At 39.6% G+C, this 1,153,433-nt stretch overlaps 2 protein-coding genes across 3 annotated transcripts; one reads left to right on the plus strand and one right to left on the minus strand.

The window, feature by feature from the left end:
• Positions 1-42,460: 42,460 nt before the first annotated feature.
• On the plus strand, positions 42,461-63,118 carry LOC120537401 (SH2 domain-containing protein 1A-like). The gene is made up of 3 exons (XM_039766313.1): positions 42,461-42,659; positions 60,241-60,304; positions 62,381-63,118. Exons 1-3 carry the CDS (start codon positions 42,523-42,525, stop codon positions 62,498-62,500), a joined length of 321 nt encoding a protein of 106 aa, XP_039622247.1. The 5' UTR covers positions 42,461-42,522; the 3' UTR covers positions 62,501-63,118.
• Positions 63,119-103,781: 40,663 nt separating this feature from the next.
• tenm1 (teneurin transmembrane protein 1) lies at positions 103,782-948,616 on the minus strand. Of its 2 annotated transcripts, XM_039766314.1 has the most exons (32): positions 948,264-948,616; positions 701,222-701,504; positions 637,427-637,687; positions 478,420-478,663; positions 404,374-404,612; positions 352,093-352,254; positions 329,995-330,203; positions 326,101-326,311; positions 321,226-321,327; positions 317,258-317,452; positions 306,291-306,491; positions 262,199-262,384; positions 248,964-248,993; positions 231,946-232,092; positions 224,254-224,470; positions 221,188-221,307; positions 220,040-220,301; positions 208,334-208,601; positions 207,975-208,118; positions 207,310-207,559; positions 201,084-201,104; positions 197,179-197,411; positions 160,706-160,860; positions 144,140-144,506; positions 142,981-143,491; positions 139,030-139,202; positions 124,128-124,363; positions 122,908-123,201; positions 118,994-119,381; positions 116,570-117,790; positions 109,459-109,601; positions 103,782-105,611 (listed from the first exon to the last, which is right to left on the minus strand). In XM_039766314.1, the coding sequence occupies exons 2-32, from the start codon at positions 701,439-701,441 to the stop codon at positions 104,859-104,861; spliced, it is 8,163 nt and encodes a 2,720-aa protein (XP_039622248.1). In that variant the 5' UTR covers positions 701,442-701,504; positions 948,264-948,616; the 3' UTR covers positions 103,782-104,858. The 2 variants fall into 2 exon arrangements, with proteins under 2 accessions (XP_039622248.1, XP_039622250.1); XM_039766316.1 differs by lacking the exon at positions 637,427-637,687.
• Between the last annotated feature and the right edge of the window lie 204,817 nt (positions 948,617-1,153,433).

Below are 1,153,433 nucleotides of genomic sequence, written 5' to 3' on the forward strand. Positions count from 1 at the left end.
CTAATATTATATGCTTGAGAATTCACTGGAAAGAGTACACTTTTATTCAGATTAATTCTGAGACCAGAGATCTTTTGAAATTCTGTGAGTGCTGCTAAGACTGCAGGCACAGAATTTTCTGGGTCGATATATACAGTACCATGTCATCTGCATATAATGAGATTTTCTGTTCCACTCCTTCTCTGCTAATCCCCTTTATCTGATCAGTATTTCGACAATGTATTTCCAGTGGTTCAATGGCGATTAAAAACAATAGTGGTGACAAGAGGCATCCTTGTCTTGTGCCACGTTCTAGTTTAAAGTAGTCTGAGCAAATGTTATTGATGCAAACTGAAGCTTCTGGGTTAGTATACAGTAATTTAATCCATGCACAAATGTTTGGGCAAAACCCAAACTTCCAATGTAGTAAAAGGTATTTCCATTCAATCATGTCGAATGCTTTTCTGCATCCAATGATAATAATATTTCTGGGGTGTTTGATTTAGTTGGTGAGTATATTACATTAAACAGGCGTCGAAGATTTGAAGATAAGTGTCGGCCCCTAATAAATCCAGTTTGGTCTTGTGATATTACGAGGGAGCACTTTCTCCATCCTTCTAGCTATGATTTTAGAGAGTATTTTAACGTCGTTATTCAGAAGTGAAATTGGTCTGTATGATGCACATTGTAATAAGTCCTTATTTTGTTTTGGAAAGACAGTGATTAGTGCTTGGCGAAAGGTTTGTGGAAGAGATTGGTTATCTCTGGCTTCTGTAAATGTTGCTAATAGGAGGGAGCTAGCTGAGCGGAGAATTTCTTGTAAAACTCTGCAGGGTAGCCATCAGGGCCTGCTGCTTTTCCACCTTGGAGTGACTTTATAGCATCTAGTAATTCTGATAATGCCAGAGGTTTATCAAGTTCCTCCACACTAAAAGCGTCTATTTGTGGTATCTGTAATGTATCCAGAAATGCATTAGATTGTGTATTGTCTTCTTTAAACTCAGTAGTATATAGGGATTTATAGTAGTCTCTGAAAGTGTGCATTATATTTTTGTGTTCATGATTTTATCTCCGTTCGTGTTAGTGATTACCGAGATTGCGTTGCGCAATCTTGCTTGTGAATTTGTTGAGCTAAAAGCTTATTAGCTTTCTCTCCATGTTCATAGTAATGATGTCTGGATTTGTAAATTAGTTGTTCAGTTTCTTTAGTTGTCAAGAGGTTTAATTCTGAATGTAGAGCCTGCCTCCTCCTATGTAGAGTCTGCTTGGTAGTCTGGCATGTTCTTCATCTATTTTAGTAATTTGCTTTTTATCTCTGCTACTTTCTTGGCTTGGATTTATTTCTGTGGGAAAGATATGAGATAATCTGTCCTCTTAAGAAGGCCTTAAGAGTTTCCCAGAGTATTCCTGCAGAGATCTCAGGGGATGTATTTGTCTCTAGAAAGAATTTGATTTGTTTGGATATAAATTCAGTACAATTCTCGTCAGCTAATAGAAGCGGGTTGAGGCCATCTGCGGGTGAGTGTATGGGGCTTAGTAATTTTAGCTCCAAGATCATAGGTGCATGGTCCGAAATAACAATAGCATCGTATTTACAAGATTTAATCTTAGGCAAGAAGTTATTGTCTATAAAGAAGTAATCAATCCTTGAGTAGCAATGATGTACTGGTGAGTAGAAAGAATATGTTCTTGAATTTGGGTTTAAAACCTCCAGGGATCTGATAAGTTGTGATCAGTTATAAACTTTGTAATTATCTTTGCGGTGTTAGATGCGTTCCCCTGTGGAGGAAGTCCTATCTAAAAGGGGATTTAGAACACAATTAAAGTCCCCAGCCATTATAACTTTATGAGTGTTCAGATTGGGAATGGATGCAAATAAATTTTGTATAAATTCCTTATCATCAACATTAGGTGCATAAACATTTATCAAAATCATTTTACAGTTAGATAAGTCTCCCATGACCATTACATATCTCCCTTCAGGATCCAATACTACATCTGATGCTACAAATGGTACTGTTCTATGTATGAGAATTCCCACACCTCTAGTTTTCTTTGTAAAACTAGAATGGAACATTTGGCCAGTCCAGTCTTTTGCAGCGGAACTGATCCTTGCTTAGTAAGTGGGTTTCCTGTAAAAATACTATTTTAGCATTTAGACCTGTTAGGTGAGAGTACTTTCTTTCTCTTTAATTCGTGATTCAGGCCTTTAACATTCCAGCTTACGAAGTTAACTGTCCCATCATGGAGACACTGATTCTGAGTTTTTGATGTCATTTTATAGTCTTAACTGGAAGTGAGACAGTTTAGGTCTTAATTTCCTATTTCCCCAAGTTGTTGCCATGCAGCTTATTATTACGTTGGTAGTTATAATTATAAAGATTGAGAGGATAGATTAGGTATAGATCAAGCCTGCTCTCTTTCTCTCCCCTTAACCCCCACCCTCCTTTTGCCTCCCCAAGTGAGGCTAAAACCCACTTCACACAGTCCCAGTCCTCTGACATACCCAGAGACAGAGCACGTCCAAAGCAACAAGCCCCATGCAGCGGCTTTAGGGTTAAAAGATAGAGATATCTCTTACCAATATAGTCTTAAAAAAAAAGAATTTTGCACTTAAAATATATATATAGTCTTCAGCAATTTTAGTGCATTAAGATGATACACCCAGATAATAAACCCGGGTGATGATGTTAAAAATGTGTCCAGAATAAGCATAACAAGTCTTAATGCAGTAATAGCAATAACAATAAACCAAGGGTATGATATTGAACAGTCTCCTCATTTAGGGTAGAGATGAAATAAAAAAAAAATAGAGAAAAAAAGAAAAAGTAATTAAGCCCAATAAAACATAAACAGATAGTGCCCTAGTAATACTAAGTAATAATGAGAATATATGCTGATAAAACCCGTATTTTAAAAAATAGATCAGACAGTAGATTATTAATCCTTGCTTTATCATTAACCACCATGACTCACTATTATGTATCAAAATAGTCCCGGGATCAGCTTTCTTAATTCCTTTTTTGCTTCTTCCTTGCTAGCGAAGACATAGAATTGACCCTGCCATTCCACTTTCAGTTTTGCCGGATACAAGAGGCTGTATTTGACGCTGGCTTGCCGTAACCACTGTTTAATGTTGTAGAAGGCTGCGCATTTAGTAGCTGTTGCTGGGGAGAAGTCAGGGAAGATACGAATGTGGTTATTTTCATATATGATATCTTCCTTGTTTCTGAGGAGTGCCATCAGTAATTAAATAACTAGAAATAAATTTTTTGCTGGCAATGACAGCCTGAAGTCTTGAACTCATGGACATCACCAGATGCTGGGTTTCCTCCTTTTTAATACTCTGCCAGGCCTTTACTGAAGCGGCTTTCAGTTGCTGTTTGTTTGTGGGCCTTTCTGTCCGAAGTGTAGTCTTCAACAAGTGAAATGTATGCTCAATTGGGTTACGATCAGGTGACTGACTTGGCCATTCAAGAATTTTCCTCTTTTTTGCTTTAATAAACTCCTGGGTTGCTTTGGCTGTATGTTTTGGGTCATTGTCCATCTGTATCATGAAACGCCACCCAATCAATTTGACTGCATTTAGCTGGATTTGAGCAGACAGTATGTCTCTGAACACCTCAGAATTCATTCGGCTGCTTCTGTCCTGTGTCACATCATCAGTAAACATTAGTGTCCCAGTGCCACTGGCAGCCATGCACGCCCAAGCCATCACACTGCCTCCACCGTGTTTTACAGATGATGTGGTATGCTTTGGATAATGAGCTGTTCCACGCCTTCTCCATACTTTTTTCTTGCCATCATTCTGGTAGAGGTTGATCTTGGTTTCATCTGTCCAAAGAATGTTTTTCCAGAACTGTGCTGGCTTTTTTAGATGTTCTTTAGCAAAGTCCAATCTAGCCTTTCTATTCTTGAGGCTTATCAGTGGCTTGCACCTTGCAGTGCACCCTCTGTATTTACTTTCATGCAGTCTTCTCTTTATGGTAGACTTGGATATCGATACGTCTACCCCTGGAGAGTGTTGTTCACTTGGTTGGCTGTTGTGAAGGGGTTTCTCTTCACCATGGAAATGATTCTGCGATCATCCACCACTGTTGTCTTCTGTGGATGTCCAGGTCTTTTTGCGTTGCTGAGTTCACCAGTGCTTGCTTTCTTTCTCAGGATGTACCAAACTGTAGATTTTGCCATTTGTAATATTGTAGCAATTTCTCGGATGGGTTTTTTCTGTTTTCGCAGCTTAAGGTTGGCTTCTTTCACCTGCATGGAGAGCTCCTTTGACCGCATGTTGTCTGTTCACAGCAAAATCTTCCACATGCAAGCACCACACCTCAATTCAGCTCCAGGCCTTTTATCTGCTTAATTGATAATGACATAACGATGGACTTGCCCACACCTGCCCATGAAATAGCCTTTGAGTCAATTGTCCAATTACTTTTGAGCCCCTGAAATGAAGGGATTGTGTTAAAAAATGCTTTAGTTGCCTCACATTTTTATGCAATCTTTTTGTTCAACCCACTGATTTAAAGCTGAAAGTCTGCACTTCAACTGCATCTGAGTTGTTTCATTTAAAATTCATTGTGGTAATGTACAGAACCAAAATTAGAAAAAAGTTGTCTCTGTCCAGATATTTATGGACCTAACTGTATGTATGCTTCTTTCAGTGAAGAACAATGTTCTAATGTTTGTGCCTTTAACCTGCCTTTAACAAATGTCCAATGGTGTCCCTGTGTTTTTGTTGAAGTTATGTTAAAGTGAACCACCAACATTGTTGAGCCTGTCCTCCATCTCAGATCACTGTTCAGTTTTTCTCCAGCTTCTGATGCCAGCAGAATGGAATTCACAGCACTGGTAGTAGGTGACTCCCGACAGTGGAAACTGCCATCTCCTGTCTTGGGGTCTCTTCAATGCTGCTCCAGTCATGTTATCCTGTGCCCGTGTGCTCACACCGCTGCACTCATCTGAGGTCAATAGCAGCACCATCTGGCCTGCCTCTTTGACTCGAACCAATGCCAGAATCCTACCGAAGGCTTGCCGAGAGCAACTTTCCCAGGCCGATGGACTTTAGTAGTGGAGGCACTTCAGAGGAGCCTCTCATGTGAATGATCTGTCCACACCTCGACTAGGGGCTGCTTTAATGGCCAAGTTCTCCCCTTGTGACAGTCTGGAGCCACCTGAGAAATGTGCCCCTCACAGGTGAGGACTGTGAACATTACAGTATTGTTAATGGCTATTACAAACTCTACTAATGCCCATTGTTACAGCATATTAACACAGTTTTTCTGAATACGACTTGCTAAAAATAAACAAGAATATTTGTGATTAAATAAACACAATGTGAAAATGTCCCAACTTTACTCACAATTGACTCCGACTCACCTGGGTGATATGCCATGGGCACGATACATGTTATTGTACTACGGAGGCCAAACTGCACATCGTACTGCTGGTACGGCCTCAGCATTTTCACTGCCTTAGACAAAGCTGTAAATGGTGGCAAACCCCCCATCAATGAAGGGGCAAATCGTATGACCCAGTCTATGAGGTAAGAGTTTCCTAAATGTGGCACTTGCACGTTCTTCACTCTTCAGGCTATGTGGTCTGACACTCTGTTCTCCTCGTCGGACTGTCTGGATGGAGGCTGTACTCTCGTAAGGTGTGCTGCTCCTCCTTACCTGCATTTTGAATTCAAATCTAACATTTTTACTGCCCTGGTGTTGTTACTTACATTGCATTTATCTGCCCAGGTCCATTTTTAACGATTCAGCTAATGCCAGGTTGTCTGCCATTCTATCTAGTTTAGTTGAATCCGCAAACATAACCAGCTTCCTAGTTATATTTTCATCTGGATCACTTGTATGAATTAAAAAGAGCAGCCGTCCCACTACTGAACCATCATTTTTAACCTTTTAATTGGACAAATGTAACTCTTTGTTTAAGCCAGTTTTGCACCCGTCGACACACTGCATGTTGAATTCCCAGTTCTTTTCGTCTGATCATCAGCTTCTCATGTAAGACCTTTGAAAGTGTTTTTTGAAAATGAAGATTAATAAAATGCAGCCCTCTCTGATTGCACTTTTCCAGCATACTAATAAAATATGATTCCTAATATCTACACCCACGTTGAATGCTCACTAGCACATCTGTTCTTGCCACATGATGTTTAATCTTTTTCTTTATTATTTTTTCCATTTATATATCTGCTGTGCATGTTAATCTTACTAGCCTATAGTTTCATGGATCAGCTCAATGACCTTTTTATATTATTGGACAATATTTGCTAGTTGCCAATCTTTAGGAATTTTCCCAGTGATTTTTGAAAAATACAAATGAACTCACTTCTAAAAGATACTTCTAAGATAAATGTTCTGTAGTCCAGGTAGTGTACTGTACGGGGTGTGGCAGAAAAGTAATGAGACTGGCAACACTGCAAGCGATCTGGCAACGCTGCGCTGTTGTCCTTGATAGAGCACGTGTATCAGTACCCTCCCATAGCTCAGTGCGAGTTTCAACTCCTTCCGTTAACTACGTGATTTCTGTGACTGCTATTAGCAAAGTTGTGTTTTTGGTTGTGCGTCACGCAAAATGGAACAGCGGAATTTGGAGCAACGTTGTGCCATTAAATTTTGTGTTAAGTTTGGAGAATTTTTATAAAGACGTCCTTGAAAGGCTCAGAAAAAAGGTCATTCGCGTGAGACCAGACATTGCAGACAAATGGATGCTCCATCATGACAACGTCCCATGTCACACTGCAATGACCTCAAAAGGCATTCCTGTGGTTCCCCAGCCCCCTTATTCACCTGACCTCAGTCCGTGTCCTCAAAGGACATCATTTCAGGACTTTAGAAAACATCCAAAAGAGTGTAACGGACATGCTGAAGACCATACCGGCTGAAGACTTCCAGCGCTGCTACCAACAGTGGGAACAACGTCTCCATCGTTGTGTAGCTGCCCAAGGGAACTACTTTGAAGGGGATAACATTGATGTTTGAAAAAAAAATAAAAACTTTGGTAAATAAAAAACCAGTCTCATTACTTTTCTGCCACACCTCGTATTTGATTCCAGGCCTTTTTTTCTAATCCAAACTTCTCGCTCTTCACTTTCCTAATCACTCAGTACCTCCTTAATATCCCCATTTAACAACTGGGAGCTTATCTACGTCTTCACATTTGAAACCAGAACAGTTGCAATATAGAGACTCAGCCAGTTTACTATCTGTACTTTTAAGTTCACCCTTACTGTTCCTGCCACATTTTTCTTTCACCTTTCAATTAAAACAGCCAGCCATTGCATTTTCTGTAATTCTTCTCTCTAATTGCCTTTTAACTTTCCTAATATCCCTTTTAACTGCTGTCCTCCTGCTGTATCTGAAGTGAAGTCCTCTACATGGTATACAAATGTTACTTCCTTTCCATTTTTTATTTGTGCTCCATATTTATCCATCTCAGTGTTCTCTTTAATTTCTTAATGATACTAAATGTTCAGGCAAACATGGCCTCAAATGTATGTAAAATGCACTTAAACGAGCTTCACTACTCCACAATAGTCTGCACACTCAAATATTTCTCCATTTTAGTTATTTTAGACTGTTGTGCTCAAAATTCATCTTAGTAAAATTAAACTTAACAGTTTTAGGTTTTAAAATATACGCTGCAATAATACGTATCTGATGATGGCTAGATCCTAATGGTCTAATCACCACAAAGTCCTGAATTGTATCCTGGTTATTACAGAATTGGGCCAGGCACGAAGTTTGTATATACCCTTGTGTTGTGGACTTCTTTTAAATGAATGCTCTGAAGTCACTCTGCATAGGGTACGCTGTTTATGTGTTTATTTACTCATATTCTACTTGAGCCACGCTGATTGGAAAAAGACATTTCTAAGCTTATGAAGACATAGATAAGAAAGACAGCGAAAAAATAGTGAATTATCCTATAAACTCCTGACAGTTACAAGGAGAGTTAGAAAACTTAAATTAAAGAACTTATTAGGGGATCCAAGTGACAACACCTTTTAAATGAGTTTAAAAGATATTATTTATTCTATAACACCAGTATATAGGAGTATAAATATATATATATATATATATATATATATATATATATATATATATATATATATATATTGTGGTATGGCTGGCCATTCATCCCGGCCAATACCCCCAGGCCACCTAGTCCAGACTATGGACTATGGAGTTTTCCTGTACAGCCCTGCTGGATAAAGTCGGGACCACCAGGGGTCGCTGCAGGGAGACCCAGGGACTACTATTTGCCCTACGCCCCAGAAGTATGTACAAGTCACATGGACAGGAGGAACAACATAATTCCAGGGTGAAGAAAAGGACTTTTTACTTGACCCAGAGGTGATAAGGAATCATGAACTGAAGGATGGGAAACAGTTCCGGGTCAGGGACTATAAAAGAACTGTGGGAACTCCCAGATAGGGAGCTGAGCTGGGTGGAAGGGTGGCAACGCGTCTGGGAGTGGTGGAGAGTTTATTATTGATTAGTGATTGTATTTAATGAGTATTGTGGAGAGGAGGCTGCTTGGTGCACTGTTGAATAATAAAAAGTCAACTATTTGGACTTTTACCTCGTGTCTGACGTCTTGGTCAAGGGAGCGATAGCGCCCCCTATCTGTCACAATATATAAATAAAAAATATGAGTTGTCACACACGTGCGTATGGGAGGCAGCTAGAAAGACGAAAAGAAGATAATTCCATGCCAGGAAAGGGGGTGGCAGGGTGCAATAAACTTCTCTCTGTTATCCCTGTAGACCAAACACGGGAAATTTAGCTTGGACCAGATGACGTAACCTCCTGTTCTGGGACCACCGAAGATGTCATTTCTGGTTCTGGCACCCCCACCCTCCACGAAGACGCCACTTATGGTAAAGAAGACATCACCTCCAGCTCCGGCCCCCTGAAGACATCACCTCCAGCTCCGGCCCCCTGAAGACGTCACTTCCAGTTCCGGCCTCGAAGACATCACTTCCACCAACCTGCCTTTAAAGCTAGATAACCTCCTTCAGTTCTCAGTTTTTGTTTTGAGCTCAATCTGTACACTACTGTGCTACCAATTCTTCCATTTTTCAGCCTTATTCAAGTACACGGGTGGCTGGCCCAAACCTTTTCCTGTGTCAAGGACCTTCAACCCTTAAGGGACCAGATGGGAGAGTACCGTTCCCGAGTTACCGGGTTGGAGACAGTCGGTGTGGGTAAGGGGAACCTGGAGAGCATTTCGACCCTAAGGTATAGGCTAGACCACTGGGCATGTGGACAAGGGGCCTATGGACTAGGGATGGGCTCAGAAGGGAACACATTGGGGACCCCAAGAAAAGGGATTGCTCTGCTGACCCCCACAAAGGGAAAGTAAAAGTGGGGGTGCCCCAGGTCAGCAGGCGAGGAAAATATTCCAGTGCGTATTTAATCCACATTTGCCAGATGCTCCCCAGGCCTTCCACTTTTGGGCCAAAATCAGGAGCTGGCTATGGCCAGATCAAAATAATGCCCGACAAGTGGTGGAGCAGATAGCCTTTGCGGTATTGCCCAGAGCCCTCCCTGACAATCTCTTTACTAGAGATCCTAGAAGGAATAAGAGCAGAGACCTATCTGAGAGTACCAGAATGAGACCTGTGTGAACACAGATGTATCTGCGTCTCTACATCTGAGCCCTGTTGCCACACTGTGAAGCAAACACTGAGGACTCCTGATACACAATGTCAGTTTCCTTGTGGTGAAAAAGGGGTTTGTGGGGAGACACAGAGGGAGGGGTGGTGCGCTCTAGCTAATCCTGACACAGCATTTCCTGATACAGGAGTGGTAATAGTGAATAGATTCAAAGTACTCTACCAGCCTTATTTGATTCCGGCAGTAACATTTCCGTTATTGTTTGCCACTTGGTGTTACTGCGACAATGGTTTCAAATGAAGACCAGTCTAGCCTATGTATACAGGGATGTCCGTCAGTATAAGTCTGCCTCCTGCTGTGTCAGGTACGAGGGGACTATAAAAAGACTGACGATAGTGGTGATTAAAAAACCTCCTATCCTGGTGATACTGCGCAGAGACTTGTCAGACAGTAAAAGCAGTTTAACCCACACCACTCCTAAATAAACACTGAGCCTAGTAATGGACGCTGAAAACATGTCCTCAGCTGGAGGAGAGACGGAGTTCCAGTGACGTGGAAACTCCTAGGATATTGCACGGTGATATGTGATCTCCAGCCGCTGCGGCAACCCAGGGGGAAACCACACCCTTTGAAGTTGCCTCTGATCCTCTGACACAACTGCACTTTGAATTTAAGCAGACTCCAGTCTCTTTTAAAAGGGAGCAATGGAAAGATGACTCCCTTAGATTTGTGAAAAATGCAGTTGTTCTGGTAGATGGCCCTCACACTCAGTATCCTATGCCACAGGATCCTCACTTTGTGTTAAATAATGACCTTCTCTATCAGGTAGCTGAACACGAGGGGGAGGTACGGTCCCTGTTTTAAGTTCCATGGACTTACTGGCGACAAGTCTGTGAACTGGCGCATACTCACCTCTTGGGAGCCCACTTGGGCCCCAAAAAGACTCTTGAGCATATTAAGCTTCAATTCTTTTGGTCGGGGATCAACAAGGAGGATCGCCACTTTTGCATATCCTTTCCGTACTGTCAATTGTGTCAGATTTCTAGGAGGGACTACGCTTGTCTAGTTCCTCTACCCCTTATTGATATCCCATTCAAATGTATCACGGTTGACCTGGAGGGACCCCTAGAGCCCTTGGCCAGAGGATATAAGTATATAATGGTCCTAGTAGATTATGCAGCCTGATACCCAGAAGCTGTTCCATTACACTCAGCGACAACTAAAGCTATCACACGGGAATCGGTCTTCTCGCGAGTCAGCATCCCTAAAGAAATCCTAACGGATCAAGGGATGCCCTTTACCTCAGAGACGTTCAGGGAAACAACCAGGTTACTGAAGTTAAAGCACTTAAAGTCCTTGGTGTATCATCCTCGAAGACCCTCAAACAGATGCTTCGCAGGATGGTCAGAGAGGATGAAAGGAACTGGGATCAGCTCCTCCCCCTCATCCTTTTTGCATCATAGGGAAGTCCCACAAGCCTCCATGGGTTCTCACCATTTCAATTATTATACGGACGACAACCGTGGGGCAAATTAGATATTCTGAAAGAAGGTTGGAATGAAGAGGCTCTCCCTTTGACAAATATATTAGAATATATTGTGCAATTATGAGATAGATTCACTAAAATCTGACCTATTCTTAAATCTCATATGGAAAAGGCGCAAGCAGCTCAGGTCTGTTGCTATGACCATGGCAAGTTAGAGAGGGCATCACGCCGTTAAGGTCAGTGAGGTGTCCTTTTGTCGGAGTCTTCTGATGCACTAAGGACTGCTGGAATTGACCTTATGTTAATGAAAGGTGTTTTGAGACTCACTGACAACAAAACAGAGGAAAACGGAATCAAATCTATACTGATTCTGAAGGAAACAAGAAACCTAAGTCTTTATCTTTATCTAGGCTTTGACTTGGCCAGTCCAGAACACTCCAATTCTTTCTTTTTAGCCATTCCTTGATATATTTACTGCTGTGTTTAGGGTCGTTATCCTGTTGTAAGGTTCACTTTCACTTGAGCTTCAGTCTTGACAGATGGTCACACGTTATTCTCAACCACCCTCTGATACAAAAAGGAATTCAGAGAGTATTCTATGACAGCCAGCTGCCCCAAACCTTCACATGTCCACCACCATGCTTTACAGCTGGCATCAGGATCTTCTGCTGAGATGGTCTCTTTGGTTTTCGCCAAACTTGACTTCCATAATCTTGATCTGATCAGGTTTATTAAAGACGATACTGATCACTGATTTTGTTACTTGATTGTTCAATTCCAATATTGAAACTTTTTTTTTTTTTTTAATAAATACACTAATTTTCAGTGGTGTAGCTGGAGTTTGTACCACATGGGGTGGGCAGTGCTTCAATTTGCTGCCCTCCAACATATCTGAATTTGTTAACTTATTTAAATAGAAAACTAAAATGATGCATAGAGTAAAATTAGGAAAACTGTTGCATAGAGTTATTAATATATGGAGAAACAGCAATACGTTTTCACATATAATTATTTATAAGCATCAACTGGACAAGAGTATAGTATAGACGCACTGATAAGCCATGTTCTAATTATTAGTTTAATATAATTGTGCTACGAAAACCAGAACCAGTGTAGTGTACAAGTGATAGGTGGGGATATTATCTGCGCAGAGCAAGAACGCATTAGGATTGATAACAAAACAAAATTATAAATTGTAAATTAATCTTCCTTGAAATTATTATCGGTGTAATGTTTATGTTTATTTTTGTTATTGCCTCATAAATTTCAACTGCCATCACAGAAGGACAGTCTGAAAATAATTTTTGAAGCATTTGTGGATAAAAATCTTGTGGAAAAAACTTTTTTCATTCATGAGTGATATTTTTCCGAACCCTGCTGCTTACACATAAACTGTACTGAGCCTATTGGCCAATAATGCCGCCCCCAAAAATATGCCGCCCGGGGTGGGCCGCCCCCTCCACCCGCCTCTAGCTATGCCACTGCTAATTTCCTACATAACTAGACAAATAGAAGTTTTATGTCCTATATTAAAGTGTGTTTTTATAGTTAAACTATAGAACACAGTTTTAACTGCTCATTTTTTATTAACCAAATGAAATTCTGTAGGCTGTTCAGTGACCATAAAACACAAACATAAATAAAATTTCCTTAAAATACCTAGTTGAAGTAATAAAACATGTACAAAACTATTTTTCCATAATACATATGACATAAAAGAAAATAAAATGCTTCTCATAATTACAAACTGTCAAACTGTTTAGTTTTTTCTGTAATGCACCTATCTGAAACAAAGATTCATTAAAAACAGTAGTTTTCACCATTTCTCTAATAACAAATTACATAAATGTATATATTCTAACACAATCAATTAATTGATATTGGCAATTAAATGCTGCTTAAATGTAAATATACATGCACGTATGTTTTAATAATTTTAAATCATTAATTGCACTACAGCTTTTTGCTGATAAAATATACATTTACTGTATTTATATAGGTGTGTTTTTTTTCTTCAGTGTATCAACTAGACATTCATAATTCTTGAGGTGTAAATATAAAATATGGATTACCATTTAAATTATGCAGTATTTGGTCCTAGTTGTGCTGGGCGACTTCTCTGATTACTTCTTTTCAGTCTATTACTCCACTCACTTTAACGTAAAGGCTAATATAACAATCGCCTCGTTCTCTGATGAGACAAACTTCCACTGCTCGCTCTTTATACTTTCGGAAGTTTGCTGCAAAAGAAAAAAAAAAAAGAAAAAGATGCACGCTGGCTCAACTACCATAATACTTTGTGTAAAGGCGCACTACAACTAAGTTACCATCACGCTTAGAAAAGCAGCGTTTGAAAATATCAGTTTTTGTGATCGGCCTTTTCACCGATTGAGTCTTTTGTTTAGTGAAAATCGTCTGATTTTGATCAGCGACTGATTGATCGGAGTATCCTTAACAGAAATTTTTGATTTTTGCAAACATGCATATAGTGTGGGTAGTAAAAATAAACTTGATCCCTTAGGTTTAAAAGTCAAAGCAGATGGTAAAGAATGTACGGGTAATCATCGACCCTCATTTAATCTAAGATTACTAGGACTGCATTCGTTCACTTAAGAAATATAGCAAAACTTAAACCTCTTATAACATTACAACAAACTGAAAAACCAGTTCACACTTTTGTTTTTTGTTGACTAGATTACTATAATTCACTCCTAACAGGGCTACCTTAAGAGAGACATTAATACAGTAGGTTGCAATTAGTACAGAATACTGCAGCCAGAATCTTAACTAGGAACAGAAGATCTGAGCACATCACACTAGTTCTAGCGTTGTTACACTGGTTACCCGTGTCCTTTAGAATGGACTACATAAATCGTTAGTAGTATTTTAAAGCCTTAAATAATCCTGCCCCTTCCTATATTTTAGAATGCCTGCCCAAACACTCTAGGTTATAACCTTAGATTTTCTAATAGATAGACAGATAGATAGATAGATACTTTATTAATGGCCAAGAGCCAATCTTAAAAGAAGTGGTGAGGTTGCTCCTAAAATCTGGAATACTTTACCTATGGAAATTCAGCGGGCTAATACTGTGGTACATTTTAAAAAAACTGCTAAAAATCCATTATTTAAACTTGTCTTTTTTTGTAGCTACATTTCAACTGTACTCCTAATAGATTATTTGGGCACAGAGTTATCATATTCTTCATGGATCTGCAATCTTTAATGACCTCTGTTTTTCTCTGCTGTCTTTTCTGGTTCTTCTGTGGTGGCGATTTGTGCCACCAGCACCTGATCAAGGCACCATGCAGCTAAATGTGATGCAAGAATGAAGACGGCCGCCTCAGCTGTCCACGAGACCAGTTTCATCGAATCCTCATAATAAAGAGGACTCATTTAAGATGTTAGGTAGAAGTCCCATGTGGACTTGATGGTCCATTGGCCTTGGAACTCCTGCAGATTTTGTTTTTTTTTTTTTTCTCCAGCTTAATTGGAGTTTTTCTGGTTTTGTTTTTTCTGTCCTCCTGGCCATCTAACCTTATCATTGGACTCCTCTTTAGAGACTTGCATCATGATACTGTATATAAGGACGCTGCTCTTCTGCTTGATATATAGCTGTTTTTTAAGATCTTATAAATTTGTTTTTTCTTTGTTACATATTCTTTAATATTATTTCCTAATCGAATTTGTTTTTCTTTTCTTGTTACTCTCTCTTTGACATCTTGTTAGAACTTTGAACTACATTGTATGAACATGTGCTCTATAAATATTCTTGTTGTTGCAGTGTTTGCTAGCAGCAGGGAAGGTTAAATTATTCTTTTCACAACATTAAAGATGTCCATGCATTCTGCACTGTTTGAGTCTCAGAGGAGGCATCATCAGCCTCATCACAGGTAGTGTTTTCAGTTGTAGGAGACTCCATTACCCAGGAACGACCCAGGATCTGTCCTAAAAAAAGCTTGTTTTTTGCAAACACACTGCTACTCCTTTTAAGTTCTAATGGCCACTAATATACAATGACTGGCACTCAATTTACAATTTATGTTGTTGTTTATCGGGCATACAGTTTTGAGACTGCACTACCTAGCATGTCTTAAGCCAGGCATGAAAATTTCTTAGACATCTTTCAGATTGCAAACAATTAGTAAGGCCAATTTGGGCCATTAAAAGAGACAAACTATTTAAACAGTATTGTGGGTAAAGCTCATATTTTAAACTCATTTTAATATGATGCCAGTTTAATACACTACAAGTTGTGGCGAGTGGCTGGGGGCGGAACCCAGCCGGGATGCCCAGGAGGACCAGAAGAGGGCTTACGTCTCCTCCAGACCACGAGGGGGTGACTGCGGGAACAGAACCTAGAAGCTTCCCCCCTATAGGGGGTCACTGCCAGGGGGCGCCCCAATGCCTACGGAGCCCTGGCCCTCAGCACTTCCACTACACCCGGAAATAATGGGGGGAAGAAGAGCAGGGACACCCAGAGTGCTTCCTGGTGCACAGCCGGTACTTCTAACACACTGGGGAGTGCCGGCGGAAGCTAATCGGGAGCACATCTGGGTGTGTATAAAAGGGGCCGCCTCCCTCCATTCGATGGCTGGAATCGGGTGGAAGAGGACAGAGCTCGGAGGAGAGGAGTGGAGGCGGACCAGAAGAGAGAAGAGGCATTGTGAGGCCTGAACTTGGGGGTGACTGGTGCTCCAGCACTGGGTCGTGTGTGTCACTGTCTTGTAAATACTGTAAATCAACGTGTTGTGGTGCATATAACGATGTCTACCTGTCTGTGTCCGGGCTGTTCCCCACAATGTCTACGTTAAAACCATTAAGGAATCAGAATAATAATTTACAATCATTAAGGAGCTGACTTTGACCAAATCTTTCCACTTGCCAACTCTGTCAAAGAGCCACTTCAGGTCAGCATGTGAGCAGGTGCTGTGAATGTGAACTGAGACCTTTTGCTTCTGCATGAAAAGCGCTATATAAATGCAAAGAATTATTATTATTTCATGCCATTCATGTGTGGCAGCTTTTCTTATAGTTGATGCCAATCTAGCTGTATGTATGTATGTATGCTGTGTGCAATATTCAGTAACATTACACTTCCTTACATGCTTTTTGTTGTACTGAGAGTGTATTTCATGCACATGAAAGCCAAAGTAGAAGTGATTGACGGGCCAAACAGCAGGACTAACGACTAAAGAAGTGCTCTGGAAAGGAAAAAAGAGACGTGATCACAAGTTCAGCAAGGGCGAATGATTAGTAAGCACACTATAAACCTCATCTGCCAGTGCCGGGGGCTGTGGCTGTAGGTAGGCGTTTCTTTGCTAGAAGAAAGAAGGGAGTGGGAGAGAATTAGAGGCGAAAGTGGTGTACTCTAGTCCAAGGGCAGCCAGGAGAAATGAGTGTAACACCTAGAGTTCTGGCACTTATATACTGCGTACGTAATTCAAGCGCAGCTTTGCATATGCATTCACGTCTGCAAACTTTAAAGAGGGGCCACATACGAGGGATGAAAAAAATGAAAAGAAATACTGTACTTGAGTGAATGACAAATGAAAATTGTAAACATATAATAATGATAAATATGATATATATAATATATACTCAAATTTGACATTACTCCTACTAATTACCCATTTCAGTTCAAAAGAACGCACAAAAGTCGAGGCACTAAGAAAAGCAAGAAGTGGTCTAATGCAGGAATGTTTCCTCCTGGCCAGTCGTATACTGTACTGTATAGCATGTTCAAGAGTAAGCAGCTCCGGCGACCTAATAACGCTGTGCTGTTACTTTGACTCGTCTGATATATTTACCGAGGTGACTTATAACATATGAGTTGCTTCCATTTCTTTTGGTTTTCCAATCGGAGCACAAGCGGGTGAAGTGACTAGCTCAGGGTCACACAGCGTCTGTAACAGGGAGTCCAAAGCTGTAACCACAATACCACACGGCCTGTCAACAATATCCAGAAAAGAAAAAAAACTACAAATATTTCATTCAAAAAAAGTACTTGGCCACATTGTACCTCTGAGGCACCGATTAACCAGCGGCCCTAAAACTGATGCTCACTGCTGAGTAGAACGCCTAATTGGGTTTGGGGGGTCTTTTGACCTTGGAATCCCTGCAGATTTTATTTCCTTTTTCTTTCTCCAACTTTTCTGTTTTTGTTTCATGTCCTCCTGGCCATCTGACCTCATCATTGGACTCAGAATCCAATATTCCATAAAAGTGCTCTGCTTTGCTACTAATTATATATCTGTTATTTAAGCTTGTATTTACTTTTGATTACTTATTTGTTATTATTCTTTCCTAATTTAACTTGTTTTACACTTCTTGAAACTAGATCTTTGGCATCTTGTAAGGCACATTGAGCTACATTCTGGGTATGAAAATGTGCCATTTAACTAAACGCTGTTGTCGTGGTCTTCTGAAATTCTGAGGACAAAGCTGGTGTGAGATGAATAACCTCGACACACGAAAAGGTTTGGGGCAACCACTTGTATACCTGAACCCGGCTGCAAAAAGGCAAAGTTTTCAGCACAAGTGAATACAGCGTTGAGTCCAAAACAGAACTGGTCAAAGGAGGGAAGATGTCTGCTTTGAAAGGCAGGTCAGGGGAAGTGACATCTTCAGCCTCAAACAGAATTTCCCATGTCTGGTCTGCAGGGATAAAAGGAGAAGGTTTACTGCACCAGCCTGGCGTGAAATTCCCTTCTTTCGGTTCATGTAGCTGGAACCCATGCGCACGTGTGTGACACTGGGTGACACAGCTAGATCTTGTGTATAGACAGTATGTATGTATGTGTGCATCAAGTTAGCAAAATGCAGTCTGGCTTCATTGTCCAGGAAAGCAAGCAGCAATGGTGGTGGTGATCTTTGTTGTGTGATGAATGAAGAAAAAGCATCAAGTGAATTGAAAGAAGCAATTACACCATAATACACCATATTACAGCTCCAAAATGGTGACAACTGTGTGTCTCAAGAGGCAGTCAAAATCAGTGATCAGTGTGATCAGACCTGCAAATTGGCTTACTGGATATCTGAAAGCGAATGTGTGGATTCACTGGAATATTTTGCCAACTGACACAGTAAGCAAAGGGCCTTTTGTAGACAATGTTACCTGACAATGATGAAAACAATGCAAAGTAAAGTGCCAAGGTGAAGATGACACCGAAAATAGAAAAGCTATATGAGGTGAAGGTTGAGTGTGAAGATGTTTGTGCGTCACTGTGTGCGATGAACATGGCACAATAAAATCCGTTCAGTGCATGGCCTGCTTGAAATGCATTTGCCAAGGGCGTAAAAGTGTTAAATGTTAATGTGCAGCAAGCGCCACCTTGCCGACTTTGAGCGAATGAGGTTGGTTTTGGGGGTGCTGGATTGGTGTTCTAGTTACCCTGCTAGGCTGGCATTGAGTTAGCCAGAGTGAGGTTTATAAGTCAATGCCCATGCTTCAGACCTTTAAAGGAGTCTTAGTGGAACAGCTTTTGAAAGTGGTGTCATGGAAGTGGCATGTTATTAATCAAAATGCATTTCTGAAGGAATGGGGAAAGGATGACGATGGAGGCCAGATATCAGGAGGAGCCCAACAAGTGACAAGGCTGAGAACTTATGGATCAAAGGCAATAAATCAGCTTGGGTTAAACTCATCCCATATAATAGCCACTAACACGGTTGGGATGAATGTTGGAAACAACAGGGCTATTAATAAGTTTTTTCTTTTATTGAAAAGTGCTTGTGACGGATTAAGCCATTTGCCAAACATTACTTGCCAAATTGTTCAAAAATGATGAAGCAAATAGAGAAAGAGTCATTTTCTGCGCGTGGCGGGGCGCACTGCGGGCACGTGTGATATTTCCAGTTGTCAGCTGAGGTCACTGACTCATAATGTGGTAACTGAGTTTAAGCTTCCAGCCTGATTGTTTTAGTCATTTGCAATTGTTTATGAAGAAGAGTAAATAGCCATAAAAAGGAAACTGACGAGCACAATTTTCCCCTTTACTGCTGTATTTGTGCAACCACTTAATTAACTGCAAATTTATTATAATAATAAAAAGAATCTGTACAGTAAGCCAATTGAAGAAAACAAAGAATACATTTTATTTTTAGTGTCTTTCTGATGGTCAAATCACTTCATGACAGCAGATTCTTACTAGAACAGGAGAACAGGAAAGTTAAAAGGCTTGCCAGATCTGTGTAGGACTTCGGTGAGTCGGTAACCTGCTGCCTAAAAAGAAAACCATAAAAGGTCTTGTCTGGTTTTTTTTTTGTAATTTATTTTTTAAATCATTAGATATTTTGGGTAAACTAAAAACAACTTTTCAAATTGCCATGTGAGCCAAAAACCGAGCCCATCATGTTGCTCTTTCAGCCCAAAAGTAGAAGTTGACAAGACAGACATGACAATGAAAGTGAACTGGCAGCCGTTGCAAATGAAGACATTTGAAAGCTTACACGGGATCTCTGGCGTGTTACTGCTGGTAGGAATGAACATGGCTGCTAACGGTTTACCGAACAGCTTATGACTGAGCAGATCTTTCAGGTGCTTCCTGTTCACTGGCTTTCTTTCTGTGCTACATTTTCATTGCTGTCTTGCTTAATTGCTAGGGGTCTTTTTCTCCATGTGGTTGGTGAGGTCACCATTGTTCAGTTGAATGTGTGACTTTTAATCACAAGTGTTGCTTTTTTGCTAGTGTGACAGATAAAAGGGTAAGCACACAGACAAGATAATAAACACCAATACCTGTTTGTGCCTTTAATTCCCCTAATCTGCTTGGCTCATGTTCACACTTCTGTACGTCCCTGCATTATTTCTGCAGCAGCTTACCACAGATAATCCAGGGCACCGCAATAAAACCAGTTCTATTCTATGGCCAACATTCACTGTGCAGAGTAATTTAAAAAAAAAAAAAAAATTGTGACAAGCTTTTAAAACATGAATGAATGTAGATATACCCTTCTGCACATTAGTGTATTTTGGCTGCAAGAAAACGGGCAACAAAGATGCAAGGCCCTTACAGTTCTAAGCAACCCCTGTTAAAAGCTGGTGAGAATGAACAACCGCAACATACAGCTCAACAAATGTCTTCTCATGACAAGAAATGATTCGAGGATTTTTTCTTTTGTTTTGCGCCCTTCCCCAACCCTAATCTATCATTTTTGGGGGAGAAGCGGGAACATTAGATTTGTCAAAAATTTCCAGTTTTCGACAGGTCACGACATTTTAGGGTCCCCTGATACCGAAAACATCAATATCTCGATGGTGAGTGTGTGTCAATTTCTTGAGGACAGTCTAACAGCAGTGGTCTGAAACTCCGGACCTGGAGGGCTGCACTGGCTGCAGGTTTTCATTCTAACCTTTTTCTTAATTAGTGACCTGTTTTTGTTGCTAATTTACTTCTTTTGAATTAATTTTATTTGACTTGTTCTAGAAGACTCAGACCCCTCAATTGTTTCTTTTTCCTTAATTAGCAGTAAAACAATATTGAGATATAAAATGAGCCAGCAAACTGTGTCCATCACACGATATCTGAAAATAAAGAAAGGTGAATGCTGATCTGCTCAGATCCCTACAACATTTTAGCTGTACTCTTAGAAAAGAGAAAATCAGCAGTTTCAGAAATGTCTGCTAATGCACAATGAGAGCAGCAACAAGCCACAGAATTAAAGAACGGGTTTAATTGACAACAAGAATCAATCATTGAATTAAGCAACTGCTTGGAGTTTGAGGCCCTGACTTAGTTGGTCTTCTGTTGGCTCACGCACATCTCATTTCATTTCTGTTCGGGTGCCACTTAAAGAAAGAACTGAAACAGTTCAGGGGAACAAATCTTAAAAAACAAGTCAATTAAAATGAAAGGAAAAGGAATTAGCAGCAAAACCTTGTCACCAATTAAGAAAAGGGTTAGAATGAAAACCTGCAGCCACTGCGGCCCTCCAGGCCTGGAGTTTGAGACCGCTGGTCTGGAGTTAAAAACAGCTGGACGGAAAAATAGCAAACTCGAAACTTAAACCTGTTATGAGATGACGATGTGCTGAGTAGTTTTTGAGCCAAATCGTGCAAAGAGAAAGATGCACTCTGGAGAAACTCTCAAATACTGTAGTTCTGTAATTGATTAGGAATCCTTCTCATCAATTGTTATCGTAATGATCTCTTTTATGATCAGAAAGATCAGCATCAGTAAAATAATTACTGAAATGTTATAGCAGAGGTGGGCAAACTTTTCTCCCTGAGTGCCACAAGGACATCTCTAAGGTCTCTAGTGGGCCACGTGACAAAAATCTAAATTTACTAAATAATGAATGTTATTTTCACATAAAAATGCATTTATTAGTCATATAACTATAAAACTTTGGCAGACAAAGAAAACAACAAATAAAATGAGCTTTTTTGCTGCAATTCATTTTCTGATAAATTACTTCCAAATTTATTGTGCTTAGTTTGAAAATGTCTCTTCAAATTGAACTCCCTAAAAACTGCAAGACTGTCAAGGCCTGTTAGGTACACTGCTTTACTTTGAACATTTGAAAACAAAAAATACTCATGTGTCCATTCCTTGTTCAATTTTACGTTTTTTTTTTTACAGCAGCACTCAATGCCAGGAATATCAAATGTTGAAGTATAATGCAGCACTCAAACGATGACAGCCGAATTAATCCGAGCGAGCGATTGAAGCACACTCATGAGAATGTGTGAGCTCACATAGCAAGCGGCCTGGTGACTACGTATGATCGGAACATCTGTGGACGTGTTCAGTTACACGCAGGACGGTTACACTTAAACATTTAAAATGTCTTCATGTGTTCCAAAACCCACACTGGTTATGTATTGAACTTGTCATTTTTGTTAATAAAATCACTAAAGTTTTAAACTTGTGCGTAGGCTGCTCAAATTGACGTCTCTGTCATTTTAGTTAACAAAATCACAAAGGTTTCAAATTTGTGTGCGGCCCACCCTTTTGTTATATATAAACTGCTCAAAAAAATTAAAGGAACACTTTGAAAACACATCAGATCTCAATGGGAAAAAGAAATCCTCCTGGATATCTATACTGATATAGATTGGGTAATTTGTTAGAAACGAAAGGATGCCACATCGTTTGATGGAAATGAAAATGATCAACCTACAGAGCCCTGAATTCAAAGACGCCCCAAAAATCAGAGTGAAAAAATTGTGGCAGGCTAGTCCATTTTGCCAAAATTTAATTGCAGCAACTCAAAATTGTACGCAGCACTTTGTATGGCCCCTGTGTTCTTGTATACATACCTGACAACATCGGTGCATGCTTCTAATGAGATAACAGATGGTGTTGTGGGGGATCTCCTCCCAGATCTGGACCAGGGCATCACTGAGCTCCTGGACAGTATGAGGTGCAGCCTGCTGGCATTGGATGGACCAAAACATAATGTCCCAGAGGTGTTCTATTGGATTTAGGTCAGGAAAGTGCGGTGGCCAGTCAATGGTATCAATTCCTTCATCCTCCAGGAACTGCCTGCATACTCTCACCACATGAGGCCAGGAATTGTCGTGCACCAGGAGCCACTGTACCAGCATAGGGTCTTACAATGGGTCCAAGGATTTTATCCTGATACCTAATGGCAGCCAAAGTGCCTTTGTCAAGCCTGTAGCGGTCTGTGTGACCCTCCATGGATATGCCTCCCCAGACAATCATTAACCCACCACCAAACTGCTCATGCTGAATGATGTTACAGGCAGCATAATGTTCTCCATGGCTTCTCCAGACCCTTTCACTTCTGTCACATGCTCAGGGTGAACCTGCTCTCATCTGTAAAAGCACAGGGCACCAGTGGTGCATCTGCCAATTCTGGTATTCTATGGCGAATGCCAATCGAGCTGCATGCTGCTGGGCAGTGAGCTCAGGGCCCATTAGAGGACATGGGGCCCTTGGGTCACCCTCATGAAGTCTTTCTGGTTGTTTGGTCAGAGACCTTCACACCAGTGGGCTGCTGGAGGTCATTTTGTAGGGCTCTGGCAGTGCTCATCCTGTTCCTCCTTGCCCAAAGGAGCAGATACTGGTCCTGCTGATGGGTTATGGACCTTCTATGGCCCTCTCCAGCTCTCCTAGAGTAACTGCTTGTCTCCTAGAATCTCTTCCATGCCCTTGAGACTGTGCAGGGAGACACAGCAAACCTTCTGGCAATGACACGTATTGATGTGCCATCCTGGAGAAGTTGGACTACCTGTGCAACCTCTGTAGGGTCCAGGTATCGCCTCATGCTACCAGTAGTGACACTGACTGTAGCCAAATGCAAAACTAGTGAAGAAACAGTCAGAAAAGATGAGGAGGGAAAAATGTCAGTGGCCTCCACCTGTTAAACCATTTATTCCTGTTTTGGGGGTCATCTCATTGTTGCCCCTCTAGTGCATCTGTTGTTAATTTCATTAACACCACAGCAGCTGAAACTGATTAACAACCCCCTCTGCTACTTAACTGACCAGATTAATATCCCATAAGTTTCATTGACTTTATGCTATACTCTGATTAAAAAGTGTTCCTTTAAATCTTTTGAGCAGTATAGTTCGGGTAATTTCGTTCCTAGGGCGCAAAGCCTACTGATGCTCACGTCCGATTTTTTGTTTGTTTTTGACTAGAGACCTTTGTTTAAATACAAAATAAAGATAATTAATTCACACAAAAGTACATAATCCTAAATGTGTTATGATGTGTTAGAAAGGTGTATAAAAAAAACTCATGGAAAAACACACATCTCTACACACACACAGGTGTCAATAAGAACTGCTGCTGACTAATAATTTTACTATTAATTCTTACAATGTTGTGGAAGGTTCTTATTCTTAATAATAAGTGTTCCAAGACATCATATACAAGCAAATGTAAAAAAAAAAAAAAACAGTTTCAATAAATATGCAGACTAATGATTTGTTCAAAAATGTTCCAGTGATAATGCGACTACTAGCTGCAGCTAAGTATAAATAAGTCCACGGCCACCCAATACTCTCACATAAAGATGAGCCATCATAAAAGTTTATTCTGACTCTCAATGCCACAGTTACAATATCAACAAATATGCAACAGTGCCAAATTCTAAAAGTACAAACATGAGATGAAATGAAATAACGTGTATCAGACCACATGCTTGTAGTTAATCTATACTAATAAAAGGCAAAGCACTCACTCACTGACTCACTCACTCACTCACTCACTGACTCACTCACTCACTCACTCACTCACTCACTCACTGACTCATCACTAATTCTCCAACTTCCCGTGTAGGTAGAAGGCTGAAATTTGGCAGGCTCATTTCTTACAGCTTACTTACAAAAGTTAAGCAGGTTTCATTTCGAAATTCTACACGTAACGGTCATAACGGTCGACAACGTCCGCCATGTTGAACTTTCTTATTTATGGCCCCATCTTCACGAAATTTGGTAGGCGGCTTCCCTGCACTAACCGAAACCGATGTACGTACTTATTTCGATGGTATGACGCCACTGTCGTCCACCATATTGAACTTTCTAACGTCACTAATTTTCCAACTTCCCGTGTAGGTGGAAGGCTGAAATTTGGAGGCTCATTCCTAACAGCTTACTTACAAAAGTTAAGCAGGTTTCATTTCGAAATTCTATGCGTAACGGTCATAACGGTCAACAATGTTCACCATGTTGAACTGTCTTATTTATGGCCCCATAAATAACCAAAACCGATGTAGGTGCTTATTTCAATGGTATGACGCCACTGTCGGCCGCCATATTGAACTTTCCAACGGTCTTTGTTACTTATGGGCCCATCTTCAAGAAATATGGAACGGGGGTTCCCAACGCTAATTGAATCCTACTTACGTACATATATACATCCATAGCCTGCAGCTCGGTCACCGTGTGAGGCGGCGTTGGGTCCCCCATCCCAACACCTCCCACGTTGTTGGCTGCCTGCCAATATAAGGCCGTACGTCGCTCCAGTCTCTACATTCCCTTCCTTGCTTCGCCACAGGATTCATGTCTCCCTGCTGATAACTACAGCCTTTTTATTTAATCCACGGCTTCTCCGCTGTTTTATTGTTCGTTTATTACGATTATAGTTATTGTGTAGGTATTTTTGAGTTACTTTACATTGTTCAGGTACCCGTTTCCTTTATCATTCCAACCGTAACCCCATTAACATGTCTATCGAGGTGCTCACCATCGATCAAAGAACTGTCACTTACCGAGTGGTTTCCATGCCCAGAGATGGCACCTACCTTTTCCATTCTCTGTGTTACATAGTGCACAGCCATATCAGGCTCACTCTTGATATCTGGAGAAACATTGTGTCTTATGTATTGAATGACTGGGACAAGTTCAAGGTGTGGACTGATGACGGTACAGGAGATAATTATACTACACAGGAGCACTATAAGAGTGAAATGCTTAAGCCCTTCACCTATGGTTCTGTATGTGAGTTGATGGCTGCCGCTGAATTGTTCGGTTGTTGCTTTCAAGTGTACCGAAATGGCCAAATATTTTACACCTTTGGACAACCGCCAATGCCTTTTAAACATCTTAGATTCACAGGTGACAATTTCAGTAGTAGACACTTTGATGTTTATGAATGTTTAAACTCACAAAAGCTGGATGTGAAGTTATCAATGAAACCGGTTGTATACTTACAACGCTTGACAGATGCCGAATGTCACTTCAACACAAGTCCTACAAATACTGTCGTAATTGAAACAAACCATGAAACTCAAACCGATTATGACAGCAGATTTGAGATTTGAAACAAGATTACTGTTCACATGGCCAACTGTACGTTGCATGCTTAAGAGTAAGCTCAGTGCACAGCTTGGTCATATTACAACCGGAGGGCCGAACTCACAATGTGGTATACAAAGAGGTCCTTAACAATTAATTATTGGTATATTTTACCTCAGTTTAAAAAGGTTTAATTTTCTTCTTAATAAAAATTTTAAGGCAGTACTTGGCCGCTGCGAAGCGCGGGTATTTTGCTAGTCTATGTATATAATTAACTAAGGCAAGACACCCATGGAAAGCACGCCAGAAGGGGCGTGGATTCACTAAGCCGCCGACAAGTAAGACACCTGTGGCGCACGCAGCAAGGAGCCACGCCCACCAACTCCAAGACCATTGGATACGACGACAACTCGCAGAGCCACGCCCACCAACTCGGACACGACAACACAAAAAAACGTTGTCATTTATATTTGTCTGTCGTAGAGGCCACATGCACCTCCGAGCCACGTTGACTATTCATAGAGGCATGTTTCTCGAGGAGGTGAATCGCCATATGCAGCGTGTAAAACAGTTTGCGAGGGGTATCCCATGGGATTCTTAAAACAATCCTTTACAACTGAGGTTAAAACACAATGAAGTAAGCAGTCTTTAAAAACCGAGTTTTCTGTTACGACGCACGACCGCGTGCACCATAGCAAACTGTTTTACACGCTACATACAGGAATTCGCATCTGCGACAAACATGCGTCTTCTTAGATGCTCCTGCAGGAACACAGAAAGTCTACGTGAGTCACTGGTGCATCTGGACTGTGCAAAGACGACAACGACTCAAGTGACGAGTTGGAGGTGGGCACATGAGTGAAGGCGGTCCGCCAGTTTTCAGTCACGGACGATTGTGTGTTGGTTCGTTCCATGCATTGTTACAATGCTGCTTTTCTTGCTGATTTATTAAATTACAGATTTTTCAAATGTTACGTAATTTTGTACTTTTCAGATTTCATTCTAGGGATGCTTTAATCAGAAGGAGAAGTTAGGTAGGTGTTAAATATTAACAATAACAAATGTGACCAGTTAAGAGTGTAGAAGAAAATTACTAGAGATTACTGTAATCATCATCTAACATTTTCAAATACAAGAACAATATAAAAGTCCAAAATTGTCCATACTAATTTAATTATGATTATTCCTCTGCTGTAAATAAGTACGACTGTCGTAGTGCTACTGCCTTTCATGGATATTTCCTTCCAGAAAAGTCAGGCCCGTCTTCTTCACTGCTGGACTGGCGGTCACTGCTGCACCAAAGATAAGTCTTCTTACAATCTTTCCGGGACAAAATGAAAAAAAGTGCATTTTCACAACGGTGTTTAAGTGTGACGTTGACTTTACCTGATAAAAACGGACTCCTCTCTAACATTACTCGAGAAATGTGTATATGATTAAAAAATGTTCAGAGCATTCACGTGTCACACCCATCCATTTTCCTAACCTTCGTGTATCTAGGTCCACATTGACATAATAAAATACTAAATAAAAAGTTTTCAAGTAACAAATTATTTAGACGTGGGTCATGCTCTTCAAACGCGCTATTCCCTGTATTTAAGAACTTTACCTTGTGATAATCCGTTGTATTCCGAAATTTCCCCAAAGAAACCCAGCAGCATTCTAGACACTTTGAAGATTCTTCCCGGCATTTTAGCGGGCGTTTGTCTTTAGGCCTGGGTGCAAATCTCGAACTGCAAGCTATTTTCATGTAATTGTGTTACCAGTTATAAGTTCTTTGTAACATAATGTATGTGAATATGGCAAAAACAATTTTGCAAAAAACAACCTTAAACAGTTAGCTGTGCACATTATTACATCAGTTGTATAGTTGATCCAGTGATCCACTTGCTCTGCCACTCCCTCAATGCCCCTAACTTCCAATCCATTGCAGAATTGGCCACTTAAAACTATACTGAAAGCATGGAGCAGCGACTCTGCAAATAAATGACAGTCCGACACCTCGCATTCAAATAATGTGAAATGCAAATATGAGCATAGATTCGGGTTTATAGTGGAAATGTATGCGTTTCACTTGCAGGCTTTCGGCTTTTGTGACGCTGACTATTGGCAGCAGGAATTCCTCTTTGTGGTGTCACCAGGTGACGTAAAAGGAGAAGAATTGGGAGGGGGAGGCTCTGGCCACGTGTTTTTTTAATTTTTTTGGGATATTTTTTAAAGTAAAAATATAATCCCTAAAGTTGTACTAAGCTCAGGTTTCATAACGTTTTATGGTTGCAATAGCATAAGAACAACAATCTGCGGAGCCAGTTCATTGCCGTGGTAGTAAATGGTTGTGTACTGGGAGCGTACTTAGACCCCCAGCTATGCCAATGTTATATTCATTCATAGCGCCAGTGTCTAGCACCGTTAGGCAGGTTTTGAGCTGACTCTGTCAGGGAATTTTTGCAGGTCAGGGGGAAACATGGAACGAGTTGGAGTAGAAGGTCAGTGCAGTAGTCTGGTGTTCTGTCGATTTGTGATGCCTTGTCAAAATAATCTACACATGCAAATATCTTCACATTTAAAAGTGAAAATGTCTAAATGAACGTAAGATTTTTATGGAATCACTCACCATCAGACAAAACTGCACATACCAATCATGTTCGTCTTATAATCAGAGATTATAATGGGAAAGGCATTGGATTTGTTTGCTCCTATTGGCTTAAATGACAAATAATAATTTTAGTAGGGTCTCTTAATTTATTTTAGAAACTTGTTAATTGACTGTGTCACACACGTGTACATGGGAGGCAGCTAAAAGGGCAGTTCGGAGGCATGCCGGGATGTGGCAGAGTACACTGACTCTTTTTCTCCCTTGCCTGTAGACTATTCCCGGGGGAGTCCACCTGGCTCTCTTGACATCACTTCCGGGACCGAGCCAATGGAAGTCGACCTCACCAGCTCCGGCCCCTCTGATGTCACGTCCGACTGTGATCCAATGGTTGAAGACCACGTGCTCGATCCTTATGACCTCACTTCCTGTCTTCCCCTTTAAAAACCTGCCCCTTTTCTCTTTTTCCTCAGTCTTGTTTTGGACTTCAGTGCTGGTTATTGTGACAAAAACGACCTTTGCAGTCGGGATACCATATTACATGGGTGGCTGCCCCAAACCTTTATCTGTTCATGTCTCGTTATTGTGACAACTGTTATTTTAGAAGAAATGTATACTGCTCATGCACAGAAGCACAATTCGATAGGTGGCGTGGTTCAACAGAGCATAAAAAGGAGTACTGGGGCATTATTAACAATCCTTTGTGTTTTAAGAGGCAGTGACAGAGACAGAGCAGGAGGACGCGGACACAAAGAAAGAACAAATCAAAGAGAAGACGGCATTAGGTTTCTGGAATTGAGTTGTTTTGGTGGCGTCCACCAGGCCCTGGCATCAGGTAGATAGCAGATCATACAGTGACAACACAATACAATACAATACAATACAATACAGTTTATTTTTGTATAGCCCAAAATCACACAGGATGTGCCGCAATGGGCTTTAACAGGCCCTGCCTCTTGACAGCCCCCCAGCCTTGACTCTCTGAGAAGACAAGGAAAAACTCCCAATAAAAACCTTGTAGGGAAAAATGGAAGAAACCTCGGGAAAGGCAGTTCAAAGAGAGACCCCTTTCTAGGTAGGTTGGGCGTGCAGTGGGTGTCAAAAGTAGGGGGTCAATACAATACACGACGACAACACGACGACAATGGCACAGCACACCAGGAGAGCTGAAAGAAATGACAGTACCTGAGGTGAGGCTGCATTGGTGTTCATTTTGGTAAGTCGCTGCAGTATCTTTGGAGCTCTTCAAAGTATAATCAAGTGGCCCATCTTGATAAGCACCAGTGTTTTTACTGGGCCAAAACTTTCCATTTGCATTGTTGTGTATAGTAATATCACAATGACAATAATTAGACAGGTGTTTAGCTCAAATGAAGTGTCAGTAAAAGATTAGCTTGTAGCTGCAGGTTAAATAAAAGCCTTGTTTGTCGTAGCAAGTCAAAGTGAACAATGCCAAGTTATCCTACAGTCCGAAACAACGTAGATTTGTGTGTGAGCCCGTCCTGTGCTGACTCCTGCCTTGCTCTCAATTCTGAAAGTACAGGCTCCAGCCCTCTGAAATGAGTAAATAGTCCAGTTTCTTGAAGATATTTTGCCTTTTATATTTCAAAGTTAATTCTAGTCTATTTTTGTTCTTTGGCATGCTTAATCATCTCTGTTAGCCTGTTTTGATACTTTAAAGCATATTCAGTTCTTGAGTCACATTTCCATTCTTTGAAATTTGTTGTACATTTTTTTTGTATTTTTATGTAAGTGCTTTGTTTATTTTACTACAGTGGCACATTCTGGTGTTTTTAGCAGGTCACATCTTTTTCACAGGAACATTCTGCTCCTCTCGCACAGTGGGAACAATCTCCTGTGCAGCAATTAGAATTTTTGTTTTACCCGAGACTGATGAATAACAACAGCACTCCCTGGAGAGTGGAGGAAAGCTGTTGTACTGTAATTCCATCTGATAAGACTGCACTTTCTTTGATCACTTTTCTTCTTTCATTTGTTTTATTGCCGTACACATGAAGGCTGCAGTTCCAGTGGACCTCTTACTAGCTGCCTGTTCACTTGGATGAAGGCCCTTAGTTGGGTTAAAAACACATCTGCCAAGGGACGCTGTCTATTGTCAAACTGAACGCTTTGCACAGACGGCTTTTTGTATTTTATCTTTTGACATACATTTTAACTTTGTTCTTTTAAACTGTATTATTTGACACAGAGAACAGTAAAGTCTAGTTTGGGGTTGTTCAGAGTTTACATCTTGCAACATATTTTAGTCATTGTATTATCTAAGATAAATATTTTCTATTTTGTTAAAATGTTAACTCTCAGTGTTTCAGAGTACATTAGCTGTTTTTAGATTTGTTTTTCTTTTGCAGAATTGCCCTGATATTTATGTTTTTGTACATTCCCATACATAGTAAGGGTGGCACGGTGGCACAGTTGTAGTGCTGCTGCCTCGCAGTAAGGAGACCTGGGTTGACTAGCTGAGTCCTCCCCACGTGGAGTTTGCCTGTTCTCCCCTTGTCTGTGTGGGTTTCCTCCAGGAGCTCCGGTTTCCTCCCACAGTCCAAAGACATGCAGGTTGGGTGGATTGGCGATTCTAAATTGACCCTAGTGTGTGTGAGTACCCTGCGGTGGGCTGGCACCCTGCCCGGGGATTTGTTCCTGCCTTGCACCCTGTATTGGCTGGGATTGGCTCCAGCAGACCCCCATTTTAGGATGTTAGGATATAGCGGGTTGGGTAATGACTGACTGACTGACATACATAGTAAATGTGATACTGCAGTTTTAGTTACCTCTCAATAGAAAATAACTTTATTTAACTGTGTTACTGATTGTCATTTTAATTCAGGGATGCAGGAGGCCAGAGTGTGTCCTGGCAGCAGTGTGTTCAGGGCCAAGGCAAAGCCACTCGTGTACACACGACCATAGTAGAATCACCAGTGAGCACAACCTGCACATCTTTGTGAGTGTGGGAGGAGAGTCCATGCAAACATGGAGAGATCATACAAATGGCACACAGAATGCAGTATAACAACCAAGGCATGGGATCTGTGAGGCAGCAGCCCTAACAACTGGGCTGCCGCTGCACACAAAATAAGATCCATCCATCCCGCTATATCCTAGTGGGTCACGGGGGTCTGCTGGAGCCAGTCCCAGCCAACACAGGGTGCAAGGCAGGAAACAAACCCCAGGCAGGGTGCCAGCCCACACACACCAAGTACTCACTAAGGACAATTTAGCATCACCAATGCACCTAACCTGCATGTCTTTGGACTGTGGGAGGAAACCCACACAGACACGGGGAGAACATGCAAACTCCGCGCAGGGAGGACCTGGGAAGCGAACCCAGCTCTCCTAACTGCGAGGTAGCAGTACTACCACTGTGCCACCGTGCCACCCGACAAAATAAGATTTCATTTTTAATTCTTCAACTTCGCAGTAGATTTCTCTTTAACCAAGTTTTGAAAGCATGTCCACATAGAAAGTGAAAAGATGAAGTAAAGGGCGGCTGCGTTGTACCGCTTGGAGCTCCAGGCACTTTGTGGCGACAAGGCCTTCAGTATGGAGTTTAAGGTTGTCTGCTCAGCGGTTTGAGTTTGCTCTGGGATCTCTGCTTTTGTCACAGATGTGGCGTCAGGTCAGTTGGTCTGCTCTGTCCGTGTGTGGGTGAGTGAGGCTGTGCACTTGCCCTCTTCATGGGTTTGCCTGTAGGGACTCTGGCTTTTTGCAACCCCATATTGGATAAAGTAAGTGCTGGAAAATGACAAATGGAAATTAAAAGTTTCATATTGTATCACAGTTTATTGTTTGGGTGTTCGTTTCACATTTCAGCTTTGGTTAAAAAAAAAAAAAACAATAACATTTTTACGGACGTAGTAAAATGCTTTTTTTTTTACTGCAGATAAATATTTGTTAAATATTTTTACTAATTCAGATAAAATTGCAGGTTGTTTCCATTTTCATCATTTTAAGTGCAAACAGAGTATTTAAATACCAATTTTCGACACAGTGATTTACTGACTATATGATGTATTTTGAGCGGCAGTGGGCAGCGCTGCCACCTCGCAGTTAGGGGGGTTCGCTTCTCGGGTCCTCCCTGCGCAGAGTGTGCATGTTCTCCCTGTGTTTGCGTGGGTTTCCTCCCACAGTCCAAAGACATGCAGGTTAGGTGGATTGGCGATTCTAAATTGGCCCTAGTGTGTGTGTGCGTGTGCCCTGCGGTTGGATGGCGCCCTGCCCGGGGATTCGTTCCTGCCTTGCGCCCTGTGCTGGCTGGGATTGGCTCCAGCAGACCCCCGTGACCCTGTAGTTAGGATATAGCAGGTTAGATAGATGAAGTATTTTGCTCCTCTGAGTGAGGCAGTCTACAACTTGAGTAAAGAAAGTCCAATTCCCAGGTACCACAGGTGAGGGGCTGTGGCTTTCTCTGACATGAAGAAGGCAATTTGAAACACTCATGAGTACTACGTACTGAGTTTTTCACTAATATAAAATAAAATTTCCACAATTTTGTTTTTCATTTTGTTCATTATGTTCTAATTTCTAATATATTTAAATGCAAACAAGTTTTGGAATTGTTAGTTTTGAAACATAGATACTGGCGCATTTAACTATAGTAAAAAATGCAACCATATAGTCAAGAAAATACAGCTGGACAACACATTTTATTTTACATATACATGTAATACATATTTGTATTTTTTACATTCATAGCTATGAAATGAAAACAGTTTGTTGTTTAACATGACCCCATGCCAGTAGTTTTATTTAACAATTAAAATCTGTAAAATGAATTTGTTTTTACAAGTGAATCTCATCAAGTAATGAAGCAAAACGTTTGGAATTGCGCAGAGGAGCATGTCCCCCACACTGCAGATAACTTTAAGCTGGTCGTTTCTGCTAAAACACAGCTACCCAGAGAGTAACCGGAGTTACCCAGAGAGATGGTGCTCCATCTGTGCATAATAAAGCACTGTTAATAAAAAGTATAGTTTAGTTAGGTCTGAGCACGCAGACATCACACAGAAAGCCAGTCGCACTCGCAGTCATAGGCCAGTTTATCACCTCCATACATTTCATTCTTCACTTTGAACAGTATGCTGTAGTTTATGGCCAATTTTAAAAATATAAATGCAGTATTATTTTACTGTTTAGTGTTTCAAGGTCAGCATTCTTGCATATTACTTCCACTTTTAAAAATATTTTACAACAATCTGTAGGGAGCTTTGCTGCAGTTCTGGAGCTTAAATCTGAAGGTTTACTACAACTAGCAACAAGTTATGCATCACCTCGTATTTGGCATAAAATTTGTCAAAACAAATTTCAAAATAATATTAAATGAACAAACCAGCGTTCCTAAATGTGAGGTTAAACCTGAGGCCTTAGCTGGGATTGAAATAAAAGCAGATTTTATCTACTGCATCGAATTGATCTCAAAGTTATTAGGAAGATTAATGGTGGGGGGTGCTGCACATTCAGTGCTCCTGATTTCGTTCCAGTTACCGCCATTAAACGTGAGGCCCTTTCAAACCTTGAACTGCATGGCCTACTTGATTAGTCCTCATCCTACTATCTGCACATTTCAGCCGCCGCTGAGCATGAATCTCGACTTGAAAAAGCTGTATCTTGATAGCATGAATGTTTTTCCATGTGGCGTCCTGTGATTCCTCAGTTTGTGATGTCTCTCTTAATTATGCTGTTCTACAAAACTGGAAAACTTAATAAAGTGTAGCAGAGTACATCATACTTCGTGCACTCTTAAAAATAATGGTTCTTTACTGGGTTGTATGGTTCCTCGTGCAACTAGTGCTAGATTAAGCATCATTTCATTCTAAGATGGCTTCTTTGCATATGAAGGTGGTTCTTTGTGCTTTGAAAAACGTTCTAATAAAGAAAAAAATAATTTTTTGAATGTATGGTAGATGGGCGGCACGGTGGCACAGTGGTAGCGCTGCTGCCTCGCAGTTAGGAGACCCGGGTTCGCTTCCCGCGTGGAGTTTGCATGTTCTCCCCGTGTCTGCGTGGGTTTCCTCCGGACGCTCCGGTTTCCTCCCACAATCCAAAGACATGCAGGTTAGGTGGATTGGCGATTCTACAATTGGCCCTAGTGTGTGCTTGGTGTGTGGGTGTGTCCTGCGGTGGGTTGGCTCCCTGCCCAGGATTGGTTCCTGCCTTGTGCCCTGTGTTGGCTGGGATTGGCTCCAGCAGACCCCCGTGACCCTGTATTCGGATTCAGCGGGTTAGAAAATGGATGGATGGATGTATGGTAGGCTATTTAGCAGGAGGTTAAGAACACCTGGACTACTTACAGTATGTGCTAGTAAGAGTCCTTTTAAATCGGGACCCATTGTTATTTCACAAATCTGTTACCACCTCTTTGTGGTTATTCACTGTATGGAGCCTGTTACAGCTCTACGTTCATAAAGGTTCTTTTTGGAGCCATCATGTGCATCGGTCGTTTTGGAACCAAAAACGGTTCCCCTATTGCACAGCTTTGAAGAATCACTCTGGCGCTTTTATCCATAATGGTGTGCTAAAACACAGAGTGCCACATTTCTGGAAACTGCATTATAAAGAACAAACATATTTAAACAGAAGTCTGAATAAACCATCTTTGAAATACTACCATCAGTAAGGTTGGTCCTACCCCCTTGTGTACCAGACATTACAGAATCCTCAGTCATTGTTTTGTACTAAACACTTAAACATAAAGGTGCCAGAGTGGGTCTTCAAAGCTATGCCTTAGGGGAACCCTTTTTGGTTCTCTTAAGACCCATCCACACAAAAGGTTCCAGGAAGAACTTTATTTTTTTAGATCCATGACAGGCTCCATACAGTAAATAACCATAAATAGATCATAGCAGATCTGTAAAATACCAAGGGGCAATGATTTTAAAAGGACTCTTGCTTCATACATACGTAACACAGACTAAGTTTACGCTTTCTTAATCTGTCAGTGTTCTGCTAGGTAGCCTCCAGCAAGATTTTCGTGTTAGTTTCTACATATTAGGAAGTTTTTCAAAGAACCAACTTCTTATGCAAAGAACCTGTCTCAGAATGTAATGATACTGTATGAAGCAATAATACCATAAGAACCACACAACCCAGTAAAGAGCCATAAAATGCCATTAAAGAACCAGGATTTTTAAGAGTGTAATGCTACTCGTAGATCCTGTATATCAATGACTAACGGCAATAGTAGTGACACACGGCTAGTGAAATTAAAAGTACACCCTCATACACACAGCTTAAATGTATTTGCATAGTTTCATGTGGTTTAAGTGAAAATTTTGGGTAAGAAAACAGTAAAAAAAATCAACTACATAATGTGGAAGTTGTAGACAGATTCATATGGAAATTTACAAGCATTTCAGCACTTGGTGAACATCTCATCATGGCTGAAGCTGAACTTCCTTTTCATGGCTGTCAAAGCTGTGAACTTGTGAATCACTTCATCAAAATCAATGCCTTTTGTTAACTCACTTTCAACTGATAAGATCGGAAGGCCTCAACTGTCCCATGTCTTTACGAGTTTCAGCTTTGAAAAGCTCCTCTCACATGACGCCACAGACACACCGATTGTCAGAAGTTATTTTGGGCTTAGTGAAAGGGTTGGATGAGTTTACGAAGTCCCATTCAGTTATGGATATCAAAACATCTAATGTTGCCCAATCTTTGCCTTCTTCCAGATAAAACGCTGCTGATTTCAAGTGCTTTCTCAGCAGGCCAAACTGCAGGGGATAATTTAGCCAGGGTAAGCCCCTGTGATTGTGCAGGGCGATTCAATTAAGCGATTGCCTCAGGAAGCATGGCGGCATTGCCATGTAACTTTAACATAACAAAATAATAATAATAAAAAACCTACACATCCAGTGTCCTGTTTATATACTACCTTCTAAAAATTGTGAGAAATACTGGAGCGGTGCTATAGAAAAGCAACAATGGGAAAACTGCACCTAACGAACGTTTAGTGTATAATCATCACGTCATTGATGATGGTGGACAGAGGACGAGATTTGTGGAGGTTTAGTGTATGCTTTAATGTAAGCCCGCCTGAGAGCTGTTTATACCACATGCACTTCAGAAGAGGTCATCCACTTGAAGCTAAGCATGTTCAGGCCTGGCCAGTACTTGGGTGGGAGACCATCTAGGAAAAGCTTAAGTTGCTGCTGGAAGAGGTGCTGGTGGGCCCAGCAGGGGGTGCTTACCCCATGGTCTGAATGTGGACCTCAATGCCCCAGTGAAGTGAGGGGGCACCCTCCTTCAGACGGCATGTAAAACAGAGCTCCTGGCTCTCAGTGGTCATAAGAGATCCCTATAGCCTTCATAAAGCGAAGGGTCTATCCCGCTGTTCAGGCCATATTGCCCTCCATGTCCTAGTCATTCTGCCCCCCTAATCATCCCCCATGTCGATTCAACTTGATGTTTTTCTTTGGAAGAAATAAGTGGATAGGACTGGCGAGCTTTGTTGAGCTGAATGGCCTGTTCTCATCCGGAGTGTTGTAAAGTCTAACTGTCTCTCTCGCCACCTAACAGCTAATGTATGGTGAGCGTACTGGCGCAAAAACGCCTGGCGGCGCTGTTATGTTTTTTACTTTGGCCACTAGGTGGAGATAGTGAAGCGGGATAAAAGAGAGTGTTAAGGAATCGAGAAAGTTCGGATGACTAATTGTTTCCTGTTGTTGGATTAAAACTTTAACTTTTGGGCACTGAGTCGCTTCATTTTATCCTCTGACAGCTTAACAGTCGCTTCATTCAGGTGGATGCTACACATTAGATGTGGTTGCAGTGGCTTCCCACTCACTGTGAAAAGTGCTTTGGAGAGTGAGTAAAGCGCTATATAAATGTAAAAAATTATTATTAAATTTTTAGCTTGAGGAAACCGCTATATAAACACATTATTATCAATCAACGTATTCAAAACCGTTACATTTACGTTGCCATGTTTATCATTTACTTGTACAGGGTTGTCCAGATCTAATTATGCAGATCCAGATCGTCTGGATGACTTTGATTTATGCGGGGACGATTCCAGTGCGGCGTGAAGACGATTCTTCATGTCGTCAGTTCGCCCTCTTCTCGATGGTCCAGGATGTTTTCGGGTGATTTTCTATGTAATAAACTTAAGTTATAGCGTAATAAAAATTGCAGAATTAGATCTGGACCACCCTATACTTTGCGATGTCCTTGTGTCCTATGCGATGCCAGTTTGAGGGTTACTAGTATTATTACTCGATAATCTACATTGTATCCTAAAATGTTTTGTCTCATCCTTCCAATATTTATGACTGATCGGTGCCCCAGCCCATCACATTGTATTGCAGCGACCCGGGGGACTTTGCTCCTCATGCCCAGACCCAAGGACGCGACAGTTCACTGATGATCATTTTATTCAGTTTCTTGAATCTTTTTAGGGTTCAGTAACGATAAGCATGCTAAAAGTCCGATAAATTCGCGCCTGTTTTAACTGAAATTGCCCAGCAGAAGCAGATGCCCAGTCTCACTGTAACATTCGCTGTCATCATCATTTTTAATTACCCGTTGGGTTCGACTTGAATCTGCACAATTTGTGCACCTTACTAATCAAATACGATAAATCCCTTTGAAAACCCCTTTTTATTAATAAGAACTGGGTGCCTTATGCCAACACAATACAAAGAAGAATACAAAAACACACACAAGTCGACTACTTAATGAGCACAAAATACCCTTCTGACTCATTAATAAGAGTACTGTACACTACAATCAAACCATGACGTCCACAATCGTTAAAAAAAGATACAAAAAATATTAATAATCGCGTGCGCTGAACATACATGTCCTCCCCACTTAAAGCCACCCCACCTTTTACTCGACTCCTCCCAAAAAAATAACTCACACGCCATAATTAAAACTCCCTTCTTTAATGAAAGTCGAGCCGTCTCCCCGTAGAATCTTATGGTCACTCCTTAAAAGGTTAGCTTCACTAAGACACGCCGGGGTTTCTTATCAGTGACCATCTTAGTTCAAAGTTTAGTTTAAAAAGGCCAACCTAGCAGCCATAGTTTAAAAAAAAAATAATCGCACAGTCCCAAACTTTCTAACCGTTTGGAAGTCTCAACTCGGCCAAATCACGTTCGTACATCTTCCTCGGCTTCAAATTCGTACAAGTACCGCACCCTCAGCGGCTTGGAGTCCCCATTTTAATTTTTCACCTCCTGCCATGAGTATCACCTACAGAGTAATTAGTCCAATTAATCAATCAATCAGTTTATCAGCCACATCAACAAGTTCATTACCGTTTAGTTTACAGGGCAGGATGAGGTTTGAAACAGCAGATAGCGCAGGAGCAGGAGGAGTCACGTTTTGTTTCGCATTCAGTTTCGTATAATGAATTTTATTGTTTTTAATACCAATTGTGTTTTAAAGCTAATCATTTTTAATATTTTATATTTTTCCAAAAGTATATATATGCATTTCTTCAGAGAATGCACTGTTTCGCGAAGCTTGTACAGCAATGCATATTTTATGTGAATTAAGCGCATCATACTAAGGATAATACTGTATAAGGAAATGGGCAGCAAAAATGTACCCTGCCTGAGTCAGCATCACGAAAAGTTGTGTGATGTTTGTGCTCACCAGCGGAAGCGCTCCTTTTCTGTTGCTATCTGTTGGTGGCTTCACATTCGTATTGCTGTGTCAGCCCAGCAGTCGGGTATATCGATTGTTACATATTGGACTTTACGACAGTCGCACCATGCCCGCCCTAAATTTCAAAGTGTCCTCTTGCCGTTTTGTTCTGGAGCCGGGATTGCTTCTTGGCCTTTTTAATAAAAACTCACAAATGTTATCAATATATGTTCACAAATAATAATCGCTACAATATCCATCCATCCATTATCCACCGCTTATCCGAGGTCGGGTCGCGGGGGCAGCAGCCTAAGCAGGGAAGCCCAGACCTCCCTCTTCCTGCACCTCTGGGAGGACCCCGAGACGTTCCCAGGCCAGCCGGGAGATATAATCCATCCAGCGTGTCCTGGTTCTGCCCGTGGCCAACTCCCAGTGGAGCATATCCGGAGCACCCCCCCCAGGGGGCATCCTGACCAGATACCCGAACCACCTCAACTGACTCCTCTCAATGCGGAGGAGCAGCGACTGAGTCTCTCCCGGATAACTGAACTCCTCACCCTATCTCTAAGGCAATGTCCAGTGAGGGTAGGAACGTAGATCGACTGGTAAACCGACAGCCTCGCCTTTTGGCTCAGCTCTCTCTTCACCACGACAGATCGTTGTAGAGCCCGCATTACTCCGGATGCCGCACCGATCCGTCTTTCAACCTCCCGCTCCATTCTTCCCCCACTCGTGAACAAGACCCCGAGATACTTGAACTCCTCCACTTGAGGCAGTAATGTGTTCCCAACCCGGAGAGAGCATTCCACCCTTTTCCGGATGAGAACCATGGCCTCGGATTTAGAGGTGCTGACTCTCATCCCCGCTGCGAACCGCTCCAGTGCGAGCTGGAGGTCACTGTCCGATGAAGCCAACAGAGCCACGTCATCCGCAAATAGCAGAGACGAGATTCTGAGGTCACCAAACCAGACCCCCTCCGCTCCTTGGCTGCGCCTAGAAATTCTGACCATAAAACTTTTGAACAGAATCGATGACAAAGGGCAGCCCTGGCGAAGTCCAACCTCAACAGAAAACGAGTCGGACTTATTACCGGCAATGTGACCAAGCTCCTGCTCCTCCTGTACAGGGACGGAATGGCTCGTAACGAGCCTTATTGTACCCCGTACTCTTGGAGCACACCCCACAGGATGCTTTGAGGGACAAGGTCGAATGCCTTCTCCAAATCCACAAAACACACGTGGACTGGTTGGACAAACTCCCAAGCCCTCCCCAGGATCCTGGCCAGGGTGTAGAGCTGGTCCAGTATTCCACGGTCGGGACGGAATCAGTATTGTTACTCTTGAATCCGAGCTTCGACCATCGACCGAACTCTCTTCTCCAGCACCCCTGAATAGACCTTACCGGGGAGGCTGAGGAGTGTGATCCCCCTATAGCTGGAGCACATCCTCCGGTCACCCTTCTTAAAAAGGGAGACCACCACTCCGGTTTGCCAATCCAGACGCACTGTCCCCGATGTTCACGCGATGTTGAAGAGACGTGTCAACCAGGACAGCCCCACAACATCCAGAGCTTTGAGGAACCCAGGGTGAACTTCGTCCACCACAGGGGACCCGCCACCTCGGAGCTTTTTAACTACCTCGGCCCCTGATATGGTCGCAGATCTGATGACACGATTGCAAAGTCGGACATCGTCGCTACAATATTGTATGGCTATATGTGAATGTGAATATGTCTAATTTTTGATGTTTTAGCTAATACCAGTGAGGGATCATGGACAAGTGGAATTAGTTGATAAGCCAGTGAGGCATACGGGTAGTAGGGACCAGAGTGATTGGTGTATATTGTTCCTGTAAAACAGCATTTGTTGATGGGAGATTCAAATATATGTAGAATCGTGCATTATAATGTAAGTTGGAGGCACATAGTTTCACGGGGGCTAAAATCAAAGATATAAAAAATATTTTAAATAAAATTAAAACATATTGTATAGCTAAAACATCAAAAATTAGACAAAATACGCGACTATAAAAACTACCGCAGCAACGAAAACAACAGCACGTGCAGCTGAAACACTGCACAAAAAAAGTATTTTGATGCCAACACCAATGATGCACCCCGGGGCGGTGTGTACCTACGTAGTGACGCCCACTGCTAAGAAACACAGTGTATTTACTTCATTCAGCATTTTACATATTGTCAGATTTAGAGCAGCAGTTAGAGCCCGATGTGTACTGTTCTGGCACCATGGCACCGGCCCGTAAAACGTAAAAGCGCAGTACACTCAATGCTCTAACCCCGTCTCCATTGGAACGTAAACGTTTTTGAACTAAAAGCAGCCGTCAGTTTTCAATTCGAAACGTTTGTCTTTTTGTTATTGTAACAAATCATGGAATATTGTGATATGATATTTTGATTTAAGCTTAGTGACCTTATATGTATTTTTAGTATATCTAAAATGGTATGTTAATCAGTCCATAATGACATTTGTGATCGGAATTCAGTTTGCCCTTTCTCTCTCTACCCCCATGTGATGCGTTGAATTAACTGCAATAAAATAAGATTGGAGTGCTGGCTGAGTGTGTCTTGCGACTGACAGGCATTCAATCCAGAATTCGTTCCTGCCATGCGCCCAATGCTGCCGGCACCGGACCAGCGCAACCCTATACAGGATTAAGCGGCGCTGTTAATCGATGGGATGATGCGCGACTGAGGAACGCACATTGGCAAATAACTTCAGATTTACGACCATAGAAAAAGGAAAAACGCACAAATGTGTAATGTGTTTTAATCGACTATAATACCAAATAATAACCGACGGGCTAAGATAGTTTCGTCTTAAAGAAATAAGACGACTTGGCAGAAACTATTTTCAGCGCGTTCATTGTCCGTGTGAAGATTGTACGTTCTCTCCGTGTGCGTGTGGACTTTTTCCCTGAGTACTCAGATTTTTCAGAGATGTTCCAAAAGGCGAATGTAAGATTTCGTTTAAACTGGCTATTGCAATATAATTTGTGTGTCCTGAAGTGAATTGGTGCCAAGTGCTGCGCCGCAATGGCACAACAACAACAAGAGAACTGGAACTGCCACCCGAACTGTAAAAGGTTTAAGAGCATGTGCATGTCACATTCTAAAATTCTAAAAGGCACACTGCCGCCGGCTTCAGTTATGGCAATGGGGCGATACCCTCCCAGGTAATGGGCCAGCTGGATGGAAACGATAACGTGATAACACCTATCGACCTATACGTTAAACACGTAGAAAGGATAACATCCAATGAGAAAGAAAATGTACGAATCTTTTCCTAATACCAATTTAATAGGCAGTAATTTTCATTTAAGTCTTCGCACCCTTAACTACACTATGCCCGTTTAGCCACGTGCCCATCTTCCTTCTCTCACACTCCGCTGTCTCTTTCGTGACGCGACATCCTGTTTTTTTTTTTTTGTCACCTCACCCCCATCCTCCTATGCACCCCACTGATAAACCCGTTGCATACAATACGATGTCACTGTAAGCGATGGAGTCACTCGAGTATTACCACGGGAACATCAGCCGCGAGGCAGGGGAGCGCCTGCTCAGCGCAGCCGGGAAGGATGGCAGTTATCTGATCCGCAACAGCGAGTCGTTTGCAGGGGTCTACTGTCTGTGTGTGCTGTAAGTAAACACTGGGGGCAAACGGGGGATGAGGCTTGTGTGTGTACGTGAGAGAGGGGAGCAGGGTCTTAGCTACAAAACAAGAACGTTTATTTGGGGGGAAATGTTTGATCAAGCATTAAGATGGAAATACAACTCCTGAAAATTCAAGTACTAACTCGTTTTAAGTAAATTATAAGCGGCATCTTGTATCTCATTGAGATTATGCCCATGACAGTTTAACTCAATTAATATTTTCCCAGAGTGCTAGGATGTCAGCAAACCCGTTACAGTGAAACGCGCTTCAGATTAAAAGTCGCCACTTAACTGAACCTTCGTACCTTCGGAATACGGGATGAAGAACCGGAGCTCCATTTTGAAGCTAGCAAACGGGAGATTTAAACCCAGAACTCTTATGTTAATCAAAAATGACAAATTTAAAAATAATGTAGTATTTGGTCTTTGCTTGCTTTTAAGCAAAAGAATGGTGCTGCATGGGGCAGTGCTGCAGATAACGGAGTCGGTATGTCTGAACCATACTCTTCTGTAATTAGGATTTTGACTGAATTTTTGTATCCTGAAAGTCCTAATCAGATTAAATGATGGTTGAAAATAAGTGTTCTGTATTTAGAGGTATGAGTTTTTAGGCTCCGTTCCTTTGGGTATGTACGGTGTCAAAATTCATAGTAAAATTCCCGGTGGGGTATTTTTTCCAATTAAATAAAGAGAGATTTAAGGACTTCAAAGTTTTTGATTAAGATAATTCCACGACTGGTTGTTCTGCATATCTATCTATATATGCCCTATGGTATATTTGAAGCACATGGTCGCTTAATTGTACATGGCTATGTGTGTATATGAACAAAATGTTTATTTTATTTAAAGTTTTACTAAACATACGTGTATAAGCAACACCAAATTTCTTGTATTCTAACTCTATATGTAAGGCACTAGTACTACATGTTAAAGAGGCCTGGCAGAATATTATGTCCAAATTATATCAAATCAACAATTATAATCCATCCTTTTTCTGTGCTGCATATACACATTCTCAAGCGTTCAGTAGATTTCAGATTTCCATGGCAGTAACTCGTGAAAAGATGCAAAAGTAACAGCATGAGACTCAACTCTTCACCCAAAACGTTGCTGGCTTTTTTGTTGATGTTGTCCAGATTCTGTTTACAATTATCAAAGATAAAATAAAAGATAATAAAATAAGATGCAGCATTAGCTAAATTAGAGGACACAAAAAAGATTATTGCTTCATCTTTTGCTAAAATAAATTGTGTCCAGGATCAAAACCCATTTGCTCATTTGTCTGTTTTATGAACTTGATTTGCACTTGCCAAGGTTGTGCCTGACCAGAACAATGGACACAATGCAGTTGGGAACAAATACTAATACTTAACGTTATAAACAAGTGCCAAACAGTTAAGAAATGACTGATGCAGACCTTTTATGTGGCTGCCAAAGAAGTCTCATACACGAGGATCGTTCTTTGGAACAAGCAGGCGGTGACTGTCATCATTCCTTCACTTCGCCAACATGGCCATTTAGATGTTCTCTGTTTCGGTTATTTTCTACACTAGCTAGTGTGGGCAATGGATTTCCCTTTTTTGCCATGTAGAAATAATATAGATTTCTAAATAGATATTTTTATCAGAGCTGTGCATTTCATTTCTGCTATGAAACTAAAAGTAGCTGAGTAGAAAAGTCATAGGGGATATTTATACATGAGTGCAAAATCCAAAAAGGGAACTTGGCTGAAGCTGAAATATTACTTTAAAAAAAACCAAAAAACCTATTGATGGAAACAATATTGTCTTTTTTGCTGCGGTATTTAATATGTACATACTGGGCAATAGTTTCTTCAGATTAAGTGTGTTAGTTGAACCGAAATATGATTGCACATGCAGGCACAAGCTGCATTTATTATTTCAGTTCCATTAAGTTAAAGCCAGGCCTCCATAATTCCTGGGCCTCTTCTGCCACAGTCCCATAAAGCTTCACCTGAGAAACAGCAGCACAAGCATGAATTTAAACCATTCAATTTACATTTCAAATATTTTTAAAAAACTGCGGTGGGTTGGCACCCTGCCTGGGATTGGTTCCTGCCTTGTGCCCTGTGTTGGCTGGGATTGGCTCCAGCAGAACCCCGTGACCCTGTGTTTGGTTGGAAAATGGATGGATGGATGGATATTTTTAAAGAATACAAAACAAACCAGAAAAGACACATAAGGTTACAAATATGGAGCATTTGCTCCTGTTTGGGTTGTTCATAATAAAAGCATAACTCAAGATTGCGCAATTTAGTAGAGGCATTTCTAGAAAGTTGCATACTATTTTGTAAGAAAAATTTCAGCCCATCTGATCCTGCTAAGACCGTCTCCTCCAGCTTTCTCAAGGTTTTAAAACGCAGCTGATGATCTGCCGCAGACCTTGTAACTGTAGCCTTGCTGCTGTCCTAGAGGACATGCAAAGCAGAAATGATTTTCATCTTAGAAGCAAGATTGAAAATAACTAAGCATGGAGGGCCAAAGGTTATGTGCCAGCTTAGTGAGCTCCTCTTGCTTAGCAGAGAGAAGGAAAGTTACAATTCGGAAATGATACCGCATCGCTGTATCCGCTGGAAGTTATGGTACGCACAGAAAAAGATGACTTTGTGAATTTCATAAGCACTTTCCAACTCTACAAAAAAATACTCTGAATCTGTTGTTCAGCATGTTATTAGTATGGGGCAGAGCAGGCGGCACGGGTCTCCTTCTGGCCTGATCAATCCCAGGCATGTTTTGATGGATTGCATAGTGCAGCACAACTCTAATGGAATATACATATTTGGAAAATAGAAGGATTATGTTTAATTGTACAGCTTAACATAGTATAGCATTTTCAAACCTCCGTAATGCAACTCAGGACAATGAGAGGACAGAGCCTAAACAGACAGTAATGGGTCCAAGGAGTCACTTGTTCTCAGAGTGCCCATTTTATTTCCTTGTGATTTTAAAAGACTTCACAGAATGGGGACATATTATACAGGACTGTTGGATCAAACCTGAAGCTCAGAGTTATACTGAGAGTTTTATAATTATATAGAAAATGTGACAGAATATGACCAAAGCAAGACCACGCAAAAGTTTAGTAAAAAGAAAGAAAAAAAAAAATGAAGATTATTTTCTGTAGAAGCTGTGGGATTTATGTTGGTGCCGTTCCTTCTCCCATACTCTGTACCTCATCTGGTATAAATGCACTTAAGAAGTCTTTACATGAAATTAACTATCTCTTTGTCTGTCTGTCTATAATAACATACCATTGCTAGTTCTACTTCAGGGTTGAGTGTGGCAGGGCAGGATCATCTTTGTATAAGGAGCCAGTCCCACTGTCACACACCATCCTCCATCCATCCATCATCTAACCCGCTATATCCTAACACAGGGTCACGGGGGTCTGCTGGAGCCAATCCCAGCCAACACAGGGCACAAGGCAGGAACAAATCCCAGGCAGGGCGCCAGCCCACCGCAGACTGTCATACACATACACGCTAAAGCCATTTTAGAATTTTTATTTTTTCTTTATCCATCCATCCATCATCTAACCCGCTATATCCTAACACAGGGTCATGGGGGGGTCTGCTGGAGCCAATTACAGCCAACACAGGGCGCAGGGCAGGAAACAAACCCCGGGCAGGGCGCCAGATTTGTTCTTTATTTACATTATTATACAATTTCTTGTATCAGGAATTTGTTATTTGTTGCATACCCCTTGCTCAAGGGCCCAGCAGAGTAGGATCTCTTTTGACAGAAACAGGGATTTAAAAACTGGCAACCTTTTGAATCCCAGCGCAGATCCTTAGCCTCAGAGCCGCCACTCAGCCAGTGCACATAACGGCTACTACACAAATTTAGACTTGGGCCCATCATACGTGCGTGGTTCACATTACTGTACTCCAGCCTGAAGCTTCTCTTCATGTAAATAATAAGAATAGTGACTATTTCACAAAATGTGGAATCAGACAGGGTGTCCCTTTCTCACAAGTTCTATTTGCTGTTGCAGTTACAAGCAAGGCATCATCTAAGTTTAAATTTTATGACTGGGTTTCAAACGTAGAGATTCTAGGACTATGGACAGAGGCAGAAGTAAGCGTCCAATAACAGTTATGTATAAATTCATGTGCTTGGACAACTCCTGAGGGGGTATCAGAACAATAACCTGGACACAAAACAGCTTCCAGTGGACTTTTGAAAGTATATACGCAAACAAACTGTGGAAACAGCTTCAGGTTTCATGAATTGAATATTTGGCTTGGACCGTAAAAAAGGACAAAGTCGTCAAAAAAGCCCAACAGTGCCTCTGTTCATGAGATGCCAGTGCATTTCCTTATGATTAAGTGTTCTGATCTATGGGATCGTTGGCCCTCAGCCTGAGAGCGAATGGCATTTCAGAGGACTATGAGCTGCCACACAATATCATTGGCTGTGGTCTCACTTCGGTTAAACAGCCTTCACATTTGACATTCACCACCAGGCTCTTTACACCTCACCAGGAGTTTTTGTACATTTGGCACCAGATTCTACCACAGTTTCCACCCACAGTTACTATGCAGGGTGAACAGACCTCTTCTTAGACATCTGACCACATCACCACTATTGTCTGGCTGACTCACGCTTGTGTGCTCGCAATTCTTTACACATGGAACGTTCCACTACCATCCCCGGCTTCAAATGTTTTGTTTTCACAGTATGCTGTCTTTCCATCTCCATCCATCCATTATCTCGTCTTTTCATTTTTTTTTTGTCTAATTTATAATTTGCTTTTTTGAAATTGCCTTGTGCTTTAGGAAGACCGTACTGTATACCGTATAGTGAGAATTCCATCTTGACAACATTTGTAATGACTGCATATTGCAGTGAACAACTTTGTTATCAAGTTTGTCTTGAAATCGTGACTTCCTGGTTAGCTGCGGATAGAAAATCTTGCTCAAAATTTTCTCTGTATGCTTGCAAGTACAGTTTATTGCTTATTAACCGGTAATTCGGTGGTTCATCACTCACTTAAAATATAATACCGATATAGAAGACAAAGTAAGGCAAAAAAGTAAGTATGTTGCTCCTGAGCCTGACAGTCATTTAGAAAGTTTATTACATAACGTATTTAATTCATGGAAATCAGTTGGTTTGGTATCTAGATCTTTAGCGATCTCGATGTTGACAATATGTTTGCATCCTTTGATGCTTTAAACACGATACATTTTGGTAACACATTTTTTTTTTACTGCGCAGAAATTAGGAAGCTGCCCAGTTTTTAATAAAATCAGCCTTCATTTTTTATGATTGAAATTCAATTATCTAGTAATAATAGTGACATAGAAATCATGTCCAGACTCTACTGATTTATTTCAAAGTGTGCATCTCTACATAACTTAAAGCAGGAGTGTCGAAATCTAATCACAGAGGGCCTGCCAGTTTTTGTTCCAGCCGCTTTCTTAATTAGTAACCAATTACTTCTGCTAGTGAGACTTACGTTTTTTGCTTTAATATTAAATGACACATTTTTTTGGCATTTAGAACTCTTAATTACTCCTTTTTACTTATCCAGCAGCCAAACAGTAACCCATCCATCCATCTTCCAAATCCATCTATCCAGAGCAGGCTTGCAGGGCAGCAGGTGCCAATCCAAACAAGCATTAGGCCCAAGGCAGGTGGCACATGGTGGGTACGCACACTTGCAAGGGCTGCCATTTCACCCAACCTGCATGTCTTGGACCATGGGAGGAAACTGGAGCACAGGGAGGAGACGCACAATGTCACAGGGAGAGCGTGTGAACTCCACACAGAGAGAACCCAGGACTGGAACCTTGGTCTCTTATCACAAGGCTGCAGTGTTGTCACTGTGCCACCATGCCGCCCCGCCAAACAGTAAGGAGAAGTGAAAAGTCAACAGGTGACAAACTAGCTCATCCCCTGTACACCTATATGTCCATCACGCCATATGTACTCCAATAAAACAGTTCAAAAGAAAAAAAAGTGAAGGTCTGAGATACATCGATTTGTTCTGGTCAATAAAATATTTCGATGGTACTCTCAGAATTAGAAAAATCAACAGTTTGGGAATGTGTGTGGTGTGGCAGAATGAGAGGACTGCCAAGGTATAAAATGAATTCACATATTTCATTAAGAACTTGCTTCTAATCAAGAAAGTGATTGGAGTGAAAATTCAGGAACTTGGTTTGAGACCTCTGAGTTAGGTGATCATCCGTTGGCATGCTTTACCTCTCATTATTTTTTGGTTGTGCGTTCTGCATTTTAGGACACAAGTTGATTTAAATTAAGAAAAAAGAAGGTTAATAGGTTAATGAAATGAAAACCTGCCGTCGTCCAGGGTTTGAGTTTGACACTCCAATCTAAAGAATCTTTTAATTACAGTTTCAGATAATGAATAGAACTTAGCCATTAACAGGCTTTGTCTCATTCTCGTCTTTCTGTTAGGAAGATTTACAACAATGGTTTACAGCTTCAGTCCAGATTCCCCCCAAAAACTGTAGATTTCTACTTGCAAATGGATTCCTACCCTTAGTTAAGAAAGCTGCTAGTTCTACAATTTTGTATTTTAGTCTCAATCCGGAAATTTCAAAACTAGGTTCGCTAAACGTCTTTTGGAATGTAGCAAGTGTTTATGTTGCATGAAAATGATTTCAGCTCTGTGTTTTGTATCTTGTTAAGCTTGTCAGCTCCATCATCATCATCATGATTTCCAATCTGCTTTTCCAAACGTTCTGATTATTTAAGTCATTATTTTACTAACGGCTCGCTAGTGAGTCTAACACTGAAGTAGCTGTAGCTATAGTATCGTTTGCTGGGGTTTCTGCTGCACTAATTGTTAATTGTCATTATTAGTATAAAGATAAGAGAACAAACTCCATAAAAAAGCCAATCAATCAGAACGTTACAAAAGAAAGATACAAATTTAAAACTACAGGACAAATACAAATATTTCAAAATTTCATATAAATGTAATTTTTACACTACTCTTCTCTGAATGTAAAATAAAAGGCAAAGAACACTGGCTAATTAAACAATGCAAATAATTTAGAGACAAAATGAATAACTGGTTGTGCAAATTGTTGGAGCAAAAAAAAACAGAAGGCATTGGGGGGTCCCCCAGGACTGAACTTGAGAGACAGCGGCCTAAAATATACCTGGGGAGAGGGCAAGAATTATGAATGATTTAGTTTCACGTGGTTGTTTGATCTGAAAATGAGCTACCCTCTTTACTGTAATTGTCAGGCATTTCTGGACTCAAAACTACTTCATATCCGTCAAGAATATTATTCAGAATAACATCCCGAAAGGGCCAAATTGTCTTATGAAAATTCTGTTGTGAAATTTTACTCATCCTGTATTAACCAATGAGAAAAATGTATCTTATTTTACTTAAAATTGGGAGCAGTAACATTTTCTGTAAGAAGAAAGGCTAGAAGTTTTCGTGAAGAATTTTTAATAATGTTCTAAAACAACCCAGCTGACCATTTTTTGATATTCCAATATCCTTGAGGAATTTCTTTGTACTGTATTGGGTTTTCTGATGACACAGGCTGGGAGTGGACTCTGAGACTGATCGTAAAGCATCAACGTATGGGATACAGTGCTGATCGTATCTTTGATTAATTACTGTCTAATTCTATGTATTTAATTTGGCAAAATTAGTTTAACAATAAAAAGAAAAGTAAAAACTTTCCTATAAAATTAAATGTCTATAGTGTGTGCACATTCTGTTACAGGTTGTTGTTATATTAGGGCTGTAATGAAAATACTAAAAATTGATATTTTAATTGATATTCCTATAACACTATATTGATTAACAAATCTGTATAGTATTAATAATTAAAAGAATGTTTGTAATGCAAATCACATTTGTATATATTTATAACAGGTACTTTTTCCTTATAAACCCAATATGCATATCACTATTGTATGTAACATAACACAAAATTTAACAAAACAAAAGAATAACACACAAAAAACATATTAAATGCATGGAAATATTCAAATATCTACATTTCAAATAATTATTAGTAATCAATTTATATAAAAAAATAGAAAAGAAGAAATATACAAATATCTACATTTAAAATAATTATTGGTAATAAGTTTATATTAAAAACTATTAAAAGGCAGCAGAGAGTAGAAAGGCAAAACGTAAGTCCCTAATTCCAGGATGAGCTGGTTGCCCAACCTCGTAATGGATGCTCCACAGGACACGCAGGCCACAGTCCTTGCGGACAACAATGAGAGCCCAACACTGGGTCCATCACAGGAGATGGCCTGTATGCATTGCAGGGTACCAATAACAGCTCGGGAGAGATAATAAGATGAAAACCTCCAGTAACAGCACATCCCAAGAAGAGAAGAGCAATGGTAAAGACTTGCAACAAGATGCTACAATTGGGAAAAGATGGGAAGAACGTTACAAACAATGATGTAAACGAAAAGAACAATCTCAAATGTGGCTTTGGCAATGGAAGGGGACTATTCTTGAGCGTTGATTTAAACAGTGATGCTGACAGGGCCCCTCTGACCTGGACAGGGAGATCATTTGGCAGTTTTGTGTCCTCATGTGGTATAGCGGGTCCACAGCTCACTGAGCAAAGGCCATTTTTAAATAATCACCGCATCCGAGGCGGCTTCGTGAGGGGGGGCGATGTTGTAGCGAGCCGCGGGGCAGTCGTCGTTGTGGGCGTTTCTCACCGTGTGCACAGGTGAGGAACTGCCCACATTCGTGATTGCTCCCGTGGCTAATGCTACAGCTGTGATGGCCCCTCACGTTTTAAAAAGAAGCGCGAGTCGGTTGTGGAGAGGTGGGTGAAAAAGAAAAGGAAAGAGGTTACAGGGAGCGAGTGTGGAAGCAGGCGGTGCCGGAGAGAGATAGACACGCGGTGCGTGCATGTGGTGAGCGCGCGATCGAGCGCTCGTGGGCAGCTGCGAGGAAGCTGGGTGTTAGGTCGACACCCAGGCGTTTGAGTTGAGGTTGCTCCCGCTGAGTGACCAAGTAGCGGGAGTGCCTAGAGGAAAGCGACGAGCCGCAGAAGGCCGTGGAAAGGCAGCGGAAGTCGGGAGGCTTGGTGGTGGAGTCCCCAATGTGTGCGTCCTGGCTATTGGGGTAATCAAGTCTCGGGGACTGGGATGAGTGCCATACCGGAGCCAGGGATCGGGAGGTCTCCAGTCTCGCGTGTGTTGTAGGAGGGCAGCTGCAGAGAGCGTCTTGCCTGCTGCTAAGCCCAAATGGGATAAGCAGGTGAGACGCTAAGAGAAAACGCTAATAAACGATGCACCGGATTTGTTGTTGGTTTTTAAAGACCGCTTCACCTCTCGTTTTAAAGGATTGTTTTTTTCCAATGGTTTTAACCTCCACGTGTTCTTTTAATGGATTATTTATTTATTGAATGAACTGCACTATTTATGGAACACTGTTTTTGTTGACTGTTTTTAATAAAAGCACTATTGCACTTTTTGCACCACCCCTTGCTCAATTGTTTATTTGCCTCCACTGACTAGCTCACTCGGTAACATTATCGACGGTGTTGGGTTCATGTGCTTCCAACAGCAATGGGAGTGTGGAGCCAGAACCCACATCCTCACACCTCATCACTACCTCTTACATTTGTTTAATTCACCCTGGAAACTCCTAACAGAACTGCACGTTTAATCCCTCCTGGGTGCTGCCATTTAAACATTCTGTAAGGTTTCTTTCCCTTGCACACATTTAGTGTAAATTGAGAGCATAAATTTATTGGTGTTTTACTGAAATATTTTTGACTGTGTATTGCTAGTATTCCTCATATTTTCCAGGATGCATTCAGAATAGAATAGAGTCATTTGTTTTCAGTTTGTCTGAAGTCTGATTTCCTGCCTGTGAAACTTGTGAAACATTTTAGTCTAATACATTTTTATCTTCAATTATTTTGTCTTTTCCTCACACATATTCCCAAGACCCTCATGTTCAGATTAATTGTCAGCTCTAAATTGGCTAGAGATGAGTGAATTGACCTGCTTGTGCTGTGGCCTCCTCCCATCTTATACTGGTTACTACCCTCTCTCCAATGTTGGATGTTTTATTAGAATAACCAAGTTTTTAAAATCTGAAGGAATAATATGTACGTTCACTGCACATGCTGTGTACACATATAAAAAAGGCTTTCTCAGATAAATATTCATTAGCTGCCACAGAGAGAAGATCAAGCAAGGAACTGTTTATTTCAAAGCAGATGCTGACCCTCTGGTTCAGTGAGTCCAGCTGCGATGATTACTGTCTAATTCTGCATTATTAACACTAACCTATGGGATTTCCTTTTTATTTTTTTTTTTAACTTTTAGCAATATGTCATGGTAGTGAAAACTTAATATAACAAATAGAAAAAGAAAGCACATCTTATATTAACTGAGATGCATGGTGTGACAACTTGCCTGTGCTAAATGCCTTGTTGAAAAAACCAAAAAAGCAGAGAAAAGAAACAGACAAACCAACGAATTGCACCTCATTACTGCAAGTCATTCAAAGTCTGCAGTTAGGAAAACATAAAAATGGCTTCAGAATACGGTGACATTTCTCTGCTAGTATGTAACTTCTTCCTTCAACAACTACTTGTAGGACTGATCTGCTCTGAGTTTTTGGAGAATCGTCACCCTGATACCTGTATGACAGTCTTAGGAAAAAGAATAAATGGATGCCTTGGGGTGGCAGCATCTCCTTTCATTCCAGGATGCCTTCTTGTTTAGTTTACTAATATGAGTGTCTTATTTTATGACATTTTTCATGGTCAGTGATCTGAACACATGTTGTGAAGTGGAGTACTCTGTATACTTCATTTGATAGTGTTAGATCCACTTCAACACTTGATATGGACAACCACCAGTCCTGCTGTGTAGTCATCATATGCCCCCATTGTACATGGCAGCGAGTTTTGTGCGCCTTTTGCTGGCCTGACACTCACTGACAGGGGAGCTGTGACTGTCTGTGCTTAAGAACAAATGGGACATTTTACATCTTTCTTTTTTTGCCAGTTTCTTTTAATCCTTATGAGGAATCCACTGACTCTCTTGCGTTGTTCCAAGACAGTTCTATATTTGGTCTCCATGTTGGGCTATAATAATGGTAATGTGGGGGGTAATGGAGCAAATGTAATATCATTTTTCTGGTATAGTGTTTTTATTTTGAGAATTCTAAAATAACATTTACAATATTTATGGCATATAGTACAGTTGAACCTCGGTTTGTGAGCATAATTCGTTCCAGAAACATGCTCGCAGTCCAAAGCACTCGTATATCAAAGTGAATTTCCCCATAAGAAATAATGGAAACTCAGATGATTCGTTCCACAACCCAAAACTATTCATATAAAAATGATGAATGCAAAATATAAAGTTAAAATACATAAAACAAATTAACATGCACTTTACCTTTAAAAAGAATCATGGCCGGTGTGAGTGAGTTTCTAAACTAAACTCATGTGGGATTCCAACCAATGGGACAACACGTGAAGAGCGTCCCAAAGCAATCGCAGTCTCCCAGCGCTGTAGCAGTTTGCCATATAAGCGCATCCAAAAAGATCACAGACATGCTATAAGCGCCTGCCGTCGATGGGTGATACAAGGAACATTCTAAAGATCCCGCTACAATAAATAACAGCGCTGTTGCTATTTCAAGCTAAATAAAGCTGGTGTTGTTAAAGTACTGAGACTCAGCTTCGTGTTTTGGGGCGCAAGATGGAGACTCACACTTCACAGCGCACACACACACACAGTCACAATGCTGTAGTAAACAGTATACGCTCGTACGGATGTTGACTATATGAGTGAGGCACACCGACTCAGATGGAGAATAGGAGACGATTGCCAGAGAGAGAAAGCGAGAGAGATAAGGAGAGAGAGAGAGAGAACAACCATCAGCTCAGTTGTGATCACATGACACTCAGCGCGTACGAGAGCGAGATAAGGAGGGAGAGAGAGAGAGAGAGAGAAGAACCATCAGCTCAGTTGTGATCACATGACGCTCAGTAGACAAAGTGTATCCATACTACTCGTATTGCAAGACATCGCTCGTTTATCAAGTCAAAATGAATTAAAAAATTTAGCTCGTCTTGCAAAACACTCGTAAACCAAGTTACCCGTAAACCGAGGTTCCACTGTACATTTTTTTTTAAATAGTATATTTATATTTTCATTCCAATTGATATTCTTATTCATTCGTCTCCCTTTTGATGCCGCATGTTTGGATATGAAAGAAGCTAAATGCCTTATAGACGACTGTATGTTCTTGCCTTTCACCAAGCGTGGGGTGTTTTTCTAGAAGTCATGACTTCTCATGTAAGAATGAGTGAGGCAGCCCAACAAATACATGTACATCTTAGCAAAGTAATCGCATACAGTGGATTCAGAGAGTATTCAGACCCCTTCATCTTCTGCACATTTTATTGTGTTTGGATTTAATTTGAAAGTTTTTGCTGTTTCGTAAATCTGCAAGCCTTTCTGAAAACATGTTTTCATTTTGTCCTTTTGGGTTATTGAGTGTAGATTGAAGGTTAAAAATGGCAAATGTATGCATATACAATTAAATCTATAACAAAATAAAGTATGCAGAAAATGAAGGGATCTGAATACTTATTGTGCATTTTGCATTTGGCATGGCAGTGATTGCATTATTTATCCAATCTATTATAGTGATAAATAAGATGAGTAGGACACTAATATCAAAGCCTTTGTGATTTTTTTAAATAAATCATTTAAGAAAGAAATACAGAGCATACCCATCATACATATAAAAGTGTCATCGAAGGTTTTTAAAACATTAAGTAGCACAGGGCTGACATTGCTACTATTGTGGGTGGATAATGTGTGGTGAATAAGGCACGCTGCAGGATTACTGTATATGATAAATGTGCTCTCCATTTTCTCAGTTGTATTGTTTTTTTCTTTATTATTATTATTATCTTGAGCTGCAAAGAAATGTTGAAGATTTGCCTTGCAAAATTGACAAATCTGTTTTCACTCTCTGTAATAAATGAAGAGTTTATGTGAGGAGCAAATAGCTTAATTTTAATATATTTCTACTGTTGGCAAATAATGGAGATAGCAACAGCATTTTTTGTTATTATTTTTTTATTAAAATTCATACTCACACTCCCAGTGAGCCAATTTAGAATTGAGAGTAAACCAAACACATTTGTCATTGAAGATGTCATAGAAGATCAGAGTGCCAGGAGGAAAGTCCATGCAGATGGGACAAACATGTGAAGACATGGGACGCACGATCTGTGAAGCAGCAGCTCTCACCACTTTGCCACCATGTAGAAAACAAGTTGAAGAAGATAAATTCTGGAGGGATAGTGTTGCAAGAATGACTGCATAGCCATCCATTTTTGGAGGTACTTTTTAATTATAGGGTTGCTTAGAGATTTAGCTCAACCCAGCATGTCAGGAAACGATGCTGGATAGGGTGCCAGTCCATCCCAACATCACATGCAAACAGTATTTGGTAGTTCAGAATTGTAAACATTTACTAAACCAGGCTGTAGAGAAAAGTCAAGCAAAATTTACATTAGTAAATCTTTAAGTGAAAAATCTTAAATGTAAAAAAATTAATATGCCTTTCGGGATAAGATTTTCCTTTTTGCATTTCGTTAAGTACAGGGTGGTCCAGATCTAATTATGCAGATCCAGATTATCTGGATGACTTTGATTTATGCGGGGACGATTCTTCATGTTGTCAGTTCGCACACTTCTCAATGGTCTGGGATTTTTCGGGTGATTTCCTATGTAATAAACTTAATAAGTTATAGCGTAATGAAAATTGCATAATTAGATCTGGACCACCCTATAGAAGATGTCGCTGTCCATGTGTGCCAGTTTCTTCCACCGGGTCTTCATTTCCATGTAGTAGCGGTACATTTCGGTGTCTTGTATGTCTGTAGTACTAGGGTGTTGTACCGTGTTAGCGATAACGAAATGCAAAAAGGAAAATCTTATCCTGAAAGGCATATTAATTTTTTTACATTTAAGATTTTTCCTTTAAAGATTTACCAGTGTTGTTTCTTGTCCTAGTGTGTGTATATACACACAGGGAACTCCAGTTTCTGTATTACATCTTGCCTGAAGAAGGGGCCTGATTTGCCTCAAAAGCTTGCATGTTGTAATCTTTTTAGTTAGCCAATAAAAGGTGTCATTTTGCTTGGTTTTTCTCTACATTCATAATGTCTAACACGGTACAACACCCTAGTACAGGGGTCCTCAATCCCAGTCCTGGAGAGCCGCAGTGGCTGCAGGTTTTTGTTCTGACCTGGTTGCTTAATTAGAAAGCAATTCTTGCCAATAAAGCACTAACAAGCTATGAAATTAAATTAACTCTGCTATGTCAGGTCATTCTCATATCCTAGATTTTCTTTCCCTTTCTATCATGCAAATGATTTGAAGGCTAAAATGGACGAGTAATTCTCAGTCCTTCACTTTTTTCTCTTCATTTTTCTTCCAAGTATTTAATTAAATCCAATAGTGCAGCTAAATACACACAGGTGTAAATGTAAATAAGCTAAATGGAGAAATGCTGCTCTCGCTTGTCATGTGCATGTTATTGATAATAAGGAGCAATTAAAATAGCTGTTTAAGACAAAATTAAGCAATAAGGGCTCAAAATCACTAAAGTGAAGCAGAAGTGTTACTTTAGTAATAAGTGCTTTTTATTAAGCAACTGGGTTGGAGCAAAAACCTGCAGCCACTGCGGCTCTCCAGGACCGTGATTGAGGACCCCTGCCCTAGTACTCTATAGCCGCTTTTCCACTGCATAGTACGGCACGACACGGTTCAGTACAGCTCACCTTGGTTCGGCTCAGTTCAGCTCGGTTTGCGTTTCGACTGCAGTTTAGTACCGCTTTAGAGTGGGCGGGATTATTCACGTGTAGTTATAGTTGCACCGCCTCTACTGCAGTGACACCGTGGAACTTTTACAACAACACGCAGACAACGACAACACTTTAGCTCGATGACGAGCAAGGTTAAGCATCTAAAAAAAGCACATCACTAGCTAACTTTTATCACTGTTGCAAAGCATAAAATGAACTTAACTGCCAGTGTAACATTAAAATGCTGATTCTGTATATTACAGATCTTCCACATTTTGCAAAAAAGTCGCCACAACAGACCATCTGTTTGGACATTTAACCGTGCTTCAGAGTGGTGGGATGTGATTGTTCCCGGTTTTACAAACACTCAGTGGCTGGAGAACTTTCGAAACTTCCGCGTGTCTGTACCTTTAAAGAAAAGAATAGCCAGTGACGCAGTAATGACGATTTTCTCCGGCCAATCACTGACCAGCAGAGTTTACACGTCACATTTTGGTAACGGTTCAGCACGCTTGGAACCTCGGCTGAGGTGGTACTAAAAAAAGGACCAGGTACCAGGTACTGTTCCCAGTGGAAAGCCCCGCAAAAGTGAGCTGTACTGAACCGTGTCGTGCCGTACTATGCAGTGGAAAAGCGGCTTAAACCAGGCTGAAAAGCTATCCAGCCTTTCCTGGACATTTGATATGACATTATCGGAGTCACCGTCACACATAGTTTAATGACAGCAGGATTGCTGTAGAGATGCCAGTGATGCATACCGTAACATTATTGAGAAACTTTGACAATAGTGCAGTGGCATATAGCGACAGAGCAGGACCTTAAAAAAATGAGAAGGGGTTAATAACTAATGATAATACAAACCTCCACAGCTTTTATTCCCTCCTGAATGCCACTATACACACACTATATGTAAATAATAGTCTTATGAAACTAGCCTTGCATCTGTGTGAGATACTCATACTATATGTAAGTCTTATTAGTTAAACTAGTCCAAACTATTGGTGCACAAGAACAAAACCTCTGTTTTCCATCTGTGCTTCATTTTTGGTACATGGAGGAGGCCAGCAATTGAAGGTCATGGAAAATAATGTAGGCTTGGGGGGCTGGCATTCTGAAATTTATAATGGTGAAATGGTCTTGTAAGCAACTAAGATCTTTTCAAAATATCAACCCAGAAAGATACTGGAAGCCAAGGCAGTGTGGCTAAACCTGGTGTATCTTCAGATTCTTGCATTACCTAATCAAAAATGAAAGCATTTAAGATGTAATTATTACTATTTTATTTTGTTTTAAATGTCTTTAGACATTAACTTCATTTCTGAGCATAGAGGCAAGAACAGTAATTAGTAGTAAATTAATAATTTCCAAGTCAGACTGGTAAGATCATGTCTTCTTGGTATGTCTCATTACTTGTGTTAATGTTAACAATGGTAAACTGATTTCCATCTAGCAAAGACAGTAAAATGTTACAATTCTGTTTATCCAGTCTGCAACTCAAAAGAAATGTCGAATATTTAGACTAACACCTAAGCAAACACATTGCTTTAAAATGACTAAATGTGAGTTTCTGCTTGTTAAAAGTGTGCTAAGATATATGAATTAAAGAGGTCAGTTATACAAATGCTATCTTTCAATCATCCATCCGACTGTACTCCAGACCTGCAAAATCTAACAGTGGGTCATTGAACCTTTTTATCGTTCCATGAACCACAAACGTGCACTTAACATTAAAAAGTACAGTGTATGGAGTACATGTGAAAATACCCTTTAGGAATGAAAAATCGATTTATTTGGTACACCCAGTTTTTGCAATTAATAATACTAAGGTTTTCCATTGGACCGGAGCAAATACAGTAAATGAAGGAGTTTCTTTTTCAGATAGATGTGCTTCAGATGCCAAAAAAAAAAATTCATAGTGAAACACGGGGCACCAGAATATTTAAGTACTTAGATAGCTGCCTGAGCTAAACTATGTAACCCTAAGGATGCTACATAACTCATCTGTAATATACATCTTTGTAAGAGTTCGCTGCACAGGGGCAACAGATAAAGTGGTGGTCACTGGCGTTGTGGACTCTGTTCGGTTTGTGGGTGGGATGGCTCCTCTGGTGTTCTCATACACTTTAAAGACATTACGATTGGGTAACTTCCATATCTAAATTCGTCAGTTTTGGTTGTTTGTGTGGGTTTGTCCTGTGATAATGTGGTGACCCCTACATGGTGGGCTTCTGTCTTGCTCCTTAGAGACCCTGCCTTGTACAAAGCTAGCTCAGAAACAGTTGATTGTTTCTCTGTATGTTGCATTGTACTGTTCACGTAAATTGTTGTGAGGCAGTGAGATCCATGTGTGGCACCGTATGAAGGATACTTATAAACTGATATTTGAGCATCGGGGTCTTTATTGTAATCAGAACTGCCAGGTCTATAAAGTACATGAGAGGAATCTGCGACATTATTTCTGCCTGCTATCTTACACTGTAGTGTTGCTCCTGTAAACCTGACTAGTTCTCTTTCAAGTGGCAAAACAGAGTGGGTGCAGACATTTCTTTGTGAGATGCATCTTTTTCCTGATGTTTGCAAGAATGGTTCATTTTTAAAGCAGCATGTACTTTTTGCAGTTTTTGTGCATGGTTTTATTTTCTTTAAGAAGCTAACAATAAGGTTAAATAAAAGCCTCAACAGAGTCATGAGTCATGTATTGTGTGTTCTGTTTGACAGGTGCCAAGGACTTGTATACACCTACCGAGTGTACCAAGTAGAAGGAGGCTCTTGGGTGGCTGAGGTGAGCTGTTTATTGCTTTAAATGTCCCCAATAATTATATTTTCAGAAAGCCTGTGTTTGAACTGTTACAATGAATTAAACAGTGTGGGCTGAAATACCAGGTGCCACTTTTGTTGGTGGGTGCAATAGCTAATGAGTCTGTCTAGGACCCTTACTTGTAGAGATTCTCATCTGTCAAGTAAAAAAATAAAGTATTCATTCTCTTTATATTATATAACATAAAGGAACCTTGGGATACACAGCATTGGTGGCCATTCTCCTGTTTCACTGTTTGAGAATTATTAAAAGATCCACCCCAGGACCAAAACAGACAGTCTACCCACCATATCTTATTTTTTATGGTCCAGTCATCATTATCATTTTTTAAATTATGAACACAAACATCTTGTTCTCACTTTGTGTATTTCTAACAATGTTTAAGCACAGGGTTATTTTCTCATTTGTTCCCAAAGTAGCTGGGATAGGCCCCGTAGCCTTGAATTTGTGGGTTTCAGAATGTTATTTATTTATTTATTTTGTAGTAATTTAGAACAGAGGCATGTATGCTTTACATGATGCATTTTTTAGTCACTTATTGGTATTTAATTTTATTTTTACTCGATATACTTTATTAATTCCCAGGGAGAAATTGTCTTTTCACAGTCATTGCTGGAAGTCAAAGTGCAGGGTCAGCCATTATACAGCAACCCTGGAGCAGTTTTCAGGTTAGGGGCTTTACTCAAGGGTCCAACTCAGTAACACGATTAAGACCTTAGCTAAGATCTTGGGGCATGGCAGGAAAAACAACAATGTACTGTGGATGTGGAGAACAGATAGAAACTCCAAACAGTAAGCTGACTCAGTCTGCTGGAGATTTGATGAAGCAACACTAACCACTGGGCATTTCTGAGGCTCTATATATAATTGATTTGGTATAATTATAAGAATAAAAATGTTTCACATATATATAAATACCACAGTTGTCTCTGAATCATAAACCACAACATGATGACTCCATAGCATCACTTCCTTGACAGTTGTACAATGTGTGATCCATCCGTACAAGTTGTAAGTCACAAAAGAAGTGTTGAGCGCAAAGTGAAACAGGCAGATAAGCTAGCTAAAATCGGGTGAGAGTTTCTATGCAATACAATAAAACTGCTATCCCCCATTGATGTGTTTATTTTATCAAGCATTTCCTAATTTAGGTGGCCCTGCAAATTAGTATTACCATTTAGTCCTGACTGACTCCTCCAAAAAAAAAAAAAAAAAAAATAAGAGATCAAGAAGGACCTCCCATGGCTTTCCTCCATCAGCAAATATTTGTCATTTTAATAGTTTACCGTTCCAGAGTAATGTGGTGTGCAGGGTCCCTGATCTGTGGTTTCACTAATAGGGCTTTAACTGCATAGCAGCTAAATCACTTTGTCGCTGATACAGACATCTTGATGTTAATTTCTAAACCATCCTCTTGCACCTTCATCAGTTCTTTGTGTTAATGTATGTCCCTGTTATCAGGTGTACAGAAATGCTGTCCAGGCCAGGATCTTCAGGCCCGAAAAACAGCAATGAAATCAAGCAGTACAAACACTCCACAGAAACTACTTAATGCTGTCCATGGGGAAAAAAATGCATTGATTAGTCACTCCCCTCCATAACAGGACTACATCAGTTACAATTGTGTGTATGACAGAGCAATGCAGAGGGAGCGACAGCAGATGATGAGGTTCATTGAAGCAGGCTGACATTTCTATCTGGTGTTTCAAGTGTTATCAGTGGTGTAGACTTTGGTATTTGAGAAGCCTTACACTAGGCCTGAGGACAGAGGAGACATACAGGCGTTAAGTGCAGAGAATACTGCAATTAAGGTAAGGAGACAATAAATTGAATTGAACTCTGGGTATTTTAATGTGATTTGTTATAATAGTGATAGTGATAAAAACTGGAATATGTGGTGCAGACTGTGTGATCGATTTAAAATGCAAAGCTTTTAATGGGAGTACTGAAACTGTCCCATTCACCGCTTTGAGTTTTATTTTTTTTTTTGATCTACTTTATGACATTTTCTAAGTAATCCTTTGTCTGGCTCTTTTTCAGACTGCCCCTGGCGTAAATAAGCGTCTCTTCCGGAAGGTCAAGAATCTGGTTATTGCATTTCAGAAACCAGGCCAAGGATTGGCAGTTCCCCTCATATACCCTGTGTATGCCAATCGCTAAAACTAAATGATACTTTGTAGGCTATGAGGGGTTCAGACTTCTTACATTGGATTGCCAACCTGAAGTTGACTGTTTTTGTTTTTATTGTCAAAGGAGTTCCACATTGCAGCCGTAGTCTGTTACATTACTGGGATTTCACCGAATGTTCTTTCTGGACTGTAAAGCAGAGGTGCCGACACGACCCAAGTCTGTTTTGAGTACTTTTAAGGGCTCACCACAGTTCTTTTAACCGACAGCATGTTATTTAGCATGTGTGTGTATATAAATACTGCATATTAATACTGTATATCAAAAGTGATCTCGTGTTGAAGTTGAAGTGTACTCCAGCTAATTCATCTATAGCATGTTATTCATTGTCACTTCACATTTTTGCAGATGTTTTCAATCATTTTCAAGTTTTTTCACCTTCTCAATAAAGTCATTAATTTGAAATAAATTAGTTTTACACTTGACAAGCAGTAGAAATTAATTGTAAGTATATGTATTAGACTGGTTAAAAAAAAAACTCAGCTAAAAGATTTAAGTTCTCCGAAAGGCTAGCTTTATGCATCCATCCATTATCCAACCCAGGGTCACGGGGGTCTGCTGGAGCCAATCCCAGCCAACACAGGGCGCAAGGCAGGAAACAAACCCCGGGCAGGGTGCACAGACACACACGCACACACACACACACACACCAAGCACACACTAGGGACAATTTAGAATTGCCAATGCACCTAACCTGCAAGTCTTTGGACCGTGGGAGGAAACTTGATCATATTTATTGAAAACACACAATACATTCATGAAAATGAATAACGTTTAAAGGTCAATCTATTTGGAAGTTTTTATGTCATTTGAACTGAAGAGCAGACAACTTTTCTACACTTGTAGGTCTACAACATTAGCTCTGTCTTTGAAAATCCTTGAGATGGTTTGCGAATACTTCCCCATAGTGGTAAAAATATTTTGCTGTATAAAATGTATGTGCTGTCAATACACACAGTGTGTCCATGTATGTGTACTGTGGTGGGCAGCCAGGTCCCATGCCCGACTGGGATGCCCCTTCTACACATCTGCCAGGGGGACAAGGGTGGGAAGCCCAGTATCTCCCCCGGATGCTAGATGGCAGCCTCCCTGGGTTGCAGTGGTGCCCCGGACTCCTTCACAGCTTCATAGGGGTTCAAGTTCTGTGCAGCTCTGTGGGGCTCCGCAGGCGCCGCCAGGGGGTGGTGCAGCAGGAGCGGCTGGCCGCTTTTGGGCACTGGTTTCGCCTTACCTGGAAGTGCAGCCGGATGTCGGCAATCAACCACCTGGAGCACTTCCGGGTGCCTAATAAAAGGGAGCCAGTGACCACCACTCAGTGGCCAGAGTCGGGAGGTGGAGGACGAAGCTAGACGGGAGGAGTGGTGGTAAAAGAATTGTGTTTGTTGTGATTTGTGCTTACTGGGCCTGTGGGGTTCACGGGGAAGAAGTGCCCCACAGGTGAAGAAAAATAAAGTCTTTCTTGTGTTTTACACGTGCCTCAGTGTGAGTCAGTGTCGGGTCGGGCGCTATATAGCTCCTTTATCACAGTACAACAACACTACACACTAATTGGCTGCTTTTTCAGGCCCACCTGCTTGTTAACACAAATCGCTTGTTCCTTCAAACAGTCAGTCATGTCACTACAGTTCAATACACACAGTATTCAGACATGGCCAACAGGACTACATTAGGCTGGCTAAAATGAGGGATCTCTGTGACTCTGCTATGTTTCTGTTGTTGGTTTCAGCATCTCAGAAGCATTTTCAAGCACTACAGTCTTGAGTTATAGAGGGTGGTATGATAAATGGAAAACTTTGAACTAGCTAGAGTTAATGAGATAGGTCAGAGGAGAATGGCAAGACTTACTGAAGTCAGTAGAAAGGGCACACATGCTCAGATAACCACCTTTTCCACCAGTGGTGTGTAGAAGGGCAACTCTTAACACACAACTCAGACATAGAGTAGACTACAATGGGTTAACTCTTGTGTGCTAAGGACCAGCATCTGTGAGGCTGTTTTGGGCATCTTATTATCAAACTGGGTGACTAAAATTTGGAAAAATGTTGCCTGACTTTAAGAGAATCTTGAATTCTGTGTCAACATGCAAACAGAGCGCTCAGAATGTGGCATAAACATCACAAATCTCTGGTTTCATTCTGCTTCATATTCGTGGTTCAAACTGCTGGTGGTGTAGAGAGGTAGGTAATATTTTCTTTGCATACATTGTGTCTCTTAATACCAACTGAACATTATTTGATTGCAGCAGCATGGATAAGTATTGTTGCTCACCGCTTATTCACTTTCTGTCATTTTTCAAATTGATACTTCAGGCAGAATCATGTCCCATGTCACCCATCATCTCAGGCTGGTTACCCGAACATGACAATGACGATTTGTTCAGTGGCTTAAATGTTTCTCAAATAACACCCCAAAAAGGAGTGCTTGGCCTGAGACAGAATGGGAGGTGTACACTTTGAATGTGTGGATGAAAAATTAGCAGCATCTGCATGACACTCTCAAGTCTAAATATGCCAAAATTCCTTACAGATTATCCAGCACCTTCTTGAATCCGTGACTCAAAAGAAGTGGAGCAGTAGTGGTGGCAAAACATGGACCTTCCAGGTGTGAGACCACCAGGGGGCGCATCAGATTTTCACTCAAGTTCTAAAAGAAGATAAAGAGAAACCAGTTAAACAAATGACACACAAATATTATACTTGGTCATTTATTTATTAAGGAAAATGATCGATTAGCCCATTCCTCCGTACAGAACAGCTTCAACTCTGGGATGTTGGCGGATTTCCTCACATGAACTGCTCGCTTCATGTCCTTCCATAACATTTCGGATGGATTAAGGTCAGAACTTTGACTTGGCCATTCCAAAACATTAACTTTATTCTTCTTTAACCATTCTTTGGTAGAACAACTTGTGTGCTTAGGGTTGTTGTCTTGCTGCATGACCCACCTTCTCTTGAGATTCAGTTCATGGACAGATGTCCTGACATTTTCCTTTAGAATTCTCTGATATAATTCAGAATTCATTGTTCCATCAATGAAGGCAAGCCATCCTAGGCCCAGATGCAGCAAAACATGCCCAAACCATGATACTACCACCACCATGTTTCACAGCTGGGATAAGGTTCTTATTCTGGAATGCAGTGTTTTACTTTCTCCAAACATAACGCTTTTCATTTAAACCAAAAAGTTCTATTTTGGTCTCATCCATCCACAAAACATTCTTCCAATAGCCTTCTGGTTTGTCCACGTGATCTTCAGCAAACTCAGACGAGCAGCAATGTTTTTTTTTGAGAGCAGTGGTTTTCTCCTTGCAACCCTGCCATACACACCATTGTTGTTCAGTGTTCTCCTGATGGTGGACTCATGAACATGAACATTAGCCAATGTGAGAGAGGCCTTCAGCTGCTTAGAAGTTACCCAGGGGTCCTTTGTGACCTCGCCGACTATTACACGCCTTGCTCTTGGAGTGATCTTTGTTGGTCGACCACTCCTGGGGAGGGTAACAATGGTCTTGAATTTCCTCCATTTGTACACAATCTGTCTGACTGTGGATTGGTGGAGTCCAAATTCTTTAGAGATGGTTTTGTAACTTTTTCCAGCTTGATGAGCATGAACTACTCTTTTTCTGAGGTCTTCAGAAATCTCCTTTGATCGTGCCATGATACACTTCCACAAACATGCGTTGTGAAGAGCAGACTTTGATAGATCCCTGTTCTCTAAATAACACAGGGTGCCCACTCACACCTGATTGTCATCCCATTGATTGAAAACACCTGACTCGAATTTCACCTTCAAACTAACTGCTAATCCTAGAGGTTCACATACTTTTGCCACTCACAAATATGTAATATTCGATCATTTTCCTCAATAAATAAATGACCAAGTATAATATTTTGTCTCATTTGTTTAACTGGTTTCTCTTTATCTACTTTTAGGACTTGAGTGAAAATCTGATGATGTTTTAGGTCATATTTATGCAGAAATATAGAAAATTCTAAAGGGCTCACAAACTTTCAAGCACAACTGTAGCTGTGGAAGATGACAAACTGAATGAGCTCTAAGATTCACTCTGCCAAGACAAGCTCTGTAAAAGTGAGTGAGAAGAACTGAGACGTGGCAATATTTCAAGAAGGGACCTCTTGTACCAGAAAGCATCATGATTTTCCTTATCAGATTGTAGAGGATATGTCAATGAGCCTAACCACAATACCACACTATAGGCCATGTGGCAAAAGTAAAGAATACCCTGTAATGCAATCAAAGCTCTCCATTTGAACTTGAATCAACAACACACAGCTTAGTGTAGCTTGTCATCTTTAAAGACTTGGTATCGTTTACTGTATGTGCCAGGATTGATGAGGACTCTAAATAATCAGTAGATCGACAGCTGAAGAACCCCTTTGTCTTATTTGACTGTTATTGAGTAACGAGCTTATAACGGTGCCAGGCAAACTTAAGTTTTTAACTAATCTGGAGACCAAAAGCCTTGAGTCACAGAATGGCAGTTTAGCCTTCGTTTACACACGGCTGTATATTAGAGTAGGCAGAGCTGACTGTGATATTGCGGTGCAGTTCTAAAAGTGAAACGCTAAACTGAGAACACTTGTAGATGAACTAAGAACAGCTAGTCTCTTCTGTGCTATATGTTTGTTTGTCTTGTCTTGTCTGTCTTGCCTTTTTTGTTTTATGTTGATATAAGCACTCATTATCTTCTTATATAATACGCTACTGTGGCTGTTCATTTGTCTGTCCCGGACTTTAAATCACCTGTAGCTCGCAAACCATTTCATCTATTGACTTGAAATTTTGTACACATATACTACTTGACGTCTACTATCCACTTTCAGGATGATGATTTTTATTACTCTTTTTATTTTTATTTTATTTTATTGTAGAATCAACTCTCGGCAGTGTGCAGCAGGGCAGCAGTGTGGCGCACGTGTATGGGCGCCGTTCTCATTCCCTACCACTTTTGCTAATCATTCTTGAGGCAGATTGAAGACTTAAGTGCCAGCTCAAGTGAAAAATTAAAGAAAACGTACTAAACTAAACAAAAACTAACTTAAATCAGTTTTAACGCGAAAAGATGCAGACGAAAGAAGAGAAGCAACTGGCTGCTAGGGTGAAGAAAAGAAGAACTGCTCAGGAAGCAGAAAACGCATCAACCTCTGAGCAAAGGAATGCTAAACAGAAACAGGGAAAGAGGAGGAAAACTAGGAATGCTCAAATCAAGTGTATTCGCTGCACGTTATCGTGCAGTATGCCGTTACTGGTATTTCTATAATTCCTGCGTTTATCAATGAATTGTGTTATTCTGTTTCTTAAAATGAGTTTGCTTCAGCAACTTTGATATAAGTCTAATGGCCGGAATAATTCAAGGACCATTACTGAATTATGTTATCAATTACAGGCATTGCCAAAGACAACGCCAATCATTTATGAGTGTGAAATTCTGTCACTATGATGCCTCAGTAATGTTTAATCTTATTTGACTTGTTATGAAACTGAAGTTTATCTGACTTAAAGGGTAAGTGGTCCGTCTACCCAGATAGCAACTTTGTTCAACGTTCATAGAGTTCTTTATTAAAACCAATTCTGTTCCAGAGTTGCTACTCTTCTGAAAAACTAAAGTCAGCCTCAAACAGATGGATGTTTTCTCAATTTGTGCCACGTATCAGGCTTAAATCAGCTTTAATATTAAACATGGAACATTTTGAATTCTAAACCTGATTGAGTTTGACTGTTAGTAACAGGATTAGACCCTACCTCTGAAGATTGTCTTCAAACAACTGTTTCCTTTACCACATTTTCTATCTATGACCAGTATTAACGAATGTTTTACTGTTATTTTTGAGTAATTATTTTTTATAATTTTGTAATTTGTGTTATTTTTGTCATGTACTGTCTATTTAAATGTGCCTCCATTCCATGTGTTTTGTGGATTGTACCTCAGGAGGCAGGGCCACCTTGACATCACCACTGCTGGGTCTTCCTTTTGCCTTTGCCTGGAGGACAGAGTGCAGGTTCCATGCTGTGGTCCATTTGAGACTTTTTTTGGAGTTTATACGTAAGTATAACTGTTTCTTATTTTGCTAGTTGTTCTGATTTCTTGCTTCGTTTTGAGGGTTTTGATTATGGATTATTTATTGCCATTTGTTTGCTCCAGGACTGCATTTTAGGCTAGTTCTTTTTGTTTATTTTTTCCCTTTGCTATAAATTCTATTATGTTAATAAATATTGTTCATTTATTAAGATTTTTGCCACCCTTTTGTTCAGAAGTCATGGGTTTGCAGTTTTAATCTTCCTTTTAGGATATTTTGATATACTTTGGATGGTTAAGCCACTTTTTCTCACTTCGGGCCTTGTCAGACCAGAACCTTCAGGTATTTATTTGGGTTAGCTGGACTGCGTGTGCCTGCCTCACCTAGGCTAGCTAGTGAAGATACTTGCCTGCCTTCATGAGTCATTTAGGAGGCCTTACACTGTTTTCGTGACTCACAACAAATACTAGTTTTGCTTCTTTAATGAGCTCTGCCTTGGTAACAATTGCTTTTATCCTTGAAAGAGCCATTTTCAGAGTAATACTGCATAGAGCACCACTGTATGCTATGGTAAACCATAACTCACAAAAATGTCCCAATCGACTAAATTTGAGGAATCCCAGTCAGGATTTTACAGTGTAAGGTGGAATTGGCTAAACTGTATCACTTTAGAAGAGCTGTTTAATAAGTTTTCAACCTGCTCATCCAGTTTAGGGTTGTAAGGTACCAAGTATCTGTTATTGGCTGTGAACTGTAAGAATGCTTTGGACAGAAAGCTGGTCCATCATATACGACACCATTTGCCTCTTATGCACATCTCTGTGAAAAAAAAGCATCTAGTCACTGGGAAAACATCCAAACTCCACACAGACAGACAAGAAAAAGAAATTCACTCAGCCAGGAACAATTCAAAATCCCTTCAACATATTGCAGACTTTACCAGCCCTGTCCTCAACTAGCACTTGTTATCTTAATTAGCCATCAGAACCAGTAGCTGTGAACTTTCCAGCTGTTATATATATATAAATATGGAAAACAAAAATGATCTAAATTCTAAAGTTTAAAGCGTAAGTCTATAATAAAGAAACTGGAGAAGCACATGAACACAAAGGATTCTTTTGGATTTTATTTGTAGACTGCTGATCTTTATATCTTGGTGTAGAAGCATCAAACAACACACACTTCTGGTTGTCTGCCTAGAAATACTATTGCAACAGTTGCTGAGATGACTAAACCAATAACCAATACAATCCGCTTTGTATAAAGAAAGAAAAATATTTCAATTACCACAACCAGGTATCATTTCTGAAAGTAAATAACTACAAACGAAAATAAACTAAATTCTTTACATGAGAAAATTTGCAAAGGAGAAATTTTCATTTAAAAAAAAATCAAATAAAGTCAGATACTATATCCATCCATCCATCCATTCTCTTCTGCTTATCCGAGGTCAAGCCGTGGGAGCAGCAGCTTGAGCAGAGAGGCCCAGACTTCTCTCTCCCAGGCCACTTCTTCCAGCTCTTCCGGGAGTATCCCAAGGTGTTCCCAGGCCAGCTGGGAGACATAGTCCCTCCAGCGTGTCCTGGGTCTTCCATGGGGCCTCCTCCCGGTTGGACGTGCCCGGAACACCTCACCAGGGAGGCGTCCAGGAGGCATCCTGATCAGATGCCCGAGCCACCTCTCATCTGACTCCTCTCAATGCGGAGGAGTAGCAGCTCTACTCTGACCCCCTCCCGGATGACTGAGCTTCTCACCCTGTCTTTAAGGGAAAGCCCAGACACCCTGCGGAGGAAACTCATTTCAGCCGCTGGTATTTACGATCTCGTTCTTTCGGTCACTACCCATAGCTCATGACCATAGGTGAGTGTAGGAACGTAGATCGACTGGTAAATTGAGAGCTTTACCTTACGGCTCAGCTCCTTTTTCACCACGACAGACCGATGCAGAGGTCGCATCACCTTGGATGCCACACCGATCCGCCTGTCTATCTCACGCTCCATTCTTCCCTCACTCGTGAACAAGACCCCGAAATACTTGAACTCCTCCACTTGAGGCAGGATCTCTCCCCCAACTGTGAGAGGGCACTCCACTCTTTTCCGGCTGAGGACCATGGTCTCGGATTTGGTGGTGCAGATTCTCATCCTAGCCACTTCACACTCAGCTGCGAACCGCTCCAGAGAGACCTGAAGATCACAGCCTGATGAAGCAAACAGTACAACATCATCTACAAAAAGCAGTGACCCAATCCTGAGTCCACCACACCAGACCCCCTCAACACCCTGGCTGCGCCTAGAAATTCTGTCCATAAAAGTTATGAATAGAATCGGTGATAAAGGGCAGCCCTGTCGGAGTCAACTCTCACTGGAAACGGGCTTGACTTACTGCCGGCAATGCGGACTGAACTCTGACACCGGTTGTACAGGGATCAAACAAGTCTTATCAGGGGGTCCGGTACCCCATATTCCCGGAGCACCCCCCACAGGACTCCCCGAGGTACACAGTCAAATGCCTTTTCCAAGTCCACAAAACACATGTAGACATTGCATGGACATCGTGGACAGTGCCTCTGGATTGGCAGACCGGGGTGATGGCCCCCCTCTTTAAAAAGGGGGTCCGGAGGGTGTGTTCCAACTGCAGAGGGATCACACTCCTCAGCCTCCCTGGAAAAGTCTATTCAGGGGTTCTGGAGAGGAGGGTCCTTCGGATAGTTGAACCTCAGATTCAGGAGGAACTGTGTGGTTTTCGTCCTGGCTGCGGAACAGTTGACCAGCTCTACACCCTTAGCAGGGTCCTGGAGGGTACATGGGATACTATATCTAAAGATATATTTTCAGATGGTTTATTAAAGCTCTTTGTGGTAATAATGTACATTTTTGGAAATACCTGAAATATATTAAGCTATAAACACTTTTCAAGGAGAAGAGGAAAGCAAAATTTCAGTCTACAGAATATAAATGTCCGGCTCACAGTTTTTTACAACAAAGCAAGTGAAATCTATGTGAGCCAAGTGGACTTTCAGATGTGCTGTGGGCATTTACAGTAAATACGTACTTACATGACAGTAGAACCACCACGACTTTAGTGCAGGATAGTGGAATGTGATGACATTCTAAATGTACCTGGAAGCCAGTGTCGTGATAGCAGAACAGGGGTCATGCTTCTGGTTAGGGTCTTAGCTGCTGTTCGTTGCATTAACTGTAGATCCGTAAGTAAAAGTTTTGAACTGGCTGACAACAATGTGTTATAATGGCCAGTCCTAGATGGTTTACAAGAATGAACCAACTTTACCTGTTTATTAAAGAATCTTTCCAAATAGTAGACAAATTTTATTGTCCTAAATGTCAGCTTCTACGCTAGACAGACAACACAAGACCTAAGTTACATTTGGATTCAACAAAGCTGAAGTTGAAAAATTGGAAATGGCTTTGTTAAGTCTTGGTATTTGCATAATTTGTTTTAGTTTATTTTTTTTAAAGTGGGATGCATACAGTATATGTACAAATACAGTAAAATTAAAAAAAAAAAAAAAACAAAATTGATTTTGACTCACTAAAGGAAAAACGACATTACACTCCTTAATCTTACCGAAGCCATAAATTAATGGGCTAACTGAAGAAACATTTCATTTAATTGATGAGTCCAGGTGATAGAAATTAGTGTGTAAATGAAAATTACGTTTTCCTTTTATGTCCCGTAATGGCAATATATCACTTGTTTTCTTAAAGCACATTAGTTGGCTCAAGACGTTTTTCATACGCGTACTCTGTGTGAAATGTACCATAGAAAATGAAATGAGTTAAGTGAGATACATTTTAAATTGGAACACTCTGTTCATCCCACATTGATATGATTTCCTAATGATAACATCTACACTTACGGTTGATTTCTCATCTTATCAGAGATGTAGTGTAGTTGGATGAGTCACATTCAATGACTGATGCTTTAAAGGATGGCAAAGCTATTAAGAAATAAGTGATGACTGTCCATGCTGCTTGGCGGTCACATGAAGAACAGTTACATGGCAGCCCGTGTTTTTTCACCTGTATTTGGTGTACAAGACTATTGTAGAGATTTACTAAAAGGTTGGCCTATTACTGTTTATCAAGCGTTTAATATCTCTTTTGTATGTCACTGCATTTACAATCCCCACTTCTAGAAATAAAAATGAAAATGCTACTGTTACACTCTGACTTTGACTCAGCCAAGGTTGCCCTTTTAGACTGAGTGCAGAAATCTTTTCTAAAGTGAGGTCCATGGCTGATCAGCACCACTTTAAATAAATAATCACTTTAAGGAAGGGGCGTGGTGGCGTGGCAGGATTGGTTCCCGGGGGTGATGTGGGCGGTCCCACACTTAAGTGCACGGGTGCAGAATCGCCTGTGGCCATAATTGATGCTGGAAGTGGCTAATCACCACACCTGTACCACGACCCCATTTTAAAAGGGGAAGCACGAGTGTGAGATGGGGGAAGAAGAAAAAAGACAGAACGGAGATTAGTGAAGGCAGAAATACGAAAGAGCCGGTGCGGGAGTGAATGAGTGAGGGAGTGAAAAGGAGCAGGCTCATTGGAGAGAAGGAAGGCAGAGTCCATGTAAGGAGTGTATGGCCGACACTCGAGGGCAGTCAGAATGGGTCGCTCCCGCTGAGCTCTTTTGAGGAGCGTGTGTGACCAGGAGTTTGGAAGGCTTGCTGCAAAAGGCAGCGGGGTTGAGGAGGCTTGTGGGGAGAGCTCTAGTGTGAGCGCTCTGGTTTTTATCGACCCAAGTCTTGGTCCGGCGACGGAGCCTGTATGTAGCCTGAGGATGGAAAGTAACTGGACCTGATGAAGGTCAGCTGCATCTGCTGATAGGGCCAGATAAAAGGAAAATGAATTTAATGATTGTTCCTGCCAGTGTTTTAACCTTTTCTTAATGGGATTTATTGGATTATTTTAGTCTCCACTTTTTTACATATTTTTATGGATTATTTATTTATGGACTGTTTTGAAGCTCTGCACTATTTATTTAGACACAGTTTTGATTGTTTTTAATAAAGGCACTTTACACTTTTGCTCCTTCCCATTGCTTCATGTGGTGTTCTCATTTGTACTTCTCGTCTTGGTCATGATTATCGACAATGTTGGGTTCAAGAGGCTCCCGAATGAAATAAGGGAGCAAGGAGCCGACCCGCAACGTCACAAAAATCTTCTTATTCTTCTCATAATCAATGTGTCAGCAGCATGTTACTCTGCCATGAGATATTTAGAAACCCTGGCTCTACTGCTTCTTCTGTCTTTAATTCAGTGGGATTCGTTTGTATGTGGTTTTACTTACAATGCCCTAATATGGAATGAGGCACCCGTTAGCAGTAAAAAGACAAGGACAAACATCACAATAAAAACTATTGGGTATGGAGTGGAGAGAAGAAAAGAAAAGAAAACATGCAAGGCTGATGCAAATTCAAAGGAATGAAGCAGTATTTTAGTACAAGTCAAGTCAAGTTGGAGAGCATGCACTGGTACAGTGCGTTGCCGCACCCACTACACGACAAAACAACTCAGGATCCCGGTTGGCAACCCCCTAGGCCAACCATGGTCCAGTCCCACCCTCCGGAAACTACCCTCTATCTACCGCAGCCAGGTGTTATGTGGGCGACCCCTTGGCCAGTTCCAGCCACACGGGACCCCAACAATGAGGGTCTCACGAGCCGGATCACCCTCAGGGAAACGCGCCACATGGCCGTAGTGCCGTAACTGTCACTCCCCTCACAATGCAGGTAATGTGCCTCATTCAGGACTCCATGAGCAACCGCTCATTCGACACAAGGTCAAACCAACAGTACCCAAAACTTTTCCGGAGAGATACAGTACCAAAGGAGTCCAGTCTTTGTCTCAGGTCACTGGATAGTGTCCATGTCTCGCAACCATATAGCAAGACAGGAAGCACCAGGACTCTAAAGACTTGGACCTTCATCCTTTTGCATAGATATCGGGAGCGCCACACACCCCTTTCCAGCGAGCTCATGACCCCCCAATGCTCTCACAATTCATCTACTGACTTCACAGGAAGAGTCACCAGAGACATGAATGTCACTGCCAAGGTAAGTAAACCTCTCGACAAGGTCAATATTCTCTCCACAAACAGACACGCTGCTGATGGTTGTGCCCAAGAGCTCATTAAAGGCCTGGATCTTGGTTTTTATCCAGGACACTCGCAAGCCCAGACACTCAGACTCCTCACTCAGTCTCTCAAGCACCCCAATCAGAGCCTCCATTGACTCCGCGAAGATCACAGCATCATCAGCAAAGTCAAGATCCGTGAATCTTTCTTCACCAACAGATGCCCCACAGCCGCTGGACCCCATGACCTTGCCCAACACTCGGTCCATACAAGCATTGAACAGAGTAGGAGAAAAGCACACCCCTGACGAACCCCAGAATCATCTGGGAAAAAAACAGGCGTCCTGACTCCATTCTGCACAGCACTCACAGTACCAGTGTACAGGCCGGCCATGATATCCAGCAACCTTGAGTGGATCCCGCAAATTTTAGTACAGGGCCCAATTAACTATATATTCTCTACTAATTTTGGAGTACAGCCATTTATTACCGTATGTTTTACATGGTTGCTTCATGAGGTACACCCATCTAATATCAACCGTCACAACTCCCCCATTTTCCTTCTAAACAGTCTACACTTTAGTGCTTTGGGCTCAAATAATGTGTCAAGAGTACAATCTATGCATGCTAACCCACTTTGCCAATGTGTCCTCTAGGTGTTATAGATTAACTGGTTGTGGAGCTCCAATCTGAAAATGCAATATTATTATTATTATTATTATTATTATTATTATTATTATTATTATTACAATTGCTGTCCTCCCTCTGATTTCTCAATGGATTGAGATTGAGTGACACAGGAGACCACCTTATTGAAATAAAACCTTGATATGTTCCTGGGACCATTTCAGGACAAGCCTAACCTTTTGTCATGAGGCATCCCTTTTTAAAGTATTTTATTAGAAATGCTTTATCTTAAAATGTCTTATGATATATTGCAATGTACTATAAAATATATAAATTACTCCTGTTAAGTATGCTGAAATATATTTTTTCAAAAAATGAAATATTTTAAATATATTTAATGTACAGTAGACATCAAAAGTTTACCAGTAATTGTTGAAAAGTATACTTTCATTAATCTAAAAGTTAAAATTGAGATAAATCATGTCAGACTTTTTTTAACCTTTAAAAGACTCCTATTGCACACTGTGGCGGATGGCCGGGACCCTTGCCCAGTCAGGACGCTTCTTTTTTGTATGGTCCAGGGGAACAAGCATGAACAGAACAGTACCTCCGCTGGGACGCTAGATGTCAGCCCCCATGGGTGGCAGTGGTGCCTCGGATTCCCGCAGGGCTCCATTGGAGACAGAGTTCTCTACAACTCTGTTGGGATCCGCGGGTGCTGCCAGGGGGCACTGCAGTTGTTCCTGAGCCCGTGTGGGTGGTTCTTCTACCACACCCGGAAGTGCAGCCGGAAATAGGTCATCAAACACCTGGAGCACTTCTGGGTGGGCTATAAAAAGAGCCAGCAGCCATCACTGCAGGAGCCAGAATCGGGAGGAGGGATGCGAAGCTTGCTGGAGAGGAGTGGAAGAGAAAAGAGAAGGAGAAGAAGAATTGTGTGAGCTTGTGCTTATTGGGACTGTGTTGTGCCTGTGGGAATGGGGAAGGCGTTGCCCAAAGGCGAAGAAAAGAAAAAAAAAACATTTATTTGTTTTATCATTGTGCCTTCTGCGTCTGTCTGTGCTGGGTTGAGTGCTGGTATAGCAGCTTTTGTCACAACACAATTATTTAAGTGAAAAACAAATCAATCATTCTAGTTGTAGTATGATATCTTTTCAAATGTTTAATAAATATGTAATTTTAAATGCACAATTGCCTGAATAAACATCATTGAACTTATACGGTGGAGTACAAATGTAAATTACTTTGTGGGCTTTGCGTCTGTCTAATTTACTGTCAGGCAAATCAACTGACTGATTGCCAGTCTGAGAACTGATATGTCAGTCAGGAATTATAGACAGGTCAATAAAAACATTACATGCAATTAGGGACAATTTACTTAAAATGATAAAATAAACTAATTGTTTAATGCAACTGAGGATCACTGTCCTGCAGTCCACCCTGGCAGCATCTGACACCAATAAGGAAGTAGTCGATTGTGAGTCCCACTCAAATTTATGGCTCTCTCACTTTCTTCAGATTAAAACCCCAACTCTTTCCAGGAAGATCCCCCTAACGTTTAGTGCGTCAGTGGCATAATCCTCCATGCAACGCGTAGTATCAAGTTATTTGATACAACCATGGCTCAAAAAACTGACTCTGTCTTCCATTCTCTTCTCCCTGCTGCAATGAGACCTGAAGGTGAGATTCCACAAAAGACTGGAATGTTCTTGGAGAAGTGCTCTTGGTACATCAGCACAGTATTGTCATACCTCCTCTGTATAGAAGGCTTAACTCCCTTTGTGCCCTTGTGCCACTCCATGCTCCACTCATCTTCAGGAGTCCATCACTGTGGGTTCCTCTCGGGTGATGCTGTTTGGGAGGTGTTTCAGATGGCTTGGAGACTTCAGACTGATTTGCAGTAGGAAAATAGCTCTCTAAATGTGGAGGGTGACAGGGCAGAATATAAGATCAAATCAAAGCAGAAACTAGTTTGACTAGGACAACCCCAAAAAGTTTAGAGAAGGCTGAAAGTCTATAACATGAACCATTTCTGAACTGATTTATATCTTTGTCTCTGGATTTGACATTCCTGGTTTTCCACAGTTACAATACAATACAATACAGTTTATTTTTGTATAGCCCAAAATCACACAAGGAGTGCCGCAATGGGCTTTAACAGGCCCTGCCTCTTGAGAGCCCCCCAGCCTTGACTCTCTGAGAAGACAAGGGAAAAACTCCCCAAAAAAAACCCCAGTAGGGAAAAAATGGAAGAAACCTCGGGAAAGGCAGTTCAAAGAGAGACCCCTTTCCAGCTAGGTTGGGCGTACAGTGGGTGTCAAAAAGGTGTCACAGTTCTAGCCTTATTTTTTGTTATGCTATTCTCAAGTTCACTGATGTATTTGGTCTTCATACTCTTCAGTGATCTTAGTTTTAGATTTTTTTCAAGCTAGTGGGTATCCTGTAATTCTTGCATGTGTCTTTCTTTTCAAATGTGTGTGTTTTAAATAAACTTTTAGGTAACTGAATTAAAACTGGAAGGTTTCAGTCTGATCAGACTGAATGGCATTTTTGTACCAGAGTTAGAAAGCAATTTTAGAATTTCCGCCATAAAAAAAAAGAAAAAAGAAAAATGCTAAGCAGGAAGTCTCACGTTTTATACACTTCCCCTGACACAAGAAGTGTGTGCTCTTTTAGACCATATTTGATACAAAAAAAAAAAAACTATTTTCAGGTTACTTTGTGTATGTGTTCTGATTTCTGGCATGCTAAAGATAAACAGCGCAGTGTGTTCTGAAAAACTCGGAAGTTTCAAGTTAAGTGTGTGGACCAGGAGTTCTCAAGACTTTCTGTTTTGTAATCAGTTTCCCCATTAGAGAATGTTGTGTACTTTTAACTGTGTCTTTAATTTTGAGCTTTACCAGAGGCTGAGGGGCCTAAACCACAAATTGGAGGATCAGTGGCTCTCTTTGTGACTCAAAGCAAATCAGTGAACATGCTGGTAAACCAGGTATGAAAGATCTTAATTATGTGTTGATATCGATGAAACTCTAAGACTGATCTTTTAATCTATCTGGAACAAGTCAAAGTCCAAATGTCCATCAAACAGAAAGGCGGCAGAACTGAAAAAAGCTATTCAAGCGAAACTGTCAGCAAATCCGAAGGAGTTAGAGTAGAAAATGTCTCGAGAGAGCTTTGAGAAACTGATGAGTAAGGGAAAAGGCCATTCATTTTAAATCACCGTACCCGAGGCGGCTTCGTGAGGGGGGCGTTGTTGTAGCGAGCCGCGGGGCAGTCGTCGATGTGGCCGTTTCTTACCGTGTGCACAGGTGAGGAACTGCCCACATTCGTGATTGCTCCCGTGGCTAATGCTACAGCTGTGATGGCCCTCACGTTTTAAAAAGAAGTGCGAGTCGGTGTGGAGGGGGGAAAAAAATGGAGAGAGAAAAAAAGGAAAGGAGAGGACGGAGGTTACCGGGAGCAGGAGAGGAAGCAGGCGGTGCGTGAGTGTGGTGAGCGCGCGATCGAGCGCTCGTGGACAGCTGCGTGGAAGCTGGGTGTTAGGCCGACACCCAGGTGTTTGTGTTGATGTCGCTCCCGCTGAGCGATCAGGTAGCGGGAGTGACCAGGGAAGGCGACTGGCCGCAGAGAGGCCATTGAAAGGCAGCGGAAGTCGGGAGACTTGGTGGTGGGAATCCCCAACGTGAGCGACCTGGCCGTTGGTGGAAACCAAGTTCTCCGGGACTGGGATGAGTGCCATACCGGAGCCAGGGATCGGGAGGTCTCCAGTCTTGTGTGTGTGTCTAGAAGAGGGCAGCTGCAAAGAGCGTCTTGCCTGCTGCTTGGCCCAAACGGGATAAGCAGGTGAGACGCTAACAGAAAATAAGCACGGAGCTTGTTTGTTGTTTTTAAGACTGCTTCCAAGAGAAGATTTTAACCTCTGGTTTTAAGGATGTGTTTTTTTTTTCTATTTATTGGTTTTATCCCCCACATTCTTTTATGGATTATTTGATGAAGAATTTGAATTGAAACTGCACTATTTATGGAACACTGTTTTTGTTGGTTTTTAAATAAAAGCACTTTTGCACTTTTTACCTTCCCCTTGCTCAGTAATTTGCCTCCATTGACTAGCTCACTCGGTTTCATTATCGACGGTGTTTGGGTTCAAGGGTTCCCAAAATCAGATGGGAGTGTGGAGCTAGAACCCACATCGTCACAGAGTGGAACTGAGGGTAGGAACTTTGAATGGTGGCAGTATGACTGGTAAGGGGAGAGAGTTAGCAGATATGATGGAGAGAAGGAAGGCTGATATATTGTGCGTGCAAGAGACTAAATGGAAGGGGAGTAAGGTCAGGTGGATCAGAGGTGGATTCAAATTGTTCTTTCGTGGTGTGGATGGGTGGAGAAATGGGGTAGTGTTTGTTCTGATGGAAAAGTATGTCAAGAGTGTTTTGCAAGTGAAAAGAGTGTCAGGCAGAGTAATGATTATGAAGCTGGAAATTGGAGGTGTGATGATGAATGTTGTTAGTGCATATGCCCTGCAAGTTGGGTGTGAGATGGATGAAAAATGGGATTTCTGGAGTGAGTTGCATGAAGTGATGAACAGTGTACCCAAGGGACAGAGAGTGGTAATTGGAGCGAATTTCAATGGACATGTTGGTGAAGGGAACTGAGGGGTTGAGGAGGTGATAGGTAGGTATGGTGTCAAGGAGAGGAATGAAGAAGGTCAGATAGTGAATTTTGCGAAAAGGATGGACATGGCTGTGGTGAATATGTTTTTTAAGAAGAGGGAGGATCATAGGATGATGTACAAGAGTGGAGAACGATGCACACAGTTAGATTATATCCAATTTAGGAGGGTCAATCTGAAGGAGACTGAATATTGCAAAGTGGTGGCAGGGAAAAGTGCAGTTAGGCAGCATAGGATGGTGGTCTGAAGGATGATGTTGGAGATCAAGAATTGGAGGAGAGTGAGGGCAGAGCCACGGATCAAATGGTGGAAGTTGAAAAAGGAACACTGCAAGGTTGAGTTTAGGGAGGAGGTAAGACAGGCACTGGGTGGCAGTGAAAAGTTACTAGACAGCTGGGCAACTACAGCAGAAGTAGTAAGGGTCACAGCAAGAAGGGTGCTTGGCGTGATATCTGGAAAGAGGAAGGAGGAAAAGGAAACTTGGTGATGGAATGGGGAAGTACTCGAGAGTATACAGAGAGATGCAGAAAGTAGACAAGAGTACAAGGAGATAAGGCGCAAGGTGAAAAGAGAGGTGGTGAAGGCTAAAGAAAAGGCGTATAATGAGTTGAATAAAGGACCTGTACCGATTGGCTAGACATAGGGACCGAGCAGGGAAAGATGTGAAACAGGTTAGGGACATAAAGAATAAAGATGGAAACATCACAAGCAAGGAGGATGTGTTGAGCAGATGGAAAAAGTACTTTGAGAGGCTGATGAATTAAGAGAATGAGAGAGAGAGAGAGAGAAGATTGGATGATGTGGCGATAGTGAACCAGGAAGTGCAAAGGATTAGCAAGGAGGATGTAAGGACTGCTAAAAAGAGGATAAAGAATGGAAAGACCGTTGGTTCAGAAGACATACCTGTGGAAGCATGGAGGTGTTTAGAAGAGATGGCAGTGGAGTTTTTAACTAGATGGTTTAATGGAGTAATGAAAAGTAAGAGGATGCCTGAGTGGAGAAGAAGTGTATTGGTGCCGATTTTTAAGAATAAGGGGGATGTGAAGAGCTATAGTAACAAAAGGGGAATAAAATTGATGAGCAACAGCACAAAGTTATCGGAAAGAGTATTGGGAGCTAGGTTAAGAAGGGAGGTGATGATTAGTGAGCAGCAGTTTGGTTTCATGCCAGGAAATAGCACCACAGATGCATTGTTTGCTCTGAGGGTGTTGATGGAGAAATATAGAGAAGGCCAGAAGGAGTTGCATTCCATCTTTGTGGACCTGGAAAAAAACATATGACAGGGTGCCTCAAGAGGAGTTCTGGTATTATATGAGGAAGACAAGAGTGGCAGAGAAGCATGTAAGAGTTGTACAGGATATGTACGAGGGAAGTGTGACCATGGTGAGGTCTGCGGTAGGAGTGACGGATGCATTCAAGGTGGAGGTGGGATTACATCAGGGGTCGACTCTGAGCCCTTTCTTATTTGTAATGGTGATGGACAGGTTGACAGATGAGATTAGACAGGAGTCCCCGTGGACTATGCTGTTTGCAGCTGACATTGTGATCTGTAGCGATAGTAGAGAGCAGGTTGAGGAGACCCTGGAGAGGTGGAGATATGCTCTAGAGAAGAGAGGAATGAAGGTCAGTAGGAACAAAACAGAATATATGTGTGTAAATGAGAGGGAGGTCAGTGGAATGGTGAAGATGCTGGGAGTAGGGTTGGCGAGTATAAATGCTTGGGATCAACAATACAGAGTAACAGGGACTGTGGAAGAGAGGTGAAGAAGAGAGTGCAGGCTGGATGGAATGGATGGAGAAGAATGTTAGGAGTAATTTATGACAGAAAGGTACCAGCAAGAGTCAAAGGGAAGGTCTACAGGATGGTAGTGAGACCAGCTATGTTATATGGGTTGGAGATGGTAGCACAGACCAGAAAGCAGGAGACAGAGCTGGAGGTGACAGATTTAAAGATGTTAAGATTTGCACTGAGTGTGACGAGGATGAGTAGGATTAGAAATGAGTACATTAGAGGGTCGGCTCAGGTTGGATGGTTGGGAGGCAAAGGGATGGTGAGATTGCGTTGGTTTGGACATGTGCAGAGGAGAGATGCTAAGTATATAGAGAGAAGGATATTAAGGATAGAACTGCCAGGGAAGAGAAAAAGTGGAAGGCCTAAGAGAAGGTTTATAGATTTGGTGAGAGAAGGCATGCCAGGTGATGGGTGTAACAGAGCAAGATGTAGAGGACAGGAAGATGTGGAACAAGATGATCCGCTGTGGCAACCCCTAACGGGAGCAGCCAAAAGGAGAAGAGGATAAAATATCAGTTATTCTGGTTATTTTTATTATAAGTCAACAGTGAAAAGCACTTTATAAGAGAGTGATGTAAAAAGCACTGTATGATAGATAGATAGATAGATAGATAGATAGATAGATAGATAGATAGATAGATAGATAGATAATCATTAGGTGTATGCACATATCAATCTTTTCAGATGGAGCTTTATAGATATTGGCAATAAGAAAATATGTAATTTCTCTTCAATTAAGGGGTGTTTGTTTCTTGATTTGCTCTGGTGAACTTTATTAATGACAATATTTCCTGTTTTTTATGTTTCATGCTTTGTTATTCATGATGTTTATCTCTTGTAGGCTTATTACACACATGAGCTTCATGGATAAAAATGATTATGACCAGAATCTATGGCAGTAGATTGCAGTGATTATGGTGCCATGTTACCTCATTGGCTTTGAATACGTATATTAATCAATATGACAGAATGGCCTGATTGATTAATTCAGTTTAGTAGTACAATTTAAGTCAGTGTGTTTCACTAGTTAGATGTATTTTCCACAAAGTGACTCAGTCCACGGGTTCTAAAATGTCCTTCAAGAAGGACCAACATGATATTTTTTTTGGCAATGAAGTTCTGCATCTTCCATGACAATTAGGGCCAGATTGAGCCACCTGTCCAGTTACATGCAGTTTTGGCCATATAACTGAAATGCTATGTAGAGATATTAGACTACATATAGAGAAAATTGTGTATTATTATCTGAAGACTTACATTTTTTGAAGTCATAGCAGAAGCTTAAGATGAAATGAGAACTTGTGATAGACAAAAGAAATATATAACTCCAAGTAACAAAGGTCTAGACCATATTGTCAATGTATATGATGGGCCTCGTTGAATAAGGTTGCTGTAGTTCTTGCATAGCATGCACATTGAATTTACCTCATTTCATGCTTTACTTATTTGAGAAGTTTCAGTCTGGATTTATTCTGGTCACATTACAGAATGAGCATTAACTGGCATTAATAACATTCTAATGTCTGCTAATGAATGGATTTGTAATTATTATTTGGTTAGACATAAGTACAATCTATGACTCCACTGACCACTCTGTTACATAGACTTGAAAATTATATTGGGTTTTCAGGAGCCAGAAACAATGTCCTGTCAGTTTTGAACTAAGTACAGCATATCTAAACATTCATTATAATCAGGAGGAGGAGTATAGGAAACTAATCCAGGACTTTGTTAAATGGTGCGACTCAAACCACCTACAATTGAACACCAGCAAAACCAAGGAGCTGGTGGTGGATTTTAGGAGGCCCAGGCCCATCATGGACCCCATGATCATCAGAGGTGACTGTGTGCAGAGGGTGCAGACCTATAAATACCTGGGAGTGCAGCTGGATGATAAATTGGACTGGACTGCCAATACTGATGCTCTGTGTAAGAAAGGACAAAGCCGACTATACTTCCTTAGAAGGCTGGCGTCCTTCAACATCTGCAATAAGATGCTGCAGATGTCCTACCAGACGGTTGTGGTGAGTGCCCTCTTCTACGCGGTGGTGTGCTGGGGATGCAGCATAAAGAAGAGGGATGCCTCAAGCCTGGATAAACTGGTGAGGAAGGCAGGCTCCATTGTAAACACGGAGCTGGACAGTTTGACCTGTGTGGCAGAGCGATGGGCACTGAGCAGGCTCCTGTCAATCATGGAGAATCCACTGCATCCACTGAACAGGATCATCTCCAGACAGAGCAGCACCTTTAGCGACAGACTGCTGTCACCGTCCTGCTCCACTGACACAGTGAGGAGATCGTTCCTCCCCCACACTGTGCAACCCACCCGGGGGGTAAACATTAATATTATACAAAATTATTGTCTGTCTGTTATACCTTCATTGTTATCACTCTTTAATTTAATATTGTTCTTTATCAGTATGCTGCTGCTGGAGTATGTGAATTTCCCCTTGGGATTAATAAAGTATCTATCTATCTATCTATCTATCTATCTATCTATCTATCTATCTATCTATCTATCTATCTATCTATCTATCTATCTATCTATCTATCTATCTAATCTAATCTTTGACACCATAGTACATTTTACAGCTCCATGAAAGATTCTCTGACTGTCAATCCCTCACTCCCCAACCATCTCAACATATTCCGTGCTCACGTTGAAACCCAAAACATGGAAAAAGATATCAGATGCCAGGTCCACCAGGTGAATTCATTCTTCATAAAGTAACTGGGCGAGAGGTTTGCAAAGCATTCCAGAGGGTTAACCTGCAGGACCAGATGGATTATGACCACAAGTGTTAAATATCTGTGCCTCATTATGGGAGAGGTGAACTAATCATCAGTCTGCCATGATAAGGCAGTGGTGAAGATAGTGAGCAGTTTCAAATTTCTCAGTCTGAACGTCTTAGACAAACACCACTGCCATCATCAAAAAAGCACACCAGTGCCTTCACTTCCTCAGAGGCTTGGGGAAGTGTGGTATGTGGAAGCCAAATACTTACTGGTGAACGTTTATCATAGCATTATTGAGAGCGCACTGAGAGGTGGGATCACAGTTGGGTATGGGAACACCACAGCCCAGAAGAGATAACGCTGAAGGGTGGTGAAGCAGGCACAGCGGACCACTGGCTCTATTCTTTCTGCATCAGAGTCCATACACACCAAAGACTGCAGAAATAGAACTGATGAAATTCTGTGCGACCCAGAATTCACCCCGGGCACGGTCTGTTTTTCAAACTAAAGTCAAGCTGCAGGTATGTTAGTATCAAAGGTAGCACCTCTTGGTTAATCAAGAGCAGTTTCTACCCCTCTGCAGTCCGTCTTTTCAATAATGTGCGCCATAGTTAGAATAAGTAAACTGTACATTAAATATGCAGGAACACACAACCTAGTCATGTCAGTATGCTGTATTATATTTGTATTGTCTTGAATGACCTGTACAATGATCTGGCAGGACAGATTGAGTAAGATTTCCTCTATGAATTTGTACAAAATTAAATAAAGAATCTTGAATCTTGAAATTGCTAGTCTGATGGCGGGACTTAACAGTAGGGTAGATAAAACAAAAACAAACTTTACCAAGTGGTCAAAATAAATACCAAAATGTCAAACCCAAAATGAATTCCAAAAATTCAAAAGTCACACATCAGAACCTGAATACGTAGAACTCTTTAACATTCACTATTCTAATGAACTGAACTGTTCCATTTATCCAGACACTTGGTGCCACCTCAAATGCTGGTGACACAATAACGTCACACATGGTTGGCAGTCACGTGGGCTAACATGTCTAGCAACAAAATGGCTGTAGCCACAAGAAAAGACACCTAATGGCAAAGCCTTCATGCAGAAACAAATAACATAATGGTAAAATGGTGTAGCCATCCAAATAAGGTTGAAATGTTATGAAAAAGCCAAAACAAAAATATAAATGAACAAGTTCTATTAACATTCATGCATCTGAAACCAGGTGAAACAAATAAACCAAACCAAACTTGTAAACCAGAATTCATAAGTCTAAGAATGTTGCAGAAAAAATCCTAACATAACATTGGATGCCAGAAGCTGGGCGCAGCCATCTTATATAAGTGGGTCCTGATGACAAACACAAGGCTATAGTTACATGTCACAAACTAGTGGTGAGCAACCAAAAAAATAAAACTGTGCAAAATAACATCACCAAAATAGAGGTAAAATGTAAATGACCACAAAAACAAATAAAAACAACAGTCTAGACATGAAATAGATTGAAAATAGCATGACAAAAACCCACACTGACCACTCCTCTTTATCGCGTCTACATCCAGAAAGACGACCCACTCTTTAGTCTAACATATCCTGATTTTGGTTAGCTGTTCATGTTGTTGATGTGGCTTGTTAGTTATTTGTTTGAAATCTGACAGCCAATATGATTTATTACTGACCACCTCTATGATGTTCTCTTCTTGAGGAGTGGCATCAGATACTTTGAGAGCCTTGAGATTCAGCACATAGTTCTAATGTTGTAGAATGCCCAGGTGGAGGAGGGTGGCCACTTGGACTAGGCCACCACAACTGTGACTTCGCTAACTGTGATCAAGACGTGATCTGGATCACTGAGCATGAACTCACAGGGGTTTGTTTTCTCAAGGATTAGCGTTGAATGGAGTGTTTGTTTTGTTCTCCTCCATTATGAACTTGCCAGATCTCATCTTTTATTGCAATTACATTGTCATGATGTGCTTATGTTAATCGCTTTGAAATTGCCCTGTTTTATCGTGTGTTCACATAAATAAATGATGCATGGCTTGCAGAATTATAGCTGGAAACTTGTACAAGCACTCTGTGAAGAGCGCTATACGGACATAATTTGAAATTGAAACTGAATTGAATTCAAGTCACGCAGGCCTTTCCTTCCGACCAGAGTCTCACTTTCCATTGCGGTTGATCGTGTGTGCCAAGATGCGTGGGGAGCCACCTCATTTGCAGGTCACAACAGCGTTCATATCTCACAAATGTTAAATCTAACAGACACACCTACACAGTTGCACAGGTCTAGTCTGCAAATGACACTTTTGCAGATATTTCTTCACAGAAAAATAACAGATTCCTGTTTCACATAAATGTTTTTTAAGTTTCAGTCATTACACCCAGGTGACAGTTACTGCAGTTAATGTATGTATTTGTAGCTGAGAGATTTCTGAGATTAATCATAACGTATGCAAGTTTTTGGTTTTCTGACTCCTTTTTGCTGATTTACAGTAAGCACTGTATAACAAATGGGGGTGAAAAATGAAATCCAAAACAGTCTTCCACTGAAACTGAAAAGTGGGATCTGATCTCTGGACCCTCCATATTTCTTCACATAAAATACCCCTGACTCCCACCCCTAGTGTTCTTTCTGGACATAAACTGCCATCCAAGCTGTCTGTCCTGTCACTCCTGGCAATGCTGGGCCATCTTGAGCAGGTGGTTTTTCACTTCAGAGTCTGCAGCACACAAAATCTGCGGTGCACCTTAAATATCTACCAATCAGAGTAGTGTTTTACTATGTTCATATAGCTCAATATAGATTTTTTTTACTTGAAACTATTGCAGATTTATGACAAAAAACATATTTTTTTTCCTGCAATTACTGATTTCCTCCTCCGCTTTAATTGTGTGTGTCTGGTAAGTGCAAATGGGTACTGTGGCATCATTGACAGAGCTGTTCCTTCAGAGCCTCAGGAATCGACGTCAATTACTGACGTGATCACAATCTGTATGGAATTTAAAGTTCTCTCCATTCTTGGTGTTTTTTTTTTCCTCTAATGTTTTAAAGCATGCTAGGTTAAGCTGTATTTCCAAAGTTTTGCTCGAAGAGTGAGGATAAGGGTGCACATGAGATGGAGTGACGTTCCATTTAGGGTTGGCCCCTGTTCTGCTCTCAAAGCTGCTAGATTAGGCTATGGTTGACTCTCTAGTGAAAAGGACGAGTTCAGAAAATGGATCAATTACAGGTGGCATTCTCAACATCTGGCAGTAAAACCTGCATTGCAAAATTTGGAACTTATTCGAAAAGTGTTTTAATATTGTGAGGGACAGCCGGAGCTTCAGTCTGGCCGGGATGTCCCTCAAATAAGAAAGAGAGCCTTTTTAGGACACTACATCCCCCGGGACGCTAGATATGAAATGGTTCCCAGGATTCCCAGGGGCAGCATGGGACATGGAGTCTGGTTCTTCAGCCCTGTTGGGTGCCGTGGGTGCTGCCAGGGAGAGCTCACCAAGAACCTGGGGACTATTATGGTGACATTAACCCGGAAGTACTTGGGAGTCATGAGGTCGGAAACCCGCAATATTTCCAGGACACCTGAAGAAGGCAGGAAAAAGGACTGTGGGAAACCCAAGCAGACGGAGCCGGAGTTGGGAGGGAGTGTGACAGAGCTTCTGGGAGGAGTGGAGGATTTGTTATTGTGATTATTGATTTATTGGAGTATTATGGAGTGGAGGTGCATGGTGCACATTATTATAACAATAAATTCAATTATTTGGACTTTTACCTGGTGTCTGACGTGCCGTCTAAGGGTTCAAGGGGGCGATAGTGCCCTCTATATTCCACAATATCTTCAAAATGTGTTCTTGACAGTATAGTATTCATTGATCTAATGTTTGAATCAAAATGAATAGTCGCTGAGCTACAAGGTAATAATAGCAAATGACGGCGGGTCAAAGCTCATGGGGAACAGGCATATGGAAAAAAAGGAAGGCAGAGACGAGGAAAGAGATGGTGAAAAAAAAAGAAGTTTCTAGATGGTTAGCGCACACATTTCGAATGCTTTGAGGAACAGTTATCAAAAAGCTATGTTTCAAGAGAGGGAATTTGGTTATTTTGATTATGAAGTTCAGCCAGAAGTTAATTTAGTAACAAACTGGGACTTCAGTGAATGCTAAAGTTCGGAGGTGTGTTAAACTTACCCACAGCTGGCTGTCCATCTGAGCTGAGCATATTGTTGACTCAACGTCAGCCATATGGATGGTGGAGTGGAGTTTCCGGCATGAGGCTGAAGCTGGCTACTTATTTGCAGCTCCTTATTCTGACAGTTTGTGCAAACTTTGTTAAGCTACAGTTGACCCTTTCGTGGCCCAACGTGGGTACCTGGACCTAAAGGACTGGCAAAGTTGGCTCAATTCTATAATGAATTGGATGTACTGTGTTGCTTAAAGGGCACTGTAAAGGGTTAAAAAGCATTGGACCACCCAATTGTCACACTTTTATAAAAAGACAGAGGCCTTTCTTAAGTTTCAGTTGAGATGGATAGGAAAACAGACAGCTGAAGACTTCCTTTAAATTGTACTGAATGTTATACTGTATATGTTACATAATATAACATTCTCAAACCCACTGAATTGAAAATGGCTTTGCTGCAAGGCCAGAGTGTTTTGCGGCAGCATTTGAGTATATGGCGGGAATTAAGCGCAGATGGTATGGCGTTATTTCAGTGCCACTATTCTGAGCGCACGTAAAAAAATATTGCAAGTGCAAGTGTTGCATTTTGAGGAGAAATTTATTTTGAGCGTACAAAAGCTGAATTTGAGTGAACAAAATTCATTGCTGCGTGCAAAAAATGTATTTCAGTGTCTGCACTTATCCATATACACACACACAATAGCACCCCCTCTCGCTCAGTTTTTTCATTTGCGCTTGCTTGCAATGTGTTGCTTGCGCTCACAACATTCTCTGCTGCAAGCGCTCAACTCTCTGTACACCGTTATAAGTGTGCCACAAAACCAACCAATCACAGACTTGGTTTCAAAAATTCTGATTGGCTCTTACGGTCTCCAATCAGCTCGCTAGCTGCTGCATTCCGGAAACAGTCCGAAATGTAGCTAAATCCAGCTAAACTCAATTGCTGCACAAGGCTGATCTATTGGCAGCACTGTGAGGTTTATGTTTTTCATTTCTTAAGCTCAGATGATGTGTAGGTGGATGAGCCTATGGTGTCCTAGATAATGGACTACTTTTTGGCAGACTGCAGTTTGTGAGGCTTCAGGACTGTGTTTCTGATATGAATGTCCACAGCACTATACAGTTGTGCTTGAAAGTTTGTGAACCCTTTACAATTTTCTATATTTCTGCATAAATATGACCTAAAACATCATCAGATTTTCACTCAAGTCCTAAAAGTAGATGAAAAGAAACCAGTTAAACAAATGAGACAAAAATATTATACTTGGTCATTTATTTATTAAGGAAAATAAAATAAGTCAGAAAATAGGTCAGAATGCAATGAATCACATCTGGTCATAAACGTCTTCAGGGATACACATTTAAGTGTGTCGTACGTGTTAGGATACAATGCTTAAGTGAAAGCCTGTCAGCCAATCAGAACCCCAATAAAGGCTAACGTGATACTTATGAGACTGTGGCACACTAGTCTGTAATCCACAATGCGACTCACTACTATGTTTGCCAAAACTCATTAGGATGCAGGGCTCTGTTGTCATAAGTGTGGTCCTGTGGAAGTGGTTTGCACTCTCATAGTTGCTTGCTGGATTAATGTTGTTGCCTTGCTCAGTCCAGAGGGTGGTCTAGGCACTGTTTGCAATCGCCAAGCCTATTTGGCTTTTTCTTTTAAGGCTTCCAGTTTCCCCCTTCATTCCAAAGTTGTGTAGGTTAGCTTAACTAGCATCCCTGGACTGGCCCTGTTTGAGTGAGTTTAGCCTTTGATAGACTGTCGGCCCACTCATCCAACAGGACAGGCTCTAGCCAAACGTAAGTCATGAATGGGATAAGCAGATTTGGAAAATTAATGAATGAGTGGTCGATTTATACAAGTGTGTCCTGAGGTGTTTATGATTTAATACATGGCCTTATTTACAGTCTGCACTTATAAAGCTTTCTTGTAATCAGAGCTCACAGTCATGAAGATGGCCTGCATGTATCTGCATGTTTATATCATTAGCTCAAATCTAAATTTTACTCTGGTCAGATGGACTTTTAGATGGACATTTAGTGGTTTTAATCATCTGAAGGTTTAACTGGTTTTACTAAAGGTGCCCACAAGGGTTAAGGGAGAGGCGATTCTAGGGACTCTCAGTTCACCCTACCCAGAGTCCCAACATTGTTTTAGTGCAAAGTCTAAATTAATAAGATCAACAGGAAGAATTAAATATAAAATGTTGGGAGAAATAGATTACTGTATATAAAACACCACAAAAAACATTTGTATAAACAAATAGGAAAACAATAATAATCGAATAATGTAAATCTAAATAAATTAAATTAAATGCAAATGAACAAACAAAATAAAATAATTACAAATTGCACATCATAATAATAAAATAAAATAAATTAAAATAAGCACTTAATATATATTTAAAAAAAATGGCTCATAAAGGTATTAATGTAACTTTCAAATTATCTGCGTATGGGCTTTGGTTATGGGAGATGCTGCCATGATGTCGTCCAGGTCCAAAGACCTTCAAACACTGCTCTTTTGAAATTAGAGCTCGGGCTGAGCGCCTCTCCTGCCAAATGGTAGATCTGAAGTAAGATTTAATCAGCTTTATGAATGTGTCAACAGTGATAGGAAGAATCAGATCTGCCAAGCAATTACATTTTGACTTCTTAGACCTTGTTTTACTGTTACCCATTCACTCTGTGCCTGAATTTGGCCACATACTGACTACAGGAGGGTCTGGAGAGAATGACTGAAGCCAAGTCAGAAATGGCCATATTGTCTAAGCAAACTGTATCAATTAATTGTTTTCTTCCAGAAACTTAAAACCTCTTCATCATTTATGAAAACAGATCTGATTACATCTAACGTTACTAAAAATGTAATGCTCATCACAAACACTCCCACAACAGAGGTTTGGGACTCCCCCTTAAATATTTTCCAATTGTTGTGATGGTAGTGTGTTGATCCTATGCTTCAAGTGGGGTTCCCACAGATTTCTTGTTGCATTGAGTACCTACAGTATGTAGACAGACGCCCATGGGGGCTCAAGACAGTTGCCTGCCCTGTCGCTATGCCTCTGGGTTAATAGGTCTAAGTCAGTGAAGCCACCTGTAAACTGTGTGTGAGTGTAATATAAAATCAGTAGGTGACCAGGTATGTGAATACATCTTGTGGAGAACTGGATGAGCGACTGCTGCCTTCCAGGTTAGGGCAGGTATGGCTACTGGGTTTCACTTTGCTAGTTTCACCTTATTAATACACACTCGTGTGGAGATACTTTAACCTTTACAACTGACAGATTTCATATAAATAAACGAAGCTGGAAAGAATTGTCAAGCTGGACAGGATTGCAGTGTGTTCTGGGAAAACTGAAAGGCAATGCAGGGCCTTAGAATGTTTTGTATAGCCATCTCTTTGCAGCTTAGTGCAGCTTTTGGTTTTCTTTAGAGTTCACCGACAAAAGTGCGATAGACATATGAGCCCCGACAAAACCGTGACGGACAAATGAGTGCCGACAAACCCGCTAACTGGTTTTTGACAAATGCGCGCCGACAAAATCGCCACGACAAAATCGCGAGAGAGGCCAAGAGAGTGGGATGCGTACGTGCGCATTATGTACACATTATGTGCTAGGTTATAACTGTTATAACTGCTGATGGCATGCCGCGAACAAATAACTCAGTCGAGGGTTGGCATAACACGTCGTATACAAAGCGGAATTTCCAGCAGTCAGGCAGCCAGCAAGTCTAAATACGCTCAACTATCAAGACGTCTTGCTGCAATTCTTCCTACATATGCAGGGCGTGATCTTAAGGACTATCTGCTTTTCGTGCTGATGGCATGCCGCGTCTCATAATATTGACTTCTAAAATAAACATTATTATATATGCTTTAAACTAGTAACTCCTATTTAATGAAACTTTCGCGATTTTGTCGGTGCGATTTTGACGCCGCGTTTTAATCTGCACTATTTTGTCGGCGCTCATATGTCTATCGCGCAAATGTCGGGGCACATTCTTTAGGAATTGACTTTGAAGTTGCATCATAACTTTCCTGCATTTTGCTAGTGGACTGTAAATCAGATGTGTGCAGTTAATTTGGTTGAGAAGGGAGAAGAGAGAATGGCTAACTTTTCAGTACAACTTTTTTTTTTATCTGACTCACAGTTCAGTTTTCAGTTTAGTTTTAGTTTAGTTTTAGTTCATTTGGTGTCCTGCTTCCTTTGTGACATTTTGAGAGAAGCCATGGATATTTAAATTGTAGAGCTTGCTATCAGCTTAGCTGCTGAACACTTTCCAAGGAGTTATGACTCCAGCAGTAAATCTTTCTGTTCATTTTTTGATTAAGGATATATAATCTACTGTATAACCAAAGAACTCAACAATCTCGTAACTGTCATCTGGGGCTGAATGAAGACTGCACTTACCCATGCAGGTTGTATAATTCTTTGTATCTTTTATATTTGCTGCTATTACCTATTATGTAGGTTAATGCAGTTTTTAAGTAATAGCGTAAACTCAATGTCTCTGCTCGATTATTGATTACTAGCATAGCTGAGTGCTGAGTGGTCACAAAGGGTCCAAAGGACTCTTTGAGAAGTTCTCTGATGGTGGTAAACTGGGATGAAGTAAAGACAGTCCCAGTCAGCAAGCAGACTGCCAGTCGAGGTTCCCAGGATTGAATACTGTATGTGGGGTACAATGAGAACAGTGACACAGGTTAATAGCTGGTTTTGACATTTCTTCAAACCCTCCGCTAATATTTGATTTTAGCTGGTACCTTTCATATTTAGGTGCACGTCACTGGTGATCTGACACTTGCCATGCCCTCTACATCAAGAGATGGGCCGGGGTAAGGTATAATGTCATAAGCAAAAATGACGTCAAGACCCTTGCTGTCTGGCTGAGATGACAACAGCAAAGACGACCACTTTGAACAAAAGTGTAAACAGCTGTCATGTAATTCGGAAAGGCACTGATGTGGTGTCTAAGAAATCCAGAACACTGTCGCTGGAATGACTTCTCAAGCACTAAAAACTACTTGCTGGAAATAGAAACTGCAAATTCCTCCCTTTCTGTATTTAGAAGCCCAATAAAGACTCATTGTGAAAGTTTAATAACAGCATTTTATTTTGCAAAATGTTCAGTAAATTGAAAGATAACAAAAACATTTGAAAAGGTTACAAAGATAAGAAGCTGCGAGTGCTGCTCCAGTCTGAGTCACTGGGGCTTTTGATCGCAGGAGCGGCATATCTGCTCTTCAAAGAAGAATGGAAACAAAGTCACTGTGATGCAACTCACCCTGCTGGTGTGCAGGACACTGATGTGGTGTCACTTGGGATGTCTACGTCTTATCTGACTTCTGCAGAAGCCTCAACAAGTACTTTGTTGATCTTGTTGATGGTAATCTGACTGGCTTGTGCTCTGTGGTGTCTTTGGCAAAAAGAATCTTTGGTTCACATCTGAGATGGCAAGGAGCCAGACCATTACTAGACAGGAGAGAAGATATATTCACATATGTACAGTGTCTTTATCAAATTGTTGTTCAATAAATAATACACTTCTGGCTTGATTAGATTTAAAGTTTATTAATGCTAATTTGGGAATTGGAGAATGAGCCCCCATCCCACCATCTCTATCAGTCTTTCCTCATTAAAACTCATTAGCCTCACCTAAGCTGCTAAATGGTGACTTCCTACCAGACGTTTAGGCAATCCTAAATTATTTTCAATTTGTTGTTGATCCTCCCTTCTCAATTTAGGTATTGGTGGAATGGCTTGTGAATAAAGGAACAATTCTTTGAGGTGCACTTAATTAGATCCCCTCCATGACTTGCATCTACATACTGATGTACAAAAGAGTGGTGCGTGCTATATGCTGTTATTTATCTTGATCTGAAGCTTTCAATAAGGTAGCACAGCATCAAGAAGTGGGAGTTCAGGGTGCAGTGTGCAAATGGGCATAAGGTTCACACAAGGTTGTTTTTTAAAATTTGATGATGATAAAATGGGTTCCCCTCAGGGAGCTGTGCTGAAGCTGCTGCTCTTATTAACATATATTAATTTTGATGAAAATGTAAAAGATAAGATGGCTGCATTTGTAGATGATTCTAAACTTGATGGATTGGCAGGTACCAGAGTATCTGAGTAGTTATTAAAAATGGACCTGAAAAGAATTCAGACTTAGCCAGACAATGGGCAGATGAGAGTGTGAAGGAAGTGAAAATGTTAAATTTGAATACACGATGGGGGGACTGAAACCTAAAAACACACCTTATTAGAAGGACCTGGGAATCATAGTGGACTTGTCACCGTCTACATGAAGACAGAGTACAGAAGAGATCAAGAAGACTAATATGATGTTTGATGTGTGGAGTATAAGTCAAGGGAAGTTACACAAATAGCTTACTTGCTTTGAGCAGCTAAGAAATACATTGAAGGATGAGGGTGAAATACACTCCTTTACGGCTTCTGTTTTGTTTCTCCTAGATTGGAGGATGATTTCTTGGGAGAACCTTAATGTAACCTTGGCTTAAGACTTTGCTGCTTCCACCCAATATCCTATATAAACAGAGATTTAACCAAAACTCCGTATAGAATCATTTCTAAAGCTTTTGAGTGTCTACAGGTGCTCAGTGATCTCAGTAATTTTGACATGGAAGACATTTGGCACCACCAGGACTCTTCCTAGAGTTGTCCATCCAGCCAAACCGAATAGCTGGCAAGAAAGGCCATGTAAGGGAAGTGACCAAGTCTGACGGAGCTACAGTTCATTGTGGACCCTGATCCCATCAAGGACAGTTCCTTGAAAGAGCAAGGCTAACAGGTTCCTGCTGTTTTGGGCTGATGCACAAACTCTCTTCTTCCTTCTTTTTTCTGCTTTAAATGAGGCTTTCTCCTTGGCACCCCAACACCCTCATACTCTCTCTGATCTCTCCCTTACACTGTATAACACATAAGTCTCACCTGGAGTACTGTGAGGATAATACAGAAAAGGACATAGCTGCACTAGAGGAAGTCGAGAGGAGATCGACTAGGCTGAAGGAGCTGAACCTTTTCAGTTTAAGCAAACAGATATGAAGAAGTGGCATGATTGAATTGTTCAGAATTACAAAGGCAGTGATCAAAGTGGATACAAGCTGTTATTATAAAATGAGTTCTTCAATTAGAACATTGCAACACAGATAAAACTAGATAAAAGTAAATTTCATGCAAATGTTACAACATTTTCACTCGCTGAATGAGTCACAAATCAGTGTGGTTAACTGCTGTATTTGGGGGACCATGAAAACCTGTCTTGATGTTATTTTCAGTAGTCAGATGAATAGAGATAACAGGCTTTGATGGGTTTAATGGTCTGTTCACGTTGTAAATATTTTCATGTCCTAATGTAATATTTTTAAAACAAGCTCAACAAATTAAAGGAAATCATTCAGTTCATCAAGCTCCTTTGGTTAGCTGGAATCTTGTCAGATACTCCATAAAAGTTCTTTCTACTTCAATTCCATGACTTGGCAGTTTTTTTTTCCAGATTTGTGGCCCCAGGCATAAAAGCATGTATCTGTAATTTTTACCTGTGTCCTTAAGTCCTCTCCTGGGTATGACGTTAAACTGCATCCAACCCTGCAAGCGGTCCTCCAACTTGCAGGGAAATCATGGGGGTTGGTGTCAGGATTGGCACTCTCGCCACTGTAAAAAAAAAACTTCACGCAGCTCTGAAATGACAGAGAGGACTCCTTTCTGCTCTCCGCGGGAGTAGCTCTGCTGCAGCTGCCCATAAGAAGGCTGCTCACATTATGAAGGGGGTGGGGGAAAGCACTCAGGAGCCCCATCCCCAGAAGAGTAAAAAGTGTTGGAGAGCCAATGGGGCCAGGCCAGTTGGGGATTGGAACTGGAGTGGTGCTGAGGTGTCGCACACTGCATGGCAGCATTTAAGTCCCTATCTGAGGCGGCCCATTCAGATAGGCGAATGGAACGTCCTGTCTCTCTGATCATATTCCTCTGCTATCAGAGGAACTTCGTAAACTCTGCATTTCAGTGTCGGCACTCTCTGAGGTGCACAGACCTGGGACTGGACAGATCTATGTAGGTGAGTACATCTTTTATTGGTCTGGTTGCTCTGATGGATGTCATACTTAGGGAGCAGTTGATGCTGTGGTGGATCGGCTCCTTCTGATCGTGTCTGATGTCACTCCTTTCAGCGAGTGTATTATGAAACTTAGATTAAGGCACTCAACTATTTTGTAATTTACTCCAAGTTCCTGTCGTTCTCTGTGTGAAAATAAGCTTCCTAACATTTATATAAAACTAGGAGGCTTCGCCCCCTGCTCGCTTCGCTTGCCAACCCCTCTGCCTGAGCTACACGCCAACAACTTTGCGTCTCTGCCGCTCACAAACAACAAAACTTTTAATTCTTATGGATAGGCCTCTTTATTGGGAAGAAACACTACTTTTCCCTGATGGCAACACAAATTAGACAATCTACAAGTCTCCGACTTAAAATTTAAATCCAAACAATATATTCAATCTATTTTCGACGTTCCGTTATTTCACTGAGTAATAATTTACGTTTGTTTGCACTAATGCAATCTTTACTATCATTTTTTTGAGACTTTAAAATTTTCGTACTCCCATTCATTAACCTGTTCTGCATGTGTATCGCGCCAATGTTTTTGAATTCATTATGATGTTCTACTTTTTCATCTATTTTTTTGTCTTTTATTTCCAGCTCCGGGTGTGGTTAAATCTCTTGGCACAAAGCCTTGTCTTGCGAGATCACGTCTCGTCGCAGGATAAAAAGTCTCGTCTCCCAAGATTTTTTTTATTATAATAGAGAGAAATTACTCCCAACTAGGTTCCATCAAGTTTCAGGATTTTTCCTCTTAATCTCCATTTGATTTAACTGAAATAGTTCAGCTTTTACAACCATTTCCTAAAGCTCATGCTCTGTAGTGCTGCCTTGCCTCTGTAGTGCTGAAATCAGCCTTGTCCCACTTGCCTGGACTTTACTGTTAATGTGTCCTTTTGTTAGTGTCAAGACAAACTGCAGACAGTGCTCCAGTGGCCTTCCTAATAGTTTCTGTAGTACTCCTCCTCATAAGCTGTACTTTTAACATTCAGACATCCCATTGAATTTTCATATATAATATTTGACCTCCTACACTTTACCTCAGTTTATCTGTCACATATGTCTCAATTCTGTACAGGTTCACCTATAATGAGATTGCTGGGTGTCTACTATATCACAAAGTTTAGTCTCTTCACAAAACTTAAGTTTGTTAGGTACATTTTAATCAAGAACATTTACATAAATTAAAAAGGAGCAGTTTCTCCAGCTTTGATCCATAGTGGGCTCCATGATGAACATCACACAATTTGGAAAAAGCTCCTCTTATAATAAATAACTTTTTGCTTCCCGTGTTTTAGCACTGATCCACACATGGAGCCTTGAACGTCTTTAGTTTGGTTGCAAGCCTTTCATGTCAAAGCATTTCTGATAAGTTTATACAATTAATAATATAATATGGCCCACTCTGATCCAGGGCTTTTGTTGCTTTCTCATAGACTTCTAGATGCTTACTGTTATGTGATCTCCCCGTCTAACATCCTCCTCTATTCTTTAATAAGTGGACTCAAAGTATTCAGACCCTTGTGCTTTCTATTTTATTATGTTGCAGATTATTTGCTATGACACCCCAAATTGTGCTCAGGTGCCTCCTGTTTACTTTGGGTTTCCTTGTGATGTGTCTAGAACTTGAATGGAGACAACTTGTGGCAAACTGAATTGTTTGGACACCATTTAGATAGGCGCACACCTGTGTTTAGAAGGTTTCCCAATTCACACTGTAAATAAGGACCAAAACCCAAGCCCAAGAAACTCTCTGTGGACCTCCACAGAGAACAAAACTAATAAAACTAATGTGGTCAGGGCAGGGATAAAAAAATCATTTATAAAGCTTTTGAGTGTGTCCAGGTGCTCAGTGGTCTCAGTAATTGTGACATGGAAGAAGTTTGGCCCCACCGGACTCTTCCTAGAGTTGTCAATCCAGCCAAACTGAATAACTGGCAAGAAAGGCCATGTAAGGGAAGTGACCAAGTCTGACAGAGCGACAGAAGCACTCTACTGAGAAAGGAGAATAACCATCCTAGTAGTACCCCATCAATCCAGCGTTTATGATAGAGCGGCCAGACAGAACCTACTGTTCAGTAAAACACAATTTTAAAGGACTCTGTGAGCATGAGGAATTAAGATTCTCTGGTCTGATGAGACATAAATTGAACTGTCTGGGCAGAATTCCAAGCACTATGTCTGTTGAAGACCATACATTGTTCATCATCAGTCTAATAGCATCCCTACAATTGACTAATATCATGCAATGGAGGAGCTTCTCAGCAACAGGGACAGGGAATCTGGTCAAAATTGAGGAAAGATGAGTGTGGGCATATACAGAGAGGTCATTGAAGAAAATCTGCTCCAGAGTGCACATGACCATGGACTGGGGGCATGTTTCACTTCTCAGCATGACCATGACCCACAAAATACAGCAAATATAATGCTGGAATAGCTTTGAGACAAGTCTCTGACCTTGAGTACCCAAGCCAAAGCCCAGACGTAGACCCCATGGAGCAGCTCTAAAGAGTCCTGGGGATGGAAGATTTCAGGTGCTTCCCATCCAGTCTAATGGGGCTTGAGAGGGTCTGCTAGAATTAATGGGACAAACTGCTTAAATCCAGGTGTGCAATGCTTGTAAAAAGTAACCCAAGAAGACACAAAGCAGAATTGCTGCCAAAGTACCGAATTAAGGATCTGAATACATGAATAAGTGATTTTAGTTTTTGGTTTTTAGTACAGTTGCAAACTTTTCTGAAATAAATGTTTTCACTTTGTCATTATGGGTTACTGAGTGTGGATTGATGGGTAAATTGTAAATGTATTTATTATAAATTAAATCTACAACACAGTCTTCTTTTTCAGACAGTGAAGGGGTGAGAATACTTTCTGAATTCACTGTACACCCTTTTTTGATACATATATCACTCATCTTTTCTTTAATAGTTATTTCCATTAATTTCCTTGTGATGCGTGTTAAGCTAACTGGATTATATACACTTGGATCAGTCCACTGATCACCTTTCTAAAAAATGAGAAAATGTTTGCTAACTTCTATTGTTTAGGAATGTCCCAAGTAGGTTGTCTTTTCAGAAAAGTATCCACGAAAGGGTTATATACTATGTAATTACTGTCTTTCTGAGGTATCTACATCTATAATAGCTAAAGCAGGTTTAGAATGAGGCTGGATGGACATTTTTCATTGTCTTACACCTTCTTTAACAGGCTCACTGATCCTTAGTGCTCTAGCTGTACAAGTCAGAGGTTTTAATGGCTTGACACGCAATGCCACAGTGCATTGGTGGGTGCTCTGTGCCACAGCACAGTTTTGGCTTTATGGTGCCACACTTCCTTCCTTTCCTTAAAACTGTAACACTTGCCGGCGGCTTGTAGGGCCTTGTGAATGCACAATCCCTTCACGCCTTTGTGGCTACACACTAAATATTTAACTCATTTACCCAGTTCAGGAGCTTCACCATTCCTGAGACACGGAAACTCTGCAAGTGATGGGCTGCATGCCATCTTCTTAAAAAGAAAGTGATTTATCTGCACTTTGACATAATATAGAAAAATCCAACAGCAAAAGTGGTAGCAGTGAAAAGAACACTCATGTGGCATTTGTTCTACTTCCAAGCTGTTTTCCTGCCCACAGAAAAGACAGCAGAGATACTGGGAGTTTTGGGATCAATGAATGGAAAGAATCTGTCATCGTATTGGACCTCTCAGTATGGAAACTGCTGTAGAATGCCCATGAGGGTGTGGGAGGACAGTTGGCCCAGGTCTCCAGGTGTGTGACTGTGTCTGACTTTGTGTTACAACTGACCGTGGACCACCAGAGGTTTATTTTCTCCAGGGATGCTGCTAACTGAAGTTTTTCTTTTCCTCTCCTCTGTTGTTTACTGTCCATAATGAAAAGATATTCTTAAGAATTTTTAATGCCATTTAGTTTGAAACTGCTTTATGTTTAAACTAATCTGAATCATATTGTGTATGCATTATGTAATTAGCAGTTTCTACAGTTAGTAATTCTGTTTGACCTGTGAACTTGTTATAGCTTCTCTGAGACCGCACTTAGTGAAGTATGACATGTAAAAATAAACTAAACTAAACTGAACTGAATATTATGGTAATTATTGGTAATTTATCAGGTTTGAGAATGATATGTATTATGTAAATAATAAAATGAACAATGATAATACAGAAAACTCACAGAGGAGGGCCTCAGTCACAGCACTTAGGGCCCAGGTTAGTATTCTGATGATATTGTGTTTAGAGATTTATAAAACTTGCTTATTTCTCACAGCTGATGTAGTTTGCATCAGGACACTGTGTTTTACACCCTCTGTCTAAAGATGTCCTGGCATTGGTGAAATTGGTGAAAGAAAAAAGTTCTTTGAGGATATGTGTGCATGTCCAGGGATAAACTGGCATTCCATTCAGAGTGACATCCAGCAATGGAAATCCAAGCACATTTCTTTTCTTCACTGGCCCTGATGAGGCCATAATGCAATGAGGCGTACGAATGTTCATCACAGATGGGTGGATTCAATCAAAAAATGTGATAAGTCAGTCAGTGTTACTCTTTAATTCTGCTGATTGCATTCTCTGCACTTTCTACTGTTGAATATTTACACTATTTGACCAAAGGCCTCCTTCCTGAACGTGTTCCTTAAATAAGCAGAAAAACAATAAAAACGGAGAATGCAATGAGATTTCACCAAACCATACTGTGGTCAGAGTTTCAGCCACAACTGAGAGTGACACATGCAGTCTTGTCAAAGACCAAAGCTGAGAGTTTGGTATGCCATGCTAAAGATCACCTGCAGTCCCAAAACAAGTCACATAAGAGCAGAGGAACCACACCACGTATAATGGGTATAAAAATACAAAAAAGACATCTGTGTTGAAATGACAGATAGGATTTGCTGTGCATATCAGTCAATGGTACACCACTTATCATCACTGCTCATCACCAGACACTGGCATGTCTTTTTTATAATGAGGCAGCCATTACTTCATTGCCATCATAAAACCGTGTACTTTAGTAAGCGCTACAGGGCAAATGATCTGGCATTCCAATCATAAGACCATAATGCAAAATCAGAACCTCCAACTGTTTAGAGTACATGTAGAATGAAGTCTTTTAATTTAATTAAAACATCTTTTGTGCATTTAAATACAAAACATTTCTTGGCAACAGATAATCAATTTTACTTTTGCTTTGATGAGAAATTTATATATATATATATTTTATATATATAATTGTATATATATATATATGTGTATATATATATATATATATATTTTTTTTTTATAAAAAAGACAAATTCAGACCCAGTAATTAACCCTGACATTAACATTGTATCTAAAAAAGGTCAGCAGTTGACAAGATTCCACTCACTACAAAATGAAGGCTGATTCAAAAGAAATTAAAATGAACTTACTTCACCAGTCTTGCAAAATCACTTTGGGAATCCATCCCTCAGCACCTGAGATAATAATGGGATTCCTTATTCCGCACTGGATTTCATAAATAGGATTTGGGGATAAAGTTTAGCAGCGGGCGTGATTATTTATGACATCATTTAACACTGGAAAAGGTAAATCAGTACTGCTATAATTTATACATATAGTGTTGGAAATAAATCATCATGGGATATCAAGATTCTAATGGCATTCATTCCGTGCCACATACGATAATCTCCCGGTTATTCACAACTGAAGAAAGGATTCAGTTTTCTCATTCCATTTAGTGTTGGAGAGTCTAGTGAAAATTCATTCAACATTTGAAATTGCAAGTAAAAGAACACTTCGGATATGAATGAAAATCCAACAAACGTCCAGTTGGAGATGACAGTATAATTCCCAAATACCCTTTATCACTGGAGATGATAATGCCATTCCACATCAGTCACAAATGGAGGGACCAGAGAGCTCCATAAACATGGATACCACACAATAAGGCAGGTTTTAATATTAATGAGAATCTAAGTTAGTTTGAAGCTTTGAAATTAATAGCATAAAGTCCAAACGGAGACCTAGCAGTGTAATTATGCACTCAATCTTTAAAACAAAGGGATAACACCGATTGGGGAATTCAGTCTCGGTGTCCGGTGACAGAATAATCACTGAAATAAATCCAGCAAGGAAAACTCCACATTAACGGAGTGTCAAAAATTCTTTGCTGTCAGCATTCTTGATTAAACATTTCTAGAGTGTTAAATCATTGAAAATGAATCCATTCACAGCTATGCATGAAAAGTGAATTTGAAAACCCTTCCTACTGTGTGACTTGCTACATTTATTGAGCACTCTGATTGCTTTATTCACCACTGAATTTGATTCAAACCCCACAGTCAAAAGAGCTGGAGATGAAAATAAAATTCCAATGGGTTTTACACCAGAGGAAATAATGAGGATCCCATGGCAATCAGGACTGCAGAATGATAGCAATAACATTTACAACTAAAAATACAGTCTTTTACCACCTGAAATGATAATGAAACTCCCATAGTTATTGGAACTGCTGATGAAAATGCAGTTCATGACAATAAAATTCCAATAGCACGTATAACCAGAGATAATAATGACATTCAATAGCATTCACCAGTGTAGATGATAATGCAAATCAGTAATCAGAACTGATAATATATCACCCATGCCATTGAGAACTGAAGATGATAACAAAATTAACAAAACCATTCACTACCTGAAATGACAGTGAAATTGCCATAGCAATCAGAACTGGAGATGCTAATAAATTCAACAATACCGTTAACAACCGGACATGATAATGAAATTCAAACACCAATGGGGACTGGAGATTAGAATGAGGGAGCTACAGATGGATAAGTCATTGAAAGCTTGGCAAAGCACAGGAAAATTATGTCCTTGGCATATGCTATCACCACACACATTGCTTCCACTATGATTTGACACGTATCTACTGTGTTTCAGATACAGTAGTTAAATATGTAACAGCATCTTCACTAAAACAGCATCTTATGTATAGACTTTTAATATATCAAAATGAAAATGATACAATCTGTACCACAGATTTCCTGCTATCCAACACTTCTAAGGTTATCTTAAACAAAAAGGCACAAGCTCCACTCAAGTGTGCATTATTGGACAGTAATGCACAGAAAATCTTTTGATCTGTACTTTAATGCATTAAATAATTTGTAGAAAAGTAAACTGTACAGATTTTAGCATGGATATTTTCTTGTAGCAACATGTACTTTCTGCAAAGAACCAACTGCATCTATTGTTTACAACCAGAGTTAGGAACATACTAATGACGGGTGACAATGCAGTGCAGCTTCTCTTGTAGCACTTGTTTCTTTAAAGCACTTACTATTTACAGATTTGTGTGACAATCAAAATACTCTGTATCATTTGACCACTATATTCATATTAGAGAACTGATTTCTTGGAGACAAAAGTTGCTTTCTCTATTAGGGCAATCAGATCTTTTGAGGATAAACTGATTGGCAGGCTTTGCATTTCAGCAGCTTTGGGACTTACAGTTTGGCAGGTCAGCTGTCAACATGCCACCCCTCTCAGGATGTCATGTTTCTAGCAGAACAAAACTGAGCTCATTGCTATTGGCACAGGGAGAGAAAGCATTTTCTTGAATATTTTATTGCCCACTTCTGCACCCCAGCTACTTGAATGCTGAATGTTGTGCTGTCTGATGATTTCAGTGTACGATTCCTATTGAATGAATCGCTGCTTTTATAAACTGGATCTTCACATGACAAAATATTCAATTTCTCGTTGGCTGTGGGAAAGTTGGCAGAGGAACGAACAAAAGTGAGCGCCCCAAACTAAACTACCATTGCCCCTCAAGGGATATGCCATCCTGATAACTGGAAAGCATCAGTCACCATTATTTAGGCCCTCTCAAACACAAATAATAAAATACCATCATTTGTCACATTAAAGGCAGTTGGAAATAGTTTCTCCAGTTTTCATATTTACACAGTTTATTTTTAGAAAAAGGAGTAGAACAAATTTTCGAGTGTTAAAAACAGGCAGTCTTTGGTGGCGGAAAGGCAGGCAGTCTGTCACACTGTTACCTCTTTCCGATTTCACTCTGTCTCATAAAGTGAATGTTGTTGACGCTGTCAGAAAGTTCAAGGTACTGCTCAACCGATAGGACAAAGTATCCATCGTAGCCTTGAACCTTCCCTGTGCTCAGCAATTGTTGCTTCTCCCCCTCAGTCCAAGCTCGCCCACCTTCCTCTCCTTGTTGTAAGCGCTTCTGTTCCTTAGTCCAGGCCTGCTCGACAGCTCTTTGCCTGGCCAGTTCTAACACATGGGCTTTCTCCTCCTCTACTGTGGCCCCGTAGCGCACATTAAAGCTTAAGGCGCTGTGCTGCAGCTGAATATCTGCAAATCGTCTGGTCCTTCCATTCACATTGGAAGTCATCTGGGACACGGTTACATTAACGCCATTTTCTAATATGCGTCCACCACCTGTGTTTCCAATAATGGCCAAGTCCTCTTCTAAGGGCCCTGACTTGATAAAGTAATGAGTGTCCTTTCCATCAATGGTGAAGTGCAGGCCTTTCAGGTAAATGGCATTATTGAGGATCGCTGCAATCCGCCTGCTATCCTCATTTGCCACACCAATGATATCTGCCGTAACGACATCATCCATTATAGCAAATTTGATACCTTTCCCAAACACGGAGGGAACAGCACAGAACCTGGGCCATTTCTCCCAGTAATCAGGACTTCTTCCAATGGTCGTCATTGGAAGTCGCTCCAGCGAGATGAAGTTCCTCAGTTGCTTCTGTAGTTCACACTGAACTCCTAGAATCACCTGGAAAACAGCAGACAAGAGCATAAAGAGACAAACTGAACAGAGCCAAATACTTCCATTAGTATTTAAAGAAGCAGGATGAATTTCTCTTATTTTCAGGTAAGGCATTGCTGGTGAATCTGGTATACCCTTTGCCGTGGTACTTTCCAAATAATAACTCTGTTACTCACGCAACACTAAGGCTGTGTCTGCACTACCAGGTTTTCAATTAAAAATGACATTTTGTAAACTAAAATTATCTCCGTCCACACTAACATGTTCAAATTGTTTATGAAAGTACTTCTGCCAACACTAAAACAACCAAAAACACATACAGTATGATGTGGCTGGTTCCCTGCACTGGGCATGATGGGCCATCAGAAGCAGGGAAAGGAAGTGTCCTTCATGCTAGATATTTATTTGCAGCTCGTGTTTGCACTTGGAAAATTGCAATGGCAAATACGAAAAAACCAAAAACAGACTGTTTTGTTTGGACTGATGATGATGTGGAACTGTTATTTAGAGTAATGCACGAATAAGGTGAACAAAATGGCTGAGAACATTTAATGGGCATGATCCAATTTGGTAATGGACACATAATAAGCACAAACCAGTCGGAGTGCGATTAGGGCCTGCATTTTCACAACTCTTTGCTTTCACCCATCCACACTGCAGTGCTGAGCCAGTGTTTTGAAAAATGTACAGCACTAGAGAACGTTTTCAAAAGTCTCAGTTTGTTGGGGGTTTTAAAATCCTGGGTACTGTGGATGAAAGGCAAAATTAGAAAGTAACATCTGTATTTTTATATAAAAACATGGTAGTGTGAATGTAGCCTAAGAAGGTTCGTTTCTATTCAGAATTACCTTCTGATTCTAGGAGTGAACTTTCTGAAGATGTTATCTGAATTACTAGCACTTTTATTTAAGCCCAAATATTTTTTATGTCTGGTTTTGAACATCATAGATTGTTTCCTTTCTATTCATTATCACTCAATTTGTTATTTTTTTTTTCTATTATGTTTGAATATTTTCAGCATCTCCATTTTGTTTTTCATGGGTACCACCGTATTGTGAGGGCTGGTTTATATCACTCAATAAGACATTTTTAGGACTTGTGGTGTCAAAAGTCAAATTGAATAACCTCCTAGGCACAGTGCTTTAGATGCTATTATTCTTGTCATCCAAGATTTTGGATAACAAACAAAAATCTTCTGGGGTGTACTGAGTTGGTTTTAACATTTCTGGACAAAGAATTTGGAGATCTGTTTAGGCTATGCCTTAGGATTATATATTGGATTTGTATATTGGGCAGTTAGTTACTTTCAGTATAGACCTCAGGTCCTTTTTGACTCCATTTCTGTTCAGTTCATCTTTTTGTCCTTCAATTAAGTGTTTTCTTATACTGTCATTTATCAAATATGCAAAACAAGGAGGTGTGTACCTGCAAACACATCTCTGCATTTCAGGTCTACCATGCTTATTGTTAGAAGTTAAGCAAAAGGACAACACATATGCATAACACAATCTATTATTCAACATCCTACACCAGATATTCAAATGGCAGTCTCATAGGGGGCATTAAAAAATCTTGGATAAACAGAGTATGAGCATATTTCTTGTGCCCATGTCAGCTTATTAAGGGTATTCTGGTTTCCATCCAATGTAAACATAATAGCCTTGTTATGAAATCAGGTGCAAGCAAATGTGACTTTGGAAACCATTACTTCAAATAGCTGACATGAAAGCATTCTGTCTAAGAATAGACATGAAAGATTGAAGGAATAAGGGACCAGGAGTTGCCACCTAAATCAATGAAACTGACTGATGTCAGTAACTGACAAATCAAGGAAGCAAGATGTCTATACCAAATTACAAAATTAAATCACAGTCAAAATTCTTAAGCAAAAGATCAAGACTAGTTAAAATCGGGCAAATATTTTAGGTTGAATCCACAACCATGGACAACAAGGAGGTTTGTGGAGCTGACCTTTATACACAAGAAAAATGACACACAGAATGGTGGTGTACATACAACAACAACAACAACATTTATTTATATAGCACATTTTCATACAAGCAGTAGCTCAAATTAGCTTTACATAATAAAGAATAGAAAAATAAAAGACACAATAAGAAAACAAAATAAATCAACATTAATTAACATCGAATAAGAGTAAGGTTCAATGGCCAGGGGGGACAGAAAAAACAAAAAAACTCCAGATGGCTGGAGAAAAAATAAAACAAAACAAACACGCTGCTGTGGAAGATGTGAAAATAATTCAAGATGAAACCAAAAGTAAAAAAAATAAACAAAAGATCAAATGGAAGAGAAAAAAAAATAAAAAATACAGCCATAAGGAGAATCCAGGAAAATCTTTAAAACAAAACCAGATCATAGCAGAAACTGGTTTGGTGGGATTATTTATGTAGTTAATGATTCTGCATATTAAATCAGTAAGTATAGGTATGTCCTATGGAGGCTACCCATTTCATTTAGAGTGCGTTCTTGTCTTACACCCATTGTGAGAATTCAGTCTTGGTGTTATTGTGAGGAGAAATAGACCAGGAGATGCAGAACACACCAGAATCATGGTCAAAAAAGAAGGCGAAAAGCAAATCAAAACACCAAAACGAAAGGGCAAAACAAAAATCAGAGTCAAGGACAGAAAACTTGATTCTAGGGTCTCCTTGAATGAAAGCTAACTAGTAGTTTAGATTTCAGAGATTTGATATGTGTATCCACTGAGGGATAGCGTGAGAAGCAAACACTGCTATATTTATATGGGTGTAACCCATGACATCACTAGTGTGACTGAAATGGGCACATAAATACTGAAAACAAGATGGTAAAAATTATAAGTTTTTCAGTTAATACTGAAACAAAAAAATAAATTGTAAAAATAGAATCCTCAACATATTATAGCCTGGAAGTACTAGGAAGTCATGAGGACAGAAGCCCCAAAATACTTTTGAGTTGATTAAAGACCTGGAATTCTCCATCTGACCCGGATCTACTGGAAAGTCACGTGGGAGGAAGAACAGAAGCACTTCTGGATCAAGGACTATATAAAGGACTGCCATAAACCCAGCAAGCGAACCAGAGTTGGGTGGAGTTGGACGAAGCTTGCTGGGTTTATGGCAGTCCTTTATATAGTCCTTGATCCAGAAGTGCTTCTGTTCTTCCTCCCACGTGACTTTCCAGTAGATCCGGGTCAGATGGAGAATTTCAGGTGGACTGGTCCTTTAGCACAACTGGATATGATACTGCTTACTGACCTAAAGGCCCTGGGCTCATGACCAGTCACTTCATGTAAATATAGGAAATGTAAAGGAGCAGGGCTCTGAATGAGTTCTTGCTGGTGACAATCAAACATATTGTTCTGGCTCAATGAACCATTAACATGTTCAGATGTCTTCATTATGCCAAATGTGCCCTAATGTCTGCCTTTTCTTATATTTTTTTTCCTCCAGCCTAACTTGATTTTTTTTTTTTTTCTGTCCTCCCTTGCCTTGTTTTGTTGTTATTTGTTCCTTAATATTATTGCCTAATCTTAATTGTTTTCTCTTCTTGTAACTTCCTCTTTGTCATCATGTAAAGCACTCTGAGCTATGTTGCTGTAAGAAAATGTGCTATAGAAATAAATGAGGTTGTTGTTTTCTTTGATTTAAGCAAAGGCTCATATTCAAGGCATCACTAAAGGCAATTTTTACAGAAAGTGCTGGAAGAGCAATGTCTTCACTAACTCAGAAACCATACCTGTGTGGAAGTACAGGATCTGCCCATAATGCATTTTGTGCTTCTACTTTGCGGACCGCTACCGGTGGCACTTTGAATTCAGTATATTAGATATGTATACGTTTTTTTTTACCTTGCTGGGATCCCAGTCTTGTGTTTTAGTTTGAGTCTTCATCAATTCATATGTCTGCTCCATATTTTGAATATCTGGCTTGGGGAACCCCGGTACCACATTATGGAGTTGAAATCCAAACAACTGCAACCAGCTTCCGATATCTTTAATTGAAAGAAAAGAGAAGAGTACAGAATCAGTGCAAATTTGGAGCTCTTTGTCTACACCTTCCACCATATGTCATGTGTTCCTGTGGATGTCTGGACATGGAATGGTTAGTGAACATTGTAACAGATGACATTTTTAATTAGATATCGAACAGAGAAAATAGGCCATATCAAAGATTAGCATTGAAGATTATTTGTTATTACACAGAACATATTGACTTTTTTTGGATATTTTCATTATAAGTTACCAAAAAATTCATTCAACTTTTATTATTTTAAGTTTTCCACTTCTGGCATTTTTCCTCTTGAGTTTGGACTCCTCACACTACACTAATTTTCTAGGAACAGACAGCACAAAAAATGTTTCTGCATCTCTACAGCATGTTTCCAGTTCCTTTGCCTTATTGTTTTAACTTTGTAAACATATTTTGAGGTATTGATCGCTCACTCTACCAGCTAGACATTTCTTTTTCTTATTCTGTAGTCAACTAACAATGAGTACTTGGCCTTTCAATGATGGGCTGCCAAAAAGAACTTTGACCTGATGTACACCTAAGCCTTGCTTATTTTTTCTATTCCTTGTCTTAAAAAACCTGATGTATAGAAAATAAAGAAAACAGTTATATAGAAATTGCTGAAATATTCGTTTTGTGTTTATCCTTCAAGCTAATACATGGGGGTATAGTTTCTGCCTTTACAGTAATCCCTCGCTATATTGCGCTTTGACTTTCGCGGTTTCGCTCTATCGCGGATTTTATATGAAAGCATAACTAAATATATAACGCAGATTTTTCGCTGCTTCACGGGTTCTGCGGACAATGTGTCTTTTTACTTCCTGTACATGCTTCCTCAGTTGGTTTGCCCAGTTGATTTCATACAAGGGACGCTATTGGCGGATGACTGAGAAGCTAACCAATCAGAGCACGCAGTTAAGTCCTCCTGACTGAGAAGCTAACCAATCAGAGCACGCAGTTAAGTTCCTGCCTGCTGAATGCAGTGTTAACCAGGAAGTCTTGTCTCGCTCATTCAGCATCAACGTGTTTCACTGTGTAAAGAGTTGTGCTCTTTTGTGTTTATCTTTGTGCATAGTCAAGCCCTTCATTATGGCTCCAAAACGATCTGCTACTGCTTCAGGGGCCGTGCCCAAGCGCAAACGGAAGATGTTAACAATTGCCGAAAAGGTAAACGTTTTGGATTTGTTGAAGGCTACGATTCTTTTTATTTAAAAAGTAGGAAAGGAATATAAGATCTACGGCCGCAGTGTCCTTTTAACCAGGGTGCAAAACAAGTTGTAAGTGGATGTAATAAGACAGTAGTCTGGATGGAATCTGCTTTAGGGATTTGGATTGAAGACTGCCAGAAGAAGAACAACGGCAGTGCTACACAATCGCCTGAAGTGGCTCCTTTAAGGGCTGTAACACTCTCCTTTGTTGTGCAGCAAAATAAAACTCATTGTTATCGGACAAGTCAGCGTGTCATTGTTGGTGAGTAACCATAATTAATTTTCTACTTACAGTACTTAGTACATGTACGTACATTTAGTGTCACTGTACACACATTTACTGTATACTATTTTTGTTGCATTGTACGTATTTATTGCTGGTGGCATGTCTATCGTAATGGCTGTAACATGTGATATCGGAGACACTCAATATCTTTAAAATAATATTTAGGTTTTACTGTATATAAACAGTGTGTTTATATACATAATTTCAATGAATCTTACCTAATATCTAAGAGAATACAAAGGGATTATGCTGTATAACTCTGCGGGGAATATTTATAAACAGTGTGGGAGAGTTTATAAGGGCTTAAAATATATAAAAATAACCATACAAACATATGGTTTCTACTTCATGGATTTTCACCTATCGGGGGTCTGGAACGCAACCCCCGAGATCGAGGAGGGATTACTGTATATGGTCAGATGTATAATGTAGTTAATGTGTAAATACTTATCATAAAGGAGAGCAAAATGATTGCAAGGTTGGAACATGACATAGTTTCTTCACACACAGCCACATCACCTCTGAGAGCCACCTTATATTTTGAAAGAATAGAAAAGATTATACCCATTGTGCTGTTGAGTGTAGCACTCTACATACAGCTCATCAACTTAAATGTAGCCATTTCTGAAATATTGAGACATATAACTTCAACCTGTAGAAGGAATAATGTGATCACCTGAGCAAAAATTTTGTCGTTGCTAAAAAAAGTTGTGTAAATGTCTGAGCGGGCAAGCAGAGTGCAGTGGACATGCACTGACTACAAATGTCTTAACTTTAACCTGGTTAAGGGTTTACATGGCCAAATAATCAGGTTACTTGTAGAGAAATCTAAATTTGTAAACCAGGTTTCTCAGAGACCAATAACCCGGTTTGTGAAACTGGAATAAGAGTTTACATGGCATTAGAAAACCTGGTTCTTAAAGCACATGTAAGCACACTGACTGTGTCCAAAAGACATCCAAACGTTTAGAATATGTGGGTAGGCAGGCGGGCGGATAAGCAGCAGGCCACACGCACTCTTACATTTGCTTTTTTTCCTTTCTAGTGGGAGTCGCTCCTTTTCCTGGCATCAGAGTTTATGAGTTTTGAACACCTCATGTCCAGAAGATGGGGAAGTTGTCACAGCCAGTCAATATAGTGGTCTAGCACTGCCTCTGCTTGTAAAGCTAGAATAAATGTGCTCTCGTCAAAGCCTAGCAAGGTACAGTATGACAGTAAAGCTGAGAACTTCTACAGAGTTTGCAGACTCTGAGATTGTTTCATTTTAATGGCATACGCTTTGTCTATAATAAATATATTTTAGTTCAGAAAAAATGAATACTAATATGATGACTGGACTGTAAGATAGTTTGTCATAGATGTCATGGTGAGAGCTGCTTTATGAAATAAATGATGTAACTGTTTTTTAAGTCATCTTTAATGTTTATAGTGCTCATAAGAAGTGTACAATGTAAAGACTGACTGTAACATTTCCCGTGATTAGGTGTGCGAATGATGGTGATCATTGTGAAAGACGCAATACAAAATTGCTTGACTGTTAGTATTACTATTGATTGCTTGCCGCATGCTTTCTGATACTACTCTCTTCTAAGCACTGTTCAAAATAAAACTTGTAATCATTTTGCTCTTAATTGGATTGCTTTAAGCTTTTTGAACTTGTCTTGCCATCTATAGAAATCCTTAATTATAGTTTTCTTTATTAATTTACTACTTTGTACATTGCTTTTATAAAGGACAGTGTGTAAAACACAGTATTGTATAAAATACCCAACAAGCATATGTTCTTCAGGAATTTGATTTAAGAAAAGGTCAATTTTGCCCATTAGAAAACTACTGAAAAAGTATGTGATATTAAGTGTGCATTTGAAAAAAAAAAAAGTACAAGTAAACATAGGATCCTCTCCCTATTTTATTTATAGTCGAACTTCTTGCATGTGAGTTATATTACAATCACTAAATTATGTGCCAAGGAACTACAGTAGCATTCATGGTGAGCGCACACCTCAATGATTCTATCCTAATTCAGTGGGGTAGACACCAACAAGGGAGGTGTGCAATGTAAAAGGAAGATATTTTGAAGTGTTTTCTAGACCCAGAAAACGGCCACAGTTTTCCTTCGAATAACACTGACCTTCATAACGATTGAAAGAATAGGTTTAAAAACAGCACAGTTTATCAAAGCAAACCCTATAAAGCATTCCCCTTCATTAAATAATGAATGTGAATAAAAACCGTATGCCGTTTGAGCGTCCTTTAAACTGCTTCAGCCTGAATCTGGCCCAATTACCTCTTCACTGAAATTTGAGAAATGTTCCTTCACCATTCATTCTTTTAAAAAACAACTTCAAACTCATCTGTTCAGGAAGGCTTTAAACTTATCCTGACATTCTGTCCATTCTTTCAGTGTACATCTCTGCCCAGATGTTCAGGACAATGTGGGTGTATATCGCAAATGATGTGATTTGTTCAGGCCTTTCTTTTAGTATTGAATTTAGTATTTTACTCTGGTTTATTGTCTTTTATTCTATTTAATGCTTTTTATATCCTGTATTTATCTGTTTTAGGGTTCAATGCAGACAATATTTGTATCAGTTATTACATATATCCTGCTATTCTTTCTGAGATACTGTGAAGTGCCTTGAGCATAAAATGTGTTATTATTATTATGTCTGTTTGTCTGCTTGCTAATCTTTCAAAAACAGCTGAACCAAGTTTCATGAAATTTTTCATGTGTCTTGTCGTTGGTCCAACTTATTGGGAAGGTGTGTTTTAAAAGGGTTGGGGAGCTAAAACACCAAGCACTGACACAGCCACTCTGATTCTTATCAGGCAGCAGGAGTATTCTAGGGCTGAAGGGAGAATATCATCATCAGCACACACAAAGTTTTATACCGGCCAAAGTGGAATCTCATCTAAGACCAGAGGTACATTCAGTGTTTTCTTCTGAATTAAATTGAATAACAATTTCATTATCTAGCAGGATTACAGCTTTTGTCTGTTTTGATTATGTCTTTTTGTCTCATCGTGGGTTGTATATAGCCATGCTAATTTCCCATCATTTATTTGTACCCAGGCACTACTGGGTACTTCTGCTAGTGTTTAGTAAAGTGTTATATTTGGACTTTATCACTTCTAGTTTTACATTCAAAGTAATAACCTTTCCACTTTTCTTGAGCTTTTCCAACTAGTATACAATCTGCTACAGAGCCAAGATGCCAAGAATAATGTGAGAAGACATGTGAGTGACACATGCTACAAGGTGAGTGAACCACAACACCTGAATGCACAAGTACACATCACTGCAGCCTACATGTTAGCAGACTACCCTGAAGACAGGACTGTGTCCAAACTCAGCACTGTGAAAGTAACTGAGACTGGGATATGACATCATCAACATTCAGCCCCGCCCCCAAACATACAGCCCCACCTTGTTCTGCAGGCTGTGGTGACGTGTACTTGGAGTGGCTGTGTATCTGGCCACATTTAAAATTGGCTCGAATTCTTCATATAGGCCTATTTATCTAAAGTGGGGGGAACATCTGAATTTTAGATTTTAAACTGAATGTGAATTTTGAATTTTAAATTGAGGCAGGCAGTGTGGTGTAGTGGTTAAGGCTTTGGACTTTAATCTCAAAGGTTGTGGGTTTAGATCCCACTACTGACACTGTGTGAGCCTGTGCAAGTCACTCTAATTTGGAAAGACCAAAAGAATTGTAACCAATCATAAATGTTGTCTGCCAATTTAAATAAATGTAATGTAGATAACTGACTGAGTAAAATGTTGCCATATTTGCACAGCTCTTTTGTTTTCTGGTTTAATATTGCAGCAAGGCCTTTGTTCAGATTTGCTAGAATGTGTTTGGTTATCATTAGGGTTTGTGGTATGCAGAAGGTCTGCAGCAGCTCAGTTTTGGGCCTCTAGTTTTAAAAAGGTGCATGGAAATGTGGTTTTAGTATAAACACTGAACTTATTTTATAGAAAAAACAAAATAAGAGCAGTCTAACATAAAAAGACAGGTGCTAATTAGCACAATGTGGAGTAACTCTAGTCGTGGGCACACAAAGAATACGAATCTCCTAAAAACAGGCAGAAGGACTGCATATATTTCCATAAGTACTGATTTCAAATGTACCACACAAATATCTAGCGATGCATTATGAAAATAAAAAACTGTAGTTTACACTGAAGATCCTAGACAAAGCATGTGGCAGACCTGTTCTGTCAAAGGAGCCTATTAATTGAGGGGAGGAGAAGAAGGAATGAGTTTTCTTAAGTGTTTGAGAGGCTGAATTGCTAATGTCGTAAGCCAGTTAAAATACAGAAATTGATAACTCTGACATACACTTAGCACAGGTCATGGCCTACTGTTTAAGAGCTGAGCATCCTCTCATGCCAGTGATACAATGTTACAATCTAACAGCCTTTTACAAAGTGCATATAAGGCATGGTGTTAATTCAATTTCGAACTCAGAGGGTCTGTGTTTTATGTTGTATGTGTTAGCAAAATCAAGGAATCAGAGAGAAACATGAAACCCCTGCAACATGAGCTAAGATGAATTCCTTACAGCTGGACTGGTAAAGGAAAGGGAAAGCCATAGCTATATTTTAGTGATTGAGTCTGTGATTTTTGAACCACAGAGTTTAACACTGCTGTGTTTTGAAAACAGTATGAATCTTCTTTTTTTATTTGTAAGTAGCACTCTACAGATTGCTTTCCCAGATGTGAGCAACACACAAATCTAATATAAACATATTACCTGATACGATGGTATGCAGCCATTATACTGTGCACGTCAAGAAGCAGAATGGAGTGTGTCACTGACAATTGGTGTCACTGGGGTTAAAACAGAGACCCCTGCAGTCCTGCTTTTTGGGACCTTCCTGTGACCGTCATGAAGTTTCATAGAAGTCTGGACAGACTGAATTTTAAATCAAGTGGCAAATATTTTCAGAATCAATACACAAAGGGAATCTAAATAAGATCATTTATTATATTTTAACAGGTATCGCTCAATTGTATGTTGCTAACAAAATCAAAATATTCTAACCAATTTTCTCATCCTTAATTTTGCAGCAAAATTCAGAATCTGTTTAATGTGCACTACCCATCTTTTCCAACTTGGTTGCCATGATGGTATGGTCATGTGACACGTGGATCATGTGCCTAGCAACCACAGAGCATTACATTATTCTTTCCAAATATCACAAAAAAGGTTTTGCTGTTGGCTAATCTGGAGGGCTGGAAGCTACAGGTGTGAGTCTCTTTATTCTTTTATGTCCCAACGACTTTAACTAATTCTACCAAATGAATTCTTCACATGGTTTCTTATCATGCTTACTATTTACTGTACTTTTTTTCTTATAATTTGCACCTTGATTTTATACAGTTTGTCCTCCATTTATGTCTGGACTCCAACCCAACACAACATACACATTAAGTTATCAGCTTGGCTTACCTGTAGTGTACTGAGTAACATCTTGCAAATCTCCAGCTGGATAATTATTTTTAAATGAGTACAAGTTGAAAGGTTTTGGGGAGTGATTTAGATCCTTCCACAAGCTATAGTCTGGTGTAGTCCATCTTCCAGCAAGGACATCATAATCTCTTCGGCCAAGATGCACAAGTTTAGTTAAAGGATCATAAAGTCCACCATAAAAGCCAATAATAAGCTGAAAATCTTGCTTGGAGTCATGATAAATATCTCCGTAAGGAGTATAGCGGATTTCTTTGAGGAGCTGGCCCTTACTGCTGAATACTGCCAGAGGAGTTCCTGAATTATCACAGGAGACATAATACTCGTCACCACTGCTGAGCTCCATCGCAATGAGATGCCCTTGCAGATCATAGTAAAGGGATGTGATGTCAGAGCTTGAATGATTGTACATGTGTGTTACTCGAGTGGGCTTGGTGAGGTCAGCATAGAAGAACTGGAGGTGTTGGCCCAGAGTGTTCCTGCTGGCAACCCTTCGGCCAAGTCCATCATAGTGATATTGCACACTCCATGCAGACACTTTGCTGTACACTCGGCTGAGCAGTCCATTGGAGTTATATTCAAAGACATCATTGTCTCGTGATCTCAAAAAGCCATCTTCATCTACTTTATATAGAATTTTGCCAAGTCTTGTGATCCGATCTCTGAGATCATACCTCAGTGGGGTTAGACTGGCAGTATTTCCATGGCTCAGTAAGTTAATGTTGCCATTGAGATCGTAGCTGTACCTCCACTGTGGTCTATCATTGATCGAGACTGTTTGAAGCTGGCTGTCTGCATCATATTCATACGAATACCTGGTTATGTTGGCATCGACTCCAACTCTGATGTCACACACAAGGACTCGACCCATATTGTCATACTGGATTGTCATCCAAAAGGCAATTGATTTGAGAATTTCATATTGCACTTCTATGACCTGACCATTGGAGTCAAAAATTTTAGTGTGCTTCATCACATGAGTTGTGATGACCTGGTTGAGGTCATAGTTGATGACACTGAACTTGCCAAACTGTTCAATTCTCCCTGAGACATCAACATAACGATAAAGGTCAATGGGCAGGGGAGTTTCATTAATCATTGCCTGCATACTTGTAACCCGGAAGTTATTGTAGCTGTAGTCAAAACGGGCATTCACCAGACCTTCCTCACTGAACCTGAAGATTTGGCGACCTATCAGGGGCCCTAAGAAAAGACAAAAAATATCAATAGCAAAATGAAATAAAGTGATAAACAGAAAGAGATAGAGAGAACAATATCAACAGAAAAATAATCAGTCTCAGGGTAACAAGGCAGGAATTATCAAGGATCAGTTTCTCTTTCTTTGTAAAAATAACATGGATCTCAAAGTTAAAAGTTAGATACTTAATTCTATTTTCCACAAAAATATTTAAATAAAATGCAACAAAAGGCAGACGAGTGTCACAGGAAGCGTGAAGACTAGCCAGCTGGACACACGTGGCTTCATTCTTTTAGGGCCACCTAAGGCAACCGTCACGGCAGAGCAGAATTAGGTTTGTGTTCGTTGGACTGAAGCTTTAAATGCTTCAGCGCAAATCAAGCTATCATTTCTTCTCAAGTATCAAGGGCAGACATGAATAATTCATAGCCCGTTGTTAAAGAGCAAGTGTTTGCATACAGTAGACGTCTGGGCGTAATTGTCTATGAGAAGAGTCAATTATAATGATAAACACCAACAGCTAGATTCTGTGACAGATTAATTTAACAAATGTTTATTCATTCCTGCGTACACAGTTTGTTTGTCTCATTTAGAGACAATGTTTAATAATTAATTAATAGAAGTGTGCATGGTTAGCGCCAAGCACCCCAGCCAATATTATGCATAATGCATAGTCTAGTCCCCATTGGAGCGACATGCTACTTTCCTCTAATTTGCCCAGAGTACATGACAGAGTTAAGCAGAATATATTTAAGAAACTGTGAATTTCATGCAGATAAATTCACAGAAATCAACTCAGATTAGTATAGTCAAGTGCCAGACATTAATAACAGTAAGATAGAAATAGTGGCCTTTACTCTGAAACCATGGAACAAATTTGACCTGAGGAGGGAATTTATTACAAATTTGCTTTGGCCCTGTCTGAGTGTTTGACAAGACAGCACCACATCACTTCCTCTCACATCAAGCCTTGCACAATTTTCAAAATCTACATAAAATAAAACCAGACAAATGCATTGAAAAGAGAAAATGGAGAGCCAGAATGCAGAAAAACTGACTGGTAAAATTTAAAGCTTGTGCAAGGATTCCATGAGAAAGAACGTCTCCCAGTGCCACCTGTCAAAGACTTAAAACCAACATTTTTAAAAGACAAGATGACTTATCGATGAATTTAATTTGGAGTTTGAGGCTTTCACCTGCACACTTACCTGTTTGTCTGTATCTAATAGTGCAGACAAAGCCTTCCTGCATCAGGTGAATGGTTTTGACCACGCTAGAGGAATCATCGTAAGTGAATGTCACCAAGGTGGTATCAAAGAGAATTTCAGACAGCCGCGATTGCTTGGTATATTTGTAGAGGACTCTGCGTCCAGTTCCAAGGTAGATTGTCTGCAGAAGCCTTCCGTCTCGAGCAAAGTCCTGAATAAAGGCAGCGCTGCTATCCGGCGGATTGTAAATATTCCTGAAGTAGCCCACTGACAGCATAGTCTGAAAACTGTGACGCACCATGCTTGGCATAGTGATGGAGACAATCCGGTCCCCCTGATCAAACTCGAAGATGTACCTTCTCTGGCTGTGAAGTAGGAGCATGATGGACTGTAACAGAGAAGAAAGATAGCATTTTAGCATCCCCAGTGAAACATCCAGACGACTGTTGTATTGCACGTAATCATGGACACAAACTAGCAATTATAATATACAGTGCCTGTAAAAAGTTGCCAAACCTTAGAAGTTGTCACATTTTATTGTTCTACAATATTGAATCACAGAGGATTTAATTTAGCTTTTGCTCACACTGATCAATGGAAAAAGACTGTTTCAAAGTGAAAATGGATCTCTGCAAAGTGATTGATAAATAGTAATATAAAACACAAAAATTGATTGCACGTGTATTCACCCCATAAAATGTGACACACCTAAGCAGTTTAAAAGTCACAGTATTAATTCAATAGAGATCACCTGGCTATAATCAAGGAGTTTTAAGTGATAGTGTCAGATAAATGCACCTTATCTGGAGTTTCCATTTTGTGGAAATTCAGTATGATGGACTATCCCACACAATGAAGACAAAAGAACAAGGCAAGCAATTCCCTAAAAAGGTGATTTAAAATCACAAGTCAGGAGCTTCGGACAAGGAATCATCTGTGTCACTTAATATCCCTAGGAGTTCAATCAATACGAAATGGAAAGAGTGTGGCAGATCTGTAAAGCTGCCCAGAGCAGGTCGTTCACTAAAACTGAGTGGCTGTGTAAGTTGAAAACTAGTGAGGAAGGGCTCCAAAAGACCATAGGTAACTCTGATGGAGTTACAAGCTACAGGGACTGAGACTGGAGGGATTATACAGACAACAACTGGGTGCTTCACCAGTCCCAGCTTTCCAGGGAAGTGGCAAAGGGAAGACTATAGTTAAATATGCCATGTGAAACTCTGAAGACAACTAGAAGAAGGTTTAATGATCTGACGAGACCAAAATCGAACATCAGAATAAATCTCATGTTTGAACAGTGAATATTATCAAAAATTCACCCTCCCCAATGTAAAGTGGTGGCAGCATTGTGCCTTTGGAAATGCTTCTCTCTAGCAGGCCCTGGAAAGCCTGTGAGGGTTGAGGTTAAAATGAAAGCAGGAACATACAAAGAAATCCTGGAGGAAAACATAATGCAGTCTACAAGAATCTGCACCCTGGGAGATGATTTGTTTTACAGAAAGACAACTACTCCGAGGATAAAGCTAAAGCTACAAAGGAATGGTCTTGAAACAACAAAATTAATATTGCAATGTGGCAGAGAGTCAGAGTCAGTTCTCAAACTAATTGAGAATTTGTAGGTAGACTTAAATTTGGCTGTTCACTCACAATCCATGCATCCTGACAGAGCTTCAGCAATTTTGCAAAGAAGAATGAGGAAAATCTGCAGCATGTAGATCACAAAACTGATAGCAGAGACACAAGCACTCAGACTGAAGGCTGTCATGGCTGCCAAAGGTGTCTCTACTAAATACTGACTTAAAGGAAGTGAATACTTAATCAATCAAGTAATTTTAATTTTGCAATACATTTACACCACTTTTCAGAAATCTGTTTCTGTTAATCAGTGTTAAAGAGAAAAAACTACTGTGATTCAATGTTTATATATTAATAAAATGTGAAAATTTCCAAGGGGTTGAATACTTTTTATAGGCACTGTACTACTGAATTACCAGGTGAGGACTGAGTAAAGATTCCTGAACTGTGTTTTTCCTCCAAAAAGCATCCCTGCATTAATCACCATACAGTACATTATCTGAAAACAAAGGCCTAAAATGGTTGGAGGACACTCTGAGTACAAGGCAAACTAAGTGTCAGATGGCACATTTGTCCTAAGTCATACAGTCTCTACTTTTTTCATTAATTTTCAAATAAGCATAGATATATCGTATATACTTGGGTCTTGAAAAACAAAAAATCAATCATAAAATCACACCCCAACTTATACGCCCATTCAAAATTACGACATTTATTTTATTTTACATCTTGCTTCCTCCAATCTCGCATTAGTTTCTCAGACACATTGAATTATGTTGTAGCAGCGCAGTTACCAAATTCTTTCGCTACTTCAACGACTTTTAATTTAAAACCAGCTTCATATTTTCTTCTGATCGAACGCTTCATTGTAAACAAGGGATGCTCTTATGATAAAGGTGTATGAGGGTGTGAGATATAAAAAACACAAAACAGTGCAAACATCACTTCAGAATAGTTTGGGTATTACGGTGTGGTCACATAGGCACAATATATAGAAAAAAAAGGCAGTGTGATCCGTGGTTACTCTCTCAGGTGAACGTTAGCATATCATAATCTCTTGGACCAATAGTGTGAGTTTTCTGCATTCGACTTATACTTTGTAAGACTGACATTATAAAATACCGGAAATTATACGCTAAAATCAAGCCCCGACATATCCACGGGAGAACTTAAACGCAAGTATATATGGTAATTACCGGAAATTATACACTAAAATCAAGGCTCGATATATCCGCGGGAGAACTTAAACACACGCATATACTGTACGGTAATTTTCTTCTCCATTTATTAGAGTTCATTTAATATATGACTCAAGTGTTACCAAAATGAAATTATGAAAAAAGTGAACAACTTAACTTATTTCTCATAAATCAGTTAATTCTTTGTTGCACGGCACACTTGTTATGTTTCTCTAGTAATACTCAAGCCAAACAAAACCATAATACTGTACATTCATTTGTCCATTTTCATAATTGGGCATAAGACCAGAACTGACCCCGAATGATAAATTGATATTTCACAGAGTATGCTAATACACAGGCATATTACAACATTACACAGAAAAAGAAATCAGGGGAGGAACAAAGAAAAAATCTTTGGTGGTGCAAGGCCAGACATCCAGTTAAACCCTCCCCTTGCATTGCTTCATTGCATATTATAAGATGGCACAAAAATGAGCGAGTGTAGCATGAAGAACTTCAGTACTGTCATCATCTAGTAGTGACATCACCTCCCCAGTTCATAGTGTCTCTCTTAAGTTGCTCTTTGCTTCTGTTTCTCACAGAGGGTCCCCACATTGCATGACAACCCAGTTATATGGTATATTTTGCAAATGGTATCATTACAAAACATTCTGAGACCTGCTTACAGTAATCCAGTCAAGGTCATGGGGTGCAGGAGCCTATCCAGGCAGCACCAGTTCATCACAGTGCCCACCCACACAGGGCCATGTCAAATTTGCCAAGAAATGTAACATGCAGATTTATAAAGTGCCCATAAAAAACATTCATCCCCTTAGAAGATGTCACATTTTATTGTTGTACATTGTATATATGGAGACGTAGGAGGAATTGGAGTACCAAAAGAAAAACCCACAGAGACACAAGTAAGGTGTGCAAATTTGTGGACAATGGCTCGACGTGGGAATCAAACCTAGGACAATAGATCCATGAGGCAAGCACAACTCCCCATTGTGCTACCACCCTGCCCACATGATGCTATTCTACATTACTCAACATACAGTAAGTTTCTTCACTTTTTTCAGATGCACAAAATTCTTAACTTAGGAAAGTCAATAATGCTTTTGTTTTAAAACCCTCTTAGGCAAAACAATACCTTACCTTCTCCAGAAAGGTGTAGCTCCATATTTTACCATTGGCCCAAGTTCTAGAAATGACTTTCCTGTTCTCGTACTCCAATTTCTCAGACCAGTTTCCTCGTTGAATGCTGGTTACCAGACCATCAGGAGAATATGTCACATTCACCTCGTTGTATTTGTTACTGGGAGACCAGAGGATGGGACGGCCTTTCGGGTCATACTGTATTCTAAGAGTGAACTTGCGGTGATCATCATAAATCTTTCCCATTCTTGTTGCCTGGTCAAAGTCTATGGACAGCAGATTTCTATTATGAGCCTAATAATGAATATAATAACAATAATACAGTATGAGTACTTTGTAGTTGTGTTGCAAGTATTATGTTATCAGATAAGCAGGAATATACACAGCACATTGATGTTTACACTACAGCTTGATGTCTAAAAGTGAGTGCAGGCCAGGTTCACTAGCTTCTGGTGTCTTGGCCTCAACACTCCTGTCATAATTAAAGGCTTTTAACTTTGACTATCGCAATAGACTCAGTGTACCCCTCAGTCAGCAGGCTGACCACAATAAGAAAACATAACCTTTTGAACAATGGGGTCTGGCAGACTGCACTTCGAAACATCACGATGGCAATGTGAATTAGAAAACATAATCCTAGAATTTCAAGAAAAGCGCAGTATGAGTCCATCCGCTGATACCATATGTCTCACAAATATTGTTGAAAGCATTTCAGAGAAGCACACAATTGGAGAGCTCATGAGCACACTGCATTGTTACATTGTAAATGTCACAGACACTCCACCCCAAGTGCATACAAAGATCCGCAATTTACAACAGTCATAAGCAATTCATCCCTAAAAGAATAAGTAGTGCTACAGTTAGAAACCAATAATAAGATGCATAGGAAATCAGGGGCACTGACAATAAAAAAAAAGCATTTTAAATACAAGGTAATGCTTACTAATTATTGATTTTCTATTGTGTGCAAAAAATGCTTATAAGAGGATAATATGCCTTGGAAAAATATATCAAGCAAAATGTGGGTGGCATTTTGTGGCTTTAAAAGAACATTTTGCACGCTCGAGGTACAATATAAAAGACTGAAAAGCAACTCATTTGAAACTCCTTGGGGATTTTCTCAGTCTAAACACTTCATAAGCATGATTTGCATAAATCTTAACTTCTTCTAAATGCAAGCATTCAAATTTCCAACTTTGTAAGTGTAGGAGGAAGAGTACCCGCAGACGTCTCTCGTAGGATGTGTAGTTTCCTTTGGCATGCTCTCTTCTCTGCCTCCACTCGATGAGGTTGGGCCCATGCTCCCCTGGCAGGGTTATGTTGCATTTACCGACAGTGGGATTTACCACTCCAGCTGAGATATGTGGCTCTGTGCTCAGGGTCACCTCCATGCCACTGGCAAAGGTCACTCGCAAAGATCCATCAGCGCTGACACGATACGTGTTTTGAGTGTGCTCTGTGGAGAAAAGAATAGGGCATGTAACTTGCTTCATTCCAGTATGGAGCAGCATGTGAAATTGTAAGTATGTTCTAAATGTCATAGGTTAATAAGTAAATGCATAGCACATCTCTAAGAATAAGCAAAAATATCAAGTGAAAAAATATGCTGAGAACAAACCTACAGTATATACTATATATATATATATATATATATATATATATATATATATATATATATATATATATATATATATATATATATGTACAGAACTGATGGAAAACAAAAAAGCAACATTTTCACAGTTAGACTGAAATTTCGACCTTCTCTGCTGAAGTAACAATAAAGAAATGAAAATGAGAATAATAGGAAAGTCAATCACAGTCAATGAGCTTCTGAATCTGAAGTTAGTAGAATGCTATTCCATTCCTACACAAGGATCTGACAAAGTTGCTGGCTGTTTGCAGATAGAGGGTCTCGCCTGCAGATATTATGATCCTTGGCATCCTAGAACTGATCTGTGGAGTTAAGGTAAAGGAGAGAAAGTGGCACCTGCTCAGCAGTATTCCTCAGTGACAGTTGGGACCACAGTAGCTGCATATGGCCTAGTGAGGTTCTGTCTTTGGGTCAAATGACTAGGAGCTGTAAGCAAGTTGTCTTTGATTGGTCACCAGTCTCTAAGCGAAGCAGCTTGCAGCTTGTTGCTCACTGCCCTGTCATTGATGAGGACACTGGGTTTACTCAGCAGCAGTACAGGTGACAGATCTGAAACTCTCTGTCAGATGGATCATTCTGATGCATTGTTCCTGCTCTGGTGTAGTCACTTGAGGATGACCAGATCTTGGACACTTATATCTTTTGCTGGTCTTCTGAAAACTTGTCTGTAGTTGGGACACAGTGGAGCAACTTAATCTATAGTCAACTCTGACACATGATGCTGCCTTTTCAATGGCCTTCTTCCCTTGCTTTTAGAGACATCTAAAACTGCCTAAGTGTGCCATATTGTCTTGCTGTGACCTAATGCTTTGAATTTAAAAGTGACCTGATTAGGCTTTATTCTATCTGAACCTCACTGGGTAGAAGTGCACATAATGGGATTTTGGGTCTTTGGCAAGTTTACAGGCTGTACTGCTGTGCTAAAACAAAGCAACAAGTTTTGTGAAAGTATCCAAGCCATAACTATAGTTTTCTCATTCCAGAAAAAATATTTAGATACAAAGTTTACTGTATTTTATGCATATATTGCATAGAAGTTCCCGCTAAGGGAGGTGGCCGCAAACAATTGTTTTCTGTTGCATACATCACACTTAATCATAATGGTTTCCACAGAACAGTAACTGAGGTGTTGTTATATGTAGTATCAGTAGAAAATGTGCAAATGAATACATGTTGAATGTTTGAATCAGATAAACAATAATGATTCCAAATAGAATTTATAACAATTTGAAAAGCAAACTTCAGTCCATGCAACACTTTTCACCTCAGCAGCCTCTCTGACATCCTGTATCTAATGGTGTTAAAGACCCCTTCCTGTGTTGATCATTAATATGTCACCCTTTAGATTTTTGGATGAAATCACTAAGCTTATTTTCTCTGTTTAATGATCTGAATAGGAATTCATATTTTAGGTCAATAATAAAGAAACCAATAATTTAAGTATATCTCAGTGATCTCTCTGTTTTTTACATTACTAAAAGTGAACAATGGTGGCAATGCTAAAAAAATATTTAGTCAATCGTTACTTAATGCAGTACAGTACACAGAAAAAGCCTAACACAAAGCATACAGTGACATAAGGCATATACACATATGCTAAATATGAATTGCAAACTTAATAATTATGCAGTGATGCAAGAGGACTGTGACTCAGTTACTCTTTACAAGTAATATGCAACTGCTGATCAGGTGCGTATTTGGTCATACGCCACAATATTTTATTTTGCTGATGTACTCCAGCATGATAGAAAAATGCCTGCTTCACCACAAAATCAATATTGTCTAAATAATCACAAGGCTATACATGAAAATTCATTTTTTAATCATACACTGATTTTTCAAAACTGCATGGACAGGACTCCACCTTGGCTGAGTGTCAGTTAATAAGGTAAACTCATTCATATCGGGCCAATCTGCAGTTTCTAATCCTAACTTGCATGTCTTTGGGATGTTTGAAGACAGCAGAATAAGTGGAGAATAGCTGTCTGTGATGATAAGAATATTCATATTCCACAAAGATAGCACCGGGACTGGGATTTGAACCCGGACGTCTGTAACTGTTAGGCAGCACCTCTTACTAAATTTATTGCAATGGAATATGAAGAAAACGAAATAGGCATACAGTATGTGTAAAAAGGTGCTAATCCCTATTGTGATCATAGCATTTGATTTGGTTTTTATTTTTCAGCAGCATTTACATCATAACTTTGCCAAAATAGAAAGGTGTCAAAGTTATAAAATTTCCGTACTGTAAGTTATTCATTATGAGGTGAAATGAACAAGCATTTTTGTTTCCATATTTAGCAACATTAGTCTAATCTTTTGCAATGGAGGCTCTGTAAAATTTGAGCACTGGAAAGCACTCACTGAAAGTGTAGGACCAAGCCACTCATTTCACATCATCAGTGGTACCTCTGATCATGTCGCAGTTCTACCTGTAAGTGTTATGATTTTGGATTTTTCTTTGTGAAGAATTATTTTCTATACATTATTTGTAGTTTAGTATTAGTTTTGACAGTTTTACTTCATTTCAGTATTGTTTCATAGATGCCATCACGTTGCGATCTTAGGTTTGATTTCTTTCTTTATCATCACCATTTTTTGCTTTTCCTTGCATGGCTCCAAAGTAATCACGTTGACATGTTGTGTGATGTCATTGTCCTGCTTGCTGCTCTTTAAGATGGTGGATGGCTATACCTGATGTTCCATGTTTCTTGATGCAAATGTAAATCTTGTCAGTGTGCAGAACAATTTGGGCAGAAGTTTTTTGGTTGGTTTTAAGGAATTGTCATGTGCCTATTGATCTTTGAGTATTTGATCTGGTGTTGGGTTTGTTGTTCGGTCCTTTTGATCAACCAGATTCTGTCTCTCTCTCTTTGTTACCCATCTCTTAATCCAGACATCACCTTTGGGTGTGCTGTTTTCCACCACAAACAGAACAATAAGAAGCATATTGGTTTCGTTTTTTACTCTTGACACAGTTTACAGAGGAAAGACATTACTTCCTGTCTCACCACAGCTATGGGTTAAAGCAACCTCTCACGACTCCAAAAAACAATTAATAATCTTATCACAAGTATAACAGAATATCACCTGACACACCCTTGGCTGCATGTCTATCTGTTGTTTTATTAGTATTGAAATATAATTTGACCCAAAGCACTGCCTAGCATTGGTTCCTTTGTGGATTTGATTGCACCAGTGGAAAAGCAAGAACTCACAAGTTTAAAGCCTATGGCTGCTACTTCATATGAGGTAAGATGAAATAGAGTACCTTTTGCCACCAAATTTATATTTGAATTAGGCTAACTAAGCGTCACATTGATATTCTGAAGAAGAAGAGAATGTAGCACAGAAAGCTTTTTTTTGATCCCTGCTCCTTCCCAGGTTCTGTAGTTTATCAGGAGGTTGATTTATAAAGTGCACAACAGGCATGAATCCTCCACTAAGCTGATTCTTTAAGCATCATTTTTATTGTTATAGCTTTTAAGATTTAAAGTGTTCATGACCAGTTATTGTCTAATACTCATAACATTTTAAACATTTTTGTTATAATCCTGGTAACACTGCAAAAAAAGCACTTGCTATAAAAGGATGTTATTGTTCAAAGAGGAGGAAGGTGTGTAAAGTGAAAAGTCTGGGCTGTTCTTTTGTCTTCAGTTACTGTATATCAAAGAATTGAAAAAATATACAGTACTGTCTCTGGTATCAAAGAGGAAGAGATTCACATTTGCATCTAAAAATTAGCAAAAGTGCAACTTCAGCTAAATCTGCAACACGCTCTGGGCTGTCTCCTTACTTTCATATACAGTAGACTGTACTGACTGAACGACATCTTCAAATCATCTGTCCATGGATGTCACTCATGAGCAGACTCCACATTACATCCAGCCAATGGACGAGAAAGAAAGATGTTCATAAAGGAGAAAATGCCAAAGCAGTGCACACCTCACACTGTAATCCATGTTGTACTTCAGGGAGCGGATGTGGAGGTGGTGCATTGCTACAATACTCGGGGGTCCACATCAAGGATAGGTTGGACTGGTTTTGTAACACAAGGGAAACTATATAGGAAAGGGCAGAGCAAGCTCCTTTTTCCTTAGAAGACTACAATCTTTTAGTATGGGTAATGACAGCTTTCACATACTGAAATTTAATGTCAGTAAATGTAAAGTATTACACATAGGAAGTAAAAATGTTAGGTTTGAATACACAATGGGCGGTCAGAAAATCGAGTGTACACCTTATGAGAAGGACTTAGGAGTCATAGTGGACTTCCAGACAGTGTTCAGAAGCCATTAAGAAGCTAACAGAATGTTAGGTTATATAGCACAATGTGTGGAGTACAAGTCCAAGGAGGTTCTGCTCAACCTTTATAATGCACTGGTGAGGCCTCATCTTGAGTACTGTGTGCAGTTTTGGTCTCCAGGCTACAAAAAGGACATAGCAGCGCTAGAAAAGGTCCAGAGAAGAGTGACTAGGCTGATTCCAGGGCTACAGGGGTTGAATTATGAGGAAAGATTAAAAGAGCTGAGCCTTTACAGTTTAAGCAAAAGAAGATTAAGAGGTGACATGATTGAAGTGTTTAAAATTATGAAGGGAATTAGTACGGTGGATCGAGGATCTTATTTTAAAATGAGTTCGTCAAGAACACGGGGACACAGTTGGAAACTTGTTAAGAGTAAATTTCACACAAACATTAGGAAGTTTTTCTTTACACAAAGAATGATAGGCCGTTGGAATAAGCTACCAAGTAGTGTGGCAGACAGTAAGACGTTAGGGACTTTCAAAACTCAACTTGATGTTTCTTGGAAGAAATAAGTGGATAGGACTGGCGAGCTTTGTTGGGCTGAATGGGCTGTTCTTGTCTAGAGTGTTCTAATGTTCTCTCCAACTCTGTAATGGCCATGCTGTGGTGTGCTCATCATTTCAAGAGAGGTCCACCAAATCAACAAGCTAATTAAAAAGGCAGGCTCAGTTATAGGATGCACTCTGGACCCCCTGGAGGTCAAAGTGAATGAGAGAATTAAAACGGAACTGAGTGCCATTATGAACAATGTTGCACATCCTCTCTCTGACACACTATCACTGAGGACTTTCAGCCAATGAATTATTCAGAGGTTTGTCAAGACACGCTAATGTGGCTCCTTTATACCAACAAGAATATGCCTGCATAATGTCTCTCTGTTACTGGGACTGCCAAGTCAGAAGTTTTCTTTCTTATTAGAAATTCTGTATTTGAGGAGGGGTGTTGTTATTGTTTGTTATAATATTTATTTATTTATTGAGCTTCTGTAAAGGTTAATTCCCTTCTTGGGATAAATAAGGTTCTGTGTTATTAGTTTTAAGCTGGGAAAACTATACTTTTACTGCCATTGAGCAGGCCAGTTGTAAGTAGTGTGTAGCAGCAACTTGTTTCATTTCATTCAGATCTTTTCTTGTGGAAGTTTTGAGCAATCTGGTGTTACATTCTATACCGGGACAGTAAAATGCAGAAGAAAGTAGTTGCATAGTGAGGCCTGCAGTAACGCTCAGCCTGTGATACAAGGTAAATGGCTCTGTGATATGTGATGTGGCAGAGAAACAAAAAATTCTGGACCTGGAATCATGAGAAATGGGAGAGCAAAAGAAAGAGAGAAGCTGTCTCAGTTGCATTTATATCTCAAGTTGCACTTCCAGGGTCTGAATTTTGTCAAGGATTGTGGTTGACTATTGCTTAAAAATCCTGAAAGGTTTAACTTAATAAAGAGGAACAATCCCACTTTTCTTTCAAAGCAAGAAAATGTTTTATCATTCAGTCTTTTATGAATTAGAAATGTACAAAAATAATTCATGCATGATTAGGGAGCGCAATGTTGTGACCTGTCAATTGAACAAATTTAACGAATGGCTTTACATTTATCCTCGGATTGTTATGAGCATGGCTACAATTGCCCATCAAATCATCCATTCTCTGATGAGCATATGTAGTTATTGGTCACTGGGATTCATGCCTATCATTGCTTCAATGGCCGCAAGAGAAGATCCAACCTTAGACGAGGCACCAACCTTGCACCCACCAACAACACATAATAAATAAACTAAAATATGTTTGGTTGGTCCTTCAAAATTATTAACCGTTCACTTATGAATGTTTTGAAGCACGAGTCAAATCTCTCCAATTGTATGACATGCAGTGTGTAAATGGAAGAATATATCTGAAGGATATGCAATTAGTGGCTACTTCATTCCTGAAAATGAATCGGCAAACAACAAATTTGTCTCAATCCTCATTTTTTTTAAACCAAAAGTTTTTTAGTCTACTAGTGTATCAACTAAAATGTGAGTAAAATCCACATGAGACATATTGAATGTTGCAGAAGTGAATGTGATATTGTCTCCAGTTATGACTAATTTCTACATTTACAAATTAGTCGATCTAATTCAGTGACTAATTTTGCATTAACGCACATGTTTGAGTTATGTGAGGTAGCCTGAAAACAACATAATAATATGTTATCATAAATGTAACCTGAAAGTTGTGGCAAATGTAAAAATGAGGGAGAGATTTGGAACACGAAAGCATCAGGTATATGACATTTAAAATTTGACTACATTTGTCATGGCCATTAAATATTAATTTGAATTAACCAGGTAATGTGTCTTCCATCCACTTATGCAGTCTCACATCAGCAAAAGTCACAAGCCTGATGAACTGATTTCTGACAATCCTGATTTGAAAGTGTGTTCTTATAAAAAAAGCTTGAAACAATTTGTGTAAATTCAAACTTTCTGAATTACTTTGATGGAATATATCAGGTATTCCACAATGATCATATTATTTATGTATAAACCCATTCATGTTCTCCCCGTGTCTATGTGGGTTTCCTCCGGGTGCTCCGGTTTCCTCCCACAGTCCAATGACATGCAGGTCAGGTGCATTGGCCATCCTAAATTGTCCCTAATGTGTGCTTGGTGTGTGTGTGTGCCCTGCTGTGTGCTGGCGCCATGCCCGGGGTTTGTTTCCTGCCTTTCTCCCTGTGTTGGCTGGGATTGGCTCCAGCAGACCCCCGTGACCCTGTAGTTAGGATATAGCCGGTTGGATAATGGATGAATGGATGGATGGATGGATGGATGGATAAACCCATTTGTTGCCGCCCTGATGGTAAAATCCACTCTCTACCACACATGAAATTCAAACTGTGACGTGCCACACCAATTTCTTTATAAATACCAAATCATCTTAAAACTATGCATGTACTTTTAGCCACTCCCTGTCACCTCCTGTCAGTAAATGTTTATCATGTAAAAATACCTTTTTTTTTTAAATAATTATTATCTAATCACCTTATAAATATTGACATTTTCCTGAGAGACCTCTTTATTACACACCATGGAAGAACACAGAAAACAAACGTCAGTGTGAACTTGAGTTCTTACTGACTGAAGTAGAGAATTTCAACAACATTCTTTTTGATTACCTCTCTAAGGGCCCAGGGGTCATAAATAAAAGAAAAAACCAAGAGTGGAAGCAGAACACAGTGTGAATTGATGCAGGTTGTACGCGCAAGACATCAAGATATTACGCACATTCTTATTGAACTTGGAAAAAAAATAAAATCATGTTGCCAAGTAAATATCAACATTGCAATACATAAAAGCCTCTTTACATTCAATATACAGCATCCAAACATCTTTGAATTGCCAGTGTGTTGATGTTATGGGGCACAGAATCTGGGTTATCACTTGGCTTGTCTCGGGTGGCAGAGGTAGTCCATGTTTATCCACTGCGTTATACATTACTGCACAATGCGGCAAGACTTTGTGGGGGTTATACAGCAGTGTGTCGCCTGATGACTCTAAACCCCACTATCTATGTAGCAGCACAGCAGCACTTGAAGCTGTGCAGAGGAGACCAACCAGCTGCATCTCAGGACTTAAGGACATGTCCTAATCTGACAGACTCAGAGAATTAAACCTGTTGAGTCTCAAGCTGAGGAGACTGTATCAGGATCTCATCCAGTTATTTAAAATCCTCAAAGGCATTGATGAAGTAGCAAAATTCTTTCAACTTAAGGGTTAATTATGTACTTGAGGACATCAATGGAAATTAAGGAGAAGTGCATTTAAGACTGATGACAGGAAGAACTTCTTTACGCAAAGAGTTGTGGGACTCTGGGACAAACTACAGAGACATGCAGTTGAAGCAGAAACCTTGACAGGCTTTAAGAAGAATCTGGATGAGATTTTGGGATAGTTTAGCCATTAGCTAAACAAACAGGCTTGATGGACTGAATGGTCTCCTCATGTTTATAATGTTTCTACCTTTTAATGACCTAAAAATCTTTCATTATATCTCCTCTCTTGAGGTGTGCCCAATATCAGCTGAAAGGAAGATCATACAAGTTACTTGTAATGTACTAAAATATATTGTAATCCTATAAACTAGACTTACTTACCAAGGAACCAACCATCACACACAGCATGACCCTGAGTTCTACTTCCCTAGAAAAGGCAGTCATTATGTAGATAAATGATCCCTTGAATAAACATGCTATTCTTGATAAGTTTCAGTTGGGTTTCAGAACAAATCACAACATAGAAATTGCATTGCTTAAAGTTGTAAATGGCGTGCGGGTTAATGTGGACAGAGTCCTTTTATCTGTTCTCATCCCCTTAGATCTGAGTGCCTCATTTGATACCATTGATCACAATATTCTTAAAAATCTCCTCAATCAGTGGGTGTGCCTCTCTGGAAGTGTCTTAAATTGGTTTAAGTCTTACTTAACTGATAGAAAATTCTTTGTTAGTTGTGGTAACGCATGATACTCCATATGGTGTTCCACAAGGATCTATCCTGGGTCCGCTGCTCTTTTCCATTATTTTAGATTATCTCAAGGCGTAACGTGAGCTACCACAGTTATGCTGATGACACACACCTGTATTTATCAATAGTGCCTGATGACCCCGACTCTCTTGTTTCACTGACCCAATGTCTTACTTGTGTTTCTGAGTGAATGAGTAGTAATTTTCTCAAACTAAATAAGGAGAAAACAGAAATCTTTATGATTGGCAAAAATGGATGTAATGAGGATATTAGAAATAAACTTGATCCATTAGGCTTAGAAGTCAAGACAGAGGTAAAGAATGTAGGGGTAATTATTGACTCTGACCTAAATTTTAAATCACATATTAATCAGATCACTAGTATGGAGGAATATTTCGGACAAAATGAAATAAATAAATAAATGCGTAAATAAATAAAAGTACTGTGAAATGTGAGCATAAATAAATAAATGTGTCATGAAATGAGAGCCTTAATAAATAAATATGTCATGAAATGAGAGCATAAATAAATAAATGTGTCACGAAATATGTTTTTCGTTGCTTATTTATTTATTTCATTTTGTCCGTAACATTCCTGCAAACCGTCATGAAATACGGCTTGAAATAAAACTCACTTTCACTCGTCAAAGTTGAGAGGGTGGGCTCTAACACGCCCTCTAGTTACTGATTGGTGAATCGATAGCACAAGAGTTAATTAGAAAAATGCTTACTACTGCCGATGAAATGGATTCTGCCGAAGATATTACGTATTTCAGAGAGAGAATTGAAGATTTATCGGAAGAAATTAGAATGTTGGCGGCCCTTTTAGACTCCAATATAGATTAAACTGTTTTTGAAATTATCGAAGAACAGGTGGAACGGACTCGACTACACTCCAGTTCAGGTGATGCAGTACCCTGCTCTGGACGTCCATCCTTTGACATTCCAGCTGAGTCAATAGAACACCTTCTGTTATGCGGTTTAAAAGTACGACAGATTGTAGATCTATATGGTTGTATCGAAGAAGACGATCACAAGGCGAATGAGCCAGTTTGATATACGGTAAGCTGCAACGGCTGTATTAGTTTAGGTACTTTGACATGGAATGCCCAAAGCAGCTCCACCTAATATTTTGAACTGAACAACTTTACCACTGATCAGAGCTGTACAGTTGTTTGAAATAGTAGCTGCGAATATGCAACTGACTTTCTACTCGTAAAACAAGGGTCAAATACTCAGTTCTAAAAGGGCCGCCAACATTGTAATTTCTTCCGATAAATCTTCAATTCTCTCTCTGAAATACGTAATATCTTCGGCAGAATCCATTTAATCGGCAGTAGTAAGCATTTTTCTAATTAATTCTTGTGCTATCGATTCACCAATCAGTGACTAGAGGGCGTGTTAGAGCCCACCCTCTCAACTTTGACGAGTGAAAGTGACAGTTTTATTTCAAGCCATATTTCATGACGGTTTGCAGGAATGTTACGGACAAAATGAAATAAATAAATAAGCAACGAAAAACATATTTCGTGACACATTTATTTATTTATGCTCTCATTTCATGACATATTTATTTATCAAGGCTCTCATTTCATGACACATGTATTTATTTATGCTCACATTTCACAGTACTTTTATTTATTTACGCATTTATTTATTTATTTCATTTTGTCCGAAATATTCCTCCATACACTAGGACCGTGTTTTTGCACTTAAGAAATATAGCAAAAGTTAGACCTCTTATAATATTTCAAGATGCTGAATAAGTAGCTCACACTTTTGTTTCTAGTCGATTAGATTACTGAAACGCACTTCTCTCAGGACTACCCAAAAAAGACATCAATCAAGTGCAACCAGAGCAGAATGCAGCTGCCAGAATCTTAACTAGGAATAGAAAATCCTAACACATCTCTCCAGTTTTGATGTCACTTCACTGGTTACCTGTGCCATTTAGAATTGACTTTAAAATACTTAAAAGGCTTAAATAATCTCACTCCATCCTATATTTCAGAATGCCTCCCACCTTACACTCAAAATCGTAACCTTGGATCTTCAAATGAGTGTCTGCTTATAATTCCAAGAGCTAAAATTAAAAGAATTAGGGAGGCGGCCTTCTTCTGTTATGCACCTAAAATCTGGAATAGCTTACCAATAGAAATTCACCAGGTTAATACGGAGAAGTACTTTAAACAACTACTAAAAATTCATTATTTTGACATGGCTTTCTCATAGCTACATTTTGGTGTAACCCTGATATTCTGTATATGTATTGAATTATTGTTTTTGTCATGACTCTACAATCCATTCTAACCCCTACATTCTCTGCTGCTCCTTCTTCTGGTTTTCTGTGGTGGTGATCTGCGCTGTCCTTACATTGATGGATTGAAGGCCACGTGACTCTCATCATCAAATTCTTTCACGTGAAGTCTGAAAACCATGAGGACTGGTTGAGATCATTTCTGTTAAGTAATGCCTAGTGGAGGCTGGGTGGTCTCGTGGCTTCGGAACTCCTGCAGATTTTTTTTTCACCAGCTCACTGGAGTTTTTTTCTGTCCTCCCGGCCATTGGACCTTACTTTATTCTTTGTTATTTAGTATTGCCTAATCTTATTTTTATTTTTTATTCTTTCTTCATCTTGTAATGCACTTTGAGCTAAAACATTTGTATGAAAACATGCTATATAAATAAATGTTGCTGTTGTTCCAAAGCTTCCATTTAATAAAATAAAGAAATCATGGATTCAGTTGCAACAATGTCAGACACATTTGAGCATCACATATTAGTTACATATTAACAGAATAAAAGTGCTTAATGTTAACAAAAGCAAATTCATTCTATGATGGTGCCTTTATCACAACATTCTGTGCAGTCAGTTGCTTTAGGAATATCAGTAATCACTGCAAGTTGTCATTTGATCTCAGCCTACCAATGATAAGGAAAATGGATGTATCTGAGTAACATCTTAATTCTACTATTCCATACAGATTGCATGATACGCCTCAGTGATGAATGTGATATTCTTGAACAGTCAGCCAGTTCACACTGAAAGCGGCAGTCGCCAAACACCCTACGGTTGTTAAAACCTGTAACGGAACCGGGTTTGAATGATTTCTGCGTGATGATCTCTGTAATCCAGGCTCCAATTCAGAGCCTAACACAACGACAACGGCTCTAAGAAGTCTAAATTGCCTTATAATCCAGTCATTATCATGAGCAAAAATCATTGTGTTCCCTGATAGCCTGCCATTGGTGATATCCTCCAAAAGTGGTATGTTGCCAGGTATATCCTATAGCACATAACACATCTGGACAAAAGACCGACACACTAAAAACAACTAACATTAGGCGTGTGCTAATATTGGAGACAGTTGTATTGAGAGAGCATGTCAGTTTTTCAGAATCAGAATGACTTTATTGCTAGCATGTGAAACATTCCAGAATTGACTTTGGTTATTGACCCAATTTCAACCTACCATTGACGTGACACTATGCAACCACAGTACAAATACAACAATTTCTTGAAAAAACAATTACAAACTTCAATAGTTAAATCAAATAAATAGAAAAACTATACAAAATAATATAGATGTCAAATGGTACAAGTTGAGCAACAATGAAGTTTTCACGAATAGACAAACGGCACAGTTACCCGTTACATGTTACAAAAACAGTTAGGAGTCACCCTATGTAAGTTTATTTAGAATCTGAAAAAATTGAGGAAAGAAGTTACAAAGATGGCATATAGTTTCAGTTGCAATACACCTGTACCTGCTCGGTGATGGCACTGCAATATAATTAGTTCATGAACATTGGAATGTGACTGACGTGTTATTGAAATGCACACTGAAATGAGATTTTCTGTTCACTTCATTGTCCCATCGCCTGCACTCACTAAAATGTCAACACAAAATAGTCTACATAGGACTTAGGGATGGTAGAAATGTGCCGTAACACTATTCACAATTCATCCCAACTTTTGTGTAAGAAATGGCTTACACACATTTCTGAGGCTGAACACATTTTATAAACATGGCCCCTGAGCCGTATATTTTTTGTTAAACAAAATAATGAAAATGTAAGACTTTCTAATTTTTATTCCATTTCAAACCATGCTATTGTGGTTATAACAAAATAGGTGTGCATAAGAAAATAAAAAAACCCATAGAAGCAAACTATTTGTCATATCTTTTTATAACCCTAAATACACTATCTATAGGAGCATAAGGGAATATAATCTTTAACTTGATTTAATAAGAGTTCAGAACTTAATAATTAAGACCGAACTAAATGATGTACTTTCAAACATTTAATTTCCAGGAGTGGTACACCAAGGCAAAAGGTTGAGAACCCCTGAACTGAAAAACTGTCCTGAGACTGTAAGCATCACACATCAAACAGCTAAATAGTGAGCTCCTTGCATGATTCAGTGCTCAGACTGCAAAAAGCCAAGGCTTAAAGGTGTATGCCTTTCATTGCAGTATTTCTAAAGCAAAGAGAAGAGCATAATTTGAGTATGTGCTATTGAACCAAGATAGCAGAATAAACTGCAAACCTCTGTATTGGCTAGTAGGCCCAGTCAGGCCATTTCAGTGCCGGCAGGATGCAGAGATGCACTGTCAGGCTGGACATCCATACTGGTGGTGCTAATTTGGCTCTGATTTTCTGGGTGTCCATTTGTCTAGAGTAACATTACCAGTTGTGTTAGAAAGCAATGGTTTTCTTTTTTCTGATGTTACTAATTTTAGTTCTTACACCTACGTGTGAGTAAACCTCACCATACCACTTTCTTCTTTCTTCATCTCTGTAGCCTCAGTTTTGGTTTCAGCAAACTAAGGCTCTGTATTTGTGAAAACCATACATGTCTAAGAAAGCTCTTATTAATATGAGATAAAAATGCTTTTCTGCTCTGTCGTTTTGTAAAAATTGATTCACCTGTGAACCGTTTACAACTACAAGTGATTTCTCTTCTAGTCACGCATTAACATACTAAAAATGCAAACAATTGCTAAAACTAAAGGGAAGCTGCAGACTGCAAGTCACACATGAGGCACATGTCTTCACCTCAAGCTGTCCTGAAAAGGCACACAATCTCTTTTTAAAATGGTCCTTGCTGGCTGCTGTATTAAACAGTCTTATGGCTTTGATTTAGTCCTTCAGATGGTGGTGACACATTTCAGATTAGCTGATTTGGGTCACTCTTTATTTTGCCCATACTTTTACATTTATATTTATTTTACAAAGCCTCTCTCAGCTAACACTTTGTAAACATTAAGCAGCATTTCAGTGCACAACCTTTAAAATAATAGAGGATCAATGTCCCAAAGTAGCTCCAGCCTTTCGATTTTTAAGTGTAAGTTCATCCAGTGCACTTGAACTTGTGTAAGGAGTGTGTTGCATTTCTTACTTCAGTTTGGCCTTTCAGTAACAACAGAAATAAAAAAGGTTAATAAAAAAAGGAAATGAAAACACAGCCAGGCTGCAACTGTACACTGTATACAGTATATACTATAATAATGAGCATAAAGAAATGCTAAATCCATTTGACAGCTCCAGTGTTAAAAGAGAACATTTGGGTGTACACTAGTTTAGGCCTAATTTATGACATTCATGCCTGGCCTACATGAGACAATTTACTTTACAGTCAACAAACAGAAGACTCCTACCTTGCCTCAATGTGTAGATAGTGTTGGTGGCAGAGAAGTTGGTGGCTGTGACAAAGCTTTCGCTGTTTGAAGTTTCCACTTCCACTCGTACAGAGCGTTCCATGTTGCTTTGGAAACTGGTCACCTCCCCAGTGGGATAGGTCACGTTGATCAGATGACCTTCGGTGTTGTACCTGGGTAAAGATATGGGACAGAGTCAATGGTGGGGTCTCTGAAAGTCCGAAAATCAAGAATGACACACTGGATGTGCCGCCACTATAAATCTCATCAAAATGAAACATAATTAATGATGCAACCTCTGGATCTGAACATCTTACCAAATTCCTAAACATTATAGCCAAGTGATTTGAAAATAAGAAGCTTCAGGTTGAAGCAGAACTCCTAATGTGACAGTGGCCAAGATGCAACACTATGCTTATTGCGACATTGTACTGAAATACTCTTACACAGTGCTTGGCTTTTCAGATTGCTAATGTTCACCAGAAAAGGAACATAAGACATAATCCACTTAATCCAATTCAGGGTCCCAGGGGGTCAGAGGCAATGTCACCTGCACTTCAGAACAGGTAGCCCAACTGAAGCTAAGCAAGTTTGGGCCTGGTCAGTACTTGGATGTGAGACCAACCAGAAAAGCTTGGGTTGCTGCTGGAAGAAGTGTTGGGGAGGCCAACAGAGGGCGCCTGCCCTGTGGTCTGTGTGTGGATCCCAATGTCCCAGTGCAGTAATGACGACACTGTACTGTAAATATGAATGCCGGACCCATGACGCAGCAGTGCTCATCACTGCTTACCATGCCACCTAAAAGTAGCTGTGAACAAAAATCAAGACTGCAAAAAAGATGTTGTATGTTATGTTTCCAAGGTAGACACCAATGCAGTTACCAGGACTATACATTACCAGGTAGCAGAAGTACAAGGCTTTATTATTATTATTGTTTTTTTTTTTGCAAAAAGACCTCTTTATAAAACTAAAGAAAGTCTCCATGCTGGTAGTCTGAAGGGCTAATAATCCAAATAAATAAATAGGCAGCACAGCCTGCCCCCAGGATCCTGTGTCCTGGATTTGAATCTCATCTTGTCCACTATCTGTGTACGTAGAATGTTCACGTACTCTCTCTGGTTCTCCAGGTACTCTAATTTCTCTCCCACATTATGTGCTTTGCAGATTAAGTGGTGGCTCTAACTTGGTCCTCTGTGGGTGTGACTGTGTTTTCTCTGTTTATGGTTCATTCCTGTCTCACATGGAAAACTTATCAGGATGGTGTCTGGAATCCCTGATCCTAAACAGCACTAAGTTTCCTTGAGAATGTCGTTATGTAGAAAACAAAGAGCAGTTCTGTCCATGTCATTTCTAACTTGAACTTAACAGCACGGTATGTCCGAAACAGACCTTCTATATCAAGATATTAAAAATTAAATAAAATGATGGTTAAGATTGAGGGTGACGTCTAACTACACTTGGGGCGCTCTTTACAAACTAAATTAAACTAGTTGCTGTTTGCTTGCTGCAATTATGTCAACCTTTAGCGATATCTCAGAATGCATTTCAGATATCTTAAAATGTAGTCCAAAATTTCTAATATCTGAAGCTGAAAAAAAGCCTCATTTAAATTTTAAGATATCTTAAAACGTTTTTATGCGTGTCGGGGGTTTGTTGTTTGTTATAATTATTTATTTATAATATATATTATTATTAGGGGATAAACAAAGTATCTATCTATCTATCTATCTATCTATCTATCTATCTATCTATCTATCTTTCTATCTATCTATCTATCTTAAAATATCATTCGGTGTATTTTAAGATATCTTTTGAAGTAGACATATTTTCAGATATCTGTAATTCATTTTGAGATACCTTAAATGCATTTGCAATTTTCCTAAATACATTTCATGTCATCTCTAAATGTTATTTTGGCTAAAAATTACTTATGATTTACAGAATTTTTTGCATGCCCACTTGCTTGAAGATCAGTTATTAGAAATTATTTCACTCATTAACAAAGCAGAGCTCAAGTTGTGTCTCTAAACTCCAGAAGGCAGGGCTCAAATCCAGTCCTAATTCACATTTGGAGTTTGTGTTTGTGGGGGCTTCTCTTCACGTATTCTGGTTTCTCTCTCCCCCTCATAAAGATGCACTTGTTAAGTCGACTGGAGATCCTAAATTGCTTTTGAGGGGATGGTCTATGATGTGTGGGCAGCCCATCCATGGTTGGTTCCTAACTTGCACCCGGTACATTCAGGATAGGCTTTGCCAACTCTCAATTATACTAAGTCAGTTCACACATTGGGTGGTAATGTATTTTAGTTTGCTGTTTAATGCATTTCATGTTTATGTTTATTCTGTAAAAATAAATTAGGTGTGGCTTACTGGCTACATGATGATTATGCTATTATTCTAAGACTAAATTTGCAGGGTTTTGCCATTTCCATCAAGGCTATCACATTTTCTGCAATTGGAAGACATGTGCTGGCTGAGCTAAACCACTAGATGGAGACATTTCCTCACACAAAGTAGACTACCTTGCTAAATAAGCCTGTCTCTGTTTTCGTTTCCATTTCCATTTATTTGCTTAGCAGACGCTCTTATCCAAAGCAACTTACAAAGAGGTCAGCATAATCGAGTAACCAGGGGAAATTACAGGACAAGGTTTCAAAATTGATCATCACAAGGGAAGAGTTCAGAACAAAATAAATACAAGTGAGTTCCAGTTCCTAGGTTACATTGATAAGTCTCAGTATGGAAGGTGCTGATTTTGGCACTAAGATCACATTCATTCCTGTGGTAAAGGCACACATTTTTAAATCTTATTTATAGCATCTTTGCAAATTATGTGGTGATGAAAACAAGCTGAATATTCACTAACGCTCTTGCTTATAATATCTTTACATTCACTGAAATGATAAATATGCCTAAGTAAATCACTGTGCGTCTCAACAACAACATGAATGCGCCAGATGCCAAATCATTCAAAACTTTAGGATTGCATACTGGGCATCTGCAGGGTGCCAATGTACGGACACACACTGTACAGAAAAAGCATGGTTTGTTTTAAAAAGTGACTTTTCAGGGTGTACATCATCCATCAGCATGCAGATTAATAAAATGTGAAAACAGCCTGGTTAAATGCCACACACACCAGGCACTTGAATTGCTATCCATATGCAGACTTCAGCACACTGCTGGTTTTTCAAGAGTCTCTGTTTTAAAGTGACATTTGTCAGATCTTGAGTAACAAATCCGCCTACACACATGCACAGCAGGCACACTTTCATAACTGAGTCAGCAAATCGGCAGCAAAAAAGATTATTGGAAGTACATACAAAATTATAAGTTGTGCCCTATTAAAATTGGAGTAAAGCTGGCACCCTGGCAATCAAATCTGTTTCTTTGCCCCCTGTGGAAGGCATGTGTATGGAATTGCACATGTCTAATGCACCACACCATTACCATATTGGCAGTGATTCTTTAGAATATGGCAATGCCCAGGCCAGGTCACTATGTGTAGGGAGCTTTTCCATATTATTTGAAATGGTTGTGTAGTCTGGGTGTGCCATCTACCTTCCAGGTGGCATATAACAGTGTATTAGGTTAACTGGAAACTCTGAATTGGTCTTGCATTATTGTGTGTGGATGTTTGTTTGATAAAATGGCATGACAGTGCAATCAATACTTAGAACAGGCTGCCTTTAACTGGATGTAAAAAGCAGGTTTAGGAAAATAGATGAATACATCAATACAGAAATATCTAAAGTACAACAGACTGTGGACATGCAGTGGTCTGTTACCTCGGAGTAGGCATGTATATGAGTGTGCCCGACAAAGGACTAATGTTACATCCAGGGTTAGTCAACTGATGCATTGCCCGTTTAGGTTGAACAATGGCAGAACTGGGCTAACAACTTAATGAAAAACACATTAAAAAACCAAGCCAATTAACAAGGTGCTTACTCGTACACTGCCGTCCAACCATTTTCATTACTCTTGGTGGCCAGTAGACCTGAGTTGCCATGGTAGGTAAGTTGAGCAAGGTCATGGCCAGGAGCGGAGACTCTCTTAAGGGCGCCATTGTTGCTGATGGTCAACCAGTAAACCTGACCTCCAGGCACCACCAGTCTCAGTGGCATACCATTGGCATCTCTGTGAATGTGCAGCGAATTGCCACTGCTGCTGTTAACCGTGCTGAGGTCTCTTTCTCCTGTATAGGTAAAGTTGTAGATATAATCACCAGTGATGAGGTTCAGAGTATGCAAGTGCGTGCCATTGGCACTGAAAAGGTAGAGCTCCTGGTCAGCTGCTGAGGCGATCTGATGCATGTTCATTCCGTTCAAGTGGGGCTTGTTGCTGCTGATGGCCCGAATCCGGATGTTACCCAAATCTGCAATGTATAGAGTGCCATCAGGGGCTACAGCCAGTGAGGAAGGAGCTTTGAGCTTGGCATCACGGGCATAACCACCATCACCTAAACAAAAAAAAAAATGCAGTTGAGTATATCCTTGTGGTAAAAACCAAGGAGTCATGACTTGACCCAGCCTGCCGAAAGAAACTAATGAATTACTGAGAGCATCAAAAAACTTGCTCAGAAATAAATATCTGATTTCTCTTCTAAATTTTTAATATGGCAAAACACGGTTCTGCCCATGACCCTGGAGTGCTAGCCGTATGTAACTGAATTTTAAGGCTCTCCTGTGGACTAACTTCATCACTTGCTTTTGGCCCATTCTGGATGGGCGCTAGTTGAGTACACAATGTAGAACAAGGAAACACTGACTTGGTAGGAATGGGCTTATGGGAATCTGAATGCAAACTACTGGGTCATGAAGCTAAAGTGGAATCCCTGGTTGCTTTTAAAAAGCATTTGGTTGACAAATATGGACAACTTACTGCTGTTATTAGCTACCCAAATGAGCTTGATGGATTGAGTAGTCTCCTTAAGTAGTCTTACAATTATATACTGATATTTAGACTGATGTTGCAAGAAGTGAATGTGAGATCCTAATAGGTATATAATGCCACCTGAGGGTTCCTTCTAACAACAAGTCAAGATCCTAAAGTTGGTTTCAAGAATACTGACAACAAATATTGCTGATCAATTCCCATAAAATCTTACCTGAAAAGCAATCACAATTGGGGTCGATCTTACAGTCGCAATCAGTCGGGGCACCGGCAAGGACTGAAATCTCTCCATTGGTGGTGACCTGTTGAATGCGGTTGATCTTGCGCTCGTCAGTTTCAGCGATATAGAGCACTCCGTGGTGGGAAACGCTGATGGCTCGTGCTGACTCCAGAGTGGAATGGACTGCCACTTTGCTTACCAGATAATGATCAATCCCCGGCACCTGACAATGGATTGGGCGGCCTGCCACAATTCTTACTTGCCTGTCCTCTGACACCCGGATTACAATGTTGTTGTCCAGGATGTAGAGGGAGTTGTCTAGAGGATTTACTGCTAGATCAGTAGGCCACTCCATACGCACCTATATGTGGAGAAAAAACAAAAAACTTTTTATTGTAGGGCACACAGGACACAAAGTCAGTATGAGCTGATGAAGTACAACCCATCAGGAGTTCACTGGCATGAAAAATGGCAGTGTTAAATGCCATGACACTGAGTCACTAACACTACCACTTTGTGATTGCATTGCTGCAGAACATGTTAAAGGAGGCATTAACTATCCAAGCAAGCCTATTAATGTGCCATTATAAGGTGGTCAGGTGTTCCGAATTAAATTACTACTTCATACATAATGCCCTTCAAAAGTTTCTAAACGTATTAATGAGTGCTGGACTCTAAAAGCAGCTCAGAATTTCCTGCTCATAATAATCTGTCTTGGAGACACACCTCAGTTTCAGGCAGGATTCTCTGGCAGCCCCATTTATAATTCATTTGGTGAAATATCAGAAAGTAAATACTGTTTTTTTGTTCCCCTTGTCCTCACCTCACTTCAACACTGGCAAGTTCACATTAGGAAAACTTAGGAAAGGGTGCTCATATTGTCATTGTTTTTCATAAAGGTCATTAAAAAAACTTCACAATGTCACATTCACATAAGAAATTAATTGTTTTTATGAACATGTTTTTAATAATGGCAGACCAAAGATAAAAAGAACATCTAACATGGCACAGACCTTGAAAGCTGATAGACTGTAGCCAGAGGTTAGAACGCAATAATTAATAAGTCACTGTGGCTAGTGAGCTTAATTGCTTTATATTCATACATGCTTTCTTGCAGAGACTCAACAGAAGTTCAGACATCTGATATTTTCTGCCAGATGAAGTTTTGATGACATGTACAGTATAGATTTTGGACAGTTAAGATCGGCTAACCATCTTTTATGATGATTGGTAAGGTAAGGACAGATGGAGTTTTCCTATCTGACAGAATTGTTTTAAATGGTGGCAGGGATGACACAACATCTATTTTCAGTGAGATCTTCTAGGAATAGGGATGGATTGGTGGCTTTGAGGCTAAGGATCTGCCTCGGTATCTGGAAGGTTGCTGGTTTGATTCCCGTTAGTGCCAAAAGACATCCTACTCTGCTGGGCACTTAACCTGCACTTGTTCCAGGGGTGCTGTACAATGGCTGTGACCCCAAAGGGTACACAAAAACTAACAAATTCCTAATACAAGAAATCATATAAGATGAAAAAAGACAAAAAAAGAATAGTCAGAACACTAGCACAAGAAGTTGAACAATTTTCATCTAAAAGCAAAATACTACGCAGAGTTTGTAGTTTGTACTCCACATAAAATGAGAATTGCAACCAGAAAAGCTCCCCAAATGGTATTTTTATTTTGTTTGTGAATCATTACTAAATAAATAAATAAAATACATCTCAGTGTTTGGACACCTTCTTTTAAAGTGCTGCCCTCACGAGTGTCCTGTGAAGCAGATGGGGTGATAAAGGGATCAAGACAGCAAACAAAAAAATAAGCTTAGTTCTTAACCATAAATTTTTTCAAACCCAAAACAAATACTCTAATTCATAGTCAAAGTTCTAAACAGAATAATCCTAATACCAGGAAACCACAAACAAAAATACAATGGCTAGATTCATTGTTGTTATCCAATTTCAGATAACCTAGGAAACCCAGGGACTCAATGGAACGGTCCTTACGGATGACACTGCAGTTGTGACCCGCTGGGCTGGCTACTTTGAGCAGTTGTTCAAAGCTGATCCTCCAGCTAGGATGTTGAATATCTCTGAGTCCATGGTCCTTGAGGCTGATCCTCCAATTGGCTGTGAACCACCTGGTCTCACTGAGATTGCACAGGTGGTGAACCAGGCGAGGGTAGGCAAGGCTGCAGGGATCTGTGCCATCTGGGGTGAACTTCTCCAGGCTGCTGGTAAGGCTGTCCTCGTTGCATTGCAAGCAATATTTGCTTCCATTTGGGAGACTGATGCCATCCCATCTGACTGAAAAACTGGACTTATCATCCCTATCTGGAATGGGAATGGTAATTGCCTGGATTGCAGCAACTACAGGGGGATAACACTGCTGTTGGTGCCGGGTAAGGTACTTGCTAGGGTCATCCTCAAAAGGATCACTTGCTCACCTACCAGCACCTGGAGAAGTCTGGTATTACTCCTAAGAAGTCTACCATCAACCGCATCCTGGCATTAAGGGTTCTCAGCAAACATCAACAGAGTTTCTTTGCAACCTTTATCAATTTTCATAAAGCATTTGACTCAGTTGATCAAACTGCCCTGTGGGACATTCTGAGACTTTGCGGGATCCCCTCAAGGTTGCTGGATATCATGGCCGGCCTCTACACTGGTATTGTGAGTGCTGTGCAGAATGGAGGCAGAACCTCTATATTATTACCAGTTGATTCTGGGGTTCGTCAGGGTTGTGTTCTTGCTCCTATTCTGCTCAATGCTTGCATAGACTGGGTGTTGGGCAAGGTCATGGGGTCCAGCGGCTGTGGGGCATTTGTTAGTGAAGAAAGATTCACTGATTTTGACTTTGCCGATGATGCTGTGATCTTTGCAGTTTCAATAGAGGCTCTGGGGGCTCTTGAGAGACTGAGTGAGGAGTCAGAGTTTCTGGGCTTGCAAGTGTCTTGGATAAAAATGAAGATCCAGGCGTTTAATGACCTCTCAGGCACAGCCAAGAGCCATGTGCCTATCTGAGGAGAGAGTGTCGACCTTGTCACGAGGTTTACTTACCTTGGCACTGACATTCATGTCTCTGTTGACTCTTCCTATGAAGTCAGTAGTCGGATTGGGAGAGCATGGAAGGTCATGAGGCTGCTGGAAAGGGGTGTGTAGCGCTCACGATATCTATGCAAAAGGACAAAGGTCCAAGTCTTTAGAGTACTGGTGCTTCCTGTCTTGCTAAATGGGTGTGAGACATGGACTCTATCCAGTGACCTGAGTTGACGACTGGACAGCTTTGGTACTGTGTCTCTCCAGAAAATGCTTGGGTACCGCTGGTTTAACTTTGTGTTAAACAAGCAGCTGCTCATGGAGTCCCGAATGAGGCACATTAACTGCATTGTGAGGGAGCATCAGTCATGGCAGTATAGCCATGTGGTGTGATTCCCCAAAGCTGATCTAGGTAGCAGGATCCTCATTATTGAGGACCCAAGTGGAACAGGCCAAGGGGATGCCCACATAACGCCTGGCTGTGGCAGATAGAGGGTCTTTTCTGGAGGATGGGACTAAACTGCATGTCTGCCTAGGGGGGCTGCCAACCAGGATTGCCACCAGGATCCTGAGCTGTTTCGTTATCTGGTGGGTGCAACAATGCGATGTAACAGTGCATGCTTCCCAACCTGCCTGACCTGAATTAAAAACAAAATTAAATTAAAAAAATGTTAGAAATGGATTGGGAAGCATCAAAAACATAATAGTCATCATTCTGTTTGCAGGAATCTCTCTAGGAAATGAAACTATATTACAAACAAAATATAATCATAACAAAAAGCAGCACAAATTAATGCAATATTGCCTGCAATTTGCCCAGTCAATAACCACAAAAGGGCAGCTCTTAGAATAAAAAGCACACAAAATGATGCAATATCTCAAAAAAGAAGAAACAAATCAATAATGTTCAGAAACAAGAAAAAACAAACATGTTTCTAACACTTGTCTGTGTTTAGTCACATTAGCATGTGATTTCTTCAGGAGTTTTTTAAGAACAGTCCCAAAATCATAAAACTGCTAATTTGCTTGGTGACACCTGAAGTTTGCCTAAAGACAGATGGAAGACATGCTTCTAGATCAATGTCCTAAGCTTCTTTCAAGAGGACACAGGCAAATGTCAGAGACCCCATTAGGACTTGACGTTGCTCTGTGGGAGTCCTTTAAAGGTTTTAATTTGAGGATGCAAACCAGCATTTCTGTCATAATGAACTTTCCTTGTGCTAATATCTCTCCCATGGACAATGGAGAAAAGAGTTTTGAGTTTCATTTAAGAATGCAATTCTTAAGGAACATATTTTCAGGATCAGTATGCTCCCTGCTGACTACAAAGGCCTTTCCTTTTATTTCACAGTATATTATAGGTATGGCTATACTGACACAATTTACAAAATAATCTGCCCAATTTTGGGCCAGATTCATCCATTCTAACAACTGTAAAAGGTGTTATGGCTTCAGGTAGCTCTTAATAATTTTCCCTGATTATCACATAATGTGAGGTATGTAGCGATTAATCTAACCTTTCTGATTTATCACAGTCCATTCAGCAGCCATCTTGATTTCAAATAATGATTATTAAACAACATGAATATTTACATCTCCATATTCTTGCACTTTGGGTAAGGATGCCAAGTTGTTATAAGGAATGCCTCTTGATGTTACTGTTTCTTCAGGAAATAGTTAGATCCCTTCACCTTTTACACATTTTGCATTTTACAGCCTTGAATCAAAATCATTTAAATTCATGTTTTCTCTAATCAAACAAAACTCAATATTTCAGAATGACAAAGTGAAAACAGGACTTTAGGAAATTTTGCAAATGTATTAAAAATACATAAAAACTGAAATGTCACATTGACACAAGTAATCAGAGCTATCAAAGACCCTTTGTAGTGACTTCGACCTGGCAGCTTCTTCAGTTTGACATGACAAGCTTTGGAGGCATGGATTTGAGGATTTTGTAGATCCTCTCAGGCTGTTTTAGGTTGCATGGAGACTGTCAGTGGACAGCTGTTTTCTGGTCTCTCCGAAAATATCTGATTGGGTTCAAGTCTTAGTTCTGGCTAGGCCACTCTAGAACATTCACAGAGCTGTCTCTAAGCCACTCCTTTGCTATCGTTGCTTTCTTCTTAGTGTCATTGTCCTGTTGAAATGTGAACCTTTGGCCCAGTATGAGAAACAGAGCACTCTGGTGCAGGTTTTTATTAAGGATACTGTATCTCTGTACATTGCTCCGTTCAATTTTACCTGGACCCTATCTAGTCTTCTAGTTCCTGCTGCTGAAAAACATTACAATGCTGCCACCACCATGCTTCACTGTTAGAATAATATTGTGCAGATCATGAGCGGTGCCTGGTTTCCACCAGATGTGATACTTAGAAGTGAGGCCAGACAGTTAAATCTTGGATTGTCAGACCAGAGGATGTTGTTTATCATAGTCTGAGAGTACTTCAGGTACCTTTCTGCAAAATCCAAGCACTTTCATGTGTTGTCTGGTCACTCAAATATAAAACCCAGCTTAGTGTAGTGTTGCAGTAGTGGCTGTCATTCAGAAGGTTTCTCCATTTTCCGAACAGGTTCTCTGGAACTCAGCTAGAGTGACCATTGGGTTCTTAGTCACTTCACTTACCATAGCTTTTCTCCAGAAATTTCTTAGTTTGGCTGAGCAGCCAGCACTCTGGAGAGTCGTGGGGGTTCCAAACTTATTCAATTTAAGAATTATGGAGGCCACTGTTCTCTTGAGAAACTTCAATACTGCAGAAATTGTTTTGTAGCGATCCCCAGTTTTGTGCCTCGACACAATCCTTGTCTCTAAGCTCTACTGGTAATGTCTCAGACATTTCCAACTGAGGAACCTTCTATGGACAGGTCTGTGCCTTTCCTACTCACGCCCAATCAAGTGACTTGAGAAGAAGGAACATCTGAATGATGATCAATAGAATGGGATGCACATTTCAGGTCTCTTAGCAAAGGGTCTAAATACTTGAGTCAATTTATTTTTAATAAATTTCAAAATATTCCTAAAATCCTGCTTTGGCATTTTCATTCTGAGGTATTGAGTGTTGTTTGATGAGGGAAAAAATAATTTAAATGATCTTAGCACAAGACTAACAAAAAGTGACAAAAGTGAAGTGGTCTGAATACTTTCTGGAGGCACAGTATGTGTGAAAAAGACTGCTAGCCAATGGAACACAAACATAGTGGAGAACAAGAGAGCCACCTTCTCCCTAATTTCCTTTTTGTTTTTTCACCAACTAGAGCACCAAGCTGAACCTGACTGTCCTCCACTATATTTGCTTTGAAGTTGTTGTTTTTTTTTCTTTTTGCAAAGTATTCTGTGAGATCACAGATTTGAAGGTTAGTGACTCACTAAGTTATTAGTGTGAATCTTTTAATGTGTGTTAGTTTTGTTGACACAATTTTCTAGTGTGTATGTTTCAATAACTAAAGACAGGCTACAAGACAAAAGATTAGCAAATACTGTCATTATAGATGAGGCCTCTCACGTTTTCAAAATTGGTATTATTAAAAAGGCATTAGCTGGAAATAATGTTAGAAGTTAAAGTTCATAAAAACTCTGACCCAAATACTGTAAAACAACATTACTTCTACTAGTCAAATTAGCAGATCACTCTAATTTTACATGTTGCAGGGATGTGGAATTCCTAAGTATTTCTTCTTTCAAAGGTCTGAAAAGAATAAGTAACATACATACTTCCTGAGTGAGTACATATTTAAAAAAATCTGAATGTACTTTGAGGTGTTTCAAAAGTATTTCATTTTAATATGCTGCAGTATTTTGCTAAGCATTACAGAAAATGTCCTACATGTATAGCACATTTGTCTATGACCTGTCATATGAGAAGCGGGGCTTTAGTCTAAGCTGCACAACACAGCCAGTCACCCTTCAATCACCAGCAGCAATGTGGAATATGGAGAGCATGATGCTGCCAGATTACTGATTATAATGTCACAAAGTGGTGGTGACCTATTCTGATTCACCATTTGGTTCTGTGGCACACAGCCTCCACTTGCCTTAAGCTGTCAAGACACTGTAAACAGACATTCACTCACATACTTCTGCCAGTGCTGTAATCAATGCCATGATTGGCAGATGTTATCGCACACTGGCAGGTGTGTGGCAGAACCCGCTGTGAAATTTGTGTGCAGTAATTTTTCACTTATAGGCACTGCAAAGAGCCTTTTCTGCGATGTCACTTGAAGGAGTTTGCTGGAAGCGTGGCTGATTGCTGTCTTCAAGCGCAGTCCTTCACATTTAGGAGCATTAGAACTTGCAAATTGGTTCTGTTGGAGAGCATCAGATCTGTGGCATTACCGACTAACGCAAGAGCTTAGCTTTTATGTATATGTATAAACAATCTTGTATTGATTTGAACATTTTTTAACATTTGAAAGCAATTTGGGATAATGTGAAATATTTTTTTTCCTGGAACATGTTAGGATTGGTGTTTAGACTAGATGTGAAAAATATATTTTTGTAAAACAATATAATAAAACAACACACACTGGGCAGGCCCAGCAGGGACATTGTACCTTGTCAAACCAACAGCATGATTATCTTCGTGCTTAACTTAATATGCCTTGCCTACATACCAGATATTCTCTTTCTTTTCTTTGAAGGTCCTGGCTTCTCTTTCTTGAGCCTAAGTGCTACCCCTTAACTCCCCTCCCAACTCTAAAGTCATATAGCTTGAAGTAGACTTAAGAGACAAAATATTTGCTACAGAGACATGCCAGGCCAGGCTCCCCTTTAGTGACCCCTGGTGTCTCTGTACCCCTGAGTCTACTGTTTTCCTTATAAGGCAGGCTTCCAAGGCAGCTCTTTTAGTTACTTGTATAATTTAGAAGACCGCACAGTTGCTTATGTTCACTTCTGGGACCATGTTTTTCTGTGAACAGCCAACCCAATTTCTTTTTCCACATATTAATCCATCTGTTTTACTAACTTATTTTTCCAGTTCATAGTAAAGGGTATATGGAAGTTATCCTGGCAGCAATGGGCACAGTAAGGAAAAAAAGTCTGGACTGAGTGTCAGTAAATCACAAAGCAACTTTAACTTTAATTGAGGTGCACTAAGGTAAAATGTTATGATTTATTCATGACTGTTGTTATTGCAGTTGGATCTATTGAGTCCTAGAAGATTATTGATGACCATATAAGATCTCAAGATACCGGTCTGCTTATGATTCCAAGGATTAATAAAATAACAGTGGGAGGTCGAGCTTTTAGTTACAGGGCCCCTAAACTGTGAAATGGTCTTCCTGCTTCTACAAGAGATGCCCCTTTGGTCCCAGCTTTTAAATCTTGGCTGAAGACTCACTACTTCAGTTTAGCATATCCTGACTAGAGCTGCTGATTAACTGTACAGACTGCATCTCTGTTGTTAGTCATTAGCACTATAACATAAGTAACATGATAGTTATAATTGAATACTAACCCTCACCTATTCTGTTTCTGTTCTCGGTACTCAAATGTGGCGATTGGTGCCACGGCCCACCTGCCAAGTTGTTTGCCTGCCTATGGTAAAGTCATCCCTGATGGAGGATCACAGGAAACATGGGAAGAAGGGGTCCTTTCATCGGATTGGCTGGCCGAGCAACATTTCAGCCGTAGAATGGCCAAATGGGGAGGCAGCTTGATGGATGAGGTCTCCAGGACTCTAAAAATATCCAAATCTTATTATGTGATATCATCTACTGTTAAATTCTGCTCCGTACTTCTAAAATTTTTATTATTGTGCTGTATTAAGGATGTGTTCTGTTCTGTGTATTGCATTGACCCCCTTCTTTTGACACCCACTGCATGCCCACCCTACCTGGAAAGGGGTCTCTCTTGGGAACTGCCTTTCCCAAGGTTTCTTCCATTTTTCCCTACAAGGTTTTTTTTGGGGAGTTTTTCCTTGTCTTCTCAGAGAGTCAAGGCTGGGGGGCTGTCAAGAGGTAGGGCCTGTTAAAGCCCATTGCGGCACTTCCTGTGTGATTTTGGACTATACAAAAATAAACTGTATTGTATTGTATTGTATTGTATATAGACTGACTCCTTCCAGATTGTCCAGTCATCAACATTTACGTCTAGTAGGGATGTTTCAGTGGTGGCCTTAATCAAGTCTAACCATCTACTTATTGGTCCTTCTATTTTCCCAAAGTAGCCATATTTTCCAAAGAATCGGGTCTTCTCATTATTTGCACAATTTAAGCCTCATCATTTGTGCTTCTAACAAATATTGAAGTCTTGTAAGGAAAACAACTCCAGTTATTGGTTTTTGTAGCTACCCATGATACACTGAGTGGTGTATATGTTTGCAGTATTCTTTATTGTCAACCTTCCATCTTCATACTGTAGGTCAGTAGTTCTCAGATTCAGACTTAGGGACCCCTGTGGCTGGAGGTTTTCATTCTAACCAGTTTCACAATAAGTAATAATTTTCCCTCTAATTGATCTTAATGTTTAATTGACTGATCTTTATTTTTTCTTTTCTTATTATGAATTCAGTAAAGTAGTGTGATATTTACATTTATAATATATTTAGAAATTCTTTTTTTGCTATAGTGCATAACTCTTTTTTTCCATTTTCTTATTAATTCACTTTCTTGCTCCCTTGTTTGTATGCTAATAATGACAATTAACGACAAGCAGAGCTGATAAGGGGCCAAATGACCCTGAACACTGAAAAGTCGCAACTCCCGCAGTGTCAAACCCATTAACATGATCATTAGTAAATAATGGCTTAAGTAATCTGAACACCTGGAATGAAAATCTTCATGATAATGATAATCTTAGAAATGAAATGAAAGAACATTCAATTATCTCCATGTAGCATTCAGAAAGCTTTGATACATTTTAATGAGAATATAGAAAATTCACTTCTGCAATTTTTGTATTGACACCAAAATATCAATTGAAAGCAGAAGTTGGAAGAGAGGAAAACCTGCAGCCACGGGGGTCCCTAATGACTGTTTTTAGGAGACACTGCAATAGAACACTGAAAACTGTGACATTAAGCATTCTGATCCTTGTATTAATTGAGACCTGACCATGCCTAAAAATCACTACATCTTTCACTGCTAGTCTTTTACTTACCAATCTTCAATGGAAAGTGTGGATAAAAAGATAGACTTAAGGGTCACATAGTCATTTAGGTGTAATATATTTATTGTGAATAAAGTGTTTTGGTATCTTTACATATTAAAATATAGCATCTGTCTTAGAAGTTGTATAAAAGGGTTAGTAAATGTCAGAAACTTGTTTAAGCATATCAAGAAACCAGCTAAAAGTCAAGTGACCAACAAAGGACAAGATCGTTCTGGGTGATGGTTCAAGAAGACTATCAGGTACCCAGTAAGACTTGACAGATGTCATGCGCACAGGAACTCAAGAAGTACTGAAAAGTATCATAAGGACCAAGAATGTAGTAGAAATGAGACTTTTATTTTGGGGTATGTGGGCTGGTTGATGATCTCTGCTGGAACATCTTGTGTCTTTTAACCAATCAGAGTAAATATTCACTGTATTCACTGGATGTTCAAACTGTTCTTTATACAGCCTCCAGTTAATCTGAAATGCTGCTGCAAGAATTATTACAAGAAAAAGAAAATATGAACACATAACTCCAGTTCTTAAATCCTTACACTGGTTCCCGGTTAGGTTTAGGGCAGATTTCAAAATCTTCCTTTGAACATATAAAGCCAAGGTCCGGCTTACTTGTCTGAATTTATCATGACTTACAAACCAGAGCACACACTAAGATCTCAAGATGCCAGTCTGCTTATGATTAATAAAATAACAGTAGGAGGTTGAGCTTTTAGTTACAGGGCCCCTAAACTGTGGAATGGTCTGCCTGGTACTCTAAGAGATACCCCTCCGGTCTCAGTTTTCAAATCCCAGCTGAAGACTCACTACTTCAGTTTAGCATATCCTGACTAGAACTGCCTATTAACTGTACAGTCTGCATTTCTGTTGTTAGTCATTAGCACTAAAACATAAGTAACATGATAATTATAATTTGTTACTAACTCTCACCTATTCTGTTTCTGTTCTCGGTACTCAAATGTGGCACTTGGTGCCACGGCCCACCTGCCAAGTTGTTTTGCCTGCCTAAGGTAAAGTCATCCGTGATGGAGGATTGCAGGAATCGTGGGAAAGAAGGGTCCTTTCATCGGATTAACGCTCTTTTAGCAGTGGAATGGCCAAATGGGGGAGGCAGCTTGATGAATGAGTTCTCCAGGACTCTAAACAAATCCAAATCATATTATATGATATAATCTACTGTTAAATTCTGCTCCATACTTCTAAAATTTTTATTTTTATACTGTACTGAGGATTTGTTCTGTTCTGTGTATTGTACTTTATTGTATTGATCCCCTTCTTTTTGACACCCACTGCACGCCCAACCTATTTGGAAAGGGGTCTCTTTTTGAACTGCCTTTCCCAAGTTTTCTTCCATGTTTTCCCTACAGGGGTTTTTTTAGGGTGTTTTTTCTTGTCTTCTTAGAGAGTTAAGGCTGGGGGGCTGTCAAGAGGCAGGGCCTGTTAAAGCCCATTGCTGCACTTCTTGTGTGATTTTGGGCTATACAAAAATAAACTGTATTATATTGTATTGTATAGATAGTGCAAGCCAACAAACCTATCAGAGAATGATATGTAAGCACTAATTCAGAATTGTTATGTAAATCCAGTTATCTACGAGTATAGATAAAGCTTTCTGTCTTTACTTTGTGACCATTCAGAGTGAATCCCTCTACATGAAGAGAAAGAAAAGATGCAATGGACAAGCTTCTTCCTGCCAAGTTCTTTGGGTTAATTATTAATAGATGGTTATGGTAACAATTTATTTCACAAGAGCCTTTATTATTTTTAATGGGTTCCAGGAAACAAGAGTCCTGTTTCCATCTATTTGGAAGTTTTTGATTGTCCCTGTTGGCATTATTTTAGTTTTCATAATGTTTAAGCTTAAACCCTTCCACTCCCTCTCTTCATATATTCAAGGCTCTTAAGATATCCTGTTATGCTAACAGAACTGTGTCATCCATCTATCTTTTATTAATTCTCTTATCTTGGAGTCTTGCTTATCTTCTTTAGGGCTAACCTTTCATGTTATATATTCATTATACATATTAAACTGGTACATTATAGGTATGCATGCCTGTCTTATCTTGTTGCTAATATGGAGCCAGTCCATTTCTTCATGTTCTATATAATGCTTGCAACTTGAATAGTATAAAAATTCACCATTAGTACAAACAAGTGTCCTGGAATGCCCATCTTTCTTAACAAAATCCACATTTTAAAATGACCAACACAATCAATTGCTCTGCTGTAATCAATAAAACATGTATTCTGAAACTCTTTAGATTGTCCTGTAATCTATTTTACATAATCAATGATCTCTCTAGTTCCTCTGCCTCTGCTGAATCTACTTGGATGTCCTGCTCTTCTGTCTCAATATAAGACAGCAGTCTTCTTTGAGTGAACTTCACTAACACGTGAGATGAGAGGCATTGTATGGCTAATGGATGACACTGTTAGATCCATACTCATGGCTATCTGTAAATAAACTAACATCTTCCTGCCTTTTAACCAACAAGTAGTTTTCCACATTAGCTGGCATGTGTTAGTTAATACCTTAAAAGATTCTTCTTCTACTGCTTACTTCTATTTAATTCCATCAACTTCCTACCAGAAAGAGACTTGAATGATGATCTAAATTCAGATTCTATAACAATTGCCTTCTGTAAATAAGCAGAATCAACAACAGTATCTTGTATATTACTGTCTCTTCTATACAACTCCTCAGTATAATTCTTCCATTTCTTTACGGGCCTTATTATACTACTGCTGCTTATGTTTCCTGACAGCCCTCTGAAATTCTCTGTTTAATTCTTTCATGTGCTCTCTATTCTTCTGACACTTTGCCTCTCTTCTCCTGATTGCTATTTCCTAAGTATCAGCTGACATCAACTTTGACTTTATTTTCCATTTCATCTTCTTTAGTTGCTTTCCACGCTTAGCTTTGATGATCTCTTTAGTTTCTAGCCACAATTCATCTGTCTCTCTATCAATTAAATTCAGAGCCTCAGAATGATAGCTGACACAATCTTTAAAAATAGTGAGGACATTAATCTTTTATCTTCAAATTTTGTAGAACCGTGTTATTTTTCTTTAACTTTGTCAAGAAACAACACATAAGAAGTTGATGATCTGTCCCTCAGTCAACTCCTGGTCATTTTTTCACAGGGAACAAAGAACTCTTCCACCTCCTGTAAAGGCATTTTCTAGTGTCATTGTGGACTTCATGTCATTTAATTTTATGGGACATGAATCATTATTTACAGACTTTAACTATTTTATTGTTTTTTGCATTAGTTCTACCTAAAAATATCTATAAAATTGAAGAATCACCTAATGAAAACTAACAAATCATGAGAGGAAAAAAGAATTAGGTTTAGATCTTGTGTTTGTTCTAGTTTCTGATTTTGGGCTATGTTCTGGCTGGTATTTTCAACATAAATACCATTCTTTTGTTATGGCCTTCAAACCAATTTGTATCTGCTGCTCGCTGTCCTCTTATTAATGAACACAACAATCTGGTGATGTCCACATTTATACTGTCTCAGTGGCTTGGGTTATCTGAAGAATGTATTGCTATAAAGAGATCATTTAGACCATGGAAATTAATAAGCAGTTCAGTAACTTATTCATCCTCCCAAGGCCATATGGTCAAGCTGCCTTCTTCTTTTGATCTTTTACCACCTTGGTATTCCAAACTTAGGTGTGACCTGTTTGGATTTGAACAAATCATAGAAACGATCAGTTTCATCTTTTGTTAGATCTGTTGTTTGAGTGTAAATCTGAGTATGTGTTATATTTGAAGTGTGAGTCCTAACTTGAAAGTATTCAGCCACTCACTACATCATAACTAATTATTCTTCTTGCAATCTTGTTCTTCATTATGATGGCACTGCCGCTTCTCATTAGCTGTTCATTTCCTAAATAGCATATCATATGTTGTTCTGTTTGGAAAGGTCCAAATCTCACTCACTTCAGCTCACTTGCCCCCGCTCCCCCATCAATATTCAATTAATCTATTTCATGTTTTAATATCTCTAATTTCTCTTGATTCATACTTCATGTATTTCAGGTTACAGTGGGAAGATTTTCTTTACAGTGTGTCATGCATGTGTGTTGTTGGACCACCTCACAGGCTCAGTCGAGGTATATAGTAACCCACTGAGACAAGAGGGGCCGCTGCTGCTAACCTGTCTTCTCCTTCCTTTCACACAGTGCTGAGAAGCCTCACGGAGCTGAAAATTAAGCCCACCCTTTCTGGTCCAGCCACCATAAAGTCCCGGGCAACCCGGAACAAGGCATGATTTTCCTTGAGCAACGGTAAGATACTAAGTAAATAAAATGTATTATTATTTTTATTTTTGTTATTATTATTATCATTACTGGCCTGAGCAACTGCTGGATGGAGCTCTGCTAGAGACAACTGCATTGCAATATCCCTGTTTGTTATTTCCGCATACGGGATGAATGCCATAGAGCGTTATTTCTTTCTGTTTGTATGAAAACTATAAAAGGGACGACTCCCCAAAATTTCTTTTGCTGTTTGGAAGACCTGTCATAGGCCCACTTGGCCACAAGTATTATTTTTTTCACTCCCTGTAATTTAAACTTTTAACACATTAAATGATTCCTTAGGTTATGTGTGCTGAAATGGCTCTTTGTCACTTCCTCTCCTACTTTCTCACCGCTAGCCCTACATGCAAGGATTCACTTTTTTTTACCAATGACACACATTCATTAATCTCCCGAATGTGCTTTTTCTAATACTGTCCTGTATTTCTGCAACCTCAGGTGTATGGTGGGAATGTTCTTTGAATGGGATGCAAAATAAGCTCACTCATGCTGGGTCAGTTTACAGTCGATTAACATAACCCGAATAATATGCACAAAATTCACTTAAACAGTAAATAATTTATTTTAATATTTCTAATGTATTCCTAAAGGCCAAGGTTTGTTACCATTCACTTTCTTCACAATCTGTTTTGGAAAATTTAGCACATTCTTTTGATGAAGGAAGATCAGTCAAACTAGAAAATACTGTGTCAGTACTCAAAATCAGTAATGCACTGAATGCTGCCACACAATTCATCCACAACCTCATATAATTCCACGAGTGGCACACCCTTTATGAATTATATAAATAAGTAAGTTTAACAGAAGCAAAGAAATAGTTCTTGAAGGCAACTTCTATTAGACCACTTGATCAATGAAGAGAAGGCCCAGCCTCTTTTTACTTGTGGTGTGGGTGACGTCCAATAGGTCTAAACTCATAAATACATAGATCAGCTAAACTTGTCTTTATACATATAGATTCAGACATACAAAGGATGCTCCTTGGTTCTTCAAAGTGTTACAGCTTAGAGCTGTCAATGTAACACCTTCAAATTTGAATGTCGCTCTGTGCTCAGACAGGAATCATGTCATTGGTGTTCAAACTCAGCCATAAACTCAGATGAGCTTTTTTGCCGACATCTTGTATTCCACACTAAGTACTGGCCTGTTGAGGTCCAGAGTGGTAAAGAGGAAACTTTCTTCCACATTTGAACAAAAGTTAGCTTCTAGTTGCAGTATTAATTTAGTATGCACAATCATTCAAGCAGACTTTTGGGTTCAAATTATGACCTTAGCTTTTTAGAACAAATGACTCTGGCTCTGCATGACTGTTTACTGGATAAAGAAGGCTCAGAGGCTTAGTAAGACTGACTTTAAACGTGAAGTGTTATTATACACCAAAAAAACAGCAAACTGACAGTTGACTCACAATGTCTGGTTAAAATAAATAATTCATCTGTTATCTCAATGTGCAAAACATACATACAGTCAACATCTCCACAACTGAAGCCCCTGGTGGGAGAACTGACTCATAAGTTTGCAGTGCTTACTCTGTACAGCCTTGACTTCACAGGCCATCACCGTTGCCACAAAGTCGCACGGTCTGCTAAAATGAACACGTAAATGAATTTCCATGGGCACCATCAGAGCCCCATTTTAAGTGCGTAGGTATACTCATTTACACACACTCACACACTGAGTGTAGTTTATTTTTGAATTATAGAAAGAAATCATATCTTCCAGAAAAAGGAAAACACACACGCTTATACATGTGTTACAGAGAAGGTATCCCACCTGAGAATCCAAGGGTCATGGGTCAATACCTTATACATCACCCAGATGTCTGCCTTCATTTATGTTCCTTCTAGAACTGTTTGACATTTTTTACATTAAAGCATGCAAATCACAAGTAGATATGCTTAATTCCCAGCCATACACATACCAAACAGGTATGTTTTCCACATCAGTTACTAGAAAGATGGAGGTAAGAGCTCTTTTTACAAACATGAATGTAAACCTAGATTTCCACAAAAGTATGTGTGTGATAGTGAGACAGACTGGCAAAAATATGAGCTTCCAGCAAAAGAAAAATAAACAGGGCTGGTCACCTGAGTGATGTCCATTCCAGAGTCACAGCTCAGCGGCTGGGTAGATGTCAGTCCATTGGACCCAATAATGGTCGTGATCACACCATTCTCATCAATTTTCCGAATCATAGTTCCGTCTACAAAGTATACGTGGCCATGTCTGTCGGCAGCAATACCTGGAGAAGGAGGAAAGCAAATGAAAAGACTTGATGCCTGGGTAAATGATGAAATGCTGCTCCAGATGTTATGCTTGGAAAAGCTGTAAGCTCATCACAACAAATTATTTTGACTGGCTGGCGTGTTAACAAACTGAGCAGTTTTGGGGAAGCCCATTGCCATTTGTACGAAACATTGACTTAAGAAGACATTGTGAACAGCTTTATAATGACTGAATTTGCATAGTAAGTTCTGAGTGTTTTAGCAATTAGGGTGGAATGAAAAATCAATCTTAAACCCAGAAATCAAATCAAATAACCTATAAGGAATGCACCAAACGTATGTGTTCATGAAGATGTTACAACACGAGGCATAAGTGGTGTTAACAGAAGGACATATTGACATGGTAATTGATGTTGAGCCTTCAAAAAGAAATAAAAATGCACCTTCTCCTTAGTTGCCATAGCAACCTGGCTATTATTTAATACATGATGAGCACTATCAAAGCACTTTGGAAAGCAGTTAACTGTGATATGCTCAACTAATTTATTTAATATGCATGGAAACAAAGAAATGCAGGCAAAAAAAGAAGATAATAAATGATATTAAAAAATAAAGAAAGATTGGGTGGAGACAAAGTTAAGAGCTAAAGATCTAGAATTAAGGCTGTTATCAGTACAAAAACATAAAAAAACAGTCGGTATGTTTTATTTTAAATGTGGAAACCAAGAAAGACATATGAAAGTAATACTAAGTAGAAGTCACTGTAACATTTCCTTTTTTATGCAGTTGTAGTTAACATTTTATGAATAGGACATTTGGTCTAACAAAGGCACATAAGCTACTCTCTCTATATAGTGCCTTTCACATCCTGTGATGATGAGCTGTTTGACATCCCACACTACAGCCCTACCAGCTCCAACTTTAGATAATGACTTCAAACCCTACAGAAATTTCAAAATTACTTATTCCAGTTTAGGGTCTTGGGGTATAGTATCTACACCAACAACATTGGCGGAAAGCAGGGTGCAGTGACAGTACATTATGGGACAATTGTGAACACCTGGAAGAAAAATTGCCCACAAAATCAACACAGATAGTCATTGGAGCAATCACAAGAGCAACAGTGTAGCAGAAATAACCACTGTGCTATGGTGCCATGCCAATGAAACTCATTTAGGAAAATACAAGCGACTTGCTTCCGAATTCTACTCTGATGTGCTACCATGTATCACCAACCCTTTTTTAAATATAAATGTAACTGAGGGAACTAGCTCTGTGCCACTGCTCATAGATCTGCAGCCTGGTTTGATCAGCATCTTAAAATGTCTCTAGAACAGGCACATGTTCAAGGACTGGTGCCACTGCCATGCTCAGAAATCAGTAGTTTTAGATGGTGGATGTGTGGCTGCATTACTGCAGCTCATCAAAGATTTAGGAGAATAGTTGGAGCTATTTGGTGTTTCAGACAAAGTTAACATCATAAACGAGGATGGATATGATGCATTCATTAAAATTGTTATTTTCATGTCAAAGAATTATAATTCTTGGAAGACTGATTATCGAAGCTGGTTAATATCTCTAGGTTTTGATTTGCCATATATCTGATACTTTGAGAAGTGTGACCAATAGAGTTCTATCTAGGAGAGGAAAAAGTCAAATAGACAGAATAATTGATTTAATATAGACAAAAAGCAAGAATATTTTATCTTTCTGTTTGAAACATATTAAGGAGATGACAAAATTTATTCTAACCCCACTTAAAATGAAATAATCTCATGGAGCCAGTATACGAGGTGAGACACAAAAATAACCAGACTGGGTTTGGGGCTTTCCTGGAAAACTGTCTGGAGGTTGGCCGAATGTGAATCATAGAACTATATCCCTTCCTACACGCCCTCTCAAACCGCCGACCGGCTAGGTATATCCTGTGAATAACCGGGTCACTACACGAGTTGCCGCTATAATGTCGGGTGAAAAAAATCAAACAGCAAATTAACCTCCAATTTCTTGCAAAATTGAACAAAACGGCCACAGAAACTTATGAAATGATAAAAAAAAGTGTACGGTGATAAAAGTTTGTCTCGTACACAAGTTTCTGAGTGGCACAAATGTTTCAAGGAAGCACAAGAAAATGTGGAAGATGTTCAACTTCAACATGTTCAACAGGTCGAGAAGAGGGCGGGTGCTTCACCAAGACAATGCTCCCGCGCACAATGCTTTTTCCGTAAAAGAGTTTTTAACTGACAAAAACATTCCTGCCCTTGATCATCCTCACTATTCACCCGATTTAGCTCTGTGTGATTTTTACTTGTTCCCGAAAATCAGAAGTGACCTGAAGGGAACATGTTTTTCTTCAATGGATGAAGTGAAGACAGAAACAGCAAGCCTGTTGAAGAGCCTCAAACAAGAAGATTTACAGCACTGTTTCAAACAATGGAAGATACGTATGGAGCAGTGTAGAGATCGGGAAGGGGAGTATATAGAAGGTGACAATGTTTAGAATGTTTCATCAATGAATATTTTATTTTTGTGTCTCACCTCATATATCCAGTTAGGAGCCATTTCTGATGAGGAAGGCTAGTCTACCCTGGAAAGTATATACTTACATACTGACATTCAAATTATTTTGAAAACCACCCAGCCACCAAAATGGAAGTCCTTGGATAGTCAGGAGAAACATAAGCACAAAATAAACATATTAATTTCTGAGTGAATGAGTCCCAGTAAGAAATCTGAGCAAAATTCAGAAGTAATGTTGCTTAAAATATTTATTCTTTTTCAGAACTTGAGTCTTCCTAGCCTAACCTGGCAATATCAGGTGCAAAGAAGGACCTTTCATTGATGGAATGGCTGTCCATTACACACACACTCACTCACATAGTCATTCATCCTGGGTTCATTTAGAGTTGTCAACTCCCTAACATACACAGGGTGGAAAGAACCAGGGTCCCTGGAGAAACTCAAAGGAACATTACATGGACAGTGGCTTTGCTGGAAATCCAATTCAGAACCCCAAAGCTGTGAGGTCACAGCACCAACTGCTATATCACTGAGCCAATAGGACTGGAACACTCAAAACTTTAAATTAGAGACATTGCATTTTTTTATAGCCCTGTCAGGAAGAGAGAGAGAGTTCACTACAAAGATCTTTCATATGAGTCTAAGAAAACATAACTCAGACAGCAGGCCTCCAAGCTGACTCTCATTGCATAAAATGTTCCAGTGAACTGACAAATGTCTAAACTAGAGAGGAAAACAGAATACAAATCCCCTGAACTGATAGTCAGATATGCAATGATAATTAAATGAGCAAAGTGTGAAATAAGTGACATATTTACAAGAACATCATGCATCAAACTTCATAAGTTTGTCATCCTGTGCACACAGCCCTGCTAAAGATTAGTTGATTATCGACAAATTGCAAAACTCACACAACAGATATGGCTTATAAATCCACAAGAGTGCCGTTAAGTTGTAGTTCTGGCTTAGAAATGGACCTTCGAGTAAACATCTGTGGCCTCTTTCACACGTACACAGCAGGGAAATCCCCAGTTAATCATCCCTGACATTAACTGGGACTTTCTCATTCACACATGCCCAAGGGAACCATCAATTTTATTTATAAAACGTTTCATAAATTGCATAAGCGTTTCAACTCCAGAGAGGAGGTGGAGATTTTAAGTGGAGAAGATCTTCAACTGCCCACTGCAGCTTTACTTCAGAATCAAATCACAAAGATTACACAGAGGAATAAAAACATACTATGGATTTAAAAAGAAAACAGAGGAGGCAAATACAAAGCTGAAAGTGAATAAAATGAATGCTGCTGCATTTGAACTGTTTTGAAAAGCTGTCCTTTTCCACTTTCAGCAAGATGCAAGCTGTGTACCACGCAGTTGTGGTGTTGCTTTGTATTTTGTAGTGATGACTCTGTGATGAAGACAGCATTTGGTCACACCTGATGATAACAATTTTCTTCTTGACTTGGAAGGAATGGTGGTCTCATATTTCACAAGCAGTTCAATTTCCAGTAATTTTTCAAAATGGTTATCTTAGAAAAAGTTGAGCGAAATGATCAAGCAGGCCTCTTATTGGCTCACTCCCATGCTGCCATAATGGTTTTTGTGTTTTATCAGTCAGCTTTCTGACTTTGTTCACACATAGGCCAAACTTAGATATTACCAAGAATTATACAAGATCTCAATGTGGGGAAATTACTGGCTCAACTTGCATGGAATTTTTGAGTCAACTTTATTAATGCATACGTATGCCCTAGGAATTTACTGTTAAATATCTGGGACAGCGTTCAGTGACATTTTCAGTGAAACATGTTTAACAAAAATCCAAAAGATACCGTACAGTACATATTATCTTGTAACAGTTTCTGTACCTGAAACACAAATGAGCAATAATAAAATATAGGTTTAAAATTTTAATAAATTGTTAAGGAAATGTGTTAAATTTCACTTTATAGAGCACTATGAAGAGCTCCAAAGGAATGGCTAGGACGTCATTTGGCATTGGTCAGATGGATTTTGACTTCTTGTTTATCTAATGAACAACAAATCCCTTCCATAAATCTAAACAATTTACCATCAGGCAGTGACATTAGATATTAAAATAGAAGTAAGCACACATGTATTAGTAATTTGCGGTCCTCCTGGGCCTTACTTTTTATTTATAGGTTACGCCATTATGTGGCTGGGATGCCTCTGTAATGGAAGGACAGGAGGAGATGGATTATGAAGGGTGTTATCTCCCCCAAGCAGCTATTTGGCAGTACCCCAGGGCTATATGGGAACTGATATTTGTTGGCTCAGCCCTGTTGGGTTCTAGGGGTGCCACCACAGGGTTCTGCAGGAGCTACAGAGTCCTATTTTGTTGTGCTACCACCACACTTGGGAGGACCTCAGGATCTCACTAACGAGCTACTTGGAGTACTCCTTGATTCAGTATGGAAGGAGCCACCTGCCATCAGTCTGGGAGCCAGAGTCAGGAGAGGAAGGATGACAAGTGATGGCAGAAGGACAGAAGGAAAAAGAAGTGCAGTGTTTAACCATGTATTACACTGTGTGCTGGGACTGTGCATCACTAAGTTCACGTTGTGACCACCAGGGCACTCTAGCTGCCCCAAACACCTGAATACACCAGACACATGTACAGCAAATGTTTATTTATAGTGGAAAAATGCTTTCCTTATGTTTACGTGTTTCCATGATCTGAAGACAGGTAGAAAAGGTAAAACTTGCTATAAACTACAGTATGATATAGTGATAATGATGGGTGATTTATACATTGTCATTGATAAGCACATCTCTATATATATAAAAATAGAACATCTAGTCTGTCTATCTGCTTTTCATGAGAGAACTACTTAACGGATTTAGATTGGCTATTTTTTCTATAATTTGCTTGAACATTCCGGTTGATTTTGTGACTTCTCTCATCATAGCTCGCTTGCAGGAGCGATTTATTCACGCTAATCAGAGACAGAGGCTGTGGGCCGAGGGAAGGGGGAAGAGTGATGTCAGGAGTGGGGAGCCAGGCAGGGCCCTCCTCACTCACCCGCCAGCCTCTGTTCGAATCACTCTAGCTGTGGCCATGTTTTAGAGCGTACATTGCCTCCACTTAGCTAGCGATACCTAGCCTAGATACGATTTTTGAAGTCTTTCCTGTTTCACTACTATGTGGGCGGAGCTGCGGGGGACAGCTGGTAATAAATGTATTGTATTAAATTGTAGGGTTTTATCACTTTGCTAAAACACATCACATCAAATGTAAGAGTCACTCCATTAAATTAAACAACTTAAGGTCATCTTTTAATTATATATGGCTTGACCTACACCTGTCTCTGCCAATAAATTCAGAGGATAAAGCCAGAACAGTGACAAATCAAATGAAACAGCATCCCCATCCATTACTTATTTAAGGAGCTCTAAACGTGTTCCATAGAACGCAGGTCAGCTAACATTTGTCTACACAGTAACTCGTATTAAGTGGGTCCTCTCAAGCCTAAAACAGGTAAAGCTCAATGAATCTAAATGTCGTCTAACTATAAAACACATCCTCATAAATTAGAATGCCAAGCTCAAGAGGTTTCATGGAAACCAAATGACTTTCAGGTTAACTGAAAACAAAACATTTCACATTTCCAATGGTGTCCAATTTGACAAAGATAAACCAGAACTGCCTTGTTAATATCCCCCTAAAACAAAAGCACTGATTATTCTGTCATGATATTTGAGAGGGTAGACTAGAAAACCTAAAATGTGCTCCAAAGTAGCAGTGTGAAGTTAAACATGGTCCCTCTTTGCATATTATCATGTTACGTATTTTAACATAATAACCATACTTGCAGCACTAAATCTGTTACCAATGGATCAATTTTCCTGAGGTCTTAAACTGGCTATCGGCAGGCCTTGTTTTTGAATTAGACCTAAATGTTCTTAATAATTGTACACCAGTGTCACGCATACTTTTTCTGAGTACAATATTTAAAACATAGCATCATCACAGTTTCAGTATTGCTCTAAACACTGCATCAGATTTCAAACATTTCAGTGTGGCTTTCACACAGATCACAGCCCATGAAAGGCTTTTGTGGTCAATGACATTCTAATATACATCTGAAGGAGGAAATGCTGCTGATATTTAGTAGGTAGAGTGTAGTGCAGCTTTGGACACTGCTCACCACATTCTTCCATTACAAGGTTTGAGAGTTACGCAGGCTGAGATGAACTGTACTTGCTTGGTTTAGCTCATAATGGACTTACCAAACTGTTTCCAATGGACAGCATATGGAAAGCTAACGATGGTACTCCATCATTACCTTTTTAATTTGATATGGTGTCTAACAGGTCTGACTGCTGAGACCACCGTGGGTTTCTTCCTATATAATCCCTTTACGAGATCCCATTCAGAAGCGCATCTATTTTCACTCTCAGACATATGCAGGCGACATGCAGCTGCATTTATCACTAAATCCTAATGATGTTTACACAGCTGTGTCTAAATTCAATTAATTTTTTACAATGACTCAAACTGTTCAGTGACTGATAGCTACTTGTCTTAAATTGTGTAAAATATGAAATTATATTAATTGGCTGAAATGCTGCCGACAGTACACATACACCGCAAGTTCAACCTAAATATTCTAAAGATTCTCTAAATATTAGTTTTGCTGATTCAGTATGCATCTTAGGGATCTTGGAAATAATCAGATTACTGCTGTATCTAAAAGACCTGCTTTTTCAGTTAAAAAGTATAAAAAAGATAAGGTGCTTTCTCACTCTGTAGGATGCAGAAAATTGTTTCATGAATTTATTTCAAGTAAAATTGACTACTGCAATCTTTACTCACAGGCTGCTGAAATCACGCAATTTCCAGCATGCTGTTAATTCAAATTGATGCTGTAGGGATTATTACTAGTACTAGGATATTAAAACTGAAATAAGCATAATTATACTACTAATGTACAGACCCCACCGGGTCATATTTCTCAAATTACAGCCTACCCCCTAACCCTAATTCAGTGACCCTTTATATGACCTACTGTAGATATGCAACCATATAACTTCTCTCTTTAACTTTATATGTTGACTTCTACTTGCGTTTAGGGCCATTTTTTTAATGTTTCCTGCTAGTATATGAAGCAGCAACTGGCTTTGGTTTACTTTACTTAACCTAATAATGCATACATTCCAGAGCAGCATACATTGAAGCATAGGATCTAAGTCTTGTACAAATTTCAAATGAAAACAAAACTAATGAAGAAAGTCGACCATTTAGCTACAGGTCCTCCAACGGTAATGTAACGGATGTCCCATTGGTCTGAAGACTCTGTGTTTTGGTCTAGCTTGCTCTGATTTGTTTATTATTTTTCTTCCATAAGCCCACAACCACTACTAACCTTTCCTCTTTGAGCTTTTTTTTTTATTCATTTTGTGCCATTTTTGCTTAGACCAGGTGGCCACTCAGGGCATTAAAATAAGACATTTTGCGAGGTTGAGAACCTTTGGCAACAATAATTCCTGACAGAGCACCAGCTCATCATATTATAGCACAGGGTTGGCCTTCAGTATGTGGCATTTGTGTATCTGTTCATTCAAACAAATATGTGCACACATGTATGTTACAAAATGTTGTGTGGTTATGCACATTTTGGTTGTTATATAGTATTTGTAATTTGTATGAGTACTGCCAGCCTGTCTCATTGAAGAGCACTGCATTTGAATAAGTGAATGAAACTGAAAAGGAATGTGGACACCACAGATCTATCTTCTGCAGGATATGTGTAGAATAATGTTTATTTTCCATTTCTGTACAGCCAGCTGGGATTAGGTTAATTTATTTTGTGCTCCCATCTTCTTAGATTTTTACTATACAAAGTCTTATTTAAACATAAAAAAATAGGTAACACCTTAGTTTATGTACTGCAAAAATGCATCTATTACTTCTTTACTCTCAGTACTAGGGTGTTGTACCATGTTAGCCATTATGGATGTAGCGAGAAGTTAAGCAAAATGACACCTTTTATTGGCTAACTAGAAAGACTACAATATGCAAGCTTTCAAGGCAACTCAGGCCCCTTCTGATTATATCTTGCCTGAAGAAGGGGCCTGAGTTGCCTTGAAAGCTTGCATATTGTAGTCTTTCTAGTTAGCCAATAAAATGTGTCATTTTGCTTAACTTCTCGCTACATCCTGTACTCTTATGTAACAAAACCTTCACAGTGGATTCATTTGGTGTTAATTTTGCTTATAAAGCATCGGTAAAGTGGTTATTCATCTCTGGGCAGCATGGCACATTAAGAGTCTTTGACACGCTGGACAAAAATTATATATGAAGGATTTATACTGTAGGTCATATACTGAATTATGCAATATCAACAGAAATATGTCTCACTGAAATGCACTTGTGACCAATCCAAAATGAAGTCATTTTAGTATGCCAAATTTCACAGATGAATAAACACTTTACTGATGCTTTGAAAGTGTGTTACCAATGAATAGATAACACATCTCTTTCTCTATGTTGTATATATTTACATCCAGTCATCCATTGTTTTCTACACTGCTTATCTAGCTCAGGGTTGCAGGGATCCATTGCCCACCCTAGCAGCAACAGGCTTTAGGCAGGAACACATAAACACATACAGTACACCCAAACTCATTCACACTGGGCCAGTTTAGAGTTGCCAGTTAAAGGATAGGTTTGATATCTTTCAAGTCAAAGTAATTCCTTCATAATCACAGTATATATTTATTTACCACATGATATCATTTTCCAAAGTAAGCATGTTTTATTAATTTTTTTAAAAATACCTAGGCTGTTTTAAAATGGAAGTCAATGGGCAAGGTCCAAAAGTAAAAACAAAATCCTTAAAACCTACTGAATACATTAGTTTTACATTGGTAGAGTGTTATTGAGCATTAATCCGCGTTTTGTGATTGCACACATTATAAAAAGTGCATCCAGGTCGTTGAAGAAGGAAAACATTTCAGCCTTTTTAAAAGGAGACTGGCTGTGTACTTCACCTCACTGCTCGTCTCCCTCTATGGAAGTCTTTCACTCCTGAGGTGGGGTTTCTTCTAGTAGATGCATTACACGCATCTACTGTTATAATTGACATATTGAATGTTGCTGCTCGTTACATCTTTTCTGCAGACACTAACAAATATCACCCTTACAATCATTCACAGTCTTTCAGGCAAATCTAAAATATCAGTCAGCACTCCAGTTGTTTCAATCATGAACTGCAGAAATATTATGAGCCTGAATAAATGTCTACCAAGAAGAAATAACACAAATTACTAGTTAGTTTTACTTACTCAAAAACATTGCCATCAGCTGTTATCTTATAACCACATCCTCTGCAAAAGTGAATTAGCGTACGATTTAAAATTTGATAACTGGTTTACGGCGCTTCAATCAGTTTTAGTGTGGCTTGGCACTATTTGATAATCTGCCTTTTCATTTCCCCAATAAAATCTAAGGCTTTGATAAAAACAAGTAAATAATGTAGTGTAATCAGTTTAGTTATTTATTGTCAGGTATACAAAGTATAATGTCTTACGCATGACCTACTTTGTAGGTTATGTAAAATATGTAAAACAGCACAGAATGTAATAGAAGAAAAGAGCCCCTGCCACAATCATCACACCCTGCGGGTTCTGCACTTCATGATTTCAGTTAGGTAAAGAGAGCCATATATAAAATCACCAGGGATGCCATTGCAAAGCTTTTCACACAACAACTTGGAGTAATAAGTCAACAATCTGCACCAGCTTCCACATGGAGAAAAAAGAAAATGGTACAGAGTGGACAGTGGCGTAGCTGGGGGAGGCAAGGGGGGACATCTGTCCCCTGACGCAGCATCCAGGGGGTGCCAAATTGATGTTGCGGAATTTTAAAATGAAATGTTTTCTATTCTTAAATGCACTAAAAAGTAAATAAAAAACATTTACAGTCCATCACTCCATCAGTATGAGGATATCTTTTTCCTCTGTTTTTTGTCTCTTTCTGATTTTGAAACATGTATTAGTTCTATATACCCGACAGACAATAATTTATCCCATCCACTACTCTAACATGCTTGACTCCCACCCAGAAACATATTTGACGTTATTAAACAGGTCACGTGACTGACATGAGGCATTAGTGTATCATTGTGTAAGTTGTTGCAAACGCCATTTCTGTGTGCCAAGTGATTTGTGTTTGATAGAAAATTGATTGGGCTGTGGTGAAGTGTTCTAGTAGATGGCTGCAAAAGTCTAGACGTTTCCCCATCATATTTTTGTACGAATAAATTGTAAGTAATGCAGTTTTTCTAAATATATAATTATTTTGTTTTATAATTTGCTATATACTTTCTTTAAAATCATTTTTAAATGTGGAAAACAAATTTTTTCTTACAAAAACTAATGACGGATTTAGGTTTTAAAGAACACAAGGCGGTGTTATCATTTTCGGAGACTTATATGAATTTTTTTTCTTAAAATACTATTTTAAATGTATTTTTTTAAAATTTTCTTTCCCTTCCCCTTTGCATTTTGGCAAACAGGAGGGGGCACGAAATCTTCAGTTGTTCCCGGGCTCTGAAAACCCTAGCTACGCCTCTGAGAGTGGAAGGAGCAAACCGGCATGCTCACAGTAGACAAGACAAAGAGTATGAAAATATTGCAATAAATAGTCATTTTTCTTTGCTTGATGTGCGAAAAGTACCACTGTAACATGGAAATTAAGTGTGCTTGAGGTGCAGTTTGGGAAAAACATATGATTTGATGTGCATTTGCCATTCAACCACTGTGTCTATATGTGATTCGGTAAGTGTGTCAGCAGTGCATATATGAAATATGATTTGAGTAGACATGGCATATGAAAAAAATCATTTGAGTACACACTAGGGCTTGTGCATGTTTTGAATAACATACATTCACAATGGTCTGATGTCAGATGCATACTCAAATCAAGTGATTTCATGGCATGTGGACTTCACTGCCGCTTTATCAGATACAGACACATATTATCAGATTACATCAGATTACTTTATCAGATATGTAGCACATTTTTGTGCATAGCATCATTAGTTACAAGCCAAGGCAGGGCAGATCAAACAGAACTGGACAGACTAAGGGAGGAAAATATGCGGCCTAAAGCCGTGGCAAAAATGCTGATTGGTGATTCACCTGTGAAAAAACTCAAAACTCCACCCGTGATGGCTCCTGTGTGCAGAGAAGCGAACAGGAATCTTATCCTTACCACAAGAAGATAGTACCAAGAATCTGTAATAAAATATATTACTTTCAGGTTACTTTTGTTGTCAAGGCAGAAGGCACACGTTCTTAAATCGAAACCTTTTCTGCTTTAAACTGAACATATCCTGCCCCCTCAATTCTATTTCAAAACGCAAGAACCTCACAAGATATTTTTTGAAATTTATAAAAAAAGGCTTTTCTTTAGAACATAGTTTCATGTGGTAAATTACACAATGACTGTGAAGAAATAACTTCAACTTGAAAAATACTGAATGCATCCTTTACCTTAATTTACATGCCATGAGATGTAGAAGGAAAATCAGAATCAAAACGTATGCAGACACTTGGAGAATGTGTCGATCAACAGAAATCTGTGATATCCTACCACCTATAGATGTTCTGCATACTTTATGTACATATAGATACATAAACTGTATATATATATATATATATGTATTTTATGTGATTTAATGGTAAGCACTTAGTGGTTGTTTCAAAGCACCAGGGACCAGTATTCCAAAGCCAATCCAGTCTGGTCTCTGACTGTGTGGATTTTAAATGTTCACCATATTCAAGTGATTTGTGTCATAATTTCTTCCACTTTTTAAAATCATTTATCCTAGATTAAATGGAAACTGTGATTTAGCCCTGCAGATATGTTTGGGAGTAAACCTTGCAGTGAACTGGTGTCCATTTTAGAGTTGGTTACTGCCTACTGCTCAATGCTACAGGAGTTAACTGCTCAGAATAACCAGATTTTTAAAAAACAAATGAATGAAGCAAATGATAAGTACAACCCCCAGACTTAGACAAATATGAGTTATTAATAGTTTTTACAGAAAAGTATATGAATATCAACCCCAGTAGTTCAGAGTCAATGTTAATCTGTTCCGAGTTTAAAAGCTTTTTTGCTGATTTTTCAAACCACTTCTAAAAGAACACAAATAGATTAGACAGCTATAAAGTAAGAAACAAAAAAATTAAAAAAAAAATAAACAGAGGGGTGCTGGGATTATGAAATTAAACTCTGAAAGAGGAGAAAAGCTAGTCTGAGCAGGCTAAACTGTCTCATTGTTCCATTTACAATGTTTTTTCTAAATGTAGCTTCTTTCACTCCATACAATTCCAAAAGAATCTGATAAATTGAACAAAATTACAAAATGTTTTGGAGAAAATCTTTTTGAATAAATAGGATAGCTTGACAGAAAATAAGCCATATTGCAAGGATTGGCATTACATGTACCCCTGAACTGGACAAGCAGTTTGGAAAGTAGAAGGGAGGGATAGGAAAGCTATGATTGGTCTGATGCAACAGAATAGCAATTAGAATTCCAGACATCAATTAATAACTTAGGGAAAGACATGGTGGAACAGTGGACAGTGCTGCTGGCTTTGAATACCGTGACCAGACATTGTCTGTGTGGGGTCTCCACATTATGGGTTTTCTTCCCACATTTAGTCCCAAACTAGCCCGGTAACAAAATCACAGTTAGCTTATGCTTGATTGAATATCTGAAGCTTGTTTTGACCCTGAAGACAACAATAGGGGTAGAAGAACACTTATTCAGTTGTTCTGTTGTAAAGCGGTGGGCCTTCAAGAGATGCATGAATGTCAGTGGACTGGAAGCAGCGATGGTGTTTAACAGAACATTGTGTTGCTTCACAAGCCGATTGAATTATTTTGCTGCAATCGTCTTTCTTCTCAATACAAGTTATGCTCGGTGTGACCTTAAAATTCTTCCCTGCATCGCCTTTAGAAGCTGATAATGACTAAAAGAAATAAGACGGCTCACGGCATGAACATGAAGGTGATGTTTCTAACTGGAGACATGGAGAGTGGATGTCAAATGCCAGGGTAGGTTTTAGCTCTAGCTCACCAATATGCTTTAATGAAAACGTTTGATAACAGAATAGAGAAATAGGTGTCCTGGCTTTACAGCTATAACTACACAATATTAAGCACTGCATATTGAAAAAAAATTAAATAACCAAAGAAACAACTGTTGGCAGTAAAAAAGAAACTTTAAAAAAATCCCTGAGAGAACTTTTGAAAAGGTCTTTGTAATTTTCTATCACAAAGACTCTTTAGGATCTGTAAATTAGAAAGCCTTAAATCAATAGTAAGAGCGCTAGCCAAATAAATCAACTACATAAAACTCAAATAGAAATTGTCATTATGTATTGCTGTAAACACACCTTGAAAATGAGGAGTGCAAATGTCTAGGACGTGTGATATAATAAGCAAGGCGTTAATTTAAAAGCTATTGTCTAAGCTGTGGTGGCCTGCATCTTCCTATCACAACACAGTGAGATCACACTGGGCAGAAGTGCCAGTCCTTCATATTTCCTGCCTCCAGCTTTTACCGTCTCTCTCCTTCTTTCTGCTCCTGCCATAGCCGACTCTTATCCATGCCTATAATGAATGTTGTGAACACGAGCCGTTCAAAGGAGATTGATGGCAGAAGTGGTGGCTGCCCTCTGTTTCTCCACAGGCCAGGCACACCATTTCACACTTCCACCAAGCTGCTTCATCATTCTGCCACAGGAGATAGATGACAAGGCTGCTCCCTGCACGCCAGTTCTTCACAACAGCATCTGACTCCCATGGAGGCAGCTTGCATTCACTGCTTGCAGCTAATCCCAGGCACATCCTCTGTCAAAAAGCCCTCTTGCCAATGGCTGCCTGGGTCCCTGCACTGATGAAAATGTGCATTTCTTATCAGGATGAATGCCAAATGAACCACGATGCAATATGTTTGCAAAAATTCATATAAATCTAAAGACTTTGTATGTTATCAATATCATCAGAAAGCTTTATTGTGATTGTGAGTAAGTAGGAATCGTGAGCAATATAGGCAAAGTGTGAGTGCCACCTGTCTTAAAGTTCTTTGTTGGCAGCAAGCTATTGGAAACGTGAATAATGAGCAACACTTGTTGCTTGCATTTAGAGCTGTAGATTTCTGTCTGTTGTATTAAACAGAAGGGTCCAGCGGCATCTCAAGCACATGCCAGATAGTACAGTTAAATGGGACAACAGGGTCAAACGGTCACATTACATGAGTTATAGGTGAGTGCTGAGCTAGGCAGATGCTACACAAAACTCTTTATTATGTTCCAGAGGCAACCCAGGCCTTGATAGCAGGACATTTATTATGGGGCTGCATAGTGGCAATGCACTGTATGTTGGGCGAACCTGCAAGTAAGAATTTCACTGAACTCAGTACATATGACAATACCGTTACTACCATTACTACTGCTACTGCTCATATTTACACCATTTCATTTTATACAGTAAAGCACCTTAGTGAATATAATTAAAACATGATTCATTGGTCCAGATGTTTAGTAGAATTGTTTGTACATACTATATGTTGTAAGGGGGGTGCCACTGAGCCACAAAATCCCAGACACACCACATTAAACAGTCCCAGGTGTAAAATAAAGGTTTTTTTTATTGCAGAAGATACCTTCTTATACGGACCAATTCCACAGCCTCTCAAGGAACAATCCTCCTTTTCCTCCTCTAGGTGAGCTTTGCCTTCTGCCTCCTAACTTTGACTAACCCGAAAAGGATGGACGGCTCGCTTTTATGTCAGATCCAGAAGCACTTCTGATACCAGGGTGTAGCCCTACACAAGACTTCTGGGTCAGATGGAAGCCTCCTGAAACAGGGAGCCCTTCACCCTGCAGTCCCCTCTGGTGGCACCCACAGACCCTGAACGAGCTGTCCCTCAGGACTACGATTCCTATAAACCCCATGCCGGCAGAGCACTGCTATCTTTTATACAGTAGGAAGAACTGCTCTTGACATCCCAGCTCCACCCTACTGTCCTATAATGGGCATCCCTTTGTATGGGATGTTGATTCAGGCCCATCCTGGCCGGGTTATACCTCCTTAAAAATCTGTCCTTCCATTACGGTATCCTGGGAAAGTTCCAGCACGCCATTCACAATATACATATATATTATTTGGGACCCAGCTGGGATTTTGGCTGTGGACATTTGAAAATGAAAAGGGACATAAAATTATGTTTAAGCTTTATAACAGAACCAGGGACTTAACATGTAATGTAATGTTTTCAGTAACTTGGGCTCAGGCACCACCAGAAAATGCATGCCAAAGCTATCACCGAGAGACTAAAGGGAAACATAATGGCTCGTCAAGCATATATGAAGGACCCCATTGTGTAGTATGTTGCAGGATATATGTTTTATCTGCTCTGTACTTGTAATATTTTTATACTGTATTGAAGATTTGTTCTGTTCTGTGCATTGTATTGACCCCCTTCTTTTAGACACGTCCAACCTACCTGGAAAGGGGTCTCTCTTTGAACTGCCTTTCCTAAGGTTTCTTCTATTTTTCCTTGTCTTCTTAGAGAGTCAAGGCTGGGGGGCTGTCAAGAGGCAGGGCCTGTTAAAGCCATTGCGGCACTTCTTGTGTGATTCTGGGCTATACAAAAATAAATTGTATTGTATTGTATGTGTGTGTGACTGTAATCGTAGAACAGCTGGTGTTAAGTGTGTGGGTGAGAGAAGCTTTGTGGAACTTAATGATGCAATAAAAAAAATGATTTAGCAGAGAGATAATGAGCTTCAAGTTGGCCCTTAGTCATCTGCCATAGCTCTTCACACTTAGGCTCATGAAGGGCACCATCATCTGATTTTTGTATTCACAGATAACACCAGGGACCTGACTGTTAAGATTAAAAGAATGCTTTGAATATTTTTATGTCAATATTAAAATTCAGGAGTGTTCTACAATGATGCGATAAGCACAAACAGTGGCTGAAAAAAGAGAAGCCTAGATTTGACCATTTGGCATAAAATGTCACACATTAATCAAAAAGCCAAGTTTCCCCAGGGGGACAAATAAAGTTTTATCTAATTTGCTTGTGTCATAAGTGACAGACTTTAACACTGACACACTTTGCTTAAGTTGCTGCTTCATGCACCATACTTATATTTCTTTCTTTTCTTCGGGCAGTTTTTAAAAAATATCAGACTTGGCCTGTGCAAATCTATGTGCCCACATGGAAGTAATCTACTATTTATTTACCTTGGCAAATGTTGTTTTGAGGTTTGGTGCCCCCTATTAACATCCCCACAGAACTGCATTCCTGCAACACTTGTTTGGGGTCTGAATTTCCAAATTGTGTTAAACACTGCTTGTAAGTGCTTAAGCTTCATTTTTTGGTCCAGTAGACTTGTCACACATTTTACAGAAAACAAATTTGCACATCTAAAATAAGTGTTTAAACACCACATAGAGGGAAATAAAATTTCAAGTACATGCTTACCATCTGCATGACAGCAGGCGATATAATTTTTTCAGAAAGACACAGGTTGCATATACAGAGCAAGAACTAGACATGCCAAAATACTTCATGGTTTGTATCTGAGAATTGCAGTGAAAACAAAAAAAGAATGGAGTGCGGCCTGGTTTCTGATCGTCACTGGAAAAATAGCAGTAGACTAATCATTCTCATCTTCCTTTGGGATAAAATTAAGCAGTGAGCGTCTTGTGATTTACTTTAAAATTAAGTACCCTTTCACAACACAGCTTTATTGTGCTGCATATGTTAGGATGGGACATGCACATGGGACAGTGAGTGGCAAATGAAAGGGTTGGCTCAAAGTGCAAAATTTACATTTTGGATCAGCCATTAATTGGTTCGATTACAGTATGTGTGGCACTTTTTACTGAACCTGAGTGGATTGATTTCATCATTGAGGTTTTGGGTAAAGTTTTACAACCAGATACTCCTCCCTCTGTAGCCTTATTTGGGATTGGCAACAAGTTGGGTTGCTTTGCCCCCCTGGTGGCTAGATTATGACAGAATGCCATGTCAAGAGATCTGGAGGTACATGAGAGAGAAAGGAGTACCAGAAAAGTATGTGAGGATTGTCCAGTATATGTATGAGAAAGTTGGGACTCGGGTTAAATGCAGTGTTGGGACAATAAGAATGATTCCAGTTAGAGTAGATCTACACCAGGGATATTCTTTATGTCCTGACATCTTTGATTTGGTTAAAGATGCATTGAGTCGTGGGATAAAAAAACAGTCCCCAAGATAACATTGTGTTGTGTAGCACCAGAAAAAGAGAAAGGGGAGAGGAAGCAGGAAGAATGGAGATGGGCTTTGGAAGATAGAGGACTGAAGATAAATAGGAAGAAAAAGAACACAGAATATATGAGGTTTAATGAAGATCAGAATTCAGAAGTTTGTCTGCAGGCAGAGCAAATAAAAATATCTAGGGTCAGTCGTATGCTGAGATGCAAAACGAGATACAGAGATAACTCATAGACTGCAGTTCGGATGGAACAATTGGATGAAGGTATCAGGAGTATAGTGTGATTGAACAATTTATGTGAAGGTTATAGGTAAGGTTTTTAAAACACTGGTAAGACCAGAAATGATGTATGGAGCTGAGACATGAGCAATAAAGGGAGTGCTGGAGAAGAAGTTAGATGTGGCAGAAATGACAATATTGAGATGAATGTGTGGAGTTACAAAAAAGGAAAGAATAAGATATGAGACAATCAGAGGTATAACAAAAGTGGGAGAGATATCCTAAGAAAATAACATGAAAGTAGCTTGAAGTGGTATGGACATGTGATGAGGAGAGACAATGAATATGTGGGCAAAAGAGTGATGGGAATGGAAGTACAGGAGAAGAGAAAGTGAGGACGACAAAGTGGAGGTGAATGGATAAAACAAAAAAAAAAAGACCTGAAGGAAAAGGGTCAGAATGAGGAGGAGGAATGAGCTGTATAGAGAAGGTTGATCAAGCGCATTGACCCCACACTGAAGTGGGAAAGATGAAGAGGAAGAAGACGGTATGTGATATAATGTAAATCTCCTTATTTTATTTGTCTATTAATGACAAATATGTTTTCAGGTAAGGAAGACACAAGGTTCAAGGTAAGGATGCTCTACACACTAATCATGGTGCCACAGATTAGGAAAGTGTTGCATGTTGATTACTGCATGTAACTAAGAATGTCACTGTACTCTGTACATGTGACAATAATGACCTATGAACCTTTATGCCTACTGTGTACTGTTATGAAAATGGGGTAACAAAATGAAAAAGTGACTTTTTATTTCCAGCGCTGATGCATAGTGAATTATACATGAGAATCTCTTGTTAGCATTGCACAATTTTAGCATGTTTTAGGTTTGAATCACATAAAGATTTTACATGGTTAGCCACCAGTGACCTGCTAATCACCTGCCACATACCACCATCTGATTAGGATCCAGTTTTGCCTTAAAGTGTAAACTTTAGGTATCATCCATCCCATAATTAGGAACTGTGATAAAACTACCAGAGTATAAATGTTTCAAAGTATAATGAACATGAATGAGCAGTTACAAGAAAAACATAAAATAATGGTAACCTTAAGGCATAATGAGGCTGTTAAATTAACACAAACTGACATAAAAGATAATTAAAATGAAACATTCCAAGAAATAAACAAGTCAACAAAAACTCTTCAGAGAAAATTGAAAGATGCAATTTCAGAGCAATTAAACAAATTAACAAATTTCTCCTAATCACTTAACCAAAATATTAAGTAGAAGGAACTACTCAAGACAACAGTAAATTAACAAGACTCCTTAACACTTTACTTGGTTTTAAAGAAAATGGTGGTGCTGTGGGTAGCAATTGCTCACAGATCTCACATCTTGGGTTCAAATCCTACAGTTGTTTGTTGTCATTTGCAGTTTGTATGTTTTATCCAGATTATTTTTCCTACTGCATTCCCTAAATCATGAAGGTTAGATTGACTTGTGTTTCCAAACTGGCCCTCTGTGAGTGTGGATGTGAGCATTAGGGATGAACTGTTACTCAGTTTAGGGCTGTTTCCTACTGTCACACATGTACGATTGGGAGACATCGGAAAGGCTTTAAGAATAGTACTACCACGCCAGGCCAGGGGGTGGCGAGCTACACTAACTCTCATTCTCAATCTTCTTTAGACCATCCACAGGAAATCTCACTAAGTTCCAGTGCCATGAATGCTGTCACTTTTGGTATCAAAGACATCACTTCCAGTTTCGGTGCCAGTGATGATGTCACTTCTGGTCCAGAAGATGTCGCTTCCAGTTCAGAAGATGTCACTTCCGGTCCCTGTCCTAATGACGCCACTTCCAGTCCCAGGCTTTAAAGCCGCCATCTTTTCCTATTACACTCAGTTCTGTTTTGCACTCAAACCTGTGAACATCACAATCAATTTCTATCCATTTGCAGCCAAGGCAAGGCAATCTTTTTATGTCTGTGGTCTGCTTTTGTGACAGTACTTTATGCCCTGAGCTGCCAGAATAGGTTCCTTTCTCCTGTGATCCTGAATTAAGCATTTGGATTAAGTAAGTCTGGGAATGTTATATTATGTTACTTAGGGTAATTTTGCTAATAAAGCATAAATGTAGTATTAATGTCAAAATCCTTAATTAAATGTCTTAAACCTTAAGGTCCAGAAAGAACTTTCATTTATTTAGATCCATTACAGGTTGAATACAGCAAATAACCATTTATAGACTGGCATAGATTTGTGAAATGCCGATGGGGAGTGATTTTAAAAGGACTCTTGTTGCATACAATAACACAGACTAAGTTCAGGTTTTCTTAATCTGCTAACATCCTGTTAGGAGGCCTACCATACATTGAAGATTTTAGGTTTTTCTACATATCAGGAACTTTTTCAAAACACAAAGTACCAATTTCTTATGTAAAAAGCCTGTCCTAAAATTAAATGGTGCTTTGTCAAGCAAAGGTTCTACGAGGAAACAAACAACCCATTAAAACAGTGTAAAATAGCATTAAAGAATCAGGATTTTTAAGAGTGTAGAACAGCTAGTAAAGATAAGAGGCCATCGCAGCTCTTACCAAAGCACCTGGAGACCCAAATCACAGCAGCACTGCTCCAATTTCATTTACCCAACTTTACTCACCTTCTGTGTGAATACTGCAAGTTCTCTATGTCAGCTGAAAACAATTACCTTCCACATCCACAAAATATCTGTCCATCTGCTGTATCTTTGCCTACTCCATTACAAAGTCACGTGGACTGCAGTCAGCTCCTACAAAATTATTACAACAATTGACCCTGGATGGATAGGATACAACTGCGGTCCAGTGCAGCCTAAAGATACAAACTGTAAATAAATTGCTGATTTGAGGTGGAATTAGTAAGCATGAGCACGGATACGTGTGTGCGTATGTGTGCCATATGATAGACTGGTCTCCGATCCTCACTGGTTCCTAACCTGTGACAAATGCTAAGCTGCTCGCCAGATTCAGATGATGGATGGAAACCTTGATTTATATCGGCACTATAAAAAAGCGGCTTCATGCACACATCAAATGGAAATCATCTTGAGAAAAGCATCAGCCACATTCAAAAATGAATTCCATTTTGTCATACTTTTCAAGTTATTCTGTAGAAAACAATGGTGTTGTATGTACATAAATTTATTATGTAATAAAACAGCTTACATGGGGACAAGAATAGTTTTAATTTTTCTACAGTATTTAGTTACCCCCGCCTTGTCTTATTTTTAGTTGTAGTGTTATCCTAACAAAATGAACAAGTGACTTTTCTCACAGCCTGAAGGAGTATAGTTGCATTACAGAAATACTCTTTGAAACATTCAGTGTTAAATCACCCATACACCCCCCTGTCAGGAGAACATTTCTTTTACTTCAGAGATTTAAACATCTGCTTCCTCTGAATTCCTGTAAACGTTGCATGGATTTCTTCCATCTCATCACTCCTATATTACAGTCAGTACACAAAACAGCTGCATCTTATCTCCTAACTTTTCTTTTGTGCACAACCACTCTCAGGATGCATGGAAACAAGTAAGCCTATTGTTATAAAGTCACAATTATCAATACCAATACTCATTTAAAACTCCACATGACAATAGCACATCAATGTTATACCCAGTGTCACACATGTGTCTTTGTAGATCACCCTCCTGACTCATGAGAGGGGGCGCTGTTGCTAACACTACCATCTCCTTCTCTTCGACCAGCCAGGAGAAGACATCCAGTGAGGTCAATTGACTCAGCCCCTTCTGGTTGGAGGAGTACAAAAGCGAGACACCTATGGGGGTGACGTCTCATTCTAGACCCCTACTTGTGAGAGAAGGAGCTCCAAATCAGTCCTGATCTGATAAAGATTCCTTGCCATTTAAGTTCTGTTATTGCAGTATCATGCTCTGTTTTTGTTTGTTTCAACAGTTATTATAAAACGGGATCACACAGTCGGTGCCCCAACATTTCTCTAGTCCAGTTGTCATAACTCCTGTGGTCACACCAGATACCAAGTTTTGCACTGGTACTCTTACGTTAAAGTCCGCTCCACAAACGTTTGTAACATCAACACGCCAAAGACAAGAAAGTTTGATCCAAAAAAATACACACTTTCAAGCAGTGCACTCTTAGTTTCATATTTCACATGGACTTTAGTAATAATCTGCATGTAGTGATGGCACTCTGTCCAGGATTTAGCTGGCATTTGCTTGAGTTATTCCCTATTCTGCTGCACAGGATGCTGTGGCATAAAAGACTGTAACTGTCCAGGCCCAGGGCATAGAGGAGCAAACAAGGCTGAAATTCAAGTTTGACAGGCAAATCTATAATTTTACAGTCACCTCCAAATTGCCAAGAAGCACACTTTACCTGCCATGTGGCTCTCTGGATCAGTGTTGATTTAGGAGACAGGATACCGGTGAGGGTGCAGTGAAAACAACTGATGGAAATGTCAAAAGGTGGATTCAGATGAATGAATCTAATAGCAGCGGTCAAAGAGCACCGGCATTGTCAGTAAACTCAATATCAGAAGGCAGGCACACAGGTTTGTAGGAGTAAACAAGCATGTAGTGTCAAAAAGCAAGGAGGTAGTCATGAATGCAAACACAGAAGAATCATAAAGAATGGTAGGGCAAAGATACAGGAACACAAATTGGAGGCCGAAACCAGAAACACCATGAAGGAAATTCAGAAAGGCCTCAATGAAACTCAATGAAAGAGCTGTAATGCCTGGGTTGCCTGCAGAGTTGGCATCATCTTGAATCTGGGTTATCGATAGTCATGTGTGACAGTTGTGGGTTGACCCCACTCTCCCAAAACCATAATGGAAACCTCATGAACCAACATCTGTTGATAGTCATAAATGAGTATTGGGCCATGGCAAGTGAGGACACACACCAAGTGCAATGGAAGGGGGTAAAAGTGCAAGTGCATTTATTCCATGAATATTTTTAAAAGACACTAAAAAAGAAAAACAATGCATCTTCCCATAATAAGTAAATAATCCAATAAATAATTTCCACATTCAAGATGAAGTTCAAAAAAGACATTGCAATAAAGAAGTTAAAAAAGAAGGTAAAACAAAGTCAGGATTTACTTCTTTAAATCCCCATGCTACATCTCTCTCTTCTGCAACCATCCTTTTGCCTATCCCCGTCCTGCCTCTCTTGCCCTGCTTTATCTCAATCCTCTCCTTTCTCTTTTCTTCTCTCCTTTAGCCTAACACATCTTTGTTTAGTGTCTCACCAACTCACCCTTCCAGGTCTTGCAGTCAGCAGAGATTTCAACAATTGTGGTCCCTTCCAAGCACGGCTTAGCCATGACTGCCCCCTTCAGTGTGTCTGCCGTGACTCCCTAAGCTGCTTTCTCCCATCTTCCTCACACAAAAAATTGGACGCTGCCAGATGCCTAGTGAGACCTTTGATCGTACCCCACTACCCCTTAACTATTCAGCAGGGAACTGCTCCGTCATAAGAACGTTGATCAATCACTCTTCCGTGAAGCACTTGACCACTTTGCCTCCACTCCTCCGTACGGGCTGACCAAGTAATGCCTTCACTTGCTCTGTCAGGCTTTCTCTATTTGCCCTCTGGTTCTTTCAGTTCTCTTCGTTCCTTTGCCTCCTTCTCTCATCTGACTCCCCCTTATATACCACAATGGGTTCAGTGACTCTAACACAGACCACCCAGTGAAGCAATCAAGATGGACAACACCCTCACTTGCAGGTGTACCCAGCTTGATTACTCCACTAACTCCACAGTGCCACATGAGCCTGCACACCCATGGAGGTCGAGCTGGCCACTTATTTATTTATTAATCTAAATGGCCACTTGCTGCTTAGCTGTGGATATATTATATCACATCATGACTGGGATGACTATTGAAACAGGGCACGTAAACAACATGAGTGATGCAAACCAAAATGCATTGCGCAGTTTATTCATCAACAATCAGGCAGTGTCCAAAAAAATAGTGCAATGCAAGGTTATAAATAAATTAATCCATAAAAACCAGAGCTCTTCAGTGGGAGTTAAAATCAGTCAGTGAACAAAGAAATCAGTACATCCAAACCTGGGTTAAAATCAAGTATAAAATCTTTGAGATAAAATCAGGGTCCCTTATACCCTTGTGAGCCTCTGTGCTTCTTTTCTTCCTGTCTTCACTCTGCTTACCCACTGGGTCTGAGCCGCAGGGCTGAGACACCAGCATGTGCAGTCAACCATTAAAATGTTTTTCATCCCAGCCACCTCAGTCAAACACTTACTGGGACACCCAAAGCCTGGCTCAGTCATCCCACCACCTTCTATTAGGGTCTGTAGCACAACCCTCAAAGCCCTTCCCAGGAGACTCTGCAGGAGCAACCTTTGCCAGAAGTGCTGTTACTCTTGCTATTCATTTGCCACGCTTCTCCTCCAGTACACCTGCTCCCAATCCTACTCCTCTTTTCTCAAACCCATTTCTTCCTGAATTTTCATTAACCTAAGTGTTTCTCTCAATCCTTTCCCTTTTCCTTCCTCCTTTCTGTCCTACTCAAGCTTTGCTTAACAACTCATGGTGTGTCCATGAGGAAAGTGGCTAAACTAACTGTATTTGCACATGAATGCATAATCAAGTAATTTTCCCAATTGTGATATGCTAAGTAGAAGAAGTTAGTTCATCTATTTGGTGAATCTACTAATTCCAGTTGGGTGTTTTTCAGGACACCAGAATCTATCCTGGCAGCATAGGATGCATGGCAGGATCCATCTGTAAAAGGGACGGTGATTCTTCTAGAGGCAGCCTTCTGCTGTTATGCACCTAAAATCTGGAATAGCTTGCCAATAGAAATTTGTCAGGATAATACAGTGGAGCACTTTAAAACACTGCTGAAAACACATTACTTTAACATGACTTTCTCATAACTTCATCTGTTCATAGTTTAATTCTGATGCTCTGTATATTCAATTCATTCTCATTATTATTCATGGTGGCTCCAAAATCTGTACTAACCCCTACTCTCTCTTCTGTTCTTTTTCCGTTTTTTTTGTGGTGGCGATCTGCGTCACCACCACCTCATCAAAGCACCGTGATGTCCTTACATTGATGAATTAAAGGCCAGAAATCCACATGACCATCATCATCAAATTCTCCAATGAGAACCCTGAATACAATGAGGACTGATTGAGGTCATTTATGTTAGAAAGAATGCCTAGAGGGGCCTGGTGGTCTCATGGCCTGGAACTCCTGCAGATTTTGTTTTTTTCTCCAGCCGTCTGGTGTTTTTTTTTTTTTTTTGTCCTCCCTGGCCATTGGACCTCACTTTTATTCTGTGTTAATTAGTATTCCTTAATTATAATTATTTATTTTTTCTCTTTCTTCATCATGTAAAGCACTTTGAGCTACATTGTTTGTATGAAAATGTGCTATATAAATAAATATTGTTGTTGTTGTTCTAAGGATACACTCACACAAGCACCTACCCACACATAACCAGACCCTCATACTGGAACAAATTACAGTCGTCACTTAACGCGGCATACAGTAAATTATGTTTTGAATGTGGAAAGAAAACAAAAGACCGAAAGAAAAGTCTGTGTGAACATGGGAAATTAGCGCAAATGTCACACAAGCAATGACTGGGCCAAGAAGTCAGTTCTGGACCTTGAGATGTGCGGCAGCCACACTAACCACTTCTACAGTGTTTTACCTTGAAGTATACACTTCTCTTAAAAACGTTACAATAAAGCCGTGGAACTCAAATGAAAAATTCACATATATAACAACTCACCTCCAAGGCAAACACAGACATCCTCAGAGCTGTGCAAACATAAAGGGAAGGTTTAAAGCATACATTTTTGGATTATTTGTTAAAGTCCAATGCATAGGCATGTTTTTTATTGGGGGTGCTATATAAAAACATCAGTTAGGTTAGATATATGCCTGCTTTTACAGCCTTTGGGCATGACCAACATGACCTCTGACCCTAGCAAAAGTAAATATAATATATTGCTTAGTCCACTTCATTATGAGGAGGCTAGTCAGAGAACCTTGGATGCCAGGATTCTCCAGCTCTTTATACTGGAGTTAGTTCACTTTATAATATCTTCAAAATACCTCACAATAAAGAGGTCAGAAGAGCGGTCAGAGGCAGTTGATAAGCAGAACTCCTGCTTTATAATGTATGCAGGTCTATGTGTCCCATGCAATCTGAAGAGATCATATAATAAAAAAGTATATAGTATATAATATTAGATCGGTGACATTGAGCACATGCTTATACTCACACACTCTCTTCAAAATATACACAAGCCAGCAAAGGTATGGAAACAGCTGTAAAAGTGATGGTTGTAAACCATCCAAGGAATTACAGGTAAAATCACACTGAGACCTACTCTCGCTAACACACCCACATGTCTTCAAATGAACTGCTGCTGCGTTTTTGTGTCGCTGAATCTGTCAAGTGGGGGCAGTGTGGCTCGTTATCGGCAGGCTCCACGGCGGCACACTGTGTGTTCAGTGTGCTGCTCAGCCTTGTTAGAAGAGCACTTTTTCCGAGATTACAATTCATCTACTAATTAGAACATTTGTATTTGCATTTTAGTACAAAAATCGGATGCGGAGGAGAGTCTGGAGCAAACAAAAGAGAAGGCACTAGAGATAATAAGGCAATTTATCTGGTGCCATTTTTACTAAGGTCATCATGCATCATCATATATTGTATTGCTGTCAAAACATTTCAGCCCAATCATTTATCTTTTTCTCAGCTCACTGCTGGGCTCCTCTCAGTTGTATTAAAATGGTAATTGTTGTATTTGTCCTGTTTATATTTTAAGGAGACACATCTGACATTCGAGCTAAGCCTAATAATGAGACAAACCACTTGGCTGCCCTGAACGACCCCCTCATATTAAGATCAATGTAAGGTCACTTCAGCCACATCTATACACTGGACAGCAAAGCGGCACTTTGAGAGATGCCTGCCCTGCTGCTGTCCTGAAATGCCTTTTCCTAGTAACCTTGATTAACAGTCTCAAGGAAATGTATCAGCCGCCTGAGCTCGATGCACTGAGGAATATTTTAGTGAAGTGCCGGACAAATTGGGGGGTCAGGGTCTCAGTCTAGTGTTGCATTCAAAGCTTAGAATTCAGAGTGCTAGTGTAGTTAAGGTTGAAAGAAAAGGAAAGCTGGGTTGAGTTCATTAGTGCATGGACCTGCCTGACCTCCATATATACTAAAACAGCACAGCGAAAATTGTAATTATACCTCATGGGGCCTTGCCAATGCCAGTACATTACAACAGCAAGTTACGCTTTAATACACACATAAGAGGAAACAAGTCAAATTTTCAATCTTTACCTTAAAAGAAATATTTGGAAACCGTCTGCTTAAATTATTCACCTCTGGTGTCAATCATCACTACTGCCAGCTTGATAAAGTAGACTAGTGCCTCTTCTGACAATGACACAGCACTGTGCAAAACCCCAGCAGCACTCTTAATTGATTCCCCTCTTGATTTAGCAAATAATGCAAAACTGCCATGTATCATAATCAGTCCAGAGCCACTGATTGTGAGATTGGAGGTGTCGGGCAGGGACAACTTTATGGAGAAACACTCTAAGGAGCAGCCCAGACTGCCTGCTCAGCCCCTGGGTTGTGATGCAGCGGTAAAATGGATAGTCTTGCTGCTGCCCAGCTTTTGAATTTTGCCTTTCCCAAGGTTTCTTCCATTTTTCCCTACAAGGTTTTTTTTGGGAGTTTTTCCTTGTCTTCTCAGAGAGTCAAGGCTGGGGGGCTGTCAAGAGGCAAGGCCTGTTAAAGCCCATTGCGGCACTTCCTGTGTGATTTTGGGCTATACAAAAATAAACTGTATTGTATTGTATTATTGTATTGTACTCACATTTCTGGCTGGGCTTCATTCACTATGAAATTAGTTCACCTTGTGCTCATGTTGCTTCCTCCCACTATCCAAAGACTTCTGTTTTGGTGCCTGGGTGGCTCTTAAATCATTTGAATGTCATGGTGTAAGTATATGTTCCCCAGGGTAAACTAGCATTCCCTATCAGAAATGGCTCCTAAGTGGATATACAGGTATACTGGCTCCATTAAATTATTCCATTCAAAGCAGGGTTAGAAAAATGTTTGGCATCTTCTTAATATGTTTCAAATAATCAAAAGATAAAACATTTTGCCTTTTGTCTATATTAAATCAATTATTCTGCCTATTTGATGTTTTCTCTTACTGCCTGTTTAGCCCCTACATTTATGCTAAGGTCTAACATAATACTGTAAAACTTAAGTAGCTAGATAGATAGATAGATAGATAGATAGATAGATAGATAGATAGATAGATAGATAGTGTGCCTTGCAAAGGTATTCCTCCTCCTCTGTGTTTGTCCTGTTTTGTTACCATACAACCTGGAATTAAAATGAATTTCAGAATGGCTAGCATCATTTGATTTAAACAACATGCCTACCACTGTGCAAAATATTTTTTTTATTGTGACACAAACAATAATTAAGACCAAAACACAGAAATCATGAGTATGCATAGGTATTGACCAATCCCCACCCCCAAATTCAATACTTTGCAAAGCCACCATTTGCTGGCATTCCAGCTGCAAGTCTCTTGGGGAGCATCTCTATTATCTTAGCACATCTAGTCACTGGGGTTTTGACCCATTCCTCAAGATGAAACTGCTCCAACTCCTTCAAGTTAGATGGGTTCCATTGGTGTACAGCAAACTTCAAGCTCTGCCGCAGACTTGCCATTGGATCGAGGTCTGGGCTTTAACTAGGTCATTCCAAGACATTTAAATGTCTCATATTAAAACACTCCAGTGTAGCTTTAGCAGCATGTTTAGGGTCATTGTCCTGCTAGAATGTGAACCTTCATCCCAGGCTCAAGTCTCTGTCAGTCTGAAACAGATTTTCCTCAAGAGTTGCCCTATACTTAGCAACATCCATCTTTCCTTCAATTCCGATCAGTTTTCCTGTCCCTGCTGATGAAAAACATCCCCCAAGCAGGATACTGCCACCACGAAGCTTCACTGTGGGAATGGTGTTCTCGAGGGTGATGTGTGTTGGGTTGGCACCACACATAGTATTTCCCACAATGGCCAAAAAGTTCCATTTTAGTCTCCATCCCTGTGTTTGGGGAGTCTGCCACTTGCTGTTGGGCAAACTCCAAATATCTATTTTTTTATTTAAACAATGGCTTTTTTCTGCCACTCTTCCATAAAGCTCCATTCTGTCCTATGGACAGATACTTCCATCTCCACTGTGGATCTCTGCAGCTCCTTCAGTGTTATCCTTGGTCTCATTGTTGCGTCTCTGATTAATGCCCTCCTTATCCGGTCTGTGAGTTTGGTGGGCGGCCTCTTCTCAGGTTTGTAGTGGTGCTATATTCTTTCCTTTTTGTTATAATGGATTTAATGGTCCTCTGTGGTATATTCAAAGTTTGGAATTATTTTTTTATAACCCATCCCTGATTTATACTTCTCCACAACTTTGTCTTTGACCTATCTGGAGTGCTCCTTGGTCTTCATGTTGCTTGCTTGGTGTTGTTACAGAGTCAGGGGCCTTTCAGAACAGATCTAGTGATACAGAGATCATGTGACACTTTGATTGCACACAAGTGGACCCCAATCAACTAATTATGTGACATCTGAAGTTAATTCATTGGACCAGACCTTATTTAGGGGTAGATTAATTTAGGGGTAGATTTAATTTAAGATCGTAATGCAAAAAAACAGGACAAACCCCAAGGAGGATGAAATCTTTTGCAAGACTCTGTAGATAGACAGATAGAATGGTAGAGCAGTAGTTAGTACTAGTGCCTTACAACGGCAGAGCCGTGGGTTCAAATCCTGTCAATGTGGACTTTTCATGATTTTGCAGTGTCTGTGTGAGGTGTAGCGGGTCCACAGCTCATGTCGAAAAGGCCCCTTTTTAAATAAATAATCACCGCACTTGTGGCTTAGTGAGGGGGCATGGTAAATGTGGCGGATCAGTTCCCGGGGTGATTCGTGATGTGGACGATTCTTGCTTAAGTGCATAGGTGAGGAGTCGTCCGTATCCGTAATTGGTCCCGGGAGTTGCTGATTGCCATAGCTGATCCACGTCCCCGTGATAAATAGAAACGCGAGGCAGCTAGCAGGGAGAATAAAGGAAAAAGAAGAAAAAATGGACGGAGATTATGAGTGAGGAAGGCAGGAAGCAGCAAGGAGAGAAAGCCGGTGTGTACAGGAGAGAAGGAGAGTGAGCAAGCGTAGGCTCGTGCTGTATGCAGGCAGCTGGGAAAGGTGAGCCCGAGTGGGGTGTTTGGCCGGCACCCGCGGCCCGACGGTAGTGGTCGCTCCTGTGAACGCTTGTTAGGAGCAGGAGTCACCGGGAAACGGTTGGCTCACCACAGCGAAGGCAGCGGGAATCAGAGATTTGGAATGGAATCCCCAGCATGAGCGTCCTGGCCGTAGGGGGAAGCCAAATCTTGGTCTAGGTGAGCAGAACCGGAGCCAGGAATTGGAAGGCCATCAGACCAGTAGAGCGAAGAAGGTCAGCTGCAGGTAGGGTGACTCCCCTGGTGCATAGCCTGGACGGGAGAAGTAGAGGAGTCACCAGTAGAAAGGCACCGGGTTGATTTTTAAAGAGACTGTTTCCAGCCATTGTTTTAACTTTGTGGTTTTAAAGGTTTTTTTTTTCTATTGGATTTTAACCTCCACTTTTCACCTCTGTTTTATGGATTATTTATTTGAAGGTTTTGTTGCACTGCACTATTTATTTGGACACTGTTTGTTGCTGTTTTAATAAAAGCACTTTTGCATTTTTTGCACCATCCCCTTACTATGTTGTGCCTCACTGCCTAGCTCACCGGTGACATTACCGACGGTGTCGGGTTCAGGGCTCCCGGAAGGAAGATGGGAGCATGGAGCGAACTCGCATTGTCATACTGTGTGAGATTCCAGTTTTCTTTCACATCCCAAAGTTATGCAGTTTATGCTCTAAACACTGTAGGCCTGGTGTGAGTGAAAGCAAATGTGCCCAACAATCCAGGGCCTCCCAGGATAGGCTTCAGCCTCCTGCTAGTCCAGATTTGGAAAACAAAATCATTAAAAAAAGAATGCAATAAACTTGGATGCCATATACTGTAAAAACAGAATTTAAAAGACACCTGAAAATGATTGAGCACAGCCTAGAGGTAAAAATCAATGGCTATAATGCCGTCATTAATTGTTCATGTCATGCTAATTACTATGTTCTGGGTTGTGTTTGGTATTTTCCAAGACATTTGGATAGCTACTCTACATTAAAGTGCTAGAGGCAGAGCTCCTGAATTTCAGACCTCTGAAGATCAGTATCTTTGACATAACATGGTGATGATGTAACGTTTTTGGGCTGCAGGGTATACAAACCATCAAGCAGAGGTGCACCATGGGCCATGTAATGCAGACTAAGCTCGTCAAAGCAAAACCAAAGAGGGATAAAAAGTCTTCCTGGCAAATTTGAGAACCACTGGCATCAAACACTACAGCTTATCTTTACATTGTAACTCTCTGAAATAGGCCTGCCAGCAGCTTCTTTAGCCTGCTATGCGCCATCCGATATGACTTTCAAACAACTGGCCACTTTCCGAGGTTTAAAAACAAAACTCCCTTCAGCCTTACATGTGCTTCAAAGGTCTAATGACACAGGATTCAGACAACACACTTTATAATATAATTCTACAAAGAAACACAGTAAAACAGAACCCTCTCTTATTTTTATATGAAATCTTTTTAATAAAAGCAGGATTTGTAAACTAATGCTTTAGTGATCTTCTACAAAAATCCAAACCTTTCATGCAAAATCATTGCTTCTCTTGCTAGTTCCACGTAGTCACAGAGCAGCAGACACAATACATTAAAAGGAATCTCTGTAACCAAAGACAAATGTATTACATAATTAACAGTGTGGCACATTGGCAGAGTGGTTACTGCTGCCATCTCGAGATCGAGCAAATGTCCGTATGGATTCTGCATGTTCTACTAGTGTCTGTGTGGGTTTTCATTTTGTGTCTATTCCCTTAACCCAAAGTGGTGGTATGAAGTTAATTACCACAGTGAACCAATGTCTTGCCTAGTTCGAATACCACTGGAAGAAGATCCATTCCCCCGAGTTGAACTGAGTGGGTCTGACAATTTAATGTTATGTAAATGATAAGCAAAAAACAACATAACTACCAAAGAGTCACCAAGCCTAAAGCTGATTGTCCTGCTGTGATGGTGCTTCAAAAATCTTACCGTTGTTCCTGAAGTAGTCACACTGCATTATCAGACTGTTTATTTCCTGTCTACTAATGTCATTCATCAGACGGAACAGCAGCAATAAAACAGTAACCAGCTTGACAAAACAGACTAAAAAATTTAAGTGGACTTAAAGTTCTGTCCAGGGTTACTTCCTCCACAGTGCTGCTAGTATACACTATACCTCAGCACCCTGCTACAGCAAGTGAATTGGAGTTTGAGGAAAGTTAAAGTGAAGCGAATGTTATATTTCTAAGCTCATTAGAATGTTACAGCATCACAGGGAGTTGGACTCCATCTGTGCAGCATTGGGCAGAATGTACTAATCACTCTGGATAGGACGTCAGTTAATTTCAGGGGATGCTCACTCATAACAAACCAGTTAACACAACAGAAAACCTTCTTAAAGGTTTGGCTTTTGGTCTATGCAAACTGCAATTTATTAAACTTAGGCAAGCGTGTAAGCTCTGCTACTTCTGCTCAAATGGAATTTGACATTACATCATGTATTCATTTATAGGTGGAAGAAATGTAAAGGATGTTGGACAGAATACCTAATAAACCCGCCTAGATGACAACCCATAGTACATTTTATTAAACTACATTGAATGGAATGTGGACATAGGCTAGGAAGGCTAGTGATTCTTAAGAAGATGGTAATGGAGAGGTGGGAACCAGACAGCAATATGTCAAGTGTACTTCTGATAAGAGATTGCTGTATAGACAAAAGGGGAATGTGTTTTGCTTTCTGTGCTATATTGTCAACACTGTGCTATCGAAATAAATGTTACTGTTGTATTTACAGTGAATTTAGGGGTACTCAGACCCCTTTACTTTCTACACACTATTGTGTTATACATTTCATTTTATAAGAATAAATTTGCCATTTTCCCTATCAATCTACACTCATTAACCTCTAATGACAAAATAAAAATATGTCTTCAGAAAGGTTTGTAAATTTATTAAAAACCAAAAACTGAAATGCCTCATTCATGTAAGTATTCACACTCTTAATTCAGCACTTTAGCAGGAATTACAGCTTCAGGTCTTCTTGGGTAAGTCGCTACATGCTTTGAACGCCTGAATTTACACAGTTTATGCCGTTCTTTCCAGCAGATCCTCTCAGGCTCCACTAGATTGGATGGGAAGCATCTGTTAACCACCATTTTTGGGACTCTTCAGAGATGTTCTAGGGTTTAAGTCTTTGAGGGCTGAATATTTTTTCCAAGAAACAGTTTTCTGAAAAGCAATGGTTTCACACAGAAGTCAAAATAAAACATCTGTTGCTGCATGCTGTGGCTGCCAATTTGCCAAGAATGTGTGACAGTGCATTACAATCTGGTTTCTTCCACTTATCATTGTAAGTAGCAGTCCTCCCAGGCGAACATTGCCTTAGGAGTGTCAGCTACATGAACCTGTGTAGCACCACAATTAGCTGGGGACTAATCAGCTGAAGCTGGAACCTCACATTCGCTTTCGATCACTTGTATCAAAATCGGAGTCTAACAAATCATAGTCCAATTCAAAGATAATAGGCAAAAACGTCATCCACAGAGTATTTTGCTTTATGCATTCACTTGGATCTCTCACCAGATGTCAGTGCCATTTTTGCCATTGTCTGCGCCTTGTTACTCATACAGGAAATCTCAGTCAAAACCAATAAAGCTAACTTTCCTTCTAGCAACGACAGACCAACTATAACATAACAGTTGGTTTTGTCACAGTTTGCAGATGATTACCATCGTCAACTCCTCCTTTTGATAAAAGTTGACATCAGCCTTGAAAGAGTTAAGCTCGGGCTTGGGCTGGGTCACTCAAGAATAGTCAGAGACCTGTCCCAAAGGCACTTCACATGTCTTGGCTGTATGTCTCAGATCACTGCAGTGTTGAAAAGTAAACTGTTTCCCAAGTCTGAGGTCACATGAACTTTGGAGCCGGGTTTCTTCAAAGACTTCTCTGTATTTGCCTATATTCATTCTTCCCTCAATTCTGAGAAATCTCCTTGTCCCTGATTTTGAGAAGCACCTTAATAGCATGATGCTGCCACCACCATTCTTCAGTGTGGAGATGATAAAAGGCAGGTGGTAAGCAGTGCCTGGTCTTTACCAGACATAGTGCTTGGAGTTCACGCCCAAAGAGTTCAGTGTTTGTCTCCTCTGACCACAGAATCTTTTTCCTCATGCTCTCATAGAGTCCATTAAGTGCCATTTTACAAAATTCCAAGCAGGAGTTAGCCAATATACTTTACATACCTAACTGATGGAGGGCTACTCAGATGGTTATGCTTCTGACAGGTTCTCCCAACTCAGCAAAAGGCTTTCAAAGCTCTCTTAGACCATTAGGATCTTGGTCACCTCCCTGACCAACACCCATCTTACCTGGTTGATTGGTTTAGCTGGATGACCAACTCAAGAATGAATTTTGGTGGTTCCAAACATCTTTTGTTTCACATTTACTGAGGCCACTGTGCTCCTGGAAACACTCAACACTTTAGAAATGGTCTTATACCATTTCAATGATCTGTGTCTCATCACATAAAGTTTGTTGGACTTTAGGGCTTTGTTTGCATCTTGACATGCAGTGTGAATTGTAGCACCTTATATACACAAGTGTGGGCCCTTCTAAATGATGTCCAATCAAATCAGTTTGTCACAGGTGGGCTCCAATCAGATTCTAGACACATCTCAAGGAGAATCAAAACAAAAGGGGCTGAATACTTTAATGAATGAGAGATCATAGTATTTGATTTGTAATGCATTTGCTAACTTTTCTGAAAACATGTTTTCATTTTGTCATTATGGGGTACGGAGTGTAGATTGATGAGAAAAAACATTCATCCATTATCCAACCTGCTATATCCTAACTACAGGGTCATGGGGGTCTGCTGGAGCCAATCCCAGCCAACACAGGGTGCAAGGCAGGAAACAAACTCTGGGCAGGGTGCCAGCCCACCACAGGGCACACAGACACACACCCACACACCAAACACACACTAGGGACAATTTAGAATCTCCAATGCACCTAACCTGCATGTCTTTGGACTGTGGGAGGAAACCGGAGTACCCGGAGGAAACCCACACAGGCACGGGGAGAACATGCAAACTCCACACAGGGAGGACATACATTGTTGTAGGTCATATTAAAGTATTATATAATAAGTCTATTTATATTTTTTTCCCCCAATGACATCACCTATATCTAAAGCTACTGTTTTAAACCAATATTAATTTCAAACGAAATCTACAGCAAAACAAGGTGCACAGGAAGTGAAGGGGTACTGAACACTTTCTAAATCCACTGTAGATTCTGCTACTTTTTCAGATAAGCCTGAGGTGATGCTTTGAAACAAATCTGTGTGCCTAACACACACTAAACAGATATGACACTTGTTATTGTATCCCAATTGCAATTATAGTTGAGGATGGCTGCAAAGTATGAATTACCCTATTTTATCAGTGAAACAATGGATAAAACAGGAGCCAGCACATCATAAACAAACACTTAAGTGCCACATTAGGTGTCTGAGTGGGGAAGAACTCCATATGATTTGATTTTTATCACAACTGAAAGTATTTTTGAATCAGAGTCTATAAACCGTTAATTGTTTATTTAAAGCTCTGCAGAGCTCTTAAAATGCTGTTCAATAATAAATTCTTTCATAAAATTCTATTCTCAGTACCTTTTTAGAGACCCTTTAAATTGCTTTTGAAACACAAAAAATTCCCTAAAAAATCATGAAAACGTGAAATACATAATAACACAAATCACATACATTTAAACTGAAATAATTTTCTTTCTTTTGCGAATGTAAAAGAATTCAATGATCATCGAAGAGTTGCCTAAAGGAGAAGTGCCCAGGGGGCAGACGAAAGCCCACATTGGGCCTAAGAATAAAAGAGGAGATAGAAACTCAGGCTCAAAAGCGCAGAGCATCTCAACATGGGCCTGGAAGGTGCTGCCAGGTGACAGTGAGCTAAACCCCACAGTGTAGCCGACTCACCTCTTGGGTTGTTTAGAGACGCCTCTGAGGCCTTCCCATTATCTCCACAGTGACTCTGATCAAAGGGAAGGCACTGCTCTCCAGTACCAGCCACAAGCTCAAAGTTCTTGGCAGGGTCCTTGGGTTCAGTAAGAGACTTGACTTTGTACACCTTTCTGCTGCTTGTATCTGACACATACAGGACATTGTTCACCGGGTCCATGGCCAGATAATATTTGTGTGCAGGGCTGGTACTAGGAGAGATAAAAAGTGTCAAACATTAGTCAGTTCATCATTAGCAGATAATCAGTTCTTTATTTAATGCCTCTCACAGCAAGTGCTATTATAGAATTCTAAGTGCAAAGGTTAAAGAATGAAAGGAAGATAATACAAGTTCTTTTAATTACTTGATTATTTAGTGTGTCTTGGTCCAGAGCAAAATGAAGCCATTCCAAATGATACCTTCAAATTAATACCCTAAGCAACCAGTGAGGCCTCGCAGCCTGAACAAATGCTGAGGACAGTCATGTCAACAGCTAAGAAAGTGGATAGTTGCTTCTGAAAACAAACTGTCAACATTAAACATTCCCAGACAACACTTGATTTGAACAGCAGCTTACCTGGCAGGGATAATGTAATTGAGAAAGCAGCAGTGAGAGATGAACTGGGGTCCAGGCCTGCTCATTAGTACACATCACTGTTACAACAACTAATGAGCATGACAAAATCAAAAAGAAATCATGCTACTGAGACACAACGATCATCTCACAAAGCAATGAGCGAAATGATACAAAATGGTTCTGCTTGTAAACATCTAAGCAATTTTGACCATCAAAAGAAAAGCTTTTTACATTAATACTATGAAACTGCGGCACTTTAGCGAAGGAGCAGTTAACGTGATAACTTTTGACACAGGAGGAGCTGCTAAAATAATAATATCTGACAAAAAAAAGGATCTACTAATGACCACATCTGGCATCAGAGAAGCTGCTGAAATGATTATAGCTGGCACAAGAGGAATCACTGACATGATGACATTCAGCACAAACATCTAGTAATAATGCATCTAGCAAATCGGAGCACTACAAATCTGACAAAAGATTAATCTTGAAAACAATGCCTTCTGGCATATAAAGACCTGCTAACAATGTTACATCTGCTGGAAGTAACCCTGTTAACCTGATTACATCTGTCACCAGAGGATCTGCTAAAAAAATCACACTTGATGTAGAACGATCCACTAATATTATCAAATCCAACTAACAACTAGAAAGCAACCACTAATAAAATGGCATACAACTTTTGAAGAACTGTGAACAGGACTACATATGACAGAAGGGAAGCCAAGCAAGTTCAGCTCAACTAATGCATGATTGATGCTCATATGATCACACCTTGAGCTCCTCAAAAGATCCAATATAGGAAGACAGGACAACATAACTACTGTATATCAGGTGTAAGAAGAACTGCTAACATAATTATATCTAAAAACTGGGCAACCTTAAACATAATTTCTTGTAAACTAGGATCCAGCACAAAAATAATTCTACCTAAAACAAGCAGAACCAGTAACATAAGCATATCTGACACAAGAGGTGCCGCTAACATAATTGTATGTGGCACATGAAGAACCACCAACATTATCACCTCTCTGAAATAAGAAGGGCCGCTAACCTCATAGACTAGAAAAATCACTAACCTGATGCCCTCTGCCACAAGATAAACTACATTCACAGCCACATCTGATACCTAATTATTTCTGAAACAAGACTCATCACAAACATGATTGTATCAAGCACAAAAATGATCACTAAAACAATTGCACTTGACATAAGAGGAACCGCTAACAAAAATGTCTCTTGATATCAGACAACAAAAAATCCTGCGGAACATGGCTGATTTTGAAACAAAAAGAACCATTAAAACAAGTGGGTCTGAAGTAAAATGAATAATCCTGACAAAAGGAGAATATGACAGCACTCAGACTAGAAAAAGGGTCACAGACATTCTCACATGACACAAGAAAAATCTCTATGGTAATCATTAAATATACAGCAGTAACACAAGGCAAATTGAAGTTGCACTGTAATGAAAACCTGCAGCCGATGATGATGATGTTGATGGTAAATGATGGGAAATTGTCTTTGGCAATGTGACTCTTCTAATCACACAGTATTAAAATTGCACAAGCAATGTTCAGTGGTTCACACAAATACAATGCGAGATGTGTTCTGATGTTCTCATTGTTAATGTTTAATGAAAACATTTAGTAAATGTATGGCAACAATTGGACAAAAATCTCTATATATAATCTTCATTTAGATCTTGATCTTTGTTTGTCCGCGAATGAATTAGAAGAAGAAGCACTAGATGGCAATAGAAAGACAGCTAAAACACAGGCATTGCATTAAGAATCTCCTCCAGGCTTATACTACTAAAGACTGTAGTACGCCTGTCACACCTCAAAACACAGACATTCAAACTAAACAAATTGTTGTGCTTTAAATTAACTAAAGTGATCTTCATTTAGATCTTGATCTTTGTTTGTCCGCGAATTCCACGCATGCGTAGACCACCTTAAAGTTTAGTACGTTGTTGTTACTCACGGATGTGCCGGAATAACGAAAGGGGTGGTGGACAGTGTTACGCTGGTTAGCTCCTGAGGCCTGGTTAGAGAATGAGATTGCCGAAGATAAAAGGTACGTGCCTACTAGTACTGTATAAACAGATATTCTGTAAAAGGAATCATTACTTTGAGACCACTTTGACCGAGAATACTGTATATAGAGGTCAGGCGGAGAAGTTTGTTTCTTGGGGTAAAGTGAATTGTCTGCAATTTAATATCAGCAAAACCAAGGAACTGCTTATTGACTTTCACCACATCAAAGATCCTCTATGTCCGATAAGTTTTCAAGGAGTGGATGTAGAGGTGGTCCACTCCTACAAGTATTTGGGGGGCCACATTAGTGACAGGTTGGACTGGTCTCATAACACAGAGGAACTGTACAAGAATTCTTAGGAAAATGCGTTCCTTGAATAAGGGAAGTGACATCCTTCACAACTTTTACAACTCTATGATGGCCACTATGAGTTTTCTACACTGTGGTGTGCTGGGCTGGCAACATCACTTCAAGAGAGACCCACCATATCAACAAACTAATTAAAAGGGCAGGCTCAGTTATGGGACACACTCTGGACCCACTGGAGGTTGTAGCAAAGGAGAAAAAAAAAACTGAGTGCCATTATAAACAATGCTGTGCATCCTCTTTCTGAACAGTGAGAACTTTCAGCCAATAAATCATTCAGCAGAAGTGTGTCAAGAAACGCCACTGGGGTTCATTTACACAAACAGCAAAATGTCTCAATTGGACTAGGACTGACAAGCCAGAGCTTTTCTTTCTTTTGACTTTTCTTGCTTTATAGTAATTCCAGTGTCTGTTCAGACCAAAGTGTGTGTGTATATTTATTTATTTACTCACTTATCTACCTTTTTGTGTATTTATTCATTAGAAGAGCTTCTGCCAAAAGCCAAATAAAGTTCTATCTATCTATCTATCTATCTATCTATCTATCTATCTATCTATCTATCTATCTATCTATCTATCTATCTATCTATCTATCTATCTATCTATCTATCTATCTATCTATCTATCTATCTATCTGGTTTATTGAAAAAAATGTTAGTAATATCATTTATTTGATCAACTACAATGTGAAATGTTTATAGAATTGAAGGCTTAGACAAATAGAAATTCAAAAGAGAAAATTAACACACTGTATCCTCAAGCTAACAAAACCCAGTTGATCTTTTTGTCTTGATGGAAGGTACTGTGAGCTTCTGTTATGTGGTCAATGAAAGCTGGCACCAATATCCTGGACTCAAACTGGCATCAACTATTACTAAAATACAGACATATAATACATACCTGTGTCTTATGTCTCTGTTCCTGTGGTTGTAATGCAGGTAAAGAAAATAAAGGGAAAAAAAAGAGTTTAATTGGTTAAAAGCAAAAATTATTATTAAGTGAAACTATACATATTCAGTCCATCATGTTGTTATAACTACTCTTACAGCTATATTTTTGCATTTGGGTCCACTTAATAAGTTATTTTTATGCAATTGAAAAACAATTGATGATTATAAAACTCCTCTCTTGACCATTTTCAGCATACAAATTTGGCCTTTTATTTATGCAATCAGTATATATTTTTTCCCCAGTTCCTAAGGTGTGAACCACAGGCAGGGACCACTGCAAGAGGCAAAAAAGCCATCATTTTTTCCTTTTAAACTGCGTGTCAGTGGTGGAATGGATGCACAGATCTGGTTTCCATGGGAACGCACTACATTCAGCGTGTGGTAATTTATTTGCTGCGCACAAGCTCAGTTAGTCTCTTAAATGTTTTCTATGGTGCTTCATAGCTCATCCGCTTAATGCAGCCACATGCAGTGTAAAGAAGGAAGTGTAATTTTGTCCATCAAGAATGGATGTGATTTCACTGTCAAAAATACATTAGTAAAGCTGAGAGCTGTTTTTAAGTTGTCCGATAGAAACATGGGTTTGTGTTTTTAAGGAGTCTGAGCAATTCCTGGAAACAATGAAAGGCTCTACCATGCTACCTTGGCATTTATAACCCCAAAATGTCACAGTGCACATTCTTCCATAATAGTTGTTATTTTGTGGTGTTATTTAAAGTGTTTTTCACAATTAAAGGCATTAACTACGTTAGAGTACTGCTCTGATAGTTGCAGGCTCAAGCAAATTTAGTTGAGAAAGAGGGCAGCAGTGAAGGGATGTCTGCAAAACAAGAAGTGCTTAGACGCTAAGTTCAAAACTACCCATTTGGGGTCAAATGAAAGTGCAAAGTTCTAACTCTATGATTAGCACGAGTAATTGTGAGAATGTCTTGCATTATCCACAATTCAAAGTGATGAGCAGTATAATCACAACCCTTAGTCAAAACCATATTTCCAGATTATTTTCCCATCACCAATATTGTTTGAGAGAGTTACAGCAGACAGTATGGCCAAGTGACCATGGACATGGAGTGTAAATGTAGAATAGACAGACCAAACTCCACCAAGAATTCACTAAGTTCCCCTTAGAAAAGCACTTAACCTGCTAGTGTTAGGATATCCAAAGTAAATATCCAGACTGTACACGCGTGACTTGAAAGTCACTGTAGAAAAGCATAGACTAATTAATTAAAAACAACTATAGTTGAAAAGTTACATTGTTGTATGTATTTCTTGAGAGAGCATTGGGATAGCTGGAGTTGCAATGTCAAAGTACATTACAAATCAAGGAGCCTGCATACACACCTAAAAGAACTCACAGATGGAACCCTTTAGGAAAAAGATCAAGGAATGAAACCCGAAATGATACTCTTGAATAGACCAAAATGTCATTCATGAATGGAATATTATGGCCATAATCATGTTCTTGTAACTCAGGAGGCTTGACTCAGGTATATTTCTGACTCCTCTGAACTGTATTTGGTGTCTATTTGGAAATCCATTGTAACTAGTTAATTTTGTTGTAGCAGAGTCATATTAGTTTGTTTTCATGAAATCAGACCTTTGCAGGGAAATGTGCAAATACTGTCTACTGTGGAAACCAGGGGCGGTCCAGGTGTCCCAATCCAGACACAGACAGGCAGAGACACAAATTCAGCATGGCACAAGTTTATTTTCACATGGGAAGCACAGTGTATCAAGCACCAAATATAGTCCCTTCTTCTCTCCTTGTTGTCCGCCTCCACTCCTCCTCTTGGCAAGCTTTGTCCCTCTTCCTCCCAAACTCTGACTCTCCAAATGGAGTGAGGCAGATCCTTTTAAGCAGACCCTGGCAGTGTTCCAGGTGGCTCATTAATCAGACCTGGAATCACTCCCAGGTGTGGTGAAAGCCCCATGCTGTGCCACACTCCAACTCCAAGCAGGCACTGTGGGAATCAATGGTGCCACAGCCTCCCAGAAGGGCTGCCCTCTAGCGCCCCGGGGGAGGTAGTGCCTTGCAGATGCCCTCCTCCAGTCCTTCCATCCAGCTGGTTTTCCAGCTGGATAATGGCCATGACCTACTGTCACACTACCTTCTATGAAATAAAACCAAAAATGATGATTATCTTTATATGGAAGGCATTCTGTCCTCTTCCTAAGCTACAACACTGAACTGATATTAGAAATAAAAAAATAAAGCTATTTAAAATTCTTGCCCATGTTCATAGGTGGCTTTCTCACTTCACTGTAAATAACGCAGTGAGAACCAGAACCATCAGAATGAGTCTCCACAGAGTTATTCATCATGGCTCATATGCTATCACATAGTGGAGTTAAGAAGACCTATTGTGGAGAAGACTACTTGAGTTAGACTCACTGGAAACTACCATCTGTTGGGAAGGTGTGTTGTAGTTGATTCCCAAAAAGCCTCCTCTTTAATTAGGTAGGGTAGAGTTTGTTACTCCTTATTCTGTTTTTTATTTGGTATCTTGGCCTACTGATTTCTGCAATTAACTGTAAAGCACAAAATTATTTTATTTGATAATTCTAAGTCACAATGTCAATATGAACCAATTATTTAACCTTACTTTGTGATGTCTCTCTGTTATATAAAAAAATCCTTTGACATGACAAGACTTTTTGGAGTTGAGAGTTTTTGGAGGAGAGATTTTTTCAAGTCCCGTGAGACGAGAGTTTTGCCTTTAGATTTTTTCAAGTCACGCCCTGCTCTCAAACATTTTCAAAGAAGACTGCGATCCTCTAGCACCGAGAAACGAGGAAGTCAAATGAATTAATGGCAAAAATGATGATTGGTTGCACAGCAAATTGGTTAAATGCGTCCAAAAATGTCGATTGGTTACATGGGAAATTGGTTAAATGCGTATCAATAGACTATGCTGAAACAGTTGGTGGTGATCGTGCGGAAGAAGAAAACAACAGCTTACAAGATCTTGAAAAATATATACAACGGTTAACAATGTCCGGTCTTCTAATGCACGAATTACTGGAGAAAGAAGGATGTATCCAAGAAAGGTAATGTAGTACATCTTCTATGGATAACTTTACACAACAAAGGAGATCTTGATATGCCATCCGTATTAAAACATTAACAGTTTCCTGTTATAATAGCTTTTGCAAAGACTATTAATAGAGAGAAAGAAACGAAATACAATCACAGGCAGTTATATTTTTCTTTGATGCATATGTAACAATTCCCACGAAGATAAAAATCTATTTAAATTGTACATCCGCATCCCCATACACCAGCAACAGAACCGCAAAGAGGCTAGCGTGTAGCGCAGGTTCCGGGGGTTGGCAAGTAAAGCGAGCAGGGGGCAAAGCCCCCTAGTAATATAAAAAATATACTTCTGCAAATGTACCAAAACAATGTACTTGTAAAGCATTTTGGGATGGTTTTTACTATTGATTTGTCCTAAATAACATAGGTGCGGCCTGATTATAGTTGCTTTTGTATTTTACTCCTTTTTTGGCCTCTCTCCACCAACATGTGACACATACTTTTTAAAATAAATTAACTTTGTTTCTGGCCTTGAATCTATAACAGTATGTAACATATCACTAAATCTTAATTTCTTTTTCAGAATGTTATGGTTACTATGCCGCTTGAGTGCTGACTTTCTGTACGTCACCTTAGGAACTGCCATTCACATTTTCCTGAACCTTTTATGAAGTCAGGGCTTGATATATTGTAAGTTTTTACATTCTGTACTCAAACACCTTCACCTACAGTTTACTCTTCTGAATTGACAAAATTGACTATTGTAATGATTTAAGGTGAGGCCATTGGATTCTTCACTTACCACTCTAAAGTAACACAGCAGCAAGGACCATGATTAGAACCAAATGCAAAAAAGAAGATATCGAAATCCTCCATTTCATATATAAAGTTGTAAATGGCTAGCAAACCCCTACCTTACAGAACTAAAATATGCCTTTATTCCGGGGCTTACTTTGGTGATCTCAAAAACTGAATTCTAGCAATTTCGGGCTTTCAATATTTTATTATATCTAACTTCTGCTAGAGCTACTGCTGAGGCTGTTCATATCACTATCTTATATTTCTTTTTAAATATGTGTAGTAACTCTTTTGATATGCCGTTACTATGTCTTTTTTGTTTTTATCGCTTCTTCATGTCCTTTATGGCACCTAATCTACATCTGAGTGAATGTGTTCTCACAAATTATAGATATGTATTCAGAGATTTTAAATATCTCTTACAGCAGCCTACAGAATGAGTAGAATGTAGATCCTTTGGGAGGATCTGGATGTTTGGAGAGGAGGTGGGTGTTTGGTGCAGAGCTGAATGTTGGTGTTGGGTGAATGCTCATTTATAGTATCACATAGAATCTACGCTCGATTTTTTTTTTGCACATTTACTGTATTGTATCTAACTTACAAAACAACCATATGACTGTCTTGCCATTATTGGAAATGGTTAAAGCATCAAATGAAAAGCTGTTGTATTGAGAAAGACAATCATGGAATTATCAGAAAATTTTCAAACCACTACTATAATTATGTTGATTTGCAAAGCTGCTAAAATTTTGCTGTAGAAAACATTAGCTAACTGTTGTATTACATAAGTAATCTTATTTGTGTGATCTGTCTGCATAATGTGTGTTTTATTTATTAAATCAAGAAATAGTGTTAAAGTCTGGAACGCAGCTACAAGTAATTAAGAGTAGAGCTTATACCACTGGCCATTTTGTTAATAAAGAGTGTATAAACCTAATGATCTTTATGCTCTCTACATCAATTTAAAAATCACTTCATGACTTCAAGTGATCATTTGAGTCCCATAAGCTTCTCCTTAAAGAGCTGCAAATTTGTAACATGCCTGATTTTGGTTATTTCTATTTATCTTAAAGTACAGTATAAGTACAGTATGTTTGACAAAAGTGTCATGATTTATAAAAAAGTATTTTTAATACATGTCAACCTTCCTGATAGTTTATAATAATCTGGTGATATAATTGTAATTATCACTATTTTTCACGTTATTTGCTTTATATATTTAATAATCTATTATGATCACCCTTACGCTCCAACAGAGATGTTCATGTCTTACAGCAGATAAAGCAATAATTATTTGTGTGACACGTGAATGGGCTTCTGAAGAGCACTTGGTAAGAGCCAGGAGAGGACAAAAAGAATATTGAACTAGGCTGACAAGAGCGAGTGTATTTTATATTGATCGATTTGATCCATTGTAATTATGTTACTTTAAATATGAAAGAAAAACATTTAAACACAAATTTAAATGTTTTGTATGGAGCCCGATATTTGTCAGGAAGGAAAAACAGAAATAATCTGCTGGGATGAATTAATAATCCATTTGGATGATTGTTTTTTTCCTGCCTAATGTCTATAGACCTCCATAGGTCAATAGATAAAATTTATTAGCATTTTTGTGGCCAACTGTATATTTTGGCCTATTTTATGACATACTTTTTTATAACAGCCATAGTCTGGCCATGACAGTGACATTTATTCATTTAGATAGTAATGTGACAGTGATAAAAAAAAAATTCTCGAAAGAATATTTGAATTGGTGACGTTGCATGTGAGTGAATGACCATGGAAGGGAAGGGAAGGGAAGGGAAGGATGCACCATGGTGAAGTATATAATATTCACAACAGGAAAGCCTGCTAAAGAATCACTATTGGAAATGGTCTCTGATGGTGTGTCACCAACATCCAGCTCCTCCCTAAACATCCAGCTCCTCCCCATTCAACAAGCAACAGCAAGAATAATCTTTGATATTTTGCTTTCAATGTATTTTACATCTATCTATCTATCTATCTATCTATCTATCTATCTATCTATCTATCTATCTATCTATCTATCTATCTATCTATCTATCTATCTATCTATCTATCTATCATTTTGGGTATAAACTGAGATTTCTCTGTTTATGTTTCAGCATTATATTTTGTGTTTATATTGCCTCTTAAAAATATATTTTCAATTAATGTATAGTATGATGGGTTAAAAAATGCAGGTGAGGTTTTTAAAATGAACTAAATAGAACTGAATATTTATTTTTAGGTGTCTTTTCTTTTGTTCATTTGTTCAAATTAACTTTTCAACTACGCTGTATAAATCCAGATACTCTATAGACGTACTGTACAGTACCTGAGTTCTAAGATGGTGATTACATTTCCTGTCGGAAGAATCCGTCTTATGAAATTGAAGTCTCCAACATAAACACTACCATCAGGGCCACAGGCCACAGCGACTGGAGCAAACAGTTTGCTGGCAAGTGCAGGACCATTACAGTTTGGGCAGGAGATGCTGCGATGATACCCATTTCCCATGATGGTATTAATGACTGGAGGCTGCTGAGAGACAAAGACGTTTTCCCCATTTCCCTTGTGCAATATTCCTACAAAAAATAAAAAGACACATGTAAAAGAAGAATCTCTCCTTTTAACACTTTTTATATTACAGTGCATGGTCAAGGATTAGCTCTTGCTTTTGAACATATATTGTGAAGCTCATGAAACTCAATTGAAAGGGGCTCAGTTGCTAACCATCTCAGTGACTTCAATCTTCTGGTGGTTCCCAAGTGGCAGTCACATAATATGAATATTTAAAATTCTATCTACTTTTCTTAAAGATGGTATTTGGTTAGTCAGTCTGGAAAGTTCAAAATTAGCAAGTGTGTGATTACTAAACCTTGGTTAAAACCAGATGACACCAGACATATGCACACCTGGACCCTTGTAGAGACAGAAGAGGAAAACAAGAGGACTCAGCTTTCTTCTCAATGATCTTAATGGAAAATAATTAAAGCTTACCACTTTGCAGGTTGAGGATGTGATGCTTGTCTAAAGACCAGCCTCCAAGATTAGAGGAGTCCATTTCAAAACCTTGTAAAAGAGCTGTTCGTTTCTCCCAGAGAATGAAGTCAGTGCAAATTTCATATTCATAGCCAACTGAAACTGCAAGAAGATGTGCAGGTTAACATTTAAATCCAGTTTCTTATCACTTGCTGTAGATGATTATTTTATCCATCAATAATAACCTAAAGTAAATACCACACATATTAATTCAAATACTTTTTTTTACACAAAAACACAGCCAATAAGGACTGAAAATAATTTTGTGAATACCGAATCACTGTCATCTTCTTTTAATGACACCTTCTGTAATTTACCTATTGCTTCAGTCAAGCCAGAAACCTTCTGTCCATAAACGTCAGTCTTATTCCAGGCAAGTGTATAAGCTAAGTTGGGAGCAGCTGGAAACCATTTTTGGAATAGTCGCCCCTCTATTGCAGCTGTCAAGTGCACTTTACTCAGACCCGGAGGGATAACAGAATGAGTGAGGATGATCCTCAGAAGAGATTTGTATCCAGGGGTGCGTGTACTCAGGTAGCTGAGCTTCATAGGGCTGCCGGGGATGTTAATTTCTTCTTGCACAGCCTGTAAGGAAGAATAGGGAACTTGTGAAAGTGAGGAGAGGCATCATAGAACATCAGCTGCAGGGCCTGTTTTCAAAGCAAAAAAATGAAAGCTGTATTGCTATTCTGAGAGATCACTTGATTACCTAGGAGGAGAGTTACCCTAGTGCACATTAAAAATGCTTTTTAAGAGACAGTACTTGCATGAACAACATGACTCAGTAGTTTGTTCCAGATTCTGACAACAGCTTATGTGAAAGGTGCTATGTGACTTCTGTGTTAAATGCTGTTCCTAATAATACTAACACCTCTAACCATTTTCCTGATGCACATATTCCAGGGCATGGTGGTAGAGACCTAGAGGCTACGTAAGAAATCTACAGGCTCATGTGCACTTCCATTCTTACTCACAATGGGGCATTTCAGAGAATGTCTTTTAAACTAACTTGAAGGCCTTTTAGGATGTTGGAGCAGACCAGTCTATCTCAGAATAAAATCACATATAGAAAATATGAGAATGAACACACTCCACATGATAGCTCATGAAGCCGAAAGAGAAGAGTGCTGATCAGTTTGTGTTTATGCTGCCCCAACATACCAATGAGACATTTAATATTTAGAAAATTCAGATTTCATACTATTTCATAATTGTGCAATTCACTGCTCATCCTAAATTCAACATGCATTTCATTCCTGCCAGCAGATGCTGCTAATTCACACCATCTAGGACATTCTTTCATCTGATATAAAAGAAAGAATCCATGCCAGGAATGATTAATAAGGAATAATTGAATATTAAGTCAGCAATTGGGGGGTTCTTGCGAGAGTTGTGAAGTCACTCAGAGAAGATTGCAATAAGTCAGCAAGGCATATGTGCATGGCTTTCATTCAAGGACATTATGAGATCATCACTGATGACTGAGGAACAAGAAAAGAAAATATGAGCCATCATTCCATAATGGCTGAAGGTTATGTAGTCTTTAATGAAACAAAAGCTTCTCAGACACTTGAGCAGATCCAGCTTATAATCAGAATTGTGTGCTGATCAAAAATTCCATATTTGATGTATTTCAAGCTGTCCATGATCCCACTGAACTTTACCTATAAAGGACAATGATTTTACAGATACGCATATTTATACACTACGCTGGGCTGGGGGCTGTCTGGGGTTTGTTTCCTGCCTTGTGCCCTGTGTTGGCTGGGATTGGCTCCAGCAGACCCCTGTGACGCTGTAGGTAAGATATAGCGGGTGGGATAATGGATGGATGGATGGATGAACATATTTATACATGTGTCATAATAGAGTATAGACAAGACACATGATTAGAGTATAGGTATATTGGGTTAAGCATTGTCAGGATTAGAAAATGAACCTGTGCTTTTGTGCAGTGCAATCTACTTTTCTAGCCACAAGTGCAGTTCTTTTGACTGATTTAAACCAGACACTGGCTGCTTAGAAATTGATAATTATTAATTTTTAAGCAACAGATGAGCATCACGCCCCTTTTTACTTCCAAATGATAAAACATTAATTCTCTTTCAAACAAACCCTTTGAAGATATTTTAATTTACAGATTAAGGTGGAAGTAAAAAGTGAGCTGGTAAGAATTCTTGGAGACTCCTATCAATAGGCATTTATGTAGTTGAATAAATCTCAGCTCCTCTACACTGCCTCTTTTAAAGAATTGCCAGTAATCTAAGATGTTTGCATATGAAAGTACATTATGTTGTTTTTTTAACCCGTTCGCTGTACTGCAAAACCAGACTTTAATTCTGAAATAACAGTTACAATTCAGTAACCCATCCTGAAGTGGACATACATATGTCCTTCACTGGGCACACAGAAATACAACCATTTACTGTACTATACATCCTCACTCCAACAATATTTTACCACAGGCAGCTGGAACTGACAGTATGCCTATGGATAGTTCAACATGGAAATAAAAAAATGACCATCTCAGCATTTAAAGTCATACCATAATAGTGTATCAATCAATGTAAGCATTGATAAATACCCTATTTTTTGTCCTACATGAAAATTTGAAATCTTGTTCAAAGAAACCTACCCATCTTTCCACATCTCACACCCATATCAATCCCAGAGGCTATACTGGTATGTGTTCATCAAGGCTCATAGACAGCATTTCAACAAAATATAAAAATATTTCAAGAAATCTACCCTTCCTTGGGGACCATGGGGATGGTGGGAAAAAGACCTTTCAATTAGCATCTCAGAAAAAGGACAAAAATCTCTAGTCCAATATGCTTCAAGCATTCCATAATTCAATGAAAAGCCTTTCATTTATTGTATTTAAATTGTGTAAAACATACCTAGAAACCTGTCAAATAGCTATAGTATCATGTTTCGGGAATGCACTAAATTAACATCATTTTGGATAAAACTCATTACATACTTCTCAAACAGCCTTGATTTAACAATCACTCATAATCTATTATTTGGTGTACTCCCAGTTGGCATTAAAATCCATAGGGATAAGTCAATTGTAACGTCCTATACCACATTCCTAACATGCAGGCTTGTCTTGCTCAACTGGGAAAATCCCAACCCACCTTCTATAACTCAGTGGGTAAGCAATGTTCTGCATTATCTCAAATTAGAAAAAAAAACAAATTTTCTCTAAGAGGATATATCCAAAACTTTTTAAAAGATTGCAAGAATTCATTAATATATTATTAGGATGAGCATGCTGGACCTGTGATTGACTCTGTCATGCTATTTCTTGTTTTATAATATTCAAAATGTTACTTTTTTTTTTTTACTCATTTTCCTCACGTCTCTCTTTTTTTTCCCTTTCTGTTGGGTGGGAGATGACTCTTGTTCTGATTTTTTCCTTTGTTTTTCTATTTTTCATTTATTTTATCTGTTTTAATTTTGAAGTTAATTGGTTGTATCTGTTATGTTATTTTTAATTTATTTGATTGAATAGCATGCTATTGTAATGTTCTGCTTTTGGAAAAAAAATAAAGCACTTATTGTCAGCTATACGAAAGTGTCAGAATGTTAAGATGTAACATGTGCAAACTACAGTATAAGGGGCATTAAGACATGTACTGTACTTGTAAAATTTGAGGGTCGGCAGCATTAAAATGTGACACATTCAAAAACAGAGTGGTGGCAGCACTAAAGGCTGATTTCTACCTCCAGCTGCCATCAAAAGCAGTTTACACTTCTGTGTTGTGCTGTACTGCTGGCTGTGTTTGTAGCAGGTAAGAAAAGTAAATGATCCATTAAAATGCGGGCAGCTTTTGCCTTCCAGAATCACCGCTCCTCTCGCTACACATTTTCTTCTGTAGACGTTGTATTTCACGTTTTTCCACTTTTTCATACATTTGCCTGGTCCCAAATGTTAGCCAATATTTCATGCCACAAACTGGCTGCCATCTAATTTTCTTTGTAGCATTGTGAAGACTTATCATATAAATGTGTATATTATTTTTTGACAAGTCTTTTCTTGATCTGCTCCATGTTTAGTTCAGAATAGCAGAAGACAAATCAGAAACGCATTTAAGGAAATGCCTAGTTAACAAACTATCCAATCAGAGTAGGACTCTGTGTACAGTCCACTTCAAGGTGACACATAGTCACATTTTTGAAAAAGTATGCATCACAGCATGCCATAAGCTACATAGGCTACAGTGTAGCTAGAGTGTAGGCTTCATGCAGAAGTATAAATCATCTTTAAGTGCTAATGTGCTCAAAATCAGAAGGGTGACAGCACTGAGAACTTACAAAAAAGAATGAGGGGCGGTAAGAGTTCTCCCTTATTTCTGATTGAAATTTGACTTATGGTAGTGGCATGCAGAGGCTATAAACATTAAACTAGCCCATTTGTATTTTTAAATTTGTGGATATGAATTTAGCAAATGTGTTATATATAATAGAATTCTAAAATTTCTGTAATAATCACAAACGTAAACGTATCTGATCACTTAGATGTTAATCACAGCATTAAACAACACAAATTTGGGTCTAATTTGGCAGTAATGCTGCCATTGATATTGTATGACAAAGTGGTCATTGCCCATTCTGCTAGGCTTTTGTGGCACACTAGCCCTGTTAAGAAGGCAGACTCACCAGGGATGCAGGCATCGAACTGAGCTTTTCTTCACTTGCATTCCAAACTAAGTAAATGAACTCCAGCTTGTACCAGGATGTACCTGGACTTCATCTGATAACAAAGGTGACATGACATATCTCCAGAGGCCCCTCTTCAAACCTCTTGAGCCAGAAGGCACAAAATGGACTCAACCAATGATAAAAACCTATAATTCAAGGAATGACAACTCTCATGGACACAGACACTTGCCTATGAAGAGACACCAATTTTGTAATTGGAAGGTTCAACCTTCATTTTCCCTACTCTCTCTTCTGTTTCTTTTTCCAGTTTCTTTGTGGTGGCAGCCTGCGCCATCACCACCTACTCAAAGCATCATGATGCACCAACATTGATGGACTGAAAGCCAGAAGTCTACGTGACCATCATCATCAAGTCCTTCCATGAAAACCCTAAATACAAAGAGGACTGTTTGATTAATGTTAGGTAGATTGCCCAGAGGGGACTGGGCGGTCTCGTGGTCTGGAACCCCTACAGATTTTATTTTTTTTCTCCAGCCTTTGGAGTTTTTTTTTTTTTTTGTTTTTTCTGTCCACCCTGGCCATCGGACCTTACTTATTCTATGTTAATTAATGTTGACTTATGTTTATTTTTTATTGTGTCTTCTATTTTTCTATTCTTTATTTTGTAAAGCACTTTGAGCTAAATTTTTTTTGTATGAAAATGTGCTATATAAATAAATGTTGATTGAAATAAAAGTAAATGTTGATTGATTCATTTAAAAGCATATGCACTCCATCTCTCAAAGTGAGTGAGATTAAGCTCTCTCTGGGATATTTGCTGGATACTCACTGAACTCCCTGGGGATTCTCTCAGGAATGGGGAGATATGCGAACCTGAAAAGCTATGAGCTGCTTTCTTCTGGAGAGCTGAATCCGACATATTTCTCTTTGTGAACCCAAGAGCAGAGATCCACTTTGCCAAGCTAAACAGTGAGCCAGTCTGAAGTCTGAGAAGCTGCCGTCACTTCAAGAAGGGAACTTCAGAATAGACACTCTTGTGTCAGAAAGAGTAATGCTTTTCTCCGACATGCAAAGGGCCTAACAACAGAAAGCAAACTGAGAAAGCAGTAGCACAGCACTGACACAGATCATGCAGCAAAGACTAAGACTCTTAGTCAATAAAAAGAAAAAACAAAACTTAAAATCATAGTTCCTTGTTTATTAGGTAGTTGCTCAGGCTCCTTGTGATGGTGTAGACTAAGACATTACTTGAATTTACATTAATAGCTTCCATCCTACCACTGGGGAGGAACCAATCAACGCAGAAATAAGCCCTGGACTGAGCACAATGTTCAGTATGTGCAACAAAGAAGGGATAGCATGTTAAAGTTGAGGTTTTTTTTTTATTTAAACAAGCTATAACATTGGAATAAATAGACAAAGATATCTGGATTCTTAGCACTCAATGCATCCTCTTGTCAGTTTGAGAGTTATACTTAGACACTTAAATGTAGGGAATGCTAATATTTTGATCAAACACACACATGTGTTCTTTTGGATTCTATTGAGTTTATGAGACAGTTGAATAACTAATTCCTTTAATGAAGTGCACTGACTTAGACTGTTTCTGTAAAGTATTTTAATGATAAAGATCAGGAGATTAAATGTACCCAGGGAACAAATCAGAACCAAAAGTCAAGCCAGTCAATTTTCAAGTTTAAATTGCTAACCAAAAATTTAGGAACCAAAAGCAAACGAGGAGGTCTAAAGCCAGGAAGTTAATCATCACCAAAAGAATTGTACATTAATGCAGGCAGTATCCATAAACTCAGATTATACCTCGAATGGCTGTAACCGGTCACATGAACAATATCAGATGTCGTGACCCCCTTGACCACACCCCCAGCAACCGCATCTCAGTAATGGAACTCACAAAATCAATGTGCTCTTTGCTTGAACAGTTCAGGGGAACCCCTGTTTGATACTCCAGGTTTGCTCCATGATCCCCCAGTTGCTTCTAGGATCCTCTTGAACCTGAAACTGTTGATAACATACCTGAGGATGGGCCGGGCAAATGAGGACACTCAGAGTCAGCAAGGGTTGGCACAAAGTGACGCAGTGCTTTTTATTTAAGACAACTTACATAGTGTCCAAAAGTGCAGTGCTTCAAAATTTAGTCATTAAACTCAATAAAATAAAGTCCATGGTGGAGATTAAAAAGTCAATAAATATATCCATAAAAACGAGGTTAAGATGGAAGTCATGGAGAAGTTCTAAAAACTCACAATCCCAGGTGCATTCTTCGACAAACTTGATGTCCTTCCAACAGGTATAACCAACGTGCACCTGCTTGGAGCCTCAATGCTACGGGACTCTAAATTAGTTCTTTAAAATTTGGAATGCCATGAACCTTTCTCATCAGACTGTAAAAATGAATAAAAACTGCTGATTATAATAGAAAGTAAGGCTAAGAGACATATTTCCACTTCTGCAGTGTGTGTGCATTTATCAGTACTTGGCACAACACCTTGTTATGCTGGACTCCTGAAAACCAAAAATGACTCTAACTTAACAAAGCATTAGGGAGCATAGTAACATACTATATGTGTGGCAGTGTTTTAGTTTCTTGGTTTCTCCCTTTTTTTGGCTCCTTCCCACTCTCAGAAATAAAGACAAACAGACACAGACAGCTATGCCTGAGTTAATGTAAATTTGTCTATGTTGTTCAGAGAAAAAAATAAAATTGCAGTGTTGGTGGATCTCAGGGAGCCGGAGCCTGTCCATGTGTGTAAGAAACAGTAACTATAAAATATTTCAGTTTTTTTTTTTTTTTAAATTATAGTAGCAACATTGGTAATTAAACTATATTTGGAAGTGACACTCTAAAGGGTTGACACATGCTATGATTAACATAACATCAAAGCAATTTACCACAAAAGCCACGAGATGCTTTCCTATTCTGTTTGAAGCAAAAGCTTCTGAACATAGCACCATATACAATGCAGTAATTTAATGTGTATCCAAATATTTAAAATAAGTAAATGTGACGCTGTGGGTTCTGGCTCCACGCTCCTTTGGCTGTTTGGGAACCCTTGAACCCAACACCGTCGATAATGTTGCCGAGTGAGCTAGTCAATGGAGGCAAATTGAGCATCTGAGCAAGGGGAAGGTAAAAAGTGCAAAAGTGCTTTTATTAAAAATCAACAAAACAAAAACAGTGTTCCAATAAATAGTGCAGTTTCAAACAATAAATAATCCACAAAATGAAAACGTGGAGTAAAACCAATAAATAGAAAAAACAATCCTTAAAATCGGAGGTTTAAAATCTTCTCTTGGAAGCAGTCTTAAAACAACAAACAAATCCGGTGCTCTTCTGTTAGCGTCTCACCTGCTAATCCCGTTTGGGCCCAGCAGCAGGCAAGACGCTCTCTGCAGCTGCCCTCCTGAAACACACGCACGAGACTGGAGACCTCCCGATCCCTGGCTTCGGTATGGCACTCATCCCAGTCCCGGAGAACTGGGTTTCCCACAACGGCCAGGTCGCTCACGTTGGGGATTCCCACCACCAAGTCTCCCGACTTCCGCTGCCTTTCCATGGCCTTCATGCGGCCAGTCGCCTTCCCTGGTCACTCCCGCTACCTGATCGCCAGCGGAGCGACATCAACACAAACGTCTGGGTGTCGGCCTAACACCCAGCTTCAACGCAGCTGCCCACGAGCGCTCATTCGCTCGCCCGTCCGCTCGCTCTTCGCGGCTCTCTCTCTCTCACCGACCTGCTTCCTCTCCTGCTCCTGATAACCTCCGTCCTCTCCTTTCCTTTCTCTCTCCGATCGTTTCTTTCTCTTTCCATAAAACCGACTCGCGCTTCTTTTTAAAATGACGAGGGCCACAGCAGTTGCAGCATTAGCCGCGGGACAATCATGAATGTGGGCAGTTCCTCACCTGTGCACTAGGTGAGAAACGCCCACACCCTACGGATCGTCTCGCGGCCCACTATGGCCCAACGTCCCCTCACTAAGCCGTGAGCACATCGATTATTTATTTAAAATGAATGGCCTTTTCTCAACGAGCTGTGGACCTATATCACCACAGTAAAACACAGACAAACTTTTTAGTCTTTGCTTACCACTGCCGTCACCAGCTAGCATTCTTCTTTATTTTTGGCTTTGTACTTAACATTCCCATGCAATCTACATCAATTTTCTTAGTGTGCTTGTGTTTCTGATTTGTTGTCTACTACCTCTGAGCTCTGCGCAAAAGGATCAGGCCACTGCTAGACTACTCTCTTGGATGCACACTGCAGAGTATGGCTGGAAGAGCAAAGGAAGAGGGATGGAATCCACCATAGTCTTTGTGGTTATATGTGCATCAATGTCACCCATCGAGACCTACTGTGAGGAGCCCTGGGTGGGATCAAGATTGCAAACTATGTACTGGCAGTTCAAGAAAGCAATTGAGCAGCAGACAAGCTGGCCAAAAACTCCACTAACAATAAATCTTTGTCAGCATAGTAAATGATGAACAGTAAGAGGATATAACCTGCTGAAACATAACAGGTGGAAGCAGGAAGTCATCTTGCATCATATGTTTATCCCTGCTGCTTTTTGTAATGGGAAGATGGACATTTCTTGGCCTTTTACAACAGAGTGGGTGTCTGGAGTTGCAACGACTCCTTGAGCCACTACTGGGGAGTGTCTGGAGGACAGTCCTTGTCATATCCATTTAGTTCTGGCTCTCGAGGTTATTCACAGGTGATATCTGAAGGTGGTTCAAGCATGGGTTTCCGAGTCTCCTCTGGAGATCAAAGAGATGAACTCAGAATGAAGAGAAGGCAAAAACTGGAAATGGGGTGTGGAACGCAGAGGTCAGAAGTGGTGAAAGAGGCATTGGAAAGAATACTACGTAACGCGAGGTGCATAAGACACTCCACCTGTAAGACCAGAATGCAAATACTCTTAAAGTAGGCTCAGCATAGCTCCTTGTGTTTATCCCTCTGTTGTATAATGTATAGTCCGACTTCCTTTTTCGATCTTTTTGGTGTGTATTCTGCATTCACACATAAAAAACAGATGGTTATGGTTAAATGGCCTAAATTTAACTTGGAGCCAGTTGTAGTGGTTTCCTAAGAAGAAAAGATTGCTTAAATTAATAAGATATATAAAATTATAACTATTTTCCTCATTTATTATGCTAAAAATTCAACATATCCTGTATTAAGCAATTAGTATTTCTCATTAAAATGATATTGAAATATCTTTTCCATCAGTAGTACTCAAATTATATAAAGCTCTGGGCTGACTAGAACACTGCTTCATTCACGGAACTTGCTTTAGATGAAGTACAGACGTCAGTGAATAGCTAACAGATGAGAAGGAGACTTGGGACAATCGCAGATCTCAGTGTTGGATAGAGGGCTAAACATCAGTTGTCTGCACATAGTCATTCCAGTGTGTACTACAGTAAAAAGTAGATCATTTTCTTTATCTGATCAGCAGGGAAAATCAATGGCAAACAAAGCTACCTGCTCTTAAGGCTTAGGGGACTTCTCTTGGCAAAAGGAGAGTCATCGAGACTGGAGACTCCAATTTAAGTTCATCACTATTGATTGCTTTCTAACACTGAATGTGATTTGAATATATTTGGTGGAAAAGTGTGTTAGCTTTGCTTTCCTGTTATTAACTTTTAATCTATGGCTGCAATTGTTACAACCTCCTCTCCATAAAGGTCACTTTAAAGAGGATAAATGCTGATTGCTATCCAGTTTGGTGGCAAGTGAGCTGCTGATTCTTTTTTATTGTTTTTTTTCCTACTGCTTAAAATTCAATGTAAACACTGAAGTTATATTAATAGATATTAAACTGTGACAAATGTAAAAAAAATTAAGCTAAGTATTTAGTTCTTGCTAGTGTATTCGGCAGCACTTGTGAATTACTGAAACATACAGCTTTCAGAAAATGACATGTTTGTTTCTCAGGTTTACTTTTCACCCAACTAACTGACATCTGCTAAATCTGAAATGATATAGATAGGTAGATAGATAGATAGATAGATAGATAGATAGATAGATAGATAGATAGATAGATAGATAGATAGATAGATAGATAGATAGATAGATAGATAGATATCCACATCTAGTTTATGAGGCACATTGCCCCTGAATTTCTGGATTTTAGTTACATGTTCTTTTATTCTTTGACTACAGACATATTTCTGTAATAAGAAAACAGCATTCAGTACATTTTTGGTAGTTTCTTCATGAGGACATTATCAATATTTATTATTTGTTTTCTAGTTTATTTTTGCATATGGTTTTGTTTCTCAAGTGACCTTTATTTTACATGGTGATTTTAATAGTTATAAAATAAAATTACTTTACAATGCAAAAAAAAAAAAAAATTCAAATTACTAATAAAACAAACATTATAATAGAGTTAATTGAACAGTTACAAATATCTCAAATATATTTCACATGTTCCAAAACGCAGTTCAGCCTTTAAGAAATCTCAAAAGAAAATATCCACAACACATTCTATTCATTTTAAAGTATCTTCTTGTACATTTCGGAATAAATCACATAAAATACCTATATCTCAAAATGACAATTAAGATAATCAAAGCTGATTTGGTGACATTTCAAAATCACCCATTGCAAAATTTCAAATGGACTTCCTCTCTGTTTTTCGATATCTCAAATTGTATTTGAGATATTGTACAATTACTAATCATTTTGAGATATCTTACTATATAACTGAAGAATTATGTATATACTATTTTTTTAAACACATGGGAACTTTTAACGTTAACGAAAAACTTATTTTATGCTAAAATATCTCATTATTGTGCCACCGTGGATGCCTTGTTGATTTGAGTTCATCACTTGCCTATGAGAGTCTATTCAGATAAAGGTCTTGTCAGCTGGTTAAATATTCTATTCACTGTAAAACTTTCAAATGACGATGAAGTTAGGAACAACTGTGAAAGTTGTTCTGCATTTATATGTTGTTATCTGCACATGCATTTTCCATTAAAGGAGGACTAAGAGCCAAAACTCATCCCAACAGCATGAAACACGAGGCAACAACCCAAATCTGAATGTGACCCCACTTTGGTGTAGAGCACACTTGCATGCACACATGCGTTATCCAATTGACCTAACATGCACATCTCTGGAGTGTGAAGGAAACAGACTGCATCAAGAAGACCAAAATCCACACAAGCAGAATGTGCAAACTGTGAGATGGCAGGGAACCAATCCCTAGTCCCTGACTGAATTGAGCCAACCTAATGTAGTAAATCTTGCATTGAGCTTTCAAAGAGTCAAATAGTCAAATTTGGTTTAGGGAAGTATATTATGAAATTTTGTTCAGATGTTTTCTCACCTGCAGCTCTGGAATGGCAGGTCCTCTTTCTGAACATGAACCAGCAAAGGTAGTGAGAGGTGAAGGAAGAACCACAGGATAAGGACTCATGAAACCACTGATGTCACAGGTGGGCACAGCTGTAGGTGTTCTTCTCATCACCACCTTGTCGACCACAACAAACTGGTTCCATGGCAACCAGAGTGTTCTCTTCTCTGAGATGAAGGGAGCCCGCTCAAATAATAGAGTGACAGAATTTCCTCCAACAGCCACTAAATCAAAGCTGAAGCAATCAAGGGAAAACAATTTCAATGACAAGGAATATTTTTCTGATTAGTCAGATATGTATGGTCCTGGTACTGTGCATTTCATGGACTAAAGTGAGTTATGTGTTTTATTTTCTTATGACTAAACCTGGTGTCTACATGGACAAGACACCCTCCCTACTCCTCAACTGGCTGCAGAAATCTGTCCATAATCTGCACTCCAGACTCACCTTCTTGGCCCCCAGATAGTGCTTAGATCAGCAAATCTCCAAGGACTGTTTTTAAATCAGAATGTGTTCGTCCCCTTAATACATGGCAAGGGAATGACTCAGGCATGTATTAGATTAAAAACCCTCAAAGCTACTGTAAATCACTCAAGAAAATCTTTTGTTATACTGTAATGTTGCTAAGAGACATTTTGGATACTAATTTCAATAACTGAAAGCTATTGTGCTATGTTTTTGGGCACCATATTCCTGTAAATACTGTAGTACATAAAGATGTTATTATTATGACTACTTGTCCTCATACAGTCTGCAGAATGAAATTCCAAATAGTCTATTTTTGGCGAAAACCCCAATTACCATACCATAATAATATTATAATAGCCAAAAATGTGGAGACGGTACATGTTTTACAATACATTTTTAATAATTCATGAGAAAATAAAATAAATGTCGCCTACATATGGCTAGTCTGCATCAATATTTGGCAAAGATAGGATCTGACTTTTCTTCTTTAAACAACAGATATACTCAAATACAAAAATGTTTGAATTACATCCTTGGTCTTTACACAAACAGGCCATATCACCTCAACCCTGCTGTCAGTAGAAAGATGGAAATGAAACCAGAAGACTAAAAATTAGAAATTTTCACAGAGGTACAGTCTTCTTTTACTTGCCTGCCATCCTGTCGACTGATTGTGAATCCGTAATCAGCATGGAAGAGGAAGCTGACATTCACTCCAACTAGTGGGGTCCCATCAACAGCCACCACCTGACCACGAATTACACAGGCTCTGCTGTGGAGCAATCATAAAAATAGTATATTTTAATCAAAGTCTCAGCAAAGCCCAGCATATATATGCCTTTTTGGAAGACTTGATAAGCACAGTTAGCATGGTCTCTGCATATATGATACACCCTGGCTCGTTTGTTAAATCTCGCTGCTCCTTGACGATTGGTTACATGGCGATTACACCAAGTCACCCATCCCCTGAGGTTTCCTCTCATACACTTTCCATGGAAACAGATACCTCTGAAGTAAAAGTACATTAATTGTACTCAGATAAAAGATACATTTACTGGAGCAGAGAAAGTTAAACACAAGTTCAACAAATAAGCACTTGTGCAGAGTTGGTATTGAAGTAGATTCCTCACACTCCAGCTTCCTATCTCCATTAGCAGAGGATTACTATAATTTCTCCAAGGCTTATATGACCTGCAACAGCTGCTGAACTGGCAGGTAGCCAGATGGCAGATTATCCCTGTTGAGATGGACCCATGAGGTGCTGCTTAATTGTGTGCATCACGCCGAAGAAAAATGCATCACCCTTTGCCTTCAACATCATTTCTCTTGTCCTTGCACTCCTGAAGGACCCAGCACTGAGCCATCGATGAGGGTTCTGCTTTAGGCACAGTCTGATACTTACAGTCATTTGGAAAGGCACTCATGCGAGCCCAGAAATCGAAATACTCCATCTCTGGCATACAAACACATGGCTTAATGCCCTGACAACACTGCAGATTTTAATATGTTACATTAATCTGCAGCATTTGTGCTCACTTCACAGAACATATTATTTTAGGGATCACAGCTGTGTCCTCTTCATCTCTGTTGGTGGAAATTATTTTTCTATTTCAATCAATCAATCAATCAATCAATCAATCAATCAATCAATCAATCAATCAATCAATCAATCAATCTAGCCAAGCAAATAGATAACAATACAATAAATACAAAATAAAAGCTAAAAAAGAATAATCAAGTAATGTTCTAGCAAAATTTTATATACAGTGTTAAGGATTTAAATAACCAAAGTTATTATTGCATGGATGTACAACAGTAAAATTATGATTGAACATATTAGTAAACAATGTATTACACATTATGAACATAGTTGATTGTGCATGAAAATGATCTCAGACTGAGGAGACATCAGAGTTCAACAGGTTTATGGCAGTTGGGAAAAAGCTACCGGTATTTGTTAGTCTACTTGTGTGTGTGTGCTAATTGATCGGAAGTGTCTTCCTGATTGGAGGAGCTTAAACAATTTATATCCAAGACGAGCAATGTCCTTGATGATGTTTTTGCCCTTCTCTCACAGTGAGTCTTGTATAGATGTTCAAGTGATGGCAACTCATTGCCAACAGTGTCCTGGGATGTTTTCACAACCCACCGCCGGGCTTTTTCGGCAATATTGGTGCAACTGTTGTACCAGGCTGTCATGCAGTTAGTCAAGGTGCTCTCTACAGTGTATCTGTAAAAGTTGGCCAACAGCTTCTGCGGGAGGTTAGCTCTCCTTAGCCTTCTCAGAAAGTAGAGGTGTTGTTGTGCTTTGCCTACTATCACTGAGGTGTTGTCTGCCCAGGAGAAGTCCTCTGTGATGGTGATTCCCAAAAACTCAAAGCTAAGGATTCTCTCCATAGCCTTTGATTTGATAGTTACTGGACTATGAGTAGTCTTTGTAGTGGTTCTAAAGTCCACAATGGCTTCTTTGGTCTTTTTGGTGTTTAAGACCAAAACGCTGGTGTCATACCTTGCTGTCAGATTCTGAACCTGCTCCTTATATGCAGCTTCACTGTTGTTTGATAAGAGACCAATGCCATTTGTATCATCCACAGATTTTACAATAATGTTTGATTCGTGGATGGGTTGACAGTCATAGGTGAATAGTGCATGGAGGAGGGGGCTTAGCACACAGTCCTGTGGTACACCAGTACTCAGGGTGAGTGTGGAGGATGTGTGTTTGTCCAACCTGATAGACTGGGGATAGTCAGTGAGAAAATCCAGTAATGAGTTGCATATAGAGGAAGTTAGTCCTAGTGCATGGAGTTTTTGGATCAGTTGTAGTCAACAAAGAGCAATCCTAATGTACTGTAGGTGTTTGGCTTTTCCAGGTGCAAGAGGGCAGCAGGCAGGGCCACACAGATGGTGCCCTCAGTTGATCTGTTTATCCATGTAGGCAAACTGGTATTAATCTAGATCAGCTTGGTCAAAGGCTTTGATGTGAGTGGTTATCAGTAGTTTGAAACATTTTGCGATGACAGGGGAGACAGCGATTGATCGGCAGTCATTCAGACAGGTTATCATAGGTTTTTTTGGAATAGGCACTATAGTCGTGGATTTCAGGCACAAGGGGACTATACATAAGGAGAGAGAGAGGTTGAATATGTGCACAGTACCTTCACTGGTTGATCAGCACAGGCCTGGAGCAGACGTATTTGCACACCATCAGAACCTGCTTCTTTCCTTATGTTGATGTTGAGAGCCTACCATACCTTGTGTATGTGTAGGACAAGAGGCTGTGAGTCACCTGTCAGTTTGAAGCTGACTGGGGACTGGTTATTATGGTTGACAAACTAAGCAAAAAAAAAACATTAAGTTCCTCTGTTAGGTTGGCATTGTTGTTGGCTGGCGTGTGTTGTATATAATTCCTCTTTTCGTAATCCATGATTGATCACATGTCTTGCCACATCCGCTGTTGGTTGGAATATTCTCAAAGTTCTCTTCATTTTATTGTTTATACTTATGATAATGAAAATGCCCATGAACCGTGGAGGCTTTAATTCATATCTTGCAAAAACTAACATTTTGTTACAGTCTCACAGCTCTTTTTTGGTATACTACATTCTCAGTGTGAAATGTGATTCTGCGCAATGATGCATTCAAATATTACTGCCTTCTTGAATTTCAAACTACTGAAAAATAAAATGGACCCAGCAACAGAACAATAGAACAGCCATACCTGCTGTCAAATGGAGCATCACCTGGTAGGACATGAGTGCTGTCCTTGCCAATAAGGAACTTGATCCGTTCAAAAAAGAGCCGTGGAGGCAGCTGAGAAAAAGGAGGCTGACTCTGCTGAATGAGATCAAGTGGGTTAGGAGAGCCTTGGCATAGGGGACCACTAAAGCAGCTGGGTTGGTGGCAACAGTCAGGGTCAACACAATCCAGCAGACCATCTGAAGACACAGAGTTAGGGAGAAATGAAAAGAGTTAGAATATTGAGAATCCAACCAAAGAGGGAAAGATGTTTTACAACTTAGAGATAGCATAAAGAAGAGATGCAAGGGATTCAATTTCTTCAACATTGCTCAAATCCTATATGTAAGAGACTAAGTTAAGGAAACTGTTAGGCTACTGAAAATTTTAAAATAAATAACAAGTAGTTTAGAGTTAGAGAAAGGAAGACATCAAGACGTGTGAAGTGTTTCAAAGCACACAAAGATCTATCTACCCATCAGCAGCCAAGCACCCAAGGTTAGTATTGCTTTGGAGAATAGAAGGCCTTGGAGCTGAAAGGGAGACACAGAAAATTAGAAGTCCCTACAGATCTCTTTAAGACTGGGAATTGAAGAGTACACCCAACAGTCTTGGAATCTTTAAGATTACTAAATTATATGATGGAAGATAAAATATGAGAAATTCTTCACATAATTTTTTTCAAATAGAAGGAACTACCACAGATACAGAGACAGGCATGACGGAAGGATGTTGTTTGTACACAGTGAGACAGCTACTGCATCTGTCAAAGATTCAGATTGTGGTATATAGCTGAAGTTTTAGACAGATTCAGTTTGTTTGAATGAAATGATGTTCTTGCTGCAAGTAACCAGTTTGGCAGGATGTGTTAATTCGTGCTTATCTTGGGTAGCAGTGAGCATGTGTGATCATAGGTGGATAAGAAAGGTATGGCAAGATGGCAGTTGTGAGCAGCTGCATGGTTTCTTGGTTATCCTATTGTAATGAAAAATTTGGGTACTACTCTATGATACCAAGTTCAAAAAGAGAATGAAGACAAAACGGAGGCCATTACAAGCAATACTGCACACTCTCTGAGTACTTCCAGAAACTCTAATGTGTCTGATGTCTCACTATGACTGCATCTTATCATTAGCAAGTAAGACATTTCTTCTTCGGTTTTGTGATGTTTCTGTATGTGTTTTAGGAGGGTTGTTTTTGTTGTTTGTTGTAATATGTCTATATTTACTGAGTTTCTCTGAAAGCTTAATTTAACTTTGGAACAAATAAAGTATTATTTGTTTGCCTAAGACAAAAAGAATTTGGATTTATAGGGTTGTACCAGGGAACGTGTAGTGCTGTAAGGGAAAAGATCACAGTGAGATCACAAGACAGGCTAAAGACCTGTTACCAGAAAAAAAGACAAAACCAAGACTATAAAACCAGAGAGCTAGCCAGAAGGAAGAGTCTTAAAGCAAGGAAATTTTAGCCAGGGATACTAAATTTTCCTAGCGTGCTTTCCTTAAACATCATGAGGTATGTTTTTCAATGATACTATAATACTGACTGCTCTGTGCCTCCATCTTAAATAGGAGGAGAGGCCACATGATTAGCAAATGGAATAGCAATAGTAAACAAATAGGATGTAGTCATGCAAAAATGGCAGAAAATGGTGCCAGTCACAGTAGCAAACATTTTAAACTGATCACAATTATAGTGTCAAAATCTTGATGATAGAAATTTAAAAAAATAGTGGAAAAGGTTCAAGGGAAAATATAACATGGCTTCATGACTTTAATATTTATTTCGAAACTTTGGGATTAGGTCTTTAAAATCTTTATACAAGATGGTGCAACAAGCAGAGGATGACCTCAGATGGGCCAGTGACTTAACACAGTGTTTTCTGGTGGCATGTGTGTCATTTGTATCTGACACACACACACAGAGTACTCATCCCTAAATAGAATCAGGTAGGTACAAGTTAGTGAGGCATCCACCAGTCCACATAGTACAACAGTACTAAATAATATCTTGGAGAAAGGTTTTATATGCTACTTGCAGGGAGGAAGGTGGCAACATGGAGCTTACTTGAATGAAGCAGCCCTGCTCTAGAAGTTATAGATCTGAAGTGGCCACCTCAGGAGACTGACCACAGTTAGATTGGTCTCCTCAAGCCATGTATGATCCTGGAAGAGGAGGGCAAGATGGGATGTCTCAGTATCATGGTTCTCAGGTATTTACAAACCAAGAATCAAGAGGGTACCACAAGTACAAATTAGAACAGGTATTTCAAATACAAAATCCCTCTTGATACCATAGAAAGCTAACATATGCAATTTCCTTGCCCTGCGGTGGGCTGGCGCCCTGCCCAGGATTTGTTCCTGCCTTGCACCCTGTGTTGGCTGGGATTGGCTCCAGGAGACCCCCGTGACCCTGTAGTTAGGATATATATCGGGTTGGATAATGGATGGATGGATGGATGGAATTTCTTTGCCGTAAACTTACAGCAGCAAAAAAGTGTTTAGAGCACAACTCTGTGGCTCATCTAGTTTAACTATTTAGTTTAATTTTGTTTAGATTCTCATTTTTAATGGAGTTTTTCAGTGAGCTTCATCTAAACTAGAGTAATATTTTATGTTATTTAATTAAGAAATTATTCACTTACATCATTCTAGATACAAATACACTTACTCAAAAACTGACAAGCTGTTTCTTTATCACAGATGACAAGAATGGATAGGTTAACCGGCGATCATTAGTGTTATTATTAGTGTTACTTATCAATAGCTCCTGATGACCCTGATTCTATTGATTCACTAACAGAATGTCTGACTAGTATCTCAGAATGGATGAATAGTAATTTTCTCAAGTTAAATAAAGAGAAAACTGAAATTTTAGTGATCAGCAATAATGGATACAATGAGGCTATTAGAAATAAACTGGATACATTAGGATTAAAAGTCAAGACGGAGGTAAAAAGCTTAGGGGTAATTGTTGACTGTAATCTGAATTTTAAATCGCATATTAATCAGATCACTAGGACAGCATTTTTTCACTTAAGAAACATAAGTAAAGTTAGACCGCTTATATCACTGAAAGATGCTGAGAAATTAGTTCACGCGTTTGTTTTCAGTCGACTAGATTACTGTAACGCACTCCTCTCTGGACTACCCAAAAAAGATATAAATCGTTTGCAACGAGTGCAGAATGCAGCTGCTAAAATCCTAAATAGGAAAAGAAAATCAGAACACATCACACCAGTCTTAGCGTCACTACACTGGTTACCTGTGTCATTCAGAATTGACTTTAAAATTCTGCTTATGGTTTATAAAGCCTTAAATAATCTCGCCCCATCTTATATATCGGAATGTCTGACACCTTATATTCCAAATCGTAACCTCAGATCCTCAAATGAGTGTCTCCTTAGAATTCCAAGAACAAAACTTAAAAGATGTGGTGAGGCGGCCTTCTGCTGCTATGCACCTAAAATCTGGACTAGCCTGCCAATAGGAATTTGCCAGGCTGATACAGTAGAGCACTTTAAAGCACTGCTGAAAACACATTACTTTAACATGGCCTTTTTATAACTTCATTTTAATTGTAATTTAACTTAATCCTGATACTCTGTATGTTCAATCTCCTCAAAATAACTATTCATGGTGGCTCTAAAATCGGTACTGACCCCTACTCTCTTTTCTGTTTCTTTTTCCGGTCTCTTTGTGGTGGTGGCCTGCACCACCACCACCTACTCAAAGCTTCATGATGCTCTAACAATGATGGACGGATTAAAAGGCAGAAGTCTACGTGACCATCATCATCATCAAGCCCTTCCGTGAGAATCCTAAATCCAAAGAGGACTGTTTCATTTATGTTAGGTAGAATGCCCAGAGGGGACTGGGCGGTCTCATGGTCTGGAATCCCTACAGATTTTATTTTTCTCCAGCCGTCTGGAGTTTTTGTTTTTCTGTCCCCTGGCCATTGAACCTTACTCTTATTCGATGTTAATGTTGATTTATTTTGTTTTATAATTGTGTCTTTCATTTTTCTATTCTTTAATATGTAAAGCACTTTGAGCTACTGTTTGTATGAAAATGTGCTATATAAATAAATGTTGTTGTTGTTGTTGTTATTAGTGTCTTTCTTCATTTTTATTCCCTTCACTAATTATGTTTGTGCTGCGGGCTACAGTCATGTTTCTGGCATACTTTTAATTTTTATGTCAATATCATACATTATCATGATATTTCCAGAAATGTATTATCAGTATGACAATCCGAATGTCAAAAAAACAGGTTATGAATCAATCACACTACTTGAAAACTAAAGCGTAAACCACGAGGGAGGGTAAAATATTAGGGGTCCTTTAGATACCACGAATATCCAGAACCAAAAGGAAATGATCCCTCTCATGTCCTACAAACTTACAGTTTAGAAATTACTCAGATTGCCTAAAAAACTGACAACAGCACAGAAACAATGGCATTCTTCACATCATGTAGAAACTCATATATAACAAGATGATATCAGCAGAAATCTATCAGACATTTTGACATAACAGTTTAAAAATTATGATTATTCATTAGTATTTACTTATTTGGCTGATGTTTTTATCTAAGGCAGCTTACAACATTTGATGTAAAATTGGTTTTGTTTTTCCAATTGGAGCAGAGGTAGATGAAGTAATGTTGTCAACCTACAACCTTAGGATTTAAAGTCCAAAGCCTAATGGGTAGAATATTTTTCAAACAGCATCTTATGAGAACCGCAATAAAGTCAGGGATGTAGAGATTTTTGTTTTCTATATTCTGCATCTAACAAACTTTCTATACACCTTCCTTGTCCCTGAAGGTTGGATCAAACAATTCTAACATTATTTTCTAAATGCATCACCCGACTTGCTTTTCATTCCATAAATAAACCTGACACCTTTACATTGCAAATTTAATAAGCACAGAACTTACTGAATTTCAATTTAGGATCTAAAAACTATGACTTTATTGTTCTGTGCTTCTATGGGACATACACAGTGCATTAGTGAGCAGGGGAGAAAGAATAAAAACTACTAAATATGCCAACAGCAAAAGTTTGTTTGGACTCCACAAAGATATTATATTTATTGGTACGTTGAGTCCTAATGCCAGACTGTGTCTACTCATGGTGCTGCCTTCACAGCACTGAATAGCTTTCTTTTTGTTCACAGAACAATTTTTTCCTGACTGCTTATAGTTATAAAAAATATTGTTTTTGTTGGGTCCCTGATAAACAAAATTTTTTAAAAGTAAATTGTTGGCAATATATACAATTTTGATTATATAAATTGAAAAATCAATGCAGAATTAGAGAAAACAAGAATCTTCCAAGAAGCAAATGAAAGAATCCCTGTAATTTCATGTTGTTCAACTCATTGCTGTTTTAACATAAATGTGTCTGTGAGCCTTAAGAGTGCCTTCGGGACTGTAGTCTTTGGCACTCTGTACCAGTCACCTTATGCCATTCAGAACGCTGCCAGCAAGAAGATTTTTAAAGAAATGCCAAATCCCGCAGTGATTTGGAACACTTTACATCAGGACTTTGCCAGCATACCAACTGTCAGGCTATGCACAGTAAATGATAGGATTTTGCTATGAACAAAGGACCATTTCCAAAGCTCACTTTAAAAGGGCCATTACTTTGTTCACTGTTAAACAAAAAGTGCGTCAAGAATGATGCAGTAATGTGATTTGCTCTTCTAATTCTTGACTTATTCATCATACCCCACGTAGTATTTAAAGGCCATAACTTTCATATACACAAGGCTGTGATTTAGCCTCCCACAGTTATTTAATCCCTTCAGTCAGAAATCTGATCCAGTCACTAAAGTAGGCTTCTGTACAAGATCAGCTGAGGATAAAAAAGAATAGAATAAATGGAACACTAATACAAAAGGAAAATGTGTTTAATATTGTATGCCATAAAATCACCAAGCTTCTTTTTATTTGCAAAATTTAATTTAAGCTTATATGTAAAAGTTAGATCATATATATATATATATTGTCAGGGATGCCAGGGGCCATGACCCGGCCGGGACGTCATGAGGGACCGGATGTGGGTCTGTGCCCACCCTGGATCACGTGGGGGTTGCCTTCCGGGTTGCTCTGGGGGCCACGGGTCGAGGGCATGGAAGCCCTACCCTGTAGGGGCCCATGGTCACCGCCAGGAGGCGCCCCAATGCCTTGGGGACCTGTTACCTCAGCACTTCCGCCACACCAGGAAGTGCTGGGGGGAAGATTTTGTATGTTACCCGGAGAGCTGCCGGGAGGACAGCCGGCACTTCCGCCACGCTGGGGCGTGGCTAGAGGAGGAATGCCGGGAACACCTGGTGCTCATCCGGGTACTGAATAAAAGGGGCCGTCTCCAATTATTCGAGGCTAGAGTTGGGTGGAAGGAGGACGAGGCAAGCGGAGCTGTGGAGGCGGCCCGAAGACAAGGCATTGTGGCCAGGACTGTGACTGTTTTGGGGTTTGTGCACGTGACTGAGGTCTGAGTGACCATTGGCTGGGGTCTTAGTGACCAGTCTTTGTAAATAGTATAGTGTAAATAAACGTGTGATGTTTTAAACAACATGTCCGCCTGTCTGTGTCCGGGTCAACTTCCACAATATATATATATATATATATATAGTGGAAGTTCAGCCCCTGAGCACAGACAGACAGACACCAGATGTCCAAAAACACCCATATTTATTAGTCTTCTGTAATGTACAGCACCACACAATGCACAAACCAGCCAAATACTCAGTCCCTTCTTTCTCTTTCTCTCTCTCTCTTCTTCTCTTTCTGCCACCTCTACTCCTCCACACACAAGCTTTTCAGAAGTTGAGTGCATTCTGATGCACCCTACAAAAGTAAGTTATTTTTTTCTTGTGGATCCTCTTCTCACACCAAGTAATGCACAAACTTAACCGGACGCTCGCCTTTATGATGGGGTGCGCGCATCATCCTCCATCAGGCCTGACCTGGAGGTGGCCCCAACCTGTCACCGGCATCCCTCTGCGTGAACCTTTAGAAACCAAAGTAAAAATGACCACGAAAGCACACTCCGCAATTGAACGATTTAAACAACTAAGTGCTTTAACTTTTAATCCGCAAAAGTCGACTGTACCCAATTCTTAGGACTTTTTCACCTTTAAAGTGTTAATTAGTGGTTGACGAATTACCACACCCAGTATTGATTAAAGAATTCATAAAAAAAACAAACTATTGAAAAAGTTACTAAAGTGATCAAACAGAGCGTAATTAAATGAGTGCTTAAATCGTATGCGTTTCTGTACATCGTGTGCTTTGTTTGCTGCAAATGATCATTCCAAGTGTACTATTGTGATTATTCTGTGACTATTTTATATATGTTCTCTTCAATATATGTACTTATTTACATATACTTATATATTTAGATTATAAATGTTTTTTATATCTATAATTAAAATGTAATCAAAATGATTTATTTTTTTGTGTTTCTTAACATATTTTTTTCATCACTCAAAATGGCAGCTGTCCTGATCTGTGATTTTAGAAATTTGGCCACCCTGTGTACAGTCCATACTCATGCATGTACAAACATTTCATTTTTACCTGCTTGCATCATTGGAGAAACAGAGTAATGTAAAACTAGTAAAAATCATAATTTTAACTATAACTCATGCAAAACAATGTGCACCTACCTCCATCATTGTCTGTGTTGTCATCACACACCATTTCCATGACCACACTACAGCCAGGTCCACTCCAGCCAGCCTGGCAAACACAATGCCAGCCATTCTGGTCAAGCGTGCATCTTCCATTGGCATTGCATAATCCAGGACAGCCATCTGAGAAAAAAAAAAATATAATGAAACTGTAGGGAAGCTTAGATTTTAACATAGGATTTTGGCTCTGTTAATAGTAAACTTCAGATTGAATCACTCAGAATGTTACCTTAAAGTAGGTAAATTATTAAGTAAACTAACTGTTTTTATTCAGTTCTGCTTCTACTGAATGGAACACCCTCTTTAGGACAGGCCTTTTAATAAAGTAGTATGGTTTCAAAGCTTTACAGAACTGCAGCGCCTGGGCTTACAGCTAGCAGATGTACTCACTTGTAAACAGCTTTTGTCTTTATTGGATGAACCTGTTGTAATTCCTTTGTACGGTATCTGAGTCAGCTAGCAGGTGGAAGAACAAATGCAAGTTTGCCTAGAGTTCTTAGTCATCATACTACAAGAGATAAAGTTTATCCAAGTATGTGTAATGAGTAAGTGGTATTTCAAACAGGCCTATTTCATGTTGTGAAGATTGACTTGCCATACCACTCACATCATGGACATCGCTTTCCATGTACCCTAAGCGTTATTTCTACTGAGAATGTTATCTGAGATAATGAAAACCAGGATGTCTTGTTCAAATAACTCCTATCTTCTTGGTTTTTAAATTGATTGATGGTGCTCCTCTGGTGCCAGGATAGATCTCAGGTGTGGAATCAGATAAGACAGAGACCTGGGGCAGAAGACACAACCCAGCTTTATATTTGTTTTATCGAGTATATATCACTTCATGTTCATGAGAGATGTAGTCCTAATCTGTTTTAGCATGTGAATGTATTTGTAGTGTTATCACTTGTGTTATATTTCTAAGAAGTGTGGCTCGCGGCCAGGTCCCATGCCCGGCCAGGCCACTGTGATGATATGGAGCCTTCCAGTGTAACTGGTGGCTTATGGGGGGTGCAATGTGGTGTAGTGGGTCGACAGCTCATGTAAAGAGACGCTTTTTAAATAAATAATCACCGTACTCGCGGCTTAGAGAGGGGGTGTGGTAGTGTGGTTGAAGCGGTTCTTGGGGTGATTTGTGGTGTGGGTGTTTCTCACCAAAGTGCACAGGTGAGGGACTGTCCACATCGTAGTTGTTCCCGGGAACCATTGATTGCCATAGCTGCCACGTCCATTATAAAGTGAAGCCCGAGATGGTTAAGGAGAAGAAAGGAAAAAAAAAGAGAATGGAGGTTGTAGAGAAAAGCAGGAAGCAGTGAGAAGAGAGAGAAAGAGAAAGCCGGTACAGGAGAACAAGCGAGCGAGAGCAGCTGGGCAGGCAGCCTGGGTGTTTGGCCGACACCCAGGGAAGTAGTAGTTGTGGTCGCTGTCGCAAAGTTTACTATGAAGGGTGGGAGTGACCAGAAGGCGAAGGACTCTCCGCGAAAGGCAGCGGGAGTCGGAACTTGGGACATGGTGTCTCCAGCGTGTCTCCTTGGCCGTTAGGGGAATCCCAAGTCGCTGTTCGGTGGTGCCTACCAGAGCCAAGTATCGGAAAGGCGACCGACCAGTAGTCGAACAGAGAGAAGGCCAGCTGCAGGTATGGCGACTCTTCTGTTGAGTGGCCCAGACAGGGGAAGCAGGGGAGTCACATGTAAAAAGGCATCGGGCTTCTTGTTGGTTTATAAATGAATGCTTCCTGTGTTATATTTTAACCTCGTTTTTAAGAAGACTTTTTTCTATTGTTTTTAACCTCAATGTTTTACTTCTGTTTTTATTGGATTACTTATTTATTAAACTTTTGAAGCACTGCACTTATTTTGAACACTTTGTTTTTGTTGCTTGTTTTAAATAAAAGCACTTGACTCTTTTGCACCATCCCCTTGCTTTGTTGTTGCCTCACTGCTAAGCTCATCGGTGACATTACCGACGGTGATGGGTTCAAGGGCTACCGGACCGCAGATGGGAGCATGTAGCAAACCCGCATCGTCACAGACGCCCATTCTGCTTATGTTCTGGTGGAGCAGCCATGGACTCCTCAGTACCTCCCCTGTGATGCTTGGTGGCAGCCTTCCTGGTTGACGATGGCACCTCAGTTTCCCGCAGGGTTCCATGGGAGATGGAGTTCTGCACAACCCTGTGGGGATCTGGGGTGGCCGCCAGGGGGCGCAGCATGGATCGCTGAGCCCAGCTGGTCTAATCTTCGGTCCCACCCGGGAGTGCAATTGGAAGCAAGTGAGCAAGCACCGGGAGCACTTCCGGGAGGGCCATAAAAGGAACCAGCAACCACCACTCAGTGCCAGAATTTTGAGGAAGAGGACTAGGTTGCCTGAAAGGAGTGGTGGTGCCAGAGGAAGAGTGTGGTCTGTGACTTAAGTGCTTTGGGACTGTGTTGTGGCTGGAGGGTTCACGGGGAAGACGTGCCCTCCAGCTGAAGAAGAAAAATAAAAGTTTCGTGTTCCTTTTACATGTGACTCTGTGTGAGTCTGTGCCGGGTCGGCCACAATACAGTGTCCACATTCACAGAAGGTAAACAAGTGTTATTTAGTTCCTGCTAAGGCCTGATGATGTTCAAGTAGTTCCCTCTGTATTGCAAAGAATTTTATGGCATACTATAAGTGGAAATGTAACTGTAATTAATGAGAACTCAAGCCAGTACCAGGAGGCTATTAAGTAAAGCTAAGAGTTTGTTAAAAATAACAATATATAGAAAGTGACAGCACCTTGAACAAGGAAACGTGGAGCCAAATTATGAATCCAGACTCTTTCCCTTGTTCTTTATGTCATACTGTATACTGCAAGAGCATAATATTACTGAGTTGTGGCTCATAACAAGCTGAAAGCAAACTTTCAAGTAAATTTGTGTATTACAACTGTTGGCCCTTGGGTGTAGTTATCAATATTTAGCCAATAAAATCGGGCATTTGCAAGACACGGTATTGATATGGCAAAGTCTTTAGCTTTTTTCATCCTTTGCATATCTACATAAACATACATCATCAACAGATTAGCTATTAGATAAACAAACACGCTTGAAGGACTAAATTGTCAAATTCCTTATGTCAGTGGTTCCCATGCTCTGTCCTGTGGACTCAATGAGGCTGCAGGTTTTTGTTCCAACCAACTTCCATTTTTCATTGGACTCTTGGCCTAATGAAGTGAGTCATTATTTCCCAGTTTCTGTGTTTTGGAGTCAATGTAAAATATACAAACTAAGTTTGGTAGATTTTGATTAAAATGTACTAAGCAGTTACAGTATATGGAGAATATGTAGTTTTTTAAGTTAACATTCTTTTCAACCTAATTTTCATTCTGCTTTCCCAGGTGTTCTGGACTTTTAATTGATTATTTAGTAATTAGCGGGTCTGACGCTGACGTTGTTGCTGCTATCATCATCTTGGGTGTCTGCTATGCTGTTTGTTAATTGAAGGGAACAAACTACACCGGAAAAGGGGAAAAAAATAGGAAAACAACAAAAGAGAGTTAAGCATTTATAACTTTAGAAAAAAAAGAAATATTTCTAAATGTCTTAAATGTAAAAGCCATACTGTTGTTTTTCTGAATGCAGAATAAGAGAAGAATAAAAAAGACCAGCTAATTAAATGAGATCAGTTGTTATCAATTATTATCACCAATTGTGAATTTGGTTTGATCAAAAACCTGCAGCCACCGTGAGTCCCCAGGACTGGGTTTGGGAACCACTGCTGTATGTCCTTAGCACCAAGACCTTTAGAACTGTGGCCTTCAAACTTGCCACTTAATTTATGCCACAGACAGACTGAAGTTATAAGAACAATGAATTGAATTAAATGGTTTCCATAAATGGACTGATGGGTCTGCATTAATGTATGTACTTTGGTTATATAGTGGCTGACGTTGCCTATGATGTCAGCCTCAAGCTTTTCTCTTTAAACATTTTAAGATTTCTTTGTCTTCTGGGTGGAACAATGGAAGCTATTCTAACAGCAGTTTGGCTATTTTGCCATTTGCTTTATATAGTGCTATCCTTAAATATTGTGGCCCTGAATTCAAAACCAAACATTTCACAAAATAAAGACTATTGCATTTTATTTATTGCAATTTATATGTATAAAATATTATAAAAGAGGTTCTCAAGTTCAGACTTGGTGCATCCCAGTGATTGTATGTTTACAAGTTAGTGTGCCACTCTTAATTCTAACTGAGGTAATTGTTTAGATTTTTTTTTCTTATTTTTCATTTTATAGTGTTCTAGTATGATATTTACACTCACCTAAAGGATTATTAGGAACACCATACTAATACCGTGTTTGACCCCCTTTCGCCTTCAGAACTGCCTTAATTCTACGTGGCATTGATTCAACAAGGTGCTGAAAGCATTCTTTAGAAATGTTGGCCCATATTGATAAGATAGCATCTTGCAGTTGCTGGAGATTTGTGGGACGCACATCCAGGGCACGAACCTCCCGTTCCACCACATCCCAAAGATGCTCTATTGGGTTGAGATCTGGTGACTGTGGGGGCCATTTTAGTACAGTGAACTCATTGTCATGTTCAAGAAACCAATTTGAAATAATTCGAGCTTTGTGACATGGTGCATTATCCTGCTGGAAGTAGCCATCAGAGGATGGGTACATGGTGGTCATGAAGGGATGCACATGGTCAGAAACAATGCTCAGGTAGCCTGTGGCATTTAAACGATGCCCAATTGGCACTAAGGGGCCTAAAGTGTGCCAAGAAAACATCCCCCACACCATTACACCACCACCACCAGCCTGCACAGTGGTAACAAGGCATGATGGATCCACGTTCTCATTCTGTTTACGCCAAATTCTGACTCTACCATTTGAATGTCTCAACAGAAATCGAGACTCGTCAGACCAGGCAACATTTTTCCAGTCTTCAACTGTCCAATTTTGGTGAGCTCGTGCAAATTGTAGCCTCTTTTTCCTATTTGTAGTGGAGATGAGTGGTACCCGGTGGGGTCTTCTGCTGTTGTAGCCCATCCGCCTCAAGGTTGTGCGTGTTGTGGCTTCACAAATGCTTTGCTGCATACCTCGGTTGTAACGAGTGGTTATTTCAGTCAAAGTTGCTCTTCTATCAGCTTGAATAAGTCGGCCCATTCTCCTCTGACCTCTAGCATCAACAAGGCATTTTTGCCCACAGGACTGCCGCATACTGGATGTTTTTCTCTTTTCACACCATTCTTTGTAAACCCTAGAAATGGTTGTGCATGAAAATCCCAGTAACTGAGCAGATTGTGAAATACTCAGACCGGCCCGTCTGGCACCAAAAACCATGCCACGCTCAAAATTGCTTAAATCACCTTTCTTTCCCATTCTGACATTCAGTTTGGAGTTCAGGAGATTGTCTTGACCAGGACCACACCCCTAAATGCAGTGAAGCAACTGCCATGTGATTGGTTGATTAGATAATTGCATTAATGAGAAACTGAACAGGTGTTCCTAATAATCCTTTAGGTGAGTGTATATTTAGATGAAACTCAGAAATTTACATTTTCCTGCCATAGATTTGAATGTGTAGCTTTCTTTTACCATTGTCTTTTTAATGTACCATTTTTTTCTGTGGACTTTTCTCCCTTAGTTGTATACAAATACTGACAAGTAGTGTTGAGCAGTATGGCAGTGTCATATCTACTTGAGTGATAGTTACTAAGAAAAGGCCTAAATCAGTGGTTCTCAGTTTGAATGCTTGATGTACACTATGGGTGTGGGAAATTCATCCCAGCCAATGTCTCCTTTAACTGGCCTCCTACCTTCATTAAGCACGATGTTATTAAACAAGGAAGAATTGAAATAAGGAAAATATAAAAGCGGGCGGCACGGTGGCGCAGTGGTAGCGCTGCTGCCTCGCAGTTAGGGGACCCGGGTTCGCTTCCCGGGTCCTCCCTGCGTGAGTTTGCATGTTCTCCCCATGTCTGCGTGGGTTTCCTCCGGGCGCTCCGGTTTCCTCCCACAATCCAAAGACATGCAGGTTAGGTGGATTGGCGATTCTAAATTGGCCCTAGTGGGTGTGTTTGTGTGTGTCCTGTGGTGGGTTGGCACCCTGCCCAGGATTGGTTCCTGTGTTGGCTGGGATTGGCTCCAGCAGACCCCCGTGACCCTGTATTCGGATTCAGCGGGTTAGAAAATGGATGGATGGATGGATGGATGGATGGAAAATATAAAAGCTAAGATCACTGTTGAAATTGAAATACCTGTAAAGTCTTTGTACAGTCACTGGTGCTGTCAGGCAGCACACTCATTAGCTGTCAAAGTGCCACAAGATCACAAAACTTTAGAAATGGAAAACTGTATTGAAATGTCTAACATGCTGGTACATAATTTGTCATTTTTTTGCTGTTTTTCTGATGTTCTAGTTAAGTCATCATTAGCAAACAAGTTCATTTGATGTTGCTGTAGCTGCTAGCATTCAGTCTGACTGGCCCTGTGTCTGCATCACTTGTGAGCTTTTGGATACAACAAACTCCACAGAAACAAGAAAATGGTAAAAAAGGTACACATTTAAAGTTATGGAAAGAAGTACCTGAATTTGTCCTAAAAGCTTTTAAAATGTCTTCCTAATTGGTAATGATTTTGATGTGGGGTTCTATTTGTAGTTAAGGCAAGTTTAATTAGTCTTTGCTTACTTATAATGTCTAGAACATTTTTCTTAACCTAGTCTTGTAACACTTGTTTCAAAACAGACCTCTAACTGATGTTGACTCAATTATGCTAACATTATTTGCAAGTTGCTTTGGATAAAAATGTCTGCTGTGATAGATGGCCGGGGATCTTGCCCCTCCGGGAATCCTGAAAAAGTAGGGGACCTGAAGAGGGGCAATTTCCACCCCGGGAACCAAGATGGCAGCTCTCCAGGATTGCATGGGAACCGTGGAGCTGGGAAGCTCAACACTGTGGGGACCATGGCCACCGCCAGGGGGCGCCAGGATTGTTCCAGAGCCATGGACTGCAGCACTTCCGCCACACCAGGAATTGCTGTCAGAACAGGAACCAGGTATACCCAGACTGCTTCTGGGTGCCCATGCACCCATGGAGCCGGAGTCAGATGGCAGAGGACAGAGCTTGCGAGAGAGGAATGGAGGCGGCAGAAGTAAAAAGAGAAAGAAAGTAAATGACTGGGTATCAGTGAGCATTATTCGTGTTGGTTTGTGCACTGAGTGTGCTGTTTAGGACTCTGCATTGTGCTGTGCAGGGGTAGAAGGAACAAAATAAAAGCGTGTGTTTTGGGACTTTAAGTCCATGTCTGTCTTTGTGTTCCGGGCGTCCTTTACACTGCTAAATAAAAAAATACAATACAATAAATACAATAGCATACTATTCTGAGTGCAAAATGAAAGAAGAAACAAGGTCAATTTTTTAAACAATTATATAAATCAGAAGTAAGAGGGGCTCATTACAGGGTGGAATGTGAACCTGCTGGAAGTGAACATGAAGACCACTGGGATTTTTTGTTCTATCTTCTTTTGAAGACCTCTACAATTTTTTTTTGTCCCATCTCCTTTTTTCCAAAGAATAAAGTATTAGTGGGACCTGCTACAATACAATCAGTTTGTTTGACTGTCTCTTTTGATTCAGGTATTGTGTGTATTATTAACTATGCCCAAATAAGGACCGTGAATATGTAGTGTCGCATTTAACCATTTCTTATCGCTCTGGTGGGTGGCATAGTTATCACTGCTGCAGCCTTGAGACTCCAAATGACAGGTTTTGAGTCATGACTTTGTTTGTGAAGTTTCCTCTCACATATTGGTGATGTGCATGCTGTGTTAATTGGTGACTTTAAATGAGTCCAGTGAGGATGTACTGTATATGTGCATGAGTGTGAGTGTCCTATGTTGTACTCCTAAACCAAGTTCAAAACAAGAAAACTGCCAGTAAAGGAAGGGTAATTAATCTGAATATTGAGAAAAGCAAATATTTTGATCAACAAGAGCAAAGTCAAGAATTCCGAAGATCCTAAAAAGGTAGCAAACCACTTGTATACTTAGCATGAACTCAACAGCAGATGTAAGAGCCAATCTTAGAAAGCTGAAGTTCTGAGTTAAACTCATAATAATGTTTGCTTAATTTGAATAGAACATAAATTTCTTTCGTAGTCATAACTTGTGGTATAGTCTTTTCCCCCTATAAGTTAGCAAGAGATTGCTAACTGTAACCGTAACTGAGAAACAGTGTGATAATAAGCTTAGTTGTTGTTTAGAACATGTCCCAGTACATAGGGACTTAAAAGACTTATTTTAAACGTAGAAATGGGATAAGCATACAGTTTTCTGACCGTTTTGAAATGGTTCAGAAATGTTAAGTAAATAGTAACGATTTGAAATGTAACAACAACAACAACAACATTTATTTATATAGCACATTTTCATACAAACAGTAGCTCAAAGTGCTTTACATATTAAAGAATAGAAAAATGAAAGACATAATTATAAAACAAAATAAATCAACATTAACATCGAATAAGAGTAAGGTTCAATGGCCAGGGGGGACAGAAAAAACAAAAAAAACTCCAGACGGCTGGAGAAAAAATGGGTGTTTGACTTTCTCACCTTATGTGCCCGTGGGGCATTGAAGATAAGCTTTGAGCACCTTTCACCCTGACGTTTAGTGCATTTTAATTTAAACTAAATGTTTAATCAGCACGTAAGATGATGTTGGACCAGTTGCTCGGCTTTGCTAGTACCAGTCATGGTAATATTATACGGTTTCAGCTTCTTATTTAGATTAATGTATGTTTCATTTACCACCTTGTAATCCAAAATTGATTTGAAATGTAACAAGTTTAAGCTTCCTTTTTTTGCTATTTTAATTTCCTATTTTTGTGTGAACTGTTTTACTTCAAAACTTAACTAAACTTTCAAAAACGAAGATATTTTGTCTATGGAATCATTTCTGCGAGTCAGGCTTTTGTTGAATCCCATTTTTTGAGTTGAAGCTGCTGAACTTTGGTAATTTTGGGAAACGCAGCTACAACAGAAATGACGGATGGAAAACGCTGGTCCCTCTTCAGCACCTCAACTATTAAAACAAGATTAGAAGGTGGTGAAATTACAGAGTCAAGCCAACAATGTTCTTAAATAAAGTATTACAGACAGGTGAGGAAAAAGCAATGACGACGTGAATGTGTACAGAAAAGAATAAACTGCAGGTGACACAAACCTCGCCACATCTTCTGTGAACAATCATGGATGTAGTCCAGTGGCCTAAGCATACATTTCTTCAGTTTGTCATCAATTGTTTGTGCTGCCACAGTATCACGGTTAGGAGCACGCACTGATACAGTGCACTGCCGCACCCACCACACAACTAACCAACTCAGGATCCAGATTAGGACCCGAGTGCAGCCATGCAACGGGTGATACTTCAGCACCACACTAGATCAGATGGAGTGGAACAGTGTGAGGTTTTTTTTTTATGGTGGCTGGAGTGCCAGTTCTGCCACCAACCCCCAAGTTGTTCCCTGCAGGTTGGAGGGCCTACATGCAGGGATGGATACAGACTAACGTCATACCCAGGACAAAGCAATTGCGGGTTAAGGGCCTTGCTTAAGGGCCCAACAGAGCAGAGACCCTTTTGGCATTTTACGGGATTTGAACCGATTGCCAGTGCAGATCCCTAGCCTCAGAGCCACCACTCCACCCACCTACCACAATATGTCACATACTATATATTTTGAAGTTTGTTCATGAACAATCTATTTAATAATCATCTAATGCCAACACTGAGCCACAATAGTTAGTTAAAAATTGATAAACGCACAGTGACTTGCAGCTCTAAGAGAGAGAGAACGCCATGACTTATTTTCAACATGTTGACATAAGGGAAAATATTAGTTCTCCCATGGCTCACTAAACTCTCACATTTCCTCTGTGCATTGCCTCTGACAGTGAGCCAATAGGGTGTTTATTTCAGTTGACCATTCAAGTATGGCTAACCAGTACTCTTGTGTGACTTTGCTTTGTTTTTGTTGTAACACATTGTTATGGATACCATAAACTATGCTTATAGCATGCATAATTACCCCTTTCATTTTGGTGGGATTAGCAGCAGGCACATAAAACAACAAAATGCAATAATTAAAAAATTATTAAAAAAAAAAAGCAGATATGCCACAGTATTGCTATGTACATATTTTATATTAAAGCCTCACTGGCTGATATTTTTACTACAGTTACTAATATCATATAATAATGCAGTGTTACCAAAAATGTCAGTACAATGCACAGTTCATAGGTTTACAATAAAAGTTCCAATACTGTGTGTTATTTTCAAAGTATGCACTACAGTCTGGATCATTTATTGGCTATCAAATTAGATTATCACTGCTAATTTACTAGCACTGCCTGTGAACTCTTATTAATCAAGTTTTGTTGCTCTGTCAATGTTTCCAGAAACATTTGTAATTAATATTCTGTGACTGAAAATGTTTATTTGTAATTTAAATTCATAAGACACAGTTGATTAGACTTTCACAGCTGTGTGATATCAGTAAAATATGATTGCTTATTGAAACCAAAATATTATAGAAGAAACCAATTTTTCTCACTTGGCTGTTTTTTAAATTATTTCACTTTATATCCTCTTGGACATAATGGGGCTGCAGTAGTCAGAACTGCTGCTTCAAAGATCCATGGACCTGAGCTCTGCATGTATAAAGTCTGATTGTGGTACTCCTTAGAGTGCCCTATCAAACCTAAAGACATGAATGTTGGATTAGATGGACAATTTAAACTGTCCCACTGTAAGTAAATGGGCCTTGTAATGGAATGGGGTCTCATTCTGGACTGGTGCTTGCCTTGTGCCTGATGCTAATAGGACTGGCTTCTCTTGACCCACTAAAGGGAAGCAGAAGGTTAAAAATAGATATATAGGTTTTGTGCTCATATTTTGATGTAAGGTATAGCAGAGTAGCATTGGTTGATGCTGCTACCCCACAGCTTCACAGATATATATTAGGTTATAGTTTACTGTTTAGGTGGATTTTGCAAATTCTCCCCATGATTACTCAGATTATCTCTCAGGTATTCCAGTGTTCTCCCATACCTCTAAGATTGATACATTAGGTTAATTAGCATCTCTGGCATAAGGGAGGCATGAGTGTGAACAAATGTACCATCTTATGGGCAACCATTTTGACCAGGGATGAAGTAGTGCTAAAGAGATAGCCCCTTGAACATGTAATGGGCAAGACAGGTTCAAATGATAAAAGAACACACAAATGCTTTCATACATGGGATGCACTCATTACATCTGGCTTAAGCTTTCTATTTACTACATATTATACTTTGCAAAAGCTTCCAAACATCTTCCAATATCAGGCACTCATTCCTTCCTGCTAAAATACAGGAAACAGTTTTGCTACTGTAAAATTTTCTGGCTGATTCATTGTACTGTATACCTCAACATGTATGAAAACTCACTAGCTGCAACATGATGATTCTAACATAACATACCTTATTCTTAAACGTACTTAATCCAATTCGGGATCATGAAGGCTGAAACTTGTCTAGCAATAATAAGGTACAAGGCAGGAAACAGCCCTGGACAGAGCTCCATTCCATCATGTTTCTGACCTGACATTTTTTTTTTGCAAACAGGTGACTTTTCGCTATTTTATACTGACTAATATTAAGAGTTTCACTTCAGAATTTGCTGTGCAAGAAATATTAAGATTTACAGCAGAAGATGTTGAATTGTACCAAAGCATGTTGCTTCACATTTTCATTTTAAGGGAGGCCACAAAATTCTTATTTCTTTAAAAAAATATTAAGATATTGTTGTAGCTTATTCATTTTAATATCATATAGTATTTTCACAGCTAAATAAACACTGCCTGAATATCTAGCTTTAAAAATAATTTTCTTGTGTGGTGTGGGACTTTCACTTAGTAATGTAAATGCTGCTTAATTAACACATTAGAAAATTTAATTAGTACTAGACGTGAGAGAAAGTGTGTAACATTTTAAAACACTAAAACAAAAACTAATTCTAAATTAGATATACCCTGTACCTGGGTTAATTTTGACAAAGAGACATGCTGAAACTACATAACTATTTTAAAATGCCATATAAATTATAGCTTTTCCTTGGGGGACACAGCTATTACCACTCTCTGCATGTCATTGTATTTGGTTACCTCTTTTTCTGATATTTTCATTTAGGCCTAACTACAGGTGCTCTCTTCTGACTCCATTCATAGTAGGTACAGTATGCCTGTGACACTGCAATTACCCTTCAGATGGCAGTCCCACAGATGGCTATTTTCTTACTATAATCAAATTCATTTAGAATCATCATCTGCAAGAGTCAGTGAAGCATTCAATTCCACCCACACTGCTTTACTATGAAAAACACCTCGTATGACTGCCTCAACATTTCAGCAATTCAACATGCAGTAAGAGTAGACTGCTTTAGGTTAAAGTCTTCTTCTAGAAGAACAAAAGAAGTGTTTTGACATGAACAAACTATTCAGACCAATATTGTTAATCATTTACTAGTCACTTACTAGCCACTTGAATTTCTCCAAGGTAGTTATTTCATAACACCACTTAATAACTTGTTCCATCTACCTCTCACTGAAGGTACACTTCTGATTATTTGCAAAAAATGCCTACCTGGGGCGGCACGGTGGCGCAGTTAGGAGACCCAGGTTCGCTTCCTGGGTCCTCCCTACGTGGAGTTTGCATGTTCTCCCCGTGTCTGCGTGGGTTTCCTCCGGGCACTCCGGTTTCCTCCCACAATCCAAAGACATGCAGGTTAGGTGGTTTGGCGATTCTAAATTGGCCCGTTTGTGTGTGTCCTATGGTGGGTTGGCACCCTGCCCGGGATTGGATTCCTGCCTTGTGCCCTGTGTTGGCTGGGATTGGCTCCAGCGGACCCCTGTGACCCTGTGTTTGGATTCAGCGGGTTGGAAAATGGATGGATGGATGCCTACCTGCTCATATTGAAGAATGTTAAAGTAATTACTGGAATCCACCTTGGTCATGCCAATCATAATTAAAATACTTGTCTTTCTTCCTAGGTTAAATGATTCATCCTTAGAATGTTTATAATAGTAGCTCTTAACTGGACAACATTTCTCTGTTATCTCTTTCTTGTAATCTGAAGAACAAGCTAGACACAGGATTGTAGGCATGGGAGTACTGCTTTCTGTATATCTGTCAGGAGTTCACTAGGACTCCCAAGTCTTTCTTCTAAGTCTCCTCCAGACACAACAATCCATTTACTGAAGCTCATTAAGGTTATGATTATGAAGAACTGAAGACCAGCAGCATGCGACAGAAAGAAAAAACATTTCTGGATGGAGTTCTATGTTACTGTAGGGTATGCATCCACACTTACACTGGAATTATTCAGAACACCAAAATTCAGGTTTTATGGATATAAAAACTTGTACAGAGACAGGAACAGCATGATTTCAACATGTAGCCAGTGTTGAAGTGACAGATTGAACCAAGGACTTTGAGGTATGATGTAGTATGACTAACCAGTGTATCACCATTCTGTTCAACTCTATATACCTACATTGGTAATTATAGTCTACATTTTTGCTTACTATGTGCAAGGATATACATTGATGTATTTTATATTTCATATGATGCACATCTGTTTTGCCAACATCCATGATCTGAGACGAAAACTGGACTTCTTTGGTGCTGTGTCTCCAGAGAATCCTTGGGTACTGCTAATTTGACTTTCTGTTGAATCAGCGGTTGCTAATGGAGTCCTGACTGAGGCACATTTCCTGCATTGTGAGGGATCATCGGTTACAGCACTATGGCAATGTGGTATGATTCCCCGAGGGTGATCTGGCTCATAAGATCCTTATTGTTGAGGACCTGACTGGCTGGACCAAGGGGATGCCGACGTAACAGTTTAGATGGTCATTTCGGGATGGTGGGACTGGACCATGTGTCTGTCTGCTGCCAATCTGGATCTCAAGCTGTATCATCATGTGGTGGGTGCACCAAGGTGCTGTACAGTGCAGGCTCCCCACCCTGACCTGATCTGACCTGTAGAATTACTGGTACTGGATGTAGCATTGCATCAAATTCAGATTAAAGTAACTTGCTAGCCTAAATTATTTAATGTACATCCAAAGATCAGATCTCCTATCTTGTGTCCTATAGCACTCAGTCCATTTAAAGTGTCTTCAACAATAACCCATGGCCTTGCTTACCTCAATTCTGTACCTCTGAGCATACTGATGTCCTGAAATTCTACCTCATATACTTGGATGACACGCATTTTTAAAGTCAGTGTAAGTAATATTCTACACTCAATTATACTGGAATTCTTTTCTTGCTTCATTATAAAACTACACATCTCCCCAGGGTAAACCCTTGTTGACATTCCAATATTACATCTGTACTGAATACTTATTTTTATATTTTTCTTTTATGATTACTGCAGTGTGATACAGTGAAGCTAACTGACATCTAGTTATCAGACAATGAGTCATTCCCAATGGTATTTAAGATCAAGGAGTTGTGTCTTAGCCAAACATTAAATGAAAATGAAGGAAAAACTCAATTGCACAAAAGAATTTTAGAAATTATTTCTGCTTTTTGACTCTTTGGTCTTATGACTATAATTATTGCTTTGCCACAACGGATGGATGAACACTCTCAAAAATATTGGTTCTTTCATGGCATTTTATGGTTTGGTTCTTTACTGGGACGTGTAGTTCCTCATAGAAAAATTGCTTGACCAAGCACCATTTTATTCTGAGAAGGGTTCTTTGCATATGAAGTTGGTTCTTTGTGCTTTTAAAAACTTCTTAATATTTAGAAGGAACCTGCAATCTTTAATGTATGGTAGGCCACCTAGCATGACACTAACAGATTAAGATAAACCTGCAGTTGGCCTGTGTTGTTATATGCAGGAAGAGCCCTTTTAAAATCGCGACCCATGGGTATTCTGTTTATTGTTATTTATTGTAAGGAGCCTGTTACAGATCTAAATAATTATGTTTATTTCTGGAGCCTTCATGTGGATGGGTCTATTGGGAGTCAAAAATGGTTCCCCTATGGCATTGATCTGAAGAACCACTCCGGCACCTTTATTTTTAAGAGTGAATGTGTAATGTCTACAGTATATGTGCTATCCCAGCCAAATCAGTAAAGCTGAGAACCTGGAATGTGGTGGTGGTGGTGGTGGTGGGTAGAGGTACGACTTTCAGAAGAAGGCTTTGTAAAATTGAAGTTGCACATTTCTAGGTCTTAAGGGGGCTAAACAAAATTTAGTCCAAAACTGTCAATGTACATCAGATGCTTTTTGTGATCGTGAAATGTAAAGGAGGGACTCCCAAAGTCAAACAAAAAACAAAACTCTGTGTATGGAATGAAAATAATTAAGAAAAATCTAACATTTACAGCTAAAATAAAGTATTTATTGTGGGAGAATGCTCTGATTAAAAAAAAAATGTACACTGTAATAAAAAAAGTATGTTTGCCCAACCTGATGATTGCTAATTGCGAAGTTTTGTATTTTTTTCTTCTCTTAATTACGGTTCAGCTCTTGCTGTTAATAATATTTATAACATGACAATCTGATGCCAAAATTTCCTGTTTATTTTAAAACCCAGAACTGGCTGCTCACTAATTCCTTGTGTATATTTTATGGGCCTATTGTTTTTTTCACACATGTACTGTATCTGTCTGTGCCCTGTGTTTTGATTATTGCCTTTCAAGTGTTCTCTGTTTCATGTTTTTTTTTATCTTTGGAAACAAAAACATTAAAAGCATTTTGTAATTATCCCTGAATAGATCATTATGCATAATCTAGAGTCTGATGGAAAAATGGCCATGAGAGCTACATGAGAACAATCCTGATGAATCTGCGTGGGCAGAGTGGTGGCTTAGAGGCTAGGGACTGGCAATTGGAAGTTTGCCGGTTCGAATCCCATAAACACCAAAAGTGACTCTGCTTCATTGGGCCCTTGAGCAAGGTCCTTAACTTGCAATTGCTCTGTCCTGGGTATGACGCTAATCTGCATCTAGCCCTGCATGTTGGATGCAGAGAAAAACCTGGGGTTTGGTGGCAGGATTGACACTCCAGCCACCATAAAAAAGCTCACACTGTTCCATTCCATCTGAACTAATTTGGTGCTGAGGTGTCACCCGTCATATGGCTGCACTTGGGTCCTAATCTGGGATCGTGAGTTGGTTTGTAATGTGGTGGGTTTGACAATGCACTGTATCAGCACATGCTCCTATCCTCTAGTCTAAGTGACTTCTGAAATAATATGTGGGATGCACTCCAACGTCTAATCCGTACTTCACTCACTTTTGCCCAAGTATACAGAAAAGAAAATGTGAATGTAATCACAAGATTGTAGGTTAAGATGGCACTCTTACGTTTCAAAACTGCTTCTGAAATGTGTTTTGTATCCCTTTTGAAAAAGTACTAGGTATGAAAAACAAAATTTGCAGCAGTTTCATTTCTCTTAGACCACTGAAAGGTCACTAATCTGTTCATTCAAATGATCACTGAAGTAATTCACCACAAAATTAAAGAATATTCCAGTTAAATTGTGTTAAACTGCTGTGAAAAGTAAGCTTCTTCTTGCAGTACTTTAGACAACAAGACATCTAATCAATTCAAGATTGTAAAGCGCTCTAGAACATGGTGAAGACAACACAGAACATTACCAGCACCCAGATTCCATCTGTTCAGGACATTCACAACACTCACTGCCTTAGAAAGACAAACAGTATAACAAAGGACCTCCACCATCCTGCACGGCTGCTTTTCTTACTCCTACCTTCTAGCTAACAGTACAGGATCTCTATCACTTGCACCAGTAGATTCAAGGACAGTTTCTATCCATAAATCATAACTTTACTGAATAGCCAATTATACCACATAATTAACAAACAAAAATTTCACAGTACCGTATGCACTATTCAGGTACAGATAACATTAACAATAAACTTGAACATGAAAAAAGCTTACCCTTAACGACAACATCCCAGTAGTGAGCAGCTGAAAAAACAGAAAACATAAGGATTTTTACATTAAATGAAATACCAGAGACAATAAAAGTGGCTTCACACAGAAAATATACCCAAATGTTCAATCCGAAGCTTGAAAAGCTACCCAAGAACCTGACTGAAATTTTTATTGCTGGAGATATGGGAAATCTATTCATGTTATCAATCTAGCCACTGTGTTCCTATATTTAAGATATGCAATTTTTCTTTCTAGAAACTGTGTTTGGATCACAAGGTTCAGGTGAAGTGTAATGATGTTATTTGACCCTTCTTTGAGTTCAAAAAAATTAAACAGGTTCTAGCAATGCCGATTGGGATGAATTGACCGTTGGGACTAACAGAGATCTCTGTGCTCTTGGACCATAAACTGTAAGATGGCAAATGAAAGAGAGGAATTGGAGTGTAGACATCATGATTGGCTTTCACTGCATGCCCTTCTCTACCCTAACTAACTAATTGATGCAAAAAAGAGCAAATCATATAATACAGGAGAGCAGAGAGATGGAGAAAATACATTTCAAAAAATTGAAAGGGGAAGAGGAAAACGTATGAGGGCAGAAACAATAAGTGGGGAAACTACTCCAGTAGAAGGCAGTTACATGTAAGAAAATTAGTTCTTCACTTAGCAAGGGGCTGCAGCAGAAATGAACATCTCAGCATCCTGTGCACTATGAGTACCTATGACATTAGTCATAGGTGTGCAAACTAAGAAAGTCCATTGTAATACTCAGAATAACTTAATATTTTAAATGATTGATTAATAATCAGAGACTGCAGTGATGAAGGATAAATTGAAAGTTTAGGAATATGGGGTTCAAGTCTGGTGTTAACAAGTTGATATTCAAGTAAATACTTTTCCTTGCTTTTATTTCCTCAATTTTAGTGTAGCCAATGTCCTAAACAGTTTCTATTATTTTATTAGGATGAACTAGAGAGAGAGGAATGCAGTATCAGAGAGAAAGAGAACATTATGGAATTCATTGGACTGAGTCTGTTACAAAAAAGTGGACAAGCGTCATCACTCCTCACAATCTAAAGCTCTAATGGTCTCTCACAACAGTGAGGTTTTCGTTTAAGCTGTTTGCCAGCCAACGTTCTCCAGGCTGATTGGAGGACTCTTACTTACATTTCTGTACCCTTCTATAGAGAAGCTGCCTTGGAGATATAGTACCTTTAAGACTCAGAAGACCACAGAGATACAGAAACACTAAGAGCCACTGGAAGAATCTCAATTTTAAGAACCTTGTAGTTGTAGAAATACAAATGATTTGTGGATATGGCCCAGAAGGTACCGTGAGATGAAATTCAAAGGCTACCAATACCTGGGAAACTTTTAGCCTTGAGTAAGAATGTGAGAGGGAATAAAGAAAGAAGAGATATTGAAAAGACGTGAACAGCCATGCTATCCATATAGAAAGAGGGAAAAAATATTTAGGATGACCTACGGCTGGGCAATAGATTCAATGTTGATTTGATATTTATGAAAAATCAATATGCAAAACCAATGTTCACTACGTTTATTTGCTTTCCCATAAATTCATCTGAACACTAAAAACATGGACAAAATCCTCACTGCTTTTTCTATACCTGACTATTTCGGATTCATCCATGTTGTCTTGTGGTAGTGGTGGTGGAGGTGAGAGTGGAGTGAAGATCCTAACAGGAAAGGTTTAACACTGGTATTTTTAGGTTTGCTTGAATGACAAGGAATTAAGTACAACATCAAAAGATAAAACACTAAATTACATATGAAAAGGCCATCCTGCTATGTGCTGCACTTGCAATGTGTCCATCTGCCTCCCTGGAAAAACAGGTGACTGCTAAACAAAGTCTCATAAAACGTTTGTTGTTTCGTTGCACTCCATATGAACTGACAAGCAGCAGGCTGATGGAGATCACAGCTGCAGTGATACCATATTAGGAAACACAGCTTCATCTACTTCAATGAAAAATATTCATATATTGTTATTTGTCAAAAAACTACACCGAACACTAATTCAAACCAGAAGCGTTACATCCATGCAGTGTGAGTGCTCATCCATGCATTTCACACCATTGTATCAATATAGTGAAATCTTTTTAGCAGGAATAAAGACAGCAGCCATCATAGTTTCTGTTTGTGTGAATTACTCAATGTACATGTATCAATTAAGGGGAGAAATTGCATTATTGGTCATTTTTATGTTTGTTGTAAGTTTGCATTTTTGATTAGCAAGCAAACGTATCTTCCAAATTATAATAATAGAATATCAACTTTACAACAAGGAGACTGGGGTTTACGTCCTTTGGCTCTGTAACAGGCTCCAGCTTCCCCGTGATTGTGCCCTGGATAAAAAACTTAGGACGATGGATGGATGGAATATGCATGTGTGATTTTATAATACTAAATTTTAGTGTAGCCAATGTCCTAAACAGTTTCTTTTATTTTATTAGGATGCACTCTTTCAGAAACATTTTGAGTAGAGTTAATATTAATTAGCAAGCAGGAAATTAAAATATAGTTGGGACTTAACCCATGTTTTTCACCCTCATGCATTCTTAACGTTTTGTCAAATTTCAGATCTCCACAGCTCATCGGGTTAGGGACAGGAGAATAAAGTATCTGCAGGAGTATCAGAAGAGAGTTGGGGCGGACAGCATCTTCACAGCCTTCGCTTATATGTCTGTCGCTATACTGTGCTGCCTCACAGTTGGGAATATTATGTGTACAGTATATTCACTGAAGGAGAATGCATTAATAATTGATGTCTGATTATTTGTCTTGGGCCAATATGAACAAACATCCAGAAACAATTTTAGATTCCAATTCATTCCATCTTGCAGATGTAATTCTGGCTGACATAAAAAATAGACAGTTGAAGGACCACAGTGGCAACCCTCTTGAACAGCAATGCTATGACTCAAGCACAATTTCTGAATTTGCTGTTGCTATTAGAGGGAAATAATTAAAACCTCAGAGAGTAGAAAATAGAATTTCATAGCTTCATTACAACCAGGAGACTAAACACTTGGGCCCTCTTTAATAAACATCTGTGGTGAAAGTTGCATCCTACCACCTCTTAAAGACAACAGAGTGTTACCCGAGGATGGGTGGACAATTTCAAAGTCATAAGATCTTAAAATGTACGATTGCTAATAAACCAGTTCAGAACAATACTTTAAAAAGGCCAAAAAGCTCATTTTTCAGATCATAAACAAGTTTAGAAAACCTTTAAAAGGCTAATTTCACAGATGAAAATTGAGATTTTTGATGCCTGAATAAGCACCACAGTGATAATCAAAGTATTGATGTTCTGCTATAATCAAAGCAGAATGGACACTTTGAAGAGCAGTATGGGGTCGAGTTCTTGTCTTCTTCAAGAAACACCCAGGATAAGTCTTAACATAAATTGATCACTTTTTTTTAATAAACTTAATTCATTTGCATACATCAATGATTATGAAAAAGCACAGTGCTTAGTCAGTGCCAGTTCATAATTGTGTACTGTACACACGCACACTATGGGATGTGCAAATCATGTGGAGCCCAAATGAAACACTCAGGCTCTTGCAGCTCTCTTTGCTAATACAGTACAAAAGTATAAGAGAATGCCAGCTCATGTGATTGGGTCGTTGTGTTTATTACATCTGCAAAAACACAATACGGGTATTTAGAATTACAAAAATAAGGACAGGTTATATTGCTCTGATGTGAAAAAATAATAGCTCAATCATTTTCATGTGTTTTTGGTTTACAATATTATGACTTTTTCCTAAATTGCTTTTGTATTGTTTGGAAAACATTAAATTAAAAAGCACATTTTATATTTTGTGACTAAAGAAAAGCCACAGAATATATAAAAAACAGCTGAACTTCCATCAATTGAATTAAATTTTTTTGTGTTTGTAAATGTAATTAAGAAAAAAATAGGGAGAAAGGCATTCACAACACATGTATGAAATTAAGCATAACAGCTAATGATACTTCAGCTTATGTGCAAGGAATTCAAATTCATCGACTGACTTAGGTGCACGTTCATGACAGATTACAACTTCCTTTCACTACTTAAGACAGGATTGCACAGATTTTTCTTTGTAAGCTGGCCAACTGTTTACGAGGTGACCCCTTGCATTTTCAACCATTCCAAGGAATCTGTGTTTCTGTCTGTATTTGTAGTCTTCAAGAGAATGTTTTGATTGCTTCTCTGAGTGAAAAGCTTGGTCCTGGTGTTTAAGCCTTTTGGAAATAGCTCGTAAAGAATACTTGTGGCAGTCAACATCCACCACTGGTGATACAGTCTGGAATCAATGGACCACCAGAGACAGTGTAATGTAGTATCAGCGAGAGAGAGAGAACATTATGGAATTCACTGGACTGATGGTCTCATTAGTCCTTGCAATCTAAAGCTCAAATAGTTCTCCAGGCTGATTGGAGGACTCTTACTTACATGTCAATACCCTTCTAAAGAGAAGCTGCCTTGGAGATATCGCACCTTTAAGACTGAGAAGACCACAAAGATACAGAAACACTAAGGCCTACCAGAAGAATCTCAATTTTGAAGAACCTTGTAGCTGTAGAAATACAAATGATTTGTGGATATGGCCCAAAAGGTACTGTGAGATGAAATTCAAAGGCTACCAATACCTGGGAAACGTTCAGTCTTGAGTAAGAATGTGAGTGGGAGCAAAGAAAGAAAGAACAAAAAGATATTGGAATGATGTGAACATGTGTAAGCCATACTATCCAAATAGAAAGAGGGAAAAAATGTTTAGGATGACCTAGGGCTGGGCAATAGATTCAATGTTTGATTTGATATTTATGAAAATTCAATATGCAAAACCAATGCTCAGTACTTTTATTTGCTTTCCCATAAATTCTTCTGACCACTAAAAACATGCATAATATCTTTACTGATTTTTCTATACCTGACTATGTCGACTTCACCCATATGTCTGGTGGTAGTGGTGGTGGTGATGAGAGTGGAGTGAAGATCCTAACAGGACAGGTTTAAGACTGGTATTTTTAGGTTTGCTGTTTGGAAGTGGTTTGCTTGAATGACAATGATGTCAGTACAACATCAAAAGATAAAACACTAAATTGCACATGAAAAGGCCATCCTGCTATGTGCTGCACTTGCAATGTGTCCATCTGCCTCACTGGAAAAACAGGTGAGTGCTAAACAAAGTCTCATAAAACGTTTGTTGTTTCGTTGCACTCCATATGAACTGACAAGCAGCAGGCTGATGAAGATCACAGCTGCAGTGATACCATATTAGGAAACACAGCTTCATCTACTTCAATGAAAAATATTCATATATTGTTATTTGTCAAAAAACTACACCGAACACTAATTCAAACCAGAAGCGTTACATCCATGCAGTGTGAGTGCTCATCCATGCATTTCACACCATTGTATCAATATAGTAAAATCTTTTTAGCAGGAATAAAGACAGCAGCCATCATAGTTTCTGTTTGTGTGAATTACTCAATGTACATGTATCAATTAAGGGGAGAAATTGCATTATTGGTCATTTTTATGTTTGTTGTAAGTTTGCATTTTTGATTAGCAAGCAAACTTATCTTCCAAATTATAATAATTGTGGGTATTCCATGCTCAGTGTGTTCATTTTGCATTAACATTTATAAATACGTCATCTGAGTTATCCTTGTATGTGTTTTCATTTTTTTTACAAGTTAGAGGAAGTTAAATCGAGTCATATTACTTTCTGAACAGAAGTTAGTAACAGGATAATAGAATGTCAACTGGTCTGCACAACAGTGGAGTCGTAGTGTTACTACTTTACAACAAGGAGACTGTTTCTGTAACAGGCTCCAGTTTCCCTGTGATCCTGCCCTGGATAAATAGCTTAGGAAGATGGATGGAAGATGCATGTGTGATATTATAATGCTACATTTTATTCTCAAGATATTACTTTACTGTTTATTGGGAATGAAAGTGAAAGTTTTGTGGAGTAGTCACAACAGTTCTATTTTTACTGAAATATCAACACCCTCATTTCAAACACTGCTTACAGATTTTTTCCTGATGCTGACCCTGTAACAAGCCTGGATTAAGACCTCCACAGGTCCCCAGGTGACTTAGCTCTTTAATCGAAAGTAGATTAAACTTTTAACACTGCAGTGTGTGGATCCTCATAGTTTAATGCCGCACAGTATATCCTACTTTTCTGTTTGGCACACAGAGACTCAATAGTTTCATTGAGCTGCGGGTTAACTAAGAAGGCTCCTTGCCATCACGAGCCCCTGGGTGCACACCCAGAATGCCCTGATGGTAGAGCCGCCCCTGCTCTATAAAATACATTTCTAGACTGCAGAGAAAGAAGAATTCCAGACGTTGTTAAGTGTGCAAAATATGAGTTGCTCAGTCAAAAACATAAAATTTGCTAATCTGGCACATGCATCAAACAGACTGTTGTAGACATAAAAATCACATATACTGTATGCAATAAATTTAGGGCAGAGTGGTAGCTCTGAGGCAAAGGATCTGTGCTGGCATCCTGAAGGTTCCCAATTCGAATCCCAGTCACTGCCAAAAGAGATGCTACTCTGCTGGGCCCTTGAACAAGGCCCTTAACCTTCAATTGCTTCAGGGGCGCTGTACAATGGCTGACCCTGCACTCTGACCCCAAGGGGTAGGCAAAAAAACAAGTAATTTCCTTTGGGATTAATAAAGTATAATAATAAAATAAATAATTTGGAACTATTACATATTATGTAAATCATAAAACACAGAACATGTATTGTATAGCATACATATCTACATGTAATATGATCAGTGGTTATTGTGGTAATAAATTAAGAGCCTTTAGTTTCTTAATGATAAAATTAGAGAGAGAGAGACGGAACCATCAAGTCAAGTCAAGCTGGGGTGCATGCATTGGTACAGTGCGTTGCCACACAACGAAACAACTCTGGATCCTGGTTTGCAACCCCCCCCAGGCAGATGCACAGTCCAGTCCTACCCTCCGGAAATGACCCTCTATCTACTGCAGCCAGGTGTTACGTGGGCGACCCCTTGGCCTGATCCAGCCACTCAGGTCCCCAACAATGAGAATCGTATGAGCTGGATCACCCTCGGGGAAACACGCCACATGGCCGTAGTGCCGTAACTGACGATCCCTCACAATGCAGGTAATGTGCCTCATTCGGCACTCCATGAGCAACCGCACATTCGATCCAAAGTCAAACCAATGGTACCCAAGGATTCTCTGGAGAGACACAGTACCAAAGGAGTCCAGTCATCATCTCAGGTCACTGGATAGCATCCATGTCTCACAACCATATAGCAAGACTGGAAGCACTTGGACTTTCGTCCTTCTGCATACACACCCCTTTCCAGCAACCTCATGACGGAACCATGCTTACTGATATATATATATATATATATATATATATATATATATATATATATATATATATATATATATATATATATATATTGTGGCTAGTGACCAGGTCCCATGCCCGGCCAGTTCACCCCTTCGACTTATGTTCCGGGGGAGCAGCCATGGGCTCGTCAGTACCTCCCCCGGGACGGTTGGTGGCAGCCTACCTGGCTGACGATGGTGCCTCACTTTCCCGCAGGGTTCCATGGGAGATGGAGTACTCTACAACCCTGTGGGGATCTGGGGTGGCCGCCAGGGAGTGCTGCATGGATCCTGGAGCAAGCTTGGACAACTCTACAGCCCCACCTGGAAGTGCAATCAGTAACAGGTGATCAAGCACCTGGAGCACTTCCGGGTGGGCTATAAAAAGGATGGGGAACCACCACTCAGGGCCAGAATCGGGAGGAAGAGGATGAGGTTGCCAGGGAGGAGTGGTGGTGCCAGAAGGGTTGTGTGTTGTAGTTTAAGTGCTTTTGTTGCCTCTGTGTAAGTCTGTGCTGGGTCAGGCACTGTACAGCGATCTTTTCACTATATTATATATATATATTTTTTTTTTTTCATGGTTAAATTGGCCCTTTTGTTACGCCAATCTATACTCAATAACCCATAATGACAAAGAAAAAACATGCTTTCAGAAAGGTTTGAAAATGTATTAAAAATCTTAAAACTGAAATCTCTGATTAATACATGTACTGTATTTAGACCCATTGCTATAGCAGTCCAAATTGTACTGAGGTGCACCCTATTTGCTTTCATTATCCCTGAGATGTGTCTAGAACTCAATTAGAGTCCACCTGAGGCAAATTGAATTGGCTGGACATAGAGAAATCATATGCCTGTGTATTTAAAGTTCCACAATTCACACTGCATGTCAGGATAAAAACTAAGGCATGAAGTGCAAGGAACTTTCAGTAGACCTCTGCAACTCAATTGTGCTTAGGCATGAATCAGGGCAAGGGGATAAAACAATATTTAAAGCTTTGAGAGTTCCCAGGAGCACAGTGCTCTCAATAATTGTGAAATATAATAAAATTAATAAGTTTGGAACCCCCAGGACATTTCCTCGAGTTGACTATCTGCCCAGGCATGAAGGGCTTTGGTCAGGAAGGTAACCAAAAGCCCCTTGGTTACAATAACAGAGCTTCAGTAGTCCTCTAGTGAGATGGGAGAATCTGTTGGAAGGACAATCATCACTGCAGCATTCCATTAATTAGGCATTTATGACAGAGTGACTAGAAAGATTCCACTCTGGAATAAAAGACATATGACTACATTTGTAGGACTCAAACAGCAAGAGAAACAAGGTTCTCAGGTGTCATGAGACTAAAAACTGAACTATTTGGAGAGAACTTCAAGCCATATTTCTGGAGAAGACAATGCACTGGTCATCACCTGCCTAATACCATGGAGCATACCTTTCTGCTGGTGTCTGAATCTGTGGATTTCATTGGCCTTTGCATCCACCTGTCAGCTTTCCCTCCTAGCAATGGAGCAAATACCAAAGCATCATCACTTGTTAATAACTTTTTTGTGGATTTCATTGGCCAAAATTCACTGTCAATCACAGATGTTTTGCTGTCGGTGAATGGCAAGCAGCTTTTAGTAAACGTCAATGAAAAGGTAATTAAATTAAAACATGCCACACATTTATTTGTAAAATGCAGCCAAATAGTTTGAAAATTAGAGAAATGGAGGATTTGTCAAGATCAAATAGCCACCCCACGTTTCATATTCCGTCAGTATTTAGAATGGAAAAAATGTTTTCATTAAATGCCAAAAAGGTATTACTTCCCTATTGACTGAACCTTCTCAGTAGCATTCAGTAATTGTGCCAACATTACATGCATACGTTTAGTTTTAATCGGATTATTATTACTGATGTTTTAACGTAGGCAGTGCAGTGTTGCAGTGTGCATTTCGTCACACTTATCATGATGAGCTTCTCTACGTGAAATTTCTACATTGATAACAAATGGGTTGATTGCTATCATCTTAATATACTCTATTTGTAAAGACGCGGTGTTGCAAAGTTTTTAACAGGGATTTCCGCCTGAGTGTTACTTTACAGTGGGCCAGAGATCTAGCACACTAACCGTCTAGCATGTGGCTGTAAACCTGATAATGAAATCCACTCTTTTCCTATTTATTGTTCCTTATACATATCGTCGTGGATGAAGGTGACATCAACATTTATTCCTAGTAAGCATATTCAAATTGAATTTTGTTCATGGCTTTCTTCTTTTTTTTCTTTTTGTTTCTTAATCTAATTAATCTAATCAAAAACCTTGACTTTCAACTATTTATTAATGTTAAAGAATAGATTGTATCCTGTGTTATTAATGTCATCTTTGCTTTTGTATTCCTTTGACTATTTGTGAGCCACTTTAAGCATTTGAAAGGAGCTATATAAGTAAATGTATTATTATTATTATTATTATTACCCAGTGCCATAGGTTTAAGTGTGATTGTAAGCCTGGTCAGTGTCTGTACAGAGTTTGTACTGTATGTTCTCCCTTTGTGTATATGGACTGAGTGTGTCTAACTGTTTAATACCTTAATATTAGAAGGGTATCAATAAGGATTCTCAATTGCCAAAATCTTTATTCCAATATGTGTTGTTAAATTGCATCCTCCTAGATTTGTCTACAGGTTTTATGTGTTGCTTATTAATTGAATGATCTGATATGTTGCTATAAGAGATGTTCAGTATTTAATGTAAATGGTTTGGTTGTAGAAATGCAGTGTACATGGAAAAACTTTCACTTCCATTTCTGCTGTCATTGCTATTAACCCAGTTAACAGTGAGTTCAACGGGATTTAAAAAATTAAGAATTCCCTGAAAAAAAACACACACACACTTTCATTGCTTCAGTATGGATAGATGACATATAGTCCACATCAGGAGATATCAAAAATAAATATAAAATATGAGTATATGGTGATCGTACTGCTGGCAAAAGGAATTGCAAAAATAAAAAAGAAAGTGTTTTTGAAATATAATAACTATTTACTTGAACTTGTTATAGGTTAAGCTAACAAATGACATCAGAGCCCACTTGTTATTTGATTATTTTATTTTTTGATTATTCTGGAAGCCTTGAACTGTCACATTATCAGGAGAAAATGGAGTTCTGTCACAGACAGTTGGATTAAGTTGACAGGTACAACATGAAAGATTTACAATTTGAAATCTATAAAGAAAACTGCATTTTTACACTTGAAAAACTGTGTCCTTGTGAACATTTTTGGTGAGTAATATAAAACAAATAAAATGTAACAGAAACTGAAAGTTAATTGCTGAAAATTTAATCAAATAATAAAAAAGAATAAAAAATAAAATTTGAAAATGGAAAGATACAAACAAAATGTGGAGATAAGCTAAAAGTAAATGAAAACTAAAACAGTCAGTCAGTCAGTCATTTTCCAACACGCTATATCCTAACACAGGGTCACGGGGGTCTGCTGGCACCAATCCCAGCCAACACAGGGCACAAGGCAGGAGCAAATCCCGGGCAGGGCGCCAGCCCACCACAGGAAAGCTAAAACATAAAATCAAAAACTAAGTAAAAAATAAAAAATATCTTAACTAGAAAAACACTGCCAACTACAGAGAGATCCTTGAAGAAAACCTGCCCCAGAGGGCACATGGCTACGGACTAAGGTGACGATTCACCTTTCAGCTTTGGACTGTCTTCATGTGGCCCAGACTTAAACACCGCAGAACATTTGTGGAGTGTCCTGAAGACTGCCTATGCTTGCTATTAGGGCTGGATATCTGCACTGATATCTGTCCCAATTCGATATGATTTTGATTCACAATATCCCGATTTTAATTTGGTATCGATATTACCTTGACTGAATTGGTGTGCACTGATACATTTGAAGTGCTGGTTTATTTAGAGATTATTTAACCATGCATAGAGAACATTAATGTAATGTGACAAATTTCAGTAACACTTTATTTGAAGGGTGTCTACATAGTGACTTTATAACATATGCAAAAACATGGAATGACATTTAAGAAGCAATACTTGATTATTCATAACACCACAAACAGAGATCCACATATAGTAATTGAGCAGGATAGAGATTTACAAAATCAATCTTGAGACTTTAAGAATCGATATTGAATCGTTTAAATAAAAAAATAACAATTAATTGGAAAATCTATATTTTTACCGAGGCCTACTTGCTATCCAATCAAACGGAGCTTAAAAGAATCTGTCAGGAAGAACAGGATAAAGTGCCTAAATCCAGGCGTGCAAAGCTTGTAATGACGTAGCCAAGAAGACCTGAAGCTGTAAGGGCACCTACAAAGTACTCAATTAACGGTCAGAGTACCCATGTAATTGAAATATTTCCATTTTGATTTTTAACATTTTTGACACCCCTTCTGAAAAAAATGTTCAGTTTAGACTGATGAGCAAAAATTACAAATGTATCCATTTCAGATTAATTCTACAACAAAATAAAATGTGCAGAAAGTGAAGGGGTCTAAATATTTTCTGAATCCACTGTATATACTGTATGCATATGAACAATATACAATACATATGGACCCTGTATACAGACCAGGCTCTGCATGGGAAAAAAGTGTGTGTGTGTGTGTTATTTTGTAATCCAGTAAGTAATAAAATTTAGTAGTAATGTAGTAATAAAATGCATTGCATTTGTCATTCCAACAGATGGCACAGCACAAAGAGGATGACCTATAGCAGTAACATATTTCTTACATTATTTGTGAATGTCTTGTGCATTGCAAAATGGGACTAATAAATGTACTAAAGGTAGTTCTTTATTGTTCATTGTGTTATTAAGATAAAAGAAAGCCTTTGCTAAGGTCTCACTAGATGACAATACCTGACTAATACATGCACCTCGGTAGCCTCTTTCCTAAATTGTTGCCACTTTTTGTTCACATAGAGAGCACAGATAAGTGGACAATGTAACTTAGGAAAGTGATTAAAAGTAGTCTGTAGGAAATATTCAGATTTTGACAATATATTGTTTTACAGTGTTTTGAATGGCAAATTCTTATAAAAACTTCTAAATTTCTTCCTATTAATTTCTCAGTATTGCAGCTGCAGTAAACAGTTTTTTCAAATATTTCTAGGATAAAGTTGAAGATTTTTTGATGACCCTTAGCTGATGTTAAATGAAACTGGCTTTTAGCTTGGTAGTACACAATATGATGTAGAGGAAAATCAGATATTATATCTTAGGAAATAATATCTCTAATAAAATGCATAAAAACAAGTTGGGGGAATGTAATCATGTCACTGTCTTAACTGGAAGCCCGCAGTGAAGAGATTATGTGGAGACCTGGCTCAGATGGCAACAGTTCCACAGCAAGTTATTCCTGGAATCTCATGGTGTCCCCTGGCATCACAGCACAGGCTATTTCAACAATAATCAGCAGCAATTGCTAAACAACTGCTGATAAAACTTAAGTAGCATCACACAGATAAAGCTGCTCTGACACTGGGCTGAGGTGGCTAATTGTACACCAGTGACAATCATCCTTTGACAGAAGGATGAAGACAGTAATACCATTTCCATTTGTTACCATCACTTTGAAAGGTTTTGCTTATCAGCAAACCACACACTCAGTTAAACCTGAGAAATAAAGTTTTTGAACTAAGTCGAAAGCCCTGAGATTATTGAATGGAGGAATAGACGTGGAGAATTGGTCCCAATGCTCAAAAGCTTACTTTAAGCAAAGTGTTAACATTAAAATGACATTCTTTTGGTCAATTAAATAATATCTAAGTTAGAAATTCACAATGAAACTTCCCATGAATGATTGCTCACCAATATTGCAGTGCTCTCCTTCCCACCCTGGGCTGCACTCACAGCGACCATCCTTGCACTGGCCATGTTCTGCACAGCTTGAGTGACAGGCGCGTTGATCACAGGCTGCCCCTTCCCAGCCATCTTCACACTGGCATGTGCCTCCAGAGCAGACACCATGGCTGCCACATTGCACCAGGCACAGCTCTGCCAAAAAAAGGATATGACAAATAATGTGTAAGTTTAGTTTGAATGACCGGAAAAATAAAACTGCATCAAGAAACCAAACTCCGCTAACAGGGCATGAAACCCAACTGACACAGAGTGAATGAGACACAGAAGTGTAGCAGTGTCAAGAGGTGATGCATGCTTTATTTTTAAAATACAACAACTGTATGAGTGTGCAAACTCTCTAATGGAACTGCAGAACAATGGGGCAAAACAGATACATAAATGACATGAAGGGAAAAAAAAATGATTGTACAAGAACTGATACTCAAGAGAAAAATATATTAAAAAGTTACAAATTAAAAGTGTATAATGGAGACATTGTTTAAAAACCTAAACTGCCTAATTGGAGAGTGGAGTAATGACATAAAATATCAATTATTATAATTCTAGAGAAATTTAATTAAAGGAAGAATAGTGTGAAGGCGTATACAGTCTGATCAGCAGTAGCCTTTATTTAGTATACCAGCACCAAAGTAGCATTAGAAGACACAACATCACTAGGATACCATTATAATATTATAATTATAATAATCAATAAATGACATACCTATGTACCATTCAAAAGCACTGACCTTAATGGATTACTGAGTGTAATGGCATCAATAAAAGATAAAAATATGCGAGTCATTTTGATAAAATAGTAGTACGAAGCGACAACAGTCACAGAACACCAGAGCAAAGGTCTCAACAGAATAAATGCCCCTGTGTGGTATCCTGCCAGGAATGGTCTATGGCTACACCTTCAGTGCTTCCATAATGTCAGAAGCAGGCAGGAGTTCAGTCCTCTTTTATGTCAGAATTTTGGTTTGGTTGCCTTTAGCCCATTTATCTTTCTCCTGTTCTCCTTATCTATGTCTGCAGCTAAGCAAAATTAACTACATGGCCTTCACATGATCAGAGGACAAAAGACATTAAAGTAGGCACTTGGATGGTGGCAGCATTAGTTTATCTGAATGCCAGCCTTTACCTAGATCTCTATGTAGTGTATATATTCAAATATAACTATGAGGTTATTGCTATGGAAGCAGAATGAAAAAAGAAGAAATATTACATGAAACACACAGACACATAGAAATGAATCATTATAATCACAACTGTCAAAGTAACGTACAGTTAACACATTACTGGAGATTCAGAACACATGGTAGTTAGTTGACTTGCTCAGGGTCTCGCGGTGAGTCAGAGACAGGGACTGAACTAGCCACCTAGGGATTTAGATTTCCAGTGTCCTGTCCACTACACCACACTGTACCCCTCTGTGATCACCTGAGTTCAACATCCACAAGTTTCTCAAGATGGGAGGAAATGTTTTAAGAGCATAAGGAAAAGTGGAGCATTTGGTGGGAAGCCTTATGTAAGGATGCAATGGCACACTAGGTTGAGAATCACTCCAGATAGCAGAACAGTTTGGGAAAGATACTTATTGTAAGGTTAGGTTTTCTGCTATATCCATTACTCTCCCCTTAAGTTTGTTGATTTGTACTTTGAGGTACCTGCATGAAGCCTGGTTCTGGTACCTCATTCCTTATGGAAGCAGCACTGATCACCAGGTTAGATTCAGTGATAACTGGTAAGTTATAAAACAGGACTGGAAACAGAAGATTTTTCCTTAGCATCTAGTTTATTATATATGTCTACGAAACCTAGACACCTCAGGAAGTAGTACTTTATGGCACTACTAGGTGGCTTACCCCCGCTCGCTTCACATTTTTAAAGGATTGTTTTTGTTCTATTTATTGTTTTTTTTATCTCCACGTTTTTGTTAGATTATTTATTTGAACAACTTTGGATCACTGCACTTTATGGACACTTGCTTGTTCTTAATAAAAGCACTTTTGCACATTTTTACCATCCCTTGCTCAATTGTTATTGCCTCCACTGTCTAGCTCATCTCAGTGACATTATTGACGGTGTTGGGTTCAAGGGCTCCTGAACAGCGATGGGAGCATGGAGCTGAACCCGCATTGTTACACCCACTTGCCTGTGCTATGCGCCAACTACTTTGCATCTCTGCCTCTCGTGTTGTGAAGAGGATACACAGTCGCTCCTCCGAAACCCCATCTTAAACGGTGATACAATGAGAAACAAATACAGTTTTCTTTTTTTTTTACCTCCTCTTTGCTCTATCAGCTGCTGGCTTGCTGCTGCTGCCATGCCGTGTGATCTGCATTTCACACAATGCTTTAAACATTTAAAAGCCTGTACAGCGGATGTCTTTGTCATCTACTCTTTGTCTTTTACTTTCTGCCTCGAGCGTGGTTAAATCTGTTGGCACAAAGTCTCATCTCGCGGGACGTGAGTTCTTGTTATTTTAGTTTATAATATCAAAATGGAATAAGAATCTGAAAATCTAACATCACATTAAGGTTCGATAAACTCTGAAAAGAATGATGGCAAACATACTATATAATGTATGTAGGTTTTAAAATAAGCCAGATTTAAAGCGTGACAAAAAAAAACGTGAAATAAAAAGTCACATAAAATCGTCGCACAAAATCGATGCACTTTTAGGCTTAGGATTATATATATAGAGAGTAGATGAATCATTTTTGGAGCAATGAACCACCAATTTGAATCTTCCAGTGAACTATTAGGGGGGAAAATAAAAGAGCAAATGGAGGTACAGAAATTTAGACAAAAGCTACTGTAACCAAAGGATTATTTTGAAGAAACAACTTAAGAGAAACTTGCACAGTCAATGATTTTTTATTTTGTGAGGATATGTACATCCATATATATATATATATATACAGTATATGTATAAAATGCTAAGAGCCACAAAAACTCAGGAAAGAATGGGCCTTGAACCTTGGTTTTGGTCTTGGCCTTAAGCGAAAGCTTATGAAGTGACACTTTTAACACAAACCAAGAATTGGAGGAATGGGCTCCATCAGCCACGTTTTTGGGTCTTTCTCAAAGTAAGCGATGATGTGGACACGTACCCTAGCTGGCAGGATAAGCACAATGTTGTAGACATGGTGCATTGCTGCAACATCTTCTCACAGTGACGCACATTGCACAGGCCGACTGATCATTTTTCATTGTAAATGCAAACCATTCACTCTGAGCACAACAGAAAGTCATACACGATCAACGCAATGGAGGTATGGGCTTCTTTTGTCATGAAAAGAATGGACATGCAAGAACATAATATGTTTGTTAGGAGAAAAGTGACAGTGACATAGGGTGTCTCAAGATGCTGTGTTTAATGAGAGGTGCTTCTTTGAGGGCCAGAGGTCCAGGTATTGCTAGTATAATATAAAATACAACACTAAGTTCAGACAGTAAAGATGTATTTATTTTATGTATAGACAAATCCAAATCTTACTCAGAAAAGACAATTGAACTTGGGGGTCTGAATAAGAATTTAAAATTCACTTTTTAATTTACGAAAATCATTCATTTGTACTGAATGCTAGGATCTGTATGAAATCTGTTTTGCCACTTGTGTCTGTCATTAGTAACTTGAAAAAGTTCTGATCTCCAGGGAAAGACACCTTTTTGTACTTAAAAAGTTTATTAGTATGTGACATTCTATTTACACCTACACATTTGAACAAAGCACGGCTGAGAAAAAAAAATCAGTTAAACAACTGAAATAAACTAAATGATACAGTTAATTTCTTCTAATAAAGTTAATGAGACAGGTAGGCTATACAGTACCATATTTACAAATAAAATTTAGTTCAGCTGAATCTCATTAAAAGCTGACAGTAAATGATAAAACAGTGCATCATGGAAATCACAGACAGCTTTCTTAAATAAAGTAGCAGGATGTTACATGCAGCTGTGCAAACTTATAACCATTTCTTCAACCACTAGGGTGTTGCAGCGACATATATCGACCGATCCTGGATCCCTTAACTGGAATTTTCACATGTTGGCGTGGGCTTTCCTCCAACCTCCGTAAAGACGTGCACTTTCAGTTCATTGGCAAGACCAAAAATGGCATCTGTGTGTATGTGTGCATAAGGGGGCCCTACAACATACTCTGGGTGCTCTGCCATACTCTGTTCCTGCCTTGCACCCAGTGCTGTTGGTGGACAGTCTCCAGACTCCTGCAGCCCTGGACTGGATTGGGTAAGCTTTGATAAGTTATGTCACTTAACTATCACTTTAGTCCAAAGCAATTTTAAGTGTACATGCCACTGTTTTCATATTACAGCAGTGGCATATTAACAGTGCAGAGACTGAATTTACAGTTTAATGCTCAACATTGTAGCTATTATTCCTTTCTTTGAAAATGGTTATTGTAAAAATGCATCTTTATGTTTAACTAAGTTAATAAACTTTCATAGATACAACCAAGTTTAATTTGGGTGACATAAAGAGACAAAAGACTGGAATTTTCAATTCTAAAATGCCAAGAAAGAGTAAAAAACAATTGCTGAAAAGATGTCTCTGATTGCAGGAGAATGGACCTTGCAGTCTGGACTGAGCATATTTAGGAGTAAGAACAGACTTCATGTGAAAAGAACAGCTGAGGGCGAGGATGAATGTGGTTTTCACAGGAGTCTGCACAATTAAAGAATAAACAGCTTCTTAATCAAGGACAGATGATCAATCATCATGTCACTGTGGGCTTCTACTAAAGTGACATAAACGCCTCCACCTTCCTTTTAGTCTTAACTCTTTAGTAAACCCAGCACACTAAACATAAGAAGTCTCACACATCCAGGTGTAGGATGCCTTCTTCTATAGGCCACTTCTTACAAGAGCTTTGTATCTAAGCTCATTTCACACTTTTTGGATATTCTGTCTTTTCTTCGTGGCTTGCTTAAATGACACCTAAATTCCTCAAACTCATCCAGCCAAACATCAAAGACAAGAATAATTCAAATCTCTGTGGTTTGACATTATAAATCCATACTGACAAATGACTGCAAAGTGAAATGTTAGTGTAGACGTTGCACAACAAAAATGAAATCATGGCTCCAAAGAGTGGCAGTGTGTTTGGCCTTGTTGGTCAGAGATGCAAGTAAGAATTTCACAAGACAATACTACTAGTTCTATTATTAAAAGACTTCTTTGCCTTCCCTAGAATGCCAAGAATTCTCTCAAATGTACAGTCAGTATTCAATAAAATAGCATAGACACATTTAAAAAACACAACATATTTCTGTGCAAAATAACAGTTGCTGTACAAAAACATAACGATTAACAAACTTTACAGTAATTTTGAACTACCTTTGAGAATCCTGCACTGATATCTTGGAAAATTTCAAGAAAATTGCAGTTTTTCTGGATTGACTGTTTACAAGAATTCCGGCTAATCTTAACATTTCAGTCTGCTATACTGAGTAACTTAGAAAGAATTACACCAGACACCTTAAAACTACTCAAGCCAGATACTTTGAAACTCTTGAGGCCGTATCTCAGCTGTTCATCACTTACACACCGAAAGATTCCCAAAGGCCCTTCTTGATTGCGCTACACTGAAACAAATGAGATCAGCTTTTATAAACTGATAAACACTTTATATGCTCTGGCCGATCATTGGCTTCATCCACACTACTATGTTTTCATTTTAAAATGTGTTTTTTTATATACAAAAACAGTCTCCATCCACAGCTAGTGTTTTCACATCATTTATGTAAGAATTGCTGTGAAAACTAACACAACTAAAAATGTATGTGATGTACTTGTTCAGCGATGCTGGGCATTCACGAATCAACAGAAAAATCCTTAACTGGACAAGAACACTGCTGGATGCAGGATTTACTATAATCTGAGAACTGTAGCAGTATATTATTTGCCTTTTGTGCATGTGAGGCAGCACTCAAACTGTACAAAATGCCATTTAGCTGTATATAGGTAAGTAACCCAACAAGTGCCATGAAGAGCAACTCCTCAATGTCAAATATAGTGGAATATGGGTTTCTTCCATCAAGGGTGACCAATCAGGGAATGAAACAATGTAATGAGCAGGACCTAATCAGGCCTGGACTACAAAATAAGCACAGACAAATGGAAGAATGATGAAAGTCTTCATTTTTAAAGTCTCCTTTTTCACTCATCCACATTACAATGGTGTGCTAGCATTTTCAGAAATATACAGCCCTGCAGTGTATTTTCAAAAGTTTCCATTTTCAATGGTATAAGATAGGCAAAAATGGAGACTAATGTGTTTTAGTAGAGTGAAGTGGGTCTAATTGTTAAAAAGTTGTTCATTTTTTATTTCTTTTAATGACAGTGAAACTGAGATAGGGGCTACTTTTTGATGTGTTGATCACTATAACAACGTAAAAGAACAACATAATGACATCCTTTCTGAACCTCTCCCAAAACTAAACTTAGATCTGTACAAGGTGAAATTGTGAGTGTGTTATTAACGTGCACAAGCAAGCTGAGGAGAGAGAGGCGCAGCACACATGGTAGGCCGAACTGCAGGAAAATATAAAATCAGTGGGAAACCAAATGCTAGTGGCCCAGTGGCTCAGATGGTAGCATTGCTGTCTCGCAGTAAGGAGACCAGCTTTCATGTTCCAGGTCCTCCCTGCATGTTCTGCATGAGCTTCCTCCAGGTGCTCTGGTTTCCATCCACTGCCCAAAGACATAAAGGTTTGGTGAATTGGCAATATTAAATTGGCTCTAGTATGTGGTTGGAGTGTGGGTGTGTGTTTGATTACCCTGCGATGGACTGGTGCTCTGTCTATGGTTTGTTCCTGCTTTGCACCCAATGCTGGTTGGGTTAAGTGACCCTGGTTTGCATTAAGTGGGTTGGAAAGTGACATTACATGACCCAGTGTTAGTGCCAGAGGACTCTTTGGCCCTCGCCACTGAACATTAAGTTGAGAAGTCTGCCAGAATAAAAGAGAGAGAATGGGGAGATGTCCAACATGATGCAAGCGTACATTTTGCAAGTATTGTGCTGTACCCAAAGAAAACTGCCTTTCCCAGGCAAACGTAAGGAAGACAGTGTAGAAGTCTTAAAATAGAGAAATATTTGTTATGAGTGGGTTAGGATTTATAGGAAAGACCAATGATGAAAAGTAAGAGACAGCAGTACGAAGTACCAATACTACGGGGCAGTCTCAAAACTTGTAAAAAAAGTACCAGTCACTTTCAATGTAAATGGATCTGATGAAAGAATTAACACTGTATAAAAGGTAGACAGGAGAGGAAAAATAGAGAAAACCATTTGAAGAGCCCCATTCATTGGTTCACTGGGATTTATAGTAATTAAGGTAATCGTGTATTACATGTTTTATTATTTTCCCATTCAGTTGACCTATTGTTATTACAATATGCAGCCTATATGCCATCCTGTTAATATCCTTAAACTTTACTTGACCTCTATGTGTAGCGTGAAGACAGCTGAACACTGAATTGAACTTACAGTACTGCCCTTCAGATGTTTAACTACTTAGGCTTAAAGAAGTGGGGCATCGCAAATCAGTTCAGTTCATTTGGAACAGCAGGCATCACTGCACTTCTTCCTGTGCCTGCTTTGTACTGCATCTGTCAGGGAGAACTTCACTATAAAGCATATTACCTATTATTTAACTATGAATTCATTTACATTACATACTTATGGTGCCCAAGAACATTAAAGGACTAGCCGAGGAACACGTGGTAAACCAGACTGGGTGATATCCTGCAGCTTTGTTGGCCTGATTAAGACTTCATGACATTGGACAGCACTACCTGCCAAACAAAGACCTGGAGAGAGGAAATAATTGAGCACAATCCATTGTGCCAGTCTGAGAGAGCACTCTGCCAAGTGACTTTATTCTTTTATTGATAATGTTCCTTTACCTTTAGCAGCTCACTATAAAGGAACCCTTGCCAATTGTTTCTTAATTTTACATTAAACAATACAGTGTTTAGTTTAACACTGTTAATGTTCTGTTATATATTTCTTTAGATCTATGGCAAAAATTAATGTAGACATAAATGGCTTTACAGTTAATGAAAAGTGAGTCTGTAACAGACTATGAGAATAGGTAAAATTAGAATCTGAAGTGCTTGTTAACTGTTAATTTAACAACAACAATGCTTAACTTCAACTGTAGTTTAATGTTAATTTAACAAAAATGTTTTAACCTGAAATTGTGACTTAACACAAAGTATTATTCAATAAAATATTATGGCACACCAACTTTGAATCTCGGTAGTAAAGATTGCCTTATGTTTTCCATTGAGAGTTTGCCATATGACATCTCTTCTCTGCTGCACACTCAATACACAAATCAGAGGCACAGCAATACAATTTGTCTTTTCTGTTAGATGAACACTCATTTGTCATCATTATACATTATTTAATTATTTCAAATAATGAGGTCAAACAAACATATCCTCATTGTCAAGTGGTCCTTTTAACTCCCGTCTCTATTCTATCATTCTTTATTGGTCATTCCAATCATGTAGGTCAAAGAGATTTTCCGACATAGTTATCTTATTCATTCTGTTCAATCTCCAATTGCTGTCCTTCACTTGAATTCAATATGTAAGGCAAACATATGTTCTGTTTTGCTGAAAAGATATCATTTTTTCATACATATCAATTCAATGTGGAAGGCCAATAAGCCATGTAATAAAAACATGGTTATCTGGTGTTTTGTTCTGTTTCAATCACTGCCCTTTTTTGAGTCAACCATAGAAGTCAAATACGATGCCACTTTGGTTAGCTGATGTTAATATTTCTTCATTTTCGGCTTTTATCTTTTATTGATTGACCAGCCTGCATATCCATATATCTATAGTGCACTTTGTCCTCTAAATCATTTCAAAGAGATTAGGTACAGTAAATGGAGGGAGTCATAAAATCTCATGTCTGCGACCACAACAACATCATTCTGCAGCTGAAATTTGAAAATATTAAATGGAACTTATGCTACTGGAACAAGTGAGGGTCAAATGAACAAACTTTTTGTTAAAGGGGGAGGCTTGAATTTTGTGTTGGAAATCTGTTGGTCTAAAACAAAAAAGTCTTAATTTTTAATTCTTTTGAGAAGAGTATTTACTTTACTTTCCAGGTAGATTACAAGTAGAATTATCTGGATTGCAGAGTTTTTCTTCCTGTCATGAAAAATTATATAAAAAAAGTACAGAAATTTAATTCTGTCATTTTCAGCAATGAATTCAACCTTTCCATCTTTATTCATATTTCATGAATATATGTTGAGGATGGTGACAAATGGTGAGTGGAAACCAAGGGTCTCCTCTGGAAACTAACATATATCCTAGTGTTTGTTTGCCTAATCCATATAGTTTTGATCTCCCACTTGGCCATGTACTACTAGCAAAGAAAACTTCTGGCTTCTTTCATTCCATTATTACAGGTAGACATTCCCTTCTTTATTGAATGGTCACCACTCACTTGTCAAACGTATGTTTTTATAAAGTATTTGGGTGAGATATTGAGACCACTTAACTACTGTATTAACTAACCAAGCAAGTTGATGGACTGAATGGTCTCCTCCTGTTTGCCATGCTTCTTGTATTTTGACTAGCATTAGCTTTTTAAGAGAGATATATTACCTTAGATTTATGAATATTAAATGTAATCCTCATTGACTCCTGCATGGTGTAACAAAGGCGATATATAGGCGCCTGACCTGACACAGATGGACACGGAGGCACGTATAAAAACACAAACACTTTATTTTTTCTCTTCAGCTGTGGGACACGTCTTTCCCATGCCACACAGCCCAAACACAGTCCCAAAGCACAAACACAATAGCACAACACACTTTTCTTCTTCTTCTTCTTCTTCTTCTACCACCACCACTCCTTCCCAAGCTTCGCCTCCTTCCTCCCAACTCTGGCTCCTCGAGTGGTGGTGGCTGGGCCCTTTTATAGCCCACCCGGAAGACTGAAGACTCGTCCAGCTGGGCTGTTGGAAGCAGACAGCACCCCCTAGCAGATAACCCGGGCCCCAACCAAGCTATGGAGCCCTGCGGGTGGTTGGGGAATCACCGTCAGCCAGGGAGGCTGCCACCAAGCGTCCCGGGAGAGGTATTGGACTGCCCATGGCGGCTCCCCCAGAACATAAACAGCAGGGGCATCCCTGCTGGGCATGGGACCCGGCTGTCCTTCACAATGGTATCAAGTAGCCTAGAGGCATAATGGAGGTCACAACATAGTCCATGAAGAGCAGAGGCTACAACTTCAAGTTCTTAAACTGGATATTCTTTATGTTTTGTCTACACCTTGCTGTCACTCACATTTGTTCAATTACCAGTTAAAACAGACCTGACCCAAGTGTAAAAATTCAAGCAAAGCCCTCACACTGGAAGTTCATGTACCAAATGACTCAGTACGCCATATACCTACAGAAACCTCCATAAGAAATTCCAAAACATATGACCATCAACACTGACCATTCCCAGGAAAAAAAGGAGTTAAAAAACTTGTTATGATCATAAAATATGTATTTATACAAGAACAAAAAAATATATTCAAGAAGGAATATGAAATTCTCCTCCTGAATCCAAAGTTCAGCGAAGATGCTGTCATTGCTTAATGAAATAAAAAGCTAACCTTCCTGAAGCAGGTGTTCTTAACTTTAGCTTCAGGCTCTGATGGATATTATTTCTCAGCATGCTTCAGAGAATCAAAAAATTGGTTTTCAAGGGTGATTTTCACATTAATGGACAAATGAAATAATACAAGATGAGAACAATAATATGATTTCACCAACAGGAAGACTATCTCAAAGAGACCGACACAATGGGAATAATACCATTAGTTAATTGGTTCTTTGTAAGGTCAGGTCAGAGTAGGTTTGCTAGGGGAAGGAGGCAGACTTTTGTGCTTATTTCTACTTTGCAGCTCACAGCTAGCAGATGAGTTGTAAACCCTTATTGCATGCTGGGTGAAAATTAGATTTTGCTGTGCATCTTGATAAGAAAAGTGTGTGAGTGTGTGTGTGTGTGTGTGTGTGCGCATCTATGCTCATGTGTGTCTGTATTTCTGTGAACCAGGTTTTATCCTTTTACAAACTGATTTAAGGAACAGTGTGAAATTGCTCTCACATTTCTCAGTGGTGTACCTTCCTGTTTACTTCAGTCTGTCAAAAAGGTTTTTGTTTAAAATAGGAAAAAGTCAGACAAAATAATTAGTGACCTAAAAGAACGGAGGAAGAAAACTTGTGCCAGAAACACAGTCAGATGAAATTGTTCACATCCTTTGGTTTGTTCATTATCATCACTGTGCCAGTCTGCTAAAAATGCATTGGTTTAAAATAAAATGCAAGCTATTTTCACTACAGATAATGTATTGAATACTTCTGTCCACACCAAATGAGCAAGTCAGGCCTAAATCCACTTACAGGTGAAGTGTGGCTAGTCAGCGGAGACACTGACAGATATAGGGAGGGAGAGTGAGAGGGTGAAATAATCTTGTGAGTCCTATAGTACAGGTTTGATGGACTCTGCGTGAAAATGTGCTGTGAAAATATACTCTGAGCCATCTGTTTTCATGTAGCCTTTGCTTTTAGCTCACCAGGATTAAATTACTGCCTGCTGGTACTAAAAAGATTTATCAACAGACCTCCTCTTCATCAGTTCACCAGAATAATCAGTCCAATAAAGACTGGGTACTTACTAGACCAATGATAGCATATGGAAAGGATAGCACAATTAATTTCCTTTAAACGTCACGTGTACTTCGAGTGAAAAAGGTTGGCATGATGCTACAGTAAGACGTTATATGTGTGAATCTGTTTAAAATAGATTGAATTAGTTGTTTGACAGCTGTTTCATTCACGCATCTAGCTGCATGAATTTAGTGCTAATATGCATTGCCCAAAAAAATATATATTTCAGGATTCAGTGTTTATTAAATTAGATAATATAAATATTTTAAGTAGGCTATATTTTACAAAATAATCCAAAATTACAATTTTGTATGTATAGTACCCATAACAAATGAATACTTGTTACAAAGACCAAGTTTAAGGACTGTCTGTTTGCCAGATAAGTGGTACAAAAATATATAAATTCTCAAAGACTATTATGTGTGATATCTACTGTATATATATATATATATATATATATATTGTCACACACGTGCGTATGGAAGGCAGCTAAAGGGCTTGAGTGAAGGCAGTTTGGAGGCATGCTGGGATGTGGCAGAGTACACTGACTCTTTTTCTCCCTTGCCTGTAGACCATTCCCAGGGGATTCCACCTGGCTCTCTTGACATCACTTCCTGGACTGAGCCAATTGAAGTCGACCTCACCAGCTCCAGCCCTTCTGATGTCACGTCCGGCTGTGATCCAATGGTTGAAGACCACGTGCTCGATCCTAATGATCTCACTTCCTGTCTCCCCCTTTAAAATCCTGCCCCTTTTCCCTTTTCCCTCAGTCTTGTTTTGGACTCCGTTATATGCACTTCAGTGCTGGTTATTTTGATAAAAGCGACTTTTGCAGCCAGGATACCAGATTACACAGGTGGCTGCCCCAAACCATTATCTGTCTATGTCTAGTTTTTGTGACTATATATATATAATTAAATGTATGCATGTATGTTTGTTCCAGCATCACCTCCGAATGGCTGGAGTGATTGTCATGAAACATGGTACACATATTTCTCATTGGTCGACTAAAAATACTGTAGGGTGAAATCAACCCTAACCCACTCCCTTCTGGGTAGGGTTGGGGGTGATCTTGCGTCTTGTATGCATGTTATCATCCAGTTGACAGTCCGAATGACCACCAGAGGGCCCATTTTTTATGTTTGAGCACCACCGCATCCCTGTTGCTTTTGAAAGTAAGCAGAGTTGGCTGGTTCCGAGCGTCAACTGGATGGTAACATACGTACAAGACCGCAAGACAAGCATATTAGTGAGTCTTGATTGTTTGTTAATTTATTTTTAAAGTTGTGTTTTTTTTAATTATAATTTTCTCAAACAATTAAAAAAACAACAATTTTTTTTTTCCCTGGCAACGCCGGGTATTTCAGCTAGTCAAGAATAGGAATCCACAGGTTACAATCCTGTTAAAGACTATAAGAGCTGCTGAGTTTACTTCGATATTAAAATGCAGCTACTGTCGGAGCATGAACTACACTATACTCAAGTGCAAGAATAATCAGAATGAGTGGTCTAATACAATGCCCAAGAATACCCCCCTTGGGGCATGTTTTATGCAATGCCCAAGAATAAGAACCACAGAACATGTATTATTGAAAACCAAAGGATAATCCTCAGGTTCCACAATGTGTTTAATATTGAACTTAAAAATTCTTAGACATTTTACATGATAGCTAAATGTGAGAATACTTTGAGCATTTATTTTATAGTGTTACATAATTAGCTACTCGTGACATAGTTTATAAAGTGCTCAGGTATAACATCCCTTAAGACATACATTATTAAATGCCCAAATATTATACTGTTAGATTCTACAGTATATAGAAGCTTAGAGAGATACTACTCAATGCCTAAGAACAGAACACCTCAGGGCATATTTTATACAATGCTCAAATATAAAAAGCTTCAGGGCAAGGTTTGAGAGTTTGAGGAGTGATTAAAAATCTCACAAAAAATATGCAAACAATAAAATTGTATCTCTTTTATAAAAAAAAAGAAAATCCCTCAAGGCTGACACCCTTAGGGCTTATTTTACAGTACCCAACACGATTTTATGTATGGTGAAGGATTTGTTGCAGAGTCAAATCGCTGCCATCTATTACTCACTCATAAATATGCAAACTTTTCATGATCATCAAAAATATTCAGTGAACATTATGCTTGACAACTGCATTAAACGGACAGGAATAATGACAGTCTTCCCCAACCACATGCCACCCGCACACAACAAAAAGCCTCATCAGACCTGATACAAAAGAGAAGGCAACTGCTTTACTTTCTTTTTCATTGTTTTACTCTGACAAAAGTTGGCTATTTAAACTCCTCTTTACTGGTCGCCATAAATCATGGGTCTGAAATCATGCTCCCAGACCGATCTCTTCTGCTTTATAATGACCAGCAAATCGAACACGCAACTGGATCATTCATTCTGCTGTTTGCTCTGGTGAGAATAAAACTCGATAGCTCATAAGATATTGAGCCAAATGTCAGGAAAATTAAAACAAATCATGGCATGAGCCCCAAAAGGAAAAAATCCTTTAGTTATGAACACAAATATTGATGTGATCTGAAGCTGTACTACAGCTCCACTTTATGACACATTATTCCCTTCAAAAGCCACATGGCCATCGAGTACATACATTTCATTTTCTCTTATCTCTAAATGCATTCTGATCAGATGTCATTAGCCCCAGTGATTTCTGCCAGCTCACATGGCTATGTATCCTGTTTACAGTACCTCTGCTCACAGCATACTTTAAGAAGGTGATTGCATGGATAATAAAGGGCTTAATTTAAGAATTCATTTATTTTAATCAGGCAGCATGATAGAAAACTTGTGTCAAACCTGTGGCTAGCATACATGATAAATATGCTCACTGATGTAATCTGAATGCATACATAAGGCTGACATTCTACTTTATGCCCAGCTGTGCCAAGCTTTGTTTTAGTCCAGTCTACTCCTGTCTCTGTATATAAAATGCAAAGCGTTGTCCATCTGTAATCTTCATCTTAGCCTTAATCAAGAGCTTAAGACATAATACGTGTAACACAATCCATCAATTAATGGAGTGGGCTACCTTGACCACATAATTAGGCTTTGAGTCCTCAGTTCAAGCAGCAGCGCAGTCACGTGTCATGGCTGACAGGAAAAAAAACAGTGGTATGAACATGCGGCACTGATGATAGGAAAAGAGCCATGGTGGTAACTGCTAACAGAAACACAGGCTGACTGATTGTTTTCAGCGTAAATGCAGTTCATACATGATCAAAAAATTGGAGGTGCAGGCTTCTTCCACCATGTAATTGGGCTTTGGATCAATCTTACAGCAAGCGGTGCTGTAGCTATTCAACATGGCAGATGAACATCTGTTGACATTGAAGCACACTGCTGAGTTCGACTGAACGTTTTCATCACAAATGCAGGGTGTATGTGGCAGCACCCTGGACAGTGTTTTGTGTGAGGCTCATGAACTACTTTTCTTCGGGGACTGGAGGGCCAAATGTGTCCTAATAAATAATAAATAATAATTTACTTTATGCAGATAGGCAGAGGAATAGTAAAAATGATTTAATGCTTCCTAAGGACCTTGTAGTGGTGGTCCAGTTGTAAAGAACTATCCATTAAAGCTATGGCTTTACTTTTCAGTCCACAAAAATCAAGTGAATCCACAAAGATGAGACGGCAACCAATAATTTAAGAAGGAATGCCAACCACCTTCTCTAGCTGCCTCTAGTCCTCTCCAGAGACTACCCTAAGTGATGGAAAAGGTCGAAGCACTTTCAGTAATGGACCTGCAGAAAATGGGCACTGCCTATTATGTTACTCCAAACTAATTTAACTATTGTAGAAAGAAAACCCATAGGAGAGCATTCTTGATCATAACTGATGTATTGACGTCCCATGGTACTGTATAGTTCTGGAGGAGGTGATGCCCAGGAAGTTAAAATTTCCAAGTACTTCTACAACCTTTCCATCGATATATGTGAGATATGCCCAGTGGGCGTGTTCATAGGTGCATCAGTCTAGGGGCATTGCCACCTGGCATATTGGGGGAGAATACCATCTTGAAAGGTTGCCTCCCTTGGTCCTTCCAATATACTTGCTACCCAGTTGGGTAAGGATCTTCGGCCCAACCCTGCCATGAAGTCAGTCCATCTGTGCTAGCATGACATGCCAACCTCCTGGCTGAAAATGGGACTGGAGCTTGTCTCATTTGGGATGCCTGTCTATCTATGCCATCCACCATATTAGATAGATAGATAGATAGATAGATAGATAGATAGATAGATAGATAGATAGATAGATAGATAGATAGATAGAGTTTACTCCCATTCTTTGTGATGTCTGAGCTGAGAAGACAGGAAAAATACTGAGGAAGTATGCAAGCAACTCCAGATACTTCAAAGCATGTGCTTCTCTTTTTGTAGGTAAGGACCAGGTAAGAACATTTTCATTGAAGGAATCAGGAAGCAGAGATCATGTAGTTAGGTCCAGAACTACCCACCATTGATATCTTGCCTCTTCTGGTCATGTCACAGGTGACTTGAATAAAAAATTTAAGCGTCAGTCAGCAGGTCTACTTGTGAAACAACAGAGGAAAGAACTCCTCCTGGTGCTAGGTTAGAAGACTACATAACTACATATATGATGCTCTGCCTTCAGCTTCAAGGACCTAGGTTCAAATCCTGTGCCTAACTGCTTTCTCTGTGGAGCTTGTAAATTTTCTTTGTATCTCTATAAATCATCTTTCCATTTCCCTTAAAACATATGTGTTGACTTAAATGCAATTTCTAAATTAGTTCTGTGCATGTGAATAGGCCTTGTGGTGGACCTGGTCCCTACCCATCGTTTGTTCTTGGTAATAGAATGGACTTCAGACTATGAAAAGAATTAAGCGAATTTGGGAATGTAAAGCTACATTTTGCATCACTGTTATTTTGTCAAATAATTTTTGGTTCACTGTCAGATCTTGATGGAATATGTTGTTGAGTTCATGACAATAATCTGTTCAGATTAAATGTTGCCCTCATTATTCTAAACGATAAGTGTGAGATTCTTCTGTTCATAGACATTGTTGGGTTTGAACCAACCACATTAAGTATTTTGAGAATCCTCTCTGAATTTGAATTTCCCTATAACCAGACTATCTCTGTTAAAATCTTTATGTCTTTTTTGCAAAGCATGCTTAGAGGTTCCTTACTTTTCAAGTAAGCCATTTTTCTTTGTGACAGTTTCCATGCACTATGGTAAGAGATACCTTTAGCCATGTTGGACATCTTTTGGTCTACTACAGTGTATGTACTGGTGCCCCATCCAGGGTTGGTTCCTACGTTGTGAATGATCAATCTGGGAAAGAATTTAGATTTCTATGTCTCAAAAAAATTAACTAGGCAAATTCAGTAGATGAATAGATGGCTAGCTAGGTAAAAAAGTTCAAACTGCAAATTTCTAATAATTACAAAAAATGGAAATTACAACCAGACTTCCAAATGATTATGCATGTTATTTCAACATTTTTAGGGTACACTCTTATTTTCTTAAAGCACTATATAGTAAGGAAATATTTAAGGAAAATGTAAGGTTCAAGATTGCAGAGACACCTGTACTTGATAGTCCTGGCAGGATAGTCCCAGGAATTCTCATTCCCAGTCCTGACCTTGGAACTAATCTATGAGCATATCCTGCACGTTTTTCTAGGAGTGGGATTAAAATCTCTTCCTAGACATAATGCTGCTGAGTTTGAAGTTGCAAGGACTGGTAGTGACAAGTGATAAATTAGCCAGAGGAAAAGAGGCCAAAGAAGCAAGAAGGCAAAGAAGTGACATAAAGGAATATAAAGATAGCAACAGTGGAAAACTGCCTGAGGCATCCCACATATCAAATAGGGTTTAAACATGCACTTAGGAAGGTGCAGTGTGACGAGAGGTTTATCATTTTCCTTATTATCTTTGTTTCTCAATTGTCTCCCACACCCTGTACCCTTACGTCATATTTATTTTTGTTGAACCAAACCCTTTTGTTTTTGCATTGCCGTTCATGACTTTAATTGGGGTGTAAGAATTAGCTTAAGAGTTACTACAGGTTACAGATGAGAAAACTGCCATCCAGGAAACATTAATGGGGAAAAAATAAAGTGGCTATGCTCTGCTGGGTGTCCCGTAACATTAGTAACTAATCTCTTCAAATCGACACTTATGATAGCCGTTACATATTTATTTAATGGTCTTGATGAAAGCTGAGATCTACTAGACAAGTGAAAATGTAAAGCCTGGAATGCTGGAGACATACCTGAGGATTGAAATAAGGAAAATAAAATTGCATGTATTTTAAACAAAGGCAACAACTGGAGAGAGTAGCAGAGAGTAGAGAGTCTGCCAACTGATCCTCAGTCACATGCGAGAAAAAATATATTATAAATAGCAAGCAGAATTTTGTCCCTGTACTGGACACTTTACTCTGCAATGTAATACAAAGAATTCAGATTCATCAAGGCATTCAACAGCATATTCAGACTATCACTATAGAACATCTTGCAGGCCTATGTCATACCTTACAATATGGTCTCAGCAGTCCCCCATACTGTATGTGTGCAAGCTCAAACTGTTGCATAAGGACTGATGACAGTCACCTCTGCTCATCTCATTGGCCATTGTTTGGAAACTTAAGAAAACATCAGAAAGTGAGGACATGCAATGGATAGAAGGACAGAACTTCTCTAGTGTGACCTTTGCAGATAAAAATGCTGTGTTAGCAGATAGTTCTCAACACTAGGAGTCACTTGTAAATAAGACGAGCACATCTGTAACCAAGATTGGCTTCTACATCAAGAACACAAAGAAGATTCAGACCAGTGTCTGAAACTACATTCAGGTGTTTATATTGAGCAGCTGTCTCCGGAGTTCTATCAGCAAGTATGGAGATAGAGACAAAGAACTTGACTGCTGAACAGAAAAAGCTTCAGCTGCACTTTACCAAATAATCATGATCTAGAAAAACAAGAAACTGTCACTTGACGCACAAAATGCAATTCTGCAAGACCAAGTTAGTCTCCACCCTTCTGAATGGCTGGAAATTAAGCAAACTTGATGCAGATGTTTCCCTAATTGTCTTAATGTCATCTCAGTAATAAGTAGAGTTAACCAAAGTGCACTATTTTCCCCAATTTGTTAACTATTCTCTCATTTGGCTAGGTCATGTCATAAGATCAGCCAGACCTGAAAACCAAGTCTTTTGGAAAAATCTCGAACAGACAAATACTAGGGATTACCAAGTGGGGAGAAGAACTGAGATGCGCTGCTTATTGAACTACATGGAATGCTTTGATTATTCCATGCATTGTACCCTGTAGAAGCATGTAAGTCCAACTTCAGGGGCTACTTGTCAATACAATCATCTCACCTCTTTTAAGCCTACATCACTAATATAAACATAGACAGGTCAGCTCATGGGGCTGAAAAGAGTGCCACCCAAGGCTGTCACTGTTGTTAATGCTTTCTTGGGCACCTTGGTACAGTAGCACAGTTAGAAGACTCCAGAAATGCAGGACACATTTCTTGTCCTTTGTGTGGTTATCTTGCCCAACTTGCATACAATCCATTGGCGTGCACAGTTAAATAATACCATGACTCAAGCCAACACCTGTATTTATTGCCGCTTCGCTGGAGGCAATGTCAAAAATCAGATGATTCACATGTCTGTGCAGATTAACCTCTAGCTCAGCTCCTGTAGTGACTGGCTAATCTATGAAACCAGCAAGGCTGGTAGTGAATTTCTTGGAGATGAACACACAGTTGAACATGTCAGTAGCCTTCCAGCCTAAATTTGTTAACAGCATGTCACTTCAGCAGTTCGATAAGTCAAATTGACATAAGTGTCTATCATCCATCCAGGAAAAGACTAAGGAATGGAACTTCTTTTTTTTAAGCATAGTATTGAATTTATAAAAATTAAATACATTCCATACAAGCAAGTCAAATTTTACAATACTAGGTTTGAATCAAATCAACCCCACCCATGAGAAAGAGAGCTAGGCCAGCAGAGTAAAACTTTAAACTAGTAAAAATAAGTTAATAAATAAATACAATAAAAAAAAGGGAAGAGAATCCGCTTCCTCAATTTAAATGCTTATTCTAAAATGTTATCATTTTGATCCTGCCAAGTTTTAATAAAGGTTTGAACAGATCCTATAAGTGAGAATGTGATTTTTTCCAAATTCAAATAGTATATAATATCAGTTACCCACTGACTTTAAAGAGGTGAGTTAGGATTCTTCAAGTTGAGCAAGATAAGTCTACGTGCTAATAGGGAAATAAAGGCAATTACAGTTTGTTTGTCTTTCTCTCTAAGGAACTTCTTAAAAATATTTTCCAAAGATGAAGACATTAACATTCTTCAGTCTGTTGCTGTGTTCCCAAACTTTTGATTGCTTAAGTATCTTAAAAATTAGCTTTGAAAAAATGATTAAATGCAGGCTTTGTTGTAATAGCACACTACAGCAAACAGTGGACACCAGGTAAATTTAAGAACCTGCATCACTTTAATGTGCTGTAAGAATGTGTCTGTTTAAAAGCAGGATGGTCTGAGAGATTAAAATGATTATCAGAGGCTGGCAGTGCAATGTAAGATGGAAAAATTACAATCCTGGCTTGAGCCAAGATATCCAACCAAAGTATGGTATTGAGAAGCATAGTTTTGTAACTTCAGGACTTATTTTTAATGCAGTTTAGAATTATTTCATTACATACTTAGAGTTGTCTTGTATTGTTTATTGTGACTCCAGCATCATTATAGTTGAAATAGTGGCCATCATGTTGCTAAGCAGGTGCTAGAGTTTCATTAGTCACATATGAGGTGGTGAAGTGCAGACTTTGGATTAAACAAAGCCTTTGACACTGCTCTGTAGAATATATATATATATATATATATATATATATATATATATATATATATATATATATATATATATATGTCACACACATGCGCATGGGAGGCAGCTAAAGGGCTTGAGTGAGGGCAGTTCATCATACCTGGATATGGCAGAGTCCACTGACTCTTTTTCTCCCTTTCCTGTAGACCATTCTGCCTGGCTCTCTTGACGTCACTTTCGGGACCGAACCTATGGAAGAAGACCTTGTTGGCTCTGGCCCCTGTGATGTCACGTTCGGCCTCGAACCTATGGCTAAAGACCTTCCTGAGCCTGGCCCTTTTGATCTCACTTCCTGTCTTCCCCTTTAAAAGCCTCCACCTTTTCCCTCATTTCTATTTAGGACTCGGTTTTGTGCACAGCAGTGCTATCACATAAAACTACAATTTACAGCCAGGAAACCAAATATACGGGTAGCTGCCCCAAACCTTGCTATGGCTCTTTGTGAGTTTTGTGACTATATATATATATATATACTTTGTAAAAGGAGAATTACAGTTTGGATCTGTCATGATTATTGAAATTTTATTACTTTTACTGAGCTTCTTTGGGATTTAATTACTTTTTACGAAGGTTGCAGAGTACAGAGAATTTAGTTCCACTCTTGTTTTCTACTTGCATTTTGAGTTGGGATTTGTTACTTAATTTTATTAAATTTTGAAATCTCCACATTGCCATTTTGTTTTGTTTTTTTACCTGTAGTTTAATTACAATAACTCATTGTTAGGACCACAGCCCCAGAACTCACACTCTGTGACATCAACAAGATTAAATCTGGGGCCATGTTTCTCTGTCTCTCTTTCTCTCACTGTTCAGATTTGTGGATAACTTCTAAAACCTTTTTTGAGTGCTTCTCTGTAGATCTTTCTAGTTATTACAAATTCTGGGCTAGGTACTATTAGTCTTGGGCTTTGTCACACGACCATTTGACTCCTGGCTTTGATCCGTGCCGGTGCGTCATTTTAAGATTTCATCTCGCAGCCCTTTATTTTGTTTTGCCCTTATGGCCTGCCAATTACATCTGGCAAAGGAAGGACTGTTGTGTCATAGAATTTTCACTTTGATTTCTGATCTTTGTTTTTTTGATTTTGACGATCGGTTTATTTTGTCTTTCTGGTCACAGACCTTTGCCTGTTTAATGGCTATTCTTAGTGCATCCCTTAAGGTTTTCTGTTGTGGTCTTTCGCCAAAACCCACTCTGCTGTCTTATTTTATGTAACAGCTTTTTATATTTTGCTCTACTACAAAGGTGAAAAAAGGCAAAAGGGATTCATTATTTGGGATTCTCTGCCAACGTTTGGTTGTTCTGTTCTTAACATGATGTCTGCTTTTATACTTTCGCAATGTTTACCAACCGTATTTTTGAAAATGTTTTTTTTTCTATTACCAACAATTTTCAGTATGAAAAGCGAAAGCCTGCTTCCTTTATTTTCCCTTGCAGATTAATCATATACTGCCTCCTTTATACAATATGAATCTTAGCTTAAATGTCAATTGATTATTAATAATGCCATCGGAAGTACAGCAATTACTTATTATTTATTCAATGACTGTTTTTTTTAAGGTCAAGTCATGGCTCTGCAGCTCTTCTTTCCAGGACTTTGGGGGATCAGGACATGTTTGCTGACTGTGTAAAAGCCTAGCAGGCGGACATTCTTAAGACCAACAGAAAACCTCCTCTCCCATGCTTGAGAGCTCACACACTGGAGGCAGGCTACAGCTGGCGATACCAGACATGAGGAGCCAGGGAATCACAAACCCCTATGTCAATTTTGTTAGTTTGCCACTGAACTTTTATCAGAATTTCCCAGCAGTACTTGTTATTTTGCTCTTTATTGTCAATTCCATAGAGACGCAGTGCTTCATGCTGCTGCTTCACAGCTTGGTAGACCAAAGGGTTTATATCCCAACCAAGTCATTGTCTGCATACAATCTGTAGTTTGTGTGTAGATCCCAAAGCCCTAGTGTGGTTATGGGGATACAGTGCTTTAAAAATGGTTCGATCCTTCAGATGAGACAAAACCGAGTTCTTGACCCTCAGTAGTCATTGAAGATCCCTGGACATCCTTCATAAAGAGCAGGGTGTATCCCCGTGTCCAGGCCAAATTGTCCTCCATGGCCCAGTTCTAGTTCCAAAATCACCTCTTGTCTAATTGGATCTCTCTTGCTCACCCCTTAACCACCTAATAACTGATTTATGGTCAGTGTAATGACGTAAAATGGCTGCCGTTGCATCATCCAGGTGGATGGGGGACACTGGTGATGGTTGAAGTGTCTCCCCATTCTCAATGTAAAGCACTTTGAGCAGCAAGAAAAGCACTAGATAAATGCAAAGAATTACTACTATCAATATTAATGCCTTTAAGACATACAAGAATGAGTAAGTGTGGCCATTGTGGTCAGTGTGCTGTTCTCTGGAATGACCTCTCATCCTGGGTTTTAGCTTGATAGACTACAACTTTTAATGACCCTTTTTAATCAACAATTTAACTAACATGCGTGTCTTTTGAAATCAGAAAACCAGTTAAACAATGACCTGAGAATGGTTGTCTCTAGAGAGACAGGGGACATATAAGGAATCAACTCAGGTCACTGGATTTAACCATTGTGCCACCAGGCAACTCATGAACACTAAATTGGCAATATATAAAAGAACACTGAGTGGTTATAGTTAGCATTCTTAAATACTTTTATGAACAATGTTTTACATGAAGATAAGAACTGTAATGTTGGAAGAACAATTCTAATTACGAGGCAGTCTTCAGATATACCCAAACACCAGAAAATACCAGGATAGCTTCATAGCAAGCATTTGGGACACCAGGCAAACAGGACTGGCTTTTATAATTAGTGCTAATTTATAATCTGACTATTTCATACAGTAGCGGTATATTTCAGTGTCTTGTATGTCTGTAGTAGTAGGGTGTTATACTGTGTTAGCAGTTATGAATGTAGTGAAAAGTCAAGCAAAATGACACCTTTTATTGGCTAAGTAAAAAGATTACAATATGCAAGCTTTCGATGAAACTTAGGCCCCTTCTTCAGACAAGATGTAATACAGAAACTGGACTTCTCTGTGTTTATATGGACACTGGGACAGAGACAGCATTGGAAACACTTTAGGTGAGTCAACTTAAATGTAAAAAGAGACAAAAGAATGAGAAGTTAAACTGATGCCAAAATTTAACACATTAAAACATGGTTTTCAACTCTTTAAGGGCTGAATATTTTTTTTCCAAACAACTCAGTTTTCTGAAAAGCACACAAAACAATGGTTTCACACAGAAATCAACATAAAACGCCTGTTGCTTTGTTCTGTGGTGGCGGTCGCTGCCTGTTCGCTGTTTCTGCTGGCTGGAATCCACAGCAGAATGGCTGCCTGTCTTGACGTGGCAGTGCCAGCCACAGTGCAACACAATCTGGTTTGTAACTCTTGTCATTGTAAGTGGCGGTCCTCCCAGGAGAATGTTGCCATAGGCGCCGGCGTGTTCAGCACCACAATCAGCTGGGGACAGATCAGCTGATGCCTGTACCTCACTTCCATTTTCGATCACCATCTCCAGATCACTTGCATCAAAATCGTGTGTCTAACAAGTCAGAGTCCGATTAAATGACAATATGCAAAAATGTCATCCACAGAGTATTTTGTTTTGCACGTTCACTCTGGTCTCTCGCCAGATGTCGATGCCATTTTAGTTGTTTGCTGTTTGCTTCTCATGCATGCAGGTAATTGAGGTCAAATCAACCAAACCATCTATCCTTCTAGCAAAGAGAGTTAAACTAAAACATAACAATGAGTTTTGTCACCTTTTACAGCCAATTATCATCCTCTACCCATGAATTTCGACAAAAGTCGACACCTGCCCTAAAAGAGTTAAACAGAGACAAGAGTTTTATGACCAGATTTGAGGATTGTTTGCATCTCTTGGACTGACACAGACAACCTGTCTACAGATCCACATTGCTTGGAAAATTCATCAAAATCTTCAAAAGACTTTGTTGGACAGTTCCCTTATCAAAAGACATTGACTATACATTGTTCTCCTCGCCTGCTAAATGAATCTTAACCTGGAGAGATCTATTAATATTTTACATTTAAGTCAATCCACTTAAGTGTTTCCAATGCTGTCTCTGTCCCAGTGTCCATATAAACACAGGGAAGTCCAGTTGCTGTATTACATCTTGCCTGAAGAAGGGGTCTGAGTTGCTTCGAAAGCTTGCATATTGTAATCTTTTTAGTTAGCCAATAAAAGGTGTCCTTTTTCTTGGATTCTCATTGCATCCATAATGACTAACACAGTACAACCCCCTCGTATAATCTGACTATTGCAAGCCTTTCCAATTTTTCTGGTGGGTTCAGCACTTTAAATTGCCTGTTCAACTTTACTTTGGTGTGTTTTATTTTTTGGGTCATCTTAAAATGTTCTTAGTATGTATGCCCTAGGTTTTTGGCAGAAAAAAGACATTCATATAAAAAGAGTTCAGGTGGGCTAAATGCCTTACTGAGGAGTCGGGCAATGTGACAGTTGTGTTACTAGAACAGCGGTCTCCAACTCCAGTCCTGGAGAGCTACTGTGGCTGCAAGTTTTCATTCTAACCCTTTTCTGAATTAGTGACCAGGTTTTGCTGCTAATTAACTATTTCCCTTTATTTTAATTAACTTTTCTTGAGTCTCTGACAACTGAATTAATTCTTTTTTCCTTAAATGGCACCTAAACATAAATTTGATGTGAAGTGAGCCAACAGATGACCAACTAAGTTGGGGCCTGAAACTCCAACCAATGTCACGTCATTCAGTTTCTTAATTTGAAGCCAACTATCGTTGCTAATTAAACCTGTCATTTAATTCCATGGTGCTCATTCTGTTATGGCAGACATTTCCAAAGCTGTTGACTTTCTTTTTTAAGAGCGCTGTCAAAATGTTTTGTGGACCTGAGTAGATCAACATTACTTAGGCCTTCACTTTTATTTATTTTCAGTTATTGCGTGATGGACGCAGGTTGTTGTTTATGTGTTGGTACATTTTGTGTCTTAATATTGCTTGGTTGCTAATTAAGGAAAATTAAATAATTAAGGGGCCTGAGTCTTAAGTTGTGCATCAATTAAAATTAAGGCAGAGTTAATTAGCAGAAAAATCTGGTCACTAATTAAGAAAAGGGTTAGAATGAAAACCAGCAGCCACAGTAGCTCTCCTGGACTGGAGTTGGAGACCCCTGTACTAGAACCTGCAAACCTATTAGCTGAGTGAGGTTTTCAGAAAGCAGTTAACGTAGTCGCTCTCACATCCACGTCATTAGTGTTCTGAAAACTACAGTGGGTACGGAAAGTATTCAGACCCCCTTCAATTTTTCACTCTTTGTTATATTGCAGCCATTTGCTAAAATCATTTAAATTAATTTTTTCCCTCATTAATGTACACACAGCACCCCATATTGACAGACAAAAAAAAGAATTTTAGAAATTGTTGCAGATTTATTAAAAAAGAAAAACTGAAATATCACATGGTCCTAAGTATTCAGACCCTTTGCTCAGTATTTAGTAGAAACACCCTTTTGAGCTAAGACAGCCATGAGTCTTCTTGGGAAAGATGCAACAAGTTTTTCACACCTGGATTTGGGGTTCCTCTGCCATTCCTCCTTGCAGATCCTCTCCAGTTCTGTCAGGTTGGATGGTAAACGTTGGTGGACAGCCATTTTTAGGTCTCTCCAGAGATGCTCAATTGGGTTTAAGTCAGGGCTCTGGCTGGGCCATTCAAGAACAGTCACAGAGTTGTTGTGAAGCCACTCCTTCGTTATTTTAGCTGTGTGCTTGTGGTCATTGTCTTGTTTGGAAGGTAAACCTTCGGCCCAGTCTGAGGTCCTTAGCACTCTGGAGAAAGTTTTTGTCCAGGATATCCCTGTACACACTACATGGAAGAGTGGATGGAACCAACAAGAGAGGACGCCCAAGAATGACATGGGTGTCGACGGCACTCTCAAGATATGACATGGGACTGCAAGATATAACGCGGACGGCCCAAGATAGAGATCTGTGGCGTTTGATGTCTCCTCATGCTAGAGCCCACGTCGACATGTAATTACAACACTGAGATATGGAAAAAGAAGAAGAAGAAGAATACTTGTACTTGGCCGCATTCATCTTTCCCTCGATTGCAACCAGTCATCCTGTCCCTGCAGCTGAAAAACACCCCCACAGCATGATGCTGCCACCGCCATGCTTCACTGTGGGGACTGTATTGGACAAGTGATGAGCAGTGCCTGGTTGTCTCCACACATACTGCTTAGAATTAAGGCCAAAAAGTTCTATCTTGGAGTTTGCTATAAGACACCTGAAGGACTCTGAGATGGTGAGAAATAAGATTCTCTGGTCTGATGAGACCAAGATAGAACTTTTCATTTGTTTTTTGTTACTACATTTATTATGAAATTATATTTAGGCCAATACAATCTGTGTCCACCAGATCAGGATCCAGAATTCCAAATAATCCCTCTGAAACCACTAGAGGTCACTCTTAAACCTTGAAAACCCATTGGATCTATCACAACTGTTGTACACCTTGCAGTTCATTATCCCAATTCAAAGAGGGAGTAAAGTGTGTTTTTTTCAGCTCCATCTATCTTTCGTACTTGTGTTTCCTTAAATCAAAGAAATGGCATCCATTCTATGCACTCTGCTCAAAAGAGGAGCAACAATACAGTACAAAGAAATGCAGTACATCAAATAAACCACTAGATGTCTCTCAAATCCAGTTAGAACATTTATATCATTTGCAAGCTTGCCACTAAAACAACGGTAGCATAACCATGTGCTGTTATTATTTTGCTGTGTCAAGAGTGCGGAGCAGTTCACAAAAAGGTGGCTCACAGCTTCAAAAACTTCAACCCATAAACAGTGTATGAGGAGAAATGAAAAATGTTATGAAATCATATCCTAACATGTGCATAAGCAGACACAGATTACACCATCACAAGCTGATTTCACTGTCTGATATCTAGTAGGTTCAAGCTGTCATTATTGTTGCTTCAACACTTATTGTGATCCTAAAGGGTGAGTTGTTAAGGTTACTGCTTTAGCTCCAGGAATTCAAATTCCTGTTCTGTTTAAGTCTTTGTGGACGTTGCATGCTGTTCTTGTGTGTTTTTTGTTTCCTCAAAGATGTCCATGTTAGGTTCATTGATAACTTTAAATAGTCTCACTGGAAAGTAAGACACCTGACACCCTGTCCAGACTCCCTTATGACCTACTCTGCCAGAATCGGTGCCGGCCCTCATAACCAGAAACTGCAAGCAAGCAGTTTCAGTAAAATGATTAGTGGATGGAGAATGTCTGGACCATTGTAGGCCCTGATGTCGCACCAATAAAGCAGGTTTCCTTTAATCTAGCTCTGCAGAAATGATTATTTGAAATAATGTCATACATAATAACGAAGAGTATATTTTACTGCTTTCTTGCAGAAAGTATACATCATGTAAAAAAATGTTCATTGCATTTTCATGATATCATAATGACATTCTTTAACAGTCATGGATGCCAGCTAAGTTATTTTCTTGCCAAGTTAAGCTCTTTTAAATATGACATTATAGTTGCAATTCATTGAACTAGTTTTCTTTTTCAATGTCTCATAGTGTTTTGACTGCTTTCTACATTTTTAAAGAAAGAATACAATGTTTTAAAGATGTAAAGATTGCAGAATCGTTAATATAATTTGAGTAAATTTTACAGCGCTTAGCTATAATGCACTCTGGGTATTGGTGCCTTTGGATGTTCATTACAATTTTATTTCACAGAACAGGTGGGGCCAGCCGTAGCCAGTGGTCAGTTCAGCTTACTGGCTGACTACCAACTACGTATGAGTGGCAGTGAGCTTGAAAGTACATGTTATGAAAAGGACCTAGAAGCCATGGTGGACTCTTCAGGAGCTTCATCCAGACAGTGTGCAGAAGCCACTAAAGAAGGCTAACATGATGGTAGGCTGTATAGCACAATGTGTAGAGTGCAAGTCAAAGGAGGTTATTCTTAAACTGTATATAGAACTAGAAAGGCTTCATCTTGAAAGTTATGGGCAGTTTTGGTCCCCATATTCCAAGAAAAAAAAAAAATAAACATAGATGTGCCAGAAAATATTAGAACACAAGAACAGGCCATTCAGCCCAACAAAGCTCACCAGTCCTATCCTCTTATTTCTTCCAAGAAAACATCAAGTCGAGTTTTGAAAGTCCCTAACGTCTTACTGTCTACCACACTACTTGATAGCTTATTCCAAGTGTCTATCGTTCTTTGTGTAAAGAAAAACTTCCTAATGTTTGTGCGAAATTTACCCTTAATAAGTTTCCAACTGTATCCCCATGTTCTTGATGAACTCATTTTAAAATAACAGTATCAATCCACTGGACTAATTCCCTTCATAAAATGTCAAGAGATGAGTGACTAGGGCGATTCCATGGCTGTGAGGTACTGTATAAAAAAGGATGGAAGAAATAGGTCCTTTTTACTAAAAGCAAACAATGATTAGGAGGTGACATGATGAAGTGTTTAAAATAATGAAGGGAATGAATACAGTGGATCCCAGCTCTTACTTTATAATAGTTTCTACAACAAGAACTTAGGAACACAGATGGAAACTCATTAAGAGTAGATTAGATTTCACACAAACATTGAAACATTGGAACGTTTTTCTACACATGAAAAACCACTGAGACACAAAATAAATGACCAAGTAGTGTGGTAAACAGTGGGACTCTAAGAGCCTCATTGATGCAAAGAGGCTAGAGAGTTGGGAACAATGAGAAACAATGTGCTGGAGAGGAGACCACGACAAGCAAGCCACAAGTCTGACACTGTGAGGTGGAGAGTGAGTCAGGGGAGGGAAGGTGAGATAATCTGTGACTCGCCTCACTAAGCACATCTGTACATTTGTTCTGTGTTGTGGCTCTGCCTCTCCCACCTTAGTTCTTGTTACAATATGTTTATTTGTATAATGTTCACTATACATAAGATGTGTTTTATTTTCAACCCAAGTACAAACAGGGGATGATGTTTCTTTGCAGAGTACACTTATAATGACATGCAAAACTGCTGTATGTAAGCGAGAAGATCCTAATTTGTAGACTGTAGATGTGCATCATGCATGAATGTTAATTGACGTTTAAATTAAACACTCACCAGTTGCTGTCATCTCATTTTCAAAACCTTCTCACCAGGAAATACTGTGGATTTGTTGGAGTGGAAAGTAAAAAATAAGCTATAAAGTACTATTGTTTGACTGCTGGTTAAGGGGGAAAAGGTTTTAATTTCTGAATATTAAAAAGCAAGCCAATGAAAAATAGGGCAAAAGCATTTTGTTCCATTAGCAGCAGAAACTGGTTACCAGCTAAGAAAGGAGCTGGAACGCAAACCTGGACCCAGTGCAGCATTAAAGAATCTGAGTTTAATACCATCCATCCATCCATTATCCAACCCGCTATATCCTAACTACAGGGTCATGGGGGTCTGCTGGAGCCAATCCCAGCCAATACCGGGCACAATGCAGGAACAAACCCCGGGCAGGGCGCCAGCCCACCGCAGGCCACACACACACCAAGCACACACTAGGGACAATTTAGAATCGCCAATGCACCTCAAGTGCATGTCTCTGGAATGTGGGAGGAAACCGGAGCACCCGGAGGAAACCCACACAGACACGGGGAGAACATGCAAACTCCATGCAGGGAAGACCTGGGAAGCGAACCCAGGTCACCGTACTGCGAGGCGGCACCACTACCACTGTGCCACCCTAGGTTTAAAACCCCTGCTGCAAATCAAATTGTGTATCTAAGAAGAAATTTAACATGTGAAAGTTTTTGACTAGTGGTAGGGTCAGAGTAAGCAGATGAACATGTGTGCGAATGGCACTGCGTATCATATAACCGCCACAGACCACATTCTGTGTGGTAGGTTGCGTATGCATGCCATGGGATTGTTCAGAGTCACCACTTATGGCTTTTCATCCTCCCATTTATTTGCCTTTGTTAGAATTTTCAGTTCAAGTATTAAATCAGGGACTCCAGATATGGAGTCTCTGATTTAATAATTGTTATACATAAAGGATAATGAGACATGAGCTCTGATTTTTTGAGAAAATAAAAGCAAGCTAAAAGCATTGCTCCAAGTTCAATCTAACCACAGATATGCCTTTTCTGATCTTACTTTATTTTTATTTATTAAATGGTATTAAGGGGCAGTGTTATATCATAACTCTAATAATCTGAGTAGGATTGTTTTCACTGAATTGTCTCACTAAGAGATATCACTTTGTAAATAATTTATTTCAAACTTCCCACTCTGGGAAACCTGATTTTTCCAATTTGTTCTATGGCACATGAACACAGAGGTAAGGCCGCGTGTGCCCATATTGGTGTAGTAAGTCTCTTTTACTGATGTTAATGTAACGGCTTCCATGTTACAGTACATAGAACTACAACTAAGATTAACGCTATCGTGTGGAATCACCTTCAGTTACTTGAGTAGATGAAGAAGGCTAACGGAACAATGTCTTTTTGTTAATATTAAAATAATACATTTCGTCAAAATGACAAAGATTTTTAATTGTTAATTTTCTCCAACATTTTTATAATTGGTTTTCTTTTTATACTTGGTTTTCTTATTATCCTGCATGCTTAATCCAACATTTTACTGCTTTTATTCATAAAATCACAGATACTGGAGAGGCCTGCGGTGGGTTGGCACCCTGCCCAGGATTGGATCCTGCCTTGTGCCCTGTGTTGGCTGGGATTGGCTCCAGCAGACCCCCGTGACCTTGTATTCGGATTCAGCGGGTTAGAAAATGGATGGATGGATGGAGAGGCACAGGATTAATTTGGAAATTTTGCTGGGTAGAATTTTGAACATATTTGTCTTGGTTTTTTTACTGGTGGATTCCTGGGTTAACCTACAAGTGTAGGGCGAAAGACAGCTCTTGGGACAAACTGTTGAAGACCCCATGGTTTTAAGTTGTTTTGGATAATCTGAATTTAGGTGCATTGGATAATCGTGGACTAATGCTGACAATGTTAATTTGGATTATTGGCTTTACCTGGGGTTCTGTTTTTTCTACTAGGTAATATTAATTTTCAGACAATTTATAAGAAAACCTTATGGTATTAACTTCTCAAGGGTGAAAAAAGTGTAGGTGTGAGTGTAACGATGTCCCATAGTATAGCAATCAGGCCAGGGATGGTTCTTTGTTACCAGTGTTAGCAATATAGGCCCCAGATTGTTAAGTAGCAGAACTCAAGTGAAACTGGCCTGTTATAAAGTGAATACCAGCAGCTAAAACATTGGGATGAGATACAGTACATTCTTTTAGGTTTAAGTGTAAATCCCTGAGGAGGAACCAAGGTATTTGCTTTGTGAAATATTCATCCTATCTATTAATCCCATTTGTTCAGTTCAGAATGATAATCATAATAATAATAATACATTTTATTTATATAGCGCCTTTCCCATGCTTAAGGCACTTACAGAATATAAGAAAGAACGGAAGGTTAAACAGTATATAGCATTGTACAAACCAGATAAATAAATAAAGAAGATTACGACAGTGAATTCAGAGAAAAAAAGCCTAACAGCCAACATAACTGATGGTCTAGCACACACACATACAGGTTACATGAGCATCTTGACAGAGAGGTAAACTGAGAGAAGGGTAGTAAAGTCAAGTAGAGCTAAAAGCCTTCCAGAACAGATGAGTAGTTTTGAGTTGTTTTTTTAAAAAGAATTCATGGAGTTGGCTGATCTGATTAATTCCGGTAGGTCATTCCAGAGTCTGGACGCTATACAGCTCGAGGCCCTCTCACCCATGGAGTGTAGATTAGTGTGGGGCACAACAAGATTACCAGAATAAGAGGACCTTAGTGGGCAGGCAGGCACACAGTGATGGAGAAAGTCACTGATGTAGTCTGGCGCGAGGTTATTTAAGGCTTTGTAGGTTATTAGTAGGATTTTATATTCGATTCTGTAAGACACAGGGAGCCAGTGAAGATGGAGCAGGATGGGTGTGATGTTCTCGCTGCTGCTGGTTCGAGTAAGGACTCTTGCAGCCGAGTTCTGAATAAGCTGGAGCTGTGATAAAAGAATAGAAGGGGCAACTGCCAGCAGCGAGTTACAATAATCGATGCAGGATGTGATAAAATGGACAAGTTTCTCAGCATTAGAAAAGGAGAAGAAGGAGCGAACACGGGATATGTTACGGAGGTGAAAGTAAGAAAGTTTCTTAATGTGATTTATGTGGGCGGAATGATGGGACGATTTGGCCTAACCTGATTCACACACAAATCAGGTCTCTTCAGAGATGCCAGCTTATCACAACTGCATTCCTGTTTGGATTCAACAGTTTGGTGTTGTATGAGCTTTTTGCCATGGAGGGTGAAGTTCAAATGAAGAAAGTGTATTACAAAGCAAGCTTTCACAGTCAGACCCCTTGAAGACACTTCAGCATAATGAAGATTTCCTTCAACAAAATGCTTGCATGGTGACAAAAGGAGAAAACAGGACACAGGCCCTCTATGCTAAATGACTTTATTTTAGTTACAAATTGCCTGCTGACTGTCATAGACCTGATTTTACAAAAATGATTGATCAGCGTTTGGAAAGTCTATGTCTCATACATTAAACTTTAGGCTTCCTCATCTGCTCATATTTACCATTCCTCTGTTGTTGAGCCTGCTTTTTATAGCACAGGTCTAAGCGGACGCTCCTGCTATGCAAGCGTTTTACTGTTTATGCTTGTGCTAGTACTTTACATAATTCTGGAAGAATCCACCAGGTGGCAGTGCGAGATATTATCACGGTGAGAACAGGTTCGGCTTTGCTGTGTTGTGAATTGCTTAGAACACCCATTAAATTCCGAGGACACCTTGCTACAATATCTCAAAAGAATGCTTAATGATTACATCCATCAATCCAGGTATGTGTCCATTCCAGCAAGCATTGGGCACGAGACAGAAACAATCCCTAGAAATGGCATCAGCTCATTGCAAGGTGAATACAAGCACTCACATACACTAGTGTCATTTTAGTGTCACCAAATCTGCATATCTTTGGAAGGAAACCGGAGCAAAGTATGGAAATCCAGCAGGAAAACATATAAACTCCAGGCAGGGAATATCAGCGACGTGACTCCCTGAGAGACAGCAGTGCTACCGCTCCACCACCGTGTCACCCCCATGTGTGTAATTATTAAAAGTATTTATTATTTAAACAAAATTAACAATTTATCTGTAAAATGTAACATACAGTATATACTTTAATGCATTTCATCATGAATGTGATATCAAGTATAAATCTAAAGATTCAAAATTTGCAGAGAGTTGGAATATCATACATTTAATGTGTTCTGTGTGGTGATCTATTGCTTCTTGCCGCCGCTGTCAGGTCATGAGGAAGTCCCAGAAGCTCATAGCGATTAAAAACTGGGATGATGTTTATGACGGTCTGCTTTAATGATAAAGTAATCTACGAGGTTAAAGTGGACATTTCGAGATTAAAGCTGAAATATCCACTTTAATCACAAAATACACCTTTTCACCATGTCCTTAATTGTTTTTCTCTGTGGCTGTACATTATGTTGCTGTTGTGAAGTTGCGAAAAAAAAAAAGATGGCACAAAAGATGGTATGTGAGACTTTTAAAATGTATCGTGTCATTACGATGGGGAATATGCAACGCTTAAATATAAAAGCACTACGAATGCATCTATATGTTGGCATTTTGCTTCACCACATCAAACCATTCATCAAACATCGAAGAGCGCACATCAATCCCGTAGGATCTGCATAGCGACTTTCTGTCACATGTAGATAGTAAACAGAGACTCTGACATCTCAGTCCAACTTTTATCACGCTGCACCCCCTGACTTTTTGCTGGTACTGCAACTCATGCACTTGTTGCATTAATTTCTGAGGACCTGCTCAGAGGAAGCATCAAATGAACGCTGGAAATGCATGGCAGCCATGATGCGTGTGCGTACGCGTTCTGAGCGCAAAGTATAAATGAGCCCTAAGGGTGAAATCTGTCCCCATCTGTCTCAGGTGATAAAGACCATAAAGACCACATGTGATGCTTGCTTGTATCACTCGTCCACCATTGGAACACCCAGCTGTTGGCATAGTGTCATTTATTATTATTATTTTTTAGCCAAGTCCTGCAGAAATCATATTCTGAAAATAAGTGACTTAATTCATTTAGCTGATGCCAAATTCAGGATGCATGCACTTGATTGTTAGTAAAGCTGAACCCACTTGGTCTAATTCAGGGTCACAGTACATCAGAGCCTATCAGTATCATCTAGTAGATGGTGAGAGCCAGTCCTTTACAGGGTGCCAGTCACACACATGGCATGAATTTGGAATTGCCAACTAACCTAAATAACATTTTTTTATAATGGGGAGAAAAAAGCTCTGCAAACACAGAGGGAGGAAGCAAACTCCACATGAACCAGAACTTGGCACATAATTCAAACCCAGGATGCTGGATCTGTGAAACAAAAGCAGTAATCACTGTGCCGTCTTGCTGTCCAAGTTAACAGCAGGAGTAAATGTGAATTATGTGGTTTTTTTTATAGGACATAGGCAGTTTTTGAACTGGCATTTTTTATTTTCTACATTTAGCATTTGGAATTAAATGGTAAAATGAACATAATTATGACCCTCCCCATGCAAATGCAGTTTTTGTAAATAACTACCCTATCAAGAATAGTAAAATGACATCCATGAGCACTGAGTTTTGACTAATACTAGAGAGAGATGTGTTCTCGGTAATGGCATTATCTGACTTCCGGTTTTGCTACTGGGATGTGAATATTTGTACTTTGAGATGATGAACAGAAGTGGAAGGAAAAGCACCAGTTTGGCTAGTCTTGGAAAGAAAATGCTGCTTGAATCCCTCACTATATACCATGCTTTGTGCTCCAGTCTTCAACAATTTTTGTCACTTTGCTAATAATCCAGTTAAATGCTGCTCGCTTAAACTATGAAACTAAAGTAAGAAACACTTTAAGCAAAAGATGTTGTCCTCTGTAGCTCCATTACTGAATAATTTGACATTCTGTTCTATTCTATTATTTCTTACCATTACCTTTTTGGACCTTCAGTGATCTTTATATAGACCAAGCATATGTACTGTTTCATCAGTTATGCCTCAAATATTGAATTCTTTCAACACGTCATTTTTTCATCCTAAAAGTCAGAATGTTTTTTTAAAGGCACTTGCCTAATTTCTCTCATCCATACTTGAATATGTTTTGACTAATAATGAGGAGAACATTGGCAGTATTTCTAAACTTCACCAGTTGATGTCTTGGCACATACCTTCAGATGACCTTAGGCAATGCTGGGAAGGGGACCTTTCTATTAGAATGGAAGTCAGTTATTAATAATACACATTCTTTATCAGTGTGTGCAAAACATGCTGTAACTCATCTGAAAATTGTACAACCTACACATCTTTCTAGATTAAGATCATCCAAAATATTTCAGGGGTGCTGCTAAGTAGGTTAGGATAGAGATTTGATAATTTAATATATTTTGATTTACTGCTTGAAATGTTGATTGTATTTTTGATTTGATTGTGTTTTATGAAGTATATAGCAGTGACCTTTAAAACATGGTGTGTCTGATTGCTTAGTTATAGTTATTTTATTGTAACACATTTATTTTGAAACCTATCGCAAATAAACAAATACATGCATAAATCCTCTCTTTGCACCCAAATTGACACAGTATGTAGCACTAAATCTTACACTGATTTCTATTTCTTGAGTTTCCTTTAGAATAAACAGGTCTGGATGGACACCTTTTTCATTGGTAAGCCATTTTTTATTAATCCATTATAAACACTGAGCACTCACAATCATGTCAATCTCGTCCTCACCTCACTCCTCCTGCAATCACACCAAACTCTTGTGGATATTTTATATAATAACGTCTATGTGTGGAAGTGTGTGTGTCTGTCAGTCCGGCCTGGAAGTGAGAGGTGGAGTCGGGGTAAGAGCTTCGCCTCCAAGGAAACAGAAAACTTGCTTAGCCGCTAATAATACAAGCGAGGCGAGCACGTCAGCAAAATAAAACCTCAGAAGAAAGACAAAGTCGCATAGCCGCTAACATCGGCAAAACGGTATCCCTTTTACTTTTCCTCCCACCACTAATGCACAAGTGATGCAAGCACGTTGACAAAACGAAACCTCAGAAGAAAGACAAAATTGCTTAGCCACTAACACTGGCAAAACAGTATTGTGATGATGCGGGTTCCGCTCCATGCACCCATCTTGCTTCTGGGAGCCCTTGAACTCGACACTGTCGGTAATGTCACAGATAAGCTGTACAATGAAGCAAGGGGATGGTGCAAAAGTGCCAAGTGCTTTTATTAAAACATCAGCAAACAAAACAAGGGGTTCAAAATAAAGTGCAGTGTTTTGAAATAAGTCCGTAAATAAATAATCCATAAAATGAATGAAAGGTGGAGGCTAAAATCCATTAGAAAAAAACATCCTTTAAAAAACAATGAGGTTAAAACAATGGCTGGAAACAGTCTCTTTAAAAACACAAAGCATGGTGCCTTCTTTTACTGATGACTCCCTTGCTTCTCCCATCCAAGCTATGCACCAGGGGGGGCACCCTACCTGCAGCTGACCTTCTCTATGCTTTCTTCTGCTGGTTCATTCGCCTCACCGATCCCTGGCTCCAGTAGGCTTTACTAAACTGCAACTTGGGCTCCTCAGCAACCAGGGCGCTCACGCTGGGGCTTTCACGTCCTAAGTCCTGACTCCCGCTGCCTTCCACAGCCTTACGCAGCGAGCCATCCTTCTTCCGGTCACTCCCGGTCTCCAAAAAAAGCTCAGCAGGAGCGACCACAATCGACTGCTCCTTGGGTGCCAGCCAAACACCCAGACTCACAGCTCAACTGCCCTTGAGCCTGCTCTTGCTTGTTCGCTCTCTCCTGCACCAGCTTTTCTCTCCCTGCTTCCTGCCTTCTTCTTCTTCTCCTGCAACCTCCATGCGTTTTTTCTTTTTACCCTTTTTAGCCACCTTACAATTCTATTTATCATGGGGACGTGGATCAGATGTGGCAATTCGCAGCTCCCGGCACCAATTACGGATGCGGACAACTCCCGCATCATAAATTCACCCAGGAACTGCTTCCAACCACACATACCATGCCCCTGTCTAAGCCACGAGTGCGGCAATTATTTATTTAAAAAGTGGCCCAGTTGACTTCAGCTGTGGACCTGCTAAACCACAGGTATCCCTTTAACTTTTACTTTTGCGGCTAATGCACAAGCGATGCGAGCACATAAGCAAAACAAATCCTCCTAGGAGAGAGATGCCCAGAGTAGTTCTTTTCAATTACCTGACATCTCTACATTTCAATTTTTTTTTCTGACATTTTCAATAGTTTCTAGGACCCCAGGCTTTTTACAGCTCAGTCTTACACAGCTAGTATTTTCATATTGGCCAATCTAAATTGCTCCAATACTTCTTGGTAAATGGGTGTTAATGTACCCCGCTCCAGACAGCCTTACCATCTGAGGATTGGCTTTTGTCTTTCATCTGATGGCTAATGTTATTTTCAGCTCTTCACAATCCCATGTTCAATACCAGTTATTAAGTAATATGGGAAGTATGTCCATATGTGTTTCATTATAACACTTGCTAGGGCCAGTGTCCATACCCAAAAAACATTATATCTGCAGTGTGTATAGTTTATTAAGCTTAAACTACAACCCTGCTCCTCACAGGACCAGATTCAATGTCAAATTCATCTTCCATATTCTATGAACAGCTCTTGTTCCTTCCCTTTATATGATCACCTTACAGAGAGTGTTGTTGCTGTTTTCTCAAATTACTGCAATATATCAAAATTAAGACGTGTTTTCTGTTCATATTTGAAATCTGGGGAGCAAAGAAATAGCAGTGTACATCTGCCTGTGAGGGTGGGACTCCTGAAAGGCATAAACCTCCAGTGATCTGCTTCTTGTTTCTAGTGTTTCGTCCCACTTCCTATGAGCATGAAGGATGACAGCTGAAAACTGAAAGGTAGACGGGTGCAAGTACAAAGTAAATCTTTTTTTAGCCTTTAAACATTTTAAGTTTTTTCTTTTTATTAAATTATTGTAGACATTTAATAGGGTAGATTTAAATTTATTTTAAATTTTATGCAAAATGGTTAAAAATATATGAACATGCTTTGGGGTATTGAAATTTTGTAATGAAAATGAATGGTTAATTTCTCTTCAAATGCTGAGTTAGAAAAAAAACCCATTTGACACTTATTTACAATGACTTTTAACAGTGTGGGTTGGGTGGACAAAAGAAAGCGCCTCATTTTCACCCTCAGCTATTTCTTCTATATTCTTTCTGTGGTTTCAGTTCATGGTATCCGACTCGCTTGTTTTGGGCAATGGAACACTAATATTTTTGATGATCAAGACTTGAGAACTCTGCATTGTCCTTGGTACCAAACAGTTTTTAAGAGAATGATACTATTAATGGGATCAATATTCAATAATGCAGAAGACATACAGTATAATAATAATAATAATAATAATAATAATAATAATAATAATACATTTTATTTATATAGATTTATATATATATATATATATATATATATATATATATATAGTGATATATATATATAGTGATGGACAGCCGGCCCTGCTGATTACGTTCAGCTCAATACCTCCCCTGGGACGTTAGGTGGCAGCTTTCCTGGCCAATGTTCATTTCCCATTCTCCCGCGTGGCTCCATGGGACATGGAGTCCTCCACAGCCTGGTTGGGAGATGGGGTGGCCGCTACGGGGTGCTGCCAAGACTCAAGAACCCGGCTGGACGAGTCATCAGCCCCACCCGGAGGTGCAATTGGGACCAGGTGGTCAAGCACCTGGAACACTTCCGGGTGGGGTATAAAACGGGCCAGCCTCCACCACTAAAGGGCCAGAATCGGGAGGAAGAGGACGAGTTTGCCTGAGAGGAGTGATGGTGGTGCAAGGTGAAGAGTTATTGTGTAGGACTAAAGTGCTTTTGGGACTGTGTATTGCCTGTGGGTCATGGGGAAGGCGTGGTGATGAGGTGAAGAAAAAAATAAAAAGCCTGTGTGTTTTGTACATGTGCCTCTGCGTAGTCTGTGCCGGGTCGGGCGCTATATAGCGTCTTTCACAATATATATATATATATATATATATACTGTGGTGGGCTGGCGCCTGCCCAGGGGTTGTTTCCTGTCTTGCACCCTGTGTTGGCTGGGATTGACTCCTGCAGACCCCCGTGAACTTGTAGTTAGGATATAGTGGGTTGGATAATGGATGGATGGATGGATGGATATATATTATATATTATATATATATATATATATATTGTCAGGGATGCCAGGGGCCATGACCCGGCCGGGACGTCATGAGGGACCGGATGTGGGTCTGTGCCCACCCTGGATCACGTGGGGGTTGCCTTCTGGGTTGCTCTGGGGGCCACGGGTACAGGGCATGGAAGCTCCACCCTGTAGGGGCCTGTGGTCACCATCAGGAGGCGCCCCAATGCCTTGGGGACCTGTTATCCCAGCACTTCCGCCACACCAGGAAGTGCTGGGGGGAAGATTTAGGACGGCGCCCGGAGAGCAGCCGGGAGGACAGCCGGCACTTCCGCCACGCTGGGCGTGGCCAGAGGAGGAATGCCGGGAACACCTGGTGCTCATCCGGGAACCATATAAAAGGGGCCGTCTCCATTCATTCGAGGCTGGAGTCGGGAGGAGGAAGGATGAAGCTCAGGAGAGCTGTGGAGGCGGCCCGAAGAAAGGCATTGTGGCCTGGACTGTGACTTTGGGGTTTGTGTGCACTATTTGGACTGGGTCTGAGTGACCAATTGTTGTAAATATTGTAAATAAAACGTGTTTGTGGGTGACATGAACGTGTCTGCCTGTCTGTGTCCGGGTTAACTTCCACAATATATATATATGTTGCATAGTTTACTGTCAAATAATGCAAAGAGTGTGCAACACTGTCAAATAATGCAAAGAGTGTGCAACATGTGTTTCACACTCATTTGGGCTCATTGGGTGTACACACTCTACAGCTTCCCTCTCGGGGATCTTTTATTTATATATATATATATATATATATATATATACTATGCAACATTCCATGATCTGCTTCTCGCAATTGAAGAGGGCACCATGGTGGTTGTTTGCCGAATGGCAGATTAACCACAAGCGTTACCTGGTAAACCTCCCACACAATTCAGGTCGGGACTCAGACTACGAATGCAATATTTACATATATATAGATTTAGACAGATTTATATGGACCCTTTCTCTTTATTAGATGGCCTCAAAGAATACGCAACCAAGTTAACCAGCACACACAAATCTGTATATAGTAAATTAGGCCAAAGAACATTTCAAAATAATAGTGACCTTAAATGACACATCACAAATTCCTTCTTTATGTGGCATTTAGAAGGTACTGTTGCAGGCTAACAGAAAACATGCATTTCAGTTTAGAAGGGGTATGCATTCTTTCAAGCAAGTTACAGGCTGTTATTAACACTAATTAAAATATTTAAAAAATATTGTATTGCTATCATTTTAACAGTTTGTCGCTATAACACACACACTTAGTGGAGTTTAGATATGGACAATATGTTAACTTCACCCTTGGACATCTGCTGATCCAACAACACAGCTTTTTATGTATTCTCTCATTTCTACATAATTTATACTAGCCAGCTTCTTTTGTGCACCTTTGTAAATTCAAGGCCGTTGTTTGGCTTCAACCACAGGAATACATTGCTCCTACACTTCTGCATTTTCATTGGCTCCCTGTTAAATGTCCATTGCAGTATATGATTGTTTAACTCATCTTTAAGTCTTTTAATTTTCTCATCCCTATGTATCTTTGCAGACTCTTTAGGTAATACATGCTGTCTCATTAGTTGCATTCTTCATTCAATCTATTGTTTGGCTCTGTGTCTAGACTTTGCTCCTTGTGCTACAGGTATTTAGTTTTTTTTTCTTTAATCTCTGGAATAAGCTGCCTTTTAAGGCTATGTCACAATACAAGCTTTTCCAATCATTTTCAGCCATAGACTTCATTTACATTATCGTAGAAAGTTAGAGGCAGTTGGTGGTGTGCTCCCACGATGGCAGTAGTGTAATGTGAAATGCCCACCAGCAGCTCATTCCAACTAGTCCATAACTCTCTTCGATAAAATCAAACAGGTGTCACACACGTGCGCATGGGAGGCAGCTAAAGGGCCTGAATGAGAGTAATCCCACACCAGAACAGGGGGTGGCGTTGTGTACTGACTCTTTATGTCACTTCTCTGCAGACCAGTTATGGAAAATTCTGCTTGGCCCTGATGATGTCACTTCCAGTTCAGGGCCTAATAGCGCCACGTCTGGTTCCGGGCCAATTGATGACGTCACTTCCGGCCCTGGCTGTGATGACACCACTTCCAGTTCCGGCCCCCTTGATGGCGTCACTTCCTCTGCTTGGCTTTAAAACCGCCATTTTGACCATCTCAAATCAGTTCTGTTGTGGACTCTAATCGGTAATACATTTATTCAGCCAATTTTGCAGCCAGGAAACCAATATACAGATGGCTACCCCAGATGTTTTTGTGTCTCTTTGTCAAGTAAATGACACAGGTTTGATTTTGTCCTCAGTCATAGGGGTGGTCTTTGTGTGTATGAGAGCTGACAACCAGCTCATCAGAAGTACAATGTATATAATGCAGCAATGAGGAATAAGGAATACAGGTGTTTTGGACCTTGCAAACAGCAGAGAAGTTTCTCTGTCTGATAGCTAATGTTTTATGTGCCACGACAGATGGAAAAAGAGAACAGGCCCAAGACTGCGCATGAAATCGCCGTACCTGTTAACACTTTAAACAGCGCTGGCATGGAGGATTATTTCAGACAAAATGAAAAATATGCAAATAATGACAAAAGTTCTGTGAAATGTGACAATAAATAAAGAAAAAGAGCATGAAAGGTGAGCGTAAATATATTTGTGTAAATGTGTGACAGAATATGAATTTTTTTGCTTATTTATTTAATTTTGTCCATAATATTCCCTTAAACACAACCTAACATCCATTCATCCATCCATTATCCAACCCGCTATATCCTAACTACAGGGTCAGGGTCTGCTGGAGCCAATCCCAGCCAACACAGGGCGCAAGGCGGGAAAACAAACCACGTGCAGGGCGCCAGCCCACCGCAGCACAACCTAACATGCAACTTAAATTTAAAACTGTCATTTTCACTTGTCAAAGCTGAGGATGGACTCAAGCGAGTGCTGGGTTTTCATTGGTGAATCGACTGTACATTGGACTTAAAACTTCATCCATCTAATGTGGCGTTGACACCAGACCCTTCAGATGCAGGCCCTTAATGATGAATTTGGAGTTCCTTGAATTAAATTTGCTGCTTGCACAGTAATTCTGGGAAACATTTCTTGCACATTTAGTCGATGTGCACAATCACAACCTTTGAGTATTCACATGAGTTGCAGGATTTCCAAGTACAGCAAACAACACACAACAAGACATGATCAGATCTAATTGACGTGCAACATTAGTGGATCTGACAAAAGGTGAATATAATAAAACCCTGTCTATGTTTATAAAAATGTTATATTACCTGAGACCTGCTAAAGTTGTGGTGTGCTTGCAATGTGACTATTTCTAAAAAGAAAAGGGGCAATTTGTTGCAAGCAAATCATTTGATTAGTTAAAATAGAAATCACCCTAATATCAAGAGGCCCAATGTGAAGGCTCTCCTGGTTTGTGGGTGAGTTTTGCTGTCAGCAATAATAATTTATTTTTCCTTATAACTCTTTTCAGAGAGCGTTTACGAGGAATGCTGCATCACTAGATGCAAAACCATTAAAATGTAGAGTGGGAAAGTATTTACAGAGAGACTAAGCACATTAGCTGCTCACATCAAATACTTGAATGAAATAGGAAAGAGGGATAACAATGCAGTCATGTGCATTGAGTAGAAGACTCTAACAAAGATGGTGACCCCAGAAAAAAAACAGCAAACACCTTCTTCAAAAAATCTATTTGTATTTTTCAGCAAGTATAAAAATACTAAAAGTTACAATTTATTTGCCATGTTTAGCTCTTTTAATATTTAGCCTAAGGTAGAGTTAAGAAGCAGAACATAAAAATCAATTTACGATCAATACCATAATCCCCTTGTGTACAGTAATGTAAAGGCGGGCGCTGTAAAACACCCCAACCACTTTAACTTGAAATGCAGCATGTTGTAAAATACAATGCCAAGTGGGTAATAGTGATAAGATGAGACCCGATCAAATTCTTTATATACAGTATATCACTGTCACTGTGCATGTTGAAGAGACACAGCAAGGCATTAGATACTCACCAATGGAGCAGTCAGGCCCGGTCCAGCTGGGGTCACAGGTGCAAGTGCCCATCTCTGTGAGGTAGGCTCCGTGTCCTGAGCACTGTTCTTGGCAGGCAGGTAGAGCATTTTCACATGTCACTCCACCCCATCCAGCGGTGCAATGGCACTGGCCCAGCACGCACACGCCATGTCCAGAACACGTAGGGTCCAGGCAGTCCTCTAGGGAACAGAAGACAAAATGAAGTCTTGTTTCAGCACTTCCAATGTTGAAATATGAGCTCTAAAAGACCTGCTTGAATATGGCCTACTTTCAAACTGAGACAGATGCTTTCCAAAATGAACTCTGCGAGTCTGCTTACTGTAGTGATGGCAGCTGCTGCCAGTGGTAACCCAGCAACTTTTCAAAGAGTTTTCACATCTGGTTGCTCGAGGCTTGGCAGAAAACACCCTCCTCTAAGGTCTTTGTAGCCATTCAGTAGCTCTGGGGACCTCAGAGTGATTTCTCAACTGCTTGCCTCACTAAACACTAAAAAGTAAAGTGTGTGGGAGAACTAATAAAAATCCACAGTAGAGACTGAGAGTTAGAATTTGAGATGTCTGTTATATTATTTTGTGAATGACAGGATGAATAGTGATTTTTGCTACCTAGTTACATTGAAAAACATTTTTTCCTGCTTAATTCTTTTTAATTCCAAACCAGTTTGGAAATGGCAGAGTGGCTTCTCTTACTCATGGCCTTTTCAACACCATGCAAGTCGTTTTTTAAAAGAGATTTTTCTTGTAAAAACTTTGATGCCACAAACACTGTGACAACGTCATGGAATGCTATGTCCAGTAAGGGGGTCTGAAACCACAGATTCAGTCTGTTAGAAGATCTTGAAATTTGGGCTCTGTTCTGCACAGTAGACATTTCAAATCATTATTTAGTAAATGCTAAGTGGATGGAAGTAGCCCGCTGCCAAAAACAGCGGAATGTGAAGAAAAAGGTGAACAGCTGTTCTGTAACACTTTATCAAAACTAGCAAAGGAAATTCCATAAAGATGTTCACTAAATACTTCAAATATTAGAAATAAAGAATGTAGTATTTGAAAAAAAATATTCTTTAATAAAAATGTTGACATTAAAATGGCTTAATAATAACACAAGTTAAGGTGTTTTTGTGTCTGTCATTCACCACCTGGTCATAAGGAATTCTTTTTTTTATTATGGTTCAGGTGACAAAATGGTAAAATGTTCTTATGACTCTATTACATGCACACACTGACGTACCCATCTGTGCTATGCAGGACCCATTTATATACCTGATACCTGTTTGAAAATATTAACAAAATGAATATTATTATTAAAAGTCAGGTATCTCAAAATTCTTTTAATCCAACATAGGGTCCCAGGGGACTAAACTCTATTTCTGAATCCCTGGCAACAAGCAGAAGACAACCTAAATCCAAGGCAGGACCTACTGGCACACATACCAAATCTTACCTTCACACAGAACCCAATCTGCTTTCACCAAAATAACACTCCTTTGAGGTTGTGGGAGAATCATCCACTTAGACATGGGGAGATAATGCAGACTCCATACAGAAAAACAAATAAGCACAGGACACTGAATCTATAATTTACTTAGTATACTAATTCAGTTTGTGTGGAGTCTATTTACTTACAAAAGCCTTACAAATTGCCCTTCCCAATAAAACTGAACTAATTTCTTCTAAGGTACTTACAGTGGTGTGAAAAACTATTTGCCCCCTTCCTGATTTCTTATTCTTTTGCATGTTTGTCACACAAAATGTTTCTGATCATCAAACACATTTAACCATTAGTCAAATATAACACAAGTAAACACAAAATGCAGTTTTTAAATGATGGTTTTATTATTTAGGGAGAAAAAATCCAAACCTACATGGCCCTGTGTGAAAAGTAATTGCCCCTTGTTAAAAAATAACCTAACTGTGGTGTATCACACCTGAGTTCAATTTCCGTAGCCACCCCCAGGCCTGATTACTGCCACACCTGTTTCAATCAGGAAATCACTTAAATAGGAGCTGCCTGACACAGAGAAGTAGACCAAAAGCACCTCAAAAGCTAGACATCATGCCAAGATCCAAAGAAATTCAGGAACAAATGAGAACAGAAGTAATTGAGATCTATCAGTCTGGTAAAGGTTATAAAGCCATTTCTAAAGCTTTGGGACTCCAGCGAACCACAGTGAGAGCCATTATCCACAAATGGCAAAAACATGGAACAGTGGTGAACCTTCCCAGGAGTGGCCGGCCGACCAAAATTACCCCAAGAGCGCAGAGACGACTCATCCGAGAGGTCACAAAAGACCCCAGGACAACATCTAAAGAACTGCAGGCCTCACTTGCCTCAATTAAGGTCAGTGTTCACGACTCCACCATAAGAAAGAGACTGGGCAAAATGGCCTGCATGGCAGATTTCCAAGACGCAAACCACTGTTAAGCAAAAAAACATTAGGGTTCGTCTCAATTTTGCTAAGAAACATCTCAATGATTGCCAAGACTTTTGGGAAAATACCTTGTGGACTGATGAGACAAAAGTTGAACTTTTGGAAGGCAAATGTCCCATTACATCTGGCGTAAAAGGAACACAGCATTTCAGAAAAAGAACATCATACCAACAGTAAAATATGGTGGTGGTAGTGTGATGGTCTGGGGTTGTTTTGCTGCTTCAGGACCTGGAAGGCTTGCTGTGATAGATGGAACCATGAATTCTACTGTCTACCAAAAAATCCTCAAGGAGAATGTCCGGCCATATGTTCGTCAACTCAAGCTGAAGCGATCTTGGGTGCTGCAACAGGACAATGACCCAAAACACACCAGCAAATCCACCTCTGAATGGCTGAAGAAAAACAAAATGAAGACTTTGGAGTGGCCTAGTCAAAGTCCTGACCTGAATCCAATTGAGATGCTATGGCATGACCTTAAAAATGTGGTTCATGCTAGAAAACCCTCAAATAAAGCTGAATTACAACAATTCTGCAAAGATGAGTGGGCCAAAATTCCTCCAGAGCGCTGTAAAAGACTCATTGCAAGTTATCGCAAACACTTGATTGCAGTTATTGCTGCTAAGGGTGACCCAACCAGTTATTAGGTTCAGGGGGCAATTACTTTTTCACACAGGGCCATGTAGGTTTGGATTTTTTCTCCCTAAATAATAAAAACCATCATTTAAAAACTGCATTTTGTGTTTACTTGTGTTATATTTGACTAATGGTTAAATGTGTTTGATGATCAGAAACATTTTGTGTGACAAACATGCAAAAGAATAAGAAATCAGGAAGGGGGCAAATAGTTTTTCACACCACTGTAACTCACACTGATTGATTCATCATACCATCAATAAGGATGTCAGTTTATTTATCTATCCCTCTTAACGAACTTTAAGGCCAAAGTGAAGCAGAGCCTTTCTCAGTAGGGTCAAATCCTACCTTGGACATAGCACCATCACATTCACAAGTTTACTTAACACAGATGTGACTGACATGTGAGAGGAAAACCTACAAAGACATACTGTAGAGGGAATGTGTAACCTTTAAAGAGTCAGTGAGTGGTCTAGAATTAGGACCTCACCATCTTTACTTCACTGTCATACCCCCATGATAAAATGAAGTATAGTTTTAATTGTATTTGTAATGACTTACAGATATGCCCCAGGAAAAACCACACTGGACCAGGGGGTGGCAGTGCGCACTAACCCTTTCTCTTTTTCTCCTGCAGACCATCTGAGGGAAATCTTACCTGGGCCTGTCAAAATCACTTCCAGTTCCGGCCCCAATCACATCACTTCCTCTGGGCCGTCTATAAAAACACCATGTTGTTACCATTAAGGCAGTTGTGTCTTGAACTCATCCTATAAAGACCTGTTTAAATCATAGCTTTTGCATTTGGTTCAAGTATATGGGGTAGCTACCCAAAACCTTTTTCTGCCCCTTTGTTATCTTTTACAATACATAAATATACTTTTTCATAATGCAGTGTTTGAGTATATATAATCAACTACAATACAGTATACATATATAGAGAAATTTGAATATATGAATTAAAATTTATATAAAGTCAAATCTTTTAAACATGGAGTAAGTTTTTGAATATATCAACAAACAAGACTTATTTTTCTAGTAAGATTTTCAAGCTATTTAGAGTGCACACTGTGTTAATTGGTTATTCAAGACTTAAATATTAAAGTTCTGGATCAGCATTAATGCTACTAAAGACCTCCTTTTGTTAAATTAAAATATTGTGTCTTTATTTTTCTTTTACATAGTGGCTTATCACGGTACATTTATTATGAGATGTTCTTTTAAAAGTAGTCTTCTTTAATTTAACTGGGTAATGCAACAAGTGGTTTGTCCACAATATGGCTGAATCATCAGAACATATTACATCTGAACTTAACATGCAGTATGTATTGTTTTTTGCAATGCAAGAAAATAAATGTTTAATGTCTCTAAACTTGAATGGTTCTGGCAATTATTCTCTAAACTCTCTCATTGACAAAGTGTTTTTGTTTACAGAACCATTGCTTACTGGATGTTTTTTGTTTATCACACCATTCTGCTATGTTTTGGCTCCTACTGTACAATCATACTACACCAAAGTTCCTTAGATTACACACATTATAGCTATTGTAAGGTCTGCTCAAACTGCTAAATCTCAACCATGTGTGCATGTGATTTTTACAGAGTTCAAGCCACGTGATTAGCGGTTCAATGTCTGTCTGTATGTGTGTCTGTCCGCTTTTCATGAGAGAACTATTTAACGGATTTAGATTGGGTGTTTTTTACTTACTTACTTTGCTTAATGTGCTAAGTATGATAGGTCACTTGTGGTACCAATTTATTTGCGTCAATCCGAGAGAGACTCAGTCACCTGCCAGCATCCATTCGAGTCGGTCTACCTCTCTTCATGTGTTGGAGCGTACCTTGCCTCCGCTTAGCTAGTGATACCTGTTTGTTCAACAGACATCATCATCTACAGATTGTTAAGCAGTAGCGTTTGATGTTTTTGTGAGAGATATCAGAGCTACTTGTGTTTTAGAGGGTAGCTGCTGATTTCCAGACATATCACGGCCACCCTCGCTCGTCAAAGCTAAACACGATCATTCGAGCATAGCTACCTTCTGCTTGGCCAGAATTACATTTCTATTTAGTTTTTCATTGATTTTTAAAGTTTGTCCTGTTTCACTACCACATGGGCGGAGCCGTGGGGGACAGCTAGTATATGCATATATATATATACTGTATATACTGTATATCTGCTCAAAATAATTAAGGGAACACTTAAATCACACATTGGATCTCAAGGAATGAAATGTTCAAGAGGAAACTCCTTACTGAGTAATTCATAAAGAACAGAATGATGGAAACCAAAATCATCAACCCACTGAGGGCTGCTTTTAACATCACACTGAAAATTAAAGTCAAAAGTTGAAATCAGAGGCTGATTCAACTTGCCTGAATTTCATCATGACCACTCATAATGAGACTCAGTAGTTTGTATGACCCCCTCATACCTGTATGCCCTCCAGGCAACATTTGGGCATGCTCCTTATTCTTCTGGGCATGGTCCTGATTAGACGCCAGATGGTGGCCTGGGGGATCTATTTCCAGACATGGATCAGGGCATCAGTGAGCTTCTGGACAGTCTGCGGTGCTACTTGGCAGCATCGGATACACAGAAACATAACGTCCCAGAGATTCTCAACTGAGCTCAGGTCCAGGAAATGTGCAAGCCAGTCAATGGCATCAATACCTTTATCATCCAGGAACTGCTTACATACTAGAGAAGAATGAGGCCAGGCATTGTCCTGAACTAGGAGAAACCCTGGGCCCACTGCACCACCATAAGGTCATTCCGGTACCTAACAGCAATCAGTGTACCTTTGCCAAGCACGTAGAGGTCTGTATGACCTTCCAAGGACATGCCTCCCCACACCATTACTGCCCCACCTCAAAACTGGACATGCTGGATGATGTTGCAGGCTGAATAATGTTTGCCACTTTGTTTCCAGACTCTTTCATGTTTGGCACATGTGCTCAGTGTGAACCTACTCTTATCTGTGAAAAGAAGGGCACTAAAGGTGGACCTGCTAATTGTGGTATTTTTGGTGAATGTGAATGGCTATGAGTACAGGTCCCACTAGAGGACATCGGGTCCTCATGTCACCCTCATGTAGTCTGTTTCTGACATTTTGGTCAGATCCGTGCACACCAGTAGCCAGCTGGAGGTCATTTTGTAGGGCTCTGGCAGTGCTCCTCCTGTTCCTCCTTACACAAAGGAACAGATAGCGGAACTGTTGCTGAGCTGATGCCCTTTTATGGCCCTGCCCAGCTCTCCTCATGTGACAACCCCTCTCCTGGTATTTATCCCATGCTCTTGAGACTGAGATTGGTGACACAGCAAACCTTCTTGCAATGGCATGTATGGATGTGCCATCCTAGACATGAATCACCTGCAGGATCAGCCTAATGCTACCAGTAGTGACAAAGACACTAGCAAAATGCAAAAGTAGAGAAAAATCAGTAAGGAAAGATAAGGAGAGAGCAATTATCTGTGGCCATCATCAAAACCATTCCCTTTCTGGAGGGTGTCTTGCTGTTGCCTCTCTAGTGCATCTGTTGTCACATCATTTGCACCAAAGCAAAAGAAGTTGATTCACAATCGCCTTTCTTTCCTATGTGGGCTGATTGATATTCCTGAAGCTTAATTGACTTGGTGTTAGACTGTGATGAATAAGGGATCCCTTAACTTTTTTTTAGCTGCAGAGCAGAAAAATAAGTACAACAGCCTGCTAAGCCAAAGTTCATTTGGATATTTGGGCATAATGGCACCGATGAGGACAGCCACAGTTCTTTGGTCGACTCTTTCCACAGATACTGTTGCTGCATCCATAATACATAAGGTTCAGTCCTTAATGGTGTGCTCTTGTTATTTACTACATATAGGCTTTGGTGCATGGACATAATGTTTTATGTAGTAAATAAAATGTTGCCTTCTGTCCATTAGCACATTAAATGTCTGCCTAGGTGCAGTGTAATTACCTAGCATAACTTAGTAATTACTTTTATTAGCCTAGCGGGTAAAACAAAAAAGGTAGCCAGCAGTGAAATAATGCATTGGTATGGGGTACTTAACATGTAAAAACTGAGCAATAGTATTGTAATTTGGTGACAAATATTGCCATGTTAAACTGAATCTAACCCACCCATCCATTATTAGGACTGCTTAACATATTCCTGTGTTGCAGAATTCGGAGTGCAATCCAGACGCATTGGGTACAAGGCAGGAATCATCCCAATATAAGGCATCAGAGCAAAGTAGAGACAAACTCACACTCACACACATGATCGGCCACAATCACTCTAACCAGGTCAAAGTAGAGTTGAGAAAAACTCAACACCTCAGCTTCCTCAGATGTCTGAGGAAAGTCCAGTTCCTCTATTTTTTCTCACAAATTTCTGCAGATGCACACTAGAGTTCAACCACAAAGGCTGCACAAACTCCTGGTATGCTACCTGCTCAGCTTAACTTCATAAGGCACTGCAGAGGGTGGTGAAGGTAGCACACAATATAATTCAGGACACATACAACACTTGTGGCCTTTGGAAGGGAAACAGTTTTATTGAAGGCCTTAGTCATCCTAAAGAGTCACTTGTCTTACTCTGACCTAGAAAAAGGCACAGGACCATTAGTACTTGCACCAGCAGATTCAGGGACAGTTTCTATCCTACGATCTAAGGCACAGGTGTCAAACTCCAGGCCTGGAGGGCCGCAGTAGCTGCAGGGTTTCACTCTAACTCTTTTCTTAATCAGTGACCAGTTTTCACTGCTAATTACCTCCTTTTCCCTTTATTTTAATAACCTTGTTTTTAAGGATTCACTCCTCTCAATTGACTATTTTCTTCATTAAATGTCAGCAAACAGAAATGAGACGTGAAATGAGCCAACAAATGACCATCAAACTCCAGCCAATTTCACTCAAACCAGTTTCTTAATGAGAAGCCAATTCTTGCTGTTAATTAAACTCGTTACTTAATTCCACGGCTTACTGCTGCTCTCATTCTGCTACAGCAGACATTTCCAAAACTGTTGATTTTCTGTTTCTGATTATTGACCTGAGAGATCAACCTTACCGAGACCCTCACCTTTCTTTATGTTCAGATAATGTGGTTAGCTGGTCACCTGTTTGCTCATTTTGTGTCTCATTATTGTTTGGCTGCTAATTAAGGAAATAGAAGGGACTAAGGGGTCCGAGTTGAGTTAATTAAAATTAAGGCAAAAAAGTTAATTAGCAGCAAAAACAGGTCACTAATTAAGAAGGTCGTTAAGGAGTTCAACATCCCGGTCTAAGGTTACTGAATAGCTAATCAAAATAAGATTATGACATTAAAAACACTATATAACACTTCGATCGGGTTGGTTAATGGTGTCGTTCATGGTCAGCAGGCTATTGGAGAAGAACGACAGAGGGAGACTCCCTCACAAAACCATGTATTGCTCAGACACTTCCAGGGGGAAATCTTGTTGAACTGTGAGCATGAGTTGGACGAACCTTAACCTGGGAGTTGTGGAGAAGAAGATAAAAGAGAAAAGTATCTTTGGCGTTTCACAAAAAAGGACAAGAACTGATTAAAAAGAAGTCCTGCAAAAGTTATTTGTTTGATAAAAGAATTTATTTTGACCTGGGACTGTGCTTGTATGAATTGTGTCGATCCTTTGGTGCACTCCTTATTGGCCATAGTAAGTGCGTGTGTTTCTATCTATCTATCTATCTATCTATCTATCTATCTATCTATCTATCTATCTATCTATCCCAGTATCAGTGCACTGCACAATAACATGCAGTGAATACACTTTACTCAAGCATTCATATTTTTCTTGCTCTTTCTCTGTACGTTTAGCAATCGTTTGCTCAGAGGATGATGCGCTTACTGCTTCCTGAGCAGCTCTTCTTTTCTCCACCCTAGTGGCACTCTGCTTCTCTTCTTTCGTCAGCATCTTTTCACATTACAACTGATTAAGTCAGTGTTTGTGTTGCAATTACTTGGTGGTAGGGATGAGAATGGTGCCCGCACATATGCGTCGCATAGCTGTCCTGCTGGCCACTGCCGAGAGTTGATTCTACAATGAAATAAAGTAAAAATATAAAGAGGAATAACCTTTGGAGGTCAATCATCACCCCAAAAGTGGATAGTAGACGTTATGTAGTATATGTGTACCAAATTTCAGGTCAGTAGGTCAAACAGTTTGCGAGCTACAGGTGTTTTAAAATCCTGGATAGACAAATGGACAACCACGGTAGCATATTATATATATTATGGGGTGCCAAGCAGGCAAGTACATTGATTTTCTGAATATATTTTGCCTTAGGTGCTGACGTCCAACGTTCAATCCCAGTATGGGAGAAACAAAGGTGCATACACCTGATGAGCTCCAATTAGGGCAAAACATGTGTTGTGTCCTCTTTGTATTATTTGGCAGGTACTTTATAACATGTCTATGATCTGAGAGGGTGCGGCGGCTGTTTAACGACTGACTGACCAAACACAAGCATTACCTGGTAGGTGAGCACCCAAATAATCTAATTGTGTTTATTATACAGTATATAAACATATATTGTAAATAATTGTTTGTATGTAGGTTGCACGATATTGTATGTGTGTCTTTTTTGCTATTGTATTTTTATTCTGTTCTGAGGAGACATACTAGTAAGAATTTCATTGTAGTATGTACAAGTGACAGTATGTGTGAACTTGAACACAGGGTCAACAGTTGAATTTCACATAGACAGTTTCAGGCCAGAATTCAAAGAGATGACTCTGAAGTTTGGAGGCTGAGCACTGAAAACAGTGTATCCCTGTGCCCTCCAACCTCATTAGTACTGTATAGTCATTAGGATACGTGTAGTAGCCACTTTACTAAGTTACTTGTTAAGTTCACTTGGACAATGATTAATTAAGTTATAATTATAAAAGTAATTAGAAAGTGATTTATAAGTAGTTACAGATGCACCATGTAAAATGTAATTGGGCAATCTCTTTCACTCCATACTAAGCAGCTTCTGGCACCCACAGCTGCAGCTGCACTCACCTCGCACTGTTCTTGGTCCCTGTCCAGTGTGCTGTATAACATCTTATTATCCCAGGGTTGACTGCAATGTAACATACTCTTCTAAATGGGTAGGTAATCATCTTAACTGCTCTTAGGCTAGTTGGTTACTTATTCTGGGAATTCTTTTAGGCTGATAGCAAGATGGTTGCCTTTTTGGTAAATGGCTAAATGCATATTGTCCCATAAGTGGATAAACTGATGACTATTGCAAAAAAAACATCTGATTTGTTGCTTCCTGAAGTGTAAAACTATTCACACCCAAAACTGTTAAGGCTTCATTTATTGAAGAGTCCATCATACTTTGGGGAAATCCTTTTATTAGAAGTGCAACTTACCTGTTTCTCCATTTACTAAAGATCAACCAGACCTCCAGTCTTCAGATACACTCCCCTAACTGGATGGCTACAAATCTCATATTCTTGTTACCCTTTGTCTTCTCCCAGGCTTATTTAGAATATATACACTCCTAAATCCCCAAGAAAAGGGAGTCCAGAAACAGAATGTCTTGTGCTTTAAATCATGTCACCATTTTGTAAGCTTAAGGTGGAAGTTTGACTTATGAACTAATACAATTATAGGAATGGAAACATCTTAAAAAAAAAAAGGTGAAATGAAATCCTGTCAGGATGGACATCCATTCTGTAAAAGTAGTCCTTGCTGCAATAATGCACTCACTATAAAGAATAATAATGCAGCTAGTTAAATGGCTAAGATTGTAATGTAGCTAGTTAGTAGTGATGTTGCTGCCATGCTGATCAATGGCCCACTGAAGGTGCACATCTGTGGTGTGTTTGTCTGAATGATGGGTAGTATGAAGGCAAGCAGAGACCTAAGTGAGGGATTCTCCATACCTTGTTCACAGCTGTCTCCTTTATATCCAGCAATGCAGGCACAGACCCCTTTGATGCAGGTGCCATGGTCATCACAGGTAGGATCAATGCACTGGTCTTCAGGAATGTCACACTCAGGACCCTTCCATCCAGTATGGCAGGAGCAGTGGCCTTTCTCATACTCTCCGTTGCCATTGCACAGCACTGGGCAGGAATCTGCGAATGATAATTATTTCATAAGACTCTATTTCCTGAAACCATACGAAAGCAAGCCTGCCAATTCGATCCTCCATCTCGTGAAATTTAATGCTACTACCATTAACTGGCAATTTATTTAAGTAACAATCGAACTGCATTCAAGTGTGTTCTGGAGATTCCAAATCTGACATCCCCACTCACTCATTCTTCCTTTCGGAATTTCTCTGGAAAACAAGCATGAAGATTGATTTGGTCCAAGCCAGCTCTGCAAGATGCTCCTTGCTTTAGCAACACGCTTTCTCACCAGAGCAGAACAAATCAGAAATGACTGTTTCAACACTCATCTCCACCAAACCATCACAGTAAATGTACTTGAAAAACTGACTCCCTATTAAAAAGAAAGATCTCTTGTTTGTGGGGGGACTAAATTACAGATTGCATGAGGCAACAGGGGACCTGGGAACATCTTAATGCAATAGAACTGTGGTGTTCCTTTTGCCTAGTGCATGCAGGCACACATTTGAGTTTGCAAAATGTGATTGCTTGATGTTTGACATTTTAAGCATTTCAGAGCTTACAAAGCTAGCGGCAAGTTACAGAGCATCTATTTAGAGTGGCTTCAGACTTAAAAACGGCAGTTGCTGGATCTCATTGCCTTGAAGATGTCAGATTACATGACCGAAAATCACAGGGGATTACAAATTACATGACTCTGTGACAATTTATCAGCATGGTTTTAAATTTCCAAAATATTGCAAGCTCCCTGCACTTTGACGGCCAATTAGTGTGCCTAGCAGCACCTGTATGAACGTTTCCAGTTTTGGCCAATTAATCAGACTTGGCCCTTTGTTTGCCTTTTTCCATTCTGTCATTGTATGACAAACACGAAACATCAGACACATGAGCACTCTTCTGAATATAGATAGATATGTGGTCCTAAAAACTCACTTTCCTACTACAGTTGCGGCTACATTGTGCAGTATGTATTATAAGTTCAGCTGAGTGCTCAGTGGTTGTCAACACTTGCACTCACACAAGCCTGACCCTACAACTTGAATTTTAGTTTGGTCAACTGGCACAGCAGTATGACTGAGTCATTGGGTATGTTAAACTACACAACTGGTAGTTATGGCAGCCCACCTCCACTGCCACAGACTCTCTAAGACTATGTAGAGATCATTAGAAATGTTGTGTAGTATGATGGGAGCTTTAACAATGCTTTTCAAGCTGGCAGTATGTTACACAACTTCAAGTCAAGGGGGATGTCAAACTTTATGACTGAAGTTACTGGATCTTCTCACCTTCAGTATGTCACATTATACAACTAGGAATCACAGGAGATGACAAATTACAAGACCCCATGCAGACTTTTCAACACAGTTTCACAGTTTCAAAGTATTGTCTCATTCCAGTGAATGTGTGGCCTGACAGCTCCGGTGCCAGCATGAGGGACATTTTTATCTTTCCTTTTCCAATTTTTTGCTGCAAGAAATAACAGTTTTATTAATGAAGGCAGGAGTCCAGCTAAAAACAGATGTTGGTTGGGATGAACACCTACAGTTACCCTGGACCATTACAACTGAACTTCAGAGCCAATGAGTCCTGCCTTTTCTTATTCATTAGTACACAAATGAAGATGATACTGAGATAGCAGCTCCACTTTAGCAGACCCTATCAATCACTCCTTTGTCCGCACTGATAGTTTGTATTTGGATACGATTAAGGGAGAAAACACCTTAGAAAAAGCTGAATTAAAGCAACAATAGCAAAAGAGAGTTCAACTTTTAAAGTCATATCTCAATTTGTTTTCTAAAATATTACTGTACATATCATACCAGAGCACTTTTCTGAATCTATATATATAAAAACCAAATACCACTGAATCACTTATCACGAAATCTCCTGAACCATGAAGACTTGGGATTCGAAATTTAGAATGTAGGTTACCCTTGGCCCATAAGTGCTGGTTAAGAAACGGTTTTAAAAATTTCGTAAAATTTTGTGGTCCAAGCGTGAAATTTCTTATAGTTTTTTAGACCCATTTGTATGTCTATCCACTTTTCACGAGAGAACTATTTAACAGATTTAGATTGGGTTTTTTTCTATAATTTGCTTGAACATTCTGTTGATTTTGCGACTTCTTCATCACGGTAAGTATAACAGTTCACTTGCGGTACCGATTTATTAGCGCAAATCCGAGAGAGACTCATTGGGCTGTGGGGAGGGGGGCGGGGCCCTCCTCACTTACACATCTGCCTCAGGGCATAACCTTAACTCCGCTTAGTTAGTGAATGAGAGAACTACTTAGCGGATTTAGATCTTTCTTTTTCTATAATTTGCTTACACATTCCGGTTGACTGCGACTTCTCTTATTGCGCTAAGAATTATTGTTTGCTTGCAGGAGCGATATATTACTGCTAATCCGAGACAAAGGCTGCGGGCCAAGGGGAAGGGGAAGAGTTACGTCAGCAGCAGAGAGCTGGGGTGAGCCCTTCTCACTGTCCTGTTTCACTAATACACAGACAAAGCCACGGGGGATGGCTAGTGCAATATAAGAGAAGAAAAAAGACACACCAAACAATTAGATCAATTAGTAAGAGTGACTGAGTGACTTTTAAAACTGGCACAAATGAAAACCTGCAGCCACAATGGTACCTTAGGACTGACTTTGAGAACTCCCCTGCTCTAAGTGGTCTTATCGTGAAGTAACCAAATTTTGAAAATGAATGCACTTTTCTATTTGAAGGAGCTTATGTAGTCTTCATTATTCTTCTGGCTAATCTATTAAGAAGTTTTCTATAAATGCTCTGGGGACTACCAGGACTTTGGTCATTGATGGATTCAGTACAGACTGTGTATTTATTTGTTATCTACCTATTTCAATGGAAGTTTTTTATACAAAAACCATCTAATTATTTGGTGTTTTAATTGTTACATACACATGAAATATATAAGGCATCCCACTCAAAGAGGTCTAGACTTCTATAGCCATTAAGGAGGTCATGGAAGCTGTCATTTAACTTCACAGAACATGGTCACAGGTCATGTTTTTATAACAGTCACAGTCACTAAAGCACAAGATGTTTACGTCTGGGGATGCCATAGCTGTTTTGCTCTTTCCACTAAGGTTGAAAAAGGAATGTGAAGTGGAGGGCAAAAACAGGAGGAACTGTCTGGACAGAGCTGACGCAGAATCACAGGAGATCAAAAAGATTAGAAATGAAATGAAAAGGAACAGGCAGGCTTAAAGTCATGATAAATGTTGGTCAAAAACAAAACAATACCGAAAACACAAGTTGCCAGAGAAACCAACTTTTCGCACTCTATGGAAGCTAATTTTGTTCTTAAATGAGATGGCCACCACAATCACATGACCATGCAGTGAGATGACAGGCACACACGTGCAAAGGACATGCTGCCTAGCAACATGTGGTGTCATAACAACTAAAAATTCAAAATGATAGAGCAATGATGTCATCATAGCACAATGCTAAAATGGTAACTAATACTAAATAAACAATCAAAATAAAATAAAAAGAGTAGGTTGTGACAGAGGTTATATGAAGACACTAGTTGTATCATAGATGGAAAGTGAGATCACAGAAGATATGTTAATGACAGAGACTGTATAAGGCACCGACAATTAAAAAGTTAACACTCTCTGTCTTAGAAAGTCTACTGCAGAACTTTCTGAATGCCAGAAAATCTCAATAGGGCCAAAATTATACACGTACAAATGAAACACAATTTTGATTCAAAATTGCAAAGACATTAATAAAAGACATTTCTACCTTTTGCACAGTCAGGTCCTAGAAACCCAGAGAAACAGTGGCAGTGGCCGGATATGCACTCTCCATTGCCATTGCAGTTTGTAGAACAATCATCCATGGTTTCTAAACAAAAAGAACATGTGCTCACAGTTAGAGACACAGTGCATGAAGTCATTTATACTTATATCACATGACAATTATAGACCTTACACATTATCAAAGGCTGCCAACTGGACACAGATCATTTGTAGTGCAGGGCTGTATGATGGCTACTATAAATTTGTTCTGCTTCTTTGTAAATTGTGTGTAAAAATTGAATTAAGGTGCACATCCTCCATCCCATTTCATGTATGGAGTATATAACACGTAGCACTTATAAAAACAGAGAAATTTCTAGATTGTAAAAGGTGCTATATAGCGCCCACCTGGCACAGACCACGCAGAGGCACGTGTACAAAACACACAGGCTTTTATTTTTTCTTCACCCGTGGGTGCACGCCTTCCCCATGACCCACAGGCAATACACAGTCCCTAAGCACTATAAATCCCACACAACAACTCTTTCTGGCACCACCACTCCTCCCAGGCAACCTCGTCCTCCTCCTCCCGACTCTGGCCAAGAATGAAGGGAGGTTGGCCCGCTTTATAGCCCACCCGGAAGTGCTCCAGGTGCCTGACCAGCTGGTCTTAATTGCACCTCCGGGTGGGGCTGGTAAGTCGTCCAATGTGGCGCCTGGCTCTCCGCAGCACCCCCTAGTGGCCACCCCATTTCCCAACCGGGCTGTGGTGGACTCCATGTCCCATGGAGCCACGGGGGAGACTGAGGAAGGACCCACGGCCAGGGAGGCTGCCCCCAGACACCCCGGGGAGGCATTGCACTGTCCATGGTGGCTCCCCCGGGACGTATGCAGCAGAGGCGTCCTGGCCGGGCATGGGACCCGGCTGTCCATCACAAGATATTAATGCTGAACTTAGTTACCATAGTCATAATTTTAAAATCTTAGCTAAATAATTGGGAATGAGCAAGTCACTCATGTGAACTAATAAAGAACAATGCATTAAACAAATGGTGACAGTTCTGATTACTTAAGAAACATTAGTAATGTAATCACTTTAAATTATAGAGCACATAAGATGGCAAGGAAAATTCAACTGAAAATCAAAAGATGTTATTACACTTCAAAAACATAAAATAATTTAAAATAAAGCACATCTTAATGTATAAAAACCAGGATAAAGCAAAGACTGAATGATGTGAATATATTACATTTTTCAGAACAGTATGTCAAACAATATACAGTTTATAATATGAGACAATAAAGAGAATATTATTTGCAGTACATAGTTTAGCGCCATCGAGTGACAAAACAAACAAGAGCTTGATGGCGCTGAACAGAAAGATAAAGCAATATTGTCTAGAAAACTGCTGTGTTATCCCACAAAGAGGAAATCACACTGGCTAAGTCAATGCTCTGTCCGGCAATCAGCTCGTGCTGCAATTAGATAGTCTCTGCTGAGAGCGTCTAGGCCTTGTCGTTACTGACCTGGAAGGGGCGGAGTCAGTCACCCTCATTGTGCTGTGTATGGAAAAAGTGACAGCAACAGCGCCCCCTCATGTCCCAGGGTGGTGGTGCTTATCTCTGATGAACCTGAAAGGTGACCCTCTAATTTGCATGAGTGACAATATATAGTCAGACAATGCATATACCTGTATAAAGGAGGACCTGTTACATCACTTCCTGAACAGACTCAGAAGTCCTGCCCTTTCCTCCTAACCAGAAATATGTAGGAAGATGAAAAACTAAAAGCCAGCATTCATTGTCAAACCTGCAACTGTTAGAGATGGAGCATCTTCCACAGAAGTGCTTTCTCTTAAGAGTTTTTGAGTTCGGACCATAATTAGTTTTTTGTAGTTCTTTTATTGCAGTTTCATTTTGGATATTACACTGTGTTATCAAAGTGGCCCCCAACCCTTCATCTTTTCCCTTTGTGTTTTATATATATCTTATATATAAATGTCTACACGTTGAAGTGTGTGTTTCTGTCTGTCCAGCCTGGAAGTGCAAGGCTACAGCATGAAGCTCAAAGAAATCGACTCTGTCACCAAAGTGAAACTGCCGACAAAAGAGAAACTTGCTTAGTCGCTAATGCATAACATATGTGACTGATTGATTGACGTGTCAGAATCCATGTTTTCCAGGAGCCCGGGCTTTTTACAGCATTTGCTTACACAGCTAGTATACTGTATATAAATATATATATATACTGTATATATATTAGATAAAAGACATCTGAGTGAACAGCTAACTTTTTTTCACTTACGTTATTCATTGTTATCCAACAACAACTAGCACTTTGTGAAGTGATTAGCCTCAGTTAAATTAGTAAAAATAATCTGATTGAATACAGCCAGGCTTGATTTCATCTGGGTGGCACGGTGGCACAGTGGTAGTGCTGCTGCCCCGCAGTTAGGAGACCTGGATTTGTTTCCCGGGTCCTCCCTGTGTCTGCGCGGGGTGCCTCCCAGTGCTCCGGTTTCCTCCCACAGTCCAAAGACATGCAGGTTAGGTGCATTGGCGATCCTAAATTGTCCCTAGTGTGTGCTTGGTGTGTGGGTATGTGTGCCCTGCGGTGGGCTGGTGCCCTGTCCGGGGTTTGTTTCCTGCCTTGTGCCCTGTGTTAGCTGAGATTGGCTCCAGCAGACCCCCATGACCCTGTAGTTAGGATATAGCGGGTTGGATAATGGATGGATGGACTGATTATAGCTGGCTTCTTTCAAATTTTTATTGTGACCCTTAGCACTAGAGTCATGTCTCCAGCCCCAGCATTTGACAATATGCCACTATACTATTTTGAAACAGGACTCCCTGCACTGTGAGAGCTACATAGAACTACCCTGTATCAAATTTCCAGTAAAGCAAAACTGCTTTTTATGGGGTCTGTAGCCCATGCTACACCCATCACTGGAATTTCCTTGAAATGTACCAAAAACAGGAACATACACCCTCCTCTCAGGGTTCCAATTCATTTTAAAATCATATCTAAAATAGTGTGCAATATATACACTAGTTAAGACAAAATCAACTCTGCTAAGACAGAATTTACAGCTTAGTATGTTCTATGATTCTCCTTCATTTGTGACTTTTCTAATGATCAGCCTCACCAAACCTTCTCTAGTAATCCTCCTTCTCTCATCATGTGACTGACATTTTACTTTCAGCATTACTGTAGATGTTTCTAGCATGCAGTCTGTTTTCATGCAGTCCATTATATGCACACTAATCTTCTCCAGCACCTGAGTTCAAAAGCTTTATTTTCCTTTTGTTCTTCTTTCTTGATGGTTGGCTCTCACTGCTATACTTTACTGCTGTGAAGATTACTGCTATAAATGGCCAAGCATTTATTGTCAGTGTAACATCTTGGTATTTTATTATCCCGGTCAGGTTTGCCATGTCTTTCTTTTTTTACCTAGAATGCAATGTCTATCTGTGTTATTATGTCTTTCATGTAAAGTACTATGGGATTATATTCTTTCTATGTACAGTATAATAAAATATTCATTTTCTGCAACTCTCACTTGATACCTGTCCATAAATCTCATTTTATCCCACTATTGAATGTTTGACTCTTGTCTACTATAATTTGAAGCTGAAATTCTTAAACTTGCTTGTCAAACTTTATTATTCTGTTTGTCGTATCCTTTATTTTAATGTCCTGTTGATTTGACCATTCATGTTTTTATTATGAACATTCAATATTCTGTTGTGTTGATTTTATACAGTAACCTGCCATGTTACCTGTTAAAGACAGGTAATAGATTAAATGCTAAACTATTTCCTATCTCTTTCCCTACAGGTGCCTTCAGTGCCTTTCCTCTGCATCCTCATGTGTATAAACCTGTCCTGAGTGGCGCTCCCTGTCTGGAGTGTGTTCCCATAAAGCCTGCTTCTCAGACTCTTATCATTTTGGGGCACCTTGCTTGCCTCCTGTTCACTCTTTGAAGACGACACTCAGTGTGGCTTCTACACCTTTACTCTTCCTTGTGTATCTGACATGCTTCCTCTTTCAATCACATCAACAAAACCAAACTGACCAATCAGACTGCTGGGATGGACAGGACACACACACACACACACACAGACCTTAAGAGTTTAATTATACAGTAGATGTCATTTGCCCTTCCAAATAGCGTGTAACGCTATGTGATGCCAATGGAAGTATACACAACATCTTGTCGATAGCTTTAATGGCAGCAGAGTGGTTAGAAGTGCACCTTTACAGCTAACTATTGTCCTGTATGGAGTCTGCTCTTTCTCCTTGTGTCTGTGTGGATGCCCCAATTTCCTCCAAAATCCCAAAGATATGCATGTTTGAGCATTAAACTGGCTTGGTGTGAATTGAGTGGGCACTCAAATGTGCGCTGGCATGTTGTGGCCTCCCATTCAAGTCCAGCGTTCATAGGATAGGGTTATGCCCTGCTCTGGAAAATCTGTGTTCATAAAATGGAAGTGAGGATGATTGATCAATACACTGCATTAAAAAAGTTTGATTAGACAAAAGTGACTACTTTTACCAGGCATTTTCTGCACTGTCAGGCACTTCATACTTCATTATTGTACCGAGAATGAAAAAGCCACAGACATCTGTGAATTGATTTTCTTTTTGTGGATGAACTGGCAAGCTACTGCTGTCAAACCGCGGGTATAATGATCTGGTCCTAAAAGCAGCAGTCTCATCCTATTTCACAATATCACCAAAGTGTACTGACTTGAATGCTTTGACTTTCACATTGCTTTTGATGTGCTTCTTCACTGGACATTATTGCTCTGCACAGTGCCTAAGCATATTCCTATTTAGATATCTGTACTCCCTGCTCCAGTAAAGATTGTTGCTTACCTATAGCTGTCGTGAGAACAAAAACCTGCTCCATCTTCCTCCCATCATTGTAAAATGCCAGGTGCCAGGTACCTAAGTCCATGTACTCAATAAAGCCGGTCTCCTGAAGAGAGGTGAGGATCAGATTCCTTGGTGAGAAGAAGGAGTCTTCTGAACCTTTGTTCTCCTGCTTAATCAGCTGTTTTCCATCCAGCAATTTCACAAAATCAAACTAAGAAGAAGAAAAAAAGACACCCAATCAAGAAGGTTATGGTGCTTGACCTGATAGAGAGTGCAGGCTTTTTCCTTCAGCTAGCAATCATCATTAGAATTGTTCAATATAATCTTTAAGCCTGAAGTCAGAATCTTCTGAAAAGCAACGGGTGGGGTGAAGGGAGGATCATCCTATACCTTCCGCCTTCAGTGAGTTTCAATGATCAGTATGATGATTGTTTTCTCATTACTGGGAGTTAGTTAGTTACAAGTCATATTTTGTATGATGTAACTGTGCTTAAAAATGCCTGATCATGAAAACAGCTAATCTTGCAGCCACCGTCACATTTCACATCTGTCAGAACATGACTCTTGCTGTGCAGCACAACACTTAGTAAGTTAGCATCTTATATTTTGGCACTTAAAAGTCACTTCTGCTTTCTATTAAATACTAATACATAAACACAGTGTACAGACACAAGATAAACAGTCACTCAAAGACTCCCATTTATCAGCTTTATATATGCCCAGCCATAACTCAAATGATGAGCATTTTAGCTGATGGTCATGCCAGTGTGAGTGTGCCCGATCTCATTTAATCTCAGACACTAAACATGCTTAATGCCTGGAAGAGAGACCACCCGGGAGCACTGCAAGCAAAACTGATGAGAATTGCAGGCTGTGACCTTTATGTGTGTAGTAAACAAACTCAACTACAGAATTTGCTACAGTGCTGACGGTGGTGGTGTAATCAGCAGGATTTACCTGGCTTAGAATGAACTCAAAATAGCACTATGTCTGTCGTTTTTTTAATTATCAGATATCAAATAAAGGGGTATAATTTTATTGGAACTATACACTACTGAGGATGAATTGTCAACCCATCAAAACATTCTGTATAGGTAATTAAAGAAGAAGTATTTGTGTGTAGAATATTTTGAAATACAAGAAACCTCCTCACATCTGGTCATTCGTGACTAGAAAAGAACAAGAAAGCAGTCATGTGGACCACTCCTTTCGCCACTGATCACTGGAAATTGTCTTTTGTATGGCTGAAATGGTGTGGGCTTCTTAAAACTGCAGCTTACCCTCCACGATAAAACATAGCGTTCAATAATATTGATGGGCTGTTCAGTTTGGAAGGAGGACGAGCGGCTGACTATGGAATCAAGCTATACTCTCACTTTATTTTCACTATTTCATTCTATTTTATTTTTACACTTTATTATTATTTACTATTATGCAATACAATTTGCAAAACACAAGTAGTGGACTACAGGACAAACTGATGATATACACTGAACCTTTTAAATGAAAAAAGGATTTTTAGTCACTTACCTCCCAGCAGGAACTCATTCTCTGCATTAACTTTCTGCTCAAGGATAATTGCACTTGTAAATGTTGTGTAAGAAAGCACATGAGAGGAATGGAGAAACAGTAAAACTTCCACATTATACTTGTACAATCTATATAAGAATAAAGAGAAGTGGACTAAATTAAACCTGCTACTTGCATCATTCCAATTCTGCTCCCCATTCCTCACCCACCTACTGATTGTTTAAGTGGGCGCTCAATGAGAAACCTCTTGAAAATCCATGCAGCTACCTGTGCATGGTAAGCAGCAAAAGTTCTGTCTCATGGCACATAAGAATTATGAATATGGAAAATGTTAAGGATTTAGTATTCATTCAATGACTTTCTGTAAAGTTAACATAGAGTATATTGGTAAAGGCACATACTGCATATATGTATACTGTATACAGAACACAGCCAGCCCCCTGAACTTGGTGAGACTATTGCAGAGAACAATTCAAAGGCACATTCAGGGAAATATTTTCATACCTGAAGAGAACAAATCCTGGATGAAGAGCTCTAATGGCACTTCTGGGTAGATCCAGGTCCCCTCATAACTTACAAGAACATAGGAAGTGGGCATTGGCACTCGCCTGACAACATTATTTGAGATATTGATTTTATCTTCAATATCATGGCAATTACATATACTGTATACATCAGTATCTGAATTGGATTGGCGAATGATGAAGTCTCTTATATAAAATGGAGTAGTATTTGTGTAGTATTTGCATAGAACCTATGCACATCCTCACATACTGTATACTTTAAACTAAATCAAGTATGTCAAATGTATATATATATATATACATATATATATATATATATATGTATATATATATATATATATATATATATATATATATGTATATATATATTGTAAGGTTTCTAAACTGTTTTGGGACTCACCCCAACGGGATGAAATGCCAAAGACCGTCCTGAAGCATGATTGCCGCGTCTGTGGGAGAGATCCTATCAGGCTCCCAGTGCTGTAGCAGCTTGCCATGAAAGTAAATCCGAAAAGGTCATGGTCACGCTATAAGTGCCTGCCGTCGATGGGTGATGCAAGGAACATTACAAATGCAGGGAACAAGATTACTTGGCCACTAACCTAGGCTCGACCCTGCGTGATTGCTGTATCTGTGTATAGGAGAGTGGCAGATCCTGCTAAAATAAAAACAATGCTGTTCCTGTTTCAAGCTGAAAAAAGCTGGTTTTGCTAAAGTACTGAGACTCAGCCTCGTGTTTTGGGGTGCAAGACAGGGACTTAATGTGTCACTATATATATATTACTAGGCTGACCCGCCTTTTAAGGTGACCAACTTTTAAGTTGACCACTTCTTAAGGCAATTCAATATGTAGATCAATTTGATATTTTATACAAACTCATTAATTTGGTTATATTGCATTTGAGCGGTATTACTTTAATACTCGTAGTTTCTGTTATTTTTGTGATGAAATTTAAACTTTTTTTCTATATTAAGGTCGCCCTTTTGAACCCCCCTGATATTTACTACACGGTGAAGCATTTGACCTCCATCAACATTAATTATTTCCAGAGACATAATTTTGTCTATTTTTCCAGTGCATTGCGCACAAAAGCAAGGGAACGATGGGAGCACCAGAACTCTGCTCACATCATGTCGCTTCGTACCGCAAGCTGCAAGTAGTAAGTCTGTGATAAGCGGAATACCGCTACGCTTTCCACTCATGGGATGTAAGGACAATCCTGACTGCTTTTATATAGTAAGAAAGAAGAAGAAGATATCGCACAGTCTGGAGTAGAAAATCATCTTTTACCTGGAAAAACGAAACTACAAATCCCATCCTGCATTGCAAAATGGACGGGGCGTGTGTGAAACTCTGCGCCTGCGTAGCACTGACGGAACGGAAGGACAATCCCGACGGCTTTTATATAGAAGGATATATATATATATATATATATATATATATATATATATATATATATACCCCAGCAGGTGTCATTGAAGATAGCTCTGGTATTAACCATTCTAGCAACTGTACTCTGGACACTGACAATAAATTGAAGCTGAACTGGAACTTGGATGTTTAAGCATTTTTTAATGGCCCTTAGTGTACACTAGATGTATTTTTATAAAAATGAACTGTTTTATATTATTTCTAAAACTCTCTGTGGTGAAGTCATGCTGTCTTGTATTTGATTTAAGTTCCGCATTGTAGTACACTGAATACCCAAATACTGAGAAGGCTCAATGCTATTTAATGATTGTTAAATATTTAAACAGAAACCAGCAGTAATCAAATATAGAGGATCCCTTACTGGAATTAAAAACAGGGAATAACTAAAAGAGCTCAGTAAAACTGTACCTGAGTGTGGGTAGGAGGGATGTTTCTTCTACCATAAATCCCAAGCAAGGCATCCCGTGCCAGAGACACATTGAACTTCAAGTACATGGGGTGATGAATTGTAATATGAAAGCGCCAGAAGAGCCCGGGAGGAATGGCCTGCATCACTTGGGTGCCAATCTCCACTTCCCCTCTGTCGATTGCTTTTCCTCTTTGAAAAACTGTCTTTTCTGCAAAAAAAAAAAAAAAGTTTATTAACATACAAAAGATAAGTTTGATATGGCTGTTTACAAGACAGATGATGGTTGTGCCCACAGAAGCCACACTCCTATCATTAAGACTAGCATTACATCATACTGTCATCTTGCTCAAAAGGTGCTACATAAATGAGGATTTGTATGTGTAGTTCTGACCAATGTCAAGTAGACTGCTGTGCATTATCTTGTGTACAAGGAAAGATGTATTAAAATGATTTAGTGGTCCTGAGACAAAATGGCTTAATTTTAGTAGGGAAGAGAACTTCTGGTCTTAGAAATGATGTACTAAAACCCATGTCAGCAAACTTATTTAAATGTGCTGTATGTGTAAAGCTTTATCAACCAAGCACATTTGTATGTCTGTGATATTAGTTTAGAATGGTCATGTTTTCTCTGTTTTGCTTTGCAACTCAATATATGTGCAGATTCTCAATTACATTTCTGCATATTTATGTTTTCTAGAAGTTTGAAACACAATTGCAAAATAGATAAGAATGGAAAAAAGTAACAATTTTGCTTTCACTTCTAAAGCAGAAACAAGTCTTCAGGACAAGTTTTCTTGAAGGCTTCCTCTTATCCAAAATCCCTTTTGGTCCATAGATGTTCAATAGACAGCTTGCACATGTCTGCACTCTGGCACGCAGCCATATGTCCTCACACATACACACACAGTGAATATGTTTGACAGAGGCCTCAGTGTGCTAAAAGTTCGCCTAAGGTAAGATGGCACATAAAGTGTGGTAGCCACAATATAGACAGGTGTCTAGTCATTCTCAGACTCATACTAATTCCTCCATTATTTTGCACTTAATTTCAGTGTCTTGTAATTAGCAGCTTCATTTCAGAAAAGCAAATGAAATTCCAGAATTCCAATAATTTGTCAGCTGCGGGCTCAGTGTGAAGGTTGATAAGAAGACATCTGGTCTCGCTTCACACCTTGGCCATCATAGGAGACAGATAAGTGGCTTAATGATTTTTGAAATACTTGCCTTAGGAGAAAAACAAAATATTGAAAAAGAATAGACCACTCTGATTAAGGGAATTCAATTAAAGATTTTTAGAGTTATGTGTAATAAGACTGTTGGTGTTAGCCTGTTAGCTATTCCAAATGGATATCAGTTATAAAGATAAATGGGTAGTCCTAGGGGTCTGGCCATATTGTGAACCTGCACTGAAAGGAGATTGAGATGACTGCTGCTCACATATTAGTTGTGGTAAGTTTTGAAAGGAAGTTTTTTTCTTCTGACTCCAGACTCACAAATTTAAATACTGAGTACTCATCTACATGACCAAGCCCTAAGAGTAGGTAAATCATCTGTACAGCATTAATGATGCCATGTGTGCTACTTCCCATTAATTTTGAACTACACGCTTAGATGTCATAAAAGCTCACCTATATGGGAATGCCTGTTGTTTACTAACACCTGTATGATTCAAACTTTAGATTGTTTTCTACATCTTCTTACAATTAGTATTTATTTAGCTTCATCTATCTTGTTGGGCTTAGTCATCTTATTATTTTTATAAGTGTTTGTGGTTCAGGTCTTTGATTGTATTCTGCATCTTGACTTTCCAAAGAGGGTTGGAAAAATGACTGACTTTCTGAAGTACTGTGAGACCCACATAGACATGAAGAGACTGCTCAAATGTAGCCTTAATTGTTTGTTTGGTTAGGGTGGCTCAGCTGTTACTTCTACCATCCCCTAGTTCTAGAGTCCTGGATATACATTCCAGGTCAAGATGCCTGTCTATGTTGAGATTTCACATTCTTATCTTCCCAGAATGATATTCCAGCCACATCCCAAAACTGTGCAGATTAGGTTTGCTGGACAGTTAGCAAAAAGATGATCTCATTATTTATTACAATTAGTCTGTTTCAACCCAATAACCAAATTATGTGTCTTGTTTGGAGTAATTTAGAACATTAGAGCAATTTTGACAAGAACAGACCATTCCACCCAACATGTTTGTTCTACCATACTTAGTAGGAAGCCTAGTCCTCAGTCTCTCTTTTGAGTAACTTTGGCTTTGTACAGGAGATGATGTCATCAGATGATGCCCGACCTTTCTTGGGTGTTTCAACCCTTAACCATAATACCCTTTGGTGTTACTGCCCATCAACCCCTGGTCTCCAGCTGCACTGATCTCTCTTTTACTATAACCAACAAGATATTCTTTCTGATGACTACTTTCCCATGAAGTGCTGTCTTCCTCTCCTTTCTTGATAATCTCAAGAACATAAGCATATTCCGTGTCACCTATGCTAGGAATCCTGTACACATAACCCCCGAAATTTCTAATTTTTTGAATCATATACAGTACTGTGGGTGAACAAATTTAACTCAAAAAATAAGCTTTTAACTAAGTGCATACAATTTAGATATAAATTAAGGAATTTACCTTTATAAACATCAATAATCTTATAAACGTGTCCTCCATGAAGCTTAGACACTAGATTGACAATTCAGGGGTTGGGGTATCCCATGAATCATCAAGCACTGCAAGGAAATGACACAAGATCAACAGTTGAGGGTTTTGGGAGATTGGAGACCACTCTTAAGCAACGGATACCTGAACACTGCTGAGCAATAAAACACAGTTGATGAGATTTGCCCCTTGATAACACCAGCACTACAGCACATGAACAGATGCACCACATAGTTAAAATTGCTGCGCTACTGCCAGGACCACCAGCAGGAGAGACAGACTGAGTGCTAACAGCAAGTGTTGCATCCCTCTGGCAGGAATGCCAGTCAGACCTCGAAATCAGTGATGTTTCATGATCAGGGTTTGCACAGAAATCAATACTACCTGTAGACCTCGCACTTCTCTATGGATCATTGCAAAGTCCAAGTTCCATTCCCTTAAAAAAAATATATTCGCCTTTACAAACGCTCTACCCGCAGCAAAGAACCTGCAAGAAAGTACATTTCTGTAGCTCAGGTCACAGGTAACCATTGTACGTGCAATGCTTGATTCTTTTCATATCATAGAACAGGAAAACTAACTAATAAATGACCTACAAATGATCTGCAAGACCTCACTCAATTTTGGTGACTCATGATGCAGCCTTCCTCTTTGTTGCCCCTCCTGAAATGCCATCAGGTGTAGGCATCCAAGTTGGGGAACCCCTGGTTTAGACTTTGTGTTCTTTAAAAATTCAATGGTTGCCCAAGTGCAGTATACTGAATCTGTTTTTTTTCAATTAGTATTATTATTTATATAGCACATTTATCATTGATGCCTAATACTTTTTTCACAAAGTAAACCTGTGTGCAATACAAAGCAAGACAGCCTACTGTGTTAACGACTGCTCATTATTTTGTTAATTCAGATGATTCAGTCTGCTTATTGTTTTGACTGACCTGTGTGATTCAGCCTGTTGATTGCTTTCAATTGCATGCCTTCTTTAGACTCCCTACAATTTTAGGTGGTATTGCATGATGCAGATGCATATTGTTTTGCTCAACCCACACGTGGTATTGGCTACAGCATATTATCTGACTGAGTGTACATATTATCATCTGTAGACAGTCTGCCTTATTCTGCATATTCTAACCTGTAGTCTGTTGACTCGAGCTTCTCATTATGTTCTTAATCCTGTCTTGTTAGCATACTGACAATTTTCAGTTGCTCGCCTGCCTTCAAGTTATTGTATAATGAAACTAGCCTTCCTTTTTTGTGTTTCCGATTGTTTTATAGTCTAGATGGGAGTGCAAGTTGTTTTCTATAGCCTATTCTGCTTGACCTAAATACTGTACATTGCAACTTGTCTTATTAGTTAAGTGCAATGTTTTCATGGGATAATATGTCTGAACGTGCATGTACGTCTGTAGCACTTCCTGTGGTTAGAAGCGTCTCTCTGTCTCTGTCTTTCTGTATTCAGTTATGTGCTGCTGCCTGCAGGGTCCATCCTGCTTTTCACTTTGCTTGCTTATTGCTTGCTGTAGCCCGTGAGGTCCAGTCTGCTAATTCTGTAGCTTGTAAGGTTCAGCCTGCTTATTGTTTTCTGGAGCTCCAGTGGACCAGACTATTTATTTTGTATCCTTTCGGGTTTAGCTTGGTTATTACTTTCTTTTCAGCCTGCTTATCACTTTATGTATTCTGTGGGGTTCAGCTTGCTTATTGTTGTTTTTTTTTCAGCCCAGCGGGTTTATTCTTTTTGCCCTGTTGGGCTCAGCCACTCTTATTGCATTCTGTAGTCTTTTAAGTTGAGTATGCTCGTTGTTTTATACGATTCTTTAGTTAAGCATTTTGAGCTCATTAATTTAAAAATTATTTTGAAGAATATTTTTATTTTTGCAGTTTCATTTCTAAGCACATCAGCTGTTTCTGTAGCAGAAAAATCACAAGAAACAAAACAAACCAATTCCCAGTTTTCTTTGGGAAGAATGGCAGTTGCTAAGGCAACACAGTTAAGCTAAGTAAGACCAATAACTCACATGTATGGAGGGGAAATATCTCCTCGTTTTCAATGTCTCTGAATCTCACAGTCATTTTCTTTTTTTTTTTGTAAATGTTATGTTTTGTCACTACAACTGTACCAGCTTCAGAGGGACTGTGTATTAAACCTCTTGTTACTGTTATCCACAAATATATAAAATGCAGTCTCTGGCCTTAACAAGTAACCAAAACCATCACATTTTTTGTCAAAACTGTTTCATATTTTAATAAATATTTGTTCGTCAAAATATCCTTTTAGTTTTGCTAATAACTATATTATTTCAAATTCTGTGGTTGTTACAATAGCAAACAATACAACTCCAAAAATTGGAGGATACAATATTTTACAATAATTTTCAACCTCATAACAGTGCACCTATTTAAGTGATTCACACCACACATTTTTTTATCTTTTATGCAGTTGCTACACATAAACATTCCATAAAATAAATTGCCAATTATTTTGTAACTGACTGTACAGGTAAAAATAATAAACTGTTGTTTAGTATGGCATTATCAAAGCATTCCGGCTTTCTCTCCCATCTTAAGAGTTTTGCATGTTGGGTTTACCGGTGGCTGTAAATTAGCCTGCAGTGAGTGAGTACAGGTATGATTATCAGAATGAGTGTGTCGTGGGGCAGGCTGGTGATTCCTCTACCCTGATAATGGAAAACGGGTTCAGAAAACGAATGAATGAATGGACGACAGCTTGTTCCAAAGTTAATTTTTGCATTATGAAAAATGAAAGACCGAAAAGTCTTCTGTATTTCTTACTTTTTCATTGTAATCATAAAATGAGCTAGATCTAAATTATCACTATTATTGTTTGATTCATTAGCAAGAATTAAGAACCTGGGGCCTCAGGCATAAATGGTGCATACACAGAAAAATGCTGCGTATGCCCATTTCCACACTCATGTCGAGATGTATAAAAACTAAACTTGGCATAATGCTACATACGTTTTCACGGCAGCCTCAGACCATGCGTACGCACTTTTCTACTTGGTTTTGTAAACAGGCCACACCCAGCATTAAAGCAATATTACTGTTTCTGTCTAGTCTCCCTTTATTTTTTAGATTCACATCCATGGCACAGGCTTTATCAAATACACTGAAATGAACTGCATATTGTTTACAAATTTAAAGCACTTGATTGTAATCAATCTGTAACAATATCATGGTGCATGGAATGGCCAAACTATTCCAACTGCCATAGCTGCTTTAGCTTTGTTAGAAGACATCACAAATGGAAGAATCAGAACAGAGTGCATATTTACAGATCATACTGATTTCTTGTCCCATAATGATCATTAGCTTCTAAGTTGACTTCGATTTCCAAAAGCTATCCTCCTGGAACTGTGTGCCGAACTGGGGCTTGTGTTACAAAGGAATTGCGCTCTACCTACTCCTTTGCAAGTTCTGTCCACCCTCTGGTTTTTAGCCACAGAAGCTTTTCAATGTGAACTGGCTGTCCAGTCTGGTATTTTTCAATCACTGAGTTGTGTCATGCCAGCTGTATGGGATTGTATCATCTGCTTGTCATCCAGATAGATAAGATTACCTTAGACTGTGGCTGAATGGGCAAACATCAAAGTGCAATTTGCAACAACGTTCAGTTTTCCAAATGTAATCAGAGCCATCGACAGCATGAACTTTTCTATAAAGGCTCCTTAAGAGAATGAATTTGCTCATTTAAACAGAAATCGTTTCCACTCTATTAATGTAAAAATTATCTGTGATGCAAAAATGCATATTCTTACCTTCTGAATTCTGAAGTTGAGCTTTCGAGTGCCTCCGTCATGCTGTACCACTTCATCAATTTCCTTCTATTACTTATACTACTGCTTAAGCCACCAAATATTATGTTTTTCCTCCATTTCACATTCGCTGAAATTCTTCTTTTTTACGTATGCTTTTGCCATTGTCATTTAATAAAACACTCAATGGAAGGGACTATGTATATTGATTTGCATATTGAAATAGGCAAAATTGTGGGGGGAGTCAGGGTGGGGCTGTAGGCACGTGCACATGCATTAAAATTCACATTAATTGGGATTTATAAAGGAAAAGTGCATTGAACTTTGCTTACGTACAGTTTTATGTATCTGAATTTTTTTGTGTGTACGCACATTTCTAGTTTTGTTTGTATGCCACTTTTTAGTGTGAATTCTGAGCAAGGCATTATGCATGAGACCCCAGGAGTTTGAAATGAGACAAAAGATATCATGAAGGCGAGTGATTTAGAGTGTGAGAAGAGCAAGTCACCTAACTGCTCCTCTGCTAGACACGCGCATAACACAGTCACGACCTTCGTGCCACTGACACAACTCAGACAAATTGTTAACATCATAGAGGAAGTTCACTTAAATAAGTCACTTTGGAGCAACCGCACCCAGTCATGCAAGTCATGCTCTGTCAAAACAGAATGGCGGATTAAGAAATGTATATTTTGCATTTTATTAATCTAAATGTTCACAGTAATATATGGACTTAGATATAAATACAACTATATTCAAAATGAAACTGCAGAAGAAGTGATTTATAAATTACCAGGATTATCTATAATCTTTTGTTTTTGGCTGCTTGTTGAATATTTACATGCACTGTTGACAACCAATCCTTTTTTTCATCAGCTGGTGTTAATTTTTATTTTATATTATGCTATTTGCTTGAATATTAATTAAAAGGAAGCAAGCAAACATTAATATCTCTTCATAATTTCTTGTTAGAATATTAATAATAAATATAATTTTAGAATTTGTTACTGTATATCGGACAGCTCAGCAGGTGTCTAATTTCTGCAGCTCTTCTGCTTTTCCTCCCTTAACATCAGTTTTCTGAAGATTTTCACAACTGAATAAGCGCTGTTCTATTAACAACTAATGATATCAGCATTTTCTTTATCATACCCTGCTGATGGAATGACCCCAGCTGCTATCTTCCAAATTTCATATATAAAAATATATTTATATATATAAATATATATATATTTAATTCTTGTATTTTTATTGAATGATTTTCTGTAAATATCCTACATATTATAAGGTCAGCCTGGAGTAGGAGGGAAATCCAGGAGCATATTGTGGATGGACTCCTTTGTACTTGCAGGGGCAACAGGTTCCACTGGTGTCCATCGCCAATCAAAAGGATAGCTTGTGGCCAGGAAGTGGAAGTGACTTTGTAAGTACTTACAAGTGGGTTCTTAGCCATGATGCCAGTAAACACAGAGTCTTGAGGAGTGCTGGAAGATGCTTCAGCTAGATGGAGGTGTAAAATTGTGTCAGAGAAAAGTGCTGGTTATGACAAAATGGAACTTGTTAATATTTGGGCTGAGATGAAAACATGCTGTAGGCAACCCATCGATTCAATGTGAACTTTTACCTGTGAGTCAGGTCTTGGTAAACTAGCAGGCTTCCTTAATGTTTCTGTTTAGCAACAGTGGGGCAGGCAGTATGAAGGTGGTGGAGAGTGTGTAACAGAAGAAGAGTCATGCCAAGTTCCATGTTCTGTGCCTCTTGTCTGATACTCTTCTCCTTATATGCAGTACTTGTATATAACTGCTCAGGATAGAATACGTTCCCTAGGGGGAGTGGGGTAATCTTTGACCCCAAAAGAAAATGTCAGTGACCTAACTCTATGTGGGGAACAACTTTGCATACCTGTTGTCATTTATGTGAGCCTAGCAATCACTATCATGGTTTAAATAAGGAAAGCAATACCAGTCCAGAATAAGAGGTGTTGTTGTTTGCTAACTTATTTTTCTTCCATCTGCAGTACTAAGAAACACTAATGGCAAATGATGCCACCTATGAATCCTGGAGATCGAATAAAATGAGTTGTGTCCAGAGTGTAAGGGTTCACTTTAACCCCAGATGTGGATGTGCTTCCTGAAGCAAATCTATTCCTACCAACACTTTCCTGCACAAAGCTGAATTGATCGATTTTATTTTCTTTAGCCAGTAGTGATACTTTTGTTTTGTTAACATTAAACAGGATTGCCCAACTAGCTCCCCAGTATTTATTGTGGGCTCCACGACGATTACTGACCAGGACACTGCGCTGGGTACCAAATTGCATCCCTAGGCACTTCCCTAATAAAGCACATATGCAGTCAAAATTCCCAGTAGAAAATAATTTTGGAACCTATGGTTTTCTCCTTACATTGAAAAATTTGGTGGACAACTGTATGGATATGCATACTGGATGAACACACAAACAAACACTCAGCGTTACACAGTATTTTAGAAATACAGTAGAGTTACAGTATGTGCAATTTAGAAAACTCTTTTTAATACGAGAGAACAGCTTTACCAGAGTGAATCCGCAAAGGAAAAAAGTTTTAAAAAATAATAAAAAAGCCAGAACATATGGTTTAGGTAGTAACAACCAAAATGTATTTATAACTTTACTTTTCCCAGTGGAATTAACTTTTACCCATCTCCTTTTCTTGCAGTATAGTTTTGCTTTTTTTGGAGGGTCACCTCCTTCATAGCCTTGTTTTTGCTTTCTGTCAGCAGTCAGAGTTGAACATTCAAACATTTTTTGACAAGAACAGGCTATTCATATCATAGCTTGTCTTCTTTTGTTCCAAGACATTTATTATCTCCATGTTACATTCAACTACACTAACTTTATTCTGTTTATCCATGAGAAAGTTTTCTTCACATACAGGAGTTACCCCCATTGTAATGCTTTGTATATAAAGTGCTTTTTGCAATTCCTAGCCTGGCTCAGCCTATCCCAGCCACCTCAGGAGTAATGCAGGAACCAACCCTGGATGAGTAAAAGGTCAGTTGCAGGGCACACTCATTAAAACTGTACCAGTTTATATGTGTTAATCAATTTATAATTAAAACATAAATCTTTGGGATGTGAAAGGAAATTGGAGTATCCTGAGACAATCCTGCATTGAGAGGGACAAAGCTTGTAAACTGTTTAATAGCAGTAGCTAGTCAAGATTCAAGACCAGTCTCCTGGGTCTGTGTGATGCTACCATGCTATGTTAGATCCTAGCAATTAAGAATCTTTTATTCAGTGTGTGCCACTGTTTTCATGTTAAAGAATAAACTTTATACTGATAGTTTACATCCACAGTGCTTACTTATTTTAAACATTTCCTTAATATCTGATGAATATCTTTCTATCTTTCCTCTAAGTTCAGATCCCATAGTCATCAAAGTAATCTTGCAGCTGTTTTCTTCACTGTCTCTGGCCTTGATACAGTACAGTATGTTCTTCTTTTGATAAGGTGACCAAAACGACACCCACTATACCAGATGTTGCCTCACATGTGCAACACTTCTCAAGAATAATCTCTCTTGTCCTTCAGTTCCAACATCCTATTAGTCCTTTAAATGACTTCAATACACTGTCTAGTTGCATTTACTTGTACTACTACTACTACTACTACTATTGTATCTACTTTGCCAAATCCATTGAAATTCCTCATCCCCTTTGCAAAGAGTATTTTCTAGCTTTAGGTCCCTTACCAAGCAATTATCCATATAATATAAGACAATTTCTACCCATCCAACAGTTATACTTTGTTTAATTTTTAAATCCAACAGATGGTGCATTGATACACATTAGCACTGTTGTGGACAATTCTATACCAAATAGTGTATAACCGAGCAACAGACAAACTGACACTTTCATTAGATAAAGGAAAATTGAAATAGAACAAACAGAGGAAATGAAAATGAATGGTAGAGTGGGTACTCATCTCATTTGAATCCATTAAACATTCTGATGATCTTCACCCATTAATGTAGCAAAATGAGAGCAGGAATAAATAATATAAATAAATAACAAATCCCAGTGCATGCTGACTCCCAGGACCCGAGGTCTGGTAAGACCATTAGTTGCTTCCCCTCTGTGTGACAATAAATTTCTCCAATAAGATTAATACTTACTCTATTAACCTCTTTATTTCCTATCATTTTTTTCCTATTTAAAATTTCCTTTATTAGATTATACTGGTTGTTGTATACACCATCTGTTGGAATAAAAAATGCAATGCCTCTTATTAATACATGCAACTAATGCCTTGGAATGAGCCTGTAGAGAAGCCACCCTTGAGTGTCTTCGTGTTGTGAGTGATGTTGTACATATTGCGGCTTGCAGTTACACTCTGTTGAATTAATTTCAATTTGATGAGACTTCTGCATGTAGATTTAAGCACTAGGCCGACAGGACTGGCTTGACTAGTTTTAGTTTAGTATGCGTATGCTATTGCAGGCCATTATGAATTCTAAGTCAATTCATCCCATCTCATGTCTGCAGCTCGGTCAAAGATTTTCTAAATCAGAAGGCTCATAGCTCCTCCATTTTTGATTATCTTGAAGCTAATACTGTTTTTCTTCTTGTGTTTTTTAGGGGATACTGTGCGGCTATAGAGTAGGTAAGGACTTTGAGAGTAGCTGACGTATTTTTACATAACATAAGGGGCTGGTGATAGAAAGGTCCCTCTGATATTTCTTAAATGAGGCTGCAAAACATGTTAGGGTGCTAGACCATTTTAGTTTAATATTCTTTATGATTTTTAACATGTAGTTCCATGTAGTCTACATTACACACTTAAATACATAAATTAATGTAACTAATGCAAATCAAATAAACCTAGATATTTAATAATAAATATTACTAACTAAACATTATATGATGGAAGAATTCTTTTGTTATGGCTTGTAACAAGTGCATCTATGATGTCTCCCACCATTTGCCAGCTTGGACTGTATGTGACCACAGTCATCCATCAAGACCATCATGGTTTGAATTGACAGGTCTGCATGGTCAACTGCATCCATGTCCTGAATTTCTGTTAAAATTGCTTTAATATTAATTTTGTCATTGTTAGCAGAGTCCTCGTTTATATCAGCAGAATGAAGATGACCACCTCTGATGGATATTTTAGACTTTGTCATTATTAAGTTCATGCCAATTCATTGTAATGGTTTCCTAAATATATCCCAGCTTTCTGTTGATTGGAAGACCATTATTATAGTCAAAGTTTATAGCTAAAGAGGCTTTTAAACGAAAAGTTTTTTATTGATTCATAACTTTTATTTTAAAAATGCCATCTCACTAGTTTTTCTGACAAACATTTCTTGTTTTTATTTCATACTAGCTGTTACCCATGACTCCACCTGCATAGTAGAGAAACAGGACAGACTTTAAAAATCAATAAACAGGTATTGTAAGATAAGCAGAGGCAAGGTACTCTCCAAAATGTGGCGACAGGTAGACCGACTCGAACAGAGGCTGACATGTGAGTGAGGAGGGCCCTGCCTGGCTTCCTACACCTGACATCACACTTCCCGCTCCCCTCTACCCGCAGCCTTGTCTCGGTTTATGACATAGTATGTGAGCGAATTATAATACTTAGCGCAATGAGAGAAGTCGCAAAATCAAATAGAATGCTCAAGCAAATTACAGAAAAAATCTAAATCTGTTAAGTAGTTCTCTTGAGAAAAGCGGACAGACAGACAAAAATATTGGATTATATATATAGAGAGAGATAATGTTTTATGGTGTGGTTGAGGTGTGGTTAGCAGATTCTGGGGTATGGTTTAAGCCATAGTAAGCCATGTTCTGGTGCTGCATTAATGAATTTAACTAAAATCAAGATACATAGTCATGTTTATAGAATAATGGTTTTGTCATTTCATAAATATAAACACTGAAAGACAAAGAAAATGTATTTAGGGTCACAGTAGACTTATGTAAAAGCTTGTATAATCTATCTAAACTACAGTGGAACCTCGGGATACGAGTTTAATTCGTTCCAGCACTGAGCTTGTATAGCGAATTTCTCGTATCTAGAACAAACTTCCCCATTGAAAATAATGGAAATCCAGTTAATCCGTTCCGCACCCCCAAAAATATCAATATAAAAATTAATTTTCCTAACAAATAACACTGATAAATAATATATACAAGTGGGACTTCGGTTTGCAAGTAACTTGGTTTACAAGTGTTTTGCAAGACAAGCTAAATTTTTTTAATTAATTTTGACTTGATAAAACGAGCGATGTCTTGCAATACAAGTAGTATGGATGCACTTTGTCTGCTGAGCGTCATGTGGGCATAACTGAGCTGATGGTTCTTCTCTCTCGTGCGCATCTCTCTCTCCTTATCTCTCTCGCTCGTACGCACGTCTCTCTCTCTCTCCTCTTGAGGGCAATCGTTTCCTATTCTCCGTCTGCATGTCCACGATATTATTGGATACGCTTATACAGCGAACTGCTACAGTGAAACAATGAAATCACAAGCGCACAAATGCGTAGATCCTCACGCTACGGGAGAACAAGGAAAACAGAGTGAGCTGACGGGCTGGCAGCGTCAGCTTGGGTGAATCCCCGAGTCGAGGCGGATCAGGAAACGCGTCACGCATAACCACAGCCTGGCTCGTGGCTCGTTATGCGAGCCAATGCACGTATTTAGATCCGAATTTTTCGCTCATACTTTCCTCTTATCTTGAATTTCTCGTATACAGAGGTGATCGTATCTAGAGGTTCCACTGTACTGTGATCACTCTAACCAAGTGGAATGTGTTGGTAATTTCAGAAAACCCTAGTTTTGAGTAAACTGACTATAAATTCATATGACTTTTATTTGGACTTCATGGTGCTCCTTTGACATTTCAACATTTGCACACCAAAGTTTAAGCTTACATTCAAAATATTTGTGTGCATACATTAATCCTACTGCTATAAGCTAATGTCTAAAATTCCTAAACAGGAGATACAAGAACATCTCAGTTCTTTCCTCTACAGTAAGTGGCTGCATACTGAAGTTTTCCATATGAAGTAAACCTCACCAGAACAAACAAGAAATGTGCAATTCAGAGAAATACATATCTGTTACTGCTTTCATTGCATCATGAAGACTGGACCATATTCAAAACCACAAAATGAAACAGAATTCAGAATTAGCAGATATTTCCCCTAATTGTTTATTCTTTGCTGTTGAAGCACAAATCTTCCACGATGGCCTTTAATTTGCTTTGATCCAAAGGTCGGACACTTCACCGTATAGCACAGCTGTGCAGACAAACATCGTGGGCTTTGCTCGCATCCGTCATGTTGCCTGGTAACACGCTGCATTGAACACAATAAAAATGGTGGCACCCATGAGGGAACAATAAAAAACCAAAACAAAAGAAATAAAAATTAATAACGCATTGGAACAAAAGAAAAATGTCAGGAATTAAATACTAATGTATTCATGATTATGTTGTCATTATAATAACTATGAAAAAATAACAAATGGAAATAAGCAATTAATAACCCATGGAAACAAAAGAAAGCGTGAAAAAATCAACAATGTAAGGAACAATTGTGAGGTGGTCTTTTTTAAAGATATGAAAGGTATGCTATTGTTCCCCTTCCTTAGGAAATCTGATTTTACAAAGAGCTTTTACTCTGCAAACTGATGCCGCACAACATGGATCTCTAGCTGCATTCCCCTTACGTCTTGAGAGTGAGAAACTACTATTCTTGTATCAGAGCAAAAAGTTGATTCCCAGGTGAGAATTAGTGTGATACAGGCAAATGAGCACTGATAATGTTCAGTGCTACTGGGTATGGTGTTTCATGCCCCCTTGCAGGTGCTCCACTGACATAAGGATGAGAATGTCCATTTAAGCCTGTGTTTTTCACCTCTTCGGCCTTAATTCTGTGACCCTGTGTTATCTGGCAGATGAGGTGTTCTTTCATGCAGAGGCACTTATGTTGGTTGTGCATGCATTATCACCAATACCTCAGATGTTCTGCCCAAAAGTGGGTGCTCATATTCTCCTGACTGCTTTGGAGATTTGAACATTGACCCTGGACCATTTCGTCAACACCATACTCGAAGATGCAGTCAGAGAAGTTTTAGTATGATAAAGAAGACCCTTTTTATCTTTAAAGGCAGATACAAATATTATTAATGTCTTACAAAATCCAAACGTTCACAGCTCACCATTGCATTCAATGGCAGGGTCAGAAGGATTTGAGGATTAGTCCCCTTTGAGGGGGTAGCATGGCATATCAGAGGTGGAATAGAACTGAAGAATTAATTCTGTTTGGACTTTTAACAAAATAATTATATTGGTACTATGAACACAACCCTATAAAATAACGATAATCAGCTCTATTATTTTTGTCCACATGACGGTTAAAGGGGTCAAAGTGGAAAGGTCCTGCTGTTTATATCCAAGCTCAGTCAATGACTCCTAGAATACTGTCTGCCCTATGCAAATTGGTTCAGGACATTCCCATCATTTTTGCAGTTCTGAACGAGGATTACCAGGAATCATAACTGAAATGACAAGAAGGTGCATGGAAAACAGGGTTATATTGGAAGTGGCAGGTCTTGATGCAAAGTGAAAAATCTTATCTCTGTCAAGTGCTTTGGGATCCCTTTGGGGACGAAAGTTGCTAGGTAATTTGAAACATTATTATTATTCATTAGCTTTTAAATATGCCACTCTCATTACTAAGCAGTAAATGTGTGTAAGATGCACTGGTAGATGTAACCACAGAATCATTTTTTCTGTTGTCCAGGAGACTATTATGGTGTATAGAGCTGCTACAGCTGTTTGTCAATACCAACAGCAGCAAATGATAGAAGCAGTTGAAGATGATGATAATTTGCATTAGTTATTTGTTGTTTTTTTATTTCTTTTCATAAGCCAAACTATTCATGTCACAACTAAATTAGTAAACATATTTCAGGATTTTACGCAAGTTGAAATAGCAGCTTGGGTAGAAAACAAGTCTCATGGTTAAATGTAAAAAGACAATATGCCAGACATGATTTGTCACTTGATGTATCTAGAAACACTGAAGCGGAGCTGTGACAGTGTACAGAATAACAGTCATCTCATTAGAAGTGACCTGAAATGGGTAAATTTCATGCAAGGCAAATAACAGAAGGATGCCTGATGCAATCTTTCACTAGCTGAGGATTTTTTCACACATCAGACAAACCTACCTTCAACAGTCGATAAGGGGTGAGCCTTTCTTTCCTGAAATGATAGAACAGGACTGCCACCAAGACACAGTCTCTCGGTTTTAGACTAATGCAGAGCTGGCCTCTTATTTAAGGCATTTCACCCATGAACACAGTCTATCATTAGAAGTCTTATACTAAAGAAGGCTTATCATCCACACCAGAGGTTATCCTGCAAAGAGTTAATCAGTCTGGGGTGCGATTCTAGGAAGTGATTAAAAAACAGTCTCTTCGCCTGCTTTAATTAACTGCCTACAGTGCTTATCATCATTAATTTGAATTCTCGGCCAATATAAAATAAAATGATTTGGCAGCATTATATTCCCAGTGTGAAGCAAGCAGTGTTATAAATTGTGTTAATCCCTCAGTTAAAAAGTAATTTTTTTTTCCTTCTTTTGGTTTGGCAATCAAAAAGATGGAAGTGCCAGACAGTTGCAATCTTGATATTCCTTAAGATAAATCTTGACAAAGAAACAAAGGGCTGCACCTTTCCTAAGCATCAAGAAATTCATGACTGGCACTGTCACTTGTTTTTGATTTGCCATGCGTGTCAGCTGTATTAACAGGTTGTACGGTATTTGCATTTAGGTGTTAATGCAGTTTCAAAATCATTGAGTGTTGTTACTTGGAGACCCAGCTAAACTACATAACCAGCATAAAAGTGAACGGACAGAGGGTGAAGAGTTTCTATGCATGAAGTCTAACGTATTATGATAAGCTAAGAGGCAGAAAATCAGGCCAGGAACAGAGAGAGTCCGTCTTACCTGGCATAACTCAACGCACGTCACGCTGGTCTAAACTGATCACTACTAGCAGGTAGATATAATCAGGACTCTGGAGTTTAATGTGTGAAGTATTGACGGCTTCAAGTGAAGGCAGGCTACCAGGTAAGAACCTGATGAGTACTATTGGCATTCTACTGGAAACTGGCAAGTGCAGGCAGCCCAAGAGCAGTCATGGAATAAAGAAATGCGTAGGCACAAGCCTTTAAATGTATTATTCAGTAAAATGAAAGGAACGCCAATCTATCCATCTACCGTATAATTATATCCTAACGTCTGTGTTTCCTGTCCTTCTGAGCAATCTCATTGGTCAGTCTGGTGAAAGAGGAAGTGTGAGTGTGAGACACACATGGAGGATTAAAGGCATATGAGGCAAGCTGTGAGAGAGTCACTGTCAAAGATGGGACGTGCAAAACTGGAGAGGAGGTGGGAAAGGTGTGCTGAAAATAATGACAGAGTCTGAGAAGCAGGGAATGAACTCGGGAATGAACTCGAGAAAGGGTAAAGAGACGTTTACACACACAAATACAGAGGAAAGGCACTGAAGATGCACGTAGAGCAAATATTTATAACTTATGTTATTACCTGTCTTCAACTGCTACCATGGCTAGTTTTATATAAAAAATATTTTTTAACAGACACTAATTATTCATGTTGAAAATCTGCAGCAGGATGTTGCCCATCTGATGTTTGCACATTCTCTTGTGCTGATTTGCCTCAATGGTAGTGGGTTAGGTCGATTGTCAATTGGCCACATAGGTCTTCTGTGAATCCTGGGTAAGTGCGTGTGTGTTGCTGTGGCAGCCCTGTGACATGTTGGCACCCTATCCTGGGTTGTTTCAGAAAAAGGGTCCCCTAACTCTAACCCTGATTTGGATTAAGTTACTTTGAAAAAATTGCTAGGCTTTGCTGATATTCACCCTGTGCAAGAAAACAAGACAGTTGACAGACCTCCTAGCTCTGCAAATATCACAAAATGTTACGAAACATGGTACTAATACTGTTTGGCAAAAGTTGTGAGAAATAAAATGTGTTGAGAGGTTAAAATAAGTAACTAAATAAATAGATAAAATAACAAAATTATGACAGGTCATCTTTATATTTTAGAAAACGAGATAATGCCAATTTTCTTCTTGTAATACATATAATGCATACTTCATTTTGGAAAACAAAAATGAGGCTAACTTTAATCTTATACTTTGTTAAAACAGTACTGAGGTGATATGAATTATAATGATAAATATATCACAGTAGTGTAGATGCTATGGTTTAATTGCTAGGTTCTGCATGCATTGTTATTTTTATGCATTGATGATGAGGTTATTCTCAATTGGTTTTGTGGTGTTTTGTCTCATTTTTAGTCTTTAAGCTGTAATTCCAACAAAAAGCAAAAACATTAAGGTCTGGAAATGAGCAAGAAATAAAAGATGTTAGGTTGACAGTTTTTTTTTTATAATATTTAAAATCTGGAGAATTTCGACACATATTACTCCTTCATGGCCCTAAGCAATGCTCTCACAGACAATTTGGAATTCAGTTGTTTGTTGGCCAGGGATGACGTCTATTCTTCTATTTATTATCTGCAAATGCTTTGTTCAACATCACAGCAGATTAATACAAAATTTAATTTTATTAGCAAAGTACTTTTATTTAAGACACCCCTAAAATGTAATAGTGCTGAGCTATTATAGTGACATATTCGAGCAAATAGGCTTCTCACTATTGGGGACAAAACAGTTACGGAAAACTTGGAACATTAAAGCCAAGATGTGAAAAAAGGGAACCAAATTAAAACTAGCCATTTAGTGTATGTTCAGCAAAATCTATCGGGCCAACAGGTTTAAAAATAAACACTTCCTTCAGTGATCAGGGCTGGACACTCAAACATCCTTTAACAGCAGGTGTCTTTAATGAGATGGCATTGGTGTGCTTGTCCAATATTGGGACCATGGGGAGATGGATGCACACATACACACTCACCTCCACTCGATCTCAATGGGACAAGTTAGTCACATTGTCTGGATGAGGATGGAAATCAGGGTGCCTGGAATAAAGCCCTTGTGAACATCACAAAACTGGCCCTTTGGCCTTTTAGTGTGCTACGCATAAATAGCACTTAGACCTCTGCCATTTTCCTTTTCAGCCCTCTGATCTACTTAAATCACTTTCAAGATTGCAAAAGAGTGTAATAAAATGTTTAAACTTTAGATATTATGACGCTCAAGTAAACAAGAAATTATATCACATATAATGTACAGTGTGTATGTAGTATAGCACTGGACCCTTTCTTTAGATTCAACTTTACAACAGAGGCAGAGGCTTCTTTTAATTGTCACAAAGTAAAAGAAAAGCATAAATCAGCCTTCCTTGTTATGAAGTGTATGTGTAAAGTAAAATACCCTAACTTTTGAAAACTAAAGTGTTTCTTTACAATGCCGCCTGTCATCTCTGTCTGAGATCATGCAATGCCCCTACAGTCCTGGGGCTGGGATTTGAATCAGGCATCTCCTGGAGCTGTGAACCATAGATGAGGGTGTTTTGTTCAGACAGTTATTCTCACCCATATTCCCTATGATGGCAGACAATTACCCCAGCAGTTAAACGCAAGTCTGTAGCCTCATGTTGGAGTCTGTTCAACCGGTGTGACCATGTGCTGGTCTCATTGTGCCCCCCTTCAGTGAGACTGCCATCACTGCTTGCCTCTTTAGTCTCCTGTTTAATTATATAAAAGGATGCTGGCTTTCAGAGTACACTACTGGTGGGATTGACTTCAGCTCTTTAATATCCCTTATACTTTGTACAATAGACAGAAAGCTGGATTCATAAAATGGACTAAAGAAAAGATTGAAAAGAAAATTAAACTTTGGGTTTTGTTCATTTAATTCATGTATTGTCACATATACTAAATTTCTTAGTTTCCTGTCAATCCAACATGAAATATTCTCCACACTCTGGTCACATAATTTCAAGTACATTTACATGAGCTGTGCTACTAGCCCTGAAGCCATTGTTTCCAGGCAGGTACCCATCCCTGTGTTATAAGAGCAAATTTAGTTTATTATTTAATATTTTCTATATCAGTGGATCCCAGACTTGATCCTGGGGACCCCTTGTAGCTGCAGATTTTTGTTCTAACCATCTTCCTTTTTTCATTGGGCTCCTGGCCTAATTAAGTGAGCCATTATTTCCTAGTTTCCATGTTTTGGAGTCAATGCAGAAACTACAAAACTAAGTTTGGTCATTTTTTATTAAAATGTACTAAGCAGTTATATGGGAAATATGTAGTTGTTTTTAACTTGTTAACAGTACTTTCATAATGATTTTCATTCTGGTTATTTAATTGCTTTTTTACTAATTAGTGGGTCTGACTCTGAAGTAGTTGCAGCTTTCATCATCCTGAGTGTCTGCTCTGCTTGTTCTTAATTGTCACTATTAGGGTCAGATGAAGGGAGCAAACTACACAGAAAAAGTGGGAAAATAATAGGAAAGCAACAAAAGAGATTTAAGGATTTAAAGCTTTAGAAATAAAAGCAGAAATATTTCTAAATCTCTATATGGTATATACAAGCCAAATACCACTGACTCACCCATCACAAAATCTCCTGAACCATGAGGACTTGGGACTTGAAATTCGGAATGCAGGTTACTCTTGGCCAATAGGTGCTCACTAAGAAACGGTTTTAAAAATTTCGTGGTCCAAGCGCGAAATTTCTTATAGTTTTTTAGACCCGTTTGTATGTCTGTCCGCTTTTCACGAGAGAACTACTTAATGGATTTAGATCAGGTTTTTCTTTTCTAAAATTTGCTTGAACATTCTGTTGATTTTACAACTTTCTCATTGCGTTAAGTTAATAGGTCGCTTGTGGTACCGATTTATTAGTGCGAATCCGAGAGGGACCTATCAGGCTGCGGGGAGGGAGGCGGGGCTCCCCTCACTCACACGTCTGTCTCGGGGCGTAACCTTAACTCCTCTCAGTTAGTGAACGAGAGAACTACTTAACAGATTTAGATCTTTTTTTTCTATAATTTGCTTGAACATTCTGGTTGATTTTGCGACTTCTTTCATTGCGCTAAGAATCATAGTTCTCTTGCAGGAGTGATATATTCGAGCTAATCCGAGACAGAGGCTGCAGGCTGAGGGGAGGGAGAAGCGTGACATCAGGGGTAGAGAGCTGGACGGGGCCCTCCTCACTGTTCTGTTTCACTAATACACAGGCGAAGGGCTGGCCAGTGTCTTATAAATGTAAAATCTGTACTGTTGTGAGTTTCTGAATGCAGAATAAGGGAAGAGAAAAAAGACCAGGTAATTAAATGAGACTAATTGTTATTGATTATGTGAGACATGCCTGGACACCATCAGACTGAGACCACATCTTTACCAAAAAGCACACGTTTATTTTCTCCAAGCACAAATACCACAGTCCCGCACAGCACACTGTGCTCCCACCACTAATTATCCTTAACCCGGACCTCTCTTTAAATGTCCTTGGGCCACCTTTCCACTCTCCACAGGAGCTTCGTCCTGCTCCCACTCCCGACTCTAGCTCCCAGACTGTAGGGAGGTGGCCCCTTTTATCCCCACCCGGATGTACTCCAGGTACTCTGTCTGACGACACTTTCTGGTATGGCAGAAGTATCAGGAGAGCACTTGGAAGCACTCCGGGTGTCCCTGGAAGGATCATCCTCCATATCCCCGGGTGTGGTGGAAGTAGATGTTTCCCGGGCCCTCTGAGACTTGGGATGCCCCCTGGCTGTGGCCACGGGCCCCAGTGAGCTTGAGCCTCCTTGCTCTTCTCCCGTGGTCCTCCTCCGATCCAGGGCGGTTGCCCCCTCGTGGCCTGGAGGACGTACATGTCACCTCCGGTCCTTCCAGGTGTCCTGGCTGGGTCTGGCCCCCAGCTGATTGTGGCAATTATTATGTCTGATTGTGAATCTGGTTGGACCGAGGTCCCCAGGTCCGAATTTGGGAACTACTGTTCTAGAGTACCAGTATACACATTATTTAAATGCATAAAAGTCTTTGTAAGGAGTTCTCAAATGTAAGCAGAGAAAGATCTGTCTATCAATTTTCTGAACCCAGTTTTTTCATTGCAAGGTTGCAGGAAATTTGAGCACATTCTGGCAGAACTGTATAACAAGCCAGCCCACTACAGTATGCATATCCACATTTACTGTACTCATACCACATTAATTTAGAGGCAATGTTTAAACTAGCAAAGCTCACCTTTAAGAAATGGTATAGGACACAGGGAGAATGAAAGTAAAATTCTACACCAAAATAAGGATTGTGTGTCATTATTAGCATTGAGTTCATTTTAATGTATATATCCATGACTTTTAATATGTATTCTGGTTTCCTCTGACTTCTCAAAACATTATTGGCATCTGTAAATCCCATATGAAGTGCCTTAGGGTGCACTGTCGACCCTCTTCAGTTGCTTCCTACCTTTAACATAATGCTGTCATAATAGACTATGACTACTGACAGCTCCTCTAAGGGAAGAAGCAGGTTTAGATAAGCTGGATTTGTATTTACACTCCCAAACATTTCACCAATCTCCCGGCAGGTTCTCTCAAACCATCAGACTAATAGGACACATTCATATTCAGAATTTGCTCTAAATAAAACAGATGGCTCTTACCTGTTTTGTCGCTGCTGTCTGGCTTGTCAGAACCTGGTCCGCCATCTGGAGGAAATGTGGTCTGTGAACCTTCAGAGCCTTTGGCAAGTTTGCTGACTCCATTCTCATACAGCTGTCCATCCACAGGTTGCAGGTGCCATGTAAGGCCAAACAAATGCACTGCTGCAAAAAAGACATTGAAATCATTTTCTTGTATTTTAGTTCTGCCCTTTCAGAGTGGAATAAGGCAATCAAAGTGGATTCCCTGCTGGATCTGTACCTGATTGGGTATTAAATTACATACCGAACAACTGCCGCACAAATAAATGCAAAAGAACAGACACTAAATTGTATTCCTATAAAGCACCATGGGAGACGAAACATACATTTTTCCTGTGATGCTACATGCAAGCATGTACCATAATGCACTGCTGGCTGAGGAGCTCATAATTGTGTTCTTGCTCTCTGCTGGGCAGCAGCGCTGTTAGAAAAAGTCATTTTTGCACAGTGGACTAAAAAAGTGACACATTGACATTTTCCTAGGGAGTCCATCATCCATTCATTTCCTTTCAAGAAATCTGCTTCTCTTTTTGCAAGAATAAATCACAATCATGACCTTTTGGTATTAGAGTTTTAAATTTCACATACGGTTTGTATGCAGTATACCACAGATAACCTTTATTCGTACACTCTTGAGGCACAATTTTCAAACAAACATGGTCTGAGTCCAAATTTGTTTTTGGAATCCCTAGACCCTCCTCTTTGGATGTGATGGCGGGATAGATAAGGGACTGACTTTGGCTATCGTCACCATCATACAGTATGGGACTGAGAAGACAAGCCTGCATAGTTTGTCCATCAAGCCATCCATTATCCAACCCGTTGAATCCGAACACAGGGTCACGGAGGTCTGCTGGAGGCAATCCCAGCCAACACAGGGCACAAGGCAGGAACCAATCCTGGGCAGGCCGCCAACCCACCGCAGGACACACACACCCACACTCACACACCAAGCACACATTAGGGACAATTTAGAATCGCCAATCCAACTAACCTGCGTGTCTTTGGACTGTGGGAGGAAACCGGAGGAAACCCACGCAGACACGGGGAGAACATGCGATCCTGTGTCTCCTAACTGCGAGGCAGCAGCGCTACCACTGCACCACCGTGCTGCCCGCATGATTTGTCTATAATTTTAAATTTAATCATTGCATTGACCCTCTATTTGAATAAACAGGAGGAATGGATTATTCTGACAAGGCTTACATTTAACTTGCCAATAAATGTTCCACTCCCACAAGATCCTATTTCATACATACTGGGTTGTGAAAGTACATTTTTTTTCAGTGGTGCACAGTGGATGGACACCAGTAGGGTCCTATGGGGCCCTATGGACAAAAATGCCTATCTACTCCCACAGCTTTCCCATGAGTTTCATGGACTTCTGTCTCACTGTATTCATATTCATAATACATTTCACTGTGGTTCATGAATGAAGGATAAAATCCTATAAGGTCAGGTCCCAATTGCAGCCAAAATGTCCAAGGGAACAAAGTGATGTGTGTGTGGCATGATTTAACTTGCACGACCGCTGCTGTAATCTCAAGGTCCAGCATGACTTTTCTCAGGAGGTCTCACTAGCATGTGTGCTGAAAGGTTGACAGGTATGATGTAGGATGCAATTTAGTGAATTGGGACACAGTCATGGAGTTACAGGCCCATAATGCACTGCTGCCAAAGAAACAATGAGGTCATAACACCATAGGGCATAACTGTCAAAGAAACATTAGTAAAGTCCCATAGGGCATTGTTGCAAATGGAACACGGGCCTTGTTGCCATTACAAATGCTGCCACCTACACTCTTTCAAGTAAGCACTGTGGCTAGTGTGCACTTTGACAGCAAATCAGGTGTAGGTGGTGCAAAAAGGAATGCAATTCAATGTCATTAGTCACTGTCAAGTGCAAAGGGAGCCATTATACTGCACCAGAACAGTTGTGGCATGTCTTTGCATAATATGACTAGAATATAAAAGTAAGCCAAAGATGGCATGATGGGTGGCTTTGTCACTTCATAGCATGTGAACCCAAGCTGAATTCCTGGATTCTGGGCAGATTTCACAAGTTCTTTTGGAAATGAAATTATAGTGATTGCATTTGGAATGGAACCAATTTACCGGCACTCTGGTTAGTCTTCATGTCCAATAGCTCTAAGACACTAATTGTCTGGGTGGAATTTAAAAGTCCTCCCCAAACTTAACTGACACTCCCCATTTGCCCCACAGTCCAACAGCAAATTATTAGTTTTAAAAACCACAATAATTTAGGCCAAAGTGGTTTTCAGAGGGTCCTAAGAGTTCCATGTTGATAATAGTTTATTGGCATTGTGGTTGCCATTTTGTGTCTTACTTGTCCAATGTCTCTCCTTACACAGTATAACGATACTCCTTGTGATTGTGTTGGAATTGTACTGGAAATCTGGATTCACACCAGCTCCTAAACCCATTAATGTTAGTTGACGTTGCAGGTTTAAATGGGCTCACCTCAAATGTGTGTAAATATATTGGTACACCAGAACTGCAGTCAACTGACATCCAATCCAAGGTTAGCTCCTGCCTTGCGCCAATGCCCTCTGGGTAGGCTGCAGCTGTTCACAACTCTATACCAGTTAAGACAGACTTAGAAAATGAATGGATGGGCAGGTTTGTATGTAGCATATGTATTGGATATCACACACTCTCCCAAGATTACAGCTGTGTGTATGTAAAAGCTGACTTACCATCTCACACTTTTTTTCCACCTTCAGTACAGTTTTGTAAAAAATAACATTAAAGCCACATACAACAACAACAAGAACATTTATTTATATAGTACATTTTCATACAAATAGTAGCTCAAAGTGCTTTACATAATAAGGAATAGAAAAATAAAAGACACAATAAGAAAATAAAAGAAGTCAACATTAATTAACATAGAATAAGAGTAAGGTCCAATGGTCAGGGGAGACAGAAAAAGCAAAAAAACTCCAGACGGCTGGAGAAAAAAATAAAATCTGTAGGGATTCCAGACCATGAGACCGCCCAGTCCCCTAGATAGATAGATAGATAGATAGATAGATAATAATAATAATAATAATAATAATAATAATAATAATAATAATAATAATAATAATAATAAAAAAACTATGTGATTTGGATATAAAAAGTATGAAATCCTTGTATAATGTCATGTTTAAACTGCATTCAGATTTAACTAACTAACATTTGAAGTGACATTACCTGACATCAACTGACGGAATTTTGTCAAGCCCTAAATAAAATTAGAAGTTCCAGTTAATGTTCCCCAAAGTATTTGGATGTATCATGGAGAGATAAAAATGGATGCATATAGAAACTAAGAAAAATACCTCATTGCTGAATGTCAGAGAAAGGGATATACAAGAATGTCATAGACACTAAGGACAATCATTAAGAAGTGAAGGAAATATGACAATACCAGGACACTGCAAAAAACCTCATCATGAAGGATTACAAGTGGCCACTGGCCACCTTAAAGGCACAGCTGGACTTTATAGTGGTTACTGGGTAATACCTGCAAATTGCAGCCATTTTGTAAATTTTCTGCAACACATTTGAGCTGTGGAGCAGCGTGGCAAAAAGAAACTGTTTATCATAAAACAGAACACATATACAACAACTCAAAATGATGTGGTGAAATGTTTTATGGTGTGATGAGTCCAGTTTGGGACCTTAAGGCATTGATTTCTAAAGATATGTTTGGTGCAAAGTCATTACAGCTCATAGATCAAAATGGATTCATCTCCTGGTGGTGGAAACATCAAGCTGTGGGGCTGCTTCTCTTTCAAGTGAACAAGCTTGTGAGCAAAATACAAAATACTCCAAATATTTTGGCAAAAAATCTGCTGTCCTTTGCCACAAAACTGAAGTTAAATAAGAATTTCAACAATTAAAATGACAATGAATCGAAGCACATGGCCAACTCAACTATGGACTGGCTCAAAAAAGGACAGCCAACGCCTTGTGACAGAGCTCGTTTTAGTGGTCAATGGCTGAGTGTTAGTTTTTAATTAAAAACAGAGTGCTCAGGCTCAGGGTGGGTGAAGGTTGAATGGCCCTGGGAACTGGCGCAACCACATTTACATGCAGACATGTGTGGTTCAGCTGATTTCTTCCTTAGCACTCTTGGGTGCCTTATGTAGGTAGCTGTGCCCACTTGTGCATAAAGGAGCCTGAGGTGAGAGAGAGCAGGAGAGATTGGAAAGTAATGAAAAAAAAAGGAAGACTGAGAGAAAGCCTGGAGGTTAAATAGAAGGAAAGAAACAAACATCAGGAAGGTGACTGAGCCGGTGTAGTAGTATAGAGGTAGGCAGTCAGGGATGTTAATGGGAGGATTAGTGGAGCGCACTTTCACGTGTAGACGTGCAGTTCGGCCAGTTCCCCTATTAATACTCTAGAGAGTCTGATTAGGCACTTGCACAAACTAAAGTATAAATGGAGCCTGAGTCAAACAAGTGGAAAAAGAAATTTAAAACAAACAAAAGTAAGAAAAGGAAAAAGAAAAGCAAAGTCTGGAGGTTAAACTGAAAGAAAGAAAGAAAGAAAGAAAGTGGGAGGATTGTAGCAAAACTGGTGCTATGAAGGGCAGGCAGGTGGTCAGGAATGACCAGGGTCACTCCAGCTGAGTGTACAGAGACCACCTGCTCCAAGTGGGCTCCTGCAGACATTGAGGGATGGTGGCAGCGGGACAGGGGTGGAGAAAGTACCCTTGTTAAATGCCGAATGATAGTGGCAGGCACATCAGCTGGATTTAGGGTACCCCAGCAGTGACCGACTGAGATGGCTGGGGTACAAGCTGATGTAAAGAGTGACCGCTCCTGTCGGTGGACGTCTCCTCGACCTGAGGGCTCTGTAAGGTAAAGCTGAGAAGACGTTTTAGAAAGAGACACCTAAGTTCTCTAAAGACTGATCCTGACAGCATTTTAATGTTGGATTTTATCTTATTTGATAGATTATGTAATGATTGGATTCTAATCTTGATTTTAGCACTGTTTAATGGATTGATTATTTATTGGAAGAATGGTGTTGTACTTTTGCTTCTTTGGACACTGTTGAAAATAAAAGCACCTTACTCTTGCCTGTTGTGTGTTTATTGCCCGACTCATCCTTGGACATGACTATCGATGGTCCTGGGTTGAAGGGAATATGCCAGCTGTGGGCACCCAGGCTGTCACATGCCCTTAATCTCCTTTTCAGTACTCTTGAAAATTCATGGAGTCAGCTATTGATAGGAGATCTCCTTATATTTTGATTGAATTTGGATCGTTTTTGAATACACGTAAGACAAAATGACAAATTCTAGGTAGGCTATTTTGACAGAGCCCTATCTGAACAGTCATTAGAGCAAAATTAGTTTAAGGGCATGTTCACTTCTGCAACTGAGGCATTTCAAATTTTTATTTTTTATTGTTATAATGGTCCATTATTTTTTATTTGAACACTGTTGTAAGATCTTAATAAAGATGAATACAAATCATAAATTATTTTCCTTAATATTAAGTCAACAATTAAGAGGTTTTCGGTTGTTGAGTTTTGATATTCAGTCCAATGTGAATATGTATGCACATTTTTATGCCATAAAACATAAGTTCTGTTTCCATCAGATACTGAATAAATCAAAAAATCATGGATAAGGAGATACAGTCATTTCATTAATACCCAGACATTGGCTACTTAAATCTGTTTTATCTTGTTCTTTTTTTAAATAATCTTGTTGGTGTATTAAACTGTCTTATTTAGATAATTCTGAAATGCTTCTACTATTCTTTCATGTCCACACCAGATTTTATGTATTCACCAGTTCTGCTGCAGTGTAATGACAGTTTTTCGACATGACATTGACTAATTACATTGAATTGTGCTCCATTTGTATGGATGATGGCCAACTGGCCTTCAAAGTTTGCACAACTCACATTGTAACACTTCAAACAACACAGGGCTTTGACATTGACGTCATGAAATAAAACACAGGCATAATCATGTTACTGTGATGCAGACATGTAGCCAACCATATGTGTAAACTGGAACAGAACAATGCAAAAGTAAGACAACAGTGTTACAAAAAGGAGACAGGCCTGCTACTGTGGGGACTCATTTTCTTATAATGCAGTGTTGCATAACGGGTGCCGAATCACTTTATCTCCTGGCACTCAATGGATTTCTTTTGCACAGACCTGCAGAATATTACCATATTAATTACACCCTAGCCAACTGCTTTGAATGGTCGCTTAATAAGGATAAAATGCTGTCACATAAAGGTTAAATATGAATGTGGTGAGTGTAACCCAACTCCTTTCTTGCTTCTGTTAATCTTCAGGTCACATTCCAATTCACAGCATGGAGGTGACAGGACTCGTTTTATTTTGGCCACAGCCATTTAGGCATCTTTAGCTAATGCCAAATGCCTCTCTACTTCCCTTACATGGCTTCACGCTCATCTTGACATGTTTTTTTCCCGTATGAGAAATTACTTAGGTAATTGCAAAGTTCACTCTAACTGTTTGCTCACCCAGAAACACAACAGGGAGGCTCTACCTCAGCACTTTGACTCTCTGATGTAGTGAGATAGGCAGACTAGCATGTGTAGACCAGCTTTAGCTAAGTTGTTACTTCTTCTCATAACTTAACAGCCAAAATATCCAGGCAGGAAAAGAGAGTGAGATACACTCTAAAAAGTCAATGGCGCACCTTTATACACAGCAGAACAACAAAACTACCTATTACAGTATATCAACACTTTCCAAGACTGTACAGTAAGCCACAGGTATTCTGGGAGATCACTCCAGTATGGCATTGTTTTGTGCCTTGTATCCATTGTTGCAGGCATAGGCTCTGGCCTCCGCATGTGTTTGACCTGGATTAAGCAGGCTCAAAATGTAGTTGGATGAATATCCATCCATCCATCCATTTTCTAACCCGCTGAATCCGAATACAGGGTCACAGGGGTCTGCTGGAGCCAATCCCAGTCAACACAGGGCACAAGGCAGGAACCAATCCTTGGCAGGGTGCCAACCCACCACAGGACACACACAAACACACCCAACTAGGGCCAATTTAGAATCTCCAATCCACCTAACCTGCATGTCTTTGGACTGTGGGAGGAAACCAGAGCGCCCGGAGGAAACCCACGCAGACACAGGGAGAGCATGCAAACTCCACGCAGGGAGGACCCGGGAACCGAACCCGGGTCTCCTAACTACGAGGCAGCAGCGCTACCACTGCGCCACCGTGCCGCCCTGGATGAATATATTTAAAGTAAAACATTTTTGTTTACATGCAGAAGAGACCCTAGATACTGTATGAGCCTACTTAAGCACTCAAACAGAATTTAACCCTGTCCCTGCACATTCTGTCTCCATCTCAATGCTGATCTCAGTTAGAGATTCTACAGCATTAAGAGTGACTTAAATCTCCGCCTGAGCATTGTCTGCCTGCATATTCCCCCTGTGTCTTAGCGCGTTCTTCTTTAAGTTTCACTTAAGAAATGTAACAAAAGATAGATTCCTTATAACTTGGCAACTTTTGTTTTTAGTCAACTAGATTACTGCAACGCACTCCTTTGAGGACTATCCAAAAAAGACATCAATCGATTGCAACTACTGCAGAATGCAGCTGCTAGAATCTTAACTAGGAAAAGAAAATCCGAGCACATCTCTCCAGTTCTGATGTCACTACACTGGTTACCTTCACCATTTAGAATTGACTTTAAAATACTGCTAATGGATTACAAAGCCTTAAATAATCTCACTCACCCTACGTTGATGGATCGAAGGCCAGATGTCCACATGACCATCGTCATCAAATTCTTTTACGTGAAGCCTGAAAACCATGAGGACTGATTGAGATCATTTATGTTAGGTAGAATGCCCAATAGGGGCTGGGTGGTCTCGTGGCTTTAGAACCCTTGCAGATTTTTTTTTTCTCCAGCCCTCTGGAAATTTTATTTTTTGGTTAGTTTTTTCTGTCCTCCCGGCCATTGGGTCTTACTTTATTCTTTATTATTTAGTATTGCCTAATCTTATTTTTATTTTTATGCTTTTATTTTTGTATAAACTTTTCTTTCTTTATCTTGTGAAGCGCTATATGCTACATCATTTGTATGAGAATGTGCTATATAAATAAATGTTGTTGTTGTATCTACTTGGATTTCATCCAAAATCTAAATCACATTTGACTGGAGGCTCTAAACTGGTCTTATGTGGGTTTGTGTATGAGTGTATCTTATCCAGTGTTATTTTGTACTTGTTCACTGTGTCTCCAAGATGACTCTAGCTTCTGTCAAATGACTGAATGAGTGAACATTTAATTCTTCCTTTTGGATAGCAATAATTTGAGAAAATGTAATACCCAACATGTGTGACAATATTCTCATATCCAGCACTGAAATGATTTTTCCACTCTGCCAGATGAGCTTTTTATTCTAATTCACTTCCTACTCTCTAAGATCACATTTTTCTGGCCCTAGTCCTAGCAATCTTAACAAGTCAGGGGGTCAATGCCAGAGTGCAAAGGTTGCTTCGTCCTTGTTACTTCAATGCATCCTTGCCCCATAGTTGAAGTGTCACCTTATTAGGACAATAAGTTAGTACCATGCTCTGCATGTTAGTAAGACTGTCTTTAGCATGTGTTGGCACACTTCAGTGCATCCCCAACCCCAGTGTCGCTGTTTGGGTCATTATCTTTGTAGGCCACGGAAGACACCTATCACAATTCTGTCCAGTAGATATCTTAGTTTAGTACATTCCAAGTTATAGTGCATTGGTTAAAGCATATGTACTCAAAAAAAAAAAGGATGAATTGGCCATTTGGTTCCTAGAACTCCTTGCTTAAGTCAACAGTAGGACATTTGAGTCCAATACAGTTAAAGGTATAGGGCCCCATCAACCACCAACACCTTATTAGAGTTAATGTACATACCCAAGCACCACCTGCTATGGACTGAAAACATGTAGGTTCAGTGTTCCGTTGACTTGTGTTTATTTCCCCAATATCATCTCTAAATTGCCACAGGCAGTATAAAATCATTGGGCCACCAATATCCCAAACAACATATCTCTATGAACCCATTACTTTGGTAACCAAAAGTCACACCATTTATCATCAACAAGTCGAAAGCGGAATCCATTTCAGGTTTGTTCACATATAATGTGAGGAGCATCTACTTTGACAGCTATGACTTTGTTGAAATTTGGTACTTATTTTTTCATAGATATTTGTTGAAACTGTTCTATTTTCATTGAGATATCTTGAACAGATCCTGTTCTATAAAGTTTTGAAATTGCAAAATCACCTATTGAAAAGCATTGGTGAATCTACGAAGTAAAACAGGGAAACCTTCTGTTTGACTTCAACTACGACTATTTCAGTTTACCTTGAGACTGGTAAATCAAATTTTATAGAGTTTATTATAAATTGGATTGATTTTACTTGCTCAGTAGCAACCAGGGAATGGAAGGGATGCCATGAAGAGATCATACATTAGGATCCTTCTCTCAGTGCTTTACGTGAGTTAACCTTAAGAGTTTTTAATCATTCAAGTATTTCTTTGTAAAAGAGAAAAAAGAAAAAGTGAAAATCAATTATATGTGCATATACAGTGCAGTATAAGATGGAATTAACTGAACTAATGTTATCTGTAGATTATTGTTATTTATAAACCTACTGCTAAGTATGTTTAAGCTTATTACATACATGGGAAAGATACAGTCTCCCTAATCAGTATAAACATAGAATACGTTTAGGAAGAATGATGCAGAAGATTGGAGCTGCGGGATTTAAACAAGGACTGCACTGTGGCGTACAGTTTCTACAGTACACTTAGGGGCTGATTGTGCCACAAATGGCAAGGACAGGGCAGCATTACAGCCTGCACATGCTTAGCAGTATGAGGTATAACACATTGAGCGTGGGGTACGGTTTATCCAGACCCAAAAATGCAGCTTTTGCTTCTGTGTATTTTCAGACTAGAATTACTGTAAAATCTTCAAGATAATGGTCGCTTTTGGTGTTCCAGTGATACAATAAATCAGTTCTTTATCAAGTTTTTAGTTACTTAGACAATTTTAATGAATTACTAGGTTGTTGCTAATATTAACAGCTAGATGGAGATCTTAGTGCAGTTGATTATCTCTTTTCATTGGGTAATATTGATAATGATTTTCTGATGGCATTGTTCATTTTATTGGTATATGGTATTTACTGCACTAAACACTTGTTGGGTGTTTATTTAGATTTTTATCTTTTTGGGATACTATTTTTAACTGGCTGTGGTGGGTTGGCACCCTGCCCAGGATTGGTTCCTGCCTTGTGCCCTGTGTTGGCTGGGATTGGCTCTAGCGGACCTCCGTGACCCAGTGTTCAGATTCAGCAGGTTGGAAAATGGATGAATGGATGGATTTTTAACTGATCTACCACAGTGTTTTTTTTTAAATTATTGTTTCTTTTTTAATCGTTGTTGTCATTTATCCATGATTCTTTAAATTTCCTCTTTTGTTTTCGGGCAGCTGGATTTTCCCAGAATATTTACCCTTTGGCTCAGGCTGGGACAGGGTGGGATAGGGAGGGTTGGGTTCTTTTCTATCAGTTATTTATTGTTTATCTCCCATCATTTTGTCTTTATTTCCCAACTATTCCCTGTTGTCTTTTCTGGTTCTTCTGTGATAGCGATCTGCACCACCACCACCATGCAGCCCCTGAGATGATGGAAAGAAGGCAGGTGACTCCACTGTCCACAAGACCAACCTCATCAAATCCTATCTTGTGAATCATGAAAACAAAGAGGACTGATTTAAGAATATCTGTGTTAAGTAGAATGCACAGTGGATTTATGGTGATCTTATGGCCTTGGAACCCCTGCAGATTTTGTTTTTTTCTCTAGCCTAACTGGATTTTTTTTTGTTTTTTCTGTCCTCATGGAAGGATATAGCGGGTTGGACAATGACTGACTAACTGACTGTCCTCATGGCCATCTGACCTTACCTTGTTTTGTTGTAATGTTTTAATGTAATTGCTGTATCTTGATTGTTTTTCTTTTCTTGTAACTTTTTCTTTGTCATCTTGTAAAGCACTTTGAGCTACATTGTCGTATGATAATGTGTTATATAAATAAATGTTGTTGTTGTTAATAAAATGTCAATCACAAGAAAAAAAGATAAATAAATAAACTTACATTACATAATTATTCAATATTCTCTGGCACTACAACTTATCACCCAAGCTCCAGACCTGCTCTCCAACAATTTGACCTTGAGACTTCTATTAGATACTTTGAACAATACCATGTTTAAGAAAACTGAACGACACTTAGCCACAGACCCTCCACCGTTAACACACAACAATCAATGCCATTTTCATACCACTTGAATTGGAATCTACAGCGTGAAAGTTACTGAGCCACCACAATTCTGTTCAGTCTAAGTTTTTAACTCTATAATACTGTAAAGTGCTGTGAAAAAGCACATATTTAATGTAGTCTACTGACACATGTAATTGCGTTCTATTATCACTGTTATTTTTGAATATGACTCATTGTTACAAAAATATTTAATAAACAACAATGTGAGAACTGACTCTTGGATGAAGCAACTAAAAAATGTGAAATGCTCTGACTTTCATATCAGTTAACTTAGTCACCGATCGCACCTGAATATCATGCCATGAGTGGTTTGTCTAACTTATTGAATGTTATTCCTTCACAGGGTACATTCTCACTCATACTGAGCCAGCTTTGAGTTGCCAGTTAAACTAAATACACAGCTTTGCAGAAGGGAAAGTTGTTACTGTGAGCAAAGGATGAAAGAACAAACTCTCCACAATCAGTCCATGGATTGAATCTGGGTACCTAAAGGTATGAAATGGGGTCCTACCTACTGTGGCTAGGAGAAATCTTGCTGTCCACGGCTAAGGCAGCAGGCATAGAAAGTAATGGCACAGCAGGAACCTAAGCCTGAAAAACATCCTAGTGACTAGAACTGCTGAAGAAGTGCCATGGCGGATGGCTGCTCACTTAGCATTTCAGTAAGCCATCCAGGCGGATTCAGGTTTGTGCATCCCTTTTGCTTGTTAGACATGTGGTTAATATGTTTACTAAAAGTCCAGTGGCCGTTCTCTCTCATTGTCTGCATATATAGTAGAGTACAGAGAATAATTAAGCTCATACTAATTTAAATTAGGCTTACATAACTAAGTAGAAAATTAATTAGGCCTATCGGCTTCAAAACAATATGACAATGTCTTCATTGTAAATTCCCCTAAATGTCATCTCCAGTTAAGATTTTTAAATAAAGAGCCAAGACTTTTGGGCACATGGGAAATCAGACGTCTTGGCTGTAATGAAATGTATTAGTTTTACTGCAAGCATCCATGCAAGTGGTATGTAAGACAGCTTTAAAACGTGGGTGGTAGATGAGCTCTGCTATGTCATAGAGCTCTTGATATGCCATGTCACCATGGCTCTCATATCCTTGGAGGAAGCCAGCATATCTTCTTTTATGAAGATCAACCTTAGAACCTGAAAAGCAGTGGTGAGATCAGACACATCATTTTAGATAGACTTCAGCCATCATGTAAATGGTGAGTGAATAATCCAAACACTGCTCTGCTGCTTAGTGATGGGGAGAAACCTCAAGGAGTTCAATACAAGAAGGCCACATTATGGGAGGCTGGACAGTCAAAGTGTAACCTATGGGTAGATAAGGTTAGTGTTTCTGGTTTCACAACATATCTTGGCAGTGAGTTCCATTATGATTTGTGTGAAGTGATTTAAGCATTTCTTTCCTGAAGACACATGACCCAATTCTTTTCCTTGAAACAAGACATGTTTTCTTTATCTTCTGAAATTTAAACTTCATCATTTTCAGATTCTCAGAATTTTGAATAGTAAAACAGACTTCTTCAAAGATGAGAAGATTTTGGTATTCCTCTGTGAGAAAGCATATCCAAGTCCTAATGTGCAACCTCTTTTCAAAAGGACTGAGATAACCATTGCCAGTTTACTTTTCCTTTTTGATGGTTTCCTAATTTATTTGATAAGAATTCAGCATTATCAGAGCACCTCACCATACCTGGATGGGATGTTGAGTTATAAGAAAGCACATCAGCTTTGTCAGATGATAGGCCATTAAAGTATACCTAAATGGGACCCCCATTCACATTCATTGCCAGCTGAGAATTCAACCTGGATGGCTTCCTCATCATTCATTGTTACCCAGCAGGAGAACATCTCCACAGTCCCAAAAGGGACCAGAAATTACTAACGTAGAGATAAGCATTTTCACATTCCTCTTTGATAAGAGGGGATGCCCCAGGATTAGTAAATTGTCTCTCCTTATAGGTGGTTTCATATTTAATGTTTACTAATTGCAATCCCATTCATGCCATAGCAGCCGAATAAAACAGTCCCAGGCAACCTCTGTTTATTAAAGCTCTACTTATGAGAGTATTAGAGAATGCATCTTCATTACCAGCTAAACACACTTTTCAAGTGATAGTCAACACTACAAAACCAGATCCCAATTGATGAGAGTGGGCAGACTTTTTTTAAAATAATGTGTTGTGTGGTTATAAACTTTCTTCACAATGTGCATATGTTGCTGAAGGGTTTTTGAAAGAGCTTCCTTGAGGCTGCCCAATAATCATTCTGTATGGCCTTAGAAAACTTCACTTTAGTGACTACCACATCTGCTGCCTTCTTGGCCTGCCTGTGGCCTGGCATTTAAATATGGAGACTGTGGTAAGAAGTGATGCCAGTTTTACATCGCAGGTTGCAGGTGTGACAGATCCAGACACAGTAGAGCTTGCCAAATGAAACTAGCTTTGGGGCATGTAACATAATATCAACTATAAACACCTGGACTTGTATTCTTGACATTGTACCACCTTAAACATTAAGACACTTATTGGCCTTTCCTTTCAAATAAAACAAATTTAGAGTTACTTTAATGGTATACTCTACTCAAAAATAATATATTTTTGTCTGCTACTTACCCTGCATTTTCTGTAGTGATGGCTGAGAAAAATTTTCAATCTCATGTTTTCATGACAAACTGAGATTACAACATTACTAATACAGTGGACTTTAATAAGGATTCACATGGAACAATAGCAAACAACTTTAAATGTCAAAGCAAAAACCTCAAATTAGTTATGTTGCCAAATCCACATGTCAAGTATCCAGTTGCATACTCCATACTTCCAAGACATATATATTTTGACTAAAATATTGTTGAATAAGCTGTTTCTGGAAAATTCTGTTATGTATAACAGCGCAGCGAATTTAAATAAGAACAAGCCTTTGAACTGAAGACCTTCCTCCTCATTCATTGGTCAAGAGTCCTGCCCAGTAATAACTCATTCATTGGGTACCATGGCACGTCACATGATATCAACATTGCAGAGGGTGGCTTGAGAGAGAAGCACAATTAGAGATTAAAAGTTAAAGAAAAGCAAACAGAAACATTATCTGGTGGAACGTACGTAGCAGAAGGTCAATTCAGCTGTACACATTCATGAACTGTCAATGAAAAACCCTAAAGTACTGCAGTTGTGACTTACTGCAATAAAGGCAAATGTAATGACTAACAGTTTTCTCTTCCATTACAAATATAAAAAATGATATTCCTCTGGTTAAGCAGTCCTTTCAAATTCAAACACTAGTAGTAACCAATGGCCATTTATCATACTACATCTGACTCCTTGCAGAGTCAACTGAGTAGCGGGTTTCACTCAGTGCCCCTACCTCATAGACCCAAAGAACTGTGTGCAGAACCCATTTTGAGCATCATCTGTGTTGATTTTGCATTTTCTGTGCTGTCCATAAGGGTTATCATTTCTAACAGGTGCTCCAGTTCTTGTACCACATCCTAAAGATGTGTGTGTGTGTTTAATGTTTGATTCGAAACTGACCCCATGTGAGAAAGCGTGGGTACTCTGTGATTGGCTGGCACCCTTCCCAGCATTTTATCCTGTCCAAAAAGCAGAGTCTATTAACTTTAATTAAAAAAGTCTTGTTTGAGAGTTTGGAAACTCTCATAAATTAATGACCTTTGGTTCTATTTAAATTTGTAAAATATAATATTTCAAGAAAACTTATCTACATTAGCAACATTTCAAAAATGTTAAAATGTGCGGTGCTGTCCACTTACACTGTATTGCTGTCACACAGTCTTATGTTGGTTACGTGGAACAATACTACCCCACTATGACAAAATGAGAAAAAAATGTTCTGTTTTAAAACAAATTTACTTTATAAAGAACAGTGAAAAAGTTCTTTATAATCTGGAATATATTTAATAATGTTTTCCTCAGTTCACTGAGCACCCTAAACCTCTGCTAACCTTTTAGTTGCCTCAGTATATTTGAGTGATAACGCCAAATAAAGCCTTCTTTCTTTCTTTCTTTCTTTCTTTCTTTCTTTCTTTCTTTCTTTCTTTCTTTCTTTCTTTCTTTCTTTACTGACTTGAATTTTTGTATTGTTGTAATATAACCCCTAAAATCAATAAAATATATAAAATTGTGCTCTTTAAATGTTCTGACAAATACAGATATGGATAAAAACATTGATAATCTAGTATCCTAATTCCCAATGTAGACTGAACTACTGCCTCCACTGTAGGAGAGCCTTTAATTATAAGAACCCTAAGCCTTAAAGGATGTTTATCCTGCCAATACAGATGATGTCCTGTCAGTCACCGCATTTGCCCTCTGAGAGCGAGTGCAGCTGTGACCAAAGTGTACCCTGCGGTTGACTGGTGTGCCACAAAGCATGATTCTTTAAGCCAGTGATTATCAAGTCCTGGGGCCTCTATGGCTGAAGGTTTCTATTCTAAAGAGTTTCCCAATCAGTGAGTCATTTTACTTTAATTTGATCTCATTGTTAAATTACCTGGTTATTTTGCTTCTCTTATTCTGCCTTCAGAAAAGCAGAAAAGTGTGAGATTTATCTTTGTAAGGACTTCAGAATGTTTTCCTTTGCTTAAATGTCTCAACTCTCTTTTGTCATCTTCCTAGTAATTCACTTTTTTCAATGACCTTTGCTCAGATAATTATATCCTAGCATTGATAACTAATAAAAAGTAGGGTAGACACTGGGATAAATGGCACTGAATTTTGAAAGGTTGCTGTTAACTCACTAGCATGCTCATTAGAAAATCAGAACACTTAGAAAAGCAGACTGAAAATCATGACAATGAAAATCTGAAAAACCAAGGGTCATGCTTGGGAAGCATTGGGCGGGCTCTGGTGATGGTAGTTACTCCCCAAAACCAGGGGCTAATGCCGTCTCTCTTCCACCCTCTGCAGAATGGGAGACTGACGGCTGTTCCACCTCTGACATTACTTCTGTTGTCCACCCTCCTGCACCCACCCCTTCCTGCTTGGAACCCATATGATCAGCAGTTTGGTCATCTTTGACTCAGTTCAATATTGGACTCCCATCTGTAAAGATATGAAACTTATCTTTGTGAAAAGATCATTTCCGTTTCAATGTATTTTCGTTATATAGGGTCATGGGCATGCCCCAGACCTTTTCTGTGTCTGTTTCTTGTTTTACACAAGCTAAAAAAAAACCAAAACTAAATTATTCCCATGTAACATATACTGAAAGGCTTACTACATTACAATAACAATCTGGGAAACCCAGAATTTTGAAATTGACACTAAAACATAGCAATGGGGAATATACCAGCTTGCTTAGCTACAGTAGAAATCCAATTAAAGGCAGAAATTGGTTGGGATAAATACCTGCACAGACAATGGGCCCCTGAAACTGAACCAGAGGACTACTGCCTTAAACTGATGTGTCCATAACTGCAAAATTAAAGTGATGCTCATACAAACCATGTACTGTTAGAACCAACTTCTAAAAAATCAAAGTGGAGGGAAGCAGTTGTGCACAACTGAGGATGTAATCACAAACATGGGCATAGTCTGGTGGACTTCATATTCGAAGCCCCATGAAATGTCTGATTGATTATAGATGGAATTGTGTCTCATGCACTTTCACATCCCACACCCCAATTAATTCCTGGCCATGTCCCTGACAACAACAATTAGTATCAGGAACCTTAGTGGGTAGTGCTACTCTCTCTCAGCCAAGGAGACCTGGGTTTGATTTACGGTCTACAAGTGTGTGTTTGTTCTAAATATATTTTTTACTTTTCTCTTGGCACTTTTTCCCTCCTACATCCCAAACATGTAAATGTTAGATTCAATGGCAGTTTCAAAGGAATCTGCCATGAAGGAGTTTGGGATACGTGTGTCATGTTTTGGTCTGCATTTTCCCCCTGCCTGGTGTTCACAGTTTGTCTGCTTTGTTTAATTTTGTATCATTTATTTGTATTAATGTTTCTTTTGTACATTTTACTGTGTGTGTGTGTGTGTTGGGAAAGGGGTGGGGCCTAGGTTATAAGCCTTGTGTTTTGTGGGTGGCTCCCCAAGGGGAACCAATCAAAGCCAGGAAAGGCCCTTCACCCTATTTAAGGGAGGCTTCCAATATTACCTTGTGGTTCATTGAAAGCGATAGGCAGTAGAGAGTTTTGGTGAGATTCTCTGCTACTGCTATTGCCTGTGTTTTCTGTATTTTCGACCCTGTGCTTTGTTTTTCATCTTCATCTTTATCTTTGGATTTTGTTTTGGAACTGTGATTATTGATTTTTTGGACCCCTGCTCTGTTTTTGACCTCGGATCTGGATTTAGGATTGGGACCGTGTTTATTGTTATTTTTTGAACCTGTGCTTTGTTTTCAACCACGACTTTTTGATTCTGTTTTGGGACTTGTTTGCTGTGTCTGCCTTGCCTTTTCAGGCATCTCCTCCTGTTCTTTGAAGCTTTGAGGCTTGCACAGCTTTTTGTAAAAATCAACTTTTTATTTTTTATCAAGATTCGTCTTGGCCCTTTTTATGTCTAGTTGGGGTATTTTGTTTCCCCCCTTGGAATTGTTTTTGGTACCTGTGCTTTCTCTCAGAACACGGAGATTTGTGAGATGCCCTACCTTGAGCTGGCATCCCACTCGTTCCTAACACAGTTTGTCACATAGGCATTAGTCTCTTTTTTGGGGCATTGGTCTCTTATTCTGTGTCAGACAGATGTCCTTTAGAATCTGGAGCACTGAAGCATTCCAAGATGTTACAGTGTTTGAGTTGATCAGTTTAGGTTTGAAGCCCAGGACCACAGTGATGGGTTGAAGTTAGGTTGAGTGATATTCTCTTAACTTCATTATGTTACTGTGACTCTGGGTGCAGGGCCTAAGTTTAGGTGCCTAAGATCATCAGTGTACTGGCTGAAATCTTGCTGCCTCAGTTTCACTGTTGCTTCTTCATTTTCTGGTTCTCACTACCAAAACCAAACTGGTCCTAATGGATTTTTCATCCTTAACCTATGACGCATTTTCTACTCCTTCAGCATCTTTCAGCCAACTCCGATGTGCACTGTTTCAGCCATGGCACTGCCTGTATTTACTCTGTTTCTGTACAACAGCATAATCAGTACATACATCAGTACTTTATTTCATGGGTTTCTTGTATGTTTTGGGTTAGATGTAATAGATTTTGTGTGGCAGGTCATACATCTTTGAATAAAAAATATAAATGATAGATTTTGTCTTCCGTGTCTGCGTGGGTTTTCTCCTGGTGCTCCGGTTTCATCCCACAGTCCAAAGACATGCAGGTTAGGTGGATTGGCGATTCTAAATTGGCCCTAGTGTGTGCTTGGTGTGTTTGTGTGTGTCCTGCGGTGGGTTGGCACCCTGCCCGGGATTGGTTCCTGCCTTGTGCCCTGTGTTGGCTGGGATTGGCTCCAGCAGACCCCCGTGACCCTGTGTTCGGATTCAGCGGGTTGGACAATGGACGGATGGATAGATTTTGTCTTAAATAAATGAGATGATATTTTGATGTCTGAATTGTTTTCACCTTCTTCTCACTCAGTCTCTGTACAGTGCAAACAGAGTAGCCATCAAGGACCGAGACAGCTGACAGACAAACACAACTCTAAAGAATGTCTTTAGACACATTATCTAATCTAACCTTTTTTTTAAACTGCTGCATTTTCTTATCCCCTAACATTTTTTTTTACTGAAATGCTAATAGGCATGTATACAAATTGCAGCATCACATGGGGGGAATGTAATTTTCAGAGCAGGTTCCAAATAATGCATCTTCCTGTGAGAGCTAGCGAAATGAGCAGCAGATATTAAGAACGTTGTGCTTCGGAGGCGTTATTCAGACCAAAGGGAGTCTAGCATTGTCATGCTGATACGTTACTGTTGGAAACAGGAGGAAAGCTGGGGACAATCATTTTTGCTAACAAAGTAACGATTTAATCATAATCAACAAATGGAGAATCAAAAAAAAAACTTTTTTTTTTTCTTTTTCAAAACAGACTTTCCATCTCCTTTGTTGCTATCTTTAGGGCTTCATAAAATAATATTGGGCTTGTTCCTCAAAATAAATCGCTGAGTGCTTGACTTATAGGAATAGTAACTATTTTTCCAATTACACGCTTATATGCACACAAGCCTCAACATTATATTATCTCATATTCTCTGCGGCTGAAAAACAATAGAATCTAAAATTTGCTGTATGCACTGCTGTAAGGCAGCTGTCTAACAAAAGATACCCATTGTGTGTTTTCAACGCTGCCCACGTAAGCCAAGAGAGAGGCACACAAAATCCGCACTACCGTAGCACATCTGTACCTTTCAGGCATAAGCCTGGCCGGCACATTTTGTTGTGTAACCATCAAAGGAAGGGAGTTTCTTTGGCTAGGGATTAGTTTTACTTGGCTGAAAACATTTTAATTCTTTGGAAACAGAAGCTTTTCATTCTTGTTATGGAGATTATGTGGATTTCAAGAGAATCTCAATTATATTTAATTCATTTGTTTAGCTGCTGCTTTTTTTTTGCTAGAGTGACTTGAAAAATCACAGGTAACATAAGATTTTTAAACCCATGTCTTTCAGTTTAGGGTGGGAAGTGACTGGAACAGCATTGGGTGCAAGGCAGGAACCAGAATTGGATAAGGTGCCAGTTCACTGCACACATTGCCAACCTAATCTTTGGAACTGTGGGAGAAAAGCCAGAGTACCTGGAGGAGATTTCATACAGATACAGAGAAAAAAATGCAAGCACCAGCTGAAGAACAACAACTGAGTACATGAATTCAAATTCGGGAGGCTAGATCCATAAAGCAGCACTGTTAACTACTGCACCACCTTGCTGCCCAAACTGATCAGTTCACATTTGAATTGTTTCTGTATTCCTAAAATGGGAGCTCTGAAGGATAACTACAGGGTGTCACACACATATGCATGGGTGGCAGTCAATGGGCTTAAGTAAGGGTAAAACTCTGGGTCAGGGGTTGACGAAGTACACTAATGTCTTTTCTCCTTCCTCTGCAGATCACCAAAATGACAGACCACTTAAACCTCAACCAGGGTCCACTTCCGTCTCCAAACCACGCCCTCCTACTGACCTCACTTCCACCTGTTCCCCGTTGGACCCTCCTCTTCCTTTCCAACGCTTGTAAAGCTAGCCACTTGCCTTCCCCAGTCAGTCCTGTCTTGGACTCAGTCATCTGAGACTACTCTACACTCATCACGTCTTTTTGAGACACTGTAAATAATATACAGGGTGGAACCCCAACCCTTTTTCTTTGTGTTTTGTGCTTCTTTCACAAGGATCACATAGGAAGTAAATGCTAGGGATTCATCTTGCGATTTCCTGTAAAGTGGCTTGGGTTTAGGCCACACAACAACAAAACAAAAAATCAGAAAATATAAAAATGCCATGCGTGGCAAAAAGGCTGTGATGCAAATTTGCCATACTACTTATTGCAAAACTTTATTATGCTATGCTGCGACAACAAGGTGGACATACTTTGAGTTACAAAGTGTACCTCATTCAGTTGCACAGCAGCAAGAAAAGAAATGCCTCCAGCTTTTACAGTTCTTTAAAACACCAGTTACGGTATACTTAAATTGGCGTGGTACGAGTAAGTGTGTCTTGTGAAGAAGTCTGGCCTATAACAGACAGCACCCCATTTAGAGTTGATTCCTTTCTCATTCTTGACACTGTTGGAATAAGTTCTCATTTTAGAATGTGAGATCCGGGTTCGCTTCCCAGGTCCTCCCTGCGTGGAGTTTGCATGTTCTCCCTCTGTCTGCATGGGTTTTCTCCAGGTGCTCCGGTTTCCTCCCACAGTCCAAAGACATGCAGGTTAGGTGAATTGGCGATCCTAAATTGTCCCTAGTGTGTGCTTGGCGTGTGGGTGTGTGTGTGTGTGTGTGCCCTGCGGTGGGCTGGCGCCCTGCCCGGGGTTTGTTTCCTGCCTTGCGCCCTGTGCTGGCTGGGATTGGCTCCAGCAGACCCCCGTGACCCTGTAGTTGGGATATAGCGGGTTGGATAATGGGTGGAAGGATGGATTCAGAAAATGTAAGCATTGAAATTAACAACTAGGATTCTATCCAGATTAGCAACATACTTATAAACATGCTAATGTCATTAGGTCATTTGACTAAGCAGAAGCAGTCAAGGTAAACATCATTCTCATTCCATAATCCTCAGTGTTCAGGAGGACCAATGTTAGGTGACAAGACGGCAGTAATGCCCACATTTACAAAGAAAGATACCCGGCACCTGCCATTATTTGCTGATCATTTAGAGTGTTGTTCATATTTTTATAAGGCAATCCTTATGTTAACAGCAAGAATAAAGGAAACAAGTAAAAATTAACATGATTTTCATATCTGGATTTACTGTAATACTCAATATCCACCGTGTTAATACAACCCACCATGACAACCAAAGTAGTGCCCATGTTTACAAAGAATCCAGTTTTATTACTTTACTGATCAGGCAGTGCGCTAAAGCAGCATTATGCAGAGGAGTGGGAATACAAGAAATGAGACAGACATGTTTTCCATACCAGGGCAGGGTACTCACCATCCATCACTACCTACATTTGACTGTTATCATTGTCCACACTGGCAAAAACAAGATGATAATATTAAACTCATCAGATTTGTTTGGTCTCTATCTACAATTACGGTGCCCTCCATAAAGTTTGGGACAAAGACTCATTTTCCTTGATTTACCCTTCTGCTACAAAGTTTAAAATTACAACTCAGATAATTCAGATGTGACTAAAGTGCACATTTCAGACTTTAATTAAAGGGTATTTGCATACATTTTGGTCACACTATGTAGAAACGACAACACTTTTTTACATAGTCCCCCATTTCAGTTCACCATAGTCTTTGGCACATACTGTAGCAATGGCAGCTACATTAAAGCAGTCATATTTAGTTCTTTGTTGCAAATCCCTTGCATGCAAGGACTGCTAGAAGTCTGCGATTCATGGACGTGAATATCTTCACTGGTGATGCTCTGCCAAGCCTCTAATGCTGCCATCTTCAGGTTCTGCTTTCTTTGGGGCTTGTCACCTTAGGTTTTCTCCTTAGCATAAGGAAGGCCTGCTCAGCTGGATTTGAATTAAGCAACTGGCTTGGCCACTCAAGAGCTTGCCATTTTTTAGCTTTGATAAACTCCTGAATGGCCTTAGCAGTATGTTTGGGATCTCTTTATAGAATGAGTTTGGAGGCATTTACTGGGACTTGAGCAGATAAGATGTTTCTGTATAACTCAGAATTCATTGTGCCTCTGCCATCAGCAGTTCCATCATCAATGAAGATAAGTGTGTCAGTCCCTGTGGCGCCATACCTGCCCATGCCATAACAGCCCCACTCCCATGTTTAACAGATGAGATGGCATGATTTGGGCAGTTCCTTTTCATGCCCACACTTTGCTCTTGCTATCAGTCAGATGCAGGTTCATCTTTGTCTCTTCTGTCCACAAGACCTTCTTCCATTCAGTGTTCGTGAGTAACTAGTGGTTTGCATCTTGTAGTGTGGTCTCCGAGTTTCTGTTCATGAAGACTTCTGAGGATAGTCGTCTCTGATGCACATACATCTGCCTCCTGAAGACTTTCTGATCTGTCGGTCAGACATTTGGGGCTTTTTCTTTACCATAGTGAGGACTCTTCTGTAATCAGCAGTGGAGGTCTTCCTTGGCCTAGCAGTCCCTTTACGATTACTGAGCTCACCAGTGCATTCTTTTTTCTTAATGATATTCCAGATAGTTGATTTAGGTAATCCTAAGTTTTACCAAAGCCTCAAATACTTTTACTCTTGTTTAGCAGTTTCATAATGGCTTCTTTGACTTTCATTGGCACAACTCCTGTCCTCATATTGAACAATAGCAACTACAGACTCCAAAGGGTTGAAGCAAGCCTTGGTATCTCATGAAGCAGTGAAACACACCTGATGAATCATAAACACTTGTGACGCCAAGTGTCCCAAACATTATGATGCTCTGAGATTGGGGTGGCATGTAGAAAAAGTGTTGTCATTTCTAAATGGTGTGACCAAAATGTGTGCAAATACCCTTAGATGAAAGTCTGCAATGTGCACTTTAATCATGTCTGAATTGTTTGATTTGAAATTTTAAATTGTGTAGCAGACAGGTAAATCAAGGAAAAATGGGTCTTTGTCCCAAATATTATAGAGGGCACTGTATATTTAGGAATTAAGCTACCAAGCAGCAGTAATGAACATGCTAGGTAAACATAATGTTCATATTTGGACCCACTAAAGCGGGCCTATCCGTGTCATGTATTTATAAGTCACTGTAGAGTGACTAATAAATGTAAACCCCTATAAGGTGATGAGAAGCTGAAGCCTGTGAAGCAGCAGGATTCACAAAATAGGAATAACCTTCCACATCCGTACTCACTTATACATTTCTTTTTTTAAAAATTTGATTGATTTTATTGTAATTACACAACATTCCATACAAATAGATACATTTTTACAAAAATTGGATCAAAAACAAATCAACCCAAATCAAAATATACATTTTAAACATCCTTGGTTCATATTCAACCCCACAAAGAAAACATTAATGCATATTTGCAAAGTTCCAGTTACATGTCATGATTATACAGTATCTGGCAGACATGGTGTTCGTATTTACGCTAGGAGGTAATGATGCCAAGGAGTAACATTAAACTGTAAGTGCCTGAGTCAGAGAAGGTTAGTTCTAAATTAAATGTACAGTACTGAATATGATTATTAATTCAGTAGTATTTCAATATGCAGCAGTGAAGGGTGAGGTGAAGCTCTGAAATTACTGAAACATTAATGCTGGGTCATCGATTAACAACGAGAAATTACACCACATTAGGATTCTTGATACAAAGGATTTATTTAATACTGTAGTGAGTGAGGGATGGACATAGCATTATTTTAAATAGCAGTATGGTTAAGGGAGTTTAACTCCAAATTCACAAACATGCCCATGGCATGGCATTATTTGCTGTGGCAGAGAGGAATCACAGAGGGTTCTAAGCTGACAAGGGAGCTGATACCAGGCCATTACTTTACACTGCCATGAGAGAAGTGAGGTCAGGCTCTGAATTTATGGGTTTGCCAATAGCAGGACATTATTTGACACTGCAGAAAGCCACAGTAGTGTGAATGGGGTGACATAAAGCAGCACACACACTTCAGCTACCAGAGATATGAACTATTTCTGGAGTGTAGGTTGGTCAATCGATCACAGCATAGTCTACTGTAATGTTATTCAGAGGGAACCTTATTGCAAAACACACAGCATTTCAGGGTGGTCACAATTACATCCATTCCTACCATGTTTAGAGTTTAAACTAGATAGATAGATAGATAGATAGATAGATAGATAGATAGATAGATAGATAGATAGATAGATAGATACTTTATTGCTCCTGTGGGAAATTTAAGACTAAAATTCCACTTGTTCAGACCAAATTTGACCTCCAAAGCTGAAAATGTTTATGCCTCTACTATGGACTACAATGGACTTCTGTGCTAGCCTTTAACTTGTGGCAGCACCTCTGATGTAGCTGATTACAGTTCATCTGAACATGGCCATTGCTTTATCCATGACTTTTATTAACCTGAAACACGTCATATTTGTTGTCCGTCCCTTTGAAAATAATTTGAACACTGTACAGATGATTTTGTGTTTTCCCACAGGTATTGTTTCATTTATGATTTGTATATTGTTTTCACAGCACCTACTAAAGGAATAAATTTAAATTTACAGTGACTTTACATAAGTGCTTTTCAATAAAGTGACGAAAGAGAGCATGCAGAAGTGAAACAGACATCACACTCAGTGTTAGCTTGTAGAGTGCAATGGAGAAGAGGCAGCTAGGGAAAAGGAGACAGAGATGCAGGAAGGGTTCGAGAGAGTGGATACCACATAATTGACATATAAGCACACTGAAATGGTAAACCCCTCTGAGGTTTGTCCCTGCCACTTGGATAGTACTGGCCATTAATGACACTGTATTGGTGTAAACAGGTTAAGAAAATGAATGAATGAATAAGAGCGATTGTAATCATTACAAAATGTTTGTAATGGTTCATTGTTTTCTATTTAGCATTTATTTTAAAAACTGACATTTTGTGATGGCTGACCTCCTCCCTCTACTACACTAGGCGAACACATATGCATCTTTGTGGCTACCTAACTTGGTGAAGCTCCTTTTGTTCAGCTTTGTGCTACTGCACTCCTTCCATTTGTGCCCCTCCACTTGCTTTTCACACTTGTCCTTTTTTAGCTGACACTATTTATATTGATCCTTACATACCTAGAAACCATTTATTTATCTTTAAGTACAACAGTAACTATTTCTTCATAAATAACTCTGTATCGGTGCTTCATATTAAAGATGCTATATAACTTTAAAGCTGGTTTATTTATTACTGTATCCTAATTGGATTAATACTTGAATTTTTCCAGTAAAATGATAAAATAAATATAAAAAGAAGGATAGATGAGATTACTTGACACAAATAATAAAAGTGCAGCTGAGTTTTACTTTCTTGTCAAAAAAAAAAAAGTCACCAATTCTGAGTGGTAAATTAGCTGATAAATTAAACAGCGAGGCTAAGATGCTTAATAAATGCAGCTCCTGCTCCCCGTAGAGAGGAAACCTGACAACAGAGAAGGGAGAAGCAGGGGCTGAAATAAATAACTAATCAAAAATGAAAACTGCTCTTGTCATGACCTGGGCAAGATTACAATTCCAGTCACGCAAGCCAGGAGCTGGGAAGCTGGGGGACAAGCTCTGTGAATCTATCAAAAGCGAGCTGACAGATCAGCGGTCTGTAGTGATACCGATTATATTCAGCTTCAACAGTCCCAAAAGTGGGTGATCAGTCCCACAGGGTGGCTGGTCTTATCAGGACGTGATGAAATGGAGAGGATTAAATGTGTTTACGTGTATTGTGACATGTCTTATACCATGAAAAGAGGAGGGAATCAGGCACTAAGACTTTCCATATTTGTAGATGATACATGGAATTAAATGTTAAGGTTTTTAATGAAGCTGAACCTACCTGTACCATCTCAGTCAAGAGGGGTGGGAGGTTCTCTTTGACATTACACCGAACAGAAAGATAGTTTTTATCTCTGACCTGACGAAGACGTAAGAGTGAAGACTATGCAGCTGCGATGTTCTAGTCCAGGTAGTCATACCACCTGTGCTTCCAAACAAGTAATTCACCTGAAGCTAAGCATGTTTGGGCCCAGCCAGTACCCGCATGGGAGATCATATAGGAAAAGCTTGGGTTGCGGCTGGAAGAGGTGTTGGTAAGGCCAGCGGGGGGCACTTACCCTGGGGGTTTGTGTGTAGATCCCAGTGCAATGCAGTGACGGGGACACTCTGCTCTAAATATGGCACCATCCTTTGGATGAGACGTAAAGATTCTTGAGCATCTTTTGAAAAAAGTAGAGTTTATCCTGATGTCCTGGCAAAAGTGCCCATCATGGCCTCATCCATTCTGGACCCCTAATCATCTCCTGTCCCTTATTGGCTATAACTCTTACCTCTTCACCACCTAATAGCTAATGTGTGGTGAGTGTACTGGCGCAAAATGGGTGACGTCACATCATTCATGTGGGTGCTACCCATTGGTTGAGGTTGAAGTGGTTCCCCTCTGTCTATGGAAAGTGCTTTGAGTAGCAAGAAAAGCACTATATAAATGTAATTTATTATTATTATTATCTTTCCTGAATGTTTGTCCGGTTTATCTTTTGCCATATTTATTTGTGGATAAATACTTCCATGTGTACTACCCATAATTAGTTTTATCAGGCTTGGTTTGAAAAGCGATTCAAGTTCAAATCTAATTGGGACTTAGTTCAGGAGACCTTGGCTCCTTACCTTGCCGATTTTGAATTGTGTTGTATTAGTTGTCCTTACAGTGCAGTCACATAACGGATGTGGCTGGCATTATAAGAAGAGGGGGTGACATTTCCACAAATGGCTCATACAGTCTGTCACATCTCGCCACACCAACTTGCTTTTGTGGCCTTGAACTGAACAGACATGACAGTAACATGCCTGCAATTCCTTGTTTAGAGTGTTCCTATAGCCTTTTAACTTTGTGATTAAATTCAATTTCTCATACAAAAGAAAGGTCAAAACAGGAAAGATATTTCCAGTGGTGGAGACTTTATTTCACTTTAGAGAAGTGAAATAAATCAGACAAAGCAAGGACTACTTCAGGGAAGGACAAAAGGGAGCAAAACAAAGCAAGGGGAAAACAAATGTAAAATTTCTTAGACAGGGAAGTTAAAAAACTATAATGTTCATTTTAAATGAGTGAATTTCTCTTGCTGACAAGTCTACCTGTTATTAACAGCAAAGCTGGGATAATACTGTAACTCAGCCTTAAATAAAATGGCTACTGTTTTGTCTTATACAGCATAATGTGATTTGTGTGCTCACCTAGAATTGGAGCAATTAAATATATACAGTCACACAGGTCAAGGTCATTTGATAGACTACCTCCAAGGAGGAAACATCCACATGACCAGAAAGAGCAATGAAGTGGGGTTACCCATTGGGACCCCGACTTTTTAACATGGTAATCTCTTCTTTTCTTACTATCTATCTATCTATCTATCTATCTATCTATCTATCTATCTATCTATCTAGTGCCTTTCCTATCTATCTATCTATCTATCTACAGTGGTGTGAAAAACTATTTGCCCCCTTCCTGATTTCTTATTCTTTTGCATGTTTGTCACACAAAATGTTTCTGATCATCAAACACATTTAACCATTAGTCAAATATAACACAAGTAAACACAAAATGCAGTTTTAAATGATGGTTTTATTATTTAGGGAGAAAAAATCCAAACCTACATGGCCCTGTGTGAAAAAGTAATTGCCCCCTGAACCTAATAACTGGTTGGGCCACCCTTAGCAGTAATAACTGCAATCAAGCGTTTGCGATAACTTGCAATGAGTCTTTTACAGCGCTCTGGAGGAATTTTGGCCCACTCATCTTTGCAGAATTGTTGTAATTCAGCTTTATTTGAGGGTTTTCTAGCATGAACCGCCTTTTTAAGGTCATGCCATAGCATCTCAATTGGATTCAGGTCAGGACTTTGACTAGGCCACTCCAAAGTCTTCATTTTGTTTTTCTTCAGCCATTCAGAGGTGGATTTGCTGGTGTGTTTTGGGTCATTGTCCTGTTGCAGCACCCAAGATCACTTCAGCTTGAGTTGATGAACAGATGGCCGGACATTCTCCTTCAGGATTTTTGGTAGACAGTAGAATTCATGGTTCCATCTATCACAGCAAGCCTTCCAGGTCCTGAAGCAGCAAAACAACCCCAGACCATCACACTACCACCACCATATTTTACTGTTGGTATGATGTTCTTTTTCTGAAATGCTGTGTTCCTTTTACGCCAGATGTAACGGGACATTTGCCTTCCAAAAGTTCAACTTTTGTCTCATCAGTCCACAAGGTATTTTCCCAAAGTCTTGGCAATCATTGAGATGTTTCTTAGCAAAATTGAGACGAACCCTAATGTTCTTTTTGCTTAACAGTGGTTTGCGTCTTGGAAATCTGCCATGCAGGCAGTTTTTGTCCAGTCTCTTTCTTATGGTGGAGTCGTGAACACTGACCTTAATTGAGGCAAGTGAGGCCTGCAGTTCTTTAGATGTTGTCCTGGGGTCTTTGTGACCTCTCGGATGAGTCGTCTCTGCGCTCTTGGGGTAATTTTGGTCAGCCGGCCACTCCTGGGAAGGTTCACCACTGTTCCATGTTTTTGCCATTTGTGGATAATGGCTCTCACTGTGGTTCGCTGGAGTCCCAAAGCTTTAGAAATGGCTTTATAACCTTTACCAGACTGATAGATCTCAATTACTTCTGTTCTCATTTGTTCCTGAATTTCTTTGGATCTTGGCATGATGTCTAGCTTTTGAGGTGCTTTTGGTCTACTTCTCTGTGTCAGGCAGCTCCTATTTAAGTGATTTCTTGATTGAAACAGGTGTGGCAGTAATCAGGCCTGGGGTGGCTACGGAAATTGAACTCAGGTGTGATACACCACAGTTAGGTGATTTTTAACAAGGGGCAATTACTTTTTCACACAGGGCCATGTAGGTTTGGATTTTTTTCTCCCTAAATAATAAAAAACATTTAAAAACTGCATTTTGTGTTTACTTGTGTTATATTTGACTAATGGTTAAATGTGTTTGATGATCAGAAACATTTTGCGTGACAAACATGCAAAAGAATAAGAAATCAGGAAGGGGCAAATAGTTTTTCACACCACTGTATCTATCTATCTATCTATCTATCTATCTATCTATCTATCTATCTATCTATCTATCTATCTATATAGTGCCTTTCCTATCTATCTATCTATCTATCTATCTATCTATCTATCTATCTATCTATCTATCTATCTATCTATCTATCTATCTATCTATCTATCTATTGCTACATTTTCCTTTCCTTATAAATCATGGCACCCGTCATATATATGACAAACTGAAATGAAATAAAATCCTCCATGATAATATGCAGTCCATGTTACTTTGGTAAAATAAGGTTTGATCTAATACATCACATAAGGACAAGTTAGGAGGATCCATCCTGAAACCTTTCCCAATTTGGACAGAGAAGAGCAAATCAAAAAGTAATGACAGTTATTGTATGAAAGGAACACCTCATGCCGGAAGTCAAGCTCAAGGTGACCATACCCACTGTACTTTTAGTGCACTGTTAAATGTAGCAGAAGTCACCGATTTTTTCTTTGTGGATATAAAAGCACCATTTTCAGCTAAAAAAGTAAAATTTGTAAACATTCCAGATGGGGCATGCATATATTTCTTTCTATTTGCCTTTTGCATTTGATGCTCATTTTGTTCATAAGGCTAGAATGACTGGAGAAAGAAGGCACGACGTGGATGTGTGCTACAGGCTCGGAGAGTGGAGGCTCTGCACTTTAGCACAATCGACATTGATAAATCACCTTCATATTTCTCTAAAGACCATTTCATTTTCTCTAAAGAACCACTTCTGCTTATCAGTAGACCTTCCAGAACTGCATTAAACTGGCCACCTCAATCCCTTAAGACTGGGAATGACAATCCCCGCATTTTAAAAATGATAACGCTCCTGTTTTTTATCTGAGAGCCAGTATCTATTAGCACAAAAAGACCTTAAAATAAGCTACTTAGTAATCAGCAACCAACACTTTATTTAATGAAATTAAAATAAAATAAAACTATAATGGAAGAACATAAAAAACAAGCGGCTTTATATGACTGCATTTTTCTCATAAGTAACAATTCTAATTGAATATGTTTGCAATGAAGGAAAAAATTCAACCAATTTTTGTTTTTTATACTTTATATTTAATAATTTGATAGTTTTCTGCACTTGTTTGCTTTCACTTTCACACATTTAATCTGAGTGTAAACTCATTTTCAAGGTCCCTGTTGTTGTGAATGTTTTCCCATACTCTCATGACAAGTGTAATACCTTAATTATGTGGGCGCTGGCAAAGAAGGAAGAAACAAAATACCATTAACGCGCGCCTTGTGCAATGACTATCAGGACAATAATTACTTAATGGACTGTTAACAGGAAATTGCTTTTTGGTGACACCGGCTTAAACCGTAAACCAAATGCAAATTATGGAAATGCACTCTATTTGAAAATCTCTGTAATTATATTATAAAAATAATTTGAGAAGAAAGATTAATGTACACAACAGCAATTTTATATTCATCATATGCTGTGTTACTACGTATCTGAAGCCGCCGGTTTTCGGAGTTTAACAAACAAAGGCAAATCACAGAACACCACTCAAACAAACGTGAACGCAACAAGCATGGAAAAGTCTGACAATGAAAAAAATGTCAAAAAGAAGAAAGTGTGAGGAACAAAGCAGGCTAAAAGAGACGTTATTTGAAAAGAAGAGAAAACAGCCACAAAAAGAGGATTTTCACATAACGCGACACAGCATAAACACTATTAAAATGGCAAGAAGAGTGTGTGAATGAAAACAATAGAAAAGGAAATTATCAAAGGAATAAAACAAGTCATAAAATGTACACATACCATAACATTCAGGTGCCTTCAGGGACTTAGTTAACTGCTTGGAAATTTGAGCCATTTTAAATTGCTCTTTATCGGCTTCATTAAAGAGACGTCTATATTTGTGTGTATTACATTTTTTGTAATAATGAATTATATTCAAGAACTAAAATAGTAAGAGACTATAATTAAAAATAAATAAGTTAAATACTGTATATAGTAGTTTTTAATATCATTTTATAGTATCATGTAGTTAAAACAAAGTCCTAACAGCATTATGGTGGCTCAGTAGCTTTTATAGACAACAGATCTCAACTCAAAAGAGGTAAAAATTGAATTGACAAATGTACTGCTGTGAGTTCTTGATTGTGTAGATTATAGTGCCTGTCATAATGTTTGGGACAAAGACACATTTCTCTTTGATTTAGCCCTCTGCTCCACAGTTTAAATTACAAATCAAACAATAAAGATGATTAAAGAACACACTGCAGGCATTGTATTTATTTTGGTAACATCATGTAGAAATCACAACACTTTTTCTGCATGGTCCCCCATTTCCGGGCACCATAATGTTTGGGACAATTGGTGTCACAGGTGTTTGTGGTTCCTCAGTTGTGTTTCATTGCTTTTACCCTTTGGAGTCTACAGTTGCCATCATTTACCATGAGGACAACAGCCGTCGTAAAGAGAGTCAAAGAAGCCATTTTAAAGCAAGAAAACAACATTAAAGACATCAGTAAAACGTCAGGATTACCTAAATGAACTGAGTTAAAGGGGTATGCTTCAAATACATGGCTTGGTAGTTTGTTCCAGTTTACAACAACACTCTGAGTAAAGAAGTGCTTACTAGCCTCAGTCCTAAGTGTGCTTACCCAAAAACAACAAAATTCAAAGTAAAACCAGCAAAACAAAGCAAAAGGAAATAATATGCAGCAAACCAGCTCAAAGTAAGGACCCCAAAATCAATTAGAAAAAGTCTTATGAAATAAGACAGTAATGCAGAGTAATGAAGCAGGTGTTTAGTAAATGAATACTGAAAACAGTGAGGAAAGCTAAGCAAGGAAACTCAAATAGGTCAAAATGTCAAAAAGATTAAAATAGCACACAAAGAAGAAATACCTCCGATGGAGTTATATAAGAACACTAGCTGTGTGTACCCGTGCTGTAAAAAGCCCAGAGTCCTAGAAACCTTTGAAATCGTCAGAAAAAAAATTGAAATGTAGAGATGCCAGGTAATCGAAAGGAACTACTCTGGGCATCTCTCTCCTAGGAGGATTTGTTTTGCCGACATGCTCACATGGCTTGTGCATTGGCAGCTAAGTGACTTTGCCTTTCTTCTGAGGTTTCGTTTTGCTGACGTGTTCGCCTCGCTTGTGTAGTAGCGGCGGGAGGAAAAGTAAAAGGGATACCATTTTGCAGCTGTGCTCGCCTCGCTTGCGTATTAGCGGCTAAGCGAGTGACTTTCTTCTGTGGTGTCGTTTTTCCGATGTGCTGGCCTCGCTTGTATATCCTCGGAGGTGGAGCCTTTACCCCGACTCCACCTCTCACTTCCAGGCCGGACAGACATACACACTTCCATGCGTAGATGTTTATGTATAAGATATGAAACAAGTTCATCAAGCTCGTTTGTATAGTTAATAGCTAAGCTGTCCCAATTCTTCATCTAGATACTTTGTAAAAGTTGTCAAAGTTACTGCTTCAATTGCATGTCTCAATGTCGGGAATCCCAAAAGCACAGAAATCCCAAAAACATCTTCTTTCAGCTGCTCCCATTTTGGGGTTGCCACAACACACCACCATCTCCATCTATCCCTGTCTTTACATCATTTTCTGTCTCACCATCTGCTTTCATGTCCTTCTTCACCACATCCATAAACCAATCCTTTTGGCCTTCTTCTTTTCCTCTTTCCTGACAGTTCTATCTTCAACAGAAGTCTCAAAATACTTTCAAAAATGGTCTTCTAGGGGTGAATTACCATCCATATTCCAACTTGAAACTACTGGGCCTAGAACAATCTTTATAAAATTACAAGATTTATTTTAACATAGGCTCTGCAATCCAAGAAGCTCCTAAGAGCACAACAAGAATTGCCTTAGAAGGCAAAGCAATCCACAGCAAACAAAGTCCCAATACAGAATCCTAAGGCAAAGTCAAAAACAGAGGAGAGATTCAAGAAAATCCAGGAAATATAAAAGCAAAAGACAAGCAAACTCTCCACTCCCTATTGCACTTGAAATGAGCTATGAAGGAACTATGGAAGGTCCTCCAATATATAGGATGGAGGGAAGTTCCTGGCAGTGATATATATATAATTCACTAAGGCAAGACGACCATGGAAAGCACGCCGGAAGGGGCGTGGATTCACTAAGCCGCCGACAAATGAGACACCTATGGCGCACGCAGGAAGGAGCCACGCCCACTAACTCCAAGTCCATCGGATACGATGACAACTCACAGAGCCACGCCCACCAACTCAGAAAAAATGGCGTCATTTATATTCGTCTGTCTTAGAGGCAACATGCGGCTCCGACCCACGCTGACTGTTCATAGAGGCATGTTTCTCGCGGAGGTGAATCGCCATATGCAGCGTGTAAAACTGTTTGTGAGGGGTATCCCATGGGATCCTTAAAACATTCCTTTACAACTAAGGTTGAAACACAATGAAGTAAGCAGTCTTTAAAAACCGAGTTTTCAGTTACGATGCACCGTAGCACACTGTTTTACACGCTACATACAACAAGTCGCATCCGCGACAAACATGCGTCTTCTTAAATGCTCCTGCACTTTGTACACACCCCCCTCCCACCTCGCTACTACCATGGTCGGGTGTCTTTGTGGATTATATATAGAAAGGCAGCCAAAACCGCAAAGAGCAATGAAAAGTCTACGTGAGTCACAGGTGCATCTGGACTGTGCAAAGACAATGAGCGGGTAGTGCATACTGGACGAGAAATCAGCAGACTAGCATGATGGAGGGAGCGAGTGGATGTCCTTCTCCTCTCTTCCCATTCCACCCTCCGCGCCTGAGCGCCGCACGGACGATTGTGTGTTGGTTCGTTCCGTGCATTGTTACAATGTTGCTTTTCTTGCTGATTTATTACATTACCAATTTTTAAATGTTAATTTTCTCCCAGTGCTTAAAAATCATTTAAAAAACGGCCTGATTATGCGGCGTATGGTAAGCCACGGGTTGGCTAGTCTTTATAAAATTACAAGATTTATTTTAACATAGGCTCTGCAATCCAAGAAGCTCCTAAGAGCACAACAAGAATTGCCTTAGAAGGCAAAGCAATCCACAGCAAACAAAGTCCCAATACAGAATCCTAAGGCAAAGTCAAAAACAGAGGAGAGATTCAAGAAAATCCAGGAAATATAAAAGCAAAAGACAAGCAAACTCTTCACTCCCTATTGCACTTGAAATGAGCTATGAAGGAACTATGGAAGGTCCTCCAATATATAGGGTGGAGGGAAGTTCCTGGCGGTGATTGGCAGGTGGCCCTTCCCTTGGGGAACACCCAAAAACACATGGGACATAATCAAATAGACACAAAGAATAATGTACATAATAAACAAAAGAAACATTGCTACAAAGAAGTGGCACAAAATCAGACAAGAAACACAAGTTTGAACCCTAGTCAGGGGAGAAATGTTAGCTCAAACATGACACTCAGTGGTTTGTTCCAGATACCCACAACTCCCTGTGTAAAGCAGTGCTTCTTGGCTTTGATCTTAAATGCACTTCCCTTACTCTCCGGTGGTTTCCTCGAATATGTGATCCACCATTAAGATGAAAGAATTCTGCTGGATCTACCTTATCCATACCTTTGAGAATTTTGAACACCTGGACTAATTCCAGTCTCCTCTGCTCAAAACTAAACCGGTTTAATTCTCGGAAACTGTTTAATTAATCCTAGGTTGAATAATTTAAAATAAAAATATAAATATAAAAAAATAGGCTAGGTAATATCAAGTAAAGTGAATAAAGCAATGCAGGGAAACACAGATCGGATAATGTTATGCTGCCAAAGAAAAATACATTTTGGTCATATAGAGCAACACGTGGTAAACTTTGAGGAATAAACTAAAACTATACAAGAAAGCAATAACAGTTTAGTATGGTTAATAATTGCAAGTGTGTCTCTTATATTTGGTACTCAAATGGAATAAATGGAGTTAATGATTATTCTGGAAAACATTTAGCTGTTTTTTCAGAGTGGTAATGGTTTCATTTTCTCTTGCCATATAGCACTAGGGTGTTGTACCGTGTTACCCATTATGGATGTAGTGAGAAGTTTATTGGCTAAAAGATTAAAATATGCAAGCCTTCGAGGCAACTCAGACCCCTTCTTTCCTGAAACTTCTCATTGTTGCCATATATAATTTAATGGAGTAAATGACATTATTGCATTCTCAAACTTGCTTAATCTAATTCAGAGTTGTCAGGTTGCTAGAGCCTATCACAGTAACACGAGGAGAAAGCATGGAATAGGATGCTAGTGTGTCCATTGCAAAATAATTCAACACTGCTAATGAAATGAATACACACAGAGACATGTTGAGAACATGCAAAAGTCACACAGATAAATGAGATTTGAATCCAGGATGCTGGACATGGAAGGCAGCAGCTAAAGGCACCCATATTCTGCTGGAAAAAAAAAAGCTTGTTTAGCAGCATTTTACTATTTGGCAATGCTTGCTGAATCAAGGCGTGATGAGTTTGATACTATTTTTAACTCTCTTTGACTTCTATGAACATCTGTGCTGCTCTGACGTACGGCAGCAGACAAGGTTTAGCACCAACAAAGGTTTCTACTGAAGAAACCAGCCTAGATCTTCTCTATTAATGAAATCCCTGAGGAAATCTATTTGAGATTGTACTTGTGCATATAGTGGACAATTTATTAGGCTCCCACCTGCTAAGTAATGCAAATAGCGTGCAGACAAGGCCAGTGTTTTTAGTTGCCGTTTGACCTGATCAAAGCAGCTTTGACCATGGGATGATTGTTGGTGCTGGGTGAAATTCTTCCTGCATCTCAGGATTTCATGAAGTAAAGTGTCTAGCAAACGATGTGATTAATGAAGAAGAAAAACAAAAAAACAACAAGCATCCATTCTCTGGAAAAAAACACCCTGTTATTGAGTAATGTCAGCAAGGAATGGTAACAGCTAACAGTGAGGCCACACTTACTCAAATAATAGCTCTTTATAACAGTGGTGTGCAGAAAAGCATCTCTGAATACACATGTCAGACCTTGAAGATGATTCCCTACAGAAACAAATTAACAAAGGACTCCACCCCAGTTAGCCAAAAACAGAAGGATGAGGCACAGAGGATAAGCACAGGATCAATCATAAAGAATGAGTGAAGATTGGAGAAAGTGTTATCTGGTCTGATGAATCTCGATTTATGCTGAGGAAAAGCAGATGGTTACAGTGAGTATTTACAATAAATAACATGAACCCCTAGATCCACCTGCCATGTGCCTGCAGTAGAAGCTGCTATGGAGAAAGGTTTCTTGGTGCACATTAGGCCTTATTTGGCCGCAGCATACTTATACATTGTTGCTGATTATGGGCACTCACATTTACGGCCACAGTCTACCCTTCCAGTAGGATAATGTCCTATGTTATAAAGTGCACACCATGTCTTACTTGATACTAGACAGGTAGACCTAATAAACTGGCCATCAAGTCTAAGAAACGCACTGGTTAGAGGTACTGTTTCACAGCTTCAGCGAATTGGGTTCAAATTCTAACCAAGTCACTGTATGTGTACATTTTGCATTTTCTCCCTACATCTAAGTGGCTTTCCTGTCTCCCACATCCCCTATAATATGCATGACTGGCAACTAAATTGACCTAGTGTGGGTGAGTTTGTGGGTACGCTGTGTGTTAGACTGGTACCACAACCAGTGTTGGTTACTGCTGAGCTTTTACTGCTTCGGGCAGAGGATTTCAACTCCCCTGACCTTGCAGTTGAAAAGAAGGATCAAAAAAGGATGGATGGCATAAAAAGGAGAATGTACAGAATGTTTGAATTCTTCTGCATGCACATGAGGACACCCTGGAACACATATCACTCCTGTCTCCAGAACTGAAACATATAAAAGTTAATAATTTATAAATCGATTGTATGACAATCTCAAATGAGAGGACACTGGCCATTAAGTGAAGTCATTTCTTTTCCAAACTATTTATGCTGTAAATGAAAGCAGTTAGATGAATGCTTTGCTCTTGAAATTGAGTCCTTTAATGACAAGCACACCCTTAATTGAGTTCATTACTTGCCTAATCAGAGATTAACCTGTAGGTAAAAAGAAGTCTAGAAAATGTTTCTTTAAAAATGTGATAAAGTATATGGGGAGGTGCAGTTGAAGAGCGGGCTCAGAAAGGGCCCTAAGAATATCTCCCACAGCGTCTGTAGGGTCAGATTTGCATTTGTGTAAAAGAGGTTTCCACTCAAGACCCCTGTGATAAACTAAAGTGAGTTGTTCATATAAACTACGCCGACATATCATGTTAAGAGAAATCTCTAATTTGTGCAATTGCGTGGTCTTCCTGTGTCTGGGTGGGTTTATTCTCCAGTTGCCTCCCAAATCCCAAAGATATGCAAGTTAGGTTGATTGGCCATTTGAAATTTTAGTGAGTGTGCCCTGCAATGGGCTGATACTCTGTTCAGTGATGGCAGAATGGGTGTTTTGAACCTGACTATGAAACAATAGAAGAGAAGGTGCTATATCAAAACAAGCACATTCTATATACTTTTCTTGTGCAGTCCACAGAATGTTACCATATGTCAAATATTCAACATCTAAACTTTTTACCGCTCAGCCCAGCATAAACCGGGTGCTAGAGTCAGCTCCTTCTTAATATTTTAGCATGCCATGAAGTTTAAAATAAATATTTTTGGAACTGTGGGACCTCTGCCCCTTCTTGATTATAATGAAATACAAACTCTGGTGTTTAACTGTGCTGGTTTAGTTAGGGTGAGTGGCTCTGTTCATCTACTATTAAGGGAGAACATCAAATAGTGTGTATTAATATATAGATAAATGTAAGGATGGTGTGTGTGTGTTGAGCATTGAGGAGGATCACCTTCTTCTGATTAAACATTTACTTTCTTTAAAAATTATCTCCTTTTTGATGGTCTGAAATTAAGCACAATGAGATGACCCTAAGTAAGCACCCTTGCTTTTTGAAGAGATTTACAAATCAGACTAAAACCATTCAGCTCTTTTCTAAGGAAAACAAAGTTGGAAGGATAGAGAGAGCCTATCCGGAGTTATCTAATAAAACTAGGGGTTTATTTAAGGCAGAGGTCCTCGAGCTCATTCTGTAGTTACTGCAGGTTTTTTATTTTAACACACCCAATTTCTTAATTAGAAGGTAATTATGATTGTACAAAAAAACTTGTTATAATTCTATGGCTTTCATTCTACCTAGCCAAGTTATTATTGTATTATAGATATATCCTTTCTGAGGATGTCATTGTGACATCCCAGAGCAGGTAAGTAATTCTCAGCTCTTTTTGTATTTCTCTTTCATTCTTTCCAAATACACAGAACTACATAAGAAAGGGTAGCTCTAAGTCTTTTATTCTTTGGAGACTGTGCTTCTTTAATTTGGGTTGTGACAGCCTTCACATTTCCTACAATGCTGTGATGGCCAGCGAGATTATCTATGTTGTGGTGTGCTGGGCAGGTAACAATCCTTCAGGAAAGGCCCACCGAGTCAACAAGATAATTAAAAGGGCAGGCTCAGTTATGGGACACACTCTGGACCCCCTGGAGGTAGTAATGGAGGAGAGAATGAAGACAATTATGAACAATGCTGCACATCCTCTCTGTCACATTACCACTGAGGACCTGCAGCCAACGAATCACTCAGAAGAACTGTGTCAGGAAACACTACTGGGGCTCTTACAAACCAACAGCTATAAGCCTGCATAATGCCTCACTGGGACTGGTCAGAAGTTTTCTTTCTTTTTAATTCTGCATGTGTTGAGTGTATATGTGTATATGTATTTATCTATTCATTAAATTATTTAATTAGCTTCTGTAATAAGCCAAGTTTGCCCTTGGGGACAAATAAAGTTTGTTTGTTCGTTCATTCTATCTACGGTATCTATCTATCTATCTATCTGTGTATCTATCTATCTATCTATCTTTCCCATGGGTACTGCACCCTGAAACATTCAACTATTCGCTGTATTTATTTTGATAGGACTAACAGTCCATATTGTCCAAAGCTTTGACAACCCCATACTTATTTGTAACCTTTAAAAGCAGTTGTATTTAATCGTCTGTCATCCAAAATGTTCTTTATACATTTCAATTTACTTTGGGTTTGCTCCACAACTAAACAGCACTCTTAGCTGACAAGCCAAGCATACCCAATAGGAAAGATTTCACATTTTTGACATTCAATGTGGAATGCGCAGTCTAAATATACTAGTATGAATAGGAAACTTTTAAAATGAAAATGGTGATTTCAAATGTATTCATGTTGGTGTAGACTAAACACACAGAAAGTCATATATTTCTCTTTGTTGAACTGGAGAGAGGATGATGAACATTAATAAAACTTGTTTTTTGGGGGGGGGAGGTGAGTGTAATACAGTTGCAAGGAAGACCTTTTTAATATATAAACATTATGTTTTATGTTATTTGTTGTTCACTGTTTTAAATCGCTAATTATTATTCACTATTAACAAAGTGCACTTTTGAATGTTTTTAAATTGTTTTGAGGACTTTATTGAACTATAAAAGCACTTTGCTTTTGTAAGTGTACTTCGTGTTTCTCTCATACTGTTTCATTGGCCTTTGGTTTCTATGATATGGAATAATTTGAAAATCCTGGGGTGTACAAAGCACCCAAAATTAAATGAAACATCAACTGAGCTGAGAACTGAACCAAAGTCCTAGGGACCAAGACACAGCGGAGGTAACCAGTGTGCTCCCATGCCTCCCTTTTTCTAATGTTGTTATCTTTTTAGGTTGCATAATTATATAAGAATACATAAAAATACTGTATATATATATATATATATATATATATATATATATATATATATATATACCTGTATATATATATATATATATACCTGTATATATATATATATATATATATATATATATATAGTGGTCTATGGCTGGCTAGTTATCCCGGCCAATACCCCCAGACTGCCAGGTGGAGCCCTCCCTGCAGTGTGGCGGTGCCCCGAATACTAGCAGGGAGTTATGGACAATGGAGTTTTAATCCTCAGACCTGCTGGATACCACAGGGGCCACTAGATGAAGCTGCAGGGAGGAACAAAGACTATTTGCCCTACACCCCGGAAGTACGTCCGAGTCACATGGACAATAGGAATGATGTGCTTCCGGGGTGAAGAAAAGGACTTTTCATCTGACCCGGAAGTGATAAGGAATCATGGACTGAAGGATGGGAAACACTTCCGGGTCAGGGACTAAAAAAAAGAACTGTGGGAACTCCCAGATGGCGAGCTGAGCTGGGTGGAAGGGTGGCAACGCATCTGGGAGTGGTGGAGTGTATTATTGTAGTTATTGATTATAGTTTATGAGTATTGTGAAGAGAAGGGTGCTTTGTGCACTGTGCAGTATTAATAAAGTCGATTATTGGACTTTTACCTGGTGTCTGGAGTCAAATCTGAGGGTTCTGTCACAATATATATAAGAATACACAACAGGAGGTCTGCAATTAAAAGTACACCTGATGAGAAGGACATAGGAGTCATCGTGGAGCCATCACTACCTACATTAAGACAGTGTACAGAAGCGATCAAGAAGTGTAATAGGATGTTATGTAACAGTGTGTGGAGTACAAGTTAAGTTATACAATGCACTAGTGAGACCTCATCTGGAGTTCTGCATTCAGTTTTGGCCTCCATATTACAAAAGAGACCTAGCAGCACTAGAAAAAGTCCAGAAGAGAGTGACCAGGCTGATTCCAGGACTAAGAGGGATGAGCTATGAGGAGTGGCTGTAAGAGTTGACATGAAGAATTTAAAATAACTTTTAAAAATAGTACAGTAGATCCCAGTTGCTATTTTAAAATAAATTCTGCAAAAAGAGCACAGAGACATGGTTGGAAACTTGTTAAAAGTTGATTTTATACAAAATGTCAGAAAGTTTTTCTTTATGCAAAGTACCATAGACCTGAAGAATAAATTACCAAGTACTGTGGTGGGGAGCAGGATTTTAAGGGCCTTCAAATCTTCATTTGATGTTAGTTTGGACAATCTAATGTAAACTGAATAGATTTGTCATTTGTTCTTGTCACAATTTCCTAATGTCCTAATTGAGACAGCCAGATCTGAAGTAGATACCGTCATTAAAATTATGCCTATGTGGAGCCCTTTAAACCAGTCTTCCCAGTTTAAATATGGAGAATCTATGTGGTGTGTGGACAGCACAAAATAACAGGGTGGTGAGTGCATGGAGATGTATGGTCCTAACATAATGGTTTTAGGATGATGACCTACCACCCTCAAATTAAAATGAAAACTTCAGGCCTAATTTGTTTAGCATACTAACTTATATAAAGCAGTAGAGCTGTGTGGTGTTCTGTAGATTTATATTAGCTGTTTATATGAACATAAAGTTATAAAAGTCAATAACAGGATTGACAACATTGAAAACTCTGGGCTGGGAAGTCACTTTCCACTTTGAAAGCCTGTCTTCCACATATACGGTATTTGGGTTTATTATGTGATGTCTTATAATATTGCCCTGTCCTTTTCTATTTTGCTGCTCTTCTTAAATACATCACTTTAAAGATTTGCATTAAATCTATGCTGTTTCTCAAAGAAATGAGGAACCCCAGTAAGTGACCTCAAGCTATTTAATATTGTTCACATACCATAGCCCTATTTAGGTCTATTTTCATAACCCTGTCTTTTCTACGGTTCAGCTGAGCAAAGCACAATATTTGAAAAAAAAAATCCATAATCATCATTTGAGTCATATTAACTCCTGCTAAAAAAGAAAATCTCTGTCTGAGCTTGTATTTCAGTGAACAGGTGACGGCTAGGGATAAATGTGTAGTCTTGGGTTTGGTTCATGTCCCAGGATGCACAGCATCATGCTGTATGTACAGTACAGTAGGCATGACTAGAGAATGAGACTTAAGACAAGATGACAGACAATTTTGGATTCATAATTTAGACACAATGGTACAGCTTTGGGTCATGTGATTACGTGGCATTTTAGGCACTCATACACAATGGACCTTATGCCAATGGTTTTCATTTTATTCAGGCTTAGTTATTTATTTTTAAAGTTCAATTTGCTCACAAAACAAGAAAGCTGGCTGAAATTCTGACATGACAGAAATTCTTCCAGTTGTACAACAACCGAATCGTAAGATGCAATCGGGCATCACAACCTCTCTCATAACGCATGTGAAACAATGGCCAGTGAAGCTGAAATTTGGGCAGACTCTGAAAATGAGTAGCAGACAGCAAATTATTTTTAAAATTGTGCCAAAAGTGCAAGTATATGCTCGGCTTTATTAGTTCCTTTTGATTTCAAAGCTATTAACTTTTTTTTAAGTCTCTTTGGACATCAAATTGTCCTGAATAAACTCTAAACCCTTGCATTCAAACTTTGAATATCTTTATTTATTTTGCTTCCAATTTTCTTTTTGTAACTATTCTCTAAATTCCCTGAATTCTGATGCTATTGCCCATCAGATGTGCTACCCCTGGGGACAAGGACAGTTTCTTACAACACCTTCTGCCTGTGTGCCGCTTGTCTCAGTCCCATGCAAGCTTCTCATTTTCAAGTCCAGCGTTGAATGCCAGCGTCTGTAGGGACTATCAAGAAGGGTGTTCTGGGTAATGCATTTCTGTGCTTGGTGATTTGTTTGGCATCTTCTTGAATAATGTGTACTTTAATTTTTCTCGACATTAGATCTATTATAATATGTTTAGAAAAACCATTCTGTAATGGAACTAGCCTGGAAAAGATTAACATTTAAAGGCTAATTTGATATGTTCAATGCAGCATTACAAAACTGAGAATTCTCTTAGATTTGCTATATTTATTTATGGTTTTGTGGTCTCTACAAACTGTGCATTTCCACTCCTCATTTATAATGTTTAAATTTTCCAATTGTAATCTTATTAATAATGCGCTGAGAAAGCAAAGCTGCCCGGCAGATAAAGAGGCAGTGTGCGCTGGCGGGTCGTCGGCTCTGCTCCTCTGCAGACGTACGCACTGCAGCAGATGTGAAGCCTTCATCCAAGGTCTTGCAAGACAAAACACACGTGGGCATCTAGAAGTGTGAATGTGTCAGTGACGTGCCTCTCTATAGATACACAAACGGTATACCGTCTTATTTTAATAGCAGCATAGAGGCAATGCAGGGCTTAGGGAAGCTTTTTGTTGGAGTCTCACTTTCTGTTGATCAGGCTGAGTTTCAAACTGAAGCCTGCAATCATTTTAAAATAAAAGTGAATCCTTTGGAAATGGAAGAGAAGATGAAGACCAAAGAATGTAGTGGCAAGAAGAAGCACAGGATATAAAAAACACAGTTTTTTAGAGTAACAACCAGCTGCTGACTGTAATAAAAAATGTTTTAAATTTTAAAGGATTTTATAGGATCGCTGGTTGTACACAATGTACAAGGGAAATCCTAGTGCTTAGTTTTTCTTTTGACGGCCAGTAAAGAACATGAAATACATCACAAAGATACCATCATGAGTGTTGTGAGGGTCAGCTTTAAAGGCAATAAGTAATGTTCTGTCAACTCTTGTGACCATTATGGTCTCTCAGTAGAAAAGATGGATATAGAAAAATGAATTCAGCGAGAAAGATTTTTAAGAGCAAACCATGTGCTGCAGATGTTCTACCAGACGAGTGTGGCGAGTGCCCTCTTCTAGGCGGTGGTGTGTTGGGGACGCAGCATAAAGATGAAGGATGCCTCACGCCTGGACAAACTTGTTAAGATGGCAGGCTCTATTCTAGGAGTAAAGCTGGACAGTTTAACATCTGTGGCAGAGCGACGGGCATTAAGCAAACTCCTGTCAATCATGAAGAATCCACTGCATCCACTGAACAGTGTCATCTCCAGGCAGAGGAGTAGCTTCAGTGACAGACTTTTGTCACTGTCCTGCTCCACTGACAGACTGAGGAGATCGTTCCTCCTCCACGCTATGCGACTCTTCAGGTCCACCCAGGGGAGTAAATGCTAACATTACTCAAAGTTATTGTCTGCTTTTACATGCATTTTTATTACTATTAATTTAATATTGTTTTTTGTATCAGTATACTGCTGCTGGATTATGTGAATTTCCCCTTGGGATTAATAAAGTATCTATCTATCTATCTATCTATCTATCTAGAAAAGCAAGGTTATAATGACTAAAGGTAAGAGACCGCCCAACAATCACACTCAAAGTCATTAAATGATCAATGGATTAAAACCTGACACTCTTCCTTTAAGTTGAATTGCTTAAGAATCTTGTTTGCTCCTGCTAACTGGGCCTTTCTTTTTTTCCATGGAGTGCCTACATATTCTGAGTGGTAGCTTGACCAGATACAATATGGTTGCCATAGTGTCACACACTGTACCAGCAGGTGGCAACATTGTAACTGTTTCATGAAACGGCAATATGTGTGACGTCAGCAATTATTTACATTATTTGGTAAACATTAATAAAAATAAAAACAAAATGTTATATTTTCTCTTAGATATTGACAGTAACAACATTAAATAATGAGCATTGTTAACAAGTAAGCTAATATCTCACTTTTGGCACATTTGATCCCATGGGTTAATAATACAGGCATTAAGTTGGTGTTATTAAAAATCACTAACAGCTTCCATTGTTCACCTTTATGAAACACATTTTCCACAGTGCTGCCATTTTGTGCTGTTTTTCCAGGGTATTACCATACTGTTTTGATAGTCACATAGGTTGCAATGGCTTGATGTCACCAAGCCTTCCTGGTTTTAATTCTGACTTGTTATAATGTCTTTTTGAACATTAGAATTTTTTCTTGAGGTCTACAAATGTCTGATTAGGATTTGTAATAATGGAGAATTCTAATACATTATTGTTTTTCAAGTATGTTTTTGTTTAATCTTTATTGATTTTGTCATCTGTATATTTTAAATTTTCCCCTGATGTCATTGTTTTTTAGTGAGCATTACCATTTTGTCAAAGCCAATATTATGACACATTTTTGGGGATGTGGCCACCTGTGTTGACGTATGATGCCGAAATTAAACCAACATTGCATGTGGCATATTGTCCAAGATTGTGGATAACATGTTCCCAGTAAGCAATTTAGTGTCTATTACTCTGATTAATGCAGTTTCAACTTTGAGCTATGGTTTTCCAACTATGAAGTTGAGCTGATGTTTCATTCTGATAGATCTTACAGCATTTTGACCACTGCTTGCTTTTTAATTATATCTCTTGACCCCTAATCCTCTCTAAAATGTTCTTGAATTGTTTTACATCAGAACAGTTCCTATAAAAGATTGTGGTGCTCAACTCCCAGAGACGAAGCTTTGGGATAAATCCAAAACACTTCAAAAATTAGTCGATTTAGAGGATTTGTAAATTCAGAACTTTTTTTTATTTTTTTATTTTATTGATTTTATTGTAATTATTCCATGCAAATAGATCAATTTTTACAAAAAAAAAAAAATAGGACTGAAAACAAATCAACCCTCACCCCTGAGAAAGAGAGCATGGACAACGGACTAAAACTTAAAAATAGTAAAAATGAATACATTGATGAGTTTATTAGGCAGATACAGATAAATGGAGAAGAAAAATAAATGGGGAGAGAGTCTACTTCCTTGGGGCTTTAAGAGCTTATTCTAAAATATTATTGATTAGATCTTGCCAGGTTTTGAAAAAGTTCTGCACAGATCCTCTAAGTGAGAATTAAATTTTTTCCAATTTCAAATAGTATAAAACATCAGTTACCCACTGACTTAAAAGAGGAGAGTTAGGATTCTTCCAGTTTATCAGAATGAGTCTGCGTGTCAACAGTGTAGTGAAGGCAATCACAGTTTGTTTGTCCTTCTGCACTTTAAGCCCATCTGGAAGAACCCCAAACACAGCTGTTAAAGGGTTAGGAGGGATTGTGACACCAAGGCTGTCTGAAAGGTAATTAAAGATTTTGGTCCAGAATGATGTTCATTTGGTGCAGGCCCAAAACATGTGACCCAGTGAGGCTGGGACTTGATTACAGCGTTCGCAGGTTGGATCTTGCCCTGGAAACATTTTGGACAATTTCAAGTGAGACAGATGTATTCAATATATAATTTTGAGTTGAATAATTGTATGTTTTGCGCATATGGAGCTCAAATGAATTCTCTGCATTGCTACCTTCCACTCTTTTTCTGATATGTTGAGTGAGAGATCCTCTTCCCATTGACCTCTTGGATCAAGGGAGGGACTGTAAACTATTTTTATATATTGCAGAAATGCTGTCTGAGTCCTCGAGACTAAAGGAAGGTGGGAGATGGGAAAAATCAGGTTGGTTCTGTTTGATAAAGTAAATTCATAACTTTAATAATTTTTTTACTAGCATTAACAGTTTTTCTAGTGCTCAGTCATACATAAATCCTTGAGTTTTTAACTCAATGATTCTGAATACCTGATTGTATTTCCAAATTGTTGAACCACTTATAAAATGAATGATTTATTTTGGATTTACTGCAAAACTATTTTGTTTTTGTTACTAGTGCCACCATTTTGTGTATTATTACTATGAATGTGATTGCTATTTTTCTAGGTAATGTCACCTAGAAGTTACATCTGATGACATCCTCAATGTGACAATCTATAAGTGTGAGGCACTCATTCTAGCACTGGAATAGTCTACATAGCATTTACAAGTGTTTTGGATAAAGTTTGATAGAGCTACACTGTTAATGACGATGAGTTTTTGTGAATGTTTAAAATGATGATGAGTCATTAAGTAGTTTTAAAATAGTTTTACTGTTCTATGGTAGAAAAACTGTTTAGCTATAGAAATGCTTACTAGTTATGGTTAGGACCTCTTCTTGACTGTAGTATTCTTTTTTGAAGTGTTGCTCAATTTTCACATGATTCTCTGGCTTTACATACCTTCTCTGTCTCCTTACAGTTCTTTAACATTCTCCTTAAAGGTTTCTTTATCTCTTGATCTTTGCTAATTAATTATTTGTCATTTGGACAAGCCAATTTTCTCTCTTAGCTACAATATTTATTTTCTCTGAGTCCAAGATACAATCTCTTTCAACTCAGTGGGTAAGTCCAGTACTGGGGAAAACAGTAAGTAATTTATTCCTGGCTTCCAATCTCTGGAATTAACAAATGAATAAACCAAGGATCACAGACAGTCCTCCATCACACTTGTGTAAACACTGTCCACATCAGTGGGCACTACTTGTGGCCTCTAGTGGGAAGATTGAATGGAAGATCAAATATTACCTTTCTGGTAACCAACACTGGTGATTTTCCTTTAATAATCTAGTCTTTATCACTTTTGCTGTGTATGCAAATAAATGTATTACTGGTAGTGGGGGGAGGTCTGTTTCTGCCACTCGACATTAAAAACAACTAAAACCATTACTCGTATGTCAGTAATGTAACAGCATGCAGATGCAACTTTTCAATTCAGTTTAATAACTGAAATCAGACAGGTTGAAATATTGCAGATGTGTTCAATGTCTCCTAGCCCATTCTGTCAGAGTGAAAATGCTCCATTTTCTTTTCTGAAGGCTGAAACAGTCATCTCTAAAAAAAAGTCCACCAGCATCTTTAATAATGGTTATCATATTTTTAATTCTCTTTTACCCTTCCCTCCACTTTTTATTCCAATAACATCAAATAAAACTTGAAAGTGAATAAATCACCATATTCTTTCAGCTTTCGAGTATTAACGTTTAAACTAAATGAAACGAGCAGGATCAAAGAATCACTACCTTCTTTTTCACATTATGCCGTTTTAGATGGCTTTTGGTGTACATGGGGCTAACAGGAAACTGTGTGTTTTAAATATGCTACAGCAGATAGAAAAAAAGGACACCAAAGGAAATGCTGAAATGTGTCTTGTGTACACAATTTTATAAAGGGAAGGGCTTCCACATTAAATAACTGGAGGAAATGTAAGGATAAAGGTAATGATGGGCACAGGCTACCTCAACCATGAAACACATTTGCAGTGTCACACATGGAAGCAAAGTGAATCTCTTATGGGGATCTACTTGTGGAATCACCAGATATATGGTGTAGTTCCTAAAGCAGCCTCCACTTTGCTGTTTAGAATGGGAGAGAAGCCACCAGAGTAAGAGCCCTCATACATCATCTCAGTACCACCTCCTGCTATGCCCCTACAGATACCAACCTGATATATGCCCACCAGCACAGGAAGTGTTCATAACCTTGGACCAAGTGTACTCACCAGAGTGAACAATTTGCCTTTCAGATCTCAGTAATAAAACCAGGAGTCCATTGTAGAACCCAAATCTTCTTATGACTTCTTGTCCCTATTTTTACAGTGGATTAGGGGAAATAAAGTGTTGATGGCTGGATAAATGTTTTTAGATGTGGCTAGCAAAATGTTAAAAATGAGCAAAACAACCTTGACAATAACGATTTTATTCTGTGAGAACAAGTGGGGAAACTGACCCCATGTAGCCCATTAAGAGTAGTCAGCAAAATGGAAAAAAGTATAACAATACAGTAGACACATCTGCACTGGGAAAGGAGGACAGAATGACAAGACAGGTAATTCATTTCATTAACTGGAAGATTGAGGGGGTAAAGAGCACCATGAGGATTTTTAATCATTTCACATTGAGATGACAAAAGAGAACGACGTGCAAAATCTACTGCATTGAACGTGCTGGCTTCCATTCGATAGCATGATTAGAGCCTCAGTAAAGGAAAATTTAAATCTTCGAATGAAAAAAAGCCTTGTCCACATAAGAGGTGATTAATCTATAAAATATCTTACCTCATCAAATTACTAACACAGAGTCAAAGAACTCCATGAAATCTCAAGTTTAAAATAAGCACCTAGAAAATGACTTCCAAGTCCCCTTATGTAATTCAGGTTGGAATTTTATATTCAAACGATCAAATATAATATACAGTACAGCATCTTCTGTGAGGAGACAGGATACAGAAAGAGAATAGAAAAACATAAAGTGGCTGCCGAATGCTGGGGCTGCTGGAAATATTTCATTTCATCCTTCAACTCACAGTCATAAATATGTACCGGATGGACAATATACAATAATGCAACATCCTGAAATCCATAAATGTTGCCCTTTAAGAACATCCAGACACATGAGCACGCAACTAACAATCACAACCTTTGTAAAACACATAGGTTTCTCTGTCCCCTCCCTCAGTACGCCACAAGCCTCTTCCATCCTGGCCTATAAATTACTGAGAAGGTTATATGCACACTTAAACACTGACGGTAAAACACTTGATTAACTCTCGATCTGTAAATCGTTTCCATTCAAGTTGGGCTCTGTTGTTTCATGGCTGACAGGGAAATGAGACACTGGTGGAAAGCTGAGTCTAATCTCACATGGCCTTTAGAAGTAACTGGCTAAATGTAAATATTTTCACAATGACTGCAGGCAAAAATCAAGGTAGATTATGAACTGAATTGACCTGAGCTTTATTGCCAGGCTGCATAGCCGTTATAAATTTATCTCAGTGTTTCAGCACCATAGATAGAATAATCGTAAAAACAATTGACAGTGCAATATACAATATACTGTATAACATCATCACATCATAATATATAGGAAATGATTATATACAGTAGCGCATAACAAGAAGATAAATGCATAAGACTGTCTGCAAATGTGTGAAACTACATTCACACCCAGCACTATACTGTATGTCTTTAAAAGTAAATATAATTTAGGTCACAGAAATGTTTGGACATCTAGCTATACAGGAGTGAATCAAATGTGACCATTAGCCCGAATGACAACCTGGCTGTAGCAACCAGTTAAAGAACTAGATCAGCGTGGATTGTCACAGTAAGAATGTGAAAAGGACAGACTGAGAGAAGAAGAAGAATCTGAATGAGGTGTGTAACTCTGCTTACACAAACTAGATTTAGATTAGATTAGACTAGATTATATTTTATTTGTCCCCAAAAGAAATCTAAGGTGAGGATTTTTTGAGTTGAGTGGGTCAACCTTCTTTACTTTGACATAATATCCACAGAAAGGACTAAGAACTGTACTGTCTAAAATGTAATAAAAACATCAGCAGCTCTGTTTTCACATAATAGTCACCAGGAAGACTAACCAGGACTGACATTTGTGTAAACAGAAAAAAGATAAGTTGATCTGGCTTGTGTGTACAGGAAGATCACACTAAGGACTTGCCCAGGATGGAGTAAACTGTCCAAATTGTGATTGGATATCATTCATCTTGTTTCCATCAAAGAAGCAATAGGTTTCATTTACCAGGACAGGACAAAATTGGTGAGAATTAGCAGAAGTTGAGGAGTGTGTCATCCTTGGGTAATCCAATGCATGGGACTTGCCAGGGATGTGCTGAACTAGACAAATTGTAAGAAGCTCAGCCGCTCTGCATTTGCATAACAGCCACTAGGATGGCTTGCTTATTTTATGGACAGAATAATTTGAATGCAGATTAGTTGATCAGGTGTTCTTATACAGGGGAGTCACACTGAGGACTTGACAGGGACTAACAAAAACATCCCCAGTTTAGCCGGAGGTGATCTACTCTGTGTTTAGAGCATTTGCTCAACTGACCAGAATACAAATGAGCTCAGTGGGCCTGCTTATACAGATAAGCCACACTGATGACTTGACAGGGACAGGCTGAACTGTCCAGAATGCAGCCAGAGCTGAGAAGATCTGCTTATTATGGGATACCATAAGTGATAACTTGATAGGGATAGATGGATTTGACTAAAATATAAAAGAAATAAGCAAGTTTACTTCTATTGAGCATCCACAAGGAGGACTTCACAGGGAAGCCAGAATATGGTCTGTAAAATGCACAGCTTCTATAAGAAAGCTACGGTGATGGCTTAAAGGGCATAGAATGAACTACCCTGAATGCAGAATTTTAAACAAAATATAAAGTGAGGATGTGTTAGAGTAGGACTGTATTGGCCATAAATGCAAAAGAATTTAACCAGTTCTATTTTAAACAGAAATGCCTGACTGAGGACTTTACACAGATGGGCTTAGCTATCCTGAATGCAGCACAAGGTTACTTACTGTGCATTTGTAAACACTGACTGAACAAGCCAGAATAGAAATAAATGTATCAGTTGAACGTCTGCAGGAAATGTAAAATGAGCACTTGCTGAAGATGGACTGAGCCGTGCAGAATCTAAAAGGAAATCTGGCATCTTTGCTACCATGGGCTCAGTTAAAGGGAGGTCTTGAAAAGAAAGGACTTTGACATTCAGAATAAAAATGAGTCAACTGAGTGTCTCAGAGACACAGGAAGATCTCCGATAAGACTTATTGGACAACACGGGTCCAAACACAGCAGGACTTCAATAACACAACAGAACAGACAGAAACCCTAGCAGGGTGGCCTGACCTTCTTTACTACTTTAGGTCCAACTATAAGAAAGTCTACCTCCAATAATTACAAATTCATCTCAATTATTTTGTTAATAGGCACTTGTTCTATACCTTTGTTAAAGCCAGGTCTGAACTCTGCACAGATATAATGTAATGAAAAAAAATGAAAATAAAGAATTGATCTTGAGCCCCACTGTGATGTTAAAATTGAAGAGACTTACCAATGACATAGGCAAGTAAAAGTGCCAGGGTGACAGTGATGGCGCTGGCACTCAATGCTGTGCACTTCCAGTTGCAGCACTTATAAGGCTTGCTGAATGTGAAAGTAGGACGGGAGAATGTGCTCCTGGGCAGAGGCCGGGGTGGCGGAGAGTACACTGTGTTGGAGGTGAGTGGGTAGTTCTGGCTGGCAGCGCTGAACAGAGCAGAAGAACCCGATCCATGCTTGAAGAGGAAGTGTCTGCAAAACAGATCAATGGAAGAGATTGTTAGAATCTGCTAGCAGTCGGGTGAGCACAGTGCTGTAGTGGGATTCTCCGTGTTCTGTGACGGAGCACCCTTTACTTGGATGGAATGTAATCTTTACGCTGAAGGGCTACAGTAGATTGACAGTTACCAGTGCAAGTATGCAGTGCAGCAGTCTCGCTCGTCTCCGACAACAACAGAAATAAATCAAGAGAATGAGAATCCAGTCAGGCTTTATTATGTGTCTCTGTGTCATTATACATGGAAGTGGGCACTCAGTACTCCTTTTACGGCAGTCCTGACCTTCGCCGGGTATACTCTCTGCTTTCCCACACCTGAATGAAGACTGGAGCACATTTACAAGATGTATTATTTCATAATTAAGAGTTTTTGCCACCATTAGCCAAATACCCTCACTTTCTGCTGATTTATTTGCTTCAATTAGACTCGCACTATTTTCCTACCAGTGTAAAAAGGTCACCTTCGGGTGCTGCCGCTTTCACAAGTTCAGCTCAGATTTTCTTTTGTATTAGCCGGACAATTAGCAGCGTACAGAATGCCGCCCCGCAGGTCAGCTGGGAAAGAAGTTTGCAGGCGGGTAATGCGCATTGATTTTCTTTTTCTTGGAGAAATGACATTCAGCCCAGGCAGTTTTAACACCTAAGGGTATTTGTTTGCACGTATTGACCCAAACACTGATCAGTGGAGACTAGATTTCTTGTCAAGTACGGCTTTGTAAATATGAGAGAGAGAAAGAAAATGCTGGGAAGAGGAGAGAAAGAAATAACAGGAGTAATACATAAAACTTGAAAAAATGGGCTGGTTAGTTAGCCTGCATATAGCGCCATGGACACCCTGTAATCATACCAGGAGAAAAGGGTCTTGTGTCTCGCAACACTATAATGCAGAAGTCGGGAAGTCAGCCTGCATGTTCTCTGTACAATCTACAGTGGGGAGCTGACAACACTGTGTCACATATGTGAGCTTGGGAGTTGACTTTAGGCCTCATCTAATGGTGAAGGAGTTGGCACTGTTGCCTAATGACACTCCTCTCCTGTTTTCTTCAGATCTGCTAACTGGCAATGGGAAGACGAGTGACATCACTTCTGGGTTCTGATCCCTCGAGCCTGCCTTTTCCACCCTGCCCACCTTTTAACCGGCATCTCCCCCATCTTTGAGTCAGTCTAATTATAGACTCATGTATGTGAAAACATATTTCAAACTACATGTTCATTTTGCGTTTATTATTTTGATTAACAATTTTAACAGGGTTTGCCTGAGGGTGCCCCAAACCTTGTCTTTTGTTTATGCTTCATTTACAACTGGCCATGACTTTGGTTGACACATCCTAGACTCTTTTTGTAGCTGTGTTGTTGGATTTTTATTGGTCATACAGAATCTTGGAGTAGCTTAACCGTAAAGTAAGTTGGGAGAAATTTCAGATCCAGAGCGAAGATAGCCTCATATGATTCCAACCACAACATTTCCTTGAAGATCTCCTATTCATATAATAGACACAGTCACAGTCCTGCAACTGGGCTCCAGTGAGGACAGTCTGCTTTCTGTTTATATTTGTAAAGAGAACAGGAAAGAATAGTCACACTGTGGTTAGAACTGTTAGCTGCCTGTGCACCCTGGATTTTAATTCTGGCTTGGGTGCTTTCAAAACTCAAATAGTATACCTGTGACGGTGCTGGTCAGCTTCATGCTACCGCCAATTATTTACCCAAGTGATGAGCCAGCGGATGAAGACTCTCACACAAAGCAAGGGGTTGGTTCATAAAGGTACCAAGTGCTTTTATTAAAAAGCAATCCTACGAAACAGTGTCTAAAGTTCAGTGCTCTCTTCTATAAATAAATAAATAATCCATAAAAACAGTGAACATCCATGTGATTAAAATCCAGAACATAAAGCAAGAATAAAAGCGTCACAGTAATCAGGTTCTTGTTTCATCTGACATGCCCAGTGCAATGGCCACTTCATCTCCCCAGCTCACCCATTGTTTGCTCAGCTGGCAGAGAAACTAGAAGTCATGGTCCTCTAAACTAGTCCCCCATCTTGTCTGCCACGAGCAGCATTGACCAGACCACTCAGGGTCGGTTATCCTCTCATCTTCCTTCTCGCTCACTCCAGCATACCTCAGATCCCTAGAGAGGATTCCACCATGATTGCACCCACTCCAAAACATTAAACCAATGGGGATGATCCGCCCTTACAGCGCAGATCTTTTGCTCCATTGTAGGGTCATCCACCATGCTGCCTTTCACACACCCTGGCTGGCCTGTCCTATCTCTCCCATGCTGTTCTCATGGCTCTTTTTTTTCTTCTGTTCCCCCTTCTGTCCTGTGCAGCCTCCTTTTACATTAATGTTCCTAACAGGCCACAGGTATGAATTCACCATGCCCTTTGAGGAATTAATGAGGTACCTGCCTGATGCTCTCATTCACACGTGACTTTGTGATCGGGCATTCACATCCGATTAGAGCCTGCACTTTTGCACAGTGCCACGGACCACTTATCACAATATCAACCCCACCATTCCTGCCAGTCACGTCTTAAACATATTAGGGGAGTTGATGACTCTAGATTGCCTACATTTAGCTGTATTTATAAGGATCCTCTGTGTCGGACTGATGCACAGCTAAGCGTTTCTTCTTGCCTTGCCCCAAATACTGCTGAGGTAGATTTCACCCTTAATGGGTTAATAGGGTTTGATAATGGATAGTGTCGCAAACTCCACAAAGGGCCATAGCAGATGCCTTTTTGGCATTTGGGGGATTCAAATCGGCAATCTTTCAATTGCCAGTTTAGATCCCTAGCCTCAGAGCCACCACTTTGGAGCCGGCAAGGTTTTCTTCCATTGGCTCGGACCCGGAAGTGACCTCAAGAGGGCCAGATGGAATCTCTCGTGAATGGTCTGCAGGAAAGGGAGAAAAAGAGTCAGTGCACCCTGCCACATCCCGGACTGATTTGGAATTACCTTTACTCAAGCCCTTTAGCTGCCTCCCATGAGCACGTGTGTGACAATAGATAGAAGATTAAAAAAGTGGTCCTTATGATTTATTGTTGTAGTTTTGTTGATTAATTGTGGCTTAATAACATATTTCAATATTTATTAAAGGTTTTTGTTTTGGAGAGGAATTTTTTTGTGCTTTTGGACTCGTCCTTGCAGTCACATTTAATAGCCAAGAGTTGGACTATATAGTAGCAGCATCAGGAACAAGGCAGGAACCAGCCTGGGGTGGGACACAAGCCCATCACAGTGCACACTTACACTGAGCCAATTCAGAAATCACCACTTAAGTGAAGAAGTATCAAGTGAAAGAAATCACAAAGATATCTTACGAATGTGCAAATGCCTCAAAAACAGGATCTGGAGAAGAGCTGAAGCCTACTGTGAATTTGTGACGGGGCGTACACTTTAGTCCAGTTTTATATGTATTTTGTAACTTTACGTTCATTTTGATTTTCACACATGTGTCAATGGGAGACGGTTTATGGTCTCCTCTGATGCTTTCTCCTTATTCCCATCTGCAGACGTTAGAAAAACCTACCTCCCATGACATCATTTCTGCCTCTCAAGACAGTGTGCCCTGATGACATCACTTCCGGTTCTGGTCCCACAAGAACCCTCATTTTCCTGTTTCTGACTTATAAATCTGCCATCTTAAATCTTTCATTCAGTTCCATATCGACCTCATCTGTGAGAAGATTGTTTATTTTTTCAAACAGTTTCAAGTATATGGGGAAGACTCCACAAACCTTTATGTTTGAGTCTTTTTACAGATTATATGATAATTTTGATCATTATTTAAGTGATGTTTTGCTCCATTATTTTGTGCTTTGGTTTTGATCACCATTTCATGTATTTTTTAATTTCTGCACCTATATTGTTGTTGGCAATGGTGTCCATTTCCTACCATGTGGCAGACTCAAGCTATGACACATGATGTCATGAGGCTAATACTATTTAAGATGGAGAAACTTTACATATCTTTAGCATCCAAGTTTTTGTACTGTGTATCAAACACCCTTTGCTCATTTGTCATTTTTCATTGCAGTTGACAGAGTTGTTATTGACATGAATTTCTAGTTATCAAAATGGATTTTGGTGCTTTGCTATTTGTCCACTTTTTGGCTTTTTCACCAATGCTTGTTCCTGAGATAGTGTTATCTTTTTCATGTAGTGGTCTCTGAGCCCTGTTAACCTTTTTGGCCTGCCAATTTTCCATCTGGTCAGTACATAGCCTGATTCTCAAAAGCCATGAGGTAGCAAAGCTAAGAAATGTGCAACTCCACCTGTACATGGGAGTAGGCAGGTTGACATCCTTTGAGAAGTTCAATTTAAGCTCATCCAATTTGAATTAGCAGCCGCATGATCAAAGATGATAGGTTTAAGTGTCTCTTTAAGTGCTTGATTCACCTGCCATGAGTTGCTCTAATTGATCCTCTGAGACAGTAGAAGCCTACATCTCAGTCAGTGGAGTTAAAGGAGAGCTGTGTGGGCTCAAGTTGACCAATCAGGGCTTTTGATTTTGAGCTTCATTGCCTATCACGTGTAAACATTTAGTTGAGCTGTGAGACATGAATTGCGCTTATTCTAGCATTATTTTACCCACTTTGCCAATTATGATGACAATCTTGGTGACTACAGTCCTAAAGATGCATCAGAAACATAAATGATACTTGAAACTCCACAGTGCTTAAAGGGTGTACTGTATATCCTCACCCTATCTGCAGGAATCACGAAGCAGGAGATCTTTCTATACTGTGAATTTTCCTGTGGAGAGAATGGAGCAATTAATGTGTATGATGGAGTGTTTTGGTATGTCTTTTTATTAGAAACTAGCGACTGGGAGCCCGAACAAATTCTACGTTTGTGAAATCCATACTTTCTCTGCAAAGAATTATTTGTTTTTTTAAGTCCCTGAAATGATTTTGTTATCATGGCACTGATTTGTGTTTAAAATAGACCTTTTCAGCCGATGTAATGAAGAGGCTCCTGTTTAAACAGGGCTGCGAGACGTGAACTCAGCTCTTCGGCGCACCTCATTTGATTTTTTTCCGGCAAAAAAGATTTTCAAAACAAACCATATTTTACGACTCTAATCAGTGTCGGAGTAGTAATTATGTTGGCATGGTAATTTTAGATCTGAGATCAGCTAAAATTTAAACAATGACCATTGTTAATACCCAGCCATCATTACTCAGTTTGCCAATAGATGTCAGAAGGACGGATGCCAAAACCGAACTGCCCAAAGATAGATTTCAATGTACCAAGCAAATGGTGATACGTTCTAAATTACTTCGAAGGGTTTAAGTCAGTTGACGATGTTAGCCCTGGAAAATACGCCCCACCAAACCAACGTTCCAAAATCCAACCAAACTTACAGTAAACTGCTCAAAGCAACACCGACTTAATATACTCGGCCGTCCAGCGGCGTCACTGTAGCATTCAAACAGTCTTAGCCAATCATGAAATACTGCGTCCGCGTTTGCCACGTTATGTTCTAACTACAGAGGCAGAGTCCCATTGCATGGTTCTAACTTGTATTGAGTCGAGGTATTGATGCAAACACCATACATATGGATAGTATCAAATTATATATAAGGATGTGCAGCATGTCACATTTGAAAAATTACACTGCTCCAACCTGATGTGAACAAGAGAAATAAATTACAATACGTTTAACTGGCATGCCCCAAAATATAATAAGTTTAACTGGTGTGTCGTAGAGTACCTGTGTTATACAGCAGCAGAAAAAAATGCAAGAAAGCACAGAAGAGTGAATAAGGCTTTAGGGAGAGATATTCCTTGTCTTCCTCCTTCAAAAAAACTTTTAAAATCCCAAAAAACTATTTTTTAGCAAGCTTTGTGACAGCTAAATTGCATGCAAAATAAATTTTTAGCAACAGTTTCACGCAACTAAACTTGGCTGTTTCACTCAATACTAATATAAGAAAGTATTTTTCAGGGGCAGACTCGCTTTATTTTACAGGTTTTGCTACACATGCTCTATACTTTAAATTCTGCAATGCAATCTACAGCATTGCCATTACCCAAAGTTTGCTTAGATTATAAGAACTTATTTTCTTTATTTAGAAACCTTATATAAAAATCTGAAACATGGCTATCTCGACCTACTTGATCATTTCACTTCACTTTAACTTAATACTGATACTCTGTATGTTCAATTCTTCATAATAATTATTCATAGTGGCTCCAAAATCCGTACTGACCCCAACTCTCTTTTCTGTTTCTTTTTCCGGTTTCTTTGTGGTGGCGGCCTGTGCCACCACCACCTACTCAAAGCATCATGATGCTCCAACATTGATGGACTGAAAGCCAGAAGTCTACGTGACCATCATCATCAGGTCCTTCCATGAAAACCCTAAATACAAAGAGGACTGTTTGATTTATGTTAGTTAGATTGCCCAGAGGGGACTGGGCGGTCTCGTGGTCTGGAACCCCTACAGATTTTATTTTTTTCTGCAGCCTTTGGAGTTTTTTTTTGTTTTTTCTGTCCACCCTGGCCATCTGACCTTACTCTTATTCTATGTTAATTAATGTTGACTTATGTTTATCTTTTATTGTGTCTTCTATTTTTCTATTCATTTTGTAAAGCACTTTGAGCTACATTTTTTTGTATGAATATGTGCTATATAAATAAATGTTGATTGATTGATTGATTTGCCTCCCGACATAACCTCACTTTGCTGGACAGCTGACCAGGTGTCCATCTCTTTTGCTGTATATATAGCACAGTGGTGGCCATGCTTAGACACACTCATTTAGCTACCAGTCTTTTGAGATCTAACCTTCCTCTACTTTTCAGTGTAGAACTTTTTCCTTGCCTAAAGAACTCATGTATAACACCAAACAGACAGAACCTCCAGTTTTTGAGCTCTGAGGAAGACTAAAATCTGGAACCAACACAGCATATGACAATTCAGTGGCTACTTGCCAAATAATCCGGCTAGTCAGCCCATCACATTCGCAATCATTATACCTTCCAAAGACGGGTGTACACAACAAGCCACATTGCCCCCTAGAGTCAGTTGTGTGAGTCCTGCCTGCTGAAAAGACAGCTCTTCTGGGAAATAAATGAAACTAGACAAAAGGAGCTGGAAATGCCAACAGGTTCCTGACCTTCCCTACTTCAAACACACTCTGCACATTTTTTTTTTAAATTAGGGTTTTGGTATTGAATGAACTGCTGTGCTGATGCCACAGAAATATGTAATTGCATTGTTACAGGATCACTGCCAGCTACTATCACGGCTGACTTCATGTTGCTCTCAATATTGATCACCTTGTCTGAAAATTGAAAATTTTCAATATTGAAGAGGCTTTGACTTTTTTAAAAGAGCTGTTTGCAATTAAATGTAACTAGTTTAATAATACATGGATGCCCACACAAAGGAATCCAACCGACCACAGTGAAGTATTATTTTCAGTGTTACTTCCATCAATAGTACAATCTGTATTACCGTGATGTCTTTGTGTTTGCCAGTAATGGTATCAGCAATCGTCCAAATCAAGAAGGTACGTGCATCTTTCTTTTATTGCATTACTCTAGCTAATACACTTACACAACATGCAACAATTCTATCAAAAAAGCAAACATATTTATATTTATATTAACTAATAGGGAGCACTTAGCATGCAATGAACTGGTGCCCTATCCAGGGTCATTCACAGCCTTACTCTCAGTCTTTCCAAACTAGGCTCCAGCCCCCCATTTTTGTGTCACTTTTCACAGTAAAGAGGAGAGGCCATTAAAATCACTGAACAGAGGGACAGCCATTTAAAAGTCAGAGAGACAACAGGCCAGTCTTCAGTGTGACTGTCAAGATGAATAGAGATACTTAAATAGAGCTGGAAAGCTGAATAAGTATCTGATGGGAAATGAACAATGGAGTTTTGGAAAACTAAGCAGTGCAGACAAATATTGTGAGGGGTTGGAGTAAACAGTTTTAATAACCAGAATTTAAGCCAGTAGGGCGTAGTTGCTAAAATCCTAGACTTTAACCCACATGGCTACCACTTCAATTAATGTTGCTCCCTCCTTGTGTGATTCTAAGCAAAACACTTAACTTGCTTGTGCTCCCACTGTAAAAATTAGGTGAAGACTCAGCTAAAGTTGTTACACCAAAAATCTTAAAAATCAGCAATCATATTAAAGGGAAAAGACAAGCTGTTAATCAAATCAAATAATCAAAATGGGCTCCAAGTAATGTGCAGGGAATTAATTAGTGCCAAAGCAAGCAATCAGTAGCAAAGCCAAGGCAAAGGTGACTACAGGCAACCTGTTCTAGTCACTTAACCTGTGCAGACAATGACCATTAATAACAATAATGATAGCATTTATTTTTCAGTTTTAAGGGCCTATTACAAGAAGAGACAAGCCTTGTTGTGTAATTTTGTTGCCAGCCTAAAACATATGAATATACTTTGTCATGTTCAACACCATGTAAACAAATTTTGCTTTTAAGTGCTTTTTCTGTTTATTCCATTTCTTTTGTGTTCTTTTGTTTGTAATGGTTTCCTATAATTTTATACATTATCAATTAGTTAGTTAGGTCAGTTGTATTTTACACAGTTTTTGCACTTTTAAGCATGGGTCTTAATGCTCATTTTATTTCTTTTATTAGCTTTTTGTAGTTTCCACTCAGTAGGAGCTAACTGAGAAGGCAGGCACTCGTTTCTGTCGACACAGAAACAGCTAAGTGAAGCCAATTCTTGTATACTCCATGATGAAGTTCTACTTTTGAGAGTTCGAGTTGGGGTTATTAGAGATTGCTTTGTCTCCATATCCACATGCAGCACCAGTATAGGACCCGAATAGACCTATGCCCATCCACTTTTCTCATTGGCCCTCCCTGCTTTGAAGCTTAGCTTCTTATTTATTTATTACTAAGCATTAGTCTATACTGCATAAATGTATTTTATTACACATCTCCCTTGATTAAAATCTCAATTAATTATAGACGTACAGAGTGTGGATGCCAGCCCTGGACACAGACAGACAGACATCTCCATGTCTCAAAAAGCACATGTTTATTTGCAAAGAACATTCACAGCACACAGTGCCCCTGCACCAATCACCCTTCTTCTCGGTCCTTTACAAAGTCCTTCACCGCCTCCACTCCTCTCTACGGAGCTCTGTCCTCTTCCTCCCGAATGCAGCCCTTGAATGGAGGGAGGTGGCCCCTTTTATACAGTCCCGGATGTGCTCCAGGACCAACTTCTGACAGCACTCTCCAGTGTGGTAGAAGTGCTGCACTTGTACTCGGAAGCGCTCCGGGCATAAACCACCCCAGGGATCAAGGACCGGCCGAGTGCCCAGGGAAAAGAAGCGCCACTCTCCTGGTTCCTCCTTCCTCCAGGCATCCCGGCGGGGCAGGGTTCCTGGCCATCTCTTACACTAGCAAAATCATCAGTGTTAATTATATCACTACAAGAGCTCCCATAAAATTATTTGGAAACACATATATTTATAGCGATTTTAAGTCATGTGTCAATGTAACAATGTTTAGAAAATAAGATTGACTTTAACTTTTACCAATCACAGTCTCTCAAAACATGTGATGCTAACCGGAGACTATCAACTAACAATTTATTGAATTTACTAGTTGGGGTAGGTTTCTTTGGAGGGAAAGTGAAAAAGGAAAAATATGAGTGAACAATATCTCAACAAAAAAAACCTTTAAGTTTTATTAGGCAAAGGAAACACCCAGAGCTGCAATATCTAATGCTGGCACTGAGCATTTCAGCCATGCCCCAATACCAAGTAAAAACTCTGCCATTAGCTGTGCTAACTATAGCGATGGGTTTGATGAGTGTGCTGGAAAATCTATAACCCCTGTGCCACCAAATGTCAAAGGGTCTGTCTGTTATATAATACTACTGGTCAAAGTTATAAGAGATATTATTGGGGCATTTGTGACTTGAGATGGGCTGATATGTTGTAGTGTCATCAAAAGATAGATTTGTCAAGTCATTTTCACCATTTGAAATGGGCTTTATTTTAGGGTTAACAAAAATCTTTTAAACTAATTGTGCAAAAATAAAATGATGACACCATGTATGTTAGTAAGACTGGAATTCTCATTTTTCTATTAAATGGATGTACAGTATATTTATCCATCTTAAAGATAACATTACAACCACTTGTGACAAATTGAAGCCTACTCTTTTATGAAATCCTGGAGCTGCTGCTGTTCTTATTGCTAAGAAATGTTAGTTACCCCAGCTGCTTGGTGTGTGCTCCTTCTTCTCCTCTCCTCTGTGAAGTGCCTGTTGTTTCATGACAGGACTTATGATGGACTCAACATGCACTCCTGACATGTTTAGGCTATTGGTGAGAGGGCTCTGTCATATCATCCATCACTTTGCCTTTTGAAACATACGGCCATAATATATTTCACTGTATACTGTATTATGGAAAACGGAGGTATAACCTGGAGGTTACACCTAGGGCAGCTACTTAAAGCTACATATTAGACTTACCAAGGTCATGGCGGAATTGAAACACAATGTCCTGCAGAAGTAAACAAATTAGAAACTCTATGCATGAATTGATATAATGGATAATGCCAACGAACCAGATGACATTGTTTTAAAATTCCACAATAAACCTATTTAATAGTCACTTCAATGTCTTTGAGTGAATAAACTGGTTATTTAAAAATATCACAATAGGCTCCAAACACTTTGGAAAATAGATATGAAAGTTATCTGTACAGGTAACGATACATTCATCAAGCATTATAATGAAAAGCACATGCCCAACTCTTGTGTCACCATCCTTCAGACCACTGACAAAGACACACAGCACACGTGACTACAGTTCTTAGAACCACTAGTCATTAATATCACATATTCTGTATAACTTTCCATAAATAGGCCTTCCCAACTGTATGCTGACATAGATTCACAGTTACAAAAGCTGCCAAATAATACAAACAGAAAGAGTTGGGACAGTATGGAAAATACAAATAACAAAGAAAAAAAAAACACAGTGATTCTTAAATTTACTTTGACTTTCAATTCATTGCTGACAGTATGAACACAAGATATTTCATGTTTTGTCCGGTCAATTTCATTTCATTTGTTAATATACATCCATTCCTGTGTTTCAGGCCTGCAACACGTTCCAAAAAAAGTTGGGACAGGTAAAGCATTCACCACTTTGTAAGGTCGCCATTCCTTCTCACAACACTTGAAAGATATTTTCGCACTGAGGATACAGAGAGATGAAACATTTCAGATGTTATTTTGTCCCATTCACCCTGCAAAAGCATGTCCTACGTTGTACAACAGTACAGGGTTGTCGTTGTCACATTTCTTGTTTCCAATTCTCCACACATTCTCTATTGAGGATAGGTGAGGACTGCAAACAGGCCAGTCCAGTACCCACGCCCCTCTTCTTCTACAGCCATGTCTTTGTAATGTGTGCAGAATTTGGTTTTAAATTGTCTTGTTGAACAATGCATGGATGTCCCTGGGAAAGATGTCATCTTGAACGCAGCATATGTTCCTCTAAAATCTCAAAGTACTTTTCTGCATTAATGCTGCCATCACAGAAGTATAAATTACCTTTGCCAAGGGCACTGACACAACCCCATACCATGAGACGTCCTAGCTTTTAGACTTGTTGCTGATAAGTCTGGATAGTCCTTTTTGTCTTTGGTCCAAAGCACACAGCAATGCACATTTACACTGTGTGATGGTCCATCCCAGATGCCTCTGAGGCTAGAGAAGTCGACACCATTTCTTGGCATGGTTATCATAAGGCTTCTTTTTGCACAGTAAAGCTTTGAGTGGCATTTGTGAATGTAACTCCATATTGTACCGCTGGACAAAGGCTTGCCAAAGTAGTCCCTCTGTCCTTGTGGCTCTATCAGCTAGTGATGGGTGAAGGTTCTTGATGCAGTGCTGTCTGAGGGTATTCAGCGATCACGAGTGTTCAGTTTAGGCTTATGTCCTTGCCCTTCATGCACTGGAATTCCTTCAGATTCCTTGAAATGTTTAATGATATTATGCACTGTAGAGGGAGAAAAATGCAAATCCCTTCCTATGTTTCTTTGAGGAGCATTGTTTTTAAGCATTTCAATATTTTCCCATGCATTTGTTAACAAACAGGAGATCCTCTGTCTATCTTTCCTCCTCAAAGTCTCAGGCTTTTGTGGATACCAAATCATGATTACAATCACCTGTTGAGATCACCTTTTGAAATGACATCATTATTTAATCACTGTATTTTACCTCATTACTGGCCCTAATTTGCCCCTGTCCCAACTTTTTCTGGAATGTGTTGAAGGCCTGAAATGCAGGAGTGGATGTACATTAACAAATGACATGAAGCTTGCCAGACAAAACATGAAATGTCCTGGGTTCATACTGTCAGCAATGAATTGAAAGTCAAAGTAAATTTAAGAATCACTGCATTTTTTCTTTGCATTTTCCATACTGTCCCAACGTTTTGTGATTTGGGGTTGTATAAATATTAATAATATCTTGTACTGGACCAATTCTGATATCTGACTTGCATCAGCTGCTTCTTTTATAGGCTTCAAATTTAGTGTGCGGCCTCACACTAAAATAATTTTGCATCTGAAAATGAACAGATTATATAATAATAATAATAATAATAATAATAATAATAATAATAATAATAATAATAATGATAATAATTCAATCCATCCTTTCATAATACCCACTGTGTCCAGGTTGGAGTCATAAGGATAACAATTCCTTCTTGAACATAACAGATCATATTATTTTCTGGCAAGGACCCCAGGGTGTCATTTTTTTATGACAAAGCGGATCAAACATTTTCTAAAGCTCTGAAGCTCTCTACAGTGGGAGATTCATAAAAACAACTGAATATTATACTGTGCTTCTATTTGGGTCTGTGTCTCCCTCAGATTAAGTACTTTTGCATCTTCAGATCCTTTGGCCTAAACTACGATATTACTATGTATGCCTGGGGCTATGCTTTGTTAGTCTCTTATAATGAGTTACAAGTGGTACCTCTAACATCTCTTTAAAAACTACAATAATATCAATGCTAGTAGAGCAGTGTGGTGATGCAGAGTTTAGCACTGCTCTCTCACAGCTCCACAAAGATTTGTTTGAATTCCACGAAAGGTCACTATTTGGGTGTTTGCATTGTTTTCTCTCTTAGTGCTTGCTTCAGATCTCCTTCCACATCCTAAAACCATACAGATTGGGTTAACTGACATCTCTAAATTGGCCCAATCTCTGTAGGTATGCCAAGAAACTGCTGAGGGTCTTGTCTAGGAAAGTTTCCTGTGTTGCACTTGACACTGTTGGGATTTGGCAGGAGAACCTGATTTGAACAACAACAACAATAATAATAATAATAATAATAATAATAATAATAATAATAATAATAATAATAATAATAATATTCACCATAGTATTGTCAATAGTCTATCTGTCTCTTCTATAATCTGCTTACCCAGCACCACATTTCAAGAAGTGATTATCATCAGTGGACACAGTAACTGTAAATTCAGACTAAATGGAGTGACATGGGAGTTTGCTATCATGATATCATCTGTTCATGTTGTTCAGACCTTTATGATCTTATTCTTTGAGGTATTTCATGCAAGTAAGCTGGCACTACTTTTTCCGGTCCTGAATGTTTATACTGAGAGCCTCTCAATATTTAATATAAACAGAGAACAACTATGTAAAAGGCAGATGTGTCATCCCACTGTATTGTTCACGTTGCATGTTCTGTTATGATTATCAGAGCTGTACTAGTGTTTACTGTACCTCTCAGAAAAGAATTGCCTGCTCAATCAGATGAGTAAAGAACAAATGCCCTTTGTGTGAATGTTCATACACCTTTTGGGTCTTTGTAGCAAATTGTAGTGAGAGGAAAGACATGGATGAGTGATAGATTAGTGTGATAACAATATCAAAAATAGATAGTGAAGTACAGTCCCATCTCCAGCTGTAGCCATAGTCAATTTTCCTTGCTATTTGTAAGGTACAGGCCACTTTAGTAACGCTTCCTTGGTTGGAGCTGCACTATTTGAGTGAAGACCTCAAAGTTGCAACACAAGTGAGCTTCTTGCTTGAAGTAACTTACTGTATCACGTTATCTGGTTTATGTTTGAGTTCTACCAACTGCGGCTCAATAGGTAAAAACAAACCTAAAGTTGACATTTTAACATGCTATTACATGTGCCACAACTTACCTCAAAGTGATTTTGCCTAATTAAATTAAAACTAGAAAATCTGAATGAAAAGGGTCGGACTGGGGAGAAGGTGCAAGACCGGTTGTATGGAGAAGGTTGAACAAGCACATTAACCCCACAAAGAAGAACAAGAAGAAGAAGGGCAGTGAGTATCACCAAATACAATATGATATGTGCCATAAATAACATGTCAAAGTCTGCATTTGCTCAGCTTCAACAGGGAAATGGAGACTAGAAGGCCAGTAATTACTAAATGCTGCCAATGTTGGCAGTATACAATCCCAAAATTTGGATCCAAATTGGAATAATGAAAACTTAGCCATTTGTTTGATGGATAATCCACTAAACTGTGTGGTAAGTTTCTGTGGTGGCTGGGTATTCACAATCTGTACCAATCAAACCTTTACCTTACTATTGTCCTCTTGTGGCCTGTCAGGGTCAAATTCCCTGGACTGCCCTTAGAGTTATTAGTTTGATAACTAGAACTAAACAACTCATCTTTAAGACATGCATTTAACTAGACAAATGGTTTGACAGCTGTAACAGGTATTAGCAAACTGAATAAAAAAAAAGAAAAAAGAGTGCCATTAGCTGGTTCTACCAGCAGCGGAGCAGTCTGAAGTTATTATAAAACAGGCAAACATTTGAATTGTAAGAATGGTCATGGGCTTTTATATTTGTTCTGCAAGTGGGGCAGGGTGTCTCCCTCAGGAATGCTACAGGCAAAGCCAAACCACATCCGAGAGGCAAGCCTGATCAGTGCCATCACCCTGCCAGTCTGCTATTTATTCATATGGTATATGTAATATGCCATATGTGTCACTGCACACAGAGATCTTCAGCCATGTTAGTTCCTCAGCTTATCTTGTACATTTATGGCCAGCCCCTTGTTAGTCCTTTTGTTCTTCTTCAATGTGGAGGACTTAGCGGAGTGTGAGAGAAAGAGGAGCAATTTGGGATGTTATTAAAACCTGGATTTGAAATTGTAGGAGAGACTGTAGAGTCATATGGACAAAAAGACAATGAACTACACAGACACAAATCAAATAAATAATAAAATGTGCCTGTCTTATTCAGTAATATTTTAACTATATTTTTAGCAAATTCCTTTACATTAAGTTTTTACCCATCCATCCTTGCATTTCCTAACATATAAATCAAGGAAGATGATGTCTATCCTGGACGATGGGAACCAGTCCATCACAGAGCTCACTCACACACACACTCCCACACTCAGTTTAATTACCAGTTAGCCTTAGCCCAACATATAAAACTTTGAGTTTTGTCAGGAAAACATGGACCACCCAGAAGAAAAACAATGTATACATAGAGAGATCAGTCAAACTCCGTACAGGCAGAGCCCAATCTTGGGATCTGAACCAAGGATGTTTTGGACCTGTGAGGGAACCTTATTACCCATAGGGCTACGTGTTGGCCTCTTGTGTATTTAAGGTTTTTCATTTGTTGAGAAATTATTATTTTTTTTTTTTAACTGACGTACCGTTTCTCCGGCTTTCCTAATATGAAATCCACAACCAGTCCAGGGTTTCTTCATGCCTTCCATTTATAGTGGAATAAGCAATGAATGTATGGGCGGTGTAGGAAATTTCTACTGAGCTTATAGCAGAAAGAAATGACATTTATATCAATAATCATCTGCTGCTTTTCTACTGGAAAGAAAAGTGTTCCTTAATCTTGTGAGAACTACTCTACTTCAGAAGATGGACTCACAGGGCCACAACTACTAAAACTCTTCCTCACTTCACCAAATGGACACTCAACCAGTTTTATATCTTCTTAGATCACTCAAATACATTTACAAATTTACATGGCATGTGTAATATCTTCATAGGCATATTTGGCCCGAAATTAACGGTAATGTTATGAGGAATCTTGTGGGGTTATTTTTAGAAAGCTATGTTTCTGTTATAATATCTCAGGAAAATCTTTCTATAAGTATGCATTTTAATGAAGCTTGTCCCAGGATAAAACTGTGCATTTTATGACATGTGACATTTGTATTTCTTGGGAGTAAATTGAAATGGCTACAACTCAAGGGGAAGATAAGTAATTCTTTCTTCTGGAATGCATATGACAGAATTTCTAGTATTAATCATTGTCCAGTTATACTTTAACGTTATTCTAATTTGTAATTGTAAATAATTTTGAGTTTGATATTAATAAATTGCCAACTATCTTTGTAATTAATGCTGCAAAGGCATAGCCCACTTTAAGGTGGGCACACTGGAACATGGCCTCTGAGTTGCCCTAGTCCTATTTTGTAAGTATTCCTTAATAGTTTGGCTTTGAGTTAAAAGTACAACACTTTAAGTTAAGCCGCCTAGCCGCTAAGGTTTTATTCTGCAACACATGCTACAAAATGGTGCTTAGCCTCTGAGAGTGCAATATTATTTATGAAACACATGCTAAGATAGTTACTTAACCCTTGAGGTTTGATTTAAAGCACAAATGAAATAGCATTTAACCTCTGAGGTTACATATAAAAGGCAACTATTAGCCATAGGCATATTGCATTCTAGGGGTATATAAACTAAAGCTTTGCAAATGATAAGTATTACAGAAACTTATAATTAGCTAACTGTGTTACCAAGCTTCACCCGGTAAATTTCATAAGACAATGGACCTCAGTTATAGTACTCTCAGTTAATTGGATGCATCAAGAGTTCTATGTAGGTAAATACTTTTCTATATATAATATCTGTACAGTTTTACCAAAGGATATTAATGTTGGCAGGCAGTGTGGAATAGTGGTTTAAGCTGTGGCTGTGGGTTCAATACTGCTGCAGACACCATGTGTCCAAGAACATGTCACTTCTGCCTGTGCTAAAACTGGAAGAAAAAAAAGAAATTAATCTCATATGTTGTAAGTCACCTTAAAAATGCATCAGTCAAATAATAATAATATTATTATGATACTCTAGCGGCTTACTCTTGCTATATACAATTGCACATGAGTAAAACATTGTGATCGATTTCAAATATCTCGGTTCGATGGTAGCCACTACATCGAATGACGTCAAGATACGTAAAGGACAAGCATGGGGCGCCTTTTGGAAATTAAAAAGCATCTGGCAAGCCAACAACATCCCCATACGCCTCAAAGTGCGCCTGTTTAAAGCCTCCTGTCTAAGCATACTCCTATACGGCAGCGAAACTTGGATCATAACAAACCAGCTCAAAAACACTCTCGATAGTTTTGCAACCAACTACTATTGAGTAATCCTCAACATCAACCGAATCGATCACATACCTGTCTCGGAAAACTACGCCCGGTGTCGAACAACAACCACTATCAACTACAGTCCTACAGCGTCAACTGACATGGGTGGGCCACATGCTTCGTCGTCCACCAGATGAATTAATCAGGAAATACGCATTGTACGTCCCGCCAGTACAACTAGACAAGGCCAAACATGGAAGGCCCGCACTCACATATGCCCAGTACATCTCCAATTCTATCGGCAACGAGAGAATGACTGTGACAGAGATCGAAAAGGCGGCCCAGTACCGGGTTGTGTGGCGGAAGATCGTTCTCGCCTGCACAAGCACCATCACATAGTGATACTCGCATGAGCAGCCGACCGATGATGATGATGATGATGAAAACATTGCTGCATTAGATCAATTTCTGCTTTTCCTAGTGGCTTGCCTTTCATTGATTGTCATGACAAAACACAATTATACTGTATATTACATTAGAATAGCTTGTGGGGCACCCATTACTTTAAATTTACACCATCTGTCCCACTTCCATCTATACTTTTTTCTTCTTGCCTTTTTGCTTCTGGCGAAGCTACACCTATTCTCACAGCTATAGTGTTCAACACCAACACTGAAGTCTTATTGAACTTGCTAATCATTGAGCTTTGCCGAACATTATCTTTTCCATTTCACACTTCATGGTACAAGGAAAATCAAATAATGTCTGTTTTTTCCTGTCCAGGACACCGCCACTTCTTCAGTCATATGTTCATCCTATTAACTAATACTATTATCAATCACTTGAGCGTCATGCAGAACATGTAGTGTAAGTTAACATAATATTAATAAATACTGACAAAAACATGTGTTGGCTCATTTTCTATTTTCTGTAAATTCACCAAATTTTAATAAAAGAAGTCAAAGCATTTTTGACATTTTGGGGTATTTAGTTTTTCTATTGTTTGGGGGACTACCCTTAATTGATATATCAAAATGCCCTTTTTTAGCAGATACCTACCACCCTAGATATTTAATTCTGCCATATTTCAGCTTTTTCATTAAATGGACAATAGTATATTAGTTGGCAGGTGAGTCAGTCAACTTTGCATTATATACATAGATAGATAGATAGATAGATAGATAGATAGATAGATAGATAGATAGATAGATAGATAGATAGATAGATAGATAGATAGATAGATAGATAGATGTATATTGTATAAAATTGGTCATTTAGGTCAAAAGCAGTAAAACAGAGTTAGATTAATGGTCCACACTCCTATTCTGTTGTTGGTTAGAACATGTGAGGAAGTAGAGAAACTAGGTGTATCTAAAGTTAACATCTGTCTAAACTCAAGTCTAAAGTCCAGTAATGGGATCTAACAATATTAAAAGGATGAGGAAAGCAAAAAGAAAAGCAAAACATTAAAAGCAGAAAAGAAAAAGCCAAATACAATAACCAAGTACAGAATTAAAAAATAAATAGTCAGGAGCACAAAAAGGGTATTCATAATATAACAAAACCATAACCACCAAAAAAATTCAATCGCTCAAGAAACTACCAGTGCAGAATATATCTTTTCATTTAATGGAAACAAAGTTTAGATAACATGACTATATAGGCCCCTTAGCGAAACAGGTTGTTATAAAACCCATTCAAAAATGGTGCAACATAATGCCAGAGATAATTAATAAAAGAAACAATGAAAAACACCATTAACAAGACTAAAAAAACAAAACAACAAAACATTATTTGTTGCTGAATTATGAAAGCTGCTGAAACATCTTACATTGACTCCCATGGCCAATCCAGCATGTAACAAGATCACGTCCTTGAAGTCTAGGATGCTTGGAAGGAATTAAAATGACTAGCCAACAAAATTAATGGAAAATAAATGCTAAGACATGCACAACAGAGTACAAAAACACTGCCAATTAGCAGACACACAAGAAAGGAGTCCTCACTTCTAATATCTGTGGTATACAACACAAAACATCTGTATATAGTGGGTGAATTATTAATCAGAAAGCAAGTCATGCTGAAATGTAACCTTCTACTTCAGACTTTTCAAGACATGATGAAGTGATGTAAATTAGTCTCCAGTCAAGGAGTGACAACATTTGAAGACCACCTAAAAAGGCTTGTCTTTCAATACAAGATCATAAACCTATGAGCACACATTAAGAGTTCATTTAATTCTAGTGCAGACATTTTTTGGGGAATTACTTTTTGTTTGTATTTGTCCTCCTCTTCTGGCCCCCCTTTAACATATCCCCTCACGCTTTACTAGGTTAAAGACAAGCCTTTCAGCTGATGTCCAGCCATCGAATGGATCGTAAGCCATTCAAGCAACAAATGAAAACGAAGATTGCCCAACTAAAACCGCTGAGCTTCATTGTGCTGATGCTGCTTTTAGTGCTCTGCTGGAGACAGCATTTCAGGCTGACATTGATGTGTTCACAGAGGCATTAAAGAAGATGGGCTTTATGCTCAAAGTCTATCAGTAAACTCCAAACACGCAGGTCCACATACGCAATCATATTTGCATACAATGGAGGTCAACCGGACTAAAAGCTTGGTTTTAACACCTGAGCAGCTGAAATCTGCAATTGTAACTTTTGATTACCTCAAGAAGGAAGTTTTTGATGATTAAACTCAGTCAGAACTGAAATCAGAAGTATGGTCTGTATTGTCTAGCTGACCTGAAGCATGAGCATACCCTGGGCTCTCTATTGGATTTGGGAGGACCGATTAGCCTAAGAACAGCAAACACTGAGGTGACAAACATTGTCACCTTTCTGAGATGGACCAAGATGTCCAAATATCAGAAATTATTCTCAAATCAAGTGTTTTTTTTTAGATCTTAATGTTGTGGCCATCTCGATCTTTCCATTTAGTCATGCCAGACCACTTATAATAAAATGAGTGGCAACGTTTATTGGCAATATGAACATATTAGTATTTAATTTCTGATGTTCTGGTTTTTTTTTTATGTGTAAATAATTTTATTTCCTGTTATTTTATCATTCCTTTTGTGATATGTTCGTGCATGACGTGTGATATTGGCATGGCTGCACTATAAAAGATGGCGGCACACAAAATTACATGTCAGAAAAGTTAATTAATCAAAAGAAAGCCCTTGATAATAGACTCAGAGCTCGATAAACAAACAAAAAAGTTTAAAAAAATTTAATTATGGAAAGAATTGCTGGTGTTGTCTCATGCTTCAATTTGTCAATGTATGCTAGTAATCTCCAAGTAACTTGTTGAAATATTAGTAGTGAACTAAAAGTATTGGACAAATCTTTCATCATCTGAGTTGTATTTTAGTTTTTTGCAGTTGCTCCATTGCATTTACAAATACTTAAGACATTGTTTTGGGGGTTTGGGTGTCTAAGGAACACAGTAGGTTCAGGTATTTTTTGTTTAGATATATCTTTATTAATGTTTAGACGTAAATACGTTTTGTGGCAGTGCCATTTTATGCATTCTGTTTGATTTCTTTGATAATCAGTTATTAGGCAAGTTCATTCGCAAGTGTGAGGCACATGACCTCCCTAGGTCACGTCAGTGTACACGTCAGTGTTGTGCACTTCTTGGTTTGTCCAAGTTTGTGGTTAAAGAGAAGCAAAGACTTGCATTCTCATTTATTTAGCCATGTTATTAGTCCATTAATGTGGGTAGTGACATCCTGAACACCTTCTACAAGTCTGTGATGGCCAGTGAGCTTTTCTGTTCTATGGTGTGCTGAGCTTGTAACATCACTTCAAGAGAGGCCCACCAAATCAACAAGCTAATTAAGAAGGCAGGCTCAGTTATGGGACACACTCTGGACCCCCAGGAGGTAGCAGTGAAGGAGAGAATTAAAACAAAACTGATTGCCATTATGAACAATGCTGCACATATTCTCTGTGACACACCAACACGGAGGACTTTCAGTCAATAAATCATTCGGCAGAAGTGAGTCAAGAAATGCTACTGGGACTCCTTAACATCAAAAGCAATTCACCTGCATAATGCCCTACTGGTAATGGGACTGACAAGTTAGACATTTATCTTTCTTCTTAATTGTCTTCATTTTTAGTCATTCATATCTATCTATCTATCTATCTATCTATCTATCTATCTATCTATCTATCTATCTATCTATCTATCTATCTATCTATCTATCTATCTATCTATCTATCTATCTATCTATCTATCTTTCAAGCGTCTGTAAAAAACAAATTTCCCCTAGAGACAAATAAAGTTCTATCTTCTTCTTCCTCTAATGAAACCTTCTATCATTTTATGTAGAGAGGCACATGGACAACACCTTTAAGCAGCTACTTACATGAAAAGTTGTACTGAAGCCTAATTTGATAACTCACCTTTCTACTGCTGCTATTTCCCGAGAAAAACTGCAGAAAGCTGACCATTGCATGCCAAAAAATATAGTAAATAGCTAAATTAAGGAAGTTCAATAACTAATATCATTACTTTTTTGTTAAATATATGTATTTTCATGGATAGTACCTTTAACAGTGAAGACCATCCAAAGGACCTTCAGTTTACAGTTTTCTATAATTTGAGAAGTGACAAATTATGCAATTTATATTGTATCAGGAGTTGTTTATTTTCCATTGGTCAAACCACTAGGCCACACTTGCCCACATTAACTGCAGTTTAACTAATGGATAGCATTCTGCAAGGACATGGTATCTGCTCAGCAAACTTGTTGACTATTTTGTTCTTAAAGTCATAATTGCCATCAATTAGTAATTTCAACTTGAACCAATAGCATCTCTAGTAAATTCCACCTCTAGTGATTTTCTCCAATCCACCAGTTTTAAAGAATCTGCAGTAATGTCATCCATGTTTTTATCCGTAAACATTTCCCATAATCATGGAACTGTTAGCACATTTTTGTTCCTTTGTAATCAAGCAAGAAAATGGTGGAGTAGGAAATGCTGCTTTCTCACAGCATAAGATGGACTCCTGGCCGGGTCGTTATTTGTGTGAAGGTAGTACACAGCTACATGAAGTCGGGTGTGTTAAGCTAACTGACTAAGTAACTACACGAGAGCACCTGATCAACAACTGACCTGGTAACTTCATTGCAGTTGATACCACTGAGATCAGCTCTTTCTGCGTGGGGACTAAAAAATTAGTGAATGGCTCAATTTACTGTGAGATGTACACTTCCTATCACATAACATTTAAATCTTTACATGCAAAAAAAAAAAGGAAATGCGATTTTATGTTGATATATTACTCACTTTAAAGGTCATATCTGTGTGTATGAACATGTACTGTACTGTATGGGTCATAAGCGAGTCTACCCCTTTAAGAATACTGCCCATAGTGGTGTCCAGTTCTGCCTGATGGGTGACTTAATGCTGGCTCCATCTCCCTGTGACTTGGAGAGAGGGTATGTAAAGCCAATAATTTGTCATGTGTGTTCTCAGTGGTGGTGGGAGCAGGGCTGGTACCACTATTTGGGCAAATCAGGCATTCGCCTAGGGCGCAGATCATAAGGGGGGAAAAACCCAGCCGCACAGATTAGCTACTGAACAGTTAGTTGGCACACTAATAAGCTTGGCCGAGCGCCACTCGGGGTGAGCAAATAAGAGAGAAAGAAGCTAAACTTTTATTGGTTTAAGAGAGCTGAATACTTGCTATTGAATCCATTTGAGCAGCAGAACATTAACAAATGTTTTGATGAATAATAATAAGCGTCTGTGTGAAAAATCCATCACTGATATGTGGTATTTTTTCAAATAAGTATGCTGTAATGTGAAAAGTATATAGAAATACAATATGCTGGTATCTTCTGAAACTGTTATTATTTTATTTTTAGTGATAGTGTAATATGGATTTTTTGGCTTTGCCACACACTCCTACATTTAAATCAATATATTTCCAGCTTAAAGAAAAGTCTGATATTTTTCAAGTCATAAGTATTTCTTCCGAATTGTGGAATATATTTTCCACATGAAACTGCATTCAAAAGTTAAGCATTTTTTTATAAATAAAAATTGCTTGTCTGCTCACAATTTTTTTATTTACATATCCTATGGAGATAGTGTCACCACTAAATGGAAGCATGGTGGAGAGCTTCAGTGTGCTTTGTCCATTAATTTGAACTGAACTGTTTAGACTATATTGCTTTGTTTATAAGAGCCTTACTTTTTCAAAAGAGCCATGCTACCTGCACGTCAATATCATCTTAGGGTAAGTTCTTAAGGGCCAATCAACACTCAGCATTACTTCACATGATGTGTTGTACGACTGTGCAGACACGATAAAAAAATATATGAAAAAATGAAAAAGACAGAGCATTAAATAGAGTCAGAACACAATAAGACAAGATTGAAGCACCACAAACCAATTACTGAATTTTGTAGTGCATACAAAATAAATAAATGCATTCCAATATATGGTGCATGACAAGCATTAACACTGCTTTCACGAATTCCATATCAAATGGCATACAACAGAGTCATGTCTATTGAACAGTGCATTGCAAATGTTAACACTGAGGTCTATGTTGACAACTTAGATTTCAACCCATCTTAGATGGGCAGCACAGCTAGTATGGTAGTGAAAGAACCGAGGAAAATGTTTTTTGTGTGAGGTAGAGGCAGTCAAGTGGGTTGGGGTGGGGTTCTTTTGATAGGCAATCCTTTGTAGTTTTCAGTCATCAACACACTGCGCACTGTGCTTTCGCTGTCGAAGTGTTCTTCAAAAACAACAAATCCATCATCACTACGCAACACACCTTCTGAACACACTTCAGCATTCCTCCTAACAGTGACGTCGCAAATCAGAAAACAATTCTTCAGTGGGTGGCTAAATTAAGACAGATGGGTACAACATTGAACAGAAAATCTCCAGGCCATCCTTGTACTGTATGAACGCCTCAAACATCCAAGCTGTAAGGGCATCAATTTTGCAGTCTCCTAGATGTTCAGTGCGCAAACATGCTTCTACCTTAGGCATTTCCAACAAGTCTTTAAGGAGGATTTTCCATGAGGACCTTAATTTCCGTCCATACAAAATGATGGTAGATGGAACTCACTGAAAAAGACTGGGAGAACCGTAGAGAGTTGTGTGCGAACATTCATCAATCCACTCATCAAGATGCCATCGTCATGTGTAGCGATGAGACAAATTTCCATTTGAATAGTTGCGCAAATAAGCAAAACGTTTGCTATTGGGTTGAAACCAATCCTCATGAACTTCATCAGAGACCCGTGTGCAGTAAGTATGTTTCAGAATTTGTCATTGTAGGCCCTTACTTTTTTGGGGAGGGGGAGCAATGGTCATCGTCACTTCAGAACGTTACATTGAAATGCTAGAGAACTTTTTGCTGCCCCAACTGAAAGAAATGGATGTGGTGGATGTCTGGCTTCAACAGGATGGAGCAACAGCTCATACGGCGTGGAGATTATTGCAAGTTTTGCGAGAGATATTTCCGTGGAAGCTGATATCCCTGCGTGGCGAAGTCAGGTGGCCTTCACATTCGCCTGATCTCAATTTGTGCTATTTTTTCTTGTGGGGATATCTCAAGTCAAAGGTGTACACACACCAACTTCAAAACCTTGAGGCCCTCAAGGACGCTTCCATGAAATCACCGCTATTCCCCTTGAAATAGGCGATCATGTCATGCGAGCATTCTGAAATCGTCTTGAAGAGTGTATCGCTAATGATGGCCACCACCTTGAAGACATAATTTTTAAAACACAGTGAAAAAAAATCTATTTTATAAACCCTTTCTTGAGTCGTAATGAAATTTATTTTATCTTGTAGCGCTTTTGTAGAATAAGCGTTTGAAATGTGCTACTTATTTTTGGCTCACCCTATATATCCCAGTGATAAATACAATTATTTGACAAAAAGAGAAAAAAAAATCCAGACTAAATTATGAGAAATACAACAAAGTTCCAATGCCAAGAATAGTTGAATTTATTCCTGGAATTAACAGACGATCTGCATCTTGAGATTGAAGCGTACACATTGAAATTCAGGCTCTAATGATGTTTTGTAAGGTAAGGAGGTTTGGATCTAAGCCCTCTAAGACTTTAAATGTTAAAAAGAGGATTTTATAATTGACTCTAAAATAAACTGAAAGTCATAATGGTGATTTATGACATGGAATTATAGGGTTGTACTTCTTAGATTTCCTGATGATCTTTTGCTGCCAAGGATCTGCAGAGCAGCTCTCACATCAGTCACTGAAAAATGTCAAAAGAATGACAGTCAAGAATTTTTGACATATTTTTTTAAACAGAGAAATCACATTTTACAAAGTGTGGAAATGTGACTACCAAGGGTTACACATGTGTCAAAGATAACATCTATATTTTGTTGAAATTCAGATAAACTAAAACTGAAGCGTTTATAAATAGCAAATGTCTTGCTAATTTTGCAATTTCTATCCATCAAATGGACTTGTTTACATTTCCAAAAATTTTCTTTATTCCAACTAAAATAATTATTTAATTATTATGAAGAAATGCCAGTTTGGTTTTACGGAGAACCATAGCTGATTGTCAATATGTTTGTGGATGACAGGTTGTATTCAAAACGCATAAAGGAAAAAAATATTTTTTTTTCTGTATAGTAGGTGCTGATTGTCCTTGTGATGAAAATAAAATATACAATTAATTAACTAATTATTACTATTGTTATTATTTTACATATGTAAAGCCTTTTGTGGCTGCATTAAAATATGTCCATTTGATTCAAATACATCAAACAGAGTATGTGATCATATGAGGGTTTGCTGCTATAAATTATTAAAACAGAAACTGCTTGTTATGTACAAGGGCTCTATCAGCTGAAAGATAATGGGAAGCAACATTTCATGTTATATCAAAACTACTGACTTACTGTGCATGCATTTTAATGCAAGTGTCATGTCATGTCATTCCTAATCTCATTTAATTCAGGGTTGCAGGGATTGAGACCAATCCCGATGCAAGACAGGAAACAGTCCAGGAGAAAGTACCAGTCCATCACGGGCCCACTCGTGCAAACATACACTCCTACTGGGCTCAGCCTGGAAATGCCAATCGACCCAAGCTGGAAGTCTGGAGGTAAATTGGAGTACCCAGAAGAAAACTCATGTAGACATGGATGACATCCACATGCAGGATTCGAAGCAAGTGTGCCAGATCTACTAACCAGCAGGGCTGCACTACTGTAAATGTGGTTTACACAAATCAAGATTAGAATCAACCATTTCTATATTAGAGACGATATATAAACTTGTCTGAAACATTGCAGTGGTGTCACCACTGCACACATCAGACCAATGTTAACTTACCAGAGAGGGAAGGCTAGAAGTTCACCGGGCATGCGTTCAGTTCCCAGAGGATATGACTTTAATCCATTGCAAAATGAAAGGTCATGTTTTTAACTTTTGTCTTGTAGCATCCCCAAACGCAAAACTTATTCAAAATACAAACACAGAACACAGCTAAATAACCTGTTTCCGCTCATCCTATCACACAGGTTAGACCTGATCCACCTCCTTCCACAGCAGCATGCCCACTGGTGCCTTTCTCAGGGTTGGCTTTTGGCATTTACTCATTTCTGTGCAAAAACGCACTGGTACCCCACAACCCTGACCCCTATAAGTAGATTTAGAAATGGGTGGATTTGATAGAGGGATGGAAGGATGGATAATATTCCTTGCTACCAGAATCAGGAGGTTTAGAGAAAGATGTGATGCCACTAAATTTTGTATCCTTCTGGATAAAAAAATACTTCCAAGCAGTGTCACTGTGCTGACTAAGGAGTAAATCAATATCAGCAGTAATTACTTTGAAAATTATATTTTTGCCGTAAGTTTCTTGTTCAGCAACTTCTTATTTGCAGGCAGTATGCAATCCGCAGACATTTAAAGCAAAGTGCTTGCTCAGTGTCTAGGCCATGACTTGCACGGCTTTTTTCCATCTCAGCCTATTCCAATCCTAGGTCTTCATTCTAGGTGTTTAACCTGTATGGCTTCTTTGTTGGAGAAGTCAGTCTTAATGAACTAAGCAATCAGCTTGCCCTAAACCAAGCAACACAATGTGCCTACTCATTGCAGTTAAGTGGCACCCCATTCCCCTCTTTCTGCAAGATGTGTGCCCTTCTGTACTGTGCAGTGCAGTGAATATGCAAACAAACAGCACCTTCTTAAGCTCTTAATTTAAGCAGTTTTCTGCAAAGTTTGACATATGAAGTAGAGTTCATTGTGTTCTTATAGCTTGAGAAAATTCTAATTTAAGATCAAAAAGGAATGAAAGGTTATCACAAGACATGAAGCAGCAGCAGCAGAAGAACAGAAGAAGTGTGACTACTGGGCTAAGAGGATGAACTTGAAAATGGACAAGAGTGCAGATTTGGCTCTCACCACTGGCTCTCCATTGGATTTCACTTGCCTGTGCTTTAATTCCATATGTGCTTTTAGTTTATCTGTTAGTGTGGTGTTGTAAATACATGGGGGATGTGGAAATTAAGAAAGACACTATATAACAGTGAATGACTGAATTATGGTAACTGTGAAAGACACTATATGATGGTTAATAACTGATTGAACAATGTGGCAATTTTAATAATTCCAATTTACTCTGTGTTAAATTCATTTATTGTAAATCTCTATGTGATAAACAGACTGCAAGAAACACTATCTATGTATCAAAGTGCAGTGGCACAGAAATTTGTGATGCTGCCTCACAGTTCCAGAGACCTGGGCTCAACTCCTGTCCCAGTGGAATTTTTTACATTCACCTCATTTCTTTCTGGGGTGCTCTGTGGGTATTTCAGATTTCCACCTACACATCTAAGATGTCAGCGTTAACAATTAAAGTGTACGTATGGTGACACTCCTTCATATACAGTTAGGTCCATAAACATTTGGACAGAGACAATTTTTTTCTAATTTTGGTTCTGTACATTACCACAATGAATTTTGAATGAAACACCTCAGATGCAGTTGAAGTGCAGACTTTCAGCTTTAAATCAGTGGGTTGAACAAAAAGATTGCATAAAAATGTGAGGCAACTGAAGCATTTTTTTAACACAATCCCTTTATTTCAGGGGCTCAAAAGTAATTGGACAATTGACTCAAAGGCTATTTCATGGGCAGGTGTGGGCAAGTCCGCCGTTATGTCATTATCAATTAAGCAGATAAAAGGCCTGGAGTTGATTTGAGGTGTGGTGCTTACATGTGGAAGATTTTGCTGTGAACAGACAACTTGCGGTCAAAGGAGCTCTCCATGCAGGTAAAAGAAGCCATCCTTAAGCTGCAAAAACAGAAAAAACCCATCTTAGAAATTGCAAAAATATTACGAGTGATAAAATCTACAGTTTGGTACATCCTGAGAAAGAAAGCAGGCACTGGTGAACTCAGCAACACAAAAAGACCTGGACGTCCACAGAAGACAACAGTGGTGGATGATCGCAGAATCATTTCCATGGTGAAGAGAAACCCCTTCACAACAGCCAACCAAGTGAACAACACTCTCCAGGGGTAGGCGTATCGATATCCAAGTCTACCATAAAGAGAAGACTGCATGAAAGTAAATACAGAGGGTGCACTGCAAGGTGCAAGCCACTCATGAGCCTCAAGAATAGAAAGGCTAGATTGGACTTTGCTAAAGAACATCTAAAAAAGCCAGCACAGTTCTGGAAAAACATTCTTTGGACAGATGAAACCAAGATCAACCTCTACCAGAATGATGGCAAGAAAAAAGTATGGAGAAGGCGTGGAACAGCTCATTATCCAAAGCATACCACATCATCTGTAAAACACGGTGGAGGCAGTGTGATGGCTTGGGCGTGCATGGCTGCCAGTGGCACTGGGACACTAGTGTTTATTGATGATGTGACACAGGACAGAAGCAGCCGAATGAATTCTGAGGTGTTCAGAGACATACTGTCTGCTCAAATGCAGCTAAATGCTGTCAAATTGATTGGGCGGCATTTCATGATACAGATGGACAATGACCCAAAACATAGCAGCCAAAGCAACCCAGGAGTTTATTAAAGCAAAGAAGTGGAAAATTCTTGAATGGCCAAGTCAGTCACCTGATCTTAACCAAATTGAGCGTGCATTTTAATACTTGTTGAAGACTAAACTTCGGACAGAAAGGCCCACAAACAAACAGCAACTGAAAGCCGCTGCAGTAAAGGCCTGGCAGAGTATTAAAAAGGAGGAAACCCAGCATCTGGTGATGTCCATGAGTTCAAGACTTCAGGCTGTCATTGCCAGCAAAGGGTTTTCAACCAAATATTAGAAATGAATATTTTATTTCCAGTTATTTAATTTGTCCAATTACTTTTGAGCCCCTGAAATAAAGGGATTGTGTTGAAAAAAAAATGCTTTAGTTGCCACACATTTTTATGCAATTGTTTAGTTCAACCCACTGAATTAAAGCTGAAAGTCTGCACTTCAACTGTCTTCAACATTCAAAATTCATTGTGGTAATGTACAGAACCAAAATTAGAAAAAAAGTTGTCTCTGTCCAAATATTTGTATATCTGTATATACTGTAACTTTAAGGGATATTTTAACACTTTTAATTTAACACTTACCACTTTCCCAAATCTCAAAATGGTGCACACTGCATCAATTGAGAACTCTAAACTAGCCTCTCATCACTTCAGTTTCCTTTGTTTTATACTGATGTATAAAGACCTATCGAAACTGTTTAATTTTGTCAACTGTTTTATTTTGAACATTTTGGCTGTGGTAGCAGTTGTGATAGAAAGCTCGACTCCATCACATTATATGGGAACAGTTCCCCAACCTTTAATATGTTTATTCTGTCTCATTTCTTCACCGTATATATATTTATTTAGCCTGAGAAAGAAAAAGTATGTATTCTAAATATATGAGACATGCTCTACTCTTAACTCATTATAATATCATACAACATAAATGTTTACAATAATGGCACTGCAACACTTTTAGGGCTATCCTTTTCCTTGACCCTGGGTTGGTGGGTGAAGTGGATGATTACATTTCTGAAAGTATCAAATGAGGGCTTCATGAATGCATTGCTGAAAATAAGTACAATGGAATCTTGCCCCTGCTCCAGAAAGGTTAGTTTGAAAAAGGTTCCCTTGACGCTACTTCTAATGCAGAATGATAGTTTTAATAAACTGTTTGAAAGCAAAACTATTTCACACATTCTAGTTTGCCTTTCTCAGGTTACTGAATATTTGAACCCATAGATCATAATCTCGTGAAACACTTTGTGTTTTTAAAGTCCTTGAGTTGAAATGATGACATACTGTAAATTAAGTCTTTTTTATTACGGAGATTGGTAATGAAGCACCGTTAGTGCACCCTGACCCCCTAGAGAAACAGTGAGGCGCATATTGTATAGTACACATTGTATATACACGTTGTTTTGGTGGTAGTAGTACATCTGTTTAAATTTGTCTTCATTGGATTTTGCTTCTCTTTGGAGTCGTCTTTGCAAAAATGTTTGAGCTCAGTCACTGTGTGGGAGTATCGCCTGTGGTATGATTTTCTATATGTTAAAGGTCTGGGCTCTGACTGGGCTATTTCAAGACATTGGCTTTCTTTTGTAAGCCATTCTTTGGTGTTTTGGCTTTGTGCGTAGAATCATTGTCATTTTGAAAGCTGAAATACTTCTTTAATGTTAGCTTTCTGGCAGATGTCAGAAGATGTTATACTAAAATCTCCTGATATTTTGGGGCTGTTAAATTTGCCTCTATCCTGGCCGGCCTGCCTTTGTCTTTTAGACTTTGTTAGTTGGTCACCAGAATTTTATATTATATGGTTTCAGGTTAGTCTCCTAAAAATATGAAATTGTCCTGATCACTAAACACAGTCATGCCTAGTACAGTACTTATATTGGATTCAACAGCATGACAGAATATGTACTAGTCTGGTGAATTAGTGTAATGTGTATTTGACATTTAACAAATATAGAATGTATAACTTGCCTGACGCTGTATAATCCTTTCTCCACGTTGAACTTATTCATGTGTCGCGACCATGGAATTGGCATATGCAGTTTTCACCTTTCTAAACTCAGTGCTCTCTGAAAATCATAGTATCTTTGGAAGTTTCCAAATGAGCTGAACTCAAACCGTTAGTGCTATTAAAATTCTGCTCATCGGGTTAGATATCTAACCTCAGCCATCATCTGGTGACCACTGCTCTACCGCCTCCTATATCCCATCTAATGAGAGGTCACCAAGAGTTACTGTGGATGGCATTCATATTTAATCCTCCTGGTATACAGTATGTCCAGGATGCAATCAAGTGCAACTGCAGTCGGTGAGGAAGGCTGCAGGATTACTAACCCCATGGAGCAGCCATTTTCACTGTATGCTACTGTCATTGAAAAATCCCCCTGGGCTGTACAAGGAGGGCCATCGTTTGCTCCTTGTAATGACACCAACCGCAGACAGCCTTCCTGTAATAAGCAGAATTTTTTGTGATGCTCTTACAGGAACCGGATAGCTGCAGCTGTTCAATGATTTCAAGATTTTTTTTATTCTATTATTGATTTAGTATTAATTATTTATTTTTTTGTGAAACACAGCAGTAAAAACGAAGTATAAAATGAGACTATGAAATGCTTAAAGATTTTAAACATTTGAAATATGTTTTTTTTTTTAGAAATTCTATGTAACTAGTAATCTATGTGTCTTTTTAATTACACAACTAATGCAGCACATTAAGATAGCCTAGTGTGGAAGACCCTGTATGGAAATGCATCTGAATTTAAAAAAGGAAAATATTAAATTAACAAGATGCATTGACTTATCCTCAATAACATTTGCCTGACACGAGGTGCAAGCAGATAACATGGTGCCTTTGAGGTGAAGATCAGCCGGGTTCAGAATTGTAAAGACACAAGGCAAAGCATGGCAAGAAATTCAGATCATACTGGCACAAGTGAAGGAGCACATTTCCTTTAATAACATGTTCGTCCATTTTGTAATCTAGTGGATAAAAACATAGCCCAAAGTTACCTGAATCATTTTAGCTACTTGCTGCTATTAACTTAAACATAGTCACTCAGTCCTTCTTCACAGAAGTTCAGAGGGTTCATCCTCGTATTCACTATGACATCTTAAATCAGTTCAGTCTTTTGCTGATGTCTGGTTTTCCGAATCATGTTGCTGTAGAAAAGTGAATTAAGAACTTTGACAAATGAGTGGAGACAATTCAATTCATCTAGGTGCTTTGATTGGCTAGTAGCGATATTGTACTAATGCCACATTCAGATTATTTTTAAAGGCTGGTTGTTCCTATGTATGAAGAAGTTCATCAAGGCATCAGTCTTAAATTCACTTCACTTTACTTTCTAATGTTGTCCTTGAGTCCATGATTCGCTTTTTAATGATGGCCTTCAGAATTTTAAAGACCTGCATTAGGTCCCAGCAAAGTCTTCACTTCTCATGACTAAAGAGATTTAATTCCTTTAGCTGACCAGAGTAGGACCCGGCTCATCTCCTCTCTCCAGTTTCTACTTTGTTGCAGTGTGTTGACCAAAACTGCACACATTACTCCAGATGTAATCTCACTATTGCAGTTAACAGTTTGATTTAAATTGAACAATTTTACAATATCAAAACATTTTATTTGCATTTTGATTTTCTTCCACAAATTCTTCACATACACAGACAATGTTGCATTCATGTAAACCCCTAAATCTTTTTTAGAGAATGCTTCCTCGAACATCTTTTATTTACAACTAGCCATCCCCCACGGCTCTGCCCATGCAGTAGTGAAACAGGACAAACTTTAAAAATCAATAAATAAAAAGGTATTGTTAGCTAAGCGGAGGCAAAGAACACTCCAAAACGCAGAGGTAGACCGACCACCTCACTCCTGACGTCACACCTGCCCCTCCCCTTGGCCTGCAGTCTCTGTCTCGGATAAGCGTAAATATATCACTCCAGCGAGTAAACTGTGATTCTTAGCACAATGAGAGAAGTCGCAAAATCAACTGGAATGTTCAAGCAAATTATAGAAAAAACCAGATCTAAATCCATTTAGTAGTTCTCTCGTTCGCTAGCTAAGTGGAGGTAAGGAACATACCCCGAGGCTGGTGAGTGAGTGAGGAGGGCAACCCGCCGCCCACCCCCTCCTCGGTCTGCTGCGTCTCTCTTGGATTCGCAATAATAAATCGGTACCGAAAGCAAACTATTATACTTAGCGCGATGACAGAAATCACAAAATCAATCAGAATGTTCAAGTAAATTATAGAAAAAAACCAGATTAAATCCATTACGTAGTTCTTTCATGAAAAGCAGACAGACAGACAATGGGTTTTATATATATATATATATATAGAGAGAGAGAGAGAGAGAGAGATTAATGCTTCTTTCGTTTGTGTGCATCACCTTATACTTTTCTACATTAAGCTTAATTTTCCAGGTATTCACCATTTTGGGAGAATGTCCAGATCCTCTTACTACTGAAGTTGCCTGGTAAAAAAAATTTGTTTGGTAAATGTTCTTTCTCTTACAAACCCATGCTGGTTGTTATTTAATATATTATCTTCATAAAAGTATGCTCCTAATTTATTTCTGGTTAAAGCTTCCACAATTTTTCATGATGTAGAAATAAGGTTTATGGCTCTGTAATTATTGGGATCCATTTTGTCTCCCTTCCTGTAGATTACCGTCACATTTGTAATAGTAACTTCTTCCATGTGACATGACGGTTGGAATATGGTTTATAAATAGTGTGTTTCATTTCCTTCAGCACTACTTGTATTGAGTAAGATCTAGGCAGCTATGTGATTTGAGAAATACAAACAAGATCTGAAGAAGTGTCAGAGAACTTACAAGTGGTTGTGGTTAAAGTGGTCCAGCAACCATATTAGTCATACATATAAGGTGTCATGATGGTGGAGTGGGTAACATGTCTACTTCACCGCACTTGGGACTCATTTTAGATTACTGGCCAGAGTTCCTTGAACATTTCTGTATGTTAGCATGGGTTCTGTTTGAGTATTCCTAAACAACTGCATGATAAGGTAAAGGGTAACTCTAAATGTGAAAGCGTGAGAAATCTCAACAATGGGCAGGCATCACTTCCAGGTTTATCTCGTGACTTGTACCTTATACAATGCTTGAAAAAGGCCCTAACTCAACAAGACAATACACTGGAGACAGCAGGCACAGAAAATGTATGGATAGTTAAATGCAGGTATTATAGGCAGTTGTGAGTAATACTGACAATCCATTAAATAAACGTCTCTGAGAGGTACACACACATTATGATTAGTGGAGAGGTCACTATTGCCTAAGCCTCAGACTTACTCCAAGTGAGATAGACAGGAAAGGCCAACTGCAGCATGGTTTCATTGTTGGTTTCATTGTTTCATTGCATCTTGACAGGAGATGAGCTGTTGTTATAATGTATGGTGTAGAACTTGAGAATAATCAAATAATAATATAAAGGGCAAACGAAAAAGGTCATAAAACATACATACGTATGAGAAAAATAAGATAATACTTAACAGGCTGGATGTTGAAGCTGGAATAATATCTAAGATCAAGTTTGGCTAAGCGGAACCTGCTGCCTTACATGCCATCTTTCATTACCAACAAACTAGATGGCTTACAAAGAAATGTTTTTCAGTCTAATAGAGTAAGGCAAGGATAAAAATCTCTCCTTCAACAGCAACAGAACCTCCTGCAGGACGAAACTTCACTTCCATCTACATTGGAGTTGAAGCTGTGGAGAGGATTAGCACCTTTAAATTTCTTGGTGTCATCATCCCTGACAAGAGTGGGAACAACACATCTGGGCTATTTCAAGAAAGGCCACCGATGCCTTTGCCTCCATCTATACTTACAAACTTCTACAGGTGCACAGTGGAATCCTTACTCACTGATTCTGTATAACCTGATACAGTGGAACCTCGAGTCACGAACGTCTCGGACCACATACAAATCGGGTTACGACCAAAAAGTTCGCCAAACTTTTGCATCTGTTTACGACCACACACTTGGGTGACAAACAAGCCAGTTTCCCTTCCGGTTCATACGCGCCGGTGATTTACGCACGTATTCAGTCTCTCCCTGTACAGTACATTGTTCTTGGTCAGACGTGCATTGCGCGTACATAAAGCACTACAGAGGGTGCTGAAGGTGACACAGAATATTCTTTCTTTCTGTTTAGGACATATTCATTATGACACATGTTGCCTTAGCAAGATAAAAGTAATATTAAAGACCTCATCCATCTTGCAAAGTCACTTTCTCTCCATGGTCCAGGACCATGAACATTCACACCACTAGTTTAAGGGTTCTTATTGTCTGATCATAAGGCTACTCAAACACCACTTGTACTGATAACTACATGAGTGCTTCCTGTGTCTCCTGATGTAAAGTATCATTTTGTATTCATTGTGTTGTATACAATGTATGTTTGAGACATGCAAGTAACAATTCCTATGTATTATAAACAATACATCTGAAGCTGAACTTGAACTAATGTCAGCTGCTAGCTAGTAGTATAGCACATTTCAGCATTCGGGTGTTGGTTTTCTCAATTCCACTATCTCTTTTTCACCTTAGCAATGATGTGGGCAACCCATCTGAGGCCGATTAGTCTTACAATTGTGTCACAATTCATAAATATCAACTCTCAAAATACCTGCATATGAACGCATGATGTGCTACAGAACGTCTGACAGTAGCCTTCACTGTATCAAAGGTGTGCTACACACCGCTTATTAATCTGTGAAACTCTTCCAGGCCAGTATATGAGAGTCCATTTATCAAAGCATGCAAATCTCATCCCATAAATCATCTTCTACCACTTGTATTCTAGAAATGTTTCCTGCATTAAAAATTACCTTGATTATATGTTCTAGAATATTAATGTCTTGAGGTGCTACCCTAGTTAGAAGATGTTCCTACAAGTTCTTTTTTTGCAGTGGTTAGCAATGTTTCAGAACAGATCAAACATCCTGGGTTTGAATCCCATGCTCGGTTATTGTTTGTGTGAAGCATTCATGTGCTCCTTGTGTCTACATTGGATTTTTCTTTGGGTACTTGGGTTATCTTCCCACATCCCAAAGATGTGTGTTTTAGAATAATTGGAGTTTCTGAGTTCACCATATGACAGCATGGTGTTTACAAGTTTGCCCTGTCCAGGGTTGTTTCCTACCCTGTGCTCACTGCTGCAAAGATAGAATTCAGCTCCCCATAGCACTGAACTGGGCTAAATGATTCCAGAAAATGCAAGGATGGATGATTTATATTGATTACAACATCTTGCAAATGACTTTTGCATATTTTTGCAATTTCTGTTGAATCTGTAGCCTTTTAATGTGTGTTAATATGTTTGGGTTTGAAAATGTTGTCATCTTATTTTACTTAATTAAAGTGCTTTATGAAGCTTCTCACAATGACATAGACTATTTAAACTAAAGACAAGCTGATTTCTTGATGAGTGTTCTAGGAACATTTTTTGACAGTCTGGCCAATGTCTGTGTGCAGTTTGCATGTTCTTTCTGCTTTTTTTTCTGGGAACCCCATTTTCTCTGAAATCCAAACATGTGCGTATGTTATCACTTGCAGATGTAAACTTACTTGGTATGACTGAGGGTGCTTGATAACACCCTGATTACTGTTGGTTTCTACCTTGCTCTCAGTGCTTCTTGGATTTACTGTTGTTGCCCTTAACCATGCACAGAAAAAAGTGCATAATGCACACTGATCACATAATGATGAAGTATCACTTCTTGTCTCTGGCTGGTTCCCGACTCACAACCAGTGCTGAAATGGTAGGCACCTTCTCTCCATAACTCTACAGTGGAAGAACTAGGCTTGATAAATAACAGACTGGACTAAATGACTGAGTAAATACAAGTCAGATTTGTTGTAAAGTCATACTGGGGTGCCCTTGAGATTAATAAAGTATCTATCTATCTATCTATCTATCTATCTATCTATCTATCTATCTATCTATCTATCTATCTATCTATCTATCTATCTATCTATCTATCTATCTATCTATCTATCTATCTATCTATCTATCTATCTATCTATCTATCTATCTATCTATCTATCTATCTATCTATCTATCTATCTATCTATCTATCTATCAATCTAGCTAGCTATCTAGCTAGCTAGATAGAAATGTAGGTTGCAAAGGGCACAACATGATCTGGGCAGGGCCTACCAATACCCTGACAATATGGCACATTCTGGAATAAGCCAAGCACATTGTTGAGCCAATAAAACAAAACCTCTGGGGGTAGCAGAGAATGATTGGTTTATTCTGGGGCAGAGGATTATAAGGACAATGAAAGGGTCACAGGTGATTTAATATGAATTTCCCATTTGAATTGGTGATGTCAAGGACAACCAAGGTAATATGCTTGGCCCCCTGCTCTAAGTCATGATGGACTACCTGGAAGTTGATTGGCCCTTAACATATGAGGTTTGTTCAGGATGGCAGGGGTAGCTGGTGCTGGAAGAGGAAGTTCTTGTAGAGTCACCCAAAGTGTTCATGAGAGCGTTCCTGATCCTGTAGGTTGAACCTGGCTGTAAGTGCCTTCTACTGAAACCACACGTGAGCTTGGAGTCGGGAGCTGGACAGGACAAAGGTTCAACTGGTGGGTGGAAGAGACACCAGAGGTTGGAGAGAAAGGTACAGGAACTAAACTAGGGGTGTTCACTTATGTTATTTGGTTGGAAGTTAGTCAGCCACCCCATTACACAGACTGGTTGTTAAACTTGTGTTTAGGGTTCCTATCTTCTTTTTGTTTCTTCTTTGTCTCTCTGTGTATTTCCCTCCATCGTGTTTATTCTGAGTTGAATAAATTCAGCTTGCTTTAACATTCTGGGCTGCTGGTGTTGTTCTGAGATCATGGATTGCTCAAGAGCAGCCCCTGTTGTTTCCAATATTAGTTTTAAACAAATTCATGGCAGCACTCGATCAGATCAGACTGGCTATTATTTGATAAAATTCTGCTTCTAGCATTGGACTTATATGACTTCTACAGAAATAGCAAACAAATGACTTGAATCAAACCAGCCAAACACTATTGAGATTCATAAGTAACTGTTGGAAAATAGATGGAATTGTAATTTTTCCTAGTAGCTGTCAGTTCTGAGCTGGTGACTTGTATTAATTTTAGCTCCATGTCTCCATTTATTGTACTGTATGTTGCTTTCCAAATCCATGTCGGTTATGATGGAGCAACTTACATTCACTCAGTCACACAGTTCATTTGTACATATGACTGTTGAAAAAGTGGCTGAAATTTTGTTTTAAGTTTGAAATGCCGGTGTTGAAAATGTTGTTACTACCAGCCTAGTTTCAAGCTATTCATATTCATGTCACTGTTGTGGGGACGCCACAGCTGCACATTTCGGTTTGCTTTTATTCACTGAGTAAAAACTGAAGAGGCAGTCAGGTTGACTCAGTTTTATGTACAAAATTAAAAATCTAAAGTCTAGAACATATGCTGTTGTTCATTAAGAAAAAGCTAATTATTGTGAGAGGGGTAACCTCACCTGCCTTCTTTCTCAGTGCTGGGTATCAGAATCCATTTGAGTCATTTGCTAATTTATTGGATGCTTTGATTTCGAGAGTGGTACAGACATGGTATCTGAGGCACACGTCTCATAAAACCAACAAAAACAAAGAAAATGATTAAAATGAGACTATGATAGGGGCAAGATGAGAAAAGTAACAGGAGAGTTTACAACATTGGGCTGTAGGACCCTTATAGTAAAGCAGAAGCCACAGTCCCAAAGTGAATTAGAAACGTGGGTTCTCCTCTGATTCATGAATGATTATTTTCGTTTTCAAGTCCATAAAGCAGTCAGTCTGAATGGAATTTCAAGAAACATTTTCAAAATATGCTGTTTTCTAGGATATTTTAATACCTCACTGAGAGAATCTATTATTCCTGCCTGCCTTATAAAGACCACAGTTATCCTTGTGTCAAAAAAATTAAAATTTCAAAAACCTGTGCTGAAACAAATTAAAACACAGTATTGGAGATGGCTTAGCCCAACTCTAATTTGCATATCATTACAGCTTATCTTCAGAAGATGCCATATCTCATACACTTCATACTATCTGGGCACACCTGGACAATACAAACTGAGTCCACCTCACCATTTAATATTGTTGTAACATTAAAGCTGATCATCAGACACAGCTCCAACTCCATCATCAAAATTAGCTGTTGACACCACTTCAGTAAGCCTGATCACCAACAACAATAAAAAACTTAAAGTGAAGTAGTTTACCTTCTGACATAGAGGTGCCAAGGCAACAATCTCACTTTTATTATCAGAAAAACTCAAAAACTGGTCATTGATTTCATGAAGGAAGAGACGGACCACACTTTTATCTCCATTGGAGAGGATGCTGTGGAGTCGGTTAGCAGGTATAAAGAAACCATTGTTGATCATCTCAGCTATCATCAAGTTGACACACTAAACCCTTGTACTTCTTCAGGTATCTGAGGGAAGCCCAGATGTCTCTGTCTGTGTTTACCTGCTTCTGCAGATGCATAATGGACTTATATCCACGTGCAGCATCTGTTATGCTCATGACCACAAACTACTCTAAAGGGTGGTGAAGGAAATACTGGCCTATAACTCTCTTTTGTTCAAAGAATATAGTACATAAGATGCTTTAGAAAGGCAAACGGTATTATTAGCTATCAATCACAGTATTGTTTCTTCCTCCTCTGGAATATTAGCACTTACACTATTAGGGTCAGGGGCACTTTTTATGCTTTTCTTATAAGACTGCTCATCAGTCACTCATAATAACAACTGCATCAGTGAGCCCAATGTGTGTGTTTATATCTATTGTCTGGTGATGTATTTAATATGTGGTATTCTTTAGTTGTCTTCTTTGTATTCTCCGCTCTTTGCATTTTAATATTATCACTAGACTGTGGGAGTCACACAAATAGGAATCTCATCTTATTATGTTCACATGACAATAAAGTAGAATTTTGTGGGAATTGAATTGTTGAATTGTTCATACAGACTATTCATTGTTCGGGTCAACAGTGGTTAACCTTATTAGTGCCTGGTGGGACATACTCAAAGATAAGGGGATGATAGAATTCAGCTAACCAGTTGCCCTTTGTCTCAGTCTGCCTTACAAATTCTGTATTTTTCTAACTTGTTTGTAAAGTGCTGCATCCTTTACAGTTCCTGAAATTTGAATTCAGGCTTGTTGGAGAGTAGATTACTTTGTTTAAAGCCCAGGACTTGTTGTAAATAGCCAGCCTTCCAAAACAAATAAACTTTGAGATTCACATTTGCCTGTAATCGCTTCTTAGATAATTGCACATCTATGTATTTTATTACCTGGCATCATTTACAGCTGGTTCACTTGCTTTAAAATCAGTGCATTGTGAATTTTTATTAGTAATTTTATAGATTGTTCATACATTTAATGAGAATTATATTCACCTTGGAAATCACTGGCTTAATTATCCAGGTATAAGCTGTCAATTTTTATTTATGTATGTCTTCAACTGAGTGAATTCTTGGGATATGCATGAAAGGGACTACTGAAGTGTGGACTTAATGACACTAGGGAAAAATAAGAAGCGTATCCATGAATGAAATGCAAATGTACACTGTATAGCCAAACATTTGTGGACACCTGACCATATAAGCTTGTTTAGCTTGATATCCCATTCCAAAAACATGGGAATTAATATGGAGTTGGTCCCCTCTCTTTGGTAATATTAGCCTCCACTCTTTTGGGAAGGCTTTCCACAAGATTATGTAGTGTGTCTCTGGAAATCTGTGTCCATTTATCGAAAAGAACATTTGTGAGATCAGGTAGTGAGGTTGGACAAGAAGACCTGACTCACAATCGGCATTCCACTTCATTTCAAAGGTGTTCAGTAGGACTGAGGTTAGGACTCTGTGCAAGTCACTTTAGTGTATCCTCATCAAACTCACCAATCCATGTCTTTATGAACCTGGCTTTGTGCATGTTGGCATAGTCATGCTGGAACAGACAAGAACCTTCCCCAAAGTGTTGCCACAAAATTAGAAGCACACAGTCTGAAATGTCTTTGTATGCTATAGCATTAACAGTTCCCCACACTGGAACTAACACAAATCTTGAAAAACAGCCCAGACCATTATATCTCCTTCACCAAACTCTACAGTAGGCACTATGCAATCCAGAAGGTAGCATTCTCCTGGCATCGTCCAAACCCAGATTCATCCATCAGATCGACAGATAATGAAATGGGATGCATTATGCCAGAGAACACATTTTCCCTTCCACAAAGTCCAATGGTGCAGTGTTTTACATCACTTCAGTCAACACTTGGCCTTGTTCATATCCTAGGCTCGTGTGAAACTGCTTGGCCATGGAAAAACATTTCATGAAGCTCCTACCACACACTTGAAGCAATATGAAACTCTGCTATGAATGATGTTACAGAGCATAGGAGATTTTTACGAGATATGAGCTTCAGTACTCAGCAGGCCTGTTCTGTGAGTTTGCATGTGATTTTAAGCACCTTTCTAACAAACCCCTGATCTCAATAATGTGACGGGTGTCCACATTCTTTTGATAATATAATGTATATGTTTAAAAAGAGGTGAGAAGATACATACATTTCCTATTTGTGCCATTTAAATGGTCATTCACAGAATGAAATGAGCACATATAGCATTTTATTAGCAGTCCAAATGTTCCTGAAGGCCTGAATGGTCCTGAATGGTATAAAGTGTTTTGAGGTAAAACTCTGAAGTGGCTAAATGAAGAAACATCAACCACTTCAATTGAGGATGGCTAATTTGACTCCAATCTGAGTAGTGTTGGATCTGTACAAAAATTTTGACTTTGGTATTGATACCAGCCTTCGGACCTTAATACTGGTACCAAAATAATTTCTGAAGCAAATAACAGCTAACTATAAAACCGTCCCACTCCACTTTAGCTTACCTGATGTGCAGCACAATTGCCTGCCTGCCTCCCTGATGTGCCGCATTATTACTCCACACTACGCACCACTTGGCTTTTGATAGCATAAAGTGTGCATCAACACTAGTGGGGGTGAAGGGTACCTTATGAAGTCTTCATCGTGTGGAAGCAATGTTCCCCCGTGAGGTTTTCAGCACATCCAAGCACTTTGAGTGGAAAGTTGATGTTTAGTTTTGGTATTGAAAATCCCAAAATGCTGGTACTGTATAGTTTTAAATATTATCTCTCTGTACTTTTCTAGTACTGTTATACCACACGAAACTACATCTGACTCAAAGGATCTTTGAGATCTCTTAGCCATTAGCTAACAAAACCAGTCGTGCACTGGTCAGTTTATACTGGCAAGTAAGTTAACTGCCTTAGTGTTACTTGTTCTGTCTAGTACGTTTCAAATGCTTATACCAGGAACACATTTATTAACAGATTTATTTTTAATTTGGAATGATTACCCATCACTGCTTTGTTTCGTAGTTTGAGATGATTGTGTAGTTGTACTTGTTGTATTGTCTCCACATGTTTCTGCACCGGTGGGAATAACAACAACTGGGGCGGAGTGGTGGCTCTGTGATGGTATCCAGAAGGTTGCTGGTTCGAATCCCCATCACTGCCAAAAGAGATCCTACTCTGCTGCAATTGCTCCAGGGGTGCTGTACAGTGGCTGACCCTGCGCTCTGACCCCAAGGGGTATGCGAAAACTAACAAATTCGTAATACAAGAAATTGTATAAGGCGAAATAAAGAACAAAAAAAAACAGTTTTTTATGGTACTGTAAGATATAATGATAATACAATAAACTGAACGGAAGCTTTTTTTTGTAATACATTCATATTTTTATATTTTTAACATACAGCTATTCAACAGATATCTTGTAGACCCCATTCAGCCTGCAAAGTTTTTAGGTCCTTTTTTGATTTTTAAGTACAACAAGAAAAGGAACTCCAAGGTGCATCACTGCAGCTTGAAAAAAGATCCACAAACCACATAAAAGCAACCTGTCAGACCAGTTACCAGTTTACTCACACCCTGCCAAAACCCAGTCCAGGTCTGAGGAGGCCTTGAGCTGTGATATCGCATTATTCCTCTGGACAGACCAATTATAAAATAATTAAATGCCCCTGCCATAGGTTATGCATTCTCGCTAGTGCTCACTGGAGCCAGGCTCTCACTGGCTCTCTGCACAAGCCCAAATATAGTTGGTAAAATATGTCTGTAATTGTGTTGTGCTATTATAAGTCGATTCATTCATCATCTTCATTGCAGGGTCATGTCAGCTAAATACATTTGTGTAATGTAAAGCACACCTCTTTAAAGAGCAAAATGCCTCATCAGTACCATGATGTATCCCAACTGGCCTCAGAAAACATCTGAGGAGAAGGGAAAGGCTCCAGTCTTTGGTTTACATATGTCCTCCCGTTCAAATGCATGCACTATCCGGAGACTATATTATGATATATATTTTCATAAGCCTCCTCCTTTTCAAATCTTGCTGTTCTTTCACAGTTAAAGGCCCACTCACTTCTTGTTTTATTGGGCACTTTCATTCCCCTCTACCATGTCACCCCTCATGGACGTTTTGTATTTATTGAGCACCGAAATGAATTTGTCAAAGCTAATGTCAGTGAAGTGCATAGCCCAGGTTAAAGCAGAAACTTGTAGTGATGAATGAATGTAAATGCAGGCCATTTTCACTGAACACTAACTTTAATGCCCAAAATGCATTACCTCAGGTATGCTACTCATCTCAATATCATACCGTAGATAAAGGAGTTGGCCAGCTACCACCAGCTGATCAGAACTATTCACAATATTTTTTATTACCCATTCTTTTATATGCCATATATTGCAATTGTATAAATATAAGAAGGCAGAGAGGCCAGTACTGAGTTATACAGCTGCCTCAAATGTCCAGTCAGCCACCTACCTAAGTACTTACATATCTTTAGTCTTTGTTTGATATAGCACTTTTCACAATGGACACTATCCAAGGGCATTTTACAAGGCAAACAGGACAACGATATATTGATAACACGGTAAATGTCAAATAAACATATGAAGGACTCTGTGCAAGTAGTGCTGACCTAAGGTCCTGGCATCAAATCAAATTTAGCAATAAAAATCATGACGCTTTAGGCTAAATAGAAGGAAATGAAGGAATTGCTTTTTTTACTACTACATAATGTTTTTCTTGCTCTAGATACTTTTTGGCAGCACAAACCAACCTATGGCTCCACCAACACTTTATGATTCTCACTGACTTGGCAAGTCCTAAAGATAATAGTCATAGGGGTGGGGGTCATCAGGTCCTTGGCTATTTCCCCTTCAACCTACAGATGTCTTCTGAAGTTGGGCAAAAGACAATGCTGATTGCCGATACTTTCAGATGTTTAATTGCCAACAGAGCTAGGTCCTAATGGACACTTTAGTGATTTTTGTTTTGGTGGTGGCAAAACAGTGGAATGATGTGTTGTAGTCATTTTAAATGAAAGTGCTCTGTTATGAATGGCAAAGCGTCTCTTTTGTTAATTTTCAAAATCCATTTGTCTCCAACTCAAATGTATGCTTATATTAAAGGAGTTTTCAAAGGGAAACAATTAATTAGAATGGGGTCAACTGCTTAGCAATTCTCACTTTCACATGCATACATCTTAAACTAGAACAATGCACAATGTTGCTCATCAGTGTCTCCAAATGGAATTATTTAAGTATCCTAATATTTGTCCCTTTTTATATGTGTGCTTATCTGGAGATTGGAGATTCAGCCTCACCAGTCTCAGGGCAGTATACTGATGTTCCTTAGTAATTTTCACTTTGATATACTTGGTGAAGAATCCAAATGTAAATGCAGATTGAGTTGTTATAGCTTCCTAGGCATGCTGCTAAAGTACAGTTATGCCTATTTTAGGATTTTCATCAGAGACCATCCAGGTTCATAATATTGTTTTATTGTACTGATAATTAAAACAGGGCTTCTTAAAGAACACCTCATGTTTGAACTTCCAAAATCTGTGCATTTTCTCATTGTGTGAGCAGTTTATAGAATTTAAAGATGCTCTTAGCTTTCATGTAATTCAGTTTAATCATTTCAAGTTACATTTATTATCTCCTAAAAATGCTGAAATTGATGGCCCCCCTTACACCCTCTTAGGATTCAACCTTTCCTAGATTTTACTGACATTCAGTAAGGCAAACTAAATCTAACAGAATATTGTAGACATTGGTCTCCAGATTTGACCCCTCCGCCGCTGGTGCTACTCATTCAAAGCCGTTTCTAAATTAGAAGCCAATAATTCTCACCTTGTTCTGAACATTAGATTGTTTGCTTGAGTGTATAATCTTCTTTGCTCCCGTCTAAAGATGACATACTTATATTTAATCTGTGACACTTCATTTTCCATTTCATATCTAATCCCAGCTTTTGATGTCTTCTGCTGTTCTTGTCATTCAATTGTACTCTTCATTTTTATTTAGATTGCTTCCATAATTGTGTCTAATCTAAACACGTCTTTTTAAAGTTGCCAGTGATGTACACATGCAAGAATCTGCTTTCTCTGACATTGCTCACCAGAGTGTTCTTATCGGTAAAGTATTGCTTTAAAAGTTTATATGAAGCAGCTGTAGAGATAAACATTCACATTTACAGTATTCCACTACTCTGTCTAGATGAGGTTCACCAAATCAAACTCCATTCAATTGATGTTGTTATGGTAGTAAAGCACTTACATTAAAATGCCCCCGCATCTGTTTCTGGATTCCTTAATGTAAAAGTACATAATCAAGAATAAGCCTGGCTGTACCGTTTAAAACTCATCTGATTAAAGACAGCAGTTGGTTTGTCACACAGTAATTGGGTGGAATGGATTCCAGCTGTCTGCCATAGATGAATCCCCATGCGTGAGATGGGAAAGTACTGGAAATAAAGTACAGGATTGTGGGTAACAGTGCAGTTTAGTTCAGTCTTGTGGATATTAAAACAAAAACCTGTCATGAGTGTTGCTTTGATTTAGGCATTTGGCTTTGTTCTTTTGACGTTGCTTCTTGTTTCACGTATTTGGTTTATTTGCACAGTTGGTAGTGTTTCTGGTTCTGACCCCACTTTGTTTTTTGGTTATTGCGTCCACCTTCTGGGCCTTTCCTTGTACTTGTGGCCTGCCAAATCGTTACTAACTGGATGAGGTGGCTGCAATGAACTGTATCACCAATAATAATGAACTCCACAGAAAACTGGCTCCAGTATTAACTTGTTCCTGTTGTGAATAATTGCAGTGATAGAATTGGTCAGCCACTGTTCACTGTTCTGCACCACCACCACCACCTGAACGATGCCCTCTGAAGTTGCCCGTGATGTCTGAATGAAAGCAGATACCCTACCCTGCCACGACATCCACTGCGTTGAATCCTCTATGAGGAAGCCGTAACAAAACAACAATAATGGCTTAAGAACATTTATTTTAGGTAGTTGGGGCTGGACAGTCTTTTGGCCTGGAAGCTCTGCAGATTATTTTCTCCATCCTAACTGGAGTTTTTAAAGTTTTTCCTGTCCACCTGCACATCTGACCTTATTATTGAAGTTTCATTTAGAAGCTTAAAAAAGCAATTCTACTGTATATTTATGGATTCTATTTCTCTTAATTATATATCTGTCTTAGGTAAGTGTGTATTTTTTTGGATACTACTCATGCGTTATTTTTCTTATCTAATTTTAATTTGTTTTTCTTTGCATGTAATTACTTCTTTGACATCTTGTGAAGCACATTGTTTGCATGAAAATGTGCTATGGAAATAAATGTTGTAATGACTCACATTTAGATGATGCAGGTACAGATGGAGAGGTGGATAGGATTCATTTTATTAATAAGAGGCAATGACAAATCATACCTTTTAAACTGAAAATATAGTCAAAAAAAGGATAAGTGACAATGAAATCTTGAATTAAAGGCATGTCGAATCTGAGCTATTTATCTGTATCATGTTCAGTTATTGAACACAGCGTGCTGAAATACAGATTTGAATGCTTAACTTAGACAGTGATAAATTGTGAAAGCCGTTTTCTGAAACAAAGAGACTTTTCAATGGCAGCAGAGCAGTGTTCAGTGAAAAGAAGATGGAGCATTAGAGAAATGAGCTGGATTATCATCCTTACATATCATTTCATTGGGATGATTGGAATTAAGACAGTGCAGCTTCTTTTGTACATACTTAAGAGTGCTTACAAATATTTGCATAATACATTTATAATTGTTGAACCATATAACATTTTTATACTGTAATGGGTATGATATGCCTTTGGGGTTGGCCAGAATTGCTGTTTCAGTAGGCCTTAAAAGTATATTTTGCTTCAACAAAGGTTAAAGATTTGTCATGGCCTTAACAGGTTCCAGCAAGTGTGGTTAAAAAGTGTGATGTCTTTATCAGAAGTTACATCCAGATGCCACCTAACACAGGTTTGCCAGGACCAAGAACAAGGGGAAGCTCAATAACACCAGTCAGGTCTGTGTGAACAGGTGGGCTAGTCCAACAGTAAGACAGAAAAACAAGCATCCATAATGTGAATGAAAACGATTTGTATCCAGTGATAATTCTTTGTTAACAGATCTATTCTACCTGTAAGAGATTTAAGTGGTAAGCCTGAAGGTCGCCTGTGGTCACCTTTAACAATGTGTACACTCTGCAACCACTGCAACAAACCTTTACCTTTCCTGAGTTGGCACAAGATGATTTTAATACCACTGAACAAAGACTGTCACTGCATTAACATGATGCACGCCAAGTCTCAGTAAATTTACCTGCTCAGTATCTCTTAGTGTCACCTCAACACTGGAGAGAGGAGTGTTCTAGAAATATAGCTCCTCTAAGAAAGGAAACATATGCCCTGCACACACTACATACTGTCCTTAAACACACGGATTATATGAAAAACAAAGTGAATATCAATGGGTAACATAAAAATATCAGGACAATAGAGAATTCATTAATATCACAAATGGCCAGTTCACAAAGTAGAAAAATAAGAAAATGAAAACTCCAGTCAATAGAATTAGCTGAGAAAATAAACCTCTGGGAACCCCTGATCAGTTATAACAGAGTTACAGTTCTGATGCCCAAATGGCTGCCCCTGCCTTGCTGGGCATTTTACAATATCATAAGTATATGCTGAACAGTGTAATAAAGTGCAGGACAACTCCCTGAATCCCAAGGCTCTGATGTCTCTGCCGTCACTTTCCATCCATGGGCAGGAGGAGCTGCTGGGCAATCTACCCGTAACACCAGGGCTTGCAACTGAATGAACTTTCTTGAAATACTGGATCTGTTTCATTTGGGATCATAGAACTAGACAGACTTTCACAAAATTTGGTAATGGATTTCCTAAAATGATGGAGCTACTTTGGATAGACTTTCAAAATAAAATGATGTTAGATGGACCTTCAAATCTGTGGAAATTGCATATAAAATAGGTCAGTGCTCTACTTCAGCCAAAATAGTCCTGAAAATTGAAAATGTTGGCATTGATATAAAAAAAATAGAAGAAAAAATTACCAATTTAATTCCACCTATAACCTCTCACAACTGTCAATGGGAGCTGTTCCTCTTCACTGCTTCCTAATATCCATTTCTAGCTATCATTTTTTTTTTAGAGGTATGATTCGAATCTTTAATCTTTTCATTTTCACCCTAACACAATCTGTGAATAAAGAGTATTGCAGAAATTGATTTTTGCAAGGATTTGGTGAGGTTGCTCAGTAACATTAGCTCTCGCTATTATAGAAGACAGCTAAGACTGGACATACACCTCCAGGAGAACAAGTGATCAAGCTGCTTTTCCAGAGATACCAACAATAGAGTTTAGCTTAAAACTCCATCCCTGTCTCAGAGACAAGATTCAGGCTCTATAAAGTGTCTCGGTAGCCACTAAGAGGTGAAACCTGCAAAACAAATGTTTAATTATTGCAATCTGAAGAAAATTATTATAGCAAAAAATAAAATAAAACAATAACTGTGCACTAATATGTTTGTGTACTGTTTATACAGAGATGATTTTATTGTATTTACATTTACAGATTTACATTACTCTGCATTGCACTGTGCTGTAAAATGTCCTGTGACAAGTTAGTAAGGGACATCTTTAGAGATCAAGGTCTGTCATTCATTCATTTTGTTAAAACCCTCGCTACAATGCAGGGCCACGGGAAGCTATGGCCTACCCCTCATGGCATAAGGCACAAGGCAAACCCAGTGCAGCTCCATCACAGGCACACTCTCTAAAACATCAAGTACATAGCTGTAATACCTTTATCCTCAATTTAACTTGCAAAATGTTAAGCATCCTTCCCAGAATGTTCCATTGTATCCTTCATCTGGTCTGATTTAAATTTTTTCTTGCATCATTTTCTTCACGTACTACCAGATTTCCTTGGTCTTACCAGATTTTAATGCCTGTGTGCAGTACCTGCTTAGCTCATTCTCCCAGAGAACTACAAAGGATTGTGAAGTCAGCTCAGAGTATTACTGGCACACAGCTACATTCTGTGTATACTGTATGCCATATGCCACCTAGATAAGGATAACAAAATTATGAAAGCCACCCTACACTGTCATGTTTCTTAATCCACTTGCACCAATATGTTCAGGAATACTTTTTATCCTCAGGTCATAAGGCTACTCAACAGCAGCTCACACTGACAAACGTGCAAGTGTTTCTTAAATTCTGTTACAACGAAATTTTCATTACAACAAAGTATTTTATGGTCTCGACAGTTTCCCCATAAGACAGAGTCTGTAAAAATCTTGTTACTACGAAATACATTCAGCAGATACTTCCATTACCAAGAAATACCCAAAAGACCTTGAAATCCCTGAATGAATCATCCACAGAGCAGTTAGTTCTGTGGTCGCAGTTCAGTTGTGCACAACAATCCCTGAACAGAAACATTGTAAATTTTTCTCTTTCTTCGAACTTTCCTCGTACTGTTTTTTTTTTTTTGCTGTTTGTTTTCTGTGGTTTTAAGTGATACTTTTTGCTTATTGCTTATCAATATTTGAAAAAACATCAATTGGAATTTAACTCATTGTCACCCTCCTATAGAAACGACAGACACGAAAAAACAACAACAGTTCACATTAGAAAAAAAAAACTTGACATTATTTGACAATATTTCGATATTGTGTAAAGAATTTTCACTTTAGTACCATCTCCAGTCATCAGTTCACCAGGTCACTAACAACTACATAAACCTTTTCTCTCAGAGCTGCAGTCAGTTTATTATTTCAGGTTAACTTTCCCTGCCTACGCGAGTCATTTGCATTAGTAAGTTAGCACACGAACATATATATCCAGACAAAATAACTCTTACTAACTCAACATTTTCGAAATCTCATTGATGATATTTTACCATTTTAAAGCCTGTAATGTGCACTCCAATTATGGCGAATTTACTAACCTGTGATAAAGAATAGAGAGAGCACACATATTGAACTGGCGTCAGCTTCACACAGGAGGATTTATTCTTCCTATTTGCTGTACTCTGCTCTATGCTGCTCACGCAAGGAGCGCTCATCTAATGATTTCTGCGATTTCGAACAACCCAGGAAAAATTAATTGTGACATAATGGGCTTGGATTGTCAATATTATGAATGAAATGTGCTTTATTTGGAAGCAACCCGCCCCCTCCACTTTTGACAGGTTGTGTGTGAGACCTCAGCATGGCAGCAGCAAGCAGGCGCACCGAGGGCCCTCGCGCTCACTTCCCACATATATGGGTATGATAGAATTAATAAAACACATCGGTGAAAATTATAAGTCTATATCATAATGTCTGATGCTTTTGTGTTTGTTTGTTTGTTTTTATTTGGTTTTATTTTGCGAGCTGGTTATTAGATGCCGCACCAGCCAGCCAGAGAATCACCCGCCGCCCCACCCCTCTCCTCCCTGTGCGGAAAGCAGCAGGCGCACCTCGCAAATGGGCAATAGAAAACCGATTGGTGCCCATGCAATCCCAAAAATGCGCTGGCATGATGTCAGGGCAGCATGGGCGCTTGCAAAAAAAAAATTTTGCCGATGCCCAAGATGCCACCCCCACCATGATGCCGCCCTGGGCAACAGCCCATGTCGCCCATATCAAAAAACACCACAGGCTTCAGCCATTGGATTTGGGCATCATTCGCACCCTGAAAATGTATTATTGCAAGGAAATGCTTACATGCTTAAAGCTATTGAAATGATTACAAATGCCTGGACGCAAGTTAAAGAAAGCACTATAGCAACAAATACAGAATCTTATTACAATGAAATTTTCATCACAACAAAATATTTTTTAGGTCCCTGGCACTTCATTGTAATGGATTTTGACCTGTATATTTTGTCTGCTCTTTATTTGGTTCCACTGTTACTACTCCATGGAAGTTTTGTTAGTAGGAATTTCAATATACTGAACAAACTTGGGGCAGCTCGCAGTTAGGATATCCAGGATTGCTACCCGGGTCCTCCCTGTGGGGAGTCTGCATGTTCTCCCCGTGTCTGCTCCGGTTTCCTTCTACAGTCCAAAGGCATGAAGGTTTGGTGTATTGGCGATACTAAATTGTCCCTAGTGTGTGCTTAATATGTGGGTGTGTGTGTGTGTGTGCACGCCCTGCGGTGGGCTGGTGCCATGCCCATGGTTTGTTTCCTGCTTTGCGCCCTGTGTTGCCTGGGATTGGCTCCAGCAGACCCCTGTGACCCTGTAGATAGGATATAGTGGGTTGGATAATGGATGGTGTGACGATGCGGGTTCTGGCTCCACACTCTCTTTGCTGTTTGGACGCACTTGAACCCAACACCGTCGATAACGCTACCGAGTGAGCTAGTCAGTGGAGGCAATAACAACCAAGCAAGGGGATGGCAAAAAGTGCAAAAGTGTTTTTATTAAAACAGTCAAACAAAATCAATCACAGTGTTCAATTAAAGTGCAGTGCTTCTCAAAGTTCAATAAATAATCCAATAAAAAACATGTGGAGGTTTAAAAAAATCAATAAATAGAAAAAACAATCCTTAAAACCAGAGGTTAAAACGTTTCTTACAGGAGCAGTCTTTAAAAATCAACAGGTTCAGTGCCTTCTTTTAAATGGTGACTCCCCTGCTTCTCCCTGTCCAGGCTTCGCAACAGGGGAGCCACTCTGCCTACAGCTGACCTTCACTCCACTACAGATCTGGCGGCGTCCCGATCCCTGGCTTCGGTTTCGCTTCCTCCAGACCGCGACTTGGGAATTCCTCACACGGCCAAGGCTCTCACATGGAGGACACCACATCCCAAATCCTGACTCCCGCTGCCATTCACGGCCCCATGCGGAGTCACCCTTCTTCTTTGGTCACTCCCGCTACATGCTCGATCAGCAGGAGTGACAATAACTATTATACCCTGGGTGTCAGCCTAACACCCAGACTGTCTTCTCAGCTGCCTACAAGCGCTCACCCGCTTCCTGCTGCACCGACCTGCTCGCTCTCTCGCTCCCTGTAACCTCCGTCCTTTTCATTCTTCTCATTTTCATTTCCGATCTATATCCCTCCAAACCGACTCGCGCTTCTTTTATAATGCGAGGGGCCATAGCAGCTGTACCACATTAGCCATGGGAACAATCACGGATGTGAGCAGTCCCTCACCTGTGCACTCGGTGAGAAACACCCACACTGCAGATCGCCCCGTGGCTTGCTATGGCCCAATGCCCCCTCGCTAAGCCACCGCGAGAGCAGTGATTATTTATTTAAAAATGGCCTTTACTAAACGAGCTGTGGACCCATAAAACCACAGATGGATGAACAAACTTGACAATAAATGTGAAATTGAACATTGGTATGTTGTGCTATCCCAGTTTTTGTCATTGTCCCCATGCACTACGCACAGGTGTCATCCGGTCATGTAACTTCAGGGGTGGCAGAGTGGTGTAGTGGTTAGCATTGCTGCCTTATTAATCCTGGGTCCTAAGATTGAACTCCTGTCCTCGTTACTTCTCATACTCATTATGTAGGTTTGAAAATGTTATGTCACATCATGAAAATTTCCTAGGTCTAGATGGAATCGACCCAGGTCTTCAGGACGGTGAGTGTGTCTGATTTTCTCTGTTATACCGTGGAACCCCCAGGGGTTTATTTCCTCCAGAGATGCTGCTATTTGGAGTTTTGCTTTCCACTCATCTGTTATTGTTATGATCTGTGGTTTTTCAGTCATTTCTTGTAGGGTCCCATGAACGTATACATGCAAAGTATACAGTACATCTATCCGGGGTTTTTTGGGTCAGAAATAACATTAGTTTCCAATTTTAGGATGAATTAAAAAGTAGATTTGTTTTACCTTTTTTTACCACAATGCCTTTTTTTATGTTGCATATGACGCCATTTTGTGCAGCAGTTGTTGCTGTATTGCTAGGTAAATGATCCAGTAGTGAACAGCAGTGATATCACAGGGTTGTGGGAATAAAGATCATGATGGTGAACTCCCTAATTATCTGAGGTTGATGGATAAAAGCCTAAATGTGTGTGTTAGAAACTTTACTTATTGTCATCCTGGTGTTCACATTATGGCTTCTGTTTTTGGCATTTGTCTTTTGGCTTGTAGTTTCAGTTTTGACTTTCTAATCAGTTTAACTTCTTGCTTTGACCCTGGCTTATTCTGCCTAAGTGTATCTCCCAGTCTTTTTCATTAAAATTATATTGTCTAACCTTGAGACAGGAAACTTGTTAACTGGCCGTATGTCAACAATAATATTAAAGGACAAACGCTGTTAAGATTCATTTTGTATTAATCAAATTGAAGGTGCTTTCTTGTGCTTAAACAGATCTGTATGCTATGTGCATGCATTTTGTAATTGATGAAGTGTGTAACAGAGTTCTGAGAAGAGCACTTTACAAAAAATAAGCTGACTTGAGTTGAATTGAACTTATGACGAGACATTGTAAAACAGTGACAGCAGACGAGGACAAGCTGAGTCTCTGTGTGTCATTGTGCGTCCAACGACTCTAAAATGCTCAGCCCACTCAAGATCTTTTCCAGCAGTAAACAGTGCAAAGAGGGATGCTTGGGCACAATGGTTAGTGCTGTTGTCCAATTTAGTTATTTTCTCGTGTTTCTCAAGATTTCTTGCTGGTACTCATTTTAAAAAGGTGAATGGTAGGTCAACTATCCATCCATCCATCCATCCATTTTCTAACCCGCTGAATCCAAATACAGGGTCACGGGGGTCCGCTGGAGCCAATCCCAGCCAACACAGGGCACAAGGCAGGAACCAATCCTGGGCAGGGTGCCAACCCACCGCAGGACACACACAAACACCAAGCACACACTAGGGCCAATGTAGAATCGCCAATCCACCTAACCTGCATGTCTTTGGATTGTGGAAGGAAACCGGAGCGCCCGGAGGAAACCCACACAGACACGGGGAGAACATGCAAACTCCACGCAGGGAGGACCCGGGAAGCGAACCCAGGTCTCCTAACTGCGAGGCAGCAGCGCTACCACTGCGCCACCCCGGTAGGTCAACTAGTTACTCTAATTTGGTCATCCATAACAGGACCCAGCGATGGACTATCATCTCTGCTTTGTTTCCAATGAAGGCAGAACAGACACTGTTTCAGGACTCCGGTTTGTCCCACAAGTTTCGACACTGTCTTTGTGAAGTTTATGTCCCTATTATCTGTGTGCTGTGTATTTCTGGTGGCCCTGTAAGAGTGCATGCTTTGATTGACTGGTTTCTGTTTCATCTTTGCATTCAGGCATGTATGCTTCCAATCTGAGCTAACCTTGATTGGCAGTGTCCTTCGAACGGACATCGCCCTAGTCACTGCTACTTTTGAAACATGGCTATGTAAGCTCTGCTTGTGTCACAGAGGTTGTTGAAAAAACCCATCACTCATGTCTCTTTCTCAGTAACTAAGGTCTTATCATCTAGTCATGCTTACCATAACTCCAGACAACAAGGACTCTTGAGTACTTTTGTACATGATCCTGTACGTACTCGGATATAAATTGCTTTCTTAGGTCTGTTTTGAATACACATTGAGTTCCTTCTTTTCAGCCATGATGTGTATTTTCCACACCAGAAACATCAAAACACACAACCTCATCCTATCACAATAAGGCCTTAATGGACATCTCTTTTGTTTTGTCCAGTGTTTGCTTCACTGCACAAAGAAGCACAGGCCAGAAGCAGCAAGCCTTTGTGATGCCATTTCAAAATATAATTATGAAAAAATTGCTGCCTGCTAATGAATTATATAAAAACCATTTCCTGCTAATGAAGTGGAATACTACATTTATTTTACTCTGGCTCATTTGTCCTCTGGGCTGGATGTAGGCTATAAGGGACAAGAGGCTAATAGGAAGGAAAGGCATAATTATGTACTACAGATGGCAAGAAATGAAAGAAAAAAGTCATTGAGCAAATGTACTTATTGGTGTATAATGAACAAAAGCATCCAAAATCAAATTTCACTCATCTTCTACATTCAAGTACACTACAGTGCCAGTAAATAATTTTCCGCACTTATTTATTCAAACAAAAATAATTCTATTTTTATGGCTTTGAATGTCATGAATGAGTTTCTTGAAACTCAATCGCCTGAGAATAAACAAAGTGGGTGCTGGCATTATCAACACATTTTATCGAGCAGTTTATGCAGCGGTGAGTGACTGTTAGTCCAGACGAAATGGTGCTTCACGTTTTGGGAAAATTTCTCTCTCAATAGGCCCAGTGAAAACATGATTACAGTCAAACAGATTCATCACTTATCCTCTTGATCATACTGTCTATGCTCACATATGCCATACCATAATCTGAAACACACAGAGGCAATATATAAATATTCATCTTCAAAATGTGTACATGTGGCTGTCTGAGTAAAAAAAAAAGTTTTGACTGTCATCAATTTATTTCTCCTGTGCTCTTGTAAGATTTTAGATATTCCAAGGCAGCATGATGACACTTACTTCAGAGGTCTCTCGTGAACTCCCACCATTAAAGTGTTTTTCTGGGTTCTTGTCCGTCACTTTAAAATCTCTTGTGAGATATTCTCTTCAGCTTGCTGACGTGTCCTATGAGAATCCACTGTTGATTTTAGAAGCTTCCTGTGACAGAACCCATTCCCTAGTGTCTGCATCGCTCTCATAGGATGCTGTCAATACCTCGAGAAGATGATGGCCCTGACTTAAGAAGCCACTTGTAAGATGTCACTGATATTTCTTTAGCATTTCCCTAATTTTTTAAGCCTCTTGGTTTTGTAATGAGAATTGAGATGGAAAAAGAGTAGTTTCAGTACAGATTAGCTGGAGGCTTAGAGAGTGGACTATGGGATCAGTTTGTAACATAGCTAATTACAACCCACATAATACAATTAATGACAATTTGTAGGAGTTCAGCTGGATAGATAACTCTGTCTGCAACAGTATAATCCTGGCCACACTTAGCCATCCACCACAATTACAGCAGGGTGTCAAAATCTAGTTTGGGCTCCACCATTGACTCCTACCCCCTACCATTTTTGGGCTTCACCTGCTTACGTTTTGGTAAACCTTACAAGGACTCTGCCCATTCGGAAATGTTACATATTAATCCCATTATTCTGGAGCACAAGTGTCCTACTTCATCCAGGAGTGCTTAAACACAACCAGTTCCTGGGTAATTACTAAGGTAGGCACAGGGTCATTAAAACGATTTCATCACCTTGAGCCCTTGGGTCTAGTATAGAAAAATATATTCTAAAAGTTGATGATTTGAATATATTCAAAGAGACTCATGAGTATATATGAAAATAAGAATTATATCTTAGTAAACGTTAGTATAGTAAGGATTAAATCAGAAAAAGGCATGTGCCTGTATATTTTTTTATTTTTCTTAGTAAGCTAGAAACCACCAATATTTTATAAGTCAAGGTCAGATATGCAGAGAGGGGCTGACAGGCAAACCAATCAAACCCAATTTCCCATCCACGGCCTTTCTATGTGGTGAATGTGAGCTGAGGACTGGAAATAATGGTGGCATGTACTGGGTGGGTGCAAGGTGGGGAGAGGATCTGTCAAGTGGGCATGATGGATAGAACAGACTGCTACACTCATTAGGCTGGGAAGTATCGGTGGAGCTAATCATAGGCAGGACCAAGGCAATAGAATGTCGGGAGTCAGGTGAGGGCCACAAATGAGTTAAGTGAGGTATGTTCTTGATAAGAACTGTAACAAAAGTAAGATGGCCCCATTACCGGGTGCTCAATTCACCTGAACTGAGTCTGCATGTGCATTGCACAATAAAGCTCGATTCTGCTGCCTATCCCAAGACTCCAAGTGCCTTCTTTGGGTTAAGGGTGCCCATCTCCGCTTCGGCACTTGATTCCTGGGAGTGTTTCTGGTCAGAGCTGTTCTGCTTTGAGTTGACGTTTTCTCTGTTTTCCATTTCCCTATTCTGAGCACTGGCCTTGTTGAATATTTAAGATGAATTCCCTCCTAAATGAAGTAAAATCCTCTTATCCTTGAAAGGTTTAAGTGCTCTGTTTTATTTGGTGGATTAAGGTTGTAAATCTGGAAATAATTGTTAATTCAATGGTTTTTATTCTAACATTTTTGAGTTTTGGTATTTTGAGTAATTCCTTCTGGGGAATAATTTATTAATTAGAGAATTTGTAATGACACTGTTTAGTTTTCCATGTTTGCTGATTAAGAGTAATAGGTTAATTATTATGATTTACATTTACTTGTAGTCTTTTGCAGGTGTGTTATCATTAATCTTGGTTTAGGAGGGATTTTTCAATTTAGTTAGTTTTTCATATCAACTCTTGGTGAACTTACATCTCTTTCTAGTTGCTAAATAACATGACGTAGCATTCTCTATCTGATTTAATTAAAGTTAATGGTTACAGGGGGCTGAGGCCTATCCCAGCAGCAATGGGTGAAAGGGTTAGGGTTAGGGTAAAATCAAAGTACTTTTAGGAAAGACTACGCAGGTATGGGGAAAACATGAAAAATTCACATATACAACTTCAATGCGTTGGATTTGAACCTGAGATGTTGGAACTGTAAGGCCGGAGGTGCTGATGTGGAAGTTGCACCTATTATTCTAATGTGATCTAATCGAACATTTGAAGGTACACCTTGTCTCCCTTTCATTTTTAAAGAGATCATCTGCCCATGATGCAAGACCAAATCTGTAGGGTGGATTGTCACCCAAGTGGAAGTAGTCTAGACCTAATTTGAATACAACATGATGAGGCAATTGGCATGAATGATGAAGTACAGCAAGATACTGTATGTGAAGTGAAACCAGACCATTGATGAAGCAGGTCAACTAAAGGCGTTTCTAAGTCGTATTCTATTGTGTATACAGAATGTTTTGCTTTCACTCCTCCTTCCTCCTTATTATTATGCCTTCAATAAAGAAAACCACCCATGTCTGTCAGCCATGTTCCAGTTTATGGAGAGCTGTAGGGTTTCAAGAATTTGATAGGAAGAGAAATAAACTTATACCGCTGCACCTTATTTGTTTGCAGTGACAGTGGCAGCTAAACAGGCATGGCGCTATGTTAGCAAGCCTTGACTAAGTGAACTGCAAGGGTCTTGTTCACACCACCAGCAATATCGCACCAGCAGAAAAATGCTGTATACAGACCTCAGGGCAAACATGTGGAAAAAGGAAAGAAATACAAAACACAAGGTAAGCAATATGCAAAAGATAAGCAAAAAAGCAGAAATCTTTGGGGACACTCAATGAAGCCTGTCATGAAGATCACATCTAGCAGGTTGTGGGGAAGATTCAGTAGAAACCTGACAGCTTTCCAGTCCCTGTCACAGATCTGCTCCTTTTAAACATTGACTGCTGCAGTCAGGGCCGGACTGGGAAGCTTATTCAGGCTGGGAATCCCAAGTCTAACCCAGGCCACACAATATACATCGGTTTTCTTGTACAGGCACTGGCTCAAAAAAACAACAAACTCCATGTTGTCTTTGAATTTTTTATGACTGAGGAGACAGTAGATTCAGCTTTTACACATAAATTTCACTCTTAAATATTAGTCTCAAGACAACCTCTGAAATAGTGTGGAACAACACTTCATTCATTTAAACACTTCATAAATAAAGAAACCATGTAGTTCTGTAATATTTATATCAAAACAAATATGCAAAAAGCACTGAACCACAAAAAGATGTCAGTGGAATCCACAATGCATAAATTATGTTTGCAATTTCAACGGTGAGTCTGGAATCTACACAGCCGCTCTCAGTGTCTGGATGGTCACGCTGAACACTCTTCCACCAAGTTTGAAGTGTTGGTCTTCAATAGTCAAAGGACTCAAAAAATGTCTCAGTGCCACAGAATAATTCTGACAAGCATTTTTTAAAGAATGCACTTAGTAAACAAAACATTTCAAAACATTTTGTGTAGCCTATTCAGTCATTCTCTGTCTAAAAATATTAAAATACAGTAAAAAGATATGTTCAATAACAAATTTATCATGAAATAAAGAACAACAGGTAAATTTAAAAACACAAATCATTCCACTCACATGTGTGTTTCATTAATAAAAAAGAAAACATTTTGTGTAGCCTATTCAGTCATTCTCTGTCTAAAAATATTAAAATACAGTAAAAAGATATGTTCAATAACAAACTTATTATGACATAAAGGACAACAGGTACATTTAAAAACACAAATCATTCCACTCACATATGTGTTTCATTAATAAAAAAATAAAATAAAAGATTTTGTGTAGCCTATTCAGTCATACTGAGGGAATAAGGGGAAAAAATGTTAAAAATGTGACCATATGCTACATTTCATTAAAATTTGAAATAAAAGTAAAACAAAATAAATACACAGTAACAAATACCAAAACCCATACAACATCCAAATATAATTCAAAGTATATTATAAACTTTTAAACAATCTTCATATATAACTTTTATCATAAAAACACCAGACGTACGCACCTCTCATCATGACGCTCTTGCTGAACTGACAGAGCACGAGATGCAAGTACAATCCAATCCAATCCAATCCAATCCAATCCAATACAATACAATACAATACAATACAATACAATACAATACATCCATCCATCCATTTTCTAACCCGCTGAATCCGAATAGGGTCACGGGGGTCTGCTGGAGCCAATCCCAGCCAACACAGGGCACAAGGCAGGAACCAATCCTGGGCAGGGTGCCAACCCACCACAGGACACACACAAACACACCCACACACCAAGCACACACTAGGGCCAATTTAGAATCGCCAATCCACCTAACCTGCATGTCTTTTGGATTGTGGGAGGAAACCCACGCAGACATGGGGAGAACATGCAAACTCCACGCAGGGAGGACCCAGGAAGCGAACCCGGGTCTCCTAACTGCGAGGCAGCAGCGCTACCACTGCGCCACCGTGCCGCCCATTACAATACAATACAGTACAATTTATTTTTGTATAGCCCAAAATCACACAGGAAGTGAAGCAATGGGCTTTAACAGGCCCTGCCTCTTGACAGCCCCCCAGCCTTGACTCTCTGAGAAGACAAGAAAAAACTCCCAAAAAAAACCTTGTAGAGAAAAATGGAAGAAACCTTGGGAAAGGCAGTTCAAAGAGAGACCCCTTTCCAGGTAGGTTGGTCGTGCAGTGGGTGTCAAAAGAAGGGGGTCAATACAATACAATACACAGAAGAGAACAAATCCTCAATACAGCATAAAAATAAAAATTTAGAAGTACGGAGCAGAATTTCTCAGTAGATGATATCACATAATAAGATTTGGATATTTTTATAGTCATGGAGACCCCATCCATCAAGCTACCTCCCCCATTCCATGGCTGAAACAGTGCTAGGCCAGCCAATCCGATGAAAGGACCCCTCTTTCCCATGATTCCTGCAATCCTCCATCAGGGATGACTTTACCATAGGCAGGTAAAAACTGAAGTCAAAACTTGACTTGGAACAAAAACAAAAAACCATCCAACCAGAAACCAAAAAAGAAACCCTCCAATGTTAAACCAAAAGAATCTGTGCCCACTACAGAGCAATAACATCTGCTCGTTTTCCAGTATAATAGCATTATATAATTTCACCATTAGTTTATTTCACTGGTTGCTCTGAATGCCAAGCCAGGCAGCAGGCCACTGGGAAAGCTCTCGCTGATTGTAAGCATCAGTCTGGCTCTGGCTGCAATATTATACATGAGTACAAGTGTACTAAGGACAGTGAAGCGCCTGCAGTGATGAGCAAAACAGGTAAGTTTTGATTTGCATGCAGTTTTATAATAAAATTGTTTCATAGATGCAAATGTTAAACAAACTAAAAAGACTTTTGGAAGGTTTTAAAGATTGTTTGGGTTGGGCTTCCTAAAGCCTTGGCCACACTACCATGTTTACCTGTGTTCTTTTCTGTGGCTGCGTGATACATGCAATCTGTCACACGCTTGTAAAATCCATTCTCTGTATGCCTCTTGTTCACATCACTGTCGAGGAGTGCAGTGTGTTTTACTTAAAACAAAACTTTAAAGAAGTGGTGAGGCGGCCTTCTGCTGCTATGCACCTACAATCTGGAATTGCCTGCCAATAGGAATTCGCCAGGCTAATACAGTAGAGCACTTTAAAACACTGCTGAAAACACATTACTTTAACATGGCCTTTCTATAACTTCACTTTAACTTAATACTGATACTCTGTATGTTCAATTCATCATAATAACTATTCATGGTGGCGCTAAAATCCGTACTGACCCCTACTCTCTCTTCTGTTTCTTTTTCCAGTTTCTCTGTGGTGGTGGCCTGCGCCACCACCACCTACTCAAAACATCATGATGCTGCAACAATGATGGATGGATTAAAAGGCAGAAGTTTACGTGACCATCAGTATCAAGTCCTTTCCTGAGAGCCCTAAATCTAAAGAGGACTGTTTCATTTATGTTAGGTAGAATGCCCAGAGGCGACTGGGCGGTCTCATGGTCTGGAATCCCTACAGATTTTTTTTTTTTCCAGCCGTCTGGAGATTTTTTTTGTTTTTTTCTGTCCACCCTGGCCATTGGACCTTACTCTTATTCTATGTTAATTAATGTTGACTTATTTTATTTTCTTACTGTGTCTTTTATTTTTCTACTAGACATTAAGCCCGTTAAAATAAAGGGCGCTAGAACAGTAGTGTATAAACCTTTGTATGAACAGTCTATACTAAATGGCAAGGAACCTTGTATGTGGCTGTAATATGCGTCACTGTATTGTGTGCCTTTAATTTTCTCTCTCAGTAATACTGGTTTGTATTTCTGACAGTAATACAGTGGAACCTCGGTTCACGACCATAATCCATTCCAGACCGTATGAACTGTATGTAAATATATATATTTTTTTAAGCTTTTAAGCACAAATATAGTTAACTATACCATAGAAAGCACAGCGTAATAGTAAACTAAATGTAAAAACATTGACTAACACTAAGAAAACCTTGAACAACAGAGAAAACTAACACTGCAAGAGTTTGCGCTATAGCCTTATGACCCGCTCGCTAAAAACTCTTTTTTTAATGAGTTTTAAGCACAGGGGAAAAAAATGAACATTTGAAAAATCTGTAATTTAATAAACAACCAAGAAAAGTAACATTGCAACAATGCACGCGCGTGCCTGTGTGTGTGTCTCTCTCTTGCGTGCCTTTGTGTGTGTCTCTTAAGCGCACGCCTCTGTGTCTGTCTGTCTCTCGCCTGTGTGTGTGTGTGTGTCTGTCTGTCTGTCTCTCTCTGCACAGGGAATGCACAGGAAGAGACTGAACACGTGCTGTGTGGCCCCGCGCATGCGCACTTCACCAGAAGACACACACACGGACACTGGATGCACACAAGGGTTTTATTAAAGAGGATGATTCTTCATTATGTAAAGCACTTTGAGCTACTTTTTGTATGAAAATATGCTACATAAATAAATGTTGTTGTTTTTTTTTTATGATGTGACATACTGCTTATTTTCCACACAAAGGCAACACCAAAACACAACATCATGTGCATGACTCATACCATGGAAACCCCAAACCACCAATGGAATTACCTAGTAACCTTCCTTTCCTGTTCCTTGATGCCTAGGAGTAGTCGAGGAACACGGAACTTCAAATTTGTTTTCTGTCTCTAATAAATCTTCTGGATGACAAGCGCCAATAGTTGGCAAAGTTAGTATCGTAAGACATACTACCAGAACATGTCCAACAGCTCAACAAAATGTATGTGTGTGATAGGAAATGTGTCCACTGATTTTGATTTTGTCTTTATTCAAATACTAAATAACAGCCAGAGACACTTTGAATTAATTCATGTAAATGCTTCCAAACATGCACTAAATGCTTTACTTGTGTTAATGGCATGAATTTTGCTGGAAGCAAAATAAAATTTGCTTCATAAATTTATTTGTGAAGTGAAACATAGTGTTTCACAGCAAATTCAGTTTTTCACGAAAATGGTTTCATTTAACATTAAGCGTCTGCAATGCATGCTCACAGACAACAGTCGGCAAGAGCTAACAGTGTGCAATGAATAATAAGAGGAGAAAAAAGTAAAATGAAGCACAGGAAAATAATGGCAGTTATGAAACCTCAACGCCCTGCCCAGGTTTTGTTTCCTGCCTTGCGCCCTGTGTTGGCTGGGATTGGCTCCAGCAGACCCCCGTGACCCTGTAGTTAAGATATAGCGGGTTGGATAATGGATGGATGGATGGATGAAACCTCAAACAGGGAGACACTGTAAAACGGCAATCACTTATTAAAATTGCAGCATATAATTCTAATTACACTGATTGTCTGCCAACTTAACACTATTTTATGGGGTTGGTGACATTAGACTCAAACTAAGGACTCAATGACAGATTTCCACAGCTACAGTCAACACATGCCCAAAGCACTCATACCAGAACAGTTTAGACTCACCCATTAACCTAACCAGTATGCCTCTGGGATGTGAGAGGAAAACCAGATCACCCAGATGAAAAGCTCACTAACCACTGGGGAGAACAGGCAAAGGGCACACAGATAGTGACTGGACTGGAGACTGCTCTGCTAACTTCTGTACTAAACATGTTAAATACTAACAACTGTTTAACTGTGCTACCCACAATATATAAATAAAATAACAGTATAAAAGTTCAGATTTATAAGAACTGACATAAAATTATTACATCTTTAACAGCTAGTATTGCCCCACACTCTAAAAAATAAAGGCTTTCCACAGAGTATTACCATAGGAGAAAAATGTTTTGGTCCAAAGAGACCCAACCACATGAAGGGTCCAGAAAAAAACTTTTATTTATTTAGAACTAAAACTGGCTCCATAGTGGGAATAGCTATGAATACATGGTAACAGACATGTGACATATAAATGGGCTATGATTTTACACAGACAATTCCAGGTTTTCTTAATCTGGCAGTGTCCTGCAGGACACTGTACATTAACGATTCGGGCATTTTTCTCCATATTAGGAAGTTTTTCAAAGGACAAAGAACCAGCTTTTTATACAAAGAACCCTTCCCAAATTTAAATGGTTCTTTGCCAAGTAATGGTTCTATGAGAAATCACACAAACCGATTAAGGACCATAAAGTGCAATTAAAGGACCATTATTTTTAAGAATGCAGAATGTCTATTATTAGAGCATTACTAAAGAAATCAAATTTAGATCTCAGCATTGTTATGAATCACAGACTGACGCAAATTCTTATGTTTTCACGGTGCTCTAACAAGTGAACTTTTATCTTAAAAAAACAATCAGTTTTGGCCTGGACATAGCACTATAGCAGTCTTAAATGAAGAATGATACTACATTTCTATTACCTGGACTTTAAAAGAGATCTGGACTGAATGACGCTGTTCTTTAGTGGTTTACTTCAAGCTTATCAAACTGTATCCATGAGCTTCAATCCAGCACTGCATTGTTACATTGTTTTCTTGGTTTCATCCAGCACTAGCCATCATTCACATAGTAGAGAAACAGGACATTGAGGAGGGCCCTGTTCGGCTCCCCACTCCTGACATCACTCTTCCCCTTCCCTTGGCCAGGACCATCTGTCTTGGGTTAGCGAAAATATATCGTTCCCGCCAGCGAACTCTGATTCTTAACATGATGACAGAATCTTCAAGCAAATTATACAAAAAAACCCAATCTAAATCCTTTAAGTAGTTATCTCATTGATAGCTAAGCGGATATACGTCCCAAGGCTGGCGCGTGAGTTAGGAGGGCCATGCCAACCCCCCACACCTACACCTGGGGCCGCTGAGTCTCTCTTGGATTCGCTCAAATAAATCGGTACCACAGGTGAACTATGATACATAGTGCAATGATAGAAGTCGCAAAATCAACAGGACTGTTTAAGCAAACTATACAAAAAAGCCTGATCTAAATCCGTTAAGTAGTTCTCACGTGAAAAGCGGACAGACAGACAGACGTTGGATTTTATATATAGAGAGATAACACCATGTGATGAATCATGCTTTTACTAGCACCAAATATAAAATGAAGGTCGACTCATTTGTAGTGCTACTACACTGTTTCAGTTTCACTGATTTGTGTTTAAAGCCTACTCCAGTCATTCCCTCCCTGAGTACATGTGAGTTTTCTCCTGATATTTCCATTTCCAACCTCACCCAAAAATAATAATAATAATTCATTATATCTATATAGAGCTTTTTCTCACTCCTCATATTTGTTTTACATAGTGAATGAGGAGCCACTTCAACCACCACTAATGTGTAGCATCCTCCTGGATGATGGGGTGGCAGCCATCTTTGCGCCAGTAAGCTCACTACATATTACCTATTAGATGGTGAAGGGGTGAGAAAAAGTTATTATTAGGGGGTCAGAATAACAAGGTGGGCAATTTAGCCTGGACGTCAGGATACTCCCTAATCTTTACGAAGGATTCACAGGGATCTTCTATAACCACAGACAACTGCACCCCTCATATTATTTCTTATCCAAAGGAAAGCACCATTTTTACAGAACAGTGTCCCCATCACTGCACTGGGGAGTTGGGATCCAAATTCGGATCACAGGGTAAGTGCCTCCTCCTGGCCCCACCAACATCTCTTCAAGCAGCAACTCAAACATTTCCTGGTTGGTCTCCCATCCAGATACTGGTTGGCCCGAATATGTTTACCTTCAGGTGGATAACTTTTTCTGGTAATCCAAGTGCATGTGGTATGGCTGCTGCGAAACACACACTGGTAAGCTTGAATGGTGATCTAAAATGTAAAATAGTGTGGCTATACGAATGAGTGGTGGTCCATTCAGATTTAGGTCCAATATAGCCATGATAACCCTGTAATCAAATAAGCAGATTTAGGAAATGAATGTAGTTTATGCTTCCCTGTGTGGCTATTAGCGCTTGCTCCTGCTTACAAAGAATTTAAGGCCCATAATAAGGCCCTTTCCTCATTGTCTTGACATTAGCAAAAGCACTCTGGAGTTTCTCATTATAATTAATGAGTTACACTCATATTCAGCTAACTGCTGTCAACATGTGATGGATAATTGTGGAAATACTCCTCTCATTTGAAGCCACAATTTATTTAATCCAAGCTTCTAAATAGTTTTTGAGACACGTGTAACGTGTACCAAGGGAGCAGCAGATGATAAGTAGCTTGTGGGTCTCCACACTGGTCCTGGAGAGCACCTGCTGAATTAAGAAGCTGTAAAGGTCACTCTGATCTGCACGTTGCCAAACTCTCGTAACTTATTCATGATTAAGCCCAATTAAGGGAATGCTGGTCATTAAGTGACTCAATTTGTGGTACAAAGTATTTCTAAGTTAATTAATTTAACAACTTTAAGTAATTTAGAATCACTCTGGCCTAGAAACCAGGGCTGTTAATGGCCGACATCCTCTTAACTGAGCATGACACTGGCCTAAGTAAAGGAATGGCTTAATTCTATTGTTTTGAAAAAGCAGTTCCTGGGCATCTTGTGCAGTGTTTCTCATTTCACATCCAGAGGTGCTGGTGGTTATTGTTTTTTTTTTTAATCAAATGCCAATTTTAGCTGCTTTCTATCAATTCTTTGTCCAGGAGTCAGAGCCTAGCCCAGCAGCATTGGTTGTATGCCACACAGTCAACCTCAGATGGAATGCTGGTCTAGTACCAGACATCTACTCACATGTAAGCTTGCCATCCTATTTACAGCCTTGAATCAGACATATTGGAACATGAAGGAGAGTATAATAAGAAAACCTTCACTGACTCTTAAAGGGAGCAATGACTCTACACCAACTGGCCAAACTGGCATCTCCGGAGTTAAAAGGCAACAGTTATAATAAATATACCACTACACCACCATTGTACATAATTAAAAATGTCTTGATTTTTCCACAACAAAATGTCCAAAACGGTGTCTCACTCTGATAGTAAGGTAGCACAGTGTTTAGTACAGCTATAGAGTCAAGCGTTCAATTCCAGGTAGAAAAGATCTATGTAGAATTGCTGGTTTCTCTCAATATTGTGGCTTCTTCCTACACCACATAGACCTATAAGACTTACAGTTGTCTTACAGTATACAGTACTGAATGTGAGTGAATGAACAATGTGGTGAACTGGCATCCCATCCAAGGTTGGTTCACCTAATTGCTCAACTCTTTTTAGGTATGCCTGAAGATAATTGAAAAAGCACCAGCTGTCATTGTGTCTTATTATTAGCATACCAATAGTGTTAAAATTTAATACAATTATTCTTCAAGAAAATGTGTTCAGGTATCTCAAGTAGAGTGCCCTGGACATGTATTTGAAATTTTAAAAACATCCATTTAAAAGCATCTGTGATATCATTTTTGAACTTGTTCACCTTATAACAAAGAAACATTCTGGGTGACGTCAATTAATGAATAATTCACAACTTCAAAGTTACCTTAACAGAGGTTATTTCAACTTGAACATCTTATTTATTTTCCTCTATTACTCTTCCAATTGACATTCGTGAAAGCAAAACTGATCCCTAATACAAGTTACTGAAAAGTCATCAGAGTCTCTTTTATAGCTGGAAATTTGTGAGCAGCTTGCATGCACCAACTTAATTCTCCTGCTGTTTGAAGTCATACCAGGTTAGTTACATGATCCTTAAAAACATAATGGTAAAAAAAAAAAATGCAAGCAAGAAGAACAAGAACCCACTTATCTATAAATGGATCAAAGAGGAAAGCAGTTTTCAAAGTTCATCGATGTAAGCCAATGAAAAACATGTATTCAATGTAAATATAATATTACAATGCATTTTAAGTAGTTTTAGTCAAAAATTATCGATTTAAAAATGTTTGGTTTTTTTTCGCTTCTCGATTTTTAATATTATAATCACTCATAAAATGGTAAATTTTCATTTTGGGGATATCAAAATATAGAGTTGGAAAAGAGCTTTGAAACATTATGAGAATCATTTATGTGCAACTTATATTTAGGGACAGTCAAAGTCATAATCCTCTGACAATAAGTTCAAACTGTTAGCTTAAATCTCCCTTAAATATTGATCCAAGACATGAACAATTTCAGTTCCTCATATGACCAAATCATCATGCCAAGTTTTGTTAAAAATATGTGACGATGAGATCCAAAAGTGTGATGATTGAACAAGGAATTTCCCACATGATCTTTAGGTTGGTGGTGGATGGTTTCCAGGGGGAAGGTCTTAGGTCTGTGGTGTTTCAGTTGAAGAGGATGGGTTCCAGGGTAGGCAGCCTTCTGCCCACCCTGTTGGCTCCACCACCAACTATACTGCAGTATTCTGTCAAAATGTTACAATAACATGGTATCCAATACAATAAAATGGAACCAGCATTCCTTTCCAACAGGTTCTTCTTTCAAAAACATTATGTTTAAGGAATGTGAACTAAAATTAAACATAGACCTTCTACCACCAACAGTTAACAATAATATATTAATCAATGCAACTTTTACATAACATATCACAATGTGTAGAGAACAAGCCAAGGAAGGTTATGCTTAAGTTATATAACAAAATAACTACTGAGTGGAGTGCCGTGTAAAGTTGTGTTCTTCATATTATAAAGAAGATGTAGAACTACAAGATAAATTGTAAAGAACTTTACAATAATATATCAACAGGTCCAGTTTGTACATGTTATATCACAATGTGTGGAGTACAAGTAAATGAAAGTTATGCTTAAATTATATAAGGCACTAGTGAGGCCTCACCTGCAGTACTACAGTATGTTCAGTTTGGGCTCCAGACTACAAAAAAGACACAACAGCACTAGAGAAAATCCGGAGAAGAGTGACTAGGCTGTTTCTTAGACTGAGAGGTATGAGCTATGAGAAGAGACTGAAGGAGATGGCAAATGGTCATTGGGAGATGTCATGATTATAGGATTTAAAATTATGATAGGAATTAGTACAGTAGATCCCAGCTGGTACTTTAAAATAAATTTGGCATCAAGAACATGGGGAAATGGTTGGAAATGTATTAAGAGAAGATTTTATACCAATGTTAGACAGTTTTTCTTCGTGCAAAGAATCATAGACAGGTGGAATAAGCTTCCAAGTAATGTGGTAAAAAGTAGGATTAGGGACACTCTTTGTGTCAAACTTGTTCTAGTGTTCCAGAACAGGGATTTTCATTCTGTGGGCTGTAGCAGTTTAGAGGGCTGTAATGCTGCATTTGTGGATCATGGCAGCCCAGCAAATGTTGATGTCCAAAAAAAAAAAATAATTAAGTAAAATTTTGAGGAATATCTTTAAATGAATAAATGTTTTTTTTAAAATAAGGATAACTCAAAATGTGTTTCAATTGATAGTCCTATACCAATGAAGCCACTATTTATTGACTAGAGTTACAGGTTCACAACCTATGAAATATGTGAGCAGTTCTCAGAAGATAAGTGAGGAAAAAACACAAAACAAAAACAAAACAAACCTGGAAAAAATGTCCCTTAGAGAAACACAGTGGCTGGGCCCCTATGCTTACTGTCAGCTTCACTTCAGTCCCACCGCTCCCCCTTCACAGTGCTCCCATCTCACCAACCCCACCTCGTTTTCCTCTTCTGTGTTCACCATATGTCTCAATGTGAAGTTGCCTTGCTTACATGGGGTCCGGTATAATCCCATCTTCTAGCTCCTCAATTCCTTGAGTCAACCCATGCCAGAATTGAGACTGCCACACATCAAAGCCAAGAGATATTTGCAGAAAAGACCACCCTTAACAGGTGACAGGTGTCTTTCTCACCCCCTGCACTCCCCAATGAGGTGTTTGCACAGTGTGTGTGTCTCTCTCTTTTTCAGGTCCAATCCGCCAACTTTACAATATTTTTACTTTTGGTAAATGTTTTCAGTGTACCATCATTTTTATAACAGTTGTAGAAATTGTCAGACTAATGCAGACAAATGTGTAATGAGGAGTAACAGATGAATGTTATCAGTTATTAATAATACAATAAACACATCTGACACTTCATTTTAGTGTTTACTAATATTAATCAACAGTGAAGAGCTCTTCCTTAAGACAGTGTTGTCAACGTTTAGGAACCTTAATTATTTCTTAAAAAATATAAATAAATACAGGCACAGGGTAAACCTAAACGGTGAACTGTGTGATCAAGAAGCAGACTCACCCTGCATATTGACAATGCATTATTTCACCATTTTAAAAACCTGAAGTAGTATGTAACCTGTGAATACTTCTTTTGATCATCACATGCAACTGTGTAGTTTTGATAAAATAAAAGTATGGAAACTTGATGCTTTCTCTTTTTAATTCCATATCAAGCATATGAAAAAAAATTCAAACGTATTTGGTGTACATAAGAAAAATCAATGGGCACAGACCCACACAAAGACCTATCAGTAATCATTTGTTAAAATCCAAAAATGCAATGATAGGGAAGGGGGATTGCAGAATCATCACCTTCAGTTGTTTGTTCCTAATAAGACCAAACACATTGTGGTATTTCGAAACATTCAATTTCTCAAGGGTGTAGGACAAGGAAAGAAGGTTGAGAGCCCCTAGCCAAGAGATATCACACAACATTTGATCACATACAGCAGGGGTGCCCATGCTTTTTTGGCTTGCGAGCTACTTTTAAAATGACCAAGTCATAATGATCTACCTACATTAAAAATGCTATATATATATACTGTACATATATATATATATATGGTTGAAAATAGCTTTATTGTCAAATAATGCAAAGAGTATGCGACACGTGTTTCGCCCTAATTCTGGGCTCATCAGGTGTACACACTCACCGCACTCCGTCTCGGGAATCGAACCTCGAATGTCAGCGCTAGAGGCAAAGCCTCTTGCGTTGTGCCACGGCGTGTGGTTTGTTTATTTGACAGTATGTAGATCAGGGTAATTACATTCAAAGCATTTGTAGTTATATATATACAGTGTATATATATATATATATATATATATATATATATATACTGAGTATACTTTATACATAAAATGTATGTTGTCGTACCTTGCATAACTGAATAACCTTTATGGCACAATAATAATTCAATACATTTATGGTCACTACAGTATTTGGATTTAATAATCTTCATGTGGGAAAAGGCTGACTGGCATAAATAAGCAGAGCCGAATAATGCAGTCAAGGAGCTTTTGAATTCAGCTGAGTGAAAAATGACGGCTGTCCGATTAACTGCGATTTTAGTTCCCTCTCCTTTCTCTTTCTCAGATTACTTTTCGGAAGGAAGTTAGTTTTGTAGTTTTTATGAACAGTTCAAAAGTGCCTTTCCATATTTTCCTTCTTTGGAATAGCAATGATAGATTGACAGATCAGACAAACGCACTCCGAATGTGACATTGTGAGAAAAAAATCCTCTTCCAATTCCACATCCAGCCCATACTCTACCCAAACAATTTTTTTTTCATATCCCTTCTTTAGTCGATATAAATTGGAAGGTTAACTAGATCATTTAGATAACCGGAGTTTTGCAGCAGCTCGCGCGTTGGATTGTGCGTGCAGGATGAACAGAGTGTTGGAAAAAAAGAGATCTCCGACTGGTCGCCTTATATGTCAATCAAGTGGTAAATGCCATAGGGAGGATATATGGTAGACTAATGTTTTAAAAAAATGTAACGCGATCTACCTGCACTACCTTTGCGATCTACCAGTCAATCGTAATTGACGCATTGGGCCCCCCTGACATACAGTATGTGTCAATAGTCTGCTGTAGTTGAGTATTTACTTTGACTAACTGGTCTACTAATATCCAAAATCCTGCTGTGTCACTACTGTTAGCAGTAACCAAGAACCCAAGATCATGCTCAGCTTCACAGCATTGCGTTTATATTAGTGGGGGCTGAGACCAGATGGTCTATTAAAGTTTGGGGGGCCTTGACTTAAAAAAGTTTGTGAATGCTTTTTCTAGAAGAACCCCTTCTGTAAATTGTTCTAATGCTCAATTATATGCCACCTGAGTTGGAGTCTTATATCTATAAATGCCTTAATTGCCACTGCAAGCCTGTTTGGGCTTTGTCTTTAACTAATGAATATTGTAAAATGCTATTAAAAAGCATTGATTATATATATTCATCTAACGCTAAAATTATATTGTGTTATCAGTGATATTTTTGGACTTGCCTCATTAAAATTATTAATTATCAAATGTGATATCTCTATAGGATTAGTACTTATTATGGGCTTTGTCCCTCACTGTTTTTGTCTCTAGTCAAAAAGGAAAGGGTTCCCACATGAGAGATTTCCGTAAGTCATCCATGCATGTCTGAAAACATAACGGGACAAGGGGACTAGGCTCTCGAAGATCTACAGACCATGAGACCAGGTGAGTTTGTGTGTTGGGGGGGGGGTCTTCTCAAGTAACAGGGCCTAGATGCTCAGGACCAGGGACTAAAGCCTCAAGAGTCCAAACAGTGACACCACTGCACCATGTGCACATTTTATAACCTGCTTAGAATTAGCAAATCGGGAAAGTGTGTGAATTTCAATTAAAGGATGGTAAAAACCTCTATTTAAAAGTCGTTGATAATGAAAATCATCAGCAATAGTGTTCCCCCAAAGGCAAGGAGTGTGAAACATTCAGCCTATTAGGCTTTCTGAAGAGGTGCCCCCAAAGGCCAGGATAAGAATTCACAGCCAAATGGTAGAAGCTTGCAGGTTCCAACAGTGTCATGTGCTACTTGTTCTGAATGGTTTCCAAAAGTATTTTTTTAATAAGTGTCCTTTATACTGGTGCTATAGAGAAAAACTATTGAATGAAAAATGACATGCTTTTAAAACAAAGTGTTATAGAATACAGTCAGATAATCCAATCTGTGATTAAGTTGTAACATGTAAATGTCAAGAAGATGGGCTAACTTTATTAATAATTTACCATCACATAACTCAGTACTAACAAATTAATTTGAAGTGTGACCCCCCAGAAATGCCGCCTTTCTTTTACTCACCTCGTCTCCAGAGGGATGTTGCTGTTGAGGACCCAGCTGTTGTGAAGCTGCATGCTGTCTTGCTGCCCGCTGGCTGGAGTCTCCGCAGTGGCTGGGTTGGCTTGGCTGCGTGAAGGCAGTGTGTTTCTCTGCATGGATTCCAAAGTCTGAGCAGCCGAGCGACTGCATGTACATCCATGGGGGGGTGGTGGTGGAGGGGGCAGAGGCCGGAAGGTGAACTGGCCAACCGGGCTGTTTGTGAGGTCTGTGAATTAGACAAAGAAAAAATTGGGGGTCAGTGTGAATAGCAGCCAGGGCAGTGGGACTTCATTTCAATAAGCTAAGCTGTAAACTTTACAGCAGAGGGCAGTGCAACCACTTATTTGTGAACACAGAAACCTTGGCAGATTTAATTCATTCTTGACCTTGGCGCAGCTAATCAAGATTTTTATCCAATTATGCACAAGTTGGACATCTTGATAACTTGGACTAATCCACTCATTGTATCTGATAAGTGTATCTATCATTGATAACAACCAAAATCCACAGGCCGCAAGCCTGTAATACAAACAGGGATGCCCTCTTGCTTTTTAAATTTATTCTGTAATTGCAGCTCAAAAGCTAACAATCACTTCAGGTCATATAAATATTTGAAGTTAAAGATTTTTTTCACAGTACACAAAAAAGTAAACAATGAAAAACATCCATATAAATAGACCTTTTCTTTACTCGACTTTTCTCGGTGGGACTCAGCTTTGTAGATACCAGATACACCAGGCCCCTCTTGCTAATGCCAATTCAGAATCACTATGTCAGCTGTTTGCTATTAGGATGTTAGAAGAAAGAAAGGCCCAAAGCTGAGAATCGACCCAGAGTTAAATCACAGGGCTACCTGCTGACACATGACCTGATTAAAAGGAAAAAGTACATTTTGGCTCTGATTATGACCCAAGGTCTCTTAAAAAATAATTCACTCATGGTAACCATCACTTAGTCCTTGGACACACCACCTGTAGTGAAAGGATGTAAAGCTGATGTCTATCAATCTTAGGCAATCATACAAGGGTCACAAGTGAGTGATTAGCATTTTAATAGAAGACAGCATCTTATCTGAGCTGATATGATGGGTCACATCCTAGCTGTTAAGCTATGTTCATGGCTTCTTTATAATTAATCTTTAAAATGAATTGAGCAGACCCTTTCCCAGGCACTAGGGGCCACATTTATAAAGCTTGCACAAAAAGCACAAAAAGAGGCTCAAAATGTGCAAATACAAATTTCCAAGCAAATTTCGGGATTTACAAAAGAAAACTTGATGTGAAAGCCTGTGTATATTTATGTCATCTCTGACCCACACATAAGCAAGATGTCAGAGAAACTGGGAAATGACGGCACTCATGATAAAATACAGAAATGTAGCCAAACCAGCTAAGTGATAACTCACACGTATAATAATTTGTATCACTGAGTTGTTATTATAATATGTGTTGACGTGGCAAACAAAAAGTGTTGAATATGATGCACAGACTGTATTTAAGTTCCCTTTTAATGCTATGTATTTCGATTGATGAATTTGTTGTTTTTTTTGTCAGTTTATACTTGTTGTCACTTCTTGGGGAACTTGCCAATAGACTGAGGAGGCACTACGTCCAGTTTTTGTATGATGTGGGTACACATACATAAACATATTTTTGCCAACATAAAAGACAATTTTCAGCAGTGTCCAGTTCTCCTAACATAAGCAAAGTACTTCACCGCACTCATATCACAGTAAGAGCATCTAATGAGAATGAAACTGCTTTTGTTAACCATAAGCTATTTCATTCCATTCACACACAAGACATATGTGATGCCAAAATGAGGCAAACAGACTTCATAGATTATTGGCCTGGTTCAATCCATGATTCATTTATTTTGAGGCAGATTAGCTCTGCCAGGCATGACAGTACTGTACATGGAGGCTGGCTTGTTGGTAAGGTATCTGGCCGAACCCTCAGTTTTTGATACGTTCTGCACTATTCATTGAATCAGCAAACATGTCATTACATGTGCCGGGTGATAGTGTTCACCCATTCAGACGGTGGCACATTACACCTTTCTTGGACACCCAAAAAGCAATGGAGAGACGTTATAATGCTGTGCATGATCTTGCATGCCCATAAGTACTCTATCTGCAACAATATCTACTTGATAATAGGTGTTAGCAATAGCAGTTGTCACGCGCATGCAATCAAAAGCAGTCTATGGGTTGGATTAAATGTGTTGTTTCGCCGGATCAAAGGTTGGTAGTGTGCACTAACACTTTTCCTCCTTCCTCTACCGATCCCCAGAAGGAAAACCAACTTCACGCCACTTCTTGTTCCTCTCCAGGCTCCACTACCAACCCCCAGCCTGATGTTACTTCTGGATGCAACCCAACCGACACGCCTCTTCCTGTCTCTGACCTATAAAACCGCCAAACCCTCTCTATTGCTTTCAGTTCTTTTGTGAACTCAGTCTCTTAAGATAACTCACTGTGTTGTTTTCTGCATTTGCAGTTCAACGTTGACTACCCCAAACCTTTTTCTTGGTTTTGTCTTGTTATTACACAGTGCACATTTAAATGTGTCCCCAGTTTCTTCATATACGTGAATTTTCCTAAAGCAGAGGAAGCCAGTACCCTATTGACTGAGTGAAACATTGTGTGGATCTGCACAGCTCATTTGTTTTCTAGTTTAATATTGCATTAATGAATGAGACTAGCAAAATGAATGAGAATAAAAGTTGCCATTTGGATGTAGTGAAGCAAAAGTGAAAGCAGACAGAAATTTTTATACCCTAGTAGAAATATTCTCAAAACATACTCAAGCATAGTAACAAAGCATTTCTACTTGTTACTATACAATGCTGATGAGAAGGAATAGGGATTTGGATCCTTACAGAAGGTGGCAATGACACTGTGTTTTGCTTTCTTTTGAAACTCAGCTCTCGCAATGCCTTTTCTACTATCTTCTGAAATGTGAATCCCCATCTGTTGCTTTAAGACAGACAGAGAGATGTCAGACAGCCAAAAAGAAGTCCCAGTAGCAAGGCGGCATCTGCTTGTTATGAGGAGCCCTTGACCCTGGATGTATTTTGGGCTCATTCTAATATGGAAACATGCTTTGGGCTTATTAAGCTCAAGATGGGAGGCAGAAGGCAACATTTCACTAGCACCTAAATTAAATTCCTTTGACCAAAAATATCCTTCTGTTGATATATAATAATAAATGTGTAAGCGACAGCAAAATTGTCATTTCCAAATCACTTTCAACAAAGGCTTTAGCTGTTGTTTCTCAGCCAGGTTTCGCTCTGGCCGGGGTTCAAATGCTGTTTGATGCTAATTTTTAAATTTTTTATGTCCATTTATGTTCTATAGTGTCCTTGTTCATCACTGCAAGGGACTGCCCACAGCCCCACCGTCCCCTGCGGTTCATTTGAATGTGCTTGGGAGTGGTGAGCTTTCTTGGTGTTATGATTTTATGTGCTTATTGTGAAATTACTGGATTTTTGAGCTCTGTGCACAGCATTTGACTATTCGTTGTATTTGCAATTTGCGTTGGATTGCCTATACCCTTTCAAGCAATTCCTTTTTGCCCTTTGTGCTCCATAGAGCATTCTTTTTTTACAGGGCATTTTTGTAAGAATACATCTTTTATTTTATAAAGATCTTGTGTTTGCCTTATTACTAGCTGGGGTCTGACAGTAAATCCCTCCACCACCTAGATAGATAGATAGATAGATAGATAGATAGATAGATAGATAGATAGATAGATAGATAGATAGATAGATAGATAGATAGATAGATAGATAGATAGATAGATAGATACTTTATTAATTCCAAGGGGAAATTCACATAATCCAGTAGCAGTATACTGATACAAAAAACAATATTAAATTAAATAGTAATAAAAATGCATGTAAAAGCAGACAATAACATTAAATAATGTTAGCATTTACTCCCCCGGATGGAACTGAAGAGTCACATAGTGTGGGGGAGGAACGATCTCCTCCGTCTGTCAGTGGAGCAGGACAGTGACAAAAGTCTGTCATTGAAGCTGCTCCTCTGCCTGGAGATGACTCTGTTAAGTGGATGCAGTGGATTCTTCAAGATTGACAGGAGTTTGCTCAGCGCCCGTCGCTCTGCCACAGATGTTAAACTGTCCAACTTTATTCCTACAATAGAGCCTGCCTTCTTAACAAGTTTGTCCAGGCGTGAGGCGTCTTTCATCTTTATGCTGACTCCCCAGCACACCACCACGTAGAAGAGGGCACTCGCCACAACCGTCTGGTAGAACATCTGCAGCATCTTATTGCAGATGTTGAAGGACGCCAACCTTCTAAGAAAGTATACCTGACAGCATTTTTCGGATTATTCAAGACTCTGAAGCCTGTAACATTAGCTAATCTTAAAGAAACAAATGTAAATAACTAATATAATCAGCCTTGGGTCCATGTTGGATTTGACGAGCAGGGAGAGACGTAATCATCTCTATGTGCAGGATCCACCTATCTATGCATTTATTCTGCTTGATCCAGTTCAGTGTTGTGAAAGTCAACAATGATCCCTACTGTGTGAAATATCCGGTTGTAATCAGGGGATCCCTTTAGTACTCCAGTGTTGGTTGAACATAAAAATCTTGTTCTGGAACTATGGAATATGCAATATAGTACCTATTGAGGATGATATTATGGTATGCATATCTTAAGTAGAATCACATCATCCATGGATATGGAACCTGCAAGCAATAGCTAAGACACATTGTATTTCTGAATAGCATCATGCAGAACAGCCACTTTTTATGAGACAAATGCATTTTGACTTGATGTGCTTTTTCATCATGCAGACAGACTAAGTTTCAGGAGGTCCAAATAGTTAATCAGGGAGCCCCAGGCATCCCAAGTATCTTCCAGCTTGCCTATAATGTGACATTGAGCCCAAGAAAGGGACTGGCTGTGGGTAGTGTGGCAGTCCGTCACAGGGCACAAATATTAATTCAGAGATTATTTTCAGTGGCCATTTTACCTAATGTGCATTTCCTTGGGATGTGGGAGGTAACACTTGATATCACTAAATACAAGTATAAAAATCTCTGTAATAATAAACAGAAGTGGATTGCATGCTACGAGAAAGATTACTAAATGGTAAGAACATTTAAATATTTTTCAAATGCCTTAACTTTGTCGAACGAAATTAAAACAAAAGCAACAGTAATTATAGCTGACATATTCATGTCAAGCACCTGCATGCAAAAGTACATAATCCTGAGTTTGTTACATTATCAGATTACTCTTGCAAAGTATATTTTTTGCAGGTAAGATGTTTTAATAATTTGCATGGTCAATACAGGCTGCTTTTGCAGGTGGGCTTATTTCCTTTGTACCCCTTGCACCCCCATTAGCTGAGGTGCTGGAAGCTGATTTCAATCAGGAGTGTTAGATATTGGAGGTTACCCTTGAGAAATCACAATTGGAACTGCACTAGTCATGTAGGTTTATACCTCTTCTGTGAGCAGTGTTGGCTTCCCATTTTTATATCACTTGCATAGTCCTCAAAAATTATAGGTGTACACTTTAAATGGATTTGGTAGCATTGCTATTCCTCATCCTGACTGCTTTTTAGCTTTCAGAGCCATGAAGCAATGCACACTGTAGTGTTGTTGAAGGATGGGTGGAAATGGTCATCCTTCAATGAGTTTGCCAGGAAAGGCATATGTAAATGGTATAACAATAAACCAGAGGAGAAAAAACAACGTCCAAAAAATAAGCTTAAGCACGGAAATCCTTAAACTTCCTCTTTACTGCTATCCTTTGATCATACTTCTCCACAAATAGTACATCTCCATTAGTGTTCCTTTTTACCAACACATTCTTTTGACTTTAAAATACTGCTTATGGTTTACAAAGCTTTACTCCATCCTATATTTCAGAATGCCTTTCACCTTACAGTCCAAATCGTAACCTTAGATCTTCAAATTAGTGTCTGTTTATAATTCCAAGAGCTAAACTTAAAATAAGTTGTGAGGCAGCCTTCTGCTGTTACGCACCTAAAATCTCGAATAGCTTACCAGTAGAAAATCGTCAGGCAAAAATGGTGAAGCATTTAAAAAAACTAGCCAGCTATAGCAGGCGGCTCTTTTTATGTTATCCTTGGAGTTAATCCCGGCGTTCCCAAGGCTGCAGAACCCAACAGGTCTGAGTCAACAAACTCCTAGTCCTATGATGCCTTGTGGGAATCTGTGGCGATGCTGCAACCCAGAGGGACTGCCATCTAATGTCCTGGGGGAGACAACACCATCTCCCCCTGTCCTTCCAAGCGGTGGAAGTCCCGGTCAGCGCCCTTCACAATAAATATATATGTATACTGTATATGATAGAGAGGTGTGAGAAAATACAGGGTGATGATATTACTAGAATGTGAGGTGGAATCTTAAACTTCAGCTTCGGCTGAGCAAATGTGATTATTTTTGGCTCGCAGTGATTCATTGGAAAAAGGGTCTGAGAGACAAAACAAAGCAGAATATAGAAATAGATGGGAAAAGACTTCCTTGGGCTGACTGCTTCAAATGAACATTAAAATCTCTTTATTCAGCTTTTTCTTGGACGTAACCTTTCATCACAGAGTTGTGGAAATTCAGAGCCAAACCTGGCAACATTAAGGCAGAAGCCAAATGTGTGTGGGTGGCTAGTCCATGACAGGGCATGCTGACGTACACATTCACACGCTTTCTCCTTCCTGCTAAGCTAGCGAAAACATGAAACAGTAAAAAAAATGTATATTTCTTTTAATTTAAACACACTTGTGGAGTGGCAGCGATACTTTTATCTGTCTCAATGGCCTTCTTATGAGAAATCCTGTACTATCCAATGCTGGCTGAACAGGGGCAGGAAGTGGAAAGGACACCGCTGACACAGTTTGACTAGCCGTGATTACAGGCTGATTAAACGTGGGGCTTTCTGAGCAGGCAAATGATGGCAATAACTGTAGTCGTGAAAAACAATACAGGGGGCCTAACCTTTCTTGGCATTTGTGACTCTTTTTATATGAGCAGAGTGGGATTTAATAAATCAGCCATGTTATATAATGCATCATTTTAACAACTGTTTCAATAAAATCCTCTCCCCCTCACACTTTCATATTGAAAATAACAATTTAAAACACTGAACGCTATAAAAAGCATTATGCACGTAAGATGAAGGTTAACAGGTTTTCAAACTCCTGACGCCCACTTTTATCTAACGACAGTGACCATTCAAAAGCTTTTAATAGGATAAATTTCACCTTGTAGGCCTGAGCAATGTGGGCGTTTCAATTTCTTGATAATTGCGAAGTGTGGGGCCATCAAGTAAATTGCACCAGTTTGTAGATGCACTGTCAGCATGGCAGTGTTGAGTGGGAAAAGCTGAGGAACACCTAGGTGTCCATTCTCTGCTAGTGGAGTAGGCAGTGAGTGGCATTAGGAGGAATGGTGAGGGCCTTTTGATGCCAGCATGAGGGAAATATAGAAAGATTTAGTGACCTTTACCTGATTACATATAACATAAAGTACTCAAACCCACCTAATCAAATTGAGGGTCAAGAAGCCTTTCCTGGTAGCCCTGGAGAAAAGTCAGGAAACAATCCTGAAAGGTTCACCTGTCCATCCAGTCTGGAAATATGCAGGCACACCTAAATATTTAACTCTTGGACTTAAGACTCACTATAGGATAGAATAGTTTGAAGAGTTATTTGCTCTAGTGTTAATAGACAAACAAGGACCCCGCTACTTCATTCAGTTTGTCTATTTGCTTTGATTTGTGTCACCTGGTTGTGTGCAAGTAGTCTGTACATGCTGGATGATGGAGTGTGCTTTACAGAATGGGGCACATGCACACATTCTCAGACCATACACACAAACACGTAGATTAAGATGTTCACTGTATTGTGACTAGAGGTTCACTTGCAAACAGGCTTACAATAGGCAAAATAGACATGGACATAGCAAAAGACAGCAGATGGGCCAGCCTAGGGCAGTACCTTTCAAGAAGAACCAGTGCTGGGGAATTCCACCAAGTGTCAGTGTGGATAAGTTTGCATGTTTGCCAGGTAGTGGAAAACCCTGTCATTATTAAAGATAATATGAACGAATTACATTTATATAGCACTGTTGTTACCTACTCATAGACTTTATGGAAACACTTCAACCACCATCAATGAGTTGCGTATCTTAGATGATTTGATGGCATCCTTTCTAACATCAGTATGCTCATCATTAGCTATTAGGTGGTTAAGGGGCAAAAGAGAGAGAGAGAGAGAGTGATAACTAATAAGGCACAGAGAATGATTAGGGGGGCAGAATGACCAAGCTATGGCGGGCAATTTAACCAGGACATTGAGAAACATTCAACTATTTTTGAAAGATTCCCAAGGTTCTTTTATGACAACAAAGATCCAGAACCTTGGTTTTATGTCTAATCTGATGGACATCACCATTTTTACAGCACAGTGTCTCCATCACTGCACTGGGGCATTGGAATTCACACACAGACCAGAGGGTAAGTGCCCCAATGGCTTTACCAACATCTCTTACAGCAGCAAATACAAGCTTTTCCTCGAAGGTCTCTCATCCAAGTACTGACTGGGCCAAAGCAGACTTAACTTCAATTGGATTACCTGTTCTGCTATATGGGTAGTATGGCTGTATGGCTGCTGGCAGGACAGTCTGTAAAGAAATATCTGAGGGGGCCAGAATAAGCAAGAAGCTAGCTGTAGGAGAGTCACACATGGCCAGTGGTACTCCTCCAAGCCAAGAGAGGGCAGCAAAGGAGCCATGCATGGTACATGTGACACCCAGCTGTTTATATTTCAGTGCAGGTGGCCTGATTACTGTCAAGGGCACCCAGACCATTAAATATCTGACACATGTAGTAGAAATACTTTGCCAAGACAGGAGAGATGGGGCAAAGGCTTGACTAGTAGGGAATACTGTGAGGAAATGAAGAGGGAACTTCCGGCACAGTGTTTTCAGTTGTGCAAGCAGGTGAGTCAGCCTATTCAATCTTCAGGATACAAAATCTGTAATAACTCAGCCTCCGCAGGCAGCTAAGCTTTGTTTTTGTCTTAATGAATACCATGTGACCTGGTTTTGAAGCACTTTTCTACTGTACAGTGACTTTTCTTGAATCTACTATTTAAAACTGTAAATGATTGCCAAGTTTGCAAGAAGCACTAAGAAGCATGATTGCCACTTGGGTGAAGTTTGGCAGGAACCTTCAAAAAGAGAGAGAGAAAAAGGACAGATTGCATAAAACCAATAAAAGCCAGTAAGAAGAGATGAGATGTCCCTAAACTGAAACATCTAACGATAAGTTTGGAGGCCACTAGTTTGAAGGATAGGAGAATAACTGCCTAGGACTTTAGACGGTACACAACTTAGCAAGGGCTGGCTATGTCTAGCCTTTTATTTGAAGAAATAGAGTCTACAGAGGAGTGGAAAGGGGACAGAAATCTTCTGTTCCAGTAGAGGGCCACACAAAATCCCTTAGCTAGAGAGGCTGAGACCAGATTGCTGATTTAGGAGCAAGATAAGGATATCTAACAAATTCTCTCTCATTTTGTCCCTGGCTGGAAAGAGTTGGATTATGTTGGCCCTCTGTTGTGGAGAATCGTCCCTTTGAGGACTATACAGGGCTTAGGCATGAATAAACACCAGGAGTAGTACCAGTCCTGGAAGTTATTTTGGGTTTGACCAGAGGTAACCCTTCAGTGAGGTTCGAAACCAGAATTATGATGGATTACTGATGGGGAGGACAGACGAAGAGAAAGATCACTGGGAAGGCAAAGGGACCATGATCAACAGAGAAAAACGAAGAGACAGAGAAAGGGGAGGTGAGATAAGATGAGAAAGAGTTTCATAGCAGTACTTTGAAGAAAGGAAGGTAGGTGAGCCACCTCACTAGACAGACAGAGGTTCAAACCTGTATAGCTAGACACAAGAAGTTGGGGTTTGTTTTATCAATCTATTACTTGGCAGACAGTGTTTTTATAGTATTTTTTCATCCATTTTCACAGATCGTGTTTTTGGATTATTCTGTGTTTGAACAGATGCTAGGCAGACATTCTAGTTTTACAATAGATTCTTGTTTTCTGGCAAGTTTGGCTCACTATCACGTTATTTAGTATAAACTTTATTTATTTATTAGATGGAGAGAAACAGTGCATGGATTCCGTGGCTTTTTCCAGATTCATCCTATAGCACAAAAATGTGTGTTCAGTTTTATTGGTTGCTTAAACTGGCCTGATGTGAGAAAGGTGTGAGCATGTCAAGTGATGGGCTAGTATTCAGCAAAGGACTGGTTCCTGACTTGGGCCTGATGCTCCAAAGATAAGCTCAGACTCCCTATTCTGGAAAATGGAGCAATAAATACATTTTTAAAGTGTACACTAGTAGCTTTATCTTGGATAGCCATTTTTTCTCTGGTATGTACTTGATCTTTCTTCTCTAAATGACACAGACTGTGTAGTAACTTGGCAAATATATCATAATGGCAAAGAAATTACTGTCGCTGTGTTACCCATCCTCCCAGTGTGTGAGTAATGCCTGTTTTTCATCAGGAGAAATCAACCTTTCAATGCATTAAACACTGTGTCCTTTTTTTTGTCACAGCTCTTCGTTTCACAGTTGAGCTTTATCTACACTGGCCAATGTGTTCTTGTGTGCTTCTGCCACTGTGAACTCTGTTTGCTCCCTCCCAGAGAGACCAGCCTGAACTTGAGATGGCAAGGTAAGCACGCGATCTGGACTGTGCAGTGAACTGGAATCTCTTATTTGTTTATCACAAACTCGACTTAAACAGAGCACAACTTGAATAGGAGACCTCTGCACCATTCAAGTGCGGCCTTTGTGGCACTATGGGATAAGAAAAGGAGATGGATCCATACTCTGTAGGTAGATGAATTGCAATAAAAGAAAAAAAAAAAGACATCCACATGCCATAGCCAGTCCCCTGTGATGCTCTCAAACACCAACTATTCAGTTTTCATGGAATTCTACTTGATGTTAAGGCATTCACCCACCCACAGATATATGCACAAACACAAACTATCCAAAGCACATACTGTACATGTGAAAGATGAGACAATTCCCAGTAAGCATTGATGTAATGTAAAACCCAGACCCTAGCCCAAAATAAACTTCTGTGGCACCATGCACAAATGACACTGTAAATAAATGGCATAATTATTAGGATACATAGCATGTACAGCATGTTACACTCATCTCCAAACCCTGCTAAATCCACTTCAGTGCTTGGGGAAACAGAGCCTATTCTGGGAACAAAGGATGCAAAGCAGAAGCCAACCATGGACAGGGTGTCACTCCATCCCAGGACACCTACACACACATCAACGTTCCCTCAATTGATCTAACATACACATAATTGGGAATAAAAATGTAGCACAAGGGTAAAAACCCAGACAAGTATGGGGAGAACACTGAAAATCAATTTAGTGACTGGGTCATAATTCAGCCCCAGTGCTCTGGAAATGTCATGGAGCTGCAGCAACCATGGTGCCATTTTATAGTATGCTCTGCTTTAAATATATCAGATAACATTCCTACAGCATCAATTTGCTCTTCCATTTTTATATTACTATTTTAATCTTATATTGATCCTTTCATTATTTTATGAAGCTAGTTTTCATTGTAAGTATTTTCCATTAATATGTATTTATTTAGTGTCTTTCATATCAAATGTCATTAATCATTCTGCAATTTTTAAATAGATTTTCTTACAGTATCACAAAAAGGAAACCAAATCTGGCACGTACTATAAACAGAAATAGGTAACTAATGTAAACTTAATTTATATGAATGTATTAAATATGTATTACAAAGTTTTAAATAATTTAAGAGTACACTTCTGGCCTGGGTCGCATTCCAAAAAAATAACAGTAAGCACAGATTCCTAAATGCTATCTATCTATCTAGCTATCTATCTATCTATCTAATATTATATCATACCTATCTATTATATAGTGCCTTTCCTATCTATCTAATATTATATCTTATACCTATCTATTATATAGTGCCTTTCCTATCTATCTATCTATCTATCTATCTATCTATCTATCTATCTGTCTGTCTGTCTGTCTGTCTGTCTGTCTGTCTGTCTGTCTGTCTGTCTGTAAACATAAACATGTGTGTGGTGGATACCATACAAGAGGTAGTGTTGCTTGAAAAGATGGATACAACTATTTTTGTACAAGTAAAATCTTCTGTCATATTTGCATTTGTGTATACATCCACAAACATACATAACACAATGTTTTCATAACCATACAACCCAATCCATTCTGGTTGCATGATAGGGCCCAACCCTGAATGAGTACCCAGTTTATTGTGAGGCCCACTCAGTACCTTTGTGCTATTAACAGGACATGTGGGAACAACAAGAGACAACCTAGAGGAAAACGCACACAGATGGAGGAGAACATGCAAACTTCACAAAGACAAAATCTGGCCATGTAATTTCAAATGAGGACACTGAATCTGTGAGGCAGATGAATATATAGTATGTAGTATATTGTTTAACAGAGAAGCAATGAGAAAAGCAGTGCAATAATGTCACCATTCCTACTGAAAAAGCAATAATTGCTTCTCTGGCTTGAGTAATGTACATTTAAATCAGCGGAGCAAATCATTTATGTTTGCAAGTTCCTTAGAGGGCTAAGGAGTAAACATTTGTCAGCACAATTTCAGGGAGAGGGGTAGCATACAGGTTTTGGAGAAAAAAAATCCTGTTATATACTGAGTATACTCATCCAACAATTTTAGAAACCTACTTAAACCAAATGTTAGTGTTACAGGGTTTCACAGCTTATACAGAGACAATTTAGAGCCTCCAATTAACCTAAATTGCACATCTTTGAGGTGTGGGAGGAAAATGAAAGTACTGGAGAAAAACCTACACAGACACGGCAAGAAAGTGTAAACTCCTTACAGACGTTGACTGGGCCAGGATTCAGATTGTGGAGCTGTGAGGCAGCAGCACTTACCACACTATTGCCATATATATATTCTCTCTCTCTATATATATATATATACAGGTATATATATACAGTATATATAATTACTGTATATACTATATATATATATATATATATATATATATAAACAGTATCTATATTTTTCATCTAAAAAATTCTTCAATGATAATGATCTGTACAACCCATCAGCAGCTTGCTTACTTAGAGTGAAAATAAGAAATTTACACCTTACCTGTGTCAGCCATTCCTTCTAGGCTGTGCATTAGATTTACTGTGATTCAATTTTATAATTTAACAGATTCATGAAAAGAATATTCATGTGTGTATGCAGTTCTCAACTACCCTCGACTTTGGCATAGTGCAGAGTGCTGGTGTTTAATATAACTATGTCAAACAGCCAACTTTATTTAAATGTTTAATTTTGTTTTTTTCTTTAACCTAATATTTATGAGAACTAATTTAAATGTTATATGATGAAAAAGTGCACCTGTTTCAAAGCCCATTAATATGCATGCAGTTTCTTAATTATTAACAATGAGCTGTACTTTTACTTAATGAAGCAGCAAGTATCAAAATTAAGATGCATATTTTATTAACTGCAGTCTAGTACTTTAAGAGTATTTTTTTTGTTAACTTTTGATTCACCGTAAACAAGAAGGTAGAAGTCTAGCACCATGCTGCATTGGTAATGGTTATTGTCTCCTCCCTCGAGAGACCTGGGGTTGATTAATAGTCCAGTGCGATGTCCACATCCATTCCCAATGTTTGTGTGGCTGCTCCAGTGCAGGTTAGGTTCACTGGTAAGCCTGAACTGGTTTGGTATGTCTCAATGCTGATTGAAATGAGTCTAACCCCTGAATAAGTGGCACCCCACCCAATATTGGCTGCTAGGATATATAATGGCTTAAATGATTTTGTAATGGAAAATTTGAATGAATGATAGTAGAATAAAAAAGACAATAATGCAATAAATTACATCTTATCTGCTCATTCGGTAGTGACTCATTTAAAGGGGTGGAGTACATCAATACAATACAATACGTTATTATTTTTGAATAAGGCTCTACACTGACTGCAGGCACAAAATGCTGTGAACAATTCTCAGGTAAAATACAAGTATAGATTATACTAATTACTAAATACAGAATTAGTATATAATATAAAGATGCAGATTTGCTAAAACACAAAAAACAAAGTAGAAACTGATTAAAATCAATGGAAACCTACAATATCTGTCCCTTAACTCAGTGGTTCCCAAAGTAGGGGTCGCGACCCTCTGGGGGGTCATGAGACATTGTGGAGGGGTCGCGAGATGATTTCCAAGAAATCAAATACTTTTTTAAACTTTTTAGAAATTAATTAATTTAGTTTTTTAGAAATAACATTTTATCCATAACTAACAAAAGATAAAAACTAGTAGTTAATAGTTACATTTAAAAAAAACATGCAAATTAAAAAGCCATCTGCCTTTCAAATTTCTTTCCGTTCGATCGCGACCCCTGAGGTGATTGCGACAGTTTAACGACACATCAATGGCGTCAGTTGCAGCAGATCAATTTACAGCACCATGTTAAACATTCCGACATGTGCACGTAACGTGTAGGTAATTTTCATCGCTTTATGCTTAGGATATTATTTTTGTTGAAATAAAACGTTGGTTAATATCGACCAATGACAACGCAGATAGGCCAGCAGAGGAAAGCGGAGAAGCACCACCGTCAGAAAGCCCATCATCCTAAGGTACGGAAAGACACCAATAGGACAAGATAGGATATTTTGTTTAAATTAAACAAATGAGTAAATTACTATTAAAAAAAATTATATGGTTGTTAGACCATTGTGTACCTTCGTGTTGTCATGCTCATGTTTGGATAGGCCTATTGGCACATGTGCACCATTGCGTGCAACATTTGTATATTTTAACCACTTCCGAAGACAGTGGGGGTCACGAGTCACTGGCACGGTTATTTTGGGGGTCGTGAGCTGAAAAGTTTGGGAACCCCTGCTTTAACTAACTGAAAAGAAATGGCCATCAGTAAGCTGATTTGAGTTTTCTGTTGAATCTTATGAAGTTTTGTGTTTAAATACATTTTTATCCTAATTATGGAGTCAAAGACTGGCAACATCTTGTGTGTTGGTTAGCTGTACAAACATATGTATACATGTGACAGTACTAGTATACTACTAATAAAAGCAGGTAATCCATTCAGCAGAAATCTTTTATTTTTGAATAGATACCCTGAGACTTTTGGCTTGATGGTTTTATAATCTATTACAATTCCATTTTCTAAATTTGACAGACACGATTGCAGTTATGGAAAGTCTTAAGATGTGCCTTTTTCTAAACTCTTGACAATAATGAGACTGGCTCCATGACTTGTTTTCCACCTTTTTTCCAGGAGTATCTCACAGCCTGATTTTCAAATGCTTGTCTGGTCCTGGTCTAATGATGTTAGAAGTGCTACTGCCTGCTCACTAAACTTTCTTGTTATTTAGGCATGTAGAAAACTCCCTCCAATTCTTTAAGTTGAACTTCCTTTGGTTCTCACTGCTATGTAGTCTTATCAGGTATGGTACACCTTCCAGCTCACTGTCCAGTGCCATGCTGAAGGACATACAGGTGTTCACTGTCAAGGCAGTTGGGTTTGGGTTGTTTGACTCCTATGGAGCTTCAAGTTTCTTTTCTGTCTCCAGTGCATCTTTATGGATTGCTATCACCAAGATTGTCATTATGCAGTACTAGGGGGCTTTGCCCCTTGCTCGCCCACCATCTCCTCCTCCTAGGGGCGCACTACACGTCAGCCACTTCGCATCTCTGCTACTCACATTATGAAGGGGGGGGCTGAACACACGATAAGGAGATGCGGTCAGATCAGCTGCTGGCTTGCTGCTGCTGCCGAGCTGCGTCGATCATTTAAAAGCCTGTACAGCAGCTGTCCTTTTGTCTCCCTGCCTTGTCTCTTGGGATGTCAAAGTGTCTTTCTGAATCAGCTGCTGGCTTACTGCTGCTGCTGCCAAGCTGCATGTTCTGCTTGTTGCGCTGCACGTCGATCATTTAAAGGCTTGGACAGCATCTGTCGTTTTGTCTCACTGCCTTGTCTCGTGGGACATTAAAGTGTCTCTCACGGAGTGTTTTTCCAAGAAGATCACGTCTCAACCAAAGATTGTTTTATTATATTAGAGAGATTTGAAAAAGTGGAAAAAGAATGCATCTGGCAGCTTAATGAAATGTCTAAGATATGAGTCTAGCAATGTGTTCGAGATTTCAGTATTAATGAATTTTATTAAGTGTAGATTGAGATGCACAAATGGTAAATGTAGCCACTTAAAATTAAATCTAAAACACAATAAAGTGTGCACATCACAGTTCCATGTGGTCTACACGGAGTCGCAGACACTTAGAAGCACAGTTACCTTGCAGTGAATACACTCAGTGTTGTCAACCAAATCAAATCTCCACTTTATGGATGTCTGTCAAAATAATGTACACTGCTAAGATTCAGTAAGAGTAGGTGGAGAGCAAGAACACTATTATGTCCAAATGACAAGCTTCCTTAACAGTGGCAACTGTCTTCTAATTTAGAATTGGGTTGGAATGAAAACCTAAAGTGACCGCAGCTTTCCAGGATCTGGGCTACCTTATGATGGGTTTAAATGTTGGCTTAGATAGAAACTTCTCTTTCTCCACCATTTGCGCCAGCACATTTTTATTGAAAATTGATAATTTTTTAAATGTGCTGAAAATGAATAGGAACAAAATATTAAAACGTTATAGAATATGCAATCCTATACATTATGTTAACATTCAAAATAAAGATACCCATCCTTACTAAGTTTCAACTTCTGGGTCAGCATTTTGACATAGTGGTTAGCACTGCAGCTGCACAGCTCCAAGGAAGAAGAGCTTACTAACTGACTATGTGGAGATGTTGAGTCCTACCCATGATGTGTTTATTGTCTTCCATATCCTTAGAGATGTGAATGCTAAATGGTGGTGTGATGTAAGTAAGAATGCCACAGATGGACTGTTTCCTGCCTTATACCAATTGCTGCTAGGGTAGGCTCTTAGTTCTACCCTGACTCTATCCATCCTAATAAAAGGATAAGTTATGTATCTGTATGTCCGTCTGGTTTTTATGTCATTCCAGCAGATGGCGCATCACAAACATTAACACTGCTTTTACGAATCCCATACCAAATGTAACATGGAGCACATGCACTGCATTTGTCATTTCAACAGATGTCAAATAACAAACATTTTTAGTAATGAATTTTATTGCTACAAATGTTTGTGATATGCCATCTGTTGAAATGATAACTGCAATGCTTTTTATCACTACATACATTACAAAATACATTCCAATAGATGGTGCACTGCAAACATTAACACTGAGGTCTATGTTGATTACTTACATTTTAGCCCATCTTAAACAAGTAGCACAGCTAGTACTAGAATAAGCGCATTAGGAATAAAATAAATGAATTCATGTAAAGCATTTAATAGCTAATAGATAAATAAGCACAGAAAGAACAGGATGAGTGATGCCAGGCATCCTGTAAGTTTGGAAAGTGTCCTCTGAATATGAAGATTTAATCACAGAAGAGCGACAGGTAACCCAAGTATAAATCCAACAATGTCACCTAATGTCCTGAGGGGATCACCAACTGGGCACTACCTGCAGTTTACAAAACAGCCTTTACAATCTCTCTCCACTACATAGGAAGGCTGAGAAACAGCATGAATGATCAGCTCCTGCCTGAAATGCGTATAGAAGCTAACTTGTAACTTTTTGCTGCTTTTCAAATTGTTAGATTTATGAGGCTTGTGAGCATGGAGGTTTATTGCCATCCTGGTGTTCTGAGACACACTTCACACAGGCATGGTGCACGTGTTAAAGCAGGCTACCAAAGGCTGCCACCGTGCCTGTTTATTTCAGTGGCTGGCCTACATGCATGTTGTGTTTCTCCGAAGATGGATGCCCACCCTCGCTGGCTGATGATGACTCATTACGGCTAAGTGCTAAGCTGGAGAGAGTATTTAATAAAGCAAGCTTTTCCATGAAACTCAAAGAGAAATGTTTTTATAAATGTTCAGATGCATTTTGTAATGTAATATATTTGTGAAAAACTGGCATTTTAAATAATACTACTGTAAAGATTTGAACGTTGCTTTTATAATAATGTAGGGAATAGCAATGCAAAATGGGCCTCTTTCACAGATCAGTACATTTATTTTCTTCAATTTTGCTGTTATTCATTTAAAAAATCATCTGCAGTTGAGAAGGAAGATGAAATATTTTAATGTTTATTCTCCCATCCATTTTCAACTTTATTCCATTACAGAATTTTAGTGCCTGCACTGTCTGGGTGCAAGAAAGAAAACAACTCTGGAAACAACAATCCATCATAGAACACATTTATGTGAACCTCCACACCGGGCCTATTTAAATTTGAAAATTACCATAACATGCATTTCATTGCAAGATAAAACCAGAATACACATTGGAGACCACGTTGGGTAGGCAATGCTGTTGTAGTTATATTGTGTGTTGTTAATTATCTGAATCCCCTTACTCTGGTTTAGTGTCTAGGCACAAGACGTGACCCAACCCTGGAGGAGGTGCCAGTCCATCACCGCTCACACCTACGCCTTGCCAGGTTTAGAAACAGCCATTAATCTAGCTGTTTGGGATGTGGGAGGAAGATGAAGAATCTGCAGTAAACTAAGATGGACACAGACAGAACGTGAAAACTGCTCACAGACGGTGACCAGGCCAGAGCTGACTGGAGCTCCTAGGGCTGAACCGCTTTATATTTCATAAAATCTGAGCTTTATTATGATTTCAGTTGTTTTGAAGATGTCCTGGAGTTTTTCTTCACTCCTGGTAGAGTATTTTCTATTTATTCTTTTGAAAAACCTGTTTTTATTATATATGGGTTTTTTTGCTGTTTTTCAAGATACACCTTCATGTAACTCTTAAAATATTTCACATCTTTTCATTACACCATTTTGTTTTTTTGTTTGTGCATCATGATTTCTGGGGTTTTATTTGTGGTTTCTACCAGAATTGAGCAAGATGTGATGCCACCACTGCAATGGTATAAAGGTTAAATTTCAGCATTTCCAGATTGCCCAAGATTGTGGATAAACCCAAACGTTTCTACAGCAAATTTGGATGGCAACCTGAATACCTGTATGTGATTTCCCATGTATAAATTATGAAAAGTTGCACCATATGTTATCTTTGTCTGTTTTTTTCATTAATTTTTCCTGGGCTTAATACATTTTTCTTAAAGGATATCTGATTTTTTTGATTATATGAATAATAAAATTTCAGAGTGAATCAGAACTTATTTTATTTTGTAAATACTGTGACACCATCTTGTTTTCTAAAGGGTGCTGCCATTTTGTGTGTTTGTTAATAAAATGCAATTGTTGATTGCTAGGGAATGCAGTCATTAGAAGTCATGACATGTGATGTTATCAGTGTGACAAAAGATAAATGGGCACCGCATGTCTTTTGTTGTCCAAGATTAAGGATACTCTCAAAACCATTCCACAAATTATTTCTCCTACATCTCCCGGTTACAAACCAACACCCTGAGAAATTTTAATTTTTGGTTCTCGTTCTGTTTTTGACTGTATTTCATCTTCCAGTCTACTTTGTCTTTTTCAACTGCCAATTTTTCATAATGTGGAAGTACACCTAAGGTTCAACATAAGGGATTCTTCTGGGTCTGGACCACCCTAATAAACCCTTTGAATATCCTAAAAGCATGAAAATTAAAATTACGACTGTGCCTGAGAATATTTTTTAAAATCATGTTGTGGTGTTATAACTTACATAGTATTCATTACTGGGTTCACAAGACAGTATTTCAGCAGCAAAAACATATCTGGGCAGGACTGGGAGTGCTTCAATAACTCTGCAGAGGTTTTGATGAGGAGTACATATTAGTACATTATAATAGTACATTATAATAATAATAATAGTACATTAAGAAGCCCTAAAAAGAGGGTAGAGACTTGCAGATAAGGAGTATAAATAGCAGGTCCACGCAGCTGTTAGAGCTTGACATGTTCTTAGTGATGCTGAAAAGTGTGGCACTGGATTGCAGAAAGGATTGCGGATACCTGCATGTTGTGGAGGAGCACTTGCTTTTTCCTTGAAATAGCACACTCTTCTGTGTTGTTATCCAACTAGAGATCCAGCACAAGTCTGCAGCAGGGTGTCAAAATGGTTAATATAATGCCCATGATGAAATAGCCACCTTAGCATTTCACATACAGTGGCTAAGTGAGTATGCCTTTTGTGAAGATGGTGTTCTCTGTGATGCTGGGCAGAAGCACAAAGTATTATGGCATTTTGTTCCTAGAGTTCATATCTGTGTTACATGCAAACCATCTACTTAATCTTACCTAATCTTTTTTATTTGTCTTTTCTTTTCTCGTAACTTTCACTTTAAAGTCATGTAAAGGACTTTGAATTGCATTCTTTATATGGAAGTGTGCTATATAAATAAACATTGATGTTGTTATTAAGATACAATCGTATGTATATCCTAAATGATAGCATTCTCCATACAGTTGTGCTTGAAAGTTTGTGAACCATTTAGAATTTTCTATATTACTGCATAAATATGACCTAAAACATCATCAGATTTTCACTCAAGTCCTAAAAGTAGATAAAGAGAAACCAGTTAAACAAATGAGACATTTATTTCTTAAGAAAAATGATTGAATATTATATATTTGTGAATGGCAAAAGTATGTGAACCTTTGCTTTCAGTATCTGGTGTGACCCCCCCTTTGCAGCAATAACTGCAACTAAACGTTTCTGGTAACTTTTGCTCATTCCTGCACACCAGCTTGGAGGATTTTTAGCCCATTCCTCCGTACAGAACAGCTTCAACTCTGAAATGTTGGTGGGTTTCCTCACATTAACTACTCGCTTCAGGTCCTTCCACAACATTTCGATATGATTAAGGTCAGGACATTTGACTTGGCCATTCCAAAACATTAACTTTATTCTTCTTTAACCATTCTTTGGTAGAACGACTTGCGTGCTTAGGTTCGTTGTCTTGCTGAATGACCCATCTTCTCTTGAGATTCAGTTCATGGACAGATGTCCTGACATTTTCCTTTAGAATTCTCTGATATAATTCAGAATTCATTGTTCCTTCAATGAAGGCAAGCCGTCCTGGCCCAGACGCAGCAAAACAGGCCCAAACCATGATATTACCACCACCATGTTTCACAGATGGGATAAGGTTCTTATGCTGGAATGCAGTGTTTTCCTTTCTCCAAACATAACGCTTGTCATTTAAAGCAAAAAGTTCTATTTTGGTCTCATCCTTCCACAAAACATTCTTCCAATAGCCTTCTGGTTTGTCCACGTGATCTTTAGCAAACTGCAGATGAGCAGCAATGATTTTTTTGGAGAGCATTGGCATTCTCCTTGCAACCCTGCCATGCACACCATTGTTGTTCAGTGTTCTCCTGATGGTGGACTCATGAACATGAACATTAGCCAATGTGAGAGAGGCTTTCAATTGCTCAGAAGTTACCCTGGGGTCCTTTGTGACCTCGCTGACTATTACACGCCTTGCTCTTGGAGTGATCTTTGTTGGTCGACCACTCCTGGGGAGGGTAAAAATGGTCTTGAATTTCCTCCATTCGTACACAATCTGTCTGAGTGTGGATTGGTGGAGTCCAAACTCTTTAGAGATGGTTTTGTAACCTTTTCCAGCCTGATGAGCATCAACAACTCTTTTTCTGAGGTCCTCAGAAATCTCCTTTGTTCGTGCCATGATACAAATATGTGTTGTGAAGAGCAGACTTTGATAGATCCTTGTTCTTTAAATAACACAGGGTGCCCACTCACACCTGATTGTCATCCCAGTGATTGAAAACACCTGACTTGAATTTCACCTTCAAACTAACTGCTAATTCTAGAGGTTCACATACTTTTGCCACTCATAAATATGTAATATTCGATAATTTTCCTCAATAAATAAATGACCAAGTATAATATTTTTGTCTCATTTGCTTAACTGGTTTCTCTTTATCTACTTTTAGGACTTGAGTGAAAATCTGATGATGTTTTAGGTCATATTTATGCAGAAATAAATAAAATTCTAAAGAGTTCACAAACTTTCAAGCACAACTGTAGCTGATATATTGTATATTCCATAATACTAAAGTAAGATTTTTAGTCTTTAGACAGCAATGGAGCATTAATGGATCCCCCTGCTTAACACACAGCATATCACATACTAGTCACCTTCCCCCGTGACTTCCCCTGAGCCACGGATAGCTATGTCTGCACGTGAATTCTGTTGCATCAATCCCGAACAATAACACACAGGTCAAGCTCTTCTCAGTGTCAGCTGCCATCATTGAAGCCAATTCCCTATGGTGACCAGTCTGTGATTTTTGAGTCATCTCTTTCCAGCTCACTTACGCTTGCATCTCACTTTTGATTCCATCACATCCAAGAGGTTCTTCCAAAATGGGTACAGTCAGTGGGTATTTCTGAGTGTTCACATTGCATGGATGTCACCTGCCTTGATTGCTTAGACTTAGGTGTCAGTTGCTTGTGTAAACTTGGCTGAGAATTTTAAGCTCTAATTTATCATGGCAGTAAATAGTTTTATATTGACTTTAATACATTTTGAAAACTAATTATACCATAAAATATATCTGAGTACAATCAAAAACCATCAGAGGTTCAAGGAGGTTTGAGGTGTGACCACGACAAAACTGACCAGCACACTGGAGTGAACTTTATGGCGTCGTCTTCCACTGGCCACCCTAAAAGCAATGCCCCTGCTTTTTACTGTCATGTTTGCTGTCAAGGGGTGGGGAGCAATGGCACTGACTTGTGAAGTGTGCATCCTGCTTGATTTTTAAACGATCAAACTTTTATTGGACAGGTAATCGGTTTGAGGCCTCTGACTTGAAAAAGCTGTGTGCTGAGTGAATCCAGGTCTTCCGAGTACTCAAGTCCTGCCGAAAATCTAATCCGGAAGAGCTTATTTACTGTACATAGCAAAACCGGCAACATTAAATTAACACTTGAAAGAATTCATATGAAATCAATAATGCCATTTAATATTTTTAAACGGTTAATTTAACACTAAAACAGTTAATTTATCATTGAAGATCTCACTACTTAGACAGTAAATCAGTTTATAAACAGTTTATCACAGGACATTTCACAGATTAGTTACCTGCCCATATGACTTCCCCTGAGCCGTGAATAGTTATGTCTGCACATGAATTCTGATTTATCAATCCTGAACAGTAACACACAGGTCAAGCTCTTCTCAGTGTTACTTTCCTACACTAAAGCCTATAGATCTCTGTTATGACCTGTATCTGATTTCAAGTCCCTTGTTTCCAGCATGCTCACGCTTGGATCTCACTTTTGATTCTATCATACCCAAGAGATTCTTTCAAATGGGTACGTTCGGTGAGTATTTCCGTGAGCTCCAATTGCATGGATGTCACCAGCCAGGATTGTTCAGACTTGGGTGTTAGTTGCTCATGCAAACCTTGACAGAGGATCATCAGCTCTAATTAATCATGCCAGTCCAGATGGGTATCTCTTGAAATGCTACTATATTCCAACAGTCCTTTTTCTACAGGGCTGTCAGAATACTTTTATTCACACTTTTTTTTTTATAACGGCCAAAACATTGCACTTGTTTTACTGCCATACAGAACTCGGCAGTAAATTGCTGGTACTGTGCAGAAGGTATTATTGAGTAGCCCTCTTAGTCTTGAATCACCTGAGCAGCCATACTGAATGATTTGTAATTACTGCTCAAGGATACTTCTGCAAAAGACCTGTTTTGTGGCTGAAATATTTATTTGACTTGTCTGATACTTTCTTGCATGTCATCTACCAATGAGTCAGCTATTAAAATCAAAGATGTACTGTATATTTATGAAAAGCTGCCTTTATCTGTTTTTGCACTCGTGGGTTTATAATGAGCTCAGACAGACTGTAAATAATGCAAGGCTGAGGGCACAATTAGAGGAGAGCTGTACCCACAGACCAAGAAGGCACAACTCTGGTCTCATTGCTAGGGGCACCGTCTTTCATCGATGTCTCTTTCAGTACAATTTCCATTCATATCACATGAAAAAATAATACAAATAATAAAAAAAAAACCTAACACACACACCTTGCCATAAGAAAGGCTTTTAGCCTGGTGCTTCTTGCCCTCTGGTTGACAAATAATATTGTGCGTCCTGCTCTCCTTCCCAAACAGCTCATTAAACGTTTCACATCTAACTTCTAATTGGAGAGATAACAGGTTCCTTCTTTCAAAGCCATGGTAAAATCCCTTTGTGGATGTTCTCTCGGTTCTTTGACAAAGCCTACAAGATTTGCTGTCTTTTTGAAACTCTGATTTTTTTTTGTTTGAAATTCCATCTGTCTTCATTCTTTTTGACAGTGTTGTTCCCTCTACATGATGGGATTTTCTCTTTTCTCATTCTGCTTGTCACCTTGTTTCCACAAAGTCAGTGGCTGTTTGAAATCTCTTGTTTTTCTTATAGATGTTCATCTGACAGCACTGCACCTGTGCCTCAATTTTCTTAATTTACTGCTGGAGAACAAAATACATTCATGGTCACTGCTAAATCAAGTACATGTTCTACTCATGCAATATCTAAAAACTGGCTGAATCAATGGGTGTTGGATCAGAAAGGACTGTGTGCAGGAATCGAGTATGGTTAGAAGAAGACAGGCCAGAAAGGTGAATGAGGCTTAACATGATGTGGTGCCTGTAGTAAGTAAGAAGAGGCTTAAGAGACATGATGTAATGAACTAGAATCGTCTCTATTATAAACAGGCTGAACAAACCCCCAAGGAGATGAGGTTGCTCCTCTGAAACCCCCTCTTAAACGGTGATTCACTGGGAAACAAATATAGTTTTTTACCTCCTCTTTGCTAGATCAGCTGCAGGCTTGTTGCTATTGCCGTGCCGTGCCATGCCACTCCGCGCTTTGAACATTTAAAAGTCTGTACTGCAGCTGTCCTTTGGTCTCACTGCCTTGTCTCTCCCAAAGAGACATTCTCTGCTCCTGTTGGGACTCCCGCTCCCGAGGCATGCACCTATGAAGAGGAAGATTTTCAACTCTTTTAATTGAGAGATGGAGCTGTGCCCTCCAGGTAGACGGTTCACTCCTGAAAGAGACTTATGTTCGTTTGAATAAAGTTTTTGTCTCTAGAATCTCCTGAGTGTATCTGTGCAACTTTGTGACCCAAGCGTGACACTATATACTGTATATAAAATCCAGAGTTTATCTGTCTGTCTGTCAGTATGTCCGTCCACTTTAAACAGGAGAATTACTTTACGCAATTAGATCCTTTTTTTTCTGTAATTTTCTTAAACATTCCTATTGATTTTGAGACTTCTCTCATCGTGCTAAGTATTATAGTTCAGTCGCGGTACTGATTTATTCGTGTGAATCCAACAGACAGACTGCAGGCTGAGAGGAAGGGGAGGCGGGACCTCAGGAGTAAGGAGACGGGTGGGGCCCTCCTCACTCACACGCCAGCCTCTGTTCGAGTCAGTGTACCTCTTGCCACGTATTGGAGCGTCCCTTGCCGCCTCCACTTAGCTAGCGATACCTGTTTGCTCAGCAGACATTATTACTTAGAGATTGTTAAAGAGTAACGTTTGACGTTTTTGAGAGAGAGATCACAGCTACGTGTGTTTTAGATGGTACCTGCTCAATGGCAGACATATCACGGCCACGTGCTCTTTTCCCTATATGGCGGACACTCTCCCATCAGAGCTGAACACGATCAGATACAGTGGCAAAATTTGACATTGGAGCATACCTACCTTCCAGTTGGCAAGAGATACCTTGTCAACTTTTTACATTTTTGGCAATGAGATCACAGCTACATTTTCGCTTCTGACAGCAAAACCAAAAATATTGTATATCAAGAGGCCCTCGTATATGAAAGCTATCAATATAAATTCTTCTTCATACAAATTATTACTTTTTCATTTTTTAATTGATATTTAAAATTCGTCCTGTTTCACGACTACGCGTGGAGCTACGAGAGATAGCTAGGGCTTAATAAAAAACTATTAGTAAATGTGGATGGTATTAGTACACTTGGATAGCAAGGAGTAGTGAGTCTAACTTTGGAAGAGATGATACTGGGAACAGAAAATGATTATTAATAAATAAGATGACAACAGGCCTGGCATTTACAAAGGATAGAAAATTTAGAGTAGCGAGAAAAAGGTTAGTGAGAATAATATAAAGTAAATAAGGGTATGATATTTAGACAATAGTGATGAGCAAACAGCAGAGTTTCATTTGAATACATTTCTCAAACCCAGCCCTAAAATTAATTATGTTTGAGATTTTGCAGTTGTGAAAATTCAACACTCACTAAAATTAGATTTTTGGAGGTGGAAAGTGGGGAATATTGCCTTCCTAAGGGTTATTTCACAGCCCAAACTGTTGCCTCCTTCCCAGGCTGCCCTCCAATGCCATTTTGATCTTCCACAGTTCCTTTCATGTGGATCCACATGCTCTCATCTGCCTTTTGCACATTCATGCCTCAAGTTCCACCTCATACCACTGGTTTGGGGTCAGTAGTAACACAATATGTATTCACTTTACTTAAGTGTGCAAGCTAAAACAAGACAGTATGTTACTGGGGATTCATGGGTGGCTACATACCCGAGCTAATTTCGGTAGGCAGCAGGGAAGCACTAGCAGGCAAGTGTCACACACCCTATTTCATGTTCTACACCAGAATACATTTTGCACATGGAGAAAAGTTGCAGTTGAAATAAAATGTATATGCGAATGGAGTGGAAAATGGGTGTACTGCACAACCATGAAGTGTGTTTAAATTGAACCAAGCTTTTAAAGACAGGAGTCTTACCCAATGAATGAGGGGGGCGAGGCAGATCTTCAATTCAAAGGCTTGATCACATTTGAACACACTTTGCTGTTTTTTCAGAAGTATTTATTTAACAATATTTAGGAAGCAACTGTATACATTTCAAACACAGCGCACATTTATTTTGTTCAAGCTGTTCTTCAATATTAGCAACCCACTGGCCTCCACTGAAGGTTGTTGTATCATAAATTGTATGATCTCTGTTCTCTGTGGAAGCGTGAGATGCAATTTTTTTTCCAACCATCATTACAAACAGACTAAAAATGACAACTTTTTGGTAAAGTATTCCTTTAAGACAAGGATACATGTAAAGCAATCTTTAGTGAGTAAGAGGTTTGGAGTAACACTATTAGTAAGAGCAGCAGCCATTAATGAGAAACAGATAATGAAGAATGTACTGACAACCGATATTACACTGCACAGTCACTATTAAAGGTTCATATTGCTTCCTTTGTGTTCAGTCTGATTTGTTTGCTGTTATTTTCCATTTAAATTTTAACTTCATTACAAATGCATTGATGTTGAGGTCTAATGTTTGGCAAAAAAACATAACCTGGCTGTTGATTGCATCTTCATCCTTGGGGACTATAGGTGTACTATTTACAAATTTCTGTAAATGTATTTCAGAATTATTTTGGTGTTTTACACATAAAGATTTTAATTCTGTCATCAGTTTTCTGTTTTGGGTTAATTTTTTTAACACTTTTTGTTGTTTATGTGATGCTTTCATTTAATCATGTAATGACATCAAAAATTCATCAATGGATTCTCTATTACAAGTAGGCCCCGGTGTTTGTATTGACTCTCCCTTGACCACTGCAACCTTTTGACTTACAATTTTGTTTATCTCACATGCTTGGTTAACTCACTCTCCTGATATTTTGACCCTCACTATTACATTTGACTTTGATCCTTCTCTTTTTTGAGCATCGCCTGCTGCTTTGTGCTCACATTAATCTTCAGGCATGTTGTGTGTCCATAACAATATGCAACTCAGTTTTAGGCAGTTTTCAATAGCTGCACCTGGTGGAAAGTTCAAACCCAAGAGATGTCTGTGTCTGTTATTAAGATCAACACCTTACTAATGTTGAAAATTGTAGTAAATGTAATGGCCTAGCCCACACAACAAAGTTATGTTTCATGAGATAAAATTACCTATCATGGAAACACACATTGTTAATATTGACAATACCGTACCAAATTCTCCATGCATATCATCTCATAGTCTACATTAATTCTCATGTGCCAGCTCACAATTTAGAAAAATAATGAACTAAAATATAAAATCTTACCTATTCAGCTGATCTAAATTATGCTGGTTTTGTTTCAAACCTGTAAGCACAACTACTTATCTTTGATGAATTTCAGTTACAGGGACAGAAACCCAGAAGTACTTCTGGGCCAAGAACTATATAAAGGACTGCAAAACACCCACCAGGAAAGCCAGAGTCGGGTGGAAGTGGACAAAACTTGTTGGGAGGTGTGGAGGAGAAAAGAAAGAAGATTATTGTGTATTGGCATTTAATTTACTTGCCTGTTTATTGTGGCTGTGGTGCTTAGAGGCACTATTTATAGAAGAAAACAAAATCCAAATACTTCTTGGTGCTTTTACTTGGTCTCCTGAGTGTGTGTCTGTTGGGTTTAAAGGGGCAACAGTGCTGCAAACCAGTGGCGTTCCCATTATAAATATATAAATAAATATATATTGTGGTCTATGGCCGGCTTGTCATCCTGGCCAATAACCCCAGGCCGCAAGATGGAGCTCTCCCTGCAGAATGGAGGTGCCCCGGATACGAGCAGGGAATCATGGATTATGGAGATTATGGACTACCCCAGGTGCCAACAGAGGACGCTGCAGGGAGGCACAGAGAGTCACATGTGCCCTATAACCCGGAAGTGCGTCATAGGCAAATGGACAGCGGAAGTGACGTGCTTCCGGGGTGAAGAAAAACACTTTTTATCTGACCCAGAAGTGATAAGGATCACATGGGCTGGGGATTGGGAACACTTCCGGGTCAGGGAATATAAAAGGACTCTGGGAACTCCAGACAACAAGCTGAGCTGTCTGGAAGGGTGGCAATGCATCTGGGAGTGGTGGAGTGATTATTATTGTGTATTTGTGTGAATTTAATGAGTATTGTGGAGAGGAGGGTGCTTCTTGTGCACTGTATTTGTCCAAATAAAGAAGATTATTGGACTTTTACCTGGTGTCTGATGTCTTGGACAAGGGTTCAAGGGAGCGATATCGCCCCCTATCTGTCACAAAATATATATATATATACAGTATATATATACTGCTCTCTCTCTGAAAGTGTGTTTTCTCTGTAATTGAATCAGCTCTAAAAGCAAAAATGCAGCCCAGTTCCTCACAATATATATATATATATATATTTTGCCAACACAAGCACTTCACTACCAGATTGAGTTTCCTGTCTTGCATATCATTCAAGGGTCTTGGAGTCCCACAGCTTTGGAGCTAGATAGCGCTGATAGAGATGCCTTTGAATTATTTTAATTTCCAAGAAGAGACGACTGGAGTAAAACAAGTGAAGACTTTAATCAATGTTGCTGTGTGCCTTTAAAAGACTCCAATATTGTACCTTCAAGTTAAAGAATAAAGTGCATTTTAAAATGACTTATTTGTGCAACTCAATACAAGACAATCTATTATAAAATAAAATGTCAATTTATTAGTCTGGTCAGTTTAGCTTTGGTGCGATTTGTCAGTTTGTCTTTGTTGATGTGACCAAAAGAGAAAGTGTGAGACATAAAAGAAGGAGAAAAGGTATAGGAGCCATGCTGAGAGTTGCTTTCAAAGACAGGAAGTATCAAAGCAGACAGGAGGCAAGCAAGGCGCCTCAAAATGACAGAGTCTGAGAAGCAGGCTTTATGAGAATGTGCTCGAAAGAGGAAGCGCCAGTCAAGAGAGGTTCAGACAGATAAAGACACCAAGGAAAGGTGCTGAACGTACACGTAGGGTAAGAGGTTTCAAATATTTTTAGATGTATTCTTTTGACTGATAGGTAACATGGCTAATATATATGCACAGTTTATACATACACATTCACATATACATACACTGTGTGTTATGTTACGATATTTCTTCTTATGATTGACTGTGCAGAAACTTTATAATCTGTGTGTTAGAACTGTGCATGAATTTGCTGGTACAAGTTCAATGGTCCTGTACCATTTACCAGAAGGTAGCAATGAGAAAACTGATTGTGCAGGATGGCTGAGGTCTTTAATTACATTGTTCTAAGGCAGCAAGTGTTGTGTATGTCCTGAAGAAAAGTCAACAGGCTGCCAAGAATATTTTCTGCCACCTTCCCCATCCTTTTCAGAGCTTAATGCTTTACCATGTTGAGCTGAGCAGCTGACTTACCAGGATGTCATTCATGCAGCCAGTGACGATGAACCACTATGTGTACCTGTAGATGTTTGTAAGAACAGGCAGAGAAATGTGAGCTGGCCTCAGAGGCCTGAAGAAGTAGAGGTCTTTGTATTTGAAGGAAAGAATGTTTGAAAGGTGTCTCCTGCCTTTTACTTAGCCCTGTAACTCTTAAGTGGATTAGCTAGGTTTGAAAACACATGGGTAGGATCTACAGAAATTATGCACACTGAAGCTTGACATCAAGCACGTACTAGAATAATTAAAAAAAATGAAAGAATTATAAAACTCAGACGAGATTATTTCACTTAACATTTAAGTATGAAATATCTGGCACCAAGAAGATTTGATATTCTGAAAATGGATGGTCTAAGGGCAATTATGATATTGATCACATGTGACTGTCACGTTTGCGCTCATACGTTGACACTTAAACGTTGCTCCTTGTCATAATGAATGCAAATAGCAACAGCTCGAGCAATCAGTTGAGTTTTAGCAGGTTCCCAAAGAGGATAAGTTACACTCTAAAACTGATTAGACCAGAAAGGAGGGACAAAAATAATAGAAAATCATGCCTATAATTGAAGAAAAATTTTTGCAACGGCAATGACCGTCTGTCTCCAATGAGTCTTTTGAATTCTCCGCAGCTTGAACCTTTATTTAATAGGAAGCTTTGTTCCTCTGTAATTATCCCGAGGTACATAACAAAATGTTTAATTTTCACTCCCTAATAGAACTAAATGGTGGTGATGGGAAAACAGCATTCTCCATCTGTTAGGCACTCTGCCTTACAGCCGGGCCGTGGAACCGCTGATTAAGTGGATCAGATTAAAATGGTGCTTATAAATGCAATTACATTCCAGCCGCCATTAGGCAAATCTGATATTCTTGAGATGAAATAGGATTTGTAAGAGGGGCCTGAACATACTTTAGCATGCAGATTCTATTTTGAAATGTTACTCGTCTCTTTAAGGAGTTAGAGGACTGAGCCCTAGGGCGAGGTCAGTCTGTTCCTTTCTAGCCATACAGTCGAAATAAAAAAGTGTACACACCCCTGTTCAAATAGCAGGTTTTTGTAATTTAAAAAATGAAACCAAAATATATCATGGCAGAAGTTTTCCAACTTCATTGTGAAATTACAATCTATACAAAGAAAGTAAAAAGAAATCAGAAACTATTTAGGGAACAAAATTAAACTGAAAAGCTTATAAAAATCTGGGTGTATAAGTGTACACACCCCTAAATTAGTACCTTTTGATTTTATTACAGATTTCAGTTTCCTTTGGGTAGGAGTGTACAGTATAAGCTTGACACATCTTGTTTTGGTAATATTTTCACATTCGTCCTTGTGAAAATGGTTTACATCCGTCAAATTGCAAAGACATCTCCATTGCACGGCCCCGTTCAGGTCACCCCACAGATTTTCAATTGGATTCGGGTCTAGGCTCTTGCTGGGTCATTACACAACGCTGATTTTCTTTTGACGAAGCCAATCCTTTGTTGATTTGGATGTATACTTTGGGTCACTGTTATGCTGAAAGGTGAAATTCCTCTTCATTTTCAGCTTTCTTGCAGACCCTTGAAGGTTTTTTTTGCCAAAATTGACTAGGTTCTACATGATTCCATACTCCTTGACTAAAGCCCCAGTTCCAACTGAAGAAAAGCAACCCCGAAGCATGATACTGCCCCCACCATACTTTTGCGTGTGTAAGGACACTCTTCTGGTCATTTGTTATGTTGTTTGTGCGTTCAGCCTTAGTCTCATCAGGCCATAACACATTTTTCCAAATATTCTTTGGAGGCTTTTTGCATGAGAAAAGGCTTTTGAAGAATATGGAGAATTGCTGTTACACTGCATGTAAAAGAGGAGACAGAACTTCTTAGAAAGTCCCACAGCCCCTTTAATGTTTCCACAGGCCTCTTGGCAGACTTTCCTTGAGCAGTTTTCTCTTTGTTTTCTCTTCAGTTTCGGAGGAATGTCCCTGTTCTTAGTAGCATCACTGTTGTGCCATATTATCTCCACTTGTTGATGATTACTCTTGCTTTGCTCCATGGTATATCTAATGCTTTTGATATTCTTTTGTATCCCACTCCTCATCAATACTTTCAACAATGAGATCCCATTCATGTTTTGAAAGCTCTTTGTAGGCCCAGCGTTTGCAGTCAGATGTCAGGGTAATTCTACAGGAACAGCTGAATTTTATTTGGAGGCAATCAGAGCCACTTTAATTGATGACAGATGTATATAACGGATGGCAGATGTATGCTAACTGTCATTTAACACGCAATTGAATGTGATTGGTTTATTCTGAAGTCTGACACATAGGGTGTGCACACTTAACCAAGCAGGTTTTTGTAAGTTTTTCATTTTTATAAATTATTTTTTTTTCTAAATGGTTCCAAAGTTGTACTTACATCCTTTGTATAGGTTGCAGTTTCACAATATAAGTGGAGGTAGTCGCATAGACATCTAAGGGTCACCTTTCAGACTCAAATCAGGCATTCAGTAGCCCAACAGACCATAATGGGGTGCATTTGCTAACAACATTGTGTCTTTTTTTCTCTGTAGTGCCGAGAAGATGCCCTTTGCGGGCAACTAACCCCACCCAATATCTCCAAAGCCCTGCCTCTTCCAAACAGGAACATATAAAACCACAAACTCTCAGAAGATGGCGTCTCACATCGAATTGCTTGTCGGAGCTCCCTAAATAAGAGAGCTAGCTATACTGGAAGCCTTATAGGCTGAAAAAGCTTTTGTTCCCGACTTACGTACTGTATTTCTGTTTCTCAGTCAGCATTTGCTCATTTTTGTTCATTTATTTGGACTTTGGCAATAAACAGGGTGACTCAGTTGGCACGCCAAATTTTCAGTTGGTCTCCTTTGCTTCCTTCCTCACTTACATTTCCCATTCTTTCTTTTCACCTGCATTTCTACATCGGTACTCATTGTGGGTAAAGCTGGCAGGCTGCACTCACTTCTCTTCAAGGACATGGCTTGACATTTACTGTGGTACTGTCCTTCTCATTGGGTTTTTTATATTCCATACTAACATCTATTTTCTGAACCCACTTACCCCATTCAGGATTGCTTGGAGCTGAAGCAGATCTTAGCAGCCTTTGGAATGTGTCAAGAAACAGTGCAGAATGCACCCATTTTCCAACTTGATTAATTTAATTGACGGTCATTGGAGACCCAAAGCCCATCCTCAAAGCTGGAGGCAATCTTGGTTGAGGTGACAGTTACCGTGATGTATTTCATTATTAAAATATTTTAGGTTAATGTGTATGGCCTTTGTTAATATAACTAGACTTGCCTAACCCTAACCTGAAGCCTAACCCTAAACCTAACTTTCCTTTTTTCAGATATCCTTGATATCACAATGCAGGTTTAGGCTTTGACAGCATTGCCCCATGATAAAGCTTACTTTGAATCTTCATTAATTGGTACATGTTTTTACCCTATTCAACTCAATTTCAATTCACTGAGACAGGCTCAAGGCACTTACACAGATTTATAAACACAAATTGTAATGGAAACGTACATAACCATGCATTTACATATACAAGCACACATGTGAAATGAACAATAACTGAGTCATCCATAAACTCGTAGTCACAGTTTCTCAAGGTAGAATGAAAAAACAAAATACTGATTTTTGCAGGCTATTTAAGATGCAATTTTAAACAGAAAAGAACACCTCATTCTGAGAAAAATATATTTGAATCTTCTGTGGATTCTTTCTATGCAGTCTCTCCTTGGCACTTTCACCCTGGAGGGTCTGCCTTGAATAATGTGGATATTCTGGAAGACAGATGAACCAGACATTTGGCCTGTTTGCTCCCATCACCTACAAGTACCATCCATCCATCCATCCATCCATCCATTATCCAACCCGCTATATCTTAACTACAGGGTCACGGGGGTCTGCTGGAGCCAATCCCAGCCAACACAGGGTGCAAGGCAGGAAACAAACCCCGGGCAGGCCACCAGCCTTACAAGTATCACTTGTTATAAACTTGTACTGACCTTTTTAAATAATTCTTAAAGTGATTATTATTGTTGTTTGTGTTGTTAATTTTTTATTGTTGCTTTTATAATATTAGCACACCAACAATTTGTTTGGTGTTTATTAAATGTCACCTTTGTTGCTTAATTTTGCATAGATGCATCATATTTTTGTTGTAATCTGAGTTTTTAGAATGTCTGGTCCTCACTTTTTGTGTACAGTTTTTGTCACTTTTTGTATCATTATTCTGGTGACACCATTTTGAGTTCAGTATTATATTACTTTTCCCATTGCCAATCACGTGATGCAGAGATCACATGACATATTATGCCATTGCAAGATTTAAGTCTCTGGCATCTGTGTATTGGATTTGTTTTTTTTTAAATCCTTGACTTTACTTATTAGTGTTCCTGAACTTTAAAAAGTGTTTCCGAGAACACATATATTTTTTTTGTGTATTGAACTTTTGATGATCATTATTTTCACTTTTTCGTAGTTTTCTGACCCTTTTGCCTTTTCCTGACCAAATCTCAACTTTACTGCTTTTGTGCCAAAGCCTCCTGATCGCCGCTATTTGGCTCAGCCAGAGAGCTTTATCTCTCAATTCTTAAGATCTGTTTGTAACAACGAGGCCTGTTTCTGCTCGATTGGGAAAGGCACATGATGTCATCACATCTACCTTAATAAAAGGACAAGGTCTTTGTGTGTGTCTATGCATCTGTGTGCCCGTCCGGTTGCTATGTCTCTGTTATATGCCATTTGGAATGGGAGCCACAAAAGCAGTACTAACGTCTGTGATGCACCATCTGTTAGAATGGGATATGCAATGCATTTTATTATTACATGGATTACAAAATACATTTCAATAGATGCTGCACTGCAAATGTTAATGCAGAAAATGTCCAACAGAGAGTAACTGCTGGATGGACAGAAATCAGCTAATCTACTTTAATAAAAGGACATGAGTCTGTGTGCCTGACCAGTTGCTAGGTTTAGAAAGAAAAAAATCAAAATCAGGCAAAACATTTACAAGAAGGGCAAAAAAACTAAAATGATAATAAACTGGCAATGGCAGTGTGGTAATGGGTTACTTGCAGCCACTTGGACCATGTGAATGAGGTTTTTAGCTGCAATGCTAATGACTGATTATTGCATGTTGGGCAATGGATTGGTGAAAATAACAAAAAATCGACATTCACATTGGCAAACCATACCCCAAATACAACTAGGCTGAAGTTGCTAAATCTGGCCAATGCTGCAGTGACTGCTGTCACATTTTCCAAGCAAAACACGTCAATTACAAGAGTTGTCAGTTAAACATGCACTGCCAAGAGGAAACAATGAAAACAGGTGTTTTTATACAATGAGGAGAAGGCCTTCACAAGGAAAATTTATTGAGAGCGTATTATTATAAAAGACTAAATGGACAACCCATGTATCAAATAAGGTCTACGTAGAATCTTTAGATCAAAGATTCAAAGATTATGGTCCACTCAGGAAGTCATCTGAACTTGGAATCAAACTTTAGGAAAGACCTCAAAAAGTAACACTAGCGATTAACAAAAAATTATTAGAGTCTTGTTTGGAAACATCTACACGATTTGTTTTTCACCATAATTTTAGATCATTTTCATTATTTAAGGATTCATTATATATGTCTGACATTTGCCTGTTTGGTATTATAAAGAGAAGGTTTTGAGCCTTTCAAATTGTAGATTAAGAAACATTGAGAGAATGGGATGGTGCTCTTGGCCGGGTTGCCAGGGGCAGGTGGACACTCTTAATGTCAAAGAACTCCCCTCTGCATGCATGTGTGGAAAGAACAGGGTCACTAAGGAGCAGAGGAGCTTGTTATGTATGGTGTTCAGGAAACGACTCCCTAGGTGTACTATAGTGAGAGAATAAGCCTCTTCTAGACAGACAGACAGACAGAGAGGGAGAAAGGCCATGAACAAATATACTGTAGATCTGAAAGGAGGCAAGAGATCAGATTGCATGCAGTATTGACAAAGAAAAATAAAAATGAAACAGACAATAGTGTTGTCCCTTTAATGTAAGTGGACTGCAGACAGGCTGCTTTGGGGGCCTGTCCTATTGGTCAGTACTGAGGAAACAGGGTTTGGAGACTGGGACCAGTGGCAGGTGGGTGCTCTAGCCTGACATTGCCATAGCCAAAGAAGAGCTGACAGCAGTAGTAATAATTCTGAGGCTTGGCTGGGAAAGATCTCGGAAGCCTATCCTAGCAGCATTAGGTACAAGGCAGAAAACAGGAAACTAACCCATCATATGGCCCACTCACACAATCATTCAGAAAGGGGCAATCTGGAGTTGTTAATTACCCAATCCTACACATCTTTGGAGATATGAGATAAACATTTGACTACCTAAAGAAAACCCACATCAACACGGAAAGAACATACAAATTCCACAGGACAACAATCAGCCATAAGGTTAGAATCCAGAATACCGGATCCATTAAGCAGCACTACTGACCGTAGTACAAACCTCAATTACTTATATGTATATAAACCTTGGATAAAGGCATTACCAAACATTTAATAATAATTAATGATTTTTGTTTTGGTGAAACTACCAGTTTTTATCTGAAATCTACATATTTCTTGGGTATTGTGACTGGTTTACAACTGCGAATTTAAAAACGTTTGTTTCAAAGTTCAAAGAAAAAAGCTAAAAAGTAATTTTACAAGATGTGCAGTGTGGCATGTATCTAATAAAGTTCACTTTACCTTCAAAATAAGATCATAAAAGCAATAGAGCTGTGCCCAGCAGGATACTGCACCACCCATGTGAACATTTTGCTGCTGCCACTTTAAAGAGGGCAAGCGGCTGACACACTGTACTCAATGAATGTTTAAAAGTTTCCTGCAGAGTGTTGTTCACTTCAAAACTAGATTTCAAAATCCACACAGGGATCCACCAATGCTGAAACAACCACTTTAGTGTGCGAACAAGCAGAAAATGCTTTGAAAAACTAATTTTGTGAATAATTCTGAGGAAGATGGGAATGCTGCAGGAGGCAGGGCCCTAACAATGCAAGAAAAGTGGAAAGATCAGGGCTTCTTTTCAGAAAGACAAATTCAGCAGGCACGCAGAACACGGGGATGGTGTCTGCCACTGTGAAATCCAGGGAAAGCCTGCAGCAACTCTATGAATGAGAATCAGTCCACGTACAGTAAGTAAGTTCATTCACTTCATTAATGGGATGGCATGATGGCACCGAGGTTAGCACAGCAGCCCCACTGGTCCTGAGTTCAAACCTTCACCTAAGTTGCTGCCTTTCAGTAGCCTGCCTGCGTTTAGGCTTCCTGTAAGTACTCCAAGTGTCTCATCCCAAAGTGTCCTCATTCTGAATTGTCCTATCATGAGCACAGAGTACAGTGACATCCGTTGTTGTTTGCGTAAAACTCGAGAAGCTGTAGAGATGATGCACTGAGATTTGAGGTCAGAAGTTGACTCACAGGAATACAAGTGAATTTATTCTATTTTAACATGGCAAATCTGGAATCTGAAAACTCTTATGTTTTAGCCTGGGCCCTCCCCTGCTTTTTTCTGTCTTTATTCGTTCACTTTTATTAATATTGTTCTTTGGTTTCAATGGTTTCAGTTAATATTGTTGAATCCATATATTACTTCTCAAATTACACATTTTCTGTTTAATTTGTTCTACATATTTATTATTTAGTTTCTATGTGTGTAATCATGTTCTGCTATGTTCCTTGTACTTTTGTAGGGGACCACCCTTACCTCAGTGTTGAGGAACCACCCCTAGCCTTTAAAGGAAGGCTGAGAATACAAGTTTTTTATAATTCATGTCATGCCCTTCAGAGGAGTTTTGAGAGTTCAGCATAGTGAGCATTGAGATTCCTTTGCCTTTCTGAATTGCTGAATTTTGATTCCGTCATTGGTTTTTGATTTCTGGATTTGGTTGCTGTGTGTTGCTGCTTAGGCACATCCTTTGTTCCTCTTTTTTGATTTTTTAAGTTTTCGCTATTTTTCTAATTTTTATAAATAAATCTATTGAGAACACTCTACTAGACGAGAACAGGCCATTCAGCACAACAAAGCTCGCTAGTCCTATCCACTTATTTCTTCCAAAAAAACATCAAGTCGAGTTTTGAAAGTCCCTAAAGTCTTACTGTCTACCACACTACTTGGTAGCTTATTCCAAGTGTCTGTTATTGTTTGTGTAAAGAAAAAGTTCCTAATGTTTGTGCGAAATTTACCCTTAACAAGTTTCCAACTGTGTCCCCGTGTTCTTGATGAACTCATATTAAAATACAAGTCTCAATCCACTGTACTAATTCCCTTCATAATTTTAAACAATTCAATCATGTCACCTCTTAATCTTCTTTTGCTTTAACTTAAAAGGCTCAGCTCTTTTAATCTTTCCTCATAATTCAACCCCTGTAGCCCTGGAATGAGCCTAGTCGCTCTTCTCTGGACCTTTTCTAGCGCTGCTATGTCCTTTTTGTAGCCTGGAGACCAAAACTGCAAACAGTACTCAAGATGAGGCCTCACCAGTGCACTATAGAGCTTGAGCATAGCATCCTTGGACTTGTACTCCACACATCAAGGTGCTATATAACTTAACTTTCTTAATGGCTTCTGAATACTGTCTGGCAGCTGATAGTGTTGAGTCCACTATGACTCCTAAATCCTTCTCATAAGGTGTACTCTCGATTTTCCGACCGCCCATTGTGTATTCAAACCTAACATTTTAACTTCCTATGTGTAGTACTTTACATTTACTGACATTAATAAAGATTCTTTGTTTCCTTAGTCTTTATAAGCTTGGGGTTTAGAACATAAGAAATTTGACAAACAGCCAGTTCAGGCTCATTTATTTAGCAAATAGCTAAGCTGTCCTAATATCGCAACCAGATACTTCTTAAAAGTTCTCAAGGTTTCTGCTTCAAATACATGGTTTGGTATGTGTGTTCCAGATTCCCACGTGGTTATCCCCTCTCTTGTGGAGCATTTGTGATATATTTTTGGACATTTCTGTATATTGTCCCCATTTGAGGCTCTCTGAACAGGCCTAAAGCCTGCTTGTAAAGTTTGCAGGTCAGACTGCCTTTGGTGAAGCTTTTTCTGGGCAGGTTAGGGTACATGCTGGCTTGTTTATGCATATTTGTAAAGGCTTCATCCCCTTTTCACCATGTTAATGATTTCAAATGACAACGAAAACTATGACTAGGCTGGGATTGTCCAACTACTGTACTTATGTGCCATTGCATTTGTAAATTAAACACCAGAAGAAAGACTCCTGAAAACGTATCTAGCAAGTTACAAACTGCAATCCCTGAAAACACATGGCTTATGGGTCAGGCTTCATTAGAACAGCATGTCTGTTCTTATGTATAGCACACCAATTAATAAATTGCAGGGAATAACAACAATCTTCACAAAACCTTTTTGGTGAATGTCTGCCTCTATTCTAAATTTCCTCAAGTTATCCCCTAAACATGGATGATATTCTGGAGCAAGGCATTGTTGCTACTCTTTTATTAAAAGTTGTTTATTAGGATCCATCTGCATTGGCTGTAGTCACTGCTGCTTGTTCATGTCTTAACAAATAGTCAGCACACTAAATAATCGCATGATTATTGGACATAATTTGCTTTTCATTGTGTACACAGAAAAAGAATATGATTCTCGTAACTGGCGGTCAGTATTCATGCTATTGTCACTGTCCATTGATAGAAGGGGCATCTGTGTAAAGCCAAGTAGATAAGACACAAACCTCACACCACATGGGGATGAGCTGATAAACCAACTCGGCTGACAGCTCCACTATTGATCTCTTTCCAAGAAATGATACAGAAAGGTCACAGGAAGTCTATCCATTTACTCAGCGAGGGCTTTTACAGCTCCTGTCAAGCTAGATGGATTGGCAGTTTCAGAAACAATTGCATTTTAACAGCTACAAGTAGGCACAGTGGAATGTGATGTGCCCTTGCATCTCTGTTCTAACATTAACACACGCTCACACACGAAAACGTGTCAGGTTTGCTCAGATGTTTACTTCACACATAATTCTGCCTGCTCTTTGATGCTAATTCAGTAACACACCAGGAGTTCGATTTAACTGCCAAGGTGTCCCCCCTAGGGTGGGCTGTTGTTCTGCTCCTGCCTTGAAGCTGATTTTAGCCAAGAGGGTTCACAACCCTGCCACAATTCTGAAAGTACAGCACTGTATGGTTAGTTTACAGTAGATATGAATTTGTTGAAAAAAAAAAAGCAAATCTTTTCTCATTGCCATCCATTTCAGTGTTTATCAAGTGCCATTCTTTCATCTGCACTGATGGGCACAAGGCTTCTTCCTCTCTGCTCATGACTGCTGAGTTCTAATCAGCCTGATCAGCGTCTCTTTGGTGTTTGCATGTTCTCGTTATGTGTCTGTCGGGTTCCTGCCAGTGTTGAATGTGAGTGCCACAGGAGCCCCGTCAAGGCTCAAAGCAGGCACAATGCTTACAACCAAAGGAAACATACAGACGATGACTATTTTTGCAAGTTGAAAGGCCACTTGATATCACTGTCGGTGTTGTGAAGGATGACCAAGCCCCACTGTCGGAACGAGTTTACCCCAGAGGTCAGTGTTCATTATCAACTGATAGTGACAGAACGAGTACCCCAGAAGCAACTAAAAGTTTGCTGTTCCAAGGCCACAAAGGTCTTTATCCTTGTTACAGTTGTATTGTGTCATGTCAAGTCAAGTTAGGGAGCATGCACTGGTACAATGCGTTGCCACACCCACTACACAACGAAACAACTCGGGATCCCGGTTGGCAACCCCCCAGACAGACACGTGGTCCAGTCCCACCCTTCGGAAATAGCCATCTATCTACCGCAGCCAGGTGTTACGTGAGCGACCCCTTGAGTTGGTCCAGTCACTCGGGTCCCTAACAATGAGGATCTTAAGAGTCAGATCACCCTTGGGAAACGTGCCATATGGCCGTAGTACCGTAACTGATGTTCCCCTACGAGCATCCCCTCATTTGACACAAAGTCAAACCAATGGTACCCAAGGATTTTCTAGAGAGACACAGGACCAAAGGAGTCCAGTCTTCATCTCAGGTCACCGGATAGCTTCCATGTCTCGTAACCATATAGCAAGACAGGAAGCACCAGGACACTAAAGACTTGGACCTTCATTCTTTTGCATAGATATCGGGAGCTCCACACACCCCTTTCCAGCGACCTCATGACCCCCCATGCTCTCCCAATCCATCTACTGACTTCATAGGAAGAGTCACCAGAGACATGAATGTCACTGCCAAGGTAAGTAAACCTCTCGACAAGGCCAAAACTCTCTCCGCAAACAAACAAACTGCTAATGGCTGTGCCCAACAGGTCATTAAAGGCCTTGATTTTGGTTTTTATCCAGGATGCTCGCAAGCCCAGACACTCAGACTCCTCACTCAGTCTCTCGAGTGCCCCGATCAGAGCCTCCATTGACTCCATGAAGATCACAGCATTGTCAGCAAAGTCAAGATCCGTGAATCTTTCTTCACCAACAGATGCCCCACAGCTGTTGGACCCCACGACCTTGCCCGAAACCCTGTCCATACAAGCATCAAACAGAGTAGGAGCAGAACACACCCCTGACGAACCCCAGAATCAACTTGGAAAATGCAGAGGTTCTGCCTCCACTCTGCACAGCACTCACAGTACCAGTGTACAGGCCGGCCATGATATCCAGCAATCTCGAGGATGTCCCAGAGGGCAGTTCGATCAACTGAGTCGAACGCTTTATGAAAATCGACAAAGGCTGCAAAGAAACTGTTGTGTTGTGTGCTCTGCCTAAATGTAACTAAATGGGGATGCATAATGAAACCCCAACTTTATATGGTGTGGCTCTTTTACTTTAACACCAGGTACTCCATTTTTCCTCTCACACTCTAAAATCATGCATGTTACAGTAGATTGCTTGGCATTTCCAAATTAGTCCGGTTTAAGTGATTCCTGATGTGTGATGACCGGCTCCACTTCCAAGGCTAGTTTCTGCCTTGCACCCAACACTATCAGGTAAGAGTTAGGCTTAGCACTCTGTGACTCCAAACAGAATGAAACTAATTTGGTAAAAGATGGACTGTGCCACCCCTAAATATTTAGAAGCCTTGCATTTTTTATTTGGTTAGATTATGCACATTTTTTTCCATTCATCGGCATTTCCTAAAAGATGGGTATAGTGTTAAGGATGATGATGTCTAAGGGTGGATCTGGAAATCCCATAGTGAAGAAATAGTCTTTGCAATGAGACAAGTGTCTTGGTAAGCTAAGGCAGGAGATTTTAGAGACAGCACAAACTCATACTGACATAAATAAAAAAGATCATTCAGGGTCTATTATTACTTTATGGATATCCAGTGTTATGACTAGAGCAGCTTGTGTGTGTTTTCTATCGTCGGCACTCAATATGTGCGGCTTTTAAGTGGAGATGTACTGCAGAAGGATGTCTCAAGAATTTGTCATTGTTAAACTATTAAATAATATAGGAATGACAATGAGGTTTTCCCTCCGGCTATACACTACAGCGTACAGTACTTGCCAATAAGATTACTTTGTTGTCAAAAAATGAAGTGAATACGATTTTATATATAAATACAGAATGACAGATAGAAAGAGAGATAGATATTTCCTGAGTTTTTATACAGGCCAAAAGACAGTAGACTTTAAACAATAAGGTTCTCAATAACAATTTCCACCTCAACCTCAAAAAAATTTCTCAACCTCAACCTCAAACGTACATGTGAACACAACAAAACAAAACTGAGGACCTGTTCTAAAAAGTGAAGTGATGTCACCCATCCACATTAAAGAAGAGCAACAGGCCAAAGAACAGCTGCACTAATTGCACACATTATTACTCTGCAGGCAGATGGACAATCACAAGGTCACAATATGATTGCTTTAGAGCCCAAAGGGTGTTTACCTATGGTGGGCATGATGTACTGTAGATCTTCTATGTGGGTAAATATTGCAACAGGTTGACATTAACAGAACTGGTTTACAGGATTACTGGCATTATGTATTGGCAGAAAGGAGAAACCATACTGGAAAAATGGAGCATCCCTCCACACTCAGGGAGCACTAAACCCTCTTACTGCAAAAGGTAGTCTGGAAATAATTATTTGGTGGGCTTTAAATGGAGAGAGCATGAGATCAATGGAGTCATGGCAGGAAGGCAACTGAATTCCTCTGACTTGGCAGGTGACTTTAAAAGTTGTCAGCAGGAACCACATGCTGTATGTTACCAAGGACAGAAATCCATGTGCTTTTAGGTAAAATATTAAAACAAATGCAGAGTAGGAGACATTGGAGCCAACAGAGGAGGACTTCTAAGCTGGATGTTAGGTGAGCAGAGGTGCAGATTTTTGCAAAGACTCTCTGACTTGGCAGCCTTGAATTTGTGTTATGGCATCTGAAGATGGCCCTGAAGTAAGTCTCACCTTAGGCTTTGAAGGCCCAGTCATGTTTTTTTTTTTTTTTAATAAAGGACATGCCATCAACTGACCAGAAAGGACTAAGGATACAGAAACAAAATGGGAGGCATATGAAAGTTTTTAGAGAGGATGTTGGGCAAAGTGTGCAGAGCAAGAGGGTAAGTTACCTCACTTAATCAAAACTGGCAGGTACACATAAATATACCTGGCATTTGATCTGTTTATTTTGGTAGTTTTGTCTTTACTTTATTCATATACACGTGGTTTAATATGATTATACTTTGTAATATTTTGTTTCTGAATCCATGTAAGCCTTTAGAGCAGGGGTGTTGAACTCCAGTCCTGGAGAGCCACAGTGGCTGCAGGTTTTCATTCTAACCCTTTTCCTAATCAGTGACCAGTTTTCACTGCTAATTAACCTCTTTTCCCTTTATTTTAAAAGCCTTGTTTTCAAAGATTCAGTCCTCTGAATTTATTCCTTTCTTCATTGAATAACAGCCAAACAGAAATGAGATGTGAAATGAGCCAACAGATGACCAGCTAAACTGGGATTTCAAATTCCAACCAGTTTCTTAATGAGAAGCTGATTCTTGCTGTTAAACCCATTATTTAATTCCAAGGCTTGTTGCTGATCTCATTCTGCCATAGCAGAAATTTTCAAAACTGTTTATTTTTCTAAGAACAATGTCAAAATGTTTTGGTGACCAGAGAGATCAACCTTACCGAGACCTTCACCTTTCTTTATTTTCAGATAATGTGTGATGGGCACAGGTTAACTGGTCATGTGGCAGCTCATTTTGTGTGTCATTATTGTTTGGCTGCTAAATAAGGAAAAAGGGACAACTAAGAGGCCTGAGTCAAGTTAATTAAAACTAAGGCCAAAGAAGTTAATTAGCAGCAAAAACTGGTCACTCACAAAGAAGATGGTTAGAATGAAAACCTGCAGACCTCCAGGACTGGAGTTTGACACCCGTGCTTTAGAATCAAAACAAAGGTGAGCAGAATTCCCCATTACTAAGCCTGAAACAAAATGAAGGCAGGCCAAAACTGTAAGTAATGATAACCCACGGAATATGCTTTGTTAACAGACCACAGATAAGCACTGAATGCTCCATTATTAAAATAGCCAAAGTATTGTGACAACACTGCTGACATGTGGCTTCAGTGTCCTTGGATCCAGTCCAGGGCTGGTGTGCAACGTATGTGTTCTTCCATGGCTGTTTGGGTGTTCTCTTGATACTGTGGTGCCCTCCAACATGCCAAAGGCATCTGGTTAAATTATATGTTGACCTAAAACTTTCCAAGTAAGAGTGAGTCTGGCTGTGTGTCTGAGTGAGCTCTGCAATGGACCTGCTGTCTGTGTAACATACTGTAGCTTCCAGGTATAAGGAATAAAATGAAAAAGAACTGGGTAAACAGCTTACCATGCACCAGAAATCCACAATTGTGTTCCAGTTTACTGAGGCTAACTTCAGGTGGCAATAGGAGGACTTTTATATTCTTTGAAGGTACTGTTGATATCATCAAAGTACAGCTCCCTTCTGTTCAGGATATATAAAACACACGGTACCTTAGAAAGGACAACATTATTATTGAGGACCACAGCCATCCTATCCTGCCCAGTCTCTTGTCTCCCTCTTTTGGACCATTTTAACTCATGCCATGTGATTCAAGGACAGTCAGTATGCTCAGGTCACAGGTTTGCACAATGGCCACTTGTACTGCTGCGTGAGTGGAACTGATGTGCATTCATCTACAGAATACCCATCATCTGATGGTATGTTCATCATCTGTACTGTTTTTGGTGTCTCTTTCTGGTACTGTAATATCTTCACTAATCTGTGGGAAACATGTAAGTATGCGTTGTGCACAGGGGGGCATGGTGGCTAATGCTGTTGCCACTCAAAAACAACATTAAATCCAGTGTCTGGACATTTTCTGTGTGAAGTGGGTATTCTTTTGTCTCTCTGGGTTTTCCTCCCTGTGGTAAAGTGAGGTCCGTGGCTGTTTGGCTTGTTAAATAATCACCTCACTCAAGTCTAGGAGGGGGCATGGAAGCGTGGTGAGAGCGGTTCCCGGGCGCGATGTGGGAGTTTGGTTCTACACTAAGTGCACAGGTGTAGGATCATCCATGACCCTGATTAGTGCTGGGAGCTGCTAATCGTTACTGCTGTGCCTCATCCTCATTTTAAAAAGAAGAATTGCGAATGTGAGGATGGAGAAAAAGAACTAAGATGGAGGGTAGAAGAAAGACAGAAGTTAGGAGGAGAAAAGAGCTGGTGCGGGAGTGAGCGAGCAAAAGAGAATGTAGACAGCTGGGAGAAGAGCCCCTGAGAAGGAGTGTGAGGCCAACACTCGGTGGAGGGCAGTAGAAAGCAGTCACTCCAGCTGAGCTGTTCCCTGGAGCTGGAGTTTGGACAGCTCGCCATGTAAGGCCTCCAGAAGGAAGTTGGGGTTGAGGAGGTGTGGGGTGGGGGGAGAGCCCCAGTGTGAGCGCCCTGACCGTTGGAGACCCAAATCTTGGTCCAGTGATGGAGCCTGTAAGTAGCCGTGGGACGGAAGGCAACCAGATGTGCAGAAGGTCAGCTGTGTCTGCAGACAGGGTGACTCCTCTGCTGCTAGGCCCCTAAGAGATTAGCAGGGCAGCCGTCAGTTAAAGGAAGGAAAAAGGCACCGGGTTTTAATTAAAAAGAACAGTTCCTGCCAGTGCATTTTTAAACTTGTTTTAATTAATATTTATTGATTTTAACCTCCACTTTTCCACATGTTTTTATGGATTATTTATTCATGGATTGCTCTGAAACACTACACTATTCATTTGAACACTTTTGATTCAGTTTTTAATAAAGACACTGTACATTTTTGCAGCTTCCCTTTGCCTGGTGTGGTGTCCTCATTTGTACAGCTCACTCCAAGTCATGAATATCGATGGTGTTGGGTTCAAGAGGCTCGCAAATAAGAAGTGGGATTGTGGAGCTGGACCCACACCGTCACACTCCCATATTCTGAAAGATGCTAATTGGTGAAAGGCCGCTGAGTGAGTGTCATCGTGGTAGTGTGAGTCCTGCCATGGACTACGGATATCTTGTCTAGGGCTTTGTCCTTCTTGAAGCCCTGTAATCCAGATTTGGATTTAGCAGGCTGCAAAATGTTATGTATATTATGTTATGTATACAAGATAAGAAACTTAATCTTGAATTTGAAAAATGGAACTGTAGGGGCAAACCTTCATGAGAGAAAAGATATGATACTGTATGATGGAATGTGAGAGGCCACGTCTGGGGTGTGAGGTAAAGGGGGGGTCTGAGGTAGACGGGGGCCTTTACATAATGGCTACAGATAATTAGTGAATAGATTATGCTCATGAAAATAAATATTGTGCTTTTGTCAGTGTATTGTAAAGTCTCATTTTCCAGATGGCTTTGCGGGGTTCAGCTTTACCCTACCATGACACGGCATTAGAACAACAAGGTTTGGAGTAAGAATGAATGAATGAGTGAGTTTGTCTGCTGTGCATCCCCACCTGAGTGAGAGTCAATGTCTTTGGACCGCTGCTCCACCTCTGTGAAACGTCCTCTGCACTAATGAGAGGAAACTCACCAAAAGCCATGTAACCTTGTGTCCTGTTTAGCTTCATGCGGATTGCTGGATTTCACACAGAGCTTTAATCCTTCAATTGGCGAGGTTTTTATGTTGAGTTGGGAAGGTGGTGGCGGTGTGGGGGGGGGTTTCTTTTCAAGCCTGCGATTCAATGCCGTATTTCATAAAAAGATCCACTTGTAAACAGAGTGCCTGTAGAGATACCCGTGTACAAGCAAACTGTGTTACTGATAAGACCGCTGCAGCAGTTTTGACCGGATGGTTACAAACATCAAATCATGAGAAGGATAAGCCGCTCCACAGATAAATCACTTCACATTAATCAGTGCAAGGTTGCTGAAAAGAAGGTGAGTTTGCTCCATCACCGCCAGCAACGTATAACTAGGTGGCAAGGGGAGATTCTGTCTCTCTTTTTACTGTGCATTAAACTCTAAAGAAATCAGGGAAATTTTAAAAAGAAAACCAGAAAAATGACCTCTGTGTCTGGGTCTGGTATATAAAAATCATGAGATCCAAAGGTTTTATTATGATTTAGATAATGTCTGTTTATTATTTACAACCACAGCTGTGACAAACTTCTGATTTAGGTGGCATTGTGGCACAGCGATTAACTCTCCCAACTTGAGGAGATGCACATTCTCACTGTGTTACGTGTGGCTTTACCTCCAGCTCTTCAAGGCTTCAATCCGCATAACAAAGACATGCGAGATTGATCAGGTTATGACGCTGAACTGGTCGCATATTTAATTCAATTCAGTTTATTTTTGTACACCGCTCACTACTGAGTGCAGGCTCAGAGTGCTAGTAAATGAAATTACACACGTTGCTCATTATATAATGAATGCACATAAAGATACAGATAAGCTTAAATGCACAAAAAGAAAAAAAAATCAACAGTCTCAAACTGACTTACATAAATGGAACTTAGCAATATCACTCACCCACATGGCACGTCATAGGCTCTACGGGGTTGTTGACTTCAATGTGCCCAGTTTTACTGGAACAGGCTTTTGTCCTCAGTGTCCCTGAACTGAAAGAATTACTGGACTATTCTGAAACTCGCACTTTTCGTAAGAAGCTCTAAAGCATTTCAGCTCTCTGATCCTGCACTCAGAAATTACAAGTTGCAAAAAACAATTCACGCACGAAAGACGGTCCAGTTAACAATGAAACTCATTTGGCTGAGGCTCCATGCCATCCTGGTTGCTTTGGGGGACACGGGTTGAGGGCATGGAAGCCCCAACCTGTAGGGGCCTGTGGGCACCGCCAGGAGGCGTCCCAATACCTTGGGGACCTGTTACCTCAGCACTTCCGCCACACCAGGAAGTGCTGGGGGGAAGATTCAAGAGGACACCCGGAGAGCTGCCGGGAGAACAGCCGGCACTTCCGCCACGCTGGGGCGTGGCCAACGAAGGAGTGTCGGGAATCACCTGGAGCTCATCCGGGAGAATATAAAAGGGGCCGTCTCCCTTCATTCAGGGCTGGAGTCGGGTGGAAGAAGGACAAGGCAAGAGAGAGTGGAGGTGGCCCGAAGAAGAGGCATTTGTGTGGCCAGGACTGTGTGTTGGGGTATTTGTGCACGGGACTGAGTCTGAGTGACTTTAAATTGTACATAATAATTGTAAATAAATACGTGTGGTGGTGATTAACAACATATCCGCCTGTCTGTGTCCGGGTCGGCTCCATAATATATATATATAATAAAAAATCTTGGGACGAGATGAGAGTAATCCTGCAATGAGATGTGACTTTTTGAAGAGACTTTTTTTAATAAAGTCCCATGAGACAGAGACTTTTGCCATTAGATCCTTTAAATCACGCTCTACAACCATTTTCAAACAAGACCACATCAGTGGCCGTTATAATGTTCTCTGCATTACCCATCAGGTGACCTCCACTTTGTGCATAGCAGCGGTCAGCTTGTAGTTGTTTCTGTGGCACTGTGAATTTGTGGTTGACTTGGCAACAGACAAGCAATCCTCAACAGACGTGGCAGTCGCGCTTCTGTGTGTCGTCCTATTGAGGAGGGTCTCAAAGAGTTCAGACTTTTCACAATATATACTGTATATATATATATATATATATATATATATATATATATATATATATATATATATATATATATATATATAACCTTGTTTGTACTGTTCACACAAATAATTTTGAAGCAGAGTGTTTTGGATTGTGAGCAAAGCGATGTTTAATTACACTTAACAAGACATATGAGTCAAAGAAAGGGTAGCTGCATAATTTTGCAGGCTGGGGAAGAGCCATGATAAGCAGGTGGGAAAAATAAAATATAGTTGTACCTAAAAAGAGTAGTTTACAAAAGAGGTGGATGGAAAAAAGCACAAGAAACACAGGAAAAAGCATCAAAATCACCAAAAAAGCTACAAATGCTGGACAACAATGTCAGATCAAACAGCATTAGTCAGGCTTCATTTTTTATTTTCTTTACTCTGCCCATCCCATACAGTACCTGCAGCATAATTAATGCTGCTCAGCAACAGTCTCAGATGGGAGGAGCTTACAAAATGAGAGGAAGGGATGGAGCTTGTGAGCCATTCGGACACTGAGACTTAGTTTTAAATCTGCCTTCTCCGTTCTGTTTTTTAACCCTCCCCTGTGTGCCTCAGTTTCCACATGTCTCTAGTTGTTTGTCTTCTACTTTTAAATTGGGCCACAGCTAAATGTAAATTTAATGTGCCATGGTCTACCAGTAGCTCATCTAATGGTATCAAGTGGCTGTTCCTGGCACATTTTTCTCTAGAGACGGTCAGTGTAGTTGTAAAGAGCTATCAGCCTGATGTTTGCTATATCTTGTTTTGTGTACTTTCAATACGCCAAAAAACCTGTAATTTCCAGGATAGTGTTTTCTTATTTCAAAGGAATTTATAAAATATTTCCAGCACACTTTATTTCCCTGAGTTTCCCACTTAAGATTTTCCTTTCTTATTTTATCAGGAATTCTGTTTTTAAAGGAGGCTCTTTGTGATAGACACACAGATGCTATTGGAACTGAAGTAACGGCTCCTCCTTTCAACACTTTGTCGCTCGCTGAATCAGTGCTTACAGTTTGCTAACTGTCACTATAAGAAATCAATTTAGAAGCAATTACAGAATTAAGGTGCAAACAAAAATGTGAAATCATAACATTGTCCTTGCTTACTGTGACAAGAGTACAATGGCGCATCTGTTTTGATTCCTGCTTATCCCTGTTAGGTGGAGGCACAATACCATTTCGGGTTGAAAAGATTTCTAACAAAATGGTTAAAGTGAGACAACAGTTTCCATGGTTTGCATGAAGTGTTTAAACAAAGCTATTCATTATATATAAAAGATAATGAGACAATTCAATCAGCTATAAGCCAGTAACCTTTACATATGTAAATTATTATGGAAAAGACTGGGCAACATATGTCAAGAATCTGGACAATATTCAGTCTCTAAAAGATATGTTTCAAATATAAATAAAAGTGGAGTGCTTTAAGTATATGATTAAAATAATTTATAATTTTACAAAGTGAGGTGGAAGTAGTGCTGGAAAATTCACCTTATGAGAAAGATCTGGCAATTGCAATCAGCCCAAAAAATATTACAGCAATTAAGGTACATCTCAATTCAAAAAAGTGATTCTTCCTAACATGTGGTTACACTTCACTGCCAAACACAGTATAGAAGTTAAAAAGACTAACAGAACACTGTGATATAATAGAACATGCATTGTGTGGGGTACAAATCGTGACAATTATGCTGCATACCACACTTGTATGGTCACATATGGAGGACTGCATTCATTTTATTCTCCATACTATAACATGGACATAACAACATGATAGAAATCCCAGAATAGAACATCTACATTTATTCAAAGACTGCAGAATATGAGCTATGAAAAAAGACTTTAATAGCGGAAGGTTTATGCAAAGAAGAAAAATTTTGAAGGGAGTTGGTAGGTTGGGTGGCAGCTCTTTACAGGAATGGTGTGCAGAAGGGCATCTTTGAATACACAACATGCCAAGTCTCGAAGTAGATGAACTACAACAGCAGAAGACCATAGCAGGTTCCATTGCTGTGAACTGAAAGGGGACACAGGATCACAAAACTGGACAAATGAAGACTGGGACAGAGCCAATTGATGAGATTAACCTTAATTCTGTAGAGACCTGTGGATGGAATTTGGTGTAAACAGATTAAATCCATAGATCCACCTTGCCTAGTGGCAATGGTGCAGGCTGGTGGTGATAGTATAATGGTGTGGGGCATGCTTTCTTGGCACACGTGGGCATTGTAATACACATTTATTGCCATTTGATTGCCACAGACTACTGAATCAATGTTATTAGCCATGTGCATTCATTCATGGCCAGTGTCTACCCATTTTCAAAGAGACATGTGCCCTGTCACAAGGTGTAATATCATTTCAAGCTGGTTCCTCCATTGGTCTACACAATCCAATAAAGCACTTATAGGATGAGGAAAAGGGAAGTTTGCAGGAAAAATGTGTGGTCAAAAATGTGCAGGAACTGCATAATGCTATTGAGACAGCATGGGTCAAACCCCCAAGTAATGTTTCTGTCAAACCTTGAAAAATTCAGACTGTTCTGGAGGTAAAGTGGGGGTCCTTTCCAGTAATACATAGGCTGACTTAATAAAGAGGCCACTGAGTGTATAAAGTATAACATGTTTCCACTGTTCATATTTAATACTTCAAGACTGTGGTCATGCAGGGTTATCACTCTGCTAAGTGAATAAACAAATTAGTATTATGGGTTGAATTGGCTAAACACTTTCTTGGTAGAATGTGATGAGGGTAAGACTGAGCAAGACTCGTCATGTTCTAAAGAAGCCACTGTAATAGTAGCTTTGAGAAAATTCTAAGGAAGGCCAACGGATAAGGAGATGGTGCTTCAGGTTTACATAGTGAAGCCTAAGTCCTTCAAATTGCTCATTTAAAGGGATGATACGCATCTGGGCCATTATAAATTCCATTGCCCACCTTGAAAGCACCTATTGGGATAAAGAGGCTAAACTGGATTTACTGAAGTAACTTAAAAAGGCTCTGAAAGAATGGGTCCTCTCCCATCAAATCAAGCAGACCTAAGGCACAGTAGGCAAGGCCCCATATGAAATACAGACTCATAAAATCTAAGATCTGTGGGAGACCACCACGCCATGCTTCGTGTGCAATGAACTCTTTTCGTGAGGTTCTCTTTCCTTGACTAAACTATATGAGCTCAATGGCATTTGCGGATAACTTTATTATTCTGAAGCTCAGTGTTTAGAAGATAAAAATAAAATCCATAGAAACTGTTATCCTCCTGTTTACGCAAAGCCACTATTCCAGCCTTTCCATGAAACAATTCCTCCTTCAACAGCTTCTCTGTTAGCAGTGGCCTTGTGTGTGTACAATATATTTATTTAAATGCTGTGTTGCTGTCAATAATAGTTATTTCTGTCGAGAACCAGGAGCTGAAGTGCTTGATAATGCATGTAATCAGGACGCGTCACAAGCAGTAAATCAGCGGTGATTTTGTCCCGTCCTGAAAAGATAATCACGTTAACGTGTGGCCATGAGAGTCTGCATTCCCATCATGTGGTCGTGACAGGACGCATTAATTTCTTCCATTCTTGTGGCAATCAAACCGGCATGTTTCAACACGAGTTTGACAGAAGCAGACCCTCATCATTACCTTGTCTAACTATTATTCACCTCCTGTGTGGAGACGCACTTCTTGGCTGGTCTCGTGAGGCCACTTTTAAAGTGACAGCTTTCTACTAAAATATGACAGCCTTGTGTTGAAGGGCACTGCTGTCAAGATCAGGGACAAGGCTATGCTTTTCTCAGGTATTGGGTCTCCCTTGACTTTCATGGCAATGACTATAATTAACCTGCCTGCAGCAAAAGCTACGTGTCCTGGACTTAACAATTCCTGTAACTGTTGATTTGATCAGATTGCATGGTTAAACACAAAGATGTCACCAGGAAACAGTAAGTGACCTAATGCTGCAGGGCTGGTACTGCTTATTATAAAGCAGACCAGTAAGGACGGATTTGGCAAACCTCATTGGCCAGTTCTAGGTTGGAGGATGGGATCCCAGTAATTAAGACGATGCTTAATAAGACTTTATTTGTCTTTGCTTTATTTGGCATTGCTAAAGCAGTATGAGTCTTACCGAGGCCCCAGTACTTATTGTGAGATTTTAGTGGATACTGTTGGTTTCAACTATGATAATGGTAGCCATTTACCAGCCTCTTCAGATTCCTGATCGCCAATTCCCTTGTCATTGTAGCATGGGACGTGAAGCATGCTGAAAAATTAGCTTTAAGTGTTCCACAGTTTCCCAGGATCTCTCAAATTGCCTAGTAAATTCCCAACCTCGGTTCCCACTGCCAGGTAATATTTGAAAACTGATCTAAAATTGATGCCTATCATTTACAGGATCAGTTTGGGCTACCCTATCATCAGCATTATTAGAAGCAAGCATTTCGGTATCTTGGGATACGAATCTCCAATGACTCAAGATGTGCACAGAAGTAAAGGACTGCCTTCACATTTCTTGCTCATTCTCATATTTTGCCATTTATCTCTCTTACTAGACTCACCCGCCTTTTAAGGCGACCGACTTTTAAGTTGACCACTTCTTAAGGCAATTCAATATGTAGATCAATTTGATATTTTATACAAACTCATTAATTTGGTTATATTGCATTTGAGCGGTATTACTTTAATACTCATAGTTTCTGTTATTTTTGTGATGAAATTTAAACTTTTTTTCTATATTGAGGTCGCCCTTTTGAACCCCCCTGATATTTACTACACGGTGAGGCATTTGTACTCCATCAACATTAATTATTTCCAGAGACATAATTTTGTCTATTTTTCCAACGCATCGCGCATAAAAGCAAGGGAACGATGGGAGCACCAGAACTCTGCTCACATCATGTTGCTTCGTACCGTAAGCTGCAAGTAGTAAGTCTGTGATAAGCGGAATACCGCTACGCTTTCCACTCACGGGACAGAAGGACAATCCCGACCGCTTTTATATAGTAAGAAAGAAGAAGAAGATATTGCACAGTCTGGAGTAGAAAATCATCTTTTACCTGGAAAAACGAAACTACAAATCCCATCGTGCATTGCAAAATGGACGGGGCGTGTGTGAAACTCTGCACCTGCGTAGCACTCACGGGACGGAAGGACAATCCCGACCGCTTTTATACAGAAGGATGCTTTTCTACTGCCCACACAAGTCTATTGCAAGGTGGAGTCAGTTAAAATGCTAGTGAAACTAATATGCCTTTTAATTTAATCCTACTTGCTTGATCTGAGAATAGACCTGAGTAAAATCTTCAATGATCATGTAATTCAGCTTGAAAAGAACTCATTAAAGATTGTGAGATCCAGAGAGAGTAGTAGTGGTCATCAGTGAGATTCTTAGCAAGGCTTCATTAGTGAGTATTAGTCATCAGTTGAGCACCATTAATGAGACCAGAAGGAACTGACTCCATAACTATTTAAAGCAAAAGAGCAAAAACTCCTTCAGAACAATGGGGTTCAGTGGAGATGGTAGATACATAGCAAGGCCTCATTGTTATAAGAGCCTTACTGGGGATAGAATTGATAAGCAGTTGAACATTTGAAATCTACTCTGTGAGGAGAGCAGGAAATATTCTGGTAACTATGAAGGAGTATAACAAAGCCCCGGTAGTCACTGTAAGTGTTAGTGGAGATAATGCCAGGAATGTGTGGCATGGCACAGAGGTGCATTTGTTCTACAAATTTGAACAGCACAGGTATGACAATGAAACTAGTAGTCAGTTATCCTAGTTTATCATGGACTTAACAGACAATTGAGTCAACAGCTTTGTGAATTCCAGTTCATAACTCAACATATACAGTACCTCATATTCATATGACCAGACGTATGGGCTGGTTCTAGGCATTTAGTCTCCCTAATAAAGTGTTGGCGTATTCAAAGATCCAGAGGCCCGTTTGCTCATAAAAGACCAGCTGCTTTTCCCTGGGACTGTGACTGAATGTCTTAGACGTAGCACTGTTTTATTAGAAACAATCGCCCGCTTCTCCATTGAATTTTGACCTGCACAAAATGACACTTTCTCCAACACTCTCTCCGCCGGGATCTTGTTTCTTCCTCAACTCAAATAAAACTGTCAGCATTGGACAGCATTTAGTATACAGAGAGATGTGCTCTGTTAACGAAAAAAGGCATTTAAAAAGCAGGATTACCTTGTTAGCCCCCAAGGCATTGGCCCAGTTCTCAGCGGAGCCTCTTATGGTTCTTGAATGTCTTATGGTAATGCGTTGTGAAGCTGAGGGATTGAATGACCTGGAATATTAACCTGTAAAACTGCTTTCAGGCTTTGTGGATCAGTGAAATTCAAGCACTGGAGGTCAATGCTGAATATGTGCTTTACTTCAGAGGCTGGTACTTTGTCATTTGGGTTCCTACTTCCCATACAACCTTATTATTTTTTTGTTAAAAAGTACCTTGCACTCAAAATAGGGTGCCCTTGTAATGTTGCAGACAGGTCTGACCCTTCCTAGCTGCCCAACTGCCAGTTTTCATCTTAGCCAAGATGCCGTACCGCAAGTAGATAAGTCCTTCTTACATCTGCTGTTTATGGGCATCTGGTAGGGACTCTAGTTTGAATGAGTGTGGACTGGCATATGATTAATAATCCATTGTTGCATCTACCATCTTAGCATTTGTAAGCTTTTGTATCTCCTACTGAGTTTTTCATCTTCGCATGCATCGGTGGAGTTTTCCTTATACTGCATTATGCGACTTGTGCATATTGATAGCTGTCTCCTTTCCATTTTGAATCTGCCGGTATTCCTAATGGCACCTTACCAATTGCAGGACAGGACTAAAGCCGAGTGATTACTATCTTTCAGTAGAGACGTCTTTGTTACCATCTTACATAGGATAATAAGCCATAGGTGAAAGGATAATCCAGATCTTGCCTGCTACTAAGACCCTGCTAATCGTCTCACCAGCTCTCAGTAAAATCTTCACTAAAACCCTAGGAAGTTTTTTCCAAATCTTTAGTACCTGCATGATTAAACTATTAGCTAATTATCTTGTCACTAGTATCATCCTCCTTAAATTCATTAAACAGTATTTCAGCCATGCTTAGGTTTAAACTTATTTCTAATAACTGGGAAGATGCCACCAGGTGACGACTGTCTCAGTCCTCTGACCTCAGGCTTAAGAGTTCTAATATGAGAAATGGGGAAGAAGGTGGGATAGATGTTTGGAAGAAAGAAAAAAAAAACATTGCTTTGTACATTTGTCACCGCTTTGGATTCTTTCTACAAGCTATCACTTACTGCTTTGGGTTTGGTAACAATTGTAACCCTACACGTTAACATTTATAGAGAGTGACATATTTTGTTTTTTTACAATTTGTATTAATTTTTGTTATTTTGTCGTGGCTCCCTGTCAAAATGCATGGTAACTTTGACACCTAGTGTACATACATCTCCTAGACCAGCATTGCATATTGGCCACCGCCAACCCTGAACAAAATCCCGCCGCCCCTCACTGCTCCAGTGATCACACTCGGTTCACAGTGGCAGCATTGCAGATGGATCACAGCCGATCTTGGATGACCTCCCCAAATCCCGCTCTGACAATCGTCCTTTAATTCTCCAGGGAGGCATAGCATTGACAATCACATGTGATTCATCTTAACGTTCTCACAGTCTGGTTATCGTGCCGGACGACCACCCAAATGCTTTGATGATTGCACTCGATTCACCAAGGAAGACCACTGTACTCCTTCCGCTCATAGAAATGTGTTAAATTCAAGGAGGGGAACAGGTGGGTCACAAACACACTGGCATGTGAAAAATTGTCATGACACCGTGAAGGCTGTGAAACCAAGAGTATACAGCATTGAGTTTAGGTATCTGCTATAAACAGCTCTTAATAATCTATATACAGTATTATAAATATGACAGATAACAGTATCATATCTCAAGGATATTATTATTTTTAATTATTATTATTAATATAGTTAATAAGATGTTTCTAGATTGTTAATAGTTGATTTATAATGGATACCTAAACTAAAATGTGACCATAATGCCCAGGTCACAAACTGGTACCGTTCAGCATAATCAGTGCCTCAGCTCTACTGGTAAGGTTTTTTTCTGATGGTCAGGCTTGTCAATAGTATATCTGTCACTAAGCCTTTCCCTCACTAATCAGGAATCATAGTATCATATCATACTAGTGGTCAATGCTAACCTCCAAATTTCCATGACTTTCTTATTGGTACCTAGTGCCTGCTCCATTAAAGTTTACAGTAAGGAATATCTACACCTCTAGCTGGTCCCTCTAATCTTAATAAATGTTACAAAATTGCACTATTTCATGAAGTGCATCATAAATGATATATTTAGTCACTCTGAGCAGGAGTTGGGGGAGTATGGTTTAGTAATCCTCCCCAGACAGATACTATACATACTCTATTAATCCCTAGGTAAAAATGCAGTGTTACAGGAGCCTATATATTAAATTTACACATTATATATTCATGTCTAAAGAGTGGCACATTTAAACGCCAATAATAGTAAATATTAAAATTATAGAAAATATAGTTGTAAAGGTAGCTGGGGAAAAAGACCTCCGATAGAGCTCACTTGAGCATGTGGTAGAATGACCTGTGCTGACGATGCTTCATGAGCTGACCAGGGTGTTATTTAGAGGGTTTTGAAGACATTGTTTCTGATGGCCACCAACTTGTCCAACATCGGCCTCTCCACTACTGCCTCTGAAGAGCCCTCACTAGAGGCCAGAAATGAGTTAGCCTTCTTGATTACCTTGTCAAGTCTGTTGACATCCCTGCCACTCCATACTTACTACTATAACTCAACTGGACATACAGTATATAGAAATGATCTACCCAAGCCATAGAACATGAGCTATGTCAGGAAATACAATGACCTTTGGTCATTGTTAAATTTGGCTTCTGTCTTTACTGCCCAATGCAGATTTGAATTCCAAAGCACTCTAACATCTGCTCTGTTGATGAAGACAGGACTCTTCTTGGTTTTGCTAATGTTACATTGCAGAAGATTCAACCACCAGCACTTAAAAAGCCATCCTTTCCTCTATGTCCACAGCTCCTAAGAACAACATTGTCATAAATAGTTTCAAGATACATGCCTCAGTATTGTATATGAAGTCTGATGTGTATATGAAGAACAGAGTGGGAGCAGAACACATCGTTTAGATAGCTTTGATCACACCAGTCCTCCAACCCTACTCACTTTGAAATTTCCATTATCCCACAGCCCTAGTGGTTTAGGGTTGGATTTTGTATCACTTACTGTAGCCTCTTCCTTACTTGGAGCAGGATACCAAGGAAATCATTATATTGACATTTGGGAGATGCAGTTAGTCTGCTACAGCAAGCATTTGTAATTTCTATCCCTGATATGATTTGTTGACCCTGTTGAATGAGGAAGAGCATTACCAATCAATCTAAGCTGCTCTGGATTTTCCTCCTCTTCTTCTTTTTCTTCTTCTTGATGGTCAGATCACTGGTCGGTTTTCCTCTCCTTGCTTATTCTCCATGTATCACCTCTTTTATACTTTTCTTTTTAGTTTTGATCACTGACCTACTAACTAATCTCATGTCTGCAGTCTGTATCACCTTCCATCCTGTTCTCCTATACCTAATTATGTCATTATGCTTCACAAGGCTTTCTTCATGCCACCAAGTTCATCCCTGTAATTTCTGCTGTCCCATTTGTAGTCTCCTGTCCCTGATTGATAACTGCCCATATCAGTAGTTCTAATCTCATACTTGACATTCACTCAGCTCTGAAATGACTCTCGTTCATACTGTGATTGACCAAACCCTAAAATCTGATGCTAAATCTGACATTTGTGCTGACTTACCATGTAATGACACAACATATAAAAATGATTGGACAAGGCATTTTACAGAACAAACACATTCACAGTATCAGTTGCATAAACTGGTGTGTAAAATATTAAAGTACAAAAAAACTTACTTTAAAGAGACTGGAAGTGCGCCCAACCAAATCTACATGACAAATACTGTATCATAAAGGAGCTCTGTAAATCAAACACAGCTACAGCATGAAAGTATAAGAAACACATGTGGTTAAGGTGAGTGGCATAGTAACAGTTCATGCAATCACTTTCCAAACTGGCTATTTTATCTTATCTAGTTCAGAAAATGGGGAGCTGGTGCCTGTCACATTTGATGCAAAATGAGTACCAATCCTGCATGAGATGAGGCCCACAGCAAGGCACACTCATTTTTTAGACACATCTTTGTGCAATAAGAGGAAAACATCACCAGGATAAATTGATGGGTTCAGGGTAGTCTTATAAAACTAGCTTTAATTGTAATCTTTGTGATTGTGAGCACACTATCACAGAAGAAAAAGGACTTGGAAATGAAGGGGTAGCCATTAAACTTCAAGAGATAGTCCTTTCTCTGGGATACATAATTTAGCTGTTTTTCACTGTAGTTGCCAAAGTAGTTGGACTGGCGATTGGCATCGGGAGGTTCCTTGCCCAAATGGGAGGGTGTAATGAGAGGATAAGGATGGACAGGCATCCCAGCCAGACTTGTGCTTTTTATTCCTGGAAGGTTATTATGGATGGACAGGAGGAGATTGTCTATCTAGAACAATTTCTCCCCCAGTACACTAGATAGCAGCATCCCTTAGGTGGATTTCACAGGTGCACACCCACAGGGCAACATGGGAACTGTAGTTCCAGTGGGTAGCCCTGCTGGGTATCTTGGGGGTGCTGCACAAAGGAGGAGTCCCTATTTTATAGAGGTTCCACCTGATCCGCAAGTGCTACTTGAATGCAATATGGAGGCACCAGAAATACTCTTGGGTCAGGCATAAAAGAACCCACTCAACTTTATCAGAGTGAGGAGGAGGACAAAAAAGACTCATCTGGAGAAGTGGAAGGAGGGAAAAGAGCGATATATTATCTGTGGGTTCTGTAATTGGGTCTTGTTCATTTGTGAAGGTACTATGTATAATAAGCAAAATCCTTTATTTGAACCCATAACTGTGTTGGGCGTGTTGGTGTCTAGAGTTTAGGACTCAGTGGTGTCCCCTACTGATTACATCATTCATCCATTCATTTTCTAAACCTACTTTGGGTCAAGCCAGAACCCAATCTTAGTCCACAAATGCTAACAACTAAACCACTCATACTGAACCAGTTTAAAGTCCTCAGTTAACTAAACACACACATCTATGAAATGTAGGAGCAAACTGGAACACCTAGATAAATCCCTGGCCAACCTAAGAAGATTTATTTAGCTGTGATGCTGCAGAATAAACCACTGTGTCACTATGCCACCCTGCAGCTTACTAGCACAGCACATTTTGGCCATGAAACTAATTCATCTGATGATGTTGTCATGGCAAACTCAAAAAGTATTATTACATTATGCTTAGAGTAGCAAAGAAGAAGGAAGTGGCACAAGTTAAATGTTAGGGACCATTGGAACAGCACCCAGGGGAGCTAGAGCAGCACAGAGAAATTTAGGACAGGCCGTGATGGGAGACATCTGTCTGTATGCCTTCCAGACAAAAGTCTATGAAAATGTGAAAGCCACCACTTCACATCGATGTAAAAATGACCTTACTAAATATCATGCTGTACAAATATAAAAAAGCCTGAACTTTAAATAGAAAACATTGATTGCAGAAACTGAACCAAATGTGATTTCTAAAAAATTTCCTGAGAAGAAAACAATGTCTTTCATGCAGGGAGGCAGCAGGAGAAGTTTCTAAAGCTTCCATTGCATTGTAGTTCAAGCATAGTGGTGGGTCCAGATATCTGGATTGGGGGAGTGATAGCAGGGTTTTATTCATAGACAATGGGAAAAAATCAAGAAGGAAAACAGTGAAAAGAATATTAAAGGAAGGTATGAAGAAAGTGAGAAAACAAGGAACACAGCATGGTATATTCACTGTGTTTGGGTTTCTCCTAGCAGTCTGGGGCTGGCATTCTCCTCCTGTACTCATGTAGGTTATCTTCATAGCCATGCTGCCATGTTGATTGCTGTGGCTAAGATGTTCAGGTATGGAAGTGACCTCATCCATTCAGGGTTCAAGTGACTTTTGCACTGCCATGATAATGTTCAGACCTTCTCATAACTATCACGATTATTAAAAATGCTGGTGGTGATAGAGTCTTCAGTTACAAGGACCTAAAATCTCTACAAGTGGCCTATTCCAACATTTTTAGCATTTAAATCACTTATAGTAGCATGGCTTACTTACTCTTGTTAGAGTTGTGTAGATGTTCATGTTTCATTATTGTCTAACTCTCAAAGTTGTTTGCTGATTCACATTTTCAGGCTTTGGATCAACTAGTTCTAGTAAGTAACCTCTCCTGCTACCTTGAAACAAAGACCACACAGGTCATGGCAGACATGGGATCAACTGTGACTTGTTCCAGTGCCACGGCATCATACAAGACCATGACATTTACTGTATGGATGCTAAACTGCACTGTAACAAACTGTAAACATTTCAGGGATGGCCACAATGGTCAGTTAGCCAAATCTTGATATTTGTCAAGGACTGCGGCTTCTAAGGGGTTCTTCTCTACCACTTTTATATCCATTGGAGTTTTAATTTCTACTCTACTGTAGTATGATTTCAGAATTGTAAAATTGCCACACATTTTAATAGCCTTAATCTTATCTAGTGTATTATTCATGTAATGGGTTCACTTATTTTGAACATGTGGGCCCATACTGCACTCTGCGCCTGCCTATCAAAGATGCTATGCAAGAATAAGCTGAGCTGAATTTGAATTTATATACTGTCCAAATGCACATCAGTTTTTTTAGGTGTGCAAAATGGAAAGCCACAACCATTTCCTTTAAAACATTGTCTCCGTTATTGTGCCACAGGGAGTCAGAACATGCCACAGCACTTTGTTTTCATTGCAGAAGTCAGCTCTGGTGGGACACCGGATCATTAAATGGACAACACGTATAGTGTGGAAATATATCTACAAGAATATTGACTGGATATTAGAAATGCACATCACACACTGGACAATTTAAAATATAGTATTTACAAAAATCACAATCCATAATATGATTAAACACTTATTTTAATTAAGCTAGTGTTTTACTATGTGATTCTGCACTTTATAAGATGTTATTGTCAGAAGGGGCCATTTTTTTGTACACTAGGTGGTTCCATTTCACTCTTAGGCAAAGGAACATGTAAATATTACACTTAAAACACGGCTGATGAAGAGGCAATAGGCACCCATTGTTGGGGCTGGGAGTGAGAACTTAAAAGGCAAATTTCCTGGGTAATCCTGTTACTGATTGTTGTCATGGCTGTCTGCAGGATATCAGTATTTGCTGTCTTGCAAAAAAATTCACCACTTTGAAGTTTTGGCTGATTGATTATACAAACAATACAGAGTTGTGATAACAGAACTGCTCCTTCCTTGAAGGATGTTTGTATTTACCTGACTTGGAAATTAACATGTCTGAAAATATTGGTTTCTAATCAGCATATCTGTACTCATTAATGGTTGGTAACAATACATTTTGTTAACTTGTGTTTTCATTAATTGTTAAACCCAGGAAATTTAGATGTGCCATTGTTTAAACCGATTGTCCAGGACTGACAATGGCAGGGACTGAAGGAGATATAAATATCTGGGCGGGAGAAGGCAGTAAAGGGACAGTCCACTGAGAACTCTGCCAAGATACTCGGACAGAGCACAGGGGCTCACAGGCAGACGAGGGTACGTGGCTGGCACGACGTGAGGCACAAGGATGGCAACACTTACTTCCATGGAGGAAGAGCGGCGCAAGGGAGACGTCGGTTGTGGGTCCAACGAGAGAGGGAAGCCTCATGAAAGGACCGAGCAAAGCTAGCAGACGAGAAATGAGGTGTGCCTAGATCACAACACAAGGAGCCCAGAGTGAGACGAAGAGACACTGACAGGGATTCCACGATTTTGACAAAACTTCTGTTGGGAAACGAGTGTCCGGTGAACAGAGTGTATCCGCGGACAATTGGACGATTAATTGTTGGGGTAACACAGAAAACAAACTAGACTCTGGACCACTAAAGGTTGTATCCTCCAATCCTTGTTTTTAATGGACTTTTAGAGTGTGGACTGTGTGCTTTCCTTTTTAAAAACAGAATTTTGTTCCTGATATTGTTAGATTTTTTTTTATGTTAATTTGTTTTTTTAATGTACTTTATATTGTCTTGTGTAATAGAAGTTACGGATGCTTTTCCTGAAATTATTGTGTCTTTCATTGTGTGGTTACTCACCGCCCAATTTAAAGAAACCTGTGTGCTATTATCAGTAAATTCAAGAGTTCCCAGTCTCTTAATTAAACTGGGTGGCGTAGTCGAATATTTTAATGGTGTCTAAGTTAGATTACCTGTAAGTGTGACCAGACACCTGTCACATAATTATTTTTAAATTATATTGTAATCTCACCCTTATGGTTTAAACACTGTTAAACATTGAATTGCACTGAGCCCTAGACAGTTAAAACACTGGAATGCACTGATAAGCACTGAGCCTTACCTGTAACTACTCCATCAATGTAAAATGACACCCTGAAATCCAATGCCAAAGAATGGGCGGAGAATTAGCAATAAAGGGGCGTGGCTCAAAAGGATACCCGACAAAGACGGCTAAATTCTAAAAGGTGTTGCCTATTAGCATAATGAATAATGGGCGTAACCTTATAGAAAGAAGACTGAAATTTACCAGGCAATGGTGGCAACATATCATTAGGTGTTGTACATTAGCTTAAGCAGGAGAGTCAAAAAATCTTATCTATGTTAAACGTCATATAAAAAAATGTCTCCCATCTCATAAACAGCGGCTTTCTCTGCAGACAGATCATGGCTTTATAATCTATTAATAAAGTTACTGAAACGTCCGATGCGAGAGATGGACGTCTGAAGTGGAGCTCCGCTAGCAGTGGTGCTATTTTTCATATTATTTGCTTATTATTCTGAGATATCCTGTATTTATTCAACCCGAGAGGGACCGCTACAGTATATGTAAACACATATAAACATGGCCAACAAGAAGGGGGTCCGAAGAATCGAAGACTAAAGCTACATCCAAGCTGCGATCAGCAAGCCCTAGTTCGAGATACGGCCTCTCAGAGACAGACCTGGATCAGATGGGCGAAAGTACAGACTCCTCGGGACCACGGTCCGCTACATCGTCGCCTGCTGAGAGTGAAAAGGGGAGCGAAGGTGCGATCGTGAGTGCAGATGTGGATAGCTCGCCGATTGGAGAGGATTACCTGAAACTGGAAAAGGCCGGGAGGTCCGCGGCTTCAGTTACGCAATCACGCGGGACTGGAGCAGCGGGACACCGCTTCAGCAGAGTCTGCTGCTTCATCTACGGTACAAGAAGGCACATTTGAGCTATCTGAACTGAAAGTGTTGCTCGCTGACCTCAGGCAAGATATAAAGAAAAGCGAGAAGGCTAATGAGAAAGCAACGGCAAAGGCACATGAGAGACTGAAACAGGAGATGAAACAGGCCAATGAATGTCTGCGACAGGAAATCCAACAGGCAAATGAAAGGCTTCGTCAAGAGGTACAGCTTGAACTCGACAGGTGCTGGGTAAAATTGAAGAGCGCATTGAGAAAAACTCGGCTAAACTGAGCACGCTTGCTGATCGATTGGAGCATCTTAGTGAGACATTCACGAATCGGATCGAAATAGCGAACATCTAGCTGCCAGTGCCGAGGAAAGAGCAGTAAATGTCAGTTCGAATGTAAAAACTCGGAGAAAAACTTGGAGACAGACTGGCTGCTTTAGAAGATGGGAATAGAAGGTATAATGTCAGAATTGAAGGCTTGCCGGAGAATCGAGAAAGTTTAAACCCGGTGAAATTCGCAACTGAACTTTTTTCTAAAATAATCGGGGGCGACTTTAAAGCAGAATCTGAGATAGCAGCGGCTTACGCGTCGCGGATCAAACACCGTCAGACCCGACCAAGATCTTTTATAGTCCGTTTTGAACGATTATCATTTAAGTTAGAGGTGATGGAACTCCTCAGGAAAAAAAAGGAAGATATTAAATATGAAGATTGCCAAATTCGCGTCTTCCCTGACTTCTCTCCAGCAACAGCTATCAAGCGCGCCGCCTTCTATAATATTAAACAGCTGCTACGGCAAGCCAATGTCAAATCGGCCTCCTGTATCCGGCAAAACTGAAAGTGGAATGGCAGGGCATTTCTATGTTTTCGCTAGCAAGGAGGAGGCAGAAAATGAGTTAAGAAAGCTGATCCGGACTATTCTGATACATAATTGTGAGTCATGGCGGTAAATGATAAAGCTAGGATTAATAATCTACTGTCTGATCTATTTGTTTTAAAATACGGGTTTTTATCAGCATATATTCTCATATTCTTATATTATTATTACTTACTTATTACTTATCATTACTTAGTATTACTAGGGCTAAATGTTTGTGTTTTATTGTGCTTAATTACGTTTTCCTCCTCTTTTTTTTTTCTTTTCTAATTATTTCATGTGTACCCTAAATGAGACTGTTCAATATCATACCCTTGGTTTGCTGTTATTGCTATTACTGCATTAAGACTTGTTATGCTTGTTTTGGACACATCTTTAACACCATCACCTGGGTTTATTATCTGGGGATATCATCTTAATGCACTAAAATTGATGAAGATTATATGTATGTATGTATGTATATATATATATATATATATATATATATATATATATATATATATATATATATATATATATATATATATATATATATATATATATATATATATATATATTATTTGCAAAATTCTTTTCTTTCTTTTTCCTCTTTTAAAGACTATATTGGTAACAGATATCTCTATCTTTTAACCTTAAAGCGCCACTGCATGGGGGCTTGATGTGCTTTGGACGTGCTCTGTCTCTGGGTATGTCAGAGGACTGGGACTGCATGAAGTGGGTTTTAGCCTCACCTGGGGAGGCAAAAAGGGAGGGTGGGGGGTTAAGGGGGAAGAGAAAGAGAGCAGGCTTGATCTATATCTAATCTATCATCTCAATCTTTATAATTATAACTATCAACGTAATAATAAGCTGCATGGCAACAACTCTTGGGGGAATAGGAAATTAAGACCTAAACTATTTCACTTCCAGTTAAGACTATAATATGACACCAAAACTCAGAATCAGTGTCTCCATGATGGGACAGTTAACCGTAAGCTGGAATGTTAAAGGCCTGAATCACGAATTAAAGAGAAAGAAAGTACTTTCTCACCTAACAGGTCTAAATGCTAAAATAGTATTTTTACAGGAAACCCACTTACTAAGTAAGGATCAGTTCCGGCTGCAAAAGACTGGACTGGCCAAATGTTCCATTCTAGTTTTACAAAGAAAACTAGAGGGGTGGGAATTCTCATACATAGAACAGTACCATTTGTAGCATCAGATGTAGTATTGGATCCTGAAGGGAGATATGTGATGGTCATGGGAGACTTATCTAACTGTAAAATGATTTTGATAAATGTTTATGCACCTAATGTTGATGATAAGGAATTTATACAAAATTTATTTGCATCCATTCCCAATCTGAACACTCATAAACTTATAATGGCTGGGGACTTTAATTGTGTTCTAAATCCACTTTTAGATAAGACTTCCTCCACAGGGGGAACGGCAACTAACACCGCAAAGATAATTACAAAGTTTATAACTGATCACAACTTATCAGATCCCTGGAGGTTTTTAAACCCAAATTCAAGAACATATTCTTTCTACTCACCAGTACATCATTGCTACTCAAGGATTGATTACTTCTTTATAGATAATAACTTCTTGCCTAAGATTAAATCTTGTAAATACGATGCTATTGTTATTTCAGACCATGCTCGATGATCTTGGAGCTGAAATTACTAAGCCCCATACACTCACCCGCAGATGGCGTCTCAATCCGCTTCTATTAGCTGACGAGAATTGTACTGAATTTATATCCAAACAAATTGAATTCTTTCTAGAGACAAATACATCCCCTGAGATCTCTGCAGGAACACTCTGGGAAACTCTTAAGGCCTTCTTAAGAGGACAGATTATCTCATATCTTTCCCACAGAAATAAATCCGAAGCGAAGAAAGTAGCAGAGATAAAAAGCGAACTACAGAAACCGACAACTAAAGAAACCGAACAACTAATTTACAAATCCAGACATCATTATTATGAACATGGAGAGAAAGCTAATAAGCTTTTAGCGCAACAAATTCACAAGCAAGAAGTGCAACGCAATCTCGTAATTACTAACACGAATGGAGATAAAATCATCGAACACAAAAATATAATGTGCACTTTTAGAGACTACTATAAATCCCTATATACTACTGAGTTTAAAGAAGACAATATACAATCTAATGCATTTCTGGATAAATTACAGATACCACAAATTGACGCTATTAGTGTGGAGGAGCTCGATAAACCTCTGTCATTATCAGAATTACTGGATGCTATAAAGTCACTCCAAGGTGGAAAAGCAGCAGGCCCTGATGGCTACCCTGCAGAGTTTTACAAGAAATTCTCCGCTCAGCTAGCTCCCCTCCTATTAGCAACATTTACAGAAGCCAGAGATAACCAATCTCTTCCACAAACCTTTCGCCAAGCACTAATCACTGTCTTTCCAAAACAAAATAAGGACTTATTACAATGTGCATCATACAGACCAATTTCACTTCTGAATAACGACGTTAAAATACTCTCTAAAATCATAGCTAGAAGGATGGAGAAAGTGCTCCCTCAATAATATCACAAGACCAAACTGGATTTATTAGGGGCCGACACTTATCTTCAAATCTTCGACGCCTGTTTAATGTAATATACTCACCAACTAAATCAAACACCCCAGAAATATTATTATCATTGGATGCAGAAAAAGCATTCGACATGATTGAATGGAAATACCTTTTACTATTTTGGAGAAGTTTGGGTTTGGCCCAACATTTGTGCATGGATTAAATTACTGTATACTAACCCAGAAGCTTCAGTTTGCATCAATAACATTTGCTCAGACTACTTTAAACTAGAGCGTGGCACAAGACAAGGATGCCCTTTGTCACCACTGCTGTTTGCAATTGCCATTGAACCACTGGCAATACATTGTCGAAATACTGATCAGATAAAGGGGATTAGCAGAGAAGGACTGGAACAGAAAATCTCATTATATGCAGATGACATGGTACTGTATATATCGGACCCAGAAAATTCTGTGCCTGCAGTCTTAGCAGCACTCACAGAATTTCAAAAGCTCTCTGGTCTCAGAATTAATCTGAATAAAAGTGTACTCTTTCCGTGAATTCGCAAGCATATAATATTAGATTAGACACCCTTCCTTTTATCATTGCAGAACAGTTTAAATACCTCGGGTAAACATCACAAGTAAACATAAAGCTCTTTATCAACAAAATTTCGTCGTCTGTATGGAAAAAATTAAACAAGACTTGCATAGATGGTCAACCCTTCATCTCACACTAGCTGGAAGAATTAACACTGTTAAGATGAATATTCTTCCTAAGCTCCTTTTTTTATTTCAAAACATACCAATATACATTAATAAATCGTTCTTTAAGCAATTAGATTCAACAATAACCTCATTTATTTGGAATTCTAAACATCCACGCATCAAAAGAGCGACCCTACAAAGACAAAAGGCAGAAGGCGGCATGGCTCTACCTAACTTCCAGTTTTATTACTGGGGCAAATATACAGTCGATAAGAACCTGGACACAAATAGAAGAACATACACAGGCATGGACCGCAATAGAAGTAAAATCCTGCAGTACTTCTTTGTATTCCTTGCTTTGTGCTCCAATAAACACACGTTATCGGCAATACACTAATAACCCAATTGTGCTCCACTCACTTAGAATCTGGAACCAATGTAGAAAGCATTTTAAGACGGAGAAGCTTCTTTCTGTGGCACCCTGCAAAAGAACCACCTCTTTCAACCCTCACAAACATATGCAGTTTTAATATCTGGAAAAATTTGGAATTAACTTGCTTAGAGATCTTTATATAGACAACGTCTTTGCATCCTATGAACAATTACATTCCAAATTTAACATTCCAGCTACAAATTTCTTTCACTATCTTCAAATCAGGAACTTTGTTAAACAGAACCTTCCAGATTTTCCTCATCTTGCACCCTCATCCACGCTGGAAAAATTATTGCTCAATTTCAAGGAGTTAGACTCCATCTCTACAATATATAAAATCCTTTTACAATCCCTTCCTTTCAAAGATCCAAGAGGACACTGGGAAAATGACCTCTCAATTAATATATCAGAAAAGGAGTGGAAAGTAGCAATGCAGAGAATTCACTCAAGCTCCATATGCGCAAAGCATACAATTATACAACTCAAAATTATATATCGAGCACATCTGTCTCGACTAAAACTCTCCAAAATGTTTCCAGGGCATGATCCAACCTGCGAACGTTGCAACCAAGCCCCAGCCTCACTAGGTCACATGTTCTGGGCCTGCACCAAATTAACATTATTCTGGACAAAAATTTTTAATTACCTCTCAGACAGTCTTGGACTCACAATCCCTCCTAACCCATTAACAGCTGTGTTTGGGGTTCTTCCAGAGGGTCTTAAAGTGGAGAAAGACAAACAAATTGTGATTGCATTCACTACACTGTTGGCACGCAGACTTATTCTGATAAACTGGAAGAACCCAAACTCTCCTCTTTAAGTCAGTGGGAAACTGATGTGTTATATTATTTAAAATTGGAAAAATCAAATACTCAGTTAGAGGATCTGTGCAGACTTTTTCAAAACATGGCAGGATCTAATCAGTAATATTTTGAAATGATTTTATAAAGCACAGAGAATTTGTTGATTTAGGTATTTTTAAAAGCCTTAAATTTTACACCGTTTGGCTTGCTCTCTCTCTCAAGGGTGGGGATCGATCTGTTCTTAGCATAATTCTTTTTTTTTTTTTTGTAAAAACTTGATTGCTATGTATTGATTGTAATAAAATTAATAAATAAATAAAAAAAAAAAAAAAAAAAAATAAAGTTACTGAAACCAATGGCTCCTGACTCTGTGTGATTTCATGGCTTTGGATATTATTGGTTTGGGATTTTATTCTATGACTCACATATCCATACTCACTCACAACAGACCAGTTTATAGGCAGGGAAAATTCCTGGAGAAAAACACAAATGGGAGTTGTTGTAGAAATCCCAACTGGGCCACGAAAACACCCCCCCCCCCAAACCCAGTCCTTGAAGCATTTATTTATATTTATTATGCTAAAATATTCTGTTGCATAGCATATTGTTGTATGCGTCAGTTTTGAAATTCTGGGTGTCAGGAGGCACAGTTGGTAGCACTGTTAACTCACAGTCCAGAAATCCAAATTCGTATCCTGCCCAATTCTTTGTCTGAGTTTAGTTTGTACATTCTTTCCATGTCCTTTTGAGTTTTATTTCTCTACTTGTGTTTCCTTCTTCTTCACAAAGACATGTATCTGAGGTTAACTGGTAACTCTGAATTTGGCTGGAGCGAGTGTACGTGCCCTGTGATGGACTGGCATACTGTCTTGTGCTGGTTCCTGCCAAGTGTCATTTCTTACATAATTTGTAATTGAAAAACTGGCTTTGGAAAATGCATTTATGCAAAGATTCTCATGGATATATGGTAACTCAGCCAAACGACTATTTGCACAAGCACGATACATCCTGATCACTTTGTTAAAGAAATGCAAATTAATTAAAATATATTTTGTATTAAACTATAAAAATTGTAATTATAAATGCGTTCTGCCAAATATATCTTAGAAAAGCCAAACTGTACATAGCTGAATGCAAATTAAAAATCAAATAACTTTAATGAGGTATGAAATCCTGCCTGAGCTCATGGCATCATGACACACAAATCAGGAGATGTTCTTGATTGTTGTTTTAAAAGATTGCCATACAATGGTGCAGGACAAATGTTTGGCATTTGGCAAATCTGCTTATTTGTATTCTATTAAAAACCAAAGGCTTAACATCACAGAGGAGCAGTTAAACGACATGAGTACCTTCTTCTTCCTAGAACAACAGTGAATATCATCAAGCTCATATGAATTTAATCAAAAGAGGAAAATTCTCCTGACATGCAATTAGAGCTCAGATGAGAATTAATTAAACACGATGCTTCCTTAAAGAAACAAATATGCAGAATATAGGTTAAGGTGGCATAATGAGGCTTAGTCATGCCACCAGCAGTCCAGTTCATCTCATTTGACACCATCCCAGGCACTGAGCAACAGTTGACATTATTTATTTACCTTCATGAGAGTCGAGGTTTCCAAAAATATTGAGAAACCGGCAAATAAAATGTCATCCTGATGAAACTCATCTCACATTCTTGTGGTCAAAACAGGACCTTGTGTACCCCAGTGAGTCACACTACTGTAATTAGAGGATCCATTCATTCATTATTAAAGAACTTTTTCTTGCAAATTCAGAAGTAATCATAAGGCCTTCATTGAATTCTCTGCTCAGTTACTGAGACCTCAATGTGCCCCTAAGCCTCTATCGCCTTCAACACCATCCAACCTCTGCTCCTTAGAGACAAGCTGACTGAGATGGGAGTAGACTCACACCTGGTAGCATGGATCATGGACTATCTTACAGACAGACCTCAGTATGTGCGTCTTGGAACTGCAGGTCCGACATTGTGGTTAGCAACACAGGGGCGCCGCAGGGGACTGTACTTTCTCCGGTCCTGTTCAGCCTATATACATCAGACTTCCAATATAACTCGGAGTCCTGCCATGTGCAAAAGTTCGCTGACGACACTGCTATTGTGGGCTGCACCAGGAGTGGGCAGGAGGAGGAGTACAGGAAGCTAATCAAAGACTTTGTTAAATGGTGCGACTCAAACCACTTACACCTGAACACCAGCAAAACCAAGGAGCTGGTAGTGGATTTTAGGAGGCCCAGGCCCCTCATGGACCCCGTGATCATCAGAGGTGACGGTGTGCAGAGGGTGCAGACCTATAAATACCTGGAAGTGCAGCTGGATGATTAATTGGACTGGACTGCCAATTCTGATCTGATGCACTGTGTAAGAAAGGTCAGAGCCGACTATACTTCCTTAGAAGGTTGGCGTCCTTCAACATCTGCAATAAGATGCTGCAGATGTTCTACCAGACGGATGTGGTGAGTGCCCTCTTCTATGCGGTGGTGTGCTGGGGAGGCAGCATAAAGATGAAAGACCTGGACAAACTTGTTAGGAAGGCAGGCTCTATTGTAGGAATGAAGCTGGACAGTTTAACATCTGTGGCAGAGCGACGGGTGCTAAGCAAGCTCCTGTCAATCATGGAGAATCCACTGCATCCACTGAACAGAGTCATCTCCAGACAGAGGAGCAGCTTCAGTGACAGACTGCTGTTACTGTCCTGCGCCACTGACAGACTGAGAAGATTGTTCCTCCCCCAGACCATGCGACTCTTCAATTCCCCGGAGGGAGGGGGCAAACGTTACATTATTCAAAGTTATTGTCTTTTTTTACATGCATTTTTATTACTCTTTAATTTAATATTGTTTTTTGTATCAGTATACTTCTGCTGGATTATGTGAATTTCCCCTTGGGATTAATAAAGTATCTATCTATCTATATATCTAGTCAGAGTCCTTGTTTTCCATCATATAAGAAGAGACGGGCTGTCAGGTCAAGTCCTAGTTACTCTCAAACATTAAACATGTCACTGCTCTAATTATGTGCCAGTTCTGTGTTTTGGTTTAGTTTTATTTCTTTTGTCTGTTACAAAAACACAAAAATGTATCAGCAGCTTAAGAAATGTGTGATGTTCTAAGCTATGAGTAAAGGTAGAATTTGATAGCAGATGAACCCTGATAAGCAGGATATTATTTGCCAAACACAACAGGCCCGTGGTCCTCCATTGTGTTTATTAAGTTCACAATTTTCTGGCCACTTAATGTCTGTTGTCCAGCTGGAGGATGAGGTTGATAAAAAGAAAGGCATTTTGAGTCCGCATTGGCACCCTCTACATGTTGTTCAAGAGACTCCTAACAGCATTGAAAAAGAGACCCAACAGCCTTAGACTCTTAGGAAACATGAGGAGCTCAACAATTATGGTGATGGTGGAGTGCTCTAGAAAAGGCTGCCTCATTTAGCACCGATGAGGCTGGTGAGCTGCTTGAGATACCCTTGGGAGAAACTCTGACCAGCACTGAGGAAGAACCCAAAATGCTTTCAACTGATAAACAACACAGTCCAATCACTGCTGATAAAGATAGTGTGCTGTTTCAGATTCCTGAGAAAGAGAGAAAGCCTGACTAGTATTGATGAAGACGGCAAGCTATTACAACACACCTGACTGATCCAATTCAACGTCTAGGAGTGTCAATGCCAATCCCAGGCCCAAGATGGGGTGCTGATCCAGGGAAGATTTGTAATAACCCTGTGAAAATACCTGTGCAAGAATAGGTACATTGTGCAAACTCGAAATGGGCAAACTAGACATGGGATTTAAACCCAAGACACTAAATCTGCGGAACACCATATTTACCCAAGACAACATATAAAATGAAGGTATAATTGTTTAGATGCATTTTTTTCAAGTTTGAGCATAAGCAGGGTAAGATAGTGAGACAGAGGTGAGACTTGTGCCAGCTTCTACGTGGTTTAAAACAATTAGCAGGGATGAAGATGGCAGCTGCTTCAGTTTTATGAGAGAGGTGCTTTCATCAGTGAAGACAGAGAAAGTAGGCTGCTTCAGATTTATAAGAGACATATCTTAATCAGCATTGATAAAGGCATGGCACTTCACATTCCTAAAGTGTAAAATGCATATAGCACTGATTGTGAAGGCAAACTGCTGCAGTTTTCAGAGGGTTTATGCTCTGATCAGCAATGATGAACACTTCAGCATGCTTCAGATTCACAAGCAACACACCCTCACTAGCACTGATGATGATGTCAAGGTGATTTAGATTTAGTTATGATAAAGATAGTAGGCTGCTTCATAAGTCTAAGAGAAGGGGCTGGCTAACTAACCCCAACTCTCTGAGTCTTACCTTCAGCTAGTGACTCATATTAAGCATGAAATGCAAATCACTATGTGGCCCTTTATGCACATAACTTTAATTTTAACATACAAATGTAACAATGCACTATGGACCATAGAAATGTGCACTAGGAAACGACAATCTGACTTTTAGACCAAACGTTTGATATCAGCAACAGAAAAGAAAACGGAAAGAAACTGGTTTGGAGGACATCCTACAGTCACAGGAAGCCAACCCAGAAGTGAACCATTAAAATGGAGGACTCGCTGCCATGAGGGCACAGGCGATGCAGATACCAGCTTGCCTCTCAGATACTCCTGCAGTTACTTTGTTCTCCTTCCCCTACCCAATTCTGCTCCATTGCAGATGCTGCATTTGGACTTATAAAAGATTAAATTGTGAGAGTCTAACATGCACAAAGTGAGGTTTTAGTCTTAACTAAAGATATTGCCAGCTAATGTCAACTCCACTATGTGTGTTTCTAAGATGGTGTCCTTGTAAAATAAAGCATAAAACAGTTTACATACTGTACATGAGAAAAAAATAAAATCAAAGAGAAATCTGACTATGATGTTGCCTTATAAACACCGGACATACCTAATCTTTCAATTGACTCTTCACCACTGTGGTCGCTGATTAATCAGTTATTTACTTTATATACTATATATGCAAAGAATATTTTTGTTGCATTTCTGTCAACTGTTTTGAAGAGGTGTGCAAGATTGAATTTCATTGTACTATTTACTCCTATAAGCAGTCCCTGCTGCAGTCCCCTGTGCATAAATCACTGATTTGTTTATTTAATTAAAAATGTTTTCTGTTTCTGCTCTCCTCTCACACATTTTTGTTTGTATTGATGCAGGGTGGCCAACAGTTAGTATGATCATATGATTGTACAGCTGCACTAATGATGCAGTGTGGACCACTCACGTCAAGTCACGTCACATCTGTCTCTCTCTCTCGCGTGCGCGCCTATACTTGCTCTGTCTTATAGCTTGTGGCTGGATGGACAGTGTAGCACAGAGACAGAGAGCATGCTGGGATTTGTCCTGTTAGTTCCAATGCCCAGTCCATCTTTGCAGGTAATACAAGGTACATCCATAAAGCAACAATAGATTTATTTTCCTAAGAATTTACAGAACTGCTCTAAAACAAAAATCAGTTTATCCAAGTCAGTCATTGCGCCTAGGCTGAAGCCTGGTATAGCATATTCATTAATCAAACTCTGTCAAAGAGACATGTCTTGATCAGTATCAATGAATATTCCAAACAGACATAATCCATATAGCATCAGGGAGGAAGGCATACCATGACACACACCCTGATCAGCAGCGAGGAACCCATCAGGCTACTTTGGATTCACAAGTAACACAACACAATTAGAACATAGGATGACAGAAGGCTGCTTCATATTTTCACATTAATGCTCTGATCAGCAATGATTAAGATGGCAGGCCATATCAAACGACTGATAGACAAATATATGGTAGGCTGCTTGAGATTTCCAAGAGAAACACTTTGTATGTAATTCATGAAGATGACAGCCTACATTGGATTCATTATAGGAAGACATGCTTCAAACAACAATGAAAATTCCAGGTTGCTTCACATTCTAAAAAATAGGAAACTGTCATTGATGAAAGTACATGGACTACTTTCTGCTATTTGGGTTACAGATTTTAGGTGGTCTGGAATCACAAAACGGAGTATACCCTAAGTAGTAATCCTTATTAAATAACATTCATATATGAGACTGTTTTTGTTTGTCTTACATTTTGTATTAATATTTTATAATGTATATGGATGGTTAGGCAGTATGGTGGGAAAACTAGAGAACTGGACTGTAAAGCAAAAGGCTGCCAGGTCAAGTCCCACCATATTTAACCTGCCTGTGCTGCAATTTTAAATCACCGAGGTGGTATTCACTAATAAAGGCAATTTGAACGTTGAACAGGCTGCACTTTTCTTATTTCCTGTAGTGGACACCTCTGAGGTGGAAGGACCGTGGCAGAGAACATGCATGGGTCACTATCTCCTCCGGATCACTAGATAACAACCTCCCTGGGTTGCAACAGTGCCTTGGATTCCCACAGGGCACCATGGGACATGGAATTCTGCCACTCAGCCCTTTTGGGCTCCATGAGTGCCGCTATGTGGTGCTGTGGGGAGTATGTAGGCCTACTTTGTTGGGCTTCTGCCTCGCCCCAAAGTGCTTCTGGACCATGCTAACGGGCCACTGGACGTACTCCCAGGTGCAGCATTCATTCTGGGTGCCTGATTCAAAAGGAAGATGGAAGAAACTTGCTGGAGGGGGAATGGACAGGGCAAAGACAGAAGGAGAAAAAAGACAAAGTGCTGTGAGCTTTGTTATTGTGCTTGTTTGTATTGTGTTTTGGTGGTGAGAAACAATAGGGCAGTGTTTCCTACAACAGAATAAAGCCTGTGTGTTGTGCTAGTCTTGTGTATGTGTCCGTTTGTGTCAGGTTTGAGGAGCTGGAGAGCCCCTGCAGGCCACATTCCATTTTAATGTAATGTCTTTTTTTTAACTGAAACTATTAAAGAATTACTGGGAGAATTCCATTTTATTTTTGATACAACAAAAAGAATAACCCAGCCATGGATGTGTCTACCCCTTCTCAATCATGTCCTTTGGCTCAGGGTCCTTCTTATAGTCACTCAGCTAATAAGGTAGCAAAAAGCAACCTAAACACAGTTCAGTGCACATGTCCCATCCATCCATCGATCCATTTTCCAACCCATTGAATCCGAACACAGGGCCACGGGGTCTGCTGCAGCCAATCCCAGCCAACACAGGGCACAAGGCAGGAACCAATCCCGGGCAAGGTGCCAACCCACCGCAGGACATACATAAACACACCCACACACCAAGCACACACTAGGGCCAATTTGGAATCGCCAATCCACCTAACCTACATGTCTTTGGACTGTGGGAGGAAACCGGAGCGTCCGGAGGAAACCCACGCAGACCTGGGGAGAACAGCACATGTCCCAGTTAGCACACTTTTGGGAAAAATTGCTGTGTTCTAATGTGCTGAAACAGTCCACCATGATGTGCATGCCAGGACAGGGCATGAATTCAAGTCCTTCTTGAACTGAATAGAGGCTGCCTTCACTAATTCTAAACAGAAGCCTACAACAAAATGTAATAAGAAGAAATAATTCAAAGTTTGCCAACAAAACACAGCCTTTGAGAGGTTTGATTTATTAATAATGTAACTCAATTAAAAAAAAAAAACAAATACATGCAAGCGGCATGCACAAAATGTTGAGCTTAATTGCAAATGCAATCAGACAGGTAAAAATCAAAAAGAACAAACCCAGAATCGCGCACACACCCACATTTTAATAGCTGCTCGGCGGAGCTGTCTAATTATGGAAGGTAAAATTGGCCTCATACCGCTTTAATAGAAATCAAGTTAATTGTGATGTTTACATCCATGGTGCCGAACACCTGAAGGCGATGTGAAATCAAGACGTCAGTGCTTTGGCTTCCTTGGCAGTGGATGCTGGACTGAGGTGACAACAGCATCCTGCATCCTTTTTAGTCACAGCGGTTTCTTATTCAATTGTGGTTTATTTTTTTTTTAAAGGAATTTGAAAAGCATTGCCTTCATCTGGCGGGATGAAAGCAGTGCGTTGCCAGCTCGACACCCTCTGCTTCACATGCCAGGTCCACAAAAGCACATGCACGAATTAAAAAACAATGAAATCATGCCTTATTGGATCTGGTCTCTGTCTCTTTGCCCTGTTTTCTTCACCTGCACTTCTTAATAGGGCCTGTGTTTTTAATGAAATAATAGTGTATGTTTAAAAGACACATTTACAAATCTAACCTATTTAGTCTAACATTGCACTGTAGAAAGCCTAACTTATCTGAGATGTCAACCCCAGTTGATTGTATGGCACAATGGCTCAATTTGGAGTAGTCAGTTGACTGTACCCTGTGCCTCCTAGGGGTCTGTAAATAAAATGGAGTACCTACAATGGGTAACCTCCGCGCAATCAGTAAGCATGCCAGAAATTGAACCCAGGCTCCTACAGCTGTGCCACATATTTCTATAGGTTTACACCCCCATGACACATTGTATGCTTATTACGATATGAGGGCTGCTGATGTTCTGCTACAGAGATTAGAACCCTTAATGCTCGGTGTATATGCTTATCAGCCACTTTATTAGGTAGACTTACCTAGTGCCAGTCAATATTCTCTTTGGTCTCCAGAACAGTCTGAAATCTTTAAGACATGGATTAAACAAATTATTGGAAAACAAATAGTCCATGCTGAATTTTCAGTTCCAACCTGTGAACTGTCCATTCTACTCATCCCAAAGGTGTTTTATTGGATTAAGATATGAGGACTATTACTAGCATTTACAGAAGTTAGAGACAATACAATCCTACCCCAAACTTTTCACTGAAAATGAATTACCGTGTTTCCTAAGCAAAATAAGAACTTATTACAATGTGCATCATACAGGCCAGTCTCACTTCTGAATAATGATGTTAAGATACTCTCCAAAGTCCTTGCCAGTAGGATTGAGAAAGTTCATCCTTTGATAATATCACAAGACCAAATTGGATTTAATAAAGGCAGACACTTAGCTTTCAATCTTCGTCACCTGTTTAATGTAATATATTCACCCACAGACTCTAACACCCTGGAGATATTATTATCGTTGGATACAGAGAAAGAATTTGATATGGTTGATATGGATTACACTGCTGTATACCAGTACAGAAGCTTCAGTTTGTATTAACAATATTATTTCAGTCTACTTCAAACTAGAACATGGTACTAGACAAGGATGCCCCTTGTCACCACTGCTTTTTGCAGTCACCACAGAGCCAGTGGCAGTTCACTGTCGAAATGCTTATGAGATAAAGGGGATTATCAGAGAAGGACATGAACAGAAAGTTTCTCTATATGCAGATGATATGGTACTGTATATATCAGATCCAAAAAATACTGTGCCTGCAGTCCTAACAGCACTTACAGAATTTCAAAAGATTTCTCATCTCAGAATTAATTTAATTTCAATTAAATTTCATTAATTAATTGAATAAAAGTGTGCTCTTTCCAGTGACCTCTCCAGCACACAATATTAGATTGGACACCTTCCTTTTAATCATCGCAGATCAGTTTAAATACTTAGGGGTAAATAAACATCACAAGTAAACATAAAGCTCTTTATCGACAAAATTTTGCTATCTGCTTGGAAAAACTTAAGCAAGACTTGCATAGATGGTCTACCCTTCATCTCACTTTAGCTGGAAGAATTAACATTGTCAAGAAGAATATCCTTCCTAAGCTTTTTTTTCTATTTCAAAGCATTCCAATATACATCAACAAATTATTTTTTAATAAGTTAGACTCAATCATAACCTCATTTATTTGGAATTCAAAACATCTACATATCCAAAGGGCGACCCTACAACATGGCTCTACCTAACTTTCAATTTTACTACTGGGTGGTAAATATACAAGCTATAAAAACCTGCACATTAACACAAATGGATGAACATACACAGGCCTCGTCTGCAATAGAAATAAAATCCTGCAGCACTTCTTTATATTCCTTGCTTTGTACCGCAGTAAATAGAAGCTATCGCCAATATACTAATAACCAAATTGTACTTCATTCACTCAGAATATGGAACCAATGCAGGAAGTATTTTAAGATAGAGAAGCTTTTATCTGAGGCACCTCTGCACGAGAACCACCTTTTTCCTCCCTCTCTAACGTACGCCGTTTTTAATGCCTGGAAAACATTCAGGTTTAAATCACTTAGAGATCTGTATATAGACAATGTCTTTGCATCTTATGAACAATTACACACCAAATTTAACCTTCCAGCAACACATTTCTTTCACTACCTCCAAATTAGAAACTTTCTTAAACAAAACCTGCCCAACTTTCCTCACCTACATCCAAATTCTACTCTGGAAAAAGTATCGATCAGTCTTAAAGAATCAGACAGCATTTCTCTAACATATAAAAACAATTTATGTCCCTCCCTTTTAAAGAGCCCAGAGTACTGTGGAAAAAGGCTCTCTCACTCAACATTTCGGAAAAGGAATGGAAAGCAGCAATGCACAGAATTCACTCGAGCTCCATATGTGAAAAGCATACAATGTCCATTTAAAATTGTCCAAAATGTTTCCAGGGCAAGATCGAACCTGCGAACATTGCAATCAAGTTCCAGCCTCACTGGGCCACATGTTTTGGGTGTGTAGCAAATTAACATCATTTTGGACCAAAATCTTTTAACGCCTTTCAGACAACCTTAGTGTCACAATCCCTCCTAATCCACTAACAGCTGCGTTTGGTGGACTTCCAGATGGGCTTAAAGTGGAGAAGGACAAACAAACTGTGCTTGCCTTTACTACACTACTGGCACATCGACTTATCTTGCTCAACTAGAAGAATCCTAAGTCACTTCTTTTCAGTCATTAGTTAACCAATGTTATATACTACTTGAATTTGGAAAAAATGAAATACTCAGCAGATCTGTACAAAACTTTTTTTAAAACCTGGCAGGATCTAATTCATATATTTTAGAATAAGCATTTAAATTGAGGTAGCGGATTCTCTTCCCCTTTTTATTCCATTTATTTACCTACTTATCTTTTCTACTATTAAAGTTTCACTATGTTGGCCTAACTCTCTTTCTCATGGATGGGGGTTGACTTTTTGTAAAATTTGTCTTGCTTGTATGGAATATTGTTTGATTTTAATAAATTCAATAAAATGTTAAAAAAGAGATATGAAGACTATGCAATCCTTTTTTATGTTTATGGATCAAGTCTGAACTGATGTGTTGTACATTGTTTGTTGCACTGCTCTCTGTGTACCCCACTCTACTGACTGTTATGTGTGTGCCTCTTTCTGACATGTTTAAATCACCGTGTCTGCCACCAGCTATTATGTCATATCAACGTTATTTAGATGAGTTGGTCTGAGGAAACCTTTGCCAAATTCAAACTAACAGGAGATCGCCTACGGTGAACAGCCACATCTTAGTGTAAATTCCACATTTATTATTTTATTTTACTACATAATATGTAATGTAAGTGAGCAGTACTAACATTCAAATCCAGCTCTGCTTGAACTGCATTTCAAAGTTAAAGATCGATGATAATCCTTCACCTTTGAAGACAGTGTAACAGCAGGCAGACTAACAACCCTCTAGCAGAAATGACGTGCAGCATGAGGTGTATGGAATTAAGGGACTGTCTTTGGGTGGGCTGTTCAGGTGAACGTCAGGGTGAAGTGACCAAGATTAGTTGAATGGAAGAGAGACAGAATGAATGCTGAAGTAGTGTCAGTAGAGAGACAGACAGAAAAGAATGTGATCTCTCCAAGAGTGAAAGGGGAATAGTAGTAAGGACTGTCATCGTCCACAAGTGAGTCCAAAGGAGTTCTCCATTGTAGTTGTCTTTTAAAATTGCTCCCTGTGGCGATGGCAGCAGTGAAGTCATTTATGAAGGCTAAGGTCAGGCAGCAACTTGATTTTTATGAATTAATACATACATTAAGGTAATGTAGAATGGACTAACCCATAAGGTTAAGAGGTGGTGCTTAAAATTGAGAATGGAGTTAATGTCATAGATTTGAAAAAGTGGTATGGAACCAGAGGTTTAGTAATTCAGGAAGCTCATTTGTGTTTTCCATTAAATAAAATGAAGTTTTGTATTTTAAGATATTCTTGTTTATCATGGTGTCAGATAGTGGAGATGTGCAGCATGTTGGTCAAACATGTAAGTAAGAATGTCAATGTACTCTGTACACTTGACAACACAACTACTACTACTAATATTGCTGCCACATGAGATGGATTTCCAAGTGGTATGGTAGTACCTTAGTACTTTAGGGACCCTTCAGTTAAGACCTGATAATACTTTGTGAATGTTAGATTATTAGTGATTGGCAAGCTGTTCTGTTGAACGACCTGTTCTAGTTTTTATGTTCTTATCCTTGCATGCCAGTTTTTTTAAAACAGAAGTCACTAGATGGTTGCATACTCTATCTTGGACAATATCTTTAAACAACAACTTCCAGGAGCATGAGAAGAAAGAACAAAAGAGAGAGAGAGAAAATAGCAAACTGGGAGGAAAATAAACTTGTATCTCCAGGACATTACTTGCCTACCAATCTTATATGTCTGTAGTACTAGGGTGTTGTACCATGTTAGCCATTATGAATGTAGAGAAAAGCCAAGCAAACATGGCTTGAATAGAGACAAGAGTTTTATAGCCAGGTATCAGGACAGTTTGCATCTCTCAGACTGACACAGATAACCTGTCTACAGATCCATATTGTTTTGAAAAACTCATCACAGACTTCAAAGGACTTTGTTGGACAGTTATCTTATCCAAAGATCTTGACCATACATTGTTCTTCTCTCTCTTGTTAAATTACTCTTAGCCTGAATGAATCTATTAATTGTTTACATTTAAGATTTTTCATTTAAAGATTTACCAATGTTGTTTCTTGTCCTAGTGTGTGTATATAAACATAGGGTTCTGTATTACATCTTGCATGAAGAAGGGGCCTGAGTTGCCTCATATTGTAATCTTTGTAGTTAGCCAATAAAAGGTGTCATTTTGCTTGCCGTTTCTCTACCATTCTTAAAAAGAGAGTGCCTGACTCTCAGGAAGGCAGCACTAAGTCACAATGTAGCATTTCTCTTTAGAGGATGGGCACAAATTGTTTCTTTTGAAGAGTCAGAAAGAGTGAGACCACAGACGTCTGCATAGTGCCATCTGGAACAAGTGAGGTTACTGTATTGAGCAGAGAGCAGGCAACCTGGAAGATGAATAACAAATGTGGTCCCTTCAAGAGATGTTAAGATCTCAAGGGTCTTGTGGGATGTTTAGCCAAATATTTCTGTAGACATACATGGCCTCCAATGACCATTCAAGTGATCTAAGGCATAGCCTGGAAGTGACATCAGGATGTGGATTAAAGTGAGAGATGGGATTAGTTTAGAATTATAAGGTGGGCTGGTGTGAAGGCCTTGAGGTAGACTCTGAGTAGTGCAAGGGGATTTTTTCTTCAATATATATATATTGTAGTTTTTTGCATGTGTGTGGAGAAAAATTAGTTTTCCACAAAAAATAGTACAAAATACATTGATATATCAGCTGTAACTCAGCTGATTTCAATTGGATCCATACATGCATTTATTTGATTGACTAATGTCGTGTGGTGCTGCCATACATCACCAAGCTTCAATTCATTTCCTGGTAACTGTCAATGTAGAGATGGCATGTTGTCCCTGTGTCTATGTAGTTTCTTCTAGGCGGTTCTGTGTTTCATTAGGTGAAGTAGTGACTGTAGAGTGGTCTAGTGTAAGTAAACAGGTGTCAAATTATCGGTCTCCTCGTAATGCTATAAAAGACATGATGGATTATGGAAACTGGAAAAGTAAAAGTACATCAGGATGAAGCATATTTTTATATCTCCTTCACTCATTTGTCAAGAATCCTAGAGGTACAATGGGTTTTTTATAAGGATGTATTGTTGGTTACACCTCAGTATCTTGTTCATACACACTAATGACATTAAGTATATGTTTGCTGATATTTCTGTGTCACAAAAATCAACAATAGTGTATCAAAACAACCTACAGATGTTTGAAACTGACCATTTGTACAGGCTTGTGCCAAACGGGACAAAGGGAGGGAATGCAAGCACTACAAAAATTTAATGGATGTTTGCAGCACTTTATATAGCAAACTTTGTAGTGTTATGACTGGCACATTAAATACGTCACAGGAATGGACGTGTAACTATTCAGTCACCCTGCAGTGCACACAGCACCGGGCCGAAGACAGCTCAAACACATGCTGGTCAAACTGGGCTGAAGATAAGAGTGTCAGCTTGATTTCTACTTTAATCTAATGCATAACCGTTCACATTCTTGCATGTCTGTAAAGCAATACAGCAGTGAAGAGCTTTGAGCTCAAAACACTTGTTAACTGTGAAAAAAAATCAAATGATAAATATCTATTCACTGAATATCTCTATACAACAATACATATTTAATAGAAAATTATTGTTAAATTTATTGTGCATAAAGATTTTTGTCAAATCTGAGGCATAACATACTGGGAGGATTTCCTTCATTTTTCTTTGTCCATCCATCCATTATCCAACCCATTATATCCTAGCCAATCCCAGCCAATACAGGGTGCAAGGCAGGAAACAAACCCCAGGCAGGGTGCCAGCCCACCGCAGAGCGTGCAAACACACACCCACACACCAAACACACACTAGGGACAATTTAGAATCGTCAATGCATCTAACTTGCATGTCTTTGGACTGTGGGAAGAAACCAGAGCACCCGGAGGAAACCCACGCAGACACAAGGAGAACATGCAAACTCCACACAGGGAGGACCTGGGAAGTGAACCCAGGTCTCTTTACTGCGAGGCAGCAGTGCTATCACTGTGCCTATTTTTCTTTGTGTTTTTTTCATTTTCCCACACCCCCTTGTTGCTCTTCTGTTTCTGTTTATTTTAGTGTCAGTAATTTTCCCCAGTGCCTTACTCTCAATTATACCTATTGTGTGAAAGTAAAAGAACTGATTAGCAGTCAGGCACTCCGGTGGTCCGCTCAGATGGGTTCCTTAAGAGGCCTACTGTGGACACCTGCTGCCTCTGCCTCAGTGCCATGCTATTAGGAGTGTGTTTTTCGGCTCCCTATTTGTGCTCTTCTCCCTTTATCAGTCTTGCTGTCCTCTTATCATTATCATTCATGCTTTGGATTATCTGGTTTTATCATTTTGATTTTTAACCCTTTGGGCCCTGTCCTTCCTAATATTTTGGCACTATTACCACAGCCTCCCCAGCTATTTTCAACAATTTAGCAAGACTCATATGAAGATATAACATGTCATGCCGTGCATAGCCCAAGATGTACCTAGCAAGACAAGGAGTCATAGTGACCGACTTCTCAAAATGGTGGCAATTGTGATATTATGAATTATCCGGAATAGTAAAATAAGCAAAAATAAAAATAACACAGGATGTAATCCTGAATCTTGAATCCTGACACTATGGAATGCTTATTGCCAATGACCAACTGACCAAATGAGCATCCCCAGTATTATGGATCTGCTACAGCCTGTTTAGCCCACACTTACTGCATCTACATCTTTTCAGCAGGTTTTGTGTAAGTTGTAGGTTGTGATTTTTTTCCAATCACTGAAAATGCAGTTCATTTCAAATTCCTTCAGATCAAAGGCACACAGTGCAGCACAACCAGAGTGTGAAGGATTCCCTGAACACCAAAGGTACAGAAAATATAATATTGCTATAGCTATTGTAAAACAAAACAGCTGAACGGTGCCGTTTCCCTCCTGTCACATACAATTCCATCCAAATGGAAACCTTCCATAATATTTTTCTTAGTGTTTAAAGGTGCTAAATATGTATAATTAATGCTCCTGTATCCATTTTCTCATTCAAGTCCTAAACTAAAGCCCATGTCGCATTAGATGACTTTTCCACCAATTTTGAGTTATAACCCTAATTTATGTAATCTTAGCCTAATGTGACACACCTAACAACTGAGACCAACTACTGTGGATCTGGCAACAATAAAATAAAGCAGTTGTGATTTTCTCAATTGCTCATCTGGAATTTTAATGCATAGAATGTAGTGACAAGGAATAAGGAACATGTGTGTTTTGAACCTTACAGATACAAGAAAAGCTCATTTGTCCAATTTCTCATCTTTTATGTACTAAAACAGATAGAAAAAAAAAGAAAAAAAGGGCCAAGACTGCAGCTGAACACAATGCAGGTATTAACCCTTCACACAGCACCAGCTCCATCAGGTAGCATGGGGTCTTTGGACATCACAAACTTATGAAAGGCTGATGTTTCATATTTTACGTACTATAACAGAGTTGAAAAAGGAAATTAAGGGCAGAGATTGCTGCTGAACTAGCTGCAACAGTTAACTTTTTGAACAGCGCTGCCTCCGTCAGAATGACTGCGCTAGAATATCGCCACTTGGCTGGTAAACGTGACATGGGCTGCAATATTCAGTTGTGTAATTTGACATAGTGCAGCGGCAGGATTAGTGACTGCAGCAGGCAAATCTAACATTCCCAATGACAAAAAGATGTGTAATGTGACAAGGCTTAAGAGGCAGAGGATACAAAACTTTAAGAAGCAGTCCATAGGGATAAACATGTGATGATGTGACTGCATGCTAGACTAAAAACAAGACATTCCCCCTGAAATCAAATAGGATTGAGCTTTCTAAATGGCCAGACAATTTACAGCACCTCCTGGAAATGTGTCCACAAACGTAAATCTACACCAGGTATCAAAAGCTGAAACTCCAGACCAGCTGGGCCTCAGGCTCTAAAGATGCCACATTAATGACATTTTGTGATTTCTCCCAAATTACTGAAAAAAGGTACGGGTGGGGCTTTTAGGTAAACAGACTTTACAACTAGTAGGTGTAGCTGTTAAACTGTCATGTGAAGCTGTCATGAAAATAATGAGACGGACCTCACCGAAGACAATTTCTAAGAAAGTTTCCTCCATAGGAGGATTGACATATAATAATATTTACAATCAAATTGTATTTACTTTCGGTCTCATTAATTTCACAACAGTGTTCTGAGTCCTTTGGCACATGCTGTTGTAATGTCTTCCACAATGAAGCACAAAAAAGGACCTTTACAAAAGCACAAAAAGGCCAGACCTGCCTATACTTCAGTTGGGCTCTCCTGCCTACCAAACCCCCAACTTAGAGCACAGGCTTCTGGCCTGCACTGGCTCAAAAATGAGGCAAAAGCTTTTCTTCTTCTCCTTTCGGCTGCTCCCATTAGGGGTTGCCACAGCGGATCATCTACGTTGTCTGCATATTGACTTGGCAAAATTTTACACCGGCTGCCCTTCCCGATGTAACCCTCCTCAAAGGCTTTTAAATTTACAAAAATGCCCTTTAAGGAGGAGAGGGAAAAACTTAATAATAATAAAAATAAAAAATCTGGTCCAAAGAACAAAAAAAAATGTTTCTTCATATTTAAAGAACTATTTATTTAAAAAAATTAAAAACAAAAGATCAAAACACAAGGCAAGAAAACTCAACAAAAAATTCAAAATCTAACACAAGTCCAGTGAACTCAAGCTAAAAACAGTAACTTATGTAAAGCAGGGTTAAAATCAAAACACAAAAAAAGAACAAGAAAAACACAAAAACAATAATTGAAAACAAAACCTCAATGCTGAAACTGCATCATCAGGTAGCACTTCCCCTTTGAGCTTCATATGCAGAAGATGGGGCAGATAAGATAAAAAAACTACAACATACAGGTAAATTATTCATATAAAATATCATAATACAATTAGCAAATAAATGTAAAGGCAAAATAAAACCAAACATGAAATTTGTAATATAGCAGGAAAAATAATATTTTAAAAAATAATTAAAAGAAAAACTAAATTGAGGCAGGGCAAAAACCGTGGTTGGAACATAATGCATCTCAACTGAAAACGGGACTTATCATCCCTGTCTGGAAAGAGAATTGTGATCGCTGGGATAGCAGAAAATATAAGGTGATAACGCTGCTCTCAGTGCCAGGTAAGGTCCTCACTAGGGTCATCTTCAATAGGATCCGTGATCACTTGCTCACCTACCAGCGACCAGGACAGTCTGGTTTTACGCCTAAGAAGTCAACCATTGACTGCATTCTGGTACAGAGGGTCCTCATGGAGCGCAAATGCGAATATCAGCAGACATCCTGAGACTTTGCAGGATCTCCCTGGAGTTCCTGGATATCATGGCCGGCCTGTACACTGGTACTGTGAGTGCTGTGCAGAGTGGAGACAGAACCTCTGCGTTTTTCCCAGTTGATTCTACTAAGTTTAATGGATGCATGGACTGGGTGTTAGGCTGGATTGTGGGGTTCAGTGGCTGTGAGTCATCTATTGGTGAAGAAAGATTCACTGATCTTGACTTTGCCAATGATGCTGTGATCTTCGCGGAGTCCATGGAGGCTCTGATCGGGGCTCTTGTGAGACTGAGAGAGAGAAGTCTGAGTGTTTCGGCTTGTGAGTGTCCTGGATAAAAACCAAAATCCAGGCTTTAAATGACCTCTTGGGCACAGCCATCAGCAGTGTGTCCATATGAGGAGAGAAAGTCGATCTTGTTGAGAAGTTTACTTACCTCGGCAGTGGCATTCATGTCTCTGGTGACTCTTCCTATGGAGTCAGTGCACAGATTGGGAAAGCATGGGGGGGGGTCATGAGGTCGCTGGAAAGGGGTGTGTAGTGCTCCCAATATCTCTGCAAAAGGATAAAGATCCAGGTCTTTAGAGTCCTGGTGCTTCCTGTTTTGCTACATGGTTGTGAGACATGGATGCTATCCAGTGACCTGAGATGAGGACTGGACACCTTCAGTACTATATCTTCTCAAATAATCCTTGGGTACCACTGGTTTGACTTTGTATCGAGACAGCATTTGCTCATGGGGTTCTGAATGAGGCACATTACCTGTATTGTGAGGGAGCATCAGTTACGGCACTACGGCTATATGGCGTGATTCCCTGAGGGTGATCAGGCTTGCAGAATCCTAATTATTGAGGACCCAAGTGGCTGGACCAGGCCATGGAATGCCCACATAACACCTGGTTGCGGCAGACAAATAGTCACTTTTGAGGGGTGGGACTGGATCGCATGTCTGCTTGCGGGGTTTTCAACCAGACTCTCAAGCTATTTCGTCATGTGGTAGGTGCAGCAACACACAGTACCAGTGCATGCTCTCCAACCTGACTGGAAAATAATACACACTCCATAAGCAATGTGCTACCAGTGGGCCTTGTAGCCTTACAGCCAGGAGTCATTCTTCATGAGTGAATTTAAAGTTTTGCTGCTTGCTCGGCCTTCAACATTAGCTGTTTGTGTGGTTTCCTAAAATTTTGGGATTCGGAAGGTGGGAGGAGGAAGAAATAAATGGGAGTTCATTACTTGGTAAATTGTATTCTATGGGCCATTTGAAAGCCTCTTCCACAACACCACATCACAGACTTATCTGTTTGTTCCCTTGGTATAAAAGAACAATGGGGGTAACGTCTAAAAAATGGGCAAACCTGTGATATTTTGATATTCAGTTAAGAAAAATCAAGTACAGGAATGGCGGGCACCTGCTTTAACTACCACCTCAGCCGACTTGGTTTCACAATGAAGAGAGCCCGTTGGACTCAAAATGGGGTAATTATCTGCCCTTTAGATATGCGTTCAGAATAGCTGAGTAAAAGAAGCTCCTACTGAGTTCAAAGTGCAAGTGGCCTCAAATACATGTGCCATTAGGCAGAGGATTGGGGTAGAAAGAAGCAGGTCTCAGGTGGGAATTGTGCCTTTATGGTCTTCCTATGCTTATTCAACAGTTATCCTGCGGACATCTGCGTACCTCTATCAGACAATGACTCGATCCTGTGGTCGCCGGCTCCAAGACAGCAACTTTCTATTGAGCAGCGCCTACAGCTGGTTGCCAGCAAGCCGCCGTTTTGCTTTACACACGGGCAAATCAAACACTGCCATAAATCAAACGGACACCAGTGACTGCTCCACTGTTTTTCCTTTTTTTTTTTCCTTTTTCTTGCTTGTCAGTAATGAATCATCACTTCTCGCCATGCTGGGAGCTCAAAATGTTCTCGAACATCTCCTTTTTTCTGGATGTGCATAGGCGAGCCACGGGACCTGGCAAAACTGAACAAGTACGGCATTGCTGTAATGAGCCCACGAGAGACGGAGTCCTCAGCCCTGCCTCATACATTCACTTCAAAGAACCCACAGTGTCAGCAAGGCTGCCAAAGGAACTGCGTCGGTTTTTTTAGTTTTAGTTAGAAAGAGTTGCAAGTCCCACACTCAGCCTCCTCGATGATTTCTCCAGAAAACACAAAGAGAAAGGCATAAAAGTGGTCAACTACTTCCAACACAGACACAGAATGTTATGATTCTTTATATAGTGTCTTTCACATTCAGGTCTTTCCCAATCATACATTTTGCTTTCGTACTCAAACGCTTAATCAATCAATCAATCAATCAATTAACATTTATTTATATAGCACATATTCATACAAAAAAATTTAGCTCAAAGTGCTTTACAAAATGAATAGAGAAATAGAAGACACAATAAAAGATAAACATAATGAATAATTCCAACTCTGAAGCAACCTCCATAAACCTATCAAATCTTAAATTGCTCTGCCGTCTTCTGGTAGCTAATTGGAAAATGGAGACTATGGAATGCACTCCAAGAAGTATGAAAATGATTAGAAGCCCACTCCAGTGCCCTATGCTGTCCACTTGTAACCAGTGGTTTCATGAAGCATATTGCAAAATGCCTTCCCTTATTTACTTACTTAGAGTGAATGCTGAAGTAATCCATTTGAGATACTGGCCTCCCCAAAGTAGTCACACAAAATAAATGCAGCAAAATGCATTTTGGAAGAAAGAATACAAATTTCAGTCTATTGCTCCAAGTGATTACTTACTGCACATAATGTGACCAGAGCCAGCCCAGTGGTCTGACAGACAAGGAGGCAGGTCCAGATTGATGGACTTGAAGACGAGGCCCCAAGCTGGCATCAGAAATAAGCAAATCTCACATGTGCTGAGCTGGGATTAATGGAGATGAAGTGACAAGAACAGCATGACACTAGTCCAGCTGGGTAACGCTTTTAGGCTAGAAGCAGGGTGAGAAGAGCATCAGTGTGCAGTCTTTTGTGTGCCAGAGCCACACATAAACACACACCAGTGTCGGAAATGAACCGAGATATAAACACAGAATAAGGCTGATATAGAGCCCTTGTTACATAACTGCACACTTAATGAGACACGACTAAATCCGCAAAACAAACAGGCAGCTGAAGATGCCTCAAGGCCACCAGAAATAACCTGCCTTCTCCTGATAACAAGCTGTCACTGATGAAATGGATGGAGAGTGGCACCCTGGCCAAGTAAGGGCAGAGCCACAGACAAGGGGAGGAATGGCATAGTAAAAATACAAAAATCGCATGAAACCCCTGGGGCACACAGATAAGAGGTTTAAAAAACAGAAATGATTGAATGGTAGGAGAGAACCAAAAAAAAAAAGAAAACAGTATGGAAACTACACATTAGAGTCTGTGGGGAGGGTGGCACAAAAGCTGGAGTGGGGAAGTATATTGTTTGGAGTGGGTACAATGACTGATCAGCTGTAGAGGGCATATACAATAAGTGTAGGGGAGAGACACAAAATCTGGGTGTTAGTCCTGGGTGAGAGGTACAGAGGCTAGAGTGGTGAAGCATAGGCTGAGGAGTGTGAATGCTCTGTGGGAGGATACAAAAGCTTCAAGGTGTGGTGAACAAGCTGGGGGAGCTGTGCATATTCTGGTAGAAGGGGCATACATGAAGAAGAATGGAGTTAAAGCAGGAGTCTCGAACAGAGGTGAAGAGAGGCAAAGAGTCTCCTGACATGATGTATAAAATGCAAGGAACTGCAGTGCCTAATTACATGTAATGATAGCAACCACTCTCCCATGGTCACAGACAAGTGGTGCCCCCTCTAGAGTTTCTTTTATTTGTTCACCATGTTAGGTTTTGCGTTTTAACACAGGTATAGCTGTAATTACACATGCTGCATGCCTTCCCTCCCCTCCATCATTGAGGGATCCTGCAGGACTGAGAAGTGCTTGATGGTCTACTGACTACCTTAGAACACTCCAGCACCAAGCTAAAGCTGTGCTCTTTGCCACGAATGCTTTTTCTACCACAATAGTAACCATATTTGCACAACTCTGTGTTAAATGGTTATTCTTCCAGGCTGAAAACACATGAGAACTGACTTAAGAACATTTCTGTTAGGTAGAATGCCCAGTGAGGGCTGGATGGTCTTTTGGCCTTGGAACCCCTGCAGATTTATTTTTTTCTCCAGCCTAACTGAAGTTATTTTTTTTTTTGTCTGAACCACCTCAACTGACTCCTCTCAATGCGGAAGAGCAGCGACTCTACTCGGAGTCTCTCCCGGATAACTGAACTCCTCACCCTATCTCTAAGGGAAAGACCAGCCACCCTGTGGAGAAAACTCATTTCGGCCGCTTGTATCCGCGATCTTGCTCTTTCGGTCACTACCCAAAGTTCGTGGCCATAGGTGAGGTTAGGAACGTAGATCGACTGGTAAATCGACAGCCTCGCCTTTTGGCTCAGCTCTCTCTTCACCACGACGGACCGTTGCAGATCCCGCATTACTGTCAACCTCCCGCTCCATTCTTCCTTTACTCGTGAACAAGACCCCGAGACACTTGAACTCTTCTACTTGAGGCAGCACTGTGCTTCCCAACCCGGAAAGAGCAATCCACCCTTTTCTGGCTGAGAACCATGGCCTCGGATTTAGAGGTGCTGACTCTCATCCCCGCTGCTTCGCACTCGGCTGCGAACTGCTCCAGTGAGAGCTGGAGGTCACTGTCCGATGAAGCCAACAGAACCACATCATCCACAAATAGCAGAGACGAGATTCTGAGGTCACCAGAATACATACATTTAGTTTAACCTTTAAGTACATTATCCTGGTAAGACTATGTATGAAAGAAACCCAGGAATTCCCAACCATCATTTTTCCAGGTAGCATGAAAATATTTATCAAACATGACTAGGTGAAACACACAAAATGTCATACGAATTGATGCTCATTGCTGCAAGTGAACCAATCATGAAACTCATATATAATGATACATTTAAAATTTCTTAATTTTGTAAGGTCAGTAATTGCAATGGCTTTGAAATAAAGGAGTCCTCTCTATTCAAGGTGACAAAGAAACAGTTAAGCGGTGTATGGGTCATAGGAGCTTCCACAAGAGTATGCTGGAGTAACCGTTCACCAGTGAGGGGGTGGCACACTCATCGGGCACTGAAGTAGTGGTACAAATACTGGCAATTGTCTCTTGTGTGAGCAATGGAGACTGAGCGTTGAGTGTCTCTTCAGATTTTCCAGTGCTGGATTTGGCTTTCCTACTTTTTTGATTTCTCGTCCACATTATTGCTTAAGTTTTACTCTTTGTGTAAAATAACATACATCTAAAAATTGAACAAAATCTGAATATGAAAGTTTCAATGTTGTTATGCAACTTTTGGGAACAGTAAAAGATGCCCAAGTATACAACAGCGTTACCAAAGGGCTTATTTGTGTGCGTAACGTAGTGAAAGGACTCACTTTATAAACAAATGGAAAACTTGTTTCATGCTATTGGTTTGCAGCTTGTAGAATTCTAATTGGTTTCAGTGTGAACTCTATTTAAATGAGCAGGGTGCTACCTAAAAGTTTCAACAAATGACCCTGGTAAAATCATGTGACTGTTTTCATGTTAAAGTCCTAAGTTCAATGTGTCAAAGTGGCAAAAGACTCAATGAACAAGGGAAAGCCGATTCTAAAGAGCCTGCTTATACATTCTGTTCAAGTACTGAAAGTGCCTTAGAGTGATCTGTAATTAAAGGCCTAGTAATGCGTGTGCATCAGTGTGACATGCGATGTTTGCCCTCATTTAGTTCTCAAAGGCCTCCTGCTGTTTTCCTCAATACTTCAGTAACTCAAGTTCTGGGGCTGATTGCCATTGCACCTGAAGCAAGCGGACTTCCCTGATGATGAAAGATGAAGAGCAAAGAAAGACTTTTTTTTTAATCTTTATTCTAATTTGTCTCACATCATTTGTAAATCGTTTTGAGCTACACGTTTATATGAAAATGTGCCATATGAACAAATGCTGTTTTATGTTGTTGAGTGTTCAGCAGATGAGTGCCGGTTGTGCAGTTCAGTGTGCACACTAATTTAATGCAGGATATCAAGTGCACTCTTTGAGCAAGTCAATTTGTGCTCTTCGGTTTTTCCACGTTCCAGTGAAAACCACAAAGGACTGGGCAGTTGACTTCCTTTTTCACAGAAGATCATGATCTGGATGATCTGCTCTTTAGCCAGCTAAACTGTTATATTATAAAAACAGTTGAATATAAATTGAGGGATGTTATGCTTAGACTATATAAACACACTAGTAAGACCACTTCCGGAGTACTGTGTGCAGTTCTGGTCACTATGCTAAAACAAAGACACGCTTAAAACTGTACAGCAGAGAGCACCCTGCACCCCAGGACGTAAGGAAATGTCCTACTTAAACTCAGAGAATTAACCCTGTTTAGTCTCAAGCAAAAGAGACTGTGCCGGGATTTAATCCAGGGCTTCAAAATCCTCCAAGGCATTAATAAAGTTGATCCAACAGAACTCTTTCATCTTAAAGGAGAATCACACACTTGAAGACGTCAGAGGAAATTAAGTAGAACATTTTGGACTGAAGCCGAGAAGCAATCTTTTACTCAAAGAGTTATGGGAATCTGGAAAAAAACCTCATCAAGGTATTAGGACAGCTTATCTATTAGCTAAACAAATAAGCTTGACAGACTGAATGGTCTCCACTAATTTATCAAATCTGAATTGTTTTTTAATTCTTATGTAGAATGTAAACATATCTGGTTAAGAATTTAACAGATGCCAAGTCAAATGCAGTGTGGCCAGCAGGGGGTGCACCAGCCCTGCAAACCAGATGCAGATGGACACCAAGCACAAGTTCAACAACACACACAGACTTTATTCAGTGGGAAACACTTCCCAAATCACCTCCCAAAGGACAGGACATAAGCACAAATAATAAAAGCAGCACACAGCACTCGTCTTCTCTTTTCCCTTTCTCTTCTTCTTCGTCGTCTCCTCCTCCGCCTCCACTCCCCCTAGCAAGCTTTGTCGTCTTCTTCCTCACAACTCTGGCTCCTTGAATGAAGTGAATCGGCCCCTTTTATGCTACACCCTGGAGCACTCCAGGTGGCCCATCAGCATGATCCAAAAGTACTCACAGGTGTGGTGGAAGCCTGACATAGTAGGGCTCCATAGCTCCTGCAGCAATCCCTGGTGGCACCCATGGAACTCAACAGGGCTGGGCTAAACTCTAACTCTCATGAAGCCCTGTGGGAATCCAAGACACCATGTAGCGTTCAGGGGGAAGTAGTGCCTTGTGCATGTCCTCTACCCTGGTCCTTCCACTATGGGGGCCAGGAAAGAGCCTCTGATGTCCGTCACAACAATTATTTCATGAAGGACATTCCAAAACATAAGTGAAGATCAGTAAACTAGACCGTATGTGTGATAATGCTACCACTATTATTAGACATGCAACTGGAAAAAAAGGCAGTACATAACTGAAAGTATGGCATAAGCTCTTTCTTAATCACAGATTGTAATGTCATCCATCTATCCATTATCCAACCCGCTATACCCTAACTACAGGGTCAGGGTGGGAGGAAACTGGAGTACCCGGAGGAAACCCACGCAGACACGGGGAGAACATGCAAACTCCACACAGGGAGGACCCGGGAAGCAAACCCGGGTCTCCTAACTTTGAGGCAGCAACACTACCCACTGCGCCGCTGTGCCACCCTTGTAATGTCATATTTAATGAAATTCTTATCCCTTTCATTTTTAATTCAGATCTTTGGCCTCTTTATATTGGTTTATTTATATTTTATTTATTCAAAATAGCATATATTTCATTCATTTATTTGCAACAAAGATGGAGTGTTGGCCAGGTTACTAATTTTGTTATATACAGTAGTTCAGGTTGTTTTCTGGTCATTGAGCCCAATGTCTCTCTGGTGTGTATCTGTCACTGGACCACCATAGCCCTCTGGTGTGCCTAATAAGAGCAGTTGGCTGATTGTGTCAATGTGCATGTAGGAGGGTGGAGGAGCTGAAATGACAAGACATTCGCAGCCACAAACTGGGAGGCCAATAAACGGCAGTTAAGAATTCTCGATCTACCATCTTGAGACTCATACCTCCAGGCTATGCTACAATATTTACGCAATATCCACTTATGGGAGAGATAGGAGAGAGCTAGCTTTTTAAATCATTTATATCAGATACCTATATAAGTGTTTCATTTTATGTGCTAAATATAGTTTTGGAAAAAGTCATTTAAAGAAAATTGCAATAATGACGGCAATTAGTTTTGACATTTTCATTTTATGTTGCGCAAAGATACTGTAGGGCAAGTAGAGGGTACCTAAAAAATAATTTAATTAGTGACATATGCATGCATTAAAATAATAATGCAATATATGCAAAAATCCATCATTTTTTCTGAAAACAGTTATGAATTTACAAAGCCTCCATCAGTAGCATCCACATCCCCAACATGTGTATCTCGACTTATGCAATAACTTTACAGACACTTTAATTTATACTTTGACAAAGTATGATTTTCAAAATATGTGGCACAGTGATGTTGTGGTTAGTGCTGCTGTCTCACTGATCCAGGAACTAGATGTCAAATCCCACACCTGTCCATTGTCTGTGTACAGTCAACGCATTTTCCTTGTGTCTGTGTTTGCTTTCCTCTTGGTACTCTCATTTTATTCCCAGATTCTTAAAGACTTGTGTGTTTGTTTAATTGATCTAAATTGGTCTAAACTATGATGCACTGATAACCTGTTGTCACACACGTGTGCATGGGAGGCAGCTAAATGGCTCAAAAGATGGTAATTCCTTGCCAGATAGAGTGCACTAACCCTTGCTCTTTTTCATTAACAGACTGATCACGGGAAATTCCGCTTGGGTCTGATGATGTCACTCCCGGTTCCGGGCCAAAGACGACACTTCTGGTTCCGCCCCCAAGGATGACACTTCTGGTTCCAGCTACGTCACTTCCGGTGCTGTCCCCCCGAGGACGTCACTTCTGGTTCCTACCTGATGACATCATTTCCCGTTTCCCTCTATAAAACCACCATGTTTACCTGTTTGTGTTGTTCTTGTTCTGGATTAAGAGTCAATGAACCACAACCTACACTTTACTTGGCAGGCAAATTCAAGTATATGGGCAGCTGTCCTCAAACCTATTTCCGTATTGTGTGGATCTACACTGTCCAGGTTTGTTCCTGTTTAGCAACCAGTGCTGCTCAGCTAGGCTCCAACTCTGTGACTACGTTGTACTGTGCACGTCCCTTCAACAACAACATTTATTTATATAGCACATTTTCATACAAACAGTAGCTCAAAGTGCTTTACATAATAAAGAATAGAAAAATAAAAGACACAATAAGAAAATAAAAGAAGTCAACATTAATTAACATTATCTACAATTATCTACTCCCGAAGCAGTGGAGGCAAGGCTGAGCACACTGCAGATGAACAGTGAGGCTACTGAAGAGCTTGTTAGCACACATCTTCATTTAGGGCCTTTTTTACTCACCTATAGTCTGAACCTACATGTCTTTGGCATGGCAGAGGAAACCTGAAATTCACAGAGAGAGACCCCTACTCTTAATGGGTATAAAGTGAAAAGAATTGAATGTATCACTCTACTCATAACTAATTGCTTTCAGAATACTATGCAGTGCTGCATAATCATATCTCTGCTTATTATCGACAACATACAACATGTCACCATTCTCTTGTACAATGATAATAAAGGCTCGGAGTATGCGCTGAGAGCACATTGCTGCACCCACCACATAGCAAACCACTTGGATTGAGATCTGAGTGCAGCGGGTGACACCTCAGCACCACACTGAATGTGAGTTTTTTTTACAGTGGCTGCAGTGCCAATCCTGCCACCAACCTCAAGTTTTCCTTGCAGAGCAGGATGGAGATTAACATCATGCCCAGGACAAAGCAATTGCAGGTTAAGGGCACTGCTCAGGGGCCTAACAGAGCAGAGTCACTTCGGGCGTTTATGGGATTCGAACTGGCAACCTTCCGTTTGCTGGCACAGATCCCTAGCCTCAGAGCCACCCCTCTGCACACACATGATGAAGAATGCATTAAAATACACAATTTCATTTTATTTAATAGAAAACAATAATTCTTGTTCCATACCACCTGTTCAGTAGATATATATATATGTAAACGGAGGTTTTTCCAAACTTGCAAGTGCAAATTTCATTGTTTTCTGTAGATCCACTACTGTTTTAATTATCTATGAGGAGAAATATTGCTAGGCAGAACGTGCAGATAAAATCGAGATACTGCCTGGGCTGGAATTTGACTCCTGGTTTCTAAAGCTATTAAGAGCCAGTGTTCCCCATTACACAGCCACTTTTATATTATCATGAGCAGGATTCAGGTGCCCACTTAGCAGACCCTGTCCAATTCACTCCATTCTACCAAGGTGCAAAAGACCATCCCAGTGTTAACTCACCAGGAGCGTTTACACATGCATCAAGGCTGTTAAAGCAAGGGAACATATGAGCACTTTCCTAACATCCCTTTGACTTAGGGTAAGAAGATTCCATTTATAAAAATTGCTCAGTCAATGTCCAGTCATTTGAGAAGATCTTAGATATCCACCCATGCATTTCTTATATGGTTCTCCTAATCCAGTCCAGACTTATTGGTAGACTTCCAATGGTTGCCAAAGCATTAAAACCTGATAACCATTCATGAATATTTTTAGACTTCTTAAAAAAAGCAGAAAAATAAGCACTAATATCAATAGCCTCTGTATCAAAGCCAGAACCAACTCTGAAATGGGCTTGAGTCCATTGCAGGGCCCACTCACACACTCATGCACATGGAGGCCAATTAATAAATTGCCAGTCTACATTACTGTACATGCAACCCATTGAGGTATGGGAGGAAAAGCAGAGTGCCTGGAATAAAACTCACACAGAAATATACATACTAGCACTTGTTTAGCTTATAACAATTTCTAAACCGGCAGTCCTTTTGAAATATCCATCCATTATTCAACCTGCTATATCCAAACTACAGGGTCAGGGGGGTCTGCTGGAGCCAATCCCAGCCAACACAGAGAGCGAGGCAGGAAACAAACCCCAGGCAGGGCGCCAGCCCACCACAGGGCACACACACACACACACACACACACACCAAGCACAATTTTAGAATCGCCAATGCAATTAACCTGCATGTCTTTGGACTGTGGGAGGGAAATGGAGTACCCGGAGGAAACCCACGCAGACATGGGGAGAACATGCAAACTCCATGCAGGGAGGACCCAGGAAGTGAACCCGTGACTCCTAACTGCGAGGCAGCAGCACTACCCACTGCGCCACCCCCTTTTGAAATATTTTAAGAAGAATTTAGGCAGCAGCTGTAATGAGCTGAATGAATTTGTCAAATGGGTCGGTCTCGGGTTTAAAAAGAGGTACCAGCCTTGCAACCCCTATTTAATTGTAACAACAAAAAGAAAACATATTTAACAAAAATAACAGCATTCACCATTGTCCTTTCTTTGAGTAACAGCTACTGATTTGTAGAGCTTTGTCACTTTTGGAGACGGGTCCTGAAATGAACATTGGTCTCTTGCCAGTGGGCAGAATATATAGTAGATGTCCTGGAAGGGGTGGGGCTTAGGGTAAAAGTGTGGGTGTGGTCAGAGGTCATCCAGAGTGAGCCCATTGGAGCTGCTGGTAAAAATTAAGAGGTGATTAGCGACAGCACCCCCTTTCTCCCCAGGGTGGGATTGCATACCTCGGCTGAGCCTTGAAAGTGTCCCATTAAGCACACGAGTGAAAAATACAAAACAGGCCTAAGTGTCTCCAATTCCATATATGAACATTCTACGTACCGTAATCTAGCACTGTAATCTGTCCCCCCCCGGCCATTGGACCCTACTCTTATTCGATGTTAATTAATGTTGATCTATTTTGTTTTCTTATTGTGTCTTTTATTTTTCTATTCTTTATTATGTAAAGCACTTTGAGCTATTGTTTGTATGAAAATGTGCTATATAAATAAATGTTGTTGTTGTTGTTGCAGCAGAATTTCCCAGATTCTTTCTGAACTGAGATTGTTGGACCGAGTATAAAATATAAAAATATGCACTGATCAATTCATATAGGAAAATCACAAAGATAATGCCGTTATGAGAATGAAATGTTAATTTTCAAGGTCTTCTGCTTCAACTAGCTTTAGCAGTGGTGTGACACTTTTCACAATTGAAGGCCACTGGTTCTGAATATACACTAAAGAAATCATCACCACTCAAAAAAATGTTCTGCTCGATTCTTTTAAAGGTGACTTATTTTTAAAACTACCAGCAGAGAATTAACACACAGGCAAGGTGGAAAGAAGGCAACATAGTGAGATCACAACATCTATAATCTTAAAAGCATCTGTTTTTATCTTGATATAAATATTTTAAGGCAATTATATAGCATTTTTAGTGTAAAGTGCACTGAGCTGCAATCATTGGAAGAAATGTGCTATAGAAATAAATTTAGCATGATTATCTTTGTTATTATTAACACAAGGACTAAGTCAGTCAATAAGAGGATAAAGTGTTGAAAAGATGACAGAAAATTATATTCGCTGTCCTCTTCATTTTTCCTCACATTAATTATTAATATGCTGCCTATAATTTTTCCAGTGCTACCAGCTGATTACGTGCCTAGGTTTTTGTTATCTTTACTGCAATTACAGTAACTTTATTTATTAAAAAAACACAAAAAGCTTACTAAACTACAGGCTCATTAAGGTCTCATCGCATAAAGGCGTAATAAGCTACACAACAGGATGGAAAAAGTTCTTAATTAAACTCCAATCAATCTGCTGTACCCTACACAGTAGGCTGCTCAGCATCAATTGAAATTACACTGTCTCAACGATAAAAATGCCCAGCGTTGGGGAAATCTGAACTCCTGGAAAAGCTGTCCATTAAATGGGGTTGTATAAAAAGGCCTGTATTTATTTGTATTGCCATTTGTTGCAGGCTGGCAGGACAGGGTGGCGAAACAGAGAAGGGTGGCCGCAGCTGTGCAGCCCATAATAACGGCACTTGAGGTATTGCAAGGGTTAACAGTATCCCAGTGGCACAGAGGAGGGACAGATACCATCTATCGTCAATGGTGTTGGCAGGGTATTACAGAAGATACCCATGACTCTTCATTACTGAAGAAGGGACCTTTGGGAACCACCAGTGCCCTAAATCAAAGATCTCTCATTATAAATGACAAAAGACGTAAGGAGCTGCAGGTGCAGATTAAAAGTGGCCATAGGAAAAAAAATTAAATCAGACGTGCGTCGTCGGAATACTCAAGGCTGTTAAATTTCTCTCCTTTCGTCTCTGAAAGAACCGAGGCCTCCACAGAGGAATATGAATTTTCTCTCTTTTGCAGAAATGTCTATTAATAGATCGGCTCATTTTATACAAAAGTGTGCATCACACTAGTGTGAGGCAGAGGAAATTGGAGATGTGTAAACCTTTACATTGTGAATGGCACTATATAAATACATACAACGTTTGTACACTTCTGGCAATCTGTTCAGGTTGTAGAGACGCTGCCATTGCACATAATGAGTCGTCCTCACCCTAGCACAGAATAAATGTTACACTCATACAAAGGACATAAAAATGTGAAATGAGTTTCTTCCACAAGAAAGAAAGATCTGAAAGCGAACAGACAAATCAGTTTATTCCAGCTCTCCTAACAGGCTGTTAATTGGAAGCTTTTTCCCACTTTTTCAGTTATTTGCCAGGCTAGAGGAGTTCTCAATTACTTAAATTCTGCTTGTAAATGGCTCCTCCAATTACACAAGATGCAATTATCCCTTTGCGACGCCTTTTGAAAGTTAAAAGCCATCTCTGCGTGGACCCGTGTGCTTTCAGTAAGAAAGTGAGCAACATCCAGCTCAGAATAGCTAAAGGTCAAACCATTATCATTCTTGACATTTCAGACAGATAAGTGTCTGCCTGTGCCATCCAATTACAGAATTCATAATGCATCTGTGTGGAGACGCTTGACTTCTTATGGGTTAAAGCTTCCCGTTCTGACAGCCTTCAGGGAAGATGCATCACACAAGCAGTTTAGTTTTTACAAACAAACAAACAAGCGATAATTTCAGAAATTATTAGGAAAATGAGACCTGGCGGGATGGGGGAGGTTGGTGAGATTGTCATAATAAAGGTCTCCTGGCCTGGACAGATAGCCAAAGGACACCTTTTATTTCGTGTTCATTACACACTGAGATGGCCAATCATCTTAATGCCACAAATGCAGCCTTTAGCGAGAAACATTTCTTTTTTAATGAACGCCATTGTTAATGTACTCAAGTGGCAGCAGGAGCAGTGAGCTGGGGAGGACCTCTGTCGACTCTTCGGTCAAGGCAAAATTCGTTTTCTTGTTATGCTATGTGTGGCAGGGAATACAGTCTTCAGGGTCTTTAACATTATCTAAAAGCAGTACTTACTGTATGTATTTCAAAATGAGCTAGAAAAATGTACTGTAGCCTACCAGAGGTAAAAACTTCATGGCAAAATTGCTGCTTGCAAATTACCAAGCTCAGGCACATTGTAACCCTTTATTGTGGGTGGTGTGGTAGGTTTGGAGTTCAACTGTAGAGTATAAGGTTGTTGATCCAGTCTCTACCACTAACCCACTGTACTCAGATTACAGAAACAAGGAAATTATTGTTATTTGGTCTGAGTGTCCACTAAATAATTAAATGTAGTGTAACTGTAGGCAGTGTGACCTAAAGGGTATGGAAATGGAGTGTAACAGCAGATCTCTGCAAATCACTGAGCCTATAAAAGAAGAACAGGACAACAGGTTCTCAGAACCTGTAAAGCACATAGACAGCATATGAACGCCCCATAAATGTGCATCCGTGAGGTCTGCGATAGCAGGAGGCATAATATAACATTCTCAAACCCTCATAATCCAGTAGATGGGATGTTAGTCCATTGCAGAGCCCACTTGTGCCCACACAATTTAGAATCAATTTACAGTATGTCCCTCAAACACACAATGGAGAACATACATACTACACCCAGATGAGGCTGGGCTAAGGAGTTTGAAGCCAAGAGGATATGTAAAATTAACAGATGGGTCATTTGATTTTTTCTTTTGTGTAAATTACATTGTGGCAGTTCTAATTGTGGTAGGTGCTCTATAACCCTTAAAACGATCTATTTATTAATCTGTAAAGCGAATTATAAAAATCCATTTACTCACAATGAAAGGAACTAAATTACAAATAGAGAGTGACATTTTTCTCAACTCTGAGAAGTCCCGTAGACTTTTTTGTGATAGTGCTCAATTGGAAAGTAGCTACATTAAACATATAATTACTGAATGTTTCACAGAAAGTTTTCATTCACGCAGAGAACCATAGACAAATGGAATAAGTTACCAACTAGTGCGGCAGACAGTTGAACTGACAACAGGTTGGGACAATTAATGGATGAGACTGGCAAACTTTGTTAGGCTGAATGGCCCGTTCTCATTTAGATTACAGTAATCCCTCCTCGATCGCGGGGGTTGCGTTCCAGACCCCCCGCGATAGGTGAAAATCCGCGAAGTAGAAACCATATGTTTGTGTGGTTATTTTTATATATTTTAAGCCCTTAGAAACTCTCCCACCCTGTTAACATTATTAGAGCCCTCTAGACATGAAATAACACCCTTTAGTCAAACGTTTAAACTGTGCTCCATGACAAGACAGAGATGACAGTTCTTTCTCACAATTAAAAGAAAGCAAACATATCTTATCTTCAAAGGAGCGCCGTTATAAAGGAGCGCAGTCAGGAGCAGAGAATGTCCGAGTGAGCGCTCGCAAAGAAAAGCAAACAATCAAAAAATCAATACGTGCTTTTAAGTATACAGAAGCACCCGATAAAGCGGCATTTTGTAGAGGAGCGTCCGTGTCCTCAGTGCAAACAGCCCCTCTGCTCACACCCCCTCCGTCAGGCAGAGAGAGTGAGAAAGATAGAGAGAAGCAAACAAGCACCGCGCGGGAAACATATCTTATAGCATTGAGGAGTTTTAGTTAATATGTAATACGTGCTCTGATTGGGTAGTTTCTAAGCCAACCGCCAATAGTATCCCTTGTATGAAATCAACTGGGCAATCAAACTGAGGAAGCATGTAACCTAAATTAAAAGACCCATTGTCCGCAGAAAGCGGCAAACCAGCGAAAAATCTGTGATATATATTTAGATGTGCTTACATTTAAAATCCGCGATAGAGTGAAGCCGCGAAAGTCGAAGCGCGATATAGCGAGGGATAACTGTATTCTAATGTTCTGATTGATTTTTTTTTTATTTATTTTTTTTTTTTGTTATTCATTAATCTATAATATAAATGATCCCGATAAGCAGTTCATGTTATTCAGGGTGCCTTAGTATTACATTTGTGAGAGTGCGAGCCTCCAGTTTTCTCTGCTTTCTTTTGCTTGTATCTCTTTCAGTGGACCAAAACTTGAGCTTGAGATGAGCTGCCAAGAATAATACCCTTTCCATGGTCACCTTTGGCCAGGGCTGGCACCACCATTAAGGTGAATTAGGCATTTGCCTAGGGTGCAGATCATAAAAGGGAGAAAAATCCGGCTGCATGGGTTAGCTACCAAACAGTCGTTTGGCGCACTAATAGGCATGGCCTAGCGTGCAAAATAACCTAATACTGGCACTACCTTTGGCGGCTGGATTCATCCATCTGTCATACAGAGTCTCGTTGTGACGCTACATATCTGCTGTCTTACTACTAAGAAGGTGAACAATGGCACCAGTCAACCAGGCCAGGTGGAGAGAAGATCATGAAAACATTATCCATATGGTTGTTTGTATGACCTAGTGAACAAAAGCATGAAACAGCGGAGCTAGAAAGGACCATCTGGTTAAAAGGTTCAGTTTTTGTAGCACATTTCAAAGGTGAATATTTCTAATCACATTAGTAACACTATAAGATAAATATATTGTAAATGTTGGCAGGTGAAACAGCTTAGACAATACCTCAAAATAAGCCAAATATGCCATCAGTTTTCTAGTTCATTTTCCGCCTTGACTATAGCGCCTTGGTCTGGCTCCAGGCAGGTAAGCATCTGTAAAATAACCACAACCACAAGGCATACAATCTTTGTGACCTTCTTCTTCACCTCAGACGTGAGGGAAAATAAAATGAGGAAAGCAGATGTTGTGAGGTCCCCAAGCAGACTGGCCCAAGCTGCCATTTAAGCTCCTTCCTGAATGATATAATGATTATTAATTGGAGGTGATGAAGGTGAGCAGATGTAACATCTTAATTCCAATAAATTATAATGATGCTGCCTTTCAGGCAAGTAAGCAAATGCAACCCAGGGAGCCTAATCTCTAAAAACAGGATTTTGAAGCACACTCATAAAATCAATGGCAGCATTTTGCCTCCAGACTTCACTCTAATGCACTCTTCTTTAACTCCTACAAGTTACATGCTGATCAATAAGCTGGCGGTTGGAGAGACAAACCTGATACAGCCAAATCTAGGATATTTCTGCAGTTTCATGTTGTTTGCTGTAGCAAGAGAAAAGAATGGTAATGAACAAGGCGCAAAAAGCTTTGCCATATTTGTGTGATGTCCATCCAAAAAAATCAAGGGCAGGTAGGCATTGCTTTATAAAGAAGAGATGGTGATAATGGCAAAAGGGTCCGCGAGGACAATAAGACAATGGGACTGTGGTGAGATACAACACATTAGGTCAGGGTGGAGGCCCACAATGGCTGCAAGTTTTCATTCGAATCACCTTCTTAATTAGTGACCTGTTTTTTCAGCTAATTAACTTCTTCTGCCTTAGTTTTAATTAACTTGACTCAGACCCCTTAGTTCCTTCTATTTCCTTAATTAGCAGCCAAACAATAATGACACACAACGAACAAACAGGTGACCAGCTAACCACATTATCTAAACATAAAGAAAGGTGAGGGTCTTGGAAAGGTTGATCTCTCAGGTCAATAATCAGAAACAGAAAATCAACAGTTTGGGAAATGTCTGCTGTACAGAATAAGAGCAGCAGCAAGCCGTGGAATTAAGTAACGGGTTTATTTAACACCAAAAATTGGCTTCTCGTTAAGAAACTGGCTGGAGTGACATTGGTTGGAGTTTGAAACCCCAGTTTAGCTGGTCATCTGTTGGCTCGTTTCACGTCTCATTTCTGTTTGGTTGCCATTTAATGAAGAAAAGAATCAATTAAGAGGTCTGAATCCTTAAAAACATGGCTATCAAAATGAAGGGAAAAAGAGTTAATTAGTAGTGAAAACTGGTCACAGATTAGGAAAAGGGTTAGGATGAAAACCTGCAGCCACTGCGGCCTTCCAGGCCTGGAGTTCGACACCCGTGCATTAGGGGATAACAATTGCTTAAACTGGGTGAGTGACATAATACCTGAGAATTCCAGTATATTTTGGGAATTGGATTGTTCCCAGCTGCCAGACTGACCACATTAATCTACCCAGCTGATAGGATTTGCATGTAACACTTTGAGGCAAGTGATGAAGATCTTAGAAGCTGTGCAAAGGGCACACAATCATTGAATTCAGAGCAGTTTTTCTTTATTACTTTATCTACAGGAGGGACCAGGTGCGTCATTTATCTAACCACCATATTTTACTTTCTCCATATTACAAATGTATAAAGAAAAATATGCTTCCATGAAAAAAACTCCACTTGGCATTTTCAATTGAAAAACATATTTTGATATCCCTAAAACATGTGGTGAGAATTGTAAGAAATGTGTGTATGTGTATCTGTGAGTTTTTGTGTGTCTAGGGTGAAAATTCTATGGACACTGTAACCTGAGAATGAATGGACCAATACTTGTGAAATGTTGTAGACAACTTGTACTGGTTAGTCTCCCGGGATATCAATGTAAAAGCTCAAAGACCACCAGAAGTGGGCTTTCTTTATGGACCAATGATTGAGGAAGATGGAGCTCAGAAATCAGAAGCAACTTTTTTTCTGCACCATTGTTTTGCACCCACCCTAACTTGCTAGTTTTCGAGCACTAAACAGGGTTACCACAGTGGTATTTCTTGCTGACTCCTTGAAGAATCATTGGAATTGCTTGAATTGTATGGCTTGCATGAGCAACAGCCTCTTTCTTCTCAGGCCATAGTGAAGACTTGTACAGTATGTTTGACTGACCATTTTATGGCTTTGTGTTCAAGTAAATGTGGTAGTTTACCAAAGGCTTTGATACAGAAACTGGCCAGATCAACTTCGGATTTCCAACTTCATATTTCTTGGATATTATGCAAGGGTCAAAGGAATAATGAGATAAGCTGGAGAAAGCACACACAGAGAAGCAAATGAGTGAGGAGCAATGAGAAAAGCTAAAATAAGAAGTGACAGAAATGAAAGGTAAAACAAATGAATGTGTGAGAGAGACTAAAGGGCATGCAGGGACAAAAAGATCTCTGTGACAATTAATGGTGAAACCAAGGCCAAGACAAGGATAAAACCAGATGTAAAGAGTCAGAAAGGCATCAGGATAATGGACACGTAAGAGAAGATGTACACTTAAAGAGTGAATGGCCTGGCAAAACAAACAGTCCTGGGGAAAGAATAAAAAAACAAAAAGAAGGACAATAAAGCATGTGAGATAGGAGCAAAAGATTTGGTGGAGGCCAGCTGGACAAAAGCAGAAGGGAAGGACACATAAAATAATATGTACAGTACATTTAACGGATAGGCAAGACCAAGGAGAACAAAATAATAAAAAATGTAGAATGTGACAGAAACACATACCATTTTGGTAATGTCTGTCACAAACCCTATTTTTTATTCTAGTAGAATCCTTTTGTTTTTTCCAAATGTGGATGTATCATGTAGTTATGTAGGGTTCATCATTGGGACGGCGATGTCAATGTATCATCATTTTGGTCTTTGGTTTTGTGTAGTCATGGGTACTGCTTGTTTACTGTTGCTATGGCGCTGCCTGTCATGTGATGTGACAATGCCTCATTATGTCAGATCCTTTTTCTTATACAGGATGGTGCCACCTAGTTCACAGTGCCCAAATTTGGACCTAGCTAAATGGAGAGAGCACTTCTAGTACAATTAGAGGTGAGAAAATTCAAGTTAGAAACAGGACGTTTGGCAGCTTTATTTTGTTGTCACTCGTGGTTTGTAAATGGCTTTGATGTTCAGTTTTCTTTAATTCCCTGGTTTCCTGACCCTTGCCTGCTTTACTACAGTTCTGCCTTTGCCTTTCACACTTTAATCCATCTTGTGGTTTTTCTTGTATGTGACCTTTTGATTCTTTGAGTTTTTCTAATGATCTTGACACTGTCCTTCCCATCCCAGCTTATGATAAATAGCCTTGATTTATTGCAGTCAGTACCAGTTTGCTTCAGCATAGGTTCTCACTCATTACTGACAGCACTTGGGACATAATGGTCCACAGCATCACTCGAGCAGCCGTTACATGAGACATGCTTACTGTACTTTATTTTCTTTGTAGTTAATGACTAGTCAGACGGAACACTTTTATGCCAACCTATTATTACATATCACACTCCCATGCTTCTTCAAAAGCCACATTTTCGTAACAAATACAAAGACTTGCAGGTCTGGTGGATTGGTGATGATAAATTGGCCATAGTGCACGTGTGTGTTCATGCTGTGATGGACGGGTGCCCTGTCTAGGTGATTATTCCTGCCTTGTGCCCAATGCTTGCTAGGATAGGCTCTGTGACACTGGTCAAAATTAAGCAGGTCTAATAAATGGTATTATATGGTACAAAATACCATTGTGAACCATGCTCACACAGGCTGGCTAGAGGAGTTGTCTGCTATAAATCTGAAACCTCAATGACAGCTGTACTTGATGTGGCCCCTGGATTTAGACAAGGACTCTCCAGGATTTTTTCCCTTCACACTTCTGTTCCAGGACCATGAATAAGGCAGTGCCAGAAGGGAGTATCACATTATTACTTCTTCTGCCCCTTGCCCTCTGCTCCTTCTATTTTCATATTACATGATGGACTACTTTGTCCTTAGGCTTTGAGAACAAAACACACACGCACACAAGCATGGGCGCACACAAGACTGAACAATTAATCAAGGGGAGACACGTGACTTCTTTGTATTTTTTTTTTTTGCATATATGTATAACCCTCTTTATTTTAATTCAGCAATTATTTTCTGCTTGAGTATGACTACAGGGAATTTCCGGTTAGTCTGTGTGATTCAACTGATGGATATTAATTATAAAAGCTTTGACAAGAAATATTCAAGAAATCATTTTATTGTAGCTAGAGGAAAGATCTTAAAATATCCATTTTCTTCAGGTTATCTCACATATACAGATATAAATATGAACATGTGAATAACAACTCTGAAACTAACAACATGCAAGACATCAGACATACACAACACTTGAAAGCTGTTATCATTGCCACACAAAATACAAAAGAACAGAGGAAACCATCATGAAAAGGCCCTGGCCAGACAAATTAAATAAAATTAAAACATAAACTGAGAATCAAGGTGCTCTTATTACAGAACAAAAGGCATGGAAAGGACAAGGAATCAATTAATTCAAAGCCAAAAATATTGTAAGAAAGAAAAGGGTTCAATTACTAATTATTATAAAGCTAGAAAGTAAAAAAGAAAGAATGAAAAGATAGCAACAAGGGGAATAGGAAAATAGTGAATTATAAAAAAGGAACAAAATTCAAAAAGAAGCCAAAAATACAGAATACCAAAAGTTTTAAAATAACAAAAACACTAACAAAACTCAAAAACAAATAAGCAAATCTGAAATCCAAAATTCATAAACTAGTAACAAGGCAGAGGCTTAAAAGCATCCTGCAAATCTAATTTGTCAAACACTATCACAAAATAAGTAAGTCGTTCGTTCGTTCGTTCGTTCGTTCGTTCGTTCGTTCGTTCGTTCGTTCGTTGAACAGAGCGCTAGCTAATGGTACTCCATCATGAGAGTCATGGATGATACTGGCTTTTATAGCCCTCGGGTACTGTAGTTTCACCTAATTACAGCACCTGAGGCCAGCTATCTAAACTGGTGACTCATTCCACAATGTAATTAACATAAATGGAGAAATACATTAAACTAACACTAAACACTCCAAAAAACAATTAATCACACATAAACAAAAAACACATAATAAAACAAAATGGTAAAATCTACAGTCGAGCATAACACATTATACCCAAAAATAAGAAACAATCCTGCTGCTTGACTCAAGAAATAAGCCTGAACTCTGTTTCTGGTCTTCTTATAAATATATCGACCTTCTAAACTGTAGCCCACATTGGTGTACTGGTTAATGCTCCCAGCTCACCGCTCCCAGAGTCTTAGTTTGAATCCCAGTCTAGACCTTATCTGTGCAGAATTTTAATGTTGTTCTTGTGCCTCTACACCAGGGGAGGGCAAAATCATTCCTGGAGGGCTGCAGTGGCTGCAGGTTTTTGTTCGAACCCAATTACTTAATCAGAAGCAATTATTGCTCAAGTAGCACTTCTGCTTCATTTTCATTGAGTCGCTTGTTAAGATTTTGTACCCTTATTGCTTGTTTCAGTCTCAAACTTCTTTTTTCTTGGTTTTTAATTACCCCTTATTAGCAATCAAGATGCAAATGACAAAAGAGACCAGCATTTCTCCATTTAGCTTGTTTACATTTCCACCTTTGTGTATTTATTGCTCACTATTGGGTTTAATTAAATACTTAGAAGGAAAATGAAGAGAAAAAAGTGAAGGACTGAGAATTACTCCTCCATTTTAGACTTCAGATTATTTGGATGATATCCTTAGAAAGGAAAGAAAATCTAGGTTATCAGAATGACTTGACATGGCAGTGCTAAAGCACTAACAAGTCATGAAATTAAATTATTGGCAAGGATTATTCTCTAAATTAGCAACTGGGTTGGAACAAAAACCTGCAGCCACTGAGGCCTTCCAGGACTGACTTTGCCCACCCCTGCTCTACACTCTTTTCTCTTGATAGTCCCATGTTGCACCCACATAACAAACACATGAAGATAAAGCTAACTAAATCAGTCGAGTTTAAGCATGTGTGTAAAAATACTCAGGCCACCTGAACCACTAAAATACAAGACATTAAATCTTAACTAGGCTACATAGCCGCTACAAAAATTTTAAAGGACCTAATGCAAACAAAGGCCTCTATTCGTATACACAACAATAAATGAAAGTCAGTACAAATAATCAGGTTTTACAACTAAAGAACGTTTTTTGTGCCTCATAATATTCCAGAAAAACAAGACCTCCCAGGTCTAAACTGATCCTGTTTTTCTGATTACTGACCTGTAATGGATGGCTGTATTTTTATCTTCTTTTATAATTGATTCCTTTAATAATATTCTTGTTTTATATGAAAATTTTTTATTCATTTAAGGTTTTAGTGCTCTAGGAATTTACTTTTAAATTAAATAAGCATTCACAGTTAATTTTTCTCACCGCTATGTTTTCTTACAGTAGGTCAGTTCACTGTGATGTTGGCATTGGTACGGTATAAATTGGGCTGCATGCCCATTGTTTATTATCCCAAACATTTCATTATGCTGTGTTTGTTTAAAGTTTGTTTTATTACAAATAGGCCCAGGGCTAGAATTGTTACTTTAGCCCTTGACTTATTTGTCATTTTTGATTCATGTACAGTATTTTGTTCTAATCCCTCTGACTCCTTTCTACCTGGTTTCATTTTAATTTCTTGGTTTTCAACTTTTGCCTATCTTTGACTAAGTCCCAGTCCTTTGGCTCTCACAGTTATTCTCAGGCGCAAAGTGTCCATAACGCTTCTGTTAATTTATTTTTGTTATAAATTAACCTAAGTGATCGATAATTATTAGGGCTGGCATGATCCCCTTTTTCATATTCTAGGGCAATATTGGCCAACTTCTAACCTCTTGTAAATTCCCTGGGTTTGTGGTGAACTTTTTAAAACTTGTGCTGAATGTTTATACAGTATGTACAATACAACCACTATATTATAACACTGAATTAAATAATGATCTGTGTCCTGTGATTTATTCCTTTGCAGTATTTTAAATCCTTACAGCACATTTCTCTTTACAATTTGAAAAACCTAAAGTATGGCCTGAATATTCCCTGGACTGACACTCCATCAAAAGTTGGTTCTTTGCTTGGGTCTAATGACACCTAATCCAGTCTAAATTGAGTTTGATGATTTACAGAAGAACATTTCCTGTAGCTACCAACTGACCTATTTAGTAGTAGGGGCTTTACGAAAATATTATTGTTTTATTAATATATTTTATTTCACCTGTGAGTTTATTGTCATCACCTCATCCTTGACTTTGCTATAGCTGAATCTTTAATAATGAGTAGAGTCTTTATTTTCCAAAAGAGTCAATATGTTTAATTTTATCCACTACCCTTTCACATCGGTATCTTTTGATGTTTGATCTCATGTGTTCATAAGCCTTACAAAATGTGACGTACTAGATATGTCTGTCAGGTGGAACAAAAAATGAATGGCTTTGGAAAGATTTTTTTTTTTTTCAAGAAGCAAAGGCAAAGCCAACCACAAACCAATAACATAGCTGGGGACATTCAAAATGATCAATGTGGAATCTAGAGTACAAGAACTAAGCAAGTCGAGGGTAAGTAGAAGTTATGTTCCCAAAATGTGTAAATCTTTTAATAAAATTTCATTTTTCCAATAAATGTTTCCTTCAATAAAAAACAGCCCTCCCTTAATAAATAACATTGCAGAAACTAAAATGACACATCGACACAAGTGCACCTACACTTAGGAACAACGGCTAAGTGATGACAACCAGTGTGACAACTTGTCTGACATTACTGGTGTGAAAAAATATATATATAAAAATAATTGAAATTAATTAATGAAGTGCTAATTACGTGCAACATTTAACAATGCCACTTTTGTCACAAATGTTATAGAGTTGTCTTTCCTTCTGAGTTTTGTTTTCTTACTGCAGTTCTCTTCCACTCTCTTTTTTTTACTGTACTGCTTCTAATTGTTGACATAAAATATTCTGTACTTTATGGTGCATTCAGATACCTATCAATATTCAGGAAAAAATAGTAAAGGAAATAATAATGCACTAAATAAAATAGTATTACATATATTTTTTTATTTTTGTTTCTTTTACTATTTTAATTGTTCACATCACAAACACCACCATTTTGCACACCATTTTCTATGACATGATCTGGCACTTGAGTCGATGTTTCAGATGTTTCAGACTGAGCTACCTGTTAAAGGATGTCAAAAGTTTGTTTAAAAATAAAAGAAAGATTTTTAAATTAGTATCAGAAGCACAAGATATCCTTAGGGAATCATTCAGGTTTTGTCATTACAAGTCTGCCGGTCCCAGATCTTTAGGGTTTTGACAGCCCAGTTCCAGGCTGAGTACTCTTTTTGGTTTGTCTTTAAAACTCTATAAATCTCATTTTCACCCTTTGGCATGTAATTATTTAGGACAAGGATCTTCAAGTATACAGAACTCTTTTGTCTTGTTTTTTGGCCAGTGCATTTATGCCTTGTGTTCTTGATTTTTGATGACCAACCATTTAATGTTCTGCCACCCCCAGCCTGTATAATGACATTCTCTGGCTTACCTCTTCTGATACCCTCATTTCTTTGTCCTTAGTTTAAAAGTTAGTCCCTCAGCAAAAACGCCCGTGATAGGTGCACACTGGTGAGTGCAGGCCAGTGTTCTCTGCTTCACAATCAGGAGTTTTACGTTTCCATTGTCAGTGCATGTCTTTTTCCATGAATACGAACATCTAAGAAGTCTGACCTTGTATTGACATTATTATTATGTTTTAGAGTAAAATAATTTTCATGTTAAGAATAAAAATACAAAGCAAAGACTACAGTGTTTTACCATGCGTTAAGCCCTATTTGTCTCTTCCGATGCACCCTGACTGCATTTCTTTCACATTTTCCTTTAGGCGATTGGCAGCTACATCATCCTTTACTTGGTGGAACATGAATAAGACTTTCATGACACACCCATCTGCTATGATAATCGGCATGTTGACTTGTGAGGATTTCTTTCTATTCAATTTTAAATAGTGATAACAAACTCTGGGGTATGAACAGAAGGGTGCCTTGGTTTCTGATACTGCTCGCTGTACCACTAATATGGCACATTTTGTTAAAGTGTGCATTTCACTTGAGCCCGTACAAACATAGAGCATCACAATCAAACTATACTGCTCTTACGAATGTGAAATGTGTTCTCACCACCATGCACAGAGATAACAGAACTAACCAGAGTACAAGTCCAAGAAGGCTATTCTCAAGGCAGTATAGCACACTGGTGAGGCCTCATCTGGAGTACTGTGTGTAGTTTTAGTCTACAAAAAGGACATAATAGCATTAGAAAAGGTCCAGAGAAGAGCGACTAGGCTCATTCCAGGGCTACAGGGGATGAGTTATGAGGAACGATTAAAGGAGTTAAACCTTTTTAGTTTAAGCAAAAGAAGGTAAGAGGAGACATGATTGAAGTGTTCAAAATTATAAATTAATACAGAGGATCGAGACTGTTACTTTAAAATGAGTTCATCAAGAACATGTGGACATTGTTGGAAACTTGTTAAGGGTAAATTCCACACAAACATTAGAAAGTTGTTTTTTTTTTACACAGATAACCATAGACACTTGGGATAAGCTACCAAGTAGCATACTTTACTGAGTGTAGGCTTAGAGCACTGTAACAAGTTCACCAGTACATGCAATTACCATTTCTCAAATTAATAATTACATAATGAACACACATAAAGACACAGGAAGAAAAAGCAGATCTAAACTGATTAACATAAATGGAGGCTAGCAATATCTGTCTATTATTAAGTGTTGGACTTTGGCCAGTTGACAGTGGAGGAGAGAAAAATGAAACCTCCAGCCAGCAGTGTCCATGGAAAAAATAAACCTCAGGAGGGTCCATGGCCAGTTATAACAAACAAAGTCAAAAACAAAGCCAGACACAGTCAAAGTCCTGGAGACCTCAGACTCCCATTCTTCATTAGAGTCTGTGCTGGACCATCAAATATGAATCTTTCGATTCTATTTATTTCTTAATGAAACTATAGTATTTCAATGAATGTGAAATGTGTTCTCACCACCATGCACAGAGATAACAGAACTAACCAGAGTACAAGTCCATGCTAGATGTTAGATAGGATGCTGCCCAACAAGTACACTTTTACACAACATCCTCACATTATTATTTAATAAGAACAGTTTTTACCCTAAATTACTCATCCTCTAGGCCTTCACTCTAATCCATAAAGTGCTTTTTTTAATATGAATTAAACTCACACTAACTCACACCACCACTGACTGCTTATGCATTACTCTGTAATACCAGGGAGTAAACACTTATCTTCTAATAAGCAAGACATGATCCTTTGTGCACACAAAAACCTAATACAGATCCATTCTTAGTGGAAATATATGTCAAAACTCTTATTTCTTAGTCACTGAGTGATTACCAAATTCAAATTTTAGGAGTAAAATCCTAAGAATGAAACATAAATACCCAGGCAGACGCACTACAGTTCTCCTCCGAGCCATACTAGCAATGTGTCTATGCTCTGCATTTCTCGAAAACCAAACCTGCACCAAATCCATTTGCAGGAGTTTTTTTCATTTACAGTATATTCCATATATTATATATAGCTAAGAAACCCTTATTCTCTTATAATATGATTGTCTTTCCACCCACTTGTTCTCACTCCCAAACTCTTTGTGTCCTTTGAAAAGAAAACAAATGTGCATCCTTCCAAAAGACAGCAGACTGCACGATTAGAGGGCGTCATTGATATCTGAAATGGACTAGCAGAACATCTCCTTGGCTAATCTTATACACGACCATACACAACAATGAGAGATGATTGAGACATGTATTGAGGGGACAACAAAAGATGAACAAAGTTTATTGATGACAGACTTAAGTGATTGGATTGGTCAGTTTTCCTTCTGAAAAAGTACAAGAAGATTGAATTACATCTTTTTTTGAATGAGCACCAGAACTTTTGGACTCCTGACAAAATAAACAGCCTACACAGCTTGCTGCAAAAATAAATACATAGCTACCCATATAAAATAAAAGTATCTCCACAACTACACATGACAATAACAAGACTTTAAAGCATATACAACTTCAACTGTAATTGTCACCACATTGTGAAACAGTGCTTATGGCTTGTGCCAATAGTTCCAGATCCCTGGGTTTGATTTTTGGCCTTTTTAATGGTCATTATTGTCACATGTACAGAATATAGTGAAATTCTTACTTGCAAGTGCTAATTGTTGGAGCCAAAGCTGTGTCCATGAGAATGATAAAAGAACCAGGAGGAGACAGTCAAAAACACAGAGACGCAGTCAAAGCGCTCCAGGACTCTGTCCAGGTAAGTGATACCACTCCACTCCAAGAGGGGGCATGGTTGCTAACTCCTTTTCCTTTTTCCTTTGCAGTCCTGAAACCAACTGATATCACTTCCTTCACATTTAACCAAAGCTCTGTCCTTCCCAGGATGCCACTGTATGACGCAGCCAATGAGCACAAATGGCCATTCATATTTAGGCCTGTATATGAGGGAGATGGACCCTCCTGCTCAGAGTGCTATTTCTTCAGCTACTGCCAATATTAGTCAAATTTTTTCCAATTTCCTTTCTATTTTTACAATTAAAAGTAGATTCACCAAAAGGGTGTCCCAACTCTTTATCTTGGTCCTGTTTGTCATTCTCACAATGTATAAAAATTTGAAAATATAAAAATAGGCAATATGTTTCCACTTTCTGGTCCAGTGCTTAGTGAGTATAACTGCCATACCCGCCTTACCCCAAAATGTCTTTGTTCCTTAAAAATCTTAGAACACAGTTTACAATGCTAAAATTAGGAGACATCTTGTGTTTCATTTGAAATGCTGATGAGGCTAAGCTGCAGGAGTTATGTTATGGACAGGGCCAGATTAAGACGAAATCAGGCCTAATGCTGCAGTGCAATAAAGGCCTATGTTTTCTCAGCATTGGTGCATGTGCTTTCGACACTCACAGTACATGCGCACTCAGACCGACCAAGGAGCCTTAATTGCTTGCAACGCAACCAGCCAGCCTTTATTGAACATGTATAATAATAACGATGTAGTATCATAACAACTCGAGATTAACATCAACCTATGTAACATCAACATTCAATAGCAACTGTCTGAAAAGTACACTTAATGCAGAAAACCTAACAATGAAATACACAAAATTTAGCAATTCTCTTACGAAACAGAGTCAGAAAAAATGAATTTGCAGAGACATTGGGTCAAAGTGACTCAGTTCAGGCTCTTGAGGGTAAAAAATTTGTCCACGATTTAAATTTCATAATAGATCGGAATCCTGTCGAGGATTTTAAAAATTCTAAACATCCATGCTGGGCCCGCGGGCTGGCTTTTAGTTTTACCTTTACAGATAACCATTTAAATAGCCATTGATTTTTACTGTACAACTAACTTTTAAGGTGAAAAATTTACTACGTGGCACTTACCGAACAATAATAAGGTGGCAAAAACCCCCAGATATTGCAAAAAATGCTGCTAAATTACCAAGTAAACTGTTTAACGTAAAATTGATAGCATTAACTTGAAATCTCCGGTTAACAATAAACACAACGACTTTATAGTTACATCACAGTGCAAAGAACAATAGTAACTGTATAATAAGTAACACTGTGTCTAGGCGTCCAAAAGTCGGACTCCAAATTTCATTCTAAGAATTATTTTGAAGTTAATATAACAAAGGAAAACTGTTCAGCTTCCGGAAAATTCTAGTTTGTTTTAATCTGGGCCTATTTCAGGAATGGGCTTAATGCTGCAGCATCAATAGCACCCACCTTAATCCGGCCCTGGTTATGGAGATGCCAGAAAGAAACGTTATTTTATGTACTCATATAGGAAAAGGAAGAACCAAGAACAATATGAAAGTTCGTCACAGCACTCAAAGGCATGAGTTGCAAAATGAGCTTGTAGGTCACTGCCTGCATTGAGCTCACATGTCCTCCCCAATGTCCTACAGCTGCCATTTCTTCATTAGCCCACAGAAATTTGTTTTAGGTTGATAAGCTACAGTATGTATGATTGTGTACAAGAGCACTCATATAGAACTGGCACTGAAAAGAATTAAAAAAATCATTTGGTCCAGGATGTGAATGGATTGATGATACTTTTTATTGTAGGCTCCTGAGGAACGATATCCACATAAAAAATATTGTCACTAACAGTGCCCGGCTCACAGAATGAATGTCTGTCTCCAGTAGATAACAAAAGGCAAAGAGTTGCTAATTTCCCTCATCAAGGTTTGTTCTTCTAAGCCTAATTAGGCTTCTTCTAGAAAGCTCAGACCTGCTTACAACAGTACCCACAATCTTTATGAAAATTCCCATTGGTTTTGACTGCTATGACCACCAGCAAGTTTATAGTTTAAGGAGTGGGCAACAAGATTGCGTGACTTTTGAATGCTGCACTTGCACTTAAGTCCCAGCCACAAGGGTGATGAGGCAGACATGTAGTCACGGACAGAAAATAATGCTTGGACACCAAATTTATTTTCTCAATTAGAGTGCTTCATCATAGATGAGAATATTAGCCTGCTGCTGCCGATATTTCGACATGAATTATCGTCTCATATTTCCATCCTCTTATCTGCTTTCTACCACTCATGCTTTCCTAGCGGCTGGCAGCTCAGCAAAGACGTGCTGCTACAATTTAATCTGTCGTTTAGCAGACGCCTCAATTCGGCACAGCATTGTCAGTGGGACACGGACAGGGACAGCTGACACACATGTCAATTAGTTAGCTCTGAATAAACAAGCTGTGGCAACAAGGTTGGAGGGGGGTGTCATTGGTGGGGGGATCACATTCGGCTCTCTTAATATGGGAACAAAATAGATGCAGCTTATCTTCAGTCATTGACTTCAGTTTTGGGGCCCCTTAACTACATTGCACTTTACACTCAGAGTAGACTGAGCATTTTGTTGGACTCCCATTCATTGCCAGCCTTGAAACAGTCTTTAGTCCACATGGAGAACCTGAACTTTGTGTTGTAAAGTTAGTTAGGCATTAAACTGAAAGTTACATTTCACCATGACTGTCAGCATTTTGGGTTCTTGCTCTTCAAGGTCAGGTTGGAAAAAGAAGACAGCGAGATTCATCTAGTTTGTTTATTCTTCATTATTTGATATAGCACCATTCATGGAAGCCCCCATCATAATGCACTTTACATGGGTAGTCGCTGGCAACGCTGTTCTACAGTGATCCATGAAAACGCTGGCAGGAAGCAGAACCCTGACCTGGAATTTGTCGAGTTCCTTAATCTATGTGTTACACAGTGTGAGGACATTTGATGGGTACATCAATTGGTTTTCTACCTGCATGAGAACTTTTAAAAATGTCCTATTTATATCTGCAGTTTCATTTTCAGAAAGGTCAAAATGGATGGTGAAATCATTTACAAGAAGACACACTTTGGAAAGGTGGGGGAAAGTATGGTTGTATAGAAACTTAAGATGGAATTTGGGGGGTCTCTGAGTAGGCTTTCTCATACCTCAATTGGTAAAGGCACTTTGTGGGATCCTTAAATTTAAGAACGGGTGTCTGTTGATATAGACATCCCTGGAAGACAGAGGACACAACGTAACCCTCTAGGCAGTGTGTTCACCTTACCAAGACAGCCAGCCACATATGAGCTTAGGTGATAAATGGCCTGTCCAAACGCTAATCTAAATGGGGCCTACAACAGACTAAGCTAACTGTAGGCTAATCAAAAATGACAAAAAAAAAAAAAAAAATGACCTGTATGTGGATTTTGCAAAATTTTAAAGTATGTTATTTTTAAGGAGCCATGAAAATATTTAGTGTTGAGTGAGGGTGTTTTGGTACACTGGCATCCTGTCCAATGGCGGTTCCTGACTTGCAGCCAAAGTGTCATTATGACCTCAAAATGTAGTGAGTGGACAGATGATGGATTCATTATATATCCTGTCTTAGTAACACATCAATTGTATTCTATTTCTAAAGATTAATGAGGGAATGACTTTCCATGGATGTGCTAGAGCAGCCTCGGGCGTCTCCTTGCCCCATTCTCTTCATATAGCCTGATGCAGCCATTTTAGAACAAAAGCAGAACACCATAACAGAGATTCCAGACTCTCCTATGTTAATAAAGTTCACTCCAGCCGCCCCAGGTTCCCACAGTCCTCACCATTTTTTCCCCCTCATGTATGAATTCCCTCAACTTCCTGAATTTTCTTGTGCTGAAGAGGTGGTGTGGTTCCAGTGTGTTCCATGTTGTTAGCAGGGAACTGACCATTGCAGGTGACATTTTAGTGGCACAGCCCTGCATCTCTACTTGTGCTTGATGTGTCCAACATGAAAATGCAGTAAAATGACTCCCAAGGCTGTGGGCTGCTCTGAGACCTTTTGGAGGTACTCGTAGATGCTGATGGCAGTGCATACATGTGTGTCCTATAATGGAACTGCTGCCAGTCCAAGGTGGTGTCTACTTTAATAGTTTCCCTTTTTCAAGTGACCCTGAGTAAGATGAAATGCTCTTTGAAAATAGAAACTTGTCTCCATGGCAGCACCAATATGGGAAAAAATGCATGTGGAAAAGCAGCAGCAGAGCTTCGTCTGGAAATAGAAAAGAGGTGTGACAATGTAGGAAAGGAAGGAACTAACGCATGGATTTAGTAGACTAGTTAAAATGCAAATAATAAAGAGAAGTATGGCTGGGCAACATGCACACAGTGTGTCAGCAAGCAGCTGCACCAACAACACTCACATGACATATTACTTTGAGATCAATTAGCTCTGAAGAGACTGACATCTTTATTTAATGGTGCTTTAGAGCCTTTAAATGAGGTGGCACAGTGGTTAGCAGTTCTGCCATACGACTAGCTGGATTTGAGCTTAGCTTCCAGCTTGGTCACCATATCTGTCAGTTTACTTTGGAAGTTTCATTTTCCTCCTACAGATTCCACAGATTTGCTGCTTGACAAAAATATCTGTCCTGCAATAGACTGACATCCCATGCTGGGTGGATTGCATGATGCACCAGATGTTAGGCTTCTAAAATGGATAACAATAGGCCAAACATGGAAGTACCGTATATACTGTACTCACGTTAAGTTCTCCCGCATATAAGTCGGGGCTTGATTTTACCCGATAATTTCCGGTATTTTTATAATGTCGGTCGTATACGTCGAATGCAGAAAACACACGCCATTGGTCCAAGAGATTATGATATCCTAACGCCCGCTTGTGAGAGTAACCACGGAGCACACTGCCTTTTTTTTCTATGTATTGTGCCTATGTGACCACACGGTAATACTTGAACTATTATGAAGCGATGTTTGCACTGTTTCTGTGTTTTTTGTATCTCACTCCCTCATACACCTTTATTGTAAGAGCATCCCTTATCTAAGATGGAGTGTTCAATCAGAAGAAAATATGAAGCTGATTTTAAATTAAAAGTCGATGAAGTAGCGGAAGAAGTTGGTAGCTGCGCTGCTGCAACAAAATCCGATGTGTCTGAGAAACTGGTGCGAGATTGAAGGAAGCAAGAAGATATAAAAAAAAAAAAAAATTGTTTAATATTTTTGAAAGGGTGTATATGTTGAGGTCTGATTTTATGATTTTTCTGGTTTCAAGACCTGACTTATATGCAAGTATATACAGTCAATGTACGTATTATATAGAGTAAGTTCAGGAGAAACTTTAAGACCTAGGAAGTGCACACCTACAGAGATAAAAAATGTATGTAGGCACATTCTAATAAAAAAATATAGAAATATAAATTCAAATATTCATGTTGATTGTGCTTAGCATTGCTGCCTGATGCATTCAGCATCCCATTCCAGTCACTGCCTGTGTTGAGTTTGCACCTTCACCCCATGCCTGTGTGGCCACGTGCCCAAGATATTCAGGTAAAGCTAACTGACTCTTTGTGTATAATTGCACCCTGTAATGGGTCAGTACCCTGGCTGGGGATGGTTGCACCAGGATGTTGTCACTTTAAAAACCCAACTTTTAAGCAATGTGTGACCCATGAGCAAGTCACTTCACCAGGCCTGTGCTCTGTCCTTCTATCCATTATCAAGCTTCCTTAATTCATTTCAGCATTGCATGGGCCAGTGGCCATCCAGGCTGCATTTGGAACAAGAAAAGAAACAACCTTGACTGGGTGCCAGTGTACAGCAAAGCACACTCACTTGCCATCTCCACAATGGGTCAATATGTGGTCACCTATTAATACAGAACACAATATACATGAGAAGAAAATGGAGAACACAGGGAAAAAAATTGCATACAAACTTAATGCAGCTGACATCCTACAGCATGTAACGCCATTCATCCACTTTTCTGATCCTTGTTTTTTGATAGTGTGGGTTGAGAAGCCATTGACTATCCTGGTAGCAAGAGATGAAAGGTTGGAACCATCCCGGGATGGGTCTCCCCTCCATTACAGGATACACACTAACTCGCACCAGGTAACTTTAATGTTTTCATAGACTACAGGTGGAATCAGAACTCCTAGAGGAAACCCAAATTAACGTGAGGAGAACAAAGAAGCTGCTTGCACTGCAGCCTTGCAACTAACTGAGCCAGGGTCGGGGGGATCCACGAGGAGCAAAGCTGACCCACCGTGACACCCATTATAATTCAGTGAAGAGCCATTCTAGCCATGCTTCCATCACATGACTCTTGCCATAGTGCGGCTTTGTATTAAACTGTCTTCTTCTGTAAACAGATTACACACAATTGAAATCGAATTGTGAAACAAATCAAACACTATGGCCGGATACAGTGAGACTGCTAAGAGCTAAAACAAACAGACTTTCAATCACGTTTCAAGCAGTTTTCAGGGCTTGGCAACTCATTTGCAACATTCTGAAAATAACCATACTGCTTTTGACCACTGAAGATCCCTGGAAGCCAACCTCCTCTCTGTCCCAAAGTTTATTGGAATCTTTTTGGAAAAACCAAAAAACCTTTCTTTTCCTTATACCTATAATGTGAGTGCTACACCAGATCACGAGTGAAATAAATTAAATTTAGTCCAAAATAACTGTACCCCAAAAAACCAATATATTGGTGACCAGAATTTGTTTTGCTAAACAACTTTATTAAATCATAATGAGCCATGCTACCTGTCGAAGACAAGTAATAGGATAATTTTAAAATATTTGCTGTCTCTTGCCTTATGTGCATGTTCAGTGCCTTTCCTCTGTATTCGCATGTTTCTTCACTGGTGATGTTTCTCGAGTGGTTTCCCATAAAGCCTGCTTGTCAGAGTCTGTCATTATTTTCGAGGTGGTTTTCTCACATCCTGTCCGCTTATATATTTGCCATCTTTGAAGGTGACTCTCGGCATCCCTCCTATGCCATTTTTCCTCCTTGTGTGTCTCACACTCACACTTCCTCTTTCATTGCGTCACCAAATCCAAACTCACCAATCAAACCAAAGCCAAACTGACCAATCAGATTGCTCACAGGGACTGGGCACACAGATTTTAGTGTTTTATTATACTTTGCATACAGTATCATGAAAATGTTTAAAATTGTTAATCATGTACTTATGTAAAAATAATGCAGAATACATGCTGCCATTGTGTGTTAATACTTATGCAATCATCTTAAATTATTTGCACCTTGGACATCAATTGACTTTATATTAGATTAACATTCAGCATGTTATTTAGTTGAGATGAAAACCTGCCAGTTAAAAAGAGTCTCATGATAATCCAAATAAAGAAGACAAACAAACAAAAAAACACAAAAGCAAAGGCAAGCAGCAAACCAAGAACTGTCTCATGAATAAGCCATCGCTCAGAGACAGACAAGCAAATGAGGCCTGAGGGGCCTTAGAAGACGACTGAATCGTTTGGTGGTAAGAGGATGGAAGGGCTCAGGCATAAAACAAGATTACCAGCTTGTATTGTTATATATTTGATAGATTATTATTATTATTTTTTTTTTCACAGAATTTTTAGGAACCCAAACCAGTCCCATGAGAACTGGGTACAAAGCATGGACAAACTGTCCATGGTTCAAAATGGTCAAAATATTGTTTGTTGGTTTATTCTGTTCACACATTATTTTAAGGTTTGCCACCTAGGAATCATTTTAAGTATTGATGTTGTCAAGTTGTTCAGTTCACCTTTCTTATAAAAGCAGTTTAGTGAAGTTCTGAACGCTGTTCATGACACCAGTTCTTTCACGTTAAGCCTTGGCAAAGATATGCCTGTAAGTCTCTCTTTTAAATAATTATTTTATGAATGTTAGTTAAGATGTTTATCTGCTACAGTTAATTAAGTTTTTGAATGCATTTCTGTATTGATTGATTGTTTGGTGTGAACATTGTACTGAAAGCACCCTTTGTTTTGTGTTTTGTAGGTTTACAATCAAGAATGAAAGATTTAACTCTTTCAAGGCTGATGTCGACTTTTGTCAAAATTCAGGGGTAGAGGAATTTGCTGATTTAAGCTCGATTCCCTGTGTCTGAACGAGTAGCAAAGAGAAAACAACCTCTAAAATGGCATCGACATCTGACAAGAGACCAAAGTGAATGTGCAAATTAGAATACTCCATGGACGTTTTACGTATTATCGCTGAATCTGACTCTTGACTTGGCGGACTTGGAATTTGATGCAAGTGATCTGGAGATGGAAATCAAAAACGAAAGTGAGGCACTGGCATTGGCTTATCGGTCCACAGTGGATCATGGTGCTGAACACGTTCATGTAACTGATATGCCTACAAGCAGCATTCGCCTGGGAGGACCACCACTTAAGATGACAAGAGGTACAAAGCATATTGCATCACACTGTGACTACCACCACCCCCACCTGCTGTGCGAAGACAGCCAGGCAGCCTGCCCACCGTGCATTCCTGCTGACCATCGAGGTGCCCCCCATGCAGTCACTGCCTCCAGAGATGCCAAACATACGCCAACAGCAGCCACAGAACGTAGCAACAAATATTTAATGTTGATTTATGTGTGAAACCATTAATGTGTGTGCTTTCAGAAAACTGAATTTTTTGGAAAAAATATTCAGCCCTCAAAGAGTTAACAGTAAAAACCTCACTCTGAACAAGAAACGAGTTTACTAGAGTTATTGTTCGCTATCTGACTAGCTTTGCACGGATACGCAATTGCGAGGGCAGAATATGGTTCATGAATTAATAGACCAATCCAATTATTTTAATCTGCCTACCATAGTGCAAGGTCTTGAGGTGATGGAGCCTATCCATGTAGCACTGGGCACAAGGTAGGAATCAACAATGTGCTGCCCACCTGAAGTAGATACAGCATTGTTTATTAATTTAATAATTAATAAATTGATTAAAAAACTGCTGCATGTATAGATCAATTAATTCAATATCTAAATACACTTATTCTAATTGATTAACTTATGAAACAAATAACTCTGATTGATTGATTGATTGTCTGAAACTGTCTATTCCACTCCAAGTCTCTGGAGTGCCAGACGCTAACCTGGTAGTCCTGGATAAACTTAGGTGCCAATCCTGTATGGCTGACTTGAACAATAGCACAGTTGATTTGCTCAGTAATGAATTGCTTCCCCGTGTGTGTGTCCTGCGGTGGGTTGGCACCCTGCCCAGGATTGGTTCCTGCCTTGTGCCCTGTGTTGGCTGGGATTGGCTCCAGCAGACCCCCATGACCCTATTCTGATTCAGCGGGTTAGACAATGGATGGATGGATGTATATTTGGTTTCTGCCTAGGGTCTTGTGCAGCCTTGTGAAGCTTCAGAATTCGGTGACCCTGGATTAAGCAAGCTTCAACCTACCTATCCAATTACAGAGCCCTGGGTTGCCAGTCTCTGTCCTGATGGCACTGGGAGCAAGACAGGAACAGTACCAGCCCTGTTTCACTAAATTGAAACATGTACAGTACTGGTTGGTCGTAAATCAACCGATTACTGCTCATTTAAACCTTTATATTAAAGGGTCCTGGGATGCTGGGGGTTGTTCTGATAGCATTAACTACAAGGTATAAGCCAGTCCTGCATGACTGACTTGAGGCAGGTACAGTATTGTTCATTTTTTCATTAGTGAACTGATGAATTTATTAATTTTCTCAATCTGTCAAACCCAACGTAGTACTGGGCACAAGGCAGGACCACTCCCAGATGACTCACTCAAAAAAGGTATAGTACACTTTTTGCTTGTTCATGAACCAATACATCAGTGAATCAATAAAGCAGTCATCTAAAGCCCCCTATCTTTACGTATATATAATACGCTACCGTGGCTGTTCATTTGTCTGTCCAGGATTTTAACTCTCCTGTAGCTCGCAAACCATTTCACCTATTGACCTGAAATTTGGTACACATATACTACATGACGTTTACTATCCACTTTCAGAGTGATGATTGACAACAAGGTTATTCCTCTTTTTATTTTTATTTTACGTAATTGTAGAATCAAGTGTCGGCAGCGGCCAGCAGGGCAGCTGTGCGGCGCATGCGTACGGGTGCTGTTCTCATCCCTACCATCTTCGCCGTCACTTCCCTTACCTCTTCATATCTTAAATCATCTTAAAACACTGACTGTATCAGACTGAATCATTTTTAACGCGAAAAGATGCTGAAGAGAAGAAGCGGGCCGCTAGGGTGGAGAAAAGAAGAGCTGATCAGGATGCAGCCGGCACATCAACCTCCGAGCAAATGAATGCTAAACGTACAGAGAAAGAGTATGAAAACTATGAATGAAAACTCAAGTCAAGTGTATTCACTGCACGTTATCATACGGGTTATATATAGTAACGGAATCTGGCATGCCAGAGACTACCCAAGTAACACTGTGGGTACAAAGGCCTAAGCCAATCTCATATGACTTACTTAAGACAGGTATGGTATTGTCATTTTTTCACTAATAAATGAATAAAAACATGAACTGATTAATTATTGATGACAATATGTCTATCCCAACACAGAGCCCTGGGGTTCTGGAGCCTGTTTTGGAAGCAGTGAACACAGGGCAGGAAAATATGTACAGAATTGTTCATTCATCCACTACCAGATAATGTATGATTTGAACCTACCAAATTTAGCACAGGACCCTGAGGTGCTGGAGCCTCTCTCAGTAGCACTGACCACAGAAACTAACCCTGTCTGGCTGACTCTAGATAGGCGCAGTATCGTTCATTTATTCAGTCCATACACTTTCTAAACTTTTCTTTCTAATGTAAGGTCCTAGGCTTCTGTAAGCAATCCTGGCAGGTGCCAACCCATAATGCCATACCCAAACTACTCACTTTCTGCCCCAGCTTATCCTTAGAGTAATGGTCTGACTCAGCAGCTCTCAGCACCAGGCAGGAGCCAGCGCTGGATAGAAGACTCACAGCAGGTACTTTACCAACATCATGAAAAGACAAATGGCCCAGTGGCAATGCCTACAATGGAGCTTAGCATTCTTAAACGAGAGCTGGGTGTGCATTTGAAGCTTTATTTTTCTTTTTTAGTGCTCTCACATTTGTTAGAATAATTTCTTATTACCGTTCTCCTCTTCTGGAAAATTAAAGTGTGTAGAGGAACCCCCAGTTTGGGAATGCTGCCAAGTCCCGTGGTGTAAACGTTACTGCAAGGAGCAGTTGTAAGGGGGAGAAAGCACTTGTCATAATGTTTAAAGTAACTTGTAACACATCTTGGCAGGGATTCCCAGGAAGCCGCTTAATAATATATGCTACTTATTATATCTTGCTTAACTTTCTTTGAACGGACCCCAGTGAACTGTATCTCTCTTCTTTTTCGACCAGTGTGTGAAGTAATTCGACACATTAACTGCAGAGGTATCACAACTTCGCTGCAGCTAAGTGGTTCATGAACTAATTAATACGAGTACAAAATGTAATAGAGTCCTTAATTAAGAGGGCATGAATATCCTCCCAAGAAGTGGACTTAACAAGCCTGCTGCTATCGACTTCTTGCTTCACAGCAGTAAATATTCACAACATTTGAGGACTTTGTTTTAAAGATGTACATAGATACAAGCTCGTGCAGCAGCACACGGTGTTCATAAAATCGAACTCTTGTCAGTGTGTATCCAATTTGCTAATCTTCAAAAGCGTATGATTTTATTTTTTTTTTTTTTTTTGTTTTCTGCTCACAATGCAAACCAGTGGATTTAAGCGGACTGACTGTGTATGCTAAGGTGTGTGAGTGAGCCCTGTAGTGGGCTGGTGTGCAGTCCAAGAGGTGGCTCCGGCCATGTGCCCACTGATGCTGGAGCAGCTCCAGCCCCCCAATCCAGAAACAGGACTAAGCAGGATCAGAAAATGGAAGAATAGATGAAAGGAGAATTTTTTTTTTCTGTTTGATTAATTACTGATAGTGCACAGTATAAAACTGGTTCCAGTACTTCAGATTTTTCTCCATCCTTATTACTTTCTTTGAATGCTGTATTTCATGTCATAAATGATTCCATTGCACTGTATATGATCATTGCAGCAATACCTGTCCTTAGAATAACTATGGAATAACCATATAATAACCTTGCCTTAAAATGATACAAATTGTTTGGTTTAGATTGAAGTATTTTGATGATTCTTGCTCATATGTGGTCTTGCTGATAGACAACCTACCATAGTCACCCCCATGATAACATAATGTCTGCCAATGTTTGGCACCTAGGATGGCATGCACTACTAATTACCTCTCTGACAACTCCTTGCCCTCAGAGCCATGGAGCAGGATGCAGTGGGCTATTCAGCATTCTACAGCTTTGTTTTGTTTTTTGTTTTTTTTTCTTTGCAGCCATATCTACTGTGCCCCCCATAATGTTTGGGACAAAGACACATTTTCCTTCATTTATCGCTGTGCCCCAAAGTTTAAATTACAAGACAAACAATTCAGGCATTAATAAAGTGCACATTGTAGACTTTCACTTAAGGGTATTTGCAGAATTTTTCATCACACCATTTAGAAATAACAACACTTTTTCTAGATCACACCCCCATTTCAGAGCACCATAATGTTTGGGACAATTGGCGTCATAGATGTTTGTGATTCCTCTGGTGTGTTTCAAAGCTTCATAAGATACCTCGGCTTGCTTCTACACTTTGGAGTCTGTAGCTGCCATTGGTCAACATAAGGGGAAGAGCTGTGCCAATGAAAGTCAAAGAAGCCATTATGAGGTTGTTAAACAAGAATAAAACCATTCGAGACAACAGTTAAACCTTAGGATTATCTAAATCAACTGTCTGGAATATCATTAAGAAGAAAGAATGCACTGGTGAGCTCAGTTATCGCAAATGGACTGATAGACCAAGGAATACCTACACTGCTGATGACAGAAGAATCTTCAATATTATAAAGAAAAAGCCTCAAACACCCGACCGACAGATCAGAAACAGTCTTAAGGAGGCTGATGTGTATGTCACAGATGACTATCCACAGGAGACTTCATGAACAAAAACACAGAGGTCACACTGCAAGATGCAGACCACTAGTTACTGACAAAAACTGAATGGCCAGATTACAATCTGCTACTTAAAAGAGCCTGCAGAATTCTGGAAAAAGACCTTGTGGACAGATGAGACAAAGATAAATCTGCATCTGAGTGATAGCAAGAGCAAAGTGTGGAGACGAAAAAGGAACTGCCCAATATCCAAATCATACCACCTCATCTGTTAAACATGATGTTGGGGCTGTTATGGGTTGGACATGTATGGCACCACAGGGGCTGACACACTTATCTTCATTGATAATGGAACTGCTGACAGCAGTGGCACAATGAATTCTGAGGTGTACAGAAACATCTTATCTGCTCATGTTCCTGTAAATGCCTCCATACTCATTGGACAATGCTTCATTCTACAACAAGATAATGATCTCAAACATACTGCTAAGACAATGCAGGAGTTTCTCAAAGCTAAAAAATGTAAGTGTTTGAATGGCTTAGCCAGTCACCTGATTTAAATTTACTTGAGCAGGCCTTCCATAAGATGGAAAAAAAACTTAAGGGGACAAGACACCAAAACAAGCAGGAGCTGAAGATGGCAGCATTAGAGGCTTGGCAGAGCATCACCAGTGAAGATACTCACCACCTGGTGATGTCCACAAATTGCAGATTTCAAGCACTCACTGCATGCAAGGGATTTACAACAAAGAGCTAAATATGACTGCTTCGATATAGCTGCCATTAATATGTGCCAAACATTATGGTGAACTGAAATGAAAGAACCATTTGGAAAAAGTGTTGTCATTTCTACATTTTATGACTGAAATGTATGCAAATACCCTTAAATTAAATTCTGCAATGTGCACTTTAATCACATCTGAGTGGTTTGATTTGTAATTTTAAACTATCGAACAGAGGGGTAAATCAAGGAAAAATTGGTCTTTGTCACAAACTTTATGGAGAGCCCTCTATCTATATATATAAAATTCTTTTCGCGTTTGAAACGGAAATTACGTATGACCATGCGATATGGAAATTACGTATTACGTAGTGCGCCCCGCTTCGCTCTCTCCCAGCCTTCCGCTCTGTACTCCAGTGCTGAGAGACAGACAAAACTGACACATTGTAACTTTTTTTTTTTTTAATTCCCAGTACTTGATAGTAGAAGAGATGAAGAAAACAGCTTTACGTCTTACCACTTTTTAACTGCACTGAGCTGTAAACCGCCTTCAGTGGCGACGGGTTGTAACAACAAAGTGGATGCTGGGAGGCGCGGTTTACTGATCACTTAGTGAAAAGAAGTACACAGAACCACGCCGATCTATCCCATACAAGTGCACCCCAACTTACTGATATCGAAAAGAAGTCAACAGAAACACTTACTGATATTGAAAAGTATACGGAAACACGCCGATCTATCCCATAGAAGTGCGCCCCGCGTCGTCCTCTCTCAGCCCTCCTCTCTGGACTCCAGTGCTTAGAGACAGACAAAACTGCCACATTGTAACTTTTTTTAATTCCCAGTACTTGATAGTAGAAAACAGCTTTGCTTCTTTCCACTTTTTAACTGCGCCTAGCTGTAAATCGCCTTTCAGCGGCAACGGGTCGTAAGAACAAAGTGGACGCTGGGAGGCGCAGTTTAAATTTGAATCACGTTGGGATGTGTTGTTCAGACGGCAATTTGAAATTAACACCTTTAAGCTATCCACCTGTATCGTTGTTGTCTCTTATTACTGCCGCAAATCCACATTCAACTCATTTTCTACAGAACATTACGAAATACAATTCGTGTTTTCAGATGACATCGTTTGGCAGCACGGCTCCTACCGAACAGTCTAGGTTTATGGCGACATTTAAAATACCGGGGCAAATCCCCAAACAAAAAATTATTGGGGAACTTCAGGAACCGTCAACATCAACAAAAAGAGTCAGTTAACACAGAGAAAGTGAGACAGAAGCAGATTGAGAGAGAAGGCTTGCTGATCAACGTATACGACAATCACAATTGAGGGCCTCACAAACACCGAACAACGTGCTGAACAGAATGCAGTCTTCACAGGCTACCATGTCACACAGGCGTCAGTTGCCTGATGCAAGCCACAAATTCCTCCAGATTCTGCATTTTATTTTTTTCCCTTACGCTCAGTGAGTGAAGCCACTGGGTAATCTGCTAGTGTCATATAAAATGAAACCCGACTGAGAAAAAAAGTTCAACTTCTCCTTCAAAAAAATGATCTCCAGAACCACTTGGGCTCCTTTCCAGCTCATTATAACAGATAAAGAGTTCAGCACAGACACCCTCACTTTGCTGCCCCCTTTCCACTTCTTTGCATGTATAGACTGGCATCCCACCCAGGGCTGGTTCCTGCCTTAAGCCTAAAGCTGCCTCCCTGCAGCCCTGTACTGGATAAGCGAATTTGGAAAAAGATTGATATGAATTCTAAACTTTTAAAAAGCGCATTTTATCATATTTTCCACAAATACAATTGCCAATACCTGGTTACTCAAAAATGTTAAATATTCAAGTTAGTGATTTTCCAAAAACAAAACTTAATGTAATGCAGTCGTGGGTTTTCATTTACATGCATTTATTTACTCAATCCTTTCAACCAAAGCCATTCAATTAAAATTAGACAACACAATTGTTAATTCATACAGTAGGAGCTCTGTCAGGGTCACACAGTGAGCCAGTGACAGGGGTTTTACACATAATGCATGTTTTAACATACAATTACCAAGAGACCCTCGTCTTGAAGCAATTTTTATAGACAACATATTTGCAAAACTTTGGTGAGACAGTAGAGTGTTAGGTACAGCTTGTGAGATTTACATTCTATTTCATGCCAGGTCTGCACATTTCTCCCAGTGTTTCCATGTGCTTTGATTTCTTTCACTCCATGGGCAGATCAGCCAGTGACTCAATGTTGCCCAGATGTGTGAAACCACGTGTGGCTGTGCTTATCTGTTGTGAAGAAATGGCATTCCATTGTTGTGCTAGTTGTTGCTGGCACATGCAGGACAAAAATCTTTAAACATCCACCTCTTCATTTCAATCTGCCATTCCATTACATGGCATGAGTAAACCTTGGGTGGGAACAAATAAACTCAGCTTATAGTGGCCAATCAATCTATCCTGCAAATTTTTGGGATGAGGGATGGAACTGATGTATTTGGAAAAAAAAAAAACAACAACAAAAGATCACAGGCATATTGTATACCAACAGTAGCTGGGAGGGAAATTGAACCAAAGTACTTAGAGCCTTGGGGTGCAAGACTAAACCACTGGACTGACATGCCATGCAGGTTTGATCAGCATATCAGATATAAATCATTTTATTCTAATTAACATCTCAGGCCTGTAAGATTTCAAATGAAACAGCTGGTTAAGTTCTCTTAACTCAGCAGGTTCAGTCCCACCTTCTGCTCCATGACATGTAGTGCCATTCTCATATTTCCTAGTGTGAAATGTGCTCAACGCGATTTGGGAACATCAGCAATTCACTTGCAAAGGATGAAAAACTGATTTTTTTTTTTTTGATCGGTGTCTCCCTCCAGCAGCCAGAAGCTCCAACATCGAAACTTCACATAAAATTATCTTGGTGAAGGCGAGCGATCTGTAACAAGCCGAGCAGATGGTACACAAAACTTAAAAAAAAAAAAAAAATACTTCATCTCTGTTGAAGCCTGGCATCCAGCACTTGGTTTTGACAGCTATAAAAACAAAAATATTTGTCGTTGACAGCCACAGGGGAATCATCGACCCCATTGTGGAGAGGGCACTCGTTATTCTTGTTTACGATGGAAGCAACACAAGAATGGGCACATGACCAGTGGTTCAGAGGGGGCTACCAGGCTCTGGTGAGCAGCGAGTACTACTGCGGGTGTTCACATGTCCATCTAATCATGACGTCATCTCGCTCTTTACAACGTCTCTTTGGAGCTTAGAGAGAGTTAAGTCAAAGGGGACAATAGCAGCTGGAGACTTTGGTAAATGAAGGATTCATGTCAATGATAAGGAGGCATGGTGACAACGGAGTAGCAATCAATAGGCTAATAGAGAAAAACAAAATAACAAATTGCTGTAAACATTTAACATGAAGCAAATACAATTTTTCTCACAGCTGTTAAAAACAAAAATTAAGAAGCTATGTTGAAGAGTGAGACAAAACATCTTGCATGTCTCAAACATTTTTGCTAGGTGCATGATGGTAATTTTCAAGGTGGTCATTGGAAGATATAATCCCTTCACTTCAGCATACAAGCTGACAAAATGAGGTTCCTGAGCCAGGTTGGTGGTCTCGCTCTCTGTGATAAGATGAGCAATTCGGTAAAATGGGAGAAGATTCAAATAGAACTAGAACTAGAACTTGAATACACAATGGGCGGTCAGAAAATCGAGAGTACACCTTATGAGAAGGATTTAGGAGTCATAGCTGACTCTAAGCTATCAACTTCTCAACAGTGTTTAGAAGCCATTAAGAAGGCTAACAGAATGTTAGGATATATAGCACAATCTGTGGAGTACAAGTCCAAGGAGGTTCTGCTCAACCTTTATAATGCACTGGTGAGGCCTCATCTTGAGTACTGGGTGCGGTTTTGGTCTCCAAAGGACATAACAGCGCTAGAAAAGGTCCAGAGAAGAGCAGCTAGGCTGATTCCAGGGCTACAGGGGTTGAATTATGAGGAAAGATTAAAAGAGCTGAGCCTATACAGTTTAAGCAAAAGAAGATTAAGAGGTGACATAATTGAAGTGTTTAAAATTATGAAGGGGATTAGTCCAGTGGATCGAGACTGTTATTTTAAAATGAGTTCATCAAGAACATGGGGACACAGTTGGAAACTTGTTAAGGATAGATTTCGCACAAACATTAGGAAGTTTTTCTTTACACAAAGAACGATAGACACTTGGAATAAGCTACCAAGTAGTGTGTTAGACAGTAGGACGTTAGGGACTTTCAAAACTCGACTTGATGTTTTCTTGGAAGAAATAAGTGCGTAGGACTGGCGAGCTTTGTTGGACTGAATGGCCTCGTCTCGTCTAGAGTGTTCTAATGTAATGTTCTAATGTAGAACAAGGGGAGCAAGTTGAGGCAATTTTTTAGCAAGTAATGAGGATTCTGCTCTCACAACCCTTGACACTTCCTATGGAATATCAACCAAGGTATAATAATAATGTACTATTTGCCCTAGGAACGTCCTGGAATTTTTCTGGAGAAGCTCTAGACTCTTCTGAGGATAGCTTGGCTCCGACTACCTTGTTCAGCACATTGCCACCACAACCCTTACCAAGAAAAGCAGATATCCAAGTGAAGTAAAACAAAAGATTTGTCCACTAGACTGTTGGAAATAATTGTGTATCTACACACAAACAAAAATCCTGTTGACCTCTTTTGTAAATCACTTTGGATAAAAGCGTGTGCTAAGTTAATAAAAGTAAATATAAAATGTAAAGGGCGGTACATGCTCCAAGACAAGAGAGGTGAGTGGTAGTGGCTGACAAATATTAATATGGATGAATGCATTAAAATCTAGACATCACATTAACTGTAACAAAGAGAATGGCAAAGCAAGACTCACAAAGAATATCAAGTGGGGAGGAAGAGAAGAAGCAAAAGTGGGCTTTAGGAAAAATATTGACTACATGAAGAGGCAGAAAAGGAATGTAAAATGTATATGGACAGAGAAGACGCATGGGTTGTAAAGATCAGGTGAACAGATAGGCATTTCTGCCATCATCTGAGGCAAAGTGCAGGTTGCTTCTTTGAATCAAAAGATGGCAGTCGGAGCCCACATTTTGAAGGCACAACTCAATCTTGTTTGTGTTGCCATTTCTTCACACAGTGATCTCAGGGAAGCTGAACAGCAATGGAGCTGGGCTAACTGACCACTCTCACAGGGAAATCAAAGTGAAATGAAGAAATAAGAGGAGCTGAGAAAGTAGAGCTGAACATTTCAGGCAAGTAAAAGCTCATTAAGCCCCGTGGGCTGACATGCTAAATGAAATCGATTTTCCTGAGACCAGTAAACAAGGGGCTGTTTTATCTGGTTTTGTGTTCATGAAAGTAAATTACTCTCCAAACTCGCACTCTGTTCTTAAAACAACATGTAGATAAATTCTGCGTAACACCTCCAAGGATAATCTGTCACCATTTTGTAGTTTACAACCAATGTGCTATTGATTTGTGAGACGTCTTTCTTCTTTTTCCAAGTCCTTATTCAATTTGAACAGATGAAAACATGGAGTGAGCACTTACGTTGCTCCTTTGAGGTCCTCCTTTTCCATTTTTTTACCGTATTAACATAAATCTGAACAATACTCGGGCTGCATACTGAGAAAATGCAGTGGTAAATGCCATTGGTGCCAATTGAAAGGAAGATTCTGAAAATGCCTGAGGTTTTAAAAGCCTGTATGGTGGCCTCAGGGGTCACAGTGGCTCCCCAGACAGGGTAGACGTGAATGCAGAAACCTGAGTGTGTTGTGTGTCATCTTGAGGGTTTAGGGTACTGCCAGCCAGAATTTACATCCAGAACTTTCAGAAGAACCATCACAAAAGTGTGGGTGAAATGAAAACCTCAGGGTACAAACAGATCTGACAAACTGTAAGCAAAGAATATTCAAGCTGATAGGGAGCCGGCCTACCAAAGATAAACAGAAACATGCAATGGCAACAGCTTTATACAAATCATTTTCATAATAATCATAGCCTACTGTGTCATGCTTGCTTTTAGATTTTCCGTTTAGTTCAATTAACTTTATGTGTGCATTATTGGCAGAATCAAATATATATTTCTATTGTTTTGGCAAAGTAAGCATTTTTTCAGGTATTATCTTTTCATACTGAATCACAGACCATAGCCAATTTAATTGGCAGTTGCACAAAAGCACTGACTACAACAGTGTAAACAATTAAAATGAAAATGGGTTAGTACAAAGGGAATGATCCATTCAGTGTGAAATTGTGTAGTCATTTTCAGCCAAACAGCAACACAAAGTTGAAATACTAAAATAAAACAGTCCTGCCTTTGTTTGCAAGTGTTTTGTACTCCACTTCTTTACCTCTCCAAAACTCAGTCATACTTGAAACATCAAAGGTTAGGAAACAGATTTTATTTTTTTCTCCAGCCTTTGGAGTTTTTTGTTTTGTTTTTTCTGTCCACCCTGGCCATCGGACCTTACTCTTATTCTATGTTAATTAATGTTGACTTATGTTTATCTTTTATTGTGTCTTCTATTTCTCTATTCATTTTGTAAAGCACTTTGAGCTACATTTTTTTGTATGAATATGTGCTATATAAATAAATGTTGATTGATTGATTGAGGAAATAGATTAAGAATATCCTGATAGTCACAAAATCAGTAATGTGAAAAGTGTAAACATTTCAGTTACATAAACAGCATTCTAGTGTAAGAACCTAACCTGGACTGGGTGGACTATGTAGTCTTTTTTCTTAAAGGTTAAAACAGTTTTTCTGAAGGAAAGTCCTTCAGATCAATGGTGTGCTTGGTTGTTCTTCTCTGTACAGCTGGCAGTGCTGCTTTGCCTTTCTTGTAGAATGGCGATCACAATTGTGCACAGCACTCCTAATGTAATTTCAGTAGTACATTATGCACAGATATGTAATTTGCTTCAAGGCTGACTAACTTTGAGCTCGGCCATGCACATTTTAAACAGATGACTCGATAACGGTGTGCATGGGAATTTTTGAAACGGTTAAAGGAATACTCCACCCAAAAATATTTTTTTATATGTTTCCTACCTTGTGTAGTTTTACTTGATGGCCAAGAGAAAAATAGTAATCTCATGTTTTAATACAGAATGGTGAAAAAGTTTCAAATATAATATAGGTTTTCTGGTGGCCAAAGCTCTACAACAGCTAAGCATATCAAAAAATCCATTAAAAATATGTAACTTGTGTTATTTAATCTAAATGTCAAGTAATCCATCACTTTTGGGCGGAGTATTCTTTCAATGTGTATTAATCCATTATCTGTATACTGTACATTGCTCTCTTTATAGCTTTCAGTTATCTCAAGGATTAGGTTTAGGGTTAGGATTAGGGCTCCTTATTGGAATTTAAATGTACTACCACACAACCCCTGTTCTCAAGTGTTTACCCCAGCTTTTTGGTGAGTTTAGGGCTTACTTCAAAATTCTTTTCCTGACATATTAAATGTCAAGTGACTGTGGTTATCTGATTTTATTTTTTTTTTCTTGCACAATTGTTTTATTTTCTTCTCCTCTACTGTCAAATAGCCATATCTCAAAGATAACATTAACAGGACTTTACATTGTCACGATGCATTAGGTGAATCACTAAACCTATTGTGTTCTACTGGGTGTTTAACTTATTTTTTGCTTTTGGATAAGAATGTTGCATAGTTTAATAGTTTACTGTTATTGCATTGCTCGTGTAAATATGTATAAGCAAGCTGAACTTGTGCTCAGTGAAGGGCACTAAAAAAGAATAAATTTAATTAAATATGCTTAAGCACGTAATGCTTCTGCTTAGATTGATTTACTGGTTGTGGCCATGAAGCATAATCCCTGCATTCATCCACCTTTCAACTTCTATCCCGAACAAACGTTTTCCATTACACAGTTACAGGGCATTGCAGCCTATCGAGGCAGCAGTGGACACACACCGACAAAGTAAAATACTGTATGTACTTATATTATACTTTCTATTTGTGTCTGTGAGCCAGTGCATGCATTTAGCAAATGGACCTGTACTGAGGTCAAGTTAGACTTCTAAGGATGAAATGTGCACAGTATGAAAAGTCAGAACGTTGACTTGGCGGCTTATATGAGCATACTGATGACAACTGTAGATCAATAGAACAAATATTTTTAAGACTACACTTTTTGCGAGCCAAATAGATCAATGAGATAATGATGAAGGTGACATGTTGGCATTGTGCTTTCAAACAATTCAAACTGGATTTTATTATGGTGATAATTGTCACTCATGCTGTGCTTTTCACCTCATTCTTCGCTGGCTTATTTGGATAGCTTGGTTATTGGTTCTGTGGAGCTTTGCTTTGAATTTTTGCTTTGTGTTTGTCATTTGTTGTGTGACATTATTAGTTTAATCATTAGATATAAAAAACCTTTTTTCTGCATTATTTTTTTATTTAATGATTTTTTTTCTCTGCTCTGTGATTCACTGGTGGTTTGTTCCTATCTTGCACCCCATCCTGCCAAAACAGTCTTTGACTCCCAATAAAGGATATAAATAGATGGGTGGATGGATGGACAGATAAATAGATGGCTGTGTTATACTTTCTTGAAAATATGGAAAAATATTTCCTTAACCAGAATGAATTTGAACATTTAAACCTGTCTTTTAAAAATACATTAACCACTTTGAAATAGACACACCCAGGTCCAAATTGCACTGAGCTAACAGAGCCATTAAATAGTATTTGCAACAGTGTAATTTTCCTTACATTATAGTAAATGTTATAAGCCAGAATAAACTAACACTCCTTCCAGGTTTGGTTTTGGGTTTCTGCCTTGCTCTAAATACTGCTGGAATAGACTATGGTTCCTTGCAAACATTAATTGGACTAAGTGGGTTCAAGAAAGGATCGGTGTTATCAAGTCAATAGTGGAAACATAGTATTAAAGTCAATAGACTACAACTGAACAAATATTTTAAGGAATAATTGCCCCCTTGGTCTCAATAACTGGCACAATAATTGCAGCCTAATGTTTCGTGCAGGTATTGATCCACCTCTCACAACACCAGGGAGGCCCTGTCCTTCTCTAGACATTTTGAACATGAAATGCTAATCTAAGGACCTGCTGGAACATCTCTCAGGGGTTACGCTTATACTTCAACTCGACATTACAAAACTGAACATTTCTTTTCTTTTATTCAATAATAATAATAATAGATTTCATTTATATAATGCCTCTTTGATGCTAATGTCATTTCAGAAAGTACATTGGCTTGTGTGTTCTGAGTTACTGTCTTGCTGCCTAAAAAACACATGTGCTTCATTTTCAACTCATGGACTTATGAAATATCATTTCCTTTAATAATTCACTGATGCAAAACAGATTTTATGCATCCCTCAGTGATGACAGGCTGTCCAAGTACAGCAAAGAATCCCCATTCTATAACACAACCAACACCAAATCTTCTCTATATTGGCAATAAGGTCTTGACTGAGGTTCTTTGCCTCCAGAGCAATAGAAATGACTTTCCATTCCTTTCCAGATTAACAGGATTAACTAATTTTTTGGAGGTTCACCTAACTGTAACATGTTAGACAAGAGGAACCAAACGAGAGCAGACCATTCAGCCCAACAAAACTTGCCAGTCCTATCCATTTATTTCTTCCAAAAAAACATCAAGTTGAGTTAAGTCCTTAAAGTCTTAGACTTCTACAGCTTGTTTACAGAAAACATCTTTGCAATGGTCACACCCAAAGTATCCTTCATCTAGTAAAGAGTCACAGGGTCCTGGAATCATTGCATATAACAGAAGAAGCCACCTTGGAAAGGACACCACTTTATCACAGTGCACATTCATGCACACATCTATTAATGTAATTTTCGGTCTTTCCATGATTTTATGTCATTTTAAGTGTTATTTTTTTTCCCTGTAGTACTCCATTATCTCATAGTTTTGTTTGGTTATCATGGTGCTGGAGAGTGACAACATATTACATGTAAAATGTTGAAATGTAAGAATTTCAATGAACTCTGTACGCATGGCTACTACTACTATTACTACTACTTACTCAATTTAGCATGTCCAAGCATTGTACACTCCACGTATTTGGTATGTGTAACAAAAAACAGAATTTATATTGCACAAGTTACGGCTAAATCAAGGTGGACTGTTAATTACAGTGTTCAGTTTCTCGAACAGTCATGTTTCCGTTTTTCCCCTATCTTTGTGTATTGCTAGGCAACACTAATTATGGTGCAGTCATGTGATGTGAAGAGCATGGGGTAAATTGCAGGCTGGGCGGGGGATTGAGTCTATTCCTCATATTTACATCCTAATTGTCCCCTTAATGAGACACAGTAAGCTTTTACTTTTATATAGTTGTATTTTAAAAGCTAAATAAATGAAAGAGTTGCCAATCTTAGGTGACATGTTTTTTTGCCAGATGCTCCTCTAGTTACTGAAAAGATATGATTGTGTTTACAGTACAAAGAGCAATAATGATGAAAATTAGATGGGGCAAGTGTTTTTACTCAAAGCTGATTTATTCTTTATTGTTAACTGGATGCTGACAAGAAATAAAGAATAAAGAAAATTTAAATAAATTTGTAAATAAATTAAAAAGAAAAAACAAAAACAAAAAGAAAATGAGTAGACTACTGTCCATTAAATATTATGAGAGCCATAATCATATTTCCTAATTTCAAAGAGAAGTAAAAGCTACACTGATGTTAATTTTCAATGGTGCCTACTTGGGAGGAGCCATGTAATTTAATGATAATTTCAAATCTAATCAAATCAAATCAAATTTTATTTTTCACATACAATTGTACACACAGCAGCATATGTAGTGAAATGCTTTATTACAGAAGAACAAGGAAAACATAACTATTTAAATAAACAGCAGCCTCCCCACAAACACACATAAGGACTTCTTGCTTGGATAGAAAGAGATCTGCTGCAGTCAAAAACAGGCTTGTAGGTGTCAGTAGGATGTAATCTTCATAACAAGGATTAACTTCAAATTTTGTAATTGGTTTGAATAAAAACTAGCAATCTTAGAAGCACTTCAGGACCACTGTTGGCCACTGACTAAATTGCCTTAGCATACATGTGGTGCTTAGTGGCAGGAACACCTTTCTTCTTGGCCCTTTATGTTTTATATACCGGATGAGAGTCTACTGCTATGGCAGTTAGTCTCAAGTCGTGTTGTTACCTTTGACATCATGATGGTGGAATGGCCTGTGACAAAGGATAAAGGACAAATTACCCTAAGGATATTTCATATAATAAAGAAGTTCAATTTATTCTCTTATGAGCCATCATGCAATCAAGGGGGGATATCCTCTGGCCTGTCAAGACTCAGTCTTCAATGAGGTATTTTATTATTAATACTACTACTACTATTAGTCCCTGTGTAAGTATTTATTCATCACAGCAAATATTGTTGTGTTCACCAGTAGAAACATGAACTGGAAGAGAGGTCACAGAAAATGAAGATGAGGGGAGCAAATTAAACTGTTGTGATCACTAGGGGATCCTTTTAAGCTGTTCCAGAGTACAACATGACAACAAACATACAAAAAAGCAAAGAATCAATTGCTCTGGGCCTTTCTAAATTAGCTAAACCATTCTACTTATCAAGTGGGCTGACTCCATTTCCTGTACCATTATCCATTTTGCCAGCTCTACATTTTACCACCTCCTATATCTCGCTCATTTCAATTCTGGCTTCTCTTCTGCGCATCATGTTGCACTCTTGCCAATTCTGTCTTCTCAGCTCCAGGCTTAGCAAACATTTGACCTTTAAGGGGCTATAGACCTCATCCTGGGATGTGTCCATTGTCTGTGGCCTGGCATTCCCTTTGGAATTCTTTGGGCTCTGTTTCTATCTGTTTCTGTCTAAATCCCACAACCAGCTCCAGGTGTCCCTGCAATCTTCAGAATAGCTTATATTTAAATAGCCAGTCAACCCCATACCTTTCAGGGAGTCATGGGTAGGTTAACAAGTCTCCCTGCTGCCACAGACTAGACTGAGTGACTCATAGCCCACTACTCATCACCTCTCTTACTCTAATTGATATTGCTTTAATTCTATACCCAGCTATCCCAGCACACCCTACATAATTCATGGGGCATAGCATCTTCTGATAATGGCTGTCCATGTTTGCCAAATGCAGTAAGTGGCCATCAGTAGTGCATCTCTGACAGGGCTTCTTATACTCTCTCTATCTTCTGTCTTGCACAGTATAAAACAGCTTGTAGATAGATAGATAGATAGATAGATAGATAGATAGATAGATAGATAGATAGATAGATAGATAGATAGATAGATAGATAGATAGATAGATAGATAGATAGTACTGTATCTGTCCCCAAGGGGAAATTAAGACTTCACAGAAGCTCACAAAAATAGAACTATTACTGTATAACAAACATGGCCCCAAGCACACAAGAACTCCTGTCTTAGCTAATGATAACAGAAGAAGAACAATGGATTGAATTGTGATCAGATCTGCCCAGTGGTACAAGTTTACATTTAAAGGAATCTTTAACATTTAAATAAAGCAGGTCCAGCTTGTTTTGACCATGAGCAGAACATTACACATACTGATGAAGGTTTTATCCAAAGGGTGATGCCGCAATACAGTATAACTGTGAGGTTGGTCATAATGCAAATCCTCATCTACACTGTATTCAAAGTAAAAAAGAGAAACCACATATGAGGGAAATTCTTCAAAATGTGCATACGAGAAAACAATTCCAAACAAGAGGGAAGCAGCAGCTGACGGAAGGTGGGGGCATTCCCCGGTTAAGGCACACAGGACAGCAGATTGGAGAAATAAATGCTTCTTAATCCCTTCAGATTCCCTTGTGAAATTTTCATTTTGTGGTAATTTGCTCCCCTGACAGCAACTAAATGCTAATGGAGGAGTAAAAACATCTAGTATGACCGCAGAGGGCTGCATCCCAATTTGAAGGCCCCTAGTGGACTCGTTGCCTCTCATTAATGTACAGCCTTGCTCTGGGCTGTAGCTGTCGAGACTTGCAGCCTCCTTCCAGAGGCTTGACCTCCTTTACAACTGAAAAAAAATACAAACAAATAAACAAGAAATAAATCGCAGAGGACAAGAGCAGAGCTTTACCTGTGAAGCAGTTTGAAACATTCAGTCATTTCCCTCACACACTGCTGAAGATCCAAGTCCCCTATTGGAAGCAAATGTTTGCTAAGCTGCTTTTTCATGGATTTTTTCACAATGTGGAGTTTTATTTACTATTCTGTGGAAAAACACAACCAAAATATATAAAAATCCTAACCAGCCTGACCAGAAAAGGTGCACAAAGAGGTAGCTATAGCTTCCACTGTACTGGCTGGTTTGGGCCTACACTGGGCCAAAATGCACTTTAGCTTTAAAAGTATGCTTCAAAATCTCAGTTATTCAAAGTTCCTCATAGGAAAGAGTAAAAACCATTAAAAACCTTTGGCTTGAGCACAAAACAGTCTTCAAGAATCTTCATAAATAAAAATATTTATTTAACAAGAAAAATGAATTCAAAAGCTCAAAAATACAGCCTTTCTTCATAATCCTTAAATCACTGAAATATTCGAAAATCCACCATTTTCAAGAAAGTCACAAAGACAACCAACCTTCACCAGAGGGCATTGAAATGAACTGCAAAGAGACTTTACTTTCCTACCTGCCTTTATCGGTTGAGGGCGGTCCCTTGACAATGATGGAAGGGTGGCCCCGCCTCTTGGGAATCCACCCACAAAATACACTGAACATCAGGAGACCATATACAGAAACTAAATAATAATGATAAAATGAGTAACCTTAGCAGAAAATACATATTACACAAATAAATAAACCAGACAGTGTTATCAGAAACAATAAACAATAATGAAAAATGACTGAAAAATACCAAGAAAGCTATTTAAACATAAGAGGAGGAACTCTTGCCAAAAAGTTGACACACTTATTTCCTGAAGAAAATTTCTCAGGAAAGTTCAAATTTCATTCAAATATACCACATAAAATGCACTGTACAATACTTTTGAAATTTCAAAGATTGGAAAAGCATTGGCAAATTTTCAAACTTGTTTATCTTTAAACAGAGAAATGTCTGTGTGACTTCAATTACAGACTAGTTTACTGTTTGAGAAGATCATTTCTTGTATATTTTATATATTTTCATCTTGTACTCTTCCGACAGCCATTCCTGATGCAGAACAGATCCCCAGTTAAACGTTGGGATGCCAGCTCACTTCCCCAACAATCTGAGGTAAGTTCAGACCTGAAATTAAGAGTGATCCTAGGCCATTCAGAGCGGATGTAAGTTCACGTGGATGTAAGGTTTAACAAAGCATGGGTAACACCGTGGCTTCACAGCTCCAGGAATGAGTCCTTGTCACTATATGTATAAAGTTTATTCGTTCTCCCTATTCCTGTGGTGGCTTTCTGCAGACCTTCATGTTTAGTTTTAAATTCAATAGCAGCCCATTCACTCTCTCTGTGTGGCACTGTCATGTTTCCCCGTCCTTGTAGATGGCCTTTTTCAATATTGCAGTCTCTTCCCTCAGATATATCTATACTAATAAAAGGCAAAGCCCTCACTGACTGACTCAATGACTCATCACTAATTCTCCAACTTCCCGTGTAGGTAGAAGGCTGAAATTTGGCAGGCTCATTCCTTACAGCTTACTTACAAAAGTTAAGCAGGTTTCATTTCGAAATTCTATGCGTAATGGTCATAACTGGAACCTACTTACGTACATATATACGGTCATAACCTGTAGCTCGGTCGCTGTGAAAGGCAGAGTTGCGCCCCCCATCGTCACGCCTCCCACGTAATTGAGTGCCTGCCCATATAAGGCCGTCCGTCAGCAGCAATCCAATAGACACACAGCTGCTAAATATTCGCAGGTGAAGGACTGTGCTTATGTAAACAAAGATGGGGATAGACTAGTGTTTAGCACAAACTCAGTTAAAGTGCGAGAAAAAACTTTTAAGTGCTGGGTCTTAGCTAACATTAAATAAAGTCGTGGACATCGCAAGATCGCACGAGAGAGCACAAGCACAGCTGAGAACCTTCGATGCACGTACTCCGAGCGGCTCACGTGAACTGACTGTGAACGCAGTACGCAGAGAACAAGCAAGAGCTCCAAAGAGCGCTGAACAAAAAACGCATTACACAATTGAGAAGGCAGCAAAAGAATATGAAGCGAGTGACGCATACAAGCATATTCATAAGTGCAGCTACTGCGGAAACAAAGCACAGTGTAAACCTTAAGTTTAAATTAAGTTCATAGACAGGCTGCCGCTGGCGTTTGTCATGCCTATGACGAATACGATATTCGCGAGACACAAGTTTAATGAGAAGACGCAGGGTATAAATGAGACTTTTGATCACTTTGTAATGGAGTTAAAATTGCTGTAACGGAGTTAAAATTGCTGGTGAAGGACTGTGCTTATGCAAATGAAGATGAGATGTTCAGGGATAGAATAGTGTTTGGCACAAACTCAGCAAAAGTGCGAGAGAAACTTTTAAGTGCCGGATCTTAGCTAACATTAAATTAAGCGGTGGACATCGCGAGATCGCATGAGATAGCACAAGCACAGCTGAGAGGCTTCGATGCATGTACTCCGAGCGGCTCACGTGAACTGACTTTGCAGGACTGGGAAAGGTAAACCCGTGCATGCAGTTTGTGATGTCTCCGATAAAGAGGAAGACGAGCTGTTTATTGATGCAGTAGGAAAGGAACAACCCTCTGACGCTGAACAAGCCTTTGTAGACATATCAATAGGAAAGCAAGGTGTAAAGCTTAAGTTTAAATTACGTTCATAGACACGCTGCCGCTAAATATTTGCAGGCAAATCCTAATACCGGGAATGCCTGTTAAACATCATAGATTCACGAGTACCAATTTGGGTAGTGAACACTTCGATGAACGAAACCTGTTATCTTTACAACGGTTGACAACGAAGATGAGATGGTCAGGGACAGACTAGACAAACACGGAATGTAACTTGAACACAGCACATCCTCCAAATACGAACCTGATTGAAAGAAATAATGATAATCAAATCCTTGATGACAAAAACACTCATAACAGACACAAAACATTTACATTGACAATCATGTTACGTTATTTTTAAAATGTTTCCTTTTTTTTGCTTAACTTCTTTAACACACTACTTCTCCTCTGCGAAGCGCGGGTATTTTGCTAGTGTGAGATAAATTGATTAATGATAGTTGGACCAGTATGAAGTGAGTGTGCTGGGCAATAAACCCCAGTACATTACATGGCAGACCTTTAAAATTTTGGATAGGACAAGGAGCCTCTGGGAAGTACTCCCGTCTGATAGATGTATGAATTTTTGCGCAGCCATTTTAGCCCACAAAGGACTCCAGCTACAGTGAGCAAATTAGGAGGCAGAATATGATGATACCGGTGCTCTTAGTAGAGAATTGGAAGAAAAGAGACCTCCTTCTTTTAGGATTTCTGGATTGCCAATGTTAGCCCCATATAAGGCTGTTTTTCTCTTTATCTTTTCTCCCCTCCCATTTCCTTATTTTTGTAAATAGTGTCTTGTCATTAAAATCCATGTCAATCACTAAGGGTCACAATGTGATCTAGCATCATTACCGACAAAAACTGTCCACCTTCTTCACATATTAAAGACAGGGATGCTTTGCAGGAGGATTTCTGTCTCCGCAGCCTCCTAAACGTTGACGGCAAGCTGATACTTCAGTGTACTTTAAAGAGCAGATTATTTTTTCATTAAACCATATGTCATGCGCTGTGACTGATAAGCCTTAGAAGAAGCACCGCTCTCAAAAACTGGCTGAAACTCACAGCTTATGTATGAGAAGTACATAAAAAAAATGGATGGCTAGAGTACAGAGGAAAAGAGCTGACATAAGAATTTCATTCTGATATAGACTCCATTTCTCAAGAATCAATAACACAGCCTGCATTTCATACTGAAGACATTTACCAAATGTTTAAAATCCATCACTCTGCGGTGTCTATGGATACTGGTGCCTTTTTGCCACATTACCAGTTTCTGCTCTTTGGAATTAGGATTTTACTAGTGGCGTAGTAGACAAGGCACAAGGCAGCGGACCTCCACACCCAAATGGCCCCTACACAAAGTCAGCCACAATAATATACATATGTTTTTAAGAAAAGAAAAGAATATTTGTGCCTTTGAGCAAGGCCCTTAACCTGCAATTGTTCCGTCCTGGGCATGACATTAATCTGCATCCAGCCCTGCAAGTAGGCCCTCCAACATGCAGAGAAATCTTGGGGGTTGGTGGCAGGATTGGCACTCCAGCCACCGTAAAAAACCTCACACTGTTCCATTACATCTGAAATAGTGTGGTGCTGAGGTGTCACCCATTGTATGGCTGTACTCGGTTGGCAACATGCTGTATCAGTGCCTACTACTAACCTCTCTCTCTCTCTCTCTCTCTCTAGTTTAAACAGAACAGTGAGAAACTACTGTGTTGAGTTGTGTGATGTTACAGGCAACAGACCGTATGACAGGTGGGTGTGGCAATACTTGAAATCTGCAAAAGTTAGTGAGTAGACAACAAAGAGATAGCACCATGGTAAAATAATGAAAATTACTGAGTACTGCTTAAAGCAAGCAATTGGCACAACAGGCCATTGCCAAACTATACCTAAGAGAGCATCTATAGTTAAATCTTCAGCTGGAAATGGCAGAATGATACCACTGAGGGTCATAACCGTGGATTACTTTACATCAGGCAAATCAAGCATTGTGGCGAGCTCAAGAAAAGAAATTTCTCCTCCTAGTTCTCCTTGTCCACCTCTTTTCATTATAGATGACCACAAGCCTATCAACTGACTCTACCCCGTCCAGTCCCAGGACCTTTAAAAGCCCAACTTTTCAAAAGAAGGTGTCACTCTTTGACTGGAGAGCAGAGGAGATGGAGCTCCTGCGACACCGACGAAAGAACCCAAAAGAGGCCTTGATAGGCAATGTCTTTATTTGTTAGTATGCTAGAGGGCAATATTTTTGTTTGTATTGCACCATTGAGCAATGGTAAATTTTGTTTACTGGGTTGGCAGCTCTTCATTTATCTTACCTTTTGACTTGTCATTCCCTCGGATGACCACAGGTTAAACACCCAAGTAGTGTTGTTCTAGAGGCTGGTGACAAAAAAGTGTTAAATGCAGAAAATTTTCAATGGTTTCTCAGAATCCCTTTAGTTCAACTATTTTGTTGTGTTTAACATTTTCACTGTAGTATTTTTTTTTCTGCACCCTCCCACATAATAACTTATAGTCTATGGGGGAGGAGTGAAATCTGTAGATTCGTCAAATATTTTGATCTCTGGTTTTCAATGGATCTTGACATTTTAGGGTCCCCTGATATCAACAATATTGATATATTGAGGATGGGTATGTGTCTGGCTGTGTGTGTGTGTGTCTGTATATCACAGTTTCTTGAGGACGATCTAGAGCTAAAACGGCTGGTCGGAAAAATGCCAAACTTGAAACTTAAGCCTGTTATAAGATGATGATGTGCTGATTAGGAAAAGAGGCCGTCCAGAGGAACCTTCAAATACCGTAATTCCGCAATTAATTATGAATTCTTCTCATCAATTGCTATCGTAATGACCTATTTTAACGCCAGAAAGATCAGCATCAGAGCAGTATAGAATAGTTTGGGTAACGTACCTCCTTGGGCACAAAACCTACTGACGCTGACATCCAGATTTTTATGATTCATACTTATGATTTTATTTAAAGAGTCGTGATTTAGTTGTTTTAATTTGTATAATTATTATTGTCATATTTCTCATTTCAGATTGTTATTCCTTTTTGAGAACGCCACTGTGTTGTTGATAACAACGGTGATGCTGTTAAACCACCACACAGAAAACCAAAAAAGTCGACTTTCACACTGGAGCTCCATTCTGATTTTTTTTCTCATACAATATGTGATACCTTCTGTAGCCAAAGGTTTAAAGTGTGCCACTGTGATCTGTGAGTTTTATTCCACCTTACATTATATTACTTAAGATGGATGACTGGTGTCATGAATAAACACAGCCGAGACAAACTGACAGGGAGAAAACATTACTGCCATGTAAACAACCGGATAGGGAGATGGGAAGAGACAAGTGGATATAACTCAGGCAGGCTATCCAAAGAAAGTAGGTATACCCTCTGGTGTGACAGTCAGTTTATGTTCAACAGTTACCATGCAAGATTTCCATTAAACTTATGCCAGGAAAAAAATTGTAGTCCATGTTTGGCAAGTGCATGGTCTTATTTTGGAACCAAAGTTTGGGAGAAAAGCATAAAGCTCCGGCAACTGCACTGAACATTGACATTCACCTAAGGATGTATGGAAGACATGGCTCCTGCCCTAAACCTAGGAAATATGCCACCCGCACTCTCTCGATGTGGCCAGTGCCAACAGCAGGAACTGTACGCTTTGCCAGGAGCTTTCCTTCAAAATTGTATTATTATAAGTGTTCATTTGGTATTAAAAGAAGCTAAGTGTATCCTTCCAAATTTTTTTTTTCTTTTCTTCAGCTTAGAATTACCGCTCCACCACTAGGGAAGGATGAAACATTTTCTTTTCTAATATGATATATACATGTATAAACCTTTGGTTTAGTACAAGCTGCAATCTCTAACAAACATTTTCCCAGGGACTGGATGCACCATCACATCACACTGAACATGCTCCACTGTCCTGTAGCTTGTGGCATGGTAATATCCAACAGCTCGATAATGGTGGGGTTTTGGTAGGTAAACAATCCTGGCCTTCGTTTCTGACCATTAATTGGAAAATTTCCTCTAACAGGTATTTTAATTGAAGAGGCATTTTTAGTTTAGCATAATGTCTGAGGCTACTGCAACTTTATTATGTTTTATGTTAATCCTTGCTGTTAATGGAAAATTCAAACTCACACAAGATATATTTTTTAAGAGGTTTTGTCTTTTGCCAATTATGGGACTTCAAAGCATGTCCTGCATTTATAGCTGCAGGTAAACAAATGACAAAGGAAGTTTGCTCAAGTCAGATATTAAATAAAATTGCTTTTATCTGTTAATTATATAGAAAAATGTTATTTATTCATTACTATTCTTACATAATTTTAATTAAACTGTTTAAACTATTTTTTGACATCTACTAATGCACTTTGAGCTACATCCTGGGTATGAAAATATGGCATAGAAATAAATGTTGTTGTTGCTGTTATTATTTATTTTTTACTGCTTTGTTTGTTGCTGGAATGATGTGTGGCTATGTATGTTGTGGTCCCCGACCAGGAGGACGAGAGGAGGGCTTGTGCCTCCTCCAGACCGCGAGGGGGCATCCGTCCTGGTTAGGTTGGGGGCCTCGGGTACAGGGCTTAGAAGCCCAACCCTGTAGGGACCCGAGGTCACCGCCAGGCGGCGCCCCGATGCCGGTTTATCCCGTGTGGTCCCTGGCCGGGGATGGAGCCCGGCTGGGACGCCCAGGAAGACCAGAGGAGGGCTTGTGCCTCCTCCAGACCGCAAGGGGGCGATCGCCCTGGTTGTATAGGGGGCCACGGGTAGAGGGCTTAGAAGCCCAGCCCTGTAGGGGCCCGTGGCCACCGCCAGGCGGCGCCCTGGAGCCTGAGGAACCCTGGAGCCCAGCACTTCCACCACACCAGGAAGTGCTGGGGAAGACTTATTGTGGCGCCCGGACAGCTGCCGGGAGGACAGCCGGTACTTCCGCCACGCTGGGGCGTGGCCAAGGAGGGAACGCCGGAAACACCTGGTGCTCATCTGGGAGCAGTATATAAGAGGCCGCCTCCCTTCAGTCTGGGGCGGAAGTAGGGTGGAAGAGGACGGAGCTAGCGGGAGGACTGGAGGCGGCCAGAAGAGAGAGAGGCATTGTAAGGCCAGAAGAGAGAGAGGCATTGTAAGGCCTGGACTTGGGGAATCGGTGCAAGAGGCACTGGGGATTTGAGCGCGGGACTATTTGTACATAGTGTAAATAAACAAGTGTGTGGTGAATTTAAGATGTCTGTCTGCCTGTGTCCGGGTTCAAGTTCACAATGTGTAAAATAATGCTGCAGAGCTGCGTGCACTGCGGTGTTCAAACTTTGTTATCAATACAGGAGTGACCTGGAACATTCATTTTTAGATTGTTGAATTATTTTATTGGATTTTGTAGGGCTTTGTTGTTGCCTGCTTTCGAGTCCTGTGTTTACTCAGGTCACTGATACTAGTTATGGTACCAATACCCTGCTACATATCACTATTCTCTTTTGCATGGCCTTAAAGAAAAATGCAGTCTCTGTGTCACTCTACTCAAGTCTTGAGTGGCCAATCCTTCCATCTCACAGGGTGATCTTAATACATACAATAGCTTACTGGGCCTCAGGGCATGCCTCAAGTAGAATTATGCGAATGGATTAATGGTTACGGATACAGGAATAAATAACTTACCTAGGTGACCTCAAAGCTGTTCAAACATACAAGAGGTGACTTATAGTGTATAAAAGTGGAAAAGAAACCATAGCAATCAAACTGGATTTGGAAAGCGTATAGTAAAGATACTGTCTTATTATGATCTCCTAGGTCTCTGAAAATTCATGCCGCACTATTGACTTTGTATGATTTAGATTCTTTGCCAAAACCAACGGCTTAATCAAAGATGCTGCGTGCTGGCCTTCCTGCCTGAGTGGAATAGTGTCACAGTCCAGGTGTTTGAAACCTCTATGGCAAACAAACCGTTTTTACCTAAGATAATAGGACACAATGTAGCCACACTGGTTGGTTAGCCTTTTAGAAAGCTTATGCACTATCTAGGCCAGTTTGACTATTTTAGAGCCATTTATTTTTTTCTGTTTTGTCCCAAGGCTGAATATTTTTCCAAAAAAATCTGTTTTCTGAAAAGCATACAAAGCAATGGTTTCATACATAAATCAACATAAAATACTTGTTTATGACAAATGTCACTCTACTTTATGTTTCATGAGCCGATACAGTATGTAAATTCACAACCTTATCATATATACGTTAGTCTCGCCATTCATAATCTGAAAGGAACTTTCTGGAAAAAAACAGCTTGAAGTAGTCGAGTGGCTAGTAATCCATAGTGTCCATTGGCACACAGTGTTGTTTGATGAAGCCCAGTTGCCAGTTTGCCTCCCATCTGTGTAGTCCTCCCAGGGCAAATGTTGCCATAGGTGCATCAGCTACTACGATCGGTACCTGTCTTTCATTTTTGATCTCCAGATCATTTGCTTCAATCCTAGAGTTCGATAACTGTTTGTGAAGGTCCTCTCAGGCAAATGATGCCGTAGACACATCAGCTTGCTTGATCAGCTCGAGGCTAATGCAGCTTACCTGACTGTCGTTTTCCATCTCCAGATCACTTGCATCATGGAGTTTAATAAGTCAGAGTTAGATTCCGCAATAACATTCAAAAAATATTTTAACAATATGCAGTGAGTATTTTGGTCTGCACATTTGCTTCGCTCTCTCGACCAATGTCAATGCCAGTCTAGACATTGTTTACTCTACACCACTCACGCACATGCAGGGATTCAACATCAAGTCAATGAGTCTAACGTTCCTCCTGGCAAAGATGATCTACCTATAATGTAACAATGAGTTTTATCAACGTTTACAGCATTTTTCACCCCCGGTCCCTGACTGTTAACGTTAGTCGATATCCACCCTTCATAGAACCAAAAGACCACCAACTGTCATATCTACATAAGAAATAAGGCAAACGAGAGGAGACTATTTAGTCCATCAAGCCAATTTGTTTAGCTAATAATTGAGCTGTCCCAAAACCTCATCCAGGTTCATAAGAACATAAGAAATTTGACAAACAAAAGAGGACCAAAGCATTTTAGCATCTTATTTATTATTTATAAACACAGAGGGACTAAACGGTTTCCTTGAGAAGGAAAACAAAGGTCTACTACAATAGTGACTCCTGAATAAGTGGGGTATTACTCGTTACTGCAACCAGAGCTCCAGGACCTAAAACGGATATAAAATCTCAATGATCAGTGTTAAAAACAGCCAGGTCTTCTCTGTCACCACAGTGTTGTTCCATTTGTTGTTGGCCATCTCTACTCTAATGAGTGTGTAGCTCAAAAAGAAGGATCAATAAATTGAGCCAAACGAAAGTAGACACCAAAAGAATTATCAAAAAGGTAATGGTCAGAACCAGAAGGAACAAACTCTGGCGTCAATTCAAAAATCCAGAAAACAAGGTCAAAAATAAGTTGGAAAATGTACACGTGGCATAGCATTCAGAGAGCTAGTTAACTGGCTTGAAAGTTGAGCCATCTTTTAGCTACTTCATCAAAGAGTGAGTTATCATTATTTTGTTTATTAAATATTTTTGTAACAATGAGTCATATTCAGAAATAATAACAATGACAGAATGAGTTACTAGGCGACACTAAAGATCTGTTTGTTAACAGCACTTTACAATATCATGTAGCTAAAAACAAGGAGTGTGGAGGCTCAAAACTTTCATGGAGAGCACAGTCCAAGTCAAGTGATGTAGAAATGGCTTCGACTGGTGTTCTCTTGTTACCTGTTGGTCTAGCGGATTGTCCATGTGTAGAGCAAGTGAACTTTATAATTCTTAAACATAGTATTTTTGAAAGTAATACTCGATGGAGAGTTAAAATCACTTTTGAAATTTAAGGTAGAATGACCATGATGGAGGGCCAGTCTGTAGCTTTGCTGATAAATCACAGTGTCAGAGAAATACTGAATCATTATGAAGTGACGATAATGCAGCTATGAGGTTGTTTTAGTGTAACATAAATACTGAGTATATATTTGTTCACTTCATGATTATAGAGCAAAACTTACATAATTATTTCCTTTTATATCATTTCTAGATAAATTACTTTTATAGTTAACTTGAAAGTGATGGCTCTGAGGTAGGGATCTGCACTGGTAATCGGAAGGTTGCCGGTTCAAATTCCATAAAGGCCAAAAGTCACTCTACTTCGTTGGGCCTTTGAGCAAGGCCCTTAACCTGCAATTGCTCCATCCTGGGTGTGACGTTAATCTGCATCCAGCCCTGCAAGTAGGCCCTCCAACCTGTAGGGAAAAACCTGGGGGTTGGTGGCAGAACTGGCACTCCAGCCACCATAAAAAACTCACACTGTTCCATTCCATCTGAACTACTAGTGTGGTGCTGAGGTGTCACCCCTTGCATGGCTGCACTCGGGTCCTAATCTAGGATCCTTAGTTGGTTTGTGAGGTGGTGGGTGCGGCAATGTGCTGTATCAGCACATACTTCTAACCTCAAACAGCAGAAGTGAGCTACAAGTGTCTTGCTTGCATGTGCCTCTCCTGGTGTTTGACTAACTTGTATTGGGGATCCATTTTGCCACCATGAGCAGCTATCAGATGAGAAATAAAGGAAAATATACAAAAAATCTCAAAAGATAAAATAATTTGTAATTCAAGTCACACAGAGTGCTTCTCTGTTTTCAGACTGATGAGTTTGATAATTCACTCATGATTCTTAATAAGAGATTTTGAAATTTTGTACAATGTGCTGTATTTGAGATATCTCAGCAAAAAGTAACTTTTGTGATACATTTCCTTGAAAAATAAATCAGCCAAATTTCAACTAAATCAATCCATTGGGAGTTGTGTTGTTTTGTGTAGATAGACAGACAGATAGGGAATTGAAATAGATGCTTTTCGCATTATATGGAAATATAACTAAACCCGAGAAAAATATCCTGGCACCCAAAAGATTTGTCCCTTGTTTAAATCACTAACAAAAAAACAGTTGGTTTAGAATATAATCATAAGCTTAGAGATCAGACTTAACATACTGCTGTCTTAAATACAAACAGTGCAATGACATTATGTGTTAGGCACAAACAGACCCAAAGCAGAACCTGACAATGGCACTACACACAATATGGCAGCAGAGGGGAAATTCACTCATAAACTAGAGAGCGGGCCAAAGTATCAACAAGGTAACTTCTCATTAAATAAATTAGGTATAGGAAAATCAAAAGAGTAGATACTTCCAGAAAAGGAAAGTAGTCCAAAAAGTGGCTTCCCCCCTCATTCACCGGTCAAAGTCCTGTCTGCCATTCAAAAGCATGACCTGTGTAAAGGGGCTTCTTATTTGTGCACTACTTTAATTTTCTGGAGGTATTTATTTACCTGTTGTGAGCATACAACTGGATAACCTGATATATGGATTAGGCGACATGACTAACAGAAGATTTTTCGTGGACATTGGTTGTTGTTGCCCAGTGCTGGTCACCTCAGGCTCCCATTCTATCAGAAACATTGTTGTCTCCATTCTTCAGGAAAGCATATTTTTTGGCCATCACTACAAACTATAGTTAGATCCATAAGAATTTGGACAGTGACACAATTTCCATAATTTTGGCTCTATACATCACCACAATGGAGAAGAATGAAGAAATAATTACATGTTTAAGCTTTCAGTATTAATGCAAAGGGTTTAACAGAAATACAGGATGAGCCATTTAGGATGACAGCCATTTTTATACATTGTAACCCCCTTTTTGAGGGGCTCAGAAGTATTTGGGCATTTGACTGACAAGTGCTTCAATAGCCAGGTGTGAGCAGGTCCCTTATTATTTCATTAACTATTAAGCAGGTAGAAGGGCTGGAGTTGATTCCAAGTGTGGAATTTGCATTTGGAAGGTGACGATGTGAACTCTAAATGTGAGGTTCAAACTGCTATCTGTGCAAGTAAAAAAATAGGCAAAGAGAACAAAACAAAACCTTCAGAGAAATAGTAGAAATCACACATTTGGTACAATATTAAAGAGAAGGAACACAGTGGTGAGCTCAGCAATACACCAGAAGGCCTGGACAATTGTGGAAGATGACTGTGCTAGATGAACGCTGAATTCTTTCCTTTGAGAAGAAAAAACAATTCACAACATTTAGCCAAACCAACAGCACTCTCTAGGGCAACCATTGCCAGTCTACAATCAAGAGAAGACTTCACAAAATTAAATACAGAGGGTTTACCACAAGGTTTAAACTTTGCTAGAAAATACAAAAAAAAAAAAAAATCCAGTTTTAGAACTGTTTTCTTTGGACAAATGAAATTAAGATCAATATGTACCAGAACAACAGATAGAGAAGAGTATGGAGAAGAGAAGAAACGGCTCACAATCTGTAGCATACCACATCATCTGTGAAACATGGTGGAGGTACAGCAAATAGAAATAGGTCACTGATGTTTATTGATGATAGGACTGCTTATAAAAGTTGCAGGTTGAATTCTGAAGTGTACAGGGCTATACTGTCTGCTCAGATTCAGACAAATGCTGCAAAACTGATAGGATGACACTTCACAGTACAGATGGACACTGAACCAAAATATACTGTGACAGCAAACCAAGTGCTTTTCAAGGCAAAGAAGTGGAATATTCTTCAATGATCAAATCAATCAACTGACCTCAACCCAATTGGACATGTATTTCACTTGCTGAAGACAAAACTGAAGGCGGAAAAACCAATAAACAATCAGCACCTGAAGACAGCTGCAGTAAAGGCCTGGCAATGCATCAGTAGGGTGGAAACCCAGCAGTTGATGTAGACCATAGGTTCCAGATTTCAGGCAGTGATTGAGTGCAAAGGATTTTCAACAAAGTAAAGTTAAATTCATGATTATGTTGGTTTATCCAAATGCGTTTGAGCCGCTGAAAATAGGGGGACCATTTAAAAATGGCTGTCTTTTCTTAAAGTGTTTCTGAAATTAAAACTGCAAGTCTACACATCAATCCCATCTTGACTGCTTCAATTTAAATCCATTGTGGTGGCACACAGAGCCAAAATTATGAAAATTGTATCACTGTCCAAATACTTATAGAACTAACTGAATATGAGGTAGGTTACATGGAGTGTGCCTTTAACTCATTGTATTTAATTTTCAGAATAACTACTGATGGTCTACGGTGGGCTGGTGCCCTGCCCAGGGTTTGTTCCTGCCTTGTGCCCTGTGCTGGCTGGGATTGGCTCCAGCAGACCCTCATGACCCTGTGTTAGGATATAGCGGGTTGGAAAATGACTGACTGACTGATTTTTCATGGATGTAGACATGGCAGTGATAGATACAACTAACTTTAAGGGCCATCAGCCTTACAAAGTTTAATATCAGCACACTGACACAATTAAAGAATGTGGCACATGCAATGCACCACAAAAGTGAACAATGTGGTCATTTTGGCATAAAGATATTAACAGACTCACATGTTGTCTGTTTAATTACAGTCCTCTGGGATTTTGTCATCAATTGAAAATGTGTTTTAAAAAATTAAAAATAATTGACCTTTGCTAACAGCCTTAATTATTCTATTGCAAAAAGTCCTAAATTAAACATTTTAATACAACATGATAGCTGTCCTGCGGTGGGCTGGCGCCCTGCCCGGGGTTTGTTTCCTGCCTTGCGCCCTGTGTTGGCTTGGATTGGCTCCAGCAGACCCCCGTGACCCTGTAGTTAGGATATAGCGGGTTGGATAATGGATGGATGATAGTTGTCTTTCACTTGTTTATAAAAAGTATTTCAGAGGACCTGCTATTAGAACTCAACAAATTGACTATACGTATGCACACAGTAGTGTTGACGTACTTCTCAACCCGCTCAGTCACTTCCATCATCAATACTGCAGTTGTGATTTTTGTTTCGTGGTGAGAATGTCCAAGAAATAGAAGTGTAAATTACAGAGTACTAATAGCTATACAGCTGTGTATTGTTGTGTATCTTTATGTCGAGCTTCCAGTTAGCACAAGGTACATAGTTTTCATACAATTCCCTCTGATGCGGAAATCTGATCTAAATGGATCGTCACTATCCAGAGACAGAGCTTTACAGTTATTCCCATACTCAAGTTGTAACTGGCATTTTAAAAAAGAGGACTTTCACGAGCCAGGGTCTGAAACAGGGCAGCAAGTGTTGTTTTTCTCTATTTCACTTTCAAGACTGGGGGTTTGGGAGAGGGGAGTGAACAAAAACAACAGAAGGAGGATGAGACACTGGGCAAGGAGAAGGATGATAAAACCCTCAAAGACCACAACCTAGTTGTCAACATAGTACTTGATGTCTCCTAGAATTTATAGAACCACACATTAGCTATTAGGTGGTGAAGAGTTGAGAGAGATAGCCAGTTGGAGACAGGGGATGATTATGGGACCAGAACAGACAGGGTCATGATGGGCAGTTTAGCCAGGACATGGGGATAAACTCATCTCTTTTCGCAAGATGCTCAGGGTTCTCACATGACCACAGACAGTCAGAACCTGGATACCAGGCCTATAATTGCAAGACACTTGAACAGCAGATGGTGGATACCTTGAAGCACTAAACGAGAGGTCAGCTTCTCCACGCACACTCTGACAAGTCCAACAAGCACAGCCACTTCATTAAGGCATCAGGCAGCCCACTGATGAGCACTGCACAAAGGCCCTTACCATTTTCCCCATCTGATTTCCTCTCTTGCTCTGTATCTGTAAGTGAGAGCGCAGAGTTGGCCCGGCTGGACAGGCAGGAACTATGTTCTGATTTCATCTCCCTCATCCAGAGCCGCAGGGCGTGGTCTGGGGATGTGCCTCCTTCAGTCTCGGTGTCCACGTCAGAACCCATCCCCAGTGGGTAGCCATGCTGGGCCGCAGTGTGCAGTTCTGCCTCATAGCTAGGACAGATAAGTGGAGGAGTCTCACAGAAGTCCAGCTCTGCATGGGGATAAAAAGAAGAATGACATTTCCAGAAGCTGAACCATTGTGGGAATAACATTCAGCTCCCCGTGACCCTGTAATGGACAAATTGGGATTAGAAAACAAAAGGATGAATGAATGAACAGTAGAAGGTAACAAAGCAATGAGTGCTGTAGCGAGTGGCTCTCACTCTGGTGTGTTCCCAGCAGGCACAAATAGAGCCCTAGTGCTATTACAAAAGGCCTAATGTGTCCAGTTAATAAGACTTTTGTTTCTGCAAGTTTGAGAATCAATTATTTAGACTCAAATGAACAGGCCAAGAGCTGTCAAAAAGGAGCACTTTGCAAATTTTCCTTCTCCATATAGAAGCTTCACTTCTTCAATTATTTACATGATTGCACTTCTTTTCTTTCAGAAAAGCTCAGAAAAAGGTAATTTGATTTTCTTTTTTCTTGTATAGCGAAAAGATACGTGCTTAGGTGTATATATGTTCCCTGTCTCATCTACCACTTCATAATGTAGAGACCACATGCACCCCAAATGAATTCACATACTAAAGCCAAACATGCCACTCAACTTTATCATTTCACATATTCTTACCCCCAGATCTGGCTGACATTATAATGTAATGTTTCTCAAACTTCACAAAAAAATTCACAATTACAGGTGGCTGGAGCCTTTCTTGGCAATAATGGGAACAAGGCAGGAAACAACACTGGGAAGGACACCAGGCAGACTCACACAAAGCCACACTTACAAAAAGCCAGCTTGGAAGTGACAACCTAACATGTATGTCTTTAAGGGAGGATGACCCCCCCAAAGACAAGATGAGAACTTGTAAACTTCACATGGAAAACCACCAGGTGTGGGAAAAAACAGGACACTTGTCCCATGAGGTACCAGCACTCCCTATGACACCATGACATCCATTCATCCATTATCCAACCCGCTATATCCTAACTACAGGGTCACGGGGGTCTGCTGGAGCCAATACCCAGCCAACACAGGGCGCAAGGCAGGAGACAAACCCCGGGCAGGGCACCAGCCCACCACACACAATGACATCACAGTCTCAAATCATTACTTCATTGACTTCATACTGTGTATATCTGTGAATTCTCATATTATATGCTCATATCATGTAAGATCATGCTGTGTCATATAAAGAATTTCTGTGATATCATATATTCTCATATAAAGTATTTCTTTAATAAAGTCCCATATACCCTACAGTATATCAGCCGTGACACCAAGCACACGCCTGTCATATCACATCATACATTCCCATATACATCATACACTCCTCTATACTGTACATCTGCTACATTACACTGTATACTGTACCTCTGCACATAAACAAACAAAAAAACAACCAACCTTTAGTTTATGTTGTGCCTTTCTATAGTAATATACCAATCCAAGACATTTTATACATTTGGAGCAGCTGCATATTAAATGATTTTGTTTGGGTAAATCAGTGTGTTGGAGGTGGGAAATCAACCAGTTTGTAGTGAAAAGTCCTTGCCACACAGATGTGTGACATCATACACGCCCAGATGCTGATCTCCTGATGTTGTAAACACATGTATGTGATATGAAACACTCTCTTGAAACTCTGCAACCTGTATTCCTATACAAATGTTTTCTCCATGTCAGGGACAGCACATACCTTTGCTCACACAAGCGGCACATTAAATATTCCTAACACTATTTACTGTATGGGCAGCACGGTGGCACAATAGTAGCATTGCTGCCTCACAGTATGGAGACTGGGGTTTGCATTCCAGATCTTCCCTACATCAAGTTTGTATGTTCTCCTTGATTCTGTTTGGGTTTCCTCCCACAGTCTGAACACATGCAGGTTAGGTGAATTGGAGATTCAAAACTTAGCCCTTGTGTGTGCTTGGTGTGCTAACCCTGTATTGGACTGTTGCTCCGTCTAGAGTTTGTTCCTTGCCTTGCACCCTGTGCTCACTAGGATAGGCTCCATCAGACCCCTGTGACCCTGTTCAGGACTAAGCAGGTTAGAAAATGACTGTCTGATAGTACACTGTATCTACCACATCATGCACTCCTATATATCCCTGACATCACCAACCTGTGTCATTATACACCTTCAGATAGCTCTGTCTGTAATATCCCATACTTCTATACAGTGTGAAGCCAACCCAGACACACACAGGCAGGACACAGGTTCAACACAATTTACAAAGCACACTGTGCACAAATCACCAACACACAACACAATTCTACTCTTCTCTGCTGCCAGCCCATCTGCCTCCACTACTCCTTAGGCTTTGTCTGCTTCCTCAAGACTCTGGCCATTGAATGGAGTGAGGCGGCTCCTCTTATTCAGTTCCTGAGAGTGTTCCAGGCGGCTCATCAGTATTACCTGAAATTACTTCCAGGTGTGCTGGAGGTCCTTTATTGGGCTCTGCAGCTCTCCTGGCCACCCCCACGGAACCCAACAAGGCTGCACCAAACTCCAGCTCCTGACATGCCCTGCGGGAATCCGTGGTGCCACAGCTACCTTCTAGTGTCCCAGGGGAGGTATTGCCTCACCAATGCCCACTCCCCTGGTCCTTCCACTCCATTGGCATCATGGCCAGGTAGTGGCCATGGCCACCCATCACAACAGAAATACATCACCCGGGAAATTTACAAAGACAATGGTCCTTGGTTACAGTGCCAAGGGTTACATGGCTGTATCAGAAGTACTCTGCTGGTTCTTTTTTCTACACAATAGTAGGCTCACCCGCCTTGTAAGGCGACCAACTTTTAAGTTGACCACTTCTTAAGGCAATTCAATATGTAGATCAATTTGATATTTTATACAAACTCATTAATTTGGTTATATTGCATTTGAGCAGTATTACTTTAATACTCGTAGTTTCTTTTATTTTTGTGATGAAATTTAAACTTTTTTTCTATATTGAGGTCGCCCTTTTGAACCCCCCTGATATTTACTACGCGATGAGGCATTTGTACTCCATCAACATTAATTATTTCCAGAGACATAATTTTGTCTATTTTTCCAGCGAATCGCACACAAAAGAAAGGGAACGATGGGAGCACCAGAACTCTGCTCACATCATGTCGCTTCATACCGCAAGCTGCAAGTAGTAGGTCTGTGATAAGCGGAATACCGCTACGCTTTCTACTCACGGGATGGAAGGACAATCCCGACAGCTTTTATATAGTAAGAAAGAAGAAGAAGATATCGCACAGTCTGGAGTAGAAAATCATCTTTTACCTGGAAAAATGAAACTACAAATCCCATCGTGCATTGCAAAATGGACGGGGCGTGTGTGAAACTCCGCACCTGCGTAGCACTCACGGGACGGAAGGACAATCCCGACCGCTTTTATATAGAAGGATATTTTGTTTCCAGGGGCTAATATTATTAGTTCACTGGAGCTCTTTACTATTGAACATGCTAAATACAATTGCATACGAGTAAAACATTCCTGCTGTAGATGAATTCTTGCTTTTTCTAGAGACAGACCTTGTTGTGCTAGACATTTGTGCAGCTTTCTTGTACAGAACAGTTGTTGTCTGTCATTGATATTGTGTCAGCTGTAGAATGCTAAATTATCATATATGAGCACTTTGTTATTTCACATGTACAGTAGTTATATTAATCTCTCTATTATAAAAAAAAAATCCTGGAAAGCAAAAGCAAGGTGATGATACGTGATCTTCTCGGAAGACATTTAAACGACCCACGAGACAAAAGAGACTTGCCACAGAGCGTCTCACGGGGGCTGTAAATATAAGACTTGGTGCCAAGAGATTGTCCCAGGGTCATATCACGGGGACGTGGAACATTAGAGTCTTGCAAGACACGCCCTACTTACAAAAGATATCATATAAGAGCAAACCCATCAAAAAACACTCAGACGTGTAAAAGCACGTAACACACACATCCTGTGCTCTTAGCACATATAAAGCGTATAAGGACAATACGGAGAATAGAGACCCAAAGGCGTTGGAAGAGAAAAAAAAGGCAGATAAGAGATTATGAAAGCAGTGGAATTCGAAAGGCTCAAACAAACGATGGCGCAATACACATGCAGAGAAAGGTACAGAATATGAAAGCAGTAAAATTAGAAAGTATTGTAGCGTCCCAGCCAAGTGGAAGCCTTTATTGTTTTAAGTGACTGTTCGGTTCAATTGAGATAGGTTGGAGTACAGCACGGAAGACTGATAGCGGAGTATTGACTGATGCGGTAAGGGGGGGGCAAGACCCAGGGGAAGAGGGGTTGGAGAGGGCGCTAGAAAGTTGTGTTTGGGGTTAGGAAGTCAGCGATTGTTCAAGTAAAACTTTTGTGACACTTTATCATGTCACTCGCTACAGTATCAAAGAAAAGATAGAAAAGATTGCATTGCCGCAAACAAAAGGTGATTAATCATCAGAACCAGGTGTAATTGAAAAAATAGCAGGACAAATCGAGGTCAGAAATAAAAGGCAAAGAGTAGACAACAAAGTCTTTTCGCATTCGCATCATTCAATGGACAAAACGTGGATTTACACAATAATGGACCATACACTATGAGAATCTGTGGTCTTGGAACAGTTAAAGCAACGAGAAGTTGAATTTCAAAGAATGCACAGTTCGGTCAAGTATATATTGATGATCATGGAGAAGCGATGCAAATTTTAACAGGCAAAAAGAAAGGTAATGTATATATTCTGGGAATAACATTACACACCAAAGGAGACTGTGATATGCCATTTGTATTAAAATGTTTACAGTTTACCGTGAGAATAGCTTTTGCTATGACAATCAATAAATCATAGGGACAAACATTAGAAAAGTTTGGATTATTTATTAGAGAAACAGAAACAATAGTCACTCACAGACATTTATATTTTGCGTTGTCACAATGTGTCTCCAAAAAATATTGTTTTTAATGAAGCTTTAAAGTATACATGCAAATAATGAAATTGAAACAATTCCAAAGAAAAAAAAAATTAAATTGTATATCCGATTAACCAAACACAGGGGTTGGCGAGCAAACCGAGCAGGGGGCAAAGCCCCCTAGTATTTTTAAAAAGCAATAAATATCATTTGCTCAGTATGTTTACAAAATGCCATAAAAACCAAAGTAAATGAGAGAAAAGAAATGCCACGTGACAGAATCAATGGTGTCAGCAGCTGGTTATGTAAGGAGCAGTGTGTATAGACAGTGCTTACCAGCAAGCACTGCAGAGGTTCTTTTCTGCTGCGGAAGTCCAGTAGTCCAGGTGTGTGGCCCTTGGCAAGTCCCCCTAATGATCCTGGCTTGGGTCTTCTCACAGAGCTGGGAAAACTCAGGCAGATGGTGTTGCATCTCAGCCCAACTGAAGGTGTGAGGTGGAGCCGGTGGCATGAAAATCTAAGTGAGTGAGGCACATGAGAGCATGTGGAGGCACATGGAAGGAGCAAGCTGGTAAGCCACAAATGGCAGTGGCACTGTAGCGGAGCCAAGGAAGGAGACGGCAGACTGCATGAGATTTCTAATACCTGCACAAATCACCACTCCTCCCCACCAAAACACATCCATTTCATTAGATGAGGTATCACTTTACTTCCATTCACTTACTATACAGGTTTAGCTCTGTGGCATCAAATATTCTCACTCCATACTAGGTGTGTTGTTACAGACCTCATGTTCATAGATGGAGAAACTGTGATCAATAATTCATTGTTCAATTCAACAAAAACATGTTTTCAGACCAATGAGGCACTCAGCTTAAGAAAAAACAAATATGATGACATCCTAGTAAACATTTTATATAGCATTAACATCAGAGATCAATCAAGAAATGATAAGCACACATTACACCAAGTAGTTGTTACAGGCCTGTGCTTCTCCAGCTCACAGACTTGTAGCAGGCAGGTGTAACCGCAGACGCAACCACAAGATCCCCCATCATCATGAACCTTAACAGAGCCCTTGACCTCAACAGTCATTTCCACAGGCACTGTTTCGTGCTAGCTTAGGAGGTATAGAGTATAAATCCTGATTCCCCTCTGAGACATTCCAAAGCATGTCGCACAGTTCCCAAGACTATTGCACCATTGGACAGTGCAGAGCCAACACGTTATCTTTTAATTAAAATTCTGCTTTTATAGCAAAACTGGAAAGTTACATTAGAATTTATTCTGGTGGGATTAGACCAAAAAAATACCTGCAGTCTGTGAATTCATAAGCAGTACATTTACACCTCGCCTGTCTGTCTCTCAGAAGACATCTGTTGGGTAGAGATAGGTGACATTTACCAAATCAGGGTGCACAGCTGCTAACAGCTGCAAACTGATCTCTGGTGGAGTTTTTCTGAGCCAGTGGAGCGATCCTGAAAGCGAGAAACAGTGTTTGTCAGCAGAGACACCTGCGTCTCAGTTCTTTTCCCACAGATCCTCTCTCTACCCCATAGTGTGCTTTTCTCCATGTCGACTGGTTTAAATGGCCCCTCACTGCTAATTTCATATTTCTCTGCTTTACAAACGTTGAACCTGATGAACCCCTGAGGATGCAGATTTTTCTCCTACTTAGATCTTCATCAGAAGCCAGTTTGTTGAATTTCAAATTAATGAAATTAATGAAAGATGCTATTTTATATTTTGCAGAACAGAAATTCACTATGGGGTTATTTTACTTTTTTCAGGCAACAGATTACTACACTACAGGTAATGATTACAACATGGCAGAGATTGTGCCATAACAAGCTGTTATCAGACACCACCACCTTGGAACTCCACATTTGTTATGGAACCCAGGGGCATCAGTGAACCCCAAACTCCTAAACACAATCACACCAAGTCTCAGGTTCAAATAATGAAAGGTTTTTTAAACAATTCCTCCACAAAGTTGCACAAACACCTCTCCACAATACCTGTCCTTTTACCACCGCACTGCCCTCCTCCTCCTCGTCCAGCTAAGTGTTGCTCTGCGTCCTCCCAGCTCCAACTCACCTGGATAATGGAGTGCGGCCCCTTTTATTATGGACCCAGGAGTACTTCCAGTGCCAGGGTGACTGCCTAAAGAAAGTACCTCTGGATCGCACGGAAGACCCATAAATTGAGGAGCGCAACTCGCTACAATGCCCCCTTGCGGCACCCATGGTCCCCAGAAGGGCTGTATTGCTGGACTACATCTCCCAGTATTGCCTACTTGGTTCTCAAATGGGTGCCTTCATGGAGGGCTGCTGCCATGTAACATTTTGGGAAAGTAAAAAGTCCCCAGTGACATATTCCATCTTCAGTGGGCTGTCCGTCCATCCCTTCTGGTCCTTCTTTCTGGGTCTGATGCCCTTCTCCTACCCAGCCGGGATGCATGTCTGCCTACTAGGAGCCTCCCATCCAGGTAATGAATCATCCCCTCTTCGGGCCGGGATGCCCGTCTCGCCCATGTGGCATCTACAGCTTATATCTTGCTTAGCTAATGGGTGGATGTTCACAAACTATGGCACTTATGCACCATGGACTGTAGAAGGCTACGGTGGCATCCTAGCTCACATTGTAAATGTCCTTTGATCTGCTCTATAAATAAACCTGCTTTTAGCTCCAGGCAAATGCTACTTATTACTCATTCACTACACAAAGGAAACTGATACAAAGTCTTCAGCGCAGGGGTGAAGTAAACTTCAGTTTCTACTCATATTGCACCTACTCAGTGGACAGGGTCAAACCAATAAAATGCTCAGATTTGTTAAGCTAAAACCTCTTGAGCGACAAAAATCAAGTCAGAGCTTAGTTATTGCAACAGGATTTCCCGTGTGGCCATTTTTTTACTGACTATCTTTCACTTAGATGAATCAATTCACCCATGATCAAGTCCTCGTTATCTGGTAAGGGACAAGAGTTGACCCAGGAAGCATAGGTTACAAGCCTGAAGCCCACCCAAAATGGAATATCAGTCTGTTAGGGTCCAGTAACGTTCACACCTGCATCAGACTTATTCACCAACTGAACATCTGAGGAATTAAGAAAAATACTCACAAATGCCACAAAGGCAGAGAGTAGGCTATGAGTTGAATACAACATTCTGATGTTTAACTACTGCCATGATTTATTCCAACACGTAGAAATTTTGTTTGTACATCACATATAGTCTTATGGTAGTTTTGGACCAAAGAAAATCTGTTTTTCTAGTTCGTTCAGATCTTTTTCCTCTAGATTAATGTTTATTAATGTCAATTGTTTGGTTGTTGTCAGGTTGCCCTCCTGGTTTTCTTGGCTGCCACCATTTTGATTCTCCGATGGCACAAGCATATTTTCTGAAAGTTGTGCTACATGTTATGCAGCCTTCATGATTGTGAATATTCTTCTTAAGGCTAGTGTGTGAACGTACAATAGAATCTCTCAAGATTCGGACTCCTGGCTAGTTTTATTTTGACCACAGTTTTTGTTGCACAATATCTTTTAGACACAGTGGCCACCAGGGGGTGTCACTGAGCCCCAATCCCCAGACACAATGCAGTCCTGGGTTTAAAGTAAAAGTGTTTTCTAATTTAACAAAGTTGCCCACCTCCTCGTGACTCCCGCCCCCTGAGTGAGCTCAGATGGATGCCTTTATGCTGGACCTGGGAGCACTTCCAGTGACACAACATTGCACTGAAAAAACTCTTCTGGGTCAGACGGAAGACCTCTGATATAGGAGTACCTATTCTCAGCAGCGCCCATATCACCCCACAGGGCTGCCCAGTGGGATTACAGCTCCTGGGTTTGCGCAGGGGTGATCCAACACAGGGAGGCTGCTATCTAGCACACTGGGGGAGTGTACAGCTCTGATAGGTGGTCTTTCCCCATCCTTCCATTATGTGGGACTTCCGGCCAGGCAAAGGTCCATCCATTCCATTCAGGAAGCCAATCCATCTCTGCAGACCATTAAAACATTCATGCTGTTGTTCATCTGATTTTGAGTATTTCATAAGGGTTTATGTTCATCTTTTGATCCTTGATACTTGCCTTAATCACCTGCCATCATTTTCACCTTCTGGCAGAACAATCACCACGCCATCCAGCTAAATGCATACATACATTTTGATGTATCCAGCTCATGACTTTCCCTACATTAAGCTGTAATTTTAGCAGTTAAATAATGCAGGATAATATTTTATTATGCATAATTAAATGGAAAAATCAAGTACGGTTGAAAAAATTAAATTCTCCTTCCATAATTTAACAACTCCTTTACACGACTTGGTAATTTATTCCATTCCATGGTTCTTTGCATGAAGAAAAACTTTCTAACAATTGTGTGGAACCAGCCATTAACAAGTTTCCAACCATGTCCCCTTCTTCTTCTTGTAGAATTTATTTTAAAATAAGAAATAGGATCTACTGTACTAATTCCTTTTAGAATTTTAAACACTTCAACCATGTCTCCTCTTAATCTCCATTTGCTTAAATTGGAAAAGTTCAATTCCTTCAATATCTCATCATACCTCTTAGTCTCAGAATCGGTCCAGTTACGCTTCTATGGACTTTCTCTTGCACTGCTATGTCTTTTTTGTAATATGGAGTCCAAAACTGAATGCAGTACTCCAGGTAAGACTACACTAGTGTGTTATATAACTTAACCATAATCTTTTGACTTGTACTCCACCCATTGTGATGTATAACCTAACATCATATGAACTTTCTTGATTGCTTGTGTAGCTGAATATAGATAGTGAACCCACTATGACTTTAGGCCATTTTCAGACTTCACATTGTGTATTCAAATCTAACATTTCTACTTATCCAAATCCTTCCATAACAATTTGGCTAATTCTACAATATCTGAGTTCCCCCCTACTTTGGAATCATCTGCAAACTTAACCAGTTTTTTGATTATATTCTTTTTCTTCTCGTTTATGTATATTAGAAAGAGCAATGGTCACTTGTGGGACCCCACTTTTAACATCACCTAATTCTGATAAGGTTCCTTTCACCATTACCCTTTGTTTCCTGTGTTGAGTCAATTTCATACCCACCCAGAACTTGTGCCCTGAATGCCCACTTCTTTTAGTTTGATCACCATGTGGTACGTTATCAAAAGCCTTTTGAAAATCAAGATAAATATTACCATATGCATGCTTTCGTTCCTTCTTCATAGAATTCCAGCATATTGTGAAACACAAACTTCCCTATCTAAACCCATGTTGAAAGTTTTCTGATACTCTTGTTCTTCCCAAGTCCTACTCGATCTTTTCCATAATAATTGCTTCCATTAATTTACCTGTGATGCATGTTAAGCTTATGGAGACCTTGAGATCTGTGTCCTTGGTCCACATGAAGACTCTTATTATTAAAATCAGGCACAATGCAAATTTAATTCCTGGGCAAACCTGCTAGTTTTGGCATCTGCTTTTGTTCTGGCCTTATTTTAAAATTCAAGCTCTATTAATCTTTGCAACCTGCAACAGCTTTTAATTTCTCCTCAATTTCCCCTTTTCTTTAATATTTTACTTTGGTATTACAGGCAGTACTGCAGTGCAGGGGTTAGGTGTGCTGCCTCACAGATCCAGTATCCTGGGTTTGGATCCTTTGTGTGGAATCCACTTGTTTTCTTAACTTAACAGTAGAGGGTGTAACCAGTAAATCTGACTTGGTAGAAATGTGACACATACCAGCCATTCAGTGCGTCATTGATTGTAGACAAGAGATGTAAGAGATGGAGGCAGCTTCTATTTCTAACAATGGCTAAGTGTGCCACAACTCAGCTGGAATATTTTCTTTAGGCACTAACTGTGGTGCTTTGTCACAAAGATTATAAAGTGACATAGAGAATCAAAAAGAAAATGCAGTTTTTTCCTGAATTATGAGAAAAACCCTTAATAACACTCTGAACAAAAACTGGCATAAGACCCTTTCTTGTTTTACAAACCACAGTGAATCTGCGCCTTCACATGTAAGAAGACATCCATAACGGATTTATATATCTATAATGGCCCGTCTTCTGGTATCTCCTTCATGCTCTTGAGACTGTGGTGGAAGACTCACAGCAAACCTTCTTGTGATGGAAGGTATGGATGTGCCATCCTGGAGGAACTTGACAACCTGTGCAACATGAATTGCCTGCAGGTACTGCCTCATGCTACAAGTAGTGACTAGCAAAATGCAAAAGTAGAGAAGAATCAGTCAGGAAGGATGAGGAGAGAGCAATTATCTGTGGCCACCATTTGCAAAACTTCTGCTTCTCCGGTGCACCTGTTGTCACTTTCATTTGCACCAAAGCAGATGAAGTTGATTCACAATGACTTCTGCTTCCTAACTGGACAGATTGATTTTCCTGAAGCTTAACTCTTTGAGGGCTGTGGCCACCAGTTTGCCAAGAATCTGCAGCTGGCTGGTCACCAGACTGTCTTTGCATGGCGGCAGTGGCAGTCGCAGTGCATTGTAATCTAGTTTGTATCTCAAGGAAAGGTAAGTGACGGTCCTTTCAGGCGAACATTGTCATTGGTGGGTCAGCTAAACAGATTTGTTCAGTACCACAATCAGCTGATGCTGGTACCTGACATTCGTTTTCAATCACTTGTGTCAAAGTCATAAGTCACAATACATTTCAGTGATAATATGCAAAATGTCGTCCGTAGAGTATTTTTGCTTTACGCGTTCACTTCAATCTCTCACCAGATGTCTATGCCATTTTTGCTGTTGTTTGATCCTTGCCACTCAGGTGAGCACAGGGAATCACAAGCAAACCAATGAGGCTAAGTTTCTTTTCCATTTACAGTTGATTGCCACTGTCAACCACTCCTTTTGACAAAAGTCGACATCCGTGCTGAAAGGGTTAATTGACTTGGTGTTAGACTGTGATGATTAAATGTTCCCTTGATTTCTTTGAGCAGTGTATTTCCAATCCCATACCATACCATGACATTTTCTAAGCCCATACTATCTTGATCAGGGTTGTGAGGGACTAGAGCATATCCCAGCAAGCACTGAGCATAAGGCAGGAACAATCCTGGACAGGGGAGCAGTCAATCCAATCATGTTCTATTTTAGTTATCTTTCAATACTTTTTAAAATAAAGAAATTGACTGAAAAATACTCAGCAAAAAAAGAAACGTCCTCTGACTTTCAACTGTTTTTACTTTTAGTAACCTTAATGTGTAGATATTTGTATCAACAGTAAAAGAGTCAACACCATAAGACATAAACTAAAAATGTTTCACAATGTGTCCCTGAATGAAGGGAGGCTCAAAATCAAAAGTACCAGTCAGTATCTGGTGTGGCCACCAGCTGCTTGAAGTACTGCAGTGCATCTCCTCCTCATGGACTGGACCAGATTTGTCAGTTCTTGCTTTGAGATGTTACCACACTCTTCCACCAAGGCACCTGCAAGTTCCTGGACATTTCTGGGGGGAATGGCCCTAGCCCTCACTCTGCGATCCAACAGGTCCCAGACGTGCTCAATGGGATTGAGATCCGGGCTCTTCCACTGCGAGGATGATCAGCTGTCCTTCCTGTCTCCCTGTAGCGCTGTCTTAGGTGTCTCACAGTGCGGACATGGCAATTTATTGCCCTAGCCACATCAGCAGTCCTCATGCCTCCCTGCAGCCTGCCTAATGCACGTTCACGCAGACGAGCAGGGACCCTGGGCATCTTTCTTTGGGTGTTTTTCACAGTCGGTAGACAAGTCTCTTTAGTGTCCTGCGTTTTTAGAACTGTGACCTTAAATGCCTACTTTCTGAAAGCTGTTAAGGTCTTAACGACCATTCCACAGGTGCATGTTAATTAATTGATTATGGTTAATTGAACATGCATGGAAAACGTTGTTTAAACCCTTTACAATGAAGATCTGTAAAGTTATTTGGATTTTTAAAACATTATTGTTGAAATACACAGTCCTGAAAAAGGGACGTTTCTTTTTTTGCTAAGTATATATAGATAGAGGGCTCTCCATAAAGTATATGAGTATATGTCCAATTCCTACATTTCTAAATTATGGTTCAGTGGGGTGAAAGGGTAAGACAACTAGCTTACTAACTCAGATTGCTGTTGTGCACTTGTATACATAAAGTAACACTTGCACTACACATTTGAAGCACTTCCTTGTGATATACTGACAAACAAAAATGTGGAATAATTCAAAATACAAAGTTTAACAAAAGTCACTATTTATCTTTACCATCCTCTCCTTAAATTCCAGGAGTGGTTTCCCATTTTTATATGGCCTTAAGCACTAAATTAAAATTCTGATTTCAAGAGAAAAACAGATTTGTATTTTGGCACTGCTAATTTGAATCTATATATGTATATATATATAAAAGCCAAATACCACTGACTCACTCATCACGAAATCTCAGAACCATGAGGACTTGGGACTTGAAATTTGGAATGTAGGTTACCCTTGGCCCATAGGTGCTCGCTAAGAAACGGGTTTAAAAATTTTGTGGTCCAAGCACAAAATTTCTTATAGTTTTTTACACCCATTCCCTCCATTTCTTTCTAAAACAAATTTCTATAAAGTAAATTAAAAATACTTTCATTTTTCTGAAGAGTACAAGTTTTGTTTTGATATTTTCGAGTTTCCACAAAGCATGTATAATTTGCCGTTTATTTATCTTTTTAAAATAATTTAGTTTGGTTATTCCAAGGCAAATTAAAGCAAAATTTTTTTTTGAGGATTTTGATTTTTTCAATTTTATTCTTTTTCATACTTTCTTCACAAATTCTTCTATTAAGTTTATACCTCTTAAAATAAACCCGTAAAACTATGACCGTAGTGCGGATGAGCGGTGATGGTGCGTGCCTGTTCTCCTTGCTGGCCTACCTTGTACACGGCACCGCCTCTCTGGCTGCTCAGATGCGGGTTGACATTGTTAGCCACGCCTCTAATAACTAGCTGAGGTTCAAGCTGTACACCATGACGCGGACCGGTGACCCTTACCACACCAAACCTCAGTACCTCTCTGAAATGTCCAGACCTGCAACCTATATATATTTTAGAACAAATTTTTCCTGTTGCTATCCCATAGTGAAGCAAGAGTATTGAGCTAGTACTTAATAAATGCATGTGTATGTACGCTTGACTTCTATGTACCTTTCTTGCATGTCTAATTGTCTGTAGCATGTTGGTATTATCAATGTACAGCATTAAGAACAAAATGAACTGAACTGAGCTAAATTGAGGGAAATTGCAAGTCAGTAATGAGCAGTGGCAGACATGCTCAGCGGTGATTCTTTTGAGAAAATACCCTAATGCACAATTCAGATCAGAACTGGGTGATGGACATAACAGCCTAAAATCTAAAGTCATGCCACACATGGCCAAGAATTTGGGAGTGACAGTTGGGCAGAACTTCGAGCTTGCCATTAATTCCTGCGTCCAAAACATTGCCTTCTATCATCCGCTGCCTTTCTTACGAGAACTGTGTGTGAAATACATGCAAGGCCTTCAGATTCATGACTCTCTACTAGAATGATAGTTAATGATTTACAAGATCTTTCTGCTTTGCTCTTCTGTTTACAAAAAGATTCTGAGGGGATAGAATTCCATCTGAATAAATCGTATAATCCTAGAGGTAATCCCACGTGCTACCAAGTGCAAACAGAAAGGGTCACTGATAGAGTGCACAAGACAAGACAAATCGGATGCACAAACAACATACAGTTGCAAACGCGGCAATCAGTCATTGTCAGCAGTAAGCAAATATCTGATTGTGCTCCTCTCCCTATCCCGTTCACACTGTCTCATCCTTTAAGAATATGCACACACGAGAATTTTTTACCTGCCTGAATTGGTCACAGTCCGTGTGAATGGAATTTTGTTGATTGGGAATTTTATGTTGCCTGGAATTAGCAAGAATGTCTTTTAATGCAATTGCTGGTCTACATACCATTCACTGTTTATGACATACACAGTTAAAGCTGATGACAGTCAAGGGCGTTCAGACTTTGTGAACATAATTCACTGCTGAACGTATTGTAGGCATATATACTGTATATAGTAAGAACAGCTATGTTAAATGTAGCTAGATACAACCGACCAGTGGCCAAAACAGGCCTGTCCTTTTTATTCTGGTTTGTCATTTGGACTTAAAGATTGCATCAAAAGATGGTTTTGCATGACTAGATTCAATTTGAAAAATCTGGTGGCTGGTCATGAGAATATGGTCAGCAACGTCAAGTTAGAATGGGGAAAACAAGTGCTAAAAGGAACAGGCAATGTTCTAGCTAAAAACAGGGAGAAAGAGCCCAAGCACTACATGAATTAACCTTCCAGTGAGTTCTGTGCCAAGAGCCCTGCAAAGCTCTGAGGCAGTATGCTTGTCATCTTTTTTTTAAAATACTAATTACTAAAAGCTAGACAAAAATTAATCTTGAAGACAAAACTTGAGAAGAAAATGAGGCTTACTGAGTGGGTGGCAAGTTCTCTGAAATAAGCTGCAATCCATGGTGAAGTCTGAGGATATATGCTGTAGAAGGAGGGATGCAATGGATATCGCTGATATCTCACAGCTCTAGAGTGCAGTTTTTGAATCATTGTGAAATCTGCACATTCTTCCTATATCTGTATTTTTCTTCAGACACTCCAATCTCTTCCCAGGTCTCAAATTCATGCATGTTAGATCAGCATTATAGGCCCCCAGGCAAAGCAATGCACTGAGTCCCCTACCTACACAACCACTCAGCAAGTCACAACATACATAGATGAGCATAGCACCCCTATGCTCATGGGGCCCCCAGGCAACTGTCCAGCGTTCCCATGCGTTAAATGAGTGCTCTAAATGATGGTGTGATGGACTAATGTCCTATCTGATGTTGGTCCCCACCTTGCGCCCAGTATGGCCCCCTGTGATTCAGAACTAAATAACAGGTAGGCTCAAATATGGATGTACAGATGTAGAGGTTGGGCTCGGTCTTAAAAGTCTGTGATATTATTACTCAGACTGATTGTGTTAAATGCTGCCTACAGCTTTGGCAAGGAGAAACATAAGCATTAAAAACTGAAGAATGGACAAATGAAAATTTACAGGAGTGTAATAAAAAAGCCTTCCCAAAATACACACTTTAAAAGTATTGAGCTAACATATAACTATTTACATACACACATATAAATTCAGAAAGTATTTAGATCCCTTCTTTTTCTACAGTTTATTGTTCTGTACATTTAAATATTAATAAATAATAACAAAGTGTTTCAGAAAGGTTTGCAATTTTAAAAAAAATCAGAAACTGAAGTCTCTTACTCATATAATTGTGCAGATTCAAATTCAGTACTTTGTAGAAGTGCTCTTGGAAGCAACTACATCTTCCCATTTTTCCTGACAGATCCTCTCAAGCTTTGTTAAATTGAATGAAAAGTGTACAGAAACTTCCAGCTACAGGTTTCTCCAGTGATGTTCTATGGGGCTTAAGTCTGGGCTTTGGCTGGGCTACTCAGAGACAGCCAGAGACTTGTGCCAAAGCCACTCCAGCATGGTTTTGGTTGCTTGCTTCAAGTCATTGTTGTGCTGAAAGGTGAACCGTTGACTAAGTCTGAGGTAGCGTGCACTCTGGAGCAGGTTTTCTTCAAGGACCTCTCTGTATTTGTCTGCATTCATCCATTCCTTAATTCTGACCAGACTCCCTGCCTCTGCCATTGAGAAGCATGCAATAGTATGATGCCCTACCACCCTACATCACTGTAGAGATGGTTTTTGCAGGTGAGCAGAAGTGCTTGGAGTTCTGCCAAAGTGTTTAAGTTTTCTTTTATTAGTCCTCAGAATCTTACTCCTCAATGCTTCCAGAGTCCTTTAAACTATCATATGCCTTTTACTCAAAAGTGGCTTGTCATAGCACTCTACCATAAAGGCTAGATCAGCAGTGTGCTGCTGAGTTGGTAATTTCTCTGACAAGTTCTCCCATCTTAGCAGAGGACTTTGAAGCCCTGTTAAAGTGACCATTGGGTTCTTGGCCACCTCTTTGACTGAGTTACTCAAGTAGGTTGGATAGCCATCTCTAGGAAGAGTCCTTGTTGCTCCAGACTTCTTCCATTTCACAGTTATTGAGGACACTGTCCTCCTGTGAACACTCAACGCTTTAGAAATTATTTCATCCCCTTACCCTGATAAATGCCTCATCACAATTTGAGGTCTACAGAAAGATCTTTGGACTTCATGGCTTGGTTTTTGCTCTGACATGCAGTATGAATTGTGGGACCCCTTATATACAGTTGTGTTCTCTTCTAAACTCTGACCAATCATTTCAGTTTGCCATAGGTGGTCTCCAATCAAGTTCTAGACACATCTCAAGGATAATTAAAGCAAACAAGATGAACATGATCACAAATTGGAGTGTCAGCGGTTCTCAATACTCATATGAATGAGAGGTTGCAGTTTTTGATTTTTAATAAAATTGAAAACCTTTCTGAAAACATGTTTTTTTTTGTTGTCATTAATTGGACAACATGATAAATTTATAATAAATAATAAAACAAAATGTGTAGAAAGTGAAAATCCAAATACTTTTTAAATCCTCTGTATATATAATTTTTAACTGGGGTTCAGGTGGTTTTGGCTCATGGTGACAAAGTGATGCATCCTCAAGCTTAGAGGCTTAAAGTACAACACCTTAGTGATTAGGTGTCACACACGTGCATAAGGGAGTCAGCCAATGGGATCAAAAGATGGTCATTCCAAGCCAGACCAGGGGGTGGCAGGGTGCACTAAAGCTTCCTCTTTTCTCTCTACAGACCAGACATGGCAAATTCCGCCTGATTCCAAGGACGTCACTTCTGGTTTCGGTCCGACGACATCATTCCCAGTCCTGGTCCTGAAGATGTCACTTCCCCTGACCAACCTTAAAAACCATCTTTCCTATATTAGTCAGTTCTGTCTTGGGCTCAAACCTGTACACATTTGTACTAAAACTTCAACATTTTTGAGGCCAGGGATAGTACACAGGTGGCTGTCCCAAACCTTCATTGTTTTTGTCCAGCTGTTTATTTCACATAGGCCTTTGTAAAGAAGCAGACTGTCTCAAACCATATATGAAGTCCCCAGGGAGACACAATGACCGATTATGGTAGGCCCATAAAAATTATAGAGATACTTAACTGTTGTCATGAATGAGTCAACCATCCCAAGTTTGATTTCTCCCTTTTATCATTTTCAGTGACTGTAGTTAACCGTTGCCCCATGTTGGCTAGGATCACCTACTTGGGAACTGAGACACAATTGACCAAAGGGTTTCCATACATGTGTAAAATACTTAAATAATAACGTGTTCTTTTTTGCAATACAATTTGACCACTTGATGCCATCGACTCACAACACAGCTCGATGTGATGGGTGCTTGCTTATATGCCAGATCTAAATATGTTAGCTATTGTATCAATCACAAGTTTTAATGGTACAGTGCATTACTGGAGTCCCAAGCCTCAATAATTCACTCAGAGGGTATGTACAGGCCATCTGATGTACTGACACAGTACAATGGGGCTTCTTTAGCCCCCTTTGAGAAAAGAAATATTTTGGTATTCTCTCAGTAAACACTCCATCATCGGTGAAGCTTTCCTGCTGTGTCTGTTTTTCTCAGCCCAGGCCCCTCACTCAGTTTTACTAAGCATGACTTCATCTTGACATAATGAGAAATGTATAACCCTCTGGCTGTGTTTGCATGGGAGGACTGATCTCCTCGTTTCTGAACCTGGATTGTCTGAACTGATTTGCTGTCACTGACCATTCCCAGAGGCTCTTTGCTGAAATTGAAGAATCTGACCTTGCTTTAATCAAGTTGATGATTCTTCCACTTGCTACCAGGAACTTGGCCGAGTTGCTAGATAGATACATTGATAGAAAAATAGATAGTGTCAAGAAGGGGCCTGCCAACCCCTCATGTATCAGTCCATTTGGCACAATGTAACAGAACCTTGTTTTCTCTTTGTTATACTGGGATGAGCCAGAAAACCTCAGGCACATATTTGGCTTTGTATAAGGGAGACACATGAACAAGTCACATATTCCAACACTGCCCATTAGCCACACTTTACTAAGAATTGCAATTCCCATAAAACCGAATAAAATAAGTATGCATAGCTATAATGAGTGTTGGGGGCTCCCCTCATGAGAACATAATGGGGACAAGTTATGCTGAAACACATATACTAGCTTCTCTTCCTCTACCAGCTTGAAAATGGAGTGGGAACTCTCTGAAGTCCTGTCACTTCTGGTCCTGTCTCTATTTGAACACTGCAATGGCTGAAGCCCCGCTCATTCTTGAACCCAACTGCTGGTGCCACTCTTGCCTGCAGTAGCTTTGTATTTGGATAAGCAGAGTTCTGCTACCAATTCTTGTTGTTTTTTGCTGCTTATTTTATTAGCATCACTGCTAATAAACAGAGACCCCCAACATTTCTCCCACATGGGCATATCTTATGTTACAAACTACCATTTAGTAAAACTCTAGATTTTCAAATGTTTTTTGGGGCAAATTGGAATCTGTAAAATATAAAACATTTATTGCTCAAAAATGTATAAAATATGTCTGCTCTGCAGTAGAAAAGCATTTATTTGCTCATGCATGAGAGAAAGAGCTAGTGGAGAATGAGAGGCCTGCCATTACCAAAAGCAGGTGCGCACTAAAGCGAGTCATTTTCTCACTAACTACAGCTATCATCAGTAGCATTGCACCTGCTGCTGGTGGTGTTGTTGCACGCTGTTGTGAAGCTTTGATTTATCTCCCTCAATTCACCCTATCATGCCTGCTAAACAAAATATTACTGAGAATCAAGAAAATGATAAGAAGAAAAGCCATCAACATTGGAAAAAAATGAAATAATAAAACAACATGAAATTGGATTAATTTACCATGAAAAACAAACCGTGAGTGAGCTCCCCTCGACTTTCTCGTATACGGAGACAGAGAAAAAGGTCATCAGAACCACTTCCTGTAGTATATTTCTCAAATATCATTTCTCTTTGTTTCTCAACATAACTAATTTATAATATCGACACACAATCTTTTATCTCTGTTCATAATTAAACATTATATTAAAATTATATTTTCACACTTAGGGAGGTTGAAACGGTGGTGGAATTTTTTTCATGATTACATATGCATTGCCTAGATTACATGCAAGGTAAAAAGAGTTATAGTCACCTAAAACATAGGAAAAGTACTAGTATTATATAATGTTTGTTGCAATAAATTACTATAGGTAAAATTGCATTTAGCTACATTTAATTATGATAATGATGGTGGAAATAATAAAAAAACAAATCATAAAATTAAATGTATTACCAGGAACACGACATCAACAATTACATCTTTAAATTTACATGGCATGTTCAATCTTCACATGTTATTGTTAAACTGATGATGTATAAATTAAAATAAAATTAATAATGGTTATTGAAAGAATATGTGTTATATTAAATTCAGCTTTTAACAACACATTTACATATTTATATTTCCATGATACAAAAAATTCAGATGGTTGTTTAAATAACATACTACTTCCAGTTGAGTAATTCTTCTCAAATTTCAAATCTGTTTGCTTTTTATCATTATAAATATCTATACAAAATTTGAATCATCTGTCTGTAATTATAACCACAGTTTACTTGAAAATTTGCGAAAGTATTCAGTGGCCCAAAAATTGATAGGATTCCTTATTTTCGATATAAAGCAGGTGTACAAAATCTCATTGATTTAGGTCAAAGCATATTCGTGTTACTGTGTTTACATACAGACAGACAGACATAATTTCACAATGCTGCCTCAGGAAGGTCTAAAATGTCATCAAAATCTCAAGGTCGAATTTTTTTCATGATGATTGCAAGGTATTTCTGTATTTGTCCTGGCCCCTGTAAATTCTCAATTTGTGATATCATCGAAAGCACCGAGAATGTTATTTAACTCAGGTAACAACAGAATCTAGTAGTAGAAGTGACTGTAGCAGTTGCAGGATTATCATCTGCACAGTTGTACTGACAGCTTTTGCTTAGAATGGGGACTTGGATCAAAGTCAGAAAATTAGCCAAGGGCATTGCCAGAAAGTCAATAAAGCCAAGGGAATGAAACAGAAATTGTATTCAAGAACAAAAATGCTCATAATCAGTAAGCTGAATAAGTCTTTAAGTGAGAATCCACAAACTTGGATGACCTGGTAGTGCTCGATGTTGAGCTTTATAACATCAAAGTTATGATGTTACTTTATTATATTATTGTGCTGCATGACCAGATAGAGCCAGTCCTAGAGTTCTTAAGGCCTGTGCTGACCAACTTTGTGGTGTCCTATGCCGTCTGGTCAATCTGTTCCTATGGCTCTAGAAAATGCCTCCGCTGTGGGAAATATCCTGCATTGTTCCATAAAAGGCAGGTGCCTCATCATCTGATGACAAAAGGCCAGTGGCACTTATGTGTCACATCATGACGATCACCTAGACCCAGTGTAGTTTGCCCATTGGACAAAGATTGGAGTGGAGGATGCTAAACAAGGCTGATTCTCACCTTGACAAAGCTGGCAGCACTGTGAGGATTATGGTTTTTGATTTCTCCAGCATCCTTAATACCATCCAGCTATCCCAGTCAGAGACATGCGTGTGCATGAGCCTATGGTGTCCTGCATAATGGACTATCTGTCCAGTAAACCATAGTTTGTGAGACTCAAGGACTGTGAGCAACACTGGAGCACCACAAAGGAACAGTATTATCTCCATTTCCAACATCAGACTATAAATATAACACTAGGTCATGTCACTTGCAGAAAGACTCAGATGATTCTGCACATAAGGGGTGTATTAATAAAAGGAATGGGAGAGAGCATAGGAGTCAGGTGGAGAGGTTTGTTTCTTAGTGAAGAAGGAATTGCCTGCAACTTAACATCTGTAAAACCAGGGAACTGGTTATTGACTTTCACAACATCAAAGAGCAACTATGTCCAGTCACTATTCATGGAGTGGATGTAGAGGTGGTTCACTCCCACAAGAACCTGGGGGTCCAAATCAATGATGGGTTGAACTGGTCTTGTAACACAGAGGAACTAAAAAAAGGACAGAGCAGGCTCTTCTTCCTTAGAAGACTTCATTTCTTTAATGTAGGATGTGACATTCTTTACATCTTCTACAACTCTGTGATGATCATTGTGATTTTCTGCTACGTACTTCTAAAATTTTTATTTTATACTGTATTGAGGATTTGTTCTGTTCTGTGTATTGTATTGTATTGACCCCCTTCTTTTTGACACCCACTGCACGCCCAACCTACCTGGAAAGGGGTCTCTCTTTGAACTGCCTTGCTCGAGGTTTCTTCCATTTTTTTTCCCTACTGGGTTTTTTTTGGGAGTTGTGCTTCGTCTTCTTAGAGAGTCAAGGCTGGGTGGCTGTCAAGAGGCAGGGCCTGTTAAAGCCCATTGCGGCACTTCTTGTGTGATTTTGGGCTAAACAAAAATAAATTGTATTGTATTATATTGTATTTTCTACATAGTGGTGTGCTGGGCTCACAGAATCAACAAGCTAATTTAAAGGGCAGGATCAGTTATGGGACACACTCAGGACCCTCTAGAGGTAGTTGTGAAGGAGAAAATTAAAACAAAAAGTGCCATTATGAACAATTCTGCACATCCTCTCTCTGACACACTAACACTGAGGACTTTCCGCCAACAAAATGTACTAAGCACTTATGTATTTATTTGTTCTTTTTTACAATATTTTCCTCTTGATTTTCATTCTACTTTTCCAGGTGTTCTAATTGTTTAATGAATCCATTGTTGACTAATTAGTGGATCTGACTCTAAAGTAGTTGCAGCCTTTGATTATCCAGTGTTGTTTGCCAGGGTGTCTTCTCTACTCGTTTTTAATTGTCATTAATAAGATACAATGAAGGGGAAAAACTGCACAGAGAAAGGGCAAAATATAATGAAATCAACAAAACAGAGTTAAGCATCTAAATCTATAGTAAAAGCAGAAATATTTGTAAATGTCTTATAAATGTAAAAATCATGTTGCTGTGCTTTTTCTGAATGTAGAATAAGAGAAAAAAAAATACCAGCTAATAAAATGAGATCAGTGTTATTGGGTGTTGTCACTGATTATGAATCTAATTGGAACAAAAAAACAGCAGCCACAGTGGGTCCCCAGGACTGAGTTTGGGAAGCACTGTATTAATTTATCTATCGATTTATTTATTTAAAGAGAATTTTGTAAAAAAAAAAAAAAAGTGTGAAAATACATGTAACACCATTCCCCAAAAATGATGACTTTATGATTTTTGTAAGCCAAGGAGTTATTGCAAATGATTAAAAACACAAGTCAACAATGAAATTCTTACTTGTTTGTTCAACCAATATGTAGCACATGAATGTATGCACAATTCAGAAGAAGAATCAGCTGGACTTGGGGTGTACTACAACTGTGGGCATAAGACAGGCTGGCATGAGAAACAGTAGATCTGTTGGAGTTTTCACATACAATTGCATCATGGAAACTATCCAAAATAAATCAAGTGAACAGGAGTCCTCTAGTCAGTGATGCACATTGGTATGCAATACTCTTAATTCCTCATCCCAGGTGAGATACAGCAGCTAACATTCTAACTGATTGCCATAAACAAATGTGTGTTTACACTACGTTATTAATCCATAAGCAGGTATGGATTTCAAGAACTGGAAAACAATTTTGATGTATTTTAAGTGTGACACAAACTAGCTCTTACTTGTAGCTCTCGGCAGCTGCTAGAAATCCATAGGAAAATTATAAAAAAAATATCTTCACCAAAACGGTTTGATGAGACTAAGCCTTCTTCATTCCTGCCAACAAAAATAAAATCTAGTCTTTATTATTGATTGTCTGGTAGTTTATGTGAACTTGGAGTAGTATCAGCAGCCAAGAGCAGGACTATCATCACAGAAACAATGAATTTAACACAAGGCAACTGGTGAATATTGTGTTCATTTTAAAACACTTACAGTAGCCTCAGGATGGAGTAAAGAAGCTGTAATTACACCATAGATTTCTGAAGAACTAGAAAATTAGCTGGCTTGTTAGCATTTGAGAAATGACTAGGATCAGTTGACTAACATGAATGTGCAGTTACAGTAGGTAAGAGAAATATGAACGCTCAGAAAAGACATTCTGCTTATTGCTTGTGTTATTTTACTTGAGGAAACAACTTTTTACTTCTTGATTAGGATGTGTTGATGCAGATCTGATGTGCTCAGTATTTGGCTTAGGAAAAGACAAATGTTTTTAATGTAAGGCCTTTGGTAATATTGGTAAAAGCAAGGGCATCCTAAGACAGATCGTCCAGTCCTCATTATATTCACTTGGGTCCCATTTAATGAGCAGCTTAAAAATACCTCCGTTTGATCCTCACCACACACTAGTAATGATAATAGTGCTGAGGGGAGAGAAAATAAAGGAATTAATAATTTATCCCTGACAAAAAGGGAGCTGCTGAATGCTTCATTGATAAAATCTTTTATGTAGAATTTAGAAATCATTTAAATTAAATGCAAAATACCTTTCAAAGATTACACCTTAGTCCAGAAGGCTTGTTTAAGTCAATGTATCTCAATTCAATTGGTAATCACTTTGTCTATTTTGAATGGAGATTGTGCTCTTCTATTTAAGGAGTAAGAAAAGTATCGGATAACTTTTGGTCATCTACTCCCAAGTTAAAAATACTCTTAGTTTAAGTGGTCCGAAATAGCAACCTTTTTAAAAATCTTTATCAAATCTTTAGCTGTGTGTTAACTTGCGTTTATGTATTTTACTATTTTCTTTTTTGAGCTATAATGTGTCATATTTTCGATTGTGTCTATTATCTAGTGTCTTTTTAAATGTATCTCTGTTCTTTGTTCATTGTGGGTGGAGACCTAGAAAGCAGGACCGCCCTCACAGCTCTCCCCTCAGCCATTTAAAACAGTCTGAGAAGGTTGAGAAGTTTTTTTTTCCATTTTTTTTAAATTAAATTCTTGCCTTGTTTTCTTGGATTCTACCTATGGGTTGTGTATTGCGTACAGACTTGATTGCTGTGGATTGCTCTTTTAGGCAAATCCTTCTTGCCTCCTTTTGCTCTGTTGAACACTGTCCTGGAATTCTTTGTTTTTAATAATTAAAACTTTGATTTATAAAGATTCTTTGTTCCCCTTTCTGTTCACAAACCTGGGATGGACGGTTATCCTCCCTCTTGTGGGACTTTTGGATACATTTGTGGATATTTCATGTTTGCCAGCTCCCCATGTTGGGGACCTGCTCCTATCAGGAGCCTGTAGATAGTATTTGTGGCCTGGCTGAGCTTAGATGAGTTTCCCCTGAGTCGGTTAGTCATGGTCAGTCCCTGCTTCACACCTAATTTGCTTTTTTTGAAGACATTGTGACATGGCAATAGCCAATAGTCAAATCATTTAGGAAGTATTGCAATTTCATTTGAGTTCATCTATGTCCTCAGTACTCAAAGAGCTTCGCTATTGCCTCCATATTGGGATTGCAGTTTCAAGAGACCGTTTCCATGGAACTTTATTTGTATTTTTCTGGAGGATAAATTGAAGTCCCAAGGAAGAAAACATTTCAGTCATTGTTGATGGACAGAGAGAGGTTTGATAAAGGTAGAGCATGAGTCATGTATATACGCAGAAATTGATATGCAGAAGTTGTTTCATCTTTTAACATGTTAGTAAAACAAAGACAATATCTACAGGGGGAGAACCCAAACATTTCTGGAATTAGTGAATAGCACAGGAGTCGAGTGTAGTTATCAAATTCTAGCTTCTAGCTATTGTGTGAAAACAAATCTGGTTAATCAGTCAATCGAGTGACATCGTTTTGAGTTTATCGAGTGTGTATTTCAGGTATTTATTCCACAAATGCATAGATGGGTTAAGGTGGGGTTTTCTCTCTAAGGCACCACAGATTTTTAAGACACAATGATTTTGTTTTTTAACATTGACAGACGTTTTCATAAAGAGTTTGTTCCCCATGAACAGACTGTTAATCAATAAGATTACACTGAACTGCTGAGGCATCGAGGGGAAAAAAATCAAATGAAAACATCCAAACCAGTGGCGTACACAAAGCTGCATTTTGCACTTTGACAGCATACCTGCACACACCGCATTGTCAGTCAAAGAAATTGTGACCAATTTTGTTGTTTTTGCACAGCCCCCCGTATTCTTCAGATTCTGCTCCCTCTGACCTTTTTTTACTTCCAAAATTAAAAAAGAGATTGAAATAAAGAAGATTTGCTTACATGGAAGAAAGCAAAAGATGTAGGAAGTCCAAGACATGGTAACAAAAGATGAGTACAGGAAATGTTATCAGGAATGGAGAAGCTCTGGGACAAGTTGATTGTATTTCAAGAAGAAGGTGACTAAAAGGGAACTGCTGTAACTTGTATAATAAAGTTTTTTTTTTGGTAACAATTCCAGGAATTTGGGTCCTCCCTTGTAATTTGAAAAACAGGTAAAACTCCAAAATAAGACTTTGTTTCCCTAGGAGATTATTGATTTGCTTGATTCTCTTGTGAAAATCTATTTTTTAAAGGTAAAGTTTGCATACACAGCCTTTTATTATAGTAAAGTTGAGCCACAAGCATTTAGTGTTTGCTCACGGTGTGTTTTCCAACAATATGCCATGTTCCACACCACAAAATGTGCACTCCTGATACTGTTACTTAAGAAATTATGGAGAAACACATAGTCTTATTAATGTCTTATTCTGAAACAAACACCATATTTTTTCTTTATCTTTGACTTTTTATGGAGTAGATGCAAGTTGAAAACAATTATCTGTTCTTATTAATTTCTCTTTTATTATAGCAAGTAGGACAATTAAGAATTTCCTGAAAAATAGATTTAAGAGGTGCACAGGATCTTATTAGAATGTATCTTGGAACTAGCAGCTCTGTCAAATGAACTTTAGGAATGTTCCGAATATTGTGCACACAATCAATAAGACTGTGTGCCTGGTAATTAAAGAAGTGAAATTTTAGAAGCAGAAAAAAGTACAATTGTATGGAATAAGAGTCTTAATGGTCAGAAAAAAATACAAGGAGAGAATGAGAGAAAAATCGATCATTAGATAAGCTAAAAAAGCCTGTCAGATTTCTTTCTTTAATTAATGCTGCAACTTTAACATGGCCTTTTTATAACTTTACTTTAACTTAATCCTGATACTCTGTATGTTCAATTCATCATAATAACTATTCACAGTGGCTCCAAAATCCGTACTGAACCCAACTCTCCCTTCTGTTTATTTTTCCGGTTTCTTTGTGGTGGCGGCCTGCGCCACCACAACCTACTCAAAGCATCATGAGGCACCAACACTGATGGACTGAAAGCCAGAAGTCTACGTGACCATCATCATCAAGTCCTTCCATGAGTACCCTAAATACAAAGAAGACTGTTTGATTTATGTTAGGTAGATTGCCCAGAGGGGACTGGGCGGTCTCGTGGTCTGGAAAACCTACAGATTTTTTTTTTTTTCTCCAGCCTTTGGAAATTTTTTTTTTTTGTTTTTTCTGTCCACCCTGGCCATCGGACCTTATTTATTCTATGTTAATTAATGTTAACTTATTTTTATTGTGTCTTCTATTTTTCTATTCTTCATTTTGTAAAGCACTTTGAGCTACATTTTTTTTTTGTATGAAAATGTGCTATATAAATAAATGTTGATTGATTGATTGAACAATATTATGTTAAAGCTGCTTGGACATTAATAAAATTGCACCGCCATCTTTAATAGTGTGACTAGGCACACTGACTTCACATTCAGTTTACACGTTAATTATGTGACTAACAGCATATATACTGTACATACATAATAGCTACAAAACAAAGCAGAAAATGGTGGCAGCTATGTTCAAAACTCTGTAGGAAATGATGTCAAAATTACATCATGAAAACAATATTTAATTACTTTTAAAAATATTATACTTGTAGTTAGAAAACAAACGTATGGAAATGAGCGTCCCAAGCGAATTATGACGCTGACATGTTAATGTTTTCCATCCATCCATCCATTTTCTAACCTGCTGAATCCGAACACAATTTTACTCACTCTTATATGGATTTTTTTGTTCATTTTCACACAGAATTTTAAAAGAGATCTCATCTACTCCAAGAATGAACACAAATACATTCACTATGCTTCTGAGTGTCTCTCTATTATGGGTTAATAATTCAAATGCTAAATTGGAAACAGAAGATTTTATGCTAACTCTCTTTTGTTTTTGGATCCAAAATCCTTGAAATGGAACTAAATATGGATAAAACTAAGACGAAAGCAGTTGTAGTTTGAATCATTCTGAGTTAACTGAAGCAAAGACAGAGAGTTATTGTTTTGCAAATTATTATGGAAGTTTCATTAAAAACCTTTCATCCTCCAGGGTTTTTACAACGATTTTACAAACTTTCTGGAGCTACTAGGGTGAGTATTCAGCACAAATGATTGATCTGAATTACAGTATTGGATTGAATAGAATTCTGTGATTTTTTTTTTGGCTGGAATAACATTCAGTGTATTATATTTTAGGACTTTGAAAATACAAAAAGTAATAAAAGGCATACCATACGTTTTTCACACAAGGTTGTTCTACCATTCTCAGCATATGAATACCTGAATCCTTGTGTGGAAGAAAATCAGGCACAAATCAGTTCAGAGTGGACTGAACAAGTGCTAGTCAGTGTCACAGTACAGGACATTTTGACTTGTTTACTACTGTCTTGCCTGTTTGTCATTTTAGAATGTCCTGTTTCATTTGGGTTAAGTTTTGAAATTGTTACTATTGTTATTTTGATTGTTACAATTATCCTTACTTTTCCTATATGCTCATGTGCTGTTGAAGGCTGCAGTGTCAGCTGTTAGCAATGAGATCCAGCAGTGGCGCGAGACGTGACATCAGCATAATGCCATTATGAAAGATGGTGACAAGCTCATACTTGTGTCCACACTTTGAATCAGCAAACATTCGGACAGCAATGGCACTGAGCAAAAGCAACTCAGAAGAAATAATAAATTTGCATGGAGATGACTCATTCTGACTTCTGGTTAGGAATTATGATTAATGTTTTGGCTGTGGTAAAACAAAAAAGAAAAACAACAGATTGACATATTTAGTTACAGCTTGACTCAGATCCTTACACTAGGAATTTGGAAGAACATTTTGGTTTAGATGAAAAGCCCCTTGTGATTTGCGTGTACCAGAAGCTCTGCTTGCTAGGCAGCTTTACTTTGACTTTTCCTAAAATGTCTACACTTCAACTCTGCTGCTTAAACCCTTCAAAAATCCATTTGAAAATTCTCTTAACAATACTGCTTTCTTGCCAATTTAACGTCAGTCTTCATTTCCACATCATTGGCTTCTCCTCTTATCAGTTATCTGTCAGAATATTCTGTGGGCAAAATTTATTTTAGTTCCTCCTGAACAATATTTCCACTTCAAAAAAAAAAAATATGGCTTTAATTTTTTTTTTAGTTGATATGCTGATGGCGTCACATTGTGTTTAATGCGCTGCGTAGTGTCCAAGGACACTCTCCCTTGATACACAGGCATCATTTTATGATGTATCATACACCATCTTACTTAGGACTGCAGGATTGCAGTAAATACTGTTATATATCTTACATTAAAAAATAAAGGAAATTCTCTTAACGTAAATGATTAAAAAAAACTAGACTTCGATATGAATTTCATGTTACAGACAATTTGTGCTTTGCTATTTTATGACCATTTGTCTGACTTGTCTGTAGGTTACAGTTTCTGTTTAGTGTGTTCTAGTCTTTGCCACACAGAAAAAAAAAAAAAATATATATATATATATATATATATACACACACCTGTGATTTGCACTTTTCTTATAAAGATACTCTCATTTTTCACATAAATTATTCCTTTCATTTGATCCTTTTCTTTTCGCACTTCTACATCTATCAGGGTCACAGACAGCTAGAACTACTCCAGACAGCTGGGCCGCAAAGAGGGAATGAACTCTGAAAGAGGAATCCGTAAATCTCAGTACACACTCACTTGACGTGGTCAATTTGGAGTTTACAACTGACGTGTAGGTCTGTGAGATGTAAGAAGACAAACAGAAATGAGAAGAATGAAACACTTACAAGTCTGGGTTTCAAACCCATGACTATACAGCCATGAGGCAGCAGTGTTAACCATAATGTCTCCATATATTATATAAAGTAAGTTAGATTTACGTTGAAATAAGGATAATAACTAATGTATAGTATACCAAAAATTAAGGCATAGTTAGTGAATGAACAACAGATGAGAGGAGGGAAACAGCATAAACATTGTTAGAAATGAAGGAGATGGGAAGTTTCCATCTTGCTCAGTCTGTATTGGAATACACAAGGATAGACTGTCCACTGCTAACCATAAGATAAAAAAAGAGAAAGAAATGCCTAACTAGAATAGACCACACCATTTAGAAAATATACAAAGGCACTTCTATCTAATTGAATATACATTTGAAATCAAAACAAACGGAACAAAATTTATAAGCCTGCTGTTATACTCTTAAAGCACAAAGGCTGCCTGTTGATAAACAAGAGGCTCACTGAAGACCGACAAACCGGTAATGCTGCCTTGCTGGAAAAGACTTTCAGGGATCAGGAACAATCTTTGATTGAGAGCCTTACCATGAAGCTGTGGAGTTACATGGGCTTCCTTAGGTAAACTGTACATTTTGGAGTGTAAGCAGCCATTTGTAAACAAGCTAAGTGCGCCTTTTCTTCAGTGATTCATTTTTTTTTTCTTGGCTATAGGGTTTCGGGAAAATTATTTTTTAACTATTATGGTGTCAACATTGGGTATAATCCTGAATAAATACATGTCTAAGAATGTCTGTTCCTTACTGAATTACACACAAAAAACTGAAGGGCCTGAGGAAAAACCCATGGAAACTTGGAGGAAATATGTAAACAACTGGATCAAGACTTGAACTTAGAATAATACTGCTATGATTTGCTTTTTTCTTCAATGTTTTGTGCTTTTCCTGAGGTGTTTTCTGAATATGTAGTGTATAGTCATGGGTTTGTAACCTAAGAATTCAGAATTTGACTTTAGTTTGCATCCAGAAACTATGTATGAATTAGTTGTAATAATTTACTGCCTTTTCCATGATGCCAAATTGCTTATCACAAGCACCATCATTATGTGGAGTGGTTGTTGATGTGTTGCTGGTTAATTGAGCTGGAAGTGTGCGGCTGGTGACATCACATGGTCATTGGTGTAGAGTTCACAGTGAAAACGTCCTGATCATCAGAGTTTACAGGCAAATAACAAACAGTTTAGCATGTGTTTATTTAGTTAGTGCTCCTAGTACAATTACATCTGTCCTACATATTTTTGATAATAATGTATGGTTTAGGTTTGGCTAGATTTCTGAATCCAGACTTTTCTTTTGGTTCATGTCTTTTCTTCTATTCTCTTATTCAAAAACATTTTTTGTCACACCTTCCGTGGCAAAAAAAATACAGATTTGTGGACGCTGTGACGAACCTGCCACTCCTTTGCATCTCATAGATACAGAATTTCTGTGTCAGTTTTTAATGAAAGTTTGACCAATTAATTTGGCCTTGCTTATCTCTGGGTTACCAGAGGCCCAGAATCCATGGATTCATTTTCTGTGGTTTCAGTTATCCATGGTTTACTGTGGCAGAAAATATTACACGGAAAGTTCTAGAAATAAACGATCGCCTCATTATGGGCACAGTGCACACCAAAAAATCCAGGACGAGCCAGCAGCAAATAGGAACAGACTAACATCATTTTCGTTATGCTGTCACATCAAGTACAGCATAAACCAGCCTTTAGCTTGTAAGCGTTCTTGGTGTCCACATTCATTGCCATGTCACTGCAATTTTGTTGTGAAAATAACCCTTCGTTTTGCTTAACAACGGCCCCATAGTGCCAGTACATGAAGGTATGCTCGCAGTTTTTCAGGCCCTAACTAAAGCCGTGAAATGCCTCCCATCAATAAAAACAGTGAAGAAAGAAGAAGCTGATTAGCACCCACAACAGGCTAACGTAATGTTTAAGAAATAAACGTTGTGTAAAAATGTGTTTGAACTGTGAATGTGTATATAACATATTTTTCATTGCTCCATCACCCCTTGAGGGTTAAGCTAAAACATTACAATCCCATTAATTTGAGAGAGAGCGAGAATAGCAGGGGTATAATAATGTACAATGTATTTTATTATTATTTAAGGTTGGTATTGTCTCAATGTGTTTAATTATCAAGTAAACTTTTTAATAGGTGTGTATGTAAATGAAAATGACATATATAGCGTTTGCCACTATCCACGGTAAGTCTTACAATGGGGATTCTACTGTAGCGTCTGTTAAACATATTTAAATAAAAAAGCACAAACATGCGAAAGAAAATGTCAGTGAAACTCATTGTACAAAAAAGTCAACAAACACTACATGGATGTTTCATGTGAAGGCTGGAGTTGAATGGCTGCAGCTTTATATATTTCTCAATAGGTACTGTATTCATTCATCAAGCTGGTTGAGCGAGTTGTATTACGTGGTTTTAGAGAAATACTTCCTTGTGCATAAAAATATCACCTTGTATTAAAATGATCAAAATCTCATATATACGTGTATATAATTTGCCATGTAAACGACCGAGTGTTACGATATAATCTCAGAGGGGAAAGCTAAAACCTTTATAACCACAGATAAAACCTCTCAGATCTCTCACTATATATAAAATCCAACATCTGTCTGTCTGTCCGCTTTCACGAGAGAACTACTTAATGGATTTAGACCGGGTCATTTTCTATAATTTTCTTGAACATTCTGGTTGAGCTTGTGATTTCTCTCATAGTTCACTTGCAGGAGCAAGGGGAGGAGTGACATCAGCCAGGAGGGGCGCTCCTCTCTCACGCGCCAGCCTCCATTTTAATCGCTCTACCTCTGGCCACGTTTTGGAGCGGAACTTGCCTAGCAATACCTGTTTGTTTATTGATTTTTAAAGTTTGTCCTGTTACACTACTACGCGAGCCGAGCCGTGCTGCAGGAGAAGGCTACTTATAAATAAAAAGTAAAATCAATAATTCAGCTAAACTGATTTATTGAAAGATACCACATATTAAATCAAGAATACATTAAACAAAATAGAAGAGGTGCATTAAAAATAAGCAATGAAAATGAACAATGATTATGTCAAACTTAAACTAATACAAATCAAAGTAAATTAACCGGTTAAAGAAGAAACCTCATAATGACCTGAGCCTAAAGGATACCCCAAATTGAAACTGCAAGAATGGTTTTATCTTGGAATCGAATAAATGGAATATTTACTTATAAATTAAAAAATATAAAACTCAAACTATCTAAACATTAAAATACTTTAAATACAAAAAATAAAACCTTTTAAGTGTGTGGCATGCACAGAGCAGGGTGACCAAAAACAGAGCAACTAAATGGGCCAGCAACCTAATGTGGCTACTGAGAGTCTTATTTAGTTCTCTCGTGTAACTACGGCCCTAATGACAGCAGCATCTCAGAGTCCTCATTCAAAATGAAGCCTTGCCCTTTCAGACTCAGAATGCAATTGAGGATAACGGACTGGGGCAAAATAAAAAACATAAAAAAAAAATAAAGTAGAAGAACAAAGGAACACACAGTATGGCTCAAACAGGCTTAGTAAATCCAGATCGAAGTTACTGACTGAACACCATCCACCTTCATATTCCTTAAATGTTTTTGTTAAAGGTCATGTGTGCAGGTAGCCAATCTCACTGTAAGGAAAAGCTGCAAACTGGAATGCAGTTCCTCCACTTCAATGATCAGATGCATGTAACCAAACGTGGGACATTTAAGCTTTTCTACCAATCTCATGGCATGTCCCTGATCTATTGGAGTAAAATCCTACAAAGAGGTTCACAATAAATTTCCTCTTGGCACTTAATTTCTTAATGTGAATTGTTTTATTCAGCCAGCTGTCAAGTACCCTTCATCTACAGCTGTTTTAAAATGCAACATTACACAACATGACTCTACACAGTAATTCAAAAAGAGGTATCTTCTTTTTAAATGGCAGCGAGTCCGTATCTGACAAGTCAGCCGCTTTTTTATTCTGCATCTGAGGATTTCACAAAGGCTTTATTCTTCACCTGCAGCTCCCTTTTGTTTTGTTGACTTATGTAGAAATAAAAAATGAGAGAAAAAAGCTGTTATGCAATTGAACCTTTTGTCTTTAAAAAAATGAATCTTTAACACAGTGCTCATTTAATACAAATAAAAAAATATTATGTAAAAATTGATTGAACAGCTAAAAGCTTGACTGCTGTGGCTGCTGTATCTGAATAGATGTGTTATGCACAATGGCACAAGTTCAATTTGTATTGGAAATGCATGCTTCCTCTCTATTTCAAACATTATATCACACTGGCAAGAAATCAGCCACTTCCCCCATTCTTACAAGAGCGTCTGACTTCTTCAAAACAATAAGAGACTCTTTGTTTAGCACGCAGAGCTTCACCTTCTGTGAGAAACTCTCCCTGTTTGGATGGGTCTACATGCTTGTGGATAATAACCAAAAGGTAAGAATGTTGGATCACAGATTGATATGTGGCCCAATTCAGAAGATGTTTGTGACGGAAAAGGTTTGGAAGCAAGAAGTCCTAACATGAATATTTTCATGAAAGTATGTTTTAGCTTCCTCTAACTCTGACAAAGGTTAAAGTTTTTGTGATACCACAAGTCATCACATGAGCAGCAATGGGCATACCAGTTGTAAGCAATACAGCCACGACCTCAGTGAAATTGCCCAAAAATGGTGATGGCCATCCAAAAAGACAGGACCCAAAACGGTGTTGTCAGAAGATCATTAAAATAATGTAAGTAATACAAAAGCAAGAAAACGTGTATATACAAAGTCCAAAATGTAGACAACAAGCGATTCCAGAACCATGAACACAACAGTGGGGTCCTCCTTCTTACTGGCCTGTTTACAAGGAGACATTATTCTCTGCATACTGTTGCAAAAATTACAAGGGAAAGATGGCTCAAAGTGAAAAGTGCTTGTGGCAGAATCTGAGATTTAACAGGACCAATAAAGTCATGATGGCTCACGCATGAGGTGGGAAGAGGGTACTTTCAATTCAGTAATATATAGCAAATAGGTGGCAACATTCTACTAAAATGGTTTGCGGTATTGTGGCCATGGAACCCCTGCAGATTTTTTTTTTTTTGGTTTCATTTTTGTTTTTTCTGCTCTCCTGGCTATCTGACCTTACTTTATTCTTTGTTATTTAGTATTGCCTAATCTTATTTTTATATTACTATTATTTTTTTATGAACGTTTCTTCATCTTGTAAAGCAATTTCAGATAAATCATTTGTATGAAAACATGCTATTTAAATAAATTTTGTTGTTCAGGGGCATCTACAGAGGAATGATTCATATATAGAATTATACACATGAGGAAGTGGGAAAAAAAATCATACACTTGGTATTTCCTGTCTTACAAACCAACATCTATGGGACAAGAATGTATCTGTGTCTGGAGGTTTTTTTTCTTGTTTGTCTTTTTGTGTCCTCCGGGCTATGTGACCTTACCTTGTTTTGTTGTTACTTATTCTTTACTTCTTTATTGTCTTATCTTAATTGTTTTCTTTCCATGTAACATTCTCTTTTTTATCTTATAAAGCACTTTGAGCGACACTGTTGTATGAAAGTGTGCTATATAAATAAATGTGGTTGTTATTATCTTAACAGACTGGAAATACCACAGATAAACCAGCAAAGAATAAGGGCTGAAAACTGCCAAATGCTTAAAACCAGGAGTTTAAATGAAATTGAGCCATCAAAACCAAATCACTCAATGAGAATCTCAGTCGAGAAGTAAAAGGCAAGAACTTCGATAACTTTCCTGAAAGGTAATGTAGTACACCTCCCGTGGATAACGTTAGACACCAAAGGAGATCTTGATATGCCATTCGTATTAAAACGTTAACAGTTTCTTGTTAGAAGAACTTTTGCAAAGACGATTAATAAATCAAAGAGACAAACATTCAAAAATGTCTGTTTATTTATTAGAGAGAAAGAAACAAAATTCACTCATGGGCAGTTATACGTTGCATTGTTACAATGCAAATCCAAACACAGAATCAAAATTCAATGCAATATTCATGAAAATTGTTTTTACTGAAGTTTTACAGTAAAAGTGCAAATTTAAAAAGTATTTGTGTGTTAATTTCAAATCCAAACAGAACAAAATCATATAACACAACTAATAACTGTAACGCAACATGAAACATAATTTACTTTCAAATTATTACGTTTTACTATTTTTTAATATGGTTAACTACTCGCTGTAATAATTAGTCCTATGCATATGAAACCATTCCCAATAAATTAAATATCTGTTTAAACTGTACATCCACATCCCCATATGCGAGTGGCTGAACCGCAAAGTGGCTAGCACATAGCACTAGTCCGATCGTTGGCTAGCGAAGTAAATCTGTAACACAATTTTTTCCTTTTTTTTTCACTGTGTCTTCTCAGGAGCTCCATATTATTCAACAGGCATAGGTGGGGTCCACAAGATCATTTTCCTTATGGGGGGAAATATTGAGGTGATTACATTATTCTTTCTCCTAGTTGGAATGATCTGTCTCACTATTTCAGAAATGGCTAAATTTATGTTGATGGGCTAAACGTACAGTGCTGGGTCAGGAGCACAATCTTGGGACCATTGTTGGGTCAGAAGTAACCTAAAGCAATACTTCTTTTGTTGAAATAAAAATACCCACATTATTATTATCCTAGCAGTACTGAGTGTAAAGTAAGAAGCACACATATCAATACGCCTTTCCTTTGCAGGGCTCAATCACACAGCCAAGAAGAGAACAATGTGCTAAGGGCAATCCAGAAACAGAAACCTAAAAATAAAGTGTCAGTTTAGTTTTCATCCAGCTATTTGTTATATTTATGTTGAAACAGCGTGCCCGAATGATACAGTGGCCAGTGTGCATTCTGTGAATCATTGGTGGTTTAGGTCGAGGATGTTAAAAAACGTTGGATGTTATTTACTTCAAAGCACATAAAGAACTGAACATATTTATAAAACACAACAAAATTATCACAGGCTTCATGCTTCTTTTCAGATACACAAAAGCCGATGATGACGTTTAACTCTCTTTTGTGCAGTGTAATGACTTTGGAGCATTTCACCAAAGAAGAACTCCAGAAGATCACTTACAAATATAAACAGATGTTTTTAGGACCTCAGGTATCTGCCTTAACCAGGTTACTCACACAGCACAGTAACAAAAGCCTATAAATACAGCGTCAGTTTAGTTTTCATCCAGCTGTTTGCTACAGATATGTTGAAGCAGTGTGATCCTATGACGCAGAGGCCAGTATTCATACCACAAATCATCGGTAGCTCAAGTCGAGAAAGCTAAAGAGGATGGATGTTATTTACTTCAAAGCACATGAAGGGCGAAATGTATTTATAAAACACAAGAAAATTATCATAGGGCCAGTGCTTGTTTTCGGATTCAGGGCAGCGGATGATGTTTAACCCTTTTTTGCGCAGGTTATTGATGTCAGAGCACTTCAACATGGGAAAACTCCAGATTATTTGCACAAACACACAGAGGTTTTTGGGAAACCAAATGTCTGCTTTAACTGGGTTACTCACCTTGTTATGTGCATGTAAATGCAGTGAATAACTGCATGTCTGCACGTTACATAAAAAAGCTATTTGAAAATGTGCAAAGAAGATGCACCCTGGATTAAAAATGAATTCCTACTCTGAACATTTTAACAGGAAGGGGAACTCAGTAGCCAAATCTATTTAAGATTCAGTATAATTAATCCATTAGAATTCTACCAAATACACAGTAGAATAAGCATTTCAGACCACCAAGAAAATCAGGAAAAATAATATCAACACAAAGGGTTGAGGGAGCCTGGATTTCCAAAGTCAGGCATTTGAAGCAGATATCTAGAGTTTAAGAGCTGTATGGATTACTGGGCTAAATTAACAATTGTGATGAGAACAGGCCATTCAGCCCGACTAGCTCATTCATCCTGTTCACCTAGGTGAAATCAAGAAAACTATTCATTCCACATAATTTTGTATCTCCTTATATATAATAATGTAATGTTTCCATAGTCACTGGAGAAGAAAAACGGTATTTTAAATTTAAGTTAGTGGGTCAGATTTCAAAATCTACTCATGCTCAGAAATATGAGCAATAACATCAACTACAAGTAGATGGGCATGATAGTAGGAAGTCATTATCCAGTCTCTACATAATTGTGCAGTCAAGCTCATGTGCCTTAGTAAAAGTCTCTTAAAACTGGAGCTAATAAATCAACTGTGTGATTAAAGTTCAGCTCAGTGTAAAATGCTGCGCACCCAAGCAGTCTGAAGCCTCACGTTGATTTCTTTTTTTCAAATAGCCCTAATTGCAATGAATAGCCTATTTGCTCAAAGCATACATGTTTCACCTCCAGGTGACAGAAACAAAAGCATTCTGATTTGAACTTAATTTTAAAAATCCATTTTTATTCAAGTCCTGTAGACTCGTTATGCTGTCTCCACCACATGTACAAAATATATAGGCATTTCAGGAGATAGAAAAAAGGGCTGCCAAATGTTTTTATAATAATCCTCTAGGCTGAAATGTAAAGCTTATTAAAAGATACACATGATGCTTTATGTTTGAAAGGAAAATACTGCAAAAGTGTAAGCTTCTTACTTTATGTAAAGCTACGGGCACCCAGTAAAGTAAGTCACACAAACTTCATATCTTTATATAGGCTCATTGTGTCTGTCCTCTGAAGAGCCTCCATTAATAATGGTTGAATAGGATGCCTGCTGTAAATAGACCTCAGTGTTCTCTGCTGTCTCAGAGTTGCTCCACCTAAAGTGAATTTGGTTGTGTTGCAGACAAATGAACCTCACGAGTGAAGTTCACAAAGGTCTGAATCTTCCACTTCTCCTAACTTTACAAATTATTCTGTCATCCCCTTTCATCTGCCTCCACTTGGCCTAGAGATCTACATTTAGAAAATTCTCTATTATGTTGGAATACTATTCTCTGTAATAGTAACATCTATTTTAAGAATCCTAAGCTCTTTGCTGTCTCTTTGGATCTGATGAGCCACTTGTATACCTTAAATGCCCTCAGCATGTTTCCAGATATTTTTTTGTTTTGTCTTCCTGTGCTCTCATTTTGGTCTTGTATTACAGCTTCCTCAATCTCCTTACATATTTTGGATCTTGGATCTCTTCATTCTTAAATTATTCCCACATTGTTTGGAAACCATTGTGGAAAGTAGGGGGTGCTCCAACTCAACCCAACACATCAGGCACGGACACAAGTTAAAAGTACAAAGAGTGTTTTATTTGTGGGAAACTCTTCCTGATAAGCGTAACCCACACCTAGAGCCACAGGTATACATAATAAGCACAAGAACACCACAAGCTGCTCTTTTCCTTCCTTCTTTTCCAGAGCACTGCCCTCTCTGCTCCTACTCACAAGTTTTGTCCTCCTTTTCACGATTCTGGTTCATCCATGTGTGGCAAGTATCTCCTTTTATTTAAGCTGCCCTGGAAGTGCTTCCAATCTTTCACAAACAGTATGTGATCTGTAAGCTCTTCCAGGTGAGGTGGAAACCACTTAACATAGGGTCTCCCCAGTCCTGCAGCTCACCCAGCAGCACCCACAGGACCCAACAGGACTGTCCTCTGGGATTACACTGCCCAGCATGCCCATGAAGGAATCTGAGCTTGGGCTTTCTGTCATCTAGAGTCTTATGGGAGATAAAACTCTCTGTAAGTTGTCTTCCCTCTGTCCATCCATCTTGAAGTCGTATCAGTCGGGTAAGGATGCCAGCCATCCGTCACATCATCCATCCATCAATCTTCCAACCCTGCCTTAATCCATAGTAGGGTAGCCAATCCCAGCAATCATAGGGCACAAAGTAGGAACAATCCTTGGATAGAGTGCTAGCACATCAAATTGTCATCATATCAATACTAGATCTGAGGAGGAATACATACATGTCTGCTTTTGATTAGTAGCTTTATTACAGTCTAGTTCATCTTGAACAATTTACCTTGCATATGAGCAAAGAATTTCTGAACTCTGAATATTTAGGAAAAGACACCAACAAACTCAAAGTACCTCTTATTTGATGTTAGCTTATTATAGTCTAATTTTTCTTCATCAATCTGCCTTGCATATAAGCAAAGAATCTTTGCACTGTCTGAAAATTTGGGAGGAAATGCCAAAGAAACTCTAACTATTCTTACCATATTAACTTTAAGCAATGTATCTGATGTGCATATGACAGGAGGGGTCTGGTAGATTTGCATTTCTAGCAGTATACGGGTGTGTTCAGGCGTGTTGTTGGCCTGCTAAATCTCTCTGCATTCTGCATGCTCCCTGCTTCTCTTTCTCAGGTAATTGCAGGGCAAGACTTAGACTATACAATAGCTATTTATCTCCTCCTACAAATGGGTATGGATAGGTAGGTATAAGAGTTTTGAGTAGGCATGTCCAAGATAGGTGGGCATTGTTCTTTGTTTTTTTTTTCCTTTTCTGTAATCCTATGGGCATTGTTGTTTTTTATAAGTTATGTAATAAATAGGAAATTGATAATTAAAAATTAAAGATTTGAGGCCACAGAAAAGAAAGCATTGGCTGAGTCTGCCATAGAAAACTCTAATGCAGTGACCCGTGCAAACCAAGGGCTGTTATTGGTATTTAGCTTGAATGAGCCTTGTATAAGAATCATCATCATCCATCTTAATAAAGTCTATGTATCTGTGTCTTTCCGGTTCATATGTCTCTATCATTTCAACAGATGGCACATCACAAACATTATTAGTAATAAAATGCATTGCATTTGTCATTCCAACATAGGGTGTATCATAAACATTAACACTGCTTTAATAAATTCAATTCCAAACAGCATATAACAGAGAGATACACATTGCATTTGTAGTTGCAGCAGATGAGACATCACAAACATTTATAGTAATGCTTTTTATTGCATTTATTTTATTTATTAATGAAGATAGCTGACAGCTTGTTTACCATACCAGAGCTGATGATGAAGAGAAATAAATTAACACATTCACATTAGGGCCACATTAGCAACACCAGCCCACTTAACTGCCATGTTTTTGGAATGTGGGAGGAACCCGGAGCACCCGGGGAGAACATGCAGACTCCATCTTGATGTGAACCTCAGTCTCCTTAACTACAAGACAGCAGTGCTACCACTGCCCCATTGCTATTTAATATTATTGTTATGTATTATCATTATTAATTTGATCCATTATTCTATTAATATATTTTCTCTGCTATAGAATAAAATAATAATAATAATAATAATAATAATAATAATAATAATGGACTGCAGTGTTGTAGAGCGAGGTTCATGTCCCAGGTCCTTCCTGCATGGAGTTTGCCTGTTCTCCCTTTGTCTATGTGGCTTTCATCCGAGTGCTCGATTGTCAGTTAATCAGACAGGTGTATGAAGAGCCATCTTATAGTAGGTAAAATGTAATGAAAGAAGACATACTGACCTCTCTAACTAAGTCATGCAGGCAAGGAAATCATTCATGAACTTGTGTAACATCTCCTAATGATGTTAATAATATCCATGACTTGACACAAAGCCATAATGTGGCTCTCTGGCTTAAGGATCTCTGCTGGTAACTGGAAGCTTGCAGGTTTGATTTGTGGCAGCTACAGAAGGAATGCTACTCCGTTGGGCCCTTGAGGAAGGCCCTTAACCTGCAATTGCTTCAGGGGCACTGTACAAATAGCTGACCCTGTGCTCTGACCCCAACCTTCTCTCTTCTACTCTGTGTGTCTCTGGAGAGTAAGTTGGGGTAGGCAAAAAAATAACAAATTTCAAATGCACAAAACTGTATGTGAATTATTATACTGTTGTAACACATCATTTTTCTCTGTCCATGGTGCTGGAATTTTTAGCTGAAAATGTGTGCTCTTAAAGGTAAAGCTAACATGCTGCATTACACAATTGAGAGCAGATTTGTAGTTATTTTAACGTAATGTACCTTTATATAAATGCATCTGTCTATCTCTTTATTTCTCTCTCTCTTTCGCCTCTTTAACATATGAAGCATAATCTACAAACTGGCAAATAAAAGAGAACATCACACAAATCACAGCAGATTAAAAATAATAAATTAATAGATGTCTTTACCCAATTGATCTTACGATACAGTACACCTGCCAACACTCTTTTTTCTCCCAACTTGTGCACAGATGGAAGAAGTGACTCACTAGGGGGTCACAAACAGAGCCAGAGGCAGGGATTGAACTGGCAGTCTTACCTTTGAAGTCTAAACGTGGGGCCAGACTGCCTGCTGAAAATCAAGCTGTTGTTCCCATACAGGGGTTGTTTTGACAAGGATATGTTTAATCACGCTTTTTAGAGGTTGCTGTTAATATACTATAAACTTTGAAGAGCCATCAGTAGAAAGATCCATACCTACATGTACATGAAGATGCGTAAGTTAGCTAATCTTAGTACATGTAGAACCCAACATCTAGTCTGACCCTTTAAGCTATCTCCAATATTAGTGCCTTAAAAACTGGTTTTGAATAATCTGATGTGAAATAAGACAGTGTTCTTAGAGTGTGGGAATGTTTTCACAACAGAGAGAGGGTGCATTCAAGTTAAGTAAGTGTAAAATGCAAGCAAAGCTGTGTATTTTCCTCACATAAACTGATAAAAAGGTAAAATAATACAGAAATCATTTCAAGCACATGGAAAGACATTCATGCCACCCAATGGAGCTATTACTGTAAAGCAGTGTTGTTTTATACTGAAGCAGTACAGTTTCCTTAACATGTCAAGAAAAAAATGCATACCTCAACTTTGGGGCAAGGATGATATTTTTGTATGATGTAGCGTGGCCGAATTTTTGACTTGCATTAGCAAATCAACATAGTCTGCTTTATTTAAAATTGTCCAACATTGCAGTATAAGACTTTTAAGAAAACAATTTCACAATAAATACCAACGGAAATTCAAGTTTTATTTTTATTGCTGCATTAGACATATACATTGAGAGAGTTATGATGGGAGTAAAATTTTGACTTCAGTTTTTAATGTTGTTTCATGTTTTACATGTTTTAGGCATCCCTGAACATGACTTGACCACTTCTAGAATGATGTCTGTCTGTTCGTGTGTGCATGCATGTCAGAGTGTAAGCCCATTGACACGATAACTCAAAAAAGTCAACCTATGTGGCACAGTTATTAGCAATATAAAGTAATTTCAGGAGATTTATAGTCATTACAAATACCAATGATTGTATTGTGCTCTAACTGCAGAACTACTGGGGAAAGAGACCTTAACGGTGTTCAAGAAAATATTCATTAATTATATTAATTAATTATATTAATTAAAAATAAATATCAATTAATAATTCCTTATTTACATATCATATAATAAAATATTCACTTGCAATATTTTACTACTAGAAATCAAAGCTACTAAAGATAAAAAGTATAGTGGCACAGAGGTAGAACTGCTTCCTCGCAGTAAGGAGACTAAGGTTTGTGTGGGGTTGTGTGGAGTTTGTATGTTCTCCCCATGTCTTTGTTGGTTTCCTCTGGGTACTCATTTCCTCCTATTGTCCAGATTGCTCCCAATGTGTGTTTATGTGTGTGTGTTCACCATGCAACGGACTGAACCTTGTCCAGGGTTTGTTCCTACCTTGCGTCTTATGCTAGCTGGGATAAGTGTCAGTACCCTGCCCGACGATCCCAGTCTGGATGAATCAGGTTAGAAAATTACATTAAGCTTTTTTTTGTCAAAAATTCAAAATTAATAATTTGTGATATTGTGTTCATAAGAATTACAAAAGAATGCTTTGAAATCCGTTTTTTATTTTTGTCCGGCACCTCCTGATTCACCTCCTACATATGATACACCATTTGACTTGTCTTGATGTCTAGTTGTATAGGATGATGGCTTTTTGGGGCTCCTCCCCTGTTTTGGTCCTCTAGACCCTAAGAACAAGAACCTAATCTTCTAGGCCATTTTTGGACCATATTTTGAACAGAAAATTACACCCTCATAATAAAGCATAAATCAATTGGTGTCTTTCACAGAAATGATCAACAGGACTTGAAGTTGTGCATATGACATCAACTGACCCCAGGGGTTCATCCCCTAATGGGATACAAGGGGCCAAAGTTCCTCCTTTTCAATAAATGGGGATTAGTAAGGTAGGCACATGGAGTGTCACTTAGGGCCGGTTTATACTTCACGCTCAGAATGCGTACGCGCCTGCATCATGGCTGCCACGCTTTCCCAGCGTTTATTTCTGAGCAGGTCCTCAGAAATTAACACGACGTGTGTGCGAGTTGCAGTACCAGCAAAAAGTTGGGGGGCGTAGTGTGCTAAAAGTCGGAACGTGATGTCAGAGTCTCTGTTTACTATCTACATGTGACAGAAAGCATCTATGCAGATCCTACGGGGATCAATGTGCGTGCTTCGCTGTTTGATGAATGGTTCGATGTGGTGAAGCAAAATGCCGACATACAGATGCATTTGTGGTGCTTTTATATTCAAGTGTCGCATAATCCCGATCGTAATGACACAATACATTTTAAAAGTCTCACATACCATCTGCAAAGTATTTAATCTCTAAATGTCCACTTTAACCTCGTAGTTTACTTTATCATTAAAGCAGACCATCGTAAACGTCATCCCAGTTTTTAATCGATACAAGCTTCTTGGACCTGACAGCAGTGACAAGCAGCAATAGATCACCACACAGAACTAATTAAATGTATGATATTCCAACTCTCTGCACATTTATAATCTTTAGATTTATACTTTATATCACTTTCATGATGAAATAAATTAAAGTGTGTATGTTACATTTTACATATTATTTCATTTAAATAATGAATACTGTTAATAATTACACACATGGGGGAATAATTACACATGTGGGGGTGATACGGTTGCGGAGCGATAGGACTGCTGTCTTGCAGGGAGTTTTGTTGCTGGTATTTCCTGCTTGTATTCCACACTGTGCTCCGGTTTCATTCCAAAGATATGCAGATTTGGGGATTTGTTGCCGCTAAAATGACGCTAGTGTATGTGTGTGTGCTTGTTTTCACCTTGCGATGAGCTGAGGCCTCATCCAGGGATTGTTTTTCACTCGTGCCCAATGCTTACTGGAATGGACACATCCCTGGATTGATGGATTTAATCATTTCACATCCTTTTCAGAGATATTTTGGTAAGGTGTTATCGCAATTTAATAGGTGTTCTAGGCAATTCACAACACAGAGAAGCCAAACATGTTCTCACCGTGATAATATCTTGCACTGCCACCTGGTGGATTCCTCCAGATTTACATAAAGTACGCTCACAAGTATAAACACTACAACGCTTGCGTAGCAGGAGCGTCCGCTGCAGCATGCGTCGCATCGCGTGAAGTATAACTCCGGTCTTAAGCTGTTTCATAGTTGGTGATCATTTATATGATAATATTTGTGATATATGATTCATTACCCCGGGTCCTAGGACTCTAAGACGCACTCCTAGAAAGTTACAAATGACAAATTTTAAATATAAGCACGTCAGGTATCATTTCAGACTATTTCAAAGTTGTTGACTATGAATATAATGTTATTTTTGATTTGTAAGCCTGAATTAGGGAATTTAGTCCTCTGTGGACCTCTACCAAAGGATAGAAAATAGCAAATGTCTTTAAACATTTGTTGTGGGGTAAAAAATCTGTACATTTTGGTTTATATTTCCATTATATTTTGTTCAAGACAAGACAACAGATTAACTACATTCAGGGCAAATGAAAGAATGTCTTCTTCACAGTTATATCTCACTTTTAAAACAACTGTTCCAACAAAGAAAGAAAGACATGCTGGTGGCTCAATATCAATTACTTTATAACCTGAGAAAGGATGAACATCTAATTATTTTTTTTTATTTTTTTATTGTTTGGGAAAACGGACAGTGAATTCATTCATCATATTAACAGCCATCCAATCAGAATATCTAACAATAACATCTTGCAACCCCCCCAGTAGAATTTTAGAATAAATATGCCTCGTCTGAGGAGTGATATAGAAAGAAGGGAGGAAGAAGAAAGGATGAAAATGTCAGAAGAGAACAGAGCAACGGCAAATTGCGGCCGTTTCCATCTGGTCATCAGAAAAGCATCATGAACAACAAGTACTAGATCACAAGCCACCTGCGACGCTCATCCTTGTCTGTAACTTTTCGTATATATATATATATATATATATATTGAGACTTTACTATCAGTGCTATTTTCTATTATTCTTTGTTCCAGTGTTATTATTATCGATCCTGTAATAAATACCATGATGCTTTTAACTTTCTATGCTTTGTCTTCATGCCTAGAGTGATTGAAGTAATAAGGTAGATTTCTTTGAGCACTTGGTGCAGCTGGAGGTTTGCCATTACCTCTGTGCTGCAAGGTTTATTAAGGGCTGAGGGTGAGAGCTCCACCCAAAAGTAGGGAACAGTACATAAAGTAAGGCATTCTTGGCTGATAAATGGCCTATAGTCAAGGATACTGAGGCTGTGTATGTTTAAATTTATTGTAGACCAAAAGTAATATTTAGGTCTGAGATATCTTTAAAACATTGTATGTTGTTCGTGCCGATAATAAGTAAGTCTCTTGAAGTGCTGAGAGAGCTGTGTTATTCCTAAGGCAATTGTGTGGTTTTAAAGTGCTAGAGGTTAACCAGCTGTGTGTTTGTCATTCTTGAAGCACTGTGGTGATTAGGGTCTGTGTGAATTTAAGTCTCATAAAGTCCTAGAAGAGTGACAAGTTATGTTATTCATAAGGCACTTGTGCGGTTTAAAGTGTTAGAGATTAACCTCCTGTTTGTGTGTGAGTGTCATTCATAGAGCAATGTTGAGTATCTGTGTGTATGCTTATAGCTATGTATGCGTGTGTTAATCTTAAGGTGCAACAGTAGATCAACCCAGTAACGAATCTGATGAGTACACTTACCCCTAGGTAAAGGATAAGTAGAGGGTAATATCACAATAATACAACATTTAAACAGAAGCACACATTTTAACATTTCAAATATTTGGTGTGACTATACTTGTTTATTATGTGCTTCCACCTCATGAAGCAAATCATTGCAGTTCTTATGAACATCCCAAGTTAAGCCAATTTACATCAATTCAGACTTTTTGATTAAACAATCATTACAATATATTTAATTTAACTCTTACTCTAATCTGTTTTCCAAACAGACCCCAGACGTCACTCTCAAGCAGGATTCACTGATATTCTGACATTTAAATTATTCATTTATAAAAGCACATTTAAAACAACAGAGGTTACGCCAAAGTGCTGTACAAAGAAACATTAGAGTAAACACAATGCAAACAATCATACAGAAGCAGATTAATAAAACAACCAATTATAATATCCACCACAATCCCATCATGCACAGTGAAAGGCGGAAGAAAACAAGTAGGACTTAAGCCGACCTTTAAAATCCTCGATAGAGGATGAAGACCTAATGTGGGAAGGCAAGCCATTTCAAAGCCTAGGAGCAATAATAACTGAGAGAGCTCTGTCTCCCCTCGACTTCAGCCAAGATCTTGGAACTACAAGGAGTAGTCATCCAGGTGACCTCAGTGCTCTCGGTGTCACATGGGGTGAAGGGGGTCACAGATATATTTTGGAGTGAGACTATGCAAGGCTTTACAAACAAACAACAAGATTTGAAAATCAATGCAACACCTCATCAGTAGCCAGTGGAGAGAGGCTAAAATGGGGGTGATATGATCCTATTTTCTTGACCCAATTAAAAATCTAGTTGCAGCGTTTTGAACCAGCTGAAGGCGCAACAGAGAAAATTTCAGCACCATTCCAACATTATCTCCTTATGCCACAACATGTTCTTCTTCCTCCTCTTGTTGAACTCGATTATTTTCAGTCATAATTCAGCGCTCAGGCCATAGAGCTTACCTTGAACTCTTCTATTCTGCTACTCATGTTGGTCTTTCCAAAATTGGCCTCGGGGCTTAATATTATTTTTTTATGGTCAATCTTTTTCTTTCTTTTCACACTTTTACTGCAGATTAATTATCTATCCATCAAACAGGTGGTGTGGCCTGCCATCATGTTTTTCTCTGCATTTCCCATTTGCGTCTCTCTGTGTACCCCTCTGCAATTCACTTACCCGGCATGTGCTGCTATTGTAACGTAGATGTACAATTGCAATATAGAGCTGCCTTTGTAAAGGCACGTTTGGGTGGTATTCACTATAGAAAGACACTACATTTAATGAATTAATGATTGTCATGTTTCAGAAAAACTCCTTTTAAAGGTACTGTATATACTGTATGTTTTGTGCTTGACCTGGCTTATTTCATTTCATTTATTATGTTCCAGCCTCTTCCATCTATTTCTTTATTTACATTTTTCCTTTTCATTTAACCTGTATATTACAAAATGTTAATCTATAGTGTATTTCTTTTGTATTTGTTTTGTGTAACCACCTCCCACACCTCTTGGGCTATCTTTCAATCCCCTAACACACAGGCTGTAGATTCCTCTTGATATCTTGAACACGCTGAACGTTTTTTGTTTCTGTTATAAAAGTTTCTTTTATAATGTGCCAAGTGAGTTGGCAATGCCCTTTGTAAGCTGCAATATACAGTAAAAGAGCTTTTTACTGGTCTATAAAGTAATTGCTGATTCTCATGATTTTTTTTTTTATCAGAGGTCTCTGATGAGAATAGTCCAACTCTCAATATGTCATCACTTTCTGATTTTTAAAACCATTTACACTTACCCTATACATCACAATTTAGGCCTTCCATTTCAATACTTCAAGATAATAGTTTAACGACTAATTGAGTTATGTCTATTGTTACATCCCTGGCCACACCTCCTACTTGTTATTCAATCTATGTTAAATAGCTTCAAAGAGTTTAAATTAAAAATCAGAAACAAACAGCAGGAATCGTGTCCTGTCCTAGAAAGGAGCCATTAACTCACTTCCATTTACACATGGCTGCTGCTTTTAATAGCAAACACTGTGAAAGACACAAGAAAGAATCTCAGGAATTTTAACTCATTCGGATAAAGCTTGAGCCTATTTGGTAAACTCCATAGGAAACGAAGAATGAAATTTCCAGATAATACTTCAGGTTTGTATCTCATGGCCCAAAGGCCTGCTCAGGTTGATGTACAGAGGACTCTGAGATGTCCTTTGATAAAACGGCGTCCCATTTAGGACTGGTTTCTAAACTGTAAGCACTACTGCCAGAATAGCCCCAGAGCCCTAAACTTGGTTTAAAGCAGGCTTAGGAAATGGATGTATTTTTTAGAAAAAAAGAAGAACTGTATAAACAAGTAAGTAATTTCTTCAAAAGACAAAGAAAGTGAATTAAGAGCATCAAGGGAGTCCTTTGCACTAAAATCATGGATAAGAGTGCACTGATCCATCCATTTTCCAAACTGACTTTCTTTAGTCAGGGTGATCAGAGTTCTCCACTAAGAAGAAAATGAGGCAACTAATTCAACTTGACTGGGCCCCAGTAAATAAAGGGTTTGGAACAAAAAACAGCAGCCACCGTGGTGCTCAAAGATCAAGGCTGAGATCTTCTTATCTCCGTGGCTATGAACTGAGGGCTTGATTTGCACACAAAGATCAAAACTCTGTATCTGCTTCCACTTCCTGCACAATAAAGCCTGTGTGCAGATTTGGTATAATGCATGTCTTTTGAGGTTAGCTATTACATGAAAATGAATGAAACACTGAGGGCTTCATGAAAACTTTAAGTAGTACTTCAAACAGAATTGAAAACAGCCTGAAAGTTATCTGAAATGTCATCAGTAAACGGTCACAAAGGGAATGCTGTATTACTGTCCAAGTGCTGTTTTATTGTTATGTTTCATACTATTGTCACTAAAAACTTTTCAAAGAACTAAAGGAATATAAACTAAAGACTGAAGAAATGACTGACTGGTGTGGCTTAGGAGAGCAGTTCTCTAACTGACCAGGAATGCAGGAACTTGTGGACCACAAAGTGAATGTGACAGACAGTGAGAGTCTGAAGGTCTAGCATTTTTTTTTTCATTAAGTAATGATTAAAGACCTTGGCTCAGCTCCATTGTAAACCATAAATCGCACAAATTCCAGTACTGAGAGTTAAAATAAATTTCCAAAGGGCATCTGAGCAAGCTGACCATCATAAACAATGTGCCTCAGTTTAACTAAGTGAAGCTGAGGTGTGTGAATTTAAATGATGGCAAGCCGGCTCACCAGGAAAAATAATAATATATCAACTGTCATTGGGACCTGCTCTGGTCGAAGTCACCAATCCTATTTAAGCATTTTAAGAAAATCAACAAACCCAATCAGAGGTATGCTGGAATCCTATGAGGAAACAAGAAAAGTGTACAATTGGAGAACTGTATAAGATATCATTTAATTTAATTTTCACATGAGAGGTTGGGTATCAAACTAACAAAATGGGAGTTCAGGGTGTAGTGTGGAGATGATAGCAATAATAACAATTCTTTGCATTTATATAGCGCTTTTCTCACTACTCAAAGTGCTCAGCAATTGCAGGTTAAGGGTCTTGGTCAAGGGCCCAACAGAGCAGAGTCCCTAGTGGCATAGGGATACTGGCTCAAACACAGGAAGCAGAGCATTATGGCATGAGGTGCCTTATTCAAATTGGGTGATGTTAAGAGTGGTGTCTGTCAAGGTTAGTCATCTGGATAGGAATATAAACAGCAAGCCATTTAAATTTGCAGATGATACCAAGACAGGTGGATCAGTAGGTAATCTTATAGAGGGACTTGAACAGCATGCAGGCTTGGGCAGATTTGTGGCAGATGATATTTAATGTAAGTGTAAAGTATTACACATAGGAGGACAAATGTTAGGTCTGAATACAAAATGGGAGGCCTCAAAATCGAGAGCACACTTTATGAGAAGGATTTAAGAGTCGTAGTGAACTTGTCACTATCAACCCCTAGATAGTGTTTAGAAGCCATTTAGAAGTATTAACAGATTGTTAGGAGAAGTTATACTGGATGTGTGGAGTTCAAGTGAAAGAAGATTATCCTCAAGCTTTATAACACACTGGTGGCGCCTCATCTGGAGTACTGTGTGCAATTTTGGCCTCTGGGCTACATAAAGACATGGCAGCTCCAGAAAAAGTCTAGAGAAGAGTGACTAGGCTCATTCCAGGGCTACAGGGGATGAATTATGAAGAAGGGTTGAAGGAGGTGAACCTTTTCAGTTTAAACAAAAGAAGATAACTTGATTGAAGTGTTTAAAAATCTGAAAGGAATTGAAGAGCTGAGTTGCAAAATCAGCTAAGTACAGGAGACAACTTTTTGTGAAAAGGAGAAAAATAATTTTTAAGTATTTGAAGATATTTTTAAAATTCTTTTTGTAGAATGTTGGTTGTTACATTACTGAAGGTCAATTGCTGGACATCTCAGAAATCTGAATATTTTACATTTTTCTAAAAAATAGGAAAAAAACGTACTTAGCAGGTTTTGGCGCTAAATCAATGTTATTCCATAAACCTATAAGTAAAAACTTTCATCAAAAGTGCTCTGGATCTTGAAATATTTTTATTATATAACAAAAGAAATACAGAGCTTTTAGTCTCTAAACTATTTAGCTAAAAAGTAATGCTAAAAGTCATGAATTCCTGTTAAGCATTGTTTAAGTAGTAAATTAAACAAGTTATAAGCAATCTCTAGAATGTCAATATTCTACATCGTCTTCATCATATATTTCGGTATCACTGTCTGCCATTGGTTTAGTGTTTTTGTTGGCTGTTCCAATGATTGGGAGGTAGAACTCTTTAACTTTTTCTGATTGCGGATTGTCCATATTGACTCCCATTTTGCTAAGCAACATTTCGACATCCTTTGCTTTTGCTGGATTAACACAACAATTCAGTGAAAGTGGGTCAGCTGACAAGTTTTTTATTTTGCTGCCACGTTTCACAATAGTGTGACTGCAAAATTTGCCCGAATACGTGGTCTTTATGTTTATGTTGCTTCTTGTTATTTCCACCACTCGAACTTTTGTCAAGTGAAATGGGAGCTTTTTTTTGCAGACTTTTGCAGTTGCAGACTTGTAGTTAAGCACATGCCAGTCTCTTCCTAAAACTCTGAGTGTGGCATATTTAGACGATAGGCTGGTGTACTTAGCAGCTTTTGGAACTAAGCTGGTTATGTATTTAACAGGTTTTGGAACTCAAATCAAAATTCATAGCACTATATTTTGGTACTTAGCAAGTTTTGAAGCCCACATCAATACCAAGCACATAGCCGACCCTTTGATGAGTCACAACCATGCTTCACCTAAAGTTCACCAAAAAATGTACTTAGTAGGTTTTGGAACTCACCTCTGCAATTAGTACAGTGGATCGAGACTGTTACTTTAAAATGAATTCAATAAGAACATGTGGGGGCAGTTGGAATTTTGCACCAATATTAGGAAGTTTTTCTTTACACAGAGAACCATAGACACTTGGAATAAGTTACCAGTAGTGCGGTGAACAGTAGGACTTTAAGAACATTCAAAACATGACTTGATCTTATTTTAGGATGAATTAAGTGAATAATAGGATTGGCGAGTTTAAATGGGCCGAATAGCCTGTTCTTGTCAAAATGTTTCTAATGTTCTAAAGTCATCTGAATTTATTTTATTTTTTTGTGATCAAATTTTTATTGAGCAAAAACAATTGGCAGGAATAAACTGACATAACATACAAAGTAACCCAACCCACCCACTCCCACCCAGCCTGAGCCAAGGAATTATTAAAAATAAAATCAAGGAGTTGCAAGCTGAGATTTAAACAATTGATCGGCATCAGACCAGGATTCAATTGCATAACTGGAAGCACCATTAATCCGCACTGCAGACAACTCCAGATGTATTCAGTTGTAGAAGGAGGACCGCGAGTTGTCGACAGTGATGCATTCAGTGTCTTCCAGCGGGAGGCGATGATTAGTTTTGGCTACAAGGGTAAACAGATGGAATAACTTGCATTCAAAGAATTTGAGTGGAAGCCTAGAAAGGTCTAAAAGAAGAAATATTTGAGGTAACCTGAGGAATACTGCAGGAAAGAAAGGAAGACAGTAGGTGACATACATGTGTCCAAAAAGAAAAGGCAGAGGAAACGTCTTCTGCAAATTTAGTGGTGAGCACTGGTCCTGGCAAAGCAGTAAGTGTGCATCATTTGACAATCAAAAAGTAAAAAAAAAATGGAGTTTTCTTGGTATAAGTATTTCTCAGTTTCTAATAGAATAATAAAAATTAGGACAGACAAAGCTCATGTTTACTTTGTCATTCAGATTTCATGTTAAATGCGCAGGGTGGCCTAGTAGCTAAGATGCTGGACTGTAAGGCACAAGGGTGTTAATTCAAACCCTACTGACTCACTGTGTGACATTCTTCTTGCTGGTCAGTGTGCCAAAATGCACACTTTTGAAAGTTAGAAATTATCCATCCATAATCAAACCTAATTAATCCAATTTTGGGTTCTGTGGTACAGGAGGCCTATCCCAGTATAATTAAGTGCTAGTTAGAAAACAACCCTAAATGCAGTGAAACCTTAGAAACTATTGAATTGCAATTTGGATAAAATAGTAAACAAAATAATTAAATATAATTTGTACTGATCTTGATTATCCTGAAATGCTCTACCCGGGATGGACCTTCACCTTGTTTATGAAAAATGCCTAGGATCTGTTCTATGAAAAGCAGCCATTCAAAGCTGCTGCTTCTGCTACTGTCACTCTCCTTTGACACTTTGAAGGCACTCCTACTGCACATTCATATCCATTTATTTCGGCATGCGGAGGCTAATTTATTCTTAAATTTTAGCATGAACGGCAATTATCTTTCACAAGCATATGGGAAGCCGTTTCATCTTCTTTCTGTCATTGTGGGCACATAGGCAGATAGGAAGATCTACATACGCGCCCACGTGTTTAAAATGAATACACACTTCTTGTCTACTCAGCCAAGTGGGCTCTATGCAGTTTTTTATCACTGGTAAAAAGTTTTGCAAAAGTCACAGATGTAATTTCGATTTTTCAATAATGGATACTGCAGGTATATTACATCTGACAGTAGTTAATTATCTCAAGCACACACATACTGTGCCTTGTATTGTGGACAACGTATGGTTCTTTTAAGATATCATGTTGGGCACTTTGAGAATTGTGTGGTGGGTTATCAAAAATTTTGCAATGCAACCTCATGGATATGTTGTGTGACATTCAGCAGTGTGTGTATCTTATATGATATTTTTCATGGAATCTTGACTATTGTATACAGAATTTTGAAAGCTGTGAATGGTATACCAGCATCACCTGAGTTGTCTTTAATACTGTTGTGGTGTATTTCTAACTTTATGTTTGTTATGTTTAGTATTGTGTTAGGTTAACTGGCATCCTGAAACTGGCCTATTATAAGAGTGTGTGGGCATGTGTACAAGTGTGCCCTGTAATGTACCAGTGCCTTATCCAGGGTACGAATGTGCCCTGTTCTGCTGGGATATTTAACCCAGAACTAGATAAGTGGATAATGTAAAGGATGGATGGATTATGAATACTGTACACCGAATCTTAAATGTTAAGCACAATATATTGGATACTGTGATAGATTTTTTTTCCATCATTTTGAATATTACACAGTGCACCTTGAATATTCTGATACTCTCAAAATTGTTTGCATTTTGAACACTGCACCCGCCACCTTGAATATTCCCAAGTGCCATGTGTCTTCTTTAATATCGTCCACGGCATCTTGTATATTGTGTGCTAAACCATGCATATGCCTTGTACAATACTCCTTCTGACATCTTGACTATGATGTTTTGAATATTGTATGTACCCACTTGAATATTACATGTGTAATCAGGAATATAATGTCTTGAATTTTATTTATACCTTTGAGAAAATTGTTTCTGACAATCTGAACATGCCATTTTGTAAACAGCATATGACATCTTGAACACTGTCTGCAGCATCTTGAGTGTTTCTAGTATTTCTATTTTTTTGTAAAATATTTTATGTGGCATTTTGAATGTGCCATATGGCACTTTTATTCAAACCCTGCATGTGTTTTGTGTGGCCCCTGACATCTTGAATTTTGTATGCTGCCTACTGCATATAGCATTTTTTAAATTGTGGGTAAATTCTTAACATACTGAGTAGTACTCTGGTGTTTTGAAATGTGTGTATGTGTTCCATGAATTATTATAGAGACAATATGAATGGCACATGATGGCTACTAAAATTCTCACTTGTCATCTTGAACATTGTGCGTAATATATTGACATATTTCTTGTATATTTCATTGATCTACTTGGCTGTTTGAGGTGTTGCAGCTTATTTCAACAAAAAATAGGCCATATGTAGGAACTAGTGATGAGCAAACCCCGCTGAATTCTCTTAATTTTGAGTTTGGCGAAATCATGGAAGTGCTTGGCAACTTTGACAACGTCAGGGAAATGCATTGAAGTCAGTGGGTAAGGATAAACTGAAGTAGTTTAGAGTGGATTATTATGGTGCAATAGTCTCTTAAGGTAATGTCTGCTAACTATGCTGGACCAAGTGTTGTGACCAGAGCTATGAGCTAGAAGTGCTAACCACTGTGCCACCATACAATAAAATTAAATATCAGAACAGTAAATTTTTTACAGACAAGACGTGTGAATTAACTAAAGGCTTGCTCCAATAAATTTGATCATGAAATACAGCTTTTTCCTTTGTTTCTTACAAATCCATACAAAAAGGCATGGCACAAATACACTGACACATTTCTAGTATCCTTCTGCATGCACATTTTATTGTTTAAATGTATTTGCAAGTTTTCCATTTAACGTTTATCCCACTTCTAGGATCAACATTATGATATTTGGTGGGGGACTGTCCCATTCAACGTTGACTGCTACAGCTCTGTGATGTCATGCTGGCCATGCAAAGCATCATGGGTCGCACAGAAAAAAGAATTTGTCTAAGACAACTGTGCAGCAAATTTCTACAAAAATATTTGGTGAAAGGCTTTGACAAAATGCATTAATCAAAACTAGTAGGAACCACTTCAGCACTGGGTGCCAGTCCATCATAAGGCATAGCCACATATTCACACCCACATTCACTCAACCTGTGCCAGTTCAGAGTGCACACACAACTTTGTGAAATGCTAGAAAGACTGAAGAACTTAAAGAGAAATCCTCACAGATATGGGGAGAATGTGAACTAAGCAGAGAAAGGCAGAGATAGTGTTCATTTAAACTTCTATAGCTGTGAGCACAAACCATTGCACCTCTGTGGCACCATGTTATATGAAGTATGTGATGTCCTGAATAGTGAGAGGGTCACGCACAATGTCTAACATTGCGAATATTGTGTAAGATATGATATTTTGAATATTGCATGTGGTAAATTAGAATGTCTTTCAAAATATAATTCATGGCATTTTCAATACTGTGCATGATAAACTGAACATTGTGTATTACATTGAAGTGTCTTTTGGAGTATCGTAAGTTCTGACACCAAGTGTGATTACGTCAAGAAGTAAGAAGTTTTTGCCAAGTTGTTTTTTGCATTATACAGTAAATATTATATGTGATACGTTGAATAACATGTGGTCTCACAGAGTATGCATTTGATATCTTGGATATTAAACTGTGACATATTAAATAGTGGGTGGGTTTTCAAGAGTGCACCTTCGGTTATTGATTGTTATGTGATTAGATTAAATATGGGGTGAGCCTTGTGCAGCCTCCTTTATGACATCTTGGATTTTAAATGTGATGTACTTAAAAGTGTGAAGGTCTTGGGAAACATCCCTGGTAACATCTTGAACATTAAATGTGATATATACTGGATGGCCTGAAGGTCTATTGCAGTATTCTTTTTGACATTGTGCATATTAAGAGTGATATACAGTATTGAATAGTCTGAGGGTCTATTGGAGTATTCTTTATGACATCTTGAATATTAAGTGTAATATATTGAAGGTCTTGTGGAGGATACTTTCATACATCTTGGATATTATGTATGATTCATTCAATAGTCAAAGGGTATTGCAGAGTATCTTTTCCTTGACATCAGAAATATATGTGATATATTGAAGAGTGGGAGGGTTTTTAAGTGTTTCCTTTCTGATATTGAATGTTATGTGTTATATACGGTGTGAGTCTTGCTCAGCTTCCTTTATGACACCTTGAATATTCAGTGTGATATATTGAAGGTCTTGTAGAGGATGCTTTCAGACATCTTGGATATTATGGGTGATACTGTGTACAGTATATTCAATAAGTCAGAGAATATTGCAGAGTATCTTTTTCTTGACATCAGAAATATATGTGATACATTGAAGAGTGGGATGGCTAGTTCTGATACCCTGAATATTATTTATGATATCGGGAATACTGTGTATTGTACTAAAAGCTAGTCTTATGCAGCATTTTTCCTGGCACCTTCAAGTTTGCATATGGTACCTTGAATGGAACATCCTGCATATTATATGTGACCAGTAATGGCGCACTGTATGATAATGTGCAGTAAATACACTTGACTTGAGCATTCATAGTTTTCATACTCTTTCTCTGTACATTTAGCATTAGTTTGCGCAGAGGTTGATGCGCTTTCTGCTTCCTGAGCAGCTCTTCTTTTCTCCACCCTAGTGGCCCACTTTTTCTCCTTTCCTTCTCCTTTCTCGGCATCTTTTTGTGTTAAAACTGATTAAGTCAGTGTTTATGCTGCAATTACTTAGTACGTTTTCTTTAATCTTTCACCTAAGTTGGCACTAAAGTCTTCAATGTGCCACAAGAATGATTTAAGATATGAAGAGGTAGGGGAAGTGACAACAAAGGTGGTAGAGATGAGAATGGTGCCCGTACGCTGCTGAGAGTTGATTGTACAATAAAATAAAACTAAGAAAAGGAATAGATTTCAGGTCAATAAGTCAAACGGTTTGCGAGCAACAGATGATTTAAAACCCTGGACAGACAAATGGACAGCCATGGTAGAATATTATATATAGTATAATATATTGCATTACTGTAACTATTACTTATCGCCCCTTGTATATTGTGTGTAGCAGACAGGCACACAATATGTAATAATACATTTTATTTATTTGCAGGCGCCTTTCTAAACACTCAAGGACACCGAACAATAGATAAAACACAGATTATAAACAAAACTAACATACAAAAATTAAAATCAGACAGAGCAATTGTAATTAAAGAGAAAAAGCAGTTTTTTTTTTCTTTTTTTTTTACCGTGTCCTGTTCGGCTGTGAAGCAATCAGAATTGATGTCTGAATGCTGGCGACTAGCCTTACAGTTTTTCTCTCAGGTGGAGCATTACAGCTTCTGCTAACGTCACGCCTGATACCAAAACTTTATTAGAAATATTTTCAGATGTTTTTAAGATTCGAACCGGACACGGAGACAAAAGTGAAAGAAAAAGAAGAGAGAAAAGGAAGAGATGGAGGTAAAGGGGGAAGGGGGGGTTTTGTATAGAATAAACAATAAATGAACCAGAATCCACTTCTAGACCTGCAGAAAGAGAGGGGGACACACACACACACAAAAAAAAAGTTTTAAGTTTAGATTTGAAAAGTGAAAATGATTCAATATTTGTGAGCTCAGGTGGTAGGTAGTGAGTTCCAGAGCTGGGGAGCAGAGCAACTGAATGCTCTGCTCCCCATAGTGGTAAGACGGATGAAGGGGACAGTCAAGGGGATGGAGGAAGAGTGATCTAAGGGTATGGGAGGGAAAGGCAACATGGAGGAGGTCAGACAGATATGGAGGGGCAAGGTTGTGAATAGCCTTAAAAGTTAAAAGAAAAATTTTGAATTGAATGCGGAACTTAACTGGAAGCTAGTGAAACTGCTGCAAAACAGAAGTGAAATGGTGAATAAAGGAGGTTCTAGTAATGATGTGTGCAGCTGAATTCTGGACCAGTTGAAGCTTATAAAGAGATTTGCAAGAAAGACCAAAGAAAAGGGAACTGCAATAATCCAGATGAGAAGTGACAAGACTACGAACAAGGATAGCAGTGGTGTAGGGAGTGAGGGAAGGGTGAATATGATTAATGTTACGCAAGTGGAAATATGCAGACTGGGAGATGTTATTGATGTGGGACTGAAAAGATAGAGTACTGTCAAGGATGACACTCAGACTCTTGACCTGTGGGGAACAGGAGACACAGGAATTATCAATAACAAATGAAAAATGTTCAGTTTTGGATAATGTTGATTTTGTACCAATGAGGAGAACATCAGTTTTGTCACTATTTAATTTAAGAAAATTTGAAGAAAATCAGGATTTGATTTCTGCTATGCAATCAATAAGCGAGGAGGGTGGAAAGGAAATAGTAGGTTTGCAAGTGAGGTAGAGCTGGGTGTCATCAGCATAACAGTGGAAGCTAATGTTATATGTATGAAAGATATTACCAAGGGGAAGGAGGTAAATAATGAAAAGGAGGGGCCCCAGGACAGAGCCCTGGGGCACACCTGAAGTAACAGCCGTGGGTTGGGATGTGAAAGTTTTAAGCTGAACAAACTGAGTGCAGCCCGAGAGGTAGGATCTGAACCAATCTAGTGGAGTGTGGGTAATGCCAATCAAAGATAATCTATTGAGAAGAGTAGTGTGACAAATAGTGTCAAAGGCTGCACTCAGATCAAGAAGGATGAGAATAGTGATTAAACCAGAATCAGCTGCCATAAGGAGGTCATTAGTAATTTTTATAAGTGCTGTTTCTGTACTGTGGAGGGGACAAAAAACAGACTGGAACTGTTCATACAGATTATTCCGAGATAAATGAGAATGAAGTTGAATAGCCACTATTTTTTCAAGGATTTTGGAAATGAAGGGTAGATTAAAAAATAGGACGAAAATTACTGAAATTAGTCGGATTGGCACCAGGTTTTTTCAGTATTGAGGTTATTGCAGCAGTTTTTAAAGATGAAGGGACAGTACCAGTAGTGGGAGAAGAGTGGATTATAGCTGAAATAAGAGGCAGCCTTTGACCAGAACTGTAGGCAGGGGGTCCAGTTGACAGGTGGATGGCTTAGACTTATAGACAAGATCTGAGATTTCTGAGAAAGTAGGAAGCTGAAAAGAAGAAAATGAGTGAGTTGGTGGGTGAAATTCAAATGAAGTACTGGTGGAATCCGTACAGAGAGACTGATGAATCTTCTAGATTTTTTCATTAAAAAAGGACATAAGGGAATTGCAAAAATCAGTTGAGTAAAGGCGAGAAGGTAAAAAATCCAGGGGTTGTGGGATATTATTAAGCAGTGAAAACAATGACTTGGTGTTTCCTTCATTGGAAGAAATAATGTGAGTATAATAGTTAGATTTAATTTGGGCAATACAATCCTTGTAATAAAGTATATGGTTTTTGTACAAAGAGTCCAGTTTTTTTATATAACCATTCAAGTTGCCGACCTTTGGCTTTCAAAAGCTGAAGTACAGGTGTGAACCAGGAGTAGAAAAGGAGAACGAAACAGATCTAGTTTTTAATGGAGCGAGAGAGTTAAGAATACCATTAAGTCCAGTGTTATAGTGTGAGACCAGATCTTTAGGAGTGGATAAATTATGAATGTCCATAAGGGAATCAATACTAGAGGAAAGAGAGTCTAAGTTAATATTCTTAATATTACGGAAAGACATGAGACGGGAAATCTTAGTATTGGAAAGTGCAAGTTTAACATTGAATGAAATAAGAAAATTATCAGTTATGGGGAGTTCATCCACAGCACAATCAAGCGGGGTAACTCCAGAACAGCAAATCAAGTCCAAGATATGTCCTTTGGAATGAGTGGGAACATCAGTATGCTGCTAGAATCCAAATCTCTCAAGGCAGAATGTAAAGTCTCTAGTAATGGGGACATTGATATTATCCATATATACAGTATATTGAAATCCCCCAGAAGTATTATGTTTGATTAAACAGTAGATAAGTGTTTAAGGAAAACAGCAAATTAGTTCAGAAAGTCATTATTTGATTTAGGGGCTGGTAAACAGTTGCAATAGATAGATAGATCGATAGATCGATACTTTATTAATCCCAAGGGGAAATTCACATAATCCGGCAGCAGTATACTGATACAAAGAAACAATATTAAATTAAATAGTAATAAAAATGAAAAAAAAATAAAAAAGCAGACAATAACTGAGTAATGTTAGCATTTACTCCCCCGGGGGGAATTGAAGAGTCGCATAGTGTGGGGGAGGAACGATCTCCTCAGTCTGTCAGTGGAGCAGGACAGTGACAAAAGTCTGTCACTGAAGCTACTCCTCTGCCTGGAGATGACACTGTTCAGTGGATGCAGTGGATTATTCATGATTGACAGGAGTTTGCTTAATGCCCGTCGCTCTGCCACAGATGTTAAACTGTCCAACTTTACTCCTACAATAGAGCCTGCCTTCTTAACAAGTTTGTCCAGGCGTGAGGCGTCTTTCATCTTTATGCTGCCTCCCCAGCACACCACCGTGTAGAAGAGGGCACTCGCCACAACCGTCTGGTAGAACATCTGCAGCATCTTACTGCAGATGTTGAAGGATGCCAACCTTCTAAGAAAGTATAGTCTGCTCTGACCTTTCTTTCATAGAGCATCAGTATTGGCAGTCCAGTCCAAATTGTCATCCAGCTGCACTCCCAGATATTTATAGGTCTGCACCCTCTGCACACAGTCACCTCTGATGATCACGGGGTCCATGAGGGGCCTGGGCCTCCTAAAATCCACCACCAGTTAGGTCCAGTTAATTGATACACAACAGATTCAAATGAACTGAAGGCAGAAATAGACAACGGCAGGACTTTTCACTTCTCACAATACATTAACATGAGACCTCCACCTTGGCCAGAGCCACAGGGTTGAGAGATGTAAACAAACCCTGGGGAAGTGGATTTGTTAAGTTTGGAACAGTCATGAGGTTGTTGCCATGTCTCGGTTAGACAGAAAAAGTCAAACTTACGATCAGTGAGGAGATGGTGAATGAGAGGCCCCTTGCTCATAAGTGGGCGGATGTTCAACAGACTGGTTGACAATGGCGTTATCAACGGTGTTAGCCTGTGGTCAGTTACTCTGCCTAAGTTACGTGGAGGACGTTAAGAACTGAACCAGATGGAGTTCATTATTTTCGAACTGTCAGCTTGGATACTCTGGAGGGACCCGCGTTGGATGTATCTCCGATGGGGGAGGAATACGATGTCTGGGTGGAGATACAGCCCAGTCAGCTGAGGCTCAGACAGGTGGAAGCATAGTCGGAGGAGCTCAGCAGTGGAGTACTGAAGCAGGCCTGTCGCAGGTAGGATAGGGAGCGACAGGAAGGACCAAACAAACACGAACCAAATAAATATCCTACCAGTCCAAATGTTAAGCAAAGACGCAGACAACTCAGATGTCCGGAGAACAAAGCCAGGTAAGTTTCAAACCGGGATAGGCTGAAAAATAGTACATACACAACCAAATCACCAGTCGAGCTAGAAATCAGTCTAGCTTTAAATGATTGAAAAATAAAACTCAACGAATAAATCTGCCCAAAATGAAAATGAAAACAGTAGATTTAGATTGTAAGTTAATCATTAAAAAATTACCAGCAAGCAGCGGCGACCAGTCACGCCACCATTCACTCAACCAGAAGTGATCAAGCAAAAGCAAAAAAAAAAAATAAAATGAGTCAATGACTTGCACAGAAAAGCTCTAGTTAAACAACATAATGGACTAAAAAAAAAATAAACCACCAATACATAGCTTTCAGATCGATGGCCTCCATGCGATAAGTTTACAGCAAAAGTAATAAGGATATTAGGTGAGCAAAAATTGTAAAAGTGAAAAAAATGTGACTGTTTTTGGAAATCTTACCATCTTCTGTTACATTTCAGCCTAATCTTATAGTGTGGACAGGACAGAGGTTCTGACCGGCTTTAGTGACAATACCGCTTTCATTTACGTGTCACTTAACATCCCCACCCTATCCTTTATTGTTAAATGACTCCTTGCAATAATGAATTATATATTTTTGATGTATGGCCTACTCATTTACACATACAATAAATGTAACTCTTTTTAAGAAACACATAGCAAATACAGTGTGCCAAGGAGGGAGATGCAAAGTCACTAAATCTAGGCAGAGACAGCTGAGTGGATTCAGAATTTAAGACAATGGTGAGATCTGGAAGTATGATATAATTATGGGCTCCTCAGCCACTTGCATACATTGCCTGTAAGGTTTTTACTTCCTCCTTTTGATAGGCATAGATAAAGACATTCGCTGTCAGAATTTTAAAAAATGCAGTTTGTGTCACATTGTGCTTCAGAGTAGTGTTAACTGCTTATGCTGGTTAACGTGTCTGGGACAGTACTAAAACCAAGATGGGCACCATGCACTTGGACATCTGGACCCCTACAGCCTTACAAGTGACAACTTTACCCTTGGAATGCCTTTAATTATGTGAGACACCAAGAAGAGTAAATCTGTAACACAGAACCACAATAGGAGTCTGTAACTCCAGCTGCTGCGGATACCTTTTGAGATTTAATGGCTGTCCTACAGCTAACGTACCTTGTGCTGGGTCAGTGGAGACAGCCTTCCTCTTTCTGCTATGGCTATTGAAGTTGAGCCTCAGTTCCTGGCTGTATTCTGGCAGTGTTTCTCTGGAGGTGTAGGATCTGTGAAGTTTCTGTCCATCTTCGCTCTCATCTGAGGAGCTGGTGTATGCCAACTCCATCTCATGTCGAGCTTTTGGCAGTGGCTGGTAGGGTTTGCAGTCCATGTGTTCCATCTCTGGCAGCGCGCAGCCACATGCATTAAACCGAGGAATCCACAAGCACTTCCAAGAGGTGTCCTGCAAAACACAGACAGGCAGGAAACTGAGAAATCAAATGCACACACTGCAACAGAGAGCACCATACAAAATCACATTCTGCAAAAATTACTCCTCCTTGCTTTCATTTCCGTGCACCTTGCTGGTGACACTTTTCAGAAACCGACCTTGACTCCTTCAAGAATTTGTAGAAAGAAATAATCTAAGTCACTTCTAAGAGTAAATGTGATATATCTAATCTAATGACTTCAATATTAGGCACGCAATGAAGTCACAACAAACAGGCCACTTCATTCTACATTTAATAGATACAAGGAGAATTAGGACATCAAAATATCGAAGCCATGGGGAAAAATTTGTTAATCTGCAGGGTATCACATTATCAGAACTGGCAATGCATACAGACTACACTATCCATTGCTGTTAGTATAGAAATCAATTTTACGGATGCCCAAAAGTGCAGACCTTCATAACAGACTTTCAGGTTCATATTCTGGAGGAGAGTTTATCCAGTGTAGGCATGTTAAATAGATGGGCATCTCCATCCCAGTCACTGCTTTGTGCCTTATATTGCAGTGATAGACGTTAGTCCTCAATGGACACAATGTTAAAATAAGGGCATTCAGAGACAGAATGAATGAAAGAAGGGTGACAGATCGGTGGACTGGTTACAGCAACCACTTTCGTAGAGCCTGTTCCAGAAAGCAGGATTAGTGAATTCTCAACATTGTTGACTTTACGTGTCTTGTAATTCCGGCTTAATCTATTTGAGAAGCATAGGTCTGTCAAAATACAAGTTTTTTTTTCTGGATATCTATGGATCCTGACTTCCATTAGCCAGATTTTACACTAAATTTTCGCTTCTGGAATAGGACCCCTGCTCCAGGGATCTTGGACACCATGAATTCCCAGGTCTGGTCCTTTCCCTGGTAGTTCTGACATCCTACGATATCCCAAAGATATGGATGCTAAAAACAAGTAAGAAAATTTATGCATGGGATAGCATTCAGGTGCGTTCTGAGACTCGGTTAGCCTGCTTTGAAAGATGGGGCATTTTTAAATATTCTAGTCTCTTCATCAAAGAGTTTATTATCCCAATTTTCTTTATTGCATAATTTAGCAATAGAGAGTCTTATTCAAATATAAGTGACAACAAAATGCCATTACATGTACTAGTAGTGTAAATAAAATGTTTTTAGTACCATTTTACAATATCATTTGACTAAAATTGTTTTCATGGATGGTAGACTCTATCTCAAGAGATAAAAAGATTCACGTGCTGTTGTTAGTTGTTTTCAAAGAACTTCCCAAAGGAGATTTAAAATATATGCTGAAGTCTCGAGCTAAAATTGTTGGTTGCATCCAAACACAATAGATCATGGTTGCTCGTTGCTGATAAATTACAAAGTTAGAGTAATATTGAATTATTACTATTATCTTTTTACTGTAACAGAAATAACAGTCTCTGTAGTGTAAAGTGTCACTGAGACATCTTTCATATATTTCTAAATAAGTTGCTTTTATTTTTTCATTTTATGGACATGAGCATCATTTTAATGCTTCGATTTCAAAGTGCAGGAGAAGTGTGCTGCCGTGATTGAGGTTCACACAAGACAGCACACAGCCACAGAGACGATCGCGGGAAGGGTGAAGGCAGAAGTCAGACTGTTAACGTGTAACGACCCCACCCCATCATTCTGGTTAAAGAAAGCAGGGTACTTACCCTCTATGGTGATGAGTAAATAAACAATATTATTGGTACAGTATTAAATAAACAAAGAATATCATTATTAGTGAATTGAATAAATAAATACACATCTAACATCAGATCTTTCTTAAATGGTAACACTGGGCCATCCAACCCCGCCTACTTGTGACTCCGCCTTCACTTTGTTTCTAGCAGTGAGGTTTATTTGCTTCAGTGAGCTCAACTGTAGGTGTTTCACTTTTTTGATGTCGGGAATCCCTATCAAACAAGTAAAAGAAAAAAACACAAGATAAAGTAATTGCCCTGAAGGTAAAATAAACAAAGTAAACTAATTTGTGGTTTAAGCCGCATAGAGTCACAGGTTTTAACTCTTTTAGGGCGGATGTCGACTTTTGTCAACACATGGGGTTGAGGGCGGATGTCGACTAAGCTTGATATTCAGGGACAGAGGGCAAAAAAAGCTGTAAACATTGATAAATCTCACTGTTACATTATAGGTAGACCCTTTTTGCTCGGAGGATTGTTAGACTTGTTTACTTGACGTCAAATCCCTGCATGTGCGTAAGTAGTATAGAGCAAATAACATCTAGAATGGCAGTAACTTCAGGCAAGAAAGCGAAGCGAATGTGCAAAGCAAAACACTGGTGTATGTCATTTATTTTTTGCGTATTATTGCTGTAATGGACCTTGACTTACTGAACTGTGATTTTGATGCAAACGATCTGGAAATCGAAAATGAAAGACAGGGAACTGCATCAGCTGACTGGCCCCCAGCTGATTGCTGTGCTGAACACACTTGTGTAGCTAATGCGCCAACGGTGATGTTCGCCCTGGGAAGACTACACAGATGTAGATTTTGGGGAGGCAAGCTGGCTATCGGACTTCATCAAACGATACGGCGTGCTGGCAGACACTGCATATTACCAGCCCCTCCAGTACTTCATGTGCCTTTCATCTTATGAGTGACAAGACAAACAGGTATATAATAAGTAAATTAATTTGCATGTAGGGGCTCATGGAACATAAAACAGAGTGACATTTGTCATAAATAAATATTTAATGCTGATTTATGTGTGAAACCATTGCTTTTTAGAAAACTGAGTTCTTTTTTGGAAAAATATTCAGCCCTGGGATAAAAGGAAAAAAAAAATAATTAGCCCTAAAACAGTTACGAAAGACACGGTCGTAAATTTACCAATGGTTTTCAATACAAGAATTTAATATTTCAAGCTATCTGAATGAAAGTGGAACTGTCCTGAAAAATTTCCTTGAAGAGTAAGTGTGTCATATTTGCGAACAGATGGACAGACAGACATGGCTATTGTTGTAGGTGCTTTTCACATTATACAGTATGTGCACACAGCTAAACATTGCCGTGCTATGAGTGTGTGTGCCCTCTTATGGACTTGCATCCCAATTAGGCTTGACTTTTATTGTGCACCAAACTGAAGTTGGACAAGCTGGAAGGATGGATATTTGAGTTACTCATTTATTTCTTTGCTTTAGTGAGCAGACTGAGAGTAAAATTATCATTATAATACTAAAAATACATATTTAGAAATCTCTGCCAGTATAACAGTCATAGCCAATTTTAACCCTCAAAAAATAATAAAATATTGAAAATATTTAACCTTGTTATGTCAACAGGGTCTACAACTCTGAGATTAATAACTGACTTATAATGCATATTCAATTCAGTCAGTGCAGTTTACAGCACTAAATGTCCATTTATTGATTAATCTTAACATAAGATGAGTTGTCAATACAAAAACTATTTTCTGATTGCACGCTAGGTTAATCGAAGGCTAAACTCTTTGAATTGCCCATGAAACTTAATCGACTGATGATGGACATTGTTTCAATAGGAGGTGCCTGAACTTGTGAAGACATTCCCATTCCAACACCCCTGGAAAGAGCACATTGGCAATTCAGCCTTTGTCCACAGTAGAATGTATTTTCTAACTGTTTAGGAATGATTGTTGTGCCACTGGTGATGAACAACAGGAGTTTTAGTCACTGGCCCACAAGTTAAAATCCAACCTGTGAACCATAAAAACTAAATAAACTTCACATCATGAAATCTATCCAGTCAGTGTGGTGCAGTGCAGTGCATTAAGGCTGCTGCTTCTGTCCCCAACTTAAGGACCCTGAGTGAGCCCCTTAGTCAGCTTGTAAAGATGTGTACATAAACATTTGTAAAAGACAACAGTATTTTAATTCAACTTGGATAATTTCTCTGTGGTGGGCTGGCGCCCTGCCCAGTGTTTGTTTCCTGCCTTGCGCCCTGTGTTGGCTGGGATTGGCTCCAGCAGACCCCCGTGACCCTGTAGTTAGGATATGGCGGGTTGGATAATGGATGGATGGATGGGTGGATAAATTCTTCAGCCAAAAATAGAGTAACAATAATAACTGAATATGCTCAGTCGAGTTCAGGGACTGTAGTCTAATATGTTGGCTTTGAGTACAAGGCAGGAACCAGTGGACTGGGAGTCAGTTCCATCATAGCACTGGCCATCTACTGTCAATACAACAATCATCTCTATCATGGTGCTGTTTTTCTACTTTGACTCAGCCCTTTTAACAGCTGCATAAAGGCAAACAGCACATCAAGATGCAATTAAAAAAAAAGATGTTAGTGCTGTTCCAGACCATAACACTTTAGTGCATATAGATGGTCCAAATCTGACATTATGAATTTAAATCAGTTGGAAAATATTTAGTGGACCGTCACTAGTCACAAAGGGATTGCTGTTATAGGTAATTGCTGTGCTCCCATTACTTTTTCCTCAGATTATTTTTTTTTGTTCAAAAACATAAAATAGTTGTATGTCTGTTTTATATGAACAGAATTGGGCTTTTTTTATATTTCTTTTAGAAAAAGTGTAAAAGCAAGTAGATTTCAATTGTTTCACATTGTCTTCCTGATTTATTACTTTCAAATCAGCGGTGCAAAACTTTTTCCTCTATGAAGTATCTGGCCATTGACATTTTTCTCTTTGTAAACACTTGAACTTTAGAGCAAAAAGAAGCTCACATCAGTACACTCCCGATATATGTGTACTGTATACATGTTATCACACACGTGCACTTGGGATTCAACATCAGGGCTTGTTTAGTGGTCATCCCACCCCGAGCTGAGGGTTGGCACTGCTCTCTCCTCTTCTTTGTTCTGCAGACCTGATGACCAGCAATGGAAGGACAGAAGATGTCACTTCCATGTTCTGGTCACCTGAGCTTGCCTCTTCCACTTAATCAGCTTCTCCGCCATCTTGACTTCAGTTTAGCCATAGACTTGTGTCTGTGAAGATGTTTCTAAAATATGTGGTAAACTTTTTTTTTGTTATTTTGATTCAACTAGTTGGTTCTGCCCCCTGCTCACTTTGCTCGCCTAACCCCGGGACCAGGAGCCCCTCCATTAGAGAAAGTGATTGTATTTAAAGAGGTGGTATATACTGTAGAAAAGTATGCAGGGCGTGGGAGGAAGATGGTTAGGTCTTTAGTTATCATAGATAGAAAATCAGTTATTTGAGTATTTCACAACAACTGTCTATTTTAAATACCAATAAATAATAAAACATAGTAAAAAGTAAAAAAGCAAAAAATAATAAAAATTAAATAACAAGTTAAATTACAGTAACACCTCATCAAAAACAATATTATTAATTACTTTATCCTCTAACTTACATTCTATAAATTTAGCTTTTTTGCATTTCTCTTTGCACATTGTTCGGGATATTTTTCTCTTTCTCATATATTGGACAATTCCCTTTGTTCTTAATTTTAATTATTTGCATTTTCTTTTTTTTGACATTCATTATTAGCTCTTGCCACTGTTTTTCTATCATAATCTAAAATTCAACGTTCTTGAATAGATAATTTGATTTTCTGCCTTGCCATTATAACCAACTTGCACTAATGGGTGACTTAGCAGCACTGAGAGTGTCACGGGGAGGTACAGAGAGATGATGTGTGCAGTAGGGGTAATGATTGGGCAAGCCGTGTGGAGGGGAGTGGTCAAGGCTGAATAACTTGGATACGACGGAAAACTTTTTTAACATAATAGAGTGATTATACGGGATTTGCCCAAGTTTGCCCCAAAAGTTTACCTTTGTTTGTGATTTCATTTACAATGTACTGTATATAGCAAATCCTATATTAGGAAAAGTAGATTGAACCTTAACTCCATACTATAAAAAGGGAAAAACAGAAAAATTTGAAAAAAATAAAAATCAGAATCACAACAATTGGCTTCAGCAGACCCCCGTGACCCTGTAGTTGGGATATAGCAGGTTGGATAATGGATGGATCACAACATTTTGACTGTTGAGCTCTGCTCACACTGAGACACAGGTGGAATGGAATTCACTCCATTATTATCAGATTTAATCTTTTATATTCACAATTGACTCTATATGTCAAGTTTCAATTAATGCAGGGGTGTCGAACTCCAGGCCTGAAGGGGCTACACACAACACCCCATGACGACGTGAAAAAAGTTTACTTGAGGTTTTTGCAAATTTATTAAAAATAAAAAAAACTGAGAAATCACAGCTCTAGGAAGAGTCCTGGTGGTTTTGAACTTCTTCTACTTACGGATGATGGAGGCCACTGTGCTCATTGGGACCTTCAAAGCAGCAGAACTTTTTCTGTACCCTTCTCCAGATTTGTGCCTAGAGACAATTCCTTTGACTTCATGCTTGGTTTGTGCTCTGACATGAACTGTCAACTGTGGGACCTTATATAGACAGGTGTGTGCCTTTCCAAATCACGTCCAATCAACTGAATTTACCACAGGTGGACTCCAATTAAGCTGCAGCAACATCTCAAGGATGATCAGGGGAAACAGGATGCACCTGAGCTCAATTTTGAGCTTCATGGCAAAGGCTGTGAATACTTATGTACATGTGCATTCTCAGTTTTTTTATTTTTAATAAATTTGCAAAAATCTCAAGTAAACTTTTTTCACTTTGTCATTATGGGGTGTTGTGTGTCGAATTCTGAGGAAAAAAATGAATTGAATCCATTTTGGAATAAGGCTGTAACATAACAAAATGTGGAAAAAGTGATGCGCTGTGAATACTTTCCAGAAGCACTGTATGTATATCACAATCTGATTGTATGGGTGGTTACCTACCAGGTAACGCGTGTAGTTGGTCTGCAAGTCGGCAAACATCCACCACGGGTGCCCTCTCAGTTGCGGAAAGCAGATCATAGAATGTTACATAGTTAACTGTCAAATAATGCAAACACGTGTTTCGCCCTATTTTGGGTTCATCAGGCATACACACTCCACTGCACCCCTCATCGGGGATCGAACATCAGACGTCAGACAAAAGCACTTCGATTGTGACATTGTGAGAAAAAAAAAATCCTCTTCCAGTTCCACAATCAGCCTATACCCTCCTCAAACATTTTTTAAATCCCTTATTTAGTCGATATCAATTGGAAGGCCAACTAGATCACAGCCGGAATTTTGCAGTAGCTCGTGCGTTTGATCGTGCATGCAGGATGACCAGTGTGTTTGAAGAAAAGAGATCTCAGACTGGCCATCCTGTATGTCAATCAAGTAGCAAATGCCATAGGCAGGATATATGATAAACTAACGTTTAAAAAAATTTTTTTGAATGCAAAACAATCTACCTGCACTCCCTTTGCGATCTACCAGTTGATTACGATCGACGCATTGGGCACCCATGTTCTAACTCTTTTCCTAATCAGTGACCAGTTTTCACTGCTAATTAACTCCTTTACTCTTCATATGAATAGCCCTGTTTTTAAGAATTCAGTCCTCTCAATTGATTATTTTCTTCATTAAATGGCAACCAAACAGAAATGAGATGTGAAACAAGCCAACAGATGATAAACTAGGGTTTCAAACTCCAACCAATTTTACTCCAACCAGTTTTTTAATGAGAAACCAATTCTTGCTGTTAATTAAACCCGTTACTTAATTCCACGGCTTGCTGCTGCTCTCATTCTGTTACAGCAGACATTTCCCAAACTGTTGATTTTCTGTTTCTGATTATTGACCTGAGAGATCAACCTTACCGAGCCCCTCACCTTTCTTTATGTTCAGATAATGTGGTTAGCTGGTCACCTGTTTGCTCATTTTGTGTCTCATTATTGTTTGGCGGCTAATTAAGGAAATAGAAGGAACTAAGGGATCTGAGTCAAGTTAATTAAAACTAAGGCAGAAGAAGTTAATTAGCTGAAAAAACAGGTCACTTAATTAAGAAGGTGGTTAGAATGAAAACCTGCAGCCCTCCAAGACCGTAGTTCGACACCCCTGAATTGGCTGGATAGATAGATAGATAGATAGATAGATAGATAGATAGATAGATAGATAGATAGATAGATAGATAGATCAATTAGGAGATCTACTGTAGACTAGAAGTTTTTGTGGGTAGATAGGCTGTTCCAGAATTTCAAACCACAAGCTTGTATAGTGCAGACACCATCTGCATGCCCCCAACTGTTGGATTACAGTAAGGATGGACAGAGATGCTTTGCTATATTTTAAATTTAGTAGATGATGTAGCTTGGGGATTGGGCAGTGAACAGCTGCATTCCCTCCCATTGCAAAGTAAACATATATATAGGATCACATCCTTCTAATATAAAAGTATCGGCAGTCTTTATTAAATAGATTGAAAGCTGTGGCCATACATCTGGAATTTTTTTGCCACTGAGCTACAAATAAAGAGAGGCATTCAGGAGATCTATAAATATCGTAATAAGATTCTAAGACCAGCATAATCCAATTCAGGGTTGTTTATGCTGGCAGCAAGTGAGGCTGCCAGTCTGTTGCAGGGTCAACTCATGCAAACACACACTCACTCACACAGGGCCAGTTCACACTCACTAAGTAAACCAAACTAGCATATCTTTGAGATTTTGGCAAGTACAGCCATGCAGACACAGGGGCAGCAGTCCAACTCCATTGGAGTGAGGACAGGGCATGGCATCTGAATAAACACATCTTTGAATGCATGTCAAGGTGTGTATTATATACAGATATACAGTATATAGTGGTGCAGTGGTTAGTGCTGGAGAAGGTCTGCTCCAGGGCCCTGGACTCGATGTCAGGTCTGGTTACTACCTATATGGACTTCTTTCTCTCTGTGGTCTCATGAGCTTTCTGCATATCTTTCACTTTCCAGTGATGTGGGTGTTAGGTTGACTGGCTATTCTAAACTGCCCTGGTGTGATTGAACACTGGTTTGTACATGAACATGTCTTGTCATGGGTTGGCATCATATTCATGGTTGGACCATGCCTTGTGGCCTGATGCTGCCAGGGTAGGATTCACCAATTTACCAATCTCCAGTGAAACATCTGAAATGAACACATGAATGTGTACAGTAATTCTAGAATAGTGATAAATAGAAACAATTAAAATATTGAGGAAATGTCATACTGGTACAAATTAAGGGTCGACCTTCACTAGTACAGAGTGGCAAGGAAGTATGCTGTGTGCAGCAAGGAATCTCTGACTTATAATATAATTTGAGTAAATGTTCTTCATAAAAGGAAGGGCACCACTGGCCATGCTGATGAACAGGAAATTGAAATACCACAACTTGATTTGTCTGAGAGCCCCATGCCCAGCACATTGCCGTCTAGGAGCCAAAGCCTTGGGACTGGTGTAATTACTTGTGAAAATTAGAATGTCAATTATTTACGGCCCGCAGCCTCATTTCAGCTCAAGGGATTATGTGAGTGGAACCCTCCTGCCTAAAATGCAAAATATTTCAATGTGAAATGCATGAAAAATGGTGGTGAGGCAGATATATGTGCCACCCCCACCACTCTAAAGAGGCAGAGTTCAACTAGAATTTGCATTTTCTCTCTGTGTCCTCATTCTCTTTTTTAGGGCAGTCTGTTTTTCCTCTCACATCCCAAAGACATGCTTGTTAGCCTGAATGGTGGTGTTATATTAGCAGGGTGTGAGTGAGGGAGGCTTGTCACGTGGCACAGCTGACATGCTTACATCCTCAGCCCTGAAAACAGGAATGAATGAACATCTACTGTATGTTAGCTCAACTGTTGACTGTGAACTGTGAATGGGCGTGTGAGTGAGGGTATAGTATTATGTGACAGATGTTGCTGGGATAGGATGGTTGAATCACATGTATTCAGGTAATGATTGAACCACACTGGTTCAAACAATAAATGCAAGGAAATTCACGGTTCTGATGAGAAAAGAAAATAGACTCTAGTAACTTTGACACTCGTCGACATGACATAGGAAATTACAGAGTACCGCCAGGTGACAGTGGTCCAGGGTGTGCCCAGAGAGATGATACTCATGTGGAACTGTTGGAGAATAGCGATGGGAAAGACAAATAGTCTGATCAAGGTCCATCTGTCCACTACAGTGCAACAAAGGGACCCTCTACAGTATTTGTGGACCCCTGACCGCTCTACATTAGGATGCCAGCTCTTTCAAGACTCAGGTTTGTAGAGCTTCCACAATCCTAACTTCAGAAGTGACCCAAAAATGTCTTCAGTGAGCAAGACAAGAGTTCAGCTAGTGGGAGGAAGACAGGAAGGAGGAATGGAGGAAGAGATATACTGTAGGAGATAAATAATGGATGAGTAAGTGAACTACTTTGTGTGAAATGAACAATGCAGCTCACTGTGCAGACAGGGATACATGTAGTGCCTGTAAAAAGTAGTCACCTCTTTGGAAGTTTTCACTTTTTTGTGATTACACAATGTTGATGAGCAGTAGATTTAAGTTTGGATTTTTGAAATCCCCCCGCCCACCCAAATGGGGGCACACTACAGTACAGTCACTTTGCATTTCTGCTGCTCGCGTTATGAAGGGGGGGCTGAATACACGATAAGGAGATACGGTCTGATCAACTGCTGGCCACCCTAGGACATTAACATTGTTGTTTTTAAGTCATTCCTGTGTTGTTTTGGCTTTAGGCTTGGAGTTTTCTCTCTGGGATCAAATCTTCTTGCAGACTATGTCAGGTTTTCCTCCAGAATTTCCTTGTGTTTTGCTGCATTGATTTTACCCTCCACCCTCACAAGCCTTCCAGGGTCTGCTGCAGAGAAGCATCCCCACAGCATGATGCTTCCACCACCATGCTTCACCACGGGAATAAAGTGTTATTGTTAATGGTCAGTGTATTACTTATGCTAAACCTGGTGTTCAGACTAATGGGCATACAGTTTGATCAATAATTAATTATGAAGACTGTAGAACCTTCTTCCAGGTAACTTCAGAATCTCCCATGTGTTTTCTGTCAAACTCTAACCTAGATGTCATGTCTGTTTTTCTTTTTACCACTCTTCAATAAAACTATGAATGGTGAAGCACTCAGGCAACAGGTGTTGTCTGTCCAGTCTCAGCCCCTGCAATTTGTAACTCCTTAAGGGTTCTCAGAGGTCTCTTGGTGGCCTCCCTCTCTAGCCTTCTTCTTGTCATCAAGCATTCCATTTCTTAGTGATTGATTTAACTGGACTCCAAGGGATAGTCAGTGACTTGGACATTTTCTTGTCACCATCCCCTGCTCTTTAATCGCCTTTTCATGAAGTTGCTTGGAGTGTTTTTGTCTTCATTGCGTGGGTTAGGCCACCATACTGACTCACCACAAGGTGGACCTTCCAGATAAGGTGCCTTTATACTATAACCACATAAATCCCTTGACTACAGACAGTTGATCTTCATTGAATTAATTATGTGACTTCTCAATTCAAATGGCCACATTAATTAGGTAGTGCCGTACTGAAGGGGGTGTATACTGGAGATATTATTTTGTGTTATATATTTGTGATTAATTAGACCACTTTGCAGAGCTCTGTTTTCACTTCAACACAAAAAGTTTTTCTTAAAAATTTTTTTAATTAAATCCACTGCGATTCAATGTTATTTAACAATAAAATGTGAAAACTTTCAAGGGGTGAGTGCTTTTTATAGGCACTCTTTAAATGCCTTGATCGGTATGAGGAGTGCTGTTTTCTTCAGTTTGTCTCTCCTGTTGTCACTACACTCTTGTCTTATTTATTCACAACACCATTTAGTATGCATTGGCCTAGTCGGCATTCATTCTGGGTTTGCAGAGACAGCTCAAGAGTGCCCTCTGTCTTTCACAATGGCTAGAATTCCCACTGCTTGTGCAGTACATAACAAGTATGGAAGTGGAGAGCAGTAGGGAAGTTCAATGCCTTTGTGTGAGTGAAACCGCGGTTTGTACATTCCTGCGAACCAACATTTCTGTGTTGTTTAATGTACAATTAGTTTGCATTTGCCACATTTACCCCATTGATAAAATAAACCTTAAAATATGGAATGTGCAAAAGCTTAGGCCCCCAGTCAGCCAGTACCTAGTGACAGCCCTTTTGGAAGAAATCAGTCTTCAAATTTACATTATTTCAGGCTGATTTGGCAGAACAATCAGCTCAAAATAATTAAACTAGTACACAAATGTAAAATCAAATTATTATAAACTTTTTTTGACAAAGAACTGGTGTATTCTGAAAACATGCTTATCCATCCATTCATTCATCACTGCAAAAGTTTTGTATCTCATGAGACCTTTCAAATGCACAATGGATAATACTATATTTTCTTACTAATACCATAACTAGAAATAGCCTAAAATTCAGATAAGATAAAAAGTTATCAAAAGTTCTAACATCAAGTTGCTGATATTTTTGGCCTAGCGGATTGTGACACTTCCCGAGAGAGCTCATTAAATTTTTCTCATGTTCCAACAAATTAAGGAAATTGTGATCACAATTTATGTGTATTTTTTTCTACTATGGCCCTTCCCATGTTAAAAAAGTAAAGAAGTTGGAAAAAAAAAAATCAATAGATATAGTTTTAATAAATCAATAGCAACAGACTACAAGACCAGTCATTGAATTGATTTTACATAAATCCATCATTAATCTAACAAACAGAAATTTATTTTTCTGTTTCGTCTATTGATTTTCTGCCATCCTGGTGTGAATCCTGGGAGACCTGAGGCCAATCCTGGAAACAATGGATGCAAGAGAAGAAAGCTCAGATGGTACTCAAATTTTGTTACATTTTTGACTTACAATATTATAATTCTTTTGACATCTTGCATTTACATTTTGTCATAACCGTACTGTTTATTTTTGTTTTTCTGTACTGGGGCACAGAGCATCTTCCGTACCTCACAACCCGAGCTCATCAAGACAGACAGCTTAACACAATTTTTCCTTACTAGACATCTTGCTTATGTGCTTCTAATTAGTGGAGCCCTGACAGGACTCACTGGAGGCACTTAGCTCTGTAGCACCTGTGCTATTTAAGCCAAAGGATGGCAATCTAAGTAATTTACTCTTATTTCTATAGGAAAAGACCACTAATTGTATGTTGAAATCTGAATTGCTTAGCTAATTAGCAGTTTAACTTCTTTTCATGAAGGGACCATTAGCAAACTCTGTGGAGGAGTGGTGTGATCTCTTTGGGCCTCTCCACCTTGAAACGTGATGTTTAAAGGCTTTGATATTTGAGTAGTTGAGGGCAATAAATACAAAAGCAGAACATATTTCCCTGAGAGGCACACTGCATCAAAAACACAAAATGTGAAAAACGTACTTCAAGTACAAAGACCCGACATGTCCTCAGCCACGTTCATGCAGTAATGTTTCTGAATTGTCAGCAGGCAGGAGGCCATTTTCAAGATCTGTATCAGAAATCAACAGGCACTGTTTAATTACCTGATAAAATCATACGTCATCATACTTGTGTCAGATGAACAAGCATCAGTTATTACATCTCTATAGGCACAGACAGAAAACCATGCATCTCTTTTTGTTATATAGTATTGATCAATATTTTGTATGATTTCCTCAAGATACAGCAGAAATAAATCTCAGATCTAAATTTGGTTCTAAATAATCTCTTGCCAAAAGATGACAACCCATGCTCTTCATCACAAAACCAAATTCACTTTATTGCACCCCACTGACTATGCCAAAGTCAATAGTAAGTTTCCATGGCTAAAGTGATCATTCCCAGCAATGCAAAATAATCACGGAATAATATGTAATGTAAAGATATGAAAGATTCAGCAATAATTTGAGTCCTGAGCAACTCTGTCAACAACAATTATTTTTAGAAATAAGCAAGGTACCAAATGTTTCTACTCTTCTTTCACTGATTTTGAAAAAGTTGAAAAGCAACGAATATGTTAGTAAGTTATTAAAATCTTTACTCTGATAAATTCATGTATATCAGGGCAGTCAGTCCTAGATGCAGGCATACATACTGGACAGCAAGGGCCTGGCACACAAGCAGGAGTTTCCAGTGTTATGTTTCAGCTTGTGTTTAAATGTCTTTGTTATTTCCTTTTTATTTATTTTTGATTCTGCAGTTTGTTAATATCTGCGGTGGGCTGGCACCCTGCCCGGGGTTTGTTTCCTGCCTTGCGCCCTGTGTTGGCTGGGATTAGCTCCAGCAGACCCCCGTGACCCTGTAGTTAGGATATAGCGGATTGGATAATGGATGGATGGATAGTTTGTTAATATTCTTATTTATGTTCACTATTCTGTGTTTTTTTTTATTAGTTTTTTATACCATTTCATTTCTGTGGATCTATGCTGTTTCTGTTATGTTCCTTGTATTTTGCAGGAGGAGGCGGGGCCACCTGTCAATCTCCGTCAAGGGCAGAGGAAACAAGCAACCCCTTACGGTTCATCGAATGCATTGGAGTTGGTGAGTTTTTTTTAAATTTTTTGTGAAATTACTGGATTTTGTTTTTCCCTGCATGCATTGTTTTTGACTTTGCCTTCTGTATTTGTGTTTTTGACATTTGTTTGCCTTGTACGGTATTTCCTTTGGTGTTTAAGGCAACTCCTTCTGGGTCTTTTGTCCTGCTTGGAGCCTCCTTGTTTCAGAAACTTTTTGAAAATATACCTTTCATTTATAAACATTCCTGCGGTGGGCTGGCGCCCTGCCCAGGGTTTGTTTCCTGCCTTGTGCCCTATCCTGGCTGGGATTGGCTCCAGCAGATGCCCATGACCCAGTGTTAGGATAATGGATGGATTTATAAACATTATCTGTTTGCCCCTTTTTCTTCAAGCCATAGAAAAACATTTCCTTCCTTCTTTTTGATACAGTTTACTGGACTTTTGTTCTTAGAGACTCCTAGTTCATGACATCCAGTTTATACTTAAACAAAGTAAAAACTACAGGGGAGCAACCTGTTGCCACACTGGCACAATTAAATACACAAAAATGAAATAACTTTTATTTTCATTACATAATTTCAACAACTGTTAAAAAAGAAAAGGACATTTATAATGAGGCAATAGTGTCATTCATGCTTGAATAATAACTAATTACACAAGTGCTTTGTGAGTGATAGTGGCATCCAACCCACAACAGACTCACTTGTGTGGTAAAGATGTTGCAAAATGAGATGCAAAACCTTATCAAAAATTGCTGAAGAACTATTCATACTCGCCCCCTGTGTTCCAGCAAACAGGTTGGTCCTACCTGCCAGTAAAATAAAGAAATGTTATACAACCAACTTCTATACTAATGTTAAGATATCCATGGTTATAATTTAGCTGATCCTGCATATTTGTTAAGTGTCTTATATCACTCACACTTCAAAAGGGAATCAAACAAGTACAAAGAGGCCACAAAAAACGTAGTGCGTAAAAATTGTCAAAAATGTCAGTTGGAGACCTCATTACTGCTACTGCCTGTAAAAATATCCCCACACTTCTCTGGTGTATTTGGTGTGAAAAGAAATAGTAGACAAAAAAACAGCATGACCAACCTTTTTATCGACCCATCCCACACAAAATAATGGGAGAACTGTGTCTAATATCTGAGTGGCCCTACTGTCTACAACCAGGGCCAGCACCATGATGAAGGTGAATTAGGTATTCGCCTAGGGCGCACATCATAAGGGGGGCAAAACCCAGACGCATGGTTTAGCTACCAAACACTTATATTTCATGCTCACTTGGTCCCTCAGGTTCCTTATTTGTAGTTTTTGAGGTATTCTGATTAAAGGATCCTCCTGACTGATCCATATTGTTCAGTTTTGATAATGAATAGATGATATAATGGTAGAATAGATGAGGAAGGGTGAACGTGGCATAGGTGGTATTACTTTGAAAAAAATCTACTTAAGCAAAGTAGTAGATAAAAGGGAAAAAAAATTGCATTCAGGGAAAAACAAGCTAGAGATGGTGATCACTTTAAAGGGAGAAAAATGCTCAGCCTTTTATGAGAGCTCAATAGGGCCGCATACCTGCAATTAAGAGCCTATTCATATGGATGCAGAAATAGCGGTGGGAGCTTTGATAGGAATGTCTCGTTATTGGTTTCTGTTAGATTTCTTCTCAGGCGGCTGGGCATAAAAGCACATCGGCAAAGCACTCAGTTAATGGATGCGATGTGCACATTAGTCATTAGCACCCATCAGACTAGGCTGTAAACTGTGGTGTCACCATGGGGTGCTTGATGCTGGCTGAGCTGTTTCGACATGTTAATGCATGCAGCAAGACTCCTGGACACCATACAGCACTACCGACCACTCTTTGGATAATCAGAGGAATGGCAAACCTGCTCAGAAGCCTGCAATTGGCATTTTAAACTGGAAAGGGAAGGTTGGTTTTTTACCCTGGGAAGTCTGATGCTTTCTACCTTCAGCACATCTTGATACTGAGTTCTACAAAAGGAATGGTCCTTTTAGACTTCTGAAGGAAGCTCACTGAGAGAAGCGCTTACACATTTATGATATCACCTACCACTACCAGCCCACATCCCAACCCATTCATCAAATGTCTGTAACTAGCTTGAAATGGATACTTGGTAGTCAAGTCATTCTTCAAAATCAGCAATGTCACACCACTGTAACAGACTGGTGTGCCCAGCTTACTTCAGCATCCCTGGTCACAATCCCTGCCATGCCTTCATGGGCAACTAGAATTCCAGTAGCACCAGAGAAATCTGGGGCAATGATTTAAAAAGGAATGCGAGGTTTACTGGAAGGGAAATCTGCAAGTCAAATGGATCTGTGGGTAAACTCTCACACCTTACTGCCAGGGAAGAGGCAGTGTGTTTATATGGGAGCCAGCTTGCTCTGAATTAATTAAGCCCTTGGGCACTTTGAAAAGGAAAGCAGAGGCTTACAAAAGGTTTCAGTGTCTACACTGAAGGAAGAAGAGAATAAAACACATGTAATTATGTTTGGAAAAGACAGAAAGGATGCATTGTATCTTTTATTCATTAAAAGTATACATGCGTACTCCAGAGTTCACCTCATCGTGGATACACTGCAGCCAACCCAGCAACTAGGAGAAGAGTGCCTTAGAGATTGACAGTAATCATTATTCCAGTTTCTGTCACATTGATATGAGGGTCTACATCAGAAATGTAGTTTATGTGAAATCACACTGAGCTTAAGGTACTGTGGAGCAACACACTAAGTGGTGTGATGGAGATCTCTCTTCCATTGTTATTTTCTTCTAGGTTGTCATCTCTTTGGCTATACATCAAATTTCATCTTCCATCCATTGTCGAAACTCTTCAATCAACTTCAGGGGTGTGAGGAGCCGAGGTGGTTGTAGTATACAGATCAGAGGATGACATCTAGTGAGGTATAAATGTATACATAGAGAGCTGATAAAGCGTAAAGCACCTGTGACCTGCTGGGGGCACAGCAGCCACCCAAACTCAACACAGACAGACACTTATCACAAGTTGAAAGCACAACACATTTTTATTCTTGACAGGAAACACTGCACTATCTTTTTCCTTAGCAGCACAGTACAATAAAGTGCAACTAAACACAATATACAGCACTTTGTCTTTCTTCTTCTTCTCTCTCTCTCTGCTTCCATTCCTCCTCTTCCTCTGGCAAGCTTTCTCTCTCTCTCTCTCTCTCTCTCTCCTGACTCTGGTTCTGTGGGGGGGCTGCCACCTAGTGATCCATTGGAGATAATGCCCTGTGTACACCCTTTCCCTGGTCCTTCTACTATAAAAATATCCCGGGCAGGTAATGGTCCTGGCTGTCAGTGATACACCATATACAGGCATACAGTTCTGGTTTTGGTCCATGTATCCCCTCATTGATCCATTTTTTAACATCTAGTTAAAAGTCACCATACAGGGTAGAAACCAACTGTAAATGGAATGCCGGTTCATTGCAGAAATTTACCTCATTGTATATTTAATTTATATCTTGCTGTTTCATAGCTGTTGTGATGTGAGATTTTGCATATGACTTGATAAATATTTTGTATGTCTTTATTTGTAACTTAGGCAAAGCAATGTTAGTGTTACATTATTGATAATAACAGCAAAGGTTTGATGGTTTAAGAACCCCTCCAACTAGGACTAAGTCTCTTTGAATTTTATGACAGGATTTGGGAGATGTAACCTTAAAATAGTTTGGCAAGTGTTTCTTAGCTAAAGTCTTTCAAACCCCATAGGAAAGCCAGGCTGCCTAACTGCCAAGCTTTATCTTAACATATGGTATTATGGGGTGGCAAGTTTTAAGATGTTCTATTCCCCCATTGGTCTGAAGTATGGCTGTTTGGAACTGACTTGTATCAGAAGCCTTTAAGTACCATGACATCCTATTGGCTTTAGGGGTTGGACAGAGAATCTGTAAATTTGCTCACTCCCTTATACTCTCTCTCTCTTACCAAACTGATGAACTGAAAGGTCAACACAATGAAGAGCACAGCTCAGCAGCCATATTGAAACAGGCATGTAGCCTGTTCTAAAGAAAGCTGACCACCAATGATGCCTTAACTAGAGACATTTTAAATAACTAACAAGTCTGTGTGCCGCCTAAAACTACACATCACCATTTATTAGGTTGTATGGTTGCCAATATTCAAATGTACTTTGCATATTGTTATTATTTATGAATATTATCAATAATACATTGTTTAAATTGTAATTTAACTCCTGCTTGTCTTTTACAACATCTAATTGCCTGAGGTTATAGATGTAGGAGGGAAGGTGGGGAGAAGTTATATACAGTAATCCCTCGCTATATCGCGCTTCGACTTTCGCGGCTTCACTCCATCGCGGATTTTAAATGTAAGCATATCTAAATATATATCACGGATTTTCCGCTGGTTCGCGGATTTCTGCGGACAATGGGTCTTTTAATTTAAAGTACATGCTTCCTCAGTTTGTTTGCCCAGTTGATTTCATACAAGGGACGCTATTGGCGGATGGCTTAGAAGCTACCCAATCAGAGCACGTATTACATATTAACTAAAACTCCTCAATGATATACGATGTGCTTCCCCGAGCGGATTGTTTGCTTTTCTCGGTCTTTCTCTGACATTCTCTGCGCCTGACGGAGGGGGTGTGAGCAGAGGGGCTGTTTGCCTAGAAGATATGGACGCTACTCTAAGAAATGCCGCTTTTATCGCGGTGGCCCAAAAGCACGTATTGATTTTTTGATTGTTTGCTTTAATCTCGCTCGCTCTCTCTGACGTTCTCTGCTCCTGACGGTGCTCGTTTGAAGAGAACATACGTTTGCATTCTTTTAATTGTGAGAAAGAACTGTAATCTCTGTCTTGTCATGGAGCACAGTTTAAACTTTTGACTAAAGGGTGTTATTTCATGTCTAGAGGGCTCTAATAATGTTAACAGTGTGGGAGAGTTTAATAGGGGTATAAAATTAATATAAATAACCATCCAAACATATGGTTTCTACTTCGCGGATTTTCATCTATCGCGGGGGTTCTGGAACGCAACCCCCGCGATCGAGGAGGTATAACTGTACTAAATACCTTATAAACAGTGGTAAGTCTGTGAGATTTGAGGAATTCTGACAAAGGCTACATATTGATAAAACAAAAGGGGATGTAGAACAAAATATTACTCTACCAAGACAAAACAGAGCATATCAAGAAAAGACCAAGGTATCATTTTGAATAATATTGTTACAGTTTCCCTCTCTTTTTAACATGATAACAGTTGGCTATTTCTTAATGTGAAACTTCTCAAAGCAGTTATTACCCATTTACTAGGCATTTTGCAGTTTTTCATCACACTTTGTATGTTTAATATTTGCAGCATTTATAGCGCTAAACTTTTAATATTAATTGTTTTTTCATGCACATTAAATGTTTGCTTAATATGAAAACAATCAGGTGTACTACTGTACAGTGGCACTCTATCCATGGTTGGTTCCTGTATTGTACGAGATGCTGACAGGATAGCCTCTGGCCCAGAAGGCCCTGGACTGGATTAAGTGGTCTCCAGAATTAAAACATGGATGAGTGATTGTAGATTGGTACCCTGATGGTGTCAGGATAGTCTCCAGGACCTGTGACGCTGATCTGGTTATGCAGACAACCTCTGTAGAGATATGCCATTATAAATAGTTCAAAATGATAATTTAGTTATTTAGGATAATAAAAGTAAAACAAACAAGATCATAATGAGATCAAGTGTAGTGAAATAATCAATTTATTTTAGAAAATACTAAGCAAAGAATAGGACAGTGAAAGCCCTGCTATGCCACTAGGCATCAACACTGAAATGGCTTTTGACACACTTCATTCACCTGTCATCCTTAAATTTAAACCCTATTAAATCACCTGTACTTCTCTCCTGTTCTTTTCAGTTCTGACCACAATAACTCAAACAAGTGTGGCCAAACCATACTCCAGAATCAAAGGGCTATGACATGCTCTACATATGCTCTGGAGAAGCTCCCAGAATTCCATCTTGGCTAAGGGAACCTTGAGGTCACAGTAGCAGCTCCTTTTTCCTTCTGCACCTGTGTCTTTTACTCAAATGGCCACACACCCTTCATGCTTTTTGGCTACACAGCCTCATGTAAGAAACTGATAGCTCACACATGTCATCCTTGGAATTCCTTACTGTAATCCAACAATTGGGAGCACACAGATGGTGTTCTGGTAGCCCCTTAATTAAATATTCATTAGTTTATATCAGGGAACTCTACAGTACACAAGCTTGTGGTTCAAAATTCTGGAAGGACCTATCTATTCACAAAAACTTCTAGTTTACAGTAGCTGTCCAGTCAACTACATGGATTCTCTTCATCTTCTTAACAGCGCCAAAATGGCATTCATTTGTCTCTTAGTAGCCCATTTCCTTCCTATCTATCTATCTATCTATCTATCTATCTATCTATCTATCTATCTATCTATCTATCTATCTATCATTACAGTGCCCTTTATATCTGTCTGTCTGACTTTTATATCTTATGTCTATGCATCATCTATCCATCCATTATCCAACCCGCTATATCCGAACTACAGGGTCACAAGGTCTGCTGGAGCCAATCCCAGCCAGCACAGGGCGCAAGGCAGGAAACAAGGCCCGGGCAGGGTGCCAGTCACCACAGGGTGCACACACACCCACATACCAAGCACACACTAGGGACAATTTAGGATTGCCAATGCACCTAACCAGCATGTCTTTGGACTGTGGGAGTAAACCAGAGTACCTGGAGGAAACCCATGCAGACACAGAGAGAACATGCAAACTCCACACAGGGAGCACCCGGTCTCCTAACTGCGAGGCAGCAGCACTACCACTGCACCACCATGCCACCCCTCTATGCATCATTCTATTGTCAAAAACTGAAAGTAGGGTGGCCTTTCAGTTCTTCTTCATGTTACTTTATTTCAACCAATGCTATTTCATTTACTGTTCATGTGTGTGTTCCACAGCTTCAGCTTCATTTGCCCTAATATTCATATAGTGACAGGATAACACTTAAAATCTGATTGACTCCTCCAATGTCTACCCATAAAAATGTGTACTTCAAATCTATCTGCAAAATTTTAAGCAATTCAATGAGTGTGAAAATGGCATACAATAACTTTTTAAGCTGTTCTTCCGAAGATCCATGCCTACCAATGGAGGCATGGCAGATGTTAATGGCCATCATTGAAGACAGATGGTCACATAACACAAACGGTATCACTCTATTGAGACTTGTCAGAGAGGTCTAGAGGTATGAATCCATCAATAAATCAGGCACACAACAAGACAAAGGAAAATGAGAGATCCACATTCAAATAGCGGTAGGTGTTTCTATAGAGGCGTAGCTAATGTGATAATAATGGAATTAATATCCCATTATGCCTAAGGGCAGGTATAAAAATATTGGGCACCCTCAGTGGTACATGGTGTTAGGTAATAGGTGTTTAAATAGAAATTTCAGTTAAATTACAAAGAGAAATGGAAACTTATTAGTGACTAGCCATCCTTCCACCCTTGTAACACAATCTGCCAATACGGTCCATATTTTGGATTTCCACCTTCATTATTCAAGAAATATTTTATGTGCCACTGCATGAGACCTTACAAGCAGTTTCTTAGAAAACATAACAGCATAACAAATATATTTAAATCCAGTTCATGGTGTTAGGGAAACAAAACCTTTCTTGGAAGCAGTAGGTGTGTGGCAAGCTGACTCTTGGGTTTTAATCTCAGGCCTGGCCACTGCATTTGTGGACTATGCAAGCTTTGAAAAGACATTATAACAAAACCTAATTGTGTGCAGCACCGCTCTGATCTCTAGCAGAATTTTGTACTTATCCCCTGCAATTACTGTGCGATAAAGTTAATAAAAAGCCCTACACCATGTCATTCTCATTCCCGCTTAATCCACTTTAAGGGTTGCAAGAGCTCAATCCTATCATGGTAGCACTGGGTTCAAGGCAGGAAAAAGTCCATCAAAGATCAAAGTATGTGTAGACTTATAGTGGGGACCATTTACAGTTAATCTTTGGAGATTTGGGAGGAAGGCTGGAGTACTACAGGAAAATTCTCACGGACAAGGAGAGAATGTGCAACCTCCTCACAGAGATACCCAGTCTATATAAGTAAAGCAGGAGATTGTACTTCATCCTACCAAGCTCACTCTAATCATGGAGAATGGCTAATGAATATTTCATGTCAGCTTGGACTACCTACTCCCAACTCGATGGCATCTGGCGCTAGTCCTGATTGGTGGGTGTGAGATACTGCTAATCAACAATGAAGTGAAGCATGTTAAAATTGACCAAAAAGGTCTGGATGCCAATGCACAGAGACTGGTAATAGAGTAGACACTCCAAAAACACACTAACTCATTCATAAAACACTTTGCCTTTAGACTCAGTTAGTGAAGTTGTTAATCTGTCATGATGAAGTCTTTATTATTTATTATTATTATAATTATTATTATTATCAAGTCATGATTCCAATAGAAACTTTGCTTCGTCATCTTCAACAGTGGACATAGAGGTTTCACCACCTAAGAATGGCAATAACAGCTAGGTCTTACCCAAAACAATGACTGACCAGAAGCTAATGTTACAAGATGAGGAAATTCTGAAAGGCCTTGGCACTACAATGACTTAGGACAAATTTACTGGACTGAGTAAAATTTCTATTGAGAATGAACTGGCACAGAAAATTAAAATAGAAGATGGAGTTAAGAACTTTGTACCCATGAAGGTCTGGTGTGCAAACTTCTGAAAGACAAACTGAATTAATGGAAAAATATTCATTAATGTAATTATTCTTTTTATTTGTTCAATTATGCTGTCAGTCTCATTTGTGCAGAATTTGTTTTCTCCATTTGTGTCTGTTGATATGCATGAGAGATAGAGAAAATCCACTAATGGAAGATTTGAACTCATGCAGGATGAATGTGTTGAACTGTCATTAAAACATCAGAAATGTTGCAGGAATCAAGATGGTCATCATTTGTGTGGTACGACCTACAGGTAGATTAATAGGAGGAATTATTATGGAAAAGCATGAGCAGCACTTCGCAAGAACATGAGTTTTACTGAACAGTCAGCATGGGTTCTGATGTGGAAGGTTGTGTTTTACTAGTTTCCCCTTGGGATTAATAAAGTATCTATCTATCTATCTATCTATCTATCTATCTATCTATCTATCTATCTATCTACTAACATGCTGGAATTCGATGAGGAAGCAACAAAAGGATTTGATCAGAGTGCTGCATATCATTCATCTTGTCTTTCAGAAGGTGTTTGATGAGGTCCTACATGAGATGTTGGTCATCAAACTTAAAGAGGTGGGAGTTCAGGGTGTTGTGAGGAGATGGGTATAGGATTGGCTCAGACACAGTAAGGAGAGGGTGATGGTGTCAGAATTGACTGATGTTACGAGTGGTGTTCCACAATTTCCTATGTCTTATGTTTGCACTTTACAACCAATGCATCCTCACAATCTCTAAGACTGATGATGTCAGGGGTAAGGCTACTGTATATAAATAAAATATAAATGAGTTGCATACGAATATAAGTAACAAGCTGGTTATTCCTGCAAATGATACCAAGATAGGAGGATTAGCAGATAATCTGGAATCCGTTGAATCATTAGAGAGGGACTTGGACAGCATACAGACTTGGGCAGATTTTTGGCAGATGAAATTTAATGTCAGTAAATTTAAAGTATTTCATGTAGGAAGTAAAAATGTTAGGTATGAATCTACAATGGGAGGTCTGAAAACCAATAATACACCTTATGAGAAGGATTTAGGAGTCGTAGTGGACTCGACACTATCAACTGCCAGACAGTGTTCGGAAGCCATTAAGAACACTAACAGAATGTTAAGTTATATAGTGCCCGATGTATAGAGTAAAAGAAGGACATGCTCAAGCTTTATAACACACTGGTGAGGCCTCATCTGGAGTACTGTGTGTAGTTTTGGTCTCCAGATTACAAAAAGGACATAGCAGCTCTAAAAAAAGTCCAGTGAAGAGCGACTAGGTTGATTTCTGGACTGCAGGGGATGAGTTATGGGGAAAGATTAAAAGAGCTAGCCTTTTCAATTTAAGCAAAATAAGATAAAAAAAGACATGATTGAAGTGTTTAAAATTATGAAGGGAATTAGTCCAGTGGATCAAGACTGTTACTTTAAAATGAGTTCAACAAGAACATAGGGACATGGTTAGAAACTTGTTAAGGGTGAATTTTGCATAGACATTAGAAATGTTTTCTTTATATAGAACCATTGACACATGGAATAAGCTACCAAGTAGTGTGACACACAGTAGAACTTTAGAGACCTTCAAAACTCAACTTGATGCTATTTTGAAGGCATTAACTAAATAGGACTGGCAAGCTTTGTTAGGCTAAATGGCCTGTTCTCATCTAAATCTTTGTAATGTATGCAATGAGTGCTGAAAGCAGGCGTGCCTAAGTACCATGATATCTACTCTATTTATATAGACACTGAACTGTGGGTGGCTTTTATGTGGTATTGCCTATTGGCTGTGATTTTGTAAATTCAACAGTGGCAGCACAATTGCGTTTTGCTCAGAGCAGCAGAATGGCACACGCTGGCCCTACGGACAACAACTGGGAATATGATTATAACTCAGGATGCTGGGTCCACGAAGTAGCAGTGCTAGCCACTGTACTATTGTGCCTCCCTAAGTGAAAAACAATACTCATGGAAAACCATTGCCATTGACTGCATTAAAATCAAGATATACTCAATGATTTAAATAAACTGATGCAATTAATGGAGCATCCTTAACAATGTACCCACAAGGGACCAAGCTGTCATGGTCAAACAGTCAGGTGCATGAACAAATTTGTTGTGGAATAAGAACATTACTACTCAGGTAGGACTTTATGGACACATTTCATTGTACTTATGCTTTCCATTTAAATGATAAAACCTGCCTTAATTGGTTTTTACATTTGTGTTATTTCCTATTTATTCTATTTGCTTTGTAGTACTAGGCTGCTGTACCGTGTTAGCCATTATGAATGTAGAGAAAAGCCAAGCAAAATGACACCTTTTATTGGCTAACTAAAAAGATTACAATATGCAAGCTTTTGAGGCAACTCAGGCCCCTTCTTCAGGCAAGATGTAATCTTGTAATCTTCTATTTGCTTTGTAAATTCAAATGTGTACCATTAATGCAACTTTTAGTACCATTCACTTTGCACATGGTTTGCCATAACTTCTTTAATAAGCAATGACTTGCGTCTATAGGCCCAATGCTAATTGTACCATGGTCTACCATCCAAGAGCTTTTTTAAGAGAAAAACAGCTCGAGATAAGCACATCGGTTGAGAGAAGGAATAAACCTCCATGAACCCCCTCACGCTTAACACATTTATAGAAAGCACAACACTTTTAAAAAATTTTTTTTTAAATTCATACACAAAGGTCATGAGCAGGCCGCCCGGAAGTAAAGTTACATAAGGAGGTCAATGAAAGGTAGGAAGAAGAGTCTGACTTTGCCCAAATGGAACCCTGCAAACACTGTGGGTTGTCGCTTCGACAGACTGTTCCCTGTTGTGCCCTGGACTCTGTGTCATACCAGGACTTCAGCAACGTGTGGTACATAATGTTAGATTTGAGTTACAAGTCACTGTCATTGTGGCAGGTGAAATGCTCTACCATCCAGAACAAGTTGCTGGAGATGAAATGATCAACAGAGTCATGGAATTCCTTTTGTTAACGGCACGACGTTAAGACATATTACATGTCATACTCTGGCTTCACCGTCTATCACTGTGATGGCAGAGGACACACAACCATCACCTTATTTGCTATCATTTGGAATTTTGAAGAGTCTCTAACACCCACACTGTTGGATGCACCCTCAGCAGCACTGAAAAACCGACTATTGTTTCATTCAAATGGAATAGCACATTGCACTAGGAGTTTCTGAATACTGATGCATTTGAAATATACCTGCTGAGTAGCAAGATTTAGGTCTTCCACTTCTCAAGCTTTGTCAGTAGCTGCTCATGGATTTTACATTTGCACAGCCATTCGGTTATTTCTCGACTCCTTCGCTTTCTGTCTGAATGTGTGTACAGAGTTGAAGCTGTCTTTGCTTTGTGATACCCTGCAGCATTTTTTTTCCCTTACCCATTCACTCTCCCGGAGACGTAACTGGTATTTGAGTATGCAATCACACTATGGAGGGATAAGGATGATTATGTATGGGCCTGCTGCTGCGTTACAATACAGAGTAAATTTCATGGCTGTTGTCATGATCTGATGCCACGTTTGCTTCGTTTCTAGGCAATGCCTTTGAGGCTGCCTGACTTCTAGTGTGCATTTTTAGAAGTGCAAATATGTAGGTAGCAGCTTTAAAAAAAATCTAATCTAGGTCTAGATACGACTAATTGGTCTCATGCATGAAATGTGAGAAGAACAAATGTATGCTTAAACTGTTTGTAGAAGCAAATTTATGTGCATTTCTGTATTCATCAATACTTTAGTGCCTGCAATCTGTTTTGAATCTGTTTGGAATTTACACCTGCTCATGACTGCTTCTACTGCGTGTGCAAATTACAAATACAGCTAACTATCGCTTGTTCTTGGTATAAATCACAATTTGATTTCATATTATGTTCTCATACTGTATATTCACAATAGGAAAGCAAAAGCATATTTATAAAACATTAGACAATATCACAAATGTAACACCATTTGCAAAAACAGTTGGCCATCATTAGGCTTTAAGAGTAGTTTAATCGATAAACAGGCCTATAAAGAAAGTGTTTTAGGGATTTAATTTCTAGATGTTTAAACTCTTGACGCCTATGTTGCCTGCTCCACTAGCTGCAGAGTTTTTTTGTGTGTTTGACTATGGATTATGCCGCTGTTACATCCTTCCAAACTTCTGTATTAGGTATTCCAGCTGACATTAAAAAACAAAATATTTTTCTTAGCTAAAATGACTTCTCTCTTAGCATTTTAAAGTTTTATCTTTAAAGTTGTGTCCACTAGGACAGTGTTGTAAGCCATATTAGTCACCACTTCTTTATATGGTAATAAGCTGAATGTCCTGGATCTTTAACATAAATGTGTTGGCCTCTTCCAACTGATTGGGATTTAGCAGCCTACTCTGGTGGTTACGATCAAATCTGGTTTCAGTGGAGCAGCTGCACTTTAGTGGAAATGTCTGTTATGTGCAGATATACACAACGTTCACAAACAGTTCAAGAATGAGACTCATTTTTACTGTTTCTTACAAATTAAGTTACTTAGATTTGCAAGTTCTGACCATGTGTTGTCAATCCAAATACATTGAACGCTATGTAGCAGTGTTTCTTATGCCAGGGGTTTTCTTTTTTTCCCTCTTTTTATTATTGATTTTATTTGAAGAAACATTCATACAATCAAATTTAACTTATACAACAAAAAAATAAAGTCAAACTTAAACTAGGGGTTTTTAAACTGAAGCTGCCATGTTTCACTTGAGGGTCCTCTGCTGCCCTGTCAACGTTGACGTTGTTAAAAAGTGGAGCCAGTTCATAAAGATTGCTTTGAAATTATCTCACATAATTTTTATGTAAGTACAACACAACAATTTATTTCTTGTATAGCCCAACATCACACAAGCAATGCCTCAATGGGCTTTAACGGGCCCTGTTTTTTGACAGCCCCCCAGTGTTGACACCCTAAGAAGTATAGGTCAAAATCCTCTTCAGCTGTCACTTTAAAGTAGTCCTCTTGATCAATGTAGTTAAATTTACTTGAGATATTGAGTTGGATACTGAATGGGTGGCATTTAGGTGATATGCAAGGGGAGCACACACACACACACACACACACACACACAATCCTGAGAAAGAGTGGTCTTTAAAAAACATAGCAGCTGAACCCGTGTCTCGGTGCTCAGTTTTGCTTCAATTCCAGTGCTCTGCTCCGTCTCATGATGCTGTAGCTGCGAGATTTCACTCCTATCCCATCTCGCCCACCCGTCCCTTCCTCGTTTTCCTCCTCTGTGCTCTATTCTGCCTGTGCCTATTCAAAATTGTAATTGTAACCCCACCCTCTCGCTCCCCATCTCTTTGAGTCGATTCATGCCCGAACCACATTTGCCCAGAAACCACATGTCAAAAGCGTGGGATTTTTGCTAAAATGTGCATCTTAACAGGTGGGAGCTGTCTTTCTTACCCCCCAGCAAGAAGCCTGCTCAGTGCGTGTTTGTATGTGTCTCTGTCTCAGGTCCAATCCACACACTTTATAATATTTTTAGCTTTGGTAAACATTTTTAGTGTATCATGATTTTTATAACAGATGTAGAAATTGTCAGACTAATGCAGAAGAACAGACAATGTAGAACAAAGATGCAATTAATAATAAAACAAACCTATCCAACATTTTATTTTGGTGTTCGGTAACATTAATCACCAGTTGAGAGCTCTTGTTTTGGACAGAGTTGTCAGCATTCAGGAGCCTTCATCTTTCTTTAAAAACATTAAATACAGATCAGGGAGAACCTAAAGGGTGAACTGTGTAGCCAAGAAGAAGACTCTGCCCTCACATTAACTCTTTAGTATGTTACTTGTAAATACTTCTTTTAATCTGAATTCATATGTACCAGTATATCTATACTAATAAAAGGCAAAGCACTCACTCACTCACTCACTCACTCACTCATCACTAATTCTCCAACTTCCCGTGTGGGTGGAAGGCTGAAATTTGGCAGGTTCATTCCTTACAGCTTCCTTACAAAAGTTGGGCAGGTTTTATATCGAAATGCTACGCGTAATGGTCATAACTGGAAGCAGTTTTTCTCCATTTACTGTAATGGAGATGAGCTTCAACGCCGTGGGGGCGGAGTTTCGTGTGACATCATCACGCCTTCCACGTAATTACGCAGTACATAGAAAACCAGGAAGACCTCAAAAAAGCGCTGAAGAAAACATGCATTATATAATTGAGAAGGCAGCGAAACAATAAGAAGTGAGCGAGTGACATATACAACTGTCACACACGTGCGCATGGGAGGCAGCTAAAGGGCTTGAGTGAAGGCAGTTCGGAGGCATGCCGGGGTGTGGCAGAGTGCACTGACTCTTTTCTCCCTTGCCTGTAGACCATCCCCGGGGGATTTCACCTGGATCACCTGACATCACTTCCGGGACTGAGCCAATGGAAGTCGGCCACACCAGCTCCAGTCCCTCTGATGTCACCTCCGGCTACGAGCCAATGGTGGAAGACCACGTGCCGGATCCATACGACCTCACTTCCTGTCTCCCCCTTTAAAACCTGCCCCTTTTCCTTTGTTTCTTTAGTCTTGTTTTGGACTCGGTTGTGTGCACTTCAGTGCTCTGTATTTTACTGAAAGAAAACGACTTTTGCAGCCAGGATACCACAATATACGGGTGGCTGCCCCAACTCTTTATCTGTCAATGTCTCGTTCTTGTGACAGTGGCGTAGCCGACAGGATGGAGAAGTCCCGAGGAGAAGGGGACAGGACCTGCAATATACCCAGGTGGGAGCGCATCGGGCCGAGTATTCAGGCGGGAGGGTGCCCGTGGTTCGGCGTGACCGGTGCGGGCTCCGCCCCGCACTCATAACTAGCCCATCTGGAGTGGCCAGGGAGTGTGCGGGTGGGGCTCACAGAATTGGGCTGCCCTGGAGGGGGAGGCAAAAGGGACTCAGTATGCTCTCTTGGGGGAGAGTGCCTGCCTCCCTGCGAAACCAAAGCCCCATTTACCACCTAGGGGTGCCCCAGACTGGCAGGTGAATAAAATAAAAATGGAGGTTGGACCCTGAACGGCCAACCAACAAACAAGCCTGGTCCTTATGGGCAATGGTAGGGCATTGGCTACGCCATTTGAAAACACGCCCTACCAAATAATAGAGCAGGTAGCTTGCTATCTGCTCCTGGAAGCGCTTCCCCGTGGCTTCACCCAGCCGGTTTGGGGCGAGCGGTTCAAGAACATGCTGAGCTCATAGAGCTTATGGAGACGCAGAGGGCGGCCTCACACTCTGGGGAGCAGAACCGCCCTCATGTCAAACTCAGCCGGGTATGTTCCAAGACCTAGCCCCACCCTGTACAATCCGGAGCTCCGTATGGCGTCCGGGCGCTGGCGCAAAACCGCTTGGAGGCAAGGAGGAATGCAGGTGGAGGGTGAGGAGGGGTTGGTGTGCTCTGGCTAATCCGCTGGCGGTCCCACATACTGGCGTGGTGATCGCCAACGGACACAAGACCACAGGTTTGTTCGACCGCAGCAACATTTCATTGTTGCCCGCCGCTTTGTGCAACCGCAACAGTGGCTAAATTTAAGACCGGTATAACCTGTGTCCACGGAGACATCCGCTGGTACAGGTCCGCCGCTGTGTCATCAGTTACGGAGGGTCAGTTCGTAAGCTCACCGTAGCGTCCTACCTGATCCTCCACACCCGGTGATACTAGGGCGGACTGGTCTAAAATCAAAAGCGGTGAGACACATACCACTCCCGGGTTAATTTGGGCCTCGTTATGGACGGAGATAACCCGCCTCAAGCTGCCTCCACGCCGTGTAATCAGCCGGCAGAGAGAGACGGCAGTCGCCCTGACTGACGTGGCAACTCCCGGCCGCCGCGGGCTAACACGTCATCCACCAACGACGCGGCGGAGCGGGAGGAAACCACGCCCATTGAGGTCGACGCTGACCCTCTCTCCGTGTTGCGGTTCCAATTTAAAGAAACGCCGGCTTCTTTTAGAAGGGAGCAATGGAATGATGACTCCCTGAAGTTTGTAAAAAATGCAGTGGTCCTTGTCAATGGCCAGCGCACTAATCAGTCGATGCCACAGGGCCCCTACTTTGTGCTAGATAATGACCTCCTTTACCGTGTAGCAATGCATGACGGGCAGGAGACGAGGCTGCTGCTAGTGCCCGTACCTTCCGCGGCAGGTCTGTGAGCTAGCACACGCCCACCTCCTAGGTGGCCACCTGGGCACCGAAAAACTCTGGAGCGGATCAAGCTCCGCTTCTACTGGCCAGGAATTAATGAGGAGGTTCGCCGCTTTGGCGCTTCCTGCCCGGAGTGTCAACTGCGACAAATTCCTAGGAGGGACCGTGCTCCTCTCATTCCTATTCCACTGATTGACGCCCTTCCACAGAATCGGGGTCGACCTGGTGGGACCCCTGGAGCCCTCAGCCCGAGGACACAAGTACATTTTAGTCCTCGTGGATTACGCTACACGATACCCCAAGCTGTTCCGCTGCGCCAGCTACCTCTAAAGCCATCGCACGGGAATTACTAGGGTATTCGCGTGGGGATCCCCAAAGAAGTCTTGACAGACCAGGGGACCCCCTTCACCTCGGAAACGTTCAAGGAGACTGCCAGATTACTGAAAATAAAGCATTTAAAGACCTCGTGTATCATCCTCAAACCGACGGATTAGTAGAGAGGTTTAATCAAACTCTCAAGCAAATGCTGCGTAAGGTGGTCAGCGAGGATGGAAGGAACTGGGATCAGCTCCTCCCCTCGTCCTTTTGCCTATCGGAAGTCCCACAAGCCTCCACGGGTTCTCCCCTTTGAACTACTATACGGGCGACAACCTCGGGCATATTAGATATTTTGAAAGAAGGCTGGGAAGAAGAGGCTCTTCCCTCCACAAACATACTGGAATATATCGCGCAGTTACGCGATAGATTTGGAAAAATTCGGCCTGTCCTTAAAAGTCACATGGAGGAGGCTCAAGCAGCGCAGGCCCGGTACTACAACCGCGCACGCCTCTTCGGGAGTTCCGCCCGGAGATCGGGTCATGGTCCTAGTGCCTACCTCCCACTCTAAATTGCTTGCCCACTGGCAGGGCCCCTACGAAGTTAAGGAGAGGAAGGGACTGGTCGACTATTTGGTGAGTCAACCCAATCGCCGGCCAAAGGAGCGGTTTATCATGTGAACCTGCTGAAACCGTGGAAGGACAGGGACCCCGATCCCTCCTCCGCCAGCCCCGCCACTCTTCGCCACACACACGACCTTAACTTCGGCACGGACTTAAGTCCCAGACAGCGGCAGGAGCTGGAAACAGTTATCCGGACCGTTCGGGAGGTAGTCAGTGAGAACCCCGGAAGGACCTCTCTGATTGAGCACAACATCGTGACAGAGCCCGGGTTGTTGTCCGAGAACGCCCGTGATCGCCTTCCCGAGGCAAAAAGGCTGAAGTGGAGCTTGAGATCAAGCGCATGCTGGAGCTAGGTGTGATTGAGGAAAGTTATAGTCCCTGGTCCAGCCCCATTGTGCTCGTCGGTAAGCCTGACGGAAGTTGGAGGTTCTGCAATGACTTCCGCCGGCTTAATCAAGTCTCCCAATTTGATGCTTATCCAATGCCACGCGCGGACGACCTCCTCGAGAGGCTTGGACAGGCTCAATACCTGACCACACTTGACATGACGAAAGGGTACTGGCAGGGTCCTTTAACGGACTCCCCGAAGGAAAAACGCGCTTAGTACCCCTAGCGGACACTGGCAGTATCGTGTCCTTCCATTTGGGTTACACGGGCTCCAGCAACCTTTCAGCGCCTGGTGGACAAAGTGCTTCGCCTCATAACTCATACAGTGCTGCCTACCTGGATGACGTGGTCATCTATTCCAGCACATGGAAGGAACACCTACAGCATGTCCAAGCGGTATTACGGACACTTGGTGAGGCCGGGCTCCGGATTAATCCCAAGAAATGCTTCTTTGGATTAAGCGAAGCCAAATATTTAGGCTACCTGGTGGGTCGGGTACCGTAAGGCCACAGTGCTCCAAAATTGATGCCATTCTGAAATGGCCCGTCCATGAACCAAGCGGCAAGTCCAAGCCTTTCGGTTAGCGGGTACTACCGCCGGTTTGTACCCGGTTTTGGAGAGAGCGGCGCCTTGACTGATTTAACAAAGAAGAGGGCCCCAACATTGTGGTATGGACTGAAAAACAGGCGCTGCATTTGGTGACTTAAAGCAGGCCCTTACGCCCACACCTGTTTTGATGGCACCTAACTTTTCTTTGCCTTTCATCCTCCAGACGGACGCTTCGGACACAGGCCTGGGCGCCGTGCTGAGCCAAAGCGTCGATGGTGTGGAGCACCCCATCATGTTCCTGAGCCGGAAACTGTTGGACCGGGAGACCAGGTATGCTGCGGTGGAGAGGGAGGCTCTGGCGATTAAATGGGCGATTACTCAGCTGAGGTACTACCTGTTGGGCCGGGAATTCACCCTTGTCACGGACCATGCACCCCTACAGTGGATGGCCCTCCACAAGGAGTCGAATCCGCGGGTCACCCGGTGGTTTCTTGACCTGCAGCCGTACAAGTTTTCGCCGCTCATCGCCGGGCCTCTCCACGCCAACGCTGATGCTCTTCTCGGGTTCACGACCTCTCGGTTAGGTCGCCCGACCCGCCGGGTCTGGGCTAAGGGGGCCTTGTCACACACGCGCATGGGAGGCAGCTAAAGGGCTTGAGTGAAGGCAGTTCAGAGGCATGCCGGGTGTGGCAGAGTGCACTGACTCTTTTTCTCCCTTGCCTGTAGACCATCCCCGGGGATTTCACCTGGATCACCTGACATCACTTCGGGACTGAGCCAATGGAAGTCGGCCACACCAGCTCCAGTCCCTCTGATGTCACCTCCGCTACGAGCCAATGGTGGAAGACCACGTGCGGATCCATACGACCTCACTTCCTGTCTCCCCCTTTAAAACCTGCCCCTTTTCCTTTGTTTCTTTAGTCTTGTTTTGGACTCGGTTGTGTGCACTTCAGTGCTCTGTATTTTACTGAAAGAAAACGACTTTTGCAGCCAGGATACCACAATATACGGGTGGCTGCCCCAACTCTTTATCTGTCAATGTCTCGTTCTTGTGACACAACCATATTCATCAGTTCTGCTACTTCGGAAACAAAGCATGATGTAAACCTACACTTTAAATTAAGTTCATAGACAGGCTGCCGCTGGTGTTTGTAATTTAGTGCCTGCCCATATAAGGCCGTCCGTCAGCGGCAATCCAATAGCAAACTGCCACGGGTAAATATTCACGGGTGAAGGACTGTGCTTATGGAGAGGAAGATGAGATGGTCAGGGTGGTGTTTGACACAAACTCAGCTTAAACTGCGAGAGAAAGTTTTAAGTGCCAGGACTAAGGTAACATTAAATACAGCCATGGACATAGCAGGAGATGGCACCAGCACAGCTGGGAACCTTCGATGCAAGTACACCGAGTGGCTCACGTGAACGGACGCAGTGCACAGATAAAAAGCAACAGTTCCAAAGAGCTGAACAAAACCAATTACACAATTGAAAAGGCAGCAAAAATATGAAGCGCCTGATACATACAAGCATATTCATAAATCCAACTACTGCGGAAACAAAGCACACGTTGGAAAAAGTCAATGTCCCGCTAAAGGAAGACAGTGTAAAAAAAACCCGTGCATGCAGTGTGTCAGGTCTCAGATAAAGAAGAAGACGAGCTGTTTATTGATGCAGTAAGAAACGAATCGATGAATGAAACCTGTCATCTTTACAACGATTGACAAACACGGAATGTAACTTGAACACAACACATCCTACAAATACGAACCTGATTGAAAGAAATAATGATAATCAAATCATTGATGACAGCAACACTCAGTAACACTCACAAAACAAATACTGTATATTGACAGTCATGTTACGTTATTTTTAAAATGTTCCCTTTTCTTTTTCTAGCTTTTTAACACACTACTTCTCGCTATGATACGCTGGTATATATATATGTATATATATCCCGATCTACATACTCGAATAATGGATACTTTATTCGCCATCAATGATTGTTTTGGTAAAGCCATACTCAGTGTATTCATTAGATGAACGGCAAAAAAGTAAGAGCGAGGGGACGATGACGCATTGAGGCAGGCAGGCTGTAGTGCGTCAACTCTATCTGAATTGCGCGATCACATTTGAAAAAATATATCTTTTCAAGTTCTATTTAGTCCATATGTGTCAAACTCAAGGGCCGAGGGCCACATCTGGCCCGGCGTGTAATTATATCCAGCCCGCGAGATCATTTTATATACTGTACTACTGTTATTAAAGCCCGGTATATGAAGCGCTGGTAACACAATAAACTACAGATCCCATAATGCAGCGCTTCAGCTGCCTTGCCTAACACTTACCGCATTAATCAAGTCTACCTTATGATGCTGCAAGTTATTGCGAAGCTAGAGTTATTGCGCACTGAGTTTGCACGGCGCTTTGGTGACTTTGAAGAACAAAAAAAGTCCGTCTACATGCAGCTCGAACCTTGTGCATGTTTGGTAGCACATATCTGTGTAAGAAGCTCTTCTCAGTGATGAAGACTAACAAAACAGCACACAGGAGTCGCCTCACTGATGAACACCTGCAATCCATCCTGAGAATCTCCACAACACAGAACCTCACACCAAACAGAAACGAACTTGTAGCCAAAAAAAGATGCCAGGCGTCCAGCTCTAAAATGACATATGAGCAAAGACAACTGAATGATTTGATTTGTTATTGCACATAAGAGCGGGAGTCAACCGCTTTAACAAGCAGCGTATTGCACTGATACGAAATAGCTGTGTGTGTATATATGTAGATATGTATGTATATGTATATATATATATGTTTATGTGTGTGTGTGTAAATATATATATATATATATATATATATATATATATATATATGACAACAACACTCATCACTCACAACAGTGACAAAACAATTACATTGACAATCAGGTGACGTTATTTTCAAAATGTTTCCTTTTCTTTTTCATTGCTTCTTTAACACACTACTTTTCCGCTGCGAAGCGCGGGTATTTTGCTAGTTTTTTTAATAAAATTTGGACATTTTTAGGCTATTTTTTCATTCCAAAACAAACCACACTAGCATTTTTACATAGAAAAAACTTTCATAAAAAAACATTTGTCTTACATAAAAATGACGTTAAAAATAATCACTTGTTAAAATTCCAAAATACAATGGGATTGAAGAAATATCACCTTTAGTTGTTTGTACGTAATAAAAGTTCAGTACTTACAGTAACAATTTAAGAATAAACATATTCGTGAGAACCCTAAATCCAAAGAGGACTGTTTCATTTATGTTAGGTAGAATGCCCAGAGAGGACTGGGCGGTCTCATGGTCTGGAATCCCTACAGATTTTATTTTTTCTCCAGCCGTCTGGAGTTTTTTTTTTGTTTTTTCTGTCCCCTGGCCATTGAACCTTACTCTTATTCGATGTTAATTAATGTTGATTTATTTTGTTTTCTTATTGTGTCTTTTATTTTTCTATTCTTTATTATGTAAAGCACTTGTTTGTATGAAAATTTGATATATAAATAAATGTTGTTGTTGTTATTGTGGCATTCGAAACATTAAATTCCTGGAGGGGTTACGCCAAGAGAACCACTGACCTGGAGAGATCACACAACATTTGATCACATACAGTATGTGTTAATAGTCAGCTGTAGTTACGCATTTACTGTGCTTACTAGGTCTGCTATTATCCAAAATCACGCAGTGAGGCTACTGTTAGTAGTAACCAAGAATCTGAGATCATGTGCTACTTTGCAGCCTTAGGTTGACCAGATGGTACCACATTTTGGGGGGCCTTGACTTAAAAAAGTTTGTGAGCCCCCATCTTAAACTACTAAGTCACAGACATGTTTGTTATGGGATGCCACTTGATTGTGTAGTAACATTAGCTTAGTTTGTCCAAATGTGAATTCCATGGTGAGTGATATATCACCCTGTTTATTACAGTGATGTGTGTGATCTGAAGTGTAGGCTATAGAGATGAACGATGCTACAGAATTTGTTTACGATGGGATACCAAGGCCACTGGTATAATGAAAATTAAAATTACATCACTAAATTATTTAGCTTGGGTTGTGCTTGATTTGACATAATGGTAAGATGTCATTTAAAAGCAGAATGAAATAATTCCATTTAGTCTTAAAGACAGAAGAGTTTAATTGTTGGCTGCATTACTGAGACAAAGCACACTGTGGACTATGGTCCTGACACACTTTTGAAAGTTAACAGATTGGCAGGTCGGCTGCCAGTCATTTAACGGTTAAATTGCAGCCAGATTTTTACAGAGATCCTGAAGCCACAATCCAGAACAATATTTTTAAAATTAACTTTTGTAATTTCAGTCAAGCATTTATGACTTGGAATATTGTACCATGCATCCATCGCTTTGACAAATGCATTCAAGGCCCTATCTTCTACACTAGAGACTGATTCGAGGTCCCACACAATCGTTCCATAGCTCTTTAGGAGCCATCTATAAAAATAAAAATCTTACAGACAAAATACATTACATTTAGTACATGTTGTCTTTATATAGGCAGTATCACTGATAGATTATAACCTAAATCTGTGCAACTACAGCTACAGGCAATTACTTATCATGTGAACTATATCACTTAATTAATATATGAAGTGTTTCCTTCAGAAAAGCATTATCCACCATCTGATAAAAGTGACATTTAATTGTGATAAAATGATGGCTGGCATAAGAGTTCAATTCAATACAGATAATTCCCAAAGGTATTAGAAAACAGAGATCTTTACTTATGAAACAGTGCCATTTTATAAAACATAGTGTACGTTTTAGAAATACCAAGCACTGCATTTCATTTTTTCCTCAAATGATATAATGCATGATGTATATAATGCTTTCAGAAATTGCTTGAAAATGTATATATTCTGTTGAACAGACCTATTACCATTCATTATCTTATTAGTCGGCCTATTTCTGAAATATTCTGCACCTTAAGAAATATCCTTTATTTCCTGCTTTCTAATCACATAATTGAAGTACCCAAACATTATCAGCACACCTGAGTTTTGCTTGCTTCAGTCAGAGGACTCTGTTCCAAGCTGGCACCACACATAGGAGGGCATTTGCTTGAGTCTCTTCTTTCTCCACCTCTGATAGCCTGTTTCAGCATGTTTGCGGTGTTGGCACATATGAAAGTTTGCATCGTTACTGTTCAGTGGAGTGAATTACCTCCAGACAATACTTCTTTTCTGCCATATCAGAACAGCACCGCATTGCATGACTGTGACTGCATGTGTTTCTCTGCACGTCTGTACAGGTGGAGTTTTGATAGCCTTTGCTATTGTCCAGTGTTGGCCCCATTGAATCCCATTGTATCATTAAGTTTATCTCTGTTCTCCATGAAAACATGGCATTATTTTTTTTTCTCAGCCATTGCTAAAAACAACACGAGGTATGTAACAGATAAAAAAACGTTTCCTCTTTTTCTTTCCATTGTTAGATTAGATCAGATGTCACTGTTCTCTATGCCAAATTATTAGATCCTGTAGCATAGGGTTTTCTATTGCTATTACAAAAATTTGATTTTAGATAAATATTTAAAAGCACTAAATAAAGTCTGAAAAATTGCTTGAGAACTTTCAAGATGGGATTCTCCCCCACTTTCTATATCTAGCCATATGTCTAAGCCTAGGGCAGATAAGACCAGACTCAGACCAGTAGGAAGCCTGGAATCTTGCCCACCAAGGCCTGAGAACCAATCAGAAGAGGCTAAGTTGCATATCTGAGTTGCATAGACTTTCCCTTTTGACTGTCCTATGAGGTTCCAGCAGCAATGCAACTTAGCCTCTGCTGATTGGTTCTCAGGTTTTGGTGAGTCAGATTCCTGGATACCAATTGGCTGAGTGCATTGACTAATTATCCATAGTCTTAGAAAGTGAACATTTTCATTTGTTTGAGTACACTAGGAGCCTATTTAACAAATATTCACACCCTAAAGATGAGTGTTAATGTCACTGGTGACTCTACATTTTCCTCATGTGAATGTGAGTAAGGGCTTATGCAGGTCCAGGACTGACTCATGCCAGTGTTATCAGGATGGACTCCTGACTCTGCAACCCCGAATTGGAATGTTAATTGCAAAACACTCGCCCGACATTGTATGGTGCCTTTTGTTAAAGTTATATTCTATTCTCTTTTAAGTGTGTTTGCATTAAATGTGATGCAATTGTTGTCGTCATATCTGTCTGTCTAATTATCTGTATGCCCACAGGATACACCTTGACTACCAGTGGACTAGTTTTGTTGAAATCTGGTACATATATTCTTTAAGAGTAAGAAAGTTCAAGTTTCATTGACATGTCTCAAATAGAATATACTTTTCGAATTTAAAATTCCTACTGATAACTCCTTTCAATTCACAAGCAAACACTTTCCTGTAAAATTGTGTTTTGCAATGACCATCAGCAAAAGCCAAAGTCGAAAAGCAGGAATTCATCAACAGCATGAATATTTTGCTCATGTGCAATTCAAGAGGAGGCAGCTCCAGTGACATAATAATGTAGCCCCTGGTAAAACGATACAGATATTATATGTATAAAAGCACTTAGTTACATAGTACTTGAGACATCCAGATAACCAAAGGCACTATAGCTGAGGCCCACTGCCTTTCAAAGGCTGAGCAGTTATTACTGTATACTGTATCATAGAGGCCTACAGAGTTTTCTCTTGACTATCAGAAGGCCTTGGATTCTTATGGGGTTCATGGGTATTTGTTTCTAAAGAACAGTCGAGGGTGAGGGCAATTTTCACCCATTAACTCTTTCCTGCACTGGCATTGACACCCTCCAGCACTCTAGCTCCTTCTGTGGCACCATGAAGCATCATCATTTTTATTTGTGCATATAATGGCCTTCTGCCAAGGCCACAATTTTACCTCACACCCCCTATCTTAACATCCAGGCTTTAGTATGGAAAGGTTGTTTTTTTTTTTCTACAGCTTTTTCTTTCAGTAGCAGTGTGTGAATCAGGTTTAGTTCACAGATAAGTAAGGATCTAGTCAAACTGAAAACGAAATTCTTCTGGATGCTTAAGAAGGTGTGACCAGCACCTCATAGCTTGAAGTGTCTTTTTATCCTAACACATTAAAGTGCCTTTCTTTTTGAAGTCCAGGAGCTCCTTCTTTAAAGATTAAAATCATGACTTTTCTACGTTTTCCTAAAGAGGTGCTGTGGCTGTCATCTGCTGACCAGATGAAACGTACAGCATGAGGGCTTTAAGTGACGGATCTCTTATGTCTGTAAGGCTCCTTAGGTCATCCTTCTCTTACTGTGACTTGTAGGTTCACCTCCAAGACTAAAGTCTCACAGCTTTCATTTCATCTTATACTATTTCCCTAATTAATCTTTTACAGATCTCTGAACTGTTATTTTCAAATTAGAATGTTTCATTTTGTGTGTGAAGTACTCTACTTAAAAAGACACACACAAATGGAGCATCCAGTTATTTAGTAGATATTCCCTTTTCATGATTAACACATTGAAAACATGCAGGTCATCTCTGTTACCTAGGCAGAAGTGGCAATATCATTACGGGAATGATGCTATAACATAAAAATATTATTATAAAGTAAACATCCTTTCTATTACCTCTATAATATTCTCAAAGCAGAACCTGCAGCTTTCTAAACCTATACGGGCTGCAGCAGTACTGGAACTTTTCAGTTCATATTTTTTTTTTAGTTTAATATTATTAAGGTGGAAAGATGCTAGAAACCATTAAGAGTTTTTCAGTTAATAATCTTAAGACTCTTCAATCCAAATGATGGTCACGGTGGACCTGAGGTTCTACTGGTAGTATGAGTCCAGTGCAGGGTCCACTCAGGCACAAACCAGGCCAAACTGGAAACCCCCAATTCAACTAAACTGAACATCTCCAGAAATGTGGCTGGAAATCTGAAGCACCCAGAGGAAAACACAAAGAGACGCAGGACAAACACTGCACAGACAATGTCTAGAAACAAGAATATAAACCAACATGCTGGATTCAGGCAGAATCAGTTCACTTTAACACAGCACACCATAAAACGTCCAGTTTTCTAAACTTCCCACCACATATTTTTCAGCCCATTTTCAACAGCCTGTCTTGTGAACACCAAAGTTGTTCAGTTCTCCTCAATTTGCATCGCCATCCAGAACAGCCGTTTCACTCTGCCTGGCCTGGGTGCCATTTCAGTATTGTCTGCATCTTCACGTTATCTCTTTCATCTGTGTTAGCACCAGGTTATTAAATATTCATGTTCAGAAGCCTACTGCTACTGGTTATTTGGAACCAAAAGACACCTCAGGGCTCCAGTTTTATTTTAAAGCTTTCACACAGTACAAAAGACTCAGGCAATTAAAATCCTATTTCTTAAATTCAATTAAAATTGAAAAGCACAACCTAAAAGCGCCCAATCAGGTATCCTGCAGTGGTGTTTGCCTCTTTGTTGCTTAGTGGGTAAGACATTGAATTGTAAACCAGGAGTCAGTCGATGTGGGCTTCCCCACAGTCTCCTTGTGTGTCTCTAAGCTGAACAAGTCACTTACCCTGACTGGTTTTATTATTAAAGATGCATGGATAGAAATTTGTAAGTAAATTAAGGAGAACATTTACTGTACATTCTGAAAGCGTTGTTCATCTCAGGGCCATAAGCAGTCCACGGTCTATCCTGGAAACATTTCATATCAAGGAGTGAATTAAACCTAAACGGTTAGTTCAGCCCAATGTTGACCACACAGGACCAGTTTAGAGGTGCTAGTTCACCTAACATGTGCTTGGGATGTTAGTCAGCTTCTTCCAGGATGATAAATTCCGAAAGCATAACTTCATTTTGGCATCAACAAGTGTAGAGAAGGAGGTAAAGCAGTCCAAATACTAGAAATATAACGCAAAGGTTAAGTTATTAACCACCACTTCAGTCTGTCAGTACCATTCTGGTAAATTCTTTCACTTTCTGTAGCTCCTTCTCTTGTTCCTTTTTCCCAGGATATGACAAGATGCACATAAAAATGTAATTCTTATTATTTTAATCGGACAGCATGCCTGTCTATCCCTAAAGAAAAGTAGTGAATAAGCTGACCTTTTCATGGTTCTCTTTTGAAACATCATTACTCCTTATCTCTTCTGGTCTTTATCACTTGTGGTGCCTGGATGTAAACTTATCAGTTTCTCTTATCGTCAGTTTTCTTTTACGGGGAAGGAGGTCGACTGTGGGGAGAATTATCTAACCATCTACTTTTGCATTTCGTTTTGGACTTTTGTATTTTTACAGATATCTGCATGATTTTGAAGAATTCTGATTATTTCACCAACTTTCTTGAATATTACGGATAGATGCTGGACAACAGTGCTATACTACTAATGGGAGAGTTGTAAAAAGAAAATGGAGGGGAAGCTGTGGGAGAGCGGTGTTAATTCAAATGCTTCAGTCTATGCTTAAATACATTTCTTATTGGTAATTCAAATAATAACAATTCAAAAAGTGTAAATTGTAGGGATCTGTGTGGGTTGGGTGTTGTTAAAAGCCATGACCTTCATTTTTCCTACTGTTTGGCCTCATTATTATACCATATGAAATGCCTGCTTTGCATAGCACAGAAGCCTGTCCATCCACCCATGCATTTTCTACATTCTTCACAATAGTTACAGAACTCCACAGGCCATCCCGGAATCTTTGTTCACATCAGAGGAACTCAATGCTTGGAAGAAATGCCAGTCCATGCAGAACACATTGACCCCACTCACATATACTCAGCCACGTAGACTGACAGCATGCTCTTAAATCAATGCAAATATAAGGCAGACAAGTCAGTGCAGCAAAACATGTATCCCAGTATTCGGTGGGGCAGTAGAGCTAACAGACATGCCACCATGAGCTTTGTTAAATTCATGACACTACCATTGTTGTACTGCCTCGTCCTTTAACAAATCTGCATTCTGTAATTACTTATTACTATTCAGCTTATGCTTTTATCTGAGGAGGCTTATAGCATTTGAGAGACGCAATTGGTTCCATTTCTTTTGGTTTTCAAGTCTGAGAACGGACGGGTGAAGTGACATGCTCATGGTCACACAGTGTCAATAGCAGGATTTGAACCCACAACCTCAATGTTTGACGTCCAAAGCCTTAACCACAATGACCCTGTGACGATGTGGGTTCTGGCTCCACACTCCCATCTGATTTTGGGAACCCTTGAACCCAACACCGACGATAATGAAACCGAGAGAGCTAGTCAGTGGAGGCAAATAAACAATTGAGCAAGGGGTGGTGCAAAAGTGAATAGTGCTTTTATTTAAAACTGTCCATCCAAACATAAGTGTTCATAAAGTGCAGTTCTTCAATAAATAAATACTTTAAGATGAAAACGTGGAGATTAAAACCATTAGAAAAAGTCTTCTTAAAAACAACGAGGTTTAAAACGATCAGGAAGCTGTCTTTAAAAACAAATAACAAACCCGGTGCCTTCGTTTAAAACTAGCGTCCCACTTGCTTCACCCATCAGGGCCACGCAACAAGGGAGACGCTCACTCTGCAGCTGACCTTCTTCCTACTACTGCTACTGCCAGTTGCCTTCCCGATCCATGGCTCCGGTCGGCTCCCACCTGACAGTGACTTGGGAATCCCATAATGGCCAAGGCGCTCACATTCGGGACACTGCATCCCAAGTTACTCCCGTTACTGACTGCGGAGAGTCCTGCACCTTCCCGGTCACTCCCGCCCTGCCACAAACTTCTGCGGGTGTGACCACAACCACTTCTCCCAGGTGTTGGCCAAACACCCAGGCAGCCTTCAGCTACCTGCGAGCGTTTGCTCGCCTCCTTCCTACTGCACCGATTTGCTCGCGCTCTTTCTCTCCTTCCTTTTTCCAACCTCCATTTCCTTCTCTCTACTCTCTCTCGTTCCTTCCCCAATCTCAGCCGCCTCGCGCTTTTTAAAAATGACGCGGGCCACAGCAGCTGCAGCATTAGCCATGGGACAATCACGAATGTGGGCAGTTCCTCACCTGTGCACTCGGTGAGAAACGCCCACACCCTACGGATCGTCCCACGGCTCATTATGGCGCAACGACTTACTCGCTAAGCCGCGAGCGCGTCGATTATTTATTTAAAAGTGGCCTTTACTCCGTGAGCTGTGGACCCGCTATACCACAGACTCACCACCTGCCTAGATTAAAACTCTAAGTATTATTACTCACATTCTTATGGCATCAAAGTAATTTCATCCATCCGTTTTCTGATCCTGCTTTTCCATTACAGCGTTGCCAGAAAGGAATTATTACATTAAACAGAAATAAATTTACCTTTACATCCTTTTTCAGTTGACCTTATTATATAATAAACTGCTAATGTAATTTGACAGTGTGACCTGCTGACAGGTTAAGTGAGTCACTAAGTGAATCGGTGGTGAAGATTGAGCCCTCAAGCATCTTATAGTCTGACGCTTTAGGCTCAAGGCCACACTGTTTACACAAATCCAAACTCTAAGGAAAGCAAAGGTGAAATTAGTCTCTGCAAATACCAAATCTCTCCATCCATTTTTCTGAAGATGGTAAATACATGGCATAAATGAAAGGAAAAGGGCACTGACTGGTTCACTCAGGGATTATGTTTTAATTAAGCATATACTATAAGCATGTTGGGGAAAAGCCCGTCCAGAATTTGTTCAATATAACTAATAAACTTCCATTCATCCATTATCCAACCCGTTATATACTAATTACAGGGTCATGGGGGTCTGCAGGAGCCAGTCCAAGCCAACACAGGGTGCAAGGCAGGAAACAAACCCTGAGCAGGGCTCCAGCCCACTGCAGGGCACACACACACACCAAGCACACACTAGGGACAATTTAGAATTACCTATGCACCTAACCTGCATGTCTTTGGACTGTGGGAGGAAACTGGAGTACCTGGAGGAAACCCACGCAGACATGGGGAGAACATGCAAACTCCATGCAGGAAGGACCCGGGAAGCGAACCCAGGTCTCCTAACTGCAAGGCACCAGCACTACCCACTGTGCCACCTAAGTAATAAACATCTGGCAGTAATTTAACTTATTTAAATGTATATAATAATCCTCACTTTTATCTTCTTAGGCATTTTTTTATTTTTCGTTATATGCTTCAGGGAATTATCTCTCTGTTATAAAAAAAAATTTGGGAGAACTAGGGAGATGAGACGTGATCTTCTCGGAAGACAATTTGACGTGCCGCGAGAGACACTTTAACATCACGCGAGACAAGGCAGTGAGACAACATTTAAAACAAGTTCACGGACATCTGAACTAGCAGTTGTTGGAATGCTTTTGGCAGACACACTTCATGTGCTCCCAGCTCTTAAAACAACGACAAGCAGAACACGCAGCTCGCCAACAGCAGCAGCAAGCCAACAGATGATCTGAGCGCATCTCCTTAGCGTGGCTTCAGCCCCCCTTTCCCCTTCATAACGCGAGCAGCGGAGACGCAAAGTGGCAACAGGACAGCTGCTGTACAGGCTTTTAAATGAATGATGTGCAGCACGACAGGCAGAACACGCAGCTCACCAGCAGCAGCAGATCTGATGGAATCTCCCTAGTATGTGTTCAGCCGCCCCCCTCACAACGCGAGCAGTGTTATACGTCCTACGAGAAACAGATTTAACCACGCCCAGGGCCGGAAATAAAGGACAAGTATTGTTTTTTGTTGTAAAGTAAAAGTGAAAATAATGTATCTGTAACAATTCACATGAAAATAACAATCTCTTTAAATTGTATATCCAGTAAACCAAAACCGTGTGTCCCCTCCAGGGCCATTTTCTGCTTTGTGCCTAATGCTGCTGAAATACCTTTTACCACCCTCACCATCACCCTAAACTTCAATTAAGCCATTTTATGAATGTTCTGCATTCAGCAGATACTTGAACCAGATGCACAGTTTGTTTTAAATGCACTGGATCTCCATGCTGGGGAAGATCCTAACAAAAAGCCATAGAAGCTCCATTGAGTCTCTGCAGCGTTAACACATACTTGATGAATATCTACTGAGACTTAGCAAGTTTGCAGTGCTGTGCTACACAATCCTTCTCTATGAAGCTCTTGCTCGCAGAAGACTTTAAAACAGAGATTATGCCAGCCAGGCCTTGAATAGCCAGGTTTTTTATTTTGCCATCTTAGTCAACTCCGAAGCTGAACCTGCCTTTCAGAGGCATCTTGTTTTTAATTGATGAAGCAAAGTATCACAATTTCCCAGAGATGACCCACTCAGACCTCGTGCGCCGTCAAACTCCGGCTCATCATGAGACGCAGAACATGTCCATCGGATAAACTGTTCTGAGCCGCCTAATTAGCTTAATAGCTTCTTTTTACAGCACACATTTTAAGAAATATCATGTTTAAACTTGTGGCTTTTGTGTTTGTTTTGCAGACAAGTCTGTTTAAAAGCACAGTGAAATATTTTTCAGTTTTTTAAGTTTAATGAGTTTCAGCTAAGGTTGTCAAAGTCGTCGTCTCACTCGGAATCCTGCTGCAATCCATCATAATTAGCACTTCGCTTTGCGGGTACATTAGCAGACGCTTTAAAAAAATTTCCAATGCAGATTTCTTCTTTTCTTTTTTTATTTTTTTATTAAAAGCCTTGAAACTGAACGTTGTCGCTGTATTCCACAATTAAGCATGCATTTGGACTTCTCCGCTCTTGAGTCTGATGAATACTCTTTGCCGACAGCACTCTTGTTTTATTCATCCCTAATTTTAGAATGATTCATTTTATTCAAACGTGCAGGAAAGTAAGGATCATGCAGCAAACCTGACATTTCTGATTAGCTTCAAATTGTGTGCTACTGTTTGTTTAATGCTGACCATTAATTATTTAAATTAATGTATTATTGATAAAATATTACATGTCATAAAAGAAAGGAAACAGGAGCCAATTGGTCTGCCTGGAGATTAGCATTGGAGCTGGCGTCCATGTACCTGGCTTGCTATGATCTGCTTATTCAAACAATAGCTTTCAACTGGACATGTGATAGCAACTATGCTTCTAACAGTTTGGACTTACTGTATTCAAAGTGGACATCTCCTTTTATGTCTGTAATCCTCAGTCTATTTCTTCCTCTCGATGTACATTAACCATATACCTCTGATGGCCAGCCCTTACTTCTTTCTGACTGAACACCTTTGCATCTACGTATGGGTGAGCCATTTCTTCTTGCAAGGTAGACATTTATTCATGTCACAAACTATTTTATGTCTCTAAGAAACATTCCCTACTGCCTTCATAGTTGGAAGGTTCTGCCGTGTGTTAGCCACCGCGGTGTACCTGCATGGTTAGCCTCTATTTATCACTAGGCAGCCATTACTATTTCCTCTCTACTGTATGTTAATTGGCCACCTTGTAGCTAAGAGTCAACCCCTCAAGTCCATTCCATACTGTTTGCCTGCTAGAGTGCCTCTTGCTGAATTCTAAGTGGACATCTGTATGCCAGCGACTTCCCTTCTAATAGACAGGTAATGAATATTATCTCTCAATTCATATTAGCCACTTTGAGTTGCTGGGACAATTCCTATTTTTTACAATGTGGACATTGGCCTCTTGTTGCCCTGAATGGTCAGTCAATCACTGCTCCTTTCTCTCTATGCTCTTTAATCACCTTTCACCCAAAACTGCTTTCAAAGTGGACATTTGAGTGAGCTAGCCATTATATTTCAAAGGTTCTGCTCTGACTTTATTTAAAGTGCACATTTACTTCTCCCTGTATACTAGCCACTCTTGATCTCGAGTAGAAACTTTATCTGCACATCTCTTCTTTCATATTAGGTGCCTGTCTCTTAGTGCACATTATCTGTTTTGTGCCTTGTAAGAGACGGCCGGCAGCCCAACCCAGCTGGGTTGGGAGAAGGCAGCCTCTTTAGGGCACTGCTTCCCCCAGAACACTAGATGGCAGCACCCGTGGATTGCAGCGGTGCATTGGATTCCCACAGGGCACTATAGGAATTGGAGTTTTTTTATCTCAGCCATGTTGGCTACCATGTGTGCTTCCAGGGGGTGCTGTAAAGATGCAGGAGCCATGTGGCATGGGGTTTCCGTCTAACATGGAAGTGCTTACAGGCCACATTGGCGGAAGAGCAGAAGCACTTCCGGGTTGGCAAATATACTGTAAAAGGATGGGATTGGCCTCACAAAATGAACCAGAGTCAGGAGATAGAGGACAAGGCTTGCAAGGAGGAGTGGATGTGAAGAAGAGAGGGAAAGGACTGTGTGTCATTATTTGGTGCTTGTGTACTCTACTGTACTGTGCTGTGAACTGGGGAGCAACAGAAAACGCTTCCCCACTGAAGAATAAAGTGTGTGCTGTGCTGAACTTGTGTCTCAGCCTGTCTGTGCCGGGGTTTGTGGAGCGGCATGCCCCCTGGTGGTCCACAACCTTTCACAGTTACATTTGTCCCTGACTATGTGCTAATTGCAGCTCTGTAATGTACGGTCCCTATTTGGAGAGTGGGCAACTTTAGCGTTGTTTTGGCCACTATAGTATAATTAATTGTAGGATTAAAGTTGGACAGTTTTACATCTGTGGCAGAGCGATGGGCATTAAGCAAACTCCTGTCAATCATGAAGAATCCACTGCATCCACTGAACAATGTCATCTCCAGGCAGAGGAGTAGCTTCAGTGACAGACTTTTGTCACTGTCCTGCTCCACTGACAGACTGAAGAGATCGTTTCTCCCCCACACTATGCGACTCTTCAATTCCACCCGGGGGAGTAAATGCTAACATTAATTTTATTTTAATTTTTTTCATTTTTATTACTATTTAATTTAATATTGTTTCTTTGTATCAGTATACTGCTGCTGGATTATGTGAATTTCCCCTTGGGATTAATAAAGTATCTATCTATCTATCTATCTATCTATCTATCTATCTATCTATCTATCTATCTATCTATCTATCTATCTATCTATCTATCTATCTATCTATCTATTTAATTAACAGTTTCTACTGTTTTTCGAGCTGATTTCTGACTAACATCATGTGTTAGTCATTATATTGTTAATGGTCAGTTGCTACTAATTTTAGAAAGAAAATCTGTCTCTCAAGTCACTACAGTATGTTTCTAAAGAGGAATGGACATCTGCGTGTCCTTGTGCATTAATAATTATACAGTATCCCTCATTGCAGAACCCACCACTTTCAGTGGCCATCTATCCCTGCAGCCATTAAATCACCTCACACATACAGGGACTGACGTCCACCGTGAACCCCTTACACTTTCTATTTGGACATTGGGCTGAAGGACAAAAAAAAAAATAAATCATAGTCTACAACATAAGTAGTAATAATTTAAAATGGCTACATTTAATAGCCTTCTACTGACAAAACATACAGCTTGAGCTCAGAGATTGGCCATTGGTATTGAAAGATTCAGCAGAGGACTGTACTGATGCTTGCACTTAAATAAAGAACTGAAAAATTACATACTTGAGGAGTCTCGTCTTTGATTTTGTAATGGGGTTGAGGTTTTGAATATGCGATGAAAGGTATTGTTGGCTGCTTTGGCGTTTTTGTTTCCTTCCCATTTTTTATTTATATGGAATGTCTGTGCTATTTGGAATAATGATAAGATGTGTACTTGTTGTTTTTAATTTTTCTAAACAATGACGAGAAAACAATAACAAAAATAATAATGGTTAACATGACAAGATGACTGTAACTCTGGGTTTTGAAATGCCATGCTGTTCGTTGGCATGACAATATTTAAAGATGATTACTACATTTGGATTACATCGGATTTCTTGTTTAAATTAGGCTGATTCATTTATTTTACAGACTTAAATTTATATCTTACTGTTTTACTGTATATTATTGCTTTGGTAAGATTAGGATTTTTATTGTCACCATTACTTGTTAGCCTGACAGGTCAAGTACAGGTCCATCTTTATAATTTTCCTGGTAGCTGTGTACAGACTCAAAGGCACCTAGTATGAACTTTTACTTTTTTTCTCTAGCATCACTTAAGGATTGGAGAAGAACTGACCCAAGGCCTTCCAACAGATGGCACCTATGTGTCTCTCTATCTAACCCTCCAACCATTTTAGTGTGTTTCTATGGGACAGAGACATATCCCCAATGGTCAATCTTCAGCTTCTCTCCCTTGATGATGGACACTTTGGAGTGACAGACAAATTGCTAACCTCCCCAGCTTTAACTCAAGGCCTCTTTTGAGAGTGGGTGAATTCCAGTGTCAGAGCCTTACCATATAATGGTGATTCTGGATGAGTATCTACGTTTTTTAAACATCTAGCCCCATTCTGTGAACTGAAGTGAAGATCTTTTTTAATTAAAACAGTACAGCAATGTGGCAGTTTTAGATGGATGGATGAAGTGACTGCCTGTCTTGAAACACTTTGAAAACTGTCCACAATATTAGAATTAAAAACTGTGTAACTTCCTTGGTCTTTGAGGGGCATGTTTCTCAGGTGTCCAAAGACCTTTAGACCTGGACCAGCCAGCCATAAAATCATCTACTGAGGGCATGGCTATTGGGGCACAGACAGAACAGTTAAGAGGAGCAACCTACAGAATATGGCTCCTCTACTATTAAAGGTGTGGCTATGTGGCAGCCGGTGTGGGATCTTAGCTTTGGATCGGCTTATGGAACTGGTGTAAGCATGGCAGATGGTGTTACCACTGACACCGCATGAGTGATATGAGGCAGAGCTGGTGGCATGTACATATGTGTAGTCTCAGTTGAGGCAGCCAGGAGTGTGTGGAACCACAGAAGTTTGGAGCGATTGAAGACGAAGACAGCTGGTTTGACTGCAAAGACACCAAAAGTCCTTTTAATAGCCAACTACTGTCAACAATGTCAGAGTGCTAAGTCTATACCTCTGTCTCTTACACCCTGGGTTGTTACAATAATAACATAAAATTTATAATTGTTGATATCAAAATTCAAAATTTTCATATAAAATATTGAAAAATCAGATATCAAATCTCAGAAAGCTGATACCAAATTTAAAAGTGATGATTTCATTTTCTTTTATATTTTGATATGCAAAGAGTGTGATTAAATGGTAAAACCATATATGTGAAACCACTTGCCATAACAATATGGTAAGAGACTGACATCTGAACCTGCTCGTGTCACTTTCTGCCCCATCCAGCATCCTACCCCAAGGGATAGTGGATGAATTTACACGAGTATGCTCGAACACAAGTATGCATGCTGTCCCATTAGTTTCATCTTGATGCATGTGGTCTGGCTGGTTTTCAGCCCAGCGCTCTATCATAGTGCTGCCTTTACCTTATGCCAACAGACCAAAGAAACCATCCTACCAAGATGCTGCTCATGCCACTCGTTTTTCTCCATGGGGCTTCCATGACAGTGCTGTGCAGACCACCTGCACCCAAAAGCTGCAAAACTCAGCACTTCCACTCACACCCCAGAAAACCCAAACTCTTTGTTTTTTATCTTTCATTGAATTTATTAAAAACATAAAATTCCATACAATCAAGTCAAAAACTAAAAAAAAAAAACTAGGAAGGCCAACAGCCAGAGTTAAACAATTGAGAGTAATAAAGAGAGAAACCTAAACTCTTGCTAATCAGCCTTTACCTATATATACTTATCAAATGGACTTGGCGGCTCAGACTATATTTGGCACTTGCTTGGTGTTGGCTAGCATTCTCTGAGGGATCCTAAGTTATATTCGAAGTCAGAGCAGCTTTCACTATGGAAACGTAGATTTCTGACTCACTGATCCAAGAGACACTGTGCTGCAATTAGGGACTAATCACTTCAGTGGGCTGTTAAGGGCACAACATCCCTCTGTCTGCTTTGTGAAGGATTACACCTCTCTATGGCGTTCCTACAAAAGACAGTTTTTACTTTTTCTTGTAACTCTGTTTAGCCATTATTATCGTAATGCACTTTAAGCTTCTTTCATACACAAAAATGTGTTATATAAATTGTTGTTCTTCTTACACTAACAATCACACTTAATGAATCATATCCCAGTTCAGTGGAGAGCCCTCATGAGTCTGCCACAGCAGGGTATCTGACTTGGAAATTGTATTTTTATTAATGGAGGGTAATCACATTAACCTGTCATTAGTTGTTGTCCTTTCAATGTTTGGGTGGTGGCTCTGAGGCTAGTGATCTGCTCTGGCAATCGGAAGGCTGTCGGCTTGAATCCCACAAATTCCAGAAGTGATTCTGACCCTTAACCAACGCCCTTAACCTGCAATTGCTCCATCCTGGGTAAGATGTTAATCTGCATCCAAGTTACAGGGAGAACCTGGGGGTTGGTGGCAGGATTGGAACACCAGCCACAAATAAGAAACCTTACACTGTTCCAGTGTGGTGCTGCGGTGTCACCCGCTGCAATCAGATCCCAATCCAGATGGTTCGTCATGTAGTCAGTGCGGTAACGCGCTATCAGCGTAAACTCCCAACCTCTATCTTTCGATGTACAAAGCTCTCTGAAGTCAAAGTGGCCACTAGAACCGGTACCACATTGGTACAGAATGGCATCGTGCTCACTGGAGTCATGTTAATTGTAACCCAATAGAAAAATTTTGCAGCAGAATGGAAAATGCTCCTAAAATATAAATTACCTGTGACTGGAAATTAAAATAATTGGTTTAGTGATCAGTGGGTAGTAATATTAAGCATCTGCCTGTCGATTCAGCCCCTGCACCCTAGGGGTTTGTTGACATAACCTGCTGATGCTTAAAAGGTATAAATATGAAAACAATTGCACTGTGCACATGTGATTTGACATTGGCTATTTTAGTGATGAAATGCTTTATAACTGAGAGAGATTCATCAGTCTGTCTTTAGTGTGCACTTACTCCTGGCACACCTGTGAGCTAAAAAAAAAGGGCTTACAAGTTGACTGACAGCAGTCCAAGTAATGACTTGCATGGGGGTGGGAGTCAGAATAAGAGTTTGGATATTGAAATCCTGAGCACTCTTATAAATCAAGCCTTGCACAAAACACTCTTCACTCTACTGGTCGAAGATTAGCAAGATGCCGAAATATCGCGCAAGACTATTTGGCAAACAAAACCACTGCCATATCCTGCTGACAGACATTCCAATAAGCCTGCAATGTGAGATACTCTAAACAAAGACGCTATAATCCTTTAATCTCATCGAGTGAATAAGACGCTCATGCTTCAGGAGGAATGCTCTCAAATAACACTTCAGAGATTTTTATCTCCATTCATTAGGAACACGTTCCAAATTGTTTACACAGGGGACAGTAAATTAGGACAACAGGAAGAGATGAAGCAAGTAGCCTTGGGGCTAATATAAATTGGTGTCTCGGGTTTTTAGACGATATGGGTGATAGCTGGTCAGTGTTATCACCTATAAAATGACAGCAAACAGTGGTGTGGATCTGAGATTTAGGCTTCTATTTAGCTTGGTCTTCTCTGCGACTAGTTTGAAGAGTATATGAAATGTAAGTTTTGCCATTCAGATTTATCCATATGGAGTTATAGTATAGCATTCATAAAATTTTGCTTTGTTATTCAAATTTATCCAACATGGGTTATTTTGTAAATTCATAAAATTTTACAACATATTCATTTGTATCATGCAGTGCAGGTTACTCTTAACTCCTGGACTCCTGTTCATTCACTAGGGTCCCTGTGTAATGCAAACCCTAAACTCATTCTCACACGGCTAATTCACTCTTTTACTGAGATATAAGGTGGAAGTAGAAAGGATGGATATTTTCTAGACATAGATGGGGCACTTTATGTCCAACAAGTGATCAGTCAATCAATACCTTTTGGGAGATCTTCTGTGGCATTTCTAGATGACCATATGCAAAGTTGCAAAAGCACCTACTGTTGCTGTCATGTCTGTCTCGTGTCTGCATGAAACAACTCAGCTCTCAGTGGACCAACGTTGTTGGAATTTGCTACACATATTCTTCAAGGAAATTTGTTAAGAAAGAAACATTTGTATTAAGATGTCTCAGATATAGCAGGAATTTTTTAATTTTAAAATGTTATCTCTCTATTAAAAAAGAAAATCTTGAGACGAGACAAGACTATTGCCAAGAGATTTTTTCAAGTCTCCTCTCAACCATTTACGGTTAACGGCCCACATCCACAGTCCTTTCACCTCTCATTCATGTGAATGCTTTTGTCAGGCACACTTCCTGTGCTCTCGTTTTCTTCACTTTAAGCTCCCATTAAAAGAAGACTTATTATGTCCAAATCTTATTGGAGAATTTCATCCCGAAAGGGTTATCAACAGAAGAAATCAGTACACGGGCAATCCTAGCACCGAGAAACGATGAAGTGAAACAAATTAACATGAAAATTGTCGATCGGTTACACTGTAAATTGGTTAAATGCGTATCGATAGACTATGCTGAACAGTTGGTGGTCATGGTGCGGAAGGTGAAAACATCAAGTTACAATATCCTGTAGAATATCTACAACCGTTAACAACGTCCACTCTTAGACTGACCAAATTACTGTTGAAAGAAGGATGTATCATAATGTTTTTGCGTAATTTATGTATGAGTGATGGGCTATGCAATAAGACAAGATTAGTTGTATTCAAAATTGGTCGAAGAATTCTGACATGTAAAATTTTCACAGGTGACAAGAAAGGTAATGTAGCACATCTTCCGCGGATAACATTAGACACCAAAGGAGATCTTGATATGCCATTCGAACCAAAACATTTACAGTTTCCTGTTAGAATAGCTTTTGCTATGACAATTAACAAATCACAGGGACAAACATTCGAAAAAGTCGGTTTATATATTAGAGAGAAAGAAACGATATTCACTCAAGGGCAGTTATACGTTGCGTTGTGTAACTCCAAAATTAAAATTCAATGCGATATTGATGAAAAGTTAATTCCAAATATTGTTTTTACTGAAGTTTTACAGTAAAAGTGTAAGTTTAAAAAAATGTGCATATTAATTTCAAAGCCAAACAGAATGAAAATATATATGCAATGAATACCTCTAACGCAACATGAAACATCATTTTCTTTCAATTTATTATGTTTTACTATTTTTTACTGTGGTTAATTACTCACTGTAATGTAAAACAGTTAGGTCTATTATGCATATGTAACAATTCCCATGAAAATAACAATCTGTTTAAATTGTACATCCACTTCCCCATATGCGAGCGGCAGAGCCACAAAGTGGCTAGCGCATAGCTCCTATCTGGGGGTTAGTGAGCAAGTGAGCAGTGGGCAGAGCTTCCTCATACTTGAAAAGAATCATCAGATTTCTGAAGTTGTCTATCTTAAAATATTCTGTACAGTCTTATATGCTAATTAACCAGATTTAAACCTTTTTAATTTCCTCTTTCACAGATCTGCTAGTCACTCCAGATGACAAAATAGATCTCAAATATAGGTTATTGATACTGCACCTCACATAGTTTATGAAGTCACCATCAAATCAGCATCTTGTGCCCATGCCAGGGGACTTCAACACAGATTTTAACCGCTGTCAAGTACTTCTTTTAAACATTTTATCTTTAAGAATTATGAACTACTATTAGCCATGGACGGCAGCACAAAGGCACAGTTGTAGTGCTGTTGCCTCTCACTATGGAGTCTTGTGAATTCAACTTGGTTTTTCCTATGTGAAGTTTGCATGTTTCCTCCATGTTATGTAGGTTTCCTCTGGGTGCTTAGGTTTTCTCCCACAGTTCAAAAGCATTCAGGATTTGGTAGACTGATGTTGTTAAATTGTCCCCCAATGTATATGTGTGTGTGTATGTGTTGTGACGGACAGCCGGGTCCCATGCCCGGCCGGGACGCCTCTGCTGCATACGTCCTGGAGGAGCCATCATGGACATTGCAGTACCTTCCCCGGGGCGATTGGGGGCAGTCTCCCTGGCAGTGGATCCCTCCTCAATCTCCCCCGTGGCTCCATGGGACATGGAGTCCACCACAGCAGCCCGGTTGGAAGATGGGGTGGCCGCTAGGGGGTGCTGCAGAGAACCAGCCACCACACTGGATGGTTTATCAGCCCCACCCGGAGGTGCAATTAAGACCAGCTGGTCAGGCACCTGGAACACTTCCGGGTGAGGTATAAAAGGGCCTGCCTCCCAGCAATCAGGGCCAGAATCGGGAGGAAGAGGACGAGGTTGCCTGGGAGAAGTGGTGGAGCAGGAAAGTGTTGGTTTGGTGTGGGTTTTGTGCTTGGGACTGTGTTGGGCCGGTGGGACACGGGGAAGACGTGTGCCCATGGCTGAAGAGCAAAAAATAAAAAGTCTTGAGTGTGAACACGTGCCTCTGCGTAGTCTGTGCCGGGTCGGGCACTATATAGCGCCTTTATCACAGTGTGTTCACCCTGCAATGGGCTAGCACCCTGTCCAGGGCCTGATGCATGCTGAGAGAGACTGCAGCTTACCTACCACCCTGCCCTGGATAAGCAGGTTAAGAAAATGAATGAATTAGCCAAAGGCCCTCAAAAACAAACATCAAATCAAAGCAGTTTTTTGTGGTCTGTGAAAAGCCACCTAAAGCTTATTTGCTTATTTGTTTAGCTATATTAAATTGTTAAACACAGTTTAAAACATGGATTTTATGTACTGTATTAATACATGTAAATACATTACAATATCACATTTAATTCTGAATATGACTCATAGTTACAAAAATATTTAATAAACAAAAATGTGCTATCGCCAACTTTGATGATTAAACATAAACTGAAAATGCTCCAACTTTCAGAACAGTTAACTAAGTCGCAGACAGCAGGTGAATGAAACACCATTTGTACATTTCCTAACTTATTCTCTCTGTTGTTACTACAGATCACACCAGTGCTCCTGGGTTTTTGACAGACCTAGAAGGGAGCTGAGCAGGATGGCAGCACTCTACTTATTTGCAAAGCCAGACTGAAATGCGGCAGTCCATGTACTAGACAATCACAAAGTGCCAGTGCCATTTGTGTGCCTGGGTAACAATGGAGTTGCACTGCAGGCAAAAATCCTTTACCACATTCAACAGACAAAAACATCTGGAAAGACCTCTGCAGTACGGATACATTTCTCTGGCGGATGCCTGGTTGACTGAAGTGACTCATTTAGGTTTTGAGGTTGTGGTTTGGTGGAAGAACAAGCTTCACTCTTTTTAGCAGTTCAAGTCCAAAAGTACTTGATTAAAACACTTAATCACATGGAGAACAATAGTGTCAACAACTTTATCAAGGCCATCTCCTTGCTGACTATTATCCTGTTGAAACAATGAATATGAAGATTGGGTACTCCCAAACTATAACCAATCAACATGCTTTCTGATAAAATAATTGACAGTTTGTATTAAAAGGATTTGTACTGAAAACATACAACACAGTACGTAAAACTGTCTAAATAAGTCATATCTTCTTTGTGAAGGGTCTTATCCACTTATGCATATAATCCTTGAGGTAACACACAGAAAAATTAAATAAAATCCCATAGAAGAATGAAGCTTTTAGATCTATCCTGAGCAATTCTAAATGAAATCTGGTTCCTTAAACAATGGTAAATATTGGCAAAACAAATGACATATTGCATTTCAGCACATTTCTACAATTAAGTATGGCACTAGACCACATTTTATAAAGTGTCTGAAGCATGCTTGACTGTTCCAGGTTGAAGGCATTACTTGGGCCTAAACACTACAGAATTACACCAAATCCTTTTTTAATGTCACTAATATACAATTACTGTACTAAGCTGCCATGTTAACAAGACAGTAGACATTACCATAAAGCTGTAAACTCACTACACTAACTTTTAATTTGAAATAGATGATGGACAACATCTTTGGGATGCGGACTCTTCTGAGCCTGCACTGACCCCAATTACAAAGTAGTATCCATCCATCTACCCACTCTGAACCTCAGATATCCAGTTCAGGACATGGGGACTGACAAAAGGCTGGGTGTCAGCCCTTTGGGGTACACTCATACACACAGCCATACTTGCACAAGGGGGACCAATTTAAAGTTGTCACTCAACACATATTTCTTCAGGGAGTTTTTATTGTTTTGTATAAATAATGTTAGTTTGCATGTGTGTTTCTGTTAGGCACCATGTGGCACCAGCAGCAAATACAATGCAGCCCTGGTCTAATTCGTGTGCTTGCTTACAAACTGTACTCTTATTTTTGACTTACTCACAGGCCTCCAACTGTTGCTCCCATTTCATTAATTGAGACTGCATTGTTTAAAACAAGACTCTTTTGGTTGATTGCTTCGCTGGCCCTGCGGGCTCTTGCACTAACTGCCCTCTCAAGTAGTGCCTGTTCACTTATCTAATGCCCATAAGCTCTCTCCTGGAGGGGCACACAATTGAGTGCTGCTCTTTCTGCTCATTCTGACCAACTGCAGGGTGCCCATTAGATGATTTGATTCTCTGTTTGATACAAAGCCCACCAAAGCCTGCTTTTCTCACTGAGTTTGCTTTAAAAACAAAAGAAAAGAAAAAAGACGGCATCTTTTTAACATCTGAGCAGTCTTTGTATTGCCAGAGGCATGCTTTGCACTTGTGGAATATCAAACATGCGGGACTGAACAGTTGCCCTGGTGTCTGCTTGCCAGCAGTGAAGCAAACACATATTGATCCCCATTCACCCCATTTTTCCCCTAGCACCACCTCTGTATAGTACCAAGGCTTGTTTCTTCTTCTTTTATTTATTTTTTTAATTCTATAATTAATTCTAATGAATCTGGCTCTGCACTGTACCAGATAACTGTTTGTCAAAAGGTCTGCAGAAGCTTGAAAGCAATTTTTAGTTTTTAAATAAATTCTAGGTAAATAGTCTGTATCCTAATATAGAGAAAATAAACACAACTAACCATATTTCTTCACAGAATACCCACTATCCCTTTCTGGGGAGAGATTTCTGGAATGTTAATATCATTTGCAGTGGCCCCGCCTCCTCATTTCAATACCGCCACACCCACACTGCCCCGGTATCAGTCACAATCACTCCACTTCCTCAAGTCTATGATTGTCACATTCAAGTAAACCACGTTTGTCTTCGAGTTCATAAAGTCTTGCACTCGGTCACACTTCTATTATCTAATACTGGAAAGGTACTAAACTGAAATGAATTGGGGATTCCTCAGCCCTTTAATGTGTTACCCACTTATTGAAGTTACCCATTTATTACTTGGGGCTTAAGAAACATTTCTGAAGGGTTTATTATCTAATTTGACTTTTTGCTTATGTACACTGTTGCTTCACATTATTCTCTCATGTTTTTTATAAGTGGAAACTCTCAGCTTTGCAAAGTATGATCTGTCAGTGTTAACAGCAAGTACGACGTAATCAGCTTGATCCTGCTAGAGTGACAATAAGGGTGACAGTGCTGTCATAGCACTCGCAGCAAAAGCATGATAAGCCATTGTAGTTTTTGTTTTAAACTGGCCAGATCTCAATTATTATGTTCACAGAACTCTGCTTAGGCAAGACTTGATCAATATGTAACCATTTGGATCCATTTTTGTTTTACTGTTGACTAATCTTGATATACAGTATGTGTTTATGTACAGTATGTAAACATGATAAGACTTCATAGTTTTCTGTTAATCATACTATAGATGAAAGTGCTATGTACATGGGAGTGCTTTCAACATGTGTTCATGGGAAAGCCTTATATAAATACAAAGTAAAGTGTAGTGTCGATCAGCAAAATATGCCAAAGTGTTTTTCACAGTGAATATGTTATATTCAACTGTGACCTTGTTCCCCAAATATTTTCCTGAACCACAGCTCCATATTGTGTGGGTATTCTAGCTTCCACCAAACTCATAATAATAAATAAGTAAATGATATTGAAACACTCATTCATGCTTTCATCACTACCCATCTGGACTATTGCAATGCATTGTTTTATGGCCTACCGACTAAATATATCAATAGATTACAATATGTTCAGAATCCTGCTGCTCGTTTATTTACACACACTAAAAAATCTGCTCACATCACTCCTGTCCTCTGTGATTTGCATTGGTTACCGGTTTCTTCAAGAATCAAATATAAAATGATCCTTCTCACCTTTAAAGCCCTTCATGGTTTAGCCCCTCATTATCTGTCTGAGCTGCTGCTTCCTTACACTCCTGCCCGTGCATTACAATCATCGGACACTAACTTACTCACTGTACCTAAATACAGGTTAGTAACTATGGGGGGGCAGAGCTTTCAGTGTGATAGCCCCTAAAATTTGGAATTCTCTTCCGCTCAGCCTTCAAGAGGAAATATCTATTATTCATTTCAAACTACTGTTAAAAACATATCTATTCAAGGAGCATTATTCATTTTCTTGTATGTGATTTCTAATGTTTTGTTAATGCGTTTATTGAATTGTAAAGTGTCCTGCAGTGTATGAAAGGCGCTACATAAATAAAACTTATTATTATTATTATTATTATTATAAAGATATACATGTGAACTTGATTTTGTAAATCTTAGCTAGTCAGATGTGTGTTCCACTTTATAACGGGGATACCTAGGGGCATCTAGTCACTTACTGCTACAGTATATATTGTAAATGAACCTTAACATCTTGATCTCAACAAGAATATGCACTAGGGAGCCTACCTATCATGTAGTAGTACTTACAGCTACATAACAAGACCTTATTAAACATTTTGATTTTGATCTTAACAAGAATGAGCACCAAAGGGACTACTCAGAGTTCATTACTTTTTGCTATGTGACAAGAACCTAATAAAGGCTAAGTCATATTTGTCCTAATAAAACTTACAAAGTACCAATGACACTTTTATGTATGCGTTTCGTATAATGCATCTATGAGTTACTTACTGCCATTTAACAAGATGGTAACAAAGGCTTTGTTGGTATTTATAAGACTTACAAAGCACCAATGGCAACTTTTGTGTACCTCTTATTCACTCTTAGATATAACAAAACTACAGCAAAAGACGTTTGAGCAAAACGTTAACAAACCCTTAAAGCTCTTACTCTAAAGTGTTGCCAGTAAGTGTGCCCTGTGACGGACTGATGTTTTGCACTCACTGATACTGTTGTAAGTGATGGTAGAAGCTCCGCACCTCCTTTAGTCTATAGTTGGCAGTCACATGATGGGCTATGAGACAGCTGGGCTAAGTCTGTTCACTCAATTATTTTCTATCCAGCGTTCGTAGTAACCGCTTGTCAAGTTCCTTCTACTTGGAAATTCATGATAACACTTGCAATTTTTTGTTTTTGGATTGTGCCTTTTCTTCACATTTTGGTAACATATTGGGTATAACTTTCTGCCGGTTTACTTTTGACTTCTCTTTGGATAACAGAATTTGTTAAAATGTATTTTTTTATTCCTTTAATGCCTCTCATACTGTCAGCATGTCCCAATTTGCACGCCTGCCAAGGTGAGAATAGTGCACCGTAGCTTAACTTTTCTTTCTGAGAAGTTGGCAATGGGGTTTTTGCTTTGCAATTCTGAATGTGATGGGCTGGCATGTGTCTGACAGCTGCCAGGCAAGGCTGTATTTCCTGTCACCCTGTTTCAGAATAAGATGGTTAATGATGATTAATGATTGAATGAGGTGCTGGTTGAACGGCTGTCCTTAAACACCTGCACTCTCTATTCTATCTAGGAGCCTTGGATCCCCAGAGGTTTATTTTTCCGAGAATTAGGGCATTTTTTAGAGTGCCACTCTGCTTTATTTCCTGTGGCCTTTTCCACATTCTATAGTTGACAGTATGCATTGTTCTGTATATTGATTGCCGCTTAGTGTGCTGAGCCACCTTGGGTGTGAATGGCACTTTTCTTTATAACATTCAATTGAACTGAGCTTTTTTGACTTGCTGCTACATGAATTTAATGCATTTGGTCACATAGCTGAGAAGGTGCTAAATATTAGAGTAAAGCCACTTTTCACAGAGTCATGCAGCTGGATGTGAAAGCACGAGGCGACTAAGATATTTACATGGGATTGGGGGACTATTGACGGGTGTGATGCAATAAAGCTGAGAACAAACAGAGCTCTGCCAGACAACAAATGCCAGCCATGTTTGTTTGAACAGTGATCAATTATGCTCAAACCAGGCAACTCCTCATGTGAAGCCTCACGCATCTGTATTTACCAAGGCACACAACAGTTAATTTCTTGGGAAGCTACCAAAAAATGAAACTTTAAAGCTTTGATGTGTCTGACAAGGAGAAATGTCATATTCAAAATATTAGCTTTCAGAAGTTAACGATTAATTTAAACTCCCTGAAAAAGTCATTTCAAACCCTGGAAAACATAGCAGGACTGAACCATAGAAAAGTAGAAAAGTATAACATCCATACATCGACTCTTACTTATGTTGACTGAATTTGTCATAACACATGCCAAGACTGCTGCCATGGGAAGATGTCAGCACACTGCCTGAAGGGAGCAAACCAATGATAAGGCGCCAACTCTAGACTGAGTCACTTTGTAGTTCAGAAGCAGAATGTTCCTAATAATTTGGACCATTGCCGTGTCCCAGTAGGGTTCATACTGTGTGACAGATATTCTGTCAAGATTGCACTGGCAATGTTTTGATTTTTTTGTGTTTTTATTGTTATCTTGATGAAGATGATATCACTTTTGTCATTATTTTGTCTTCCTGGGAACTGTTTTGTATTTATCATCATTATAATGTGACATCATAGGGGCTGTGATATACAACATGGCTGCTAAGTTAAAGAAGTGCCCAAACATTGTGAAGAGACTTGTACTTAATCAATAAATGTATATAGTTTTCACTTTTAGTTTTGATTTAACTTTGTTCTTTGACTTTGAGTTTAGCATAGCCAAACAAACTTAATGTTAATGCAGCAACCTTTGCAGTGACTGGGCTGGTAGTCTGAAATGCTCTTGAGAAAATAGTTCTAGATCTCTGCCACTCTCTTAAGTAAAAAAAATTCCCAGAGGACTTGCATAGAAATTTCTTGCCAGGCTTAACTCACTTGTTGAAGTGAGTATCATTTGTCTGTCTGGGCTGTTTGAACATTCATTAAGTCTGAAAGATGTAATTTCCCTTGAGTGTCACTCAAAATGAGAATGATACTTGTCAGGGTTATATGTGAGACCTTAGATGTCATTTATCACAATATACAGTATGTTACTTTAGCTGTATATCATCATTGGATATACTGTATATGATTTTATATTGTGAGGGATTGCCGGCAGTGTATCCCGGCCAACAACCCCAAAACCGCCAGAGCCATCCCGCAACATGGAAGGGCCCCAAATTCCAGCAGGGCATCATGGAACTTAAGAGTTTTTCACCACAGCCTTGCTGGATACCATGGGGGCCACTGGAGGACGCTGCAGGGAGGCCCAGGGACTTGTACTTTCCCTATAACCCAGAAGTATTTCACAATCGTGGAAACGGAAGAAATGATATACTTCCGGGCTGAAGAAAAGAGAAGATTATCCGACCAGGAAGTGTTGGATAATCACATGGACTGAGGGCTCAGAAACACTTCCGGGTCGAGGAGTATAAAGGACTGTGGGAGATCCCAGAGAGACGAGCTGAGTTGGGAGGCAGGGTGGCTAAGCGTCTGGGAGTTTGGAGGATTGGTTATTGTGTATTATTATTGGAGAATTGTGGAGAAGAGCGTGCTTTGTGCACTTTATTATTATAATAAATAATTATTTGGGACTTCTATCTGGTGTCTGACGTGTGGTCTGAGGGTATAAGGGTGCGAGAAAGCCCTAATCTGTCACAATATGCAACATTATAAAAGAATGCTGTAATATCATTGACCATTTTTGGACTTTTGAGATTCATGTCATGTGGCTGTTTAAAATGTTCAAAGAGTTAGGCAGTTAACAGCTTCATGTTAAATTTAAATAAATATTGAGAAAGCAAACGTACAACAGATGTCAAAATTATCATTTAAAGCTCTGTTGAAAATGATGCAGTGTTTCTGTTGTTTAATGGTGGTGGCTCTGAGGCTAAGGGTCTATGCTGGTATCTAGAAGGTTGCCTGTTCAAATCCCAAAACTTCCAGAAGGGATCCTACCCTGTTGGGCCCTTGAGCAAGGCACCTAACCGGAAAATTGCTCCTGTGGTGCTATACAATGGCTGAACTTCTGCTCTGATTCCCAAAACTCATGCGAAAAGATAATTTTCCCTCAGAGATTAATAAAGCATAATGAAGTAAAAAAAAAATGGGAGATTCCACAAGGTTAGAAAAAAAATGAAAAAATGCCCCCTAGGCTATTCGTTAAAAAAAAAAAAAAGAACGAATGACCCTTCCTTCATCATTTTCTTTACTTCTATCATCATTTTATCATTTAGACAAAAACTTCCCTTGTGCACACAGTCCCTGCTTCATGATGTCAGAGGCGAATTTAAGGTTGTTTGGTTGAAGGTGTATGGCTGTCCTAAAACAAGAGACACCTGACATTACCAGATCAACCTTAAATCTCCACACCTGGTCTACCTTTTCACGTACTGTGTTCTGTTTGCCCCACCCACTTGCCTAGTCAATTAGTCTAAGCAGTTAGGTGACAGTACAGGAGTAGGGACAGGACAAGCAATAAGGGAGCAAAGCCCTGCAGTGGAGCTCTAGTCGTGGGTCTGCTGATGTGTGTATGAGATGCATATCAGAAATCTGTTTTGATTTGATTTCGTTTTTACCTTCTGATTGTGCTTATAGCTTTAAATGAACTTGTGATTTTATTATGATTTTTTGTCTGCCTTTCCTACTTGATGTTTTTATTCTTGACTTTTTTAGCTTTTATCTGTGAAAACATTGTTTTTTAGTTCCTATAATGCATGACTTTTGTTAAGGCTTTCTCCAGCATGTTCATCCCATGTCTTTCCATTCGTAAAGCACTGCATTTCCAGATTAGCATAGCCAAGTGCATCTCACTCTCCAGATGAGTACAGAAATACAATCACACAAGACAGAAATGCTGTCCATGGTGTTCTGACATGCTAAAAAATGAAATGGTTTTGGTTTGCTGTATTTATTGTTTAAGTGCAGTAGTCTGCACACTAGCATTCAAAGAGCTCCAATGGTTGAGAAAATGATAGCTTTACATTGAATTATATAATAAAGCAGAATACCTCTTTGCGACCCTGAATTGGATTAAGCAGGTTGGAAAATAAATGGTAGCAAAGACATCAGACAGCAACCAAATCTGAATTTTGGTATGTGGGGCAACAACTTAACCACTATGCTTCTATTATTTTCAAGAGAACTGACAAGCAGTGTCCATCCATCTCTTTTCTAGCCATTCAGCAGCACAGAGAGCTGATGCTTATTGCTACAACACTGAAGACAATGTCAGAGTGCTCCATACCCTCTCAGGCGGACACCCACTGGGGGTCAATTTAGGTTCACCACTTAATCTAACATACGTTGTTGAGATGTGAGAGAAAAGCAGCAGCACCTCAAGGAAATAAGGAGACACAAAGAAAGTGACTACGTATTTGAACCAAGGACTCTGGATCAGTGATAGCCACTGTGTCATCCCAAGTGATAAAGGTAGCATATGACATATTACTGTGATATTTTTTGCTTAAGATTGTGCTTCTTTTTCAGAAAAGCACCACATGTTCTCCAGGCTGAAGGCACAAATCTCCGTATATCCTTCTCCATTTACTCCTCCAGCTGTATCCCAACAGCACTCATTTTTCAATAAATTCTCAAGCGCCTTGGCAAATAAAGGCCTCAGGCGAATGCACTTTAAAGAGTGCACGGAAGTAACACTACAATAAAACTGAGAGAAAAAAGAAATATTGAATACAAGCAATGCAGGAGCTTTTTGCCACACTCGACCTGCGCAGACATAACTGCTTTGGTATTCTAACGTCAGCTCTTCTCTGCCTTTTCCATTGCAGCCCACCACATCGCTCTTATATGTTGATTCACTTTCTTTGCTTTCTACTTCCTTCTTCTTCTTTCTGTCTTTATTAAACAAGCCTTGTTCTTTATAACACCATGAATAGCACACACCATCTCAAGGCACTTTTTGATTCAAACAAGATTACTATGGAAAATGTTGGCTTCTCTTCTCTTTCTCTTTATATCTCTTAAATTCTTATTCAGTAACACTATGTGGTTATGTGATGTATAAATCTCATATTTCTGGTTTCTTGTGTCCTGTTGACCAGGCCAGTTGGTCATGCTGCTGCCACACAAATCCAGCATTCCGGGTTTGAATTCCACAGCTGTTTGTTTTCTAGGGGGAGTTGGCATGTTCTCCTTAGTCTGTATGCATTTTCCTCCAATATGCCAGTGCCAAGCAGTTTAGTCTGCTTGGTCAGTCTAAGCTGGGTGTGTGTTGGTGGACCCAGGTGCCTTCTCCCCAAGACTGTTTCCCATCCAGAGCCAAGTGCTGATGGGAAAGAACTCAGCCCCCTGTAACAATGAACTGCATTAAATGGGTTGGAGACTTTATATAAAGTTGCAATTAGAGGTGCAGCATTAAAAGGGGAGGAGGAGGAGGACTATAAACAATCCCAATCTGATTTTTCCAAAAATTCGGGTTAAGAAGGTGGATGATTGGATTTATGGGCTAAGTGATCGTGAAAAAATATTCTTATAAAATGTACTGCAGTCAAAGCATGTACTTCAATACACAAAGGTTTGCTTGTAAAATAAGCTGATATTTCAGCAGTCTCACATTTATGCAGATAACGTGTCATGAAGAAAATTGTTTATAGTGCCATATAATGTAGATATTTTGATCTGGTTATGGAAGGGTTGAGTCATGGAATGAAAAACACAATGCTGATGACATTATATTTTGTGTAGCATCAGAAAAGAGGATTCCAATAACTTGCCAGCAAAGGAATGGACAAAGCACCCCAATGCTTCCTCGTATACACTGAATTTGTCAAAAGACATATTTTGAATTCATTGTTGGTTCTTATATTTTTTAAATGACATACTAATGTGATGATGTATGAGAAACACCAGAATTGTCCCAAACTGAGGTTCTTTATTGAAGGTCAAAATCGTTTTGATCACGACAGACTTGCGTAATTGTACTGATTTGTCTCTGCTCTTCAGGGAGGCCAGTTGTATTTGCTGATCCAACACAGGCTCTCCTTACTGTGTACTCTGCAGGCCTAGACAATGTTCAATTCTAATGCCTAATTAATATTATAAAAATGACATGGGTTGATGGACTTGAATACTGTAAGTTAGCATTTATTACCTACTCTACACGTTGTTTCTTTTTTGGTTTGTTCATTGATTTATCTATTTACAGTTTAGTTTTTTAAATATGTTCTCTTTTAAAAGACTGACTTCATAATAAAATTATCTTTAGTCATTTTACAGTTTCATATTTCAATTCCGGGCGGCACGGTGGCGCAGTGGTAGCGCTGCTGCCTCGCAGTTAGGGGACCAGGGTTCGCTTCCCGGGTCCTCCCTGCGTGGAGTTTGCATGTTCTCCCCGTGTCTGCGTGGGTTTCCTCCGGGCGCTCCGGTTTCCTCCCACAGTCCAAAGACATGCAGGTTAGGTGGATTGGCGATTCTAAATTGGCCCTAGTGTGTGCTTGGTGTGTGGGTGTGTTTGTGTGTGTCCTGCGGTGGGTTGGCACCCTGCCCAGGATTGGTTGCTGGGATTGGCTCCAGCGGACCCCTGTGACTCTGTATTTGGATTCAGCGGGTTAGAAAATGGATGGATGGATGGATATTTCAATTCCATTAAAAGGCATAAATCAAAAGTGAGATTGATTTAATTTAGGCTTTATGTGATGGTACAAAAACAGGATTTCTGAAATTCGTCTTTGGCCAAGAATTTCCATTTTGGTTCACTGCTAACCCCTGCCACACCAGATCAACCCTCACAGATCTCATTTAGTAAAGACTATTTTTAATAAGAGTGGATGTCATTTAATGGTTAAATTCTCAACTTGCCTTCTAGCAGATGGTAATTTTGAACAATACTGGTGGTACCACTCCTTACCTGGTCAGCTCTCCAAGTACAATATAAAAAAAGAAATGTCTTTGCATTTATAAATCCTGGACTGTCATTTCTGTTTCATTTTGACACATGCTTTAAACAGTTGTCAGCTTAAATGACTGGAACACTATTTGTGCATCATGGGAGTTGAAACTCTAACCTATTGTTTTAATTCAGGGGTTTGGCTCCCATGCATTGTCCCCTCTAATTCAGCAAAGATCTCCTACGTTTTTTGAACATGATTCCCTGATAATGTTGTACTAGAATCTAATATCCATCCATACATTCATTTTCTAACCCACTTATACAATTCAAGGTGATAGTCACACAGTGCTTTAGGGATGAGATGTCTGACATCGAGGCTTTGACGCTTGTATCGCTTTACTGACGCAGTGTATCAAAGCAGTGTACTGAAGCCAGTACTGAAGCTCCATCATCATGTGACTGATGATGTCCGACGCTTTGAATATCACTGAAACACTGGAAATGGTCTGACAGCTTTGAAGCTCTGTGCTATTAAAAGGGATTTGAATCTACCAACCATACTTAATACAAAAAAATATTGACTTAAATAAAGTCACCAGAAATGTGGGAAACTGTTATCGAAGAATAAGTTGCATACCATACTACACAGTTCTTGTGTATTGGAACTTTTAACGTATCAGTGATACCACTGGCACTTTCCCCACACCCTCTTTTACTTTCCCCTGTTCCATGAGCACATTCCATAAACCCTGTTATGATTGTTTTTCCCCTTAATACAATTATAAAATTTCCCAAATGCTGAAAAAGTTTAATCTTCACACCAAAAATCCTCTCACATGAAAAAATTGTCACACCATAATGCATCAGCGTTGGCTTATAATATCCTGTAGCGCTATAGCGGTGTTCACCAGCACTTTGTGCTGATGGATTCTTGCTCTTTATTATTGTAACAGTGCTGAGAGTTTTCATCAGCCAGGGGTTGAGTCACCAACAGCAGCTGACATTCCATGGTGTAAATGGGAAGATTCAGAGCCAGCTGTAGGTGAGCTTATAAACACATTAGGATTCCAGCTAGTGAAGCAACAGTAAGTGGTTCTTCTAAGGGCATCAAGATACCCAAAGGAGCAATGTGAAGATTGAGAATCCACCCATGCCAGCGAGCCCTGATGCAGTACTACAGTCTTCATAAGGTTGGCTGTAATTGGCAACAAATGAAATCTTTAGGACAACCCTTTTAAACATTGTTATATTGAAGAAAATTGTTGCACATAATAACACGCACATTTTTTACACCATAATTATCATAAGATCAAAATTAATTCACACAGAATTCTTTCCATTGTAGGTCAATATTTTCAAAGCTCTGAAATAAGGGCTTTACCTGCCCATCACTACAACACATCAGAAGTGCAAATTTCCAATTTCTATATCATGGGTGCTTAAGGCTGGGGGCCGCAGTAACTACAGCCATTTGCTCCATCGAGTTTCTAAATTCAACATCAAATCTGTGGTTAAATGTAACCCCTTGTTTAATCTGACGGTTTTCTGTAGTAGTCAGAGTTAATAATAATATGACCTTTTCCTCTCTTTCAAATTCACAAAAACTTTTTCTGCTGTGACGGCTCTGACTGCATATGGCAGCCTTCATTTCAGCCTTATTTGTTTAAATTTTCTTCACTTGCTTGTTCACAAATTCAAACTCATCTTTTTTTCATTTATTAATGAGAAAGCAATTAACCTGGAGTCACAAATAACAAGGGAGACAACAGCTCATCATTTAAATTGGTGCCATTTTCACCTGCATGTGTGTTCATAATTAAGTAGCTGCTTTTAATAAAACAGTTTTAATATAGAAAGAAAGCTGAAGTAGTTAGTGAAGGGCTGTGTTAGCAAGCAGTTGCAAAGCCTGGCACATTTAATGAAGGCTATATGGCCAGAACAGTCTGTCATTAACCTTGTTTCAGATTAGAAATAATCTTTGTCTTCTTCTCCAAAGACTATGTGTATCCAGCACATGACTTTCTCTACAAATGCAATCAAATATTGCAGTCATATGCAATTAAAAAATGTGAAGTGACTTTGGTTAAATCAATAGAATTCCAGAGTTTTTCGGAACTAATAATCGTGCCAAGTTTCATCCAGACTAAGCTCTCATCTTTTGAGTTATCACATTAGGACACACAGACACACACATCACTCCAGAAGTGATCAGCAATGCCTAAACATGGAAATCTGTCAAATTCAAAAGTTTAAGCACTTCAAAAGTCTTTCAGGATTGTTTTCAAAGGATATCTCAGTCTTATTTGACCAATTCAGATGTTTTGGCTTTGAACCCTCTCCCACCATAACCTCTCATTTATGGGGGAGGAGCGAAAGCTTTAGATTCATCATAAATTTTGATCCCTGGCTTCCGATGGTCCTCTGATACTGAAAACATCAATATGTCAATGATGGATGTGTGTCTGACTGTCTGTGTGTCTGACTGTCTGTGTGTTGAAGTTTCTTCAAGGCGGTCTAGAGCTAAAATGACTGAACGGAAAGGAGATGACGAGGTGCTGTGTAGGTTTTGTGCCAAATCTTGTAAGAGAAAGAGGCACTCTAGAGGAACCCCTCAAATACTGTAATTCTGCAAATAATTATAAATTCTTATTATCAATTGCTATCGTAATGACCACTTTCATGATCAGAAAGATCAGAATCAGAGCAGTTAATAATTACTGAAATGTTATAGAATAGTTCAGGTAACTTGGTTCCTGGGATGCAAAGCCTACTGACGCTCATAATATTTTCTGTCCAAATAAATAAAAAAAAAACAAATCGCCCCTTTCACAGTACTTTCTCTATCTACTGTATGCACCTGTGGTAGCTGAAAAGAGTAAAATCTACTTCAGAAAGTTTATGTGCAGACTAAAACTTAACAGTTCAAATAAATGTGGAAGTTTCAATTGGATTGAGTGATTTGATTTTATGTTGGCATGTACAGACTCACATTCTGACAGCCACATAAAAACAGATGTAGACATAGACACATCACTGCAAAATATGTAAACCTGAGGAAAATCTAAAGTTGAAAGTTGAAGCCCGTCACAGCAATTCTCTTATATTAAGTGTACGGCTATGATTTATCAAGTTATCGCCAGAGAACAAGATCTGCTGTAAAGATTCTACTGAAAACTTTTACAAGTTATTGTCTCCAAAGACTCAAATTCTGACACATGGATCACAACATAAGTGGTCAAATTGGAGTGTAAAATGTGAAAATCTGTCAAAAGTTTGACCAAGTTGCATTATTGTCTAAAAATATTTTATAAACAGCCTTTGGGATCAGACATACAAGTTAAGCAGACCAAAGGCAAGTAGCAACTGGTGTGCAACTTTACAGTCCATGATGGAAAAACAAAGAAACCTCAAAGAGGTCTTTCTGTATGCTCCCTATATAATCCTACATCCTTCAACCAATCCAAGGCAGATTTTGCATAGTCACCCTCTAAGACCATTCTTACAAGACAGACTATTTTGGAACCCAAAGTAAGCACTGGGGGGCTCCCCGTGTTTTGTGCGTGTGTGTGTGTGTGTGCTACAGTTTGCGTACCAGTGCCATCTACTGGCTCAAAGCAAGTGTAACGTCTCCACAGATTAAAGCCAGATTAGCAGACAAAATGAACAGAGCTTAACATCACTCACCCTGGCAAAGCTGCATGCTGCTTTTATCTACTGTATAATAAAAACTTTGCTTTTGCAGGGGAGTTTTGGGTTAGGCTTGATTGAGAGTGGAAGTGCAGAACAACACAAAGGAAAATTGAAGTGTTGTTTAACTCTTGCTTTGTCAGCTTTTCTTCATAATTTAAGCACAATAAACTATTCACCTTGGACTAAGAGGATGAGTCAGACATGACAGCATTCATAGTTACAACCCAGCGAGGAGTTATCATAATTCTTTTTCCAAACCCAAAAAGAACAAATTCTCGACTTATGAAGAGCAGAAACATTAACAGACAGGCAGTGTGGGTGAAAGATGGGAGAGCTAGCAATAACAATAGGATCACCATTTAAAACAACACATAAACCTTTGCTTTCTTTCCTTAACCCATTCCACAGATTTACAAAGACGACACCAGGTACTTTGGCGATTACCTATATTATTTAAAACAAACCTCATGGTGGCACAGTGGTAGCGCTGCAGTCTCACAAAAAGGAGCTTAGGATTCAGGTGCTCTCTACATGGAGTCTGCATAGTCTGCACTCTTCCATGTGGGCTTTCTGTGTTTGATCCTCCACCATCAAAAGACACATGGGTTAGGTGGATTGGTGATGCTAAATTGGCCTCTGATGTATGTGTTTGTATACTTACCCTTCAATAGGCTGGTGCCCTGTTTGCTTGTCTGTCATTATGCTCTGGATAAGCAGATTTAGGAGAAATAAATCTTAATACTGTATATATATTAATTAGACATATCTAAACAGAGGACTTGTGTGTGTATGGAACAGTCTGCTCTATTCATGCACAACCTCAGTTACTACATTGCACATGTATGCACTTTTACATTTTGTTAGTGCTTGTATGCACCTCACTTCCCACCATGAAAGACCTGTGTACAGTAAATAACTAATGACGTAGATGAAGAGACACAATATCGAAATGAAGAAATCGTTGTAGCTCAACAACGTGCAAGTGAAACTCCTCAGAAACAGACAGCAAGGCTTGCAATTTGTACTAAAAACATTGGCTATCTGGAGGTATTTTCTCGAGACAAACATTAATAGGACTTATATGCCAGTGATAAGGCTAAGATATGGTTTCGCCAGTATCTTCTTACGAAAGCTAGTCTCCTCTGCACTGGGTAATTCTTAGGAGTTACCTGACGTATGTATATATCAATCAATCAATCAATCAATCAACATTTATTTATATAGCACATATTCATACAAAAAAATGTAGCTCAAAGTGCTTTACAAAATGAATAGAAAAATAGAAGACACAATAAAAGATAAACATAAGTCAACATTAATTAACATAGAATAAGAGTAAGGTCCGATGGCCAGGGTGGACAGAAAAACAAAAAAAACTCCAAAAGCTGGAGAAAAAAAATAAAATCTGTAGGGGTTCCAGACCACGAGACCGCCTAGTCCCCTCTGGGCAATAATTTATAATAATAAAAAACCTGGGATGAGACGAGACCTTTTTTAGCCTGGGATGAGGCATGACTTTTCAGAGATATACTTTCACGTCCCGCGAGACAAGACTTTGTGCCAAGAAATTGAACCACACCCAGGGCCAAAAATAAAAGACAAAGAATAGATGACAAAGTAGAATGTTGTAGAGAGGTTCCAAAACATTGGCGTGATACACATGCAGAGCAGGTTAGAGATAATGAAAGTACTAAAATTCAAAAGTGTCAAAAAAAATGATAGGAAAGATCGCATTTGCACAAACAAATGGAAATTATTACTCGGTGAAATAAAGGAACAGCGAAAAGAGATCAAATATATTGTTCGGATTTAAAGTTTAATTCGGAGACTTGTAGATCGTCTAATTCGTGTTGCCATCAGGAAAAAGTAGTATTTCTTCCCAATCAAGAGGCATTTCTGCGAGAATTATAAGATTTGTTGTTTGGTGAAAGTGAAATCCACATGCGGCAGTATATATACAGTATATATATATTATTATATATATATATATTTATATATATATATATATATATATATATATATATATATATATACATATATATTGTCACACATGTGTGATTGGGAGGCAGCTAAAGGGCCCGAATAATAGTAGTACCACACCAGACCAGTGGGTGGCGAGCTGCACTGACTTTCTCTTTCAATCCTCTGCAGATTACCCACGGAAAATCCTGCTAGGTTCTAGCGACATTGATGACATCGCTTCTGGTATTAGCACCATTGATGATGTCACTTCTGCTCCAGAAGATATTGCTTGTGGTTCCGGCCCTGATGATGTCACTTCCTGTCCAGGGCTTTAAAACCACTATATTCTCACTCTCTAGTCAGTTCTGTTATGGACTCAAACCTGAATACAACTCCTAAAAACAATCCTTTTGCAGCCAGGGCAGAATATATGGGTGGCTGCCCCAAACCTTTTTGATGTATTTGTGTATTTCTTGTGACAATATATTATAAATTATATATATATATATATATATATATATATATATATATATATATATATATATATTCTGGCATTTGAAAGGGGTGGTATTTAATCCCACAGTGTGGAGTAATGGTTAATGGTTAAGGCTTTAGGCTTCGAACCCTAAGGTTTTGGGTTCAGAGCCCACTAATGACACTGTGTCACCATGACCAAGTCACTTTACCGCCCTGTGCTCCAATTAGAAAATAAAAAAATATAGCCAATTTCTAACTGAAATGTTGTAGATCACACTTTGCAAAGGTGTCAGTCAAATAAGTAGTACTCCTGCCCAGTTTGTTTTAAAAGAAGTAAAAAATATAGGTTCAAAGAAATTTCTGCCACAGTAGAATAACAGGTATAAGGAACAAAATACTGAATTAAATATCATTGTGCTTAAACCACAAAACCGGTATCTAATTAAGAAGCTAGATAGAGCAAAACCTACAGCTAGCATGGCCCTTCGGGATCAGGATTGCCTAACTCTGCTCCATAAGGAGCCTTCCACATAAAACAGGAATATTCACACTGATCATCTGTATAATTTTCATTCTTCTGTTTTCTAGCCTCCTAACTTCATTAAGATCATGGAGAGTCAGGGCACGGGATACCAGTTCATCACAGCAAGGGCACACTCATATACCCACTGACAGAAGTCCAGTTTAGTGTTGCTAATAAATGCCTTTAGGAAGAAAAGTTAAATACCAGGAGAAAAATCAACAAACATGTGGAGACCATGCAGATGCTACACAGTGAGTGAACAGCCCAGTATCTGAACACAGGATGCATATAAAAGGGGGGGTTTGTGTATGGAGTAAGTGATTGTGTGCTCAGAATCGCATGACCCCTGAGACTGGCATGGCCAATCATGGTATTGGTGGGTGTAAATATTTTTTAATCTTATTATGTTTTCATGGAGAAAGGATATAACAAAGTTTCTGATAGAACAACATAATGAGGATCTTTTTTCGAATGATCAATTTGCACCAATACTTTTAGTATAAAGTTGACAGCCCTGAAAATCCAAACAGACAGACAGATGGGCACATAGAAAGAAAGAAAGAATGAAAGAAAGAAAGAAAGAAATGCAATTACAGTACACTGACAAGCAGCTCCTGGCAGATGACTCTCGTCCCGTTCGTTAGAAAAGATCAAACATATTTTGAAAGATTATGGACGCACAAATGATAAAACCTACAGGCCACAGCATCATTAGCATAATTCTGTTTCTTTAATCTCACTGCAACAATGCAGATCAAAGTACTTTGGGGTGGAAAATAAGCAAATGGAGTCTTTTAGCTAACATTCACTGAAGTTCAACATTCTGACATCTTTTGAAGACAAGGTCATGTGTCTTTCAGTTCTGGCTTCTGCGGTTATTGGTGTGTCAGCCACAAGTCTGGTGTATGGACTAAAAAACACATCGATTGAGAGCATCCCAGGCAGACAGCCACCCCTAAAAGATCTCAGCTTACATTCAAAGGAATTTTTAAAAAGAGCATCTGCTGGATGATGACCTACAGCACCCTCATGCACAGGCAGGCATTGAGCATTCATGCCATGTTCTTTCTGTTCTTTTCTGGAAAAATCAAAAAAGGAAAAAAAGTTCCATAAAAGGGGCCAAGGGAAAAAAAAACCCACCAATACCCAAAAAAAAAAAATTTTTTTTTTTTTTTGAAAAAAAAGGAAGTTTTCCAAGCTTTATTTTTTGGTTGGCCCCCAAAAAAAAAAAAAGGGGGGGTTTTTGGAAGAAGGAAAAAAAAAAAAAAATTTAAAAGAAAAAGGGTTAAAAATGAAAACCCCCGGCCCAATTTAAAAAAGGGGATATTTTTTTAAAATCCATAAAATGCAACCCAACTTTGGGGTAAAATTTTTTTTTTTGTTTTCAAAAATTAAAAAATTTTTTAAGAAAAAAAATTGAGTCTTTTTTGATTTTAATTTTTCCCCAAAATCTTTTTGGAAAAAAAACCCAATATTGGGAAACCCGGGCGCAGACCCCAAAAACCCCGTTATTAAAAGGGAAAAAAGGCATTCAGTACCCACCCCCCCTCTGGGCAGGTGGCTTCTCCTTTTTTTCTTTTAGTCAGCAAGTTGAATTTTATGGTCCCATTTTAATTCTGGAGGACTGTTTATGAAATGTAATGGTTCACCCAGAAATACAAAGGTGATGGATGAGTACTTGATGCTAGACAGCCATAGAACTGCAGGCAAAACGATAAAAGGACATGCCACAGACAGTGTCACAGTTTGAGGCATTTCTGAAGATAAGAGAGACTCCTCTTTTTCTACAGCCTTATTTGAAAGACATTATAGCAAACAGGTTTATGGCAGGTTCAATCACTATACTGTACAGGATCTGAGGAAAAGACGTCTAAGGGGTTAGGGAAGCCTGTGCTCTTTGCCTGTGCCCACAGACTGGGAAGGAGATGCCAAATCCTGATTTAGCCGTGCTCTTCATAGCAGAGAGCACTCATTCGAAGCAAGGGGGGTGCTGCTGTTGATTTGTCACCATTTCCCCATCATCCATTATAAAAGGAATAATCAGAAAGTTCATAGTGACACTGAGCTTCTCTGGATTTTTAAGAAATCATTTGCTGCTGGACAAAATGTACTGGTGCTTAGCAGAAGGGGAAATTTATTACACCCAGTTTTCACAGACAGCTTGCTTTTATAGTAATTGCAAGTTTAAGGTGAGATTTTAAAAGACCTGTGGGGATGAAGAAATGTATATATATATATTTGAAACAGTAGATAAATAAGAATTATAACTCAATCCAGTCATATTAGCTAGACAAAGATAAGATGGGCTTTGTCAATAGGAGTAGGGTGGTCTCAAGAGAATACATAGGCACCACGAAAAGATAACATAAGCGTGAAAGATAATGTAAGCAGAAATTAAAACAGCAAGCTTAGGGCAGGAGAGACATTCACCATTACCCATAAATTATTTTAAAATATCACTGTAAATCTGAGCAGAATGTCTTCTTTTGCCCATTCATGTTACTGGACCTTTAAGGAATACAATTATAGTTTATATATGTGACTTATCCCAAATAATTTGTAGTGGTGGGTGTAAATATTTTTTAATCTTATTATGTTTTCATGGAGAAAGGATATAACAAAGTTTCTGATAGAACAAGACCCAATAGTGACCAATGCTGGACAACAGCAAACAATTTCAGAAAACGTCCATGAAAAAAGCTCATGTCATGTCATCCCATTGTTAGGGCCCAACATGCAAAATGCATGTATTGTTACTTATAATATTACTAAGTAAATAACTCCAGAAAATAAAATTAACTCACAAACTCCATCACATAGGGCTGTACTTTTGAATTGAAGACCGGCCTCTCCCCTTGATTCATTGGTCAAGTGTCCTGTCTTCACTTCAAAAGTGCAGGGGTTTCCTGCTTGCAGATTACTTTCAGTTTCCAGAGTTATTTATTTATCTATCAATATTATAGCAAAAAAAATCATGCGCTTTGCAAGTTGTGAGGATACAACTGGATGACTTAACATCGATTGAGCTACTCAAGCCCTAGGATGGTGGTCTTCCAAATAGGATGCATCATATTCATCTCCACAAAGGCTGTCTTTATGCTGAATGCCTTTGTTTCTTTACTTTCTTCACATGAAGGTTTACAGTTTACTTTTGTTTCAGTTCTATTTCTCTTTTATTAGTTGTCTTGGTTGAGGCAGATCTTGGATACATGCAAATGTTTAATTTACATTTCTGTATTTTACAAACAAAGTGCATTGTCAATATGGGTTGTGTTTTCTACGAATTGTTTATGTGCCTTTCACGAATCTTTGGCAATAACTGCATCGCAAGAGGAAGAAAAATACTCCAAGGTTGCATTTCTACCTAATCACTGATCTAGTCCACCTACACTTCAAGACCTTGACATTTTCTGAATTCCATATGTTATTCCTGTTTTATATTACTATAATAAGGATATCTATCTATCTATCTATCTATCTATCTATCTAGAGTGCGGCAGTCTAGTGGTAGCACTGCTGCTTTGCAATAAGAAGTCAGCTTACATATTCTCCCTGTCTGCACGTGGGTTTCTTCTGGGTGCTCTGGTTTCCTCCCTTAGTTCAAAGACTTGCAGGTTAGTTGAACTGGTGATGCTAAACTGGCCCCAGTATTTGTGTGTGTACAGTATATGGGTTTTCACCCTGTGATGGGCAGGCTCCCTGTACTGGGATTGTTGCTACCTTGTGTCCTATGCATAATGAGATAGGCTCCAGTTTCTTTGCAACCTTGTCCATGATTAAGCAGGTTCAGAAAATGGATGGATGGATCTAGCAATTTATATATGCATATATATAATCTTATAATTCCTACACTGTAATTCCCAGTAGCCTTATGAGTAGAGAGTGAATTGGCAAATATAATGGATTTAAAAGAAATAGTTTCTAAATGAGCAAAGTAGTATTGATTATTATTATTGTTAATAATAATAATAATAATAATAATAATATATTTTTAAAAACAGGTGTTCTGTTTCTAAAAATCAAATTATCATCAAGCAATTAATCTATTTAATTTTTAAATAAAATATAGTCAGTTTTTATATTCACTTTACTTGATATCTTTAGTTTTGTTTGGCATTATCTACCAAATACTGTGAAGTTCAATCAAACATATATATATATATATATATATATATATATATATATATATGTATCTATAGTCCACATAAAATGTATACATGAATGTGAATACAATTCATAATTCATTTAAACTTTCAGATTACATACATAATTTTATATCAAAGCATTGGCTGGTGTTGGGCTCCACTTACAGCTTCACCAAAGGCAGTAAATTGCTCAAGCCGGCCCTGCAGGTACTGCGAAAGCTCTCATCTCCAGTGCTCTCCTCCTGGATATCTGCCGCTGTACTGATCCAATTAGCTATCAAGCTACTTACTTTTGTTTGACTTCTAGGGTTTCATCAGTACTCTTGACTAACAATAGTACTACACTTGTACTGGGCTCTAATTTGAATTTTATTCCATAATGCTTGTTAACTTTGTACTTTGAGATCACTCATGTTGTATGTGTAATGCTTTGCTTGTTTCACCTTGTACACATGCTTTGCTAAATGAAGAATATTCATTTATTTTAATATAATCATCTACACAAAGGGTTGGTTCAGAGTCTCACTACAGTTTACTACAACTCATGACAACATGGCAGTTCATGTGGCCACGCAGAATGCAGAGTGGAAGTGCAAAAAGGCCAGAGTTATTTAAAGTTACAGGCTAAGGGTGAGTATAACAGATATGCAACAATAACTGTATTATCAGTTAGTATTGTTTGATCATAGATCATTAAGAGGAATTGTTTGTGGAGCAAAGTGGGCCAAAGATCATCATTTTCAACCCATGACCCTATAACCCCATAAAGAAGGTTTGAAAATGTAAGGATGGATGGAGTAATTATCAATCATACAACATCCTTAAATATAATCGTCTTTCTGCAACATCAATGTCTGGCCATTCATGATGTATAGATTTCAACTGACTGTCTGATGTCTCACTGACCTCCAAGTCTGAAGTCCAGAGATGAATGTGCTGAACACACAGGAATGATATTCTTTTGATGATATCATTATTTCTATAGTAAGAGAAAGTTCATGAGCTCACCTTTGGTGTTCCTTGCGACACTGAAATACAGAGAACTGGACCTAATGAATTGGTAGTTAGGGTGGGTATTCTGTTACCTTGGTGCTCATTCAGATTTTTGATGTCAGCGACCTTAAACTGACCAGATAGGAGCCCTGTGAAAAAATGGCATCCCTTCCAGATTTAACTTCTGTCTGGTGCCCATTACCACCACAGATGCCTGTAATAAAGGATACATTTAAAAAAAATGAAAGGAAGAACTTCCATGGAAACATGCCGGTTTGCAATGATGACAAGATATGGTGGATTTGACATTTAGTGAGCCTATTCCCTGAAATGTAGCAAGGCATTTTTAATAAAAACGTAAATAAACAAGAGTACTCCTAGAAGACTGGAAAGCCTGGTAGTGTTTACGGGAGTGTTGTACCACTGCAGCGATGTGATTACTACAGTAATATGAACTGTGTGTAATATTTGAATTTAATTCCATTCTGCTGTCAGAGTCCTAATTCAAAAATAAATCTCCCACATTTTTACCTTGCAGCACCAAACCTGAAGCCAGTTCTTTTGTTATATGTGGTATTAAATTATAGGCGATGAAGCACTAAGCTCACAACATTATTCATACTCATCCATGATTTTCCGACACATTGCGGATATTACATACAGTAAATGATTGTTGTTCAGAACAGTCAGAATTGCTCTGCAGCCAATCCTTATTTCTAATACAACCTTTACTGCACATAGAGCCACTTTATTATTTTCTCAGAAAAAAAACTTATTGCTGTAAACATAATAATTTAAAATGAAGAAATAAAGCCTGCTGGCAAAAAATACAAAGGGTGAGGGTTGTTTTTCAATAGTTTATTTCAGGATCATTTTAACTAAACTTAATCTGCTATACAGCACACTGCATTGTGAAGGTCTTTCTGCCTTCTTAGAAAACTGTTGCCCTGTGGTGGCCTCCTATCACAGTGAACACACTCACTCCAGCCAGTATCTAACTTAGGTCAAGGTGCCCTTTTGGGGCTCTTCATTTTCTAAACCCCAACGCTGGCTAGGTAATCATTAGAAAGAAAAAGAAACATAAGCTAGCCCTCTCACCATTGCCGCTGATGCAAAACACTTTGCTGTCAAAATGGTGCCATCCTTCGCTTGAGACATAAAACTGAGGTCCTGACTCTCTATGGTCATAAAAAATACCTGGGCATCCTTATTAAAGAGTGGGGTGTTTTCTGATGTCCTAGCTAAATTACCCTTATTGGCCTAGTCATTCTGCCCCCCTAATCATTCGATCTTCAATTGTCCACCTCTTTCTTTCACCAATTCACCACCTAATATCTTATGAGTGGTGAGCGTACTGGCACAAAAATGTCTGCCGTTATATCACCAAGGTGGATGGTGCACATTGGTGTGGTTGAAGTGACTCCCCACTCACTCAGAAAAGTAGTTCGAAAAGTGCTATATAAATGTAAAGAATATTATTATTTATTACTATTATTATTATTATTATTGCACAACAAAATTCTTAACAATAGTGTAACGAGGCATATTGAGCTTATAATTGCTGCAGCCTGACATCTGTCACTACCACCATATGGAATGGGGCATGACGCCTGTGAATTAGAATCAGAGTTAAACATTTAACATGACCCCTGACCCATGCTTAGTTATACCCCATTCAACCCCACCAGCTTCAGCGAGGGGTATTTGGCTAAAAACTGGCTTCAGCTAAAAATACCCCCTGGGTTGCATAAAATTTTAAGTATTAAACAAAACTAACAGCCACTCTCCTATGCATATAAAATAATGAAGTGTAATTTCTGAACATCCACTTTGTGTAAAATGCAACTTTATCAGTAAAAAAAAATTAAATTACAAGAATGTCGTTCACTATTCAAAGGACAAAGTGGACATTGTTCATTTTGCCAGGCAGTAATAGCACACCAAGCCTTTTAAAGAAGCAGATTTAGCAGACCTCTAGCTGCACAAAACCCACTACTTGCATTCCAAACTAAGTGACTGAACCCTGCTTGCATCAGGATCTATCTGGACTTTATTGGATAACAAAGGTGTAACTCACAGTTGAACTAACATCTCACCAGAGGTCCCTCTGCAGACTTCTTGAGCCAGGAGGCGTGAAATGGACTCAAGCGAGGAGAAAAACCTGTAAATCAATGAATGATGGTTCTGATGGACACAAGAACTATGAGGAGACACTGATTTTGTAACTGGAAGTGACTTTAATCTATGTTCACTTCTGGGTTCAGAAATGGCTAAAATGAAGCAGTTTCTTAAGATACACGTCATGTTTTTTGGAGGAATGAAGGTTATTCCATTTGACAAATTGCCAACAATTTGAAAATTTCATACAAAGGAGCCAGTTACTGTCTTGTGAGGATACAGTGTCTGGATCTAACCAGAACAGGAAAAGAGGGGGCCTGCTATATACAATTGTTGAGAGGATAAGGATATCAAAGTCTCCAGTTTGAGAAACAAACAACCTTCCTGGTCCTCAGTTGGCTTCTTCTTTAACTACAAACCAAATACAAACATTATCTGCAACAGAGAAAATAAAACTCCAGGATGCTGGCCTAAGAAGCAGAGCTTCAAAGAAAAGTAATATCTGAAACTTGCAAGTACACAGAAAAGATTAAAATGAGCAAAAGAACACAGACATTGGGCTGAAAATGACTGGAAAAGCATATTATGGATAGCATCCTAAGTATATGAGCTTAAATTGGATTAAGTGACCTTGTGAACATTATGTCATGTTATGCTCTTGAGTGGAAATGCACTTACTACGAATAAATTGAACTGAATTGAATTTGCTGCACTAACCACTATACAGTGCCAGTGCTTCTGTTCATAAATGTTGATGGCAGACAGTGTGGTCAGAAAATTTAAGCACTGGACTATAAACTTAATATCCAGCTAGCCCATCTAGGGTTGGCTCCAATGTTGTGTCCATGGCAGCCAGGGTGGGCTCTGATTCCATTTGACAATGTAATGGAAATTAGCATATTCATAAGCTATGTCCCTTAACATTAATAAACTGCTCAAAAAAATTAAAGGAACACTTTGAAAACACATCAGATATCAATGGGAAAAAAAATCCTGCTGGATATATATATATATATATATATATATATATATATATATATTGTCACACACGTGTGCATGGGAAGCAGCTGAAGGGCTTAGACAATACTGTTTATACATCTGCCCGGGGGGGGGCGGGGTACGCTGACGCTCTTTCTGAGTTCTCTGCAGGTCTTACCCGGAAATCCCACCAGGAGCCGCCATTTCCAGGAAGGACACACCACCTCGGTTCCGCCCCAAGAATGAGGTCACTTCGGTTCCGCCCCAAGGGTGATGTCACTTCCAGTTCCGCCCAGAGGACGACATCATTTCCGCCCTCTGAGCTATAAAGCTCACTGCCTTTGCTTAGGCAGGCAGTTCTGTTTTGGACTCTGTTGTGTAACAACTGTTTAAATATGCCTCAAAGACTTTTGCAGCCGGGAAACCGAATTAAACGGGTGGCTGCCCCAAACCTTTCTACGTCTCTGGTCTCCTCTTCTTACAGTGGCGTAGTCGGCAGGATGGTGTCCCGATGAACCGGGACACGAACTTCATGGAACCAGGTGGGTGAGTACGGGGCCGAGTTTCAGGGCAGGGAGTGCCGGAGGGTCAGGAAGGACGCGGTGCAGGCTCTGCTCCATGAGCATAACCCGGGGTTGACCACCCATCTCGTGGAGAAGGTAGAGGGGACCCACAGGCGTGGGCTGGCTTCTGGGGAACACACGAGTGGCTCAGTATGCTCTCCTTGGCAGGAAAGCCGAGCTGCCCATCGGGACCAAGGTCCCTGTTAACGATGGGTTGTCCCCAGGCTGGCAGGTGAAAGATATAATAAACTGGGAGTTTAACCCAAACAAAGGGCTGTCAGAGCAGGCTATGGCTCTCTGGCAAAAGGTGGGTGAGTGGCTACGGCCATTGAGTTGACCCCTACAAATAGTGCAGCAAGTGGCCTGTTTTTGCTGCTAAAAGCTACCCAGGATTTGCCCAGCCGGCCTGGGGGAATTCCATTCTATGGACGAGCTGCTCAAACCTTGCAAACCCAGAAGCCGGCTGTGACACCTGGGAAGGCAGAACAGCCGCTCTGTGGACTACCCGGGAGCTATGTCCTACTAAAGCAGTCCCTTCCACGCAATCCAGAGCCTGTTCCGAAGTCGCCGGGCCGTCTGGCTTGCGACCTGTCGGGGAACAAGGCGGACCGTAGGGGACAATGGCGGGGTTGTTTGTGTGCCCTTAGCAATCCCTGGCGGATAAACATACGGGGAGCTTCTTATTAATGGACATAAAATAACAGCGCTGTTGATTCCGCAGTAGCGTGTCTGTCGTTGCTCGCCGCTTTATTCTACCGCAACAGTGGATTAAAAGAAGACCAGTCTAAAATGTATACACGGAGATATCCGCTCGTACAATACCGCCCGGTGTTACGTATGTCTCGGAGGAACCCTTCGGCGGCTTACCGTAGCGGTACACCCGGATCCTCCGTTTCCCGTAATCCTCGGGCGGGACTGGTCTGACAGTAACGGTAGTTTAGAAAGCATTCCCCGAAAAACTTTTGGCCTCGTTATAGATGATAAAGACTCATCTCAAGCTGCTTCCACACCGTGTAATCAGCCGACAGGGAGTGGGGCGGTAGGCCAAGAGAGTGACGAAGATACTCCCGGACCGTCGCGGGCTACTACGTCATCCACTAGCGCCCGGCAGCGAGGAGGATTCTCCGCCCCTTGAGGTCAGACCGGACCCGCTCTCTGAGTTGCACTTTCAGTTTAGAGCGACTCCGGCTTCTTTCAAGAGAGAACAGTGGAATGACGACTCTCTGAAGCACATAAAGAATGCAGTGGTTCTCGTTAACGGCCAACGCACGCATTTGCCCATGCCACAGGGACCTCACTTTGTCATGGATAATGAATTATTGTATCGGGTTGCTGAACATGAGGGAAGGTCCGGAAGTTGTTGCTAGTCCCGCGGACCTACCGGCGGCAGGTTTGCGAAGTTAGCCCACTCTCACCTTCTTGGAGGCCATCTCGGCTCCGATAAAACATTAGAGCGCATTAAGCTCCGCTTTTTGGCCGGGATTAATGAGGAGGTTCGCCTTTTGCATTTCCTGCCGGAGTGTCAACTGCGGCAAATTCCTAGGAAGGACCGTGCTCCTCTGATTCCCCTTCCCCTTATTGACGTTCCCTTTGACAGGATTGGGGTGGATATAGTAGGACCCCTGGAGCCCTCAGCCCGAGGATATAAATATATACTCGTCCTCGTGGATTATGCAACCCGATTCCCTGAAGCCGTTCCATTGCGCTCGGCTACCACTAAAAATATTGCACGGAACTAGTAGGAGTCTTTTCACGCGTGGGCATTCCTAGAGAAGTCCTGACGGACCAAGGAACGCCTTTCACCTCGGAAACGTTCAAGGAGACTGCCAAGTTACTGAAAATAAAGCATTTAAAACCTCGTGTATCATCCTCAAACCGATGGGCTAGTGGAGAGATTCAATCAAACTCTCAAGCAAATGCTACGTAAGGTAGTCAGCAAGGATGGGAGGAATTGGGACCAACTCCTCCCCCTTGTCCTCTTTGCCTACCGGGAAGTCCCTCAAGCCTCTACGGGTTCTCTCCCTTTGAATTACTATACGGAAGACAGCCCCGGGGCTTATTAGATATTTTAAAAGAGGGCTGGGAAGGGGAGGCACAGCCCTCCACTAACATTTTGGAGTATATCGCCCAGTTGCGCGATAGATTTGATGTAATAAGACCTATACTAAAAGTCATATCGAGGAGGCACAATCAGCACAGGCCCGCCTGTATGACCGTGGAACGACTCTCCGGGAGTTCCAACCGGGGGATCGCGTCATGGTATTGGTTCCTACTTCACACTCTAAACTGCTCGCACATTGGCTAGGCCCCTACGAAATTAAGGAGAGGAAGGGATTGGTCGACTATTTGGTGAAACAGCCCAATCGCCGACCAGCTGAGCGAATATATCATGTAAACCTGCTGAAACCGTGGAAGGAGAGGGATCCCGATCCCTCCTCCGGACAGCCCTGCTCTCTTTCGGAAGTAAGTGCCCTTAATTTCGCGAACAGCTATCTCCCAGACAGAGACAGGAGCTCGAAGCAGCTATCCGCTCGGTCCCAGAGGTGGTAAGTGAACAACCAGGTCGGACCTCTCTGATTGCGCACGACATAGTGACTGACCCGGGGGTGATCGTCCGTGAGCGACCCTACAGACTCCCGGAGGCAAAGAAAGTAGAAGTGGAACTGGAAATCAAGCGAATGCTGGCACTAGGAGTGATCGAGGAAAGTAGTAGTCCCTGGTCCAGCCCCATCGCCTTGATTGCTAAGCCTGACGGCAGTTGGAGGTTTTGCAATGACTTCCGTCGGCTCAACCAAGTTTCCCGATTTGATGCTTATCCCATGCCTCGCGTGGACGACCTCCTCGAGACTGGGACCAGCCAAATTCTTGACTACACTTGACATGACAAAGGGGTACTGGCAGGTTCCTTTAACGGAGTCCGCGAAGGAAAAAACCGCGTTTAGCACTCCTAGCGGACACTGGCAGTATCGTGTCCTTCCATTCGGTTACACGGGCCTGCGACTTTTCAGCGCCTGGTGGACAAAGTGCCGCCCCATAACTCGCTCTGTGCTGCCTATCTGGATGACGTTGTCATCTATTCCAGCACCTGGAAGGAGCACATACAGCAGGTCACAGCAGTATTACGGACATTGGGAGAGGCGGGCTCGCATCAACCCCAAGAAATGTTACTTGGTTGAGAGAAGCCAAATATTTGGGCTACCTAGTGGGCGGGTACTGTGAGGCCACAGTGTTCCAAGTTGCAAGCCATAATGGCCTGGCCCGTCCAAAACCAAGCGGCAAGTCCAATCCTTTCTCGGTTTGGCCGGGTACTACCGCCGGTTTGTGCCTCGCTTCTCCGAGAGAGCGGCGCCCTTGACCGACTTGACAAAGAAAAGAGCTCCTAATACGGTGGTATGGTCTGATAAAGCGGGGGCTGCATTCAGTGACTTAAAAAGGGCTCTGACTTCAGCACCTATCTTAATCTCCCCTAACTTCTCTCTCCCTTTTGTCCTCCAGACGGACGCGGACACAGGCTTGGGAGCCGTGTTGAGCCAAAGCGTCGACGGTGTTGAACACCCCGTTATGTACCTGAGCCGGAAACTGTTGGACCGGGAGACCAGGTACGCGGCGGTGGAGAAGGAGGCTCTGGCGATCAAATGGGCGGTGACGCAGCTGCGGTACTACCTCTTGGGTCGCGTGTTCACTCTGGTGACGGATCATGCGCCTTTAAAGTGGATGGCCCTTCACAGGGAGTCAATCCAGCGGGTCACGAGGTGGTTTCTTGACCTGCAGCAGTACAAATATACGCTCGTTCATCGACAGGGGTCCCTTCATGCCAACGCCGATGCCCTCTCCCGGGCCCACGACTCTCGGTGCAGGTCGCCCGACCCACGGGTCTGGGCTGAGGGGAGTCTTGTCACACACGTGTGCATGGGAAGCAGCTGAAGGGCTTAGACAATACTGTTTATACATCTGCCCGGGCGGGTGCGCTGACGCTCTTTCTGAGTTCTCTGCAGGTCTTACCGGAAATCCCACCAGGAGCCGCCATTTCCAGGAAGGACACACCACCTCCGGTTCCGCCCCAAGAATGAGGTCACTTCGGTTCCGCCCCAAGGGTGATGTCACTTCCAGTTCGGCCCAGAGGACGACATCATTTCCGCCCTCTGAGCTATAAAGCTCACTGCCTTTGCTTAGGCAGGCAGTTCTGTTTTGGACTCTGTTGTGTAACAACTGTTTAAATATGCCTCAAAGACTTTTGCAGCCGGGAAACCGAATTAAACGGGTGGCTGCCCCAAACCTTTCTACGCCTCTGGTCTCCTCTTCTTACATATATATATATATATATATATATATATATATATATATATATATATATATATATATATATATATATGGAATGGCTAATGTGTTAGGAATGAAAGGATGCCACATTGTTTGATAGAAATGAAGATTATCAAAATCTTGATAAATTTTAGTCAGGTTTTAGAACAAATCACAGCACAGAAACTGCACTCGTTAAAGTAGTAAATGATTTGCGAGTAAATGCAGACAGAGGCCATTTATCTGTTCTCATCCTCTTAGATCTGAGTGCTGCATTTGACACCATTGATCATAATATTCTTAGAAATCGCCTTAGTCAATAGGTGGGCCTCTCTGGCAGTGTCTTAAATTGGTTTGAATCCTACCTGTGGTAATCACATCTCAAAGACACATGATATCTGATATGGTGTTTCACAAGGCTCTATCCTGGGTCCGCTGCTCTTCTCAATCTACATGCTTCCGTTAGGTCAGATTATCTCAGGTTACAACGTGAGCTACCACAGCTATGCTGATGACACACAGCTGTACTTATCAATAGCACCTGATGACTCCGACTCTCTCGATTCACTAACACAATGTCTTACTGGTATTTCTGAATGGATGAATAGTAATTTTCTCAAACTAAATAAAGAGAAAACTGAAATTTTAGTAATTGGCAATAATGGATTCAATGAGGTTATCAGAAATAAACTGGATACATTAGGATTAACAGTTAAGACGGAAGTAAAAAACTTAGGGGTAACTGTTGACTGTAATCTGAATTTTAAATCGCATATTCATCAGACCACTAGGACAGCATTTTTTCACTTAAGAAACATAGCAAAAGTTAGACCTCTTATATCATTGAAAGATGCTGAGAAATTAATTCACGCTTTTGTTTTCAGTTGACTAGATTACTGTAATGCACTCCTCTCAGGACTACCCAAGAAAGACATAAATTGTTTGCAACGAGTGCAGAATGCAGCTGCTAGAATCCTAACTAGAAAAAGAAAATCCGAACACATTTCTCCAGTTTTGATGTCACTACACTGGTTACCTGTGTCATTCAGGATTGACTTTAAAATACTGCTTATGGTTTATAAAGCCTTAAATAATCTCGCTCCATCTTATATATCGGAATGTCTGACACCTTATATTCCAAATCATAACCTTAGATCCTCAAATGAGTGTCTCCTTAGAATTCCAAGAACAAAACTTAAAAGAAGTGGTGAGGCGGCCTTCTGCTGTTATGCACCTAAAATCTGGAATAGCCTGCTAATAGGAATTCGCCAGGCAAATACAGTAGAGCACTTTAAAACACTGCTGAAAAACATTACTTTAACATGGCCTTTTTATAACTTCACTTTAACTTAATACTGATACTCTGTATGTTCAATTCATCATAATAACTATTCATAGTGGCTCTAAAATCCGTACTGACCCCAACTCTCTCTTCTGTTTCTTTTTCCGGTTTCTTTGTGGTGGCGGCCTGCACCACCACCACCTACTCAAAGCATCATGATGCTCCAACATTGATGGACTGAAAGCCAGAAGTCTACGTGACCATCATCATCAAGTCCTTCCATGAGTACCCTAAATACAAAGAGGACTGTTTCATTTATGTTAGGTAGAATGCCCAGAGGGGACTGGGCCATCTCTTGGTCTGGAATCCCTGCAGATTTTATTTTTTTTCTCCAGCCGTCTGGAGTTTTTTTTTGTTTTTTCTGTCCACCCTGGCCGTCAGACCTTACTTATTCTATGTTAATTAATGTTGACTTATTTTTATTTTTTATTGTGTCTTCTATTTTTCTATTCTTCATTTTGTAAAGCGCTTTGAGCTACATTTTTTCTTGTATGAAAATGTGCTATATAAATAAATGTTGTTGTTACAGAGGGCTGAATTCAAAGACAACCTGAAAATCAAAGTGAAAAAATGATGCAGCAGGCTAGTCCATTTTGCCAAACTTTTATTGCAGGAATTCAGAATTGTACTTAGTAGTTTGTATGGCCCCCACATGCTTGTTTGCATACCTGGCAATGTGACAACGAATGGTGTCTTGGGGGATCTCCTCCCAGATCTGGGCCAGGGCATCACTGAGTTCCTGGACAGTCTGAGGTGCAACCTGGAGGCGTTGGATGGACCAAAACGTAATGTCCCAGAGGTGTCCTATTGGATTTAGGTCAGGCGAGCGTGGGGGCCAGTCAATGGTATCAATTCTTTCATTCTTAAGGAACTGCCTGCATACTCTTACCAGGCACTGAGAAATCCAGGACTCACTGCACCAGCATAGGGTCTGACAATGGGTCCAAGGATTTCATCCCGATGCCTAATGGCTGTCAAAATGCCGTTGTCTAGCCTGTAGAGGTTAGTGCATTCCTTCATGGATATGCCTCCCCAGACCACCACTGACCCACCACTAAACCGGTCATGCTGAACAATGTTACAGGCAGCATACCGTTTCCACGGCTTCTCTTGACCCTTTCATGACTGTCACATGTGATCAGGGTGAACCTGCTCTCATCTGTGAAAAGCATAGGGCACCAGTGGTGGACTTGCCAATTCTGGTATTCTATAGAAAATGCCAATCGAGCTCCAAGGTGCCAGGCAGTGAGTACAGGGCCCACTAGAGGACATCAGGTTCTCAGACTACCCTCATGAAGTCTATTTCTGATTGTTTGGTCAGAGACATTGACACCAGTGGCCTGCTGGAAGTCTTTTTGTAGGGCTCTGGCAGTGTTCATCCTGTTCCTCCTTGCCCGAAGGAGCAGATACCAGTCCTGTTGATGGGTTAAGGACCTTCTACAGTCCTGTCCAGCTCTCCCAGAGTAACTCCCTGTCTACTGGAATCTCCTCCATGCCCTTGAGACTGTGCTGGGAGACACAGCAAACCTTCTAGCAATGGCACATATTGAAGTTGGACTACCTGTGCAGCATCTGTAGGGTCCAGGTATTGCCTCATGCTACCAGTAGTGACACTGACTGTAGCCAAATGCAAAACTAGTGAAAAAATAGTCAGAAAAGATGAGGAGGGAAAAATGTCAGTGGCCTCCACCTGTTAAATCATTCCTGTTTTGAGGGTCATCTCATTGTTGCCCCTCTAGTGCATCTGTTGTTAATTTCATTAACACCAAAGCAGCTGAAACTGATTAACAACCCCCTCTGCTACTTAACTGACCAGATCAATATCTGAGAAGTTTCAATAATTTGATGCTATACTCTGATTAAAAAGTGTTCCTTTAATTTTTTTTAGCAATATATGTAGCACTTTGTTAAAGGTAATATATAGTTTTAAAGGGGGTAGATTAGAATGCACCAGACCAGTGGTTCTCAACCTGTGGGGCGGGCCCCCCTAGGGATGTGAAAAAAAGAAAACAAGAATCAAAAATATGAAAAAAACATTTGTTGAAACCAAAACAAATTAACTTAAACTACATTCTGATACTAGAACAATAAATATAGAGTTAGATAAATGAAGTTAAAAGACACAGGGTTGCATGGTGTCACAGTAGCCTGGAGTCTATCTCAGCTACATTGGACACAAGGCAGGAACCAAACCTGGACAGAGCTCACACACATCCACACTGACACGGGGCCAATACCGAGTTTCCAAATAGCCTAAGATGCACATCTTTTGGAGGTGTGAAGAAGCCCAGAGTGCCCTGGAAAAATCTCAAGCTGACCTAGTGAGAACCTACAAAATTCACATAGACAAAAATATGCTCTTACTTCCATACAAATGGATGACTGGCTGGTGCATACATTAGTAATTTGATGATTTTCTTAGTTTAGGCAATACTGTAATCAGCTTACATTTTTGTCAGTGTTGCCTCGTGTCCTATGTACATTTTGATGGAAAATGATGAGTGGAATGTTACTTTACAAATGCCATAAATTGTAAAATTCATAACAAGAGTTGTGTAAACTCCCTGGAGAGACTAGATTGAAGCCCATAGCTCAGCAGGCGCGAATGCACTCCCTTCCTCAATTTAATTATTTAGATATACTAGAGCCGTTTAAGGGCCCCTTGTCATGTTTTTCCTCTCGATTTCCCCAAAGTAACTCTGAAGTCTGATGCTAAATGCACACATGAAGAACACAGCTTGTTTGACACTTATTTTGCAAAGCACTGCATTAACCATTACAAAGTCAAAATGAATTAGCTGTGACTATTCACTTTGGACTCTTACATGTGGTGCACAGCCTGTTCTCAAAATTCCACTCATAAAAATAAATAAATAAATAAATAAATAAATAAATAAATAAAGCAAAGAAAATAGCTTTTCTCTTAGAGCAATTCAAACACAGTGGATTTAGAATCCCAGACAACCAAGACTGAAACTCTTGAGCCCTCTGGACGTTACAGGTTGACATTCAAATTAATTGAGACCTTCATATTTCAGTGTGCTATCAGTTCCAAGTGCACTGCTCAGCTGGTGTCAGTTCTGACTGGCATGGGGGCATAGAGGTTAACAATGCCATACACAGATCTCTGTATGAGCTTGTTGGGCCAGGCCCAGCGGCCTGAAAGTCAGGTGGGCCCTCATAAAAATGAAACATACTAGATGTTTGAAGTTGCTACGTCTATAACAGTCACAGAGTATACAGCCTAACAACCTGGACTTTGATGAAACAAAAAAGTGCCTCTGCATGGCAACAGATGTATTAAATATTATTCAATATTTGTAGGCTAGTTGTTATTTTGATAACATTTAGATCTGGGGATAGGTGTTGGCCTATAGTTGGTTGGGTTAGGATATTAAACAGAGACCATTCTGGTGGCTGTAACGTTATTGTTTGCAGTTTGACTGAACTACACTTGTACCTCTCCCTGTCAGCTATTTAGAGTACAATTCACGACCATCGGCAAAATCAGAGACTGCACTTCAACGAAGACTGTACCAACTCAAGTGAACCAGTGACTGTGATTTTTGTGATCGCTTGTCGGGAGTGGTTAATGGTATTGTTTTTTCTTTTTTTTACTACTTAATATGAAGCATATATGGACTATTTTGTCTTTCCCCAATTGCCAGCTCATCATGTAAAGCATGTTAATCGCAATATGTAAATGAGGTAAGGATGTGTTATGCACTCAGCTAGAATGACAAAGTTTATGGGTTGTGTTTGATGTGTACAAATAAAAATACACATCAGAATTCAGTTGAAAAATGCGCTTTAATTTAACAATTGTATCTGATGTCCTATAAATAAAAACATTAGAATTGAGTTGAATAATGTACTTTAATTTGGCGACTGTATTTGAAGTCCTATAAATAAAAATAAATATGAGAATTCATTTGAAAAATTCACTTTTATTCAATGATTGTATTTGATGTCCTGTAAATAAAAACGTCAGAATTTAGTTGATTAATATACTTTAATTTGATGATTGTATTTGATTTCCTATAAATAAAAATAAATATCAGAATTCAGTTGAAAAGTGTACATTAAATTTGAAGATAGTATTAATTTTTATTTTTAGGACATCAAACATCAGAATGTAGTTGAAAAATTGACTTTTATTCGACAAAAAATGCAAATGCACTTTTATTCAACGATTGTATTTGATGTCCTATAAATAAAAACATCAGAATTTAATTGAATTTAATTTGATGATTGTATTTATTTTTAATTGAATTCAGTTGAAAATTGCACTTTTATTCAACAATTGAATTTGTCCTATAAATAAAAATAAACAATGTTGAACAATGTACTTTAATTTGATGATTGTATTTCTTTTTATTTATAGGACATCAAACATCAGAATTCAGGTGACATGCAAATGCACTTTTATTTGACAAAAAAAGTACAGTACTTTAAATGCAATTTTAGTTGATGAAAATTTCACTTTTATTTGATAATCGTATTTGATGTCCTAAATGTCAGAATTCAGTTGAAAAAGGCACTTTTGTTCGACGATTGTGTTTGATGTTCTATAATTAATCTAAAAGATCAGAATTCACTTGAAAATGCATTTTTATTCAAAGATCCTATTTGATATTCTATAAATAAAAATAACCATTAGACTTCAGTTGAAAAGTGTACTTTTTCTCTTGCCTGGCAGCTCTATCCTTAGCATCCTTCTCCCGATATACTCAGCAGCTCTCCTGTTTGTGTGTGTGTGGAGGGAGTGGCTGAATATGCCCTACACAGTTGGGACCCCGTTGTACTTGATTTAATGGAATGAACAGACTCTAAAATGGGTGAACAGAGAGATAGTTGAATTGTTCATGTGATTGCCAAATGTGTAGCCCACTACTACCACAGTAAAGATGAGGGTTGGAGTTGTGTCCACATCAACTCAATACCAGAAATGAAATTAATCTGTTGACTTTGTTGTCTGGAGGAACATTGTGACTGTGTGTTTCACTCCTGACCTAAAGACCTTTAACATCCTTCTATATAAAAGCCGTCGGGATTGTCCTTCCGTCCCGTGAATGCTACGCAGGCGCGGAGTTTCACACGCCCGTCCATTTTGCAATGCACGATGGGATTTGTAGTTTCGTTTTTCAAGGTAAAAGATGATTTTCTACTCCAGACTGTGCAATATCTTCTTCTTTCTTACTATATAAAAGCGGTCGGGATTGTCCTTCTGTCCCGTGAGTGGAAAGCGTAGCGGTATTCCACTTATCACAGACTTACTACTTGCAGCTTGTGGTACGAAGCGACATGATATGAGAAGAGTTCTGGTGCTCCCATCGTTCCCTTGCTTTTGTGCGCGATTCGCTGGAAAAATAGACAAAATGATGTCTCTGGAAATAATTAATGTTGATGGAGTAGAAATGTCTCATCGCGTAGTAAATATCAGGGGGGTTCAAAAGGGCGACCTCAATATAGAAAAAAAGTTTAAATTTCATCACAAAAATTACAGAAACTACGAGTATTAAAGTAATACCGCTCAAATGCAATATAACTAAATTAATGAGTTTGTATAAAATATCAAATTGATCTACATATTGAATTGCCTTAAGAAGTGGTCAACTTAAAAGTCGGTCGCCTTAAAAGCCTAGTTTTAAATAAATGTTCATTTTGGTGTACTAAAAATTTCTGCATTAGTCTAGTTCTACCACTGTCACTCCTTTGTTAGGAAGGACCACCATGCTCATCTATAATCAAGGCAAATGAGTCAATTTACAGGATGAGTAATACCGTATATTTCTCTTTTCATACATACTCGCTGTGAAAATTATTAAGACTGCTATATTAATACTAAGTAGGGCCTACTTTTGCTCACTAACAGCCTCACTTCTTCATGGCATGGATTCCACAAGATTTTAGAAACTTTCCTTTGAGATTCTGGTCCATGCTGACATGGCTGCATCACGCAATTTCTGCAGAGTTGTCAAATGCACCTTGATGTTGTGAATCTCCCATTCTGCCACATCCCAAAGGTGTCCTGTTGGATTCAAATCCAGTGACTAGGGAGGCCATTGAAGAACACTGAACTCTTAGTCATGATCATGAAACCAGTTTGAGACACCTTTTACTTTGTAACAGGGTGCATTATTCTTACTATTCTTACTGAAGTTGCCATCAGAAGATGGATAATTAGTGGCCATGAAGGGACGCACATGGTCAACAACAATACTCAAACAGACAATGGAATACAAGCCCAAAGTGTGCCATGGAAACATTCCTCACACCATTACACCACCACTACCAGCCCGGACTATTCACACAAGGGAGGTTGGCTGCATACATTTATACTGTTGGCATCAAATTCTGACCTACTGTCTGTGTGCCTCAGTAGAAAATCAAGATTCATAATGTTTTTCCCATCTTTAACTGTCCAGTTTTATTGAGTCTTTGCACACTGCAGTCTCAGCTTTCTGTTTTTGGCTGACAGGAGTGGAACCCGACATGGCCTTCTATTCTTGTAACCTAAGGTTTGACGTGTTGTGCGTTCGGATGCTCTTCTGATCACCACAGTTGTACGGAGTGGTTATCTAAGTAACCATAGCCCATTTGTCAGCGTCAATTAGTTTGGCCATTTTCTTCTGACCTCACTCATCATCATGGTATTTCAATTTGCAGAACTGCTGCTCACTGGATGTTTTTTTTCATTTTCATGCAATTCTGAGTAAATTCTAGAGACTGTTGTGTGTGAAAACCCAAGGAGATCAGCAGGTACAGAAAGACCCAAACAAGCCCGTCTGGCACTAACAATCATGCCATGGTCAAAATCACTGAGGTTACATTTTTTTCTCAATCTGGCGTTTTGTGTCCATTACCTGAAACTCCTGACCTGTATCTGCATGATTTCATGTATTACGCGGTTGCTCACTGCACGTACTGTAAATTAGGGTTTGTTTTGTGATGTACTTAATAAAATGTGGGGTTAAAAATGAATTCCAGAGCCCAGCAATGAACTGGCACCTGATCCAGGGCTATTTCCTGCTTTGTGCTCAGTGCTTCCAGGATAGGCTGAATTGCATTAAGCTGAGTGACAAATATTATGTTATATTAATTTATATAGGACATCTTTATGAATATCCCTGCGGTGGACTGGCGCCCTGCCCGGGTTTTGTTTCCTGCCTTGCGCCCTATGTTGGCTGGGATTGCCTACAGTGGACCCCCGTGACCCTGTGGTTAGGATATAGCTGGTTGAATAATGGATGGATGGATCTTTATGAATAGCACTATATAATATAAAGGTTGATTTACAGAGTATTGATCGGGGGGAACCAAACACAAAGCCAGGTCCTTTACCTCCAAAGGTCAGGCGAAAAGACAATTTCCCTTGGAGATAAATAAAAAAGTATATCAAATCAAACATTAAGCTAAAATATATGATTATATACCTACAGGTCTCTTAATTAAGTGCAGCACACATTTAAAATCTCTAACACTGGCTTCATCCTAGCAACCGTTTTCTAAACTGTTGTCACAGTAAAGCACCTTTTGATACACAAGACAATAGCAAAGGAAGCGGTCTGATAGGATGAGCTATACATATTCAGAATTGTGCTCCAGACATTTGTAAGTCTGACATCATACTGTACATACACAGATGTAGATCTTCAATTTGAAAAGGAAACTGGAGGAGGACACCAAAAACAGCTCTTGAACTTTATGGCAGGATATTAAAAAGCTCTTGTCATTTGGGAGCATGCACTTAAATCAGGTCCTCCTTTCATGAGGGGCGGATGGAGATATGACCCCTTTGTCAGCTGTTGGAGGAGAGGGTCAAAGGCAAGTACTGCTTGGGATATCAAATTGTCTAGCTGTGCTTTTTCACTAATGAGAGTTTACTTAAAACTGTTGAGCGGTGAAAGGTCCTGCTTTCGGCTAGGTGATAAGGGACTTCGAAATACATACTAAATATTCATAGGGAAGGCACAAAGATTGCGACGGCTGCAGCCCAAGAGCCACTAATGGCTGTAGAAACAGAAACATAAATCAGAGGGCCGCTTAGTGCCCTCCTTGACGTCCAGTTTGCAGTCGGCCGCGTGACATAATGTGCACCATTCAAACTAGGCCTAAAGAGCGGCGGTCAGGGGAGCCTCAGAGACGAGAGACATGTTCATTTAAACTCTCAGTGTAAGAATACTTGGGAAGGTCTGATGTTGCAATCTAACAGCCTCCAGGAAAAAAAAAACCAAATTGAGATCATTTGCCAGGAATAATGGCCCCTGTCAGATCATAGGTTAAAGTTACAGCCTATACTTTCGGAGGCAGCTAATACCCCCGAGCTCCGCAGCATCTACGCAGCGCAGTAATGAGACTCTCAATTCTTCAACCATCCCAGTATCAAACAAATGAATTGTCAGGGCATCTGTGCCACTGAGCGAGCCTCTAATTGACATGTCGGAGACGGTCACCGCCGTTCAGGCAGCGCGGCACGGATGGGCTCTGCGCAGATGGCACGGATGGCGGCGGCATTAAAGAGACACTGCTCGAATTTCCCAACACGAAGAGGTAAGCGATTGCATGTCGGAATGTAAATTAACCCCGGAGAGACGAGCGTGAGGAATAAAGCCTCTACCACATGGTAAGAAAAGCGTATCCCCTCCCCGCCCGCTTCCAACACTTACACCTTTGGTATTCATTCACCGTCTGCAGTTAGCGCCATTAGTCACCAAGGTGGCTGACCAATTAAAGTGTCAGCATCCGGCGAAGCGGGGTCAGTATAGATAGAAATTAAGAATGAAAACCACTGCAATTGTGGAATCCTTGAAGGGCAAGGGTTAATCCACTGATTTAATAAACAGTCACTCCTAATGTCACTGAGGACTGGACCAGCAAGCGAAGAGAAGTCTCCGTTTGGTGCAAGGAAACGCCACTTTCCCTCGTGGTCACGATCGCAAATACATTTGAATGAAAAATACTAACATGCAGGGAACGCGCGATTTGGCTGAAAGGTAGAGCAAATTCATTATACAGTAGTGCTACGAAACTGGAGAGGCAAGCCGAGCTCGTAATTAAAAGCGCTGCCTTTTAAGCCCCTGCACCCTTTGGCAACTGCACAGAGGAGTCGCTGCGGATATCAAATGCTGTTTAGTATAAACAATCAACAGGAATTCTTGAATCCACTATTCTGGGATTTAATTACATTGTGATTCATTGGCACTGTGTGTTTAACTTTGAGCAATTAACGTTGACTAACACGGATAGGGCGAAGTGTAACAGGTGTCTGTCTTTTGGACATCTGAAGGTAGAAAGAACCAGTGCACATACACTATAAGGAGAATGACAATGTCAACTGACGAGGGCTTGTAAAATGAGTAAGACTGTGTATTGATGGCACGTCGTCATGAGCAAATGCATATTTAAATAGACAGCAAAGCATTTCCTAAATGTATGTCGTACTTGAAGAGCAAAGAGACGGGCTGTGCAGTAAGGCGTAACTAATAACAGATGTGCCGATAAAGCCCTGACGGGGAATCAGACCCCCAGAAGGTCCGAGACCTACATATGTTCGTTGCTGGTCATTTGGTACATGCGATGCACACAAGGGCGGAGTTTGACATTGAGGCAATGTGGAGCAGACGAACAATAAAAAATAATTGCACTTTTTATAGTTTCAACCTTTTATATATTTAAAGTATATCGTATCGTAAGCCACATGCTCTAAAATGTTCATAATATAAATTTACAGTATAACCTAAATCACCCCTGCAAAAACTCGTTTAAAACGTTTAAGTTATGAAAAAGTACATAAGTTCCATTAACTGTATTGAAATGACAGAAAACTTGCTCCCGATGCTTGCTGGGTTAGGCTCCAGCTTACCGAGTTCCAGCTGTGGATATGTGGGCTTAGGAAGTGGATTGATTGACGGAAAGTGAAAGCACTTCTACAATTTTACTTACATCACCAAAGTGACATTTTTGCTTATTACATTTTTGTCACGGCGGTGTGTGTGAAGTTTGATTGAGGTTTTCTGAGACACCGCACCACAGTTTGAAAAAGCGGCGCATTCACGCGCGGCCGACTTTGCGGTCATTTAAAGAGCTACTTGAGGAACTGCCATCTGACATGGAGTAAAAGAGAAAAGTACAGTGCAGAAAATATTGAAGCTGAGATGACCTCTGTCAAGCTGAATTTGAAACAATGAAGTATTCCGTAATTCCTGCAGTACAAAATGTTTTTCTGTTTTAAGGGCTGGTGACGTTAAATTAACTGTATTTGTTGATTATTAATATAATTACGTTAGCTATGGCCTTAAACCAAAAAAAGCACCTAAATAAACTGCTCCCATGAAGGCACATTTTTGAGTCAGATAACCTTTCTACAATCCTAATTTTTAACCATAGTGTAAAAGGGCGGAGCTCGGGAGGTCTACATGCTAGACTCTATTGGCGTCCTTTGGCGTCAACTCCACCTACTTGGAGTGCCCATTGGGGTCAACCAGACCTTCTTGGAGCTCCGATGTGGATGCTCCAGGCTGCAGAGATATATAAAAGCATCTATCATTCTGGCACACTATAAGTGGGCAGGAGGTCAAAGGCAAGAGTGATGACTCTCACCTTTTGAGGTGGAAATGTGCATTACTTTTTAAACCAGGGTTTGCAGTCTCTGTCTAGCATCTCGTTTACACCCAAAATGTTTCTTAGGTAGGGCAGTTTCGTCCATTTAGATAACACTTTGTTAAATCAGGTTACCTATCCTAACTCTTTGATTGCTAGATAAGGTAGTTTTTACTATCTATCTATCTATCTATCTATCTATCTATCTATCTATCTATCTATCTATCTATCTATCTATCTATCTATCTATCTATCTATCTATCTGTGCATTAAGTACAACCAGTAACGGCACACTGCACAATAACCTGCAGTGAATATGCTTGAATTGAGCATTCATAGTTTTCATACTCTTTCTCTGTATGTTTAACACTCGTTTGCTCAGAAATTGATGCGCTTGCTGCTTCCTGAGCAGCTTTTCTTTTTTCCACCTTATTGCCCCACTAATTCTCTTCTTTCATTGGCATCTTTTCACGTTAAAACTGATTAAGTCAGTGTTTGTGCTGCGATTACTTACTACATTTTACTTAATTTTTCACTTAAGCTGGTAGTTAAATTATTCTTGAGGCAGATTGAATACTTAAGGTATGAAGAGGTAGGGGAAGTGACGGCGAAGGTGGTAGGGATGAGAATGGTGCCTGTACACATGCGCCACATGGCTGCCCTTCTGGCTGCTGCCGGGAGTTGATTCTACAATAAAATAAAATAAAAATAATAAGAGGAATAACCTTGGAGGTCAACCATCACCTCAAAAGTGCATAGTAGACGTCACATAGTATATGTGTACCAAATTTCAGGCGAATAGTTCAAACGGTTTGCGAGCTACAGGTGATTTAAAATCCTGGACAGCCATGGTAGCGTATTATATAAGAAGATTTTGTTTTTGTCAGCACAAAATTTAAATTTCACATACAGGTCACTATGTCATTTTTTTTGAGATTTTGTATTGCTCCCGGAGAGTGGCACAAAATCCTAGAGAGAAACAGTCCCAGGCAGGGTGTAATCATAGATGAATCCTTGAATGGGGCTATCAGGCACAGGCTCCATGGACCCAAAGGCCAGAATTCCCTCATGGAAATTAAACCACCTGAGTTTTAGGAGCTGAACCCAGGTGCACTGGTAAAGACTTTGGGTCCCCTGAAATGCTAGTTTTTTGTTAAATTGCTGGCTTACATACAGCAAAACCAACAAATATTAATTTAACTATGGTGAAGCATGTTGCTATGATATACATAACAACATAAAGGACCAAATTATAATAATAATTATTATTTCCATTTACATGGCACTTTTCTTACTACTCAAAGTGCTTTTCATAGTGGGTGGGGGAGCCACTTCAACCACCACTAATGTGCAGCATCCACTTTGATGATGTGTTGGCAGCCATTTTTGTGCCAGTATGCTTACCGCAAATTAGCTATTAGGTGATGAAGGGGTGAGAGAGATAGCCAAATAAAGACAAGGGATGATTAGGGGGTTAGAATGGCTAGGCCGCCGAGGGCAATTTAGCCAGCAAATTGAAATACACCCTGCTGTTTACCAAGGATGTCCAGGGTTCTTTTATGACCACAGAGAGTAAGGACCTCAGTTTTACATCTCATCTGGAGGATGGTGCCATTTTTACAGCACTGTGTCTCCATCACTGCTCTGGGGCATTTGGATCCACATTCAGACCACCGAGTAGGCGACCCTGCTGGCTTCACAAGCACGTCTTCCAGCAGCACCCATTCTTTTCCTAGATGCATCGCCTCCCATCCAAGTACTGGCCAGGACCAAACATACTTAGCTTCAGATGGATGACCTCTTCTGAAGTGCATGTGGTATGGCTGCTGGCAAGAGGAAAAAAAAAGATAAGAAAAATACTAACACATCATCCCAAACATTGTTGCATTTAGCTTTACTGATTTGCTCAGGTACACCTAATTGCCAACACAGCAAAATTAGGGTTCCAAACCATACAGTCAGCTTTATGGAGGACAACCCCAGTTTGAGTGAAACAGTGACTGTGACTTTTGTGGTGGATTGCAGGAAAGTAAGAAAGACAAATTTTGAGCTGTTGCAGGGTGTGTTTTCACAGGGTTTTACTGTATTTGGGTTTTTTTATTGAATCCAATGTGTGTGTAGAGCTCTTATATTTTCTCCTAGTTTCCAGATTTTTCTGTAAAGCACACTAATCCCACCTCAAATAATTATATGTAGTATATGTTACATGTGCTAGTTTCATGACATTATCTTATATATAAACATCTACGCGTGGAACTGTGTGTGTCTGTCTGTCCGGCCCGGAAGTGCAAGGCTACAGCATGAAGCTCAAAGAAAGCAAATCTGTCGCCAAAGTGAAACCGCTGCCGCTAATACACAAGCGAGATGAGCACATCGGCAATACAAAACCTCCAGGGAGAGAAAAGCTTGCTTAGCTGCTGATAGACAACGGAGGCGAGCACGTTGTCAAAACGAAACCGATGAGTAGCCGCTAATACCCAAACAATGCGACTGATTGATTGAAGTGCTAGAATCCATGGTTTCTAGGAGCTTGAGATTTTTACAGCTTGGGCTTACACAGCTAGTTAGATTATATTTCATGTCCTCTAAAAACAAATACACATCAGTATTTGGTTCTGGCTGGCAGCAGGAGGGCCCTGTTGTCTAGTCAGGCCCAGTGGACGTGGGATCCATCCCTGGGTGTAATGGCTCACAAAAATCCAGCTTCAGTTCCTACCAAATACTTTTTCTTTAATCCCCTCACTATTTTTTGCTATAGCCTCCAGCTTCCCCAGATGGGACCATCTTGTCTCTGAATGTTCTCATTGAAACGTGGGGTTGCAAGCATAATGTTTCACCATGATATTACCATTTCAGCCTGCCTGGCACTGTTTCTCTGTTGTATATGAAGATGCATAATATGGGGGTTAGGATGGTGTTAGGGAGCAGCTAAGGGTATGAGTGAGAGGTGGTAACCCCACAGCTGACTCAAATCTCCTAACGAATCAGGAGCACTGGTTGTATTTAGTCTGAACATTATAAACCTTCCCCATTTTAAATTTATATCAAAGTTTAGAAATAATACCAGGGCAAAGATGAGAAAGTGAGCTGCAGTTTCAGAATGGCACGTGGTCTATCAACAGAGCGCCAGCACCATGTGATATATAATAGGTAGCGTGTAGGCCTTTCTACCAGCAAATCTTGGTTCAATTCCTACTCATTACATTTAATGTTTTCTTTAAGCAAACATTTCCCTCACTATTTTTGTCATGTCCCCAAGCCATCCCAGAAGTCTCCAGAATTATTGATAGCAATTTGGGCTCTTTGCACCAGAAGTAATAAACTAAACAAGAATATTATGAACAAAGAAGATTTCCAATAGTAACAACAGGTTGGTACTAAATGCATCAAGTTTAAGGCTTAAATAGAATTTGTAATTAATTTTTACCGCAATACCGTTCCACTTTCTCACTTGGGTAACTCAGCTAATATATAAAGTCTTCCATTATTTATTTCTGTTCCTGCCCTTTCACATAGTTTACTTCCTTAATTAAATTGCCCAACTTTTTAGTTACTTTTCAGATGACATTAGAATATTCTAAAGAAAAGAGCAGGGTTACAAAATCTCTAAAGAGATATCCTAATGCTGTACATATTCTTTGAACATTTGTAAAACTCATTTCAAAAATCAAAAGTGAGCTCAGCAGATTGAGTGTGATGAGGTGGGCTTTCTATCTCTGCTATCTGACTGCCCCAGAAGACCGGGATTGATTCCGGCACGTTCACTGTCTCTGTGAAATTTGCAGATTTTCTTCTTAGATAATCCAGTTTTCAGATGAGGTTCACTGGTGAGCTGGTGAGTTTAGACTAGAACTGCTGTGTGATTGTCTATATGAGTGTGCCCTGCAGTGGATTGGTGTGGCTTGATTTCTATCTTGTGCCCAATGCTGCCAGAATAGTCTTTGGTCCTCCAAGACTTTAAACTGGACTTTATGGCTTTAGTGATAGATATTATTGGGAAACAAAAACCCCAAATGATATTTTTTTGCCTCATTGTTTTTATTTATTCTGGCAGGAGAAACAACTGGAGGTCACTGTCCACTTACATTAACAACTACAAGCACAGCGACAGTTCTTTATTTATGAAGACCACCACTGTCAGACACATTTTGGAAAATGTGGCAGAAATGTTTTCCAATTTGTTATCCAAGAAGGGAAAATGCTGCTCTGTTGAGAAGTAAGAAGTAAGGAAGCACAACTTACTCTTATGTGTTAGTAATTACTAAGTGAACAAACAACTTAAAGTCTTATACATGTTAGTTAATAGTCATAAAGCAGAACCAGTAACATGTATTGTTAATACGGTTAATAATTAGAGCATAACAATGCCTTTGCATTAATACTTAATACCAAAACAAAAAGGAATATAACGTGTGTAATAGAATAAGATGCTTCTCGCACCCTTGCACCCTCAGACACCACGTCAGACACTAGGTAAAAGTCCAATAATGATATTTATTATATCAATAATTTGCACAAAGCACCCTCCACTACCAAATACTCCAATATTAATAATAGCAACAACAATAATAACAATCCTCCACTCTCCCAGACGCTTAGCCACCCTGCCTCTCAACTCAGCTCAGTGTCTGGACTGAGGCACAGTCCTTTTATAGCCCCTGACCCGGAGGCGTTTCTGTCCCATCAATCCATAGTTCCTAATTCCTTCCGGGTCAGGGTAAATAGTCCCTTTCTTCAACCCGGGAGCACGTCATTCCTTCCTGTCACATGACCGTGACGTACTCCCGGGTTATAGGGCACAAAAGAGCCCATAAGCCCCCCCACAGCGACTCCTGGTGGCCCCCAAGGTATCCAGCAGGGCTGTGTATAAATACTACAAAGTCCATGAGGCCCTGCTGGACCTCGGGGTACTATCATGTTGTCGGAAGGGCTCCTCCTGGCGGCCTGGGGGTGAGGACCGGCATGAGAAGCCGGCAGTCCTCCACACGTGCCAATTGTCTGTTTGGGCTTTGTGCTCTCTGCTGTTTTTCTCATCTAATCATGTTTGTACCTTTCTTCCATACATTTTTTATACCTAATACAGATACTGTATGCCCACCAAAGAGCTGCAGCCTATCTACGCAGCACAGCGTGCAGCCATGTTTCATTGCTTAAACTTTCATGTTCTGACCCAAGGAGCTCCATTTAGTTACTAGAAGCCTACACATTAGTCCACCATAACTTAACGCAAGCAGAATATTACTTATATGGTATTTTGAATCTAGTCAATGCCATCTTCAAATAATATAACAGAATCAGAAAGCTTTTTCTTCTCCCTCATGTCAGGAGACTCTGTGAGGAGTCCCTTCAATCTTGCTGAAGCCAAATGAGAAGACATAGAGTAGGGAGTCTGAGTTATTGTTCTTCTATGTTGCTCCTGCAGTGTTATGCAGTTTGAAGAATTGTTGCTTTTTAATGCTCTCATTTCTAGTTTAAGAAGAAAACAACTTACTACACCTGTAGCTTTTTCAAGATGAAATGGTTTCTATCTTGATATGACTATTCCAACTCTTACAGTCCATTCATAGATATCTGAATAAAGTATTCATTAGCAGCAGAGGCGGCCTTAGGGGTGTGTGAGGCCTAGGGCTGACCAACACACACAAGGCTGCTTACGCCAAACGCTGTTACCAGTATGTGTGGAATGTAGAAACTTGTGCGCGAATTTAATAAAAATAATGTTAACATACGTTGTATTTTCTCATTACAGTATTCAGCTACATTTTTGCACGATAACATGCTGACTTTATCAAATACAACGATATAATCTATTAAAAAAGTGCAATTTATAATTCATTACAATGCCACAACCGTGTGAAATGCGATGTGGTGTCATGCGGAGATTAGCAGGGCCTCTTCTAGAAAAGTTCCCAAATTGTAAGTATACTCTGAATCTCGATATGCAGGATGTCATAGTCATAACTCACATTGATGTCATGTCAGCCGGTTATCATTAGCGATACATGTTTTTGTGCATTAATATTTGGACATGTTTATGGCCTACAAATAAAATGTGAGTTTCAGTGTTTCGACAGGAAGTGTGAAATTAACATATTATTAGTTATGATTATTATCATGAAATCTCTTACCGGTTTCCAGGATCAAAGACGAAAATCTACTTTTCTTGCCTTCCAATTGGAAAAATCATTGATGACACCTTCGTAGACTAATCTTGATGCAGTGTTTTTTTTTCTATAGATAGTAGAAGCCAACCCAGCGACTAATGGGCTATTACCTATGTTAGGAAGGGATTATACCGGTGACCCTTTTCGGGCGATGAAGGTGGACTGTGGAATGTTTTCAAAGACGTACATGTATGGAATTTGACATTGAAGAGGGATTTTAAAAGGGTTACTCTTAGAAGCATCTCAAATATATATATGTACTGGAGAATATTACTTGACAAATCTGCTCGAACAGGACATGTGGACCTCAAAAGCAAGGCCCCCTTAGGCGCGGGGCCTGGGGCAGTCACCTCACTTGCTACCCCCAAATGCCACTCTTGATTAGCAGCATGTCAGCGTGGTTAATTATGGCTAAAAGGTGCCGATGATTTATCCCACAATCCCTGATCACAACATAACACTCTTAAGACACGTTAAATTCAGTTCAGGAAGTTGAATCTTTTCCATTAGCACTGGGCACAAGGCAGGAACCAGGCCTTCATGAAGAGCTAGTCAATCACAGGGCACATGCATTCACACACCCTCTATTGGAAATCTAAAGCCAACCTGAAATTCATGTCTTTCACATGTGGAAGGCAAACTGGAGTACCCAAAGAAAAGTCCAGCCAGACACATGGAAATGATGTTAACTCATTACATAGAGTAACTGGGCATGGGGTTCAAATCCAGGACCAGAATCCATGAGGCACCAGCATTAGCCACTGCACCATCATCTCCCTTTGAAAAGTCCTTGCTATTCAAAAATTACCAAAAAACTATGATGAAGGCACACATTTTAATTAGTGTTATTTGCTCTACAGAGCCCCTTGTGGTGGTGGTTGATGGATGTTATAGTAAATGGACATTTATAATGATTATCATATGTGCTTGCAAGGGAGCCATACTGTTGTTCAATGTCACAGCATTTAATGAATTATTGACGTGATGGCAACTTATTATTATTTTTATTGAGGTCTGTCTTTATATTTTAGATTAGTAGAATTACAGTGACTGAGTGAAGAAGGCAGCTTTACAGCATGTTCTCTGTCCTGATCCTTCACCTGCCTGCACTCGCATACAGTATTGCAAACAGGAAGAGCTGATGGGGAAGAAAGTGAGAAGAAGAGTGAAGGGCTTTCTTATCTAATGTGGGAGATCATGAAGAGATGCCAAACAGGCTGGATCTAGTTCTGCTAGCCTCCTCAGCGTTGCATTTTATTCCAAAAAATAATGTAAAAAGCGTTGCATTTTCTTTTGGCATGAAAAATTGCATTTTTATTAAATCTCAAAAGTATAATAATGATACAAATAATAATAGTAATGCTGAGTAAAAACAATAATATGAAATGAACGATAACAACAAAAATAATAATAATACTGATAATAATACTACTAATGATGCCAAAACAGTATATAATCTCAAAATTAGTCCTTTGTGTGGTGAATCTTAAAGCATGGTGAAAGACACAATCCAAAGTCACAGTTGGGACAATAATCGCGTCTTTCTTTTTGGTTTTTCTTTCAGATTTATCAGTTTTTGAACAGCACACTGCATAGGTACAAGTTTTGTTTTTTTCTGTTGGAGGTATATAATTAATAAAATGTCTACCAATAATACGCTCTGGATTGATCCATGATGTGCTGGGTCGACTGCATCTCTTTAGTTGTAGTGTGGTCGGTGGATGTGCGGCAATGATTTGTTCTAGAAGCTGGCATGTAAAGTTTTCATAAGATACAGTTTTGCCAGCTTTTTGTTTGTATGAAACAAATACATTCCAAATGCACTGCTTCACCAGATGAAGAAATATCTTTTTGTAGTATTTCTTTTGTTGGCTCTGCATAATGTGATAGAAAGTCGATTCTTGATCCACATGATCTACGCCGTCCATCGTGCTATTGTAGTCGACCACTGCACAAGGCTTTGTAACCTGCTTGTTGCCTTTTGCCTGTACATTGACTGTAGCTGGATTATGTACAGTGCTAAGAAGACAAACTTCTTTCTTTTCCTTCCATTTCAGTAAAAGCACTTTACCCTTTTGCCAAGCTACTAGTGCACCTCACTGTAATTTAGCTCTGCTAAAGTCTTCAGGCATGCCACAATGGTTAGGACGCACTGTTCCATACGTGTCAGTCTTTCTTGAAGCAAGATATCAAGTAGCTCTGGCAAAGTGTAAAAATTGTCCATGGTTACACAGTAACCTTGATCCAGCAGAGCATCTATCAAAGTCAGCACTGATGATGTAGCAATGGCGTACTGTCTGTATTTTGGATCAAAGATTGTCTGTTTCTCTGTGTACAGAACCAAATTCCAAATGTATCCTATTTTAGATTCACAAGGCTTGTAAAACTTTATGCCAAATCTTGCTCTTTTTGACGTGATGTACTGTACAGTATCTTTCACAGTCTGTTTTTATAAGCCATGAGACTTTCATCGATGCTGACATTGTGGTTTAGAATGTAAATTCTTCAAAATTTTACTACAATTGCCTGGTATATCTCCCAAATGTTCTTCGTTTTAGGTGCTGGATGTGTATTCTCATCAAAGTCTTAATTTTTGGTAAAGTGCAGATATTTCAAATTAGTAAAAGCCTACATTTAGACATAATTTCTCCAAACAATGGCATCACAGACAGGACTTTTATGGCCCGAGTGATTCTTGGTTCTTACACTTACACGAGACGCATCTGTACAGTAGCCCAAGTGACACTCGGGACTAACGCTTTTAGCACGGGTTTTGCAGCCCGAGTAATGCTTGGGTCTAACGCTAAGGAGGCTATAGTACAATAAATTAAAATCAAAGGGCAAACTAACTTGTAAGTTGTTAAACAAGCAAGGATTCAAATGATCAAATACTAAAGAAGGATCTGAACCGTTCAAAAGACAAAATAAAATGCTACTGAGAGCAAGTCTTAATTTTGAAAAAGAAAAGACAAATCGTAAATATCATGGCTGGGATGATATCACATACCACTTCTCATATCACACGATAAGGTGCTGACAATAACAGTACCAATGAAAGAGGGAAACAAAAAAAAAAACAATGACTTAATTCTTGACAGTCTAAAGTCTGGTTTCCACCATGATCAACTTGCTTTATTGAAAGGACACTAGCTCTCTAAGGTCTTGTGTCCTTGTCAGAAAGGAGTAAATGCAGACCCCCTGCCATACAAGTTATGGTTTAATGAGAAAACAGGTACACAACCAAAAAAAAAAGAGTATCTCCTCTGCGTTCAGTCACAGACCACGATGCTCTTGACCCTTATGGTTTGTGACATATAGTTCTTGCAAAGTATACTCATATACAACCTACTTTACAAAAAGGAAAATGTAAGCTTGTATACTGTAAGTATGAGTAAATGTTAATGTCTAAGATAGAATTCCAACTCTAGCTGCCGGCTTGCAAATAATGATCAACATAGATGTGATTACTTAACATTCTGCTGCATTACAGTCATAATTCCACTCAATACAGAATTTTCCTCCAGCCTTAGGAAGAAAAGAAAAAAGAAATAGTTGGATAGGCATTAGAACGACAGATTCCAAGATGGTATTCCGGCTTGTGACGATGCGGGTTCGGCTCCACGCTCCCATCTCTGTTTGGAAGCCCTTGAACCCAACACCGTCGGTAATGTCACCGATGAGCTAGACAGTCGAGGCAATAAACAATTGAGCAACGGGATGGTATAAATGTGCAAAGTGCTTTTATTAAAAAGACAATCAAAAACAAAGTGTTCAATAAATAGTGCAGTTTATTCAAAGTTCAATAAACAGTCCATTTAAAGAAAAACATAGAGGTTAAAAGCAATAGAAAAAACAACCCTTTAAAATCAGAGGTTAAAACGTTCCTCAGGAAGCAGTCTTTAAAAACAACAAGATCAGTGCTCTTCTATGCTGGCATCTCACCTGCTTCTCCCATACGGGCCCATGCAACAGGCGAGACGCTCCCTGCAGCTGCCCTTCTCCACTCACACACAGGTCTGGAGACCTCCCGATCCTGGCTTCGGTCTGACACTCAGCCCAGGCCTGAGACTTGGACTCCTTAGTCTCCAGGACGCCCACACCAAGGACTGTAACACCAAGTCTCGCGACTCCCGCTGCCTTTCCGGCCTTCTGCGGCCAGTCGCCTTTCCCTGGTCACTCCCGCTACCTGATCGCTCAGCGGGAGTGACTACAACTCCAACTCCTGGGTGTTGGCCTAACACCCAGCTTCCTCGCAGCTGCCCACGAGCGCTCGTTCGCTCGCTCACCACACACTCCGTGTGTCTCTCTCGCACCGACCTGCTTCCTCTCTCACTCCCTGTAACCTCCGTCCTTTTCGTTTCATTTTTCTCTGATCTTTTTCCTGATCTCCCTGTCAACCGACTCGCGCTTCTTTTATATTGCAAGGGGCCATAGCAGCTGCAGCACATTAGCCACGGGAACAATTACGGATGTGGGTAGTCCCTCACCTGTGCACTCGGTGAGAAACGCCCACACCGCAGATCACCCCGCGGCTTGCTACGACTACTACGCCCCCTCACGAAGCCACCTCGAGTGCGGTGATCATTTATTTAAAAAGAAACGGCCTTTGCTCAGCGAGCTATGGACCCATAACACCACACAGCTCTAGGTGTGAACACTGAGGTGATAAGACATGCAGGTTAGGTGGATTGGCGATTCTAAATTGGCCCTAGTGTGTGCTTGGTGTGTGGATGTGTTTGTGTGTGCCCTGCGGTGGGTTGGCACCCTGCCCAGAATTGGTTCCTGCCTTGTGCCCTGTGTTGGCTGGGATTGGCTCCAGCAGACCCCCGTGACCCTGTGTTCGGATTCAGCGGGTTTGAAAATGAATGGATGGATGGATGGAAGACACTAGACATGAAAGGAAACCCAGTTATTATAGCTATTGAAAAGTAGAGAAAAATAATTTACCCTTCATTTTCTAGCTATCTTTCTGCATTTTTATTAATAGTAAAATCATTTAGAAAACACATAATAAATAAACTTGATACATTTTTGTTTATTTATTCCCATTATAAAAATGAATGCCTAACTTGATCATATAATATCAACCTCCTGGTCACATTTTCTTGAGGTTTTCTAAATGTTTTGATTGACTTGATCTTTATGCTGGTAGATTTGTGGCAGTGGGCAAATAAACATATTGACAATATTTACATTTGTACTATCCAAACAGAAGACATATGATGGAACAGAAATTTGTAAAAACCATGAATCACGATCAGCAAATAACCAGGAAAACTGGCAGACAAGGATGTGATAGACAGTGATACTTTTTACAGGTACCTCCCTAGTTTTATCTTGTCTTACAAATAGATTCTGTCATATCCTCACCTAGAGTTTAAATGTATTGCTTTACAGATACATGTTAAGCATTCAGAGTTCTGATGTTTTTATATGTAACCCTGCTAGTCATCATGATGAGATGAAATGTAAAATCTGTACAATGAGGCAAATATAACTAGCAATGTGCAATGTCCATGTTCAGAAAGGTCATATCAATGTGGCAGATCATTTCTATTGAACCAAACCAGAGGTGACAAACTCAGTTCTATCGAGAGCTAAAAGTAATACTTTGTATAACCAACGGGAGCTGGAGTATATCAACAAACAACTTGTGCCACGTCCTCTTTACAAACAAGACACACGGGTAGTTCTCTGCTTATCATGACTGTATATTTACTGCTTTGCATCTCTCTTGAAATCATCTTCCTTCTTTACCAGCTTTTGTTTTCTTGGACATTAAAGGAAATTAGGAAATCTACCAGTAGCCATGATACCGAAATCAGCATAATATGAAAAAATTACATTGGTACATTGAGTGCAGCAGCCAGAATGTATTCTAGAATATGTGGCTCATGCAAAATATATTTTTTTACACCCGCATCAATATCCGTCATGTTCGGACAGCACTTGATCACATTAAAAACTGTGTGTAAACGCCCTGGCGAAGGGTCACATAGACTACATTCGAAGTTGGTCAGAAACAGACAGTGATTACTGCTAACACAAATGGAAATGCAAATAGATTTTCTATCCAGATATGACAATCCAGTCTATAAAAAAAGAAAAAAGCAGTGTAGTGTAGCGGTAGTAATCGATTGAGCCAGGAAAGGATGGCCAGCCCTGACGCCAGTACAGCTGTAAAAAGTGAGGGGAGTAGCAGCAACAGTGTGTGTGAAGTTGAGCTACCATCTCCTTCATGTGACTATCACATCTTTGGCATCACACGGAAGTTCTTTATGGCTGTGTGGTATGTCACCTTCATTTCACTTTATCTTGGTGGGTCATTACGAGCAGCTCGTTTCTAACTACAGGTTAGTCGCTGTGGTGGCCTTTGCCATACAGATAAACACAAGCAGACACTGGAGACACCCTTTGACGCAGGCTGTTCATTTAATTACATTCAGTTCTGATTAATGTGTGGTGTTGAATCGAAATGCAATACACTCACAGAAGCCACTAAGTGAAATACAATATGTTTCCTTTGTTTTTAGTTATGACACACAATCTATGGACATGAATTAAAATACAATATGCTTTTATATTGCATTTTAAGTTAACACAAAAATTGTGTGCCATAGGGAAAAGCAATCAATGAATTGGTTGATACATTTTTAATTATGACGCAGTAAAACTATACCAAAGTTAAATGCACCGTACAAATATGCATTGCATTGTAACATAGCTAACATGTTTGATTGCATTTAATTTTGGCACGAGTAATCTTCCATAAACAAACTCCATTATTTTTCTGAAAAATTATATATTTAGTTTGTTTAGAAACTAAAAAAAAGTGGGAGTAATCTTTCTCTTTTTTGTTTGCAGATACAGCTTCATTAACTCCAATACTTATGACAATAGACTGTATCAGTATAGCTTAAATAAACATTAGACGGTCAGTTTTCTTCATTTCGTTAGGTCAGAAAAAAATAAATCAATGTGGGTAAAGTGGACATACAGAATTTTGATCCTTTAACAGCAGGCTCAAGAGGATGAACAATACCATTGACAACTGCCACAACCTAAACTTTATAAGAATGGCACACACTCTTCTTAATAGTTTACATTTAATGCTTTGCTTCTTTAGACCTTCAATAAAACCATCAGGAGGTCTCCAGATTACATGACTTTGGAGCATGATTAAGTCAACTATCCGTGTATAGTAGAATATAAGCCTATGTAACGGAAGAGTTTCTCGCCATCTCCAATTCACTAATTTACTGCACCTGCTTAAAGAATCAGTTTGATATTTTTCAAGTCAAAATTATTTCTTCACAAACATGCTATATATGCATTTTCCACGTGAAATTGTGTTCTAAAGTTAATCACTTTCTATGAATTTAAAAGAATATCTTGCTCACACTGCTGCTTTACATTGTAGTCTATGGGGCATGAAGGAAAAGCTTAAAAACTTACCAAATATGCCTGTTTTTCAAGCCAAGTCAGTTGTTGAGTATTGATCAGCATCTTGCAATCATGCACATTATAGAATAATTTATACATCACATTTTTAAATGAAAAAATGCCAATATTATGAGATTCAGCCATGCACGATAGCTCAGCACTTAGTGACCCTGCATAACAACCTTTCTCTCTCCAGGGCGTTGGTTTCCTCCTGACATTCCAAATTACAGTAAACATTTTATGCCACGTGGTTGGTTTTGTTTTGATTTACATCCTAATTTCCACCAAAATTTTCAAATATCATTACGATGAGAAAAATAGAACCAGGAATATGAAATAAATTTATTATTGCCGGATCCCTTTTGTTGTCACAAACATGTGTCGGAAAGAAGGTGTGGATTAATACTCGACAACTGCTTGACAAATTAATGTATTTGGTTACGTTTTTAAGCTTTTCTTCTATGTCTTATACCCTATATTGCAAATTGCCAGAGCCGGTAAGATCCTTTTAAAATTTATAGAAAATGCTTCAATTTAGAACACAATTTCTCATGGCCAATGCATATATAACATAAGTTTGAAGAAATTTTTTTAATTTGAAAAATACTGAACTTTAGCATCACTGTGAGCCATAGTCTATTTTGGCACTATTGAGTGCCAGGCAAGAAAAAGTGATTAAAATCATAATTATTTTTGGTGAATTATAATCTGAAAAAGACAAAAACTGCAGCAATGTTCCAAGGATAAATAAAACTACTATGGGAGTCTAAACCTTTATCTACAGAGCCCCAAATCTCTGCCTACTCGGGTAGGGAATGCCACCTCAGTGTCAGCATTTAAATATAGGCTGAAGACTCACTGCTTTAGCCAAGCATAACCTTGCTATGAGCTGCTGATTACCTCTTCATTGTGCTATTCAATCTGTCAGTTACTCATACAAAAATAAAAGAGTGGAAGTCATGATCGGGTAGTGGCCCACCTCTGTTCCGTATCTCTTATTTGCACAGCTACTTTTTCAAGCTACTACTCAGCCAATGGGAAGTGACACCAGACATATTGGAAACCTTGGGATTCAATTGTGAAAGGCCTAAAACTTATTTTTATACTGTCTGATATGCACTTATAATATTGTAGAAAGCCCTTGTGTTATGTAATGGTCTGAATTTATGTGTGTTTAGATGCTTTGACATTTTTAATATCTTTCATATCTTTTTTCCCTGTTTCTGTTATATTTGTAATTATGTCCTGTAACTTTAAATGTGCCTTCATTCCGTGTACTTTGTGTTGGGGAGGAGCACCCAGAAGGCGGGGCCACCCTGACATCACCTTTCCTGAGCCCCTCCCTCTGTCTATTTAGGTCATAGAAAAAGATGTTCAGGTAGCGGATCATTGTGAAGGAGTTATTGAGAATATTACTATCGCGTTAGATTTTCAGGCTTTGTTGACTGTCTTGCTTCTGTTCTGATAGATTGTGTTTTTGTACTTATTTACCTTGGATTGCCTTTTGCCTGTTTTTGCTCTTTCAAGTGGTTTGTTATGTTTTTCTATTTTTGTATGAATAAGTCCTTATTTATAAACTGACTTTGCCTTTCTGCTTACAAGCCGAAGGTTTACGGTTCCCTCTCTCTTATGGGATCTTTTAATATATTTTTATACATGTCTTGTTATTTTGCCAGCTCCCTATATTTGGGGCCTGCTATCCCAAAGTCTACTGTTACTGGTTCTGAGCAATCTGGGCGAACCTCTTCTGGGCTGACCAGTGAAAGTCTGCAACAGCATTTAATGGTATTTTTGGAGGCCTCAACCACACTATTGCTATGTCTGAGACTCCTTGTCTCGACACCATGAGAGATCGGACAGCCAGTAGGCCTAGGCAACTAAAACTGTTACTTTGTCAGTTATAAGTAACTGTACACTCATTAGAGAGTTACATTCTCCAGGCCTACTGTTAGCTGGAGTTTTTGTTTTCCTTTTCTTTGTTGTCAACTGACCATCTCTCAACTATAGTCTTGGTAGACTATGTGTTGTCATGATTTATACTGATAACATGAAAACTCTGTTGCAGAGGCATTCGTACACTTGTGATATGCACTGTCAGCTTGTACTCAGTGAAGCACACTATACAAAAACAATTAGAACTGAATTAAATGAATTAAATATTGAAACAATTGGAGAAAGAGACTAAACAATAAAGCATGTACAAGACTTATGAGAACACAGGTTCACCTTTTTTCTGTTGTCAACTTAGTCAAAAAGCCTTAGGCTGGGGATTTCATGAGAACTGTGTCATGATGTACTTTGCCCTGTTGAACCCTCTCACTGTCTCCTTCAAAGTAGGTGCTACAGTATGTTAGGAGTATTGGATATCTCACATTTTTCATTAAAAATCAACATAGCTGTTTCTTCTCTCTTGATAGGGGTGGGATATGTTTAGTTCTTTTAAATAAGTCTGATCCAGTAGGTAAGGTAAACATCCCAGATATTTCTGATAACCTTCCAAATAAAAGACTGAGAGACGCAGGGCCTCCTGGTGGCCAGTAAATTTGCAAGTGCAGGAGATTGCTAGTGAATATAGAAATATAGAAAACTAGGAGAAAGAAATTTGGTTTTGAGAGTTTAGCAATGATGGAGCCAGACAGTTGAGACATAATTCTGTTAAGAAAAAGTATAAAACTAAAAATAACTCTTTTTTGCTGCTGAGCTCTCATTGACTCAGAAGCCCAGTGCTGCCAATGACTGAATTTAGTTTAATAACAATACTGGATATGATTGTCATGTGCTCCTGTCTTGGATAAAGGTGTCATCTCCTAGTGATCTAGATATAGTGCATGGAAAAGAGGCTACTTGGTAAAGCAGAGTGCTGCTATAAGTGGCACTGGTAGGCACTCAATTATTTTCAGATATGTTTTACATTCAGTCTGAACTCGAAGTAAGATGGTGCTTAGTTCTGTCTCCTCAGGGTGAGCAATAGAAAGTGACAGATGTCACAGCCTTTGGCATCATGCGCCTTGTCAATCTGTCAATTATTCTAGCGTGTCCTTTAGGTCTTGGGTGATAAGCACCGTACACAGCTTCATTTAGTCTATATTCATCCATCCATCTGAAGTGCTGGTAAAAGGTATATGTGTATAAAATGTTCACTTTAGATTGACTTATATTATTTAAAGGTATTGTTTTATTATGTTGACAAAAATGCAAAAGTATTAATTGAAATGACAAAAGTAAACATGTTTGTAGATTTTTTGTTCAATGGTGCTACAGGAAGCATAGCATCCCAGCCTTCTGTGTTACAGTTTGGATATTCTCTTTATATTTGTGGGAGTTTCTTGGGTTTCTCGCAATACAAAGACATCCCGTTGAACAGACTATCAGACTATGCTGGACATGTGCTAAGGCTTATCTTGCAATTGACTGAAAAATATAAAATGAGTTGAGAAAAATGAATGGTTGAATGTTTACAGATCACATAATTATATATAGTTTAGGCAATGAATGATGATTTTAATAACTAAGCATCAGTCAAGGCATAAATTAATGAAATTATATTGCATGAAACTTTCAGGCACCATTGTTATTGCTACTGTCTAGACCTTCAAAGTACTAGGCTCAAATTCCAGCACAGGTACTGAACAACTATTCTAGTGCTTATTTCACATGTTTTGTTGCATTTTTAGATTATTATTATTTTTTCATAATTTATTCTGTGCACATTTTATCAACTGCATATTTGTAATAATTTTTTACTGGTTGTCACCACCACTTTCGACTTTGTTTAGTTGACCCATGTGTGTATTGTTGACAACCATGCGGTAGCTGAAAACTGCGACATTAGATGTCACCAAGTTGCTGCTATAAAAGATGGCAGCGTGCTAATATCAACATTCAAATGTCCGGATAATCTCTAAAACAACTACATGCATTAGCTTCTTGAAGATCTTTAAGGTATTATGACATTTGGTATGCTTCTTTTTGGTTATGTGTTGGGCTCTAACATTTTGGTTTTGCTTCTTGATCTAGCTTTTTGATCCATGGTAGTACTTCTGACTAGGTTTTCTCTCTTCTCAAGTTCCTAAATCATTTTTTTGCCATATTTTTGGCCTGTTGTAGCACTACAAAGTAGAACTATCTTTTATAATGGTAATACCATAACGTTAAACACATGACTGACAACAAACATCACTATTAAACATGGCTGTGCCCATAGAAAATGAGAATGCAAAATAGTGCCATGTTGACATCACCACACCACAACAGTAACAAAATACAAACATTGAAAAATAAAGGCTAATTAAAAGATGCCCTGCAGTGGGCTGGCATCCTGCCCGGGGTTTGTTTCCTGCCTTGCACCCTGTGTTGGCTGGGGTTGGCTCCAGCAAACCCCCATGACCCTGTAGTTAGGATATAGCGGGTTGGATAATGGATGGATGGATGAAAACTATGCAGATGTCAAATGTGTTACTAACAAGCATTTCCCTAACAACCTGCCCAAATGTGACGAGAACCAAACTGGAAGCCAAAACGTTGTCTTGCGAAAACTGCATTTGTAAAAAAATGTTTCTCACCAGATTTTTTTGTTTTTTATTTCCATTGCACTTCAGATCTTATTTTTATATATTCAATTGGTCTTTTTCCTTTTCTAAAGATACAAATGATAGAGATCTGACATGCTGCTGCTCAAGTAAACATCAGACAGGAAATTCAAGGCAAAAGAAACACCCATGGCATCACAACCTGGCACATTCATAACTTCAATGACTCTTTATTACCAAATTTATTGTGACGTATAATACTAATTCTCTACTTCATGCTAACATTAACATTACATTTTAACGTCACCAAGTTTTGATGTATAATTCCATGAACTTTCATGAATTTCGTAACACAATCTCATACCCCACTAGCTTTTTTCATGGTGCCTAAAAATGTTGAGGATGGCTGACAGAATACTAAATGCCAGGAGTAACACAACATACAAAGAAAACTGGGATATGGGTAATTAAAAGGAAAAGATAAGTCGTAGTAGAAGGTCAAGCAGAAGGTTAAAATGCCAGGAAAGGTCAAAATAATATTTATCAAAGCCAAATACGCAAAGCAAGAGTCAAAGTCAAAAGAAATCAAAGCAGAGCTCCAAAGTAAATTAAGAATTCTTAGCTCTAAATGTGCAGTATGTTGTTTGATTGTCTTTTAAAGCTAGGACACCAAGTAATGGGCACAACCATCTTTTATAAAGGTGATGAGGTCACAAATCACATGTCATGTCCACAAAATGGCGGTGCTCAATCGAGAAAAGTACAGTCATGATAGTGGCACCACGATAACAATAAAAATACCTTGATAGCAAAAAACAAACTGAGCATGCCCAAAATTGAGATTTATTTTCAGCATAAAATGAAATATAGTTTCATGATAAAAAAAATAAATAGAGCAAAGCATGCAGACACAGGGACTGGCTGTGTAAAACAACTACATGTACAGTAGAACATTTTTTTAAACATGCCTGAGGCAATAGTCGAATGTCATACACACTCTGTGACATTTGCAGGGAACGCTTTAACTAATGTAACAATAAAAATGTAAAAACAAGGCACATGTTCACACTGCCTTCAGATGGAGAAATCCAGGCTGTTATGATCAGACTTATGATTTTAACTTTTTCTTCCAACTATCCCTTGGCCTTTAAAAGTTATTTACATATAGTTCCTAGGGTTTTGAAGTTCAATGAATGCATTGTTAATATTTATTTATTTTTTATTTCCCATGTGTTTTTACTAGTGTCAAATATGATTCAGTTTCTCCCACAGTGCTATTTTCTTCTTTATGGATGTTGTCTTTTTAAGCTTCTATGGCATTAGTAGGCTTGACAAGCAGGAGTGTGTGTTGTGTAATGTCATTACTACAATAGCGTCTTACACTTCCTGATTGTCCAAGATACGAATTACCAAACAAAAAACCTTGGGCATCTTTGATATGGTTAGTTCTGTTTTATTGGTTATGACTCTGCTCACTGCACAAGGTAGCAGCAGAAGTAGCTAGGAAAAGAATCAGGAGATAAAAACATAACCAAAATAAAAATCTGACAGTTGTAATCACAAAGTCAAAACAAACAACCAAGACTCAATACACATAACAAACATTGATACGGTATAAAATAAATAGCTAATAAACACACATGTAACTAAAGTCCAAATGTTACCCTTAAATTATAATTTAAAACCAGAATTCGTTAACCATAAATTTTTCAAATCAACCTAAGAATAATAGCTTTAGATTTCAGTTAAACTCACTCAAGAACAACTACGAAATGCATGATGTGACATTTACATTCTTGACGCATATATGGTGTGTGCCACACACTGGCCTAGCAATGAAACAGCAACCATTAACAAAAAAAAACACTCAAAATGACGGTAGCCATAAGAAAAACACAATGGTATTGCAGGAGATCGGTACTTATTTTCTAAATTATCCTTGACCTTGAAAACACCTAAAAGTAAATAACATTTGAGGTCAGGGATAACACAACAGATTTTTTTTTCCCTCAGACTATGACTTACGCCTCATGTTTTTTTTTGTTTCTTTAATGTGGCTATATGTACCTTTTTTGACTATCTGTGTTCTTTGACCACGATTCTGGCTGCACATTCTGATCTTTGTTTTTTAAAATTAGTCTACCAGGTTATAATGTATGTATACCGGACCATCTCCTTATTCCATTCCCTTTTTTCAAAATTGCTGTTGCTCAGTGCAAGGAGTACACAGGGACCACAGCAAATGTTTACTACTGCTCACAGTTTGGGGGGGCCACCATTTTCTTCAGGTCTGGAGTTTGAGCAGAGTGCATGGGAATTGGCCACCATTGCATTACACCCCTGAAATAGGAAAGATCACGTCAAAGAGAAATGACAGATTGTGTGCAAAATAGAGAAACGCTAGATGTAGTACAAGAAGGAAGATGACTGCAAAGACAGAGAAAGCTGAAAAAAAATCAGTTGGAAGATAAAAAAGATGAAGGAATTAAATGACTAATCTTGACTAAGTTGGTATTTCAGAAGTGCATGGGCTTCGGAAGAAAAAGAAGTGCAAGATGTGTTTTACCAACTATTTGCTTTTCGAATGTCTAGAAGAGTGTGAAAACAGAAATGTTAGCATGCCACTGTAACAAAGTTTGATGTTAATATAAATAAAATGGATGAAAAGATTCATTTAACATGTTAGCACCTTATTCAGGCTTGGTTTGTGTTTTTCACCCAAAGCTGTCTGGGTAGGCTCTGATCTCCACTTAGCCCTTTAAGCCAGAGCCATCTTAACGCATGGGCACACTGGGCATTTGCCCAGGGGCCCAACGAACATAGGGGCCCCATGCTAACCTATGTTTGTTGTGACTTGCTGTCAATAAATAAATACTACTAGCCAACCCGCGGCATAGCATACGCCGCATAATTATCAACGTCTCAAGTCTATCTCTGTGTGTGTGTGTGTGTCTCTCACGCGCGCCTGTGTGTCTCTCGCATTCACGCGCGCCTGTGTGTCTCTCGCGCATGTGTGTGTGTGTGTGCGTCTTGCCCGCGTGTGCGTGTGTCTCTCACGCGCGCACCTATGTGTGTATGTGTCTCACGCGCACCTGTGTGTGTGTGTGTGTGTGTGTCTTGCGCGGGCCTGTGGTTGTGTCTCTCGCGTGGGCCTGTGTGTGTTTTTCTCGCACACGCCTGTGTGTGTGTGTGTCTCTCACACATGCCTGTGTGTCTGTCTTGATTAATGAAAACATTCTTGGCAAATGCTTTCGCTCTCGCTGGAATTGTTGGTGGACGGAGCTCTGTCGTGCATATCCCATGGTCTGTCTTGCGTGCCCTGGTCGGCTGCTTAGTGAATTGTTAGTGAGCGGGATTCAGTCTTGCGTGCATCTTGCTTGCCATGGACTTAGTGAATTATATATATAGATACTATACTAAACTATAAATATTTATTATTGTGTTACAAGTGGACATTGGCATTCGCCTCTAATTTAGTATCACACTCACCTCTGCAATCTCATGTGCATGTATGTGTATGGATCTCACACAGTAAATAACATAAAAACGTATATGTTAACATCACTTCAACTCAATTGTCTGCAAAGAAATTTCGCAAATGCTTGTGTTGAACATTTGATTAATAATAAATAATTCATAGCAATTTCATACTGTGCCATCTCCGTCTGTATGGTTTACCAATTGAGTATCATTGATATGTTGAGATTTTTGTGTTTTTCAAGGCTCATGTTACATTGTTCAAACGTTTATGTTGACTTATCTTTGTTATACAGCATGTTTTTTAATGTTTAAACACTGATTTTGTTCGAAGTACCAATACAATAAATAGATGTTTCATTTTATCGACCATTTACATTTTTATTCCTGTAAGTGGTGTGAACTATGGCCGGCCGTTTATCCCAGCCAATAGCCCCATGCCACTAGATGGAGCCCTTCCGGCAGCATGGAGCTGCCCCGAATTCCAGCAGGGCATCATGGATATTGGAGTTTTCCTTCACAGCCCTGCTGGATACCATGGGGGCTGCAAGGGGACACTGTAGGGAGGCCCAGAGACTCTTACATGCCCTATAACCCGGAAGCACGTCTTAGTTACAGCGACAGGAGGAATGACGTATTTCCGGGATGAAGAAGAGGACTTTTGATCTAACCCGGAAGTGATAGGAAGTCACGTGGATTAAGGAATTGGAAGCACTTCCGGGTCAGGGAATATAAAAGGACTGTGGGAGATCCCAGCCGTTGAGCTGAGCTGGGTGGCAGGGTGGCAACGCGTCTGGGAGAGAGGAGGATTATTGTTATTGTGGATTTGTTTATTATTTATGAGTATTGTGGAGAGGAGCATGCTTTGTGTACTTTATTATTATAATGAATTCAACTTTTGGACTTTTAACTGGTGTCTGATGTTTGATCCGATGGTTCAAGGGAGCGATAGCGCTCCCTATCTGTCACAGTGGTTGTGTAAGTAGGGGCCCTAGTGCACTGCTTTGTCTGGGGGCCTATAATGCTGTTAAGAGGGCCCTGCTTTTACCAAATTTAATATTATACAATACTACACTAATCCATCAGTTTCTTTTTGATTCTTCTTAATCCAGTTCATTGTAACAAGACTGGAGACTTCCAGTTAGCATAAGGAGTGAGGCACATACTCACCTATATTAGGCCAACTTCCATTTACCAATTAACCTAACATGTACACCTCTGGGATTTGATGGGGGGTGTGTGGGGGATTGAGTACCCAGAGAATAATCCCACACTAATGAGGGAAGACATGCAATCTCCACACAGACATTGACCAGGCCTCGATTCAAACTAATGACTATGGGAGTGTGAGGGTACAGCCCCAAACGTTGCACAGAAAATATTTTAACAAGAATTTTTACAGGATGCAGTGAATTTAAAGAATTTCACTATAATTCTATTTTTTTTTACTGAAATGCCTTGCTATGACTACAGAAAGAGTCTATATAAAATAAGTCTTCTGAGCTTGATGGTGGGACACTATGGCAGCATCACCTTTTATGGTAACTAAGAACTGACCTAACCACCATGGATGTAGTGGACCAGCTCTTGTATATGTTTACTACTTCTGCAGCAACAGCACTAATGCACTGCCAATGAGAAATGAAGCCAATGCCAGGAATTGCCATGCCGGTACCATACTGCACTCTCAGTCCTGACGTTGTCTGTCACTCCAAAACTGAAAGCTTAATTACCCCGAGCTGCATGAAAACGCTACTGCTTTACATTCTGAGCTGCACACAGACCCGCAAAAACAGCACAGGCATTTAAAGCTGTATAAAATGTTCTTTAGTGGTATTCCCTGTGGAGCAAAATAACACCCTTCATCCGTCAGGAGGGTATGCTTCTGGAAAAACAAGTTCAGCCGCCTAATTAACATTTCAGCAGGCCTTGGTTATCAGACTGGTAACTGGAATTTAAGTCCATTGCTGTGATGCGCAGGTGAAGGATGTGACAGCGCCCGATCAGATTTGTATTCTCTTTGTTGCTGCATAATAAGCCACTAACAAAGGGAGGAGGGAAATAATTTTGAGGATTTTACTGAAATTTAATCAGCTCTCCATAGGATCATTTTAGTCTGGATGGGGAGAGATGCAATTAAGTGGAAACAGTGATGCTCTAACAGCAATGATTGATGAAGCACCTTGAATAAGTCAAAACTGTCATGGGCCGAGGGCACTGTAATCTGTAGTAGTAACAGGCGTCCGATTAGAGCGTCCCACTAAGATGCACACTGGCTGTTTGCCATTTATGCCTTCCAAGTCAAAGTCTGAACTGACCAGTCCCTGTAGTTACTCACCTTATTTTGATCCTGTACTGAAAGAATTAAGACAAGTACTGTTTTTAAAAGATAAATGTAGATGTGGTGGTTGGTAACACAGCCATACTGTTTGTGCCATCACTTGAATGCAGTGGGCAGTTCTTGATTTTACGGGACATGCATCAAGCATGTAATATCATGGCCAGTCTGGGTCTACAGGATGTCCTCTGACTAACCTGTGGAGTGTCTACCACACATACACACAATGAACTCAACAAAAAACACTTTTAACACCTCCTGTGGCTCTTGACAATTCTTATCCACCCAACTCCAAGCACGCAGAGTCTCTGGTTGGAAGAGCCAACTAGCATTTCTGGGATTGCTTCCTTTCCCCTTAGAATTCTGAGTCTGTATCAGAAGCTGGTCTCGATTTGGACCAGAACATCAGGCTAGAGCCTTGCCCAGTAGCCTGCAACGTCAGTGTTACTACCTTGAAACCCCAGTATTACTATTGGCCCTAAAGGTTCAGGATAACATGACATTCCATTATCTTTATCCTTTTCAGGGTCAACCTATACACATCATAGTTTTGGAGCACTGCTTTCAAAAGTCCAAAAAGTGTAGAAAATCAGGCAATGAATATATAGGACTGACCACGTATCTGAAGGAGGTCCTATCTGGCATGGCATTTTATTCAGTTTTTACACTAGCCCCCACTTGTCGCTAAAACAATCTGCATTTCTTTATTGCTTTTTAATAATGAGAGCAGTTGTTTTGTTTCACAGTTATGTGTTTTCTGTTTTCATTCTCTTTGTGGTGCCCTTGCTGTACTTTGTTGTTCCATGGTTTCTCTGCAACCTCAGTGTTACTACCTTGAAACCCCAGTACTACTATTGGCCTTAAAGGTACAGAATAGCATGATAATCCCTTATCTCTATCCTTTTCAGGGTCAGCCTATGCATATCATATTTTTGGAGGACTGCCTTCAAACGTACAAAAAGTATAGAAAATGGGGCAATGAATATATGGGACTGACCACATATCTGGCATGGCATTTTATTCAGTTTTACACTAGCCCCCGCTTGTCACTAAAACAATCTGCATTTCTTTATTGCTTTTAAACAATCAGAACATTTTGTTTTGTTTCACAGTTATGTTTTTTCTGTTTTTGTTCTCTTTGTGGTGCTCTTGCTGTACCTTGCTATCCCATGGTTTCTTATTGCTGTACCTATCATTCCCACACAGTATCAGCCAGAATCTACATGTCTCATTAATATTGAAGGTGCACTATCTTCAGCTCAACTGACAGAGCAAGATGTAGAGGACAGGAAGATATGGAACAAGATGATCCGCTGTGGCATCCCCTAACAGGAGCAGCCGAAAGAAGAAGAAGACTATCTTCAGCTAAACCCGGGAAAGACAAACTTTTTTGTTATCCCAGCTTTTCAGTCTATTCAGCACCTCATCTCTTTCTGTATGGCTCACATCCTCACATCCTCTGCCAAGTTTGTACACAGCCTTGGGGTAGTAATTGATGACCAGCTGTCCTTTATTCACCCTGCTGCAATGATCTCTCAGTCTTGAAGATTCACTCAGTACATCATCCGCAAAGTCAGAATGTATCTGATGGAGTATGCAGCACAACTCCTGGTCCAGGCTTTGGTCTTGTCACCTCTTGACCGTTGCAAGTCTTTGCTGGTGGGAGTACTGGCATGTGTCACCAAGTAACTGAAGAAGATTCCAAATGCAGTGGCATGTGTGATGTTCAACTAATTGAGGTGGACATATGTCATTCCTCTGTTCAGATCACTACATTTGTTCCCTGTAGTAGCACATATTAAGTTCAAATCCTTGCTCTGTTGGGCCCTTGAGCTGCAATTGCTCCGTCCTGGGTATGACGTTAATCTGCATCCAGCGCTGCAAGTTCGGTCCCCCAACCTGCAGGAAAAACACGGGGGTTGATGGCAGGGTTGCAACATCTGAACTAGTATGGTGCTGAGGTGTTACCCGTTGCATTGCTGCACTCAGGTCCTAATGTGGGATCCTGAGGTGGTTTGTCATGTGGTGGATGTGGCAGTATGCTGTATCAGCACGCGCTACTAACCTCTCTCTCAGAGAAGTCACTGGACCAGCACCTCGGTAAATGGAGACACTTGTCAGATCCTATGCTCCTTCGTTTTCACTCAGGTCTGCTAATGATGCCCAGACTCTTTTCATGTGTAGCTCCTTGCCGGTGTAACGAGCTGCCCACCTCCAACCAAAATGCTGACTGTCCTAATGTGCTTAAGAAATGTTTAAAGACTCTCTTGCTCTATCTAATTAATAATGGGTTTGATAAATTCTTGTAACTAAGAAAGTTTAATGAGCCTGCATTTTACTGTGAGCTCTTGATTTGAGAGGATCACATTTTGTAATCTTGATCTGTTTATTTGATTATGAAGCCCTCTTTTGTAAGTCACTTTGGGCGAAAATGTCTGATAAGTGAATAAAAGTAAATAACTGTAAACCTTGGAGTGGATGAGTTGTTGTTAATGACAGGCCCACTGTCGGAACAGTGGGGATCCACTGTAAAGCTGGTGCTAAAAACCTATTACCAAATGAATTGTATTTAAGATGTAACCAGAGGGGTGTAATTCTTTGTACATATGGCTTAAAGTTTCAGCATGATGTTCATGTTTTGTCATTTTCTGGTAATCTTTTGAGGCTCCTTTCTGAACTCTACCTATTTTGAATCATTTGTAAATAAAGTTTACCACTATTACGAAGCTCTTATTTTGGTTTTATGGGCTTCATTACATTGGTAATTCATGTACACACATTGGACTTGAAAGATGAAGTGCATTTTATAAGAAACTAGGGGGCTCCGCCCCCTGCTTACTTCGCTCGCCCGCCCCCGGGTTTGGTTTACCGGATATACAGTTTAAAGAGATTGCTATTTTCATGTGAATTGTTACATATGCATTATTTTCACTTTTACTTTAAAACGTTTCTAAAAACAATACTTGTCCTTTATTTCCAGCCCCAGGCATGGTTAAATGTCTTTCTCTCAGGACATGTAATGCTGCTCGCGTTGTGAAGGCTGAACACACGCTAAGGAGACGCTGTCGGATCATCTGCTGTCTTTCTGCTTCTGCTGCTGATGAGCTGCCTGCTCTGTTTGTCACGCTGTGCGTTGATCATTTAAAAGCCTGTACAGCAGCTGTCCTTCTGCCAATTTGCGTCTCTACCGCTTGTGTTGTGAAGGGGGTGGGCTGAACACACGCTAAGGAGAATCAGTCGGATCATCTGCTGGCTTGCTGGTGAGCTGCGTGTTCTGCTTGTCGCTTGTCGTTGTTTTAAGAGCTGAGAGCACATGAGGTGTGCCTGCCAAAAGCATTCCAACAACTGCTAGGTTAGATGTTTGTGAACTTATTTTAAAAGTTGTCTCACTGCCATGTCTCGCGTGATGTTAATGTGTCTCTCGTGGGGCGTCAGATTGTCTTCCGAGAAGATCACGTCTCGTTTCCCTAGTCTCTCCCTCCCAAGAATTTTTTTATAACAGAGAGAAAATTGAATATATAAGAAAACATGTCCACAATATAGGTCATGGAACAGTAAACAACTATAAATAAAAATGTTTTACCTAAAAAGTGTGAATAGTTATATAGGGGTAATTTATGTGGCTAAATCAGAGTTTCTCAACCTTTAAGTATTTGCGACCCGAGTTTTCATAACAGTTTTAATCGTGCCCCCCCCTAACATTTTTTTGAAATGTAGATGCATATTTTATTATACCTACTTAACTTTTATCGACATTTATCTAATTATATATTTATTGTTCTAGTATCAGAATGTAGTTTAAGTTAATTTGTTTTGGTTTCAACAGATGTGTTTTTCATATTTTTGATTCTTGTTTTCTTTTTTTCATATCTTCCCGCACCCCTTTTTTGTTACCTCGCGCCCCCCTAGTGGGGCCCGTCCCACAGGTTGAGAACCACTAGGGTAAATTCATAAAAAGAGACAACTGTGTACACAAAAATATCAGATAGTGTGGATTCTATACCTATGCACCACACAATAAGACCCTGGTAAACATTTATCAAAAAGTAGTTCCCACAATGCACCGTCTAGGGGTTAGAGCTGCTGCTTCCTGGGTTTGAGTCCAGCATTGCCTGATAGCAGTGGGCAGAAAAGACCCCCAGAGGTGCTTCTTAGCATACCGTGGTGGAATGAATCTGTGACTAAAAGTATTCCAAGAGATCTCGTCATGCAGGGGATGGAAGAGATTTTTCATGATGGCATCCAATGCTGCTACCATCCTCTTTTCCACCACAACTGCCAGCATGTCCAGGGTTCGCCTGGTGATGGAGGAGGCTTTCCTGACAAGTTTTTTCAGCCATTATGCTTCTTTAGAGCTCAAGTTACTTCCCCAGGAGACTGCAGCGTTGAACAGCACACTGGCTACTATGGACTAGTGGAACATTTCCAGCAGATTGCTATACACATCAAAAGACCTTAGTCTCCTTAGCAAGTCCAGTCTGCTCTGGCCCTTCTTGTACAGCACCACTGAGTTGTCAGAACAGTCCAGTTTGTACTGTAGTTTATGTGGAGCTGGAGTGTTCTCCCCATGTGTGAGGGTGTGTGTTAGTGTGTCGTGTGATGGACTGGTGCCTTGTCCAGGCTGGAGTACTGTCTTATGCTCAAATCTGCCAGGATAGGCTTTGGTTTCCTATGACCCTGAAATGGATTTAATACATTGGAGAATACATGCATTTTATTATAAAAAAAGCTGTGTTAGCACAATAGAAAATTATTAGTACAGTCTAATGTTTCAGGTGCTAGTCTGTATACTGCTAGACCGCTAGCTCCTTTCCCAACTCCCCTGTGACTCTAAGACGGTCGCTTGCATTGTAGAAATGTGCATACATATTTATTTGTATGTCACTTTGGATAAAAGCAATAGGTAAACAAATAACATTTTAAACATTCTCTGTGTGTGAGAAGATGTAATGAAATTGATGATTTTGTTTGTGCTATTCAATAATGGCGCACAATATACACAATCATACATTTTACTGTATTTATTCAGTACTAATAAAACACAAGGATCTCCAGTTCTGCCAGGTCTGTAATACCCCCAAAGGGCTAGATATAAACAACAGGAAACTCTTTGCCCCTTGTTTACAAACATAACTCCTTACACTTGATTATGAATTCTTATACCATGTAATGGGGGATTGCCAATAGATGGACTTGTGGGGATTGTGCTTTAATAAACCTTTCTGTTTACCAATAAAGTGCCCACCAGGCTGCCGGTACATAACATTTTTCAAATGTCTAGAGCAGGGGTGGGCAATCTTGGTCCTGGGGAGCCGCAGTGGCTGCAGGTTTTTGCTCCAACCCAGTTTCTTAATAAGAAGTCGCTCTGATGAAGCACTTATTGCTTAAGTGACATTTTGATGCTTTATTTTAGTAGTCTTGTTTGTTAAGGTTCCCCACCCTTGATTGCTTATTTCAGTCTTAAATAGCTGCATTCACTGTTTTAATGGCTCCTTATTAACAATAAGGTGTAAATGACAAAAGAGATAGCAGTTCTTCATCGAGCTTTCTTCCATTTATATCTGTGTGTGTTCATCATGCACTGTTTGATTTAATAAAACACTTAATAGAAAAATGTGACAGACTGTAAATGATCTGTTTTAGGCTGAAAAATTATTTGGATGATAACCTTGGAAAGGAAAAAAATCTAAAATAGAAGAACCTTACATTGCGCAGACTAACAAGCCGTAAAATTAAATAAGGTCTGAGGTTGGCAAGGATTGGTTTCTAATAAAGCAATTGGCTTGGAATGAAAACCTGTAGCAACTGCGGCTCTCCAGGACCGACGTTGCCCACCCCTGGTCTAGAGCATATAATTTCCCAGATTTGCTTATTTTAGTGCATAGTCTTTGCCTATCCTGGTACCACTGGTCTTATTTCAGGTTTGGATGCCAGTCCATTACAGAGTATACCTTTTTTCCTCCTCACATCCATTCATCCATGGCAGTTAAGAGTTCCCAAAATGTTGTATGAGTTAGAACAGTTGAAAATGTTTGATGAGAATGGGTCATTCAGCCCACCAAAGTTCCCCAATTCTATCCACGCAATGTAGGAGGAACTCTTCAGTTGCCAAGGAAAACAAAGTGGGACTGTGCAAACTCAACACAGAACCTGGCCCAGGTGAAGCAGTAACAGTGAATCCTGCTACGGGATGCATAGTGGGTTATTATTTTCACCATCTTTTCTTGAAGCTCAGACTCATATTCTCTCAGTCTGGCCTTTAAACCACTTCCACCAAGTTGGGATCAGATTTGGACAAGGCCTATCCTGGCAACACTGGACGCAAGGCAGGTTACAGCCCTGGAGAGACACCAGTGGATTACAATGGCCACTCATGTACACACCCACCCTAATGCATTAAGGGGAGAGCTGCTTATGAAATTCAGGAGAGCTCAATGCCCTTTACAGTCCTGAACAATGTTTGAGCCATGGCAGCCAATCAAGGAATACAGACCTGCTGAGCCCTCTCACCAAGGCATCTTTTTTGGCAGCTTTTCCTTTTGCTGCAGGTATCTTTCGCAAGTTTTAGTGTCATACACAGGACTGATTTATTTTTAAAGAGCCTAATGTGTATGTCAACCAGACACAGGCAGCAGACTTTATAAAGCTCTTAACTGGTGGCTTCCTGGGTGGAAACCTGTGATTTAGAAAGTGAACTTCTGCATGAGGCTTTTGAGGACATCGCAAAATATTTTTGTTTGACATGTGGGCATTCAATATTCATGCTGCTGCTTTTTACTGTGATTACCAAATGATGGGGAGAGACACATTAGCTGCATTTGGTGTGCAAGGTGGCATTTTTTCAGATTTGTCAACCTGAATTTTAGGAAACTGAACTGGACATGGGAAACTGCTGCTTTTTACTGCCAAATGCTGCATGTTTTTACTGGTGAAGCTGACAAATGGTGTATTCTCTTGGGGAGGAAGATTGTGGACAGTGGTTATGCATTCTGATGGCCCTGGACATTCTGGGCTCAGGGGAACTGACTGACAGTCAGCTTCTGTGACCATAATGTGTCCCTGGCAGCCCTCAGCCATGCCAATGTGAGATTCTTAACAAATTAGTGAGGCTACTGATGCCGTATGTTTATAGTAAGCTCAGCAGATGCCATAAGAATAATAACATTTTTAGAATAAGCTAGAAAGAAAAAAGAAAATCATAAGATGTAAACATAAATACTAAATATAACTCCCAATGGAATATTTGAGGAACTTAAAATTTTAACACCAACAGCGCTCTCCAGCAGCTGTGTTTTCTTCTTAATCTGTGAGAGACAGCACAATTATAATGAGGCCAAATCAGACTGTTTTCTTAACTGCAAAAGAAAAAATTTATAATGTGAATAGATTCCCTCAAGAGAGTCTGAGGGAAGAGTTGGGACACCGAAGCAGTGGATAGCACAGTCTGTCAGTCCTCGCTTTAAATCCTGGCTGGGTTGCTGTCTTTCTCCCACATCCCAAAGACATGCAGCTTAGGCTGACTGTATTTCTACATTCTTTAAATATATTTTTTCATATAAAATTTTGCATGGGCATCAAGGTGAAGCAGAGGTTATTACTGCTGGCTCATCAGTACATCGGAAGCACAGGTTATCACAGCTCCTCTTCTCTTGGTTCATATCCTAGCCTGGTCTCACTGTCTATGTGGTGTTTCCATGCCCACTCCCTGTCTGGATTGTTATCTTCTCTAGGTTTGCTGGTTTTCCTCACCCCTACTTGTAAAGGTAAGTTCAGCAGGTATGAGTGAACGTGCTCTGTGATGAACTGCTGCCTCAGCCAGTTCAGGCTATTGTCTTGTGCATACTGCTAGAAGGATTTACTGCAGCCATCTGTGGCCCTGACTTGGATTAAGGGAGTTTAAAAAAAGAAAAAGTAAATTTAATATTTCATCTGCCCCCTCCCCAAACATTTTATTATTATTTTATTTTATGACACTTACTTGATTTACTTGGGATTTGCCACTGATTAACAAAACTCTACAAATGGCAAGTTCTCCCTCACATTTGTGGGTTTTTCCGGGTACCCGAGGTTCTTCTCACTGCAGCAGTGCCTCTTTATATTTTTTGTCTTGTTTACATTTTATTTTGTGTTTTTCACTTTCCTTTACCCTCAGTTATGTTCTGTGTTTTGAGTTGTGGGGACTCACTATGAATTAAGACTCTCAGGTGCTGTGGTAATCATTGTTGCAACTACCTGAGAGGCCTATAGAAGACCCCTACATGACTCTGTACTCTATGGTGCCTTTAGTAAGCTCTCTCTGTTGCTTCATTCTGAATGGATTAATGTTAACATCTTTAAAATATGATTTGTTACTTGCCTTGAATTTTTTTTTTTTACCATAATGTGTTTCATGATACATGACTGTTTCAACTGTGCTTTGGCTATCAGAGACTGGGATTAAGGCTAAGTTTAAATGAAAGATTTTCATTACAAGTTTTGAATTTTTGTAATTCAACTCCTCCTTTTGAATGCTACTTGATAGTTTTTAATATATCTTTTTTGTATCCTCGTTGTTCTTTAGTTGATTAAAGTGTCATGAACTGGGTGCTCAAAGAAGATGCAAGTCCTGAAAAGTTCAAAAAGCATTTCCAAAAATGTTAACTAGAGGGGGAAATCCCATTAAAAAACCTGACTAGACACAAAAAATCACCACGTAGAATCTTTAGAAAATGAAAAGGTTTATTTCCACAAACTGTCTAGTGACACAAAAGAAAAGCTCTGTGGAGCACAAAAGGCATAATGGAATTGCCTGTGACACAAAGGCAATCTGAAGTAAACAACTCCCAACGTAGATGTTTAGAGGTAAAGAAAAAAAACAGAGCAAAATGGTCAAAATATAGAAAATGCACTCCAGAGGTCAAAATATAGAAAATACACTCCAGAGGATATTCACAATGAACTTCCTGGAACTGCGAAAGACCCTCTGGATTTATAGGGCGGAGGGCAGTTCCTGGTGGTGATGGGTAGGTTGCCCTGCCTCATGGGAGACCACACATAAAACACATGGAACATAGTAAAAGCAGCTTACATATAGAGACAAAATCAAAAGTAAAGAATGATGCATATAATCAACATGAATAAAAGAATCAAGAATGAACAAAACAAACATCAAACATGAATCAGAGTCCCATCTAGGGGAAGAACCCTAGCTCAGATATAAAATAAAGTTCTTGCTTTTATGTTCTTACTGTTATTTTATTTAATTATTCTTAAGTAATTCAAATTAGGTACCAAGTAAAATTTTTTGAGCTTAGGACTGTTTCTTTTAAGGTTTTGGTATTCCCATCTCTCTCTATATAAAATGTCTGGGCATAATGTCATCCTGCGTCCACAAGACATCGGGAATGTCCAATGAACAAAGCAACAATAAGCCCAAAGAGAGAAGGACGTGGGGCAAAAATGTCCATTGAACATTTTGAACAAAGACAACAAGAACCACAAAGAAAGATTCATGTAAGGGTTAGAATGCTCCACAAACAAAGGCAATGCAATGCCTGATCAAACCAGACAGAGTTAACATTGTATGCCTGTTTTATGAAATGGGCATTTCACTATGTTAGTTTATACATAAAATTAAGAAAGTGAGGTTGATTGGCAACTCTAAATCAGAGAGAGTGTGTGTGTATGTCTGTGAGTGTGTATGGCAAGGGACAGTGGAGCTAAGAGTGCTGCTGTGTAGTATGACAGTTTCAGTTACAAGGCAGGAATCAGCTTGCTTACTGGAACAATGCTGTTATAGCTCAAATGGACAAGCCTGGGCTTTCTGATTCAAAGGCCCAAAGTTCATGGCCAGCCTATCTGTGAGTGACAGCGATTGTGATGGATTCTTGGTTAGTCCAAATTTAGTCTCTGACTTCTGTCTAATGCTTCCTGTGACACTCCTAATTAGATAATAATGCTAGCTAAACAAATCCACGTCTTTGTAGTTAATTGTGTCACGGAGGGCCAGGAGCCCTTCCTGGACAGGACGCTAATATTATGGAAGTACCAGGGTAGAGAATGTGGTCAGAGCATTTTCTCCTCCAGGGTGCTAGAGGTCACCCCCCTTGGTTTCTTTGGTACCACTGATTCCTGAAGGGCATGCTGGGAGTTGGAGTTTGCTGCAGCCCTGTTGGGTTCCGTGGATGCTGCTTTGGGCATGGTTAGGGCTGCAGAAGCTGCAGCACCTCACTTTGGGCTTTCACTACACCTGGGAGTGATTCCAGATCTCCCTAACAAGCCACCTGAAGCACTCCCAAGTGCAGCTTAAAAGATGGCACCTGCCTTTAAACAAGGAGCCAGAGTCAGAAAGGAGAGAGCCAAAGCTTGCCGGAGGAGGAGTGGAGGTGAAGGAAAATGGAGAAAGAGAGAAGAAGGCACTGTATTTATTTGTGCTTTATCTGTACTGTGCATTGCTGTGGGAACAATTTGGGATGCATTTCCCACAGCTGAATAAACGTGCGCCATGTTTGGAACTTGTGTCTGGTGTCGGGTTTGGGCAGCTGGTGCACCCCCTGCAGGCCACAGTGGCCAAATATTTGTAAAACTGATGCAAAGTCGTTGTCATCTCAGTAGCACTATTCAATAGTAAACCTAAAGTTTGAATTATGACGTGGACACTAGAAATGGCCAAAAACATGCAAACTAACACCACAAAATCAGAAAGTAAACATAGAGACAAATGAAGACAACTTTCACAGTAAACAGCAGGCTACACAAACTCTTTTGTAAGATGTACTATATGGTTAAAAAGGAAACCAGTGCCAACTGTTTCTGTGTTTTCATTTTTTTTCCTTTTATTACATTATAAAATAATGATGAAGACTAACCTTAGATGAACCCTAATCTAATGCAAGGACAGAGAGAAGCCATCCCCACCTGCACTCAAAGGTTTATCTGTTTTATTCAGATGCCTTAAACATCGGAATTTAAACACGTCAACGCTGTTTGGGGAAGAAACTGATGGATGAGCAGAAGGAAAAATTGATTTGTTTAATGTTGCTGCAAGCAAGTAGGGAAAAAGGACATAGAAGACAGTCAATTCATCAAGAGCAGCAGTGACAAAATGAAGGCTTAAACATCTGATACATTAGCGTGCTAAATGCTAGCTAAAGAAGTTAATACATCACAAATCACTGCAGCGTAGATGAGAATGGTATACACAGAATCACGTCTCGTAAAAAGTTGAACATGCTCACCATAAAGCTATATCTTCTCACTCTAATAAGCGGTCATCAAAAGGAGTGACATTTTATTAGTGTGTGCATTCAAAAGTCTCAAAATTTAGAAGGAGCAAGAGCAACCCATCAAGAGGAGGAATAGTTTAAGAAGTGAGCATTCAGGAAGGAAAAAACGGAAAGCTGCAAGAAAATGTGAACAAGAACTTGATAACATGTAAATGGTTTTTAGAAGGTGAAAGTAGGCTTTGTCAGCGTATATCTGCAAAGGGAAAATAGAGATTATGTATTTTTAATGCAGCTTTGCCCTTAAAAGTTTAGAAATGGGGATTATCTCACACCTCATGATAACTTAACCTGCAAAATGTTGTGTTTCTAACTGTCATGTACAATCATCTCAGGACAGATCACACCAAGCAGACTGATATAAAGAGTAGTGAAAATTTGATGACGGAGGTTTTCAAAATGTAGCTGGCCAGGCAATTTCAGAAATACAGAAAAAATGATCTTAAATCAGAAAGACAATATCAGGCTCCCAAAGAAATTCCATCGGCAGGTAGTCTCATTCATCTGATGAGTCCATCCACTGAAAACAAGTATGGATGCCAAGGTAAACATCTCCTGCTCTTTCATTATCAATCATGACACTAAACACATAACTGAACCAAATGCACACAGCTACATGTATGCCCCAATGCTCTGCCACATTCTTTAGAAAGAAAATGCAAAATACCAATGATGATGCCATCTGCAAAACAGTAAGCTTGAGATTAGGAAGCACATCTTTACAAAAGAAGTCATGTAAGTGAAGTGCCAAGTATAACAAATTTTAAAAAGTGTCATAGCCAACTAATTATACGGCTGGGGTACTCGGCCCATCAGTATTTAAGCCAAAGCTGTTGATGGGTAATTTAGGGGTTTGTATCCTGGGACCAGACGTTTTACAGTTTTCCTTTTCCTTTTTTTTTGGATTTTCTTAACCTTTTTATGGTATTTAAAAGTTTTAGTCGCATTTTTGGGCCTGTGCAGGTCAGAAGCCTGCCTTTTGACTTTGAATGTAGGGTGCCATGTTGAGGCCTATCCAGTGTGCCCAGACATGCAAAGAAGACACATCGGGCTTTATGTATACCTTCTAAGGCCTGCATCCCTTTTCAGTTTTGTTGTGGCAGGAATCAATTGACTATTATGCTGGAATTTTATGAGGAAGGAAGGAAATAATTTGAATAGATGGAAACAAGATATTATTTTTTTCAAAACTTTCAAAACAATTTTAATATGGTAGCACATGAAAGACTTGTGATCAGACAATAAACGAAGTGTGTAGATGGGTGGAAAATTGGCTTAGACACAGAAAGCAAAATGTGCAGAATTTTTCCAGATATTGTGATATTAAAAGCAATGATCCTCAGAAATCAGTGCTGGGGCTGCTGAATTTTAAAATGTAATGCAATAACCTTGACATGAACGTAAACAACAATTTTGTTAAGTTTGTACATGACCCCTTATGAAAAAGAGCTGAGAGGTGTGGTAAACTTGTTACTATTCACATCCAGACAATGTACTGAAGCCATCAAGATGCCTAATAAGATGTTTTTTCTTATATACTAGGAGGATTCGCCTCCTGCTTGCTTCGCTTGCCAGCCCCCTGACCTTTGCTACTTGCCAGCCACTTTGCATCTCTGCCATTCGTGTATGTGGATTTCACTTTCACTAAACAACAAATCTTTTAATTCTCGCAGATACACCTCTTCATTTGGAAGAAACACTACTTTTCCCTAATGGCAACACAAAGTAGACGATCTACAAGTCTCCGACTTAAAGTTTATATCCAAACAATATACTCAATCTCTTTTTGCTTTTCCATTATTTCACTGAGTAATAATTTCCGTTTGTTTGCGCTAATGCGATCTTTACTATCATTTTTTTGAGACTTTCGAATTTTAGTACTTCTATTATCTCTAACCTGCTCTGCATGTGTATCGCACCAACATTTTTGAATTCTTTACGAAGTTCTACTTTGTCATCTACTCTTTGTCTTTTATTTCCGGCCCCAGGCAGAGTTAAATCTCTTGGCACAAAGTCTCATCTCGTGGGACTTGAAAGTGTCTCTCTGAAAAAGTCATGTCTCGTCGCATGCTAAAAAGTCTTGTCTTGTCCCAGGATTTTTTTATTATAATAAGGAGATACAGTATATATACAGTATGCCCTGTACAAAATAAGAGAGGGTATTCTTAAGCTACACAATACAGTACACTGGTAAGGCTTCATCTAGAAGATCATGTGCAGATTTGGTCTTCACATTACAAAAAGAAAAAAAGAAGATGCAATAGAAGGTCCAGAGAACAGCAACTTGACTGATTACAGTACTGAAGGGTAAGAGCTAGAAAGAAGAACTTAAATAGTTTCATCTTTTCTGTATAAGCAAATGGAGGTTAAGTGGAGACATGATTGAAGTGCAGCAAATGATTAAAGGAATTACTAAAGTGGATTCCAGCTGTTATTTTAAAATGAGTTTTTCAACAAGAACACAGGGGCACACAGATGGAAGCTGTTTCAGGGTAAAATTCACACAAACATTAGAATATTTTTCTTTATTTATTGCACTATAGATACATTTAGACAGTAGTACTTTGGGGTTCCTCAAATGTCAGATTGATTATATTTTGCAGAAGTGTGGTGAAACACAATTGATGATCTATGTTGGGCTGAATGGCCTGTTCTGGTTAAAATTGTTCTTATTTTTTACAGAGAAACAGTTGAATGGTACAAAGACCCTCTGAGTGGACCTTTCTTGTCCCCAAGTTCAGCCCCATTGAACAATGAAGAATAAACCCCACCCGGCCTGCCTCCTGTGGTTAAGTGTGTTAGGGGTCCATGATGGTCTAAAATTTTTGGTATTAAAAACAGTGAGGTGGCGCAGACCCCATGATCATAGTGGTGTAAAGGGAAAGCCATGTGGCCATGGAGAACTTGATGAGGAAATGTGCTGATTGGGTTTATTGTGTTCAAGAAGTGTTTGCACAGCTGTCTCCCATCGAGGCTCAGTGGGTTCTTTGGCACACCCGCATCCACTTGAAATAGAAGGGGTCTGACAGCAAGAGACTGGAAGAACAAAAAGGAGAGCGACAGAAAGACAGAGGAGGTGAAATCAAGGAAAGGACAAAGTGTCAGTGTAAACATCAGGAGCCAGGTTAAGCCGGGTTCAGAGGAAATGAGACAAGGAGGTCAGGGAAGCACTACACAGAGCAAGAAGAATAGCATTCTGGGGAAAGGATTGCACCAGCTGAGTTTTGGAGAGGAGCAGGAGCATCCACTCACTCCAGAGGTGTTTCATGTAACCCAAACAATGGTGGTGGGACAAAGAAGCAGGGCTTGGAGGTCCCTACATACAGTATATTAAGGAAAGCTGGTGGGAACAAGAGACAAAGATGGTTGAAGTGTTAAGGTGAGCAAACCTAAAAAGTGAGCAGAGAAGACGGCTTTGAGAGAGGTCTCACGATCCAGAGGAATAAAAAAGAATAGTCGATCCTACCTGTGTTTTAATGTATGATTTTAACCTTTTTATTTATGGATTTTAACATCCACCATGACACTATATTATGGACTAGCCATGGTACCTGTCGAAGACAAGTAATAAAATAATTAAAACATACTTGCTCTGTCTTGTCCCACATATACCTTCAGCACCTTTCCTCAGTATTTACGTGTATGTGAACATCTCTTCACTGGCACTTTGAATCTCAAGCATGTTTCCATAAAGCCTCGATCTCAGGCTCTATCATTATTTTTGAGTTGCCTTTCTTGCCTCCTATCTGGTTATATACTTGCCATCTTTGAAGCTGATGCTCTCAGCGTGCCTCATATCCCTTTACTGATCCTTGTGCATCTCACACTCGCACTTTCTCTTTTGATTGTGTTACCAAAGCCAAACTGACCAATCAGATTGCTCAGGGGGACTGGACGCACAGACTTTAGTGTTTTATTATATAGTAGATTATTGTTTTTAATAATTTATTAAGGAATTAGCAGCAAACTTTATTTATTAGACACTGTTTGGTAAGGAATAAAATGCTCTAAGCACTTATACCAGTCTTGCCTGTTTATGTCCTCATTGCACTAATCCTGTGGCTGCAGGTTTTTATTCCAGCCAAATTCAGAATTAGTGATAATATTTGATCTAATTTATTTAGATGGTCTTTTTCCCTTCTGTTATTCTGCCTTTAGAAATGCACAGCTGTATGATTTTTACATTTATAAGACACTAGCTGAAATGAAATAGCCGGCGTTGCTCAGGAGGAAAATATAATTAAAAAAAACACAACTTTAAAAATAAAAATAAATTAACCAACAATGAAGACTCACTAATATGCTTATCTTGCAGTCTTGTATATATGTTGTCATCCAGTTGACGCTCAGAACCGGCCAACTCTACTTAATTTCAAAAGCAACTGGTGTACGGTGCTCAAACATAAAGAATGCTGGCAGTCACCTCCAGTTTGCTCTCTGGTGGTTGTTTCGAATGCCAACTGGATGATAACATGCATACAAGATCAACCCCCACCCCAACCTTCACCGAAAGGGGTGGGTTAGGGTTGATTTCACCCTACAGTATTTTTAGTCGACCAATGAGAAATATGTGTACCAAGTTTCATGTAAATTGCTCCAGCCATCCAGGAGTGAAACTGGAACATACATACATGCACACACACACATACATTAACTTTTACAGTGGAACCTCGGGTCACAAACGTCTTGGACCACGTACAAATTGGGTTACGACCAAAAAGTTCACGACCACACACTCGGGTGACAAACAAGCCAGTTTCCCTTCCGGTTCGTACGTGCCGATGATTTCCGCACATGTTCAGTTTCTCCCTGTGCATTCACGGTGAACTTTTTGTGCTCTATTTCGTTTCCCTTCCAGTTCGTATGCGCGGGTGAGTTATGCACGTGTTCCGTCTCTCCCGTTTCAGTACATTGTTCTTGGTCAGACGTGCATCGCACAGAGGGACTTTGTGGTATAGCGGGTCCACAGCTCACGTCAAGAGGCCAGTTTTAAATAAATAATTACCGCGCTACAGCTTCCACTACCTCTTCATAAATAGAAGCACAAGGCGCCTAAAGGGAGGAAAAAGAAAAGAAAGACAGAGGTTGCGAAGTGAGGAAGTCAGCAGGAAGCAGTGTGGAAAGAACCTGTGTGAGCGAGGGAGTGAGCGCGTGCTCGCAGGCAGGCAGCTGGACAGTGAGCCCAAGCAGAGGTGGGGCAGAAAGAAGCAGTCGCTTCAGCTGAACGATCAAGGAGCTGGAGTGAGGACGGCTGGCTGCGTAAGGCCGAGAAAGCAGCGGGGGTCACCAGTTGAAGAATGCACCAGGCTTGTTTTTAAAGAGACTGCTTCCAGCATTGTTTTAACCTTGTTGTATTTAATGAAGACTTTTTTCTACTGGATTTTAACCTCCACTTCACTTCTGTTTTTATGGGATTATTTATTTATTGAAGGATTCTGAAAGCACTGCACTTTATTTCATTTGGACTTTGTTTTTGATTGCTGTTTTGTTGATTTTAATAAAAGCGTCTGGCACTTTTTGCACCATCTCCTTGCTCCATTATACAGTAGTGCCTCACTGTCGTGCTCATCGGTAACATGAAAGACGGTGACGGGTTTAAGGGCTACTGGAAGCAAGATGGGAGCATGCAGCGAACCCACATCGTCACAGACTTTACCCCAAAACTGTAATCCCCTCTCCACCCAGTTCCTCCTCACTTCCTTCATGCCAGAACTCGACTCATGCAAGGTTAGTTTATGGTTAGTTTTTGTTTTACGGATTTTTCAAATGTTCATTTATCAGTTTGTAGCGTGAATTGTTGCAATGTTACTTTTCTTGGTTGTTTGTTAAATTAATGGATTTTTCAAATGTTCATTTTTTTTCCCTGTGCTTAAAACTCATCAAAAAAAGTGTTTACAGTGAGCGGTTCGTAAGCCTATAACATGAATTCTTGCCATGTTACTTTTCTCTGTTCAAGGTTTTCTCAGTGTTATTCAATGGTTTTACATTTAGTTTACTATTATGCTGTGCATTCTGTTGTATGATTAACTATTTTTGTGCTTAAAAATCTTAAACAAAATATATTTACATACAGTTCATAAAGTCTGGAATGGATTAATTGTATTTACATACAGTCCTATGGGGGAAATTACTTCAGTTCACGACCAAATCGGGTTACGACCAGAGTTTTGGAATGAATTGTGGTCTTGACCTGAGGTTCCACTGTATATACTGTATATAGATTTAGAAATATTTCTACTCTTGCTTTAAATGCTTACCTCTCTTTTGTTGTCATCCTGTTGTTTTGTTATTTTTTTTATGCAGCTTGCACCCTTCATTATATTCTAATAATGATAATTTGAACAAACAGAACTGACAGTCAGGTAAACAACACTGAATGATGAAAGGCTGAAATAACTTTGGCATCAGACCCACTAATTAGCATATAATAAATTAAACAATCAGAACACCTGGAAAAGCAGAATGAAAATCAGTCTGAAAACTGTTAAAAAGTTAAAAAAAACAACTATCCCCTTATAAGTGTTTAGTACATTTTAATAAAAAAAAAATTACCAAACTGTTTTGTTATTTCTCCATTTATGCCAAAACACATAAACTGGGAAACAGCTCACTTAACTGGGCTAGGAGTCCAATTAAAAACAGAAGTTGATTGGAACAAAAATCTGCAGCCACAGTGGGTCCTCAGGACTGAGTTTGGGAAGTACTGCACTAATCCATCCTTGGTTTCAGGATTTTCAGTGTCTGCGCCACCTCCACCTACTCAAAGCTTCATGATGATCCAACAATGATGGAAGGATTAAAAGGCAGAAGTCTACGTGACCATCATCATCATCAAGTCCTTCAGTGAGAACCCTAAATCCAAAGAGGACTGTTTCATTTATGTTAGGTAGAATGCCCAGAGGGGACTGGGCGGTCTCATGGTCTGGAATCCATACAGATTTTATTTTTTTCTCCAGCCGTCTGGAGTTTTTTTTTTCTGTCCCCCCTGGCCATTGAACCTTACTCTTATTCGATGTTAATTAATGTTGATTTATTTTGTTTTCTTATTGCGTCTTTTATTTTTCTATTCTTTATTATGTAAAGCACTTTGAGCTACTGTTTGTATGAAAATGTGCTATATAAATAAAGGTTGTTGTTGTTGTTGTTGTAGGAACAGGAAGATGCCAGGCTGCAGGAACTTCAGAGTTAAAATATAAAAGATGACCCAGGAGAAAACTGGAGAAACAGATTCCATGCACATACACACACACACACATATACAGACAGAGAGAGTGAAATTTAAAAAAAATATGTTGGCAAAGAAACTGCCTTTTTTTGGTGGGGGGCACATGGTTGGTACCCCAAACCTTTTCTATGTCACTTTCAAGTTTGCGATGCTATACTCAGTGAACACTGATATATTATAGTAAACTAAATACTACATATCTACAAGGCCCTCTGGGTTATTACATTCAGACAAATGCAATGCTGTACCCAACTTGCTACAAGCTGCTTCACATTAAATAATAAAAACCTGGAATACAATGCCAGGCATTTTTTGGTTGTGGGTTAACAGTAAATAGTACTAAATTCGAAACAAAGGTTTAACTTTCCGGTATAAGGTAAAATGCTATAAGGTATGAGGTAAAATGAAACCACAACACTGCTGCTTTATTAGGAACATGGTCAGTTAGCACTGTAGGTCAAAACTCAACAGACCTAACATGTGGACTGCGCGGGATCCTGGTCACTGTAGCCGCATACAAAGAGCCCATCCAGCCTTTCAGATGGCTCCATAAAAGGCACAGACTGAATGCTTTAATGGACACTTGAGGATGAAAAAAGATGCATCATAAACACAATGGGCTGGCAGGATAGCTGTGTGTCCAGCAGGCCCATGTGGGACCAGCATTACAGCTCAGTCTTTGAAACACACTAAAGACAAAGAAGACCAATTCATATCTTAAAAGGTAATGCTTTGTAAATTGTATTTTCATGTTAGAGGCCTTAACTTAAAAAATAAATAAAAGGCAAAAGTCTATGATTATTTTTAGATGGCTAATCTAGTGAGAGGACAGGCTTTTAAATTGCATTTATACACTCAGCGCACAAAGTGCTTTCTTTTCTTTTGTTTTCCCCCACGCTTCAATGGCTCCCTAGCCTTGAACAAAAAGGCCAGGAAGGGCTTCACCGGCCATTACCTGAATGCAGAACATCTAATACCTGTGCAGGAAAGCCAGGCAAGCAGATGGATGCTTTGGTGCCATCATTTATTCACACACCCCACTGTGCTGTCTGTTTATCTATAGGACTTATGGGAAAGCCTTTTGCTTGTGTAACATTCTGATATCCAGTTCACTGAAACTTGCTGTCTTTAGGAAAGGTCCAAAATCAGATTTTCCTCAGTCATAGAGAAAAATAATCACTTCTTGCATTAGAAATTTTAAATAAATCATACACGTTCAAAGTATTATAATTTGTAAAGAGGGAAATCCCATGAAAAATGATACAGAGCTGGAATACAACTCACGTTAATCTTTGTGATCTCGAACAACAGCACCAATTTTAGACTTAGGGTTATGGTGTTTCACACTGATTAGAAGTGGACAGTTGTAAGTCTGATCATGTGAATGATGAAAATATTGATGAAATGCTCACAACCTTTGGCAAGTTTGTACAGCCACACTTGCTGAAACGTCGTTTTCCACATGCCTATGGAATTGTCAGTCCACAGTCAACAAAGTCATGACACAGCATAAGACTTGGATTCAAGCTAAGAACTCAGCAATGACAACAGCACCTTCCACCAACTTCAACTTTTCCCATACCTGTCATTCTACTGGAAGGCAGGAGATGAAGTGATAATATGATCTGGAAGAGTGAATTTCACAGTTTATGAAACTCAGATAACAACAGCACCTTATTTATCTTGCAATTACTGTCTCCTACCCTATTAACATTTACATTATTCTCTTCCTTGGTTAGCTAGATGCACTACTGTCATCCATTCCAGATTTCAGCAGTTCACATCTAATCCTTGGGGCCCTTAATGTCCATCTGGACAGTCTGCATGGTGTTGATCTCCTCAAACTCCTATCCTCCTTCAACACCCCACTTATTCACAAAGCTGACAAACCCTAGCCCTTGTTCTGTCATGCAACTGCACCCTTGCAAATACAACTGTCACTCCTTTAGATACATCTGACTATATCTTCCTTCATATTTCTCTGCTACTCCTCTCTTCTCACCCTGGCATATTCTCCTACCATCATCTCCACTCCCTTTGTGCCACCCATTCTTCTTCCTTAGGATTGAATCTGTAATCCCTCATCCTGACCACTTCTCACTTGTTATTACTGTAACACTGACACCCTGTGCTCAACTCTGTCCTCATGTCTTGATACTATCAGTCCTCTCTCTTACATGCCAATGACTCCCGGAAGTACTGAACCATCTATGGACCATACTTAGAATATGAGACAGGAAATGGCAGAATTCCAAGGCCACAACAAATCTCAGGAAGAATTCATCTCTTTTATTCTCTTCTGTCACTACCAGCACCAAGGTTAGCTTCTACTAGAGAACTACAAGGTGAGCTACAAAATGAAGGAATAGAACTATGGAAGAACTAATCAAAATGGTTAAAGCCAAGAATATTACAGCAGGTGAATCAGGCTAATAAACTAGTAAATGACATGATGGGTTTCAGGGAAAGGGTACAAATTCTGTTTTTCGGTGGTGTTAGGTTGCCCCTAATGAATCAGAACCTAGCTATGTGAAATCAAAATGAACAATTGCCGTAAAGTTTTAGAATTTTTATAAATCAAAGCAATAAAATGCAAAGACCACAGATAAAATATCAAAGTTGTGCATTGCTCAATGCCATGTATGTGCCTTGTTGTTGGTCCAGCTTAACATGTAAGCTGTATGCTGTACCAGGAAGAGGAATTATGATGGAAGGGAGGAAACTCAAAAAACAGTGCCGACACATGGACTACAATTCCCATAATGCAGCATGAGTGCCTGGGGGCAAGGACAATGTCAACATCATGCAAAAAGTTTTGTACTGGCCAAACTGACAACTGATACATACACCATTTTGTGCTCAATTAATTTGGATAACAGTTTTCATTGTCTCACAGGATTATAGTTTTTGTCTAAGAATGTGCATTATTTTCTCATCATGGGTTGCACTTACCCATGATGAATTTTCAAAAGACAGATTTTTACCTGTTTATTTATACCTAGGCAGCCCTGGGTACTTTGACTATTATTATTATAAGGTTCAGAATGTGGGAAACCTAATGAGCAAGATTTTTAAATTAGCCTTCATACAACAGAATACGGCACCATGCCACATGCTATACATAAATACATCCTCAAAGATGGTTGGGTTAGGTTAATTGGGGCCAGTGTGAGTAATTTTGGATGTGTATGTGTGTCTGTGTACCCTGAGTTGGTTCCTAACTTTCATCCAATGCTTCTAAGATAGACTCCAGCCCCTGCAAACCTGAATAGGTGGGCTCGAGAATGAAGACTTCTTTCCATTATGTAGCTAGTAAACAGAGATTGTGTTAATGGGATGGTTTAGTGAAAGCCTCCATGAATTCTCAGTCAACCCCGAATAATATTTAACTGTTGTGAATTTTACTTTACCTGCTACTTTGATAATTGAATCTGTTTCCAACACAACAGCATCCTCAAAGTGTGGTTTTCAGAGGATTTCTCTTTATAAAGGAAGAAAACATCTGCAACAACAAAAGTAGGACAGCTCATTCTGAGGTCAAGATATATTCTCTTTGGGAGCGAGTGAGAGCTTAGAGGTAATACTAAACCATCCACCAACTTACATTCAGATGATGCATTATGATTACGTGCTTAAGCTCATCCAGTGGCACATATTTTCATTCAAATAATAACACACACTTATTCATGTATATGTGCCTCTGCATTGATTCACAAATGCTAGCACAAGTGTCCACTTGCATGCCCTTGATCTTAGATACGCGGTACCTCAGGGTCACTAGAACATCTAGGGTGTAGACTTTTAAAGGCAAACTAAAGCACATTCTGTATACGGAATATACAGAAGATACCCAAAGTTTCTGATTCTTTATAGATACCCCAGTTTTGTTGGTGCCAAGAGCAAAATCAGGACAAATTCAAATTGTATCAAACACCTTTTCACCTTTAACAATATGCAACCAATAACAATGAAATGAAAATTATATGACTCATTTTTGAGCGAAATTGTTAAAACACTTAAAAAAATAACTCAATGTCTTGGCTGTATTAGTGTGCACAACCTTTCACACCGAGGCTGTAAATGTGTCAGGTTTTACCGATTATATTCCAAATCAAATACAAGTTCAAGGGAGTGTAGGTTTTGATATTCAATGTTGTAAATATTAGTCTTGCACATCCAGCCTTCCATTTCTGTTATTCTTTTGTAAGTTTTATTGTTATTTTCTTGAGATAAGTACACTGCTTTGTTCTGGTTTGTTTTTGGTCATGTCTGCTCCCGTTTAAGGAGTTCTGTTTTTACGGCAGTCATGTTGTTTATAAAAATGGTACCTGATGGAATCCACATGACATGTAATGTCATCATGTTCCCCCTATTTAGATCAGCAGTGTCAATGTTTCTGGATATAAACACGACTCTTTGACGAATCATTTAATCAGTTCAAAACCTATGGAGTTAGTGTTATGGGTTGGGTGTTTTGTCTTAGTTCATTTCTTTCAACCTTCCTTGACTCTATTGGTATGAATTTGCACTCCATTTTTTTTTCGTCAAGAGGTTTGGTGGTGACATTATTTTTTCACTTTATGGTCTAATTTTGTTTTTAAGAAATATTTTGGAACACTTTTTTTTTTTGAGCTCCCATTTTCTGGGGCATGTCCTCTGAGGTTGTGAACGATCATGATGTTCTGATGTGACTGAACAGAAATTCACCATGAGGTGATATCCATATCTAAGTTTACAAATTCTTGCCTTTTTTATCATTTACTGGTGAAATGCCTTTATTTTCGACTTGTCCCTGTCTTGTTTGTGTTAAACATTGTTATACATTTTTCTTTCACCATTTTGGCCCCATCTGTTTGCAAAGTACAAGGGAAATAACAAGACAAACAGGAAACCAAATTAATATGCTTAACAAATGCACAGTAAGTCAAAAATGCAATATAAAAAAACAAACTATCAAATTGCAGAGATTATAGAAAAACATTTGCTTAAAAAATAACAAAAAAAAAAAACAAAACAGTGAACAAGGACCATGAATGCAAACTGAGCCATAGCATGACCAGCAAACTGTGTCCATCATACAGTATCTGAAAATAAGGAAAGATGAAGGTCTCAGGAATGGTGATCTGCTCAGGTCTTCAAAACCTTTTTAACAGTGCTCTTAGAAAAGAGAAATCAACAATTTCGGAAATGTATGCTATTAAACACTGAGAGCAGCAACAAGCCATGGAATTAAAGAACAACAACAAGAATTGACACCTAATTAAGTAACTGGTTGGAGTGAAAGTGGTTGGAGTTTGAGGCACTGACTTAGTTGGTCTTCTGTTAGTTCATTCACTTCTCATTTCATTTCTGTTTGGGTGCCACTTAAGGAAAGAAATGAAGCAATTCAGAGGAACGATGAAGAAAGTCAGGGGAACAAATCTTAAAAAAGCAAGTGAATTAACATTAATTCAAAAGAAGTTAATTAGCAGCAATAACAGGTCACTAATCAAGAAATGGCTCCGAATGAAAACCTGCAGCCACTGCAGCCCTCCAGGACCGAAGTTAGGGACCCTTGCCCTAGTCCATGACAGAGAACAGAGGCCAGAGTGTGGCGAACAAGTGTTGGTGAGAGGAAAATAAAAGGCCACACTATTAAAGGACCAGCCAGCGCCCCATGTCTAGAGTCTAAGGTTATTAGGGGTTATACCTTGCTTCCTTTTTCGCAATATGTATTCTCTCTGAAACGGTGCAATTTTCTTGTAATAAAACCCCTTTATTCTTTTATATTTTGAATTTGTTTAGTCATTTATCTTTCAAGGTGGCTCAAAACTGCCCCTTACTGTATAATAAATATAAAAGGTCAAGAGGATGAATGCCTTGTATAACCAGTGTCCCTGACTGTGGTGCATTTCTGACAAGCCATATTCACCTAACCATTACCAAGCCAACTCTGTTCTTCTTGGAAGGGAACTGGAGCAGGGTGACTTGATCACAAAGTGAGGAAATGAACAGAAAGTTTTTGTGGTTTAGAGTCCAGCCCAAATCACCACAAATCCATTCTTATTATTCTATAAAACTGGGAAAAGGCCATTGGCATGTGATTTTATTTATTAAAGAAATTTAGGACGCTGGTATGGTAGTACATAGAAGGAGGATGTTTTGTCTAAGGGCTACATATCCATGGGTTAACATTTCAGCCCATTTACAAAATCATAGTTTAAGTGTTTTAAAGGCTCACCCTTCTTGGTCTCTGATTGGATCTGGTCCTTACTGGTCGGTCATAGATAGAAATATTACACCATGCTAGTAATTGTCATTCTAAGCTGAAATATACATTTTAAAGGTTAAATATATATTGCGTGGTGACCATATTATACTGCACAGGGAACTTAGCATGAGCATAAAATGCATGAGGATGCCATTGCCTTTAGCACCCATCTTGTGACATGCTTATAAAGTTCCGAATTGGAGAGAGACTGTGATTATCTCAGTAGTACAAGCATGCAAGGTAGGAACCAGACAGGGTACCTTTATTCAATATTAGAATTCAAATTCTTGCATTGAGATTCATTTCTATCTGCACACTGTGCCGGCTGGTTCTGCCTTGCATCAAGGGCTGTTGCTTTAGCCGCTAGCCCCTATAATACTGAAATGGATGATGGAGTTTGATTCCTTATTTGATTCTATTAACACAACTGACAAACGGCATGCACAATGGCAAATGACAGTAGGATCCAAACGCGGGCTGGATTTTAACCAGAAGTTTGCTGGTTTTTAACTCACGTCTGACTCCTGTTATGCTCCTCAGTGCATACGCTTGTGCCCTTTGACATGGTGCTATTTATCAAAAAGGTGCTATACAGAGTTTGGTTGTTTGTGCCCACATCTTTTACTTCAAACAGTTGTTATTTTAATACAACAGCTGCAAGAAATCAGAAAATGCTGTTTGCCTTCAGCTCTGGAGTCCTAGGTTCAAATCCCAGCTGTCTGTGGAGTTGAAATGTTCTCCCTAAGTTCATGTGGGTTTTGTTTGTGTCCTCTGATTCTTCTCACATGTGCTAAAGTGGAGTTTATTAGGTTAATCAGTGTCTCTAAACTGGCTCAGTGTGATAGCGTGCGTGAGTCTACCCTGTGATTCATTGGCAGGCCATCTAGGATTGGTTCCTGCCGTGTGCCAGATGCTACGTGATTAGGATTTGGCCCACCACAGACGTATCCTAGACTAAGCAGATTGGGAAGATGAATGAAGGAACACATCTAATTAGATTCTGAAAATGGCTTTTCAGTTGAAACCAAGCAGAAAAGCACGAGGATGGTGTTTTAGAAGTCTTCCTCTGCAATAATTACTAGAAAATGCTTTCATGCACATTTTTATAAATTCTCTCAAAGCACTGCCTACCTCACTTCCCTCACCCCATTGTTCCTGCTTTCCGCTTAAAGTGTACTTCATCATCTAAATTCAAGTAAAAAGGAATATTACAACTTGGGTAAGAACAACCCATGAAGTAGAAATCTTTCACAGTAAATCTACGGTGCTGCCGATTACTGTTTTAGACTTACCCTTGAAATTAATTTTGCCACTGGCCTGAATTTCAAATCATTCATCATGTTGTGTTCATCTCAGTGATCAATCATTGAGCTTTTTGGTGCCCACTCATGGAAGTGAACTATGAGCTTCAAAAACATACTACGGACTTGCCTTTTCTGTGCTGACTTAAAAATGAGCTCTCTTTATCAAAATCTGACACGAGCATTTATGATTCATAGAATGCTTGCCTAAACTCTGACTTCGTCCACTCTGTATGTTTTCTTTTGTACATTTGCCATAATAGGCCATCCAATTATCCACTTTTTAACCAATTTATCCAGTACATGAGTCACAATGGGCTCAAAGTTCAACACTGTAGGGCAAACTCACACAACAGAGAGAACATTTAGAGTTCCCAAAATAAAGTAAGCAGCACATATTTGGGTTGTCGAAGGAAATACTGAAGCCTGTTAGAAAAACCCACACAGACAGAGGTGGAACGTGCCAACTCCACATAGTCAGTGCCTGACTCTGGATTTGAGCCTACGACTGTCAAAGTGTGAGATAGCAGCACTGGAAAAGCCCACTCAATGGTGCCCAAATCTGTGTGCTCACACCACCCTGCCACAATAGTAAGCACATTTATTAATTTGTGTGCATTCTCAACACATTATTTGTCTCAGTTGAATTATACATTGCTAATGAATTTGACAAGCATGCACATCAAAATGAAACTGGACAGGTGATGGGCAGCAATGTGCCCTAATGGCTAATGCACTTGATTGTAAACCAAAAGGGACTTAATTCCAGAGGCACTTAGAATTAAGAACTTAACAATATTCCACAAAGGTTGCCAGTTCAGTCCCTACAAAAAAATCACGGTGGGATTCTGACTGATTCATTTAATCTGCCATGGATCACAGTGTAGAAAAAAATGGAAGCGCTTCTTCTTTACTCATAGGATGTTGGGACAGTACAGTAAGCTGCAATATAAAATGAAGGCTATTCTGGCAGTGCATTAGTGTACACAGTCCCTTTCACACAGTATCACCTGCACACATACACATTTGGGCCTCTGTTAACAGTTGTCAAGAGAAGCCAATGTTTCACCAAAAGCTAACAGTTAACAGCCATGGGCTTCAAGGTGAGGATCGCAATGTCTTCTGTTCACAATGGCCACACACATGGACAGAACAGAGACAGTCATCACTGACTTCCAATCCATTCTTCTTAACATGAGCAACACCGTGAACTTGTAAATGAAACAAACTGCAACAAAACCGTGGCTAATGACGGACTCAAAGCTTTCAATGGGCTTTAGTAAACCTGAAAAGTAAGCAATGTGTTTAGTACTCTATTTCATAGTTTGTTTCAAACCAAAGTAAATGTTCACTAGTATTACACTGCACTCCTGCTCAGAACAACATTCATGCATCGGCAGACATGCATAATCCACATTCTGGAAGCTGGAGCCAATCTGAGCAGAGTTAGTGCCCTTTTAGGACAGAAAGAACATAAGGAATTTGACAAACAAGAGGCTCAATTATTTAGCAAATTGCTAAACTGTCCCAATATCTCATCCAGATATGAGTGGGAATCTGATGCTTATCCTGGCAGCAATAGGCACAACACCAGTTCAGAAGGCACACTCGTGAACACATACACTCACTCTCACTAATATGGAGCAAATGCTACTAGAGATCGAGATGAGATTTGAACACAGTTTCTTGAAACTATAAGCCAGCTGCTGTTATTTGTATGAAATGCCCTTACATTGACAAATTTCCCAAATTTCTTTACACTGTATAGATAAAATATTTTCAAAAAGGATTAGTGCTGTTGGCTCACAACTCGAGCCCTAGCTCTGGACACCACCTGTGTTGAGTTTGCATGTTCTTCCTTCTCTCCACATGAGTTTTCCTCCCATGTTGTGAAGATATGCATGTTGGGTTAACTACTGTCACACACGTATGCATGGGATACGGTTTACAGGCTTGAATAAATGTGTTTCTCTGCCAGACAGTGGGATAGCACTTTACTCTCTTTCTCCTCTTTCCTTCTGCAGACCATCAGAAGAACCCAGCTCATAAAAACATCACTTCTGCCTCCTGTCCCTCAGAACCTGCCTCCCTATGATGTCACTTCCACCTGTGGTCCCTCAAAACCTGCCTCCCTATGATGTCACTTCCACCTGTGGTCCCTCAAAACCTGCCTCCCTATGACATCATTTCCACTTCCAAACCCGCCTCTTCCTGTCTGTCAGCTATACAGCAGTCATCTTTTCCAAAGTACCTCAGTTTTGCTTTGGACTCAAGTCTGTAAAGACCTATCGTTGTTATTTTTTCAACCAACTTTCATGTATATGGAGTGGCTACCCCAAACCTTTTTCTGTCTCCTTTGGTTATTTTACACTCCTGAATCAAAATGAGAGCCAGCATGTCCTGTGCTTAATTCAGGGTTAGTTCCTGTCTTATGCCAAATGCTTCTGGCCTCCCACAACTGTAACTTGGATTAAATGGGGTCATGAATGTATGGAAATGTCTGCATTAAACTTTAAAACATCGGGAACAATACCATTTGACCTACATTAGCACAAGCAGCACTAACAACAAGCATAACTATATTTAACAGGATTAATTTTTAAAAAACACTTTTTGCCTTTCTTACGCTCAACTCAATTCTTTGCCTCCTGATTGGTCCAGCATGATTGCTTGTTGGTGCACTATTGTGTATGCCAATGGACAGAGATTATGCCCTGACTATATAGCGTACTGCTGAGACTGCATCTGAAGTACTATGTGCAGTTCTGGTCCTCCACTCGACAAGAAAGACATATACTGCAAAAAATCCATATAGAAAAACTAGACAATACATTTAAAAGGGAGTTGTTTTGCTTTATTTAGCAAAAATATCAGCTAATGGGATTAGCAAAATTGACTTGACAAGATTCATTAAAGTAAGCTTAAATTTCTTAAATTTAAATACATTTAAGTTCTTAAAGTAAACGCAAATACAATTTTTTTGATAAATCGTTAATTCTTACTATAAGGAAAACAAGATTTAATGTCATGATTTAAATACTTTTCACTTTCTTAAATTACATTTTTTGCAGTGTAGCAGCACTTGAAGCTGTGCAGAGGAGAACAACCAAGTGCACCCCAGGACTTCAGGACATGTCCCATTTTGACAGAGCAGAGGAGACAGCATGGGGTCATCATCCAGGTATTTAAAATTCTCAAAGGCATTGATTAAGTGGCGAGTCACATACTCAGGGACAGCAGTGGAAATTGAGCGGAAGTGCATTTAGGACTGAAGCCAGGGTGTACTTCTTTACTCAAAGAGTCATGGGAATCTGGAACAAACTACCATGTAGCTGTAGTTGAACAAAACATGCATTTGAAGCAGAAACCTTGACAATCATTAAGAAGAATCTCGATGAGATCGCAGGTATTAGGTAAAGAAATGAGCTTGATGAACTAAATGGTCTCCACTCATTGGCCAAATTTCTTATTTTTTACATATTTTGGCTTTTTTTGACTGGCCTGCTGCCCAGTGCTGGTGCCTGACTTGTGCCCAGTTTTCTTATGATATATACAGACCCCTTTGGATGGTGAGCTGGCTAACCAGGTCACAAAATGGAAGGATCAAGATCTACCAGGTCAAGCGACCTAATCCATGTTGGCCTTCGTTTATAGTCCAGTCCTTTATTGTGCCAACTGGGAGCCCAGAGGAGAGATAAGAGACTGATGATGCTGTGTGTTCAGTGAGGCTGCATATTCTGCTACTTGGAGCTGAGCAAATGAAGCACAGAGTGAGCTCTAAGTCATCACCTACTGTAGTCAGTTACATCATCCAATAATAACTATGGCTCCCACAAGAGCAATGTTACTCAGTTCAGATGCCACTGAAATTGCTCAACTACTGTTTAAAAAATGGAAAATGTGATGATTGCAACAGAAAAAAAATTCATTGAACCAAAAACGATCAAGGCACCAGATGTTTTGTGACTTTCCGCAGGTACTGTTGGCAGTTGCTGATTAAGATGACCAGATGGCCCCATAAAAACAGGATGCAGCACTCTGGGTAAAGGATTGTGCCTCATACACAGTCCAGGAAAGAAGCCACAGCATTCAAAGAATGCAAGTGTGTTACGGGGTCTAAAATAGGATGTGTGGCTAACAGGCAAAATGCTCCTTTTTCTTGTAGGTCAGTTGTGTTATTAACAGGGATTCATCAGTCTGCAGACAGGAGTGTTACATAAATGGCGTGAGAGAATAATGTAGTAATTTAGGGGTAATGTAATATTGTGTATTTGTATGAAGTGCTTTGATATGCTCTCCTTATTAAAAATATCAATCATCTGAGAAGTAGCATTAAGGGTTAAGCAAAACACTTTTAAGAAAACAGATGAATGGTGTGTGAGCAACAAGGAGTAGAATGTCCGAGAATGTCATGTACACAATAAGACTGAACGTTTGTCACATACACAATTTTCCATAAAAGAATAAGAGCTGAACTTAAGAGGTATTAGAGACAAGAATGTAGTAGAAATTCGACTTTTATTTGTTAGCCAAATGAACCAATCAGAGTAAATGCAAGCTATTGAACTAATCAGAGTAAGCATTAATTCAGCACTATTATGTAAATTTAGGTGTCTATAAACATAGTTCTCTGTCTTTAATTTGTGACCATTCCATTACAGGCTACTGTGATGGAGTGTATCCTTCTTCATGAAGAGAAAATAGAAGAAACAATGGCTAAGCTTCCTCCTGCCTGGTTCTTCAGGTTGATTATTAATAAATATATATTTAAGGTAATAAGTTCTTCCAAAATGGCCACCTCTACCTTACTGAGTAAACCTTCATCTAGCTGTGTACCCTGATCAGGTAGGCCACCTTGGGTAAAGACACATGTTAAATGTACAATAACAGTATGATTCTGGCAAATTATACTGAAAGGCCTTCGAATAGTTCTGAAGGGTTCTGAATCTTAAAAAGAAAATTAATTAAAATCAAGGATTAAGTAGTCTGTTCCATTAGCAACATAAACCGATTCCTACTTAAGAACGTGGCTACAACAAAAGCCTGTTATTGAGCTCGACCCTCACCAGGAACAGGCAATGCAGAGCAAGTGAGTGAGGGTCTGCAAAGGGATCATCTTGTCATAAGACCATCTGGCCATTCTCCTGTATGTTTAGTTTAGAACAGTAATGTGGTTAGGAGTCCTTCTTAGAACAACGGGTCCATCAGCAGTTTCAGCATCTATTTATCTTTAGTAATGGGAACCAAACCCTTCATATAACTTGGGATATCTTGGTTTGTTCCTTTTTATCCATAAAAATAGAAGTTTGGTGATGAGTCAAAAATTTCCTAGCAGGTTAACTGCAGATTCTGATTCTATGATGTTCAAAACAAAATGTCAAAAAAAAGTTAACTTTAGCTTGGTGTCTGTGGAAACTAATGTACAATGACAACTTTTGGAAAGTGGACCTAATTTTTTCAAAGAAATTGCATCTTGTTTGCCTCACCACAGACTCTAAGCTTTTTTATTTTTGGAGAACTTTGATCTAGGAGTTATCCCCATATCCTTAAAAAATGATTTGATCTATGTTCACCATTAACTGTCATTGAAATTGTTTAATTTAACTGGCACTTTTTCAGCCTGCTCCCTGTATTCATTGGACCAGGCCTATGGATTTGGAAATTTGTGCATGTGAAGTTTTTAAGATACATAACTTATTTAAATATACATGTTGTCACACACATGCGCAGGGTAGGCACTTAAAGGGCCTGATTGAAAGTAATTCCATGCCAGACCAGGGGGTGGCAAAGTGCATTAACTCTTTCTCTCACTTCTCTGCAGACCAGTTATGGGAAATTCTGCTTGACCCTGATGGTGTCACTTCCGGTTCTGGACTCTTTGATGTCACTTCTGGTCCTGGGCCCAATGACACCACTTCCGGTTCTGTCCCCCCACTGATGATGTCACTTCCAGTCCTGACCCTAATGACGTCACTTCTGGCTCTGGCTATACGGATGACACCACTTCCTCCACTCTCCCTTAAAGCCGCCATGTTTGTCCTAGTAAATCAGTTCTGTTGTGGACTCCCGTCTGTACACATCTGTTTCTTCTTAATGAAAATGAATTTCATTTTTGCAGCCAGAAATAATATATGTGTGGCTGTCCCAAACCTTTTTGTGGCTCTTTGTCGTGTTTATGACAATGTACGGATACAAAGACGCACACAAGCGTCTACTCATACACCCACTCGCACACATAAAGTAATTAATAAGTGAACATAAATGACAGCTTGCATGCCCAACCATAATAGCTGAGTAAAGGTTGACGTGCACAGAGGAAATTAAGCCACCCCTGTACTAATCTGTCTGTAGGTACCACTTGATTATTTCATTTGATCCCATGTCTTTAGTTTCAATTAAATATTACTGAAGTTGTTCACTTCATTCAGTCTCCTGTACATTTTTCTCTACATTTATTTGAATACATAGTATATACTGTATTATGTAAGTGAACATACTTGATTTATGTACAACAGCACTATCAGTTGTATTGTACTGTAAAATGATCTGTTAAGTGATTTGCTGCAGTTTTACTAAAGTGAAATTTACATTGTAGTTGTAAACAGACCATTTCAGACCAATTTTCAATATAATGTTATAATTAGTAGTTTTGTCGTTTCTTTGCATGACGCAGGTGGGTGGCATGCTTATATTATTAACGTGAGCAAAGTGCACTAAAAGGAAGCTACAGTAGCGAAGTGGCTACTGCTTCTGTCTAATGGATTCAGAGGCCTGGATTTCAATCCTGCAATCAGTCTGCATGTTCTTCCTGTATCGGTGTAAGTTTCGATCAAGGTGCTCTAGTTTTCCTCAAAGATATTTGTGTTAGGGGAACAGGTGAAGGTGTGAGTGCCAGGTGCCTTATTCAGGGTTGGTTCCCATCTTAAAACCAAGGGACAGGATGCAGCCCCCCATGACCCAAAATTGGTTTAAGTATTTTTCAGAATGGATGTATGGAACTGAACTAAAGCTTTAAAACAAAAACAAAAAAAAAAAAAACAATTTCAGTACCAACAATATTACACTTTCAGACTTGATTGACTGACACGATTAACTTTTAAAACCCACCTCCTAGCCCTCCTTCTCTGAGCTCAACCCTTTGTCTACGCAGACGGCTCATTGACACAATTTTCACTCTGAGTGCAGCTGCAGAATTTGTTAAATTTAGGGTCTTGACACTAATTTAGGTGGCATCAACTAACCTGATCATTTAAAACATACTAATTGGGTATTTAAACCTCAAAGAAATTTTAAAATAAGACAATCTGCCATCATCAAGCACAGCTGTGACTGGCAATATAGCTCTGCTGCAGGACAAAGAAATGATGATTTATGTCTGAAGTGAAGTATCCAGTTAAGTGGCCTGAAATTTAGCACTTCAGGTATTATCAGCAAAATTTCTGAATGTTGGCACATTTTGTCAAACTTTTGATGGGAAAGGAGAACACACATAGAAATTTGAAATCCCTCTACAAAAATGAGACATTGGTAAATGATAACAAATTCAATCCAAGACATAGATCGGCCATTAAATAACAGAATAGCTGCAATGAAAACCTGAAGCCATTGTGACCCGCCAGGGCCTTAGAAACCTGCACCTCTTTACTATTTTTATTTTAAGGACATTAGTCATTTTTTTAACTTTGTCTTGTGAGCATCATTGCACCTCACATGGAGATAGCTAATCATTATTAGAGCAAAAAAAAAAAAATGCCCCGAGCATCTTGTGAACACTGCAGCCAAATGTGACAAGACCTTTCAGCAGGCCTTCTTGTTTTTCTCCTTTCTCTTTGATTACATCAGTTTATGAATTCTAATTTCAGTATAAATTTGCCTTTAAGCACTCCTGTCAGCCAGAGTTAAGAGACAGTATTTTTTGATAGCCTGCTGGATTATTTGATTTCAGTATGACAATGCTTGCAAATTTCATGTTTTGTGCTAAGCTCTTTATTCATTGTTCTTCACTGTAAAAAAAATGAACCTAAATGATCAAGTTAAACATGAGCAGAGCATTTGGTACAGGATTGTCTGTAGCAGCGCTGACGTTTGCAGAGTGCCATCAGTTTGAATGCAGAATGAATGTAATTTGTCATTCAGCCACCAATAACATGCAGTGCATTTCATTTCCACAGATAGTGCCCTTCAAATATCAGCTCTGTTGTAAAAATACACCTACTTGTCTCCAATGTATTGATTGTAATGACTATTTATTTTGTGCTATTATAGCATCATATTTTTCTTAGGTTTTGTTTTCCCTTATATTACATATATTTTTGGGGTTGATTAAAGTGTTTTTGATAGTCAGTTTTTTATCTTGTTGCTTTAATGTCATTAAAATTATTTTGCATCACTTTTATTTATTCACAGGATTTGATGACTTTCCCAATTAGTGGTTGCTCTGTGGCTGACTCTCCAAGGTTTTCTAAAGACAAAATACAAATTGTGTTTCTAGTCTTCAGACCATTAAATTCACTTCTGGTTTTGAATACAAGTTTATGTTTTGGATTAGATGCTAGGTTTCCTGTACCAAATGGCATGTAACAAGGGCTTAGCAACCGGATGGGCACACCACACTGTAAATGTTAACACTGAATACACCCAACAATGGTGGAGGAAAGAAATCAGCTTATCCACCTTAATAAAAAAACATGTGTCTGTCTGTCTGTCTGTGAATTGGTGTGTCTGTTCGGTTGCTATGTATCTGCCATTCCAACAGATGGCACAAATATCTCTAGTAATGAAATGCATTGTACGTGTCTTCCAACCGATGGTGCATTTCAAGCATTTCCAGTCATGCATATCAAATGACAAATGCAGTGCATTTTATTACTAAATGCATTACAGAACATATTCCAACAGATGGTGCACTGCAAACATTAACGCTGAGGTCTACGTTAATTAATTAGATTGTGGTGTTATGGGTCCACAGCTCGCGCAGCAAAGGCCAGCAGTTTTATTTAAATAAATAATCACTCAATAGTCATTCGCGGCTTAGCGAGGAGACGTGGTGGCTGTAGTAAGCCACAGGGCGATTTGCGGTGTGGGCATTTCTCACCTAGTGCACAGGTGAGGTATCGCTCACATCCGTGATTGTTCCTGTGGCTAATGTGCTGCAGTTGCTATGTTCTTTCTGCATATATAGAGAAGCTCGAGTCAGTTAGGGAGAACGGTGTACAAAACAGAAAGAGAAAGAGACAGAGACGGAGGTTGCTGAAGAAAGCAGAAAGTAAGAGAGAGACAGAGACAGAGAGACAGAGAGAGAACGAGCACTGGTATGGAAAAGCGACAGAGTGAGAGAAGGCTCACATGGGAGAAAGCAGGCAGCTGAGAAGAGAGCCCATGAGGGGAGTCTTTGGCCAACATTCAGTGGGGATGAAGGTGGCGGTCGCTCCAACTGAGTGATTAAGTAGCTGGAGTGACCGGTAGAGGAGTCGTCTTGGCCGTCGATAGGAGCGGGAGTCAATGAGGCTTTGAGCTGGTGTAGTCCCGGCATGAGCACCTTGGCCGCTGGGAAAATTGTCCAAGTCTTGGCTCGGTTGGGAGCCTGACCTAGCCAAGGAGCGGAGGACTACCGGACCTGAGTGAAGGGCAGCTGTTCCTGCAGGTAGGCGACTCTCTTGTTGAGCAGCCCAGATGGGTGTAGCAGGGGAGCCGCCAAAAAGACTGCTTCCTGATGAATGTTTTAACCTCGTTTTAAATAATTGCTTTTGTATATTTTTAACCTCCACATTTCTTTTATGGATTATTTATTTAGTGAAGACTTAACTTGAATCACTGCACTATTTAATTGAACACTTTGAACACTGTTTTGTTTTGATATTTTAAATAAAAGCATTTAGCACTTTTTTTACATCATCCCCTTGCTATGTTGTTGCCTCACTGTCTAGCTCATCGGTAGCATTACCGACGGTGTTGGGTTCAAGGGCTCCCGAACAGCCGATGGGAGTATGGAGCAGAACCCACATCGTCACATAGCTTTCACCTTGTCTTAGATGGATAACACAGCTAGTTAAGCATATAACTGTTAAAGAAAATCAATAGGTCAACAGAGTAACATAGTTGTGGCTAATTTAATTTTTCTTATTAAATTAATTTTTCTCTTTTTGTGAAGTAGAAATTTTCTCCAACCTAAAATGCATGAAGATACAAATTTGGAATGCAAACCTCGAAAAACAGGCAGCCAGCAGGCAGCACCCATTTCAACCCATTCTGTTTATTAACATTCACATAACTGCTTAATCTAAATCTGAGGTGTTTGGGGGACACATTCCAATATCATCAAGGCCAAAGCAGGAAGCAGCAGAATGCCCAAGCCCATCCATCCATCCATTTTCTAACCCGCTGAATCCAAACACAGGGTCACGGGGGTCTGCTGGAGCCAATCCCAGCCAGTACAGGAACCAATCCTGGGCAGGGTGCCGTCAACCCACCACAGGACACACACAAACACACCAAGTCCAATTTAGAATCACCAATCCACCTAACCCGCATGTCTTTGGACTGTGGAAGGAAACCGGAGCGCCCGGAGGAAACCCACGCAGACACGGGGAGAACATGTCAACTCCACGCAGGGAAGACCTGGGAGGCGATTCTGGGACTCCTAACTGCGAGGCAGCAGCGCTACCACTGCGCCACCGTGCCGCCCCCTCCCAAGCCCATTCTCAACAAAACATTACAACATTCAAAAAATGTTCTCGAGAATAGTCCATTCAGCCCAACAAAGCTTGCCAATCCTCCTAATCCACTTAATTCTTCTGAAATAACATCAAGTTTTGAGGGTCCCTAAAGTCATACTGTCTGCCACACTACTTGGTAACTTATTCAGTGTCTATGGTTATACAATATGTGTGAAGAAAAACTTTCTAACATTTGTGTGACATTTACCCTTCACAAATTTCCAACTGTGTTCCTGTGTTCTTGATGAGCTTGCTTTGACGTAACAGCCTTCATCCACTGTATTAATTTATTTAATAATTTTCAAAACTTTAATCATGTCACCTCTTAGTCTCGTTTTTTTAAACTAAACCTTTTCAATTTTTCATCCCCTGTAGCCCTGGAATCAGCCTAGTCGCTCTTCTCTGGACCTTTTCTAGTGCTGCTATGTCCTTTTTGAAGCCTGGAGACCAAAACTGCACACAGTACTCAAGATGAGGCCTCACCAGTGCATTATAAAGGTTGAGCAGAACCTCCTTGGATTTGTACTCCACAGATTGTGCTATATAACCTAACATTCTGTTAGCCTTCTTAAGGCTTCTGAAAACTGTTGGGAAGTCGATAACGTAGAGTCCACTACGACTCTTACATCCTTCTCATAAGCACTCACTCACAAAATGCCAGTTTAAAATCACCAAATAAATTAAAACACATGTCTTGGGTTGTGTGACAAAATTTAGAACACCAGGTGCAAAACCCATAAAAGTTGTTTTCCTACTACAGGCACTTTGTTTTCAGGTACTAATGGTACAGGAACCAATGTGTTCCTGCATAATGTTGGCCCTAGCCCACTTGTGGTCCCCAACCAGTTTCATGTGCTGTGTTCCCACCACAAAATAGGAACTGCAACCTTCATGCAAAAACATGTGAGACGCAAAGAAGGATGACGCTCTGCCAAGTGTGGCACAATTGGTATGTCACGGGACCATCCCAACCTCCATATTATTGATGAAACACATCTGAACTTTATAGGGGAAATTATTACTTCGGGCAGAGGTGCAGCTATAAAGAATGATGCTTCCAGGCAGTGATGTGGTACAAAGTACACCTCTTGATATTCACTGATAACTCTCCAAAGTGCAAACAACTAACAGATTTGTTATACGGCGCACGTGATTGCGGTCAGGCAATCAGCACAATTCATCAATCAAGCACTACAATATTTCCCAATTTTCTCAAAGGTCCCTGGATCCTGAAAAAGTTTCTTGTTTTTGGAAAGCACCTATAGATAGTAAGCAGGCAGTAAGTCAAACCCTGGATGCTAAATCCAAGTGGCCACGGTGAAACTACTGCACCACCATGCTGCCTACTAAACTATTCATAATTACTATAAGTGATTAATACAGTAACATTTTAATTTCAGAATGATTGATTAGTTGGTGCCTAATTTGTGAGAAAACCTTATTGAAGGGTTTGTTATACTTTTTTTACCTTTTTGAGAAAGTGTTACTTATAGCAGACGTACAAAAAAAAAATCTAATTTTGAGCTTCCCGGTGACAAAATGTGGTTTAAAGGACACTGTAATTTTAAAGATTTACTGCCAAACACAAGAGCTGGTGCCCTTTGAAACCTGACAATTTTATCACAAAGCTCTGGTTAAATGAGCCCACAAATGATAAAGGGTTTTGCAAATCTGAGAAGCTGATGTCTTTATCTCTTATCAATGCTGAACATATTTTTCCAATCATTTTTATTGATGGGCACCTTCCTCAAACACTCTGCTTTCTACATTGCAGCTTTATGAATGAACAGTCAGGGAGAATCCAGGGACTTCCAGTTGGTGATGGGTTGTAATGTTAATTACACCTTCCCATAATAAAAGGCATTATACAGTAAATATTAATTGCACTGGAGTGACACGGGGCTTCGGTGCTCCAGGGGTTTGATTTTGAATCTTAGCCCTGTCACTGTCTGTGTGAAGTTTTCATTTTCTCCAGGTGACAGTACTAGTGCTCTCTAGCTTCTTCAAATTGTCACAGTTAGGGCTCAGGCCGGGTCACTGCCCTGTTTTACACCCTGTTACCCTAAAATCTGCATTAAAAATTTGGTCTCATGTTATCAGATAACTGATTATGCACTTTCCATCCAAATTGACTCCCTTACATGTATTTTGACATAAGTTATTTAACACAGGCCGGTGCATCACTTGTCAGATAGCAAAATATTGACTGGTTACCTCATGGAGGCTGCTGCTCATCCACACCTTTATTTTTTAGTTCCTTTCCCTTCTGCTAACAAAAATAATTGCCAACCTGACTTGTAGTCAGATGTATTTTGTGCATCAAAAGAAATATGTTGGCTCTCCTAGTGGAATAAACATCAAAAAACACAAAAAGGATTACTGTTGAGACAAACCGTCAGTTGTTTTATTGATTTTTCTCTCTATATAGCAAATAATTTGGCGATTTAAGATAAACTATGAATAGCTTTTTATTTAAATTTTAGAGCATTAATTTCAAGTTGAGTTCACTTAGAATAAACAAAAGTGTATAATATTTTAATATGTGTAGTAATAAAGAAAAGTTGAATCTACAATAGGTGGCACGGTGGCACAGTGGTAGCGCTGCTGCCTCGCAGTAAGGAGACCTGGGTTCACTTCCTGGATCCTCCCTGCATGAAGTTTGCATGTTCTCCCTGTGTCTGCGTGGGTTTCCGCCGGGTGGTCTGGTTTCCTCCCACAGTCCAAAGACATGCAGGTTAATTGCATTGCCGATCCTAAATTGTCCCTGGTGTGTGCTTGGCGTGTGGATGTGTGTGTGTGTGCCCTGCGGTGGGCTGGCACCTATATGCATGTGCCACACAGCCACCCTGCTGGCCGCTGCTGAAAGTTAATTCTACAATAAAATAAAAAGGGAAATAACCTTGGAGGTCAATCATCACCCCGAGAGCGGATAGCAGATGTCACACAGCATATACGGACCAAATTTCAGGTCAATAGGTCAAACGGTTTGCGAGCTACAGGTGATTTAAAATCCTGGACAGCCACGGTAGAATATTAAATATAAAGATTCAAGTGGCCACGTAAACTACAAATGAGCATCAAACTAAAGTAAAAGAGAAAATACACCAATATAGGAGAAATCACTCATATTCAATATTTGTGACAGATTTTGTTGAGTTGCTATCTACCATTAAACAGCCTAACTACTGAAGATATCATTTTAGTATCCATCCATTTACCAACCCGTTGAATCCGAATACAGGGGTCTACAGGAGCCAATCCCAGGGTGCAAGGCAGGAAGCAATCCTGGGCAGGGTGCCAACCCACCACAGGGACAATTTAGAATCACTAATCCACCTAACCTGCATGTCTTTGGAAGGAAACTGGAGAACCCACGCAGACACAGGGAGAACATGCAAACTCCACACAGGGAGAACCTGGGAAGCGAACCCGGGTCTCCTAACTGCAAGGCAGCAGCGCTACCACTGCACCACTGTGCCGCCCTCAATTTAGGATTGTATTTCATTCTTTCCTATTTAACTTTTTAGGATTCCACTGTTTGTCAGTCAATTGTTATTGGACGGGCAGTGTGGTCTTGAGCCAAAGGCTTTGGATTTTAAATCCCACGTTTATTGGTTCAATTTGCAGCTTGAACACACTGTTAGTTACTATATGTGCCAATTACAAAATAAATAAATAAAAGTAAATAATAGTTGAACTGTGTTCATATCTACTAAAGGACCTTGGAAAAGAGTGTCGATACGCATCAATCCCAATACGGGAGAATTCATAGTGCAGGGGATGAGCAGATTCATTAAGGGTCTGATAAAGCGTGGTTATGACAAGCTGTGCAAACAGCCATCACACCGACTTTAGAACCACTCTTCTCACTGCTTCATTAATGCATTGCAACCTGAACGTGTATGTTTTTATAGTCCAAAGGGCCAGACACTGCAAAACAAAACTGAAGTTACTCAGTTCACATACAAAAATCAGCCTTGATTGAAACCTTTTAACTGTGGTTAGGTCACAGAGAGCAAATCTCTGTGTCTTCCACTACTCCACTGATTCGCTACTCATCTAAGCAGGTGGAACCTAACGTCTTGGAACAACCATTTCTTTTTTACACATTTTACCTCAATAAAGTTATCAGAGTACTTTTTAATAAAATTTAATGACTCACTGTTAAAATATACCTGGGTTGACGGGTTGGCATTTAAAATCCCAACAGTGTAATATCATCAGAAAACATAAAAAACTAGGAGGTCAACATATTCATTTTCAAGAGTGCTCAAATGCTCAAATCATCCCAGAGGTTTTCAAAAAGACCACGATGTATACCTTGTTCAAAAGGCCCAGTGTTATACGTGTGAGCAATTATCACCCAGTTGCCCTCACCTCAGTGGCCATGAAATGTTTAGAAAAGTTTGTGCTGTCACACATCGACAGCATTTTTCCTGCTTCTATGGACCCTCTGCGCTTTTCTTACCAGCCAAGCAGATCTGTGGATGATGCTGCGTCACAGACCGTCAACACTGCTCTTCATCCCCTGGATACTCAGAACACGCATGTTATGATGCTATTTATTGACTTTAATACCATTAATCCTACCAAACTGGTCTTAAAACTCATGGAGCGGTGCCTGGCCAATGTCACCTGTAAGTGGGCACTGGAGAGAATTCTGGTAGTTAGGACTGGAAACAAAACAACATCAGCACTGATGGTGAACACCAGAACTCCAGAAGGCTGCTGTCTGAGCCCAGAGTTGTACTCACTAATCACTCATGACTGTGCCGCCAGGTATGACACCAGTCATGTCATTAAATTTGATGAAGACACCACAGTCATCGGTCTCATTAACAACAACGACGAAAGTGTATATCATCAGTACATTAACAGTAATGGTTGACTGGTGTCACATCAACAATCTCACCTTGAACATAAACAAAGAAATAATTCTGGGCTTCATGATGGGAAATGGTGAACTACTCATCAGTCTGCAATGACAAGGCAGTGGTGAAGATAGTGAGTAGTTTCAAATTTCTCAGTCTGCACTTCTTAGACAAACACCACTGCCATCATCAAAAATGCACAGTAGAACCTTTGCTTCCTCAGATGCTTAAAGTGTGAACTTCTACCACAACACTATTGAAAGTGAAAGTGCACTGACAAGCAGGATCACAGTTGGGAACACCACAGCCCAGAAGAGATAACTCTGAAGGGTGGTGAAGCAGGCACAGCGGACCACTGCCTCTATTCTTCCTGCATTAGAGTCCATATGTACCAAAGACAGCAGAAACAGAACTGATGAAATTCTGTACGACTCAGAATTCACCCCGGGCACGATCTGTTTTTCAGACTGAAGTCAGGCTGCAGGTATGTTAGTATCAAAGGTAGCACCTCTTGGTTCAAGAGCAGTTTCTACCCCTCTGCAGTCCATCTTCTCAGAAATGTATGCAAGACGTAGTATTAGTAAACTGTACATTAAATATCCAGCAACGTAAAAAACCTAGTCATGTCAGTGTGCTGTATTGCATTTATATTGTCTTGCACTTATCATGTATCGTAAGTGACCTGTACTATGTTTCATGTACCAGGCTGGACAGATTGAATAAGTTTTCCTTTATGAATTTGTACAAAAGTCAAATAAAGAATCTTGAATCTTGAAATATAGTGTCTGAGGTGGCTGTACATCTACAGCAGTTCTTTTATGTTCTTCCTTTCATTATATACCTAGGAAAGTTTTGAAAGACAGCTTCAGAATTCTATTTTATATTGTTATGTAATCTATCTATCTATCTATCTATCTATCTATCTATCTATCTATCTATCTATCTATCTATCTGTGTTTGTTCACTATGCACAGGTTTGTTTTTCTAGGCACAGACTTTAAATTTCACATACAGGACTTGTCACTATAAGTCATTTTTTAACATGTAACTTTGGGCATCACTCCCAGGGGAGTGCCGAGGCAAGTGGCACAAAATTTTAGAGAGAAACAGTCCCAGGCAGAGTGTAATCATACATGTAGATGGATTCTTTTACTGTTACAGCTAATTTTCACATTTTAAAGTAGCCCTATTATGTATCCATTGAGTAGCAGGGCACTCCCTTGAATATCAGTTATCTCCCAGTTTGAAGCATGTGTGGTAGCTGATAGACATTATCAGGATTAATGGAAGGAGAGACAGGGGATGCTTGTCAGAGGAAGGAGAACTGTCCATGGTATAATCTTCTGAAGCCTGTATCTATTGGAATCAGGTGAATTTAGAAATGGCGACTCGAAATGCTGCTACTGAGGCGGCTTTGTCTGCCTCCTTTCTTAACAGTACACCCAGTTGAGCTCTGATTATTGACAGCCCTTAAGATGGCGCTATTTAGCTTCTGACTTCTGAACAAGGCTTGACCTCTACAATTACACCCGGCTAGAGTGCTGCTAATGCATCTGTGGAGAGCATTTTTAATATTTCTCGTTTTTTAGAGTGCTACTCTGAGAGCATTTTCCTAGTAAGTAATAACGGGAAGGAAACCACAGCCCACATTTAAAGCATTTTATTATGGCACATTAAAAGAAAATTCCAAATGGCAATCTCATTAACACTTTTAATGTTTACTTAAGAATTCTTCTAGCTAATTTTTGCTTTGAGCAGGCAGACATTGATTTCACCTATAAATATTTGGTCAGTTTTTTGAAAAGGAGTCTACTCTGTTTTTATTTAATACACATTAGCTTACATTTATATCAAATATTTATATAATAAGGATCATAGGGACACAGTGTTTGCCCCCTCTGCCTCACTGCTTTAGGGTTTAAATCTTGGTTGGGCCAGTGTCTGTGTGCCCGTGGGAGGGTTAGTGGTGCCCTGTCCAGAAGTGCTCTCTGCATTGCACCCAGGGCTGTGGAGTCCGTTTCAGCATCAGAGTTGGAGTCGGAATCAATTATTGGGATTGAATTGTAAAAAAGTTATAAAGTTTACAATTTCACATATAATAATTTGATTAAACTTTTTCTTTTAAGGTACATTTTATTTTACATTGAAGACCGACATCTAGTTTGAAGCAAATCTCAAAATAGTACATATTTATGGGGCATTTGCATATGTACTCCCTGTGATGGCGTGGGTTTCCTCTGGATGCTCCAGTTTCCTCACACAGTCCAAAGACATGCAGGTTAGGTGAACTGGCGATCCTAGTGTGTGTTTACTGTGTGCTTTCTCTGCGATGGACTGGCTTCCTGTCCAGGGTTTGTTCCTGCCTTGTGCCCTATGCTAGCTGGGTTAGGCTCCAGCAGATCCTGCATCTCTGTTCAGGACAGAGCAGGTTAGAAAATCACTGCCTGATTGACATATTTATGGTACTTTAAACTCCTAATGTCAAAAAACTTAACGTTGGCAGTTTTTGAAAACTTTACAATCACAAAAGATGGGAAATAGTATCTGTGTCAGTGTTTTGTAGAAGATGAAGGTGAAAACGTATGTGATGCAAAACTCAGTCATTTAACTGATTCTGAAAAGAATTTACCTTCAAGAGCATCAAATTTAAAAAGACACTTGAAGTGTTTTCATCCAAAAGTGTTAGAAGCTGTGACAGAATTCCTTTCATTTTGTATGTTGTGTGCTTTCTATCAACATAGTAAAGATTAGATTAGATTAGATTAGATTAGGTTAGATTAGGTTAGATTAGATTAGTTACATAAAATTAGATTAGATAAACTTTATTAACACCAAGGGGATATTTAGATGAAAACAGCAGCAGAAACATAAAAACAAAGAAACTGACTCACAGGACAAAGAATACAATTAATCAATAGACAACAACTAAAAATATAAAGTGTCTTGTGCAGAAATATTCAAATTAATCTAAAGAGTATTAGCATTTGGGACAGCAGGAATAAGGATCTTGTATATTAGTCATTTTCACAAACAGAGGAGTTAAAGCTGGTGGTAACATACCGTACATTGAGGAATCAGATTCGGAGTTGAAGGCTATGTGTATCGACTCCACAGCCCTGCTTGTACCTGAAGCTGCTAGCTCTCTTTTAACCCTGAACTTGATTAAGCGGGCTCGAGAATGTTACGTTTTGCCATTTTCATAGTGTACATCATCCACAGGCACCAGACAGGTCCAATAGTCAGTCAGTCAGACATTTTCTAACTGAATGATTCCTTAATGGGATCGAGGGGGGGTTTAGAGCCTAGCATAGGGTGCAAGGCAGGAACAAAGCCTGGACAGAGTGCCAGTCCCTCTCAGGGTGAACACACACACACCAGGGCCAATTTAGCATCGCCAATCCACCTAACCTTCATGTGTTTGGACTGTGGGAGGAAACCAGAGCATCCAGAGGAAATCTGGACAGACAGTGGGAGAACATGCAAACTCCACACAGTGAGGACCCTGGACATGAACCCAGGTCTCGTAACTGTGAGGCAGCAGCAGCAGCACCGCTACGCCACCGTGCCACCCAGGAACATTCGCTTTCACGTTAATTCTGCGTTCCCTGACATGCTCAGGGTCACACAGCGCATCACTGACAGAGATTCAAACTGAAACCTTGTGTTTTACAGCCCCATCAGTTGGCCACCAGGCTGCTAGTTAGATTTAGGTGTTGAGCACCTCCAGTTTACAGCCTAGTGAATTACAGTACTGTCAGGGAGCTCTCTAATATGATTTCGCAAATGCCATTTTGATGTCTATAAATGAAACAAAAGTACAGAACATGGCACCTTGACTTGCAAATGAAAAAAGTGCATTTCATATGGCCTATCACAAAAAAAGGTATTTTATTAAAGGCTGTCAAAGAAAAGGGGAAAAAATCGCCTCGGTCCCCACCTTCTTCATTAGACTTAATTGTTTTAGAAGTCATAGTGACAGACAATAGGGAAAGCCTTTTAATCACCATTTTGCACCTTGTTACATCAATCTGAGCCTATGGATGTGATACTTTCAGTTACATCGGGACCATTTGTCTTAAGAAGGACTTTAAAATGTACAGCACAGCAGACGGCAGAGAAGTGGGTGTGAAAATTACACACCACAGCTTGACGTGGAGGGGGAGAGTCGACTCTGTGGAATTTTTATATTTTCCTTTATGAAGCCTGTTTCTAAAATCCAGCAGAAGTGTAGCTCAGCTCCATTGTTGCCATCTCTGTGGGAGGAATGGCTTTCAGACTCTTGTGACAGGTTGGAAGATGTGGCTGGACGTGCATCTCATTGAGCCGGCATCGGGCACCCCGCGCCACAGGCAACACGCAGTTGTTTATCTTGCAGGTTTGTGTGTCTACACTTTGAACACTCCAACGTGGCTTTGAACCAACGTGCTCACTGTGGTGTGAAGATGTGTTTCTAACAAAGCCTGACAGGAAAGCCAGCAAATACCATACTCTGCATGGCTCTCACTTTATACTGACTAACACAATAAACCAGAAATATAAATCATGTGCAGCTTCTTGATTTATTTAAGACAATTGCATTGGCAGCCTATGGATCTGCGGCTTGCAATCCTCACAGAGGACCAGGACTGGAATAGAGAAATAAAATAACGGCAGGTGAAAGAGATGAGACATTTTCATAAATCATGTATCATACAATTAATAGCAGGCCTCCAAAACGACATTACAGGTTCTCTTTGGTTAAAACAAATTTAGATAACTCTGCGCCTCAAGGTGCAGCACAGGACCATCATTTCAATGCGTAAAGCAATTAAAGACAAGACATGTGATTGATTACAAGCAAAGGGGCTTTGAAAGGGTGGCTCTGATCTTGTACCTGGGACCGTGTGTCCTGGCGTTAAGGTTTGAAAAACTGCCTACGGCGACTTCAGTTCACATTTACTTGATTTTTTTTTTTTATTATTTGGGATTTTAATAAGCCACCATTCAGAATGGAAAAATACATTTTACGATGAAATTTCCCCATTGTGTGTATAGAAAGTCTAATCAAGGAAAGGTCTGATCACTCATCCTCAGAAAGAACCCAGGTAGGACACCAGTCTAGTGCAGAACACACATACCGAGTCAACTTGCACACTCCGATTTACTTAACAAGCATGACAAGCGGCAATAGGGGGTAAACTGGAGGATCAGAACAAAAATCCCTCGTAACCACAGGGAAAACAGGCAAGCTCAACACATGTGGCTAACCCAGAATCCCAACATAGTCTCCTGAAGCTGTAAGGCAGAAGTAGTAAATCCAGCTTAGCTATGCAATTCTGCTTCTCCACCACCATTTTTATCAGCTATGCCATCATCATTGCTGGCTGGATGAAAGAGCGTTTCTTTTCTTCCTACCTAGGCACCAGACCCATACAAAAGATATACTGACAATCGTGTTGGCGTTGTCTCTTTATCCAGAAGCCAGCTACAGGAATGCATTAATAAATTTACTAGTTTTCATTCATCTGCCAGGTATACAATCAATGTTTCTATCATCATTTTTAGATGTCAGTCTCTCTATCAGCTTTCCTGGATTTAAAACCCCTAATTTTGACTCACACAGTTACCTTCTATCCCCGGCATACTAAAAACTCTTTACCTCTTTCACAGTTCCTGCAGTGATGTAGGTGACATTCTTCATTGTTTAAGGATCCAGGAGTAGACTCTGTAACATTCACTCTAATAGGAACCCCAATAATGAAACCTGCATCCCACTGGTCCTTCCAATCCACCCTAACACTTGTTTTCTCCCACAGGTCATCCAACAAAATTTCTTAATTTTTGCATAGTGATCTTCCCATCAACTACCTAACCTACGGCGGCTTCTCATACACCGCTCACTTCAAAGGAGAGCAATGTTTCCCACCAGGCACTTTGAGCTGTAACAGGAGTCACTGAAAATGATCAACAAAGAGAATTTAATTCTAGGTAAAAGCACCGAAGTGTGTGTCCATGAACTTGTGACAGCTATGTTAATATTTTTGCTCCTTGTGATGTACACCGTCTTGATTAAAGAGCTTGAAATGAATTAGATTTACACTGGAAAAAAGTCTTCAATATCCAGTTTGTTATGGATATGCTATGTGTCGTAAAATGTAGTGCTATATCCTGGCATGCATTTCAATTTTTTGGTCATATTTATTTATACAAGAAAATATAGCTTATACCTGAATCTTTACTTTACTTGTTAGTGAAGGTGAGATAGTTAATTACAAGTGTAAGTGTGCCTTTTTGACAGTGTGATGAAACAGAATGAACTTAACTTAACATTTATTGTCATTCATCCACATACATTGTAAATGGTTGAGCGGAATTCTGTTCTTTACAGTTCCAGGTGCACAGGCAAAACAACATACATTTAGCACACACCCTAACATTAACAAAACCAGTGCAACAATACAATGTAACAAAACAAAAGACGCAGGACTATGAAGCTCAAGCATGCTCAATATTCATAATAAATTGTAGAGTGTAGAGTGACAGTACATAATTGGGGCAGTGTTATAGGGATATGGTACTGGGTGACATGTAGGAGTTCAGAAGTCTGATGGCTTGGGGAAAGCAGCTGTTATAGGACCTGGCAGTGCTGTTCCTAATGCTGCGGTGTCTTCCACCTGACGGCAGGAGGTCAAACATTAAGTGTAATGGATGAGAGGCGTCTTTGACAATGGTGGAGGCTCTATGCAGACAGCATTTCTGATTGTTTGAACTCTGTCGGAGATGGCTGGGAGGACCGGAGGAGGGCTTATGCCTTCACAAGACCATGTGGGGGCGACCGTCCTGGTACCTTTGGGGGCCTGTACAGAACTTTGAAGCTCAACCCTGTACGGGCCCGTGGTCACCTATACCTTTGGAGCCTTGGACCTCAGCACTTCCGCCACACCTGGAAGTGCTGGGGTGAAGAGGAGCAGGGATACCCAGAGTGCTTCCAGGGATGCAGCCGGCAGTTCCGCCACACTGGGGTGTGTCGGTGGAAGATTGCTGGGAGACACCTGGAGCACATCCGGAGGAGCATTAAAGGGGCTGCCTCCCTTCATACAATGGCTAGACTCGGGAGAGAAGAGAGGACAAGGTCTGGTAGGAGAGACAAGGAGGCGGCCTGAAGAAGTGAGGCATTGTTGGTTGGCCAGGACTTTGGGGACTTTAGGGGTTTAGTGTGCCCTTTGTGTAAATATGGTTGTAAATAAATGTGTTATGGGTGATTTGAACGTGTCTGCCTGTCTGTGTCCGGGTCATCTTCCACAACATGATAAACCCTGCAGGTAGTGCTCTCATTTTCTGACTGCTACAATTTTCCATAATTTTACAGATTACCAACTCCCTGTTTACATGTGTCAAAATGGTTAAGTCAGGCATTTTTATGATGATTTCTTATTGTGCACTAAAGACCTCTATTGGCCAGTGCATACAGTATGTCCGAAATGGCTCAATGATAATGTTACTTATTTGGCAACTGCTGAATTCACGCTCACTGTTACTGATTATTTCCTTTTGTTAAAATGCTGAAAGGACCTTTGTGTGTACGGCACCTTGCCACAGTGGTACAGCTGCGGCCTTGCAGTAAGGAGACCAGGGTTCATGACCCTGAATTGAGTTTGCATGTTCTCCCCATGTCTGTGTGGGGCTCCTCTGGGTGCTCCAGTTTCCTTTCACTGCCCAAAGACATGAAGGTTAACACCAAACTGGCCAGGGTTTGCGTTCATCCTGTGGTGGACTGGCATCCTATTCAGGGTTTGTTCCTGCTTCATGACCTATGCTAGCTGGAGGGATAGGCTCCTGTGGCCCTGGTCTGAGTTAAGTGGATAAGAAAATGACATGGCATGACTTTGCATGTTATCCTTGTTCTGCCTAGTTGGTACATTAATTATTTGCACTGGTTTAAACATTAACAAAAAAAGTAAAGTAACTAGTAATGTGGTTACTTTTTTCAAAATGTAATGAGTAAAGAAATCCTGTTACAAAGTGAGGTTTAATTTAATTGGTAATTTGTAGCAAACTCCTTTCTTTGGGTAACTAGCCCAACTCTGGTTAGGAATTATTACATCTGATGTCTCATGCAGTGCTCTTTTGCAGCAACGCCTCCTGAGACCTAAAAATTGATTAAGCGGGGTCTCTCAGTGGAAGCTTCTCTAACTAGAGTCTGATGCCAGCCTGATGTTAAATATCTATATAAACAAAACTGTAAGGTACTTGTTTGTTTAGCAATCATGCAAAAACAACTAAACTGATTGTCAAAAAATAATGCATGTGCATTGAAATTGGTCCAACTTGAAGTAGTAGTTATATGGTGTGTAGAAGATGAGTTTTGTGATTTGGAATGGCGAACTAGTGGCGAGGAAAGACACAGAGACTGCTTTGGCTGGTAGAAACGTTTGTGCACGATAAAGGAATTTTCCCATCAGCCCCAGCGTACTCCTGATGCCTGATGGGAAAATTCCTTTATCGTGCACAAACGTTTCTACCAGTCAAAGCCGGATCTTATTTAAGACCACAGGTACAGCATTTTCTTCTCAGGTAATTTGGATAACAATGTGATTGTCTCACTGGATTACAGGGTTTGTCTAAGTTTATGTCTTTTGTTTCATCAGCATTGTGTTAAGCCATGTTGGATTTCCAAAAGAAAGTTTTTCCCTGTTTACTTATAACTTGGGTACTTCAGCTAGTTACTGAGAAAACTAGTTTTGGAGGTCATAATATACAGTATACTTTAATATAAATAGTTTGTGACTCATAATATAAAACCAGAGTATATTTACTCCATTTAATAAAAGGAAAGATCAACATTTGTTACTATATTTATAGATAGATTAAATAACTATGGAGCAAAAGTTTCACTCTGCTGCATCTTGTATTCCTTATATTAAGCAAAAAGGTTAATCTAAAATGACAAAGAGGGTAATCCATCCATCCATTATCCAACCCGCTATATCCTAACTACAGGGTCACGCTGACACCAATCCCAGCCAACACAGGGTGCCAGGCAGGAAACAAACCCCGGACAGTTTGCCAGCCCACTGCAGGGCGCACACACACACACTAGGGACAATTTAGAATCGCCAATGAACCTAACCTACAAGTCTTTGGACTGTGGGATGAAAATCGGAGTACCCGGAGGAAACCCACGCAGACACGGGAGAACATGCAGACTCCACACAGGGAGGATCCGGGAAGCGAACCCAGGTCTCCTAACTGTGAGGCAACAGCGCTGCCTCTGTGCCATCATGCTGCCACAAAGCCTATACATATATTCCATAATGTATGTATAAGCAGAAATAAACACAAAGGTAAATAAAGAATCAATTAAGAAAAACTGGTCATAGTATCTAAAACAAAATAATAACGTTGGGCAACATGGTAGCACCATGGTTAGCACTGGGTTTAAATACTGACTTGGGTTAGTCAGGAGTCAAGAACTACTGTAACCATCACAACTTTGGGAAATGGAGGAGAGTACCTGGAGAAAATGAGCCAATAGGGACAAGGGCAGAACATTCAGTCTCCACACAGGCAGTGAGAAGGTGCAGGAATTGAGCTCAGTCTCCTGGGAATGTGAGGTATCAGCACTAACCACGGCACCACCATCATTTCGTTCGTCTCTTATGCTTTATAATTACAAAATTGTATTAGACTGCTAAATATGTGCTGATAAAGCTACCCAGTACGCTGCTTCACAGTTGCACTCCAGCTGTCATATTCAGGAACTCATTTGAGGAGACTGATGCTGGCTAATGCCTCTGTCTAATACTTCAGAGACATGCAACAGCTTCTGTATTGAAATGTTTAATGTCGTGTAATGGCGATCCATGCACGCAAGTAGGAAGTAGCCATGAAATGACTTACCTAGGACTTTACAGGCATTTTCACTCATTTTGTTATTCCCTTTTGGGAAATTAAAATTCTTCATAGCTGTGCCCCATCTGTTGTAGTTATCTGCTTAATGCAGAAGGCTAACGTTTGCCCGTGACACTATAACACTGTTTCACAGTCAAGCTGCATCCTTATTGTTCAGATAGAAGTTAAAGAGGTGGTAGTTAATGGATGGAGCAATATCTAGCATCATAATCGTTATAACATTCCCTATTCTAAGCATGGCAGCATCCCGCTAAAAACTGACTATATACCCATGCTTCTCTGTCAGTCCTTAACTGGACAATCATTTTTAAAAAAAACATTAATAGTTAGGATATAGCAGGTTGGATAATGGACAGATGGATTAACAGAATCATAAAATATATTATAGACTTGTAATTAGATGTCTGTTTTTTTCCCCTTCCCCTTGTTATGGCCATGACCAGCACAAGTTGTTGGTTATATTGTGGACATGAAGTGGATACTTCTTTGATACCAGGCACAGAAACATGCTGAGAAACCAACGAATTAATGGCTTTTAAAAACTCAAGGCAGACTATCACAATGACTCCTACATTACTCCCCAAATCATCCTTGGTCATAGTTACATGTTCATTTTTAGCAGGCGTTTTAGTGAGAAGTCACCTTTCCTGCCCTCTGGAAATGTTTTTTCATTTATTGAGCTGAAAATGGCCCACGCTGCTCTGCCTTGTTTCTATCTTATAAAAAATTCTCTGAAATGACTCCATAGTAGGCGTATGTTCATGATAACTGCAGTAGTTTCTAATAAACATGGTGTATATTTAAATATGTGGGATCTACAGTTCATAATTGCTTCCATTTTTTATTTTAATTTCCTTTTACTGTGTAAAAAAAAAAAAGTCTATTTTGTGAAGAAAAAACTTTCAGCTCCAAGCTAATTAGAAAAGGTCAGGTTGTTCCATCCTTCTGGATGAGACAGATAAATACTGAACTTTAGACTGCCAGGCAATGCAAGTGACATCCAGTTTTTGCTAAACGTTTGCATTTATTAGCATTTACTGGCTTTGCAGGAATAGGTCTTAACATTATTTCTTCTCAGCTGTCAAAAACTGAAAGCCTTTACTAGACTTGTGACCTGTAATGAATGATGCAGTGTGTCACTGTCAACTCGCAGGAAAGCTCTGTGCCCACTGTACCCCACCTAGAATTCATAATGCTACCACTTTAGCTCATTCATTCGTATGATGGAAGACGTTACCTACAAAAATTTCAAAGCACACAGGATTGCTTGTTTTTCATTTTTTATTTATATTCAAATTTATAAGTGACAAAAACTAATATGAAGCTAACATCAAAAATATAATGAGTGTAGAAGGGATAACCGGTCAATATTATGCTGATTTGCTTGGCAGTATGTGGCATTAAATCAGTGGAAAGCAGCAAGGAAAACTGCCAACCATCTCTCTTTTGCTTCACAACAATGTTTATGTTAACACTGCATGATTTATAGAGGTTACTGTATAAAGCCTTGTGATGCCCTGTGCAATGGCACCATTGCACCAATTCAGACTCCGGGCATCTGGAGTCGAAACTGAATGGATCAGTGGTGAGGAGAATTGAGACACAGAAGATACAGAAAAATATAAAAACTGTTTGTTCCATCAAGCGCAAAGACTAAAACCATTATGGCCCTGTGTCAAGCAATAAATTATCAATGAAAATTATTAATGACACAAGTAGAAGTGCAAAAGTGCATAAGGTATAAAAGAGAAAAACAAAGGCAGCAACTCAAACAGAAAAGAAAAACAAAACTATACACAAAAAATAAAAATACATCATAGTCTTATTATAAGCCATGGGAATCTACCTCCACTTTACAGGGTTTTCCAGTGGTCGTAAGTACAGGCACTGCACTTCTGTCTCTCCATGGAACAATCTGAAAGTTACTACAAGACACGATGGTAACACAACAAAAAGATGAAAAGGCAACCTCTGGTTACTGCAGTGCTGCTTTATATATCCACGGGATTTCTACCAATCCCAGACAACGCTTCTCCAGTTGCATTCAACTAAAACTCAAAACTCAGAATTTCCAATTTACGACACTGAAAATTTAAAGAAAACGCACCTCAAATCCAGGCCTGGTCTCTCAAATCTGAGTTTGTCTGACTTCTGTTAATGACATCAGTCCAAAATGGCAATGTACACCATGAACAAGAAGTACAGTACCATTTTATAGATTTAATTGCTTATTAGAGAATGTCACACATGTGTGCATGGGAGGCAGCAGGGGGGACTAGCTAACGCTGATACGCAGGGTAATCAAGTGTACTAACACCTCTTCTCCAATTCTTACTGGAGCAGTAAATCCTAACTCTCTTCCTCTTCTGGCTCCAGACCACGCCTCTCAATGACCTCACTTCCGCCTCTCCTCCAGATGACTCGCCTCTTCCTTCCCCACAACTATAAAAACCCACCACCTTTGCTCTGCAGTCAGTCCTGAATGTGATCCAGTCCCAAAATACTACTCAGTGGAGTATCACGCAGCTTTATTTTTGCAAGACAGAACTGTCAATATACAGGGTTATGTGGAAAAGTTCAGCTTGTTTAGTTTACTGGTGTTTCTCTCATGTTGAAATATTTTTGATCACCTCTTGTGTCTACTGTGGCTTGCAGGGCGTGCACCAGCTACCCAAACTCTCTTGTGGCTCTTTTTAAGCTACACCTTGGAATATTCCAGGTAATTCGTTAGGGTGGTCTGGAATCTCCAAAGTAGGGCTTTCTAGGTCTCTTTGGTGGCTGCCACGTAACCCAACATGGCTGCAGCAAACTCCAACTCCCATTGTGCCCTGTGGGAAATTGTCCTCTGGGAGAAATTACATGAACAGGATTAGCAGGCTCTGTTGGGGTGAATGGTCTGCATCAACATTTTTCTAATGTTGTTCACGGTTCCTGTTTTTCTTTGGCTCTTTCAGCCTTTCACTGTTCGGTTTTCTTCCAAGGGTCATTTATGAGCTAACTAGCTGAAATACCCAGCATTGCCCGGGAGGAAAATAAAGTTTTTTTTTTTAATTGTTTGAGAAATTAAATTAAAAAATAAAAATAAATTAACAAACAATGAAGACTTACTAACATGCTTGTCTTGTGGTCTTGTATTTATGTTATCATCCAGCTGATGCTCAGAACAGGCCAACTCAATTTAATTTCAAAAGCAACAAGGACGCACTGGCGCTCAAACATAAAAAAATGCTGGCAGTCACCTCCAGCTCGCCCTCTGGTGGTCGTTTCGAGTGTCAGAGGGATGATAACATGCACACAAGACCACAAGATCACCCCCCACCCTACCCAGAAGGAGGTGGGTTAGGGTTGATTTCACCCTACAGTATTTTTAGCCGACCAATGAGAAACATATAGACCAAGTTTCATGAAAATCGCTCCAGCCGTTCAGAAGTGATGCTGGAACATACATACATACATACACACATACATTGACCTTTATATATATAGATTAGATAGGCAGGTGACCATTTAGACTGTAAAACCAGCATACCTCTGCAGTTGGCTAGTGTTAGGGGATGTTAGGGTTTTACACCACATGCTGTTCCTCCACATTTTTTTTTCCTTGTTGCCAGCTAACATAGGGAGACTCAGTGGCACATTTAAATTTATTTGTTTAGCAGACACTTTTATCCAAAGTGACTTACAAGAGCAAACATCAGTGTGGAGGACTTTCCTGGAACAAGTGTTATAGTACAAGGGTACAAAACTGATCATCACAAGTGAAAAGCTCAAAACAAAAATACAAGCAAGTTTACGATTTCTAGGTTACAAAAACCTAACAGCTAATATCAATTAGACAGAAACTCAACAAACAAGACAGTTTTCAAATGCCTCCTAAACACACTGAATTAAAATTTCTTATGCAGGTGAGCAGCACATTCCACCAGCCAAGAGCAACACGTGAAAGGAGTGTGGTTTGGGATTTGATGCCCCGCAGAAGCGGCATCACCAGATGCTATTCATCAGCAGACCTGAATGGTCGGAATTTTTATTTTTTCATGGAAAGATGTCCCTACATCCCTGCTCCCTTGTTGTCCCTCTCTATAATATAGTTCATTTTTTTTTAAACCCTGTATTGCAATCTGACACTCTGGGCAAGTAACTTGAGTCTGTAACAAATCATCTATGAGCCCTTATTTATTTATGTTAGTGTCTTTAGACCATTTACTTCTGGTGAACCATTTAAGCATGTCAAGGAAAGTGTCCCCTGGTGGCTCAGTATCCATATTACCACTTGGTGGGAGGGACTCTCTTTTTTAGAAAGGGCACCCTGCTGGTCCGTCCTGTTATTTCTTTGCCCAGTTCCCTTTCCATGCCTGACAATCGCTTGCCATTCAGGCAACCTACAGTATGAAAATTTCAACATTTTTTGAAACTTTCAACTTGTGAATTTATTCTAACTGCACCCAAGTGATGTACTTAATAATGATCAAATATAGAAGTAGATACGAATGTACAGACAAGCAAGAACACAAGGAGGCGTACAGAAGGAAAGTGACTCTGTCTCCCTCAGACCACCAGTGATGCTGTGGTTGCATTATCATCTACAATGAATGCGAGTTTGGTTATTAACCCTCATCAGCCAACCCTGCAAAGCAGCACTGAGGGCCCCTGAAGGGTTTTAATGCCTCGAAGGGATTTGCACATGCAGCTCAAGCAATGCCAAGCCAAGAACTGTATAATACAAAACCAAGAAAAAGAAGATAAAAAAAGCACTCTGGGGGGATACTTATGTGACAAGCAATGTAAGAGCATTCAATATGTTAATATTTCATCATTCATCCCAGTGAGACCAATCATCAGCAGGGAAAGGCAGTTTTGGAAGAAGAAACAGGACAGAGTAGAACTGCGAATGCGCAGCCTGGGGTGACACACCAGCGCCAATGCATAGGAGGATACAGAATTAGACAGGAAGCAGAAATTGACTGATGGATAACTATTATAGCATCATACGCTACTTCAGATTTCTTCAAAACAAAGATGTAGAGAGGAGGCTACTTAACAATTTAAACTGGCCTCTTTATTTTTGAGTGGAGCTCATGGAAGAATGATGTCTCCTGCAAACAGCAAACCTGAGATGGATGAAAAATAGTTTGAGAATGGACAGATGATTGGATGATATCTGGAGATGAAAGCATAAAGCAAAAGGTTGTAAAGTCTTTCTTCACTATACGGGGGTGGCCATCCCCAAACCTTTATCTGCCTCCAACTCTTTTTCTATTAAAAGATATGTGCAAAACTCAAACTTTCTTTCTTTCATCTCTACCTGTGCTATTGCACATTATTTTTCATTTATACATGTTTATCTATGACTGAATATACATACAAACTCTTGAGATATATTTAAGAAAGGCACTGTGTACTGGGGAAATGTGTAAACCACTTGAAATTAGTAAATACGATCTCATTATACAAAAAGGATGATCGGGCAGATCCAAATAACTGCAGGCCAGTAAGCTTTAACATGCATCAAAGATTCATTAATGTAAGGAATTAAGGAAAAGATTAAGCAACACAGGACTTTTATTAAACAGTCAGCGTGGGTTCAGATGGTGTAGGTTGTGATTAACTAACCTGCTGGAACTCTATGAGGAAGCAACAAAAGGATATGATCAGAGTGTTGCATATGATTTATCTTGATTTTCAGAAGACACCTGATAAGTCTCACATGAGAGGTTGGACATCAGTCTAAAACAAGTGGGAGTTCAGGGTGATGTTTGTAGATGGGTACAGAATTGGCTAAAACAGAGGAAGCAGAGGGTGATGGTAAATGAACCTTATCAGAATTGGCTGATGTTAAGAGTGGTGTCATACAGGGGCCTCTGCTATTTTTAATATATATAAATGATTGGGATAGCAATTTATAATTGGTAACAAGCTGGTTAAGTTGCAGATGATACCAAGCTAGGTGGATCAGCAGATAATTTGAAATCCATTGAATTATTATAAAGGGACTTTGGACTGCATATGAGCTTGGGCAGATTTGTGGCAGATGAAATTTAATGTCAGTAAGTATAAAGTATTACATGTAGGAAGTAAAAAGGTTAGATTTGAATACACAATGACAGTTGTGAAACTTGAAAGTACCCCTTTTGATAAGGACCTTCTTTCTTTCTTTCTTTCTTTCTTTCTTTCTTTCTTTCTTTCTTTCTTTCTTTCTTTCTTATTGAGGGAAGTTCTTTAAATTTATATTGGACTTTAGAAATGCCATTTGTCTCTAACATGGCAGCAGAGTCAATGTCTCTGAGACAACACCTGATCAGTGCTGGTATTGTACAAATAAAACATCTGATTCAACCTCAGCTACTCATTTGGCAGAGCACAGAGGAGGTGGCTGCAGCTTTAGGTCTATGCTCTTTGCACACAGCAGAAACGTTCTTGTAATAGACTTTTCTGAATATGCCTTCAGCAGCTAAGGGTTTCTTGCAAGACTATTTCAAACCTGTGGATTATCCAGAGCCCTGGTCTGCTTTTCCAAGTTTGTAACCAAATAACAGAGAGTAAATAATGGAGGAAAACTGTAAGACACCGAGAAAGACTAAACATCTTCCATTTGACTCTGCAGAAGGGAAGGAGCTATATGAAGTATGGGCTCAAATGCGACACCAGTCCCAGCTATGCAGATACCATTATACACTGTGGAGGGATAAACCAGATAGGGGAAGTGTGTGCCAACCCCATTTGGGACAGTCTGTACAGGCCACAATTGAATATGACAACTGGTGATCTGCAATGGGAAATTTTACATGGGATTGTGGCAGTTAATTTTTTTTTTTGTCTTTAATTAACCCCAACATCTCAGAGATTGGTGTTTTTACAGTTTTTACAGGCTTAAATAGTGTAATTTCTCAGCTGGACCAGGGGTTGGTGCTGCCCTCTAATACTCTCTCCTTTTGTCCCTCTGCAGACCAACTGAAGCCCGCACTTCCCAGTAGCACTGTCTCTGATCCACCCTCTGATGATGTCAATTCCAGCACCATATAATGAAATCCTATCTGGTCCAGTACCCACCTCTAGAGACATCACTGCCTTTTCCAGCCACCCAAAACACAACTTTTTTCAGCTTCTGCAATACTGTATATATACAAGAGAACCTATTTGTTAACCAGTTCCATTTTTTTGTTTTGCTGCCTGATTTTTTCAGTATACGAGGGAGGCCATCCCAAAACCTTTGCTTACGACTCTTTTTCTATTACAAGGTATATTTAAAACTCAGACTTCTTTCTTTCTTTCATCCATCCATTATCCAACCCGCTATATCTTAACTACAGGGTCACGGGGGTCTGCTGGTGCCAATCCCAGCCAACACAGGGCGTAAGACAGGAAACAAACCCCGGGCAGGGTTTCTTTCTTTCTTTCTTTCTTTCTTTCTTTCTTTCTTTCTTTCTTTCTTTCTTTCTTTCTTTCTTTCTTTCTTTCTTTCTTTCTTTCTGTTGTTAATTTCAACGTCACTAACCCCATTCCTGCTTTATAGACATCAAGATTTCAAATGACTGTTCCCTTCAAATCATTTTTGTCTATCCTTGCAAACACAGCTTTGAAGACCACTAGCCTGCTGATAGCTCAACAATGTCCCCACTCTCTTTTTCAATTTCCTTCAGCTGTGAATGGGTTCTTGAGACTCATTCTCAGTCTGTTGCTGCAGTGGCTCTACCATTATAGACGAGACTCGTGTTTGATGAGTTTGTTGGTATGAGGGCTTCGACAGACACATCAGCTATAATGTGGTGCCACTGCAAGTTGCCTATTGTTAAATAATATAGAACCTCTGATTAGGAAACAGGTTTAAGTAAGAATCACAAAAGCTGTAAAAAGCTCTTTCACTTAATTTTTTTGAGTTAACTATTAACACTTGCACCTCCACATTCTGAAGATGTCTTTAATAATAGCTCATGCATCTGCTAATTTATACTGACCACTGCATGAGTGGACTTGATGTGTGTTCTAACATATATTGTCTGGTGTTGCTGTATTCTTTGTCCTCTGATAGTAACAAATCCCGCTATACTGTGTACACATGACATAAACCTAAACTTGATCTCAATTTGCTGCAACAGTTGCTACTGTTACTTTGTTATTAATGGTGCGTGACAATAATAATTCACTGTAATAGAAAACATATCCCCCTATTCTATCTATCCGTCCTCTCAATGTTTTGATCCCTTTATCTGATGAGGCTACTGAGACTTTTACTGCACAAGCAGAAACTGCAATGGTGGAGCCCATCCTGTGTGCATCCGTAATTGTGTGCCAGTCCATTACAGGGCCCACCGATTTTGAGTGGCCATCTAACATTACACAGCAGCCAAGTTCCTAAAGTCAGGAAAGCAGCACTGAGAACAACTGAGCTGTCCTGCTCTAATTATTATAATATGATTTCTAGAGGCACAGCTCTGTGTTGTACTCCAAGACTGCCTTTGTGGACTGTGCATCTTCTTGCCGTGTCTGTGTTGGTTTGCTATCCATGGTAAGAGTGAGTGTGAGGACACAGAAATGGTTTTATTTTCAACTATTGATAATAAAATGTCCACTCCCTAATTTCATATTTCAAGAATGAATGTTAGTTTCTAATAAATAAGAAACTTCAGGTTATATGGTGCCTTTCTATAATGGATAGCTTTCTATTGCAATTTACAATCTGTCATCTCCAGGCTTCCCATTCTCTATTCATATATCGTCCATCTTTTTGTAGCAAGCTTAATAAAACCACTTGCAAAAAAGAGCAATAATGTTCTCAAGAAAATGCAGAAAATTAGGAAAGCAGCTGGAAGAGTAATCTAAACATCATCTGCAATCATGTCGGAATTATGCCTTTGTGTGCCTGCTATGTGATATGAATGTTTAAATACAATAATAGCAATCATTTGTTTTGCAAGAAATTAACTGTCTGGGTAGGTAAATTCTTTTGCTTTGATTCATCTTCTCCGCAATTTGTAAGAGAAACCACACTACAGAAACCCCCTGCCAAGAGCCGTGAGCTCCCATTGATTAGAATAAAAAACTGTACAGAAAACAAAAGCAATTGTGATGAAAAATATTTATTTTAAACTTTAGTTTAGGCTGCAACTTTTACTGTGAACATTAGCACTGGGCACTCTACAAAAACAATAAGTCATCTACAAAGGAATGCATTTGAATGCAAATTTGTCCCTTAAATGAGGTATGGAATGAACAGTGGGGCTGCAACTAAAGCTGTACTTGGCAGTGGAGTGATATTGTGATAAAAGGCAAGAATTGGGAAAAGAGTAGAAGCTACTGTAAATTAGAGATCGTAATTAGGAAGAAGTCATAATAATTAAAGCATGATGATTACTAATTTGAGAATCATTGTTCAAATGAGAAAAGGTGTTCCTTCAGTCCTACTTTGATTGCCAAGAGACAAAATGATAGAAGAACAGGCATGGCAGTCACGGAATGCAAGCCTCGGATTTGGAAAAGCATCACTAAATGAATAAAACTGTGTCCTCTCCAAAGGATCTCGTAATGACCAGCTGGCTTCCAGAGTAGGCAGTCTGAAATGTCTGCTGTACGCAAGCAGCATTTTCTTGTAAATCATGTAGAATAGGGGTCCCCAACTTTAGTCCTGGAGGGCCGCAGTGACTGCAGGTTTTCATTCTAACCCTTTTGTTAATTAGTGACTGGTTTTTGCTCCTAATTAACATCTTTTGAATTCATTTTATTTGACTTGCTCTTGAAGACTCAGAACAATGAATTGTTTCTTTTTCCTTAATTAGCAGCGAAACAGTAGTGAGATACAAAATGAACCAAAACAGGACCAGCAAACCGTGTCTATCACACAATATCTAAAAATTAAAGAAAGGTGAAGGTCACAGGAATGTTGAACTGCTCAGCTCCACAAAACATTTTATCAGAGCTCCTAGAAAAGAGAAAATAAACAATTTCAGTAATGTGTGCTATTGAACAATGAGAGCAGCAACAAGCCATAGAATTAAAGAACGGGTTTAGTTAACAACAAGAATCGTCACCTAATTAAGCAACTGCTTGGAGTTTGAGGCCCTAACTTAGTTGGTCTTCTGTTGGCTCACTCACGTCACGTGTCATTTCTGTTTGGCTGCCATTTAGGGAAAGAAATGAACCAATTCAGAGGAACGATGAAGAAATTCAGGGGAGCAAATCTTAAAAACAAATAAAAATGAATTAAATTAAAAATTAAAATTAATTAGATTAAAATTAATTCAAAAGAAGTTAATTAATGGAAAAAACAGGTCACTAACTAAGAAAAGGTTTAGAATGAAAACCTGCAGCCACTGTGGCCCTCCAGGATTAGAGACAGAGACCTGTGATGTAGAAGCTCCCTGGGTGCCCATGCCATGGAGCCAGTTGAGAGGTTATGACATTGCTTTTACAGTACATATCAGCACAACGTGTAACCCTTTAAATACGTTTAGCTGTAAAATCACAAAAATTACCTCAGTCTAGAAGAAGGAACAAATGGGAAAGGTTATTATCTTTAATTTCTAAGGTTTCCAAAATATTAAATCCATTTACTTGTATATAAAATACTACGAGTTGTCTGTCTGTCACTCAAAAATTCACAAAACACAGCGCCTTGAACCTTAATCTTGGTCTTAATCAAGAGCTTATGCCGTGGCACACATAACACAATCCTTGAATTGGATGTGCGGACTACCTCGGCCACGAAATTGGGCTTCGGTGCCTTCTCGGGGCATTCGGCAGCACTGACTGGCATGAAATATCTACACATTCACTCAGCATTGCTGACAGGAAGAGAACCACAGTGACATCTGCTGACAGTGAGGCAGAAAGTGAAGAATGACAGTCCCACCTTCTGCTGTGCAAAACCTGCTGGTACTCACACACTACTGAGGCTGGATCTCCTGAGTGCAAAGCAAATTGCAGAAGCTGATTACATGATAGGAAAAGAGAAGAATGACAGCTTAGGTCTCCAAAAAGATATCGGGGTTTGTGGCATTCTAATGATGAACCACACAGGCAGAATGATTGAGAAGGTGACATGCCTGCTGACCGTGAAACAAAATACAGAAGCTGATTCCATAATAAGAAGAAGCAGAAGAATTGACAGCTCTGGCATATGCTGCCCATCAAGCACATATGGCGTGGCTACCTGCTGGTACTCATGCACTGTTGGGCCTGGAACCTCGGATCTATAGAGGTCCAGAGGTCTGCATGTTTTCTACTTGACATCATTTATGGAACAAATGCATTTGTCATAACTCATTTGTTTCGAGTTTCTCCACAGAGAATGCTTAAGGTCTCTTTGCTCTTGCTAGTTTTCTCCCACTGTCTTATTGGCTAAGTGACAATATTAGGCTTAAACAGGCATGATTGGTGGATAGCATGTGCCCAGTGATGGACTGGCTTATTTCTGCCTTATGCTTATTATCACCTTACCTCATGAACCTAAAATAAGTAAGAAATCATACATGGCTTTTTTTTTCTTTGCTGCAGGTTGCTTCATTTAGTAAAGTCCCTCATGACCAGGTAAATCATGCCATTTTTTTTCCTTATTCGTTTGAAATGCAAATTTCAGCTCTATGCCATAATGAAGGAAAACTACACCATGTACCCTTATGCAGAAAAAAAAGGAAACAGCATTATCTTCACAACAAAAGAGACCGCGGTGACATACAGTACTGTATACTAGCACAATCACAGAACTGGTACAGAAATCAAGTACTTTCCCACAGCTCTAATCTCTTGGGATGGCTCTGTTCTGAGACAGCATGGCATACAAATAGATAACAAAAGCCATCCATTTTCCAGCCTGCTTATCCAGATCAGAGTTGCGGAGAGCTGGTACCTATCCTAGCAGCCTTGGACAAAAGGCAGGGATTAGGGGAGCACAACAGTTATACAGGTAAATGCATGTCCATCCATCCATTTTCTAACCCGCTGAATCCAAATACAGGGTCACGGGGGTCCGCTGGAGCCAATCCCAGCCAACACAGGGCACAAGGCAGGGAACCAATCCTGGGCAGGGTGCCAACCCACCGCAGGACACACACACAAACACACCCACACTAGGGCCAATTTAGAATCGCCAATCCACCTAACCTGCATGTCTTTTGGATTGTGGGAGGAAACCGGAGCGCCCGGAGGAAACCCACGCAGACACGGGGAGAACATGCAAACTCCACGCAGGGAGGACCCGGGAAGCGAACCCGGGTCTCCTAACTGCGAGGCAGCAGCGCTACCACTGCGCCACCGTGCCGCCCTAAATGCATGTCTTTGAAAAACGAAATGATAAGTTAAAGATTGAGCATTAATGCACATCTCAGAGCAGGGCATCAGGGCTCTGCTCTACAAGAAAGGAGCAAAGAAAGCTAAATGTCTAAGGACGCCAGTTCATTGCCTGCTACTGACTCCCTAAGTGACCTTCAGGAACTCATTTAAATTGTCAGAGCTGCAGCACTTTGATTTAAATAAATGTAATGTTTAATTGCTCTGAAAACGAATGAAAACAAGAATCCCACTTTAAAAATTGTTCATCAGATGATTTACAGTAGGATTTTCTGTATTAAAGGTTCTCATCCCTGAATTTATTAAATGAATAAAAACAAATAACAGGGAAAAGCATCACACTTTGTTAGAGTCGAAAGGCACTACATACAGTAACTTCTGATTAAGTATCCATCCATCCATTATCAAACCCGCTATATCCTAACTACAGGGTCACGGGGGTCTGCTGGAGCCAATCCCAGCCAACACAGGGGGCAAGGCAGGAAACAAACCACGGGCAGGGCGCCAGCCCACCGCAGCACACATTAGGGACAATTTAGAATCGCCAATGCACCTAACATGCATGTCTTTGGATTGTAGGAGGAAACCGGAGGACCCAGAGGAAACCCATGCAGACACGGGGAGAACTTGCAAACACCACACAGGGAGGACCCGGAAAGCGAACCCTGGTCTCCGTACTGCGAGGCAGCAGTGCTACCAGTGCTACGCCCCTCTGAATAACTAACAATGCTTTTCAGTGATGGCACATTTTCCAAACAGTGCAGGTATTAATGGCAAAGAAAACAAAAAAGACGCACATGCACGTGAGGGTGTGGTCTTTCTCAATTGCTTCATCGGTTTCTTGTGGTGCACAATTGAGATACTGCGGCCATGGAGCCTTGAAAGAATGAGCCAACACGAGAAAGGGGGGTAAAAAAAAGGATTGTGAGGAAAACAATAAGGCTGACCGGAAGGAACTCGAGAGAAAGGAAAGGAGGCTAAAACACGGAGAGAATGAGAGCAAGACGGCAGTGAGCAGAGAGATCCGGTGCAAGAGAGCGAATGAGAGGTAGAGAAGGCAGACAGCTGGGAGGAACACCTCTAGAAGAGCATGCAAACGGCATTCTGGGGCTGTGGCCACTCCAACTGCTGTAGTGACCAGAGGCAGTGCAGTTGTAGGAGAGTGAGAGGCAGTGAGAGGTAGTGCCCTGTACCACAGGGGCACAGGCCTGGCAGCGGGAGTTGGAGGTTTGATGGGATGAGTCAGAAAAGGCTTCTAGGGGCCCAATTAAGCCTAGGAGCAGGGATGAAGGTGGGCTGAACTGTTGGTTAGGCACCTCCTTGGTTGTTAGGACCCACTGTGGGTTAAGCCAAGGAAACGTCAGTTTTTAAAGACTGCACCAGGGCTTGTGGTTTTAAGAACAGTTCCTTGACTGTGTGTTAACCTCCTTTTTGAGGGATTATTTATGGATTGATTTTACCATTCACTTTTATGGATTTCTTATTTAACTAAGCACTGCACTTTTTCAACACTTTGTTTGGACTTTTTTTAATAAATGCTCTGAGCACTTTACACCTTCCCCTTGCTTTAAGTGGTGTCCTCATTTATTTGGCTTATTCATTTTGATTAATTGACCTAAAAACATATATATTCTTACAATGGGACACTGTAGCTCAATTCGATAATGATTCCTAACTCAACATGACACTCAGTATTCTATCATTAATAATAATAATAATAGCAATACATTTTATTTATACAAGGCGCCTTTCTAAGCACTCAGGGACACAGAACAAACAATAAATAAAAAAGCACAATATAACAACACAAAATATAAAAATTAAAACCAAACAAAGCCACTGTAATCATAAAGAAAAAGCCATTTTAAACAGATGGGTTTTAAGTTTACATTTGAAAGTTGAAAATGATTCAATATTTCTAATCTCATCAGGTAATGAGTTCCAGAGCTTGGGAGCAGAACGGCTGAATGCTTTGCTCCCCGAGGTGGTTAGACATGCGAGAGGATGGATGGTCAGATGGATGGAGGAAGAGGACCTAAGGTTACGGGAGGGAATGGCAACATGAAGAAGGTCAAACAGATATGGAGGGGCAAGGGTTAGGGTTAGGGTTAGGGTTAGGGTTAGCCGAATTCGAAACTTAATCGGGAGCCAATGAAGCTGCTGCAAGACCGGAGCAAATATGGTGAATAGACGGGGTTTGGGTAATGATGTAGGCAGTGGTGTAGCGCAGTGGGGGTGGCAGGGGCGGCCTGCCCCGGGCGGCACTTTTAGGGGGCGGCAAAGAATTACTGTATATTTTAGTCTTTTAAATTGAAATACCTAAATAAATTTTAAATTTTCCTCCGCCCTGGGTGGCTGACACCCACGCTACGCCACTGGATGTAAGCAGCAAAATTCTGGACTAGCTGAAGCTTATGGAGAGATTTATTAGAGAGACCAAAGAGGAGTGAATTGCAATAGTCCAGATGAGAAGAAACAAGACTGTGAACAAGAATGGCAGTGGTATGGGGAGTTAGGGAGGGGTGGATGCAATTCATATTACGCAACTGGGAGTAAGCAGACTGGGTAATGTTATTAATGTGAAATTGGAAAGATAGAATACTATCAAGGATGACACCCAGACTCTTGACCTGAGGTGAAGGGGAAACAAAGAAGTTATCAATAGCAAGTGAAAGATTATCAGCTTTGCATAATGATGATTTTGTACCAAATGAGGAGAACCTCAGTTTTGTCACTGTTTAATTTAAGAAAATTTAGAGAAAACCAAGATTTAATTTCAGCAATGCAGTCAATAAGCGAAGATGGTGGAAAAGAAGAGGTGGGTTTACTAGCAAGGTAGAGCTGGGTGTCATCAGCATGACCGTGAAAATGAATTGCCATTTTAGTCAGTGGCTTGCCCTTTCAAGGCATGATTTCTAATACTCCTGTGCCTCCAACATGGAAAGGCAGCAGTTCAGCTCAGCCCCTCTTACTAACTTCCAGTGTCTGTGCATGCATCCCAGCAACAATAAAGAAATAATGATAAGATGTCACCAGAAACGGTGGACAGTTTAATTATTGCTTTTGCAAATGTTTAGATGTGTGTAGTCTTTCTGTGCTAACATGTGAACTTTCTTTTTAAAGTAACATATACATATTTATTTAACAAACTTACTTGTTTTTGACAAGAAATGCAAAACTCTATTCTGGTAGGAGCGGAAGGCAAGACAAGATTTTTAGCCTCATGTCTACACTCCCTTTATTATTATTATGTCACATTTGGCTCATGTTTTTATTCAAGCTGACGTACAACATTTGAGAGATACAATTGGTTATTTTTTTCTTCCTTTTTCCAATTGAAGCAGAAGCAGTGAAATGACTTGCTCATTGTGTCAGTAGTGGGATTTGAACCGAGACCCTCAAGGTTTGAAGTCCAAAGCCTTAACTACTATGCCATACTGTCTACCTTATACTGAATCAGTTTACAGGAGCATTTAAGTTGTAGAAAGGACCCCATATGGTCATGTAGACCCTATAGAGAAGAGCCGTTAGGTAGCATGGTTAGAGTTTTAAAACAATAAACAATAATTATAAGAATAAAATAATGCAAAGGGGTGCAATGCTACCAGGATTACCAGGACAGACCCCTGTTTAAGGAAGGAATTGTGGTTTCTTTGTTTATTACTTTCCCCTCACTTTCTTTTCAGCCAGCTAGAATATTGTAATGCACTCCTAACAAAGCCACCTAAGAAAGACATAAATCAGCTGCAGTTAGTTCAGAAGGCAGCAGCAAGAATCTTAACCAGAAACAAGAAACTAAGAGCACATTTCAGCCTTAGTATTGTTACACTGACCGCTCCGGTCATCTAGAATCGATTTTAAAATACTCCTAATTGAATAGCAGGCTCTGAACAAATTTGCTCCTTTTTATTTTTTGGAGAGTCCGAGTCTGTACATCCCTAATTATAATCTTAGATCCTCTAACACTGACTTGCTTATAATTTCATGAGACAAGTATAAAAGAGCTGGTGAGGCAGACACAAAAAATCTGGAATGCCAATACCAATAGTGACACTACTACAACAGAGATAATAATGTGGAACATTAAAGAAAAAATCTCAAAATCCATTTTTTTAATTTAGCTAGTGTTCATGTTTTTTTAATCAGACATAACAGATTATAAAAATCACTAACCACAACTTTCTCTTGTTTTCTTTTTCACTTTTTATTTTGGTGGCTTCCTGCACCACTACTACTTGATCCTTGGATTCATCAGCCACCTTTGTTGTTGTGAGGGATGTGAATGGTCCAATGATTGACAAGATGTGCTGCATGGAGCCTTCTAGAATGTTGCACCAAAACAATGACAAACAACTATGTGTGGTAGAATGCCTGGGGGCTGAGTGGTCTTTATTTTCTTTAGCATCTCATCAGCTGGAGGTTTTGTTTTACAGTCCTTACTCCCCGTCTGACCACAGCATCGGACTCTGGTAAAATAGTTATTAGAGACTTTAAAAATGTGCTCAGTTAATTGTACTTTAGTACTTTACTTTTTAGTAATTTTAGCATTCCAAGTCATCTTCCAAGTTCTTCACAGGTAGTTGATTCCACCCCAAGCCAAGAGGAAGCACTGCCTCCGCTAACTACCTTGTCTTCTCTTTGTTCCAAAGCACAGAAAGACCACCCAGTGAGGGCAACTAACTCCACCCCTTTCAGTCCCTTGGCTATAAAATTGAGGCTGCCCTAAGGAAGATGTCATTTATGGATTAGGCAACCCTGATTAGCCTGATTGTTGAGGTGCAACCTTACAGTATTTTATTTACACTGTTATTGAATGCCATTGTGTGTTACTTTGCTTCTTTCTGTTAGGGGAATTCATAATAGCTCTAATACAGTGGGTGTGGAAAATGGATAGAGGGGTTGTGTCATAATTCACTTTGAACACCTTCATGTACTAGTTTGAGAAAAGCTGTCTGAATTAGGTATATAAAGTTATAGGTAAAGCTAATATAATTTATATTAAGCAAATACCTCTTGTTTGAATGTAGTGATGATCGAACCCTGCCAGATTTGTCTGCAGTTTAGCAAAATCATGGCAATGTTCCGGAACTTTGCATTGCAAATCAATGGAGAAGAAGCATTAGTTTTGAGTGGATTATAATGGTGCAATGGTCCCTGAAAGACAAGGAAGTGTCTGTCAGTTATGCTGAACTGATTATTGTTGAGAAAAATGGAAAATGAACTGTGAGGAAGCAATGCTAATCACTGTACTACTGTGACTCAAACAGGTATATATATATATATATATTGTGGTCCCCGGCCGGGACGCCCAGGAGGACCAGAGGAGGACTTGTGCCTCCTCCAGACCAAGAGGGGGCGTCCATCCTGGTTATGCTGGGAACCTCGGGTACAGGGCTTGGAAGCCCAGCCCTGTAGGGACCCACGGTCACCGCCAGGCGGCGCCCCAGTGCCTGATCATCCCAGGAGCCCGGCACTTCCGCCACACCAGGAGGTGCCGGGGGGAAGACGACAGGGGACACCCGGATGGCTTCAGGGTGCACAGCCGGCACTTCCGCCACACTGGGGTGTGTCTAGGACTGATTGCCGGGAAGCAACTGGAGCCCATCCGGGTTCATATAAGGCGCCTCCTCCAGTCATTGACAAGAGTCGGGTGGAAAAGTGGCAACGTCTGGAGGAGGAAGGAGGCGGTGGGAAGAAAAGAGAGAGAGAAAGAGAGAAAGAAAAGGAAAAGGAGAAAAGAGAAGGCATTGGAATGGCCTGGACTGAGAGGGGGGTTGGTGAGCAGAGTTGTACAAAATAATGGAAAATAAACCAGTGATTGTGGGATTGTGGTATTGTGACATGAACGTGTCTGCCTGTCTGTGTCCGGGGCGAGGTTCACAATATTAAATTTAAAATTACAAGTCACACTGCACATTTTTTTGTTACTAATTATTCTGTGCAGATTCTTCACACTATTTTCTTTCATCCACATAATTGGTTTCTTTGTAAATAGTAATACATCTTTTGTTATTATTATCTGGGTAGGGTTTGGCTTTTTTAAGTTTATTTTTGACTCGCCACTGCACCACGTGGCTAATTGGTGAGCACACAGTGACCAGAATTATCTACTTGCTGGCAGTGCTTGATTTGTGCCAGTACTCCTTCTTGTTATGTTCTGCTAGTGCACTCCTGTGATGAGTAGTCTGTGGCACAGGGCATCTTTTTAAATAAATAATCACGCCCGTAAAGTGCATGCTTGGAATGTGCGTGGGTGAGTGAGACAGCACCACTTCGGGGTGGTTGAGGTAGCTTGGCCTATAACTTGAGCACACACTCAGCAATCATAACACTCCAGAGGACTCTTCAGCAAGGCTGGGGATGTCAGTGGGAGTCAAAGAGAGTGGAGGCTCAGTGGTGCCCCATGGATCGCCAGGGGGGACATGAGCAGGATCAGAAAGTTGTCTGTGCCTGGTGATTGATGTCGCTCTGTGTGGCAAGATCTGATTAGGATAAGTCGGAGAGGTGTTGGTTTTAAAGAAGGCACCAGGACTTGTGAGTGTTAAGAGACGGCATCCTGGAGTTTTAACCTCGTTTTAAGATTATTTATTTATTGGATATTTGACCTCCTTGGATTTTATTGGATAATTTATTTATAGAAGATTTGATTGCACTGTTTACTTTTGATTTTGTAATTGTTTTTTTTAATAAAAGCACTTTGTCACTTTTGCACCTACCCTTTGTCTGGGTGCATGTGTCCTCATCTGCCCACCTCATCTCAGTAACAACGGTGGCGGGTTCAAGAGACTCCCAAAAGGAACCGGTAGCATGGTGCTAACCCACACCATCACAACCCCTCAAATGATAATACTGCAGTTTTTTTTTTTAATGTATGCAGAATGTAAATCTGGCAGGCGTACCATTCGGGTAGTGACAGTATGTAGGCGTGGAGCAGTTTGGACAGCACCTTAAAATGTGAAGTGGAGTACACTTGCATTACGCAACATTGAAAGTTCTGCTCATGTGCAGTCATGTAGTGACAATCCAGTCCCAGATCTGTGATGTCACACTGGCCATGCAAAACATCATGGTGAGCTGGGAAAAATATTCATCTAAGCTAGAAACAAAGCAAATTTCCAGGAAAAAATCCAGTGAATAAAGTCACCAGTGTATGCAGCATATTTGATGTGAGAAATTCTTTGGGTGATCAACACTATTTCAATATCCCCACCACCACGATGAGGACCAGAGATTCTGTCTTGCTGTTACAGATACTCGGTAGGAGAAATGCATGTGTTATACAGCAACATCTACTGGCATGAGGTAGAATTACAAACACCATGAGACCCTTGACAAAAAATAGCAAATGAATGGCCTGAGTTAAAGACTAATTATTAACTAAAATGTATATCAGCATCTACCATAATTGTAATTGTCATTTGCTATTATGTTTCACCTGTCAATATTTAATAACCTTTAATGGAACAAAACCAAATAATAACCAAGAACATCGTGGTCCTGTACATCACAGAAACAACTAGTGTTTCATTTTTAAATTTAATATGGTTCCAGGGTCTTCCTGACCTCTTATTTGCTATTTTTCAACACTGTCATATTATATGTCTCCTTATCTTGTGCTGTTATCAGTTGTGTTCTTGTGCCCTTTGTAACCAGCCTTGTGATGTGTTGGGTAATGAAATGAATAAGATTAAGTAAGTAAAAATGATCTTACTAATGATGATAGGTGTGCACAATAATTACAGGGACCATCTTGCAGCCATGGGTTGACCTCTGTGTGGGACATGAAAGTTCTCTGCAGTGTCTGCATTTTGTCCAAGTGCTCTGCTTTCTTCTAGAAGTAAACAGTAGCACTTCATTGGTCAACATGGATGTCTGCATAAAAGCTTGCTGGGACAGGCTGGCATATCATCAAGGGTTCATACTTATATTTGACCTGATGCATCCTGGAAATAATCAGAAAGAATGGATAGATTGAACGATGAGATATCGGGTCCAACTTCCGAGTCCACAGCCTGCCTTGCCAGTATGATGCCAGTGACTGACTCAACATCAGGTACCAATATAAAAAGTGCGAGCTAACGTAAATAGTGGGCACATTCCCTGAGTGTATCAGAGACAGCACAGTTTAGGTTAGTCATTTCCTTTTTGTCAGTGATGCTCTAAAAAGCACCACACACTTGACTGCATTGATAAAAATGTGGAATTCCTGCTGACAGAGCATCACTCTGAGCTCTCCTGTACAGCCGAAAGCAAACTGCATGCTCCATTTTTTCCACCTAATCGTGTGCCATTTTAAATCTAGGCATTAGATTTCTCTTTCATTTTAAGGTGGTGGCACCATTTTCATGGACTGACACTATCAGTAACAGTGAGATTGTATGTAACTCAGTAAATCCCTCTAGCGCTATTTACATTCAAGTCTTAACTCATATCACAGGATGCGCACAATTGACGCTAATCCTCTAATCAGCTGCTCTTTATTTTGAATTGGAGCCACTTGAATTTTTTTTTTATTTTTGGTTAGTGGTAAAAAAATAAAATAAAATCAAAAGAGCGCAGCGCCATGTGCAAACCTCCAATCAGTCCTTTGAGTCTATCAGTGAGAGTCCATTTACCCATGTCTCAGTTAATGAGCGGAGAACACTCTGGCAGCAGTGTGCACATGATGGGAACCATTAAAACTGGGAACCAGTTTCTCACAGAGAACATCAATTAAATTGGATGAAGTTTTCTTTTCTTTTTTGAGTGTGTAAAGGGCATTATGCTTGCAGAACAGGCAGCATAATCATGCAATTAAATCATGTCTTACTACTGTGTGTGAGGAAGAAACACAAGGACCAGTAGTTCATGCTAGTTTTTTTGGTGTTGTTATTTAAGGTGTGTTATTTTTAATAAGTTTGATCCATCAGCATTATTTTAATTTAAAACAGTCAAGGACTTTTGTGTCAGTGAAGGCCATACCACATGCACGTAATCCGTCTGAAGCTAAGCATGTTCGGGCCCAGCCAGTACTTGGATGGGAGACCATCTAGGAAAAAGCTTTACTGCTGCTGGAAGAGGTGCTCATGAGGCCAGCATGGGATGCTTACCCTGTGGTCTGTGTGGGATCCCAATGCAGTGATGGGGACACTGTGCTGTAAAAATGGTGCTATGCTAAAACCAAGGTCCTGACTCTTGCTTAAAGATTTCTGGGCATCTTTCATAAAGAGTAGGGTGTTTCCTGATGTCCTGGCTAAAGTACCAATCACGGTCTGGTCATTCTGGCCCCCTTATCATCCCCAGTCTGTAATTGTCTAACTATCTCTCTCACCCCTTCACCACCTAATAACTAATGTGTGGAGAGGATACTGCCACAAATATGGATGCCATTGCATCAATCCAGGTAGATGCTGCACATTGGTAGAGGTTGAAGTCCCTCTTTCCTCTATATGTACAGCGGTTAGAGTATCTTGAAATGTGCTATATTTTTCTTTTTCTTCATCTTCTTCTTCTTATTTTTCTTCTTCTTCTGCTTCTTCTTCTTCTTCTTCTTCTTCTTCTACGTGTGAATAAGATCAAAGTGGGAGGCCTTTTTTTTTACAAGGCTCATCCTACTTCAACAAGATAAGGGGAAATAAATCTCTTCAGTCCTGGACCAAGGCAGCTATGTGTGGACCTAAAATCGTTCTTCAACCGTTGCAGCAGTATTCTGTCAGCTAAGGATTGACTCACATACTCAAGGACAGCAGTGGAAATTAAGGGAAAGTCTATTTGAGACAGAAGTCAAGAAGCAACCATCACATAGCGTGGCTTAAATTTTGACATTTTTCATAAAGTATCCTAATGAGAAGAGGTATTGTAACAACTTAGCTATGAGCTAACCAGTCAAACTCAATGGATTGAATTCTTATAAAAGAAAGCAGAAATAATTGCATGATCTTAACCAGCAAAAGAAAATCTGAGCACATCTCACTGGTTTTAGCATCATTACATTGGCTACTGGTGTCCTTTAAGACAATTTTTAAAATATTGCTAATGGTATATAAAGCTCTGAATAATCTTGCTCCTTCATATATTTCAGAAAGCCTGTCCCCTCACATTCTTATTTATAACCTCAGATCATCTAACACTGGTTGTATTATTACACCAAGAGCTACAGTATAAAAGTAATGGTGCTATGCACCAAAAATCTGGAATACTTTACCAACAGAGATACACCAGGCTAATACCATTGATCAAAATAAAAAACTATTAAAAACCCACTTTTTCAATTTGGCCTTTTCTTAATTTCATTTCTGTTCTGCTTCTACTAGATTATATATGCACTGCAATATCATATACTTCATGGAAGTGCTATCATTATTAATCCCTACTTTTCTCTATTTTCTTTTCAGGTTTCTCTGTGGCCACAAGATCAAAGTACTGTTCAGCTGCTCGTGATGATGGGATGAAAGTAGACACTCTAACTGTTGTAACCTGTAGAGGGTGCCATAGACCCCAAACCATAGACACAGTAAAGTCCAAAACATTTTTAAGTTCAAACAAAGAATATGTATTTAAACAAAAGCACTCTCTATATCCATCTCTCCTAAGATTAGCCAAAATAACAAAAATAATAAACTAATTATTCCTCCTTACATCCTCCTGTTGAGTGTTGCTCGCTGCCTCCCGACTCTGACTCCTATAAAGTGGGTCAACAGACTTGTTTTAAGTTGGACCCAGGAATGCTTCCAGTGTTAAGTTATGTCCTCTCAGTAGCACTTCCGTGTCATAGAAAAAGAAGGGAGGTGTTCCCCTGACAGTGCCCTCTATCAGTCTTCAGGAAGCCGGACAGAGCTGAATTTCCGGACTCAATATCCCAAGCACCCCTGTGGGGATCCCGACTGGGTTTCCAAACAAGGACCACTGCCACCTGGCATATGGGGGATGGAACTACTCCCAGTTTCCAGCTACCACTGATCCATCCAGTATTTGAAACCAGTCCGACACAAAGTTATTTTTTTTTTCCCACTGACCAATCCATTTGTCTTTCTGCTCAGGCCTCCCATCCAGATATGAAATCATCCTCCATCCTGGCCGAGATGCCTTTTCAACTCTTATACTGTCTATGAGACTTGCTGCTTTGAACTGTCTAAAATGAAATAAGACTAATTTAGCACATTTATGTTAGATGGAATGCCCAGTAGGTGCAAAGCAGTCTTTTGGCCTGGAACCTCAGCAAATTTTGTATTTTTTTTTCTCCAGCAACTTGTCCCTGGGATTTTTTTTTCTGCCCTCCCTGGCCATCTGACTATAGGATCAGATTTATCTTAATGACCATAAAAACTTATCTTCATATTAGGATTCTAATGCTTGTATACAGTATATTTGTTATGTAAGTGCATATTGATTCTTTATAAATGATGTTTTATATATAATTTATTTAGTTATATATAACTATTTCTAACTTGTCATTTTGATTTCTCTTATAAAGAGAGAGTGTTCTTCTTTCAGTGTAAAGCACCATGTAGAAATAAATGTTGCTGTTGATAATCAGTAAATGACCTGTAGAAGTTGTGAACACATGCACCTCTCCGTCAGTTTACTTTGTGAACATGCTGATACACAGGGGGTGAAGCCTGTCCCAACAGGAACAGGCACAATTTTGAATGCAAGGGGATTATCACAATCTCAGAGTTTCCAGTGGGGTCCAGTGGCTGTGGGACGTCTGTTGGTGAAGAAAGGTTCACAAATCTTGACTTTGCTGACAATGCTGTGATCTTCGCGGAGTCAATGGAGGTTCTGATCATGGCGCTCGAGAGACTGAGCGAAGAGTCTGAGTGTCTGGGCTTGTGAGTGCCCTGGATAAAAACCAAGATCCAGGCCTTTAATAACCTGTTGGGCACATCCATCAGCAGTGTGTCTGTCTGTGGAGAGAATGTCGACCTTGTAGAGAGGTTTACTTACCTCGGCAGTGACATTCATGTCTCTGGTGACTCTTCCTATGAGGTCAGTAGCATGGGGGTCATGAGGTCACGGGAAAGGGGTGTGTGGTGCTCCCAATATCTCTGCAAAAGGACAAAGGTCCAAGTCTTTACAGTCCTGGTGCGTCCTGTTTTGCTATATAGTTGTGACACATGGATGCTATCTAGTAACCTGAGATGCAGACTGGGCTCCTTTGGTACTTTGTTGGAGAATCCTTGGGTACCACTTTGACTTTGTGTTGAACAAGCAGTTGCTCACAGCGTCCCGAATGAGGCACATTACCTACATTGTGAAGGATAGTCAGTTGCAGCACTACAGCCATGTGGTCCGATTCCCTGTGGGTGATCTGGCTCACACGATTCTCACTGTTGAGGACTCGAGTGGCTGGACCAGGCCAAGGGGATGCCCACGTAGCACCTGGCTGTGGCAGATAGATGGGGGTGGGATTAGACCGTGTGAGCTGTTTCATCGTGTGGTGGGTGCGGTAACACGCTGAAAGAGTGTATGCTCCACAACCTGAAGTCCTTACGAGTTAACTCCTGCTCGGTTAACATTTCTGATTAAGGCAATCAGATCTTTTCCATTTTTGACCTTTAGCCTGCTCCCTGACATTTTTGTTTAGCCCTATTTTGTCCATCATCTCTTCTTCCTTTTACAGATCAATTCCAGCTTAATGTCTGTATTTATTAAACATCTAAGAGTAAGAAACGGTCGTAGCTAGCTCAAAAATCTCAGATTGACACAAATGTAGCCCTACTCATAGGTGTAGTAGTGAAAGTATTTTATCAATTTTCCTAATTTAGGAGACTACTTGTAACTTCACCTGAATTTAGGAGCGCTACTTGAGTTTCCCTAACTCAGTAGGAGTTTGCAGAAGAAGGCATTCAAGTAGAGATTGCCACTCATATACCAAGAAAGGCAGAATGCTTTGGAAACAAAGCACAACAATTAACTTGTAAAACAAATATTGAAATATGAAACAGAATAATATTTGTAGCAAATTTTGCACATCACGTTATTGCCCCATCTACTCGAAGAAGCCATGCTCTGTCAGCCAAAATGAAAGTGTTGGTAAAGGTACAAGGGAAAATATACCTTTGCAATGACGCTGATTTAAGTGTCACAATCATCTGTTTCTTGAAGTTTCCACCAAACTTCGAATGCTCTTACAATGTGTGAGGTGACAAGCAGATGAAAACATTTCCCGCCACTCCATGTGAGGTAATGTTAACGAAATTCATGCAAATCACTGGTTTTTGTGGAGTTGTTGCTGTGATTAATGCCATGCACATGAAAATTATTGCCTCAAGTGTGGATGAGCACACATATGTGAATTGCAGGCGATATCACAGGATCAACACACACAGGTGGTCATGGATGCAAACTGTATTGTATAGCCACCATATTATCCTTAATATAGGCAGGGCAGGGTGAATGGTTGATAGCAAAATGTCACCCATGCACAATGAGCTCTGCATTCCACAAACCCAGGGAATACTCCTGTTCCATTTTACAAGCCCGTAAAGGTTAACAAAAGGCAGGCGACGACTCTGGGGGCATTGGATTAAAAAAGCCTTGCAGAAGACAAGAGTGGATCGTGGAGAAGGACACAACATGTGACTCTAGAATTCTAGACGATTGCTTACACTGGAATAGCGAATGTGACTTCAGAAACAGAACCAGAACATCTGTGACTAGTTTCAGTATTACTGTTACTTTATGAGGCATTTACAGTGACCATAACAGTAGGGAGGTCATTTTTCTGAAAGTAAAGCAATGGATCATTCATTGTTAAATACACGTGGCCATTATTGAGCTTTACTCTCATTGGGTGTGTGTGTCTCGACCTTTCCATCTTGGTGCTCGTTGCTGTTTTTATTTTTGATCTTGTAGTGAATGGCCTGGTTCAATGAATGACTCTAGAGCAGTGAGTCCCAAACTCAGTCCTGGAGTCCTCCTGTGGATGCACGTTTGTATTCCAACCAACTTCTGTTTTCAATTGGACTGTTAGCTTAATGAAGTGATCTATTTTATTACTCAGTTTCTGTGTTTTGGAGTCAATGTAAAAAATATGAAACTAAGTTTGGTAAATTTTAATTAAAATGTACTAAGCAGTTACATGGGTAATGTAGTTTTTAATTTTTAACAATATTTTCATCCTGATGTTCACTGTTCTTTTCCAGGTTTTCTTGTTACTTAATCCATTATTTACTAATTAGTGGGACTGACGCTAAAGTAGTTGCAGCCGTTCATCATTCGGTGTTTTTTCCCAGGTGTCTGCTTTGCTTCTTTTTAATTGCTATTATTAAAATAAAATTAAAAGAAGTAAACTACACAGACAAAGGTCAAAATAATAACATAAAGAGTTAAGCAGTTAAAGATATTTAAAAAACAGAAATATTTCTAAATATTTTATAAAGGTAAAAATCATACTTTTCTAAATGTAGAATAAGAGAAGAGCAGACCAGCTAATTAAATGATTTCAGTTATTATCACTGATTGTGAATCTGATTGGAAAAGTCTGCAGGCACAGAAGGTTCTCAAGACTAAGTTTCAGAACCCCTGCTCTAGAGTACTTCATGTCCTTTTATTTGAACATACAGTGGGATGCAAAAGTTTGGGCAACCTTGTTAATAGTCATTATTTTCCTGTATAAATCGTTGGTTGTTACGATACAAAATGTCAGTTAAATATATCATATAGGAGACACACACAGTGATATTTGAGAAGTGAAATGAAGTTTATTGGATTTACGGAAAGTGTGCAATAATTGTTCAAACAAAATCAGGCAGGTGCATAAATTTGGGCACCGTTGTCATTTTATTGATTCCAAAACTTTTAGAACTAATTATTGGAACTCAAATTGGCTTGGTAAGCTCAGTGACCCCTGACCTACACACACAGGTGAATCCTATAATGAGAAAGAGTATTTAAGGGGGTCAATTGTAAGTTTCCCTCCTCCTTTAATTTTCTCTGAAGAGTAGCAACATGGGGGTCACAAAACAACTCTCAAATGACCTGAAGACAAAGATTGTTCACCATCATGGTTTAGGGGAAGGATACAGAAAGCTGTCCCAGAGATTTAAGCTGTCTGTTTCCACAGTTAGGAACATATTGAGGAAATGGAAGACCACGGGCTCAGTTCAAGTTAAGGCTCGAAGTGGCAGACCAAGAAAGATTTTGGATAGACAGAAGCGACAAATGGTGAAAACAGTCAGAGTCAACCCACAGACCAGCACCAAAGACCTACAACATCATCTTGCAGCAGATGGAGTCACTGTGCCATTCGGCGCACTTTACACAAGGAGATGCTGTATGCGAGAGTGATTCAGAGGAAGCCTTTTCTCTGCCCACAGCACAAACAGAGCCGCTTGAGGTATTCTCAAGCACATTTGGACAAGCCAGCTTCATTTTGGAATAAGGTGCTGTGGACTGATGAAACTAAAATTGAGTTATTTGGGCATAACAAGGGCGTTAGCATGGAGGAAAAAAGAACACAGCATTCCAAGAAAAACACCTGCTACCTACAGTAAAATATGGTGGTGGTTCAATCATGCTGTGGGGCTGTGTGGCCAGTGCAGGGACTGGGAATCTTGTCAAAGTTGAGGGATGCATGGATTCCACTCAGTATCAGCAGATTCTGGAGACCAATGTCCAGGAATCAGTGGGCACTCGTCTCTTTTACTTCAAGAACATTATGGTTATTTGTAGATTTGATATCCCATTGGAGTGGCGTCAACAGAAATATGAATGCAGAGACCGGGTGCATAACCATAGTGTGCTCTGATGGGGTCAGACTTCTAGTGAACCAGCAATGATATTCTGATATGTCACCATGGGGAGGTTAAAGGTTAATCCTAAACAAGTCTAAGAACAACCTGAACACATTGCAATTTCCTGTAGCTCTGGAGACCACTGACTCATTGAAGTGTATTGCTTGTAAGGGTGTAGCACCTGCATCTCCTCATGGTTTTTCTGTAGAAGCAATGTCTAAAATTACCAGTCAGCAGCCCATGCCCTTATTACAGTCAAGTCCTGGACTTGCTGTACACCATTAGGAGCTCCAGGACAGCCAGTCACCTTGTGTCATTTTCATATATCTGCCCTTTGTCATTTTACACCCTTCAGCATAATGGGACAAGAGGAAGGGCACAGGCATTACAGCTGCCAGCATTTTGTACAGTATGTTTACTCCAGACTGGTGTGTAATCTGCAGAATTCATATTATTAACACCCAATCTCATTTATCTTTATTACTGTACCTGCTTGTTCATAAATCGGCAATTAAGCCTGTGTGCTTTCAAAGGCTTTGCGCACACACTAAAGGACAATGGCATTGTTTCCCCTCCGGATCCATGGCGTTAATCACAAAACATTGCACAGCTTAGACGCTCCATTATTTGACGTGGAAAATGAGCAGATCTCATTTTTGGTACTGGGGATCATTTTATTAAGGATAAATTACTTGTTTCACAAAGCTTTTCAGCTTTTGATTTGCTGACAAGGGAGAAGTGAAGGAAGACAGTGTCCAAATATTATTTGCACTGTAGAAACCATGCATTATTTAGCATGGTGCTATGATGAATTAGATTTTGTGGGCTCATGAAGAAGACACCAAGTTTTATTTGCTTTCAATAACACTTTTGCAGAAGTATCAGCTGTCAAAATGGCTGCCGCCTTTAAAGGTAGCGGCCTTATCATGGCAGCAGACGTATTCTGAGTTAGCATATAATCCATGGCTGCCAGAAACTGTTTCAGAAGTTGCATTTCAGCAAAATATGTGCGTTAAAAAATTCATCAGTTGTACAATTGGAGAAAAGGGACTATGAGATAAAAAAAGTGGGTCACATGGTGTAGTATTCAAGTCCTGGGGTCTGTCTGCTGCAGTTGGGTGGTCTTAAACTCTAAATGTGGAATGGAACCAGATACACAAGAAGCCAGTGATAGAAGGATGTACACAGGGTTAAAGAACACAATTCATACTCATTTAATTTTGACTAGTTAACATTTTGGATTTAGACCCTTTAATTTCCCTGAATTTGCGACCTTCAGCCTGTTCACTGATGTTTTTGTAAAGCTCCATTTTGTTTTTGTTTTTTTTATTTCCCCTTCCTTTTACAGATCAATTCCAGCTCAGGTCTTTGTTACATCAAGACCATTATAGCTAAATGTAGATTTGATGTCCTATAGCAGTGATGTTAACAGATAGACATTGAAATCTGACAGCAGAGTCCTGGTGGGTCCACGCTGTATGAATGTGCTCTAACTCCTAGAGGAACCAGCAACATGTAGGCAGACAAGCCTTTTCTCTGAGCATCACAGTGGCTATAAGGGCTGAGAAGGAAGAAATCTGTTTCACTAGCATTAGAAAATTTTATGGTTGTTAGTAATGCTTAATTTCTTTATTTTAGAACTATTTGATTCATTTTGTTAATGGTAATGGTTATACTGTTTATTAAATTATGAACTGTTTGTTTTTGTAACAGACATCACCATTATGAATACAATCTTGGGTTGCTAGGCGATACCCCCTGCAAGTCACTTGAAATGACATTATTGACACGGCCATATATAAGTCCGCAGCATAAGACACTCATCAGTCTGGTGTTGGCACTGACTAGATACCGTTTGCAAGTGTTTTTGAGTAAAGTCTTTCAGGTTTTGAACTGCCTACAGCATTTCTGTCTAATATTTAAAATATGGACAAAATAGCAGGACCGATTTAAAGGATTTTGACTTCGGGAAGGCTTCACCTCATTTCATCTTCTGATTCACATCTTTATTTGCTCGTGTGACCTGCCATTTTCTACCCTTTGGCAGAACAGTAGGCTTTTATTGCAGTCAATCAGGAAATCAGTAGCCCTTGACAAATTGTATTGCTTGTCTAGCTGTTCTGCCATTCATGACACGTGCCTTTCTCCTAAACATTCTTGCAGTTTTATCTTGTTTCCTGAATTGAGGATTGTATTTATTCTGCTCAGTTTCAGATCAATCACTTAATTGCTAAAATGAATGAATTCATTACAGTGTCTGCAAATCAATCCTTGTTTCGTGTTGTTAAATATATATTCTATTGATTGTTAATTTTGCATTTCTTATCACTCAATTGTGTCCAAAGCATGTAGATTTTGTATGCAACTCTGGATAAGGAGCATCTGCTAAATAATACCTAAAATAATAATTGGATGGCATGGTGGGTCTATGACCTCTCTAGTTTCCATGCTCTCTCCAGTCTGGCTTGGACTTTCCTCCAGCTACTCCCATTTTTCTTCTATCTTCTGGCTTGGACTTTCCTCCAGCTACTCCCATTTTTCTTCTATCTTCCCAAAGACATGGAAGTCAGTTTAAATGAGAATTACAAGTTGGGCTGGTGTGAGTGGGGGGTTTAATAATAATAATAATTCTTAACATTTATTTAGTGCTCTTCTCACTACTTAAGGTGCATTAACATAGTAAGTGGGGAGCCACTGCAACCATCCCCACTAATGTGTATGCATCTGGATAATGTGACGGCAGACATTCTTGCACCTGTATGCTCATCACTCATTGGCTATTGGTTGCTGAAGTAGTGAGAGAGAGAAAGAGAGACAGTTAGGCACAAGGGGTGATTAGGTGGCTAGAATGACTAGGCCATGGTGGGCAATTCAGCCTGCTCTTTACAAAGAATGCCCAGGGATCTTATACAGTATAATCACAGAGAGTCAGGACGTCGGTTTTAGGTCTTATCATGAAGCAGGCTACCATTTTTACAGCATAACATCCCTGTCGCTGCATTGGGGCATAATAATAATAATAATAATAATTGGGTTACACTGCTGCTTAAGACAGTCATGGGTTTAAATCCTGGGAAAGTCCTGCTTTATCCAGAGTTTGCATGTTCTCACAATGCCTGCAGGGGTTTTTCTCCTGATGCTCCAAACACATGCTATTGAGACCAAAGTTCGATTTGAATTTGACAGAGTGAGAGTGAGAAGCAATGTGTAGACACATAGTGAAATGGTGCCTCATCCTGGGTTGGTTTCCCTCACCTAGTACCCAGTTCTTCCAGGAAAGGCTCTGGCTCCCAGTTAATCTAAAATGGGATGAAGAAGGGACAAAAGAATAATAATAATATAACTTTACAGTGATTACTACTGCTAGTCTATAGCTTTTTTTCAGGCTACTGTTTCATTTTTCTTCTAGTGTGTGCCACTGTAAGCTGCTGGGGAGCACATTTTTTTTTAAATATATAAATAAGAATTAATTTAACAATTCAACTTTCTGGAGCAATTACATGAAATCCACAGTACTGACTAAATAACTCTGACATTTGAAAATACTGACTTCATCCTTAAAATTTTCTCCTATTCATTGGGCACTTACCTGCTTCCCCTAATTAGTCTAAGTGCTAAGCGGTTGAACACCTACCCATATCTCAATTTTGCAGTAGGAAATTACCAATCGAAGCTTCCTCTGTGGCTCTCCCAGAGTATTCAGAAAGCCGAGAGCATTCAATTTTTTCAAGGCAAGGACTGCATGCAGGACATAAACAATTGTTTCTGCTGTCACATCCCATCCCCATCTTAGCCAGGGGGCATGATGTTATCATCTACCTGCAAACCATTTAGTCAGCTAAGAAGGTGTCACTCCTGAAGTTCATTGTCAAATGAAGATGACATGTGCTGTTCTGTCACCTTGGCGACGGCAAACTGACATTCAACTCGGTTTCCATCATCCTTGCTTCAGCTGTGCCCATCTCCCCCCCATCTCTTACATCAACATACTGTATAGCCATCTCTCTGAATCTCCGAGAAGCAGAGCGTGCAGGAGTCTTAGCCCATGGGTCAAGCATTCACAACTAGATTGTGTTGATGAAGTTTGGCTCACATTTTAACAGTGACTGAAGCATATCAAGTAAACACCCTTCCTCTTTCAGGGTGGACTTTTTTGGGCACATACAGAAGCAAATTATAACAAATCAGCAACTGGTAAATCTTGGCCAGCTTATGCAACGCTCTAATGTTCTGCATTGACATTAATTGGGGATGAAGTCTACTGAACACTGATAGTAAGGCCAAGTGGGATTTGTGAAGGAGGGCAACAAGTTTCCAGTGACTAAAGCTTCATGGACAAGAAAGGTAAAAGAACTCAGGTGCTATAGATATCCTATGAAAGGAGAAAGGCAATGAAATTAAGCTCCCTATCTACTATTAATATTATTTAAGACCTAGTAATTCATTAAAATTGTATAAATAACTAGGTACTGGGAAAATAACTGATATATTGTATAACTATTTTAAAGATTTTTATTCCAGTCTGACAGAAGCAAAAGCAGCTCTTTGGGCTCTGATAAATAGTAACCCATTCTATGTCTGTTGTACTGTATGTCATAGCACAAAATAACTCAGAGAGACATGGCTATCATAATAGGTGCTTCTCACATTTGGTATTTTATTGAAATATCATCCCTTACTAGTGTACATAAGGACAATAACATACATACTTAAGCAATGAACCCTGCATATGTAGTCGAACTAGAAGAGTCCAACACAGCATCCATTCATGTTCGAATCCACTTATCCAGTGCAAGATTGTGTGCCCATCTCTTTTCACTATTTGGGTGTGACATGGTAGCCAGCTATGGACAGGACAACAGTTCATTGTAGGACCAAGTTAATTTAAAAGTTAACATTAGAACAGTAGAACAATTGTGAAACACAGCAATTTTGTCCATCATATTCACTTAGAAATTTATGTCAAGTCAAGAAATATAAACTAGTTGAAAGATTGAAGACCAGAAGGCAGAGGTTAAAGGAAGAAAGTTTCTCCGTGGGGAATGTGGTGGTATTTGGGCCAGATACTCCAGCTTGTCCATGCACTTCTCCTTTCCCATTGTAAAGTTATGCTGCACTCACCCTCTGAGGGAGTTTTCAGAATTCCCACTTGAGATATTTCACCTGCTCACTTAGTTGCATTCACATGAATTTCCAATTGGATCTTTGGGACAATCATGAAACATTTTCTAATTGGCTATTTAGGCCTCATAAAAAGCAATTAAAGACAAACTATTATTTTTTTGTTCAAATAAATAACAAACTAAAGATATTAGAAGGGTATCTACTTGCTTCAAATGCAGGTTAACTACAAGTTAGCCATCTCTGGATGACTGGGTTATTAATTAATTGATTTTTATGTTATACTAGCTGTCCTCCATGGCTTCGCCCACGTAGTACTGAAACAGGATAAATGGTAAGAATCAAACAAAAAGGCATCGCTAGCTAAGTGGAGGCAAGTTACAGAGGTAGACTGAATCCCTACTCCTGACGTCACGCTTCTCCCTGCCCTCGGCCCATAGCCTCTGTCTCGGATTAGCACGAATATATTTCTGTTGCAAGCTAACTATGATTCTTAGCACAGTAAGAGAAGTCACAAAATCAACTGGAATGTACAAGCAAATTGTAGAAAAAATATCTAAATCCGTAAAGTAGTTCTCTCATGAAAAGCGGACAGACATACAGACAGATAGACAGACAAAAAATGGAGGTGTAGCTGCAGAGAGGGAAACAAAAATGAAAGACCAGGGTAACATCACGACTCACAGAATTCGGGCAGCTTTGTCTTTTTCTAAATTGTTCAACTCGGTGGCCCTACTTCTAAGGGCAATCACTGGTAATTTCTGAATGCAAAGCTTGTATTTCTCACCTATCAAATAGCACATTAACACAGCATTTCCAAGGCCAGACCTATTATTTATCTGGGCCTATCCTACAAAGAAAGTCAACTAGAAAACCTTCTGGTATTAAAGGAATTCATTAAAATACAATGCGATTGTCAGTTGTGAGAAATACTAGGCCTTTAAATAACAGAAGATTCCTCATAGGTTTGGGGGATGACTGAATAATGTAAGGATGAAGGAGATGTGGAGGAGCATATTATTGTAATGATATGATTGAACATAAAGTAGCAAAATGGGTATGAGGCCTTGAAAAAATAAGGCCTGTTCAGAAATAGGCCTCACCTTGGGCAGTCTTACCCCAAACCTCACAGATAAGCTTGGGCCTACTCATGCAGAGAAAGAATAGTAACAAAAAATACATGAACTTCATAAATATCTGGAAAATATTTCTTTACAACAAACAAAGAGGATGCAGAAAATAAAAATAAACATAGGCCAGGGAATACACCATGGCTGAAACATGACAATTAAGCTGCCTAGTGGCCCCTGCCACCCACTGAACTCTTCTACCCGCTGCGTTTAGCTGACTGACCCTTTTACTACAAGGTGCGATCTGTATGACACGGTGGACATTTTGACTTTTGAAATGGTAATGGAAGTTGAAAAGGTTCCATATTGAGTGTTAAAAAACCCTACCAGCTATTGGAGTCAGACGTGTAGTGGGAGGCAAGGGCTGGCTGGTGGAGGATGAGTCGGAGTGGTTCAAATGATAAGGAGGATAAGGAAAGAGTGTATGTATGGTCCTTCTGTGGGTCAGTGGACAAGTCGTCCCATGAGACCCATTTGGTTTGCCTAGACAGGTTCACAGAAGCTCTAAGATTTGTCTTCCAATTATTGTGTATTATTTGCACTCCTACTGTTTACCTTCCCATGTGTGTTTATTTTTGCTAATAAATTATTCTTTTTTATTTACCTAGTGAACTGTATGAGCCACAGTCTTCTATTTTCTTGCCCTTACACGGCTGCATTATTAACAGCCTTGATTTGGTAATGTCTGCCACAGATGCCAAAAAGTGCCCTACCATGGTATCATCTTGGTGGCAACTGGTAAAAACCATTCTCTGGCCAATCGATTTTGCTTTAGCAGGCTACCCACCTATTTCCCATTTAAGCAGTCTTTTTTTAAACATAACGCCCCATATTTCATTTTATTCAGACACCATGGCATATTGCTTCATGCTTGTTCTAGCTGAGGTGATTTAAATTCTCCATAAATGAAGTTGCATTCATTCTGCGGGTAAATTTCCCAGTGGGGCAACCAGCTAAAAGTGCAGAATAAGAAGGAAGCTTGATTTGGATTGGGAGAAATGTGAAAAAGCAGCAAATTTACACCTTGTCACATCATGTCACAGTCAGATCCATGAAGATGGCGTCATTATTTCATAATTATCAGCACGCTACTTGCACAATGCGAGCCTCATCTCTTACTCCAATCTGTTTTTTGAAAACTCTGTACATTTACAATTTACATTTTTTTTTGCTCGCTCTCATCTTCACACTGTGTTTGCAATAATCTTTAAAGGTGCACTGGAGCCTTAAAGAAGAGCATTTAGCTGGAGCAAAATTTTTCATGTTGCGATTTTTTCTTTGCCCATCTCTCTTTCCCTAATACACAACAGCAGATTAGGCGCTAAAATTAGTTTAACCATTTAGAGGCATCAAACCAGCTGCCTTACCTACACATACAGTATCTATGGATGGCATATGGTAGAAGAGATGCTTGAGGTCAGCTGTCAGCATTGTCTCTGTCACGTTCTCCTCCACTAGCATATGGCACAAGAAACTCTGGATATTATGACAGTATAAATGTGCTAGAAAAAGCAATACTTCAGACTCTGTTCATATCTGTATGTCCCAAGGTTAATCAGTGAAGCTACCTGACAATAAAAAACTATACTATAAATTGTAGTGGGGAGCTCTTGTCCTGACCCTGAACCTAAGCAAAGCCAAGCAGGCCAAACTGGATAAAAGAAAAAGTGTTTATTACATGAAAAATAATAACAGAGTTTCACAGTATTGGAGACAAACAGATATAAAATAACATATAAAACAAATCTGCAGCAACAGTGGCCTAAATGAACAACTGTTGAAGTTCATCATCTTTAATAAAGTGGCAAGAACCCTTGCCTACATATTCATACCTTTCCAGTCTCCTCTTGCTCACCTCTTACACCTTACCCATTTTTTGGCCTTGCTTCCTCCATCCATTTGAGACCTTGTCCCCACTAATCTTCCCAACTTCAGGCTTAAGGAAGCACAGACCGGGAACTACCTCTGGGGGAAATCCTGTTTTCACAATCCTGGTGAGGTATGACCTAGGGAACTCCTGGGGCCATCTTACTAGGACTTCTGAATTGGTTTATTATCAAGAACAGAGCAAGTGTTACTAGTTCATAGGAATGCCTTATGCCTGCTGGTAGGTTTATCAGCACCATTAAATAGAAATGAATGAACAATGGCAATGCTCCAGCACATTAAGATTGAGTAAGCATTAATGAAGTACAATCGAAACAAAGATACTTTAATGGTTGTTGTTGATCTTACCATTTTATGGACTAACTCTAGCCATTTTTGAAAAATGCAACATATTATTAGTAAATAGACAGCAGTATTTATTTTATTAAACATCTCCAAAATGCAAATAATTTCTATATATGTATTCAACAAATAGAACTTTGGCTTGTGGACACAACGATAATCAAAGCTGAACATGCATAAGCTTTGCTATTGCTCATTACATCACTGATAATAAATGTGAGTGGATAATAAAGGTGGAGTGGTGGCTCTGAGGCTAGGGATCTGCACTGGCAGTCGGATGGTTGCTGGTTCGAATCCCGTAAATGCCAAAAGGGACTCTGCTCTGTTTGGCCCTTAACCTACAATTGCTGAGTGCTTTGAGTAGTGAGAAAAGTGCTATATAAATGCAATGAATTATCATTAAATGACATAAACCTCACTTGGGTCCTCCTGGGTCAACGGAGTGAGAACAAATTGGTTTGCCTGCTATTCGTTAATATTGTCCTGTCAAGAGCTACACTTTTTTAGCTTATATTGTAAAATTGTGTGCCTTGCTGTATGGCATACTACATTTCTAAAATGCCAACGTTTTTTATTTACATAACATTTTATTGTATTGTTACTCCCTGTGACCCTGAACTAGATTAGTGGTTTAGAAAATGGAAAAAAGACCTCTGAAGGGAATAAACATTAAGAAAAAGAAAAAAAAAAACTCCTTGGTTACATATTACAAAGAAAGAAAAAGAAAATAAGTTGTTACCTTAAAATGCACACATTTCCAAAACAGCGTCACAAAGCTTTCACACCAACCTGCATTATCAGCCTGCCACTGCAATGACACTGGAGTCATAAACTCTTCTACTTGTGAATATAATACAAATTAAATAAATTCAAATTAAAAACACATAAATCTTCAATACAATTTGCACTTTAATCGAATTAAGCACCTGATTTTTCTAGATTAGAATAATAACTCTTTATATTAATATACAGAAGTCCTTTCTCACTACTCAAAGCACTACAGTGATTCAACCACCACTAATGTGTGGCATCCACCTGGATGATGCGATGGCAGCCACTTTTGGCACCAGAACTCTCACCACACATTAGCTGTTAGGTGGTCAAGTAGTAAGAGAGAGAAAGATAATTAGGAGGCCAGAATGACTAGACCATGGCAGGCAATTTAGCCAGGACATTGGTATAAACTCTACTCTTTACAAAGGATGCCCAGGGATTTTTTATGACCACAAAAAGTCAGAACCTCGGTTTTATATGTCATCCGAAGGCTGATGCCATTTTTACAGCACAATGTCCCCATCACTTCACTGGGACCCACATTCAGACCACAGAATAAGTTCTCCCTGCTGGCCTCACCAACATCTCTTCCAGCAGCAACCCCAGCTTTTCCTAGATGATCTACTATCCAATTACTGGCCAAGTCGAAACATTAGCTACAGGTGGATGACCTGTTCTGAAGTGCAGGTCGTATGGCTGATGATGACTTATTGTGTATTCAAAAAGCATTTAGACTCCTTCACTGTTTTATATTTTTTGAGTTGTAGCCTTATGGTAGAATCCTTTAGAATTTATTTTTTCCCATCATTATACACCACTCAATACCTGAGAATGGCAAAGTCGAAGCACGACTTTAGACATTTTTGCAAATGTATTATAAATAAAAAGAATGAAATATCACAATGACACAAGTTTTCAGACCCTTTGCTATGAATATTGAAATTTGGCTCCCACTCTATTGATCATCATTGAGTTTCTATCCCTTGTTTGGAGTCCACCTGAAGTCAATCTGATTGACTAGACATGATTAGGAAAGGCACACACCTGTCTTTAGAAGACCCCTCAGTTGACAATGTGTATCACAGGAAAGACCATGCCCTGAAGTAGAAGGAACTGTCTGCAAACCTTAGTGGCAGGATTTTACCAAGGCACAAATCTGAAGAAGGCTGCAGCATTGCAGGTTTCCAAGAGCACAAAAGCCCCATAATTCTTAAAAAATTCAAAGAAGAAGATGTTTAGAACAACCATGATTCTTCCTAGACCTGGCGTCCCAGCTACACTGAGCAACTAAGGGTAAAGGAGTCTTAGTCAAAAAGGCAATGAAGATCCTGACGGTCACTCCGTTCTGAGCTTTATGGAAGAGTGGCCAGACAGAAGCCTCTTCTCATTAACACACACATGAAATGCCATTTGGAGTTTTCAAGAAGGCACCTAAAGGCCATTCTGGATATGAGAAACCAGAATCTCTGGTCTAATGAAACCAAGACTGAACTGTCATGTCTGCAGAAAACAGGACACTGCTACTCTCCTGTGCAATACCATTCTAATAATGAAGTATGGTGGTGGCTGCATCATCCTGTTGGGTTGTTTTTCCATCAGCAGGTGCTGGGAGTCTCTTCAGAGTGGAGAAAGCTGAACAGAGTTATGTACCCTGCGCTCCAGAGGGTTAGACGTTAGACAAGTCCGAAGGCTCATCTTCTGACAAGAAAATGACCCTGAGCACAAAGCAAAGACAACAAAGAAGTAGCAATGACACAACTCTTGGAATGCCCTTGAGAGGCCCAGCCAAAGTAAGGACTTCAACCCAAACGGGCATCTCTGAAGTGACCTAAAAACAGCTGTCCACTATCCATCCAACCTGGCAGAGCCATAGAGGATCTGAAGAGAAGAATGGCAGAAAGTCCCCAAATCCAGGTATGCAAACCTTGTTACCTTGTTTCCAAAAAGACTCCAGGCTGGAATTGCTTCCAAAGGAGCGTTAATAAAGTCCTGAGGAAAGGGTCTAAATGCCTGAGTCAATGGGATATTGCATGGTTTTTGTTTTTTTTTTAATTTCCAAACATTTCTAAAATCCTGTTTTCATGTTGTCATTCTGGGGTTGTAATTCTGGGGACTGCTACTTGATAAGGGGGAAATGAATTTAAATGATTTTTGCAAAAGGTTATAATATAACAACATGTGAAAAAGTGAAGGTGTCTGAGTACTTCTTGAATCCATGATAACTATTATACTGTGTGATGGAGCCGGGCCGTCAGCAAGTCCCAAACCCCAAACACGAACACACATTAAGACCCGGGTTCAGATAATGGTGTGTTTATTATACAAAATACCGTATATATCGAGTCTTGAAACCCAATAAATAGATCATAAAATCAGACCCCGACATATATGCTTGTTCAAAAATGCGACGCTTAAATTTTTTTATCACATCTTCTTGCTTCCTCCAATCTCACACCAGTTTCTCAGACACATTAAATTTTGTTGCAGCAGCACAGTTACCAATTTCTTTCATCCCTTCAATGACTTTTAATTTAAAACCAGCTTCATATTTTCTTCTTATCGAACGCTCCATCTTACATAAGGGATGCTCTTATGATAAAGGTGTATGAGGGTGTAAGATACAAAAAGCACAAAACAGTGCAATCGTCACTTCAGAATAGTTCAGGTATTACCGTGTGGTCACATAGGCACAATACATAGAAAAAAAAGGCAGTGTGCTCCGTGGTTACTCTCTCAGGTGGGTGTTAGCATATCGTAATCTCTTGGACCAATAGCGCGAGTTTTCCGCATTCGACTTATATGACCGACATTATAAAATACAGAAAATTATACCGTAAAATGAAGCTCCAACTTTTCCGCTGGAGAACTTAAACTTGAGTATATATGGTACCTCAAAAGTTGCCAAAAGCGCAGTTCCTCTCCTCTCCTGTCACCTCCGCACTACCCTCCTCCAGTCAAGTGTTGCTCCACATCCTCCAAGCTCCGACACACCTGGATAAGGGAGTATGGTCCCTTTTATTGAGGACCCAGGAATACTGCCAATGCTGGACTGCAGAATGTCAAGGTGGTAGGTGCTGTCATGGCAAGTGACATTACACAACTCTTGACAGGAGCACTTTGCCCTAATATTGCATATTAAGACCTAGAGCAAGTGACTGCTAGGTTACTAATGTTATTCCAGACATTGATGGTGATGGTGAGAATGATCTTGGCACATTAGGTGGCATGATGGAGCCTTGTTATCTGATTTACATCCCCCTGCTCCCCAGTATGATGGACAAGTGTCAGGTAGGGAGTTTGTCTTGCTTTTTACTGGACAGCAGAGTTCTAGGGATACAGAGACACTTGAGAACACTATGGGACTTCTTTGAGGAGTTTAGTAGGTCTTTCATGACGATGCATATGGTAGATGGGCTTCCTCCATACAGAAACTTAAAAGGTCCTCCTGACCATATGCTAGTTGATCTTCGGAGTCAAGAGGTGGGAGGACATGAGTTCAACTGGATGGAGGACAAGAGAACAGAGAAGAAAGAGAAGTGAAAGGAGTCATAGATGGAGATGTGAAAAGTTTCTCGTTATTTTTCCTTTCATTTTGTACCTTTACTCCTAAGACCCTGGACACTCCTATATCCATTTGTTACAATTGACCACTTTCTTTTTTTGATAATTGTGGTCTCCTTGATGTTTGTTGGGTTTGGGGTCTGCTAAAGTGGCCATCATCCCATCAATGCCAACCACGAATATATTTAAATTCACACACACTTGATCATCGCCACTGGGACAGTATGGTTAGTGCTCCTGGGTCCACAGCTCAAATACTGGCCCGGGCACTGCCTACATGATACCTACATATTTTCTTTGTCTATACAAATTATTCTCTGGGTACTCAGGTTTTACTCCCAAAGATATTTTGTGATAGATAAACTGGAGAGTCTAAGCTGGCTCAATGTGGATGTTTATGAGTGTGGATGTTTGCGATTGGTTCCTTCTTTGTGCCCTGTAAGTAATCTGAAGATGAATGAATCAATAAATGAATACAGTGGTATATTATATGATATAACTTGAGTGCAAGTTTCATTTCACATGGCAATCAAGTGTAGAAGGATGAGGATCAAACCTTCAAAGACAACAGAAAGCCAGTCTGTCAGAAGTGAACCGGAATGTTCATCTTCCCTCATAGTGCTCTCTTTCTCTCTTGCATGCACCCCCCCCAGCCCCCCCAAATCCCGCTGCTCACAGCTCTTTCCTCATATCTCTTGGTTTTCTTCATCCTGCTTAATCCAATCTCATCTTGATAACACTTTACTGAATAGGAGCTGATTGCAAGAGTTATAGCTGAGGTGTGGGAGTGGTAATATAAAAGAAAATGGGAAATGATTTCTGGGATTAACAATAGGATGGAGGTTAGTGATAAAAAAAAAAAAAATTACATGTTCTATTCAATTTGACGAGTAAGAGCCTTTTTGACCAGAACTAGAGACTGTCTTTTAAAACCTTGGCAGCAAAGCCATGACATGTCAGCATCAGCACTTACTTTTCAAATAATTACCTGTGCATGATGAGAGTGTATTTAAAAAAAAAACAAAACAAGGGGCACAAAATTAGTAATGTTTCTGCGCCACTGCTGCACCGCCAAACTAATACTCCAGGTCATAAGACACCAGAAATACTGGGAGCCTTGAGACTCAACGTTTATAGAATGTCATCTTTTTACAATGTCTGATATTTACTTGTGATATTATGGAACACCTGGGAGGGAGGCAGTCAGTTGCTCACGGTCATCAAGCCTGTGACATTGTTTGGGAGTTTGTCTGATACAATCTCTCATGGACTCCCAGAGGTCAATTTTACCCTGTTTTTGTTTTCCTCTTTTCCATTATCAACTGACCACATCTCAATGCTGCTGTGCTGTTTTACTGGATGTTTATTTCTTGTTCATATATATATATAAAAATATGGTTTATTAATTTGCTATTAAAGCAAAATTAGAGCCCCCTACAAAAAAATAAGCTGAGAGTGCATGTTGAGTAGCCTTCTGTACTGCCACTCCTCAGCTGTTCTCTGCTTCTCATGCTTCTTGCCCCCTTTGCCATCACACTTTCTCTCTTTGCACTGTGGTATGCAGCCCCTGTACTCCTTACTGGCTTCCTGTTTATCCTCCTTAGTGTTATGGTTAACCCCAGAAAAACGTCATCATAATTACAGTAGGAAAGGTATGTCTAGTGTCTACTGCTGTACTGATGCAGATTTAGTACCAATGGTTCTTTTGAGACAGTCACCAATGCAGATACAGTAGGCACTGTTGCATCAAAATATTATTTTGTAATTTTTTTTTGTTGTTGCTTGTGTATGACACAGTAGAAAGTCAGTGCCTGACCTGCAAGATCGACATGCCCATTGTGTTATTGTAGCCTACTACAGTGCAAGACATAGGGACTTCCACATTTTCCCTGACACAACAACATACTGATTGCACTTGCTATCCCACTTGGTCTCTTTACGGGTGTAAAGTATCAAGTTACAGATGTATCCAGAGCTTGCTTCACACAATATGTAGAACTTGATACCAAATTGAGTCCATTTGGACACAATACAGTATATTGTATCCATGACAGTCTTCCCATTTAATCAGTTTGACTTTTTGGCAATACTTATGTCACAATCGGGAACGTACACCTTTGGTATTTTTTTGATGGTCACCTGACACATGTCCCAAAGTTTGTACAGTTTTGGTGCTGGGTGATTAGCTTCATCATAGTCATCACTATTAGTTAAATACAGATATTTCATAATGAGTGAAAAATGATACTCGCTCATAAATTTGCCAAAAAACGAGTGTCTGAAAAATGACCTGTTTTAGACCAGTATCATCTCTGGACTGGTTTACCCACTATGCCCTGCAGTATCAGGAGACTAAAAACACTACCATGTCATCCAAAGTGATAGGCTGCCAGAAACTGCAACAAGCAAATGATTTCCCAACACTGCTCAGCACAGCAGTTCATTTCAACAACTATTTTCTCTACCAGACTATCATAGACAAATTATTAATAGCCCAGAAAATCATGGTCAACAGACTTGTAAATGGATAATGATGAGATCCAGGACTGACAGCAATAGTATGAAGCCAAACATGAACATCACTTAAACTTGGCAGTTTGGAATCTACTGAGCAGTTTTACTGTCCATGTCAACGTCTGATGACCAATTCACACTGTCATCACTATCGCTCAATTCGGGCAACAATTCAGTTTCAGTTTATTCTAAAATTGGCCTTACATGTTTTCATTTGTCATTGTGATTTTGGTCCTCCACTCAAGGATATTGATGAGTTACCACAGATTTACCATAAAGTGGCAGAACACATAGAAATATTCATTGTTCTGCAGCATTCACTAGATGACAGCAGAATACTGTCCTGAGCGCTATTCAAACTTAATGCTGTAAAGCAGATCATTACACATCACCCAGAGTCTGATTTAGCCTTAACTGCATTTACACAGAATTCTGAGTCCAAGTCATGCTCAGGGTTAACTCCAAGAAAATTAATGTTACATGCCAGGACCACTCGACTGACAGGTTATATACATTTGTGAACGGTTAGTCATATTGAATCAAAAGGAGTACTGGCTTAGAGAAATTTAACATAGTTTTTATCCTGCTTCTTACTCTTACTTAGCACACATTGACACAGATTTAAAATTATAATTCAAAACTATAACATGTTTAAGGTTATCCAACCTGCTTAATCATATACAGGGTGAGTCAAAATTATGTTAACATTTGAATAGCAGAAACAATCTATTCACAAAGCATGCTTCATATGTGCAAGATGATTTACTGGAATGTCTCAACCTGTTTGCCATCATGTTCAACACATGTACCATATGTGGCAAATAAATTGTCCACAAAAATTGTATATAAGTATATACATAACTGTACCATTAGTGTTAACATAATTTTGACTCACCCTGTCCATGGATGCTATCCTGACAGCTTCAGGAAATATTCCTGAACAGGCCAGCAGTCCATCCAATGGCCTACTCACCCACATTGGAACAATCTGAAATCATCATTTTGAAAATGCACAAGGAACACTGGAGTACAAGAAGGAAAGCTCCATTCAGGCACATGGAAAACAAACAATCACCATACTGATCAGATCCAGGTAGAGGATTTGGACGCAGGATACTAGACCAGTGAGGGATCAGTGCTACTCAATGGACCACCGTGCTGCAATTGCAGAATATCACAAAACTTCATAACAGTTATATGCATAAACACAGAAAAAGCAGGGTAAACACACAGTAAAATACCAGTTGTTACCACAGGGGGGTACCGCTTAGCCCCAAACCACGGACACAACAATACCCAATACAATACCAGGTTCAAATGAAGAATTTTTATTTGACAAAACACTGTCTTCATACAAAAAGCAGCAAGAATATACCATTCACAGTCCTCCTTCATCCAACAAGAGAGTGTTACCCACTGCCTTCCCACTCTGACTCGATTTAAATGAGGTAGGGGGCTCTCTTTAAAACTAGACAATGGAACTGTTTTCAGTCTCCTGCCTAGGTTGTCCAGTCCTCCACCAGCAGCACCCACTGGCAGTATCCAAAAACCCAAAAAGGGCTGTGCTTCCGGACTCCAACTTGTGGAGCACTGCCACCTGTCTTATGGGGGAATGAACTGCTCCCAGTAAACCTGTTTGGCCAGTCTATCCATTATGGCCTCCTGGCTGGGTATGAATCCATCCTTTATCCTGGCCAGGATGGCTGTCTTTCTTCTCTGGCACCTACACAGTGAACCTCTCTAAATTAACTGCTGAAATGGACAAAAGGAATAGACTGCATGCTGTGCCATGCCAAGATTTAGTGCATATTTGACCCCCACTATCTCCTTTTCATTCTTCCTTAGATTTACTGAATTGGCTTCACTGACCTCAAGTCACAGCTTTGAATCCTTCTCAAAGTAGAGCAACTAATTACTCGTATTTCAATTCTGGGTGTTTTTTTTTTACCCATTCTGATGGCAAATCTTTGTAACTGCTTTCTGTTCTACTATTAAAAAGTCTTTTTTAATTGTCTGGCAAGCTTGGTGATTATTTTTTAACCAGCCCTAACTTAATACAACATTGTATTGTTTTCCTTAATAACCACAGCATTTTGGAATCATTAACAGTGAGAATGTACAGTAATAATTATGTTTACAGCAATAAAAATGATTAGCTTAATTAAAATTTCAAGGAGGCTAAAGACTCTGCTATTACACATGTTGAATTAAAATCCCCACGAGTCCAGTAAACAACAATAAACAGCAATACTGCTAATAGTAATAATAATAAATACCCAATCCATGCCTGTTTCTAGCACCTGTGACTCCTGGGTGGAACTCTGATCATTTAGAAGACTTGACTCTTAACTCTTTCAGGGCTGATGTTGACTTTTGTCAAAAGGTGGAGCTGACGATAATCGGTAATCAGCTGTAAACTGTGACAAAACCAACCGTTACATTTTAGTTAAACTCTCTTTGGTAGAAGGAAAGTTAGCTTCATTGGTTTTGAACGAGATTTCCTGCACTCCTGTGGGTAGCAAGGTACAGACAATGGCAAGAATGGCACTGACATCTGGCGAGGGATCAAAGTGAACGCGTAAAGCAAAATACTCTGTGGATGATGTTTTGCCTGTTCTCTCTGAATTGGACTAAGACTTGTCGGACTCTAATTTTTATACAAGTGATCAAAAACGAATATGAAGTTTTGCAGATTGGTCCTTAGCTAATTGTGGTGCTGAACAGGTTCATGTAGCTGACACAGCCTATGGCACTTTTCACCTGGGAGGACTGCCACTTAACAATGATAAGAGGTAGAAACCAGATTGCAATCCACTATGACCGTGACCACTGCTGTTGCCCCATGCAGCCATGTGAACACAGCCTGGCAGGCTTGCTTGCCACACATTCTTGGCAAACTGGCAGCCACAGCATGCAGCAACAGACATTTTATGTTGATTTCTATGTGAAGCCATAGAATGATTTTTGGAAAAAATATTCAGCACTCAAAGAGTTAATCAGCTACCCACATGTTTTTAAAAACCGAATGGCTCACTCAAAAACTGCGTTCTCTTTGGTTAAACAAGAACTCATGCCAGTTAGAAATGTAGTGCTCTTTAGCACATCGCTTTAACGCTGTTGTTACTACGGATACTTCAGAGTGCTAGCTTCAGATCTCCACCTGGTCGCTGTTGGTGTGAAGGACATTCATGTTGTACCACAGCATAATTTCCATGTGAATGTTAAGTTAACCAGCATTTGTAACCTGACCCTGTGTAAGAGTGAGTGTGTCCTACAATGGACTGGAAACCTGACTTGGGCTGACCTGTCATGTGACATACTGTAGCTGGGACAGGCCTGGCTCCCCATGACCCTGGACGGGATTCAGCAGGTTCCGTGATGGACGGACATTTTTAACTTAATGTCAAAACATTAGCTAAGTCACCTTTAGCTTGGGCTCCACCCCAGTCCCTCCAGAGGCTTGAATTTAGCCACAGGACCCTCCCAGCTATAGGGAGCATTAAAAGTGAAGTCTTGAAAAGTGGTTTGGCTCAAGCAAATATTTAGAGTTTTTTTGCTAATGCTTTAGTGTGTCTGATGTTTGCTCTGTCCTTGAATTTATTGACCTTTTTTTTCCTATTATTTTATTCCGGTTTTCTTTTTCATTATGACCTTTATGCTTGTTTTTGGATTCTGTATGTGTATTTGCCCTTTTTGGATTTGTTTACTGTACTTCTTTGCTTTTTATCTCATATGACCTTCAGCCTGTTTTTTTAATCATCCTTTTGGAATATAGTCTTGTTCAGATAAATATTCATTTTCTTTACTCAGCATGTCTGCATCAACAATTGCTCAGGGTGAGGTTCAGTTTTTCTTTGATAAATATGATCAATGGCACTTCACAAAGCGGAGCATCTCGCAGCTTTCCTCTGACCTGCTTTTGCCCATTAAAGAGGTGGTGCCAGAAGACCACATAGTGCAAACTTCAGCCCCTGCGGGCACAACAAACCACCCCAAACCAGACAAACTTCCATTTTTATAATTCAGATCAGTACCTCCTAAGAAGATTTCAAGTTCAATAATAATGCTTGTTTAAAGAAAGTATTTGGATTATTGCTATATCATTTGACACACCAGCACCATTCTAAGAAAGGGTGGGACTCCTGCAGGGCTGTGCTTTGTCTCTTATCCATTTTGTGATTTTCATGCACAGGATATCAAGGCAAAGCAAGGAAAGGAAAGGGTGTTCAGTTTGGTGGACTTAGGAGTGGTCCTCTTGGCTTTGTTGGGCACGCATCAGCACGGTTTGTGAGGGAGTGTGAAGCGGCAGGGATGAGGATCAGCTCCTCCAAAACTGAAGCCATGGTCCTCAGTAGAAAAAAGGTGATTTGTCCTCTCCAAGTGTAAGGTGAGTTACTGGGTGAGGAGGGGGTGTTTCAGTACCTTAGGGCCTTGTTCACGAGTGAAGGGAAAAGGTTGGTGAGATCAACAGACAGATTGGGTTGGCAAGTGCAGTCATACCAATCCATATTGGTGAAGAAGGAGCTGAGCCAGAAGGCAAAGCTCTCGATTTACCAGTCCATCTATATCCTTACCCTCACCTATGGTCATGAGCTTTGGGTAATGACCAAAAGGACGAGATTGTGGGTAAAGGAAGCCGAAATGGCTGGGCTCTCCCTTAGAGATGGTGTGAGAAGTGTACACATTTGGGAGAGGCTCAGATTAGAGTTGCTGGCCCTCCAAATCAGGAGGAGCCAGCTGAGGTGGTTTGGGCATCTGATATGGATATCTCCTGGACAACTCCATGTGGAGGTTTGAAGGACATGACCAGCTGGGATGACACCCCGGGGATGACCCAGGGCTCGATGGGAGGATTACATCTCCCAGAAGGCCTGAGAATGCCTTTGCGATCCCATAGCTTGATTTGACAAGTGTGGCTGAGGAAAGGGATGTATGAGCCTAACTAAGACTGTTGATCCCACGATCCAGTCCCAGATAAGAGATGGACAAAGAATAAATGAATCTGACACATCATGCCTTTTGTTTAGATGATTCTGAGAGTAGAGAATGTTATCAGCTTATAAGCAATGCCTGCCTATGCCCCAACCAAGGGAAAGAATAGAGTCTCAGGTTTTAGAAATTAAACTATTCATTAAAATATTAATTTACATATCAAAATATTCTTTTAAGTTAACAAGCAAAGTAAAAAAGGAGTGAAAATATGAGAGGTTTTATCGGTATGGTGATCATTCATTCTAACAAGTTTTCCTGGGTAGGTCCTTTTAAGTGATGCCTGTTAAGCACGGGTTTAAGACGCATTGATGTAGGATCAGAGAGGAGGTAATGTTTTGGTTTATTTGTCTTTATTTTCTATTCTCGTGTTTATCCTTTCTAGTGTGTTTAGTACACATGACTATCCTGCTACTACTACAATGACTACTACAAAGACTACCATTACTTTTTTATTTAATGTCCCTCTGTGTTAAACTCTGGTCTCCTCAGCATCATTCTCGTGATTCATGGAGAACTGTTAGCCGAAAGCAAATTTCAGAAAACACAAGGCCAAATACCTATCACCGAATAGCTCTTTTTAAATTATTTTTTTGTCCCATTGCATAAGACATACATTGAATCAATATCAATTTTGATTTATGCTTTTCAATGAAATTGAATTATAAAACTGCAAGCTGATGAAAAATCTTTGTATTATTGAAGTCAGTCCTTTCACAGAAAGCATATTTAAAAACTGAACTTGAAAGAAAGAAAGAAAGAAAGAAAGAAAGAAAGAAAGAAAGAAAGAAAGAAAGAAAGAAAGAAAGAAAGAAAATGTCAGTTTAGTTTGATTGCCCCTTGGCTGGCAAATTGCACAAATCCACATTGTTCATTAAGCTTGACTTGTTTATATAGTGTTGTTTTGCATCCTGGTTCAATTTGTCTTTATATGATGCCTTCTCACTTCCATTGTCCATTTATCTTTGTTTTGTTAAAAATACTGAGTTTATTGCAGCATGCCTCTACTACTCATTCTTCATCATAAACAAACCTTTACAATTCTCTAAAGATGGTTGTCACAACTCGCAATGCAATGTGGTGTGACATATCACTCATTCCTACAGAACACGAGGTGTTGTTTGAAAGCATCTTCTAATACCAGTGTAAGACAGAAAAGAAGACAGCGTCACACATTTAGCCAAAAAGTTTTGCGTGTTTACTCATTTGGTCAAATACCTAATATGTTCATTTTTTTATCTACCCCAAAATATATTCAGTGGACAAAACTTCCATGTAACCATGTGTCCATCAGCCTTTCCTGCTCTGTTTTTCCTCAGACTCCTACTTTGGCATGACATGAGTGAGCGTACACTGCTATGGACTGACAACCTGTCCAGGGTTATTTCCTACACTGAACCCACAATTCCAGGATAGGCATTGGTCCTGGTGACTGGGAACTGGAAAAGCAAGTTGGCAAATGAACAACTAGAAGGACCTGTATGCTGATTGTTTTGAGGCACTTCTGTCGAGTCAGTACTTTTTGGTAAATCCTGGCCTTTGAAAGAGTAACTCTAGCTCTTTCTTACAAGATGTCTGAAATAAGACACATGAAAATGATAATAATCACCACATTCTGCATCTGTGTCTTAAAAAGAGACAAGAACAAATCAAAAAGGCAACATCCAAGTCATTTATGTATTTAAAGCATGCTCTTGTCCAAAATTACTTGCAAGGTAAGACACTACAAAGCATCAGAGTCAGTGGCAAGGACAAAGCTTGCATCCATGTTTTTTCTAATTTTCATGCAAATACATGACCCAGCACAAGCTCCCATCCCAACAGAACAACATTGAATTACATGTTTCCAGTGATTGTGCCGTTTTATGAAAGCACAGGGAAGAATGGTTTGCCATGTTGACATTAAGAGATGCAGTACATACAGTCCTGTAAAGGAGGGACTGGTAGGGGCTGAAACTGCAATATACACTGAGGATACCAGTAGCTAAAGGGGCCCTTGCCCCATACTAAAGGAATTGGGCCTGAGGAGATACCAGCTTAGCACCACATGGAGATATACAATATATATGGACAAAAGTATTGGGAGGCACCTCATTATTATTGAATTCACACGTTTCAATCAGACCCATTGCTCATTTACAAATATTTGCGAAACAAAATGGGTCGCTCTGAAGAGCTTAGTGACTTCAAGAGTGGTACTGTGATGGGATGTCTCCTTTGCAATGAGAAGGTTTGTGAAATTTCATCCCTGCTGGTTATTCCACAGTTCACAGTAAGTGTATTATTGAAAATGGAAGTGTTTAGGAACAACAGCAACTCAGCCACGAAGCGGAAGAACACGTAAAGTCACAGAGTGGGGTCAACGACTTAACGATAGAGGTGCCAGGCAAGAAGAAAAGAGGTAGGCCTAAGAGAAGGTTTATGGATGTGGTTAGAGAGGACATGCAGGTGGTGGGTGTAAGACAGCAAGATGCAGAGGACAGGAAGATATGGAAGAAGATGATCTGCTATGGTAACCCTTAACAGGAGCAGCCAAAAGAAGAAGAAGAATGCTATATTCAATTTTGAATTATTGTGCATTTAGTAAGCATGTTAATTCATTCTTTTATTTTTCTTGTTACTCTTAACCTGTGAAGCTTATGTTGTTTGGCTCCCTTTTTCTGGACTCCCTTTGTTATTTGGTTTTTGAACTTATTGTTCTTGTTTCAGGTTTTTGAATTTTGGTTTTCTTCTCTCTTTGGAGGCAACAATTTGCCAATTGCTGTGCTCATTTTTGAATATTTCTCTTAATTTTTTGTAATAAACTTTAATATATTATGTAATTATTTTTTTTTGTGTCAGCACTTTAATGGTTCCTCTCTCCCTTTATGACATTTACAGACCTGTGCCTTTGAGTACAGTCCTCATATTTATCAAGTATCTCAAAGTAGGATAACGGTGCTAACTAAGAAAAATCTCAATGTTGTGCAGCTTTGGTCATACTCTTCATCCCTTATCAATTGTCCTGATCTAGCAAATGACTCCAAACTTCTCCAGGATTCAGGAGGGTTCACGAGCTGTCGATAGGAGTTGCCAGAAAATGGCATTCATGTGGAGATTGGCTCGCACAACCTGGGAAAGGCAAATGTTTTGGAAATGATGGACAACAATGAACTGGTAAAAAAATATCAATTTGACAGAAATGGAATAAGATCTGTAACAAATCTAGAAGTTACATGATTGATTTATCTACATTAAGAAGCCATGCACTGTCAGCTGAAATTAAAATGTTGTTAACACTATGTGAAAAATATAGATTTGCAATAGCAACGATTTGGGTATGTCACAACCTACTATTTCTTGAGCTTTAAACGCATGAGGTAATTTGTAATTTGCATTCCACGCGAGGTAATGTTAAAGCAAGCTGCACTGAAGCAAATTGGGACACACATAAAGACTACCGCCCCAAGTTGGGTTGAGCACACATATGGTAAGTACAAACGCTATCACAGGATCAATACACAGGTGGTCACGGATTCAAACCGCACTGTTGTAACCAGCCTATTACACTGAAGATAAGCAGGGCTGGAGGGGTGATTGACAATGAAATATCACACAGGTAGGCTGAGCTTTGCAATCCATGAACCTCAGGAACATTCAAGTTACATTTTAAAAGCCTGGGAAGGTTCAAGAAGGCAAGCAGAGAATGTTGGGGCAATGAATAAATAGAGCCTCGCAGAAGATAATGGGGGATCCCAGAGATCCCATAAGGCACAAGGCAGCAGCAATTGTTGGAGCATTCATTGTTAAATAAACATGTCTGATTTCAAGCTTAACATCTCATTCAGTGTGTGTGTCCCAGTGTTTCCAACTCAGTGCTTGTTACTGTATCACTCTTTATGTTGTTGCAAAGTAACAACAATTATGTACAACTTAGAGTAATAACCTACCTTATTATGTTTCTCTCCTCTTTAACTACAACTTTGAGTATTATTATTATTTTGATCATCTTCGTAGTACAGCCTTAGCGTTAATATGAGACAATTATAAAACATCATCCTGACTTTTCTTTTGAGGCTCAGGGCACCATCAAGTCGTGACGTCATTCATTCTAAAACATGAGCTCTCACTCCTAGGTGTAAGTATAGGATGTTTAGTAAATAATTCTTACGTCCCACTCTGAGGTAGTACAAATTCTTAACCTTATTACTCTTTTAGTACAATTCCTAGGAGTAATTTTGGGTCACTTAATAAATACAGGCCCAGGTCTAGTTTTGATGCCTTTTTTGGGCCTGACTATTACAACAGGTTCATCCACATTACCCACTCATTTCCCCCAGACTCACACCCACTGTCCTTTTCTGTCCTCCTTCTTTCTGCTCTTTCCCCTGCCAAGTGAGTCCTCCTGACTCCAAATTCTTGTTTTTGGAAGAGTCCTTTAAGTGCCAGTCAGGAATGTCTTCCAGAGCAGGCCCAGAAACCACTTTAGGGTCAGGAGTGTGTTTAGAAACACTTGGGGCCATCTTGCTAGCTTTCTCCCAGTGGACCTTGGTGTCCCTGCAACTTTAATAATCAACTCCCTTCTAAAGGGCTAGGCCAACCCAGGTCATCTGTCAACCACCTTTTTATGTGGAGAACATTAAATATCCAAACCCAAGGAGTAAATAACTCTCAGGACTATTAGTATTAAACTGGGAAATAACACTCCATTGTGTCACTGACATTATTATTATTATTGCCACTGAATTCACCTCCAGGGCATCTTATGTCCCAATTTCTGCATTATTCTAGTATATGTGACCCCACAAAAGAAATAAACTGGTGGGTCTCTAAAACTTGTGCTTATCATAATTTACAGTCTACACCACTGCACCCCCCTACACCCCAATAAAACCTCATCAAGCAAAAAATGCTCCCCGTCACATTCAAAATACTAACAATAAAAAGCCCTTCAACCCTCCAGCTCAGCTCTGTTTACCTGGCTTCTCCACAGCCTCACGGCCCGCTTCCCATTTAATCAAGACTATCAATATTCTGCGATCTGAACTTGAATTAGACAAGGTTCGCTAAGCACCTCGCAAAATTAAACAGCCTGCAAGGGGCAGCACCGATTCAATTCCCGGCCCAAGTCTGACACCTCTGTATGATTTACTGACTCAGTGTTCTGTAAAGGACACAGAAGGGAGTTACAGTATGACGCTAATATTCTCTTTATGAAGGAAATAACTCAGTGAGTATCCTCCTGTCAAAAAAGGCATATATTACCACTTAGCCGCTTTTCTTTCCAGTTGCTTTACCACAGCCTTCTGCTTAGTAATTTAGACTTGGATCTGACCAGAGGGGCACGGGTCACTTTTGATGTTTAAGGGGAAAATAAGTGGTGCATGTGCTTCGATCAGCCCTTTTACACTGTTGAGCTGTCCTGGCTGGTCACACGGCAATGAAGTGGGCAAAGAGAGTGGGCCTGACTATAAGCAAACACAAGTGAAGTCGGCATTACTATCACCTGAAATTTAAACTACCTTTTGAAAAAGTTGTGTTGGCAACTCTAAATTGTATGCATGAATGTGCCCTGCTATGGACTGGCACTCCATTCAGGGTCGCTTCTTACACTGCATTGAACTGGATAACTGAGTTAAAAGAGGATTGGATTTTATAACATTTTTTCAAACAAGTACAGCAACACCATACAGAAAATATATATATATATACAAAAAGAAGCAGTGAGAAGTTAAGCAAAATGACACCTTTTATTGGCTAACTAGAAAGATTACATTATGCAAGCTTTCAAGGCAACTCTGGCCTCTTCTTCAGGAAAGATTGAAAGCTTGCATATTGTAATCTTTCTAGTTAGCCAATAAAAGGTGTCATTTTATTTAACTTCTCACTACTAACAAGGTACAACACCATAGTACTGCAAAAAGAAGCAGGTAACAAACAAAAGATCAAAATGGCTAGTCAGGTGAGAATAAAACTAGAAATTCCAATACAGAATCTTCAAGAGCTTGACAGAAAACAAGCAACTGCATGTTAGCATGGCTGCAGAGATTACAGTACAAACTGTGCCATCTGCGTTTTTATTTCCTCTGTGTTACAGAGATGAAAGAACGTGATATGAAACACACACTTTGCAAATAAAGTAGTCTGTCACACTACAGACATAAGGGTTCATCTAATGTAAGGCATTAAATTAGAGCTAAGATTAGACAGCGTGCTCATGCGTGTGTGCGTTACACTCTATAACTGGTTACTCAGAGTCTTATTGTGGACACTGATGACATATTTGCATTTGATTTTTTATATTTATAAAAAATAAAAAAAAAAAAAAGGTATGACCTTAATAAATTGACTTAAGAGTTTACCTATTTCACCATAATGGATTGATGCACATTTGTCCGTGGACATTATTACTCACATTTTTAGTCTAAGAATATACAGTACAAAGGGAATAATAAAATGTATTATACTATAGAATTGGATTTCAATACTCATCATATCATAATTAAAAAAAAAAATCACAATATTATTTTATTATGACACAAGCATTATGGCAACATTACATTGCAACATTTTTATTCATTCAGGTTTAAACAGATGAAACAAAATGTCCCATTCATATCCATGGGCATTTCTACCAATTGGGGTAATACTAAGGTGCTGTACTGTGTTAGCTATTATGGATGTACTGTGACGTCAAGCAAAATGATACATTTCACTGGCTAACTAGAAAGATTATAATATGCAAGTTTTTTAGGCAACTCAGGCCCCATGTAATATAATCTCGCCTGAAGAAGGGGCCTGAGTTGCCTCAAAAGCTTGCACATTGTAATCTTTTCAGTTAGCCAATAAAAGGTGTCACTTTGCTTGACTTCTCACTACATGCCATTTGGGGTATTATTTCATCGTTTACTTTGGTTAAAATAAAAAACAAACAAAAAAAAAAAAAGGAAATAATAGATTGCATTGCTTTGACTTTAAAACACACCATTTCCACACTTACAAACTTAAAAATTAGTGTGTAAGTCTTCTGTATTCAAAGCATTTTAGCTGTCACACACCAAAAAAGTCTTGAAGTCTTGTTTTTCAGGGTAAGTAGGCAGGCTTGTGTGATGGGAATGGACTTCACTGTGCGTGCGGACAGCTTGTGAAGGGAATGTGATCTCCTGTGAGCGGGTGCTTGTCAAGGGAAAATGATTCCGCAGTCACGGGCTTGCCTAGCGAAAGCAGTTCCACAACAACAAAAAGAAAACTATATGTATGCATAATATGCCTCAAATGGACTCAGAACAAGCCGATTCTGTTTGTTACATAGAAATCCACTGTAAGGAGAGGAAACAATAGCTGTATTTGAGTCTTACTGTTCATACATAATGCATATTTACTTGAATAATATTTTCTTTCCTTGAAAGTTTGTTTTTAAAGGGGGGTGTGCTTCGATATATTTTATTTTATTGTTAAAGTGACAATAAAGGCATCTTGCTTTATCGGTTGGAGGGCATCTTAAAGTAGAAGCAAAATGGTATTTCAATATACTGCAGAATTAAATCATAATTCTGTATAACAGAAGATGAGTGAAAAATCAATAAAGTAGAGAATTTCAATTTTTTTCATCATGATATGTCATAGACACACTAAAGACCAAATTTTTTTTTTGCATCATGTAAAAGTGTGTTTAGTTTGCATTGCACCATTTCTGTGAAAGCAGAAGTAATACATTTTATTGGAACTTACATACGTACCTAGTGAAATGCATTAGTTCTGCATTTCAGAAAATGGTGTATCACAAAATATTAGCGGGCGGCACAGTGGCGCAGCGGTAGCGCTGCCGCCTCACAGTTAGGAGACCTGGGTTTGCTTCCTGTGTCCTCCCTGCGTGGAGTTTGCATGTTCTCACCATGTCTGTGTGGGTTTCCTCCAGGTGCTCTGGTTTCCTCCCACAATCCAAAGACATGCAGGTTAGGTGCACTGGCGATCCTGAATTGTCCCTAGTGTGTGCTTGCTGTGTGGGTGTGTGTGTGTGCGTCCTGTGGTGGGTTGGTGCCCTGCCAGGGATTTGTTCCTGCCTTGTGCCCTGTGCTGGCTGGGATTGGCTCCAGCAGATCCCCGTGACCATGCATTAGGATATAGCGGGTTGGATAATGACTGACTGACAAAATATTAGCCTGCCACTGAGATACCCAACCTCTGGCCAAACTTGAATGATTTGGGTTCATTTTGGATTTCAACAGAGAAGAGAGAGCTCATTGTAAACCATGCCATTTCCAAGGATTACAATGTAAAAATCAAGTAGTTCAGTGCACTACAACCTAGGACCGTCTCTCTAATTCTACCGGGCACGAGGGCTTAAAGGAGGATTGCCAATGAAATTAAAATTCAGAAAGTGATGTACCTGATGAGAACTAAGAAAGCCCTTCTGAAAGTGCTTGTCAAATACGGGCCAACACTGTCAGGTTGCTGCAGATGTTTTGTTTGCTCCCATCTGGCCAAAGCTCATCTCTTAAGATGCAATGAAGCTCCATTTCATGGGTACAAGAAAAGCAAGCTAATGGTGCATCACAAAATGGTTTCTGCTGTTAATTAACATGTAACATTTATGATTACTTGAGAACTGAACAGTTTTTTAAATGTTTTGCTGGTGCAAGAACATGTAATACTTAATTGTGAAGATATCTGCTTAAAGGTTGAAATGTATTTTATACCTATGTAGTTCCAAGAATCATAATTATTTGCATATAATCAAAAATTATTTTAAAAAAGTAACACCTATTTGATTGGGATTGGCTCCATCAGACCCCCGTGACCCTGTAGTTAGGACATAGCAAGTTGGATAATGGATGGATGAAGTAACACATATTTCACTTACCAGACATTCAAGGACAAATTTAAAGATCTACTATATGGTAAATCTCTAAGGTCCGTGTGTCCATTCCCTCAGAGCAATCTGATTGGTCAGTTTGACTGTGGGGTGATTGGCTGGTTTAGATTTAGTGATGCAAGAAAAGAGGACGCGAGACTGGGAGATGCAGGTATGCTGAGAGAGTCGCTCTCAAAGACGGCAAGTGTAAAACCAGACAGGAGACAAGAAAGGCACCTCGAAAATAATGATAAGAGTATGAGATGCAGGCTTTATGGGAACGCCATCGAGAGAGGGAGTGCTGGTTATGAGACGTTCACAAAATACATGGAAAAGGTGCTGAAGGTACACATGGGGAAAGAGAGAGCACATTTTTTAATAATGTTCTTCAACAGGCACTATGGTTAGTGAAACAATAAAGCAATACGTATAGGTAAGTAAATAAATAAATAAATAATTAGAACAATTAAGAAGGATACTGCATATATTTTTGGCACTGAGAATGCAAATTTTAAAAGGTGGGTTTTAAGATGTTTTTTAAATAAAGAAATGAGAATTCTAAATTTTACATGGGAGGTTGTTCCAGAGTTGAGGAGCAGCGTAATTAAAATCCGAGTTTCGCATGGAAGAGGCCCAGAAATAGAAGAGCACAGTGAGCGGACTGGTGTGTAATCTTTAAGAAGGGCTTTTAAATAACTGTGAACCAAATCATGGCGTGTTTTGTAAAAGGATAAAAAGAATCTTATAGTCAATGGAGTACTTAACGGGGAGCCAATGACGTTTATGTACAACTAGCTACGTTTCCTGTCAAAAGACAGGTAATACAATACATTTTAAGCTTTTTGATATCTCTTGCCTTATGTGTGCCCTCAGCATTCGTCCTACAGATTTCCTGTATATCAGCATCCTTGTGTGTCTCAACCTGTACTGGCCGGCACTTCTTCTCTTATCACATTCCCATAAAGCCTGCGTCTCAGACTCTGTCATTCTGAAGTGTGTTGCTTGCCTATTTTTTGCTTTATGACTACCATCAATGGTATGTGGGCTCCCATTATAAAATTAATCATTCATACTTTACACGTCTGAAGGAAATTCACAGCATTCCTTCTCCCTCTTTCCTTGGCATCCTTGTGTGTTTTAACTTCCACTACCAAGCATGTCCTGTCTTGATCCACAACGAAACTGACCAATCTGGCCAAAGCCAAACTGACCAATCAGACTGCACATATGGACCAGACACACACATAGACATTAAATGTTTTATTACATAGTGTGACAGTTTAGGGTTTCCTCGCACCCTTGTACCCTCTGACCACACGTCAGACACCAGATAAAAAGTCCAATTATTATTTATTATAATAATAATGTGCACAAAGCACGCTCCTCTCCACAATTCTCAATAAACAATACAATAATTCAATAACCAATCCTCCACTCCCAGACGCTTAGCCACCCTGCCTCCCAACTCAGCTCGCCATCTGGGAGCTCCCACAGTCCTTTTATATTCCCTGACCCGGAAGTGTTCCCTATTCTCAGTCCATGTGATTCTCAATCACTTCCGGGTCAGGTAAAAGTTCTTTTCTTCAACCCAGAAGTCCGTCGCTCTTCCTATGACGAACTTCCGGGTCATAGGGCACGAAGAAGTCCTCGGTCCTCTTGTGGCCTCCATGGCATCCAGCAGGGTTGTGCATAAAAACCACATTGTCCATGATGCCCTGCTGGTCTTCTGGGGACCTCCATGCTGAAAGGAGGGCTCCACCTGGCGGCTTGGGGGTATTGGCCGGGATAAACGGCCGGCCATCCTCCACAATAGATAGTCTATGTGAGCCTAAGTTTGACTCAATAAGCGAGCAAAAGAATTCTGAAGTGACTGCAGCTTGTTCACAAGTCTAGTGGGGATACGAGACTATAGAGCGTTACCAAAGCCTAACCTTGATGTGACAAATGCATGAATTAGAGTAGGACAATGAGAGAATAAGTTGAAAAAAGGCAGCATGGGATGTGGAATTAACGTGAGACTGAAAATGCAGAGTGCTGTCATAAAACAACGCCAAGGCTTTTAACCTGAGGACGTAAAGAAACAGGGGTGTCATCAATGCAGATGTTAACATTTCTAGATTTTGAAAGGGTAGCTTTAGAGCAAACAAGGAAAATTTCAAACTCGTCACTATTAAGGTGATGCACCATCCAAATTTTAACATCATGGAGGTAACTAACCAAAGAGGACAGAGAACAAACCAGAGATGGTTCAGTAGAAATTGAAAACTGGATGTCATCAGCGTAAAAATTAAGCTGAATACCATGAGAAGGCATAATTGAACCAACAGGAGGTAAGTGATAAAAAGCAAGGGGCTCAATACTGAACCATGCCTCACACCATGAATTGTGAGAAATGCATTTCTTCCATTAAATAAGTTTCTAAGTTAAGTAAGACCGAAACCGTTAATTTAGCAGTACCAGTCATACCTAGTGAAGACAGAAACATTGCAATTTCAATAGTTGGTAGACAGTTCTTCTATGAACATAAGGGTTCATCTGCTATGGAACCACTTAAGCCTAAATGTCGATGATTTACCAGCCATAGAGATTGCTTAGATACTTGATTGAAATCAGTTCCTACATTTAAATTATTTAAAAGGGATGAACTGAGTAAAAACAGGGAAAATATATGAGGGGGGACCCAAAAATAACAAGAATATTTTTTTCTGGAAGCTGGAGGGGCATTAGTTGCGACATGTGCCAGTAGGTGCGTGCACTAGACTGCCCTCTGCATTATTTGGCTAAACAGCGTCTTTGAAGTGCTCAAGCGATTATATGATGCAGTGCAGAGAAAACAATCCGAATTGTAGTGATCAGGTGAGTCGATTCTGCATCATGACAACGCTCCCACCCACACAACATTGAGCGTGTGCCAGTTTCTCACAAAAAACAGGATGATAACGATCCCCCAAACCCCCACCAACTCCCCAGACCTTGCACCCTGCAATTTGTTCTTATTTCCAAGAATGAAGACGGACCTTAAAGGAAAGTGTTTTCAGGGTGTAGAAGAGGTCAAGAAGCAAATGATGGAGGCACTGAAGCCCATCATTTTGCAAGAGTTTCAGAACAGTTTTGAACAATGGAAAAAGTGGTGGGACAAGTGTCTTACATCTCGGGGAGAGTATTTTGAGGGTGATTACATTTTGGAAATGTTCTGAGAAATATACGGTTTTAAAAAAAAATTCTGTTTATTTTTGGGCTCCCCCTTGTATATTACATAACTGAACTGCAATATTTAACATTTTAAAGCATTAAAAAAATCTAAATATTACCATAGTCCAACTTTTGAGATAATATCATAAGTTGAGCTCCCTTCCAATTGCAAACCCTACTTATTTCAATAAGGAGAATAAAAAAATAGCAATAATATTGCATTATGACCCAAGTTTATGATAATATTGCATTGTGGCGTTATTAGCAATTTCCACCTCCTGTCATATCATTGTGGTGTTATGGGTCCACAGCTCACTGAGCAAAGGCCGTTTCTTTTTAAATAAATAATCACCACACTCGTGGCGGCGTAGTAGTCGTAGCAAGCCGTGGGGCGATCGGCGGTGTGAGCGTTTCTCACCTAGTGCACAGGTGAGGAACTGCCCACATCCGTGATTGTTTCTGTGGCTAATGTGCTGCAGCTGCTATGGCCCCTCGCTGTATAAAAGAAGCGCAAGTCGGTTGAGAAGGGAGGAAAAAGGAAAGAACGAGAGAGAAAAGAGAAAAAAAAGAAGACGGAGGTTACAGGGAGCGAGCGAGGAAGCAGGTCGGTGCGAGAGAGAGAGACACACAGAGTGTGTGGTGAGCGAGCGAACGAGCGCTCGTGAGCAGCTGCGAAGGCCTGGGTGTTAGGCCTACACCCAGGGGTTGTAGTTGATGTCGCTCCCGCTGAGCGAGCAGGTAGCGGGAGTGACCAGGGAAAGGCGACTGGCCGCAGAAGACCGGAAAGGCAGCGGGAGTCGGGCAGCTTGGTGGTGGAGTCCCCAACGTGAGCGACCTGGCCATTGGTGGAAACCAAGTCTCGAGGCTGGGATGAGTGCCTGACCGAAGCCAGGGATCGGGAGGTCTCCAGTCTCGTGTTTGAGTGAGAAGAGGGCAGCTGCAGGGAGCGTCTCGCCTGTTGCATGGGCCCGTATGGGAGAAGCAGGTGAGGCGCCAGCATAAAAGAAGGCACCGGGATTGTTGTTGTTTCAAAAGACTGCTTTCACATGAAACGTTTTAACCTCGTTTTTAAAGGATTGTTTTTTTTTTTGCTATTTTTACCTCCACTTTTTTCTTTTAATGGATTATTTATTTATATGACTTTGGAATTACTGCACTATTTTTTGAACACTGTTTTTTGATTGTCTTTTTAATAAAAGCACTATGCACCTTTTTATACCATCCCCTTGCTATGTTGCTATGTTGTTGCCTCCACTGTCTAGCTCACTCGGTGACATTATCAACGGTGTTGGGTTCAAGGGCTTCCAAACTGTGATGGGAGCATGAAGCCGAACCCGCATCGTCACAATCATTTCGTCAAGAGGAGCAGGACTGGTTTATTCCAAAATAATATGTCTGGCTTAATACTATGAGTACCCACTTGTGGGCTTGCTAAACTTTTACAGTGATAAACAACAACAGCAACAAAAAGAAATCAATGTGCATGAACAGAATGCAACTTACAAAATCATAGCTGCATTTTACTTCAGAGCTCCGAGAGTTATAGTAAAATGCTGTGTCGAATTCAGTCCTCAATCAATGCAGTGCGAACCATGGAAGAATAATCATCTTCAATGAAAGCTCCATTACTTTTACATTTGTTAAACTGAAAACCCCAGACAGCCAGAAACACTGAACAAAATTCATGTTTGGCAGATGTGTCTGAAGACTGATATATACATAAATGTGACTCCCTCACTCCATATAAAGAGTTGAGAGAGGCGGAGAGAGAGCGGTTTTGGGGGGGGTTTGCATCGACAACAGTTTTAATAAATAAGCAGGCTCCAGGTTCCTGTCAAAAAGGTGGCCTGCTCTAATTATTTCAGGGTTCCTGCTGCTCAACAGACAGCTATTTCACTCACAGGCATTTGTCAAATTTGGTTCAAAGTGGTCAGTGGCAATGACGTGCCTCTCATAAATCTCTTCATATATCCTGTTTGATTCGGGACTAGGTGGGTTTATACAGAGGCGTAAGGATTCATCCAGCAAGAAGACTGAATCTGATTAGAGCGGGCATGTAAAGCAAGCTATTAAAAACGCTTTATTAAACAGAAAGCCGATTTGCATGAGGTATCTGTATAATTCATTGACAGATGGGCAGTGTTTTGCTTTTTGTGTAAATCTGATTTTCTTTTCGACGAAGTGGAACTCACACTTCTCTGTGAGGGAGTGAGGGCAAGAGAGAGACGGATAAATGGAATGGAGATGAGATTTGTAAAGGAAAAAAAAATTCTGTTTTCAATTCTTAATTATTTGGGAGCTAACAGTTTAACGAGTTTATCTGAGCAAACTGTGTAGTGGTAATATAGAGACTTGTGAATGTACTGGGCATACTTCCTGGGCATGGATACCTAATAACAATGAATAATTTAAATAACTCCAGAGAGATCCCCCTTCTAGCAGAGCCTGATTTTTTTGAGCCATCAGTATAAAAGTCTGTATCGGAATGCATGGTGACAGCGCCCTTGGTTCCTTTATTAGCCTTCACTGCCATTGAGAGTGATTGAAAAAAAAAATAATGGTTTGAAGTTGCAGGTGTGCTGGTGCTGCTGAGAGCACGACAGTGGCGACCCTCAGCTGCCATACTGAATTTTCTTATCGCAGCAAGCGACTCATCACTTTCAAGCGAGACAGAATGAGAGAGCTATTGGGTAACAAATGACTCACTTGTCATTGCTTTCACGTTAGCTATTGGGGCAAGTTTAGCAAAGTGGATAGCTGCAGGGGAAGAAACTAGAGATTAAGTGATGGAGCCCAGCATGGAGCCTCTAGGGGACCTGGTGGTCAGTAGATGGCAAATCATGTGCTTTCTGGGACTGAGATGTCATGATACATCATGCCCACAAGTTACATCAAGGCAATACTTGGCATTCTGAATTTTCCTTAAGATCAAACTAAATATGAGAGAGGAACTGAACTGAAACACTTTAACTGACATTTACATTTCCTCGGAGGAATAAAAAGCCCACGCTCAAAAGTGCACCTTTGACTCCATCCCTTTATAATAGCAGAACTGCAGACTGCGTGAAGGACCAACACTTTCATGTATATATATTATCTCAACAGCAATGCAGAAAATGACAGAAAACTGCAATAATGCCAAGTATTCACATTTACACTTACTTTGTCGCTGAGGGTGGAAAAAACAATGCACTTTAAACAATACCAAAATACAATCAAACACAGCGAAGAGAACGGTAAGGACAGTTACTAATGCTGTCTATGTTTACATCTTCACTTTAAAATATGGGTGGCATACCAGGTGACTAAATAGAAGCTGGCCCCTCATGGAAGCTGAACACCATTGACGTGCTCTTCCATGGACTATACCGGTACCTGCGAATCTTCACAAAGGATGTGTGCCCTTCTTCTAAAAGCATAATAACACATTCATCAATCTCCTATGACAGGGAAGGAGTCCCCTACCATGATGGTTAGTAAATACTTGATTGGGTAGAACCCTTTGTTGTCATTCTAATCAAAGCACAGCCACACTTTCCTCATGTGTGGCAATGAAGAACTGCTGCCATATATGCTGAAGGTGATCTTTTAAAAATGTTTAAATAGTGAAAAACATTGTCTGTGCTTTCAACAGTCAATACTACACCCGACTGACGTCTGGATAATGAACGGCACACCACAGAGAAAGTGCCAGAATGCTTCACCAAGCACTCACTTCTGTAGGCCTCCTTTGAAGTGCGTCATACACACATTCATCCATTTGTGACATGATTCATCTATCAATGATGCACCGTGTGCCTCACCTGCTCAATAGACAGCTCCCTGCACTTCTTACATGGTGTCTCCTACAGACGCATACAGCAGGGTGCAATGTGCAGTTTCGTCATTGTTCTCCAGCTGAAGCTCCTGACAAGGTTATTGAAACTGTCTGGTCAATCTAAGCTAATATGTGCAATCATATGATTTCAAGTTAGCCTTGTTCCCAAACTACTGGTTGGAAACCACCAACCAAGATTGTGCTGTTTGGTGATGATAATAAACCATCTGAGCTCCATACCTACATCACCTTAGACTCTAATCCTTATGAGGCATCGACAACATGGGTCACCATTCATCATCGAACGTCTTGCATTACAAACCCCAACCATCATTTCATTTGTAAAGTCATAGTAGTCCGGCTGGGATGAGGGGTTGCAGGTATTTACATGGTGTTTGGAACAGCAGTGAGGGCATAAATCACCTACTTAAATACTATACTAACAATAATTCCTTGCGTGAGCATCACCACGTGGGAAAAATACATTAATGGAAAGACAGCAACAGATTATGATTTGTAGTCCTCCAGGGTAATGGAGGGAACAGGGAAGCCCATTGTGTTGCATGTGGCACCATTATACCAAGCTGGTGAACTGTGACACATGAGTCTTCTGGGGGGTACTAAAAGAAATGCCCTTGGGGTTCCACAACCAGGTTCTGGACCCACAAATTATTCCTGAGACAGTCCTGGAAGCGATTCTTACCCCGGGGTGACAAGTTGGGAAAGAGTTCAATTAGTGGGAGGAAGAGAAGCCAGAAGAAGGATGCAAGATGGAAGGTCTGCACAGGAGGGGATTTGTTGAAATACCATTTTGTTGGGCGAATGTCAGCTCAACTTAAACTGATAGGCCGGGCCCAGACCTGCACAGACCCAGTGTGGCTATAAGTTAATGGTGCTATCTTCATATTGTTTTGTATGGTTTGACTCCAAAACCCTCAAATCATTTGTTATGAATATTTTTTATATAATAAACAACTTATTTACATGCTTTGATTTCCTTTACATTATTTGGGGTTGAAAACAGCTTGCACCCAACCATGACTATTCATAGTAGACATTATTATTATGATGGCCAAAAAAGAGGACACCCCTTCAAATCATTACATTCAAGTATTTCAGCTGTTATCAGGTGCATAAAATAAGCACATAGCTATATAATCTCCATTGACATATATTGGAGATTATATTGGGTTGCACTGAAGAGCTCAGTGACTTTAAATGTGGCACTTTCATAGGATGCCACCTTTGGTACAAGTCGGTATGTGACATTTCTGCTCTACTAGATCTGCCCAGGTCAACTGGATGTGGGAAACAGTCTGAGAGCAACAACAGCTCAGCCACAAAGTGATAAACCACGCAACCTCACAGAGTGGGACTGCCAAGTGCCAAAGTACATAACACATAGGAATTGCCTATTCTATGTTGCATCACTCACAACAGAGCCTCTGGAAGCAACATCAACACAAGAACTGTGTGTTGGAAGCTAGAAGAAATGGTTTTCCATGGCTGACCAGCTGCATACAGGCCCAGGCTCACTGTGTAAATTGCCGAGTATCGGCTGGAATGGTGTAAAGCGTATGGCCATTGGACTGTGGAGCAATTGAAAGGTGTTCTCTGGAAGTGAGGAATCACATGCGGGTTTGGTAGATGCACGAACAAGACTACTTTCAGGACTGCATACTGACTATTGTAATGTTTGGTAATGAAGGATAATAGTCTGGGGCTGTTCTTCAGAGTCTGGGATAGGCCTCTTAGTTCCAGTGAAGGGTACTGTTAATGCTCCAACATACAAAGACATTTTAAACAATTGTAAATTTCTAGCTTTGTGACAACACTTTGGAGAAGCCCATTTCCTGTTCCAGCTTGACTGTCTTCCTGTGCACAAAGTTAGGTCCATAAAGGCATGGAGGAACTCGAGTGGCCCGCACTGAGCCCCAACTTCAACCCTACAGAACATCTTTGGCAATGAACCGAAGTCAGTGTGTCTCATCCAATATCAGTACCTGATGCTCTCTTGGCTAAATGGGCACACATTTTCACAGTCACACTGCAAAATCTTGTAGAAAACCTTCCTAGAAGATTGGCGACTGTAATAGCGTCAAAGCAGTGGCCAAATGCATATTAATGATATTGAAATGGGACATCCAACAGGCCCATATAGGCGTTACGTTCAGGTGTCCACCAACGTTTGGCCGTGTAGTGTATCTAAGTCATTAAATAATTCAACCATTTACTACTCGAGTTTGGCTCCTTAGCAACTCAAACTGTGCCCCTGCGAGTGAATGTGCCTCTCTGATACACTGGTGCCTCATCTGGGGCTGGTTTCTTCTTGACCTCCAACATTGCCATTACGAGGTTCTGGCTTCTGTGACCCTGAAATTGATAAGCGGCTTCAATACTGGATGGACAGATGATTGGAATGGCTGCCGGATTTACTGAAACGCAATCATTAGATGCTAAATGATCCTGTTCTGATTTACGAGGACAATGTTCAAACACTTTTAAAGGCCACTGAGATTTCAACTAATGCTACAGGCTGTTGTTTTCATGTAAGAATGCACAGATATTTTGCTTACACTTTAATTTAATTAAATGTATTTTCATGCAGCACTCCAAACAACTAAGGTTCAGAGTGCGTACAGATTATAAATAAAAAATATAAACACTTCTGGCACAAATTGGACTAAAAACCAACAAGGAAAAGCGGCCAGTGCAAAAAGAAGAAGGTGAACTGCTAAGTTTAAAGACTACTTTGTCACCCAAATGAACCATAAATATTGTGCCTTACATCTTTATTTTATTTTATTTTTCTTGCCTCAGTTTTCACGTTAACTTCAAAGCACCACCTTAATAATTCCAAACAGTTGCTAGCAAGAATTCCATTTTAATTGGATAAAGAGATTTGACTCTTTTTACTTTTCACTTGTAAATGAGATCCCAGAAGAAATCATGGTGCATCACGAAGTGAGTCTTACTACTGCCTCATCTCGTCCTGCTCTTCGTCAGTCTCCAGTTGGCCGCAGCACTTCATTTTCAGGCTCATGGCCTCATTTTGTGAAATACGGCACATGTACTCATGGCTACATTTTGCTGAAGTGAGGCTCTTTTGTGCTGCCAGCCTTGTTCTTTTTTTCCCCCCTCTGTTAGCATTGCTGCTCCAAAGCAGAAGCAGCACTTAAGAGCGCCAAGAGCCCTACGCGTTGATGCTCACATTTGATCTTCATGCCAGACTGTGCCAACAAAATGAAATCCTCAGTCAAAATGGCAATCTGAAGAACAACAGAAATATTTGTGTGTGGTCTCCTAAGGTGACATTTCTCTACAAAAGGATTTGCCTTCGCGGATCTCAAAAACATAATTTTCCGACCTGTAGTCCTATCCTGTGACACTTTATTTGACCGGCACCAGTCCATGATGTCATTTCAATGGATACCACTCATCTCATTACAGTGCAAAGTCTGCTACCAAGTCCTGCCCTTCATAGACTCAGCCAACTGACAGGAGATGTTTGAATTCATGGAGCTGGAAGGGATTTACTCGAGTAAAATAAACACCCAATCTACAACTCTCCAAAGCTCAAGATGGGCTGGATTACCTTGAGATTACTTGGCAATGTGCAAAAAGCAAAACTGAATATTAAAAAAAAAAACAATAAAAACAATAGCAAACTTTAGGCTTGGGCTCCATGACATGGTGCCGCATGTGCAGTCAACAGCAACTCCGGTGGATGTGGAGCTCCCTCTAGTTTCAGCATTCAGCAAAAACAGAGCAATTGATCTCAGAGTCTTAAGCAAAGTAAAAGCTGCTTTACAAAGGCTGCCAAAATATAGAAATAAAAGGGACTTTCCTGCCCCACCATACTCTCATATATGCATACAAACTCTGACACTTACATGCGTCCAAACTGTACGTGTACTGACCCACTCATTCAGGGATTCATAGGTTTTCACCTTTACTTTTAAATAGGTGGAAAGATGACAATTAAAATACAGTGTATCTCTAGAGGTCTTTTTTACTTCTTAAAGTGCTTAACAGGTAGCTAGTACAGTATACACACTGCAAAAAATGCATAGACAAAAACTGGACAAAAAAACTTTAAATGAGAGTTGTTTTGCTTTTATTTAGCAAACAAATCTGCCAAAGTGGTAAGCAAAATTTACTTGACAAGATTTCTCAAAGCATGTTAAATAATTGTAAATACAAGTTTTTTTAATGTAATAAGTCAAGAATTCTTACAATAAGGAAAACAAAATTTAATGTCATGATATAAGTACTTTTCCCTTGCTTAGATTTCATTTTTTTGCAGTGGAAATACATATTACGTTTAATTTAGGTAGCCATTTTCCATAGATAGATAGATAGATAGATAGATAGATAGATAGATAGATAGATAGATAGATAGCCATTTTACATAGATAGATAGATAGATAGATAGATAGATAGATAGATAGATAGATGTGAGAAGAACAACTGGCAAGCAGAGTAACATAGAATGTAAGACTTTGGACCGCAGACCCTTCAGTTGTTGGTTCAATTCCTGCTACTGTCGCTGTGTGACCATGAGTAAGTCATCTATCTGTGCTACAATTATTTTTTTTAAAAAAGATGAATTGTAACCAGTTGCACTCTAATGTCACAAGCTGGTGTCTGCCAAATACAAAGTAGTGAATAATGATAGACAGACAGACATGAAAGGCTGTCAGACATGAAAGGCATTATATTATCGATTGATCCTAATTGTAATAATGAAGTTGAGGACATTTTAATATATAGACTACGCACAGAACCCCATTTGCACGCACAAGTTGTGGAACACATCACAATACAGTAATATGTTACCATGCTGTATAGTACAAACTGACACACAAATCACCAGCATTTATTCACCCGCGTTTGCACACATAACCTTCTGAATAAAAAAGGCAATAAACGCGATTATTTCAAACATAAAAGGCAAGCTGTGACCAACCTGAGCTAAGAAAGCTAACCTCAGACTGTGATAACCTTTTGTCAATAGCAAAGTATTAAAATGCAGTGCTTAAGTATTATTGACAAGGGGATTTGAAATGATTGTACAGAAATGTCAAGCTCTTATTTGGTGTACTTGAACAGCTGCAATAAAAGTTCCCCAGTATAATTATGCTTAGTTTACAGCAAATTATATTTGCTCTTCACAGATGAACACTGAAGATAATATTTATAGTTACTTTAATTGGGGTGAAAATAGGCAGTGGCAATTTTGCAGCACTGAACAATAAACATAGCAGCTTGTAAACTTGATTGTTTGTGAAGTTATTTTACTGGGCTGGTGGTGATCACCATCAATTAGCTGTTCAATGCAATATGATGAAGTATGGCCACATTCATCTTACAAAACACTGTGGCCTTTAAAATCTACCTTAAAAAAATACCTGCCTTTCAAACGTGAAAAAAATACACACAGTTACTCAATACCGTGCCGTTATTTACCCCGAGAAACTGGCTGCGTCTATTTATTTATTTTCAACAAGTGTTTTCCAAGGCAAAGCATTTTTTGATTAGGCAATATGCGTGCGCTGCTTTATTTTGTCTCTTAGGATCATAATTGGATACAAGACGATGCTGAAACGCTCCGGCACCAGAAGTAAAGGCACTGCATGTTAATATTCTCTGTTGCCGAAGGACAATGGACGGACTTCATTGTTTACGGTGAAACCTTCCGTTTGTTGCTGAGTCGCATGTAAAGTAATACCAATTATTCACTAATTACTAAGTCTCCAAAATGAGTATTTAAGAACGAATGTACAAAAGATTGGTCTTTGTTGGGAATCTAACGACGAAATCCATAAACAGTAGGATCCACAATACTGCAGTGCACAAACTCAAGCGGGTCTTAGTTTAATTCGTGCATAACGCTAACTGTAATCCACACATCCTTGGGTGTTACAGCATCTCAAAAGAGCACTACAGTTAATTCTGTGAAAACGCACGCGTTCACGGCATAACATCACATTTACAATTCTTCTGGGAGAACGGTCTGTCTAGTTTCATTAAGACAGAGTTTAGTTTTTATTTTTGTGTTTTTATTTATACTTATTTTTTTTTATAAAATTGACTTTTATTCATTTATTTAAAAAAAGCAAGACAACAGCGTATCCGAAACAAACAGGCGGCCTTTCTTTAAAAGCACAACAGATCAGATTATTTCTGGGACTTACCTTGTAAATATTATGTATAATCTAGTGAATTGCGTTAATTTGTCTGCAACTGTCTTATTATGCATCATAAAGAAAACAATGACAAATAAACCCAACCGCACGTTTATTTTTAAAGAGGGTGTTCACAAGGTGTTAGGAAATGCAAAGCTACTGGTGATTTTTTTTAAAGAAGCAACAAAAAGCTTGCCAAAACTTGTGAGGTGCATCCATCATGCAACATGTCCAAGAAAACTGACTTTGCCTCAGCGGCTTCATTTCTGCACAGCAGCTCAACTTTAATATCTCAAACTTTAAACACCCGCATCTGTGCTTCTGTGTTATGCCCGACTTCGGGTGATCCGCTAAGCACGATCTCCGTCTACATACACTGGGATAAGCGCACCCAGTAGGACCGTCTCTGTGAAGTAAATATTTCCTTCGTATGTTTAGAGATTTTTCTGATTGGCACAAATCCGAAGATACGAGCAAACGACGGATACGGCTACCCTTGCAATTGAAATTGGTGAAAACGACAAACAAGCATAGAAAATTGAGTACCCCACGATCCTCTCACTTTATCTTCGCCAGAACCGCAGCGGGCGATGAGAGCTGCGCTACAGATCACCAGACCATGAAGACAACGGTGACTGCCGCTCGCGTATTTCCCTCAGGTCGGGACTGTATAAGGGAAAGAAGCAGGGATCACTTCAGAATAAAAGAAGGTAAGCAAGTTCTACCGGAATTCGCCGAATTCAATCCGCTACATGCAACGGAACAAACACCAGACTACAGCACATCATTACAGGACATGGTCAAGTTTGTGTACGCAGTGTGTCCCCCTCTAAGTCTAGTCTCAGTTCAAGGTTTTAGACCTATGTTAGATAGGCAAAACTTTTATGTTTCGCAAGTAGAGGTACATAAGAAAAAAGCAGGGGCTGCTATGCATTCATAACAAAAACAGCGCGTGGCAGAGGGCACGGCGTCCTCTCTGCCAGAGCGCAACCTAAAGGCTTGCTCGACCCCCGTAGCCAAACTGGTTCCCCAAAAAGAAGCGCACGAAGAGGTAATTTAGGTCCCGACGAAAATCGGCGGACCTCTCGAAATCGTCCGCTATACGCATAGACACTTCCAAAGTGGCGGTAACGCCCTGCCATATGAAGAAAATAGCTCACTTACCCCCGTGTCGGACGCCGTCCGGGAATGGAGAGATCTCCGCACTCAGAGCATCACTGGCACCGCTGCTGTGAAGCCTTGCCATAACGGGGTCTTACTGCCATTCCACCTTTCCTCTGTGTGCCTACTGCTTAAATCCCCCTTCTCCTTATCGGTGCGTATCTCCTTTTTGTTTCTTTAGCGCGTTTCTGATAGTATATTTTCCTCCTTTATTAAATGTATTTATATGTGTATATATATATTTATATATGTATATATAAATATATATATATATATATATATATATATATATATATATTTAATATTTCAGTGCTGCCGACGAGTTCGCCGCGTGACTGGTAGGCGTGCGCTCAGCTTCGAAGTGAGAGCCGTTGCTTTGCCAGTCTCAGCGAGCGCCTGGGCTAGACCAGCATCATTGGAACGTACCACAGCTGTGCCGATGAGGGGGTGTGTCTACAGCCTTTCATATTTTAAACTACTGGATACCACAAGAATACTTCGAGGGCAAAAGGTGTCCGTTATCTACTTGGTAATCGCAAACTGTTCAGCCTCAAATAACCTTTAATTTAAACACGTCTTTAATTACCCAGATGTTGTCCACATAACATCCCTTTAAGGCTACACCATTGTATGCTTGATGCAAACGACTCTGTAAAGAAGCCGCGCTTTGACTCGGGTGGCAGCAGTTTATTGCAGGTTGATGCGAATACCTGTCCATTCCAGTAATGGCCTGAAACGTAGTGCGGCCCATGGAATCTAAATAAAGAGAATACCAACAGCAGCAGGAGGTTTTCTTCGGTTGCTGTCCGTGGTGCTGAAGCATTGCTCGGCTACTACGAAGCAGCACGCATGCTGCTGGGGCTTAAAGATCCGAGCCAATCGCTAATTTTAACAGTCGGTGGTTTGGAAGTAAAAGAGGGAAGTGGACACGCGCTTGAGAGTGGGCTCGATGATCTTTTCTCGTGCATCCAGCTGAGACTTATAGCGTTTACTGTTTTTACAGTTCTAAGTAGTCTTCGAAGTATACTTAAAACTATGACATTACACACCAGGACTATGCTGTGCCAACCTAACAGAGCGGTCCCAAAACTCGAAACACTTACTCACTCTCGGCAGCCTTTTTCCAGCAGCGTACCTGTTTTCTACAGCAAGACAGATTAGCAGGGCATACGGCCAACCTTGCAGCACATTTGCAAATTAGACCATTTCGTTAACAGATAGTATAGGTTTTTGTTAACATCTGTGCAATCATAGTTCTCAAGCCAACACATCTTTAATGGATCTGTATTAATTTTTTTCTCAGAATTAATCAAAATGACATTTCACAGCTCTGGACCTGAATTTCTTTCTACATTTTAAGATGTTAAATATCCTGTATAAAAAATTATAGAAAATAAGATGAAGATAAAATATATTGTTTATTGCATGTCATAAGAATATTTACAAAGCAGCCATATAAAGGTGATATACAACAGAGACTTTTGCACCCATTAATTCCACACACAAGATACACTTTCTTAAAATCAGGAATAATCCTGATGTTGTTCTTCTTGTTTGATCTGTCCCTCTTTGTTCTGATTATTTGTACTTTTATTCCACAAGTGTAGTCTTCAACAAAGATCACTTTCTAAGAGTATCGTTTTATCCTTAGAAATATTTGTCACAGACTATTGAAAAAAAAATCTAATTTGTGTCATGTAGAATGGTATTTGCTCTTATGCCATCTGTGAGCAATGAGCACACTAATCAACACTCATTTTCTTAATTTGATTTTATAGTAGAAGATCACAGGGATGTAGAGATTATCCTGCTATTAAAAAAAGGTCCAAGGCAAAAATCAATTTTGGCTCTGTCACCATTTCGTTGCAAAGTCCAGTCATGCCCACATTCACACTTACTAACATTGGTTCTGCCAGTGTTACAATTTAGAGCCACCAATCTACCCATTCATATGTCTTTGAATTGTGAAAAGAAGAGAGAGCAAAAGCTAAACTAAAATCCTTTTGCAGAAGTGTTGTCTTATTTGCCCCCCCAAAAGCATATTTTTCTGTGTTTTTCTGTTTTCGCCAGATTTGACCTAGTACCATCTAAGTGTTCATCTGTTTACTTAACTAGATTAATTTTCTGCACAATGGAGGCAAAAACTTGGGGATCATTCATTCTGTAATAAATAAATTATCAGTATAGATAGAACTGGTAAAACACTGCAATAGAATGACGTATGCCGAAAAGCTTTTTTACATTTTCATTAAAATCAATTAAAATATCCTGCCATTCAAATCCTTTTCACTCTTAACATTGTTTCTGGCAGTATATGACATTGTTATAATAGAGATTATCATAAATGTCATCCTGAATGAGTTTATTTTATTCTGTCAAGCCATCAGATGAATATTTGAGCTAATTACAAATTTCAATATTCAGTACACAGTAATAGCTTAATATATACAGTTCCAATAATTTAATACATGCTCTTATTATAATAAGCAAGTTTTTCAAAAGTTATTGATTTTTAAAGCATTATGCCATTTAATATTATGCACCAGTGAAAAGGTAAAATTGTCTCCAGATAAATGCACAACATTTGGAACATTTGCATGTTGAAGTCAAATAAGAAACTTCATCTTCATTTCTTGACTTTTAACACTCACTAACAATTGTATTGTATTTTTTTCATATTGTACAATTATTTAACATGTATGAATATGAAACCTGAGATGTACAGATTACTGCGGTGGTACAGTGGATGTCAGGCAGACAGTCTGGTGTAGCAGTTAAGCCTTTGGCCTTCAAACGCTGAGGTTGTGGATTCAAATCCCGCTACTGACACTATGTGACCCAGAGCAAAAGAAATGTAACTAATTGAACCATAAATGTTTCAAGTCGCCTTGGATAAAGGTGTCATCCAAATAAGATAAATTAAAATATCACTCCTGACTAGCATATATCCTATATACTACTGTATATATATATATATATATATATATATATATATATATATATATATATATATATATATATATATATATATATATATATATATATATATATATATATATATATATATATATCCTAGCAGGATACTAGGATACCAACAGGTCAAGGAAACCTGAACTTAGCCTCCATCATTGCATGGAACAACATATCCTTTTTAAATCAAGAGCCCACTGGAACTTCACAAATCTATTATCATCTCTTCATGGTTATTTTTGGAACCTGTTACATATCTAAATGATTATAATATAAACAAGTTATTTTCTGAAACCTTCATGTGGATGGTTCTTTAGGGAACTAAAAATGGTTTCTCTATGGCAATGCTCTGAAGAACCACTTTGGCACCTTTATTTTTAAGTATGTATTGATCCATCCATTCATGGGGCCTGTCCATGCTGTGTGAATTAGCTCTTGTTGTCCAAGATGTGATCTTACAGTCTTTATAGGAGACATATATGTATGATATTCTTTTTCCATGCCTTTCACACTTTTGGCTCCCCATAACCTTCTAATTTTGGTAAACCGAGTAATAAAAAGTGAGCTCTGAACGAAATGTGTGCACTGTTGTACAAAAAGCACACAAGCAATCTGAGCTCAGGAACGTTGTGGTGGATCAGTAGAATTTAAAAACGCTCTGAATTGCCGATCCTGAGCTTAGCAGATTACTGTACCAACATATCTGATGCATGGCAAAATAAAACAAACTAGAATACATCACTGAAAGCTCATTGTGGTTGTTGAGGTTAACCTAAATGCATTCAGCAGTTGATGTAATATATATGAACTGTATGCTTTGCCTTTTCATCTTCAACAATAAATAACATTTTCTGTAATATACAGTAACTTGGCTGATTTTCCAATAAGCTGTTCATGAGGGAGTCTGCTCAAAAGTTCAAGAAAGCTGAAGGCAGTTCTACTAAAGCAGAAATAATTACAAGAAGAAACCCAGTTTCAGCACTATACACAGGACAGAAGCCAGTGGACACTTAATATCAAAAGCTGCAGGCATACACACACACACACACACACACACACACACACACACACATATATATATATATATATATATATATATATATATATATAGAAGCAACATCCTCTACTCCTGTAAATGGAACAATTTTCTCAGTAATAAAATGGACAATAGTCTACTAGAGATCCAAAATGTCTGTTACTCTAGACAGACAGACAGACAGACAGACAGACAGACAGACAGACAGATAGATAGATAGATAGATAGATAGATAGATAGATAGATAGATAAATGCACATACTGTTGTTCTAAATAAGAACAGAAACAAAAGGAAAAACAGTGCAATATACAGAGCTTCATTAAAAGTCTGCAGCTTGCACATCGCCCAGAAGTCTATGAAAATGCAGGATGTAATCCAGGTAGCCTGGGCCTCTGCACCACCACCATGACACTGCCCTACCTTCTCCGTCTTTATCTTCAATCTTCTTATTTCTTCTCAGTAGGATAGCTGTCTCTCTCACTCCTGCACCACCCAATAGGTAATGTGTGGTGAGTATACCGACACAAGAAGTCCCATCATCAGGCTGGACGCTACACATTTGTGGTAGCTGAATTGGTTCCTCAATGTCTATGTAGAGTGCTTTGATAAGGTAAAAAAGCGCATATACTGTAAATGGGCCAAACTCAGTAATGTCAGTTACTAGACACTTATTACATGTGCTTTGTTTATTGTATGACACTAATAGACTATAACTCTCTCCAAACTTTAATTATATTGCAATATACCAACATTTTCACTTACCTAAACTCCACTGTTTTCCTTTGCCATTCCCATGTTCATAAAACACGCTGTAACAAAAAACATCTTTCAGCTCATACACTGGTTGTATTTTTTATGATTACTTTTATTAGTTTACTTAATTTTATTTTCCTTGTCAGGTTCTTTGTCCTGCTCTATGCTATTGTATTTGGCACCGATCCCCCATTGCACTAAATGGATTAAACAGGTCCATGAAGTGGGTTGTTAAGTGAAATGGTGAACAATTTACATATTCCACATATCATGTTAAGGAATTGATTGGACTTTGCTATGACCAAACTTTTTATCATAATATTTACTCAGCCATTCTTTAAGGCTGCATCTATGGATTCATCTGGTAGATGTGTGAATATGAATCTTGTATGCTGCAGATTATTTGCTGTCACATTTAAACAGGAACTTGATTTTACCTCAGTGCTCATTTACTGGAGATTTATTGCTTCCAAGTTCTTGTGCTTATGACTATTACTTTAGATTTTTAACTATGCATTTGGTCCATGTTTTTGGCTGTTGGGAATGTATTCATTTGTTTTATTATTAATTTCCAGCCATTAAATCCTGTTCAGGGCCCAACTTCACAAGCACTGGGAGTTAGAAAAAAAAAAGACAATCCAGGCAGCATCGGAATTTTTTGAACACAGGATGTAGAAGCAATAACAAAGGTTCTACAATGTCTCATAGATTTGGTAATATGAAACATTAGGTGGTGATTGTTAGTGTCTTGTGGATCCACCACTGGTCTCATGGGGTTAGTATGGTCTGTATAAATCTGCATGGGTTTTCCTCTGGTTACTCCAGTTTTCCTCTCACATACCCAAATGTTAACTGCCAGTTCCAAATCGTTCCTTTCTGCGTGTGTGTGTATGAGTGTGTCTGGGAGTCTGCGCAAGTAAGCCCTGTGATGGACAGTTGCCACATTTAGGGCTGATTCCTACCTTTCTCCCAAAGCCGTTGTGACAGGATTCACCATGACCCCTATTTGGATTGTGGCTTGGAGGATTTTATGTTGCATTTTATTTAGGTCATTTTTTTCCATTTGTTAGTGAAATCATCACAAAGGATTTAATACCTAATACTTTCTAACACAAGGGGAATCACAGCTTAAGGAGGAAATACTAAGAGATGTGCAGATACAAACGTCTCTTGAAGTTACTATTAAAAAGAAGCCAAAAATGTCCAGACTGGTCTTTGTTATGGTCATTCTTTCTGGTAATGTAGCCCATTAGCCTATTTCTGGTGTCTCATACCAGTAACAGAAGAAGAAGAAGCAGTACAAGAAGAAGAAATATTAGCCAACAGTAACTTTAAAAAAAGATTCTTCTTCTTCTTCTTTCAGCTCCTGTTAGGGGCTGCTAAAGCAGATCATCTAAAAAATTGTTGTCCGCATATTGATTTGGCAAAATTTTACACCGGATGCCCTTCCTAACACAACCTTCCCCATTTATCCAGGCTTGGGACCTGCACGAAGAAACACACTGGTTTGTGCATACCTGTAATGAATAATAATAATAGTAATACTTACTGACTTTAAATCTACCCTGCGTATGAGTGTGTGTGCCTTATGACTCATCCAGTGTTAGTTCTTAGGCCCGCTACTTCACTCCATGGCATTTAATTGGATTTTCTGGATTTAGGTATGTTTTGTTATGTAAATGTAAATCACACATTTGGATTCAGTTTTTCTATTATACTGGTTGCACTTCTCCATAGCTTCTGTCATACTTAAATTTGCTGAGTAGCATTAACAGATTTCATAATTTTATATATAAATAATTTATTAATCAAGTTCCTATAGATTGTGATGACCATGATATCCTCTGAATTGGCCAGAGATGTTGTACAATTACATATATATACTGTATATATATATTTTTATCATTTGTTTTACTGTCAGGTTGTGCCAGAGTCAAATAAGGAATCAAAGTTTAAACGTTTAAAGTCTTATACCTTTGTTACTCCATCATAGTTTAACTATGATACTGTATCACTTATGTAAATACTACTGTGGTTGAAAATGCTGATATATTCGTAACTGTTATCAGGTACCATTATGATGTAACAGATATGGTTTTCAACAATATGTAATAATGACTATCACATTCGCTCTTTAATGATCAATTACCACAGTACAATTGTTGTGTTCAACTATTAGGATCAAACTGAGTTGTGCTGATCAATTGCCAATCCACTAGGTCCATGCTGATCGATGTGTCTGTACTAATGCAGCATCTGTGTGGTCCGACAGACTGGCGACATACTGTTACATTTCAGAGGTAGTTTCAAGGGAATTTTCCTTTTCAATGGAGTTCTTAATCAATTTCTTGATTTTGACTTAGCTCAATATAATGACAGCTACTTAATTTAGTCAAGTTTTTCTGTATCCCCTTTAGGACTTTAAGCTTCCAACCTTTGTTTGGGTATAGCTGTGCATTCAGCAAGAAAAAAAAATTTAAAAAAAAAACTACTTTAAATGATAATCAAGATTAACAGTTTGACTGCATGACTTATTTTGCACTTTGAGTTTCAAGAAGATAAAGGGAAAGGCACTATACATGACAGAGAGGCATATAGATAGATAGATAGATAGATAGATAGATAGATAGATAGATAGATAGATAGATAGATTAGGGCAGAGTGGTGTCTCTCTGGCTAAAGGCTCTGTGCTAGTTAGTCGAAGGTTGCCAGTTCAAATCCCAGCAGTGCCCGAAGGAATGCTACTCCTTTGAGCCCTTGATCAAGGCCCTTAACCTGCCATTGCTCCGGGGGTTCTGTACAATAGCTGACCCTGCACTCAGATCCTAAAACTCTCTGGAGGTTAAGTTGGGCTGTATGAAAAATGACAAATTCCTAATTCAAGAAATTGTATATAGTGAATAATGGAATAAAAAAGACATATGATTAACATTTTTTAAAATAAATGTTTAAAAAGAGCAATTTCTTTGTTTCTTCCCCTTCAACTCCCCCTAAAACTCCCCTTCAGCACTGGACACCTCTTTAAATGCTCCATCCTCCATACTACACATTGCACATTTAAATTTAACAGAATGACATAAATTTAACATCTTTCAAAAACTGAACTCTCTTTGTTTCTTACAAATGTTCAACTATTTTGCTTAATCACAAATTCATTTTTAGCGGTCTTTCAAAAAAGTAGTACAGCACGTTCTTCACTCTGCACATCTTTTAAAATTCTTCATTTTTACACATTGTTTTATAATATATAAATTCTAGTTTTATTCTTGGGATACAGGAACTGTCAGTTAGACAGATAGCTACCTAGCCAGCCAGATAGATAGATAGATAGATAGATAGATAGATAGATAGATAGATAGATAGATAGATGGATGATAGGCACTATATGATAGATAGATAGATAGATAGATAGATAGATAGATAGATAGATAGATAGATAGATAGATATGGTACCCAGGATCTAAAAAGTGAAACAATAAATAAGTGAATTAATATCGAAATAAATAGATACATGAATAAAAAAAAAGGTAAAGCACATTTGTAGAATATCTGTCCAAACTCTATAGTCAGTAGGCTGTTGTGGTACTTAATCGCTTCTGATTTAAAACCAAACAGGCAACTTTAGACCAACAGAATTCTGGTGCAACACAATGGTTTCACACATGCCCCAAATACTATTTGTTACGGTGAAGCTTGCCAGTTAGGTAGTCTGGGGGGTTCTTTAGAGGGTTCTTTAACATAATATTATATTGGTTTGTCTAAATTATGAATAAAGACGTATAAAATATTCATCAACTTATTTCTCTATTATAAAAGAAAATCTTGAGATGAGACAAGACTATTTCCAACAGATTCTTTCAAGTCCTGCGAGGCAAGACTATTGCCAAGAGATTTTTTTTCAAGTCCCGCCCTCCTCTCAACCATTTCTGGTTAACGGCCCACGCCCACAGTCCTCTTACCTCTCATTCGTGTGAATGCTTTTGTCAGACACAGTTCCTGCGCTCTCAACTCTAATACATTTTTACGTTTTCCTCAGTTTAAGTTCCCAATAAAAGAAGACATATTATGTCCAAATCTTATTGACAAATTTCATCCTGAAGGGTTATCAACAGAAGAAATGAGTATGTGGGTAATCTTAGCACTGAGAAACGACGGAGTCAAAAGTATTAACACGAAAATTGATGATCAGTTACGCAGAAAATTGGTTACATGTGTATCAATAGACTAAGTTGAAACAGTTGGTGGTGATGGTGCGGAAGATGAAAACATCAGCTTACAATATCCCATAGAATATCTACAACCGTTACCACCGTCTGGTCTTCCACCGGCCGAATTACTGTTGAAAGAAGGATGTATCGTAATGTTATTGCGCAATTTATGTACAGTATGTGTGATGGGCTATGCAATGGGACAAGATTAGTTGTAATCAAATTTGGTTGAACAATTCTGACATGTAAAATTTTAAAAGGTGACAAGAAATGTAATGTAGCATATCTTTCATGGATAACATTAGGCACCAAAGGAGATCTTGATATGCCATTCATATTAAAATGTTTACAGTTTCCCGTGAGAATAGCTTTTGCTATGACAATTAACAAATCACAGGAACAAACATTTGAAAAAGTCGGTTCATTTGTTAGACAGAAAGAAATGATATTCACTCACAGGCAGTTATATGTTGCGTTGTTACGATGTAACTCCAAACACGGAATCAAAATTCAATGCGAAAAGTTAATTCCAAATATTGTTTTTACCGAAGTTTTACAGTAAAAGTGTAAGTTTAAAAAGTATTTGCGCGTTAATTTCAAAGCCAAACAGAACAAAAATGTATGACGCAAAGAATACCTCTAATGCAACATGAAACATAATTTTCTTTCAATTTATTCCGTTTTACTATTTTTTACTATGGTTAATTATTCAGTGTAATGTAAAATAGTTGGATCTATTATGCATATGTAACAATTCCCATGAAAATAACAATCTGTTTAAATTGTACATCCTCTTCCCCATACGCGAGTGGCAGACCCGAGAAGTGGCAAGTGCTTAGTGCACACCCAGGGGTTGGCGAGCGATGCGAGTAGGGGCAGAACCCCAAAGTATACAACATTTCACACCTCAACACCAGTCCAACTTTAAAGGAGACGTCATTCCTGAACATGCAGCCTGCCAGCATTTGGACTTTGTTCGCTGAGTTTTCAAGCTGATAATGATCCACTTTTCTTTATTTTCATGATCAAAATGTTTTGTTTTTTTGCTTTCGCTCATGGCCTGTTTTGTACATGGAAGTCCTCTGTATATCTTGACTTTTGTTTTATAAGATATTTGTCACATTTACCAGAATTTCCTATCCAGAAACATCTGTGCCTTGACACTCTCAAAGTCTGTGAGACGACTGACGGCTGGGCTAAGCTGTGATAAGTTCTCAAGGATCTGGATGTTTCCCAAAGAATGCAGTAATTAGACCCAAAAGTAATTCAACGTGAATCATGATCTGGAACAGGAGTCTGCAAAGTCGGTCCTGGAGGGCTGTAGTTGCTTAGTGGTTTTTGTTCCAACTCAATTTCTTAATGAGATGGACTTATTGGTCAAGCAACATTTTTATGCTTCATTTTAGTTCTCTCATTTATTAAGATTCCCCACCCTTAATTGCTTAATTTAGCCTTAAACAGCTGCATTCACTGTTTTCAATTGATCCTTATTAGGAAAGGACAAAGGAACCAGCAGTTCTCCATCCATGTTTCCATTTACACTTGGGTGTATTCATCATGCATTATCTGGTTTATTTTCAAGGGCACTGAAGAGAAAAAAAGAAGGACTGAGAATTACTCACCCGCTTCAATCTACAAATCATTTTAATGGAAAGGAAAAAATCTGCGACATGAGAATGGCCTGACTTGGCAAAATGAAAACACTAACAGGCCATAAAAAACTACGATCTATTAATGGCAGGGATTAGTTTCTAATTAAGCAATATTGTAGGAACAACCAGCTTTGCAAAACCCTGATCTGGACTTTAAGTCAACGTGTTGAATCTGTGGGCACCATAGTGGTGGAGGGGTTAGGGCTGCTGTCATAGTCAACCCCAAGGGGCCACATGAGGTACATTCTGTGATGAGCAGGCATTCCTACCAAAGTCTTGGCCTGATAAAGAAGAACCTGTCTTCTCTGATCCAAATAAAAATGCATGGCCATGAAAGTGAATTGTCAGAGAAGTTGAAAGTTGAATTATGAAAACTACCAGTACAGTAATAATCATCTGTTGTGGTACTGGATGACGCTAGAGACCCTAAACTACAGAATTAAAATCTAATTATTTTCTGATCTCTCTGTCCAGGTCAGAGTTGCAAGAACCACCTCAAGATGGGGTGCCTGCCTATCACAGGTCAACCCTTACATTAATGCTGCTAATATATTTGACATCTATAACAATGTTGATGTAAAAGGAAATTTTAAGTTTTCAAAACACAGGGAGAACATGCTAACTGCATATAAACAGTGACTGAGACAGAATTGGAAGCCAGTCACAAAGAGCTGTGAGGCAGCATTGCTAACCATTGCACCCCCAGGCTACCCATTTTAAAACTACTCGAGATCATTTATATATATAGAGGGGGTATGGAAAGAATACATATCTTTTTGGACCACTGTGACGATGCGAGTTTGGCTCCATGCTCCCATCGCTGTTCGGGAGCCCTTGAACCCAACACGTTGATAATGTCACCAAGATGAGCTAGACTGTGCAGGCAACAACATTGCAAGGGGATGGTTCAAAAAGTACAAAGTGCTTTTATATAAAAGATCAAAACAAAGACAGTGTTCAAATAAAGTGCAGTGCTTTTAAAAGTTCAATAAATAATCCAACAAAAGAAAATGTGGAGGTAAAAATAGAAAAAAACAATCCTTTAAAAACGAGGTTAAAACGTTCTATAGGAAGCAATTTTTAAAACAAATGACAATGCCAAGCTCGGTGCTTCTTTTCGGTTAGTGTCTCACCTGCTTCTCCCAACTAGGCTTTGCAGCAGGCGAGACGCTCTCTGCAGCTGCCCTCTTCAACTCACACACACAGGTCTGGAGACCTCCCGATCCTGGCTTCGGTCTGGCACTCATCCCAGGCCTGAGACTTGGACTCCTTAGTCTCCAGGACGCTCACACCAAAGACTACAACACCATGCCTCGCAACTCCCGCTGCCTTTCCGGTCTTCTGTGGCCAGTCGCCTTTCCCTGGTCACTCCCGCTACCTGATTGCTCAGCGGGAGCGACTGCTACTTCAACTCCTGGATGTCGGCCTAACACCCAGACTTTTTGCAGCTGCCCACGAGCGCTCATTCGCTCACTCATTCGCTCGCTTGCTCCATATCTCTGTCTCTTTCTCCCTGTAACCTCCGTCCTTTTCTTTTTTACTCATTTCTGATCTTTCTGTTTTGTTCTCTGATCTTTCCCAACCGACTCGCACTTCCTTTTATATTGCGAGGGGCCATAGCAGCTGCAGCACATTACCCACGGGAACAATCACGGATGTGGGCAGTTCCTCACCTGTGCACTAGGTGAGAAACGCCCACACCGCAGATCGACCCGTGGCTTGCTATGGCCACCACGCCCCCTCACTAAGCCGCCGCGAGTGTGGTGATTTCTTTTTCTGCGCCTGCGCCACCACCACCTACTCAAAGCATCATGATGCACCAACATTGATGGACTGAAAGCCAGAAGTCTACGTGACCATCATCATCAAGTCCTTCCATGAAAACCCTAAATACAAAGAGGACTGTTTCATTTATGTTAGGTAGATTGCCCAGAGGAGACTGGGTGGTCTCTTGGTCTGGAACCCCTACAGATTTTATTTTTTTTTCTCCAGCCTCTGGAGTTTTTTTTTGTTTTTTTTTCTGTCCACAGTGGCCATCGGACCTTACTTATTCTATGTTAATTAATGTTGACTTATTTTTATTTTTTATTGTGTTTTCTATTTTTCTATTCTTCTTTTTGTAAAGCACTTTGAGCTACAATTTTTTTGTATGAAAATGTGCTATCTAAATAAATGTTGTTGTTGTTGATTATTTATTTAAACTAAATGGCCTTTGCTGAGCAAGCTGTGGACCCATAACACCACAGCCACACTTAGGACAAAAAAACTAATTATAAGTATTACAGTGTAACCTGAAAGCTGGCACGGTGGCTCAGTGGTAGTGCTGCTGTCATGTAGTACAGATACCAGGGTTCACATCCCGGTTCCTCCCTACATGGAGATCGGAGCTTGCATGATCTCCCCATGTTATGCTGGCTTTCTTCCAGGTGATCCGATTTCCTGCCATGGTCCAAAGACATGCAGGTTAGGTGAATTTACAAACCTACATTGGCCTGGGCGCATTTGTTCATCCTGTGATCGACTGGTACCCTGTCCAGGATTTGTACCCTGTGCTAGCTTAGATACTCCCCAGCTGATCCCTGTGGCCCAGTTCAGGACTGAGTGACTGTAATGACAATGTGTGACAATGCTACTACTTCTACTAGTACTACTTTGACCTAAAAAGAGAGTGTCTGCACCTTTGTTCTATGAAATACATTGGGGTTTCCTACAAAAATGGTTCATATCTTATTCAATAATATGGATCTTGTTTTGCCCCAAATTTTAAAATCCACCTTAACAAAAGTTCAAGTGTCTGTGGGTGTGTCCGTGTATCTGTATGTCCATCCGGTTGCTATGTCTCTGTCATATGCCATTTGATATGAGATTTGCAAAAGCAGTGTCAATGTTTGTGATGCTCTATCTGTTGGAATGAAAAATGCAATTCATTGTATTACTACATGCATGACAAAATACTTTCCAGTAGATGGTGCATTGCAAACGTTAATGCTGAATATGTCCAACAGAGAGTGACTGCCGGATGGACAGAAATCAGCATATTCACCGTAATGAAACGACAAGTGTCTGTGTGTGTCTGTCTATCTGTCTGCCTGTCTGGTTGCTAGTGTTAGGAAGAAAGAAAAATATTCAAAACATGTAGAAGAAGGGTAAAAAAAATCAAAATACCAAATAAGGGTCTACAACTAAGAAAATTGGTCTTACTGGCATATTCGTTTGTTCAACATTATATGCTGGCAACAGCAGGGTTTTAAAGACAATAACTCTGAATAACACACACAAACACACGTACCCACCCACACACACACACACACATGCGCATGTCAGGATTGTGTTCAAAACCCTTGGTGTCCTTTGGAAACCAATGCCAGCATGGGTAAAACGTTCATAATTCACACATAGAGTGGGTCTTTACAGCAGTGACGCTTTAGTAGAAGTCAAAGTGACACTGCACTGCCCAAAATTGTACAAAATAACTTGGTTGATACAAATTAGCTGCACCTTGTGCACGACAATAGTCAGTTCTGGACAGGATGCCAGTCCATCCCAGGGCCCACTCTCCCATACACTGATTTAAAGCACATCTTCAGGGGTGAGAGTGGAAACTGGAGTAAGCTGAAGAAACCAGAGAAAACAACTGCCCAAAATAAATGAAGAAAATCTCATGCTAATTTCAAAACAGTCTTTTCCCCTATAAATGAAAAGTACACAATTCAGGTTTTTAATTCAGGGCTTTATTTTATAAATGGTTAAACAGTGATTCTTCTTTGAAGGACATGTCTAAAGTTTGGAATAAACATCCAGTCAGCCGGTATTGACAGTAGAGAAAACTGTCTAAGCCTAGACAATAAAAAACAAGTGCAAACTGAAGGCCATCCATCGATCCGTGTAGCATGAGGAGGTATGTGCTCTAACTCATCAAAGAAAATGGCTGCCATTTCCTCTGGAAAAAAAGCAAACTTGTATGGACTAAAAAGTGATAGTTTACAATTCACACTTCATCTGTTAACTTAAACCTTCATTTATTAATAAAAGACATAAAGCATATTGTCTCATTAAAACTAAAATGATTTAAACAGTGTCATACTGAGTCATGCCTACTATGCTTATCAGAGTTTTAAAACATTCAGAATGGAGGCATGCTTGCTCTAGTAATTTTTGCACAAATGTAAATTACACAATCTGCAGTTTGTAGCAAGAAGTTGTAATGAAATTCATACATGTAAAAGAAAATACTAAACACACTCAAGGCATAGAAATGTAGGCAGAATGTGAATTGAGCAGCATTGGAGTCAGTTTAGTGTTGGGCACTGGGGTCACAAACATGGCAAAGCGGTGTGCGGGATCTCCAAAAAGTCCCACAAAGCATGTCTGGATCTTCACTAACCTGCAATTGTCTGGCCTCACCCTAGACAGCCAGCTCCAACCACCACAAGTTGGCTTCAGTTTACATGGGCCTAAAAAGAAGCCCTGATTTAAATGTTCAAAAATATTCTTACATCTTGCCTGAAGAAGGGGCCGGAGTTGCCTCAAAAGCTTGCATATTGTAATCTTTGTAGTTGGCCAATAAAAGGTGTCATTTTGCTTGGCTTTTCTCTAAAAATATTCTTTAAATGGTCACAGCCTTTACAAAAATGCCCCTCTGGGGAGAGGAACCATATAGCATTTTACTAGATGAGACAAATCATAACAAGAATCTTTACAAATGGTGAATCTTATTGAAAAAATTGAATAAGAATTGAAAACTGAAAAAAGAGCAAAAAGGCAAAATAAAGCTAGAAAAGGATATGACAAAAAGGCAATCCAAGGGGAACTTATCCCAATGTGGAATCCAGAAACTGTGATTCCCAAAACAGAAACAAGAGTATAATAATAATAATAATAATAATAATAATAATAATAATAATAATCTTCAAACAACATTCAGCTGATCAGTGCTGGATTCTTCTGTCCAAGTTCAATATCAAGGCAGATGGCGGACCCAGCAGGCAGGTCGACCCTGCTTCCTGGGTTTTTCCCACAAAACACAAGGAATGGCCAAATAAGTAAAAAGAACAATATGAAGGAAACATGTGAAAATGTTTAAAAACAACAAAAAGAAGAAAATAAACACAAATCTGATAAAAGATATTTTGAATATTCAGATAAGAGGCCTTTTGACTTCTTATTCTTAAGTCCTGCCATGAACAGAACTGCATTGCATGCTGGGGAAGTTGGACTTCTATGCAGGACTTTACAGTTTTATTATTATTATCATTATTATCATTATAATTATTATTATTATTGATTTTTTTCTAAGAATCTTCAGAAACTGATTTGGAGTCCTCTGATGACACCAGTAAGAAGGCTTTTCTTATGCTGTGACAAACTGCAAAAGCTAATGTCAACATGCTCTGTTACCAGTATGTTCTTTTTGGATGAAAGAAGAGTGTATCTGATGTTAAAGGGGCTTCAGACAAAGCTGCTATTTTAAAACCGCCAAAGAATTATCCATCTCTAATTGACAATATCCTTTGTTTGCTTGTGGACACATAACCTGAGAGAAAAGAAGTCACCTGGGAGTGGAATGACCATCAGCATCTTACTACTTCTACTTGGACAGATGAAGATTTAAAGCACCCAGGTTATATCACCATACATCTTCTGTTATTGATTTTAGTGCTAATAAATATAATTTACAAGTAAAAGCTTAAAAGTCGATACCTTTGCCTGATTATTATTATTCAGCATAGCTGAGTACAAGACTGTCCATTCTTGTCTAGCTGCTGTCCCTTAAGGGCTCAAGGGGATGCCTTTTTAGAGTTCCTCTATTGGTGATAAATCTGAGTTGAAGTAAAGGTTTGGAAATAAAAGACAGTCCCAGTCAGCGAGTAGCCTGCCATTAGAGGTCCCTAGGGTTGAATACGCTGGGTATAACAAGAACAGTAAGACGGGTAAGAGGTTACAGGTAACAGTTGCATAGCTGTTTATGAGATTTCATCCTATCCCCCTTTAATAAAAGAACCTAAGAGTTTGGTCAGTACCTTTTAATAATGTGATAAGGCAGCAGGGAATAAACAGGTGGCAGGCAGCCCAAAACTCAACATCAGCCACGCACACCCATTCTAGCCATTTTAATTTGCAGATTAGCCTATCACATGTTAATATGTTGGTGTGTCCAGATTAGGAAACCACAAATGAAACGTGCAAAATGCAGCTGGGCAGTCTCCCGGTCAGGAGATGACCCATCTGGCTAACTGTGAGGAAATAAAGCTAACCACTTCCCCACCTGGGTTCAAAATAAGTTATATACGTATAGATGACTACATGTTATGTTTAATCAGTAGTTTCAAATTATTACAACAGTTGTTTTAGATTTTTTATCCTGATCCATACTGTGCCTCATGTGGAAATCAAATTTGAAACCCTTTCCTTATAAAACGTTGATACCCTGCCTTGAATGGCAGTGTGCTTACCTGATAATTGCTGGGGCTTTTTGATTGCCTAAGAGGAGCTGTATGCATAACTGTTGTACAGTAACTTTATACTGTTAGCTGCATGTGGTCAGCATAGAAACTTCAAAGAGCCTCTGGACTAGAAAGTGAAGAGTGTGAAAAGCAAACAAATCGGTCTCATATCAACTTACCCAGCTAATGCAGAAGTTAAGTCGCAGGTCAGTGGGATTTACTTCAAAGCTGAATGACAGCTGCAGTCCTCTGTTGTTTCTGACCAATTGTATTTGTATGCTTATATAGTCAAAGAGTGGCTATGAAATGTTTGTTCAGATTGCGTATTTAGATGCAGTTTGCTACAGTGTCATGAATATGGTGGTTAATAGATTTAAGATAGGGGTGGCACGGTGGCGCAGTGGTAGCCTCGCAGTTAGGAGACTTGGGTTCGCTTCACGGGTCCTCCCTGCATGGAGTTTGCATGTTCTCCCCGTGTCTGCATGGGTTTCCTCCGGGCGCTCCGGTTTCCTCCGACAGTCCAAAGACATGCCGGTTAGGTGGATTGACGATTCTAAATTGGCCCTAGTGTGTGCTTGGTGTGTGGGTGTATTTTTGTGTGTCCTGCGGTGGGTTGGCACCCTGCCCAGGATTGGTTCCTGCCTTGTGCCCTGTGTTGGCTGGGATTGGCTCCAGCAGACCCCCGTGACCTTGTGTTTGGATTCAATGGGTTAGAAAATGGATGGATGGATAGATTTAAGATAAGCTGTTACTAGCTGAAAACATTACACCCCTGTGATGGACCAGGGCAGAGGCCATATTCAGGATAATACTTCCCCCGGAACACTAGAGAGCAACGGGTTTGGAGCATAGAAACTCAACCCTGCTGGGACCTGAAGCCACCACCAGGGGTGCCTGGACAATTGGTGTGCCCTGGATTACAGCACTTCCGCCACACCCGGAAGTGCTGCTGGGAAAAAGTCTTGGAGCACCTGAAGCACTTCTGGGTGCCCTATCGAGGAGCTGGAGTCGGGAGGAGGTGGATGAAGCTTTCTGGGAGAGGAGTGGTAGTAGCAGAGAAAGAGAGAAGAATGAAGGACTGTGCTTTGTTGTACTGTGCTGCGGAGTGGGGAGCAAAGATATTGCTCCACCAGTGGAATAAAACGTGTGTGCTGGACAGTATTGGTGTCTGCCTGTCTGTGTCAGTTAAGGTGGGCGGTATGCCCCCTGGTGGTCCACAACACGTTTAAAGAACACATTTCCAATACTCACTCAGTTCATTGTTCGTCATATTAGATATCTATTTATTCATTTTTGTTAACACACTTTTTCAGCATAGGTCACAGAGATCCGTAGACCAGTGGCATACTACACAACTTTGAGCCATAGAGAATGAAAACTTAGTGACTGCACTTGCTGGATCTCATCTCCTTGAGGACGTCAGACTACACGACTACAAACTGCAAGGGATTTGAGTTTACACAACTTCATCATGTCTTCTCAGCAGATTTTCAGTCTACCAAAGCACCCATTTTGACAGCTAATCAACATACTGCCTGTCAGAGCTGGCGGCTGTGTGAATGTTTTATGGGTATGTGCCTTTATTTCATTACTGGCATGTAGACTTATCTTGCTCAACTGGAAGAATCCTATCCCACCTCTGTTAAGTCAGTGGGTAACTGATGTTATATGCTATTTGAAATTGGAAAAAATCAGATTCTCTCTAAGAGGAACTGTTCAAAAATGTTTTTTTTTAAACCTGGCAGGATCAAATCAATATTTTAGATTTAGCATTTATACTGGGGAGAAAGACTCCTTTCCCTCTATACTACTCTCAAAAGTTTTACTCTGGCTGCTGGCCTTTCTCTGTTTCTCAAGGGGTGGGTGTTGAATTGCATTTAGTTTTTTAAGTTTGACTTGATTGTGTGGAATGTTACATGTTTAAGTAAATTAAATAAAAGTAAAAAAAAAAAAAAGAAAAAGCTGACAATCTCTTCTCTTTGTGGACCTGAAAGCTGCAATTTTCTCTGCCAAGCCTAACTGTGTGCCAATCACTGAGCACAGTCTGAGAAGGCTGAGAAGTAATCATTATTTTAAGAAGGGAACTTCTGCATCTGAACTCCAGTGCCAGAAAGAGTAATACTTTTCTCTATGAAGTGGTAGACGACAAAGAAAAAGGCCTACTGTAACTGAAAAAAAGCACAAAATGCCACAAACAAACAACCATGTCACAAAGAAAACGAGTGCACGCCAGCACAAGAAAAATCCTCCACTTGAACCTGAAACAGCAATGGCAACAACTCCACACAACATTGGACCTTTAAAGACTTGGTATTATAAAACTGTTTATGTGTGTCAGTAAATAGCAAGTAAGTAAGCAGCCTCTTCTGTGTTATGTGCTTGTCGGTCTTGTCCTATATGTCAATATATATGCACTGCATGCAGTTATCATATTTTTATAATCCTTACGGTTATCACTAAACTAGCTGAAATGAAATACCCGGCAATGCCCAGGAGGAAAATAAAGTGTTTTTTTTTTAATTGTCTGAGAAAAATATTATTAAAAAAAATAATAAAAGTAAATTAACAAACAATGAAGACTCACTAATGTGCTTGTCATGCGGTCTTGTATGTATATTATCATCCAGTTGATGCTCAGAACCGGCCAACTTCATTTAATTTCAAAAGCAACAGGGGCGCGGTAAAGAATACTGGCCGTCTCCTCCAGTTTGCCTCTGGTAGTCATTCCGAGTGTCAACTGGATGATAACATGCATACAAGACCACAAGATCATTCCCCACCCTACCCAGAAGGAGGTGGGTTAAGGTTGCTTTCACCCTACGGTATTTTTAGTTGACCAGTGAGAACCTTGTGTACCAAGTTTCATGAAAATCGCTCCAGCTGTTCGGAAGTAAAACTGGAACATACATACATACACACACATATATTAACTTACTATATATATGTATAAATAGATTGTATTATTCTGTTTCTTAAAATGAGTGTACTTCAGTTACTTTGATATGTCTAATGGCCAGAAACCTCCTCCTATAACTGAGAAAGTTAAAGTAAAAAAGTAGGAGCCTTACCAATTTATTTAATTAGTTATATGCATAAGACAAAACTGATAATTAAGTAATCAGATCAAATCTCTTCACGTTTTATTACACTGTGACATGCAATTTTTTAAAAAAGTCCTCACACACTCAATCCATGAAACTCAGCTGACTATATTCTTGTTTCACAGTGGGAATAATGTACAATCTGCACCACAGACATGGAGCAATTACAAGTGAATCAAGCTTAGGACTATGGTGCTGTGTGGAATCCATCCTTCCATCCATGCATCCATCCATCCATCCATCCATCCATCCATCCATCCATCCATCCAACCATTTCTAACCCGCATATCCAGCTAGGAGCCTATCCTGATAGCATTGTGCAAATGGTGGGCACCAAGCATGAACCAAGCTTCAGTCCTTCGCAGGGCACACTCTCTCATACTAAATCAATCAATCAATCAATCAACATTTATTTATATAGCACATATTCATACAAAAAAATGTAGCTCAAAGTGCTTTACAAAGTGAATAGAGAAATAGAAGACACAATAAAAGATAAACATAAGTCAACATTAATTAACATAGAATAAGAGTAAGGTCCAATGGCCAGGGTGGACAGAAAAACAAAAAAAAACTCCAAAGGCTGGAGAAAAAAATAAAATCTGTAGGGGTTCCAGACCACGAGACCGCCTAGTCCCCTCTGGGCAATCTACCTAACATAAGTCAAACAGTCCTCTTTGTATTTAGGGTTTTCATTGAAGGACTTGATGATGATGGTCACGTAGACTTCTGGCTTTCAGTCCATCAATGTTGGTGCCTCATGATGCTTTGAGTAGGTGGTGGTGGCGCAGGCCGCCACCACAAAGAAACCGGAAAAAGAAACAGAAGAGAGAGTAGGGGTCAGTACGGATTTTGGAGCCACTGTGAATAATTATTATGAAGAATTGAACATACAGAGTATCAGTATTAAGTTAAAGTGAAGTTATAAAAAGGCCATGTTAAAGTAATGTGTTTTCAGCAGTGTTTTAAAGTGCTCTACTGTATTTGCCTGGCGAATTCCTATTGGCAGGCTATTCCAGATTTTGGGTGCATAACAGCAGAAGGCCGCCTCACCACTTCTTTTAAGTTTAGCTTTTGGAATTATAAGGAGACACTCATTTGAAGATCTAAGGTTACGATTAGGAATATAACGCATCAGGCATTCCGATATATAAGATTTATCAATAATTTTCAAATGCATATCTTTGAAATGTGAGAGGGGAACCAGAGAAGCCCTCACAGACATTTGGAGACAAGCTGGCTCCTCACAGGTACTTCCCAGGCTGCAGTTTAAAACCAGGGATTTGGAGGAGTGAGGCAGCAAGGCTAAACCCTGTATACCATAAAACTGGGGCAAAAGTCACCAAGTCTATTGTAAAGATTATTAAAGTTACAAGAATTTTTAATATTTACATAAAAATGACCTTTTTGGTCATAACCTTAGTGGACAGGGTGAGTTTGGGAAATATGATCTGCAATTGTGGATCATTCTGGCCTGCATGATTTTATGCTGACATGCTCAATAACAGAAGCCATACAACTTGTAGCTCCATAATGTCCCTAACCTGACACTATTACACGTACTGTAACCAGAGAAAACAAAAATCTTCAGGCACTGCAAGCACCCTTTCAGCACTGTCCACAACACACTGGACACCGTGAAACAAATTTAAAGGGAACTTTTCTATAAGCCTTCTTCACAGTCCTCTGAGTGATGGATTCTGGTTCCCTTTGTAGCTCGTAAAAGAAACCGACGTGTGTTTAGTATTAACTAAACAGCCTTTTGGGAAGTCATAGAGATGGAGACGAGTATTGATTCCACCTGCAGTATTCATGGCTCTGAAGAGTATTTAATTTATAATTCATAATATGTGACGTCTAAATATTTGGTTTCACTTTAAGTGGTATCTTTAATGTCCAGGAGGCAGGATATGCCGAAAGGAGTAAATCCTCACAGTACAACATGAAAATAAATGTAATAAGGATTTCCTTTAACAAACAAGGAAGACTTTGTCAAGAGAGCATGTCAAATATTGCTGTTGATACAAACCTAGGGGGCATGCATCGGCGGTCCTGGAGAAGTGATTTTACACATACAGAGCAGTTTATATAGAATAAACAAAGGGGATGATTGCGAGAAAATGTCATGCAGTTGAAAGCAGCTCACATCGTTCAAGCCTTTATCGAAATATTTGACCAATCTCTTCACTCACAGCAACTGTTTTGTCTCTTCCAGTTTTGATCCTTGATGTAGACAGAGGTCATCTGATGTAACTCACTTCATTAAGTCTCAGGCACTCATAGCTTCCATCCACCGGGCCTCACTTTATTCTGAGTGTCATTTATTGAATAGCACAAAATTCTGACACTCATTTATTTCACACCACATATCCCCAGTATATCTGAGATTCATTTCCAAATTCAGCTCCCCGCTTAACATCCATCTTGGTGTCCATCTGTTGGATTTCTTATAATTCCATAACCCATTAAAAATTCTTCTTCCTATTGATTTCACACTCTACACTTTATTCACCTAAAATCAAAACTAATTTCTGTTCTCCTTTTGTTTAACATCCCATAATTATGATGTCTATCTGTAGGATCTGTATACATCTGAAGCTAATTACAAAATTCAGGTCCACCTTCCTATGTCACCATTTAGTCACTTAGGCTTTAAAAAATAGATACCCATCTATTAGGTCCCATATAGGGTGAGTTTTATAAAAAAGCATCATAAATAGACCTTTCCTGGTTTTAGTTGTGGTGATTCCCTCTGCATATTTCCTTAGTTCTTTTATCTGTATATGTGCTGGACACTTTATCTTCTTATTCCATCATAAAATTCCATTATCTCTTTGTTCTGAAATGATTTCTTTTGTGCCCTTCAAGACAGTACTGCATGATATGAAAGGCATTACATAAAATTCTTAAATTCTCTCAGAATGATGCAGGATGTCCGGGGCTGGAGCCTATCCCAGGAACATTGGTCAAAAAAGTAAGAATCAGCCCAGAAGAGAATGCCAGTTCATCCAAGTGCCCATTCACGCACGCACAAACACAGAGCCAATTTCAGAGTCGCCAATTAATCTGCATATCTTTGAGGCTGTGGCAGGAGAACTAAAGTACCTGAAAAAATACCTATAGTGGCCTGCTGGGGCTGCACCGGCTCCCCAAACCGGACACAGACAGACACAGAGGCGCAAGTTCAGCACAGTACACAAGGTTTTTATTTTGTGGTAAACGCTTCCATTCCTGCGTTTTCCCACCATCAACACAGCATTTTTTTCTTTTCTTCTTTTCTTTATTCTCCATCTCTTTATCCTCTCCGCCTCCACTCCTCCCCAACAAGCCTTATCCTCTCCCTTCCCACTCTGGCTCCTCAAATGAAGTGAGGTGGTCCCTTTTATGATGCTCCCAGTAGTACTCCAGTTGACCCATTAGTATGATCTGGAAGCACTCCCAGGTGTAGTGGAAGCCCGATGAAATAGGGCTCGCTAATTCCTGCAGCACCTCATGGCGGCACCTCTGGAACCCAACAGGTCTGAACCCACAAACTCCAATTCCCAGCATGCCCTGTGGGAATCCAGGGTGCTGTAGCAACCCAGTGGGGCAACCACCAAGTGGTGCGGGGGAGGTAATGCCCTATGGGTGATTTCTCCCCCGATCCTTCCATTAATAAGGTATCCCAACAAGATTCAGGCCCAGGACACCTGCTACACTGTGAGGACATGAGGGAACAAGAAGTTTCCACATGGACAATGACTCGATGCAGGATTTGAACCCTGGATGCTGGCACTGCTGGCAGCAGTGGAATAGTATAGATTATATGTATAGATAAATCAAGCAAACAGTAAATTTGCTATCTCCAGTTCCTCTTGGTTATATGCCCCCACACTCTCGCTCTCTCCTTGTCTTTCCACTTGCTTCTTAATGTGTTGGTCTTTCTCCTCAGGGCATCTTTTTATTGAAGCAGTTCACACAGAAAAGTAATCCATGACAAAGTCCAATATATACAGTACAGTTAAAAAGGACCCTGGTTCCCTTATGCAGGATCTACTATCAGAATTATTTATCATCAACGCCTGTTAATTTTCAATAATTAAAGAACAGACAAGAGGAGAGATAATGGTAGACACTAATATGTCTGAACCAATCCAAGTCACCTGACTAATCCAGACATTTATTTAACCCTTCCTTTTCTTTATAAGAGGTAATCATTGGGCAGTATTATTATTGTTAAGCCATCTTTAAACATAATGTTAATATTGATTTTCAAAGTGGATTGTGTTTCAGATATGGCAGACATTCGGAAATGCTAACTCAGGGCTATTAGATTGTCATAAAATTGTGCCAATGATCATTTCCAGAAGCTTTGGCTCAAATTTATTACAGATTAAGGTACATAGATAACACATAGCCATACACGATGAAACATTTCTTTCATGATGTTGAGAACTGAGTGATAACATTATGTTTGCAATATTTGCAGTGCTAAACTGAGACACCAAATAAAGTCGGGTGCTGCCCAGTCTCAACCCCACCACACGTCCTGAAGCCAAATCAGTTAGGAGTGCAAATTAACATTACTTACAGATGTAGCGCTGTCACTTTTAAGAAGACTTACTTTAACACTGCATGCTATCATAAAAGAGAAGAGTTGACGGGCATCCCGACTGGGATGGATGGTTCGTTACCTAAGCCTTGTTAATAGAAGATTGGAAGAAGACTACCTCCCATGGACAAGTGCTCCCCCAGTATCAGAGGTGGCAGCAGCTTTCTGGTGAGTCTTCCATATACACACCCACAGGGCTGCATGGGACTTGTATTTCTGATGGACAGCCCTGCTGGATTTTGTGGGAGCTGCCAGAGGGAGCTATGGGGAGAACGTTTCTTCATTTTAGGGTGGTTCCACCTGACCTGGAAGTGCTTCACAGATGCAATAAGGTAGCACCAGAACTACTTCTGGGTTCGGTATAAAGGGAGCCACTCATCTTCACTTGGGGAGTCAGAGTCAGGTGGAAGAGGACAAACTTCACTGAGAAGGAGTGAAGGGAAGGACAGAAAAAGCAGAGATAGAAAGAAAGAGAGAAGATTAGAGAAGTGAGAAACATTAATTGAATGACGTATTCAACAGAGAGGACTGTATTGAAAGGTGCAGTAAATCATTTGTTTGCACCTGGGGCTTATGTCTATGTTGTTGTGTCTGGGTTTTGAGGTGAAAGGTACACCCTTTACAGGTCACAAAGGTTATTGTGAAAGTATCTGAAGGGCAGCTTAACACAGAGTTCTGAGTTAAAATCTTGTAAATGTTATTAATATGATATGCCCCCCAGTGAATCTGCATGGATTTTTCTTCATGTTCTCTAATTTTCCCAACAAATGTAAAGGATGTTCTCATTAGGTTTATTGGTGACAATAAGTGCTATATGCTGAGTATGAGTTAGTGTGAATGTGTGCCCTACACAGTAGTGGACTAGGCAGGGTTGGCTCTTGTCTTGAGTTTAATGCTGCGGAGATCAGCTCTGCTTACCCACAGCCCTAAAATTAGGATTGGGAAATGAATGAATGGAAAGATGGGGGCAGAGGCCTCTACCTTTTTTTGATTAACTTTTGATGTCTTAATATACATGAAGAATAAAAATGGTTTAAATCACGGGTGTTGAACTCCAGGCCTGGAGGGCCGCAGCGGCTACAGGATTTTATTCCATCCCTTTTCCTAATCAGTGACCTGTTCTCACTGCTAGTTCACATCTGAATAGGCCTGATAGAAGGATTCAGTCCTCTGAATTGATTTGTTTCCTCATTGAAATGCAGCCAAACAGAAATGAGATGTGAAACGAGCCAACAGATGACCAGCTAAACTGGGGCTTCAAACTCCAACCAGTTTCTTAAGACAATTCTTGCTGTTAATTAAACTAGTTATTTAATTCCACGGCTTGTTGTTGCTCTCTTTCTGTCACAGCTGACATTTGCAAAACTGTTGATTTTCTGTTTTTCATAAGAACATTGTCAAAGTGTTTTGGTGAGTTGAGAGATCAACCTTACTGAGGCCTTCACTTTTCTTTATTTTTAGATATTGTGTGATGTGGCGGCTTGTTTTGTGTCTCGTTATTGTTTGGCTGCTAATTAAGGAAAAAGAAACAAATAAAGGGCCTGAGTCAAGTTAATTAAAAGAAGTAATTAGAAGCAAAAACTGGTCACTAATTAAGAAGATGTTTAGAATGAAAACCTGCAGCCACTGTGGCCCTCCAGGACTGGAGTTTGACACCCCTGGTTTAAATCTATATAGTTGTGAACTGGGGGATATGGGGTGATCAGTACTGAATGTAGTTTTAATATATGTTAAATTTTATGAATCCTATTCTATGCATCCTTGAGTGCATTGTGTTTTGGATGTGATTTTAAACTTAATAAAACTTAATAAAACTTTGAAGAGCGGATAGAGGGACGCAGAGTATTTACTTTCAATAGGTTGTGTTTACTTAAGATGGCCACCGGGTGGCAGCTGGAACACCAACAGTGATACGTGTCATCTTGAATAATGCATTTCTTGCAGGTCAGGTCAGATTGTGGAGCATGCATTGGTACAGAGTGTTGCTACATCCACCCACCACATAGCGTAACACCTCGGGATCCTGGTTCGGCAGCCCCCTGAGACAGACACGTGGTCCAGTCCCACCTTCCGGAAATGACCCTTTATGTGCCTCAGTCAGGTGTTACATGGGCATTCCTTTGGCCTGGTCCAGACACTAGGGTCCATGACAATGAGGATCCTACAAGCCGGATCACCCACGGGGAATCGCACCACATGGGAATCGTGCCATAACTGGCACTCCCTCACAATGTAGGTAATGTGCCTTATTCGGGATTCCATAAGCAACTGCTTGTTCAAAACAAAGTCAAACCAGCGGTAACCAAGAATTCTCCAAAGAGACACAGTACTGAAGGAATCCAGCCTCCATGTCAGATCACTGGGTAGCATCCATGTCTCGAAACAATATAGCAAGACAGAAAGCAGCAAGACTCTAAAGACTTGGACCTTCTTCCTTTTTCATAGGTATCAGGAGCACCACACACCCCTTTCGAGTGACCTCACGACCACCCCATGCTCTCCCAATCCATCTACTGACTTCATAGGAAGAGTCACAAGAGACATGAATGTCACTGTCGAGGTAACTAAACGTCACAACAAGATCGACACTCTCTCTGCAGACAGATACACTGCTGATGGCTGCGCCCATGAGCTCATTAAAGGGCTGGATCTTGTTTTTATCCAGAACACTTGCAAGCCCAGACACTCAGACTCCTCGCTCAGTCTCTCAAAGGCCCCCAACACAGCATCCACTGACTCCGTGAAGATCACAGCATTGTCGGCAAAGTCAAGATCAGTGAATCTCTCTTCACCAACAGATGCCCCACAACCTTGCCCAACACCCAGTCCATGCAAGCGTTGAACAGAGTAGGAGCAGAAACACACCCCTGACAATCCCCAGAATCAACTGGGAAATATGCAGAGGTTCTGCCTCCACTCTGCACAGCACTCACAGTACAAGTGTACAGGCCAGTCATGATATCCAGCAACACTGAGTGGATCCGGCGAAGTCTCGGGATGTCCTACAGAGCACCTTGATCAACTGAGTTCAATTCTTTACAAAAATCGACAAAGGCTGCAAAGAAACTCTGCTGATATTCATGTTTGTGCTCCATGAGAGCCCTCAGTGCCAGGATGCGGTCGATGGTAGACTTCTTAGGTGTAAAACCAGACTGCTTCAGTTGCTAGTAGGTGAGCAAGTGATCATGGATCCCATTGAGGATGATCCTAGCAAAGACCTTACCCGGTACCGAGATCAGTGTTATCCCCGTGTAGTTGCCACAATCCAGGTGATCACCCTTCCCTTTCCAGATAGAGACAAAAAGTCCTGTTTAATTCAAAAGATAAACTAAAACAAAAATAAATGCTTGATTGCTCTTGATAGCAGAAACCAGGATTTTAAAAATCAAAAACAAAATCTCTAGCTTATATACTGTATGTATTGTCTTTGGCAGCAATTACACCTTTGAGTCTTTTTGGGTAAGTCCCTACAAGCTTTCTAGACCTGAGTTTGGGCAGTTCATCCTATTCTTCATGGCAGATCCTCCCAAGCTCCATTAGATTGGATGAGTTAAGCATCTGTAAAGTGCCACCTTCAGGTCTTTCCACAGAGCTTCTTTGGGGTCTATACTTGGGCTTTGGTTAGCCAGGGCCATTTTAATAGCATCATAGGCCCTCAGGCTAAGTAGTGTGCTGAGACCCCTGTTTTGATAGCAAAAGTGAAACATCTTGGGCCCCTATGCTGCTGGGGCCCCTGGCCAGTGTCCTTTGTGTCTATATGTTAAGACAGTCCTGAAGTTACTCCAGCATTGTCTTGGCTGTATGATTCAAGTCATTGTCATGCTGAAAGGTGAACTGTCACTCCAGTCTGAGGTTGCATACACTCAGAAACAGGTTTTCTTCAAGAACCTCTCTATATTTAGCTGCATCGATCCTTCACTCATTTCTGACTATTCTCCCTGTTTCTGCTGACAAGAAGCACATCCATAGCATGATCCTGCCACCACCAAGCTTCATTGTAGGGATGGTAGTAGGCAGTTGATAAGCACTGCCTGGTCTTCACCAGATATACAGTAGTGTTTGGAGTTCTAAACAAACAGTTACATTTTTCAATTTCCACAGTTCTTTAAATGCTTTTTGGAAAACTCCAACAAGGAGTTAGGCACTCTACCATAAACGCCTGATTGATGGAATGCTGCTGAGATGGTAGTCCTTCTAACAGATTCTAACATCTCAGCAGCGGACATCTGAAGCTCTGTTAGAGTGACTGTTAGACTGTGACTCTGTTTGACCATTGGGATATCGATCTCCACCTTGACCAAAGCCTGCTTGCCTGGGCAGCTCTGGAAAAGATCCTGATAGTTCCATGTTTCTTCTTTTTCACACTTATTGAGATCATTGTGTTCCTGGTAAAAATCAAAAATGTAGAAATTATTTTATAGCCTTGCCCTAATTAATGCCTCACCACAATCTCATTGTGCAGGTCTACAGAGAGTTCCTCGGATTTCATGACTTAGCTTTTGTCCCGACATGCAGTGTGAATTGTGGGACCTCAGGTGTGTGCCTTTCTAAACAATGCCCAATCAATTCATTTTACCACAGGAGAACTCCAGTCAAGTTCTAGGTATTCCTTAAGGATAATTAAAGCGACTTGGATGGACATGACTGTAATGTGGAGTGCCACAGCAAAAGATCTGAATACTTACATAAATGAGAGATGTTAGTTTTGGATTTTTAATGAATTTGCAAACCTTTCTGAAAATATCTTTTTATGTTGTCATTACTGAGTGTAGATTGATGGGATAAAATGGAAAATGTACCCATATAAAATAGAAACTTATTTACAATAGAGTGTACAGAAAGTGAAGGTGTCTGGATACTTTCTGAATCCAGTGCATACACTTTTTAGGTATTAATTTAACAGTAGAGATATTTTTAAATTCTCGTTTCCTGTAAGTTATTTTTATTTATATCATTTGTGACAACTGTACTGCTGCTGATTCCTCTGTATTGTCATCTTATAATGTCAGTCTACTTCCATGCATAGCACTAGTCATATTGTAACTTATACAAAGGACAGTGAATTTCTTTCTTGTAAAACATTGCCACTTGCTGGTGTCATGATAAACAAGATCGTGTTAAAATATTATTTGCTAGTTTTTACTTCTGTAAGTACTCCTAAATGTATTTCCATGTAATTTATCATGCAGGTTATTTGTGACCAATTGTTTTTTTTCTCATAATTATCAAATAGAAAAGAACAATATCTTGCTCATGCAGTTTTCCTCCTATCTTAAGTTAAGGGAATAACTTACAGGTTATAATTTACCACATATAAAGTGATCTTACAGTTTTATTCTTACTTTCAATTGTCCACATGTGCAGTCTGTAAAGAACGCTATGACAATGAGCTCTCTGAAGGGTGCTACATGAAATAAAGATTTATCGATGGACTGATTCTATAAAGCAGAACAAAAGGATTTGTGCTTTTTTTGGTTTAATGTTTTGTTGAATCACAAGTCATTTTTTGCAGGCTGGTCTTATGGGAACAGAGCAGGTAGAGGCTGCCTTAATCTTGCAGATTTTTTGGTGTTTTGTTCGGTGTCCTGTGTAATGTGTATGCCGTTAACCTGCTAAAGGTGGAACGTTTAAGAGCTCTCTGCTGATCCTGACTCTTTTGAGCTCTAATGTCCTGAGAAATTGCTTTTACGTGTACTTCAGCAAGCTCTGCAGTGGAAAATATGACATTATCCAGGACCTGAAAGGTGGCAAAATTATCCAAATATTCAATGCAGAAGCGGTAATAGCTCTGTCTGTAAAACAATGCAGTTACCTTGGCCCTTGATCACATAATGGCTTTCTAAATGAAACCGAAGATTTTATGATTATACGCTGTCAGCATTTTGGAAAGGCCACATTATCTCTTTGTAGACAAGCGGTCTTTGGGCACACGTGAGGCGTGCACACATGATCGGGCCAGAATGTCAGCATGGTGGCTGCCAGTGTGCATCCAGCCTCAGGGGTGTCTTTGTGGGAAAAGTGTATCACCGTCAAGAAAGAGCGAGAGCAAACACTTCTTTTTTTGTACTATGGGGACAGAGCGAGAACATCTGCAAAGAGGGAGAGCGAGCAAGCGAGCGACAGAGCCATTAGGATAGCGCTGCTGATCGATCAGCGTGCACAGTTAACCTGCCGTTAGAGAAGCAGCGCCACGAGGCCCTTACCTGCGTCACTGTTTATCTCTCTCCTGTGCCGCTGCCTTATATCAAGCGACATTTTGACAAAGGGCATCTTTAACATGCATGTGTGATAGGGATGCAAAGATCACTGCCTCTGTTCTTGTTAAGTGCTAAATAATACCTTAAAGTGAAGCAGGAAGAGAATTTTCTGCGCCATTGAAGCCTGTGATTGAAATTATCTTTATGACATGCTGATTCTTGCTTAGTTAAAGTGCAAGAGGGCAGTTCAGCTGGAAACCCCCAGCTGCATGTTAGAAAGAGAATGGCAAGAGCCAAAGGAGCCTGGATAAGGAGTGTGGGGTCAGCCATTTCTCATCTTAGCAGGCCTAAGAGACACATATGAGACTAAGGGTTCACCATGACACGTCCTGTTTAAGGAGCAGAGAGGTACGGCGAATGCTGTCATGCTGGAATACTTCTAAGGGCCAGGCTGCTGGAGTGCAAGTATGATCATCACTTTATAAAAGGAGTGAAAAACAGTGACAAAATAATCAAGCTGACTACAAAAATTGCAATAAAATGAATGCAAGGATTGCTTTTGTTATTCTGTCAAAATGGGCTATGTAACGATGATTGCCAGCATTTAATGAATGCGGGTATGTGCCGGTAATGGACAAATCTGCCTTGAACCTGAGGCTGCTAGAATGAAAACTGGATGCCCAGGACAGAGCTGAAAAATAACTAATGCTGTGTGAGCCTGTCTGCCTTTAATGTTCTTTAGCTTAGCTTACATACACACTTAATTGCATTTTAACAATATACTGAACTCTAATACAGGACTTGCTAACTGAGGCCACAAGCAGAAGGTTAATGAGTGTAACAGATGCACAGTTAGCCAGAAAAAAATACATTTCCGTTTTTAGTAATGGTCAGCAGATGGTTAATGGTAGTGCTAAATTAGTAGATTTGTATTTCATATACAGTATTTGTCAGTAGAAAGTGTGTTCTTATTTGATTAAATACATTTTTAAATCAAATTCATAAAGGCTGTGGCCTGCAGGGGGTGTCACCAAACTCCAAACACCAGACACAACACCACAAACACAAGCCCGGGTTTCAAACAAGTATTTATTGGACAGTGTACCTTTAGCAGGCTTCTTTACACACTGCACAATCATTTTTTCTTCTTATTTTGTCCTCCAACTCCCTGGGTGAAGTGGAGGGCTTCATTTTAAGCCCCAATCCAGAGGAACTTCCAGTCCCAACCACTTGTCTCTGGAAGGCACTTCTGGGTCAGGTGGAACCTGAGCCTGCATTTCTTAACAATTCCCCCTTGCAGCCTCCATGGAATCCAACAGATCAGGCTTATGGGATAACAACTTACATGGTGCCCTGTGAGCATCCATACCAGGGTTCACCATGATGAATGCTGCTACCCAGATTATGTGGGATCAACCTGCATGTGAGAGGTAGTCTTTCATTGTCCCATGAATGTGGTGGTCTTCAGACCGGAATCCATTACTTATCTGTTGGGTGTCTCCATGCATTTTATTCTTTGGCATTGCAGCTGTTCATGTGATTGTTCTTCCCTTCTGTACAGTTCATTTTGTTGGCCTATAGGCTAGATAAGGTTCTTCTCAGCTGGGATGCCGTTCTGTCCAATATATATTAACTGTCACAGCCCTTTAAACTACACCTACCTAAACAGATCAACTGCAGACATTCTCTTCTGCCTGTGCCTAGAACACCTCCAACTTCTTGAAAGTGGTTACACTAGGACAGTGATGGCGAACCATTTAGAAACCAAGTGCCCAAACTGCAATCCAAAACCCACTTATTTATCGCAAAGTGCCAACATGGCAATTTAACCTGCATACCACCTAAAACTGAACACCAGCATAACCAAGGAGCTGGTGGTGGATTTTAGGAGGCCCAGGCCCCTCATGGACCCCGTGATCATCAGAGGTGAGTGTGTGCAGACGGTACAGACCTATAAATACCTGGGAGTGCAGCTGGACGATAAATTGGACTGAACTGCCAATACTGATGCTCTGTCTGTCTATCTATCTACTGAGCTTTTAGTTTAGAAAAGCAACTCATACATTAACATCTTTTGTCTTAAAAGAAAAACTTAATAACAGAGCTTTCAATGATACAAACAACTTTTTGTTGAAAGGTAAAAGTTTGCATTCGGTATGCTTTTGAACAATTAATGTGCTTTTTGCTGTTGTATGCATGCTGATAATTTGTCTAACCTTGGCTCATACTTTGTAAGTTTGAGAGCAACACATTCAGCACTCAGGTCATCTGTTAGTCTGTTTCTGGTGTCAGATTTGATTTAATGCAAAGCTGAAAACAGCTGCGCACAAGCATAAGATGTTCCAAACAAAGTAAGGAAAGCAATCTCAAGTGCCTTCATTGACTTAAGATTATTTGGCAGAGAATTCCACACTTTAAGGATTTCATTTTCATAACTAACTGTGCTGTCCTTTGTCATCCCTTCGATCCTCTCAAGTGTTTCACGCAGGTCTTCCCTATTAAGCTCCGCCCCAAAGCTTCCATTATATATTACGGGGTCGTGGATCAGGTGTGGCGATTAGCAACTCCCGGCAATAATTACAGATGTGGACGACTTCTCACCTGTGCGCTTAAGCTCCGGCCACTCTACCATAACCCCCTTTAAGCCGCGAGTCCGGCAATTATCTGTTAAAACTGGCCTTTTCAATTTTGAGCTGTGGACCCGCTATACCACATCCCCTCCAACCCCACCACTGGAATCACAGGCTCAAAAGGCTGCAGTCCGTGCCGCACCCTCAAGCAGCATGTGTGCCGCCCGCCTTACCCCAGACAGGAGAGGAAGGAAGTGCTCCCATTGGGCTGCTGGGCAGAGGGGCGGGTGATGTGAGAAAAGTCCCCCAGCGCGTGTGAAGAGGGGGAGCGGTGAGGGGAGCAGCCCGACCCCGCATTCCTCTGGCTTTATAGTAACGAACTCTGTGCTCGGGCGACGGCACGCGTGCCCACTGAGAGGGCTCTGCGTGCCCCCTTTGGCACGCGTGCCATAGGTTCGCCACCACTGCACTAGGAAAACTAGCAACAGAAGTTACAATGAAGCTGAGAGAAGAGGTGAAGTCAAATGGCCATCTTGGGGTTTAAAGTCCATTGTCAGCAACTGGCTAAATGGCACCTATGCTACTGGTTTTGGATAGTGGCCAAGTGGGCCAGCTACCCTATTGGACAAACAGGATTTTAAACCTTTTTAGTTTTCTGTTAAAACCTTTGCACTCTATTTCTTAGAAATGCTATAATTGAGTTTATATTTAAGAGGAGTGACTACAGCAATTCTTGTCTGGTTTTGAAGAACTCCAATATGATTAGCTTTGTTTAGATTGTAAATTAAATACCACAACAAATAGGCCAAAAACACAATAAATTGCAATTCTATAGTACCTGTTAGTTTTAGATCTTTTTCTAATCCTGAAGTGACCTCTTTGAGTCTTTTGGTGGCCATTTGTCCAGGATTCTGTGCAAAGGCCATTGTCTCCACTTTTACCTGCAATTTCCTCCTAGAAATGGCACTTAATTTCAATTATGTCTAAAAATTCCTTGTGAATAAATAGATTAATTCCAATCAAAGTGAAGAATGTGATTTCAATTTGATTCATTATAGTTACTCAACAAAAAAATTACTTAAATAGATTGCAGTAATGATAAGCTTATTAGCTTATTTAAGTTACTTAGAATTACTTAAATAGGTTACTCGAGAAAAAGTTTTGTTAAAACAAATTAGTGCATGTTAACTGAGCACAGTTCATATTTGTTGATTTCATACTCTCATATAACATGACAGTTTTCAATTCTAATATAACTCAACTGAATTAAGTGTTTATCTAAAATACTTGTATTTCTATAAATCACTTACTTTAGCTAATAAAATTTCCATTTAGCATTCACTTTCTAAAACTGTTATCAGTCATCCAGTTACACTAGATGGCATAACCGGTGTATGAGACAAGTATCTGTCGTCACACGACAAAGTAAAGGGTGCCAATATCAAGACTGATGTGGCGTAACGGTCGTGGGGTATTCCAGATTCCTGAAGGTAGAATAGTCCAAAGCCTCTTCCACAAAAGTGCAAATATTGGGGATTCAAAGAGGGCCAATACATGTAATGCTTAACTTTCACTTTTAATGTGTAAAGTGGTGGAGATCCTGATAATTCTTAAAAAAAGATTCTTCTAATGCAAAGTGTTCATCATAAAGGCTTATTCCTAAATTGTTTTAACTCATTGGAAATCATTAAAAAATATTTTTGTGGGCTAACTTGCCCACCTGATAACACTGGTATATGACATCCTAATTACATAACATTAGGTTAGATTAGAAAGCCTTTATTTTATTGTACCAGTACAATGAAATTGTAAAGGCTACATCTGAAAATGGCGCAAGTACAATAAACAACGACAAAATGAATAAAATAAATAAAAAGCACACATCTGATAACAGATAAATACAATACATACATAAATTAATAAGGGGTAGAGATCATTATCCGCTAAAGTAATTATCATACATCCATCCATCCATTTTCTAACCCGCTGAATCCGAACACAGGGGTCTGCTGGAGCCAATCCCAGCCAACACAGGGCACAAGGCAGGAACCAATCCTGGGCAGCGTGCCAACCCACCGCAGGACACACACAAATACACCCACACACCAAGCACACACTAGGGCCAATTTAGAATCGCCAATCCACCTAACCTGCATGTCTTTGGATTGTGGAAGGAAACCGGAGCGCCCGGAGGAAACCCACGCAGACACGAGGAGAACCCGGGAAGCGAACCTGGGTTCCTTACTGCGAGGCAGCAGCGCTACCACTGCGCCACCGTGCCGCCAATTATCATACATACTGGAAAAAATTTTAAATTCTGATGACCCAAGGTTAAAAACAATCTGCAAATCTTTTTATTTTACTTTTAATTCTCTTGTACTGCCTGCTGAAGGCCAGTTGTGTGAGCAATGAGAGGCCAGGATGGGAAGGCTCTTTAATAATTTTTCTGGCTCTGTGGAGGCATTGGCCATGGAGATATCTTCCAGCGAGGGCAGAGAACAGCCACTGATTTTCTCTGCCGTGGATCTTACCCTCCGCAGACATTTCCTTTATACCATGTTGAGATATAGCATGTTAAAACACTCTCTGTGTCTTAGTGGTAGAAGGTCAACAGCAGCTTCCCCTTCATTTCCACTTTCTGGAGACATCTCAGAAAATGGAGTCGCTGCTGGGACTGACCACTGCCCGAGTGTTTGCTGTCCAGAACAGGTCCTCAGAGATGTAAGTCCCCATGAACTTAAAGGAAGTGACCCTCTCCACCAGGTCCCCATTGATGGAGAGTGGGGCTGCCTCTGCTCTGTGCCTCCTGAAGCCAATGACCATCTCTTTAGTTGATGTGTGTACAAGTGATTGGTGGTCAACAAGATTTGGTTAATTTGCCTTAATATAATTGTAAGAGAAAACACACAAGATTTTCATAAGGGGTCTAGAACACCTGAAGGCAAATCCTGTATATTGAAATGTGTGCAAAAGGCACACAACAAAACATGTGCTATAGCACTATTTTGTAGATTATCTCCATGTGGTGTTCAAGTCTGCCCCAAGATGGCGGTATCTCTGGCTATGATGGTTTCTGGGAGGAAGAGGCGGATACAGCTGACCGGTACCCTGAAGTGACCTCACAAATGTTGGCCCATCAATCTTTCTTTCTACAGAGGGGAAAGAAGAAGAGATTCCATTATAGCGCACTGCCCCCAGGTGGCCCAGGTTAATATTGCCATCAACTAAGCTGTAAGCTGTTCGCCAAGCCCAGGTGTGTGACAAAATTAATCTAATTAACATGACATCCACCAAAATGGCCTCAGTTGTATGACAAATGGATATGTTGTGGCCAGGTGCAGGAATGACAAACTGCCGAAAAATTATTTGGGGAATCAACCAGGTCTTCCCATTTAATGTGAAAGGTGAAATAAACAAGATTAATAAAGTATCTATCTATCTAACTATCTAACAAAAACAATCCCCATCATGGAGTTAAATTACCCTGGTCTTGGGCTAAGAAAAGCAACAAAAAATAGAGCAGAGTTCGCTCTGCTAGTCACTTAAGGGAGGTCCAGCTAGTGGCAAGATCCTCTGGCAAATGATGCCACCTTCCCAGAGTCCTGTGGCTTTATTCTCACGGGACCAGAAGGGGTGGAGTCAGGGGTGATTTCTCAAAGCTGGTGTGAAAGAAGGAGGAAATTCACAGACACACATGTGTGACAACATAAAACCTACAGACGTATTCGCGTTGAGTTTTGTCAACTTACAACAGTGGTATGAAGGCCAGAAAATGAGTTTTTCTGTGGAGAAAATACAGCAATGTACAAGCTGGTGAGTGTTGGTGTTTCTTCATGTGGAAATTATGCAGCATGTCACATTTTTAAAAACATGCACTGCAATCCCCTGTGGTGATGTGAATGAGAAGCATAAATACGTTCATTGTACCTGCATTACACAGCTGCAGAAAAAACATAGGTAAATACAAAAGTAGGAATGAGGCTTTAGGGAACAATATTTCTTGTTTCCCTGACCCAAAAAAAATTTAAAGCACCCCCAAAATTTTTTTAGTGAGTTTTACATTTTGCAATTGGGAAGTTGGTAAAATAAAAATAATTTTGGTTCCCATTTCACCAAACTGTATACAAATCAAAATTTCCCTGTTTCACTCATTAATATTTACCCTATGGCATATGCAACATCCATGCAGAATCTTAGTCATCAGACACACAAAATGATGCTTATAGGAAATAATAAAAAGTGAAATAATATAAAAATCAATAAAGTTCAAGAATCAGTGTATAACAAAATAGGATGAATTCTAATTCATTCCTAACATATTCAAATTCCAGTTTTTAGACCCCTTGAATACTATTGCCTCTGCTTGTCTGCCTTCTATCCTGACTGTAATAAGGTTGGCAAAATTTGGTTGGACCACGAGATGAGACAGAATGTGACCAGAAAAAATGTGTGGGTTAAAAATCAGAAAGTGAAAAATAGCAATCACTAACACCCAAGACGTTAAGCAAAAATCAAAGTAAAAAATGAAACACCCAAAAAGCCCCAAGTAGTCCCTGATTGGATTTGAAACAGCTATTTCACAAAAGATTATTTCTGAAGGTTCAGACACTTAAATGGTGTTGACAGCCGACTATCATCTTAAAGAGCGGTGACCCAATGACATCATCTGTCACAACTTCTGGTCATCACGCGGTACCAACAGCACATCATTGCCATCAACAACATGGCTGTGGATATCAGAAGCACACACACACACACACACTGGCCAATGGCAGAATAAATAAAATGAAAAATAGCATCACTAAAACTACATACTATAATGTTAAAAATGAATAATAACTAACATTGAATAAATGATTACAAAATATCTGCTGAAATAAATGATAAATTCCCAAATCACTGACCTCCTGACTGTCTGAGATGCTTCCTAATGACTTCAAGATTTCAATTAAAGACCATGTTACTCCTACTTGTCATGGCTCTTGCATGTGTTCATCTCTACAGGGACTGACTTGACCAATTGACTGGACTTTAAAGGACCATGGTCCTGTGGCCTGACTGCTCCTCAGGATTGTGAGGCCATACAGTGCACACACCCCACTTCTGTGAGTGTTGATGTTCGACACTGTAGAAGTTTCAAGATCAGCTTTTACTCACTTCAGAGTATTAAAGTTATGCTTAAGATATATCTGGTGGTAAATGTGTCACTAGTAGTAAAGTATGGCTTATCAGTATAGGCCAGAAAACATGCTTGCATTTGGTGGAAAATGGTTTGCTTTTATGAGGCCTTGCACGCACTTAAGGTTATACAGTGCCTAAAAACCCAAGGGGGACACTTTCATAATTTATTATTGTATAACACTGAATTTTGACAGTGATCATCTGAAATAGACTTTTTAATATGAAAGTGAAAGCAAATCACTGCAATGTGGTCTAGATTTAATACAAATATAAAACACAAAATAATTGATAAGCTACATATTCTCTCCATTTAATATGAAACCTCTTAATCATCAGTGGTGGTATGGCCATTTGGTTTTAGAGGTCCTATAATTAGTTCAATGGAGATGACTTTTCTGGGGTTTCAATTGATGCACCGTATCTGGAAGGTCCAGCTTGTGGTGAGTCAGTATGGTGGCCTAACCTCCACAATGAAGACAAAAGAACACTCCAAGGAACTCCAACAAAAGGTGACTGAAAAGCACAAGTCAGGAGATGGAGACAAGAAAATATCCAAGTCACTGAATATCCCTTGGAGTCCAGTTAAATGAAATGGAAAGAGTATGGCACATGTAGATCTGCAGGGAGTAGGATGTCCACAAAAACTAAACGTTCCTACAAGAAGAAGACTAGTGAAGGAGGACACCAAGAGACCTGTGAAAACTCTTAAGGAGTTATAAGCGACGGTGAGTTAGGCTGGAGAGACTGTGCAGATAACATCTGTTACCAAGTGCTTCATCAGTCACAGCTGTATGGGAAAGTGAAAGCTACTGTTAACAAACACACCCAGGACATCTTGGCTAGAGTGTCTCAGAAGGAATATACCTTTAGGTACTCTGAAGTTTCTATGTGTCATGATTTAGGCTGGAAATGAATGCTCTGCCATTTTGTGTACTGTTGTCAGGGTCATGACTACCCTTTCTAGGGGTGGAGTCTCCGGGGTTGTGACCTTGACTTAATGAGAAACCACCATAAAAGGACATCCTTGGCCACGAGCCTTATCTGATAAATCCTTGCTTCCTTTTAATTTATTGTGTATTTAATCTTCTACTTTTGCCTGGATTTGCCTGTTTTTTCTTTACTTCGATTTTGCTTCCCATGTGGGTTATGGTCACTAAGGTTTATTTATTTTTTTCTTTTGTTTTGCCTTCTCCTAGTTTACTCAGGAATTTATAATCCTGTTTTAGTGCTGAGTCAGTACACTATGGTCTGATGAGACCAAAACTGAGGTTTTTGCCCTATCAGATTAAATATCGTGTAAACTAAATACTACACTTTATCAAAAACACAGCATCTCTACAGTGAAGCATGGTGGTGGCAGCATCATGCTGTGGTGATGCTTTTCTACAGCAAGTCCTGGGGGTCTTGTGAAAGTTTGGGGGGGGTTGGGGAGTAAGATGAATGCACCAGAATGAAGAGGAATTCTGGAAGAAAACCTGATAGTCTGCTAGAAATCTGCACCTTGGGAGATTTGTTATCCCGCAAGATCGTAACCCCATAGGACAAAGCCAAAAGTACACCTGAATGGCTTGAAAACAGCAATGTTATTTTTCTGAAGTAGTCGAGTTATAGTCCAGATCTGAATTCAGTTGAGAGCTTGTGGCTGGACAGGAAAAAGGCTGCTCACTGATGATCTTTATGCAACCCAACAGAGCTTGAGCATTTTACAAATAAGATTGGGGGAAATGTGCAGTGTCCAGATGTGCAAAGCTGATGGAAAGAGATCGGTGATTGAGACACAAGACTGTCATGACTGCCAAAGATGCATCTCCTAAACACTGACTTGAAGGGATTGAATACTTATGATCAATTACTTTGTGTTTCATATTTGTAATTAATTTAGACCACCTTGCAGAGATCTGCTTTCACTTTGATCACTGAGTCCACCACGGGAAGCAGTGTCACAAGGCATCCGAGTTGAATGTGCTTCCATACACTGACTGTGCCTTACATTCCTGCTAACTTATTTAGATATAAAAAGTGCGAAGGATAGCCAGTCATGGCCAAGACTTTAATCTGTCCAAAAATACCACAGTCATGTAACCTGGCCTGTGCCATGCAGTTACCGAGACGTCTTACTTTGTAAAAGAAACATTAGTCTAACTGGTTGGTTAGCAACAAGAGGCATGCTGGCTGCAGCAGAAGGTTGTTTATTTCATAACATCATCCAACATTTAAATTAAACACTTTAAATCCAGTCAATACTAGGAACTGGCAGTTGGTCCTGTCATGCTGCCTTTCTATTTATGGGTCCATCAACGCTTCTCGGTAGAGCCTTCTATTCCTTACGCCCCCTTCTTGATGCTGTGCCCACTCTATAGGCACACAACACTCTTGCTAATCAGTGCTTGGCGGTTTAACAGCAGACATCTTGCTTTTCTCTCATGGCCTTCTTTCTTAGGTCCTCCTTACCTTACAGCTCTTTTAGTCACTTGCACTTAAATGTTCAAGCTCTTTTTTATAAGAGGGAAGATTTACATTTACATCTTATTGCCTGTAAAAGCACAAAATGCAAACACTCCAGCAATATGAATGGTGTGAATAATGAGAATATGATAAATACAAAATAATATAAAACTCCCACAAAGCATATTTATTTAAATGTGCACATGCTAAGAATCATTTCTAAACTTAAAACATTAGCACAACAATAGTAAATCAGTCTGACTGGCCAGTGTACTGGTGACAAGTGGATAGTAATCCCCTCTCAACCCCTGAGATGACCTGGATTCCATTCTGGGCCCCATCACTACTTGCATGAATATCACATGTTCTCCAGATGGTAAATCTTCTCTTGCCCAATCCTCAAATCAGTGTATCCCTTCCCTTGGGGAGTACCTTCTAACACCACCACTACAGAGTCCCATTCCAGGACAGTGGTTTGGACAGGTACCAATGCTCCAGGACAGACACTTCTGTCTAACTCTGTCTAACTCCCACATGATGCACACAGATACATACAAGAACTTGTCTATATTGCCATATGCTTTCCCATCTGCCGAGAAGTTTGCTGCTTCACCACCGGTAAGTAGCTTGCTGTATCATTTTATCTGTTCTCACAAGTTGCATTTCATTACAGTGAAAGTCCTTCCTGTGTGTACCATGGCATCACTAGAAAGCCCACTGCACACTCGCTGCCACCACTAGTATGGGTACAGTGGCTCTAATTGCTGAAAGCACATATTCAATTAATCTTTAGTCCTAGGTATGTCTTCACTAATAGAGCTTTTACATTTCTCCTGGTAGATATTCAATATACAACAGCTCAGTCCTTCTCAATTAAGGACCTGACTTAAACTATCTAATCCACAAGAGCCCCTTAAGGTGCTACACAAACTTGCTTTGCCCTCCTCAGTTTTTCGAGTCGCTCTCTCTTAACCCTGACATTTTCAAATAGCATTGTAACAGAGCCCAAGTTATTCATACGCAACATGTCTGCTCAGTTGTGCTGGTGCCTGCCTACAGGAGCTGTTCTTCAATTTCTATGTGAAAGTCACTAGGTAGGTAGACCTTTGAAAGTGGGATGGAAGAACAATCATACACAGTCTTCTTTTCTGGTAATCAACCAGCAGCACCTTACATCACATAGGGAATGGATTCAAAAAACACAACAATTCCTAGAAGCTGAGTGTGTTTAACTCCATCAATGACTTACTCTGTTCAATAAAGCTGAGATCCATGTCTGAAGAGTGTAAGGCCTCTAACTTCGGAAAATCCAGTTGCAGTGCAGAAGCGTCAGAAAATGTAGGACCAACAGACCTTCTGTTCTCCCACCCTCCAAGGACAAGTGCTGTGGTGGCTGACAGAAGACTTATGAGTTCTTCTTCTCACAAGTGATCCCTGTTTAGGGACAATCCACCATCAATTGCTTCTCCTGATCCCTGTCAACTGAGAAGCACCCCCTATAGTATGATGCCCCCAACACCATGTTTCACCATAGGCATGGTATTAATCAGGTTTTGAACAGTACCTGGTCTTTTCCAGACATAGTGCTTGGAGTTCTGTCCAATGAGTCCTTTAAACTGTCATTTGTCTTTTAGTCAAGAGTGGTTTCCATTTAGTCACCCTACCATAAACACATGGTTGATGGAGTGCCAGTGAGGTGGTCCCTTCCAATAGGTTCTCCCATCACAGTAGAGGAATTCAGAAACTCTGTTAATGTTTCTTGGTCACCTCCTGAACCAAATCCTTTCTTGCAGAATGAATTGGTTTAACCAGACATCTAACTCTTGAAAGAGCCCTGCTGGTTCCAAACTTGCCCCATTTCACAATTAGATAGATAGATAGATAGATAGATAGATAGATAGATAGATAGATAGATAGATACTTTATTAATCCCAAGGAAAAATTCACAAACTCCAGCAGCTGCATACTGATAAAAAACAATATTAAATTAAAGAGTGATAAAAATGCAGGTATATCAGACAAAAACTTTGTATAATGTTAACGTTTAACCCCTCGGGTGGAACTGAAGAGTCGCATAGTGTGGGGGAGGAAAGATCTCCTCAGTCTGTCAATGGAGCAGGACAGTGACAGCAGTCTGTCGCTGAAGCTGCTCCTCTGGCTGGAGATGATACTGTTTAGTGGATGCAGTGGATCCTCCATATTTGACTGGAGCCTGCTTAGCGCCTGTCGCTCTGCCATGGATGTCAAACTGTCCAATGACAATTATTGAAGCTACTGTGCTCTTGGGAACACTCAAAGCTTAGAAATGGTTTTATACCCCTTTCCTGATATAGTACATGCCTCATCACACATCAGCGTGAATTGTGGGACTTTATATACACAAGTATGTGTCTTTCTAAATGATGCCCAATCAATTCAGTTTGATACAGGTAGATTCCAATCAAGTTCTAGACACATCTCAATGAGAACTGAAACAATCAGGATGCACTGGACCACAATTTGGAGTGCCACAGCAGGAGCCACTTTACTGGACTTTGTGGTTCCTCGTAGAACAATTGTTTGAAACAGAACCATTTCATTCTGGGAAGGGTTCTTTGCATATAAAACTAGTTCATTGGGCTTTGAAAAGGTTTCTAATATGTGATCAAAACAGAAATCTTTCATTTATAGAAGGCTACACGGCAGGATAATACTGTACCTGAAAACCTGAACTTGGCCTGTGTTATTGTCTTTTTAAAGCCACAAACTCTTTAATTATTCACATATCGATTATCATCTATTTATGGTAATTTTGGGTTCCTTTTGAATATTGTCATTTATGCGCATTTGTGGATCACTCTCCAGGCTCATCCGAGCTATGTACTACCACACTGGTTCAAGAGGGGGTGCTGGCGCTAACCTTCTCCTGTTTTGTTTCCTCCTCAGCACAAAGAGGGCAACTGACTCCGCCCCTTCTGTCACACCCACCTATAAATTCCACAGTTACTGGAAGAAGGCCTTGTTTCAGGACGAAGCTAATATTAGGTGATCTCAAAAACTGCTGAATAACAAGCCTGATGGTTTTACCTTTTGTTTATGAACATTTTTGATACCTTTACACTTTTAGTAGTTTCTTTTCTTTTGTTTTCATTCATTGGATTAAACAGGGACTACCAGGATAGCATCCCAACATTTACTCCTTGTAGTCATTTACTTGACCACAATTTCTAAATAAAAGAATAATCCTGGAACCTTCATATGGATGGTTCTTTTAAGAACCAAAAATGATTCCCTGCCAACATTGAAGAAAGGCTTTGGCACCTTTACTTTTAAAAGTGTGCTTTCTCTCTCATGCAAAGAGGCTTCTCCCTGCCTGAGTCTCACAGTCAGCATGCTGATAGGTAGGTGGAATTTAAAACAAGGGCTGAAATTGTATAGAATAGCACCTTTGCCCCATTTCAGGTCCCAAAATCATAAAGATATGTGTATTAAACTTTCATTAAGTGATGCAATTCTCATCGCCTCCTCTAGGCAGTAATTTCCTGTAACAAGGGGTCAAGGCCAGCAATACACAACATTATGCAAGGCAAACAAAGCACTTTGCACCCCAAGCAGTAAACAACCATTATATTTTATTTTTATTGTATTATTTCTTCCTGGGTCCTCCCTGCGTGGAGTTTGCATGTTCTTCCAGTGTCTGCGTGGGTTTCCTCTGGGTACTCCGGTTTCCTCCCACAGTACAAAGACATGCAGATTAGATGCATTGCCGATTCTAAATTGTCCGTAGTGTGTGCTTGATGTGTAGGTGTGTGTGCGTGCCCTGTGGTGGGCTGGCGCCCTGCCAGGGGTTTGTTTCCTGCCTTGTGCCCTGTGTTGGCTGGGATTGGCTCCAGCAGACCCCCGTGACCCTGTAGTTGGATATAGCGGGTTGGATAATGGATGGATGGATGGATTATTTCTGTGTGTATCACAATGAACCAGTTATTACATTTTTGGATGAGGTGTCTATGTGAATTTCTCTCTGGGTCCTCTGGTTTCCCCCTTTATTCCAAAAATACATTAGTTAGTCATTATGTTTGAGTGTATGTGTGTTTGTGAATATGTACTATGGACCGGTATAATATCCAGAGGAGGAGGATACTGCTGGGATAGCGTCAGACACCTTGTGATATTACAGATAGACTGAAAGGGTAATTGTGCTCATTAAGAAATTTTACTTAAAGATTCAAACCTTATTAAGTAACAAGAATCACTCAACTTTTATGCTTATTTGTAATTGCTTAATTAATTGTTCAGAGTGATGTTAGAAGAGACTCATAAACCTTAAAAAACGGACTCGATGTTTAATAATAATAATTAGGAAAAGCAAGAGTGACTTTGATTACATTATGAGATTTCCACCAAACATCTCGCCTGCCTTTTCTTAACTCCTGAAACCTTGATCAATTATTCCTGCTTTGATTAACAGCCTTTGAAAAAGACTTCACTGGATCAAGGGAATAAAAAAAAATCTAACTCTTCACTAACAGAGAGAATAGACGAAAATAAGAATAAAAGACGGACACTCTTTAGGTGCTGCGTCCAAGTGTTCCCTTGTTTTAACACCGAATTGTGCTTTTGGTCACCTCGGCCCGGCAGGGACTGGACTGTGCGCTCGTCTCTCCGCGCAGTAAACGCGTCCCACACAGCAATTCGCAGGCCGGTGTTTAGTTGGGGCCTGAGGCGACGTTTTGAGCTCATTTCACAGCATGAAAACATTAGACCCAATTGCATTTTACTGTTATTGGATTATTCCAGACATGGAGCAGCATTAGAAAGAAAGCCCTCAAGTCAATTGGAACTTGCCTAATAATTCAGTTCATTAGAATATAAACCAACGCAGCGCTCACCAGTTCGTGGGTTTAGACGTGCGGGCGAGCCTCTCCTCGCGGCTTTTTTTTATTTTTTGACCGTGCCGAATTCCAGCTGGGAATACGTTCTGCCGCTGGCACGGAGAAAGCGTTTCTGTCTTTGCTTTGAAAATGTCAAAATACGAATCGTGATTGTAAATCGTAATATCATTTCACGTGCGCAAGTCGATCGGCATGTTGCTTACCCTGCATTCCGCAATGGGGAAAAAGCGCTTGGATTTGCATGGTTGCTAACCCAGCAAACGGGCACACAGTGGCCCCACTTGTGGGCAGACCAATGGCAGTGTGGTATTGTGGGATTGGGAAAACCCAATTTAATAGAACATTGGTCCAATAAGGGGGCTGCTACATAAAGTTCCCTTCGTGTGATCGCCGGCAGTGCAAGTTCAGACACAGTCCCACGGCGGCCCAGTGATGGTTTGGGTACGCTGGCCGATGTCCTCACTACCTCGTAGTTTCCCACTTTGTCATGATGTCACGGAGTAAGTAACGCTGTGAGCTGGCGTTTTCAGTGGGTTTTAGATTTTAATTGTAGAAATATAAATAACAATTTGAACAAGGTCGAGATGTATTGTTTTTGTATTGGCTAAAATTGCATATGTTTTTATATATACAGTATTATTGGTAATGCTTTCAGGTTCAGGGTTGTTTGCCTGGACTAGTATCATTAAATTCAAAGGCATTTTCTGGGGGTCTTTTCCGCCCACTGCTATCAGGCAATTCAGTGCTTCTTCCCAGGGCACTTGTTAAATTCATTTTGAAATATCTACACAAGATTTATTTATTTATATTTACTTAATGATTGATTGATTAATTGATTGATTGACTGTACTATTTGTGCTGTTGAAACATATTGTTGTTTTTTTATTGTTCTACTGCTGTATGCATCTGAATTTCCCCATGGGATTGATAAAGTTTACCTAATCTAATTTAATCTAATAATCATTTTAAAGACACATTAATCCATCCATCCATCCATTATCCAACCCGCTATATCCTAACGACAGGGTCACGGGGGTCTGCTGGAGCCAATCCCAGCCAACACAGAGTGCAAGGCAGGAAACAAACCCCAGGCAGGGTGCCAGCCCACCGCAGGGCGTGCACAGACATACCCACACACCAGCAATTTAGAATCATCAATGCACCTAACCTGCATGTCTTTGGACTGTGGGAGGAAACCGGAGCACCTGGAGGAAACCCACACAGACACGAGGAGAACATGCAAACTCCACGCAGGGAGGACCCAGGAAGAAATAATACAATAACAATAAAATATAATGGTTGTTTACTGCTTGGGGTGCAAAGTGCTTTGTTTGCCTTGGATAATGTGTAATGCTGGCCTTGTCCCCTTTTTACAGGAAATTACTGCCCAGGGGAGGTGATGAGAATTGCATCACTTAATGAAAGTTTAATACACATATCTTTATGATTTTGGGAGCTGAAATGGGACAAAGGTGCTATTCTATACAATTCCCCCCTAACTGCGAGGCAGCAGCACTACCCACTGTGCCACCAAAACACATTGACCACATTTTTATTCCCTTTCTTATTAATTAACAAATTGCACATCTTTGTAATTATACATAATTTAACTGATGAAAAGCAACAATACACTAAAAAAGTTTCAAGGAAAGGACCATTAAGGGATGGTGCAGTGGTAGTGCTTCTGCCTCACCAAAAGGAGTCTGGTGTTCACGTCCCACACTCTTAAAAATCCTGGCACTTTAAGGTTCTTTACTGGGTTGTGTGGTTCCTCATAGTATCATTGCTTGACAAAACACCTTTTCATTTTGGAAAAAAATCTTAGAAAATGAAGATGGTTCGTTGTGCTTTAAAAAACTTCCTAATATGTAGAAAAAAGTTGAATACTTTAAAATATGGTAGGTTAACCAGCAGGACGCTAACAAATTAAGAAAACCTGGACCTGCCCAGTGCTATTGTATGTAGCAAGAGTCCTTTTTAAATCATGCACCATTGGCATTGCACACTTTGTTTCCATCTGTTCATGGTTATTTACTGTACAGATCCCGTTACACACCTAAATAAGTAAAGGTTCTTTTTGTAAACTTTATGTGGATGACTTTGGTTTCCCTATGGCATTCCTCTGAAGAACCACTCAAGCACACTTATTTTTAAGAGTGCATGTCCTCCCTGCATGGAGTTTGCATGTTTTCCCCGTGCTGTCGTTAGTTTCCTCCAAGTGATTTGGTTTCCTACCACAGTCCAAAGTCATGCAGGTTAGGGGGGCTCGTGGTGCTAAACCGGTCCAGTGTTGTGTGTGTGAGTGAGTGTGATCACCCTGTGATGGGCTGGTGCCCTGACCAGGGGTTGTTCCTACCTCAGCTCATTGCTTGCTGGGGTCAGCTCCAGTTACCAAGTATAGAAAACGGATGGTTAGACTAGTAAGGTATGCAGTTTTTTTTTCAGGTTCATGACCAAATTTGGGCTCCCTGTTTGCTTGTCCACACTGGGTGAATGTTTTAGGGCTAATGTTGCCCTAATATGCAATTGGGCCAGTATTGGTTGCACTCATAAGGCCAATATGTTTGCCCATACTGGGCCTACACTGGCCCAATGTCTGTTTATTTGCGGGGAAGATATCAAGTATTTTTCAAATTTTAAATCCTAAAAACATATATTGTAATTATAATAAAATTAATGGGCAGAGGTGTTCCCAAACAAGAGCTTTCCCCCGTTTGACACTCAGGATGTAATAAAGAGTATTTACATCCCTGAGCAGTGTGTTTTCACGACTTTGTAAGTACAGTAAACATAATATCATTAGACGTAACTCCATTATCACAGTCTAATAAATCCCTACTGATCTGACGCACTTTGCTTCAGGGTGCTCTAATTTTTAACAAGATTTTTAATTGCTGTTTTTTTTTTTCATTGTTTGTCCTGGGTACGACGTTAAACTGCATCCGGCCCTGCAAGCAGTCCTTCAACTTGTAGGGTAATAATGGGGGTTGGTGGCAGGATTGGCACTCCAGTCACCATAAAAAAACTTCACAAAGCTCTGAGACTATAGAAAGGACTTCTATTTGCTCTCTGCGGGAGTAGATCTGCTGCAGCTGCCCTGCATGGGATGGGAGAAAGCCCTTGGGAGCCACATCACCAGAAGAGTCCAAACCGTTGGAGAGCCAGTAGGGTCAGGTCTGTTGGGGATTAGAACTGAGGCATCGCCCGCTGTACGGCAGTAATCGGGTCCCAATTTGAGGCAGCCCATATGGGTGGGTGCATGGAACGTCGTATCTCTCCGGCAAGATGATCATCTTCCTCTGCTGTAAACTCTCCATTTCAGTGGCGGCACTCTCTGAGGTGCGCAGACCGAGAACTGGCCAGATCTCTGTAGGGGGATACACCTTTTTTTTGTCTGGTCGGTCTGAAGGCTGTCATACTCGGGGAGTAGCTGTTGCTGTAGCGGATTGGCTTCTTCCGATGGTGTATGATGTCACTCCTTTCAACAAGCGTATTATGGGATTCAGATTACGGCACTCCCTGGGTGCCTTGTCTGTTGTCTCAGTGTATGCTCCAACCGCGGTGAGTGATGTCTCGGCGAGGGAGACATTTTATTCGCAGCTTCGCTCATTGGTTGATGGGTGCCCTCGAGGTGACACTCCTCTGGTCATGGGAGACTTCAGTGCAACCACTGGCACTGACAGGGCTGGCTATGAGGATTGTCTCGGTCCCTGTGTGTCTGGTGACCGTGGTGAAAGTGGCTCCATGTTCCTTGACTGTGCAAAAGGTCAGGGGCTGCGAATCGCTGGATCCTGGTTCCAGTGACCTGAACCACATTGTTGGACTTCTCTACTCTAATATTGGTGGTACGGTGAAGGAGATCAATCACATCCTCGTGGGCAGATGCTGGAGGCTCTTGCAAAGTTGCAGGGTCTACAGAAGGGCCCAGTTTGTGAATTTTGACCACAGACTTGTTGTTGCTACTCTTAGGATCCAGCTTAGGTCCAGTAGGTTACCACCTACTAGGAAAATGAGCCTGGACTTGGTCAGATTCCAAGACCAGGGTTTTTCTAATGAGTTTGCACACAGTTTGTGTAAGGAACTTTCAGAATTGGGTACGACTGCCGATTCTAATGTGATGTGGGAGACCGTCTGTGACAAGACCCTGAAGGTTGGTGAGGGTTGTGTTGGTGTTACCTGTGTTGTTCCAGAAGGAGGTGTTTCATCTAGCAGGGCACCCTGGATATCATTGAGAGGAGTCGCAGTGCACGGCTCAATGGCAACTCTGGTCTGTACCGGGAACTGAGAAGGATGGCTGCAAGGGCTCTGAGGGATAACACTGCTCTCGGTTCTGGGTAAGATCCTTGCTAGGGTCGTCCTCAGTAGGATCTGTGTTCACTTGCTCACCTACCAGTGGAACAGACCGGAACAGTATGGTTTTACGCCTAAGAAGGCTACCATCGACCGCATCCTGGCACTGAGGGTTCTCATGGAGCACAAACGCGAATATCTGCAGAGTTTCTTTTCAGCCTTTGTCAATTTTCGCAAAGTATTCAACTCAGTTGATCGTGCTGCCTTGTGAGACATCCTGAGAGTTTGCAGGATCCCCTCAAGGTTGCTGGATATCATGGCTGTCCTGTACACTGGTACTGTGAGTGCTGTGCATAGTGGAAGCAGGACCTCTGTGTTTTTCCCACTCTGCGTTGTTCTTGCTCCTACTCTGTTCAATGCTTGTATGGACTGGGTATTGGGCAAGATCGTGGGTTCCAGCGGCTGTGGGGCATCTGTTGGTGAAGAAAGATTCATGGATCTTGACTTTGCTGACTATGCTGTGATCAGAGTCAGTGGAGGCTCTGATCAGGGCGCTCGAGATACTGAGTGAGGAGTCTGATTTTCTGGGCTTGCGAGTGTCCTGGATTAAATCCACATCAACAGTGTGTCTGTTTGCAGAGAGAGTGTTGACCTTGTTGAGAGGTTTACTTACTGTGGCAGTGACATTCATGTCTCTGGTGACTCTTCCTAAGAAGTCAGTAGATGGATTGGGAGAGCATGGGGGGGTCATGAGGTCGCTGAAAAGGGGTGTGTGGCGCTCTTGATATCTATGCAAAAGAACAAAGGTCCAAATCTTTAGAGTCCTGGTGCTTCCTGTCTTACTGTATGGTTGTGAGACATGGACGCTATCCAGTGACCTGAGATGAAGACTGGACCCCTTTGGTACTGTGTCTATCCGGAAAATCCTTGGGTACTGTTAGTTTGACTTTGTGTCAAATGAACGGTTGCTCATGGAGTACCAAATGAGGCACATTACCTGCATTGTGAAGGAGTGTCAGTTACGGCACTACGGACATGTGGCGCATTTCCCCAAGGGTGATCCGGTTCGTAAGATCCTCATTGTTGGGGACCCGAGTGGATGGACCTGCCCAAGGGGTCGCCCATGTAACAATTGGCTGTGGCAGAAAGAGGGTAATTTCCAGAGGGTGGGACTGGACCGCATGTCTGCCTGGGGGGTTGCAAACTGGGATCCCGAGTTTTTTCGTTGTGTAGTGGGTGCGGCAATGCACTGTACCAATGCATGCCCCCCAACTTGACTTGACTTGACTTGTTATGGATGTATATTATTTTTTAAAAGCGACAGAATGCGCATTATTTTGATTGCCTTTTATATCCATGTTCTTTATTTGTTTTATTCATACCAACACCAGCAATAAAAATAATGATAATAATATATTTATGAAACAGTTGCAAGACACAGCATTTTAAACCGAAGTGATTTTTTTAAAAATGAAGACAAATCCATAAGGAATGGAAAGACAATTGCATTTAGTTGCGAAATGGCTGCATTTATCAGCTTTAAGCAGTGATGGTGACAGATCTTATTTGAAGACAATCTGAATCTGGAGGGGAGAAAAATGTGCATAAGAATAAGCTTTATCTACGAGACTGTCAGGCTCCATATAGTGTTCAGTCTACACAGTCAGACGGAGTGCTTGGTGTTATAGATAAAGCTGAAAACACATTAGGCCATTGTTGGGATCCGCACAGAACTGCAAACAGCACTCCGGCATCAGCATAATGATGATGAGCAGCAGACTTGCTCTTGCACTGTCTTCAGTTAATTTCAGCCTTTTCAAATCTTGTCCATTTTTACTTTCCACGTTATCTGCATATCTGAAATTATAGATTTGGTCTTGTTCTTTTTCTAATTAGCCATTGTTGTTGGTTCCTGTGAGTGGTTTGTATTCTATATCACTCATTTTGCCAGGTGGTCCTTTGGGAATGGTTTCTTTGTTTAAGCATCATATGTATGTGTTTGATTAGCTCTGGACGCTGATTTCTTTGTTTTGATTTTGTATTATTTACTGGCTGGGTTAGTCTCTGACCATTGGTTTTATTATTTCATACCTGTTTACTTATTTGATTAGCTGCGGGTGTCCGTAATGTCTGGCTCAGCCTCGCTTGTGAGTTGGCTTGCCAAAGCTGAAAGCTTTTCCAGTCTAAACAAGCCACCTTTGATCATTTTATTCTGGCCAGTTTATATTCAAAATTCACTTGTGTGAGACCAATGAGTGTCCCTGCTGGGATGGGTCCTCCTCACTTATCTGTCCTGGATGCCAGGGGATACAAAGCACAGCTGAGGGGCAGTGATATTCTCCTGCCATGCCAGGACAAGGCTGCAGGATGAGGCTACAGCAGCAGCTGATCTGGGGTTGGCATTATAGTAACCACAGAGCAACACCCAGGATGGAATTGGGATACGGGGTAGGACAGCTCAGTGGGGTGGTAGCATCCTGTCTGGGAGTCCTCAGTATGGACACCTGCAGGGAAGCATGACAGCTGTGGTCCCAGGGGTCTTTCCTGCAGGGTTCTTTGGGAGTCGCCAGGGGGAGCTGTGGAATACTGATGGCACAAGGACTGTTGGGGTCCTGCCAGACCAGGAAGTGCTTCCTCGAGTAATAGACTGAGCACTGTAATTACTACGTTCCGGAGTTAAAAGCGGGTCTTCCACTTGATTTGGGATCAGAATCGAGAGGAAGTGGATGAGACATCATGGGAGATGAAGGATGAGGAACCTAGTGCCTATTGTATTGTATATATTGAAAAAAGGAAACTGGAGATCTTGTGAAGGTACTGTTGAATAAATGCATCCCAGGACTGTATTGTGAAGTTGCGTCAGGGGGTTTAGGGCACTGCAACACCCCCTACAGGCCACACACTGTTTCTTTTCCATTCCTGCCATGACATACCATTGATTTGAGTCTTTTAGATTTTCTCCTTCTCAAACACAAAGTCTTTGAATTAGTGACAGAATGAGGAACACAAAAAACATGTGATTCCAAGGCTAGTAAGAGCTCCTCAAGAATTTGATCATGGTCCCATTGAGATGCCACAGAAGGAGCTGGTTGTCCCTCAGTGTCTCTTCATCTTGAGTTCTTCAGTATAACGTTGTGGTCTCAATGAACTCTGCTGGCTTTCACTAGAACACCTATCTGGATACACCCAAGAAGTGGTCTTTAGTTACCTCCTAGTATCAGCCTCATCATGATATGTTCTCAGTCCAATTCTGTTCATTATATGTTATCCACTGGAATATTTGATTTGCCAGAATGCTTTCCTGATGCTCACACCTCTATGGTGGTCATTACTGGATAAGTGCCCCAATGACAACTGTGCATGAATCTCTACTAAGAACCTACTGATGAGCACAAATAAAGCAGGACTGCTTCTAATTTAGCTCAGAGATCCTGGCTCCTTCCTGGTAGGTCTACTTTCTTTCAGACCTTTTCCGCAGACCACTGCCACCACCCTTGAGAGCACAAAGTTTTGACTCTTTACTGCAATTCACTTTACAATGGTCTTTATTAAGATGGTGCAGCACTTAGCGCTACTGTACCATAGCTCTGGAATCAGGAAACTAAATGCATACTCTGTACGTATGCTCCCCATGTGTTTTTGTCAACTTTTACTGCAGAGATTGAGTATTCTGATTTTCCTAAAATATTGCTGAGACATGTGTCTTAGATTCATTCATATCTCTTCTTCATGAGCTTTATGTGAGTGTCCCCTTCAGTGGTTTCAGCCCCAATCCTGGGTTACTTTATGGTTTATGTCTAATGCTGCTGGTCCTGATAAACCTGAATTTGAGTAAAAGTGTTTCAAAATGGATGGATGGATCATCTTCTATAATGACAAAACATATGTAATAAACACTATTAATTATGTAAGTACAGTGTGTTTGTTTTTTATGACATCAAATTGTGCTCAAAGCATATCCAATAACTTAATGCCAACTCTCTTGATTACCTTTTGTTATCTCCATTATTTTTAGCTAGTAAGGAACAGAGTGATGCTTTAATGTTTGTCATCTCATTCTTGACCAACCCTTAGTTAACTTTGTCATGTCTGTTCTGTGGACCTCCGTCCACACATCTATTCTATGGCATTGTTGACAGACATTTACTGACACGTGTATGTGTAGTAAAATGAGCAACAAAACAAGATAAAGGAATGGGGAACCACCAGGTATCTCCATTCAATGTCCAGATATAAATTATGTTGGATGTTGACATCAAAAAATCATGCAGCAAATATACTGTATGTCTCTAAAGGTGGCACTATAAATATGGAGTTTTGCTCTTTAAGGAAACCGGTTCTCATGAAAGTTGGGTCATTAATGACAATGTCCTATGGCTATTCTGGAAGCTTTAATTAGCAGAATGGGATTGGAAAGGACAGGTTGATCAGGGCACCTGGCGGAAATGATGTCAGCGGTCCTCTGAATGGTCCTGCTCCATCTCTAGGGCATACGGAAATTGGGTAAGTGGTGTCACATTCAAAGTATTCCCTGTAATATTTGAGCGATCCATCCTAGATAGACAAGTGCTAATTTCATGTGCCTGACAATGTGCAAACTGACCATTTCAGTTCTGCCTTGGGTCTTAAAGGAAAGTGCCCTTTTAAGTGACCTATTGGAAAATGTTGTTTGATGTAATTTAAAGCATTCATAAACTTTTACATCTCATTGTTTTGGAGTAGCCATCATCTTTTTCATGAATTACTGTAGGTTGATTATATATATACAATATGATTTAACACATTGAATATTGAACAAAAATTAGAAATTTGTTTTTTTTTTTTTTAGTATTTGAGGCTGAGATATCCTATAAAACTATTATTTTGGTGGCTATATTCTATGAGAAATGACATCTTCATAGATTTTCATCTTCTGTTTAATTATTTCGCTGACATTGTCTCATCACTGGTGCTGGTTCTGTAATGCATTGTTTAAGTCTTTTCATTGCTCCCTCACGTCACCAGTTTTCCACAGCTCCTTCCATGCTGCTCTAATCATCTCCTATGCTGTGCCCACTGCCTGGATATTTATGCTACCAGTTCTACCTCAAACAACTCATTTGGGGTCTGAGGCATCTGCTGTTATTCTTCAGTTAATATTTATTTCCTTATTTGTGTGTATTTTCTGTTTTATTATTGTTTTGGTTATTTTTGAATGAATATTTTTCTTGTTTTTATGTGATTTCTGTTGTGTTTATTATTTGATATTAATCTACTGTGTCTTTAAATGTTCCGCCATTCTTTGTGTTTTGTAGATGCAACCCCGGGGGCCTCATTGCTGCTGGGTCCTCAATCTACCTTTAAATTAGTTGGAGAGAAGGTCCACATCAATGACACATCATTGAGTGTTGTTGGAGTTTTGTGAGTATTGCTTTTTGTTGATATGTCTTGATTATTCTTTTCTGTTTTCAGAAATTGTTTTTTTGACTTTACATTGGAATTTGTTAGCTCTGGTTTTCTTTATTAGCCCTCTGCCTTGATTTGGGGCTTTTCACCCAAGCTTTTTTGATTATTTGGATACATTCTATATTTTTAAAAATATTTTGTTTCACATTGTCTCATGTAGCCAGAGGTTTTACAGTTCCTCTCCCTAGAGAGGCATTTAATGGACCTGTGTAGACCACAGCCTGTTTGTGGTAGCTGGGGGCTGGATGCTAGGAGTAGGCCATTTCTTGGTAGGCCAGTGAAAGTCCTGGTCTGTTTCCTGGGTCTTTTGAAAAACTCATATTCATTTTAGTCATGTTTGTGACTCCTTTATACCACATCTGCATGCTATTTCACCATATCTACAGTTGTGCTGGAAAGTTTTCGAACCCTTTATATATTTATTTCAGAACTCTAGTGCTTCGGGACTCTCAGTTCATAACACAGAATCTGGCCTGGCTCATACAGTTGTGCTGGAAAGTTTGTCAACCCTTTAGAATTTTCGATATTTCTGCATAAATATGACCTAAAACATCATCAGATTTTCACTCAAGTCCTAAAAGTAGATAAAGAGAAACCAGTTAAACAAATGAGACAAAAATATTTAATCATTTTCCTTAATAAATAAATGACCAAGTATAATATTTTTGTCTCATTTGTTTAACTGGTTTCTCTTTATCTACTTTTAGGACTTGAGTGAAAATCTGATGATGTTTTAGGTCATATTTATGCAGAAATATCGAAAATTCTAAAGGGTTCACAAACTTTCCAGCACAACTGTATGAGCCAGGCCAGATTCTGTGTTATGAACTGAGAGTCCCGAAGCACTAGAGTTTTGAAAGCACTTCCAAAAATGCCCACTGGGGGGATTTGCCATCACATCTTGGTGATACATGAAGTCAAATACAAGATGTTTATAAAATAAAGGTTTATTTCACAAAAAGCCCCTGTTACATGTTCAGAAAAGGCATTCAATGTCTTCAAAAGGCAATCCCAAAAGCTACCAATTCCCAATACAGAAATCCAATGGTGAAGTCAAAAGCTGAGCAACACGGTCAAAGATCCAGAAAATCTCAAAATCAGAAAGCACTGCAAAATCTCTATCAACACTCACCACTCCAAAGGGCATTTGAGATGAACTGCCAGGAAGGTGGGAAACCCTCACCTTCACAGGGCTAAGGGCAGTCCTTGGCAGTGATGGGCAGGAAGTCTTGTCTCTTGGGGAACCACTAACAAAATCCAAGGCACATAACAAAGGCTTAGAGAAAGAAATAAAGAATAATGCAAAAAACAACAAAAGTAACTACAATATAAAAAAATAACTCAAAATTGACCACAAAGAGCATGAAAGGATTTGAACCTCAGCACTGGCAGAAACTTAATGCCAACATACCCTAGCACCCACATACCCAGATTTAAGCAGAAGAGTGGAATTGTAGGTTCTGCTCTTTTCGTTGTCTCTGTCACTCACTCACACCATCAGTACAACTTCTCTGGATGGCTCTGTCCCTTCTGACATTGTCTCTGTAGGTCTGCGTGGTCCTCCATACTTTTTATGCTGAAAATGCCATTGTAGTCTTCTCAAAATGATCTTTTCTCTTTTTGGTTTTATTAGACTATACCTGAATTTGCTTATTACTTACCTGTCTTGTTGATTCTGCCTCAACTATACTATCATGCACATCAAGTTCATCTTTACAAGGTCTTTGAAGTTTTTTTTTTTTTGTTTTCTCACAGTTTATAATGATTGTCATCATTGAATGATCCCGTGACTAGTGTTCCACCAGGGTTTGGTTCTTTTGATTTTGATGTTGATGGATTAAAAGGTTATCATGTATTACACGTGATCTTCTTACTTTAAAATACGGTCTTGGCTGCTGTGAAGAACACCTTTAGATGGTGAGCTTCATGAAATGCTATATAAAATAACAATGTAGATTGATTCATACCCACTGGCACTCAGTTTAAGACTTGTTACTACTCACACTCAATGATGCCAAGGTAAGTTCCAAACAGGACAGGCTGAAGTGGATTTGAGACTGTTATGCTGTGATTGATATTCATTATATTTCATTGTCTGAGCTGCATTATGTCTTGAATTGCATGCTCATCCCGATAGCTCTTGGCATCAACTTTATTTAGTCCCTTCATTATTCTAAATGCATCTGTGAGGCCTAAAATCCTCTGCTCCTTCATTCTTTCCTCTTATTGGTCTTGTAATAAGTATTGTCACTGACGTGCCTTACAAGCTAATAAAGACAAGGCTTAAGTTTACACACGTCCAAAATTTGAGCCAAATTCCTTGGGGCAACCCCAGTCTGCAGCATATTAGCCCTCGTGCATTTCAGCCAAGCATCAGATAAAAGGAGACAAAGGTCCCGCTATCAGCTCTTTTAGTTCGCTGTGCCTTTCAGCTAAAGGAATATGACATTTTCAAATCTTAATTAGCCTAACCCCTCCGGTCAAATTGACACCACTGGATAAAGACTCCGGAACAGTCTGTGACAAGCTGCAGTAATTGAAACCTGTGAAGAGAGAGACATTTGGTGTGTTGAGTGGGGCTCCATTGATTTGGAAAGCCCCTGTGCCTTTGTGTCAGGGGGGCTTGGCCGTGTGCCGATGATGAAGTCTTAAGCCTCCTGACAACATTGCTTGGCTGTCCCATTCATTTGCATGCAGCTCTTTAGTTCTGCCCACCATGCATGTGTAAGCTTCACGGGTGATATGCACAAGTCGGATAGCTGTTTGCCAATAGAAAAGGCCACCCTTGTCAGTCGGAGTGGCAAGGTTGTCTGTGCCCACTGCCAGTGCCATTTCTACAGGGCTGTCTGGCACAGTAAGTTGAAGCACTTTTCTCCATCAGGAGTCTAAATGAGATCAGAACTGCTGCTTAAAATATTTGATAGCATACACCCTGTTTAGTGTAATTCTGCCATTGAGACTGAGAATTTCATCTTCAGTGCAACATCCTTTGAACTTGTCTTCTCTGATACATTGGGATGCCATGGAGGGAAGGAAGAAAGATTATAGTAAAGCAACAAACACCACCTCAACCATAGTGCCAGTTCAAAGCAGATCTTTCAGGGTGAGAAACCTTCTGAGAAATGGAATACTGGCGAGTATCCTGAGGCTCTTAGAGGCACTGGCCATTTTGTGTCGGTCTACTCTACTTTCCATCTGCTCCCTCCATATTTTTGGCTGACCATTGTCGTTCTCTATTTTGCACAAGCTGTGTGCCTGTTCATCATAAGCATCTTTCTTCTCCATCTGTTTTTTTTTTAATGAATTTGTCTGCATCCTTAATAGATTCTACTGTAGACTGAGGTCTTGTAAAGAGAGAAAGGTAGGATATGTGGGTTTATAAGGGTGGTCAATATGGATTTCCATTCTGTTAAAACAATGCACACAAGCTCTGACGACAGTTGAAAATAAATTTAGTTACATACAATACACTGGTCACTTAACCAACCTGCGTTCTAAAAGTCTAAAATCTATTTAAAAAATGGCTATTTCTTCTGACCTTGCAAATCACCTTAGATTAAAGTGTCAGCCGAATACAGAATAATAATAATATTTGGATGCAAGATCAAAACAAAAAGAAAAATACTAATGAACAGGACCCACCTTGATATTTGCAGTAAAGAACCAATAAAAAAGACGTGGCAGCAACAGAGCAGACATTAATCAAAGCTTGAAAATGACACAAGTCTTGCAGTCAAATCACAGCATGAAATGCTGTTTTGAAATGAGTGATGTGATAGGAAGACTTTGTAATGTGATGGACGACACTCACGGGTGGGCATCCCACCAAGGATGGAGCATGGTTCCCTAAGTGGACAGGGGGCCAGCCCTTTGCCACCACAAGGAATAGGGCAAAGTTGCTAATGCCAGAGTGGACACTGACATGTCAGCTGGGTTCATCCCTGGGATAATACCCAGCCGGGATGACGGCATAATGTAAGGACAGGGGGAGAAAACCCAGTAGGATGATGGGCTTCCCCAACACAATGGGAGACAACTCCCTATGGCACTCTGGATATTATATTTTTCTAGAACAGTCTTATCAGGTTCTGTGGGGACCACCAGAGGATGCTACAGGGATTCACCATCACTGTTTTATGGGACTTCCGTGTGCCCCAGAAGTGCTTCCATTGGGCTATGCCCTAGCACCAGAAGTACTCCCGGGTCTTATTTAAAAGATGCCACTCGAACTCATCCAGGTGAGTCAGAGTCAGGTGGAAGTGGACAAAGCTCACCTGGGAGATGTAGAGGAAATGATAAGAACTGAGACAGTACATACAGATTTATATTAATTTCACTTCTAAAACATTGGTGGAAGATATCAGGGATATTATATCTGGGGTCTCTCTGGCACCCTTTGTTGTCTGCAGTCAGTAATCTGCAACCTTCAAGGAACCACAAAGATCATAAAGACACCCCACTTCTGTAGTTTTAGATGTTTATAGGGACATTATTGTCATATGTGCAGAGTAAAGTGGAATTCTTACATGGATGTGCTAATCAACATTCAACATGTCACCACTCTCCATCACCTTTAGTGAGGAGAACAACCTTAACCCAAAATTTCTGTCTTCCTAATCTGAAAAAACACATATTTGTCATTAACTCACAAACTGAATTAGTAAATTTATAGTATATTATTCCTATTAAGGTGTATCTCTCTTGCAATTTACAGCCATTACAAAAGTTAATTCTCAACACACACACACACATCCGTTTTATAGAGTCACAATGTAAAATGCTGCAGCACTGCTTTAGGTAATTTACTTACCTGTCCTCACAAAGCAAGTCAATGTAAAGAAAAAGATATTTGTCAAAACATTTCTTCTGCCATTTACTCCTTGTATTTTTTTAGCAATTGCACTGTGGAAATGAATAAGTCACCACAGAGTTGGCTTTGGGTGGTCATATCCAAAAATCTTAAAACCCAGATCTGCTGCAGAGCATCTGTTTGAGGCGCCATGTGTTCTGTTACCTGATTTTTTATTGATATTTTTGCCTAGCACACTCTCCTCATTTCAGAACACATAAAGTAGATTTTAAAGTCTTTGCTCTTACAATACTGCAAGCCTAATCGGCACCCTTTTTCTATTCTTTCTACCCAAATGAAATACACTTTTTTTTTTTTTTTTGCTGGGGCACATTCTCTAGGATTTGAATACATCCAGAGGCTTGAGTGAAAAGCTTGATTCAACAGCTCCGACAGGTTCAGAGGATTTCTATTAGAAAATACTGTGACATTTAATGCTGAATGGATTGTGTTTACAAAGACACCGCAGCACAAATCCACAGGCAGGCTCCAGCGGGAGATGTCCACAGAGCTTCGGCAGGAGGCTGGCATTAGAATCTGGGAAATTACTAAAGAGGAGGCAACTAAAAAATAAGAGAAAAAAAAATAACGAAATTACCAAGTGCACCTACAAATCAATAGGACGACGAAAAGCCGACAGCTGCCTCTGCCAAGAAAACAAAAGTATTTGTACAGTATAGAAACATCCAATATTATATCATGCAGTCTTGCTTTTATATAGTGTATATACTGTATATCCTACAGTATCTCTGTACATATACTATTTATGCATTGTAGTCTACATATACATTTATATATATTTGTACATTTTTGTAAGAATTCCTAGGATATACACCACATCTATCTATCTATCTATCTATCTATCTATCTATCTATCTATCTATCTATTGTCACAATAGCAGACCACAGACATCAAAAGGTTTGGGGCAGCCACCCGTATATTGTGCCTTGGCTGCAATTGGGTTGAATTGGTTGTGATGTTCACAGGTTTGAGCCCAAAACAGAACTGATTATAAAATGAAAGATGGCGGTTTCAAAGCCTGAGACAGGAAGTGATGTCATAGGGATGGGAAACGGACACAATGTCTTCTGGACTGGAAGTTTATAATTTTATAATGCCTTTCACGGTCTGTCTATCTATCTATCTATCTATCTATCTATCTATCTATAAATGTGATTTTTTATCATCTGAAGTCAGGTACCAATGACAAGAAGTGAAATTTGTGATGGTGTTGGCTTGGGACAGAACTGACAGGACTGCCTTGAAATAAAAACTCACAATGCTCAATGGCGACCTCTCTTCAAACCAGTATGAACAGAGAGGAGCTGTCAAGGGGTCGTAACTGTATAATTCCACTCCATTTAATCCAGTCCTATTCGGTTCAATTCAACTCAAAATTTTAAGAATATAGTATTGTTGAAAAATAACAAGTAACAAAACAACAATACATAAGAAAGCAATTAAACACAATCATAAATACTTAATGCAAAAACAGTTTATAAGATGAACATAGAAATATTCATGTATGTTTATGCCAGCTTCATAAATTAGGTTCTCAGTGCAGGTAAATACATTAGAAGAAGATTTAACAAAGAAGAACAGGCCATTCAGTCCAGCAAGCTTGTTTCTTTAGTTTACAGCTAAGCTGTCCCAATATCTCATTCAGATTCTTCTTAAATGTTGTCACTGTTTCTGCTTCAACTGCATGTCTCGGTAGTTTGTCCCACAACTCTTTGCGTAAAGCATTGCTTCCTGGCTTCAGTTTTAAATGCACTTCCCATTACTCTCCACTAATGTCCTTGAGTATGTGATTCACCCTTAAGCAGTTAATACTGTTGTTAAATCTGCTGCCTCACAGCTCCAAAAGAGTTGGAGTTTGCATGTTCTCCCAATGTACGAAAGATGTGAATGCTAGATTCTGTGGTGACTCCAGATTGGCCTGGTGTTTATGAGTATAATCTGCTGGATGGACTTCAGTATCCTGTAGCCCTGATCTGCATTAATCACATTCTGAATACATGTAAATAAGCTTTTAATAATTCAATGGAAACATTTGAATTTATCAGACAATGATTTTGTGCACTGTGCATTCCACTGACGGACCACAAAACAAGTAAACATTGAAGTCTATGGTGAAATACAATGAAAGATCAATCTCAAGCCCATCATTGATAACAGCATACACTCTAAATCCCTATTCCACTTCCAGAAGGGTTAATCTTATCAACATGAATGCCACTGAAAAATTAGTGAGAAGAAGAAGGAGAAGTCTCAGCAACAGCCAAAGAACAAGCACTACCATGATTATAAAGATGTAGAGGGGGTGCCATTTGAAAAAGTAGCAAGTCTTCAATTTTTGCTACCAGCAAAAGTAAAGGGAATATTTAACCTAGAATCCACAAAAATATGGTGGTGCCATGGCCAACTAGCCAGATGCCATTTGAGTTCTAGCAGACATCCAGCAGATGTTAATAAAGAACTTCTAGACTGACCTATGACAGAACCATATGTCAAAGGGCATGAAGCCCAAGGGCAATGCTAAGCTTTTCAGAAGATCAGAGGAGTCCATCTGAGAAGAGCAGAAAGATGGACATCTTTGTGATGTGTGAAAGGATGAATAAGGAAACTAGGCGTCCTTGAGCTCCGCAGTCAGGTCCAGTGCTACAGGTTTGCTTTGTTTTACTTACTTGATGTTTCTTAGCTCTTGTGATCATCCTGTAATAAAACTAAAACTAAAAGTGTGTTCTGTTAGCAGTGATGTTCCAATTGCATTAAATATACAGTATTTAACTAACAGATTGCACTCTCACCACTGTATGGCCTCCACATGCACCACATCCCTGTGATTTTCTCAAGCTGAACCAGAAAAATGAGTGACGGTGTTGCGGAGCTTCACAAATGCCCTTTCATCTTCAGTGAAAGAAGTTATGGTGTACAACAGGCTCTCTTATATGCTTCATATACACATGCATAGATTGAGAAAACTTGAGAAATACAAGGTACAGTCAAAATGTACAGAAAAGAAGACAGTGAGCCTTTGTTTATTTTTAAATAATGCAGCATATTTGTCTGAATGCCCTCATGCATGCCCCTCCATAAAACACATAGGCCACACGTACACTTTTGTGCAGGAAATGGTTTCTTCATCACATTCACTTTGAAGCATATTAAAAGCCTTGGTCAATATTTGACCGAATTTCATACAAATCATAATGTTTATCCGCAGCTTGTAATGCTTCATCTGAGTAATCCTTGCTGACGCTAACAGTCTTCTTTGCTGGTGAGTATGTAATGAGTCTTCTCTGCTGGGAAACCTTGACCCCTTTCTTCTAGATAATAACATGCGCCTTATTCATGACAGATACACTAAACTGCTGTTTGGTAAACAATTCTAGACATTGACATTTGCTCTTTAATATGCCAAGTTTGATTTATTTTAGACTCTACCTTGTATAAATTTTATAATGGCATGAATATTAATAGGGTGGCACAGTACACAACACTGCTGCCTCATGAATCCAGCATTCTAGGTTTGAATTTCGCGTCCAGAAATTGCATAAGTGGAGTCTTCATGTTCTTCCTGTGTCTGTGTGGGTTTTGCTGCCATATTCTCCTAAGGCAAGCATGCTGGACTAATTGGTGATTGCGAACTGGCCCTAGTATTAGTAATAACGGGCCTGTCCTGGACTGTTTCCTGCCTTGAGGCCAGTGCTATTGGGATAGGCTTTGCCCCCCATGTAAGCCTGAATTAGATTAAGTGGGTTTGAGAATGTCATATCCTGAATATTGATTTGGTGGTCCAAGTATTGCTGCATCAGAGATCACATCTGCTGGGTTTGAATCCTGTTGCCTGTGTAGAGTTTGTACATTTTTACTCTCTGTGAGGGTGAGTAGTCCTCCTACATCCTAGGGATGTGTGTGTTAAGTGGACGGACATGTCCAGACTGAGTTTGTGTGAATGTGTGAACAAATCAACACTGATGGACTGATGTCCAATTCAGAATTGGTTCCTGCCTGATGTTTTATTCTGCTAAAGTAGGTTCTGGCATCCTGTGACCCTGAAAGGGAATAGGAGGCTTGAGGATATGATGTTATGTAACAGGGCAGTATGGTGACACCTTGCAGTAAGGAGAGCAGTGTTCATGTCTAGGTTTCATGTTCTCCCCGTGTCAGTGTGGGTTTCTTCCCACTGTCCAGTTTTATGTGACACCCTGTCCTGGTTTGTTTCTGCCTTGTGCGCCATGCAAGCTGGGATATGCTCCTGCCCCCCGTGACCCTGGTTTGGATTAAGGAGATTAGAAAATGACATGTTATGTAACAGTACTATTAACAATTTTCCTTTTTTTGCAGGTCATTTCTTTTGGCTTTTTAAATTGCCTCTCCACTTACTGAATTACCCTTCTACTTCATTTTAACTGGTCACAGAGTATGGTGACTACTGACTTTTGATGCATTTCCTGCCATTTTTATGTTTATTCCATAATTCCACCTTCCCCTTGAGAGGCATTAGGCTTAGGGGAAGCATCCAGGCTTCAAGCCCCTGCTGTCAAACAGGTGAGCCATGAAGGAAGTCATGAAGGTTTTCATAGTCAGGGCTAATGTTATTACTATGTGAATTAGAAATGGAGTCTGGAGATAATAGCACGTTAACATGGGAGATCAGCTGATGGCAAAGCAACACTGATTTCCTGAGGCTCCTCATCTTTATTTGTTTCTTGATATTCATGCAGCGTGCTTCTGACACTTGTGGTCTGGCATTATAATCATCAGCTCATCACGGATGGTCTGGTGCACTGCCGCTGGTATTAATCCTGAGGTTTCATTCACATCTCAGCCCAAAATCACAATTCATAACTATACTTAGAAAAGCAGCAAGTTACCTGTCTGTCTGACTGTCTGTTGTGAAAGGCGCTATATAGCGCCCGACCCAGCACAGACCATGCAGAGGCACGTGTACAAAAACACACAGGCTTTATTTTTTCTTCAGCTGTGTGACACGTCTTCCCCGTGCCACACAGCCCAAACACAGTCCAAAAGCACAAACTCACAGCAAACCACAATTCTCCACCTTGCTCCACCACTCCTCCCAGACAAGCTTCGTCTCCTTCTTCCTCCCAACTCTGGCTCACCGAGTGGTGGTGGCTGGGCCCTTTTATAGCCCACCCGGAAGCGTTCCTGGTGATTAACCACCTGGTCCTAATTGCACTTCCGGGTGGGGCTGAAAGCTCGTCCAACCGGGCTGTGGGAAGCAGGCAGCTCCCCCTAGCGGCCACGCCGGGCCCCAACCAAGCTGTGGAGGATTCCATCTCCCATGGAGCCCTGCGGGCAGCTGAGGAGTCACCGTCAGCCAGGGAGGCTGCCACCAAGCGTCCCGGGAGGTATTGGACTGCCCATGGCGGCTCCCCCGGAACATACTGTAAGTAGCAGGGGCGTCCCTGCCGGGCATGGGACCCGGCTGTCCTTCACACTGTCTACTTAATAACTCTGTCTTCCTGTCTGCCCGTTTAATGCATTGCAAAGCCTTCAATGTTGTTTATCTGTCATCCGACCACCCTTTTCAGGTTTGGTCTCTTTGACTGCCCTAGATGGTCACACTTTTTTGTCTTTCCATGTACAACTCTGTTCTTCACCGTGTTCCAGCTCTGCTTGGTTGACTGTCTGACTTGTGTCCGACCGGCTCCAAGTTTCTCTGCATGCCTGTCAGCCCATTCCAAACCTTGCTCTTGTCTCCCTGTCTTTCTTTCTACATCTTCTGGATCTGTTTGGCTCTGTGCTTCAGACAGTCATGTCTGCTAGTTGGTTAGTTCCAGACATTCTTCTTTCTTCCTGTCCACCTGTTTGTATTCATGCTTCAGCCTTGTCTAGCTAGGTCTTCCTGTTATCCTGTCTGTCCTTCTTTATGCTTTCTCTTGATATTTATGCATATATCTGTCCTATTCCACCAGACTTGCACATGTTAGTTGGTTTTCCCACATATTATTCTATAGATTCAACTCTAATTCTCTTCTACACTTCTGGGCTGCCTGTCTGACCTTCCCTCTAGCTGTTCCTGGTATCTTCTCCTTCTCTCTGTCCACCTCCTCCACACTTCTATTTCTGCTCTTCGGCCCGTGATAGTTATGGCTATGGTATTGTTTAGAACATATTTGCTTTTAAGCACCTCCATTATTTACCTTTAGGAGGTTTAATCATTGAAGGACTTCAATTCTCAGCTGAAACTGATTGCACAAGAAATTAACACAGAATGGTATCAGACCTTTAAAGAAGCTCTTTTTCCTTTATCTCCATATTTAAATTATTTTAATTTAAATATTGATTATACATTAAAAATACATGATCACAGAAAAGGCAGATGTTGTCAGATTGTTTTTGTCTCACTGCTTACTGACCAGTAGAAGAATGTTGGCATGTTTGAGACCTCCATGTCTGTATGTCTTCCTTATCGATGTATCTCGTAGGTCTTATCCACTTGCCCCAAATGCCTATGTCTTTTGACATGTTACAAACTTACTAGTTTTCCAAAGGATTTGAAAGTAGTTTGCCGACATGTCTTAGACCTTCACGTGTGCCCATCCATCCACCCTATTTTAGAGGTCTAGTGTATCTTTAGGTGTTTTCTGTAGACTGTTGTCGACTTTAGTTCTGCTTGGTTAACTCCCAAATCCTGCATGTTTGTCTATCTGTGATTATGTCTGTCAGTCTCCATTCTCTCTGCCATGATCTATCCATCAGTCTGTGTATACTTTGTCACACACGTGTGCATGGGAAGCAGCTGAAGGGCTTAGACAATACTGTTTATACATCTGCCCTCTACACTGACGCTCTTTCTGAGTTCTCTGCAGGTCTTACCCAGGAAATCCCACCAGGAGCCGCCATTTCCAGGAAGGACACATCACTTCCGGTTCCGGCCCCAAGGATGATGTCACTTCCAGTTCCGGCCCAGAGGACGACATCATTTCCGCCCTCTGTGCTATAAAGCTCACTGCCTTTGCTTAGGCAGGCAGTTCTGTTTTGGACTGTGTTGTTGTACCAACTGTTATAATGCCTCAAAGACTTTTGCAGCCGGGAAACCGAATTAAACGGGTGGCTGCCCCAAACCTTTCCACGTCTCTGGTCTACGCTTATTACAACTTCCAACTCTCTTCTGTGTGTCTAACCGTTCTACTTAGTCTTTTTACTCTCTTTCCCCTTGTCCTTTTACCCATCCATTTTTTCTCTGGCCTGTAAATATACTATACCTTTCTCAGTACAGTCTTCCAGATCTTAGAAAAATTAAACTTTTATATATCTTACCATCAATCCATTCATTGGCTTTCACCTACAAAGCCATCTTTGCTGTCACTGAGACAGCTTATGAAGAATTGATGATTCACTTCACCTGTGATCTCTTTGCTTGCACATCAAGGGTTCTATAATAACTTGGGGCCACAGAGGTTAGCAGGCTTCCAATTCTAGGTGACTAATTGTGCAGGCCACCAATATATCCCTAGCTCTCAAAAAAACAAGCCATCTTTGACAGTATGCAGGGGTGCCGAATGATAGGAGTTCACACCAGGGAGTCCACTTCTCATTGCACAAACTCCAAAAGATAATCTAAAACATTCACCGGAGGAGTACACAGCTCATTGGACCACCACAACAAGTTAATAAAAAAATATTAATAACAGTGCAATTACCCATTGTTAATTCCCTATTCAAAGCTTTGAGGTGGAGCTCACTTGAAAGTGCAACTGTATGAAGTAAAGATATAGCATAGCTGTCGCCTGCATTTTCATATGAATACCAAGAATGGAGACCAAACATGGCATAATGTTATCAAACCCCACTTAAGCTATTGCCAGGTTGCAGGTTTGGAGACTATTGGAGGCGGTACTGGCCACAAGACTAAAACCAACACTGGATGGGCCAGAAGTCCATTTCAGAGCACAGTCACACACACATCCACAATGGGATAACCTAACAGGTGTGGCGGAAAAGGCTACAAAACCAACATGACAGGAAAGTGCTCCGCTGAGAAATTGGCATAGTGCACGGCAGAAGTGAAACTGTAAGACTTTATAATGGGCTTGTACTGGTGATAACAATGACATTAGAATAGCAACCAGTGAAGGGGCTGTATGCTCCAAAATAATAGAGGGGACCCAGGAGTTATCACTCCCAGCACCTAACTTTGGATGGAGGACAGTGGAGAATGACAGAGTGTAGTTAGCACCTTTAAAAAAAATATATATGACTCCCTGCTGCCCGTTATGTTAGACAGGAAAATGAGTGGTGCCTGACTGCTCAAGAGGAGGTTTGGCAAGCCCGAGACCACCACAGTGTTCCCGAATCCTATCCTTTAGAATTTTAGGAAACCGCCATGGACGGAGCAGCAGTCCATCGCATAGAGTTACTCATGTGCACACACACAATGACAATCACACAGGGAAAATCTAAGGTCACCAATGAACAAGAGCTGGTCCGATGTATTTAATTACTGTTAAGTACCTCTTGTGGCCCTTGTGTAGGAATTCCAAATAGAGAAATTATTCACTTTTAAGTACCTTCATTATTCATATTTAGGTGGTTTCATCATTGAGGGATTTAATTTCTCAGCCGTGACCAATTCCACAAGAGATTTGTGCAGAATGATATCAGAAAATTCTTAACCTGGCAGATCACTTACTGCTATGTTTGCACATTTTTTCAAAAGAGCTTGGAAGTTACTGTATGTATTGATTACAATTCATAAACATTTGATCACAAGAAAAAAAAGAAACAAAACAGATTGACATGTATTTTCCCACATTGCAGCAACATGGCAGTGATGTAATACATCTGCAGACAGTGATACCATAGAGTTTCAAAGCCATTCTTCTTACTTGTTTTCACTGCCAAAAATCATGCATAGAGAAGTGACACAAACTTACATCCTAAAAGCAGTTTAGCCCTCCTAGTGGAGCTTTGAAAACTGACTGAGGCAAAAAGGAAGCCTCAATAGCCCAAGTGATTGCTGATGTGAACTCTGCAGACATATACACAGATATGTACCAGACTGTTCTCCCACTCCTGAACTCGGGTTGTTATTATGCTGACTGCACAGGACGGCAGCAGTTTAAAGTAAGATGGAATCAGAAGTTGGATCAAAGTACTCATGGTGTGCAGCACAAGCACCTCTTCCAATGTAAACAAAGAGTACCAGCATTTTTTCTTAGGGTGGCACCATTTCATGAATCTTCAGGTGGGATTCCCTCACCCTTTTTTAAGGAAGTGCTGACACATCCCAGCACTTGAACCTTCATTGAATATCTTTGTATCACCATAAAAAGTGTACCACCAATAATTTGTTTTTACTTCACTCACTGATCATGATTGTAACAACAAGATTGTAATCAGGATGGACAGGAATTAAATAAACAAAAGCAGGATGGGGAATCAAAATTGTAGACAGTCAATAACCAGAATGCTTCATAGTGTCTAAGCCGAAATGCAAGACGTAAGTGAAAGTCAAAAAATAGAAAAGAATTTGTAAGTACAGTTACCTTAAGTTAAGCTCAAGTTAATCTCACAGCATCAGAGATAATACTTGTGCAATAAACCAGTCAATAACAATCATCCACTGTACTGAACTGGTCCCCATGTGTATATAATGTAACTGCTTATCTTATTTCATTATTCTATATTCCATAGTTGTATTTATTCCGGTTTTTGCACTTTGCACAATTGCTCTACAGTGAACCCTCGTTTATCACGGTTAATCCGTTCCAGACTCTACCATGATAAATGAATTTTTGCGAAGTAGGATTCTTTATTTATAAATCGAATATTTTCACAGTTAGAGTATAGAAAACCTGTTTACGACCTTCTAAATACGTTTTTTAACATTATTAGAGCCCTCTAGACATGAAATAACACCCTTTAGTCACCATTACACTCGTATTACCCAATATATTAGACAAAATAAGAGAAAATAAGACATATTAGACGTCAAATATCATATTATTACTAGACTCACCCGCCTTTTAAGGCGACCGACTTTTATCCTCAATTTTTGTGCGCTCCATGTGTACATCAGGCATGTAAGTGTAGAGAATGAGAACATCAAAGTGCCCATTCATAACAACTCCCGAAAACCTAAGTTTTTTTTTATCCCCTCAAGTGCATGTCCAAAGTCGTACAGTGTCAGCCCGAATCTGTACCGCTAAAGATGGAGTTTCATGCACTAAATAAGCTATAGATGAGAATAAGCAAGCACCATCTCCCCTGATATTTACTACGTGGTGAGGCATTTGTACTCCATCAACATTAATTATTTCCAGAGACATAATTTTGTCTATTTTTCCAGTGCATCGCGCGAAAAAGCAAGGGAACGATGGGAGCACCAGAACTCTGCTCACATTGCGTCGCTTCGTACCTCAAGCCGCAAGTAGTAAGTCTGTGATAAGCGGAATACCACTATGCTTTGCACTCACGGGACGGAAGGACAATCCCGAACGCTTTTATATAGTAGTTCTTACACACAACCACTGACCTATGAAGGCACAACCTCAGTAGGAGAGTCTTCAGGTGGTGCAGTATCTTCAGCAGGTGCGTTGTTGTCTTCTTCTGCTGAAGGAGTACTAGGAGTAGGCAGTGGGTGTCTGGGTGCGCGGCTGAAGAACATCTTGATAGGTAGTTGCTGGTGCTGTCTTTTCATATGCGTGAGGAGACTTTTGTAGAGTATTGCCATCTTTGATCATATCCAAGAGTTTCACCTTCTCCTGGATAGTAAGCATCTTCCTCTGGCACTTAGTTTTATTGTCAGAAGGCTTAGAAAAAGCAGCACGTTTAGGAGCCGTCGTAGGGCTTAGATAAAAGTTCTCAGAAAGTGCATGCGTAGTGACGTAAGCGTGTATGAGAAAAAATCACGATAGAGTGAAGCTGCGAAAGTCGAAGCGTGATATAGCGAGGGATCACTGTATAGTCTTTTGCACATTTCCTACATACATGTAGATATGTATATACAAATATATATTTCTTTCTTGTTTATGTACAAATGTTACTTGTGACAGTTGTATACACACATAAACATGCACAGAAAGCAAGGTAAAACTGGAGTCCAATTCCTTGTATGTGTACATATACATGGCCAATAAAGCTGATTCTGATTCTTAACAATAATAACACAAGAGTGTTTTGGCTTGCTTCAGTTTTTCCACAAACTTGAACAGTTAGTGTATGACACTGGCCTTATACTGTCGTGGTAAAGACGTCACATATGACACACTCCTGCCAAGCCACAGCCTGGCAACCCCACATTGCAAACAGCAAAAAATGGTGGCACTTATTATAAAACAAAATGGTGTCAAGGGAAGACAAATTTAAAAAAAAAAAAAAGACCATTGACCTCTAAACTTCCCACAATTATAAGTCCATTATGTTTAAAGGCCAAGAAAAGTGCTGAAAAACTATAAAACCAAGTCCAGGGATCATGACAATTAGAGCATCAATGCTTGTGTATTTGAGTTAAAGAAGAATTGCTGTTAGTCTAATGAATGCTTTGTATTATGACAAACCAGTAACAGTGCACTGCACAAATACACTTGACTTATAGTTTTCATCCTCTTTCTCTGTATGTTTAGCATTCGTCTGCTCAGAGGCTGATGCGCTTGCTGCTTCCTGAACAGCTCTTCTTTTCTTCTGTTCTTCTTTCGTCAGTATCTTTTCACATTAAAACTGATTACGTCATTGTTTGTGTTGCAATTACTTAGTATGTTTTCCTTAATTTTTCACTTAAGCTTGCACTTGAGGCAGATTGGAGACTTAAGAATGATTTAAGATATGAAGAGGTAGTGACACTGAAGGTGGTAGGGATGAGAACAGCGCCCGTACACCTGTGATGGCCACTGCCAAGAGTTGATTCTACAATAAAATAAAATAAAAATAAAAACAGGAATAACCTTGGAGGTCAATCATCATCCCAAAAGCGGATAGTAGACATCACATAGTATATGTGTATCAAATTTCAGGTCAATAGGTCAAGCAGTTTGTGAGCTACAGGTGATTTAAAATTCTGGAAAGACAAACGGATAGCCAAAGTAGCATATTATATATAAAGATACAGTTGCCTACTTCGATGCAGATTTCACTTGAATCCTGTCACGTATGCCCTTGGGGAAGACTAGTAGCTTTAGAACCCTCAGTATTGAGCATCTGTGACTTGTGACTGCCTATCAAACTCGTCAGCTTGAACTGTTTGTGTCTATGTGATTGTGTAGAGGGACACTGCAGGGGTTTTTTGTGCCATTCAGGAGTTGTTTGAAACTGCAGCCCGGATGGGAGGCCAGTGCACCATACAGCGGTTTGTTAAGAGCATTACCCAGAGTGGACAACAAAGTGTCATCTGAGGCTTGGTCAGGACCACTTCCTGGACAGGATACAAAGGAGCATCTGGGATCTGGAGATCCTGTCCTAAATGGAGTAGGTAAGGTGTCCAAATGATACCTAGACTCTACCTATTAGTCCTCCTGCCCATTACGGAGTACCAGGAAGCTACTCCCTGACTGCAGTCTAATATATTTCAGCAGGTTTCACTCCCTCTGCCCAAATAAATCTCACTAGAGTATGTTTCTCAACAATAGTGCAGTCTCGCAGGGGAGCATCCATGTTCATTTGACCTTGGTTTCATTAATACAATGGCAGAGTGCTGCACTACCCATAAGCCTTCATGAATGTGTTGTATTGCGTAAGCCTCTGTTCATTGTGGTTATCGTGTAATTTTCAAATTGCCTTTACATTATGATTTACCATTGTGTGTATATATATATATATATATATATATATATATATACTGCGGTGGGTTGGCACCCTGCCCGGGATTGGTTCCTGCCTTGCGCCCTGTGTTGGCTAGGATTGACTCCAGCAGACCCCCGTGACCCTGTGTTCAGATTCAATGAGTTGGAAAATGGGTAGATGAATATATATTATATTTATTATCACACACGTGCGCATGGGAGGCAGCTAAAGGGCTTGAGTGAAGGCAGTTCTGAGGCAGGCTAGGATGTGGCAGAGTACACTGACTCTTTTTCTCACTTCCCTGTAGACCATTCCTGGGAGACTCCACCTGGCTCTCTTGACATCACTTCCGGGACCGAACCAATGGAAACAGACCTTACCAGCTCCGGCCCCCCTGATGTCACGTCCGGGCCTGATCCAATGAGTGATGAACACGTGCCCGATCCTTATGACCTCACTTCCTGTCTTCCCCTTTAAAAGCCTACCCTTTTACCCTTTTCCCTCAGTCTTGTCTTGGACTCGTTGTATGCACTTCAGTGCGGTATCTTTATAAAAAGAACGACTTTGCAGCCGGGATACGAGATTATACGGGTGGCTGCACCAAACCTTTTCTTGAGTATGTCTCAACTTTGTGACAATATATATATATACAGTATATAATACATATAAGGTACTACAAATATAAATATGTAGCAATAAGCTGTGTGTGGTCTTCTGGACTAAAAACAACCGAGGACTCCCTAACAGTTTTACTATATTTCGTGAACTTAGAGTGGTATCAGCTAACTATTAAGAACTGTCCAGTGCAGAGGACGTTGACCCACCTGTGCTAGCTGCCCCACTGGTGATGCCATATCTTAGTCATATCATTGGCATATGAGTCCTAATAATGTTTGTCTCGAGAAAATACCTCCAGATTGATGATGAGTTTAGTGAAAACTTCAAGCCTTGACCTCTGTTGCTGAGATGTTTCACTTGCACGTTGTTGAGCCACAGTGATTGCTTCATTTTGACATTGTGTCTCTACATCTCTGTCATTAGCATGGTGTCATTGTTGTGTGGCAGTGTTTGCTGAACACAAGTCCTTTGTAGTGAGGTGCATGCAAGTGACAAAAAAAGTTAAAAGTGCATGCATGCGCCATCTAGTGGCTGTGGTTGAGGATGAGCAGAGCGGACTACACACACATACACACACACACACACACACACACACGCACAGGTCTTTTGTTTATATATGCCTAATAGGAATAATGTGCAGTAAGTACTGCTATGGTAATATTGTACAGGTATATGAAGTGTTCTTGACTGATTTATTTTCCTTGAAAATCATTACATTGGTGCTCCGTAAGATTATCCTGCAGCAGGTTTTACTCTGTAAAAGGGAATTTGGCTTCAGCCCATTTTACAATACCAGGAAAAAGCATCAATCAGCAGGGCTGATCAATGATGAAGATAGTGAAGCTTCATCATGGTAAGAGAGGCTTGGTCTTGCTTAATAACCACACATAGTATCCTGGTTTTTCAAAGGTTTGTACCAGAAGCCTACCTGGGGTATCTGAAGGCTGATGGTGCTAAAAAGAGTTATGAAAGTTTAATTTATGTGAGGTTGGCTTCATGTTTTGAAAATTCACAAAAACACACTCAGGGAAAGGCTTCATCACTTGACAACATGACAGCATCACTTGACATGTATGCTTTCTTCCAGATTTCAGGGAAGCAGCTGATTGGCATCCGGACAAAGAGAATTAGTCCTTAATCTCCCTTCTGGAAGTTCTGTGCAGGAGATTAAGGCACAGAGGTTCACCATGAAATCAAAAATGACCTTGTTAATGGGCATCTGCTTTGTTTTAGTGGTGCAGTCTTCTCATCAAGGGGTCTCAGAGGGCACATGGCTGCAAAGTGATGGACATCAAAGTGGACCAGGACATGATTCAGTTCAGTTTATTCATATATAGAGCCCTTGTCAGTGGACCATGACCTTGTTTGTCAAACTAAAATAAAAAGGAGAACACAAATTATAGATGTAAAATGCTTATGTGAGAATATGTAACAAATAAACAGGGTGTTAAATGCAGCTTAACTGTGTGTGGCAAGATTTTTAAATCTCTTAAATACAATAATGGTAATAGAAACAAAAACTGCAGATTTTTGGAAATGGTTACCTTTTGTGAGGTCAGTGGTCATATAGAAAACTCAAAATCTCATGAACCTTTGGCATCTGCCATCCAGTGAGTAAAAGAAGAGTTTAAAGCAAATAAATATAAAACAGAAGAACACAGCAAATGAATGAATTAATAAATGCAAAAAAGAAGTATTCAGGTGTACATACATATTTATAAACATGCATATAAAACATTCATACATGTGTACAAAGTGTCTATGCATATAGACATGTGTGAATAGCATGCATGCAACATGCAAGAATACAAAAATTTGTAAATTTGTGCAAATATGAATTCTATGTGTATAGAAATGTATGACTATAGTATACATATATAGATATTTAAAAACATGCATATTGTAAAAGACACAAGAACAAACAGAAAGGTTTGGGGGTGTCCATATAGTATCAGAATGCAGCAAAGGATTAGAAGCAAGTTAGTCACAAAGGGCAGAGTCAAAACAGTGACTAACTGAAGAGTAAAGGGTTCTGTCCTTATAGAGGCTAGGCAGGAAGAGGCAGGTTTTAGGTGGAAGTGATGTCTGTAGGAGGGCGTGGTCTGGAAATGGAAGTGGGCGGTGCTCTAGCTGGGCTTCTCTTCTGGGAGTGCAGTTCATCAACTCTGCTTCTTCTCCATTAATCCCTTAGACTGCCTCCCATGCACATGTGTGCGAATATACATATTTACAAACATATGTCCATATATACTGTTAGACATGCACGAATGGTGGGTAGCTACAGGGCTACAATAAGGGCAATAGCTTCTCTGGGCATAATAGGGCCCTGTTGGTAACGCCTTCTCCTCTTTTGCTGCCAGGCCTGATCTTACCCAAGATAGCTGACATCATTTACTCTGCTCTGGATCAGGAAGTCCCAGCCCTTTTGCCTCAAATGGAATATGAAGAGCATCGGCGACCAGAAGTGATTGCTCATTTGTGGAACCCACATCTAAGTGAGCACATTGGTACACCAGAAATGAATTATATTGGACTTACAACTGTCTGTGTAGTCTTTTGTGCATTTTGTTTATCCTTGCCACTTCATTTTCTCTCTCCCTCAGGTTATCCCATCCATATTTCTGGGTTTTTTGATTTTCTTACAATACATGCAGACATGAATACATATAGAGATACATACTATACTGTGCATATGCACATGTATACATACACACATTCATCCATAAACACGCACAGATTCATTCAAATCTACATTTACACACAGTTACTTATATGCATACACATAATGTACTGCACTAACAAATATGAATACACCCATAGAAACACAGATGTTTAGGTTTTGTATGTATTGACAGTCATATACCTACAGTTTTTCCTAATGATAAAAAGTACCTGCACCCAGAAACAAATCTGAATATTCTTTATATAGGATGAGTATCGCTAATCCAAAATTCCGCAACTTTCTGTGCATCAGCATGACACCGCAAGTGCAAAATTCTACCGCTGACCTCACTTGCTCATGTGGGGCTCTGACCAATGTTCCTTCTTATTATTTTTTAATTATGAATAACACATGAGCTGATACTTATTATTTACTATCGATTTCTTCAGTCCCCGTTTGAATTTCAAGCAGCATACCAACACATGAACAATTAGTTGGTTTTAATCTTCCAGTCGAGTTTTAGGAGCCACAAGTAAAATGTCAGGATAACAGCAGAGTGGAACTTCCACAAAGTAGAGTGGGAGTTGGGGTGTGCAGTGTGATTCAAAAGTGCTGTGTGGTGCAGCTTAGAGGGAACATAGGCTCTGATGCTTGGTGGGCGCCACTTTGTTATCAACCAACGTCACCACCAGACCTACGTTCATTACTCACTGTGTTGTTTGCTTGTTCTCTCTGTACAGTATCATTTTAATCAAAACACAGCATCGTAGGTGGAGACTGAAAGCCTGCTGTTATTTGAAGTTACTGCTGCTTAACAGCTCATACAGGTATTCTACTGAAGCTGTTGTGCACAAATGTTGTTTAATGCACAAAATTATTAAAAATATTGTATAAAATTATCTTCAGGCTATGTGTATAATTTAATTTCATGTTTATACTTGGGTCTCATCCCCAAGATATCTCATTATTTATATGCAAATATTTCAAACTCCAAAACACCTGAAATCCGAAAAACTTCTGGTTCCAGGCATTTTGGATTAGGGATGCACAACCTGTACAAACAACTGCTAATGTAGAGCTCGTTATAACAGATGAGAGAGTCAGATCATGACAAACTGGGAATGATGGTATTGCTTCTGCAGCACTCCAAGAGCTTCAGTCATATAAACAATCATGTAAGTTTGATATGGATCAGATATTGATATCCTTGTGGATTTAGTTATCAAGACACATGTTGTACAAGATAATGAGATGATGCTGGGGATGGCGGAAGGACCCTCTTGTCAGTCAGAAATGATCTTGGTGGTGCAAGGGAGCATCATGGCTAGAATAGCAGAATCAACAGGTTTCCATCAACTATTGTGCATCACTGCTTTTCTGTTCTCTGAGACTCCATGGCTGATACCTGTGTCATTCGTGAGCCCAATCAACCTGGACTGTTGTCGATTCAGATCAACCTTGCCATGTCTGTTAGGATTTTCCCATTAATTTCTTGAAGGCTCACTTGAAGTCTTGAAGGCCCTACATTGAGTGACACTGGTTAAAGGGATGTTCTGAACAGGAGGTCAATGAAAGCCAACATTAAAACACAATAATCAAATTAGAAGGAATTCTCTAAATTCCTAGTCAAGAAAGGGCATGTTCTCGCCTAGATTGTGGCCTATTCTTGTCTAGATTGCTCTAATGTTTTAATGGAAGAAATAAGTGGCTGGACTGGCAAGCTTTGTTGGGCTGAATGGCTTGTTCTCGTCTACATTTTTCTAATGATCTAAACAAACTAAAATCATTCCCAGAATTTCAAAATGAAGATTATTCAATATCTTATGCAACTACCTCTTATAGCTACCACTTGTTGACACCTCTGGTCCAAAGAGTCAAAAAGCTCCTGAACTTGCACTCATGCAATGTTATGATATTCCCACGGAAGGACCTGGCAAGGTTGCTGGCCTATGAAAGGCAGAGGGTCTCATCATCAGATATTGAAATCCAGGGTACCTCAAAAATGCTCAGTGGGTTTAAGGTAAAGAGAGTAGAATGGCCAAGGCAGCACAGCTTCATTCCTCAGGACAGGTATGACCTCAGCAGCTCTGTGTTTTTCCCTGGTGGCATCCTGCTGTGGAGACCTCTGGCTGGTAGAAGTAAATCACTTCTGACTTGTTGCCTTGCTCTCAGGCCAGCAGCACAAAGACTTTCCTTCACTATTGTTATCTCAAATGTGGACAAGTGTGTCTGCCAGTAGTTTCAGCAGCAATATAGATGGCAGATCTGAAATCATCTCAGATGGATCAGTCTAATGTCTCAGTCCTTCCGTGTGGTCACTTGAGAGAAACTGACCATAATCCTGCTCCAAAATGCCTACAGTCAGGATACTACGAAGGAACTCAATCCATAATGTCTGGCAATGTTGACACATGATATGCCTGCCTGCAGCATGCCAATGGCCCTCTCTCTTGCTTCTGGTGACACTCGAGGCATTAGGGGCTGCATAGAAAACTGTCTAGGTGTGGTCTTTGTCTTGCTGTGAAGTAGGTTTTGAATTAAGGTGACCTGATCTGGCACTGTTACACTAGAAAACGAGTGTTGAACTCTGGGCCTGCAGGGCCACAGCGGCTACAGGTTTTTATTCCATCCCTTTTCCTAATCAGTGGCCTGTTTTCACTGCTAATTCACATCTTAATAGGCCTGTTAGAAGGATTCAGTCCGCTGAATTGATTTGTTTCCTCATTGAAATGCAGCCAAACAGAAATGAGACGTGAAACAAGCCAACAGACGACCAGCTAAACTGGGGCTTCAAACTCCAACCAGTTTCTTAAGCCAATTCTTGCTGTTAATTAAACTCGTTATTTAATTCCACAGCTTGTTGTTGTTCTCGTTCTGCCACAGCTGACATTTCCAAAACTGTTGATTTTCTGTTTTTCATAAGAACATCGTCAAAGTGTTTTGGTGGGTTGAGAGATGAACCTTACTGAGACCTTCACCTTTCTTTATTTTCAGATATTGTGTGATGTAGCGGCTTGTTTTGTGTCTCGTTATTGTTTGGCTGCTAATTAATGAAAAAGAAACAACTAAAGGGCCTGAGGCAAGTTAATTAAAAGAAGTAATTAGTGGCAAAAACTGGTCACTAATTAAGAAGATGGTTAGAATGAAAACCTGCAGCCACTGTGGCCCTCCAGGACTCTAGTTTGATACCCCTGCACTAGAACCTTGTGGGGTAAAATCACACCGATAGAGCGTTTGTGTATGCGGCATCTTGAAAGTTGTACAAGATGTACTGCTGGTTAGAGAGCTAAAACAAACTGATGATATTTTGTCTAAGTACACAAGCTGAAATTAGAATTTTCTCATTCCAGAATATGCTGTGTTTCTTTTTCCTTGTCATCCTTGATGTGCTTTCGATCTGTGAAACCATCCTACATTTTTGCGACTGCTCCACTGGTATATTTTATCAAAAAAAGGTAAATTAAAAGACATTAGATGTACTTTCCTACTTTGTTTTCACTTCCTGCCTTTGAGCATGTAAAGCACACTAGTCTATCATTTTCGCATACCCATTACAGGGTGACAGGTAGACGCAGCCCATCCCAGCTACTCGGGCATCGAGTCCAGATGAGATATTAAGTCCACCACATTCAATCACACTGCTGACATTCAACCAGTCACACCAGTCTATTTTAAAGTTACTCGTTTCAAGTCTTTAAGGAAAGCACAGAAGACCGAGAAACCTGCATTTGAAGCATATGTAGTATTTATTCCACACTGCCATATTTTGATCAATCTGTACCACACCGGGAGATGATTAGGTGTAAAGGTTATATTAAATATGACGGATGCATCTTATCTCTCTTCTCCTATTAAAATAAAAAGGACTGTTCGCCTATCATCACTCTTTGACAACAGGATCACTGGGGACTTAAACAGAATATCATGGTAGGTACAAGTTGTTAGTGTTTCTGTTGGACAGTCATGGATAAAATCAAAGAGAGGCACACTGATCAGCTGTGCGGCATGTTTACTGCCGCCGTGCCAACTGCCACTGTAACTGGAGGCCACAGCTCGCTGCATCTCATTATATGTGTCTGAAGAAGTGTCAGCGACGCCAGTGTTAACTAGAAGAGGAGTGCAACTGAATTGCCTTAGGGAAGCGTCACATTTGACAACAGCGTCAGCTGCTTTCATTCACGTTTAATATTTTAAAAAGACACGATACACGTAAGAAGGTAAAAACAAAAGGAGCACACTGCATATTAAGTGCCAGTCATTGCCTTTTTCAAGGTGTGGGAGTTGAATTTGCATTCCATAGCACTTGATTAACACCTATTCTTGCCTTTAAACTCACTGAAATGTTATGTCTGGTCACCAAGGAGTCCTACTCTCCACTATCCATTTGTATAGTGCCGTCCACATTTCATAGTCTTCTTAAAAATTACAGCTCTTTAATGGGTTGTATGGTTCTTCATAGAAGTATTTAATTCTGTGAAGGATTTTATGAATATAAAGTTAGTTCTTTGGGCTACTGAGAGATTAAGAAAAGTGGACTTACAATAGCTGGTGTTATTGTTTGCTGCAAGAATCTTTTTAACATTATGAGCCCACTGCTCTTTTACAGATCTCTTCTCATCTGTTTTGGCTATTTATGGGACTTGTTCTGGAGCTTTCATGTGGATGGTTCATTTGGGAACTAAAAATGGTTTCCTGATGGCATCCTTCTTAAGAACAACTTCAATGCCTTTAGTTTTAGCTTTCTCATGGAGTTTTTACTCACAATCTAACAAAACTTTCCCATCCCGTCTACTTCATGCTAAAGGTTCCCTGACAATTGAAACTCTCTTTAACCCTGTCTTATTCTTCTTCTTTTTTCATTTAATATGAAAGTTGCTATATAGAGTAAAAAACATTTTTTTAGAAATAGCACTGTATTTCATTAACTACTTGGCACAGTGCCTTGCTGCTCTCTTTGCCAGAGGAAAGTCATCCTCTCACTTGGCATCACCAAGACAACTGACTTTCAAGTCGAGAAGCACACTTGCCCCTGAAAGAATAAAAGACACCCGCGGTGTGGCCGCGCTGCCAGGGTCTGTGGCTTCCCTTTGAGGCACTGCGGCTAAGGGCTGTCCAACAAGGTGTATCTACACACGTCTCAGAGATCCTTGGAGCACGTTCGGCATGGCACCCCTCCAAAGAAATAATCCGAGTTTATTCTTTCTTTCTTTTTTTTTATATAAACCGCCACACAATATTTAACAGATACAATTCAGGCTCAGGTTCTTCTCTCTGAGCTATTTTACATGTGAATTTAAAAGGTTCAATTCACACATTTAATGAGCAGATTATGGCTGGATATGCGAGTGCTGGCTGCATGCACTTAAGAAAATAAAAATAGGCATTTTTTTTTAAATTTTGCCTTTTCTTTAATAAAATCCTATTTTCTCTCCCCATTCTTAGCTGCACACTATTTTTATATCTGTATGATAGGTAAAATGAGGAGAATTGGATTTATTTTCAAATAAGCTAAAATGCATCGCATGAAGAAAACATTCTGGTATATGTGAGAAATGTGACCTTAAGGAAAACTGCACAACTGAATAATTCATTTGTGGGTCAGTATCATTGGGTCCTCCATCTCCTGGTTGGGCCCGGGCTCTGCCCATTTCCCCTCCTCTTTGTCCTTATTGACTCATCTTTTCACAATGGGGTCAGACTTGCAATATCAGCCTCACCTAATATCATAAATTATTCATTACTTTCATTAGGAGAAATCACTCAATGATGCTTGGGGGGCAATTAGTTGGTAGGAACTTCAGTATAAAAAGGCAGCCAAAGCTGCTATCTCTCAATTCTGTTTTGTGGACTCTGTAGTTATTCTAGCTTTCTTTGTGCATTTTATAAGTTACTAGAAAACACACGGTGCTCCAGTGCTCTGAAGATCTAGGTCCCAGCTCCAGTAGTTTGCAAGACCCAGTTAATGAAGTGCAGCAGATGCTGGGACTGTCTTTCTTCTTCATGTCATACAATAGGCTTCTACAATTTGCTTCATGCTTAGTAGATGTCACTTCTCTTCTTTTTCTTTCTGCCTTGTCACCTTCTCAATCACATTGCTGATGCGGTTTTTGCTGTAAGAGAGACATAAACCCCATTAACTTTGCAGAGGCACATTTTGTAAGTGCCAGAAGGCTGGGCACAATACTAGGGCTGTCATTATAGTTCTGTCCTCACAAAATCAAGGCTTCAGCTCCAATAGCTTGCAAGTACCATCAGGTCACTGTGCTGCATGTGCTTGATGCCCAAGGAATGCCGGACCTGTCATTCTTCTTCTTCCTATTATGTAATCAGCTTCCCAATTTGCTTCCTGCTCAGCAGATGTTGCTGCTCTTTTTTTTTTCTTTTTGTCATGTCACCTTTTCAATCATTTTGCATATGCAGTTTGCTGTAAAAAAACACAAACCCTTTTAACTTTGCGGGGATTGTTGTCAGCCACATCTTAAAAGTACCAGCAGATTGCATGCAGGTGATACTGGGGCTGTTATTCTTGTTGTTCTTGTCATGTAATCCGCTTTTGACATTTGGAACTCAATGACTCTTGAGTTGCAGTTAGCTGGTAGGGACCAACTGCATTTTCTCAAGTCTGATTTGTGCTTCTGCAGTTATTCTAGCTTTCTTTACGCGTTTTATAAGCTACCAGAAAATAAGCGGAGCTCCAGTTCTCTGAAGATCACGGTCCAAGCTCCAGTGGTTCACGAGACCAAGCAGACTAAGCACCGCAGATGCCAAGGCTGTCATTCTTCTTTTTCCAATCACAGAATAGGCTTCTGAAATTTGCTTCATACTCAGCAGATGTTGCTGCATTTCCTTTCTCTTTGTAATGGCACTTTTGTGATCAGTTTGCTTATAAGGTTTGCCATAAGAAAGACTCAAATCCTGGTAACTTTGCTGCCAGAAACATCTTTTCTTCTCCAGCACATATCACATCATATACCTTTGATTAATATCATGATTTAGGTGCCAGCCCTAGTGTTTCATTAGTAACACTGAATGACAATTGTATGATAGACAGACAGAACCCTCACACATTATATACGTATATATGCAATGTGGCCAAAAGACCAGAGCCATGACAAGCGAAGAATAGTTGGGATGGCAGCTGGGTCGTCTCTTTCAATCTCTGACTTTTCTTTTTTAAACTTAAACAAGTGCCTTCTGGCAACAATTGGCATAAGCCCATAACACAAAACACAAAAGAAAATTAGGGCTCTGGTTAGCCTTCTTAACAAATAACAGGTCTCCAGTGGAGACCATTAGGTATTGGTCCCAAAAGACACCTTAGTGGAGGCAGTCTTATAATGGGAGGACCAGAAAGGGTAGAGCTAATTTCCCAAACTGGGTGGTTTCTCTGAGCTGTGGGGAGAAAAGGAGATAACACAGTTAGTGACCGCGCCCTCTCTTGCCTTGGCGGGTTACCACCTACTTTGAATGAACCAACAAGGTGATATCCTTATATATAATTTGATACTATTCGTGTGTATGGTGTTGGCGTCAATATCCCGTATGTATGGTGTTCGCGTTGTGGTCCTTGGTCGGGGCTGGAGCCCGGCCGGGACGCCCAGGAGGACCAGAGGAGGGCTTGTGCCTCCTCCAGACCACGAGGGGGCGTCCGTCCTGGTTATGTTGGGGGCCTCGGGTACAGGGCTTGGAAGCCCAGCCCTGTAGGGACCCATGGCCACCGCCAGGCGGCGCCCCGATGCCGGAGTATTCCATGTGGGACCCGGTCGGGGCTGGAGCCCGGCCGGGATGCCCAGGAGGACCAGAGGAGGGCTTTTGCCTCCTCCAGACCGCAAGAGGGCGATTGCCCTGGTTGTATTGGGGGCCACGGGTAGAGGACTTGGAAGCCCAACCCTGTAGGGTCCCGTGGCCACCGCCAGGCGGCGCCCAGGTGCCTGAGGAACCCTGGAGCCCAGCACTTCCTCCACACCAGGAAGTGCTGGGGGGAAGAGAACAGGGGACACCCGGACGGCTTCCGGGTGTGCAAGCCGGCAATTCCGCCACACTGGGGTGTGGCCATGACTGATTGCCGGGAAGCAGCTGGAGCCCATACGGGTTTCCATATAAGGGGCCGTCTCCCTCCAGTCAGCAGTGGATGTCGGGTGGAAGAGGACAGAGCTCGGGAGAGGACGGGAGGCGGTCGAAAGTGACTGGAAGAGTGTGGCCTGGACATTGGGGGAATCGGTGCTGGAGGCACTGGGGTATGTGAGTGCACGTAATTATTGTAAATAGTAGTGTAAATAAACAGTGTGTGGTGAACTTAAGATGTCCGTCTGCCTGTGTCCGGGTCCCAGTCCACAGCGTCAATACCCCGTTTGTATGACGATGTATGGTGTTCGCGTCAATACCCGGTATGTATGGTGTTCGCGTCAATACCTCGACTCAATACAAATTAGAACCATGCAATGGGACTCTGCCTCTGTAATTAGAACATAATGTGGCAAACGCGGATGCAGTATTGCATGATTGGCTAAGACTGTTCAAATGCTTCAGTGATGCCGCTGGATGGCCGAGTATAGTAAGTCGGTGTTGGTTCGAGCAGATAACAGTAAGTTCGGTTGGTTTTTGGAACGTTGGTTTGGTGGGGCGTACTTTCCAGGACTAACATCATCGACTGACTTAAACCCCTTGACAGCTCCGGAACCGTAAGTAATTTAGAACATATCGCCATTTGCTTGGTACGTCTAAATCTATCTTTGGGCATCCGTCCATCTGACATCTATTGTCAAACTGAGTAATGACGGCTGGGTATTAACAACAGTCGTTGTTTAAATTTTTGCCGATCTCAGATCTAAAATGACCACACTGAAATAATTATTACTCCGACTCTGATTAGAGTCGTAAAATATATTTTTTTTTTAACTTGTTTGCCAGAAAAAATCAAATGAGGTGCGCTGAAGAGCTGAGTTCACGTCTCGCAGCCCCGTTTAAACAGGAAGCTTTTCATTACCTCAGCCGAAATGGTCTATTTTAAACACAAATCAGTGCCGTGATAACAAAATCATTTCAAGGACTTAAAAAAACAAATAATTCTTTGCAGAGAAAGTATGGATTTCACAAACGTAGAATTTGTATATACAGTATATATATAGTTACACATGCGCGATTAGGGGGCAGCCAAAAGGTACAATGGAGTGTGAAAACACGCCGGATAGGGATATAAGACGGTGTACTAACACTTTTCTCCCTTTTTCATCAGAAAGATCGAAGAGCAGACGAATCCCGATAAGTGAAGTCTCCATTAAACAACGAGCACGAACAAGAAAGACCTTCCTCATTTTAGCCGTCCCCATGTGACACTTCAACCTGGTTGCCCTCTGATGACATCATCTCCGTCCCATCCCATCCACATCATTTCACCTCTACTCCAATTTCCGGTCCACCTGCCATTAAAATCAGCTGCCTTTCCAATGTCTGTGTAAGAATGTGTATGCTAATTCTTACAATCTGTAAATGAAGCAACAATTATTCTGGTTCATCGACAGTATATGGGGACAGTTCCCCAACCCTTAATCTGTCTCGTTGGTCTCTTTATCACTATATATATATATATATATATATATATATATATATATATATATATATATATATATATATATATATATATATATATATATATATATATATATATAGTAATAAAGAAACAGAAACTCATAAAGATTTGGGCTTTTAGCCCCGTATACTGCAACAAAAGGAGGTCAATAGTTTCCAAATAACTCAAAGACATACTGTAGAAGGACAGGTAGATGGACAATTTATGGGGTTGGACCGTAAATTAAACAGTGGGATGCTGGGAAAATCGTGGTGCTGGATGGGTGGCTGATGTAATCACATAGGGACCAGAGGGAAGAAAGGAACCTGGAAGTGCTGCGGCTCTTTGGATCGTCCGGACAGTATTATGGCGGCAGAGCCTCATTTTTTCTGAGAAAATAAGAAGAGAGAGGTTAGTACTCTGCCTTTGTCCCCTGGCACGACTTGCCGCAGTGTGTGTTGGGTCCTTAAAGTGCTTCCCATGCACGCATAAGTGACAATATACTGTGTATATATATATATATATATATATATATATATATATATATATATATATATATATATATATATATATATATATATATATAAACTGCTCAAAAAAATTAAAGGAACACTTTGAAAACACATCAGATCTCAATGGGAAAAAGAAATCCTCCTGGATATCTATACTGATATAGACTGGGTAATGTGTTAGGAACAAAAGGATGCCACATCGTTTGATGGAAATGAAAATGATCAACCTACAGAGCCCTGAATTCAAAGACGCCCAAAAATCAGAGTGAAAAATTATGTGGCAGGCTAGTCCATTTTGCCAAAATTTTATTGCAGCAACTCAAAATTGTACGCAGCACTTTGTATGGCCCCTGTGTTCTTGTATACATGCCTGACAACATCGGTGCATGCTTCTAATGAGATAACAGATGGTGTTGTGCGGGATCTCCTCCCAGATCTGGACCAGGGTATCACTGAGGTCCTGGACAGTCTGAGGAGCAAACTGGTGGCATTGGATGGACCAAAACATAATGTCCCAGAGGTGTTCTATTGGATTTAGGTCAGGAAGGTGTGGTGGCCAGTCAATGGTATCAATTCCTTCATCCTCCAGGAACTGCCTGCATACTCTCACCACATGAGGCCAGGAATTGTCGTGCACCAGGAGCCACTGTACCAGCATAGGGTCTGACAATGGGTCCAAGAATTTCATCCTGATACCTAATGGCAGCCAAGGTGCTTTGTCAAGCCTGTAGCGGTCTGTGTGACCCTCCATGGATATGCCTCCCCAGACAATCATTAACCCACCACCAAACTGCTCATGCTGAATGATGTTACAGGCAGCATAATGTTCTCCATGGCTTCTCCAGACCCTTTCACTTCTGTCACGTGCTCAGGGTGAACCTGCTCTCATCTGTAAAAAGCACAGGGCACCAGTGGTGCATCTGCCAATTCTGGTATTCTATGGCGAATGCCAATTGAGCTGCATGCTGCTGGGCAGTGAGCTCAGTGCCCATTAGAGGACATGGGGCCCTTGGGTCACCCTCATGAAGTCTTTCTGGTTGTTTGGTCAGAGATATTCACACCAGTGGCCTGCTGGAGGTCATTTTGTAGGGCTCTGGCAGTGCTCATCCTGTTCCTCCTTGCCCAAAGGAGCAGATACTGGTCCTGCTGATGGGTTATGGACCTTCCATGGCCCTCTCCAGCTCTCCTAGAGTAACTGCTTATCTCCTAGAATCTCCTCCATGCCCTTGAGACTGTGCAGGGAGACACAGCAAACCTTCTGACAATGACGCGTATTGATGTGCCATCCTGGAGAAGTTGGACTACCTGTGCAACCTCTGTAGGGTCCAGGTATCGCCTCATGCTACCAGTAGTGACACTGACTGTAGCCAAATGCAAAACTAGTGAAGAAACAGTCAGAAAAGATGAGGAGGGAAAATGTCAGTGGCCTCCACCTGTTAAACCATTCCTGTTTTGGGGTCATCTCATTGTGGCCCCTCTAGTGCATCTGTTGTTAATTTCATTAACACCACAGCAGCTGAAACTGATTAACAACCCCCTGTGCTACTTAACTGACCAGATTAATATCCCATAAGTTTCATTGACTTTATGCTATACTCTGATTAAAAAGTGTTCCTTTAAATCTTTTGAACAGTATATATATATATATATATATATATATATATATATATATATATATTAGACTGTTATTGTTTCATTCTGTTGAAATTTAGAAATTTAGCTCTGGGAACTCATGTATAAAAATGTGCATAGAATGATTCCAAATCTGAACATATGTACAGTATATTTTCTATTTGCTCTTAAATCCTTCCCACTCACAGCTTGTTTATAAATACAAATCATCTTAAATTAGTGCACGCATGAACAAGCTTGTTTTCTTTGTCTAAGCAAAACCCTTAAATACCCATATTGTTATGTCTGCAGCATAACAGAAAAGTTTAGGAGTACAGCAAGAGATACGTGTAAGCCAAAAGGGTCAAATATGTCAAAATGAGAGACAAATATCATGGTCAAAAAACAAGATTAAAAGTAAAGAATCAAAGAAATACAGTATCTACAAAATAAGAGTCTAAAAAAGGGTTCTGAATCCAGAGCTTAGATGAGGAAGTGATTCCCTGGAGGAACATCTTAATCCATTGTGTAATTATCTAAGGTGATGACCTCAGAGGACATATCTGTAACAAAAAAAGCTCAAACCAGTGGCAAGCATTAAAACTCAAAATGGTGAACATAAGGTACAAAAATGATTAACTATCAAAATTAAAAGGAATAGTCACAAATGGACATCAAAGTTACAGTAAATTCAGTGACTCAAAAAACAAAACCAAAATGAATGTCAGTTTACAGGAATTGATACAGAAAAACTGAGAAAACCAGAAAAAGAAACAAAATCTAATTTTTGTATGGCAGGATATAATGTCATGTATAAAGGAAGAAGTCACTCATGATTAATCATTTTTGAAGTGAGCATTTATTGTTCAAACACTAACGTTTCTCTTATGGTGGCACATATTGCACCAATCACATTTGAGAAGTCAATCTTCTGCTCAAATGCCCTTGTGGACTTTGAGCTCTTTTATCAAAGTGGAAACTGATGACCTGTGGAGACATGTGAATGACATGTGGATGACAGCAGACAGGTTTCGACTGAGAGAGGATCGAGATGCCAACAGGAGACACCTGCAGGTTCTCCCTGAAAGGTGTCTGCTACAAGGAACCTGTGCATATTGAAAACTTACAATTCCACTAGAGCGGCATGATAGAACATAGTAGAGCTCTCGAAGTTGAGACTCGGCTTCTAACCAAACAAATACATGTGCTCTTGCTAATCGATAATGGCTTCATCATGAATAAAAATTCTAACTGTTTATTGACAACATGTTCTCTGTGTAATGGGCCATTGGCAAAATCCTCTAATAGAAGAAGTGCTTCTTTGACTCGTACGCCTTTAAGATTTCTGTCCATATTGTTGCATGAGACACACTTGTTTGAAAGAAATGGTACTGTCTTACGATTGCTAGATCCAATATTAGTACTGAGAAGCACTAAGCCAAGCAGTTTTCACAGTTCACAGTTTTGTGTAACCAGTGCATAATGCACCACCTTCAAGTGATGCTGGACAACCGTTATTTGAACATTTCAAGTGAAGAAAAATGTTAACCCAAAAAACAATTTCTGTAGCCAGCCCATGCCCAGCTATATCTGGTATATGGGCGAGAATGTCGTGAAAAGCCCAGCTAAAGGTCTGCAACACTGTGTAGCATGACTGGGCCCCAGGTCACCAACACCTCGATATGTATTGTGAAAACACTCTCGTAATTTGACTAACAGTGATGAGACAAATTTCACACTTTAAATAAGTAATATCTGAAATAAAGAAACGCAATCTCTCTGTGTTTTGTTATGGTGCACGGCAAGATCAACCTAATGCTTTTTAAGGTTTAATTTAAATGGAATTAAGCAATCTTGCTCTCAGTAGTCTGTGTTGGCCTGTATCCATATGTTAATGTCATTCCTATGTTGGCTGTCAGGTTTTTCTCTACTTTTAAAGTTTTCACACTCGCTGAAGCTAATGTTTTTTTTTAATTTAATTTAATGTTTTTTTTAATTTAAATTGCTTCAAACTCGTAGTGTCAGGAGTAAGACTCCCCTGACTGGAGTTAAAAATGAACGAGCAAAAGCTTACCAGTGCACATACATGAGGAAAAGTTCACTGACATGCTTTTCTGTCTGAGTGCATTCAAGAACATTTTCACATCATTTTTTGAGTTTTATAAATCCCAGATTGCGCCTCACGCGATTTTCAGTTAAGATCAAATCAAAGGAATTTAAGATCATATCAATGTAGATGATCATGTTATAAAGGACATGTCTGGATTTTGTGATATCGTGTGATAAATTGTCTCTTTTGGTCTGGATTCAGATTTCAGGTTTAGTATCTACTAGTACACTTTAGAGTTTTCGTATTTAAGAGTTGTTATTTCTTTTTCCCTACTTGGTGTATTTAAATTATTTAGTTTAGATGTTCTCTTGCCTCTGGATTTATTGAGCTTATTACTCTCTTTGCTTCAGTTTAAAATAACTTCATAATGTTTAAAGGCATATCACCCATCGGATGAACTTTTTAACTTACTAGTTTCCTTTATATTGTGGCCGGGTACGGCAATGAAAGCTCAAGACTGCAGCAACAAATTTTGGGGTGCCAACCGAGTTGTCTTGTCCCTTTTATTTGTCTGAACACACAAAGTTAAGGAAAGAAGAACTGAAAATAGCGTTTGTTGATGCGCGTCTGTCTTACGGGAATTCAAAAGGAGGATTGAGGGAAGGTTCCGCCTAGTTTCAGTGGAGGTCCATCTCATGGTTGCTCAGGCCAATAGTGACACCTCCTTCTCCAACACCCAGGACTTTATGGAGGTGGGAGCAGAAAGGATGGGTTAATTTGCATTCACCAGGTGGCTTCTCTGCATTGTGGGAAAAGAAGGGGATGACAGTGTTAGTGGCAGCACCCCCTTCTGTCTCAACAGGTTATTACATACCTCGACTGAGCCAGTGAGGGGGTCTTCCAACAATACCTTTATGTAGGTTATTTATCAACAAATTTTGTTAAATCATTAAATACATTTCTTTAGGTATTTTTTTAATTCCTTTGAACACCTCTCAAAGTGCCTGTTTTTGGTGTACTCATAACTGGTCCAACATTTTAGGTGTTACTAGGCAGACCCATTTTGACAGCATTCTTTATTATGATAGTAGTCTAGATGGCTGGACTGTGTTACTATTACAATGGCCTATTTTTAACAGGGGTTAGCCACAAGTTTTGAGCCTGACCTATTGAGATAAACACCAGAAGGTTCAGACAAGTGGTAGTTTTCAACATAATCAACATCCATCCATCCATCCATTATCCAACCTGCTATATCCTAACTACAGGGTCATGGGGGTCTGCTGGAGCCATTCCCAGCCAACACAGGGCGGAAGGGAGGAAACAAACCCTGGGCAGGACACCAGCCCACCGCAGATAATCAACACGAACACTTAAAAAAACTTGTTACAAAGTTAACTAAGCCAATACAAGCCTCTCATGTGTAATCATTCTTCTGTGGCCGAACTGACATCTTATTCACTGGCATAGTTCATCCCATGTTCAGGCTGTCCCTACACTGGGTGGCAGCATCCCTTTTTGTGAGTTCCCTCTTCGAGATCTGTTGGGTTCTGTGGTGCCACCAGGGAGAGCTGTCAAGAGGTAAATCCACAATTCCAGGGTGGTTTCATCTGACCTAGAAGTGCATCCTGGAGACAATGGGTCAGATTTAAAAGGAGACCTTTCCCATTGCCCAAGTGAGTTAAAGTCAGAAGAGATGGAGGAGTAGGACATAATTCTCTTGGGATGGGAGTGGAGGGACATAGAAGGAAAGGGAAGGAAAGGAAAAGAAAATAACTGTAATTGTATTTGTGGATTTTGGAAGACACATATAAGAAGGTATTGTGTGTGATAAAAATACTGTTTTGAACCCTGGACTGTCTCTAGTCTAGATGTGTCCAGGGTTTGGGATAATCCTGCACTTACCACAGGTCACAGTTGTTGGAACATTGGCGCAAAGTTGGGACATTGACCATTTCTTATAAGCTTGGAGTAATGACAAGGGGTCATTGTCGTAAACAATACTGCTCATGTGAACTATAGGAAAAAATGGTGGCACCCATGGGAAACTAGCAAGCAAAAAGGTAGCATGAAAATGTCCAGAAACTAAGGGTAAAAATGTTAAACTGAAAATAAAAATAATGATTTAAAAAATTAAAAATCAAATCAAGACAGCACCTAACATGTTCCTGATACTCAGGTAGCAGTGCAGATAAATGCTGGTCTCCAGGTTGTGCTTAAGCTCTGTCAGGAACAAAGGAACCAGAGGAGACCCGAAGAAAAGTTTGGATGCCAATCTGATTGCTGCCAAAGTCCATCAAAATAAGCACATGCTGTTACAAAAGAAAACATTTGGATTTTAAAAAATGGACCAGGAAATGATGGTCTTTCAAAGGTCAATCTGAAATAAAAACCAAGATGGATGGGGTCTAAAAACCGATAAAAACAAAAAGCAATTATCGAATTTTAAACACAAAGCCAAGTTAAAGATGAAAATACACAACTATTCTGGAATCATTTCTCTATCTGCGCAAATGCTATTGTTTGTTTTCAGTGTGGAGAATGTAAAAACGTAAGCACCGTGAATAGTGTACCAAAATCTTAAACAGTGTCATACATTATTATTAACAATAATATACTGTATGGCTGAATCCACAACCAAAGAGTCACAAAATGTCTGCATGCACAGGAAAAGCAAAAACATGACAGCATTGCCATGTTGTCAATATATTAATAATAAAATTAGGGATATTTATTATTTATGATTTTATTTGTTAATGTTATTGCTTACTGTGCCACTATTTTGTAGCATTCTGTTTATCGCCATGGCCATCTTGTTTGCTATTGTTACGTGCAGACATGTGACATTTGAATGACATTTTCTCTTCAGTTTACTGGCAGTCAACAAAATCATCTCTTCAAAGCTGTTCATGAAATTAAATTGTTATTTAGTGAATTACAACTACAATCTTGTATATTTCTGGTTGTTTTTTTTTTTTTTAATTTTTTTAAAGTTTTGCCTTGAGTTTTGGTTTTGAAGTTTTATTTTTAAAGTAATTCTCTCGTTCATGGCTCTTCCTCAGTGTATTAATTAAGACTTGACCTTACCTTTAAATATCTTATCACCCTCATATTTCATTTCTTGCTTTTCACCACCATTACATGGCACTATGGAAGCAACATTAAAAATGATCATTAAAATGCAAAAAACAACACAGAAAAAAAACCTTGTGTCCCAAAAAACGATTAGGACAGATCCTAAGTGACTATAAACCTGTAGGTTCATTTTCTTGAAGGTACCCCATTGTGGAGCCACAGAATCATTCAGTTTGCTAGTGTGAGCGCTGAAGTCGGAAAACAACGGAAGAACATAAACCCAATTTAAGTAAAAGTAATTTCTTTATTCTTAATTCTTGGCGAGTAGAGAGAATGTGAGACTGATTTGGGTTCATTCTGAGGTTATACATAGCTTAAGGTTAAATCTTCATTTATGACATACTGGAATGTCTTAAAACATGAAACAAACAGCTATTTGCATTCCTAAGGAATACACCTTTCTAATTATACACACTTTGAATCAATTTATTTATTTATTTATTTTTCTTAATTTTATTACACTCCATACAAAGCAATCAAGTTTTTACAAAAAGAAAAATAGAGTTAAGAACAGATCGATCCCCACCCTACACTTAGAATCAATTTAAACATTCTTATAGTCCATAAAGATCTTACATTCTTCACAGGGTCTTCTGATAGTATCAGAGGTCAGCCTTTCCTATAAATGATAAAAGTTAGTCCCTTAATGCTGTGCATACAGCCCAACTCCTTTTCTGCATAAATCAGGAACAAATCATATAGCTCTCTGCAGCATGATCAACTCAAAACACAGTCCTTGATATCTGTGAGTTAAATAATAATGTTTTCTCTTCCTCACTAGCGTTTGTCTATAGTGATGAACTTTCAACTGTATGATGTGGAGCACCTTCCTGCAGTGCTCACGCTAATGGTGGTACATTGAGGCATTGTCCATTTGAGTACTGAACCTTCTTAGATAGCGTCCTTCGTCTGAAAGGGGAGCCATGCTAGTCTGCTGTACTAACTCTCTAGCCGTCATGCTATATCGAGAGCATTTGCTGTCTCACCCATGGACATCTGTTATTTGTTAGTCCAGGACAATCCATTTAATGTTAATGTGAGGTTTTACATGTCGGATTAAGCCTGATCTCTCATTCACAGATTAACTGGCTGGCAGTCAGAGTGCCTCCCTTTCTTTTTAAAAGCTGAGAGCACTTTCGGCCTATATGACAAATTAATTTCTTTCAAGCATATTTTAAATGGGATGGATGCTTCTCCTGCAGATCTAATCCATATACTTTTCTCTTCAGGGAAGGGATCATTTCTGGAGGCACAGCAAATGGATTGTTTAAATACGTTAGGAAAACTCGAAAGACTCATTTGTATTACTATACTCTCCAGCAGCCCTCACTAGATATTTTAGGAAATATTCATTTGCCTGCTGGTCACTGTGTCTTTTTTTTTTTTTATTATTTGCAAGCTTCATCGTCCACTCAGAGCCTGCAGCCGTCTGACAGTATTGTCTATAAATTCTTAACCGTTCGGTGTCATTAATCGCCTATGTGTGCTAAATCTCAAGTAACAGACTGGACTTCTTTCAGTAATAAAACAGACAACATAAGTAGTTATGATCAATGACAGACATGTGAAGCTGTATGTCATTCTGCTGCCTTGAATCAGAGAGCAGTAGCAATGAAAAGAGCGAGCTGCATTGCTAGTGAGTGAGTGAGTGAGTGAGTAAGGGGGCAGCAGGGGGAGCTAGAGGACACTGCAAAACAGCAGGAGGGATTAAAGGGCATGTGAACAAAAGCAGAATGAGGGAGTTACTGAACAAAAACCATAATAGGGCTAGAGGACAAAGGGGGACATTGGGAGGCTTAGAGGTACACTACAGAGCAATGAGTGAGGGGGTTACAGGATACAGCAGAGGTGTAAGCAAAGTAAGAAGCAACAACACAGCTAGACAGGGAGCCAGACATCACATCAGGTCATTGGAGGGGTACAGGGCACAGCAGAAAGATAGAGTGATCTAATAGGGATTTCACAGTGAAAGCTGGAGGACACACTGTAGGAGTACCAAAGGAGGGATGTAGGGTGCTCCATAAGGCTACATGTTACAGAATAAAACACTGAAGTGTGGAGTCAGATGGCACAATAAAGCTAGTTGCCAAAAAAGGTTTAATGGATCGGACCGTTAAACATATTAGCTATTGAAATTTCACAATATTTGTGAGAAAAAGGCATAGAGGTAGTAATAAATGGTCTTAACCTCAGAAAGTTATAGAAAAAATAGAGATCTGTGGAGAGTTATAAGGTTAAACAAAGTGAGCTGAAGTATGGGTGGGGGGCACAACAGAGGCATGAGAGAACTAATATGGCACAGAAAATATGTGGGTACAGTTAGTGAGCACAGTAGAACTGATGGTGGCATTAGTGCACACTGCAGACTTGTATGTGGTGTTCAAGAGTATAGTGGGGTCCAGAGTGAATTTAGAGATCTGAGTACTGCAGAAATTACAATTAAAGCTGGTGGTAAAGTTAGAACTGCGGTGGGCTGGCGCCCTGCCCGGGTTTGTTTCCTGCCTTGCACTCTGTGTTGGCTGTGATTGGTTCCAGCAGACCCCCGTGACCCTATAGTTAGGATATAGTGGGTTGGATAATGAATGGATGGATGGTAAAGTTAGAAAGTGCAGTAGAAGTACAATTTAAAACTATAGATTGGGGACATAGCAAAGACAAGTGAATTTACATGGCACACCAGAGCTGCATATAGAGTTAAGCTGATGTCATATTACATACATCTAGTTATTGGGTATGTCAGATTTGATTATTGCAGTTGCTTATCTCATCGCCAGCCTCACACCAATGTACACCATGTCTTATTCAATGACTCTGTGCCAAATATCCAGCACAGCTGAGTTCACTCCTTTTACTTACTGCCAATAGCATGCTGCCTGATGGAGCCAGTGTGCCATGTGAAGGATTAATGGCGTGTTCAGCCACAATTTCTTTACTTTTTTATCTTTTTCTGTTCTGTCATGTCAGACCAGGTTCCTTTTTATTTGTGAGGTTCAAAACAGATATGTTCCTTATTTCTCGTCTCTGCAATATATCTATTGTTCTGCTGAATGAGGATTCATTGCTTGTCAGGTCTCATGCATACAGTGCATACCTTACAACTAAAGTTTGTTTCTGTCGTGGTGTGTCGCTGGGCATGTTGCATTACACCACTGGCTTCATGGGAGTGTTACACCAAGCACCTCTGACTCACTAAGATTACATAAATAATTCATACAGTATGAAAATTGCTGGAAAATTGGCATAATGTGACATTGCCTTTAGAGGGAGCAGTAGTAGCATTGTTGGCATTAGAGGGTACATAAAAGTTATAGTTGGAGTCAGTGGGCACAGAGTTGGTGTAGGTAGAGTTACAGGATTAAGCAGAGTCAGAAGTAAACTTAAAGGGCACAGATGAAGGTGGAGAAGGAAGGAGCAGCAAAGCAGGTAATAGAATTAAAGGGCACAATAAAATTTCACATGGCATTGGTGAGTACAGCAGGGCTGTTGGTGAAAATAGTGGGTAAAACAGAGCTATAGGTGGAAGCAGACATTACAGATGAGATGCCACTGGACGAAGTGGGCTCAGGACAGGTGAACATCGAGTTAGAAGACACAGCAGAGTCACAGGTGAATTTAGAGAACACAATACGGCTGCTAGTAGAGCTAGAGGTTACTGTCAATGATGGATCCCAAGTCCACTAAAAGACTAAAAGACACCGGACCCTCACCCTATAACCCCATCCACTAGACAGAACTAACCTATTGGCATGTCAAATAATAATTGTATTTATGAGATATCAAACACAATCTCATAGCTTCATTTTATTCATTATCACATACGGTGTCATTTATAATGCCCAGGCGCTGGATGAGAAAGAGAAATGACACTTAAGCGTCCATGGGCTGTCTGAAGGGGCAGAGCTGCTGGTGCAGCTGACTATACATCTGGCCAGAGTGGCATGGCTCAGGGGAATGAAAGGAAAACAATTACTTAGAAGTATGTTAGAGGTAAACCTTTGCTATTAATGTCCCCCACCCTGAGTAATTGCCTATCACTGAGCCCCCGGTAGGATTTTGAGATTGGATTGGTTTGCAGTGAGGCGTACCTGACCAGGTCTGGAGGGTTACCTTCAACATTATCTGTGTTTAATAACCTAACTCAGAAAATATAAACCAACACTTATCACCAGGTCTAAATATAATAGGAAACACAAGTGGAGAAGGGGGTCGTAAAAACCTCAGCACCGCACCTGGGTTCAACTTCTGAGATTGAGCTCGATTAATTTTCATTAGGGCCCCCCATTGACCTTTGGACACCTGGGCCTAGACAAGACAAGCCTGTTCAGAGATCCATACATGGAACAGCAGAGCTGCAGATGGAGTTAGAAGAGATGGTACAGTAAGAGGTGGAGTTAGAGGGCACAGAATAGTGGAATTTAGAGGACACATTAAACCCAGCAGTAGAATAAGTGGGCATGGCAGAGCTGTTGATGGAATTAGTGGGACTAACAAGTAGGAAAACACCTGTTGATAGAGTTAGAACCTCTGGCAGAGGTGGAACAAGGGGACACATCACTGGCTTTCTTGCCTGGTTGAGGACGGAGCAAGGATAAAGATAAAAGGTGGCATGTAGGACGCAGAACAGTCAGAAACCACACAAGGATCATGTTTTGAGTTATAGAGGAGTTATAGTTGGCAATAATGGATATAATGAGTTTATTAGAAATAAACTTGATGCATTAGGATTAAAAGTCAAAACAGAGGTAAGGAATTTAGGGGTAACTATTGACTCCAACCTGAATTTTAAATTACATATTAATCAGATTACTAGGACACCATTTTTTCACTTAAGAAACATAAGTAAAGTTAGACCCCTTATAACATTGCAAGATGCTGAGAAATTAGTCCACGCTTTTGCTTTCAGTTGATTAGATTACTGTAACCCACTCCTCTCAGGACTACCCAAAAAAGAAATCAATCGACTGCAACAAGTGCAGAATGCAGCTGCTAGAATCCTAACTAGGAAAAGAAAATCTGAGCACATCTCTCCAATTTTGATGTCACTACACTGGTTACCTGTGACATTCAGAATTGACTTTAAAATACTGCTTATAGTTTACAAAGCCTTAAATAATCTCACTCCATCTTATATTTCGGAATGTCTTACACCTTATACTCCAAATCGTAACCTTAGATCTTCAAATGAGTGTCTGCTTAGAATTCCAAGAGCTAAACTTAAAAGAAATGGTGAGGCGGCCTTCTGCTGTTATGCACCTAAAATCTGGAATAGCTTACCAATAGGAATTCACCAGGCTAATACAGTGGAGCACTTTAAAAAACTGCTGAAACACATTACTTTAACATGACTTTCTCATAACTTCATCTGTTCATAGTTTAATTCTGATGCTCTGTATATTCAATTAATTATCATGATTATTCATGGTGGCTCCAAAATCCGTACTAACCAATACTTTCTCTTCTGTTCGCTTACCAGTTTTCTGGGGTGGCGACCTGCGCCACCACCACCCGATCAAAGCACTGTGATGTCCCTACATTGATGGATTAAAGGCCAGAAGTCCACATGACCATCATCATCAAGTTCTTCCATGAGAACCCTGAATACCATGAGGACTGATTGAGGTCATTTATGTTAGGTAGAATGCCTAGAGGGGCCTGGTGGTCTCGTGGCCTGGATCCCCTGCAGATTTTATTTTTTTCTCCAGCCATCTGGAGTTTTTTTTTTTTTTTCTGTACTCCCTGGCCAAAGGACATTACTTTTTTTATTTATGTTAATTAGTGTTCCCTTTTCTAATTTTTATTTATTTTGTCTTTTTTCTCTTTCTTCACCATGTAAAGCACTTTGAGCTACATCATTTGTATGAAAATGTGCTATTTAAATAAATGTTGTTGTTGTTATAGTTGTAGTGAATTACCTGATAATAGCTGGAGATACAGTGCAGGTAGTACTATAAAGTTAAGGAGAGTTGACAGGGGTATGGGTTTGTCTTCAGAAAGTAAAACAGGGATGTGGGGAGAGCTAGAAAGTAGAACATAGTAGAGCATGAGGAGGAGTCAAATCAGAGCTAGGACACAGAATGGCTTCAGAGGATTTAGCTTAAAAGGATAGTAAGTGTAAATTGAAAATCTAAATGGACAGTTGAGAGTTTGAAGATGGTAATTATGTGAAGGCAAATTGGTCTGGTGTTTTAAAGGGTTCCTTGTGATGGAATAAAGTCATATTCAGGGTAGGTTCCTAACTTGCATTAAGGGTTGCCAGATTCACTTTGTAGTGGAATAAGCCATTATAGAAAATGATTAGATATCTGGATTTGGAGGACCAAAAGTGCTGCATTTAAAATGTTGAATGTATGAGGAATAGAGTAAATTAGGCTTCATTGTCTAAAAAAGTTGTGTAATTGGAAGGAAAAGTCATAAGAAACATCAGAGGGTACAAGTAAAAGTGTCTTTGTTCTCTATGAATTTTATAAAAAAAAATAACTTCAAATAAATGATACCCCACCTAATTCACAGATATGTGATAGGATTGTGAAGCCAAGCGTATTTTGGACTGCATGTCAAAAACCAACCACAATTACCCTGACATAATAATAGAGCAGACTTTGAGAGAACATTCTGTCTTCTGCATCTGGGAGGCAGCAACACCAATAAGACAAATGCGGGTTATCTGGTGTTGCCTATCCACTGCAATGTAAAGGAAACATTAATGTTATGTTATCACTTCTAATTCTAACATATTCGATTTACTGAAGGGAAAAATCCAAGGTGCCTATGGTTTTGTTTTTTTAATACATGAGCAGAAGAAACTGCAGGGCCACTGTGCTCCTTACTTTGCTTCTTTATAAATATGGAGATTTTATTCTGAGCGCCTCCCGTTATCTGGAGTCTCCTAAATGAGACCAAAACAAAACAATGTTGGCATAGAGACAAAAAAGGCACATTACCGCTTATATCTAGAAAATGAACACATGTCTCAACAGAATGCTTATTATGTAAAATAGTGAAGCACTTACAATAGATACTCTATCACAGATATTATTTTAAATGATTATTTTGAAACAGCAGAGGCAGGGAAGCATTATCTAGGCAGGTAAAATTGCAAAAACATATTGAACCGACATGCTGGCAAATAGATAGCATTGAATTGCTAGCTCTTAACCTTCTAAATATCTCAGATGGCATCACTGTCTGCGCCCAGGCTGCTTTGAGAAAATACAGTCATAAAGGAGAGAAGCGTCGGTCTACCTGTTTATTTGACTGCCCTTTTAAGCTGACCTATGCAGCTGGAATTTCTTATTATTTTAATGGAATGCATGGCACTTTGTCTTACATGCTAAAGCCCAAAAATATCAATGAAGTTCTTGTTAGAGTCTCAGAGAAATTGAGCAGCATCCTTGGATGGTGTAGTAAACTGGCACAAGGCTATAATCATGTGAAAAAGTAAGTACACCTCATGAATTGTTTTTTTTTTTCTTTTTAAACATATTAGGGCATATTAATATCTCAGCTTTATTTAAACAGTATCTTTATAATTGATTCAAGTAAAAATGTAAAAATATGCCATTTCATCTGTAGAAAAAGTAAGTTGATCCTCTAATACCTGGTTTTGCCCTTCTTTGGCATAGAAAATCTCAAGTAGGAGTTTCAAGTAGGAAAGAAACCTTTCTTTTTGGACAGTAAACAATTCCTCCTAACACTCTTTCTTATGGTAGACTCATGCACTTTGACATCACCAGTGACAGAAGTTACATTTAGATCCTTTGATAAAATTTTGGGTCTCTTAGAGATTTTTTTTTAGCATTTTACAGTCTGTTCTCAGCAGCATGGTGGAGCAGTGGTATCACAGCTGCCTCACAATAAAAAAACCATGGTCTCAGTCCTGGGTCCTCCCTGTGTGTTTTTCATGTGTTTGCGTGAATTTCCTCTGGTTGCTCAGTCCAGAGACATGCAAATTAGGTGAATTCACTAAGCTAAATTTGCTCAAGTATGTGTGTTCACCCTTTGATAGACTGGCATCCTATCCAGAGTTTGTTTTTGTATTTTGCCCTTTTCTAGCTGGGATAGGCTCCAGCGTGACCCAGGTGGGTTAGAAAATGACATGACTTTCTGCTTTGGGGCTGAACTTGCTGTGGCAGCCTGACCTGGACAAGTTAGCTAATATTTGGACCAAACTGGTTTTGATGCAGAGGGACAAATAGCAGTCATTACTAACATAAAGGAATAGTACTGTATGGCACAGACTTTGTCACCTTTTCCAATCACTTTCGTGTTTCCTATACATGTATCACTGACTACAATGAGAAGCATAAACATCTGCACAATAAACTCAGTCTCAAATATGTAGCTCGATCGGCAGTTGGACTTTTAGCTTAGCAGTAGAAACCACTCTTTGTAATTCCCTGTTACCTAAGTACACTGCTGAGCCAGTTGTCACCTAGAGTGTACCTGCTGGGAGAGGAAGGTGACAGTGATCTCTCAATAAACACAGTACATCTCTGCTGAAGGATCAATCGTCAATTAGTCTTGGGTTTATGTGCCATTTTTATGGTTTGTCCAGCTCTATGAGGTACTGTATCATTATCAAAACTGTAAGATGTTTAAGGGTGACATACTAAACACAACTTGATTATTTTAAAATACAGTGAATTCTACATGTATTGTGATTTACGTAAAGTACACTAATATTCCTAACTGTCATCTTAGCAAAGAGTTTGAAATTTTTTACTGTAAAACAAGTAGTAAAGCAGCATGCAATTTTGTAGATTTTTCCATTATCAGACAGTGCAAGTTGTCATCACTTGCAACAAAATTGGATTCCGAACGTATGCAGGAACAGAACTGGTTAGTAAACAGATTCCTAACCTGACCAATGGGAAGGAATTTTGTGCCATAGTCGTTCCTTCGCTGAAACCAAGGGGTCTAGCCCAAATGCTGGAAAACAGCCCCAGGCCATTATGCCACCTCCACCAAACTTCATAGTAGGCACTATGCAGTTCAAAAGGTAATGTTCTCCTTGTAGTCACTAAACACATATTCATCCATCAGACTGCCAGATGGTGAAACGTGGTTTATCACTCCAGGGAAGATATTTTCACTACTTCAGAGTATAATGGACTCCAGCTGATGCTTGGCATTGTGCATAGTGATCTTAGGCTTGTGTGCTGCTTCCTGGTCATGGAAACCAATTTCATGAAGCTCCTGACACATAATCCTTGTGCTGATGTTGCTTCTAGTGGTAGTTTTGCAAGTGATGCAGCAGAGGAGAGGCGACTTTTCCATGTCATCTGCTTCAGCACTCAGCGGCCCCACTCTGTGAGTTTGCGGGATCTACCACTTTTGTGGCTGAGCTGTTGGTGCACCTAGACACTTCCACTTCACAATAGTAGCACTAACAGTTGACCAGGGAAGATCTAGTAGAGCAAAAATTTCATGTACTGACTTGTGGCAAAGGTGGCATCCTAAGACAGTGGCTAGTGTGAGTGTGTGTTCATGACGAGGGTCTCTGTCCTTGCTAACCTTAGGTAGGTTTGGCCAAACTTGTGCATGGAATCAGTAGTATGGTTTAAAGATCTGTTGGAGTGACAACTATTCATTTTAGTTTCCTATTTTACTGGGCCCTTGTGTGCACCCTTGGAAACGTTTTTCATATGATAGCATGCAAAGTGGCTGAATCCTGTGACTAGGTGGGAAAGCAGCACAATGGGGTGCCTTGCTCTGTAAAATTGTTCATGGACTGTTTTTGATTAAACCATCTTCTCACATCCTAAATTAAAATTTGCACTTTTTTTATAGCCTGATTATCTGTTTACCTCTTGCTAATGAATGTGCCATTTCAGGATTACATTTTTCTTGCCTGGCTAATAAAATGTGACACTATGTGAGCACCTGAAGAACCTCTCTTTAGACATAATCCCTTATAGAAAATCAGCAAATTATCCTCTTTTCACAGTCAAACATCAATCAAGAATAATTTCCATTTCAAAGTCATAAATGTATTTTCTTCTATGCATTTACATTTATATTTATTTGCTTAGCAGATGCTTTTATCCAAATTGACTTACAATAGAGGTCAACATAGTTGGATAAACATCAGCCTGGGGGACCGTTTTGGAACAAGTGTACAAATCACAAATGAAGGGATCAAAGCGAAATATAAGCAAGTTACAAGATCTACTAGATAATATTAATTTGACAGTAATTCTCCAAACAAGAGAGTCTTCAAATGCTTCTTTAACATATTGATGGAGCCAGAGTTCTCATGAAGGTGAGCAGCTTGTTCCACCAGCCAGGAGCTACACAGGAAATGAGTCTGGAGTGAGATTTGATAGCACGCAGAGGTGGCATCACCTGACGTCATTCAACTGCACATCTAAATGTTTGAGAAGGAGCACAGTACCATACAAGAGCCTCCGTATATATATAGAGATGCTGACCCATTGACTACTCTGTAGGCAAGCATCTAAACTTAATGTGTGCCACTAAAGGGAGCCAATTCCGATCTGTAGTCATCTACCAAGAATTATCAGCAATAAGCATTTTATGCACAGCCTTAAACATCTTGTTTCATTACCTTAAGGCATACATGTGAATGGTAAAATGAACACATATAGACATTTTGAAAATGAATTGTTTTGTGGAGATGGAAGCTATCCTGATAGAATCACACTAGGCTGCTAACACTCTTGATTGGGTAGCATGTAATTAGAGTAATTCAATCAACCCATAAATAATTTTAGCTTTTTTTTATATAGCGTCCTTCCTAGAGCAAATCATTACAAGGTGTCAGACACACCTGCATAGGAGGCAGTCAATGGGCTAATGATGGAGCAACAGGGCAAGGTGTTGACAAGGTGCATTAATGTCTTTTCTCCAACCCCCTACAGATCATCTGATGGGTTAACCACCTGAAGCCAACCAACCATGTTCCACTTCCATCTCCAGACCACACCTTCTTACTGACGTCATTTCCACCTATTCCCGCTGCCACCTTCCTTTCCCTTACAGTCCCACTCTGGACTCAGTCCTCAGAGATTACTCACTGGCAAACTCACTACTCTTTGATAGAAAGTATACCATATACTTGGTGGATCCCCAAACCCTTTTCTGGCTATCATGTGTTATTTCCAAAGACTTTCTAAAAAAAGCTGACGGAGTACAACTCAAAACAGCAGTTAATCATTCTACAATTGATACATTACAGGGAAAATATAAAAGTGTCAACCTACAGAAAAATGACCAGATTGCATAAGGGACCAGATTGGCAGGATGAGAGAACAACAGAGCGTAATTAGGACCAGTTCAGTCTGTGCAGCATAGTAAAGTCAAAAAGTGACGTCAGCATAAACCCAGCACTCAAACAAGAGGAACAGGCAGCTAGCAATGTACAGAGTCTTATTCTTTGTTTCAGCAGCAACTATGCACACTCACTGGAGATCACAGCCGACTTTGTACATGCTCAGCAGCTAAGCCTCACAGGTTATTATCATCCATTTGCAAATCTGGGTCTGGATTCCCCGCTGTGCAGAGAAAGAGCTGCTCTAAATGAGAAAGATCTCGAGAGGCTGGGAAGCTGGGCGGGCCTGTGCATCACACAGTGTGCCTCAGTAAGACATTTATCCAAGTAAAAATCGACAGGCTTCGTCAGGTATTGCAGTATTAGTGGACAACATTTGATGGCTAACAAGTGGTATCAGGTCTGGCAAGTATGCTTGCGTGCCTCACAGTAGTTACATTTCCATTTGTTATACCGCTGCCTTTGGTCAGACTAATTAGCAGAGGAAAAAATTTGAATCCCTGGAAAATCCATGGATTAGCTCTTATCTGTTCATTGTGTAATCAGAATGAATGTTGAAGACCACTTTACCACTACTCAACAAACAATTTGAAGCACTTTTCTACTCTGACTTTTGCAAGGTAGTCACTCAAGTGAGAGGAACTGCCTGGAGACGACACTGATCATGCCATACGTGTGCTAGGCCTCAGCCAGGATTCCTCCCTTGGCTATGGTTTAAATTTCTTTTCTTTTTTTCTTCATTTTTGATTCTTCTGTTTATGTGAGTATTATTGATCATTTATCTCTTATCTGTCTGTATATTTTCTATGATGTCTCATGTGTCGGGTGGACCCTCTAGATGTAGGGCACCTGTTTATCACTTTCAAGGTGCTGTTGTCAGCCATATAAAGGCTGGGAAAACCAGCATTCCCTTGCGGTTCATTGAATACACTGATGTTGGTGAGCTCTTTGGCGTTTTATTACTCCTTTTTGATTATTGATTTTCTGGATTTTGACCTCTGTGTTCTGTTTTTGATCACTTTTAGGATGTGAGTACTGGGGACATGTTTGCTTTAAGACTGCCTTTCATGTGACTCCTGCAAAGCCTTTTTTTGCTCCATGGAGGTTTTTGTTAAGAACAGTATTTTTTTGTGAAATAAATCTTTTATTTATAAAGATCCTGAGTTTGCCCTTTCGTTATTAGCCGGGAATTGGTGTTTTTTTCCCCCCTGTAGTAGACATTGTCAGGTATTTTTAAGACTGTTAAGGTTCTCTCCAAGATTACAACAACATGTCAAATCCTTTACCACCACGACACTTTAAAGATTATAGATCAGAAGATGTTGCTCTCTCACTTTTCTTTATCATTTACAGGGAACAGAGCCTGTAATCTGAGTCTAAGTCCCATGAGCTGTGAGGTGGTAGCAGCCCCATTAACCACACACTGAGCCACAGTGATACCTCACGTACTGAATTACACCTGACGTCCTTTCAGAGTGTGTTCCAGGCCATGTAGAATTTCAAAGTAGACATATTATGCTAGGACTGTCTGAAAATTCAGAACAAAATGAACAACACTGGCACTGCAGATAAAGGGAGCTCATTTATGGTACTTTCTTCAGGTCTCTTGTGTGCTTCAGACTGGTATGCCAAGTACCATTAACATCAGAATTTTGTGCCTCTGCCTTTCCACTTTGTGCTCATTCAAAGTGTTACATGACGAGCACAGATGTCCACAGTGGCTGAGCCCTGACTCATCCTAAATGTGACGCACAAAGTCCTCGGGACACTCTCTTGCAAACTAAATAGGACATGAAACTCATTAATGGTGCAAAGTCTGGATCATTTGAGAGGTCATGCAGAGTTGTGTTTGATTGAAATTGTCCTAAAATGTACCAGTGAGTAACTATCACATGAAGGAGTGACTGGCACATAAGAGGCTGAGGGCACAAAGCAGGCTGAATACCCTGCACAAGATTTGAATCATTGATGGATTTAACATGTTTGACTTATACAGGCTCTTTCCCTCTCTGCCCAGGTGTCGTATATTGTCTCTTTAACATGTGTGTTTGGTATTTTTTCAGCTGCTATCACCATCTTTGACAGTTTATTAGCTCACTTCCATCCCTTTCCTTCCTGTTTCCTGATCTTCGTTTGTTTTTCGTTTTACCTACTTTTTCACTCACTCTACTGTTTCCAGTTAATGACACAGGTTTGTAAGTCTGCTCACAATTCTGACCCTTTAATAGACACCTGGGGGTGCTGCACGCTGGTGTACCATGGCTTCTTGCACCAAGCATTCTTCTTGATCACATTAGTCTGACTCGCTAGCAACACATTACATGGCCTTCAGCACTGCTGCAATAAGGGGGACCAATGTTAATGAAATTTTAGCTTTCAACAAATACAACAATTCTGCAGATTTATTACACATTAAATATTCAGAGATTTTAACACATTAACAATAATTATTTTTCCTTCTGCTAGGTTTCTTATGCAAAATGTCATTTAGTGCCAAGCAGGGTTCATATGTGAAAGTGCAAGAGTTTTAAATAAAAATGACAGGAAAGAAATGCTTTTGAATGCAGGGAAACCCCTGGCCTCAAAAGGCGTGTGCAGATTTGCAATCTTCATATCCTGTTATGCGGCTCCTCAGAGCCTGCAAAATGAAATGAGGCAATTTAGAAAAAGCAGATCTACACCTGCAGCCGGACACGGCATCTACTGAGCAATGAAACAAGGAGCACCGGCGCCAGCTCTCTTTTGGCTTTTATAAAGAAGAATACTGAATAGCAATTGATTAAGTGATTTGGCAAAAGGTACTATATAACAGAGTGTTGTCTTTAACACAGTTTCTCTATTTAGTGAAAGACGGTATAAAACAAGGTAATGTTAATTGCTTTATCCATGAATGAGATTACTTTTTAAGACATGATGTTGTAAAAGCTGCTACACTATAATAAGAATCTATTCCTGTGGTGGTAATGAAGATTACTGTACATTGACAATTAATAAACTGTATTCATACTTGTAAAAAACATAATTTTAATACACAGTGATGGGGGTTCTAGAGTTTATCCCAGGAGCATCAAGCCCACCAAATGTAAATATGGTGCCAGCTCATTGTACACAAACATAACACCCTACCCTGAGGACAATGTACCAATCTTGGAAAGGTGAACCTTCTGTGAAGAAGACAAAAGTAAAAGAAAACATTTTCATTGGTATCTTTTAGAAAGAGGATGAATAAAAGAAAATCAAATGGGAGTTGCTATGTCTTTAATACACAATCTCTGTTTTTTCCTTGATGCATATCAGCCACTGACTTGAAGTTTGCCAAACAGGTACTTCTTCCCATAAGGTAGTTTTTAACATATAATCTCAGCATTACCCCCCCCCTCTTACTTCAGACCCCCCAAAGCCCCTCCTCCCTGAATCAGGTCCATAACAAGTGGCTTAAAATAGCAAAGTGTGACCTATCAAGGAGAACAGTGGAAAGCCGATTGTGATGGTGGTGCAATGTTCACCATGCGCTCCCTTCAAGCAGGACAGAACAAGCAGGTGGGATCTTTTAAAGGCGTGATGTTGTGTTTTATAGACAAGAGGGTGAAAGCTGCAGTAATATAATAAGAACTGCATGAGTTAAATATATCCATTCATCTTGTAAAAAAATATATATTTTAATAATTAATAATGGGGTCCATTCCATCCATTTTTTCACACATGATATATTCCGAGCAGGACTGTGAGAAAGCTGGAGCCAGTCCCTGTAAGCATAAGGCACAATATAGGAACAGTCTCTGGAAGAGGAGCCAGTCAATTGCAGGTTGAAAGCACAGACACACACATACACTAGGGGAAATTTAGTATTGCCAGTCCACCTAATCCATGTTTTTGGACTGTGGGAGGAAACTGGAGTGTGTGTATATATATATATATATATATATATATATATATATATATATACAGTATATATATATATATAGTTGCCTGCAGAGAGCACTCCTGCCACCCAAAGCCAAAACAGACAGATGCAGAACACAAGTTCGGCACACATGTTATTATTTGTTTTATTTTCCCTCCTGAGAAATGCCTTGCCCTATTTCCCACCTGTAGAGTACAGTTTACTTCACCACAAATACAGCACAAACACTCTTTTCTTCTTTCTTTTTCTTCTATCTTTTCACCTCCACTCCTCCTCCTGCAAGGTTTATCCACCTCCTCCCAACTCTGGCTCCATCGGAGTAGTGGTGGCTGGTTCCTTTTATAGGGCACCCAGAAGTACTCCAGGTGCTCATCAACCTTCTTTCAGCAGCAGTAAACTTCAACTTGTGGTAACCCAGGGGGCTACCATCAATTGCTCCGGGGGAGGTACAGCTATGGATGTGTTCTCTCCTCCATTCCTTCTAGAATAGAGGTGCCCTGGCTGTCCCCCACTATATATATGTACTGTATATGTATATATATATATATATACACTCACATAAAGGATTATTAGGAACACCTGTTCAATTTCTAATTAATGCAATTATCTAATCAACCAATCACATGGCAGTTGCTTCACTGCATTTAGGGGTGTGGTCCTGGTCAAGACAATCTCCTGAACTCCAAACTGAATGTCAGAATGGGAAAGAAAGGTGATTTAAGCAATTTTGAGCGTGGCATGGTTGTTGGTGCCAGACGGGCCGGTCTGAGTATTTCACAGTCTGCTCATTTACTGGGATTTTCACGCACAACCATTTCTAGGGTTTACAAAGAATGGTGTGAAAAGGGAAAAACATCCAGTATGCGGCAGTCCTGTGGGCGAAAATGCCTTGTTGATGCTAGAGGTCAGAGGAGAATGGGCCGACTGATTCAAGCTGATAGAAGAGCAACTTTGACTGAAATAACCACTCGTTACAACCGAGGTATGCAGCAAAGCATTTGTGAAGCCACAACACGCACAACCTTGAGGCGGATGTGCTACGACAGCAGAAGACCCCACCGGGTACCACTCATCTCCACTACAAATAGGAAAAAGAGGCTACAATTTGCAAAAGCTCACCAAAATTGGACAGTTGAAGACTGGAAAAATGTTGCCTGGTCTGATGAGTCTCGATTTCTATTGAGACATTCAAATGGTAGAGTCAGAATTTGGCGTAAACAGAATGAGAACATGGATCCATCATGCCTTGTTACCACTGTGCAGGCTGGTGGTGGTGGTGTAATGGTGTGGGGGATGTTTTCTTGGCACACTTTAGGCCCCTTAGTGCCAATTGGGCATTGTTTAAATGCCACGGGCTACCTGAGCATTGTTTCTGACCATGTCCATCCCTTCATGACCACCATGTACCCATCCTCTGATGGCTACTTCCAGCAGGATAATGCACCATGTCACAAAGCTCGAATCATTTCAAATTGGTTTCTTGAACATGACAATGAGTTAACTGCACTAAAATGGCCCCCACAGCCACCAGATCTCAACCCAATAGAGCATCTTTGGGATGTGGTGGAACGGGAGCTTCGTGCCCTGGATGTGCATCCCACAAATCTCCATCAACTGCAAGATGCTATCCTATCAATATGGGCCAACATTTCTAAAGAATGCTTTCAGCACCTTGTTGAATCAATGACACGTAGAATTAAGGCAGTTCTGAAGGCGAAAGGGGGTCAAACACCGTATTGGGTCTGCTGGAGCCAATCCCAGCCAACACAGGACGCAAGGCAGGAAAAAACACTTGGCAGGGGGCCAGCCCACCGCAGGGCACACACCCACACACCAAGCACAATTTAGAATTGCCAATGCACCTAACCTGCATGTCTTTGGACTGTGGGAGGAAACAGGAGTACCCGGCGGAAACCCACGCAAACACAGGGAGAACATGCAAACTCCATGCAGGGTATCACCAGCAGCGCTACCACAGCGCCACCATATATATATATATATATATATATATATATATATATATATATATATATACTAGCAAAATACCCACGCTTCAGCGGAGAAGTAGTGTGTTAAAGAAGTAATGAAAAAGAGAAGGAAACTTTTTAATAATGACGTAAAACAATTGAGAATGTAATTGTTTTGTCATTGTCATGAGTGTTGCTGGTATATATATATATATATATATATATATATATATATATATATATATATATATATATATACACACACACACACACACACACACACACATATAAACATATATATATATATATAATACATATACATCCACATATATACATATATATTGTCACACATGTGTGATTAGGAGGCAGTCAAAGAGCCTAAAGGTGAGTGAAACATCGCGAGATAGAGGGTTGTCACGTGGTACTTACCTAAATCTCTTTTGCTCAACAGAAAACCTGAAGAAAAATAAATTCCTCAACTTCCGACTTCCAAAATGGCCGCAATGACATCACTTCCGGCCAACCATGATGACGTCATTTCCGGCTCCATCAAACCACCTCACTTCTGTCTTATCATTATGATGTTCATTCCGGTTCCTGTTTTCATGCCAACCATTTCCTGTTCCATAATCCTTTTCCCTATAAATCCGCCATTTTGTTGAAACTAAAGTGTTCACTGTTTTAATTAAGACTCTGAATCATTTATTCTTTATTGTCTGGACGACAATATATGAGGACGGTCCCCAAACCTTTGTTTGTGTGTTGTGAAAAATTATTGGGACCAGAACATTCATTACAATTGGCATAGCCGGCAGGATTGTTTTTTCGTCTGTTTTTCAAGATGTCAGAGGAACAGGACCTGAACACCGTCCTAAACACCATCATGAGCGATCTTCAAACTTTAAAACTACAGATGGGCGAGACGAGGACCCAAGTAGCAGAAGCCAACGCTCGTGCTGCTGTAGGAATACGGACAGAGGTTGCTCGGTCACCACCTATTGCATTGACAGAGACAGATGACATCGAAACGTATTTTTTGATTTTTGAGCGTACTGCTAAGCCGAACGCGTGGCCGAGGTCGGAATGGGCGTACCAACTGGCTCCCTACCTGAAGGAGAGGGCGCAGAGGGCCTATTATGATCTAACTGAGGAGCAGGCCACTGATTATGACGCTCTAAAAATGGAGGTGTTCAAGCACTACGGCGTATCCCCGGAACAGCAGGCGAGGGAATGGAGGGAGTGGCAATTCGATCCGGAAAGACCAATAAGAACCCAGGGCTTTGAAGCCTGGGGAAAAGTATGTCGCTGGCTACGGCCCGACATTAATAATTCGCACAAGGTGGCCGAGCTTTTAGCGTGTGAGACTTTTGTGCATGCCCTCCCTGAGAACATCGCCCAGCAAGTCCGGAAACATAATTTCCAAGATATGGACACCTTAATACAAATCACGGAGCGTCACTGGGCGGCTTGTAAATGAGGGCGATCAGAACGGTTCTCGCGCCGAACCCAACAGGCACGTGGGCCAGCTCCTTAGCTCATCCGACAAGCTCCCGAGCCTGCCGTCCGTAAACGGGACAGATGTGCTAGTCTTCCCCGCTGTTTCAAGTGTGGGGAGATTGGACATCTGTCCCCAACTGTCCCATCGAGCCTATGGATTGCTCATTAGTAAGGGAGAAAGGTATTGTGCCACTGTGACTAATCCTTTATCTCTTCCCTATACAGGTGCAGTTATTATAAATGACAGGAAGGTAAGAGCAATGTTTGATTCCGGGAGTAACATTTCCATTGTTGCTGCCCATTTCGTTTTACCGCAACAGTGGACTAAGGTAAAAACTAGTCTAAAATGTATTCATGGGGATATCCGGTATTATAAAACTGCCAGATGTGTGATATTGGTGAATAATAACCTAACGAGCATGGCCATGGCTGTATTACCAGATCCCCCTTTTCCAGTTATACTAGGTAGAGACTGGAATAAAATTACTAGCAGTAATAACGTAACTGTACCTAAGAAACATTTAGGCTTAGTAATGGAGAATACTGCTCCGACTGCCTCCACGCCATGTCCCACAGTAGCACGGACCCATACGGGTACCCAATGTGAAGGAATCGATGTCCCATCGACCTCTGCGGAATCTAGTACAGTTAACGTGGAGGGCGTGGCGACAGAAAACCCACCTTTAAGGTCGCACAGGACCCAATACAAGAATTAACTGCCCAATTCCTATTAACCCCGTCCTCTTTTAAAAGAGAACAATGGAACGATGATTCCTTAAAATTTATTAGGAATGCAGTAGTATCCACTGAGTGTTATACAACCCTGGATCCCATGCCACCGATGCCATTCTTTGTACTTAAAAACGAATTATTATATAGAATGGCAGAACACGAGGGAGAAGTGCGATCATTGTTGTTGATTCCACGCACTTTTCGGCGAAAGGTGTGTAAATTAGCACATGCTCACCTTCTAGGAGCCCACTTAGGCTCCGAAAAAACGTTGGAGAGAATAAAACTCCGATTCTATTGGCGGGAATTAATGAGGAGGTCCGCGATTTTGCGCATTCCTGCCCAGAGTGTCAACTTCGCCAGATTCCAAGAAGGACTCGAGCTCCTCTCGTTCCTATTCCCCTTATTGATATCCCTTTTGAACGAGTCGGAGTCGATCTCGTAGGACCACTGGAACCCACGTTAAAAGGCTTTAAATATATTTTGGTACTAGTAGATTATGCCACTCGCTTTCCGGAAGCTGTTCCGTTGCACTCAGCTAATACGAAGAGCATCGCACAGGAATTAGTAGGGATATTCGCTCGTGTTGGGATCCCCAAAGAGGTTTTAACGGACCAAGGGACTCCTTTCACTTCGGAGACGCTCAGGAAGTAGCCAAATTACTCGAATAAAACATCTGAAAACGTCTGTCTATCATCCCCAAACTGACGGGTTGGTGGAACGCTTCAATCAAACTTTGAAACAGATGTTACGTAAGGTAGTTAACGAGGATGGAAGAAACTGGGATCAGTTGCTTCCTCTCGCTTTGTTTGCTTATCAGGAAGTCCCTCAGACCTCTACTGGTTTTTCTCACTTTGAATTATTATATGGAAGACAACCCAGAGGACTTTTGGACATGCTAAAAGAAGGATGGGAAGAGGAGGTCCTCCCTACTTCAAATATTCTTGAATATATCGCAATTACGCGATAGACTAGAGAAAATCAGGCCGATTCTAAAAGAAAATTTGGAAAAGCACAAGCAGCGCAGTCCGTTATTATAACCAAACACCACCATCCGGAATTTGTCCCGGGTGATCGTGTGATGGTACTCGTCCCAACTTCTCATTCAAAATTGTTAGCTCATTGGCAAGGCCCTTATGAAATTAAGGAGAGAAAAGGGCTCATTGATTATTTGGTTAAACAACCGAATCGTTGACCGAGTGAACGAGTGTATCATATTAATTTGCTGAAACCATGGAAGGACAGGGAGCCTGATCCCTCGTCCAATCAGCCTCGTTCTCTCTTTATGTCATGTGCCCACCTTAATTTTGGCCCTGAATTAACATCTGAACAGCGACAAGATCTCAAGGCGGCTATCTTGTCTGTCCCCAAAGTTGTGGACTAGATTCCTGGACGTACTGCGTTGATTGTTCACAACATTATTACTAACCCTGGAGTGATTGTCAGAGAAAGACCTTATAGGCTCCCGGAGGCAAAGAAAGCGGAAGTAGAGTTGGAAATTAGACGAATGCTAGAACTGGGGGTTATTGAGGAGAGCTATAGCCCTTGGTCTAGTCCAATTGTCTTAGTTTCTAAACCTGATGGGTCATGGAGGTTCTGTAATGACTTTCGGCGACTTAATCAGGTCTCTAAATTTGATGCGTATCCCATGCCGCGAGTAGATGATTTACTTGATCGGTTAGGGAACGCCAATTCCTAACTACTCTTGACATGACAAAAGGGTATTGGCAAATTCCCTTAGCGGACTCTGCCAAAGAAAAAAACGCTTTTAGTACACCCAGTGGACATTGGCAATGCAAGGTCCTTCCTTTTGGCTTGCACGGGGCGCCAGCTACCTTCCAACGCCTGGTAGACACACTGCTACGGCCCCACAATTCATATAGTGCTGCCTACCTAGATGATGTTGTCATTTATTCCAGCACGTGGAAGGATCATGTATGGCAGGTTAAAACAATACTTCCAAGCTAGCGTCAGCAGGTCTTCGTATTAATCCAAGAAATGTTTTTTGGGTTGAAGGAAGCCAAATATTTAGGCTACCTAGTGGGAGGGGGTGTTGTTAAACCACAATGTTCTAAAATTGATGCCATTTTGAATTGGCCCCGTCCGATAAATAAGCGCAGGTACAAGCATTTTGGGATTGGCAGGTTACTAACGCCGTTTTGTACCGCATTTCTCTGAAATTGCTACGCCCTTATCTAATTTAACAAGGAAACGAGCACCTTTAAAAGTGGTATGGGATGATTCAGTGGATAAAGCATTCAGTGACTTAAAGTTGGCCCTTACGTCAGCACCTGTTTTAAGATCTCCTGATTTTTCTGTTCCTTTCATCCTCCAGACCGACGCATCAGCCACAGGATTGGGTGCCGTGCTGAGCCAGTGCGTTGATGGTGCTGAACACCCCATTATGTACCTTAGCCGGAAACTGCTGGACCGGGAGACCAAGTATGCTGCGGTGGAGCGAGAAGCCTTGGCGATTAAGTGGGCTGTCACGTCTTTAAGGTACTACCTATTGGGGCGTGAGTTTACTCTGGTGACGGATCATGCTGCTTTACAGTGGATGTCCCTTCATCGGAAGTCTAACCCTTGCATCACTAGGTGGTTTTTAGATCTTCAGCCTTATCGTTTCAGTGTCATTTATCGTAAGGGTTCCTTACAGGCCAACGCAGATGCTCTCTCTCGTGTCCATGACCTCTCGGTGCAGGTCGCCCGACCCGATGGGTCTGGGCTGAGGGGGGTCATGTCACACATGTGCGATTAGGAGGCAGTCAAAGAGCCTAAAGGTGAGTGAAACATCGCGAGATAGAGGGTTGTCACGTGGTACTTACCTAAATCTCTTTTGCTCAACAGAAAACCTGAAGAAAAATAAATTCCTCAACTTCCGACTTCCAAAATGGCCGCAATGACATCATTTTCGGCCAACCATGATGACGTCACTTCCGGCTCCATCAAACCACCTCACTTTCGTCTCATTATTATGATGTTAATTCCGGTTCCTGTTTTCATGCCAACCATTTCCTGTCCCATAATCCTTTTCCCTATAAATCCGCCATTTTGTTGAAACTAAAGTGTTCACTGTTTTGATTAAGACTCTGAATCATTTATTCTTTATTGTCTGGATGACAATATATGGGGACGGTCCCCAAACCTTTGTTTGTGTGTTGTGAAAAATTATTTGGACCAGAACATTCATTACAATATATATATATGCATACATATGTATATACAGTATGTGTGCGTGTGTGTATATATCTAAATTTGCTTGCTTTTCAGTGTCATAAAGCTGTTGAATTTTACTTGAAATAGTCTCTCGGCACGGTAGTTGGAAAGTTGGATCACCTGATGCTAATTGTAGCACATTTTCTAACCCCCTATCTGCCACCACTGTTAGTGGTCTACAGTCCAAAGCAATCCATTTTGCGAGAGAATTTGTAAGTGTGACCGATGTTGACTTACTAATTTTGGTTCTGAAGCCAGTCATTTCATCAGGTTTGGGGTGCCGACACATTTTGTTGGTACTCGAACTCGCACTGTTAGTGCTAACAGCATACACAGTTTCTGTGTTCGCTTTAACATGTTTTGCATTTAGATGGTACCGTAAGGTTGAAGTGCTTCGGTGGTCTGCAAATTCCTTTTTGCACAGTTTGCACAAAACAACGCTTTTATCAAGGCTTCCGTCGGGTAGTCTTTTGAAATGAAATTTGCCTCCGATCAGTCATAGCAACGCGCTTTCTTCAGACTCTTCCATTTTTGAAGCTTTGATGTGTGCATCAATGTAATCGATGTACCAGGAAATCATGCATTGACAAAAGTTCCCCTTTGCTTGGAATGCAAAGTGTGATTAAATGCATTATTTTTTTAACGCGTTATGGAGCACATGCATCGAAGCTTCTCAGCTGTGCTTGTGCTAAGAAAATGAAACATTTTAAAAATAACGTAACATGGTTGTCAATGTAACCTTTTTTAGGGTCTGTCCCTGAGACTTATCATCGCGAAGCAGAGCCTTTCTGGAAATTGGAGGCATTTGAATTGAAATGGGAGATCAGAGAGTATAACGGGGATGTGAGGAATACAAACTCTCTCCCCTGAGCAACTGCCAGTAAAAATAGTTGCCTGAATTAGGTTCTTTTGCAGACACGTTACCTGAAGTCTCGTGCCGTTACAAAGTCTCAGTGGCTGTAAGGTTTTCAATAATATTAGTGGTGTCCCAACCCTCAAAATTAGATTATGCTCAGTAGTGCCTGGAGGATTCAGAGTGTGGAGAAACCCTAGAGACAGCGTGTGTATTAACTTGTGGATTTTTCTGTGAGTATTTGGTGGCAGCGTCACAAAGTTGCTTCCGCAAGACCGCGTTAGCTGCGGAGCTCAGCTCAGAGCGAAATGAAGTGAATGAAATGAGGTGAATGGGAGGGGAGATGATGACGTCAATCCCCTCCCACAAACACAGTCTCTCGGAATTTGCATAAGCACAGTCCTTCACCAGCAATTTTAACTTAGTTACAAAGTGATCAAAACTCTTGTTTATACCCTGCGTCCTCTCATTAAACTTGTATCCCGCAAATATCGTATTAGTAGTTTGCATGACAAACGCCAGCAGCAGCCTGTCTATGAACTTAATTTAAACTTTAGGTTTACACCGCGCTTTGTTTCCGAAGTAGCTGCACTTATGAATATGCTTGTATGCGTCACTCGCTCGTTTCTTATTGTTTCGCTGCCTTCTCAATTGTATAATTCATGTTTTCTTCAGCTCTCTTTGGAGCTCCTCCTTGTTTTCTACGTACTGCCTTCACAGTCAGTTTACGTGATTACGTGGGAGGCGTGATGATGCGACACACAACTCCGCCTCCCACGGCCATCGCGCTGCAGTCTATTACAGTATATGGAGAAAAAATAGGTCCCAATTATGACTATTATGTGTAGAATTTCAAAATGAAACCTGCCCAGCTTTTGTAAGTAAGCTGTAAGGAATGAGCCTGCCAAATTTCAGCCTGCCACCTACATGGGAAGTTGGAGAATTAGTGATGAGTGAGTCAGTCAGTCAGTGAGTGAGTGAGTCAGTCAGTGAGTGAGTGAGTGAGTCAGTGAGGGCTTTGCCTTTTATTAGTATAGATATATATATATATATATTTACATCCATTATCCAACCCGCTATATCCTAACTACAGGGTCACGGGGGTCTGCTGGAGCCAATCCCAGCCAACACAGGGCACAAGGCAGGAACAAATTCTAGGCACGGTGCCAGCCCACCGCAGGGCACACACACACACCAAGCACACACAGTTATGACAATTTAGGTTTGCCAATGCATCTAACCTGCACGTCTTTGGACTGTGGGTGGAAACCCACGCAGACACAGGGAGAACATGCAAACTCCATGCAGGGCCTCCTAACTGCGAGGCAGCAGCTCTACCTACTGCGCCACTGTGCCGCCCTATATATATAAAATATGTTAACATTTAACATTTAATGGTGGAAACAATTTATTCACAAAAGATTCACAGATGATCAGATTATTTACAGGAATGTCTCAACCGGTTCGGCAGGTTGTCTACAAAAATTGTATATAAGTATATACATAGCAGTACCATTAGTGTTAACATAATTTTGACTCATCCTGTGTGTGTGTATATATATATATATATATATATATATATATATATATATATTTTATATATATATTCACACACACACACACACAGAGTGAGAGAAAATGGAAAGGGGTGTACTCCTTTTGTCTCAGGCCTTTCTTCTTCTGCCAGTTGAGTCATTGAAATCACTACCCTCCTGACTTGATGCTCCCTGGTCCCATTGCCTGAAGGTGTTTTTAAAATCTATCCAGGGTTACTTCCTGTCATGTCTCACAGTTTTTCCTAGAGTCAGTGAAAGCTCTATTTTATTTTATTTTTTTTTTGATCCAGGGATCTCGGCAGCTCCTGGTATTCCTCAACCCTTTGAAACATTAAAGTGGGCCACTGTGGAAGTACGTTGTACCTTAGAGACAGAATGATCATGTCTCCAGTTGAAGTTAGATGCAGAAAGCACTATACGCTAATAATTTGTTAGGTTCAACTGTCTTGTAACAGCAGAGTGTGGATTCCACAATGTGCTGGAAACAGTCCTTTGGGATTTTAGTTCATGTTGCCTGAATAGTATCAGGCAATTTCCACTCATTTTACAGCCACACATTCATTTCCACTTACCCATACTGTAAAGTTGCTTTATTTTTCAGGTAAGGAAGACAATAGTTTTGAAGCAAAGCTGTTATACTGAATTATCATGGCACAGAAATTGTTTACATAGTACATACTGAGTAGCATATACAAGTAAGAATTTTGCTCTACTCTATCAATGTGACAATAACTGTCGTTTAACCCTAACTGACAAGGTGTTTTCAGCCCCAGAACTTTCACTCCCCACATGCCCTTTGTTTATTATTCCATTGTTGTTCATTTTAGAGATTGAAGTGTGTGAAAATTTCAGGAAGGCAGCAGCTTTTCAGATGCTGGAAGCAACATGTCTGGCATTGAAAATCAAACCAAAGTCAAAGTAGCTTAGATCATACATCTCACCCATTCTGACATTTGGTCAAACAACAACTGAATTTCCAGACTCTTTCTGCACGCTTTATGTATAGAGCTGAAGCCAAATGACTGTTTGGAGGCATTCTATTTGTAATAATGGGTAGGGTGGACTTAATAAAGTGGCTTCTTAGCTTATATAATATGTGCTGGGTGGATATCTGACTTCCCATCATTGCTGCTGGGATAGGCTCTGTTGCCCACCGCCTTTATCTGAATTTAAAAGGTTTGATACGGGTTCATTGGATAATATAGTATATACTGATCAAATAGTATCAAATGAATGTCAAATGAAAAACGTTAAGCAGGATGATAGATGAAGTGAAATCATGCACAAATTTATGGCCATCCGAGTTTAGGCCATTTGTTCTTACAACCGAGGGACAAAGAAAAACAAAATGAGCGGCTACATGCTGCTCAGACTGTACTTCCTTTTTGTATCACATTTCTATGGCAACACTGCCAGTCATAGAATTATACACTCTGCAAAGAAGAAGTGACAGAAGTAATAGTGAAGCTGCAGAGGTAGCAGTCTCTCAGCTGTCTTCCTTCCTGTACTGATACTGCAACCAACAAATGGCCACAAACTAGCAACTTAGTTGCAGAAAACACTGTACACTCACTCAGCATTTGTTTGAAGTCACTCTTCATGCAGCTGGCATGGCAAATGATTTGCACTCTTTCCTCTATCAGGAAAATAGAAACACAGTGTAAATAGTAATACATCTTTCATTATTATTACTATTATTTTACATGGTTTCATATGTTTTCTTACTCTTGGAAGGCCCTTTAAGATTTGTCTTTTCTCCATGTGGCAAATTCCGAATCATTCAACCTGCACTCCGTTGTGTGGCATCCGAGTCTTGAAGAATGGCCTGTGGTACTCCATATCGGCAGTTAAACAATGCGTATTGGTAACCCACACCAGACTCACAGAGCCCCAATTGCAATGATCAGCACACTTTGAGATTGACGTACATCCAACTTGACATTTCAGAAAATGGAGCACATGACTGCATTCTGTAAAAACAGATTGACGCGAAAGGTGATACGCTCAAAGAGGTTCATCTTGAACAATGTGCTAATGTTTCACAATAGAAGGCACAACAAGGTTTTATGTTAATAAGATCATCTTCTAATAAATTCATAATACCACCTGAGAACAGCCATGGAAATGGAGTGATAGTCAGAGTGGTGTATGCAAGCACTTCTCACAAGAAGAGAGCTGAAAATAGCCAACAAGTTTTATCTGGGGTAATTTTGAATTTTCATAAATGACTTCCCATGTGGTCCAATTTGGAGCACTTGATGAGTGTCTGGGGCCTCTTCCTAATTGTTTCTGTGTTTAATTACTCCACTTTACACCCATACTGCTACATCATTTGTTCTGACTTTGGTTCATGACGTGCCCCTTGAAGGTTAATTAATGAGGATTAATATGGTATAGCAGTTTAAATGAAAGCCCTGGTGTCTCCAAGGTGTGATTCATATTGCAACCCTCTGTCCACTATATTCATCTTCAGAGCTTTTCAAATACAGCACATAGATCATCCTCAGCTAAACACATACAGCTGCTCAACACCAGATTTCTGAAAGTCTGTGACAATCTCACCTCTTAATGTCATTGTCAAGGTGGGTGGCAAGACTAGTCTGTCCAATGAAAGTTCAAATGAGTTCATGACTAATTCTTGAGGGTACGCTTAATTGGATTAAGAAACTGACCCCGGGTTAATTAAAAGTGACAAGTTTACAGAGCCATCTTGATCCAGAGCTATTAAGCTAGCGGCAGCCAAGATCCAATTGTAAGTATTGGTACTTACATGTAAATGTTTATTATTGCACAGCAATCATGATAATACTTTTATCAAAAATGGTCTTCTTACTGTTCTTGTGCTGTCCTTTGTACTTTCAAGTAACTACATTTTCCAAAAATTTTAGAAAACATTTTAGTAATTTTCTATACATTGCCTAATCAGATAAACTGAACACAAAATGAGTATGATTTCACATTTTATTGAACATACTGGTTAAACATTCAAAAATATAAAATATACTGTATATAAATGATGAAACTTAACAAAGTATCAACATCTTCAAATAAAGGCTTCCTCTAGCTGTTGATCAGAATTGTGGAGCATTTAGAGGGGACTTTGGCCCATTCCTGCTTACATAGTACCAATAAGGCTGCATGGTGCCAACAGGCTACAGGGGCTGTGGCTCAGGACTGACTGACTTGACTGCTAGGAGGCCTCTCAGAGTGATTGCAAATGTAATGTTTTTAGTATTATTATTATCTATATATATAATTCACTAAGGGCATGCAAGACAGTGAGCGCAAGCAAGACAGAGAGCACACACAAGACAGAGAGCCACGCCCACCAACTCACAGAGCCCCGCCCGCTAACTCTAAGACCATGAGATATGCTTGACAGAGCCCCTCCCACCAACTCTAACTAAGGGCAAGCTAGACAGAGAGCGCATACAAGACAGAAAGTCACACCCGCCAACTCAGAGAGCCCCGCCCACCAACTCTGCCCTGCCATCTCTAATCCTACTTCTGTGTCCACCGTCGCTCACGATCAAACAGCAATAATTAGCAAACAAGCAAAGATAACTGGCAGTAACAGTGCAAAATTCACAATTGGTATGCCAGTTTGAAAAGATAAGTTTTGAGGGTAGCTTTAAAATGTGTTATTGAATCGAGCTGATGTATATGAGAGAGAAGAGAATTCCCGAGTTGAGGAGCACTTTGAGAGACGCTCGAGCTCCCATAGCACAGAGTTTGATGTGTGGTACAGAAAGTACAGCTGCAGGTGAGAATCAGAGTGAGCGAGACGAGTGTCAGTCTGTAGGAGATCAGTAAGTTTGTGGAGAGCTTTAAATGTTAAGAGCGGTATTTAGTATTGTATTCTGTAGTTAACAGGGAGCCAGTGAAGTTGAGAGAGAATAGGTTTAGTACGTTCAGTGGATTTAGAACAGCAGGTTATTATACTGGCAGCAGAATTTTGAATAAATTGTAAGCGATGGATACGCTTTTTGTGGGATGACAGATAGAATACCATTACAGTAATCTATACATGAGGTGAATCGGGCATTAACCAATACTTCAGTGCTGTGTTGCGTAAGAACAGGACGAAGTCTAGAAATGTTTCAGAGATGGAAGAAAGTAGTCCGAGAAATGTTACCTATATGGGAGGAATTATTTAATGATAATAATAATAATTATTATTATTATTTAATAATTGCCATTATTAGTGTAGAAATGGATATAAATAATTTCATGTAAAAGATTCCCAAAATCTGTTGTATGTAAACAATACTGTTTAAAACGTTATTGTTTTTTAATCAGAAAACCCGGTTTCCACGTCTACCTGTATTAATTTTACCACTCGCAATAGGGCAGACGTGCTTACTTATTGTGTCGACTGGGCAACACAGTGAATGCTGCGTCTATCTATATATGTCTGCTTTCCGTAGCCTGCTACAGGAAGGTACTCTCTCGACCATTGGCATTGGTTTAGCTCCATGCTATTTTCGTTATACTGTGATGGTGGTTTCCTAAGCCTTTGTTATACTGAATTCCTTTCTCACCATTTTCCATTCCTATTCTTACACCGCCATATGCTACGGCGAGCTTCGGCTAGTTGTTATTATTATTATTATTAAAAGTGTGGAAAAAAACTCATTTTGATTGAGATTTGTCCTTTCAGTTTCTAACAACCTATGACTCCTTGAATTTGTGCCTACACACTGTTAACTAATGAACCTTAGCCTACCAGAATATTATAAACATTAACGTTACAGTTCACAATGTTGAAACAAAAGTATGAAAGTGGGTTACATAAACCTAAGGCAAAGATAAACAAACAAACAAGAACAGACACATTATTGAAGCAGATCTTAATGGCAAAAAGCTTTTCCTTAAGTAAATCTCAAAGCAGCCTTGCTGCCTCTGATTATAATATGGCAGCTCATAACCATTCAGGTTCTTCAAATGACACTAGCCATGTCAGTGTTCCACATGTCTGGTCCTGAATCTGTCTCCCACCACATCCATGGAGAAGCTGGGATCAGAAATCAAAGCCGACAGTGGTGACGTTAAATTACCAAAAGCAGCTTAGGGTGTGGCGGAAGCCACAGAATCAACATTTTACAACAAAATGTGCACTGCTGTGTTTAACAACAAAATGTCTACTGTTGTTGGCAATTGTTCCATAACTGATTAATTTATGATACATTTAGGTGTTGGGGTAATTTTTATGTTGATTTGTTGCACAGTGATGCTTACAAGGATTAGTGAGCTGTAGCCTATGTATTCCAATATTGATACAATATGGCAGTAGTGTGGATATCTGCAATTTTTGTTGTTGTATATTTTAAAATTACATTAAAGTGCCTTGGAAATCTGGATTTTTTTGTTCATATATAGAAGTTATGTTGGGGTAGGCGTCCCAAGACAGAAGTAGCCCCTGGCCCCAGAATGTCTTAATGTGTCCCTGGTTTTAATTATTGTATGATATATTGGGCTCTTAAGGTAAACTGTGCTTAATAAGAATGAAACTAATACTGAGTTGAAAAAATACTAAAAGTAATAAGTATAAAGCAAAAATAAAATACAATACTTAATTATGTGTTAATGAAAGCAAAGTAGAGTCGGGAACAAAAAGAAGCTCAAAATTCTGCAAAACCACAATAAAGGTACTCAAACAAAGACAAAATGTAAACAAGCAGGGAAAAGCCCAGAAATCCAATAACCATTACAACAAAACTAAAGGATTTTATAGAAAGAGGTTAAAACGCAATGTTGAAGTGCTCATGCCTCATTTATTTTATTAGCCCCACTACCAAGTGACTGCTATATAACACCTGGTGCCAAGCAACACAACTTTATGGGTGGGACAGAAAAGGGCAGCATGGTAAAGCAAATGTTAGGCCAGGACAGTCCAAAATAGATCTTTACAGTATCTAAAGATCCCAGCATGCAGTCTGCTGAAATCACAACTCACTGAATACTGCATGGCAAACTATAGTGGCTCAGCAACAGCTGTCCTTTTGATCCTTTTTAATGAAGCTCAGGTTTAAAATGTACCCATACACTATACTGGCAAACGTTTGTGAACACCAGACCATTGCACCCACAGTATGTGAGCTACTTTGGCATCCCATTTCTAAACCATGGCCATTAATATGGAGTAGGTACATGGTAGCATGGATGTACTTAGTAGATTGTTTATCAATGTCTGATATGATTTATCTGCTTAAAATATGAAAATCCTGTCTTTAATTTTCTATCTATCTATCTATCTATCTATCTATCTATCTATCTATCTATCTATCTATCTATCTATCTATCTATCTATCTATCTATCTATCTATCTATCGTGAAATAAGGTGCTATATAGTGCCCAACCCGGCACAGACTGATACAGAGGCATGTGTAAAATTTAACAAGATTTTTATTTTTCTTCACCTGTGGGGCACGTCTTCCCCGTGAACCCCACAGGCATAACACAGTTCCAGTAAACACTTAAACACACAACAACACCCTCTTCTCAATCCACCACTCCTCCTTGGCAACCTCATACTTTTCCTCCCAAGTCTGGCCCTGAGTGGTGGTTGCCGGTCCTTTTTATAGCCCAAGCAGAAGTGCTCCAGGTGCTTGATCACCTGTTCCTGATTGCACCTCCGGGTGGGGCTGTAGAGTTGTCCAGGCCAGCTCAGGGACCCATGCCGCACCCCCTGGCGGCCACCCCAGATCCCAACAGGGCTGTGGAGAACTCCATCTCAGCAAACTGAGGCACCATCATCTGCCAAGGAGGCTGCCACCAAGTGTCCCGGGGGAGGTACTGAGGAGCCCATGGATGCTCCCCCGGAAAATATGTAGAAGGGGCGTCCCATCACACTATCTATCTATCTAACCCAAGAGACAAGAAGAAGGTCAGAAAACAAGACAAGTAAAGATGGAGAAAGTGTCAAAATTGTTAGATGAAAATTAAAAACCAGAACAAAAGCAAAAAGATTTCAAACCTCAAGAACATGACAGAACATATAGTACTAAGGGACTCAAAAACAGTTTGGTTGCAAATTAACATAATCAGAGCTCCTACCTTTTTGTTTTCCCTGTCCCTTCTAGCACATACTGTAACTGCAATGCATTTAGTGTTGCATAGGAACAGATACAGATAGGAGGGGCCAGGGATAAACAGCAATTAAAAGGAAGGACGGGGTGCAAGACAATTTTGGGTCCTTTTTGTTCTCACCCGGACGTGTTCCAGGTGCTCCATCTGACGACACTTCCTGGTGTGGCGGAAGTGTCAGGAGACCACTCGGAAGCACTCTGCATGTCCCTGGAAGGATCATCCTCCATGTTCCCGGGTGTGGTGGAAGTAGATGTTGCCCGGGCCCTCTGAAAGTCGGGGTGCCCCCTGGTGGAGGCCACAGGCCCCAGTGGGCTTCAGCCTTCTTGCTCCACTCTCGTGGTCCTCTCCCGATCCAGGGCAGTTGCCCCCTCGTGGACCAGAGGACGTACATGCCAGCTCCCGGTTCTTCCTGGCATCCCGGTTGGGTCTGGCCCCCAGCTGTTTGCGACACCCCACATATTGACCATTTTTTATGGACTGACCTGCTATTGCTATGCATTTCTTTAAATGTGGGGCTTTTCTGAAAATATATTATTTTTCTGCTTTTATTGCTTACATTACTATCTTTGTCCTTCTAAAACAGCTTTGAGTGATGTGAATGAAGAAAATATGTTTTTCTTTTAAAATGGAGAAAAGATGGCTGTCATGATGAAACAGTATTAAAGATGTAAAATGTTGAGTACATTACTTTGTGGAAGTGGCAAAAATTCATATCTGAGTAAAGACTACATAAAGGAGTGCAACGAGTGCATAAGAGATGTTTATTTATTTATTTTGCTTTGGGTGCCTATGACCTACTGGGTAGTATATCAGACATGTCTAGAACAACAAAGCCATTTTTTTCCCTTGAATAACAACAAAGCTGCAAAGAAACCACAGGGAACTTATATAAAGTGTGATCTGGTAGGATGTACAGTGGGCTAGGATTCTCATTGGATTTGCCTCACCTCACTGAAACAAAGGAATAGGCAGAATTAATAACCCTGCCTAACAGATTTCACATAGGGTCAACCATTAACAGCACCCAAGAAAAGAAATGTACTGATATTAGAAAACAATAGTACTGATAATTAGGCAATGTCATGTTAGACACAATCATATTTAGATTTTTATATGTGTGTATACAAAGCTGTGTGCACAATCATAATTGTTAATCCAAAATTTGTGTTGCAGTAAGGGGGCATGATGGTTGACAGTTTTATTCCTAGCTGGGGTACACTCAGTACAGGGTATGCATGTTCAGTGGATTTCGTTCAGAATGTTCCAGTTTCTTCCACAACCTAATGACAGCAGTCAGGGTACTTAGAGGTCACTACACTGTTCTAGTGTGGGCCTTATGGTTTTTCAGTGCTTTCTCTATATGGGTTAAGACGTCTTTCTGTTAAAATTTATCTAAATGGGTACCAGACTTGCAAGCGTTTGCTTTTTGGATTCCTACAGTGTGGCTTTTCCAACTAATAGGACACAACAGCACCTGTTAAACTTAAATGGGGAAAATTAGTTTCAACATAACTGAAAGGGCCACTTCTGAGAAACATGCATCAGCTTGAGAGCGTAAGTGAAAAGCTCATACAAAAGCAGCTAACCCACGTCAGTAAGATGCCATGCATTATATTGTTATGAGCTAATTGAATCAGCAGCAGAGGATGAAAGAATGCTTTGTCATCTTCTCGTCAGCTGGTTGTAATGTGCAGCATTTTTTTTTTTTCTTGATTTTGATACACTATTAATCCCCAAGAGGAAATTGCCTTTTCACATTACCTTTTGGAGGTCCAAACGCAGGGTCAGCCATCATACAACACCCCTGGAGCAATCTTTCAGGTTAAGGACCTGAAGAACAGAGTAGGATCCCTTCTGGCAGTAACAGAATTTGAGCAGGAGCTAGAGGAGGGCTATGGTCATCTTCTACAAGATACCCCAGTTCAAAGTGTGCCTCTCATAAGCTCTGTATTGAACTCTCTCAAAGTGTCAATGCAGTGTTTATTTCAACAACCCAACAGGCACTGCATCAGTGTCAGTCAGCACTGTAGAAACATAAGACATGTGGAAACTTCAGGGGTGTAAAAATACTTTTATCATTTTCATACTTATAATTCTTTTTACAGTATTTAACAATATATTAAGAATGGTGTCAGATTAAACAAAACTAGTTTTGAACATGCTGAGCCCTGCTGAATAATTACTGGGGCTACAAGTTCTAGAGATTGACTGTGACATAAGCTTTGTGTGCCAGTGTTCCCAGTTACCCCTCCGAAAGCAAAACATTGCAGCGTTTACCTATGGCGTGAAGCACTTGGCACAAAACAAGAACCAGGCCTGTCTATTGCACAGCAACTCAGTCACACCAAGCTAGGTTGGAATCACCACTCAGCCTAACCTGCATGTCTTGGAGACATGGAAGAAAGACAGATGGTGACTAGACCTGGGTTTAAACCTAGTAAACATTAGTAGAGACTACTGGGTCACTTTGCAACCTTCAGTTCAATTAACCTGTGTTTAGTTTATATAGCATCTTTCAGTTGGTGCTAAAATATTGAAGATGCTGAGCCCAGGCATGTGGCATGGAGAGAAATGAACCTGTAGGATGAATCCTAGTTTTAGAAAAAATAGCTAAGAAACAGTGGATGATCACCCGTGAACTTAATGGCAGAAGCCTATCTTCTGTGTAATATGTGTAGTATTTAAGAGATTATATGTTCAGGAGATCAATTCTGGTTGGCCTACTGTTTGCAAATCATTTATGCAATAAATAAAAAGCTATTGTGCTAATCAAATAGCATCAAACATTTCTTATAAGCAACATTATGGATATGGTAGTCATGGCAGCAAAGACATTGAATTCAAAAAACTAAAGCGATTGCATTTCTTCAGTTTTGAGCAGAAGAGAGCATGTGATGAATATTTTCAAAACTTTAAAAGGCTGCAGAATTCTTTCATCTAAGTGATAAAGGCCACACTAAAGGAAGACAAGGGGGAAAAAGGGGTATTAGTTTCAAATAAAAAAGACAGGGAGACATATGCTTGGGAAAGTAAAGATGATACTGCTATTCAAGAAGAGGAGGTGAAAATCCTAAGATGACCTTTACCTTGCACCCAAACGTGACTCAATTCTATCACAGATTATGAAAAGTTGAGGCATCTATTGCTATAAATAAAAACAATAATCAGATGGAGTCACTTGTTTTTGATTTGTTCTGTAAAATGTAAGTTTAACTGATCACTATACTACACTATGAAATCTCCATAAGACTAGAGTTTTGATTCTCTGATAAAAACTAAACTCAAACAAATCACCAGGACTAGATAATATTTATCCTCAAGTGCATAAGGAAGTTAGTGAGTACTGTGACCCGACATTTACGCGATAGACATATGAGCGCTGACAAAATATCGCTGATTAAAACGTTGCGTCAAAATAGCGCCGACAAAATCGCCCCGACAAAATTGTGAAAGTTTCATTAAATATGAATTACTAGTTTAAAGCATATATAATAATGTTTATTTTAGATGTCAATATTATGAGACGCGGCATGCCATCAGCACGGCACGCAGATAGTCCTTAAGATCACGCCCTGCATATGTAGGAAGAATTGCAGCAAGACGTCTTGATAGTTGAGCGTATTTAGACTTGCTGGCTGCCTGACTGCTGGTAATTCCGCTTTGTATATAACACGTTATGCCAACGTTCGCGGCATGCCATCAGCAGTTATAACAGTTATAACCTAGCACATAATGTGTACATAATGCGCACGTACGCGTCCCACTCTCTTGGCCTCTCTCGCGATTTTGTCGTGGCGATTTTGTCGGCACGCATTTGTCGAAAACCAGTTAGCAGGTTTGTCGGCGCTCATTGGTCCGTCGCGGTTTTGTCGGTGCTCATATGTCTATCGCGCTTTTGTCGGTGAACCAGTGAGTACATGTTGTACAATGAAGGTTTGCGGCAGCCACCCGTTGTAATTTCCCTGGCTGCAAAAGGCTTTTAGTTGAGTACAATGTGTACAGATTTGAGTCCAAAGTAAAACTGACCAAGTATGAAGGACGAGGGGTTTTTATAGTCGGATCCCAGGAAGTGAGGTCCTCGGGGCCGGGAAAGGAAATGATGTCCTCAGGGCTGGGACAGGAAGTTTTTCTTGTATGTAGTCTGCAGAGAGAAAAGAGAGAGGTTTAGCGCAACAAGCCACCCCCAGCCTGATGTGGAACTGGCGTTTTCAGGTCCCTTTGGTTGACTCCCAATTTATAAATATTTGATGCATTTTTAGAAAGTCACTGCACACTGGGGAAATTGCAAAGGACTGGGAAATGGCAAATATTATCCCATTTTGTAAAAAGGGTGATAAGGCAAATCCAAGTAACAATAGGCCCATGTAAACATGCACATAGATATATTAATGGAAGGAATTGTTAAGGATTAAAATTGAGCAACACATGGCAAGAACAGGAGTTTTACTGAACAGTTCAAACGTGGAAGGTCGTGTTTACAAAACTGTTGGAATTCTATGACAAAGCAAAAATAGGATACAATCAGAGTGGTGCATATGATATAATTTATCTTAACTTACAGAAAGCATTTGATAAGGAGCCACAGGAGATGTTGGTCATCAAACTAAAAGAAGTGGGAGTTCAGAGTGATGACACAGAGGGTGATGGTGCAAGGAACCTTATCCGAACTGGGTGAAGTTAAGACTGTTGTTTCACAGGGGTCACTGCTAGGGCCACTACTATTTTTAATAAATAAATGATTGAAATAAGAATATAAGTAACAATCTGGTTAGGTTTGCAGATGATACCAAGCTAGGAGGGTTGGCAGATAATCTGGAATCCATTGAATCATTACATAGGAACTTGGACAACACACAAGCTTGGGCAGATTTTTGGCAGATGAAATTTAATGTAAGTACATGTAAAGTATTATACAAGGGAAGTAATACACAATGGGAGGTCTAAAAATTGAAAGTACATCTTATGAGTCATAGTGGACTCATCACATCATCTTATAGACCATGTTCAGAAGCCATTAAGAAGACTAACAGGATGTTAGCTTATATAGAAGACTTTGTAGAGTTCAAGTCAAAGTTTTATAACACACTAGTGAGGCCTCATCTGGAGTAGTGTGTGCAGTTTTGGTCTCCAGGCTACGAAAAGGACATAGCGGCACCAAAGAAAGTCTAGAGAAGAGTGACTAAGGTGATTCCAGGACTGCAGAGGATGAGTTATTAGGAAAGATTAAAAGAGCTGTGACTTTTCAGTTTCAGCGAAAGGAGACATGATTGAAGTGTTTAAAATTACGAATGGAATTAGAACAGTATATTGAGGCTATCACTTTAAAATGAGATCACAAAAACACAGGGCAACAGTTTGAAAATTAAGGGTAAATTTCGCGCAAACATTAGGACTTTTTCTTCACGCCGAAAGCTACTTATATATGGAATAGGTTAGAAAGTAGTGTGGTAGACAGTAGGACTTAGAGACCTTCAGAACTCAACTTTATGTTATTCTGGAGGAATTAAGTGGATTGGACTGTCAAGCTTTGTTTCACTAAATGGCCTGTTCTCATCTAAATCTTTCTAATGTTCTAAAATATGTTTGAAATACTAAGTACAAGGTAATTAGATTGGAATCGTTCTGTAGTGTATATGACTTGTGAGAACAAAGCAATCTTCTTCTTCTTCTTTTGGCTGCTCCCATTAGGAAGTCGCCACAGCGGATCATATTGTTCCATCTCTTCCTGTCCTCTACATCTTGCTCTGTCACACCCACCTCCATCATGTCCTCTCTCAACACATCCATAAACCTCCTCTTAGGCCTAGAGATGGGAAATCATTGTGACCTGCAAAATTCTCACGTTTTACCCAAGAACAAAGTATTTAGTCCTTCGCTTTAAGCACTTATTCTATATGTGACTGCTCGTCATTTGTTGTTTAATTAAAGTTGTCTTTACTAGACTCATTTCCAGTCATTTGTTCACATTTTGCTAAGCTGTGAGATGTGTGTTGTGGTTGTTCTGGTGATATGATGCCTGATTTGCCAATTATGATGACAATCTTGGCAATCAGAATCCTAAAGATGTGTTGGAGATAGAAACACTAAGTGGTACATTTCTAAAGGGCAATGGAGCCTGCGTATCCTCAGCCTAAACTCTAGGAACCAAGAAGCAGGAATGGTAAGAAGTAGGTTCATACATTATTGCGCACAATGGTACATATTCTCGGTTACTTTATAGAGAAAATATACAGCACATCACATCTAATAACATGCTGCACTTCACCACTGTGATGTGAACAAGAGCCATAAAATATAATTGATTTAACTAGTGTGCTGTGTTAAGAGGCACTTAAGCGTCCAGGAATTTTTGTGAGGGAACAAAAAGACCAGGAGATGGTAACAAAGTCAGAGGCATAAATGGGTCAAAACTGGATGATCAAAAAATAAAAAGACACCCAAGAATCAAAGTCATGGTCATAGAAAAGAGGAGTCAAAAAGCTAAAAAAAATATACCACCTACTTGGAAAATCAGCTAAATATACTACTCATAATGAAATGTCATCCACAGGGGGGTAACTCAAACTGACAGGCAGAAATCTGTAATATAACAAGCATGACATCACTAACGTCAAAACAAAAAGAATATATAAACCAAAAAACATAAAATAAATGAAAACACACAATGTATATATATATATATATATATAGTGGGAAGAGGCCCGGACACAAACAGGCGGACATCATTTTGTCACCCAACACATGTTTATTTACAAGCTATTTACAATAATGAGTGTACAACCCAGTGCCGCAGCACCAATCACCCCAAAGTCCAGGCCTCTTTCTTTAGTGCCTCTCTTCACTGCCTCCACTCCTCTGCTCCAAGACTCTTGTCCACTTCCAACCGACTCCAGCCATTGTATGAAGGGAGGTGGCCCCTTATATACACACCCGGATGTGCTCCAGGTGCCGGCTGCGCACCCGAAAGCACTCCGGGTGTCCCCGGAACTCTTCCCCCTAGCACTTCCGGGTGTGGCGGAAATGCTGAGGTCCAGGGCTCCAAAGGCAGGAGGGCGCCCCCTGGCGGTGACCATGGGCCCCTACAGGGTTGAGCTTCAAAGCTCTGCACCCATGGCCCCCAAAGCAACCAGGGCGGTCACCCCCTCGAGGTCTGGAGGAGGCGCAAGCCCTCTTCTGGTCCTCCTGGGCGTCCTGGCTGGGTATCACCCCAGCCGCCGCCACAATATATATATATATATATACAAAAATATATATATATATATATATATATATATATATATGTGTGTGTGTATGTATGATACAGTACCTGCCAAGTAATACAAAGAATACAAGACACGTATTTCACCCTAATTGGAACTAATATTTATTGTATATAATTATATACAAATATAAATTTATTATTACATGTTGCAGATTTGCATTATGAAACTGCTGCAGAAAATAACACCAAAGTGTGAACAAGAATTTAGGAAGTAATATTTTTTCAATTTTGATTGTTCTTTTGAAGAAGTAATGCCTTCTTGGAAGTTAGAAACAAGATGTTTTCTATTCTTCAGAGTGGGTAATGAGGCTTTGCATTCTCAATGTCAACAAATCTGACCTGCAATTGGAGTTGGTGCAGTAAGCGTTGCTTTGCTTTTGACTAATTTTACTGTTTCCAGCAAAAGAAATCAGGAGACACTAGCTTATCTAGACATTTCAGTCTCTTCACAGATAGATGAGATGCGGTGCCTCATTTTAGAAATTGACCGTCCTGACTTTAAAAACCATCTCTAATGAGTTGAGAGCAAGGTTTCCCAAACTGACTTACGTAATTAGGACCCAGGTTTGCAGAGATGATTTATAATTCGGTGATCAATCTTGTGGATAGAGCTGATGCTTCCAAAACATAATTAGCATTTAAATGTATTCTGTGTGTAAAGGAGGCACCAAGCTGACCACCACACTTGGAAGAGCAGAAGACAGGAAGGGAAAGGGATTTGCTAAATTCAATTTAATTGAATTAATTTAATTTTTGAATTGCGCCCATCACTGCATGTAGGCAAGTTCTGTGGTAAAATGCAAGTATAAATAAAAAAAGACTAAATCCAGGATTACTACACTCAAAGACACAGATTTATTTAAACACACAGGAAAACAAAGTAATATGAAACATACATGGAAACTAACAATATCTGTCCATTAATTAATTGTTGACCAATGGCCAGCAGAGAACAGAGGAGAGGAACACCCAAACTCCAGTCAGCAGTTTCTCTAGAGAAAATTAACTCCTGGGAGGTTCATGGTCAATTATAGCAGACAAAGTCAGACACAGTCACAGTCCTGGAGACCTCGGCTGACTGGACATTCTACAGTAGAGTCTTTACTGAGCCGTCTCAACTGATGACAGAATCTTTCCATCCAATGATTCCAAGGCTCCCAGTAACTCAGATGTCATGTCAACAGCTTGGCAGTAGAGTAGAAGCACCAAGTGCCATAAAAAGACAATGAGAAGAGAAACAGAATAGAGCTAGGTTAGTAGCAGATCATAGTTATTGCCTAACGTATATCTTTATACAGATGACTAGTAAACAGAGATGCAGTATGCACAGCTAATGAGCAGCTCTAGTCAGGGTATGCCAAACTAAACTAGTGAGTTTTCAGCCTGGATTTAAATGCTGTGACTAAAGGAATATTTCTTATAGTACCAGGCAGATCATTCCACAGCTTCAGGGCCCTGTAACTAAAGACACAAACTCCCACTATTATTTTATTAATTCTTAGAATCATAAGCAGCCTGGAATATTGAAATCTTAATGTATGCTCAGGTTTGCAAGTTAGGATAGGTTCAGATAAGTCAGCAGGGCATTGGACATTTAAGGCTTTATATGTAAGGAACATTTTAAATCACTCCTAAATTTAGTTTTAATCCAGTGTAAAGACATGAGAACCAGAATGATGTGTTTATACTATATAGTTCTTGTAATGATTCTTGCAGCAGAATTTTGAATTAAATGAAAAAAGAGCAAAACACACTGTATAAAAAGAGTATTGACACTTGCAAGTCTGCTTTTCAAAACAAAGTCATTATTTTGTTTTTGCTTTTGGTGGCATTTACACATTCTTTGGTGGCTAGAGAGAGTTATGCATCTGTTCCTGTTGCTTCAGGGGTTGTAGTGGTGGATCTCGCTTTAACTGCTGTTTCAGATATGTAATGTTGACTCAGTGGTTCATGTATTTCAAGCACCAGTTCAATACAGGTCTCCCAGAGTGGTGTTTACGTGTGCCTCAGTGAAGCTTACAGTAGTGGGTATTCTAGCTCCAGAGGTCTAAATCTCCTTAACGTTTTGTTATCAAATCCCATCTTAGCTAACATTTCAAAGTGAGGACCAGCTATTTCTATGGCCTTCAAACTTAAAGACTTCTTGCTACTCTGAGGACAGTTATTTCTTATCTTTGCAGTGTTTAGAGAAAATTCGGCTGCCAGGTGGGTGAATAGTTGAAGCAAAAAGGCTTTAAAGTTCAGATGCCTGTGCAGATACTGTCTCCCATGTGGGGTAAGGACTTCCAGGTCACATCTCAGTTTATCCAGTAAGCCTGAAAGCTAGGGAATTACAGTTCTTAAAAGGAGGCCCTTAGGGAGAAAATGTTGCAGCAACAAATGTCTCAGGTCAGATTCATTATTTCCTCACCATTAGTCTTTAACACAAAGTGACATGTGTTCAATAGTTCTTCACTGGAAAACGGCACCCACAACTGCCACACACAGGATGACACATCCTAACTAATCCCCAACTTTGCTTTTCTGTAACACACTCTGTTTATTGCGAACACTTTCAGATGACATTGCTTTCCATAAGCACTCTCTTCCGTTGCCATGTTACTAGCCTCTGCCATCTCAAAGTGGAAAGAAAGTTTCCCAGTGATGTCAGCCTCATCATCTTGCTAATGAGGATTAAATTATTCTGCATATTCTGATCCAGCCAATTGTGCTTTTGAAAAATCTATGAATAACGGCATGTGTGAAAGGCGCATTTAGTTGGGATTTAATGAAAAAGAAATACGCAAAACAGCATCTGCTGCTGATATGGATCTGCTGGGAGAGGAGAGGAGAGGAGAGGAGAACAATGGAGAAAAGATAACGGCGATGGGCTGATAAAAGGGAAAGACAGGAAAATTAATAAAGGAAACACAGAAATGATGCCAATACAGGTAATTAATTGCCATAAATAATGTTTCCTTCCAGTCTGAAGGTTTGATGTGGAGGCCATCAGAGTGCAACTGGATTAAGATACCCACCTGCCTGCTCCCTCTGTGGGCACATGACTAACTCTGTAGTAATCCTGAAACAATGGTTGCTTATCACAAAATTTAGAAATCGGGGATTGATATCTTCACACAGCTCCAGAAGACTTGCAATGAATTGTGTCCATCACTTGGAGGAACATGCAAAATATGCCTCATGTTTCCTACCTTTTAGGCCACACATTTGAGGGGCATTGATTGTGCGCTCCTTAAATGCCCAGTGTACCAATCAATCACCTTCCTCAGTGTTTTCTCTGCACAGCCTGGCACCCACTGTTATTCTGGATTGAAGGCAATCTTCTGTTTACATTAAAATTCAAGCAAAGAGCACCCAGGCTGACTTTTTATTAAAAAGAAATAAAAAAAAAGAGGCCAGCTTGGAATAAATTATATTGGCAATATCTTTTTGACATTTTGCAACACTTAGGTGGTAAGAATCAGATTAAAAAAATGATTCATCTTAAAGTTTCCTTACATCATCTTAAATGAGAACTGCCAGGTCACCCAGAAAAGAAAAGGAGGTTTTTAAGGGGCCTCGGTGGCACCAGATATTACAGCAGAAAGTGTGAGCACAACAGGAGCCCGTATGCATGCCTTTTTTATTGTATTAAAATCTGCTCTTCTTTAGGGGCATTAATAGAGCCCAGAAAGCTGCAATAAAAAGAGGGGAAGAAGTGACATACAGTACTGCTCACTACTTGCTTAAAAAGAAATTCCAAAATCGGTGCACAACTGCTGCTCATGACTCTGTTATTACATACAGTGGAAGGCACAATCAAAGAATAAAGGTGATGAATGATTACTACTCATTACTCTGCCATGACATACTATAGGAGATGCAGAATAATGACACTAGTGATGTGCAATAACTGCTCACTACTTTAATGTTATGGACTATTAGAGACATGAGCAAATCACATAAGTGAGGCACTATCTGTTCTCTATTTCAATGTTATTAAGAATACTTTCAAAGAAGTTACACAAATGATACACTTTAAAGCAGGTGTCCCCAACTCAGATGGCTGCAGGTTTTCAATCTAACCCTTTTCCTAATTAGTGACTGGTATTTGCTGCTAATTAACTTCTTTTGAATTAATTTTATTTAACTTGCTCTTGAAGACTCAGACCCCTTAATTGCTCCTTTCTCCTTAATTAGCAGCCAAACAATAGTGATATTTGTGAATTTCCCTTTGGGGATTAATAATCTATCTATCTATCTATCTATCTATCTATCTATCTATCTATCTATCTATCTATCTATCTATCTATCTATCTATCTATCTATAAAATTAACCAAAACATGACCAGCAAGCTGTGTCGATCATACAATATCTAAAAAATAAGAAAGATGAAGGTCTCAGGAATGTTGATCTGCTCAGGTCCCTAAAACATTTTAATAGTGTTCTTAGAAAAGCTAAGCTATGCTAAAATGATGCTAATGCACAATGAGAGGAACAACAAGCCATGGAATTAAAGAATGGGTTTAATTAACAACAAAAATCGACGCCTAATTAAGTAACTGCTTGGAGTGAAATTGGTTGGAGTTTGAGGCCTGACTTAGTTGGTCTTCTGTTGGCTCACTCACTTCACATTTCATTTCAGTTTGGGTGCCACTTAAAGAAAGAAATGAAGCAATTCAGAAGAATGATGAAGAAATTCAGGGGAACAAATCTTAAAAACTAATTCAAATTATTAATTAATAATTCAAAATAAGATAATTAGCAGCAAAAACAGGTCACTAATTATGAAAAGGATTGAATGAAAACCTACAGCCACTGGGGGGCTCCAGGACTGGAACTAGGGAACCCTGCTTTATAGCTTAATACTGTATGAGACACAATAAATTACATATCTGATATCTAATATTACTAAAAGTAGAAAATATGAGTGGCAATGGCTAGTTCCTACTCTATTGCTAGTCATAGCAGGAGACACAAGCACTTCTTTATAACTGTCCAGTATTCGTATACAAATACTGTGAGACTCTCTGCTGTTTCTGCACATTGCACATTTCTTACTCAATATACTATAGCTAACTTCAGCATTGGCCTAAACAGGAGCATGTCACTGACAGAAACGTTCCGGTATCGCTTTAGATTAGGTGTCCCTAATTATGCTGTACTTTATATGTAATTACCTGTATATTTACAAAGTAACTAGGTACTTGGGTTATTACCTTGTACTTACTGTATAATACAGTGTAATGCTATAATTAACTACTCAATTGCAATTGTTATTCCACAATAATTATATGTATATAAATTCTGGAATTAAAATTACAATTGATTGCTTAACTACAGCATTACATTACGTTACACAGTAAATATAACATAATTACACCTAGTTACTCTGTCATTGTACAGATAATTATGTGGTAAGCACAGCATAATTAGGGATACCTAATCTAAAATGATACCAAAGTTCCCAGCTTCCGTTAAACTCATTCATGTCTATATCACTCCTGTTACAAAGGAGACATGTGAACTACTTCCTTCTATGCTGTTATGACAAAGCAGGCACTAGTATTTTGGAACCTCATGCTGAACATTCAGATAATGTGCGAACACTGTTAATATTGTGCAGCACACTGTTTCTGTATTGGGCAACATGGAGGCATACTGGTAGTGCTGCTGTCTCATAGTAAGGAGATCAAGGTTTATGTTCAGGGCCCTCCCTGTGTAGAGTTTGCATGTTCTCCGTGTCTACATGGGACCCCTTTGGGTGCTCTGGTTTCCTCCCACAGTCCAAAGAGATGCAGGTAAGGTGGACTGGCATTTGCTAAATTGTACCTAATGGGTGGTTGCCCAGCGATGAACTGGCGCTGTGCCTGGGATTTGTTCATGCATTGCACCCTATGTTACCTGGGATAGGCTCCAGCAGACCCCCTGTGACCCTGTTCATAAAAATGACCGACTGTTTCTGTGTTCCAAAGAAGACAATGCCATGTTGTAGAAATGAATTGAATCCTTTTAATATGACAGTAAGAGTGAATTTATACTAAAGTAATTTGTACTATGTATACACTATTAACATTGGGCACACAAACAGGACTGTTTTTTTTTTTTTAGTTTTTTTTTATCTGATTTGATATACTTTGTTAATCCCAGAGATTACTGTGTAGCACACTGTTACAACGCAGGAGATATTTATATAAAGTGATCAATGTCTACAACACTCTTAATATGCAGGAATGACAGAAACTCTATTATTAATGTGTTATCATTAGGAAGTCAGTTCTGGTATGCTGCAATTAATATGCACTAAACACAGAAGGTATATAAATGTCATTAATTCAAACAATATTCTCATTGCACTTGAGGCATGCAAGTGACACTGTAACTGTACCATTCATGGTTATTACACAGTGTATAGTACATTAATGAAATGTGATTGATGTGTACAATAACCTTTCTACAGAATGATCACATGAATTCTCTTATTAGAACGATGTAGATAAGAATAGGCCATTCAGCCCAACAAAGCTCGCCAGTCCTATCTACTTAATTGCTCCAAAATAAAATCAGGTCTAGGTTTGAAAGTCCCTAAAGTCCTACTGTCTACCACACTAATTGGTAGCTTATTCCAAGTGTCTATGGTTGTGCAGGTGCAGAAAAACCTCCTAATTTTTCTGTGGAATTTACCCATTACTAGTTTCCAGCTGTGTTCCCGTATTCTGGATGAATTCATTTTAATGTAACAGTCTCGATCCACTGGACTAATTCCTTTCATATTTTAAAAACTTCAGTCATGTCACCCCTTTATCTCAATTTGATGTAACTGAAAATGCTCAGCGCTTTTAATCTTCCCTCATAATTCATCTCCTGCAGCCCTGGAATCAGCCTAGTCGCTCTTCTCTGGTCTTTTCTAGCACTGCTACAGTGTATCCGGAAAGTATTCACAGTGTATCACTTTTTCCACATTTTGTTATGTTACAAAATGGATTAAATTCATTTTTTCCTCAGAATTCTACACACAACACCCCATAATGACAACGTGAAAGAAGTTTACTTGAGGTTTTTGCAAATTTATTAAAAATAAAAAAACTGAGAAATCACATGTAGGCCTACATAAGTATTCAAAGCCTTTGCTCAATACTTCGTCGATGCCCCTTTGGCAGCAATTACAGCCTCAAGTCTTTTTGAATATGATGCCACAAGCTTGGCACACCTATACTTGGCCAGTTTCGCCCATTCCTTTTTGCAGCACCTCTCAAGCTCCATCAGGTGGAATGGGAAGGGTCGGTGCACAGCAATTTTAAGATCTCTCCAGAGATGTTCAATCGGATTCAAGTCTGGGCTCTGGCTAGGCCACTCAAGGACATTCACAGAGTTGTCCTGAAGCCACTCCTTTGATATCTTGGCTGTGTGCTTAGGGTCGTTGTCCTGCTGAAAGATGAACCGTCGCCCCAGTCTGAGGTCAAGAGCGCTCTGGAGCAGGTTTTCATCCAGGATGTCTCTGTACATTGCTGCAGTACTCTTTCCCTTTATTCTGACTTGTCTCCCATTTCCTGTTGCTAAAAAACATCCCCACAGTATGATGCTGCCACCACCATGCTTCACTGCAGGGATGGTATTGGCCTGGTTATGAGCGGTGCCTGGTTTCCTCCAAACGTGACACCTGGCATTCACACCAAAGAGTTCAATCTTTGTCTCATCAGACCAGAGAATTTTGTTTCTCATGATCTGAGAGTCCTTCAGGTGCCTTTTGGCAAACTCAATGCGGGCTGCCATGTGCCTTTTACTAAGGAGTGGCTTCCGTCTGGCCACTCTACCATACAGGCCTGATTGGTGGATTGCTGCTGTTGGTTGTTCTTCTGGAAGGTTCTCCTCTCTCAACAGATGACCTCTGGAGCTCTGACCGAGTGGCCATCAGGTTCTTGGTCACCTCCCTGACTAAGGCCCTTCTCCCCCGATCGCTCAGTTTAGATGGCCGGCCAGCTCTAGGAAGAGTCCTGGTGGTTTCGAACTTCTTCCACTTACGGATGATGGAGGCCATTGTGCTCATTGGGACCTTCAAAGCAGCAGAAATTTTTTTGTAACCTTCCCCAGATTTGTGCCTCGAGACAATCCTGTCTCAGAGGTCTACAGACAATTCCTTTGACTTCATGCTTAGTTTGTGCTCTGACATGAACTGTCAACTGTGGGACCTTATATAGACAGGTGTGTGCCTTTCCAAATCATGTCCCATCAACTGAATTTACCACAAGTGGACTCCAATTAAGCTGCAGAAACATCTCAAGGATAATCAGGGTAAACAGGATGCACCTGAGCTCAATTTTCAGATTCATGGCAAAGGCTGTGAATACTTTTGTACATGTGCTTTCTCAATTTTTTTATTTTTAATAAATTTGCAAAAATCTCAAGTAAACTTTTTTCATGTTGTCATTATGGGATGTTGTGTGTAGAATTCTGAGGAAAAAAATGAATTTAATCAATTTTGGAATAAGGCTGTAACATAATAAAATGTGAAAAAAGTGATGCGCTGTGAATACTTTCCAGATGCACTGTATGCCTTTTTGAAGCATGGAGACTAAAATTGCACACAATACTCCAGATGAGGCCTCACTAGTGCATTTTAAAGCTTCAGCATAACTTCCTTGGACTTGTGCTCCACATATCAGGGCGCTATATAACCTAACATTCTCTTAACCTTCTTAATGGCTTCTGGACACTGTCTGGCAGTTGACAGTGAAGAGGTGTTTCAATTTTCAATTTTCAGAACAATTTCAGATCTCCCATTGTAAATCTCAAATTTGTACTTGCTACATGTAATAATTTACATTTATTTACATTCAGTTTCATCTGCCACAAATCTGCCCAAGCCTGTATGCTGCCCAGGTCCCTCTGTAATGATTCAACAGATTCAAGATTATCTGCCAATCCACTGTGGAAGTTGACCCGGACACAGACAGGCGGACATGTTGTTTTCAAACCACCACACATTTATTTACAATATTTACAACAATAGTTATGGTCACACAGACCCAGTTAAATGGTCACACAGACCCAGTCACGTGCACAAACCCCAATTCACAGTCCTGGCCTCACAATGCCTTTCTTCGGTCCGCCTCCACACCTCCTCTGTGCTTCGTCCTTCCTCCTCCCGACTCCAGCCTCGAATGAATGGAGACGGCCCCTTTTATTCAGTACCCGGATGAGCACCAGGTATTCCCGGTATTCCTCCCTTGGCCACGCCCCAGCGTGGCGGAAGTGCCGGCTGTCCTCCCGGCAGCTCTCCGGGTAATGTCCAAAGTCTTCCCCCCAGCACTTCCTGGTGTGGTGGAAGTGCTGGGGTAACCGGTCCCCTAGGCATTGGGGCACCTCCTGGCGGTGACCACGGGCCCCTACAGGGTGGAGCTTCCATGCCCTGTACCCGTGGCCCCCAGAGCAACCCGGAAGGCAACCCCCACGTGATCCAGGGTGGGCACAGACCCACATCCGGTCCCTCATGACGTCCCGGCTGGGTCATGGCCCCTGGCATCCCTGACACCACCTATATTAGCATCATCTGCAGACGTAACCAGCTTGTACCTATCCAAATTATTTATATATATTAAAAATAGCAGCAGCCCTGGCACTGAACCCTGGTAGACACCACTCTTAACATCAGCCAATTCAGATGATGTTCTTCACACCATGACCATCTGCTCCTGAGTCTGAGTCAGGTTTGCACCCATCTATACACAACACCCTGAACATCCACTTCTTTTATTTTGATGCCCAACCTCTCATGTGGCACCTTATCAAGTCCAGATAAACAATCTCATATGCTCCACTTTGATCACAGCTTTTTGTTGCTTCCTTATAGAACTCTAGCATGTTAGTAAAACATGACCTTTCTCGATGAACCCATGCTGACTGTTCAGTAAAACTCCTGCACTTGCCATGTGCTGTTCAATCTTTTCCTTAATAACTTATTCCATTAATTATTATTGTGGTATGATCTATTATTACTACACTACAGATATCTCTAATGTGGAATTAATATTGACAAACCACTTGCCACACTGAGGACCCATTAGTGCTTATATAACTTGTGTTAAACTTTTATGTTACACAGTGTATACTGTTATTATTTAACTGGTATCTACCACAGGCAGATAAACTTGGCATTGCTGGATAATGCATTTTTATTACAAAGTAGATACAGGTGCAAAACATTTAATATTTACAACACTTGTATTCCAAAGGAAAGTCCAGCACTCAGCTATTGCCGTGTGATAGACTAGCAATATGAAGTACAAACTGGCACTACTTAATTAGTATTTACAGTAATCTGATTACATCCCATAGACACATTAGGTATTAGGTGATTTGGCAACTCTAAGTTAGCCCTGTGTGACTGAGGGTTTGTGTGCGTGTGTGTGTGAATGTCCAGGCTACCCACCACCCTATACTTGGATTCATTTTTTTAAAAACAGACGGATTGATGGGGCTCTTTTAACACAACAAGACACCTGAATTCAGTTCTAACTTTATTTATTCACTATTTTTATTCAGTATACTATGCCACTAACATTTCTTCAGTCTCATTACACAGGAACTCCATCAAAAATTCCATTATTAATAACACCATGCACATGAAAGTTAAAATACTATGTGCCTAATGTTTACAACACTCACTACGTAGTAGGCTCTGATCTTAATGATATACAGTTAAACAGCAGACGTTACTATTGTGTGAATTGTCTGGGCAAAATATAATCAACCCTAAACTTTTACAACATTTTCTGATGTCATCTGATAAACATGTACAGCATTATCATACAGGAGATATGTGAACACAGCCACTACGGCACAGTATAGGGACATTATGCAGATGACAAGAACAGCAAGTGTTTACAACACCCTTAACGTACAGAAGACACATGAACTGTGCTACTTTGCTATTTGTGTACTAAATTGGCATACATGGAAACATAGAAACACGGTTTTGAATTCTTAGTATTGCACCATTAGTATGCAGAAGACATTGGTACAATGCTGTTAATTTACATTTTAAATTAACATGTGCTCTGTGTGCTACCAATGAATTGGATTAGGCAAGTCTGTGAATCTTATGCTATGTTTTAACTACCATATGCTGCACTATTAAAGCATAGTGTTAAATGAGTTAGTTGACTTAAACTGTTAATTCCCATTGTTTATGCATTTTGCATTATTTATTTCCTGATGTTTTGTTGGCTGGAAATGTTTTGGTGATCCAAGTTGGCTGGGGTCTCATAATTTCTTCTGGGATGTGATGATGTGGCATTGTGAGAAGTTCATAATGACCTGGAAATTAAAATATTGATAGAAACAAGAAGACTGAAGTCAAATGTAGAAAGTCAAAAAGAAATTAATTGTCCAGACCCAAAACCTTAATTTAAACTCCAAAATCAAGATAATCAAGAAGGAGATAAAGAACCTGATTAAGCAGCCTTTTCCTGATTTGTGACTTTTACACTTATTTTGTAAGAGTTACATCCGGAAACCTTGGACATCAGTAATATGCGCCATTATCTTAAATGCCACACAGCAAAAAATGCATATGAAAAAAACAGAAAAGCATAAAATGTTGATTTGCTTTTCTTTAAGCAAAGAAATCTGCTAATGGCTCAAGCAAATTGTACTTGACAAGATTTATTAAAATAAGCTGAATAGTCATAAATACAAATTCTTTGTTAAGTCTTACAGTCAGGAAAACAAGATTTTTTGGTTTGATATAAAAATGTTTAACTTGCTTAGATTTCATTTTTTTGCAGTGTGACAGAGCAAAGCCAGAATCAAATGACAGGCAACATACCAAAGAACCCTAAACAATATGGCCACAGCAATTAAAGCAACTACAATAAATAAACAATATGGTGTCGCAAAGACATCAAAAATATAATAAAAAAATATCTTTAGAATGAAAAATAAAAATAAACCAAAATGATTCAGAAATAATCTACATGTTCAAATAATAAAGATTATGACAGTTGGCGGCGATCTCCATTTCTTTAAAAACATGAAACATGGCCAGGTCTTTGGATTATTTTTTAACCATCAGGACTGTCAGTGTAGTATCAGAAGTCTAACAAGCATGTATGTTGCTGGTTTCCTTAAATTGTGCATGATGTAGTAGTAGCAGTCATTTTAAATGTCACCTTCTGTTGCCTACCAGACAGGGGACACATTCCTTTAACTTCTCAGCTCTTTCTAGCCAGTTTAGTTAAATTAATTTTGTTTTTGCATTTCCAACCTTATGCTTTGGCATCATATGTTTAAGTTACTTTTGTGTCTTTTTTTAATTGATTTTCCACATTGTCTTTTATAGCCATGTAGGAGCTATTGCAAGTAGGCAGGCACTTGTGCTAGTTTTGCATGATCAGGTAAGGAAAGCAACTCCTTGGCCCTGTATCAGCTTCACTGCTAAGCTAAATGTAGGATCTCTCAAGGATATTCACACTGTGTATGTGATTAGCTTCTTAGTCTTAAAATTGTGGCATAAACCAAGACAAATCAGTGGCACACAAGTGACATTCCTGAAGAAAGTATATATTTTTATTAATTTTATTCAGCTGTGCAACTCAATAGACATCACCATGGCTTCAATGCATTGTTTCTAAATTGTTTGTGCTTCTAATGCACAGGACCGACAGGAACTTTGTTATTACTGTACAGGGTGCGCACAAAGTCCGTATACCCCTATCTTTAGGAGAATTTACAGGAATAACCACGACAATTTGGTTCCTGTGGACATCAGCCCAAGTCTTCCCGGTATTTTGAGGTGTGTTTCCGACATCCTGTCTGGTGCTGCCTCCTGCTGCCGCTCAAGAAATTGCAACAACATGGCAGTCGTTCCAAGACAAAGCTATGGGTGACACAAGTGTTTTCACGATCGAGGAGCGTTTGGTGGTCACTGTGTGGGTTCATGAGCGGCCTGTTACTGGGAAATCGATCAAAATGTCATGGACGACTTTGTTGTGCGTTTTGGGAAGGCATCGCCGACAAAGAGGACGTTGTTGCAGTGGGAGAAGAAGGCTTTTGCAACAGGCAGCGTCTGAGATCTGCTGCGAAGTGGAAGACTATCCACAAGGCATGAAACGTGTGCAGATGTGGCAGAGTCTGTCCAACGTTCCCCAATGAAATCCACTTGTAAACGTGCTGCTGAGTTGGGAATAGCGGAGTTGACAATGCGAAAACACATCAAACAGGACTTGCAAATTAAACGTGTTGGTGTCCATTGCACGTTAACGAGTTATCAGATGCCGACTTGGACAGACGTCAGGAAGCTTGTGATCTGATGCTGCACCAATTTCTATGAAATGCTGAGAAGGAAAAGGTTATCTTCTCTGACGAGTGCACGATTTATTGCAGCTCCCGCAATCGAAACGTGTTTTTCTGGGGAAAAGAAAATCCACATTTCTTTGAAGAAATTGAGCATAACCGACCACACGTGATAATCTGAAACATGCGGCTCGCGCAGCGTTTCAGAAAGTCACCCTGCAGATGTTGTAGAACATGAGCAGGAGAACCTGGCGGCGCATTCGACTATGCAGAGATCATGGAGGGAAGCCATACAGATGTTTTGGATTTCTAACAGGTAACCTTTAGCTTTCAAAATCCTCCAAAAGATAGGGGTATACAGACTTTGTGCGCACCCTGTACATTGCTGTTTCCTTACTCCAGATTATGGGAAATGACCACCTGAGGCTTCACAGTTGAAAATCTAACCCACATAGGGAGATGGATGTTTCATCACGTTACCCCCAAAGTTTATATACTGCTTAGGCTGACAAAAAGGCTATAATATTTCCCTGCCATACTTTAATAAAAGGGGAAAATAGCTGTCACACCGCTACTCAGCACTGCTGCCCTGATGCACACCTGCCATGTAAACACACTCATGCTTATAGTGTGACAGAGCAGAGCATATAAAGGGATAGACGTGACTCCTGTCTTTTTCTGTACTGCTATGCATTTTCTGTGCAGTTTTTCGATTTACCTGGAAAAGATGCTTTTCAGTCCCACCATATCCCAGTTCTTGACTGTGTCTGTACAAAAAGATTAACCTATTGACAAGGACTTTCTAAATTCAAGCTCATTGAATAACAAGTGCTGAGAATATTTGCTTTCCTAATACACCCACAATTCACAGAAAGGCAGGCTTTCTCTGAAAGGTCACAAAATGCACAAAGCAATGAATTTCAATAAGCCGGTGTGTTTGCCTTAACGAAAACGAAAATCCATTTTGTATATCTTTTAAGAAAAGAAAAAAAGGCTGAAAAGTAAAGGCTTTAGGTAAGAATAAGAAAGTTACTGTCTCTTGGCAGAGATCTATTAACTCCTCACTGACACAGTGGTGCAGCATAGCTGGCCCTGCTCAAGATCACTGAACTTTTGTGCACTCCGTGTTTCTTCTTGAAAATTCCAAGCGCTATGATGACTATCTATGCACCAAAAAAGTTTATGTCATAAAATATGACAAAACTAGTTATCCATTAACAAACAAAGCCTTGGCACAATAATATGTTATTAATCCTTTGAATTCAGGCATCCCTATAAACAATGGGGTAATTTCTGATATAATAATGATACAAAATGATATGGGGAGCACTTGTTACAGATTGGCCTGCTGTACGTGGGAGGATCTGCAAATTAATCATTCTAATCATCTAACTTTTTTTAATTTTATGGACTAGTTTTCAGACATCTTCTATCCAAATGAAATATTGTCATTTGCCTATGGAAAGATTCCTTTCAGAATTTGACTGATGTGGGAGAGCTTAACTTTAGACCTAACACCATTCTCTCTCTCTGTCTGTATGCATATACGTTATATATAAACTGCTGAAAAAAAATTAAAGGAACACTTTGAAAACACATCAGATCTCAATAGGAAAAAAAACCCCTACAAGATATCTATACTGATATGGACTGGGTAACGTGTTAGGAACAAAAGGATGCCACATCGTTTGATGGAATCAACCTACAGAGGACTGAAATCAAATGCAGCAGACTAGTCCATTTTGCTGAAATTACATTGCAGCAATTTAAAATTGTAATTTGTAGTTTGTATGGCCCCTACGTGCTTGTATGCATGCCTGACAACGTAAGGGCATACTACTAATGAGACGACGGATGGTGTCTTGGGGGATCTCCTCCCAGATCTGGACCAGGGTATCACTGAGCTCCTAGACAGTCTGATGTGCAACCTGATGGCGTTGGAGGGACCAAAACTTAATGTCCCAGAGGTGTTCTATTGGATTTAGATCAGGCATGGGTGTCAGTCAATGGTATCAGTTCCTTCATCCTCCAGGAAGTGCCTGCATACTCTCACCACATGAGCGAAGCCGGGCATTGTCATGCACCAGGAGGAACCTAGGACCCACTGCACCAGTAATGGGTCCAAGGATTTCATCCTCTTACAGGCAGCAAAATGTTCTCCATGGCTTCTCCAGACCCTTTCATGTCTGTCACTTCTGCTCAGGGTGAACCTGCTCTCATCTGTGAAAAGCACAGGGCACCAGTGGTGGACCTGCCAATTCTGGTATTCTATAGCAAATGTCAATCGAGCTCCACTGTGCCGGGTAGTGAGCACAGGGCCCACTGGAGGATGTTGGGCCCTTAGTCCACCCACATGAAGTCTATCTAATCATCCCAACCAATTAAGCTTCAGAGATATCAATCTGTCCAGTTAGAAAGCAGAAGCAATTGTGAATCAGCTTCACCTGCTTTGGTGCAAATGAAAGAGACAACAGGTTCACTGAAGAGGCAACAGCAAGATAACTCCAAAAAAGGGTACTGTTTTGCAGGTGGTATTCCACCTCCTCCAGGTTGCCACATCCATACTGCATGAGCCATCACAAGAAAGTCTGAAGAGGATGGAGGAGATACCAGGAGACAGCTTACTCTGCCCCATCTGATCATGGAGCTATAAGAAAAAGGCACTCCCAGAAAGAGGTGTCTCATTCGGGAGGTGAGCTGCCCACGATACAGAGTTTTAACCCTGAAACTTGACCTCTCTCCAAAGCCTTTAAAACCCCAGCCAGTGGTGATATTTTTCTTTTGTTTCCTTATTGCACCATTGTGCATCTCTTACATTCAGTTACTTTATTATTTGAGTAAGTGGGGTGGCCAAGTTGACACCCCAACAATTCATCTTGACTCCTGACATACCCTTGAACGACGACACTCTTCCTCACACTCTCTTCGTCTGCCACAGCAGTAATTCCGAGCAGCTGGTGGTCTTCTAATCTGGAGATGAGGGCTAAAGCATGATGACTGGCCGTATCACAGCTCCTATGTCATGTGCTTGAGTACTGAAGTAACAGCTCCTATTTTGAATGAAGTCTTGACACTGTACCTGTCTTCTCTATCTATACTGATAAAAGGCAAAGCCCTCACTGACTCACTCACTCATTCAGTAATTCTCCAGCTTCCCGTGTAGGTAGAAGGCTGAAATTTGGCAGGCTCATTCCTTACAGCTTACTTACAAAAGTTGGGCAGGTTTCATTTCGAAATTCTACACGTAATGGTCATAACTGGAACATATTTTTGTCCATATACTGTAATGGACTGAGCTCGATGGCCGTGGGAGGAGGAGTTGCATGTCGGGTCATCACGCCTCCTACGTAAGTACGTAGAGAACAAGGAAGAGCTTCAAAAAGCGCTGAACAAAAAACACCATTTCAAAATTGAGAAGGCAGCAAAAGATTAGGAAGCGAGTGATGCATACAAGCATATTCATAAGTGCAGCTACAGCGGAAACAAAGCACGGTGTGAACCGTAAGTTTAAATTAAGTTTATAGACACACTCCCGCTGCCGTTTGTCATGCCTACGACGAATATGTTATTCGAGACATACAAGTTTAATGAGAAGACACAAGGTATAAACGAGACTTTGGATCACTTTGTAACGGAGTTAAAATTGCTGTAGCAAGAAACTTTTAAGTGCTGGGTCTTAGCTAACATTAAATAAAGCCGTGGACATCGCGAGATCGCACGAGCACAGCTGAGAAGCTTCAATGCATGTACTCCGAGCGGCTCGCGTCAACTGACTTTGCAGGACTGGAAAAGATTAAGTTCATACACACGCTACCGCTAAATATTCGCAGGCAATTTCCACAACTTACTACCGGGAATGCCTGTTGAACATCTTACATTCACGAGTTCCGATTTGGGTGTTGAACACTTCGATGAATGAAACCTGTTATCTTTACAACGGTTGACAAACACGGAATATAACTTGAACACAACACGTCCTCCAAATACGAACCTGATTGAAAAAAATAATGATAATCAAATCCTTGATGACAGCAACTCTCATAACAGTGACAAAACAATTACATTGACAATCATGTTACGTTATTTTTAAAATGTTTCCTTTTCTTAGCACAAGCACAGCTGAGACGCTTCGATGCATGTACTCCATAACGCGTTAAAAAAAATAACGCATTTAATCATACTTTGCATTCCAAGCAAAGGGTAACTTTTGTCAATGCATGATTTCCTGGTACATCGATTACATTGATGCACACATCAGAGCTACAAAAATGTAAGAGTCGGAAGAAAGCGCGTTGCTAGGACTGATCAGAGGCAAATTTCATTTCAAAACACTACCCGACGGAAGCCTTGATAAAAGCGTGGTTTTGTGCAAACTGTGCAAAAATGAGTTTGCATACCACAGAGGCACTTCAACCTTACGGTTCCATCTAAATGCAAAACATGTTACAGCAAGCACAGAAACTGTGTATGCTGTTAGCACTAGCAGTACGTGTTCGAGTACCAACAAAAGGTGTCGGCAGCCCAAACCTGATGAAATGACTGGCTTCAGGACCAAAATTAGTAAGCCAACATCGGTCAAACTTACAAATTCTCTCGCAAAATAGATTGCTTTGGACTGTAGACAACTAACAGTGGTGGCAGATAGGGGGTTAGAAAATGTGCTACAGTTAGCGTATTTCAAGTAAAATTCAACAGCATTACAGAAAGCGGACTTTGTGGCTCTTACTGGGGATCATTGGACTTCCGTGATTACATCTAATTACAAAATGTTCAATGATCACATTGTTTTAGCCTAATGTACAAAATAATTTTGGCTAAGGTTACTCAGAGTTTAAAGGTGAGGCTGGTCAAATTACCTTTTATGTTTCTGCCTTATTTTTTTAAGAAGAAAAACTGCATTTTATGTTGAAATTTTTGTTATTATTATTTAAAGACAATACAATTCTGAAAATGTACTTAAAAGTACTTAAAATACCACTTTATTTTTAAGTCTGCCCAATTTTAGCCAGGGATCATATTTTTGTTTCTGTTTTGAATTCAAATGCAGTTTAAATGCATTTTTTTTTTCAGAAATTAAAAGAGCTTGAGTTTACAATATTCATGTCCATGTCCATCATCATCAAGTCCTTCCATGAGAACCCTAAATCCAAAGAGAACTGTTTCATTTATGTTAGGTAGGTTGCTCAGAGGGGACTGGGTGGTCTCTTGGTCTGGAATCCCTGCAGATTTTTTTTTTTTCTCCAGCCATCTGGAGTTTTTTTTTGTTTTGTTTTTTCTGTCCACCCTGGCCATCGGACCTTACTTATTCTATGTTAATTAATGTTGACTTATTTTTATTTTTTGTTGTGTCTCCTATTTTTCTATTCTTCATTTTGTAAAGCACTTTGAGCTACACTTTTTTGTATGAAAATGTGCTATATAAATAAATATTGTTGTTGTCTATTATTTGATTCTGTCGTCCACTAAAACCCTTTTAAAAAAAAAAAAAACATTTGCGATTTGGGGTAAATTTTCATGTGTGATTACATTCGATTAATGAAGATTAATTAATTACACAGCCTCTAATTAATTAGATAAATTTTTTTAATCGAGTCCCACCCCTAATATATATATATATATATATACATATATATATATATATGTAGATATGTATATGCATATATATGTATATATATGTGTGTGTGTGTGTATATATATGTGTATATATATATGTATTGTGGAAGTTGACCCGGACACAGACAGGCAGACACGTTCATGTCACCCACAAACACGTTTATTTACAATAAATATGTGCACCACAAACATATGCTCTTATCTTCCTGGTGCGGTGGCCTGTTTGGGCTTTTACGAGCGGCAGCGGCTCCCTTTCCGCAGCTCTCGTAGCTGCTGCCGCGCCGCTGAAGCCCCGCAAACCAACATGCCCCGCCACTGACGCGGATCCACAGGGCCGGTTGCCGACAAGCAGGGAACTTACCTCCTGGATCCCGTCTGCCCGAGGAAACGTCCCCGGCATGGCTTCGCTGGGCGACACGCCGTTGCGGGCGCCTCCAGCGCCGGCACACTCATCGGAGCCCGCTGCACTCCTGTTCTGGCCGTGGTCTCTCTCCCGCACCAGGTGAGCACCATTCCTCCGCGAACCGGCAGCAGTCTGCTGGGCGACTCCTTGTCCTAGGGTAGTGGGCACGCCGCACCTGCGGAACGTGTGTGGGCACACCTGCTGCGCCGGGCTGTCCACAAAATATTTGTTTGGGGGTCCCCATCTTGCACCAGACGGATCGCCCCACCTTGGGTGCCATTGTGGAAGTTGATCCGGACACAGACAGGCAGACATGTTCATGTCACCCACAAACAATAAATATGTGCACCACAAACCCCGCAAAGTCCCCAAAGTCCTGGCCACACAATGCCTTCCTTTCCTCAGGCCACCTCCTTGCCTTTTCCAGCTCAGTCCTCTCTGCTCCCGACTCCTGCTCTCGACTGAAGGGAGGCGGCCCCTTAAATAGGAGGCTCCAGCTTCTTCCCGGCACTCCTCCGCAGACACGCCCCAGTGTGGCGGAAGTGCCAGCTGCGCACCCGGAAGCCCTCCAGGTGTCCCCTGTCTTCTTACCCCCAACACTTCCTGGTGTGGCGGAAGTGCTGGGCTCCAGGGTTGTTCAGGCACCGGGGCGCCGCCTAGCGGTGGCCACGGGTCCCTACAGGGCTGGGCTTCCAAGCCCTTTACCTGTGGCCCCCAACATAACCAGGGCGGTTGCCCCCTCGCGGTCTGGAGGAGGTACAAGCCCTCCTCCGGTCTTCCTGGGCATCCCGGCCAGGCTCCAGCCCTGGCCGGATGCCACAGTATAAATGTATATATATATATATATGTATATGTATATATATATGTATCTATATACAGTATATGTATATGTGTGTATATACTGTATATATGTTTATATGTGTGTGTGTATATATATATATATATATATATATATATGTATGCCAGCAACACTCATGACAATGACAACACAATTACATTGTCAATCATGTTACGTTATTATTAAAATGTTTCCTTTTCTTTTTCATTACTTCTTTAACACACTACTTCTCTGCTACGAAGCGCGGGTATTTTGCTAGTACAGTTATAAAGTACCTGGATTTTCCTTGGAAACCTGGATTCACCTTTTTGTCTCTCATACAACTCTATGGCCCAAGCTTGACAATACCTGTATAAAAAACAGTGCTTCTTAAACTGCAAAAAATATTTTATTTAAAAATGAGATGTTAGATGTAACATTTTTTGTCAGTGTATGCTGACACTGTTTCTCCCTTTTAGAGTTCATCACAAAGAAAACTTGAGAAGCGCTATGAAACTCGAACAGTACAGTATCCATATACACCACAACTACCCATGCAGACATTAGGTGGAGCACTGACTCAGAATGCGACCCGTAAGATGTTGTGCCTACATACTCTGGCCGAGTATCGCGAAGACTGCCTGACACTGGAAATTTCACAATAACCTGTTGCAGGGTTCCTGAGACTCGGCAAAAGTATAGATGTGGCATTAGGTATTTTTTGCATTGCATTATTATCTTTGGTGGCCATTTTTGGTTGAAAAAACGTTTGTTACACTGAAATTTACAATTTGTTGAAATTAAATTATTTAAAAATGATGTTGTGCGAATGTTTGTCTGGGCCAACAGAAAGTATTCGTTATTGTTAAAATTTCATTATTTCATTATTCACTATAAAGGGATATACAGTATATACTATATATATATATATATATATATAATAAAAGCAGAAAGTATCATACACTGTACTGTATGCAATACTATATAGACACAACTACTGTATATACATGCTAAATATAAATCATAGCTTAATATGTATATGTACAAACACATGCATATTTATGCACACTACATATCTGTGTATACATAATATTGTATATATATTGTATGATGCTTTCTGTTTATATTCCAGTGTTAGCTTTTTCTGTTTATGTTGCATATTTTATATATTATATAATTTTATAGGAAACTGGACCTATAAGTGAAATCACACTTATTAAAAAATATTTTAATTGAATCATGTATTACTGAAGTTAAATCAATTCAAATCTGGGGTTTTGTTGCTTTTCTAGTTAAATTCTTTATGGCACCAAATTCATAAGACAGAGGCACCCCACCTCCCCATCAAAGTTTCGTCCTTATTGCTTTCAGACACTCTCTAATCCTTCTGCCTTTCATTTCCTGCCCCCTTAGAGCGAGGCAGCAAGCTGATGGCACCAGTGCACATATTGGTATTTCTTCAGCAGAGCAGGTTCTGTTTTAAAGGTGCCAGTTCTTATATAATAACATTTCTTTCTTTAATCTTGATCATATTAATAATAATATGATCACAAAAAAGCAAGCATTTTTTACATTTGATTTTTTAATATAGCTCAACATAGATATTAGACATGCATTTTTCATTCCAAGAGCTTTGTTTTTTTTAATAACATTTTTTAAACAATTCTGCCAGTCTCATTTCAATTAAACAGGTCAACACTGAAGAAGATACATAAGTACAAGTGACCACCAGGTGGAGATGTGGCACATTCTTTTCACAGACCTTGTATTTCAAGGAATTGATTAAGTTTCACTTTTCTAATAGAACATTTACTTTAGTTTTCAAAAACAATTTGTTGGCTATTACCATTATAAAAATGCATTATCCCAGAAACAATGGGCATAAAGCAAGTTTCCATCCTGAATGGAGCAGCGCTCCCCTGCAATGTCTACTCATGCACACATTACTCATTTAAAAATGGCAAGTATTATAACCAGTATATCTTAGGGGCTGTGAGAAGGAAACCCACACAGTTAACATACAGATTCCATATTGACAGTAACTGTGTGCTGGATTCAAATGAAGCACGCTAGATCTGTGAGGCACTGTGCTAAAGTGATGTTCAGTTCAGCAGCATCTGCTTTTTTTTATTAACTTACATTATAAAACATATAAACCTTTATTTACCAGGAATATAATTTCTATGATTTATAAATCCAAGTGAATTAGATATTTTATATAATGCAGGTTAAATGAAACACAGTGTAGCAATAGATGGAACTAAACTGGCACACTTGTGTCTTAGCTGCTCTGCCACACCTACTAGACTGGTATGTGAGTGCTGCTGGCAATTTTCATTCAGGCAGCTGCGCACTTTTACTGCTGGATTTATAAGCAGGAGAACCAGCACTTTTTCCATGCCAGTGCTTCACACATTGTGGAGTTAAAGGCAAGCTTTCCCTGTCGGATAGTCAATAGGAGCTGAAATTTAGATGACTACTATATTGTCACTGCCACTATGTGCTTCATTATACACAATTTAAATAACCTAGCAATAAGCACACTACTTAACTTTGGGTGAGTCCAGTCAAGTGGGGTAGCAGAATCCGGAAGGTAACCAAATCACTAAAAAAGGATGTGGATAAACTATGGATATGGATGGATGAGAGGCAAATGAAGAATGAACAAGTTTAACATTTACACAGAGGAGACAAAAAAAATAGATATCATTACAAAAAGAAGTCATAGCCGGCTCACCAGTGAACAGGAGTGAGTAAAAAATAAGAAGAGAATGAAGGAACATGTAGTGCATGGTGTGGAGTCCACGTCAAAACAAAGCTGCTCAGTGCAGTGCAATGCAGATTTGTCTGCATTTTAGGTGTAGAACACAACCGTTGTGAGAAAAGAAGAGCTGCTTGTCTGATTTTGAGATCAAGGGGCATGAGTAATTCATTCGAGGAGACTGAGGGAGCTTAGTCTTTTCAGCAAACTGAGATGAAGAAGAGAGACTTTGCATATACAGATCAAATTATCAAAGGAATAATTGCAGTTGAAGTCAACTATTATTTAAAACATAGCTGTTTAACCAAGCTGATTAATAGCTCCTTTATTTACAGATCAATTTGCATTTGCAAATTTCCTACTACAATTTTTTTCTTGTTATTACACAAAGTGGGCACTGCCAATAAGTTTTGTATATGTTGGCGCAGTGGGTAGTGCTGCTGCCTCGCAGTTCGGAGACCCGGGTTCACTTCTCAGGTCCTCCCTGTGTGGAGTTTTCACGTTCTCCCCGTGTCTGCGTGGGTTTCCTCTGGGTGCTCCGATTTCCTCCCACAGTCCAAAGACATGCAGATTAGATGCATAGGTGATCCTAAATTGTCCCTAGGGTGTGTGTGTGCCCTGTGGTGGGCTGGCGCCCTGCCTGGGGTTTGTTTCCTGCCTTGTGCCCTGTGTTGGCTGGGATTGGCTCTAGCAGACCCCCGTGACCCTGTAATTAGGATATAGCGGGTTAGATAATGGATGGAAGATAAATTATAGTAAATGAGCATAGTAACTTTTGAGTTAAGACTCCTTGTAGACATATCTCATAAGATTTGGGCAGCACCGGGCCCGCCACACTTGAGCCTTCAAGTAAAACTTGAAGACCCACTTGTTACATTAGTGTGCCGCTGCTCTTTTGGCTCACCAGAGCCTCCTTGCAGCAGTTTTTTACTTCACTTGAAAAACCAATCACTACCGAGAATGTTCGATTTGAATCTACCTGTACAAGCTTTCAAAACAGAATGAAAAAGACATGAATCAAGTCAACTTCAGTTTGGAAAATGCACATTAACAAATCCAGATAGATAAACTGAAAAATCGCATGTAACACAAACATAGCATAAAACCATCACGTATTTTATATGTATATTAATAAACAAGCAGAGATAGTAAGAAGTATTGGAGAACCAGTGGACAAAGTGATATCCATCCATTTTCCAACCCGCTGAATCCAAACACAGGGTCACGAAGGTCTGCTGGAGCCAATCCCAGCCAACACAGGGAACAAGGCAGGAACCAATCCCAGGCAGGGTGCCAACACACCACAGGACACACACAAACACCAAGCACACACTAGGGCCAATTTAGAATCGCCAATCCACCTGACCGGCATGTCTTTGGACTGTGGGAGGAAACCGGAGCGCATGGAAGAAACCCACGCAGACACGGGGAGAACATGCAAACTCCATACAGGGAGGACCCAGGAAGTGAACCCAGGTCTCCTAACTTCGAGGCAGCAGCGCTACCACTGCACCACTGTGCCGCCCGCAAAGTGATATCTACAGAATAAAAACAAAACACATGTAAGATCATTAAGATTCATGTTTTCAGATGGCAGTTTGGTCACAAGTAACAAAGATGGTGGTTCTTCCGGCTATATGAGATTCTGGAAGGAAAAAGCGGTTTCAGGTGGATGGACACTGGAAGTGACATCCGAGGTGGAAAAGCTGTCAATCCCAGTCTGCAGAAATAGAAAAAGAAAAGGCATTATCCCAGAGTAGCAACCCCAGGGACAGCAGAGAATTACTATCACCAGAGACCTTAAACTGTCCCCTATGCACACATTTGTGACTATAAATATTATATATACTATAATATAGTATAAATAGTATCTCTGCACACATACAAATATTGGTCTATACAGTATACATGATGCTAACTATATTATACTGTACTGGATCCAGGAATGTGTACTGTAAGTGTCAGGTGTGCTCCAGCTTGTCACACCTGATGCAGTCCTCTGTCACTGAAAAAGCCAAGCTGCAGAACTACTGTGCATTATGAAGCCTTGTAAATCAGAGCTGGCTTTGTGCTATTTGGCTCTGTGAAGATTTTCAAAAGAGGCATGAAGTAAATCAGAGGTGTCAAACTCAGATCCTGGATGGCTGCAGTGACTACCTCCTTCATGAATAACCAACTACATCTTATAACTGAACAAACTTCTTCTGATTAATTTTAAATGACTATCTTGTTAAGACTCAGACTTCTTAATAGTTTATTTTTTATGAATCACCAGCTAAACAAAAACGAGATGCAAATCGAGCCAACATATGACCAGCTAAGACGGGGGATCTTAAAATCCAACCAAATTTGTAATTAGAATCCAATTCTTGTTGTACAGTAAGTGAAACCAGTTATTTAATTTCATACATTTATTCTATACATTTTCAAAACTGATTTTCCCTTTTTTTGAGGGCACCATAAAAATGTTTTTTGAATCAAAACTGATTGGTGCTTTCCAGACTTTAATCAGACAGACACACAAAGCATGAATCCGATCAGGTTAGCTTATGGTGTTGAGCTCCCTTTGCAAATCATTATTGTTTAATTATTGATTAGGAAAAAGCAAGGTTTAGAGTCTTAAAAAGCAAGCCAATTAAAATTCAGGTAAAAAGAAGTGTATTTCACTATCAGTAGTAATTGGCTAGTAATTAAGAAAGTGGCTGGAAGGAAAACCTGAAGCCAATACGGCCCTCCAGGGTCTGACTTGGGCACCAATTATGTAAATGGTAAAAAAAAAAAAAATTCTTAAGTCAATGATATACGGAATAGTACTAAAACAAGCAGATGATCATATAGAAATACACAAGCAGCAAATCCAAAAACACAAAACATTACCAAAAAGCAAGAGGAGACTGCCTAGATGCTATTACAGAGGTATTTTAGAATAAAGTACCTCAGTCGTGTTCCCTCTTTTTTTCTCCCTTCACATGACTGCTGTCTCATTAACGTTGCACAGCAACAGACTTTGATGGGAGGAGCCAAAGGCTAATTGCAGGTAAAAGTAATACTAGTTATGGGTGGAGCCCTAACAGTACTAAGTGCAAGATTTGCCTGTACATGAATTTTCAGATCACAATTTTTCAATTACAAGGCTGTAGGGAACTAAAGCTAATTTCATGATTATAAAATAAATTAGAAACATGTTTGTTATGGTGTATATGATAAATGTTCATCATCTAAAAGGTTCTGTACAGAGCCAGCTCTAAGGTAACTAATTAGCTTTGAAATTCAGCAGTGTGTCTTCTCACTTTCCTCTTAATGTTTTATCATAAAATGGGTGCTTATGTTCACATTCATCTCCACTTGCAGTAGTAATCACTTATCCGCTATGTCCTTGGTTAAGGAATGCTGCAGTCAAAATATCCTCTCGTCACCTATTTCTCGATTTTCTTTTTCTTTTTGTAGTGTGCGAGTAACTTACATCCATGTGGTTATTTGCAGGGGTAGACTAAAACAGAAAAATCTAAGCTGTCTTCGAGACCCATGCCACTTATGACATAAAGAAAACAAGCTCTGGCCAATTGATATCCTGTAGCATTTTCTTTTACTTTGTTTACTTCACACCACCCACGCTGTCCCTTTTCAATAATCAGCTTATCATTAACTTCATTAAAAATGTTTTCTAAAGCGTATGAAAAAAGTTGCAGCAATTGTTGCCAAGCTGTTGTTTTAATTTCATCTGACACCACAATGTTAAAGTTGTCAAATAAAGTAACTTTCTTACTATGCAGAGAAATCCTGACAGATGTTTATTTTCCTTAGTCCTCCGTGGCTCTTCTTAGGTGATGAATCTTGTGGACAGACAGTATTAGTCATGACCTGGTGGTGTTTAAAACATGTTGGCTCCATAGTATAATCATTTGTGTGACCCACAGCCAACCCTGAATTACTGCAAGCTGCTATTTTTATGGTACTGGAGATAGTCACAGGGCACACTTTACTTCAATATGGCTCTTGTGTTAGAGTCACACACTGGCACGTTTGGTAGCATGATAATCTTCTTCCGACTCCAATTCCCATTTCTTGCCATTTGTTGTGATAATGAAGAAGCTCAACAGACAGAGACACGGTTTTCTTTTCCCCTTCCAGGCAAGTTGTATTATGGCTTGTGATGCACAATTACACAGACATGCTACCCAATATATTCTGAAAACTGCCTGCAAAATCTCTTTTATAAACACTGCATCATCACTGTGACCTTTTACATTGACTCTCAATATTACACAACTTATATATATATTTATTGTGGCAGACGGCTGGGACCCTTGCCCGGCCGGAAAGCCTCAATGATGGAAGAACCAGGGTAAAGGACATATCTACAACAACATCTCACCCGGGACCTGAGAGGGCAGCCTCTCTGGATTGCAACGTGGGCACAAGCTTGGAGCTGGGAGGCTCAACCCTGTTGGGGCACGTGGTCACCTCCAGGGGGCGCCTGAACAAGTCCAGAGCATGGACTGCAGCACTTCCGCCACATCCAGAAGTGCTGCCGGAAGAGGATCTGGGAACATGTAGAGTACTTCCAGGGACCCTTACATCACATCCGCCACACTAGGTACTGCTTCCGGAAGAAGATCAGAGTGCACCTGGAGCACTTCTTGGTGCACTATAAAAGAGGCCGTCTCACTCCACTCCGAGTGCCGGAGTCAGGAGATGGTGGACAGAGCTTGCATGGAGGAGTGTAGGTGGTAAAGAAAAGAGTGAGAAAGGAAGAGAAGAATAAAAAGAAACTTAGCCGTAGTGGTAATTGTTAGTGATTTTTACACTGTGTGCTGTAAAGAAGAAATTAAAAGTTTGTTTTCTGCACTTGTGTCTCTGTACCTGTGTGTGTAGGGCACTGATCATTCACTATATTTTATATATATATATATATATATATATATATATATATATATATATATATATATATATATATATGGTATATATATAGATATAGTGTATATACAGTATATATACTGCTCAAAAGAATTAAAGGAACACTTTTAATCAGAGTATAGCATAAAGTCAATGAAACTTATGGGATATTAATCTGGTCAGTTAAGTAGCAGAGGGGTTGTTAATCAGTTTCAGCTGCTGTGGTGTTAATGAAATTAACAACAGATGCACTAGAGGGCAACAATGAGATGACCCCAAAACAGGAATGGTTTAACAGGTGCAGGCCACTGACATTTTTCCCTCCTCATCTTTTCTGACTGTTTCTTCACTAGTTTTGCATTTGGCTACAGTCAGTGTCACTACTGGTAGCATGAGGCGATACCTGGACCCTACAGAGGTTGCACAGGTAGTCCAACTTCTCCAGGATGGCACATCAATACGTGTCATTGCCAGAAGGTTTGCTGTGTCTCCCTGCACAGTCTCAAGGGCATGGAGGAGATTCTAGGAGACAAGCAGTTACTCTAGGAGAGCTGGAGAGGGCCATAGAAGGTCCATAACCCATCAGCAGGACCAGTATCTGCTCCTTTGGGCTAGGAGTAACAGGATGAGCACTTCCAGAGCCCTACAAAATGACCTCCAGCAGGCCACTGGTGTGAATGTCTCTGACCAAACAACCAGAAAGACTTCATGAGGGTGACCCAAGGGCCCCATGTCCTCTAATGCGCCCTGAGCTCACTGCCCAGCAGCATGCAGCTCGATTGGCATTCGCCATAGAATACCAGAATTGGCAGATGCACCACTGGTGCCCTGTGCTTTACAGATGAGAGCAGGTTCACCCTGAGCACGTGACAGAAGTGAAAGGGTCTGGAGAAGCCATGGAGAACATTATGCTGGCTGTAACATCATTCAGCATGAGCAGTTTGGTGGTGGGTTAATGATTGTCTGGGGAGGCATATCCATGGAGGATCACACAGACCGCTACAGGCTTGACAAAGGCACCTTGGCTGCCATTAGGTATCAGGATGAAATCCTTGGACCCATTGTCAGACCCTATGCTGGTACAGTGGCTCCTGGTGCACGACAATTCCTGGCCTCATGTGGTGAGAGTATGCAGGCAGTTCCTGGAGGATGAAGGAATTGATACCATTGACTGGCCACCACACTTTCCTGACCTAAATCCAATAGAACACCTCTGGGACATTATGTTTTGGTCCATCCAATGCCACCAGTTTACACCTCAGACTGTCCAGGACCTCAGTGATACCCTGGTCCAGATCTGGGAGGAGATCCCCCACAACACCATCTGTCATCTCATTAGAAGCATGCACCAATGTTGTCAGGCATGTATACAAGAACACAGGGGCCAAACAAACTTCTGCGTACAATTTTGAGTTGCTGCAATTACATTTTGGCAAAATGGACTAGCCTGCCACATAATTTTTTCACTCTGATTTTTGGGGCATCTTTGAATTCAGGGCTCTGTAGGTTGATCATTTTCATTTCCATCAAACGATGTGGCATCCTTTCGTTCCTAACACATTACCCAGTCTATATCAGTATAGATATCCAGGAGGATTTCTTTTTCCCATTGAGATCTGATGTGTTTTCAAAGTGTTCCTTTAATTTTTTTGAGCAGTTTATATATATATATATATATAGTGATCATTCTTTTTTTTCTTTATGTCTTGCATTATTATTCCACAACTTATTATAAAATCAGACTCAGTGGTACTTCGTGAATGTGACTTAGGAATTGTCTTACATATAATCAGATTTACACTTCCACTTTCCTTTTAAAATGAAAGACCTATACTTTAAAAGTATCATTTTGAAACATACATTTATACACAGGAAAATGCATACTTAACTGACCAGTTTTAGTCATCAGAATGTGCGTAGCTCCTTTAAAATCAAGTGTTTGGTTGTAAAGATTGTTGAACAGAAGAGGCATCTTAAATCTCACATGCAGTCTTCTCTTTCCCCTCCTGTCCAAGAGGCATGTCTTTCACTCCAGGGGCCTCATGTATAAATGGTGCGTGCGCACAGAAATGTTGCGTAAGAACGTTTTCACGTTCAAATCGTGATGTATAAAACCTACACTTGGCGTAAAGCCACGCACATTTCCACGGTACCTCATAACCTGTCATACGCAAGTTCTCCGCTCGGTTTTGCAGACTGGCGGCACCCAGCGTCAAAGTAGTGCTACTGTTCCTGTATGGTTATTCTTTCTTTTCCTGACACGGCTTTATAAATACACTAAAATTAACCGCATATTGTTTATTAGTGTAATGCATCTGATTGTAATTAACCTGTAACAATATAATGGACCAGGAAATAGCCATAGTATTTCAAATACCATAACTGATTTAGCGTTGTTAGTCTCACTGCACCTTCTTCTTTTTCTTCTTCTTTCAGCTGCTCCCATTAGGGGTTGCTACAGCGGATCATCTTTCCATATTACTCTCACTGCACCACTCGGAGTATTTATATCACTGTATCTGAGTGTGAATCACAGCAGCAGCTGATCGGAAAGAGAATTATCAGTATACAGCATCAAGCACACGCTACCTTAGCCACGGCAAAACATCTCAAAGCCTTTCCTGTATGGACCTTGCGGTTCAGAAACAGTTTCACCCCAAGAACTTTAAATGTACTCAGTCAATTGCACCTTGTAGAACTGTTTGTACTTATAAGTACAATCACCCCACTGTAAACTTGCACTACAGTTATAATATCGCACAACCTGAGCCACTTTATAAAGCGCATATTTACATATGATGACGATATCAGATGAGATGAAATGCAGCAAAATAGGTTTATTATATTATACAGATAAAACTTTAACTTCATTTAAATAATCTGTATTGTTAATAATTAAACATGTGAGGACACGGTGCCGCAGCTCTAGCAAGTTCACGTACTGTTCCTGCCTCTCGCTGTATATTTACTGAGGCTTGCGCGACACTGGAAGGATAAAAGGATAGAATAATTTAACACGTACTATGAAGATATTTCAATGTTCCTTAAAAGTTTTGAAGAATTTTCTCTGTAAGCTTACAGATGGCTTAATGTCTATTACAGAGCTGATTGTGTGGCGATTGGGTATTTGGGGAAAGAAAAGTAACAACAGGAATTGGAGGTTAGTATGTCTGAAAGAGACAGCACTTCTACAATAAATTATTTAATCGAAGGTCACGCATGGCACAGCAGCATCTTGTGTGAGACATGAACAATCACTGCGCCATCATGTTCCCATGTTTAATAACATGCTTTCATTCCAATCATCATGAAAATGATATCATGTATACATCTCAGTATTTTAAGTATTCAGAGAGCTGTAATATCACGAATGTAATGGATTCTGTGTCCTGTCGAAGAAAGAAAAAGAAAGGAAGCACGTAGTGAGTCACACATGTAGAGCACATGAAAGATCAAATACAAAAGAAAGCATTTAACATGCTACTTTAGTTACGATGGGATTTGAGAAACTAGTAAATGAAACGATTTTAAGATTAAGTTTATGATGTTCTACTTTAATGACAAATAAACTACGTGATTAAAGTGGAAATTTCAAAATTAAAGTTGACATTTCGTGCTTTTTTCCCACTGTGTGCCTGTTTTTTCTCTGTACTCTAATAATCTTTCATATGACACTCAGACGGTGGGCTACGACTCACCTTTTCACGGAGACTTTGATATGTGACTTCTTTTTTATTTTGGCACTGTGCGACTTTGTGAACTTGAGCTTTCCAGTTTCTCTGACACGCTATGTCACTCGATCAACTTCCTTTTGTTGTTTATACCACGGTTTAAATCAACAAATGGTATATTTTTCCTTTGCCTCCAGTTGGTATTCGCTGAAATTGTTATATTTTCCCCCGTGCTTTTCCCATCGTCTTTTCACAGAACGCTGAGATTAAGGGATATTTATATTGATTTTCATATTCAAAGAGGTGTACTTGTGGGAGGAGTTGGGGCGGGACAGCAAGCGTGTGCACGAGCGTTACTTTTCATGCTAACCAGGATTTAAGTAGCGGAAGAACACGGAAGTTCGTAAATACACAGACTCCTGCATCTGGATTTTTCTGTGCGTAAGCACATTTCGGCTTTTGTGCTTACGTCATGTTATAGTGCGAATTCTACGCACGGCGTTATGAATGAGGCGCCAGCTAAGCAGAAAACAGTGCTCATTTGACCTTTTCATTAAAGGCAACGCCTTGGAGACTTGTCTACACGTCTGCCGAATACTGACCTTTGATTTCCCATCAAATATTCTGGACAAATTCTCTTTGATTTCTGTATAGCAGATGATTATTAGGAACTAAACAGTTTGTATTTATGCAGTATGCATTCCTACCTATCACCAATATATAAAATGACCTTACACTGCATGTGGGGTTATAATAATGAATGCAAGTTTCAGTTTTGTATTACAAGTTGTCACACACGTGCGCATGGGAGGCACCTAAAGTGCTTGAGTAAGGGCAATACCGAATCATACCGGGATGTGGCAGAGTGCACTGACTCTTTTTCCCCCTTTCTAGCAGACCATTCACGGGAGATTCCACCTGGCCCTCTTGACGTCACTTCTGGGACCAAGCCTATGGAAGAATACCTTGCCAGCTCCGGCCCCTGTGATGTCACGTCCGGGCTCGAACCTATGGCTGAAGACCTTCTGAGCCCGACCCCTTTGACAACACTTCCTGTCTTCCCCTTTAAAAGCCTTCACCTTTCCCTATTCCCTCAGTTCTGTTTTGTGCACAGCAGTGCTATCATTAATCTTGATTTGCAGCCAGGAAACCAAATACACGGGTGGCTTCCCCAAGCCTTGCTATGGCTCTTTGTGGCTTTTGTGACAAAGTAGAATTGATTCAGTTCTATACTGTGTGACCAGACTGGAGTTGCTCTTGAGCATGCCTTAAACCCAGAAAATAGCAAGCATAATCTAAAGTCCAAAGACAAAAAGGCATTATTTAGTTATATGAAGGGAAGTACAATGGAAGGATGGGCCACAGAGGTATAACACAAACAGGAAAATAATAAATATTATAACCTTCTGGGCCTACCTGGACACATGAATACCTTTAAGCCTATGTTATGCTATGTGACTTTATCCAACGAGTTTTAGTCATTGGTTTGATTTACGTAATTTTAACAAGTCCAAGACAGTTGGCAACAAGCTCCCATGAATTCTATCGTCTAATGTGACATTCCCAGTGACTGAGATTAATTAGTCTGCAACTGGCTCCAAGAAAATCAAGCAGGTTTGATTTACTCTTTAGTTGGAGGCACTTGAGAGCTGACAATCAAAGAGTGCTCATCTGGAAGTATGTACAATGCATAAAATGCAGTGTCGTGGAATGAGGAACACACATGTTTTAGAACTCACAAACAGAAGAGATGCTCACCTGTAATGTCTTGTGTTTTATGTACTAAATCAGAATGGGAAAAAGAGAAAAGGGCCAAGATTTTTCCTGAACATGGCTGATTAACTCTTTGTACAGCACTGGCTCCGTCAAACATGATGCTATTGGCTGTCAGAAAAAGTGGTGAGTACAACTGCACTGGGAGGTCAGTACTTCATTGGTAAATATGACATGGGCTGCAATTAGCACTTGGGTAATTTAACATGATGCAGCAATGAGATCAACAACTGCAGTCAACAAATGTGCCATCTTTTTTATTGATACTTTGAATTGGATATGCCTTATCTTCTAATCTCTGGCTTCTTCACACCACCTTCCTACCCTCTTGAAAGCTTCCCAATAGCTCTGGCCTCCTCTTAAACCTCATCCATGCAGAGCCAAGCTCCTATCTTCATCTTCCTCTTGGTTCATAGCTCTCAGAGGCCTTTTTCAGGTCTGACCTGGGGTTCTTTACAGTATTGTGCACTGAAGCACTTTCATATTAACTTGGCTCCTACAAAATCTGCCTTGCTGTGGCCCAGGGTTTCCTGGTCTCTTGGATTGCCATAGAAGACTCTAACACCCAGGTGACCTCATGGGAGTTTGGACCAGAAAGTTCAATAAAGGAGTCCTCCAGCATGTCAGCTCCAGTCCAGAAATATCCAGGACCATGTCCCTGACAGAATGTCAAACTCCTCGCAGTGTGTCCTCCAAATCTGGTATCTTTAACAACTGATTTTTCTTCATATTAGACAGGATTCACATTTTTGCATTAAGATACAACTTTTTAGTTCTTAAATAGTATACATTGGTGTATATTTACAGAGAAATTAGTCATGATCCAAAAGTGTAATTATTGCCCTTTGCTTTCAAAGTATACTTGGAAATAACTATAGGAAATAATCTGTCTTGTTCAGTACAAATCATTGAGTATAACTTCAGAAGCTCAGGTTCAATTCTGTGCCCAGATACTGTCAACGTAGAGTCTGCTCATTCTCGCTGTGCTTTCATAAGAGTACTCTCATGTGATTATAAACAGATGGCGCATTGGTTAACACTACTATGTCCTTGCTCCAGGGACCCATGTTAAAATCTTAGCCAAACCACATTAAGTGTGAAGTTTGCATGTTCTCATGATATGTGTGGATTTCCTCCCACATGCTTATACATGGTTGGCACAATGGTTAGCACTGCTGCCTCACACCTCCAGGGGTCCAGATTGGATTTGTAATGTCACTGTGCAGTCTGCAGATTACTTCAATGTCTGCCTGAGATTTCTTCCACATAGCTAAATAAGTTATGATGAGTGAGTGTGCCATCTCATGTATTGACTGTCCATGCAGTGTTCCTCCCTACCCTTTGCCCAGTGCCACCAGGATAGGCTCCAGTCCCATATGGTCCTGTTTTGGAGTAAGCGGATTCATTCAGTGAATGACTGAATAAATATAATTATGAATGACTTTTCTGATCCTATATACTGCATAAATAAAATGAAATCGGAACCAGTCTATTCTCTGCCCACTGATTTCTGCAGGCACACTTCCCGCCTCCCACCTCAATCGGCCATGGGATGCTTGTGTTCCTTGGCACACGAATAACAGTGATAACCTGGGCAGAGTAAACAGCTGACTATCCATATTTCATTCTTTATACACGGAAGAACATTTTCTCAGTAAAATGGAATTTTTATCAGCACATTCTTAGCGCCTGTTTTATTACCTCTTCTAAGCCAACGGAGCAGCAGACCAAGTCCGGCGTGCACTCCCAAAGAAATGCTTCGTGCCGCTTAAGTGACATCAGGGCAATCGCCCCATGTCCAGATAACTGAAATAAGCATACTCAGTGGAAACATATTTTTCAACATATAGCTATCAGCCAGATGCTAAATGGGGGAGTCAAATTAACTGGTCCCTCATTCACAGTTGCAGCAACCTGTTCTCGCCGCTTTTAATAAATGCGGCATTGCCGGGGTTCAAAGGGACTCAGATAAGATTTTTCCCTCTGTATAGATATCCATTTTATGAATGCAGCACGGCACATATTTTGGAAGGCTGCAAGAGATTTATCGAATGCACAGACAGATTTTTATCCTCCCTGTTTACTCCCCAGATGGAGATTCACAGTGCCGTGTCTCCGGCAGTAGAGGAGTAATGATCAGCGGGGAAAGGTTTCCAGCTACTGAAACGTACACTTCCCGGGATGCCTTGCCGGCCTCAAGGGCTGCTTAAGGGTGGAAGCCTCCAGTTCATTTGTGCTCTAGACCTCCCTGCTGACTTCAAAATGGCAAAATACAACAATACATAAGGAGACAATGGTGTCAGACTAATTATTGCCTCTTGGGAGTTTGTGTATTCAGGCTCTAACGCTTGTGCGAGCTGCAAGGCCACAGCGATGTGCTTAATTAAGTTTGATCTACTGCTGAGTTTTGTCCCCTTTGAAGCACACCTGGCTTGAAGAGCACTATATGGGGAAAAAAAAAAAACTGAAGACAGCAGATTGTCAGGGAAAAGAATAAGACAGACGTTTCATGTCAGAAAAATGTTAAGGTTTTCAAAGGTTTCACAGATGGAGTTCTTAGAGGTGTTACAGAAGTAGAAATAAGATGTGTTTTGAAGGCCCAGGACCATGATCGCACTTTCAAATTAGCAAGAGGTTTGGAGAGAGAAGTGGATTGATATCTCAGCTATCCTTTACTTCATAATAGACCACATAAAAGAATATTCTCAAACGCAATTAATCTAATTAAGATTAGCCTATACTGACAGCATCGGGCACAAGTCAGAAAACAACTAAAGATCACTCATGCAAAAATAAAATTTTAATGAGCTCTGAAATGGCAGACAGCAACAAACACATTGAGCATCCATTCAACCCTTAAGTAAATAGTCAATTTATTATTTCACTCACTTAACAGTGTGCCTAAGTATACTGTTTGATCCAATGGAAACATTTCAGGAACACCCCCTCTCATGTGAAGTCGACGCTTCATTAAATAGTTCCACATCAAATTGTTTTCACTATGATTTTTGATTTTCAGTTGTGGTGTAAACATTTGGTTCGTTTAGCTCTTTTGCTATTTTCACCACAGCCTGTTATCTCCCAAGAATTTTGCAAGCGCCTTTGTTTTTTTTTATTTCCTTATTATCCTTTATTATCTCATGATAAATAATTTGAACACCTAGCTAGTCTGGTGTTCATAACATTCCCAGTCTGCCGAGCACTACAACATTAATGAGTCGACAGAAAAGTCAAATTGGCCTAGAGAGTTAGGGAAAAAGCGTAACAAAACTGAAAGACATAATTTGCCTCAACAATATCTGATCAGCTCAAATAGTGAAACATCTCATTGCAATCAAAGATGATCAAGCAACTGATTAAACTTTGAACTAAGAAAGTACAAAATAAAGACCAAAGCGATGGTCTGTACTTGGAGCTATGCTTCTACTTGGAGCTATTCTTCTTGTTCTTCTACTTCCGGCTGCTCACGTTAGGGGTCGCCACAGTGGATCATCTTGTTTCATATCCCCCTGTCCTCTACATCTTGCTCTGCCACACCCACCACCTGCATGTCCTTTCTCACCACATCTATAAACCTTCTCTTAGGCTTTCCTGTTTTCCACCTGCCCGGCACCTCTATCTTTAACATCCTTTTCCCAATATACCCAGCATCTCTCCTCTACACATGTTCAAACCAACTCAATGTCGCATCTATGACTTTGTCTGCCAACTGGCCAACCTAAGCTGACCCTCTAATGTACTCATTTCTAATCCTGTCCATCCTTATCACACCTAATGCAAATCTCCTGTTTTTTGATCAGTGCCACCGTCTCCAACCCATATAACATAGCTGGAGCCATTGAAAGTGTGAAAATCATAGTGGAAGCTCAGCACAATGCCTTGCAAGATTATTCAAGCTCAAATCCAAAAGTCAGAATGTCTTAGAATTGGATAATAACTAAATCAAGAACCCTAATGATTGTGGATTGTGTCCTGCATGGAGGACTAGCCTCGTGACAAAGATGACTGTCATTTTAAAACCCCAGAAATGTAATTTGTTACAATGAACTCCTGCTAGTACAAGGAACGTTCAAAAAGTTTCCACACTTTTTTTTAACTCTATTTATTAAGAATTTCAAAAACAAATTACATTTCTACATAACCACCTTTGTTTGCGATGTAATTTTCCCAGCGTTGTACCAACTTCTTAATACCTAATTACTACTCCTCTCACCTTCACTATTTCCAATGAAAATATGAAAGTGTGGGAACTTTTTGAACGTCCCTCATAATTAAAATGAATAATTATGATTAGACGTGGGTAGAGTAGCCAAAAATTGTACTCAAGTAAGAGTAGCGATACTTCAAAATAATATTAAACACAAGTAGAAGTAAAAAGTAGTCATCCAAAAAATTACTCAAGTAAGAGTAAAAAAGTATTTGGTGAAAAGACTACTCAAGTACTGAGTAACTGTTTAATCATAATAAATGATTTATTTTTTAGAAATGTTGTAATAAGACAGACAGAAATATAATATAATGTGAAAATTCTGCCATTTCCAAATAATAAAATAAAAAAAATGAGTAAAAATAAATAACAAAATAAAGATGCACAAATAACACATCCATCCATTCATTATCCAACCCGCTATACCCTAACTACAGGGTCACGGAGGTCTGCTGGAGCCAGTCCCAGCCTACACAGGGTGGAAAGCAGGAAACAAACCCCGGGCAGGGCACAAGCCCACCGCAGGGCACACACACACACACACACACACACCCACACACCAAGCACACACTAGGGACAATTAAGGATCGCCAATGCACCTAACCTGCATGTCTTTGGATGGACTGTGGAAGGAAACCGGAGCACCCGGAGGAAACCCACGCAGGGAGAACATGTAAACTCCACGCAGGGAGGACCCAGGAAGCAACCCAGGTCTCCTAACTGCAAGGCAGCAGTGCTACCACTGCACCACCTCGCCACTCACAAATAAGACAAAGTTCCAAATCTCAGTTTTTCACAACAAAGTTTTTGAAGCCAACACCTAGAGTAGGTAACATGTATGTTTGAAAAGTGCAAACTACTTACAGTGACAAGATATACTGTACACTGACAGTATAATACTGCATATTCACTTTGTGGTGTAGCGGGTCCACGGCTTCAAAAAAAAAAAAAAGGGCAGTTTTAAATCCATAAAGTCATGTCACTCTCCGTGGGTGCAATTGTACGACCGCGGGGAGTTAATGAGGTAGTTGGAGCGAGTTGCACTTGCACATTCAGGTGCGATCATTCTCAATTGCTTCATTGGCTTCCAGCAGCATATGAGACGGGAGTGTATATATACGGATCAGCACAAAACCAAGAAGGGGGAATCAAAGAAAAGGAAAAAAGAAAAGAGGTTAAAAGACATGAAAGGGAGGCTTGGGAACAATTATCCGGCCACCTGGAGGGAGGAAGCAGTGTGAGCTAGGACCCCATGAAAGAGCGTTAGCTGTGGTGCTCTAGGGGCTAGTTCGCCCCACTGAACATTCGGGTGGAGTGTGTCGAGCAAGGCAGGTGCCTTCCCTAGGCTTCCGAGGTGCGACAACGTGAGCGCAAAGGTATAAGGTAGGAGAGCTGACACTCGGACAGTATGGCCGTGATGCCTGAAGGCAGCCAAGATGGAGGTCGGCCGAAAGGAGCTCGTAGCTGCTGACTCTTCGCTGGCTACGCAAGCAGTGGGTGAGCCAGGAGAATGAGAAGGAGGTGGGCTGAGATCAGGAGGAGTTAGTCTACATTTTAACCTCGGATTTTTAATGGATTTATTTATTGATTTATATATGTACTGTTTTTTAGAACTTTGACAATTTTGTTGATTTTACTTTTGTTTTGACTGGTTTTTAATAAAAGCACTTGAGCATTTTTTCCACCATCCTCTGGCCTCATCAGTTAATTATCCTCATATGTCAGCTCATTTCGGTCATAACTATCGACAGTGTGGGTTCAGCAGACTCCCATGTGGGAAGAGGGAGTCTGTAGGGAACAGGCATCGTCACACACTTGCCCTCCAAATAGCACAGCTGATAGAAAATAACATTAGAACAAGGCAGCTTGTGCCCGTACAAGAAGTCTCACTTTACCTTGACTGTGTGTGTCTGTGCATGTTTGGTTAAAACGTGCTTGTTCTTCACTCAGTGAAGTGATGGTTAACCTTCAGCAGGAGCTGGCGCTCAAGGTTCTTGCAGTGAAGCTGGGACCATGTAGCAGTGAACAGGAGCCCTGCATGACTAAAAAGTCTCTCACTTAAGTTAAGTGTATTTTGTAGTGGATGGACCTTAAAAAACAGATCAAGGTTAATTACAAAATGATTTATAGTGTTATGATTTTAGGGTACTGAACCAACTATTCACTCTGAGAATAAATATTCTTTCATTTTCATGTGTGAAAATATGTAATAATTATTTTTTTTTTTTTTTCCTTTGACTTTTTGTTTTTCAAGTAAGCACCCATGTTGTAGTTCCGTTACCATTAGTAATAGAGAAAAAAATTATACCAGTTGTGTAAAATGTGTTGCCGAGTCATAAGGTCTTAAGCAGTGATAGGGAAACTTAACAAAGGTACAGCATGTAATATACCACAAAAATATGGCCTATAATAACCTTGCAAAATTAATGTTAATCAAATTTTTTTTGTGGCCGAGTCTGCGAGGACTTGCTTCATTCAACTGCCTATGTCAGAAATGAGTAGGCTTGTAATGCCTAGTCTTTGCCGATAACTGTCTGTTTCATTGAGCTTATGGCAGTGGCACTTCTTTGCTATCTATATGTTGTCCTGTCAGGATAGTCAGTTTGTTCAGAGTTGGGAACTATGTGATTATTTTCTGAGCATACGATAGAGTACTCATCCTCCAATTATTAGGATCCGAAAGTTTTACAAGTGCGGTGAAGTTATCCTGTACCAGCTGAGGATTTGTCTAACTATGGGGTCCTTTATAGTCACTAGCAGCTCTCTTCTGCTGTGGACTCTCTTGGTGCCATTAGTTGCCATGGTCTTTGACCAACTTTGATGCTTATGACTGTGATCTTTCTTCAGTGGCTGCTATGCCCAGTGTCCTTGCTTAACCAAACAGTTTTACTGATTCTTTGAAAATGTTTCATTTACAATCACAGGACATTTCATTGACTGATCTTCAGTGTGTTGCACCCTGTGGTGGGCTCATCTATCTGACGAGTTAATTCTCACATAAAATTATTTCCTAAACTGCAGCAGACGTATTATAAAGGACATGCACAGATTGCCACTAAATGCTCAGCGGAGATGTCGTCCTTTTTACAGATGGTCAGATGCTGATAAGCATTGAAGCTGAGCGCCTAGATGACAAGATTTTTCAAACCAGCTTCTGAAAGAAGGCCTGACTTTGTATTTAAATGAGTAATCATAAATACTGGGAGTTTACTTTCATTTTAATGGGCATAGCTACTGTAAACATGCATGGTATGCAAATAGCAATCAGTCCAGCAAAATTAATTTAGACGTGTATAAGACATCAAAGCACTTTTGAAGACATTTCCTTAACTGATGGCATCTAATTGCATGTGTATGTCTGCCCGGGCTCTGCTTCTCTTTATATTAACATCAAATGCAAATGTACAATAATACCAATTAGACAGGCGGACAAACACACAAGGGCTGTCAAAATTGCTAAAAAATACATCATCAAATGTTAAACAGTAAAATATTTAGCAGTAATGACAAACATAAAGTTACTGAACATTCTGGCAACTCTAATGGAATCAGTATGAAACATATAAGCTATGACCAATCAAAGGTGAACTGTGTGCACAGTAACTACATCATTTTAAGTCCAATCTCAAGATCTCCACTGGAATGGACAAACCACATTTTATATTGCACACTTCAGTGTAAAAAACATCCATTTATCCTTTTCTGAAACCAGGTCAGAGTTGTGGAGGGCTGACTCAAATCAACTTACCGGGACAAGGCTGGAACCAAGAATGGATGGGATGCCACTCCTTCACAGGGCACTTGGTCACACACCTACAGTGCTTTCAGAAAGTATTCAGACCCTTTCTTTTTTTATACATTTTGTTATGTTAAAGCTTTATGATAAGTTATTTTTTTTCCTCATCAAGCAACACTCAAATTCCAGAATGACAAAGCAAAAACTGAATTTTAGATATTTTTGCATTTTTATTAAAACTAAGAAAACTCAAATATCACTTTGACACAAATATTCAGACAATGTACTCAGTAGGTAGTTGAAGCACCAACCTAGAGTCTTCTGGGATATGACACAACAAGCTTTGCACACCTGCCTTTGGGGATTTATCTGCCTTTGTTTGCTGCTGATCCTCTCAAGCTCTGTCAGTTTGGTTGGAGATTCTCGGCAGGCCTCTGTTTTCAGGTCTTTCCTAAGATGTCTGATTAAGTTAAAATCCAGGCTCTGACTGGGCAACTCAAGGATTTTCCCAGAGTTGTCCTCAAGCCACTCCTCTGTTGTCTCTGATTTGTGCTTAGGTCTATTGTCCCCAGTGGCCCAATCTGAGGTCCAGATTGCTCAGGAGCAGGTTTTCATTAAGGATATCTCTGTGCTTTGCTTGACTACTTTTCCAGTCTCTTTTCCCGAAAAACAGCTCTACAGCTTGAAGCTGCCACCTCCATGTTTCACTGCTGGAATGGTATTGAGCAGGTGATAAGTGATGCCAAGTTTCTACCAGATGTGATGCTTACTATTGAAGTCAAACAGGTCTTACTTGTTTTCATCATACCAGAGAATCTTGTTTCTCACAGTCTGAGAATCGTTTAGATGCCTTTTTGCAAACTCCAAGCACACTTGGCACAATCCTGCCTCTATGTTCTTTAGGCAATTTCATCAGCCTCATGGCTTGGCTTTTACTGTGAAATATATTGTCAATCGTGCGACCTTCTGTAGACAGGTCTGTGCCTTTCCTATTCATTTGCAATCAACTGAACTAAAAAGAGGTCGACTCCAAACAAGGTGTGATATTTAAATTTTTTTTAACTTTTTTTTTAAAATAAATTTGCTAAAATTCCCCAATCTCTGCCTTTACTATGTCATTCTAGGGTGTGTTTGATGAGTGAAAAAATAAACTGAAAAAATTTACCACAAGGCTGCAACATAACAAAATGTTAAAAAAAGTTAAGGGGTCTGAATATTTTCCGAAGGTTCGGAATTTTTAGTTAATCTATAATCTTTACAAATTATTACAAGTTTATACTTAAATGAAGTTTTAACAATGTATTCATTAAAACACAAGGAAAAGGACTGAAGGTAACTAAATGGTTAACTAAACATGGCTCAGAGCTTGAGCACATGATGTCTGCCTCATCTTAGAGAAACTACAAGTTTGATTTTCCAAGGTTAGAATGTTATAAATGAGTAACAAACACCCCTCTAGAAAGTGAGGATAAACAAATGGGAAACAAAAGAATCTGCAGATCACTCCTATTTACGAGTTAGCATTCCGGTAAATGGGAAAGTTGAATGGAGTCAGAAAGTACTGGTGGCTCTCGTTGATTGGAAGAAATAATAAGGCTATGCATATTAAGAGTTAGATGACGTGATGTATTAGATGAGGCAATGGTAGCCGAAAAGCATAAAAGCAAATGAATTGTATTTTTAATTGCTCACTCAATGGACTGAGACATGTGTGCATATCTCTGTAAATAAATAAACATTCTGCATTCTTATCTGACTCTGTGATTAAATAATCTGATGGGGAAGCCCATATGCACCTCCTATGAAGCAGTGCTAAGATCAATGGGAAAATCCTCAAAACAGCTCTCTTAACAAAGCAGTGTTCAGAATAATGATAGAATTAGCAAGAGTCAGAAATTTAGTTGATTGGAAGAGGTAATAAAGTTCTGCATATTAAGATTCAGATGATGTGATGTATTAGATAAGTTGATGTTGATTAGAATAAAGTATAAAATGAGATGAATTGTTTAACTGGGTTGCACTCCATGGACTGAGACATTTGTGCTTAACTCTGGGCAAATAAAGAAATGTTCTGCATTCTCATCTAGAATCTGTAACTGCCTTCCTTGAAAATAGAGGAAGGTTTTTTTCTACAACAGTATCTGCAGCCAAGTTTCGTCAGGCAACGATATAAATACAACCAGAGAAAGCAACTCAAAATACAAGCAAGAATATATTTAGTACTGGCTATGCCAGTTATGAGCTCATTCAATACAAACTGAAAAATTAGAAGTGGACTCACAACTAATACTGAAATATTGAACTGATATCAAAAACTACTGGTTCCACCTCACACAGGCGTGATCAATATAACTTACATTTGGCTTGTTGCAGTGGGATCCTGAAGCATTGTGTTGCTTCACTATTTGTTGAAATCTGTTGCTTATTCAAGCTCATGTATGTCTGATGAGAATCGAAAAAAAAGTGGGCTTTATTTGTATTGTAATCACGCATCGACCCCACCGTGAAAATCCAGTACCCCACTGCTAAATTTGTCCTGGCACTGACCTTGCATCACAGTATAAGTTATTTACATATTGTAATTTTCAAAGTCATGAGAAGATGAAGCGTGGATGTCAAAAGGGTCCTGTTTACAGCGTATTTTTATTTTATTAATTAACTTAGTAATATTAATGCAATGCAGATTCTGATACTTTTCTGCCTGGTTTCAGATAATAATGCTTTCAAATAACACAGTATCTTGAACTAGAGTGTAAGTAGACAAACAGCATTGAAATTACACCTCTTAGCATTTTAGAATTTAGATTTGTGAAACATGACCTCTCTCATCTAAACCTCTGTTTACTGTTCATTAAAACATTCACACTTGAAATGTTTCTCGGTCTTTATTTTAATCACTACTTCCATTAATTTATCTGAGATACGCATTAAGCTAGCTGGTCTTTAGTTAATGGGATCAGACTAATCACCATTTTTTATAATAGAATAACATTTTCTAGTTTAAGTCTTTAATAAATTTTCCAGGATGTAATGTCTTCCAAAAAATATGAACATATTAAGTACTAGCTGTGTTACATGGCTTTGCCATAGATTTTTTTATGTTAAACTTCTTGTGGTTAATTGGAAGTATCAGAAGTACTATGGGATTAATTGTGTGTTTTTCTGTATACTATATTTGAATTTTTTATTTACGTATTTTTTTAATATTTTATAGTTCACTCTGTAGCGCTGCCCCGGGAGAACAACTAACCCCTGGGTTGCTGCACAATTAAAAAACTGTTGGAGCAAAGCAGTTCAATATCGAAAATCCTTGTCCCTTTATTTGACCCTTCAGCACATGTCCCAGCTCAGCATTAAGCTACAAGCAATATCACAAAATAAAGTAGAGACAAAAAAATTACACATATATATTTTACATATAGACAAAAAAAACAAACAAACAAGTACATAACATAGCAATCAAAACCACCTTTCCCAGTTTAGGAGCGAGATGTTCATGATTAGGAGAAACCAGTTTGTCCAAATAGGTTAACTGTCTTTATTGTTTATGGCAAAGAGAAAGTCTACCGGAATATGCCGGCCGTCGAGTTGATAACAAAAAAGTTCAATCCTACCGGTACAAAGAATCGTCAGCAAAACCAAAAAAAAAAGAGCCAGAGACGCACCTCCCTTGCAAAAAAACTTTTTTCCAGCAGGTGTATTTCTTGGTGCTACCTCGTCGCTTCTCTTTGCTCCACCACAAGATGTCTCTCTCTCTCCCCTTCTTTTCCGGTTTTAAAGTCTTCAGCACCAACCATCCTGACCGTGTTATGACCTCCCCCTTAAAGGTGTATTTACAGTGTTCACTTTCCCTGCAATGCACCCTAAGGACCCTAACGGAAAAATAGCACATGTAGCATCCGCTACAACTCAAGCTGCTTACTGTTGAATATGCTGCATGGAATTGCCCATGAGTGAAATATTTCGAATCAAGTCGTGCTTTTCCTAGTAAATTTTGCAAGAAAAGTGTATTCTTTGAACTGAAATGGTTAATCAGTAGGAATACTGTGAATTATGAGTACTGTACAGTATATATTATCATCATTTTTATTAGATGATTACAATTTTCACTTGTTTACATCATTATTTATTTATGTGTTTTACATCAGTTGTGTGTTCAAGGTTCTTTTATTTTGCCATACCCAAAGCCAGACAATTAAGTTAAACACAGCACAGATAGTGAAAACTGGAATTAATCTCGTCACAGGAGAGTGGCTACAATGAAAACCTGAAGCTGTTGTGGTCCTAAAATGGATAGAGTGAGGATAGCTGACTGTAATTAAAGCAGAAGTGATCTGAATCAGGATGATGTATTGGGTGGGGTGGGCTTACACCTCCACGTTCCTTTTTAATATTTTTAGCCACACCAGCTCTCTTAAACATAATTTCTTTTATTACGTATTACAGAGATCTTTTTACAGCATATGGATGACAAATATAGCATGGTGTACAATTACAATATGTAGCTATAACATGCCAAATTTCCCCTGAGGACAAATAAAGGTTTAATCTAATCCACAGAACATGGTGATCCCCATCTCAGTCGAACATGACAAAGAGAAGTCCTATAGACTTACGCGCTCTCACTTTAACCAAGACTTCAGACAACATTTATAGTCTGTTGCAGTGGTCGACTTGTCAAGTATGCTGCAATTCACATTGAAAAACTGCACGACCCATAATTCTGTGTGGAGAGCCTGCAGCTTCGCCGGTGCGTTGGTTTCACTGGACTATATTAAGAGATGGGAGTCCTATCCTTGGGAGGCTTCCTGCCTACCTTGTGTCCCATGCTTCTTCTTTTGTGTTTATGCATATTTAATCGATGCTCATGATTATGAAGAATTTCAACAAAATTGTTTTTTTAATTAATATTTTATTGTTTTTTTTTTAATTCACCCATCCCGCAGAACAGTTGCAGGGGGCAAAATTCAATCCTGGTAGTATCAAGTAAAACGCAAACTCCATTCTATTGCTGGACACAGTTACCCCGTACACTAACTCCATTGTGTTTCTTTGGCTGAAATTGCAATAAAAATCATAAGAGGAAATGAACTTTGTTTTATTTTATGCAAGCATTTGCCAAACCACCTTGAGGAGGAGCAGGCCAATAACCTTTAAATGTAGTACATATGCATGTCTTTTTAGAAGTGAAATGAAAGCCAACTTGGCCTCAGCGGAACACACAAAATTCACACAAGTTGCAACGGCTCTCTGGATTTAAATGCAGCAGCACCAAGTGAAGTGCTTTTCTATTTCTGTAATGTTTGCTGAATAACTAATTTGCAGCTATGTAAGAAAAGTATGAAAGTAATGCTTTGATCGGGCCTTCAACCACTGGTTGCATGACACTACATTAGTCTGTAACCTGTGGCCACTATAAGGACAATAAAAACAAGAAGAAAAGGAATATCAAAATGTTTCCAAAACAACCTCTTGTGATATTTTAGTTGCTCAGTTACCTTATTCCATAATATACATTATACTGTTTAGTGGTATTAAAGCAGTATATTTTTATAGTATGTGTTCTTGCTACTATAAGTACACATAGAAAAGGATGAAACAGCATGAAGTTAACTTTATATGAAGTACAGAATATAAACTTCATAATATCAGAACAAGCACATTAAAACCATTACCCATCAATACTGTAAGTCACAATGTCAAAAACATTAATGCATTTAATATTTATGAAGAGGATGGAATACTATTGGGTACATTTTCCTAGAGTATTTAGCTATAATATTACTATTATCTACAGTTATGCATTTTTATGCTTTTATCTTGTAATGCGTCCTTGAGTGTCTTGACAGGCGCAATTAAATAAAACATATTATTATTACTATTTTTATTTTCTGCTACCAAAATGTACTTTGGATTTTCTCAGGGCAGATATAAGTCTATAAATTGTACAGCTGTTCTCAAGCTTCAGTATAATAGCAGTTTAACCTCAATTAAAGTCTAAATAGCATATAACTTGAATTGTATAACTGGAAATAGATTTGTCATGAGCCTTGACCGCGATTTCAACTGGAGTCTTGCCTGATAACAGCTCAAACGCACCATTCACCATTTCAAGTTTTAACTGCTCCAAATGATGGTTTTACAAGCCGCAGCCAGTTGCATCGTGACCTAGCACAGCAGTCCTTGTGCATTCTGAATGGCTACATCTGTAGGTGCTGTAACAGGAGACAGCCTTCTGAAGTCTCTCAAAATCCAGTGTAATATCATGAAAAACGAAAGATAAATAACAAATGGGGCTTTTCTTGTAATATAAAACACAAAAGGGAAAGATATTCACAAAGAGAACAAAACCTGCCTATGTAAACAGGGATTTTCCCTGTCCAATAGGTGGTGTTTTATCGTACTATCAGACATTAGAACAATGGATGAGAACAGGCCATTTAGCCCAACATTCCTTCTAAATCTTCTAAAATAACATTAAGTTGAGTTTTGAAAGTCCCTAAAGTTCTATTGTCTACCATACGAACATATTCCAGCTATCTGTGGTTCTCTGTATAAAGAAAAACATAATGTTTGTGTGTCAAACTTACCCTTAACAAGTTTCCAACTGTGTCCACATGTTCTTGATGAACTCATTTTAAAATAACAGTCTCGATCCGCTGGACTAATTCACTCATAATTTTAAACACTTCAATTATGTCTCTTAATCTTCTTTTGCTTAAACTGAAAAGGCTCAGCTCTTTTAATCTTTCCTCATAATCCATCACCTGTAGCCCTGGAATCACCATAGTCACACTCTTCTGTGGATCATCTGTTTTCTGGATTATCAGATCATTTGTGACATGCATCTAACATAAAAGGTAACAATGCAGCCAATTAGGTTCTTTTCGTAATGGGGATAGGAAAAAATTTCAAAATCAGCTATATAGTTGTTACCTTTAATCTCTTACCTGTCTCAATGCCCCCTGCGTATTCAAACCTAGAAACCGCAAATGGCAGGCTGTCTTTTATTTCCATTTCTTTACTTTAGCCCAGTTTACCAGCAATAGAGGACTTTACAAAGCATCCTTTGCTTAAGAGACCACAGCTAGAGAAGGAATGATCAATCAGCACTCAACTATGCAACTAATCAAAAAGCAAACAGAAAACACTGAGTTTAAGCTTTTAATTAAAAACTGTGTTTTTTGCATAATAACCAACAATAGTAAATATAAAGCAATACAAAAAGTGATACAACCTGGATAGGTTCATACATTCTTCCTGCTGTCTTCATTCAATCCCAAATGACCCAGTTCCTTAGTTATTGGTTATATATTCTTAATTGAAAGGAAAGAAAGATGTCAGACAGAAAGAGCTCTTTTCCAAATGTACTGCAGCTAAGCAGACAATTTAAATGTCCATAGCTCCTCTTGAAGTATCAGTAAGTGCAGTAATTAAACCAAACTCCATTTTTACAACAAAGCACCAGCTGAACTAAACAGAACAGAAAACTGAACTATTTTTGGAAAAACTTCTAATGAAAAGCCACCCCCTTTCTCACCCATATTAAGTGCGCACACCTGACATATTGTCCAATAGAAAAACAGCTAACATTTTTATAGTTTCTCAAAACACTGAAAAGTTATTGCACAAAATCAAGCTCTTACACTAAGATGCAAACAGACTAACTATACAAAACATTCTAAGTTTACAACTTGTATTGAAATCTATACTAATAAAAGGCAAAGCCCTCACTCACTCACTCACTCACTCACTGACTCATCACTATTTCTCCAACTTCCCGTGTGGGTGGAAGGCTGAATTTTGGCAGGTTCATTCCTTACAGCTTCCTTACAAAAGTTGGGCAGGTTTTATATCGAAATTCTACGCGTAATGGTCATAACTGGAAGCAGTTTTTCTCCATTTACTGTAATGGAGATGAGCTTCAACGCCGTGGGGGCGGAGTTTCGTGTGACATCATCACGCCTCCCACGTAATCACGCAGTACATAGAAAACCAGGAAGACCTCAAAAAAGCGCTTAAGAAAACATGCATTATATAATTGGGAAGGCAGCGAAACAATAAGAAGCGAGCGAGTAACATATACAACCATATTCATGAGTTCTGCTACTTCGGAAACAAAGCACGATGTAAACCTACACTTTAAATTAAGTTCATAGACAGGCTGCCGCTGGCGTTTGTAATTTAGTGCCCACCCATATAAGGCCGTCCGTCAGCGGCAATCCAATAGCAAACTGCCACGGGTAAATATTCACGGGTGAAGGACTGTGCTTATGGAGAGGAAGATGAGATGGTCAGGGTGGTGTTTGACACAAACTCAGCGAAACTGCGCGAGAAAGTTTTAAGTGCCAGGACTAAGGTAACATTAAATACAGCCATGGACATAGCACGAGATGGCACCAGCACAGCTGGGAACCTTCGATGCAAGTACACCGAGTGGCTCACGTGAACTGACGAGTGCACAGATAAAAGCAACAGTTCCAAAGAGCTGAACAAAACCGAATTACACAATTGAAAAGGCAGCAAAAATATGAAGCGCCTGATAAGCATATTCATAAATCCAGCTACTGTGGAAACAAAGCACACGGTGGAAAAAGTCAACGTCCCGCTAAAGGAAGACAGTGTAAAAAAAACCTGTGCATGCAGTGTGTCAGGTCTCAGATAAAGAAGAAGACGAGCTGTTTATTGATGCAGTAAGAAATGAATCGATGAATGAAACCTGTCATCTTTACAACGATTGACAAACACGGAATGTAACTTGAACACAACACATCCTACAAATACGAACCTGATTGAAAGAAATAATGATAATCAAATCCTTGATGACAGCAACACTCAGTAACACTCACAAAACAAATACTGTATATTGACAGTCATGTTACGTTATTTTTAAAATGTTCCCTTTTCTTTTCTACCTTTTTAACACACTACTTCTCATGATACGCTGGTATATATATATGTATATATATATACCGATCTACATACTCGAATAATGGATACTTTATTCGCCATCAATGATTGTTTTGGTAAAGCCATACTCAGTGTATTCATTAGATGAACGGTAAAAAGTAAGGCGAGGGAGGATGACTCATTGAGGCATGCAGGCTGTAGTGCGCCAACTCTATCTGAATTGCGCGATCACATTTGAAAAAATATATCTTTTCAAGTTCTATTTAGTCCATATGTGTCAAACTCAAGGGGCGCGGGCCACATCCAGCCCGGGTGTAATTATATCCGCCCGAGATAATTTTATATACTGTATTATTGTTATTAAAGCCCGGTATATGAAGCGCTGGTAACACAATAAACTACAGATCCCATAATGCAGCGCTTCAGCTGCCTTGCCAACACTTACCGTTAATCAAGTCTACCTTATGATGCTGCAAGTTATTGCGGCTAGAGTTATTGCGCGCTGAGTTTGCACGGCGCTTTGGTGACTTTGAAGAACAAAAAAAGTCCGTCTACATGCGGCTCGAACCTTGTGCATGTTTGGTAGCACATATCTGTGTGAGAAGCTCTTCTCAGTGATAAAGACTAACAAAACAGCACACAGGAGTCGCCTCACTGATGAGCACCTGCAATCCATCCTGAGAATCTCCACAACACAGAACCTCACACCAAACAGAAACGAACTTGTAGCCAAAAAAAGATGCCAGGCGTCCAGCTCTAAAATGACATATGAGCAAAGACAACTGAATGATTTGATTTGTTATTGCACGTAAGAGCGGGAGTCAACTGTTTTAACAAACAGCGTATTGCACTGATACTGAAATAGCTGTGTGTGTATATATGTAGATATGTATGTATATGTATATATATGTGTGTATGTATGTATATATATATATATATATATATATATATATATGTATTTGTGTGTATATATGTGCGTGTATGTATGTATATGTGTGTATATATGTGTGTGTATATATGTAGATATATATGTATGCGTGTAAATATATATATATATATATATATATATATATATATATGACAACAACACTCATCACTCACAACAGTGACAAAACAATTACATTGACAATCAGGTTACGTTATTTTCAAAATGTTTCCTTTTCTTTTCATTGCTTCTTTAACACACTACTTCTCCGCTGCGAAGCGCGGGTATTTTGCTAGTAGTTGAATAAATGACAAAAACGCTGCAAAATCAGAATGCAAAGTGCTTGCTGACGACTGGCTGCACTCGAAGATAGATATAGAAGACAAAACATCAGAATCGAAGGTCTTCCTGAAAAACATGAACGTCCCAAACCCAGTGAAATTCATAGCTGAACTTTTTTTTTAAAACAACTAGAGAGGACTTTAAATCAGACATTGAGATCTCAGCAGCCTACTGTATATGTGAATCAAATGCCTCAAAACTTAGAAACCTGATTGTCAGTTTTGACAAACTACATGCTAAAGAAAACTTGATATCTCTACTCAGATTGAAAGAAGAGATTATATTTGAAAATAACTACATTCATATTTTCCCAGATTTCTCCCCTGCAACATCTGCTAAACGTGCTTCATTCTACAGAATTAAACAGTGTCTACATGGAGATGAAATCAGATATAGCCTTTTGTACCCTGCCAAATTGAAAGTGGTTATGAAAGGTCAACTTTACATTTTTAGCTCTCCAGATGAAGCAGAAAAAGAGCTAAGATTCTGTCTGCAACTTGCCACTCAGACCGTCTGTAATGTGACATTTACCATAACTATATATTTTATTCCTTTTTGGTCCCTTTTTTGTTAAATTTCAATTCTTATATTGATATTTCTTCCATTAATTGTATTTACATTTTGGCTACCATAAAGTTAACAGCTGTTGACAATGTGTTATTTTTTCCCCACATCACTACCTTAATTTATTGTATTGGGACTATTTAAGATCATATCCTAGGTTTATTGTATTTGAACTGTACTTTCATAAGATATCTCAATTTTAACCTTTACTACACTGTTGCTGTTTTTCTTTTTTTTTTTTTTTGTTTTGGACGTGCTCAGTTCTCTTGGCATGTCAGAGGACTGGGACTTTGTGAAGTGTGGTCAGCCACACTTGAAGAGGCAAATTGGGGAGGGGGTGTGAATGAGAGCAATGCTATTTGTTATCCATCCATCCATCCATTAGCCAAACCACTATGTCCTAACTACAGGGTCACGGGGGTCTGCTGGAGCCAATCCCAGCCAACAGAAGGTGCAAGGCAGGAAACAAACCCTGGGCAGGGCGCCAGCCCACACACCAAGCACACACTAGGGACAATTTAGAATCGCCAATGCACCTAACCCGCATGTCTTTGGACTGTGAGAGGAAACCCACGCAGACACGGGGAGAACATGCAAACGCCACGCAGGGAGGACCCGGGAAGCGAACCCGGGTCTCCTTACTGCGAGGCAGCAATGCTACCAACTGCGCCACTGTGCCACCCTGCTATTTGTTATTTATCCTTTCTACCCCAATAACCATAAGTGCTGACATAACAATAGGCTCCATAGCTATAACACTTGGCAATAACATGAAATCTATGTAAATGCTATCATATGTATTACCTTAACTTAAGACTACAAAGCGTCAACAAAAGTAGTTCACAAATAGTGAACTTTGTGAGCTGGAATGTCAAAGGTCTCAATTATGAATTAAAGAGAAAGAAAGTTTTCTCTCACTTAACAGGTCTAAATGCCAAGATAGTATTTTTACAGGAAACTCACTTAATAAGTAAGGACCAGTTTTGGTGGCAAAGAGAGTGGATTGGCCAAATTTTTCACTCCAGCTATAAAAAGAAAACTAGGGGTCTGGGAATCTTAATACACACAACTATTCCATTTATAGTGTCAGACATAATATCTGATCCTGAAGGGCGACATGTCATGGTGATGGGTAATTTATTTAATACTTAAGTGATTTTTATGAATATCTATGTGCCTAATGTGGATGACAGAGATTTCATCCAAAATATATTTGCATCTATTCCTAATGTGAACACTCATAAAATTATAATTGCTGGCAACTTTAATTGTGTTTTAAATCCGGATCTGAATAGATCTTCATGTATAGTTGCAATAACATCCAATACTGCAAAAATAATTGCACAGTTTGTTATGGATCATAACTTAACTGACCCATGGTGGTTTTTAAATCCTAACCTAAAAACATATTCCTTCTTCTCACAAGTACATCATTGCTACTCAATAATTAATTATTTCTTCATTGACAATCATTTTTTGCCCCAAATCAAATCTTGTAAGTATGACGCTATTGTTACCTCTGACCATGCCATTCTAATTATGCTACTTAAATCACTATACCCTTCACACTTATCTTGTGGCTGATGTCTTAACTCCCTTTACCCGATGAGAACAGTACAGAATTCATATCCAAAAAAAAATAGTACATTTTTAAGGCAAATGCATCCTCATTGGTCTCAGCAGTAATACTTTGAGAAACTCAGAAGGCATTTTTTAAGAGGACAAAATAAATTGAAAACCAAGAAGGCATCTGAGTCAATTAGTGAAATTACCAGAGTACTGTAGATCTAGAATAAACTAGGTCTCCAAATAAGACACTTTATAGGAAAATACAGGTTTTGCAATCAGAATTTAACCTCTTGACTACTAAAGAAATGGAGCAGTTCATCTTTAAATTGCGGCATCATAATTATGAACTCTGAGAGAAGGTCAAGAAGATCTTAGTCAAACAAATACACAAGTAGGAAGTCTGCAATGTAATAACAGTAATTACCCCCACATACAGAGATATCATTGACCATAAAAATATAACCCACACGTTTAGAGAGTATTATAAGTCCTTATACTCTACTCAGTTTACAGAAGATAAGACATAGTCCAATGAAATTCTTGATTCATTACAGATACCATAGCTAGATATTCTTAGTGTACAGAACTGGATAAACCTCTGACACTCTAAGAATTACTAGACGCTATAAACTCACTTCAAAGTTGGAAAGCAGCTGGCCCTGATGGCTACCCAGTGGAATTTTATTAAAAAAATTCAAACTATTATTAGCAGCATTTATAGACACTAAAGACAACAAAATTCTGCCTCTGACTTTTCACCAGGCATTTATTACCATCTTTCCTAAGAAAAATAAGGACTTACTACAATATGCATCATACAGACCAATCTAACTCCTGAGCAATGATGTTAAGATACTCTCCAAAGTCCCATCCAGAAGTAATTGAGAAAGTGCTTCCTTCTGTAAAATAATAACACCAAACCAGATTTATTATTTATTATTATTTATTATTCACCACGCTGCAGAAATTTGGGTTCAGCCCAAACATATGTGAATGGATCAAATTACTTTATACTAGTCCAGAAGCTGTTGTTTGTATTAACAACATTATTTCAGACTACTTCAAACTAGAATGCGGTACTCAACAAGGATGTCCCCTATCACTATTTCTCTTTACAATCACTATTGAACCATTGGCTTTTACTTTAGAAGTGCATCAGAGATAAAGAGGATTTTCAAAGAAGGACTTGAACAGAAAATATTACTATGTGCAGATGATATGGTACTGTATCTCTGACCCACAAAATTCTGTGCCAGCAGTCCTAAAAGCATTAGCAGATTTTCAAAAGATATTTGGTCTCAAAATCAATTCGAATAAAAGTGTGCTTTTAGCTCTCTGCCTAGAAAAAAATTAAACAAGATGTGAATACTGTGTTTCCCCGAAAATAAGACCTACCCCGAAAATAAGCCCTAGTTACAATCCTGCGCTGGCGCCTTTGGATGAGCGATAAATGCCTAATGCTACCGTATGTACACAGATGAGCAGGATATAATACCGGCATTAAGATGAGTGCAAAAAGAACGAGCTACCCTGTCGAGTACAAGAAAGGAATTGTGATGGAGTCCCAGGGCAAAAATCTTACTGCTTTCTGTAAAGAGAAGAAGTTGGATATCCGAATGCACTATGAGCATGCTACATGGACAATAGGTGCTCATTTAAGGATAGCTCTATTGCTAGACATGAGAGATTGGGACCAAGTGTTCTAAAAGAAATGGAGTTGCAAGAAATTCATAATGGAATTCAGGGTTTGGAAACTTATGATGATGTTCCAGAAGATGATGACATGACTGTATTTGAATAAATGTAGATTTTTGTTCAAGAATGCTAGGGGGTTGTGCCCCCGGGGCATGCTGCGCACCAGCCACTTTGCGTCTGTGCCGCTTGCAATGTAAAGGTGGGCTGAATGCATGCTAAGGAGATGCGGACAGACCACCCGCTGTCTTACTGCTGCCGAGCTGCGTGTTCTGCTTGTCGTGCTGCATGTCGATCATTTAAAAGCCTGTGCAGCAGCTGTCCTTTTGTCTCACTGCCTTATCTTGCAGGTCTCCGAGAAAATCACGTATCATCTCCTTCCAAGATTTTTTTTTTATAATAGAGAGAAATGTAGATTTTTGTTCGTGGAAAAACAGTACATCCCCTAAAAATAAGCCCTAGAGCATCTTTTGGAGGAAAAATTAATATAAGACCCTGTCTTATTTTCAGGGAAACACAGTAGATGGTCTATCTCTATCTGACATTAGCTGGCAGAATCAAAGCTGTCAAGTTCAATATTTTCCCAAGCTTCTTTTTTATTTCAAAGCATCCCCTTATACATTAACACATCTTTTTTAATGAAAATAAATTCAATCATAACCTCATTTATTTGGAGTTTAAAAATCCACACATCCAAAGGGCAACTCTACAATGACCTAAAGCAGAAGGGGGCATGGCACTACCTAACTTTCAAGTTTATTGCTGTGTGGCAAATATACAGAATTTTAAGACCAGGATCTAGACCTAACCTCCCACTTCTTTCTGTTCTAGAAGAAATATTATCAGTCTTGAAGACTCAGGTAGCATCTCTACAATTTATAAAAATATTTTAAAGTCCCTTCCTTTCAAAGATCCCAGGTTACAACGGAGAAAGGATCTTTCACTTAATATTTCAGAAAAGTTGTGGAAGGCGGCCATGCATAGAATACACTCTACGACCATTTGCGCGAAGCATTCAATCATTCAACTTAAAATCTTCTATCAAGTGCATTTATCTCATTTAAAATTGTCCAAAATGTTTCCAGGGCAAGATTCAACCTGTGAATGTTGCAATTGAGCTCCAGCCTCACTGAGCCACATGTTTGTGTGTGCACTAAATTAAAATCATTTCGGACAAAAATCTTTAAATGCTTATCAGATAGAATTTGGTGTCATGATCACTCCTTACCCATTAACAGCTGTGTTTGGTGCACTCACAGATGGGCTTAAGTGTAAATTGCCTTTAATTCACTATAGACTTATTTTGCTCAATTGGAAAAATCCCAGCCTACCTCTTTTAGGTCAGTGGGTAACTGATGTTCTATACTATTTGAAATTGGAAATTGTTCAAATATGGCAGGATCCAAATAATAACATTTTTAGAATAAGCTTTTTTATTGGGGAAAAGGATACTCTTCCTTTTTTGCTGCTTTTAAACATTAGTTCTGGTTGTTGGCTGTCCTCTCCCTCTTTTGCATGGTGACTGATGATTTGACTTGATTTCATGGAATGTTACTTGCTTCTAATTAAATAAATAAAATAAATAAACAGTTGAAGGTCCTGCTTTGTCTTTCAGCTTTCCCGTATTTCACTTTCCTCTTGTTCAGCTTCACGGTTTTTTCATGTCTTGGCCATTTACCTGAAATCTGTCATTTGAAAAGGTTAAAGCATCCCCCATGGAGATGGTGTGACTTCTTCTTTTTTTCCATTTCCCAAGTAACGTGCACATCTGTTTCATCTCTTTTTTTCTTACTCTCTCGTTTGACTCTGGAGACTCTTATGCTTTCACTCCGTCTAGCCTTCTGATTGCAGATTAGAAGATCTCCTAGCAAGGTCATTCTATAAACCTTACACAGGGTAAGAGTGGCCATGTGCAGGACCAAAGACATCAGTTTAGATCTCTATCTAACAGCCCATGATAACACTGAACTCCTTTGCTAGCTTGACCTTGTATCATTTATCAGTTTAAAGTACCTTAGAGGTTTCCTGTTACATCTCATCTGACTTCTCAAGGACTGTGCTTCTTCCTGGAGAGCTGTAGATATTCTGGTAACTTTCAGCCAGTGCTCCTTGGCACCCCATTCTCTCTAGTGTCCTAGGAGGTATTAACTTCTGGGAGACTCCTTATAATAATAGGAATGCCACAGCAAACAGACCACTATCTTTCCTCACTGGCATGTTTCTAGCACATTTGTAACATACTTCTTCTCTTGTCAACCAGACATTTCCCTGTAATGCATGTCCTTATATAGTGTGAGCGAAGTCAGGCTAAGGCTGCAGACTGAATCCATGACTTTTTTCTTCTGCATTCCAACACCTTTTCCACTGGGTCACACGGCTCGCATTGTACTCTAACTGCTGCCATTTATTTCTATAAGACATTAACACACTCCATTTGCTCCAAAATGCTGCAGCTAAATTCCTGATATATAACAGGCTCATGCCCACCAAACCGATCATTTGCCTCCATAACTCTGTCTTATCATCAAAATGTTTTATTCTCATTACAGCCTTTTAATGAAGCTACTGTACCTGTAAAACTCATGCAATTACTAAGAATGACTAAAGGCAGTATTTTGAATATTCATTTAGATTAGTGGAAAGTGATGTGATGGCATAGTGGTTAGCACTACTGAGAAAGATTAGTGTGGAATCTCTAAGTCCTCTTGTTGTGCTGGATCCCCCCAATTTGTAAAGATCAGTGTGTGTTTGAAGGTTGAAAAGAAAAGGGTTGAAACCTTGTGGAAGGTTACCCTGTCCTAACTCTGTGATGTACAATACAATATTTATTTATATAGCACATTTTCATACAAATGATGTAGCTCAAAGTGCTTTACAGGATGAAGAAAGAGAAAAAAAGACAAAATATAAAAAATGACATTAACATAGGATAAAAGTAAGGTCCAATGGCCAGGGAGGACAGAAAAAAACACACAAAAAAAAAATCCAGACGACTGGAGAAAAAAAAAAAATCTGCAGGGGTTCTGAGGCCATGAGACCACCAGGCCCCCTCTAGGCATTCTACCTAACATAAATGATCTCAATCAGTCCTCATGGTTTTCATGCTTCACATGGAAAGACTTGATGATGTAGACCAACTCATGTGTCTTCCACCCCAACTCTCTTATCCTTGCACTCTTCTGGCCTTGAAGGAGACAAAGTCACAGTCACACGACACATGCACCTTGGACACAATGGATCCATTCTGCCAATGATACAACCTGGATATTTGAGTAGTTGTAATAAATGATGCTAACTGACATACCAAAATGTGTGTGGCTTTAGTCTCTTAAGGTCACCTTTCTGAATCAGTCTTCTCGATGGCTGTGTCCTTCCTTATTCTCCTCTTCAACCTGCTTATAGATGATTTTGAAAAGCTTATTTTTTATTTGCATTTGTTACCAGGGCCAATGTGAACACTCCTATTCCCTCTCTGTCCAAAACATTTTGACAGAACATATCAGTAAATGTGCATGAGGTGTGCAGGCATGAAAATAAGCAATGGTTCAAGAGCTTTACTTTTATGCACATGGAAAATCCAAAAAATGACCCTTTTACCATTTAAGGTTCTGACCTTTCAATACTAGACTGCGCTATTTTACTATGATAAGTTACATTTTTGCTACAAAGTAGTTTTGTCCTCAGTCTGCTGTCTCTGCTAACACTTCTTCTGTCTTTGGTTAGACATGCTACCTTAATAAGAGGAAAGAATATTACAAGTGAAAGCTCTATGTTGTGGTTATTGTCAAAAAACATCTTAAAGAATAAAATTCAAACACATTTTAACATTAACAAAATTCATATTCCCTAACTGTGTGTTAGGTTAATAGATGTAATTTTTTTATTTATAAACCAGACTGGGTACGTGCACCATGATGGACGGGTGTCACATCAGGGACTGGTTCCTGCTCTGTGGTGGATATTGGTTGGATAGGCTTTGGCTTACCATGATTGCTAAAAGCAGGTTCAGAAAACAGATGGATGGACATATATGTTGAGCTTCTGCTGACATGCTTTATAGACTGATGTTCTCATGACTGTAAGATGCTGCTTCAAATAACGACTGAGTTGATGGTGTGATAGTCATTTTGATATTGAAAAATTAAACACTATGTGATATGTGTTTCTGCTATTAGATATTAAAATCCTTCTTCTGACTGGAATTGCTGTTGTGATGTGTGGATCACAGACTTACACCAGAGAGGAGGACATAAGTCCAAGCAGCTTTACTGTTGTCAAGACAGGAATATTATCAGAGCATTTATCCAAACGGGAGCTGTCACTTCAAGTCACACAAGCACAGCAAGCATGCAGTGGTGTTGACGTCACCCTGCACAAGTTCCCTTCTTCTGATTAAAAGAACAGATAGCCTTCCTTGGACAGAAGTCAGAAAGTGCGCACATGGCCAGGTCAGTGGCTGGTTTTAAATGTCCCCCACATCAACCAGTGGGTGACATGCATTATGCAAGAAGCCTGAGGACTTACAGTTGCACTGGCAGTGGACAACCAGTCTCTGTCTGCGTTAACTGAGTGTTGCCACACAGCGCAGTTAGGGGGTTGTCGGGGTCTCAGAAATCTCACTCTGTATTAGGCATAAGTGACCTCAGTTTAATTGGCATTGCCAGTATTATATATTAAATCTCTATGCAACTGGTAATGTTACTATTAGATATTAAAATTCTGTGTGATTGGCACTACCATGGCTAGATATTAAAAACCTCTGTGTGTGACTGTCACTGCTAAAATTAATATATCAGTGCCCCTACATCAATGAATCTGGTGCTATTAAATATAGACCCCCCGTGTAGCTGGCACTGCTTTGAATTAGCGATCAGAGCCTCTTGTGTAATTGACCTTACCACCATTGGATCGTAAAGCCATTTGTGTGATTGGCAGCTTTTCTCTGGATATTAAAACCCAGAGATTAATTGACATGCCTTCTATCAGCACCTCCTATGCAAGTGGCATTGCTAACATTAGTTATTTAAGCCCATTATGGAATTGTCATTATTTAATTGTCTGCAGTACCATTGGCTGTTCAGCTGTTTGATATGGATCTCCTTGTGTAATTAGCACTGATCTTACTGCCCAATTTGTCATTGGCATTTCCAGGATTAGATTGTAAATCTCTACTTATTTATTTGGCAATGTTACGATTAGATACTGAAACATAATTGGCATTACATTGAATTAGCTATCCTGGCCTACAGTGCAATTGGCAAAGGTATTATTAGTTATTAAAATCCTCTTTGTAATTGGCATTACTACTATCAATACATCATTACCCATTCCATCATGAGCGTTCTATAGCTGCAAGATATGGATCACAGTGTTTAATTGGCATAGTTGTTCACACCTTGTGAGACTGGCATTACCAGTATTACTTAATCTCTGTATTTGTTTGGCATTCTTGCAATTGGGAATTGAATATCTACACGCAACTGGATGTCACCAGCTCAATAGTTATTAAAATCATCAATGCTATCAGTGCTGTTCCTGTTATTAAAACTCAATTTGCAACTGGCATTGATACCAATATACAGTATATTAAACTCCTCCAAGTGATTGATGTTAAAACTCTATGTGTAACTGGCATTGCTACTATTATATATTAAATTCTTCTGTTCGATTGGCACTGAAACCAAAACTAGAATTGCACTAAAGTTTTAATTGCGTTAAAACTTTTTATTCAAGTATCATTTCTTCTATTAATATTTCAATTTCTGCTGTATCACTTATCTGTGGCTGTTCAATATATTCTTGCATTACAGGAAATAGAGCCTTGCATAGAAATGGAAATAATTGCCTTTTCTGTGATGGGCATTGCCAGTGTCAGGTAGTAATATCTTATGTATTACTGGCAATATTGCTGTGGAATTCTGAAACCCATTGTTCAAACTGCTGCACACGACATACCAGTGCCTGATATATGGTTGGCATTGGTATTATTAAAGCCCTTCATATGGCTGGCATTAGGACAATTAAAATATGAGTTTAACTTCTGCCATTGGCTCTAGTGCTCTTAGGTATTTGTCTCTCTGTGCAGCTGACATTGCCATGGGTGATTGGCATTTTTCCTTAGATATTGTGCTCACAAGAATTACTTATGAATACTTTGAAATCACTGTTTCTGTTTTTTCTACTGCCCCTCTGACTCATCAGTACAAAAACTTTGATATGAGATAAACCATTCAACTTGTCTTGATGTCTAGTTGTGTTGAGCTTTTATGGGGATCCCACTATTTTTGGCCCTCTAAAACTAAAAACCCTTCATTCTTAGGCCATTTTTCAATCATACGAGGGACATTCAAAATGTTTCGACACTTGTATATTTTTGTTGGAAATGGTAAACGCAGGAGGAGTAGTAATTGGGTATTAAAAAGTTGGTACAACAATGGGAAAATTGCATCGCAAATGAAGGTGACTATGTAGAAAAGTAATGTTATTTGTTTTTGAAATTCTTAACAGATTTTAAAAAAATTGAGGAAACCTTTTGAACGTCCCTCGTAATTTGTGCAGAAAATTACTACCTTATCATAAAGAGTGAACTGCTCAGAAGCACTTAAGCTGCGCATGCCACATCAATCAACCCTAGTAGTTCATCCCCTAATGGGATTTGAGGGGTGTGATCCCCAAACCACAGACACAATATAACACCAGAAGTCATATTAATAAAATAAAAGGTATTTATTTACACCAACCACCATTCCACTAATCACCTCTCCAAAATAAGCCACAATTATATAAAACAAAACAAATAAATTCTTCTATAAATTCTTCCTCCTCTCCACCTCCCATTGAGTGATGCCCTCTGCATCCTGACTGACTCAAGAAGAGGGCTTCCTTTAAAACCAGACTCAAGAAAGAACTTCCAGTCTCCTGCCCAGTTCATCTAGAGCATTTCCGGGTTATATGGACACCGGGGCAGTCCTCCCCAGGCAGCTCCCTCTGCTGCTCCCCAAACACCCAGACACCGCTGCATTTCTGAACTCCAACGCCCATGCCACCCTGTGGGTGTCCTAATCTGGTTTTGCTCAGAGGGATACTACCACCTGTTGTGTGGGTAAGTGATCTGCTCCCGGTGAGCCCCTTCACCTGCTCCTTCCATTATGGCCTTCATGGCCTGGCATGAATTCTGTCCAAGATGCCTGTCCTTCCTCTCTTGCACTTACAGTGGTCAAAGTTACTCCTTTTCACAAAACTTCGAAAGAATAGGATCGGTAATATAGGCACGTGTGGAGTTAGTTTATGCTATTTCAAGGTTTGCTGATCACAAATATGATACTAGTTTTCATATCTGCTTCTTTACCAGTATCCCTAGCCACTCCCAGAAGGTTACAAACTATCATTTAAGTTTATCATTTTAAGATCAGTGAATACAAAATGATCCTTTACTAGGGATCTACCTCACTATGGACTTCTATCAGAGGGTGAAAATTGACCACAATTGAGAATATTTAGACTTTAAACATTTTAAATTGAAGCATATGTCAAATGTTTGATACAACTGTAGCTTTAATGTACTTCAGCCTCATGAAGTGAATCATCACATTTATTAGAAACACCCTGAATTAGGGCATCTTATGCTAATCCAGGATTTTTGAACCTTCTTGTATGGTGTTGCTATTAGTATAACGAAACCCCGGGTGTAAGTGGTATTGCTGTGAATAAGATATTAGTGCATGTTCTATGACTGGCATTACAACTTTTAGATACTAAAACTCTCTGTGTAATTGACTTTAACATTATTACTTATTAAAACAGCATTAAATAGCTGGCATCACCATTCTTAGCTATTAAGACTCTCTACTGCATCTGTTTTAAAATTTAAAGTTGATACTTGCTATTATTAGATATCAATGTTGCTCTGGCAGTAAAATAAACCATTTTGTGTAGTTGGCATTACTTCTTTCTTAGAATTTATAACTTGCTGTACAATTAGCACTGTTGCAATGAGCCTTTGACATAGTTATTACAAAAAGTAAAATAAAATAAAGAAAAAGCTTCTACACAATCGGCTTTGCTTCTATTATTTATTAAGTTCACTACGGAAATAATATAATGTGAAGTATTGATGCCATTAATTATCAAAAATACTCTTTGCGATTGGAAATGCGTGACTTGCCCAAACCCGTGACTAGCAGGCGTGAGCGTCTAATGCATTTACACACTCTGCTACACACACGATACTCTCCCTTCCCACCTTTATAGATTCTCTGAGCTCTCTTCCTTTCACCAGACGAGTGCTTGTCACCTTCTCTCCATCCATATCCAAACACAAAGTGAGGCTGGTCAGGCTGGGCTTTTACGCCCGTGTCATTCAGTGCTTCAGGGTAGCTTCTAGGAAGGACCTCCTTTGCCATAAAGGCTGTGAAGAAGTGCTGTGGTGGTGTGCCTAGAAGACCTTCTGGTAGCCCCGGGTACTCCTGCACTTCTGAACACCATAGCTCTGTCATTGTCCAGGAAAACACCTGGTCACCTAATCGTCCCCATGAGCATGAGGGGAGCAGAAAACACATATAGTTTAGCCACCTACCAGACTAACAAAATATACCATCCTCTAGGTCAGGGGTGGGCAACGTTGGTTCTGGAGGTACGCAGTGGCTGCAGTTATCTGTTTCAAACCAATTTCTTAAGGACAAATCGATTACACTTACTAGTCCAGTGACATTTTTGTGCTTCATTTAAATCATCTCTGTTAAGATTCCCCAACCTTAAGTGTTTCCTTTTGTCTCAAACAGCTGCATTCACTGTGTTTAATTTCTCCTTATTAGAAATAAGATGCAAATGACAAAGGAGACAGCAGTTCTCTATCAAACTTCTGTCCATTTGCACTAGTGTGTATTCATTGTGTATATTCTGGTTTAATCAAATATTTATATTATGGAAACTTAAGAGAAAAAAAGTGAAAAATTGACAATTACTGATCTGCTTTAGGCTTCCAATCATTTGAAATGATATCCTTGGAAAGGAAAGAATTTGCAATATAAAAATGATCTATCTTGGCATAGTTAAAACACTGAGAAGTCATGAAATAAAATAAGATCTGTTATTGGCCTTTATTCAAAGAATACTTCAGCTAAAATTGATACTTTTTTATTGTTAATTACCACATGAGGTTTATCATGGTGGCAGAGAAAAAAAAATTATATTTTCACTGAGAAAGAATACAACAAAGTTTCTGACAGAATAGGACCTAATGGTGACCAATGCTGAACAATAGCAAACACTATCAAAAAACGTCCATGAAAACAATCTCATGTTACTTGTGTGGTATAATCCACATAACTCATCCAGTTGTATGCTCACCATTTGCAAAACACATGCATTTTTTATAAAATATTGTTAAATAAATGAATGTTGTCCAGAAACAGAAAGTCCGGGAGTACACTTTTGAATTGAAGACAGGACTCGTGACCATTGAATGGGGTAAGGTTAGGCAGGTGTTCAATTCAAAAGCACAACCATATGTTAAAGGGCATTCTGTTTGTAGACTAGGCCTACTAATTTAATTTTCAGAAGTTATTTATTTAACAATATCTTATCAAAATGCATGTGTTTTGCATGTTATGAACATTCAACTGGATGACTTTATGGGTAGATTATCCGACATGAATAACATGAGCTATTTCATGGAAGTTTTTAATGTTGTTTGCTGTTTTCTATCGTTGGTCACCAAAAGTTTCTGTCAGAAACTTTATGCCCTTTCTCCTCAAAAACATAACATAAAAAATTTTCTTGGCCACCACTACAAACTTTATGGGTAAGTAACATTATCATTTTTGATAATAGTATTCCTTTAGTGCAATTCCTCATTTTCTCATTTCTGTACTAGATCTGTGGATTTAGATTTAGCCTGAGGTGTCAAAACATTTCAAAGTCATCTATTATTTTTTATTGTATTAAAGTTTGACATTTTACAATTAAGAAAAAGTAATGGAAGAGCAATGCAGTAATAATGGAAATCACATGAGGCTAAATTGTGAAAAGGAACACAAGGAGCAAAACAGGAAGCTGGAAGAATGGCTGATAATGGGAATACAGGCTTCTTTTGTCTCACTGTATTATGGTTTCTAATTAAGCAACTGGGTTGGAACAAAAATCTACTGCCACTGCGGCCCCCCAGATCCGACATTGCTCACCTCCACTTAAAGTGGTATATTATCCATTTATTCCCATTATTCAATTGTCTGCAGTCACAGTCTCAAATGGGTTTTGATTGACAACTACTATTAAAATGTCCGTACCCCCTATACCACTGCCCTGCTTCTGTTATTCATCTTGCTGTGTCAGTAACATTGCTCTGTGTGATTTAGTATGTCTGCCATTACATATACCTGTATTGTAGTGTAAGTACTGTATGTCCAATGTTGGATTATCTTTGCCATGAGTAAACTCCAGAAGTCCTTTGTGCACGGGTTTCTGAATGGAGAGTTACTGCCAGCGTCATTTGGCACATGCAGAGTGGCACCGCTCCCCCAAATCTGAAGGCTCCTTTTTGAATGGTAGGCTGGTCAGACACTGGACACTTTGGGCATTTCTCACTCCAGATCCCTATCAGTACAGTCAGGCAGACAATCATTCTGTGCCGCTGTGCCCCCTCTAAGATAATTATGAGTGGTAATTTCATTTGTGAGTGGGCTGGTTTAAGTAAGAATCCAATTTTCCAGTGAGGAAGCTGTTAAAAATAATGCCTCACTCCGGATCCAGAAGTCGCTTTAAGTGACAATTTCTCACATGGATAAGCAGATTGTGCTGGGCAGGAAGATTTTTCTTTTTATAAATAAAGTTAGGTGTAATTTGCAAGGTGATTTTTATGAGCTCAGTACTGGCAGACACTAAGCAACCAAGGGTAATTAGAGGCCGAAATGACATTTTCTGAGAGGGTGATCTGTGTGCATATCAAACGATGCCGTGGAGCACAGTTTAGACAGCCTCACTGATACCAGCTCATAACATTTTATTACCTTGGGTGTAAGGTCATAGTGAGAGAGAGAGCTGAACAGCCTTCCCCACACAGAAATGGGCCTCCCGTTCAGCTTCTTCAGGCTTTAAATCACATTTAATCAACTGCATTAAACCTTAACGCACGAGCTATTGAGCCATTTATTTTAGGAAAAGGACTCTGTGAAGCGTATAATTTCAGTGGGCAGCTGTTCTGCCTTACCTTGTAATGAATAAAAGTTGCCTATGTGCCAGTCCTCCTCTTCATGTTGAGTCAACCTGTCCAGCAGCACACCCATGGTTCAAGCAAGTGGCACTTGGCCTATGTTACGTTAGAGGTCAAGCATACTAGATATCCTGTAAACTTCAATGGCCTTGCCAGTAACCAGACTTGGGAGCCTCAATCATGCCAGGAGTAGATCTTGTGAAATCCACTCCATGAAGAACCCCAATAATGAAAACCTCCTGCTGGCCCTCCCATCCTACCCTAGTACTTTAGCTCTCCCAGAGGTAACCAAACAAAACTTCCCAAATTTGCAAACTGATCCTTAAATGGGAGCTTTTCTTCCTAATCCTCCCATGACTTGTATTGACCACCAAATCTACACAAACTTCTCGTCCGCAGCTCACTTCACAGAGGAGATTCACAGGAGAGCTGCAATGTTACTTGCAAATATGTCACCAAAATACTCTTGTATCTGGTCTCTTTGGTAAATATGATATTAAACAAAAGGACTTTTGCCAGTCTGAAAGTCTTATTTACTGCATTTCTTGTAGTGAGAAGTCAAGCAAAATGACACCTTTTATTGGCTAACTAAAAGAATTACAATATGCAAGCACTCAAGGCAACTCAGGCTCCTTCTGATTACATCTTGCCTGAAGAAGGGGTTGCCTCGAAAGTTTGCATATTGTAATCTTTTTAGTTACCGATAAAAGGTGTCATTTTGCTTGACTTCTCACTAAATTCATAATGACTAAAACGGTACAACACCCTAGTACTGTATTTCTTGTAGGAAATGTTCGGCCATCTACATAGGCAGGACAAGGAGATGGCTAGAAGACCATTAGGGAGCACCTCCGAGGGGTTGAGATCACAGACCTTACACAGCTGATTAAAGAATGCTTTAAATCACTTGATCATAGTCACACTATTGTCCCTGTTTGTGTTCTTTCAAGAGGCTTCAAAGACACTTCTCAAAGGCAAACAGATTAAGTTAAGCTCATTCTCAGTTTGGGATAACAATCCATGGTCTTAATGACTGACTAACATTGAAAACTCTCCCTTCATCTTCTGTAATGGCAGCTTCTTCTCACCTGCTCTCTCCTTTGCTCCTTACATCTTCCCAGGCTTTGCTCCTTCCTTCCCCTCTTATACAGTGATCCCTCCTTGGTCGTGGGGGTTGCGTTCCAGAACCCCCCGCAAAAGGTGAAAATCCGCAAAGTAAAAACCATACGTTTATGTTGTTATTTTTATATTGTCACGCTTGGGTCACAGATTTGCACAGAAACACAGGAAGTTGTAGAGACAGGGATTTTAAAACACTGCAAACAAATATTTGCCTCTTTTTCAAAAGTTTAAACTGTGCTCCATGACAAGACAGAGATGACAGTTCCGCCTCACAATTAAAAGAATGCAAACATATCTTCCTCTTCAAAGGAGTGCGCGTCAGGAGCAGAGAATGTCAGAGAGAGAGAGTCAGAAAGAGAAAAGCAAACAATCAAAAATCAGCATGTGCTATTCGGACTGTAAAGTATGCCAAGCACCGTGATAAACCAGCCGCAAGGAAGGGAGCAATGTGAAGGCAGTCTTTCAGCATTTTTCAGAGAAGCGTCCGTATCCTCTAGGCCAGTGTGTGAACAGCCCCTTTGCTCACATCCCCTTCGTAAGGAGCAGAGAATGTCATAGAGAGACAGAGAAAAGCAAACAATCAAAAATCAAAGTGTGCTGGTCGGGCTTTTAAGTATGCGAAGCACCGCACGGGAATCATATCGTATATCATTGAGGAGTTTTATCCAATATGTAATACATGCTCTGATTGGGTAGCTCCTCAGCCATCTGCCAATAGCGTCCCTTGTATAAAATCAACTGGGCAAACCAACTGAGGAAGCATGTACCATAAATTAAAATACCCATTGTACGCAGAAATCCGTGAACCAGCGAAAAATCTGTGATAAATATTTAGATATGCTTACATATAAAATCCGCGATGGAGTGAAGCCGCGAAAGTTGAAGCACGATATAGCGAGAGATCACTGTATGTGTGCTGTCTGGTCTTTCATTTTTTAATTGCACTCCTGATGAAAGCTGTACAGTCAAAAGGTTGTGCATTTAACCTTCTTTTATTTGAATCAACCTTTAGCCTGTTTTTCTATACATGTACGTTCACCATTTTTTGTAGCTCATGACTTCCTTTGCTTTGCAGGCCTCATTCAGCTTTGATATGCCTATCCTGGCATAAACACTTCCTTTTTGGAATGTGTTTTTGCCTTTAGGGACACATACATAAAATTCACATCATTTAAATAAATACAATATCTATTTATATAACACATTATCATAAAGTGTAGCTTAATGTACTTCACAAGTAGTAGTAGTAAAAGAAAAAAGTAAAGTTCTGAAAAAGAATCCATATTTTTTAATTTGATAACTTGCAGTAAACTGAGGTCAGATGTCAAATAGGGAGAAGAAAACAAAAACTCCAGCTCAAGGAGTTCAAGCTCCACCTGGACATTCCACTGTATTTATATAAGATAATTATTATCTATGCATGATGCATGAAGCAGACTTGATGCTACAGGTATTATCATCATGGAGGTGCCCATCAAAAAAGAATGCAGGGTACTTGAGCCCATTGTCAGTGGCACAGAACACCACCGTATGATACCAGAAAGAGTTAACTAAAACACTTTTTAATCAGAATATAGCATCGAGTCAGTGAAACTTCTAGGATATTGATCTGCGGGGCTGCTAATCAGTTTCAGCTGCTTTGAAATGAACAACAGGTGCACTGGAGGTACAACAATGAAACAACCCCCAAAACAGGAATGTTTTAACAGGTGGAGACCACTGACATTGTCCCTCCTCATCTTTTCTGACTGTTTTTTCATTTGGCTATGGTCAATGTCACTATTAGTAGCATGAGGCGATACCTAGACCCTACAGAGGTTGCACAGGTAGTCCAACTTCTCCAGGAAAGCACATAAATAAGCGTGATTGCGAGAAAGTTTGCTATTTCTCCCCGCACAGTTTCAAGGACATGGAGAAGATTTCAGGAGACAGGCAGTTATGCTAGGAGAGCTGGACAGGGCCGTAGAAGGTCTTTAACCCATCAGCAGGACCGGTATCTGCTCCTTTGGGCAAGGAGGAACAGGATGAGCACTGCCAGAGCCCAACAAAATGACCTCCATCGGGCCACTGGTGTGAATGTCTCTGACCAAACATTTTTTTCCCATTGAAATCTGATGTGTTTTCAAGGTGTTTCGGACGCCGGACAAGGGGGTGGCGAAATGCACTAATTCTCCCTCTCGATCTTTTACAGACCATTCTAGGGAAATCCCGCCCGGCTCTGGGGCAGCCAATGATGTCACTTCCGGTACCGGTCCTGATGACATCCCTTTCCCTACTGGCCTTTAAAGCTGCCATCTTGTGGATAATAAGTCAGTTCTGTCTTGGACTCTATTGTGTGAACATGTCTATGCTTTTCCAACAGTTTTGCAGCCGGGAAAAATTATACGGGTGGCTGCCCCAAACCTTTGCAATGTCTAATGGTCATTCTTCTTACAATACACATATACATTTAGGACTATTTAGTGGTTGTAATCTATGAAAACAATTATATTCATCATTGCTAACAAATGCAAAGCTTAATATATCTGATTATGTGTATTAGTTTTAATCTTTTACAACTGATTCATTACAAATACATTATGAGAAGGCCAAATTAAAAAAGGTGTATTTGCAGATTTTTAAATATTCCACAGTTTTAGCCTCATGTATCTCTCTATCCGTAAATTACTGCAGATTTTAGGTGCCTAATAAACAAGAGGCTGCCTCATCAGTTTATACTTCAATCCCAGAACATTGAGCAAAACCAGTGTTCAAAGATCTGTAATTATAGCGATAGCAAAACATAGCTTCACAGACAAATTAAAACATTTCAAACACAATCATAAAAGACATTGGAATCCAATCTAATGAGGCTAATATAGAAGAAACATTCTCAAAGTTGTTTTTTTTTTCATTATGTTTCCTGCTGCTGCATTTTGGATAAACCAGAGCCAATTTTCTTTATCTTTTCTTGGGAATTTTTAGTGATGAGTGAACCCTGCAGAGTTCACTTTGCTGTTAGAAAATTTTTGAGAACTTTGTCACGCTCTGTGAAATGCATTGAAGTCAATTGGGAAGGAGGAACTGATTTAGTTCTGAGTGGCTGATAATGGTGCAATGATGTTTTAAGTGTCCCTGTGGGCTAGGAAAGTGTCTGATGACTATCTTGGACTGGTTACTGTATCCAAAAATGAGATGTAAGCTGTGAGGCATCTGCACTACCATGTCTTACACTTCAAAAGATGAAAAAATGGGACAATTAACACAAACAAATGGCCATAAGTAATAATATATATATATATATATATATATATATATATATATATATATATATATATATATATATATATATATATATATAGTCATTGCTGCACTCATAGACTTCCAATCTTGGGAAACATATTTGCCAGGCAATGAAGTGGAAGCTCATTCAATTGTTTGAAGTTGCAGCACTCAAATGTCACTCACATGTCTTTTTTTGTTCCCAGTCTCTATACAGATGCTTTGAACTTTTCTCAGGCAAGAAGAAGATAGAAACGCTTTGTAAACAGTAATACATTTTTTTGTTCTTGTTATTGTTATTATTTCTCAGTGTCACATGTGTTTTCGTTGACAGGATAGAGTGGGAAGGACTTCTTGAAGGTTGTTTTGAGATGTAGCTAAGCACGTGGCTAATTTGCATGCATAATTAACCATGTGGTACTGTGAGGCCAGCACACTGAGATCAGTGTTATATTTCCAGTGGCAGTATTCATTATATTCTCATTCAGTTATTGTTACCCTCAAATGGAGTTTTTTTTTTTAACATGGTAAGGCTTGGTGGTGACATCACACATGCCAGAAGCAGCTCCACAATGATCTTAAATACATGGCTGCTACAACTCTGTGATGTCATGCTGGCCTCACTAATTATCATGTCACACCTCGGAACAAATGTTTGCCTAAGCCGGATGCAGGGTGAATTTCTAGGAAAATATTCAGTGAACAAGGTCACCGGTGAATGCATTATAATCACTGCAAAACACAACTTTTCAAATTTTCACCAATTAGCACTAGTAGTCTTCACAGGACAGCATTATAACAATCAAATCTGCAAAAACAAAAGTATATTTAAATTTTCCACTATCTTGCAATAATATAAGACATTTAATTTGTACTATGTTTCTTAAACGCAAAATGCACTTTTAGTGATATGTTCAAAATATGATTACATTTTATTTCTGAATCCATAATGACACCTAGGCTCTTTGCTTCAGACTTGAACTGCAAATTTAGATGATGATGTTTCTCCCTAAAATTCTCACTTATTTAACTGCAGAAAATAACTATAGGGTCTATTATTTTTTCCCTTTTTTTGTTTAAGGAAATTACAGCTTATCAATTTCAGACAATTAATCAGAGGATACAGAACATTATGGTCATCTGGTGCTAAAAAATAAGTATAGCAGTGTGTCATCTGCATAGCGGTGGTACTTTATTTTTCATTTGAAAATGATCTTGGTTAAAAGGAGCACGTAAAGTGAGATTAATAAAGGGCCTAGAACTGATCCCTGAGGCACACCATTCATTATTCTGATGTACAGAGACACAGAAAAACTGTTGTTGCTGTTATGTACATTTAAAACTAACTTAAAACAGCACTAGACCCTTTGTCTAAGGTTGTGAATGAGAATGCTGTGAACAATAGTATCAAATGCAGCGCTCAAATCTATGAAAACTGGCCTTTTTAGCATCAGCATTTAGCCGTAAGTCATTTACTACTTTTACCAAAGAAGTGTCTGTGATTAGACCTAAAATTTCACTGATACTCTCAAGAACAAAATTTATGTTAAGTT

The sequence above is a fragment of the Polypterus senegalus genome, chromosome 10 (assembly GCF_016835505.1).
Source record: "Polypterus senegalus isolate Bchr_013 chromosome 10, ASM1683550v1, whole genome shotgun sequence".
In the NCBI taxonomy this organism is placed as follows: Eukaryota; Metazoa; Chordata; class Cladistia; order Polypteriformes; family Polypteridae; genus Polypterus; species Polypterus senegalus.

What these genes read in the sequence shown, in the direction of transcription:
- LOC120537401 (XM_039766313.1), top strand. Translation starts at nt 42,523, where the DNA reads ATGGAGTCACTCGAGTATTACCACGGGAACATCAGCCGCGAGGCAGGG. An exon ending in GTCTACTGTCTGTGTGTGCT is followed by an intron (nt 42,660 to 60,240) that starts GTAAGTAAACAC and finishes TCTGTTTGACAG; the next exon opens with GTGCCAAGGACTTGTATACA. An exon ending in GAGGCTCTTGGGTGGCTGAG is followed by an intron (nt 60,305 to 62,380) that starts GTGAGCTGTTTA and finishes GCTCTTTTTCAG; the next exon opens with ACTGCCCCTGGCGTAAATAA.
- tenm1 (XM_039766314.1), bottom strand. Translation starts at nt 701,441, where the DNA reads ATGGAACACATGGACTGCAAACCCTACCAGCCACTGCCAAAAGCTCGA. An exon ending in AGGAGAGCACTGCAATATTG is followed by an intron (nt 248,994 to 262,198) that starts GTGAGCAATCAT and finishes CTGTTTTTTCAG; the next exon opens with CTGCTCACTACTGGGATGTT. An exon ending in ATCACCATCTTAGAACTCAG is followed by an intron (nt 201,105 to 207,309) that starts GTACTGTACAGT and finishes TTACAACCACAG; the next exon opens with GAACAGAGACATAAGACACA.